Genomic DNA, 1,153,433 nt, shown 5'->3' with positions numbered 1-1,153,433 from the left:
CCAGGTTGAACGCAGCAGAGAGGTCCAGCAGCATAAGCATAGAGGCCTCTTCTTTGTCGATATTAGAAAATAGCCTGGATTTAAGTTCCAAGAAGGGGGGAAAAGAAGAAAAATCCACCACTAGTGTGGACAAACAATTGGCTCAAGATCAATTAATTGAATGCTACAAAATATACATTGGAGGCAAGAACATCAAAAACCCAGTGTTCATTTCATCTACCTCCTCACTCAATGATTCTGTTTTCTCCCCACGAAGTCCACGAAACTTAAATCAGACTCGAAATCCACTAAATTCAACCCCATTCCAAACTCACTGAAATATGATGGCGGCCTTGAACATCTCGTTAGCCCCATTTCTAAAGTTATACAAGGTGATAAATGAGAATTACAAAGATCAGGCAACTGTTTTGGCAATGATTCATTCAAAGTTAATATTTGTGGAAACATTAATAACATCACTGCACTCAAGAGTTGACCAAGAAGCATTCAGTGCAGCCAAATTACAAAACAAGCTTCTAGATTCTCTTAATGCTGAGAGAACAGAACAAATCTCCTATTAGGAACTTTGCTTGAAATATTAAAGGAACACAAAAATACAAACTTGTAAAATGGAAAAGAAAACCATTATCAGACAAATCTAAAATCTGCGAAAACCACAAGCTCCAGTAAGATACTGAAAGACAATATTATGCAACTACAAGGAGAGAGCACAACTGTGAAACCCATTCTTACTACCGTTGCGGACAAGACCACGGAAACCTCAAAAGCTTCTTCCAGTTGTGGAAATACAAACATGACAATTGCGTTGGAGTGAGACTTATCTCGGACAGAACTTAAAAATTCGAATTTGCAACTACTAACAGTAAAACACGGGGGCAGTGGTCATACAGGAATAAAAGAGAAAATTCCTTATACTGTCTTCCAAAATACTGAGAATAAAAAACTCAATGACCTGACAATGGAGACCAAACAGATAAAGAAAAGCTCTAAGCCTCCACATACTGGGAAGTCCAAATCAAATGGGGCACAAGCTTTTTTTTCGGAACATCTCAAACCCACCAAAAGGACCCAAAACCTGAACCAGAAATAAAGCAAACTCAAATAATGTGGAAATTCAGGAACCTTTGGATGTAGGGTGTGCTATTATTGAGAACACAACGAGAAGGGAAATACAGGAGAACAACAACGACAGTGACAAAGCGGATCTGATAAATCTCTCAACTTATTTGATAGAGGACGGAGAGGACGGATTGTACTACAACCAAAGTTTTGATGAGAGGAGGCACAGGGGAGAAACATTTGAGACCAGGGGGAAGTCATACAAAGAAGAGGGAAAGCCATTGGATCCACCCACACCTTTTCTGGCATTGGCAGAAAGAGGGACTTTGGCCAAAAAAAGACATCAGCGGAAGATGGAAGAGTCAATACAATATCCTCCAGACAACACCCAAAACAAAGAGGGGAAGGAGGTGGAGGACGGAAGGGGGAAACAAAGGGGGCAAATTTGACTCAAAATCGAATAGACTCCTGAAAAGGAAAAAGGGAAGATCAAGGGATCCATCAAACAAAAGATGACAAGTACTCATCGACAAAACAAAAAGGTGCAAAAAATCGCCAAGACCTGGAAAAAGACAAATTGTAAAAAACACCAACAATTCACTATGCCTGTGATATGATAATCCAAAACTGTGTGCCAGGAAAATGAAGGATGAAGTAAGAAGACACTGCATCCAGCTAAACCAGCTTCTCCCAGCATATTATGGCTTGATCATGAACCACCACAATGTGCTTAGACTGTTCCACCATATCGCAGTGTACAGATTCTTGAAAACAGGGGACATCAGAACGGTAGAGTTCCCACATGAAGAGTGCTTAGATAATGTAATTTTACATCTACACTCAAACTGAGTTAAAAGCTCTCTTTTGGAAATGGCTAATCTTCTCCTCCCCCTGGGATTTGAGTTATTGGAGGAAATGCCAAAGTGCTCATTAGCTCTGAGCCCTCGAACAGAAAGCAAGTACACAATCACAAATGGAACCCGGAAGGAATATAACGGGACAAATCCTACCAATGGAGAGCCAGGAAACCCAGGACCGGAGTGAAACAAGTCACTCAGGAAATAGTATAGCAAAGGTGGAGAGGAATACTGACACGAGATTTGATCAACCATTAACAACAACTCTCAATTACACCAACAAGAGTAGACAAGACAAAGACCATCAAAGGAAACAAGGGGAGGCCTATAAGGACAATGGATGCCAACGCTTAGTGAAACAACTTGAAGGAAAAACCGAATAGCTTACCAGCCCAAACAAGAGAAATCAACTAACAATGATCTAGTGGAACACAAGAGGATTCAGACACTTAAACAACAACACCAATATGAACCAAAAAACTTATCAAATTCTCTGTTTACAGGAGACCTGGATACCCCCCCCCCCCCCGTTGTTGGATGGTTATAGTGTCCATCTAAATCCTGCATATAAACGAGAAAAAGGGCAACCTTCATCATCAGGTCTCCTCACCCTCATCAAATTAGGAATTGGAATGGGGATTATTTCATCCTGGAATCCAAATCCCTTCATTGAAGGGTCTCTGTTATCAATCTTGAAAAATCAGAAAATGTTACGGCGAAGCCTCCTGATACTGAACTTGTACTGGAACCCGGATGGCATGCAATTTACGAGTTTCACAGAAACCATCATTGACATTCTGGACTAGCACATTTCCCTGCCAAGTCCCCCACAAAGATTAATTTGTGGAAATCTTAATATTGCTTGCCTGGATGAAATGGGTAATGTTAAAACATAACAGAGCTGAGGCTAAAGCTGCTGCATGGACAATGGCCATGGAATCCAGGAACCTCTAAATGCTAAATGGCAAAAAAAAGGAGATATCCCAGGGAGAGTTACCTGGTCAAACGGGATGAACTATAAGACCTTGGACTACATATTTGCCTGTCAGGACACTAGTGGCCTGATTCATGGAACGTTTTCCTATGGGATTGCGCCATTATAAAACATTTGCATGAATCAGGTCCTCGAAATCGGGCAAGAGAATTGGGAGTGACAAAAACAACAAAAACTGATCGTTTTCCTTTTAGATTAACAATGCACACAAACTTGTGCCAGAGCTGAAACAAATTTGATTAAAAAGATAGAATGATATGGGAGGGCAGAAACCGGATCCTTATCAGACCCAAGGATGTCGACAGAATCACTTCTGGTTACATCCTACAGAGCGAGCAGGGAGGTGGAGTAAATTACCTCCCCCTTCTGCTTGATATTAAGGTTCTATCCAACTCCCCAGGCAAAATTAGAATCATCCACAAACATATACAGGATGATGCCATAGCAGAAGGAAAAGTCACTCTAAGATCAGACCTGTGGAAAATCAGGATCACGGATCCTTAAACACGGATCAAAATACAGAAGCAGTGAAAAAAAGAAAACAAACTTACAAAAACGGGTTAATTGCCCATAAAGCCGAACAAAACCAGGCAGACGCAGAGGCAATGTTAACCTCTTAAGTGCCAAGGATGAGGTATCTCGTCCTTGACATTACCATTGCAGTGCCAAGGACGAGATACCTCATCCTTTTTGGCACTGCAGTTTGTGCGATCCCTGCATCGCACAAACGTGTAATCCAACCCTCGGGCTATATGAGGAGGAGGTTCCTCCTCGTGGCCCGGGGGTTGGATTTCTTTCAGTTTCACGTCACCGTGCGTAATGCACGCTGACATGAAACAGAAATTAAATTTCACAGCGGCAGCCCCGAGTCTCCACCTTACTCTCCCTCGATCTGCTGCATTATTGTGCTGTTCAGATCGAGGGAGGTGTCATTGGAAAGGGGAGACTCTCCCCTTTCCAACAACACCTTATTTGAAGCATTGCTCGGGGGCGCGGATCAGGTGCTGATTGTTCGATCTGCGCACAGCAATGCCACTAGACCACCAGGGATCTGTTTATGAAGTGGAAGGGAGAGGGGGCAGCCCTCGCCCCCCCTCGGCCCCCAAAGCATGGGGCAGCATGTTTTACCCCCCTGGGGGGCTGATAGGCACAGTAATTTTGCCCATCTGCACCTAGGCAAGGAGGCTATTATGTTTTGGGTGGGGGTGGGGGGCACTAGACCACCAGGCATTTTATATAATGAAAGGGGGGTGGCCCTCAAGCCCAACGCTAAGTGGATCGGGGGCACCTCTTTCAGCCCTTCCTGGGGGCAGGTTTGGGACCCTAGGAAGGGATACATGAGATGCCCCCATCCATTTGTGGTGGGTGAGAAGGCCACCAGAAATCTATGAACAGCCTGCACAAGCTTTGGGCAGTACGTTTTGCCCCTGCACCCCGGGGGCAGATGAGCACAGTAATCTGCCCATCTGCACCTAGGCGGGGCAAACAAAACAACAAAAAAATGCTATTAGGATTTGGGTGGGGGTGGGAGGGCCACTAGACCACCAGGCATTTTATATGATGAAAGGGGGGTGGCCCTCTGGCCCAACCCTAAGTGGATCATGGGCACCTCATCCATTTGGGGTGGGGAGATAGGGCCACCAGAAATCTATGTACAGCCTGCACAAGCTTGGGGCAGTACGTTTTCCCCCCCGGGGGGAGATGAGCACAGTAATGATATTATGATTTGGGTGGAGGTGGGAGGGCCACTAGACCAACAGGCATTTTATATTATGAAAGGGGGTGGCCCTCTCCCCCCACCCTAAGTGGGTGGGGGGCACCTCATGTGCCCTCCCTAGGGGCAGTTTCTGCCCCTGGGAAGGGGTACATGAGATGTCCCCCCATCCATTTGGGGTGGGGGGAGAGAGCCACCAGAAATCTTTGAACAGCCCCCTCCCCCCCACGCATGGGCAGTACGTTTTGACCCCATCTGCCTCTAGGAAAGGGGCAGAAAAAGAATGTTTTGGGTGGGGGTGGGTGGACACTAAACCACCAGTGAATATATGGAATGAAAAGGGGGTGGCCCTCAAGCCCAACGCTAAGTGGATCGGGGGCACCTCTTTCAGCCCTTCCTGGGGGCAGATTTGGGACCCTAGGAAGGGATACATGAGATGCCCCCATCCATTTGTGGTGGGGTGAGAAGGCCACCAGAAATCTATGAACAGCCTGCACAAGCTTTGGGCAGTACGTTTTGCCCCTGCACCCCGGGGGCAGATGAGCACAGTAATCTGCCCATCTGCACCTAGGCGGGGCAAACAAAACAACAAAAAAATGCTATTAGGATTTGGGTGGGGGTGGGAGGGCCACTAGACCACCAGGCATTTTATATGATGAAAGGGGGGTGGCCCTCTGGCCCAACCCTAAGTGGATCATGGGCACCTCATCCATTTGGGGTGGGGAGATAGGGCCACCAGAAATCTATGTACAGCCTGCACAAGCTTGGGGCAGTACGTTTTCCCCCCCGGGGGGAGATGAGCACAGTAATGATATTATGATTTGGGTGGAGGTGGGAGGGCCACTAGACCAACAGGCATTTTATATTATGAAAGGGGGTGGCCCTCTCCCCCCACCCTAAGTGGGTGGGGGGCACCTCATGTGCCCTCCCTAGGGGCAGTTTCTGCCCCTGGGAAGGGGTACATGAGATGTCCCCCCATCCATTTGGGGTGGGGGGAGAGAGCCACCAGAAATCTTTGAACAGCCCCCTCCCCCCCACGCATGGGCAGTACGTTTTGACCCCATCTGCCTCTAGGAAAGGGGCAGAAAAAGCATGTTTTGGGTGGGGGTGGGTGGACACTAAACCACCAGTGAATATATGGAATGAAAAGGGGGTGGCCCTCTCCCCCCACCCCAAGTGGATGGGGGCACCTCATGTAGCCCTCCTTGGGGGCAGATGGCTGCCCCTATCTGCCCCCAGGGAGGGCTACATAAGATTCCCCTGCATCCATTTGGGGTGGGGGGGAGAGGACCACCAGAAATCTTGGCACAGGCCCCCCAAAACATGTAATGCGGCCATCTGCCCCTTTGGGTGTGGGCAAAAGAAAACATCAAAAAACATAAATGTTGGTGGGGGGCACCCTAAACCACCAGCGACGTATGTAATGAAAAGGGGGTGACCCTCCTCCCCCACCCCAAATGGATGTGGGGCCTCTCATATAGCCCTCCCAGGGGGCAGATTGCTAGTGCAATCTTGCATTCTGCCCCTAGGAAGGGGCAAATGTGTTTTTACTGAGGGTGGGTGTCAGTAGACCACCAGGGATGGCTTGAAAGGGGGGCCATGATCAGACAGTAGTAGTTATGATTTGTTTTTGCTGGGGTGACCATAGAATGTTTTTTGTTTTGTTTACATCTTTTTATACGCGAGCAGCTGCAACGTTATGTGAGTACTGTTTTTTTGTTATTCTACGGTTACAGTGGGGAGGGTGGGACTGTGGCTTGATTGTTGGTGATGTGGGTGGGAGTGGGCCATCTGGGGAGGTATCTTGGTGGGCTGGGACACAATTGAGGGTCAGGCCACAAATTGCCCCCATGCCAGCATAACATTGGTGTTTTCCTGGGAGCGGCTGTCTCCCATGTGGGTTGACCGTCCTCCCAGTTGTAACACAGGCCAGCACAAACTCCAGGAAGTTGGGAGGTGATGTCCCCGGCCGTGGTCATCCATTTCCCATGTGGATGTACCGTCCCCAAGCACAGCGGGAGTGCCAGGAAGCCCCTGGCAGCATCCCCTTCCCTCCACAGGGGGACATTCTGTAACACAGCCCAGCCAGTGCTCCAGGAGGGGCGGAGGTAATGTCCCTGGCCTTGGGCAGCCTTGGGCGGCTGTCTCTCATGTGGTTTGACCATCCCCAAGTCCAGCAGTAGTCCCTGGGATCCCTGGCAGGGTCCCCGACCTTTCCCGGAGGGAGAAGATGCAACACAGGCCAGCCAGAGCTCCAGGAAAGTCGGGGGTAATGTCTCTGGCCTTGGGCGGCTGCCTCCCACGTGGGTTGACCATTCCCAAGTGCAGCAGCAGTCCCAGGGAGCCCCGGCAGCGTCACCAACCTTTCCCGGAGGGAGAAGCTGCAACGCAGGGCAGCCAGAGCGCCAGGATAGTTTGGGGTAATGTCCCTGGCTTAGGTGGCCTTTCTCCCATATGGGGCGACCATCCCCAAGTGCAGCAGTTCTCTCAGAGAGCCAAGGCAGGGACCCATCCCTTCCCCAAGGGAAATTCTGTAACGCAGCCGAGCCAGAGCTCCAGGATTTGTCGGGGGTGATGTCCCTGGCCTTGGGTGGCTGTCTCCCATGTGGGTCGACCGTCCCTAAATCCAGTGGCAGTTCTGGCAGGGTCCCCATTCTTCCCCAGAGGGAAAGGCTGCAACACAGCCCAACCAGACCTACAGGTTGGGCTTGGGGATGGTGGACCCACATGGGAGACGGCTGCACAACGTTTAGGACATCACCCCCCGACCATCCTGGAGGTCTGGTTGGGATGCGTTACAGAATTTACCTCCGAGAAGGGAGGGGGACCCTGCTGGGGCTCTCTGGGACAGCCGCTGTACTTGGGGATGGCCAACCCACATGGGACACGGGTGCCAAAGGCCGGGTACATGATCCCCAAACATCCTGGTATTCTGGCTGGCCTGTATTACAGCTACTCCCTCTGGGAAAGGTCAGGGAATGTCCCGGGCCTCCCGGGAACCACTTCTGGGCTTGGGGATGTTCAACCCACATGAGAGTCAGCCGCCCAAGGCCAGGGATATGACCCCTACCGCCCTGGAGCTCTGGCGGGGTTGTGTTACAGCTTCTCCCTCGGGGAAAGGACGGGGACCATACCGAGGCTCCCTGGGACTGCCGCTGCATTTGGGGATGATCAACCCACATGGGAGACAGCCGCCCAAGGCCAGGGACATTACCCGCAACCATCCTGGAGCTCTGGCTGGCCTGTGTTACAGCTTATCCTCCTGTGACTGTCAAACCACAAGGAAGACAGCCACCCAAGGTCAGGTACATCACCCTTGGCCATCCTGGAGCGCTGGCTGGGCTGAATTTCCCCCTGTGGAGGGAAGGGGACCCTGCCAGGGGCCCCCTGGTGCTGCTGCTGTGCTTGGAGATGGTACACCCACATGGGAAACAGATGCCCATGGCCGTGGACATCACCTCCAACTTTCCTTGAGTTCTTGCTGGCCTGCGTTGCAGCTTTTAGGACACTAGAAATCAGGTAAGACACCTGGAAGGGACAAAAACAACAAAAAGTGATTGGGCCTCATTACAAGTTTGCTGGTCCGGTAACTATGGTACCAGTAAACTTGCCGGTACCGTAGTTACCGGACCGGCAAACTACGAGTTCTGCTTGCGGGTCCCTTTGCACCCACCAGGTCTGACCTGGCAGACGAAATCGAAGCAGCAAGCAGAGCATGCCGCATGCACCGGCACCATTCAAGAATGGTGCCGGTGCATCCGGCTTCCCCATTCCCATTGAGCCCTTTTGGGCTCAATGGGAATGGGTAAGAATATTTTCCGGCGCACAGGAATGAGCAATTCCCGGGTCCACCAAGGTTGTAATACCCCGGGAATTGTCCATTCCTGGTCGTGGGAAAAATGTGCAAGTTTGGAGGCAGCCTGCCGGTTTTACCGGCAAGGCTACCACCAAACCTGTAATGAGGCCCATTGTTCCAGGCTGACACAGAGGCAATGTTAAAAGAAATGACATCAAGAAACACCAGGGCAATGTGGCAACCAATCAACAAAACATGGACACCCCAGGATCCAACCTTGAAAAATGGAGTGATGGAAGAGAACTGGGTACTTTTCTATCAGAACATATTTGGATCCAGCGAGCCATAGGAAAAAGATTGCACCTGCCAGGAAGCCGGAGACTGGATTATCCCCTTCGACAATGCCTATTTGGATAAACTCATTAAAAAAGCAAATGGAGCAACTGCTCTGGGCCCTGATGGTTTGACCTGCATAACTATCAAATCTTACCATGTAGCATGGACACTGTTTATCTTGGGACTCTTCGAGGATGTCCTAAAGAGGGGAGAGATACCACAATCTTGGATAATACCGATCTACAAGAAAGGAAATAGAACAGATCCAAACAAATATCGACCGATTGCTCTGCTTGATCTGTTGGGAAAAATGTTTGCAGCCATATTATTGAAACATCTGCAGGCATGGGTCACCAAGATGGGAAAAAGAGATCCTCGGCAAGCAGGCTTCATCAAGGGAGTAGGAACAGATCTTAATCTGTTCTTGATCAGTCTCCTAAAAATGAAGGCAATAAAAAAGATACTGAAATATATGTGGCCTTCATAGACCTTAAAAAGGCATTTGACCATGTTGAGAGGCAATTATTACTGTAGGAAAAGATAGCAAATTGGAAGTGCCCTCCACACTTATTGGGAGAAATCGAGGATCTTTACACAAACACCAAAGTCCAGGTAAGATTGAATACTGATTGCTATCAAGAGAAATTCCTACCCAGACAGGGCTAAAACAAGGCTGCCCCTTAGCTCCAACGTTGTTTAACCTTTTTCTCTCTGACCTATATGAAGATCTAAACAAAGCCAGGGCATTTCCACCTACAATCAATGGGCTTCACTTAGCACAGTCCCTCTATGGCGATGATTTAGTGCTGATGGCCAGTCTGCAGAAGTATGTCCTCAAAAATGGCCTGCAAATCGATGAGGGAAAAACCAACATCATGGTTCTGAGAAAAATGAGGGGTAGACCTAAGAAGCCTTTTAGATGGTCATTGAACCAAGTTCAACTCCTTCTGGTAAAGGAAATGCTCTACTTTGGAGTCTCCATAAACTCAAGTATCAAGGATAAGCCCAGGCAGCTGGAACTGAGGATACGTGTCAAGGTCCAAGCAACTCAGGTCGCAGTAATTCACAAAAAATATGGCAAATTCACGTTCCGGATGATTCTGGACCTCTATAAGATGAAAGTCGTGCCATATTACCTATGGAGCGGAAGCGTTGCTATCATACCCTTGGAAAATGTGGAAAATACTGGAAGGCTTATTCTGGAGATGGGCTCTAAGGTTACCAAGAAGAACCCCAAAAACAGCTATAAGGCATGCAATGGCCTTGATCACCATTCATGGATTGATAGTATGGAACACCCTGACCTTATATAGAAAATGTATCATGCCTGATACCCCAGACCTGTATTTTGTACCAAATGATCTTGCATCCTCTGAAGATTTTGCACTATAGGCCTGGAAAAGGGGATGCAAGGATATTATGGTGTATTCTGGAATTACAGAAAATACTTTGATTGCCAACCTGAATCTAGCAAAGTGAAAACTGTGGCAGGAGGATGGGATTCAAAAGAAACAATCAAGACGCAATCATAAGCTGAAGCATAACATCTGGTTCGAACAAAGACCATGCAACCATCCTCCAAAGTAGTTAACAAAATCTACGAGCATGCAACATCGGAATGTCTTTTTGAAATTCCGTCGCAGGAATCTTTAGATATATTTGCCACAACAGCAGCGGATATCACCTGCAGATTCTGCAAAGTTAAGGACCAACAAGAAACTCTGAAACATTTGGTCACAGCCTGCACAGGGAGTACGTCCCAAAGAACAAACTATCTGTGCAGGATCATAACGACAAAAGAGTTGTATTGCATGGAGGACTGGTGGAGGACAATTTGTATGGACGAAGACTTCAGACTAACGTGCACGATATCAAACTTCATGAAAGAAGCCCTTGTCGCTCCAAAGTCTACTAAATTGACCGAAAATTGACCTTGAAGGAACCAGCAATATTGTATGGACCAAAGGGGGCAAAGCTTTTCTTTTTTTTCTCCTCTCCCTTCATCTTGTCCCTGGCTTCACCCCAACTACCCGTTCTCCTCTACTCCCTTACTCTCCTTCTTCCATTCTTGATTAACTCTTCTTATTGACGTGGGACCGTTTTTATATTCGATGATTATCAAGGATAGATAAAGGTTTTTATTGTACAAACCATGAATCTTAATAAAAAATAAAAAAAAGAGAAGGAAATGGATGAGCAAAGGAAGGGGGAAGCAATGGAGCAAAGGAACAGAAGGAGGAAAAGAGTTGAGAAAGAAGAAACGGGAATTGAAGGGCAAAGGAAGAGAAAGAGAGAAGCAATGTGGCAAAGGAAGAGATGGAAGGAAAGAGGGGTGATAAAGAAGAACAGTGAATGGATGAGCAGAGGAAGCAAAAGAGGGAAGCAAAGGAGCAAGGAAGAAGGAGAGAAAGAGGGGTGAGTAAGTAGAGAAGGGAATGGATGAGCAAAGGAAGGGAAAGAGACAAGAACACGAAGAGAGGAAAGGAAAGAGGAGTGAGAAAGAAGAAAAGTGAACGGATGATCAAAGGAAGGGAGAGAGGGAAGCAAAGGAAGAGAACGAGGGAAATAGGTGAGAAAGAAGAGAAGCCAATGGATGAAGAGAGAAAGGAAAAGAGAGAAGCAAAGGAGAGAATGGGGGAAAGAGCAGGGAGAAACAAGAGAAGAGTGAATGAGTACTAAAGGAAGGCAAATAGGGAAGGATGAGAAGGAGTGAAAGAGGTGAGAACGAATAGAAGGGAATGGATGAGCAAAGGAAAGAGGGAAGCAAAGGAAGAAAGGAAAGGAAGGAGGAAAAGATGTGAGAAAGAAGAGAAGGGAATGTATGGGCAAAAGAAAGAGGGCAGCAAAGGAGGAAAAGACAGGTGAGAAAGAAGAGAAGAGTGAATGAGTAGTAAAGGAAGGCAAAGAGGGAAGGAAGAGGAGTGAAAGAGGTGAGAATGAATAGAAGGGGATGGATGATCAAAGGAAAGAGGGAAGCAAAGGAGCAAAAGAAGAGATGGGGAAAGAGAGTTTAGAAAGAAGAGAAGAAGTGAATGGGTGAGCAAAGGAAAGAGGGAAGCAAAGGAGGAAAGCAGGAGAAGGAGGGAAAGTGTGAAGAATTTGACCATCCACAAGGTGGATGTGCACTCACCTGGGCTTTTAAAACATTTTTTGTAAGAAATGGAATGATGGGAGATCAACCTCAGAAAATGTGTGGGGATAATCCGCACATATATTTCTATGCTTGCCACACAACAAACACATAGTCAAGTGTACTCTGGGGGACACAGCCTACAGGTGCAGTCCTCCCTTTCACATTTAGCTGGAATGTGACAGCCACAGATACATCAAAGCATCTCAGGAAGGGGGAAGGCAACACCTTCCTACTGCCATGGTCAGCCTAAATGAATATCAAAGGCTCCATGGATTCGCCTTGCACATTGTATTTGTGTGTGGTGGCAGTGCATACTTATGAGAGTTAATTAGAGCAGGCCTGCAAAGAGACCTGTTCACAGAACTAATAAAGGGCAGGACACCCCAGCACCTTTCTCAAATGCAATGTGTCAGCTTGAAGGTAGCTCCAACCCCTCTGTATGAAGGGCAGTGAATGTCATGTCTGGGACAACTGTTTACAGTAGGCAACCCCTGCAAGGGGACCCCCTTTCACAAGGAAGATGTATTTGATTTGATGGAGACAGAAAGTCTGTTCTCGGCACAAACTTCAAGGGATACCTGCGCTTTGATCAGGAGTCACAGAGAGCTCAATTAACCAGAGAGACACTTTGATCCACAACAGACAGGAAGAGGGGTGGGGCTTAGTAGGACATGTTGTCACTCCTTACCTTTCCTGTTGCAAAGCACTCTGGTTATGACCTCAAGCATAACTGAAGATTGTTGGTGGGGACCCAGGATTGGTTCATTAAGGTAGGCCTAACCTGCAGCAATCGCTGGGGCCCATTTGGCTTTAAAAAAGGTTCGAGCCCCTCTTTTGGCAGATCATCCGAAAGGAGTAAGAAGAAAGACTCATTTGGACCCTGGCTGAAGGCAAACTATGCCTTACATCTTCCGCCAGTGAAGGAAGGCCAGGATTTCCAAGAGGGAAGCAAGATCGCTTCCCTAAATATCTTCCAGGGAACAGAAGGAGATACCGATGCAGAGGACCCGCCCAGCAGCTCCAGAACCGGAACCCAGCCAGCACACAGCATGCCCTGCTAGGTTCTGCCAGCAAGCTTCCTAAGTGGAAAGTGCCAGAGAGTCAACAAAGGACAAGGCTGTTGCCTGCAAACACTCTCCTCAGCTTTGGGCCTTCCACCTTCAAGGACGGCACAAGCCCTACAAAGAGGCTAGGAGGAGTGCCACAACAAGCATCAACCAGCGTCCATCTTTCAAGGACATTTTCGAGGCAGTCGAGCCCTCATACCGCAGCCGGCTGCACCAGTGACTCTTGTCATGCGGCAGTCAGTAAATCCATCCGAGACACCTCGACCACCATTCCAGATCAGCCAACCAGCACAGAGACAACAATTCTTGACCCAGAGGTGCCATGTAGGCCAGCCTGCAGCCGTCCGCCCAGCCTCGCTTGCGAGCTGCCTGCCACCTGCTACCCGCAGCTGTCTCCCATCTTGAACTCTGTCGCAGGAGCTGCAAAGCATCCTGAAACTGACTCGAGGCTGTCAAGCATCAAGAACATCTCAGGCACCAGGTACATTGTGGTTCTGTCGCCCTGGCCCTTCTCCGAAGGCCCCTAGTGACATTTATGACCCTTTGCTCCCTTGGTGCTGAAATCAAATAACCTTGAACAGTTAAGACTGATTGCTTTACCGACTACCCTCTGTCAATATCCAGAGTGCCTCCCTTTCCTTTGTGAAACTGTCTGTCCAGGGTGGGTTGTATTTTGTAGTGTGCTAGAACTGTGTGTTGTAATAATGATAAAGTAGATATTTGTATACAATTAACAAAACCAGAGGTAAGACTCTAGTCAGTCTTTTCTTTTTTTAACCAGAAAGGATTGGGGGTCTGTACAGCAAGATCTATTAGGGTGAAGGCGCATCATAATCACATCAAGCCTAATGTGTTTCAAAAGTTTAATTTACATTTTGTTCAATAATTACGCACAATATGATTTTGTATCGAGAATACATTGGTGTACGTTTCTACATACACCAATTTAAGCTTCAAGATATGGAATATAATGCACATACACTGGCGAGTATTCAATCAAAATGGAATAAAAGGAGAACGACCATTGTTCGCCTATCGAAAAAGTGCCTCCATTGGGACCTTAGTGAGCAAAATCAGGCTACAAAATGCTAAGGAGAACTTAAGCACTATACAGAGGGCCTGGGGGATGAATCCCATAAAAGGCTGCTTCCCATGTGCGACGTGTGGGGCTTGTAAGCATACTAAAAAAAATCCAAAACAGTGGAGATCGGTTTGAACAAACCCTGGGTACAGAATGGTTTCACGAACTGTAATACTGAACATGTGGTCTACGTGTTCACCTGCCCTTGCGAGTTGAACTATTTAGGGAAGACCAATAGACCAATAGAAAAGTAAAAGTAAGAATAATGAAACACTGAAGTTGTTTGAAAAATAAAATTGAGCTGGCACCGATGGTCAAACATTTCATGATGAAGAAACTTAGCTCGGAATATTTTTCCTGGACGGTCCTGCAAAAAATCCATGAACTAAATGTACCTATGATGCACGAAGATAGTACCAAGATGTGATGTCAACAGACTGAATAATAAGGAGTGGAATGGTCCACAAAGAAGTTTTGAACCCAGTCCCAAAAGACGAGTTGCTGAGAATCCCATTCGAAAATGGCTGACTGCGCTGGTGAGGATAGCCAGATCCAAAATGCTTGTTTGTTCTACTCACTGGGGCCTGAGAGCGGCCACATGAAGAAAAAAAGAAAAAATGGGGTTTGCTGAACTAAAAATGGTGGACAGTAGAGACCTGATTTGCCCTATCCAAAATGGCCACTGAAAAATATACCAGGGCCATAGAGTAGACACGTGTGCACGGTGCACAACACGTAAAAAGGTTGCCGTCAGAGGTATTGCTAGGGGGGGGGCTAAGGAGGCTATAGCCCCGGACCTTTTGGTTGTAGCCCCGGATAAAAGCTGAGGGGTTACAACCAAAAAGGCTAGCTAGCCCCCAGTCTCGACAGTCCCAAAATGAGTGTAGCCCCGGATCTTTTCCAGACATAGCAACACCCCTGGTTGCCGTAGATGGTAACAGGTAACAAAAGGATTATCTTGTGGTACATGAACTGAAGAGACCGTATTGAAGCGGATTGAATGCCACTAATCAATACAGGTGAGACCTAAAGTCCAATCGGGGAACACAACAGCGTGAATGAAGAACACATTTTGTACATACACCCTCCCGCTTTCTGATAGATGGAAGCAGCGGAGTAAGAATGACACCGTACTTACCAAACTGCGACCGACTGACATTTAACACTGGTGAATAACGCTACAATCTAGTAGAGCCAAGAGAGGGGTTGCTGCACGCCATCTAGATAGAGAGGTATGTTGACACATGTCGGAAGTGGCAGATGCCGCATGTATAATAATGTTTTGGAATATGTAGAGAAATGTGGGAGTGAGAGATTGGTTCGTTGATACTATGCGACCCTTTATACAAACATACTATGCATTCACTCGTGGTTTTGTATTGCAGGTGGATAAGCAGTGGGAGCCTGACTGAGATTGAGACACCCACCCCATTTATGACTGCCAGAAAATCCCCCACAGTTAATTACACTGGGAGGGGGAGCGAAGAGGGTGGCAGGTTAAGGTCCTGCCACACCATAGGTTGATTAGCATTAGGTGCTAATGAGTGTCATGTCTTTTCTTTTACAGTAAAGAGGAGGAGGTTGTGGAGGAACAGGTTCTTAGAATGAGATAGCGATTCAAGAAAGTACAGGCTTTTGAAAAGTGACTGAACAAAAAGTTTCCGAAGAATGTTCACCATAGAGCGTCAATGAAGTGAAACATGTTGAGCAGAATGAGAGGCGAGGATAGACTATTAATTTAACTGTACCCACCCTATCTCACAATTTAGATTGAACTTTGGATAGGGAATTGAATTAGTCACTTGAGCACTTTAGCATTTCTTTAAGGTGTTTTATATTTGGTATACATGTTGTTTTTATGAAGATTTGTGTAGAATTAATTATGATCATATTGTGTGTAATTATTGAATACAATTTAAAATTAAACTTTTTAAACACATTAGGGGTGATGTGATTGTGATGCTTCTCCAGCCTAATAGACCTTGCTGTACAGGTCCCCAAACCCTCCTGGTTACTAAAAAGAAAAGACGTACTAGAGTATTAACTCTGGTTTTGTTTATTATTTAGCCAATCTGGGTATAAGTCGGACATAGCACACCTCCTCAGTTGAGGGTGTGATCCAGAGTTTCTTTTTGTTAAATATAGATATTTGTATACAACCTTAACTGGACAGTCCCTTTTATCATGGGGTAATAATTGTATTTTCGCTGGGTTGCAACTAATCAATGATCCGCGACCATGCAGAGATAAGCCTGCCACTCTGTCCACGTTACCAAACATTGGACAAGGAGATTTTTGTTCCAATCTATTCGGATCCCTTCTGGTGTACTAGATGTGTGGGCTGATTGATGGTTTAGAAACCGATATTCATCCCTGGACCACTGGTGCCCCGGAAGTTGATTTGTCACACCCATAACACTGTTCCCGTCCCATAGGACTCCATGGGAATGGGGTCTCTGAAGCATTGACACCCTTGTTAATGGTGCTGTTGCTTCGGTGAAAAACATGCCAATAGGGACCTGAATTCCAGGCAGGTCAGGGCCTGCTGGTAGTTCACTGCCCCTACTGGCATACTTATAGTTTGGCAGTCCAGAAAGGGTGCCGATACATTGCTACCGGGACCTTTATTTCCAGACCGCCAAACTCGCAATGAGGACAATTGTCTTGCAGCTCTGAGAACATACTTGGAAGAACTTTGAGAGCAGCCAATGTACTAACCACCCTGCTCCCTCCAACATACCTCTCAAATACTATACACACCCTATGGACTAGCCAAACTACACACATACACACACCCAACATAACTTACATTTGCATACAGCAAACTGTCCCAGACAATGGACCTTACCCCTATGGATACAACAAACCAGAGCCCACATTCAAACTACCAGCCAAACTACACATGAAACACAAACACACACCCAACATAACAAATGCTTGCATACAACAAAAACAACCCAGACACTGGACCTTTGCCCTACAGATACAACAAACCAAAGTGCACGATCAAACTACCAGCCAAACTACACATGAAACACAAACACACACCCAACATAACAAATGCTTGCATACAACAAAAACAACCCAGACACTGGACCTTTGCCCTACAGATACAACAAACCAAAGTGCACGATCAAACTACCAGCCAAACTACACATGAAACACAAACACACACCCAACATAACAAATGCTTGCATACAACAAACAACCCAGACACTGGACCTTTGCCCTACAGATACAACAAACCAAAGTGCACGATCAAACTACCAGCCAAACTACACATGAAACACAAACACACACCCAAAATAACAAATGCTTGCATACAACAAACAACCCAGACACTGGACCTTTGCCCTACAGACACAACAAACCAAAGCGCAAAATCAAACTACCAGCCAAACTACACATGAAACACACACAGACACCCAGCATAACAAACACTTGCATACGACATAACAACCCAGACACTGAGCCTTACCCGTACGAATACAACAAGCCAGTGCACGCAATCAACTCACCAGCAAGCCAACACACGCAGATGCCAGTTTTTCCTGGTTCTGGACCTATCCTATCACTCTTCCCCCACTAACCAACCCTGTCCTCTTTCTTGAAGAGCCACATCAGTGCAAGGGGGCCATGCCAGTGATACGGGTGCCCGGTATAAAACAACATACCATGGCATGAAGTTTCTTTGGGTATGTGAGGCTGCCATTCACATATGACGGCCAAACCCTTTTGGCTTTTCAAGTGTTTTTTTTTATTTTTTTTTTACAGTATTTGTCATAAGACCGAGCCTATCCAGTTGAGCATTAATAATTTACTGACTCTGCATGCTCCATTTTCGAAGGGAGGGGCACCTGGTTGCTTTGCCGCCACCATTTGGAGAATTATGGGTTTTTAATATTAAAGTGTGGCCTGGCATCATGTTCCGGTTACACAGATTGGAGTCTCTGCATCTTCTCCCAGGCCCTGCAGAGGTATAGATTGGCGGGTGCAGTACTAACCAAGCCGCACTGCTCAGGGGTGTCCTAGCACATGTCACCCTGCAGCACATGGCATGTGGAGCCAGGATGAAAGGAACACTGGTCTGCTTGCACCCACGTTGGCTCTGCAGGCGGCCTGGGAACGGCCACTGGAGAGTTCCGTATCACACTGAGCTGCAGGTCCATGGAGCCGGTGTCAGACACCGCTGCCACCATGGCAGCCTATGGCTATGATTGGAGTCAGCTGAGGTCAGCTGACACCAGCCACCGCCGCCATCATGGCAGCCTATGGCTGGTGTTAGCTGAGGTCAGCTGACACCAGCAACGGCTACCATCATGGCAGCCTATGGCTATGGTTGGTGTCAGCTGAGGTCAGCTGACATCAGCCACCGCCGCCATCTTGGCAGCCTATAGCTGGTGTTAGCTGAGGTCAGCTGACACCAGCAACGGCTACCATCATGGCAGCCTATGGCTATGGTTGGTGTCAGCTGAGGTCAGCTGACACCAGTCTCCGCCGCCATCTTGGCGGCCTATGGCTGCCGCCAGCTGAGGTCAGCTGACACCAGTCACCGCCGCCATCTTGGGAGCCTATGGCTGGTGTCAGCTGAGCTCTGATACACGGTCAGGATTGGCTCGCCTGTTTTGAGATCAGCAGCGCCAGGCTCAGCTTGGAGGTTCTTGCCAGATCTCCTTCATGGTCAGGATTGGTGCCTAGCCGGGAAGGAGGGGTTGGAGGCGGGTGTCAGGCCGGCCGGTCACACACATCCTACCTATCATGTGGCTTGTAAGGAATATGTAGGGATACCAATGGAGCAGGAAAGGCCCCCACAGTATTCACACTGGTCTTGCATAAAAACATTTACTGAGAATGTGTTCTTTTCTTACTGACCTGTGGTCTTTCTTTCTCATACACTTTTTACCCGCAGGCTCTTAAGCCGGGTAGGCCTCCCCTGAGTCTGCCACATGCCATACCTCTGTGGCATGTTCAGGAACCACTGACCTATTCTTGGAACCTTGCCCGGTCCTGACTCTCCCCCAGAATTGGGACTGGAAAAGGAGTTGGGTTTGCCCTTCAATTAGGCCAATATGGTGCAGTGATATATGGTGAGGGGGATAGCTCAGGAGTTACGCACCAAGACAACACAGGTTTGAAACCCGATCCTGCACTTAGAAACCTATCCCTGGTATTATTGTAAAAGAACAATTGTTATATAATCCAGTGAACCCACCAATGGCATTAGGTGAAGAAGGCACTTCTTGGTTAGCGGTGAGGAGCCTAGTGCCCTCATTCCTGGCATGCACTCCATCCCGCCTCCAGTGGATCATCTTTTGTGCGGGAAGACAAGATATCCTTGGAGGGAGTGTCCCTGAGCCCAAAGGCATTCAATACCTTTTTAGGCCGTAAGAGGAGGCGCCCCCTCCCCCAATCCTACTTCACAAACAATCAAGCCCCCATAATGGCGATTCATGTCTAGTTGAGCTCAGGGGCAGCATGCTTGCCTTGGAAGCAAGACGACAGGGAGCACCACAGGTTCGATCCCCGTTCCGCGTTTAGGAACCTCTGGGTATTAAGCGCGTTATAAATAACCTATCATATCAATCATAACACAGTCCAGTAGGGTGTGGTGTGGGGATGAAACTGGGGGGGGGTGATTGTAAACCCAGGAAGTGCTATAGTGCATACAGCGATTGAGGGAGCTAACTACCCGTGAAAGTAAAAATCCAAAAAGAGCCCCCCCTCCCCTTCGGATTGATATTTGGCAGGCACTTGGAACCTCCCTTCAAAAGGATACTGACCCAATGAGGCCAAGCCAAAGGGTGGCGCTGAGGCCTGGGCAGGCTGTGGGCACTCATGAACCTGGGCCTCTTTTTTTATTGGATGTGTGCCCATTTCTGTTGACTAAGGCAGATTAAGCCAGATAATCTGAATTCAATTACCCAAAGAGAGTTAAACCAGATTCACACGTTCCCACAATGTAAGTGAACTAACACTGGAAGTTTCTTATCTACTCACATATAAGGCATTAAACCACTTAGCCCCACCATATCTCACCGATACGTTTACCATGAAACCTGCCACCAGAACCACAAGCTCCTCCAACACCTTATGCCTGACAGTGCCCAGATTCTCTCTAAAAAGAGCGGGAGGGACATGCTTCACAGTTCTTGCCTCCCAACTCTGGAACACCCTACCTCTCAACATTAAAACTATTGAGTCCTTCCAGATCTTCAGGAAACACGTTATAAGTTGGCTCCTAAACAAAGAGTAGCACCACAGATAGGCAGGCACACCTCCCTCTGTGCAACTATGTCTGTAAACTCTATAAACTGTTGTACTTTGAAAATGTATTACCCCCACTGCTTAACTATGTTGCTATATTCTGTAAACTGCTGTATATTGAATTTGCTTTTGTCACACTTTGTAACCATCCTCTTTAAGCACCCTTCTAACTCTGGGTTTGGAGCGCTATACAAATAAATAAAACAAACAAACAAATACTCTGGACCCTCATTGGATCTTGGCCCAATCGTTCTGACTTTCAAAACATACATATTTAATTTGGAACTCATGTACAAATACGCAAAAAGAAGGGGGGGACATGAGACCATACAATATTCTATATGAACAGATCATGCCAAAAGCTTAGGTTTGGACAAAGAGTGTTATTGTGCTTGGCAAATAAGCATTCATTGCGCCCGCATTTCCTCGGAAGAGGGCTTTTGTCTTCTTTTTTTATTTTTTATGTTTGACCTATTCTTTTCAGCGAGACCCAGCAAGGGTGGGACGTCATTTGCAATTCAATAACCATTCATGAGAAAACCTTCCACCCTGGCACAATGCGCTCCTGAAGTCGATCTATATGCCCTGCCACAAGTCACCGCAACCAGGACCATATGTTTAACTTGGTGTATCGTCAGCATGGCGGGGAGACTTAAGTGTCACGGACACTGCACACACAGTTCTGTTGAGGTTCTCCCTTTTCTTCTCGGTTGACTCCCCAGCTGACTCTTCTGGCTTGCCTGCGTCCTGGGATGCCTGTCGCCCTGTGTCCTTTGGGCTTGCCTGCATCTCAGGTAAGTACACAGATATCACTCCTGGCTTGTCAGTGTCTTAGGTAATACAATATACAACATACAACACTCCTGGCTTGCCTGCATCCTGGGCTGCCTGTTGCCCTGTGACTCCTTGGGCTTGCCTGCATCTTAGGTAAGTACCCAGAAAGCATTTCTGAATTGTCTGTGTCTTAGGTAGGTACCCAGATAACACTACTGGCGTGCCTGCGTCCTGGGCTGTCTGTTGCCCTGTGACTCTTTGGGCTTGCCTGCATCTCAGGTAAGTACCCAGACAACACTTCTGACTTGTCCGTGTCTTAGGTAAGTACCCAGATAACACTTCTGGCTTGCCTGCATCCTGGGCTGCCTGTCGCCCTGTGACTCCTTGGGCTTGCCTGCATCTTAGGTAAGTACCCAGAAAGCATTTCTGGCTTGTCTGTGTCTTAGGTAGGTACCCAGATAACACTACTGGCGTGCCTGCGTCCTGGGCTGTCTGTTGCCCTGTGACTCTTTGGGCTTGCCTGCATCTCAGGTAAGTACCCAGACAACACTTCTGACTTGTCCGTGTCTTAGGTAAGTACCCAGATAACACTCCTGGCTTGCCTGCATCCTGGGCTGCCTGTTGCCCTGTGACTCCTTGGGCTTGCCTGCATGTTAGGTAAGTACCCAGAAAGCATTTCTGGCTTGTCTGTGTCTTAGGTAGGTACCCAGATAACACTACTGGCGTGCCTGCGTCCTGGGCTGTCTGTTGCCCTGTGACTCTTTGGGCTTGCCTGCATCTCAGGTAAGTACCCAGACAACACTTCTGACTTGTCCGTGTCTTAGGTAAGTACCCAGATAACACTTCTGGCTTGCCTGCATCCTGGGCTGCCTGTCGCCCTGTGACTCCTTGTGCTTGCCTGCATCTTAGGTAAGTACCTAGATAACACAGAAAAACTGGGAGATTCACCGCAAACAACCACGATGAACAAACTGGGGCACAGCAATGAGCAAATAATTGCAATCTTTCTTTGAAGCCCGGTGGGCAAATTCGATAATTCAACCGCACAATAATTCAAACTTTAAATTAAAGTATTATGGTTTATCTACCTTTTCTTTAAAGTATGCCAGTGTATTTTTACATCATGACACACATGTCTTTGCAAATCATAGCATTACACTTTTTAACAAGGAGTTTTACTCGGGTAGAATCACTCTTGTTCTGAACGCGTTTGTTACAAGAATGCATAACTTTACATTTCCATTTGTACAAAATCCCAATATTTTGATAGAAATGAGTCACTGGGTTTTTGTGACCACTACTGTCACTTGTGCCCTATCTCTAACTACGCGTTTTGGGTGCTTCCCGCCCTTCTTCAGGTTTGAATGTTGGGTTTAATCCTTTCTGATTTCCTGCAAAAAATATGATTAAAAAGCTGAATCAGCACTCTACTTTACTAGAACGCGCAATAGTGCACTGAATTGTAAAAAGGTGCCTGAACACACTAACCTTTGAATCAGTCTTGGAGCTTGGTCGAGATGCCTCTATTCATGAAGCTCATGATGGTCACGGCAAAATATATATATACATTTCTACAATGTAATTTCATATGTAATGTGCATTGTGCAGGGGGATCCCGCGCTATTAAAAAGCGCTGGTTCCCCCTGCACAATGTCAGAATTGAGACTGGCTACAAATGTCCTTGTGTTTACGTAAAGAATGCTTACCCCAACTGAGTAGTAGATCATTTACACGTGGGGACGATCGAGTATTTGTGATGAGTTTCAATCCTCCTTATACAATAAGTGGACACAGTCCTGAAAGCATGTAAAATGTTTATTTTACCAATAGGCAAATCTCATATGACTAAATGTATTCTTTATGTGGCATTAAAAGTCTAAGTTCTCACCTACCTGTGTGCGAGTCCCGTGCACGTAGCCACGGCGACTGCTAGCATCTAGTGTGTTCCTTTACCAGGGGTCTGTATTCCAGTGGTTCCGCAGTTACGGTCACTCTCCTATTGAAAAGAATGAATGATCTATCATTCGCTGTAAATATAATCACTGTCTCTATTCCTTAAAATGTGCTATGTTGCAAATATAATTTACCTTCTCTGTGTCTTGGCCGTGCGAGTGAAACTCTGCTCCACACCAATGCTCTCTCACTCCAGAGTCTGTCGTTTAAGCAACTGAGGACTGGGTGCTTCTGGGAGTGCCTTTTACTATTTCCATAGCGTCTATGAGGCAGGTGCCATTTTGTAATGGTACTTCTGTCTCTAGACGCTACGCAACAGAAATAGTGACCTGACTTAAGGCTGAGGTCCTCATGTTGTCGAGCGTCCAATACTGTGTGTGATTTATACTCAAACGATAAACTTAATAATGTCTCAGTATATTGTTGGTGGAACTCTGTGTCTACATATTTACAATTTTTGATTGACATGCACATATTTCAGAGAACGATAAATGCTGCGTGTTTCGTTGAGAGAAAAACACCCAGGTGAACACTTAATCATATGAGTAGTTATATACCATGCGTTCATCACTTTGGATATAACAACTCAATCCTGATGTATTTCCACATATGTAAATACCGGTGAGGCGTGCAGTTCAGAATCACATCATTACACATAGATGAGAAGATGTTCAGTCCTCATAAGTAACAGTTCAAACCCCAGTCAATGTTCACTCCCCGGGGGTACATAGTGTCCAATTTCTCTATCCAAAATACCTTTCTTTGTTGCAATAATTTGACTAAATTACCTCCTTCTAAGTTTGACTGATTCTAGGATCACAAATGTTATTTGTGCTATTGTGTGTCTTTCCGAAATGAAGTGTTGTGCCACAGGTGATTTGGGGGAGAGATTCCTAATATTGGACTTGTGTTCCCCCACCTTGTTTTCGCTTTCCTGCTCGTTAGTCCGACATAGTACATGCCACAAGGGCACTTAATGCCATATATTACATTCTTCGTATCGAACGTCGGTGTATGAGTTAATGCGATCCTAAGTCCATTATGGGGATGGCAGATGGAATTAACAACACCTTTGGCTTGCCTGCGTCCTGGGCTGTCTGTCGCCCTGTGACTCCTTGGGCTTGCTTGCATGTTAGGTAAGTACCTAGATAACACCTCTGGCTTGCCTGCGTCCTGGGCTGTCTGTCGCCCTGTGACTCCTTGGGCTTGCTTGCATGTTAGGTAAGTACCTAGATAACACCTCTGGCTTGCCTGAGTCCTGGGCTGTCTGTCGCCCTGTGACTCCTTGGGCTTGCTTGCATGTTAGGTAAGTACCTAGATAACACCTTTGGCTTGCCTGCGTCCTGGGCTGTCTGTCGCCCTGTGACTCCTTGGGCTTGCTTGCATGTTAGGTAAGTACCTAGATAACACCTCTGGCTTGCCTGCGTCCTGGGCTGTCTGTCGCCCTGTGACTCTTTGGGCTTGCTTTCTCTTTCATCAGACCCTCCACAGTTACTTTCTCCTCCCTATCCTAGGACCTTTCCGCTTTCTCTTTTATTTCAGCCACCACCCTTCATATCTCACCTCTTGTTTGGCGCTTTCTTTTTCTCCTTGATCAGGGCCTCCTTTTCTTCCTCTGCCCTCTCCTTAGGGGTTTTTCTCTTTCTCCTTGATCAGGGTCTCTGCCTTTTCTTCCTCTGCCCTCTCCTTTGGTGTTTCCTCTTTCTCCTTGATCAGGGTCTTTGCCTTTTCTTTCTCTACCCTTCTTGGGTGCTTTCTCTTTCACCTTGAGCAGGGTTTTGGCCCCTTCTTTCTCTGCCCTCTCCTTGGGTGTTTTCTTTTTCTTCTTGAGCAGGGTCTCTGCCTTTCTTCCTCTGCCCTCTCCTTGGGTGTTTTCTCTTATTCCTTGACCAAGGCCTCTGCCCTTTCTTTTTCTACCCTTCTTGAGTGTTTTCTCTTTGTCCTTGATCACGGTCTTTGCCCTTTCTTCCTCTGCCCTCTCCTTGGGTGTTTTATCTTTCTCCTTATTCAGGGTCTCTGCCCTTTCTTCCTCTGCCCTCTCCTTGGGTGTTTTCTCCTTCTCCTTGATCGGGGTCTCTGCCCTTTCTTCCTCTGCCCACTGCTTGGATGTTTTCTCTTTCTCGTTGTTCAGGCTCTCTGCCTTTTATTCCTCTGCCCTCTCCTTGGGTGGTTTATATTTCTCCTTGATCAGGGTCTCTGCCCTCTCTTCCTCTGCCCTCTTCTTGGGTGTTTTCTCTTTATCCTTGATCAGGGCCTCTGCCTTTTCTTTATCTACCCTTCTTGGGTGTTTTCTCTTTCTCCTTGATCAGGGTCTTTGCCCTTTCTTCCTCTGCCATCCCCTTGAGTATTTTCTCATTCTCCTTGATTGGGGTCAATGCCTTTTCTACCTCTGTCCCCTCTTTGGGTGTTTACTCTTCTCCTTGATCAGTGTCTCTGCCTTTCTTCCTCTGCCCTCTCCTTGAGTGTTTTCTCTTTCTCGTTGTTGAGGGTCTCTGCCTTTTCTTCCTCTGCCCTCTCCTTGGGTGTTTTCTCTTTCTCGTTGTTGGGGGTCTCTGCCTTTTCTTCCTCTACCCTCTCCTTGGGTGTTTTCTCTTTCTCGTTGTTGAGGCTCTGTGCCTTCTCTTCCTCTGCCCTCTTCTTGTGTGTTTTCTCTTTCCTCTTGATCAGGATATTTGACCTTTCCTTCTCTGCCCTTCCTGGGTGTTTTCTCTTTCTCCTTGATCAGGGTCTCTGCCCTTTCTTCCCCTGCCCTCTCCTTGGGTGTTTTCTCCTTCACGTTGTTCAGGGTCTCTGCCTTTTCTTCCTCTGTCCTCTCCTTGGGTGTTTTTTCTTTCTTGTTGTTCAGGGTCTGTGCCTTTTCTTCCTCTGCCCTCTCCTTGTGTGTTTTCTCTTTCTCCTTGATCAGGATCTCTGCCTTTTCTTTCTCTGCCCTCTTCTTGGGTGTTTTCTCTTTCTCCTTAATCAGGGTCTCTGCCCTTTCTTCCTCTGCCCTCTCCTTGGGTATTTTCTCTTTCTCCTTGATCAGGGTCTCTGTCCTTTCTTCCTCGGCCCTCTCCTTGGATGTTTTCTCTTTCTCGTTGTTCAGGCTTTCTGCCTTTTCTTCCTCTGCCCTCTCCTTGGGTGTTTTCTCTTTCTCCTTGATCAGGGTTTCTGCCTTTTCTTTCTCTGTCTTCTTCTTGGGTGTTTTCTCTTTCTCCATGAACAGGGTCTTTGCCCTTTCTTCCTACGCCCTCTCCTTCGTGGTTTCCTTGATCAGGGTCTCTGCCCTTTCTTCCTCTGCCCTCTCCTTGGGTGTTTGCTCTTTCTCCTTGGTCAGGGTATTTGCCCTTTCTTCCTCTGCCCTCTCATTGGGTGTTTTCTCTTTCTCCTTGATCAGGGTCTCTGTCTGTTCTTTCTCTGCCCTTCTTGGGTGTTTTCTCCTTTTCCTTGATCAGGGTCTTTGCCCTTTGTTCCTCTGCCCTCTCCTTGGGTGCGTTTTATTTCTTGTTCTTCAGGGTCTCTGTCTTTTCTTCCTCTGCCCTCTCCTTGGGTGTTTTCACTTTCTCCTTGATCAGGGTCTCTGCCCTTTCTTCCTCTGCCCTCTCCTTGGGTGTTTTCTCTTTCTCATTGTTCAGGAACTCTGCCTTTTCCTCCTCTGCCCTCTCCATGGATTGTTCTCTTTCACCTTGGTCAGGGTCTCTGCAATTTCTTTCTGTGCCCTCTCCAAGGATGTTTTCACTTTCTCCTTGATCAGGGTCTCTGCCCTCTCTACCCTTTCATCAGACCCTCCACAGTTACTTTCTCCTCCCTATCTTAGGACCTTTCCGCTTTGTGTTTTATTTCAGCCACCACCCTTCTTTATCTCACCTCTCGTTTGATGCTTTCTTTTTCTCCTTGATCAGGGTCTCTGCCTTTTCTTTCTCTGCCCTCTCCTTGGGTGATTTCTCCTTCTACTTGATCAGGGTCTTTCTCTTTTCTTTCTCTGCCCTCTCCTTTGGTGTTTTCCCTTTCTCTTTGATAAGGGTCTTTGCCTTTTCTTCCTCTACCCTCTCCTTGTGTGTTTTCTCTTTCTCCATGATCAGGGTCTTTGCCCTTTCTTCCTCTGCCCTCTCCTTCGGTGTCTTCTCTTTCTCCATGATCAGGGTCTCTGCATTTCTTCCTCTGCCCTCTCCTTGGGTGTCTTCTCTTTCTCCATGATCAGGATCTTTGCCCTTTCTTTCTCTGCCCTCTCCTTTGGTGTTTTCCCTTTCTCCTTGATCAGGGTCTTTGCCTTTTCTTCCTCTGCCCTCTCCTTGGGTGTTTGCTCTTTCACCTTGATCAGGGTATTTGCCCTCTTTTTTATTTTTTTTTATTTTTTATTTGTTTAGTTGCATAACAACTTTTCAAATATATATATAAACATACAATTCATTTCATTACAATTCATTTCATTTACAATAAAACTGTTAATTAAATTGACACTTAAAGTTCAATCTTAAAATTTTACAATTAATTTGTGATCCAAGAACAGCTTAAGAAAAAGAAAAAGAAAAGAAAGAGAAGGGAAGGGGGAAGAGAAAATGCTTTGAACATGACTTACTAACGCATTACAATAAATTTAGTTCCTCATTATTCACCTTCAACCTTCAACGTTCCTACTTTAACTGTGGTCAGGCACTGTGATTTCTAAAAAGTGGACAATTGCTACTTTTACCAATACTCTAGGGCATGAAAAAAACAATTGCCAAATTTCCTGTGCATTTAGGTATGCTGTAAAATCAAACACTCTTTGAAAAAATTGTTTACGAATGGCAATCAAAGCGGGACATTGCACCAATAAATGTTTCAATGTTTCAGGTTCGCGTTCATTTAAACAGTATCGGCAATGTATTAATTTTTTCGAAATTATTCTCCTTCGCACCAATACATTGCGCGTGTGCCACAAATTTAGTCTGAAGCGCATATACTGAGATCGAACGCGTGGTGAGGGACGTTTAATCAGATATTCAGCCATTTGTCTGTACCTTTTTACCCCAAACAATGATATTTCAAAATCCTTATATTGAGCGCTGGTCTCCACATTCTGAATCCAATCAAATTGGAAGAGTTTGATTTTTGCTCACCCAGGGTTGTTCATTACAATTCTAAATCAATGGATGCTTCTGTCATAGCATTGTATGTTATTTTACACCAGGTTTTTGATAGTATATTACAGCTTGATAGTAGATGTTTGGCTGCTATACTCAACACATTGTGCATTTGAGTGCTTAGTATACATTTGCGTAACAAGGAACACATTTTCCATAATAATTGAGAATACAGGAGAGTGACCCCAGTTCGTATCGAATCAAGGGGAGAGGGGTGCAGTTAGGTAAATTCAGTACTTTCTTCCAAAAACTGGCTTCCAGTTTATTCCACTCCTCTTTTTTTACAACACAAAAAGCCTCCATGCCATATATTAGGATTGGTGCTACTTTCATTTGGTAAAACGACAGGACATGCTTAAGTGGGAATTTCCCAAACCTATATGCTAATATTTTAGCTTGTGATGTTAAAGCTCGTAGTTTAGATTCTACTTCAAATCTGTGGTGAATTTGGTTAATTGTTTTCGAAAACACTATACCTAGATATTTATAATGGTCAACCACAGTGAAACTTGTATTTTGAATTCTCCACGGGCCTTCTTGTTTTCTTTTTTTTTAGATGGTCTTGGCTTGTATACTACCACCTGTGATTTATTGATGTTTATGGTCATGTTATTCTTTTTTGTGTATGCGTCTAAAGCTTGTAGCATGTTTTGCAGCCCACTGGGGGTTTGAGACATAACTACCAAATCATCGGCATAGAGTAGATATTTTATTTTTTGGTTGCCTAACTTTGGTGCGTCACAGATAATACTAGTGAATATGTCACCCATATCCAGGATAAAAAAATTAAACAAAAATGATGCAAGAGGACATCCTTGTTTCAGACCTCTCTTCGTAACTATCATTGCTGATAGGAGGCCGCCATATGTTAGACGTACTTACATTGTAGTATTTGTGTGGAGTAGCATAACCAAGGTTAATATGGAGACTGGACACTTATGTTTTTTCAATTTGTTATATAGCAGAGTTCTGTCAATCGAATCAAATGCTGCCTGAAAATCGATAAATGCCAAGTATAATGGTTGGCCCTTTTCTGCATATTGATGTTTTATCAAGTTTAGGCATAAGATATTTGGCACTGTCCCCAACCCTGACACAAAGCTTGCTTGGAATGGATCGTTTAGATGTTGAGCTGTGGTCCATTTGTTTAGTTCTTTCAGTAAGAGTCTTCCATAGATTTTACCAGGGACGTCAAGCAGTGAAATTGATCGATAACTAGTCGGCAGTTGCCGATCTCCCTTTTTAAATAGGTTCCCTCTTTTTCTCTGCCCTCTCGTTGGGTGTTTTCTCTTTCTCCTTGATCAGGGTCTCTGCCTCTTGTTTGTCTGCCCTCTCCTTGGGTGTGTTCTCCTTCTCCCTAAACAGGGTATCTGACTTTTCTTTCCCTGACCTCTTCTTGGGCTTTTTCTCTTTCTCCTTGATCAGGGTCTCTGCCTTTTCTTTCTCTGCCCTCCTCTTGTTTTCTTCTCGCTTTCTCCTTGATCAGGGTCTTTGCCCTTTCTTCCTCTGCCCTCTCCCTGGGTGTCTTCTCTTTCTCTGTGATCAGTGTCTTTGCCCTTTCTTCCTCTGCCCTCTTTTTGGGTGTATTCTCTTTCTCCTTGATCAGGGTCTTTGCTGTTTCTTCCTCTGCCCTCTTCTTGGGCGTCTTCTCTTTCTCCTTGTTCAGGGGCTCTGCCCTCTCTTCCTCTTTCCCCTCCTTAGGTGCCTCCTCTTTTGCAGTGATTAGGACGTTTTCCTCCTGTGTCTGGCATTGGGTCTGAGTTTAAACCTTTTCTCTTGGGGCTTTGTCTGGAGCTATGGCTTCTGCCCTTCTTCCTTATGCCCCTACCTTGGCTAGAGGTTTGGCCACTTCTCTATTTACTCCTTCTTTGGGCATGCGTGATGCCTTTGCCCTCTCTTTTCTCCCCATCCTTCTCTTTCAGCCGCTGCCTGGCCAAGACCTTCACTTTTATCTTGTAGTTGTTCCTTGGACCACCATCTCTGCTTGTTGCTAGGCTACTGCATCACACCAGGCTCTTCTCTCTGGGCATAACGTGCTCTGCTCACCTTCTCCTCCTCTGGGCACAACCCAACCAGCTTGCCCTCTTCACCTGCACTGTCTCTACTCACTGGGGTGAAGGTGTCCCCATCACCTCCTACTCTCCTTTAGGTGGGCTCCCCTGCTCGCCTCCTCCTCATAGAAGCACCCCTCCTAGTATTATCTTTCCTTTCACTGTCTCTTCTCCTCCACACTCCTCAGTTCGGATCTGCTTTTCACCTCTCAGCCATTCCACTGTTCTCTCCTCCTCTCAGGTATCACCTCCTGTATTGTCCTCTTATGTACCTGTATCCTCTCTCCTCCACTGTCCTTCACTCCTCTGGTATCACCTATCCACTCCTTCACCCCTCCAGTACCACTTATCCTTTCCTCCACTCTGCCTCTTCTCTCCCCTTGCCTCTTCTTTGTGGTCTTGATGTCTGCGTGCTCCTTTTTCTCCAAGTCAAACAGACTGCCTGGTTCTTTACTCCACAGTCTTGGCCTCTATCTCCAATAGGATTCCAAGTCTCGACCACTGCAATTCGCCAGCTCAGCATTCCTTAAAGAGCTTGTATCTCCCCGATTGTCTGGGGGTGCCATGAGCCTTGTCTGAGCATGGTCAAGCACTGGGTGGCTTTATGGTAGTAATTCCCTAGACGTCTTTGAACAGGTCAACCCCCTTCTTGGGGTATCCAGTGATTTTACTGAAAAGAAAATAACGAATGAAATGTTACCGAAAAAATACTGAAAACTAAATATATAGGGGGTGGGGATAAAGGATTAAAAGGTATGCAGGGTGTTCAGGGCGGGATTCGAATCATGGGGAAAAGGGGATTTTGGGGGGAACGCCCAATGTTTTTTTTTTTTTAATCAATACTTTTTTCTGGAACATTTCATTCCTTACAATTGTGTTTGGTAAGATCATGTGGCATCCTTTCTTGGATCTCTTCCTTGGGATGTTCCTTGCTGGCGGGTTCCTCCCCTTTGCGGTTTGATTGGACCTCCCTCTGTAGCAAGCGGGTCATTGTGTGCCGTGTCGTCTTTTTGAAGGGTTATGATTATAATTGTTCTTTTATAACGCGCTTAATACCAGTGAGGGGTTCCGGGCACAGGATCGGGATTCGAATCTGTGCTGCACTGCATTGTCTAGCTTTCAAAAGACAAACACGTTGCCCCTGAGCTATCCTTCCCGAGTCCCCCTTTTCCAGTATTGCATGTTATGTAGGTGTTTCTCTCATTGATTGTAAAGGAGGGGTTGGCGGCAGGAAACTCCTTCTCACTCGTGGTTGCAGCTGTGAGGGAAACATTAGTTTTCCTATTTTCAGGCTTCTCTTTGGTGTGGCGATGAGGCGGCCTCCTTTCTCTGTGATTGGTTGCTGCACTAGGCCGGGCCACGTGTTTCCTTATCTCTCTAGGTGTTAAATGGGAGAGGGGTTTAGGCCCTCTTTAAACGCCCTCGTAGGGGTGTGGTAGCTCCTCTCTGGGTTGCTTGGATCCTCCCTGCACTCTCCCTTCTCCTGAATCTTGAATCCAAGAGTGGGAGATTAGGGGTAACTTGGGTTTGCAATACGTTTGAACAACTTCCTTACTGGTTTTGGGATCTGCCTAGGGTTTGCTTATCAATTTACATCTACGGAATCTGTAGGTGACCCTTCTGTATAAGCCCCAGGTTTTCCCTCGAATTAGGACATATACCGTAGAAACGTGAATCCTGAATTTCGAGGGTTTGACATGGACTGGATGACTTGGGGATGTAACTAAACACTGCAGCTGTCCTCAGGGACTTTGGGATGTCACTATCAGGCTCATGTGGCAATGACCACAGGGTCCCTCCATCACAGCCCTAGGACGTCCGACTGCTCCCCAACCCCTGCAGTGTATTTCTCTAGAATGATCAATCCCCCCACAGATTGCACCTACTGGGTAAGTGCTGGGCTCACAGAATGCATGAGGTACATCTGGCGGCCGTCGGAGCACGCATAAGCCATGAAGCCAGAGCACAGAACCTCCCATCTCAATGGCTAGTATTGGTCAATTGCAATCACAGTTGATCCACATTCAAGAAAATAAACTACTTTGTGGCCCCTAGAAAACAAAAACTAGAAGAACTCATGATCATCAACCATCTCTGGCCATCCTTGAGAGGACAGAGGAACAAAGTTTGTTTGGGAATGCACGAAGGAAAACTGTGGAAAGCCGGGATGTCAAACATATGGTGTGGAGGCCAGATCAGGCCCTTGAAGCCCCTCCTTCTGTCCCTCCCTACTCAGAACACAGTTCAGAGGAATGTGCTCTGCCAGAGGAGACATTACCGGGGCACAATACCCCACTCTACTGAAAGCAAAATAGCTTAAAAGAATGAACAGAGTAAACAGTGGAATGAGGAGTGACCATATCATCAAAGAAATAAACACAGAGTAATAGTCACTCTTCTTACCATTAAGTAGTTATTTTCTTTTAAGCAAAACATGAATGTTATTTTTTCAGCAGCCACCCCAAAAGACTTTGGAACCATAAATAAACAAAAAATGAAGTTATTCTGAGCTCAACAAAACACATCAACATGCCATATAAAACTTCACTGCTTCCTAGTACACCTTATTACCAGGAAGCCAGGACTGAAACCTGTTCATTATCCAATGCAAAAATGAATCTACAGTTATTATTAAATTACCAGCTCACGTTCCTTCAGGAGTCTACCTTCATGTCATCGTGCTGCATTATTCTGCACCGCTGCTTCAAGAAAGTGCTTAAAAAGGTTACCTTGTACGCAAATATCAAATCGTCAGATGTACAGCTCATCCAAAGCCTTAATTATTTAAATCTGGTGTAATGTTTACTGACATGCTGTGAGGAATTCGACCATTTTTTGCGATTTTTAATGAAATTGAATGAGGGTAGGTCGACCACTGGAAAATGTGTGGGGCTAATCTGCACACATTTTCCTATGCTCACTGCACTATATACACATAGACCTGTGTACTCTGGGTGGACACAGCCTACAGGTGCAGTCGTCTCTGTCACATTTAGTTGGAATGTGACACCCAGGAGTACATCAAGGCATCTCAAAAGTGGGAGGGCAAAACCTTTCCCCTGCCATGGCCAGCCTAATTAAATAACAAAGGCTCCATGGATCCGCCCTATCCTTTGTTAGCCCTGCAGGATGGTGGCAACAATTAAAAATAATTAGCATACTAATAGAATATACTTTAAACTGGCCCACATGAGGCCTAGCTGAATAGGCTACCAAAAGACAGGAAAAACACAAGAACCTTTCATATGCACTGTGCCAACCTGAAGCCAGCTCCCTCCCCTCAGTATCAAGTAAAGAAGTGTCATGTCTGGTACGTGTGTTTACAGGAGGCAACCCCTGCAGGTGGACCCCATTCAGAGGGTAGGAGTATGTGATTTGATGGAGACAGCGAGTCTGGTCTCATCACAACTTCAAGGGAGACCTGCCTTTAATCAGGAACCACAGAGAGCTCAATTAACCAGAGAGACCCTTTGATCCACAACAGACAGGAAGATGGGTGGGAATTAGTAGCACATATTTTCACCCCTTTACCTTTCCAAAAGCCCTCTGGTTACGACCTACCACATACCAGAAGATTGTTGTTGGGGACCCAGGATTGGTTTATTAAGGTAGCCTTAGCCTACACCAATCACTGGGGCCGTTTTAGTTTCAAACATGGGTTGAGCCCCTCTTTGGCAGATCGTCTGAAGACTTTGCAAGGAGTAACAAGAAGAATTCATTTGGAACCTGGCTGAAGGTACGGTACAGTCTGCCGTACAGCTTCCACCAGTGAAGGAAGGCCAGGATTTCCAAAGAGGGAAACAATATCCCTCCACTAAATATCTCCCAGGGAACAGACGGAGATACTGAATCCAGAGGACCCACCAAACAGCTCCAGAACTGGTACCCGGCCAGCACACAGCATGCCCTGATAGGCTCTGCAAACAAGCTTCCTAGGTGGGAAGTGCCAGAGAGTCTCCGAACCAACCAAGGACAAGGCCGTTCGCTGCAAAACTCTCCTCAGCTTTGGACCGTCCACCTTACAGGACGACACAAGCCCAGTGAAGAAGCTAGGAGGAGTGCATAGACAAGCATCAACCAGCATCCGCATTAAAGGACTGAGCCAGTCGAGCCCCTCGAGCTGCAACCTCTTGCACCGCTGATTGTTGTCACGCTGAAGTAGCTAACATCATCCGAGACACCTTGACCAGTGCTCCAGACCCACCAACCAGCACTGAGATAAGGATTCCTGACACCGAGCCACCGTGTATGCCAGCCTGCCACTGTCCACGCAGCCTTGCTCCCCGAACTGGCTGCAGCCTGATACCCACAGCAGTCTCCCGTCTTGAACTCTGTTGCAGAAGCTGCAAATCACCCTGAAACTGACTCAACCCTGTCGAGCACCAAGAACATCTACAAGCACAAGGTACATTGTGGTTCTGTCCCCCTGGTCCTACTTTGAATGCCCCTAGTGACATTGTACGACCCATTGCTCCCTTTGTGCTGAAACCAAGTATCCTTGAACTATTGCGATTAATTACTTTACAGACTATCCTCCTGTCAGTATCCAGAGTGCCTCCCCTTTCCTTCTTGAAACTGTCTGTCCTCTGCATTCCTTTACAGGGTGGGTTTTAGTTTGTAGTATGCTAGAACTGTCTGTTGTGATAATAATAAAGTAGATATTTGTATAAAACCTTGACTGGACAGTGCCTTGTATCATTGGGTAATAATTGTATTTTCGCTGTGTTGCAACTGATATGATATGATATGATATGGCATTTGTAACGCGCCTATACACAAGTGTTTCAAGGCGCGACGAGGCAGGGAGGGGGGAACAGGGGGAGGACAGACAACGATCCTACTAGGCCAGGTGTCATTCAGACCGCGCAAGTGCAAGGGTAGGGGGAAGGGAAAAGTGCAGTACAAGGTAAGTAGAATAGAAATAAATAGATAAATAAATAGGGCCAGCTGGTGGCAAGTGCAAGGTAAGTGCAGACAAGTGCTGGGAAGGGGGGGCTGTAGGGATACAGAGACAGTCCCGCAGTGCAGGGGTTGCCAGGGAGGCAGTGCAAGTGGAGAGTGGCTGGGCCCGGGACCGAGGTCGGTGAGAGTGGCCAAGTTTCAGATTCAGTGCAGAATTTAGTGAAGAATTTAGCAGGGGAGAGGGAGAGAGAAAGCAGAAGCAAAGAGGAAGGTTTTGAGGTGCTTCCGGAACCGGAGATGGTTCTCCTCAAGTTTCAGGGAGGCAGGAAGGCTGTTCCAGAGGGAGGCTCCTGCCGCGGAGAGAGATCTACCCCCAGCTCGTTGCTTCGAGAAGCGGCTGACCCTGAGGGAGTTGGAGACGGATGAGCGAAGGGCTCGGGAAGGAAGATATTTAGGAAGAGATAGTTGCAGGTATTTAGGCCCCAGGCCCCAGAAGGCCTTGTGGACAATGCAGAGGGTTTTGAACTTAATCCTCGCAGCCACTGGGAGCCAGTGTAGAGATTTCAGTCCTGGAGAGATACGGTCCCTGGGCTTGAGGCCAAGGACAAGTCTCGCAGTTCTGTTCTGGATGAGTTGCAGAGGGCGGAGAGTGGAGGCAGGCAGATTAAGATAGGGACTGTTACAGTAGTCCAGCTTCGAGAGAACCAGGGCTCGGGAGACAGTGAGCTTCTGGGGGAAGGAGAGGAAGGGAAGAATACCTCTAAGGAGGTGCAGCTGGTAGTGTGACTTCTTAGAGACGTCAGATATATGAGGAGAGAAGGAGAGTGTGGAGTCAAAGATGACCCCGAGGTTTTTTGCCTTGCAGGTAGGAGCAGGAAGAGGCCCAAGAGAGGCTGGCCAGAGAGCTGCAGGGAAGGAGGGAGTGGGTGTGCCGATGAGTAGAATCTCAGTCTTACTAGCATTAAGGCGGAGGTTGTTGGCAGCACACCATTCCTGGATAGCAGACAGACAGTCAGAGATGAGGGCAGGAGAAGAGGAGGCCGAGGGTAGCCTGGAAATGAGCTGGGTATCGTCCGCATAGCACTGAAAGTTGGGGCAGAGGGCGGCGATGCGGTGGGCAAGAAGTGCCAGATACTGGTTGAAAAGCCAGGGAGAGAGATTAGATCCCTGGGGAACACCACAGGTGGAGAAAAAGATGTCAGTTAGGAAGGACCCAAGTTGGACCTGGGAGGGTCGATTGGAAAGGAAAGAGGTCAGCCACGCCAGAGCCTGACCAATGATACCCAGGTTATCGCGGAGACGGTTGAGCAGGATGGCATGGTTGACAGTGTCAAAGGCAGAAGAGAGATCGAGCAGAATGAGAACACACGGAGTGTTGGAGTCGAGGTTCAAGAGCAGTTCATCACGGATGTTCAGGAGAGCAGTTTCCGTGCTTCTGGCTGCTCTGAAGCCGGATTGGTGGTCATGAAGACTACCAACAACTTCAGCATGGAGGTTAAGCTGGGAGATGGCCAGTTTCTCCAGGAGCTTGCCCAGGAAGGGAGTGATGGAGATTGGGCAATAGTTAGCCGGGCAGGAGGGGTCGGCAGAGGGTTTCTTAAGAAGAGGGTGCACAAGGGAGTGCTTGAGGGGGGATGGGAAGACTCCAGAGGCGAAGGAGAGGTTGCAAAAGTCAGCCAGGGCAGGAGCCAGGGAGTCGATGTGGTCCTTGATAGTTTTGGAGGAACAGGGGTGAACCTGTTTAGACGAGACTTTCATAGATCGGACTTGTCTGGAAACTTCGTCAGCAGAGAAAAGGGGAAAGGCAGAGAAGGAGGGAGGAGGGGTGGCTGCAGAAGGGCCGGAGGAAGAGCAGGGAGGCGAGGGAGGGAGGTGATAGGAGGAGAGTGAGGACAGGATGTCCTGAGTTTTAGAGATGAAGTGAGAGGCCAGTGCAGTACAGAGGGCCTGGGAGGGGACAGGAGAGGTAGAGACTGCAGCAGGGGTGGCAAGCTCCTTGCAGATTTTAAAGAGTTCGGCCGAATTGTTAGATGCCGCAGAGATGCGGGCTTGGATAAGGGCTCTCTTCTTGGTGAGAACGGAGAGACGGTATTGCCTTTGGAGCAGGCGGCAGGCCAGTTTGTCAGAGGATGAACAAGAAGCACGCCATTTCCTCTCTGCCACCCTGCACTTGCGTTTTAGGGTGACGAGATCCGAATCATACCAGGAGTTACATTTGGCTTTGGGCTTCAGGCGGATTCTCATGACAGGGGCAAGGATATCAAGAGTATCAGAAATAGCAGAGTGGAGCAAGGAGAGGGCTGTGTCAGGGTGGGAGTCAGCCGAAGGTGGAGGGGGGGGAGGAGAAGGTGGCAGCGAAAGCCTCAACTGACACGCGCTTCATGGGTCGGATGACCGAGAAGGTGGGTGGCAATGATGAGGGTGGCTTGGCCTGTGGGGTAGGGAGGGTGAGGTGGGAGGATAGGAGAAAGTGATCACTCCAGGAGAAAGGAGTGGAGAGAGGGACTGAGAGGGGAAGGTCAGAAGAGATCAGAGCATCAAGAGTGTGCCCTGCAGAATGAGTAGGCCCAGATGGGAGAATAGAGAGTGAGAGAGAGTCGCAGAGGTCACGAAAGAGTCCAGTGGGGGGACAGGAGGCATCTAGGTGGATGTTGAAGTCACCAAGAAGGAGGAGTTGAGTGGTAGTGGACAGGAGTGAGGAGGAGAGGTCAGCCCACTCGGAGAGGAAGGAGGAAATTTGACCAGGTGGCCGATAGATAGTAGCCACGGTAAGGGAATGGCTAGGAGAGAGAGAGAGTCGGCAGACAAGACATTCAAAAGAGGAGTAGGTCTGCGTAGGAGTGACAGTGGCAGGAATCCACTCAGGGAAGATAAGGGCAACACCCCCCTGCACGGTTGGGCCTGGGCACGGAGAGGATCTTGTAACCGTCAGGTAGGAGTGTGTGAAAGCTGGTGACAGAGCTGGTTGTGAACCATGTCTCAGTGAGACCGAGGACGTCAAGGTCCAGTTCCTCAAGAAGGTGACAGATATCAGAGGAATGCTTGATGGCAGAGCGAGAGTTAAGAGTGGCAATGTGGAGAAGGTTGCCATCTTTGAAGGACTTCCGGGGAGGGGTACAGATCAGAGGTACGCCCTGCGGAGGTGTAGAAGAAGGAGGTGAAGAAGGAGCAAGAGAGGGGGCAGGGAGGGAGGCTAGAGGCAAGGTAGCCGAGGACAGAGGATGGGGGACAGCAGGAGAGGAGAGGAAGTTGATGAGGCGAGGGAAGCGTCTATCAAAGAGGTGAAGATTGGCCTGAGGGCCTTGGACCAAGACGGTCCCATTAGCGTAGAAATTAATGATGGCCATAGAAGAGTGGAAGGGGGCCAAGAGGACATCCCAGCGGGTGCCACCATTAATGGGAGAAGAGGAAAAAGGAGAGAGCACAGAGACCATATGAAGAGTCCATAGGTCAGGCGAAGGCACAAAAAAGAGGATGTCAGTGAGAGTTTCCTTAGAGCAGGCACTAGTGTAGGTGTCAGCGATAGGGAGGCCTGGGTTGGAGATCAGGATGTCCTTTTTAAACTTTTTCCTACCGGATTTAGTGAGGAGAGCAGGATAGTCAATAGAGAAGCAGTTAGAGAAGATAGGCGAGATAGAGAGCACCATAGAGTAGGAGGGAGTGGGGGGGGAAGACAGACGATGTGAGAGCCTGCAGACAGGAAGAGAGCGGCAAGCACAAGTTTACCACATTTAAGAACAGCAACAGTAATGCGTTTTAGGTACACAGTGGAGAGTCCACATAAGTTTGAGAATCCTGCGAGGGGAGAAAAACCCTAGTTTACCACATTTAAGAACAGCAACAGTAATGCGTTTTAGGTACACAGTGGAGAGTCCACCTAAGTTTGAGAATCCTGCGAGGGGAGAAAAACCCTAGTTAACCACATTTAAGAACAGCAACAGTAATGCGTTTTAGGTACACAGTGGAGAGTCCACCTAAGTTTGAGAATCCTGCGAGGGGAGAAAAACCCTAGTTAACCACATTTAAGAACAGCAACAGTAATGCGTTTTAGGTACACAGTGGAGAGTCCACCTAAGTTTGAGAATCCTGCGAGGGGAGAAAAACCCTAGTTAACCACATTTAAGAACAGCAACAGTAATGCGTTTTAGGTACACAGTGGAGAGTCCACCTAAGTTTGAGAATTCTGCGAGGGGAGAAAAACCCTAGTTTACCACAACTGTGGAACACAGTGAGGTGAAGACACCATGCGAATGCAGTGGCCAGGCGTAGGTGGGGTGGGCAGGGAGAAGGTGGTGAAGGCAAATTGAACTTGCGTCTTGCGTCCCCTGCGGGCACCTGCAGACACATAGGGAGCCGCAACTGTAGGAGTCGCCCTTGGCCTTGGGGCCCTTAGCCGCAGGGGGCTGCCGGGCAGAGGGCTGCCCAGAAGGAGGTGGTTATAGGAAGCGGGAGGAGAGGAAGGGAAGGGGGGGTGTGGGCGGGCAGGGAGGCGGAAGGGAGAGGAGAACCAGGAAGTGGGAGGGGAGGGGAGGGGAGAGCAGGCACAACAACGCGCTCTGAGCGCAGATGCAATTTCACTTTTTTAAAAGCACACAATTTACTCACGGATGCCCGCTAGGGTCGGGCAGGGCTTCCAGGGCCTGCAATTCCCTCAGGGCTCCCGGCGACCGCTCTCCCAGGCTCAGCTGAACAAAGAAGGGAGCAGGGGGAGCGGGTGTTGAGTAGCCAAGAAGGGAGGCGGCCAGGCAGCCAATCAGAGGCGGGGGTGGGCGGGCAGGGAGGCGGGAGGGAGAGGAGAACCAGGAAGTGGGAGGGGAGAGGAGAGCAGGCACAACAACGCGCTCTGAGCGCAGATGCAATTTCACTTTTTTAAAAGCACACAATTTACTCACGGATGCCCGCTAGGGTCGGGCAGGGCTTCCAGGGCCTGCAATTCCCTCCGGGCTCCCGGCGACCGCTCTCCCAGGCTCAGCTGAACAAAGAAGCGAGCAGGGGGAGCGGGCGTCGAGTAGCCAAGAAGGGAGGCGGCCAAGCAGCCAATCAGAGGGGGGGGTGGGCGGGCAGGGAGGCGGGAGGGAGAGGAGAACCAGGAAGTGGGAGGGGAGGGGAGAGCAGGCACAACAACGCGCTCTGAGCGCAGATGCAATTTCACTTTTTTAAAAGCACACAATTTACTCACGGCTGCCCGCTAGGGTCGGGCAGGGCTTCCAGGGCCTGCAATTCCCTCAGGGCTCCCGGCGACCGCTCTCCCAGGCTCAGCTGAACAAAGAAGCGAGCAGGGGGAGCGGGCGTCGAGTAGCCAAGAAGGGAGGCGGCCAGGCAGCCAATCAGAGGGGGGGTGGGCGGGCAGGGAGGCGGGAGGGAGAGGAGAACCAGGAAGTGGGAGGGGAGGGGAGAGCAGGCACAACAACGCGCTCTGAGCGCAGATGCAATTTCACTTTTTTAAAAGCACACAATTTACTCACGGATGCCCGCTAGGGTCGGGCAGGGCTTCCAGGGCCTGCAATTCCCTCAGGGCTCCCGCCGACCGCTCTCCCAGGCTCAGCTGAACAAAGAAGCGAGCAGGGGGAGCGGGCGTTGAGTAGCCAAGAAGGGAGGCGGCCAGGCAGCCAATCAGAGGGGGGGTGGGCGGGCAGGGAGGCGGGAGGGAGAGGAGAACCAGGAAGTGGGAGGGGAGAGGAGAGCAGGCAGAACAACGCGCTCTGAGCGCAGATGCAATTTCACTTTTTTAAAAGCACACAATTTACTCACGGATGCCCGCTAGGGTCGGGCAGGGCTTCCAGGGCCTGTAATTCCCTCCGGGCTCCCGGCGACCGCTCTCCCAGGCTCAGCTGAACAAAGAAGCGAGCAGGGGGAGCGGGCGTCGAGTAGCCAAGAAGGGAGGCGGCCAGGCAGCCAATCAGAGGGGGGGTGGGCGGGCAGCGAGGCGGGAGGGAGAGGAGAACCAGGAAGTGGGAGGGGAGGGGAGAGCAGGCACAACAACGCGCTCTGAGCGCAGATGCAATTTCACTTTTTTAAAAGCACACAATTTACTCACGGATGCCCGCTAGGGTCGGGCAGGGCTTCCAGGGCCTGCAATTCCCTCAGGGCTCCCGGCGACCACTCTCCCAGGCTCAGCTGAACAAACTAACCAACAATCCACTACCATGTGGAGATAAGCCTGCCGTTCCGTCCACGTTACCAAAATTGGACAAGTAGGTTTATAATGTGCCTGTGTTTCCAATCTGCTCGGATCCCTTCTGGTGTACTAGAGGTGTGGGGCTGATTGATGGTTTAGAAACCGATATTCATCCCTGGACTACTGGTGCACCGGAAGTTGATTTGTCACAAATGCAATTCTCCAATTGATAGCTTTGCCCAGTCTGGTAGTAGCAACGATATCAGGAGTGGGCTGAGTGATGCTGTAGCAGAAATATATAATTGTTCTTCTGTGCATCCGTTGTGTCTATGGGGGGCACAGTTTTGGAATGGGTAAATCCATTATTTTGTATCATGAAATACTTCTGTGAACTGCTGGTGAGCAGACGGCTGAAGAATTGGAATATTTAATTTGATTTTCTGCAGTAAAATCGTATGGCTTTTTATTCACCTTCTCCTGAAATGTGTGCTGCGAAGTGCACCATACCGACCTAATATTTTAAAAAATAATGGTGTGGGCAGAACCCCCAACAACCCTCCTGAGCGGTTTCAGGCTTGCTCATTTTGTTTGCTAGCAAACATTTAGGTGAAGCATTTTACGTAACAGCACTATAAAACGCTGCCCACCTTTTATTATTACCCCATTCAACCCCACCCGGCATACTGTCAGATTGAGTTTGCCAGCCCTGGCATAAAGCAATGTGTGTAATTTTACAAGACTTTTCTGTGAAGCCCCTAAACTGCGTCAGGCGCTCTAGATCAGCAAGACACACTGCCTCGTGTATTGGTCCTTTACACACGGCTGCGCCTCCAGCAGAGAAAGTCCATTTTATATTTTTGAATTTGGCTTCATTTGGATAGCAAGGAGAGCTTTGACAGGAAACTCTGTAGAGGAGCAAACATAATGATAATGATTTGTCATTTATATAACGCCTTAATCCAAAGCGCTTCATAGAGAACATATTTACGTACATTTATCATCCCAACCGAAGTTGGTACTCATTTATCGACATCGGAAGGATGAAAAGCTGAGTTGGCCTTGCCTGGATTCGAACCTGCAGATCACACATAGATCACAGCAGCGAGCGCGCAACCCGCTGAGCTATCTTACCGGCTTAGGTGGCTGGGCAGTGCCATGACTGGCTGACTTCAATCCATAGAAGAGAAGCAATGGCCAAACCAGTAATCAGGTGTAGCAGGGAGGAAATGGGTCCACAGGGGGGCAGCACTGACATGACTAAAATATACAGAGACAGGATTGACAGTGTGGAGTATTTCCAAGAAATGCAGGAAGGTCCATATGGACTGTGCACGTGATAGGATTACATGTGAAGGTGTTCCACGACTCAGTCCCCGGGGATCCCTTATTCAGGTGACCAGGGAAGGCCCATCGCTATTGGATCCCAACCCTGGGGGTGGACTAGCGAGGGAGGATCACCTGGGTAAGGGGGTCCTCTGGGAGTGGGGAGAAGCCACCGGAAGGTGAGACATGGTATCATTTCCTGACAGTTATTTACCCCATATTCCCTGTACCTTTATGGGATACTACAACTTCCATAACTCCCCTCCCTTCCTTATCAGCCCAACTACTGAAATGAGGGAGAGGAAGATTGGGAATAGGAAGATTATCACTAGTGGCATGTACTGGCCTTGTCCCACTAATAAGGCCAGTCATGGTCAGGCACCCAGTCACAATCACAAGCACCTGAAACCCATGGACCATTTTCCAAACTATAAAAGGTGGAGCACAGAAACACACAGTGAGCGAGACAGGGACCAAGAAGGAAGGCAAGCAGGATGGCAAGACAGAGTAACTGCTGAGAGGGAACTGCCGAGAATCAGGCCAGGGAGAATGGGATGCCAAGGCGCTGACAGGCTGCAAGTTGAGGCGAGGGAGTCATGTCTCCAAGAAGCCGGGAGCGTTCAGAGAAGGGAGCCCAGGGGACGGCTAATCCCTTTCCTCTATGCACCAGCAAACTGCTTTTTTCCTCCCCGGGGCAGCGAGGCTGTCCGGGAGTGTTTGAGGGGCAGGTGTGCAAGACCCTGACCTTGACGAGCTGAAAACAGAAGGATGCGCGAAAGCAATCACAGCTGTGAGTTTGAAGAAAGAGAGAGCCCGGTTTGTGATATGCACGATTGTGGAAAGCTACAGTGTTGCACTCAAGGCTACACGTTAAAGGATAAAAGACATTGGGCCTCATTACGAGGTATGCGGTAGAGGGATAACGGGGCCGGTAGAGATGCCAGCCCTGTTATCCCTCTACCGCCTCATTACGAGGTCTCCTCGCGGGACCCGCTAAGGACGCCTGGTTTTACCAGGCTTCCTTAGCGGGTCCCGCAAGCAGACCAGGATGCAAACAAAGGGCCCGTCATTAGCAGGCCGGTTGTTTGCATCCTCCCCATTTCCAATGAGCCCTATGGGGGCTCCAATGGGAATGGGGATGTACCGGGTCTGGGTTGCCGGGAAGGGGAATTACCGGGCCCTCCAAGGTCGGAATGGCCTGGCACTTCCCCATTCCGGGAACCAGGACCCGGTACCCGCTATGGGGGTAGCCATTCCGCTAAAAGCGGTATGGCTACCTCCACAAAGTAACAGATCGGTGCCATGTGAGAAGGCACGTTGTTAAACACTTCTTGAAAGATAAAAGAACAGTGAATAATGAAAGCAAAATGTGTTCAAAGCCACAGAAGGGAAGGGAAAGAGGGAAAGAGAGTTTGCAGATCCTGAAAGGCTAATGTGAAAATGAATGGACATTTTGTGAAAAGAGGAAGAGTAGGTGTGGACCCGTTCTAATGAACTTTATGATTTTGTGAAATGTGGAACAGAGTGGACGAGGGCCCGTTTTTTAAAACCAAGTGCAAGAGGCATAGACATTAAGAAACCATCCCTATTGTCAGAGTGGTCACGGATAGGGGTGAAATTTTTGAGTGGTTGTGAAGGTCTCTGGCAAGGTGATATTGACAAAGACCCTGCTCTCGGAGTGGTCACGCATGTGGGTGAGAATACTATGCGCTTGCGAAGGTCTCTGGCAAGGTGATATTGACAAAGACCCTGCTATCGGAGTGGTCACGCATGTGGGTGAGAATACTATGCGGTTGCGAAGGACTCTGGCAAGGTGATATTGACAAAGACCCTGCTATCGGAGTGGTCACGCATGTGGGTGAGAATACTATGCGGTTGCGAAGGTCTCTGGCAGTTGAACATTGTGAAAGAGAAGTACAAAGTTTGGGGAAGGAAGTTCTCCCCAAGCTCTGAAGCTTGGCTTTTTAGCTGGAAAGTGTTCAGCCATGTTTAAGTGTTCGAAGACAGGCAAAGGCAGCCTGAGCCAAGGATTGAGAAGGAACTTTGTGAATAACTGTGTGTTTAAGAAATACAAAGCCAGGTGAGGGAAGCCTGAAAGAAACCATTGAAGAACTGTGATATGTGGTGAACTGAGAATGAAATAGCAAGGGGAGCCCAACAGCTTTATGAGAAAAATGTGAACTGTGCATACTACCCACCTTGACGGAACTTTGTTAGAACCCCAGTGAACTGAACTTGGAGAAGGGACTGGTGAGCCACTTTCATTGCCATTCTGACATTCTTTTGATACTCTTAATTTTCATACATTTTCCCACACTTAGTTATTGTGAAAAGTGAGGGCAAGTATATGTTTCTGGCACAGACTGTTCCTTTGTTTGATTGACTGACTTGGACCATTTTATTTTACTTTGATTGTCAAGACTACTCCCATTCTAGAATTGGGGCCAACTAGGAAGTCTCAAACCCCCATTCAAAACTTAATAAAGGTGTGGAAACGTGTACCTTTTGTGTCTGTGTCCTTACTTGTGATGCCACGCCTGCCTCACAGCACAGAGAGCAAGATTGGCATAAATTAGTATTGACATATATTACAGGATTATATACAGTGTAAATGTAACTATTTACACAAGGTGGGGGGTGAAGGATTGTGTCTGGACTGTCACCAATCATGCAGTCCACACACACACACACACCCTGTCACGCGAGACTACTCGCCTGCATTAAAAGAGCTTTTTGGCAATTCATCATATAGAAGCCGACAGCTTCCGCGGTTTACATCTGGACGATTACCCCAGTAGTTCTCCGGGGATTAGATTCTATAGGGTAAAAGACGGACACCTGCACATTTAGGAAATGTCCAGCGGCACTACAAGATCCTTACAGCTTAGGCCTTAAAGCCTAACTTCTGCTCTCAACAGTGAGGGTCTGTGCCTCCTCATTTCTCATCTCAGCAGTGAGGAACTGAGGGTCTTCTACTAACATCTGCTCTCAGCAGTGAGGGTGTGTGCCTCTTCACCTCAGCAATAAGGGTCTCTGCTTTATAATGTCTGCTCTCTGCAGCGAGAGTCGCTGTCTCCTCCCGTCTGCTTTGAGCAGTGTGGGTTTGTGCCAACTCATGTCTGCTCTAAGCTGTGAGGGTCTACACCTCCTCTCTTCTGCTCTCAACAGCAAGCGTTTGTAGCTCAGTGAGGGTCTGTACCGCTTTGCTTCTACACGGAGCAGTGAAGGCCTCTGCTTCCTCACTTCTGCTCTCAGCGTTGAAGGTTTGTGCCTCCTCTTTGCAGCTCTCAGCAGTGAGGGTGTGTGGCTCCTCACTTCTGCTCTGAGCAGTGGAGATTTGTGCCTTCTCACTTCTACTCTGGGGAACGAGGGCCACTGTCTCCTCAGTTCTGCTCTGAGCAGTGGGGGTCTGTGCCTCCTCAGTTACTTTCTGAGAAGTGAAGGTTTGTGCCTTCTCACTCCTGCTCTGAGCAGTGAAGGTTTATGCCCTCTCATCTCTGCTCAGAACAGCGAGGGTATGTGCGTCCTCCCTTCTGCAATGAGCACTGAGGGTCTCTGCCTCCTCATTTCTGCTCTCAGCAGTGAGGGTCTGTGCCTCCTCACTTCTGCTCTTAGCAGTGGAGGTTTGTGTCTTCTCAATTCTGCTCTGGGGAGCGAGAGCCTCTGTCTCCTCAGTTCTGCTCTCAGCAGTGGGGGTATGTGCCTACTCAGTTAATTTCTGAGCAGTGAAGGTTTGTGCCTCCTCACTCCTGCTCTGAGCAGTGAAGGTTTATGCCCTCTCACCTCTGCTCTGAGCAGCGAGGGTATGTGCGTCCTCCCTTCTGCTATGAGCAGTGAGGGTCTGTGCCTCTTCACGTCTGCTCTCAGCAGTGAGGGTTTTGCCTCCTCTCTTCTGCTCTAAGCAGTCAGTGTCTTTGCCTCCTCACTCCACAGTCAGGGTAAGTGCCTACTCTTCTCAGAGATCCGTCTCCTTGATTGTCAGTGGGAGTCAATCTCTCATGTGGAGGGAGTCGAGAAGGCCTCCATGCAGCCCCCCTCCCAGGTTTCATACAATAGAAAACCTCCATGAGCAATGAAGGCGCTGCAACTTGAGATGGGTTCAAACTGCTGTAACAAAGCCTTTATTAAATGAAGCAAACATATAATGTGAATCCCCTTCCCCGTGAAGGGGGCACCTGCTAGCACCTGCCACCGCGTTGATGGCACAGGGTGTGAAAGGCCCTGTGGCAGGGGGCAGACGTTTTCAGAAGGGGCGTCAAGTCCTGTGTTGCCGTTTCTGAACTAGAGCCAAGGTTGTTTAGGTCTCGTCTGCTTAGTAGTGGGGCCCATGTCTCCTACTCTTCTCTCAGCAGTGAGAGCCAAGGCGTCCTTCTATTAACAGTAAGGCTCAAGGTCTTCCCTCAGCAGTGAGGGTCAGATCTTCTTCCATCAGCAGTGAGGGACAGGCCCCCTCCCATCAGCAGCCATCTCTCATCTGCAAGGCTCCAGGTCCTCTCCTTTCAGCGGTGTTCTCTAATCTATCAGCAGTAAGGCCCATGGTCTTCTCTTAGCAGTGAGGGTCCAGGTATCCTCCTATCAGTAAAGGAGAAGGTCTTCTCTCAGCAGTGAGGGTCAGATCTTCTTCTCTCAGCAGTGAGGGTCAGGCCCCCTCCCATCAGCAGTCATCTCTCATCTGTAAGGGTCCAGATCCTCTCCTATCAGCGATGTTCTCTAATCTATCAGCAGTAAGGCCCATGGTCTACTCTCATTAGTGAGGCTCCAGGCCTCCTATCAGCAGAAAGGCTCAAGGTCTTCTCTCAGCAGTGACGGCCCAGGTCTCCTCCTATCAGTAAATAAGAAGGTAATCTCTCAGCACTGAGGGCCCATGGCTCCTCTTATCAACAGTGAGGCTCCAGGCCTCCTATCAGCAGTAACAATCAAGATCTCCTCACAGCAGTGAAGGCCCCGGTCTCCTCCTATCAGCAGCCAGAACCACGCTCCTCTCTCAGTAGCCAGGCCGGGTCTGTAACTCCTCCTGCTAGATGTGAGGGTCTAGACCTCCTCCTGTCAGCAGTCAGGGTCCAGGTCTCCCCGATCCACAGGAAGGCTCTGGGTTTTGGTCAAGGTCTGTGCCACCTCTATTGACATTGATGGGTGAAATCTTCTTTTGGAGCAAGGGTCCAGGCCCACTATTACTCGACAGTGAAACTCAGTGACTCTGTTCCAGGTGAGGGTCAGTGCCATGGCTCCTACACTCCACACTGGAGGGTGAGGGGGGTACGAGCCTCTCCGGTCCATAGCGAGGAGCTGTGCCTTTTCCATTGCACGGGGGTCCAAGCCTCCATTCTCTATAGCAAGGCCCTGGGAGCTCCTTTTCCGAAAGTGATGTCCCAGCCTCTTTGGTCCACGGTGAGGATCTGTGCCTTTTCCATGTGACAGTGAAGGTCGGGGCCTCCTCCACACCGCAGCGAGGGTCGATGCCAAATAAGGGGATCATTGCATCACAGAGCCCTCACCCACCAGGCACCGTGTGCAATGAGGGCGAAAGCAGCGCGTCATGCGCACTAACTTGGATGTAGAAATTCAGACCGGTAATGCTGAGCTTTGCGACTCTCGAAAAACTGGTCTGAATTATACGCCACAGAGCGTGTCCTCGGGGCTCTTCTCCGTCACGTGTTCAGAATGACAGTGAGAGTGGGAGGGCGAAGGGAGAAACGCATAGGTGGCGAGAGAAGAAAATGGCCGCCGAGAGGAAGTCAAACAGGAGGGGCTCTCGGGGAAGGCAGAGTGACAGGGGAGTGCTGGATATGGGCGCAAAGGGGGTTACTCGGGAAGGCAGAGTGACAGGAGAGGGCTGGTCTGGATATGGGTGCAGAGGGGGTTACTTGGGAAGGCAGAGTGACAGGAGAGTGCTGGATATGGGCGCAGAGGGGGTTACTTGGGAAGGCAGAGTGACAGGAGAGTGCTGGATATGGGCACAGAGGGGGTTACTTGGGAAGGCAGAGTGACAGGAGAGTGCTGGATATGGGCGCAGAGGGGGTTACTCGGGAAGGCAGAGTGACAGGAGAGGGCTGGATATGGGCGCAGAGGGGGTTACTCGGGAAGGCAGAGTGACAGGAGAGTGCTGGATATGGGCGCAGAGGGGGTTACTCGGGAAGGCAGAATGACAGGAGAGGGCTGGATATGGGCGCAGAGGGGGTTACTCTGGAAAGCCAGAGTGACAGGAGAGGGCTGGATATGGGCGCAGAGGGGGTTACTTGGAAAGGCTGAGTGACAGGAGAGGGCTGGATATGGGTGCAGAGGGAGTTACTTGGGAAGGCAGAGTGACAGGAGAGTGCTGGATATGGGCGCAGAGGGGGTTACTCAGGAAAGCCAGAGTGACAGGAGAGGGCTGGATATGGGCGCAGAGGGGATTACTCGGGAAAGTCAGAGTGACAGGAGAGTGCTGGATATGGGCGCAGAGAGGGTTACTCGGGAAAACCAGAGTGACAGGAGAGGGCTGGATATGGGCGCAGAGGGGGTTACTTGGGAAGGCAGAGTGACAGGAGAGGGCTGGATATGGGCGCAGAGGGGGTTACTCGTGAAAGGCAGTGTGACAGGAGAGGGCTGGATATCAGTACAGAGTTAGGGGTGCTAGGGCTGGGTATGGGTGTAGAGAGTGGGGTGCTAAGGCCAGATATGGGTGTAGACATAGTGATGCTAGGGGAAGCAAGAGTGACAGGAGAGGCCTGGATATGGGTGTAGAGAGAGGGGTGCTCGGTAGAGGCAGAGTGATGGAAGAGAACTGGATATGAGTACAGAGAGAGGGGTGCTAGGGCTGGGTATGGGTGTTGTGATCAATCAACTTCCGGGGCACCAGTGGTCCAGGGATGAATATCGGTTTCTAAAACATCAATCAGCCCCACACCTCTAGTACACCAGAAGGGATCCGAACAGATTGGAAACATAAGTCAATTATAAACCTCCTTGTCCAATTTTGGTAACGTGGACAGAACGGCAGGCTTATCTCCGCAAGGTCGTGGATCGATGGTTAGTTGCAACACAGCGAAAATACAATTATTACCCAATGATAAAAGGGACTGTCCAGTCAAGGTTGTATACAAATATCTATTTTATTATCACAACAGACTTTTCTAGGATACTACAAAATACAACCCACCCTGTAAAGGAATGCAGAGGACAGACAGCTTCAAAAAGGAAAAGAGATGCACTCTGGATACTGACAGGAGGTTAGTTGGTAAAGTCATTAATCTCAATAGTACAAGGGTACTTGGTTTCAGCACAAAGGGAGCAATGAGTCATAAAATGTCACTGGGGGCCTTCGGAGAAGGACCAGGGATTAGAAACACAATGTACCTTCTGCTTGTAGAAGTTCTTGGTGCTCAACAGGGTCGAGTCAGTTTAGGGCGTTTTGCAGCTTCTGCAACAGAGTTTAAGACGGGAGACAGCTGCGGGTACCAGGCCGCAGGCAGTTCGGCGAGCGAGGATGGACGGATGACTGCAGGCTGGCCTACACAGCGGCTCGGGGTCAGGAATCAGTGTCTCAGTGCTGGTTGGTGAATCTGAAGCACTGGTCGAGTTGTCACTGACGATGTTAGCAACTGCAGTGTGACAACAGTCAGTGGTGCAGTCGGTTGCAGCTCGAGGGGCTCGACTGGCTTGAAAATGTCCTTTAAGGTGGATGCTGATTGATGCTTGTTGATTCACTCCTCCTACCTTCTTCATTGGACTAGTGTAATCCTTTAAGAGCACCAGGGGACCACTCCGGTGGTGATAGTGTGCGGTACAAATATCCAATAACATTAACATTAAGGCGGATGGCCCAAAGTTGAGTAGAGTGTTGCAGGCAACGGCCTTGTCCTTGGTTTGCTTCAGGGACTCTCTGGCACTTCCCACCTAGGAAGATTGCTGCAGAGCCTAGCAGGGCATGCTGTGTGCAGGCTGGGTACTGGTTCTGGAGCAGCTGAAGGGTCCTCTGGATTCAAAATCTCCCTCTGTTCCCTGGGAGATGTTTAAGGGAGGGATCTTGCTTACCTCTTTGCAAATCCTGGCCTTCGTTCCCTGCCCGAAGATGTAAGGCAGACTGTATCTTCAGCCAGGGTCCGAAGTCTTCAGGTGATCTGTCAAAAGAGTGGTTCACTCTCTTTGAAAGCCAAATGGACCCCAGTGATTGGTGTAGGCGAAGCTTACCTTAATGACCCAATCCTGGGTCCCCATCAACAATCTTCTGTTATGCGTGAGGTCATAACCAGAGTGCTTTGCAACAGGAAAGGTAAAGGGGTGAAAACATGTACTACTAATTCCCACCCATCTTCCTGTCTGTTGTGGATGAAATGGTCTCTCTGGTTAATTGATGTCTCTGTGGTTCCTGATTAAAGGCAGATCTTCCTTGCAGTTGTGGTAAGAACAGACTTTCTGTCTCCATCAAATCACATACTGCTACCCTCTGAATGGGGCCCCCCTGCGGGGGTTGCCTACTGCAAACACATGTACCAGACATGACAGCGCACTTTCATTGATACTAAGAGGCGTGAGCTAGCTTCAGATTGACACAGATGCATATCAAAGGTGTTGGGCTTTCCTACCTTTTGTTAGACCTGAGATCAGGCCTCTCATGGCCTGCTTAAATTAACTCTCATCAATATGCCTCACTGCCACCAACAGGGCCAACAAAGGATAGGGCGGCTCCATGGAGCCTTTTTTATTTAATTAGGCTGGCCTTGGCAGGAGCAAGGTTTTGCCATCCCTCTTTTGAGATGCCTTGATGAACTTGTGGGTGACACATTCCAATTAAATGTGACAGGGAGGACTGAGCCCGTAGGCTGTGTCCACCCAGAGTACACAGGACTATGTGTATGTCATGTGGTGAGCATAGGGAAATGTGTGCAGATCAGCCCCACACATTTTCCATAGGTTGATATATCATCATTCAATTTCATATCAAATTTCAAAAAAGCCCAGGTGGGCGCACACCCACCGTGAGGATGGTTGAATTCCTCACAGTAACGACAGGTTGCAAGAGAAATGGAGGTTGGAAAAAGCGGTGGGATTGTAAGAATGAGCGTTGCTGTGCTAACCCCTGGGAGATTTACAGAACTCCAAAGGAAATCTTCATGAAGCTCCCCGATGCCATTGCATAGGCAGCTCATCTTCTAAAGTCAGACAAGTGGTGTCTGATTTATCTTTTGTTAGCAAGGCTGAACACTCAGATTGGACTCTGTATAAAGCGATGGGGTGAACTGAGAGTACAGCAATGCACATAGAGGGAATCCAGAGCAATAATGATTTTCTTTGTAGGTCATTAGATCCATATTGCTTGTATTCCCAGAAAAAGATCACATGCGTATATCTTAGCAGGACGTCAGATAATTACAGCAACAGTTGTTTGACCAATAGCAAAATTGATCATTGGTATTACAGCTGGGAGCAATGGCAGCAAAGACCACATGGACTGGGCGCTGGGCTACCGGCAGCAGACGGTCAACCTGCTGCAGGCCATGGGCTAGCAGCTCGACGTCCCTCAACTGATGATCGACACTTCCATTGTATACAGGCATCGCTTTTTCATAGTGCTCTCCTTGACTCACTTCCTCAGAAATCTGGTGGCGCTACTAGTGCCCTTCCTGGCATCTCAGGATCTGCTGCTTGAAACCCGGGGCAAGGATTTGATATTTTGATTGATCACCACACACACACGCACATGGTCAGGTGCACAAAGCTTGTGAAAGACCCTCGAAAGTGGAATTCACGTAAGACGTGCAGAACTCAGTGACACCCTCATTAGAGTTTTTACAACAGAAGCCTATTATTATTAATGTGGGTTGATAAGGTGTTCACATCTGGAACCAACTAAACATTGATCGTATTTTGAATTGCTTAATAATCTTTTTAGAATTGTCTTGACAAAGTCCCTGGAAGACACAAAACATGGGTGACATGTGGCTGGCTATTCATGATACTTAAGAAGAAGAAGGGAATCCAGAGGACAGCATTTTATAAAAGAGTATAAAAATTGTTTATTTAAGATTATACAAAATTATTTATGAAATCAATCATGAATGATTCAAAAAAGAGCAACAATTAAATGCAGGTAAAATCACACCTATAAAATACAATGGAGGTGACACAACTCATTTGCAGCCATCAATAAGGTAATCTATCCTAATTCAATCATTCAACAACTCAGTATTCACACATTTTTACAAAACACAAACCAACATGTCATATCATCACCAATCAATAAACAGTGTTAAAAAACATGTGTGTAAACAGGACCCTGTAACAGTTTTGGAAATGTGATCGTGTCCTAGAAAACAGCTACCAAGATCCACTCCAAAAAGATTTTAAAAAACACACACACGTTTTTGAACGAACACTGTTTATTAATTGGTGTTGCTATGAAATGTTGGTTTGTGTTTTGTATAAATGTGTGAATACTGAGTTGTTGATGAATGATTGATTTAGGATAGATTACCTTATTGATGGCTGCGAATGAGTTGTGTCACCTTCATTGTATTTTATAGGTGTGATTTTACCTGCATTTAATTGTTGCTCATTTTTGGTTCATTCATGATTGATTTCATAAATAATGTTGTATCATCGTCAATAAACAATTTTGATACTCTTTTCTAAAATTCTGTCCCCTGGATTCCCTTTTCTGCTTAAGTAGATGTTGTAATTCCCTATTCCAGAGAGTGGGGATTTCCTGCTCTTCAGCAGGATATGGCTATTCAGTGTAACAGAAATACAGTTGTTTAGGATCAGACTGGACATTTGGTGGATGATAATAGATTGTTGTAAAGGACTAACATTTGTCTGCACATTAAAAGGGATCATGTTAATGAAAACAAGAATATTTGTATATAATTAGAGATTAAGATACCCCTGATAAGGATTTCTATTTGTGATCAAACATAACCAGCTATCATTCGACAACATATTGATCCCGGTCTAACTGCGTGCTAACGCATGGCTTTTTGTCGCTGCTGGGTATGATCATTAAATACCTTGAGCATAATAGTAAGATCATGTTATTTATAAGATCAATGCAAATGTCCATAGAAACAGAAACACAGAATGAGGAAAAAACTATTGTATAACTGAAGCATGAGGGGACAGGTAATGTTGAATGTGTTTTTACGATTACATCCATGTGGGGTACACGGCGGAACCCTTTTACAACGCCGCCCACCCGGCTGCTAGACTTTCATTTGATATCAACAGGATATTGGAATCGACCAACATTCCAGCTTAGAGCGCAATGACCCAAGCCCGCCACCCAAACCTCTTACCTTTATGCATAGCAAAAATAGTTTTAGAAAACAAAGCAGTGAATTGTCCCGCTAATGCTTTTCCTCCAGGAACATCGGTCACGGCATTCTTCTCCTGAACACTCAAGGCAATGATAGAAAAACGAACTACTGCTCTTCCGAGTCGGAAACTAAGGGCCGGATTCTCAAAAAATGTTTTGGTTCAAATGATGCGATGCAATAAGTTGTCCCCTATTCGCAAAACGATCGGAATATGCGCGTCACAAATGAGCACAGTCAGCTGCACTTTGCCATGCCCTGTGAGCCGCTGCGCAAATACGGGGACGTTCTGCGCATTTGAAACGTACAAATGGGATGCACTTTGAAATTCGCCGAAATGTGGCACATTTGCCTGCGTCTCTAGGGAATAGGTGCAGGGAGATGCGGAAAGGATATGAGCCTAATTTCGGACTCTGCGCTTTTAGTGTGATAAAAGCGTCATAAAGCGCTGCTGTCACCCATGCATTTAAATTCCGCAAACAGGGAAAAAAATGCTTCTTAATGTATGTAGAAATTTCTCAGTGACGGGCCCAGTGGACGAAGTGAGCGGAACGGTCGGTAGCAGCGTTCGAATACTTTAATATTTGACAGCTATACCGCAAAGCGTTCAAAACCCAGCTCTTCTCATAACTGGCAACCCCTCCCACTCATCCCCCAGACCCATTAATGCTAACTGTACTCTGCTCACTAACATTGTATTTTATTGTATTTGGTTATTTATATAGCGCCCTTCCCCCACTTGTGTGGCCTCAATGCGCTTTGACATGCATGATACTACTTCTGTTCTTGGTTATTGATCTACTGCTCTCATTACTGATGTAATTCCCGCTAACTGTATGACTAACTACGCTTCCCTGACTTGTGCCTGTAAGAGCGCCTCAATGCCTCTGGGTTGTTTGTGTGCTTTATACATGAAATAAATAAATAAATAAATAAAACTCTTAACAGTTCACTACTTTTTGCAACCATTTTCAGCAATTCAGAACTGTTCTTTCTGAAGTTAAAGCACACTTCTCCCTGGACTTTACCACCGAATTTCAGTTACAGCGGAACTGAGATCTATTTCAACTCAATTGTCTGCCAACCAACATGACTGCAACCCTTGGGAAATGTGTTGCACGCTGCTCCCTTCCTTCCTACTCTGTCCCTCGCCAGTCACAGTTCCAAAACTTTTTTGGTACACTTCTATCACTGGACGGGCCCTGTGAAAATCGCTGCCAGCTATCACTAGGAAGATGGGTGCCTGTCCTATATTAGTGTCAGGATCACGCTCCTGACACTAATGTGTGCAAGAGGGCTGGATCGCGCATCATTTGCGCTGCCGCACAGTTCCCAAGAAATGTGCAAGTAACAAAGGAGAATAACGTGGCCCTTTGGATTTCGAAAACAAATGCAGAAAATGTGAAAAGCACATTCTCTGTGCTTTTCTAACTTGTTTTAGTGTTTGAGACTCTGCCCTTAGGAATCTATGCAGAGTTGCGGGCATCCCCACAGTGAGCCAGCGCTGAATCATTGCAAGAACGGGCGCTCGCAGTCCAAAAGGTAAGGGTCCACACTGTGACACTCGGTGGCAAAGCCAGCTGTTTATGTACCCTCTCAGGTCCGGTCTAGCAGGCGTGTTGCTAGGTCTGGAAAAGATCCGGGGCTACTCGGGACTCGGGGCTAGCTAGCCCTTTGGTTGTAGCCTCTGAGCTTCTATCCAGGGATACAACCTAAAGACCTGGAGCTGTAGCCCCTCGCCCCCCTCGCCCCTAGCAACGCCTTTGTTGTCTAGGGTTTTGCAGTGATTCTGGAACACTCTCTACATCACCTTCCCGGGACTTGTCGATTTGGTGGCTGTGCACGTTCTGCTCGCGTCAGTGTTAACCTGGGCCTCAACGACCCAAGGATCACCAGGCCAAAGCCCTCAACAAAGCTCTTACCACCCTAGGTTTTACACCAACCATCTCTGATCCCACTCACATTAAAGGACACACTCTGGATTGGATCAACCAGCACAATTTCTCCATTCTAATCACCGCCAATACCCCTATTCCCTGGTCCGACCACCACTATATCCAGTTTAATCTCACCGCTAAGAAAAAACATCCGATCCCCATCACCCCATGTCCAGCAGCACTCGCAGGAGCTCACGCAAGCTTGCAGCGGAAAACCTAGCGCCATTTCTAATGGTGCCCGCGCTTCAGGCGCCCTCCTCCAATAACCCAGATACTCTAGCTAGCACCTTAAAACACATCATCACCAAAGCAGTCGACGCCATCGCCCCTTTGGCCCCCAAGAAAGCCAAGAAAATTAAACATTCCAATACCTGGTTTTCCAATGAGCTGCTTAAACAACGCTCAAAAAAACCATCCGCCCTCTCTACCTGGAAAGCCACCCCTCAGAATCAAACAGGGAGGCCTTCAAGGCCATCTCCAAGTCTTACATAAATAATGTCATCAAAGCCAAAGGCCTCTCATTTAACTCAAGGATCAATGACGCCAAATCAAACTCGAAAGAAATATTTTCTATCTTCAGAGAGCTGGAAAAACCTTCCACCCCTCCACCCACGCTCCTCAAGGATGAAAGGTGGTGTAACAGCATTCAGTCTGCAATGCTAGACAAGCTCAACACCCTGCAGACCAAAATCATTGGCCACCAAAAAGCTCTGGAAGCACTAATAGCCAGCCAGCACAGCCGAGGGCCACCTCACCTGAACCAAACCCCTCTCCCCCTTGCGAATTCAAAGAAATTACAGAATCAGAGGTCATCACCCTGCTCAAATCAATTAAACCCTCTAATTGCAAGGGCGATGCCTGTCCAGCCCAACTCATCAAAGACTCTGCTCCGACCCTTGCTCTCTTTCTCACAGCTTTCATTAACAATTCCTTCTGGTCAGGTCTTGTTCCCAAAGATCTCAAAGAAGCCTGGGTACGCCCACTCCTAAAAAATCCATCACTTGACCCTACTATCCCTGGGAAGTATAGGCCCATCACCACGGTCCCATTGCTGCTAAAAATTCTCGACAAAGCTGCATACTTACAAGTACAAAAATACTTGGAGGAGACTTACAAGTACAAAAATACTTGGAGGAGAACCATCTCCTAGGCTTGCGGCAATCAGGCTTCCGCCCACGACATGGCACTGAATCAGCCCTCCTTGACCTAAAGAACCAAATGGATGACTTTACAGACATAGGCAAACCGGCACTCCTCCTGCTCCTTGACTTATCAGCCGCGTTCGACGTGGTCGATCACAACACCCTCTGCCGCCATCTCGCCTCTGCTGCTAACTTCTCCCCCAAACGCCTGTGACTGGATTACCTCCTTTCTCCAAGATAGGGCTATGAAAGTCTTCTCTGACTCAGCCTCCGCCATACCCAGCCTCATCAAATGTGGAGTCCCACAAGGGTCCTGCATAGCGCCAACGCTATATAACCTCTGCACTAAGCCTTTTTTCAGTATCCTGGACTCCCTGGGCAATCTCATACACTAATTATGTGTATGACACACAGGTGCTAATCCCACTCATAGGGGACTATAAAACTGACATGTCTAATCTCACTGCTACCTACTGGACCATCCAATCCTGAATGGCGGACAATTAGCTGTGCCTTAATAGCGAAAAAACGGAAATCCTACTTATCGGTTCACCCACTACCCTGGGTAACCTCGGTCAGGACTACTCCTCTTTCACTATTGACAACATACCCATCAAGGTATCCAACAATGTTAAAACACTTGGGCCCTCATTACAAGTTATGCCGGTATCCATGCTGCAATTTGCGGCATGGCTGCCGGCAAAACCGCATCCGTGTCCGTGTCCTCGGAATTAGGACTTACCGGACCATTCCGAGTTTGGATGGCCCGGTAATTCCTCACTTGAGGACACGGACACGGTTCATCCCCATTCCCATTTCAGCCCCCATAGGGCTGAATGGGAATGAGAGAGGGAGTAAACAACGGGCCATTACGAGATGGCCCGTTGTTTGCTCCCTCTTCCCCTCGCGGGACCCGGTATGCACGCCTGGTTTTCCCAGGCGTGCTTAACGTGTCCCGCGAGGGGACCTCGTAATGTGGCGGAACGGGTTGAACGGCGCCGCAGCCTTTTACGGCACCGTTTAACCCATTCCGCCAGGCTCGTAATGAGGCCCTTGGCGTCTACCTAGACTCAAACCTCACCATGGACAGACAAGTGAATTCTAATGCCACCTCTTCAGCCTACTACGCTAAAATCATCAACGCATCCAGACCATTCCTATCACGACAGAACTGCGTCACCATTGCCAGGGCCATTATGGGCTCCAGACTCGACTATTGCAACGCCCTCCTATTCGGGACCTCTTGGAAAAAGCGAGCTAAACTACAGCTGGCTCAAAACAATGCCCTCAGGGCAGCCACTGGGACTTCAAGGAAAGACCACATCTCTGAAATCAGGAGGCAGGTCCACTGGCTCCCTGTCAAACAGAGAATTATTTTCAAAACACTCTCCTTGGCTCACAAATGCCTCCACGATGCTGTTCCTCCATACCTTGTCCAGAGAATTGTCAAATACACCGCCACCAGACCTCTCAGAGAGGGGTACTCCAACCTTATCCTTGTTCCTAGAACTAAAAAGGCCGTGCAGGCGGATGCAGCTTCCCCACGATAGCCGCCACACAATGGAATGCCCTTCCACCCAACCTAAGAATGATTGAGTCTCACCAAGCCTTCCGCAAAGCAATCAAAACCAAACTCTTCATCTAATACCACTCAATTGCTTTCTTATGTCTGACTAAACTGTGTATGTATTACTGCTGACTTATGCACCTGCAACTAAGAGACCTTAGGGTCACACGTAACCTTCCTACTGAAAAATGTTTATACACCTCATGTAACAGCGCCGCGATGCCTCTGGGCTGCAGTTGCGCTATACAAATGCAAATAAATAAATAAGTAGTGTTTGCCCGACCATCGCTGCTTCACTGTACCACATTCATCCTCAGGTCCTCCGACCCTTGCTGGAGGGTCCCCATCCCTGGCATGTCTCTCTCTGACTACCATATCTGCAGTTGATAGCTCCATGGTGTCCCCCAGGGCTGTCGCTAGGTCTGGAAAGGATCTGGGGCCTAGGCTAAAGTCAGGACTGTCGGGACTCGGGACTAGCTCGCCTTTTGGTTGCCGCCTTGAGCTTCTATCTGGGGCTGCAGCCAAAGGATCCAGGGCTGTAGCTATGGCCCCCCATCTCCACTCTAGCGATGCCTCTGGTGTCACCCTCTCATTTAGTGAGTGCGCAACCCGGGTGGAGTGTTCACTCCGAAGTAGTGCAAACGGTGCCCGATGTCAGTGAGTTGAGCCTTCATCTGCGACACGGTTTTACTCCAGCTTGCATGATGTTGCCGCTATTCCTCCTCTCTGTCACTCCAGCACTCCCAATGTTCTCTCCCAGTCAGCTCGGTGTTTCCGCTTCTAACCTGTGGTGTCTCCAGTCTCGAGTCATTCAGGATTCCCAGCTTTCACTTAGCATTCCAAACGCTCTCTGGCTGCTCCGGAACCTTCTGATCTCTTGACTTAAAAAAAAGGTGCCCTAGAAAAACCATCCCCTCCTATGCAACCATGTGACTGCCGCGTGGCAGCAGCAAACAGCTGAGAGTCCACCAGTAGCTTTCCAGAATCATAAACAATACTCTCCTCTTGCCCAACCGTCCCTGCGCACTTATGCCTACGGGCTTTGTCGATGCGCATTACAAATAAAATAAATAAATAAATCTGGCGTTGCCATGGAATTTGATGTGCCTCTGACTTAGTTGCATGGTAAGAATATACCCAAAGACTAAAATTGGGACAACTATTAAAGGGTACAGGCCACTTAAAATGGCCGTTCATTACGCAGCTGAAATAATGCTGGCCTGCTCAAGTCCAGCGTCTACTGGAAATGGGCCAGTCCTGTTGCCCAATGTGGCAACTCAGCCGCTAGGCTAAGACATACCAAATACGGATGGATCACACTCATTAGGCGTCTGGTCTTGTGATCTGAGCGAACCAATCGGCTCTGATTCTTAGAAGGGCGGCTGTGGCAATGCAAAGGTTGGACTGGTGGACTTGGGGCCCGCCAGATCAAGACCACCGAGAGAGCCTGGTAGTCAACGACTTATTTTGGAACCGTGCTAACCGGCAGGACTCCCACTCTCATTTCTCGTGATGCTCTCAAAGACTTTGTTTCTGGACAGAGGTGGCAACTAGGATTATCCTGACACATAAGTCTGGCATTCACGTGCCCTTTTCCGCCCTAATCCACTTGGTGTGCTCTGAAACCCCAAAAAAGTATGGTTTCCGAGGAGCACCTTGGGGGTAAAATAGATTATAGTGATGATGTGGTAATCCACCTGTATGCTCTCAGTGGATGACTGGATCAGTGACCTGCTGCTGTAGATCTGGAATATTGAGAGTGCCGTTGCAAGGCTAGGAAAGACTACGCCCTGTTTGGAAATTAATGGGAACTGCTCTAATGTCATAACCTCTGCACTTCAATGGCGCTATATTTTCTCGTTTGTGGATTGCAGGAGATATGACAGTCGTCCCTAGTCCGTCTTCGCTTTTGCTTTCCTCTTCCAGCCACACTGTTTCATTTGATGAATTTGCCTCAACTGTTAATTTTTAGTTTTAAGATTTTGCATTTTTCTCTATCGCTATTATTATGAGCCATGAGGGTTATATGGGATATAACTTACATTATCCTTCATTCCTTTATTTTGTCAGAGAACTCTGAGGTGACTTGCAATATCCTTTTTTAAGCACAGTAGGGGATATTTTATTCCTTAAAATACATGGCCGTAGACTGTCACCCCCTTTAGGACCTGGCCTCTTGCTTAATGCACAGCACTCAATCGTTTGAGTCCAAGGGGCGGGTGAAAATACCAGTGGTCAAAGTGGTCAGGAGCGGTCGGCAGCGGTGCTCCTCTACTTATTTTAATTAAGTTTTACAGTTCCTATACCTTTTTTTCTAAAAAGAAACCGTTCCGAAACGGTTTCGTTTTAAAATAAAAGTGTAGGAAGAAGTTGAAACTGGCACTTCAGTGCACTGCACAGGACGTTTCCTTAAAGAGCAGGCACATGTTTTTGGGTTTTTTTATTGTGCATGGGAGGGGGCGCGGCGATGGGGTTTGTGGGGAGCGGTGCAGGCCAGTAGGGAACCTAGTTCCACTATTTCTTTTCGTACACTTCGACCTCTGGAAAATACACAATTCCGTTTTGGGCGAGTGAGAGCCCATTGAAGGTAATGGACAGGTAAGGAGCTTAGCGGGTGAGTCGACACTTTACCTGGCAGGTGACACCCTCCAAAGGCGTGTGAGGTGAGCAGTGTGTTAATGCAATGCAGAAGCTCTTCCGGTTTCTGATACATATAATCAATGAAGAATCGGTTTGGTTTAAAAAGCTACTAACGTGCAGCTTCTAATGTGTTGCAGAAAAATACTGTAAGCAGTTAAGCTAAATGTATCCGAAAAACCTGTTTGTGTGTTTTAAAGTAAGCAATAACATGCAAAGTTGTGTTCTCATGTGCTAATCTCCGACAGTGCACAGCCTAAACATACTGCCATGAACATTTCCTTATCAGTTAATGGCTGCAAAGTGCCACAGAAGGCTATTCTGCAATAAAGGAATTTGAAAAGCTTGATGCAGCTTCAAGTGCAGCAGTGGCAGCTAGAATTCTGCCCTGTGCTGGCTCACGCAGCAGGCATTGGGGCATCACAACTGAAGCGTAAAAATTGATTACTGAGCAGTTGGGATGCCATTTTCTTACTACAAGCCGGAATTGATGTCACAACTAGTCTATGTTAAGAAAATTATTCACAGGTTTGCTTAAAAGTATTGCAGGATTCAATGTATTATAAATGAACTACTTATGCCATTTTATGATAGACTGTTGATAGAATAGAACGCATCCTGGGGTGAGTAGCCTCCTGTCCTCCTTCTTACCCCCATATGTGCCCGCCATCCGCCTTTCTCTGCATTATTTTCTGTATTTTCCCCACTGCCGCCGCTCCCACCCACCTTTCTTTTGGCATTATTTCTGTCTTTCCCATTGCAGCTGCTCCCGTCCACCTTCCACCTTTATTTTGGCATTATTTATTACTATCCTTTTACGGCCCCCTCGCCACATGGCCTAACTCCTTCAGAGTTTTTGTTATTTACTTTGCTCTTCTTGCCGCCAATGTGCCTCCATCTGCCCTTATTCTCTCCCCTGTCCTCCTCCCGTTCACTCAGCCCGTGATTGGTGGCCTCCACCAGAAAGAAGCCCTTGTCACTGAAGGCCTTATGGCAGGCTTGCCCGGGCAGCCAATCAGCTAAGGGCCCGAGGCAAAGGGCAGCTCCTTTCTGGGCAGCCCTGTTTGCCCCTGTTCGCCCCTTGAATGTCCAGGGAGTCAACCTACAGCAACAGACAGGTAAGGTGGTCAGTGTGGGGAGTACAGCCATTACTGTACTCCAGTAAACTCCCACCACCTCATTACTTTCTAATACTTGATTAGGTGCAGGGCATCACTCTTTAGTTGTATTTTGGGGATAGGAAATGTCTTGCACTTAGATGGATTTTGGAGGTGGGAAATGTGTTGCACTTGGATGGATTTTGGGGGTAAGGCTGTCTATTGCACTTGGCTGTATTCCTGGGGTAGAATATGTATTGCACCTAGCTGTATTTTTGGGGCAGGAAATGTCACAATTTGATGTATTTTGAGAGCAGGAATAGTGTCACAGGCAGATGGATTCTGGGGGTAGGATATATGTCTCACCTAGATGGATTTGGGGGTAGAATATATTGGGTAGGTCAACGCATGGGTTGCACTTCACAGAAACGGTGTAGATTAGCAGATGTATTTCATGTGAAGAACTGAGAAGGCTAGCACATGTATTGCCTGTAGAAGAATTTGGGGAGGTTAGCACATGTATTGCACTTAGAAGAAATTGTGTAGGTTAGCAGAGGTATTGCATGGGATGAATTGTGAAGGCTAGCACATGTACTGCTCTGTAATAAATTGGGATATAGCACATATATTGCACTCAGAAGATCTGAGAAAGTTTATATGGATTTGAGTGCTGGCAGTGTGCTGCACTTAGATGAACTTGGGAGTGGGCACTTGTGTTGCACTTACAATAATGTGTGTAGGTTAGCAGATGTATTGCATGGGATGAACTGTGAAGGCTAACACATGTACTGCTCTAGAAAAAATTGGGAAGGTATCACATATATTGCACTCAGAAGATTTGTGAAAGTTAGATGCATTTGAGGGTGGGCAGTGTGTTGCACTTAGATGGACTTTGGAGTGGGCACTTGTGTTGCACTTTACAATGTTAGCCTGTCCATTGCGCTCGGAGATATATGATGATAACCTATCCATCTCTCTTAGAAGATCTATAAGTTAGCCATTGTAACACATAAGGATATATGCAAGTATCCCTGATATTGCACTTAGCAAATGCCTGAAGGTAGCCCACTATAGAACTTACAAGATATATAGTAAGACTAGAAGGGTAGCCTGTTTATTGCTCTTAGAGAATCCTATGATCCCAAGGATTTATGGTAGCCTGTCTGTCATGCCTGGAAGATGTTCTAAGATAGCCAGTCTAGTGCGCTTAGAAGACTTTGAGAGTAGCATGTCCGTAGGGCCTAGAAGAGCCCTTGAGGGTACCTTCTGTTCACACAGCGGGCTCAAAGATAAGCTCCATCTGAGCTTAAGGTACTTATAATGCACCACTTCGGTGGGCATCTGCTGCAGGCACCACAATCCATCCACACACATTAGAATGCAGCTACGGCCAAATGCACACACGCACTCTAAGCCTTTTCTGAGACTTTTCCCAAAGCCGGACTTCGTTCCCCCAGCACGTTCCTACCACAAGCGCGTTGGTGCCATACAAATGGGAAAAGGCACTATATAAATGGCAACTACTACTACTAGACTGCAATTTGGTCGATTCAACCAAATACACGCATGTATGTAAATAAATAAATGTGTGTGCGTGGGAGAAGGTAAGTGGGAAGGTGGGAGGGGTGGGGGTTGGAAGCGGGGCATGGGAGGGACCCCTGCATAACAAAACAACAAAAGGTTGAATTATGGTCGACCAAAGTGCATAGACCAGCCGTCAGGAAGTCGCGGAACTATGGGCTAACCAGAGCGTCCAGATAGTACATCGCCTCCATTTATTCTGAAGAATCAGGGGTCAGGGTAGGGCCATACGCAGATGAAAGTCGTAATGCTTGGCACTTATTCATTTTCACGGGTTGTGCACTGACCATTGGTGTTGTTTTGATATTTTACGTTGTTACTCCTCCCCTGTATGAATCTTCTCCGCGTCATATTCCTTCTCCTCTCCCCATGTTTTGGCCCAGGTCCTTTTTTCTAGCGTTTTGCCCGGTCTTTAATTCACTCGTTGCATGCTGAATAAGTTGAGTTTGTCTATTCCTCCTGAAACTTCTTGTTTACCTAGTTGCTTCCCCAACACCCTGCGAATCTTGCAGAATCAGCCATCCTGTCCGTGACAGCGGAGAGCGACAGGCGTCTGGCCGCCTTCGGAGACCGTTCCATTTCACATTCAGAGTCCATCGCCCCCCTCCTATCAAATGTTATGGTAAATTCCAACTGTTAATTCCATCACAGAGCCTTCCCCTCCCCTGGGCACCATCTGCAAAGAGGATGAAAACCTCCTGCGTTCCGTGATCCACATTGCCTTGGATGTGGAAATGCGAGCGTTACCAGGTAATGCTGGGATTTGGAGCCAGGAAACATCTGAAAAGCTGCTCTGAATTATCCGCTGGCGATTGTCTGCTCAGAACCTCCACCCGATGTGTCCAGACTGACAGTGAGAGAGGGAGGGGGCTGGCGCTCTGCAAAGGAGGAAAAGAAAGGCCTGGCCGGTTCATTATGGGTGCCTAAAAAAGGTGAGGGGCGAAGGCAAAAGAGTGAGGGGGGCTAGTGGCACGATATATGCAATTGGGGGGCTAGAGAGGAGTGCTGCTTGGGGAAGGAAAACAAGATGGGGGGGCTGAAGGAAAGGGCTAGAGATTGCATGTAGGGTTCTATGCTCTTTTATCGACTGCTATTTTTTCGACAGGTTTTTTTACGTAAATCTTTTGCCGAAAAAACCCATCGAAGAATGTATTTTTTATTTTTGGGAGGGTTCCACCCAAGCCCCCCCCCCATTGTTTTTCTACTATTCTTGACCCACTCCCAACCCTTTATATGGCCCCCCTATATTTTTCGATGGGGGTTTTCAGCAAAAGTTTTTGGTAAAACACCCATCGAAAAAATAGCCGTTGATGAAAGAACGGTATACGGCACGTAGATGTCTCGGGAGGATAGCTCAGGGGTAACGTGCTCGCCTTGGAAGCAAGATAACATGGAGCACCACAAGTTCAATCCCCAGGTCCGCGCTTAGAAACTTCTGGGTATTAAGCACGTTATAAATAACGTATCATATCATATCATTTAGAAAGGGCTGGCTTGTGAGACAAGGAGTTGGTATGTAAACCCCAGGCAAAGGGTACTCATCCTTAAGGAGGTTGTGTGCTGACCTCTGGGGTTGTGAAGTGATTCTACGTTTGCTGTTTTACGTGTCATTGCATTTGCTCCCAAGGCCGCCTCATCTGCTTCTGTCGCTTCTCTTGTCACCACATCCTCATCAAGAGCTTGCTCTACGTCTTTAGTGTATGCTGTGTGATTGTACATTTTCTCGGCCCGCTTCTCTTCCTTTCTCGTCTCTCCCATTCCATAAGTTGCTATCTTTTATTTCTCTGGTGCCCCACCACACCATCTTGGTTTTGGTTAGGGAGCTGTATTTATAGACAGGGTGTCCTGGCTTCATATTCGTCTTAACTTTAATTCAGTCCACGCTTTGTGTCATTCTGCGTTATGTGTCATGTCTGTCATTGTACTTCCGTTCACTCTCTTTTTCTGTCCTTTCTGAACTCCCATTTCTGGTTCCTAGCTCAGTAACCTTCCACAGTCTAGGTGATCTTCTCGTCCAAGAGCTTTCATGCCTCTTGCACTCATCAGGGAGGCAGTATGTTCGGGTGTTACTTGGTAGTACCAAATATGACCAAAGGGGATTCTGGTTGCTGTAGTCAATGCATATTTGGTACTAACAAGTAACAGACGGCAGGCAATTCAACGAGCGAGGCTGGAGGGACGCCTGCAGGCTGGCCTACATGGCGGCTTGTGGTTAGGAATCGTTGTCTCAGTGCTGGTTGGTGGGACTGAAGCACTGGTCGAGGCATCTCGGACAGCGTGAGAGACTGCGGCATGACAACAGTCAGTGGTGCAGTCGGTTGCAGCTCGAGGGGCTCGACTGCCTCGAAAATGTCCTTAAAAGTGGACGCTGTTTGATGCTTGTCAGTGCACTATTCCTAGCTTCTTCGCTGGGTTTGTGTCGTCCTTTAAGGGGGAAGGCCCAAAGCTGAGGAGAGTGTTGCAGACAACAGCCTTGTCATTGTTTTGGATCAGAGACACTCTGGCACTTCCCAACTAGGAAGCTTGCTTGTAGAGTCTAGCAGGGCACACTGTGTGCTGGATGGTTACCGGTTCTGGAGCTGCTGGAGGATCCTCTGGAGTCAGTATCTCCCTCTGTTCCCTGGCAGATGTTTAGGGGAGGGATTTTGCTTCCCTCTTGAAAATCTTAGCCTTCATTCACTGGAAGAAGCTGTAAGGCAGAATGAACCTTCAGCTAGGGTCCAAATAAGTTCTTCTTTCCTGATCCAAGCGCAGGTCTCCCTTGAAGTTATGGTGAAAACAGACTTTCTGTCTCCATCAATACACATACTCGTATTTTCCTGAATGGTGTGCCCCTGCGGGGATGACCACTGTAAACAGGTGTCCCAGGCATGACATTCACTGCCCTTCATGCTAAGGAGTGAGAGCTGACTTCAAGTTGACACAGATGCATATCAAAAGGGTGTTGGGTTTCCTGTCCCCTTTGTCAAACATTCAACCAGGCCTCCCGCAGGCCTACTTCAATTAACTCTCATCAGTATGGAGCCTTTGATATTTTTTTTTTTATAAAGTATTTTATTGTTATTAACATAGTACAATGGTCATAATAACAAAGCAACAAGCAAACAAAAACAACTTCAGACTGTCATAGTCGTTCACAATCAGAAAAGGTACCCTGAGCATCAACAGTTGAGCGATCATCTCATCACATGCAATAATGTATAGTATGGTACAAGCACAAAACAAAACCCCCAGTGCACATTCCCCCGCCTGTACATGGGACACTCAGGCCACACCTTCCTCCCACCTGTCCCATATTTTCGACGCTTTGTTGGGACAGCCTCGCGCCGAGTAAATCCTACGCTCCATCATAGCGCATATGTCCATATCCAATTTCCATTGTTCCAGCGTTGGGGAGTCAGGGGCACCCCATTTCTGCGCGATATTGCGCTTAACCAGCCCCATCGCCGTGTGTAGGAGCAATCTTTCCCACTTATTAGCTTCTATCTCATCGGGCACGCCCAGAAGCAAAGCCCTTGGGTCCAGTGGTATGGTGCGAGTCAGAACTCGGGAGAGTTCCCTACAGCATGCGTTCCAAAAAGTTTGTATCTGGGGACACAGCCACAAAATGTGAATAAAGGTCCCCTCCCCATCCCCACACCGCAAACAGTTTGGGTCAGAAGCCCGTTTCCAGCCATATAGACGTGTCCTAGGGTAATAAACCCGGTGTAGTATTTTCAACTGCACTAATCGAAGCCTAGAGGAAATGGCGATTTCCCGGGGATGCATAAGGACTTGTATCCAATCCTCAGGATCTATCACCCCCACATCTACTTCCCATTTTGCCTTTAGTTCATTCAATTCGGGGGTAGCAAAGGAGGATATAGCATTGTAAAGGATGGAAGTGCATTTGGTAGGGATATGCGCCGGAAGGATGTTACGCTCTATGGGGGTATAGTCCGGTAACTGCGTATCTGCTGTCAGGTAGGGTCTCAAAGCATGGGCGAGGCGAATGTAGTGGTAATGTTCCGTATTCGGAATCTGGAATCGCAATTGTAGGTCATCAAATGAGGCCAAACACCCCTGTGTAAGCATGTCCCCAATCCTGGCAATCCCCGCATTCACCCACCTAGGCCACGGCTCCAACTTCTGGGTCTCAGCTAGGTTGTTGTTCCGCCAGAGGGGTTGTGCTCTAGTAGCTTTATTTTCCCACCCAATGAATCGGTGTGCCTGTCTCCACACTGTGATCATATGCGTAGTGGTTGTGGGCGGAGAGGTTCTCGAAAGGGGCTGATAGAGGAGAAGCAGCGGGTCAGTGTTGCGCATAGTGGCTATCTCAGCCCGTATATGGGGCAGGTCTCGGTCCCCGTGGAGAAGGTCATTAACCACCACCAGTTGTGATGCCCAGTAATACGTTTGAAGGCGGGGAACTCCTATTCCTCCCTCCCAAATAGATCTTTGAAGTGTAGTTAACGCAATTCGTGACTGGCCTCCCCCCCATATGAGGTCTCTGAGAAGTGTCTCCACCTGGTGGAACTCCGAGTCGGGGACTTTAAGTGGGGCATTTTGAAGGACATAGAGGAATCTAGGAAGGGTCATCATTTTAAAAAGTGCCGCTCTTCCCATAAGTGTCAGGGGGAGGAGTTTCCAGTGCCGGACATCAACAATAAAGCGGTCTGTGATTGGTCGGAGATTGTTCCTTATATAGCTTGTTAAATCCCCGGATATCCATATTCCCAGGTAACGAAACCCCTGTCGTTCCACCCGGTACGGGCAGTCCTGGGGGATTGCCTGTTCCCCACCCTTCACCGGAAAGAGGACTGATTTCCCCCAGTTGATTCTGAGTCCGCTGAGTTCCCCAAAGCGGACTAACATTTGCGTTACAATGGCAGAGGATGTTAGTGGGTCACCCAGGTACACCAGGAGGTCATCCGCATACAGGGATGTACGATCCTCGTGTCCCTCCGGCCATCTGAATCCTCTCCAGGCGGTGTTTTGGCGAAGCCAAAGAGCTAATGGCTCGATAGCAAGGGCGAACAAAAGAGGGGACAAAGGGCATCCCTGTCGCGTACCACGGCCCAGGGGGAAGGACCCAGAGGACCAGCCATTCACTCTCACTTCCGCCTTGATGTTAACATAAAGTAGCTGCACCCAGCCTAAATAGGCCTCTCCGAACCCCATGCGGCGCATTATTTCCCAAAGGTAGTCCCATCGAATGGAGTCGAACGCCTTTTCAAAATCGATTGCCAACAAGGCCAAGGGTTCGTTTATAATCGGGGATCTCTCCAATGCTAAATGGAGGCGGCGCAGATTCATCCGAGTCGATTTGGCAGGCATAAAACCACACTGATCCGGATGGATCAAGGAGGATGTGACTAACTGCAACCGATTCGCTAATAGCTTAGCAAGGACCTTAGCTTCCCCGTTAATCAGCGATATAGGTCTATAAGAAGCACAATCATGTGGAGGTTTGCCAGGCTTGGGAATGACCACAATGGTGGCCTTGCAAAGATCTGGTGGGAGGGTACCCTGTTCCCGGGCAGCAAGAAACATCCTATGTAGAGGACCGGCCATTTTGTCTACTCCTAGCTTCTGCCAAGTTTCAACTGGGAATCCGTTCGGGCCCGGTGCCTTTCCCGACTGGAGCTGAGACAGTGCCTCTGCAATCTCAGCCTCTGATAAAGCAGAGTCCAGCTGGTCCCTCTGTTGCCCCGAAAGGATCGGCAGCGTCACCTCATCTAGGAGGCAGGGGTTTAGCGGTGAGGTCGGAGCCCGATACAAATCTGCGTAAAACTCTGTGAAGGCCTCGGCAATCCCAGAGTCCGAATGTTGGGTGTCGCCCTGTGCCGTGACAATTTCCCGGACATGGCGCTGCCCCTCGTCTCTCCTCTGCAACCAAGCGAGCAGTTTACCCGACTTATCCCCAAGTTCATACACCCTCGCCCTAGCCTGCCAATGGGCCTGCTTGGCGTCATCCATCGTTCTGTTACGGAGGCACTCCTGGGCGCGCTGGAGGGATCGGTGGGTCTCAGGCGTAGGATCGGATATATGCTCAATCTCCCTGTCTCTCACTTCCTCTTCGGCCTTTAATATTTCCCGGAACCGGATGTTTCTTTTATGTGTCGTCCAAGAAAGGATTTCACCCCTTAGCACTGTTTTATAGGCCTCCCATAATATCACGGGGCTGTCCACCGACTTCTCGTTAATTTCGAAATATTCACCAGAAACTTCCTCGAGGCGATCTATCAGTTCCGGGGACCCCAGATAATAATTGTTAAGTCTCCACGTTCTAGGGGGAAGGGGACCCTGCATACGCAATTCAACTAAGAGGGGGGAGTGGTCCGAAATGCCCCGGGGGAGTAAATCTGCGGACATTGCCCTATGGAGGTCGGTATGTGGCAAGAAGAAGTAGTCCAGTCTGGACATGGAGCCGTGAGCGCCGGAATGGAAGGAGTACTCCCTATCAGTCGGGTGTAACTCTCTCCATACATCTCGGAGCCCAAGGGCCGATGCAAAACTGGCCAATCTAGTCGAGGTGTCAGGGTTGCGATTTCGGAGATGGGAACGGTCAAAGTTATCATTCATGGTATCATTAAAATCACCCCCCAGAATGAACGTATCAGGATGGTGTTTCCCTATAAGGGTAGTAAGATCGTCCAGTAATTCCTGTCCCAACCCGGGTGGGGAATAAATTGCGGCAATGGCCATCGTCTGACCCCAGATGGTCCCCATGACGAACACGTATCGACCCCTTGGGTCGCGCTCAACCAATTGCTGAGTAAATGGAATGCGCTTGTGTATCAGGATGAGGGTGCCCCTGGAGCCCATTGTGTACCCCGCCTGAAGGGCAAGGTGGTAATTAGTCCTCTGAAAAAAGGCACAGTGTGATCCGGCCAGGTGGGTTTCTGTCAAAAGGGCCACATCAGGGGAGTGTCTATTTAGAAATTGCCTAAGCAGGCGCCGTTTAATCCCGGACCCCATCCCATTCACGTTCCAGGTGAGGAACTTCAGGGATTTGGTGTGGCGCATGGGTGTCCCGTGAGTCTGTGCACAGGATATCTATCACACATGATGGGGGTCTGTACGATTGTAGCAATCAGTGAGAGATGGTGAAGTGGTAACTTCGACCAAAGACAGTGGTTCGTGTCCGTTATAAACATATGACAGTCTTGAAGTAACAAACAAACTTCCAAACATTCCCAACTTACCCCCACCCTATACTCCACCCCAACACGAAGTACCTGTCGCCCAAACATAGCTGGACCTTCAACTTAAGGTAGCAGCTCAAAAACCCAGACCCTAGAGCCGGGTCTAGATAAACAAGAAAGAGGGGGGGGGAAAAGGGAGAAGGAGAAGGAGAAGGAAAGGAGGAAGTTCGGCTAGGGGGGGGGGGTTTTCAGAGGCTCCTCCAGAGTCCCCTCCCATGCGCCAGTGTCAACATCTTCCATGGTGGACTACTCATGCGTCCGGCTTAAGAATACAAACAAAGAAAGAATACTTCAAAGCGCCATTACTAGGCCAGAGGGGCGACAGTCCGGTCAATGTCCTCGCTGATCTGCATCGGGGTCCAGGACCCCCTGTTCATTCCTCTCCGGGTTTCCTCTCGGGGAGGCGTGCCTGGGCCTCGGTCTTCCTCTCGGCCTCCTCGGTCTCGCAGTCCAATCACCTTCTATATGGGCCTCCGCCCATTTCCATGCCTCCTGCGGGTCGCTGAAATGAACCGTGGTTCCACCATGATATATCTTCAGTTGGGCCGGGAAGAGCAGGCCATATTTCACATTTAGTTGGGCCAGCTGTCTCTTGAGTGGCTCAAATGATTGTCGTGCCCGCTGCACTTCTCGGGTGTAGTCCGGGAAAAAGGCGATTCGGGAGCCGTTATGGGTAATCGAGCCTTGTGCCCGCGACAGTTGCAGGAGGGCATCCCTATCTCGGTAGTTGAGTAAGCGGGCGATGATAGTACGTGGCGGGGCACCCGGGGGTGGTCTACCCGCCGGCATTCTGTGAGCCCTCTCCACTGAGAAGAACTTTGAAAAGGATGTGGCCTCGAAGATGTCTACAAGCCACTGCTCCAAGAACAGCTCCATACACTGTCCCTCCTCCCCTTCTGGCAGACCCAGGATACGGACATTATTGCGACGGGATCGCCCCTCTCCATCCTCCACTCTTGATTCAAGGGTCTTAAGGCGGTTTAAGGCCTGGGACAGTTGGCGGTTAATCCCGCCTATATTGTCTTCCACTTCAGAAATACGTTGTTCCGCCTCTCCCGTTCTGGAGGTTAGTTTCTGTAGATCGTGGCGTAGGAAGGAGACGTCTGCCGCCATGCTATCTATTTTGGTCTCCATGGAGGATCGGGAATTAGCAATGGCCGCCATTACATCATGGAGAGAAAGAGGGCCCTCCCCATTGGGGGAGTTCGGTCGCGTTGCTGGGGCCGCCGGGGCCGGGGTGGTGGCGACGGCAAATTGGTCCATGCTGCTCTGTGTGGAGGGTTTCTTCTGCCTTTCTTTCCCCATAGTTCCGGGGAGGCGTGGGGCGTCCGGCACGGCAGGTCGAACAGTGCTAATTACGCCCTTATGGATCTACTCCGGTGTACCGTGTCGCAGCCCCGCAACAGGCCAGGTGGAAGGCCTCGGGGTCCTCCAAACACCTTCCAACACGCAGGTTCCACGAATCCACCGTCTGTATGGAGCAGGGGGGGGGGGAGAGTTAATCCCACCTACCTCTAGCTCTGTCGGGCCAGGCCGCTGCCGTCCTCCACCACTCGGGGCTGGGTCGAAACAGCCCAAGAGCAGGAGCCGTTTGTCCGGGCGACCTCCGGTTGTAAGAAAAGTCAGTGTCCACTGCGTGTGCCGCACCACACCAGGCCGCTTCAAGCCCCAATCAGACAGGAGGTGGTCTGCCCTCAAGCTCCGGCGGCCATCTTGGTTTCGCAGTTCGGGGCCCCCGGCCTTCAGTAAATTGCAGATTATGGCCCTCCAAACGGGCAGACCACAGCCCGGATTTCCGCCGGTCGTAGCCCCCAGCTTCACGGGCACAATCGTGGCGTTGATGTCGCTCGATGTCCCCAGGAATCAGGATAAAGGTACAGGATTGTGTCGGCGCTTACGGGAGCTCACTCAGCTCACGTCCGCATCGCTCGCGCGCTAATGCATACCCCGAGCCTTTGATATTTAATGAGGCTGGCCATGGCAGGAGGAAGGTGTTGCCCTCCTCCACTTGCTGCTTTCATGCACTCCTAGCTGTCACATTCCAACTGAACATGACAGGAGGACTGCGCCTGTAGGCTGTGTCCACCCAGAGTACACGTGACTATGTGTTTGTTGTGCGGTGAGCATAGGAAAATGTGTGCAGATTAGCACCACACATTTTCCGAGGTTGATCTCCCATCATGCGGATGGTCGAATTCCTCACATGCCCCCCAGCCTCAACATATGAACCACCACCCTACTGACGGTCTGGTTCGTCATCAAGGCGAAAGTACTGGCTGAGGCAATATGCATTTCCAAGGTGAGAGCCTGGCATGTGCCGGATGTCCAGATCTACTCCCTGTAGATATATGGCCCAACGCAGAAGCTTAGGGTTGTCTCCTTGCATGGCCATTAACCATTGCAGGGGCCGGTGGTCTGTCTGGATCGTAAAGTGAGACCCAAAGATGTAGGGTTTCAGCTTCTTTACGGCCCACATAACCGTGTACGCCTCTTTTTCTACGACAGCCCAGTTCCTTTTCCTTTTGGTCAACCACCTGCTAATGTAGGCAACAGGTTGCTCTACCCCTTCAGAGCTCAGCTGCGCTAACACTGCTCCAATCCCAAAATCACAGGCGTCTGGCAGGATAATGAACTCCTGACCATAGTCTGGCACTTTCAGAATTGGGGCCTTGCACAATCCATCCTTTAAATCCTGAAAGGAGGTTTGACAGGCGGGGGTCCAAGTTACCATCTTCGGCATCCTCTTGGAAGTTGCATCACTCAGGGGCATGGCAATGATCCCATACCCCCTGATGAACGACTGGTAGTACCCGGTGAGACCTAGAAATGCTCTCACCTGCCTCTGTGTGGTGGGAATGTCCCAATCCCTCACAGCCTGTACCATTGCTTCAAGAGGTTGTTGCTTACCTCCACCGACCAGGTGGCCTAGTTAAGTCACTGTGCCCTGCGCTATCTGGCACTTCGATAGTCAGACCGGCCTTCTGCCGTGCCTGAAGCACTTGTTTCAGTTGGGATAAGTGATCCTCCCAGGTGTGACTGAAGACAGCAATACCATCTAAATAGGCAACACAGAAGTTTTCCAGACCTGACAAAACCTGGTTAACAATCCGCTGAAAAGTGGAAGGGGCATTCTTCAATCCAAAGGGCATCACAGTGAACTGATAATGTCCTTCCGGGATTGAGAATGCTGGCCTCTCTCTCGCTCCATCTATCAAGCCAACCTGCCAATACCCAGCTGTGAGGTCAAAGGTACCCATGTACTTGGCAGTTCCGAGCTTGTCAATGAGCTCATCAGCCCGAAGAATGGGGTGAGCATCTGTCTTTGTAACAGAATTGAGCCCCCTGTGGTCCACACAAAAGCAAACATCAGTCTTACCACCACTGGTCTTTTATAGCGACTAGTGGGCTAACCCAGGGGCTTTGGGATGGTTCTATCACTCCTAGGGACAGCATCTTGGAAACTTCCTCCTTGATGTTGTCCCTGTCCTTATCGGACATCCGGTGAATCCTACTCTTCACCGGCTTACTGTCTCCAGGGTCCACATCATGGGTGCACCAATCTACGCAACCTGGAGTCAGAGAAAACAGGCCGTCAAACTGTCCCAGTAAATGGCAACAGTCTGTCAGTTGCTGTTCTGACAGGTCCGTACCAAGGTTGACACCTTCAGCTGACCCATCTCTGACTTCAGTGTGCAAGAGCTCCGAGAGGGGTTCAGTCTCCTCCTCAGTCTCTATGTCAGTCACTAATGCCATGACCAAGTCATCCCGCTATAATGGGGTCTTAGCCAGTTGACGTGAAAGACCTTTCACATCTGTTTAGGCCCTTTCACGTCAATGAGATAATTCACCTCTCTGACCTTTTACAGCACACAGTAAGGCCCAGTCCACTTGTCCTGAAGAGCACTAGGTTTGACAGGCTTCATAATTCACACCCACTGGCCTGGAGAATAGACTGTCACTGTGGCCTTCTGGTCGTGCCAGTGCTTCATCAGCTCCTGACTGGCCTTTAGGCTTTTCTTTCACTGTTCCATACACTTCGTCATTCTAGGCCAAAGGCCAAGTACATAGTCCACCACAACTCATTTAGAGGATGATGGTTTGCTCTCCCATCCCTTTTTCACTAGACTGACGTGACCTCGTACAGGGTGTCCAAACAGAAGATCAAAGGGGCTAAACCCTACTCCATTCTGTGGCACCTCCCTGTAGGCGAACAGAAGGCATGGCAGGAGAATATCCCATTTTCTCCTCAAATGCTCTTCCAAGTCACCCATCATGCCTTTCAGGGTCTTGTTGAACCACTCGACAAGCCCATCTGTTTGTGAGTGGGAGGATGTAGCAAACTGGTAGGTGACTCCACACTCTTCCCACATAGCCTTCATACACGCTGATATGAAGTTTAATCCCCTGTCAGGAATGATTTGTTTGGGGAATCCAACACGGGAGAATATCCCAATCAGAGCCTTCACAACCACGGGTGCTTTGAAGCTCCTCAGAGGGACAGCTTCAGGGTTCCTTGTGGCGTGGTCTACCAACACAAAGGTATATCTGTTCCCTGAACTGGTTTGAGGATCCAAACGACCCACAATGTCCATGCCTATTCTCTTGTAAGGCCGCCCAGCCAGGGGTAGTGGAATTATGGGGGCCTTTGGGGCACCACCTGACTTGCCAGAACCTTCACAAGTCGGACAGGACCGGACAAATTCCTTAACCTTTACGCCAAACTGCAGCCAGTAAAAGTGCACAGACAACCGGTCCGAGGTCTTAGTCATTCTTAAGTGACCTGCTAAAGGTATTTGGTGAGCCAAGTCCAAAAGGGACTTTCTATGGCATTGGGGAATCACCAACCTCCTGGTGCCCTTGCCCTCAGAGTCTTGTGGCTCACTGTACAGGAGTCCATCCTCCCAATACACTTTGAACAAGCCAGGGGCCTCGCCCTTAGCCTGCATCTCTGCCTCCTTCCGCAGCCCTGCCAGAGTGGAACACTCTTTCTGGGCTCTGATCTGGGCCCTCAGCTGATGCTAACTCATCCAGCTTGGGCAGGCCCTTCAGATCTGCACCCACCCGGTCCTCCACCTCAGGTTCCTGCGCTGCACCAGGCAACGCTGAAGTCACTGGGTCCCATGCTGCCAAAGTAGGGTCCTCAGTGGCTACTGGCTTCTCTCCCACAGAGGTTAGTGATTCAGAAGTCTGTGGAACTGGACTAGGGGCTATCGGCCATGCCGGTCACTCCACCAAGCCCTCTGGGAGCACTCCAGGCCCTAAGGCTCTGAGAGTGTTCAATCTGGTGATCTCTATGGCCCTCGATCGGGTAGCGACTATTTCAGAATCAGGAAGATCATTACCCACCAGACATGGGACAGGGATGGAGTCAGTCGTTCACCGCTACACAGCGCTGGGCTGTTTCACCTCACCAGCTGAACTCTTCTATCGCCCCTTGGGGCTGATGCTGCAGTCAGGCCTGTCAATATACTGGCCTGGCTGTACCCACTGCCGGGTGACAGCAGTGATTCTAGATGCAGTGTCTCAGACCGCAGGAGTTTTGTGTCCATTGATATACACATGTTCTCGATAGAGTTGAGTATTATAGGGAACTGGGATCTCTTCTGGGGACCCAGCACCATTCCCACTCAGCGTAACCAATCCACATTTTGCCACTCCCTGGCCTAGTGGGAAGTCCTCCTCTAAGAAGCCCACATTAATGATGGCCTCTTCCATGAGCCCAACATTCACTATGGATTGCTTGGGTAAGCCCTTGCAAGCAGGTAAGCCCTTGCAAGCAGTGTAAGGATCTGGCCCTTGCCCAGCTCCTTACACACAAAACAACCTTTGGGTGGTGAGAACGCAGGTGTCCCAGTGTTAGGGGGACCTGCGCTCTTCTTTTCGGTGTGCAGGCTGAACTAGAGTTTTGGGATTTCCTTTCATACCTTTGGGGACCTGACTTTGAAGAGGAGTGGGTTGAACCTTTGTCCTTCTTTTGTCCTTCCATCCCTATTTACTTTTTGACTGAAGATTTCTCTTCTGGTTTGAGTGTGCTCGCCTGAGCCTTTTTCTGGACTCGAGTACTCACAAACCTGTCGGTAGCCATTGCAAGCTCCCTAGGGTCTGTGATACTCTTGTCCACAAGATGCTGGTATAGGTCAACCACACAAGTTTTAAATACATGCTCACATGCAATCAAATTGTACATCCCTTTAAATGTGTCAACTTTGTTAGCAGTCACCCACCCGCTCAGATATTTCAATGACAAGTGTGCGAATGCTTCAAAAGTCTGCCCACTTTTCTTTCTGAGCTCTCTGAAGCTCCTGAGATACTGTTCTGTGGGTTTACAGCACTTCCTGAGGAGGGCTGCCTTCATGCTCTCATAAATGGGCCTTTCCTCAGGAGTTAACTGAAGAATTGCATCAGTCCCTGGTGTCGGTAAGCAACTCATCAGGGCTGCACCCCACAGTACCTCATCCACCTCCTGTAGCTGAAAATAAAGCGTGAGCACTTCATTCCATTAAAAAATATAATTCCCCACTTCGTAAACCTGCACTAAGTCTTAGGGGATGTGCCGTCTGGACTTATCCCAGGCATTTTGGTTTGAGCCACTGGTGCTGCTTTCGCTAGAGGTGGATCTGTTGGCCTCCTTCTTTTCAAGCTCCAGCTTGCACAGCTCTATGGTGGCCCTGTCCCGCTCTTCATGTTTCTCTAGTGCTAGTCTCCTCTCCTTGAGCTGAGCAAGGGCTTTCAAGCCACAATCTCATTAACAGTCAGAACAATTACTGGGCCACTTAGAGACTTTACTGAGGACTGGGACCTTCGGTTTGCTACACTAGCCCCTGTCCTCACTGGCACTCTTTAGTGTTGAGAAAGCACACTTGCCCCCGGCGTGATGATTGGCAAGAAACACTGCTCATGTGGTCGTCCTGGTCCTTTCCCCCTCCGGAAGGCCTTGTTTGTTCGGGTACATGGGCCTAACCCATCCCCGACGGTCTTCTCCCCAACCATCCTCTCTTATACCTAAGCTTGGAGGCTGGTCAGCAACTCAGTTTTATTAACCTTAGTGGTGTGGGGAAGTCCAATCTCTTGACATAAGACAGACAGGACATCCTTGGTCATGCATTTTACAGTATCCATGTCAAGATCCATGACTATTACTAATACCTAGCAGTGACTAAACGTTGCTTGCAACAGTATTTTTATCGTTGGGAGACTAAGCTGTGCGTAAAGCTCCAACTGCTCCGACCGCTTGCCACCAATGTGACGAATTAACTTCCGGGGCACCAGTGGTCCAGGGATGTATATATCGGTTTCCATACCATCAATCAGCCCCACACTCCTAGTACACCAGAAGTGATCCGAACAGGTTGGAAATACAAGTAAATTATAAACCTCCTTGTCCAATTTTGGTAACGTGGATGGAACGGGGGGCTTATCTTGCAAGGTTGTGGATCGTCGGTTAGTTGCAACACAGCGAAAATACAATTATTACCCACCGATAAAAGGGGCTGTCCAGTCAAGGATGTATGAAATGATCTGCTTAATTATTATCACAACAGACAGTTCAAGCAGGATATAAATTAAAAAACCACATCCCAAAAGATCGAATTACAAAATCACGGAGGCCACTTGCCCGTATTTTGTAATTTGATCTTTTGGGATTTTGCTTCTTTGCCCCCCACACTGCCTTTAATGTATGCAGAGGACACCCCTGCAGCCCGTAATACAGAACTGGGGGAGCAGGAGACACCCCTGCAACCTTTGCTCCTCTGTTCGGTATCATGGGCAAGAGATCTAATCTACTATGCCAAATGCACACTAAACTTGCATTCAGCATTTTCGATTCAATCTTTTCGCTCATTACCATTCTAGCACACTACGAAATATAACCCACCCTGAAAAAGGAATGCGGAGGACAGACAGTTTCAAGAAGGAAAAGGGATGCACTCTGGATACTGACAGGAGGGTAGTCGGTAAAGTAATTATCTCAATAGTTCAATGATACTTGGTTTCAGCACAAAGGGAGGAATGGGTCATAAAATGTCACTAGGTCCTTCGGAAAAGGACCAGGGGGACAGACCCACAATGCACCTTGTGCATGTAGAGGTTCTTGGTGCTCGACAGCGTCGAGCGGTTTTCAGGACGCTTTGCAGCTACGCAACAGAGTTCAAGACGGGAGACAGCCGCGGGTATCAGGCAGCAGGCAGTTCGGCTAGTGAGGCTGGACGGACAGCTGCAGGCTGGCCTACATGGCGTCCTGGGGTCAGAAATTGTTGTATAAGTGCTGGTTGGTGGGCCTGGAGCACTGGTTGAGGCATCTCAGATGGAGTGAACAATTACGGAGTGACAATAGTCAGCAGTGCAGTCAGTTGCAGCTCGATGAGCTCGACCGCCGGTTGATGCTTGTTGGTGCACTCCTCCTAGCTTCTTCGCTGAGCTTGTGTCGTCCTTTAAGGCGGAAGGCCCAAAGCTGAGGAGAGTGTTGCAGGTAATGGCCTTGTCCTTTTTTTGGTTCAGAGACTCTCTACCACTTGCCACCTAGGAAGCTTGCTGCAGAGCCTAGCAAGGCACGCTGTGTGCAAGCTGGGTACCGGTTCTGGAGCTGCTAGAGGGTCCCCTGGATTCAGTATCTCTCTGTTCCCTGGGAGATATTTAGGGGAGGGATCTTGCTTCACTCTTGGAGTTTCTTCACTGGTGGAAGATGTAAGGGAAACTGCCAGCGAGTTCTTTTTGCTACTCCTTGCAAAGTCTTCAGATGATCTGCCAAAGGAGGGGCTTAACCCTCTTTTAAAGCCAAATGGGATCCAGTGATTGGTGCAGGCTAAGCCTACCTTAATGAACCAATCCTGGGTCCCCACCAACAATCTTCTGTTGTGTGTGAGGTCATAACTTGAGTGCTTTGCAACAGGAAAGGTAAAGGGGTCACAACATGTACTACTAAGTCTCACCCATCTTCCTGTCTGTTTTGGATCAAAGTGTCTCTCTGCTTAATTGAGCTCTTTGTGGTCCCTGATCAAAGCGCAGGTCTCCCTGGAAGTTATGGCGAGAACAGACTTTGTCTCCATCAAACCACATACTTGTACCTTCCTGAACGGGGTTCCCCTGCGGTGATGACCACTGTAAACTGTTGTTCCAGACATGGCATTCACTGCCCTTCATTCTAAGGGGTGGCAGCTGACTTCAAGTTGACACAGATGCATATCAAAAGGGTGTTGGGTTTCCTGTCCCCTTTGTCAGTCTTGAGGCCAGGCCTCCCGTAGGCCTGCTTCAATTAACTCTCATCAGTATGCGCTGCCGCCAGCAGGCAGACAAAGGATAGGGCGGATCCATGTAGCCTTTAATATTTAATTATGCTGGCCATGGCAGAAGGAAGGTGTTGGTCTTCTCCTCTTGCTGCCTTCATGTACTCATGGCTGTCACATTCCACTAAACATGACAGAAGGACTGTGCCTATAGGCTGTGTCCACCCAGAGTACACGTGACAATGTGTTTGTAGTGCGGTGAGCATAGGTAAATGTGTGCGGATTAGCCCCACATATTTTCCGAGGTGATCTCCCATCATTCAATTTCTTTAAAAAAATCAATTAGCCCAGGCGAGTGCACACTGGTTCTGCGGATGGTCGAATACCTCACAACCCCACTGTGGGATTTAAACTGTGTAATTTGAGGGAGAGTTGGTTCCTGGCTACCTGCATTGACTACTGCAACCAGAATCCCCATAGGCCATATTTGGTACTAACAAGTAACACCTGAACAGACTGCCTCCCTGATGAGTGGAAGAGGCATGAAAGCGCTTTTAGTATAAGATCACCTGGGCCGTGGAAGGTTATTGAGCTGGGAACCAGAGAGTGCCCTTCACCCCTCCAGTTTGGAAAAACATATATATATATATATATATACAGACAGTAGGGTACAGGCCCCAAAGTGAGGGTTTTCATTAACACAGTAGGACTGCAATAAATCCTAAAACCTACAGCTCTCTCTAGCGGTTACAACAGGCAAAGCTATCCAAATTCGATCACTGTATTTCCTAAGGCAACAGCTCCCTCAAATGGAGCATTCTGTGCATTCGGGTAGCCTCTACTGTGCATGGTGGCATCGGACAAACATATATCTGGCATTTTATTATATTGAATATTTAGATGACATCATCACAATGTCATTTCAGCAGAGTAAATTACCACAAGGTAATTTATTTCGATGAAACAACAGTACATGCAAAATGCTACTAATATAGCAACCTGATCTTGTCCCTTCATTCCCACCCTCGCAAACTATCCTCTACACTGCATGCCATGTTGCTCCCCCACCTCATCCTTAGTCCAGTTCACTTTTTTTCTATCTTCTAATGACTTTACCTGCTACTTATTTTCTAAGCTCATCCAAATAAGGGACATCCATCTTTTCCCCTCCATCTTCCCACCACCCACATCCTTTCCTCTCTATGCTCATTATCCCCTACTACACTAGCAGCACTGGCACCCATTCTCCATACTTCCAGCCCATCTTGTGGACCTGTTTGCGCTGTTTTGACACTGTTGAACGTCTTGCTCTCCGCCACACACTCTTACTTTGTCTTCAGTTAAATGCACCTGGATGCAAGCTGGATCACCTCTTACCTGTATGACAGCTCCTGTAATACAGGCACCCCGCCTACCTCCTTTAACCCCAATCAGTACACGCTTCTCAAGGTTCTGTTTTTGTCACCGCTTAAAGGGTGTGGCCAAACCACTGGGCAGACACACTATTTCCTTGTGCAAATTCATTGATTTCTGTCTGAATCCATTGGCTGCAGGGACCACCTCCTTTCCAGAAGGCACCACAGATGTCATTGAAATCATTGAAGGGCTCCCTTCTGAGTCTGACCATGACCATTTGGTTAACCTTCATGTGGAGTACCTTTATCCCAACATTCCGCAAGGTGAGGCCCTGCGAGTTTGTATAGACTACCTTAATGGGAGCATCCAACTAGACAATGTTCCCACTGATTTTATTTTGGAGTTTTTGGAAGTGGCACTCAAAAACTTTTTCGTGCCAAAAGCCAGTTCGATATACAAACCAAAAGGACGGCATTGGGGGCCTCTTTTGTCCCTACTTGGCTACATTGTATATGGGCAAATTTGAAGACCTTATTTTTAACACGGCCAATCCTTTCCTTACTGCCTTGTGCCTATACAAGAGATACATTGATGACATCTTGATCGGCTGGGACAACAGAGTGGCCAATATTGATGAGTTTCTTAATTGGATCAAAAGCCTCAATTTAAACTTGAGATTTACTCCAGTCAAAAATGCTGTTTGTTTTCCTTTTTTTTTAGATCTGGTCATTAAAAAAATAGATGGCTCCCTTGGCACCAGCCTATACAGAAAACCCACAGATCGCAACCCGATCCTCCTCCATCAAAGCTATCATCCTTAGGCCCTCAGTGAAAATATAGTTCTATGGGATAGTACTGTATTTTAAAAGCCAAACACAAAAAAGACCAATTTATTTTGGCCTTTTTTGCGTCAGCTTTAAAATGCGGAAACATGACATGCTCCCGCCCCAGTTTTGGATGTATAAGTTAGACAGTTATCGATCTGGACTGAATCAGCAGGAAGAATGGCAACCCATGGGTCTATAATTAACCCGCTTTGACCCTACTCATTCCTTTTGTTTGACTTCGGGTTTTTACATGGCTGCCTGGAACATGCAATTTTCCTGTGAAGTCTACTTTCCATGAGTGGGCAGTGAATAATCTGATTTATAATTTAGTTTGGCAGCAGTTGTTCTTGTCACACTTATCAGGATCACCATTCATCTCAGCCATACAGACCATCGTGACATTACCACATTGTGCTTTAGTTGGTTTCTTCTTTTTGTGATGTCTTTATCATGGAACTTATTTAATCTCCGGCACCCTTAATGTCGCCATTTACTTTCTAGACCTTCATGCATGGGCTTTTTTTTCCTATTGTTGCCTTTTTTCACCCATTCCTCACCATTGTTCCATTGGGTCCCATCCCTTTGGGGCCATTAGAATTATAGGTCATTATGTGGCGGCTACCAGGCTGCATTCTTAGAACACATTGGCCCTCATTACGACCCTGGCGGAAAGTGACTGACCGGACCGCCACAGCGTAAATAGCGTTTCCGCCATTGCACGAAGGAGCAAAGTGCGGCCCATTCCGACCCATCGGGCACGAGCACCACACCATGGCGGAAGTGCAAAGTCCGCGATGGCGGAAATGACCCCAAAACGGCCCACACCGCCGCCGTACGGCGCCCTAGGTGCAATACCGCCACCCCTCTTAGCGGTCACCGCAGTGTGCGCCTACCGGAAAGTACGGTGACCGGAAATATACGGAAACGGAAGTTAAAACATGGCCCCGGAACGGGAAACATCCCGCCGTACACCTATAAAACCACTAAAACCACACAACCACTAAAATCACTACCCTGAAACACACCCCAACCCGTCATCCACCCTAGCGAAACCAAGAAAAATGGGAAAAGTAGCGAAGAAAGCGTGCGACCGCAAGCGGCAGGTCCACTTCTCCCGTGAGGAACTCACCGTGCTAACAGAGACCCTCCAGGAGAATGCTGCCGTCGTCTTCTCCACGCAAATGACCAGAACGGCACTTGCAAACAAGAAGGCCATATGGGCTCTGGTGGCACAGCGGGTAAGTGCGGTAGGGACCGCACCCCGCACCCCACAGCAATGCCGCAAGCGATGGGACGACCTGCGGATACGCGTCCGCAGCATACTCTCTGCCAACCGCAACATTGCCACCGGGGGAGGTCCAGAATCACCCATCAAGTTGACCCCCTGGGAAGAAATCTGTGCGTCCACCATCGGAATGGAGAGCATAGAGGGAGTCGGAGGGATGGAGAAAGGAGTGCAGACATCCGAAGATTCAGGTAGGGGGGCCAAATAAAAAAATGCCAAATCCACACAGTCCATCCATGTGAAGTACCATGCGTCCACATAGTGCTACAGAAACACATGTCCAGGAGAACGTCCACACACATAGGCCTGATAGCGCACGTTAAAACCCACAATAAATACATAAATAATTAAAAACCCCTAAAACACGCACTACACGTGCAGCAGGCATACCCTAACTGCAGGCTGCCAAACAACTGCACCCTCACTCCACACACAAATGAAAGCACCTCCAAGGCCCCGACCCAAATCACCCTCAGGTACCACTCCAATGCATGTGATACAATGCCATTCCAATTCCCACAGACCCATCAATAACCCTCGCCCTCCTTTACTCCACCACAGGGTCCGATCCAAACGACGAGCTTCAGGACACCCCTACCAGCACACCTGCAAAAAGGGCCAAGACCAACGGCCAGAGACCCTCCACCTCAGCTGCACGCATCAAGACACGGCAGCAGCACAAATCAGGTGGCAGCACAGAGGAGGGAACATCAACAGGCACCCCAGCAGCCAGCATGGGCACACCACCACCACCACAGGTCCCCCCAATGGATGCCACAGAAGGCACTGCCTCTGGTGGCAGCAGCACCATAGGTGACACCCCATTGATGGCAGCATGCTCGGACACCGAAGACGGGGATGTCGAAGTCAGATCCATCCATGACCTGTCCCAATCCCCCTGTCTGTCCCATCCCGTACAACATGAGGATACCACGCAGGGGCACCCACAAGACGACGACTGGCCATCATAATCCACAGGCTGGAGAGAGCTGCCAATAAGGAGGAATCCTTAGAATGGGAGTTCTGAACGCTAACTTTTAAAAACTGTTCTAAGTAACTCTCTCCATTTGTTACTATTCTATCCTCATGGAACCACAACAGCCCCTCTGTGACACCCCCGCAAATGGCCATGGCCCAGCAGAGGCAACAGTCCCTCGACCAGTTAATCGTGCAACAGCAGCAAATGGCCACGCTCCTCAAGGACCATGCCGATGAATGTGGGGGCACTAAGGCAGACAGAGAAACATCAACTGAGACACTTAGGGCACAAATGGAGAGAAGCACCGAGAGCCTGAGGGGGGAACTGCATGCGACGTCCAAAGACGTATGTGCCGAACTTGCCGCAGTGCGCCGTGTGCTCACTGAGCTCTCGCAAACCCTTAGGGACATGCATGGACGTGAGCAGGCAGAGACATCCTCCGTTGCAAGTTCCGTCCAGGGCAGCCCCCAACGTAGATCTGGGAGGAACCTGCGCTCCACAGGCAGGGGTGCCCCTGATACCCGCAGAGGGGGCTTGCAATAGCGACAGCCCACTGACAATGAGCATCTTTGGACACTGGTGTTCGGGGGGGAGGTAGGAGGGTGGAGGGGGTGTGTTGGGCTCACTTGGGTGGCGGGTCGATAGGGTGTTCAACATGATATCACATATGCCATAAACAGTGCACGATCAACCAATGAGATGTGTGGACATTGATCTTTGTGTACTAGGCCATCATAGGTGTACAGTCCATATTGTGCATGTCCCAGACACACACAGTGCCACGAGTCCCGTGTCCATGTATCAGCCACCAGGCGTGAGTGCTAGAAGCATGCATCAATGAGATGCTGACGAATGTCACGGGCCTCCGGTGCCTCGCAGACTCCATGAGGTGCTGCCACATCCCCACCCTCATCATGACCATCATCAGGTGCTTGCAGTTCTGCGTCAGGGGGCATGGGCACATTTCTACGTACGCACATGTTGTGGAGCATGACACATGCCATCACCATCTTTGCAACCTTCTCATGGCGGTACAGGAGTGCCCCGCCAGACCTGCTGAGGCAGCGGAAACGAGTCTTCAGTAGGCCGAATGCCTGTTCAATGACTACACGGGTACGTGAGTGGGCATGGTTGTAGTCCTCCTCATGCTGGTCCCGTGGGTTCCGGACTGGTGTGAGGAGCCATCTCTTCAGTGGATACCCAGCATCACCTGTATGTGGACGAGAAACGCATGATGTGGAATGCCATTGCTACGTACGCACACCCCCCCCCTTCCTGCCAGGTCATTGCCAAATCACATACCACACATATTCATGCATGTAATGAGACTCACCGAGTAGCCAGGATCTGTTCCCTGCGTGTCGCTCCATGTAGCGTGGTATTGTAGAGTTCCTCAAGACCATAGAATCATGGGTTGATCCAGGGAATCGGGCACAACAATGTGTAATGATCCTGTTGGAGTCACACACCATTTGTACATTCAGGGAATGAAATTGTTTTCGGTTGCGGTACTGGGCCTCCATGGCATGTGGGACGACCAATTCAACATGGGTGCAGTCGATGGCACCAATGCAACCCGGTATGCCGGCAAGTGCATGGAATCCCACTTTTGTGTTGGTAATTTCCTGCTCCGAGCGTGGTAGAGAGATGTAGTCGTCTGCGTGCTGCAGGAGGGCATCGAGCACTTGCAATAGTGTCCGTGAGAACAGTGGCTGAGAAATGCCATGCAACTGTCCGACTGTGTGCTGGTAGGTGCCTGTGGCCAGGAAGTGTAGTACAGACACCACCTTCAGTAGGGGTGGGATGGCGGTTGGGCTATCTATCATGCTGACAAGGTCAGCCTGTGTCATGTCCACAATGGCGGCTATGGTGTCCCGGTCCAGACGGTAGAGGGTGTGGATCTGCTCATCAGTGAGGTTGAACGGATGTGCTTGGAGGCGTGGGATTGCGGGCTGCCTGCGTGGTGGTAGTGGCTGTGCTGGCGGCCCTTGCTGGCCCTGCCTTGGCCTCCTCCTCCTCCTGCGTCTCCTCCGTGCGGCCGGTTGTAGTTGGTGTTCGTCTTCTTCTTGGAGTTGGAGTACTTGCAGTGCTATCAGGTCCCCCAGGGCCAACATCGCGAGTCCTGCCGGTAGCATTTCGGTGTGGTTGTGGGAGGAGACTGGCTGTGCAATTTATGTGTTTTCAGGCTGTATGGCCTCCACCTGTGGTGATTAATTCCACCTGTGCAAACTGCTCTCCCCTTTGGCCGGGCACGTCCCGCGCACAACGCTGCAATTCGGGGAATGGCATCTTGCTATTGCAATCATGTATTTGTACCCGATGGCCGTGTAAGATTGGTTGATATGTTCATTCTGCTGTGGTCCCATTGTTTCACATACTATCTGTGCAGTCGCGAACAGACTTGTGAAGGGTCAGTGGAACGTAGTACTCGAGTAACGGTGGGCCCTCATGCATCACTGTACCGAGTTGCAACGACGGGCGGGGCGTCCCATTTGTGGGTGAAGGCAGTTGCCATTTTCACACACAGCCGCACTCGATGGAATAATTAGTGATTTCAAACGGCCACAGATGCCTTTTCGACGTGATGTTGCAAATGAGGAATTCGAAGGGCGGCGCTTTCGGTTTCCAGCTAGCGGCGAGGAGATGCCCACAGGTCTGACTGCAAATATAACGTTCTATTGTTCAATGTCCTTGGGACAGGGGCCATGGCGAGGAAGCAATGATTGATATGAATAGTTTGGGATGCGCAATAGCTACGTGGCCGATGAGGCCGGCCGTTCCCAAATACATGTTACTTCACGACACTGGAATTACGGGCTGGGGCACTGTGGATTTTGCAGGCTGCATAACGCACAGACTCAATGGATGTTTCTAATGTCATGTGAGTAATTATTCAGGCGTTTTGATCCCGGGATGAGGGAATGATGGATGGATGCATGGGCAGGTGATTTGATACAGAGTTTGCCATGTACAGGGCTTCTTGGGATCTATCCGCCTCCCCTACGCTATGTGATGCAGGGCTGCCATAGTGGGACCATCGTCTATCTGGCCTTGTTGAGCCCTCCCTGTCTCGACGCGCCCTCAGACACTTGTGTCCATGCACGTTAACATTCCCATCTGATGGATTCTGTTTTGACAGACGCATGCACAGGTACACTCGTTTGTGATGGTGTTTGCACCTCGATATAGATGGTTATGAGTCGCAAGTGGTTTTGGGGTGGTGATGATCCTTTGGAGTGGGCTAGCATGCATATGGCTGTGGATTTAGTGTGATCATTGAAGTGAGTTGTTGGAATGTAGTTCTGATGGCCATTCTGTTCTTTTTCTTTTCTTTTGGTTGACAGGTATCTCCTCCCCTTTTGCCACTGCCATCTGTATGCCACTCCTGCAGATGGATTTTACTCCCGACACCTGCTGCTTCGTGTTAATCAGTGGAGCAGCATTACGATCTTATGGGACGATCGCCAATGGCCCACATGCCCTTACGCAGTACTGGTGGCTCGGAGCAACATTTCGGCCTTTCAGCTGGACTAGTGCCTCCCCATTGGGACGGCCCTGCGGTTGTGTGCGCTTCCATGTTGCCTTTTCGTACGTGAATGTGGCTCTGTGTACCATGAGGGAACAGGGCGTCACACAAGTAGTGGCTGGTCATTTCTTGCGGATGCAGCACACAATGGTGAAAAGTGTTTTGGAGTTCATGGCCTGATGGCTGTATGGGCTTGGTGATTTTGATGTGCATTAAATTTCTATTCTGATTTGGCCCGTGTAGCGTTTTTCTTTGCAAGTGATGTGGCATATGCCTATTTGGGGGGCTATGTATTGTGGGGAGATCTGCATTGGGTTCCAGCTTCGGAGTTTAGTTGCGTGGTACTGTACTGGGCGCGTTTGCCTACGAAGCCCGTGAGGTCAGGGATGGGGGCTGCCAATATGACAGTTTGAATGTTGTCATGCTCAGGGGCGGGGGATTGGGTTTTGTGTAACAGATGCCGGTCAGCCAGGTGGACTGGTGGAATGATGTGATTCTCGGAATATTGCTGGTCACAGGTGCCTGTGTTTGCGTGCGTTTCTTGGTGGGGGACTGTGGTCATGTCCATTGGGATGGCTTCTGTATTCGTGCCATCTGTGCCCTGCAGCTCCCATTGGCCCCTGTTGTGTTTCTTTTGTTCGTTGGCATGCATGGGTGACTTGTACATTTCAATGGTTGCATTGTGACTTCATTGCACCTACGGGGAGTTGTACTTTGTGGGCAGGGAGCGGTGTACAGGCACTCAGTGGGGCCGTTTACGGTTGATTCGCGATGCCGTACTTCTCACCATGGCGGAATGGTACATTCCGCCATGCTTCATGGCGTTAGGTACATGTCCGCTAGGGTCGGAATTGGCGTACCCTTGCGCCATGGTGGTGTTTGCGGTTTGGCATGGCGCGCGCGCGCGTGCTTGGTGCAGTTAGCGTTGGCGTTCACTACGGTGTCGCTAATGGCTTCGTACTTTGCGGTGACGGGTCATAGTCGCACTGAGCGCTATTCGATGGCGGTATTGCATTTCAGCCATCGTTTTCCGATTTCCGCCAGGGTCGTAATGAGGGCCATTGTGGCATCTGAGTTATTATGTTTCCATTCGGTTTTACACTTCACCTTTACTTTTACTCAGATATCTTTCTTTGGGATCAAGGACATAAGCATTGGATGTTTTCCAATGCCATGCCTGGTCTTTCTTCATGGCGGAGATCTATCAGCTCCTTTTTGTAATTGTATCCTGTGCATCGCACGCTACTGCAGCTGTTACGTAGACCTGGTGGTCTAGACCTCTAGTAGAAGCCTCGCAACTGGCCGTGACATGAGAAGCATGTGACCACAATCACAAGACCAACGTGCCGCCGTTGCTATCTACTTGGGACCATTTGGGTCGAACGCTAGCCAGGCTCTCTACCTTACGGCCGGAGCCAGCCTTATGCGGGAACTCCAGGAGCCGCTTTTCCACACGGCTTATTTTATGAGTTTCTCTCATTTATAGGAGCTAAGCCTTTTTTGATCGCCTCCGCCTCCGAGACTGTTGGTTTCTTTTGTCACATGGTTGGTGTTTTTAATTACTGCCATGCATTTAGAGCAGAGAGGTCTGAGTGCTTCCACTCACGTCCAGTGCCCTCTCTTTTTGTTTTTGCTCGCAACACAGTAACCCTTGCCTCCACTGATGGGAACCTACCACTATCCTGAGAATGTATGTCCATGATCCCACCTGGAGACTCTGTAAGTATTCTCTCCTTTGTGTTTTGGTGAGCAAGCAGGTACACATTGGCCACATTGCAGTAAGAGAATTAATGTGTTTTTTGTGCATTGTTTGGCTATCAGGCTTTTCTGCGACTTTTCTTGAGCCATCAAAACCTGCACACTTCAGAAAGTTTCAAGTAAGTGTGGCTATGTTTTTTCTTTAGTATATATTACACTCGGGTGCTTTTTTAGCTCAGAAGTGATCTTGTTGTAATTTTAACACATGCTTTTCATCCAATGTTTACAGATAGAGGCAGCATGTCCTGAAGTAAACAGTCCCACAATACCATTTGGTGATTGTTGAAAGTAAGAATGAGGGACCATTGTTATACCCTCCTATAGAGCTCTTACTGAAAACATTTTGAAGACAACTATAATATAATAGGTGGTCTCAACTAATGGACTTCTTGGCATAATGAAAAAAAATGCTTTATGACTGCTACCCATTCTAAACTGCTCTTTTGCTTGGTTTTAGTAACCGTATGTTTTAGATTGTGACTCAGTTTGGAACCCTTCTTATCCTCATTGATCAGGAGGTGGTGGCTATTTTTGCACTTTGGAATTTCCCAATTCTTCTCCACTTGGGGGATGCAATCTTTTTGCACCTTTTGCACACTGCACTTTACATATTTATGATGTATTCTTGAAATGTGTATTATGTTTACAAGGTTTTATTGTCTGTTCTAAAATCAGCAGAATGCAGCTACAAAAACTAAAAATGAACTAAATAAACTTGTTTGAACTTTACCTTCATTCCACCCTTGTGTTGTGACTTTTGTCACATTTTATTCACACTCTACACCCACCTCCTGGGAAAACGATTCTCTAACTAATCTCCACTTATTCAAATCATTTTATATTTCCTGTCCCATACTCTTGGCCTATCCTGATATCTCTGTATTGCCACTGTTCTGTTTGTCAGTGGATGGCACTGTTCCCATATGCACAACTGTTATCAAACAGATGCTATTTTCCTCCCAGAATCTTAATTCGCAACTCAACTCTTCTATATCCTTTCCCCCTGATATCCTCATGCCAACGCTCAAGGCTCGCAACCTTTAGTTCTCTTTGACACTAGCCTGAAACTGCACCAGGTGACCCTTATATGACCACTAGGCTAAGCCTCCTGAAAATGGGTAAAATCCCTCCCCACCTCGCTTATCACTCCACTAAATCTCAACAATTGCCCTCAGCATACTGGGCTACTGCTCCAGCCTCCCAATGGGACCTACACTATATTGCCTTACACCCTCAGCAAAGTATTGAAGTTTGCCTTCCACAATATCTACAACCTTCCACTTTCCTCAGCCGCCTCTGCTCACCATCTTTGAGCGGGGTTGCTCGCAATGTAATATAGATCCCTTCCTGAATTCCATATTCCAGTTTATGAATATATGCATGTATTGGTCCCTCCAACGTTACTGACTCTTCTCTCGATACTCTCCTACATATGTTCTGTGATCCCCTGCCTATGCTCGACCTCTCTGTTCCTCATCCTTCCTGCACCTCCTCCTCCTTCCACTCCTTCATCCTTTTACGACTGGAACCTCTTGCTCCCAAATATCAAGCATGACACCACTATATTAGGAGTTCAACACTGAGATAAACAAGCCCCTCCTTTCTCCTGAAGGGTCGCCCGGGAGCACCAGTGGTCCTCCGTTCCTCGATGCCCTACCCGCTCTTCAATGGTAAATATCCGGTGACTCATGTGCATGGCTGTATATTATTGACCCCCCACCCCCCTGGCAGTGGCTGTACGATATAATATGTAGTTGCTCATCTTTATTGGCCCGTCTTCCTGTTAACATTTTTCGGTTCCATGTAATAATGTCTCCTGGCAAAAAGTCGCCATTTTTTGCAGAGACATTATTACATTGAACATGCAGGGGACACCCCCGCAACCCCTGATTTTCTTTTTCTTTTACAAGGGGAGCAGGGGACACCCCGCCACCCCTGATTTTCTTTTTCTTTTACAAGGGGAGCAGGGGACACCCCGCAACCCCTGATTTTCTTTATCTTTTACAAGGGGAGCAGGGGACACCCCACAACCTCTGATTTTCTTTTTCTTTTACAAGGGGAACAGGGGACATCCCTGCAACCTGCCTCCATACATAATGTCACCATATATAATGTCGCGAACAGCTTTTGCCGCCGACATTATGTATGGGGACATTATGTATTGGGACATTATGTATTGGGACATTATGTATGGGGACATTATGTATGGGGACATCATGTATGGGGACATCATGTATGGGGCCATTATGTATGGCGACATTATGTATGGGGACAATATGTATGGGGACATTATGTATTGGGATATTATGTATGGGGACATCATGTATGGGGACATCATGTATGGGGCCATTATGTATGGCGACATCATGTATGGGGACATTATGTATGGGGACATCATGTATGGGGCCATTATGTATGGCGACATTATGTATGGGGACATTATGTATGGGGACATTATGTATTGGGACATTATGTATGGGGACATCATGTATGGGGCCATTATGTATGGTGACATTATGTATGGGGACATTATGTATGGGGATATTATTACCTGGTACCCATTTTCCCCCACAACCACTTGGTGTGTGTCCTTCCACATTACAATGAATTATTATTGTGTAAAGTGCCCAGGCATGGGAATGGTCCACCTGTTGTTTTTACTCATTTACCATGTTTCTGATCAAGTACTAGGTTTCCCAAACTAATTAAGAACACATAAAACGTGCACTCACTTAGTATGCTGCATCCCTGCATGTCCTTTGCTGGAAAATACAATTGGCAGCCTTTATTTGATCTGTAAGTTCCAGGTTTACAGCGTCTTCTAATTCCACCCCTTCTTAACCTTTCCTGTCACTAAGACTCCTTCTCAGCCTGATTTTCTCTTGCCTTGCCTACTGTTCTTTTCCACTGCTTTGTTTTTCTGCCCACACACTTTCCACCCTTCATTCTCTATATAACTCTGCTGTTCATCTTCCCTGTCTCCCTTTCCCTGTTCACCTTCAATTCTGCTCCCTCTGCAAAGTTTACAAAGCATTGATACGGTAGATTCTACTGAATACAATTGTACCTAAGGAGAAGTGACCGTATGTATTTGAGCGAAAATGGTAGGTAATGTGGTATATGTGTAGTGCATAATAGGTGGGGTGTGGGGTAACAGTAAAAGTTAGGCTAGGGAGGGGTAAGGGGCAGTAAGGGGGATCTCCCCCGCTCTATAAACAAATAAAAAGTTTAAAAAGTAAAAAGTGAATTTCGATTTTCGGTAAAATAGATACGGTCACTTCACCATTAGGTAAAATATTTTCAATCAAATCATGGACATCCCAAAAGCATTCATAGGGCCTCATTACGAGGTTGGAGGTAGCCGTGGCGCTATTAGCGCCATGGCTGCCTCCAAACTCGTTCCGTCTCCACCCCGGTGAATGGAGCAATTACCGGTCCATTCCAAGGTTGGCGGGACCAATAATTCCCCATTCACCAGGGCCATTCCCCATTCCCATTTGAGCCCCCATAGGGCTCAATGGGAATGAGGAAGGCGCTAGTAACGGTACCGCAAATTGCGGTGCCGTTATTAGCTCTAGAGTCCCTTTGCGGGTCCCGTCCTTAACGCCTGAAAAACCCAGGCGTTAAGGAAGGACCCGCAAAGGTAACTCGTAGTAGCGCCGTAAGGGATTACCGGCACCGGTGCCCTTACCGGTGCCGGTAATCCCTTACCGCCCACCTCGTAAAGAGGCCCTAGTCTTGCGCCTCCATATCCTTATCACTCTTGACTCTACTTGGTGAACTTGTTCCTCATCCTCTCGGTTTCTTCTATATGCCAAGTCCCACTTTTGATCCTTGCCACTAACCGGTGCTTTTCCCTTCGTCACTCTTTGCCCCCAGATTTGCTGTATTTTGATCGCTCTGTATATCCTGTGCCCTCTATTCCTTCCCCATTTCTAACACCCTCATGCCATTGCTGCATTGTAACTTTCTCATTTAACGCCTACAGTATTTGTCATAGACGGTTGTCATTTCTGCCAGCAGGCGCTACCCTTTGCAGAGGTAGGATACACTGTGCCTCGGCGGCCCTGCCTCTGACACATGTATTTCCTATTGCCGATAAAGCACCGCTGCGGCCAGTCTAGACTAGAGGAAAATCTCACTTCCTATGTACAAGGTTCTGGCCATACCCTACATGTCACACCATGCAATGCCCTGCAGTGTAAGGACTCAGTGCAAGCTCCAGACTGACGCCTGGGCCATAGTAAAGCCCCAGGCTGTGTTTCAAATTGTCTACACTTGTACATACTTCACAACAACGGCATTGTTAGTATAGAGGAGAGGACACTTAACTTTGGCAATAGGGATCAGCCTTGTGAGCTGGGTTCATATCGCTCAGCCAGTGCTCTACCTTTTCTTTGATATGTAAAGTTGTATAACTTAAAATGACCTACAAATGGCATACAATTTAAAATAGAGTATAACAAAAATTACAATGTACACTTCAACCAAGGAACAGGGACTTTGAAGAGAAGGGGAAATACTTGGTACGAAGAAGACACACACTACCATTGGAAAACAGCTCCCAACTCTAGCGCAGAGAAACTTTATATGAAAGAGGGCCGCATTATCCACCCAGTGTTTTGCATTCAATGTGCAGTGTGTGCAAACACTCAAACACAACGAATCTAGTAGGGAAGACAGAATGTAAAAATAGGTGATGATATTGTACAAACATTCATAAAGGTGAGGTTCAAAGACATGCTTTTTTGAAAAAAAGGTTTGTTGTTTCAAACCTTCCCCACACAGTCTGCAGTTGTTCACGTGTGTAGGTAGTGGGGAGGGGGTGGACAGTGAAATGTGGCAAGACCACTAGGAGGGCTTGTCACTCTCGCACTGCTGTCTCCGTGGCAGTACTCAGTTACAAACCAGCGGTGCATTATGTGTGCACTTGTTCTTTTTTAATTTGAAACCATGTATTTTATTCGTAATCAGTACATGTAGATATAGTTATAGGGCGTGAGAGTTGCTCAGGTGGCGATCTCAGTGTATGGTGCGTAATTAAGCACTTTGCTTTTTATCAAACAAATTTGAACAAACAAATTGGGCCTGATACTGAACACTGTACACACCCTGTACAGAGCGCCACCAGGCTTTTTTTGGTGCAAGTGGTGGAATGTACAGTGTTCCTTTCACTTGCACCAAAACGTCTACAAAAAAATTCACTTGAATGTGACATCTTTGACATGCACACCCATATGTCCTTTTTCACGCCCTTTGCACACATATGAAAGTCAGGGGGCATGCCTGCTCATTGGAGAAGCGCATCCCCCAGTCAAAAGCATGAATACAGCCCAGGAAAACCCTCCCGGGCCCGATCATAAAACATTTGGAAATGAGAGCCATCTTGTCTGAGGATCGCTCTTCCAAGGGAGCCGGCTTTACCAAATCCACTCGCCACATTTTGAGGTCAGGATTTTTCTTTGATTTGCAAAGCCTCGTTATCACTCTCTTGGCACAGCACAAAGATGCAGGGTTAGACCGAGCCAACAGATAGACCTGGATACCAAATTATGAGCCTGGATAGTCAGAATTCAAAGTACAATTTATAAATTAAAATATATTTTAAAAAATCAATTCACATCAACCCATAGTTGTTGGACAGTCCCTTTGGGATTGCCCCATAGGCCAGTCCAAATCTCAAAGAAGCCATTCCAGCTAATCGCTTTGCAATGTATGTGTGTGAAGGCAAGAATTGCAATGAGTGCATTGCTTTACTAATGAGGAGTCCAACCCTTTCAGATGCCTCATTCCAAAAGCCTGAGAACTTTCGGCGGGACCTTGCTATGTGGGTAGACTTGTGGATGAGGCATCTTCTGAGCCAGGGGTCTGCACCCTACCGCGTTCCAGGTGCTTTTCACTACAACTCTGAAGATGCCTCACAAAAGACTACGCCAGCTAGGACTGATGGGAGTTGTAGCCCAAAACATCTGGTGAGGCAAAGGTTGCAGACCTCTGCTCTAGGCCTAACTGCAACATCTTTGAAGCCGACTAGCATCATGTAAAGAGTGTTTTTTGTCATATAATTCTCATTTTGGCATCTTTTGACTGTTTCTGTTTTTGATTTGTCAATGTTTTCCAATCGTTTTCTTTTCAATATTATCTGTGTCCAATTAAGACTTGCAATTCTTTTCCTTCATGATGTAAACATATTTCCCTTCTTCCCTTTCTGCTTGCAAATTCCTTTATACGAAGCGTAACTGCGCCCCTTTGGCAGCTTGACCTGGCTGATGCGGCAAGATCGCTCGTGTCCGGATGGATCCTGCATTGAGCAAGGCCCGCGTCCCACTGACTCTTAGTGGGGATCACATTATAGGACTGTTTTATCCTCTCCCATGATATTACTTAAGATCCTTCAAAAAGCGTCATGACTCTCTCTCTGCATTATGTAATGTCCAATACCTGAGTCTTATTAGATCCCATGACGTTCCATATTTGGAAAAGGCCCAAATTCGTACACGGGGTGGGGGAGAACCATCCATTTAAAGCAATTCACTCTACCCCACAGGCACAATTTTAGTTTTACCATCTGTCAAGTATGATATCTACCTCTGGCAAAGTTGGCCTTCGGTGTTTGTTCTTATTCTCCCATAGAATGAGTATATAAAGACATAGCTACACCTCTCTTTCGACTACCATCCGCTGCTGGTCCAGGTGAAGCAGCATCGAACAAAGGCAATATCACTGACATGCTGTTGACATTACATCCAGGGTCGTAAACGGATCTGGAATAGCGGACTGAAGATCCGATGTAAATACCAGTATGTCGTCTGCGTATGATACAATCCTAGGTTCTACTTCATTCCTCAAAACACCCTTAAAGCTGGCCTTGGTTAATAGTTTATGTGGCAGGTCACACGGGAAGGGATGAGAGACGGAATCACCAAAAACGGCATCCATTTCTCCCATACACATGCTTCTGGAGCGTAGAACAAAGCCACAATCGTTCGTCGTAAGTCAAGGAGTCGAGTGATATCAATTTCCTTTCTGCCCTTCCTATAAGCCCACTGGATCCTATTTGACCAAAGCTTTAGACACTTTGTTTATGTGGTTGTAAATCCACATATATCAGGGTGCCAGGCCTCTAGCTAGCACATGCATTTTCAGGTTAGTCTGATTTATGCATGACAGTGATTCTCACCTCACACTATCCTTTCTTCTTGTGCATTTTCCGGAAAAACCTCTAGCGAGATCTTTAGGATATGTCTGCTAAAATGCTTGAGACATTCAAGGGTAAAATCTAGATCAGGGATTTTCTTCCATTTTGCATTTCGTTTAGTACATTCTCGCCATCAAGGAGCTGAATGGACGCATCAACTTATTTCCACTTCTGAAGTGGTGCATTCTTTCATGTGTAGGTGTTTGCTGGAGTCATAAATATTTGCACAAATGTTCCTTTATGCACTTAACACAAGTTAATGTTTCCCAGTGTCGAGGTGTGGCGAGTTGGATGAACGCCCCATCCGTACTTATGAGGAGGCCGATCCACAGGGGACTGGGTTGGTCCAGCCGCTACTCGGCGTACCTTCCAGAGGGTGGATGGTATTCCCATAATCCATCCGGATTTATCATTGCCTAAAAAGAGGACCCCGGACTACAAGTTCCAACATGCAACAGAATGGTCAGACTCTAACAGCAGAGAATATGGCAATTGCAATTACTTCCTAAAGTCTAATATGAAAATAACATTAAACGGGAATGGTAAGTATGAAGTTGAATATAACTGCAATCCTTTAACGTGCTTGAATACTGTTAATGTTAATGTTAATGTTAAAGGTTACTTGTACCACACACTATCACCACCGGAGTGGTCCCCTGGTGCTCTGGCAGATCTAAAGAAGGACGATGTGATACATGGAGGCTGTGAGAATTTGCAGAACACCAAGTGCAGACAGAAGATATTCAGAGAGAACAACAGCAAAACATTGTACCCTCAGGTCCGACGGTAGAATGAGCAGCAGACGGCGCACAATCTGGCAAAACAGCAGCCTTTGCTTGCTGCAGGAAATCTGAATGCCACAGAACAGCGCAAGGCTGCATTCACGCGCATCTACAGTTCTAAGATGGCGCTGATCAAATTTAACAGCTCAGTGTGCCATTAAACTCTCTAGATTTCAATTAAGCTCTGAACAATTCGAAAATGACAATAATAAAACGTTTCAAATGTATTTACTTTATTTATTTGTTTGTATAGCGCTAGCAGCTTGCAAGCATCAGGGCGCTTACATATAGACGTAGGGACAAAACACATAATATCACAGGACAAGATGCTCAGTAAGCAATTAGGGGTATCAGTTTCCTAAGACCAGCTTATCATTTGAACAAATGTGTCTTGAGTTTTCCCCAGAAGCTTTTGTATTTTTGTTCTAGTCTTAAAGAGATGGGCAGGTTGCTCCACATCGTGGCTAGAGCTGCTGAGAAGAGAACCTATGGACTGTTTCTGCCCGCCAAACCTGAGGCCAGAAGGAAGGCCAGAGGACGGGGTTCTTCCATTAAGGAACATAAGAAAAAGAGCATCTGGTGAAAATATTGTCTGACTGAAAAGCACCCTGAAAAAAGGGAGGGAAAATACTTTGTTATCAGTGAGAGAATTCTGAGAGAAACACAGGTAGTAGAGAGACCTAAGACATCCTGAGAGAGGTTGTTGTGAGAAACCTGAGGGTATTCTCCCAAATAGACCCCAAGAATACCTTATTCAGGTGGCCAGGGAAGGGCTGGCACTCTCAGATCCCAACCCTGGTGGTGGACGAGCGAGGCAGGATCATCTGGGTAGGGGAATGCGGTGTTATGCTCGGGGGAATACCCCAAGCGAGCTACAGTACACCCTACAATATGACACCTTTTCCCCATCCTACCCAGTAGGGTATCTAGAAACTGAACTCTCCCCCCTTTCAGACAGAGACACTTTCTCACGCACAACTCACTGTGAGCGACAATGGATGAACACCTCCCTACCTGACATTCCCTCTGTTACCATACACCATTTCAGAACCCATACCGTTACCCCACCCCCAATCTCAACAGATACCAAACCGGAAGCAAAGCATAGAAGAACCGGGAGAAGTAAAGTACATATGTCACCCGTGCTCTACAACAACCCATTTGTACTCAACACTACAGGTACCCCCCTCTCCCTGACAAAAACCAACATGGGTTTTCCAGCATTCTTCGGATAAATACAAGTCCCATAATCCATCCACACTGTTTTTCCCTAAAACCACTGGGACGCGAGGAGGGAGATTGGGAGAATAAGGATTACCCATAAGAATCCCTGGGCCATTAACTCCTATGGACGACCACCATGTTGTCATGCTAATGAGGACAGGCAGGGTCAGGCATTCCCTTCCAACCACTCACACCTGGATCCAATCACTATTCCCAGGAAGTATAAAATATGGGGCAGGAAAGCACACTTTGAGCGAGTTGGGGATGCTGGAAGCTGGAGAAAGACCAAAAGAGCTGCAGAGACCTTGGGAGGCCTGAAGGAGGAGGAGGAGGAGGAGGAGGAGGAAAAGAGAAGAAAAAGGAGGAGGAGGAGAAGGAGAAGGGGAAGAGGAGAAGGAAGAGGAGGAGGAGTACGAGCAGCAGCAGGAGGAGGAGGAGGAGAAGGAGTAGTAGGAGGAGGAGGAGGAGAAGGAGGAGAAGAAGGGGGAGGAGGAGAAGGAGGAGATGGAGGAGAAGGTGAAGAAGGAGAAGGAGAAAACCACACTGACAATGGCCCTGTGGGTCCAGAGGAGACTGAACTGTGGAGAGGGAGTTGAACCTCCAGAAGGCAAGTCCAGGGGCAGCTGTGGTTGCCCGGCAGTACCCATAGCAAGACTCCTCCCCTGGCCAGTCAGGCAATACCAGGTCTCTGAGGATCAGCAGAAGAGACCCTAATTTCAAAACATTATCCCCTTGCAGCTCCTGCAGTTCCCAATGCGAAGTGCCATTTTGGGGAGCTGAGAAGTGGGAGCAAAATCTTGACAGTGCATTATGGGACTGGAAGTCATAAAATGTTTTTTTTCAAAATGGTGAGGTTTGAGAGGAGACTCGAACCTGGTGGAGGGAAGTCTTCTTTATGAACTTCGTGAGAGGGGTCCGAGCCCGTCAGAGGAGACCCTTGTGAACTTTGTAAGAACGGTCCAAGCCCAGAAGAGGGAGGCCCTTTTGAAACCCTAGAGGGGCTCCGAGCCCAGCAGAGGGAGACCCTTGAAGATTGAGAACCTTATGAGAGGGGTCTGGGCCTGGCAGAGGGAGACCTTTGTGAACTTTGGGAGCAGGGTCCGAGCCCGGGAGAGGGAGGCCCTTTTTTAACCTTAAGAGGAGTCTGAGCCCGGCAGAGGGAGACCCTTGGGAACTTTGTGAGTGAATCAGGCACCAGAGACAGAGTGGTCCGTCACCACGTGGGCACTCATTCGAAGGTCTCTGGCAGGTGCCCTCTCACTCGAACCAGGAGAAACAACAAATACGAAGAGGCCTTGGGGGAGGCCAGTGTGGGGTGTCAAGGTGGTCACATGAGGGTCAAACCAAAACTCATTGTACAATCGAAAGTCTTTGACACGGTTTGGAGGCAGATGTGAACCTGACTGAGGGATGCCTGCACATTGGGTGTGAACCCTAAACACACACTAGAACCTTGTATGGATGGAACTGTGTGAGGCCTGACTGGGGCTTCAGGGAAAGCCTGACTGGGGGCTGAGACCCAGTCTTAGGTCAAGGGAAGAAACTTAGGGGTCTAGAATTATGTGTTGTTGAAATATGAACTGCGGCAAATGCAAACCCAAGGGAGGGATGCCAAGAGAAAGCTAGGGGAAGGGAAATCACGCTTTCTGATGAGATGTTGCAATTGTGAAATGTGTGAACCTGACTGAGGGAATTATGGAACTGGTGTTTGTGCCCAGCATAGGGGAACACTGTGCAAACTGTGATTTTTTGAAGCCTGCACTTGCCATAGGTTAACAGAGACACCCAGCGAGATGCGATTGCCCTTCGGAAGTCTCTGTTTAAATTGGCAAGTGTTTTGAGGGAGGCCGACAATTGAGAGAAGGATCAGAGACCAGCTGAAGGGGATCCAATGGTGAACCATAATCACCTGATGTGAAGATTAAGAGAAGGAACTTTTTTTAATTGTATTTTTGGCATATCAGACCATTCGAAGCAAGGGACTTTGCATGAGGAGAGACTTGGGCACAGAGGCCCTGATATAGGCCATTCCGGTCAAGTGGCACAGCGAGTAGAGCGCTCGTTTTGTCAACCGTGCAGAGCCTGCTAATGCAGGTTCGAATCCCAGCGGGGCCAAACTCAGCCTTTCATCCTTCTGAGGTCGATAAATGAGCACCACACACCATGGGTAATAATAAGCAGCGCTCAGATACCTGAGGGTTCATAGCGCTATACAAATGCCAAATCATTATTATTATATAGAGAAATGGAACTGTACGCTTGTGCCAGAGAAGTCCAGGAGTGTGCTGTGCTCGAGCCCAGCCTTGTCCCGTGCTAGAAAATGTGGGGAAGGGAGACCCCGGCCATAACATCCTGACTTATCATTTTGTCAAAACCTCTTTCTTTTCTTGTAAACATTATCTCACACTATTTTGTAGCATACCGTTAAGCATTGGCAATAGGTTTTTATAGTATAAGCCCTTTTTATTTGACCAGACTCCACTTGGCCGGTAGTCTTATCATTTGATGGTCGTAGCTTGCCCCCATCTTAGATTTAGGTTTAGATTAGGTGTTTATCTCATTCATTTTTACAGTTTAATAAACACCCTAGTGTTGATGATCGAGAGTTTGTCCCTTCTGTCTAGGAGAGAGAAAGAATCCTTTAACGCATCTACCAACTTGACAAATACGAGAGGATTTGTGGTGCATTTATTGAACTGTATGCTTAGTTATTTATTCGTATCCCAGGGATCTTACGTTCTCTTGATTTTGTAATTTCACTCTTTTTATTTTGTTTGTTTCTTTTGCTCTCTATTGCTTTCGCTCTGTTTTGTTCACCTTAAGTTTTATCCCTTTTTGTTATTCTTTTACAGATAAGGTTACTATGTTGTATTTGTATAAGGATCACTCTATACATTGTAGTATTGCATTATGTTTTATTGTCTATGTAAAGCTTTAAATCCATAAATAAGGTCTTGAGAAAATAAAAACACCCTTGAACAGTGATCACTTGTGTCGTTCTTGCTTTGATCCCATACCTTCCTTACATAGTGGAGAAAAATCAGAGAGATGTCAGAGAATTGGGGGTTCCAGAGAGACCTGAGAGGATTGAAGTGTTAAGAGGCATAGAGAACCTGTGTTGATCACAGACCATACAGAAGACAGAAATGGGAGTAACCTGTGCTGAATATGGACTATTCATGCCTTCTCCCTATAGGGGAGCCACCCCCTTTGAGGCTAGCGAGATGAACCCGCTCAGCAACACCCTCCCTAGGGGTCTGGGCAAGTGGGAACTCACTAGGAGTGACTCCCATTACTGCAAAGAACTCCCTGTGCAGAACACATTGGGCCTCATTACAAGTATGGCGGTAAGGCAACAACGGGTTCTGCTCGCGGGTGCTGGGCATCCAGGAGCAGAACATGATGGTAGCACCGGTACCGTTATTAACAATATCGGTGCTACCACCCTCCCCATTCCCATTCAGCCCTATGGGGCCGGATGGGGATGGGGAGTCCCTTATTACCGGCACCCGCGAATGGGCAATTACCGGGTCCGCCAAACTTGGAATGACCCAGTAATTGTCCATTCACGGGTGCTGGATTTTTTCGCAAGTTTGGAGGTAGGCTGACTGTATTACAGGCATGGCCACCTCCAAACTTATAATGAGGCCCATTATCTGCCTACATGGGATTCAGAAAGACTGTTCTTACTTCTATTTTGGATTCTCCTGGTAGTGACACATCTTCAATCTCTTTGGCATCAGGTAATGCTGGGTCTCGTCTGAACTCCATAGTGAAAGAGGAAAAACACAGCCCCTTTATTTCGAATGACGTACCTAAAGCCACAAGGAACTTGGAATGGAGGAGAGGGAAACCGACGCAGAGGTGAGCCGCTGACGGGAGGACATCCTGGAGAGGCAGAACAAGGGTAGACTTAGGAGCTGGCGGTAGTGGGCAGAGCGAGCGAATGACTACCCTGACGCCGGATGGCTGTCATCCTGACTGGCCAAAAAGCCAAAGCCAAGAATGAAACAAAGACGGTAATGCGACCGTCTCACCTGGTGGCACTACCACACAGAAGCCGCAGTGGACCTGGTGTCCGTTTACTGATGCCAAGACCAGACTGCAGCAGAGAGGTCGGATCCCTGATCTCCACATAACAAGTGCATTAGCTGCCAATCCAGGCAGCGGAAGGGAAGCGAACGCTCCCAAAGAGGTAACGCCGCGGAGAGCGGTGAATCGAAGTATCATGGGCTGGAAAAGGTACAAGCCTATCAGCGGTCCAGAGGGCTTTGGGGTGCCCTGAAAAACTGAGAGACATCAATATTCAAGGCTAGGAAAGCCAAAAGGGGTATGGGAACCAACAAAGCCCGAACGGGCAGATGCCCCATCGAGGCCACGCTAAAGTAAGCCTATCAGAGGTTCACAGGACTTTGGAGAGCACCGGAAACACAAGCCATAATGAGCCAAACTGAGAAGAGGGAGAACCTGAAGGGTTCCAGTGTTTAAGGACACTATCAAGCACCAAGGCAGAAATTGTAGCGTTAAATTAAGAAAACCTTTTCTTCCTGGAAAGAGGAAACTGTATGGAATATATGTAAAGACTTACAATTTGGCATAGAGAACCTACAGAGAGGCTGAGGCCTGTACTGTGTGAAACTGATGTACTTTTAAAAAACAAACCTTCTTGGAAAAAGGGATCCAAGTATTGGGCCAAGCACAGCCCAAGGACAGAGGCTCTTGCTCCGGCCTCCTTTTAGTTTTTTTTTTAAGTGGTAGGGCCAGTTAGAGAATAGGATTTGGATTAAGGACTATGGGCCTCATTCTAACTATTGTTACCATTGCTGGTACCCGGTCCGGTGGCATTGCCGCTGGATTACGGGATGCCAGAGGGATGGGGTTCATCCACATGAATGGAGTCCCGTAGGACTTTATGAGGGGATTTGCCATCATAACCGGCACCAGCAGGGCTTTTTCTACCGGCAGGGCACCTGGCTTACCTCCAACTTTTAGATGGAGGTAACCCAGGTGCCCCACGGACAAACCCGTAGTTGGCCGGCCATGTCAAAAGAACGGTATCCATGAATACTGACTCAGAATGACTCTTTTGGGCTTGTGACGAGTGCTCTTATTTTTAGTTTATTAGGCAGGTAACTCTCCTCATAGTGGTAGGGCTAGATATGTGTTTTTTTATCATTTAAATAAATACCCTTGAAAATGTTACAACTTAGCCCGACTCCTTATTCTGGTTTTCCACAAACCCCAGGAGAGGACTGCCTAGTAAATTGTCTGGCATATATTTGCTTTCTAGAATAGGGATGGACTTTGAAGTTGGTTAGATAGCCAGTTCAATAGTACAGTGAACTAAGCGCTTGCCCCTGATATCTGTGTGCAGCCTGCTGTGGCAGGTTCGAATCCCAGCAGGGTGAGCTCAGCCTTTCACCCTTCCGAGGTCGAGAAATTAAGTACCACTCTGTGGGATAATAATGTCTTCTATTATCTGAGCTCTCTGAGACCTATGGGTGTGTATCGCTATATAAGGAATGCATTATTAATATAGGTTTATGAAAATATCTGTTGGCCAGACTTGGAGATGTTTTTGATGTAGCCTTGCGGTATTTATATTTGTATTTATTTGAAGAGCAGGGATGTCAATTTCAATCAGAAATGACTTAAAATAACATATACAGAGGGCAGAGACATTTCCTGAAAGGGTGCCTGTACCATAACACAACGAGGAGAGCAAGTGGTGAGCCAGTTTATGAGGGTGTAAAAACAGGTAGGGCATAGACCATGGACGACAAAACAAAACAAACAGAAAAATATATATTTAAGGAACAGGTGACTTACAAAGGTAACATTTACCTAAGGGGGCAGAGAGCTATAAAGCGGAGTGCTATATAAGTATACACAATTAGTGGTGTGGTCAGATAGCAAGGAAGGGGAAGAGGGCCGGCAAGCTTCCTCTTTAGCAAGTGAGGTTTCAGCCATGCTTTGAAGAGATCCACAGATGAGTTGGCTTTGAGTGGTGCTTTGGTTGCGCTAGGCAGTGGGTTCCAGTGAGGAAGGCAAGTAGTAAGAAAGGAGCAGAAGCGAGAGGAGACAAGGGGGCATGGGACGATGAGGGAAGTGAGTAGGCAGAGATACAATCGACAGGTCCTGAGGAGCAAGACAATTGATCATTTGGATAGTAGGAGAAGGAACTTGAAAAGGCAGTGGTTATGCATGGAGTGCCAACCAGCATGTTGTCAGTAGGTAAATGTGGGGGAGGGTCAGAGTAGGCTGTAGAGAGTGCCAGTTGCAAATTTGAGGACTTTGTCTAGAGGGAGGGAGGTTGCAGCAGAAAGGAATGCCATGGACAAGGCTCGATCAGTAGTCTAGTTTGCTGAACATAAGAGTGGAGATTAGAGCTTTTGAAGAGTGGGTGGTAAGAAATGGACCCATGTTCTGAGGGATGTATACTAATTGACCTTTTCACAATGTCACAATTGACTTCGGTAGAATTGACCTAATTCAAAAGTTCAATTAGGACATATATGCAGGGGTAACACCCCCGCAACCCTCCGCCCAATCCAAAACCCCCTGCAATCCCCCACCCAATCCCCTTATATTATTTATAATCCAAAACCATCCCAATATATATATAAAATAACAAAAATAATATAAAGGTCAATTGTGCTGAAGGTCATTTGGGACCACTATAATTAGGTCAATTAGGACAAAAGGTCAATTGTAAAAGGTCATTTTGGGTAATACCGTTCTGAGTGTTGAGAAGGCTAAAGCAAGCAGCACTGGTAGTGATGAACTGTTGCAGTCAGAGGTCACTACCAAAGATCACTCCAAGACTGCGAACCTTGAGTGCAGGAGCGAGAAGATCAGGCGGGAACGAGATGGGGATGGGAGGGAGGGCATTGGAAGCACGGAGAATGATAACCTCCATTTAGAGTTAGAAGACTCTTAAAGAAAAGGTTTGAACTTTCAGTGGGCCATCAATAAACCCGCATTGTAAGTTATCCCATCCTTGACACCAGTTTAGCAAGGGTGTCCATATTCTTTCTAGAATACTTCCCTAGTACCTTAAGGAATTCATCCTACCCAAAACATTGTATTGTAAATCTCAATAAGAATAAGGAAAGTCCATTTGTGTAGAACTTTGTGTCATTGCTCAACATCGCTAAACGAGGTTACACAGTGCTAAGCATTATGTTGCTTCTGACAGTAGAATTCAGATGTTTCTATTCCTTTTGTGATGAAGCCCTGGCTGGTTCTGAGGACAGGACAACCAAGGGGGTGACTCAGGGCTTTAGGACCACCCCGAGCCAGTTTATGTTGGGCTCAGGGTCGTATGGCGAGAAACCATCTTTTTATGCACCCTTGGTCCCCCGTTAGGAGGAGATGGTAATGCCGAACGGTACACGAGAAGCTGGTAACATCAGGAGGAGAAAGAGGAAGTCTGAAGGCGGCGGTAAGATCAAGGTTGGAGGAGAAGGTGTAAGAACCAAGCAGGAGGAGGATGTGAAAACATCTGAAAGACAGCTCCATCAATGCCAAATATCCGACAGTCTGATGCTGCGCCTCGGGTCTACTGGGAAATTTGGCTTGGGCCTGTACACCACTACCAACATTGGAGCCGATGAACACAAGCTATTGCATCAGGGAAGACTGTCAAGTGTTGGCAGAACTCATCTGTGTTAGGACGCCGTAATTATCCGGCTTCCACGGCTTCCACGAGACCTAATACTTATGGATCTCGTACTTGCCGACGAACGGTGGTTACGGTCCCTTTAAGACCTCGTCTGCTGGGAGCTTGGAAATTGGCATGGAGACGATGGCGTCCTCTCACGGCTTTCAGTTTTCCCCGTGCACGCTGAAGGACATATTGTGCTCATGTGATTCCTATTTAAGCCACGCCTGTACGTTATGCCGGCGCTTCTGAATCTTGTATTCTAGCGGCTTGCTATTTCTCGTATCCAGGTTCTTGCCTTGTCTTCTCTGCCTTATTTTCCCCGTGTTCCTCGACCTCGGACTGCCACCGGACCTGCCTTGCTTACTCCCTTGTACTTTTACTGCCAGCCTTGCTCCCTGACCTCGGACCGCCACCGGACCTGCCTTGCTTACTCCTTTGTACTTTTGCTGCCAGCCCTGCTCTTCGACCTCGGACCGCCAACGGACATGCCTTGCTCACTTCTTGTACTTTTACTGCCAGCCCTGCTCTTCGACCTCAGACCGCCACTGGACTTACTTTACTTTACCGGCCAGCTTTTGTACTGTTTCCCGCTTACAGTTCCCACTCCTGCATTGGAACTTTGCACCACTGGTACACGGACTAGAGACTGCCTTAATGTACCTTTAGGCGTCCTCGTGCCCTCGGGTTAGGTGTTGCTCTTTGGACATCTGCTTGGATCCGCCTCCTGTTTCCTGTTTTGCCTTCACTTCTGGTTGATTCCTTGTCATTTCGTATTTGGGTTTGCCACGAACACTTGCACATTACTTCTTCTCCTTCCTGGGGATATTCTGACACTCTGAAGAACTGCACAGGTTAGTGTTTGGTTTCTCTCTTGATGTTTGCATTTCGGCATAGAATTGCACCATTGTGATTGTTGCTCTTCTTGCAGTTGTCTGGGGGTCTTGCCTGTACACCTTGAGAAGACGTCTCGTCCCAGTATCCTGTTCCATGCGGTTCTGGGTTCTTCGTTGGCATTCCATCTTTCCGCCAATCAATTGTTCTAGTTGTTCATTGTATCAACTAGTTCGGTAGATTGGCGAGAAGAATTCCTCGGCTACACTACGAGGGCAAGAGCGCTACTGACAAAGACACAGAAGAAGTGGATGACGCCCGATGGCCAGAGACAGAAAACCAGTCTCCGGAGAATGCAGGGGAAGTAAACATTCAAGTGTAAGGATGGCCAGGCCTCACCAATAGTACTACATCTCCATCAGCCACGAGGGCCAGGCAGAACAGGCCATCCTGGACTTGGGAAGTGGGCAGCCCCCATTGTGGTTATATGTAGTGCTCCTCAAGTAGATGAACACACTCCAGCTGGTGCCAGTTACCTGTGTCCTCATAACATGCAGAGCTGAAAGAGATATAGAAGGAGAGGAGAAGGCTACATCAGTTGAGAAATGTGGCATACTTGCCAACATGACCCATTTCAATCTATAGGTGCTTATCCAGTCCTGTTTTCTTCCTTTGCATTCTGGGACTTGCAGTTGTACTTTCCCCATTATCAAACGCTGACTACAAGTCCCAGAATGCAAAGAATAAAACAGGATTGGATTTGGGACTGAGGGGGAAGGTGCAGCTCAGTACCCCTGGCAGACAGAATAGCAAGGTTCCAGAGGGCCCGGTTGGCCCAAAGCAGGACCAGATGGTGGGAGGAGGAATGGGTGGAGTCCAGGGAGGTGATCTTTAGACTAGAGGGGCAAGGGAAGAAGAAGCAGGAGGAGGTCTGGGTAAGGGCGACCCCTGAAAAACACGTCTCCAGCACTACCTGACGGTTTCCCCCCAAAGGACAGTCTGCTTGCAAGACTGCGCAACTGAGTGAGTCTTGGGGCACAGGGCCCCGGAAAGTCTGCAACTTGCTCAACAACAGAAGATGGGTTGGGATGGAATAGTGTTGCCACTATTCTTATCAAGAATGTTTTCAAAGAGGTCTCGAAAGAAACTGCTTTCATTCATAGTTGAGGCATATATACTTGCCATGTGTTCAGACATGTCTCTGGCTTTTTTTATGATAACAATTCTCCCTTCCACATCGGTGTAATGGGCAATTAAGAACGAAATCCCACACACATGACTAGGGAATGAGCTAAGCATGCCGAGCTTGACCCAGCCCTTAATCAGCCTTTCATTATCCTCCAGAACTAAATGGGCTTTCTGCAGAATGGCCACATCTGTACTCTTTTATTTATTTATTGGTTTAAAGAAAGAAGCACCTTTTCTTAATGTTGATAGTACTGCTTAACCCATTCATGTTCAAAGACGACCCTGTACTTGGTCTACGGCCTGCGTTATTTGTTATTTAAAATGCTATGTTTCGCACACATAATGCACCCAAGCGCCCTACGACACCTTACTCTCTCAACTGACCTGGACTACGGTCCCCGAGTGCGTTCAACCTACCAGCGCTTTGAAGTCATACCAATGATATATAGAGCGCTATATAAATGCCAAATAACATAACATAATGAACGCTTTCCTTGCATGCAGCGTGGGTTGATTATGGTTAGGACCTCGTGATCCAAGGGCTACAGCGGGTACTAAAACGGAGGTGGCAAGATACAAAGTGGAAAGAGAGAGAAAAAGGACAACACCGTCATCACATTGCTAACCTTTGGATGGTGAGAACCACCACCCAACCCTACCCTCCGGTTCGATGCCCGTGCGCAAGCAGAGTTCACACGCTCATGGGTATGAACTATGACCCCACTCATGCTCTATCTTGGAAGGCCTGGGTGAGCCTCGGGAAGATAGCTCAGGGGCAACGTGCTCATCTTGGAAGCAAGACAACACGGAGCAACGCAGGTTCGATCCCCGGGTCCGCGCTTAGAAACCTCCGGGTATTAAGCGCGTTTTAAATAACCTATCATATCATATCAAAGCTTGAGGTGTATTTTGAGTCCGTTGTCAAACATGGACACCCTGCACCTTCTTCCTCAGAAGCAAGGCTACCTCCAAGCACGAGTCTATCTAGCAAGCCCCCGCTCTACTCTGCCCAAGCTTCCGTACTTATGCAAATATTATTGCCTTATAGCGCAGAACCACGACTCGCCCGTTGTTGCCTAGTTTATAAACTATAGTCCCTCAGCTATTCTACTCTCTGCAAGGCCCCCATCAATCACCACACATGGTCCTTGAACAAGGAACGTCCTATAGGACCAACGCTACCCTAATAAAGGCACCCAGAGAGCTCAGTCCCCTTCCCTCCATACTACTCCCGTCAACCCCCAAATTCTGTCTGTCGTTTTTCCATTAGCGGCTGCCTCAGGGCGAGCTTTCGAACCAGCTTGCTTGGATCACAGGATGGACAAGTAAAAGCTACCCGCCATAGAGGCCACGGTACTTACATATTGTAATCCCCTTTCCTCCATACTTATGGGTGTCCGTTTAATAGTGATGAGACCAGCACATTTTGCACCGCAAACAACTTTTCCTCCAAAACTTTAAATTTCAGGGCAGTGGCCACACGGGGCGCAGCATTGCCGCATAATTGCTCCACCCACCAGCAACGCCCGTCAGACCCTCTTTTTCTCTGTGTGTTAGATGGGCTATTAACTACATCTGATTAGGGGGAACTGAGGTTCGGAGTATGGAAGAAAGGGCACCGCAGACTATGGGTAAAAGGCCACTATGGTGAGTAGCTATTACCTATGCCTATGTCCATATATACATATGGGAGATGGAACCAAGGCAAGCAAATAGATTCTGAGGGCTCATCTGAGCCACCTAGCATCTGTCCGTGACCTGCACTAATACTTGCAGAACGCAGATGGGCAAGACCATCTGGCTGCCTTTGCCATAATACCCTATGGGACCTGTCTTGGGAAAGCCACTTTAGCCGTCTTGGCTCAAGCCGGCTGAGCCTGGATACCCTTAGAAGAAGTTATGCAGAGGAATGTGACTTCGAAATGAAAACTAATATCCAGCATGCGATGGGTGACTCAGAAGCCTGTGCTGTCATGATTTTCATTATAAATTCAATACAGTGGAGATAGGCTTCCCCGTCCTTTTGCAAGACAGTTGATGCTAACAGGCTACAGAAACACTGATCTGTAGAAAACATTTATTACGAACAATTAGTAATATCAAAACACATGTATACAAAGTTCGTCACCATAGAAATACAAAAATGAAATCAATCAATATATATATACACAGCTGAAAAGACGGTGGTGCTAAGAAATGACATCTATTCTATAAAAACCATTGTTGCACAAATATCTTACACCCTGAAGTGAGGTTAGTATCACTGTGTCATGAGTTGCAACATCAATATCATTAGTGTATCCCAAATTACACCATCAATGTCGACACATTGGGCCTGATCACGACTTTGGTGGTAACGCCGGTGGTATTACCGCCGGCGGTATTAGCCCTACTGCCGAACTCCCCGGCGGTAATAGCGCCGGATCACGAGTTCGGCGGTAATGTAATTCCTCATTCCCCATTGAGCCCATTCGGGAATGCCCCATTCCCCATTGGGCTCAATGGGGAAAATTTGCGTTCTTACCGCCGGCGGATTTCCCGCCAGCAGTAATAGCGCGAATTTCAGCGGATTTCCCTCCAGCCAAGAGCTGGGGCGAAATCCGCCAAAGTCCTGATTTGGCGGACCCTTTGGCTACTATTGGTAATAGCGCGACCGCCGGATTTAAGGGTTACCGCCAAAGTCGTGATGAGGCCCATTATGTTTCTGGCCAGCATAAACCAACTGTGGTGAACAGATTGAGGCTGCAATAGATGGCAACTCGATGTGGCCACTTTTAAATCACAACAGGTGTTTTAACATACGGTTTTGGTTTATGTTCTAGTGCCTAACTGGAGTGATTCTTCAAAAGGTGGGAGTCCTACACAAATTGTTTTTGAAGTTGGATGTCTGAGGAAGGCTAGTTTTGGGACTGAGAAATTGAAGTGCTGGTATCAAAGTCACCACCCATGCTGGCCAGAAAAATAATATGTCGACATTGATGGTGTTATTTAGGATAACTGCAGCACACTGATACTAACCTCACTTTAGGTGTAAGATATTTGTGCAACAATGGTTTTTATAGAAAAGATGTCATTTTTTAGCACAATGGTTCTTCATTCTTTCCCATCTGAGATAGGCTCGTCTATTAGAAACAATCGGGAGGTACCCAGAACATACTTCATTATTTTCATTATGCCTTGCATGCCGGAACCGAACCTCCACCCCAAAGGCGGCCTAAATGCCCTCCTCAGGCTGTGACAGGTTTTGTGGCAGAGAATAGTGCTGTACCAGTTGCAAGGCTCTGGAGAGAGATGGAACTCTGTACTTGAGTGTAAGAGAAACTACTACCCCTGAGCACCGGACAGGCCTACTATTGGACAGCAACATGGTCATGGGTCTACCAATAGATATGTAGGAACCAATGCTTATGATAGACATTAGATTTATCAATATATTCCCTGCATAGTTTTATCACTAAACCAACAAGTATTTTCACTTGCAATATAGTTGATTTCATACTCAACAGAAACACATTAAGAATGTTCTGACTCACTTCTTTAGTGTAATACGTGCAAGGGAACTATATTCATTCTCCCCGTTTACGTGCAAGAGGAACTGGGCCCTGGAAATCCACTGCCCCAAGAATGAAAGACCCAGCCATAGGACAAACTTCACTGTCTTTATCAACAAATCAATGACAGGGATTGCAGCATTAACAATGCAACATTCTCCGAGCGCTCTCGCCCTCCAGTTGCCTGTCGTCCAGTTTTGTTAATCCGTGATCTCACAAAAACGAGGTCACATCCCAAAAACCTAACTGGGGAAGGGATTTGTTACCGAGGTGAACTACAAACACATTCTATAATGGGTTAGTGTGATCATTTGGTAAGCCTCGTCCTGAGACCACCTCTATGTGTTGCGACTACAAGGTTCCAGGTTAGTGTAAGACAATTGCCTGGTGCAACATAGTGTAAGCTAAGTATGGAAGGTGGTTAAGGATTGGGCAGAAAGGGTCTTCTCAGCCTTGGAGGTTTGGACACTTACAAGGCTAAGGGCAACCATTCAAGGTAGTGGGAATGACCCCAAAGGTGCTGCATGTTCCCAATAAATTACCATCATCCGACACAAATTGATAATATTATCCTTTAAAAGAGTGGACGGAAGATCCAGTTGAAACCACTTCCATAATGATGGCCAGACTTCTAGCTTAGGGTTGGAGGAAAATGCTGATGAAGAGAAGGATGAAGAGCTCCTCTTATGGCACAGGGAAGCTGCTGCCACCACCGATGACAACGGCTTGAGGAGGGTGAAGCCAGAGTCACTGGGCCTCATTACGAGGTAGAAGGTAGCCATGGTGCTATTAGCACCATGGCTACCCCCTTACCGCATACCAGGTCCGGGTTCCCGAAATAGGAACTTACCGGGTCATTCCAACCTTGGAGGATCCGGTAAGTCCCCATTCCGGGAACCATTCCCCATTCCCATTTGAGCCCCCATAGGGCTCAATGGGAATGGGGATGGAGCTAATAACGGTACCGCAATTTGCGGTACCGTTATTAGCTCTGAACTAAAACTAGGTGTTAAGGAAGGGACCCGCTAACGGACCTCGGAATAGGGTGGTAAGGGATTACCGGCACCAGTGTCCTTACCGGTGCCGGTAATCCCTTACCACCTACCTCGTAATGAGGCCCACTGAGTCAGAAGGCAGTTGCCTTTAATGCACCTTCAACTTTTTTTAGCCAGAGTTACTCAATGCGACTTGCTCCAGATTTTCTCTGCCTCCGACAGCATGTCTTTATGAAGTGGAATTAGTGATGTGTCCAAGCCCCTAAGGCACACCTCTCCAGCAAACACTCCAGCTTCAGGCGGAGGGTCCACCTGTTTAAAAAGACCTACGAATTCAGCCACTCACCCAAGCTTTCATAGAATGCCTGATCCAATGAAGGCATTTCAGATCAGTTCAGTTTACATTGACAGAACATCATTCGTTCCCAATACAAACATTATCATATGAAAAAAGGTTAACACACAAAATAAAAACACGTACATCTTCAGTAATATAGATAAAACCAAATGTTTTTAAAGACAAGTACAATAATCAGATTGCTAAATTCATCAAAGAAAGTCTCCTTAACCATGCTCTGTGTAAAAATGTGGCCACTGAATATACAATCAATGCATCATCTGTTCTGTAATATAGTGCCATCATTTGGACAGTGCCTCTAATTCCAATTCCATGCACCAGAAATCGAGGCTTAAGTTCAAGAACAGCAGACATGACAACATAAAATGTGAAGCAATTTTCACCCAAATCTTGCAGTGATAACATGTGTCTGTGCTAGTGTTTTCCACTTATTCGTCACTTCAGCAAGTGGAAGAGTACCTGTTCTAAATTTAATATAGAAAGTACCTGAGAACTTAGGTTTAAGGTGATCCAGATAGCACTGTTGTCCGATTTTATCTTTCCTTCCCCCAGTAAGCACTGAGGTTCCTGGACTCACAGATTGTGTGTAATAGGCTAGCATCCTCCTTACTATTATAATCCCTCAATATGGTCTCCTTTGACAACTTGTTCATTGCCTCGGATCACTCCATGCTTCTCTCTATTCTAAATTATAAATAACCTCTTTGATATGTGTGCACCATGCGATTTTTGATTCTCCCTCCGGAAAAGGTAAATCTCTAACATCATCTCTATATTTTGATAATTTCGGAGCAGTCCAAACTCTGGCACAATCATCCACAGGTTTAAAGTTCACCAAACGTTTGATTCCCTGCATATCATTTTCCAATAAAAGTGTGATATTGGGCACACCAGCGGGCAGGCCTAATATGGACATGACAAACTTGTTTTCCGTAATGGCAAGAGCGTTGCAATTCACATGTAGCTAAAGTTCAGCTCCATACATTGCCGCCTGCCGGGCTTGTGATCTGTAGGCTTCAATTGAAAGTCGTACTGCCCCATTCCCATGCTCCTTCGTAAATCCGGCAACTTCTCCACTGTATCCTGCAAGTGTAACCCCTGCGTTCTCAACTTGATCTTTCCATGTGCAGTCTTCCCCAACCTGAAAACCAAGGTAGGCATATGAACTCACTTGCACAATCACTTCCTTCTCCAGTTTTATAAACAAATTTGATTGCTTCTTACATTTTCTAGTATACACCATCGTTTTGGTTTTAATTGCATTAATGGTTAATCCACTAGTTTGGCAAAATTCTTGAATATTTTAAACTGTTTAACTAGGCCCATAGGAGTTAATGATATGAGTGCAGCAGCATCCGTAAACATCAATATTGGTTGTTTCTCAACACCCACTGATGGTTCATTTGTTGAAATTTCCTCTTGTGCCACTATTGGGTCTTGCCAGTCTTGGGGAGTATCTCCTGAGATTGGAACATAATTTGGAGGCCCTGTTGTGGTAAAGAAGACACACGGTAGATTGAGGAGCACCCTTCCGTGCCAACACCACCGGGGCCAACCAATTTATCAAATTGAAGGAGGAGAAGCTTCTTTATTGGCAACCAGCCTCAGCCCAGCAGTAGCAAACCTACACTACAGTGTCCAGATAACTCTCAACCGTCTTCCTGGAATGTAGAACATTAACAAGAGTACTATAAGAAAACATGACATCATAGGATGTGTGGAATTCTACGTTGTAGAATTCCACCCAAGAGCCATTATAACACCTGTCTAGTAAAGGATCAATATTTTGAGGCTCAACTGGTTTTTCTCCTCGCCCTGAATGCACTAGCTCTCCTGCCGCAGCTGGCAGAGTTATATTGGATGCACGGGTAAAGGAACCATTGGTCCAGGCTGTGATAGCAGCTCCTTAATTGGACCTTTAAAATATGAGGACATCGCTCTTGATTTCATGAGAGTCTGAAATTGTTCAAAGAAGTGGTCCTAGCAAATGGTCCGGGAGGTAGTGGTTGATGCCGGTGTCCCGAAAAGCCAACAAGGCTGATTTCCAGTTTGTGGGTTGGGATGGCTACCTTTAAGGCTGCCTGGGGTGTGCTGAGCAACGCGCTGAGTACCTAAGTGACACAGAAGCTGGAGGATACTGAGGTGAACAACTCAGGGTTGACATTAGTGACCATTCTACCCGGGAGGTGAAAGAACCCCTTGGCTCAGCCCAAAAAAGTTGCATTGGTCTAAACTGAACGGTGTATGTGTTCAAGAGTGACTCCTGTGGCAAGTCCCTGGAGTCCTGTGGGGACTACATGTCCGAAGCTGAGTCTGTTGTCATCAAAATGGCACATGCTTCCTGGCGAGTCACCATTTTGTGTTCTGTGGTACATGATGCATTGAAGGGGTTAAGAGCTTGTTTGGGTACAGTGCCTCACACCATAGGTTTTGCACCCTTGGGATGAGCCCCAGTAATGGCATTAACCAACTACGAAAAACTACTGTGAGCCGTGAGGCCCACAGGATGTACCCCAGTTACAGTCATTGATAAAGACTCAGGGGAGTCTTCTGCTAGCCGACCAATGAAAGGACCTGATGAGCACTTGGTGTGTGCACCAATACCAGACCCTGCTTGGTCCTCGGTACAAGAGCCGCTAGAAGCCTAAGTGGCCTTGAGGCTGCCCACGGTGCACTGACTCGGCACTGCCGAAGGATCTGTTCGATCCCTCTTGGACATGGATACAGCGGCAAAGGAGTTGCCATCGAAATTAAGGAATTGATCTGAACTTAAAACAATGTGCCTCATTACGACCCTGGCGGTATGCCGGTGCTGTTAACCCTGTACCACCTCATTACGAGGTCCACTCGAGGGACCCCACCAGGACGCCTGGTTTTACCAGACGTCCTTAGCGGGTCCCGCGAGCGGTCCAGCATGCTAACAACGGGCCCGTCATTAACGGGCCCGTTGTTAGCATGCTCCCCATTCCCATTAAGCCCTATGGGGGCTCAAATGGGAATGAGGATGTACCGGGTTCGGGTTCCATGAATGGGGAAATTCCGGGTCCTTCTAGGTCGGAATGGCCCGGTATTTCCCCATTCAGGGAACCCGGACCCGAGTTTGGGGGTAGCCATGCCCTTACTAAGGGCATGGCTACCTCCAAACTCGTAATGAGCCCAATGACTTTTCTTGCCCCGGGACTCCTCGAAGACCGGCAAATGATATGTGGGAATCAAATGAAAGATTTCCTCCCAGCACTTTAATCTCTTCTGAAGAGCCTGATGGGACAATGAGTTGAAAGGCTACGCATATATCCCAGCGACGGTCGGGGCCCAAACATTCCAAGCAAAGGGAGTGTGGGTCCCATGCTGAGTAGAGGCGCATACAAACAAGACCCCCATACCAAGAAACCTGACTTTAGTCCGGACATAATCCGAGAGAAGGCAGATGCACTGTCACTAACTCACCTGAGGATGAAAAATTAAGCTTAGAGCGCCACTATGCTCCCGACCCCCTCCTGGTGGATCTGATGGGTGCTTCAGGTGGGCAGCGCTAACTAGGCTCCGTGCATGCTCCACCCCAAATGTACCTTTTTGGAGGAAAATTCGTTTTTTTTTCCAATGCAGAATGTACCAGCCTCGTACCAATGGGATAGACACCCAAGAGGATGGAGGAAAGGAGACAAGATGTAGGACAATGCCATGCATTTGGAGGTGTCTGATGGCTGCTTCCTTGTGTATCCCCAATTATCGTCGGCACTCGGCCACGCTCAGCGCCTCTCAACACCACCCCGTGCACTCTCTCTCTCTCTCTCTCTCTCTCTCTGCCACTTCCCCCTTCCTACATGTAATGTTGAAACATCTCAAGGCGCAGAGCGTGACGTGTAATCATACTTGCCAACATTCTGTGACCAAAAAGATGTAGGATTTTTCAATTAAAAAAAAAATACTTAGCATAACAATGACATCACAGGAAATTACAAAACATACATTGTTGGCACCACTGGATCATTCTAAAATGCACAACCCATGAAACGGCACAACATGGAAAGAGGCTCAATTGTTCAAAATGTATAATTGTGAATGGTAAATTAACACCAAATTCAATTACCTAATTTAACAGAAAATAATTACACAGAGCTGGTAGGCAACGTTTGCCACTGCTCTGTAGCAGCAGCCGGGGGCGGGCAGTACATATTTATTCCTGCAGTGCAGGTTGAACACTGAACACTATGGCGACTGATACCCTCCTCAGTCGGATAGGCAGCTGCTGTGTGATGGTGGTACACTCTGCCACTTGCCTTCACTGGTGGTTCACCTAAGGTCTGTCCCGGCAAGAGTGCAGGGCAGAGTCATGTAGCTGTCAGGTCAGTGGATTGATCTGTGCCCGTCACTCAAATGTATCACTTACCCGCCCACCACACAGACAGATTAATTGCCTTAGAGTCACATACATTACCTGCCACTGTAAAAAGCAGTAGGATCTGTCACCCAAATCTGTAGGCGGTAGGACTGGCTAGACAGCAGTAGCCTACTGCCTAAATCAGTAGGGTTGGCAAGTATGGTGTAATCAACAAAGTGACGTCTTGCTTCTTTGGGGCAGGAGGCAGTTACACACTAATCTACCCTCTGGCTGGATGTGTCTTGATTAATGCCACTCATGGCAGGCCTGTAACTCCCAGGAACCTTTTCCCACACAGGCCAGTGCAGGCATGAACGTGAGAACAGAACACTGCACACCTCAACTCATATAAACTCACCCCCATGAGCTCATGTTGTGCTGCCATTCTCCTTCTACTCCGGCTGCCATGGCAAGAGAAAAGGCGCTCCATTTTGAACTATCTTTTCTTGTTACCAAGGTGACCATCTTTGGTCTGCAAAGGTTTCACCTCTGTGAACGCGCTGGCTGGGCCTTTCCCTTTCACACACGCTTTCACATAAATAAGGACGGGAGACGGAACTTGTCATGAACGTCCTCTTTATTTAACATTAACCCCGCAACTGCCCACCCCTCAGCATGGCCCTCCCTAACCCCAAAGTCACTTCCCGGGGAAGAGCCCGCAACGGCGGCCTTCCCACATAACGATGTGGACGGGCCACATTCAGGTCCATTGGATTTAAGGCCTGACATCTCCCGCCTTTTTAAACCACCAGTCAGCTCATGTCTCTTACCCCATTTCTTCTCTGAGGCTTCATACGACTTCTCTGAAGTCGCTGGGGCCTCCCTGGTGTTGGAGGTCCAGCTCATTCTGGAGTCTGTCGCTCTGTTCCTTCATCTTTAGATGCTTCGCTGTCTCCTAAGTACGGTTCATCTCCTCTACTTTCACCCTCTACTTCTTCATTCGGTTCCCATGGTTCATTGAGTGGTGTTTTGAATTGTGAGACATTCCGGGTTATTGAGGAGCGCCCCTCCCTTTCTGCCGTGACCATGCTGCCCTTTCTTTGTGTTACCTTCAACAGCTCCGGGGCGAATGTGGCATCTTCTTTTCAGCCCGTTGTCTGGCGCATCAGTACTTGGTCAACTGGTTCGATGTTTGACTCCTGTGCCCTCCTGCGCCTGTCGGCTGTTTGCTTTATTTTCTCTTTTTCCTCCAGACCTTTCTCCTTGCTTTGAAGCTCCAGTGGTGTCAGGGGTTTGGGTGTCGGGTCCTCTGGTAGTCTTGTCTTCACCAGTCGCCTGTTGTTTCATGTGCGCTCGTTTGTCTGTTTGTATGCAGTGCCTGACGATCCGTAGCGCTGGGTCTTGTTCGGATTTGCTTACCACTTCTGACCATTCTATGGGGAATGGCTGCAATTGATGTACCCCATAGTTAATGTACGCATCGGCTATGGAGGGTTGTGCCCGTGCTGAACCCGAGGCTTGACAAGATAAGTAATCAGCCGGATTGTCCTCCTTTCCGTGGCGATGTTTGATGCTGAATTTGTAATCTTGTAGCCTCAACCCCCACCTTGCTATCCTCAGAGGCATCCTTGCTTTGGGGTCGCCGTAGATGGTGAGCAACGCTTGATGGTCCGTAACGACCATGAATTCCTTCCCGTATAAAAATAGGTGAAAATATTCACAGGCCCACACCACTGCCAGACTCTCTTTTTCAGCCTGGGAGTACGCCTGTTCCGTGAGCGTGAGGCTTCTGCTGGCGTATGCCACTATGAATATCTTAGCAGGGTCCTCTTTGTCTTTCTGAGATAGCATGGCCCCTAGCCCCACAGGGCTTGCATCGACAATGACTTCCGTGTCCCTATGTGTGCCATGTGTTCTGCCTTTGAAATGGAATTTCGGATGGACTCAAACGCTTGCTGGCATTCCACAGACCAGGTAAAAAGGTTGGTCTTTGAGCGTGAGTAGTCATAGTGGGTTGTTCACTGTGGCATAGTCTTTGAGATATCTCGAGCAATAGCTTGCAAGTCCTAAAAAGAAGCGTAGCTCTGACGTGTTAGTGGGGGGCAGTGCCGTGTTGAGTGCAGCCATCTTGTCCGGGTCTGGTCGCATGCTTTGGTCAGAAAAAATATGGCCAAAGAACCTTAGGGATCCCTTGCCAAATTCGCACTTGTCTTTGTTAAGCGTGAGGCCCGCGGCCTCCATGGCGGCGCACACTCGATGTAACGCTGTGTCGTGCTCTTCCTTGGATTTCCAAACACAAGCACGTCGTCAGAGTAATTTAGATAGTTGGGTATGTGACGTCTGACTTTGTGGATCTCCTCCTGAAATATCTCAGAGGCCGATGAAATGCCGAAACTGAGTCTCTTATATGGAAACAAACCCAGATGTGTTACGAACGTCGTGCTGTATCTTGATTCAGCGCTTATTTCAATCTGATTGTATCCTTTTGTTAGGTCTAGCTTTGAGAACACCTTGGCTCGTTGGAGGAGGTGGATCATGTCAGTGATCCTTGGCACCTGGTGTCTCTCTCACTCAATGACTACGTTGACCCTCCTCATGTCTACACATAGGCATATGGAGCCATCCGGGGATTTCTTAGGAATGGGGACGATGGGTGACACCCTGGGCGTTGGTCCCTGAACAGGTTCAATTACTTGCAGTTTCATCAATTTGTCCAACTCCTCCTCTACCTGCCTCTGTATGTTTACTGGTATTCCCCTGTAATGTTGTGCTATGGGCGGCACGTCTGGGTTGATGTGGAGGTGAACTTTCCTGTTTTTCAGTATGCCTAGAACAGTTTCGGAAATGTGTCATGGATCGCCTCTGGGGTAGCAAAGTATTTGTGTGCCATCAACTGGTACAGAATGTGTATGAGGCCCATGTCGACTGCTGTTTTAAAACTCGGGATGCATCCACTGTTGGTCTCTGTCTTCAGGAGGTGCAGGGGGATTTTTGAAACATGTGATTTGTGTGCACACCATGCCGTGATGGTGCCCATGCATGGCAGCGGTGTGGCTGCGCCATAGGGGTAGATGTCCACCGTGGCCTTGCATATTTTTGGTTGACGCGATAGCGAGTTATAGGCTTGTTCGCTGATTATATTCACTGTATCGCCCGTGTCAATCAGGAATTCTATTGGTGTGTCATTCACTTGCAGTGTGAGGATCGGGCTGTGTTGGGTGGCGTTGCGTTGTTGAGGGCCCAGACATATCCTTTTTTTCGCTGGTTGTCCTCCGACGACAGGGTTTCACTGCTTGAGGGCGAGCACATTTCAATGTATCGGACCAACCGCCTTCTCTGACTGTGTCTCCCTCCTTCCTGGGGTTGCCTGTCCTCCCGGACATATGTGCTCCTGCGTTCCTTGTCGTCCCTGCGTGAGGATTTGTGGTCCCACTCAGTCCTGCTGCTTGTCGGGCTGTGGCGGGCGGCCCTGCAGCGTTCATGTGCCCTCTGCCTTTTGGGAACGGCAGGGGGGGGCATTTTTGCCTACCGCCCTAAAGTGGTCCATGCCACCACAGGTGGCACATTGTTGACCTACCGCGGGGCACTCCCCCATGTGCGGATATTTGTAGCTACACCTATAGCATGTGGCGTCGGACCGCCCCCCGCCATGGCTCGTGGATGTGTCTAGTTTGTTGACTGTGTCTGCGGGCATGCCGGGCTGTTGTAGGTTTATTTTACCCAGATTGTCTCATTGTGATTCAACAGCAGCTTCCATCCTGGCTAGGGCTAGTATTTCTTCCAATGATCTCTGTTTTTGCAGCAGTTGTTTTCTGAACAATTGGGACAGACAGCCCGCTATTACTTGTGACCTTAGAGCTTCCTCATTTGAGTAGCGATAAAAGTCGCAGTATTTTTGTTTGATGCGCAGGCGCATTATGAAATTATCTAACGACTCGCCTTTTTCTTGTCGGGTGGAGTGAAAAATATGGCGTTCGTATTCGATGTTAGTGTGCGGTGCAAAATATTCTGACAGTTTGCAGTGTACTTCCTTGTATGTTGCAGTGTCCTAGTTCACCAGTTCTCCTGCAATGTCTCTCACAGCTGGCCCTATGGCCACAGATAGTGTGTATTTTAGCCTGGCATTGTCTGTGAGGCCTACCACCGCTGCATAAAATGTGAAGTCTCTTAGCCATGTGGCCAACCGGGGTCCGAGGTTAGTTGTGTCCCGCACATCGAATGGGTTGGGCATGTGCATCACCTGTGCAGTCCGTCCTGCCACTGGTGTCTGATTATTGTTGCCTCCTGCGGCGCCATCTGTGGCTGATGAGGACGCCGTGGGTGCTGAAGATGAGGCCTGGTCAGTCATGATGAGGCTCTGATGGTGTGCCTTGTGATTTGCTTGGGGTTCTGTCTTTCTTATTATGATGGGGGCTGGGTGTGGTTTAGCCTAGCTGTCCGTATTTCCGCTTTATGCCCTTTTTGTTTATTCTCTTCAGGCAGGCAGGGCCATCTGCTGCCTTGTTTGCTGTATGCAGAGGTCTTCTTCCATGTATGCAGGGCACTTGCCGTATGCCATAGGCTGCCCCTGCTGGTCTGGGGGTTGGAGTGCTCACGCGGCTTTTCCACTGCTCCTGATGTCCTCCCCGGGTGAACGGCTCCGTGTCGCGGGGTACGGGGGCTGGAGCTTCTCTTCCCAACAGCCATTAGTCGGCTGTGTGAGGGGCTGTGTGCCCCGTGTGATCAGAGTGCTCCTCGCGCTTGCGTGTTGGCCGTGGGAGGGGCAGCAGTGTGTGTGCGGCGGAGGCGCCCCAGCCGCTCACACGGCGTCTTCGTTCGCTATGTTGTTGCGCCAACACGCTAAAATTGCTCGACTGCAGCCCTCCGTGTGCGCGGGGTTCTTGGACCCTTCGTCGCCAGTGTGAACGCGCTGGCTGGGCCTTTCCCTTTCACACACGCTCGCACATAAATAAGGACGGGAGACAGAGCTTGTCATGAACGTCCTCTTTATTTAACATTAACCCCGCAACTGCCCCCCCCTCAGCATGGCCGTCCCGAACCCCAACGTCACTTCCCGGGGAAGAGCCCCTAACGGCGGCATTCCCACATAACGATGTGGACAGGCCACATTCAGGTCCATTGGATTTAAGGCCTGACAGCCGCAATACTTTTCCCTCTGCAAAGGAAGGTTCAAACGGCCGGTCCTCCAAGGAAACACGTGTAACACGGTGTTCCACTCCCTGTGGGCTCAGGGCCTCAGGACTAGAGCCAGAGATACACTTTTTTAACATGGCTCTTTCTTCTGAGGTGCCACATGCAGCCACAAACCCAAGCAGTTAAATTGCTAAGCACGTGGCCTGTCATATTAGCTAAGTGTGATGAGCACGAACAGCGGGACCTCCAAGTCCTAGTTGTTAATCCAAACATGGTTGGCTCAGATTTTCATCCAACTGCGATCAAAAAACTAGTACCATTTATTTGGGTAATAAAACCTATTATCCAAGTACTAGGGATGATTTAGTTTGTGGTGTGGCTTTTATAGTCTATTATTACTAATATTATTAACAGGGGGTCGGGGAACCACACCAAGATGGTAACACAGGTTGCCACCAGAGGAGGACGGGACGGCCTCTCTGCTCAAAGAGCAACCTACTGCCAAACTCCAGCAGCGAGGCCCTTAAAGCAGAGTGGAAACTATCCGTGTGCCTGACGGCCCTCAACTCCAGCAGAGAGGGCCTGGAGCACCTTGGATGCCATCCGTGGTGAGAGGACAGGCAGCATGCGGAGCCAATCAAAGCAGCGGCCTTGACAGCGCGCCGGAAGCAGGCGTCCCACGCACCTGGGGGTGGCGAGGGGAAAACAAGGGCTGACAGATTACCCAGCAGGCCAGACTCAAAAACCCAACTTTAAGTACATTTTTCCCTTCCGCGCAAACCGATGCCAGGCACTGACAGGAGAATGGGGACTCTGTAAATGTAGGGATCAGGTTGTCAGGGGAAACCTGAATACAGTGGAGAACACACAGCAGGTTTTTCTCGCTGCCTCGCACACACGTTTACATTGAAAGGCTGCTGGCAGCCCTCGCAGAGAGGCTGTGCCCCAAGGCCGAGGAATTAGCACTGGTTAGGGTAGGGCCTGCACGGTAGCCTTTCAAAGGTTTTGGTGCTGGAGGTAAGCAGCTGCGGCAATATACGGGGGGCAGAGGGGGGGTGGCAGGCAGGCTTTCTTGCCTGAGCCGTGTGCATACGCATGCAGATGTGTGGTGTTTTCTCACCGCGTGGTTTCAACGCTGCAGTGAAAATGACAGAAGTGATTAATGGGCATGTGAGTGAGTGTATGCACGAGCGTGTGCACACCTGGGAGTCCTTTTAATTGAAAGAGTAAACTGGGCCGACTAAGAGACCGCTTAAGTTTGTACATGCAGTTTTAATCATTTGTATCACACAGAGGAAACCGAATGAGTAAAATCGTCTGTGCACCTTTGCTTTCCATTACGTGTTGATAAAAAAGTGTCAATGCCTCTGCAATTAATCATTGCCAGAGGGGTTTAAAATAGCTTCCAATTGAATGTACCAGAGGTAGGAATCCTTCAAAATGGAGGGGCTGAGTTGGGCGGGTGTGACCCTCCCAAGTGTGTTGCCCCTTTAAGGGAATGTGTCCCTCTCATGTGTATTGCCCTTTTAACATGGGCCAAGCTAATAAAAGGAGCCCCTTGCGTCACGTGCACCAGAGCTGCAGACTCCCACAGAGGAACGACTGATGCACCTCTCATTATGGCCTGCAGACCCACACTTTGTGAGCACAGGCCTGCATGCCAGGATGCCGTGGGACCCTCCTGCCAGTACAGTGGCAGAGGTCCGCATGGTCAGGGGTATGGCTCGCCCTGCCCCCACTCAAGACGGTGCTGATGCCCCATAGGACCCTGGGGCTTGCTGAAGGTCCATAGCAGGCCCCTCTATGCAACAATGGCGGCGTAGGAAGAACACCTGTGAAAGTTCTTGTCCCTGCAGTCCCTCAACCATGTGTTTGTCCACGAAAGAAGAAGGGAGATAGTTGGAGGTGGCTGCAATCACAGAGAGAAAGGAGGAAAGGAGCTGTCCCTGCGAGGGAGCGGAGGAACGGCATCCAGAGATCATGCTGGAGTCCTGCCGGCGATTCCCCCCTGAATGCGGCCCTCTGTGAGTAGGGTGCTCATGCGGCTGGGGTGGGAGTGTGCCCACAGCCCCCCTGCGGCATCCGCCAAGAGAAGCGGGTGATTAATATATGCTCTGGTGCGGAGCGAAAGCAGTGGAGCGCCCGCTCTTCCCATCCCAGAGCCAGCAGTGCTGGTGCGGCCTTCCGCACCTTGGTATACGGCACCCGCCGCAAGAACAATGGAAGGGAGTGCTCCCCCACCTCCCCAGCAAGAAGCAGAAGCCCTCTGGCAAGAGTGAGGTGACAGGGACGGCCCGGTCGCCCCTCCTGCATCAAAGAAATGAGGCGGCCGCAGCCGCAAGAATAAAATGACCTCCTGATTGGGAAGGAGGTGTGCTACCCCCAGGGGAGAGAAGGGAGGAGGTGAGTGCCTGCCCGCCCACACAGCGGGTGGCGACAAGAGTCTCCAGCTGGCCGCACTCCAAATCCTGCATACAGATCCTGGGCTAGGTAGGCGGCGAGAAAAGAAATTGCTCCGCGTCAGAGGCCCGCTGGTGGTGAAGTTAGCTGCTCCATGTCGGAGCGACAGTGAAATAAAGCACAAAGGGCCTCATTACGAGTATGGAGGCAGCCATGCCCTTAATAAGGGCATGGCTGCCTCCATACCGGGTTCCAGTACCGGGTTCCTTCAATGAGGAATTACCGGGTCATTCCAACCTTGTAGGACCCGGTAATTCCTCATTGAAAAAAACCATCCCCATTTGAGCCCTCATAGGGCTCAATGGGAATTGGGAGGGAGCTAATAACGGGCCCGTTATTAGCTCCCTGGTCCTCTTGCGGGACCCGCTAAGGATGCCTGGTTTTACCAGGCGTCCTTACCGGGTCCCGCAATGGAGCCTCGTAATAGGGCGTCCCGTAATGAACGGTGCCGGTCCCGTACCGGCATCCTTCATTACGGGAGTGCCTGGGTCGTAATGAGGCCCAAAGGCTGCCAGCTTCCACCAGTAAAGCGGGCAACACTCTGCTATGCCGGATGTCCGTGCTGCTGTGGGACCGGGTCGCTGGCGGTGAACACAGTTCCAGCTCAATGTCGGAATGAAAAAAAGTGCTCTGAGGTCGGATCTGGGAAGGATAAACCAGAGCTGCCCGGCAGTGTGAATAGAGTGTGCTCCATGTCGGAGCAGAATAAAGCGGCGTGTCCCTGCTTTCAAGAACCCGGGCAGTGACAGGCAGTGAGTGTTGTATGCCCCGCGATCAGAGCTATGTGGAGTGTGCATCTCATTGCCAACCTGGGCCCGCAGGCGGTGGATGTGGAAGGCCACCCACTGCAAATGATTATGACCCTCAGTGCAGACTCAAGGCAAGTGGCCCTCTGAAGAACCTGGGCCTCGGTGGTGACGTAAGGAAACATACTGAACCCCGGGTTTGTGTCGTGGTTCCAGAACAAACCAAAATATCTTGGGAAAGTGGTGAAATGCCCAGCAGCCCTACGGCAGAGAAGGTAACTTGATTTCCGAGCTCGGGGGTGGTCGAAAGGAAGTCCTGATGGTCGGCACATCTCAATGCTGACAGCCCTAATGGCATATCTGGTCCTCAGGCAGTGGAACTGAAACAAAGTGGTGTGCACCACCTGGCACCCATACATGTGGCAAAGAACATTCTGCTGCCGCACTACACATTCTAACATTCCTGCCTGGGGGAAGTGTCGAGGATCCAACATTCTGCCTGCCACCAGTGCTGCCCTGCCCATCTTGCAAGTGGTCTCATCGCCTTACCACTGGTGTGTGTTTGTACTGCTGGCGGCGCAATGCCAACTACTCCTGCCTGGGGTAGCTGAACGAAGAGGTGGCCCTAACACCCTGCCACCAGCGACACCCTGCCCAGTGTCACTCTGGTGGGCGCCCTCTGCTAATGGCAGCTTCCTGGCCACACTCCTGCCTGGGGGAGAGAAATATGCAAGTGGCCTCATCGCCCTGCCACTGGCACGTGCCCTGTCTGGCCTGCCATCCAAGGACCAAGCCAATGTGGCCCTGGGTGCGATTTCTGCCACACTCCGAGCTGGTACATCACTGGACCTATCGTCCTGCCTGGAAGAAAGGAAGATGGGACTGACCAGGCCTGCTGCGGCCCCCATCAGCAGAAGCGACCCCTGCTTGGGGAAGGAGAGGAAGTGGGCCAGACACCCTGTCACCTGTGTCCGGCCAACCAACGCCTCGCAGCCCTCAAACCCACCACCCAGAAGGAGTGCTATGAGTGAGCGAGGGTTGCAGCTCAGTACGAATGCTTGTGCGCCCTCCTGTCACACGACAGTGAAGAGACACCGCTGCCTGGGGGAGTATAGCCAAGGAAGAGGGGCGTGAGTAACTTGCTGCCACCCCTGCCATGTCGACATTATGTGGCGCAGCCTCGACTCCCTGCTACCCGGTTCTCTCTGACTGCCCAACATCAAGGGACGAAGCCCATGTGGCCCATGGTGGCCCCAGGTGCTTCTTTACCGCCTTTGAACTGTAACATCAACTGACTGGTCTCCTGCAATCCTGCAAGAGCTCGGAAGAGACTCAGTGGACATTGTTTAGATGCTGTGAGCCTGCATGTAAATTATGTGCTCCAAGTGGCCCAGTTTAATGGATGTGAAGCTGTGTTCCCATAAGTTTGTAGGCATGCTCTAAATGGTGCTAGCAGCTAGCAATGGCATCATTCAGTGGTGGAAGTTCCACTTACCCCAGGTTAATAAAGGGTCTTGTAACATGTGGTCTAGCTGCCAACATTCCACTGGCGGTCCGCAAACCGTGACTGTCACACGCTGGTTATATGTAGAGTGTGTTGATATGTGTTGTATGTCTCTAACTATGTGAGCCCCATGTGTGTAGCAATAGCATATTCTATTTGTTGTCGATCCTACAATTCTAAAGTGGTCCAAGTAATGTCGTTCTGTAACGGGGGGACGGAATCATTTATGTTTCAGTAACATTATTTTGTTATGAAAAAGCAAGAGTGTGGTGTGTGACCCTCCCAAGTGTGTTGCCCTTTTAAGGGAATGTGTCCCTCCCATGTGTATTGCTCTTTTAACATGGGCCACGACTTTGTCATGGCCCAAGCTAATAAAAGGGGCCCTTGCAGGCACATGTGCAAGAACGGCTGCAGACTCCCAAAGAGGAACGACTGGTCCGTCTCTCATTTAGGTGTCAAGGCCCACACTGTGTGAGCATGGGCCTGAAGGCCATGATGCAGTGGGACCATCATGCCAGTACGGTGGCAGAGTGTGAAAACATAAAAATTGATATGAGGCTGGGAAGCCCAAAAGAAACACAGTAACACAGGTTACAAAGGACATACAAGTGCTTTATTAAAAAGCTACAACAGTTACCAAAGTCAATTGACAAACGGATAGCTATTCGGCTCTCAGAGTAACGTAACGAACTTCAACGAGGGTTCGATGCATTAGTAGAGAGACCGTACATTGGGATACTTGAGCTTTTATATCCTTTATCCAGCCCTTGGCCAACCCCCTCGCGGGTTAACCATTCTTGGGATCAGGCCTAGGGTTCCTTGCCAGGTCAATCCTATAATGTATGCATTTTGATCAGTTCCGCTGATACAGTTGTTCATTTACACATAGGTCAGGGATAGGACAAGGTCTCAGTTCGCGACCCCGACAAGTGGCCTGCAGGCATATTAATTATTTGTGTGTGCGGAGGTCACAACGGCCAGAATCTCACTCAGAATGTCATTCAGTCTCCATTTTGATGTTCAGGGTGACTTCCACATTACAAGAGAACCTAAAATGGCGGCTAATTCCAAGATGGCGACTTACATTATTTTTCGTTAAGGTCAAGACCTTGCCGCGGAGTCTATTTACATGATATTTTAGACAACTTGGCGTAGGCCAATACACATTCAATTACTGCGATAGGAGGAATAATATTATTTCAATTCCAACAGACCCTCCTTTTGGCCTAGGCCAAGTGCTAATATCATTTCTAATACTTTTGCAAATAACTCCATGTGTTGTCATCCATACATCCCAAATCATTGTCTGTTATATCTATAGCCATTAGGTCGTTCATCAGAACCTCTTGTAACACAAACTCTTTGGATGCTGTATCTGGGGCATACATTCTGTGCCCTATTGTGCTCACTGCTTGGGCACAACATCCCCCTAGCATTCCACATATACTCGGAAGACATTGAAAGCAGCAACAAAGGAATAGCAGGATCCCCAAAATAACTAGAATAACAGAAAGCACCTTCCAACCCCAAGATCGTAAAGAATCCCAGAACCAGGTACTAAGATTCCAATCTCCTACAGGGATATGTACTTCAGAACTAAGAGTATGCAAGTTCTGTATTGCTGTAAAAATTGTCAGCGAGGAATCTGGTACAAAAACACAGCAAGCGGACCCCACTAATTTGCATACTCCACCTCGTTCTGCCAGAATGACATCTAATGCCATCCGATTTTGGAGTGCTACCAATCTTATTGCTTTTTGTTCTAGTGTCATATTGTAGAGTATGTCCGTGGTCCGGTTGATCGTTCTCTCCAGTACCCTTGCTAATCCCCAAATGTTCTCAGAGTTTGTTATTTGTCCCCAAAAGGGCACAACTAATTTTGCTATATCTCCCAATACTTGCCCAGGGGTATCTCCGTTCTTGTCCCGCCGTGGGAGAGCCTTAGAAACCTCCAATGTACTAGCTACAAATACCCCGGGTAACAGGATTCCTAAATAACAGGTTCCCTGCCAATCCTTGGGCAACCAGGGAAATGCTTAACTACCACAAACACAATAAACAGGCCCCCCTACATACAGAGGCCTGTTTTCTCCAGTCAAATTTACAATGTTCATACAACCTTCAAAATCTCCCATTGGCCGAGTGCCATTTCTTTGTACACAAAAGGGGACCGAGTCAGGGCTATGATTTATAGAGTAAGAAGGAGGCACGGCGTCCTTATTGCCTATCGGAGACATTTTAAAGGAAATTAAAGTTTGAAAAGGAAGAGACAGTTCATCAGACGGCCTAATAGAAGCGACATTAGGTTTACTTCTATTTGCAAAAAGCGAGCATCCCAGGGGAGTTAATTCACGTTTCTCGAAATCATTCAAATTAGTTCCATCAAAGTTCCCTGAGATGCTATCATTCCAACGGCCAAAGAATAGTGCTCTAAGAGAGGCATAGCAAGCAGTCGTTAAAGGTAAAGGGTGAATATAGCATCCCAGTCCCTTGTTCCCATGTTGCGGTAAATGAGTGCAAATCCAACAATTACTCTTATTAAAAATGGCCTGCATTGCATTCATTACTATCATTAGAGTGTTATTATGATACTTTTGTCTATGTTGGGAGTCTCTAGGGGACAGAGTGTGAAGGTGTACAGAGGGAGTCAAAGCAGTTGGTACAATCTCGGTCGGTAGTAAAGGTTTTAGAGGATAGATTTCTTCAAAGTACCAAAGTCCTACAGCAGTAATTGCAAAAATAACAATTATCTTTATCAAAACACAGCAGTACGTTTTCGGGGCCCAGGCACATTGTTCATTGTCCAAGTTGGTCACCCCCTTATTCACAAGTCCAGTGCGGGGAGCAGCAGTGGAGGTGGCAGGCATTGTAGTTCCTCAATCGACGACCCCAATGTTCGTTGCTGGCGACGCTACGGTCGCGCGATTTCTTAGTCCTTCCCAACCCTAGCCAGCAGAATCCCTTTTTTTTTCCTTTTGTTCAACAGAAACTTTCTTATACAAAGGAAAACTTTCCATCACTTCTCTTTCTCAAATGCACGGAAAAACCTGTGCCATAGTTCTATTTTCTTCGTCGAAGGTTGTACCTGGTGGTACCCAAGACTGTTTGGTCCGAAAATAAGGTGTCGTCACTTCCTGAGGGAAGCGATGTATCGGAGGCGACGGAAGTCGCAGAGCTTGAAACAGTATTTTCCGGAAGTGATTTTTCAAAAGGGTGCAGAGACGAAATGGACTGTTCCCCAAGCTCCACGGGCTCAGAGAAATTCTCCGATGCACTCACAGCGCTGTTTGCTACTCCAAGATCAGGGACTGTAGCATCAGCGAGGGGTTCTGCTTCTTCTGTAACGTGTGGCGTCGGGTGAGGAAGTTTCTTGACATGCGTCGCATGGATCCAGTGTTTCTTTCCAGCCACCCGCACTGCTGTCCGAGTGACCAACAGCACCTGGTAGGGTCCCTTCCAACGAGGAGCGAGACAGGAAGACCTTTCATAGGCCTTCACTAGGACCCAACTTCCAGGCTGTATATCGTGTCCTGGGCGCGTGAACCGTACAGGTAAAGCTGAAAACACCTGGTGATAAATGAAATACAGGTTTTTAGTTAACTGGTTACAGTAGTCTACAAGCAATACATTTTCCACCTCTCTCAGGGCTTTAGGTTTTGGGAGACCCCAAATATTAGCAGGTCTCCCCATCACTACCTCGAATGGAGAAAGCCCAGTCTTAGTTTAAGGTGTGGTACGCATAGCCAATAATACAATAGGTAAGGCATCTGGCCATTTCAGTTTGGTATCGGCACATGTTTTTGCAAGCTTATTCTTTAAGATACCATTATGTCTTTCCACCAACCCAGCACTTTGAGGATGTCTAGCTGAGTGAAATCGTTTCTCAATATGTAAAGCTGTGCATATCTGCAAAATTACTGCTGCAACAAAATGAGGACCATTGTCCGACCAAATTACCCTTGGGAGCCCAAATCGAGGAAAGAATTCTTTTACCATAATCTTTGCAGTGGTCATGGCGGTAGCATCTTTAACGGGGAAAGCCTCGACCCATTTACTGAAGGCACAAATAATTACAAGAACATATTTCAGATTGTTACACCATTCCATTTCAATAAAATCAAAGTGAATGTCCTCAAAGGGAACAGAAGGGGGCCCAAAGCTTCCCCTTGGAGTTACTGTACCCTTACCCACATTGTGCTGTAAGCAGATCATGCAATTCCAAACATAATGCTTTGCAATCTCCGGAATCTTGTTATTCACCCAAACTTGTTCTAACATTTTCGTGATCTGCTGAGCACGCACATGTGTAGGACCGTGTGCCATCGTAACCATTGCCAGTACATATGAATCAGGGAGCAACCATTTTCCTTTAGATGTATTCACCCAACACCCATCATCATCTAGTCTCCCCATTCCTTCGGCCCACCTTTTAGATTCTTCTAGTGTAGCATCAGTTTGAATATCCCGCACAGACCCAATACCTTCATCCATTACATAGGCATCTTTTATTTCCCTTAGCGCATACATCTCTGTGCTAAGGTCTGTGGCCATTTGCCTAGCTATCAGGTCCGCAAAGGCGTTCCCTTTTCCCACATCATCTATGACCTTACGATGTGCTGCACATTTCATGATTGCTAACTGCCTAGGGAGCGAGAGTGCCGAGAGCAATTGCACTATCAAGGGGCCATGCTGGATTTTGGTCCCATGTGAGGTCAGGAACCCTCTTTCCGACCAGAGCCTCCCAAAGTTGTGAGCCACCCCAAAGGCGTACTGGCTATCAGTATATATATTTACTATACGCCCTTCGGAGAGTTCACAAGCTCGGGTCAATGCTATAATCTCTGCGGCCTGCACGGAGTTATGCGAAATTCTCTTAGTTTCAACAACTTTACTCAATGTAGTAACTGCATAAGCAGCTGTAGATGTACCATCTGAAAGTTTGAAGCAGGAGCCATCACAAAACAGCTCCCCTTCTGCATTGTCCAAAGGAGTATCTATAAGATCTATCCTGCCCTTCGTTTCTTGTTCAGTGGTATACAGGCAATCATGTAATTCTTCGTCACCGCAAACAGTGTTTTGCGGGAAAGGTAAGAGTTCAGCCGGATTAAAAACACAACACCTCTTAATTTGAATGTGAGGGGCAAACAGAATTAATTCATACCTTGTTAACCGTGCAGAGGTGAGGTGTTGCGTTTGGGTTTTGTTCAATAGGATATCTACAGAGTGAGGTACCATCAAAATCAAATCATGGCCTAGGACCATTCCCTCGCTCTGGTTTACAGACGCGGCAGCAGCAGCGACAGCTCGCAAACTTCTTGGCAAAGCGCATGCGACAGGATCAAGGGCGGAGGAGTAGTAGCCGCACGGCCTATTCTTCCCTCCGTGTTCCTGTGTTAACACAGCCAAAGCACATCCATCACATTCATGCACAAACAACACAAAGGCCTTGTCATAATTTGGAGTACCCAGAACCGGTGCAGAGCATAACGCAGTTTTGAAAAGCTCAAATGATCGTTGATGTTCCGATTCCCATGGCAGTGGCAGAGAAATGCCCTTCTTCGTCAAAGCCAACATCGGTTTTATCACTAGTGAAAAGTTTGGGATCCACAACCTACAGTAAGAAGCCATACCTATTAAGGCTCTGACTTCCTTCTGTGTATTTGGAACAGACATGCCAGAAATGTGTTTTATTTTTTCAGGTGTCAATCCCCTCCCCTTCTTTGACAGCTGGTACCCTAAATAGGCGACCTCCTGACAACAATATTGAAAATGTTTGAGCGAAGCTTTATGACCATTTTTGGCTAGATGAACAAGCAACAGTATAGTGCCTTATTTACAAACACTTTCAGAGTCTGCAGCCAAAAGCAAATCATCAACATATTGAAGCAGTGTACAAGTAGGTGGCAATTCAAGGGTGTCGAGCTGCTCTTTCAAAGCTCTACTATAAATGCTTGGACTTTCAGTATACCCTTGAGGTGCCCTAGTAAATGTAAATGAGCGTCCACCCAAGGTGAACGCAAACAAATATCTACTTTCCTTATGTATAGGGATGCTAAAGAAAGCATTTTTTAAATCCACAACGCTGAAGTGCGTAGCCGTAGCAGGGATCATTGTCAATATCGTCGTCACATCAGGCACGATTGGAAATTGTGGGGTGACAACTCTGTTAATAGCACGAAGATCAATTATGAACCGGTATGGGATTGCATTGTCGCCTTTCTTATATACAGGCAAGATCGGACTGTTACACAAACTACCTGTAATCTCCTCGATCACCCCACGATGCACAAAATCGGAGACAATGCATTTCAAAGCACGCTCGCCCTCAACTGATATTTTATACTGCATAATGCGTGGTAGTTTAACTCCATGTTTCAAAACTCTCTTAACGGGCTCAATCTGCAGTACCCCAACATCATTGTCGTCAACCGCCCATAAACATTCCGGGACAATGCTAAACTCGGGAGGTAAAGGTCGAATCAGAAACTGAGAATCAGGAAGTTGCTGTGGTGAAACCGTCAGCCGTACTCCATCAGAGGAACAATGAATTACTGCATTCAATTTCTTTAACAAGTTCAACCCCAGCAAATTCTCTCCACAGTTCGAAGTGAGAAGAAAAGGGCAATGGTCCGTAAAGGGACCCAAAGAAACAGACACCGGTGAAGAAACCGGACAGACAATTGGTATACCAGAAAACCCTACGGAAACATTTGTTTGCCCTGACAGTGGAATGTTTGGAACCAGAGAATGATCAATGGAGCACTTCTGTGCTCCAGTGTCTATCAAAAACTGGTGTTTCCTATTCCCTACTAATAATTCAACGTAGGGGCCTTACTGATTAACGGGAATAGGTGAAAGTTCCAAACCCTGCTTCGGGCAGTCCTAATGAAATAGAGTATCATCAGAAGGAAGCTCTTCAGAAAGATAGGCAGCAGAAGGGTGATCAAATATGTTCCTCGAGTCCACACTCGAGGTCTGATGTTCCTGTGAAAAAGGTTGCTGAGGATCTTGCAAAAACTGACCTCTATCAGGGCCCCCCTCTCCAGGGCGACCCCTAGGTCGTCTACCCATACTCCCAAACGCACTGTTTGACCTTTGTCGAAGGATGGGGCACTGTGCTCGCCAATGACCTTCCCGGCGGCAATAAGCACATTGATTACTATTCACAGAACCCAAAGGAGCATTTCCTTTTGGGAGATACTGACCTCTAGTCTGTGTCGTGCCTCCTCTGGGGTTTCTAACAATTTGTTGTAATAATACTTTGGTTTTCAAATCTCCCTTCCTCTTTTCTAGTTTCTCTTTCTCGTTATTAACACGGTTCTCATAATACTGAGCCATATGCAAAACTTCAGATTGAGATTTTGCCTGCCAAGCGCTCTCAGAGGACATAATCTGTGACTGGATGTCAGGCAACAATCCACGTACAAATTTGTCCACAAACAACCTTTTCCCAGACTCTGTACCCAAATCCTGCCCACTGAAGTCGGAAAATACCTGCTCGAATCTATTAAAGAATTTGGTGGCGCCTTCAGTTTTCCCTTGAACACAGGCCGTAAGCTTGTCCCAAATAATTCTTTTCTCTGGAATTATAGTTTTTAATTTTGCGACAATTCTATCAGGCAAAGTGACTATTACCTGTGGTGGTTTCTCACCTGCTGGTCTTTCCCCATCAATCCTAATCATATTAGCCCATGTATCTCCCAACCCTGGCACATCGTCTATTGTCCGAACCTGCTTCCATACATCTACGGGTAGGAGTACAGGGAATAGCAAATCAATATCACTTAAGGTGAACACAGAGGACTGCAAGACGGACTCTATCTCTTTGTAAAACCCTGTCGGGTTTTTCCTGATATCGGGAACTGATTGTCTAATAGTGTTCACTTCCTGTCGTGAAAACGGGACGTGAACGAATTGTGATACATAATGTGCAGGGATATCCACGGCGGGGGCACCAGTCCCAGCGTTGGCGGGAATCTCAACTTTTGGGACAAAGGTCGGAGGAACCTCTCTCATAGGCAACTGAGATATAGGTACCTCTGGCCGCTTACTAAGCAACAGAGCCAGGTCGAGCGCGAAGGCAGCCGAAGAAGTGTCGGGCGAAAAAGCCCTTCTACAAATCCCCAACAATTCTATGGGGCAACTAACCTTCTTTCTTACACATTCTTCTTGCAGGTACTGTACCATTACCTGAATTACCTTTCTTTGCATTTCTACTGTATACTGACTATACGTGTCATATACTTCATCTGGCGGAATCGATGAATCCGAGATCCATCGAATCGCATCTTTGGTACAAATTCGTACTTCCTCAGGTGCCGATCTACGACATGGAAGGAACCGTTTCTGTACATACATACTATCGTCTTCGTCATCCTCATCTCGTGACTTTTCAAAGTCCTTCCTATACTCAAACAACCTTCCAACATGACCATATACTTTCTGCTCTGTGTCCCTCGAAAGTGCCAAAGCATTTAGATCTCTCACCCCTTGTGGAAGATCCGAATTTTGTAATCTACCCCACATCACACATAAATGAGTCCCCAAACCTTCGATAAAAACGTTTTTCTCGGGAAAATTGTTCAAATTAGATAATGTGGAAAAAACGTTAACTTGATCACCTTCCTCCATACAGTGTTTAGCCCATGCAAACAATTCCTGTTTCTTATCTGCAGAAACAGTATTACGAGTGACAATCTTTGATCCTGCACCTTGATCAACTTCAGTCAATACGGGACCACTCGGGAGCGAAGGTGCAGGTAAATTTAATAAAGGTGCAACTATCGGCACAGAAGGAAGGGGCAGTGCGATAGGTGGAGGAACAACAACTAGGGGAATAGGAACAATAGGTTGTACAGGGGGAACAGGAATAACAGCAGGAACAACAGTAGGAATGGGCAGAGCGCCCAAGAAAGGATCATACGGAGGTGGCGCAGAGGCACCAGGCCTGCGTTCGCTTAATAATTTTTCAATAAATTCTTCAGAAACATGAAAATCTTTAGAGGGGTACATTTTCTGGATTCCAAGTGAAAAAGCCCTATCCATATTTTTAACTGATTCCGAATGTTTTTCTTTATCATATAACAACGCTTTTTCAGCATTTGTTTTATGGCGGCGTGCATGTTTATCCCTACTTTTAAGCTGCTGTAACGCTTCTTTTTTCCAATTTTGTAAAACATCAAAGGCTGCAGGTCTAGCCTTCTTTTTTAGCAAGACTGATTCTAGGTATTCAATACGGGGGATCTCGCAACTGCCATTGATTGGCCACTGAAATTCGGAGGCATGTCTGGTCTGTCTGTGCCAAATCTCATTAAATACTATACTACCAATGCCATACTTACAGTACATAGTACATGCCGGCGACCCCTCCTGTGGTGCTGGGCGGCTAAATTCCAAAGATTGTCGATCGCTGTGGAACAGAGCCCTAAAGCAGCTAGACAATTTCCCAGGCATTTCACAAAAAATTGGTGTTACCTGGTCAATAATTGTGTCTGCAGATACAATACGCCAAATTCAAATTGTCAGGGTTAAATTAAGAGCCGGGTCACGACTGCACCTGATCAAACCTAAGGAGGACCGTACGGTTTATCAAAGAACTTACCTAACGAATTTTACCTTGTGTTTGGTGGTTTCGACAAATCTGCCCGCCTCAAAAATGGACCCTCGTCAAGATGCCGTGTCAGACCACACGGCTATCGTCCAAGGATCGGATCGTGCAGCGCTGCCGAGGTATCGCGTCTCGTTCGGTCGGGCCCGCAGAATCACACCGTCCGATCCCGGTTCGATAGTCTGCGTCAACCTTCAATGATCCGGCATCAATCTTGAGGGTCCCTATTCGGGCGCCAACTGTGAAAACATAAAAATTGATATGAGGCTGGGAAGCCCAAAAGAAACACACCAACACAGGTTACAAAGGACATACAAGTGCTTTATTAAAAAGCTACAACAGTTACCAAAGTCAATTGACAAACGGATAGCTATTCGGCTCTCAGAGTAACGTAACAAACTTCAACGAGGGTTCGATGCATTAGTAGAGAGACCGTACATTGGGATACTTGAGCTTTTATATCCTTTATCCAGCCCTTGGCCAACCCCCTCGCGGGTTAACCATTCTTGGGATCAGGCCTAGGGTTCCTTGCCAGGTCAATCCTATAATGTATGCATTTTGATCAGTTCCGCTGATACAGTTGTTCATTTACACATAGGTCAGGGATAGGACAAGGTCTCAGTTCGCGACCCCGACAAGTGGCCTGCAGGCATATTAATTATTCGTGTGTGCAGAGATCACAACGGCCAGAATCTCACTCAGAATGTCATTCAGCCTCCATTTTGATGTTCAGGGTGACTTCCACATTACAAGAGAACCTAAAATGGCGGCTAAATCCAAGATGGCGACTTACATTATTTTTCGTTAAGGTCAAGACCTTGACGCGGAGTCTATTTACATGATATTTTAGACAACTTGGCGTAGGCCAATACACATTCAATTACTGCGATAGGAGGAATAATATTATTTCAATTCCAACAAGAGGTCCACATGGTCATGGGTATGGCTCACGCTGCCCCACTCAAGATGGTGTTGATGCCCCATAGCACCCTGGGGCCTGCTGGATGTCCATAGCTGGCCCACTTATGCAACCGAGGGGGCAATGGCGGGGGAGTAGGGAGTGGGCTGAGCCTGCAGGCCTGCCCGCACCAGGGTCCAGACATCATGCCCCACTCCCCGCACCCTCACTCCTCCGTGCGCCTCTATGACGTGGGGCGTCAGGCCAGAAGCAGCTAGGCATGCCAGGAGGGGACATTTGGGGGGCGGGTCAGCCCCCTTTTTGCAGGCAGAGCGGGGAGGGGAGCTGGAGGTGGAAAAAACCACCACTTAAGGGGCAGCCTGAGGAGGGGGAAGGCATTGGTTTCCTCCTCCTCGGTGTACCCACCTCCAGTCCCTGCTCCACAACCACCACAGTGACGCAGAAAGAAGTTTGTGTTCGTTACTGATGCCCGCTGGACCCCTGCCTGCTCTGCCTGCTGTGCTGCTGCCCAGAACAGTGCAATCTTCCTGCTCGTGGTTCACAGGGTCGAGGGAAAAGTACTGTTTTTTGGTTTCGGTCCAAGCCCAGGCCTGCAGGGGGACCCCATTCAGAAGGTAGGACTATGTGATTTGATGGAGACAGAAATTCTTTTCTTACCACAACTTCAAGGGAGACATGCCACTTTAATCAGGAACCACAGGGAGCTCAATTAACCAAAGAGACCCTTTGGTCCACAACAGCCAGGAAGATGGGTGGAACTTAGTAGTACATGTTTTCAACCCTTACCTTTCCTGTTGCAAAGCACTCTGGTTATGACCTCACACGTAACAGAAGAACTCATTGGGACCCTGCTGAAGGTACAGTCTGCCATACATATTCCCCCAGTGATGGAAGGCCAGGAACTCTGAGAGGGAAGCAAGATCCCTCCCCTAAACATCTCCCAGGGAACAGAGAGAAATACTGAATCTAAAGGAAACTCCAAGCAGTTCCAGAACCCAGCCAGCACACAGCATGCCTTGCTAGGCTCTGCAGCAAGCTTCCTAGGTGGGAAGTGCCAGAGAGTCTCTGAACCAAACCAAGGACAAGGCAGCTGGCTGCAACATTCTCCTCAGCTTTGGGCCATCTGCTATAAAGGATGACAAAAGCCCAGTGAAGAAGCTAGGAGGAGTGCACTGACAAGCATCAACCAGCGTCCACCTTAAAGGAGATTTTGAAACCAGTCTAGCCCCTTGAGCTGCAACCGACTGCACCGCGGACTGTTGTCACGCTGCAGTCACTAACGTTGTCTGAGACGCTTCGACCAGTGTTTAAGACCCGTCAACCAGCACTGAGACAAGGATTCCTGACCATGAGCCACTGTGTAGGCCAGCCGGCAGCCGACCGTCCACCCACGCTGGCCGAACTGCCTGCTGCCTGATACCCGAAGCTGTCTCCCATCTTGGACTCTGTCCCAGAAGCTGCTAAGCGCCCTGAAACCGACTCTACACTTCGGGCACCAAGAACTTCTACAAGCACAAGGTACATTGTGGTTCTGTCCCCCTGGTCCTACTCTGACAGCCCCAAGTGACATTGTATGGCTCATTGTTCCCTTTGTGCTGCAACCAAGTATCCGTGAAATATTGTGATTAATTGCATTAGCGACTACTCTCCTGTAAGTATCCAGAGTGCATCTCCTTTCCTTCTTGAAACTGTCCTCTGCATTCCTTTACAGGGTCGGATGTATTTTGTAGTGTGCTACAACTGTCTGTTGTGATAATAATAAAGTAGATATTTGTATACAACCTTAACTGGACAGTCCCTTTTATCATTCGGTAATAATTGTATTTTCGCTGTGTTACAACTAACCAATGATCCACAACCTTGGGGAGATAAGCCTGCCGTCAATCCACGTTACCAAAATTGGACAAGGAGGTTTATAATTGACTTTTGTTTTCAACCTGTTCGGATCCCTTCTGGTGTACTAGAGGTGTGGGGCTGATTGATGGTTTATAAACCAATATTGATCACTGGACTACTGGTGCCCCGAAAGTTGATTCATCACACTGGATCAGCAGGGCAGTGCAGGTCCGCAGGGCGGTACCTCAGGAATCCCATGCAGCTGGGGGACACAGGGAGCCATTCCTCCAGGGATGCAGCCATCCGGGGCAATGCCTACAGTGGTGTCCAGACATTTGGTCGACCTAAAACTGGTCGAATGACATTTGGTCGACGCAATTTGGTCGAAAACCAAATGGTCGAATTTTTTTTTTAATTATATATTTATTTTCGGGTTTTCGTTTTTTACAAAAATGGGTTTTTAGAAAAAAAAGGGGTTGGTGGGGGAACCCCCCGGGGGGACCCCCCCCAAAAAAAAAAAAAAGTGAAAATAAAAAAATTAAAAAATTGCACCATTTGGTTTTCGACCAAATTGGTTCGACCATTTGTCTGGTCGACCAATTTTTTTTGACCAAATGTCTGGTAACCCCTACAGTGACCCAAGTTGGTCAGCCTCCAGCCAGACCACCACATTCCGGTTCACAGGGGAGGGGAAAGGGGGCAGCAGGGAGGGAGTCAATGGAAGAGGGGGGCACTTGGTGCAGTTCTGCACAGAGGACGACTTATGGGTCTCCTGCCCAGTGGGCCACACAGTGGGGGTATGGGCACACAGGGGGTGGCACAGGGGCCAATCCATCAACAGGGGAGAAGTGCTTGGGGGACAATGGGCGAGGGCGGGAACGATCAGCAATCTGGTCTTGGGCACCAGGAATTTGGTCCATGCAACACCTAGCGGTGGCAATCGCAGCCTTGGCAGGGCCAGCGAGGGCTGTGGCGGCACTGGAGGTGTTGCACCCCACAAATGCACAGCACCATCAGGTCCACTGGCAGGGGATTTGAAGGCTAACTCTGCCTCATCCCGAGTCCACCACGTATGCTAACTTGGCATGTAAAACCTAAAGTGAAAGAAAAAATGTGGAATGATAAGTTTGTGGATGTGTTTGCATTGCTGGATTATTCGGGGACAGAGGAAAGCAAGGAGAGTAAGTTGTGATGATTCATAGTATCTCGTCACTTCTCCCCAAAGGGTAGCCCTTCCCTGCAAGGCTAGGGAGTTGAGCATGCTACGCAACATTACCCCTAGGGGTAGCGGTCAGTGGGACCTCACAGGAAGATACTCCCCTCTTGGGCACATGGACTCCCGTTCCATGAAGGAACTCCCTGCCCCCTCTTTCCTATGAACCCCTCAGACCATCACCGCCTCAGAAGAAACAACCTGAACAGACCACTGTGTGCATTGTGATACCACTTCCAATATTAGAGCCCAACATAAATCCACTGAGAAGAAGAAGACTGGAGGAGTAATGCTGATCTCTCCTCTATGGCAAATAGGGAATACTGTGAAGAGTGGGAACTATGGAGTAAGAAAGAGTACTCCAGAGAAAGAGAAGGAGAAGGACAACAATCCTCCGCTGGTGAGGCCCCAGCTAAGTTGCATAAAAACAAAGAAGAGCTTTCATTAGAGAGGTGAAGCTCGGGAACATTGAATCTGGGAGAGAGAACCAAGGTCATTCCGGGAGGTCCTCGGTTGAGAGGATGTGGAGAACGAAGGAAGAAAGCAGTACAGGAGCCTGCAGGAAGCCAACACGTGTGTGTGGCAAGCATTGCCAGGTGGTGGCATGACCTCCAGGAGGTGGTCTGCATGGTCCGAAAACGACACTGAGACCATCCAGAAAGACACTTCACGGAGACGGAAGAAGAGAAGGAAAGGAATACGCTGGAAGCATTGCTTGAGCGTGCTCCCAATCCCACAGGCAGAACTGAGGACGCCAACTCAACAAGCTAGAGGTAACAGGAATGGCAGGAGACCCGGGAGGGGCCACATGTAAATGTTAAACAGCAGTGACTATCACGAATACTCAAAGACTCATCATAGTCAACTCAGTACCTGTAACAGTAGTAAAGAGTAGAACGAATACCAAGAGACTCATCATACTCAGTAATGGTAAAAGCAGCAAAGAGTATAACAGATACACAGAGATTCAGCATACTCGTCTCAGTAAGTGTGAAAACAGCAGAATATAACAAACACCAAGGGACTCATCAGACTCGTCCCAGTAAGTGTGAAAGCAGCAGAGTATATATATGGAATCCAGAGGGACTCATCACATTCTCCCTTTTGATTACAAAAGCAGTCAATTTAGGGAATAAAGCAAAAACCCTGGTAATCCTTGTCTCAGTAGTAATAATAATAATAATAATAATAATATTACTAACTTTTTCATATAGCACTACAAACCCGTAGATGTCTAAGCGCTGAGATAACAGTTGATATCATTATCCCACTGCGTGGTACTCAGTGGTTGGGAAGACCAAGACAATAGCAAATGGGAACAGAAGAACCTATATGGTGATTCCCAAAAAGGGAAGTACTTACAAGACAACAACGTGGTAAAAGAGACCGAGGGCACTGGCCTCTGGGGAGTGAGGGATGTGGAACAATTGCAAGAGAGAGATATTGATGTAAAGGAAATCCAGAGGAATAAAAGTCAAGAACCTCGAATAGGGAAAACGGGAACTGTAAATAAGTTAAAACAGGGGATACCTGAGAGAAGGTGGAAAAGTCCCCTTGAGGAATTAATGGAACTGATTAACTACGTTTCAAAGAACTATCTCAACATAGACTAATAAGGCTCAGAAGGCCTTTCCAGGAGAAGGGAGTCGTTCTCCTGGAACCCGCTTTTTGTTTTGTTAGTTGATAATTAGTGGTAGGGCCAGAGTAGGGAAGGACTTGGATGGAGGATGGACTATAATGATTTGGACAACCTCCCTGACGGCGAGCACCAAAGTTAGACTCTATTAGGTAGGAAAAAACCCTGTTTGGTAGGGATATATAGGGCTTTTGTTTATTATTTGAATACAATTTCAGGTAGAAATGACACTTCTTTGTCTGGCTCATCTTCTGACCTACCACACCGGATAAGAAGCCCTAGATGGAGAAATTGATAGTGAATTGGGCCACAGGTTTTACAAAATTCTCTGAGGTGATGGTTGAGAAGTTCCCTGCACTTCATGCAAAGCTTTTTTCTCACATGTATCGAATTGTATCCAAGTATTGCAAATGCGTACACGAGGCATGGTTGAGCTATGACGAACGGTTTAGAAGCTCAAAAGCAGGCAGCATACAAAAAATTGGGACACCAGGGCCATGGATGTATGGGTCACTTGAACAATGAACGTGAATTGTCCTCACACAAAGATTCCTGCCCCACACAATTGTACTTGACATGAAATTTCAATTTATTGATTGAGTGTCCACATTATTTCAATGTCTTTGCCCTCTGAGATAACACGTGTTTCGACACTGCATGTGTCTTTTTCAAATCAGGGCCAATTTAGTACCGAACAAAGATTAAAGTCACCCACAGGTGTGATACACAAGTCCGTGGTCCATCATAGACCCATTTCAAAGATGAGGACAAGTCAGAATTGATCAGTTAAGGACATGACAATTCATTCAATTAATTTTCATTGCATCAAAATAAATGCCAGATAAAAACAGGAGGGGTGAAAGGGGGAGGTGAGGGCAGGGAAGGCTGTAGAGATACGGAGAGAAATAGACAAGCAAAAAGGTCAGTTTCCACATATCATTTGCAAAGCAATTACAATGACAGCGATCCCTTAATATTCCCTCAAATCTTACATGTACTAGTAGATGGTTCAGTGTCGAAACACGTGTTATCTCAGAGGGCAAAGACTTTGAAATAATGTGGATACTCAGTCAATAAATTGAAATTTCATGTCAAGTACAATTGTGTGGGGCAGGAATCTTTGTGTGAGGACAATTCACGTTCTTTGTTTCAAAATAAGAGGTTGGGGCTTGACCTCTTTCTTCCGTCCTTACATATCTGCGACACCAGAGAATTTATAATTATATAGGGCGCAGAGCCAACTCAAGCTGTAACAACAAACAATCCCACCTACAATTCACTTGAACAAGGGTTATACCAAATGTTAGAAAACATGGGAGCCAGGGATTCGTAAACTCTGGGCAACCCTTTCGGACCGGCCCACAATCCAGTGATAAGAGGGGGGGGGGCGTGCTGAGCATACAACAAAAAGGCCTGCACCAGGTCCTTTTGCAAGTTTAAGCACACCTGCGCCTTTTGCAGCGTCTCTAGCCAGCCAGGAGTTACCTTTCTTAAACGGTCCAAAGAACAAGAACATAAATAGGGGTCCGGGTTCCGCACAGCAAGAATCTGCCCACGCCAGTGCGAAGGACCTGAGCAAATGAGTAGCCTAGGGTGGAGGATGCTAGGCTATTGGTATAGGGGTTTTCTTTGGGTTTCTGTCCAGGTAATCCCAATAAAATCAGATGTGGTAATAGAGAAGGTGGAAAAAGAAAGGAGGCTTGGGAATATATGGGGCCTTTTGAATGTTCAGCTTAACCTGAATGTATCTGTTCTCTGCTGGGCATTGTGCCAAAGAAAGAGCAGGGCAGATTCAAGCTGATCTATAACTTGTCGTTCCCAAAGGGAGGCTCCATCAATGACGCACTTGACGAGAGGGCCTGTTCAGTCAAATACCCCACATTCGATGGGGCACTCAAGAAGTTGTGTTTACCTGGTAAAGGTGCATTGTTAGCTCAAGATGACATCAAGTCAGCATTTAGGTTGCTACCGGCACACCCTTATGATTACCATCTGCTGGGGTTTCAGGTGGGAAATATGTTATACTTCAACAAATGCATGCCAAAGGGGTGTTCTAGTTCTTGAAGCTACTTTGAAACGTTCAGTACTTTCCTAGAATGGCCCATTAAGTGGGAGTGCAAGGGGGCCAGGGTGTTACACTACATAGATGACTTTCTGTTTATGGGGGAACTCAACAGGTGACAATGTGGGATGGCATTGCAGGCCTTCCAAAGGGTTGAACAAAAAGAGGCTGCCCTTGAGCGGGAAGGACTGGAGGGCTGGAGAAGCTGTAACAAGGGAGTTGTCCTCCCCTCTATAAATCTAGGAGGTGTACAGGGAGAACTCAGTGTACACTGGTTATTTAGACCCTAATGGGAACACATATCATTCTGGGCAACCATTAAGAAAAGCAACATGCTTGCTGATGCTAAACACATGACTCAAAAATATATGTAAAATGAATTTTAATTTATCATTTAACTTTCTATTATGAGCTTTTTTTAATAAACTTTATATTGCAAAAAATTCCAGTTGTTTCTTTTCATAACAATCCATGATGTCCATTCATGCAAAAACATACATAGTTGAAAATTCACTATATAAAGGAAACTGTACTTAGTGGGCCTCATTAGGACCCAGGCGGTAAGGGGTTTACGGTGGCGTAAACAGCGCCGACCCTTACCGCCTGATTCCGAGGTCCCTTAGCGCCATGGAGGTTTTAACACCTGCTTTGTTAAAATCCATGGCGCTAAGGGACCTTGTTGTTAATTACGCCACCGTAATTTACGGTGGCGTAATTAACGCCTTCCCCACTCCCATTATGCCCTATGGGGCAAAAATGGGAATGGGGAAGGGTAAATGGGTTAATGGGGACTTACCGCCCCACTCACCTCGGAATGGGGCGGTAAGTCCGCCAACCACCATGGCGTAAACGTAGTTTACGCCATGGTGGTAAAGGTACGACCCAGGCGGTAACTTACCGCCTGGGTCGTAATGAGGCCCAGTGACATGAGATGTAGGTTCATCATTTTTGCATATGACCAACAACTTGAAAATCAAAATGTCCTATGTCATTGAGAATGGAGAACACACTGTAAGAATGTAAAATGGGGAGACGGTTGAATCTATGTCTCCTGTGCCCGGCTAAAGTCTGACCTTATATTTGGTCAAGGGGTAGCAGGCAGGTTGGGGGTGCCTTTGGGTCCCCGTGACCTTTCTGACATTCCTGGGGATTGAAATTGATTCAGTGAAAGGGGTATTCCACTTGCTCAAGGGCAAAGTGGGCACATTTAGAGACTCTGTAGAAAGTTGCCTCTGTGTCAAAAAGGAACACTGTGGCCCTCATTACGACCCTGGCGGAAATCGAAAAACGATGGCGGAAATGCAATACCGCCATCGAATAGCGCTCGGTGCGATTATGACCCGTCACCGTAAAGTACGATGCCATTAGTGACACCGTAGTGAACGCCAACGCTAACTGCACCAAGTACGCGCACGCGCGCCATGCGAAACCGTAATTACCACCATGGCGCAACGGTACGCGAATTCTGACCCTAGCGGACATTTACCTAACGCCATCAAGCATGGCGGAAAGTACCATTCCGCCATGGTGAGAAGTACGGCAACGCGAACCAACCGTAAATGGCCCTACTGAGTGCCTGTACACCACTCCCTGGCCACATTGCACAACTCCTCGTAGGTGCAATGAAGTCACACAATGCAACCAGTGAAATGTACAAGTCACCCATGCATGCCAACGAACAAATGAATGTAGGGGCTCCAAGTGCCTTGTGAGTGGCCATCCATATTTGCCATGTCACCATTGCCGTACTGATGCAGCACAGGCATGTGAAGGTTCAAGTACAGCAATATGAACTGAAATATGAGACAAAACAACAACAGGCCCCCATCGCTTGACACCAGTGTAAGGCAACATTCAAAGCAGTAACCTGAGGGAGACTGCACCAGCCCTGTAGTCTTGCCAGTAAACAAACCAACCATCAGCATAAGCATGTACCACACAAGTTGGCAGAGTGACTGAGCAGCCAGGCCCATCTCAAGAGGGGCCAATGGGAGCTGCAGGGCACAGATGGCACGAATACAGAAGCTATTCCAATGGACATGACCTCAGTCTCCCTCCAAGAAACGCACGCAAACACAGGCACCTGTGACCAGCCATATTCTGATAATCACATCATTCCACCAATCCACCTGGCTGACCGGCATCTGTTACACAAAAGCTAATCCCCCGCCCCTGAGCATGACATCATAAAAACAGTCATAATGGCAGCCCCTATCCCTGACCTCACTGGGCTTCGTAGGCAAACGCGCCAAGTACAGTACCACGCAACTATACTCAGAAGCCGGAACCCAATGCAGATCTTCTCACAATACATCGCTCCACAAATAGGAATATGCTACATTACTTGCAAAGAATAACGCTACACGGTTAATATCATAATAGAAATTTAATGCACAACAAAATCACCAAGCCCATACAGCTATTAGGTCATGAGCTCCAAAATATATTTCATTATTGTGGGCTGCATCCGCAATAAATGACCAGCTTCTTCTTGTGTGACGCCCTGTTCCTTCATGGTACACAGGGGCTACATTCACGTTCAAAAAGGCAACATGGAAGCGCCTTGAACCGCAGGGCCGTCCCATTAGGTAGGCACTAGTCCAGCTGAAAGGTCGATATGTTGCTCCTAGCCACTAGTACTGCGTAAGGGCATGTGGCCCATTGGCGATCGTCCCATAAGATCGTAATGGTGCTCCACTGATTAACACGAAGCAGCAGGTGTCGGGAGTAAAAGCCATCTGCAGGAGTGGCATACAGATGGCAGCGGCAAAAGGGGAGGAGATACCTGTCACCCAAATGAAATGAAAAAGAATGGTATGGGCATCAGAACTTAATTTGAATTACTCACTTCAATGATCACACTAAATCTACAGCCATATGCATGTTAGCCCACTCAAAAGGATTATTCCCACCCAAAAATCACTTGCGAATCATAACTATATAAATCGAGGTGAAAACACTATTACAAACGAGTCTTTGTGTGCATGCGTCTGTTAAAACAGAATCCATTAGATGGGATTAGTAACGTGCATAGACACAAGTGTTTGAAGGCGCGTCGAGACAGGGAGGGTTCAACAAGGGCAGATAGACGATGGTCCCACTATGGCAGCTCTGCATCACATAGCGCAGGGGAAGTGGATAGATTCCAAAAAGCCATGTACATGGCAAACTCTCAATTAAATCATCTGTCCATGCATCCATACATCATTCCCTCATCCCGGTATGAAAACGCCTGATTATTTACTCACATAACATGTGAAATTTCCATTGAGTCTGTGCGTAATGCAGTCTGCAAAATCCACTGTGCTCCAGCCCGGAATTCTAGTGTTGTGAAGTAACATGTATTTGGGAACGTCCTGCCTCATCGTCCACTACGCTATTGTGCATCCCATACTATTCATATCAATCATTGCATTCTCGCCATGGCCCCTGTCCGAAGGACATTAAACAATAGAACTTTATATCTGCAGTCAGACCTGTGGGCGTCTCCTCGCCGCTAGCTGAAAACCGAAAGCGCTGTCCTTCGAATTCCTCATTTGCAACATCACGTCGAAAAGGCATCTGTGACCGCTTGAAATCACAAATTCATCCATGTAGTGCGGCAGTGTGTGCAAATGGCAACTGCCTTCACTCACAAATGGGACGGCCCGCCCGTCGGTGAACCTCGGTACAGTGCTGCATGAGGGTCCACCGTTAATCGAGTACTACATTCCACTGACCCTTCACAAGTTTGTTCGCGACTGTAAAGATAGTATGTGAAACAATGGGACCATAGCAGAATGAACATATGAACCAATATTCCACTGCCATCGGGATTAAATACATGATTGTAATAGCAAGATGCCATGCGTCGAATTGCAGCGTTGTGTGCGGGACGTGCTCGCCCAAAGGGGATTGCAGCTTGCACAGGTGGAATGAATCACCACAGGTGGAGGCCATACTGCCTGAAAACACATAAATTGCACACCCAACCCCCTCCCACAACCACACCCACTCCAAAATGCTACTGGCAGGACTAGCGATGTTGGCCCTGGGGGACCTGATAGCACTGCAAGTACTCCAACTTCAAGAAGAAGACGAACACCAACTACTACAACAACCGGCCGCACAGAGGAGACGCAGGAGGAGGAGGAGGGCAAGGCAGGGCCAGCAAGGCCCACCAGCACAGCCACTACCACCACGCAGGCAGCCCGCAATCCCACGCCTCCGAGCTCATCCGTTCAACCTCACTGATGAGCAGATCCACACCCTCTACCGCTTGGACCGGGACACCATAACCGCCATTGTGGACATGACACACGCTGACCTTGCCAGCATGATAGATAGCCCAACCGCCATCCCACCCCTACTGAAGGTGGTGTCTGTACTACACTTCCTGGCCACAGGCACCTACCAGCACACAGTCGGACAGTTGCATGGCATTTCACAGCCACTGTTGTCACGGACACTATTGCAAGTGCTCGATGCCCTCCTGAAGCACGCAGACGACTACATCTCTCTACCACGCTCGGAGCAGGAAATTACGAACACAAAAGTGGGATTCCATGCACTTGCCGGCATACCGGGTTGCATTGGTGCCATCGACTGCACCCATGTGGAATTGGTTGTCCCACATGCCATGGAGGCCCAGTACCGCAACCGAAAACAATATCATTCTCTTAATGTACAAATGGTGTGTGACTCCAACAGGATCATTACACATTGTTGTGCCCGATTTCCTGAATCAACCCATGATTCTATGGTCTTGAGGAACTCTACAATACCACGCTACATGGAGCGACACGCAGGGAACAGATCCTGGCTACTCGGTGAGTCTCATTTCATGCATGATAATGTGGGGTATGTGATGCGGCAATGACCTGGCAGGAAGGGGGGGGGATGCGTACGTAGCAATGTCATTCCACAAACATCCTTTATTGTCCACATACAGGTGATGCCGGGTATCCACTGAAGAGATGGCTCCTTACACCACTCCAGAACCCACAGAACCAGCATGAGGAGGACTACAACCATGCCCACTCACTTACCCGTGTAGTCATAGAACAGGCATTCGGCCTACTGAAGGCTCGTTTCCGCTGCCTCAGCAGGTCTGGTGGGGCACTCCTGTACCGCCATGAGAAGGTTGCAAAGATGGTCATGGCATGTGTCATGCTACACAACATGTGCGTACGTAGAAATGTGCCCATGCCCCCTGATGCAGAACTGCAAGCACCTGAAGATGGTCATGATGAGGGTGGGGATGTGGCAGCACCTCAAGGAGTCCGCGAGGCACAGGAGGGCCGTGAAATTCGTCAGATTATCATAGATTCATGCTTCTAGCACTCACGCCTGGTGGCTGATACATGGACACGGGACTTGTGGCACTGTGTGTGTCTGGAACATGCACAATATGGACTGTACGCCTATAAAGGCCTCGTACACAAAGATCAATGTCCACACATCTCATTGGATGATTGTGAAATGTTTATAGCATATGTGAAATTATGTTACACACCCCATCGACCCGCCACCCAAGAAAGCCCAACACACCCCCTCCACCCTCCTACCTCCCCCCCGAACACCAGTGTCCAAAGATGCTCATTGTCAGTGGGCAGACGCTATTGCAAGCCCCCTCTCCGGGTATCAGGGGCACCCCTGCCCGTGGAGCGCAGGTTCCTCCCAGATCTACGTTGGGGGCTGCCCTGGACGGAACTTGCAACGGATGATGTCTCTGCCTGCTCACGTCCATGCATGTCCCTAAGGGTTTGTGAGAGCTCAGTGAGCACACGGCGCACAGCGGCAAGTTCAGCACATACGTCTTTGGACGTCGCATGCAGTTCCCCCCTCAGGCTCTCGGTGCTTCTCTCCATTTGTACCCTCAGGCTCTCGGTGCTTCTCTCCATTTGTGCCCTTAGTGTCTCTGTACTTCTCTCCATTTCTGCCCTAAGTGTCTCAGTTGATGTTTCTATGGCTGCCTTAGTACCCCCACATTCATCAGCATGCTCCTTGAGGAGCGTGGCCAGTTGCTGCTGTTGCACGATCACCTGGTCGAGGGACTGTTGCCTCTGCTGGGCCATGCCCATTTGCGGTGGTGTCACAGAGGGGCTGATCACCTCATGTTGCCTTGCCACAGGGCTTGTGGGGGATGGCCAGTCGTCGTCTTGTGGGTGCCCCTGCGTGGTATCCTCATGGTGTACGGGATGAAACAAACAGGGGGATTGAGACAGGTCATGGATGGATCCTACATCGACAGCACCGTTTTCTGTGTCGGAGCATGCTGCCATTAATGCAGTGTCACCTATGGTGCTGCTGCCACCAGAAGCAGTGCCTTCTGTGGCATCCATTGGGGGGACCTGTGGTGCTGCTGTTGTGGGCATGCTGGCTGCTGGGGTGCCTGTTGAAGTCCCCTCCTGTGTGTGCCACTTGATTTGTGCTGCTGCCGTGTCTTGATCCGTGCAGCTGAGGTGGAGGGTCTTTGGCTGTTGGTCTTGGCCCTCTTTGCAGGTGTGCTGGTAGGGGTGTCCTGAAGCTCGTCGTTTGAATCGGACCCTGTGTTGGAGTAAAGGAGGGCGAGCGTTATTTATGGGTCTGTGGAAATTGGAATGGCAATGTATCACATGCATCGGGGTGGTACCTGAGGGTGATTTGGGTCAGGGCCTTGGAGGTGGTTTCATTTTTGTGTGGATTGAGGATGCAGTTGTTTTGCAGCCTGCAGTTAGGGTGTGCATGCTGCACGTGTAGAGGGTGTTTTTAGGATTTTTAATTATTTATGTATTTAAAGTGACTTTTAAAGTGCGCTATCAGGCCAATGTATGTGGACGTTCTCCTGGACATGTGTTTCTGTTGCACTATGTGGACACATGGTACTTCACATGATTGGACATTGTGGATTTAGCATTGTTTTATTTGGCCCACCTACCTGATTCTTCGGATGTCTGCACTCCTTTCTCCATCCCTCCGACTCCCTCTATACTCTCCATTCCAATGGTGGAGGCACAGATTTCTTCCCAGGGGGTCAACTTGATGGGTGATTCCGATCCTCCCCCGGTAGCTGTGGCAATGTTACGGTTGGCTGATAGTATGCTCCGTACCCGTATCCGCAAGTCGTCCCATCGCTTTCTGCATTGCTGTGGGTTGCGGGGTGCGGTCCCCACCGCACTTACCCGCTGTGCCACCAGGGCCCATATGGCCTTCTTGTTCGCAAGTGCCGTCCTGGTCATTTGCGTCGAGAAGACGACGACAGCATTCTCCTGGAGGGTCTCTGTGAGCACGGTGAGTTCCTCATGGGAGAAGTGGACCTGCCGCTTGCGGTCGCACGCTTTTTTCGCAACTTTTCCCATTTTTATTGTTTTCACTAGGGTGGCTAACGGGTTGGGATGTGTCTCAGGGTAGGATTTTTGATGGTTGTGTTGGGATTCTGATTTTATAGGTGTACGGCGTGCTGTTTCCCGTTCCGGGCCCATGTTTTTACTTCCGTTTCCGTATATTTACGGTCACCGTATTTTGCGATTACCGCTCATTACGGTGACCGCTATGATGGGTGGCGGAATTGCACCTAGCGCGCCGTACGACGGCGGTGAGGGGCGTTTTGGGGACATTTCCGCCATCGCGGACTTTGCACTTCCGCCATGGCGTAGTGCTCGTGCCCGATGGGTCAGAATTAGCCGCACTTTACTCCGTCGTGCAATGGCGGAAACGCTATTTACGCTATGGCGGTCAGGTCAGTTACTTTCCGCCAGGGTCGTAATGAGGGCCTGTGTTAGCTACAACCCCTGGTGGGTCAGCTGAATTTTGAGCTACGCACAAGCCCAGTGGGCAGGCCGTTCTCGGGGTCCATTTCAGGGGCAATGTCAGGGATGTCTGAGAGGCATCATCATACAAGGTTTTCTAAAGGGTTGAAGGAAGACCCCAGGACATGAGCCACATTCCTATCCATCTTCAATGGAGCACAGGTGTGGCCCGAAGCAGTTAACACAAGTATCCAGATCAATCTGTATATGGACGCTGCAGGAAGTGTAGGTTTTGGGGCAATTCTAGGGAACAAGTGGTACAGCGAAAGGCTGGGCCCCAGATTGGTTTGAGTGTGCCTTATTCTGGAACATAACATTTCTAGAGTTGTTCCCAATTTTGGTGGCATTGACGATCGGGCAGGACTAGATGCAGGCAAGGAATGTGGTGTTCTGGTCTGACAGTATGTCAATAGTTCAGGCTATCAACAATCAAAGAGCGCCTGTCTTACGGTTCTGAGGTTACTCAATGAACTGGTATTGTTGTGTTTGCAGTGTAATATTCAATTTCAGGCAAGGTATGTACCAGATGTGTTTAATAACGCTGCTGATGCTCTATCTCGTTTTAAGATGCAGGAGTTTCGGCAGTGACTTCCACATGCAGAGGAACAGATGACCACATTCCCAGAGACACTTTGGAGGCTTGGTGCCCCGACCTCGCCCTGATGATTGCAGGCACCGTGTCCGCAAAGACCAGTATCGCATACAAAAAGTCATTCAGAGAGTTTAGCGCATTCTGCTGGGAGAAGAGGTTGGGGGACATTTTTCACAGGGATTCTCTAATTCACTATTTCGGCCATTCGTACAGACAGGCGTATGTGGGGGGCGGCACAGTGAAAAGTAGTCGCGGTGTGGTTCTTCATGGGTTTACAAGAGATGGACAGCTCATCAGTAGATTTTGCAGTACGGAGGGCCTTGTCAGGATGGAAGAGGGTGGAGGTAGCACAGAAGGACACAAGGAGACCTCTTGATCTTCACAAGCTGTCTTTGTTGGTACATGCTTTGTGGGGGATTTGTAGGAATGAGTACGAGGCTATCTTGTTCAGGGCTGCCTTCGTTAATGCCTTTTTGGCAGCCTTCAGGATAGGTGAATTCGTGGGATCATCGACGGGACAGCTCCGGTGGGTTCACTCTCTCTGATGTGGCCATTCCTGGAGGCACTGGGTACACTTATGGGTGAGGCGGTCTAAGATGGATCAGGAGGGGGGATGGGCAAGGGTGTCGCTGGACATTCATGGCCAGGAACTAATTTGCCCAGTCAGGGCTATGGGGAATTTCCTTGCGCTGAGGGTTGTGAATGCAGTTCCGCTGTTTCTCCACCAGGACAGTTCCAGTGCATCACTATTTCAATTCAGGAGAGTCTTTGAGAAGGCTCTGGTGGTAGCAGGGCTCGGTGGGTTGGGGTTCGCGCCTCATTCATTCCAGATAGGGGTGGCTACCACAGCTGCAGGGATCGGTTTTGAGAGAGAGCATACTATGATGATAGGACGATGGAAGTCTAGTTCATGTAAGGGGTACATTAGACCACACCTGGCTTGTTGACGTGAACTTGGGAGAGCAGATGGAGGGTCGGCGGGGTGCGAGGTGTTCACAATGCAAGATGGCGGGTGGGGTAACCACTGTGGGGCAGCATGCCCTTTCTTGTTCTCTACCGTTTTCTCTGTTTGTTCTTTCCCATATTAGAGGATGCCGCCAAGGCAAGTGATATGGATCATTGGAGGATGTAGCAGAGGGTGCATGAACGCCCGGGTGTACTGAAGTGCCCAGCCATCACCGTGCGTTGGATCGGTAAAGGGGGCCTGCAAGTCCGATAGGTCAGGTGGATCATGAAAAGGCACAGTACAGAGTGCCGGCTGCCCGACTCGGACCTGGTTATTCTGCACATTGGGGGCAAGAATTTGGTTCCCCTAGGGAGGAAAGAACTGAGGGAGAGTTTGCTGTCACTCTTCTCATGGATGTGCAGGGTTTGTCCATGGGCGATAATCTCATGGGCACAGATCATCCCATGGACTAGGTGGAGAGTAACCATGTTGGCACGCCACTTGAACAATTCAGTGAGGAAACTAAACAATGAACTGTCATCCTGCCATGGGTGATTTAGGACTGTGGCCAACTGGCTTGTGAGGGGGCCATTATACTTTCACCATGACAGGGTACACCTGTCCAACCATGGTACCAAATGTTTGTGCAAGAACTTCTTGGCTTTCATTCTCACGCCATGGCAGAGGGGGAGTGCCCCGGACCAGGAGGTCCGGGTCCCTGTGGCAGGTGGGAGAGGACCATATGGACAGTGATTTGCCCCTTCCAGGGACCCCAGTGCCCGGGATAGGTCAGTTGTGAGGACTGGCTGCCTCTCACTGGGAGGCAGGTGTGGTGGGCTGTGCATGCAGGCCCGCCAGCACCAGGAATTGGACAGTGCGCCCCTCTCCCCCGCCCCCTCACCTCTCAGCGTGCCCCTATGACACAGGCATCTGGCTGGAAGTAGCTCAGTGTGCTGGGAAGCGGGGGTGGGCCGATCACCTTTAGGTGGGCTTGGTGGGGGTGGCAGAGGAGCAGGCGGTGGGAAAACCTCAATTTAAGGGGTGGATTGAGGAGGGGGGAGGCATCTGTTTTCTCCTCCTCTGGGGTTCCCGCCACCAGTCCATGCTCCCTGGCCGCCACAGCACCACTGAAAGAAGTTCATGTTACCTTCCCACCCACCCTACACTATCAGGCAAGGGGGGGCGCAGGTCAGGTGGGGGAGAACCATATGGACATTGATTTGCCCCCTTCCAGGGACCCCAGTGGCCGGGATAAACCAGTTGTGATAATGTGCTTCATAGAGATGACTTCAAAAGGACATAAACCACATAATAAGTCACCTGACAGAATACTAAATGTTATGTTATTGGGTTTTATAATGTGCTACATTGTCCTTTGCATATTCTCTTGGGGCTAAGGTATCTGAAAGGGGAACAATACACCAGGAATTAATTAACAATTGCAACAACTATCACACTATTCCAAAAAGGAACGTGCTAAAATTAGCACTGTTTCAGATCTAATTGATTTAGTTATGCAACACAAGTGTGACCCTGTATTTGTCTGGTTCATTGCAGCTGCGAAAAGGTACGTTGGGGACAGGAAGGGAGATGGTGGCGGGGGAGCTGGCCGTCAGGCGGCTTGGAACACAGGCTTACACCGGCAGTTCAAGTCTACGTACCTAGCCACCTGATTGGCTGCCACCACCTGCCTGGGTGCTAATGTTTATTAACACGAGAATCTTCTTCCCTGGATGGTGGGAAAAAGGCTTTGAGTGCAAGGAAGATAGCACTGAGTTCCACAAGGTTTATGTGCTCCTTGCATTTCTATTCTGACCCCCAGATCATGGATGTAGACATATCCCAAAGTCACTCCCCACCCGAACATTGAGGAGCCCCGTGTCACAGTAGCCTCCAGACCGAATTTCTTAAATGGACGATCCTTGTAACAGATTCTGCTTCTGCATCCTCCAATGGGTATTGCCCTTTGCTTGCTGAGGAACCGGAAGAATAACGCTCTGAGGCTGGGAGGCCCGAGGTTAGGTGCGTGCAATCAATTTTAGTCACTTTGGGCCTCGTGAAAGGAACTGCCAGCATGCACAAAGCCGTTAAGTTCCATAACTACAGGAACCGCGAGGATGGGGTGGACTTCGTGGCTTGATTGTGGCCCAACTGTCTCAGCCATTACCTGGGGAAAAGTCTCTAGTCACTGGTGACCCATAAAAAGTCCATGGCCCTCATCAGGAGGTTGGAGGTAACCATGCCGCTTTTAGCGGCATGGTTGCCTCCTTACCGCAATCCGGGCCCAGGTCCCTCGAATGAGGACTTAACGGGCCATCGCAACCTTGGCGTACCCAGTAATTCCCCGTCCGAGAAACCCGGACCCGGTCCATCCCCATTCCCATTCGAGCCCCCATAGGGCTCAATGGGAATGGGGATGGATCTAACAACGGGCCTGTTAATGACGGCCCGTTGTTAGCTCCCTGGTGTCCTCGAGGGACCCGGTATGGACGCCTGGTTGTTCCAGGCGCCCATTGTGGGTCCCGCAAGGAGACCTTGTGGTAGGGCGGAATGGGTTTACCGGTACCGGCACCTTTACCGGTAAACCCATTCCGCCAACCTTATGATGAGGGCACATGTATGCCAACCTCTGTGTGGTTCTCATGAAAGGTTTCTTTTGGTGACATAAATGCGCGGAGGGAAAAGGAGATCCAGGAAGCTTTGCGAGACTAGATGGTGCTGGACGACTGGGAGCTCGTACAGGCCAGGCATCTCAATAAGAATGCACACAGACTTTCTGGAGTCACAGGTGGGAAGTCGCTGACACCCTCAGTTCAGTGAATATCCGAGGAATCCATTGAGGCTAAAGGGAAGAACTCTGTACTGAAATTGAGCGCTCCGAGGGGAGAACTGCAGAACGTGACGATGAGGGGGCCATATTGGAATTTGGCAAGAAGCACCCTTCAGATCTACCAAGGAAATCCAGTAGCCGATACCGAAGCCAGACCTGATCTGTGCTGGTAAAATCGGGTTGAACTCCTGAGGGAGAAGACGATTTAGGAAAGATAAGCCCAATATGATATAAAGGCCGCCTGGGACATTTTCCGTACTATGATAAGCCTGGCGAGGGGTCCATTCCTCTGCTCGGATGACAGGACTGCCTCACTGGCCTTCATTTCTAGTTGGTTTTTCACTTCTGCAAACAGGGGAATGAGGTGTAGGGGTGAGGGTAAAGTCGCCGAAACCTGCCCACAGCAAGCCTTCAGAATGGCTGTATTCTTCCACCGACTGCATAAAGAGGATCCAGGCAGCAGAAGCAATTGCTTATTTCTGGTGTCTCCTAAAGAGGATTGAGGAGGGAAACCTTTGTGGCTGTCCCCTTCTTTGCGAGCTTGGTGGTCTACCCTGGAGGCAGTGCTTCCTGTTATTCGTGAATGCCTCAACTCCCCACCACATCCGGCTGAAAAGTGAGTTCTCCACTGCCTTTCCTGTGGGGATCCCTGAAACGCCTTTCAGGGTTGTGTAGTTAAAGAAACCAAGGACACAGTGGTTTGGCTCAACATCTTCATTTTGATTAACTTTGTCATCCGATGTGGGATGAAGTTACTTCTTTGATGGCCATAACAGAAAGTTGGGGGCCGGCCAATCTTATTCCCCTCATCCTCGTCGACTCCTTCAACTTGTGGGCTGTTTACACTCACCTCCTTCCCCTGCCCTCACTTCTCCTCTCTCTTCTTCTGCTCCTGCCTACTACTTCACTTGCAAAGTTATTCAACTACTTTCCCATCTTTCTTCCCCCCTAGCAGTCCCTGCAACTCAATCCCACACTCAGACAGTAGCCTCCCTCCTTCCTCTTCCGGATTTTGGCTCCTCCTCCTTTCTTACTCATGCTCACCCTACTTCTTCTCCTGATGACCCTCTTTCATTAACATGTTTCACTTTCTCATCTCTTACCTGACTGAGCATCTAAACTCTCCCTTATGCATTCAAACATGCTGCTATCCTCCCTATTCTGAACAAACCTTCTCTCAACCCTTCTCCTGCCTCTAACAACCACACTATCACTCTTCTCCCTTTTCTATAAATAGAATCCTTGCACATGTGGTCTATCCTCAGGTCTCCGATCCTTAACCAACACTCTCTACTTCCTCTTTACCAATCTGCCCTTTGCGCTATGAACTCATCCAAAACTCAACTACTGTATGTCTCCAACTCTTTACTCTATGCTCGCCATCTTAAGCATTCATACTTGAATCATCTTAAGCATTCATGTTAGAATCATCTTAAGCATTCAGTTTGAATCCTCTTAATCATTCATGTTGGAATAATCTTAAGCATTCATGTTGGAATCAGTCTGGTTCTCCTTGACCTCTTTGCTGCTTTTGACACTCTAGATAATCCCTCTCATTTTAGCAGAGTTCATGCTTTGGGATTCTCCAGCACTGTGCTACGTTGGTTCTCCTCTTATCTCTCTGACCGCTCGTTCCCTGTTTCCTGGGCTGGCACTCGCTTGTCACCATTTCCTCTCCAGTGTTGTTGGCTTCTGGCCGATAAAGCCATCAATCAGAGATTTCCCCAAAAATTGCCCAACCTAACTGTGGATAGAGGGATTTGGAGTTGTGGTTTGCAAAAGGTGCCACCCAGGCACCACGTGGTTCCTTCCTCTTCAGTTCTTGGTCGGAGTTCCTGGATCTAGCAGGGGACCCTGTGTGAAGAAAAAACTTCGGGGGAACCAGTGGTTGAATATCGGTTTCTAAACCATCAATAAGCCCCACACCGCTAGTACACCATAAGGGATCCGAACAGAATGGAAACACAAGCAAATTATAAACCTCCTTGTCCAATTTTGGTAACGTGGACGGAACAGCAGGCTTATCTCCGAAAGCGCATGGATCGTTTGGTTAGTTGCAACACAGCGAAAATACGATTGTTACCCATGAGAAAAGGGACTATGCAGACAAGGTTGTACAAAAAGATCTATGTTATTATTATCACAACAGACAGTTCTGGCAAAACTACGAAATATAACCCACCCTTTAAAGGGATCCAGAGGACATACAGTTTCAAAGAAGGAAAAGGGATGCACTCTGGATACTGAAACGAGAGTTGTCGGTATATTAAATAATCACAACAGTTCAAGGATACTTGGCTTCAGGACAAACGGAGCAATGCCTCTTAAAATGTCTATGGGGCCCTTTGGAGAAGGACCAGAGGGACATAACCATAATGTACCGTGTGCTGTAGGTGTTCCTGGTGCTCAACAGGGTCGAGTTTGTTTCAGGGCACTTTGCAGGTTCTGTGACACAGTTCAAGACAAAAGACAGCTGCAGGTATCAGGCAGCAAACAGCTTGGCAAGCGAAGTTCGATGGACGAATGCACGCAGTACAGAGTCAGGAATCGTCTGCATGCTGGTCGGTGGTTCTGAAACAATGGTTGAGGTGTCTCGGAAGTCTTTAAGCAACTGCGGTGTAACAATGGTCAGGGTTGCGGTCGGTTGCAGCTCAAGGGGCTCGACTGTCTCGAAAATGTCCTTTAAGGTTGATGTCGGTAGATGCTCGTCGATGCACTTCTCCTAGCTTGTTCACTGGGCTTGTGTCGTCCTTTATGGTGGATGGCCCAAAGCTGAGGAGTGTGTTGCAGGCAGCTGCCTTGTCCTTTGTGTCGGCTTCAGGGACCTTCTTGCACTTCCCACCTGGGTAACTTGCTGCAGAGCCTAGCAGGGCACGCTGTGTGCTGGCTGGGTACCGGTTCTGGAGCTGCTGGAGTGTCCTCTGGATTTGGTATCTCGCTCTGTTCCCTGGGAGATGTTTAGGGGAGGGATCTTGCTTTCCTCTTGGAGGTCCTGGCCTTCCTTCACTGTCGGAAGATGTGAGGCAGACTGTACCTTCAGCCAGGGTCCAATGATGAGTTCTTCTTCCTACTCCTTTCAAAGTATTCAGATGATCTGCCAAAAGAGGAGCTCAGCCGCCTTTTAAAGCCACATGGGCTACAGTGATTAGTGTAGGCAAACCCTACCCTAATTAACCCATTCTGGGTCCCCACCATCAATCTCCTGTATGCATAAGGTCATAACCAGAGTGCTTGCACCAGAAAAGGTAAAGAGGTAAAAACATGTAATACTAAGTCCCATCCATCTTCCTGTCTGTTGTGGATCAAAGGGTCCCTCTGGTTAATGGTGTTCTCAGTGGTTCCCGATTAACGCGGCTGGTCTTCCTTTGAAGCTAGGCGCAATCAGACTTTCTGGCTCTGTCAAACCACATACTCATACCTTCTGAATGGGGTCCCCCTGCGGGGATGACTTCTGTAAACATGCAGGCCTAGACATGACATTTCACTGTCAATTGAGACTGAGGGCGGGAGCTGGCATCAACTTGACACAGTGCATATGAAAGGGTGTTGGGGTTTCCTGTCTCCTTTGTTAGCCTCTGTAGCCATCTGGGCCTGTTTGAATTACTCTCTGACTAGTATGCTATTTGCTGCCACCAGCTACATGGCTCAACAAAAGGACAGGGTGGATCCATGGAGGTTTTGTTCATCAATTAGGCTGGCCATAGCAGGGGGAAGGTGTGGCCCTCCCACTTCTGAAGATGCATTGTGCACTCCACCTGTCAGATCACAAATAAATATGACGGGGGACGGCGCCTGGAGGCTGTGTTCACCCAGAGTACACGGGTCTATGCGTATGTCGTGCAGTGAGCATAGGAAAATGTGCAGGCATTAGCCCTGCGCATTTTACAGAGACCATCATTCAATTTCTTTTTTTTAAAAAAATAAAAACCAGGTGAGTGCACACCCACTGTGCCGAGGGTCGAATTCCTCACACTCTGGGAATATCACGCTCTCTGCTCACCCTCTATTGCCCCATCGGGAGATAAACAAGTGGCAACTGCTATGATATTTACACTGGCTTGAAGCCAGGCAACTTTGCTCCAGGCGACAATAGGGCGGTTGCTGGGTGCAGGTCTCACGAGGGGATTCAGCTAGTGCGTGGTTGATGTCTCTCCGTGAGCTTAAGAAAAGATGTGAAGCAGAGAATCCCCCCTTACCTCCTCCCAAGCACCGCACGTGACCAAGCAAAGGGTTCCTTAAGAACCACTGGTTGGAACCCGTCAAACACAAAATCTCTTTATGCTCTAGGCTTTATTGGGGAAGATTGCAGGTGTATACCAAACCTTTAATAGTTCAAGTATTGAGGTCGCAGAACTAGCCATTGAAGCGGTGCGCCATACCCACAGCTATACATCACCGGGCCAATGCTAACACTTCACTGTGGGTCTCGGGAGGATAGCTCGGGGGCAACGCGCTCGTCTTGGACGCAAAACGACGCGGAGCAACACAGGTTCGCTCACCAGTCCGCGCTTGAAACCTTTGGTCATTAAGCAAGTTATAAATAACCAATTATACTTCTGATCGCAAGAGCCATTCTGAACACCCCCCAGCGCCTTCACCACGGGCTCTTTATCGACAGTTCATAAGTGCTGAGTAGGCCGAATGTGTGCTTGGCGTCGCAGCAGCGAGTGAACGATGACTCCATTATGTTCCCAGCATATACAATTACAACTGTGCACCATTAAAGTGTATTATATTACAAGCAACGTTATAAAATGATACACTGAGAGTCTATATCATAACCTGGGCATTTGTCCTATAGCTATGCCGTTTGTATCCAACCTCACACATTCTGTCAGCCCCTTCGTTTCCCCTCCAGTAAGGTGCTGCATGAGACATTTCCTTTGGTTTGGCATAACAAGGCCGCAGATTTATTTTTACACATACATGACCACTGCAAACAGGTAAAATTTTGAGTTCCAACAGGTGTGGCGACTGCTCCTCGTCCTGCTTCCCCCTTTTTCCTCCATATTGATTGCAGGCACAACTCCCCCGAGGCCCTCGAGTCTGAGAAACCGCCTGCCCATGCAGGTCTTTGCGGACTGGGGGAGCGCCGTTTGTTGGGGGGAAGTTGAGCCCCAATTGCTACCGCCAGACACCCCCGCCGTTTAGGCTCCCAGGAGGCGCTGTCTAGAATGGGCGAAGCCCCTTCCGGTTTAGCAATGGCTCATTCGGAGTCTTTGTCTTATATTAGGTTGCCACAACCAGCCTGTCCATCCTGCGACAACGACGTCCAGGCTCCGCCATAGCTGTAGGGTGGGAGGGTGGGAAAAAGAAGTCCTCCACTCTTGGCGGGCGCCCGGCTGCTGGAAGAGCTGCAAGTGCTCCTGTGCCGGGCGCCCGCCGTCTTTATGCCCCAAGCCCCGCCCCCTTCCTTTGTTGCCCTTCGCGGGCTTTCCTGGGCTCTTGGCGCCCTTTTCTCTGGCTCCTTTTCCGCCCTCTCCCCTGCCCCTGTGGGGGAGGTGGAAGAGAGCGTAAAGGAGGAAGGCCCCTGCCCCGGTTATCGGGGTGCCTCCTCCACTCGCCGTGCTCTCCCCTCGTCACCTTCATAACCTGGGCATTTGTCCTATAGCTATGCCGTTTGTATCCAACCTCACACATTCTGTCAGCCCCTTCGTTTCCCCTCCAGTAAGGTGCTGCATGAGACATTTCCTTTGGTTTGGCATAACAAGGCCGCAGATTTATTTTTACACATACATGACCACTGCAAACAGGTAAAATTTTGAGTTCCAACAGGTGTGGCGACTGCTCCTCGTCCTGCTTCCCCCTTTTTCCTCCATATTGATTGCAGGCACAACTCCCCCGAGGCCCTCGAGTCTGAGAAACCGCCTGCCCATGCAGGTCTTTGCGGACTGGGGGAGCGCCGTTTGTTGGGGGGAAGTTGAGCCCCAATTGCTACCGCCAGACACCCCCGCCGTTTAGGCTCCCAGGAGGCGCTGTCTAGAATGGGCGAAGGTGTTGCAGGGTGCCCATGTGTGTTTTCAGAAATGTTTTAACAAGAGCCTGCCACTGTAGCGTTCGAGTTATTAATGCAGGGCCATTTCTAACACATTTTGAGTGGCAGAAAAACGTAGAGTCTTTTTGGTTTCAGACTTACATTCCCAAGGCCTTCGTCATGTGATATTTTGGTGACCATGAACGTGACGATGGTCTGCTCTTCCTAGGGTGTGTTTGTGGGCATAGGGGTGAGGAATGTGTGAGCCTGTGTGGATTGGGGAGATGGCGCTGAACGTGTATACGTAGGGGGTGCAGAATGTGTGTGTGCGGGGGGAGAGAGAGAGAGAGGGAGAGAGAGAGAGAGAGAGAGAGAGAGAGAGACAGACATTTCTTGTCTAGAGTTTCTTGCGCTCGCCGGGGACACTGGGACTACAGTCTACAGGAAGCTTTAGTGTGTGACAAAGCTGCAGGCAGCATGAGTGCGTGACAAAGCTGCAGGCAGCATGAGTGCGTGAAGAAAGAGGCACAGAATGCATGTCTGTGATGTTCACATGGGCGTCATTTTAGGGGGGGGGCAGTGGTGTTTGTCCCCCCCCCAACTTTCATGGCACACCATTTTGTCCCCATTCATTTGGCTGGGGGCACCTTTTCTTCAGATGCCATGCCCCCCCCCCCCAACTTTCTCAGCAAAGTTACTCCTATGATTCTTTTCGTACCTCGCCATATCATCACCGTGGCAAAATCCGAGCTCCTAAGCCTTGACACGGGTGGTTATGATGGGTGAATGAAAGTGGCACTTCATGTTTGAGCGTGTCTGGGGGAAGATAACTGCAGTACAGGAGTTTGTAATTCTGATGATCCTATGGACTGTGTGAGGACCTGTCACGCGAGATATCGCAAGATTACGCGTGGGAAGCATGCAACGAGCCGGAAGCTCAGCAGATGCAGAGCGAGGGACCAGGAAAACAGTCGTGTCCCAAAGCTTCTCCTGTGAAGCAGGGAACCAGCTCCTGAACTGTAGCCTGCAACAGAAGCAGGTTCATCTACTTGCAGAGGGTAATACCCTGGCGTACAACAAGCCTTGTGGGAGCTCTGGCAAGTGAGAGGGTGTAAATACCATGTACTGAGTCACCAGTGCAGTGAAGTTAACTGCACTGATCCAACAGGACTGAACTGTGACTACCTACTCCAAGAGCTGTGAGTACAAGCTCCACCCCCCGAGTTTGTGTAAGGTGTCCCAATAAACGCCTTGACCTCAATTTAATGTCCTGTGCGCCACAGACTGTTAAGCACTGTTTGTAAATGAATGGTGTAACATGGAAACTGCAGGCCATCTAATAGTGTCAGGTGATTTAAAGGCGTCTTGTATCGCTACTGTTCTGACGCGCAACCTAGCTCCCTCTTTCAAAAATAGCAACACTAAGTTCTGTCATGGGTGTCATTGGTAAATGGTTTACAGGGACTGGGCCTGAATGCTGAACAGGGCAAACAGAGGATATATCCCAAGTGCTTGCCCTTGGCATTATGGGGTGTATTCATCTACTATCCACTGCGTTTTTGTGGGCGATTGTTTTTTTGACCAGTGTAGGTCCCTGAAGATCACAGAGTCATCTGCATGGAGTGATCCCAGTTTACTGATTGCTGAGTTTGATTTAGAGCTTTCAAGGGGTGATGTTGATGGCCCGTGTGACCTTATAGTCAAGTCAGCTGGAAGTAGAGTTACATGGAATTCGATGAACAATCAACCAAGTTAATGGCACTCTTGCCACTTGACTCAAGGTTTATTTGCTCGATTGGAAATATCAAACTTTTGGTGCTAGCAATTTTGATGTTTACATGAGGATACTTTAAAATCCTTGAATAATTAGAAAAAAATGTCTTCCAGTCATCCGAAGAAACACTCACATGTATGTGACTCATAAGTGGCTGGCAAAAAGAGTAATATGAGAACTCAGATCAGAAACCTTAAATTAACTCATCACGAGTTGGGCTGTAGCCCTTAAATGCGGTGGTAACGGTATTACAGCCGCATATAAGGGCTGGCCCTATCACGAGTTGGGCGCTAAATGGACTGTTTTACCTCCAGCCTTTCTCTGGAGGTGAAAATCCCCTGTTTTCGGCTGTATTACCGCCGGCTGTATTAACCCGCATAATTAGCACTGAAAATACCCCATTGAATCCAATGGACCCAATTGCGAATGGGGATTTACCGTTAACACCCAACTCGTGATCCGGCGGTAATACAGCCGGACCGGTCGGTGCTAGGGCTATTACAGTCGGCGGTATTACAGCCGGGAATACAGCCCAACTCGTGATGAGGCCCTCTGACTCTAACTAATAATAATAAAAAAGTCAAATGAGCCTATAAAAAAGGCGCGCGAGGTAATGGAGCCCTTAGAACCCAGAGACAGACAGTAGAGATGTTAACCATTCTACGCAAGAAAAATTCCCTTTTTTTTCTAGAAATTGATAAATGAGGTAGGTGTTTCCTAATCGGATTGCCAGATTAACTCAGTATCAGATAAAGACTGGACCTTGCACTTCGAAGAAATGTATTTGGTTCAGAATCCTTCAGAAGGCCTGACGAGTGCAGACTTGGCAGATCTTAGTGATAACTGGAAACTAATAGTTGATCAAAAAGAAATTGAAGATGTATCAAATAAGATCACCAATTCGCGTGCACCGGACCCAAATAAATTGTCGAATGTGTTATTTAAAGGCAAACCCATGATATGGGCTACCATTTTGTCTATTCTCTTAAAACAAGTGGCCGATACATACACATTCTCTAAGTCATGGAGCATGGCTTATATAGTTCCAATGTACAAGAAGGGTTCACGGTCGGAACCCACCAACGTCAGGCCTAGAGCAATACTTGACGCTGATAGTAAGGTGTTTGCCTTGTTGCTGCTGAGGAACCTGGAAAATTGGCAAAGGGATACAGAAAGGGTGCAAAAATGGTAGACAGGTTTTAGGAAATACCTGGGAACCAACTTAAATGGTTTTATTTTAAAAAGTGCACAGAACCTAGCCTGGTCTAGGAAGAACAAGCCTGTCATTTTGGCCACAATAGCCCTATCAGCTGCTTGCAATGCAGTGAATAGAGAAGTCTTGTGGGGCAAATTGAAAAGTTGGGCAATCCTATATGCCTTTTGCGCTTGATTGTTGGCATTTATGACCATTCCAATGTCCAAGAAACGTTGAATCATGAAGGGGCCCTTTCCTGTAAAATTCAGACGTTTAAATGGGTTCGACAGGGTTGCATATTGGCTCCCTGTCTGTTCAATTTATATATGTCAGATATTGTGGACTATCTAGACCCAGTTGCATTTGCTCCCCCCAATTTGTCTCACCTTAAAGTTATTTGGATGGCTTACGGCAATGATTTTTTAATCTTTGATTGCACGCTGATTGGTTTCCAGCAATGCTTTTGTTACTTATACCTCAATTAATTCCTTGAGAATTAACTCAGACGAAACGAAAGTGATGCAATGCACAGTGAAAAAAAACCTGACCAATTTTCAGTACCGGATTTTGTCTGGTCCAATTGAGAGGGTTGACAGTTTAATTTATCTTGGGTTCCCTATTATCTCAAAACCGCACAAGATGCAGATCAGAGAATGGGTGAGGAGTCGGGCCATAGCCCTCTCGAATCAAGTCGGGTTGATGCAAGATATGGGACGCTTTCCCTAATCCCACTTATACCATTATATGAAGGGAAAATGGTCCCTGAATTATTATGCATCATTGAAGTCCAGTTACTGTGGGGTTTGGATGGTTTGCCGGTTTAAGAAGGACTGATTTGGAAGACAGCGTTAATGATTCAAAAGTCACTCTCTTTGGCACTTATTAGATATGCGCTTGGAACAACTTCTCTTGTTAGTAGAGCCCACTAGAGGCAATTGTCTTTTTAGCATACATTTCTTTGCCTTGTGAAAAATTCGTAATATAGCAATTTGGATATTTGAGAGGTTATTCCGAGTTTTGTGTCAGCTTATTGAACCAGTTGGAGTTGGTTCCATGTGTTAATATCCCAGCAAAAATATCGGCATACAAAAATATCGCAATTTTTTTGCGTCGATATTGAGGCATGGAATCTGCAGGGGACACGCCTGCAACCCGTGCATTATTTTTAAAGGAGCGGGGACACACCCACAAACCCGCTCCCAAAAACCCCCAACATTATCCCCCTCAAAAATATTGCCTATGGCCGTTCCAGACGATCACATATACAGCAATATTTTTGGTGGGGATAATATGTAGTGATACCTTGGAGTTGTCAAAACTTGACCTTGTAGGCAACCCTGAAACAGTCAAACATGCATTATTATATAAATATGACTGGATTTCTACTATTGAAGGGTTGCATGTTTATGACTCTTTAAGCCACCTTAGGACGGAGCATAAAAAGGCCGGTGTTCTGACGCCATATCTTTCTATTTATTCGAAGAAACACATCCGTTGATCTTCCTTGAGATTGAGATGGAATTATTCCATACTAAAACATTTTTGGTTAGATACGGAATAGTGTCGTTTCAACAGGATAACTGCAGACCTTGTGGTAAATCAGGTAATCATGAAACATTGAACCATGTAAGTGTACATTGTTCTGCATTGCAAGGCTTACGTTTAACCTTTTGTTAGAAGTATGTATATCTTTACAATTCAGGAGACTGTGAAGTTTTTGGGACAGATTGCCTTGCAGGTCGTACCACTTCAATGGTGTTGGCTCTTGCTGATTTCTTAAAATCTTTACAGCTGGAACAAAAAGATTGATTCTATGGAATTATGATGTTTATATTTTAAATATGGACTCTTGAATCTGAAAGTTTTATCCATTTTATTCTAGATTCATGTGCATGTTTTCGTTTTTTTCTATCTGAGGAAATTCGCTTGAATGTTTTATTAGAGAATATTTTATTATACATGTTGAGCATTTTATTGTATTGTATTAAGTTGGGATCAACTTTGTAATTGATATATTTGTTCTCTTCTTTTCTTCATTTTAACCTTTGCATTTTTAATATGAAGTGTTTTTGTTAAAGGCTATTTTTATAACCGTATAACAATAAAAGAATAAAACGTAACTGAAGTACAGATTGTGTGACTGGGGAGAGGCGTACAGAATGTAAGCAGCTGTGTGCACGTGGAGAGTGGTATAGAAGGTGTGAGCGCATGTGCTTCTCTGAACATAAGGAGTACAGAATTGTAATTGGTTATTTATAATGCACTTGATACCCAGAGATTTATCTGAGCTGAGGATAGAACCTGTGTTGCTCTGCGTCGTCTTGCTCCCAAGGGGAGCACGTTGCCCATGAGCTATCCTCTGGAGACAAATGTGTTAGTGGCTCTGTGTGGCTGAGTAGCTGGTAGAGTGTGAATGATTGTCTTTGTATGTGATGAGAGGGCCGCCGAGTGTGCGTGTGTGTTTGTGAGAGAGCAAGAGGATATACATTGTGTGATTTCTTTAATGTTTAAACACGGGTATACAAGGTGTGTTAATGTCTAGGTTCGAGGAGACGATACAAAATGTGTTAATGGGTGTGTGTAATGATGAACATGGCCCCCACCCTTGAGTGGCAGCAGTGCAGGATCCCCTCACACAGGATCCCCTCACCAGGACAGCTAGCAGATGTGAGGCTTCGACGCAAGCACATCTTGCACACAGACAGCAGGTTTCGGCACAGGAATCGGAAATGTTATGTTACATTAAAGGTTTGCATACCGTGCACTGTTGCCACCTGCCTGGTTTATTGGTGCTCTGGTGGATCTGTAAAGCAAGGGGGGGTGCTAGGGGGTAAGTTAGTAGGACTGAGCAGGAGAAAAGAGCAAGAGAGCGGTGATGCGCTGTTGGCAGCTCCAGTTCGGTTGACACCGTTCGCTAGGCGTAGGTGTGTTTTTTGCGGTTGGTAGCCGCCATGTGCTGTTGGGCGAGACTATGTATGGTTTGTTTCATTGTGAAAACTTTCATTACACACGAAAGATGTACAGGATGAGCAACAGCAGGGTTACATGTGATTATAACTAACCAATAAATAACTAACAACACTTAGGTCTAAACATTTACAATTAAAAATATAGCGATTTATTTATTTTTTATTTGAGGGGGTCCCCCTTCAATCCCCCATTTCGCTTCTTTACTAATCCCACCCCAAGCCCCCCACCCATTTTAAACCCATTTTAAATTCTAACCCGACCCACATATATATTTTAAAAAATGCGACCCTTTTTTTCATTATAAGTGTTTTGATGAAGTTGCTGTTCTGCATACTCAACCGCACCAATATATTTCCCCTCACACACACGGGTGCATCAGGATCATTGTAATGCAATTGCACCTCTTTTTATCTCCCTATCTCGCTGTCTCTTCTTCTCTCTCTCTCTCTCTCTCACACACATACACACACACACTCAGACACACACAGAGTGAGCAACACAAATGCAAACTCCCAATTTACACAGAATGTGTACAGAAGGGAAGGCCTCGGGGCACACTTTAAAATATTGTACTTCCCTGCTAACCACCTACAAACTGAAGGTTCCGCCCTGTGAGGCCATAATAAAAGGTTGTCGAGAATGGCGGGAACCAAAGGGGAGACAAAGGCAGACTTTAAAGAGGCCTCAAGCATAACATGGCCCGCAGGCCCCTGATGGAAGATGGGGTGGGCAGGGCGAATGCCCACGAAAAGACAGACCAGAGGCGCCAAATGGGGGCCAGCAAGATGGCAGCGCCCGGCCACCAATGCTCGGATTGGCCGGTATTATTTTAAATGGAACAGAGCAGCAAACCGGAGCGCTGGCTGGCAGCGTTGAAATGAATGAGCCGCCGGGAAGACTAGCACACCCTATCGGCTGCGGTGGAGCTGGCGAAAGGGAAAGCTGTTTTGATGATAATGAATAAACCTGCAGCCTTTTTATCCGCTAATGTATGGTACGTGCTAATGTATCAGCCGGGTTGTGAATCTTGCAGGAATAAGAGCTAAAACAAGTTTGACATGTTGATGTTGCTGTAAATCCCTGGCATGTGGCTAAGTGCCCAAGTTATGGGAGTTTTTCAGAACAATTTTCTTGAGAACTAGAGGGAAACCACCAGCTCAATTCTATGACAAGACTGGAGACGACCATTATGCTTCAACTTCTTTAATTTACCACTCTTCAGCAGTTTCAACAAAACTCAAAAACCATAACAAAACACTGCAAACAGTCTGAATAGACTTTTCTTCTTTTGAACTACAATCCCCATAGTCTCTGTAGTCCATCTCACTCCATGCTCAGCTATGACCACTTCCTGTCCCTGAGCTCCTCCTCTTCTTTTACTGCTCTTCAAGCAGATAATTACTATCCTAGTCATCCTCTTACTGATTGAGGAAATGTGATAGTTCAGCATGTAGAGTTAGATAATGTTATTAACATATAGTGTTAGTATAAGCAAGCTTACTGTATTGCGGCGCTGCTGAGCGTTAAGGTCAGTTGCTTAAGATAAGCGTATAGCCAGTTTTAGGCGGTGTCATTCTGACAGCCACGTCGACTGCTCGTTCGGGCGAGCGGGTGGCTCCTCGACGCGTCCACCCCGTGCACCCTAGCGGTGGCTGCCCAGCTACGAGGAGCGTGCAGCGGCTCTGTGGAGTCGTTCGGAGATTTGAAGCTCCGACCCCTCCACTGCAGAGGCGAGGCAGCAAGACTTCGAGCGCCGAGAGCGACCCCCTCCCTTGGGGAGGCGGAATCAGCAGCGCTCGAGCATGCCGAAGCCCAGAGGCCCCTGCCGTTGCAGAGGCGGGGCCGAAGTAAGCTCGACGCTTCCACGTTCGCCATTACAGCACAGCTAAGCGGAGCAGAGCATATCAGTGAAGCCAGGCCCGGTGGTGATTTTCGAATTAAAGCTACGCGGTAGCCTCCGAGGACAGGCGAACGAGCTCCGAGCATAAGCTTGATCTGATATACACTCCGAAGCGCAGATCAAGCGGCAGACAGCTGCTAGAATATTACAGCCTCACACGATAATCAAAGACTTTGGATGGAGGTTTACCCAGCGCTCCTCACGACCAGTGAGAGCTACACGAATAACGCCTGTTACAAGGCATATGTAAAACTGTTGGGAGTCCGGCGCAGCCACTAAAGATAAAAAAAAAAGAAAAGAAAAAAGAAAGACAATAAAGGATTTATTGTTAAAAGATCTTAAGTATCTAGAGTGACAGGGCGTGCAGTGACACCCTTACGGGTATTTTAGGCACACAGCATCCTCCCATAATGTCGGATTTCGAGTGGAGTGAAGAGGAGCATCCTTCAGATCTCGCTGCCAGCTTTAAGGAGGTGCTGGGGAGTTCACTTATAGATGCAGTGGCGCAAGGGGTTAAACCCCTTCAAGAGAGGCTGGAGTCCCTAGAGGCTATGCTGATTCAGCCCTTAGACGGCACTGGACGAAAAGAGCGCACGCCCACAGAACCCTCGGAATCAGGGTCATTGGGGAGTACTAAGGCCCGAAAGAGGAAAGCTCCTCTAGACCCTCAGGGCCCTTCGGATGGGGCGGGAAATAAGGCCCCGGAGGTCGTCGACGCTTTCGCTAAGCTCCGGGAGGCATACATGCGGCGTCAAACTGTGCCAGACCTCACGACCCCCACTCCTGGGGAAGTAGGTGATGGAGAAGAGAACCCAGGCTCGGAAGAAGAGCCGGAGGAAGGGGATCCTCCCTCCCAAGACGAGGAAGAACGAAATGAGGAGGAGGATCCCATACCCAGCGGAGGCAAAAGGCTTCGCAAAGAGAAACACCTCGAGGAGGAGGAGGAAGGTATGTTTGATCCGGATAGCATCTGAAATCTGAGGTCCTCTGACTGGCAGCCCTCACCAAGAGTGGCGCAGTATATGACCAAAAGGCTAAGAAAAGCGCTGGACAAGGAAGTCCGCCAAAGATATCGAGCGGAGTGTCTAGGCCGGACCTTCCGGGAAAAGTGGCTGAAACGCCAGAACTAGACCCCAAGATGCTAACTTTCGTATCGAAAACAAGCAAAGACCCCCGGAAGGGTATTGATAGATCTTGGAGGAGTTGCCAGGAGAAAGTGTTGGATCTAGCCGGATCGCTCGCGAAGATCATGGATCGAGCAGGGAGGGCTAGAGATATGGGGGAAGAAGTGGACCCCGACGCCCTGGCAGGCTGGGCGCAGAGAGCAGTATGCCTCTTAGGGAATGCGAACTGCCCCATCACCTCAGAACGTCAGAGAGGACTATTATTGAAGATCAAGGAGAAGGTCAGTGATTTAGCCTCATACGAAGCCGGAGAGGCACCTCAGGGGCTCCTATTTGGAGAGACCTTCGGCAAAGAAATGGGTCGCTTTGTGGGCACCTATACCTCTTTGGAGAAAGCTCAGGCTTCCATCCGGAAGATTTTTCCCAACCGAGTTTTTGGAGGACCAGTCGCTACAGGGGTCATTCGACTGGTCGCAACCGGGGTGAACGAAGACCCCAGAATCCCAGGGCTCAATACTGGGAGAATAGACAGCAGGACTCCTTCTTCTCGTCCAGAGGACGCTTCCCAAGAGGTCACAGAGGAAGAGGATCGGGTCGTGGACAAGGTTTCACGCAAGGTGAGAGCAGCGTATTATCCCCCAGTGGGGGGGAGAACTGGCATGTTCTGGAGAAACTGGCACAAGCTTTCCAGCAATGCCTGGGTGTTGCAAACGATTATGGGCATGCGCTTAGAGTTCGTACAGCCGCCCGTGCAAGGGCACAGACCTCACCAACAGCACCTAGAACACGCAGAGCAGAAGCTTCTAGATCAGGAGATAGATCAGTTAGCGGCGAAGAATGCCATAGAAAGGTGCCCGAGAGACCCCGAATTTGTAAGCAATATGTTTCTGGTGCACAGAAAAGAGAAAGTGCGTCCATTTATAAACTTAAGTGAGCTGAACGGTTGGATAGTCTACCAACATTTCAAGATGGAGGGCATTCATCACCTCCGAGACTCGCTCAGAGAAAAGGATTGGCTGACGAGACTGGATTTGAAAGATGCCTACCTGACAATCCCAATACCAGAAGAGTTCAGGTCTTTCCTGGCTTTTCGCTGGAAAGGAAAGGACAGCTTTGGCTGTTCAAGACCATGCCCTTCGGGCTTGCCTCGGCGCCTTGGGCTTTTACCAAGGTGATGAAGCCAGTAGCAGCGGCAATAAGAGAGAAAGGGATAAGATTGGTCATTTATCTAGACGATCTACTGCTCCTAGCCGAAGATCGAGAGACCCTCAGGTACCAGACAAGATTGTCAGAATCGGAAACTACCACCCCCGAAGACTCCTCACCTGACTCCTTAGAGGAATATTCCTTAGTAGATGTCTTTGGTCTTCTTCTCTCCTCCTTCTTGATCTCCTGCGGGTCTTCGTCTGTCTTGGTGCTCTTCCTTCCCTTCTTGTCCTTCTTGCGTAGAGATAGGGACGAGCTCCGCTTGAGGCCACCCTGACAGTGGTAGGAACAAGCTGTCAGGTGGACCCAGGGGAGCCAGTCCCGTAATGTCAGGGAAAAAGCCAGTTACGGCAGAAAAAACCCTGTTAGATGGTGAGTCCTTGCTGGCAGGGAGTGTTTCGGAAGTGGAGGGCTGATGTCGAAAAGGATTGGAAGAGAGTCCACTGCGATCCAAGGAAGGCAAAGCGGAGGCTGTACACGAGTAGTCGGGAGGAATGGTAAGGCTATAATGCTGGTAAGAGTGAGAGAGAAAGAGAGAGAGAGAGAGAGAGAGAGAGAGAGAGAGAGAAGAAGGAGAGCGTGATCAGAAGCGGGAGCGAGCAAGGAGGGGAGAGAGCGAAATAGTAAGGAGAGTGAGCGGGAGCGAAGGCGTATGCACAAGAGTCAGGTATCTAGTGAAAGCGAGAGAGAGAGCAAGCGGGAGCGAAAGCGTATGCACAAGAGTCAGGTATCTAGCGAAAGCGAGAGAGAGAGCAAGCGGGAGCGAAAGCGTATGCACAAGAGTCAGGAATCTAGCGAAAGCGAGAGAGAGAGCAAGCGGGAGCGAAAGCGTATGCACAAGAGTCAGGAATCTAGCGAAAGCGAGAGAGAGAGCAAGCGGGAGCGAAAGCGTATGCACAAGAGTCAGGTATCTAACGAAAGCGAGAGAGAGAGCAACAGAGGGGCAAAAAGGATGGCTTTACAGTACGGAGCCTGAACAAAGGGAAAGAGCTGAGAAAACAGGGAAGCCAAGGCAGGCTGAGTACTAGGTAGATAAAGTATCAAGGGACCGAGCTCAAAGAGCGGCACTGCAGGCGATGTTAGCGAAAGGCTGACAATGCGAGTTGCAATGCACAGCGTTTTGGGCGTGGCTACCTTTTAAAGGAAAAAGGACCAAAAAGACTAGAACGGTAAGGTCCGCAAGGTGCCTAAGTAAGCCTCCATCTTTTCCACAGTGTCCAAGGTCGCGTTGTGACAGTATGCCCCCTTCTCATCTGGGGTTCCCCGGGCTTATCCGGATGAAGGCGGTGAAAAAGACGTACCAAGCGAGGGGCATGGATGTGGCTTCTAGGTTCCCAGGTACGCTCTGCAGTGGAGTACCCCTTCCAATGTACCAGGTACTGAACTGTACCATGTCTGTAGCGAGAGTCCACCAGCCTCTCCACCTCGTGTTCCTCAGGTTCTGGATTATCAGGAATAGATGAGCGTGGCACTGTCCGACCATGCGGATCTGATAGATAGTCCTTGAGAAGGGACGAGTGGAACACAGGATGGATGCGCTTCATACTGTGAGGAAGCTTCAGGCGAAAGGCCACCGGATTGATCTGTGCGGAAATGGGGAAAGGCCCAATGAATCTGGCAGAAAACTTCCCTGGGTGTAGCCAGCGTGGTAAGAATTTAGTGGACAACCAAACCTTAGTGACAACAGTCCATGTGGGGTTTTGAGATCTCTTCCTGTCAGCGTACCTCTTGTGGAGCTCCCTGCTGGTCTCCAAGTTCTTCTTAGCCTCCCCTTGTATACGTCTTAGTTCACTAAGCCTTTGGTCAACCGCAGGGACAGCAGTCGATGGTATCCCGACCAAGGGGATATGCATGGGATGAAAGCCTTAGGAGAAAAAGAATGGACTGATTCCTAGGGAAGAGTGTACTGTATTATTATAGGCGAATTCCGCCGTGGAGAGAAAAGATGTCCAACTCTCCTGTTCTTGACCACAGAAACAACGAAGGTACTGTTCTAAGGTGGAGTTTAGACGCTCAGTTTGTCCGTTGCTTTGGGGGTGATAACCAGAAGAGAGAGCTCTACTGATTCCCAGAGTCTTGCACAGTGTAGACCAGAAACGAGAAGTGAATTGAGAGCCTCTGTCGGAAACAATAGTTTGGGGTAGACCGTGAAGCCTAACCACATCTCTCAGAAAAACCTCAGCTACTTCTGGAGCCGATGGTAGGCCAGGTAGAGGAGAAAAGTGTGCCATCTTACTCAGGGAATCTACTGTAACCATGATGGCGGTAGAACCCATAGAGAGAGGAAGATCCACAATAAAATCAGTAGAAATATGTTCCCAAGGACGTGCTGGTAAGGGTCCTTGTTGGAGAAGACCCAAAGGGCGATGCGTAGAGGGCTTACTAGAGGCGCACACAGGACATGCGGCTACATAAGCCTTCACATCCTTGGCTAAAGTGGGCCACCAGAAATACCTTGATACCAAATTGGTCGTGGCTCCTTGCCCCTTGTGGCCAGCAGAGGGTAGATCATGACACCAAGACATAGCTTGACTTTGAAGCTCTTTAGACGGAAGGAACAGGGTGTCCTTGTAGAAATACACTGTCCCTCTTTTCTCCAAAGAAGACAGACGGTCGTTGGGTATCTGAGTAGAACTAGTAGTACGTTCAACCTCTTGTAGAAATGAATTGACCGCCCCTAATATCCTCTTCCCCGAAAGAATCTCTTCAGGTTTGTGTCCTTCTACTGGACATTCTTCTCCTAGGCTCCGGGATAAGGCATCAGCCAACACGTTCTCCTTCCCCGGAAGATACGTGATGTCAAAGTCAAATTGGGAGAAGAAATATGCCCACCGGGCATGTCTGGAATTGCCACACTCCATTTGTTGGAGTACCTTGAGGTTCCTATGATCCGTTCTCACCAGAAATGGATGGGCCGCCCCCTGTAACAGATGTCTCCACTCGACACAAGCCTGGCGGATGGCCAACAATTCCCGTTCCAAAACCGAGTAGTTTCTTTCACTCGGGGTGAGTGTCCGGGAGTAGTACGCCACCGGGTGTTCGATACCATCCTTACCAGACTGTAATAAGGCTGCTCCTATGGCACCTCCAGAGGCGTCCGTTTCAACCACAAAAGGAAGGGACTGATTGGGTTGAATGAGGATGGGCGCAGTGGTGAAAGCTTCTTTGAGTACCTGGAAAGCTTGTTCAGCCTTCGAGTCCCATGAAAATTCTTGACCTTTCTTTAGTAGGTTAGTAATGGGTAGCACGATCTCCGAAAAATTTGGGATAAAGCGTCTGTAAAAGTTTGAGAGACCCAAGAACCTTTGTATATCCTTAGGGCTGCTGGGAGTGGGCCATAGAAGTACCGCCTTCACCTTCTCGGGATCCATCTGAACTCCTTCTTTGGAGAGAATAAAGCCAAGGTAGGGAACAGACGAGGATTCGAAGATGCACTTTTCTGGCTTTATCAATAAATGATTCTCTTGTAGTCTTCTTAACACCTGCTCAACGTGTCGGTGATGTTCGGGCGGAGAAGAAGAGAAGACAAGAATGTCGTCAAGATAGACTACTACAAAAGAGTATAGCAGATCTGAGAATATCTTGTCCACAAACCGTTGGAAAACCGCTGGGGCGTTTACCAGTCCGAAGGGCATCACTCGATATTCAAAGTGTCCCAGAGGAGTTCTGAAGGCGGTCTTCCACTCATCTCCCTCCTTGATTCTCAACAAATGATAGGCACCTCGAAGGTCTAGTTTGGTGAAAATGTTAGCCCCTTCAACTGCTTCCAGTTCTTCCTTTATAAGCGGCATGGGATATCTGTCTCTTATAGTCATACGGTTCAAACCTCGATAATCAATACACGGTCTCAATTCGGAGGTCCCTTTCTTGGGTACAAAAAACATAGAAGCTCCGGCAGAGGAGCGTGACTCTCTGATGAGACCGTTCTGAAGGTTTGCTTCCAAGTATTCCTTAAGGGACCTTCTTTCTGGGAGAGACATGGGATACATTCGGCCAAAAGGAACTGAAGCACCTGGTTTTAATTCAATGGAGCAGTCTTCAGGCCGATGAGGAGGTAAAGAGCGTGGTAGTTCATCTTGAAAAAGTTTGGCGTATTGTTGGTAGCAGAGCGGCACCATCTGCACCACTGAGGCGGACTTAGGAGTAGGGATTCCCTTACCGGGAACCGGATTAGTCTGGAGAAGGCAGGAAGAAGTACAGAAAGAAGACGAAAAGCATATAGTGTTGGCTGACCAGTCAATAGTAGGATTATGCCTACGTAGCCATGGTATACCCAGTATTATTGGGAAGTGTGCGGCTCTTATCACATCGAAAACAATCTGTTCCTGGTGTTGAAAAAGAAGCATAATAGCAGGTAAGGTTTCTTGTACAATGGGCCCGGAGGAGAGTGGAGTTCCATCCACTCCTTCTACGGGTAAGGAACGACTCTTTTGTAGAAAAGGCACCCCCTGATCTTGAGCCCACTGGACATCGATGAAATTACCCGCAGCACCACAGTCCAACATAGCCAAGACCTCAACAGTGGGATTGGGCTCGAAAGTGAGATGAATGGTGAACACCAACAATCTGTTATCATTTTCTATAGCCTTCTGACAAGTAAGGTTGCAGGGATTGATCATCTCTGCCCGGTTCTTATCCCTTCTCAAGACCGAGGAGAAGTGTTTCCCGAACGTCTTGGAGGTACTTCGGGGCAGTTCCGGAGCAAATGCTTAGAAGATCCACAGTACATGCAGAGACCTAGATCTCTACGTCTCTTTCTCTCCTCTGGAGTCAGGGGACCTCTAGTAGTTCCGATCTGCATTGGTTCTTCAGTCTGGCTCCGATTAGGAAGAGAAACTGGAGTAGTACTGGCAGAAGGAAGGTTTCGGAACCTCGTCCTTTCTTGTCTTCGCTCTTGAAGTCGGTATTCCAGCTGAAGAGTCAAAGTCACTAGTTCTTGGAAGGAGGTCGGACGAGCCACTCTGGCTAGCTCGTCTTTGAGATCGTCATGGAGTCCCCAGCGAAAGAGGGTTTGTTGAGCAGAGTCAGGCCATCCTGCATCCTTTGCCAGTCTGATAAAAGCAGAAGCAAAAGTTTGAACATCTTGATTCCCTTGACGAATGTCCAAGAGGTCTTCATAAGAGGAAAACTGTACCTCAGGTCTGTCGAATCTGGCTCTCATCTGTTGGGTAAATAGGGAATAATCGTTGATTGCTGGATCGGATTGGGATATCAACGGGGCGGCCCAAGCCAAGGCGTTTCCGACGAGATTAGCAACAAGGAAACCAACCTTGGACCTGTCCATTTCGTAGGCCTTCGGTCTAAAAGTGAAATAGACCATGCAAGCATCCAGGAATTCCTTCAAATGTTTTGGATTGCCATCATACTTTCCAAAAGAGAATGACTGTGGAGGCAAGTCGCCACGAGTGTCATCTCGTACTGCGATCTGTTGTCGTAGACTGACATTTTCGGTTCGGAGATTCTGTACTTCAGTCTGAAGGCCTTGGATAGCAGCTACCATCTCCTGAAACTGCTCTAGGGAGGCCATGTTGACTTGTGGGCGTTGCAAACTGTCAGAATCGGAAACTACCACCCTCGAAGACTCCTCACCTGACTCCTTAGAGGAATATTCCTTAGTAGATGTCTTTGGTCTTCTTCTCTCCTCCTTCTTGATCTCCTGCGGGTCTTCGTCTGTCTTGGTGCTCTTCCTTCCCTTCTTGTCCTTCTTGCGCTCGTAGAGATAAGGACGAGCTCCGCTTGAGGCCACCCTGACAGTGGTAGGAACAAGCTGTCAGGTGGACCCAGGGGAGCCAGTCCCGTAACGTCAGGGAAAAAGCCAGTTACGGCAGAAAAAACCCTGTTAGATGGTGAGTCCTTGCTGGCAGGGAGTGTTTCGGAAGTGGAGGGCTGATGTCGAAAAGGATTGGAAGAGAGTCCACTGCGATCCAAGGAAGGCAAAGCGGAGGCTGTACACGAGTAGTCCGGAGGAATGGTAAGGCTATAATGCTGGTAAGAGTGAGAGAGAAAGAGAGAGAGAGAGAGAGAGAGAGAGAGAGAGAGAGAAGAAGGAGAGCGTGATCAGAAGCGGGAGCGAGCAAGGAGGGGAGAGAGCGAAATAGTAAGGAGAGTGAGCGGGAGCGAAGGCGTATGCACAAGAGTCAGGTATCTAGCGAAAGCGAGAGTGAGAGCAAGCGGGAGCGAAAGCGTATGCACAAGAGTCAGGTATCTAGCGAAAGCGAGAGAGAGAGCAAGCGGGAGCGAAAGCGTATGCACAAGAGTCAGGAATCTAGCGAAAGCGAGAGAGAGAGCAAGCGGGAGCGAAAGCGTATGCACAAGAGTCAGGAATCTAGCGAAAGCGAGAGAGAGAGCAAGCGGGAGCGAAAGCGTATGCACAAGAGTCAGGTATCTAACGAAAGCAAGAGAGAGAGCAACAGAGGGGCAAAAAGGATGGCTTTACAGTACGGAGCCTGAACAAAGGGAAAGAGCTGAGAAAACAGGGAAGCCAAGGCGGGCTGAGTACTAGGTAGATAAAGTATCAAGGGACCGAGCTCAAAGAGCGGAACTGCAGGCGATGTTAGCGAAAGGCTGACAATGCGAGTTGCAACGCACAGCGTTGTGGGCGTGGCTACCTTTTAAAGGAAAAAGGACCAAAAAGACTAGAACGGTAAGGTCCGCAAGGTGCCTAAGTAAGCCTCCATCTTTTCCACAGTGTCCAGGGTCGCGTTGTGACAAAGATGGGTTCAGGATCTGCTAGCTTCCCTAGGTTTCCTAGTGAACATAGAGAAGTCAGACACCGAGCCAGCGCAAAGACTGGACTTTCTAGGCTTTATCCTAGATACCAGGAAAGTGACGCTCGAACTTCCAGCCCGGAAGATTTGCGACATCAAGAGGGAATTGAGAGGATGCCTGCAAAGACAGGTAGTCTCTCTCAGAACGCTAGCGAGAATCGTGGGGCTACTAGCAGCCTCTATCCAAGCCATATTTCCAGGGCCATTACACTATCGAGCACTGCAGAGGTTGAAGATAAGGCATCTGCAAAAAGGACTAAGATACCACCAATCAGTGCCGTTAGATCAGGAATCCAAGACAGAACTGGAATGGTGGTTGAAGAATATGGACGCCTGGAATGGACGTGCCATTTTCGGAGACAGACCAGATCTGATCATAGAATCCGACGCCAGCCGCCTGGGCTGGGGCACATGGTGCGGAGACCTGCAGACAGGGGGAAATGGAGCGAGGAAGAACTCTGATAACACATCAATTGCCTAGAACTACTGGCAGGATCCTTCGCGATCAGAGCCTTCACGAAAGGAAAAATGAGATTGTGCGTACTACTGAAGATGGACAACATATCGTCAGTGCGATACATAAACCACCTAGGCGGCACCAAATCCAGAATGCTAGCCGAGCTAGCGAAGGATTTTTGGCACTTCTGCCTGCAGTCAGAGACGTCGGTCATAGACGAGTACCTCCCCGGGACGCTGAACATAATAGCGGACTGGAGCTCTCGCTACCTCACGGATTCCAGCGATTGGAGGCTGGATTCAGCAGTGTTTCAGAGGATGACCGAGATATGGGGGCCAGTACACATAGACATGTTCGCATCCCGGTTGAACGCCCAAACAGCAAAGTATTTCAGCTGGAGGCTGGACCCGGGAGCTCAAGGGACAGATGCGTTCCTGCAAGAATGGAGCGGAGGTCCGCACTATGCGTTTCCCACATTCATGATGCTGAGCAGAGTTCTAACGAAGTGTCGGAGGGAGACTGCGGAATTGCTATTAGTGGCGACATGCTGGAAGTCGCAAGTATGGTTCCCGACGCTCATGGAGCTAGCGGTATGTTACCCGAGGCTGCTCCCGAAAGGAGAGCACCTGCTCACGGACCCAGCTGCATCGTATCACACTCTGAGAGTGAGGGGGACACTCCGGCTCATCGCATGCAGGATATCAGGAGACGCTGGGCATTGCCAGTCATTTCAGATCAGGCTGCACAGCTCATCGCTGATTCCTGGGCCCCGTGTACTAGAAGGAGCTACGACGCAGCTTTCTGCCATGTGGACTGGCTGGTACAGAGGGAGAGGTGTTCATCCCATTTCTGCGTCTGTAGTGATGATTTTGAACTTTTTAGCTCATTTATTTCAAGGCGCGGTAAAGCGTTCCGCACCATAGGAGTGTACAGGTCTGCCATTTCCGCGGGAAATCTCCCTATCGAGGGCGTGCCAGCGGGTGAGCATCCAGCAGTAGTTCGGCTTATTAGAGGAGCCAAATTTAAAGTACCTCCAGAGCCGCGATATAAGACAGTCTGGGATGTGCAGTCAGTGCTTAAGCTGCTGGAGAGTTGGCTAGGGAACAGATATTTATCGCTGAAGCAGCTATCAGGAAAGTTGGCAATGGTGCTGTGCCTAGTGTCTTGTAAACGCGTGTCAGACGTGAGAGCACTAGAAGTAGAGAGGAAAGCTTACGGGCCGGAGGGCGTAACATTTACAATTGTGGGAAGGACTAAGACAGGGACATCCTCAGTTCACTACCCATATTTCCCGAGCAGACATAAATGGTGCGTAGCAAGCTGCGTGAAGGAGTACGAGTGCTGGACAGCAGAATTTAGAGCAGCGAATGTTAAGCAGTTGCTTATAGCACGCAGGAAGCCCTTTAAAGGGGTAGCTACAGCATCTATAGCCAGATGGGTTAAAGAAATCATGCAGGCAGCAGGGATAGATGTGGGGAAGTATGGGGCCCATTCCGTGCGCAGAGCTATGGCATCTAAAGCTTTTAAGACTGGAGTATCTCTTAGAGATATTATGCTGACAGCAGATTGGTCGAATGATCGAACTTTTAAAGAATTTGATTTCAAGCCGACTGAGAGTTTAGCGGTCGCAGTGTTGGGAAGCGTTGAACAAGCATAATGCTTGCTTCCAGTCTCATCATAGAATGAAGATTACCCCTGCTATCTGTGCAGGGAGTATTAATTCTATTAAAGACTAGGAGGCAAGCATTAAATTCCCACCCGAGTTATGTATTCAGCATGATATTGGATGATCGGATGTAATAATAATATGATGGTATGGTCAATACATGGACACCACCCTGATTTCTCTGCTTTCTATTATTCCTAGGAGAGGAGCAGAAGAACAATTGAAGTAGGAGACTAGCAGAGGTAGTCGCCGGGGTCGAGGAAGTTCGACATTCGTTTGGAGTGGTTCAAGTCATTGCCAGTTGCAGGACTTAGTGTGGAGTTATCAAGATGACTTTTAGAGCGAGTAAAAGAGAGGAGGAGCTCAGGGACAGGAAGTGGTCATAGCTGAGCATGGAGTGAGATGAACTACAGAGACTATGGGGATTGTAGTTCAAAAGAAGAAAAGTCTATTCAGACTGTTTGCAGTGTTTTGTTATGGTTTTTGAGTTTTGTTGAAACTGCTGAAGAGTGGTGAATTAAAGAAGTTGAAGCATAATGCTCGCCTCCTAGTCTTTAATAGAATTAATACTCCCTGCGCAGATAGCAGGGGTAATATTCATTCTGAAGCTCACAATAAAAAAACGACACCATGGACTTCCAGTGGGTTATGTTTAACCCTAACCTCTTATGGAAAACCACTTCAGCCAAACGCCTCTAACTCGTGAGCAGGTGTTGGACATACTCGAACTGTCCGCCTGCAAATATATGCCGTCTTGTCTCTGCATCAACGACTTCCAATTACACAAAATAAAGAAGATTGGTTGACAGGAGCAGCTCTCTCATGGCTGCAGGTCAAGACCCAAGAGCAGGCAGAAGCGGATACATCAACTGGCAAGCATACCTGCCTAACCTCTGGAATTTTTCAGGAGACTCCGACTTTTCAAGCGTTTCTCCGGGTCTCTGGAAAAGTTCCTTGAATCTCAGGAATTTTGAGATTCTTTCCTGGTCCCTTCATATTCTCCACTTGATTGGCTGCCGCCGGTAGCCAATCAGGTGGAGAATATGACGGGACCCGGGCCGAAATGTTCATGCCCACTGCCTGCACCACTATAATAATAGTTCTTTCAATCCATATCATTGGATTGAAAGCGCTGTTATTACGGCGGCGGTGCCACATTCATTTTGCGTACCATAGCACTGAAAATAATTCATTCAATACTATAGTAAGCAAAATGAAGTCGGAGCAGCAGCCGAAATAATGCTGCTTTCAATCCATGTCATTGGATTGAAAGCACTATTATTGCTGCAGGGGGGGGGGGGGGGGGGCAGTGTGCTTACTACAGCATTGAATGAATGATTTTCAGTGCTATGGTACGCAAAATGAAGGCGGCGGCGGCGCTGCCGAAATAATGCTGCGTTCAATGCAATGACATGGATTGAAAGCACTATTATTTCAGCACTGAAAATCATTAATTCAATGCTGTAGTAAGCACACTGGGGGCCCCCCCGCAGCAATAATAGTGCTTTCAATCCAATGGCATGGATTGAAAGCACTATTATTTCGGCGGCGCCGCCTTCATTTTGCTCAACATAGCACTGAATGAATTATTTTCAATGCTATAGTAAGCAAACTGAAGGCTACAACAACCGAGTTTACCTTTTTGACAGGTGGGTGGGGTGTGTGGGCGGAGCCGTGTGCAAATGGGCGGAGTCTTGTGTGGCTGTGGGCGGGACATAAATCTCAGGAATTTTGATTTTCAAATGTAGGCAGGTATGCTGGCAAGGTGAGCAGCAAGCTTCACCGAACCGCACCCCTGGCTGGGCACTGTGTGGCCGCCCAGAGCCACCGTGGCAGGGTTTGAGATTGCCAGGGGCTGGGAGCTAGTTAGCTCCTGGTTGTAGCCACGGGGAGCCTCGTTAGCTTGACACCAACAGCTACCAGGAGCTACTTTCGACTCCCCAGCCAAGTGGTGCCTTACAAACACAGCTATGTGATATTAACTGTGTAGATTTGAAAATGTGTTTAAAGGTGAATACAGAACACACCCACTGGGCCTCTAAAGCATATTGTATAATATGTAATGGACAGAAAGTTGGATTTTGCATCTTGCGTACATGTTAGATTTGCTGCGCTCTATTGACTGGCTCCTGGTTCCCCAGGGGTCGCTCCTGCCTAGCGGGCGATGCCAGACACCTAGGGTCTTCTTTCTGCTCCTAGTCAACAAATCCACATTTCGATTGTGGGCACTTTCTTAAATAACAGAGTGAGAAACAGCCACTACCATGATCCTTAAACGCCTCCAGCATATAAATATTAATCATGTAATGTTACCAAGAGCGAAATCCTACCTCTAATGTTGCAGGGGGGGGCACGGAGCGGGAGGGCGTGGAGCAGTAAGGTCCCAGTGGAACAAGCCAAAGTACACTGCCACTAAAGCCATGAGCTGGCGCTTACTAATAAAGGTACCTCCAGTATTCAAAGCATCGGCAACCAGGGCTATACCAGGAGGTCTAGGACCAGCATAACTAAATGATATTTCCACATTTGGCAGCGGACAACTGAATGCACGCCATTTTATACGCGCCTAGAAACACTTTATACTGTACAGTGCGCCTTATGACGACTCAATAAATAAAATTACTAGGCCTCCCACAGGATGTTTCGCGATGACGTTCAAGCTCTCTCCTGCGTAGGTGCAAGGACCCTCCGCAGTACTGGTCATACCTTATCAGCATTCCTCTGCGCAGTCCCAGAAATAAAGCAAAGCAGCAGCCACTGTTTTGTTGCAGAGCATAGTGTAACCAAGGCTGCCAGCACTATACTAGGGATAGGCTAGACCGTAGGGGTCATATGGCGATAGAGAGGAATCTGTATTGACATCAGACATGTTGGAGTAGAGAGTCTGGGCTAGGGAGGTAAAGCCCCCTCAAGGATACAGGGCAGTATAAGGGACCACCCGTAGACCTAGACCTCTTCTTTATCTCTCTCGCTCTCTCTCCCTCTCCCCTGCTGACCTACCTGTCTGGTGCGCCAGTTTAGTTCCTTGGCTACCCCCAGAGTCTCTAGGTACCAAGCTCCTCCATGATCAGTCCCCCCCCTGCACTGCCTCCCGACCTACCGCACACTTAAGGGCTGTAACTGCAACCTCTACTGTCCCCAGCCTCCTTCCACTTACCCAGAGCCGCGCTGCCCTAGCTGCACTTACTCAGAGCAATGCGGCCCTGATTGCACTTCCCCCTCCCTCTCCCTGGCACTTCCAGCCTCTCCCTTTCTCCTGCACTTTTGCGCTGTTGCACTTGCACAATCTGAATGACACAAGGCCTAGTAAAATCGTTGTCTTGTCCTCCCTCTGTCTTCCCCCTTGTCTTGTCGCACCTAGAACCACTTGTGTACAGGTGCATTACAAATGACATATCATATATAAATTTAATTTTTTTGTATAACAAGTGGTAAACCCACTCCAGTTGTCTTTTAAATCCTTGAGAACGTTGTCACACTGACCAAATGTTTATATTCCTGAAAATGACATAGGTGGGTGCCATGGAAAGGCGCCCGAGAACACCTATTAGCAGCACAGAGAAATGGCGTACACTGCCACTTCCTTAAGGGAGGAGCGGATAGCTCTGCACGTAGCGCTAGCTCTGCACGTAGCGCACACGTCTCTGAGAAGGGAGAGCAGCGGCTCGGACAAGTGTTCGATCGATACTCCTCCAAGCCGACCCATGCCTTCATATCGCTCTGCAGTCATAAAGGGAGTACCACAAATGTGGGTAATGATGGTGGTGAATAGTGCAACCTATCACACAGCTCTCTGGAACGGGAATGTTCGGTATGTGGTGCTACATAAAAAACGCCACATATTGCTATTACTAGAATAAGAGCCCGTGTACACAGTCCAGAGTGCAAGCTTCATTAACACAGTAGGACCACTATATAGCCTAAGGCAACAGCTCCATCTAGCGGTGACAACAGGCGAAGCTACTGCATCGGTCCAACATACATCTGGCCTTTTATTATATTGTTAGATTATAACAATTACCAGCAGCTCCCATTCTTTCCAGGGAGAACCTATGATCACACCTCCTCCAGTTCACCCTCATCTCCTGCCCGTGGAACAGCCTTGCTCGCAGCTGCGCCATCTCACCCCGCTACTGGCCCAGGGCACTCATGCTCACCTCAGTTTAGAAATGCCACGGTCACAGCGCCCGCGCCCTCCGGCTATATGGCTCAGCCCACTGTACCCTCCCTGGGGAGTGAAGGAGCTGGCAAGGATCTCAGCACCTCTGAGCTTCAGCCAAGCCACCAGGAAGGCACATTAGGAAGCCAAGGTTGTGTTACATACACACGTCTTCAGTAATCAGCAATAATTATACCATAAAATTATCTAATGGATGTTTTCTGGCAGCAAACATAAACATTCAATCTGTAATGTATGGATGGCACTGAAATACTATAATAATGCCATGCCAGAAAAATACAAAGTTACTCGAAATGTTGCTAACTCAGTTAATATAAAAGCTCGCTCTTACTGGTTCCACTTCTGCGAACACAGGAGCAGCCAACAGTGGAGGGATGGAGGGAGCCGGGCTTCTGATTTTAGCATTAGGGTCTAGAGGTGAGTACTGGGCCTAGTAAGATCATTGCTCTTGTTCTTCCTTGTTCCTCTCCCTTGCCTCGTCGCGCTCTGAAACACTTGTGTATGAGTGTGATGCAAACAAAATATCAACATCAATAGAGGGTCACTTTTACTACATTAGGGCCAACAATGACAGCACCAGAGGACACGCGGTAAGATTTGTTTGGGGTTGAGTGTGAGGCTTTATATAAAGACCTTTGTTCTCAAAAGGTGGCCCGCGCATGGTTTCTACATGGTTTTTTATATGCCTGCAGGCTTCCGGCGCGATACAAGCATATATAAACATAAACATACATCCAGCCACAGCAGATGGGAACACTCAGGGGAGTCATCGGAGTGTGAGAGCAGAGCCAGGCTTAAGGCTAAGTAGCACCGACGGAGTTACTCCAAGCGGGGAAATGGAAGCACTAGATGCTCCGGCAGCATCTTTCTTCCATGGAGGAAAGAAGACCACCAAGGTATGGTGGTCTTTTCTGCATAGAAATGGGAAGGTTGGGTGTGCGTGGGGTCATTGTCTGATCGTGGAGGACCTGATGGCTCTGTCCATCCTTAAATGAAGTGAAGACATTAATTGTTCAAGCCATACTTATCTTTGGGACATGCAAACATAAAATGGGGCTAGTCATCCTTATCTCAAGGATGGACCAAAGCCAAACATTCTGGCGCAGCCGTTTTGGCACCAGAACCTTATTGGCTGCGGCCAACTGGGCGCAAGGAGCTATACACACTGGGGGAGCACTGAAAACAGTAATATTCTGTCACTGTGACCTATCCGCCCTGGGATGTTGCTATTTGTTTAAATATAATTGTCATCCCAAGCACTAATAAATGCAGTTCTTTGGATGACAGCATACACCACAGGATTACTACATGGAGCTGTAGGTTCCATGTAGTCACCAAGTAGTCTTTGACTTGAATAGACCCCACCTTGTCTTATTCTCCCCTCCTTTCCCTTCTCCCTTTTCCTATCTACTCCCCTTACTTTCGTCTATGCACTTACTCTATCAGAATTGTCCCTGGACCTAGTATGATAGCAACCACGTCTGTCTCCTCCTCCCTCCCCTTACTGGTTTTTTCCTCCCCACCGCCCCTCCAGCACTATCTGAAATGTCATCAGGCCTAGTATGATAGTCGCTTGTTTTGTTCTTCCCCTACCTTTCTGCACCCCTCTCACTCACCTCTTGTTTTTTTCTGGCTCTACCAGAAATGTTGTCAGACCGAGTACGGTAGTCGCCTGTCTGCTTCCATTTCCTTCCCACTCTCCCCCTCCCTCCCTTATCTGTGTCTTAGCTCTTGCACTATCTGAAATGTCGTCAGGCCGAGTACGATAGTTAATTTCACATCCTTACTGTTCATGGCCTGTAAGAATGTCATTGTTTTTTCCCTTGTTCCCTCCCTTGCCTTGAAGCGCTTTGAAAACATTGTGTATAGGCGCTATATAAATAAACTATCATAACATATCATATCAATATACTGTGTAAGTCTCCACATTTTCTCACGCTAAACATGAAGTCTTGCGGCAGTCCTCTATTTCCGTGGACGCCATACTCGATAATCATTCCCGCGATAATGCAGAGTATGCTGTTTCCCCCAGTAACTTAACATTTTCCGCTTCGTGCAGTAAAAGGGAAATGTTCGAAAATGTAAATGTCTTTGTGCCCAATCGAACCGCAACACTCACATCAACTATGGTATTGATGTAAGCTGCCCTATACTTGATGTGAGTGTTAAGGTTCGATATTTAGTGGTATGGAGTAAGTGTTTATATTTTGAGTTTGCTGTTTGTGAGTGTTTGTAACCTAACGTTATTATTCCCATTGTTTATACACTTTAGTTTGTGTTAGGGTTTATTTTCAGTATTTTGTGTATTTTGTGGGGAGTATAACATGAGCGGTGCGTGCATTGTACACGTGTGTGTTGTGGGAGCGTGTGTCATAAGTGTGTGTGGTAAGTGTGTTTTAAGAGTGTGTGTCATAGAAGCTCATGAAATAGAAGCTCATGAAATAGGAGCATGTGTCATAAGACCGTGTTGTGTAAAGCGTATGAGCATTTGGTGTGTGTGTCCGGAATAAGTAGCGTATGAGTGTTTGGCATTAAGTCATGAAATGCACCTGTCCAACACGCCTCATATGAATGAAAAGTTACACCACAGTGAGGTTTCACTTTCATGTGAGTTTACAGGTCGTTCATTACGCAGCTTACATCTCCTAAAAACTCACATCAAATTCAGTTCTGACTCTCATGTGAGTTTTCAAGCATATATAAATGTACATGTTATGCCCCTCGTACGTGTGCACTATGTACATTCAGTCTGCTCACATATTGTACGCCTCCTACACATAAAAAAACACACATTAAAGTGAGATCTAACTTTGATGTGAGTTTTCAATATATACAAAAGGAGTGTATGAGTGTTACAGTTCTTATATGCACGAAATTTACATCTCTTGAAAACTGACATTAAAATCAGTCCCGACTTTGATATGAGTGTTCAAACGTATATTAGTGTACTTGTATGAAATGTACATCTCAGACATGTATGTGTACAGTTCGAATATAAAATGTACATTGACTCTGCTCTTGTATTATTCACCTCCCGTGTATGTGGTCACATTAAAGTGAGCTGTAACTTTGATATGAATTTTCAATAAGTCTAGTAGGCTTAATTGCGTAGATATACACAATTCAAATCTACTATCCATCTTATATACATATGAAAACAGACATCAAAATGAATGCTAACTTTGATGTGCATTTTCATATGTACAGTATTGTACATTACAAAATTCACATCTTCAACACATCCGTGTATAGTTCATATAAACAATGCACATTCATTCTGCATTTGCATTACATATAAATACATTTGAATACATTAATATCTTGAAATTGGCACCCTCGAATTTAAAAATGTGTTTTCAGTGCACTAATTAATGATAATGGCCCTCATTACAACCTTGGCGGAGGACCATGGTGCTATTAGCACCATGGTCCATGCCGCTAAGGTTACGATTCCGCCATGGTGGATGGCGGAATTACCGCCCCATTACAAGGTGAGTGGGGCGGTAATTCCCCTTTCCCCCATTGCCCTTCCCCATTGCCACTTTTGCCCCATAGGGCATAATGGGGATGGGGAAGGCGCTAATTACGGCACCGCAAATTACGGTGGCGTAATTATCGCCAAGGTCCCTTAGCGGGTTGGTTTTTAACGCCTGCAAAAAGCAGGCGTTGAAGTCACCATCCCGCTAAGGGACCTTGTAATCAGGCGTAAGTGTTTAACGGCGCCGACGCTCTTTACAGCGCCGTTAAACACTTGCCGCCTGGGTTGTAATGAGGGCCAATATCTAGGTGCAGGCAAAAAATCGTGAACATCCAAGTGGACAATTTGAGATATTTGGGTGGAAAAAAACATGTTGTCCCCATGAGAACGCCCCATGCTAGAAGCTGTTCAAAGTGCAATCAAAACAACATGTTTGTTTACATATGAAGTTGTCCATGAACAATTCAGACATTTTCAAGTGGAAGATTATATTATATTTGCATGGAAGGATTAAGTGAAGTGTTGTGAGTTTGCTGGTGACCTTTTGCACGTATAAGAAAATGTAAGACCTCTTTCTCTGTGTTCATACTACTACATGGAACTGCTAAATAAAGGTCGTTGTGCCCTTCTGTGTTGTACTACGTTCTGGGCACGGAGCAATCAGCAGTCATGTCAGTTACACAGCAGAGACCAAAAGCAGTGCATTTCTGTATCGCTTACTAAATTTTGTAAACCCTGATATTTGTATTTATCTTATATCATACAATAATAAAAGATACAATAATTTATTTTTAGATTTGAAAATCTTAATTGTGTTTCAAAGCGCCCACATGGCAATGGGGAGGGGACATGGGAATGAAAGGCAAATATAACAATAAAAGAGAGGTGGTCCTACTAGGCCTTGTGAGCATTCAGAGCATGCAAGTGCAGAGAGAGAGAGAAGGGATGAGGGAGGAGGCTAAGTGCTAGGAGTACCATGGAGGGAAGTGCCAAGGAGTATGTTGCAAGCATCTGTTAAGGGTCTGGCAGAGATCACTTAGTAAGAGTGGTCAACTACCAATAAATAAGTGCAGGCCTGTGAGAGCACAGGCCGCCAGTGGGTGCCAAGGCAAGTGCCGGGGGCGGGCAGAGGCTGGAGGCATTGGGGATGGGAGGCCAGTGCCCAAGTGGCCACATGAGGGCCCTGGTCACCAAACTCAGCGACTGTGGGGTTTAGCACAGGAGGGAGGAAGGGAAGGAGGAGGTGAAAAGGAAAGTCTTGGGGAGCTTCTGGAATTTGAGGAGCTCCAGCTCATAACGAATAGGAAGGGGAGGCTGTTCCACAGGAGGGAGACAGCCGAGGAAAGAGATCAGTCACCAGCTTGCTGTTTAGCAAAGAGCTTGACATGCAGAGAGTTGGTGCCGGAGGAACGTAAATATAAGGAGGGAGAATATTTATTGAGAGCATGTTGTAGATAGCATGGTACCCGGCCCCAGACAGCTTTATGGATGATGCAGAGGGATTTGAATTTGAATTTGATCCTTGCAGCAACTGGGGGCCAGTGGAGAGATTTTAGGGCTGGAGAGATGCGGTCCCTGGACTTGAGGCCAAGGATAAGTCTTGCAGCCCTATTCTGGATTAGCTGGAGGGGTCATAGAGAGGAAGAGGGTCGATTAAGGAAGAGGCGAATGCAGTAGTCGAACCTAGAGTATGTCGGAGCTCTGGAGACATTGAGCTTCTGGGGGAAAGTGAGGAAAGGAAGGATTCCTTTGAGGAGGTGGAGTTGAAAGTGGGCCTTCTTGGCAAGGTCCTGGATGTGAGAGAGGAAGGAAAGAGAGGAATCGAAAATGCATCCAAGGTTTTTGGCTTCATGTGAAGGAGAAGGGGGAATGCCCATAGAGGATGGCCAGGGCGAGGGGAAGAAAGAGGGATCAGGAGTCCCAATGGGAAGGATCTCAGTCTTGCTTGCATTGAGGCAGAGATCATTGGAGGTACACCAGGACTGGATGGCAGATAGGCAGTCAGGAATGATGGAGGGGGTAAGGAGAGGATCAGAGGGAAATTTGAAGAAGAGTTGTGTGCCATCTGCATAACACTGGAAGTAAGGGGAGAAGGTGGAAATTAAGTGCGCAAGTGGAGCAGAATAGATGTTAAAGAGCCAGGGAGAAAGTTTGTAGCTCTGGTGGACCGTCGCAGGTGGAGATAGAGTTACCAGTGGAGAGATTTTAGGGCTGGAGAGATGCGGTCCCTGGACTTGAGGCCAAGGATAAGTCTTGCAGCCCTATTCTGGATTAGCTGGAGGGGTTATAGAGAGGAAGAGGGTAGATTAAGGAAGAGGATATTGCAGTAGTCAAGCCTAGAGTATGTCAGAGCTCTAGAGACATTGAGCTTCTGGGGGAAAGTGAGGAAAGGAAGGATTCCTTTGAGCAGGCGGAGTTGAAAGTGGGCCTTCTTGGCAAGGTCCTGGATGTGAGAGAGGAAGGAAAGAGAGGAGTCGAAAATGACTCCAAGGTTTTTGGCTTCATGTGAAGGAGAAGGGGGAATGCTCATAGAGGGTGGCCAGGGTGAGGGGAAGAAAGAGAGATCAGGAGTCCCAATGGCAAGGATCTCAGTCTTGCTGGCATTGAGGCAGAGATCATTGGAGGCACACCAGGACTGGATGGCGGATAGGCAGTCAGGAATGATGGAGGGGGTAAGGAGAGGATCAGAGGGAAGTTTGAAGAAGAGTTGTGCGCCATCTGCATAATACTGGAAGTAAGGGGAGAAGGTGGAAATTAAGTGCGCAAGTGGAGCAGAATAGATGTTAAAGAGCCAGGGAGAAAGGTTGGAGCCCTGGTGGAATGCCGCAGTTGGAGATAGAGGTGGGAGAGGAGAAAGAGCCCAGGATAACCTGGGAGAAACGCTCATTGAGAAAAGAGGTCAGCCAGCCCAGTGCCTGCTCCAAGATACGTAGGGTATTGTGGATTTGTTTTATGAGGATGGAGTGGTTGACCATATCAAATGCACAGGAGAGAACAAGTAGAAGAGAACAGCTGGAGAGTCAAGAGAGGCAAGCAGTTCTTCACGGGTGCTCAGAAGAGCAGTTTCCGTGCCTCTGGATGCCGGAATCCAGATGGGTAGTCGTGTAGGCAACCAACAAGCTCAGTGTGCTGGGTCATTTGGGGGATGACCAACTTCTCCAGGAGTTTCCCAAGGAAGGGGGTGATCGAGATGGGGCAGTAGTTAGCCGGATAAGACGGGTCTGCAGAAGGTTTTTTCAGGAGGGGGCGCACAAGGGAGTGCTTGAGGGAAGAGGGGAAAGATCCAGTAGCAAAAGAGTGATTGCAGAAATCAGCAGGTGCAGGGGCAAGAGAGCCAATATTGTCCTTGATGGTTCTGGAAGAACAGGTGGAGACCTGTTTGAAGGAGACCTTCATAGAGCGGACAACTCTAGTGACCTCATCAGGTGTGATAGGAGAGAAGGAGGAGAGAAAAGCAGAGGTGTATGGGGGGCCATAGGAGGTGGGGGAGAAGGATCGGGGGGGTAAGGGGAAGCGATGGTGCTCAGAATGTCCTCAGTTTGTGCAGTGAAGTGTGTGGCCAGTGCATTGCAGAAGGCCTGGGAGGGAAGAGGTGAGGTGGAGACTGTGGAAGGGTTGGCTAGTCCTTGCAGAATTTAAAGAGTTCAGCCGTGATGTTGGATGCACCAGAGATGCGAGCCTGGATGTGGGCCCTTTTCTTGAAGCAAATGGAGAGTTGGTATTGTCTTTGGAGAAGGTGACAGGCCAGTTTGTCAGAGGGTGAGCCTGAGGTTTGCCACTTCCATTCCGCAGCCCTGTACTTGCGTTTCAGGGCTGCAAATTCAGAGTCATACAAGGTGTTACGCTTAGAGGCATGTTTCAGGTGGATCCTCATGACTGGGGTAAGAATGTCAAGATTATTAGTGATGGCAAGATGGAGGTTGCTGAGAGCGGAGTCAGAGGTAGAGTCTGCAGTGTGGGAAAGGGGGGTGAAGGTAGATGCAAAGGCAGCAGCGTACACTCGTTTCATTGGTTGAATGTTCGTGAACGAGGTTGGCAGGGCTGGGGGAGGTGCGGTAAGATGGCAGAGAGGGCCCAGGTGAGAGGAGAGGAGGGAATGGTCTGACCAGGAGAGTGGAGTGGTGAGTGGGGAGGAGAGTAAAAGATCAGTGTGGATAATGGCATTGAGAGTGTGCCCAGCTGAGTGGGTAGGACCAGAGGGGATAATAGAGAGGGAGAGCAAGGTGCAGAGGTCACAGAAGAGAGTGGATGCCATGATTGAAGAGTCAACGGTATGTTGAAGTCATCCAGGAGAAAGAGATTAGAGGTGGATGTGAGGAGAGAAGAGGAGAAATCAGCCTATTCAGAGAGGAACAGGGTAGTTGATCCAGGTGGCCTGTAGATAGTAGCAATGGTCAGGGAGGAAATCAGAGATATGACCAGCTTGCAGACCAGGCTCCCGAAGGAAAAGTAAGGCTGGGTGGGTATGAGGAAAGAAGGGACCCACTCAGGGAAGATCAAGGGAGCCCCACTGCCAGTCCGGTTAGGACGCGGCTTGGAGATGATCTTATAGCCATCAGGGAGGAGAGTGTTAAAAGCAGTGACTGAGCTGGTATCGACCCATGTCTCGCTAAAATTGTGGATATCGAGGTCAAGGTCTTTAAGGAGAAGGCAGATGTCAGCAGAGTGTTTGATAGCAGAGCAAGCATTTAGCATGGCTAGATGCAAGAGGTCACTGCCTTTGAAGGTTTTCTGAGGAGGTGTACAGGGGCGTGGCACACAAGTCAGAGGGGGGACAGAGAGAGGGGAAGAAGGAGTAGTAGGTGTGGGAAGGAAGTTGACGAGGGATGGCAAGCACCGGTCAAAGAGGAGGAGGTTAGGTTGAGGACCCTAAGCCATGATAGTGCCATTGCTATAGACATTAATGACACACCTGGATGATGAGAAGCCTGCCAAGAGTACTTCCCATCTAGTGGCAACATTAATGGGTGAAGATGAGAGAGGAGAGAGAGGAGAGATAAGATGAGGAGTCCAACGATCTGGAGAGGGGACAGAAAATAGAATATCAGTGAAAATCTGTCTGGAGGTTGCACTGACAATGGTGTCTGCAATGGGTAGGCCGGGGTTAGTGGCCGGATGCCTTTTTTAAGCTTTTTTCTTCCAGACTTCGTGAGAGAGGGAGGATAGGTGATAGTATAGCTGTTAGAATAGATAGGAGAAATGGTGAGTGCCATAGGGGGTAGCAGAGGATAGTATGGATGATAGGAGAAGGACTGCACAGCACAAGCACAAACTCACTAGGCAGCCTAGTAGCCAAAAGAAGCAAGAACACAGATGCAACGGAAACCCTTTAGTACCAGAAATGGTGTAAAGTGTAGTTAGAACACACCTGAATTCAAATTACCAACAGAACAGCAAAATAATGTAAAAAGGGATGAAGTGATGTTAAAAGCACACCACAATTTGAATTACCAAAAGCACATCCGAAGAAACTGGGGGTGAAAACAAGCACAGAAATGCATTAAGGAGGAAGTATCAAAATGGATTGAAAGGCAGAATGGCAAAGGAACACCCAGGTTCGAACAGCTGTGTGAGTTAGTAAAAGGCAAAACCATGTCCAGGACAAGACTCACAGGTGTTCATGGTTGGAGAACAGTGTTCCAGAGCACAGGTTTGTGGGGGATTATGCTGCATGCTGACTGGCTATTCTATGAGGCTGATAGGTCATGCAGCTTGAGCTGCTGCAGGGGATCTGGTTGGGGGTGGGAGGGCATTCCAAACCCTCCCAGGCCTGGACAGGCTAAGACAGGGGACCTAGTGGTGGGTCTTGGGTAAGGGGCCGGCTTCTTGATTGGCTTTATGTGGCCACGGGCTGGCCAGTCGTAATCACTGTGGGGCTTGCAAGAGAACTCTGTAAAAATTAGACCTTCATCAACAAAATCACATTGTCAGAGGCTGCACCCAATAAGTCTAGAAGACAGGCGGTGCCTCAAACACGAGCCTCCAAAAAGGAATGGAGGCATGACACAACACAAAATACCCCAAAATAACAACTGGAACATCAGGAAAACCAGAAATGTCAACGATAAAGGTTTGCATTAGTTCAGGAAGACATTTTCTAGAGCAGCAAAAATAACAATAGCAGGGTTCTTTTTTTAATTTAATTTTTTTATTGGTTTAGTTGAATTTAATCAACACATCAACACATTTTGCTAAGTATTGTAAGTATTTAGGTAATCTTGAGGAGAAAATGTGTTGGTCTATAATCCTGAGTAGCTTTTTTTGCCAATACAACTAGCCACTGTTAATTTCCTGGAAAGTTTACAATTGGAAACTAATATGGTGTAAATGTTAAAAAAAAGAACGAAAAAAGGAAAACATTCGGTGACCTTTAGTGGTTCTGTTTGACTGGCCATTGGCTTGTAACTATATGTACTGTACTCTCCTAATTTAATAGTTAACAAACAAGAGAAGCAAATCATGTTATTTAGATTTAGTGTATCGTGTTGCACATTTACTATGGTTTTCTATTTTGCTTGTATAGTCTTTGATTCCATTTTGGTTATGAATTAGCTCTCACAAGGAGGTATGAGTCTTGGCTCTTTGGGCCTCATTACACGGTAGGCGGTAGGGATTTAACGTTACCGGTAATGGAATACCAGTAACGTTAAATCCCCATGCGAATTACGACCCTGCTCACCGCTATTAGAGGCACCGGTAAGTACGGTGCCACTAATAGCAGGCAGTCCGCGTGCGCGTTACCCTCCATCCCGTAAATAACGCCATGACGCCATGCCGCTAATAGCACAGCATCACAAGGCAAGTGGACATGCCAATAGCGGCATGGTAAAGCCCCCAAAACTCCTTACCGCCATGGCGCTAATACCGGCATCGCGAACCACCCGTTAAGAGAACTGAGCAGTCTTCCCACCTGCCACAGGTGGACACAATCAGCACAGGTGGAGGCAATGGAGACTGTGGCAGCTCAAAAGGAGCACACCACACCCCTTCCCACACCCCTTCCCACACCAAGATGGTTCCAATACTAGCAGCATTACATGGGCTGGAGGACATGATTGCAGCGCAGCAGCAACAACAACAGGCAGCACAGAGGAGACGCAGGAGGAGGAGGAGGAGGAGGAGGAGGGCAAGACAGGCACAGCAAGCACCACCACAGCACCTAATCATACCACAGAGGCACCCACCAATCCCCAGGATCAGAGCCAGTCCATTTAACCTAACCCCTGAGCAGATACACACCCTGTACCGTCTGGACCGGGATACCATCACCAGCATCGTGGACATGATACACAACGACATTGTGAGCCTCATAGACATCCGAACTGCCATCCCCCCTCTACTCAAGGTGGTGACTGTGCTCCACTTCCTGGCCACAGGCACCTACCAGCATACAGTGGGGCAGATGCATGGCATCTCACAACCAGTATTCTCACGCACGCTGAAACAGGTGCTCGATGCCCTCCTGAAGCATGCACCTGAACACATATTCATGCCACGGACTGCACAGGAGATTGCAAACACCAAAGTTGGGTTCTATTCACTGGCAGGCATCCCAAGTTGCATCGGGGCCATCGACTGTACCCATGTGGAATTGGTGGTCCCACATCACAATGAAGTAGTCTAACGAAACAGGACGCAATTCCACTCCATCAATGTCCAAATGGTATGTGACGCCAACAAGATAATCACACATTGCTGTGCCCGATTTCCCGGATCAACCCATGATTCCATGGTCCTGCGGAACTCAACTATCCCACGCTACATGGAGCGACAAGCCGGACAACGTTTGTGGCTACTTGGTTAGTAGCAGGGCAAGCACATGGCAGTGTGATTGGGGGGGGGGATACATACTCCAACTGGTTGTGATTGGGGGGGGAGAGATGCATACTCCAACAGGGTGTGATTGGGGTGGGAGAGATACATACTCCAACTGGGTTTGATTGGGGGGGGAGAGATACATACTCCAACTGGGTGTGATCGGGGGGGAGATATACATACTCGAAATGGGTGTAGCTTGTCGTCCGTCGGACAAATGCACATACAGATGTACGCCAATGTCCATCGGGGAAGGCCGCAACGTACTTGAGATGAACGGACATGCAAGTATAAACTAAACAACATAGATGACAATCCAGGTCTAGAAACATTAAACATCCATCCACATCCACATTGCACAACATTCCACGCCACAAAATACACAAATGTCATACATGCCGTCAAGATAGTCATACAGAATTAGTCCTGCACAACATCAATAATGCAATGTGCCCTTGAATGCATGCAAAGGGATCACCCCTAGCCATAGCATTGCACCACGCACCTATAGCAACACTGAAGTGATGCCTCTCAGCATGGCAACATCAATGTTGGAATGGCAGTACACCAGCAGTGTGGTACCAAATCTGCCTGGGCCCAGGGACACCTAAGACCTGGCCTCACCCAGGACATGTCAATTACTGTTGGAGGCATTAATGGGGCATGTCTACTTGCAGGGTCGAGCTCACCTTTGCACATTGCAGTCACACAGACCATCTGCATGTATGCTGTTAATTGTGTACTTCAATCACAATGCAAAGTCAATTTGTGTGATATGAACAGGCCGCTCTTGAGGTGAACAGTAACAGGACCCCATTCGTCCCCCCATACAGGTTATGCCAGCTATCCCCTGAAGAGGTGGCTCCTCACCCCTGTACGGAACCCACAGAACAGGCACGAAGAGGAATACAATTGTGCACATACCCGTACCCGCATCGTGGTCGAGCAGACTTTTGGCCTTTTGAAGACACGGTTTAGGTGCATTAGCAGGTCTGGTGGCGCTCTCCTGTATGGCCATGAGAAGGTGGCCAGATTCACCATGGCATGTGTCATGCTGCACAATATGTGTATCAGACGGAATGTGCCACTGCCCCCTGACGTTGAAATAGAAGCACCTGATGAGGATGATGATGGTGATGAGGACGGAGGTGAAGGGGATGCAGGTCATGCAAGAGGGGATGGCCAGGAGGGAGACAGCATCTGATCAACCAAATATTCTGAGTAACATGGTTTCGTATTGTCACATGGATAGTAATGCACTGGTGTCTATTTGGAAGTGCACAATGGACCCTGGCATCAATAAAGTACACATACACAATGATGAAGTCCAAGCCTGTGTTTTGATCAAACACCAGTGTATTAAGGAACGTAAAGAAGAAAATGTGCATGTCCCCAAACAATCCCACCACCCTTCCCCCCACCCCCCACAACAGTCCCATAACACCCTTCCCCCCATCCACCATAACAGTCCCATAACACCCTTCCCACAACAGTCCCATAACAGCCTTCCCCCCACCCCCCACAACAGTTCCTCATGTGTCTGCCATAATGTTTCCGTCCAGCCATGCACGCGGAAGCTTGACCATGCACTCCTTATTGGTCATTGCCAACACCAGCATTGGGAGGCTGCCTAGACGTGCGCCTGGTGGTGCGTGAGGAGCGGTGGAGGGGGCTTGTCTGCCTCGAACTGGCGGATGAGGAAGTGGCTGACTGTCCTGGTGGTGGTGGTGGGAAGTGGCGGTCCATTGCGTCCGCTATCTGTGTGAGGACCTCCCAAACTCGGACAATCTCCCCACACAGCCTGTCTGAACAGGCCTCCATCCCCTCCCTGGAGTGCCTTGCTGTCTCTGTAATCGCTGCCCTGAGACGGGCAGCCTCCTCCACATGCTGCCCAACCAGCACAGTTATTTCCTATTGCCGCTTGCTGATGCTGGCCAGGTCGAGGGCAGTGTTGGGTTCTGGTGGTGTGGCTGCTGTGCCCTGTGATGCAACCAGGTCAACAGATGAAGCCACCGGGGGGCTACTAAAAGCTCCCATGTTGTCATTGCCAGTGACATTAGACCCAGGTGTCTGCTGTGGTGATGGCTCAGGGGCTCCAGGGGGGGTTGGGGTGTGCATCTCCATGTGGAAATCGGTTGTATCCTCCACATCTGATAGTGGTGCAGTGGCTGCCGCCTCTCCTGCGGAACTAGCTGCAGCTGAGGGTGGGCCCTCCGTGGCTGGGATCGGTGGTGGTGGGTTAACCTCTGGAGGTGGGGCAGTTGTTGGTGGTGTGGCAACTTGTGTCTTGGCAGTGGCGCTCCACCGATGTTTCACACTCTGCATCTGGACCCTTCTACCTTTGCCCCTTGATGTTGTGGGGGCGTCCTCTGTGTCCTGTGCCCTTGTTTTCTTATGTGCAGGGGGTGCCTGAGATGCATTGCCAGCATCTTCACTGTCTGTATGTGAGCCTGTCGGGGACAAGAAGGGGGATGGCATTGGTTACGGTTCTATGTACTTAATGCAGTATACATCAATAATGCAGTTGTGGGCATTTGGACTTCATTGTAAAGGATGCAGGTGATGTGTCAGTTCAGTGGCTCATCCATGCATGGTTGTGTGTGGCACATGTCTCTGGTGATGTGTGCATGTGTGTGTGTTTGGGTCTGACACTGACATGGCCAGGGTTGGATGCATGTGTGGATGTTTGGCCATCCATGAGGTGATTCTGGGCTCACATTTGGGGGGACCAGTAGATTCACATTGCATGCTTTCATGTGTACACTCACCTCCATCTGAAGTGGTTTCCACGCCATGCTCCATCGTCCCGACTCCCTCTATGGATTCCACTCCAATGAGGTTGGTGCAGGTCTCCTCCCATTCTTTCAGTTTTATGGGCGAACCAGATCCACCTGCTGTGGCAATGTTGTGGTTTTCTGCAAGGATGCTTTTCACCCGGAGTCTGAGGTCATCCCACCTCTTTCTGCACTCACGCACATTGCGGGTAGTGGTGCCCACAGCACTGACTTACAAGGCAACCTCAGCCAAGATTGCCTTCTTTTTGATGAGTGTCTCCCGCCGCATGTCGCTGGCAAAGACCACGGCGGCATTGTCAGCTAGGGTCTGGGTAAGCATTAATAGCTCCTCTGTGGTAAATTTTTCCTTCCGCTGCCGGTCAGTGTTTTTTTTTACTGCCTTAGGCATGTCGAGGGTGTCCCTGTGGATTTCCTACTGCAAACTACTCAGAACAGGTCCAGGGGGCAGAGGATGGCAATGGATTGTGTTTTTAAAGATGGCCGCCGTGCTCTTTCCCGTTCCTGTGCGATGACGCTGTTTCTGGTTCCGCAATTTAACGGTGACCGCTATTTGCATGCAGCGTGAGGGCAGAGGTGCTATCTGCACTTTCGTCGAAGCCGGTAAGAGACTTTTTGGGGACTTTAGCGGCATGGCGGTAGGGTCATTACCGGCATGGCACTATGCTCGTGTCCGCGTACTCGTAATGGTACGCTATTAGTGCCCTCTTGCGAGGGCGGACACGTTAAGAGCACCATGCCGGTAATTTGAGATTTATAGCGCACAACGTGTAATGAGGGTCTTTATCTCTATTTATATTTTGTGTCTTTGAGGAAGTTACTTCTTTTTATTCATATATTGTATTTCATAACTATTTTTAATGATGTTATAATTATTGAAAGATTGATTAAATTCAACTAAACCAATTAAAAAAAAAATAGCGGGGTTCTTAATCATATGCAAATATGAGCATTTTAGCCACAGCTGCAGACACAAAGGCGAGGAGCCAATGGGCTTTCTAATTTGGTCATTAGGTTTACCTGCAGATTCTCATATCTCACTAAGTGATTCTATCTCAATGTTCAAGGGTGTTGGAAGTGATTTGCATATGCACTAGTGGGAGAGCAGCCAAGGCTTCACACGCCCGCCTAAATTAATTCTAGGCCAAATCCCATTTAAAAAATCATAGGCTAAAGCAGGAAGTCCACACATCCCCCTGAGTTCCCCGTGGTAATGTGATGACACTCAGACCCACAGCTTGCCAGCCACGAGCTGCAGGGCAAGGCCTAAGACCAGCCCTTAAAGGAAAATACCATGTCCAGCAATACAACGATCATTCTTATTTATTCATTGCAAACAATACTTACACTGAAAATTGACTATTGGCAAGTAAAAAATAGTGGGCCGTGTGCATATGGACAACTGGGGGGGCAAGTGACTTTTAATGCCTTGCTAGTAGTTTCCAGATTGACATTTATACCCCTGTATACAATTAACATTACCTATTAGGAACCGCAGATCGATTGAAATTCCTCTCCGAATATTGAATTCTCAACAGAAATAAAAAGAAACTGAGAGCTGATATGAATGCATTAGATCATTTGGTTTCTAAGAGCGGACCCGGGAATCGAACCTGTGTTTCTCTGTGTCGTCTTGCTTCCAAGGCGAGCACGTTGCTGTCGTCTTGCTTCCAAGGCGAGCACGTTGCCCCGGAGCTATCGTCCATGTTGAAAGAAGTCCAACGGTCAGTGAGCTCAAGAGTATAAAACACAGTGCTACTGCATACAGCAAATGCATGCCACTGTGGCGCTCTCCCAGGAATTCTCCCCACGATGGCTGGGTCCGTCCAACTGGGCTGGCATGGGATGGGCACTAATGTGGTGGGAGCAATGTATAGGTATGGTGTATTCCTCTCAATCACTGATGTTTCTCTGTCCCGGCCTTTGACACCTTGATTCAACCTGCAATACTATAGAATGAGAGTGGCGGCTTTCAAGACAAAATGGCTGACATTTCCGCAGGAGCCAGAGGAGGATCCAATTGTGACATACAGCGTTAACTCCCAGAGTTGTCGACATGTAGTCACCACATTGTAGAGTCTACTGCAGATGGCTGTACCGTCAGGGCTGGCGGCCCTACGGGACATGGTGGAGGAAGATCTAGATACATCCCTTATGGATGGTCACTGGCTGAACATGTGCAAGCTGATGGGGAGTGTATCCATGAATTCCAGATTTCGCATATTCAGTACAAGGCCCTACATAGGTTGCATTACACTGCCGCTAAAATGAAGCGTATAAACGATGATAATGATGGGAAGTGCCCTATGTGCCTTGCAGACGGCGCAGGCTACATGCGTATGGTGGGGGCTTGTCCTGGACTAAGGCCGTTTGAAGTAGTGTGTGTTGCATACTTACAGAAATACTAGATGAGACTGAAAATCCGGTACCGCAGCGTTGCTTGTTTGGGTTGTCCTGTGAAATGTCCCTTATCATGAGTAGGTTTGTAAATCTATGTTGCTTGTTGGCAAAGTGCTGTATTTTCATGCATTGGGCTCGTAGGACACCGCCCACGAAAGTAGGGTGGCTCTTGGATGTGGCGTTGGCTAATGACAACGAGGAACTGTACATATTCACGATGCCGCGCACGTCTAAGCCCAAAGATGTATGGCTAAACTATTGTAACTATCTGTTCAAGAAATTGCCTGTAGACACGACTGGGCAACCTGTGAACCAATGATCGCGTATGATAATTTATGCAATCTGGGTATGGCAGTGACTTCCTCACCCATGTGGCTTAGACCTGATGATTAGTTTGTGCACGGGGAGCGATGGAGGAATGCTTCCATTGCCGACATCCGCCTATTGCTAGTGCACAAGTATTGAAAATGTATAAGGTGAATGTATTGTGTTGTATTGTAGTTGTCATTTATATAGCACCTTTTACTATTATTATAGTCTCAATGTGGTAGTGGTGGGAACCCCCTCGGGGACTGAAGTCCAGAGTGTTGGAGATCACAGGGTAGGATTAGAATGTGTTTGTACATTTGTCCATTGTAAGACTTAGTAGGGCTGGCTGGGCTCTGATAAAAAGCATCCTACGAGTTAAGGCATGTGAATGGGTGCTGAGAGAGATCAGGAGTAGGTGTGCATGCAAGAGACTGGTTATGTGTCAGGCTGGCCCAAATTTGTCATCGGTCTTCACTGCATACTATTGGCAGAGGTGTTGAGGCATAGTATGGTGTAAGTAGGCTGAACAATTATGTGACCAGCGAGATCGAATTTGTCGTAGTCATTGCTGTATTCTGTTTGTGGGTAGCCATGCCTACGGCCGATGTCCACCAGAGTGGTGCGTTTATACGTACCTAGATACTCAGATGGAGATTTGTTGTAGAAGCGCCTGTTGGTTCAGGTAGTGTCATCCTCTGTCAATTCTTGTGGCTGTGACAAATAGTGTCACAGGCTAGCTAGCCTTCACAAATTACCACTAGAACCAAGGCTGGGTGCAGTCTGAAGCTATCCTAACAGTTCCTTAAATTCAGAAGGGGCAATCCAAATACACCTTCTATGTGCAAATCTGCAATCTGTCCTCAAAGGACTTCAAGGCGCATTGGCCGGTTCTCCCTATGATCATCAGTGTTGGGGACAGGACATCATCATAAACACCTGTGTAAATGGACATGCTAATTCATCTAGGTGCAACACCCTTCCCACCTCCAACAACCCATCCAAGTACAGCACAATTCCTACCCCCAAAATCCATCTAGGTGCAACCCATTTCCTAACTTCAAAGTCCATTCAATTGCATCGCATTTCTTACCCCCAAAGATCCATCTAAGTGCAACTCATTTCCTGCCCCCAAAATCCACCTTTGAGCAACTCATTTCCTAACCTCAAAATCCATCTTTGAGCAACTCATTTCCTAACCTCAAAATCCATTCAAGTGCTTCACATTTCCTACCCACAACATTTCATCCAAGTGCAACTCATTTCCTGACCTGCAAAACCATTCTGTGCGTCAGATTTCCTAACCCCAGCAATCCATATTTGAACAACTAATTTCCTAACCTCGAAACCCATTCATTCAAGTGCGACACATTTCCTACACCCAATATTCCATCTAGTGTGTCATATTTCCTACCCCCAGCAATACATCTAAATGCAACTCATTTCCTAACCTCAAAATCCATTCAAGTGCATCAAACTTCCTACCCCCAATAATCCATCTAAGTGCAACTCATATCCTAACCCTAAAATCCATCTAAGTGCAACACATTTCCTACCCCTAAAAATCCAGCTCAGTGCAACTCAATTCCTGCCCCCAAAAATCTATCAGCAACTCATTTGCTAACCTCAAAATCCATTCAAGTGCATCACATTCCCTACCCACAACAATCCATCTAACTGAAACTCATTTCCTGCCCCCATAATCCATCTTTGAGCAACTAATTTCCTAAACCCAAAGTCCATTCAAGTGCGCCACATTTCCTACCCCCAACAATCCATCTAAGTGCAACTCATTTCCTGCCCCCAAAATCCATCTATGAACAACTAATTTTCAAGCCTCAAAATCCATTCAAGTGCGCCACATTTCCTACCCCCAACAATCCATCTAAGTGCAACTGTTAGTATCCAGAGTGCATTCCTTTTCCTTATTTGAAATTATCATTGGGTAATAATTGTATTTTTGGTGTGTTGCAACTAACCAACGATCCACGACCTTTCGGAGGTAAGCCTGCTTTTCCGTCCACGTTACCAAAATTGGACAGGGAGGTTTATAATTTGATTGCGTTTCCAATCTGTTCGTATCCTTTCTGGTGCACTAGAGGTGTGGGGCTGATTGATGGTTTAGAAACCGAAATTCATCCCTGGACCACTGGTGTCCCGGAAATTGATTCATCACAATTCCTACCCCCACCAATCCATCTAAGAGCAACTAATTTCGTGCCCCTAAATATCCAACTAAGTGCAACACATTTCCTACCCACAGCAATCCATTCAAGTGTAACACATGTTCCACTCCCAGAATGCAGCCAAGTGCAGTACACAGATAGTTCCCAACACATCTGACTGACCAAACAGGTGGTGCTGCAGGCAATCTACACAGTGTTAAATTGTATTATAGACTGCAATGAAAACCCACCTAGAGTCAACTTTAGGAGTGTAGTGAAGAAACACCCAGATTCAGACTTTGGAAGTGTAATGAAAAACCACCTAGACTCAACGTTAGCAGTGTAGTGAAGAAATACTTAGATTCAGACTATACGATACGATTTTAGGTAATAAGAGGGGTGGGGTTTTACTTGAGTACAGTAATGGCTGTACTCTTCACCCACACCACACCTACCTTATCAGTCGCTGTAGGTTGCCTGCATCAGGCATCTCAGGTGATCTCGTGTAAACACAGAATGGAACTACTTAGTAGGGAGCTGCCCTTTGCCTTGACCCTTAGCCAGTGGCTGTCTAGCCTAGCTCTACCATTGAAGAGGCGCTTCCTGCATATCAGCGGGGCAATCGGCAATGGTGGGAGCTGGGCGGAGTTGGGAGGGAGGGAAGGAGCGAGGAAAGCAAGTGGCAAGGGCTGCGGAGAGGGGCTCAATACCACTGAAAATGTGCCCCAGGGGCAAAAATGGGGTCGCTGGGCCTCACCTGGTGGATGATTGCAGCTGTGGCTGCACAGCTCGAGCCTGAAGCTTAACTATTGATAAATGTTTTTAATGTTACGTGACCAAGCGTATAAAATAATAAAATACCGTTTTTTTAAAACAAAAAAATGTGCAATATTATTTTCAATTTCTGTGTTTTTGGCATCGTTCCCCAAAGATACAAAAAACACTACTTTTTGTGAAGGGTGCCAGACACAGAACTTAAAAATAATATTTTGCTTTATTCAAACAGAAAATGGCAGACAGTGCTTGCATGCGAATGAAGGACACAGTCGCCATAGCAGCACACATTAGGTCATTCCGCAGCAGGCTGGATGTGCCCCGGGCCCCTTTTCCAGACCCCATCTCCTTGGGCAGGTGGTGAGTGAAGGGGAAACAGCTGTACATCCTGAGCCCTGGCTGCGTGCGGCCTGAAGTGACCACTTCTCCTGGCAAAGGATGCGGGAGCCCATGGGAGGCAGGCTGTGTACACAGTGGGCTGCCAGTGCCCAGGCAGCATGAGAAAGAATGCGGACGTGTTAACCTCCCTCTCCAGCGAAATTCCAAAGCTGACTCCACGGCGGGCACCAAAAGACATGCAAAACAAGAGCCCTGCTAGTGGTGGGCAACACATGCCCTGAGCCAGTATACTAAATGGGCAGAGAACGCTGTGCACCAGTGCCTCCACAATCCCTGCGGTGCCCAAAAATAACAACACCAGTGCATGTGATGCTTAGCATTAATGTCCTATTGCTATTGGACAGAATAAAACCCTGTGCCAGTGGCCTAGCCAGCATAAACTGCAATGCACCAGTGGGACTAAACATCCTGTACAAGTAGGCAGAGAAAAAACCCCAACAGGGCAGTTAACAGCCTGCACCAGTGCACGAGCACACCGAGACATCCCTGCACCAACGCCTTAGCGGGGAAATACCACAACTGCGCCTCCCCAGACACCGGCACTCTTACCTCATTCATACTCCCCTAACCCCCCACCCCCACCAAGACCTCCAGGAGGTTTCTTGGAATAAAAAGGCAAGACCAGTTTTCAAGGCGGAAGTCACAATGCCGCAGCAAACTTTATTGCATGAAGCCAAGGAGTTATCTTACAGGTGATGCGCTTCTCCACCACACCGCAGGGTATTCTACGCTGGGTGTGGCTTCTTAAGAACCCCCCCCCCCACGTCAGTGTCCTGAGGACCCTGCCGGGTAAGACCGCCCCTCCATACACATTTCCCTCTCTACCCATGGCCATTTCTTTGTTTACTTTTCACAGTTCACTTTCAGTGCCTTTATTCACAGTACACATTTCACATTACACTTTTTTCAGTGCATTTTTCCACAGTACCCGTTGACTTCTACTCTTTATTTCCTTTCCCAATTTCACGTAGCTCCTTTCATTCTAATTTCTATTCCCTTGTTCTACCTGCCTACCGTTCTAATTCTAGTGCTTAGTGTTCACTACTTTCCTTGACTTCTATTTACTATTCCCTTGTTCTGTCTAGTATGCTACCATTCTAATTCCCAGTTCTTGATTTCCCATCCTACCCATCTTCAATGATCTTACCTCCTTTCTAATTCCAAAACCTATCCTTCTTCCCACCCAGGCCCCTTCCCCCGTCTAACACCCCCACCCTTCCTTGCCGAGTCTCTTCCTCCCCTTTAGTTTTCTTCCATTGCCCCCTCCCCCCTCCCCTTGCTTCCATATTCAGTTCTATCTATTCCACAAGTTGCCTGACCCTTCCCCTACCCCCCCCCCGGTTCTAGCCATCATCCCCCGCGAGCAAGTTATTTCCCCGAACCGCCTAATTTTTTCCCAGCCCTGCCAACCTTTACCCACCCCCCACACCCCTAGAGCCCTTCCAGTCCCCCACTGTTCCCTGTACCCCAGGTACTTCCACTTCCCAATTTTCTTTCCTTATCCATTCCCCTACTTGTTTCGTTACCCAAACCTGACTGTGACACCTTCTTCTCGTTCCCCCACGACTTCCCTACTACCCAGTTTCCAGTTTCCATTCTCCCTTCTCTTCCACGCCCTCCCTCCCCCCGCATTTGGGGTTGGAAAGACTCCAAATCCCCCTAACCCCTCCCCCGTTCCCCGGGGGCCTCCCCTGAGTCTAGTACTCCTGGGCCCCGTTAATTCTAAGTTATTGGCTGTCAGTGCTTTTCTAGTGAATCACAATGTAACTCTGCTGGGCGCTCTGAAACAGAAAGCACACATATTATTTAGACAGTAAAGAACATATCTGCAATGGGACGGGTGGGTGGGATTTCCCTATTATGAGAGGATGAGCAGGAACCAAGAGGGTGGACCCAGAGGGTGAGGGCTTTATATAGCCTGCCACTCTCTTGGTCCAGCTCCCCCCTCCTCCCTTCGTCTCCCCCTTGTGATGTGCTCCCCCCTCCCCAACTCCCCCAACTCCGGCCGTATTGTTGGCTCTTGTTAGTTACCTTTGGGTTGGCTGGGTGGGAGCCCCCACTAAGGGCGGCACCCGCCATAGTTAGCAGTTAACAGCCTGCACTACTGCACTAGCATGCAGAGACATCCCTGCACCAACGCGTTTGTTGGCAGTGAACAGCCTGCACCCAGTGGAGAAACTTTGCTGAAAATGTTGGGGTGGACATGACCTCTGAAAAAAAGGTGCCCCAGCCAAATGAATGGGGACAAAATAGTGTGCCGTGAAAGTTGGGGTGGACAAACACCCCCGTCTCCCCCTAAAATCACGCCCATGCCTGCACCAGTGGCCTAGTGGGCAGAAACGACTTGCACCAGTGCCTCAGCATGTAGTGGTATGTCTGCAGAGTGACCCAGAGAGCAAGAAAGCCCTACACAAGTGCCTTAGCTGCCTGTGAAAGGTTGGCACCGGATGTGCACTTTTGCAGTGGTGGCCAGAGGAAGACCTGCAAACACTGGAGAGCAGCAAAAGCCGTGCACCCACACAGTGGCAAGCATGAAAGCTCAGTAGCGGTATCCTGATGGTCCGAGAAAGCCCTGAAACAGCACCTTGGAATGGTGTGAAAGCGCAGCATCTGCACCGTGGCAGGCCGTAGAAGCCTTGCACCAGTGCAAAGGAGGATAGCTCAGGGGCAACACACTTGCCCTAGAAGCAAGCACACAGGTTCTGGTCCGCGCTTAGAAACCTCTGAGTATTAAGTGCGATATAAATAACCAATTACAATTATGCTGGCAAATAAGGGGTGTATCAGCCACTTTTACTCCCTAAAAATAGGCAAATACTCCCCAAAAATAAAAACTGGCATTAAAAACACCCCCCCCCCAAGAAAAAACTGGAAACAGACACATATGAGCTTGTCCCATTGCATTCACTCACACAGCTTCATGGATATACCACATCACTGGCGTAACAGGGGCCCCGCATCCCCCGTAGTGCGAGGGCCCCATGACCACATGTCCTGAGAGGGGGCCCCACTTGAAGTTAAAAAAAAATGTAAAAAAAATATTCAATTTTTTTGTATTAATTTCTTTTTGAAAACAGAAATAATTGTAACAGAAATAATTTCTTTATGAAGGCAGAGTGAATACAAAAATAAACTTTCTTTTTGAAGTCCGGGGGCTACCCCCACCCATGACACGAAGACCCTAGGCTGGAGGCCTCCAAGTAATGGGGTGGGGAAAGCCCTATGACTTCAAAAATAAATAGTTTATCTTTGAAGTCAATCTGCTTTCATGAAGAAATTATTTCCGTTATAGTTCATTCCTTAACGGAAATAATTTCTTTATGAAGTCAGAGTGACTTCAAAAAGAAACAATTTAATTTTGAAGTATTATGACTCCCCTCAACCCCATGACGTGTGCGTGTGTGAGTGTATGGAGAAAGAGTGCACACAAATGTATGGGTGGCTGGGTATGCATGTGTGCGTGTACAGTGAAAGGGTGCACACTTAAATGTATAGGTGACTGTCTATGTGAGTGTATGTTGAAAGGGTACACACTTCAATGTATAGGTGGCTGCCTGAGTGTGCCTGTATGGTGAAAGGGTGCACACCTAAATGTATGGGTGGGTGCCTGGGTGTGTGTGCCTGTATGGTGAAAGGTTGCACACTTAAATTTACTGGTGGCTGCCTGGGTGTGCCTGTATTGTGAAAGGGTGCACACTTCAATGTATAGGTGGCTGCCTGTGTCAGTGTATTGCGAAAGGGTGCACACAAATGTATCGGTGGCTGGGTGTGCGTGTACGGTGAAAGGATGCACACTTAAATGTATAGGTGACTGTCTATGTGAGTGTATGTTGAAAGGGTACACACTTCAATGTATAGGTGGCTGCCTGTGCCAGTGTATTGCGAAAGGGTGCACACAAATGTATGGGTGGCTGGGTGTGCGTGTACGGTGAAAGGATGCACACTTAAATGTATGGGTGGCTGCCTGGGTGTGCCTGTATGGTGAAAGGGTGCACACCTAAATGTATGGGTGGGTGCCTGGGTGTGTGTGCCTGTATGGTGAAAGGTTGCACACTTAAATTTACTGGTGGCTGCCTGGGTGTGCCTGTATTGTGAAAGGGTGCACACTTAAATGTATGGGTGGCTGCCTGGGTGTGCATGTATTGTGAAAGGGTGCACACTTAAATGTATGGGTGGCTGCCTGGGTGTGCCTGTTTGGTGAAAGGTTGCACACTTAAATGTACGGATGGCTGGGTGTGCGTGTGTATATATGGTGAATGGTGTGTGTGCTTGTGTTCAGGGGTGCAACAAAACCGACATTTCAGGGGGGGCAACCCTTCAAATGTTGGTAGAGGTGCTAACTTCACGTTTGGTGGGTAGGAGAAAACTTATTTGTGTGGGGGCATCTAACTTCTTTATGCATTTTAATGAGACTATTCTAGTGCAGCTTCAATGTTACAAGCCGTTAACTCTCTCCTTTAAGTCTGAGAGCACCCACTTATTTACTGCTGTGAGAATGACGGGTCTCCTGTTCCCTCTCTACCCTTCCAATCACTCCCCTGGCATGCATGTACTAAACCCACATCACAATTTCAATTGCTTAAAAAATGTGGCATTTGAATGCAGGTACTAACAGTGAAATGCTGTACATTAATAATTGCTGTGCCGGGCCCTTGTTAACAGCGAAACCCAGGTGCTGTTTAACATCTGTGTCCTTTTCTCTCCGGCAACTGCTCTGTAGGTCAGCCAGGTGAAGTCAACATAGCCCACAATTTCAGGGGGGGGGGGGTGCTGAAGCCCGGTCGGCTCAATTATGGTGCACCACTACTTGTGTTTAATGCCTTGATTACTTATTGGTAATCTTCATTACTCCTAGCCCTATTCTTCCTCATCCCAGTACTTGTGTATGAGGCAGTACCTGTGTATGAGGCACTATGCCTCATACACAAGTACTGGGGTGAGGTAGAGGTACATGAAGGTAATGCCTGATTTAGCTACCTATAATCTTAATGACTCCTAGTCACCACTCGTCCTCATCCCAAGTAGCTGATTCTGGAGGTTGGGATAGGGGATGGGAGGGAGAGGGGATGTGTGGGGGGTGGGAATGTGCAATAAATCATAATGGTCGTCCATGCCCATGCTAAGCAGGCATGATATGTGGTATTAGCAGCATTTTGGTGGAGTCAGTCTAGTCATTCCTCAGTTTGGTATGAATTTGTTTAACTGGGCATTTCTGATAAAGCAGTCCTGCTAAGTGTAATTACCTGGCTAGACTGTCATTTGGGTTCTACCAGTCTAGCTGTTTCTTACTGCGGGACTGTATATTTTTCTGGGCATCTGTGACAAAATGATATGATATGATATGATAAGTCATATATAACGCCCCTGTACACAAGTGTTTTAGGCACAACAAGACAAGGGAAGGAAAATAGAGGGAGGACAAGACCAATGATCTTACTAAGCCTTGTGTCATTCAGATTGTGCAAGTGTGAGAAGAAGAAGTGCAAGGGGAAAGGGAGGGGGCAAGGGAGAGGGGAGGGCAAAACAGGGCAGCAATGTTCTGAGTAAGTGCAGCCAGGGCAGCGCGGCTCTGGGTAGTGCAGGGAGAACAAGGGACTGCAGGGTTACAGTTGCAGCCCCTAACTGCATGGTAGGCCCAGAGGCAGTGCAAGGGTTACTGATCAAGAAAGAGCCTGGCCTCAGTGAGACAGGGGGTAGCCAAGCAACCAGTTGGTACAGCAGACAGGTAGGTCAGTAGGGGAGGGAGAGAGAGAAAGCAGAGGAGAAGAGGAATGTTTTTAGCTGCTTCCGGAACCTCAGGTGGTCCGGCTCAAGTTTGGGGGGCAGGGGGCATTCTGTAGAGGAGAGAGATCTACCTCCCACTCTCTGCCTGGAGAAGCATCTAACCCTTAGGGCTCGAGAAGGAAGGTATTTTGGAAGAGAGCGTTGGATGTAGTCTGGATCCCAGCCCCAGAAAGCCTTGTGGACAATGCATGGGTCTTGAACTTGATCCATTGCAGCCACCGGGAGCCAGTGGAGAGATTTCAGGGCTGGAGAGATACAATCCCTGGGCTTGAGGCCAAGGATAAGTCTCGCAGTCCTGTACTGGATGAGTTGAAGAGGGCGGAGAGTAGAGGAAGGCAGATTGAGAAAGTGGCTGTTGCAGTAGTCCAGCCTAGAGAGAACGAGAGCTCTGGAGACAGTGAGCTTCTGGGGAAAGGGAGAAAGGGAAGAGTCCCTTTGAGTAGGTGCAGCTGGTAGTAGGACTTCTTTGCAACATCTGAGATGTGAAGAGAGAAAGAGAGAGTGGAGTTGAAGATGACACCAGGAATGAGCGAGAGAGGAGAGTAGGCTGAGGGGAGCCTGAATGAAAGCTGAGTGTCATCTGCATAACACTGAAAGTTAGAGGAGAAAGTAGAGATCAGGTGGGCCAAAGGGGCCAAGTAGAGGTTGAAAAACCAGGGTGAGAGGATAGTGCCCTGGGAAACGCCACAGGTAGAGAGAGAGGTGGCAGAGTGAAAGGGGCCAAGTTGGACCTGGGAGGGGCGGTCCAAGAGGAAGGAGGTCAGCCACTCCAGGGCCTGATCCATGATGCCCAGGTTCTCACAGCATCGATTGACTGTGTTGAAAGCAGAGGAACGTTCAAGGAGGATGAGAACAGAAGGAATGCTGGAATCAAGGTTAGAGATCAGATCTTAAAGGTGTTCAGGAGAGCAGTTTCCGTGCCTCTGGCAGCTCTTAAGCCAGACTGATGGTCATGGAGACAACCAACAGATTCAGTGTGAAGAGTAAACTGGCAGTTGGCCAACTTTTTCAAGAATTTGGGAGAGGGGAAAGTTCCAGTGGCAAAAGAATGATTACAGAAATCGGCCAAGGTAGGATCAAGGGTGTCAATGTGGTCCTTCATGGTTCTGGAGGAGCAGGCAAGTATCTGTTTCGATGACACTTCCATAGATGGGACTTGTCTAGAAACCTTGTCAGGTGTTAGAGAGAAAGAGGAGAAAGGAAGAGGAGAGGGAGAGATGGCTAAAGGTGGCTGAGAGAGGAAGAGGAGATAGTGGACAGGATGTCCTGAGTTTTAGCGGAGAAGCGAGAGGCCAAAGCCATACAGAGGGCCTGTTGAGGGAACACGAGAGGTAGAGACTGCAACAGGATTGGCCAGTTCCTTGCAGATTTTAAAGAGTTTGGCTGTGTTGTTAGAGGCCGCAGAGACGCAGGCTTGAATGTGTGCTCTCTTCTTGATGAGTCTTATTGCTTCGACTGGCATTTTGGTGCAACCAGTCTAGGTATGTCTAAATGTGGCCTGGCATGCTTTACTGTAATGTTATTATGTGTCTACACTGGTCTACATTGTGCAGCCAGTTGGACATGTTTTCACTGTGGCATGGCAGTTCTAATAGCAAAGTATTCATGTTCCTGTGCACTGTTGGTGACTTGCATGGATTGGATTGGTGTTACCCTACAAAACAATAGCAAACACTGTGGCTTTTTAGCCAATTTTTTTCTGAAAGTGTGCTGTATATTGCATTAAAACACATATGTATATCTTTCTCCTAGTGCAGTGTATGGCATACCCCTTCTGCATTACGTAGTGCGTATTACGCAAGCTTGGTCATCTAGGCCAGCCCAGAGTGTGGCGCGACCCGTGATTTGTTGCAGGTTTGGGGGGGGCCCTCATAATGGCTCGCAGGGGGACCCCCAGATCTTGTGTTACGCCATGCTAAGCTGACTCCACAGCGGGCTCCAAAAGACATGCAAAACAAGTGTCCTGGCAGTGGTGGGCAGAAACTATCATTATTACTGCCTGACCCGAAAAGGTACAAATGCATCTTTTAAGGTGCATGAATAACTTGGTGCAAACAAATATATTTATTGTATAAATACTTTTGTTTTACAGTTAAAACATATTTTTGCTCACTTGTACAATACTCCCATTTTGACTGTGACTTCCTTTTTTACTCCCTAAAAACCATTTTGCTCCCAACTTTTAAAAAAAAGGAGTCAAATCCCCCAAAATAGTGTCTGCATCAGCATCTTGGTGGGAGTAGAAATCCCTGCTGGAACCTCGGCTGGCAGAAATTGCCCTTATGGGAGCAGAAAGCCCTGGATCATAGCCTTGGCTCACAGTGCACGCAGTGGCCTGGCTGGAGGAGAACGCCACGTACGTGTGCCCTGGATGGAATAGAAATCGCTGCACCAGTGCCCTGGCAGACACAGAAACCCCTGCATCATCATGCCACGAAAGCCCTGCTCCAATCCCGTAGTGAGCAGGGAAAGCCCTGCACCGTTATCCTAACAGGGAGCAAATGCCTTGCCTTAGCATGCCTTGCCTTACCATGCCACACTTTGCATTAGCGTGCCGCCTTGCATGCCCCTGCAGTAGCATGCCACGAAAGCCCTGCTCCAATGACTTAGTGAGCAGGGAAAGCCCTGCACCATTATCCTAACAGGAAGCAAATGCTTTGCCTTGCCTTAGCATGCCACACTTTGCATTAGCTTGCTGCCTTGCATGCCCCTGCAGTAGCATGCCACAAATGCCCATCTCCAATGACTTAGTGAGCAGGGAAAGCCCTGCACCATTATCCTAACAGGAAGCAAATGCCTTGCCTTAGCATGCCACACCTTGCATTAGCTTGCCACCTTGAATTCCCCTGCAGTAGCATGCCACAAAACCCCTCCTCCAATGACTTAGTGAGCAGGGAAAGCCCTGCACCATTCTCCTAACATGAAGCAAATGCCTTGCCTTGCCTTAGCATGCCACACTTTGCATTAGCTTGCTGCCTTGCATGCTCCTGCAGTAGCATGCCAGGAATGCCGAGCTCCAATGACTTAGTGAGCAGGGAAAGCCCTGCACCATTATCCTAACAGGAAGCAAATGCCTTGCCTTAGCATGCCACACCTTGCATTAGCTTGCCGCCTTGCATGCCCCTGCAGTAGCATGCCACAAAACCCCTGCTCCAATGACTTAGTGAGCAGGGAAAGCCCTGCACCATTCTCCTAACATGAAGCAAATCCCTTGCCTTGCCTTGCCTTAGCATGCCACACTTTGCATTAGCTTGCCGCCTTGCATGCTCCTGCAGTAGCATGCCACAAAACCCCTGCTCCAATGACTTAGTGAGCAGGGAAAGCCCTGCACCATTATCCTAACAGGAAGCAAATGCCTTGCCTTAGCATGCCACACCTTGCATTAGCATGCTGCCTTGCATGCCCTTGCAGTCCAATGCATGGAAAGCCCTACACCAATGCTGTTATGGGCAGAGAATACCCTGCACTAGCATCTTGGCATACACAGAACCCCTGCTCCAGGCCTGAGGAGTAACTAAAGCCTGCATGCAAGCCCTCCCAGGCAGTTAATAAAAGCTGCAAAGTGGCGCTCTGGTGAGCCTCACAGATCCTGCGCTGGTTTCCTGTTGGCAGCAGAGCTGTGCCAGTTCCCCAGCGGGCAGAGAAAGGGAAGCACCTTTGATTCTAAGAATAGTTCTCCTGCTTGAGACTCTTCCTCAGATTCATAACCTTGGAATACCTTTCCTACAGTCGGCAGCGCTCCCCAAACACTTAATGTAAGCGCTAACTTCAAAGCACAGATAGGGTCTGATTCACAGAGCGTTTTTCAATGGGATTGCGCCTTTAAAGAACGCTTCTATGAATCAGGCCAATAGAGACTGCCAGAGATCTTTCATTTTAAGGCGTCCGCAGTGCCTTTCTGCTTCTGGACATCTGTTAGAGGGACTGGATAGCCCTGAAGAACACAGGGACACCAGCGGGAATATTGCATACCTTTCTTTATTAAGTACACCCAGTAACTGCAGAAAACCCCCCGGCACTTCCTGTCCCCCCACGTCACTTCCTTCAGTGATGATACCCTTCACAGAGGCTGCCTTAAAGAGCCAGCCTCCCATAACAACACCCCCCGGACAAATGTCCTTACATCTTTAACTTAACTGTCTGACATGCTGTCAACATTCCTCCACTAATCTGGGAGGTCTCTTGATGCTTCTCTGGGGTCGTCCTCACGGTTCCTGGTGTGAGTCACTGTCAGCATCTACATCAAGGTTTGGCTGACGTTGAACCTGTGGTCTGAGGAGGAACCATGCTTCATCGTGAGTGTCCACATAGTCTGGGTCTGGATCACCAGGTGGTGGCCTCTCTTCTGCGCCTCTCGTGACATGTTTGAACCGAGAACTGTTCCGGGTCACTTCCTTTTCTCCATTTGCGGCCGTTATCATGGTCCCTTTAACGGCAACGACCTGTAGTGGCTCTGGTGAGAACTGAGAGTCTGTCTTTTTTGTTATAACGTGTTGTAACCACACTTCATCTCCTATTTGGAACTCCTTTGTTTGCACCCTCCTCCTTCTGTCGGTCTGTTCCCGTGCATTTCTTTTGTTTCTTCATCTCTTCTGATGACTTCCTGGTCTGCCTCGGGCTGCGATTTTGGGTTATTGACCAGTCTGGTTCTGACTTGGTATTTCACCATGAGTTCTGCTGGGGTCTTGTTGGTTGCCTCATGAGGCGTATTCCTATAGTCTCTCAATATTCTGCATAGTGCTTGATGCTGGTCAGTCCCTTCTATGCGTGCCCTTTGTATGGTCTTTTTGATGGATGCCATAAACCTTTCTGCCATCCCATTGGCCTGAGGCCATCTTGGTGTTACCCTTCGGTGGCGAAATCCCATATGTTTTGCTAACACCCCAAACTCATGTCTGCTTAAGGGCACTCCGTTATCTGATTTAATCGTGTCCGGTATTCCCCACTCGCTGAAGACTTCATCGAATGTGACAACTACATGTACAAACGCTGTAGATTTGACACATTTTATGATAGGAAACCTGGAGTGTTTGTCGATGAATAGTAGTAAGTAGTCTCCCACCTCCAGTGGGCCGTAGAAATCAACTGCGACCCTTTCCATTGGGTGTTCTGGGATTGTGGTCCTTCTGAGCGGCACAGGGGGTTCTGGTTTTGCCGTGCATTGGCATGCCGTGCAGTTCTTGACCCACCGGTCGACCATATTGTCCATGAAGGGGAACAAGACATTGCACCTTAATTGTCTTTTCCTGTTTTCCGCCCCTCTGTGGCCTTCGTGAGCAGTTTTGCTGACATCTGATCGCAGTGTAGTGGGAATGACTATCCTGCAGCCCCTTAGTAGAACAGACGTGTCCTGGACTGCTAGTTCGGTATGCACTCTGGCCAGTCTCTCAATCTCGTCTCTGCACGCACCCAGGTGCCTTTGGGCTGCTCTGCGGAAATCTCTCCATTTATTGTTTTCCGTTCGGCTAATTGCCAGAGCCATGGATGGGTCTGCTGCTGATGCTGAGGTAATGGCTTCAATGGATACGGCAGGGGGTAGCGCGTTGGCAGTGACGTAGCTGATATATTCTGAGTCACCTGGCCTTGGAGTTGGCCTTGGAGTTGGACTGGCAAACGGGTGCCTTGAGAGGTAATCCGCAGGATTGTTCTCGCCCCTGGTCTGTGAATGATGTCAAAGTCATATTCTTGCAAGCGGATTCCCCACCGTTCAATCCTAGGGGGCATCTTTGTTCGTGGATTGCCAAAGAGTGATCAAAGTGAATTTCTTTCCAATGATGAAATTGTGAAAATGTTTGTACGCCCAGACGGCTGCCAGGCTTTCTTTCTCTGCCTGGGAGTATGCTGATTCTGGGGGAGCTAAGGCTCTGCTGGCATAGGCAACCACATGCCTCAGATGAGAGTCTTGTCCACTGGTCTGGGCACCCAGACCCACCGGGCTGGCATCTACAACTATTTCGGTGTGCCATTCAGGGTCAAAAAATGCTAGTTTTCTAGCTTCCGCAAGGGATTGTTTGATGGTGTCGAAAGCAGACTGACACTCGCTGGCCCAGGTGAATGTGACGTCTTTTTGTAACAGGTGTCTGAGGGGTTCAGTTATGGTGGCAAAGTGTGGTATGTATCGAGCGCAGTATCTGGCCGTGCCTAGAAACGATCTGACATGAGCCACTTGACCAGGTTTTTCTAGATGAAAGATTGTCGAGATTTTGTCGGGGTCAGGGGTCATTCTGTCCGCCGAAAAGATGTGGCCAAAGAACTTGAGCTTGGACTTACTGAAACGACACTTCTCAATGTCGAGGGTTATTCCGGCTTCCTGTACCGCCTTGCACGTGGCTCAAAGGGCCTCATCATGTTCACTGCGTGACTTCCCAAAAACCAAAATGTCATCACTATAATTGAGGGTCCCTTTGATGGGTCGTATAATCTGTTTAATGGTTTCGTGAAAAATGTCAGCAGCCGAAGGGATTCCAAAGTTTAACCGCTTGTAGCGGAACAGTCCATCGTGTGATGCGAAAGTAGTGATGGGTCGTGACTCAGGGTGAAGCACGAGTTGGTGGTACCCTTAATTCAGATCTAATTTAGAAAAGAGTACAGCTTTATTCAGTTGGACGATCATGTCCTCAATTTTCGGTCCTGGGTGATGCTCTCATTGTATGGCGGTATTGGCTACCCTCATGTCTACGCACAGCTGTAGACAGCCACCCTCTTTTGGGACGATTACAAGAGGGGAGACCCATGGCGTTGGGCCAGTGGCTGGTTCAATGATGTCATTGTGTAACAGTTGGTTCAGTTCTTTTGAGACTGCCTCTTGTAGGTGGAACCCGACTCTGCACGGGTGTTGTGGGACTGGGCGGATTGCTGGGTCTATGTGCAGTTTGATCGGTGGGCCTTTCAATCTGCATAGGCCTTGACACAGTCGTGGAAATTCTTTGATAATCTCCTCCTTCGTGATGGTAGTGGTGACAGGAGATTCCAGATCCATGTTGTAAACTTGTCCCTGTTTTCTGAATTGGGGCTCTGACGACTTGATGACATCACTGTCTTGGACAGGTATGTTGATTAACCCTAGACGTGATGCAGTTTTGTAGATCAGCAGACATCGCTCTTTGGTGGGGCTCCTGATGACGTGAATGACTGTGTTAGTGCACTTGTCACCAAACGTGAGCTGTCTTCTGAATGATCCCACACTGTGCAAAGGGGCATCTGCGCCCCATTGATATATGTTCGAGGTTGTTGGGGTTAGTGCGGGTTTGCTTTGGAGTAATTGGAATTCTTTCTCACCCATTATGTTCACTGTTGCTCCAGAGTCAATCAGAAAACAAAATTGTTTGTTGAAGATGTCTATCTGTATTCTGGGTGCCTCCTGTGCCTCCTCCTCATCCATAATGAGGTTTACGAACTCATCTTGGGCATATAAGTCATAGTGGTCACCTTCGTAGTCAAAGTTTCCCTGTGTTCCAAGGTGAGGTCCTTGTCGCATCGACGGTGGGCCATCGTACTCATTACGCAGTTGCGTATTTGGTTCCTGTACCTCATATTCTTGGCTGTCATCTTCAGGATATATTTCTTTCACCACTCGCACGTATCTTCTCGGCCCTTGCTGGTAGGGGCGTGTCTGGTGAGACTGATTTGGAAATATCCTTTGGAATGTTCTGTATTGCGGAGCTGCACCCGTGCGTGGTGTGAGCAACGGTTTCCCATCCCTACATACAGACTGAAAGTGTCCTTCTCTGCCACAATTACCACACTTTTGGGAGAGAGCAGGGCATGACCCGGCATGTGGGAACGCCATCCAACACCTGTAACATTGTCTTTGCATGCGTGGGGTTGATGTGCTGCTCGGGTTACTAAATCTTTCGTTACCCTTGATGTTGCTTTTGTGGATTGCCGCTATGATGTCACTTCTATCCTGTTTGTTGACTGCGGTGCTTGTCATATGTGTGGCTTGTTTCTCCACTCCCTCTAGTATCCGTGCCATCTCACTCACTTCCTCAATGGTGACAGGTTTTTTGAGCAGTTGTTTCTGTAATGCTGGTGACACGCACCCTTCAATTACTCTCAGTCGAATTACTTTGTCTAGTGAACATGCATCAAATTGACAATGCGCGCCTTTGACTCGGAGCCTTGTGATAAACTCATCCACCGTTTCATCGCTGCGCTTCGTGCACTGGTTGAAGATGTATCTTTCATAATCCCTGTTGGGGGCAATGACAAGACGTTTGTTTAACGCTGTTATCAGGCTTGCAAAGTCAGTGAATTCTGCTGGTGGAATAGTTTTGATTAACGTCTTTATTTCTGCACTTGCCGTGTTAATAAACATACTGCGCAGGCGTGGAGAGGTTTCTTCCCCTGCGGCATCTATGAAGTTGTTGAAATCCTCAAGCCATTCCACCCACCTTGCTCCTTTGTCAGTTTGTGGGGTCATGGAGAAAAGAGGGGGCATGCGCCATGCTGTGGCTATTGATCTCGTGACTGTCGGAGCTGGTTGGGAGCTGGAGCACGCTTGGTCAGCCGATGTGCTCATCATTCATTGACTGGTGCCTCACGTGGCGCTGCTTCATGGTGAGCGTGGATGTCGCCCCTTTTTGTTCTCTTTCTATTTTTATTTCTTTTAATGTTCACAAACCCACTGTGGTAGACTTGGCCCCAGTTCCCCTTGAATGATAGTTGAGCTGGTGGTACCTGGACAGTCACTCCTCGCCACGTGGAGTGTTTCTCCTTGTTGTGCACCTTGGGTCAGGGGCTGAGCCTGTGGAGCCACTTTCTGATGGTTGCTGGTGGTGGGATCACCCCAGTAAGTGAAGAGAAAGGCAGGGAGGAAGAAATATATATATTTTTTTTCAGTTGCAAGCGGGCCCGGCGGGATCGCACGTGTGGGCACCTTGAAGTGAGTGCACTGGACTGCAGCAGGAGATGTGACACGGCGGGATCATACGTGTCTATGGATTGGAGGAGTCCAGATGCGTTGTTGTGTGATGTACGCGCTTGGGCGCGCTGTCGGCTGGAGGAAAGGAGGACCATAGGCCAGAGGAATCACTGGTGTACGTAGACACGCGGTGGGATCACCGGCATGTGTAGAAGGAGGACCACTGGTGGGGACGTACCTCGTCGCCAGTTGTTAGAGGGGCTGGATAGCCCTGAAACACACGGACACCAGCGGGGATATTGCATACCTTTCTTTATTAAGTACACCCAGTAACTGCCGAAAACCCCCCGGCACTTTCTGTTCCCCCACGTCACTTCCTTCAGTGACGTTACCCTTCACAGAGGCTGCCTTAAAGGGCCAGCCTCCCATAACAGCATCTCCAGTTAAAGGTATTGACGCATATTCCGGTTCATCCCTGATGAACCGGAAGGACATAGCTATGTTGGTTAGCTATTGCGCCTGTAAAGAAGATCTCCGTCATCAACAGGTGCGCTTCGTATCACTGACGGGCTATTACCAAGCAGTAAAAGGGCACGATGGGAGCGAGACTTCAAGGAAACACTGAACATGCCAACATACCAGTCTTACTTGCAAATGGACCTGAATGCCCGAATCTATAGACGTCCACGTGGCAGCTCAGCACATCGGGAGGCTCCCTTGAGTGCTCCCGTTGCAGCCATGCAACATGATAACGGTAAACATCACATAGGAGGATCCCTGGGGAACCTCATTGTGGTGTCGCTGTAATGGGCCCAGTCATGTGGGCACGGGAGGACCCGAGTCACGTGATGTGGGCGGATAATAAAGTTAGCCAAGGACTACGTCAGGTCAGTCTGAGGCTGTAAGCCAAGTGAAGTGGTCGATGTCGTTTTATTTGTATGCTGTGCGCCCGAGGCCCGCGTGGGCTGAGAACATAGTGTAGGTCCCTCCCTGCGATGGGGACTATTGCAGTGACAGAACACTGGCGACGAGGACAATCGGTCCGCATGTAGCCACGGATTGTATAACTAAAGAAATGAAAAGGGAATGAGCCGTGGCAGAACACACGACGTTCCACACGTGCGTCCCGGATGGGGTATGAAAACAGAAACTGCACAAATAAACATCACAGTGAAGAGAGGAGCAATGGAGCTGACGACGGAAAAACGTCCTCAAAAATGGAGGAGGCAGCAGGGTAACCCCTGCGGGGTCATGCCGCCGGGAGCGGGGACCCTCACCCGGAAGGGCAAAGGACAAAGGGGCAGAACGGCGCCAAAAGCCGAATGGCCCAAAAGCCCGCGAAGGGGAAACAAAGGGAAAGGGGCGGGGCTTGCAGGATATAAGCAGGCGGGACCAGGGTCCAGGCATCTCGCTCTTGCACTGGGACCCGGTCGCCGCCACCTGACAAGTGCAAGGAATTTCGTTCGTGGCAGGGAGAAAAGGCGAAGGACTGGCAGCTGGATCACCCACCCAGCAGAAGAGGATCAGCGGCAGAGGAACCAGCAGGCGGGATCGCACAGCTGGTGGAGGACAGCCGGCGGGCGTGGAGGAGCAGCCCAGCTGATCGGGAGCCGCGGCAGGTGAAGGCGCGCTCAGCCCGGCACCAGGAGCGAGGCAACAAAGGCGGAGCGGAGCTGCAGGGACCGCAAGGATCCAGCGAGCGGGACCGCACAGCCGGTGGAGGACAGCCGGCGGGCGTGGAGGAGCAGCCCAGCTGATCGGGAGCCACGGCGGGAGAAGGCGCGCTCAGCCCGGGACCAGGAACGAGGCAACGAAGGCGGAGCCGAGCGGCGGGGACCGCAAGGAACCAGCAGGCGGGATCGCATAGCCGGTGGAGGACAGCCAGCGGGCGTGGAGGAGCAGCCCAGCTGATCGGGAGCCGCGGCAGGTGAAGGCGCGCTCAGCCCGGGAACAGGAGCGAGGCGACGAAGGCGGAGCAGAGCTGCGGGTGAGCCCGCCCAGCAGCAGCCGGAGGACAGGCGGGAGGGCAAGGGGCCGGGGGCGAGGAAAGGCGGCTAGGACACACAGGGCGGCAACCCGGTCAAAGACCCAGCCGGAACAGGACAGGGGGAACACCAGTCGCTCAGCGCCAGCCCAACCCCCCCCCCCCGTTTTTTCTCACACGCAGACACCCACGCCCTCCCTCCAAAGGAAAGAAATCAAACAATGGATCTGGCGTCATTTATGGAGATGGCCAGGATGGCAGCAGCAACCCATGGCCCAGACTGGATGTCCAGGATGGTGGCCCAACCTAGCCAAGAAGGGCGCAGCCAGAGGGTGGAAAATTCTCCTCTGATGTTTCAGGACAGTGGCAGCGAGGCCACCGTGGTCGAGGCCGAGGTCCACAGCCTGGGGGAGGAAGAAGAAGAAGAAGAGGAGACCCAGGGGAGCAAAAGGAAAAGGACAATGACGGCCAGGGCTAAAGCGAGCAAGGAGCAGGCCAGCAGCACCAAGAGACCACGGCAGAGGGGGAGGGCGCAGGAGGATGCGGCCTTAACGGCTCCTACACCTGCTGAGGCTCCAGGGAATGGAGTGAGCCCACCCGACACTCCTGCGACCAGAACGGTGGATGTCGCGGGTGGAGGAACAACATCCCTGGAGGCGGTAAAAGGTATGGTGATGGAATGCATGCAAGCATGGGGAAAAATGGGGCAAATGCCGAATGTTGCGTCCAGTACTGGTTTTGTGGTAGGGGGAGTGTCTCAAGGAGGTATAGCCACGCAGCCGGGGGCGTCGCAAGGGCTGGGAGGGCCTTGGTGCAGCGGTAGCACTCAAGGCTGGGCACAGTCGGGTGGACTAAGTCAATTGCCTCAGAAGAAGGGGATACCGCCCGGGGGTTTCTTATCTGTCGGGCTGCCTAGTGTGGGCCCACCTATGGTAGGCGGGCAGCAGGTGCAGATGGCGGGGCTCCCTTGGGGTCAGGAAGGGGCAAACCAAGGGCCAGGGGCGTCAGTAAGCATGGGGGGGCCCAGCAGTTGGCTTCGGGGTTACCTGCAGGGGCTCAGGGGATGCAGAATGAGGCAGGGCCTGGAGCGGTCTTGACAGGGGGGCTGGGCGCGGCTCAGCCGTCAACAGTAGGCCCGATCAGCGGGGAAACAGGGGGATTGTGGGGCCAGACAACCCAGTATGGGAGGCCAATGCCAGGGTTCGCACCTATGCGGGCTACGGTGAATTCTTTGGTGTGGCACATTCCATGGGGGGTCAAGGAGAGGTTGTGGAGGAAGGAATTCATTGACATCTTTGACTTGTTGGGGATTGTTCCCACGGGGGGAGGCCTAAAGGAACTGTCAGAAAAGGAAAAAGAGAAAAGGGACAGGGAGGCCACCAAGGCGGAGCATTCCATTAACAACTGGCTGAAAGCTTACAGGATGTATATGTCAGTAATGTTGGAGAGGTACCCGCAGGATGCACTGGCGATGATAGCATATGAGCAATACGTGCATGATTTGTGTCAGAAATATGGTGGCGAGGGATGGCTAGAGTATGACCGGGGCTTTAGATTAAAGATGCAGATATGGCCGGCAATGTCATGGGACGAGATGGATGTCGGGGGCTACATGGACAAAGTGGTCCCCTGCAGGGAACCCCAGGATGAGCCACTAGGAGAGAAGTCTCGGGGTGGGAGAGGCAGAGGCGGGTTCTCGCAACGGGGGAGAGGGTCCTTTCGCGGGCCCTCCTCCTGGGTGTACCGGGCAGCAGCCCACCAGGGGGAGCAAGAAGTCTGCTGGAGGTTCGCAGAAGGGTATTGCTCATACGGGAAGACATGCAGGTACAAGCACCAGAGGGGCGGTGGTACGGGCCCCCGCAAGGCCACTCCGGGAGAGGCTAAACCCAGGGAGGGTGGGAAACAGAAAAATAAAGGAAACGTTGAGTGATGCGCCGACAAAACAAGGCAATGCTGGGGAAACAATGAATGACGATTGTATGATTAAAGGGGCATTGCCTACACCAGTTAGCCTTCTTGCCATGACTCCCTTTCTAAATGAGTACCACAACAAGGCCGATGCAAAATTGCTATGGCAAGGGTTCAGGTGGGGCTTTAGGATCCCGGGGGCGGGTACGCAAAAGGGAAGGGAGGCGGCCAACCTACGATCTGCTCTGGAGAAACCCGAGGTAGTAGAAAGGAAGGTTGACAAGGAGGTGGGGCTGGGGAGAGTGGCCGGCCCATTTACTAGGCCTCCTATGAGCAATCTGGTGGTATCTCCGCTAGGATTGGTGCCAAAGAAGGAAGAGGGTCAATTCCGCCTGATACACCACCTATCCTTCCCCGAGGGTCAATCAGTGAACGATGGCATCCCGGAGGAACAGTGCAGGGTGCAGTACGCCTCCCTGGAGGATGCGATACTAATGGTAAAAGCGGCAGGAGAAGGGGCATTGTTGGGGAAAGCAGACATAGAATCAGCCTTCCGCCTATTACCAATCCACGAGGATAGTCACCACTTGCTGGGTTTTAAGTTAGGGGACAAGTACTACTATGACAAATGCCTCCCCATGGGGTGCGCCATTTCCTGCTCATATTTTGAGGCATTCAGCTCCTTTCTGGAGTTTACGGTAAAACGGGAGGGAAAAGGTGGGGGAATGTTGCACTACTTAGATGATTTTCTCTTCGTGGGGAGGGATGGGACGGAGGAGTGCAGAGCCCTGATGGAGGTATTTCAAAATAGAATGGACCAGCTAGGGGTCCCCCTTGCACCAGGAAAGACCGTGGGTCCAGCAACGACATTGACATTTCTGGGGATAGAGATCGATTCAGTTAAAGGGGAATGTAGGCTCCCGCAGGACAAGGTACAAAAACTGAGGGGATTGATTCAGGAGCTGATGGGAAAAAACAAAGCGACCTTGCGGGAGTTGCAAGCACTGGCGGGAAACCTCAATTTTGCAGGCAGAGTGATACCAGCGGGGAGGGCATTTGCCAGAAGCGTGGAGCTGAAAACTGTGGGTTTACAACATGCCGCACAGCACGTCCGATTGGGTTCAGAGGTAAAGGAGGATCTCAGGATGTGGGATAGCTTCTTGACAAGTTCCAACGGGGTGGCAATCTGGAGGGCGGACTGGGCAAGCAGTCAGAGGCTCAAATTGTTCACGGATTCATCTGGGTCCCTGGGTTTTGGGGCTATCCTGGGTGACAGATGGTGCGGCATGGCGTGGCCGGAGGAATGGCACAAGGAAGGGGTCACGAAAGATATCACACTACTAGAGCTGTTCCCCATAGTGGTTGCATTTAAGTTGTGGGGCGGGCAGCTGCAAAATTCTAAGGTCACGCTATGGTCGGACAACTTGGCGGTGGTACAGATCATTAACACAGGGTCGTCCAGTAACCCGAGGGTGCTGAGGCTCCTCAGGGAACTCACCAGAAGTTTGTTAGAGTTAAACATTGAGGTTAGAGCACGGCACATTCCAGGGGTGAAAAACACGGCCGCTGATTGTCTGTCTCGTTTACAGTGGGACCGGTTCCGGGAGAGCTGTCCCGAAGCAAGGGAGGAGATGACCCCATTCGAGGTACAATGGTGGGGGATGATTGGGGCGATCTGACCGCATTGGTGGAAACTGCCCTGGCACCCGGTACAACCAAGAGGTACAGGGCTTGTTGGAATCGGTTTTCACAGTTCCAGGAAGAGGTATTAGCAGGGGACCCCGGGGAGAACCCGGTGAGAGCATTCATAGGCTGGTGCTGGAAAACAGGGAAGACCCGGGCGTGGGTAGGCTATAACCTGGCGGCCATAGCACATCATGCAAAAGTGCACGGGGAGAAGGACCCCACTAAGGAGCATTACGTCATGCTGGCCATGAAAGGCTGGGCGAGGCAAAGCATAACAAAACCAGATGAAAGGCGGCCAATCGATATTGGGAAATTGCACGGATTAATTAAATGTCTGGGGGAAGTATGTAGGGAGGAATCAGAGCGTGTGCTCTTCTCGGCTGCTTTTACGGTGGCATTTTTTGGGGCGCTCAGAATCGGCGAACTGGTGCCGGAAAACAAGAACGGCAAAGGGAATGGGTTCTTGCGCGTCAGGGACATCCAAGTGGGGAGCGCTCAGGTCATCATTTATGTGAGGAGGTCAAAGACGGATCAGAAAGGAAAGGGGGCGGCGCTGACCGTACATGCCATTCAGGCGAGCAGGGTTTGCCCGGTGGCGGCAACGGCAAACTTTATGCGACAGAGGCGGCCATCAGGGGCAGAGGCGCCATGGCTCACGCACAAGGATGGGTCCGCTCTAAGCCGTTTTCAGTTCAAGAAAGTGATGTCGCTAGAGCTGGAAAAGATGGGTCTGGCAGGGGGCCAGTTTGGAACACATTCTTTCCGGATTGGGGCCGCCACCTCAGCATCAGTCGGGGGACTGGGGGCGGAGGACATTAAGAGATTGGGGAGATGGTCGTCAGGATGTTTTAAACGTTATGTCAGGCCAGAGAAAGTGTAAAGATAACCATGCCGTTCCCTCCATGTCATTTACCAGCAGTGCACCAAAGGAAACTACGCACAGTATGGGTGGTGGGGCACTCATTCATCTCAAGGGCAAAGGCGAGCTGGAACCAGCAGCAAGAGATCTTGACGGCGGGAGAATTCAAGATCGAGTGGCACGGGGTGCCAGGGATGAAATGGGCCCAGCTGAAAGGGCAATTGCATAAACTGCTAAATAGGCAGCGGAAGTCGGATGTGTTGGTGATACACTTGGGAGGGAATGACCTGACCAGCCTAGGGAGGAGGGTCTTGCTGAGAGACATCACAAACTCACTACAGGAAATATCGGCACAGGTGGGGGAGACAGAGATCATCTGGTCCGAGGTGATCCCTCGGGCGCAATGGAGAGGGGCAGAGAACCATTCAGCGGTAGAGAAATCGAGGAGGAAGCTGAACGGGGCAGTTGCCAAATTCTGCAGGGGCAGAGGTTTCCATCAGATCAGGCATGGCCTGATTGAGGGGAAGAACCCCGAATATTTCTTAGCCGATGGGGTGCACTTGTCCCCAAAGGGAATGGAGCTCTTTTTCTGGAACATTTGCACCAAATTGCTGGAGTTGTGAGAAGGAAGGTGGAAGGAGGGAGCCAACGGTGGGCGGGAACCCACCGGTTGGCGTGGCGGTGTTTGGGCAACCAAGCACAAATGATAGACTCCGGACGAGCCAGAAGGAAACGGAATGGGTCTTCGCCCTTCTGGACCAGCGCCTCTTGGGGGCCTAAACGGCGGGGGCGTCTGGTAGGAACAAATAAGGCTCAGCTTCCCCCCCAAAACAAACGGCGCTCTCCCCACCCACGGACCCCTGCATGGGCAGGATAGGAACAGGTACAATGGGTCGGGGGAGTTGGGGGCCTACTATACCAAGTATAGGGGGAAGCAAAGGAAATCCGGCAAGCAAGCGCCACACGTACAGAATGAGGTCACTATTGTGTACAGATACTTCTGTTGTCATGGAAATAAAACTGCGGCCAATTTTGCCAATTGAAATCTTGTGTCATGCCAATTCATGGGGGATAAAAACTGTGTGCATGCGCAAAGATAATTGGGAGTAAAGGCAAATGGACGGCTGCAGGGGTTATGGAGCTGACGACGGAAAAACGTCATCAAAAATGGAGGAGGCAGCAGGGTAACCCCTGCGGGGTCATGCCGCCGGGAGCGGGGACCCTCACCCGGAAGGGCAAAGGACAAAGGGGCAGAACGGCGCCAAAAGCCGAATGGCCCAAAAGCCCGCGAAGGGGAAACAAAGGGAAAGGGGCGGGGCTTGCAGGATATAAGCAGGCGGGACCAGGGTCCAGGCATCTCGCTCTTGCACTGGGACCCGGTCGCCGCCACCTGACAAGTGCAAGGAATTTCGTTTTCCGCCCACCCACCCACGAAATACAAGGAGGAGGACACTTGGGCATTGCTGTCGCAGGGCGCCCAGGTCAGAGGATGACAAGTTGGCGGTGTTTGGGCAACCAAGCACAAATGTTAGACTCCGGACGAGCCAGAAGGAAACGGAATGGGTCTTCGCCCTTCTGGACCAGCGCCTCTTGGGGGCCTAAACGGCGGGGGCGTCTGGTAGGAACAAATAAGGCTCAGCTTCCCCCCCAAAACAAACGGCGCTCTCCCCACCCACGGACCCCTGCACGGGCAGGATAGGAACAGGTACAATGGGTCGGGGGAGTTGGGGGCCTACTATACCAAGTATAGGGGGAAGCAAAGGAAATCCGGCAAGCAAGCGCCACACGTACAGAATGAGGTCACTATTGTGTACAGATACTTCTGTTGTCATGGAAATAAAACTGCGGCCAATTTTGCCAATTGAAATCTTGTGTCATGCCAATTCATGGGGGATAAAAACTGTGTGTATGCGCAAAGATAATTGGGAGTAAAGGCAAATGGACGGCTGCAGGGGTTATGAATGTTCCATCTGACTGCTCAAACACACCGGTAAGCACTGCTGCCACGCAAAATTCTAGAACCTGCTATGTTTACGGCCCAAATTCCAACGGCAATGTTACAAAGACTGGTGCATTTACAATTCGCTCTGCCCGCGAATGTCATTGCTGAGTGTCCCATACTGCTAATAGTGCAATCATACCCAGGATACAGCACAAACTTGCCCATTACTGTGAGAGAAGAGGCAGATTTAATCCCATTCACTGCCCTTCACAGCAGTTCAAGGCCGCTTGGAAAACACGTGGGGGCACGTGCCATCACACACAGGAACTACCAGTCCCAGGCGCATTGCGCCACCCTCTTGACTCAGTACAGACTGCAAATATGTCAAGTCCGGATACCAGCCCATCCAGGGTGAGGGGGAGCACTGCAGATAGGAGCAGCAACTTATTTGGCCCAGACAACCATGAGACTTCACAAACAACCCTCATGCAGCCATTCGACCCGTACGACACAGTCACAGCACTCCGTTGGAGCGTAATGCTGCAACAATTCAAACTACATTTAGATGCAAGGGACGTCACTGAAGGCAAACGAAGATGCACACTCCTATTGAACATTGGCGCTGCAACACTACGCTTGTTTAACACGCTGCCCAAGAATGGAGCAGCAGATGACTACAACGCAGCCAAGGTGGCATTTACGAACAAGTTTAGCCCAGAGCTCAACCCAGACTACGAAAGGTTTCACTTCTGTATGACCCGCCAAAGGGAGAAAGAGACATTAAATGATTTCCACACCAGGCTGAGTGACCTAGGTGTAGGGTGTGAATTTCCCAATGAGGAGTTTGCAATCCGCCTGCAAATTATAAATGGCCTATCGTCTGAAAAGCTGAGAAGGCCATTCTGTCAGAGAAAAACATTCCACTTACTGTTCTATTACTCTTGGAAATGGGTAGGCTCAGAGAACGAACGGATGACCAGGTTGCAGTGTTGGAAGCCATCAATGCAACATTTGCCGCTAGACAAGCCCCGGAAAGGAGAAGAGGTTGCTGCCATTAAGAGGGGTCAAGACAACCGGCTGCAGGAGGAGAGGCGCCCCAACTATACAAAGCCTGGACGCCCACAAGGACGTAGGGATACCTAAAAGTGGTGTGGTGGACCATGGCACAGAGGCAAACTGTGCCCGCATGGGGTGTACCGTGCCAAAAATGCAAACAATTGAACCATTTTGAAGCATTATGTCTGAACCCATCATACCCGAGAGAGACAAACCAACAACAAGAACGCCGAAGAGACCCTAACCAACACGAACCATCTCGCCAATAGAGAGGGAGGGGGAGAGTCAGAGCAGTCGACAGCTCACAGAAGTCACCTGGCAGCAGTGAAACAAATGAATCATCTGACGAGAGTAGGTCTCCTGACAGATGAAAGAAAGAAAGGCGGAGAAAGCCAAGCAGGAAAGACCATCACGTGCATATGATCTCAGCCATAAAGCCATCCAGAACAAAACATGGGAAGAAGAGAAGGCAGAGCAATCGACCATCCTGCACAATCCTGCCAGATGGATACCCAACCAAGGTGGTCATCGATACAGGAGCGATGGTCAACGTCAAGCCAAATACCACACAACAAACTTTACCCGAAGCCAGCACTTCATGACAAGCGCGCAGAACTATTTGCATATGGAAGCTGAAAGCCACTACCCGTACAAGGACCATTCGGGTTGAGTCTGAACCATGACGGAAACTCATGCAGAGCAAGAATATATGTAGTGGACGCTGGGCGGGAAACACCCCTGAGCTGCCGAACAGCTGAAAACTGTGCTTCATACAGTTCGCATTCAGTATCAGTCCGACAGAGATAGACTGCCTTCTCAGAAAACACTGCTGCCTATTCCAAGGCATTGGGTGCCTTTGAGGCAGGACGATTAAGCTACTTATCGATCCAACGATAGAACCAAAAGCAGTATGACACTGCTGCATTCCATTTCACATGAGAGAAGCTGTCGAGAGAGAACTCGAAAAACTGGAAAAATCAGGGGTAATTGAAAAGATCTCCGGACCCACCCCATAGGTGTCATCGATGGTTGTCGCACAAAAACCGAAACAGTCCAATGCAGTAAGGATATGCATAGATATGAGGGTACCCAATTCAGACATCAGACGAGAACGCCACATCACACCAACCATTGACAAACTAATTGTAGACCTGACCGGATCCAAGGTTTTTAGCAAGTTAGACCTCAGGTCCGGATATCACCAAATGCAGCTTGCCAAGGAATTGAGATACATCACAACATTCTAGTCCCACCTAGGTTTGCGGAGGTATAAACGACTGAACTCCGGCATATCCTCCGCAGCGGAGGTGTTTAAAAATTAAATCCTTCACAACCTCAGAGGAACTACCAATATAAGCGATGACATACTCGTTTATGGCGCCACTGCTGCCAAACACAATAAACGTCTCGCAGCGGTCCTGCAATGCCTGGAGGAGGCCGGACTCACCCTGAACGCAGAAAAATGTGAGTTCAACAGGGAGGAACTCAGCTTCTTCGGATACGTTTTCAACTCTGACGGAGTATCACCAGACCCCACCAAAGTGACATAAAGAGTGCAAGAGCCCCAACATCAGCCACGGAGGTGAGAAGATTCATGGGCATGGCGACCTACTGCACCAGATTCATACCGGACCTCGCTACCATTGCAGCACCCCTGAGGGAGTTAGCAAAGAAGAACACGCATTGGGAATGGACAACACAGCACCAGCAAGCATTCCAGCAAATAAAGGACTCACTGTCCAGCACCACAAAAATGGCATTTTTTAACATTGAGCGTAAAACCGAGCTGATGGTGCATGCCAACCTTTTAGGGCTAGGGGTAGTCCTGACACAAGTAGACAAAGATGGTGGCATACATCCAATCACATTCACCAGCTGAGCGCTAACGAGAACAAACCAGAATTATGCACTCATCGAGAAAGAGGCACTAGCGATCCTCTGGGGCTGGTGCCATTTCAGAATATACCTTTTGGGTCAGCCGGCCAAGGTATTCACCGATCATAAGCCATTGATCCCCATTTTCAGGGAGTCCGCACCTGTCATGACCACTGCCTCCAAGGTATCAGACCTAGACCAACATCCTTGGAAGCAGGGTCATGACCCTTATTCCAGGCACAAGCCGGCCCCCGTAGGGGCCTTTTGGACCTTGTCCTGGCGCCAGCGGCGCCAGGCTCATGCTCATAAAGGGACCCAGTCCCGGCACTGGAAGCGCCGGGCTCATATAAAAAGGATTGGTGCTTGGGTGGACTTACCTCCTGCAGACCATGCTGCTTTCCTACCTGCAGGATGAACTCTTCATCCAATCCTGCTGGGACTACTTTAACTGCTGGGTGGGGCCAGCACCACTCCCAAGAATTACATACTGGAACTCTTTTCTTATCTCTGAAAGCTGTGGAAGAAATGCCTAAGCACTACTGAAGGCTATTTAAACCACACCCGATTGGTTTCACGTGCTTCGCGTTATTCTGCAATAGCAGCAGGACGCTCACCGTGTCGGCTCCAGCTGATCTTCTTCTTCTGCACCTGAAAACAGGAAAATCTTCAACTTACCTTCCTGAATCCAGCTCCAGCCTTCCGCGACATCTAAAAAGGAAAACGAGAACATTAGAGTAGCACGAGAAAGTACCAGAGCTGCTCTTACCACCTTCCGGCGCCTTCCAAGGCCTCGTGCCGCGATTCTTCGTTCTCCAGCCATCTGCTACTACAAAGAATACAGATTAGCGATAACTCTGTGATATCTGCTTACCTGTGCCACGGTCTCCGCGAGCTCCGTTCAGCGCCATTTGTCCGCACCTGTAAAATACAAGAAGAACATTATTAGAGCTCAGGACTCCATTTCTTCTCACGTGCCTTAAGTGGTGATACCTGTCCATCCTCCGGCACGATCCTTCGGCATCAGTCTTCATCGCTGATTGCACCGCGACCTGGAAGAAAGGGGAAAAAGACTTTTAAAAGTGCATTTAACTTCAGATGAACTTTTTGCTTGCCTGCAAAAACTCCGGACTTCTCCACTTACCGGATCAGCATACCGGACCTGCAAAGAGGCAAGATTCTGAAAGGACAATAAAAAGACTCATATAAGGCACTCACCGTTCGTGCAGCTAACAACGGTCTTGCCTTCTGGACTCTACCTCCGCAATAAAAGGCTGTACTATCGTCCAGTGAAGTAACTGGCTACAGCGCCCCTGCACAGACGCAGGATGGAGAGCGCCGCTTTTACCTACCTAAGGTGAGCTCGTGCGGCTTAGGAGAGTTGTAGGAGTGTCAGGAAGGGGAAAGGGCCGAAACCCCGTCAGGCAGACGTTAACCCCTGTTTCTTCTCTGCCCACAGACATCTCACTCTCCAGATTAAGATCACAGTAAGGAGGGGGCCCTTCCAGGGTGGTGCCAAAGACCTGCGAGTGACTTTGGAAGGTTCGGAGAACGCCCAGACCAGACCCGCACCTCCGAGGGATTCAGGTGAGCGTTACAGCACCACATCCCCCAGCAAGGCTAGAGAAGTGGATGCTTCAGCAGCAAACATACAACATCGATGTAGAATACAGAGCCGAAGCTGAAAATCCGGCAGATCACCTTTCCCACCACTCACAGCCCGCCACAGAGCTTGAGGAACAACATGCAGCAGAAATGGAAACAGAAGAGCACATTTGCCACGTTGTTGCATGTGCACGACCGCAAGCACTCATGGTACAGGAGATAGCTGATGAAACGAAGATGGATGCATGTCTGCTGAGAACCATCCAAGAAGTCCAATCAGGGGACTGGAAGAACTACCTGATGGCAGTAGCCCAGCGCACAACAACGGCCCAAGCAAAACTGCAAGCCCTGTTCGGGATTAGCCATGAACTCACAATGTTGGGGGAAGGTGTGCTGATAAAGGGACACAAGATCATCCTACCAAGCTCGCTGGACGAAAGAGCTTTGAAGCTAGCGCATGGAGGCCACCAAGCCACTGTAAAGACTCAGTCCTACCCAAAATCCAGAATATGGATGCCGCTAATGCACCAACAAGTGATCAAACTAGTAGAATCATGCCAATCAGCCAGGAGGCTGGCACCACCTAAACCCATCGTCATCGCTCCGCAGAGTCACATCAGGTGGGAGGCAGTAAGCATGGACTTCTGCACCATGGCTGGGCAGGGGTATCTAGAAGTAGAATATGTGATGTCCACAAATGCAGAGTCTGTGATTACAGCACCAGAATAAATATTTGCAGCACACGGAATACCCACCAACTGAAGAGCGACAACGGCCCACCGTTTACGAGTCAAGACATTAAACAATTCCTCCAGGACCTAAACATTAAACACAAGAAGATCACCCCATACTGGCCGCAAGCCAATGGCGACGCAGAACGTTTCATGGGGTCTCTGAATAAGGTCATACGTATTGCAAAAGCACATCATCAACTATGGCTTGCAACAATGTAAAGATTCCTGCTAACTCATTGGCAAACACCCCACGTATCAACAGGAGTGAGCCCAGCCACACTCATGTTCGGAGTGCCAATCCAAGCAGAACTCCCTGTACACCTGAGCTGGGTGAGCCCGGATCCCGACATACCCCTGATCAAAGAAAGACAAGCAAGGATGAATGAACAAGAGAGCCAAGCATGCAATGCCCGACATAGGGAACTTCAACCTGGAGATACGGTGCTGGTAAAGAACAGAGCACCCCAAAAGAAAATGACAATGATGTATTGAGTCTCACCCATAGGTAGTACGAGACACCAATCACAGCATGATAACCGCCACACGAGGAACTGAAATGGTGACACGGAACGTGTCTCACTTATGGAAAGTCCCAGAGATAATGTGGAAGAAACACCAACTGAGTGAGGAAGGTCCTCCCACGCGGCATGAATCACCAGAACAAACAGAGGACGATCCTGCACCTCGCCTACCGAATGAAGAACTCCCCCAGTCAGGCTCAACAACTCCAATCCTCCCCAGGAAGATAGAGCCTGAAAGGGCCCATCCACGATACCAGCTGAGAGAGAGGCTAAGACCATCGTCCAGTCTCCACGAATACGTGCTACAAGGAATATACCGCCGGAGGAATGAAGTGGAGGAACAGGAGTAAGAGACTATTTGTTACCTGAAAGTCATTATGGTTAGCATTCTAAGTTTGGGAGGAGTATGGTGTAGCTGTAATAGGCCCAGTCACATGAACACGGGAAGACCCGAGTCACGTGATGTGGGTGGATAATAAAGTTAGCCAAGGACTATGTCAGTCCGAGGCTGTAAACCAAGTGAAGTGGTCGACGTTGTTTTCTTTCTATGCTGTATGCACGGGGGCCGTGCGGCCCCGAGAACATAGCGTTGGTCCCTCCCTGCAACAAGGACCGTTGCAGTGACAGAACACCCAGCACCCATGGAACTGCATTCTGGTGACACAGATTTAATGCCAGCACAATCCAACTGTGATGTTTTTAATAAATGAGCCTGCCTGTGAAAATCCACTGAGGAGGCCACAGCATTGTCCAAAAGCTTTGAGATCCTTTGCCACATGCAGCTTCTAAATATATATATATTGCCCAGTGGGGGCATTTACCCTGCTTCTAAGAAATTTGCAGATTTTGTAGATAGGCAAACCAATGCGTAAGGAGATGACGTGAGTTACCTTTCATCATGCAATCTGTGTGGACACCAGGATCAGAACTCAGGTTTATTAGGTCCAGTTGCTTTAGTAGCCCAGGCGGCACTCTTAAACGTATGTTTCACTTAAATAGCAGAACTAGGCACACTGAACAGCATTAGCTCTTGTTTGGGCTTCTGAAATGTGCAGTATGCAAAGCTACCTGTGTGCCTAACTCATAATCCACAGCTGGCACAGCTATTCAAATGCATAATATACATCAAGCCTATCACACCCACCATGCACAATCTGCACAGGCTCCCAAGAGCCTTCCATGTGCACTGTGCCACAGCAAGAAAGATCAACAAATGACTTGAGAGGGAGTTTGCGATTCACCACACAACATTTTATAGTGAGGAACACACCAAGGACGGAGCAAAGTTGAAACCAAAAGTGGATACATTTCCTTCATGTGTGGGCAAACAGAAATGTACATGTGCAGGGAATGTTCATAAGGTTCAGTGTGAGGCTATATCAGGGTCACTACCCTGAGATGAAATTAAACAGTTCATCAACAGGGTGAGTGGCTCCATCAGGCTAGCAAAGCAAATTCACGGGCAGTTTCTTAGGGGTCGTTGCTCTTGGAATCTCTTTCTAGTGATGTGGGTGGTTCGTCTTAGCTTCAGATGACCACTGATATCTTCCATGCAAAGGGTAAAGAAATATGGCACCAGAATTCTCGCCATCGCCCCCATGCCAGTGTAGAGAGGCATATGACGTAATTTCTAGTGCCCGCCCCTCACCTCGGTCATACTAGGAGAAGAGCAAGAAGACCTTCTGCATGAAACCGGGTATCATCCCAATACCGTATCGAAGATATGAGAGGCATTATGCACTCAGACAACCAGATCGAATTATTCTTGCACTGAGATGGTAGAAGGATGTCTGCACACACCATTGGACATAGAAGAGCTGTAAGCAAAGTTTGACAAGTGCGAAGGGACGTCAGGAAGAGAAGATGGGAACATACACTGAAACGATATGTAAATACTTAAAGAATGAAGGTGTAATTGAAGTAACAAGGTAATCGAATATAAAGAGATAAAGAAATCATATATGCTAAGAAGATGAGTGAGATGAAACTCAGGCAATGTATATATGCAGAAAACGCAAGGTAGATGAGATATATAGAAGCTTGCTGCAGTAGAAACCATAACATGAGTGAAGCAGCCATGATGAAAAGATGGACGTCAGTATCGTGCTAAGACTACCTCAAAAACAGAAGAGGGCTGCAGTGCTTAAAGGTGCTGGAAAACAGCTTGGTGCAAGGAACAAAGAATATCTGTTTGGCTGAGACTAAGGATGACACATCAAGAAATAATTGAAGAGCCCCATTGAACTTTCACTTTTGAAGCATTTCTTTGACTGCTAGATACGAGTATCCAGGCACTTACTTGCATGAATGGTTGTGTGAGTGGCAGAGAGCAAAGCACTCTCGTTTTGTGATGTTAAGGATTGCAAAAACCGAAAGTAGTTTTTTCTGAACTACATTTCCCAGAACCCTTTGGGTATATTTCCTGTGTTCAGGCGCTTCAGCTCCGGCGCTTCTGGGTCGTGCCGGTCTTCACTGGTCATCGCCAAAGCTCGCCGGCTTGCTGGAAATCCCTGCTCCTGCAAGGTCCATGACTAACCGGCTCGCACTTTGTTTCCCCCTTTAAAGTAAGTTACTTTTGCTTCTTCATGTGTTTGAAGAATACACCAAGCCAGTCCAACATGAATGGACCCAAGATTGCACCGTTGCTAGTTCTATCTCTCTCCCTTCTTAACACACGCTCGCTATATAAGCATGGTGTGGAAATCGCTGACCTTACCAACAAGCTCAAGCCCGACTTCTTCAGCATAACCGAAACCTGGCTCAACCCTGACCTTCCCACTCAAGCCACACTCTCATTGCCCGATGACTACACTCTCTTCAGAGCAGATCGTCTGTTAGGCAAAGGTGGCGGAGTGGCAATGATGTGCAAGTCAAGTCTTGAATGCTATGAAATTCCCCACACTTCGCCGGAAGGCTGTGAGAGTTTATGGGTGAAAATAAAAACTTCCCCACACACCACATTAAACACACTCACGATTTATCGTCCACCCAAAATCATGCCCCTCTTTGAAGAACAGCTTAGTGATCTACTGGCCCAGATTAGTACCACTAAGGGCCCGTTATTGTTATGGGTGATTTTAACTACTGGGCCAACGACCGACAGGACAACATAGGTACCGATCTTATGGATACCATCACCTCCTTTGGCCTTACCCAGTGGATGGAGTCTCCCACGCATAGTAAGGGTCACACTCTAGACTGGCTCCTGTCCCAAAACACTAACATCTCTGATATCCTAGTCACACCATGTATTTGGTCTGACCATTTTCTCATTCAAGCCAAGATCTCACTACCACCTCCTCCTTCCAAACTTAACACTAAACCACGTATACAAAAAATGTCCCGTAATCTAAAGAATCTTACAGCCCCTACATTTGCCGCACTACTGTCTACCAAGCTTCAACCCCTAGACAATTTTGCTGATTCCTCAAAACTCATAAACCATCTGTCTACTAACATCAAGGAAGCGGTTAACGATCTCGCTCCATTGAAAATGAAGGCAATTAAGACCGAAACCGCAAAGAACACTTGGTTCAATAATGAAATTCTTACTGCCAGACAAGAAAAGAGAGCTCTTGAAAGAGCCTGGAGGAAAGACCCTAATGAAAACACCCGATCAAAATATAAAAAATCCATTCTCAACTACAAAAAACTCATTATAGAAGCCAAGGCCACACACTATAATGAAAGAATAGTAAATGCTAAATCTAGCACTGGAGAGCTTTTTAAAATCTTAGCGGAATTTCAAAATCAGCCTCCACCCACTAATAACATCATCAAGGATAACAAGTGGTATCAGGGCATTCATGATGCCTTTCTTCTCAAGATTGTTTCTCACAAAGAAAAAATCAGTAAAGCCTTAGGGAACATAACTTCCACACAATCTCTCACCGATACCACTTCACTTAACACCCATGAAAACATTATCCCTCAATTTTCATTCACGCACTATACGGAAGACGAAGTATTAAAAATCATACAGGACCTTAAAGCCACGTCCTGTCCCGCTGACGACTGCCCCACTAGTATTCTAGAGGAATCCATGGACTCCCTGGTTCAATGGATCACCAAACTGGTGATCCATGTAACCAGTTTGGTGATCCATGGAACCTTTCATGAGGGTCTGGTGCCGGACATGCTAAAGTCGGCATGGATCACTCCTCTATTGAAAAAGGAAAACCTTGATCCAGCCAACAATGACAACTACAGGCCCATAACCAACGTGCCCTATGTGCTCAAGATACTTGACAAACTTGCCTACTTACATCTACAGGCCCATGTTGAAAAACAAAACATCTTGGGTACCCGTCAGTCAGGATACAGAGCTCATCACGGGACTGAGACAGCTATGTTGGATCTCAAATCTACACTTGCCAGCATAGCTGATAAAAACCAAGCTGCTTTGCTCATGCTATTGGACCTCTCTGCAGCCTTTGACCTGATTGATCACAGCTTACTGGTGTCAAGGCTCGGAGAGGTCACCAACTGCTCTGCGATTGCATCCATATGGATTGCTTCCTTTCTGGGTCCCAGAATGGTAAGGGTTTGCGTTGGTGATAATCAATCTTCTCCAATCTCGCAGACTTGTGGAGTTCCTCAGGGCTCCTGTCTGTCGCTGCTACTCTTCAATCTTTACATCCAGCCCCTTCTTGATCTCCTGAACAAATTAGGAGTGCAATGTACAAATTACGCCGATGATACTCAGGTTGTTATACAGCTGAGTGGCTCATATAGCAGTGACACGGAAACCATCAGCAAAATATACAAAGCCACACAAGATTGGATGGCCTGCAATTCTCTTGCCTTGAACGATAAAAAGACCAAACTCCTTATCGTGGCATCTAAAAACACTTGAGCGAAACTTGATTCTAACTACGACAGTTTCCACATAGCCAACAACACCATTATCGTTCAAAAGAAAGTTAAGACATTAGGAGTAGTTCTTGATGAAAAACTCTCCATGAAATCTCATGTTTCCAGCATTAAATCCAGCTGTGGTCTTATAAACAAGAGAATAAGATATATTCGACCATTCATCTCAGAAGAGAACTGTGCTCTTTTGTCCACTGCCCTGGTTAATTCAAGATTGGACTGTTGTAACAGTCTCTTAGTGGGCACCTCAGTCTCTAATATCCGATCTCTACAAGTGGCGCAGAATAATGCTGTGCGTAACATTTTCAATCATTCTCGTCGTACACACATTTCCACCTTCAGGAAAAAACTCCACTGGCTTCCAGTCAAACACTGCATAACACATAAGATGCTTACCACAACCCACAAATGCCTCAGTCTAAGCAGCCCCATCTATCTGTCACCCCGCATTAGCACCAAACCCAATGTGAGGAACCTTCGCTCTTCCTCTGCGATCATTCTCAAACATCCTAAATTCAGGACAGCCAAATTTGGAGTTACTACCCTTGATGCTCAGGGTCCCCTTCTTTGGAACACACTTCCAGCAAGGATACGGCAGATCCAAAGTTATACTGTGTTCAAACGTGCTATAAAGACTCACTTCTTCAACTTGGAATAATCTGATTCTTCTATCCTTCTGTCTTCAAGCCTGTTGTGTTCGTCCTTGTTTTGTTCTGTGTGCGCCCTGAGGCCTGAGGGCATGTTGGCGCGTTACAAAAATTAAAATAAATAAAATAAATAAATAAATAAATAAGCACAAAGGAAGTTAACAAGGATACGCTGTGAATGAAAGACACATTTCTCTTAGATTAAGCTGAGGTGAAAACCTCTGCCAGTGCCAAGTATTGAACAATGAAGGGTGCAAGAAGCATATGTAAGATGGAGCAATCAAGTCTCCAGAGGCCAAGAGGAGTAATAGCATCCAGCATAATTAAACTAAATAGCATTAAATAAAGGATGAAATGGACACATTTGTGGTCTCCTAACACGTGGTACAAGACCAGAAGACAAGGTCTATTCATTAGGCTCCAGATGTAGACAGCAGTGTACCCTTACTCCCGCAAAAGTTCCAGAGAAGAAAACAGTCAGCACGGTTCACTATAAAGAAGAGGTTTTGGTACATGGCCTAACTGATGAGAGATGGTAAGGTAATCAACCAAAGGGGGCAGCGGATAGATGTTGTTCCCCGCACCTGGGTTTCGTTTTGCTTACGTGCTGCTAAATGATCTGAATGTCCAGGTTTGGGAGATTAGGCTAACCAATCATAAGGGGCTATGTAGCAGCATATTATACAATGTTGCAGAAGCCAATGCACTGTTATTATTCTGTAATAATCTGTATTATAATTATTTAGAGGTAGTTTGAGGTGTGCCTCCCAGATAAGGGGCAGCCAATAATGTTACTAACAATTATTCAAACGATAGGTATATATGTTCCCCCATCCAACCCCACCTCTCGATAGGCTTTACTGTTTGCCATGTAGGAGGACGTCATAGCTGACGTACATAGAAGTATAAAGCCTTTGTGTAATCAAAATAAATTTCAGAGTGTGTGAGCTGCAATTCGTATGGTCACCAGATTTCCCTACTTTATTTGAGCTGACAATAAATTAGTACTTTGGCATATTCTTTGAGTCTGTCCAGTTATTTGGGTCTGAGATTATTTATTATAGTAATCCCACCCTGCGCATAAGAACGCCAAAAGGTGCTACTGCACATTTTGGTAGCAGTGCGGATGGTTCTAATTCAGTCACTTGGGCCCAGATCTAGACTCTGGGACTATTGACGTCTTTCACCATAAGCCAGAAAATCCCGGAGCTTCCTGTGGTGAGCGGTGAACAATACACATGTGTGGAAAGAGTTGGTCGGCAGGTGCCCCTTTGAAGAAAATCATGTCTGGTCCCCGCAGACTGAAAGAGAACTGGTTTATTGGGGAAGAGTCGATGCCGAGGGACTCGAGCTGAGCAACGGATGTAAGTAGAGCATTGAAGGTGGCAAATAAAGGGCAGGTGTTATAGTACAAGTGACAAGTGTAAATATATACAGCAACAGGATTTATATTTTAAGAAGTTAGAGTGATACATGGGTTCCTGGTTCCAAGGGGACAGAAGGACGTGCATTAAACACTAAGCAGAGTATATGTTAGGGATTCCTGAGGCAAGCGCCTACATGCAGAGTGCGTGTCACACTCCAAAATGGCGTTAATATTGAGATGAGATACATTTACTAAGCAAAGGAAAAAGGAAGGCGATCACAGAAAAAGAAAAATTCACATTTATTTGGGGTTATGAATACGTCAGTGTACAACTTTTATTGTGTATTAACTAATAAATATGAAACAATAGTAACAAAATTGAACTGATTATCAAACTCTAAGATCAAGTGATTGACGTCAATCACAGAAGGATAAAAGTTGAGAACAAACAGTAAATGAAATAAGGTTCTTGCAGTGGCACTTATAGAACAATAAGCCAGCAAGAATCGATAGAATTATAAATGAAGAAATAAAGAGAACGATATTGTCAAGACTTTAAAATTGGTTAAAGAACTGGTATTTTGGGGTAAAGGGCGGCGATTGATGGTGCTTGCCCAAATCAATTTTTATGTGTTGTGAATCATCTAAGAACCTGGGAAGTATTCACAGTCGAAATTGACTTGTCATCATGGGGGACACACCTTTAATACACTTGTGCACGATATTGTCAAGACACACACTTAAAATTAAGAAGTACCATGCTGAAGGGGTAAAAGGCACGGCTGATTAAATGTTCATGCTTTGGCCTTAAGAAGGTTCATTATCAAGAACTGTATTGCAACATATGACAACATCTTTACACGCAGCATATACAGGGAAGAAGTTACAAAAAAGGTTATCTATTTTAGAGCTATAGAAAATGTACCACGGCAAGAAGGAAGACCCCCCCCAGAGAAAGAGTGATGTTAATTCACCATAAAGGGGAGGACGTAACACTCTCGGCTCCTCTTTCGTCTTTTGAAAACAATAGTACAGATATTGAGAAGCAAGGACTTTATCCTCTAAAGGAGTTTAAAGCAGCAGCAGGGTAAGTTATTCCAGCATCTGCGTACCCCGCTTATAATAGTGAGGACAACATAGAAGAAAGTAAGAATAAGGAATGCAAAAATATGTCAGCATGCGATGAATATAAAGAGCGTGATGAACAAAGAGATGGACAGATAGAAATAGAGGTGGAATCTAAAAGACAAAAAGAAGGAAAGGAAAGAGCCAAGGAATGGATAGTTGTGCAAAACGAATGGCTGCAAGGACGGATACTACTCAAGTTAAACGGAAAGGGCATTGATGGTGTTAGACAGAGAGAAGACGAGAGGAACAGGAAGAGAAAGAAAAGGAACGAGAAAGAGCATACAAAGAGGTGAGGGGAAAAGAGAGAAAACAAAAGATAGAGAAAGTAAGAATCGAGGAGAAGAAACACAGTGAAATAGAAACCCAGAGATTGAAAGAACATATTGAAAGAAGATAGGTTGCAAAGAAGATGAGAGGAAGAATAGAAAAGGGAGATGAGGAGAAGGGAACATAAAGATGATGAAATAGATTATCTTGTTAATAGTTGCATGGTGCCAATTGACTCATGAAAACGATGGAAAGAAGAGACAAATTCAGAACAGCCCCATAGGGAGTTGCAGGGAATACCGAGAATGCAGACATGGGCTGACAAAAATGAGACAGAAGGTATGGGGAAACAGATTGGGGATCTATACAGGCAAATGAGGGATAAGGATGGTTATAAAACTAAAGGGAGCATTGAAGGATTTATACCAGAAGGAACAGGAAGCAGATTGGATGACATAATGGTAGACATGCATAGAATGCTGCCCTTAAGTGGGTTTGATCTTAACGACGAAGAAAGGGACCGTAGCCACACAAGCTGGGGTATAATTATGTCAGATGAAGAAAGGGAAGAAAACGAAAAGGCACAGAGAGAGGGTTCATGTGGTTTTTGATAGACCCAAGCATATAAAAAAGAGTAACATGGTCAGATTTAGAAGACCCTAAAGAAAAAACACTGGAACTGACACCATATTCCGAACTAGCACAAGCACAATCGCACAGTGCAGGGAATAGATCCCTGCCATATGTGAGCAGATTGAGGTTGCTTCCAGGACGAAGACAGATGGGTAAAACTAGCCCCACCTTGAAAACACAGAATATCGGTGGGTATGATTGTATGCAAGGACATACACAATTCCCATTATTAGAGAAAGGGGGAAAACGACCAAAATATTTACTATGGCCACAAATGGACAAAGACAATTTGAAATGTAAACTGCTTAGTTTGACTGCGGGTGCAGGAAAATGGATCTATGAGTTAGAAATGATGACATTAGCAATGGGCGACATAAAAGGCCCGCTAGCAGCCATCCTATGAGAGAGAGATGACGACATTTGGTAATGAGCAGGCAATGCGAGTGGAACAGCACACAACGCGACACATGATGGAGCACCATTTAACAATTACACAGCAGAGGTATGGAGAGTGCTTAGCGTACAGTACCCCGATACATCAGACATTGGTGAAATTATGACAAGGAAAATGGGGGAGGATGAAGACCCTATTGCCTTTATTCAAGAGATTCAAGAACGTTGGTGTCTCAAGACGAGAGAATTGTGGGACAAAATAGTGGCATTACTTATCATATTTTACGTCAGGGACTGCCCGAGCTAGTTCAATGGCAGAGGAAGAAGCAGGTAGGAATGGAAGCGAAGCCATGGCCAGAAATACAATTGACTATTGTGCATCATTCTCGATTGTTACAAGAGAAAAATAAGAAGAAAGCTGAGAATAGAAAGCAAGAGGAAGCAAAGCTAATTCACCAAACAATTGTTGTAATTTGCCATAGAGGGAGCAGTACTGACAAGTGGTGATGGTCTGGTAACACAAGGAGTACAACCAGTGCAGTCAGGTAATACAGGATATATTACAGCTCAAGATAGATATCATTTGTGGCCATGAGGCAGAGGGAATGGACCTAGAGGAGGACCAGGCAGATTTCAAAACTCTCAAGGAGGAGGCTTTAATGGAGGACAGCCATAGCAATGTTGAAATTGTGGGAGAGTGGGACATTTAGCCCGAACGTAGAGGGAGCATGCAACAGAACTGGCAAGCTCCAAGAGGGGGGATGGGCTATTCTCCACAGTATAATAGGAATGTTATGCTCAAGATTAGATACAGAATCAGACACGTACACCGCAAATACAGCAAGCACAGCAGGGTCCAGTACAAGTGTAAATGCCACAAGGGCATTTACAGCAAGCACCTATACAAAGACAGCAAGTTTAGAGCCAGTAAGCGATGGCACCGTAATGGAATATAAAAGCAGGGGTCCCACAAGCATTCACATTTAGGATAGGGAGTGTGACTGTTGTAGAAGGAAATCCTTTCACGGGTACTGGAATGCATTTATATCCACAATAGGACAGCCCACAGAGCGACCTTATGTGTTTAGTACTATCAGTGACATTGGACCCCAAAGAGGAAACAAAGGTCAGAGTAATGATAGGGGGAAAGACATTTCATTTCTTGTAGACATTGGAGTGACTCGTTCCTGTGTTCGAGAGGGGAAAAAAAACAATGTCTGGCATTGCCATGAATGTGCAGAGATTCTGTGGGGCTACATGTTTAGTTCCTTTTACAGATGAGTTACCATTTTCTATAGGTGAACATGATGTGTCTATGTCACTATTGTTCCCTCGATAGATACCAGAAAACATATTAGGATGTGAACTGATGACAAAATCTTTCACTGATAAAGGGATTGTGTGTTCCACTCCAGGAATACATTACTTGAATATAAAAGAGTTTATACTAGCATGTGCAGGTCAAAAAGCGTTACAAGGGGTTCCCGTAGACCCAGAAGTATTCTTGTATGGAGTAAATGTTTTGGAAACATGGCTCCCAAGACTAGTAGGTAAAATATTGAGAATACCTGAATTTTAGTTTAGACCAGAAATATCCATGCATGATGAAGATGGACAGGTAATTCCCATAGAGCTAGAAGCAACAGTAGTCAGAAAAGAAAGGGTGGTTGTTCATGAGCCAGATGATGAGGGAAGAGGATGGAGAACAGTAATAGCCCTCGGTGAAGACAAGGAATTGTTCAGAGATGATTATTCAGACTATGAATTAGTAGTTTTCATAAGTCTTACTGGATTAAAATAGAGTATAAAGAAATAGTGCAGAGAATGGCATGGTAAAAAATAAACCACAACTTTTTCACAAAGATTTAGAGAAAGTGCCAAACATCTTGTGGACCAGTAGCTCTTATGACAAAGGTCTGTTGAGCGTAGCAGGAGCAGTTAAAAGTAAGCGCAAGCCTAGAGCTATCTTGCCATGAATAAAGCAATACCTCATGTCCAGAGAAGCGGAAGAAAGCATATTTGAAACTATTTCTACTTTAATACAGCAGGCAATATTGATGACATCAGAATACCCATGTAACACAGCTGTGTACCGAGTGAAGAAATCGACATGGGGATCATGACGATTTATTCAGGATCTCCTCCCTTGAAATAATATTGTTGAAACAGAGTTTCTTCTAGTTCCCAACCGAGCTACAATATTATGCAACATCGTGTCCACAGCCAAATATTTTACAGTAATAGATTCAAAGAACGCATTCTTCTCAATTCCTCTTCATGAGGACTCACAAGATTTGACCTCATATTCATACAGATATCAGCACATAAAACACACTTGACTAACTCAAGGGTATTGTGAGTCCCACTCAATCTTTAATAGGGTTCTCCAGGTGGACCCGGGTAATGTACAGCTTGAGAGTGCAATAATTCAGTACATAGATGACATATTAGTGTGCAGCAAGACAGAAGAAATTGCAGAAGGCACTCAGTTCAACTCATGACCATACTAGCAGAGAAAGGATATAAAGTAGACAAAGAGAAACTAAAATATTGCCAGGAAGAGGTTCTATACATAGGGCAGTTAATCTCTCATGAGGGGAGAAAAGTGACACTTCAGAGAGCAGAGGCAATTATGAAGACTCCTAGACCAGAGACAGTAAGGTGAATGCAACAATTTTGAGGCCTATGTAATTATTGTAGGACCTGGGTTTTCGACTATAGTACATGTATTTGACCACTTTTATAAGGACTTTAGGAAGCACAGGTGGGCAAAAGCAAGATAATATGGACAGATGAAATGACTGAGGGATTTGAAGAATTAAAAAGGGTGATTTTCACAGCCCCTGTGTTAGAATTCCAGATTATAATGAAGAGTTGTATTTGTTTTCACATTCAAATGGAGAAGTAATGACAGCAGTCCTTACACAGAAATTGACTTTAGGACATGGACAAAAACCATTAGCTTACTATAGTGGGATTTTAGACCCAGTAATGAAATGACATTACCCTTTCTTACAAGCTTTAGTGGATGCAGCTTTTGCGATTGAAAAGGCTGCAAGTATTTCAATGGGGTGCAAAATTACGTTATTTGTCGAGCATTCCTTATTTGCCATCTTAGAGAAACCTAAAAGTACATTGGCTATATAAAGAGCGTCAGGATATGAGGTCATTATTTTTGAACCCAGCGATAAAATTCTTTAGATGTAGAATAGGGAATGTAGCAACATTTCTAGCAGAATTGGTAGGGAAAGAGGATTATGTACATGATTGCACAACATATACTGAGCTGAGATCGAAGTGAGCGGGAGTGGGCGGGAGCGGTGCTCCAATACTTTTTATTTTTAAGGTTCACTGTTCCTATACTTTTATCTTAAAAAGAAACCATTCTGGAATGATTATGTTTCAAAATAAAAGTGTAGGAGGAATTTGAAGCTTGCACGTCAGTGCACTGCACTGAACATTCCCTTAAATAGCAGGTGTGTTTGTTTGGGGTTTGGATTGTGTGTGGGAGGGGGGGCATCAATGGGGTTTGTGGAGAACGGGGGCAGGCCAGGAGGGAACATAGTTGCACTACTTCTTTTCGTACACTTCGACCACTGATACTGAGTTTTATGATGACATTCCCCATGTTAGAGGAAATGCTCTCGTAGGGAGGGGAAGTTCGGTTCATTGATGGTTCTTTGAAAATTGACCAAACGACACGAGAAAGACATACAGGATCAGCAGTAGTAAAGCTGAACCGTGATGGTGAATTTGAAGTAATAATAAGTGCGAGATTACCTCTTAATTGTTCAGCACAGGCTGCAGAATTAGTAGCGCTTATCAACGCACTTTAAAGATACGAGGATGAGGAAGCGACAGTGTACTCTGACTCTGGCTATGTGACATCAACCGTACATGCAGGATTGTCACATTGGCAAAGTAGGGGTTTCCTCTGCACAGGTAGATCGCCAGTCCAAGGTAGAACCTTGTCCAATAGCAACATGCGTTGCTATTGGACAAGGTTATTAAAGTACTAAAGCTTCCATTGGCTATCACAGTCGTGAAGTGCGCAGCCCATACTAAAAAGGCAGATATGATTTCTCATGGTAACATAGCCGCAGATGTTGATGCCAAAAGGGCAGCATATTTCCCAAACATTTCTGATTTTGAAGTAGAAAGTGTTAAACAATTGTCAGGGTGATGTATGATGGTAAGGGAAGGGTTTAATATGTTATCCATTGTACAGTTAATTAAATTACAAGGCCAGGCACTACAAGAAGAACAGGATTTATGGAAAACACAGGGGTGTTCTTTATCCCCACTGAGGCTATATGGAGACAAGACAACACTGAAAAGCCAGTTAAGCTTCTAGCATTATTGAAGGTGGTGCTGCAGCAGCTTCACTACCCCACGCACACAAGAGAGAATCTTGCAGTCACAATTGCAGAAGACTGGTTCTCACCAAATTAATTAGAACACGTTGCACAATTTATTGTGAACTGCATTGTATGCCAGAAGTTCACAGCAGGACATACCTTAAGAACAGTGAGAGGAGCAATCCCAAGGCCTAATGGTCCTTTTCAGCATCTACATATAGATTATGTGGATATGTTGCAAATATGCAATGGGTACAGGTATCTGTTAGTGGTAGTATGTCCCTTTTCCAGGTGGATTGAGGCAGGGCCATACACGCACCTGATGCTGCATGTGCTGCCAAGTTTCTCATGCATGAGGTATTTCCTAGATGGGGTGTGTGCAAAGTCCTGTGGTCTGATAATGGGCCGCAATTTTTAAATTAGTTATTCAAACAGATAGTCCTTCTGTTAAGCATAAAACACAAGTTTTCATCTACTTATCACCCGCAGGCCAATGGTATCTGTGAGTAATTAAACAGACTTCTAAAAGAAAGGATGGCAAAAATAATAATAACTCTGAAAAGGGGGTGGCTTCATTGTTTATGCCTTGCCTTGTTTGCATTGCGAAACCAGCCTGGTTCAGATCACCACCTGACTTCTCATGAGTTGGTAACTGGATGTCGCATGAGAATAACCCTTGCTCCCCCCACTCGTATAGAAACTGATGCCCACAGTGTAGCGAAGGCACTGGGTGATGAGATGCATGCTTATTTAACAAATATGACCGCTAGTGTTTCTTTTATTTCTCAACAGATCAAACATAGGAGGGAAAGGGTGAAGAAGATTGAAGAAGACAGCCAAACCGGTGATCCTAACAAATTAAACAGCCTAGTTTATACCCAGGAGACCAATTGTTGGCACATAGTTTCGTATGCACTTGGAAGAAGCCCTGTTTTGAAATACCATACCTAGTAGAGGAGGTCACACTGACTGCAGTTAAACTTAAAAACAGAATAGCCTGGCTGCATCTGAATGACATAAAGCTCTACAAATGAGAGACTTCTACTCCTCTGGCAACCAGTGACATGGAAGCAAAAGAAGAAGTTCCACGGGTGATGACAAGTTTGGTTGCCAAGGGTCAAAACAAAGACTTAATCAGAATAAAAAAACATTTCTGAACTTTTCAGCCATTCCCAAGGTCGAAGGGAAGTAAACATTGCAGTAGTTCCAGAACAATTTTAGTTAGGACAAAGGAATCATGTGTCAGAAACAAAGCAACAAAGCATACATCTAGCACGTCATGTTACCAATTATCAGAGGTGTTGCTAGGGGAGCGCTGAGGGGGCTATAGCCCCGGTCCTTTGGTTGTAGGCCCGGATAGAAGCTCAGGGGCTACAACCAAAAGTCTAGCTAGCCCCGAGTCCCGCCAGTCCCGACATTAACATAGCCCCAGATCTTTTCCAGACCTAGCAACACCCCTGCCAATTATTGTTAAGTTTCATACATTTCTGTATGCTGTTTTCATTTACATTCTTCAGTCTTAGCCAGCTTTAATAAGAGAACACATGGATGTTGTTGCATTTTTGGGGAATCCTAAAAACAGTCCTATCATCTTCAGTATTATTATTGTGATTATTCTGCCATTCTTGTTATAAAAAGGATTGATTTAAAAGGTGACCTAAGTATACATTGAAAAAAAGAGAGCATGAAAATGTTTCAGAATATAAAAGGCACTATGTCAGCAAGAAGATCAATACGTCTTTTTGGAGTGATTCTTGCAATGTAAGTAATGAGACTTCGATGATTATCCCTAACAAAGGTACCATTAACATTTCCCCTATTATTTCTGAACAAATTGATCGAGCAAAAAGAGATGTTGAAGAAGATAATGAAGACATAAACTCATATCTTGATAATTCTGCCTGTTTAAAGAACAATATGTGAAATCAGCACATGAAGGAGGTGGGGAGGGAGAATGTCATATGAAAGCTGCCACGTGTGTTCTCTTATCCCGTATGCCATGAGCACAGCCAGAACATTCATTGCAAGAGAAATAACTTTACATGATGCAAAGTGTCTCGGCCATCTAGCAGCTTGCACAACAAGAGGACAATTTGAATGAAGATGGGCAACCCTAAGATGGAGGTCAAGAAAGACGTTCCCATTTGAAGATGAATACGTAAAAACGCAGAAGATGGAAAAACATCCAGCTTGGATAAGTCGAATCCTCTTATAGGTACACGGTGGAATGACGGGAGACCAGATAAGGATGCTTGAACAGAAACAACTGAATTGTGCAGATAATTGGGAAAAGCTAGGATTGGCAGGATGTTGGGAGAGACCTCGGATGTTGGTATATGGATGAGCGGCAACCAGCACAGGATGGGAAGACGGAATGCTAGCCTGCAGCGAACATTTATTGATGACAGCACCAGTGCAGATTGTGTAAATAGTGAATGATGAATTTCTGAAGTCATGGACCAAGTATTCAAAATGATTGACATGGGTCAAGGAGGAAGCAGGACCTGTATCCATAATACAAATTAAGAATGCCACAATGTATTTTCGAAACGAGGGTCTGGCTAAAGTTGGAGAAAATAAAGAATGCCATCCGATAGTTGATATACCAGGAATGAATGGAGGAACTGCCGTGCTGATGGACCACTACTGGGCTTGTGGATCCAAAGCTTATATTGCAGCTGCCTAAAAATTGAGGAGAAATATGATCCATAGTGATCATACATGTTCCTGCATTGGTGATTTCCCAGAGTGATCTCCATGTTGAAGACTTTCCGAAGATGGATGTACACGAAAGGAAGAAGAGGTTGCTCAACCTCCTTCGGCTAAAGAGAGAGGCTATTTCTCAGCAAAATCAATAAAAGCGTATGAGAATTTTCCAGATGACCATAAGCTATTTGGCAAGACAGCAATAATATTTACATCCATATTCATTCCAGGACTTCAGACTGCAGTGAATGCTAAGTGGTTACAGATCACCAGTTGGGAACTGCTACAAACAATTAATATGACAATAAATGGATTTAATGCGATCCGAGAAGAATTGAGGGCTATTCGATTGATGACCCTCCAGAACAGGTATGTCTTGGACTTGATTACAGCAATGGAAGGTGGCATTTGCACCAAGGTCGGCCTTTCTTGCTGTATGTTAAAACCTGCCCATGATGGAGAAAATGGAACCCTGGCAGAGGCAATAACAATGTTGTCAAACCTACACACGAAGATGAAGGAAGAAGTAGAAGGAGACTGTAGGAGATGACTGGTACTCATCCCTGTTTTCGTGGATTCCAATCTGGATGGCAAATGCCTTCAAGCAACTAGGAGTGGTACTAGTTTTGTTGATGCTAGGATTCTGAATTGTGATAATCATCATTGGACATTGTCAAAAGACAGCAAAGAAGGCTGTTGGGATGAAGATAATGTTCGACATAAATGCTGAAACTGGTGAACATATGCACAATGAGAGCACCACCTGTGAACATGCACTGAGATGGTAAAATTATGTTTGCATACACCACTGGACATAGAAGGGCTGCAAGAAAAGTTTGACAAGTGTGATGGGACGTCAGGAAGCAAAAGATATGAAAATACACTGAAATTATATGTAAATACTTAAAGAATGATGGTGTAATTGAAGTAATAAGGTAATCGAATATAAAAAGATAATGAAATCATATATGCTAAGAAGATGAGTGATTTGAAACTCAGTGAATGAACATATGCAGAACCGCAAGGTAGATGAGACATATAGAAGCTTGCTGTAGTAGAAACTATAATGTTAGTTAAGCGGCCATGATGAAAAGATGGACCTCAGAAACAAACCAGGCGTGTAGAGCTGAAAGGCGCTGGAAAACGGCTTTGTGAAAGGAACAAAGAATATCTGTTTGGCTGAGACTAAGGATGACACATCAAGAAATAATTGAATAGTACAAAGGGAGTTAACAAGGATAAACTATGAATGAAGGACACATTTCTCTTAGATTAAGCTGAGGCGAAATCCTCTGCCAAGTATTGAACAATCAAGGGTGCAATTAGCTTATGTATGATGGAGCAACCAGGTCTCCAGAGGCCAAGAGGAGTAATAGCACCCTGTATAATTTAAATAAATAGCATTAAATAAAAGGACGAAATGGACATATTCATGGTCTCTTAGCACGTGGTGCAAGACCAGAAGTTAAGGTCTATTCATTAGGCTTCAGACGAAGATAGAAGTGTACTCTTACTCCCTAAATGTTCCAGAGAAGAGAACAGTCAGCAAGGTCAACTTTAAAGAAGAAACTTTGGCACATGGCCTAACTGATGATAGATGGTAGGCTAATTGACCTAAGTGGGCAGGGACTGATGCTGTTCCCCGCAGCTGGGTTTCGTTTTACTTACGGGCTGCTAAATGAGACGAATGTCCAAGATTGGGAGAGTATGCCAACCAATCATAAGGGGTTAAGTAGCAGCATGAAGATTAAGCATTGCTGCCATGAATCTTGGAGGACGTACTGAAATTTCTCCAAAACTTGACAGAGTTCCAGTTGTGCAGGAATAGCGTCTTTGTGGAAGCTAAGCAACAGCCATCTTTAAAGACACAGTGGCTCTCATTATGAGTCTGGCAGTAGCCATGCCAGTAAAACCATCAGGCTGCCGCCGGACTCATGCAGATTTACCAGCACCGGACTTGCCGGAATTACATCCCCGGTGGTCTGGTAATTCTGGCGCCGACATTCCGTTACTCCCTGTGGAGTCCTGTGGGAATGAGAATGGGGGCTGTGGAAACACCAGCACCATGCGGTAATGGAGCCCTTGTTTCCGCGTCCGTCTGCGGCCAGTGGCGTTAAACCCGCCAGGTCAGACTTGGTGGGTGTAACACCACACGTTCCCAGAACTCATAGTTAGCCGGTCCGGAAAAACGGTGGCGGTACAGAAAACGGTGGCGGTACGGTTTTACCAACACTGTTAAATCCGGACTGGCTAACTTGTAATGAGGCCCAGTGTGTTCAAAATCTACTATTTCCTGCTGCCATCCAAGTCCCGAACACATGGACAGTGCCAGCGGATAAGGGAGATCCCAAGTTCCCAGAAATGAGGATACGCAAACCAAAGTTCGGTGGGGAAGAGCTTCAGGAACTTGTCGATGAGATCGTGGCCAAGATTTCTTCTTGGGCTGCACCCTAAACACCCATCCAGAAGACCACCATATGGAATGGCACATGCGAAAAAGTAGGGGTGGTGGGATCAATCCTGCAAGATAAAGAAGACTGCAAAAAGAGGAGGAATGTCTTCAAGAGCAGAGCACTCCGTCTTCTCCTCTGCCGCCATCATAAAGCTCTTGCCATGGTAGGAAGCAGTGTTGAGTTCTTCCCTTCATGCCAAGGAAGGCAACAGTCTCCAATATCCACGCCACAGTCACCATTGAGGAAGTCGGAGCTGCGGAAGCGTGAGCATGCAGCCAAGCAGATCCTGGTGAGTACAAATGAGAAGTGTGGGTGCTTGGTTATGTGTCCTTGCAGCCTGAGTGCCAAGCCATCATTAGGTGGGCACAGTGCTGGCATTGTTGTCACTAACGCCCGTCCAGTATTACTGGCAATGATACCACAGGAGTAGAAGCGAGGCCTCAAGGCAAGTGACCATCTGCAAATGATGCTACCTTTAGATGAATGTGACCCCTGCAATGTAGCGAAGCATAATTCTACATGTACCAAGTGAGGCCGGGCAGTAGAATGAGTAGATAATGGCGCTGATCATGGGTAGATATAGGGGACCCTGTTGCTGGGGATAGGGTTCTTGGGAGACAGCGTCCTTCCGTCTCGAAATTGGTTTAGACAGACTTGGGTCAGACTTGGATCACCGCGATACTTAGCGTCACGACTCACGACTCCACTGAAATTCTTTCCGAGCGGGACAACACTATCCATTAGATATCTTCACTGAGCAGGATAACACTATCCATTAGATATCTTCACTGGGCGGGATAACACTATCCATTAGATATCACTGAGTGGGATAACACTATCCATTAGATATCTTCACTGAGCGGGATAACACTATCCATTAGATATCTTCACTGAGTGGGATAACACTATCACTATCTTCACTAACCCAGCGCCTTTGTGATCTCGGTTCTTACCCAAGTCTATCATTCTACATTGGACCTCGTCCAATCTGGAAAGGCAACTAGCCACCAATCCAGTGCCAATGCACCCTAACCGTAAGCACTCTGATGCATGCTGTCCAAGTGCATCATGCACTATGAACCGTGCAAGCAAAACCATAACAGGCCATATGCTCCTAAACCACTGCTCAAGCGGGCACAGACCACACTGGGGCCCATGCAAAGAACACCGGTGCCAGTAAGCAGACCCAACTTGATATCCCCCACCTACGGCACTGTCCACCCTGGTAGTCATGCCCACACAAATAACCTCTCTGAGCTGTGCATTCTCAGACAGTTCTGGTTGGAGTATCCAACCGAATGCACAATTTGATGGGGTACCAGATGCATCCTGTATCCAGTGAGCACAACAGAGCAGCAACCTCAGGACCACACAACTCCATTGCCGCCGCTACCAACGCATGTGCAACGCATAAGGGGCATAAGGCAGCTGTAATCCAGGCTCTAAACTCAGAGCTTCACCTGCAGGACAAGAACACCCACCTGATCTTGAGATGCAATCAGCTGCCTTCAAAATGCATAAATGCCTTGCACAAGAACACACTTGTGAACATAGCAAATTAGCGCAAGTCATCTCTACCAGCAGGGCCAGTTTGGTTGGACCACCACAAGGTGACCCGACCACCTCCAAAGTGGTCACCACAAGAAGAAGCGCCTATTCTTCCGCCCCACACTGCTGCCGCCCACCAGCAAAGAATGAAGCCGCTGTGAACACTCTGGTGCTGCTGCCACCTGCTCCCCCATATCCACCTCTGCAGCAGCTCTGGAACCACCCTGGCATCACAACCCCCACTAGCCTGCCTGCACCAGTCACCAGCACAGTGCCAATCACACCTGTTTCTGCTAGCATTGGGGTGCATTGACCTGCACCTGTCACCTCTCCAACTCATTCACGTATCATGACCCCCCCAACCTCTCATGCTTGAGCTCTGCAGTAGCGCCACCATCAGGACACCAGTGTCCATGCACATGTTCATGGCAGTGCAGATACTGGGGCAAATGGAGTGGAGATGAGATATCCAGGAAATACACTCTGTCCTGCCCACTCTCTAGAGGAGGGTTATCCAACTCCAGGCCTCAAGCGCCGATCCATGCCAGGTTTTCAGGATACTCCTAATGAGAATGCATGGAATAAATTTGCATACAATGATTCTAAATGAATGTAAATATTTCCTCATGAATATTAATGAGGGATACCCTGAAAACCTGTCAGGATTCTGGCTCTCGAGGCGATATTCTGCAGTCCTCTTGTTCTGGCACACTCAAGCTGATACAACAGCAACAGGAAAGGATGGCACAAATTGTTGAGCTGCCCCTTCAGCACTCCTAGGCTATGCGTGATGCTGTGCAGGGGGCATCACACAGGTTGTCACGCAAATTAGATAGGCACTGTTGACACCCAATAGATGCATAGTATGGTGGGCAGCTTATCACAGAAGTTTCAGATGGGCAGTAAAACATGCAACATTGTGTTTTCCCCACCGTCCCAACACATCCATGGCCGGATTCATTAAACGTAACCTCTGCGACCGCCACCGAAGACTCGCTTGCAGGCAGAGTCCATGTTGGCACGCAGAGAGCAGTGCTTTGCGCTGGCTAAATCTGAATGAGAGAAGAACCTTTTACTGATGTTATGTTATGTTAAAGGTTTTTATCCCATGCACTGTTGCCATCTGCATGGTCTCCTGGCGCTCTGGCGGATCTGTAATGCAAGGAGGGTGGCGGGATATGTTAGTGGTACTGAGCGGGAAAAAAGGCAAGAGAGCTGTGAAGTGCTGTTGGCAGCTTCAGTCCGGAGAAACCGATCACTGAGTCGGTAGTCGCCATGTGGTGTTGAGTGAGATTATGTCTGGCTTGTTTTGTTGTCGTGGTGTTGGTGAAGTGCGTGCAGTTTGAGGTGCTGTGGAGGTATGGTTGTGTTGATTTCAGTGTTCGAGAAGGCGTGTGCAGAAGTGTGGGATTTTAGTACGTTGGTTAGCGGCAATACATTTCCTACCCCGACATTCAGAGTAAATGCGACCCATATTCCTTCCTATATCATTACTTCTAGTGTGTAGCAATGACCACCCCCACGACGAGATCCTCCAGGGGAGATGTTTTCCCTGTGCTGTGGTGTTCGAGCTAAAAAACATGGCGCTGGTGCGCAGTGCATTCTGGGGGAACTCGGAGCCATGATGGATATTTATCCATGCCTCAGTGGAAAGCTGCACTTGCTTTGCGAAACAACATGTTTTCAACGTTATTCGCTGATGGGTTTGGAATGCAAGCCTTCTCAGCCAAGGACACGGCGCTGGGAAAGCTAAGATCCGCAGGTGCCGGCTAGTACCTGATAACAAAGTTTGTTTTGGTTTGCTATGCTTGCGCCAAGGCTTTGAGATGAGTTATGGAATTGTTTTCCGGGGCGCTTAGGAGAGGGAAGCGCTCTGCTCCTTGAGGTTACTGTCGGTTGACCCAGCTGGCAATCAACGGTCACCCATCAATGCGCAAGCGCATTTGCCAGAAGGTTCGAGAAGGTGCCACCCCTTGTTGAGGAGGGCATATATGCGGAAGCCCTCAACGGTCAGACGGGACATGCACAAAGACCTCAGTCGGAGGGGGGACGCCCTGGTCCGATATACCTGTGGGCTGTTGTGCTCTTGGCCTGGCTGTTATCGGGGTCTTTCAGCCGCTTCTGGCGAGATGAGGTTTTGTCAAGTTACGCCCATGGTGATGTATTCCTGCTAATTTCCTATGATTTATCTGATTTATGCTTGTATTGTATATATGCCTAACTATGAATAAATAGCCGTATAAGTGCTACTTACTCTCTAAGCGTGCGTGTGGTTGTAAGTCATTGCGTTGTCTACCTGCGTTCAAAGTATTGGCTCTGCGGCTGCGCTGGTGATAAATTACTGTCCGTGCACTATTGGCGAGCAATACATGTTTTGGCTCTGCGGCTGTACTGGTGATAAATTACTGTCCGTGCATTTGGAGAGCAATACATGTGCCCTGCGGTCAGTCCGTGAGCTGCACAGTTTCTGCCTCCATGCGCATTCCTTTATGTCTGACGAATGTCACACCCTCTGTGATCCGATAAGTGTGACACATCTCCCTCCCATGTGTCCACCTTTGGCCCTCTATGGGGATGGGATACACTTCTGGTCTCCACCCACCCTTCCGAGCTAGACGCCTCTCTTCTCCCCCGCTCTCCACTCCGGTGCGGTACACTACCCACTCTAATTCATAAGTACGGTTTGTAACAATTCGTGCTGTCTTTTGGGTGCAGCAAGGTGTCTAAGGCGTTGCTGTACTATTAGACTGGAGGCTGAGCTGGTTAACCTGCTGATACATGGCAAGTACGAGAGTGGCTGGTTGGTTATACAAATAGACTGTGTGCTTGGTGAGGCCGCTCTAAGCGCGGTAGGTTAAATGCCGGTAGGAGTATAGTAACAGGTTGTTTGACTAGGGATGGTGGCGGTCCTGGGGGAGTTTAGTGGTATTGTTCCCCTTGTTCTTCTTCTTGTGTTTCATCCCCAGGCTTGTTTCTCTTAGCAGGTTTTGTTGGGTTAGGCTTGTAGGATTGCTTTGATGGGTCCGGTTCTTTGCTCGTTCTAGGCTCATGTCGGGTTTGTTCTTTCCGTCCTTGGCTTTGCTGGGCTCCTTTTCTATGTGTCTGTTCGTGTCATGATGCGTAGATGAAATAGAACAGCAATAGCAAGACTGGAATGGGGTACAGGGGTGGTGGGCGTGCATGAGTGTTGAGTTTGAGGGTGGAAGGAGGGCAGGGCTCAAGTTGAGGGTACACTCGGATGGACGGAGTCCACCCACTTTTTTCAGAAGGTGGACTCAGTCCTCCCAGCAAAAATGAGAAACATTGAATGTCCTCTTTGAATTTATGAATTAAAGCCAAGCCGACCTCGGGGATCGAACAGCCGTTGTAAGGTATCGGAGGCTGGACACTTCACCACTGCACTATGGAACCCTGCAAAAAAGAGCAAACAACTAAAGGTGAACTATCCCATTTCGGTACTGCAAGTTCCGGGAAAACAGTTGTGTTGGTTCTTGGAGTTTAAAACATGCACACCTTTTAACGTTTTCGAAAACACCATTGGAAGCAAATAGGATGGCATGGGTGTTGGGATTGAGGGTGGTGGGGGTAAGGGTACTTGCCTGTTACTGAATAAGGACACAATAGCCTTAAAAGAAAGTCTTCTTGCAATTGTTGTGGCCGTGTTTTAGGTTTTCCTTTAATGAAGAGCTACTATCAAGTGAAACGTGCTGCCATTTCTGCTCTAATACAACACTCACTGAGCTCCTGGCGGGTTAAACACCCATCCCGTCCTTCACCATGACCGTTCCTTCATCACCATCATCAGAGATCTGGGGTGCTATGACATCCTCATGAGACCTGGGGACATTCTTCTGAATGATATGATAAGTCATTTATAAAGCGCCTGCACACAAGTGTTTCTAGGCACAACAGGCATGGGAGGGAAGACAAAGGGAGGACAAGACAAACGATCTTACTAGGCCTTGTGTCATTCAGACCGTTCAAATGCGAGAACGTGTTGTGTAGCATACAGCACACAAGGACTATGTATGCTGCCTTCTTTCTCAGAGGTGTACATCACCCTCCCCCCCCCTCCAGAAGCCCATGCAAGTAGCTGTAGATAGATGGAGGGAATTTAGCAAAACAAAAGAGATGATGGTTGGAAGGTTTAGAATAAATCTTAACCTCTGGCATCGCTCTGGGCAACCCTCCAGACCATCGTTCTTCGCCTGCCAAGCCATTGCAAAAGGCTAAGCCTGATTTGCATATGATCTTTCCCCTTTTGTAATGGCTTGGCAGGCGAAGAACAATGGTCTGGAGGGTTGCCCAGAGCAATGCCAGAGGTTAAGATTTATTCTAAACCTTCCAGCCATCACCTCTTTGTTTTTGCTTTGTCATCCCGAGTGGGACGGGTAAGCCCAGACGTGGCCTAGAGACTCAAGCTACTCCTCACTGATGAGGCCCAACATGGCCGAAACATGTTTGGGGATGCTTGTGGTCTCGTGCAGAAGGGATGTGACCACGCAGTTTGGGCTGGACTACCCTTTTGGGGTGGGACCAAGCCTAATTTGCATATTGTCTTTCCCCTTCTGTAATGGCTTGGCAGGCGAAGAACTATGGTCTGGAGGGTTGCCCAGAGCATTGCCAGTGGTTAAGATTCATTCTAAACCTTCCAGCCATCACCTCTTTGTTTTTGCTTTGTCACCCGAGTGTGACGGGTATGCCCAGACGTGGGTCCCATGCCTGCTGGGCCTAGAGACCTAAGCTACTCCTCACTGATGAGCCCCAACAAGGGCGAAACATGTTTGGGGATGCTTGTGGTCTCGTGCTGAAGAGATGTGGCCTAGCAATTCGGGCTGGACTGCCCCTTTTGGGGTGGGGCCAAGCCTGATTTGCATATGGTCTTTCCCCTTCTGTAATGGCTTGGCAGGCGAGGAACAGTAGTCTGGAGGGTTGCCCAGAGCATTGCCAGTGATAAAGATTCATTCTAAACCTTCCAGCCATCACCTCTTTGTTTTTGCTTTGTCACCCCGAGTGGGACGAGTATACCCAGACGTGGGTCCCGTGCCTGCTGGACCTAGAGACCCAAGCTACTCCTCACTGATGAGGCCCAACAAGCCTAAAACATGTTTGGGGATGCTTGAGGTCTCGTGCAGAAGGGATGTGACCTAGCAGTTCAGGCTGGACTGTGCCTTTTGGGGTGGGACGAAGCCTGATTTGCATATGGTCTTTCCCCTTTTGTAATGACTTGGGAGGTGAAGGGCAAGGGTCTGGAGGGTTGCCCAGAGCAATGCCAGAGGTAAGGGTTTATTCTAAACCTTCCAGCCATCACCTCTTTTGTTTTGCTGTAGATGGAGGGACCTGCAACATAAATGAAAGTGTACGACGTGCATGGTGTGATGTGCCGTGCGGATCATGTACATATTGCTACACTCATAATGCTCCCTTGAGGGCACCGTGGCCCAGCGTTATCCAATGACAATGCTTAATGGTCTTCCTGTTCTATGGATTGGGCAGAGAACCCCATGTGCTCGCCTCACTCTGTGAAAACAAGGAAATAATATGAGGCAGGGTAACCAAAAAGGAAACACACCAAACACAGGTTACAAAGGAACATACAAAGTACTTTATTTTATACTGAATCCAGTTACAAAAGAACAGAACAAAATTCAGATAGCTATCTACCCTCAGTACAACACAGCAAACTCCGGCGTGGTTCGGTGTGCTCAGTGAGTGCAAATATTCATTGAAACAGTCAGGCTTTTATACATTTCAAGCCTGCTGTTCAGCCCTCCTTTGGGTTAACCATTCCATAAATAAGCTACTGCTCTAGGGTCCCTTGCCAGGTCAAATCTAGTTCATTTTAGGATTATACATTAACAAGAAGAAATGGTAATAATGTATGCTCTAGGCCTAACATTACAATGCGGGACTTAATTTATACAATATAGTTAAGCAGGTGTTCTCATTCAATTATAGATCAGTTTCGGTGATACAGGTAATCCATTGCACACAGGTCAGCAGAAGGACAAGGTCTCAGCTCATGACCCTAACAAGTGGCCTGCAGGCAAGGTATACATTAGCTGTACAGAGGTCATGACAATCGAGTTCTGTTCTGAATAACATAGGCTACCATTTTAGCTCACATGGTGACTTTATAGAGCAAGAAAACCTAAAATGGTGGCTTGACCCAAAATGACATTTTACATGGTTTCTAAGGTCAGGACCTTGCAATGCGAGTTTATTCACTTGTAGTTTATAAGCAGCTTGTTAGCAGCTTGGCGTAGGCCAATATACATATATTCATAGCAATGGGAGGCACTATATGATTTCTAGTTTGACAACTCTTCCAGCTAACACATACGACACTCTCTCTCTCTACTGACATGAACTGCGGTTCCCGAGGGCGTTCAACCTACCAGCGCTTTGAGGTCATACCAATGATACATAAGGTGCTATATAAATGCCAAGTAACATAACATGCCCATACAGCTTGGGTCTTTGCTTATTTGACCCATGTAATCTGCACCATTAGTTCTCTGGACCCATGTGTGTAGCTCCCTGTGTGCTTGTGGCTTTCAGAATCTCTTTTGAAATGTAAGACAGAACGTGGGAAATGCTCTGAATGGGGTCACCCGATTCCTGTCCACCCACCTGGCGTAGTCTAATCTCACAACAGGGGGATGCTACAAATAGCCTGTGTGCACTTTCTTACTCCATGCACAATTCATTCTGGGACCTGTAGTTCCATGATGACCAATGTGAGGCTGAGAATACAGATGACAGCATGCAATAGTGACGCTCAGGAGTGACAGAAGGTGTGGTCCTTGTCACATGTTGGGGCATGTGCATCATGCATAGGCCATGGCGTAAGTGATATGCAAGCATTACGTACATGTCAAGGCATGTGCGCCGTGCACAACACATGGTGCGACTATGCAAGCATTACATCCATATCACATTGTTAACTATCCACCTGACGCCTTTCCTTCGCAGTTGTAACTCTCCCCATGCACATGTATTTGTCGCTTCTTTTGCAGACTTGCACTGTTTTTAGAGGTAATTCCTCTGTCAGAAGTACTTCCAAAACTGAGCTACTCAGAATTAGGTGCAACACTAAAAGTGGCAGCATTTCCATTATCGCCCCTTGCAAGTACCACCAAACTCGTAATAAGGCCCTAGCACGCGACTGTATCACAGCTGCCAGGTGATCCTTATACCCTTAAAGGGTTTGCAGGGAGGAGTGTCACTGTGTCCGCTGGCCCGCGTGGTGGATCACTGATCGTCCCAACCCTTCTAAACTACCGCCCATCAACTGAAGTAAGGGAAGAACAATCTACGCCATGTCAATTTACTAATTGAAAGATCGATAAGCTAGAATCATACCAAATAACGATCACGCAGAGATCGGGATGGAAGGGTAAGGGTGATATGTCATTAACACCTTGGCCTACAAGATAAACACAGGCAGCAAAGGATCCCCGACAGGAAATAGGACGGGAGCGAGTGATTGTAAAAATACAGCACCAATACCAGAGTAGGAGACAATACACGTCTCAACCTGGTACACAACGGTCGGAAATAACACCGCTGGGAACTTGCCACGCCATCACTCCTAACAATTAGACGGACAGGAAAGAAAAAGAGAAAGACTATGCCTACTCCATAGGACAACCGGATGCATAGAACAAGAATTATAAGGACTAAGAGACATATAACCGATGAACCCAAAAGCTCACATTTTTGCGTACTTAACTCACACAACAATCCACACAACCACCCTCACGCACGGCAAGCCGCACCCACTTCCCCCCACTGCAACAACATTTAACTCGCACCAACAGCACACGAGGACTCACATCGATCCGATATTCACACTCAAGCTCAGCGCACTGCGAAAACCGAACTGAAGCTGCCAACAGGACATCACTTTTCTGCTCCCTCTTCACCCCGCCCCGTTGTTTGCAGATCCGCATGAGCGCCTGGGGACCAATTCCGTTGGAGATGGTGCGCGGTACAAATATCTTTAACGTTAACAAAACGGCGACTATGTGCAATCCAAGGCCCACATATGGGCTGTAGGAAGTGTCATTTCGTCACGGGGGACATGCTTTTTTGGGCTCTGGAGCGATTCACCACCTGCTCTAAAATGCACACCAATGCCGTTTCTTTTATGCTCCATTTTATCCAGGGTACTTTGTATGTACTTTTAGATGAGTTAACTTGTGCTTTCAGTGTTATGTTGAATCATAGATAATTATACAGTCAGTTAAAATCACATTTATAATAGTAATTTATAATTGGTTATTTATAACGTGCTTAATACCCAGAGGTTTCTAAGCGCAGACCGGAGCATCCCACCTGTGTTGCTCTGCATTGTCTTGCTTCCAAGGTGAGCGCGTCGCCCCCTGAGCTATCCCCCCGAGATAATATATCACTTTAATATCATTCTTTTCATATTATTGTAGTCTAGTTTTTGCTGCCCAATCGCATGAATGGAAAATCTTTATATGCTAATAATTTGCTGGGCGCTCAGTAAAACCACTTTTCATGGAGTCCTGAAACACTCCACATTGTGTTAAACCCATTATCCACTAAGCGCCTTTGTGTAAGCACAAATCAATGCGCTTACCTAAAGACTTCAGAGAGCGCACAGTGTCGCGCTGGCTTCCGGCGCTCTTTCCACGAGCTCTGATTTAACAAACTGCGGCCGCACAGTCCATTTCATGTGCATTTACATCTAATGGACGTACTCCAGAACTTGCTCTTTTGAATTCAATCCATTCTTGTCAAATAATGCGTTAAAGCTCAGGGAATTTAAAGTGGCTTAAAAGGAAACTGCTCAAATCTTTGCCAACTTCCACTGCACATTCATAAAGTAGGCTTGATGGACTGCCCGGATCCAATGCTGTGTTAGACCTTTCTGTGGCTTTCGACATGGTAGAGCACACCATTCTCCTCCATGGGCTTTTCTTGGCTGTTGGCAGGACCCCAGTCAGTTCCATGTGATAATGCCGCCTTGAAAAAGTCACCAGGTAGCCAACTTCTTGTTCCTGACCCCTAACATTTTTCCCCAAATATTCTAGGAGGGGTATAATTAGTTATTATTATCTCCAGTCCTAGAATGATTGGGGAAAGTGTTTGGTTAGAGCAGGACCATTTGGCGCGGCCAGTTCGGCGCGGGGCGTTTCGTTGCGCCCGCTTTGGCGCAGGAGCCATTTGGCTGCGCCCATTTTGGCACGCCCAGTTCGGCGCTGGAACGTTTCGCCGCAGGGATCTTTTGGTGCACAGGGTGCCGCATTTTCCCTCCCTTCGCCCCGATGGCAGGGAACAAAAAGTCAATCGCATTCTTTTTTTTCATCACACATAATGGGGCACGGCATGCCACATGCCATGCTCGGGCTGAATAATGCATGTGGTCGCTGGACCAGTTTTGCGCAGTGCGTATGCCCGCTGGGCGGTGCTGCACAGCGAGCGGGCAGGTTTTGGCCTTTTCTTGGTACAAATCTGTATAAGGTTAATACTGTGCAAAGCTGACTCTACAAAATGCTATGTTAATTCGGAAATACAATCAGTCCGCACGCTGCCCCCGCGTGGCACTCTACCCCAGAGCCCGCAAGCCGCCAAGGAGCCCCGGCTCCACCCCGGACCCACACTACGGCCCAGCCCCCACCCGCACTGGAGGTCAATGAACAGCACGCGCCGCACAGTGAGCAGCCACGTGGGGACCGGGCGGGTGGGCATGGGTGCTCTTTCACGGCGGCCTGGAATCTGACCATTCTCCATACGCTTTAGCTGGCACGGTGACTGTCAGCTCGTATCCTGGCCTGGGGTGTCCAATTTGAGGGCCTGGGAGGGGCAAATGGTTCACGACTGGGCGAGGGGGCGGGTAGTGGAGCGATCCTGAGGGAAGGGGGGCGGGGGGCTTGGCGTAAAGGCCACCTGGTGGGAAGTAGCTGCGGATATGTCAAGTGTATACATAGTGATTGGTAGTAATAACTGTGCCGTTTCACAGCGCTTTATGAAAGCGGGTAGGGCAGTGACTTTGAAAATTAGCGAGTGAGGTGGATGCCAGGGCAGCTAAGGTGCCCCCCACCTCTTGCTTATGTTAATTGCCAGAGGCACAGCGGCCATGAGCCTCCACTGCGCGCCCCAGATTTAGGCTGTGCATGTGGGCAGCACACGGAGGGCACACCTGGCCACTGTCAAATCCTTGATCCTGCCTCTACTGTTGGAGCCCTGAAGGCAGTCGGGGATTCTACGGGGTGCAGAGTCGGGCTGCCTGGGTCTAGGCACGGTGGGGAATTAACAGGCTCGTCTCAGCGTCCCGGAAGGGTGGTGAGGTCGCACTCCCTATAGCAAACAAGGGGCCTATCTGTCTCGTCCTGGTTGTCACTGGTGCATGGTAAAGTGTCCCGGTGGCAGCCAGGGGCGCTCTAGCTGACTTGTTCTGCAAGTAATCCATTTCCATTTGGCGTGAGGGGGTTTGGACGTGGCTGCAATATCAGCCACTTCCAAATGTGCCTCGCGCCAAATCAATGGCGCCAGAAAGACTTCTGCACCCAAATGGGAGCGCCGAACTGGCCACCGCGCCAAAGTGGTCATGCCAAACCGGCCCGCGCCGAATCGGCGGCGCCAAAAAGGGGTGTACCGTGTTTGATTGCTTGGAGGGTGCATTTTTAAGGAAATGTCACCACCTGGCGCATTATCCAAAGTGTTTTTTTTTTGTAGATGTTCCGGTGAAGCGCACTTTATTCATCACGATGCACCTCAGAAAGGTACCGCTGGCCACTGTAAAAGCGAAATGGGATCACAAAGTGCCTCCTATGGACCCGTCTAGCTCCTCCCAGATGGAAACTCTGCAGCGCTTTCTCTTCACCTGCCACCAGTATGATGCTCTAAGGAGAAGACATGTTGTGCGCCTTGAGGCCCTCGGGCGATGTGGCGTGTTTTTAAGAGTTGAAATAAATAAATAAATAAGCCATGTATGCATAGCAAGGGCATGACCTCGCTGATCGCGGGAGAAGAATGATAAAAGTGCAAGATCGCTGGACGTTCTTTTTGCATTTTCTATCAATCTGGCCAGCGCAGGGAAGAAAAGAGACTCTCTCCGAAGACTTGATGATACAAAAGTCATCTACAAGCTTACAAAGGACTCGGCAGCAAATGCACAGGATCTTAGTGCATGCCCAAAGCATGTTAACTCCTTGACCATGACAGACTGAACTGTAACCCAACCAAAACCAAGCTTACGATATGTAGCACCATGCTACCGGGCCCCTCACCATGCTACCGGGCCCCTCAGCAATCCCCTGGGCCAGAGATTTGCAAACTTGCCCTCTACCTACTACAGCAATCCAAAATCTTGGACTCTTAATGGGCAGCGGCATCCCACTCGAACGATAGCCTAAAACCATCAGAAGGAGCTGATTCTTTCAACTCTAGAACAATCAGGGCATCAGGCCTGACTGGACCTTCATGCACTGAGCTACGGAAGTGTACACGCTAGTGCTCTCAAGATTAGAACATGCCAACAGCCTGTCCACGGGGTTCCTGCATTACACACTGAACAGGCTACGAAGAGTCCAAGATTCAACGGCTAGGCTTCGTCTGAGACTTCAAAGACGCAAACGCATCACCTCCCGCCCCCTTCCGAACACCCCATTGTCTATTGATCAGAGGGTTGATTTAAAAAGCCTGTGCATAAGCCCACCGTGCCCTGGAATCAAGCACAAACCGGTGTCCAGTCAATTGGTCGACAGCAAACTGGTCGACTGCAATTTGGTCGACACCATTTGGTCGAATGCCAAATGGTCGAATTTTTTTTTTATATATATATATATATATGTGTTTTGTGGGTTTTCGTGTGGGGAAAAAAAATAAAAAAGAAAAAAAAGGGGGTTGGGAGGGACCCCCCCAAAAAAAACCAAAAAAGGGGTAAAAAAAAAAAAAAAAAATTCGACCATTTGGCATTCGACCAAATGGTGTCGACCAGTTGTCCTGTCGACCAAATGTTTTCGACCAATTGACTGGGAACCGCACAAACCATTGAGAAGACTTTGAGTGAGCCGCGTAGTCTTAGTTATGGAATCTTATGATCAGTCCTCTACCTACAGAGGAAAACCACCTGACCGTTGGAAGATCCCTGAAAATCTGGCTACTCGGCTATCAACCAGAAGAGAACAGCTCAACACCTCCACCCACAGACACCCACTATCTGTCCCGGTAACATTGACCAGACAGAACCTCCTTTGCCTGCTTAGATGAACACACCACAAACCGGCATGCTGTTGGTCAACTGAAGACTATAAGAGATTTGACACTTTCATATTGGTCTCCCCGTAACCTTTACTTGGAATCAGACTCAGACTAATACACTCACAAACATGTTGACAACCAAATACTCCATCAACAGCAGACCATCAACCTGGAACCCAAAGGCTTGCTCTCGCTTAACCCTTGCCCCACCTACTCTAAGCGTGGCAGATCTTCATCTTGCTCCGGCATACACTGCACACACAATCAACTCTCTCACACGACAAGCTGCCCACAAACACATCACTTTACTGGAACAATACCACTGCCACATTCTTTAACCCCCTCCCCCACACCAGCGGCTAACCAGGTCCTTGCAATGCTCATCATGTCAACTGGTCCATCTATGGCTCTCCATTCTAGATGAAGCGCACACGCAAGATCTTTCAACCACCACCCACTGGGAATCCCACTGGCACTCAGAACTCTGGTATCACGGCCTGCCCGTACCACAGGGTTCTCACCTTGTTTCTTCCAGGGTGACCTGCAACGAGGGTGCCACACTGGCAAAAGGGCACAGTGACATCAGTTTCAGTCTTTCCCAGAAGACTGGACCAATCACTCTGATTCTCACTGATGTGGATGCAGGGAAATGCAGAACAAAAGTTGGCTGTGTGGATTCCCTCTGCATCTCCCCATTCCTGTGCCAGCAGCATGAGGAAATCCCCCACCGCATGGTAACCACACACTGGCAACGCGTGATGTCCTGCGGTGATCAGAATGATCCTTCTGATCCCCCAAGAAGGGGCTCGATTTCTGCCTGCTTTTCCTTTGCTGGGGAAAAGGTTCAGTCTATTGAAGCCAACAGGGCAGTACTGGCTGCCATTACTACTATAGTGGGTGTCCTTGCTGAATGGGAGGCTCCCGTACTGTTCAATGCACGCATGTGGTGAATCCTGGATCCGTCTCTGCCAAGTGCGGAGACAGGATTCAATTGGAGGAGAGCCCGACTGCACAGAAGTGTTAGTGGTCTATGATCCACCAGAGGTTTCCTTGATATGTGAAGTCCCCAGGGGAGCCACATTACTATTCTAGACAGGACAGTGGTCCTCCAACATAGATTGTGTTCCCCTCTTTGTTATTCTGATAAACATGTTGGTGTCAGTCGAATCCTGGACGAAGATGCATGTCTAATGCTCTAGAGCAGTGTGACACAAATGCACTTTGGGACGAAAGGAATTATCTTCAGATTAAAAATTCAAAAAATTATCTAATTTTCTGGTTGGTCGAAAAATCCTTATATCTCAAAACCTAATAGAGAATTGTTATGTTTCATCTAGTCTCCCCAGTGGCTATGAAGAGGAGTGAGCTAGATCTCCACTTCTGCAGAGACACAGCACTGGGCATTCAGATGTGGGGCTAGTAGCATTCAGGGGTATCTGGTCCATCCATCGAATACTAATGCATCTAACACCATACCATCGAATTATAACCAACGACATGCCATTCCATCGAATGTCCATTTGGTTGAGTATATTTCGATGGATCCATCGAAATTAGTAATATAAACAGTGGGTTAGATTAGGGTTAGGGGTTAGGTTTGGGGCTAATATACAAAAAAACATTAAAACGCTACACGGAGCTGGCCAGTGCCGACATTTCAACACTGGACAGCTCCTTGTAACGTTTTAGCGTTATATAAAAATGGTATCTTTTACATCTAAAAGTGCATTTCCATTGAAACCAGTCCACTTATATTTTCGATGGACTGGTTTCGATGGAAAGGCACTTTTACTTGTAAAAGATGGCCTGTCGACGCTTTCATAGTCGATGCATCGATATTGATACATTGGGCCTCATTACACGGTAGGCGGTAACCATGGCGCTAATAGCACCATGGTTGCCGCCGGTATTTTACTGTGTCCGCCTTGGTGGATGGTGGAATTGCCGCCCTACTCTAAGGTGAGCGGGGGCGGTAATTCCCCCTTCCTCCATGGCTCTTCCCCATTCCCATTTTTGCCCCCATAGGGCATAATGGGAATGGGGAAGGTGCTAATTACGGTACCGCAAATTGCGGTACCGTAATTAGCTCCGAGGTCCCTTTGCGGCACCCTACTTTAACGACTGGTAAAACCAGCCGTTAAAGTCAGGTCCCGCAAAGGGAATTCGTAGTAAGGCGGTAGGGGTTTACCGGTACCGGTGCCCTTACCGGTACCGGTAAACCCCTACCGCCTACCGTGTAATGAGGCCCGTTGACTATAAACCGCATTCAGATCTCCCTTGTTTCCTGATTAACAAACTACTGTGGGCACCGCATGTGGCAGACTGCCAGGAACGCCAGAGATCTCCAGCAGGAGCCATTCACCTGCAATACGCCAGATGCTGCCAAATGCGCTGCTCGATCCAGCTCCGCGGGGTGCACACAAACCTGCTGACCTTGCATCATCGGTCGTATTCCTCTGGGTCGTCTGGTTCACAGGTCTATGTGCCAAGGGGACCCCAGCTGCTCCCAGCACTCCTAGCTCTCAGTGCCAACAAGGCTCAACTCAGCTGGTCTCCTGCACTTGTACTGCATGGTCCCTCTGTGGAGCCAGCTAGCTTAATTCCTGGTGCCCCTGGCCAGAACATGGGTACCCATTCCAGAAAAGGAACTAGAACAGACGCACACTTTGCATTCTGAGGTGCCAGCCATGTAGGACCTCTTCCCCAGCCCTTATCCTGCAGTGCCAGTCCCTGCTATCCACCGATCCAAACTTGACCTCATTATGCACTGCCGGCCCCTGCTATCCACCGATCCAAGCTTGACCTCATTATGCACTGCCGGTTCCTGCTATCCACCGATCCAAGCTTGACCTCATTATGCACTGCCGGTTCCTGCTATCCACCGATCCAATCTTGAACTGATTATGCACTGCCGGTCCCTGCTATCCATCGATCCAAGCTTGACCTCATTATGCACTGCCAGTCCCTGCTATCAACTCATCCTGACCTCATTATGCACTGCCGGTCCCTGCAGACCTCTGCGCCAGCCTGGATCACGTGCTTCTTTGGCAGCCTATGTGTCAGGATAGCCACCGATCCTTCCCACTTGACCGTTTACGCTGTATGACCGAAGACCCTAGGCTCATGTCCGGGAATGGAGAACCTGGAATCGCTGTGCCGGGCAACGCACATGAAGTGGTACAACTATTGCCAGTGTTCCTGTAGCACCATATGCCCACATCCGTTTCAGGAAGTTTTGCCCGCTGATCCCTATTGAGTGGATTCGGACACTGTAGGGTCAATTACTTGATCTCGTCTCCATTCGTTCTACTCTGTCAAGGTGTTCAGTTCCCTTCCCCCTGTGGTTGGACACATCCTTTGCCCTGTTCCCCCTCCCTGGTCACCTGCCCCCCCCCCTTTAGTGGGGTATCTGCTGGAGCCTCCTCCCCTCTCTCTATTCCGCCTCATTGCTTGGCTGCTTGATCTCTCAGACGTAGACCATGGATCTGCTTTCGGACTACTCTTGTGGGACTTCGCCTCAGCCTGGTTCCACAATCTGGATTCCTGGATTACCGACCGTGGCTTCTCATCCTGGGCTGCTTTGGGATCTGGTATTTGGGTGCCTCTTGTGTCTTCTGGCATTTGGGACACTGGACTATCTATTGGACATGCTTTGGTTACTTAGATCACTCTTTGGTGGCACACTGGATTTCTCCATCGAGGGCTATCCTTCTGTATTCACTCACCTTCCGGCGAATGCTTCTAGAGGCTACTCTCCCGTGTCCTCGGGGTGGTCAGGATACCCTCCACACAGCTCAGAATCTGCCCCTTCCAGCAGGAAAGGATGATACCTGTCTGGTACAGGTCCTTGGGAAAGCTGAGTGGGCTGGGAGAATTGCGTACACAGGTTTTGGCCCACTTGTGACCAATCATAATGAGGGGTGCTTTGCAGCTCGGGGTTCGTTTTCTGGGCACTGATTGCTCCCCACTTTTTCTATTCCTCGGGAGCATTTGGGTGTTTTTGGAAAGCCCAACCCATGAGGCGTAAGATAAGGTCTGTGAGGGCAAGCATCAACGCCACCATGCTTTTCTGGCACCACGCTGGCTCTTGCTTCAGCCCTTGTCCAATTCCCAGCAGCTGCAGGCCCCCCATTCAGCCCTGATCTTCCGTGCCAGTGCCTGTGCCAGTTTTCATTCCATTTTGCTTTGACAATCCATGCTGGCCCATGACCCAGCCCTGATATGCAGTGCCAGTCCCCGCTCCAAGCTTGTCCTCCAGCTGCATTCATCAATGAACGTGTTTATCTTCTTGTCCAATGGGAAGCACTCTATCAGTCCTTGGCCTTGAGACCTGAGGGGCACCTGCTGCGCCCTCCTGGGGCCAGGCCTCCAGCGCTCTGAACTGTGAGACGCCTAGCTTCAAAGACAGTGAATAACTTGCTTGCTCTCTGCAGAAATATGATTTTTGGCCCCTCTGTCTACCTCAATAAACACTCTGGGGCAAAAAGTTAAAAAAAAAAATTTAAAAAAAGGAATTCGATTCTCCAAGTGGACTGTGACTTTAACCCGCAAATAGGAGTTTCTTGTGACTATACAATGCGAGTTGAAAGTCCTGACACCGTCCCCTTGGTCTGTGCCCCAGAAAAACACACAACCATATGACAGAAGCCAGAAGATTCCTGTGCTTGCTGGGAATTATTGAATTGAGTCCAGTTCATACCTGCTTGCCTGCCAATCTCATGTCAACTGGGCTCAGTCCCAGCTCATCTTACCATCAATGCTGTCAAACTCTTGCTGCACTCACATTTAAAGGTGTAAATAAGAGCAAGTTGGCTTCCCTTCCAGGCCCCAGCCTCACATCTAGCGGGGGAGCCAGTTTGAAGTGCAGTCCATTGGTCTTACAGGTGCACTGCTCCGTCCCGCCAATGTCCTGGGACAGGTATGAAATGTATGCGGTGTATGTTTGGAGAAGCCACAATTAATAAGGCTCATGGTGAGTTGTGCATGCTTCTTCTGGGTGTAGTTCTGACAAACACAATCAAAATCTTTCAAATCTGCGACCAGGGAAGCCAGGCCTTGGTGGTTTGTATCCATGTAATAATGTCCCCGCAAAAATGTCGCCGTTTTTTGCAGAGATATTATTACATTGAACATTTTTACAAGGGGAGCAGGAGACATCCCTGCAACCCGACCCCATACATATTGTCACCATATATAATGTCGCCAACGGCTTTTCTCAGTGACATTATGTATGGGGACATTATGTATGGGGACAATATGTATGGGGACATTATGTATTGGGACAATATGTATGGATGTATGGGGAAATTATGTATGGGGACATTATGTATTGGGACATTATGTATTGGGACAATATGTATGGGGACATTATGTATGGGGACATTATGTATTGAGACATTATGTATTGGGACAATATGTATGGGGACATTATGTATGGGGACATTATGTATGGGGACATTATGTATTGGGACATTATGTATGGGGGCATTATTACCTGATACCCATGGTTTTACCGCTTTATATCTGAGATTTGAATAAATCGATCCTTGTGGCGCCTTCTTTTAGCAGGGACCGATAATTCAGTAATCATAGCACTTTCACACTAGGAAAATCAGTAGTGGAGGCAGATTCTGGTGCAGGGGCGAGGCAGATAATAGGGCGCCAGAGGGAGGCTGGGGGGGCGACTGCCCCCCCAATATATGATTTTCACTTGCAATAGATAAAGCTCTAGATTACCTACAAGGTATTAGTGTTATTAGCATTTGTGAAACCGCCTTTTGGCTCTATTGCACTGTAAGCGACTTCAATTCAACACTACAGCTAAGTCAATGCCTAGTCTGGGATGCTGATGGAAGCCCTTATTGATGTATTTTTTTATGTCCCGTTCATTTACTCTGGATGACAACCCTTATATAACACCCCTCTCTCAGAATCCCCCCCGACCCCGCTGAGCCAAGAAGTAGGTTTGTTTTGCAAATTTAAAAGGTTTATTTGAAAATTAAACAATATATATCTATCACACTTTTATAGTAAATTAATATTTGATAGCACACTTGTGAGGATGATAGTGACCAACAATGGATAATGTTACAGTGGTACACTCTATTTGATGGCTTAGAAGTGATATAGAGTGGATGAAGTAGCTGAGAATGCTTTTATGGCTTCAAGGACAATGTAATAATGAATGAAAATGCAGTACAGAAAATAAACATGATATGACTTCAACAAAATACAATGTAATCACTTTTATTTGACAATTCACTCCCCCCCTCTATGCAAGGTAAAGAGATGGGAGGAAAGCACACAGTTCTCAGGAATGCAATCAAATATAATTCAGTTCCCCCCTAGCAAGCTTAGAGGAAAGGGGATGATTTTAACACAGGCAAAGTACTTTAAAGGTGGTATGCAAAGAAGTGAAAAATATGCTAAAATGATTTTAATTCCCTCTAGAGGTTCAGGGTTGGTGACAGCTACTTTGTATTAGTTCAGGATCACTTTAGCAACGCTCTATGAATGATTGTCAGGTTGCAAACAAATTTTAGCAAAGGAAAGCAAGGACTAATATTTTTACACCTGGCTGAAATTAAGCAAAATGTCAAATCGCGGCAAATTTAGTCGCGCGCGTCGAGCGCAGTTACGGAGGCACTATAAGGGGTAAGAGCCCTTCCAGGCTCCAGCCTCACATCTAGCAGGGTAGCCAGTTTGCAGTGCAGTCCATTGGTCTTACAGGTGCACTGCTGAGTCCCGCCAATGTCCTGGGACAGGTATGAAATGTATGCGGTGTATGTTTGGAGAAGCCACAATTGAGAAGACTGATGGTGAGTTGTGCATGCTTCTTCTGTGTGTAGTTCTGAGAACACATTCTTTCAGCATAATCAAAATCTTTCAAATCTGCGACCAGGGAAGCCAGGCCTTGGTGGTTTGGATCCATGTAAAAATTTCTCCTGACAAAAATGTCAGGGGTAGCAAGTCGGTTTTAGGTTCGTTGGAAAGCTTACAATCTTAGCTTTAAGATGACAGTTAAAACTCACTCCTAGCACAAACGGTTCCGGAGATACGGCCGATTTAGTAAAGGTAGTTTTTCGGATTTGAAATTTTAAAGCTCAGAATGACAGTTTTCAGTTTTAAAGCTGACAGAATGACACGATTCTAGGAGGCAGTTCTAATAGGCTAAAATAGTTTGGATTAGATTATTTTAAACTAAGAGATTGGTTTTGGCACAGTGCTAGCTGGGTACTCACACTAGATTTTGGACAGGAATGCGACTTCGTCACTGATCGGGTCAGGATTGGCTGGACTTCTGCTAGCCGTTCTTCACAGCGATCTGGTCTCTGGTTCTCTCTGGTTCCGGATACAGCACTGCTTTCTGGATACTGCTACAGGTTCTTGCAAAAGTTCTTGGCAAAGAATTCAAACAGCTCGCCCGGCTGTTGAATAGTTTGGTTGGTTTTGAGGCCTGCTGAAGAGGATTCAGCTTGTGGATTCAGGCCTCTCTGCTACAAATTGTGGAGTTCATTTCTGGTCTCTGGAGATTGATGGATTTGAAGTCTGGATCTCTGGATGTGAAGTCTAAAGTCTCCCGGCAAAGCGTCCCGCAAGAAAGTGGAAAGTGAATGTCTCTACCTGGGTTTCAATGTTCCTTTTATGTGTTTTGAAAATGGGTGTGTGCCTGGGCCTAGCAAAGCCTGCCCCTCTCACTTATGATTGGCCAAGCTTTCCTCTCTCCCATGATTGGGGGAAAGAAATGGAGTGTCAGAGTGATGCTGTAGGTTTTATGGTCAGAGGAACTTCCCCTTGTCAAATTGCACACAAATCTATTTCTGAACCAAATACATATTTATCTATGTACCATTTTTCTAATATTATAGGTACAGTTAACATATTTTCTGTAGCACCAAACCATCCGATCCCTGTCTTTGTACGATGTTGTGTCCACTTATGACAGAATTCTCCCCTTTTCATCCAGATAACGACCTCTAAACCTTTCCAGATTTTACACAGATGTGCACCAGGGATATGGGTTTCAGATGATAAAGTGTCAGATTTTTAACATGCATACATTTGGAGTAACAACCTTTTTTTCCGCTACTATCCCCAAGAACATACCACAGGGTCCTAACACCTCTTAAAATGTGCACAGAAAAATCACAAGAATGATGATGTTCTTTATATAATTTTGACAAGTCCGCACTGTGAATTATCCATCTTTTTAAAATCATGATCTGGCCCCAAAGGGGTGTGGTTTTCCAAAGCACATGGTGGAATTTCTGGTTTATCCACTTCCCCCAAGTTCAGCTTGCCCTCACAGGCACTGCCCCTCCCAGTTTCTCCCAAGAGGAAGCCATTTTACAACCCCCCCCAATATAACATTTGCCTGAGTCAAGGACAGGGCTTTGTTCAACTTCCTGCAGTCCCCAGGTGCTCCTCCCCTAATCCAATCAGAGAGGTGTCATATCCTTTTGGCAGTGGCAGCAGGATGCAGCTAGGCCTGAGAAGAGTGGCTGAGCAGGTTTCTCCTGTCGGGGGTAGTTGTCAGGCAGAATTCAGCTAAATGTCACTTTAGTTCCCAGTTTTCTACATTCAAATCCAACTTACAATGTTTGCACATGCAGCCAGAATGCTGATTCTAAGTTCAAAACTATGACATTTAAACAATTGCAACCTATGTGCCACTCACAAGTAGGTCACTCATTTATTCTAAACATTTCGATTTTAGTGGCTTTAAACCCAAATTCACTTAAGCTGCTGACATCCCCAGCTATTTTGTATATATGCATTAAATAATTACTTCCTTCAAGTCATTTCAGAATATAGTTTTACATTGTATCCACCTCTTAGCAAGTCTTTCCTTGGCCTGGTTTGGGTTCATTTGTTCAGTTTTACACAAAAGTCTGGTGGTTTTAAAACGCCGACTTTCTGATAGTGGTGAGCACCATTATTGCATCCATTTTTGACATTAAGACTATGAATTCCCCACAGTTCCGGGTTACTTTTGGCAATCAGCATTGCCATTCCCAATGGTTTCAGGCTACTGTGTGTGTAGCCCAATGGTGGTTTTAGGCAGTGCCCTCCTGTGCTCACAACATAGGCAAAAATGGGTGGCAGCCTATTCTTCATGTTTTCCCTGTGCACTCTCTGGGGAGTTCTGGCCATCATGATGTTTTCAATGCCAGTAATGCACAGTTTTATGGTAGGGCTTGGATGCATGGGTAAAAACATTCCACAAGCCCCCCCTCTTGCGATGGCCATTCTGATCTTTCACTGATGGAACTCGCAAGATCTGAGATGTTCGCCTCATCTTCTTCCAATTCCGTAGATGGCACAGTTCAGCATCTTTTCCTCCCTCCAGTCGATCAATCAGTTCTCCTTGCTGGTCCTGATGGGAGGATTGGGCGGTACCCCGGGCCCCTCGGATCTTCGCTCCCGGTCCCCAGGTCACCTTCCGTGGTCAGTCTCTGGGTTTTCTTTCTCCTAGGACGACAAAGCAAAGCGGCAATACCTATTCATAGACATTTTTCCACCACTATTGATATAGTGGGGCGGAATATACATTTTCTACATCAGGATACATTTTTCAGTCTTATTTTAAGACAAGATATAACATGAAACTTTTTTTTTTCCAATCATAATATTTTAGAGACTATATGTGGGATATTTTAGGATGGGAACTGGATTAATCTGGAGCGGTCCCCCCTGGGATTCCAGAGGATTCCTCCAGTTGCTGCAGAGTGTGCCTGGGATGGCAACACTTTAGCTGATTTAAATGTACCCACTTGTCTTCCCCTTCCGCCAGACTACCTTTGGGGAGATTTTCTCTATAATTTCAAACGGTCCCTTCCATGTAGGCAAAAATGTTCGCTTTTTGGCCTGGTTCCTTTGGAAATTGTATAGATAGACCCGGTCCCCCACCTCGTATACTTTCCTGGTGGTTTTCAGGTCGTAGTGGGTCTTCATGCTATCAGCTGATCTTTCTAGATTCCGCTGAGTATAGGCAAAAGCATGTTGGAGGTGTTTCCTTAAATTCTCCACATACTCACGAGTTGTGGAGGCATTTATCAGTGTCTGCTCTTGGGTCCTGTAGAGCAAATGCTGGGGAAGCACCATCTTGCGTCCGGTCATCAACTCAAATGGTGACATTTTAGTTGCAGATGAAGGGGTAGATCTGATGACCAGAGGTAATCGGATATCCCAACTTGGCCCAGAATCTGACACAAACTTTTTTAAGATGCTCACAATGGTTCGGATGTATCTCTCTACTGCTCCAGAAGAAGCTGGCCGGTAAGCAATATGTAGCTTCCTTTTGACCCCCAGTATCTCCCACATCTTTGTCATTACCTCGCTGGTGAAATGGCTACCTCTGTCTGACTCAATCCTTTGAGGTAGACCAAAACAAGAAAAGATGTGGTTAATAATCAGGGCAGCTGCTGTTTCTGCCTTGCAATTTGGGGCCGGGAGACATTCCACCCACTTGGTAAACAAACATGTGACGGTCAACATGTACTTGTTTCCTCTAGACGAGCGAATTACAGGGCCTACAAAGTCGATTTGCAAATCTGACCATGGCAGTGTCATCCCCCTCTTTTGGAGAGTTGCACGGTGTGTGAGGGATGATGGCTGAAATTGTGCACACACAAGACACCCCTTCAAGTATTGGTCGAGGTCCTGCCCCATGTGTGGCCAGTATGCAACCTCTCTTAAGATTTCCAGTGTTGTGTGAAACCCCCTATGACCGGCGGTGGCCGCATCATGGGCGTGACTTAACATCAGGCTTCGGAATGAGGTAGGGACCACCCACTGATCATGGTCAGCTTGGGATTTCCTTACCAACAAACCGTCTTGGATACGGAACATCTTTGGACATTTCATCAACACTCCTTCCCAATGTAATCGGTATCTGTCAGGGGAAAGTTCTCAGGGTCCTCAATGTGTTGGTAAAACTTACCAATTATTGAATCCCCCTTTTGAGCCGTAATTAAATCAGCATCGGGGGTCTCCTTACTCCATTGTGCAGTTGAAAGATCATTGTGAGCATTTGTCTGGGACCTAGTGATAGCAGTGACCTGGATTTCCCCCAACAGGGACTCAATCTCTATTAGATCCCCTTGGATGGCCCCGGTTTTGGCCAGCTGATCAGCTAAGTCAGTTCCAGTTTTGTCTGGTCCCTCTACTTTGGAATGACCCTTGATCTTTTTCCAGTAGATGATCATCCCATTCGATGTGACCAGATCATCAATATTTTGGATTAACTTCCCATGTTTCAGGGGTTTGTTATTAGCACATAACATGCCTCTGGTTTTCCAATTAACCAGGTGCTCCACGAACCCGTTCTGTACATAATCCGAATCTGTGATTATGACCAGTTTGTGGAGTTGATGTTGGACAGCAGTGAGGATGGCCTGATGCACAGCCATCAACTCTGCCACCTGACTACTTCGGGGACCAATTTTGTATCCAGCGGAGGGTTCTGGAAACTCCTTCACCCATGCATTCCCTACGCCGGCCCCCAGTTCTTTCTCCCCGTTGTTGTCAACATGGTAAGAGCATCCATCCACATAGACAGTGGGCATTCCCTCACACTTGTCTTCTTGGAAGACTTTTTGTGGGGAATTAAGGTATGCCTCCATGTTGTCCTTGATTTTTAGACTTTCGTCCTCGAGACAGTTTTCTCTGGCACAATTATGCAAGTCAGCCAGACCTTGCGCGAGGGGACTCTTCTTGTTTTGGCCATATCTGACCTCCACAGGAAAGCCTTGCATTGACAGAATCCAGGAAGTAATTCGGGAATTACTCACATTTCCGGCCCGGATTCTGTCACTTTGGAGATATTGCAGAGGCTGGTGTGGAGTCTCCACTATGATGTGTTCCCCCTGGATGAACGGGTGGTAATTCTTCAATGCCCACACCGTTGCCAGGAGTACCTTTTCACAATCGTTGAATTTTTCCTCCACAGAGGATAAAGTTTTTCTCGCATAGGAAATTACTTTATTGACCTTGTCATGCTTTTGGTATAATACTGCTGTCAAGCACGTATTAGAGAACCCTTTCTCCAGGAAGAACTCATTGTTTCTGACAGGGTAAGCTAGGCAAGGCACTTGTGAGAGGCTTCTATTGAGTTGTCTTACTGCCTTGGATTGTTCTGGACCCCATTCCCACTTGAACCCCCCCTTGAAGAGATGAATCAGTGTTCTGGTGATCTCTGTGTAGCCCTCAAATGAACTTTCTGTTGTAATTAGTCAGTCCAAGGAGGCTCAGTAGTTCCCACAGAGTTGTGGGATCCTTCAGTTTCTGGAGTGCTTCCACTTTCTTTTCTTGGGGACAGAGACCCTGAGGAGTAATCTCATGCCCCAAGAAATTAACACGGGTTCTACACCACTGTGCTTTCTGAAAGGAAAGCTTTGCTCCGGTGGACCTCAACTGCGTCAGAACATAACGGATCTCCGCTACGTGTTCCTCCACAGATGAACTTTTGATGAGGACATCATCTACATAAGCCAGGTTACCCCTCGCACCCAGGTCGGGCATGGCCTTATGTAGGAAAATGTTGAATTCATTGCCGGAGTTGAGGTATCCGAAAGGAGTCCGGTTCCATGTGTACTGCTGGCCCCCAAAGGTAAAAGCCAGTTTGTATTGGTCCTCCCTACTGACAGGCACGGTCCAGTATCCATTGGTCAGGTCTATTGCAGTGAATACCTGTGACCCCTGGATCTGGGCCAGCCCTTGGTCAATGTAGGGCAGAGGCCATCGGGAAGTATGGACCCGTTTGTTGAGCTCCCTAAGGTCGGCGCAGAGTCTCCACTGGCCGTTTTGGCTTCAATATTCCCAGCACCGGATTATTGAAAGTGCTGTGGACTGGACGGATTATTCCCCGGGACTCAAGGTTCTTAATTATTTCAGTAAGGGACTCCATGGATGCGAGAGGCAAGCGATATTGCTTCACAAACACTGGAGTCATATTCCGTGGGAATTGTTGTTGTGTGGATGTCGGTGCGACCAAAGTCATATGAGTCTACCGCAAAGAGATCTTGGAAATCCAAGAAAACTTGTTTCAACTTTTGCTTCTGTTCCAGAGTCACACAGGCATCAGCCAGGTTGACTCTCTCTTCCACCATCTGCCTGAAGCCTGGAAAGACTTCTGGTTTTGCTATCTCAGTGGCCTCCTCCAGCTGGGTGGAGAAGTCCCTGGTCAGAGTGCTGATTTGGACTGGAGGCTTCAGGTGGGAAAGGCAGCCCTCATGGACCTGGAAAATCACCTCATCCCTCCTGAAGTTACAAGTCACATCTTCCTTACCATAAGGGCAAGAAGTGTACACCAGGAAGTTCCCCCCATGCCGGGTGAAAATCCTGTCTGGTGTTGTATTGTCCTCACTGTCACTGTCAAACCAGTCCTTGGGGATTGGTCCTAACAGTTCATTTCCTAAATCAATGGAGAAATGTCGGTCATCAACCGCCATTCCAATAATGGTGCCTGCGGCTAGAGTAATACTCTTTAAGTCGCTGTTATCCACCTCTATTGGAATGGTGTCATGTTCTATGTTGACCAATGGTGTTGGGTTTACCCCCAACCCTTGCTGTTGGAGAGAAGCATTTAGATGAATATAAGCATCAGGGTTTTTCAATTTTTGTCCTCTTTTAACTTTCACTTCCAGAGAGAATTGTCGGGTCCTTTCTGAGATGGTGACTTCCTCTTTAAGCTGAATTTCAACTGCATAAGGTAGCAATTGAGCTGACCTAAATGCTTTTTCTGGATCATCAAAGCCCATGGGATTATCTGCTAATCGGGACCAAGCTTTGAAGTTTATTAGGTCCAAACTAATGGCGAAGCGATTGAGAATGTCACTGCCTAAGTAAAAGGCGGCAGTGACGTCTCGCACGACCCAACAATTATGGACTATGCTCTTGTTGCCAATGGAGATTTTGAGCGTACACCTGCTTGGCAGGAGATGTTTGGAATTGGGTGCTTCCAGGTCCATTTCATTTCTGATTGTCTATCAGTTTGAATGTGGGAATGGCTGGATCTTTTGGGAGTTGGCGGAACATGTCTTCGCTGATGAAGCTCTTACCGTTGTTCACACACACTCGGGTGAGAACGGAGTCCTTCCCATCATTTAACTGAACAGGGATGAACAACTGCTCTCCAATTTGCTGAATATCAGCCAGGCTCTGAGCTGATTTCACATCTTTCTGGACTATAGGAGTGGGAGTGTCTGATTGTGGATTGGTAAAGAATTTCAGAGTGTTCCCTTCCAGTTTGGAATACCACCTTAAACTGGAAGGAAGGTTGATCTTCAGAAATAGAGAGGACCCCCCATCACCAGTCTGTTGTCCTACTGCTATTACTGTCACGTCTGGAATTTGGTTGTTCTGGAAGTGAAATTCTACTTGGTCAGATTTTTGCTCAACCATGTGGCAGGTGCCATTTAAACTAACATGGTTGACACTCATTCCCTAGTAAACAAGGGGTGCCCTCTGGAGTCACTAGTATGACCGGGTGTTTCACCTTGTGTCGCCCAATTTTGATGTCCAAATCTGCAGTCCCCTCGACAGGAATTTCCTTCCCGTCAAAGTTCTGCAGTTGTCCAGGAAGAGAGGTGAGAGGAATACAGTAATTCTCCCCCCTTCCTGCATTTAGTTCATCAAAGGCCCTTTTGGACAGAAGTGTAGCTTGGGACCCAGTGTCCACCAGTGCCCAAATTGTACCCTGCCCCTGTACTTGTACCGAGGCATAGTATCTTTCCTCCTTCTCCTCAAGGGGGCACAGATAATGCACATTTTTGGACAACTGGTGGGCTAATTTTCTGGTTTTGGACATGGCGAGAGAAGAGATTTGGGCAGAATTCTGTGAAGAGCCTGGGGAATCTGAAAGAAAAAGTTGGCAACTGGAAATGGTTTCGGGTTCTGGCCCCCCCCCCTTTTTGGAGGCAGTCATCAGGATGGGTTTGACCCATGGGATTTTGGTATTGTTGGTTCTGGGATAGAATGATGGGCGGCGACAGCTCAATCCCCACATCTACCCAGTCTATTGATTCGGTTTTTCTTGGGACCCATTTTTCCTTGGGAGGAGTTCCCCCATCTCTGAAGGAGAAGATCCTTTTCCCAGGATCCTCTGAGGATCCCTCTCCCTCAAATTGGAAGACCTGTACCTCCTCCACAAAGTGGGTCTGTTTGGGTCCTTTGTTTCTCCTACCTCCTCTCTGCTCCTTGCGTGGCAGACTTTCAGGGGTAGGTGATTTTGTTTCCAGTTCCTGGTTTTCCAGGGGCTGTTTACAAGTTGGGAAGGAAGCTTCTTCCAAGGCTTTACACCCCTCTTCCCCTTGTGCCTCCTCCCTGGGAACCGGTGGGTTATCGGGGTGCTGCCCCCGTCATTGTTCTGGAGCACCAGGTCCAGAGTTTGGGGCATTCTGCGGTGGCATGCTCATCTGAGGGTTCTATTGAGCCCTCAGTATGTGACCCAGATCCTGTGCCATATTTTAGACCTGACGCTCAAGTTGGAAACCTGCTCTGGTTGATACGGGGTTCTGTTTTCTCCCCTGGGCTGATCCCGGGAAGGGTAGCTATCCCTTCTCTGGTAATACCCCGGATTGGGAAGATTTGGGTACCCCTCCACCCTTGGCCTCCCCTCTCCCGGATTAGGTTGTCTGGGCTCAGGGAATTGGGGAAAGAAGGATGGATGGTTTTGGGGTTGGAAATTGGGTGGATACCTGGGAAAAAAGTTCTGCCCAGGATTTGGTGAATTTCTGCCCTCCTGGGGGAAGTTAGGAGGGAAGTTCCCCGGGTTAGGCGCTTGGCTGGATTCCCCCCCTTGGGCTGGAGGAGTCCACACATAACCCAGGATGGGTCGGTTTCCCTTGTAGCGGGGACTTATATAATCAGGGGAGCGAGGGACCCCATTTGTGGGACTACCTCCTCGACCCCCTGTCTGTGACTGGCCCGAGGGCCTTCTGGGCTGTGAATTATTTGGCGCAGGCAGGTTTTTAGGCCCCCCCATCTCCAAATCTAAAACGGGGGCAACCTTTACATCCGCCACCTTGGCAGCAGCAGGGGTGCTGTTGGTTTTGGGGTTTTTCTGCGCATTACTTTTATTTTCTATGGGCTTCTGCACTTCATAGATCCGGGTGGCTTGCTCAATGACCCAGTCTAAAGATCTTTTCTCGTGAAAATCTCTCACGAGCTGGGTCATTATGTACTTGGGAAGAGCATGGAAAAATGTGTTGATGAATTTTCTGCTGTCCGTGCGCACCCTTCTGGTGGTCTGCGCAAAGGCACGCTTCAATTCTTGCACGAATTCTTGTGGGGCCTGATCCTCCCCACATTGCAAATTGTAGGCTGCCTTTCAAGCCTCTTAGGGATTTCTATGTACAGAAAAATGTTTCAAGATGGCTGCCCATATGTGGACCATCTTGAATGGTTTTGGTCCTCCAGCCCCGCAAAGAAACTGGAGTATTCAGGGGAGAATGTCCATTTGACGTACTGGATACAGCTACTGCTGTCCTTCAAATGGAAAGTCTCCATCATTTGCTCATAGAGCTCCAAGTGTTCCCAAACAGAATACTTGGCGTTTTTATGATAAGGCGTGATGACACTCCTGATTGCCTTAATCTGTTTTAAGGGGTCCTTAAGCAAGGCCCTTTTCTCCTTATTGGCCTTTTTGGTTCGGGTAACCCTGGTCCATTCATCCTCTGATTCAGAAGCACTGCTCCCAGAGGTGCCCGTCTGATCTTCCAGGTTTTCCCGGATTCTGCGAGCCTGGGAATAGCTGGCAGAATGTGGGGACCTGGTCTCCTGTGTCCTTTGATGCTCAGAGGAGTCTTCAGATCCCTTCTTGCTACCAGGATTTGATGGGTACCCCCCCCACTGACCTAACTTGGCAGAGGTTTTCAGGATGCCCTTAGTGGGCCTACTCTCCTGGGGTTCCCCACTAAATTGCACTGTACTTAGGTGCCCATACCCGGATGCCCGCACATCCATTCCTGGGTGGTACTGGCCTATGAGCCCCATCCTTTTGGCTGGATCGTAATCTGCCATCCCTATGGCCATGTGCTCATGTGCGCCATGGGACATGGGGGTGGCAGAGTTCAGGGACTGGGAGAGATGAAGGCCTCTGGTACCAGGGCTCCTGAGGTTATGCTCATGCGTTTCCCTTTCCCAGCGAACCTCATCTCTATCAGCCCCTGCTCCCTGTTGCAATGCAAGAGCCTGCGCTTTCAGTTCCTCAGTTAAGGCCTTACTAGACTCTATCAGTCTCTTCTGCATGGCTACCTGTTGCTGGAGCCTATCATTGTGCTGGCAGAGAGCCTCATTCTCTCTCTGTACCTCCTGATTGGTCCTGGAGTACTGGGCCAGTCTTTGCTGCAGGAGGGTTACCTCCTGAGCCCCATCCCTACTGGCCTGCTCCTTTCTTGCCAGAGCCTCCTCCACCCTCCTGGTGTGATCTAGCAAGCCCTGATGCTCTTTTTGGAGGTCACCCAGCCCCTGGAGGACCAAGTGATTTTCTTCAATTTTTCTTTTTAAATGGCAGACTTCCTGGCCTAAGGTATCCCTTTCCTGACCAAGAGCCTGCATTTGTGACGCCAGATCGACCCTCTGCCTTTGAAAGGCACCAGCTTTCTGGCGTTCTTCATCAAACTCTGCCTGGGTATCCAGGTCTTTCAAAATCATTTTATTGCTTTCCTCTTTCTCTCTGTCTAGTTGGATTTGCAGGGTGGCTACCTGCAACGTGCATGCCCTGTTGAAATTGATCTGTTGCTCCAGCTTTTTCTGGCACTGCAGTAAGGAGTCCAAACTGTCTTGGTATTCCTTCTGCAAAGCCAGGATTCTGATATCCTGGTCAGCCTTTTCCTGTTGCAGGATATCCATATCCTCCTTCATTTTAATGATGTATTGTCTACTCTCGTTTTCTGACTCCTGGCTCCTGTGCAGCCTCTCCTCAGAAGAGACCAGGTCAGATTGTGCCTTTTCCAACCGCCATCTGTTGCCTATTTGCCAGATCTTGGCCTTCAGCACATTTGTCCTGCATGGCTCCCATGTGTAAATATAAATATGCCGCTACCCTGGCAATCTTGTTATGCTCATCCTTGGCCTTAGGGGCCATATATAGTTCACTCAGGGCCACATGTAAGGGACCCTGATCTCTCCACATATCTGACCCAGGTGTAGTGACCTGTTGTGTGATCGCCTGCAACCATTCATTTTGGTCCTGTTCAGACCATTCACCTCTCACAAACAGTTTATGTAAGAGGTGCTCCCTAGCTATCTTCATATCTACCGAGGTCGTCATTCTGGAATTTGAGTTCCTTCCTGACTTACAGAAGTTTGTATTTTATTTTGCAAAACAGACCGTTTCCTTAGAGCGTTCCTTTGAGGAGTGCTTTCACAGTGTAAAACAGCGTGGTGATCTAACCGGATATGTGTATGCAGTCAGTTGGCACACTGTATTAAGCTGCACAAGTGGTAAATCTAATCCAGAATCTCCGGCTACGAGCCCCCACTTTGTAAGCGACTTCAATTCAACACTACAGCTAAGTCAATGCCTAGTCTGGGATGCTGATGGAAGCCCTTATTGGTGTATTTTTTTATGTCCCGTTCATTTACTCTGGATGACAACCCTTATATAACACCCCTCTCTCAGAATCCCCCTGACCCCGCTGAGCCAAGAAGTAGGTTTGTTTTGCAAATTTAAAAGATTTATTTGAAAATTAAACAATATATATCTATCACACTTTTATAGTAAATTAATATTTGATAGCACACTTGTGAGGATGATAGTGACCAACAATGGATAATGTTACAGTGGTACACTCTTTTTGATGGCTTAGAAGTGATATAGAGAGGATGAAGCAGCTGAGAATGCTTTTATGGCTTCAAGGACAATGCAATGATGAATGAAAATGCAGTACAGAAATAAACTTGATATGACTTCAACAAAAGACAATGTAATCACTTTTCTTTGACAATTCACCCCTCCCCCCCTCTATGCAAGGTAAAGAGATGGGAGGAAAGCACACAGTTCTCAGGAATGCAATCAAATATAATTCAATTCCCCCTAGCAAGCTTAGAGGAAAGGGGATGATTTTAACACAGGCAAAGTACTTTAAAGGTGGTATGCAAAGAAGTGAAAAATATGCTAAAATGATTTGAATTCCCTCTAGAGGTTCAGGGTGGGTGACAGCTACTTTGTATTAGTTCAGGATCACTTTAGCAATGCTCTATGAATGATTGTCAGGTTGCAAACGAATTTTAGCAAAGGAAAGCAAGGACTAATATTTTTACACGTGGCTGAAATTAAGCAAAATGTCAAATCGCGGCAAATTTAGTCGCGCGCGTCGAGCGCAATTACGGAGGCACTATAAGGGGTAGCAAGTCGGTTTTAGGTTCGTTGGAAATCTTAGAATCTTAGATTTAAGATGACAGTTAAAACTTGCTCCTAGCACAAACGGTTCCAGAGATACGGCCGATTTAGTAAAGGTAGTTTTTCGGATTTTAAATTTTAAAGCTCAGAATGACAGATGACAGTTTTCAGTTTTAAAGATGACAGAATGACATGATTCTAGGAGGCAGTTCTAATAGGCTAAAATAGTTTGGATTACATTATTTTAAACTAAGAGATTGGTTTTTTGGCACAGTGCTAGCTGGGTACTCACACTAGATTTTGGACAGGAATGCGACTTCGTCACCGATCGGGTCAGGATTGGCTGGACTTCTGCTAGCCGTTCTTCACAGCGATCTGGTCTCTGGTTCTCTCTGGTTCAGGATACAGCACTGCTTTCTGGATACTGCTACAGGTTCTTGCAAAAGTTCTTGGCAAAGCATTCAAACAGCTCGCCCGGCTGTTGAATAGTTTGGTTGGTTTTGAGGCCTGCTGAAGAGGATTCAGCTTGTGGATTCAGGCCTCTCTGCTACAAATTCTGGAGTTAATTTCTGGTCTCTGGAGATTGATGGATTTGAAGTCTGGATCTCTGGATGTGAAGTCTGAAGTCTCCCGGCAAAGCGTCCCGCAATAAAGTGGAAAGTAAATGTCTCTACCTGGGTTTCAATGTTCCTTTTATGTGTTTTGAAAATGGGTGTGTGCCTAGGCCTAGCTAAGCCTGCCCCTCTCACTTATCATTGGCCAAGCTTTCCTCTCTCCCATGATTGGGGGAAAGAAATGGAGTGTCAGAGTGATGCTGTAGGTTTTATGGTCAGAGGAACCTCCCCTTGTCAAATTGCACACAAATCCATTTCTGACCCAAATACATATTTATCTATGTACCATTTTTCCAATATTATAGGTCCAATTAACATATTTTCTGTAGCACCAAACCATCCGATCCCTGTCTTTGTACGATGTTGTGTCCACTTATGACAGAATTCTCCCCTTTTCATCCAGATAACGACCTCTAAACCTTTCCAGATTTTACACAGATGTGCACCAGGGATATGGGTTTCAGATGATAAAGTGTCAGATTTTTAACATGCATGCATTTGGAGTAACAACCTTTTTTTCCGCTACTATCCCCAAGAACATACCACAGGGTCCTAACACCTCTTAAAATGTGCACAGAAAAATCGCAAGAATGATGATGTTATTTATATAATTTTGACAAGTCCGCACTGTGAATTATCCATCTTTTTCAAATCATGCTCTGGCCCCAAAGGGGTGTGGTTTTCCAAAGCACATGGTGGAATTTCTGGTTTATCCACTTCCCCCAAGCTCAGCTTGCTCTCACAGGCACTGCCCTCCCAGTTTCTCCCAAGAGGAAGCCATTTTACGACCCCCCCAATATAACATTTGCCTGAGTCCAGGACAGGGCTTTGTTCAACTTCCTGCAGTCCCCAGGTGCTCCTCCGCTAATCCAATCAGAGAGGTGTCATCTCCTTTTGGCAGGGGCAGCAGGATGCAGCTAGGCCTGGGAAGAGTGGCTGAGTAGGTTTCTCCTGTCGGGGGTAGTTGTCAGGCAGAATTCAGCTAAATGTCACTTTAGTTCCCAGTTTTCTACATTCAAATCCAACTTACAATTTTTGCACATGCAGCTAGAATGCTGATTCTAAGTTCAAAACGATGACATTTAAACGATTGCAACCTATGTGACACTCACAAGTAGGTCACTCATTTATTCTAAACATTTCGATTTTAGTGGCTTTAAACCCAAATTCACTTAAGCTGCTGACATCCCCAGCTAGTTTTTATATATACATTAAATAATTACTTCCTTCAAGTCATTTCAGAATATAGTTTTACATTGTATCCACCTCTTAGCAAGTCTTTCCTTGGCCTGGTTTGGGTTCATTTGTTCAGTTTTGCACAAAAGTCTGGTGGTTTTAAAATGCCGGCTTTTTGATAGTGGTGAGCACCAGTATTGCATCCATTTTTGACATTAAGAAAATGAATTCCCCACAGTTCCGGGTTGCTTTTGGCAATCAGCATTGCCATTCCCAATGGTTTCAGGCTACTGTGTGTGTAGCCCAATGGTGGTTTTAGGCAGTGCCCTCCTGTGCTCACAACATAGGCAAAAATGGGTGGCAGCCTATTCTTCATGTTTTCCCTGTGCACTCTCTGGGGAGTTCTGGCCATCATGATGTTTCCAATGCCAGTAATGCACAGTTTTATGGTAGGGCTTGGATGCATGGGTAAAAACATCCCACAGCACCAACACCCGCAACACACACTTACTCATTGCTTTGTTTAATGTCTGGCAGCAAATTGAATCAAGCCTGGCACTTTGATTTGAATTCTCTCAGTACTGAGGAAGGCAAGAAAAGATTAGATCGTTTGGTTTAGGAAGAGGCCTTGCATCACTCATTCCTCTTATTTCTTTTTTGTTTAAGACTTAAGCGGTTTCGGGTTAAGATGTTGATGTGTTATTTGTGCTGCTAATTGTTTAGTATCATGAGAAAAGAAATATTTCACATAAATCCCAAAGGGAAATGTTTAATTCTTTTTTATTACTATTTTTATATATGCTGATGATTTATTGTTTTATTCTTGATTTCATGATTTCATGATTTGATTTTATATGTGCAATTAACATGAGCTAATGCTATAAAAAAATATGTGAACTGTTTTTGCAAACCAATAACAACAAAAACACAATGGAATCTTTTATCTGCAAAGGCATTTCCATGGTGTCCAATTTTTCCCAAACCTACCAAATGTGCACGTCTCGGAGTTTGGAAGGGAAGCATATCCTAAATGTCACTGCATTAAGTTTCCGCCTACATGTTTAAGCTTGGCTCAACGATGACATGTTCATTTGGTGTGACAGAAAGTCATTGTTAAGACTTTTTCTTTCACCTGTAACTGACGCGCATCCAGGGATGACACTAGCCAGGAAGTACACAATACTGCGATGCACTTTCTGGACACACTGATTTTCAAAGATGGTTTTAGATTGGGAAGTTGTAAATACAAAAACCCTATAGCTGGAAATGTATTTCTTAAAGCGTCATTATTTAATCCTCAAACTCTAATTAAAGCCTTACCATATTCACATGTTCTGAGAATTTGAACACTATGCACTCAAGAAAACAGTTTTTCTAATAATCATGTGATGATCTATCAGAAACATTTTTTTATAGAAAGGGGGTGCAATCCTGAAAACATCGAACCAGACTGGGATATGACGTGCAGGTGTAAGTCACCCCATAGAGAGATAGGGAGAGAGCTTTGTTTTGGGTTTGCTATAACATGTACCTCTGATGCCAGACTAAGGTCTCAGAAAAAGGGTGTCACTGCACATGGACCCTTTGGGGCCCTCCCTCTGTAGCTCATGGAGAGGGCCCCAACCACCCTGCTCTTCCAAAAGAAATCCGAGAACTGGCCCTGTGTGGATTCCTCCCAAGAAAGTCTCTCTTCGGGGGATCGAAGACTAGCAGGGCTTTACGCGTCAAGGGTGCGAGCAGGTGACAGAGACCGAGTCGGTGGCCCACAGAATGGCTCCCTAGCCCTTTGACACCAATTTAAAAAACTAATATACAAAGAGTAGTGCCCACAATCCGTATGGACTTACCTCTCTGCAAGCTGTGGCTTCTGGAACTTAGGGTCTATAGAAAGTGACTACAGATTGCCAAATCCCTTACAGAAATGCCCCCCCCAAAGTAAATGAACTATGACTCTGTTTATTTTTATTTTTTATGTTTAACTATTTTATTGCAGCTCAACATAAAAGATGACTTAGAACGGGGTGACCTGGCTCTTTCTCTTCTTATCTCCTGCCAATTCAAACAATGACTCTAACAAGCAAGGGTCAGCAATGCACTAGGAAATGCCCTGGGAAACATATCAGCCACGTGGGTGTCCGCACAGGCCCCAGCTTGCATCTGCCCTGAATCTCCTGCCTTGTAAGGTGCTGCTAACCTGAAGCTTGTGGAAAAATGAAGGTCAGCACAGACTCCTGTGTTATGAAACGAGGTGACTGGCTGAAGCGCGGCCTATGGTGTATACGTGTGCAGAGGCAGGATGGCAGCGCTCATGAATAACTTAAGTACTCAAATGAATAAAGCAAACATTCAGTGGGGAGCTTGGGGGCACTTTATCTGACAGCAGGAAAGTAGATTATGAAATGCATTTAATTAAGGAGCAAAGGAGGGTTTCATACTTTGCCCAAAAGGGAATAAGCGGTGGCACTGTACCTTTCAAAAGAAACATGGAGCAGGTTGGGCGGATGAGGGTGCGGGGAAGAGCGCCAGGTGCACGAGGCCTGCACCGCAATCCCACTGCAGCACGCCAGGGAGCGCCATATCCACATCAGCCTGTGTGCAATCACGCAGGCATGGCAAAAGCGTGCTGTCAGCCTATCGGAACACAGGTCACTGCGCATCTCACAAACGTAAACATCGCCCAAAAGCGCAATAGGAGCACAGTCAGGAGGGTTCTGTGCTCAGACCCCCCATGCCTTGCTCGTCAAGGGTGCACGGTACAGCCCTCAATACTGTGCTTTACCTTCAAGTATGGTCAAGCAGGGCCGGTCTTTGCGTCAGGCAGCCTCTAGGGGGCGCTGCACCAGCAGTCCCCAGTGCTAGAATACACGTGTAACACGTTCGTTTCCTAACATTATAAAAATGAATGTGCCTGTTCATTTTTATAATGTTAGGAAACGAACGTGTTACACGTGTATTCTACCACTGGCACTGCTGCAGGCTGTGGCCTCGGCCAGGGCAGTTTCTAGTCCATGTAGTGCCCAGGGCGAAACACTAGGAATGCGCCTCCCCCGACCCCATCCCATGCACCACTCCTACTGCACCCCATGCTCCACTCCTGCCGCACCCCCCCGCACAGTTCCCACCGCACCCCGCGCACAGCTCCCACCGCACGCGGCGCGCCATTTCCAAACGACACTGTTAAGGAACTCCTACCCAAAGTCAAACAGTCCGTCACACAAGGAATGAATTGCCATTTGCAACGGTGGGCCACTTTTTTTACTGGTGCCCAAGACAATTTTATGCCCCAGTCCCACTTAGGCTGCAGATAATGAGGACTGGGCACACCAACCAAGAGACCATGAATATGGCACAGGATGCAGTATATACAACCAACAAAGAACACAAGATGCTGAAGGGGGTTTGGAGGCAACCTAAGCCAAAAGGGAAATGGCAAGGAGACACCTGAACCCAATAAACAATCACATTAACATTCTTTGAATGGGAATCAAGTGTATGCTTTGATACAGTAAAGTCTGTCTGTTGACTTGTTATAAGGATACATGGACCCGGATTATTTATTTATTCATGCAATGTTTGACGGTACCTGCATATTTATTTATTTATGCAATGTGTGTCGGGTACAGGTATCCGACAAACATTGCATAAATAAATAAATTATCTGTCTCCATGTACCCGACAAATTGCATAATAAATAAATAAACCGGTTCGTAGCTCAAAGAATATTTTCTCAGCAACACTTGTCAAAACTATTATCCACATAATGAAGTAACTCATCACCAGTGCCATGGAAGTGGTTTAAAGTGTAATTGATATATAGTTTGGAAAAGAAATGGCATGAAAGAAATAGCGCTGCTTTAAACTATTATTTTGGCCATTTTCTGAGCTTGCAGGGGCGCACCATGGGCCCGAATGGGTCTCCGTTTGTACCGTGTCGGGGCCCACGGTGCGTCCCTGCAAGGCACGCCCACTTCCCACAGCCCACTGCACCTCCCCTCCCGCCCATCACAATGCCAGCACGAAACCATTTAGTGACTAATGGGCCACCATTAGCAGTTTCCTGCCGGCACTGTGATGGAAGGGGCTGGTCTTAGCTGCAGGGGGCCCTAAAGGGTTTTTATTGGTGTGCTTATGCCCCCCACCCCAAGTGCTGCGAAAGTGGTCAGAGGGAGCCTCTGACTTCTGTAATGTCACATAGTACTTTTGTACTACGTGACATTACAGTCAGAAGGGGCAGCGCCAGCCCCTGACCTCCGGAACTTTCCCCCTGTCAATGTGCCGCCCCACAAACTGGGGAATTCCATCCCCTCCAGAGGCTCCAGGGACCTGGGCAATTGCGTCCCCCGGGCTATTGCGTCCTGGGCAGTTGCCTGCCTCGTCTGCGCCAAGAAAGGGCCTGGCCTCGGCCCTCAGGCAGGGCAGGGGAATTGGCAAATAAATTAGCAACATTTGTTGCTTTATTACCTTCCCCCAGCCCCGGGTGGCGCTGGCGCTGCTGGCGCCAGCCAGGCCCATGGGCGCACGTGCAGTGTGCCCTCCTCCAGGCAATGGGCGCGCACTGACACTGAAGTGTGGATCGATTGGGGCTTGCTGGTGTTGTCGGCCCCGGCCAGTACAGAAAAGAGGAGCGAGTGGGTCACTAAATACTGAAGTTGTTCCCATCACAAGCACATACTGCCAAGCAGCAGCAGAATCAGCAAATGCAAACAGTTGCTGCATCCTGCCCTCGCTGATTGGCCTTGTTTCAGGAAACCCGGCAGTAACTCCAGCCTGCCGAGGCAAGCACACTTCTTTCCTCCTGCTCCCGTCTTCTCAGGTAAGGCCTATTGCTGCATAGGCGTTTTATTTATTTGAAAATGGTATTGCGGATATGACGGGGCCATCCAAGAACAGCCTCTGGGTGCCACAAAGCTAGACACTTTTGTCAAGGCTCAAGTAGTCATGAAAAAGGAAGCAAGCACTGGTGGTGGACTCTCCTCAGGAGATCAAAAGGCCAGTTCTCGGAAGACCTGGGCAGAGTGTCACTGTCAGCAGATCTTAGACAGTTGCACGTTCCAGCGGGGTTGGATTGGTCGGTCCTTTGGCTGGGCCAAAATCACTTCAAGGGTGAGGCCCTGGGGGCCGGTACCACGCTTGGGCCGGTTTGGGGTTTACTATGCCCCCCTAGTTCCTGCTCCCGAGCATATTGTTTGTCGTTCCCTCTTTCCTTGGCATGCACTGCTGACTTTATTTTAGTGCAAGAGTTTCATACATTTCACTGTTTGCTCAGACTTGTCTTATGCTCTTCTTTGTCGTTGTGCTTCTTTTGATTGGAATAGCAATCACTCTAGTCTAACCAGATAAACGAACGCGCCTTGTGAATGATGGTGTGAAGGATGGATGCAGGCGCTGGACCAAAAGCTGAGCGAAGTCTGCACAGGAGCTGGCTTGGGAAAGCGACTCAGCAACTACAGTAGAAACCGTCTCCGTGGACGGATGGCCCGTCATCCGTATAATGCAAATACCCAGACTTGCAGGATGCATGCTTCACTTTCTTTGTTCCATTGGGGGCGACATGCTGTAACATCAATTCATGGCCTTTAAAATACCCTGCACGGTGCAGCTTCCAATCTCCTTTAACACAAACGCTGGGAAATGGCCATGACTAGCTAACGCCACATTAATCAAAGCCAGGTCTCTAAAGAATGGTTCAAGTGTTGGGGAATCACCTGCTCACACTTTCTGTCGTGTGACCAACCAGTGCGCAAAAGATGTTTCAGAGCGTGGGGCTCTTGATGCCACCCATTTCTGCATTTGATACACCAGCAGCTAAACATACCCTGTGGAGGCAGCTCCTTCTGCATAGTCCATTTCTCTCCCAAGCTCGGGATAAGGTTCTTTACCATAATGGAGAATGTGAAAAAGCGCAGGGCTGCAAGGCTGGGGGTTGGGGTTGGAGGGAAAAGCGCACTACGCTTGGGGTACACTGGAGATGCTTCCGCTGATACCCGCAGTACTCCAAGTCCCTTGAAATGAAATTCGTCTATGCACTGCACAATGTGCAAGGGCTGCTGTTATTCAAGCAGCACACGACTAGTAATTTGCGGAAAGTAAACTTAACAAGTCCCAAGAAAAGGTTGCCTTGCACCCTATAAGAATTTGATTGTTTTTGTTTTTAAGTTGGGATGGTAGACATCATTTTTCTTTGTGATCTTACAGTTTCATGGTGCTGTCGGGAGCTAAAATGAGTGATCACGAAGGAAACATTTAAGAATTTTGAGAGTTCACTAGCATGAGCGAAACAAACCCCAATACTCAAAATGCCATTTCTCTGCCACGTTAATGCACCGCAGTGTGTTTCAATGTAAAGTCCACATTGTAATGTCATCATTTTAGAACGCCACCTCTCCAACATTAACATTGGGAGCTATGTTGAATTGTACATGCATGTTAACTCTCTGCATTTGTGTAAAGTAGACTTTACCACTCACATGGAGTAGTGGTATTGTTTACGTGTGACCCTCCTAAATATATTTAACTTCCCATGAAATATTTGATGCAATACATATTGCATAAATGCATGTATTTTAATGCTGAGATAGACAGGCTTGTACAGCTATCGGTGGGTAGGTTGCTGGTGCTTGTTCTAGGAGGTTTGAGTAACACTGTTCGAGACCAGTTCATCACCTTTTAAGAGTGGCTAAATGTTTGAGGTCATACGAATGACATTAGTGTAGATCTGAATTTGTCGATTCTCTGACCTGAGTCACAGCAGCAAACTGGTCATTGTTACTAAAAATGAAGAGCAAAAGCAGACTAACATAACCAGGCCTGTTCGGGTTTGACCCTCTGATTGCTATTTTCTGAGGTTCATGAAATTCAGCAGATGCCAGCATTGACAATTTTGTTAACTCATAGACCCCACTCCCGCTGCTCAGCCCATGACACATGCATGAGATCACAGGTCAGGGGGGGCACCAACGATGCTTCCTGCCTAGGGTGCAATCTGTTGTAAAACCGGCCCTCTGTCCAAGATTGCTATTGGAGTACTCAGAGGCGTTGCTAGGGGGGGCTTAGGGAGCTGTAACCCCTGGTATTTTGGTTGTAGCCCCGGGTAGTCCCAACAGCCCCGACATTAGCGTAGCCCCGGATCTCTTCCAGACCTAGAAACACCCCTGGGACTACTGATCAGGTTCCGGGCATTACCCAAGCTGCACCTTTCCTGTTCAGCAGGACCAGCTCTCAGCATCTGTGGGCTAAACCTCATCTCTCGCAAACCCCATCCTCCAGAGGCCTACACCGTTCCAGAGCTACACGTGACCCCGCTGGCTCATTGACTTATTTATTTATTTATTTCATTTGGAAAGTGCGCACAAACCCTCTGGCATCAGGGCGCTGTGGAGCCAGTTACATAGGGCCCCGAAGGCGAGGAACGCATAGCGTTACAAAGGGCCTGAAGGCGAGGCAAACAACATTTGTGAAATAACAAGCAGATTACAGTGTTGTCGACATAGACAGACTAATTGAACAACCAAGTTTTAAAGAAATTTGTAAAGAAAACATGGGAGACTCCAACCCATCTCCAGTTCCGCAAAACACAAAAAAACGTGCCCTTCCAGCAATGCCTCTGCTTCACTAAATCAATGTTTTTCCACCATTGCAGCCAACAGTACTATGCTGCTGTCCAATCATGCCATGCCCAACACCGGCTTTCACGCGTTGTAAAGTGCTCCGCCGCTCTCCTGCTCGGTTTGCGCTATAAAAAATAAACATTTGCAATTCAGTCGCACCATGGCAAACACCCAGAGCCTCATTACATGTTAGGCGGTATTATCTGTGCCAAGGGCCCTCATTATAAGTAAGCCGGTCCGGAAATAAAGGTGCTGGTAACAATGTTAATGGCAACTTTTCCAGACTGGCTCACTTCGAGTCAGGGGACGTTCCAGCCCCCGCAGGGGAGTGCTCGAGGGACGTCCCACATAGCGTGGGCACCACTCTGGCAGCCCCCCTTCCCGCTATGGAGGTCCCTACCCCTTCCGCTCCATCACGAGTGGGGGCGGGCATCCCCAGGGTGGGCATTTCCGGCCAGCCTTGGGGACGGCCTACACATACGGAGGAGGACTGCAAGAACGGCCACTTTGCAGTTCTCCTCCGTTGAACGGGTTGGATAGACTATGAAAGGGCCTTTAGAAGAAGGATGGCCCAGGAACCCGAAATGAGGTGGGATCACAAAGCTGTGGGTGCATGGATGGAGTTTATGGGAGGTGAGGAAAGGACCAGTTTACCCAATGATGTTGGGATCAAGGGAGCGGGGTGGCCATGGGTGAATAAGTGGGAAGCGAAGAAGGAGTGGCAGCCATTTCAATAACCCCCTCCAAAGCAGGGAGGGGGGAAACAGGCCAACAGGGGAGCCATGGAAGGAAAACAGAGAGAGGACGGGAGGGACCAAACAAACGGAGGATTCAGGGATGGGAAAGAATGTAGGTCATTCAATAAAGGGTCTTGCACATGGGGAAGCAAGTGCTGTTTCTCTCATCAGTGTTCAAAGTGCGGAGGGAGCCACCCAGGCATTTCATGCTTCAGAACAGAGGGGGGACCCAGGGCGGGGGGAGGACAAAAAGGGGGTCAATGAAGGGGTTTGGGCAATGGGGCCATCCCTGGTGGACAGAGGGATGCTCCTGGAATTTCTGCAGGAATACCCGGGGATAGGGATTTGCTGTGGGAGGGGTTCTCTGAGGGATTCAGCATTCCTTATGAAGGCCCCTTGACTGGACGGATGGCAAAAAACCTCCCGTCGGCACTACTACATCCACTGGTGGTCACACCAAAAATTGCAAAAGAGGTGGAACTAGGCAGGGTGCCGGGCCATTTCTCCACCCCCCTCTCCCAAACTGCATTATCTCTCCACTAGGTATTGTGCCTAAAAAAGAGAAGGGCAAGTTCAGACTAATACACCACCTGTCCTATCCCAAGGGGGATTCAGTGAACGACTGGTTGGACCAGGGCAAATGTTCAGTACACTATGCATCATTTGATCAGGAAATGTTGATGGTTGCCGCCACAGGCCGGAGGGATCTTTTGGCAAAAGTAGACATCGAATCTGCATTTAGATTCCTCCCGGTACACCCAGAGAATTTTCATCTATTGGGTTTTCATTGGGAGGGCCTGTTTTATGTGGATAAGTGCATGCCAATGTGTTGCTCAGTATCTTGTTCTTATTTCGAGGCTTTCAGTACATTTCTCGAATGGGTCGCCCGTAGGGTGGAGAGGAGCGGGAACATGATGCATTATCTGGATGATTTCCTGTTTGTTGGGCAGCAGGGTTCTGGGGATTATATGCAGGCTCTATCCTCATTTCAAGGGTTAATGGCTAGAATGGGTGTCCCATTGGCACCGGAAAAGACACAGGGGCCCACCGAGGTGTTGACTTTCTTGGGCATTGAGATAGACACAATTGAGGGCACCTACGGACTGCCCCGAGACAAAGTGAAAGAATTGATTGAGGAAATTGGGGTCACATTGAAAAAAAACACGACAACTTTGGAGAGGGTCCAGCAACTACTGGAGAAGCTTAATTTTGCGGCAAAGGTCAACCCGGGCTGGGAGGGTATTCGCACGCAGGCTAGCCAGGGCTACAGCGGGGGTGACAATGGCACACCATCACATCCGCTTAGGGGCAGGTCTGAAAGAAGATCTGCGCATGTGGCGGCCATTTCTCAAAGATTTCAATGGGGTCACGTTATGGAGGGGCCCTTGGCAGTCCAGTGAAGAACTGCAGTTATACCTGGATGCTTCAGGGAGTGAAGGCTTTGGGGTGATACTGGGCTGAGATGGCCAGGCCAGTGGCATAAGCAGGGGAAGACTAAGAATACCATGGCTTTGGAGTTATTCCCTATTGTACTGGCACTCATGCTATGGCCCGGTGAATTGGGCAACCGAAGGGTGCGATTCTGGTGCGACAACTAAGCAGTGGTTCAGGCCATCAACTTGCAGTCAGCGTTTTGCTGGAGGTTTTGAGCTTACTCAGAAGGCTGGAGGAGGTGTGCTTGAGAAGAAACATTGAATTCAGGGCCAGATATGTAGAGGGTGTGGTAAATATTGCGGCTGAATCTCTTTCTCGTTTCCAGTGGCACAAGTTCCGGGCGACACATCCAAAGGCAAACAGGGAGGGGATGGCCTTCAGGAACGATTGGTGGCAGCTGGTGAGGTGGACCAGGCGCTCTGGGAAATGGGGGAGCGATCGCTCACACCAGGCGTCAGATCCCGGTACCCGCAGGGCTATGGTGAGTTAATCCAAATGATTGAGAACAAGGACATCAGGGGCGCTCCTCTGGAGGAACAGGTACAGTCATTTGTGGTATGCGCTCATGGTAACGGCAAAGAGCAGGAGCTGGGCAGCCGCACACCTGGCTGCCATAGCATTCCACTGCAAACCGAAGGGATTGGGAAACCCAACAGGGGGGTGTAAGGATTGCATGGCTTTGAAGGGATGGGGCTGGGCTCGGGGGACCAAACGGGACAACAGGAAGCCAACTGAATTCGATTTGTTGAACAAGCTAATTGAGGCATTGGCGGGAATATGCTTTGATGGATTTGAGGTGGCACTCTTCAGGGCAACATTTCCATTGGCATTTTTTGGGGCCTTTAGGATCAGCGAGCTAGTGGCAGCAAGTAAAGCTGATTTTTCGGGCAGGGCGATAACAGTGGAGGATGTGCAAATCTGTCCAGAGGAAGACGGGGTGAAGCTAAGGATTGGTATATGAAAAAGTAAGACGGATCAGGCGGGGAAGGGGAAGACGGTGGTGCTCCACCAATGCAACCATAACAGCAGTTGTCCAGTGCGTTTGGTAAAGAATTACATGACCATGAGGCCCACGCTACTGGTGCACCAAAGCGGTTTACCACTGACTAGCTACCAGTTTAGAAAGGTCCTGTCTACAACGTTGGGGGCTCTAGGGATGAGGGAACAGGGCTGGTCATCCCACAGCTTTTGTATAGGGGTGGCCATGACGGCATTTTTACAGGGCATTCCAGCACCCGATATCATGAGGATTGGGAGATAGCAATCAAACAGATGACGTCAGGGGGCTGCGGAGCACCCAGCAGCGGGGACGTAAGATTTGCCACAGTCAAGAGAGGGCCTGATTACTACATGATACGTTGATTTATGTTTTTCTTCACAAACCTTTTTCTTAACTCATTGCAATGTTTTTTACCCACAGATGACACAGTATGGATTGTGGGACCTTCCTTTGTAACACGGCCGAGGTCGCAGCCCGGCACTGGCACTGGCACTTGGGTTCCAACCTAGAGATGGATCAGAATAAAATAGTGTGGTTAGGGACATCAGGGATGCAATGGCACTCGCTTCTGCCGGCCGTCCACAGGCATTTACAATGGAGGCCTGCTCCTAGGGTGCTAGTCGTCCATTTGGGCGGCAATGACCTCACAACCATAGGAAGGGGACGATTATGGGCACAGATCCAAGTGGGCCTAAGGACACTGGCTCGGCAGTTACCAGGGACAGAAGTGATAAGGTCAGAATTGGTGCCCTGGCTGCCATGGCACAGGGATGAATCACAGAGGGCCATGGAAAAATCTAGGCGCAGGCTCAATAAAGGCATTGAAAGGTTTACGCTAGCAAATGGCTTTGGCTTTGTGAGGGACACATTGCTAAACTCACTACCTTCCCACTATACTGCTGACTGCGTGCATCTATCGGAGAAGGGTTACAACTTGTTCCTAACAGCCTTCTTAAGCACCCTCATGAAGGCCGGGTGTAAATGAGTGTGATGGTAAGTTGTTGGAGCATGGGGGCATTGGAGGTAGAGGGGGGGCCACCCCAAAAGCGTGGCAGAGTTAGGGGCAGTCCTAGGAGAGGAGTGTGTGGCGGCTTGAACCATGCATGGTTTCCCGATGGCATTACCCGAGCCAAAGTCGGATGACGGGCATTGGATCCCTATGGACACTGGAGACTCCTCACCTTCATGTGCAGTGGCCCGAGGGAGAAGCACTCTGTCCACCATCTGGCGCGTATGTCCGGTGCCTTGCGACATGCATGGAGATGGCAAGGGGACACCGGAACAGTGAGAAGTTTTGCCCCCCTTTTTGGGGGCTACGCGGTTAGTGGTATAGATGGTCATGAACCATGGTGATTTAGGGCTGGGACTGCCCCCCCTTTTGTATTGTATGCTCCAATAAACTGTGATCTGTTTTTAAAAAAAATGTAAAATGTTGCCGGACTATTATTCACTGACTGCTCAGGTTTTGGTTCCCAAGGTATGTCATCCTCACACGACAAGGAGGGGCGTCAATGGGGGCTGACACCGCTAAGGGGATGTTCCAGCCCCCGCAGGGGGCGCTCGAGGGATGTCCCACATAGCTTGGGCGCCCTCTGGCAGCCCCCCTCCACGCTATGGAGGTCCATACCCCTTCCGCTCCATCACGAGTGGGGGCGGGCGTCCCCAGGGCGGGCATTTCCGGCCAGCCCTGGGAATGGCCTACAAATACGGAGGAGGACTGCAAGAACGGCCTCTTCGCAGTCCTCCTCCGTCGAATTACCCACCCACCCGCACCCAATGGTAGATTAGGGAGCACAATTGGGTTGAGCTAGGGCGTGAGGATCTACGTAGGGAATGACATGGAGGTTGGAATTTGGTTGGACAGAGGATCAAGGTGTAAGTGGCGGTGTTGTAGACCGTTTCAAGGGTTGACTTTTTTTGTTGGGTATTAATTGATCAATTTTTGAGCGAGGTGTCAATGGGAGTAAAGGAAAATGGTTTCAAACGATTGCTTACTTCAATTCGTATGAATATTACATTTTCAGAGTAGATCGAGGTGTAGGTAAATTCAAAGGGAAGTGGGCTAAATTGTTTGCTGCATACAGTACAAATGTCAATCCTTCAGCAGAGTGTAGGGTGTGAATAGGGAAAAGGTTTAAAAGACATACAGACTTCAATTTGTATCAATTTTCGTTTTCAGCGGCAATCGAGGTGTAAGTAGGTGCAAAGGATAGTTTTTGAAGGTTCTTGTTGCATGGTGTATAGTTGTTCCAATTTTTAGCATAGACCGGGGCGGGTGTCGGGGAAATGTTTAGACATGTTTGCTGGCTTCCATTTGTATTAATTTTTACATTTTCAGCAGAGATCTAGGTGTAAGTGGGTGATGGGGATTGTGTGAAATTCCTGGTTTTATTTTGTACTAATTGTTCCTTTTTGTCACAGGCAGAGTTAGGGGCAGTCCTAGCAAGGGAGGACTGCGCTGCGGCTTGAACCGTGCGCGGTGTCCCGATGGCATTACCCGAGCCAAAATCGGATGACGGGCATTGGATCCCTATGGACACTGGAGACTCCACACCTTCATGTGCAGTGGCCCGAGGGAGAAGCACTCTGTCCACCATCTGGCGTGTATGTCCGGTGCCTTGCGACATGCATGGAGGCGGCAAGGGGACACCGGAACAGTCAGAAGTTTTGCCCCACTTTTTGGGGGCTAGGCGTTTAGTGGTATAGATGGTCATGAACCATGGTGATTTAGGGCTGGGACTGCCCCCCCCTTTTGTATAGTATGCTCCAATAAACTGTGATCTGTTTTTCCAAAAAATGTAAAATGTTGCTGGACTATTATTCACCGACTACTCAGGTTTTAGTTCCCAAGGTATCTCATCCTCACACGACAAGGGGAGGGCGCCAATGGGGGCTGACACTGCTATGCCGATAAGGGCTGTGAAATACTATCAAGCCTGACCTGCCGATAGTTCTGGCCCCAACCGGCAGATTTTTCACTGAAGCACCAACATTGTTACTAATGGTGCCAATGCGTCAGGGTTCCCATCCCCATGGAGTCCTATGGGACTCCACGGGAATGGGAAATTACCCTTGTACCACCACCTGTGATATCCCGGTAGCCCCGGGATATCAGGAGGTGGAAACGGAAGGGCGAGTTAACCAGTTACCCGCCGGTAGCACCAGCGGGTTCCCGGCAGATACGTAATGAGGGCCAATATATCTCAGAACTGAATTACAATTCCCTACTTGTTACTCCATAATCTGAAGTCGTAGAGGATTTTATTGGGATATGGCGGTATCACCAAATGCTAGCACTATTATGACCATTGTTAAGTTGTGGTAATACCGCCCCTTCACAAGCCGCTGGCGTGCCTGCCCTTGGGTTTCAAAACCCATACAAAGGAGGAGTGGTATATTTGTGATGAAATAACTACCGCCTGCATCAGTAGTGATTTCTAAAGGTATCGACCCAAAAGATCGTATCTAGAGGGTCTTGGAACCGGTTTTTCCGCATTCAGCATAGGTATAAAATACTGAATCCGAAAATACTGAGGTAGGTGAGCAAGGGTTGCGGGTGTGTCCCCCGCACTCCTACTTCGGTATTTACAGGTTCGGGGCTGTGCAGGGGTGTCCCCTGCATCCATGAAACAATGCGGGGGACCAAAAAAAAAGAAAAACGAAAAGCTTGAATTGCAAAATGCGGCAGAGTGGGCTATGGTATTTAGCAATTTGAGCTTTTCGTCTACGTTCCTTTAACGTTCTTCCATTTCTAAACTCCTTCTCATCCCCATGCTACTACCAGAACAGCAGTGACCTCAATCATAAAGGTGAATGGTACACCGCCTCCACCTCGTACGGTAGCATGGGCAGAGGGAAGACTATACTCCTCAAGAGCGTGTGAGCAAGCATGGACGCATCCAAACAACAAAAGTACAGTGGAAACCAAAACTAAGCAAATGTTAAATCAAGGGACTATACAAATAAGACTTTAAGTGCACTACAAAGGCAGAAAAACGATTAGAGCCACTAACAACCCAGCCCTGCAATAAGATACAAAAAGAATGCAGACTTAGGGAGAAAAAGGTATTCACGGCATTGGGGTCTGCCGTAAAAAGTCTTGTAGAAAAATCAAAAAAGTTCAAGAATATGACCTTAAAGCATGAAATATGGTCTTAAATGTCACTATGGCCCATAGGACAAGGCCAGGAGGACAGACCCACTGATATGTATCTTCTTATTTTCTTTTAGGGTCTCCATAGTGTTGAGTTGGGTATATGGTCCAGCGAGTTGGGTTTGAGTTGGCGCAATGAGATTCAACAGTGCAGAGCAGTTCCATGAGCGGGCAAGACTTCAGGCTCGGAAAAGCTTTGGACGAGCAGACAATATGCAAGTTGGCGTAGCTCGAAGTCTCGACAGGGTCTCGATGCAAGGAAAGCATAGAGTCAACTTCGGAGGCAAACTGGCTCGAATAGATCCAGAAAAGCAGTGTAGTATGACCCGTGACAAAGGCTTGTAGATGCTTGAGACAGGCAGGTGATGATTGGAAGGAGCTTGAAGCGGCTCGAAGTTGAGCCAGACAAAGGCGGCCCTATTGAGTCGTTGCAGCAGCTCCAACATATTTAGAGGGCTCAACATTGCAGAGAGTGCTAAAGGCAGCTTCTTTTGGTGCTTGGCGTGCTGTTGGATCTTTCACCAGTTTCCTAAGGAAAAGTGAGCCCACCTTCTCCCCTTCCCAGCAAGGGCGGTTGTCTGGGACAGTTGCAGGGTTGCCACTTCAGCAGGCAGAATCCTGGGCACCAGTTGCCAGTCACAGTCACTCTTTCCTCCAGCAGGTCATCTCAAATGCTCTTCAGAGATGGGTAGGGAAAGGGTCTGCACCCTCCTTATAGGTTATTGTTTGCACCCGATTGATGGGACTTTGGGAAGCCTTTACCCAACAAGGCTCCAGTGAAATACTCAAGTAGTTTCAAGATAGTTCCAAGTTAGTTCAAAGAGGATTTCCTTAAGGGAATGTAATGATTATTTATTTAAGGGTTAGTCTCACCTCCTTATAGAGTAGCTTTGCCACAGGAAATTGATCCATTCCATACCTTCTGTAAGGGACCAATCCTTGCTGCTGTAACAGAAGTTATTCCTTGTGATATCAGCTCCCAAAGTGCCGCGTCGGCAGGTACTTAGGTGGTTTTCTCAGGAAGGAAGTGGGGCGTAGGCATGTTGACGATGGCTGGTCCTTCTCCAGCTTTTAGGTCCTCTCCCAGACACATTGGCCCTCATTACGACCCTGGCGGAGTGGGTTACCGCCAGCGGTAATCGTGGCGGACCCGTCCGCCCTACTACGAGTTCCCGTAGCGCCATGGAGCCTTTCTCCGCCTGGTTTTACCGGGCGGAGAAATCCATGGCGCTAAGGGACCTCGTTGTTAATTACGCCACCGTACTTTACGGTGGCGTAATTAACGCCTTCCCCACTCCCATTATACCCTATGGGGCAAGAATGGGAATGGGGAAGGGCAAAATGGGGATTGGGGATTTACCGCTCCGCCAAGGTCGGCATGGGGTGGAAAATCCGCCAACCCCCATGGCGCTATCGGCAGCTTTCCGCCGTGCTCCGCGGTGCATTTAGCACCGCGAATTCCGCCAGGGTCGTAATGAGGGCCATTGTCTCCCGTCCCTTGTCTGCCTCAGTTCAAAGAGGCTCCAGTAATGATCCCCCTGGTGCGACTCCTCCATTCTGTTGCCAAGACACCACTGAAGCTCGAGGCTCCTATCCCACCCCTAAAGGAGGCATACCAGGGTCTCCTGGGAAAGGCGTCAATGTTTCCCAGCAGAGAACAAAGGGCTACCTGGCCAAGCCAGCATCTGTTGCGGGCGAAACTCCCAGGGCCAGACACAAATATACAAATGGCTCTGGAGTTGCTGGTCACAGTGGAAGCCAAGTGGATAATAAACAGAGTGGCATCAGATTAGGGTTTGGAACTTTCAACTGTGTTCCCTCATCTGCTACTCAATCTAACCAGGCACAGTTTTATTCCTACCTCCAGCTAAATAATTGCCACCAGGCGTATGACAATTTGCAGTTGAAGGCAGTTTGAACATGGGTGCCACTACTTTTAAAAGCATCCCATGCATTTTAGATTGAATCTAAGGGCCTCATTACGAGTATGGAGGCAGCCATGCCCTTAATAATGTTCCCTCATCTGCTACTCAATCTAACCAGGCACAGTTTTATTCCTACCTCCAGCTAAATAATTGCCACCAGGCGTATGGCAATTTGCAGTTGAAGGCAGTTTGAACATGGGTGCCACTACTTTTAAAAGCATCCCATGCATTTTAGATTGAATCTAAGGGCCTCATTACGAGTATGGAGGCAGCCATGCCCTTAATAAGGGCATGGCTGCCTCCATACTGGGTTCCAGTACCGGGTTCCTCCAATGAGGGCTTACCGGGCTATTCCAACCATGGAGGACCCGGTAAGTTCTCATTGGAAAAACCCATCCCCATTCCCATTTGAGCCCCGATAGGGCTCAATGGGAATGGAGAGGGAGCTAATAACGGGCCTGTTAATAACAGGCCCGTTATTAGCTCTTTGGTCCCCTCGCGGGACCCGGAAAGGACGTCTGGTTTTACCAGACGTCTGTTCCGGGTCCCGCAAGGGAACCTTGTAATAGGGCATCCCGCCTTCATTACGGGAGCGCCTATGTCATAATGAGGCCCTAAGTGTTTTAGGAATCAAATCAGGTTTCCGCTTTAACTTAACCAATTAAAGAAGGAAAAGATGAGCCAAAACACATCTGCCAGTATTAGTGTGTGACACTTAGGGACACTAGGCCGAGTAGAAAGGGAGACCCACATGAGCAGTCAATACCTAACGGTGCACATGTGAAGATACATGTCACTCTAGAGCTGTCATGTGTCCAAACCGTGTTGCAGCTGCTGGTGTGTCATTAGACAAGGCCAAGCACATTCCACCTCTATTCACTATACCTGTCTGCAGAGAGTCCTGGAAAGTGCAGTTTGTTTAGCAGAGCACATTTTCTGGGAATGAGAAAAGCATCATTTTTGCATAGCAGTCTGGCACAGTATTATTTCCGGTGCTAACCACTATTGCCAAACTTATAATGAGCCCTTTAGAAAACAGCAGTCTCTCTGGAAACACTTGGCAGCAATACAATGCACCATCTCATGGAAAGAAACTCTCTTTCTTTCTATTTTGATGTTAAGGAAAGAGGACATCTCTGCTATGTATGTTGTTTATGAAACAGCCACTTAACTTGCGCTGGAGGTGATGGGGTAGTGCACCTCTAGGAAACAGGAAGAGACAGGGGACCCCTATTCTAGCAGAAAATGAAGTGTTTTTCCTTGTTTTGTTCTGGTAGCTTCTGGTGAACCTGAGTGACCAGGAAGGCAGGGATCTGCCTGCCCCAATTCCATGTGCAAAGACGTAGTTTCATGGGCGTATGACATGGGGGGGGACAGAGGGGACAAATTCCACCCCACAATTGTAAGTGGGGGGATAGAATGGCATTGATCCACCCCAGAATAAAAGTGTTTGTTGGGTCGGGTTGTGCACAAACCCAGTGCAGTGCACTGCACTGTCTGCAATTGCATACGTCTGCAGGCTGCTGCAGCCGTCACTGCGTGAATACAAAAGGAAAAGTTCTTCTGCAGACTGTGTGCAGGCTAAAGGTACATTTATTTGCTCGCAGCTCCCTCATGCGTGCCACGGGCCTGCGCATTTGGAACATGCCCGGGCTGTCGGGGAACAAACTGCACATGCCCCTGCAAAGTGCACTGCTGCGCAGCCTCAGCCCGCATTTTTTTTCAGAACGAAAGGAGCAGCCAGACAGCGACGCATGCTCTCGTCGTGCTGACTGAGAACTTAAAGGCTGGCCCGGCCTCCGCTGATGGCATTATCGAGGAGGGAGAGAGAGACACAGGGGGCCTCATTACGACCCTGGCGGTAAGGGGTTTACGCCAGCGTTAGCTGCGCCGACCCCTTACCGCCAATTACGAGGTCCCTTAGCGCCATGGAGCTTTTAACACCCGCTTTTAGCGGGTGTTAAAATCCATGGCGCTAAGGGACCATGGAGTTAATTACGCCACCGTAATTTACGGTGGCGTAATTAACGCCTTCCCCACTCCCATTATGCCCTATGGGGCAAAAATGGGAATGGGGAAGGGTAAATGGGGATTGGGGACTTACCGCCCCGCCAAGGTCGGAATGGGGCGGTAAGTCCGCCAACCACCATGGCGTAAACGTAGTTTACGCCATGGTGGTAAAGTGACGGCCCAGGCGGTAACTTACCGCCTGGGTCGTAATGAGGCCCAGGGCCTCATTACGACCCTGGCGCTAATGGGTTAACGGCGCCGTAAAAGGCTGCAGCGCCGTTAACCCATTAGCGCCTAATTACGAGGTCCCTTTGCGGGACCCACCCTTAACGGCTGGTCTAGACCAGCCGTTAAAGTAGGGACCCGCAAAGGGACCTTCGGGGTAAGTACGGTACCGCAATTTGCGGTATCGTACTTAGCGCCTTTGCCATTCCCATTATGCCCTATGGGGCAAAAATGGGAATGGGGAAGGGCCATGGGGAAATGGGGAAATACCGCCCCGCCAACCTTGGAATGGGGCAGTAATTCCCCATTTCACCATGGCGGACACGTTACGATACCGGCACCAACCATGGTGCTAATAGCGCCATGGTTTAGCGCTGGTATCGTAATGAGGGCCACAGACTCTACTCAACAGCTACGAGCTACCTAATGTACGTCAAGTGTCCTGTGGGTGTGTGATGTCGGGTCGGCAATCAGGCCCTGCTGGGCAGTTTACAACAGTTATTTCCTAACTTTCCTGTTTGAGAAACATTTGTGTGTCACATGCTTCTCAAACAGGAAAGTTAGGAAACTACTGTTTTATGTGCCCAGCAGAGCCCGACACGACATCACACACACACACATGTGTGTGTGTGATACCGGTGTCAGGCCCTGCTGGCAGATACAGTAACGCACTGCGCACCCTCATGAATGGTCCTGATGATTTTTATATAGCGCTTTCATCTAAGCGCTTTACATCGGACATGTTTAGATACATTACTATTGTTAACCCATCGAAGTTGGTACTTTATTGATCTCAGCAGGATGTAAGGCTTGATGGCCTTGCCGGTATTTGGACCTGTACCCGCACATCAAAAAGACTGATCCCCGCCGCAGAAGAGATTTACCCCATTGAGCCAGCTAGTCGTCTTTTTCGCGGTTTGCATTCATGGGGTGATATCTTTTAAACAAGTGTGGGATCCTTATTTGTCCTGACCCAGTTTGTTGGACTGCTTTGGATTACACTGAAACTTTTCTCAGAAAGGCCAGCAGTTTTCCCAGCCTGGGCCTTATACGAAAACACAAACACGAACACGTGAAGCTGTCTCTATTTTCCACTATGCTTCTCTAGTTTTCCCCACCACGGGGGTTTGCTTTCTGCTGAATTTTAAAATTTCCCCCCCTTATGCCTCCATAAGAATATCTGGGACCGGCAACTACGCGGGCACACCTATCCCGGTGTCCTTTGCTAGGGGGTTTTCAATGTTGGCGTTCAATGTTCAAGGTTAAACTCATTTCCATTTGCATTTCCCTGCATTCAGGACCCTGTAACTCTTTTAATCCTGGGCAAATAAATTATAATCTATTGTCCCATTCATTTTCTGTACGGTTGGATTGTCGACTAATCCCTCCCTATGGCACGCCCGATATAACGTTTTTAAAAAAGCGAACCGGTGAAGGGTGCCCCGTTCATTGCTTCTGGGCGCTGGGTTGTCATTGATGCTTGGAATATTACCTTTCATGATCACCTAGCGAGCATTAAATGATATTCGTGATGCATATTTGCCCTTACCCTTAAAATGCAGATTGTTACATGCAATTTTTTTAGTTGGGAGGAAAAGAAAAGCTGACCAAAACATGCATGTAACCTGCCATTTCTATTGATTCACGAGGAAATAATGCTTAAATCCTTATGCTTTGGGGGAAGGGAGGGCATAATATGATTAATGCATACTACCACATTTTATATAGCACTTCTATATGCCGTAATCAGCCCACTTCTAAGTGCTATAAACCGGGGTGTCCTTTTAATGCCATTTTATTTTATTGATTTTTGTTTGTCATCATTAACTTAGGGGTGTAGTTTGTACGTGGATAGCATCGCGCTGTGCCGCACTTAAACCACTTCCTCAAAATTCTATTAATTACACTTCAATGGTGGGGCCACTCAGCGCGTGACCGGGATCCAAACCTGTCGACACTCTACAGTTGTTAGCTTTGGGGCCAACGCGTTGCTCCGGGGCTATTTTCCCCAGCCCATCTCTAGCAACTAAACTACTCCTTGCAGGCCCCTTTACTGGCACTATCTCTGTAAATGAAACATGCGTGTTCATGGTAACGGGTTCCGTCAGCCCTTTAACACTTACCAAAACTTCTCAATTTTGCTGTGACGCTTGCGACAACCGGGCTGTGCGTTTTCATGCGCCTCTGCTGCCTGCGCTCTTGACGTGACTTAGCCAAAGGCCCTGTTGTCCGCCTTTTTTAGTCTGCTGACTAGAACGTTGGCCGGACTACCATCCTTTCCACTTCTCCATGTGCTCTTTGTAATGCTGAAAACGATCTGACTGCGACTGTTGCCTCAATTTGCTTCCGTGCTAAGTTTGATGAATTGCAACATTTCCCCGTGTTCACTTCAAACTTCCAACTTGCTGTATTTCGATTCCGCTGCCCACCGTACCCAAACTGAGTGGAAGTGCATGAGGAAAAGAACCAGGAGTCTGCCTGGAGTTGTGGGGTACACCGTACACGCCGAGCTGGGAGGGAATGTCAGCTAGTCGTTCCGGGCTCTGTGCACAGGGCCCATGCGGCCTGACCTGGTTAAACTCTAGTCCCTCTGGGCAGGCGTAGCACCTCCTGGCCTGAGCCTGCTAGCATTGATTTAGGGTCCTCCCAGCAGGTCAGACAGGTGCGATTTTGATCAGGCTCGTGGGGGACCGGTCACAGAAGCAAAGGAGGGTTGGGGCAGAAAGATAAATGTGAAATGGAAGTGGCAATCCAAAGAGAAGTGAATGAAGGGCCTGGGAGATAGGAGACCGGGATGAGCGAGTAGAGGAAGGGACCTTTGTGTGAGGGAGTAAAACAGAAGGAAAGCGAAGGGGATGGAGAAAGATGAGGAGGGGAAGACAGGAGGAGGACATTAATTAAATGAATGGAGAAAGAAAGAAAGAAAGAAAGAAAGAAAGAAAGAAAGAAAGAAAGAAAGAAAGAAAGAAAGAAAGAAAGAAAGAAAGAGAGAAAGAGAGAGAGAGAGAGAGAGAGAGAGAGAGAGAGAGAAAGAGAGAGGAAGGGGCAGTTTGAAGTCAGAGAGGTCTTTAAAGAGAGAACTCACTTGGAGAAGAGGGCAGAGGGGGTTAAGTACAAAGTCCATATCCTGGTTCCTTTCCTCACTGCTTTTCTTTTTCCTAATTTACTTCTGTTTTCTTTTCTCTTGTTTTATACAGTGATAATATATGTAATTTAATACATACTGCTATTTTAATTTTGTGAAAAGTGAAGTTCTTTGACAAAAAAACAATGGGCCTGATTATAAGCATGGCGGTCCGGGAACTATGGTACCGGAAAGCATGTTGGTACCATAGTTCCCGGACCGTCATACTACGACCTGTGCTTGCAAGCGCCTGTCAGCCCGCCAGGCCTGACCTGGCGGGCAGAGCGGCACCCGCGAGCACAGCACGTTGGATGCACCGGCACCATTCTGAATGGTGCTGGTGCATTCGTGCTCGCCATTCTCATTCAGCCCTATGGGGCCAAATGGGGAGTCCCTTATTGCCGGCACCCGAAAATGGGCAATTACCGGGTCCGCCGAACTCGGCATGACTCGGTTCTTGCAAATTCGCGGGTGCCGGTAAAAATGCAACTCCGGCGGTAGCCGTGCTGGATTTGCTGGCATGGTTACCGCCGGAGTTGTAATGAGGCCAAATGGGCCTCATTACGAGGCTGGTGGTAGCCATGCCTTTAGTACACGCATGGCTGCCGCCGGTATCCATTTTTTTCCAGCACCCGAGAATGGACAATTACCGAGTCATGCCGAGTTTAGTGGACCCGATAATTGTCCATTCGCGGGTGCCAGTAATAAGGGACTCCCCGTCCCCATTCGGCGTCATAGGGCTCAATGGGAACGGGGAGGGTGGTAGCACCGGTACCATTCATAACGGTACCGGTGCTACCATCATGCTCTGCACACCTGGTGCCGGTACGGCCACCAGGTCAGACCTGGTGGCTACAAGGGCACCCGTGAGCAGAACTCCTAGTATGGTGGTACAGTAGCAACAGTGCTGGTAACGAGACCAGCGCCGTTGTTGCCTTACCGGCATACTTATAATGAAGCCCAATAAATAAATAAAGAAAGCAAAGTCCCCAAGGTGACCCCTGTCCCCGCCCCCCCCCCAGATTGTATGTGTCTCCTACGCCCCTGAGTAGTTTTGTACATGTCTCGGCTGTTCCTTGCTTGTTGTGTAAACTGTGGGCAAAGACACTACTTGTCTATACGTCAGGGTTCAGGCATCCAACACTCCTGTCAGGGGCACAGGCAAACTGGGTTACTCCAGATGTTTTGGGCTGCAATTTCCACCAGCCCTAGCCTGTGCAATATTCATCAGAAAAAATGTGCATGGATTTAGAATCCTACTATGTAAATTTATCTCATGAATATTAATGAGGGTTATCCTGAAAACCCGATATGTTTTCGGCCCTCAAGGCCTGGAGTTGGACAACCTGGGGTTACACCATAAAACTGGGATTCCCTGAACTAACTAACATATTTGCAGTGGCATTCCCTAACAGGCCGGAACAAGGACTACTGGCTCCACACTCACACAAGCTCTCAGTGCACATTTTGGAATAAGCCAATAGAGAGCCTACCTGTAGTGCATCCAGGGAGTGTGCAGAGCCCAGTGCATAGTTGGATCCATGTGACTGTCTGACTGTCTGCCACACGCCTGTCTGGGAACACACACACGCTTTCGGGTAACATAGGATGAAGGGTCTGGAACCTTAATCTTGACAAGCAATAGTGGTGCGGTACGGCTTACTGGTCACCGCCAAAGTTGGGAATGATGGCATACCATCAACACCCTGCTCTCTTAGACTGCATTTGGCGCACCCATTCAAAATGGTCAGAACTGCCCTGGGAAAGAGAGCCACGGCACTCACGGATGACTGCTCTGTGGCCGGCAGACTGCCCACGTCCCTTGCAGCCTGGAACGCAGAGTCTTCACCCACATCATTTCTACTCCCAGCAAGCAGTGACAGTGTGCACTCCACTTCAGATGCTGAAAGGCCTGGACCGCGCCATTCAGACGCATGTGGCTTCACGCTTGCATAGCTGCTCTTTCCAAACAGAAAACGAGAAGGAGCTCCCCCTCACTTCTCCGCAATGTGTTTTCCTGGTACTGCATTGGCTGGTTGCCTGCTTGTGTATTTTGGCTCTGCCCGCATTGTAACTTGCTCCTCCCCTGAGCTTGTTCCTCAAGCTCTGTACTCGGCTAGCCATCCTGCTCCCCTTACTCTTTCTCTTTTCCAGACTGCCCTCTTGATCTTCAGTCATCGTTGCTGTTGGCTCCTGGTCTGGTTGGCCAATTAGCTTTGATTGGACTTGTCGTCATGCGCATTTCATGCAGGGTGCGGTTCGGCCTTCATCTTTCAGTTCCTCCGGAGCCTTTGCCTTACATTTTCCATGTGTCCGGCTTCTGGAACTCTGGCCAGAATGACAGGCATTTATACATCTTGTAGGTATTACTGGATGAGGAGCCTGTTGCTTGGAAATGAATCTCACATCTGTGTTTTCTTTTGCAGCTCAGGGCAGTGCCCAGTCCTAGGGTCCTCCCCAACCACTCCTGGATGGGTTCTGAGCTCTCGCAGTCTAGTGAACTGGAAGAGGGTGTTGAGGCCTTTGACTGCGGAGCCATGGTTGCTAGACACCCGGCCAGGCAAATCCCCAAACCTCAAACTGTTCACACCCTGTAAGTGCTTTATATGCAGTGGGTTTTTTAATGTCTTCATCTTTTGGTCTTGAGATGGCATTGGGGGTGTCTCATTTTTGAGACACAACTATCTCTTAAACTGGAGCCAAAATGGAGGTGTGCCAGGAGTGCCAGATTTGACTTTCTGAGCACGCTCAGGTTGGGGAAGGCAGTCGGCCGTGGATCAACGCTCTATGCTCTGTGCAAGCAGTTCGGGCTGGACAGCCCCTTTGAGAGTGGGAGCAAGCCTGATTTGCATATGGTCTTTCCCCTTTTGTAATGGCTTGGCAGGCTAAGAACGATGGTTTGGAGGGTTGCCCAGAGCAATGCCAGAGGTTTAGATTCATTCTAAACCTTCCAGCCATCACCTCTTTGTTTTTGCTTTGTCACCCCGAGTGGGACGGGTATGCACAGACGTGGGTCCCTTGCCTGCTGGGCCTAGAGACCCAAGCTACTCCCACTGATGATGCCCAACATGGCCGAAACATGTTTGGGGATGCTTGTGGTCTCGTGCAGAAGGGATGTGACCACGCAGTTTGGGCTGGACTACCCTTTTGGGGTGGGACCAAGCCTAATTTGCATATTGTCTTTCCCCTTCTGTAATGGCTTGGCAGGCAAAGAACGATGGTCTGGAGGGTTGCCCAGAGCAATGCCAGAGGTTAAGATTCATTCTAAACCTCCCAGCCATCACCTCTTCTGTTTTGCCATGAGCAGTGGGCTGCCAGGTGGGTGGATATTCTTCCCAAGGCAGACTTCCAGCTCCACCCCTAAACTACACACATGTACCCCATTCTGTGCTACGTCGCGGACGTTCAGCAAGCCTGGTGTGGCCACCCATCAGATCCCGCTGCTGGGTCATCTGCACCCAAGCGAAGGAAAGACTGTTGCACAGCGATGGACCAGCCTATAGCGAACTCTGGAGATTTCCCGGTAGGCCTCTGCGCCCTGGGCCTCTGTGCGATAACCTATTTTATTTCCACATTTTCCCATAGGAAAAGGGTTAGTCTTGCTGCAAATGGGCAATATGAGGCCACTTTATTTCCAGGGCTTCCTTTGGTTCCCAGTCCACCCCTGTTGATGTAGCTGTAGACCCTGGAGAGATATACACCTTGAAACATCTCTTCTGGTTCCCGTTAATGGCGTTAGCCTTTCCATATATTGTGACTAGTGACTTCCTTGATCCTTATTTCACAGTGTACACAAAGGCTATGTAATCACACTTGTTTATAAAAGGGCTAAATAAATAGAATGAAAGCCAGTGTGAGACTTGAAATACCTGTTTGACACTCAGCAATGATTCAGATCCAATACAGAAATAGGAAGCTAGGTCCTGCCATTTGAGGGAGTGTCCAGCTTCTCAGGGAGCAGTGTCAAGCCTTTTAAGCCATAGTGACCATCTTCGAAATGTGGCCACACCGACCTTCTAAGGCAGGGCTCTGCAGCCTTTGGCTTACCAGATGTTTTAGAGTACAACTCCCATCCGCTCTAGCCAGCATAGTCAATGGTGAAGGTTCATAGGAGTCGTCGTCCAAAACATCTGGAGAGCCGCAGGTTGCTCTAAGGGAACCAGCCAAAGCCCTGGACTAGAGTGGATAGCGACCAGACTGCAAGGGGATGAGCCCCCCAGCTGCTGAGGTAGCAGAGATGGCAAGCAGGGCAGTAGTTATAGAGGAAGGCTAAAGAAAAGATCAACCAAGCACTTTAAGCACAAAAAGATGTTTGCTTGCTTGACAAGAAAACAACCTTCTATTTTCTTCCACATAATGCATGTCAAAAAATGTCTGTTTCAACAATGAAAAAAGCAGGCAACCTTGATTGACAATACAACCAACCCACGGGAGAATATACAGATATATCTCAAGCTGGCCGATCGTCATCTATCAATAGGACAACTAGCAATGCCTCCCCTGTTTCTTGCATTCTAACACATGCAGTGCTGCAATTATAATGGAAAAGCAAAACTATGAGTACCAGAATGCAAAGAAACAAACAGCACAGGATGCGCAACCCAACCCACTGCTGGCATGTGCATAGCTGCATTCTTTGTTTTTGATTTCGGGGCACTCGGGAGCGATTTTCACATCTAACACCTTACAAATACAAAAAGGGTCTGTCGGCCAGACGATGACAGTGCATGATGCAGCCGGAGAGCACCTGGATAAGGAAGCCTTGGATAGGGCCTTCCTGTGAGTCACAGGACCAAAGTTCACAAAGAGCTGAGAAGTCGTCAGGAAATCTTTAGAGCGAGCCACATAGAACTTCAAGGTACAAGCAACATCCAGCAGATGCAGTGAGCGTTCAGCAGCCGAAACAGGACTAGAGAAGAAGACTGAAAGTACTAAAGGTTTGTTAAGGTGGAACACAGATGAAACTTTCAGCATGAAGGAAGGGTGAGTGCAGAGCACCACCCTAACAGGTTGCAACAATAAGTAGGGGGCTTGGCAGAAAAGAGCCTGAATTTTGCTGATCCGTCTGACTGAAGTACTCACCACTAGGAACGCGGCCTTCCATGAAAGAAACTTGACAGGGCACGATGTAAGGTTCAAATGAAGGTCCCATGAGCTTTGTGAGGGCAACATTAAGTTCCCATGCCAGGGCCGGAGCTTTCACTGGAGGGAAAGACCTCAAGAGGCATTTAATGAATTATTTGACCCGTCTGTGAGACCATAACGATGGCTTTGTAGGTGAATGGGTGTACCGTGAAATGGCTGCCAGATGCACTTGAGGGAGGTGTGGGCCAAACCACACTTGGCCAGTGGGAGCAGGTACAGCAAGAGCTGCGGTGCAGAAACATACAGCGGCGTGATGCCCTGCATCCTGCACCACACTGTGAAGAGTTTCCATTTGTGACTGTAGCATGATAGAGTAGAGGGCTCTCTGGCCTTGGCAAGAACAGCTTTGCATTCCACTAGAGGAGCCGGGCTGCGAGGTTCATTGAAGCTCGATAGTGAAGTAGGATGGTTCCGCTTTCTCTGGAGAGCAGGTGGGGAAGAGGAGGCAGCCTGATGGCCGGCACTACTGGCACACACAGCAGGTCTGGCTGGGTACCATATCAGGCAGGACCATGCTGGGGCGATGAGTATCATCTTGCAGATGCATCGCTTCAATATGCTACAACTCATAGCAGAAAGGGAATTGGAGGAAAAGCATACAGGAACTGACCCGCCCATCTGAGTGAGAAGACGTCCCCCAAGGTCCCCAGTTGAGGTAACCTGCTGGTGAACTGCTTGCATTTCGATTTAGCTGCAATGTTATGTTATGTTATGTTATGTTATGTTATGTTATGTTATGTTATGTTATGTTATGTTAAAGGATATTTATACTGTGCACTATCACCACCGTAGTGGTACCCTGATGCTCTGGCAGATCTGAGAATGGAAGAGGGTGGGATGGGTTACTAAGGTTCAGAGGGAAAAAGAGCAAGAGAGCTGTGATGTGCTGTTGGCAGCCTCAGTTCGGTTAACACCATTCGCTGAGCTTAGGTGTGCTTTTCGTTTGGTAGCCGGCGTCGGTTGTTGTGCGAGGCTATGTGTGTTATGTTTTGTTGCTGCAATATAGTGAAGTGTGTGCGGTTTGTAGTGGTTTGGAGTTGTGGTTGTGTTTGTGTAGAGTGTGAGAATTGTATGCAGAGGGGAGAGATTGTTTAGTGGGGTTGGTTAGTGGCAACGCTATTTAGAGGCGACACATGCTAGTCTTCAAAATTCTGTCTAGATGTGGTGCAATGCTAATCTTTATAATTCTATCTAGATGTGACGCAAACTAATCTTTACAATTCTATTTGTATGTGATTTAAGCTAGTATTGCAAGTACGTCTAATTGTGAGGCAATGCTAATCCTCCCAATTCTGTCTAGATGTGAAGCAAGCTAGTATTACAATTCTGTCTAGATGTGACGCAATGCTAATCTTTACAATTCTGTCTAGCTGTGACGCGAGCAGATGTTTACAATTCTGTCTGGATGTGACGTGAGTTAGTATTACAATTTTGTCTAGATCTGAAGCAATGCCAGTCTTCACAAATTCTGTCTGTGATTTGAGTTAATCTCACAATTCTGTTTCGATATGATGCAAACTAGTATTACAATTCTGTCTAGATGTGGCGAAATGCTAATCTTCACAATTTTGTCTGGATATGACGCAATGCTAATCTTCACAATTCTGTCTGGATGTGACGAAATACTGATCTTCACAATTCTTTCTAGATGTGATGCAATGATAGTCTTTACAATGCTGTTTAGATGCGACATGAGCTATTATTACAATTCTCTCTAGATGTGACGGAGGCTAATCTTCACAATTCTGTCTGGGTATGACGCAGGCTACTATTACAGTTCTGTCTAGATATGACACAATGCTAATCTTTCCAAATCTGTTTAGATGTGGTGCAAGCTGAAATTCCCAAGTCTGTCTAGATGCGACGCAAGCTTATCTTTACAATCCTGTCTAGGTGTGGTGCTAGATGACATTCACATTTCTGTCTTGATGTGACGCAAGCTGATATTCATAATTCTGTGTAGCTATGATGCAAGCTAGTATTACAGCTCTGTCTAGATATCATGCAAGCTAATTTTCATAGTTCTGTCTGGATATGACACAAGCTGGTGTTGTACTAATGTCTAGATATGATGCTAGCTAATCTTCCCAATTCTGTCCAGAAATGATGCCCGCTAGTATTATGGTTCTTTCTAGATATGATGCAAGGTAATCTTGAAAATTAGGTCTAGATATGACACAAGCTAGTATCACAGTTCTGTCTAGATATGACATAATGCTAATCTCCGCAATTTCGTCTAATTGTGATGCTGGTTCATATCTGCAATTTTAGCCTACCTAGTGGAGAGATATTGCTCGCTAATAGTTATCTTGATGTGAGAGATCTGGCATAATCAGTCTATCTGGCACAAACAGGGTGAATGTGAAATGCTGCTGTCTAGCACAGTCAGGCTATCTGGCACAATCAGGCTAAATGTGAAATGCTGCTATCTGGCACAATCAGGCTAGCTGGCACAATCGGGCTAAATGTGAAATAGTGCTATCTTGCAAAACCAGGCTGTCTGGTACGTTCAGGTTATCTGGGACAATTAGGCTCAGTTTTATGTTATGTTATGTTAAAGGATATTTATACCTTGCACTATCAATGCCGGAGGGGTCCCCTGGTGCTCTGGCGGATGTGAAAGTTAAGAGGGCAGGATCGGTTGGTGGGTGTAGCGGGATAAAGGTAGATCGAGATTAGAGGTGTTCTGTTCATAGCTTCAGTTAGGTTAGCGCCGTTCGTTGAGGATGGGTGCAGTTTTCAGATCCGTGGGCTCCCATGCGCTGTTGTGCGATAATATATATGGGTTGTTTGTTTTTGCAGTGCAGTGAAATGCTTCCGATTTGGGTTGCAGGGGAGTGGTTGTGTTTGTTTAGCATTTGAGGGGCGTGTGCCAAGAGTTGAGGTTTTAGTGGTTGGGTTAGTGAAGTTATGTCATGCTTTCGGGTGCCTGTCTTGTGTTCCTGTCTATGGTCTTGCTGTCTACTGGAGCATTCCCCTATGGTTCATTCACCCAGTTCAGCATGAGGCAGCAGCCTATATCTGAGGCTGTCTAGTGCTCTGTGGGAGGGACAGGAGGTGAGGGCCTCCTCTACCCAGGTTTGAGATTTCTACAGTTATCAGTTGTTTTTTGGCAGTGAGAATGCGCTGTCTAGCATCGTCTCCCTTTGTTCCTAGGGGGCCGTCCCCTCCCTATGAGTTCTAAGCACTCCGTTTCCTGTCGGGTGTTAGTTAGCATTTAATACTTCTTTGTCTCTAGCGGTGGTCCCATCCCTTGGATTTAGCCTGGTGAAGGGGCTTGGGTTTGGAGGTACCGGATTCATTTTGGTTCTGTGGTGAAGAGCAAGGTTTTTAGTAGTTTTCTGAATTTTAGGTGGTCCTTTGTATTTCGGATGTCTTTCGGGAGGGTGTTCCAGGTTTTTGCTGCCAGATGAGAGAAGGAGGATCCGCCTAGCTTTTTTCTGTAAGGCTTTGGTTCAAGGCAGATATCATTGCATGATCTGAGTGTTCTGGTCGGTTGGTAAATGGTTATTTTCTTTTGTAGTAATTCTGCTCCTTGGCCGTGGATTGCTCTGTGCTTTATACACATTGTTTTGAACGTGATTCGTTGTTTGACTGGAAGCCAGTGTAACATTTTCAGTGCTGGGATGATTTGGTCTCTTCGTGATAGTTTGAGGAGGAGTCTGGCCGCTGCGTTTTGGATACGTTGCAGTTTCTTCAGTAAGTTTTCTGGCATTCCGAGGTAGAGGATATTGGCGTAGTCCATTTTTGACATGATGAGGGCAATGATTGCCAGTGTCTTATCGGTGAAGGACATTAAAGATAGGATTCTTTTGACCAAGTTTAGGAAGAAAAACATTTCTTGATTATTGCATTTACTTGTGGTTCTAATGTTAGCACCTTGCCCGTTAAGATTCCCAGGTTTTTGACTATTTTCAATGGTGTGGGTGCTGTTCCTAGTTCTGTGGGCCATGGGACATACGTGTTATTTTCAAGGCTTGTGGATACAATCATGATTTCTGTCTTGCCTGGGTTGAGTTTTAGGCTGTTTGTGTTCATCCAGTCGTTGAGTTCTTTGAGACATTCTACCAGCGTTGTGTTCTCTTCTTGTGTATCTTCGATTTTATTGATGATTTGTGTGTTGTCTGTGTAGTTGTAGCACATAAGGTTGTGTTTTTTAATGATCTTGATTAGCGGAGCCAGGTGGATGTGGAACAACAGTGGGGATAGGGATGATCCTTGTGGCACTCCACAGTCGATGTCCCATGAAGCGGTTTTCAAGGGTTTTATCCAGACAGTTTCCAATCTATTTGTTGGGAATGATTTTATTCAGAGCAGGGCTAAGTCTGTTATTCCTGTTTCTTCTATTCTCTTGATGAGGATGTCATGGTTGTCTGTGTCGAAAGCTGCGGAGATGTTGAGTAGAATTAGGACAGAGTTTGTGCCAGAGTCTGTATTTGTCTTTAGGTCATCCCCGATAGACAGGAGTGCTGTTTCTATCCCCCTAATGGGTCTAAAGCCGACTTGCGCTGGTCCAGCAGCTGGTGTTTTTCTACGTGTTCTTGTGTTAGTTTGTAGATGTAGGTTTATAGTAGTTTTGCTGGGTAGGGAATGTTTGAAATCAGTCTGTAGCAGGGTCTTCCACGTTTCCACCTGTGCCCTTGAGTAGTGGTTTAATGTGCACCGATTTGAATGATTGCGGTACTTTCCCTGTTGTGAGTGACAGGTTAAAAAGGTTTCAGTAGTGTTCCAGTGGTGCGCTGTGAGTGAGGATGGATTTGCAAATGTCTGGTGGGCAGGGGTCCATGGGTGATCCTGCTTTATTGCTATGGCTTACCAGTTTGACAAATGTCTCTACTGGTATTTGTGGGAAGTTTTGGAGTTTATACTGTGCTTCCTTGTTTGGCGGAATTGGTTGTGCCTTTGGGTTGACCACTCTGCTTTGTATAATTTGATGGATATCCCTGAATATTTTTTTTTAAGTGGTCTTCTAAGTCGTTGCATAGTTTCCTGGAAGGTACCTGTGTGTTGTTGCATCCCGGTGGGTTTCTCATTTAATTTATGATGTTGAACAGTTTTTTTTGGGTGTTAGTGGCTTTGGTGATTCTGCTGTCGTACTGTTTCTTTTTGGCTTTTTGAATTACCTTTTTGTAAGATCGGATCTGTCACTGGAATTGTGCTCTCTTGGTTTGATCATATTCTCTCCTCGATTCCAGTTCAAGTTTCTTGTTGTTCTTTTTCATGGTGCGGAGTATTGGGGTAAACTATTTTGCCATTGCTCTCTTTCGTGACGGGTTGAAAGGTTCTTCAGGGGAGATGCCGTCAATTGTTTCAGTGATCCATTTATGAAGTAGCTCTGTTTTTCCGTCGAGGTCAGCTTCATCCAGGTTAGTGGTAGTTGGTTTTGTGAGTTTCAAGTTGTTCTATTAAGCTGTTCGCTGTGAAGGCTTTCCAGTTTCATTTAGCGATAGTTGGGAGTTTATCGGGCTGCTTGGCTGCTTTAGTTGGTAGCATGAGCACAAACGGGATGATGAGGTGGTCGTGCAAGTGTATCTTTATTGGTGGTGTGGTGGCAATAAGATTTTTGCTGGCAAAGATTGCCTCAAGTGTATGTCTGTTTTTTTGTGCTGGTCCTTTGACCAACTTTCATAGTTTCATGGCTTTTAGTTGTTCGATTTGGAATTTTTGTTCATGTTGGATCTATGTTGGTGATGCCTTCTATGAAGTTGTCAATGAAAGTTGCATCATATGTCGGTGGTCTGTAAATCAGTATGAATTTTATGTTTGTGTTTGGGTTTACTTCCGGGAGAAAAACCATTGATTCACAGTTTTTGATGTTTAGTGGTTCATCTGTTTTTATTTTCAGGTGTTCCTTGAAAGCTATTGCAAGACCTCCTTTTTTCCTTTTCTGTTTAACTGTATGCACTTGAAGTTGTCGGGTAGGCAGCTGTGATTTTGTAGTTGTCATCCAACCATGTTTCTGTGATGAATAGGACGTTGATACCGTCTTCGCAGAGCAGGTTGTATATCTCTATGTCGTGTTTTGACATTGACCTTGTGTTGATTTGGTTGCAGTGTATTTTTGTGGCTTTGTTTTGTTTGTCTTTTAATATCGGTTTTGTCTGGTGGTTGCTGCATTGGTTTGCTCCCATTTTGCTCTCAGTGTTTGATGGTGGTTCAGTCGCGTCTGTGTTGTTCGTTGAGTAGGTCTTCTAGGTTAAGTATTGGGTTCTTGTTTTCTTCAGGTTCCTCGCCAATATTTTGCTGTAGTTTAAGGAGGTGTCTTCGTGTTTTTGAGATAAATGTGGTGAGTGTGTTGATTTTGTTCATATTCCTTCTGGGTCTTTCTGTTTGTTTTCTGCGTGGCTCCATTTTGTTGTTGGTCCGTCTCACTACGTTGGTGGAATTGACTTGTTCCGGTGAGTTGTTGGTCGCGAGTTATGGTGTTAAGTATAGAGATTGTTCTCTTCTTTTGGCGTTTGTTCAGTTGTTGACCGTGTTTGTGTGGGGGGGAGGGGTGTTCCATGTTTGTGCTTATGTGGTGTTGTTCCATTTGGTTCATTCCTATGCCTGGTTGTCTTTCATGTGTTCCCGCTCGCTTTCGTGGCATGTTGCGCTCTTTAGCGGTAGGTTGTTTTAGGCGTTTCTTTGTGTTTGGGTTGTCAGTGTTGCGATCTTTTGGGTTTCGTTGCTTTTTACGCTTGTTTGCCTTTAGCTTTCTTTTTTGGTTGCAGGGGCTGTAGTCCACATGCAACGCTTTCCTGGTTGGATTGTGGCATTTCTTGGCTTCCTTACATTTGCGATTGTATGCATAATGGTTTAGCGTTGGGTGGTTTTATGGCTTGGTATATCGGGTGGTTATGGGAGAGGGTTTGAAGGCTGTTGGGGCCAGTAGCTGGGGGGTCCTTGCCTTACTGTTGGATTTACTAGGGGAGGTCCAGAGAGGTCCTAGACTTGATGGATCCAAGGTTCATTGTTGGGGTTTATGTTATGTTATGTTATGTTATGTTATGTTATGTTATGTTATGTTATGTTATGTTATGTTATGTTATGTTATGTTAAATTAATTTATTGACCACACATACGCCCAAAGGCATCTTGGGGCTGATTGCATGAAGGGATTTCCGTGTTAGAATGCGGCTAGAACAATAGGGTTTTCAACATCCGACGGAAGGTGAGATGATCCTCAGTCCTGCGAAGGGCGATGGGCAGAGCATTCAGGCTTTAGCAGCAGCCACAGAGAAAGCCCACCCACCTGTCCATGAGTGTCTGTTCCAGGGAACCGCCACCAGCAGGACAGATTGAGAATGCAAAGCGCGTGTGGAGGCATATGGCACACATTTCTCCTGGAGGTATTCCGCCCCCATGCCGTAAAAGGCATGATGTGCAATGCACATGGCCCTAAAGATAATGCGACTTTCAACGGGAAGCCAGTGGAGCTACTTAACAATGGAGACATATGGGCTCCAAAGGGGGGGAGGTGAAAAATAGATCTGACAGCAGCATTTTTGAGTAACTGAAGCCGGTAAATCAGATAGCGAGGTTGTGCCAAGTAAAGAGAGTTGCAATAGTCAAGCCCACTCAAGACCAATGCAGCCACCACCAGAGCCTGGCACTCCACAGGGATAAAGAGAAAAATCTTTCACAGAATCCAGAGCTTAAAATGACCAGTTTTGCAAACTGCCACCACCTGCTCAACCATAGCAATGGATGCAGAGATTTTAACCCCCAAGTTCTTGACCGACGAGGTAGGCACGGGCAGAGTGCCAGGAGAAGTGGGCCAGAACTCTGCAGTCCTGGAACGGAGGGTAGAAATGGTCCCAATGACCATCACCTCGGTTTTACTTCCAGTGAGTTTTAGCCAGTTAGTTCTCATCCAAGCTCCTATCCTCAAGGCACTTTCTAAACCAGACCACTGTATCAGCTTGAGTAAGGTCAAGGCGGACCAAGAGTTGGGTATCGTCTGCGTACGAATAGTAGCGAAAACCATGAGACAAGATGAGGAGCAGAAGAGGCCTAATATAGACATTAAACAAAATGGGGGACAATGCAGATCCCTGGGGGACACCACAGAAAAGTGAGACCAAGCTGGAACAAAAAGGGGGAAGAGAAACTGATTGAAAAAGATTGGCCAGGAAAGTCACAAACCATTCAAGAACTCGGCCAGACAGACCAGCGTCTGAAATGCGGGAGTTCAGGGTAGGGTGGTCAACCGTGTCGAAAGGCTGAAAGAACCATTAACAAAACCGCTCCGACACCTCCCTGATCCACCAGGCAGCACAAGGTCGTCCAGAACTGAGTTCAAGACTAATTCAGTGCCTCTCCCAGACCGGAACCCAGACTGAAATTAATCAAAATGATGAGAGGATTCCAAGAAGGTGGAAAGGGGGAGGGAGACCAGTGATTCCAGGACCTTCATCAAGAAAGGGAGATTGGATAATAATTGCCAACACTTCGGGATCTAAGGAGGGCTTCCTTAACAACAGAATCACCAGGGCATGCTTAAGTGCTGGCAGAATCACACCACTTGTAAATGAGGCATTTACAGCAGCAGTGATATGAGCAATCAGATTCCCCGAGGCTTCCTTCAGAAGGGCCAAAGGAATGGCATCCGCAGAGGAGGCTGATTTCAGGTGCTGAATAGTCTCCAGGACATCTATATCAGAAAACGTAGGGAACGTAGGCCACAGCCCCTAAGCAGGAGGAGGCTCAGCAGGGGCTGTTTGACAAGGTAGCTGCAGTAGCTCCCTATTAATATCATCCTGAATGGTGGCAATTCTTGTCAAAAAAACGAGGAGAGACAGTCACACAGAGCCTGTGACGGTGGCACCTGAGCTTGAGCCTTCTCAGGGGTGGATAAAGACTGGACAAGATCAAAAAGGTCCTTAGGTTTGTTGAGGGCGCCCTGTACCTTATGAGCAAAGAAGGATGTTTTTATCATTGATAACTGCTTTAATGATAGGCAGTAAGAGAGCAGCGAAAAATTGATTTGGCCTCAGAGGAGTAGGTCCCCATTTTCTCTCAGCTTGTCTACAACACAGTTTACCAACTCTAAGTTCCTCTGAGAACCAAAGCTCCAAGGGGTGATTTCTTTGCTTACATAGTCTAAGTGGAGCCAGTAAATCAGCAGTCACTCTAAACAAGGCATCCAGAGTGTCTAAAGAGCAGTCAACTACCTGCCCACAGTGAGCTTTCATGGAAGTTATGAGCTCAGGGTTAGACACCCGGTGCCAACTATGCTTGAGAATAGGTGGTCTCACCAGGGGCAGAGAGGGTGCCCTGCAAAGGATTGAGAATGGCACCAGGAAATGATCAGACCATATTACTGGGCTGGGAGAGGCAGTGATGATAGATGCCGCAGGGGCAAAAATCAGATTCCAAACATTTCCCCTTTGGTGGATAGGTTCTACCACCCACTGTGGGAGACCTAGGTCAAGCATAAGAGCCATACAGTTGGCCACTTGCTCAGCAGTGTTAGAGTTTACCGGAAGATTGAGGTTGTCCACAATTAAGACGTCAGGGTATATAATACCAGACCAGGAAATTCTGCATAGAACACACTGTCGGCCCCAGGGGGTCGATATACCACCAAGATTGTAAGGGTCGAAGTGGGAGAAACAGTGATGAGGGCTAGTAAGCATTCCATTTTCAGAGACGAGCGGGTATTGAGTAACCCACACTGGAAGTCAACATCCAGTTTAACTTGCAGAGTTAAAAGGGGTTTAATAAAAACCTGTGGGCTATATAGTATTAGGAGGCGCCAAAGATAGTAGATTGCTGCGCCGCAGTACAATCTTTTACAAAGTATGCAATCATAAAGGAGTCTCTTTAAGGGTTTATCTAGGGTTAGATATAGCAGTCAATGAGAAAGACCATTTTATTTTTTTATTTCTTTCTGGACAGTGGGGAGAAGGCCTAAGTTTCTGAGCACAGTAGTTAAAGAGATAGTGACACTCCAGGATCCGAGTTTTCTCAGTAGTTGAACTATGGCTATCAGGCACAGTCGGGCTACCCAGTACAGGTCAGGCTAGATGGCAAATGCATTTCTTTGGGTCAGTCTGGCTAATGTTGAGGTAGGCTCTCTGGATCAATCAGTATGAATGAAAGATGAGGCTATCCGGCACAAATGAGGCTACCTGGCAGAAATCCAGCTAGGTGTGGAATGCTGCTATCTGGCTCTATCAGGCTAAATGTGAAATGCTGCTATCTGGCACAATGAGGTTTTCTGGCACAATCAGGCTATCTGGCACAATCATGCAATTTCCGGACAACCCCACTGGTGGAACCGACGGGTTACTAGGTCCTGCTGGAACTCCCATTCGTGATTGGATCAAAGCTCCCTGCTGAGGGCATACACTATGGTGGTCTTTATACCTGCTAGATGAAAGGGTATGAGTAACATGTTCTGATGGATCGGCCAGTGCCATAGGGTTTGCACCTCCAACGACAGAGCAGGGGATCGGGTCCCACCCTGCTTCCTGATGTAGAACATTGTGGTACTGTTGTCTGTGAAAATCCTCACCACTCGACCCTTCAGCATTGGCAAGAACGACTTGAGAACCCAGAACACGGCCCGAAGCGCCAACACATTGATGTGTAGATCCTTTTCCTTCACCAGCCAAAGGCCTCTGGCATGGGACTGCCCAGTGAGGGTCCCCCATCCATCCAGCGAGGCATCCATGGTGACTGTTTCCTGAAAAGGAGGGGTTTGGAATGGGGAACCTTGCGTAAGGTAAGAGCCAAACCCCCACCATTGGATGGCTTGTCTGAATTCCAGGTTGAGCTTCAACTTGTCTGACCAATTGCCCTTGGCCTGATATACCCTGCAGTCCAGAAACTCCTGGAGAGGCCTCATCTGCAGCTTACAGAACAGGATCAGATGTATACAGGAGGACATCATGCTGTGAGAAACCTGAGGGTGTCTCACATACCGGTCCCGGGGATTTGTCGTCCAGGTGGCCAGGACACGGCCATTGCTATTGGATCCTGTTCCAGGTGTGGACTAGTGTGGGAGGATCATTTGGACAAGGGGGATTCAGGGAGTGGAAGTGGGACACCGAGGGTTGAGACATGGTATCCCCTTTCCTGTAACACCTTTTCCCCATTCTACCCTGTAGGATATTTGGAAGCTCTCCCCTCTTCACTTTTCCCACACACTTTGTTACACGGTAACAGATAACAGACTAACACCAGTGCCGTTTACCTCATATGTCCCAATACACGGGTCAGGCAGAGTCAGGCAATTGATAATAATCATGCACACCTGACAGCCCTTTACCTTCCCCACAGGGATAAAAGGCGGAGCATGAAAGCACACTTTGAGCAAGGCTGAACGCACGAGGAGGCAGCTACACCAAACTGGCAGTTCAAACAGAGGAGAAAAGCGGTGAGACCTGGAAAGACGACGAAGGGGGAGTTGCCCTGGCCCTTTTCACCTCAGACATCCGAAGCCTCTGAAAAGGGAAATTATAAAACCGGGAGCTACAGCTGTCGTGTGAAGCAGCAGACGTCAATGGTACACGTGGGACTCCCACTTTGAGTAGGCACGCGTAGAGGCACGCTGGCTACCGTGGTACTATCCTTGACTCCAGAGAACAAAGAAGCCAACGGGTTCAGCACAGCCAGTGAGTCGGAGGACGCTGATAATAAACTGAGCTGTGTTGAGCCCAAGGTTGCAAGTGACAACTTTTTTAATGCAAGGAAGCCGAAAGAGAAATAAGTTGTGTTTTTGTTTGAACTTTAAAGAAAGGCCAGTTGAGGTCCAGGTGCAGAGGTGTTTGGCATCACGTGGGCGCTCATTCGAACGACTCTGACCAGGACCTGTTTATAAACTACAAGAACCAGAAGCCCTATGAAGGGGTGGCATGAGGCGTCATAGCGGTCGTCTGAGGGTGAGCTCAAATCCCTTCGACATTCGAAAGTCTATGACCCGTGGTCAGAGGAAAGCTAGGGGAAGGGAACTCAGCTTTCTGAGAAGGTTGTGAACTGTGAATTAGGGCAAGTGTAAACCCGACAGAGGGATGCCGTGAGAAAGCTAGGAGAAGGAAAACCTTGCTTTCTGATGAAATTGAGCAATGCATGAACTGTGTTAAAATACATGAACTGTGTTAGAGAAAGGCGGTAGTAAACCCGATGGAGGGAGGCCCAAACTGCGAGAAGCATCCCAGCCAGATAGAGGGAGATCCTAGGAGAAAAGGCAAAGGGGATCCAAGCCCAGAAGAGGTAGATCCTAGGGGTGAGAGGCAATCACCCAGGGTGCAAGATCACAGAGAGAACTTTTGTTTATTCGATTATTTTGCATCAAGAGTCATATACCCGTGAACATTGTGTTGACAAGAGTAAACCCGGTCAAGGGTTGTCTGCAGTGGGGAATTGTTTAAAAGAACATTTGACTCATACCAGCAGGGCTTTAAGTGGGCTGGGGCCTGCCGGGGCTGGGCCCTGACAGGCTCCAAAATTTCATTTTGAGGCGGGACCCTGCCGATGCCCACTAATCACCCCTAGAAGCCCCGGCAACTACACAAAAAGGCTTTTTTTTCGACATCATGAAGCTCTCGCTCGTGTGCGAGTGCTTCAGGCTTCAGAAAAAAATGCCTTTCAGCCATAATGGTGGCGCCACACCTACAAGGCATCTCTTTAAGCAAGAGATGCCGTGGGCCGGCGCCACCATTATGGAGAAAACATGAGACCGCTTGAAGCAATGGCCTTGCTTTCTAAATACTGAAACTCCCGCGGATTCACAGGAGTTTCAGTCTTTAGGAAAAAGGCCTCTGCTTCCAGTGGCCTCACCCTTTCAGCCTCAATGGTGACGCTGTCCCTCCCCAGCTGGCGAGGGGCAGCGCCACCATTAAGGCTGAATAGGCAAGGCACTGGCCCCTGCCAGGCAAGCCTATAGAAAATAAATGCAGAGATCAGCACCCTCTCCCCCAAGGGGAGAGGGTGCTGATCTCTACAAAAGGCTGCCTGGCAGATGTGCCAGGAGCCCATTGAGCCGAGGCTCGTCAGGGGGGCATGACCTAATGAGCCAGCAGGACCCCCACCGTTAGGCCACGCCTCCTTGATGAGCCCCGGCTCATTTTGTAAAGCCACTTAAGGCACTGCATACAGGCAACATTTGAAAGGCTGTAGTGAACCCGACAGAGGGAGGCCCAAGTTGCAAGAAGGATCTGAGTGCGACGGAGGGAGATACAAGGGGCAAAGGGCAATTGCCCAAGATACAAGAAGTACCGAAGTAACTTTTTGCTTATCTGTTTTGTTTCTTTGAATCAGCCAGCATTCTAAGGCAAGAGACTTTTGCAAGAAGGAGATTTAACCTCTGAAGGTTTTGATATCATTGAACTGAACTGTGAACCTTGTGCTGATGAGGCTAAGGAGTGTGCTGTGCTTGAGAGTTCCGCCTTGTACCGTGCTTCAGACGTGGGGAAGCGAGACCCAGCCATACCATCCTGACTTTTCCTTTGGTGAATACTTCTTTCTTTTCTGGTGAACATTATCCCACACTCTTTTTGTAATTTAGCAGTAAGGAATTGACAATAGTTTTTGTTTTAGTATTGGCCCTTTTGATTTTCAAGACGCCACAAGGACAGTCTTATTATTATTTGATGGTTGTAGCTTGCTCCCAGCTTAGATTTAGGTTTAGATTAGGCATTTATCTCACCCATTATAAAGTTCAATAAACACCCTTGAACTGTGATCACTTGTGTCTGCCTTTACTGTTGCCACCATGCGTTCCTTACAATGCCCAGCATCGACTTGATTACTAGGAAGGTTACTGATTTGATGTTGGACAGACAATGCACCTTCCCGTGGATGGCCAGCACCCGCTCTTTCAAGGGCAAAGCTAAAGACGCCACTATGTCGAGACGTGCCCCCAGAAAACGAATGTCCTTTGATGGCGTTATGCAGGCTTTCTGGTGATTAATAGAGAATCAGAGCTCTGTAAGGTTGTGTATGGTCTCCTGTGTGTGCTGCCCTGCCAGGCTACAAGAACGTTACCGGATGAGCCAGTCGTCTAGGTAGGAGTAGACATGTATGCCCTTAAGACGTAGATGAGCTTCCACCCGGACCAAACACTTCGTGAACACCCTTGGTGCCAATTTCAGTGCGAAGAGCAGCGCTTTGAACTTGTAGTGATTCCCCAGAACTACGAAGTGAAGGAATTTCAAATGTTTTGGATGAATGTAGACGTGAAAGTAGGCATCTTGCAGATCGAGAGTTGTCATGAAGTCCCCTTCCTTCAATTGGCCAAGCACTTGCTGCAATGTGACCATCCTGAACCTTTTGGACCTCAGGCATTTGTTATGGCGTCATAAATCCAGGATTGGGTGCCACCCCATGACTTTTTTCGGACTAGAAAGTATCTGGTGTAAGCTCAGCAGCCCCCAAGTTGCAGCAGGATGTGTTCTATTGCACTCTTTACTAGCAAGAAACGCACTTCCCAGTGCAGCTGGGGAGTGTGTTGTTCCCTCGCTAGAGGTGGAATACGAGGGTACTTGCGTTCAAATTACAGCGTATGCCCTTTCTGCAGAATGTCCAGCACCCATTCGTCTGTGGTGATGGTTTTTCAGGCATCGACAAAATTTGACAGGCACCCTCCCACTGTGGTGCGAAAATGGGGTCCCGGTCCTGCGCCAAGTCAGGCCTTCTTGGTTGTTTGGGACTTTCCTTGTGGGTGCCGACGGCACTGAGAGCCTCCACCAAAGTCCTGGGGCCAAACTCTGTATGATTCCTGCACCATGGAGCAGGAAGGCTGGTGGTAGGAAGTGGATGCGCATCACTTTGGACATCTTCCAAAAGTACTCCTGGAGGACCGAAAGGAAGAAGAGCGGCGCTTCTGTAGGGTTTCTAGGGCCCTTGCCATCTCTGTGTCCTTTTTGAGGACCTGCAGCGTTTCATTCACCGCCTTTCTGAAGAGATTATCACAGTTGAAAGGCATATCCACTACCTTGGCTTGAAAGAAAGGCCTAAAATTGGCAGCCTTCAGCCAACCATGACGCCTCAGCGCTACGCCATTCTCCATTTGGCGGAAGTATGAATCTGCAACATCCATAGCCACAGTGATGGCATGAACAGAGTCCACCTCCCCCTCCTGAAATAGTGCTGGCGCTTCCATCCTCTTGTCATCCAGCAAGAATTCCAGGAGTGGGCCTGGTTTAAACTACAACTCCCTATCATACCGGGCCAGGATGACTAGAGCGTTGGCAGTCTTGATGGTCGACGCTGCATTATATATGATGCACTTCCCTGACGCATCTGGCTTCTTCCCTTCTTGGTCCGGTGGATTTGGAGGATGGCTTTGCCAACCGCTTGCTCGCTGAGGCTTAAACCACTGAATCCAGGGATGGCTGTGAGCGGAGACATTTGGAGGCTGAGTCTGGAACCCTGTGTTTTTCATTAGCCGGTCTTGCTTCCCTGGTGCAGAGCTTGGGGGCTTCATTAAGGCCAGGCCCTCTTCCCATACCTCGTAGAGCAATGGGACAGATAACATTGTCTACCTGGTTGACGCCCATCTCTTGTAGAGGAAACATTCTTTCCTCTTCTCCTCTGGTACCAAATTAAATAGGCAAGATAACCTCGCCATCATGGAATGGAATGCCCGAACTTCATCTGGAGGTGAAGCTCTGCGGGTCACATCCGCACCAACTGGCTTCCCATCAGCTGGGAAGTCATTGAAGTCATCTGTGTCCGTTGTGCCAGTGTCAGTGTTTGTTGCTGTTTCCGTCAGTGTGTGTCGCATAGTCTGGCGGTGTTGGGACAGGCGGTGGTGACAGGTGTTGCCTTGGAGTAGCCGAGCAATGCCTGTGTGGAGGCCTTGAAGGGCTGTACATAGGGCCACTCCCTGACAGGCCTGCTAGGTATCTCTGATACCAGAGAACTGAGCACCGTGAAGATGTCATGGGACATATCTCTTGGAATGCAGAGGGACCCCTCGACCCGCCGGGGGAATGCTGGTGTGCCTCAAGAGGCTTGTCTGCCTTGGTGAATCCACGCCTATAGGGCTGTATCCATCTGCATCCAAGCCAACATGCTGTATTGTTGTCGTCAGAGCTAGTATACACGGGCAAAGGACCACCTGAGCTCTCTGTCCGCTGGACTACTGGTCTAGCCACCTCCCTCAGGGCTACAGACATGACCAGCGCCTTCCCTGACTGGGTAGTGGTGGTCGATGAAGCTGTAGTTGTGGGTCTTAGAGGCAGCGAAACCCTTGGTGTAGGCTTTGACAGTGGCTTCTCCTTGCTTGTCGACGAGCTGGTCATTGACGAGGCAGTCGCTGACGAGGCCGTTGATGGAGGCGCCGTTGACAAAGATGAGCCCACTGGAGCCGATGACTAAGCAACCGTCGATGGTGGTTTGGTTGACGTAGGCGCGGCCGTAGATGGCAGGCTTGTAGTCGTTGATGAAGCTGTAGAAGTGGGCTTCACCAAGGGCTTCGAAGAGGGTTCCTTTCGGGAGTGCTTCTTCGGTTTCTCTCATGAGGAAACACTATGCTTTGAGGACTTTACACCGGCCACTGGCAAGCTCACCATGGACGGACAAGTTGACAGCGAGCACGTGTGCCCTGTACTAGGACCCACATCAGCAGCGTCGCTAGCCGGACCAACTGCCTGGCGCTTGGCTTTACTGGTGACCTCTGGGGGGTACCTCCTCGGCCGATCTGTTGGAGAGCTCTCTGGGGAGTGGCCTGATCTGGGCTTTGCTTGAGCCCTGTTTTCCTTCAACCACGTCACCAACTGTCGGTAGTGGTCCCTCTTAGTTTAGGCTGAAAAACTTCAGCAGATGTCGCATTGGTCCTCTTCGTGATCGGGATACAGACAGTAGAGACATCTTGTGTGCTTGTCCTCCATGTAGATGTTTCATAAGCCACATCGGGAGCAGAGCCTAATGAGACTTCTTCCTTTCTCTGACATGGCGAGGCGCGAATAGGCCTCGGAAGGCCTTTCCACGTTGACACGTAGTATAGATGTCAAAACTTGACTGGCAACTGAGCCCCCTTACCAGAGCAGATTAGTAGTTAGTAGTCTTCGAAATTTTCACAAAAACTGGATATTATCCGTAGAAAAAAATGTGATTTGTCCTAAAAAGCTCGGAGAGCAAAACTCGAGCACTCCCTGCACCGAAATGGGCAGTACAAATCTGAAGATGGCACCCGGGGGCGGGACTCCGGGAGACGACCATCATTGGATGGGTGCAATATGACCCGGTCTTCAGTGATTGGATATCAGGAGAAAGGCAGTATTCAAGCTTTTAAAACAATACTGTGTTTCTTTTCTTCTCGAGGATTGCCAGCCTGACGATGGGGAATATTCATGAGCATGTGAATCCATGCCAGACCCCGTGCTGGTGAACTCAAATTCTCCGATGTCACATGTGAGTACTCTATCTGGTCCATATTATCTTTTTATGTGCATTCTGGTACCAATAGTTCTGTGCTTAGAATGGATTAAGTATTGATGGGAAAAAAGGTGAGCAGAGGAGGTGGCGCTTTGGTTTTTAGCCAATGCACCTTTGCAGTTTTTGATCCGTAGGTCCAATGCTATTTGAACAGCAAAACTACCAGTCCCATAATGTAAAATGCTGGTGACTGAAAAACTACAAGTGGATGGAGGTCTCACAAATGTCATGGGACCACCTAGCAAAATCTAAAGCTGTGTAATGGAATTTGGTCCCCTCTCTGTAGGTCTCTCAGTCTGTCACATGTCACCTGAAAAATACTGCAACGGTCCTGGCTTCCATGCCAAAATCCCCCAGCCAATCTGCTATTTGAAGTCCCACATTTATAATGAAAAAATTAAGTCTATGAGCTGAAAATGTGACCAATAGAACATCTCAAATCTGACACTAGACCACACCGGCACGTCTGGAATCTCAGGGGTTCGGCTTCTAGATTGTAAGGGGGTACCCCCAGAAGTCTGTTAGAGCTGGAGCAGTTGGGAGAAGTCTGCAGCCACGTTGAGGCTCTCAAAAGAAGTCCCTGGGTGTCAGTCATCACCCATTAGGCAGGAGCTACCTTTGGGGAACCAGGAGCTAGTACATAAGATGCAAACTCTAATTTTCTGTTTATTATATACTATCCACTAAGCTTTAAATGTCCCTTAGGTGTGTCCTTAATTCTCTTGTATACACATTCTTAAACTTACACCGTTAATATCACATAGATATGTTTGTACGGCACCACTTGGCTGGGGAGTCAAAAGTAGCTCCTAGTAACTATTGGTTTCAAGCTAACCAGGCTCCCCGTGGCTACAACCAAAAGCTAAATAGCTCCCAGCTCCTGACCATTTCTAAATCTGGCTGCATGGCTATATTCATTAAACCTGGCTTAGGCTATTGCCAGCGCCCTTTCACTCTTTTATGAGACAGACGGTTTCGGCATATTTTTCGGAAATTAGATTAAGCGAGTGATGTTCGATGACAAAAAGGGCAATCATTTGTCATGATTGCTTTGCCTTCAGACTGATACTGTGCGACGAAACAATCTACATGATACTCGTTCTCCACATTGCTAGTTGGGAACTATCATCATTTTTACACTCTGGACGTTTCTGGGTGACATCCTTGGATTAGTTTATAGACCCGTTGACTGGGATCTGCTCTTCTCTGCTTCGCCATCATCATCATGGGAGATTGGGTCTAGCAGATAGCTGTGTGTGTTAAGCGAGCCTTCTGCAGGATATAGTACCAGAGATTAATATTAATATATGTGTATTTATTGAGCGCATACCTTGCTTCGGGAAGCAACGAAGTGATGTACAAGTCATAGCGGGAAGGGCATGTTGAGGGAAGCAGAGAAACAAGAGAGCGGGAGGGAGCAAGAGATCTATAAACAAGCAGGAAAGGAAACAGCGGGGAGCAGATCACACAGTCGCAGGTTAGGAAGGAAGCTGAAGGTGTGTGGCCCTTACTTGACACAATGCCCATTATTTTGTTGACCATGGGAGAATGAAACACCATGTTGGCCCTGCCAAGATTCAAGCATGTGATGTACAGGTCATACAACACTCTGCAGCAGGCCCTCAGCCCACAGAATTATATTGGTATCACTGTCTTGCATGTTAAGGTGTATGTAGTTGAAAACATACATTCCCATTAAGTAACAATACTAATGAATCACTAAATAGATGTTGAATGTTTTATAGCAAGTTGGAGAACTTCTTAACTAGTTACTCATAATAAATGTTATGTTATGTTATGTTATCTGCACTTGTAGATCGCACGGTCGCATGAAGGCATCAAGGCGCTGAAGAGGACTGCTGAGGTAGGAGAGAAAGCCGCAGAGTAGAGAGCTAGAAGAGGACGGTCTTAAGTGCTCTTCTAAAACCAAGGTGGTTGGGTATTTTCCTCATGACAGGGGGAAGACCATTCCAGAGGGTAGCTGCGGCTATAGAAAAGGCACTACCACTGACCCTGGTGGGATGGAATCTTGGAACAACAGGAAGGTTCGCAGTGGAAGAGCGTAGATCCCGCTCTGGGAAATGGCGAGAAAATGTGGCCTGCAGAAACTCAGCCCCTTGACCATGGATAGCCCGGTGAACTATGCACAGGGCCTTGAAATTAACACACTTTCCAACCGGGAGCCAGTGGAGTGAACGCAGCACTGAGGAGATGTGAGCTCCATACGGGGTGCCCATGGCCATTCTAGCTGCCAGATTCTGTATGCGCTGTAGCCGCTGTGTTAAGCCAATAGGTTGCGACAGGTACAGCAAATTACAGTAATCCAAGCAAGAGAGAACTAGCACTCCGACTACAGGATGGTGCATAGGTTCAGGTATAATGGGTAGAACCTTCTTCAAGACCCTGAGTTGATAGTGACCGGCTTGGCACACACCTGACACTTTATTATACATGAAGAGTGTAGAGGAGGTCCCAGACATGGCCTGCACCCCTGCCCCCCATTTCGAGGTACCAGGAGCATACTCGCCAAGGTATGTGACGTATGAGGAGCAAATGAACCAACAGAGAGCTGTGCTGGGACTCTGCCCAGTGTACATCAGAAGAGCTGTACCTGTTGAAGCGCCCATAACCAGACAGCAATGGGCTGCACAGTACCCTCTTAGACAAGCATACCAGCAGCTGAGACGAAATTAAGAGTACCTACAGACGGTCCACGAAGAGAACCAAAGAGCCTTAATGGATGGCCAGTGGAAATGACACAAGGTCCTGGACAGACGTGCGAATGAACAAAAACGGCTATCAAGGATAGCACGTCAGTGCGAGCAGTTATGAAAAATAGATGTAATGGACACAGGAAAAGAGACACGTGATATGAGGCAAGATAGAAGTAGCCAACTAGTTAATGCATGTAAATAGGCTTGGAATGCAAGAAACTAAGAAAACGATACTGCTTGCAATGCTTAGTAGAAGAATAGAGCGGCAAGCGCCAACCATATATCTACCTCAATAAGGCACATTATACAAGTGTGACTCCATTTTGTTAAGCAGACGTATGCCCAGGCGGCCAAAGGCCTACTAGGCCAGGTTTCATATTCCAGCTGAAGCCAGAAAGAAGAGCGGAATCGAAACTCAACAAAGAGCAGCTCATGCCTGGGAATTCGAGGTCAACCCAAGGAAAGGGGGAGAGCGTCAACGCTGGAGAAACAAAACTACAGAGCATACCAGCCTGCCCCGTGATGGTCACCACCTAAGGCCCACAATGGGGCACTGCCTCCATCCTGCTCTTTTCCTGCTCTCACCTCCCTCTGTGATGGAGCCTTCCCCTCTGCCCCTCAGCAACCTCTACCTTGCGTCGGACAAACATCAAGATGTGCACTGCTGTGGGGTAAGGAAAATGGGACACTGTTTCCTGATTTATGCTCACTGAGGCGAGCGACTGCAAACTTGGCTGCAATTAACACGATACGATCGTGCTTGTTTTACCTTGACTGCCGTTACCATCATGCTGCGCTTCGTGCGTTTTAAACCTGGCATTTCCTGTAATTCGTGCTTTGTACTGGCTAATTTCAACTTGTGGAAAGGCCTTTCAAGATGGCGTTCCTTGCTTCTGTGTGCCTTTGTTTTGGCCATTTCTTCCTGTTTTCTTCTGTGCCAGCTCCCGCCCCCCTCTCCCACTGGTTGCCTTCGGCCCTTAAGCCAATGGCAAAAACCGGGAGGCGGGAGACGGCCTCACCACCTAAGTCCCACAACGGGGCGCTGCCTCCATCCTGCTCTTTTCCTGCTCTCACCTCCCTCTGTGATGGAGCCATCCCCTCTGCCCCTCAGCAACCTTTACCTTGCGCCGGACAAACATCAAGATGCGCACCGCTGTGGGGTAAGGGAAATGGGACACTGTTTCCTGACTTTTGGTCACTGAGGCGAGCGACTGCAAGCTTGGCTGCAATTAACACGATACGATTGTGCTTGTTTTACCTTGACTGCCGTTACCATCATGTTGCACTTTGTGCGTTTTAAACCTGGCATTTCCTGTAATTCGTGCTTTGTACTGCCTAATTTCAACTTGTGGAAAGGCCTTTCAAGATGGCCGTTCCTTGCTTCTGTGTGCCTTTGTTTTGGTCATTGCTTCCTGTTTTCTTCTGTGCCAGCTCCTGCCCCCCTCTCCCACTGGTTGCCTTCGGGCCTTAAGCCAATGGCAACAACCGGGATGCGGGAGCCGGCCTCACCACCTAAGTCCCACAGCGGGGCGCTGCCTCCATCCTGCTCTTTTCCTGCTCTCACCTCCCTCTGTGATGGAGCCTTCCCCTCTGCCCCTCAGCAACCTCTACCTTTTGCCGGACAAACATCAAGATGCGCACCGCTGTGGGGTAAGGGAAATGGGACACTGTTTCCTGACTTTTGGTCACTGAGGCTAGCTACTGCAAGCTTGGCTGCAATTAACGCGATACGATTGTGCTTGTTTTACCTTGACTGCCGTTACCATCATGCTGAGCTTCGTACGTTTTAAACCTGGCATTTCCTGTAATTCGTGCTTTGTACTGCCTAATTTCAACTTGTGGAAAGGCCTTCCAAGATGGCTGTTCCTTACTTCTGTGTGCCTTTGTTTTGGTCATTGCTTCCTGTTTTCTTCTGTGCCAGCTCCCGCCCCCCTCTCCCACTGGTTGCCTTCGGCCCTTAAGCCAATGGCAACAACTGGGAGGCGGGAGCCGGCCTCACCACCTAAGGCCCACAACGAAGGCCCTGTCTACCCCTGTCCACCACGGTACGCCGGATTGCGCCCCCGTGAGTGTCTGTTTGCCCCCCCGTGAGTGTCTGTTTTCCCCCATGGCCCCCTGTGAGTGTCTGTGTTCCCCCATTCCCCCGTGAGTGTCTGTTTTCCCCCATGCCCTCCCATGAATGTATGTGCTCCCCCATGCCCCCCGTGAGTGTCTGTTTGCCCCCATGCCCCCGTGAGTGTCTGTTTGCCCCATGCCCCCCGTGAGTGTCTGTGCTCCCCCATGGCCCCCCGTGAGTGTCTGTTTGCCCCCATGACCCCCTGTGAGTGTCTGTTTGCCCCATGCCCCTGTGAGTGTCTGTTTGCCCCCATGCCCTCCCCCGTGAGTGTCTGTTTGCCCCATGCCCCCCAGTGAGTGTCTGTTTGCTCCCATGCCCCCCCGTGAGTGTCTGTGCTCCCCCATGCCCCCGTGAGTGTCTGTTTGCCCCCATGCCCCCCTGTTAGTGTCTGTGCTCCCCCATGCCCCCCTGTGAGTGTCTGTTCGCCCCCATGCCCCCTGTGTGTGTCTGTGTGCCCCCCTGCCTCCTTGCCCCCGTTAGGTCTGTGTACCCCCTTAACGCCCTTGAACTGCCTTTCTGCCCCCTCCCCCCTCCACAAATCCCTCTTCTTTTGCCACCTTCCTACTCCTCACCCCACTATATTTCTCTCTCCTCTCATACATCCCCCCACTTAGCACTTACTCTTATCATTTGTTCTTGTGACTTTTTGATAGCAGCTTGTCTGTCTCTCCTCCTCCCCTCCTTGTTCTTCTCCTTCCTCCCCCCACCCCTGCTCTATTATTTTGTCGCTGACAAATTTGCACAGTAGCGTGCCTTGTTCATCTTCTTCTCCCCACTCTTATGCCCCCGTCCCCCCCTCCCACCCCTCCTCTTGTATACCTCTTGCACTACATCAATTGTCGTCAGGCATAGTAATGTTACTGCTTGTTTTGTTCTCCTTCTTTTCCCCTCCCTCTTTGCTTTATTTTTTCTATGCACTTGCACTATCCAAAATGTCGACAGGCCTACTACGATAGTTATTTTTCACATTCTGTATTGTTTCAAGGAATTTAATTGAATGTAACTGTATTTTCCTATGTTCCCTCCCCCCTTGAAGCGCTTTGAAACACATTGTGTATAGGCGCTATATAAATAAACAATCAATCAATCAAGATAAGAGGGGCCCAGGCAGGTGGCGAGGCTAAAGGAGAATCAAATACACGAAAAGCTGGAAACTGAAGCAGATTCACGGTGAACAGACATGTGACCAGTCAGACGCAAAGAATTACCAACGTCTGATGTCACCCAGATCCAAGGGGGCCATAACTTCTCCAGATAAGAGGCTACAGTTTCGAGGCCATGCCCAGCCAACTAATTGACACATAACTCAAAAGCCCTGATTGATGGAAGGGAGGCAGGGTAAATTTTGGGACACTAGTCACCTGGGTGTCCAGTCTGCATGCTGCTAATTAAAATTGAGATTTACGTCTAGGGGTGTAACCTGCCCAATCACAATGGACCAAGTTATCTAGGGTCCTATAGATAGTAGAATCAATGGGACGTCGTAGTTGTAGTGACGTCTATCACGCGTGATGTAGAGGGTTGGGCGTAGACGCCCACCCGATAAGAGTTATCCAATCCGCATGCTCTGTTACCATATACAGATATAGCTCCTATACTTAAGTTACCTTTCCTAACCAATTATATTGCATGGCGATTTTGTAGAGGTAGACTTCAGTGATGACAAGTTTTATGTATAAAAGTTGCTGTTCGACTGAAGTTCGAGGAAGTTGGAGCGAGACAGGTGATCGCAACGATGCTGATTTCCAATTGTTTCCCTGTTTGATGTACTTGTCATTAAACTGACTTCCCTTTGCCAAACTACTGAGTCCTCATTATTGAGTCGTGTCGGAGTAAGTGAATCCTGCACCCTCATTCCTCACATGTGCAGCTATCTTGTCTTAAAAGTACTTGAGGGTGAGCACTATTCTATGGGCCCGTCAGTGGAAAAAACCGCCCATGTGTACAAGAGGGAAGCAGAGAGAATGACACCCAGGTTTTTTACCTTACTTACTGGACTGGGGAGAGGGCCCAGTGAAGCGGGCCTGAAGGCAGTGGTCCAGAGTGAGGGATCCAGGGGACAGCCCACCACCAGTACCTCGGTCTTGTCACCGTTGAGCTTGAGCCAGTTCTGGTCCATCCAATCGCCGACGGCACTCAAACAGTCACGAAGGCACGACGACACATCTGCTCGATCCTGATCTCGACGGATCAAGATTTGGGTGTCGTCGGCATACGAGTAACAGTTGAGGCCGTGGGCACGGATGAGGCATACAAGTGCCCAGATATAAATGTTGAACAGGATCGGGGATAGTGAAGAACCCTGCGGGACACCACAAGTGAGGAGGCAGGACGAAGAAAGGAAAGGAGGCATAGCGAGAGTCTGAGTGCGGTCTGATAGAAAAGAAGTGAACCAATCAAGAACTTGGCCAGATATTCCGATCTGTGCCAGGCGTGACAACAGGATGGGGTGGTCGACTGTATCAAACGTGGCCGAAAGATCTAGCAAAATCAATGCACCAAGCCCACCTGACTCAACCTGTCTGGACATGTCATCCTGCACGGATACAAGCACGCTTTCAGTGCCTCTCCCTGGTCTAAATCCTGCCTGTGCAGGATTAAAGACATTTGAGGAGTCCAGAAAAGAAGATAGGAGGGGGGTAATAAGAGATTCCAATAATTTGGAGAGGAAAGGAAGCAGAGAGATACGGCGAAAATTAGCCGGGACCGTGGGTTCGAGTGAGGGCTTCTTAAGAAGGGGAATGCGTTTATTTCAACACATACACAGGTGGAGAGCGCCACACATACATTATCGAAGAATGATGTTTTAATCTTGCACAATGTATTACCTGTTTCATGAGCATTTCAATTTTGTATATTAATTTCATTTTTTTTTTATAAGGCGCCTAATACCATACCTGAGTCCGTTTTCTAAGCGCGGATCCGGGATTCGAACCTCTGTTGCTCTGCCTGGTCTTGCTTCCAAGACCAGGACGTTAAAAGGGCTTGATCTCAGCGGCTAGGTTCTCGTTTTTAGTCATGTACACCACATAGACTGTTGGGACCATTTTACCCCCTCCACCCCAACATTACTGGCCCTCCCAACATTACTGGCGTATAAGAGGCAGCCAGCCCCAGCCTCTCAGGGGAGCAGGGTTGGGTAGTGCGGGGTTTCTGGCGACAGTGCAGATCATATTCTAAAGACAGGGGGATTTGGGGAGGCCACTTGTAGCCCCCTTTTAGGAAAGCCTTGGACAGAGATTTTTTAAGCGAGAAGCCGTGTCGCCTTTCTGATACAGGAGGGCTTCTCAGGGAACCGCGCCCAGCTTCTGAGGGGGTGGTACACCCTCTGCGGCTATCGAGGAAACAGTTCTCAGTCTTTGGGGGAGCAGTAGTCAGTAATTGGGGAAGCACTGCCCAGGCCCGCCTGCCAGTACTAATCTTTTTATCCATTTACGATGTGTATGTTATGCATTTGATCAGAAATCCCTCATTTCCTGTACTCCACAGTAGCTGTAAGCATCGGTAATCCCGATTTACAATAATCCTTCCTTCTTCAGAAAAAGCACCAGCAGGGCGGGGCACACACACATGCGACACGCCACAAGGCGCAGAGGCTCTGGGAAAGACCATAATACAGCAGAACAGAGGGCCACACAACATGGAGGAGACTCAATGCACAGCAACAAAGAGACTCTGTCCACAGCACCAGCAGAGTGGGGCACACACACATGCGACAGGCCCAAGGTGCAGAGGCTCTGGGCAAGACCACAATACAGCAGAACAGAAGCCCACACAACATGGAGGAGTCTCAATGCACAGCAATGAAGAAACACCACAGCAGCACAGAGGGGAGCGCACACACATGCGACACGTCCCAAGGCACAGAGGCTCTGGGAAAGACCACAATACAGCAGAACAGAGGACCACACAACATGGAGGAGTCTCAATGCACAGCAACAAAGAGACTCCTTGCACAGAGGGGGGCACACACACACACATGCGACACACCCAAGGCACAGAGGCTCTGGGCAAGACCACAATACAGCAGAACAGAGGACCACATAACATTGAGGAGTCTCAATGCACAGCAACAAAGAGCCTCCATGCACAGCAGCACAGAGGGGGGCACACACACATGCAACACGCCCCAAGGCACAGAGGCTCTGGGTAAGACCACAATACAGAAAAACAGAGGGCCACACAAAATGGAGGAGTCTCAATGCACAGCAACAAAGAGACTACACGCACAGCACCAACAGACGGGGGCACACACACATGTGACACGCTGCAAGGCACAGAGGCTGTGGGCAAGACCACAATACAGCAGAACAGAGGGCCACACAACATGGAGGAGACTCAATGCACAGCAACAAAGAGACGCTGTCCACAGCACCAGCAGAGTGGGGCACACACACATGCGACAGGCCCAAGGCGCAGAGGCTCTGGGAAAGACCATAATACAGCAGAACAGAGGGCCACACAACATGGAGGAGTCTCAATGCACAGCAATGAAGAAACACCACAGCAGCACAGAGGGGAGCGCACACACATGCGACACGTCCCAAGGCACAGAGGCTCTGGGCAAGACCACAATACAGCAGAACAGAGGACCACACAACATGGAGGAGTCTCAATGCACAGCAACAAAGAGACTCCTTGCACAGCAGCACAGAGGGGGCACACACACATGTGGCACGCCCAAAGGCACAGAGGCTGTGGGCAAGACCACAATACAGCAGAACAGAGGGCCACACAACATGGAGGAGGCTCAATGCACAGCAACAAAAGATTCTGTGCATAGCAGCACAGAGGGGCGAGCACACACATGCACACATGCGACACACCCCAAGGCACAGAGGCTCTGGGAAAGACCACAATACAGCAGAACAGAGGGCCACACAACATGGAGGAGTCTCAATGCACAGCAACAAAGAGACTCCATGCACAGAGGGGGGCACACACACACACATGCGACACACCCAAGGCACAGAGGCTCTGGGCAAGACCACAATACAGCAGAACAGAGGACCACATAACATTGAGGAGTCTCAATGCACAGCAACAAAGAGCCTCCATGCACAGCAGCACAGAGGGGGGCACACACACATGCAACACGCCCCAAGGCACAGAGGCTCTGGGTAAGACCACAATACAGCAAAACAGAGGGCCACACAAAATGGAGGAGTCTCAATGCACAGCAACAAAGAGACTACACGCACAGCACCAACAGACGGGGGCACACACACATGTGACACGCTGCAAGGCACAGAGGCTGTGGGCAAGACCACAATACAGCAGAACAGAGGGCCACACAACATGGAGGAGTGTTGATGCACAGCAACGAAGAGACTCCACAGCACCAGCAGAGGGGGGGGGGCACACACACATGCAACACGCCCCAAGGCACAGAGGCTCTGGGCAAGACCACAGTACAGCAGAACATAAGGCCACACAAAATGGAGGAGTGTCAATGCACAGCAACGAAGATACTCAGTGCACAGCAGCACAGAGGGGGGCACAGCAAAGAAAAGTCTCAATGCACAGCAGCATAGAGGAGCACAAAACATTGACAAGACTCAATGAACAGCAGCATAGAGGAGCACAAAACATTGACAAGACTCAATGCACTGCAGCATACACGAGTGCAGAGAATAAATACACAATGCACAGCAGCACAGAGGAAGGCACAACAAGGAAGAGACTCTTACCGGATTGCCTAAAATTTTGAATCTAGCTGTGGTAAAAAATCTATTGCTGCTATGCCTACCTGTACTACTTACCTGATGTAGCCCCCCGTAACATGAGACGCAGCTCGGCCAGGCTGTATACACACCAACTCTGTAACCATATGCATATTCCTGCACTTCACTAGTGTATTATGCACCATTTGTAACTACTGCCTAGATGCCTCAGAGCTTTGTGTGCTGAAATTCATGAAAAGATAAATGAATAAATAAAGCAGCAGGTAGCATTGACAAGTCTCAGTGAACTGCAGCACAGAAGAGGCCACAGCAATGTAGAGATTATATGCACAGCAGCACAGAGCAATGCACCGCACAGAAGAGTCTAAATGCACAGCAGCATAGAAGAGCAGGCAGCATTGACAAGTCTCAGTGAACAGCAGCACAGAAGAGGCCACAGCAATGTAGAGATTATATGCACAGCAGCACAGAGAAATGCACCGCACTGAAGAGTCTGAATGCACAGCAACATAGAAGAGCAGGCAGCATTGACAAGTCTCAGTGAACTGCAGCACAGAAGAGGCCACAGCAATGTAGAGATTATATGCACAGCAGCACAGAGAAATGCACCGCACTGAAGAGTCTGAATGCACAGCAGCATAGAAGAGCAGGCAGCATTGTCAAGTCTCAGTGAACTGCAGCACAGAAGAGGCCACAGCAATGTAGAGATTATATGCACAGCAGCACAGAGAAATGCACCGCACTGAAGAGTCTGAATGCACAGCAACATAGAAGAGCAGGCAGCATTGACAAGTCTCAGTGAACTGCAGCACAGAAGAGGCCACAGCAATGTAGAGATTATATGCACAGCAGCACAGTGAAATGCACCGCACTGAAGAGTCTGAATGCACAGCAGCATAGAAGAGCAGGCAGCATTGACAAGTCTCAGTGAACTGCAGCACAGAAGAGGCCACAGCAATGTAGAGATTATATGCACAGCAGCACAGAGCAATGCACCGCACAGAAGAGTCTAAATGCACAGCAGCATAGAAGAGCAGGCAGCATTGACAAGTCTCAGTGAACTGCAGCACAGAAGAGGCCACAGCAATGTAGAGATTATATGCACAGCAGCACAGAGAAATGCACCGCACTGAAGAGTCTGAATGCACAGCAGCATAGAAGAGCAGGCAGCATTGACAAGTCTCAGTGAACTGCAGCACAGAAGAGGCCACAGCAATGTAGAGATTATATGCACAGCAGCACAGAGAAATGCACCGCACTGAAGAGTCTGAATGCACAGCAGCATAGAAGAGCAGGCAGCATTGACAAGTCTCAGTGAACTGCAGCACAGAAGAGGCCACAGCAATGTAGAGATTATATGCACAGCAGCACAGAGAAATGCACCGCACTGAAGAGTCTGAATGCACAGCAGCATAGAAGAGCAGGCAGCATTGACAAGTCTCAGTGAACTGCAGCACAGAAGAGGCCACAGCAATGTAGAGATTATATGCACAGCAGCACAGAGAAATGCACCACACTGAAGAGTCTGAATGCACAGCAGCATAGAAGAGCAGGCAGCATTGACAAGTCTCAGTGAACTGCAGCACCGAAGAGGCCACTGCAATGTAGAGATTATATGCACAGCAGCACAGTGAAATGCACCGCACTGAAGAGTCTGAATGCACAGCAGCATAGAAGAGCAGGCAGCATTGACAAGTCTCAGTGAACTGCAGCACAGAAGAGGCCACAGCAATGTAGAGATTATATGCACAGCAGCACAGAGAAATGCACCGCACTGAAGAGTCTGAATGCACAGCAGCATAGAAGAGCAGGCAGCATTGGCAAGTCTCAGTGAACTGCAGCACAGAAGAGGCCACAGCAATGTAGAGATTATATGCACAGCAGCACAGAGAAATGCACTGCACTGAAGAGTCTGAATGCACAGCAGCATAGAAGAGCAGGCAGCATTGACAAGTCTCAGTGAACTGCAGCACAGAAGAGGCCACAGCAATGTAGAGATTATATGCACAGCAGCACAGAGCAATGCACCGCACAGAAGAGTCTAAATGCACAGCAGCATAGAAGAGCAGGCAGCATTGACAAGTCTCAGTGAACTGCAGCACAGAAGAGGCCACAGCAATGTAGAGATTATATGCACAGCAGCACAGAGAAATGCACCGCACTGAAGAGTCTGAATGCACAGCAACATAAAAGAGCAGGCAGCATTGACAAGTCTCAGTGAACTGCAGCACAGAAGAGGCCACAGCAATGTAGAGATTATATGCACAGCAGCACAGAGAAATGCACCGCACTGAAGAGTCTGAATGCACACCAGCATAGAAGAGCAGGCAGCATTGTCAAGTCTCAGTGAACTGCAGCACAGAAGAGGCCACAGCAATGTAGAGATTATATGCACAGCAGCACAGAGAAATGCACCGCACTGAAGAGTCTGAATGCACAGCAACATAGAAGAGCAGGCAGCATTGACAAGTCTCAGTGAACTGCAGCACAGAAGAGGCCACAGCAATGTAGAGATTATATGCACAGCAGCACAGTGAAATGCACCGCACTGAAGAGTCTGAATGCACAGCAGCATAGAAGAGCAGGCAGCATTGACAAGTCTCAGTGAACTGCAGCACAGAAGAGGCCACAGCAATGTAGAGATTATATGCACAGCAGCACAGAGCAATGCACCGCACAGAAGAGTCTAAATGCACAGCAGCATAGAAGAGCAGGCAGCATTGACAAGTCTCAGTGAACTGCAGCACAGAAGAGGCCACAGCAATGTAGAGATTATATGCACAGCAGCACAGAGAAATGCACTGCACTGAAGAGTCTGAATGCACAGCAGCATAGAAGAGCAGGCAGCATTGACAAGTCTCAGTGAACTGCAGCACAGAAGAGGCCACAGCAATGTAGAGATTATATGCACAGCAGCACAGAGAAATGCACCGCACTGAAGAGTCTGAATGCACAGCAGCATAGAAGAGCAGGCAGCATTGACAAGTCTCAGTGAACTGCAGCACAGAAGAGGCCACAGCAATGTAGAGATTATATGCACAGCAGCACAGAGAAATGCACCGCACTGAAGAGTCTGAATGCACAGCAGCATAGAAGAGCAGGCAGCATTGACAAGTCTCAGTGAACTGCAGCACAGAAGAGGCCACAGCAATGTAGAGATTATATGCACAGCAGCACAGAGAAATGCACCGCACTGAAGAGTCTGAATGCACAGCAGCATAGAAGAGCAGGCAGCATTGACAAGTCTCAGTGAACTGCAGCACAGAAGAGGCCACAGCAATGTAGAGATTATATGCACAGCAGCACAGAGAAATGCACCGCACTGAAGAGTCTGAATGCACAGCAGCATAGAAGAGCAGGCAGCATTGACAAGTCTCAGTGAACTGCAGCACAGAAGAGGCCACAGCAATGTAGAGATTATATGCACAGCAGCACAGAGAAATGCACCGCACTGAAGAGTCTGAATGCACAGCAGCATAGAAGAGCAGGCAGCATTGACAAGTCTCAGTGAACTGCAGCACAGAAGAGGCCACAGCAATGTAGAGATTATATGCACAGCAGCACAGAGAAATGCACCACACTGAAGAGTCTGAATGCACAGCAGCATAGAAGAGCAGGCAGCATTGACAAGTCTCAGTGAACTGCAGCACCGAAGAGGCCACAGCAATGTAGAGATTATATGCACAGCAGCACAGTGAAATGCACCGCACTGAAGAGTCTGAATGCACAGCAGCATAGAAGAGCAGGCAGCATTGACAAGTCTCAGTGAACTGCAGCACAGAAGAGGCCACAGCAATGTAGAGATTATATGCACAGCAGCACAGAGAAATGCACCGCACTGAAGAGTCTGAATGCACAGCAGCATAGAAGAGCAGGCAGCATTGGCAAGTCTCAGTGAACTGCAGCACAGAAGAGGCCACAGCAATGTAGAGATTATATGCACAGCAGCACAGAGAAATGCACTGCACTGAAGAGTCTGAATGCACAGCAGCATAGAAGAGCAGGCAGCATTGACAAGTCTCAGTGAACTGCAGCACAGAAGAGGCCACAGCAATGTAGAGATTATATGCACAGCAGCACAGAGCAATGCACCGCACAGAAGAGTCTAAATGCACAGCAGCATAGAAGAGCAGGCAGCATTGACAAGTCTCAGTGAACTGCAGCACAGAAGCGGCCACAGCAATGTAGAGATTATATGCACAGCAGCACAGAGAAATGCACCGCACTGAAGAGTCTGAATGCACAGCAACATAGAAGAGCAGGCAGCATTGACAAGTCTCAGTGAACTGCAGCACAGAAGAGGCCACAGCAATGTAGAGATTATATGCACAGCAGCACAGAGAAATGCACCGCACTGAAGAGTCTGAATGCACACCAGCATAGAAGAGCAGGCAGCATTGTCAAGTCTCAGTGAACTGCAGCACAGAAGAGGCCACAGCAATGTAGAGATTATATGCACAGCAGCACAGAGAAATGCACCGCACTGAAGAGTCTGAATGCACAGCAACATAGAAGAGCAGGCAGCATTGACAAGTCTCAGTGAACTGCAGCACAGAAGAGGCCACAGCAATGTAGAGATTATATGCACAGCAGCACAGTGAAATGCACCGCACTGAAGAGTCTGAATGCACAGCAGCATAGAAGAGCAGGCAGCATTGACAAGTCTCAGTGAACTGCAGCACAGAAGAGGCCACAGCAATGTAGAGATTATATGCACAGCAGCACAGAGCAATGCACCGCACAGAAGAGTCTAAATGCACAGCAGCATAGAAGAGCAGGCAGCATTGACAAGTCTCAGTGAACTGCAGCACAGAAGAGGCCACAGCAATGTAGAGATTATATGCACAGCAGCACAGAGAAATGCACTGCACTGAAGAGTCTGAATGCACAGCAGCATAGAAGAGCAGGCAGCATTGACAAGTCTCAGTGAACTGCAGCACAGAAGAGGCCACAGCAATGTAGAGATTATATGCACAGCAGCACAGAGAAATGCACCGCACTGAAGAGTCTGAATGCACAGCAGCATAGAAGAGCAGGCAGCATTGACAAGTCTCAGTGAACTGCAGCACAGAAGAGGCCACAGCAATGTAGAGATTATATGCACAGCAGCACAGAGAAATGCACCGCACTGAAGAGTCTGAATGCACAGCAGCATAGAAGAGCAGGCAGCATTGACAAGTCTCAGTGAACTGCAGCACAGAAGAGGCCACAGCAATGTAGAGATTATATGCACAGCAGCACAGAGAAATGCACCACACTGAAGAGTCTGAATGCACAGCAGCATAGAAGAGCAGGCAGCATTGACAAGTCTCAGTGAACTGCAGCACAGAAGAGGCCACAGCAATGTAGAGATTATATGCACAGCAGCACAGTGAAATGCACCGCACTGAAGAGTCTGAATGCACAGCAGCATAGAAGAGCAGGCAGCATTGACAAGTCTCAGTGAACTGCAGCACAGAAGAGGCCACAGCAATGTAGAGATTATATGCACAGCAGCACAGAGAAATGCACCGCACTGAAGAGTCTGAATGCACAGCAGCATAGAAGAGCAGGCAGCATTGACAAGTCTCAGTGAACTGCAGCACAGAAGAGGCCACAGCAATGTAGAGATTATATGCACAGCAGCACAGAGAAATGCACCGCACTGAAGAGTCTGAATGCACAGCAGCATAGAAGAGCAGGCAGCATTGACAAGTCTCAGTGAACTGCAGCACAGAAGAGGCCACAGCAATGTAGAGATTATATGCACAGCAGCACAGAGCAATGCACCGCACAGAAGAGTCTAAATGCACAGCAGCATAGAAGAGCAGGCAGCATTGACAAGTCTCAGTGAACTGCAGCACAGAAGAGGCCACAGCAATGTAGAGATTATATGCACAGCAGCACAGAGAAATGCACCGCACTGAAGAGTCTGAATGCACAGCAGCATAGAAGAGCAGGCAGCATTGACAAGTCTCAGTGAACTGCAGCACAGAAGAGGCCACAGCAATGTAGAGATTATATGCACAGCAGCACAGAGAAATGCACCGCACTGAAGAGTCTGAATGCACAGCAGCATAGAAGAGCAAGCAGCATTGACAAGTCTCAGTGAACTGCAGCACAGAAGAGGCCACAGCAATGTAGAGATTATATGCACAGCAGCACAGAGAAATGCACCGCACTGAAGAGTCTGAATGCACAGCAGCATAGAAGAGCAGGCAGCATTGACAAGTCTCAGTGAACTGCAGCACAGAAGACGCCACAGCAATGTAGCGATTATATGCACAGCAGCACAGAGAAATGCACCGCACTGAAGAGTCTAAATGCACAGCAGCATAGAAGAGCAGGCAGCATTGACAAGTCTCAGTGAACTGCAGCACAGAAGAGGCCACAACAATGTAGAAATTATATGCACAGCAGCACAGAGCAATGCACCGCACAGAAGAGTCTGAATGCACAGCAGCATAGAAGAGCAGGCAGCATTGACAAGTCTCAGTGAACTGCAGCACAGAAGAGGCCACAACAATGTAGAGATTATATGCACAGCAGCACAGAGCAATGCACCGCACTGAAGAGTCTGAATGCACAGCAGCATAGAAGAGCAGGCAGCATTGACAAGTCTCAGTGAACTGCAGCACAGAAGAGGCCACAGCAATGTAGAGATTATATGCACAGCAGCACAGAGAAATGCACCGCACTGAAGAGTCTGAATGCACAGCAGCATAGAAGAGCAGGCAGCATTGACAAGTCTCAGTGAACTGCAGCACAGAAGAGGCCACAGCAATGTAGAGATTATATGCACAGCAGCACAGAGAAATGCACCGCACTGAAGAGTCTAAATGCACAGCAGCATAGAAGAGCAGGCAGCATTGACAAGTCTCAGTGAACTGCAGCACAGAAGAGGCCACAACAATGTAGAGATTATATGCACAGCAGCACAGAGCAATGCACCGCACAGAAGAGTCTGAATGCACAGCAGCATAGAAGAGCAGGCAGCATTGACAAGTCTCAGTGAACTGCAGCACAGAAGAGGCCACAACAATGTAGAGATTATATGCACAGCAGCACAGAGCAATGCACCGCACAGAAGAGTCTGAATGCACAGCAGCATAGAAGAGCAGGCAGCATTGACAAGTCTCAGTGAACTGCAGCACAGAAGAGGCCACAGCAATGTAGAGATTACATGCACAGCAGCACAGAGAAATGCACCGCACAGAAGAGTCTACATGCACAGCAGCATAGAAGAGCAGGCAGCATTGACAAGTCTCAGTGAACTGCAGCACAGAAGAGGGCACAACAATGTAAAGATTATGTGCACAGCAGCACAGAGAAATGCATCGCACTGAAGAGTCTAAATGCACAGCAGCATAGAAGAGCAGGCAGCATTGAGAAATCTCAATGCACTGCAGCATAGAAGAGCAGGCAGCATCGACAAGTCTCAATGCTCAGAAACACAGAGTAGGGCGCAGCAATGAAGAGCCTCCGTGCACAGCAGCACAGATAAGCGCATAGGACTGAAGAGTCTGAATGCACAGCAGCATAGAAGAGCAGGCAGCATTGACAAGTCTCAGTGAACTGCAGCACAGAAGAGGGCACAACAATGTAGAGATTATGTGCACAGCAGCACAGAGAAAGGCACCGCACTGAAGAGTCTAAATGCACAGCAGCAGAGAAGAGCAGGCAGCATTGGCAAATCCCAATGCACTGCAGCATAGAAGAGCAGGCAGCATCGACAAGTCTCAATGCACAGAAACACAGAGTAGGACACAGCAATGAAGAGCCTCCATGCACAGCAGCACAGATACGCGCATAGGACTGAAGAGTCTGAATGCACAGCAGCATAGAAGAGCAGGCAGCATTGACAAGTCTCAATGAACTGCAGCATGGAAGAGCAGGCAGAATTGACAAGTCTCAATGGACAGCAGCACCGAGGAGGGCACATAAATGAAGAGACTCTGTGCACAGCAGCACAGAGAAGCACACAGCACTGAAGAGTCTGAATGCACAGCAGCAAAGAAGAGATGGCACTATTGACTAGTCTCAATGCACGTCAGCACAGAGGCGTGCACAGCAATGAAGAGACTCTGTGTACAGAAGCACAGAGAAGCGCATAGCACTAAAGAGTCTGAATGCACTCCAGCATAGAAGAGCAGGCAGCACTCACAAGACTCAATGCACTGCAGCCTAGAAGAGCAGGCAGCATTGACAAGTCTCAATGCACTGCAGCACAGAGAAGTACACAGCACTCAAGACTCTAAATGTACAGCAGCATAGAAGATATGGCAGCATTGACCAGTCTAAATGCACGGCAGCATAGAAGACCAGGCAGCACTGACAAGTCTCAATGTGCAGCAGGAGAGAGGGACACACAACATTGAGAAGTCTCAATGTGAGGAATTCGACCATCCACATGGGTGTGCACTCACCTGGGCTTTTTTGACATTTTATATGAAATTGAATGAGGGTAGGTCAGCCTCTGGAAAATGTGTGGGGCTAATCTGCACACATTTTCCCATGCTCACCGCACAATATACACATAGACCTGTGTACTCTAAGTGGACACAGCGTACAGGTTCTGTTCTCCCTGTCATATTTAGTTGTAATGTGACACCCAGGAGTACATCAAGGCATTCCAAAAGGGGGAGGGCAAAACCTTCCCCCTGCCAGCCATGGCCAGCCTAATTAAATAACAAAGGCTCCATGGATCCGCCCTATCCTTTCCTTTGTTGGCCCTGCAGAATCATGGCAGCAATTAAACATAATTAGCATACTAACAGGGTATACCTCAAACAGGCCCATATGAGGCCTGACTGCAGAGGCTAAGACCAAAGAGACAGGAAACCCCCAACAACCTTTGATGTGCACTGTGTCAACCTGAAGCCAGCTCCTGCCCCTCAGTATCAAAGGCAGTGAAGTGTCATGTCTAATACATGTGTTTACAGTAGGTAACCCACGCAGGGGTACCCCTTTCAGAGGGTAGGGATATGTGATTTGATGGAGTCAGAAAGTCTGTTCTCTCCACAACTTCAAGGGAGACCTGCCTTTAATTAGGAACCACAGAGAGCTCAATTAACCATAGAGACCCTTTGATCCACAACAAAGGGAAGATGGGTGGGACTTAGTAGTACATGTTTTCACCCCTGTTGCAAAGCACTCTGGTTTGACCTCACACACAACAGAAGATTGTTTTTGGGGACCCAGGATTGGTTCATTAAGTTAGGCTTAGTCCACACCAATCGCTGGGCCTATTTGCCTCTAAAAGAGGGTTGAGCCCCTCTTTTGGCAGATCATCTGGCGACTTCGAAAGGAGTAAGAAGAAGGACTAATTTGAACCCAGTCTCCCTTATAGCTTCTGCCAGTGAAGGAAGACCAGGATTTCCAAGAGGGAAGCAAGATCCCTCGCCAAAACATCTTGCAGAAAACAGAGAGAGATACCGACCTCAGAGGACCTGTCCAGCAGCTCCAGAACTGGTACCCAGCCAGCACACAGCGTGCCCTGCCAGATTCTGCCAGCAAGCTTCCTTGGTGGGAGGTGCCAGAGAGTCTATGACCAAAGGACAAGGCGGTTGTCTGCAAACACCCTGCTTAGCTTTGGGCCGTCCACGACACGTGCCCAGCGAAGAAGCTAGGAGGAGTGCCACAACAAGCACCAACCAGTGTCCATCTTTTAAGGATATTTTCGAGGCAGTCGAGCCCTCGAACCGCTAATGACTAGACCACTGACTGTTGTCACGCTGCAGTCACTAAAGCCATCTGAGATGCCTCGACCAGCATTCCAGATCCACCAAACAGCACAGAGACAATGATTCTTGACCCGAGCCGTGTAGGCAGCCTGCAGCTGTCCGTCCAGCCTCACTTGCCGAACTGCCTGCCGCCTGATAACTGCAGCTATCTCCCATCTTGGACTCGGTTCCAGAATGCTCTGCAGCTCCTGTGACAGACGTGTGGTGTTTGAGTGGCATCCAATGTCTGGGTGACCTGCTCGAAGATGGAAAATGGATCTCTTATAACAGATTAAAAAGGGAGAAGAAACTTGAGAGTAGCACCTTTGGGTATTATAGGAAATTGAAAAAAGCTGTAGGGAATAGAATCTCGGAACTGAGCAAGAACTGGAGGGATTAGTTGCAAGATTACAAATTGAATGGTCATATCGCCTACAAGGTATATACACATCTAGCACAATATAAGGTCCCAGATGAAAAAATGTTGGTCAAATGGACAGAGATCATAGGCTCGGAGATAAGTGTGAGCAGATGGAACAATATATGCAGACATGTGTCATTGACCTCACTGAATTTAGGGGAAGAGCTAGACAGATTAAAATACTGAATAGAGTATACTGGACTCAGCAGAAATTATATAAACGTGGCTTACTGGACTCAGAGGCGTGTTGGAAATGTAAGCATAGAGTGGATTCGTTTGAACACATGATGTGGGAATGAGGAAGTGTGAGGGACTTCTGGAGAATGAAGAATGGTCTAATGATAGATGTGGAGTATGATTTTGAAAGTATTATTCTGGTGGAGGAGGGGTTCATTGCAGACCAGACATTTCCTCAGAGATGTTGATTCTTTAGAGCTTCACTTGGTGCTAAGAACATTATTTTAAGGATTTGGAAAAGTGAGCAAACACCCTCTGTTTCAGAATGATTAGCAGATTTGGGACAGATGTCAAAAAGTGAAAGGTCAATATTTTGTAGGAACATGAAGAGACCTTTATGAAGAGATATGGGATAGATTCCTAGATATGTGACCAATTTTCTTTTCTGACTTTGTAAACTGTATAACTGGACTTACTTCTACTGTGATTTTTATTTTTTTATTTTTATTTTTATTTATTAATTATTTTTCTATATGTGTATTTGTAAACTGTGTTTAGAAGCTGATTGTCTTGTTTCGATTGATAATAAACATGTGAATACAAAGATCATCTCAAGCACAAGGTACATTGTGGTTCTGTCCCCCTGGACCCTAGGGACATTTACGACCACTTACTCCATTGGTGCTGAAACCAAATAACCTTGAACAGTTAGGACTGATTGGACATTTACAGGAGGGTAGTCCGTAAAGCAGAGTGCATGCCTTTCCTTTGTGAAACTGTCTGTCGTCTGTGTTCCTTTACAGGGTGAGATGCATTTTGTAGTGTGCTAAAACTGTCTGTTGTAATAATAATAAAGTAGATATTTTTATGCAACCTTCACTGGACAGTCCCTTTTATCATTGGGTAATAATTGTATTTTTGCTGTGTTGCAACTAACCAACGATCCATGACCTTGCAGAGATAAGCCTGCAGCTCCGTCCATGTTACCAAAATTACCACAAGGAGGTTTAACATTTACTTGTGTTTCCAATTGGTTTGGATCTCTTCTGGTGTACTAGAGGTGTGGGGCTGAAAGATGGTTTAGAAACCAATATTCCTCCCTGGACCACTGGTGCCCCGGCAGTTGATTAGTCACAGCAACCTTCATTGTGTACTTCCTCTGTTCATTCACTCTCCTTTCCCCTCTCTAAAATTGAATTGCTAGGGTCCTGACGCTGCCTTATTTCAGAAGAAACCGGGTGCAGCTGTTGATGTACTACTTCTTCTGTTTCTGTTTGTGTATCTCGAAAATACCTTACAGCCTTTTTAGACTTGTTTAGCATTCAATTACTTAATATGTCTATTTTGACATTAGCTCCCTTAGGATTAATGTGTGTGCTTTTACTTCCTCTTTTATATTCCCGTACAGTTCTACTGAAAGCCGTATTTAAGGCGATATCGACGGAGAGGTTAGTTTCATGTGCTCATCTGCCTGTCTCAAGGTGTAATGCAGAATCCTTGGACCTAACCTTTCAGCATCCTGAACCATATCACTATTAGTGAGCTGGTCCAGAAGTTGCGCGGCAGAGCCTTCTCTCAGGCCGCTGTCCAGCTGAATGGGTCCTTCATTATTAGCTTTGGGATCATTGGACGGTGAATATCTGGAGGTGCCATCTGCAGTCGTTGCAGATCTAGCTCACCATTGCAGATCACTATCTCACTGCCAGAGGATCCTGCCCCTTCAAGTTTACTAATGCCTCTTATGTCGCCCAGGAATCCTATGACACAAGAGTTGGGGCGTTTAGAGCCTCTAAGCTCTGTACTACTTCCCACCGGTTTGTATAAATCTGTGATTTTTGGGTCTGTACCTGCTGTTATATTTAACTGACCTCGAGCCTTCAATTTGGAAATTGGTCTTTTACCCCTCCCTTCTCCCATGGGTCCATCCTCTTGAAAATTGCCTCATTTACAGCCGAATCGTCGCAGTGGAGGTACATGACGCATCCAGGCTGGAAGTGCTGACAAGAACCAAAAGGGACTGCATTCACCGAATTTAACAGCGGTGGGGGCCTAACGTCCAAAGAGCCACGCGTCACGTGGTGTGGCTGGGGGGGATTGAAAGGGTTGCGTAAAGCAAAATGGTGGGAGTAGGGTGGGAGGGCTAGCAAGAAACAAGGTCTCTCCTGTGTGGGAAAACAAGTTAGTTTGGGGAAGGAGCAGGGGTCCAAAGACACTGCAAAAGGGTACGTCAGCTGGGGGACGTAGTAGAGGACATAGAGGTCAGAAACGAAGGAGATGAGGAAAGGTGTAAGAGAGAGGGGCAGAGCAAGAGAAACCAAGGGAGGCGGTTAGAGGTCAAGAATCGAAGGAACCCAAAGATTGGGTAAGAGGTCCAGAGACCAGGGACGCAAGGAAAGAAGGGAACACCACCAGGGGGAAGCAAGCAAGTGGGAAGAGGACACGTCACAGGGGAAACGTTAAGGGGGCAAGGGCAGGACACATGGGGAAACCTCATGGAAAGAGCAACTGGCTAAAATGACAAGAAACCTGGGGAAAAGGGCACTCTATAAGAGTTCAAGTCACCTAGGAAATGGAGAATGGTGTGAGAGGTCAAGGGACGGGGGAAAGAGTAAGAGGTCAAGGCCCATGGGGTTATGAGTAAGAGGTCAAGACATCTGGGAAACATGTAATCGTGTAAGAGGTTAAGCAACCTGGGAAAGCCACTGATTGCAGGAGGAGGTCATGTGGAAAAGGTTACAAATGTGTAAGGGCACCAGCTCCGAACAGAACCCTGATGCTGCAGTGCTGAAAGCCGAACACCTCTAAGTTACCTCCTGCCGAATAAAGCAGCTGCGGACTTATACACCCACAATATGTTGTCCGCCTGATATTGTTATGATGGGACATGGTGGGGGCTGGCCAAAACTGGGATGATATGGTCAGGGCTGGGACAGGGAGCCGCTACCGACAAACACGGTCGAGGGGCCTAGTTTGGGCTGTTACAGCTAAGAGCACACAGCATTAGCAAGACTCAATGCACATCAGTACTAAAGAGCAGACAGTATCGAAGTCTCTATGCACAGCAGTACTGAAGGGCACGCAGAAAGGAAGTCTCAATGTTCAGCAACGCAGAGGTACTCTATGGCCAAGTCCCATGCTTGTGGTTAGGAGATGAGGCTACTTCAGGGAATGGGCTACTCGCCGCAGAACCTGTGCAGAGGACCATAGCTGCAAGATTGCACGACTCACAGTCACACCTGGCGACTTCCCTGCAATGGTGGAAAATTCAGTATGCAGCAGCGGCCATCAGTCTGTTGTTGTGGATGAGATGTTTGTCCTGAATTCCCATAAGAAATCATTGTAGGCTCCTCCCACTCCAGCAGTTAAGCATGGTTTGCACACAGAGCCACGTTTCAAGGGCAACCCAACACACTTCAACTGTGAATCAGTTTGAAATTAGCAAACCAATCTAGGCTCCCACCACTGCTGGCGGGTGCTTGTTGTTCGCTGGAAGAACGGGGGGGGGGGGTAGAGAGGGAGAATCTGTGGCCCGATAAATTGCCCTTGGCAAACCCGTGCAGCGTGGTGGTGGTGATGGGTGCACTGGCGTAACAGGGGCCCCCGCACCCCCTGCAGTGCGGGGGGCCCCATGACCACATGTTCTGGAAGGGGACCCACTTGGAGTAAAAAAAACATTTTTTTAATTTTTTTTTTTACATTTTCTTTTTGAATTCACTATGCATTTCTAAAGAAATGATTTCTGTAACAGAAGGCAGAGGGAATACAAAATGTCCGGTGGCTACCCCCACCCCATGACATGAAGACCCTAGGCTGGAGGCCTCCATGTCATGGGGTGGGGGAAGCCCTATGACTTCAAAAATAAATAGTTTATTTTTGAAGTCACTCTGCCTTCATAAAAAAATTATTTCCGTTATGGTTCAGTCCTAAATGGAAATAATTTCTTTATGAAGTCAGAGTGACTTCAAAAAGAAACAATGGGCCTCATTACGAGCATGGCGGTAGCCGTGCCTGTATGGCAGGCACGGCTACCACCAAGCTCGCTACCGGCACAGCCTCCAGCGAAGGGCAAGATTAATGGCCCGGTAATTGCCCATTCGCGGGTGGCGGTATTGCCGGGCTCCCGATCCCCATTCTGCCCAATAGGGCAGAATGGGGGTGGGGTGCATGGTTGCGCCGACACCGTTGATAATGGTGCTGGTGCAATTACAAGTTATGCTCACGGGTGCCGCACAGCCCGCCAGGTAACACCTGGTGGGCTGTCAGGAACCCACGAGCAGAACTCGTAATGCGGCGGGAAGGTATGAACGGTGCCGGTGCCTTACCGGCACCGTTCATACCGTCACCGCCAGGGTCCTAATGAGGCCCAATGTATTTTTGAAGTATTATGGCTCCCCTCAACCCATGACGTATGCGTGTGTGAGTGTATGGTGAAAGGATGCACACTGAAATGTATGGGTGGCTGCCTGGGTGTGCCTGTATGGTGAAAGTGTCCACACTTAAATGTATAGGTGACTGTCCGTGTGAGTGTATGGTGAAAGGGTGCACACAAATGTATGGGTGGCTGGGTGTGCGTGTACGGTGAAAGGGTGCACACTTAAATGTATCGGTAGGTGCCTGGGTGTGTGTGCCTGTGTGGTGAAAGGTTGCACACTTAAATGTACGGGTGGCTGCCTGGGTGTGCCTGTATGGTGAAAGGGTGCACACTTAAATATATGGATGGCTGGGTGTGCGTGTGTATATATGGTTAATGGTGTGTGTGCTTGTGTTCAGAGGCGCAACAAAACCTATATTTCAGTGGGGCTAACTTTTCAAATGTTGGGAGAGGTGCTAACTTCACGTGTGGTGGGGAGGGGCAAACCTATTCGTGTGGGGGCATCTAACATCTTTATGCATTCTAATGAGATTATTCTAATGCAGCTTAAATGTTACAAGCAGTTAACTCTCTCTTTTAGGTCTGAAAGCACCCACTTATGGGCTTCTGTGAGAATTACTGGTCTCCTGTTTCCGTTCTACCCTTCCAATCACTCCCCTGGCATGCAAGTACTAAACCCACATCCCAATTTCAATTGCTTAAAAAATTTGGCATTTGAATGCAGGTACTAACAGTGAAATGATGTACATTAGTAATTGCTGGGCTGGGCCCTTGTTAATGGCAAAACCCAGGTGCCTTTTAACATCTGTGTCCTTTTCTGTCCAGCAACTGCTTTGAAGGTTAGCCAGGTCAAGTCAACATAGCACATAATTTCAGTGGGGGGAGGTGCTGAAGCCCAGTCAGCTCAATGGTGTTACACCACTACTTGTGTTTAATGCCTTGATTAATTATTGGTAATCTTCTTTACACCTAGCCCCATTCTTCCTCCTCCCAGTACTTGTGTATGAGGCACTATGCATCCTACACAAGTACTGGGATAAGGTAGAGGTACATGAAGGTAATGCCTGACTTAGCTACCTATAATCTTCATTACTCCTAGTCCCACTCTTCCTCCAGTACTTACCAGTGAGGCAAGGAGCCTCATACGTAAGCACTGGAGGGATGTGGAGGCAATTCTCGGCCAATGAGCTGATTTTGGAGGTTGGGGTAGGGGATGGGAGGGAGAAGGGATGTGTGGGGGGGAGGGGTTGTGCAATAAATCATAATGGTCATCTATGTCCATGCTAAGCAGGCATGATATGTGGTAGTGGCTAGAGAGGCATTTTGGTACAGCCAGTCTAATCATTCCTCAGTTTGGTATGACTTTTTTAACTGGGCATTTCTGATAAACCAGTGCTGCTAAATTGAATTACCTGGCTAGACTGGCATTTGGGTTCTACCAGTCTAGCCGTTTCTTACTGCGGCACTGTATATTTTTCTGGGCATCTGTGATAAAATGACATGTTATGATATGATAAGTCATATATAACGCGCCTGTACACAAGTGTTTTTAGGCACGACAAGACAGGAGAAGGAAAACTGAGGGAGGACAAGACAAATGATCTTACTAAGCCTTGTGTCATTCAGATCGTGCAAGTGCGAGAATGAGAAGTGCAAGGGGAAAGGGAGGGGGGAAGTGCAAGGGAGAGGGGAGGGGAAAACAGGGCAGCAATGCTCTGAGTAAGTGCCGCCAGGGCAGCGCGGTTCTGGGTAGTGCAAGGAGAACAAAGGACTGTTGGGTTACAGTTACAGCCCCTAACTGCGTGGTAGGCCTGGAGGCAGTGCAAGGGTGACTGATCAAGAAAGAGCCTGGACTCAGTGAGACAGAGGGTAGCCAAGCAACCAGTTGGTATAGCGGACAGGTAGGTCAGCAGGGGAGGGAGAGAGAGAGAAAGCAGAGGAAAAGAGGAATGTGTTGAGCTGCTTCCGGAACTTCAGGTGGTCCGGCTCAAGTTTGAGAGGCTCAGGGAGGCCATTTCAGAGGGAGGAGCCTGCAGGGGAGAAGGACCTACCCTCCCACTCTCTGCCTAGAGAAGTATCTAACCTTTAGGGCTCGAGAAGGAAGGTATTTTGGAAGATAGTGTTGGATGTAGTGCAGATACCAGCCCCAGAAAGCCTTGTGGACAAAGAAAAGGGTCTTGAACTTGATCCTTGCAGCCAACAAAAGCCAGTGGAGAGATTTCATGGCTGGAGAGATACAGTCCCTGGGTTTGAGGCCAAGGATAAGTCTCGCAATCCTATTCTGGATTAGTTGCAGAGGGTGGAGAGTAGAGGAAGGCAGATTGAGAAAGTGGATGTTGCAGTAGTCCAGCCTAGAGAGAACCAGAGCTCTGGAGACAGTGAGCTTCTGGGGGAAAGTGAGAAATGGAAGAGTCCCTTTGAGGAGGTGCAGCTGGTAGTGGGATTTCTTGGCGTTGTCAGAGATGTGAGGAGAGAAAGAGAGAGTGGAGTTGAAGATGACACCAGGAATGAGCGAGAGAGGAGAGTAGGCTTAGGGGAGCCTGAAGGAAAGCTGAGTGTCATCCGCACAACACTGTAAGTTAGAGGAGAAGGTAGAGATCAGGTGGGTCAAAGGGGCCAAGTAGTGGTTGAAAAACCAGGGTGAGAGGATAGAGCCCTGGAGAACGCCACATGTAGAGAGAGGTGGCGGAGTGAAAGGGACAAAGTTGGACCTGGGAGGGGCGGTCCAAGAGGAAGGAGGTCAGCCACTCCATGATGCCCAGGTTCTCACAGAGTCAATTGATCAGGATGGCGTGGTTGACCGTGTCGAAAGCAGAGGAAAGTTCCAGGATGATGAGGGCAGAAGGAATGCTGGAATCAAGGTTAGAGATCAGATCTTCACAGGTGTTCAGGAGAGCAGTTTCCGTGCCTCTGGCAGCTCTTAAGCCAGACTGATGGTCATGAAGACAACCAACAGATTCAGTGTGGAGTGTAAGCTGGCAGTTGGCCAGCTTTTCCAAGAATTTGGGAGAGGGGAAGTTCCAGTGGCAAAAGAATGATTACAGAAATCGGCCAAGGCTAGATCGTGTCAATGTGGTCCTTGATGGTTCTGAAGGAGCAGGTGAGCACCTGTTTCGACGAAACTTCCATAGATTGGACTTGTCTAGAAACCTTGTCAGGTGTTAGAGAGAAAGAGGATAAAGGAGGAGGAGAGGGAAAGATGGCCAAAGGGGGCCGAGAGAGCGAGAGGGAGAGGAAGAGGAAGAGGAAGAGGAGATAGTGGACAGGATGTCCTGAGTTTTAGCAGAGAAGCGAGAGCCCAAAGCCGTACAGAGGGCCTGTTGAGGGAACAGGGGAGGTAGAAACCGCAACAGGATTGGCCAGTTCCTTGCAGATTTTAAAGAGTTTGGATGTGTTGTTAGAGGCCGTAGAGACGCAGGCTGGAATGTGTGCTCTCTTCTTGATGAGTCTTATTGCTTCGACTGGCATTTTGGTGCAACCAGTCTAGGTATGTCTTAATGTTACTGTACTGTTATTTTTTTAAAATAAATTATTACTTGTGTATAGACACCAAAATTAAGGAAATGTGACTTTTACAAAGTCTGATGACCGCTGCCTGGAAAGATGGAATGACACAGCTCCTTGTTCTAAGTTTCTTCGAAGAGAATAACTGGCGAAAAAGGCAATCAAGGGAGCTAGTCGTTATGCTATATTTCTAACGCTTTTCCAGGATGAGAGTTCAAAGCCGACTAGGACACGTCTCTAGTCTCTTGGGATTGTAGGGAATTGATCTTTTTAAAAGCTACTTCGAGTAGTTTTGCTGTCGCCACTGACCATTTGGGCTTTTCCCCAGCGATCAGACGGAACCACCACGTTTCTTCTTCCGCCACCTCTGATTCAGCACATAGTGGGGCAAGAAAGGTGGTACGTTCTTGACTCAGGTTGGAACAATTGAGGACCAGGTGTTGCACGGTTTCCTGTTTATCGGGCACCTCACACAGTCTAGAGGTTGTAGTGTTGGTCAACATTCTTATTGCTAGAATCTCCCGGGTATGCAAAAGGTTTAGGCGCGCTCTTAAGAAAGTTTTCAATGTTATTATGTGTCTACACTGGTCTACATTGTGCAGCCAGTTGGACATGTTTTTATTGTGGCATGGCATTTTTAATAGCAAATTATTAATGTTCATGTGCACTGTTGGTGACTTGCATGTTTTGGATTGCTGTACCCTACACAACAATAGCAAACACTGTGGCTTTTTAATCTATTTTTCTCAGAAAGTGTGCTGTATATTGAATTAAAACACATATTTATATCTTTCTCCTAGTGCAGTGTGTGGCATACCCCTTCAGCAACACGTGTGTGCGTATTGCGCAAGCGTGGTAATCTGGGGCGGCCCAGAGTGTGGCGCGATTCGTGATTTGTTGCCGAGTTGGGGTGGCCCCCTCAGCATGGCTGTTACACCACTGGATGGGTGTTGAAGCGCTTAGCATTAGCAGACAGAGGAAATCAAATAAAAGAAAATGTGAGAAGGAGAGTGGATGAGATATGGGAGAACAGGGTTTGTGGGGAGGGAGCAGAGCGGTCAGGAGAGAGAGGTGAGCGGAGTAAATGAGTGGAGCGAGCAGCGGATGTCAGCAGAGCTGTGGAGAGTCAGTGGAGAGGGAAAGGGAACCCAGAGAAACATAGCGGGTCTAACCCCTATTGAAGCCCACAAACATTGAAATACATCACACCGAATCATATTTTCTTCCCCCAAATAACTTACGCCAGTTTTTGATTGGGAAAACATGATCACTTTATTGGAGTCATCCTAAGGGGAGGTCCTAGCCCTGCTCAGGCCACAAGTATGCCTGGCCTACAAATACTTTCCCGGGTGGCCCTTGCCATTCCCGTGCTTACTTAGTTTCACTTTAAAACTGGTGAGCTCGACTCACTTCGGTTTCCGATCTGTTCTAGCGAGAAGAACGGCCCGGCGCTGGTATCCAACTGCCAGTTCAGTCACTCGCATAAACTTTCCGTGGAGCAAATCATAGGCCACTGTATTCAGTTCTTAAGGAGTCCCAACTCTCCGTAGTGGTGTCAGTGCCCGTATCACCCCCTCCTGGCTCATGCAGCCAGCGAGTATAGCTCGCGGCAGCAGACCTCCTTCTCTAGGTCCACCCTCATAGCTCTGTCATGCTTTGGGGGTGGCCCCAAGATCCACAATGCCCCCACCTATTTCTGCCTCCTACAATTCTGACAGCTGACACCAATACTCACCATAGCTGTCTATGTACATCCTGCCTTTGTCATTGCTCCAACAAAACCCATCAGAAACAAATCGGTGCCCTCGTCAGACACGTGAACCCCATCCCTGGCATAATGGACTGTGTCCTTATCGCACAACAACCGGTGTCTGGTGAAACCCAGTCCTTCCCGGCGCATAAACCTCTCCTTGTTTTTGTTCACTCTTTTCCTAGATGTTTCTATGTCCACATTCGACCATGCAGCTCGCCAAACGCTTCTTGGCACTACCTCTACCAAACATTTTCGGTCTTCGGGAGCATTCACCCCACGATCTTGATGCCCTCCAGCATGTCCTTGGTAACCGACCGCTTCCCTGGTGTGCGTGTTCATTCCCCCAGAGGTGCACAATGAGCACCTTTGGTGCTCCCAACCTTTCCAGCTGCCTCCGCACACAGGGGAGCAATGCCTGCCATCGCATGGCCGGTGTGCCCAGCCAGACCACCTCGATGTTCTTTAATCCTAAACTGCCCCCTCTCAGCGGCCACAGATGCACTCTCCCCTCTGCTCGCATGATGAAGGAGTGGCCAATGACCCACACTGTGCGACCTGCTGGTGCAAAAGGCATACATTACTTCTTCACTTAACAAAGGTGACTGCACAACGAGAGATACACAACTCGGTATGATTGTGCGCTTTGAAACACTTGTGTATAGGTGCGTTATAAATGCAATATCATATCACTCCCATAAACCTTTGCATGCTACCCCTCCCCGGGCTGCAGCCCCTTTCCTTCAGTGCACCTATGAACCACCTACGTTGTCCCGGGCGCAGTGGCGCCACGCCCCCCCACCCGGTCTGACGTATATCTTGTACCTCTCAGATTCCCATCTTCCGACCTTCTTTATCGCTGCATCGGCCATTCCATGCTAGAACACTGCAGTGGCCACCCCTATTCTGAAGGCATGCAAGGACCAACCTTCCAAAACTGAAACAGAGTTAATGGGGAGCCAATCCCCATGCACTAGAAGGATTTCCCCCGCCCCCGGGGTCCTGGCCACCACGTAACGTGAAAGAAGCCCGGTAAGGCAACCCTCCCGGTGCGATCCATGGTACAATCTATCCTCCTCCCGCTCCCCTCCTGATCAGTTGGGACATTCTTCATCGTATTCTCACGCCCATCTTTGTGAAAGTCACTTTCAGTACTAAGTGCCCTTTTACCGGCTGCAACCACTCTGCTCACTCATTGTGCCCCAGAAAATGCAGCTGCAAATGCGTGCACTTGGTAGCCTTACTAGTAATTCAAAATCAATAACCTTGCAACAGTCCTTCCAGTTTCCCACAAGCTTTAAGGGCAGCACACACTGTGAAGCCCTTGGTGGGGTCTCTGGCCCGGTTCCGTTTGCTATAAAAGGCTATTGCCCCTGCCACCCAGCTCCTTGTCCTCCATTCCTTGTGTGCCCATATGAGAAATGTCCCAACTTGCTATTCCAACCCCATTGCTGAGTAACCCAGGTAATTAGACACACTCAAGAACTTGCCATACCCCTGCTGGTATCTGGACCTCGTTCCTGGTGCGAGTGAGCACTCCCCAAGGTCCCAGAGCGTCGGGTCCACAAGACCAGCTGCCACCATTCCGCTCTGAACTCCATCCTCTGTCGTCGTGCCCGTGGATAGGCCATCTGGAACTTCCCCCACTGAAAACGAGAGAGCGTCAGCTGTGATATTAGCAATACCTTGCACATGGCGTGCCCTAAACTCAATATTTTGATACAGGTAATCTTCAACCATCTTTCTTACAATCCCAGTACCACAGGGCAGGATGCAGATTGCAAATTAATGGCCTGGACCACTGCCATGTTATCTGAAAGAGCAACCTACTGCTGCACAACTCACCTGGCCACAACAGGAGTGCTATTACAATTGGGAAGTGTTTGAGCGCCATGATGTTCCCCAATCCCCTCTTCTTCTGCCACTGTGTAGGCCACTTCTGTGTGCACCATTCTGAGCCCAGGATGACCCCAAAACCCTCCTTTCCTGATGCGTCAGAGTACAAATGTATTTCCTGGCTGGTCACCCATGGGGCCCACTACAACCTAATACCATTGAACCCCTAAAGGAAATTGCACCACACGCGCATGTCTTCCTTGATGGGCGCACTCTACCTGATGTGATGATGCCTCAAGGCCACACCCGCTGTCACTCTTGCCAACCTCCTAGCAAACACCCTTCCTGAGGGCACTACTTTGGCTGCTAAATTAAGTTTGCCAAGCAGTTGCGGAACCTTCTCAAGGGTCCTTTGTTAAGTTGTAGTCAATCTCTGCCATCAGGCCTTCCACCTTATCGCTGGATAATCTCCAAGCACGCGATCGATCAATTCTTGGAATGACGCCAGTGCGGCAGCGCACTCCTCTGAACCCTCTTTTCTTGCAAAGACGAAATCGTCCAATTAGTGCATGAGGGCCCCCCTGCGCTCCCTCCTGCACGCAGCTCACTCCAGGAAAGAGCTGAATTGCTCGTAGAATGTGCATGATACCGTGCAGCACATGGGCATGCATCTGTCGAAATAAAATGAATCCTGCCATTGGAACCCCAAGAGGTGGAAACTTTCCGGGTTAACCGGCAGCAGTCTAAAAGCTGACTCAGTGTTCACTTTTGCCACCAGGTCTCAAATGCCTGCTTCCATTACAAGATCCATTGCCTGGTCAAAGGAGGCATAAGTCACCGAGCAGTAGTTGGGGTTTAACCAATCATTCACTGAGTCCCCCCTTTGGGTAAGACGGATGGTGGCTCAGCCTGTACTTCCCTAATTCTTTTTTGGGTACCACTCCCAGTGGGGACACTATGAAGTGAGCAAGGGGGTGGGGGTGTGTTGCCTACCCAGCTCCTGCTCTTTTTGTTTTTTCTTCAGTAACAATGTCTGGTAGTCTGTCAGCAGATGGGAGGCTCCATGCTAGTCTGGCCATAAGCGGCCTTTCGTATGGAATTCCAAACCCATCCCAAAATCCCTTGTACAACAAGGAGCACTCTTTCTCCCTGGGGTAATCGCTTAACAAACTGTGTAATTCAGTCCTGTTCACCAGTAAGGGGCCCTTTAACAGGCTGGTGGAAGGAGGTCAGCTAGGAGCTAAGCAGGAGGGTAGCCAAGACCCTGCTAGTCACCCATGTCTGAATGGCGTGTGTATGGTGGAAGGAGGTCAGCTGGGAGCTAAGCGGGAGGGTAGCGAAGACCCTGCTATTCACCCATGTCTGAATGGCGTGTGTATGGAGGAAGGAGGTCAGCTGGGAGCTAAGCAGGAGGGTAGCGAAGACCCTGCTAGTCACCCATGTCTGAATGGCATGTGTATGGTGGAAGGAGGTCAGCTGGGAGCTAAGCAGGAGGGTAGCGAAGACCCTGCTAGTCACTCATGGCTGAATGGCGTGTGTATGGTGGAAGGAGGTCAGCTGGGAGCTAAGCAGGAGGGTAGCGAAGACCCTGCTAGTCACCCATGTCTGAATGGCATGTGTATGGTGGAAGGAGGTCAGCCGGGAGCTAAGCAGGAGGGTAGCCAAGACCCTTCTAGTCACCCATGTCTGAATGGCGTGTGGATGGTGGAAGGACGTGTGGATGGTGGAAGGAGGTCAGCTAGGAGCTTGGCAGGAGGGTAGCCAAGACCCTGCTAGTCACCTATGTCTGAATGGCGTGTGTATGGTGGAAGGAGGTCAGCTAGGAGCTAAGCAGGAGGGTAGCCAAGACCCTGCTAGTCACCCATGTCTGAATGGCGTGTGTATGGTGGAAGGAGGTCAACTGGGAGCTAAGCAGGAGGGTAGCGAAGACCCTGCTAGTCACCTATGTCTGAATGGCGTGTGTATGGTGGAAGGAGGTCAGCTGGGAGCTAAGCGGGAGGGTAGCCAAGACCCTGCTAGTCACCCATGTCTGAATGGTGTGTGTATGGTGGAAGGAGGTCAACTGGGAGCTAAGCAGGAGGGTAGCGAAGACCCTGCTAGTCACCCATGTCTGAATGGCGTGTGTATGGTGGAAGGAGGTCAGCAGGGAGCTAAGCAGGAGGGTAGCCAAGACCCTGCTAGTCACCCATGTTTGAATGGCGTGTGTATGGTGGAAGGAGGTCAGCTGGGAGCTAAGCAGGAGGGTAGCCAAGACCCTGCTAGTCACCCATGTCTGAATGGCGTGTGTATGGTGGAAGGAGGTCAGCTGGGAGCTAAGCAGGAGGGTAGCGAAGACCCTGCTATTCACTCATGGCTGAATGGTGTGTGTATGGTGGAAGGAGGTCAGCTGGGAGCTAAGCAGGAGGGTAGCCAAGACCCTGCTAGTCACCCATGTCTGAATGGCGTGTGTATGGTGGAAGGAGGTCAGCCGGGAGCTAAGCAGGAGGGTAGCCAAGACCCTTCTAGTCACCCATGTCTGAATGGCGTGTGGATGGTGGAAGGACGTGTGGATGGTGGAAGGAGGTCAGCTAGGAGCTTGGCAGGAGGGTAGCCAAGACCCTGCTAGTCACCTATGTCTGAATGGCGTGTGTATGGTGGAAGGAGGTCAGCTAGGAGCTAAGCAGGAGGGTAGCCAAGACCCTGCTAGTCACCCATGTCTGAATGGCGTGTGTATGGTGGAAGGAGGTCAACTGGGAGCTAAGCAGGAGGGTAGCGAAGACCCTGCTAGTCACCTATGTCTGAATGGCGTGTGTATGGTGGAAGGAGGTCAGCTGGGAGCTAAGCGGGAGGGTAGCCAAGACCCTGCTAGTCACCCATGTCTGAATGGCGTGTGTATGGTGGAAGGAGGTCAACTGGGAGCTAAGCAGGAGGGTAGCGAAGACCCTGCTAGTCACCCATGTCTGAATGGCATGTGTATGGTGGAAGGAGGTCAGCAGGGAGCTAAGCAGGAGGGTAGCCAAGACCCTGCTAGTCACCCATGTCTGAATGGCGTGTGTATGGTGGAAGGAGGTCAGCTGGGAGCTAAGCAGGAGGGTAGCCAAGACCCTGCTAGTCACCCATGTCTGAATGGCGTGTGTATGGTGGAAGGAGGTCAGCTGGGAGCTAAGCAGGAGGGTAGCGAAGACCCTGCTATTCACTCATGGCTGAATGGTGTGTGTATGGTGGAAGGAGGTCAGCTGGGAGCTAAGCAGGAGGGTAGCCAAGACCCTGCTAGTCACCCATGTCTGAATGGCGTGTGTATGGTGGAAGGAGGTCAGCCGGGAGCTAAGCAGGAGGGTAGCCAAGACCCTTCTAGTCACCCATGTCTGAATGGCGTGTGGATGGTGGAAGGACGTGTGGATGGTGGAAGGAGGTCAGCTAGGAGCTTGGCAGGAGGGTAGCCAAGACCCTGCTAGTCACCTATGTCTGAATGGCGTGTGTATGGTGGAAGGAGGTCAGCTAGGAGCTAAGCAGGAGGGTAGCCAAGACCCTGCTAGTCACCCATGTCTGAATGGCGTGTGTATGGTGGAAGGAGGTCAACTGGGAGCTAAGCAGGAGGGTAGCGAAGACCCTGCTATTCACTCATGTCTGAATGGCGTGTGTATGGTGGAAGGAGGTCAGCTGGGAGCTAAGCAGGAGGGTAGCCAAGACCCTGCTAGTCACCCATGTCTGAATGGCGTGTGTATGGTGGAAGGAGGTCAGCTGGGAGCTAAGCAGGAGGGTAGCCAAGACCCTTCTAGTCACCCATGTCTGAATGGCGTGTGTGTGGTGGAAGGAGGTCAGATGGGAGCTAAGCAGGAGGGTAGCCAAGACCCTGCTAGTCACCCATGTCTGAATGGCGTGTGGGTAGTGGAAGGAGGTCAACTAGGAGCTAAGTGGGAGGGTAGCGAAGTCCCTGCTAGTCACCCATGTCTGAATGGCGTGTGGATGGTGGAAGGACGTGTGGATGGTGGAAGGAGGTCAGCTAGGAGCTTGGCAGGAGGGTAGCCAAGACCCTGCTAGTCACCCATGTCTGAATGGCGTGTGGATGGTGGAAGGAGATCAGCTAGGAGCTAAGCCAGAGGATTGTGCGAGAGGATAGACAGTGAAGTTAGAGTTTGAATTTTTCGTCGTGAAAGGTAGCTGAATTCTTATGGTAATGTAATTGGCAAAGTCCTGTATACCTAGCGCTTTTTTTGAAAAGCTGGATATTAACACGGTTGTTTGAAGGAAACCCAATTGGTTTTATTGAGGTAAAGAAGACATATAGGGCATCATTACGACTTTGCAGGCAGCCATGGCGCCATTGGCGCCATGGCTGCCTCCAAAACCGTCCCTGAATGGGGAAATACCAGGCCATTCCGAGTATGGAGGGCCCGGTATTTCCCCATTCACAAATATATATACAGATATTTTTCACTGAGAATGGTATTTCCCCATTCACAAATATATATACAGATATTTTTCACTGAGAATCTATAGTGAAACCTATTCATCACAGAAATGATTTTACAATATAAAGCTGGCCATAAGGGATTAACAATATTAGCATACCCTGTATTTAGATGCATCTAACCTCTAATATAGTAGTCGAATTTTTGACAATTGAAGTATCCGTATGAACTTTTAAATAAATTTGTGGACCCACATGGCTGCAAATAGTTACACTTAGAGAAGCTTACATATTGACTGTCTGTGGACAGTACCTTTTAGTGTGCAGGGGACGCGAGGGAGCCACATCCTGTGGATGCCCTCCCTTTTCCAGTTAACCCAGACCCGGACCTTCCCCATTCCCATTCGAGCCCCCATAGAGCTCAATGGGAATGGGGAGGGAGCTAACAACGGGCCCATTACAAGAGGGCCCGTTATTAGCTCCCTTGTTCCCTTGCGGGACCCGCTATGGACGTCTGGATAAACCAGACGTCCACATCGGGTCCCGTGAGGGAACCTCGTAATAGTGAAGAATGCGTTTAATGGCACCGGCACCATTACCGCTGCCGTTAAACGCATTCCGCACGACTTGTAATGAGGCCCATAGTCTTTTGCAGCTTCACTGAGAGCTGTACTACACAGCGATGAAGTCACAAACCATCAGCCTATCCAGGACTATAACCCAACCCAGACCTACAGAGGGCAGACAACTCCTTACCACGGCCTAAATAGGAACATTACCAGCCCAGGACACATTTTGGGCCATAACCAAGAACAATAGCCTTGAAAAGAACCCTAGAGGTTGAAACACGTGGTGGCTGACCACACAAGACTATGGGCCTCATTACAAGGTTGGAGGTAGCCTTGCCAGTTTTACCAGCAAGGCTACACCCAAACTCGCATCCAGCTCGGCATCTGCAAAAGGGAAATCACCGGGCCATTCCGACCTCCGCGGACCCAGTAATTCCTCTTGCGCGGGTGCCGGAGCCGGTACGTCCCCATTCCCAATTGAGCCCCCATAGGGCTCAATGGGAATGGGAAGGATGGTAGCAGCAGTACCATTTATAACAGTACCGTTGCTACCATCAGGTGCTGCTCGCGGGTGCCGGTACGGCCACCTGGTCAGACCAGGTGGCTGCAAGGGCACCCGCAAGCAGAACTCCTAGTATGGCGGTATGGTAGCAACGGTGCCAGTAGCGATACCGGCGCCGTTGTTGCCTTACCGCCATACTCCTAATGAGGCCCTATATGTCTTCTTTACCTCAATATAACCACCCAGGTTTCATTCAAACAACAGTGTTGATATCTATCTTTTAAAAAAAGTGCTAGGTATCCAGGACAGCCAATTACTCTTTACAAAATAACTGGAGGGCAACACTTCCACCAACCCGTGACCTTGCTGCTAATCAATTAACTCACCACATCTCAGAGCGAAGCGCAGGAAGTGTTTCAAACTAGGGCCCACCCCTTTCTTTGTACTTCTTATGGTAGGGGTGTTATGAAAAAGTGTTTGAGTTGTATGTGAAAGCAGATGTGTGTGGGAGTGAGGCCGTGTCTTCAGCTGAGAGACGGTGGCAACTCAAGCACCCCCATACTTGGAAGCCGGCATGTTCCAAAATCTGCCACATCACCAGACTAGAAACAAACAAAAAAAACACCAGAGAAAAGAACCAGGAGACAGGCCTTCTCTAGAAATGCCCCGGCACTCTGGAACACCATCTCAACCCACATCTGCATGGCACTATCGCTCCTTCGGTTTGGGAAAGAACTGAAGACCCTTCTTTTTAAGTAGTTCCTCTAAAGATTTATGCACCCCACAGCTCTGGTCAGAGCTGTTCTACTCCGGCCCACGTGGTGACTGCACCCGCCCATGTGTGTCACTAAGACATTGGAGAGCACCCTGCTGCTCCGTAGCTTGGTTTGCGCAGTATACATACCATATGCATATTTACATACAGACCCACATGTTAAAGCCTCAAAATACCTCTGTCCTTGAAGTGTAGATACATAAGGGTCTTTCAGCATTCATAGAGCATAATCATCTCTTCATTCCAGTGGAGGGAGCTCAAGAGCCATTTTGGGGCAATAGTTTGGATGCTCCCAGGACCATTCCGTCTTGGTTGATCATTGGGTAGGTCCATTGGTAGCAAGAACTTGCAGTTCCACTCAATCATCTGGGGAAGATAACGGTCACAATAAAGGCTACTCGCCAAATGCGGTCCCTAGGGTTTTGAGAGGACGCAGGATCTGAAAGCTTAGCAGGCCCATCTCCTACTTTGGCCCCCTGCCACAGACCCACAGGCAAATGCACTTACTAAAATAGACCACAGGGACAATTCGATTTTTGGAACAAACAGAGCACATTTTATTGGAGTCAGCAAACAAATGGGGGAGCGGTCCCGGCCTCCTTTAGCGTAATGGCCTACAGCACCTTTTAGATGGCCCTTTACAATTCCCGGGCTTTCACCGGTAGGTTATTGTCCTCGGGTGACCAGTGTCACTTCTGGTTGTTACATAGCGGACGTCCGCCTCTGGTTGCCAACTGCCAGGCAGTAGCTCCCGCACCCTAGCCTGGAGCGCATAAACCCGGGAACACTGCATGCAGTTGTTAGGGCATCAGGTAATAATATCGCCATATATATGGTCGCCGTAAATAATATCGCTGCAAAAATGTCATGGCGATATTATTTGGGTGACCATATATATGGGGACAGGGGCAAAAAAAAAAGGGAAAAAAAAGAAAAAAAAGTTTGGGGGTTGCGCAGGTGTCCCCCGCATGTTCCATGCAATAATTTCGCCACAAAAAACGGCCATTTTTGCGATATTTTTGCATGGCGAGATTTTTGTAGCAACATTATTACATGGAACCGTTGATAGGGAGTCTCAACTGTCCGTAAGGGGCCAGTGCACGTCAAACCCCAAACTTTGACGGCTATCGGGTGCCGCTCAGGCCAGCCCAGGGGAACACCCCTTCCGCCTCCTTTGAGAGAGGTAAGTGGGGGAAGGGGATGAGGGGGGAGAAGGATGGCCCGCTATGCTGGTGTCCCTCTAGCACCCCCTCCATGGGCTGGCCATCCACTGAACATGCATTCTCCAGCTTACAAGAGCACCTTGCCTCATATATTAGCACCGTCGCATCTACTATGATTCTTAGGTTTTCTGGGCATGATAAACACATAGAAATACTATGGAAAACAGTCTGTGCCATTACAAATATGCACTGGCTCCAATGAAGCAGCTATCAATGTAGACACAACAAAATGGATTTGCCAGTATGTAGCAGGATTTTGCGCTGAAGGAAACGCTCTGATCCAACCTCAAACTCCCTAACAGTTGCACCCATTATAAGTAGGGCGTTCCAGACTTTTTTGACTTAGGGTGCTTTCAGCAACTTGACGCGTAGTCAAATTCAGTCGGCTTTTCACAATGACCAATAAATATGCAAAACTTCTTTAATAGAATTCATTATATGTAAATTGCGCTCATGCATATTCATTGTGAATGTACCCAGCGCCTGCCTAGAATTTAAAATTCAAGGGCCAACACCCCCAGCTCCGCTTTCTATATTTTGAAATTGCTGTCAGGTGCACTCTGGTGGAGGAACTTTTTCAAATCCTCTTGTGCTACGTGCAAGCGGTACGGCAGCATTGATGTGGCCAGCCCTGAACCACGGAACAGGTCACCCCTTATGGTATGGTCTCCGTTGGTCGTCAACGCTCTTGACGCCCTTTGGATGTCCATGCATTGCAATGGGTCATTCAGGGATTCGAATCCTAGGATGTCAAGAGCAAAGCAGGCAAACTGAAAGATGAGGGTTTGGATTGCAGCACACCGTCGTCATCTCCTTGGATTTCAGCACACTGTCGTCGTCTCCTTAGATTGCAGCACACCGTTGTCGTCTCCTTAGATTGCAGCACACCGTCGGCGTCTCCTTAGATTGCAGCACACCGTTGTCGTCTCCTTAGATTGCAGCACACCGTCGGCGTCTCCTTGGATTGCAGCACACCGTCATTGTGTCCTTGGATTGCAACACACCATCGTCGTCTCCTTGGATTGCAGCACACCGTCTCCTTGGATTTCAGCACACTGTCGTCGTCTCCTTAGATTGCAGCACACCGTTGTCGTCTCCTTAGATTGCAGCACACCGTCGGCGTCTCCTTAGATTGCAGCACACCGTTGTCGTCTCCTTAGATTGCAGCACACCGTCGGCGTCTCCTTAGATTGCAGCACACCGTTGTCGTCTCCTTAGATTGCAGCACACCGTCGGCGTCTCCTTGGATTGCAGCACACCGTCGTTGTGTCCTTGGATTGCAGCACACCGTCGTCGTCTCCTTAGATTGCAGCACACCGTCGTTGTCTCCTTGGATTGCAACACACCATCGTCGTCTCCTTGGATTGCAGCACACCGTCGTCGTCTCCTTAGATTGCAGCACACCGTTGTCGTCTCCTTAGATTGCAGCACACCGTCGGCGTCTCCTTAGATTGCAGCACACCATTGTCGTCTCCTTGGATTGCAGCACACCGTCGTCGTCTCCCATGGAAAGGATGTGTGTTGCAGTGCTAGGGGTCCGGAAACCAAGCTGGGCCGACCCAAGTGGGCGCGGTTAGGATTATTCTGTAACCTGAGCTCATTTCCCTGTGCACTAGACGAGGAATCAGAAGAGTAGAGTTAATGGAAAGAATATGATTCTATCAGGGCATCAAAAACACATCCCCACTGAACCTCGCTAGGGCACCACGAAGCCCACCTTTGAGACTACAAGTCTTCCCTCTTGCCAAGAACTCCCAACCTGAGGTTCCAGATACAGAGCATTTTGTATAGGTGTTATTTATCCGGATCCCACTAATGCCCTCTACCTCAACTTATTGCATAGAGGGTGCTTTTATCGCCAGAAAGCCCTCTAACTCCAGGGAGATGCTCTATTTGGAGGTCCATTTCCATAGGAATTTGGCATCAACTCAAGGCTTGCTTGATCGTGTGCCACTTTGCTTGTCATACAAAGCGGCAGTGGTACCAGAAGGATGCATGTGATTTCTTCAAAAATATTTTACCTAATGGAGATTTCACCAAATCCATAATGCAGTGGGAGACCCCCGCATTCCTCCTCACCCTACCTTATATCCCTTATCCCGCACCCCACCTATTATACATTACACATATACCACTTTACCTACCATTTTCGGTGAAATCTCACCAGGTAAAATAGTATTCAGTGAAATCTATGGGAACGGTACCAGAAGAGGCTCTCTTCACTGTGATCACTCCGGGGCCAAGTACAGAAAAGGTTTCTACCTTATTTGGTTACAGAAATAGATGGTAGAACGAAGCAACAAAGATGGACTCCCGCCCGGCACCCCAATGGCTTTTGATGGTAGCTACTACCTTCCACCAAAAAGGACCCTCTCTCCTTCACCTTCATACACGAACAAGACCCACACAACCCACAACTTCCCTGTTAGCAAGCACAAGGCAGGACACAACAGTACTGTTGTCCAACAGTGAAAGGACTGACGGGCTAGTCTGACAGCTAGCACCTTCAAAGGTTCGTGCAGAGAAGACGCGCGTCCTCAAAGCAATGGTCCTTCATCACGTCCATCCAAATGCACTGCCTGCAGATGAAGAAGAGAGATGCGTCTGTGATGACTGTCCCCTCACGTCCGGGGTCCACAGAGGGCCATTGCTTTGCCCGCTATTCAATATTTCTTTTCACACTTCTGTGAGAGTCCTGGCATCTTCCTAAATGTTCCTATGTTTGCTCCGATTTGGCATTTTGCTTCCTCCAGCACAGTACTAAAGTTGCGGCGCACACTCAGGATTTAAGGGTCTAAGGATCCATTTTTTATAAAAACTGCTTGAAATGTTGGCATTCTGCCCTAAGGTCAACTGTTCCCAGGTCAATTTTCTGTTTGTAATTACACTTATCTCTATTTACTATTCCAGGAAGTTGATTTTGCTTTGGAATTGGGTTTTTGTGTATGACATTAAAATGTTTTTTTGGGTTTAAAAAGTGACTATGGGCCTCATTACGAGAAGCGCGGTAAAAACGGGGTCATTTCCGGCATGGAGGAACTAGCGGGTCGGTGCTCGTATGAGGCCACTAATAGCGGGTGATTACGAGTGCACGCGCGATCGCCCATGCTGGTAATGGCCATACAGCCATGGCGCTAAAGGCCCTCCAACCCCCCCAGAGCGCCATCACGGGACCCGCCGATACCGCCTCCGCCTAGGAGGCACCCCTTAATACTGACCCGGTAATAACATCATGCTAATACCGGGCTCGTAATTCCGGACCCAGAAGTAACGTCATCGCGTCGGAATGGGAAATGCGCCGGTGGCCATCTTTAAAAACACATTCCATTGCAATCCTCCCAAACCACCAGTTGTGTTCAGGAGAGACCAGTGCCAATCCCTTCACCATGTCAAAGGCTCCCAGTAAAACAACTCCCCGCCTGCTCAAAAAGCGTTTTCCAGACGATGAACTGAACATGAGGAGATCATCCTGCAGAACCTGAAAAGGGAGGTGCAGCAGCGCAAAAAGGAGATCTGGGAGGAGGTAGCCCGCAAGGTCTCGGCAGTCGGCACCACCCCACAGACAGTGAAAGACTGTAAAAAGAGGTGGGATGACCTCCGCCTCAGGGTATGGAATATCCTGGCCAGCAATAGGAGGGAGGCCATGGCCACAGGCGGGGGTCCCCACTCACCTGCCAAGCTGTCATGCTGGGAGGAGACGTGCAGCACGTTTATAGAGATGGAGTCGATCGAGGGCTTCGGGGAGATGGAGATGGGTGCCGCAACATCTGCAGATGGAGGTGAGTGACCCTGCAGATCCCAGTGGGGGAAACCATGACGTAGCACAAATGATGTCGAAGAGAGCCTAGGCAAGGCAATGCATGCCCCAACACACACATACATATCCTTGTTCAGATGGAGGCCCAAACCCTGCCACACTGAAATGCATGCAGAGTGCCAATCCCATTACCAACACACAGCCAACACACATGGACTGTGCCCATGTACTACATCACACAAACCCCAATACAACGGCATGCCACCTGCCATGCAGCAAATGCCAAAATGCCCCCTTCATACTACTCTGTGTGACACACCTGTAAGGCATGAATACATGATAAATGAAATACTCCACAGCACCATATGATGCATCTTGCATGTAACACCATCACTGATGGCCTGCATCTCTTCTACCCCCCCAGGCACCGATGGAGAAGATGCCAGTGAGGAACCAACCACAAGGGCATCCACGTCCCGGCCGAAGACAACGGCCACTGACAAATCCACCTCCAGGGCAGCCTCGCAGCCCACACCAACACCCAGGGCATGTGGCCAGGCCATGGCCGCACATGAGGGCCCCACATCAACGCCTGACACCGTGGAAACAGAGCTGGCTACACCAGTGGAAGGCGAGGCCGTTGCCCCACTGAGCAACATAGATACTGCAGTGGAGGAGTTCGTGGACCAGGATGGACTGATCCATGTGCCATGTCCACACTCTCAAGCCCCATGTTCACCCCCCAACCCACACACAGCCCTCACCCTCCTGCAGCAGTGCAGATCCTTTGCTGCACAATTCGGACCTCAGCAGCATCCCCGAGGACAGCACTGCCAATGAAGGCCCGGTCGCAGTACCCTCGACCACTGCTGCTCCCACCACCAACCTTGAGGCACGGCTAGCGAGGGTGGAGGCTAGACAGGACTCTATGTTGGACCTTCTCTGACAATATGTCGCGGATGGGGAGGACACGAGGCGTGAGATTGCCCAGGTCATAGCGGCGACCACAGCCGCCATAGCGGCGAACACAGCTGCCATCAATGCCTCTGCATTGATGATGCCAGACAGTCCGGGGGCCATCACACAGGTCCTCACCTCCATGCTGCTGCACATGCAGCAGCCACAGCCCGCAACAGCCGTGCAAATCACCATGGCTTCCACCCAATCCACCACACCCGCTTCCTCTGCACCCGCTTCCTCTACACCCTCCAGCCCTGTGAGTCTAACAAGACGGAGTGCCAGGCACTCAGAAATGCTTCCCCCGGACATCAAGAAGTCCAGGAAATAGTGTGGGACAACTATGGGAGTGGGTCAGATGGTGTCGGCGGCGTATGGGTGTATTAGGGGGAGTTCACTGGGGGGGTTTGGGAGTTCACTGGGGGGTTTTGGGAGTTCATTGGGGGTTTGGGGAGTTCATTGGGGGGTTTTGGGAGTTCACTGAGGGGTTGGGGGTTTGCACTTTCTGCAGTTGATATCAATACACCCGTTGTGTTCAATATCATTCAATGCCTGGACATTGTTCATTTCGTGTGTATCCATTTAATTTATGACGGTGCACAGTGCCCAACTCCCCACATTCCCTGTGTGCATGTCCACATGGACACAGTGTACAATGTGTCATTGACACATATCTATCAACGTCGCTGGGTCAGAAGTATTCGTCAATCAGTGATTGACATACTGCATAGCCATCCTGTGCATCACGTACTGGCAGGGGTGCTGCATCTCCTCCGTCATCATCCTCATCATCCTCACCCGGTGCATGCATGTCAATGTCAGGTGGCAGTGGTACATTTGTCCGGACGCACATGTTGTGCAGCATGACACAGGCCATGGTGATCTTTGCCACCTTCTCAGGCGTATAAAGGAGTGCTCCACCAGACCTGCTTAGGCAATGGAACTGTGCCTTCAACAGGCCAAAGGTCTGCTCAATCAACACACGGGTATGGGTATGTACCCGATTGTACTCATCTTCATGGCTATTCTGCGGGTTCCGCACAGGGGTAAGTAGCCACGGCTTCAAGGGATATCCTCCATCACCTGCAAGCGAATACAAATAAGTCTATGTGAGTCACTCTGAGCTGCCACCTTCAGGATTCACAGTCATGGCCGCAGCTATATGCTGTCGTCATGCACATGTCCCTGTACGTATGCACGAATATTGTTTAGATGCATTCTATGCTGAAATATGGTGTGGTAGTCTGGATGGCGTTTTACAGATGATGCATTCTTGCATGCTGATGCGGATGTTCTGTGGTTGCAGGACGATGTTTTGTCTCCCATTTTTGCTGTGTATACCACACTGTGCATGGTCACACTAGCCACATTGGCACAGTTGCAATCATGTTCAGTCATGCATTGCTTGACATACCCATGGTGGCCAGGTTGTGACTCTTACATGTTGTCATTGATATACATAATTGGTCCAATGTGTGCCAGTGATATGTTATGTTGGGGTTGGGAGGTTCAGGTCAGGAGTGTTTAGCTCTGCGTGCATTCTCCACTCACTGTCCATTCCCTATGCATCCCCCCCCATTCCCACCCAGGTGGAGTATGCATCCCAACACATCACTACCCCGATGCACTGCCATGGGCCAGTCAGGCAACTCACCAAGCAGCCAGGCACGTCGTCCAGCATGTCGTTCTATATGACGGAGTAGCGTGGAGTTACACAGCACCATGGCATCATGTGTCGATCCGGGATATCGGGCACATCAATGTGTGATGATCTTGCTGGAGTCACATACCATCTGCACATTGATGGAGTGGTATTGCTTGCGATTGTGGAACACCGCCTCTACGGCATGGGGGACTACCAATTCTACATGGGTGCAGTCCAGGGCACCAACACAATTGGGCATGCCTGCCAGTGCATGGAAGCCTACTTTGGTGTTGGCTATCTCCTGGGCAGTCCGTGGTAGGGATATGTGGGTGCTAGCGTACTTCAGGAGGGCATCCAGCACTTGGTTCAGCATGCGTGAAAATAGTGGTTGTGAAATGCCATGCAGCTGCCCCACTGTGTGCTGGTAGGTGGATGTGGCCAGGAAGTGGAGCACAGACACCACCTTTAGTAGCGGGGGGATGGCAGTGCATATTTCTATGAGGCTGACGATGTTGTTGTGTATCATGTCCACTATGGTGGTGATGGTGTCCCGGTCCAACCGGTACAGGGTGTGGATCTTCTCAGGGGTTAGATTGAATGGACTGGGTCTGATGCGAGGGATTAGTGGCTGCCTACGAGGTACTACTGGCTGCACTGGTGGTAATTGCTGGGCCTGTCTCACCCTCCTTCTCCTCCTGTGTCTCCTATGTGCTGCCTGTTGTTGCTGCTGTAGTTGTTGTTGTAGTTGCTGTTGTTGCTGTAGTTATAGCAGTATAGGCATGTCCTCCAGCCCCATGATTGCAACAGCTAGTGGTATCATTTTGGTGTAGGAAGGGGTGTGGTGTGTGAGTGTACTCCTTTTATACTGGGCCAGGCTCCATTGGCTCCACCTGTGGTGATTGTGTACACCTGTGGCAGTTGGCTTGATTGCAGATTGCTGTTTACGGGTGGTCTGCGATGCCTGTATGGCCACCATCGTGCAGGCCCCAATTAGTGCCTTCGGGATGCCAGTAATTGCACGCCCGCATGGGTTGTGATGTCCTCCTATTACCGGCATCCCGGTATTTACTCCACGAAGGGGCGCGTGTACGCGTGCATGCCGATATGAGGGTGCATGGTACGGGCGGTGGCGTTATTGGTGGGTTGTCGGGTTGTAATGCCCCGGACCCGTTAACGATGTCGGTATTACCATTCCGCCTTCCTTTTTTCATTACCTCCATTCTCGTAATGAGGCCCTATATGTATTTTGCGAAAACAACTTTTTTGTCTAACATTAAAACAAAGGGCAAGTAGAGGAGCAGAGCTGAAAGTGGTGTGAGAGTACTTATAGATGTGAAAAGGGGTACGCGGCTTCCTCCGGCATCAGTACTCCAAAGGAAGGGATCCTGTAGCAAATAATGGCCCTTAAAAAAACACAGAAACAAGGACATTTATTGTCTGGTATTGGAGACACCACACTGGGCTGCCATGCGTCAAGGCCGGGCAGGGTAACTGCATCTAAAAGTAACATTCCCTTGAAATGACATGGCATCCGGGATGTGGATTCCATGCCATTCCACGAGATAGCGACGTCTAGTAAACACCTCTCAATAACAGTCCCTGTTACACACCCCAAGAAAAGTGGGCTGGGGATTGTGCAGGGAAAGCAGGGGAAGCAATGGAGGGCTGGCATCCACAGTACTAGAAATACTATTTTTGATTTCCCTCTGCTGTTGTTCCACAGGTATATGGTCTTGGTGTTGCATAGCCCAGGGAAAACACAACTACTGACACTAGAATAAGCTTAACAGGTTTTATTAAACAAAAGTAAAGCATAAGACTATTGCATGGTAATTGGTTCAAGAAGGCTGTAACATAAAGCTTCCTGTGACGCGTAGTCCTGGAACTCAGGAATATAAAAGAAGGGCAGCTAACGAAAGGGCATTCAGCAAGTTCCAAATAAGAGGTTCTGCTCTTTAGGTCACGCTAGCATTCCGTTCCTGTCAATTCCTCTGGGGACCATAAGGCCTCTACACCTCTAGCAGCATTCAGGGCTTCCTCCCTTTACCAAGTACCCCAAAAGTCGTCCCTTTCACTGGGGCTCTCTTTCTCTCTGTTATTTATTCATATTCCCCTCTTCTGGGGCCATGTGCCCCCTCCCTACCTCCTGGCTTTTTTCTCAGGGATATGATGTTCTGCTCACCCTTCCAAATCCAGGGATGTAGTGCCCGGATCACTAATGCACATCCAGGAATAAAATGCCCTGCTCACTTACCCACACCCAGGGATATAGTGCCTTGCTCGCTCTCTCGGGGATATAGTGCCCTGCTCACTTGTCCGCACCTAGGGATATAGTGCCCTGCTCTCTCTCTCAGGGATACAGTGCCCTGCTCACTTGTCCACACCTAGGGATATAGTACCCTGCTCACTTGTCAGCACCTAGGGATATAGTGCCCTGCTCACTTGTACACCAAGGGATATAGTGCCCTGCTCACTTGTCAGCACCTAGGGATATAGTGTCCTGCTCACTTGTCGGCACCTAGGGATATAGTGCCCTGCTCACTCTCTCAGGGATATAGTGCCCCACCCACTTCTCCACACTTAGGGATATAGTGCCCTGCTCACTTGTCCGCACCTAGGGATATAGTGCCCTGCTCACTCTATCAGGGATATGGTGCCCTGCTCACTTGTTCGCACCTAGGATAAAGTCTGTCAAGTGGCACAGCGAGTAGAGCGCTCGCTTTGACATCCGTGCAGAGCTTGCTAACGCAGGTTCGAATCCCGGCAGGGCCAAACACAGCCTTTCATCCTTCCGAGGTCGATAAATGAGCACCACACGTAGCGCTATATAAATGCGAAATTATTATTATTATTAGGGATATAGTGCCCTGCTCACTTGTCAGCACCTAGGGATATAGTGCCCTGCTCACTTGTCAGCACCTAGGGATATAGTGCCCTGCTCACTTGTCGGCACCTAGGGATATAGCGCCCTGCACGCTCTCTCAGGGTTATAGTGCTCTGCTCACTTGTCGGCACCTACGGATATAGTGCCCACCTCGCTCGCTCAGGGATATAGTGCCCTGCTCACTTGTCTGTACCTAGGGATATAGTGCCCTGCTTCATTCATCCCATGCAAATATTGTGGTCCAAGTACATCACTTCCTAGAAGAGTCCAAAGCAAAACTACTCCTACTTCAAGGTGAAACCTTTCGACTTGATGAAACCAGGTATGTTGTATGATCAGGTATCATGCTCTTCACTTGCTAATCGTCACTACTCCCGATGTAGCCGACCCTGAGCCTTAAGAAACCTATTGAGATAGGAATCTATCTGGGCTTGTATTGGGGACACCCGACTGGCTGCCACAGGTCCAGGCAGTGCAGGGTCATCTCATGCAGCTTGAAAAGTCGTGTTCTCTTGCGATGACACGACATTCTTCAGGATATGCCCAACTTCCAGTAAACACATCTCAACAGCCGCATGGTGGACTTGTTCAAAAGGCAGGTTGTGTAGGAAAGGAGGGGGGGTGTTGCCCTGATAGCATTATTGCAGATTTTTCAGTTTATGGGAAAGAAATGCATGTAGCCCGACAGAGCAGCCATACAAGCAACTCAATGTTGACATACAGCCCACACCTTTCAATTCCAGTAGAGTTCCAGCTCTCCAATATACATCTCCCAAGATCCAGTTATCTCAAACCTAAAACAGAAGTGGAGTCTGGCTGCGCAGGCGTCTGTTAAATGAGAAACGTTTAATGCTTCGTAACAGCGCTACATTTCATTTATCCGAAAGCTTCACCAATACTCAAAGGGCCTCATCACGAGCTTGGCGGTAACCCTTAAATGTGGTGGTAGCTTTATTACCGCTGCATTTAAGGGTCCGCCAAATCACGGCTTCGGCTGATTTCCCCCCAGCTTTTAGCTGGGGGGAAATCCGCTGAAATTTCGCGCTCTTACCGCCGGCGGGAAATCCACCGGCGGTAAGACCGCGAAATTTCTCCATTGATCCCAATGGGGAATGGAGAATTCCCGAATGGGCTCAATGGGGAATGGGCAATATCCGTTCCGCCAAACCCGTGATCCGGCGCTATTAGCGCTGGGAGGTTTGGCGGTAGGGCTATTAACGCCGGCGCTAATAGCGCTGCATTACCACCCAACTCGTGATGAGGCCCAAAGTGTAAGGAATTTTGGACCCAAGAACTGCATTTTTGCCCAAAGTGTCAGTGATGTACCGGGTACGGGTTCCTTGAATGAGCAATTACCGGGCCCTCCAAGATTGGAATGACCCGGTAATTCCTCATTCAAGGAACCCGGACCCGGTACCCGGTAAGGGGGTAGCCATGCTGCTAATAGCGGCATGGTTACCTCCTTCCTCGTAATGACCCCCATTGTTATGTATCAAAGCAACGATCACGTCTTAATCTGTTTTTAATCAACTTCTGGATTTTTATGATGAATGAATCGTTTCATTTGATCGTTTTTTATTGTATTCATTTCTTTTTCACTTGTTTGTGCTTCTATGGGACTGATTTCGAATAAAAGCACTGAGCATGGGTTTTTTATTGCTAACAAATCACTTTGATCCCAGCTTCAGAAAATTGGGAGTAAAAGACTCTTTACCTTGATCCCTTCCCGTGGGAGCCCAGAAATATTCCCATGCAGGCAGCCTGTCTCTGGTGCCTCAGAGCTGATCTGGAGGGAGGGAGGCCTGTGCAACTCTTTGGGAGCCCAGACATATTCCCATGCAGGCAGCCTGTCTCTGGTGCCTCAGAGCTGATCTGGAGGGAGGGCGGCCTCTGCAACTCTTTGGGAGCCCAGAAATATTCCCATGCAGGCAGCCTGTCTCTGGTGCCTCGCAGCTGATCTGGAGGGAGGGAGGCCTGTGCAACTCTTTGCGAGCCCAGAAATATTCCCATGCAGGCAGCCTGTCTCTGGTGCCTCAGAGCTGATCTGGAGGGAGGGAGGCCTGTGCAACTCTTTGCGAGCCCAGAAATATTCCCATGCAGGCAGCCTGTCTCTGGTGCCTCAGAGCTGATCTGGAGGGAGGGAGGCCTGTGCAACTCTTTGGGAGCCCGGAAATATTCCCATGCAGGCAGCCTGTCTCTGGTGCCTCAGAGCTGATCTGGAGGGAGGGAGGCCTGTGCAACTGTTTGGGAGCCCGGAAATATTCCCATGCAGGCAGCCTGTCTCTGGTGCCTCAGAGCTGATCTGGAGGGAGGGCGGCCTCTGCAACTCTTTGGGAGCCCAGAAATATTCCCATGCAGGCAGCCTGTCAGTGATGCCTCAGAGCTGATCTGGAGGGAGGGAGGCCTGTGCAACTCTTTGGGAGCCCTGAAATATTCCCATGCAGGCAGCCTGTCTCTGGTGCCTCAGAGCTGATCTGGAGGGAGGGAGGCCTGTGCAACTCTTCTTTGGGAGTCCAGAAATATTCCCATGCAGGCAGCCTGTCTCTGGTGCCTCGGAGCTGATCTGGAGGGAGGGCGGCCTCTGCAACTCTTTGGGAGCCCAGAAATATTCCCATGCAGGCAGCCTGTCAGTGGTGCCTCAGAGCTGATCTGGAGGGAGGGAGGCCTGTGCAACTCTTTGCGAGCCCAGAAATATTCCCATGCAGGCAGCCTGTCTCTGATGCCTCAGAGCTGATCTGGAGGGAGGGAGGCCTGTGCAACTCTTTGCGAGCCCAGAAATATTCCCATGCAGGCAGCCTGTCTCTGGTGCCTCAGGGCTGATCTGGAGGGAGGGAGGCCTGTGCAACTCTTTGGGAGCCCAGAAATATTCCCATGCAGGCAGCCTGTCTCTGGTGCCTCAGAGCTGATCTGGAGGGAGGGAGGCCTGTGCAACTCTTTGGGAGCCCAGAAATATTCCCATGCAGGCAGCCTGTCTCTGGTGCCTCAGAGCTGATCTGGAGGGAGGGAGGCCTGTGCAACTCTTTGGGAGCCCAGAAATATTCCCATGCAGGCAGCCTGTCTCTGGTGCCTCAGAGCTGATCTGGAGGGAGGGCGGCCTCTGCAACTCTTTGGGAGCCCAGAAATATTCCCATGCAGGCAGCCTGTCTCTGGTGCCTCAGAGCTGATCTGGAGGGAGGGCGGCCTCTGCAACTCTTTGGGAGCCCAGAAATATTCCCAAGCAGGCAGTCTGTCTCTGGTGCCTCAGAGCTGATCTGGAGGGAGGGCGGCCTCTGCAACTCTTTGGGAGCCCAGAAATATTCCCATGCAGGCAGCCTGTCAGTGATGCCTCAGAGCTGATCTGGAGGGAGGGCGGCCTGTGCAACTCTTTGGGAGCCCAGAAATATTCCCATGCAGGCAGCCTGTCTCTGGTGCCTCAGAGCTGATCTGGAGGGAGGGAGGCCTGTGCAACTCTTTGGGAGCCCAGAAATATTCCCATGCAGGCAGCCTGTCTCTGGTGCCTCAGAGCTGATCTGGAGGGAGGGAGGCCTGTGCAACTCTTTGGGAGCCCAGAAATATTCCCATGCAGGCAGCCTGTCAGTGATGCCTCAGAGCTGATCTGGAGGGAGGGAGGCCTGTGCAACTCTTTGGGAGCCCAGAAATATTCCCATGCAGGCAGCCTGTCTCTGGTGCCTCAGAGCTGATCTGGAGGGAGGGAGGCCTGTGCAACTCTTAGGGAGTCCAGAAATATTCCCATGCAGGCAGCCTGTCTCTGGTGCCTCAGAGCTGATCTGGAGGGAGGGAGGCCTGTGCAACTCTTTGGGAGCCCAGAAATATTCCCATGCAGGCAGCCTGTCTCTGGTGCCTCAGAGCTGATCTGGAGGGAGGGAGGCCTGTGCAACTGAAGGTGTTACTATTAGTGAAGCTTAAACTTAGCTTGGCCAACACTTGTTCTTTTATCCTACGAATTGCTGAGACGATGCTTAATTGCAAAGGCAAAGGGGTGAGAAAAGGGGAGCGGGGGGAAGAGAAGTGGGACAAGATTGTATGTGGAGCGGGACTACAAAATAAACCGGACCTGCAAAAAAGAGGTGAAGATTGGGAAATTGCCCCACTTGGTATTTCAAGAAACGGAAGGGTGGAAAAGAAGAAATCAAGGTGTGTCTCCTTATATCTAGTCATGAAAATGGGCGGGAAAATGCACGACAGGCTGAGTGGTCTCATCATTCCTATGGCTTCTTTGAGAATTTGTTGAACCATTTTTCACCTTGCAAGAATGCCCTGAAACGGCCAAGCAGAAGGATTCTGTCTTCCCACCAACCACAACTTGCTGCCACACTGTGGTGAGCTACCCTCACACTGGTCTCGCGTGTGGCTTGCAGAGTGGCATCAATGCCATGCAGGAGGAGAGGATCCCCCAGGAGAGTCTTGGACGGTCTCGACGTGGTTTGGCGTCCACCAACCACACCACGTGACTCTTTCTCATGCCAGTCACCTGCTCCGAGTGGCACGCTGCATCCACCACTGCTAAAACTCTTGCCATGGACAGCGGACGCCATCATTTCTAGAGGTTTAGTGGGAACAGCAAGGCTGCAAAGGGTTTGTTGGCTCTGGCTGGGCTCCATCATCAATGTGGGAGACAGGTGTCGGGAGACAAAGGGGCTTCTTCTGTGGTGGTGGGTTTCTACCAGGGCGGCCATTTTAGGAAGATACTTGTTGCTGGTTTCAAGCCGAATGAAGGAACCTTTGAATGGTAATGACAGCCTACTGATCAGAAACACAGACAATACCAGTGCTTTGCGTGCACCCGTATGTGTATGTATGCACCGTGCAGTTCAGTGGATGGTGGGACATCTAACTTCTGTGTCATTATGAACACCTGACGGTTAACCATATTGAAAGGGTTCTCTCGTGAACCGGATGAGAAATCTTAGATCCGTTATCAACCTCCATTTTTAGTTTTTCTTTTTCATCAGTTGGGTCCCCCTCGATAGCACACTTGCTTGAAAGGAGTTTGACTTCTTTCCTGAGCACAGTCAGTCAGTTGGTGTTGTGGTCTGTGTGCAGTGATGGAAATGAACGGACAAAGTAGGAACAGGAGAGCAAGTGATTGACAGGGAACAGCAATGAGGGAGAGAAAGGGGCAATGAGAGAGAAGGATAGCAAGTGATTGACAGCGAACAGCAATAAGGGAGAGGATGAGGCAATGAAGTAGGAGATCAAGTGATTGACAGGGAACAGCATTGAGGCAGAGGGAAGGGCAATGGGGGAGGGCAAGTGATTAACAGGGAAGAGCAACGAGGGAGAGGAGCGGCAATGCAGGAGGAGAGCAAGTGGTTGATAGGGAACAGCAATGAGGGAGAGGAGGGGCAATGAAGGAAGAGAGCAAGTGATCAGCAGGTAACAGCAATGAGGGAGAGGAAGAGGCAATGAAGGCAAAGAAGAGAAAGTGATTGACAGGGAACAGAAATGAGGGAGAGAAAGGGGCAATGAAGGAGAAGGAGAGAAAGTGATCAACAATGAACAGCAATTAGGGAGTGGAAGGGGCAATGTAGGAGAAGGAGAGCAAGTGATTGACAGGGAACAGCAATGAGGGAGAGGAAGGGGCAATGAAGGAGGAGAGCAAGTGATTAACAGGGAACAGCAATTAGGGAGAGGAAGGGGCAATGAAGGAGGAGGACAAATGAATGACAGGGAATCGCAATGAGGGAGAGGATGAGGCAATGAAGTAGGAGATCAAGTGATTGACAGGGAACAGCAATGAGAGAAAGGAGGGACAAGGCAGGAGGCGAGCAAGTGATTAGCAGGGAATAGCAATGAGGGAGAGCAAGGGGCAATGAAGGAGGAGAGCAAGTGATTAGCAGCGAACAGCAATGAGGGAGAGTATGAGGAAATGAAGTAGGAGATCAAGTGATTGACAGAGAACAGCATTGAGGCAGAAGAAGGGGCAATGGGGGAGGAGAGCAAGTGATTGACAGGGAACAGCAATTAGGGAGAGGAAGGGGCAATGGTGGAGGGCAATGATTAACAGGGAAGAGCAATGAAGGAGAGGAATGGCAATGCAGGAGGAGAGCAAGTGATTAACACGGAACAGCAATGAGGGAGAGGGAGGGGCAATGAAGGAGGAGAGCAAGTGATTGATAAGGAACAGCAATGAGGGAGAGGATGGGCAATGAAGGAGGAGAGCAAGTGGTTAGCAGGGAACAGCAATGAGGGAGAGGAAGAGGCAATGAAGGCAAAGAAGAGCAATTGATCGACAGGGAACAGAAATGAGGGAGTGAAAGGGGCAATGAAGGAGAAGGAGAGAAAGTGATCAACAATAAACAGCAATGAGGGAGTGGAAGGGGCAATGGAGTAAAGGGAGAGCAAGTGATTGACAGGGAGCAACAATGAGGGAGAGGAAGGGGCAATGGAGGAGGGCAAGTGATTAACAGGGAAGAGCAACAAGGGAGAGGAGGGGCAATGCAGGAGGAGAGTAAGTGATTAACATGGAACAGCAATGAGGGAGAGGGAGGGGCAATGAAGGAGGGCAAGTGATTAACAGGGAAGAGCAACAAGGGAGAGGAATGGCAATGCAGGAGGAGAGCAAGTGATTAACACGGAACAGCAATGAGGGAGAGGGAGGGGCAATGAAGGAGGAGAGCAAGTGATTGATAAGGAACAGCAATGAGGGAGAGGATGGGCAATGAAGGAGGAGAGCAAGTGGTTAGCAGGGAACAGCAATGAGGGAGAGGAAGAGGCAATGAAGGCAAAGAAGAGCAATTGATCGACAGGGAACAGAAATGAGGGAGTGAAAGGGGCAATGAAGGAGAAGGAGAGAAAGTGATCAACAATAAACAGCAATGAGGGAGTGGAAGGGGCAATGGAGTAAAGGGAGAGCAAGTGATTGACAGGGAGCAACAATGAGGGAGAGGAAGGGGCAATGGAGGAGGGCAAGTGATTAACAGGGAAGAGCAACAAGGGAGAGGAGGGGCAATGCAGGAGGAGAGTAAGTGATTAACATGGAACAGCAATGAGGGAGAGGAAGGGGCAATGAAGAAGAAGGAGAGAAAGTGATTAACAAGGAACGGCAATGAGGGAGTGGAAGGGACAATGGAGGAGAAGGAGAGCAAGTAATTGACAGGGAAGAGCAATGAGGCAGAGGAAGAGGCAATGGGGAGAAGGACAGGAAGTGATTGATAGGGAACAGCAATGAGGGAGAGGAAGGGGCAATGAAAGAGAGCAAGTGATTGACAGGGAACAGCAATGTGGCAGAGGAAGAGGCAATGGGGGAGAAGGACAGGAAGTGATTGACAGGGAACAGCAATGAGGGAGAGGAAGGGGCAATGGAGGAGGGCAAGTTATTAACAGGGAACAGCAACGAGGGAGATGAGGGGCAATGCAGGAGGAGAGCAAGTAATTAACAGGGAACAGAAATAAAGGAGAGAAAGGGGCAATGAAGGAGAAAGACAGCAAGTGATTGACATGGAACAGCAATGAAGGAGAGAAAGGGACAATGAAGGAGAGCAAGTGATTGACATGGAACAGCACTGAAAGAGAGGAAAGGCAATGAAGGAGGATGGCAAGTGTTAGAGAGGGAACTGCCATGAGGGAGATGAAGGGGAAATGAAATAAGGGGGGCAGCGAAGGGAGACATGGGCAGTGATGGGAAGGGAAGGGCAGTAAAGGAGAAGTGGAGGCAATGAAAAGAGGCTGTGATTGACAGTAAATGGTATTGAGAGAAGAAGGGCCAGCATTGGAGCGGAAAAGGCACAGGGGAGGCAGTGAAGGGCGACAGAGGGCATAATAGAAACATAAGGGCAGTATAGAAAAAGGAGATGCAGTGATGTAGAGGGAAGGGCAATGGTGAGGGAGACGCAGTGAAGGGGGCAGAGGCAGTGAGGAAGTGGGAGGGGAAGGGAGTAAGGAAAGGAAGCTAATGAGAGGCAGGGACAGTGAAGGAGAAGACGGGTTAGAGATGATGAAAAGAGGAGGAAGCATTGAATAAGAGCTAGAAGCAATAAAGGAGAGGTAGGATCAATGAAGGAGAGTTAGGATCATTGAAGTAGAGGTAGGATCAGTGAAGGAGAGCTAGGGGCAATGAAGGAGGGGGTGGATCAGTGGAGAGTTAGAAGCAATAAAGTAGAGGTGGGATCATTGAAGGGGAGGTAGGTTCAGTGATGAAGAGGTAGGATCCTTGAAGGAGAGCTAGAGGCAATGACAGAGGGGTAGGATCAGTGAAGGAGAGGTAGTATCTGTGAAGGAGAGGTAGGATCAGTGAAGGAGAGCTAGAGGCAATGAAGGAGAAGTAGGATCAGTGAAGAAGAGCTAGAGGAAACGAATGAGAGGCAGGATCAGTGAAGAAGAGATAGCAAAAAGGAGGCCGACCCGGTGAATGAGGGTTAGAGACGCAATAGAGGTAGGGGAAGAACATGTCAAAGAGAGTAAACAGTAGTAAAGGAGAGGCAGTGAAGGGTGTTAGAGGTAGTAGATGAAAGGCAGCGCAAGAGAGTGCAAGGCAGTGAAGGAGAGTAAGGGTCAGTGAAGAAGGGTAGGAGGCAGCGAATCAGAGGCTGGGCAGTGAGGTAAAGAAGTAGCGAAAGAGACCATGAAGGAGATTTAGAGGTAGCAAAAGGGAGACAGAAGCAGTGATGGAGAGGGAAGGGGGGCTGTGAAGGAGAGTTATGGTAGAAAAAGGGAGACATAAGCAGTGATGGAGAGGGAAGGGGAGGCTGTGAAGGAGAGTTAGAGGTAGAAAAAAAGGAAGATAGAATCAGTGATGGAGAGGGAAGAGGGCTGTAAAGGCGAGTTAGAGGTAGAAAAAGGGAGACAGAAGCAGTGATGGAGAGGGAAGGGGACTGTGAAGGAGAGTTAGAGGTAGCAAAAGGGAGATAGAAGCAGTGATGGAGCGGGAAGGGGGCTGTGAAGGAGAGTTAGAGGTAGCAAAAGGGAGATAGAAGCAGTGAAGGAGAGGAAAGGGGAGCTGTGAAGGAGAGTTAGAGGTAGCAAAAGGGAGACAGAAGCAGTGATGGAGAGGGGCGGGGGCGGCTGTGAAGGCAAGTTAGGGATAGCAAAAGGGAGACAGGAGCCGTGATGGAGAGAGAAGCAGGCTGTGAAGGAGAGTTAGAGGTAGCAAAGGGGAGACAGACGAAGTGATGGAGAGGGAAGGGGGCTGTGAAGGAGAGAAAGAGGTAGCAAAGGGGAGACAGAAGCAGTGATGGAGAGGGAAGGGGGCTGTGAAGGAGAGTTAGAGGTAGCAAAGGGGAGACAGACGCAGTGATGGAGAGGGAAGGGGGCTGTGAAGGAGAGTTAGAGATAGCAAAGGGGAGACAGACGCAGTGATGGAGAGGGAAGGGGGGCTGTGAATGAGAGTTTGAGGTAGCAAAGGGGAGACAGAAGCTGTGATGGAGATGGAAGGGGAGGCTGTGAAGGAGAGTTAGAGGTGGCAAAGGGGAGACAGAAGCAGTGATGGAGAGGGGAAGGGGCTGTGAAGGAGAGAAAGAGGTAGCAAAGGGGAGACAGAAGTAGTGATGGAGAGGGAAGGGGGGCTGTGAATGAGAGTTTGAGGTAGCAAAGGGGAGACAGACGCAGTGATGGAGACGGAAGGGGGGCTGTGAATGAGAGTTTGAGGTGGCAAAGGGGAGACAGACGCAGTGATGGAGAGGGAAGGGGGCTGTGAAGGAGAGTTAGAGGTAGCAAAGGGGAGACAGACGCAGTGATGGAGAGGGAAGGGGGCTGTGAAGGTGAGTTAGAGGTAGCAAATGGGAGACAGACGCAGTGATGGAGAGGGAAGGGGGGCTGTGAATGAGAGTTTGAGGTAGAAAAGGGGAGACAGAAGCTGTGATGGAGATGGAAGGGGAGGCTGTGAAGGAGAGTCAGAGGTAGCAAAGGGGAGACAGGAGCAGTGATGGAGAGGGAAGGGGGCTGTGAAGGAGAGAAAGAGGTAGCAAAGGGGAGACAGAAGCAGTGATGGAGAGGGAAGGGGGGCAGTGAATGAGAGTTTGAGATAGCAAAGGGGAGACAGACGCAGTGATGGAGAGGGAAGGGGGCTGTGAATGAGAGTTTTACGTAGCAAAGGGGAGACAGACGCAGTGATGGAGAGGGAAGGGGGGCTGTGAATGAGAGTTTGAGGTAGCAAAGGGGAGACAGACGCAGTGAAGGAGAGGGAAGGGGGCTATGAAGGAGAGAAAGAGGTAGCAAAGGGGAGACAGAAGCAGTGATGGAGAGGGAAGGGGGCTGTGAAGGAGAGTTAGATATAGCAAAGGGGAGAATGAAGCAGTGATGGAGAGGGAAGGGGGCTGTGAAGGAGAGTTAGATATAGCAAAGGGGAGAATGAAGCAGTGATGGAGCGGGAAGGGGGGCTGTGAAGGAGAGTTAGAGGTAGTAAAGGGAAGACAGAAGCAGTGATGGAGAGGGAGGGGGCCTGTGAAGGAGAGTTAGAGATAGCAAAAGGGAGATAGAAGCAGTGATGGAGAGGGAAGGGGGCTGTGAAGGAGAGTTAGAGGTAGCAAAAGGGAGACAGAAGCAGTGATGGAGAGGGAAAGGGGGCTGTGAAGGAGAGTTAGAGGTAGCAAAGGGGAGACAGGAGCAGTGATGGAGAGGGAAGGGGGCTGTGAAGGAGAGAAAGAGGTAGCAAAGGGGAGACAGAAGCAGTGATGGAGAGGGAAGGGGGGCAGTGAATGAGAGTTTGAGATAGCAAAGGGGAGACAGACGCAGTGATGGAGAGGGAAGGGGGGCTGTGAATGAGAGTTTGAGGTAGCAAAGGGGAGACAGACGCAGTGAAGGAGAGGGAAGGGGGCTATGAAGGAGAGAAAGAGGTAGCAAAGGGGAGACAGAAGCAGTGATGGAGAGGGAAGGGGGCTGTGAAGGAGAGTTAGATATAGCAAAGGGGAGAATGAAGCAGTGATGGAGAGGGAAGGGGGCTGTGAAGGAGAGTTAGATATAGCAAAGGGGAGAATGAAGCAGTGATGGAGCGGGAAGGGGGGCTGTGAAGGAGAGTTAGAGGTAGTAAAGGGAAGACAGAAGCAGTGATGGAGAGGGAGGGGGCCTGTGAAGGAGAGTTAGAGATAGCAAAAGGGAGATAGAAGCAGTGATGGAGAGGGAAGGGGGGCTGTGAAGGAGAGTTAGAGGTAGCAAAAGGGAGACAGAAGCAGTGATGGAGAGGGAAAGGGGGCTGTGAAGGAGAGTTAGAGGTAGCAAAAGGGAGACAGAAGCAGTGATGGAGAGGGAAGGGGGGCTGTGAAGGAGAGTTATGGTAGAAAAAGGGAGACATAAGCAGTGATGGAGAGGGAAGGGGAGGCTGTGAAGGAGAGTTAGAGGTAGAAAAAAAGGAAGATAGAATCAGTGATGGAGAGGGAAGAGGGCTGTAAAGGAGAGTTAGAGGTAGAAAAAGGGAGACAGAAGCAGTGATGGAGAGGGAAGGGGACTGTGAAGGAGAGTTAGAGGTAGCAAAAGGGAGATAGAAGCAGTGATGGAGCGGGAAGGGGGCTGTGAAGGAGAGTTAGAGGTAGCAAAAGGGAGATAGAAGCAGTGAAGGAGAGGAAAGGGGAGCTGTGAAGGAGAGTTAGAGGTAGCAAAAGGGAGACAGAAGCAGTGATGGAGAGGGGCGGGGGCGGCTGTGAAGGCAAGTTAGGGATAGCAAAAGGGAGACAGGAGCCGTGATGGAGAGAGAAGCAGGCTGTGAAGGAGAGTTAGAGGTAGCAAAGGGGAGACAGACGAAGTGATGGAGAGGGAAGGGGGCTGTGAAGGAGAGAAAGAGGTAGCAAAGGGGAGACAGAAGCAGTGATGGAGAGGGAAGGGGGCTGTGAAGGAGAGTTAGAGGTAGCAAAGGGGAGACAGACGCAGTGATGGAGAGGGAAGGGGGGCTGTGAATGAGAGTTTGAGGTAGCAAAGGGGAGACAGAAGCTGTGATGGAGATGGAAGGGGAGGCTGTGAAGGAGAGTTAGAGGTGGCAAAGGGGAGACAGAAGCACTGATGGAGAGGGGAAGGGGCTGTGAAGGAGAGAAAGAGGTAGCAAAGGGGAGACAGAAGTAGTGATGGAGAGGGAAGGGGGGCTGTGAATGAGAGTTTGAGGTAGCAAAGGGGAGACAGACGCAGTGATGGAGACGGAAGGGGGGCTGTGAATGAGAGTTTGAGGTAGCAAAGGGGAGACAGACGCAGTGATGGAGAGGGAAGGGGGCTGTGAATGAGAGTTTTACGTAGCAAAGGGGAGACAGACGCAGTGATGGAGAGGGAAGGGGGGCTGTGAATGAGAGTTTGAGGTAGCAAAGGGGAGACAGACGCAGTGAAGGAGAGGGAAGGGGGCTATGAAGGAGAGAAAGAGGTAGCAAAGGGGAGACAGAAGCAGTGATGGAGAGGGAAGGGGGCTGTGAAGGAGAGTTAGATATAGCAAAGGGGAGAATGAAGCAGTGATGGAGAGGGAAGGGGGCTGTGAAGGAGAGTTAGATATAGCAAAGGGGAGAATGAAGCAGTGATGGAGCGGGAAGGGGGGCTGTGAAGGAGAGTTAGAGGTAGTAAAGGGAAGACAGAAGCAGTGATGGAGAGGGAGGGGGCCTGTGAAGGAGAGTTAGAGATAGCAAAAGGGAGATAGAAGCAGTGATGGAGAGGGAAGGGGGGCTGTGAAGGAGAGTTAGAGGTAGCAAAAGGGAGACAGAAGCAGTGATGGAGAGGGAAAGGGGGCTGTGAAGGAGAGTTAGAGGTAGCAAAGGGGAGACAGGAGCAGTGATGGAGAGGGAAGGGGGCTGTGAAGGAGAGAAAGAGGTAGCAAAGGGGAGACAGAAGCAGTGATGGAGAGGGAAGGGGGGCAGTGAATGAGAGTTTGAGATAGCAAAGGGGAGACAGACGCAGTGATGGAGAGGGAAGGGGGGCTGTGAATGAGAGTTTGAGGTAGCAAAGGGGAGACAGACGCAGTGAAGGAGAGGGAAGGGGGCTATGAAGGAGAGAAAGAGGTAGCAAAGGGGAGACAGAAGCAGTGATGGAGAGGGAAGGGGGCTGTGAAGGAGAGTTAGATATAGCAAAGGGAAGAATGAAGCAGTGATGGAGAGGGAAGGGGGCTGTGAAGGAGAGTTAGATATAGCAAAGGGGAGAATGAAGCAGTGATGGAGCGGGAAGGGGGGCTGTGAAGGAGAGTTAGAGGTAGTAAAGGGAAGACAGAAGCAGTGATGGAGAGGGAGGGGGCCTGTGAAGGAGAGTTAGAGATAGCAAAAGGGAGATAGAAGCAGTGATGGAGAGGGAAGGGGGGCTGTGAAGGAGAGTTAGAGGTAGCAAAAGGGAGACAGAAGCAGTGATGGAGAGGGAAAGGGGGCTGTGAAGGAGAGTTAGAGGTAGCAAAAGGGAGACAGAAGCAGTGATGGAGAGGGAAGGGGGGCTGTGAAGGAGAGTTAGAGGTAGCAAAGGGGAGACAGAAGCAGTGATGGAGAGGGAAGGGGGGCTGTGAAGGAGAGTTAGAGATAGCAAAAGGGAGATAGAAGCAGTGATGGAGAGGGAAAGGGAGGCAGTGATGGAGAGGGAAGGGGGGGCTGTGAAGGAGAGTTAGAGGTAGCAAAAGGAGACAGAAGCAGTGATGGAGAGGGAAGGGGGGCTGTGAAGGAGACTTAGAGGTAGTAAAGGGAAGACAGAAGCAGTGATGGAGAGGGAGGGGGCCTGTGAAGGAGAGTTAGAGATAGCAAAAGGGAGATAGAAGCAGTGATGGAGAGGGAAAGGGAGGCAGTGATGGAGAGGGAAGGGGGGGCTGTGAAGGAGAGTTAGAGGTAGCAAAAGGAGACAGAAGCAGTGATGGAGAGGGAAGGGGGGCTGTGAAGGAGAGTTAGAGGTAGCAAAGGGGAGACAGAAGCAGTGATGGAGAGGGAAGGGGGCTGTGAAGGAGAGTTAGATATAGCAAAGGGAAGAATGAAGCAGTGATGGAGAGGGAAGGGGGCTGTGAAGGAGAGTTAGATATAGCAAAGGGGAGAATGAAGCAGTGATGGAGCGGGAAGGGGGGCTGTGAAGGAGAGTTAGAGGTAGTAAAGGGAAGACAGAAGCAGTGATGGAGAGGGAGGGGGCCTGTGAAGGAGAGTTAGAGATAGCAAAAGGGAGATAGAAGCAGTGATGGAGAGGGAAGGGGGGCTGTGAAGGAGAGTTAGAGGTAGCAAAAGGGAGACAGAAGCAGTGATGGAGAGGGAAAGGGGGCTGTGAAGGAGAGTTAGAGGTAGCAAAAGGGAGACAGAAGCAGTGATGGAGAGGGAAGGGGGGCTGTGAAGGAGAGTTAGAGGTAGCAAAGGGGAGACAGAAGCAGTGATGGAGAGGGAAGGGGGGCTGTGAAGGAGAGTTAGAGATAGCAAAAGGGAGATAGAAGCAGTGATGGAGAGGGAAAGGGAGGCAGTGATGGAGAGGGAAGGGGGGGCTGTGAAGGAGAGTTAGAGGTAGCAAAAGGAGACAGAAGCAGTGATGGAGAGGGAAGGGGGGCTGTGAAGGAGACTTAGAGGTAGTAAAGGGAAGACAGAAGCAGTGATGGAGAGGGAGGGGGCCTGTGAAGGAGAGTTAGAGATAGCAAAAGGGAGATAGAAGCAGTGATGGAGAGGGAAAGGGAGGCAGTGATGGAGAGGGAAGGGGGGGCTGTGAAGGAGAGTTAGAGGTAGCAAAAGGAGACAGAAGCAGTGATGGAGAGGGAAGGGGGGCTGTGAAGGAGAGTTAGAGGTAGCAAAGGGGAGACAGAAGCAGTGATGGGGAGGGAAGGGGGGCTGTGAAGGAGAGTTAGGGGTAGCAAACGGGAGACAGAAGCAGTGATGGAGCGGTGATGGGGGGCTGTGAAGGAGAGAAGAGGTTATTCCGGTCCAGGCCTATACATCTCGTGTCTTGTGAGTGCCCCCGGGCAGGTCTGCAGAGAGGCCGCTGACAGCGCTGCTGGCGCGCAGCCCGGAGTGCGCTCACCCTCACAAATAGCCAGCGGTCACCGTCACATTCAAAGAGGAAAAACAAAAAGCAGTGATTCCAAACAGATCAGCATGAAACATGATTTCAATGCAAAGGGAGCGAATGACGTAGCCCTGGGAGAGGAAAACTCGGTCCCCATTAGAGAAGGGGGATTTCTGCTTCATTTCACGGAGAGACAGAGCGAGCTGAGTCATAGCGGAGGAAACGTGGATACACAGCGCTCTCTGCTGGAAGCTGATGACAAAACAGAAACCTTGGCCCATGGCACCTTCTTTTTGGACAAACAGAAAACCTGAAAAGCACAGCTATCACTGAGCAAACAAAGTAGAAATCTTGGCGCGCAGGGTGACCAGACGTCCCGGTTTTGCCGGGACTGTCCCGGAAATTGGAGCTCTGTCCCACTTTGTCAAGATTATGTTTCCATTGGAAACTGCAGTGGTCCTGCACTCCTGGTTTTTTGTAGTAGGTCTTCACAGCTGGCAGGTACAGATCGTACAGAAGAAATGCTGCATTGTACAACTTAAGATAGTGTTAGTTTGTGATAAATTAGTGATGCATTATAATGTGTTTATTTATACAGTAACACTTAAAATCCCTTCTCCTCCAACCGCTACTGAAGTGCAGTGCCTTGACAGCCACTTACAAGCGTTAGTCCTGTTAGTGGCCATGTCCCGGTTTTTTACTTTTTAAATCTGGTCACCCTATCCTCTGGGAACTTACCCACGGCAAAGAACGGGTCAGAACAGGTGCAAAAGAGAGAGCTCGTTGGGAGTTGGGGGAGCCTGTGTCTGGCACTGTCTGCAGAGCGTTGGTCCACAGCAATGAGAGTGGGGCGAAACGGGGCACCCCGCACCTTCTGCTGGGAGTTGCCTGAAAAACAGGAAACCTGGGTGCACATCGCTCCTCAAGCCGAGCAACAAAAAAGAAATATGGTCCCCCCCAGCACCCTCTGGTAGGAATCTACCTTTTTAGGTTATGTTAACGGTTCTTATACCGTGCACTGTTGCCACCTGCGTGGTCTCTTGGCGCTCTGGCGGATCTGTAAAGCCAGGGGGGAGGCGAGTAAGTTAGCAGGACTGAGCGGGAGAAAAGAGCAAGAGAGCTGTGATGTGCGGCTGCCAGCCTCAGTGCGGTTGACACCGCTCGGTGAGCGTAGGTGTGTTTTTCGGTTGGTAGCCGCCATGTGCTGTTGGGAAGGCTGTGCACACGGTTTGATTTGTTGCCGCGGAAAGAGAGAGATATAGTGAGCGAGAGAACTAGAGAGAGAGAAAATGTGGGTGCACGGCACTGTCTCCTGGGAGCCGATCCACAGCAGAGGGCAAGCAGAACACTGGTGGGGCAAAGGGAATTACTGGGGGGAGAAGGGAATACTGGGAGCCGAGCTCTTTCTGATGGAGCAGAAAAACAAATAAACCTGGGCAGACAGCACCCTGGCAACCTCCACTGGGAATGTACCTGCTGCAGAGGGATGGGGATAGAAAAAGAGAGAGTGAAGGAGTGGGTGCGAGAGAGAGAATGTGGGTGCTGGTCTGCACTGCTAGGGAGATTTCACTAACGCTCGTTCTTCTCTGGCTTTAGGTATGCCTTTCTAACTTGGGTGTAGCCGTCATTTTCTGGAGCTCACCAGACCCTCTAAGTGGCAGTGTGGCAGAGCATCACAAGCTTAATTCTCAGGGGGTGTAACTGGGCGATTAACACCTACAGTGCACGCTTTTCAAGTCACAGGAGCTCTTGAGAGAAGGCCCATACAATATACTTTTATAAAAATATAACTTTTAGATTAAAAAAAGGCAAAATATAAAACACTACACTAACAGGTAAGTACTTTGTTAAATCCATGCAACACTGTAACACTTAACTAGCAACAGTTCCAAAAAGAAGAGTGCCCAATTGTTCAATAGAGTCTGTCCTAGAAGAGAAAATGCTATCACGTGTAAGTAAAACACTTTGGCCAGCTAGGCCGGAAGGTATGGGAGGAGACTAGGGGGATGGGTGGGGGGCAGTTGTTCAGATTTGGCCTGTCTTTACCTTCTGCAAAAAGGTAATTTCTGGAGTTCTGGAGTTGTTCAGGCCACAGAAGACCCTTGGTGATGAATAGGGGGCCCGGAGAAGAAGATTCAAGTGAAAAAGGGAATATTCAGCAGCGTGGGAGGGCCAGGGAACAATGCATTGGATCCAAAAAGCAGCTCAGCAGCAGGCAGTGTTGCAGTTTCCAAAGGCACCGACTGTGCATGCTGTCTGGCAAACACACCTACCTTCCAGTGATGACACACCCGTGCAGGAGGGACCCCAGCAACTTTAGGAAGGATCATTATTCGGCATTCAGTGGTTTCCAGGCTGAGGGTCTGAGCAGGAGGATGGAAGATGCAGAGACTCGGAAGTAGTCAGCGATGCAGGGTTTCTCCATCATCCTCTGCCACAGGATTTGGCTTCTGAGGCTGGGGTGTGCTTAAAGATGTTTTGCGAAGTCACACCAGAGAGGAGCCGGCCACAGAAGAAGGGCCGGTAGGCCTGTTTGGCAGCGTGGTTGCAGAACAGGGGAGCCGAGGCCCCTGGGTCTTGCCAGATGGTGGGCATGGAATAGGGCACTTGGCTGATGTCCTTGGATGAAGAAACTCTGGTTGGTTTGGCACAGAGAGCCTATGGGGTCCTAGCAGCCAATGAGCACCCACTTCTAGATCCAGTGATGCAGGTACAGTCCGGACATTCAGAGAGGCATGGCCTTAGAGCATGATCTTTGATCCCACTGGATCAAGGTGAAGGAGTGCCACAGTTGTTAATTAGTCTTCTGGAGGGGGTGGGGGGGGGGGGAGCAGAGGTTCACATTCGGATTCAGTGCAGTGTCAAAAGATGCTGGTGCAGGGCTTCATGCCTCCCAAGAGCAACAGGCCTTCCAGAAGTGCCGGAACCGGGACAGAGTTCCAGCAGAAGACAAGGGGCGGTATAAGGGGATCTGCTTTCATACCCTCGGGAGGCAGCGAGTTAACACAGCACCCAAACACGCAATAAGTATAATTCACGCAGAGGGGTGGTAAGCCAACGGCTAGCCATCCTCCCAAAGCCCCCCAGGCACTCAGGAAGCGCTCTCACTCAAAGCAATGCAATCCACACTAAACCAGACAGACATCTGCCTGTGCCAGTCAGAACTAGTTTCAGGCCAACTACAGCCCCCTGACCTTGGATACAGGCGTCCGGTGGCCAAAGGTGTAGCCCCTTTCCTTCTCTTACACACAAGGAAGGACACGAGTCATGTGACCCCTTACGTCTTAGAGGAAAACAAAGACAGACATATTTTCAGTGAAATGAAGGAGGGGTCCAAAGGGGTTTACATTAAGTGGAGACATTTAACAGGGATCGAAATTAAGGTTTGATCAGAAAGGGCTAAAAGAAGCTCCTGGGTTTCCAGCAATAAGTGACCAGGAGCTACCACTGGGGAACCAGGAGCTAGTACATAGCGTTTGGCAAATCTAACTTTCATATAAGATGCAAACTTTTTATTTTGTGCAATATTTTTGACTCCTTATGCTTTAAATGTTGTTTTATGTATCCGAAAGTATATGTATAGATTGTCCCAAAAGCACAGAATTAAATTCAAATAGGGGTGTTTGTTCTGCAACAGTTGGCCTGTGGAGCCAAAAGTATCTCCTAGTGCCTTTTGGTTGCAAGCTGACCAGGCTCTTCTAGGCACCAAGCAGGTGCTAAATAGCTCCCAGCTCCCCTCAATTTCGAACCCTGCATTTTACACAAGCAAAACGCTAGTGCCACCCTATCCACATAACAGAGAGGGGAGACCCTCTCTGGAAGTATGGGGTACCTTTGGGGCACTCCTGCCTCAGGAGTCATAAGGGCGTTTAAAGAAGAGCCCATAGAAATAGAGCCACACACGCAGTCAGGCTTGGGTTTAAACCTGGATGAAAGAAAAAGTCCAAAACCCATCAAACCCATCAAAATGTACGGGGGGGGCTTTCTTAATCAGGATACATGTGGGCTGTCTACCTAGCGTGCAGCAGAGAGAAAGCTGTGGAAACTAACCCACAGCAGGGGAGGAGGGTAAATCACAGCACACGGCATTCTCTTCTTCGAGGTCACCAACAAAGTAGGAATGTGGACACACAGTGCCCTCTACTGGGCGTTTAGCCACAGTGGAGAACGTGGGGCCATCTAGGAGCACAGCACACTCTGCTTGCTGGGAGCTTGGAGAGGGTGACGATTTCTCATGAATTTGTGCGAGGGATGCCGCCAAACAACCAAAGTTGGTTCGTGGGTGTTCTGCCCCTTCAGAATGTGTTTTAAATAAGTAAAAATGGTACATTTTACAGCACATTGTCTCTGAAAACCTGGGGCGGGGGGGACCACACACAATTTATAATCGGTTTTGCAGGGTAACCCATTTAAAATTCCAATAGATCCAGGTCACCAAAAGTGCACAGGAGCATTTTCTAACACATTTTCATAAAGCTTTTGCCCAGAATATATGCCAGTATTCTGTCAGTGCAAAAGAACATATGCATGCTGGCTGCGCTCAAACATGTCCATACTGACTGTGTCAACATAGGTCAGTATCCTATCCTATCCTAAAACATACTCATGTTTGCTTCGTCTTAATGCCAGTGTTGATGCTATAAGAAAACATATATATGTTGGCTATGTAATACAGGCCAGTAAACCCCATACAAACATACTCCAATTTGCTTTCCCCACAATGCCAGTAAAAATGAAATGCCACTGTAAGAATAAATGCCCATACAGGCTACACCAATGTAGCCCAGTATTCCCATGTAAGAACACTCTCCATGTTGGCTTTGCCCAAAATGCCAGTAGCAATGATATGGCCACCACTGTAAGAAAAAACATGTTAATACCAGCTGCCCCAATGTAGGCCAGTATCCCCACATAAGAATACTGAACATGTAACCCGGTAAAATAGCTCAGCTGGGTGAGCGCTCACTGCTGCAATCTGTGTGTGATCGGCAAGGCCAACTCAGCCTTTCATGTTTCTGAGATTGATAAATGAGTACCAACGTTGATTGGGTGATATTGTATTCAATTATGTTCTATGTAAATCACTTCGGCGAAACGCTATATAAATAACACATAATTATATAGGCATATCCAATAATGGCAGTAAAATTGCTATGCCACTGTTAGAAAGAATGCCCATACTCCGCTGCACCAATCTAGGCTAGTGTCCCCACTCATGTTGGCTGTGCTCATGATGTCAGTTAAAATGAAATGCCACATGTCCACCCTGGCTGCACCAATGTAAGCCAGCATTCTCACTGGAGAACACTCATTGTGTTGGCTTTGCTGATAACGCTGGTAAAAACGGTTCCATAAAGGCTGTGCCAATGTAGGCCAATGGACCCACCTAAGAACACTCGTCATGTTGGCTTTACCTATAATAGGCAATACAAATTATACACCACAGTAACAAAATATGTCGATAGATGTTATGGGATCCAGAGATCCTACCCCCAAATCGCATCTTCTCCACACCAGCCACCAGCACACATTCACACACACATACATTCCCAATTCACTCATTCTCCCATTCACCCAAGCACCCATTTGCTACAACAGTCACCCTGTACTATCATTCTCCCATTCACACATGCATTCTTACACTACAACACACACTGCACACCTACTCTCTCATTCACACTTGCACTCTAATGCTACAGCATACACACTGCACTCCCATTGACATACACACTTACACAGAAACGTACAGGCACAGCAGCTCTGAGGTTTGTTGCTTTCCTGTCTTGCCCAATGCTGATGTCTCAGAATTTCCATCATTGCCAAGGCCACCACACATGCAGCCTGAATGGCCCACTGGCAACAACGCACCCCGCGCACATGAGTCAAGAATCAGAAGGAGGTGTCAAATACCCCACACTTCCAGATCCCTCAGATGCACTGTGGAACTGCAGCACCCCCTAATCACACCCCAATACCTCCTAATGCTTGTGGAGGTGCAGAGAGGGAGAGGGAGAGATAGGGTGGGAGGGGGGGGAGAGGGAAAGGGAACGAGAGAGGAGAAAGAACAAGAGAGACAGAGAGGATATGTAGGCACTAGGCACAGAGAAGCCTGCTGGGACTTTTGGGTGCACTATGCTCTCTGCTGGGACCTTTGCTCGAGAGAGACACCTGGATATACAGCACCCTCTGCTGGTAGTTGAAACAAAGAAAAAACAGGAAGATGGCACACAGCTGACTCACAGCAGAGAAACAAAACCTGGATACAGCGATAGGATCACGTTTCTGTGACCAGGGCCTAGAGACCCTGTGTCACAGCTCGCAGCTGCCCTTTCCTCGTTCGCCGCAGCATTGCTGGACATTGGCAGGATGCTTGGGAGACCGGGGACGCATCCGGAACCACGTGTCCCAAAAGCCGGCGGTGTCAACACGTCCAATGACACAGGACCAATCCGGATCTGGCGGTGTCAGCACGTCCCATGATGCGGGACCAATCCGGGCACGGGACACACTGATGAACCGCCAATGGAAAAAGAAGACACCTGCGCTCTAACAGCCTGGCACCCCTCAGCGGCATCTGTACCTAGCGAGTAGCGTTACTGTGTATCCCTCCGCTCTCCAGTCCTGCGTTTGGGTATCCTGGCTACGACTTCTTCTGTCGAGCTTTTCTGAACTCTGCTCATGGATTTCGACGTGGCTAAGGCCGTTCTGTCTGGGACTTCTGGTTTGACCTGTCTCAGATCCGGCCTTAGAGCAGGGGCGAACCGGATGACCTTCCGGGGCGCCACGGCGCCCAGGCCGCCATTGCATAAATGCCAACCCTCCCGATTTTTTCATTAAAAACAGTGCTATTTTTTACTGTCTCCTGCCTAAAATAACAATATCCCCAATGCATTCCTATGAAGAAAATGCATTCCCCCGATTGCCGTGCTGAAATCTCCCCCTTTGGGGCTTCAGATTGTTGGCATGTCTGCCATTAGGCCCCACCACGCCAGCTTGGGGGAGTCTTTCAAGGGCTCCCCTGAGCTGGCATAGTGGCAGAAGGCGTGGCAGGTGCCTCATTGTCATTAAATGCACCCGCGGCGGCGGGCTCGTTTAATGACAATAGGGTGCTGACGCGCCCTATTCATATCATTACCTCCTCGCCGGAGCGAGGAGGTTTAAAAAAAAAAGAAAAGAAAAGTGGCCCATCCTGCCCCGCCCCCTTTCGCTCCGCCCCTTGTTAACCAGGGGCGCGCGGAGGGCGCCAATTTGCCCAGGGCGCTGCTGCCCTTAAGGCCGGCCCTGACTTGCCTCAAGCGCCTTGGATTTTTCTGCTGGATCTTGATTTTGAACGCTCTGTTGTTTCATCACCTGGTTTAGCCCGTCTCACGTTTCTTGGTTTACTCCGCTGGATTAGCTCTTTGTTCTATTTTGTTCTTGCTTTTTTGATTAACATTTTTATTGAGTTTTTGTCATATCAGAAAAGATGCAAGAAGACATGTCTCAACAATGATTACATAACACCGTTCCCCTTCAAATTAAACTCTCCTCCATGCCCCTTTTACAGAAACTCAAGGTCATGGACAGTATGGAAACCGTACTGCACATAACCGAAACATTAAAGCCTTCAAGAGGTCAGTGAGGTAGTCATTCCCATCTGGCAGCCCATCCACCGTCCCCCCCGAGGGTGACATCTCCGGTAGGGGGCACGGGAAACCTCAAATATTTCCAGACTCAATCTCAGTAAAACCAACCTATGTCTGGTTTCGTAAAGCTAGTTGACCCTGTACTTATTGTGAAATCCTACCCATCCAATTTTTGTAACGGTATTTCTTTCTATTAACATGAATTCCCTGGCTTTTACTACTTATTACGTCACAATCAGCAATTGTTCCCACTTCCACTGTGTCGGCACGAGCAACAGGAAATGAGTCATGCATGGCAAGGTATTGTTCCCACTTCCACTATGTCGCCAGGCAGGCCCTCGCCACGAGTCGTGCATGGCAAGGTATTGTTCCCACTTCCACTATGTCGCCAGGCAGGCCCTCGCCACGAGCAACAGGAAATGAGTCATGCGTGGCAGGGTATTGTTCCCACTTCCACTGTGTCGCCAGGCAGGCCCTCGCCACGAGCAACAGGAAATGAGTCATGCGTGGCAAGGTATGGTTCCCACTTCCACTGTGTCGCCAGGCAGGCCCTCGCCACGAGCAACAGGAAATGAGTCATGCGTGGCAAGGTATTCTTCCCACTTCCACTGTTTCGCCAGGCAGGCCCTCGCCACGAGCAACAGGAAATGAGTCATGCGTGGCAAGGTATTGTTCCCACTTCCACTGTGTCACCAGGCAGGCCCTCGCCACGAGCAACAGGAAATGAGTCATGCGTGGCAAGGTATTGTTCCCACTTCAACTGTGTCGCCAGGCAGGCCCTCGCCACGAGCAACAGGAAATGAGTCATGCGTGGCAAGGTATTGTTCCCACTTCCACTGTGTCGCCAGGCAGGCCCTCGCCACGAGCAACAGGAAATGAGTCATGCGTGGCAAGGTATTGTTCCCACTTCCACTGTGTCGCCAGGCAGGCTCTCGCCACGAGCAACAGGAAATGAGTAATGCGTGGCAAGGTATTGTTCCCACTTCCACTGTGTCGCCAGGCAGGCTCTCGCCACGAGCAACAGGAAATGAGTAATGCGTGGCAAGGTATTGTTCCCACTTCCACTGTGTCGCCAGGCAGGCCCGTGTCACGAGCAACAGGAAATGAGTCATGCGTGGCAAGGTATTGTTCCCTCTTCCACTGTGTCGCCAGGCAGGCTCTCGCCACGAGCAACAGGAAATGAGTCATGCGTGGCAAGGTATTGTTCCCACTTCCACTGTGTCGCCAGGCAGGCTCTCGCCACGAGCAACAGGAAATGAGTCATGCGTGGCAAGGTATTGTTCCCACTTCCACTGTGTCGCCAGGCAGGCTCTCGCCACGAGCAACAGGAAATGAGTCATGCGTGGCAAGGTATTGTTCCCACTTCCACTGTGTGGCCAGGCAGGCTCTCGCCACGAGCAACAGGAAATGAGTCATGCATGGCAAGGTATTGTTCCCACTTCAACTGTGTCGCCAGGCAGGCCCTCGCCACGAGCAACAGGAAATGAATCATGTGTGGCAAGGTATTGTTCCCACTTCCACTGTGTCGCCAGGCAGGCCCTCGCCACGAGCAACAGGAAATGAGTCATGCGTGGCAAGGTATTGTTCCCACTTCCACTGTGTCGCCAGGCAGGCTCTCGCCACGAGCAACAGGAAATGAATCATGCGTGGCAAGGTATTGTTCCCACTTCCACTGTGTCGCCAGGGAGGCCCGCGTCACGAGCAACAGGAAATGAGTCATGCGTGGCAAGGTATTGTTCCCACTTCCACTATGTCGCCAGGCAGGCCCGCGTCACGAGCAACAAGAAATGAGTCATGCGTGGCAAGGTATTGTTCCCACTTCCACTATATCGCCAGGCAGGCCCTCGTCACGAGCAACAGGAAATGAGTCATGCATGGCAAGGTATTCTTCCCACTTCCACTGTGTCGCCAGGCAGGCCCTCGTCACGAGCAACAGGAAATGAGTCATGCATGGTAAGGTATTGTTCCCACTTCAGTGTGTCGCCAGGCAGGCCCTCGCCACGAGCAACAGGAAATGAGTCATGCGTGGCAGGGTATTCTTCCCACTTTCACTGTGTCGCCAGGCAGGCCCTCGTCAGTTCCCACTTCCACTATGTCGCCAGGCAGGCCCTCGCCACAAGCAACAGGAAATGAGTCATGCGTGGCAGGGTATTCTTCCGACTTCCACTATGTCGCCAGGCAGGCCCTCGCCATGAGCAACAGGAAATGAGTCATGCGTGGCTGGGTATTCTTCCCACTTCCACTGTGTCGCCAGGCAGGTCCTCGTCACTAGCAACAGGAAATGAGTCATGCATGGCAAGGTATTGTTCCCACTTCACTGTGTCGCCAGGCAGCCCCTTGCCACGAGCAAAAGGAAATGAGTCATGCGTGGCAAGGTATTGTTCCCACTTCCACTATGTCGCCAGGCAGGCCCTCGCCACAAGCAACAGGAAATGAGTCATGCGTGGCAAGGTATTGTTCCCACTTCCAGTGTGTCGCCAGGCAGGCTCTCGCCACTAGCAACAGGAAATGAATCATGCGTGGCAAGGTATTGTTCCCACTTCCACTATGTCGCCAGGCAGGCCCTCGCCACAAGCAACAGGAAATGAGTCATGCGTGGCAAGGTATTGTTCCCACTTCCACTATTTCGCCAGGCAGGCCCTCACCACGAGCAACAGGAAATGAGTCATGCGTGGCAAGGTATTGTTCCCACTTCCACTATGTCGCCAGGCAGGCCCTCGTCACGAGCAACAGGAAATGAGTCATGCATGGCAAGGTATTGTTCCCACTTCACTGTGTTGCCAGGCATCCCCTCGCCACGAAAAACAGGAAATGAGTCATGCGTGGCAGGGTATTCTTCCCACTTCCACTGTGTCGCCAGGCAGGCCTTCGTCAGTTACCACTTCCACTATGTCGCCAGGCAGGCCTTCGCCACAAGCAACAGGAAATGAGTCATGCGTGACAGGGTATTCTTCCCACTTCCACTATGTCGCCAGGCAGGCCCTCGCCACGAGCAACAGGAAATGCGTCATGCGTGGCAGGGTATTCTTCCCACTTCCACTGTGTCGTCAGGCAGGCCCTTTCCACGAGCAACAGGAAATGAGTCATGCATGGCAAGGTATTGTTCCCACTTCCACTGTGTCGCCAGGCAAGCCCTCGCCACAAGCAACAGGAAATGAGTCATGAGTGGCAAGGTATTGTTCCCACTTCCACTGTGTCGCCAGGCAGGCCCTCGCCACGAGCAACAGGAAATGAGTCATGCGTGGCAGGGTATTCTTCCCACTTCCACTGTGTCGCCAGGCAGGCCCTCGCCACAAGCAACAGGAAATGAGTCATGCGTGGCAAGGTATTCTTCCCATTTCCACTGTGTCGCCAGGCAGGCCCTCTCCACGAGCAACAGGAAATGATTCATGCGTGGCAAGGTATTCTTCCCGTTTCCACTGTGTCGCCAGGCAGGCCCTCTCCACGAGCAACAGGAAATGAGTCATGCGTGGCAAGGTATTGTTCCCACTTCCACTCTGTCGCCAGGCAGGCCCTCACCACGAGCAACAGGAAATGAGTCATGCGTGGCAAAGTATTGTTCCCACTTCCACTATGTCGCCAGGCAGGCCCTCGCCACGAGCAACAGGAAATGAGTCATGCGTGGCAAGGTATTCTTCCCAATTCCACTGTGTCGCCAGGCAGGCCCTCGCCACGAGCAACAGGAAATGAGTCATGCGTGGCAAGGCCATCCATTCCTCATCTCTTCTAAACTAAACAGCATCAGTTTAGGGTCTAGGTTCCTAGAAAGCCCTCAGCTTCCCAAATCCACCCTAACACCTCAGACCAGTATGCCTGCACCGCTGCACAGGACCACCACATATGCCAGTATGTGGCTCGTCCACCACAGCCCCTCCAACAAAGCGGGCTCACCCCCGTGAACATCTTGGAGAGCCTGACCGGATCATATTGCCAGCGGTGTAATAACTTAATACTGTGCAATTTATATTGGCAAGCGATAGGGGTTCGAGATGCTCTTCTGCACATTCATTGCCACAAATGTCCATCTACTTCACATCCCAAATCCCTCCCCTATCTCGCTCTATGTCTTTCCGTAACCCCCATCGTCGCCTCAACTAATGATGCATACAATAGGCAAATAAGTCCTTTCATCTCCCCATGGGAGTCCAAGATCTTCTCCATGCGCGCCAGCTCTCTTTGTACCCCTTCTTTCCACTTATCTTCCATCAGCACCCCTTTAACTGCAAGAAAGAGAATACCAATAAAGGCCGATCTTCAGGGACGTGTCCAATTCTTGCAAAGTAATGAACTTTCCGTTCACCCACAGCTGACCCACACGCGCCAACCCTTCCTCGAACCAACTCTGAAGCCGTTCCGGGTGCAGAACATCATCTCTAACCACTGGCGCCCATGCAAGACTTAAGCGGGGAGGGCCATGTTGTAACTCCCTGAATCCCAGGGCTCTGTTTCCAGATACTCCAAATAACGACCATTAGGGGGTGATCCCGAACCCTCCTCGGCAGCCTTTCCGAAGGGACCCTTAACCACTCCACCACTGTCACCGGCCTCAGGTGGTGGTTTTCTAGATAAACCCATTGCTTAGTCACCTCTTCCCTCAAATGTGGCACCAGTACTCTCAGCTGTGCTGCCCTGTAGTATGAGGCGAGGTCTCGGAACCCCAATCTCTGCGCTCTTTAGCCAGTACTAAGCAACTATAAGCAATCCATGGCTTCTTCTTTTGCCAGAGGAACCGAAGCATCCAACCGGTTCCTTCCGTAAACACAGCATCCGGCACCTGAACCGGGAGCATCTGGAACAGTTATAGAATCCTTGAGTGAAAATTAATTCATCTTGAGGGCATTCAACCTGCCCATCCATGTTGTGGTTTGTTTACTCCATAGTGGCATCTCCCTGTGCAACCTCTCTAGCATTGTAGGGTAGTTAGCACCACACAAGTCACCAATCGCCCACATGAGTGTCACCACTAAGTACTGCATCTATTCCAGCCTCATCTCCATCCCCAATTTGGCCAGGGCTTCTATTTCTCCACACTCATTCACATCGAAGGGAAACAGCGTTGATTTCTGTCTATTGACTTTAAACCCGGAGTATGATACGTAGTTTTCAATCACCTCCAAGGCCGCCGACACAGAGGACAGCGGGTTCCTCAAATGTAATAAAATATCATCTGCATCTAATCCTAGCTTAAACTACCTATCTACTACCGTTATCCCTTCCACCAGTCGAGTGCCTCTCAACCGTTCTGCTAATGGTTCGATGTAAAGCACAAACAACAAGGGGGACAAGGCTGCCTCGTCCCTCTCCGTAAAGCGATCCGCCGCGAGATCCTCCCATTTACCTTCACTCTCGCCCCTGGCTATTTGTATATCGCTTGGATGGCATTGAGATTGATCCTCCCAAATCCAAATTCTTGGAGGGTTGCATAGAGGAAGTCCCAGTCCACCCTGACAAATGCCTTCTCAGCATCCACCGCCAAGAGAGTCAGTCTGCCCCCATGCCTTATATCCATGAGATGTAGGGTCTTCCTCACCGTATCTGCCCCATCTTTCCATAATAAACCCAACCTGATCTGGGTGGACCAGTTTGGGAATGAATACATCAAATCGAGAAGCAGGTACCCTCGTAACTAGATTGGCATCAATGTTGAGAAACAAAATGGGCCTGTAGGACTTACACAAAGTTGAATCGTTTCCTTCTTTCGGAATCACTGTTATGAGGGCCTGACAAGATGACTTGGGAGCCCTTACCCGTACTCAGTATACGGTTGAGCAGTTTAAGTGTGGAGCCAGCAAACCTGCAAATGCCATGAAAAAGCCCACTGTACATACACCTGTAACGCTCACCTGATTCCCGCAGAGGCGCCGGTCTTGACTGGGTGAATGCCGTATCTTCAAAGGTGATGTTTAACACACGGTTGGCTCTTTGGGCTGGACCTCTGTGCACTGTATGTCTGACTCGAAGAGTAAGATGTCTGCAGATAGAAAATATGGGATTAATGAACTGGGGTTATTGGGTGCCTCTCTCCTCTTCCCTTTCTCTTCTCCTGTAGAACCCCAAAGGTTAACGCCCTCACCTTAGGTAAGTGAACGCCGAGCTCTCCATCTGCCTCGGGGCAGGGTGCCGTAACCAGTTTCTTCACTGGATAAGGGTGCAGGCCTCTTGACCTCAGAGGACTGCTGTCCGTCGTTAACTGCACGAACGGTAAGTTCTGGGCACTTCAAATGTCTTAAAAGTCTTTTGTAATGATATCTCTTGTTTTGCAGGGTTCCGGCGATGGCGGATGGCGGGCTGATGAGAGTTGAGGATCGAACCCGCGTGAGGAATGGAAGCGCCTGGAAGCACGTAAGTAAGCGCTTGTAGGCTGCTTCACGATGCGCACTAACTGTCCCTTTTATCTTGTAGGTACAAGTTCAGAGCTTTAGAGAGGCTGAAGGGTGCTGGAATAACCACTGGATTCGGCGTGGGAAGGAGTAATGGCACGTGAGTAATAAAGTTGGCCAATGTCTTTAAACGCACCTTCTTTTGTCTTTCAGATGCGGGATGCAGCGCCGAAGGCCTCCGGAGCGTGCAAAGAGCTGGTAAGCTTTTGTCTTTCAGATGCCGGAATGCAGTGCGAAGACCTCCGGAGCATGCGAAGAGTAGGTAAGCCTTTGTCTTTCAGATGCCGGAATGCAGCGCGAGGCGTTGGTGACAGCCGATGGACCAGGTAAGAGATGCGCTGCCACTGAAGACCGTAGTGCTAACCTGTTCTTTCTTTGTCTTTACAGGTGCTGCTGAAGACTGGATTCCAGGATGGTAAGGCTTTGTTCCCTTAGGCCCAGAATCAGAAGCAGAAGACACGATGAGCGTCTTGCTGCAGAGAATGCAGAATAACGCAAAGCAAGATTCATCCATCGGGTGTGGTTTAAATAGCCTCCTGTAGTGCTTAGGTGTCTCCTTCCACAGCCACGCCTAGGTAAGAAAAGAGTTCCTGCTTTCCAGAAGAGTTCCAGTGTTCTGAACCTAGGGAGTGGCTCCTGCCCCACCCAACAGGAAAAGTAGTCCCAAACAGAAGAGGATCAGGGGTTCAACTGGCAGGTAAGTAAGCAGCATGGTCTGCTGCAGGTAAGTCCACCCAAGCATTATGAGCCCGGCGCTTCCAGCGCTGGGACTGGGCATCTTTATGAGCCTGGTGCCACTGGCGCCAGGACAGGGTCCAAAAGGTCCCAATTGGGACCGGCTGGCACTCGGAACCGGGGTTATGGGTCTGCTTCCAAGGGAGTTGGGCAAGTCCTGATCTTTTGGAAGCAGAGATCATGACAGCACCCCCCCTCAAGGCCCCTCCCAAACCGGGCTTCTCCGGGGGTTTGGGCTTGTTAGGAAATGTTCGATTAAATCTTTTGATTAGACGAGGTGCGTGGACATATTCTGCAGGTTCCCAGGATCTTTCTTGGGGACCGTAGCCTTTCCAGTCAATCAGGTAAAATAGTTTAGATTTGGAGATCTTGGAATCCAGGATGCTTCTGACTTCAAACTCGAGTTCTCCATCAACTAGAAAAGGTTTTGGAGATGTAGTTAGTCGGGTTTGAGGTTGCACGGGTTTTAATAGAGAGACGTGGAAGACCGGATGTATCTTCATGTGAGGGGCAAGTCCAACTTGACCGCTACTGGATTTACTATGGTAGTGATGGAATAGGGACCAAGGTATCTTGGGTTGAATGTGCGTGGTCCTTTTAGAGGTAGATATTTGGTGGATAACCAGACTTGATCTCCTACTTGATATTGGGGGGCTTCCTTCCGATGTTGGTCTGCTCCTTTCTTGTATTGTTCTTTAGCCCTTTGAAGGTGAGAAACGGCTTCCTTAAAGGCTTGGGTGATTGTAGAATGCAGGTGGTCTACTGCTGGTGTTCCAAGATCTTAGAGTGGATCCAACTCCGAGGTTCGAGGGTGACTACCGTATAAAAGAAAAAACGGGGTCTTCCCAGTTCCCGAGTGGACAGAGTTATTGTAGGCATATTCGGCTATCCAAAGGATATCTTTCCAAGTTTTTTCAGTTTGTTGTAGCATGCAGCGCAAATACTGTTCCAGAGTTTGATTGGTCCTCTCGGTTTGTCCGTCGGTTTGAGGGTGGTGGCTGGTCGAAAGTCTCACATCAATTTGAGCCGACCGACAGCAACTTCGCCAAAAATGAGAAATTAATTGACTACCTCGATCCGAAATTAGAACTGAAGGAAAACCGTGCAGTCGGACGATGTTTTCGAGAAATTCTCGGGCCAGAGTTGCTGCTGTTTGTAAGCCTTTGAGTGGAATGAAATGCGCCATCTTGGAGAATAGGTCCACGATTACTAGGATCGTATTGTATCCGGAGCATGGAGGTAGATCGGTGATGAAGTCCATAGAAAGCGTATGCCAAGGGCGAGGCGGGATGTCAATAGGGCGTAAGAGGCCGGCTGGTTTTTCCTTTTGACTCTTGTTTTGGGCGCATACTCCACAGGACATTATAAAGTCTCTGATATCTTTTTTCCAAGACGGCCACCAGAAGTAGCGCTTGATCTTTTCCGAGGTCTTGGTCATACCGGGATGTCTTTCCATTAAAGAATCGTGATAACAAGAGATTACCTTTTTCTGTAAATCTGTGCTGGGCAGGTATAACCGTTCTTGGAAATATAATAGGTTGTCCTTCACCGTAAAGTCCTTTCCCTGCAGATGCCAATTCTGTATGTCTGCTGGAGTTACCAGTAGCCTGGCTTTATCCTTAACTTCCTCTATGGATTGTGTGGCGATTACACCTAGAATTCTTTGTTCGGGAATGATAGGTACAGGTTTAGGATTGATCAAATGTTCTTCCACTCCCATCCGGGAAAGGGCATCAGCTTTACCGTTTTTTGTACCAGGTCGATAGGTAATTATGAAGTCAAACTCGGCAAAGAATAGTGCCCAACAGAGTTGCCTAGAGGATTGAGCTTTTGCGGTTTTCAAATATTGCAGGTTTCGGTGATCTGTAATCACAGTAACGGTGTGTCGGGCCCCCAGAAGATAATGCCGCCAAGCCTTAAAGGCGGACTTGATAGCTAGAAGTTCCTTATCAGTAATAGTGTAATTGATTTCAGGAGGCGAGAATTTGCGGGACCAAAATGCCACGGGATGCAACTGATTGGTTACTGGGTTCTTTTGTGATAGAACTGCCCCCATGGCAAGGCTCGAAGCATCAGTTTCAACGATGTAGGGGAGTTCTGGGCGAGGATGTTTTAAGATCGGTGCAGAGATAAATCTAGTCTTCAAATTCTGGAAAGGTTGTTCCGCCTCGGTAGACCATTCAAAACATTTGTTTTTCTTTAACAAGGCGGTAATGGGCTGGACTATTCGAGAGAATTCGGGGATAAACCTGCGGTAAAAGTTAGCGAAGCCTAACATGCTTTGAACACCTTTTACGGAGGATGGCGATGGCCATTTGAGAATTGCATCGACCTTCTTTGAATCCATACGCACTCCGCTAGGTGATAATATGAATCCCAAGAATTCAACTTCAGTCACGTTGAAAACACATTTTTCCAACTTAGCGAAAAGTTTGTGTTGACGCAATCTCTCGAGGACCATTTTCACGTGTTTCCGATGTTCAGTTTCCGATGAAGAATAAACGAGGATGTCGTCAATGTAAACAACAACACACACATCTATGAGCTCTCTGAGGACATCGTTCATAAAATATTGAAAGGCGGCCGGGGCATTGCAAAGTCCGAAGGGCATGACCTGATATTCAAATAGCCCATACTTGGTGCGGAAGGCCGTCTTCCATTCATCGCCCTCTTTTACTCGTACCAAGTGGTAGGCTCCTCTAAGATCCAGCTTTGTATATATGCATGCTTTTCTGACTTGGTCCAGGAGTTCAGGGATCAAAGGTAACGGATATCTATTCTTAACAGTGATCTGGTTCAGGGCGCGATAATCTATACAAGTTCTAAGGTCCCCTTCTTTTTTTGGAACGAAGAACAAAGCTGAGGAAGCAGGGGACTTGGAAGGACGAATAAACCCATTCGCTAGGTATTGATCCAGGTATTGTCGGAGGTGAAGATTCTCAGGCTCGATGAGGGCATAAATTCTACTACAAGGAGAAGTAGATCCAGGTATCAGGTCTATCTGGCAGTCATAAGACCTATGAGGAGGTAGAGAGTTAGCCTGATCCTTCCGGAAAACATCTTGGAATTCTAGGTATTCAGGAGGTAACTGGGGAGCCTCCGAGGAAATTGCTGCCAGTGCAACACCAGGTCGAGGGTGACAAGTAGAGACACATTCTGGAAACTGAACCGTTCTTGCTCGCCAATCGATCTGAGGATTGTGCTTCTCTAACCAAGGAATTCCTAGAGTAATCTGGAACTGAGGGGCCTTGATCACATCGAACACGATCTTCTCATGGTGTCCATCTTGACTTACTAGCGTCACTTCTTGGGTGGTATGCGTTACTGGTCCGGAGGCTATCTCCGTACCATCCACCGTAGTAATGACGTCCTTTACAGCCTTTGGACAAAGAGTCAGATTCATCCTCAAAACCATTTCATGATCCACATAATTGCCGATGGCACCGCTGTCGACGTAAGCTTCAATCGCATGTAATCGATCCGGATGTTCAGGGCTAATGAGGACCATAGGTATCACGAAATGCAAGGTCACGGAACTGGTTTTAACGCTCGTCAAGAGGACCTCTATTCTTGTCGGGCGAGGTCATTTCCCTGCTCAGAGTTTGTGACCCTGGTAACTGCAGCTCCTACTGCCTTCTTGGCTGGTTTCACCGGACAGTCTCGAAGAAAGTGCCCCGAGTTTCCGCAATAGAGGCATAATTGCAGCTGTTTTCTCCTTTCCCGCTCCTTTTGTGTTAGTGGTCCTTTCAGGCCCCCTATATGCATGGGTTCCCCGGAGTCTGCTCCTTTGGTAGGAGTTGGTGGTTTGGAAAATACTCGAGCATCAAACTTGGAACGATCGGCCTTCCTGTTCAGCAGTCTGTGGTCAATTTGAACGACTAAGTCAATATAGTCCGAACAGTCTTGCGGGGGATTCACTACTTGGGCTAACATATCTTTGAGCTCTCCACGTAGACCTCTATAAAACAGCGTAATCCTTTTGTCCTCAGGCCATCGAGTTTCCACTATCAGTCTGTTGAAAGACGCAATATAAGCCAAAAGGTCTTGATTACCCTGTCGCAATGAAAGGAGCTCATTGTCCAAGGCCTGCCCCTGTGAATGTCTTGCAAACAGTTTTTCCATACTGAGCTGAAAAGCTTGAAAATCATGGAGAACCGGATCATCTTGATTAACTAGAGGGATCGACCAGTCTGCCGCATTGCCACTAAGGTACGAAAGCACGAAAGCTACCTTAGCTTGATCAGTTGGAAAGGCTGCTGGCCGGCATAAGAAGTGCAACCGGCACTGATTAATAAATACTGCAAACCTCTTTGGGTCACCAGAAACTCGTTCGGGCGGAGCCAGAGGTACATTCCCAGGTAGGTTGATCTGCACTGGGTTCGTAGAGGATGTTGAAGGAAGATTTGCCCCTGATGCGGGTAACGGAGTTTGTCCGGCTTGTGACTGTAGCAATTGTCTAGCGAGATCGTCTGTTCGCTCCTTGGAAATAATCAGTTCCCTTCTTAGAGCATTCGTTTCCTGACGGGCTGCATGCACTTCTGCTCTTAGTTCCCCAAGTAACTGGGCTAGCTGGTCGGTATCCGAGGTTTCCATAGCGCCTGGGTGGGAGTTTTGCGGTAGGCTTTGCGTTCTGTAACGCTCACCTGATTCCCGTAGAGGCGCCGGTCTTGACTGGGTGAATGCCGTATCTTCAAAGGTGATGTGTAACACACGGTTGGCTCTTTGGGCTGGACCTCTGTGCACTGTATGTCTGACTCGAAGAGTAAGATGTCTGCAGATAGAAAATATGGGATTAATGAACTGGGGTTATTGGGTGCCTCTCTCCTCTTCCCTTTCTCTTCTCCTGTAGAACCCCAAAGGTTAACACCCTCACCTTAGGTAAGTGAACGCCGAGCTCTCCATCTGCCTCGGGGCAGGGTGCCGTAACCAGTTTCTTCACAGGATAAGGGTGCAGGCCTCTTGACCTCAGAGGACTGCTGTCCGTCGTTAACTGCACGAACGGTAAGTTCTGGGCACTTCAAATGTCTTAAAAGTCTTTTGTAATGATATCTCTTGTTTTGCAGGGTTCCGGCGATGGCGGATGGCGGGCTGATGAGAGTTGAGGATCGAACCCGCGTGAGGAATAGAAGCGCCTGGAAGCACATAAGTAAGCGCTTGTAGCCTGCTTCACGATGCGCACTAACTGTCCCTTTTATCTTGCAGGTACAAGTTCGGAGCTTTAGAGAGGCTGAAGGGTGCTGGAATACCCACTGGATTCGGCGTGGGAAGGAGTAATGGCACGTGAGTAATAAAGTTGCCCAATGTCTTTAAACGCACCTTCTTTTGTCTTTCAGATGCGGGATGCAGCGCCGAAGGCCTCCGGAGCGTGCGAAGAGCTGGTAAGCTTTTGTCTTTCAGATGCCGGAATGCAGTGCGAAGACCTCCGGAGCATGCGAAGAGTAGGTAAGCCTTTGTCTTTCAGATGCCGGAATGCAGCGCGAGGCGTTGGTGACAGCCGATGGACCAGGTAAGAGATGCGCTGCCACTGAAGACCGTAGTGCTAACCTGTTCTTTCTTTGTCTTTACAGGTGCTGCTGAAGACTGGATTCCAGGATGGTAAGCCTTTGTTCCCTTAGGCCCAGGATCAGAAGCAGAAGACACGATGAGCGTTCTGCTGCAGAGAATGCAGAATAACGCAAAGCAAGATTCATCCATCGGGTGTGGTTTAAATAGCCTCCTGTAGTGCTTAGGTGTCTCCTTCCACAGCCACGCCTAGGTAAGAAAAGAGTTCCTGCTTTCCAGAAGAGTTCCAGTGTTCTGAACCTAGGGAGTGGCTCCTGCCCCACCCAACAGGAAAAGTAGTCCCAAACAGAAGAGGATCAGGGGTTCAACTGGCAGATAAGTAAGCAGCATGGTCTGCTGCAGGTAAGTCCACCCAAGCATTATGAGCCCGGCGCTTCCAGTGCTGGGACTGGGCATCTTTATGAGCCTGGTGCCACTGGCGCCAGGACAGGGTCCAAAAGGTCCCAATTGGGACTGGCTGGCACTCGGAACCGGGGTTATGGGTCTGCTTCCAAGGGAGTCGGGCAAGTCCTGATCTTTTGGAAGCAGAGATCATGACAACACCCTCCCCCTGGTGCCTTCCTGCCCTGAATACCCCCAACCACACGTAAAATGTCCTCCTGTGTAATTGGTGCCTCTACCCCCTCCTATTCCACAGGGCTCAATTTCTGGAGGGAAATCTCTGCGAGATATCTCGCCAACTCTTCTACGCTCCTCCTCCTCTCGGCACTATATAGGGTTTTGTAGAACACTGAAAAGCAATCTGCTATCCCCTGTGAGCTGCATAGTGGTCTCTACTGTCATCCACAAACTCCCTAACCCAGTGATCGGCCTTTTGTTCCCTTAGCCGTGCCGCTAAGGGTGGGTCTGTCTTGCCTCTTCTGTCTTAATATTTTTGTTGAAGGAATTATAGATTACACACCACCTTACCCACTTCCGGTGCTTTTCCTTCCTTTCTCTTATCCAGCACCTCCTGTATCCATTCTTCCGATTTCTGCTACCCTCCCTGAATCTGTTCCTCCAGGGTACATATTGCCGACCTGAGTTTACTTTCCAGGAGACATCTCCCTTTTCTTACTTGCCCCTTCCTTTATCAGCACCCCTTTCCTTGTTACCTTACCTGCGTCCAACACTGTGCAGATATCCACCTCCCCCGTATCATTGACCTCAAAATACGCTGTGATAGCATCCTTCATTGCAGCCAAAAACATGTTATCCCTCCACAGGGAGCCATTACATCTCCAAAGACACTCCTGAGAATACAGCCCAGCCGTCGAGAAGACCATAGGCACCATGTCGCGATCCGACCAGCTTATAGGGGCCAGGTTATAGGGGTCAGCTCACAGGACGATACCCTTCCTAGCACTTCCCTTCCCACATATATATAATCAATACGAGTATACATATCGTGCGGCCGAGCGAAGAACGTGAACCCCATTTCCCCTTAATGGAGTTGTCGCCACACATGCACCATACCCTGTGTAATCAAGTAATCCTGGACACCCTTGCGCCAGGTCCCATTCATCCTCTTTCCCAAATGTACGGCGATAAATCTGCGGGTCAGCCCGCATGTTGAAATCCCCTCCCAGGATTACAGCCCTCTGCACACCCTCAACACTTGGGATAGCATATCCTTAAAAGGGGCCATTTTGCCCTGATTCGGACAGTATATCACGGCAATCATGAGCATGGCACCACTGATCGCTACAGAGATCAGGCGAGCCCTGCCCCCTGGATCTTTCCAGACCTATAGGTCCCTCATGCTCAGCCTTTTGTGCAGCAATATCCCCACGCTTCCTTTCTTAACCTCTCCAGAGGCCCAGATCGCCTGTCCGATCAACCTGCAAGGTATTCAGCATTCCTCTCCCGAGACCATTCTTCTTTCCTGCACCAACAAAACATCCAAACCCTGCCTCCTGAATTCCCTCGCAATCAGTGAGCACTTGATAGGTTCGTTCAAACCCTTCACATTTAAGGATCTGATCTTTAATTGATACGCCCCACCCCCCTGAACGGGTCTCAAAGCTACCATTTCCATAACCTTATCCAACTCCCTTCCCTCCCTCCCCAGACTTCCCGTCACACAACATTAGCCATCACCCAATTTATAATCTGTATTCCCTATCCCTCTCTTGCCCCTCTCCCATCCCCATCCCAATCTCCATCCCAGCCTAGGCACCCCCCTGCAAGCTGGGACCTAATCCATGTCATTCGTAAATGGGCTACCAAAGGTAACTAGCTCTCTCCCCTCCCATCTCTTCAAGCCCATTGAGACAACATGCCCTGAACCCGAGTTTGAAATACAAACACAAACTGCTGAGCGACTCCCGTGTACCCTCCGCTCTTCCACCTCTGCAGTCACGCCAGTCCTTCTTCACATCTTCGGCAACGGTGTATTCAATCTCCGAAATGTTCTTCCTTGTGGTACTCTCCTACGAAGCGTAAGTTCCTGCGCTGGGGTCGACCCCCTCCCCATTTTTGGTAGATGTTGTGCCACCCTCCCCCCATCACACATCACCCTCCACAAGAGGTTGCAACACCTGCTGGGCCTCTGATCCTTCAGCCACTCCATAGTCCACCTCTCAAGCACCAGTGCGAAGGGATATGTCCACAGAGAGCAAATATTCCTCTCCGATAACTAGGATGTTAGTGGGCGGCGGTCACGTTGTCGAGCCAGAGTGAAGCTGGAAAGATCTTGGGAAATGTGCGCTGAGTCGCCTTCAAACTGCACAGTCCTTTGTCACTTTGCTCTCTCAAGCACTCCCATGTTGTCCAACTTCACTACCATCGGCCTCTGACCTTTTCCACTCAACATGGCCCTAGGGTGAGCCTGCTCAATCTCCACATCCTTCCCTCCCAAATCCTGGAACAGAGTTTTCACTAGGATTTTCTCCCCCCTCTGTCCGTTCATCCCAAAGATTCAAAGGTTGTTTCTCCTTTCTCTGTTCTCTAGGTCATCCACTTTTCAATTGGGCCTCTTTTTCCCGTGTTTCAAGGTCGGTCAGTCTTGCCACATACTTAATCTCAAAAGAGGTCTGCAACAAAATGATTATTTTCCATTCCCTGAAACGTATTCTCCAAAACTTCTACTCTGTCCCGCAGGTTGGAGAGGGAGGTCTCAATATCTCCCATCAGTGCTTTAATTTCCTGCAAAGTGTCTCTAATGTTGTCCTTCAAGGACGGGGATGGGCTCTCCACCTGCATGACCCTCCTGCGGCACAGACGCCTTATCTTCCTGTGCTTCAGACATGCTTACTCATATCTGTATTGTTGCAGGGATCAAATCTCTGACCCCAGACCCATCTCCAGTGTGCCGACAGGACACAAATTCTACTGTGCCCACATTTCTTCCCTCCACCTATGTGCCTCTCCCTGGAGGTCAGTCAGCCCCCTCCAATGACCGCCCATCATCCACCAGTCCGATCCCGCCGAGAGAGGCGCCCCACAATCTGGGCCCCACTAGGCGACGGCTCCCTGTGTTTCACCCCCCTCTTCAGCACTCTTGTGCCCACTTTGTCATTCCTTCCCTATTCACACCACCTGCCTGTCTCATGTGGGCGCTCTGAACCATACCCTGATCACACCAGGTTCTCCCCAATATGGTAGATCCGATCTGAACCATGCTCCGGCAGGCCCAGCCTGCGGCATCTCTCCTGGCTTCAGGGATATGGGCTCACTCTGTGTGAGGCCCAGCTCCTCAATCGCCCAGGCGCCCCTCTCAGGTGTCCCTGCACTCCTCGCAGCCGGGGGCCTTCTCCCCTCACTGGATCGCGCAGCTGGGTGTCCCCACCTGGACCGCCGCTGGCACTCAACCTGGCCTGCGCTGTCCATATATCTTAGACCCTACGTGCAGGCCCGTTCCAAACTCTCCCTGCCTGCAGGCCTGCTCCAAGCTTCTCCGGCCTTCACCGGTATATCTCCATGAAGCTCACAAACGACCACACCCACCGGCACTGCAACCCACACGGGCTGCCATGCTCTTCCTGGCCTGTGGAGCTCACTTATCCCTCTTGCCACCTGCAGGGCCGTTCCAAGCACTTCCTGCCTCTTCGGCGTTGTCAGGCCAGCACTCCACCAGATCTCCCTTGCCGCATTGGGATCTGGTCTCTATGGCAGCAGCTCCTCTGCCTCTGTCTGCAGTAACTGACCTCTTCCCACAGTTCTCTTGCTGCCGGGCCACCTCCCGATGCTCAGCACAGTTCCTGGGTACATCAGGGTATATATCTGCATCCAAAGAGTGGGGAAGTGTGGTGCACGTCCTCTACGTGGCCATCTTAATCCGTGCCCCCTGGTGGTCCCCTTTTTCTTCCTTTTTTTCCATCCACCCTCGTTCTGTCTAGGTTTGGTCGATAGGGACTTGCAAGGGTGTTGCTAGGTCACGAAAAGATCAGGGGCTAAGCTAATGTCGGGACTGGCAGGACTGGGGGCTAGCTAGCCTTTTGGTTGTAGTCCCTGAGCTTCTATCCGGGGCTACAACCAAACGACCGGGGGCTATAGCCCCCTCAGCCCCCCAGCAACGCCTCTGGGGACTTGTGTTTGTGTTCTTTGCCACACCAGGTGAAGGACTTGGCTCCAGGCGGGTATCTGGCGTATGGATGCAGACATGTCTCTGCTTGCACATGTGATGCACATAGGTTCTCCACTAACCCACATCTTCTCTAAGGTAGGACAATGGAAAAGTGGGATAGTGGGAGGTCCGAGAGGGTGTGCCGCACACCACGTACGTGACCCTATCTTTTTCCCTTGCAGCCTGGGAGAAACTGTATCCTCACATATCTGCCTTTTCACAGACTCTTCCACTCAGCAGTGCTTTTGTTTCTGTTAGTAGGGGTGTGGTCCAGAGGAAAGCTAACAATCCTTCAGGACACCAGCACATCATGCAGGGGCCATAACACCCTGGGAAAGACCACCTGCTCAGTGATGTTGAGCCAGTAGTAGTACAATGCGGATCCCAGGGCCTCTCTTCTCTTATTACCTTCTGTGCAAAAACAGGTATGTTCCTCCCCAAAGGAATAATAATAATATCTAGTTTGATATAGCATTACAAGCCCGCAGGCATCCGAGCGCTGAGATAACAGTTGATATTATTATCCCACTGTGTGGTATTGCATGGTACTCAATTTATCAACCTCAGAAGGATGAAAGGTTGAGTTGGCCTTGCAGAAACGGGCACTCAGCTTGTTGTGCTATCTGACCGGCTAATCAGAGTGGACCTTTAGTCGCAGATTCACATGAACTCACATTCCCTGGTCATGACCGGGGCCTGCAAACCTCTACAACAGAAAACTATTAGACACAAGATCGGGGCCCTGAACCTTCAAATGTCTAAACAACTCAGTCCCAACTTATCTCATGGAAAGAATAATCAGAAGAACTTCCACCCTTCCCTCCAGAGCGGTTAATTCCCATTGCCAACAAATACCCAGATTTAGGCTAAAATAAAACGGTGGAAACAGCTTCCCTGTAAAAGCTGCCCAGTCCTGGAATGCACTCCCACCTGAGCTTAGAACAGATCAGTCCCACAATAGCTTCAGACATAATACCCTCAACTGGTTATGATCCAATGACCACTATGACTCACAAACCTGCACTAGCCTGGAGCGACTCTGTTATTTATATATGTTTTGACTGTGTTTCTAATGTATGTATGCCTTATCTGTCTCTACCCTGTAACTACGCCATAGGTATCTTGTACTCTGCTGTGCCCAGTAACCTAAGGGTTTGGTGTGCCCTGCAAATTAATAAAACAAACACTTATCCCACATTTGAGGACACATACGCCACAGCAACAGCAGCAAACAAACAACATCCCTCAGATTGGAGACACACAAGGGCCAGAGAGGGAACCATTTCAGAATCAGGCGGCTACAATGACAGGGCTCAAAAAAGGCAGCAGGTGGCCTTCTCCAGAAAGAACATGGCATGATAACCTGTTCTGTTGTTTTTTCCCACTTTGAGAGTTCACAGCCATCACTTTTTGTTCACTGTACCTTTCACAGATGGGAAATATGCATTTGCATATCAGTCTTTGTCCTGTCCACATGGCCAGTCCAGCACCGAAATGCCAGGCAATTCCCTTCTGAACAAGAGTGCCAACAGCAACCCCATACACGTGTTTCAGCCTTGTTGGGCCTCATCAGTGAGGTGGAGCTGTGCCTCTCTGAGCATAGTGAGCAAGGGGTCCACATCTAGGTTCCCCCAGGTAGCTCTGGGTGTCGCCTTGGAAGCATGATGACACAGAGCAACACAGGTTCGACCCCCGGGCTGCGCTTAGAATCCTCTGGGTATTAAGCGCGTTATAAATAACCTATCATATAATGTACCCTGCGCCCCCTTGCCTCCTTCCCCCTTCCCAGCCCACTTCAATTTCAGGTACCGTTATCCGGAGAGAGACGACATCATTTTATCATCTTGTACTTTAGTTTCTCTTTTGCTAAAAGCCGAGTGAAACAGCAGAGAGAGTAAACCGGGGCACACATCGCTCCCTTTTGAGAGCTGTCTTTTCAGAGTTGAGCAAGAAAGAAGAAACCTGGGCACACAGTGCCCTCGTCTGGTAGCTGTCAACAGCAGCATGAGAAATAGTGACAAGAAAAGAGAGAGAGAGAGAGAGAGAGAGAGAGAGAGAGAGAGAGAGAGAGAGAGAGAGAGAATGCCGAGGCACACACTTCCCACTCCTACGAGATTACCCACTGAAGGGTTGGAAATCTGGGTGCACACTGCTCCTCTTGGGGGGAGCTTGTGGAAGGTAAAAGGAGAGAGAGAGACCCTGAGCATACAGCAGAGTCTTCTATGAGCCGGCATTCAGGAGCAGGGCCGTCACGAGGGTGGTGCAGGGGGGGCAAACCGCCCCGGGCCTCGCGCTTGCTGGGGGCCTCGCGGCCCCCTCTCCTAAGTGGAAGGCAGCACAGTCTCCCGTGTCCTTTATTCACACGGGGGACTGTGCTGCCCCTGCAATGATTTTGCTGTTTCTTGTGAAGCCGTTTGGCTCCGCAACAAACAGCAAAATAATGGGAGACAGCAGGGCTCAGAAGTGAGCTCTGCTGCCTCCCGTCATTCAGCTGAAAACGTGGACACGCTGACTGACAAGAGAGGACTCCTCTCTCGTCAGTCAGTGTGTTCAGGTTGCTCAGCGTGACCACACTGACTGACAGGAGAGGAATTCTCTCTTGTCAGTCAGTGTGTTCATGTTGTCAGTGTGACCACGCTGACTGATGGGAGAGGAGTTCTCTCTTGTCAGTCAGTGTGTTCATGTTGTCAGTGTGACCACACTGACTGATGGGAGAGGACTCCTCTCCTGTCAGTCAGTATGTTCATGTCAGCGTGATCATGCTGACTGACAGGAGAGGAGTTCTCTCTTGTCAGTCAGTATGTTCATGTTGTCAGTGTGACCACGCTGACTGATGGGAGAGGAGTTCTCTCTTGTCAGTCAGTGTGTTCATGTTGTCAGTGTGACCACACTGACTGATGGGAGAGGACTCCTCTCCTGTCAGTCAGTATGTTCATGTCAGCGTGATCATGCTGACTGACAGGAGAGGAGTTCTCTCTTGTCAGTCAGTATGTTCATGTTGTCAGTGTGACCACGCTGACTGATGGGAGAGGAGTTCTCTCTTGTCAGTCAGTGTGTTCATGTTGTCAGTGTGACCACACTGACTGATGGGAGAGGACTCCTCTCCTGTCAGTCAGTATGTTCATGTCAGCGTGATCATGCTGACTGACAGGAGAGGAGTTCTCTCTTGTCAGTCAGTGTGTTCAAGTTGCTCAGCATGACCACACTGACTGACAGGAGAGGAGTTTTCTCTTGTCAGTCAGTGTGTTCATGTAGTCAGTGTGACCACGCTAACTGATGGGAGAGGAGTTCTCTCTCGTCAGTCAGTGTTCACGTTGCTCAGCATGACCATGCTGACTGACAGGAGAGGAGTTCTCTCTTGTCAGTCAGTGTGTTATGTTGTCAGTGTGACCACACTGACTGATGGGAGAGGAGTTCTCTCTTGTCAGTCAGTGGGTTCACGTTGCTCAGCATGACCACGCTGACTGACAGGAGAGTTCTCCTGTCAGTCAGTGTGTTCATCTTGATTAGAGAGGACTCCTCGCTTGTCAATCAGTGTGTTCACGTTGCTCAGCGTGACCACGCTGACTGATGGGAGAGGAGTTCTCTCTTGTCAGTCAGTGTGTTCACGTTGCTCAGCGTGACCACGCTGCCTGATGGGAGAGGAGTTCTCTATTGTCAGTCAGTGTGTTCACATTGCTCAGCGTGACCCCGCTGACTGATGGGAGAGGAGTTCTCTCTTGTCAGGCAGCATGTCTACGTGTCGGCTGCGTGGATGCTTTTTAAGGGTGCATGGAGGTAAGGAAAGTGTTTTTTATTTTAAATTAAAAGTGTGTATGTGTATTTACATTAAATTAGTATGTATATGTGTATGTATGTATGAATGCATGCGTGCATGTTGATGTTTGTGTCAATGCTGTGTTTGGTTTTATGTATACATGCATGTATGGAGTTGTGTAACTGGTGGTTGAATGCATGGGTGAAAGTGTTTTTTGTGAGTGTGTGTTCAGCACCACCCCTAAATGTAGCCACCCTGGGGGCCACTTCATTAAGGGGTGGGCTCATGGCATCAGAGGTGCACCTAGGCTAAAATGTCAGGGGGGAAAGGGGACTAATACTTCAAATGTTGGGAGAGGTGCTAACGTCAGTAGCTGTGAGGAAGGGGCAAACTTCCTTGTGTGGGGGCACCTAAAATCTTTCCACTTTTCGAATGAGACTATTCTGGTGAAGCTTCAATGTTACAAGCAGCTACCTCTTGCCTTCATTTCTGAAACATCACACTTAAGGACTGCTGTGAGAATGAGATGTCTCATGTCACCACTTCCCTTCTAATCACTCCCCTACATGCAAGTGCTAACCCCACATCACAATTTCAATTACCTAAAAGTGTATGGATATGAATGCAGGTGCTAACAGTGAAATGACTTCTCATGGCCATGCTTATCCCTATGGCATTCTCACCCAGTCCCTGTCCTCCCCACCCAAAACAACTCCTCACTGGAACTCTTTGGGCTAGCTTTAAACATGGCTAGCCATCAAACTTTGCCCTCAATGTGCCTGCAAGTGTTTCCTCAAAGGAGTCTTCTAAGAGTTCATGACTTCATTGGAGTTGTAAACACGTAACTGGTGTAATAAAAATGTCTTAATCAGGTCTGCCTTTGGCCACTCAATTTAAAAACACCCTTTTAAAAATAAGCATTGGCAAAGCCAACAGTTTTGGCTTATGTATAAGTATTAGGCATTTACGAGGCACTGCTATTAGCTGCTCAGGTACTCAAACCATTTTGCACTGGCACTATCAATGGCCAGCTAATACCAATACAGAAGTGCCTTTGCCATGCCTACACAAATGCCCAAACTGTTAGCATTGCCAGTGCTCTTTTTGCTTTACCCTTGATGCACAGGACTATGCATCAAGGTTAAAGCAAACATACTACTTGGCTAAATTGGCCCACTTTGAATGTAGGCCAATCTAGCCAGTAATAACACTTATGGTACACAGTCAGCCTGGATATACTTTCTGTGGCATGGCATTTTTACTGGGTGGGAATCCGTACATGGTAATAATGGCAAATATTGATGCAGCCTGCTTCAACATAATTAGAACAACCAGCATGAATATATTTTTATACTAGCATATCCCTTGTGGAAAGGCGGCATGAAATGTATTGGAAAATGTTCCTATGCACAATTTGTGATTTGCAACTATTGGGAATTTCCATGTGCTTCCATACAAAACCAATTGCAAACTGTGTGGATTTCTACCCAATTTTGCAAAGAAAGTGCTATAAAATGCATACTTTTAACCCAATGTTTCAAACCACCCCAAGCCCCCCTTTGGTTTGGGCTCCCTCACTGTGCTCTGTTGATCCTGCCTAATTGGCAAAAACATTTAAGTCTCTTAAGTTCAGAAATGTACCAGCCTCCACTGTACATCATTTGTCACTAAGTATGATGTGTGTTTTAATGCGCAAACAGGGGCAGGGTGCTCCTTAATTATATGATATGGCATTTATAACGTGCCTGTACGCAAGTGTTTCTAGGCGCGACAAGGCAAGGAGGGAGAAACAAAAGAGTAGGACAAAACACAGATCTTACTAGGCCTTGTGTCATTCAGATCGTACAAGAGCAGGGAATGGGGAGGGGAGAAGTGCCGAGGGTGGGGTAGGATGCAGAAGTGCAGGAACAAAGTAGAAACAAGAGTGCAGCCAACTGGTGGCAAGTGTGAGTACTCATAAGTGTAGCCAACGGGTGGACAATACGAGCAAGAGCGGGGACTGTAGGGTTACAGATACAACAGATACAGACCACAAGTGCAGGGGAGCCAAGAGGCAGTGCGGGATTGCAATAGGACGTACAGGCAGGTACCTGGGCCCAAATTCAGAGCTTGACCAGGTGACCAGTGCATGGATCAGGCAGGTGATCAGCAAGGGAGAGGAAGAAAGAAGGCAGAAGCAAATAAACAGGTCTTGGGGTGCTTCCGGAACCGGAGATGGTGCTCCTCGTTTTTAGCGAGGCAGGGAGGCTGTTTCCAGAGGGAGGCCCCAGCCGAAGAAAGAGATCTGCCCTCAACTCTTTGCTTGGAAAAGTGATTGACCCTCAGAGAATTGGAGGTGGCGCAGTGGAGAGCTCATGCCATCTTATATATATTTATTCATATGATAAAAATGTTAGTCTGGCATGAACCTTTCTTCAGTAGAGAAAGTAGTAATAGACCATATTTGGGATCCTGCACACAAACTCAAGGGTAGATTTCTCAAGTCTCCTGTGTGCGGATATGCCGCCGCTGGCCGAGTGCAAAAAACTGTAAGGGGGCCTCACCAAATGTTTTGCCCCGGGCCTCACCACATCTTCTGACAGCCCTGTTCAGGAGAGTGGGATACAGAGGAACCCTGGAAGCACAGCGCCATCTGCTGGGTGCTGACCCACAAGAGGAGGGTGGGGAGAAGAGAGCGAGAATGGGGGGTGGGGGGGTGAGGGAGGGGGAAAGTGGGGGGAGAGAGAAAGAGATAGAGTGAAAGAGAGAGAGAAAGAGGCAATCACGGCACAGTACGCAACTTCACAAAGCTTGAAAGCAAACAAAATGCACATATTCTGTTAGAAGAATACTCAGGAGTGACAGAAAAAGCGCAATACATATCAATCAGCATGTGATGCCATCAGTCACACACGTGGCAAGTTGCTGCAGTGCCTATGAACCCGCAAAAGCTTTGGCGTTACTTGTGACCTTACGACTGATGCTAATACGGCACTATTGTATTGAAAAAAGAACATTTTGCATACATCGCTCTGTTTGAGGCCCCTATCTGGCTCAGTAGACCTCTGTAACTCCTGTTTTCCGACCCAGGTCCGTGCAAGGGTGTACTCTTCCCTTCCCCGGAGAAGGGCCAGACCCCAAGGGAAACCCCCTCATCTCCCAGGCAAGCAGGATAGGGAGGGGCGCTGCACCTGTAAAATAAAATCACTGTTAACATGAGCTGGGCTACACCCTAATAACCTAGAAACAGACCCCAGAGTGGATTTTATAAGGATCCCAGCAGGGACCCCTCTTTATTTATAAAAACACATATACTTTTAAAAACACTTCCTACCCCCTTCCTATCATTCCCCTGGCGTGAGTACCAACTTAATGAGTATCTGCTACGTTACCCTACCCTTCTTTGGAGGGGTTTCAGAGACCCATAGGGTCAATCTGACTCAACAGACCCCTTCCCCAACTCTTGGTGCCACCCACATGGAGTCTGAGGCCAGAGGATGACCTCTGTGGGTGGTGCCATTTCCCTAGGCAGCCTCAGGCAGGCCGCTGCTTCCTTCCGCTGCCTCGCACTTGGGTACCGCCCATCTACCCATACTTAAAATTCCCATTAAAAAAACCTATTCCCTACTTAAGCTGCCCTACTTAATCTTCATTATAAACCAAAAAATATGTATGCACTCTAACATACAACATGTATAATATATTATATCATGATGGGGTTGAGTGACTGCTGCAGCCAGTCACCCCCTTTACAGTACCTTTGGTGCTGTCTCTGGTGGCTGGCTGGGGCTTGTCCCCTGATGATATATGGGGTCTTGACCCTCTTGATGATATATGGGGCCTTGACCCCCCCTGATGATATATGAGGCCTTGACCCCCTGTGCTCTCTTCTGTGAGGCCCCATCCACGTCGGACCACCCACTCTCACCGTGCAGCCAGTGCTATAAAACTGTCTTTAGGTGGCTCCCTGCCCGAGTGGGTGCTCATGGGAGTCACTGCCGCACCCGCTGCCTTTCCTGATCTTCAGGTTGGACCCCATAGACTGGGGTCCCACATGCAATCACTATCACAACCTGTGGCCACTCAAAAGTTCCTAGGGCAGCCCAGTTGGCATGGGGGCCACTCACATCATCACCACGCCCCGGGACTATGTTTTCTTCAGGCAGCTAAATTGTGTGGGGACGCTGCTGCACTCCCACAGCCTGTTTTCTTCTCTTGCTCTTTCATCCAGGCTGGCTGACGAGCCAGCCCAGAACTTTGCCTTCACTGCTCCGTCCTCCTGGGCGGGAAGTGGACTTATCACTCTTCACCTCCCAGGCCACCGTCTTGATCGCACGGCCCAGAAGGACTTTGAAAAAAGGCTTGCCTCGCCGGCCACAAGTCAGGCTGACTGGAGTCATAGACGGGCAACCTGGTTCAGGCTTCCCCCCTCACACAGCCGGACTGGGCTGTTACTTTTTGGCTTGGGCAGCCCTATGCATGCTGCCCGAGCCCTTTACTTATCTGGGCCTGTCCGGTGTGGCCCTTGGGTGCAGACGGGCTGCTCCTGCCACGCAGCCCAGTGCCACGGATCATCTGCTGGGGATTCCCCATGTTGGGATGCGCGTACAGAGTCCCAGCCAGGCAAAAAGGTTCAGGCTGAGAAAAACCTATTGTTGTATTGTTTTTTGGTTGGTTTGATACATATTAAATACTCACATATAGCAACACAGAAAGAGCAACAAACGTATTAATGTTGCGGTTGCAGAGGTTATTGATAGGGCATTATTATAGGCCCTATGTTTAGTTGTTGTCGCCAAAGTTATGATTTTAGTGATGTGTGCGGAAAAGAGCTGAAACAGGTGTAAGATGGAGTCAGAAAGGTGCTGTGGTAGAAGCAAGGTCAGTGTATTAACATGGCAGTAGTGTCAACATATTGGATGTAAAGGCCTAGAACACAATGAACAGAAGAGAATGCAGGCCCTGACGTGGAGCTGCGGCTCTGTTTAGTTCAGTCACGAAAACAAATCCCCTTTACCATTCCCTAGGAGAAAAGACGAGGTCAGAGGCACCTACAGTGCACAGATAACCGCTGATTGTATCCAGCTACAAGACCCGAATGTGGTGGGAACAGAATATTAGTTGTAGGCAGAGTAGGTAGGGATGCACCCTTCCAAGGACAAATTCATGAGAACAGGGCATGAGGTGTTGTGATGCCAATAGGCCCAGTAAAGATTTAGTGCACTACTGCCCCCACCCAAGGAGTGGTCATCCCATTTGAATTACAAGTGAACGCACAACTAAAGCAAATAAATCCCTGAAATTCAGACACAAGAGCAGTGCCCCATGGTCACGTCATTACTGGGCACCTGTAGTTTGAAGGAGATAAGGGGGAGCTCTGTCTGGAACGTTCCGTAATTTGGGATAGGGGGAGCAGAGGTGATGCCAATAAATGCAGTACTAAGTCGGGGGTGCAGCTTGTGTGCGCCGCACGTCTGATATAATGGAAGGCGTGTTGTCTTATCAAAGCAGAGTTGGCCTCACAAGTTTACTTTGATTGTGTCTGGATCGGAGGGGTGCACATTGCGTGAGGGTCAAAGATTTATTAATGAGTCGATTCTGTTTGAAAAACCAGTCCCGTACCAATAGTGACGATGTAGTGGGCCACGTGTCTAGTGGAATGGGTTTAGATGAGATGTGGCCAAACAGTCCAGAGACTAAGGGGGCATTAGCATGTTCTTTAGGTGGCAACCAATGAGGGTGGTAGGATAACATTGTAACCTATGTATGCAGAGTTTGCAGTTTTCTGCTTTATAACCTGTAAGTTCTTGTGGGAAGTGACAAGCTCTGTGTCAGTTTGGTTCTACTGGACCGTCTGAGATCTTTTGCATGTAACACACCTTGTTTTCCCTTGTAAAAGAGGTGCAGTGATTATTTGACCTTTTGGATTATTTTTACCTTTTGGGTTTTGGGTTGCTCTTTCTCTTTACACCCACACAGGCCAGCGCCAAGATGCCTGGGGATGCTCGAGGCAGCGACCACTAGTTTCTTTTTCCTTTCTCCTCCCTTTTCCTGTGTCTTCTTTCTTTCTCTTTTTTTTCTGTCTCTTTTCTTTCAAATTAGACTCTTTTCTCCTCTGTGCAGTCCCTTCTTGGGCAGTGATCCCTGTGCCGTCATGTCTAGGTTTTCCCTTAAGGGACAAGCATGTAGCCCCTACAAGCCGGACCCTTTTTGGGCCACGGGCTAAACTTCTTGTTGGGCAATCATTTGGGGTGGGGACTCTTCCATGCTAGAGGATGATGGGCCCAGTGGTGGCATATGGGAAGAAGCATCCCCTTGTCACTCTCGCTTGTCTTTGTCGCATGGCAGTGGATCATCACAAGAGGTCCAATGTATCCGACTTAAGAAGAGACTCAGCTCCTGAAAGCATTAAAATGAATGGCAGCAGTGAGACGTTTCTCTTATCCTCCAGCAGTACCCGTTCATGTGTTCATGGTCATGAAGCAGTTACTGACACAGTCTCTTTTAGGAAATTTGAACTTTTTAGCCTCAAACAAACCTGTAGCATATAAATCCATTTCCTTTGGTTCTCATACAGCAGTCCCATTTAAACATCATAGAAAAGGGGGAAAAGGTCTACACAACATGTTTCACACACTCATGCAGACACCAAAACACACTAAATATCTCTATTCTCCCCGCTCAGAGAGCCCACACAAAACAAACAAACAAAGTGACATTTATTGCGCTGCTCGCTTCGCGGACCAGCACGTAACATAGAAGCCCATTACATTCTCTGGCCCTGCTCACATGACGAGCATGGCCTGATGAAAGAACACTGTCAGTTCCCTGACTGTGTGAACAGAGGGAGATTACTGGGGAAACTGACACAATACTAAAAATGATTTCCCCTCATTTAACACCAACAGTGGCATCCAAGGTACATTGTAAGGGTGCAGAAGAAGGAGACTGACACAAAGGTGGCATGTTTGGGGCTAAAGACTTTTATTCAACAATAAAGCAAGAGAAATCCTATCTTTCCCTATTCCTAAGAGGGGTTTCCCTGCCTCAACTAAAGATCTAAGGTGATTGTCAGGATATCTGTTAACGTAAAAGTGTCCACCGCCCTGTGCCAAGAGAACCTTACTTCTGTCCCTTACTCTATAAACTAAAGAATAAAGCAGTACTGTTCTGATTCCAGGAAAATGCCCTCCTTTTGCCTGGATTATAGTCAAAGTTCCACAAAAGGTTTCCTTGGTTGGCGAGGATGATGCCTCCCTTCTCCTGGCATCTCAGATGGCTTGGGGGAATGACTCCCTTCTTGTGGCGTCTCAGATGGCTTGGGGGAATGACTCCCTTCTCCTGGCGTCTCAGATGGCGTGGGGGAATGACTCCCTTCCCCAGGTCACAAAAATGTAAACAATACTTTCTCGGTGGGCCAGGAGAATGCCTCCTTTCTCCTGGCGTTCGGTCTCAGTCTCAAATTATCCTGAGGGGAATGACTCCCTTCCCCAGGCCCGTTGGACCTTCCCCTCAGTACATGTTACCAGGAGAATAGATCCTTTCTCCTGGCAATCATAAAACAGTCTGTTACAACCAGGAGGAATGGCTCCCTTCTCCAGGTCTTCTCTTTACTAGGTTTCACACCTATAACACCCAACTCTGAGTGTTTGGAGGGTCTGCGACCCTGGCTTCTCATCTTTGTTTGGGCCCACTTGGTTCACTTCCCTGCCAAGTACTGCCACGAGGAAGATGACTTGTATCCCTCTCTTGGTTTGGGCCCCTGGCCCTGGTTTCTCTCTTAGTGGGCCTATCCAAGCTGCTGTTGTGAGGGACTCTCCCTCTCAAGTTCTATTTAGGGTATCTGGGGTCCTCGACCCTTCCCTGGTGATCAACAGACTTTGTTTCACTCTTGAAATTATGAGGAGGTTTGTAGGATTTCTGCCCCTGCCGTGCCACACCAGCGTCTTGCCTTCCCAATGTCTGTGCAACGGTGTTCTCGGCTGCCTTCTGCTTCCCTTCCTCTTCCCGGTGCTGCTGGGCACCAGTCTACTCCTGCAGACCTCCTGATCATCAAACGTGGCAGACTTCCAGCGTCCTTGGAGTTCTCCCTCTCCGGATCAGTGATGCAGATTTGCATCTCCTGCGTTCAGTGTGCAGCATACCCGCCATCCTCCACGACTGCCTGAGACAAAGTATTTAGTCCATTGTCTGTTTTTATGAGAGTTGCATGACCACTTATCTGTGGAAGTGTATAACGTTCCTGCTTCTTCCCTGGGCTGCTCTTTATAGCTCCCGAGTGCCACTTCTTCTCATTACTTGCATGGGTGGTGATCTTTATGTTTCTGATGATCTTCTACGTGCTAGTACTTGAATCAGCTATACTATTTGTATCGCCATCAGTCTTCGTCATCTCAGATCTGTTAAGGAAAAGGTTAGAATTAGCTAATTGGTCTAGCATGGTCTTCTTAACATCATAACCAACAGACTTAGAAGAACTGATATCGCAGTGGTACATATTAGCATTGCTAAAGGAGCTGTTTAGGGACTTTGGGGTCTCCACAGTAAAAGAATGGCAAGGCTCCGTCATGGGATGATAATTGTTACCCTTAGAACAACCTGGTGTTATCGGATTGTGGGGTTGGGGTTTAGCGAGCCTGTGCCTCATAGCCAGGTTCCTATCCCAAGTGGATGTGGTGCAGTTGTCAGCTTGAGGGCTTGGGAGTTAAAGGGCTGTATTTCAGACTTGGGTCCTTATCCCAGGAGGGGAGTTCCTCCCCATGAGGTCCTCCCACATGTTTTCAACCCGAGGTGGACTACAGGTCTATGGCCGCAACTCCATGTCCTCATGGAAAGGAGCTCCCTCCTGGGGAGAAGAGGCACCAACCAAAGGATTGTCATAGTACACAAACTAAAACCCCATGGTCTATATCCTTCAGGGGACCATGGGGAACACTCCTGAGACACACACAGAGAGCAACAGAAATCCATATTTGGCAGCTCATCTTTGAAAATGTTTGGTTTCACCAGCAAAACTCAAATCCCTTGCATATAAAGCAATTAACAGCAGCCAACCACTAGCCCTCACTGACTGGTCTACAAAGGTGCTTATTCACAGAGATGCCAACATCAAGTTGGAGCGTGGAAGGATTACAGCGCTATATAAGTGCTCGTGCCCAGTCAGGTGAGTTGGGTGTTTGGAGTAGGGGACATTTTGGAAGAGGTTCAAGAGAGAGAACAGTTTGGAGGTGGTTGGAAAGAGCAGGGAGCTTTTGGAGGAAAACAGAGAAAAAAGAATTCGAAAAAGGTTGGATAGAGAAAAGAGATGGTGGAGGAGATTTGAGAGTGAGACGTGTTTGCGAAAGTGAAAAGGAGTTTTGTGGGGTCTGTACGGAAGAGTTTTGAGGAGAAGGGAGACCAGAGGGGGAGGGGTAGATTGGAAGTTTCAAGAGGTGAAAGGATGAGAACATCAGGAAGGGAAAGGACAGCCAAAGTATGAGGAGATAAAGAGGTGCCTGGAGGTGAATACCAGGTGGCGGTAGTGGAACATCAGGAGGAGGTTGGTGCAAGGAAGCAGGAGGTTGTTTGAGACATTGAAATGAGGATTGGACGGAACATCAAGTGGCTAGCAACGCCCTAGCCAGTAAGATCAGGTATAAATGGGAGTGCATGCTTGGCCCCAGGCAGCACTTAGTGGGTGTGACTTTGCTTTTAGACTGTGGATTTCTTTTATCCCTTTACTGTAGTTACATACATGGTTACACAGGGAATTTCTTATTTTTCAGAAATCTAGGTATCATCTAGCCTGGATGACTACACAAATGCATTCCCGTAAGACTGATTATGGAATGTTAAGGTACACAGTTTATACTGTAGATTTGTGAAGACTGAAGAAATATAGCTTGTGTCAAGTGTTAACCCGCTCTCTCAATGACTTGCTTTCGGAACCAGGAGGGATTTCATTGGAGACCAGTTTTGAATGTTTGTCAATTATGGATTTAACTTGGATGAATTTGGTTACACACAACTGTTCTTGATACTTAGGTGTCAATCTTTAAATGTGTATGAGCCAAAAGGTAAATTGCCTTGTATGAATATGAAGTACTGAGTTTACACTGCTGAACTTTTTGTATGATTATTTTCTAGAAAAATTGCCCCTGAAGAAGAGAGATTGTTCTCGAAACCCATTGGGCCATATCAATAAAAAAACGTTGTATTAAAATAGCACTTTTATTGACATTGCCAACACAATACTGTGACTTTATATATTGAACAAATTATTTAAATTGTTTAAACTGAATGAAGTACATGGACATAAGTTATTCATTGAATGTTTGGCTGATTTGTTTCGGCTTATGCCTTATTTTTGGGAACTGTTATCTCGTATTTTTGGCGTCCATAGTGTATCCAGCAGAGTGTGTTGGACCAGGAGGCAGAATGGAGAGGAATAGGAAGGTGAGAGGTCAATGAAAAGAGTAGATGCTGTGCCAGGGGATTCCAATCGGATGTTGAAATCACCTAAGAGGAGCAACTTGGAGGAGGTAGTAAGTAAGGAGGACCAGAAATCAGCCCATTCAGAGAGGAACAGGGAGGTCGCGCCTGCAGGCCGATAAATGGTAGCATTGGTCAAGGTGGAGGAGGGAGAGATGACCAACTTGCAAACCAGGCTCTCAAAGGAAGACTAGAGCTGGGTGGATATGTTGTAAGAAGGAACCCACTCAGGGAAGATTAAGGCCGCCCCACCCCCAGCACGGTGAGGTCGCGGCTTGGAAATGATCTTGAAGCCGTCAGGTAGGAGGGAGTCAAAAGAAGTGATTGAGCTAGCGTTGAACCATGTCTCGGTAAGAGCGAGAATGTCGAAGTCAGTGTCTTCAAGAAGGAGGCAGATGTCAGCAGAGTGTTTGTTGGCTGAGCGGGAGTTAAGGGTCGCCGGTGAGATGGTCTCTGCCTTTGAAGGAATTCTGAGGTGGGGTACGTGGGCGTGGTACTCCAGTCAGAGGGGGGGACCGAGAAAGTGGTAAGGAGAGAATCAGGAGAAGGAAGAAAGTTAATGAGGGACGGCATGATCCGGTCAAGGAGCTGGAGGTTGGCTTGTGGACCCTGAACCAGTATAGTGCCAATGTGGTAGACATTAATGATGCAGCGGGATGAAAAGAAGCCAGCCAAAAGGACTTCCCACTTTGTGCCACCATTAATGGGTGAGGATGTGAAAGGCAAGAGAGTAGAGATGAGAAGTCCATAGGTCTGGAGAGGGGACAGAGGAAATGATATCGGTGAAGATCTCTCTGGAAGATGCGCTGACATAAGTGTCTGCGACAGGAAGGCCAGGATTTGCACCCAGAATGTCTATTTTGTGCTTTTTCCATCCAGACTTTGTGAGAGAGGGGGGATAATGCTAGTGCAGCAGTTAGAGAAGATACAGAAAGATGGTGAGTGCCATCTCAGTGGCAGAGGATAGATGAGACAGAGAAGGGGGGATTGCACTGCACAGTCCCGGCCCTTACTCTAAGGTGGCCTAGTAGTTAAATGGGGTGGAGGATTCAATTATAAAAGGATCACAATGCAGTGCACAACATCGATGCAATATGTAAAGCACACCCACCTAGATGCAATGTTTTTAAATGGTTCACAATGCAGTGCACAAGATGGATGCAAGATGTAAAGCACACCCACTTAGATGCGATTTTAAAAATGGTTCACAATGCAGCACACAAGATGGATGTAAGATGTAAAGCACAACCCCCTAGATACGATTTTAAAAAATGCTTCACATTTTTGCGAGATGTAAAGCTCACCCACCTAGATGCGATTATTTAAAAGTGGATCACAAATGAATGTGGAGCACACGAGGATGCGAGATGAAAAAGGAAGAAGCACAACTTAAATGAATATACCAATGTAACAAAAGGTCAGTGAAGAAAATGGGTCATCGAAGGAGAAAGGCGGAATTGGATTGCCACAGATTATGGTTAAGGAGATAGGTGGAGGCAATAGGGCAGTTCAGCCATCACTCACAATTGAGCAGAAAGGGAGTTTGGGGGTGCGGGTGTCCAAGTTCGTGCAGGATCCAGATGTGCACAGGACGTTGTAGCATTGATTGTAGAGGGGCATGAAGGTGGGGAGCCCTCCCGAGCCCTTCCAGGCACAGACAGGGCCTTAGATGTGGGTCCAGAGAGGTGGGCCAGCATTCGCCCTGCCGGCTTGCCCGATTGGGCCTTTTTCAGGCAGAGGGGCCCAATCACAGAAGGCCTTCACCAGCAGAGAAGGCACTCCAGTGCCTAAAGATCAGGGGCAGCCATGACAGAAGTGCTGCCTTACAATTACCTTGAAAGGCACAAGCTGCAAAAACAAACATAGCAACAGCATTTTTGCAGATGAACAGTCTTTTTTCAAAATAAAAATTATTTTTCTTTGTTCATGATCACTGGCAAGATTACAGAACACACTGTGCCCCATTCTGCAGTGTGTGCGCTTAAGGCCCAATAATGCCCAGAGGGCCTACCTCTCATGCTGGTGCAGGTGAAAGAGGGGTCCTCTGGCCTCGTGGTGGTGGAGAAAGGCCTGTGCTGACTGGCTCACATCACAGTGAGGGAATCATGCTGTCGAGCCAACATTGGTGCTACCAGGACGTATGCATTGACTTCCTGGTGCATCTTGTGTACTATCTTGTTGAGAAGGGAAATAAGAGGGGAAAAGTGTAGGCAAATCTTCCGGACCACATTATCCAGAGACTGTTCCCTTTGGACCGTTTGAGGGTACCTGGAGGAGTAATCTGGGCATTGGGCGTTCAACAGTGTTGCAAACAAATCGATGTCTGGATGACCCCATTCTGCAAAGACTGCGTAGAATATGTTCTTGCAAGTGTCACTCGTGCTCTACGGGTAGGTGCAAGTCTCTGCCAAGCACATCTGCCTGAAGATTGTGTTCCCCTGGAAGATGTTGTGATAGTAGGAACATGTTGTGTTTGAGTGCCTATTTCCAAATACTCTGTGACAGTATGGACAGTCCTGGGGTGTGAGTGCCCCCTTGTTTGTTCAGGTAGGACATGGCCGTGGTGCTGTCTGTGAGAACAAGAACCGTCTACTCCTGTAGGTGTGTTTGGAAGGTTTATAGGGCTTTGAACACCGCTAGTATTTGTACGTTTGGATGCTACTGAACGAGACCACATGCCGTGCGTTGTCTGTTGTAAAAGTTGTGCTTCCCACCCAGACAGGGATACATCCGGGGTGAGAGTGGCTTCTACTGCAAGGGTGGTGAAGGATTTCCCCTTCAGAAGGTTTTCCTTTGACCACCACTGCAGTGACTGAACGATGGATGTCGAGACAACCACTAGATCGCCCCACTGGCCGCTGGCCTGACCACATTGGCTCAAGAGCCACTCATGAGTAAGGCGCATGCACAGACGAGCGCGTGGAACCTGGAAAATGCAGGATGCCATAATCCGTAGTAGCCACATGGCTTTCTGTACGGTTACCCGACAACTGACTACATACTAAGGGATCTGAAACAACATGTTTTGGACTCTCTCATTGAGAAGAGTCAATTTTCTGTCTGAAATAGAGCCCCTTGAAACTGTTTGACTGAGCTGGGGACCAGGCTTCAATTTCTTGTTGATTGAGAATCCCAAGCTGAAAAGGAGATGTACTGTCCATTGAGTGTTCTCCAGACACGTTTTGTACGACTCTCCAGTTATGAGCCAATCATCGAGGTAAGGGTACACTCGAAGAGATTGCCTGCACAGGCGAGCTGCCGTCACTGCTAGTACCTTTGTAAAAACCCTTTGAGCTGAGGCAATGCAATGCCAAAGGGGAGTACCTTGAACTGATAGTGAGTGTCCTCTATCTTGAACCTGAGGTAGTTTCTGGGCACTCGCAACATTGAAATATAAAAGTATGTATCTTTCATATCCAAGGTGGCCATGTAAACCTCTGGTTGTAGCAGTGGAATTGCTTCTTGTAGAGTTGTCATCCTGAACTTTGAGGTTTGACATACTTGTTTGCAGGATGCAGATCTAAAACCAGGTGCATTGTTAGATCCTTTTTGGGTACAAGGAAGTTTACTGAATAAATACCCTTGTTTACCTGAAGATCTGGGACAACCTTGACCGCTCTCTTCTGCAGTAGGATATGAACCTCGTCTAGTTGCTAGACTCTAGCAGGATGCGTAGATATTCTGGCAAAGGTCATCTGCTCTTGAGTGGGTAGTATCATGGTGGTTGCAGGAATTCTATGCAATAACCGCCACTGACGGTTTTGAGTACCCCCTGATCCGAGGTGATGCCCTCCCATGTGTGGGTAATTGATGTTATTCCCCGCATCCTCTACCGGGGAGACATGGGAGGGGACCTGTACCGCTGAGTCATTTGTTGGCTGGGGTTGGCGAGCCTCTGGCTGCAGAGTTTCTCCCTCTACCCTTCTGTGCCGAAATCCCCTCTGTTGAGGGGTCTGTAAACTGCTGATAGTGCCCTGTCTGGAATACCAAGGAGTCCCTCCTGTTCCGTAGGAGCGGGAAAAGAATTGCTTGTGAAAGGACTGGCGGGTGTTGAAGGCTCCCTGTTGGACAAAAGGCTTGGCTAAGATGGGGTTCAGTGACTTCAGCATTCAGTGCTCTTTTGTAGCAGTCTCAAGAGCCGCGTTACCTCCTTACCAAAGAGGGCAGAGTGTTCCACAGGTTTGTTTATGAGAGAAGCCTGTGTTTATGAGCTGGTAGGGAGGCATGGTATCACAAGTATGACACTGACACAAGAGTTACACGTTTCAAAACCTTTATTAGATTCTTGGGGTTTGGAGAAACACCTGCTTTGCCCTACAGCTATGACGGGAGTAGTCTCTACCATCACATAATAAAGAAAACACTAGCCTAGTCAGTCTTTGTCAAATCAAAATACCCTATGCTAACAAAACATAATGCCTGCCCTATCTCTCATACAAAAAAAGTGTAAAGGGGAATATGCACCATTCATAACACCTTGAAACCTGAGTGGACTGAACACAGAGAAGGTATAGTGGTCTAATTTCTCATATCGACACTTTTATTTAATTATTACAACAATTGATACTGAAAAATCAAACAAATATATGTATTACTAGATGTAAAGTAAGAAAATGCTGGTCAGTCCCCAGGATAATGGTGTCAGCTATTCAACATAGATAACAAACACATCATTCATAAAAACAATTCATACTAAAAAACAATACTAAAAATGCACAGTGCTGGAAATCACTTCAGGTGTGTGCATATATATCAATTTTCCCTTGGCTTTTCTAATTACATGGATTCACAAGTGTAAGTAATATACCAAAGTATCATAGTGATGTGTTCTGGCTATAGACGGCAACTAAAATGGCTGACATGTTTTGTTCTTGTGTACTGGGTTTAGATACAAAGAAACTCTTTGGGGGCTACTGAACTGGTTGCACCATTATGCACTTCTCCAAGTTACATCATCAATCTGTGTTAGTGGCCATGTTGCAAGGAGCCTTACATTCTCTTAGGTATCCTTTTCTCAAAGTATTCCACCACTTCATTGCTTATTAGCTTCTCTGTTAAGGAAACTTTAAATGATCCTTATATTTGGTAAAACCGTCCTAAGTGACAAAAATAGTCTTCCACTTTGGGGTTATTTCAATGGCCAATCATTTTTACAGACGTCCCGCATTGCGTGGCTCATCTGACATTCATCACTTAGGACTCCCATCCAATAGTGTGGATGTGCGAGCCATTTAGCAAATAGTCAGGTTTCGGTCTTATACTGTTATCCTACCTCTCTCCTCTCTCCGGTCATTCGATCAACTATAGCATAGATTTCCCTTATTCGTAACTTGTCACAGGGATCGCGGCTGTGAGTGTTGATGCTGGGTTGAAACGACACCTTTACTAGTTGTTGATGGAAGAAGCCAGTAGCTAAGCAACGGGTTACCTGTACAATGTGTACAAAGGAAAATCAGTGTTATAACATAAAGGATCAAAGTGGCTGAGTCAGCTCTCCTACCCATGCTGGACAGCACGGAGTAAGGCGGCCCCGGAACACAGGATGACACAAAATGTCTCAGGTTCTGAAAACAAAGGCAGTTTAAACTGTTGTTTCGAGGCCTGCCTGTCCTTCCACGTTAAAGTCACTTATTCCAGCATTCCAAAAGTTCTTCCACAATTCAACAAAAAGTTCACTTAGGTCTCCCTCAGCTGGGCTCGGACCTCTCAATCAACAAGTACCCGATTCAATGCAGCTCTCCCTCAGCCGGGCTTGCACCTCGCAATCACAGCACTTGCAAGGGTTCCCATCCCCAAGCTTAATTCACATTAGTTAGGGGTTCCCTTCCCTAACTTATCACACTTAACAGTCTCTCTCAGTTGGGCTCGGACCCTTTTCTGATGTTGAAGACTTACGAATATGTGAGGCCTTCACCATAGACCTCACAGGACCACTTCGACTTTCTCTTCAGCTCACACACTTATGTTATGTTATTTGCCCCATTGTCTCTTGGTCTTGGTAGTTCAGTACCATATGCACAAAAGTTCAGACATTTTCTTCAAGCATTCACCCTTTCACTCCCCTTTTGCCAGGGTTAATCTTGACCATTACACATTTCAGAGTTCATTCACTTTGCTGCTTTATAACAAAACATTTCACATTTCGGGGAGACTCAAGTGGGCTTCTTCCTTTCGCCAGACCACTTTGCAACTCTGTATTACTGGCTTCACAGGTATCAGCCACTTAAAAGCTCATGACTGGTTAGCTTTCTTTCGCAACTCATCAGCATGTGCGCAACCTTCACTTCTGAGGTACACTGTTGCGGCTTCAATCTTTCCTTGACACAAATCGACCTTTCATGTCTCTCACTAACTCACCGGTTGTGCGCGTTCCTTTCTTGTCTCTCCGGCTTTCATTCATGAGTCAAGGTCAATACCACAGTACCACAGGCTTGGCCTCGCGTCTCAACTCTGTCGTTCAACCGGGAAGGTCGCTGGCTTCCTTGAAACACAATGCAGGTTTCTTCTAGTCTGCGATTTGGCTTTCTCAGTGTCTCCTTCACGGCTTCCCAGAGACAATGACTTCCTGCAGGGAACTTCAGGGTTTCTCTACCTTTTGCTTTAGTTCCTCAATCGGCCATCCTGCTCCAGTAGGTTCGCCTTCGCCCTGGAAGATCTGCTCCTTCTCGTGTTCCACCTTGCTCAGAGTGTGTCTCTATGTTCCGCCATGTGGGGTGAGCTAATGAGTATCAGATGTATGTGATTAAAGTCAAGTGCCTGACTTTGCCTGACCCTATTAGCGGGACATGTCCAATGAGATATATAAGGGTTAGCTTCTTTATTCTGTCACCCTCTTCCTCGGCCCAGTGTTCGTGTAGAAAAGGATTGGAGGGGGGGTTGTTGGGTCATTGGAGTATCCTATGAAATAGGATGGGGCATGGGTACGGGAAAGGGGGGATACCGCGTCTCACTATCGGTCGCCTCACTCCCGCTCCCCGAAGACCCCTCACCTAGGTGATCCTCCCGCACTGGTCCATCCCCAGGGTCTGGATCCAAAGACAATGGCTGTGCCCTGGCCACCTGAGAGAGCGATCCCCAGGGACTAGTTTCTCACAGAGCCGTGCATGGCGCTTTAACAGAGCCCCCTCTGCGAGAGCACGTACTGCCGCCTGCGCTGAATACAGAGTATTATTGAGAATATTCTGCATCACCCGATGCCATTCAGCCACCACTACTAACAGTTATGTACGAGTAAGCTCTGGGATGGTTTGGTGACCCTTCTTGCACAAGCCCGGATTGAACATTTCTATAGCTTGCCAGGAGAGTGGTATTATGAGTGATATGAATGCTGAACGCACCCAGGCTGGTGATCCGCTTACCAACAGCATAAAGCTTTTTACAATCCTTGTCTGGAGATGACTTGGACTGCGACAGTGGTATTCGTGCCCGTTTTTCTGGTGGTAGTTACAACCAGGGAGTCCGAAACGGCACGTCCTCTGATATACAAGGAATCTGAGGCTGCTGGATGGAACATCTTCTCCACTCCATATGCCTTTTAATAAAGTCATCAAATTTGTCTAACAAGTTAATAAATTCAGACAGCCTCTCCATACAGGCCTCAAATGTGTCCCCAGTCCACAGAGAGGAAGAGGATTCACCGGAGGAGGAAAGGATGGAGCAGCTGGAAAAGGGTCCTGCTGCAGGGTATTTGACAAAGGGGGAGAGGAGGGGGAATACCCCGCAGGCAAAGGGGAGGCCTTCTTAGGGCCAGAACTGTGAGAATGGGCCTTAGAAAGTCTCTCCCAAAGCTTTGGTAGTGTTTTGGAAAGGGGGATGTCATCGAGGGCCAAATATTTATGGGAGACCTCTGTAAGGTTGAAGTCTTAAAGCCTTGTGCAGGCTGCAATGGCGGGTGCGCTGGGGCTCTGAACCACAATGTTCAGTAGGCCTCGAAGTTTGACAGGCCTATGGGTGTCGATGGCTTCCTTGATGAGTCCAGCGAATGAGGCTGGGGGGTTGTGTGCTTAGGTCTAGGGCTATGTTGTGTGTCCTTGTCACCGGTGTGTAGACGTGCCATCACACTGCCGGCGGCATGCTTATCGGGGCCAGGGACGGACACACAGGAAGCAGTGGACTCCATAGGTGCGCCTAGGGCTTCCAAATTGGAGCTACCGCTGCCAATAGAGTCCTCGTCTGAGGTGCTGGCCGGAGACTGACTTTCCACCTGCAGGGTGTAGGCCACCCACCGATTGGTGCGCTTGCCTTTCAGGGTTTTGGGCAGAAAATGTTTACAGGCTTTGCAACGCTGCTCGTCGTGATCACACGGGAGGCACAGATTGCAATTTTAATTTCCAGGAAAATTTGCTGTTATACGACGGGCAAAATTTAAAAGGAGTTTGCTCTGTACAAGAGAGAAAAGGCAGCCAGATGGAAGGGAAAGGAAGAGGTGGGGCAAGGAAAAGGCATTCTCGAGAGAATAGTTAGTAGAAACGTGTCCCCACTCTCCCTGTGAGGCTGGGCCTGAGCGCCAAGGACGAGAAGAGACCGCTGTCGCGTTGCTGGACGTGTAGAATTGGCGAAACAGGAGCAGCCGTTGAGAGGATGTCGAGCAGTCGTCAAAATAGCTTCCGAAGATGCCTGGCAGTAACACACAATGCGTATCAATAGTGATATATACTTGCATTATGAAACCATCAAGAAAGGCAGAAAAAAATAATCTGGTGGGACCTCAACGCGTGACGGATTTTGGGTACACTACACGTCACGTTAGGGATAGTGTTACAGTCCCATGCCGATGTGCCTTTTCAATCTTCGAAAGAAAGACGCTTTACTTTGCGATTACTGTCGGAATATATGCACTACTGTCGGAATATATGCACAGCATCTGACTAAGCAGATTCACAAGCATCAGAAAGCACAGTACAGATGCATAACGGAGCGCTTTTCAGAGGTAACAACAGACCAGATACACAGCAGGGGGGTAGGATACAGAAGGGCACAGAGCTTGTCACAGTAGATGTCATGAAACAAAGTAACTATAAAGGTTGCAATTTTTTGTTGAGCAAAATGGGGATGTTTATATGTTTTTTCATACGGTGGTAGAGGGGCACAGGGTCCACATGCGTTATGCAGCAGCTTAATGCTTGTTTTTGCAGTCTTTTTTTTCCTCTTCTCAGGTGTGTTGCTGTGAGCGCCGTCTCCCCCTTCCGTATTTGCTATTGGTCTCGGGCCATCATCTGGTTTACAGCCTACTAGCTGCAAGCCCCCACCCACCATACCTGGAGCGTCTTGGCACTGCAGGGCTGTGGACAGTTCTGAATCTTGATGATTCAGTGTGTTGCACAGGATGCACTGGGGAAGCCGGCCCATAGCCGGTTCAGAGGAAAGGGCCTTGCATTTGGCCGGCTTCCTCAGACATAGAAGCAGGACTTCATTATTCAAGACAGTTTGATTCTGTGGCTAGGAGAGGAAGAATAGCTCAGAGGAAAGAGAAAAAGAAGGGCAGGATGCCCTCTTCCCAAGCAGATTTACCTGTGGGGTCTGCTGAATGCCAGTCCCAGTGGGCAGTCTTTATCGATAACTCTGCGTCCCACGCATGTGAATAGGCCATTGGGCTAAGTGTGGGCATACCGATTAAGGAGGTTGTGCCAGATATGGCTGTTAGGTGTGAAGACAATGGCCACAGCAGTATGACAATTTCTGGCAGATGCTAGTGATGAGGGTGATTTTGGATGGCATAATGACATGGGATACCCTCAAGGCCTTAGAAAATAGTAATAAAAACAGCACAATGTCCAAGATGGGCAATTGGCCGGTATGATGGTGGACAATCAGTGCAGCATCCCCAGGACTGACGCTGGTGGGAGCATCAGTGGCAGGTGCTTTGGGATCACCGCTAGGGCTCCCGTGCAGAGGGGACAACTGCATTCAGCATATAAAGCCAACAATCCCCGCCCTAGGCTCATCGTCTGTGGTAGAATGCTGAAACATGGCATTGGGTGAAGCAGTTTCTCCTACCATTGAATGTTGATCCCATCGCAAACCCATGTGAAGATTGGATGGCTATGAAGGATGAGGATCCAGCTACATCTGGGGAAGTGGACCATAGGGGTGAACACATGGTAAACCCTTTTGGGATGACTCACCAAATTCACCAGAATGGAATGTGTTGCCTCATGTTGACAGGTTTGCTGAACATTTCCTCAGGAAGAATCTGGATAACAGGTCCCATAGAAAGATGAAGGCTGAGTGCCCAAAACCATCCATGAATGGAAACCAGCGGTTGCATGTCTTTTTTTACCTAAAGTATTTTTCATCGACATTTTTTACCTGAAACTTTTTTACCTAATGTATATTCACATAACTGATTCGCCGAAAACCTGTATACCACATTTTTAAAATAATGTTTTAAATTGGGGGGTTCGCCCCCCGAACCACTGTTTTCCACCCTTAAACAGCCCAAACATTGCCAAAAATATTTTTTATTGGGGGTCCCCCCAAACCCGTTTTCCAAATGTAACCCTTTAACCCACCCAAACATACATACATATATTTTAAATAAAAAAATTCAGTGAAAGATTTTTTCTATGAAAAAAAATCTTTCAATTAACATTTTTAGATGAAAAAGCTCCTGATGAAAACTCTTTAGGTGAATAGTCTGTACACCGGGAAATAGCATATGGTGCTAGACATGGACCTGAAGCTATCAATTTTTTATCTTGTTATGGGAAAGAAGTATCAAAAGGGACAGACAAGGACTGGGCAATCTACCAGAACTGCATACTAAATACTGTTGGTGCTCTGGTAAGAATTTTGGATCTTTCCGGGGAAGCCCGGGTTAGGAAGAAGCATCTGGATCCAGTGATTGTTCTGGGTTGGGCCCAGAAAGCATGGTTTGGTATCAGACACCAATACCTCCATCATTCTGGAGCACAGGCAACACATTTAAATCAGCTTTTTATATCATGCTTCAATCTGGGGTCCAGCCTCCAAACATGGGACCGGGTTTTGGTTCATGTTTTGCTTCCAAGACAGCACGTTGCCGGGTTATCCTGAAAGCATAGTGTCCCTCTGAAGATTAATCCTAAACGTGTGGATCTAGATGATGCTCTGATACCGGTAGACTGCGGAAGTCCTCTTTGGAGAGGGCCCTGTGAATGAGACTGCCAAAATTATATGCCACATATACTACTATAGACAGAGCCCAAACCTCACTTCAGACATGGGTCTCTACTTGGGCCGGTCAGTCCAGAGTTTGCACGTCTAGCTGTATTCAAGCCTCTGCACATGGCTGTTTTAGACCCCTGCAGCAGGTCTCCCAGAATGTGACCCAGGGTTCCTTCCAGAAGACCCGACGCATGAAAACCTTTTTTCCACAGAGCAGGGTGTCAGGGGAGCATGTTAAGTATCTGCTCAGTCTTCGTATGATGGTAGGTATTCTCCCCCTTCCCCTAGCACATGTTCTGGTGGGTGACTGGATTCAATATTTTTTCAAAAATTAGTGATGGGTCATCAGGGATACCTGGGTGCTAGATGTAAAGGGCCATCATACTGTTTTCTTGGGGAGCCATCCCAGAACGCTACCCCACCCCTCTCAGGTTCAATCTAGCCCAACAAATGACCATCAGGAGATCTTGCAACTGTTACAAAAGAGGGCAATAATTCTGTGTACTTGAGTGCTCCATGTTTCCTTAAGCCAATATCTTTCTGGTTCAGAAGGATCCTTCATTTCATTGGTCTTGAACCTAGGGGCACTCAATAAATGTGCTTTGTATCATCATTTCAAGATGGAGATGATTGCACTGTTGAGCGATGTGGTGAGCCTAGTGACTGGTTGGCTCGCTTGAACCTCAAGGATGAGTACCTAACATTCCCTACTGCTGTAGAGCACATGAAGTTTCTGAGTTTCCAGTGGCACAATCACATATTTCTGTTGTTCTCCCTTCCCTATAGGTTATCCTCTGGCCCTTGATGTTTTTTTCCAGCAGCTACAACCAGCTGTGGGGTACTTAAGTAGCAGAGGAGTTTTGTTGCTTATCTACCTTGATAACATTCTGATTGGGGCCCCTTCTCGGAAGTGTTGCTCAAGTGTCTTAATGTCACCATCAACTTGTTGACGGCATTCTAGTCAACTGGGAGAAATCACAGGTCCAGCCTTCCCAGAGGTCCTAGTTTCTGGAATTTAAGGTGGACAGTGTCACCTCCACCCTTCGTCTGTCCAGATCACAGATTTGGGTCATCAAGCAGGAACTGGTTTGCATGTTTCAGGCTCCAGGACTCTCCATTTCACAGCTAGAAAAGAGTATAGGCTTCCTGTCAGCATCAATTCAATTATACATTTCTCCTAATTTACTCACAGCCACCGTCTCTTCAGAAAAGATGTTCTTTTCTGTCGCCCTATCATTTACATACATATTTCTCTGGGTCACCGCATCATTATTTTCCTTTTACAAACTCTCATTGAAACACACCGTAATACTTGGCATGGCATGCAGTTTCAAAACATGAGATTCTCAACTCAGTTTTCTACTTTGTCCAGCCTCTCCTAGTTCTAGTGTCATTCATGATTTTTGATTCCACTGAGCACCCTCACGCCAAGGTGTCTTTCAATAACCTCTAATGCTCTTCAGAAATCTCTCAGGTCCCTTCATGACCTTTGGATTTAACACAATTCTTTTACACCAGATTTTGCCTCTGCAGATTGCCTCCCTGATTCTTCAGAATTCAGAACCGATTCATTCAGGTCTCTCCATTGCATCTTACTCCTTTAGCACCCCCACATTTGTAGGTCTCTCGATGACCTCAGGGTCTCTCAAATCTCTTGAAGATATTGGCTTCTCTGAAGACCTGTCTCAGGTCTCTATATGATTTTGGTTTCTCTTAACACAACATTCCTAATGTTTTCAGGCAGACACTATTCTCACCCTCCAGCCAGAAATTCTTCTCAACCTCTTAAAGGAAGTGACACCCTTAGGATAACCATCTGGTATCAAGTCTGTGGAGAAGGACCTGTACCTAGATTCTCACTTCCACAGATCACAGACTCTTGTAATGTGACCTCTGGCAATCTCGCCAGAGACACTGCTGTGTGGCTAGTAGCAAATGAACTTCCTTTTACCAGGAAGTGGCCTCACCCATGCATCCAGATAGCATTTGAAAGCCTGCCTGTTGCCTCCCAATATTTACCACTTTTAGATGTCTTCTGCCTTGTTTTATAATGCCGGAGCAGTGTGTGGTTTCCTAAGCCAGCCTAAAATAGTTTTTTAATGGTGTGGTTTGTTTTACGTCACCCAGTTGTATTTTTCTCTCATCTTTTTTCATTTGAAAATTGTATTACTTCCCCTCTGGCAAGGGTGGGTGTCAATGCTTACATTGTTTAATTGTCAGCTCCAGTAAGGTAATCAGGGGCTGCACACATTTACATCTGTTAATGCGGAAAGATTATCTTTCACGGTATTCTGCACTGTTCAGAAAACTCGTACTGAATGTAATGTGCTGCTCATGCTGACAGCGAGTGTTCTGATTCTCAATCAGAAGGAATAGGGTTTATCTAGGCAGGGGTCGAAATTGATTGGATAAGCAGGAGCTAAAAGCAGCTCTTGGTATCCAGCATTAACCAGTGACCAGGAGCTATCATGGTGAGACAAGGAGCTAGTACATAGTGTTCAGTGAATCTAATCTCCACATAAAATGCACATCTATCATTGTGTGTATTGTTTAAATGACATATGGAGGGGTCCTAATGTTTATTTATAGATTGCCCCAAAAGCACAGAGTTAAATTCACATAGATGTGTTTGTTCAGCATTCATTGGCCTGGGGAGCCGAAAGTACCCGTGGTGCCTGTTGGTGTCAAGCTAACCAGGCTCTTCTAGGTTACAAGCAGGAGCTAAACAGCTCCCAGCTCCGCTCAGTTTCGAACACTGCTAGGTTTCTCATGGATCACATGCTGTTGGTGTTCTGTTACCTACCAAGGTTCCCCTTTCCTACAGTGTTTGATTCTGTTCAAGCAATACAGTTCACTTTAAGCCCATAAAAACTGCTCCCTACATTCTGAGGTTTCAATCTTGTGCCAATATTCCAATATAGGAAGCATGTTCAGTTGGAATGTTTTCTATTATTATAATCTGTCAGAAAAGACAAAGCATTATAAAGAGGACCCGACTAGGTAACCCGAGAGAGGTTTCTGAAAAATAGTTTTTGGCCAAACTTGTAGAACTCTTTCGTTGCAGGTTAGGGTTATCAGCATGGAGGCAAAAGGGTATGCTGGAACATGTAGGCCTGATTAATTTGTTCAGCTCTAGATGAAGCTTTCTGAATTGGGAAAATACTGTGCCCTTGAGGGGAGGGCAAGCCCAGGGAATACCATTCCATCCACCCTCTGGGATGCTCGTCGGACAGCTGTGAGATCAGACCAGTCCCCTATTGTTTAGCCCCCTCATACAAAAGGATGGTAAGTTTCTTCAACTCACCACAACTGATATAAAGATGTAGACATGAACATTGACCTTTTATATAATATGTACTTCTATTCACCCTCTTGCGGAAGTTCTTACTTTTCTGATAAGTGGAGAAATTTGATTTGGTATTCTCTTCGATGTTCGAAGATGTCTTGTTGAATTGAGTAATAAGATTTTACTACTGGAGTGTCAAAAACACTCTCAGCATATGGATGTGCTGTTGTTTCCGTGGCACGTAACCGTATAGCACAAAGGAATGCTGCTTAAGAAGTACTTGGTGAGGTTTGCAGTGTCTTGTCTAATTAGACATTTTTTAAACTCATTAAGAAGAAATATACAGTAAAGCCAAAAACATTCTACAACGGTGCAATGTACATTTCTTTAATGTAACGATACATCGTTGGGGGGGCAAAATTCAAAAATATCAAAACAATAAATGCTCCACATGACGTTATTAGTATGGATGAGAGTTCATAATACTCATTAATGAACCAATAGAACCCAGGGCTAATACTCCTCTGCGCTGACCACTTATTAACACAGTTAATCTAACTCCAATAATGGGCTCAGTCTCAATTGATGCTTATAGGCAGCAAAAAGCAAGACAAAGGCTCTAAGCCCCAACAAGGGATCACAAAGAGTGCCTGACCAATGCGCCAAGCACATAGAAGTTTATTCCTAATTAGATTTGTGATTTTTCTTTACTCCCCAAGTATCATTAGAGTTTAAAGGCCTGATGAAGACCAATGCTTGTTAGGTGGAAACACATGTTGGCGATGGTTGAACTCCAATTATTGATTGGATATTAAAGAACAATCACAAAACTAATTAGGAATGAACTTCCACATCATTACGTGCTTGGCGTATTGGGCAGACATCCTTTGTGTTTTGTACTCATGAAGGAAAGCTCTGTACCAAGGTTCTGTGAGATCTGTGTGCAACCAGCAGTCCACGAGGAAGTATCTTTTCAGCGTGAGGAAGTATCTTTTCAGCGTGAATGGATGGTACAGTTTTCCATGGTTGATCAAATGAGCAAAACAGATGTCATAAATCACCAAAGTATCAACTGAAAAGGATACAGTAACCAAAAAAGGATAGAATTTGGTAGGGCTTTTCCGGATCCTATCTTCACATGACTTGATTGTAGGCAGGTCAAATTAGACCTTCCAAATGATACAACTCTCTGACTGAATAAAACAGGCAGAGAGATGGATCATTGGAAAGGGCGTGGGAATTGTATAGGAAGTATGCCTAGAATAGATAAGTATCATAAGACACGGTCCCAAGTCAAATACTAAGAAACACAGAATTGAGATTAATTCAAACACTGACCTTAAGGCTAAACTGAAGAATTCCAGGACAGTTTCTTGAAGAGTCCCAAGAATTGAACAAACGACAAAGGAAGGGAAGAGTAGTAAGGGAGACTTATCCCGAACGGCACGAGGCTCTCGCTAGATACCGGGTTGGTGCACCACAGGATAGCGTCCAATGTACTGTGCACAATCACCTTCCACTAGTTCATGAAATACTTCCTTTCCCACGAAGAACAAAATAAGAATCTCACCTGTTGACTGTCACAGGTACCAAAAGTTCGAAGTAGTTCAGAAAACCACGTGCAGGATTGCACGCGACAGCATACACGCAGCCAAGCCAGCCGCGCTTATTGACAGCGTTTCCGCGTGAAGATTTAGACATGCGAACAGGATTCACGCAGCTCTGGACAGCCGCGCTTGAAGACAGCGTCCGCGTGGAGATTTGGCACGCGAACTGGATTCACGCAGCTCAAGACAGCCGCGCTTGCAGACAGCGTCCGCGTGGAGATTTGGCACGCGAACAGGATTCACGCAGCTCAGCACAGCCGCGCTTGCAGACAGCGTCCGCGTGGAGATTTGGCACGCGAACTGGATTCACGCAGCACAGGACAGCCGCGCTTGCAGACAGCGTCCGCGTGGAGATTTAGCAAGAGAACAGGCTTCACGCAGCTCAGGACAGTCGCGCTTGCAGACAGCGTCCTCGTAGAGATTTGGCACGCAAACAGGATTCACGCAGCTCAGGACCGCCGCGTTTGCAGACAGCGTCCGCGTGGAAATTTGGCACGCAAACTGGATACACGCCACCCAGGAATTAGCGTGTGGAGGAAAGCAGGCTCAAATTAGGCCAAAGAAGTTTGCTGAAAAGAATGCGAGAACGCAGGTCCGGAGTTCAGCTACAAACGCCAAAATTGATTTAATCAGAAGCAGCGAATGGAGTTTCCACGCTGCTTATGTACGCACTGCCGTGATACACGTGACGGACCTAAGTCACGTGAAAATTAACGACGTGAAAAATGCAGACGTCGTTTTCCGGGCAATGTATCGAACAACCTCCATTTTGAGTAAAAAGGTCTACTGGTTCTATGGGCGTAACTCATCTTGTATGGAGAAGTTGTTCCTGGTCCAGAGGTATGTCCGGCAGGCATGACAGTGCCACCCCCCAAAGGAGCAGCTTCTCCCCTTTTCGAGTGGAATCGCCTTAATAAAGCAGGAGCATGAATGTTAGACAGAGATTCCCAGGATCTATCCTCGGGACCATAACCTTTCCAATCTACCAGATAAAATGGTTTTCCAGACCGCAACCTCATGTCCAGAATGTCATGCACTTCATATTCCTCTGACCCTTTCACTGAAATAGCAACAGGCCGTATAGGTAATCTAGTAGCATCCGAACACGGTTTGATGAGTGATACGTGGAAAACGGGATGCACTCGCCACTGTTGTGGCAAAGCCAGACGGACAGCAGCCGGATTTATAACTTGGAGCACTTCATATGGCCCAATGTATTTAGGCAACAATTTCCTTTTGCCGGGTATTCTCAAGTTTTTTGTGGACAGCCATACCTTCATTCCTGCTTTGTAGAAAGGTGCAGGGATTCTATGAGCGTCGGCATAGTACTTGTCTCGTTTTTTAGCTTGCTCCAATTGCTGCTCAACTTTCTTCTGTAGACTTTAAAGATCCCTAAAAGTATGTCCTGCTGCAGGAGTATCCAAAGACAAACTGGAGTCAAAAGGAATGGAACGTGGGTGTTGCCCATACAAAGCATGGAAAGGTGAAGTACCTATAGCACTATGATAGGAATTGTTATAGGCGAACTCTGCTGCCGGCAGAACATTGAGCCAATCTGACTGAAACTGCAAGCACAAACATCGCAGATATTGTTCCATAGTGCTATTGACTCTCTCAGTCTGTCCATCCGTTTGAGGGTGATAAGCACTAGACAACCTGTCATCAATTAATAATGCTGAATTTAGTGCCTTCCAAAAACGTGACGCAAATTGTGAGCCCCTGTCAGTGATGATCACTGAAGGTAGACCAAAAAACCGGAATATATGCCGGATGAATAGATCAGCCAGACCAGCAGCTGTTGGTACACCAATACAGGGAATGGAAAGCGCCAACTTTGTTAAGTAGTCCACCACCACCCATATGGTATCGTAGCCTTTATTTCTTGGAAGTTCAACCACAAAATCCATTGATATCATGTTCCATGGTTTTTTGGGAACTGGTAGAGACTGGAGTAAACCCACTGGTTTGCCAGGAGTATTCTTGCATTGACTGCATACCGAACATGTTGAAACATATTTTATAACATCTTGTGTTATAGACGGCCACCAACACCATCTTTTCAATAGCTCTAGAGTCTTTTTCTGTCCAGGATGGGCGGCAATCAAAGAATCATGACCCCAACTGAGGACTTTTTTCTGAATAGTATCAGTTGGTAGATAGAGTACTCCTTGTTTAAAAGGCAAACCATTGTATAAATCAATGTTCAATTCCTGAATCAATTGTGGATTTAGTTTCACCCACTCCTGTAAGTCGTTTTTTAGAGAAGGTTGTGCAGAACAACTACATATCACGTGATCTGCCAACAACTTATTTTGTACCGATGATTCTTCTTTCACCTCTTCACCGATGCGAGACAAAGCATCAGATTTGACATGTTGTCTGGCAGGGCGATAAGTAATTTGAAAATCGTATTGAGCAAAAAAAAAAAAACATGCCATCTGGCCTGCTGTCATGATGCCTGCCCCCAGAGTACCGGGACAGGCCCAGCAACCCCAGAAGCAGGCATCATGCCCTCGGGAAAAAACCCAGCGGCCCCTAATAGGGGCTCTTTGGACTTTGTCCTGGCGCCTTTGGCGCCAAGCTCATATTGGACATCAGTCCTGGCGCCTTTGGAGCCAGGCTCATAAAAGAAGATGTTTGGTGCACTTACCTGACGCAGAACATGCTGCATAAAGCCTCAAGCCAAATAAGGCTTAGGAGGGACTACTTTATTAAAGGAACTATTTTACTTGGGTGGGGACCGTGGAAGAATACTTACCTGGGACTTCTTCCAAGGCTATTTAAACCACGCCCGGACTGCCACACGTGCTTCGCGTTGTTCTGAATCTAGCAGCTGGACGCTCACCGTGTCTGCTCCTGCATCCTGACTTCTGCCACGCCTACCAGCATCCTGAATCACCTGCAAAGGAAGGGAACAAGAGAACAGAAGAAGGAAAAGGCCTTACCTGCTAAATCTGCATCCCAGAGACATTTCGCCGACGATCCTGAAAAGGAAGACATTTATTTTTAAAAGCACATCGCATCGATCGCTGCAACGCCTCATTCTACTCACCTTACAGGGCGCTTCCATGTTTTGCAGCGACCATCCGGATCAGCAGTCGCGCCTCAGCGCCTAGGAGAAAAAGACAATAATGAAGGTGAGAGAAAGAAGGGAAAAGGGAAGCTAAATCTCCATGTTAAGACTTACCTGCTGGGTCATTCCCTTTTCATTTCGGGACCGCGCCGCATCCAGGCATTTTCGGACCCCGGCCCCTAAGGGGAAAAGACATCAGCTTTAATGAGCGAATGAAAAGACATTACCAAGACGCTCATTAAAGACTTACCTGATTTCCACAAGGAGTTCACCTCTCATCTCGAGTCGGTGCCTGTTCCCCGGCATTCCGTACCCCAGCCCCTATGGGGAAAAAGACACTAGCATTAGAACATTAATGCATGGACACAAGGGGAACCACTTATCAAAAACTTACCTGGAAGCCAAGCAAGTTTGGTTCTCACCAATCCGAAAATCCAGTGAAGTAACTGGATACCAACGCGCCCCCGCATCAGAAACCACCGATCCGAAAATCCAGTGAAGTAACTGGATACCAACGCGCCCCTGCATCAGAAGCAGGATGGAGAGCTCGTCCTTCCAGACCCTAAGGTGAGATGCCACGGGGAAGCACAGAAGGGTTTTGAGGAGGGTGAGAGGGGTAAGTGGGAGGCCGACACATTACCCCGCAGACAGCTAATCCCCTATTTCCACCTACAGAAGGATACTTCTGTGAGCCAGACAAGCAAGATTTGTGGGTCCGGTCCAGTCTGTCTTCCGAGTCCTGCGCATCACTTTAGAAGAGGTCACAGCAGCTCAAACCAGGCCGGCGCCTCCGTGGGAGTCAGGTGAGCGTTACACCTGTCTAGCTGTGAGACATTTCATAGTTTTAAATGACTGAAGATTTCTATGATCGGAATACACCACCACCTGATGTTTGGCCGCAAGAAGATGATGTCTCCACTCTCGGAAAGCATCTTTGATTGCAAGTAACTCACGCTCAGTGACAGTATAGTTCTGTTCATAAGGGGTAAGTTTGCGTGAGAAGAAAGCAACTGGATGCTCCTCCTTAGTTTCTGCACAAACCTGCGAGAGTACAGCTCCTGTAGCGACACTGGATGCGTCTGCTTCAACGATAAACTGACCATCCGGATCAGGATGCTGAAGTACAGGTGCAGTTGTAAATGCTTCTTTTAACTTCTCAAAGGAAGCTTGAGCATTCTGGTTCCAACAGAATGGAATTTTAGAGCTGGTTAAAGCTGTCAATGGGGCCAATGTTTTGGAGAAAGAACAAATAAATCTGCGATAAAAATTTGCAAATCCTAGAAATGACTGTAATGACTTGACATTGTGTGGGATAGGCCAATTCAATATGGCTTTCACTTTAGAATGACTCATTCGAACACCATGATTGGTAATGTCATAACCCAGAAATTCCACTTCTTGTGTATGAAAAACACATTTCTCGACTTTAACAAAAAGTTTATTCTCTCTCAGTCTTTGTAAGACAGCTGAGACGTGTTTAACATGTTCTGGAAAAGATGATGAATATATCAAAATGTCATCCAAGTAAATCACCACGAATTGATCCATCATATCTTTGAAGATATAGTTCATGAAGAACTGAAATGTGGCGGGAGCGTTACAAAGACCAAAAGGCATCACTAAATATTCGTAAAGGCCGTACCGCATCTTAAAAGCGGTCTTCCATTCGTCTCCTTCGCGAATGCGAACCAGATTGTAAGCGCCGCGCAAATCCAATTTAGAGAAATACTTGGAAGTTCCTAATTGGTCTAACAGGACATTAATCAATGGTAAAGGATACTGATTCTTTATGGTGATGTCGTTAATAGCCCTGTAATCAATGCAAGGCCTTAGGTCTCCTTCCTTCTTTGGAACAAAGAATAAAGGAGAGGCAGCCGGCGATTGAGATGGCCGTATAAATCCCATATCCAGAGCTTTATCGATATATTCTTTCAAGACAGCATCTTCTTTGAGAGTCAAAGAATGAACTCGACCAGTAGGAATTTTAGCTCCAGGAATCAATTCAATTGGACAATCATATTGCCTATGTGGAGGAAGCTGTTCTGCCTGACCTTTGTCAAACACATCGGCAAAATCTGCATATTCACTTGGTATATGCGTACCGTTCTGATGTACCACATTGATAGCAGAGGTTCCCTCAATAGAGGCCAACATATGTGATTTATTTGACACCACCTGGCTGGTAAAGCAATGTTCGTTACAAAAAACGGAAGGATATTGGATCAATCTCGTAACCCAGTCTATGGCGGGATTATGAAGAGTCAACCAATTAAGTCCAAGTATTATTTGGTATTGAGGAGCCGCAATGACATCGAAGACTATTTCCTCCGAAAGACCATTTGATAAAGTCATCTGAATAGGTACAGTCTCCTGAGTTACCATACCGGAAATCAAGATTGATCCATCCACTGTATTAACAGTTTCAGGTTTGTTCTTGTCTATAAGGGGTATAGAACATTTCTTGGCATATGTGATATCAATGTAATTATTAGTGGCTCCCGAGTCAACCATAGCCTTGGAAGCCAAGTCTTGATCATTGAAACGTAACATCATCTCAACAGCTATAGGTGCATGAGCTGGAAATGTAATGGAGTCCGATGTAACACTCGACACAGGGACACCTGCTACTGTCGAGTTTTGGCGTTTCCCGAAGGCTTAGTTGGTCTTTTAGGACATGCCACCAATAAATGCTCGGAGTAACCGCAATACATACATAAGTTATTTCTCTTTCGGTTCTCTCTTTCGGCTTTAGACAACCGGCCTCTCACCGCACCAATTTGCATTGGTTCAGGATCATTTGAAGAATGTGCCGGTGTATCAGAACGAACTGGTGCTGGAAGAAAAGGTTTTTTCTCTCCTTTGCGGGCATTTCTTCGGGCATCAATTTGTAAAATTAAATCAAGAAATTCTGAAAAACCTGTAGGAACCACTGGAACCGTGGACAAAGCGTCCTTGAGTTCTTCTGAAAGACCCTTGTAGAAAACAGCCGTCTTCTTGTCTTCCGGCCATCGGGTTTCGGCCGTTAATGCCATCGGGGTTCGGCCGTTAATTGGTTAAATCATGCAATGTAAGCCAACAGAGGTTGAGTACCTTGTTGTAAATTCAACAACTCCAGATCTGTGGCTTGAGTAGCATAGCGCATATCAAAGACTTTGTTCATAGCCGCCAGAAGATCATCGCAATCGTACAACAAGGGGCTATTTGATTCCAATAAAGGATTTGCCCAAGCAGCAGCTGTACCCCCCAAATGGGAAAGCACGAATGCTGCTTTAGTAGTAAGATCAGGAAATGAATTAGGCCGGCAAAGGAAATGAAGTCGGCACTGATTGACAAAGGTTCTTTAGGATCACCTGTGAACCTTTCCGGAGGAGCCAAGGGAAACTGTGTGGGCATAACCACTTTAAGAGTTTCCTGTGATAATGATGGTGTCGTAGTCCCAGATCCAGATGCAATGGCTACTGGAATCTGTACTCCCTGAGGAGTGACATGCATGGCATCTTGCATAACATCCATTCGATGCCGTAGCATATCCTGTGCTGTAATCATTTCATTTCTCAAGTCAGAAATTAACTGAGCCAAAACAGTTATAGGATCCGTACCCTCCATGGCTTCTGATTCTGTCATAAATCACCAAAGTATCAACTGAAAAGGATACAGTAACCAAAAAAGGATACAATTTGGTAGGGCTTTTCCGGATCCTATCTTCACACGACTTGATTTTAGGCAGGTCAAATTAGACCTTCCAAATGATACAACTCTCTGACTGAATAAAACAGGCAGAGAGATGGATCACTGGAAAGGGCGTGGGAATTGTATAGGAAGTATGCCTAGAATAGATAAGTATCATAAGACACGGTCCCAAGTCAAATACTAAGAAACACAGAATTGGGATTAATTCAAACACTGACCTTAAGGCTAAACTGAAAAATTCCAGGACAGTTTCTTGAAGAGTCCCAAGAGTTGAACAAACGACAAAGGAAGGGAAGATTAGTAAGGAGACTTATCCCGAACGGCACGAGGCTCTCGCTAGATACCGGGTTGGTGCACCACAGGATAGCGTCCAATGTACTGTGCACAATCAACTTCCACTAGTTCATGAAATACTTCCTTTCCCACGAAGAACAAAATAAGAATCTCACCTGTTGACTGTCACACGTACCAAACGTTCGAAGTAATTCAGAAAAACATGTGCAGGATTGCACGCAACAGCATACACGCAGCCAAGCCAGCCGCGCTTGTAGACAGCGTTTCCGCGTGAAGATTTAGACACGCGAACAGGATTCACGCAGCTCTGGACAGCCGCGCTTGAAGACAGCGTCCGCATGGAGATTTGGCACGCGAACTGGATTCACGCAGCTCAAGACAGCCGCGCTTGCAGACAGCGTCCGCGTGGAGATTTGGCACGCGAACAGGATTCACGCAGCTCAGGACAGCCGCGCTTGCAGACAGCGTCCGCGTGGAGATTTGGCACGCAAACTGGATTCACGCAGCACAGGACAGCCGCGCTTGCAGACAGCATCCGCGTGGAGATTTAGCACGCGAACAGGATTCACGCAGCTCAGGACAGCCACGCTTGCAGACAGCATCCGCGTGGAGATTTGGCACGCGAACAGGATTCACACAGCTCAGGACAGCCGCGCTTGCAGACAGCGTCCGCGTGGAGAATTGGCACGCGAACAGGATTCACGCAGCTCAGGACCGCCACGTTTGCAGACAGCGTCCGCGTGGAAATTTGGCATGCGAACTGGATACACGCCACCCAGGAATTAGCGTGTGGAGGAAAGCAGGCTCAAATTAGGCCAAAGAAGTTTGCTGAAAAGAATGCGAGAACGCAGGTCCTGAGTTCAGCTACAAACGCCAAAATTGATTTAATCAGAAGCAGCGAATGGAGTTTCCACGCTGCTTAGGTACGCACTGCCGTGATACACGTGACGGACCTAAGTCACGTGAAAATTAACGACGTGAAAAATGCAGACGTCGTTTTCCGGGCAATGTGTCGAACAACCTCCATTTTGAGTAAAAAGGTCTACTGGTTCTATGGGCGTAACTCATCTTGTATGGAGAAGCTGTTCCTGGTCCAGAGGTATGTCCGGCAGGCATGACACAGATATTGTGCATAATAACGACTGTTATTGCAGTACTTTTAAAAAGCAAAAACTGGTAGTAAGCAATAATTCAGAACAAGAAATTCCTAGAATACTTCTGGATAATACTTGCTAATGTAAATCTTCCTCTTCCTCCTCTATGCCCCAACTAATGATACTGCAACCCACACAGGAGACATTCACGCTACGCTACTAGGTTAAAAAAAACGGATCTGAAGTCAATGCTGAAGAAAAAGAAAACCCATTTGCTCTCCAACATGCTCCTTGAACACCTTGGCTCTCATAAGTATGGAGGCAAGGGTATTTGCAAGGACTGATTGCCTAATTATAGATCGGGTGGAATTGCTGCATGCAGTTATTACCACAGCTGGGTACAAACCTTCCACTCACTGGGTAGTAATAATTTACCCTTGGTGAGTTAACAAATGGTTTGCAGTCTGTGTGTAATTGAGGGCAAGTCACTTTTTATGGCTGGCTGGCAGCCTCCAACTTGAAGGCGGTTACACCGGACCACAGTATTATACGGCCAAATGCATTCTTTTTAAACACCAAAATCAAGAGCTTTCATTCAATACAGAAAACACAAAAATGTGTTTTATTTGGACATTCAGATGGTGTGAAAAAGGGGCATCTCTGAAATCCATCTTTTCAACACTTTTGTACGTTACAGTATTTGTTTATGTAGGATGTTTCTCCCTATGGTATCTAATAGGGTGGTGAACAGCAACCTGTAGGAGTCCTGAGCATGGGATATTTATACCTTACTGCACACATTTGCAAATTGACAACCCAGGGGACGATGAGTGGTCTCTTCTATGATGACCTTGCCTGCCCTCAGCATAGACAGATTGCTCTGTGGGCGGGAAGGCCCTCTTCTGTGAACCAGTAAGCCCTGGTGGCTAACTCTGATTGGTGTGCACCATGGTTAAAATAAACATTCACAGACCATTATCATTTGGCCAGCTTGACAGCCGTGTTTTCATAAAATAGAAATGTGTGCAGTTAGAACCTTGGTATGAAATCATTACATAACATTAATGGTCATACCTGAGAAAGTCAGTTCACATTTGGTACATAAATAAGTGGACCACATAGATCGGGTCCTCTACAGGCAGGTTAATTCACCTCTGGTAAATAAATAATCAATTATAAGCAATTGGGTCACTGGTAAACCAGTCAGTTCACATTTGATACATACATAAGTACATTACATAGGTGCATCTCTTAGGATGGATCACCTGAGAGCAAATGAATACACCTCTGATAAATTAATAATTCAATGCTAACATTTAGAGCACTAGTAACCCAGTCCGTTCACATCTGGTACATACATAAGGGCATCTCATAGCTTGAGTCACCTGGGAGCAAATGAATTCAACTCTGGTAAACTAATAATTAAATGTTAACAGTTAGACCCCTGGTAAACCAGTCATTTCACATTTGGAACATACATTTAGTTTGCTCTGACCTACCCTCGACCTCTGTGAACATTTGCACCCCCCAACCTTTCCCTTGAAGGGGGTTGGGGGAGTAGACACTACACTGCAATGGTTGGACCATCAAAGCTGCCAGAACGCATGTCAGCCTCTGAAGAGGAAACGTTGGGGATTTAGGAACGGGTCTGTGAACCAGCTCGTGGGTTTCTCTATTTTTCAATATCTTCTTGTTCTATTTTGTAATCGTTTTAATTTAACTAACTAACATAACTCATAGGTCCCTTCTCACTCACTTTTGACAGGAATTTCACACTTTACCTAGTATGCCTGTGCAATGCAGGTGAAAAGTATTCTGGCAAACAGTTGTAAATATACGTTTCTCCCCCTCACTTTTGACAGGAATTTCACACTTTACCGAGTACGTCTGTGCAACGCAGGCGAAAGGTATTCTGGCACACAGTATTAAATAAACATTTCTCCCCCTCACTTTTTCCCTCCTACCTCAAAGCCAGTATCCATGGCTTAGCGTGGGAACACCCCGGCACTGTCTTAGCAAAACAGCGCCAACAGCGTGGAATACAGACCCACACTCTTGACCCAGGGTTGGGGAGAGCCACAAGCCAGCCCGCAGCAAGGACGGCCTCAGGGGACGTCCTTCAGTGCACAGAGGGCCTCACTGCCCTCTCTGGTTCTTCTGGAGCTTCTCTGCTCTGCAGCCCGCTCTGGTTCTCCGGGAGCTTCTCTCTGCTCCGTGCCACACAGGGGCACCATAGATCAACATCCGCCCTGCCCACCAGGTGCAGAACTGTGGGGGACTTCTGACAGGGCTAGAAGTTGAAACAACTCAGCGACACGCTCGCTGCCCCTCTTGCTGGACCATACCAAGTCCCCTGGGGCTTGTCGCCTGCAACACGCTACGGAAAGCAGAAGGCTTTATTTTTTATTTTTTAAACAAAACACGAACCAATGTAATGTATTATAATGTAATGTATACTTCTATACCGCCGAAAGCCTGCAGGCATCAGGGCGCTGAACACAGAAACACACAGATTGCTAATGGGACCTAACTAAGTCCACTAAGAGGATCCATCATTAAGGACTAAGGCTACTTAAAAAGATGGGTTTTCAGGAGTTTTCGGAATTGAAAATGATTCTCTTGTGTTCTCAAAACCACGGGGAGGGAGTTCCACATCTGAGCTGCCTGTACTACAAAGGATCTACCCAAGGCTGATTTAAGCTTGTATTTGTGTTCAACTAATAAGTTTTTTCCTGCTGAGCGCAGTTGTCTCTTCGGTGTATAGAGTACAATGCTTTTCTTCAGGTAGTTGGGAGCTTTCCCGAAGAGGCATTTGTGCACAAGGGTAAGGGATTTAAACTTGATCCTATCTTCAGCTCTGAGCCAGTGGAGCAATTTTCTCGCCATATTAACATGGTCTCTTCTTGTCAGGTGTTTTACAATTCTTACACCATCCTTCTGAATGACTTGGCATGTGTGCAGATCTTTAGCGCTTCCACCAATTAGAAGGGCATTACCGTAATCTAATCTGGATAGCACAACAGTTCTGGCAATAGTGGCCATGATATTGTCACTTAGAAAGGGTCTGATAGCCCTCATGAGCTGCAGATGGTAGGCCATATTCTTACGTAAGTAATTAACCTGTGATTCCGAACTGACAGAAGAGTTCATCATCAAACCCAGTGTCTTAACCTGGTTAGATACTGTTATGATGGCCTCCTTGATCTGGAATGTTTTATATTCCCTGCTCAGATTATCTAGGAGACGGCTGGATCCAAACAACATAAGTTCTGTCTTAGAATCGTTGAGACACATCCAATTGGATTGCATCCATTCATCTATTTTGCTGTATATTAAGCCAATCTTGGCGCTATCTTCCCTATATGATCCCCCTAGCTCTATTATGAGCTGTGTGTCATCTGCATAGTTGGTAAAAAAGACTCCAAATTCTGTCATTATATCACAGACTGCACGCATATACAAATTAAAGAGCATGGGTGAAAGACTAGCGCCCTGCGGCACACCAAAGAGTATTTGTGTGGGGTCTGAAAAATTGTCTTCCCAGTGAACTCTAGCTTGCCGATTGGTATGAAAGGATACAAGCCACTTGAAGGCCACATCCGAGCATCCTACGTTATCTCGTAGGGCTTTGACCAGCAGATCATGGTCTACCAGATCAACTGCCGCACTGAGATCCAGTAACATCAAGATCCCGATTTTCCCCTTATCCATAAGACCTAGCATCTGGTTCTGAAGGTCCAGCATGGCCGTTTCCGTGCTGTGTGAAGCTCTAAAACCAGATTGGTGATGGTGTAGGGAATTGTATGTTTCTACGTGATCCTGCAGCTGCTGGGTGGCTATTTTATTTAAAATTTTCAATATGAAGTTCGAATTTGTTATGGGCTGAAGGTTCCCTGTATCCTTCGGATCCAACCCAACTTTCTTCACCAAGGGCGTAATGGTAACCTGCTTGATTTCCTCAGGAACAATACCTTCTTTGAAGGAGGCGTTAATGATTTTTTAGGAGTATAGGGCCAAGGGCCCTTGTACACAACAAACCCACATGAAATGCAGGTTCACACTTATTTATAACATTTATAGCAGCGCGGCAAACCCTCGGGCATCAGGAAGCTAGTTACATAGTTGTAGCAGTGAGCAGACAGTACATATAGGACAATAGTGACAGGTACATTAATATACAGGTGTAAATGAATACAGGGCAGAAAATGGGTTATTAAAATGGGTAACTGTCCATGGTCTTGTGTAGTGCCAGTGGCAATGGTCTTCTGTGTGAACAACATTTTGAGGTTCTTACAGAATGCCCAATACAATGTTTCATATCGGAGATGGAGAGGAAGGGCATTCCAATTCTCAGAAGCAATGACCGGAAAGCTCACACCCGGGATCTTTTAAGCATGAATCTTGGGGTGACCAGCTTGTTCATGTGAATTGACCAAATGGGTCTGGTCGTATTGAACTTTTGGAATTTCTGCAAGAGGTACACACGGGCGGCGTTGGCTAGGCATTTGAGTTTCAAGTGTGTTTCTTTAAGCAAAGGGAGGACCCAGGCATCCTTTATATTAGTTGTGACAGTGTTCAAGGTGAAGGAGGCGTTTATCAGGGATGCAATGACGGGAGATAGTGCTTCTGCACAGTCTTTGATCATAGAAGCTGGGCAGATACCTGCCTGACATTTTGAGAGTTTTAGGTCATTGATGATTTGTAAGGCCTCAGTTACTTGCAGAGGTTTGAAGTTAAAGGCTGGGTGAGCTAGCAGGGAAGGAGCTACCTTCTCTATGAGGCCAACGGTCAAGGTTTCTCTTTTTAAAGCAACTTTGTTCTAGAGCAAGGTCAGTTTGTCTAGAACAACATTTTGGCCATTGAGACAACATGTCCTGTCTTTAGGGCAGCCGGGGGCGTGGACGTTTCTAATTCCCTTAGAATGGTAAATAGCTTGCTGGAGCTTGCCTTAGTGAGTCTCTCGTTATAAGTAGATTTCTTGGCCAGGAGTGCTTTCTTGTAAGCTTTGGCCAGAGTATTGAAGGTTGTTTTGTTAGCTGCAGAAGGGGAGTTTGACCAGTTCATTTCTGCCTCTCGTTTATTTTAAGAATAGGGCTTTGAGATCAGGGGTGAACCAGGAATTGCAGTTGTGATATGGGTTTGGTTTGGTGCAAGGTGAGCAGGGCTATCTTGTTGATTGCTGAGGCCATCGAGGTGTTAGACAAAGTCACCAGGGTGGTTGGGTCAGTCGTCATAGATGGAGGAGAGGTAATGACGTATAGGAGTGGTAGGATGCTGGAAGCAGTTATGTTTTTGGAGTTTCCGCATTAGCGTAGGAGGTTTCTTGGCCGCACCAGTGGATCACGGGCTGGACATAGGAATAGTGGCGGTTATGGTGTTTTGGTTGGACCATAGGCAAGGTTCATTGGAGATGATAGATTTGTTGCAATTTGATTCATCAAGCCAGTCAAGGGTCCGACCCTTTGAGTGCATCAGGTTGAAGATACATTGGGTGAAGCCTGATGAAGTCAAGGCATTCTCTACCGAGAGAGCATAGGCATTGTTTTCATCATTTGGACCCAATTTTAGGTCCCGTAGGAGGAGGTTCTTGGATGAGGGTTTGGTATTTGTGGCAGTTATGTCCAGCGTCTCCTCTTCAAGGGATATCAGGGGTTCTGGTGCTATATAGATAAGGTGAATCAGTGAGCTGGTGTGGGAGAGGGTCAGCTTAGTTAACAGTAGTTCTCCTGAGGTCATGGGTGGTACGTTCATTTCTCTGATGGCTGGCGTATTTCTGACTAGGATAGCCACTCCGCCACCTATGGAGTTATACCTGTCCATCCGATAGATTGTGTCATTAGGTGGTATGGCTAGAGAGAGGGCTGGGCCTGAAGCCAGATGCAGCCAGGTTTCCGTGATAGCTAGTAGACCCATTTCAGACGAATTAAGGAGGTCTTGGATCTCTACAGCGTGTGCCGGCAAGGATCTGGCATTGATTAGGGCTCCTCTTCGGCTGCTTGTTGTTCCCGTTGTGCTGGATTTAGGGGGGGGGGGCGGTGGTGGAGTCCCTGGGTATGTGGAGCAAGTTGTTTGCATAGTGCCAGTGGGGTGGGGAGAGGTGGGTCCTGCTAGTTGCTGTTTCAATATTGTGGGATGGAGTAACGCGCTTCAGAGGCTGATTGGAGCTGGTATGACCAGGGATTCATAGATAGTCTGGTGATCGTTGCCAGGAGGGCATTACCATTACTTTCCATATGGGGGAGGAGGGGATTCTTCATAACATTTTGAGACGCTGCCGTGAGGGGCTCCTTGGTTGTGTAGGTAGCAGTGATATGAGTGCGTGACCTGAGGCGCTCGTTCCAGCTCACCAATGGTGGGGCTGTGGATAAGTGAGCAGGTGCCACATGAGTTAGAAGGTTGGGGGACCTTGGAGAGAGGTGCATAAAATGCGTGAAGCCAGGCACACAGCTGGAGGACTTAATTGAGGAAACTATAAGCACAGTGCTGCAAGTAGGTGTAAGGGGGGGTCATACGCAGTGGGAATAAAAAGGCAAGTAGGAACAGGATGATCAAGAGCATTTTGGGAAGCTTTGCTGACATTGAAATATTATTCGAGGCGGCTTCGATTAGCACATACCTTGGGCGATGACAATGACCTTCCATTGTCGGACAGGGCCAGACAGGTTATGGCAGTCTTAGGTTGGGGCCTTTAGAGAGGGCCAGCATCGTCTGGAAGCTCCCTTCCATTAGGCTAGTTGTGTTTCCAATTGGAGCGCAGCAGGTACATGACAGCAGGCCGGCAGCTCTCAGCTGTGAGTGCAGTGAAATGGTGGCAGCCATTTTAGACTTCTGCTCTGTAGCTTGTAGGGGCATCCAGCACCCTGCATGGCCAGACAGTATGAACGGTATAGGACTCCATGAGGCATTTTCAGTGGAATTAATGTGGCAATAATTCTGCCTAAAACGGGCGGAAAGTTAGCTTACAGAGGGGTGAATAATTCTACTGTGCTTTTTTATTTAAGTGGTTCAGAGGAGGTTTTATCCACTAGTGTACCCAATCTATTACCATTCTCACAATAAAGTGGAAATTGATTTAAAAAAACAAACATACAAATGCATTCAACCGATCAGAAATACTGCATATAGTACATGGAATACACATATATTACTGCTGGAATAACTAATGAGGTGGATTCACAGAATTACAGCATGATGCAATACTGAGGCCCGTATAGCCTATATTCTCGAGTTGATCACAAAAGAGCCTTGCCCCTTCCAAATAAATATTCAGAACTGCAGTCTACTGGGGTTCATGCATGTTTCGGGATGAAGGATGGGGCAGCATTATAAGGCTCAAGACTTCTTTTGTGTTTTCTTTTCAGCCTCCATCATGGCCCTTTCCCTATTGTCAACCAACCTAACCCTCCCCCAACCTTTATGGGCTATTGCAAGCCAGGTCCCCTCATTTTTCCACATGTAACACTTCACAGTACTGGGATGAAGAAGATTTCTGCAAGGAGCTGTGAGGGTCAGGCATGTCCCTTTTATTGTGGTCAGGCAGGGCTAAACAAACTGTCACAAATGCAGCCTGTCAAGGGGCTGCAGTTGTATAAAGGGAGAAAAACCCAGCAGGTCAGAGACCAAAAGGGAGACTTTAGTGTGGAGGAACAGCAGGAGACCACGTGCAAGCAGTTCGCCGTGGTGGCCCAGGAGAAAGAAGCAGGACACCGGCAGAAGTTGGAGGACTTGTGGGACCGAGTGGGCTGTGTATTTCCCCAATGCCTGGCAGCCTCAAAGCCCAGCAGGAGCTGCTGAGGAGCCCGGAGCACAGAGCACGCTGTCCGAGTCCAGGAACAAGCGTCAGATGCTGGTGTGAAGCGGGAAACACACATCAAACGAGCAGAGCTCACACCAGTGGGTTTCCCACCTTCCGAAGCAGTGAGCAAGTAGTGGGATTCATCGGGAAGATGCAGAGAAGGCGAATGAGTGTCAGTGAAGCACACCAGCACGGGGGCGTTCCGAGAGGACCGCAAGTGAGTAAGGGTACGTGAAAGTAAGTGTTTAGACTGGAGTGGGACATCTGTACTTCTGCCCTCTATATGGTAGGGTAAAGCACAAAACACCCCAGCCAGGGCTCCCAATTTGGTAGCAACGGACGAGCAGGCTTAAGCTTTCAGGAGGTGATGCAGGCTGGTTGAAGTACAGTTAATCCCCAAAGCCCCGACAAAGGAATGTACACACACTTTGTTTGGTGATAACACAGCTTCTTTATATAAAATAAGATTCTGAAAAATATAATAAAATAAAAAAATTAAATATATATATATATATATATATATATATATATATATATATATATATATACACAAAAATAATAACACTTTGTACTTGGAAATACTTATTCAAAGAATGGCAAATATATATACTCTATGTGGTACCACCCAATACTTAAATTCAGTAATAGATGCACGAACTGCAGATAGTTTTAAATAGGCATGTGAATTCTTAAGTGAGATGTATCAGGATAGAATAGGGAAGAAAAGCAGGTCAGTTGTGAACAGTGGCAGAATGCTATCTTTAGACTAGATACACAATTATGTGTGAAGATCTCCCCCCATCCCCACCTGGGCAATCTGTAATGGAGTAACTTATTTTGTCTTGTACAGCCCAGTCCAATAATTTTTAATAACCTTCTGCTGCTGAGAGACCACAGGAGAGCAGGATCCAAGATGAATCTGGGACCCCTGGGCAACTCCTGAGGCTAGACAATGCTCTTCCTCATTACAGTACCTTTGGTGCCTTAGCAGGCGAAGTGGCAGAGTCTCTCGGTTTCACTCAACGATTCCCTCCAAAGATGGACCCCACCAAACCCTTGGAATAAGGAGCCACTGGGATGCTGAGTCCAAGAAGAAAAATTTAACCAAATTCTTTCTGCAGTGCAGCAGTTTTACTCTCTGCAGTGCCAAAGGGTCAACGATTTTGCCGACTGTAGAAGCCCTGTGGAAATGAAACTTGCTGTGGGCTCCTTAAAGGATTGGTAGATGAGAGTAAGACCCCTGGGACCCTTCAATGACTTACTGTTGGCAACAGGTGCTTAGGTCACTTTTGGTGTTGGGTTTCAGAATATTGCGGTTTTCTGACTTTTGTTTCTTCGGTGCTGCAGCACAGACCTCTGGACGGTTTCTGGCGACCTGGACTCGGCCATTGGAGTGGACCACAGAGCCTCACAAGGTGTGGACACTCGGGACATCTTTGTTAGCTTCTGGTAGTGGGAAACCCATCAACAGACCTTCCTCTGCACTCAGCGACTCTGGAGTCTCTCCGGCAGGAAAAAGTGGTCAGTGATAATGGCAAGAATGTCCCTTGAAATGTTCTTGGGCAGTTTGAAACTTTTGCAGCTCCGGGTGTCCAGCAGCGCTATGCCAGGGTACCGCTCTCTTCTGGGCAGTCACAAAATGCACCTCCAGACCCTGGGCCCCACCAATGCACTTGGACTCCAGATGTTCGGGCACTCTTCATGAAGACCACTTCTCCAAACGACAGGCACACAGGACTGGCTTCGAGGGCACTTCGGATGACGAGCAGCAGTTTGCAGGATGGTCCCTCATAGCTTGGGCAAGGCCTCCTGTGTAGGTCATCTTTGGATCAGTCCATGGGAGACACAACAGCTTTCGGATTACAATCGAAGAAATTGCAGCAGCAGACTTCTCCTCCAGCTGGGCTTCAAGGAACAGCTTCAGCTTTTGACCAAATTGGTGAGAGGTCCCCAGATATACACATCTGTTCCCCATTCACTTTGGCTGAGCCAGGCTCAGTCAGCCAATCACGCAGAAGGGCATGCAGGCGGGCAACGAATCAGGCTAACAGGCATTCAGGCCATCCACGCACACAGAAACCAGACACCCACAACAGAGAATGTGAGTTGACTCCCAACTCTATTGACATAGGTCCCACCCCTAGTGTGTACCCACAACACACAGCCCCTGGTAAGGCTCCAGTCAGTCTGACAGGAGGCAGCCCCACAGCCATATGTGGTATTTTCACCCAACAGCCAGTCAGGAGGAATGGGAACAGTGATCAGGCTTTGCACTAGAAATCAAGCGGCCACAGGGGCCATCTTGCCTTCTATCAGGAATCCATTCATTCCTATGGCAGGGCCTGGGTGTCCCAAAACGGAGGACACTCAGAGCCAATGCCAAGTCAGCATTTAGCTGCCACTAGCCCATACCCTGCTCTGTAGGCCACACACAGTTGCCCAAAACACACACACAAGGGATACAAGGGTGTACCCCCACCTGTGGGTGCCATAAGGGTATCTCATGGGTGTTGTTCACCAAAAGATAAAATGAAGAGCTGCACTGCCAGAGGTTGAGGCTGGACCTCAGTCGCAGCAAACAGAAAACACACACAAAGAAGTGGCAGGACAAGGACAGGAGGCCCTGCCCCTACTTAAGGCATTTTCAGAATCACACCAAGCGATTAACTACACATTGAGTATCAGACTAAACGGAAACTAACATTGAAGCAAACAAGTGCATATTGAATACTGAATATAAGCAACATGAGAGGCCATTGAGCGCTGAACTGAAAATAAATCATTGTGCAACATATATTAATTGCTTAACTCAAGCCTTGAAGTCAGGTAGAGTAAAGGCTGAATGAAGCCAAAGAGTGAACTTTAATGAGTGAATGCGATGCGGCAAGGCCTGTGTTGGGCAAGAGGTGTGTGTGACACGTGATGGCAGTGTCATGACCCCGTACATGTGCTGGTCTTGGTTGCGCCGTTAGGGTATACGCTTTGTGGCTGCCATACATTCAGACTCTCCAAAGATGGCTGCCATATCTTCCCATTCCTGTAAGTCGTTGTGTGTGATAGTTTCCGGATGTGCTCCGCCCCGGCTGCCTTCTGACCCGGTTTACCAGTGAGACATGACTGCTGCTCAGCACGTTGCTACTGTAGCATTGGACGCTGCATTTTCCGAGATAGATACGCGATCGGAGAACTCCCACGTGTCTCCTTGTTCAAGTTCCGCTCCAACATCCTGTGGTCATCCCAGCTTTATGTATGTAGGAGACTAGAAGCGTGAAAGTGAAATATTTACTTATTAATTGCAATTTACTAGACTCAAGCCATTTCTTATCTTATCCTTAATGCCAGTAAGACCGAGATTCTCCTCATCGGCACACCCACACCCTCTTTTCCTGTCACTTTGTGGCCAGCCTCTTTTGGCCCTCTTCCTGCTCCCACCTGTGAGGCAAAAAACCTCCCGGTCATCTTCGACTCCACACTCCTTCTCTCCTCACATCTCCGACGTCTCTAAGAAGTCACACTACCAGCTGCACATCCTCAGTGGTATTCTTCCTTTCCTCTCCTTCCCCCAGAAGCTCACTGTCTCCAGAGCTTTGGTTCTCTCTAGGCCGGACTATTGCAACAGTCTCTTTCTAAATCTACCTGCCTCTACTCTCCGCCCTCTGCAACTAATCCAGAACAGGAATGCAAGACTTGTCCTTGGCCTCAAGCCCTGGAATCGTATCTCTCCAGCCCTGAAATCTCTCGATTGGCTCCCAGTGGATGCAAGGATTAAATTCAAAACCCTCTGCATTGTCCACAAGGCTTTCTGGGGCCTGGGTCCAAAGTACCTTCAGCTATCCCTCCGCAAATACTTCCCCTCTCGAGCTCTTCGCTCCTCTACCTTCAACTCCCTCAGGGTCAGTCGTTGTTCGAAGAAACGAGGTGGGGGTAGATCACGGTCTTCGGCTGGGGCCTCCCTCTGGAACAGCCTCCCTACCACTCTAAAACTTGAGGAGAACCATCTCTAGCTCCGGAAGCACCTCAAGACCTTCCTCTGTCCTTCTGCCTTCACTCCCCTTCTCCCCTGCTGATCTGTTCTCTCTGGGCACTGTGCACCGGGCCACCCTCTGTCCTTCGGGCCCAGGTACCTGCTCACCCTGCCACCCTCCCGCACTGCCTCCGGGCCACCCCTTGCACTGGGGTCTGTATCTGTACCCATACACCCCCCACCCCTTTTTCTTCCTGCACTTAGCAGACCTACCCTGTCTGCTGCCTTAAACCTAGCACTTGCAAATTGCTGGCTGCACTAAAACTGTTTGTTGCCTTCATTATTTATTGTTATTTATCTGTTTCTCCTCTGCTTTGCACTTTCCACTTCTCCCCCTTCATGCACTTTTCCCCTCCCCCTCTCTCATGCACTTGCGCATTCTCAATGTCACTGGGCCTAGTAAGATCGCGGTTTTGTTCTCCCCTGTTGCCCTCCCTTGCCTTGTTGCGCTCTGGAACACTTGTGTACTAGCACGATAGAAATAAAATATCATATCCCTGCCTTGGGGTCTGGTGTTTCCCACCTAGCCTTGGGGTATTGCTTATCACTCCCCATCTTGGGGTCTTGCTCATCACACACTCCCTTGGGATCTCTTGTCTCTCACCCAGCCTTGGGATATTGCTCCTCTCACCACACCATGGGGTATTGCTTCTTTCTCTCTGCCTTGGGGTCTTGTTTCCACTACCCCTCACCCAGGGGTTCTGCTTCACACACTCTGCTTTGGGATCTCTTGTCTCTCAGCTGGCCTTGGGGGTACTGAACCTCTCACCCCACCTTTGGGTATGATTTTCTTTCTCCCTACCTTGGGATCTTGTTTCCGTCAACCTACCTTGGGGTATTTTGTTCCCTGCCTTGGGGGTCTTGCTTCTCTCACCCTGACTTTGGGTTTGGTATGGCCTCTCCGCCCTCCTCCGGGTTCCCTGGCACCAACGTCTACCTTGTTTTTTGCAGCGGTGTTCCATGGGGGAGGCTATCTCCTCAGCCGGTATGGAACCGCAGCTCATATTTCCTCCCGTCTTCCGCATCGGTACAGCTGGCTCATCGGGGGTCAATGGGCCTTTGGCGCCCGTTCCTGCAAGCACCAGTCAACCACTTCCTGTGCAGTCTGGATTCTTCATTGTTCGGCAGCCCCGAGCCTCCCTGGCTTCCGGCTGTGGATGAAACAAAAGCTCTCTGTGGACTCTATGGCTTCTCCATACTATGGCCAGAATGGCACCATTAGTTTACTGAAGGATCTTGCAAATGCAGGAGAGAAAGATTCTTTGAATGAGTACCAGTCTTGTCAACCTGAGGACGCCTATGTAAGGAACCTCTTGTTGAAGGAGGGTATGAGAATGGCTACAGAGATTGCTCCAGAGAGAATACATGTTGCATCAGCAGTGCCATGGGCTGCTTATGGTCAGAAAGAGGATGCTTTTGTCACACTGAATACAGCCTTGTGTTGTGCTGCAATCTTGGTAATTTCAAATTATGTGAAGAGATTTGTTGTGTTTGTATATGTGAAAGATGGATGTGCTTTAGCAGTGCTAGTCCGAGAACATGATGGGAGAGATAGTCAATGGGAATATTTTTCCTTTACATTGGGTCCTGTTGGTTATGTGCTACCTGAATGTCCTAGAGCAGTAGCTACAGCAGTTGCATCATGCAGGGAAAATGAAGGCAAGATGCTTCACAGAGTTGACATCAGCTTGAATTATGACAGACCTTTGTCAGTACCTGAACTAGTACACATTGAATTGGAATGGCCAGACACCGAGATTCTAGCATTGCTGTCTCTGACAGAGACAGGAACAGTTTTTGCCTTGTATGAATTGTGAAGAGCAGTGTAATGAGAAATGAATAGCTTTGCCTTGTTTGAAAACAGTTAACCGATATATGCAATCCATGATGCTGCGCTTTTTCTTTTTGGTCTTGAGATACATCTGATCCAGACTGGCCTACTGATCCAGACTGATCGGGATACAGACTGGCCTGACAACTAAACATCTGTGCCCAGCGATGTTGCCAAACAGCAGCAAATCTGTGGAATGCAGTGAGGTCTTAAAGTATGACTATGATAACTGCTCTACTTTGAGAAGTACACATAACCTACTGGCTGATTTCCAGGCAGACAAGAGATTTGCCTCGTAGAAATCCCTCAAAACTGAAAGATGTTTTTCCCTGCTGTGTTCTCGAAATGGAAATTTGATCACAAGTCCGTTAGGCAGTCTGTTTGCATAGATGGCGAGATAAGAATTTGGAATGCGTTTGCCTTTGCCCGACTGGGAAAGGAGGACGTAGGGGAAGGAGATTACGTACCAATACGTAGCCCAGTGTTTTCATTGAGAGAAGAAAAATATTGACCCTTGTTGTGAGCAACATGAGGATCTGTGAGATCTGCATTTTCTGAAGTGTTCAGAGATCACTCTATGCGAGAGTGCCACGATACAATCTGTACCGAGGATAGATGAGGGAGAGAACTTCTGGAGTCAGTAGAGCCAGGAAAGTGCTGCAGCAGAATAGAATGTATTCAGCACCAACATGAAACCAATGATTTGTTTGCTCCATCTTGCCCGAAGATGCTTGCTTGAATGCAGGCGGGGCAGTGAACAGATTATTTGAATTCCTTGAATGAACTTACTTCTAGAGCCTATGTCAGTGAGGCTTCTTGATAGACACTGATGAATGTCCACATGCTGGACACTGAACTATACCCATGTTTGGGTTGCACAGATGTGAGGATATGCACAGTTTTGCCACAAGAAATGATCAGGTCCATAGGAGACTATTGGTCAGCTAGAGACATATGTTACACTTGGTCAATTGCTAATGACTGTGGAAGTACTACAGTCTCTTGTGTACAACAGAATGAACAACAGTGAAAACTGTTGCTCATGTCCACCTTCACATGCTACACCTACTATGCTATGCAATGATTTGCTATGTTGTGTTTTCCTTTTGAGTACACACGCTTGAATAGACACACTTGATTGAGTACACATGCTTGATAGTTTGCATTATGAGCACCAGGATGAGATATATATATATATATATATATATATATATATATATATATATATATCCAAAAAGGGCTCTTCCTATGGAAACAGCAGCTTAACCATAACTACACAGCCACTACTGTGGCTGTGTAATATGTGTGTGTGTGTGTGTATATATATATATATATATATATATATATATATATATATATATATATATATATATATATATATATATATATATATATATATATATATGGGATACATTACTCACCGTAATCGTATTTCTGATGCTTGTATCTGCTTAGATTCACATGCTGTGCATAGGCCGACATCTAGTGGAAGCTGCGGAGTATTACAGTTTGTTTTTCGAAAGTCGAAAATGGGCGTCGACACAGGCGTGCCAGTAATACTATCCCTAGTGTGACGTCCACTGTACCCAAGATCCCTCACGCGTGTAGGATCCTCAGATTGTATTTTTTCTGACATGAGGAAGCATGAGGAGTAGCGTGAGTACAGATAATCCAAGCAGATAGACAGAAAAGGTAAGACTACAAGCAATCATGCGCCTTCTCTCGGAGGGGAGGAAGGGTGGGTCGCATGTGAATCTAAGCAGATACAAGCATCAGAAATACGATTACGGTGAGTAATGTATCCCTTCTGAGGCTTGTGGAATCTGCTTAGATCACATGCTGTGCATAGATTAGCGAGCAGTACCAGAAGAAGGAGGTGGGATGTGAGAAGGGTCATGAGCAAACAGGTGTCTTAGAACCGCTTGTCCCACTTGTGTATCTGTCTTGGAATGAGTGTCAATGCAGTAATGCTGAGTAAAAGTGTGAATAGAGCTCCAAGTAGCCGCTTTGCAAATGGTGTCGAGGGGAACATTTGCAATGAAAGCCAGAGTGGCACCAATGCCTCTAGTAGAGTGGGCCCTTGGCGTAAAAGGCAGAGTCTTGTCAGAAAGAGAGTAACACAGCTGTATACAGTTGATAATCCACTTCGAGATAGCGCCCTTAGAGACGCGATCCCCCTCTCTGCCTGTAGCTACGGAGACAAACAGTTGATCTGTTTTCCTTAGCGGTCTGGTTTTATTTACATAGTATAGGACCGCCCTACGCACATCTAGGGTGTGTAGTTTCACCTCAGCCGAGCTTTGCGGGTTCTGGAAGAAAGCCGGAAGCTCGATGGACTGGTTTACATGGAACTTGGATATGAATTTAGGTGAGAACCTAGGGTGTGTGCGTAAAACCAGTTTGTCCTTGTGGATAGTAAAGAAAGGATCCTGCACTGACAGAGCCTGAATTTCACTGACCCTTCTTATGGAGGTAATGGCTACTAAGAAGGCCGTTTTATAAGTCAGGTGTTTGAGACTACTTTTATGCATGGGTTCGAATGGGGGTCCCATGAGCTTAGCTAGCACCACGTTGAGGTCCCATCCTGGCGGTGGGTTCGAAATAGGAGGGTGAAGTCTCTTTACTCCTTCCATGAAGGCTTTAACCACTGGTACTTTCCACCACGAGACCTTGTTATGGGATGTGGTGTAAGCCGAGAGGGCTGCCAGGTGTACTTTCAGCGAGTTAAAAACCAACCCTGCATCCAGCAGGTGGAGCATGTATGTCACAACGTTGGAAGGAGTGCAATCAACCGGGTTGATTTGTTTATTCTGGCACCAGATAACGAATCTTTTCCACTTATCAAAGTAACAGTGCCTTGTATTTGGTTTCCTGGACTCCTTTAGAATGTCCATACACCTCTGTGGTAATTTGAGATGTCCAAACTCTATGACTTCAGGAGCCATGCTGCTAGGTTCATAGAGTTGGGTTCCTGATGCACTGTTTGACCCTGTTGCTGGGACAGTAGGTTGTACCAGGCTGGGAGTCTGATGGGTTCGCACACCGCCATCCTGCGTAGGTGTGGAAACCATGGTTGTCTCGCCCACATGGGAGCAACTAGGATGAGCGTCATAGATTCCTTGTTCATCTTGTACACCACCTTCCTGATGAGAGGAGTTGGTGGAAAAGCGTACGCAAACATCCCTGACCAGTTCATCCACAGGGCATTCCCTTGGGAGTCCGGCTGGGGGAACCTGGATGCAAATCCTGGGCATTGTTTGTTTTCGCTTGTGGCGAATAGGTCTATAGTGGGGAAACCCCACTGAGAGAAGAGATCTTCTACTACGTCTCTGTGAAGGACCCATTCGTGTTCTTCTGGGAGGGAGTTTCTGCTTAGAGCATCCGCTAGGGAATTGAGCTCCCCTGGAACATGTTGCGATGACAGGAAGATGTTCCGTCTGAGTGCCCATATCCATATTTTCTGGGCAAGCTTGGACAGATTTGGCGAACGAGTCCCCCCTTGCTTGTTCAGATAGAACATGGCTGTCGTGCTGTCCGTCCTGATCTGCACCGACAAGTTCAGTAGATGGGGCTCGAACGCCCTTAGCGCTCGGAATACTGCCAGAAGCTCTAGCAGATTGATGTGGTTCTTGGCTACTGAGTGAGACCAGAGACCCTGAGCTGTGTGGTGGAGATGGTGAGCTCCCCACCCAGTCAGGCATGCATCTGTAGTCACCACGGCTTGTACTTCGGGATCGTAAAAGGGTTTCCCCTTTGCGAGATTCTCTCTTGTCCACCAGTGTAGGCTCTGTACGAGTGTTGGCGAAACGACCACTAGATCGTCCCAATGACCACTTGCCTGAGACCACTGTTTCGCCAACCATTCCTGCATGGGACGCATGCGCAGACGCGCGTGGGGAACCAGGTAAATGCATGACGCCATCATGCCCAGTAACCGCATAGCTTTGCGTACTGTTATCTGTTGACCTGACTGATAATGCGGAATTTGCAGAAGTATATTCCGAATTCTCTCTTCCGAAGGGAAGGTCAATCCTTTCTGAGTATCTAGGATAGCTCCTAGAAACTGTTTTGAGGTGCTTGGCACCAGACTTGACTTTTTCTCGTTGATGGAGAAGCCTAATTCGTGGAGGAGGTCGATAGTCCTCTGAATGTTTGACCTGCAAATTCCTGGGGTTTCCCCCGTTATGAGCCAGTCGTCCAGATAAGGGTACACCGGGATTGCTTCCCTGCGTAGGTGTGCAGCCGCCACCGCCAGTACCTTGGTGAATACCCTTGGTGCTGAAGCTATCCCGAAGGGCAGTACCTTGAATTGGTAGTGGCGACTGTCCACCTTGAAGCGCAAGTACTTTTTGTGCGCTGGGAGCATGGAAATATGAAAATAAGCATCTTTCATATCCAAGGTTGCCATGTAATCCCCCTTTTTTAGGAGGGGGATTACCTCTTGTAGCGTGGTCATACGGAATTTTTGGGGCTTGACATATTTGTTGGCAGGCCGTAAGTCCAATACTGGGCGCATTGTCAAATCTTTTTTTGGCACAAGGAAGTAAGTTGAATAGATACCCTTGTTTACCTGGTGTCCTGGGACGAGTTTTATCGCGTCCTTTTCTAGCAGAATGGCGATCTCCTCGAGAAGGATCCTTTGATGCTCTAGGGAGTGCACTCTTTGTCGTGGAGGATGATTCCGGGGACGCTGCAGTAGTTCTATACAATATCCTGCGGATACTGTTGACAGCACCCATCTGTCTGAGGTGATCCCTTCCCAAGCCTGGGTGAAGGTGGAAATGCGTCCCCCTACTGGGGTTGCGTGGCAAGGGACCCTGAACTGAGCGTCACTGTTTTGGTGGAGGCGTGCCCCCGCCCTTGTTGGGGCTGCCTCTGCCTCTTCCACGACCTCTCTTGTTACCCCTGCCGTAACTCTGGGTAGACTGCTGGTTGTTATTCCATTGTGTACCTTGTCCCTGGGCATAGTTGCCTCTTTGTGAATTTTGGCCGCGTGGGCGACGAAAATTATTGTTCCCCCTCTGGTTAGGGGGTTTGTTGGTAAGCTGGCCAAGGGATTTGAGAGTCTCATATTCATCTTTGGCATTTTTAAGTGCGTCTTCGACCGCTTTCCCAAACAATAGGTCGGGTTCCACTGGCTTGTCTATTAAAGAAGCCTGGGTTTCTGTCTTGAATCCCGACTGCCGTAACCACGCATGTCTCTTGATAACAGTACCTTCTGCTATCAATCTCCCTGCGTTGTCAGCGGCGTCGAAAGTTGCTTTTAAAATGCAACCAGACACGGCTCTCCCCTCTGCCGAGATCCGAGCCAGCTGGCCCTTTAACGGTTCTGGAGCAGAGGCAATGAGCGCCGCGACTTCTTCCCATTGATGGCAATTGTAACTAGCCAACAGGGTGGTGGAATTCGCAATCCTTGCTTGGTAGGCGGACGTTGAGGCTACCTTTCTGCCAAACCCGTAAAGTTTTTTGCTCTCCTTGTCGGGAGGAGCTTCTGATGAAGATAAGGGCGTGCCAGCCCTCTTTCTAGTGTTGGTCACCACTAGGGAATCTGGTTTAAGATGTCCCTTTATATACAGAGGGTCAGACTGGGCTGCCCGGAAAATCTTTTCAATTCTGGGGTTGACAGCTCTGGTGAGGTTAGGATTCACCAGGGAAGGATCTATTCTTCGTTGGATGGATTTGAGGATAGGGATGGTCTGAGCGACCGGTCTTCTCTCTCCTACAAACTCCTCCGCGAAGTCCCTTTCCTCCTGTACACCGTGGGTGTCGATGTGGAAGTGTTCCGCTGCTCGAGCGAGAACCTCGTTAAGGAGGGGCTGGTTATCAACTGGAGAGTCAGTAACTGGGGCTTCGCTTTGTACTGGGGAATCTACTCTGTAAATTTCCTGCTCATCTTCTCCCTCCTCCAGGTCCTCATCCTCTGCATAGTAATCTGTCCCGGTTTGTTCTTCCATAAATGCAAACTCCTGGTCCTCTTCAGGGAAAACTTGTCCCTGATAACTGGGGAGTGGAGTAGAATATGGAGTGGAGTAAGGCTGAACCTTGAAGGGTTCAGGTCTTTCGACCCGGGGCTCTTTACTTAGCGGGATAGGATCGGAGGAGCCTGAGGGTGTGGCCCCTTGAGGGTTATATGAAAGAAAGTGTTCTGGGTTCTTATCATAAAAATCAGCCAAGGAAGACATCCTAGACATAACCCTGTCTATGTCTTCACTGGACCATTCCCTGGAACAGGGTATTACTTTAGCAGGTGATTTATTTTCAAGGGTAGACTTGTGTTTGCTTGTCTGCTTAGGCTTTACAGGGGTGGAAGGCTGTGCTTTCCGCTGTTTCCCCCCTTCTCCGTGCGTGGAAAAATGTTTTCCCTGTCCCTTGGGGGCCCCAGAGACTTTCGACGCCTGGCGTCGAGGGTCTGGAGAGGTATCTGTGTGCTTCGGGCGTGGGGCCTCACTGATGTTAACCGCGGTCTCGGTATCTTGGAGCGCGGCCTGGGGGTGGAAGTCGTCTTCGTCTCCCGACGATCGAACTTCCGTTAGTGTGTGTAGCGAGGCACTCTTGGCAAGAGTGGATGATTGCCTTGCGTCGTGAGGCGATCTCGATCGAGAGCGCCCAGAGGACACCGAGTCGGACCGTTCTTTTTGTGCCTCTTTCCGGGAAGTCGACGTCGTCGAGGTCCGGTTGGTCTTAGTGTGTTTAGTGTGTGTTAGGTGTGTAGCGCTTGCGTCGCCGGGGGTCTTCCCCATAGCCGCCTTGCCGGACGACCTTCCGAGGTCGGGGACCTGCGCTCGTCGGCTGTCTTTCGACGCCGTAATGCCCTCGCCGTCCGAAAGTACGGCGTCGCTGCCATCGCTGAAGGCGCCCTCCGCTGCCATGGCCTCCTGCCTGGCGTGGTGGGCCCAACGCTTTGTCGAACGGTCCTTAAGTGTCTTAGGTTTAAACCTACTACACGCTCTGCAGTTCGCTTCGGGGTGATCCCTCGGCAAGCAGAGATTGCACGTGGCGTGCCTGTCGACCCAAGGGTATTTGCGATTGCACTTGGGGCAGAATTGAAAAGGGGTACCCTCCATACGCACCTTAAGGCAGCGGGCTGCTAAGTGTAGGAATATATATAAATGTAACTATATATCAAGAGTGAAGAGTATGTACCACCCCCCCACTCTCCCTACTTGTAAGGGCCGAGGCCAGCGGCCTACTAGGCCCGGGCCGAGGCCAGCGGCCTACCGAGGCCCAGATCCGTCGTGCAGCAGTCGACGGTCGATGACTTCTCCAGCCGTCGTCGAGGTTGAGGGTCGACGTTGGGGTGGGGAAGGGAATGAATAAGAATTAAAATTATAATAACAGCAAAAGTATGGCTAAGGCCAGGGAACTCCGCAAGATGCTTCCGACCAGTATGGCGGAAAAAAACAATCTGAGGATCCTACACGCGTGAGGGATCTTGGGTACAGTGGACGTCACACTAGGGATAGTATTACTGGCACGCCTGTGTCGACGCCCATTTTCGACTTTCGAAAAACAAACTGTAATACTCCGCAGCTTCCACTAGATGTCGGCCTATGCACAGCATGTGATCTAAGCAGATTCCACAAGCCTCAGAAATATATATATATCCATCCTTCTATTTGATATTTACATGACTTGCTATGGATCATTTAGAGCAATGTTTTCAGGTTAATAGAATTAATGCATTACAGTTGTGTCACTATTGCAGTGCTTGTAGTCATCAACTTAGGATGCTGCCTATACATAGAATGCTTCACAGCTTGTTTAGTATCCATGGTATATTGCCAAAGGTTTGCCTGGTTTTACCAGGATACTACTAATAGAGTCATTATGCTTTTCAATGGTATTACTGTGCCAGTATCACTATTGCACTACGTTAATATGCCTTAGTATGCCTGAGCATTTATCTACACTACTTGCTTGCGTCTTATCAATGTTTTGATTGACACCTGTCATGTTACTTGTGTGATGTCATTGCCTGATGGCCACACTATTGTCTAGTGATAGTATCCTGAGATGGATTCAGGCACGCTAAAAAAAGGGCTGTTTGTTAGTCTGCATTTTTCTATGATAGTTTAGCGTGGGTTAATCCATTCATTCATGCATCCATTTAGTATGAATTATAGTTTGTTTTGAAATCTCATAGACCGATATTTGCTGAAATCTATGCATACATATTTATCTTTTGTAGAATGCACATTTGTAGTGTTTTCTAAGCGCTATTGTGTTTTTGACCATCATGAATCCGGCTCATACTGAGCGCGGAGAGAGACTTGTGTTCGCAGCTGGACACAGTGGAAGCAATGTTTCCATAATAAAGTGACTCTTGGCAGACTGTTAGAAAGCAATTTTGGCTGGCTGCGGATAAATGTTTTCGTTCTGAATGAGACTGTCTCAATGCGAAGGGACAGGAATGCTCTGTTTTTAGAATACAATGAAGAAGAACATGTGATTGTGTTCTAGTACATGATTATGCTATACTGAAATTATGCACGCACGTAGCTATAGAATGCTGGTTGTCATAGAATGTTTTCTACGCATGCAATTGTAGAAATGCGTCATTGTTCTGTATAACAGTAGATTGCTGATCTGTTCAGGAGGGAGGCTGTCTCAGAGTTGGCTGAGAGAGAGATGGGAGTCAATCTCACAGTCTCAGAGCTGAGGGCTGTGTAGTGGTAGAGCTAATGCTGGAAGGGTTGGGTTTTGCTAAATGCACTCATAGCTAGAGAGTGCTGCTTGTTAGTGATTAGTGACATTCTGTCATACATAAATAAAGATGCGTTCTGTTTGAAATATCCGAATCCTGTGTCTGTGTGATCTTCTCTGTTTGTTTACATAGCATTTCTAGTTTTACAAAGCATTTAGCATTATTGCTACTGTTGCCTTCAATAACACACAACCTCAATCCAACTTCTCACCACTTTCCATCAAAGAGGTTGAAACCATTATCCTGAAACTCAAAACATCTAATTGTCAGGGAGACGTATGTCCTGCCCCCTTGCCAAGGAAGCTGCTAAGGAAGTAGCCCCTTTCATCACTAAAGTCATTAATGCTTCTATCAAATCTAGTATAGTACATAATAACTTGAAAGATGCCTGGGTACTCCCACTTTAAAAAAAATAAAAACCTTTGCTAGATCCTAACAACCCAGCCAATTACAGACCTATTACGACGGTTCCATTCTTATTAAAAATACTTGACCGAGATGCATATCTGCAGATACAACACCACCTTGAATCTAATAATTTACTAGGACTGAGGCAATCTGGATTTAGACCCAGACACGGAACTGAAACTGCCCTTATTGACCTCTAGACCCAAATCCAGGCCATGCAAGACAAAGGCAAGTTAGCCATGCTTCTCTTACTGGACCCATCAGCAGTTTTTGATTTGGTGAACCATAAAATTCTATGCAAACAGCTCTCATCAGCTGCGCACTTCTCAGACCAAGCGAATGGCTGGATTGAATCCTTCCTCAACCACAGGTCTAGGAGGGTCTTCTCACCCTCTGCCTCTGCTATAGCGACCCCCATCACCTGTGGGTTGCCCCAAGGAGTGTCCCCTACTCTCTACAATGTATTCACCAAGCCATTCTTTGACAAACTTGAGTATCTGGGTGTCACCTACACCAACTACGACACCCAGATACTCATCCCTATTACTGGTGATTATAGTGTAGACAGTGGGACCCTCAACAATATTTATCTCATCATACAAGCTTGGATGGCGAAGCATGGGCTCTCTCTTAATGAAGATAAGACAGAGTTGCTCCTTCTGGGCTCGCCTGCCAACTTGAAAAATCTGGACACGTCTTTCGCCTCATTCCACGTTGACGGCAACATCATTCAAGTCGCTAATGTGATGAAAACATTAGGAATCTACATTTGACTCTGCACTAAACCTGGCTAGACAAACAATCGCATTGGCTTCTTCATCCAACTACACATGCAAGCTTATCACAGCGTGCCGACCCTACCTATCCCCAGCGAACTGCATCACAATAGCCAAAGCATTAGTGCTCTCTAAACTAAACTATTGTAATGCACTCTACTTGGGCACCTCACAAAAAAACATCAATAAAATGCAAGTTCTGCAAAACAACGCCATCCGAGCAGCGTTAAATCTCCCAAGAAATCAACACTCCTCTGAAACCAGACTATCACTAAAATGGTTCAACAGCAACCAAAGAATAGCCTTCAAAAATCACTTATGCACAAATGCCTCTCCAACCAGGCACCCATCTACCTGGCAAACACTATCTCCTGTTACACATCATCACTGCCCATCAGAACGGCCTCAAGGCACATTGTCAATATACCTAGATTTAGGCAACAACGTGCAGGCAGAGCTAGTTTCCCTCTCCTCGCAGCCAAAAAATGGAACGCCATCCCCCTCTCATTAAGAGAGGAACCTTCCTACCACCTTTTCTGGAAAAAGACCAAATCGTGGCTCCAAAGGTACAATACTATATGGAACACCTATCCTGCCCGACACAGATCGCCTTGCACACACCTGTACAATGTAAATTCTTCTGTTTTTTTGCTCTTTAGTTTTCTGCTTGTATACCTCTAACCTGTGCTATTTTAGTGCTTTTTCATTGATGCCTGTAAATACTGTATTCATTGCTGTTATTCCTTATAAATGTCTGTTTTTTCGCAATATGTAAGCTTAGTGCCCAGTTGCCTAAAGGCTCAGTGCGCTCTATAAATAAATAAACTAAACTTCCCTCACTTGCGTGTGAAGCAGCCTGCTGTGAACACACAGACAGGGTTAGAGCGGGCTAAAGTCAAATACAAGTTGGGCACTCACCAGGTAAGTCGCTCCATTACACTGTGCACAGTATTCGCAGGTCATTGAGCGTGGCTTCTCGTGGCCGGTGAGACATTTTCTTCTGGTTCTCCTCTGCTCACGCCACTGGAGCCTATTGCTCCTAAGAGAGCCAGGTGCAACCCTGCCACCTGGAACCTCCAAACAGGGAACGCTCGCCTCGCCACTGCTGCTTCCTGCTACGCAAACTCTGCACAATGAAATTCTTTTGGGCCAGCGTCTCCTCTTCATGCTTCCTGCTGCGCTACCCTGCAACAGGGAGAGTCCCAAGCTAAGACTCTCTCGGGACCTACCAGAGCTTCTGGCGATTTCGTGGTTCCGTCGTCTTCTCTTGCCACAAACTTCCCTCTCAGCACACAATACTACTTCTTCTACTGCTCTGCTTCTCTTCTTAATGCCTGCACCCAAGTGGGCTTTTTAAGTCACTCAGTCCCCTTCAGGTGTAGGTCATTTGCACTAATTAGGAGCTCACTCCCACAGTAGTTCCTTTGCATCCCTCTTCCTCGTTCCATTATTGAGGGAATTATGGCACTTAAAGTCTCTAAAAACAAAAATCGGCTTTCTAACTCTCTATTTTGCAACAAGCCATCAAAAGATTAGGGTTTTAACGAAAGTTGAACAAGGGAGCGTCCCCTTCTTTCTGACCAGTTTCCTTCCCCATGTGATCCTCCCACAGAATACTGCCCCCAGGGTCGAGATCAGGGAGCGCCTGTCTTCCCCTGGCCGCACAAGGAAGGTCCCAGGTCGGGGTTTGGGGCAGGGGGGAGGCTGGGGTGATTACTGATTCATCACAGTGGGCTTAGCCCCCTTTTCAAGACTTTCAAGTAGAGTGAAAGAAGGGTGCTTAAGTAGCTGGTGGGAGGAGGAGAGTAGTATTGGGAGGAGAGTAAAAGTGTAGAGCTATGGAGTGGTAATAGAGAAGAGGAGCAGTGGTAACATCAAAGGGTGGCAAGAACTAGGAGTGAAACAGAGGGACAGATGAATGGTGGAAGGAGTAAAGAGGGGTGTGGTAGTAACAGTAGAAGGGAAGAGGTAAACATGGGTGTGAGTGAACCATCCTGAATCCAATAGAGTACGCACAAGGCACTATCGCAATTCACATTAGAAACACTAACCACTGGATAGAGTAGGGACAGCTAGGAAGTCGCTTGGGGAGATTAGACAGCCACTGTTTTAGCATACCATCTGCAGTATAAGATAAGCTTCTAGACGTCAGTCTCAACATTTGCTAGCACCAACCAGGGGTTACGGACACCTGGGTTAGGGAGGAGGTTCAAAAATAAACGAGAGAAAGAAAGAGACTGCCTTAGGCCCAACAAAAGGAAAAAAATAAACTTGAACTGTCTCTACGTTTCAAAGTGATTTTTGTGAAAACTGCAACAGCGGTCACACCATGACTGCCCTTCTCAGGATAGTCAACTCCTCTCTTAGAGAACACACTCTTCCAGACAGACTACAAACAGGGCTCATCCTGTTGAAAAAACACATCCTCGACTCAAAGGATCTGACAAACTACTATCCTATCAGTAGGCTCCCTTTTATCGGAAAGATCATAACAAGGCGATTGCTAATCTATTCGGCAAAATTCACCCACTCTGCCTTTTTCAGGATTATCAATCTGACGTCCATCCCAAACTCGTCAAGAAGACATTCACCATTGAGGTGGTTGATGAGACCTTGCAAAATATCAATAAAGGTGATGCGTACCTATTAGTCCTCATTAACCTCATTCTACACAGTGCTGACACTGTTGGCCTCCGAGATGAAATTGCTCTTTTGTCTCTTGCTGAAATGCACTACACTCTCCAACCAGATGAGCTCCTTAGCACTCAGGAGGGACAATGATGCAATATACTTCAGCAACTCAAACCATAAACTACAACAGAAATACCCATCCACCCGCTATAAACAATTACCAAGGACCCGGAAAATGTGCCCACTGGCACATATAACCGAGCTTCAGCAATGGACTGACTCACCTTAAGGGAATATGCTCTGAATCATGTGAGGAATCTGGCAAGGCAAGCTTCTGCAAGTGACATCGAAGTACTGGTTCACGTCAACAATACTCTAAACCACACTAGATCAGGAACACTCCAACTCCTGCTGCATCGAACAATGCCAGTTCAGACATACCACTTACACCACTGCCTGATCTGTTGCTCGACCTCCGGGCTCACCGAGTACTGGTCTTCATACCTAGGATGTACTTGTATGTCTGATCAAACAGAACTGAATTAAATGGACACCGAGAGGATGTCATGCTATAAGCAATCTGCAGACCCAACAAGACACAGGGATGACCATAGGGGATGTTGCTGGTCCCTGGGTCCACTGAGCATCAGTCATCGAATCTAGCTAGTACTCGTAAGTCCGATAGAACAGAACTGGAAGTAACTGCACAGAAAGAAGGTATCTTCCAAAAAACAATGGCAGACTCAACAAGACACAGGGACGACCATAGACCTGCAATTCACGTAACCCAATACAGATAAGGAATAGGGTAACTTAACACCAATGACACTGCCAAGCAGGGAAAGACAACCTCAAGCCCGGTAACCAAAGCAAACTGTGCTAGACAGAAAATCGTTCTAGGAGAACCAATACTTCAAACCTCTAGAATAGATATGGTCAGCTCAGCGGGCACTGGAAGGTAATCTGAAATAGGGGTCTCCCACCAATCCACAGTGTGAAGGCACCATGAAGCAAGACACAGACAACAGATTCAAAGTTCAAACAAAAATGCATTTATTAATTTAAATGTCAGGATTGTGGAATATATTTTTGGGTTTTGCCTAACTTTGTGGTATTTTTATTATGTTGGAAAACATTGGTATTTTACAGTAGAAGTATCTCATGTGGTACTTCGTTGGTCTATTTCCTTTTATAGTGGTCAGACTAACTTCAGAGTATTGCCTAACAATTGTTTTTACCAGGCCACACCATAACACGGGCCTGGACTTGATACACTCTGGGGTACCTTATATCTTCTCTCCTCGCAGCATTTGAACAACAGTGCAGTATGCCCTTGTGGCTGAGTTTCAAAATCATTAACAAACACTTTGAAATACTGCACATTCATACACTAGCTAGACAGTTTACAGCAGTTATTTCCCTTGGGATAAAATGACTGGCTGCTGCAAAAATGCACCAGAACCCAAGTGATTTTAGAATGTTTTTTTTTATCGCAGTCGATAAACTTACAATTTACACATGGCATTTACACATGGCAACAGTTATGCATATAACAGACTTTTCAGTGCAAGTGTATTACGAAGAGTAATGGCACATTTCAAAAATAGAATGAGTTGTGACCAGTCTTACCAATCCGACCTTGAAAGCGAAGAACTTGGCAAGAAATTATACTTAGAGAACACAAAGAAGAAAACCGCAAACGCATTTATGTAAATTCGAAATTGCATGCACTTTTAACATTGCTGGCTCCAAAAATGAAATAACCTATTTCCTTGAGTGACTGACCGACAGGCAAGCAATCCAACCCCCTCACTTTACTTATATTTACCTACAAGTTGGCGATATTTCTGGCTCAGATGCACATGTGAATCCCCTCAGGGTCGGTCGGCCACTCAGATAAGAACTGCTACAGCACCGTGCAGCTTGCCAGCACTGGACTGTCCTCCAGTCAGCCCATTGCAATTCCTGTCCTCCAGTCAGCCCATTGCAATTCACCGTCCCTCTCAGCACAGTGTCCCAGGATGTCTGCCTGCCAGCTCGTCTCGCCCCAGCATTCGAGAATGTTTTATCCGACTACACCCACTCAAGCCCTTTTTATGAGCTCTTGCTGCCAGTCAAGGGAGATCCTGTTCCTTACAGATCATACCACTGAAAAACACATGATCCTATTGTGTTTTCCCTGCCTTCTCCAACTGCGTTTTGGAGCAGAATTTCCTACTTGTTCAACTTGACCAAGCAAAATCTGCACGTTTACTATTCCATTGAAGCAGAGTCACATGCATTTCAAATTTAGATTCAGGTTATTTCCATATAGACTAATTTGCACTAAATGTTGTTAAGGGACAGGTTACCTGTTATTGGGATTGGATTAGTATGTTAATGTCCTAGTATGAGTTTTAATACAAATTCATTCAATTGAAATAGCATCCTGAAATAATACAATTTTAATCATGCTCTGCATTTCTGAACTCTGTGTATTTCCCACCCATTGCGCGCTTGTTGCATTGGCAACATATGCGTTGCATATGCCTGCATTTCTTTCTGAGACTCACCCTAAGACCCCACTATATGTGCATGCTACACTAATAAGCCCCTGTAATTCAGAGCTCCCAGCTCTCCTCCTACACTCCCTCCTTTTTTTTACTGCAGGAACAAACTAAAATAAAATTAAAATGTTCTAAAGCGCATGTGTTGATCCCTACTTGAAAATAAATAATACGTAAATTGAAATCCACGTATGAAAACATTATGGACATATTTCCAGACTTGAAAAAAATGATTGCAACAAACAGAAGATATTGTTATCTTTGAAAAGGAATAAGACAATTCTTTTTTGTTTTACTCTTTTATCTTGATTTCTTATCTTTTTTCCTGTTTTCTTTTTCTTGTTTTTTTTAATGAGAGTGATCTGGTTTTTGTATCTTTTGAATTATTTGAATATTTTTTTTTAAAAATAGTTTTGGGGATTTTTTTTAAAGAAATCTGATCTTTTGATCACCTTTAAATCTCCTTTTAAATTGGTGATGCAATTTCTTTTAATCAAAAATACAATCATGAACATTTTCAAAGACCATGCAACAGTGACATTCAATCAAATACAAAAAACAGAAAAACAAAAATAAAAATCAGTTCATGAGAAATAGTTTTTACAATGAACAACTCCTGCAATAAAATAGTTCATGATAGGATCAATAAAACAGTCTGCAATTTAAGAAGACCCTATTAATAAGTCTTTTGGGCCCTCATCTTCACCCCCTTCTTCGGTCCAGGGGGCTTTCCAGTGGACTCCAATCCAGGGGTATCCACCAAGGGTCCTGCGCTCCATGGATCCAGCACTGATGAGGAAAACAATTATTTTTATAAATTAAAAAGAAAAGACACATTAAGTACCAAACACAATAAACCTTTCATTTTCTATTCCACGGGAGCATCTAAAATCAAATTTGATTATGCACACAAATACACATTATAGAAATAACATGCCATACAACCAAGTCATTTTTCCAATAAATATACAACACGCACACAGCATGTTCAGATAAGAGCCCATTTGCACTTTTATGCATTAGCACTATTTACACCGAATCATTTGCTATGGCAACTCATATATAAATATAAATATATATGATACATTACTCACTGTAATCATATTTCTGATGCTTGTATCTGCTTAGATTCACATGCTGTGCATAGGCCGACATCTAGTGGAAGCTGCGGAGTATTACAGTTTGTTTTTCGAAACTCGAAAATGGGCGTCGACACAGGGCGTGCCAGTAATACTATCCCTAGTGTGACGTCCACTGTACCCTTGATCCCTCACGCGTGTAGGGCCCTCAGATTGTATTTTTCTGACATGAGGTAGCATGAGGAGTAGCGCGAGTACAGATTATCCAAGCAGATAAAGGAAGATAAGACTACAAGCATCCATGCACCTTCTCTCAGAGGGGAGGAAGGGTGCGTCCCATGTGCATCTAAGCAGATACAAGCATCAGAAATACGATTACGGTGAGTAATGTATCCCTTCTGAGGCTTGTGGAATCTGCTTAGATCACATGCTGTGCATAGATTAGCGAGCAGTATTAGAAGGAGGTGGGATGTGAGAAGGGTCCTGAGCAAACAGATGTCTTAGAACCGCTTGTCCCACTTGGGTATCTGTCTTGGAATGAGTGTCAATGCAGTAGTGCTGAGTAAAAGTGTGAATAGAGCTCCAAGTAGCTGCTTTGCAAATGGTGTCAAGGGGTACATTTGCAATGAAAGCCAGAGTGGCCCCAATGCCTCTTGTAGAGTGGGCTCTTGGCGTGAAAGGCAGAGTTTTTTTCTGAAAGGGAGTAACACAGCTGGATACAATTAACAATCCACTTATAGATGGCACCTTTAGAGATGCGATCTCCCTCTTTGCCTGTAGCTACGGAGACAAACAGTTGGTCTGTTTTTCTTAGCGACCTGGTCTTGTCTACATAGTAGAAGACCGCTCTCCGCACATCTAGAGTGTGTAGTTTCACCTCTGCCGAGCTCTTGGGTTCTTGGAAGAAAGCCAAAAGCTCAATGGACTGGTTAACGTGGAATTTAGAAATAAACTTAGGTGAGAACCTAGGGTGTGTACGTAGAACCAGTTTATCTTTATGAACAGTAAAGAAAGGATCCTGCACTGACAGAGCCTGAATTTCACTGATCCTTCTTATGGATGTAATGGCTACTAAGAAGGCAGTTTTATAGGTCAGGTGTTTAAGACTGGCTTTATGCATGGGTTCAAGTGGTGGCCCCATGAGCTTAGCAGGCACCACATTAAGGTCCCAACCCGGTGGTGGGTTAGAAATTGGAGGGTGGAGTCTCTTTACCCCTTCCATGAAAGCTTTAGCCACTGGTACTTTCCACCACAAAACCTTGTTATGGGAGGTGGTGTAGGCTGACAGAGCCGTCAGGTGTACCTTTAGTGAATTAAATACCAACCCTGCATCCAGCAGGTGGAGCATGTAGGTGACAATATTGGAAGGAGTGCAATCAACCGGGTTGATTTGTCTATTCTGGCACCAGATAACAAATCTTTTCCATTTGTCAAAATAACAGTGCCTAGTGTTTGGCTTCCTAGATTTCTTTAGGATGTCGATGCACGTCTGTGGTAAATTGAGGTGTCCAAACTCTATGACTTCAGGAGCCATGCTGCCAAGTTCATTGAGCTGGGTTGAGGATGCACTGTTTGACCTTGGTGCCGGGATAGTAGGTTGTACCAGCACAGGAGTCTGATGGGTTCGCATGCTGCTAGTCTGCACAGGTGTGGGAACCACGGTTGTCTCGCCCACAGTGGAGCAACTAGGATGAGCATCATCGATTCCCTATGCATCTTGTTGACCACCTTCCTCATTAGAGGAGTTGGTGGAAAAGCGTAAGCAAACATCCCTGACCAGTCCGTCCACAGGGCGTTCCCCTTGGAGCCTGGTTGGGGAAACCTGGATGCGAAGTCTGGGCATTGTCTGTTTTCGCTTGTGGCGAATAGGTCTATAGTGGGGAAACCCCACTGTGAGAAGATGTCCTCTATGACTTCTCTGTGTAGACACCATTCGTGTTCTCTTGGGAGGGGATCTCTGCTCAAAGCGTCCGCTAGTGAATTGAGATCTCCTGGAACATGTTGAGATGACAGGTAGATGTTCCGTCTGAGTGCCCATATCCAAATTTTTTGGGCAAGCTTGGACAGATTTGGCGAACGAGTCCCTCCCTGCTTGTTTAGGTAAAACATTGCTGTTGTGCTGTCTGTCAAGATCTGCACTGACAGGTTCAACAGGTGGGGCTCGAACGCTTGAAGCGCTCTGAATACTGCCAGAAGCTCTAGCAGATTGATATGATTCTTGGCCACTGTGTGAGACCAGAGACCCTGAGCTTTTCGCACCTTGAAACACTTGTGTAAAGGCGCGTTACAAATGCCATATCATATCATATCATAGCTGTGTGGTGAAGAAGGTGTGCTCCCCACCCTGACAGGGATGCGTCTGTTGGGACTACAGCCTGTACCTCGGGATCGTAAAAGGGTTTCCCCTTTGACAGGTTTTCTCTTGTCCACCAGTGAAGACTTTGTACAAGTGTTGGCGAAACGACCACTGAATCGTCCCACTGACCACTTGCCTGAGACCACTGTTTCGCCAACCATTCTTGCATGGGACGCATGCGCAGGCGCGCGTGGGGGACCAGGTAAATACATGACGCCATCATGCCTAGCAAACGCATCGCTTTGCGCACCGTTATCTGGCGACCAGCCTGATATAGAGGAATTTGCAGCAGTAGATTCCGAATTCTTTCCTCTGATGGAAAGGCCAACCCCTCTTGTGTGTTAAGAACAGCGCCTAGGAACTGTTTGGAGGTGCTTGGCACCAGACTTGATTTTTTCTCGTTTATGGAGAAACCCAATTCGAAGAGGAGGTTGATCGTTCTTTGAATGTTTGCAGTGCAAATTACTGGGGTTTCCCCCGTGATGAGCCAGTCGTCCAGGTAAGGGTACACTGGGATTGCCTCCCTGCGTAGGTGTGCCGCCACCACCACCAGAACTTTGGTGAATACCCTTGGAGCTGAGGCTATACCGAAGGGCAGCACCTTGAACTGGTAGTGCTGACTGTCCATCTTGAAGCGCAAGAATTTTCTGTGCGCTGGGAACATGGAAATATGAAAATAGGCATCTTTCATGTCCAATGTTGCCATGTAATCCCCCTTTTTTAGGAGGGGGATTACCTCTTGGAGAGTAGTCATGCAACATTTTTGGGGCTTGACATACTTGTTTGCAGGGCGTAAGTCTAAAACTGGGCGCATTGTTAAATCTTTTTTTGGCACAAGGAAGTAAATTGAATAAATACCCTTGTTTACCTGTTTGCCCGGGACGAGTTCGATCGCGTCATTTTCTAGAAGATTGACGATCTCCTCGAGGAGGATCTTCTGGTGGTCTAAGGAATGTACCTTTTGTCGTGGAGGGTAATTTTGGGGACGCTCGAGCAGCTCTATGCAGTATCCTGCGGACACTGGGCAGCACCCATTTGTCTGAAGTGATCCCTTCTCAAGCTTGGGTGAAGTTGGTAATGCATCCCCCTACTGGAGATGCGTGGGAAGGGACCCTAATCTCGGCGTCACTGTTTTGCGGGAGGCATGCCGCCTCTGCTGGGGCTGCCTCTACCCTTACCACAACCCCTCTTGTTTCCCCCGTTGTAATTTTGGGTAGACTGCTGGTTGTTACCCCATGGAGTACCCTGCCCCTGAGAATAGTTGGAGCCTCTTTGTGAATTTTGGCCGCGTGGGTGACGAAAATTGCTATTCCCTCTTTGATTAGGTGGCTTGTTGGTCAACTGTCCCAGGGATTTCAGAGTCTTGTACTCATCCTTGGCATTTTTTAATGCGTCCTCTACCGCCTTGCCAAACAGTAGCTCAGGCTCCACCGGTTTGTCTATTAAGGATGCTTGTGTCTCGGGTTTAAACCCTGACTGTCTTAACCAAGCATGTCTCTTAATAACAGTGCTCTCTGCAATCAGCTTGCCGTCATTATCCGCGGCATCAAAGGTTGCCTTAAGGATGCAACTGGAAACGGCTCTCCCCTGTGACGCAACCTGTGCCAACTGGCTTTTTAAAGGTTCCGGTGCGGAGTCGATGAGTGCAGCAACTTGTTCCCACTGGTGGCAGTTGTAACTAGCCAGCAGAGTGGTGGAGTGGCAATCCTTGCCTGGTAGGCGGAAGTGGAGGCTACCTTCCTTCCCAACCCGTAGATCTTTTTTCTCTCCTTGTTGGGGGGAGGCTCAGACGATGATAGGGGTGTTCCCGCCCTCTTTCGGGTATTAGTCACTACCAGGGAGTCCGGTTTCAGTTGCCCTCTTATGTACAGAGGGTCTGACTGGGCTGCCCTGAACAACTTTTCAATCCTGGGGTTTACTGCCCTGGTGAGGTTCGGATTGAGAAGGGAAGGATCAATTCTCCTCTGTATAGACTTGAGAATGGGGATGGCCTGGACAATGGGTTTCTTTTCTCCCACTAGTTCCTCGGCAAAGTCCCTCCCCTTCTGTGCTCTCCGAGTATCTATGCGGAAGTATTCTGCCACTCTAGACAGAACCTCATTTAGGAGAGGTTGGTTGTCGACTGGAGAGTCGGTAACCGGAGGTTCCTTGCCTACTGGGGAGTCTACTCTGTAGACTTCTGGGTCATCTTCGTCCTCCTCTTGGTCCTCGTCATCCCCGTAGTAGTCCACCCCAGTTTGGTCATCCAACGTTGCCAAATCTGGATCCTCATCTAGTAGTGGATCCTCATTATACCGAGAGTATGGCTGTACGTAGAAAGGGTCAGAAGACCGACTTTGCATTGGTGCCTCAACTCGAGGTTTCTTACCAGGGGGTTGCGGGTCCCTAGACCCTGAGGGAGTAGCCCAGTCAGGGGTATAGGAGAGGAAGTGAGCTGGATTCTTGGCATAGAAGTCTGCTAGGGATGACATTCTAGACATAACTCTGTCTATATCCTCACTGGACCATTGTTTAGAGCTGGGGATTACCCTTTCCTGGGAGGGTTGCCCTGCAATATCTTGACTGGACCTATGGGCTTGTGCAGGGTCTTGGTTAGTTTAACAGAAGACTGTGAATTGTCTTTAAGTTTCTGTGGTGCAGAAGAAGGCTGAGAATGTTTCTTCTGCTGTTTTCCCCCCTCCCCGTGAGTGGAAGAGTGCTTCCCTGGTGTTTTCACCTTCTCGCAGCTTGTCGACGTCTGGCGTCGAGATTCGGGGGTAGTGTCCCTTTCCTTCGAGTGAGGACGTCGGGACTCGGGAACAGCCATCGCGCGGTCTGCTGGCGCCGACTCCTGGAGTGCGGCCTGGGGACGGTGGTCGGCTTCGTCTTTCGACGATCGTACCTCCATTACTTTGGTGAGTGAGGCACTCTTGGCAATAGTGGATGGTTGCCTGGTGTCATGCGGTGATCTTGACCGAGCACGCCCAGAGGACACCGATTCGGTGGACCGTTCTCTTTGTGCCTTTTTCCGAGAACTCGACACGCGCGTCTAGTCATGGTTGGACTTCGACTGTTTAGTGGAAGTGGTGTGGATAGCGCTCGTGTCGCCGGGTGTCTTCCCCATAGCTGCCCTGCCGGACAACCTTCCGAGGTCGGGGACTTGCGCTTGGCTGTCTTTCGATGCCATGTTGCCCTCGCTGTCCGATAGTACGGCGTCGCTGCCATCACTGAAGGCGCCTTCCGCTTCTGTGGCCTCTTGTTGCCTGGCGTGGTGGGCCCAACGTTTGGTCGAATGGTCATTTAGAGTCTTAGCCTTGAACCGGCTACACGCTCTGCAGTTCGCCTTGGGGTGGTCCCTCGGCAAGCAGAGGTTACAGGTGGCATGTCTGTCAACCCAGGGGTACTTGCGGTTGCACTTAGGGCAAAATTGGAAAGGGGTACCCTCCATACGTACCCTGTGGCAGCGGGCTAGTGTGCAGGAATATATATATGAATATAAGTGAGTGAAGAGTATGTACCACCTCCCTACTTGTACAGGGCGGAGGCCAGAGGCTTTCTGAGGCCCAAAGTCCATCGTGCAGCTCTCGACGGTAGTTTTCTTCGCCGGGCCGGCTTCGAGCTTCAAACTTCGATGACTCGACGTGGGTATGGAAGAAACGGGGAAATATTATAATTTTTAGCAAAATTATGGCTAAAGCCAGGGACCTCCGCGGAATGCTTCCGACTAGTATGGCGGAAAAAAACAATCTGAGGGTCCTACACGCGTGAGGGATCATGGGTACAGTGGACGTCACACTAGGGATAGTATTACTGGCACACCCTGTGTCGACGCCCATTTTTCGAGTTTCGAAAAACAAACTGTAATACTCTGCAGCTTCCACTAGATGTCGGCCTATGCACAGCATGTGATCTAAGCAGATTCCACAAGCCTTAGAAATATAAATATATATATATATACACACACACACACACACACACACACACACATACATACACGTATATTTTTTTTTTACTGTTAGTTTCAACTTGCTTAAGCCTCTTCACTTCATCTTTCGGGTGAAAAGGCTTGATCCGAGTACCATGGACAAACTGTTCCACTGTCAATTCACCCTCCTTTTTAGCAGTTCTGTAGACCACAGGTGAAACCTTATCTGTAATTTTATATGGCCTTTGCCATGCTGCAAGGAATTTAGAGTTTTTGTGTTTCCTCTTCCCAAAGTTAAATATAAATACTTGATCTACTTCCTATTCTTTCAGATGCCTTCCTATCATGATATGTTTTTGCACCGTCAGCAGCCTTTTCCAAATTCCGCTGCACAAATGCTAATGCATGTTGTCAGTGCTTCCTCAACTCTTCCACATATTCATCAATTGTGGATGCATCCACCAGGACTTGTTTGTTTGTTTTGTAAAGAAAATGTTGTGGCAAAACCATTTTTCTTCCTGTCAATCTTTCATGGGGACTGAGATTTGTCGATTTAGCGGGAGTCAACCTAATGGCCATTATTACCAATGGAAGCCCTAAATCCCAACTACAACCTGCTTCAGCTACACCTTTTTTTAACATGTCAACTATTGATCTCTTACACCATTCTACTCCCTCTGAAGAAGAGGGCCGGTAAGACATGTGTAGCTTTCTTTTCACACCCAAGATCTGCCACATTTTTGTCATTAATGCGCTAGTGAAATGACTTCCACGGGCTGACTATTCTTTGAGGTAAACCAAATCTTGACAAAATATGATTTACCATAAAGTGGCCGCCGTTTGTGCACTGTAATCCGGGGCCAGAATGCACTCCACCCATTTGGACATTAAACAAGTTACTGTCAGCATATACCGGTTTCCACTTGCTGATCTTTTTATAGGCCCGATAAAGTCGATTTATAAAATCAGATCATGGGAGGGTCAAACCCCTTTTCATTAATGGTGCTCTATGAGAAGGTGACACAGGTTGAAACTGTACACATACTAAAGACCCTCTGGTGTAGAGCTCAACATCCTGTGACAGGTGTGGCCAATAAGCATAATCTTTTTAAATGTTCAAAGTCTTTTGTGAACCTCTGTGTCCTGCGGTTATGGCATTGTGGGCATGATGCAAAATCAATCCCTGAAATGACAAAGACACTACCCATTGTATCTGGCCTGTCACAGATTCTCTAATCATAAGTCCATCTTGTAATTTAATTCTCTTTTTGTTTTTCATTTTCACACACTTCAATAGTCTGGTTCAACTCTAAATTGAAACACGCTCCAATTTTGCGTGTTTGAATTTGCTCTGTTTCACTTTCATTCGTTTGTTTTCTTATTTATAAATCAGTAGAAAATTCAGAACCGTTATTCAAAGGTGATACGCAGGCTTCTGTGTTTTCATCAGTGCAGGGGCTATTAAATAGTCACTTATTGTCAGAATGCACAAGATCACTCCTATGACATTCTGCACCTTCACTTGGCTGTTTTTGGACTGCACATAACTTTCGTATCTGTTCAGATAACATTTTGACTTGGGCCTCTAAGCATTGAAACCTGTCCCTGTCTCTGGATTCCTCCCTTTGTGGTCTGGGCCGGTACTGGTAAAATGTGCCTCGATTAGGCCTATTCTGGCAATTCTCAGGAGATTGATTTCTATTTGTGTTACCTCTGAACTCATGTGACATAGGAGGTGGAGAATACGGATTGACCATCTTTGACCATGGTCGACTGGTGGTGGCGACTGGTTAAATTGGCGAGAGACATAGCTCATATTTTGTCTTTCATTTGGTGGGAATTGTCCTCTTTGCTGATTTCCATTTTCAATTAACCTAGCCACATACCTTGGTCTTTCTTGGTGGCCATATACCATTGTATTAGTGTCAAACCGACTGAGTCCCCAGAGTCTGGTATGGGCCATTGTACATTTGATTTTGATTGTTATTTAGGCCTGACAAATCGGGGCGATATCCCACTCAGGGAGCATTACCCAAATATCTAGGGCAGGGCTAATGCAAGACTCCCTATTGCTGGGATCAACGGATTGGAACAGGAGTTTGAGACAGTGTCCTCTGTGGAGGCATACCCCTTTGGTTAAGTGTCATGTTGTTTCTTGCCTGGGTTTGGGCCGATTCAAGCGTCATTTTTACACATTTTACCTCCAGAATGGCTGGCACGGGTTCTTTAGATTGTGTCTCCTTATTCCTAAGCCCTTCCTCTCTCTAACCATATATTACTTCATATAGTTTGGTGTCCTATTCTATTTTTTTATTTTTTTATTTGCACAGATCATTTGGTTTCCATATATGAAACCTTTAACCTCACCATGTCCAGTTTTTCATTGATTGTCTACAGTTTGATGAACGTTGTCTAACTCTCCAGGCTTGATCTAATGTTTCTGGGCCTATTAATGTTTTCCAAGCATTGTCACGCTTTTTAGTCCCTCCAGCTTCTTGAGTATTAGGATCACCAGTCTTATGAGCGCTATGTTCATCTTCATGGTTTCTCCTTCCACTAGAGTCCTCCACCACTCTTCAGCGCTCATTGTCCTAGAGCTTCTCAATATTTCCCCAAGCACTGCGTACGCTCTTCTCTAAATCCTACGCAATGTAGGGTAAGGTGTTTCAGAGATTCTTTCTCTCCCTTTATTGTACATATTCTACAACTTTTGAGAATGTTCAACTTTTTTCTCCTTTGCAGTATTTCTCCCGTTGGTAAGATGTTTAGTCTGAATCTCAGGAGAAGGTCTTGAAAAGTACCAATTCGGGAATAAAGTCAGGTAACTCGGAATCTTGTTCAGCTTGCGTGGTTGTGCCCAGAAGTCTTCATAGCCTTTGTATTTACAGTTGTTTTCCTGGGTTTCTATCCAGTCGGCCATGTATAGTTTTTTCTTTGTTTTGTCTGGGTTGATCCATAAGTCATCCTCTGACTCGTTAAGATTCGCTAGGGTCGCTCGACATGTGTTTTGCCACTCCGTTAGAATTGCGTCGGATTCTTCTTTTAGGGCTTTATTCAACGCACTGAATCCTCCTATTGTGGTGTTCTCAAGACATTTTCGGTAGAAGCTTAACGTTTTCCATACCACTATGGTTTTGAGTGAGGTTAAAGCTAGCTCTCGCCTTATTTGATGTATTGGAACCGAGTTGGGCAGTTGTAGTACTTTTCGCCAAAACTGGCCCTCCAATGTTGACCATGTTTGGGGCAATAAGGGCATTGGTGATTCGACACCATATGTCAGTATGGGCACAACTTTCATCCTATAAAAGGTGACCAGTGGTGTTAAGGTGAATCTGCAGTATCTTTTAAGCAGTATTTTCCCTTGAGCAGCTAAGTTGTTTACTTTCCTTTTTAGCCTTTCTATTCTTGGTACGTTATTTTTCGTATTATCAATGCATACTCCCAGGTATGTGAATGCATCCACTTCCAAAGTGTTTTTGTTTTTCATTAACCAGCCGTTTTTTTTAGGTCTACTTTTTCTTCCTCCTGGACGGAGCTTTAGGATCCTAGATTTTTCTGGATTTATTACAAGATCGTTTGCGTCTACATACGATTGCAATGCTGTAAGCTGTCTTTGCAAACCAATTTGAGTCTGGTCCATCAGGACAATATCGTCTGCATATAGCAGTCTTCCTACTAGAGTCCCTGCAATTTTAGGTGGAAAGCAGCGAATAAACTCAAAGGCTTCGTGGATGTCTGATGTAAACAAGTTGTTCTATTATGCATGTTAGTGGTTTCCCCCCCCATCAAATTCACAAATTAACTAGTATACAATTTCATTTTGGAGTCCATAAAAATATGCAGTCTTAACTTCTAGAGTTAGGGTTAAAAGCCACATCAAAGCGTAAAAATGCTCTTTTTAAATTTTTGAGGTACTGGCAAGGGGACATATCACGCTTCATTGTCATAGTATAAACTGCCTTTTGGCCTCCTGTATGGACTGATAAGGTGAAAACTGCCTTCTCAAAGTCTGCCCATGACAAATCTTCCTGTTCATGGAGACCCCGAAGGACACTGGCAACTGTTGATTCTAGAGTCAGGTGAAAGTATTGTCTTTATTGTTCTCTAAATATATTGTGGACTGTTTCTAAATGATTTGCCATGCAACAATCACCTCCCTTTTTGAATAGTTTAATCAAAGTTTTGATAGACTTCATGATCTGGATAGGACTACATGGTGCATTCTGGTGTGTGTCATTTTGTCACTCATTTCTGTTCCCTTGTGGGCAGGAATGATTGTAGCTATTGGCTTGTGATGCATACCCCACCATTGGGCTATAACCAGGTCTGGACACAGGAACAGCTGTTGGTACATTGTTCCCTTGTACAGAGCTGGGATTAATTTAAATTCCACTGAATGTAGTGCCTTGTCGCCTTTCCTGAGATTTTAGACTAAATATTTGCTGTTCTAAATTCTTGCACTGTCCATTAACTCGTTGTGCCTCATGACAGATCAGAATTCTCATCCCTGATCTTATTAATTACTGCTCGTAATTCATTTATTTGTACCTGACGCTGGTCAAGTGCCTTATTTTTGTTATCATGATCTTCCATTAATTTGAATATCACCTGTTCGACAGCGCAGAATTCTTTGTCTTTTAGATTGAAATTCTGTGTCTAGCCCCGTTTTCTGTTCTAGTTCTGCTTTTAGCTGCTGCACTTGATCACATGCATTATCCAAGCTGCACTGTAACTTACTAATCACTTCAGTGCCATTTCCCTGTATTTTTAAAGATCTGTGTAGCAAAAACCACAATTTTGCACATAATCTGATAATGCAATTTTTCTCTTCCTTGCGGTCTGATGCTCTGAACAGCCTCATGAGGCATACCTGCACAATGCTCCTTCATCAAAGATGTTTTCAAGTGGTTCTTTTCCTATCTCAGTGTTAGTCCTGTCTTTCCATATTGTTTCATTTTCTGAAGACCAAACTGCATGGGCAAAAAGCTGTGCCTCATGATAGGATGCCAATTCAGGAAAGCCAGCTTCGATTTGGGACATGGCGACACTATTTTGTGAGTCAAATGAGCACACAGTACTGCACCACTTCACAGTGCCAATTCAATGTACGAGTGCACGGAATGACTAGGCTTAAAATGCAATGCCACGCCCAGTAACTGTTTTAAAGTTTCCCAAAGGGATATATTTTGGGGTTATACCTAACTAGGTGTATTTTTATTATGGTGGTAAAGTGGTATTTTATGGTGGTAGTATCTCTTGTGGTACTTTGTTGCTGTATTTCCTTTTCCCCTCATTCCAAGCCAACTCCAGCACTGCCACCTACCTTCTCAGCGATCCGACCCATGAAGCGTGTTTCAGTTGAGGCTTACGCCGCCACTTTCTCACCCTCCCGCCCCCTTTGGCAGATTCACAACCTGACACAGCCCGCTCCATGCTCCACTCTGCTATCTCTGATACTCTTCATGTTCTTGCCCCTGTCATGAGGATCCACTTGAAGCCCAAAGCCAAGTGCAACTCCTGGTACAACTCAGACCTCGCCACCTTTAAACCCAAGTACAGGGTGGCTGAGAGGAAATGGCGTGCTTCCGGTACATCCTCTGACAAACTGGCCTGCCGCCTGCTGCAAAGGCAATACCGTATCTCTGTCCGCACCAAGAAGAGAGCCCACATCCAAGCCCGAGTCTCTGCGGCATCGAACAACTCGGCCAAACTCTTTAAAATCTGCAAGGAGCTGCCCAATACTACTGCAGTTTCTACCTCTCCTGTCCCCTCCCAGGCCCTCTGCACGGCTCTGACTTCTCATTTCATCTCCAAAATTCAGGACATCCTGTCCTCTCTCTCTCTCTCTCTTCCTCTCCCGTTGCCCCCTCACTTCCTGCTCTTCCTCTGACCCTTCTTCAGCCACCTCTCCCCCCTCCTTCTCTGCCTTTACCCTGTTCTCCCCAGACAAGGTTTCTAGACAAGTCCAATCTATGAAAGTCTCGTCAAAACAGGTTCATCCCTGTTCCTCCAAAACCATCAAGGACCACATTGACACCTTGGCCCCTGCTCTGGCTGACTTCTGCAACCACTCGTTTGCCAATGGGGTCTTCCCTTCCCCCCTGAAGCACTCCTTTGTGCATCCTCTTCTTAAGAAAACCCTCTGCCGACTCTTCCTGCCCAGTTAACTATCGCCCAATCTCCATCACTCATTTCCTGGGCAAACTCCTGGAAAAGCTGGCCATCTCCCAGCTTAATATTCAAACTGAATCTGTTGGTTGTCTATGACCATCAGCCTGGCTTCAGAGCAGCCAGAAACACGGAAACTGCTCTCCTGAACATCCGCAAGGACCTGCTCTCCGACCTCGATTCCAACACCCCCCTGTGTCCTCATCTAAGTTGATCCCTTTTCTGCCTTTGACACAACCATACCATCCTGCTCAACCGTCTCTGTGATAACCTGGTTATCACCGATCAGGCCCTGGCTTGGCTGACCTCTTTCCTCTCTGATCGACCCTCCCAGGTCCACCTTTGGTCCTTCCTCTCCTCTATCTCTACCTGTGGGTCTAACCTCTATCCCTGGCTTTTCAACCAATACCTGGCACTTCTTGCCCACAGCATTGCCGCTCTCCGCCCCAACTTTCAGTGCTATGCAGATGACAACTCATTTTCAGGCTCCCTCCCACCTCTTCTTCTCCTTCCCTCATCTCTGACTGTCTGCTATCCAGGAGTGGCGTGCCACCAATTATCTCTGCCTTAATGCCAGTAAGACTGAGATTCTCCTCATCGGCACACCTGCTTCTTCCTTTCCTGTCGCTCTCTGGCAGGCCTCTCTTTGCCCTCTTCCTGCTCCCACCTGTGAGGCTAAAAACCTCGGGGTCATCTTGGACTCCACACTCTTCTTCTCTCCTCACAGCTCTGATGTCTCTAAGAAGTCACACTACCAACTGCACCTCCTCAGAGGTATTCTTTATTTTCTCTCCTCCCCCCAGAAGCTCACTGTCTCCAGAGCTCTGGTTATCTCTAGGCTGGACTAATGCAACAGCCTCTTTCTAAATCTGCCTGCCTGCTTCTACTCTCTGCCCTCTGCAACTCATCCAGAACAGCACTGCAAGACTTGTCCTTGGCCTCAAGCCCAGGGCTCGTATCTCTCCAGGACTGAAATCTCTGCACTGCCTCCCAGTGGCTGCAAGGATTACGTTCAAAACCCTCTGCATTGTCCACAAGACCTTCTGGGGCCTGAATACCTTCAACTCTCTTCCGAAATATCTTCCTTCTCGAGCCCTTCGTTCATGCACCTCCAACTCCCTCAGGGTCAGTGGCTTCTCCAAGCAACGAGTTGGTGGTAGATCTCTTTCTTTGGCTGGGATCTCCCTCTGGAACAGCCTCCCTGAAACTCTCCGGTTCTGGAAGCACCTCAAAACCGTCCTCTTTGCTTCTGCTTTCTCTCCTCCTCTCCCCTGCTGAACTACTGGGTGAAAATGAACTGGTCACCCGGCCACCTCTGATCTCAGGCCCAGGTCCCCTCCCCCGCCAGTTGCACACCTGCACTGCCTCCCTGGCAACCCCCACATTTGGAGACTATTTTTCTGTATCCCTACTAGTCCCCTACCAGCACTTGCCACCTTATTTCGGCACTTACCCTTGCACTTGCCACCGGCTGGCCGCACTTTTACTTATTGCCTTTACCATCGCTCCCATTTACTTCACTGCCCTTTCCCGCTCCCTTCCCCTTCCCTGCACTTGCGCGATCTCAATGTCACCACGCCTCATAAAATCAGTCTCTCCCTCTCCCTTTCTCTCTCCCTCCCTCCCTCCCTCCCTCTCTCCCTTGCTTGCTCGCTCCCTCCCTTCCTTCCTTCCTTCCTCCTCGAAACACTTATAGGCGCGTTATAAATACCATATCATAGTGGTGAGACTAACTTCAGAGTATTGCCTACCAATTGTTTTTACTAGGGCCACACCATAACAGAGTACTGGACTTGATACACTATGGGGTACCTTATATCTTCTCTGCTCACAGTATTTTATATACAACACTGCAGTATGCCCTTGTGGCGAAGTTTCAAAATCATAAACAAACACTTTGAAATACCGCACATTCTTACACTTTCTAGACAGTTTACAGCAGTTATTTCCATTGGGTATAAAATTACCAACTGCCACAAAAATGCACCAGAATCCAAGTGATTTTAGAATGTTTGATTTATCGCAACAGATAAACTTACACATCACAACAGTTATGCATATAACAGACTTTTCAGCGTGAGTGTATGACGCAGCGCAATGGCACATTTCAAAAATTGAATAAGCTGTGACCAGTCTTACCAATCCGACCTTGGAAACAAAGAACTTGGCAAGAAATTCTACTTTGAGAACCCAAAGAACAAAATCGCAAAAGCATTCATGTAAATTCGAAATTGCATGCACTTTTAACATCACCAGCTCCAAAAATGAAATAACCTATTTCCCTGACTGACTGACAGGCAACCCCTGCACTTTACTTATATTTATCTAGAGGTTGCTGATATTTCTGGCTCACCTGTACATGTGAATCTCCTCAGGGTCGGTCTGCCACTCAGATAAGAACTGCTACAGCATCGGGCAGCATGCCAGCACTGGACTCTTTCCTCCAGTCAGCCCACTGCAATTCACTGACCCTCTCAGCACAATCTCCCAGGATGCCTGCCTTCCGGCTCATCTCGGCCCAGCACTCAAGAATGTCTGATCTGACTACACCCGCTAAAGCCCTTTTTATGACCTCTTGCTGCCAATCAAGGGAGATCCTGCCCCTTACAGATCATACCACTGCAAACCACAAGATCCCATTGTGTTTTTCTTTCCTTCTCCAACTGCATTTCTGAAGCTAAATGTTACGTTTATTCTTTCCGCTTCCTGTGCTACAGCAGAGCAGAATTTCATGTTTGTTTAACTTCACCAAGCTCAATCTGCAGGTTTACTTTTCCATTGCAACAGAGCCACATGCATTTCAGATTTAGGTTACTCCATACAGACTAATTTGCACTAAGTGTTAAGGGACAGGTTACCGGTTATTGGGATTGGAATAGTATGTTAATGTACCATTAGAGTTTTAGTGCAAATTCAATTCAGCCAATTGAAATATCATCCTGAAATAATACCATTTTAAATATGCTTTGCATTTCTGAACTTTGGGCATTTCCCACTCAGCGCGTGCTTGTTGCATTGACAACATATGCCTTGCATATGCCTGAATTTCTTTCTGAGACTCACACTAAGACCCCACTATATGTACATGCTAAACTAATAGGCCCCTGTAATACAGAGCCCCTGAGCTCTCATTCTATAGATGGTGTAAGGCCTACCTTGCCCTATGCCAACGTGGGATTTCCCTACCTAAAGAAACTAAGGATAGTCCATGTCATTAAGCTCAACTTAAAAGTCTGTGTCCAAAACCTATACTTGCCCTCACAAATAAACTATACAATGTGTAGGGATGTCAGCAACAAATTAAATAGTGTTCCAAATAACATTCAGAGATTCGTCCAGCTCTAGGTTTACTCGCCAACTCCCTTTCCTCAAATTGAAAGCAGTTCCATAAAGCCTTGCGGTTCCTTCCCACAAGCAGACAACAGAGTTCCAAGATGGCCTCAGGATTCCATTCCCCAAGGAAACAATTCTTCAGGCTTGCCAATTTACAATCAGTGCAAGTCTCTTAATTCTCATGACCAGTTCTAGGTCACTTATATAATCCTTCAGGTTCAGTAGAACCAGAGCGCTATCATTCCCATTCAATTGCGCAATCGTAATTATCAGGGAGGATTCTTTATCTGGACTTTTCCAGGCAGGTCATCCTCGGTCTAGGTGCAGTTGTCGGACCACACGGGCCACCCATTACAGGTCACTCAACAGATAACTCTAGGTGTCTTGCCCACACAGGTTTCTCTATCATCACAGCTGTACTTTGGTGTGAATTCACTCTAAATTCGCCTTGCCACAGTGTAATCTTCCACATAACACCCTTCTCCACGCAGTCATTTGACTTTGCCACAGTGTGTTCTTCCACACACCTCAATTTTTGGTGCTCACTCTCTTCCACCACCCTTGTTTCCCAATCTTGATCAATGTTCATCACTGGCTTTTCACCTTATTCATAACCTTTAATCCTTTTCCTTTTCAAATAATCATGTGTGTCTCACATCAGTTTCCAGTTCATTCATGGGTTTCCCACAGTTGTCCTTCAATTCGGTATTAAATGATATTTGTAAAGTGCTTCTTTACTTAGATATTCAATAACACAAGCCTCTTATTTGAGCTCCTTCACTTAAAAGTTCAGCATTTTGTTCGTAGTATGCAAAACAAAAACCTTTACTTTGGGCTCACAGTCACTTGCGCATACTTTGCCCTTCAATCGCCATCCTGATGCTCCATGCAATTGCAATAGCCCAGGAGCATCCCAGTATGAGTGATCCCGTGATATCTCTCCCTCTCTCTCCCTACCTCTCTCTCTCCCTCCCTCTCTCTCTCCCTCTCTCTCTCTCTCTCCTTCTCTCTCTCCCTCTCTCTCTCCCTCTCTCACCCCTGTGGGTCTGCGAGCAGCGCTCACCTGCTACGAGCCTGCTGTGGGTTGCCGGTAGCTTCACCTCGCTCCTGCAGAGCTGTGGACACTAGACAGAAAGGACTGTCAACCTGAACCCTTGCACAGCCCACTCAGGCCCCTCTGTCACAACTTCCTGACAGCACACACCAGCATCCAGGCCTCCTGAGAAATCACTCATACCGGATGCTCCTGGGCTATTGCAAGGTACATCGGGATGGTGATTGAAGGACAATGTATGCACAAGTGACTGTGAGTCCGAAGTAAAGGGTTTTTTGCATTCTACAAACAAAACACAGAACTTTAAAGTGAAAGAGCTCATATAAGAGGCTTGTATTCACTTTAAAGTTCTGTGTTTTGTTTGTTTGCCATGTGCCCCATTTACAAAGACCCACTTTCACATTTCAACTTACAAACCTGTTCCTAGTCCTGTGGCGACGGCTCTTTACAGAACCCAAACTCAAAATATAACATGGTTTAATGCAATTCGTCTCTCTGCACAAAACCATAAGACATCTGGCCTTCTGTACAGGACCAGAACAAATATATGCCAAAACATGTCCCTCCCACTACACACGACAAATAACATCCATCCCACACAGCACATCTCTCAATACATCCCTGAGCAGGGAAATCGCACTCTATCCATAGATCAATAACCAACACTGCTTTTTGTAAAGTACACCTGTCCCTTGGGCACATACACCCTGCTGTGCAATACACCAAATCACATACTTCCCTGGCTCTCTGTACAGGACAAATACCTAAGTTTGCCACTGCAAATGGCCAAATACACCCTCTGCACAGAACACACTACTCCTTTATATTGGAGCACAAGTAGTCCGCCATTCTTAACTACCCAAATGTGTCCCTCTGTACAGGATAAATGCTCAAGTATGCCCATGCTCATCAGCTCTCAACCAAGATGCCATCTCAAGGTCCGGCCTTCCCACTTGTGCAATGATGACAATGTGCTAAACTAAAGGGCGATGCAATGCTCAGGTATGCCCCACTGCACAAAACACATCTCCCCCACTCTGCTGCTCTTATGAGATCCACAAATTAACCACCCCCCTCTACTAGGGTGACCAGACATCCCGATTTTGCCGGGACTGTCCCAGAATTGGGACATCCGCCCCCCCCCCCCCCAAGGAATATTTTAAAATTAAACACCCTATCTAGGTTTTAGGGAAAAGGGAAGGTGACCACTGACAGTTCCATCACAAAGTGATTGAATGTTGATAGTGGGCAACACTTATAAATCAAAAAAGCTACGGAATGTGTCATTTTCCCGTATCACATTAAGCAGATGTCTGAAAATCGCAGGGTGGGCTCAAACCCCCAAACTTTCAGATACCCAGGTACTCATTGCAGGCATTACTTGATTCTGACACAAAAGATGGTTACATAACAAATACAAAGGAAGGCCTATAATATTAATGGAGCAATCACAGCAAAAGCTCCTTTATTAATGACATAGTTACATTATAGATCTGCACATTTTATATGGAGGATAGCAGTCCGGTCCTAGAAATACTGCGCAATGGTGTGTTGTCTGCCTTGGTAGTTCTTTTATGTTTGTGACCGTCCCAGTTTTTTTTAATCTTGAAAATCCGGTCACCCTACCCTCTGCACGAGAAAACAACAAAAAAAAAACATCTACGATCTGTAAATCGTTATGCTGGAAATTCATACCCAAACATGCCCCTCTGCACAGGATAGTCATGTATGTCCCCTGCACAAAACACATCTCCCTGTTGCACAAAACAAATCCCCAAAATACCCCTCTCCAGCGGGCAGGACAATAAAAAGCCTTCCCATGAGAAAACAAAAAGATAATCATATTAATCTAAACTGGTATGCTGGAAATTCACCCAGGACCGGAGAAATACCCCTGCTCTGCCCCACTGCACAAAAAAAAAAAAAAACAAAAAAAAAAAAAAACACACTTGCACAAAAAGAATTCCCAAAATACATCGGAATAGCCCTGGCAGGCCAAATTGCATCGCTCCACTAAAATAACAACCAAGTATGAGATAGCTTTAAGACGTACTGTAGACCACAATCACTTGGTAACGGTGGAATGACGGTGTTCATCAACTCTCGGCCAAGATGCTGTCTTATGCTCTGACCTGCCCCTCTGAGCCACGAGGCTGCGCCAGCCTTCCTGTTCATGCCACGCCTTGCCACTACAGGTTGTTTGATGATGAAGTGCTGTGAGGAACTCATGGTGGCAACAGTAAAGACAGACAAGTGATCACAGTTCAAGGGTGTTTATTGAACACTGTTTGCAGGGTGGAAAAACGCCTAAAGTAAACCCAAATCTAAGATGGAAGCAAGTGTTGACCATCAAATGAAAATAAGGCAGTCATTGTGGCGTTGTGTCAAAATAAAAGGGCCTATACTAAGAAACCTATTTCCAAACCTCACAGCTAATACAAAAAGGGGTGCACGATAGTTCAAGAAAATAAATAAGTGTTCTAAAATATGTCAGCATCCGGCAGCTTGGGTCTCCCTTCCCCAAGTTTTAAGTACAGGGTAAGGTAGGTTCTTGGAGTAGAGCACACACTCGAGCTTCCTCGGCACGAGTTCTGTTCCATCTCATCAGGAGCCTCAATGGCCAAGTCTCGTTTCCCATGAAAGTATCTTGTCTTCGAGGGCCTGACGTGTTCAAGTAACAAAACAAAGGTCCTTCATCGAAATGAAAGTTTGTTTCGTGATTTCACTTAGGGTGAGGATTCTTCACCCCTGGATCCCCCTCTTCCGGGCATAGATCCTTCATTCAAAAATCTTAATGTCTTTTTAAACAGTTCCAGTGGACATCCCTCGGCCGGGTTCATTCTTGTCAACTTCCCATTCACAAACGGTTATGGGATTCACTTCCCTTGATTGCTTTAGATCAAAGGCTTTCGACAGTACAGGGATTTTGCTGGACCTCCTGTATGACCACTTTGACCTATCTTGGCAGCTCTCCTATGACCTCCTGGTTTTTGTAGTTTCACTCATATGGGGATCAACCAGACTCTCACGAGTTAGCACCCACAGGGTGCCGGTTCCCTATGCAGCTGGTCTCCCCTTAACACTTCTTTGAACTTAGTTCAATTTCCCATTTGATGGCTTTCATTCACCACAGCCTGGCTCTCCACTTGACTCACCGGCTGTGATGAACCGCTTGGCGTTCCTCGTAACTTGAGTCAAGGCCGGTACCAAGGTAGCAGGAGTTTGCCTCGCTCCCGCCAATCAGCATCAACACGCTCAGTGCACCGTTGACATCTGTTGCAGCACACTTGGGCTATTGTCTTTGGTCTTACGATTCACTCTTAGGAGGTTTCGCAAGTCTGCGTCGGAAAGGGAAAGGTCGGGTCACCTCATTGTCAGCCTCTCGATAGTCTCTGCCTTTCTCCTCGTCTTGAACTGCCAGACCTGGATAGCTGTCTCGTTGTGCAGTCTGCCTTGCTCGTACTGTGCTCTGTTGCTCCACCTTTTATCCTTGTGGGGAAGGGAAAGAGCCGTCAGGTGTGTGTGATTCTGATCAATTGCCTGACTTTGCCTGACCCTTGTATTGAGACATGTCAGGTAAACGGCTCTGGTGTTAGTCCGTTCTCTACTGTGTCGTGCAAAAGTATTTGGGTCTGAAAAGGGGAGGGTGGGGTAGTGGTTTTGAATGTCCTACGTGGTAGGATGGCGGAAGAGGTATTGAAAGGGGAATAAAACGAGTCTCACCGTGGTGTCCCACTCCCCGAGGACCCCCATCCAGGTGATCCTCCCTCACTAGTCCACCCCCAGGAACTGGATACAATAGTGATGGCCATGTCTTGGCCACCTGGAAGACAGATACCCGGGGACTAGCTAGGGAGACACCTTCAGGTTTTTTACAGTGAGCAACATGAGGCACATGACTTCCCAGACCCGCCTGAACGTGCAACCCACATGACGACAATACAGCAGAGCGTTGCTAAGGTCTGTTTCTCAGATGGGATCTAGACACTAGCATGCTGAATAGGGTAAAGGTGAAAAGCAGCAGCGGCCAGGATGCAAATATCAAACCGTATTGGATGAGCAGCTACTCCCACCTTCAACAGCTTCAGACGTCCGATGCTCAGCTTACATTAGGTTTATTAAACTTGAATGCCCCTTTGAAGTTCATTGAGAATTTCGCACCATTTTATTCTTCCAAAATTACAGATACATCAGTGAAGCTCCCGTGAAAACTATGAAGAGGCATGGGGCAGTGGTGTGAGAATGCTGTGTAGAGACATGAGATGGGACACATATTAGCCTAAGTCACCTATGGCTAGTTCAGGGAGATCATCCGAACCCTTCCTGAAGTATGTGTATAAGCCGAAATATTTAAATGAGATGGCTAGATTGGTCACTGAAACTACTCCAGGATGAGTTTTGATTACTTCCAGTGATGATCTTGTATTACATCAGGATGGGTGGTGATTACTCCAGGATGACCCCATGACAACTTCAGGATTGGTGGGGGAATAATCCAGGATGACCCCCATGAAAAAGGTCAGGGTGAGGGGGGGTTACAATACGATGGTTCCATGACAACTTTAGGATGGGTTTGGAATTTTGAATGATTATTGCAGACAACTCCAGGAGGAGTTATTTCATGAGCCTTCCAAAAGATTTGGGTTTTGGTTACCCCAGGATGTATCCCTTGTTTGTAAAGCTTGTGATACTACCATAGGGTGAGTCTAGTTAGGTTTCTGGATAGTGTACTGCAAAACCTCAAGGGGATTAGCAGCCATAACTTTCCATCTTTGCCTTCTATGCAAGAGCACTCAAATGTTGTTAACTAAGTTCGCAGATTTAGTGTACCAAACTACAAACCCACCCCACGATGTCACAAACCAACCTGTAAACTCCCTCATTTCAGTTCTGACCTCTAGCTAACATGGCATCACACCCAATAAACACCCACAATTACAAATCACTGCTTTGAAATACACACTTTCAGTGACCTAAACAGAATCCGTTAAAGGTCCACCTGCATGAAAGACTGGCAACAGTCACTTCACCCATTATCACTACAAGCAGCTAACAATTAGTTCGACCATTCACCACACCAAAGAAAACACTTGCTGCCCCCACCAGAAATCAAAGCCAACAGCACAAAAACATGTACCATTTACAAGTTGGCACCAAACTACAAATTCACCAGATCGACTATATAGTTCTACACCCACTTGCTTCTTCAGTTTCACATAGCAGCATGTGAGCTACAATTACGTTGTCGATTAGTAGCAGGGGCTGATGTAGCAACCAAAAAATCTTGGTTGTGGGGATGTTCCAATTCCATTGTTTTTAAAGACTGTACTCTGAATGATTGAGCAGGTGTGTGGGAACATGTAGGTGTAACTTCACTGTCTAGACTGTCATACTGTAACAAGAACATACTGTTTAGAAGACGTGTTGAGCCCTCGTCAAATTAGATCTGTCCGAAAAAACTTTTGTAGCAGACAATTGACGGTTACCTGATAGTCTAATATTGTGTAGTTGTTGCGCAGCTACATCTCTGAGAACTGCAACATTACAAGGATACATCTGCCGATTTACTGCTGTGTCTTTCAATTGTCCAGGCAAAGTAACAAAGGCGGGTTCTGAGGCAGGAAAGTAGAACACTAGCCATCCCTGCCAAAAGACTTAGGTTTTCCAGCTTTTGTGACCATAGCTGAGCAGCCATTATTAAGATTGAGAATAGTCGGTTTCCACCCATCAGCTTTTACAATATAAATCGCTTTTGTTTTCATCACTGCATCTTCTTGTAGTACACCCAGCACACTTCCAGTGCTTCCTCCGATTGCCAGATTAGTAAAATTACAGGTGGGTGTTCTGGACAGGCAAAATGTTCTTAACTGCAGAGCTCTTGTACCTAAAAGGCAGTCATTTTGTGTGTGTCCTTTAAAAGACAAGCACCAGTTTCAGTTTCTTAAATGTAAATATCAACCTTAGAGAGTCCTAGCTTGCGAACAGTAACATGTACAGGGAATTATATGGACAGGAAATAGGAGGGTATGCAGGGCAGAACCCATGATCAAAGTGGGGGGGGGGCAAAAGTAAATATTACACTTTAGTAGGCAGGCCTTTGCTAATATGAGCCGGACACTATCATCCAGAAGGGTCAACAGAAGCCCACCTCCCCGATAAGCATCGCTACTGTGCCATCAATTATGCACTACATTTGGAATAGTGCAGCACTCATGAGCAGTGGAAAAATCCTGCAAAAATGTATACCAAGCCATGGGAAAGATTTGCAGAGGCATGGTTTCTCACACATGCGTCACGGCCCGATACACGTAAATAAGCCAAATTATTACTTAGAGGGTCGGGTGCACCTATCTGAGGAAGGGATGGACCTATTTGTGTGGAACATTGTGGAGGCCTTGGAGCACCCACGGCATTAAAGTCAGAGAGGGGTAGACAGTAGGAGCATGTATACCCTAATTGGCAACGGTTTGAAAGCAATCAGACTGTTCATTAGAACAGTTATTGTGTGGAAATAGAAAGAGGAGGCATCGCCTCACCCACTAAAATGGGGCCTCTGTATACTGAACAGCTAAGGAGCCTGAAGGCAGTGGTCTTCAACATGGGGGCCCGGAGGATGCCCCGAGGGGCACAAAGCTCTTTAAAACAGGATTATGGTGAATTTTTAAAAGAAAATATAAGCATTTGTGGCTTGGGGGGTTTGGGGGGCAGAAACTATATTTTACTTAAGAGGGGGGCTCAGCAGAAAAAGGTTTGAAGACCACTGCCTTAAGGGAATAAAGTGACCTCCCACTTTCAAATAGCAAAACAATTAACAGCACTCCTTTCATGCCCAGGTCAGAAAACTCCCACTACTGCACCAGTCCTGTTACACAAGGCTGCTGAAAAATCAAAGACAATAGCTATAGGCTCCACAACATCGAACGAGAATGAACTGATCTCATCATGAGAGACAAAAAAACAACCATCATAAAAAGCATTCATCCCAGACCATCATAAACAATGATCAAAAAAGATCTTTTCAAATTAATGACAGTGATCACAACTAGCCCTGGCAGGCATTCAATAAAATAAGTTATAAAGTTTACAGGCAAATTATCTTCAATTAACTGCTGACGTGTTTAAGCCCCCCCCCCCCAGTCAGACCCCCAAACACAGCACAAGGAAGGGGCAATAAAAACCCTCCAGGAACCTCATCAACCTATACAGAGAATGGGATAAAAGTATAACTTGAACATGCAGTATCTGTCTGAACCCCTGAAATTTACATTTGTATTTATTAAATAATTTCCCCAAGTGTTCAACATAACTAAACGTAGATGGAGGAGAGCACGAGTCAAGGAGGGAAGTAGAACATTGTCCCACGCACCCAAAGGCTGGCACAACTTCGCCGTACTGTGAACTGAAAAGGCAATGGAAAATCAACTAGGGTAACCAAGCTATGCGTATGTTCTTTAACCCCTGGAGTCCCATGGGTATTTCTCCCCAGTGCCAGGGCCTTTTTTGGTGATTTCGGTATGTGGCCATTCAATGGCTTGTACCTTTTTTGTTACATGAGGTATCTCAGCCAAATGTGGCTCCTTTTCTTCCCACATGTAGGCGGTCGTAAACGCCACCCAGGAATCCCAGGTTGCTGTAGGGGGGTGAGAGAAAATAAGCAAAAAGGGCGAATATTTTGGGGTTTTTCAAAAAATGCCAATAAAATGATGTACAAAGAAGCCTGTGGTTTTTTCCTTGTAAGAGCTAGGAACGAATGGTTTGCTGTGCTGAATTCCCCAATTTCCTGGCTTTCAAGAACAGGTTGAGTGGAAAAGAAAATAAAATTATTTTGATGTGGTTATCAACCGTTTTGTGAGAGGTAGGCGATTTTGGCCATTTTTGCCAATTGGACATGCAATGACGGAATAGAAGAAAAGGGTAGGAAAGCCGAATTGGAGGACAGAAAGGCAAGTATTTCTGAAAAGTAGACAAAATTCCAAGTTTCGGAAGGGGTGATTTGTGTAGGTCAGGCAACAACTAGGTAGGGGAAACTGCCATAGATTAGGGGAAAAGCGGGAAAATGACTGAAAAAAAAGGTATGTGTTGGACATGGTTGGCTTGGTACGGCAATGGCTTCTATGCATTTTGAGAAAAGCAATGCTCCGCTACATTCCCCCGACTCTTGCAGTTAGGAGAGCACACATTTTTTGTAGTGTTTTACAAAACAAGCAACACCACAAGCCAAACACTGAGCCATGGTACACAGGAGTTTTACGCTCACGGCCTAAACAGTCGCACTTAGCATGTGTAAATCGGGACTTACCATGTGTAAATCGGGAAAACCAATGTGGTGAGGAACGGCAAGCATACATTTTTTGAAAGAGCACAGGCAGACCTTTTCAAGGGTTGGTGACTTGTGCAGATTACAAAAGTGTATGGTGCCTAAAGCAGCGACTAAATGTAGGTCACATTTGGGAAATGAAAGGGTTGTGTGACAAAGGCCAGCAGCAAATGGGTCAAAACGTTATGAAAACCACACAAACACAACACCTACCGTCCCGCGTTCCCACAGGTGTCCCGATGAAAACGGTACCTCACATGTGTGGGTGCACCTACCTGGCCGCCAAGGGGAAAGCCTAAAACACAAGTAACCCCAAGTCTGTTTTCAGATCGGAATTTAAGATGCTCTGCCGACCGGCACAACATACAGATATGGGCCTCGGGTGTCCAAGCCACTGGGGAAAACAGGGAACCCCATGCATTTCCGAAAAGAGGACACCGTGGGAATCCGCAGAGGTATGATATGCCCAAATCGCCCCAGAATTTATTACCCAGACACCCCTGCAAAGTCCGAAATGTGGGAAAATAAATGCATTTTCCGCATATTTCGCTCGGCTCACCTATCGAAACACGCCATACAACAACACATGGCCTACCTTCCCGCATCCCCACATGTGTCCCGATGAAAACGGTACCTCACATGTGTGGGTGCACCTACCGGGGGCGCAAAAGGAAAAGGGTAACCCATTGGTAACCCCAAGCCTTTCGCCACTGCCCATTTTGTTCAAGTGGGCAACCTACAGATTTGGGCCTAGGGTGTCGAAGCCAGCAAAACAGGGAACCCCACGCATTTTCCAAAAGAGGACACCCGTGGGAACCCACACATGGCCAAATTGGAGGGGCGGCCCATCACATGTAGCCCTCCCCAGGGGCAGATAATGGGGGGGGGCGGCTGTCCTGCACTCCTCCCTGGGCTCGGGCGTCCGTTCCTAGGAGCAGATATCTGGTCCCAGGGAGGGCTGCATGACATGGCACCCACTCCATTGCGGCTGGGGGGGGGGTCAATGCCCCATCCCATTAGAAACTTCCCAGACCCTTTGGGGTGCCCCCCTAAAAAGCGTTCCACCATTTTCCATTTTTTTCTTTGTTTACGAAACTTGCCTTGGTGCAGAGGGGCACATTGGTGCGCCAATCTGGCCCTGGAGTGCCCAAACCTTACTGCCCCACCCACTGGGGGGCCTGTCCCACCATTTTTGAGGGCCCTCTCCCCCTCACCCCAAATGGGTGGAAGGGGCACCTCATGCAGGCCTCCCTGGGCCTCCTACAAACGGCTGCGTGAGGTACACCCCCCTCCATTTGGGGTGGGGGTGAGAGAGCCCCCAAAAATGGTGGCACAGGCTCCCCAATGCATGGGGCAGTAGGGTTTGGGCACCCTGGGGGCAGATTGCAACACTAATGTGCCCATCTGCACCAAGCGAAGTTGGGTAAACAAAGAAAATACAAAATCGTAGGCTGCTTTTTAGGGGGGCTGAGGGCCACCCTAAATTGGCAGCGAATGTTATACTGCAACGGGGGTGGCACTCACCCCCCCCCCCCCAAACCCCAAATGGAGGGCCCCACCTCATGCAACCCTCCCTGGGGGCAGATATCTGCTCCTATGAAGGGGCATCTGACCCCAGGGAGGGATGCATGAGGTGGGGCCCACCATTTGGGGTGGGGGGGGGAGAGGGCCATCCCCCGTTACAGTAGAACATTTGCCGGCAATGTAGGGTGCCCCTCAGCCCCCCCTAAAAAGCAGCCTACGATTTTGTATTTTTTTTTTGTTTACCCAACTTCACTTGGTCAGGCACATCTCTGTAATTTCACACGCCTGACTTTCATTAACTCGAAGTACCACAATAAAAGATGGCGAGCAAGAACACACTGAGCAAGGCTAGAGAACAGACAGAGCCAGCACTGCAAAGCTGAAGCAGAAGAGAGAAATCGAGCAAGAAAGCAAGACGGTTATGCAGCAGAGATCCTAAAAGAAAGCGCAAGTTCCTTCGCAGAGCTGACTGCAAGCTGGCCAGCGTGTTGGAGAAAAGGGCACGCCTATGCACAGGTGCTTTGAGGAGCAGCCTGCTCCCCTCCAGACGGCGAAGCAAGGTCAGGGAGGCAACCAGAAGATGCAGCAGTGGCGCGGAAGATGGGAGGCGCTGCTGACACGAACCAAAGAGTCACGACTGGTGAGCGATGAAAGAGCCAGTCGTGTGTGGGATAAAGAGAAACTCTTCCAAGCGAAGGTTACCCGCAAAACGGGTGTTAAGATGGATTTCTAAACTCTGATCTGATGGGCAGAAGTTTAGGAGGTCACCCTAGTTTAGTGAAAGGGGGGAACCTTCTGGACAAACCAGAACAATCTACAGTAGCTTGGCAGGCGGTCAAAACTAAGTCTCAGGAGAGGTGAGAGTGATCTGAAGACCACAATGAGCACACATAGTAAAACTCCATAGATTGTTCTAAGACAGATGTATATCAAAAATACATATATTATAGGACTTTAACACAATAAAACCACAGTATCAAGAAAACATTTACCACAAACGCTATTTCACTATGTAACATATATACAAAATGCGTTTAGCCTAATGCTGATGAAAGGGGAGAGGGGAGAAAATAACCACAACCTGAAACAGAAAGGGGTAAGTTCAACACATATCTTAGTAGGCAATTCTTTGTAGTCAATCCCTAACTTATGTAGTCCATCCCCAAGTAGTGAGGACCTTGCACAAGTACAGCAGTGCGTTAACAACACGCGGTCGGGCATAAAGCAAAGCATGTTCTCTTCAGGGAGCTGGAGTTGCTCAGAAAGGGGGTAAAGTCGATGAAGAATAAAGTCCTGCTCCTTGAGAAGGGTCTACCCTTGTGGATAGAGCGACATTCAGAGTTCGGGAATAGCTGGGGAGAGCAGGCTAGCCCAGCCAAGGTGAGTATCTTTGAGGGATTCTCGTGCGAAAAAACAGATGACTGTTCCAGGGGGCCACTAGTAAGTGATGCAAGAACTCACGACCCTGGACAGAGTCCGGCCAAACTTTGCCAGTCTAGTACACTTCGCTGCTAGTAGGTTTCAACCCTGCAGTTACAAGATGCTCTAGCTGTCAGCAGCTGCGGGACGATCATCTCTGCCGGGACAGTAGCCTTTTCTCAGCTCTCGAAGAAAGGAGAAGGATAGTTCCATCGCACCTTGAAACACTTGTGTATAGGCGCGTTACAAATGCCATATCATATATCATTGCAGCACGTCTCAGGACACAGTGGGGCAGGTCTGCAGGAACTTAAGAGCGTCAGTCATCCCAGCGGGGCAACACAGGGACCACAAATGCTTGCGGCGTGGCACACTCTCATAAATCATGACCCAGAGGAGCTTGGACAAGGGCCCAGGAACACAACTAAGTGATTCCCATAGTCTTGAGTCTCAACTCGGGACGGTGATGATCCTGTGTGGTACCCAGGTTTCGAGTTGGACAGTTCACTGGATGGAACTGGAACAGTTCCGAAGGGGCTCTTTGTGAGGGTAAGCAGGAGGTACCAATAGTAGTTGTTCCCACTACTCCTAAGGGTCAAAGCGCCCTTGCAGGCCTTCTGGGTACGATGTAAAATCAGAGGTCCGACGGGACTACAGCGGGGTCAGGGCGCCAAACCTTCCTAGCACGTCATTGGCGGTTCCAAAAGTCTGCTCGTTTGTTAAGGATACTTGGCTCCTTCTCAAGTTCGGTATGAACTTCAGTTGATCGACCTGGAATGGGTCAGAGCCCCTTCGCTTAACCAAGATTTGTTTCGTGCTCAAATCGCAGATAACCAATGGAAGATCTGCTCTCTTGCATGCACTCCAGGCGTGGGCCAATCATGGATCACGGTGGTTCCAGTCACCCTCTTCCTAGGCACTAGTACACGTGACATGCAGGAGCCGCGAAAGATGCAGTTTTCGCGGGAGGCTTCAAGCCCAAATAAAGAATACTCGGTTCTCTCGACCCGGGGGAAGGCAAAGGGACAAAAAGACCAAAGGACAGAACAAAAGAGTTCGTGGCACAGCGATTTTCGGCCCTGGCCACAGTCTTGGGCCAAACGCGGTATGGTCCATGAAAATAAAGTAAACTGCTGCCACCAGTTCATCCTAGGCACACTTGTACAACCACCAAAAAATCCTTACAGTATGGCTAAGGCCTTAAAACAAAAGGACCCATATGCGTGGCACTGTAAGGTACCTGGCACATACATAAAAGGTTAACAAGAAATGGCAATATAGTCAAAGACTAAGTGAAACATAGTTTACCAGTACTGATAGCCTGAAGGACGTGTCAGTTGCTCCATAACAAATGAGCGAAGTCCAGCTGAAGGCTGTGCTCCACTGGAAAAAGTCAGGTTAGGTGAGCCAAACAAAAGCAAAACGTTTGGGGGGGTCCATAAACAGAGGGAAAAATGCACCTAAGGGAAATCTTTCCCAACAACGGGGTAATGCATTTTTTTTTGGCAAAGTGTGCAAGAAGTCGCTAAGAGGAAACGAACTGTGAAAATTAGATTTACCTTGTAATAGTGAGCCTGGGGAAAGGCTGCAACAGAGGCTTTACGAACATTGTGAAAAAGCCAAGAGGCCTAACAGGAGATGTGAATAACGAACATTGTGAAAGGACCAAGTGAGCCTAGTAGGAAAAGTCGAACAAAGCATTTCCTTGAATTTGGAAGTCTATTCTGGGAAACATTGAAGTGGTCAGTAAAGGTCTGAGCACAATCCTTACAGTTTCAAATGTCTTCGATCCAGAGGTCCTAAAGAACAAAGAATGAGACAAGGAGGTTGAAGGCTTGGGGAAGGGAACCCCAAGCCGTGGCTCAAGACGGAAGCACTGCAGGTTCGAGCTCGGCAGAGGGAAGCTTATATGAACTTGTGGTTGGGAAGCTTGTTCGAACGTGTGTTTAAAGACAATTTGAGAAAGGAACCGCTTGTTGGTGTTATGGATTAGAAAGCTTAAAAGACTGATGGAATTATTAAGCGGTCCCAGTAAGCTAGAGTGTATTGACCTTTATGGAACTGTACAAGCCACCGGTTCATTCGAACTTTCAAAACCCCCGTGCTATTAAAACGTGGGAAAGGGAACTATTAATTAAGCCATTCTGACATTTCCTTTGCAAACATTTCTTTCTTGTACACATTTGCTTGTTTCAGAAGGAGGGCTAGGTTCGTTTTATTTAGTATAGGCCATTTTGTTTTGACTAAGACTGACGGGGGTGGTTTTCTTTTATTTCATTGTCGAGACTACTCCCATGTTAGGTTTAGGGCGAGTGAACTCGCATCGATTGCCTCGTTATCTGTAATGTTGATACAATGCCTTCATAACATCGCCCACTTTAGGCAGTGGGAACATGGAAGTTGTTAACAATAGAGAGTTCAGATGCAGTTGCCCTTTCCTGAATTGGTTTACAAAATAAGAAATCCTCCAATATGTCTTTTCCATGGCAGTACCTCACATAAGCAAAAAAACGAGCTTCTTTTGAAATGTCAGTGGCCTCATCCAACCAGTGTTCCAGATAAGATTTTGAGGTGGGAGTATTTTACTCCATATTTTTTAACTTTGAGTAAATGTGATTTTAAGAGTGAAAATTAGTTTTCTCCTTTGCAAGAGAGTAAAATGTATGCGACATCCGGCTGACGTGCAAAAACTGTATCGAAATCATTACTATGCCGAAGCTTTCTGTATTGTGACAGAATACACCTTTCATTATTTTTCTACGGTCTGGCCATTAACCCTCTCTCTCCTGTATATATTTAAATGTTGAAAACACAAAAAAAAGTAGCCAATTACATAGTAAAGCAAGCATGAATTGTATTGTGTGTTTTTAGGTTCAATAGCAGAATTGTCTTTTGATGTTTAATGAAAGTCCAGATTTCCTGGCGCCATTACTACCTAATGGTATGCCAATGTTATGATACAACAGTGCAGAGAGGCAAGGACTCCATGCTAAATACTATATCTGATCTCGTAGTCAAATGGTTATTTATATAGCGGTTTTTGCAAAGCGCTGTACATAGAACATATTTCTCACAATTATCACCAAACCGAAGTCGGTACTCCTTTATCGACTTTGAAAGGATGAAAGGCTGAGTTGGCCTTGCCGGGATTTGAACCTGCAATCTACAGATCACGCACAGATGCAGCAGCAAGTGCTTAACCGGCTGAGCTATCTTATTGGCTACCATCCTTCAGGGGTCAGTTAACTGAGTAGCGACTGCGGTATAATAATCAGTGCCTAGATGTTGGACGAACCATGTATGAAGTGCTACATAAAGTTAAATACCTATCGGGATTATCACAAAGGAAAGGTTTTGCTGAGTTTCTAATTCAATTTCAAATGTAACTTTCATTTGTTTGTTTTTAACAGTGCTTGCACTTCCTGGAGAGTCAGGTTTTGGATGTTTTAATTGTAGTCTTGAAGGTTTGAGAGGCTAGAACACATGTGATTGGTGTAATGACAATGACTCTCCCTTGAACAAAGACTTTTGCTGCCACTGACCATTTATAGTAATGTACCTCATCGACTTCAAGGTTGAATTGATGTAAACTAGACCGTGCATAGTCATTTTGCACACTGTTTTTACTATTAGAGTGTGAATTAAACTATAAGTAAAAATTATTTGCATTTGCATCATTATGCACAAAGTACAGGAACTCTGAAAAATACAATTGTGCAATACTGGTTTGCTTTCACTGGGGAAAAAGAATACATTTGTTACAAAATATGAATGCTCAGTTGCAACTTAGTTTTCCATCTTATTAATTTTACAATCCTAAATTGCCAGGAAAATAAATATGCGCAGTGCTTCTGTTTGCTCCACGAGCAGCAACATAGCAGAAGCTGAATTGAAAAATACTATTACTTTTATCACAGTGTGCAGTTTCTTTTTTAAGTTTTCAGAGAAAAACATTGTTTCAGAGGCTTTTATCCATGGGCTGTAATTACATCCATGTAGATAAAAATCAAAAGAAGCCTTGTGGTGTCTGTCAAGTAACCTGACCTTTGCACTGCCCTCTGCTCTAAACTTCTGTGTAAATGTACACAGGAAAATAAACCTGTCGTATTTACAAGATTTGCATGCATAAAAAAGCCTTGTACCACCTTATCTGGAGGCCTGCATCCAACTGTAAGGCAAACTGTTTCAAGCGCGATATCAATTCTGTAATGATATCAGAAGACTGATCAATGATGCAGCATAAAATTGTGGTGCCAGACATAGGGGTACTTTTGCATTTCTCTGCTGCACCTCCACCAACCATTACCCGTTTGACAGTGTGAATTGTTGGCAGAATCACTTGCTCAGCATCTGTAAAAGGCTTTTTGTTTCGGCCCAGATAGTACGCAATGTGGTAAGAAGCTTTCAAAGCATTTGCAGGTACTGAGGCTACATTTTAAAGAGCCTTTTTGCTTTTTTATGCCTTGCAGCTGCTGTACAAAGAAATTCCTGGTCTTTTTTGCTAAATAGGCATGTTTTGTTTCCAAATGCCACCTTAATTTTGTTGGCTTAAAGCTGTCATTTGCTAATGTAGCGCCACAAACCACAAACTGCGGCTTAACTTCTCCAGCAACTGCGATCCATGTGAACCCAAAGTCCAAATAAGAGTTCAGATATTTCCGTGTTTTTGCATTTCTTTTGTGCGTTTCCACCTCTCATTCTCGTTTGAGATTCCTACATATCTGAGCACTAGGAAACAATCCATTTCAAAAAGGAGCCTGAATCTGTGAAAACATTGCAAACCCTATTTCACGTTAGCTTTTAAAAACCATTTCAAGCTTTCAAACATTTAAAATGCCTAAGAATTAAAATGGCAACACCACATGCAAAGATTTCAAACAAACAATGTGAAAAGACTGAAGTCCTGTTCTTTCCTTCTAACTCCCTACCTTCTCCATCTCCCCCTCCTTCCATCAATTTTCCCCTTCTAATCTTCCAATTTCCAACCATGCCTGTAATCTAGGTATTTACTTTGACTCCTCCCTCTCCTTCTCTCATCATATCTCCCTCACTTCTCGGGCATGTCGCCATCATCTCTTTAGCATCCGTAAGGTCCGTCCTTCGCTCACCTTCCATGCTACCAAACTTTTAATCTCCACCCTCATCTTTTCTCTACCTTTTCTATTGTCCTCTCTTCTTCTGTCTTCCCACTTCCCATCTTGCCCCCTTCAAATCCCTTTATCACTCTGCCCTCCATACTCTGTTTACTCTCTCCCTATGAGTCTATATCCAACTCACTTTCGTATCTAGGATGGCTTCCTTTCCACTCCCCAACTTAAATTTCATTTCCTTAGTCTCGTCTTTAAATCTCTTCATGACGTTTCCACCCTCCTTACATCTCTTCTTTCCTCTCATTCCATAGCCCCTCTCGCTCCCTTCGTTCTGCCGATCTCTTACTTTCTGTTCCCCCACCACCTTGTGCCTCTTCTCGTTTCCACTTCTTTCAGCTCCTTGCCCCCTTACAGTGGAACTCCCTACCTCTCTCAGCTCCTCCCCCACCTATTCCTCCTTCCACTCCTCATTGAAAGAACTTCTTCACTGCCCTCCCTGATACATTCCCCCTCTCTCCATTCCCTCCCTCCTTCTAATACCCTCTTCCCTGTTCTACTTATCTTTTCCCATCTCTCCTGTGATCTCTTTCATTGCTCACTTCACTCATTGCTCTCACCTTCTCTTTCCTTCCCTGCCCCCCTCTCCTTTACTTGCAAATTGTTCGAAATGCCGATTTTATGGTTTGATTCATGTATACTGTTTTGCTTCTACTGTTCCATGTTTGATGAGTTTCTTGTTAACTCTAAAGCGCTTTGAATTAAGGCGCTATATAAACAATAAAATACAAAAGGTTGGGAGGGGGAACCGCACATGCAAAAAAAAATGGGCCAGAAATACTGGGTGGGGAAAAAAATAAGATAAAGTCCCCAAAAGATTGAAACAAAGGCAAACACCACATGCAAAGATTTAATATGAACAATGTGAAAAGCTTTGGGGAAAAAAGCCCCTCGCAAAAATGTGTCAGAAATAGTGGTTGGGTTAAAAAAAAAAAAATAAATAAATAAACACACACACCATATTGATACAAGTCTCGGAAGACGTCCTCTTCAGATCGTGAAGTCCTAGCTCAAATTTGTTTTTGAAATGTGGTCCTGACTAGGCCACAGATTGGCAGCGAAAACCACACCTGGATGCACATTGCTGATAAAAACCTTCAGCAATTCAACTCAACCAATGGTACATAGGGAAAATAAATCCTTACCTGCCTCTGCGAGTGTCGGCTGTGGGAAGGAGCACAGCGAAGATTAGGTCACTGAGCCCCCAGCTTCCCACCGCGAAGCTGGGAACTTTGTTAAAGACTGGTCAGGGCCGGTCCCGAGATATGGCCAGACATCTGATGCCAGATCTCGGACCTGGCCAGAGCTGGCCCATTGACCGGAGGGGTGACAAGGTAGAGGGGCAGCCAAAGCAGGTGGACCGTTGTATGATATCCGGCTTCCCCACGTCAGATTGCTGGAGCCCAGCAATCTGCCGTGGGGGAGCCAGCTATATATACAACACCAGCATTGCATGCTTCCGTCCCTGCTTGCCTCCTCTCCCCCATGGCATCCAAAGTGGGGGCAGAGAGGGGCCCAAACACCCCTCACTGCCAAATGATTCTACTGGATTTTTATAGCCCTTGCCCATCTTCCTAGAAACTTCCCTCTACTCCCATTGGTCACCCAAGACACCCGTCTTTGTTTAAGGTATCCTTAGAGGCTGCAGAGGATACCAGTGCTCATCCAGCTCCCCCACACCATCTCAGGCACACGTACACAAATAATACACAGGAAGCCAGCAGTACAGAGACATTGGCTGTAATGGAAGGTTGCTCACTGCTCTGCCTGCAATGGAGTAGCTAAATCTATTCTCCAACCATAAATCAGCAAGCATGAAAACAAACAGGTCATTCTGTTATGACCTGTTTGGTCAGAGGGGAGAGCCGCCCACCCGAGGGGGACATATCCTTGACAAAGTCCTAAGGCGGGGGGGGGGGGGGGGGGAATCAAGTAAGACATCTTGTGGTAGCCTCTGACCGGTACAGTTCAATACACTGCCTGGCAGCACTGAGCGGTTGAGTTAGGCACATCTCCCTGCAATGCTCAAATCAGAACCCCTCACCTTGTAAAGGCAGTAAAATTACAGAAATCATGGCAAGGGAGCATCATGTCATAGCGCTCCCGCCCACTGCTGTTGCAGTTCTTCATCCAGAACCCCAGGCTGATGCTGCAATTGCCCCCCACAGCAGCATATGTATCACACCGGAGTAAGAGGGCTTGACAGCCCTGGAGGTACACAAACCCGCATGAGCCTGTGCAGCAGTGTAGAAAAAGAAGCAAGCATGGAGCTTTGGTAAAAATGGGATCGACATGGGCCTTTACTTCCCACTGGGCGAGTTCACTGCTTCAAACAGTGAAAGCTATGTAGCGCAGAAAAGGATTAATGTTAAAGGATATTTGTACCACGAACCATCACCACCAGAGTGGTCCCCTGGCGGCTCTGAAAAGGGAGGGGGGATAAGCAGGAAAAGTGCAAGGGAGCAACGGTGTGCTGTTGGTAGCCTCAACCCGGTTAATACAGTTTTCCAGTTGTCGTGTGCTGTTGCGCGAGTCTGTGTGTGGTTTGTTTTGTTGTTGCAGTGTAGTGAAGTTGGTGTCGATTGTTGCTATAGGGTTGCGTTTGGTTAGTTTGAGAGGTGTATGCAGGGGGGTGAAATTGTTAGTGGATTTGTTAATTGGGATTGCTGTCTTAATAAGGGTGAAGAAAGTTGGCATATACACTACACAGTTTTGGAGAGAAGCCCGTGATTCAAGCCCCCCAGTACAGCAAAGAGCCACTGCCATTTGGAGGTGGAAAACAAGCAAGTACACTTACAGAAAAAATAAACCCGACATGCTGGAAGCCGAATTTGCACAAAAAAATCTGACTTGAAATTCCCCCGGCGTGCGCCCCGGCCATAAATCACTTCGTTTTGTGAACGGGGGCGGCCAGGGATACTACCCACCAGTCAAGAAGACACAAAAAGACCCGCTGTTGCTGCAAGCAAAATAACAATAGGAAACATAAACCCGCCGGCAGATAAACATACCTACCCGTGCATAACATTGAGCCGCCCTCCCCTTTATTCTCTTCCTATGCACGTAGACGTCCTACGTAAAAACGTCACGACAACATAAACATTTCAGAAAATACGTGAACGCGTCATATTACCTTAAAGGCATTCCTAAAAACGTCGGCAAACTTTTAAACAAACACAAAGCTATCCCGTCTCATAGGGACTTTATTAAACGTGTGTTTCAATTTATAATGAAAGCAACTTAAGTCCTCCTTTTACCAAACGCTCCTTTTTAGTTTCCAGGCAGCAGCAGGTGAGTGCATGCGATTCAGCTTTTGTAATGAATGTTATGTGCATTTATTTTAGCATCTATTAACTTAGATCATTCTCGCCCCTTTGTTGCTATATTGGTAGGAGGAGCCCTTTTACAACCCCTGGAAATGCACGTTGGAGTAAGAGGCTGCAGCTGAAGCTGTAATTCGTTGATTTGTACTCCTCACATGTTAACATTAAAAACTGTAAGTACGTGACTTTCTAAACATCTGGTTTTGAAATTACACAGGGCAGCCTGTTGTTGGTATCGTAGACACAGTAGTTACTCCTAAGCCCCTCATATACGGTACAGGTCAGGCTCTGGAATGCTCGAAGACCAGTAACTGGTGTGCAGCAACTACACAAACCGTGCTATGGTGTAAGTGACTATATCATGAATTAATATATATATATATCTGGGCCTGCTAAGAGTGCAGACGTGTATTGTCTCATGTTCCTTGCCTACTCTGAAAGTAATGATTCCCCAGGGCCCATGGCTGCTGATCTGGTACTTTCTCTGGGTCTAATGACCCTTCTGTGGATAACTGCAGGCACAGTGAATGTTCTAGGTCTAATGGTTGCAGACACAGAAACAACACCCAATGAATAGCAGCAGACAATACCTTCTCTAGCGCTAATGGTGGAGGCCACTGACTGGAGCGAATGAGTTCAGACACAATACCTGAGCTAATGACTTCCGATACGGTACGTACCTGCTCATCAGCTACATCTGTACTACCTTCCCTGGGGCAAATAATTACAGACACAGTAGCGGATCTGGGATACCGATTCAGACACAGTACCTGTCCTGGAACTAATGACGTTTGATACAGTACCTACTAATCCGTTACATATGAAACAATACCTGCCCTGGCCCTGGGGCTTATAAGCACAGACACAATACCTGCTCTGAGAGAATGATGGCATGCACAGTATGTAATCTGGGGCTAACTATTCCAGTCACAGTATCTGCTCTAGAGCTAATGGTATTTAACACAATACCTACTCGTGAGCACATCTGGGGTTAATGACAGCAGAAACAGTAAAAAACCCATGCACCCTTTCCTTCCTGTGTGTCCTTTCACATTCATAATTCCCCTCTGACATCTCGAGCCACACTCTGAAATGAACGTACAGTGTAAATAAGGGATCATTAGGGATAAACCATCGTGCCACGATTTTCAAAACGTGTTTGGTGTAACTGGTGGGATGCTCATTCACTTCACTTGCGCCAAAAAGGTGGTGAACCGTGCACAAAGGACATTTAAATGTGTGCATCATAGTTGTGCACATTTACCACCAAATGCACAACTGCACAAGGCAGAGGGTGGAAAGGGGGTTTGGGCATTTTCAAGTGTATACTGATTTATAAAAGAGGTGCACTTTTCAAAGCACACAGAAACATTTTTTTTCCCTGTGCCTATTTAGAACAGGTGCAGGGGAATATAAAATGTATGGGAAGGTAACTTCTGATCCTCTCATTCAGTGAGTGTGTGTGTGTATATATTTCAAATAAGAACAGCATCTAAAGACACTGTTCAGGCGAGCAGCACTCCACACACAAAAGTGGTCCAAAATGACAAATAATAGTCATGGACAGCCAACAGCAAACACTGCAACTTCGGTTGTATGTTTATAAAACAACCTTTATTTTTCATTTGCAGCAGTTAAAAAATCCATTACATTTGCCCAGTGACAGTTTTCTTTGCCAGACGGCAGCCTGACGCATTTCGCCACTACCCAGTGGCTTGTTCAGTCACTCATCACCCACAGGAAGTTCGTTTTTATAAAAAACACACCTCAGTGAAAAACATAGAAAAGGTGACTTAGAGAATCAACATGATGACTGTTAGCCATTTTGGCTTGGCCTGCTGGGACTCATTGCTAATCACGTGAATAACTCCCAATTCAACCTATTTAGTCCATGTTACACAAATGAGAACATACTTTTAAACATGAAATATGGAAATCAATTTATAGCCGTTAGTGTTTTCAAACCGAACAATAGCATATTGCTCGGTCCATGATCGAAAAGGCGGAGCCTAATCGTGCGTGCTACAATGTTATTAGTATAGTGTTAAGGACATAATTTTAAAAGGAGTTTGACACATTTCTCCAAATTAGAGACCAAGGATATGTACACCAAATCGTTTACAACATGCAAATTAATCATCATAAACAATTTTTAAGAAAAAATGTTTACCTAGTGCATGAGCATGAGACGGTCTCTACCCCGAGCCATAGCAAAAATAATATAATGAATAAAAATCTGCAAGTAGACAGTGTTGTACAAGTATATAAAGTGCATAGTGCATACCTAATGTATTCAAGGATGTTTCAATATACATTGATATTTTCATGTGCAAAGAATGCATTCCTATGATAGGGATAGTTTCATATTAATAAGAACAACATTGTCATAGTATAAAGTGCATAGTGCAAACTACTGACATTCTCTGAACTGTTTTAAATATATTAAAAATAGCATGATACAGCACTAAAAAACAAATTTCGTAAAGAATCATATACATAGGATCTACCTCAAATAGTAAGTTGGCAATAATGTATTCATATAGTTGCTATTTTGGGTATAGTAATATCGAAATGGGTATAAAAAAGAGATGTGTTCTAAAGTGCCAAGTGCATATATATGACAGAGAATAACAAAGTCCTAACACTAAAATAAGTTTCTAATCGCACTATTAAAAAACATCAGATATCTAAAGGATGTCGAAAGGATACCACGGCTCAGAAAACATGCTAAAATCGTGTTGTCATGAATCTAAATGCCTACTGGTGTATACTAATTAGCCAGGTAAATACAAATTTTAAATCATATTGTAAGTCACCATAAAAGTGAAAGATAAAAAGTGATGAGAAAAAAGGAAAGAAAAGAAAACTTTGCTCAAGTAATCAAGCACTTAAGGTTACAATATCAGGTCATTAAAGTAGATGAGCTGATTGGGGTACTATATCATGTTGAGTATGTTCCTTATGTCCCCAAAAAAGTGTAGAGCTCCTCATCAATGTTGTGTCCCACCGGGGTCTTACTCTCAAAGTCTAAAATAAATTTAGTCTCTTGTCGGAGTGTTCTGTTGTTATCGCCTCCCCTGGGACCTGGAATGACCTTATGTATGCCAAAAAATGTAAGATAGGCTGGGTCGGCATTATGAGTTTCAGAGAAATGTTTTGCCATGGGGTAAGAGCAGTCCTTGTTAGTAATAGCTCTAACGTGTTGCAGGATACGTACTTTAAGCTTGCATTTGGTACTTCCCAAGTACCATTTGAGGCATGGGCACATCAGGACAAATACCACCAGTTCTGATTCACATTTAATTTTGCTATTAATATGGACCAGATGTTTCAATATTGGATGCACATAGCTTTTGCAATTCCTTGCGTATTTGCAAATCTTACACCTGGTACATTTAAAGAAACCGACTCCTGTTGTGGAAAGCCAATTAGTATTCATATCATTCCTTTCCACAGCCATGTAGCTTTTCACCAATAAGTCTTTTATGGAGGTGCTTTTGTGAAAGGTAATATCAGGATGATTGTGTAACATACCACCTATGTCTTTATCTGCTTTCTGCACTTTCCAATACTTATTGATTATCTGTTTGATAATACGTGAGTGGCTTCCAAATGTCAAAATAAGCCTGGTGGTATTTTCCTCCTCTTCTTTTGTTTGGTCCTTCTTAGATGTTATTAACATTTTATGTCTATTCATTTCTCGGACCTTTTAGATATGCCTTTCAATGATCTTTTTTGGGTATTGCTGTTGTTGGAAGTTTTGGGCCGTTACTTTACTGGCTGAATCAAAATCCACAATATTGCTGTAGTTGCGTCTGATGCGGATGAACTCTCCATTTGGAATGCTCCATGGAAGAGTCTTGGGATGGGCACTATTTGCGTGTAATCCAGGGGTGCACAACTGATTTTGACAGAGGGCTGAAAGTACCTTACATGAGGGCTATAGTGGGCCGAAAAGTAAAAGTGGGCGGGGCGGTAGGCGGGACATGTCAGGAGGCTTTTTCAACCCCCAATTTGTATTAAACACATGGAAAAAGATGTTTTTGAGGGGTAACTATTTTTATTGCATTTCAAACTTACATTTTGTACTACACATTTTCCATTGCTATCATTTATTTCGATTTAGTTATTGTATATCGTCTGTTTAATTAAATTATATATATTTTATTGACCCTTGATTGGACATTCCGTTATTTTGGACTGCTGTAGTTTGCTGTTTGGGTTACCCAAGAGGAGTATGGCCTTCGTTGAGTCGGGTTTCCTCAAAAAAGCAAAGGATGTACATCTCCTAACTGTGCCTGTTTTAGCTTTATTATTGAGTTCACGATTGGAGTGCAACACTATGCCCCATGGCTCCCATCCCCAACCAAACACTATGCCCCATGGTCCCCTCACCCCCAACCAAACACTATGCCCCATGGGCCCCCTCACCCCCAACCAAACACTATGCCCCATGGGCCCCCTCATCCCCAACCAAACACTATGCCCCATGGGCCCCTCACCCCCAACCAAACACTATGCCCCATGGCCCCCACCCCAACCAAACACTATGCCCCATGGCCCCCACCCCCCAACCAAGCACTATGCCCCCTGTCCCTCACCCCCCAAGCAAACACTATGCCCCCTGTCCCTCACCCCCAACCAAACACTATGCCCCATGGCCCCCTCACCCCCTAACCCCCAACCAAACACTATGCCCCATGGCTCCCACCTCCAACCAAACACTATGCCCCCTGTCCCTCACCCCCCAAGCAAACACTATGCCCTCTGTCTCTCACCGCCAACCAAACACTATGCCCCATGGCCCCCTCACCCCCAACCAAACACTATGCCCCATGGGCCCCCTCACCCCCAACCAAACACTATGCCCCATGGCCCCCACCCCCAACCAAACACTATGCCCCCTGTCCCTCACCCCCAACCAAACACTATGCCCCATGGCCCCCACCCCCCAACCAAACACTATGCCCCCTGTCCCTCACCCCCCAAGCAAACACTATGCCCCCTGTCCCTCACCCCCAACCAAACACTATGCCCCATGGCCCCCTCACCCCCTAACCCCCAACCAAACACTATGCCCCATGGCTCCCACCTCCAACCAAACACTATGCCCCCTGTCCCTCACCCCCCAAGCAAACACTATGCCCTCTGTCTCTCACCGCCAACCAAACACTATGCCCCATGGCCCCCTCACCCCCAACCAAACACTATGCCCCATTGCCCCCACCCCCAACCAAACACTATGCCCCCTGTCCCTCACCCCCAAGCAAACACTATGCCCAATGGCCCCCTCACCCCCAACCAAACACTATGCCCCATGGCCCCCACCCCCAACCAAACACTATGCCCCCTGTCCCTCACCGCCAACCAAACACTATGCCCCCTGTCCCTCACCGCCAACCAAACACTATGCCCCATGGCCCCCACCCCAACCAAACACTTTGCCCCATGGCTCCCAACCCCAAACAAACACTATGCCCCATGGCCCCCTCACCCCCAACCAAACACTATGCCCCATGGCCCCCTCACCCCCAAACACTATGCCCCATGGCTCCCAACCCCAAACAAACACTATGCCCCCTGTCCCTCACCGCCAACCAAACACTATGCCCCATGGCCCCCTCATCGCCAACCAAACACTATGCCCCATGGCCCCCACCCCAACCAAACACTATGCCCCATGGCCCCCTCACCCCCAAACACTATGCCCCATGGCTCCCAACCCCAAACAAACACTATGCCCCGTGGCCCTCTCACCCCCAACCAAACACTATGCCCCATGGCTCCCAACCCCAAACAAACACTATGCCCCATGGCCCCCTCACCCCCAACCAAACACTATGCCCCATGGCCCCCTCACCCCCAACCAAACACTATGCCCCAAACACACTCGAGCATGCACCCATACAGACCTGAATCCCCCCACCCCCCAAATCAGTACACACACAAACATGAACCCATACAGACCCGAACCCCCCACCCCCCCAAATCAGCAAACTCTCAAACAAGCACCCATACAGACCCGAACCCCCACCCCCCAACTCAGCACACACACAAACATGCATCCATACAGACCCGAACCCCCCACCCCCAACTCAGCACACACACAAACATGCACCCATACAGACCCGAACCCCCCACCCCCAACTCAGCACACACACTCAAGCATGCACCCATACAGACCCGAACCCCCCACCCCCACAACTCAGCACACACACAAACATGCACCCATACAGACCCGAACCCCCCCACCCCCCAAATCAGCAAACTCTCAAACAAGCACCCATACAGACCCGAACCCCCACCCCCCAACTCAGCACACACACAAACATGCACCCATACAGACCCGAACCCCCCACCCCCCTAACTCAGCACACAAAAAACATTCAAATCAAAACATTCATACACATCCGACACCCCCCGACCCCCGCATCTCAACATACACACAAAATACATTCAAATACAAACATTCATACACATCCGACACACACCCCCACCCCCGCATCTCAACATACACACAAAATACATTCAAACACAAACATTCATACACATCCGACACACCCCACCCACCGCCAGCATCTCAACATACACTCAAAATACATTCAAACACAAACATTCATACACATCCGACACACCCCCCACCTCAACATACACTCAAAATACATTCAAACACAAACATTCATACACATCCGACACACACCCCCACCCCCGCATCTCAACATACTCAAAATACATTCAAACACAAACATTCATACACATCCGACACACCCCCCCACCCCCGCATCTCAACATACACTCAAAATACATTCAAACACAAACATTCAAACACATCCGACACACCCCCCCACCCCCGCATCTCAACATACACTCAAAATACATTCAAACACAAACATTCATACACATCCGACACCCCCCCCACCCCCGCATCTCAAAATACATTCATACACACAAACATAAAGCAAAACAAACCCGACACACAAACACAAACAGACCACTTACCGGAGACGTGCTGGAACTGGAAGGCAGGTAAGCGGCAGGTAAGCAGGAACGCTGGAATCACACTACGGCTGGCATGGTCCAAGGCTGAAATGCCTTCCGGCATCAAGCCTTATGGGCCACGCCAGCCGTAGTGCTGGCCCTCCATTGGTGCAGCACACACGCATTACGTGGCTCGTAGGAGCGACATGATGCGTGTGTGTGCTGAGCCAATGAGGGCCAGTGTTTTCACCGGCCCGGAAGACAACAAAGACTTTCCTAATGGAGGGCGGCCGGGGGCCGCCCTCCATTAGGAAAGTCTTTGTGCCTCGCGGGCCTGTCAAAAGGGCATGGCGGGCCGCAACTGGCCCGCGGGCCGTATGTTGTGCACCCATGGTGTAATCGGATGTTTGCACCTGTGATTTTTCTGTAGAGACAAGACTCAATTTTTTGCGCCTCTATCTTGACTTCTACATCCAAGAATACGATGGATTGGTGGCTGTGGTGTTCAGTGAACTTGAGATTCACATTGTTAGTGTTGAGTGATTTGACGAATTCACACCACAACTCAGCAGAGCCATCCCAAATTACAAATAAACCATCAATGTAACGGAGCCACAACACAATTTTTTCATTGTATTTTTCATTAGCTTCTGCCCATACTGTTGTTTTCTCCCAATATCCCATCATTAAGTTTGCATATGAAGGTGCGAAAGTCGTGCCCATCGCAGTGCCTTGGGTTTGGCGAAAAATATCATTATTGAATATGAAAACATTGTTATTCAAACACATTTCAATCATCTCTAAAATCATCTGGGAATGTTGTAAATAATTCAATGATCTTGTATTGAGGAAGTTTTTGCAGGCGGAAATACCATCATTGTGTTTAATAGACGTGTAAAGGGACACAACGTCCATGGTTGCCAGTAAGTAGGTGGATTCCCAAGGAAGTTTGTCAATTTTCAATAGGAAATCCGTTGTGTCCCTAACATATGACGGTAGTGTAGTTACGAAGGTACAAAGAACCTCATCTATAAACTGGGACATATTTTCCAAAAGTGACCTGCACAGTGTCACAATAGGTCTGCCAGGTGGCTTGAGAGGATTCTTATGGACCTTTGGAAGAAAGTAGATAGTGGGAATTATTGAGTTCTTGGAAAACAAGAATTTCACCATTTCCTCCTCAAGAATGTCTTTTTTTTGCCATTTAGTTAGGAGAGTCCATACATCATTTTCCAATTGCTTAATGGGATTGGTCTTTAATCGTTCATAACAGTTCACATCGTTCAATTGTTTGAGCTTCAGCAATATAGTCACTTTTGTTCATGATGACTATATTACAACCCTTATCAGCTGGTTTTATTATGTATTTATCCAGCTTCGCAATATCTGTTAGCACTTTCTTTTGTTTTTTCAACAGATTGCTCCGGGGTTGTCTATGGGTTTTTATTCTCTTCTTTTAGGTCATCGATGACTACATTGGCAAAGGCTTCGATGTGGCTGTTCTGGGCACTGAGCGGGTTAAATTTTGATTTGCATCTTAGCTTACTAGTCGACGGCCAGTCTGTGCAAATTCCCAATCATTCCAAGTTGGTACCAAACTCATTACTCTCTGTGTGACTTTCCTGTTCTAAGTCATAGAGAGTTATCAAGGTGTCCATCTCTGCAATAGTGATTTCTGTTCTTCCCTCTAAGATGTCTTTCGACTTCTTTTTATATGTAGAAGTGGCAAAGAACTTCTTGAGTCGCAGTTTGCGGATAAATCTGTCCAAGTCTATCCTGGTTTCCACATAGTTGAAACTGGCAAGTGGACAGAAATTGAGTCCCAGTTTCAAAATGTGTTTCTCTTCTGTAGTGAGAACATGATCGGATAGATTAATAATCTGCTATTTGTTGGTGGCTTCTGTAACATGATTAGTTATTTCCCAGAGTGCAGCGATCTTGGTGGCAGAGAGCTGTCTGAATTTGTTGCCCCTCTGCCCCCTCCTCATTTTTTTTCTTCCCCCCTCGTCCTCGTCCTTTTGTGTTTGAGGTACCTCCTCTGGCTTTTTTTGTTTTTTGTCCACCCGTCCTGACACAACAGTCTCATTTCCTCTAAAAAATCGAGGCGTGCAATGGGCTCTTCTTCTTCGCCTTGAGTCACATCTGACTCCGAGGTAGAGGCTGTTGATTCTTGAGGATTTGCATTTTGCGCCGTAGGAGCCAATGGTGTTTCCTTGGCTTTTTGTCGTATTTGGTCAAATCTGTGCGCAAAGGTATAAACGCGGCCTTGTTCGTAGTCGCCTTTATCTGTTTAAAAACTTCTGTTGCTTCCTCAATTTAATTTATTCCTCATAGGACTGTAATCCTATCTGGATGCTAGCTTGGAGCTTTTTTCCTTCTTCTGTTTCTTTTATAGTTTTCATTTTTTCCTCCAAATCCACAATTTGTTGCAGAATTTTGATACGATCGTTTCCTGCATATTTCACCAGCAGTTGTAAGAATTATTTTGAGCAATGATTGGTTGCGTCGCCCCATTCTTGCAGCATTAAGGGATCCTGCTCCTCAAATGATGTATTGTAAGAATTCGTAGCCCACGTGGTATTCTGCCCACGTCTAAGTAATTCTGTAAGGAGTGCTCCTCCCACCATTTACTGATCTCTTTTTTTCCGTGCCTTTTCTAGGTCTTTTAGCAGTGTTATTTCATTATTGTCCTTAGTTGTCTGTTCTGGGTAAATCCTTTTCTTTAATTGTTGGCAAAGTTTCATTGAACAGAGAGGTTGCCTGTTCTTTCCTTGCTGCCTCTCTGCTGTCCTGGGAAGCCATAATAGGTAGAGTTGGAAATCCACTCTATTTTGTCATTGGAGTCCCTGAAATATTTATTTCTTAATTTAATTTTCAGAACACAGTTAATATCCAAATTGGACGGTGGTCGCTAATTAGTCACTGTACTGCGACATGCTTCATTTTATGGGGGAACTCGCAATTTAAACATTCACCAAAAATTGGGTTTCAGAAAATTAGCAAGTCGGTAAGAGTACTCACCAAAGCAGCCTTTACTTCCTGCACCCTCCGACACTGTCAGTTTGTGCTGCATCCGGCGTTCCTCCTCCTGCTGCTTCTGAAATGGAACGTTATAGACAGTCCTTTTGACGAGTTCCCAGCAGCTTAGGAAGCAAAAAAACACCACATCCGAAGTGCTTCCAAGCGCGTTGTGTCCAATATTCAAGCGTCGGTGCAGCTCCGTGCTGCAACGTGGTCAGCATGAAAATATTTCAAATAAGAACGGCATCTAAAGACACTCTTAAGGCGAGCAGCACTCCACACACAAAAGTGTTCCAAAATGGCAAATAATAGTCATGGACAGCCAACTGCAACTTCGGTTGTATGTTTGTAAAACAACCTTTATTTTTCATTTGCAGTAGTTAAAAAATAGCAGTTAAAAAATCCATTAAATTCGCCCAGTGAGAGTTTCTTTGCCAGACGGCAGCCTGACGCATTTCGCCACAACCCAGTGGCTTGTTCACAGTCACTCATCACCCACAGGAAGTTCGTTTTTATAAAAAACACACCTCAGTGAAAAACATAGAAAAGGTGATTTACAGAATCAACATGATGGCCATTAGCCATTTTGGCTTGGGCTGGTTATATTATTTTTTTCGGGCTGGTTAGGGCAACAAAGTAACAATGCACTGTTTAAAAAAACATGCATTTTATTGGCATTTCCAACAGTAAGAACACATGTAATTCCCCCCTCCCCAGTCCATAAACTCTGTAGATGGCTCCCGGTCCCAAGTTTCTGTGAGTGGCCAGCTCTCTCGCCAGTCGGTGTACGGGGCCTTGCATTGTTTGAGAATCCCCACACCCCCATAGTCCTCACCTCCCCAGAAAAGTCAGCCATATCTCCTCCCAGCTTCATGTGAAGGCATCCTCCCCAAGTGGAGCGAGTACTCACACCAGCCCCATCAATCTCATTTTCCTCGGGCACCATGCGGCCCGTGTGTCCCGCTGCAGGTGATGCAGGACAATGTCCCAGAGAAACCTTTGGTGATCCCCTTGAATCGAATGGGTCACTCACTCCAGCACCACAAAGTTCCACATTTTACTAACCCATTTGTGTTCTGTGGGGGCAGCTTTTGTTTCCATTTGTGTGCCATAACAAGCGTTGCCGCCGCTATCAAGATGACGTATGTCTTACTTTGAGCTTTTGAGGGTAGATTTTCCAGAACCCCCGCCCATTGCCAGGATGGCCATCCCTATGTTGTCCGGCATCTGACTCCCAGAAATACTATTCATTGCTGTACAGATCATGTCTCAATTAGGCTGTATGACTAGGCATTCCCACCAAATATGCTTCCACAATCCCAGTTCCCCACTTCCCTTCCTGCCGAGCCCTGACACAGTTGGGTAGAATTTATGTAGTTATTATTGGGTGCGATGCCATTGGACCATTATCTTAACCCACATCTCCTGAATCTGGATGGCCAGCGTGAGTTTGGGGATATCTGCATAACTGAGTCCAAAGTTCCTCCCTCTAGCGGCTGCCCCATATAGTGCCATACCTGGCTCCTTGCCCATTCTTCTAAAATCCCATATAATGCTCCTACCAAATGCCTGTCCCCTGTGTCTGTCGTTATGAACCGTCCAAAGGGCGTCAGATTCCTGGTGGCCGCTGACCCGACCATTGGGTTTGTAAGCCAGTGCCTCAGTGGAGAGTAGCAATACCTCTCCCCCCTCATCTAGCCCGAAGTCCTGCTTGCACTGTGCAAAGAATTTAATGTCCTGACCCAAGAACATGTCACGTAGTTGCGTCACCCTGAAGCCTCCCACCCATTGAAGGCACCCTTTTCCATACCCAGCCTGAACTGGGGATTCCTAAACAGTGACATCCGCAGGGAGGGGAAGGTGGTCAAATTCACCCTTCACACCAGCTCATCCCATGAGTCCCCCACTAGGACCCCTATCCTGCTACGGTAGATGTTTGCAGGCCTCTCCCACTTGGGTCGCCACAACACCTCGTACAGCGGCAAGCACACCACTGCTTTGTCCATTCGACACCAGACCTTCCCGTGATCGACCTTGAACCAGTCACAGTTCACTCTGAATTGACCCACAAGGAAATGGAGACAGAAGTGTGGCGTTCCCAGCACTCCCTTGCTTCTGGGAGACATTAGCATCTGCATAGGTACCCTGTGTCTGTTGCGGTTCCAAATAAATGTCCCCACATGTTTTTGAAGGGTCCTGAAGAAACTTTGGGGATCCCCCAATGGCAGGGGCGTGAAATAGTACAGGATTTTTGATAAAATAACCATTTTAAGGGCATTTATCCGCCCCATCCAGGATATTGATAAGGGCACCCATTCCGCCAGCAGCCGGTGCAGCTTTTCCACTAAAGGCGGATAGTTATGCTAAAGAGCACCAAGAAAACTAGTAATTTGCACCCCCAAATATCTAATGCCAGCTTCCGCCTTCTATAGGGTACTATACCCCGCAATTCCTGAACCTTTTTCTGAGGGGACGATCAAGTTTAATAACCCTGACTTGTTGGCATTTATTTTTAACCCTGCCACCTCCCCAAAGGGAAGAAGTTCCAGCGAGTTCCTTGGGAATGAGGTTTCTGGTTCTATGATTATGTCATTGGCAAACGCTGCGACTCTATGCTCCTCACCCCCAAAGGGAATCCCCCTACAATCCAGGGAGGCCCTAATGCTGGCCAAGAGCGGCTCCAGGTGAATGACGTATAACAGCGGGGAGAGCGGGCAACCCTGCTTAGTGCCTCGTGAGAACTTGATCCTCTGGGAAGTTGCCCGTTGATTGCCAGGCGGAAGAGGGAGTTCGGTAGTTAGCTCTTACCATTGAAAGAATTTAGAACCAAATCCCATTACCTCCATGGTATGGAAGAGGAGTGGCCATTCACCCTGGTTGGATGCCTTCTTGACATCCAAAGCTAGTATAAGCGCAGGGGTTCTCGATTATTTACTTTTTCAAACCAATGAAAGACCTGCCGAATGTTATCCGAGGTCTGCCTATGCCTAATAAATCCTGACTGGTCGTGATCAATCATTTTCGGGAGGAGCTTATCCGGGCGGGATTCCAGAACCTTGGTGTAGTTCTTTGTGTATAGATTAATAAGGGCAATCGGCCTGTACAAACTGCATAGATTGGCATCATTACCTGGCTTTGGAAGCAGCACAACCTTGGCTTCTTGCATTGTTTGGGTGATACGCCATGCCTCCCCCCAAAAAGAGTTGAAGAACTGGACTAAGCGCAGTATCAGTGTCTCTCTAAAGGTCTTGTAAAAAGACGCTGGAAAGCCGTCCAGGGCCTTTCCTGAAGGCAGGTCAGCTATAGCTGCCCTTACTACTTCGGGAGTCAAGTCTCCCACAAGTTGTTTGTTCCTCTGGCACTTCATTGCAATGAGCTCCCCCTTCACTGTAGCCTTAAGCGCTTCCCCACACCACCTTGTTGCGTACACCCTCTGTTGCGTTAAGTGCAAAATAATCCAAGATTTAATTCTTTGTCCTCACAAAGAGCACCTTCAAGAGCACCCGTTGATGCTCTTGAAGTAATCGGCATGATCAACACAGAATAATTGCGTTGGCTGGGGGTGAGTGTTCGTGATGAGTAAGCAATAGGGTATTCCACCCCATCCTCCTCGAACTGCCCCGATGGCCGCCACAGAGGCGTCTGATCGCACAATGAATTGTTCGTTCTGATTGGGTTGTTTAAGGATGGGGACTGAGCAGAAGAGTTCTTTCAAGTGTTGGAAACTTCTTTCCGCTGCTTTTGACTATTGGAAGAGTCCGGCTTTCTTCTTGAGAAGGGAAGTGATTGGCAAAACTACTTCTGAGAACCCCGGGATGAACCGGCGGTAAGTTTGCCAAACCCAAGAATCTTTGTATCTCTTTCACTGATGTAGGGGCCGGTCATTCCAGTATGGCAGAGACTTTCTTCCTGTCCATGATTATACCCTGTTCGGACAAGATAATCGCTGAAACCCCAAAGACACACTTTTCCAGCTTAGCTAGTAGGTGGTTCTGCTTCAAGCGATGAAGAACTTCCCAAACCTGTTTGATGTTTCGTGGGACCGGTAGAGAACGCAAGAATATCATCTAGATAGACAATAACGGACAGGAACATGAGGTCCTGAGAACATTCTGTCCATGAATGGCTGGAAAACACCGCAGGCGTTTACCAGACCAAATGGCATCATCTTGTATTCGTGTAAGCCGAATGGCGTGCTAAAGGCTGTTTTCCATTTGTCTTCTGATCTTATCCTGAGCAGGTGGTAAGCTCTACACAGATCTAATTTTGTGAAGATTCTAGCTCCTTGCACTGCTTCCATGATGTCGGTGATCAAAGGCATAGGATGACAGTCTCCTATAGTGACCTTGTTTAAACCCCTGTAGTCTATGCAAGCCCTCAGTTCATCCGAGTCTCGCTTGGGGATACAAAAAAGCGAGGCACCTGCGGGGGATTTAGAGGGTTGAATGAGACCATTGTGAAGATTGCTGTCGAGGTATTCCCGGAGGGCTTGTTTCTCAGCATGGGAAAGAGAAAACATCTGCCCGAACGGCAGTAGAGGATTGGGTGTCCGGTCGATGGCACAGTGCTCTGGTCTGTGAAGGTAGTTCCACTGGAACTTGTTCCTTGAACACCTGTTGATACTGAGCCAATTCTCATGGTAGGGCGTGCACCCCCAAGGGGTTATCCTGTGCTGCCGACATGGTCTGGACCTTACTGTAGGACAAGAGGGAAAGGCAGCGTTGTCTGGAGTGTTCAGACTGAAAGCTTAACTGGTTTCTGGACCAATCAATGTAGGGGTTATGTTTCCTAAACCACGTTATTCCCAGGATGATGGGAAAGTGAGCAGCCCGGATTATGTCAAATTGGATCATTTCCGAGTGTTGAGATATCGTAACTTGAAACTCTTCCGTGGTGTGTGTTATGGGTCCTGACGACAGTGGAGAACCATCCACCCCTTCCACCTTCTGTCCTTCTTTGCAAATAATCCTTTGCAGACCCACCTGTTCTGCCCATATGGTGTCCACATAGTTCCCAGCCGCCCTGCAATCGAGTAGGGCCAGGGCCTCGATTCTTTTGGAACCGACATCAACTCGGACAGGGATCACCAATGAGACGTGAATCATCTGCAACACCTGAAGAGGAGACTGACAATGATACAAAGGGACTACAATTTGGGGTAACCCCCCTGAAACCTGTCCATTTTAGGGTCGAGGGCGGTCGTTTCCTGATCGACACAGAGGCACCTCTGGGCAGTCCCGCAAAAGGTGTTTGTCTGAGCCACAGTAGACACATAATCCTTTGTCCCTGCGGCGTCTTCTCTCTTCGGCGGTGAGTGGGCCTCTGGTGGCTCCGATCTGCATTGGTTCTTCTCGAGGAGTGGAAGTAGTGGGTATAGGTAGTAAAAAAGAGTCACCGAAGGAGGATATCCCTTGATGCTTTCCTTTCTCGCTCTTCTCTCTAGAAGCCTGTACTCTATTTAGAGAGCCGAAGACAAGAGGTCTGCAAACGTGGGAGGTCTTGGAGAGCGTGCCAGCTCATCCTTGATCTCTCTCAATCCGCGTCTGGGCTGCCAAAGACTTGAACATGGATATATATGAGAGCATATCCAGGGATCCCTGGTGGGCATCGAGTAAGTCTTCGCAAATCATGTAGGTGATCTCTGGCCTCTCAATTGTCTGTTTGATAAGAGCTTTAAAGCAGTCGCAATCTTGCAATATTGGATTGGCACTGGTGACCAAGGGTGTAGCCCAGGTCAAAGCATTACCCGTCATATTAGAGATGAGAAACCCAAGCTGGGCCTGACTTGTAGCAAAAGCTGTGGGCCTGAAGGTGAAGTACACCGTACATGCGTCAAGAAATTCTTTGATTCTTTTTGGTGTGCCGTCAAACTTTCCTGAGGGCAGAGCCATAGGAGGTAATTCTGGGAGTGGATGCTCCCGGGTAGTTATCATTTGCCGCAAACTGCATTCTCAGCCTTGAGAGACTGAACCTCCTGGGAGAGCCCTTGGACAGCCCCTAGGAGTTCTTGTACCTGCTCCACCTGCTTCACCATAGTCATATTTTCTGGGTGTTGCAATCTGTCCATTGTCTGTCCACTTTCCTCTGACTCACTACTATATACCTCCCTCCTCCTCACCTGATTTGCTGGACACGGTATCGTAGAAGTTGAGGCTTCGTCTGTAGTTAAAGTCCTTCTCCTTTTTTCGAGGCGTTGACCTACCTTGGCAGGAAGCCACAGTGGCCGCCTATAAGCTGCAACCCTGGGGCTCCCTTTCTGGAGCAGGCAGATATGGGGTAAAAGCCAATGCTGAAAAAAAACCCAAAGAAGAACACAGGATTCAATGAAGATGATGACTGAAGAAATCCAGTAGTCGTAAAGAGTCGGGAGAAAAGATGATCGGAGCAGTTGGAATATCAAAGAGAAAAGGTTGACTTGTATGCGGCTGATATCCAGGTGACAGTCTCCTTCTTCCGTGCCACCCTGGAAGACCAGGAACGGATCCGGGCACACTAGAGCAAGTATAGAAACCCCCTGATGAAAGGAGGGCGGGGTTCAGCAGGCCAGACTCCGGAAGCACGGAGAAACGGGTAAGAAGGGAAGGAATAGTAGGCTGCGAGTAAACGCAGAGGGAAAAGAAACAAAAGGCAATCACGCAGGGAAAGATACAGAGTGCCGCTGATGCCGATCCCTGAGAAGGTACAGGGAAAACCGGAACCAAGCGTTCCGACAAAAAAAAAAAACAAAGGAAGGAAAGCACAGAGGAGGAAGCACTAGCGCATTAACCGGGCAGAAAGTAAACTAAGCTTTGCGGTTGCAACGCAGGGGTTGCTGGGAGTGGAATGAACAAGTACCTCCCAGCAACTGCCATTTTGAAAAAGACAACCTCCACCACAACACGAACAAAAACGTGACGGAACAACTAATGGCCGCCCATTCTCCAACGCTTCCATACACTACAGGCACCCGGATGCCTTACAGGTGCGGAGTGTTGTGCTGAGTGTTCGGGGGCGGCACTGTGGCATGATTGGAGTTCCAGGACCGGATATTATTGGAAAGTTCTACTTCCAACTGTTTCCATCGTTGTCCAAGTATTTATCCATCTACTACCGTAAGTAACTGTCCGCTGGAAACTGTTTCTTTTGGTTTTCTCTGCCGCCCTATTTTCTGTCTGGCCGGATTAAAGCAGAGTGCTGGTTTGAATCGTTATTACTATTAGCAAGCATACAAATAGTAATTAACAAATTTAATTATGCTGGCGAAAGCCCCACCTAATGTAAAAAAGTATAATGTAAGGAAACAAAAATCCCAAGGGAAAACTAATGGATATAAACGCGCCTCCTTTCAGGGTGCACTGCTGTCATAACGACAGTCGCAAGAAATTACTAATTTAAATGTGCCGCTCGAGCCCTTAAATATGGCAGCACTTAAAACTAAGCAAACTAAGATAATCTCTGCGTTTTTTAAGAACAAACTTGAGGCAATTCAACAGGTAAAGTGCGCAGATCCTGAAGTGACAGCTGTTCAAGTGCTGCATGATGAACACTCAGCTAGTAAAACTGATTTTCAATCCTTTAATGGAGACGGACAATAATTTGCTGCTTAATCTGTATTATCTTGTGATCAACTCTATGCTACCTGGGCTGGTCACAGGAAGTGGTAATAACTGCAACCGAGCATTGGCCTCGGGGGGCGGGGGGTATTTGGGTGCCTCTATCCATTTAAACCCTGTTAATGGCTCTGGGTCACAGCGACTCTCAGCATCCCCAAACATGTATTGAGACTACACCCTTGTCCCCTCCAACTCAGAATTTGGCCTCCAATGACCAGACTATCAGGTCACAGAATATGTTGAACTCTTTGGTAGGAAACCTGCAGTGAAGTTTTGCATTTTGCTATAAAAATTTTACTGAAATTGTGTGGACGTTTTGACGAGGAAGTGGTGAGACTGGGGTGTATTGTGGGGTCCCTACTTGATGGATCGCACCAAAAAAACAACTTGGAGCAGGTGAATCCACCAGTGGTGGAAGATAGAGGCTTAGCTATGGCAGTGCTCATAGTGGTTGAATCTCAGAAGACGGACGAGCCCAATGAGGCTATCGATGATGGCTTGACTCCTCCATTGTATTATCCTACTCGCAAGGAAAGGCGTTTAAAAAGGCAACGGGGATTACGACATAAAAGACCCATGTAAGGCTCCAACTCCTCCAAACAAGGCTGATGTCCATCCTTTAAACTCGACAATGGTCTCTCCTCTGTGGAGGCCCCTCCTTTTGTCCAAGAAAGCCAGGAAAAAAGAAATGCGCCAGACAAAATGCCTACAACCAAGTGGAGGAGGATTAACCAGTTGGCTATAATCATATTAGCCAAACCATTATAGAAAATAAAGAAGGGCCCGCTTGTGCTGAAGATCCTCATTTCATACCACCTGTTCCAAGTGACAGATTACTTGATCAGTTACCTTCGACTACCAAGGGACACCTACCAGGGATGGTGCAGAGTGAGAACACCACACAAATGGCCCCTTCGCCTCCCAAGCCTGATTTGGATAAACTGATAGTAACCATAGTTCAGACGTTGCTAGCAAATAACAGAAAAGTAATACATTGTTCAGTGTTGTTGAAGTTGTTTAAGATGGTTCCTTCACTGCGCATTCTTAACTCTGATGACTTGCGTTTTGTCCAACCGTTGAGGTTGAAATGTGAGGGTATGACGAAAAATCCACTGTTCATTACCATCTACTGCATTTTTGATACAGGCCCAGGCTGATTCATTGGAATTTTTAGGGTACAAGTTGGACACCCCTGAACGATAGTTCCAAAACCTGCGAACATTGCAAATCATGTACTAAGTTAACAGAGACCGTATCGTACAACCAGTTAAGGAAAATTGACCTCCAAGTTTTAATAACACTCAGGGTTGGATATGGTTAAAGATTGTAATTGAACTTTTAGTATACTTTCATGGAACACGCGGGGTCACTCATATGTTGTATTGGATAATGGCTCATCTGACTTTCTTGTAAACTGTAATATTTTATTATTACACAAAACATGGTTGTGTGATGCGTTTTACCTAGATGGCTATATGATACACCAGGATCCTGCAAAGAAGGGACCTGTAGGACGCCCTTCAGGGGGGCTGTTGATAGGGGTTAGGCAAGATCTGCCTTCTGCACTGATTAAACCCTTGGATGCAGGGGGAAATGGTCTGGCTGTGGAAGTAAGTTAAATTCAGGAGTGTATCCCAATTTGATTGCTAATTGTATGTAGATAGGACCCGCCTGGTGTGGACAAAAGAGGGGCCATTTTTGACTAGATTTATAAGCTAATTGTTTCTTGGGTGGTCGATTAAGATTCAGACAGGTTCCTCGTGGGAGGCGACTTTAATGCATGATTCAGAGAATCTTCTTTGAAAATGACATTTTCGAATATATTAAAGAAAACAATCTGTCTCTGAAAGAATCGAATATCGAGGGTCGTGAGTGGCTCCATTTTTTTGTTTTGTTGTTGTAACAGATTGGGGACACATGCCCTTAAATGGTCGCCTTCATAATGATCTCCCTGGCAAGTTGACCTGGAATATGGGCAAGAAACGAGGTATTATTGATTATATTTGTGGAAATGGTCCTCTTCTAGAGTGAGTTGTGTCGTTAAGGGTCGTTCCAACGCAGTACAGTGATCACTCCCTCATGGTATTGGGCCTCATCACAATTTGGCGGTAGCCCTTAAATGCGGTGGTAACGGGGTTACCGCCGCGTATAAGGGTCCGGCCAATCATGAGTATGGTGTGTTTACCCCCAGCTTAGAGCTGGGGGTAAAGATGCCGGAAAAATGCTGATTTTCGATGCAATTACTGCACAGTAATGCCGCCAGTGGTAATTGCGCTGAAGATTCCCCATTGGGTCCAATTGACCCAATGGGGATCGGGGAATAACGCTTACTGCCCAACCTGCGATCCGACGGTAATACTGCCGGAGGGGTAGGCGGTAATGCAAATAAAGTTGGGCGGTATCTCAGCTGGGATACCACCAAACTCATGATGAGGCCCATTGTATCTACAAAATATTGGGGGGTATCTAGGGAAAGGGCCTCTGGGGATCTCGAGGTAAACCAAGTTGGAAACCGCATTTGTTGGACTGTTGGCAATATTAAAAAGGAATTTATAGAATTGGATGGTATGGTAGTAGACGTCCTAAATTACTTGACCAGGTTTAATGCTGAAAATATTGAAGCATGGATTATGGTGGGGGTCAAAAAGGGTAAGCCATTATCCATGATTATGAAATAAAGGGATATCCTATTTGATATGGAGGTACAGCTGACCAAGCGTACGTTTTGCAGAGAGGTGCAGCACGTGTCTGAATTTAGACCATGGCCCCCTTAGGTAATATTAAGAAGGCCAGAAAAACTTACAGTAACTGGTATAAAAGGCGAAAGGCAGCAGGTATATCATCTAAATGGCAGGAGCTTCTTAATGTAATGCTGAGTCGAAATCCAAGAACTATGTGGAGTACCTTGTCATTGGCTAAGAATCCTAAACATTTGAAAAAGCACATAAACCCAATCCAGGAAAACACCTGCCGGGACTATATTGAAGCAAACATGTTCAGTTATGAAAACCTAAGGGGATGTAAAAAGGCTTCCGTGGGTGGTGGATTTCAATATAAGGATGATAATTGACATTATTGGAAAGGCAAAAAACTCTGGGGCGCCTGGCCTGATTGGCTTGGCCATGTCGGTCCTAAAAGCCAACCCAGAAAATTGGACGTTATGATGTTTCTTATTTGAAAGGGTATGCCAGCATGTGGTGATAGCAAATTCTTGGACTCGATCTATACCAGTCCCTATTTTTAAAGCCGGGGACTGGTCACTATCTGAGAATTATCGGTTACTATCTCTACTTGATTCTACAGGAAAGGTGGTTTCCACCTGTGTCTTGAGACATCTGCAATCATGGGTAGATGTTAATAAATTATTACACCCTCCACAAACGGGTTTCCGGGCAGGGGCTAATAAGAATCTAAATATCTGAATTTTGGTTAAACTGATCTCCAATGCAAATAGAAAGTAGAATCCATCATTGTATCTATCCTACTTGGAATTTAAGTCCGCATTTGACTTGGTAAATAGAGACCGACTGTGGGCAAAAATGACAAAATGGGGATGCCCTCCTTGGCTTTTACAAGTAGTTATATCCCTGCCTAAGAACACAACAGCAAAAATATGTCTAGGAAACGGGAGTCTCCTATCAGGGGAAATTAATATAAATAGAGGGGTTATAGGGCTGCGTGATGGCCCCTCTTCTTTTCAATTTATATTTGGTGCTTAGAGGTTGTCGCTAAGTGGCCACCTAGATTAAATCTGGAAAAGATTACAGCACTACTCTATGTGGATGATCATTATTTAGCCTTACAGTTGCTGGAATCAAAGGATTATTTGGTTAATTGGAGTGTTATGCCAAGGAAAATTTAGTTGGTTATTAATCTGGAGAAAACTAACATCATGCTGGCTTCTACTAGGAAAATTAATAGATCAGCCATGGAAACCCCGTTGGGTCTAATTCAATATACCTCTTCATACAAATATCTTGGTTTGGCGTTGATGCATTCGGCAAGTTATGAAAACATTATGAAGATCAAAACAGAGAAGGTGAGACAGTTAACATTTCTCATAAAGAGATTTGCTAGAGAAAGGGCCAGTTTTTCTATGTACGGGATTCTTATGTTGTATAAACAGTTTTGTCCCTCCATACTGTATGGTGTGGAAGCTTTGCCAATGATGAATTTGGATTGGCTAAACCGTATCGGGGCCATTTTGGCATAGTATGCTGGGGTTGCCGCAGTCAACCCCGATGGAGTACTTGCGGTTGGAGCCTGGCCTCTTGTCCATAAAGGCAATGATACTAAGACGAAGAGGTGAACTGTTTCTCCAAATTAAAACTATTAGTAAGGAAAATTGGCTGGCTGGGATGGTCTCGTATAGATCTGTTGTGTCACAGAAGAAGGATAAATATTTGCAAATGATAATGAAAATGTTCCACTCTGTAAATGGGCTACCTGCTTTTAGTAAAAAACGCACTATGTGGTGTTGAAGAGAGTCTTTGCAAAGAAGATAGAACAGTGGGACTGGATTTGTAATTTTGAACATCAGGAGGACTCAGAAAACCGCTCCCGCCGCAATAACATATGCCTGAGAGGGATCCCCACATCCATCCCGGAGGTGGACCTGGAGCGTTTCGTGAGCAACCTCTTCCGCTTCATCCTAACCCTACCGGAAACGTCTACCCCCCACCCCCTGGTGCTTGACAGGGTCCACAGAACTATACTTGGATCCAACTCCTCAGCCCCGCCAGACGTCCTTGCAAAACTACACTATTTCAAAGTCAAGGAAGAATCGTGCTGGAGGCCAGAAGCTCCCCGCGAATACTGTTCAAAGATGCCTCCATCTCCGTATACCAAGATCTTGCCTCCGTCACACTTCTGAAAAGGAAAGCACTGAAACCAATCACGTAATGGCTGAGGGAGAAGGGTGTATCGTACCACTGGGGCTTCCCCCACATACCTGATCTTCTCCTGGAACGGAAGTGTCCGCCATATATGCAGTGCACGAGGCGGAAAGACTGCTGCACCCGGACGCAGGGGAAAGAACCAACGAGGACACACCCTCAGAACAGGAAGACTCGCAGGACTCTAACCGGTCCTGGTCCCGAGTTGAGAGGCGACGTCAGAGAATCGGGGGGCCCCTCACTCAAAAGCAAACGCCCGAGCAACGATGGCTAAGGTGGGGTGGTACCGGTGCTCCGGACCCCCGGATCCAACAAGCATCACCCGAAGAACCAGACGCCAGCCATAACCGCTTGCCATGCATCGAACCCTCGAAGCAAGACAACACTCCAATCTTACACTCAGCTTTCATTGCCACGTAGCAGAGGCCTAAGTGTCGCGTCTTCAGAAGGTTGCGTTGGCCCAGCCGAAGTCCCCGTTGGTCGAAGGGTGGCCCAGTTGACCATGTTTTGTTTTAGTAGGGGGGCAAGAGGGGTGGATACTGAAAGTGGTGCAAACTACCAATACAGGGCCCAACCCAACCTACAGCCACCCACACAGGCTGGTGGAAAGTGGAGCACAACAGCACCCATCATCCGCAACCCGATCATTCCGAAATGGGGTCACCCATAAAAAATCTAACCATGATCACCTGGAATGTCCAGGGCCTAAACTCCCCTAGGAAACAGAAGTCTGTGGCACACCGCCTGGCCCAACTGGAGGCAGATATTGTCTGCCTATGGGAAACCCATCTTCTGGCCTCGGATGAGCAACGAGTCAAATACCAAAGATTCCCTAAAAGATACTTTGCATCCTCTGGACAGAAGAGAGGAGGCGTTGCGGTCCTGCTCAGCCAATCAGCGGTTCTGTCAAAGGTCACAGTCAAGCAGGACCCAGAGGGAAGGTTCCTGCTGATCAAGGGCCTCCTGGTTGAACTCCCAATAACCATCATAGCGATGTATTGCCCAAACGATGCCCAGGAGCTCTTCCTACGTAGGATTCTCCCAGTGATAACGTCCTCCGCCGAAGGCAAACTGCTGAACGGAGGCGACTTCAACCTCACCCCGGACCCAACCATCGACAAAACCCTACCTCCCACCGGAACGAACTTCTCGAAGGCACGCTCGCGGAATTCCTGAGAGAGACGGAAACGATTGACGCCTGGAGGCTGGCGAATGATAAAGCCTGTGACTACACCTTCTTCTCACATGTCCACAGGGCTCTCTCCAGAATAGACCTCCTACTCGTTTCAAGTGTGCTGTTCCCCTACATTGTGGACATCCACATAAGCCTAGGGGTAATCTCTGACCATGCCCCAGTTATAGCACAGTTCCAGACAGAGGGCCTACCAGCACTGCGACAAAGGGCCTGGAAGATACAGGACTATCTTCTTGCGGACATAGCAGACCGCCAGGAACTGTCAGACGCTCTAATCGACTATTTCACAGAGAATGTGGGCAAGGGACCCACGGAGGCTATGGTGTGGGAAGCCAGGAAGCCAGTGATTCGAGGTGTCGCCATGAACTGCTCAGCGGCACACAGGCGCAGACACCAGCTTAGATTAGAGGAACTGGAAACAGAGGTGACATAAAAGAAGCAAACCACAAAAAAACGCCAATCGACAAGGTCATGGAATGAGCTACACAAAGCTAAAGTAGTTCTGGAAATGCACCTGGCAGACCGAATAGCCCGAGCTTTAACATATACGAAGCAGTATTACTATTTGAACAGCAACAAAGCCAACTGCCTGCTCGTGCACAAGCTCAAGAAAGTACACACCAGACACAACATTGCAGTCCTACGGGACGAAGATGTTATACCTCGTTGCTCTGACCCCGTAAAGTTGACCATCATGACCGAGCACCATAGGAACGTGATGTCAGGGAGGCCTACAGAAGCGATGGCACACGCCACTTACCTGCGAACGGTCCCAAGACTGCCCCGCCATCTGCAGATCGGCACCCTGGAAGATCCTATATCTCCAGAGGAGGTGTCGGAAGTGATCCGCTCAATGAAGAATACTGCACCTGGCCCAGACGGACTGCTTGCACCATTCTACATGAATTATAATCATATCCTGGCCCCCCCACCTGGCCTCACTCATCAACACTTTCCTGGAACCAGGCTCCACCACCCCCTCCATGGAGGAATCGGTCACGGTTCTGATCCCGAAACCCGGAGCAAACCCAGAACTCTGCTCATCATACCACCACATCGCCCTGATGAATATGGATTCCAAAATCTTCTCTAAGCTATTAGCACGCAGACTCGCCGAACTCCTCCTGGATCTCATCCACCCACACCAAACGGGTTTCATCCCCGGCCGCAACACCTGGGACAACATCAGATGCACCCTAAACATCATCGAGACGGCCAACAGAACTGGAGGGGAACTAGTGGTGGTCTCGCTCGACTCACATAAGGCGTTCGACATGCTGGACTGGGGTTATATGAGCGAGACACTGCAACACTACGTGGTAGGCCCGAAATTCCTGAAATGGACGATGTCAAACTACCAGCACCCTACCACAAACCTGAGAATCAACGGTGCCATGTCCCCCAGAATCGAGATCACCAGAGGCACTCGCCAAGGATGCCCCCTGTTGCCTCTCATCTTTGCCCTGTCAATGGAGCCGTTCACCTCCAGGATCTGACAGCCCCGTAATGCAGGGACTTAAGCTCAAGAACGACACCTATAAAGCAGCCCTATATGCCGACGACGTGCTGCTGACACGATCGCATCCAGGCACATCCCTAGCAGCGCTATGGGAAGGGCTGAACCGCTTCAAATCAGCCTCCGGGTTCTCGATCAAAATCACGAAGTCCATCGCACTGGGCATCAACATTCCGAAAGCAACGCTGCACTCCCTGTCGGCCAGTTACCCGATCCCATGGGCCAGATCCCACCTAAACTAAACTTCCTGCCCCTGCTGTAGGACCTACAGTCGGACATGTCCCGCTGGCAAGATCAAGAGATATCCTGGTTGGGAAGGATCACGGCACTTAAAATGAACTTGGTTCCCAGACTGCTCTACCACTGCCAGGCCCTCACAGTAGCAATTCCCAAAAAAGCCAAGCAGAAACTACAAGCAAATATGCTAAAATTCGTATGGGGGGGCAAGAAACCCGGGGTGACCAGTCTTGCTCAGGAGCCACGGGTCCGGTGGCCTGGGAGTCCCCGAGGTCGAAAGGTACTTCTTGGCCGCCCAGCTCTCGGCGGCATTTATGTGGCAACCGGGCACCGACAAACCCTGCTGGCTGAAGCGGGAGGAGGACTGGAGCCAATACTCACTTGAATCCCTCCCACACATCACATGGCCCAAGTATCCCTCAAACACCGGACCCCTCACGACCACTAGGAACACGGTAAACAGCTGGAAGCAGGCGGCCAGGAGGTGGAACTGCAGGAGCACGGTGGGCCCGCTCTCTCCGGTCTAGGAGAACCCGGACTTCACCCCAGGACAAGGGCAAAATGCCTTCTCCAAAGGGAAGGCGGGAGGCCTGAAGCACGTGGCGGACTTCTTTGAAGGGGACACCCTACTCACTTTCAAGGACTGCAAAAGGAAATTCCAGGTGCCGGAGGGCGAGAGGTTTCGCTACGCCCAACTCTGACATTGGCTGTCACACGACTCGATGAGGGCACATGGACACAGAGAACTTGCAGCACTGGAACGCACACTAGCGGCAACCCCGCCCAGGGGGAAGATCTCGACCCTGTACAGGCCGTTGGACAGGGCAGACCCTGAATCCAAGGAGCCCTACATGAAACGGTGGGAGAGGGATCTAGGCCGAGAACTAGACAGGGCCAGCTGGGAGCGCATTTGGACAAGAACCCACAAGACTTACAAATGTGTGACGAATAAAGAGGGAGCCATTAAGGTTTGCTATAGGTGGTACATGACACCGGAAATCCTACACAAATGCAACCCCACCATACCGCTGCACTGCTGGAGAGGCTGCACAAACACAGGAACACTGTTCCACCTCCTCTGGTCGTGCCCCGAAAGCGGAAAGGTTCTGGTGGGAGGTCTTGGAGCAGATCTGACATATCACAGGCCTATCGATCCCGTGGGATTGTCCTACTGGGAGATACGGGAGAAGGACAGTTCCCGATGACTTGTAATCTGGTGGATCTCTGCACACACCTACTGACTGCAGCCAAAATCTCAATCGCCAATCTATGGAAACTTCTGGAGGGCCCAGCGATCCCTGTGTGGTGGGTAAAGTGCTGGGATATTGCTGCAGCTGAAAAACTCACAGCCGTCTGCCTTGGCAACAAACAAGTTCTGCAGCACCTGGGACCCATTCTTAGACCTTGTGAAGAGATTTCCAGGAGTGGCCAGACAGCCACCATCTCTCCGTTGGCTGACAAAGATGGACTGTTAGACTAGTTGCCCCCTGATCTGTGAACGCGGCTGTCCAACCCATCGCGATCACTGAATTCGTGCCCTGTAACACTGACCCGAGACTGCAGCAACCCCTCTCCCGGGGTACCCCACCTCCCTTCCCCCCTTTTTTTTTTTTCTCCTACCCTTTTTCTCTTCCTGTTCTCGTTCACCTCAGTTGAGGTTATGTTGATTTTTGTCATGTTACACTTTTAGAGCATGTCATAAAGAATGATGAAGCTTTTGTTATTTAAAAATGCCAATAAAAAGTCATGTTGGAAAAAAAAAAGAAATGTCTGAAAAATTGATTTTTTTAAAGAATTTTTGAATTGATTGGGTATATTTTCAGTTTTGATATTTTAGGTGTAATTCTGTTTGAACTAAATAACATAATAAATACATTTAAAAAAAAACACCCACCACATCAACTTTGTCATCCGATCATGAGCTGGCAAGGATCTCCACTTGGTCTTTCCTAATTTAGCGCAGTTCATGCTTGGCTTTTGGCTTTTCCATGTGGGTCGTGTTGCCCTGCACACCTTGGCATAGTGGTTGAGCTTGCACTCCCGTCCTTCTGCCGAGCATTCAACCTTTTGCAACAGTTCCCAGCCATAGTAGATGCAGGGAGCCGTCTCCCTCTCTGCTTTCATGGAGGCTTTCGAGTGAGCACTTTGTGATTTGATGCAATCCACTGCTGTGTCAGGTCCTTTTTTGATTGCCACCCCACCAAGTGCAGATGTCATGTGTGACCCTTTAGACCTACGCAGCTCCAGTACGTTTTTGAGGGGTGTACCTAGCTCCTGCAGAATCATTCAGCCTCCTCGAAGTGCAGTTGTGGCCGATCTGTGCATGTACCTTCTCTTCAGGGTGTAAATCATTGATCAATTTGCCTGAAACTTCTTGGCCTTCCACATTACAGCCATTAGTAATCTATGTTCATCTGGGGGGGGGGGGAGTTGAAGTTAGAATTGAGGGCCTTCATCGTCCTCTTCCATATCCACATTTGGAGTATAACTCATGAAGCAGTAAGTAGAAAGGCAGTAGGGATAGTTCAAGGGGTGTAAAGGCAAATTCTCAGGTGCAGACATGATTAAGTGATTTTGTTTAATGCAAAGCTTAACATTTTTCTTTCTATGATTAATAAAAAAATAATTGAGAGCACAGATATAGTGAGACACTGCAAGCAGGGGAATTTGGCACACATTCCACAGTGCCACCTAGTAGCCATCGCTGGAAGTTCACCTCCAATTCTGAGCCACAACAGCAAGGCATTGTGGGTATACAAATTGGCTGAAATACAAACCATTTTCTCCAGGAAATTGTCTTTGTCTTTGTCTAAGAGGGCAGTGCTACTTATACATAGCTTGATCAACTCAGGACAGACATTTGCAAGGCTGCCAGGACAACTACATACCTGGTTTCATCCTTATTAGGGATCATCAGTCCAGCGATGGCTACTAGGTGGCGCTTTGGGTTGTGACTTGGCTCAAATGGACTTTCCTATTTTCAAATTTCAGGTGAGAGTTTTTTTCCAAACCTTTTTAAACCCACCATAACTTTCTTGGTGGTATGTGTGTGTGTAATCTGTCACCCATTAAATTAAGATGATGACAAATCAATATGACAAAATGCCTACATCGGTGCATATAGGGATGTGTATCCTACTGGCATTCTTTTGTTAGTATTGCCGTTATTGTTGAGATGTCCTTTTGAATCAATGGCAATTTTAGGATGAGGTTAACTGACAATGTTAGAGTTGTGTTTTGCATTTACTGTTCAGTATTAGTACTGTTGGCATCTCGCATGTATTTGGCTCTCAACTGAGCACTTAACCCACATGAACAATATCGATATATCGTATATCGCCATTCAGCCCAAACATTTCGAGATATTACTTTTGGTCCATATCGTCGAGCCCTAGAACGTAATGATCTGAATGTTGTCCCCTAAGTTGTTTTGTTAAGGTTGTGCTTCTTTCAGCTGTTCTGACGAAGGCTTTGTGTGTGACTTCAACTTTTGCATTGCTTCAGGTCTTTGTTTGTTTTACCCGTTCCAAACAGACGCTCTTTGTACTGCAAAATGAAGGTGGTGAATCTAAAGCAGGCCATCCTGCAGGCCTGGAAGGAACGATGGAGCGACTACCAGTGGGCCATAAACATGAAAAAGTTCTTTCCCAAGGGAGCCACGTGGGACATCCTGAACCTAGCAGGTGCGATGTGTGCTTTATGTATATGATGGGTTTTAGATAGCAAAAGGATGGATTCCAAGCAACTGATCACCCTGTGTACCACTTATGCACTTTATCTTCGCATTAAACAATGTTTCCATATTTAAACTGCAGTGGACAAGCTCAAATCTAGTTTGGGACAGAATGGGTTAGGCTTTCACTACAGTAGTTCCTGGTTGTGGTGTCATGCTAGTTGTGTATTGGCTGGGCTGGCCTGAACTGTGGTGAGGTGGCAGCAGGGTGGCCCAATGACCCTGGAAGGGAGTAACAGCTTTTTGGTGACTGCATGACGAACAGCAGACTGCACCACTGAGTATGAGGACTCTCACGGGTTTGAGGGAGCTTGGAAAATGGAAGAGATTCTGCTATAAGAGAAGGAATCAGAGGGGAGATGGCAGACCTATTTAAGGTGAGGAGTGGTTCAATCAGTTTCTCTGGACTAAAGGCTTCCTCCTTTGAAATATGTAACTCATACATTCCCTAGGTCGTAGGTAGGGGGACCTAAACATGTAATTACAGGACCCCAGATGTCATGTGGTTCCTAGAATAACGCAGAAGATCTCTTGAGAGGGTCAGTTTGTGTTTGGGCTTGGATGAGGCACCCAGTAAGGGCTTTGAAAACTTTATTGTAGGAAAAGAGCCCTGCCTGCATTATTTGGGCACTGTTCTCAAAAAAACGGTTCAGAATCACAGATGGGGATAAACAGATGTCTTACTCTGTGAGAGTATCTATTTTATATACAAAAAGAAATCCTATTTGTTATTCAAGTGTCACACCTTCACTCTTCCCACATTAAGTGGAACATTTCCAAAGATTATCACAAATTTTATTAATCATCAAATATCATATTTTCTTAAAAACAATCATAAAAATGATCACAGTACATAAAACACGTTACAAAGTGCTAAAACAACACAAGTAGAACCACCATTAGTGAATCGTAGTACAATACTTTTTCAAAGGATCAAACATGCGTAACCAACTAACATTTTTGATTCCATTGCCTTCCTACTTTCAGCTTGTTCCCTATTAATATATCAAAACCCGACTTGTACAAGTTTCTGTCCTTTTTAAACACCAATGTAGGACATTCTTCAGGGGAATGTGTCTTGTGTCGAACTTTAAAATCTTCTTTAGTTGGGAGAGTACCCTCCACTTCCTTGTATTGACTCTTGGACCTTTACTGGTTCTTGCTGCAGATTCCCAAATTTCTATTGGAATTCTCGCTCTTCTTCCTTTTTGAGTATGATTCAAATGGATATTCCCATCCACTTCCTTTGTCTCTTACTACCAAAAATTATTCTCTGTTTTCTGATCGGTGAATGTCACCTTTTGTCACTAGGTGATATATTAGTTTCCTCCAAATAGATTGGCTTTGAATTCTTTTTCTTTTCGAATTTGATTTTTGAAAGAACACATGTGGTCTGGAGCTGCCTCAAGTCGTCCCGGTCAGTAGTAAGATTTTGATATATTAATAGGGAACAAGCTGAAAGTAGGAAGGCAATGGAATCAAAAGTGTTAGTTGGTTACGCATGTTTGATCCTTTGAAAAAGTATTGTACTACGATTCACTAATGGTGGTTTTACTTGTGTTGTTTTAGCACTTTGCATTATTTGGGAGCATTGTGCCTGTAACCCGGTATCCTCCTGTGCCTCCAGTGTTAAGGCCCTAGCATAACATAATTAGAAAGGTTATCCGTGGCTAGTATGAGTCCCTTCTGTAATGTATGCCCCAAGTGTCCTGTGGGTACAGAGAACATTTTTTATAATCTGTTTGTTCCTCGGGCATCTGAGGTGTGACTTGGGATCATTATATATTTGCTGTCCATCCATACTGCTGACAGTCATGTTTAATTTCTGTAGTCATAAAAGATAAAGGAAATAGTTGCCCCACGGGTATCGTACTGTATGGGAAAATAAGTTGCCCCACAGGCTCTGACATTATTGGTGTTTTAGCAGTAAAGTCTGATCACCTTATCAGGCATTGTCTAGCTTTCCAGATTCCTAGTCATATTTATCTGGGGCCGAGTAAGTAGCACAAGAATGAGAAGACTGTAAAAACAAAAATGTGTATCGCTCCATTTATGTTTTCTGTCCTTATGGAGCACACATGATGTCCGCACATCTGATGACAATCCCTATTTATTACAAAGTCATTATTATTTATGTATACTGAAGGACCCTATATGATATATAGTTGCCAGCATTTTATTTCATAACTGTCTCAACCCCTGTAGAATCATCCTTTCTTTTACAAAATCCTACATCAGATAAATAAAACACTTGATGCACAATTAAAATGATTGTCTGCTCGTGAGAGAAAGTGTGAGCTGCCCCACAATGTAACAGGGACCTCTTGCCCTAGCAACAAGTGGAGAACAGGTGGAGGCATTTAAATGTGCTACTCATTAATATGTTTGCATGTTCTTTTTGTGTTATCTAGCCATGTAAAACAAAGATCTCTGGGATTAGCTATGTCTCCTGATGGTTGTATACGAATTGTTCGTATTACAACTGTTCGAATGACAATTGACCGAATTGTGAAGGTCAATTGTAACATATATGTGGGGGAAACCCCCCACCCAACCCAAACCCGCCCAAAACCCTATATATATATATATATATATATATATATATATATATATATATATATATATATATATATATGTGTATTCTGGTCAATTGTGAAAAGGTCAATTGTGACCCTTTAAATTCGGTCAATTGTTCATTCGAACAATTTGGGTAATACCCTCCTGATGCATGGCAGGTATCCCCACAACTGGTCAAAATAAACCTGCAGTAGAAGGTTGCTTTTTAAGGGAACACTTCGAAGGGCATGCAAAGGTGGGATACTGATGGTGGCGACAGGCTTGTAGTACAGGTTATGGAAGGAATGACGGATCTAGCCTTGATTTGTTGGTAAACGCAATGAGTTTCACACGATCAGGCCTTGCTAACTGCTTTGATTCCCTGTGTCTGCATCATATATTCCCTACCTTGCTGCACTCTTATATGAGATGAGGAGCAAAATGTGTTCTCACTTAAGACCCCGAAGGCAGAAAGTCATTAAGCAACTCTTCTCACATTTTTCCCGCAATTTGTCTTGTCAATGTTTGCCCTAAAACATGCAAACTCCGGATGTATTTCTTGTCGGAGTGCCTGTTTTGATTCAACAGACCAATAGGGAAGAACATTCTCTCCTGCATGAAACCAGACACAGGAACATTGTTAGTTTACATGAAAGGAGTCTTCCTAGAAAGCTGTTTGTTTGAGCTCCAAGTCTGAAATAACTTGAACAGCAAGTTGAAATCCCACAAAGGTCAATAATGTGCAATTGGAAGGGTGTGTCTTATAACCCTTAGAGAAATCCGCAAGGAAATTCTCCCGGGTTGGTGCACATTCCAAAGGGATTGACACGTGGAGATTGCATGAAATAAGCGGTATGGCATTGCATCGCATTTTGAGATCCAATACTGCATATTTGCTTTTTGTTTAAAGAATCCAGTCGCACAAACTGTGCCATGATTTGTAGAGGGGCATTCATTTAGTTAGCATGGCCTGCCTGGGCTTGGGTTGCACAGCTTGCAGGTGAGGCAGAGGCTCCCGGGCTGGGACCTTGCATTGATACAATGTCACTTTGAGCCCAGCCCGGGAGCCTCTGTCTCACCTGCAAGCCCAGGCAGGCCATGCTAACTAAATGAATGCTCCTCTACAAATCATGTCGCAGTTAGTGCAACAGGATTCTTTAAACAAAAAGCAAATATGCAGTATTGTATCCCAATGTGCCATGTCAGCCAAGCACATGCGCAGAAAAGTGGCCCGAGCAGCTTGAGTCATGGCCAACTCAGTTGCCCAGTCTTCTACACGGATGCTGAAGGATGAATAAATAGCTAACTTCAGTGCCATTGCCTACTAAGGTTAATTACATTTGCAGTGCCTTCTGTAAGCAGCTGCGCTGGATTATGGCTGCAGGCTGTATCATTAGCACAGGGGCTGTCTGCCTCCCGCACCGATAACACAGCCTGCAGGCATAAAGCTTAGTGTATGACCGCAGTGATTCACTGCCGTTATATGCTTCAAGGAACATTTAAAAAGCCTCACCAGGCTGTTTTACCAGTGCGGGAAGCACACTGCACCCGCACTGACAACACAGCCTCCAGGTAAAATGCCTCCTTAATGTCTTTGAAGCTCAGAACTGCAATTATTCGCTGTGGTCCAGCGCTTCAAAGAACATTTATACAGCCTGCAGGCAAAAGGCCTTAATGTTCAGGGACGATGTTGGGGTCTTTCAACTTTTTCAAATGAGAGTCTCGTGCATCACGGGGGGCCACCAACAACTGCCCCCATGCTGGCTGTCACACACTTATAATTGCATTGTATACTCTCCTGCCAGGGTTTCTTGTGTTTTCTTGTGGGCCTTTCTCTGCACGTCCAATCCTGATAATTAAACACATTGGGCCTCATTACAACCCTGGCGTTAAGGTGTTAACAGCGCCGTAAAAGGCTGCAGCGCCGTTAAACCCTTAATGCCAGATTCATACTTTAACGCCTGCTTTTTGCAGGCGTTAAAGTCCATCCCGCTAAGGGACCTTGGTGCTAATTACGGCACCTTAATTTACGGTGCCGTAATTAGTGCCTTCCCCATTCCCATAGAGCCCTATGGGCCAAAAATGGGAATAGGGAAGGGGCCATGGTGAAGGGGGATTTACCGCCCCGCCAACCTTGGAATGGGGCGGTAAATCCACCATCCACCATGGCGGAATCCGGCATGGACCATGGTGCTAACAGCACCATGGTCCATCGCCAGGGTTGTAATGAGGCCCATTAGCCGTTTCGGCTAATTCATTCTATTCATTGTATATTACCTTTTGTGAGTGGTTTGCTCACATTTCCAATCTTGGTAACTCACCATTATAGCCTTACTGGCTAATTCCCTCTGTCAATTATATAATGTTGTTTTAGGGTTTCTTATATGCATATGTGGCACATACTTGCAAACTTCAAAGACTCCTCTCTTTAGGAAATGCACTTTCACTTTCTCTTTTTCCGGTTTAGCAAACAGCTCTTTTGCCCTCTCTGTTCTGCTATGCTCAATTATTCTCATGCAGCGTGCTCGCTAATACGCTCCGGTGTTCCTTTGTCCCAGCGTGGACTCACTAGTTCTCCGTGGCGTTCCTTGTCCTTCTCGAAACTCACCCGTAGCCCTCTTAGTTTTATTTCTTCCTTACATTCGATGGCTTTCAACGTCCCTGCTTTCCCCGGCTCTAGCTGGGCTTCCCTGATTTGCACCGGTTTCATCCAGGTGTATTTCTGCTTCCTGTCACTGGCGAATGCTCAGGCGCCCTACACTGGCTTCCGGCGTTCCCACCGTGTGCAGTATTCTTCATGCAGGTTTCTGCTACTCAATGCCTGAGCCAGTTGGCTCCACCAGCCTCCTTTCAGCCCGTCTGATGCACAGAGGAGCAGCCCAATCGGGCCAGCCTGGTTTCTGTCGGTCATGATTTTAAGTGTCCTGGGCACAGGTGCGTGCTTTCAGCAACTAGAGCGCTCAGGGCTTCACTTGCTCTGCATTTCTCCACTCCTCTTCTTCGTCACAATGTTAAAGTATTTCTGGGAACAGTAGTCCCTTTTTGGTAACTTGCATAAAAACATTGCATGACTGTTCCTAATAGCTGTTGATGGTAAGCCAGTCATGGAGAATTGATATGTGGAGTAATAGCTGTGAGGAAGGCATGGCATCAAAGTAAGACGGACACAAGTGATCACGGTTCAAGGGTGTTTCAACTGTAAAGTGGGTGAGATAAGCGCTTAATCTAAACCTAAATCTAAGATGGGAGCAAGCTATGACCATCAAATAATAATACAGTCCAAGTGGAGTCTAGTCAAATAAACGGGACAAGGCAGGACTCTAAAGGACAGCACGCTCCTGGGCTTCTGTGGCACAAGCTTCCATTCCTTTTCTCAGTATCATGGCCTTCTGTGCCCAAGTCTCTTCTAATGCAAAGCCTCTTGCTTCAGAGGGCCTGATATGCCAAAACAACAAAATAAAAGTTCCTTCTGGTAATCTTTAAATTGGGTGAGTCCCTTTCACCCTTGGATCCCCCGCATCCGGGCTCCGATCTTTCTGTCGTCAGCCTCCCTTGGTCAGGTTTAGACCAACCACTCGCTGTGGACATCCCTCAGTCGGGTTCACACTTGTCATCACAATGCTCACGGCTGTTTTGAAACCATTCAGGATTCGCTTCCCTCGGCTTCCTTCTGTCCTCACTCCGTCGGGTTCACGTTGCCATTTTTAATGCAGTTCACAAAAAAGTTATTCTAGACCTCTTTGGTTCTACCTTTACACAAGTCTGGGTCTCAGCCCCCAGTCAGGATTTTTCTTAAGCCCCCAGTCAGGCTTCACATAGTTCTATCATCACTATGAAGTTGCAGGCATCCCTCAGTCGGGTTCACATTTGCCCCAGTAACACAATTCACTTGCTTAGCTGTTCTCTTCTTCTATAATATTCATAAGTCTTAATGTCTTTTTAAACAATCGCACAAGGTTCACATTAGGTCCCCCCGATCCGGGCTCAGAACTCCAAACCCTGTGCCATCTCAGTCATCTGCCTCCCTCAGTCGGGCTCAGAACAACCAGAGCGCTTGCCATTTTAAGCAGAGACTTCCGAAAGGCTATCTCGTCTCGCTGGGTCACTTTGTTAGCTTACGGGAAGCGCGGGCTTCATACCATCACAGTTCACACGGCTTTCCCCTCAGCCGGGCACAGACACCAGTTCCATAATAACAAAACTTCTGCAATGTGTCAAGGACTTTTGAGTGTACAAGGGATTTGGCTCGACCCCCCTGTATGAGCACCTTAACACCTTATACTGGCCTACCCGTTGGCCTCTTGGTACTTGAAGTTTCTTTTACTCTTAATGTTAAACACAGTGGCCCTCATTACGACCCTGGCGGAAAGTGACTGACCGGACCGCCACAGCGTAAATAGCGTTTCCGCCATTGCACGATGGAGCAAAGTGCGGCTCATTCCGACCCATCGGGCACGAGCACCACGCCATGGCGGAAGTGCAAAGTCCGCGATGGCGGAAATGACCCCAAAACGGCCCACACCGCCGCCGTACGGCGCCCTAGGTGCAATACCGCCACCCATCTTAGCGGACACCGCAGTGAGTGCCAACCGGAAAGTACGGTGACCGTAAATATACGGAAACGGAAGTAAAAGCATGGTCCCGGAACGGGAAACATCACGCCGTACACCTATAAAACCACAAAATCCACACAACCATTAAAAATACTACCCTGAGACACATCCCAACCCGTCATCCACCCTAGTGAAACCAAGAAAAATGGGAAAAGTAGCGAAGAAAGCGTGCGACCGCAAGCGGCAGGTCCACTTCTCCCGTGAGGAACTCACCGTACTCACAGAGACCCTCCAGAAGAATGCAGCCGCCGTCTTCTCCACGCAAATGACCAGGACGGCACTTGCGAACAAGAAGGCCATATGGGCCCTGGTGGCACAGCGGGTAAGTGCGGTGGGGACCGCACCCCGCAACCCACAGCAATGCAGAAAGCGATGGGACGACCTGCGGATACGCGTCCGTAGCATACTTTCTGCCAACCGCAACATTGCCACAGCCACCGGGGGAGGATCGGAATCACCCATCAAGTTGACCCCCTGGGAAGAAATCTGTGCCTCCACCATAGGAATGGAGAGCATAGAGGGAGTCGGAGGGATGGAGAAAGGAGTGCAGACATCCCAAGAATCAGGTAGGTGGCCCAAATAAAACAATGCCAAAACCACAATGTCCAATCATGTGAAGTACCACGTGCCCACATAGTGCAACAGTAACACATGTCCAGGAGAACGTCCACATACATAGGCCTGATAGCACACTTCAAAACTCACATCAAATACATAAATAATTAAAAATCCTAAAAACACCCTCTACACGTGCAGCAGGCACACCCTAACTGCAGGCTGCCAAACAACTGCACCCTCACTCCACACACAAATGAAACCACCTCCAAGGCCCCGACCCAAATCACCCTCAGGTACCACCCCAATGCATGTGATACATTGCCATTCCAATTCCCACAGACCCATTAATAACGCACGCCCTCCTTTACTCCACCACAGGGTCCGATCCAAACGACGTGCTCCAGGACATCCCTACCAGCACACCTGCAAAGAGGGCCAAGACCAACGGCCAAAGACCCTCCACCTCAGCTGCACGCATCAAGACACGGCAGCAGCACAAATCAAGTGGCAGCACAGAGGAGGGAACTCCAACAGGCACCCCAGCAGCCAGCATGCCCACACCACCACCACCACCACAGGTCCCCCCAATGGATGCCACAGTAGGCACTGCTTCTGGTGGCAGCAGCACCATAGGTGACACTGCATTAATGGCAGCATGCTCCGACACAGAAAACGGGGATGTCGAAGTGAGATCCATCCATGACCTGTCCCAATCCCCCTGTCTGTTCCATCCCGTACACCATGAGGATACCACGCAGGGGCACCCACAAGACGACGACTGGCCATCCCCCACAAGCCCTGTGGCAGGGCAACATGAGGCGAACAGCCACTCTGTGACACCACCGCAAATGGCCATGGCCCAGCAGAGGCAACAGTCCCTCGACCAGTTAATCGTGCAACAGCAGCAACTGGCCACGCTCCTCAAGGACCATGCCGATGAATGTGGGGGCACTAAGGCAGACATAGAAACATCAACTGAGACACTTAGGGCAGAAATGGAGAGAAGTACAGAGACACTTAGGGCACAAATGGAGAGTAGCACCGAGTGCCTGAGAGTCCAAATGGAGAGTAGCACCGAGAGCCTGAGAGTACAAATGGAGAGAAGCACCGAGAGCCTGAGGGGGGAACTGCATGCGACGTCCAAAGACGTATGTGCCGAACTTGCCGCAGTGCGCCGTGTGCTCACTGAGCTCTCACAAACCCTTAGGGACATGCATGGACGTGAGCAGGCAGAGACATCATCCGTTGCAAGTTCCGTCCAGGGCAGCCCCCAACGTAGATCTGGGAGGAACCTGCGCTCCACAGGCAGGGGTGCCCCTGATACCCGCAGAGGGGGCTTGCAATAGCGACTGCCCACTGACAATGAGCATCTTTGGACACTGGTGTTCGGGGGGGAGGTAGGAGGGTGGAGGGGGGGTGTTGGGCTCACTTGGGTGGCGGGTCGATAGGGTGTTTAACATGATATCAGATATGCCATAAACAATGCACGATCAACCAATGAGATGTGTGGACATTGATCTTTGTGTACGAGGCCATTATAGGCGTACAGTCCATATTGTGCATGTACCAGACACACACAGTGCCACGAGTCCCGTGTCCATGTATCAGCCACCAGGCGTGAGTGCTAGAAGCATGCATCTATGAGATGCTGACGAATGTCACGGCCCTCCTGTGCCTCGCAGACTCCTTGAGGTGCTGCCACATCCCCACCCTCATCATGACCATCTTCAGGTGCTTGCAGTTCTGCGTCAGGGGGCATGGGCACATTTCTACGTACGCACATGTTGTGTAGCATGACACATGCCATCACCATCTTCGCAACCTTCACATGGCGGTACAGGAGTGCCCCGCCAGACCTGCTGAGGCACCGGAAACGAGTCTTCAGTAGGCCGAATGCCTGTTCTATGACTACACGGGTACGTGAGTGGGCATGGTTGTAGTCCTCCTCATGCTGGTCCCGTGGGTTCCGGACTGGTGTGAGGAGCCATCTCTTCAGTGGATATCCGGCATCACCTGTATGTGGACGATAAACGAATTATGTGGAATGCCATTGCTACGTACGCACCCCCCCCCCTTCCTGCCAGGTCATTGCCGCATCACATACCCCACATCATCATGCATGAAATGAGACTCACCGAGTAGCCAGGATCTGTTCCCTGCGTGTCGCTCCATGTAGCGTGGTATTGTGGAGTTCCTCAAGACCATAGAATCATGGGTTGATCCAGGGAATCGGGCACAACAATGTGTAATGATCCTGTTGGAGTCACACACCATTTGTACATTCAGAGAATGAAATTGTTTCCGGTTGCGGTACTGGGCCTCCATGGCATGTGGGACGACCAATTCCACATGGGTGCAGTCGATGGCACCAATGCAACCCGGTATGCCGGCAAGTGCATGGAATCCCACTTTTGTGTTGGTAATTTCCTGCTCCGAGCGTGGTAGAGAGATGTAGTCGTCTGTGTGCTGCAGGAGGGCATCGAGCACTTGCAATAGTGTCCGTGAGAACAGTGGCTGTGAAATGCCATGCAACTGTCCGACTGTGTGCTGGTAGGTGCCTGTGGCCAGGAAGTGGAGTACAGACACCACATTCAGTAGGGGTGGGATGGCGGTTGGGCTATCTATCATGCTGACAAGGTCAGCCTGTGTCATGTCCACAATGGCGGTTATGGTGTCCCGGTCCAAACGGTAGAGGGTGTGGATCTGCTCATCAGTGAGGTTGAACGGATGTGCTCGGAGGCGTGGGATTGCGGGCTGCCTGCGTGGTGGTAGTGGCTGTGCTGGCGGCCCTTGCTGGCCCTGCCTTGCCCTCCTGCGTCTCCTCCGTGCGGCCGGTTGTAGTTGGTGTTCGTCTTCTTCTTGAAGTTGGAGTACTTGCAGTGCTATCAGGTCCCCTAGGGCCAACATAGCTAGTCCTGCCGGTAGCATTTCGGAGTGGTTGTGGGAGGAGACTGGGTGTGCAATTTATGTGTTTTCAGGCTGTATGGCCTCCACCTGTGGTGATTCATTCCACCTGTGCAAGCTGCTCTCCCCTTTGGGCGAGCACGTCCCGCACACAACGCTGCAATTCGACGAATGGCATCTTGCTATTACAATCATGTATTTGTACCCGATGGCAGTGTAACATTGGTTGATATGTTCATTCGGCTATGGTCCCATTGTTTCACATACTATCTTTGCAGTCGCGAACAGACTTGTGAAGGGTCAGTGGAACGTAGTACTCGAGTAACGGTGGACCCTCATGCATCACTGTACCGAGGTTCAACGACGGGCGGGGCGTCCCATTTGTGAGTGAAGGCAGTTGCCATTTTCACACACAGCCGCACTAGATGGATTAATTTGTGATTTCAAGCGGCCACAGATGCCTTTTCGAGGTGATGTTGCAAATGAGGAATTCGAAGGGCGGCGCTTTCGGTTTTCAGCTAGCGGCGAGGAGATGCCCACAGGTCTGACTGCAAATATAACGTTCTATTGTTCAATGTCCTTGGGACAGGGGCCATGGCGAGGATGCAATGATTGATATGAATAGTTTGGGATGCGCAATGGCGAAGTGGACGATGAGGCCGGACGTTCCCAAATACATGTTACTTCACAACACTGGAATTACGGGCTGGGGCACAGTGGATTTTGCAGGCTGCATAACGCACAGACTCAATGGAAATTTCACATGTTATGTGAGTATGGAAACAGGCGTTTTCATTACGGGATGAGGGAATGATGAATGGATGCATGGACAGATGATTTGATACATAGTTTGCCATGTACAGGGCTTCTTGGAATCTGTCCGCCTCCCCTGCGCTATGTGATGCAGGGCTGCCATAGTGGGACCATCGTCTATCTGGCCTTGTTGAGCCCTCCCTGTCTCGACGCGCCTTCAGACACTTGTGTCTATGCACGTTACCAATCCCATCTGATGGATTCTGTTTTAACAGACGCATGCACAGGTACACTCGTTTGTGATGGTGTTTTCACCTCGATATAGATAGTTATGATTCGCAAGTGGTTTTTGGGTGGTGATGATCCTTTGGAGTGGGCTAGCATGCATATGGCTGTGGATTTGGTGTGATCATTGAAGTGAGTAATTCAAATGTAGTTCTGATGGCCATACTATTCTTTTTCATTTCATTTGGTTGACAGGTATCTCCTCCCCTTTTGCCACTGCCATCTGTATGCCACTCCTGCAGATGGATTTTACTCCCGACACCTGCTGCTTCGTGTTAATCAGTGGAGTAGCATTACGATCTTATGGGACGATCGCCAATGGGCCACATGCCCATACGCAGTACTAGTGGCTAGGAGAAACATTTCGGCCTTTCAGCTGGACTAGTGCCTCCCTATTGGGACGGCCCTGCGGTTCTAGGCGCTTCCATGTTGCCTTTTCGTACGAGAATGTAGCCCCTGTGTACCATGAAGGAACAGGGCGTCACACAAGAAGTAGCTGGTCATTTATTGCGGATGCAGCCCACAATGGTGAAATGTGTTTTGGAGTTCATGGCCTAATGGCTGTATGGGCTTGGTGAATTTGTTGTGCATTAAATTTCTATTCTGATATGGACCGTGTAGCGTTCTTCTTTGCAAGTGATGTGGCATATTCCTATTTGGGGAGCGATGTATTGTGAGGAGATCTGCATTGGGTTCCAGCTTCGGAGTATAGTTGCGTGGTACTGTGCTGGGCGCGTTTGCCTACGAAGCCCAGTGAGGTCAGGGATAAGGGCTGCCAATATGACTGTTTTAATGATGTCATGCTCAGGGGAGGGGGATTAGCTTTTGTGTAACAGATGCCGGTCAGCCAGGTGGATTGGTGGAATGATGTGATTTTCGGAATGTTGCTGGTCACAGGTGCCTGTGTTTGCGTGCGTTTCTTGGTGGGAGACTGAGGTCATGTCCATTGGGATAGCTTCTGTATTCGTTCCATCTGTGCCCTGCAGCTCCCATTGGCCCCTCTTGAGATTCATTTGTTCGTTGGCAGGCATGGATGACTAGTACATTTCACTGGTTGCATTGTGTGACTTCATTGCACCTACGGGGAGTTGTACAATGTGGCCAGGGAGCGGTGTACAGGCACTCAGTGGGGCCGTTTACGGTTGGTTCGCGATGCCGTACTTCTCACCATGGCGGAATGGTACTTTCCGCCGTGCTTGATGGCGTTGGGTGCATGTCCGCTAGGGTCAGAATTTGCGTACCGTTGCGCCATGGTGGTAATTACGGTTTGGCATGGCGCGCGCGCGCGTACCTGGTGCAGTTAGCGTTGGCGTTCACTACGGTGTCGCTAATGGCATCGTACTTTGCGGTGACGGGTCATAATCGCACCGAGCGCTATTCGATGGCGGTATTGCATTTCCGCCATCGTTTTTCGATTTCCGCCAGGGTCGTAATGAGGCCCAGTCTCTTTGTTCAGGAGAGTGGTACCAGCCAGCGGCCTTCGACTGAGTGCCCACGTGGTGCCAGAACACTATTTCTGGTACCAAGTTTGTTCACTAAGACCTTCTATCTATTTATCTTCTTACTGTTGCTAATGCAACCTTCAGCTTAACACAGTCCGGTCGATTATCAGGCTCTTCTGACTCACCGGCTGTGCTGTGCTCGTTGGCGGTTCCTTTGCTGCTGGAGTCAAGGGCGGTACCATGATAGCAACCACGTCTCCCCGCCCTGGCTATCAGAGCGGGATGGTGCCATGTACCGCCAACATCCGTCATGTATCTGCCAGCTGCAATTCCCGGTTTTATGTTGCTTTCATCAGAGGCTTTGCGGATCTGGGCTGAAAAGAGCAAGGGCAACTCCCTCCTTGACGTCCTTTCAGGTCTCCCCTCCTTTCTTCTACGTTTTGAACTGCCGTGCTGGAGTGGCTGCTTCCTCATGCGTTCGGCCTTGCTCAGAGTGTGCTCTTGTGCTTTGCCTTTTATCCCTATGGGGAAGGGAAAGGATAGTCCGGTGTGTGTAGTTGTCGGTAATTGCCTGACTCTGCCTGCCCCTTGTGTTGGGACATGTCAGGTAAACGGCTTGGGTATTAGTCCATTGTCGTTCACGCTGGGAGAAATGGGATACTGCGTCTTAACCTTTTGGTGTCCCACTTCCACTCCCTGACGACCCCTCATCCAGGTGATCCTCCCTCACTGGTCCACCCCCAGGAACTGGATCCAATAGCGATTCCCCATATCCTGGCCACCTGGATGACAGATCCGTGGGGACTAGTGAGTGAGGCACTCTCAGGTTTCTTACATAGCAGAGGACCTAAGTAGATTTATAAGGCATGTCTGGGTTTGAGGGTTGGTCTTCAGGTTGGAACGAGAGGGATTCCACACTCTCCATTGAGGGAGCAGGGGAGGAATCACACTAGACCAGGAGATTCATCCTGTAAGGGGTAAAGGGGATACCATGTCTCATCCGATGAAGCCATGACATCACCCCAGAGGTTGTCTGCTCCCATGTGATCCTCCCTCATATAGTCGCCCCCAAGTTCAGGATCCGGTAGCGGCTGCCATCCCCTGGCCACATGGGAGGCAGTCACTGCCGGGAAAACAGTGATGACTCCATCAGATTAATCACTGAGTCCACCAAAGTTTTGGGAGGATTCAATCTTCGGAAGGTGATGCACTGCACAGTGGCCACAGGTCCCTGAGTATTGGCGGTTTGCAGCCTGTGAAGGTCACATCCCATTGTGGGATGGCTCGAAATGCAGGTCGTCTTCAGACTGATTGAACCCACCAGTCGAAGGAAGAGAGTCGTCCTTTTCGGGGCTCTCCTGACACTTGGAAGAAGGGGTCAGACAGCAGCGGTTACTCAGAGGGCATCTCAGATCTGGAAGTGGCTGCGGACATCTCTTCTTCATCGTTTCTTCTGTTCCAGGGGTCACATTTCTTCAGCCTCCGGATCCATGCCTTTTATGCAGGAACGCAGCCAATCAGCACCCATGTAACATACAAACTCTGGGTGGTGGTTGCCAGTTGGAGCTGGTTCCAGGCAGGCACAGCAGAAGACCAAGAACAGCAGAGTTTGAGTCCTCACCCATTTCCTGTCCTCAAAGACACACTGGAGCCTTGCTGGGCTTCACAAATGGATCCCACCGAAGACAAAAGTCAAACCAGGACACCTACCGCCCAGCACGGCAGAAGGACCAAGAAGGGACAAGCCATCTTAAATTGGCAAAAAAAGAACAGTCACCATTTTGGGTCAATGGTGACCCTTCTGTGCACTACCGCAGCTGTGAGTGCAGTGTGGGAGCAAACATTTCACAAAAGTAGGTAGGATAAAACCACTGCCACCAACCCCTCTGATTAGCTTATCACTGTAACCAAAAAGTTACAGGAGCAGTGAGACTGGGGATACTATGTAGACCCTTAACACTGCACATAAGGTGGGGGTGTGCTGTTCTCACAATATCAAAAGATAGGAAGGATAAAAATATCCTCCTATAACAGAAAATAAAAAGAGAAGCCCAAAAGGCTCCTAGCAACACTGCACAGAGAATACTTTATGCTGCAATAGTCAAAAGATGGATGCCGAGGCCACCAGGGGACGGACAGAAGATGGATGCCTAAAATTGCACTCTCAGCCCATGAGGTCCAGAAAGTGGCTGGGAAAAGTATATGAGGCCCAGCACGAGGAGAAAGCGCCTCCCCAATTGAGGAGCCCCACGCTGCAGGCCCATTGAACCACAGATGGGTGGCCCCTGCCCGAGAACTAGAGTGGACGTTCTCATGCCCCCCGCTCCTCCCTGGGCGAAACCAGACGGCTACCCCATAAAGTGGGGACAGGGTGAATGCACCCCCGAATGCTCCACTGGCCTGCGAGACAAGAGAAGATCCCAGCACCCAGATGCAGCACAGGAGGCGCCCTGTGTAGGCCACCCACAGCTTTACCACGAGGGGGGGGCAGTGAAGGGAGCAAGCCTGGGACCCCGGGTGTGAGGGAAACACTAGAGGCCTTCGTGGGAAGCCTTGGGCCACCCGAAGGCCAAGCAGTGTGCATGGACATGGTGAGGTGTGGGCCCCTGATACTGGGGCGTGTGCCTGCCTCCCGAGGGTAGACCCGCTGAGGACGGCCAAAGTGGAAAGGCACCCAGAGAGGCTGAACTAAGAGATCCACGCCCCGCAGCGTGACTATTTGTACTCATAGTGACAAAACCTGCAAGAGGTGGAGGTCTGGGCCCCTGGAGCTGCAATGGGGGGGCCCCGCCACCCTCCCTAAGGCACTTTGGGCAGTCGCGCAACACCCCAGGACATAGGAGGGCGTGTGCCTGCCTTCAGGGGCGAGTGGCTCAACAAGGAAGGCCACAATCCAGAGATGAGGGGAGGAGCTCAACATAAGTGCACCCCTGACAGGATTCACACGCGGTGCAGGAGCGAATGGAGCGACCTATGTGGGCCCGGTGTAACGCACCAAAGGTGGCGGGTGACGGGACTCCCCTAGTCGCAGCACACGGAAAAGACACGAAGAAGGTTGCCCCCATAGAGGTGGCGGTCTGGGTCCCGTGGTGTGACGACTGCCCTATCCGCATGGGGGCCGGACGCAAAATACCACAAGGGGCTCCCCTGGGGCCCTCGACGAGCGGGCTGAACTTAATTTGCACAAGTGATCCATCCTGAACCTACGATAGGGGCCTGGGGTACCCCTTGCCAGCGGGGTCACATGGACTGGGCATCAAGGCTCTCAGATTATAGTTACACCTCAAGGGTCGACACAAGGATTGCGGGTCGCAGGGGGACCATGACGGGGAAGGAGGAAGACTCCATGGCTACGAAAAAGGATTTGGACTCGATAATAGATGAGATGACTTCAACACCTGGGCGGATGTTGCTATGGACAGGCAGGTGACGCATAACACAGAACAAGAGCCCCCGAGACCGGGTTATGGGGAGATCTGGGAGACACTAGAATTACATGCTCTGAGAGCTATCTGGCGTCGCCTCCACCGACAGGAGAGGGGCTACACATTCTTTTTACCCACCACAGAACTTCCACGAGGATAGACTGCCTGTACATCTCTAGGGACTTGTTGGACATTGCCCAGGGATCTGAGATTCATACTATCTCATGGTCGGACCATGAACTGGTCACGCTGGACCTGGGCTGGTTGGGAATGAACCCAAAGGGCTTGAGATGGCGGTGCATTAAGGACCCAGTGTTCCGGGATGAGCTGCAAACAGAAATTGAGGAATTTCTCATCACAAATCACACAGGAGAAGTAGCAAAAAGAATAGTTTAGGAAGCAGGGAAGGCAACCCGGTGCAGAATACTGATTGGAGAGGGAGCGCGGAAAAAAAGGGAGCGGACCCTCATTGAACATGGGTTGCGGGAGAAGGTTGAAACACTTGATAAGCGGGCACAGTCATCGCTGGAGGTAAAGGAAGAATACCTCTCTGGAGGCTAGAGGGAAGAACTGCGACTACTTGAAGAAAAAATAATTCCTCAAGCACAAATTCTATGAGAAGGGGGATAAGGCGGACGCACTGTTGGCGGCCATGTTGCGGGGTCAACAAGCCGGAGAGGTAGGTTTCTGAAGTCATTGGGGAAAGATAATGTGCCGATGTCTTCACCCAAGCAGATACAAGAGGGCGTCCCCTCCTTTTGTGAGGCTCTGTACAAATCCGTCTACGCACGAGGTATTGGCTCTATTTGGCAGATAGCCCTTTGCCCAAGCTGTCCAGAGCGGAGTCCAGGGACCTGGAGGCCCCTATAACAGAGGAGGAGATAGGCGGGTAGTGGTGCGAATGCCACTGGGCAAGGCACCACGTGAAGATGGGTTCTAGGCATGGTTCTACAAATCATTCCTTGAAGTTTTATTGCGCACTTCATGACCAAACTCTTTAACAATATACTTGAGGCGGGTGTGGTGGCCCCCAATTCCTTCACCCGAGCACTCATTATGGTAATAACCAAGGAGGGGAAGGATCTTGGGATGTGTGGGGTGTATCGGCCCATCTCCCTCCTCGTTATTGATGGCAAAATATATGCTAGGGTTCTTACGGCCAGGCTTGAGGAGTACATGTCTCTATTGATACACCCTGAATAGGTGGACTTCACCAAATGTCGGCAGGGGCGGACAAGATGAGGAAATCATTGCACCTAATAAAATGAATCAAAGAGAGTAGCAGGTGACCCCACCTTCCTCCCAGTGGACGCCGAAAAAAAGGCATTTTACCGGGTAGAGTTGGACTTTCTGAAAGCGGTCCTGGTTAAGTGTGGTATGGGGAAAGACTCCTTTGGGGGGATCATGGCAGTATACTCTTCACCCAGAGTATGTCACTGTTAATGGTGGATATTCGCGATGGTTCGTTTAGGTAGGGGAACTAGGCAGGCCTGCCCCCTTTCGCCAACTCTTTTTGTACTCTCATTGGAGCCTATTCCACAGAAGATGGGGGGTGGGGGAGGAGCCTCGAGTTGAGGGGTTCTGTATAGGGGTCTGGAATGCAAAGTAGCATTATATGTGGACGACATGTTACATGTTACGAACGCTTTGAGATCCATGCCGATGGCGGTCCAACTGATCAAACAATATGGCAGCATATCAGGGTTCAAGATTAATAGGTCTAGTCGGTGGTCCTCCCTCTGGACAAGAATGAAGATGCAAACCATCCAGATTCATGCCTCTCAGAATGCAGTTCAGTTTTGGGCCGCTAAGGTACTTGGGGATTAAGGTTACTAGGGATCTCTGAGATTTATATGAGGCTAATTATACCCCAATGATGGCCAAACTTAAGGTGGACCTGGAGAAGTGGAGTAAGCCACACAGTTTCCTGGCTGGGGCACCCTTAAAATGGTCCATGTTCCAAGGATCCTCTATTTGTTCCAAATGCTACCCATTCAGATCCCAGACTGGTACCTTCGTGAAACCAAGGGCACCATACTGAAATTCCTCTGGCAAAGGAGAAAGGCTTGGACTCCCGCGGTGATCCTCACCCTTCCATAAGAAAAAGGAGTTGTGGTCCCCCCCAACTTACTCTTGATACCCCACCTAAGAGCGCAGCAAGATCTCCAATGGATCACCCTAGACAACCTACACATGCGCCTTGCTATGGTCGGGGAATGGCTGGGGGTCCTGAAAAATAGGATACCGTGTAGGATTCGGGAACACCCGATTGCGGGGACAGTCTAGTATATTTGGAAACCATGCGCTGAAATGGAGGGAGTAACAACCTGGCCCTCGCCATTGGGACACATCTGGGTACCGGGAGTCGGAGACGCCATACAAAACCCCAAAAGATTCCATTCCTAGTTTGCGGCAGGGCTGGAGAGTGTTGGACAGCTCTGGAGGGGAGGTAGATTAATTACTATTGTAGAACTTGGGTGTGTGGGGGAGCCTGGGCATTGACAAACTCCCAGTGTTTCTAAACATCCCACTCAAGGGGGCACTAACGGAGGATGGCTGGAATGAGCAGATCTAGAGGGACCTCACCCCATTTGAGTGACTCCTAGACTCAAGAACGGATGCACTCAAAGATGCACCAGAACGTCTGCCTCATATCTTGGCGTGAATGTGGCTCAAGGGCAGACTACTGGCACATGTGGTGGGGGCGCCCTAAGGTAAAAGTTTTCTGGGATGAAATCCTGGGGTGAATCGAGGATCTTGATGGGATCACCAGAGAGAAAGCCCCACTGCTGGTCCAGTTTGGTGTAGAGGAAGTGGAGGGGGGGGGGAGTGTTTTAGATGCCACCCTCCACTCCCTCCTACCCCCCATCCCCCAACCCCCCATGGCAGCTGCTTGCTCTTTGTGGCTAGGGCATGTCTAATGACTCTGGAAAAATGTACACCCTCTAGGTAAAAAGGAATGGATAAGTGTGGCTAAAAACATGTATGTTATGGAACGAATAATGGCTGGGCTCCATGGGGTTGGGGGATCGTTGGAGCAGGAATGGGGAGATTGTGTCAATAAATATGTGACTCCTGAAGTAACCTGAATCGACACACTACCAGGGAGCTGAACTGAGAGTGCCGGGATCTCTAGGGGAATGTAGCATGACGAACTGAGAGCACAAATGATCAAACTGGATATAGGGGACCACCTGAAAGGGAACAGGATATTAAGGGACCTCCACTCATGTGGACACTGTCACTGTTCGGCCTACTTATGGACCTAAAGAGGGAAGAGTCAATGTTCATGGGGTAGGGGGTGGGTTCCATTTGTGTAGACTGTTCTGGACGGCAGAAGGCCGAAGGCTATTTTGGATTTAACAGGTGTTATGACCTTCGTGCCATTGTTCAAATATCTTCCTTTGTCTTTATTTGTATTTCTTGGTTGTATTGTTCAAAAAGTATGAATAAAGTCTAATTTGAAGAAAAAAGATAGATGCAATAAAACCTAGAGGAAAGTATAACTCCAAGAAAAATGTATAAAAAGAAATACCAAGTATCACAAAAGATAGGGTAAAAGAGTCGGTGTGGAAACCGGTTCACACGCACTCGGGGGAACAGACCAAAAATCCAATAACCCAGCAAAAAGTGCTGGGAGACTCTCATGTAGAGCAGATTGGGCATACAAATAAAATATAAATCAACCCAACAGTGGCGTCAGCGGATTCTCTTCTAAGGGCAGAGAGAGGGCTATTGGCTGTAGAGTCATGTGGCAATTTATTTTAAGGACTGCAAGTTCACATTATTGTAGTGCTTTGAAGTAGAGCTTTGTTTTTTTTTCTTGCTGCTGGGGCTCTCCATGTTGCTGATTTAAAGAAGAGAAGCATAAGGCTTGCTTCTGGTCTTGATATGGAATCTATTGCTTGATGACCAATGCGTACGTTAAATGTACTTTACACCAGTCTGCTGTTCTCTGTAGTCTTAAGTCTTGCTGATGGGTCGCAATACTGGTGAGAGTTTGGTTTGACTTTGTCATTGTAGGTCCACTATGGCTGACGGCCCAAATCGAAAAAAAACAAACCAATATTGGTTCTGATATGCCCTCTTACCATGATTATTTTAGGAAGTGCACCGTTGCCAATAGAGAGTATGTAGCCTTTTGTCACCCAATATGGGGCAACATTACATTGTATTAAACCATGTATGAATGAGACTCTTTTCTGTAGCATACACTGAACTAAAGCACTGTAAAGTGAAATTGACTTTAATTACCTTTTCTCTTTGTAGGTCCCCCTTTGTAGGGGGGGTTATTTAGTAACCCCTTATCCTACTTTCTCGTGTAACATTTTTATGTTGCCCTCACTAATTTTAAATGGCTGGTGGCAGTGGTTTACGTTTTCCTACCATTGTGCTTGTCTACCGCAGGCTGAACCCTCAGCTGCAGTACAACACCCATGGGGGACCATTTTGTCAAATGGCCCCTGTTGTCTTTTTTCACCATTTTCTGTTTGTGATGTCTTTCTTGGGTTTTACTCTGTGCGTTGAGACAGATTTGAGCCCTTTGTTTGTCTTGCCTTTGGCTGGCTTCAGCCCTGAAGCCCGCCTCTAGCTCCAGTGTTTGGAAGGACAGAATGTGAGGGTGGATCCTGAAACGCCCATGTCCTTTGTCTCTAGGAATGCCAGAATGCAACTAGTCCTGATTGGCTGGATGGCTGTCCCGTAGGCGAGCCACCCTGCTGTGTGATTGATAGCCTAAGCTGTGCATAAATGGGAGAAACCTGCTTAAAAGACAAGGGTTTTGGGACTACAGACAGAGGCGGCTTCTGGGAGAAACAACCGAAGAAGAAACCATGACTGAAGCTGGCTACAACCCCATGGACCTTTGAATTGCCCGGTGAAGCCCTGCTGCTGTGCTGACCACTTTTTTTTTTTTTTTTCTTTTTTCACCTCGACAGTAAAGCTCCGGATTGAATGAATAACTTCTCCCCTTGGGTTAGTGGGAGCAACTAACAGCGAAGACAAACTCCACAGGACCACTATCCCTGACTTGCTGTGCTTCTCCGTTGCTTTGGAAGCCCAATGCCCGGGGTCGAGTGTCCGTAGTAGAGTGCAACATCTGCCACGGAACAAATCCGGCTAGAAGCTTCAGGAGAATCCTAAGGACCCTCCAAAAGCAGGTCCTCTAAATCCAGAGACCCCTCACCACAGTGCAGGACCAAGGGAGCAAAGAGTCCAACCGGTGTCCGAGATCCGCATCAGTCCTGTTTGCTAAGTACTGAAACCGCAAAGTGCTGCTGAACCCGAAAAGAGCCTGTAGCTGCCGATGACCGACCAAGTATTGCCGCAGGAGCCCTCCAGATGTCCTCCCCCTTTCTCTCCCCTTCCCCCCTGGTTCCCCCACGAGTGAGGCTCAGGAACCAGGGTCTGCACCGCTGTAGCAAGACTGAATCCAGCTGGACCACTCTTCTTCTAACAAGAGGTACTGTTTAGTCTTGGGGTACTTACCTTGTTGCCTTTAGCCACGCTCTTCTCACTTGAAAATTTGCATTGGCTTACCTTTCTCGAGTTGATTTCAACTGCCTTCTCACAGCTTGTGACCCTACAAGTGATTCTTCTGACACTCTAACGATGTGCAAGACTTTGATCCAAGAAGTGCATCAGATCCATGTCCCAAATGACTTTGGATGTCCTGGCTTCCTGAAGACTCTTCTAGTCCATTGACTTTGGTACTGTTTGTCCCTCACAGGTGGTAGCTTGTTGTATACTGTTACTGCTGGGAAAGGCTAGACTTCATTGGAGGATTCCGTTTTCCTCACAGTTAAACTGTTCTAATCTTTTTATTTTCCTAACCTTTCCTTTCTACAACCTCAGATTATTTAAAACTCATGTTAAATAAATAACTATTTATAACTGAAACCTTGTGTGTAAGTGTTACTTGGTTACTTGTATTTACGAATATCATTTGTACAGCTCTCCAGCTCACATTTACCCCTCTTGAGATAGGCCTTGCTGCTCAGTTACACTACCAACTCGTGTAGTACAAGCATATACCAAGTATTGTGTACCCTCTCACAGTGTGACTGCACCAATTCTTACCTAACATTCTAATACTAAGGGGTGGGGGAAAGAAGGGATCCCTAGATCTAGGCCATACACATTATTTAGTCATAATCAAGAAACAGAAAAAGTCAAAGCATAGGTCTGTACTCCATGCCCCTTGCACACAGAAGGACAAATGACCAAGCTGTGACTCTATACATATCGTATTTTTCTGGACGATAGCACAGGGGCAACGTGCTTGCCTTGGAAGCAAGGCGACACAGAGCAACAGAGGTTCGAATCCCGGGTCTGCGCTTAGAAACCTCTGGGTATTAAGTGTGTTCTAAATAACCTATCATATCATAGTACCTAGATTGTGTAAAGGGGTTTACAATATTTCCAATCATGCTGAAGCGGGGCTCCTGGGGTTACGTCATGCTTAATGTTTAATACTAGACCTCTTGGCCTGGTACCCCTCTAGATTGGAGTAGAAACTAAGTATCCACATTAGAAAATGTGATGCCAATACATTCCAATGGACAAGAATATAACACCAGAGATTTACTATTTTAAATTCTCAAGTAAATCGCTGGTAGTGGCTAAATATCTGTCCTTGGATGAAAAGAACCCAGGGACACAAGAGAAAAGGGTCATAGCTAACCTATTTTGGCCACTTACCTGAGTTTTAAAGGGTCAGATAGTTGCCCCAGAAGTCAGTGTCCCAATCCAGAGAGTTGGAGGTAAAGTCAAGTTCTGCACACAAGTGCAGTAAAAGCAGAAGTGAGGTCCACGTGCTGAAGAGCTACATCCCCTGGTTTGAGACCGAGATGGCTAGCGACAGACAGATGCAGAACTTTCGCAATGCAACCCTAAAACCCTATGGTAGATCAGCGGGGATACAGAGCCCCTGGGCCCTCGAACCCATGATGAGAAGAGGGAAGTCCACAGTTGCTGGGGGTGAGTAATCACTGCCTTGGATTATCCAGGGAGCAGAAGCTCCAGTAAGGAAATCAAGTGTTTGCTATTGTGCAATTGCCAGATTGTGCAATTCATTTGTGGTAGGGGTTCAGCAAACACCTATTCTGCCAGGCCGGTGGACCAAGCTACTCGGAACCAACAATGGATTGAGGTCTGAAGACCCAGAGACAAGTATTTGTGGTTTCAGCAACTGCAACATCTACCCAGTATGGCCTTCTTCGTCTGTAGGTTCTCCTGTTGGGTTTAGTTGCAGCTAGTGAATGGAAGGGGACTCTGGATAAAGGACCTTAAACCCACGGCAAGCCAGAGACCGAGGACGACAAAGGGCTCCATGTGTGATGATCAGCATGGCCAAAACTGTGACAGGCTTGGAGCACACAGTGTGACCCCAGCAGGGTCAGAAGTCTGCTTCAGCAAGGACAACAGGGATATTCACCATCAGGGCAAACAACCGCACAATGGAGACACAGCTGGACTCCCTTCACCTAGCACTTGGACAAGGAGGATGCCTCCAAGCGCCCTACACCAGCTAGGAAAATGCACAATAAAGAGCAGCCAGTAAGGAGGACAGCATGGAAGCTGAGCAAAGCTAAGGTCAAGACTTTGAAATAAAGCCAGGCAGGATGCACAGGAAAAGGGGAACAGGGATCCACCAGTATGGTAATGTTAAGACTCTTCGCAGAAGCTCCTCTTTCAGCAACGCTCATCTGAAGTTCTATCAAGAAATCGGAGGTAAGCCCAGGGTTTCGTCTAATGAGCATCCCCTAACAGGGGCTTACCAAGACAGCCCACCAATCATATCACGAGCAGACATTAAAAGGGTTTGGTGGCCTGCCCTTCAAGCGGGCCATAAAATACCAGGTACACTGGTGCACACCCACACGACGTGTACTGGGCTGTCTGGTGTCTCTAAGTCAGCCTAAGCCCTTTAGGTCCTATTGGAGAGTGCAGAATTAGCCCAACTCAGTACAATAACTGTAGACCTGCCTCTTTGCCCCCACAGACAAAGAAATGGACACAAGTAAAATGGGTGGGTTCAGGAATTTAAAAAAATGAATGGTACTCCATTGGCCACCATGCATCGTGCAGCTAAAACTACAACATAGCTGGCACCGGCCTACACCATAGCACGCGTGCATTGTGACAGTGAACCCTGCGGTGTATAAACAGCACCTTTGCCCTAGGAGTCCTTTGCCTTGCTCCAGCAGTCATTTGGGCCAACGCAGACTGGGATTGAAACTATGATTTGATAAACGGGAGCTGAAAGCAGCTCCTTGGTATCCACCATTTAAGCAGTGCCCAGGAGCTACCACTGGGAAACCAGGAGCTAGTTCATAGCGCTCCACAAAACTTCCACATAAGATGCAAACCTATCACTTTGTTCATTATTGATGATCTCTTATGCCTTTTTAAATGTTGTATCAATGTTTATTAATAGAGCGTCCAAAATGCTCCCAGTTAAGCTCACATAGGTATGTTTGTTCAGCATCGGTTGGCTTGGGGATCCAAATGTAATGCCTGGTAGCTGTTGGTGTCAAGCTAACCAGGCTCTTCTAGGCCATCAGCAGGAGCGAAACGTGCAGTGACAGTCAGAGAGTGTAGAAGCTCCTGTGCAATGAAAGGTTCATTTCACTAGGAATCTAATTCTATGCTGATGGATGGTGTTCTCCATCTTGCTTATCCGATAAAGTAGGCAAGCCTAACGAGAGAGAGGACCTTTTGTACGGGTGGAAGCATGCACTCTGGAATATAAATGAGATGTGGGGGAAGCCTTCAAGTAAAGGTGAACTAGGCATGTGCCCTGCTGTTTGTGCAGGCCCCTCATGCAATCAAGCAGAAGACCACATGTTTTAAGATGTTGAACCCTGTTTCACTGTCCCCTCTGATTTCTGATATCGGGCCTGATTAAGGCAATTTTTTAGTTGTGCTTCAAGCTGAAACATTCCATGATAGAATTAAAAACGGTGTACAGTGTTAATACCGAATTAACAATAATGACTGTATTTTATAAAGAAACATAAATAATGAAAACATTTCGAATTTTATGTTAGAAGTATATGTGGGGGTGGGGTTAAGGGAACTGGTCTTCACTACGTTCTCCATAGGCATTACCCACAGCACCACCCTATGCTCACCTCACACCAATGCTAAACACTCCTCTCCAATACCCAAACCTAAGCACCTTGGTGTGATTTGTAATCAAAAATGGTGTCAATGTTTAGTTCCTTTCTCTTTTGCAATCTGCACTCTACGTTTACCTCTATTGCATTCAAATGAGCAGACCAACTATTCAGCGGGAGTCGAATAGCTGATTTTCAGCCTCCAAATGTCAGCAAAGTCCATCCTATCCAAACTCCTGGCTGGGGGAAGGAGGGGTGACCCAGCCCACCAATGGCAAAGGTCTGTCCCATTTAAAGAGGTAAGGGCAGTCCAATGACGCGACAGCCACAAACGCCACATCTGCCCAGCACTAGACACTTCCTGGTAGGAGTGCATATTGCAAACCCTGTTCAGCCACACAAAGACACTAGCTGGGAATCCAAGCTGGGTCCTGGGAAGTGCATGCTATCGTATGGTGTTTCCTGACCAGACTGGGCAGGAGGACGCCTGAAATACAAGATGGCCAAAGGACTTGACTTGGACCACAAGGAAGATCATTTTCAATATACTGTACCCGAAATGGCATTAATGCCGTAAAACAACTATAATGCACAGGAATACAGAGAAAAAAGATTAAAAGCACAGCTCTCTACCAACATCCAATTCTTAACGCAAGGTACATTGCCAAACAAAGTGGAAAAAGGGATACACTACCGCTGCAGCATCCCACTGTAAGGTGGTGTGTTCTGCATTAAAGCAAAATAGAAAACGCAACTGAGAGAAACAATCCCCCAAGCTGGTGGCTATCAGGGCTCACCATGGTCGCAAAAATAAAGGAGCCAAGTAGGTGCGTAAAGGGTAAAAGACTACTTGCTGCAAAAAACAGCCCATAGTGGAGAAAATGCAACAAAAGAAAGGTCTTGCTTAACACTATCTTTAAGTGTGCATGCTCGATGGAAGAACTGGTCACTGGTCATCAATTCCAAGGCCCGAGTCCACAGTCTGGCAATCAAGATATTTAATGAGTCTGATAACAATACAACAGGGCGCGAAATGTGCACTTGCCACTAGCCATTGCTAGTGATATTTGACTCTTGGAGAGTAAGAAATGGTGTGCAGTGTTTATGTATAAAATGGTGCTGGCAAGTGACTTTTTGAACGCTGGCTAGTAGCTTGCAATTTGCATGTTTGCCCCCCGCAATACATACTCTAACTGTATCCAAAGAGTACATTAGAAGACACTAAAAAGGACCTGCTGTGATGCTCAAAAACTGTGTAGCGAGATCTTGATGGCGGGCATCTATGGTAGATCTGTGTACTGCTGGACTATAAAAAGTAAAGAGTAATAATATAAATCCATCATCTCATGCCCTCCGCCATAGAGGGCAAAGCCTCGCTCTAGGCTGAGGGGGAGAACATTACTTTAGCCTGGTCCGCGGAGGATGAACTGCACTCCAGACCTTGGCAGTAGAGAATGAGCCAAACAAGCAAGGCACCTGGCCCTCCACAGAGCAGGTAATGAGATGAGGACGATGAAGGAGAAACACTTGAGCAAAGCAGGACGCTGTACTTGTTTAGATTTGCAAACTAGAATTAAAGCTAAGGAGCTGTATTGGATTCCTGAAGTATAAAATAGCGTTTATTCGTTTAGAGTGCCTACATGCTGCCTTGCAACTACTTGGCAACACACTGCAAACATACCGAACTGCAAAAGCAATCAAAATCTTCTAATTTGCAAAGATTCACTGAAAGTACCTGGGGGAAAAAAAGACAAATGGCCAGGCCGGGGGGGGGGGGGGGGGGGACTAGCACATGTGGGGTTATGGAGGCTGTGAGGAGAGCGGAGGACAGAAACCTCTGCTTGAGATTGGCCTCCTTCTCCCATTAGACAGTCAAAATGTCCAATTAGAGAAGGTGGGATGGGGCGACAAAGAAAGATAACCGTAAACCAGGTGTAATCCAAGGTGTTCCTGCTCCCTACCGTATGGATTTGCAAGACTTTATATTCCATATTCCACTGAACATTACTTAGCCTGTAAGGTTAGCAATCTGACATGATTTTAATGGTTCATGTGTTAATAACAAATTAATAAATAACACAAAATGTTATAACAAATTTAAAACAACGAAAGCATTTAGAATTTTTATTTGTATTAATTTTGGGGGGGGGTCCCTCTCTATATCCCCTGTTTCCCTATCTTTATCACCCCACCCCCCTCCCCGCCTGTTATAATCCCTGACCCCACCCACCCACATATACTTTCAAAATAAAATTCGAAATGTTTTTGTTGTATGTTTTGTTAGAAAATACATTTGTTAATTCATTATTGCACTGTATACCAGTGCTGAGGCAGTCATTTAAATGTCAGGCAGTGTGACATTGCCCTGCCTAAGAGGCCTCTTTGAGGAACTTCGCGTTGGGTAATCTCTCCACATCCCCTGTTTCAGAGGGAGTATAGAGAGAGAAGTGTGAGGACTCTGTTTGTATGTGGCACTATGCACTATTGGCAAATCTGATAGGAAGGGAGGATGCTTGGAAAATGGAAGACTGCCCATATTGGCCCTGTGAGAGAACTTACTTGGCTAATATCTTGAAAAACTTTTCAGGCTACTCTGCCCAAACAGGAAACACGTAGAGGAGAGCACCTTTTTGGTGTGGACAGAGACAGGTAGGGGGCACTGTAGGTATTCAGCCAAACACTAAATATGCTGTTCCGTACCTCCCTACACACAACAGACGTCTGCTGGTCAGAAAATACATTTTAACCTACACCCCACACAACCACTGTATCCTAGTCCCAAGCGCACTTCCTCTTCACCCGTATTCATAATCTAATTCAACCCTTGACCATCCTTCACATCCGCTTCAATCTCTGATTTCTTTTTAACAATTATGTTGTTGACCTATTGTATACAGTTAGTAACATGGGAGCTAGCGTAATTTAAAGCAGTTAACATGTCCAAGAAACAGAGAATAAAACCTAAGATAGCTATCACAGTTGTCCCCCAACACACTTTATCTCGCAATACCATGGAAAAGTATATGGGATAAACAGGAGGGCGAGCGGGATCAGCACACATGAGCGACGAAAATATCATAATGAAAAAGTCAGGAGCACTTGCATATTGTTATCACTACAGGATAACCACATACGTTTGTAATCTTCCTGAATGTCTTTTCTATGGAACATTACTTTTTTCTGGAGAGTAGCACATGGTCTGAGATCCACGTCTCTACTGGGTTGAGTGCTGGATTTGAAATTTTTTCAGAATTTTCTTTTTGACAATCATTAAAGCTCTGCTATGGAGGCCACCAGGAGGCACAGCCACAATTGTGGAGTTTTGTCAGAGTTCGGGACCCTCCACAACTGGATCGCAGAGCGTCTGAAGCAGTGGTGCACTAGTGGCACCGGAGAGGAGCTACCGTTACCTCGTAACCAGGAGAAACTGGGACTGGAGGGTGGAGGTCTCGACTGAGACGCTAACACGTGGCTTGGTGGAGGAAGAGCGGGGCTGCTGGCCTGTTGCTGCGTGTCACCTCAGGTGCTTTGTGCTAGGCCCAGGCCGGGACTGAGTAGTGTTTGCGGCCCCGTTAGCCAGGGAGGTACGTCACTCCGCAACCCGGTTGACTAGGGTACAGCGACTGAAGGTCACATGGGGTGACCCCTTCAGAGTCCTGTGTGGACGCCTACATTGGCGGCACTGTTCCCAGAGCACTCCGTTGGCAAGCTGAGAGCGCTGTATAAAGCATCAGCAGGCAGACTCATCTTGCCCCTGGAGGGACTTGCATGCTCTACAACAGCAGACAAACTATCCATCCCTTGCTGAGAACATTAGTGGAGCTGCACCTCATTGGGACCATCCTACGTCATTGGAGTGCACACTCTGGGGGAGAGCTCCCGCTGCCTATGTGAAGTCCCCATCGGGGCTTTGTCCTTGACCGGAGTGGGCGGGTGGCCGGGATATAAGTAAGCTAGATCATAACTGCCAGCACGTGGCTCAACGTGTGAAGCCCACCGACAGACTGTGCAAGGGCCTAGGCGTGAAACAAAATCTGTAAATACTGGCACCAGTGCTGAGAAAGATCTGGTGCAGTGAGGGTGCGTGGCACAGCAGTGTTGGTGGCATCTCAGCACCAGTTGGGAGGACGGTAGCGCACAACCAGCAGGTGGAGGTTGAAGTGGTATACAGCGTGCCCCAGGCAGGAGTGCAGTGAAGATCTCCCATTGAGTTGGTGCTGGAAACTACCGTAGGAGTGAGCTGACCGGAGCGACACTAAGGTGGGCAACAGCGGGTCCTGGACGGTGCAGGATGCTGGAATAGCTCTCCGACAGATAGTGACAGCCCCCTCAAGGAGTAGTTACAGCGGAGTGTGCTGCTGGTGGCTGGGAGCACGGCGTGGTGCACAGAGCCCATGGTGTCAGCAGCCTGTCGCTAGGGGCCCTGGGAGGAGTTCTGAACTGAAGGGGGCCACCAACGAGATTGCCCAGTATCGCAAGGCCGGGAAAGCGGCAACCTTGCTGCACCTTGTGGGTCACACGCACCCCGCCAGCAGCAGTGAGAAGTGGGGATATGTGGAAAAAGGCTGGTGGTGCCACGGTTTGAACACTGCCTGACAGCTGGGCATAGGTCGGGGGAACCCAGGTGGATGAGCTGGAGGGGCGTGCTTTCGCAGTTCTACTACTCGGACAGTAGAGAGATGGCAAAAGCTAAGGGATACCGGGGCCCTCACCCTTGCACTGCAGAGATTGGCGCAATTAAAAGTGATCAAGTCATGGGGCAATGCGGACAGTTATAGGGGCCAAGGTGGCAGATCTCTCAGCAAAGGTCGTGACTCTGGAGGAGTGAATGGAAGGGTTGGCGGCAAACCATACCTCGGTGGAGATCCTGGAATCTCAGATGGAGGCACGTGTCCTGGCGGTTGAAGGGCGGGAGGAAGACTTGTGCCTGAAAGTGGACGATATCAAAAATTGGGAAAGATGCAATAACTTCCTCTTTTTTGGACTGTGGGAGGAGGGGGAATTCCCTGCTGGTCTGGAACAAAAGGTTCAGGAGATCATAGGCATGGTCTTGGGTTCCAAGGAAGGTGAGTGGGTGACCCTGTATAGAGTACATCGAGCAGGCAGTGGAAGCAGAGGACCTCGCTCAGTTCTGGCCCAGCGCTACTATGGTGACAAGGCTCACATTCTCGAAGGTGTGGCGAATGGGCAACATTGAGTACGAGGACTCCAAGGTGGCTATATTTCAAGACATGTCAGCCCACACGCTTCTGAGGGATATGAGCTGCAGCCCCCTCACCAGACAGCTCCAGGGGAAGGGGGTGAAATACTGCTGGGATACCACTCTGCGCTTGTGTTTGAATGGGGGGGGGCACCAAATGGTGTCGGAGGAGGACATTAAATGTGTCATGGTGGACCTGATGGAGTGTCGACGTGACAACCCCAGGTGTTGGGTGAGGAAGGGCCCAGATCTCACAGAGAGCTTCGAGGTCCAAAGGCTGACCTTGGAAGATGCAAAGTACAGGGAGTTAGGAAATTCCAGAGACTCCGCACTCCCTCACCTCGGAAGGACGATACATTAGGGGGACTCAGTGCATAGCTTTTGCCCTTATGTTCCATGGTGTGCTCTAATATCCACTTCCTGGGACTTCCCCAGACCCTGTTGGTTCAGGGGAGGGAGATGGAATGGAGGGGGTGTGTGAGCTCAATTAAGTGAAAAGTTGATTCTTGAATGTTCTGTTCTTGGGGGGGAATAAGGGGAGGTGGGAAGGGGGTTTCAGTGGTGATGTGGACAGGGGTGACAGTGATGCTTGCCCTGTTGAAGGGTGCTATGGTGGGGAGGCGGGGGCTTAGGGCTGCTGGATAAGGATTGGTGGAGAAGCTAGTGCGGCCAGGGCAGGGGTCACACCCCTGGTGGTTCGACTGGTGTAACCATGCAAAACCACCCCCACAATCCCCAAGGTAACGCAAACCCTGCTGCCCTTGTTCGATATTGATTACCCAATTTGATTGATTTTAATCTATCGAATGGTACTGGCCAGTTTCGACCATATGTACCATTCGATCAATTAAAATCGATCAAATTGGGTAATACCGTTAGGATCACATTGGCTGTACTGTATGTGCCCAGTGCAGGCCAGGTACAATTTCTACGATGGATCTCTGCACTGTTAGAGAACTGGGCTGAGGGAGTCATGCTCCTGGGGGGGCGACTTCAATATCATAGCTGACCCGGCGCTGGACTGGTGGTTCGCAAAGGGGGGGGAAGCCCGAAGAAACTGAGTAAGGACAATAGCGAATTTGGGCATCTTTTGAAAGATAATATCTGGACTGCCATCTGGCGGGGTCCCTTTCTGGGCCCGAGGTGACTTATACGTTCTTCTCCCCCCACACCAGATGTACACCAGGATAGACCTTGTGCTCGTGCCGCAGGAGCAAGTAGGGGACATGGGGCTGCCTAGAGTAGAGGTGATAACGCGGACGGATAATGCGATGGTGGTAACAGAGTGGAAGGTGGTGAGGCCCCAAATGCGCACGCCCAGGTGGAGATGTAACTACACATTGGTGAGAGACCAGGTGTTTCGGGGCTTCTTGGGGGCAGAGATAAGGGAGTGCTTACAAGTTAATGACAGCGGGGAAGTGCCCATGGCAATGGTGTGGGGGGGCAGCCAAGGGCACAGTTAAGGGTCTGCTCATTGCTGAAGGGCAAGGAAAAAGAGAGAAAGGGGGTTGGTGGAAGGTAGGATACAGGAGGAATTGAAGGGTCTGCGATCCCAGTTCATGAGGAAGGATGCTGAAAGGGAGAAGCTCTTAATGGAGATGAGGGACAAGAGGCAGGTGCTCCACTCGATATCAATATTGGAGGTGGTTAAGAGGCTGAGGTACACGCGGCAGAAATACTATGAAAAGGGAGATGCAGTGGGCACATGTTTGGGAAACGGTAGAGATGTAGTGCGGAGAGGAGAGTGAATCAGATACGTGGAGCGGACTTGACCCTGGTGGGTAGAGGGGGGGGGGGGGGGGAATATCCCAGCCCAATTCAGTCTATCGCCAGCTCTATGTCCAAACGGCAGTGGGCATGGGTGAGACGGTACACCGACATCTCAGTGACCTGCAAATCCTCAAACTCAGTGACGGAGGATGAACTACTGGAGGAGGAGGTAACGAGGGGGGGGGAATAAGCTTAGTCTCTTTGCAGATGATGCCTTACTCTACATTACTAATCTCTCGGTGCTGCGCCTGTTGGAGAGCTTAGCGCAGTACGGTGAGCTATCCATCTTTAAAGTCAGTTTGGAGAAGTCTGTGGCCTTCGCAGCTGGAGGAGTGTTAGTTGCCGACGGGGAATACATAGGGGGGCTGCTATTTCAGATGCAAGAGGATTGCTTTCTATAGGGTGATGCGCAATTACGGGGATCTCTTTGCTAATAAATTCTTGCCACTATGGTGGGCGGTGCAGGACAACTTGAGTAGATGGGCACGGTTGACTCACTTGTGGGTGGCGCGCCTGAACTGCATTAAAATGGTGGTGCTGCCCACATTTTTGTTTTTATTCCAGATGCTCCTGGTTGTGATTATCATCCTTTTTTAACTCTGTGAAGGGTGCTCTGCTGAAATTCCTATGGGTAGGGGTGAGGCACATGGTTGCATACAGGGCATTGATTTTCCCGAAGGAGGAGGATGGGGTGGGGCGGAGTTCCCAGACTAGCCAACATATTATAGGGCAGCCCAGCTCTGTGTACTGGTTGACCACCTGGACCCTCAGTCCGGTAAGCAGTGGGTCCATATGGGCAATGTGGTTCTTGCCCCAATCTCAAAAAGGGTGGTGGTTATCGGTGCCGCAGTCTCGAATTCCAAGGAGAGTGGTACACCATCCAGTCTTTGCGGTTTTATGGTCCCTCTGGAGGGAGGTGGGGGACACTCGATGACTGTCCACGTGGCCTTCCCCCTTGAGCTGCATTTGGGCCCTGCCACTGAGGGACAGCGTGGTGGAGCCTCTAGCGTTCCATATTTTGGTATGAGGCGGTGTTGAGTAGCGCTGGCCAAATGTGGGAGGATGGGGATTTTCTCTCAATGGGTAGGCTGGAGGAATGCTTGGGCATTTGGACTTTTGTCTGTGTTTCGCTACCTTCAACTAAAGGGGATACTGACCGATTGTCAGTGGGGCGCTTATCTACGGAGAGGGCTGCTGGAATATGGGCAGCTCTTGATCAAGGCTGCCAGCTCTAGGGAGCTCATAGCGCGGCTATACAGGGGGATCCTGTTGGCAGAGCCCAGGGACCCATTACCTGCTAGTCAGATGGGGACGCAACCTGGGGAGGGACGTTAATAATGCTCTATGGATGCAGATGTGCTGGAGAGTCTCGCGCTCCACGGTTTCTCTGCAGTACGGGCACCAGGCCCTAAAATTGCTTCACAGATGGCACTACCCACTGGCCGCTTTGGCTAGGATGTACAAGGGTATGATTCTCGTTGCTGGAACGGTCACCGGGCAAGGGGCGACTATTACCACATGTGGTTGGGTTGCACTCATATTCGGCAGTACTGGAGGGAAGTTCTGTCCTGGATTAAGGGGATTGATGGGGTTCCTAGGGAATTGTCACTGTGGATGCTCTTCTTTGGGTAAGGCTAGAAGAGTAGGAGGGTGTGGTGGAGGAGGGGCACATGGTGCAGTCCTGTTGGTGGCTGCCAAATTCTGCTTGGCCCAGTTGTGGAAGAGTCTGTGTTAGCCAGTGGGGAGGGGTTGGGTGGCTAACGTTCGAGCTATATAAGACATGGAGTTCCTCACCCAACGTTTGTACGAGTCACTATCCAATATTTAAGGTTTGTGGCTACCTTTCTTTGAGAAATATGGCCGATGAACAGCCCTGGAGGTTGTGACCGGTCTTCCCTCTGGGTTTCCAGTTTGTCCATGTTCCTGTCCTTAAATTTGATAATTTGTTTTCTGAAGTTCCATTGTAAAATGCACGTAAAGGTGGTCCTAGAGCTTTGTGTTTGGCCCGGCGATTCAGAGTGGACATCGTGGCATAAACCTTCTGGAGTTGATCTGATTACGCTGCATGTGGGGGGGTGGCATGGGAGGAGCGGGGCGTGGAGGGACAGTTGAAGGGGTGAGGCAGTGGGAGGGGAGAGGGATGGGGGGTTGCACACGCGCCTGCCCCTCCTAAATATAGTACCCCTTACACGAACGGACCGCAAATGTAATGTTAGATTAACTGTGCTTTCTGGCTTAATCTTCCAAAATTGAACACTATTTTGAAGCATGAGGATTCTTGGAATTGACAGTCCCCTGTCCTTAATTGGAAATAGCTAAACACCTACCCGGTTCCACCTAGCAATCACCTTCTCCCAAAGTGAAGGTAAAATGAAACCTGGTCTGTGTCCACCTTGCCCCCTTTCTCCCTTTTGACTACTGCACACTAAATATGTATCAGTGCCTTTCTAACATGCCACAAGTCCTACACATTCATGAGCATTAAATGGAAAAAACGTTCTTTTCTATAATTGGAGTAATTTTAATTTCAGAAGCACTTTTGGAGCAAGCAATGATTGGTCCATCTCCAAACCCTCTGATTTTGTCCTACCTGAAGTACGCAGTCAGTTCACAGGTAAGACTGAGTGTATACTGCATGCTGGGAGGTTGCATGTATGGTGGGTGAGGGTTGCATACAGATGTAATAATCTAACTGCTCACAATGACCCCCCACACCCTCCATAAATCTGTGCCACCATCAGAGGCCGAACAACTCTGAGACAGTATTTCAGATTCCTTCTGCATAGGAATGGATACATTGATATGAAGCTTTTTAACACATGTACTTAGACAGCTTTGTATGCCATTTCTCTGTATACCATTTCGTACATGCAAATTAAGGTGGGTGAGCCACCTGTATAGAAATCAAGAGTTACGTAAATGAAAGCTTAGATAATCGAGATTAAGAAATGTGCACTAAATGAACTTTGTTTTGAGTACAATACATTTATACAACGTTTACTTTAGTGTTCTGCTTCTGAAACTCTGTAGTATGAGAGCAAACGTGACTAGCTTCCTGCATTCAGCAAGCAAGAACATTCACCTAGAAAGGCAAATACTGGGTGTTAGTCAGAACTCAATTTTGGCTCCTTTTCACCCACTTTGTTAGTGCATGTTAAGAGTTGCCTTTTCACTGCGCTGTGGCCTCTGGCAGGCCCCTCTGTGTTTGACTTTTCTTTTGAGTAAGTGAGTTTCTTTGAAAACCTCACATGCATCTGTAATTCCTATTGTTTATGGGAAGCCTTGGTAGTCCCTAGTACTACCAGGGAAGTGGGTTCCTTTTTATTCCCATGTCCTTTTAGTAGATCAATCTCCTCACCCAAGCATTGGGTTTGTTGCAAGCTGGTGGAAGGATTTGCTTTTTTTTTTTTTTTTTTTTTTAGGAGTGCATTTGTGCACCCTCATGTGACGGAGACTCCTTTGCCCGTGCAGTAGTCAACATGGCTACCGCTTGTTTTTTTGGCACTGCAACCGAAACCATTGTCTTTGTTCTTTTTCCAAATAAATGTTGCTGGGAATGGCACATATGGAAATTACCTTTCGTAGGCTTTGCACAGACCCTGTAAAGCGCAGTCTTGATGGCAACAGGTTTAGGCTGGGTGGGGTCTTTCAATCCATGTCCCTTTGTTCATTAGGTCACAAGAGGAAGCTGACTGACATCCAGGAATGTAGGGCTAGCAATTCATTGAATTCTACAGGGCCAGAGATTGGAGTGCTGAGGTAGACCATAACCCTGCAGATGTGTATATTTAACAGGGACTTTGAGCTGTTATTTAGTTGACCACTGGACCTGATCCCGAGGAAGCAGAGAGGGCAATTATGCTAAGAACTGTTCCCGAAGCTGTGCTGGTCATGACCCATCTTCCTTAAGGCAAAGCCCTGTTTCTCATTTACTGTAGGAAACCGGCTGAAGGATATTGTCTCCCTCAAATTTTCAGATAGTTTATGCAGATCCCTCACCAGCTTGCTGGTGCTTCCCCGAATGTCCTGGCACAGAGTGCTGCTCATTATGAGACAAGGCTCCTGGTGTGCCCATACCCGAGCTTGCGCTGCATGCTGTTCAGTCCTTCAAGGAGCATCCTGCTCTGTGGCTTTGATGATGCTATCATATCTGGGATGTCAAGGATGAGGCCATTTTCCCCTCCTGAATTGCCTGTGACCTGCTGCGTCTTTCCTCCACTGTTGCTGCGCGCGGAACCTCTTTATCATGGGTGGCTTGCCAGAGGCCGTTCTTTTTCCTGGATGAAGTGCTAGTGCCCAGACCAAATTCTGACACAGAAGCTCACCTGTATAAATGTCACCCACCTGTACAAATTTCACCCACCCCTGGACCATCTCCACAGTTTTTTCCTTGGTGTGAGCAGTCCATCTGAGTCCCCCTCCCCTCCCTTTTCAGTGACAGGTCTTCCACAGCTGTGCTTCTGTGCCTGGTTTGGATGCTCATTTTCAAGTTCTCCTGGACTGCAATATTTCTGCATAGTGCTTGATGCTGTCCTTTGCAACAGTCCCTCTTTCTTAATTTTGGTAGTAGAAACTGAGTCTCGACTCCACAGCTGCCTTTGGCTCTGTCCCAGAGACCTCCAAGTGATACATTATGTGTCACTGTTAACAAGAAGCGTAGATTGGGTGTGTCACTTTATTTCTAATGGAAGACCATTGTTGACTCTTTAAAAGTACTCTTAAGTAACTGAAAACATTGCGGCATCTTTTGAAACACAGACTCAAAAGCTTTATGGGTACACCAAAAACACAGGTTTATGGAGGTGTGACATGGTGCGCAATTAGATAGTATGGCTGTCTGAGAGCTCCTGCGATGTTAGGGTAAGAAACGTGGATTTGGCCAGAGAGAGATCTGCTTTTGCCTCCTGAATTGCTGCTGTGGGCGGGGGAAGCCCTGGAGCGGCTCTGGACACCATTTGGGCTGCCATGTAGTCTCTGAAGCGCAGCGTCGGGCCACTTCATCTACTAGGCCTGTGGGTCTACCATCTTGTTTCAGCATCTTCGGCAGGCCGCCGCCGAGGTCTGCGGCGCACTGATGACCTGGCACTGCTCATCGGCCACCTGAAGCGTGTTCTGCTCCCAGGGGGAGGAGATGGCTCAGAGAGATGCCGCAGCCCTAGGGGCCCGCTCCCTCTGAGGCAGCCTCCCCCCCGCACCACCTCCTCTCACCCTTTGGGCTTGTGGCCTGCTGCCCCGGTCCCTTGCCAGACCCCACCCTGCCACGACAGAGGCACCAGTCCTGCCGACGACCTCAGTATTAGCCAGTGTGCTGGGGAGCAGGGCCAGGGTTCTCTGCTGGCTGGCTTTGCTGCGCCTTGCCTGGGCTGGCAACACCCTCTTAATGGGGCTATGGTGTGGATTGGCGGACCAGCCAGGTGGGCTGGACCCTGGGGGTGTTGCGCTTCGTCGGCCATGAGCCTCTATGGGCCTTGCTGACTGCCGTGGACGGTGGAGAGGCTGCAGGTGCAGTAGGGTGGACTCCTGTGCTTGAGGGGTGATCTGATGACCCGGTTTTGATGCCCCCAGCCTCAAGAGCTTCTTGGAGGTTTGGAACTCTTTTTATATTTTTTCCTAAAGTTGTGCTTGCTTTCACAGGCTCCCTCCTTCAGAGTCTGGTGCTCCTCCTGTCCTCTTGGTCACTTAGGGGGTTGTGGCTGGCGCCATGGCTAAGGCCAAATCGCAGAAGGGATATTGCTTCCCTTCTGCAGATTCATGATCGGGGGAAAAACAAACTCCCTACGGTCATGCAAGTGCATGATAACCGTCCGCAAGCAACAGGCTCCAAGTGGGCCACAAAAAGATGCCCTACAACAATGGATGATGGAGATGAAGGGGCAACTCTAGTATTGCCAAACTGTCTGGTAAGATCTCAACCATTGACAAGCGCCTAGATAAGACTGAGCTCCAAGTGGGAGATGTCGAAACCACCCTATGTGAGTAGGCATACAAGGTTGGCGAATGGGCCAAACTCATCGAGGCCTTAGAAGACAAGGTGACTCATCTTGAAACTAAGCATGAGGACTCGGAAAACCGATCCCGTCGTAGTATGGCTTTCATGCCCTACCAGGAAGGGTGGACCTAGCTTTTAACGACTCGCCACCACGATCTAAGGCAGGCCCATTAAAGGCCATGTCCGCCCTCCTGGCAGGGCATGAAAAAAGCCATTTGCACCCCGTGGTTCATCCGTAGTGCAAATGGCATTCAAAATATTTAATCTGGAGATCTGATGTGCTAGTGCAGCCGGACTCCCGATGAAAAATGAATAAAAAAAGATGGCCAATGCCATATGGAAAAGGCACAGTCCCTTTTCCATGTCCATGGCGGCCAGACTGGAGGATCTGCAGGACCAGAGTGCAATACTTTGGTCCCGTGGGCCACAGGTAAGTGGAGGGGGTGGGGAGGCAACAGGGAGAAACACCCTGTTGCCTCCCCACAATGACTGAAAAAATGGAGAAAAAAAGCGTCACCTGGGGAACGAACACCTCTGGGTGGCTGGGACAACCAGTTAGGATTGTGTAATCTTGCACGCAGTTCCAGCCACCTGATGGGCTGAGTGCCCTTCCCTGGGTATAAATGATATGTATGTATCGGAGGTGTGCCAGTTCACTTCCCGTTTGGGGAACTGGAGGATTCTATCACTGGACGCTGTGCCAGAGGAACTGATAGAGTTTAGCAGAATGCACAGGGACCTGCTAGGGCCTGGTCCCTAATGTCCTCACTCGGGTTCACTGCTATAAGCTTTAAGGAGGAAATCTTGTCACGTGCCAGAACTCTGGACGAAGTTCGATTCTGTGGCTCCACTTATCAGGATCTAGCGGGTACTACACTCCTGAAACATAAGGCTTTTAGACACCTCATGGAATGGCTTCAAGAGAGGAATGTTTGTTACCGATGGGGGTTCCCTACCGCTCTCCACTTCACCTACAGGAATCAGCCTTGGATGGTCACCACTATTAAGGAGACTCAGCAACTTCTCTCACCTGACCAGGCGCAGCCGCCTCAGTGGTAGGACCTGGTGGATGAAAAAGACCTGGTGCTAGGGTGGGGCCTTGGTCTAAAGTTGATTGGGGTTGTAAGAAGAAAAGGGTCCTGGATTCTGATGACACCCTCCATGAGACACCAGGGCGCCTTGCTAGCTTGGTTTCCATTTCGGCAATGTCTGCTCACCATTTTCTCCTCAGCCTCTACTCTAGTGCTACTTAATGGGAACTCTACCCCACCCCCATTCAGATTGCTAGGGGCACACGGCAGGGCTGCCCTCTATCTCCCCTCCTGTTTGCCCTCTCGATGGAGGCCGTAGTGACATGGGTATGCCACAATCCGGGGTAATCCATGTGCACTGCAGTAGCATAATCTACCTCTGTATGCCGACGATGTTTTGGTCACGGTGACCAACACAACGGCCTTGGCCCGGACCCTGATGGGCAAACTTGCAGACTTTGGCTCAGTTTCTGGGTTTAAAATCAACTATTCAAATCCCAGGGACTTGCCTTAGTGTTGTCACCAGAAGAATGTGCTAAGCGCAGAGGTCTGTCCCATTCATTGGAAGGAGGATTGGATCAAATACCTGGGGATTAAAATCCCAAGCAAAATCAAAACATTGTATAGTGTTATTACCACCCTCTGTTTACAAATATGGAATCCGACCTTAAGCAGTGGGACAAGCACGCGATCATGAGGCTGGGATGGGCTGCATCTATTAAAATGACCACTATCCCGAAGCTCTTATACCAGTTCTCAGCCCTCCTGACACAGATCCCTATACACAGATTGCACTCGCTTCAAAGGAAAATTGAGATTTATTTGGCAACAGCGCAAACCTAAACCAGCTAAAAGGGTCCTGCTTCGGAGGGAGTACCTGGGCAGACTTGGGGTCCCAGAAAAGCATGACAGCTCTCACATTTCTTTTCATGGGTACAGATCAGAGATGCTCCCATCTGGACACAGATGGAGCAGTAGGCATCTCGGGTCCCGATGCAGCAATTGCCATTCACTAAACTGACTCGCAGCCTGACTGGCGAATTGCTGCCATCATCGACAACACATACACTTAGATGTTGGAATACTGTGACTAGGAGGTGGGGCCCCTCTGGTGGGTCTGGGTCCCCTTGCACCCATTGTTGGTAACCCTGAGTTTTCTCCTTGCATGCTGAAATTACCATTCTCTTCCTGGGTTCAATGTGGCCATTCGACAACTTGGACCACCTTTTAAAGAAGGTGGCCCCACTCACTGTCCAAGAATGCAAACTAACATGTTTCCCTACAGGAAGGGGTAAGGTTCTGATTATGCTCCGCTGCGCCACTTAATCACCCTATGACAAAACAAAGGGGTACAAGAGACCTAAATGCACTGGAACTCACTTGTTGTTTAGTGGGTCTGTCCAAAAGTAGAATTGCTAGAAAAGCACGGAATAAAGCTGTCCCCGTAGACCGGATGACACACTCTCGCTCAGGTTCTCAAAACAAAGGCAGTTCAAAACTTAGATCGAGGCCCGCCTGGCCTTCCACATTAAAGTCTCTCTTTCCAGCTTTCAAAACGCCGTTCAACACAAAGTTCACGCTGTTCTCCCTCTTTCGGGCTCGGTCCTTTCCACAAAGAAACATTCACGTAGGTCTCCCTCAGTCGGGCTCAGACCTTTCAAACACAACACTAGCAGGGATTCCCTTCCCCAAGCTTAATTCACATCCTTTAGGGGTTCCCTTCCCCTAACTTATCACACCTTTTCCTGATGTCGAAGACTTTCGAATGTGCGTGGCTTTTATAGACCTTCGCAGAACCACTTTGACTTTCCCTTCACCTCACACTCTTCTGTTATTTGCCCCATTGACTCTTGGTCTGGGTAGTTCGATGTAATAAGCACAAAAGGCCAACGTTCACCTTTACTCCCCCCCCCCCACTCCCCACACCCACTTTCTCAGAGTTAATTTTGATCACTTCGCTTTTTATAGTTAATTCACTATCGCTTCATAACAAAAACATTTCACTTTCACAGAGATTTTCGAAAGGGCTACTTCCTTTCGCCGGACCACTCTGCTACTCAGTATTGCTGGTTTCACAGCCATCTGTAATTCAAAGTTCATCACAGGTCTGCCTTCCTTCACATCTCATCCACACACGTCCAGCCTTCAATTGTGCGATATACTTTTGCAACTTCAATCTTTCTTTAACACACACCGGCCTTTCATGTCGCTTGCCAACTCACCTACAAAGGATGTGTTATTGATCTTAGAAAATGTGTTTTTCTCTTTCACTTCCCCCCTTTTTTAATGTATTATTTACGTGATATTGGCATATATGGATTCTGTTGCACAGTAGTTCGAAAGGGTCAGCAGTACAGGACAAGGATCGTACATGTATGAATTACGTTAACTGATATCCAGTGCCATTCCCGTGTTTGTAAAATCCCACTTTAACCTATTTACAGCAAATAAGATTTGCTTTTTGGGTTTTTCACATTTGGTTGACAAATATGTACAAATGTTATTGATTGTATGATTAATTAATCGGTCAATATGCAATTTTAGGTTTGGACCATAGGGTCCAAGTGAGGATTTTCTGTCTTTGATACTTTTCATATACATAAAAAAAGTGTTTGTTTAATTTGCACAATTTAAAATGTGTGTGTAATATATCTTAAATTGTAGGACCCAGGGGCCTACTGAATTAATAATTTACCTTTTTTATATTCATGTGTGTGCCTTCAAATAGATTGATTCAAAATGTATTTAATAATGCCCAGGTCTTAATAAGGGTGTGTTGGTACAGAATCATAAACTGAAGTGGTTCATTCAGGGGACTCCCCTTTGTGCATTAGCTTAACTCACCGGCTGTGTGCATTTCTTTCTTTTGTTTGCAGTTTTTAATTCATGAGCCAAGGTTAGTACCAGAGGCTTGACCTTGCCTCCCCAACTCTGCCTTTCACCCAGGAGGGGTGCTGGCATCCTTAAAACACAATGGGACTCATTACGAGGTTGGAGGTAGCTCCAAACTCTGATCCGGGTCTGGCAAACGCGAATGGGCAATTACCAGACTATTCCGGCCCAGCTGGACCCTTTCGCGGGTGCTGGGCCCGGTACATCCCCATTCCCATTGGAGCCCCATAGGGCTCAGTACGAATGGGGAGGTTGGTAGCACCGCGGTACAGGTCGGACCTGGTGGCTGCAAGGGCACCCGCGAGCAGGACTCGTAGTATGGCGGTACGGTAGGAACAGTGCCAGTAGCGATACCGGCGCCATTGTTGCCTTACCGCCATACTTGTAATGAGGCCCAATGCAGTCTTCTTGTCTGGGATTTGGCCTTCTCCACATGTCTTTCGCAGCCTTTTGGCAGCAACAACCTCCTGCAGGGAACTCATGGGGTTCTCTACCCTTTGCTCTCATCCCTTAGTCTGTCAGTCTTATCCAGTAGGGTTGCCTTAGCCCCGGAAATTCTGCTCTTGCTCGTGCACCACTTTGCTCAGAGCGTCTCTATGTTCTGCCATTTATCCATGTGAGGAGAGCTAATTGGTATCAGACGAAGGCACTTAAAGTCAAGTGCCTGACTTTGCCTGACCCAATTAGCGGGACATGTACAATGAGATATGTAAGGGTTAGCCTCTTTACTCTGTCGCCCTTTTCCTCGGTCCAGTGTTTGTGTAGAAAGGAATGAGGAAGTTGGGACATTGGAGAATCCTATAAAATAGGATGGGTCATGTGTATGGGAAAGGGGGGGAATATCGCGTCTCACCATCAGTCGCCTCACCCCCACTCTCCGAAGACCCCCTCACCCAGGTGATCCTCCTGCCCGGGTCCACCCCCAGGGACTGGAGTGAAAGGCGATGGCTGTGCCCTGGCCACCTGAGCGAGAGATCCCCCGGGGACTAATAGGTGAGACACCCTTTGGTTTCTCACAGTACCTACTATCGCATGTGGTCTCCTTGCCCCAAGGCCCATGCATTTTGGAAGGAGACCCTTTCACACATTAGGTAGATGCTTAAGGTGACTCTACTCTTAGAGCCACTATCGTTTTACTTGGGGATATTGCTGACAAAATATATCCATTGACCGGCAAAACACGTCTAAATTTATCACCCATCTCTTGCTTGAGGCCAAGATCTCCCTGGCCCAGAATTGGAAGTCTGCAGAGCGCCCGGTTATAGCGAGGTGGTGGGGAAAACTCTAGGATATTCTGGCCTCAGAAAAAATCACTGCCTTGGCAGAGAGACAAATAATTCTTGTATGTTGCAACCTAGCTTACCTTTATTAATTATATACAGGATTCTTACTATGGGGGTTGCAGACAAAGGCAGTATAACATCTGGCGCTTCTGTAGGAGGAGGTCTGGACTCCCCAGTTTTGCCTTAGTCCTGATCACATGAAATGTACAGTCTATCGAATTTAATCGAACTGTGTTCATATTGTTTGAATATGTTATGCTTTTTCAAGATACAATGCTGTAACGTGCTAATTTTGACATTTTGTTGTCTCCTAGTCGTCTCTTAATAAAACAAAATAAAGATGTTTAATAAGAAATAAACGGGTTTATTAAAAATAAACCCAACAGTGGGGTGACTAAGGGTAAGGCAACCGAAAGACAGAATGGCTGCGCCACAGGGCTCCAAACATTTGCAAACTCTCTTGGTAAAACAATAGGTCTCTTGAACCAATTACTGTCACTCTGTCTGTGGAAGTTTGAATAGTCCCTTCACGTATCTTTATTTTTTTAATTCTTTTTTTTTTTCTGTCCGGTGTTCTTTGGTATAGTCCTTTGCTTCTCTTCCTGGTTCTTTGTTGTCCTTGGGAGTCCTCTCATCTCGGTGTCAGGCCTTTGTGCCCTTGTACCTCAGGTTTTAGGACCAGGCGGAGAATAGTGAAATATGGCCAGCTGTGCCCAAGAAATATCCCCAACAACTGAGCCACCTGGGATGGTCCGTAAGGTGAACTTGGTGGTTACTTCCTTCTTCTGCATGGGGGTCTGGCATGGGCTCATGAATATTCCCCGTCGTCAGGCTGGAAATCCTCGGTAAAAGAAAAATGTTTCACTTTCACTTTAAAACTTTATTTCTACTCAAAATCAATTACTGTCCTCTGGGTCATACTGACCCCATCCAATGACAGTCCTCTCCCTAAACTCAATTCCAGGTGTCCATCTTCAGATTTTTACTGCAAACCCCATTGGTGCTCTCTGAGCTATCTTCCTAATATTTTCAGTTTTTTGTAAAATTTGAACATTTTGACCGGTTTCTGGATTCATCGTTCGTGCGGAAGTTGACTACCGGCAGCAGGGATATGCTGTCGGTGAAGATACTACATCGATGATCTTTAATCGGATCAGAGAGGTCCCATGCTTGGGCCTGCTTTGTGCCTTTTCACCATGACCGAGGAGAAGAGATGCCTCTTGAAGCTCTGTGTAAAATGTGGACTAAGGAAAGTTTTCGTGGAGTTTTGACACCACAAATGTCTTTACTGCCTGCATCCGGACCATGATGGGGAGGGATGCAAGGTCTGCCGTGTTTTTCTGAAAAAGACCAAGAAGGATTACTACAGCAGGCTGGCGGTGTGGTTAAAATTGGGAAAGACCTCTGGGAAAAAAATTGGGAAAGGTCATGCTTCCCCCAGGACCGGCTGGTCCCACAATCGAACTCCCTCAGGAAAGAGGTTGAGGTCCTTTGAGGACACCCCGCCTTCAGGAGTCCAAAAGAAGGCAAGACCGCACGCCACTGATCCCACTGGGTTCACCACTGCTGCGGGTCCCAGCTCGGGAAGGACAAGGTCACTGTTGCTGACCACATCCACGTGAGCCTACCAGTGAGGGATGCCCCCTCCAAGAGAAAGTCATTGACTCTTTTGAAACTCTGCTTGCCATCGGCAGATAAGGCAACAAAGGCATTGGCGACGCCATCCGCATCGGCGTCTCAACCAACCAATGCAACACCATCATCAACTTAGTCATTACTGTTACCGCTCCGTCGACTCAGTCAACAACCTCATCAACAACCACTACTTCTGCAAGGTGATGTGGCGGACAGACCACAATGGTGGTGCCACAGTCGCAGCAACGGCTGCTCTGCCGGTGTCTCTACCAGCACGAAGTGTGGTTACTGCCGCAACTTCAGTGAAGACCCCTGGAAAGGGAACAGAGCAAGGGGCTGAACCAAGTGTGCCAGTGCACATCTACACTAGCTCCGATGAGGGTGACGACTACTAGTCCAATGAGGGTGACGACCTGCCCAAGGGCTACTATTCAGACCACAAAGGAATCTAGGGACCCTTGTTGGAAGGCTGGTCACCGCTGGGTGAACCCGATCATTTACCTCTCCAGAAGAGACCTATCAGCCCAAAGCCTCCCCCTCTCATTCCTCCTACACCTCAGCCCATGGACGTTTCTTTGGACAGTCTGACTACGATGCACACTCTGGTATCAGAAATTCAACAGAGACTGCCGCCCACACCAAGCCCTGCTCCGTCTGGAAGTCCTCCAAGGGTGCTTTCCAGAATCCCTTCTAGGTGCAAGCACAAGTCAAAGGGCCCTGCTGGCCCAAGCGCCAACCGACACCACCGCCATCTCCACCTCGGGCATTGACCCCAACATGGCATCCTGCCACACAGACGGGAATGAATACAGCAGCGACGGACACCGACAAGGCCGATGACTTTGTGCCAACGGACGGAGAACCAGAAGGCGCAGATGACCCGCACAGGGCCTCTCCGCCAGACAATGTCCGCTCCTTGAACTTTTTCAACTGGTGCTGAGGAGACGAGAAAGGAAAGGTTCCTTTATCAACGTTGCAAGTCCAGGCGGAAAACCATCATGTCCGTCCACTTGTTGGACGATATCTGGGAAGAAGGCCTAGCACTGTTGAAGAAACTGAGCACCGCCCCACCCAAGGGGGACAGGCTCGAGAAGAAATACAGAGTCCCGTACTCAGCCCCCTAGTGCCTAAGGTCCCAGCCTTTACCCGACTCTGTGGTCTCCGCCACGGCCAGGAAACGCTCTGTGAACCCGTCCTCATCCATGGTACCCCCAGACCAGGAGGGGGAAGAAGCTGGATGCTGTGGAGAAGAGGATTATCTATATGGCTGCCAGCACTATTAAGGCCGCTAATGCCCTGGCCATTTTGGCCGGCCACGACCGGGAGCTTTAGTATAAACTGGACCCATTTATGGACTTCCTACCTGATGTTAAGGAAGCAGACACGCTTGTAAACCTATACACTTTTTACTGGAGCTATCAGCCACATAAAGGCAGGTGTAAACCGAAGATTCTTTTTGTGTTCGTCTAAAACAAACCAGGGCAAGCAAAACCCAAAGTTACTCTGTATGACTGACTCAAGGTTATTCTATGTAGGTAAACCTAAGGCAGACTTATTTTGAGCAGGCTAACGGCAAGTCAGGGGAAGCAAGACCCAGTTGGGGACACTCATAACTGTATGCTAATGGGAATAGTGAAGTGAAACCAACAGCATTACTTTTGTGAAGCGGCACAACCAAATCCCAGGTGAGTAATATACCCTTACATCTACTTTCTGTTAGAATGGCGAAACAGTTTCTAAGGAAAGAGAGAGGTTACAAATATTTTTCAGAATGGCAAAACATTTCTAAGCTAAGTAATAACTTTTGTAACTGTTCACTCACAGAGTTACAGTTACCAACCAACTTCCTTTGCAAATAAGTAACTTAACACTTATTCTCTTTTCTAAGCAAAAGGACCAATCCTTTAAAGGTATTTCCCTTATTCTTGGCGCATGAGTGTTCTCAGTGGCAGAAGGGGGTCACTAGGATCTAGTGTCCAACGGGCAGGTCAGGATAGGTTCTTGAGTAGCAAAAGTCAGAGTTCCTAAGGAACACTGTTTGAACAAGTAAGTAGAGTTAGTTCAGGGTCCAGGGGCTTCACAGAAGACACCATTGGAGGATTCCAGCATGGGCCTTGGTGCACTTGACGAGAGAACTCCAATCACAGAAAACGCCCCAAAACTACACCGGAATCCCAAAAGACTTAAGGTAAGTAAATACCCAAGGCAGCACAGTACCTCAGCACAGAAGAAGATTTCGCAGCCGGAGAACTTCAAGATCTCCATCAAAAAACCTCTTCATCAAGAAGACAGAAGACTGGACATTGGAAGGACTCTTGCAGCAAGGATCACAGGGAAGGCTCTAGGCAAGGTTTTCCTCACGGCTGGATGCGGCTCTGTGGATTTGGCACCTTTTTCAGGAGCACAGAAGAAGGCAGAATATCGCTGGTCGGATTCTCGTCGTTTGCAATGTCCATCACTCTGGTGAGGGGACTTTTTGGACTGGAATCGTGCCTCTGGAGATCCAGCAGGATGCCCACAAAGTTTCAGCGAAATTCGGAATTCTAAAGACTGCATCGCACAATGGCTCGAGGTCCCAGGGTATTGGGGTATTGCCGCCCCGCAAGGTCGTAGCATGGCATGGGATGGCTCAAAATGCAGGTCCTCTTGAGCTTAGTGGGTCTCGCAATGCTCTGGGTCAGGGCTGACATTCTCGGAGTCCCCAGGTCGATTTGAAGGAAGGGCTAAAGCAGGCTCCGGTTACATAGCAGACTCTCAGGTCGCTGGAAATCGTTTCAGCCGTGCATTCTTAATCTTAATCTTGATTGGTTTTGGTTCCAGTGGTAGACTACCTCTTCAGTTTCCAGGATCTGACTTTTATGCAGGAACCCAGCCAATCAAACAAGCTTTGCAACATTCAAACTTGGGGTGGTTAGCAATCATTTCAGGACAGCCATTCTCCCAGTTTCAAACTGAATCTCGCACTCAAGCTGGAAGACAATGATCTGCAGAGTTTTGGACTCCTCCCTTGTTTCCTGCCTTCACACACATTCTGGAGCCTGGGTGAGGAGTACACAGGGCTCCCGCCGAAGATGAAAATAACACAAAGAAATTTCCCACCCTGGATGTCAGAGGAAGGAACATGAAAGGACAAGGGGCACTAAAATGGCGAAATAACACAAGACGGGGGCATTTTGGTAAAATGAGCAACCATGGGTGCCTTTACCAGGGCTATGCAAACGGCCCGCAGTAAAGCTGCGCCAAATTAATAAAAAGGTTCACTGCCACCAGCCATTAAAGGGAACTTTGTCCTTGTAACATAAATGAGGAAGGGGATACACTGTATCTCCCCAGCACTCCACATAAGGTGGGGGGTGCTGGTCTCACTTAATAAAATGTAAAAGGGACCCAAAGATTCGATCTACTCTTGAGAACTGTCGTTCTCACAAGGTTAGCTAGAGAATGTGAAAAGGGGAGCCCCTCGGGCAACCCAGCAACAATAGGCACTTATTGCCAAAAGGTTGTCAAAGAGGATAACTTTTAAAAGACACTATGGAGCGTTTTAAAAATGACACCCATAAAAAAAGTAAACAATTCTCTGTGTGTGGGGTGTTAGGCAGAATTGCATGCATTACCCTCTGGGACCACCACATACAATTAGGACTACAGGTGTAAGCAAAACCAAACTTTTGGTATAAGTCTGTACTACACAGTTTTGTGGTAGCGAGCTGAGCAGCCAGGCTTACTCTCAAGAGGGAATGTGAGCAGTACAAGAGGTTACGCAGAGGTCTTACAATCACAGTGGTTCAAGTAGACACTTCCACTCAAGGTTTCTTGGTAAAACACTTATTAATTTATTACACAATCATTTAGAAAACATTCACTAGAAAGAGGCTACTTAATATTATACACAAACGCACTTCAATAACAAATCAATGAGTTTCTAAACAAATTAGGCTCCCCTGAAATAGGAGCAAAATGGCATTTCAGTTACTTTCAATGGGAGTAAAAAGGTACAAGTTAGCAGAATATATCACAAATACTTTCTTGGGCAGTGCAAATAGTTTTAGTTGACTAGAGCACTCAATTCAGTTCAGTAGACTTAGGCCAAAGTGAATGGACTAGTGTCTTGGATAGGAAAGAGCAGTTCTTGAAGTAAACTGTAAATTCTTTGTAAAAGTTCTCAGAAGTAGTTTGTACGAAAAAGAATCTTATGTTGGGTCACAAGCTGATTAGGCCTGCAAGTTGGGAAAGTTTCATGAACTTTCACCGCGAGAGAGGCGTTCTCTCAATCGGGTTGGCACAGTACCTTAATATGAAGCAAAAGATGCAGCTGAAGACGTTTGTTCCTGGCAGTTCTACAGATCTCACTGTTCCTGAGCCTCAGTCGTGGGGACAAGACAGAGGATGTCGGTGGGGGCTCTGCACTGCACGGGATCGTCGGAAAACATTGACAAAATGGAGTCACTTCAGTTCGAGTAGCTGTAATTCAAGCACACAAGCTAGTGTCCTTCCCCCTGGTTAATCCTAATCGGCTTCGAGAATGGTATCCAGGTGGCTTACGAGTTGATTGGTCCCACCAACTCAAAGGAAGAAGTCGTCCTTGAAGGGGCTTCTCTGTCACGATGAACTTGGCAATTCGGACCTGCAGCAGGGCTTCACCGGGCAAACCAACGGTCTAGGAGTAGCAGCAGCTGTCCTCTTCCAGCTTGTCTTCAGTTCTTTCGTTCCAGTGGTCGACTATGCTTTCCAGTCCAAGAGACTCGCCTTTTTAAGTTTTCTCCCATTTAATTCCAGCCTAGCTGCCACTCACCCAGGAGGGTGGCTTTCCTTGCCGTACAGTCAGCCAGCCAATCACACCAGAGTGCCTTTGGGTCTCCTAGGAGACTAAGCACAGGGAGTTTCGGGCACCTCCCTCACTTCCTGCCCACCCCAGATACTCGGACACCAGAGGCGGTCTCCAGTCCTGAAACCCGCCAAAGGCATGAAAACAAAGGGACCAAACATAGTTTGGCGCGCAGAGACAAACACTAGAAGGACCTTTCTAAAAAGAAATGGCGAAAAAAGAGACCGGGACCCATTTAAACAAAGGGGCTTAAGGCGCCATCTTGAAAAACATGGCTCCTGTGATTTTTATCTACTGGTGTTCGCGGTCAGGAAAAATCATTGTAGTTCATTGTAAAACCGCTGCCAGCAGACATTTCGATAGTAAAGTGTAAAGTGTAGCAAAGGGTAGCATTTGACTGCTACATGAGTTTCTAGAGGGGATACTAGGTAACCCCTCCAGCACTCTATAGGAAGATAGTGTGTGCTGGGTCTTGGAATTTAAAAAGACTAGTAAAGTCAATGTAACTTCACATTCTCTGGGAAACAGTAGTTTATCCCAGAGAAGGTATTTAAACCTTTGGGCAGTCTAAAAAGACATCCCTATGTTACTGCACTGAGGGTGCTGTGTAACACACATGAAAAGATGCCTATGGAGTTATCTCAAAACTCCATAATCAAAGAAAATAAACACAGAAAACAGAATTAAAAAGTACAGAATCTCAAAGTTCAGCAAAAGAGCTGGGGGTCTCTAAGATAGAGAGGAATTAGCACATTTTGATAATCCTCCCTAACACAGGGAAAGGTTCCCACTGACAGAGGTATCAGGTTAAATAATCCACCATCAAAAGCAAAAAGATCTGGCGCTGATACAGGTCAGGACGATGTATCATTAATATGAAAACCTTACCCAACACTCCTCCATTCCACCAACTTCATCTCCTCTACCCCGTCTTTCCTCATTTCCTCTCCTCTTCCAAGTCTATCCTCTCCTCTGTCTCCTAGCAGCTTCTCCTCTGCTCCAGCCTCCCCGCTGCACTCCAGTCTGCTCTAAATTTCCACTCACTCCGACTGCCCACACTTAACTGCTAAGCCTCATCTCTTAAATAGGCAGGCAACCCCACTTTCCCAGTCCTCGCTTGGTCAACTGGTCTTAGGTGTGCATTATTATCTCTCTCTCAGATGGCGATTGGTGCATTAGTCTTGTTCCATCTCCTTCTGGCTGCCTATGTCCTCTCTCCCCCCAGCCTATCGACCCACAGCCCAAGACCACCATCTTGCTTTGTATTCAGATGCTTACGAGCTGGAGGAAGAGGGCACAAGAGCATTGTACACCACGGGTTGGCTTCTTCCCTGCAGCGTATCAACTGTAGAAGGCTTTCCCGAAACACTGCTAGAGTAAACCACTGCACATTCAGGCGGATTTTACTTCCTGGTAGAAACAAAATGTCAGTTTCGTGCATGGGTCCAGCCTACCAGCTATCAGTTTGGTTTGGGTTCTTCGAGTCAGCAGTGGGTTGTTCCGACCTAGATTCAAATCTAAATTGAGGACCCTGAAACAACAGGAGGGTGTTAGATGGGATGCCTTCTAACGTGTTATGGACCTTTCAGGGACCTCCTCCTCACATATAGGTGTTATGTGAGAAGTCCTAGTTGCACGTAATGGTGAAGGTAAGATAAGCCATGGCATCCTTCACACACCGCTCCCAAGTCCAGCATTACTTTGCAGCCAGTGGCACCTGGCCCCCATGGCTCCCCACCTATAACCCCAAAGTCCGCCAGGAGAATTCCTCACACCAGGTACTTAAGCTGAATCCGAAGTCACTCTTTGAATTTTAATCCTTTTCTAACAATTTCTTTACAACCATTCCTTTCCAATGTAACGGTGCTTGATACCCTAGCTATTTTACAACTGCATTACCTGCTCTTTGCAACTGCATTACCTGCTCTTTGCAACTGCTTTACCTGCTCTTTGAAACTGCTTTACCTGTTCTTTGCAAGTGTCTTATGGTGCCCCTTCTGCACACCCTTACTGTTTTTAATATCAATGTTTAATATAATGGTACTTACCTCTTGTCGAGATCACTTCATATGTACAACTGTTTTACAGGTAGAGTGTATGCTTTTCAGGATACAGTCTTGAACAATGCATTGTACGTTGTACCAGCTACCTCCTTGCTGAAGAGTAAAGTCTGTCCTCGCTGCCACATTTACAAATGTGAATCTGGAAGAACTAGGTGGAATCCCTTTCCACTACAGGTTGGTCTCTTTAAACTGATCACCATGGGTTTCAATCCACCAGCCATTTAAGACAAACTATCAACTGACCAAGCCAACCTTTTTAGGGGAGGCTCAATAGAAAAAGAGGACAAGGGGTGGGTAAACATACCGGTCTCCCTCCTGATTCACTCACGGACCACTGTAGGTGTGCCTATATTTGCTACACCCTCTGGATTCGTGCCTAGGTTCCATTGAAGGAAGTCCAGGCGCATCGGGTGCAGAGTTCACTTCAGGCATCGGGTTTAGATTGCGTCTCTGATGGTTACGTTCTGGACCCTGGACAGCTAGCAGACAACAACTCTGGCGACGACCTCGGAGGATTCTCCGGACATGATGCAGATGGTGAGCAGCGACAGTGATTTGAAGAAAATGGCAGAAAGTGGCCCTTGTGGTGGAAACAAAGAAGCTGTCCTGTAAGACACCTCTTCTTGGTGGAGAGCTTCAACTTCAGGGGATAGTTTGTTATTCCACAAACTGGGTATCAGGATAAACTCGAGACAGCCATTGGTACAATGAGGTAGCCCAGGAGGACGTCTGGCTGCCCACAGGATGATTCCAAGACTCTTCTGAGCACTATCAATGGCTGGATCTTCGAACAGAGGTCAGGACTGCTTGTTATCAATGGTCCAGTGATTGAAGCAGTGATGAAGATCTTCAGGAGATCTGCAAAGAGGCAGGGCTTCGCTGGGCAAGTGAAGGAAGTGCTGCTGGCTGGCGCTTCCAACAATGAGTTCTGGGTCTTCAGCTGGCTGCTCTTTAGTATAGTCTTTGGCTCAAATATAGATTGTTAGGTCATTTTTTTTAATTTTTATTTCTATGCCAAATCTTCTTTACCTGTTAGAAACCCAGAACTTTTTGCTGGACTCCTATATTTTTTTATCTGTCTCCAGAGGGAGTGGGAGCCTTTTCCCCCTCATTTTTTACTCTGTATATGGGATCCCTTGTTCATTACGTTTGTGCTTTATTTTATGGAGTCATGTTTTCCTCTACATTTTGTAAGACATCTTTAATTTACTTTTGTAGCACACATCACCTTTTGTGCAGTGCTACTGGGAGTCCTTTGGGCTTCCCTTTGTATTTTCTTTTATTTTGCTTGTGGGAAGACATGTTCCCACGGGTAGAAGGATACTTATCCTTTCAACATTTTATATTGTGTAGATCGGCACACCCCACCTTATGTGGGGTGCTGAGGGGTTACATTGTATCCCCTTTCTCACTGCTCCTGTAACATTTCTGTTATAAGCATACCTGAATGGCTGGTGGCAGTGGACATGTTCTACTGACCTTTGTGTGATTTATACTCACAGCCCCGGTGCTGCACAGAAGGGTCACCATTGACCCAGAGTGGTAGCTGTATTTTTATTTATTTTTTTTTGGTGCCATTTCTAATCCCTCAAGAAGTATGCCAAGGCTCAAGAATATCTGTGAAGACAGGATACGAAGGAGGAGTCTGAAACTCTGCAGCCATTTGTCTTGTGACCTGCCTGCCTGCAACCAGTTGCAACTGGGAGGCTGGCTGTCGCTCTGCAAAGTTTGAATGTAGCATGAGTGCTGGTTGGCTGAGTTCCTAGGTAAATGGCCTGGATCTGGAAGCTGAAGACAGATTGATCACGTGAACAGATGAACTGAAGATTAAGACAACCAGGGATGTCTGCAGCCCCTTCCAGTAACCAGTGAAGCTTGCTGAAGTGACCGCTGCTGTCCTGACCCAGTTTTCAAATCAACTGGGAAACTCCAAAGAGGACGACTACCTCCAATGGACTGGTGGGCATAATTGGTCCTGTGAAGGCATCATGAAGACAGACACAGACAACAGAATCCAAATTCAACAATATATTTTTATTAACTTAATTGTCAGGCTGGAAAAAGGCCTAACCTGCCCTATGCTAAGGTGGGAGTTCCCAACCTAAACAAAACGGGAGAGTCTGAGTCAAACAGTTCACCTTAGGAGTCTGTCTGTGTCCAAAACCTATGCTTGCCATCACAACTAGAACTATACAACGTGTAGGGATGTCAGCAATCAACAGCAAACATGTTCAACACAAAGTCCTGAGCTTCTTCCAGCTCACATCTTCCTTTCAGCTCCCTTCTCCAAGTATAAAACAGTTAACAAAGTAAAGTCTCAAAATCCCCTTATTTAGAATTAGAATGAAAAGAAGTCTCTTCAGCTCTCAGGGTTTTCTTCCCCCAAGTTGGCACGCGAGATCCCCTTCCCCAAGTTCCAAAACCCACAAAATGAACTTGAAATTGAAAGGCTTCTCATCAGGACTCTGGGTTCCCTTCCCATGTTTCAAAACACAATTTCCAAAGGAAACATAAAATGTCTTTATCTTCAACAGTTTGGTTAATGTTGTTTTCAAATGCACAGTTCAAATGATGTTGTTCTTTATTCACAGGTTGAAAATGATTTTATAGTTTTCCCACAGGTTAAAATGGTCTATCATGCTGCAGTGTCCTTTGTCTGCCTGATCTTGTCACCTTGTGTTTTCTTTGGTTCTGTTTAACAACAAAGTCTTAATTCAGTGTGGTGTTCAATTATTAAACCTCTTGCTTGGCGTTTGTTTTCCCTTCATATGGAGTTAAATAAATGTTCATTTTACTTTAAATGTATAATTCAATATGCGGATGTCATGAACTTCAGATCACGCCCCTTTTGGACCTCCTGGTCCTTGTCTCAACGGGGCTTACATTCCGTACTACTTCCAACATGGCCGTCCAGAGCAGAAGCCCTTGCTCGCTCGATGCTCTGAACGCGGCGTGATCTATTTATAGACCGCGGCTCCGCACGTCTCAATGCTATTGCAGAGTAGCCTCAGACGTGTGTTCGTAGCTCGCGGTATTGTTTCCTTTGTCCCAGTGCTGTTACCCGCTCCTGACCCTTTCCCCCTTCCTGATTCCGAGCATTACTAGCTTTTCCTAGACTCCCGGATTCCTGGACTTCGCGTTCCCAGAACTAAACGCAATCTGGAACTAGACGAGACTCGAGCAGCACTGTTCAAGACCAGGAGCGTTCGCAAGAAGGCAGCGATCGAAGACACCGGCAAACACCGGACCCAGGTGAGAAGGGGGGAACTCCTTGACAGCGGAGACCTTTGAAAACGTGTTTCTCTTCACACGCGATCATTCCGATGCAAGATATTCCCTTTTTGTTTAATGGTAGACAAATGACTGCTTGTGTTGGTTTAATTGGATAATTCAGAGTTCAGAGACTTTCAAGAACGTGTACCTTGCCACACGCGACCACTCTGATACAAAATATTCCCCTTTCTTGTATACTCAACAAGCATAAATGCTCGTTTCACTTTAATTGAGCTGTTCACTGTTCGGAGACCTTTGAAAATGTGCTTTCTGCCACACGTGACCAGTACTAGAGTGATAAGAGCATAGTGTTCTTAGTTGCCTCTTCTCCGTCGCAGTACTGTCAAGTGTCAATGGTGGAGAAATTAGTGGAGCTGGCTTATAATGGGCCATAAAGGTTGGGGAGGGGTTGAGTTGGTTATTAGGGAACGGGATACCATGTCTCGTCCAAGCGCACCCCACTCCCCGTTCCCAAGTATACGCCACCCAGGTGATACTCGCTTCTCAGCCCCCAGGGTCAGGATCCAATAGCAATGGCCTTTCTCCACCTGTGCTGAGGATCCAAGGGGTTCAGAAGTGAGAATATCCTGAGGTTTCTCACAGTCCCAAGAAGACATGCCATTTGAGTCATCCCACGACTTCCTAGGCTGCAAACTGCCAATACCCTGGAACCTGGGAACATCCTGCAGTGCATAGTCTTCTGAAGAACGAATCTTTCTGAAACTTTGGTGGGCCACTGCTGTACCTACAGAAACAAGATCCCACTCAAAGTCCCCTCACCAGATTGCAGAACCGAGCAAGCGAGGTGAATCTATCGGCGAGAACTGTTCTTTATTGGTGTCTCTGATAAGGTGCCAAATCCACATATTCGCTTTGGAGCCCAAGAAATCCTTTGCTGGGAGCCACCTCTCTCGATTGCTGCTGTGAAATCCCATCCGGAGTCCCTCCTTTTGTCACTACGAAAAAAGGAACAGGAGACCGGATCTGCTGCCGCTACTGCGTATAGGCATCCAGCTTCATCTTCTTGATCCCTTCTAAAGGTACTGTGGGACTCGAGGTAATACTTACCGAAAGTCATTCTGTTGCTCCTTTTGTGGCTAAGGTGGTATGGTAATTCATGTAGTTGGGAGTTTGCCCATGCACATTTGCCCATGCCTAATGCTGGAACGCATGCAGTTTGCCTTCTATGGAGTCCCTGAACCCTTTCACCTGCAAGCACTGTTAATTAACTGCTTCATAAGATTTCCACAGGTACTCTTGACTATTCTACAGCTTGTGCCTGCCTTTTTGACCCCCTTCGGACCCTGAAAGATAATCCAAACAAGATAGGGAAGGACTCTTGAAGCCTAGCCTCTATGAAAAGATTGTTTAGTAACTTACCTTGTGCTGGTTTCTATCATAAGGACCTGAAACAAAGTGTACTAAAGTTCTTACTTACCTTTTTTAAATTGCGTCACTATTCTAAAAAGTAAGTAATAAGTATTGTACTAACTTGCTACTGTAGGTAGTGTTACTGCATTATTCCAGAAACAGAATAAGTAACAAGTGTTGCCAATGACTGACTTTTTAATGTTAGTAGTATAACTGTATTATTCCTGAAAGAGAATGGGATACATAGTTTTACTACAAAGTTATTACTTACCGTTCAATCACATATATGGTCCTTCTGAAAAGTATTACAAAGTTATTTCTTACCTCGAAATAGTTGCCACCATTCTAAAAAGTAATTGCAGGCTCTGTAAAAGATTTACCTGCTGGTGTTTGTCATCTACCTCCATGCTATTACTGTAACTGAATAACCCCCAAAGTTTACTATAACAGTGGTTTTACTTACCATGAACTGCATACTGCCATTCCAAAAGTCTTTTATTCTGTGGTTTACTAACAAGAAGTATTTTGTTGGATTTTTATTGTTTGCTTATTATGATAGTACTTACCTTTCTAAAGAATTCTCTTTACCTGTGTATATTATATTTACAGAACTCTAAGGGTGCAAGTGTTTCTATGGGCCTATGTATACTACAAGCTCTTTGTACCGCCCTACAGCCCTCTCTACCTCCTAGGATCAGCCTGCCTGCTATGTTACACTAACATTACCTTGAGTGGTACAAGCTTATGCTAGTAGTCTCTATTGCCAAGTAGAATAGTTTCATAAAGTCCTTTGGGTGGACTTCAGAAAAACTGTCCTAACATAGATCTGTTGAACGGCTGCAGGAGTCCCCCCTTTTATCCAGGATCCTGTCTGACGTTGCTCCCAGCCCACAAATGATCAGAATCTGCACCATTCAACCTGGCAGGGGCTGTCCAATCCTGGACAGCCTCTGGCCACTACATCTGCCCAGCAACAGACTCATTCTGGCATGGATGTGGACTGTGTCAAGACAGACCTCCAGTCCTCGCATCCAGCCGCAAGCACAGACCGCCAGTTTTCCTCCAAAACATCAGGGATCGTTCAAAACAATAGCAAAAGTGCAGTCCCGCCAATGTCTATGGAGGGAAAGCAGTAAAAATAAAAATCTTTCCCAACCGATTTCTTTAGGAATTTTAAATAACATACCGTTGGATGGTGATCTGGAATATAAGTTGTCCACTATTTCCGGATCCTATTTATTGCCGAGAAGTAGCCAGAAACTTTGTTTTCCTTAACTTTTGATGGTATTGCGGGAGAGGAGGCCTGATGATTGCCTAAATCGTTCAATATTGGAAAGCGCGCTGTACAGTACTCCAGACTAACATTCCGTCTGGTGCCCAAGGAAAACTTTTGTTAGGAGCCAAATTAAATTTTAGGGGCAGCATTTTTGAAATGATATGATATGGCATTTATAACACGCCTATACACAAGTGTTTAAAGGCACGACGAGGCAAGGGAGGGGGAACAGAGGGAAAACATAGACGACGATCTTACTAGGCCAGGTGTCATTGAGATTGTGCAAGTGCAGGGGAAGGGAAAGGGGAAAGTGCGAGGGGGAGACAGTGCAGTACATGGGATCGATAGTAGGAAAAAAAATAGAATAAATAAAAGCAATAAGTAAAATGTGCGGCCAGCTGGTGGCAAGAGCTAGGGTAAGTGCAGACATCAGGTGTCAAGTGCTGGTAGGGAACTGGTATGATTCCATACAAGTAAAATAATTGTCTATAGCATCTGAACAAGCAGGAACCACAGACGCTGGTTACTTACTGTTATATTCTCTGCTCAGTCTGTTGTGTTAAACTTCAAAGACTGGCGCTCCAGTCTGGTTTGCACGGTCTGACCTGCATATGAACGTCGGATGTAGAAACTTGGCCTGCTGGTGATTAGCCATTTGTTTAAATGGCTGACTGTGCATGCTGTAGAAAGTAAGTGCCTTCCGTTAGCTGTTGTAATAAATGAATATTGCATTGTTTTTGTCACTGCTGAGGCAACGTCTGGCTTGATGGGGATCAGAGCAGCGTTAGTGAACCGAGTCACTGATGCAACCATATAGTAGTGGGAAAGTGACAGTTAAGGCTTTACAACTGGAGGCCTGGCTGCCATTTGACTGAGGTTATTAGCCAGACTCAATTCTGGTTTGCACACAAACATAGCTGTACCATTGTTGACCGACATCTTTTCACTATGCCTGTTGATGCAATGTCTATACAAACAGTCTTGCCCTAGTTTTTGGGCACCATACATCCCAACGGGGAGGGGGTGGGGTTGCAGACAGACTGTAGTGACACCCACTGACTGGCGGTGCCCCCAATCACTGGATAAGAAGCAATTGATGCCACAGAGCCTAGTGGGTTTGGGAGTGGGTTCAAACATACCAGTCACTGCAGAAGCGGACTGCTGGCTACTCACGTGGACACTGCACGTGACTGCTTTTCGGTGTTAGGAAGAATTTTCAGTTTCTGTGCTAATTCCCTTTTAACCTTGGAGACCCCCAGCCCTTTGCTGGAATCTGGGACCTTTTTTATTTTAACCTGCTGAGTGAGTGAGACTTTTTTGCCACCCAGTCATGCCTTTTCCCTCTGACTAAGACTTTTTGCTCCTTATGTTTTAATGGAGTCTGGTAAGCTCCATAAGCATCTGCTTTTTATATAGTGACACACAGTACCCTTTTTGCAGTGCCACTGAGGAGTATAGTTCCCAAGAATCGGACAACTATTGTCTTCCTTACCTTTTTCCTTTGTGGGTCCAGGACTTGCCACCTTATGTGGAATTCTGGGGGCTTCCTAGTAACTCCTTATCCCACTTCTCATATACCTTTTTGTTACACTAACTAACTTGAATGGCTGGTGGCAGTGGTTTCTTTTTACTACCTTTTGTGCAATGGTTCTGCAGGCTGATTTTCTCAGCTACAGTGCAGCACCCATGGGTGACCATTTTACCAAAATGGCCCCTGTCTTCTTCTTTTGCCATTTCTTGTTTGTTAGTTTCTTCTGGGCTTTTACTCTGTTGTTTAGATCAGGTTTGAGTCCATTGTGTGTTTTGCCTTTGGCGGCTTCAGCCCTGAAGCCCTCACCCCCCCCCCCCCCAGGCTCCACTGTGTTTGGGAAGGCAGGAAGTGAGGGAGGAGCCCAAAACCTCACTGTCCTTAATTAGTAGGCATGCCTCACTGAAACCAGTTCCAACTGGCCGGGAGGCAATCCTGGAGGACACCCCCCCCGTGTGATTGACAGATTAGTGCTGTGAATTAATGGTATTTGCATATAAGGTGAGGGCTTTGGGACTACAGGCAGTCGACCACAGGTACATCACATCCAAAGAAGACACAGAGAGAAGCCAGCAGCACCTTCAGGACAGCAAAAGCACAGGTGAAGCCTTGCAGCTGTGCTGAACCTGTTTTCTCATCGACCGGGAAGCTCCGCCAAGGACGACTTCCTACCTTAAGCTGATGGGATCAACTAGCCCCTCAAGACCTGCTTTGTTCTGGGCCAAATCCTGTGTCGCTGCAACCTTCCTTGGCTGCCCAATACCTGGGGGAACCTGGACAATCGACGAGTGCAACGTCTTCGAAGGACGAATCCGACTGAAACTTCGCAGGCATCCATGTGAGTCTACAGATTCAAGAAATAACCATCCAGAGTCCCCTCACCAGAGTTCAGGACTGGGGGACAGAGGAAATTCCAACCAGAGATATTCAATCCTCTTTGGTACTGAGAAAAAGGCGCCAAAACCCTAAAGAATGAAATGAGCGTAATCCAATGCTGTAGAGTCCCTCTTGAGAGTGCTGCCGCAGAAGCCAGCTAGATGTCCTTCCTTTCGTCAGCACGACCAAGGTCCAGGAACAAGGGTCTTCATCGATGCATCACAAAGGAAGTCAGCTGGAACATCTGCTTCAATTCTAAGGTAATGTGGGGCTTTGGGTTTAACCACCTTTAGCCTTTAGCCATATATAATGCTTCCTAGCTTGGGGAGTGCTCGTTTCTATCCTTTTAAATTACTGCAATTCACTTGTGGAGGCCTAACAGCTTGTGCACATCGGGTAGGCTCCTTTTGAGCTCCTGGATTTTTCTTCGAAGAACTACTGACAGTTCACCTAACTTTTTCTAAGCAGATTGCATCAAGACTAGAACTGTCCTATTAACTTTGGCCATCCCCTTCTGAACCCTATTGGCTTCAGCAGTGCTTGCTCCCTATAAATGTTTTAATTGTTTAACACTCTTATTTCTGGGGAAAAGGCTTCTACATCCCTCTGGGAGAAAAGACTATTGGTACTGTGCTACAGTGGTCTATTCTACTCCAAACTCAATATTGTATGGTGAACCATAAGTGTTACTTCTGACCTTGATTAATTATTATTATTTTTTTATTATTTGTATTTGGTTTACTCAAACCTTTACAAAACATCAGAGAACATATAGTAAAATCCCAAAACATTACAAAAGTAAAAGAAAATTCCAATTCATCATCACCATTAATAGTCAATTAAAACTGAGAAAAAATATATGCAAAAGTCAATACAACTGCACTTTTCCAATAATCATGAAAAAGAAAAAAATAAGTACTACTTAAAAAAATACTAATGTAAATCAGGTAAATCCCAGTATCCAATTCTGATAGCCTTAACCATAAACATAACACAATGTAACTTTCAAAGTAAAATAAAAGAAATTTGGCTCTGTATTACAAGTTTAAACTTTTGATAAATCCTGATAACGCTATATCCTCATGGATAGTTTGAATATTAAGGCACCGTTTCCATTCCAACTCTTCCTGATCTAAAATAGAATTTACATTAAGGGGCTCCAAAAATGTTGCCCTAAGCGGCTGTAAAGACACGTACTCCGTGACCAGGTGTTTTAGAGTCTCCGAGATTGCCAAACAAAACCTACATCTGGCTTCATCCAATGGAATCAACGATCTCCTTGCTAAAATGTCCCTAGTAGGTAAGATATTCCATCTGGCCCTAAGAATAGTACCTTGGTAAAATCTATCCGGAAACTGCAAAATAACCCTAGTAGGCAAACCTCGGGCTCTATGTTCGTGGTTCAAATGGAATAAGGAGGGGTAGGAGTGAAATTTGTCGACAGTTTGACACCAATCTAGATCAAATAATGGTTGTTTTACATTCATGGGATTCGAGGTCAAGTTCACCATGGACATTCCAATCTCATCTAGGATGGCTTCCGACCTGTCCTCAAAGAGATCAGTGTCTGAGAGAAATCTAGATTTCTACCCATCAGATTGTACAGTTTATTTGGCGTTCCAGTTTTAATTTTGGAGTACAGGGAAATACAGGCCCACTGTACTCGTGCCCACATCGAAACGATCTCCAATTCAAACCTAATTGCAGAGACAGGGATCGCATTTGGCACACCCAATATTCTTCTCCAAATGCTGTCCTCCATTCGATTCAGTATTCCGCTCATTTTCTCTGATAGCAATTCCAATCCATAGATTCATTTAGGAATGATTTTACTCTCAAAGAAGAATAAAGCGGGTTTCAGGGAAAACTTACCAAACTTTCGATTGATCCTGACCAACTGAGCCTCCAGCAATTTCGCCTTATGTAAAATGGGCTCAGTTATTACCTTTTGAACCCTGGTAGGTTGAAAAATGAAACCCCAAGTATCGCACTGACCTAGCAAGTTTCAGGGGAGTCTCACCCAACTTACTAATTAAACCTGAGGTCTTTGCCCTCGCTTTCGTAAAGGATAAGATTTTTGGTTTATTGGGATTAATTATTAGCCCATTGGCTTTAGCATCTACTTCAAAGTTAGTAAGAGACTGTTGCAACCCTACCTTAGTATTGTCAAAGATTAGTAGGTTGTCAGCGTATGCAAGCCAAATAATTTTATCCCTGCCAATTTTAGGAGCAAGGAGTCCCTCCTTAATTAGCGAAATGGCGACGTCAGTGAAATATTGGTTGAATAGCCAGGGAGCTAATGTACAACCCTGTCTGACCCCCTGAAAAGATCGAATTCTCCTCGAAAGATCACCTCTTTGATTCAAGTGAACCCGAACCCCACAGTTTTCATATACCCCGCTAATTGGCCTCGAGAGCCTGAGGGCATGCCCCAATTGGCCAATTTTCCCCACAATCTACCTCGATCTACCCAGTCGAACGCGGCAGTCAGGTCAATTGAGGCCATGTAGGTGCAGCACCCTGATGTCGACCATGCCGCCTTTTGCACACACTTGAGGGCAAGTCCATTGATATTGGTCGAGTGGCCCTATCTGAAGCCAGTCTGAAATTGATCAAGCGGATGTACATGTGTGCCCACTCCTCAAGATGTGATAGCAGGAAAGACGCATAGATTATTGAAATTGGTCGATAATTCGATGGATCCACCCTGCTACCACACATGAAGAGCGGGACGACATGAGCTGTGTTCCAAGACATTGGGGTCACACTCGAGGAAAGAATGTTGCTAAACTCCAGGCGCAAGAGATGGGCCCAAATATGTGTATTGTCCTTAAAGGTATTATTTGTAAGACCGTTCGGTCCAGGGGCCCTTGATTGCTTGCACCTAGAGTCAGTTTTTGGATGCTTTCTAGTTCAACAGTCGGATTCCACCTTTCCACTGTAGTTAGATCAAGTACCAGTGAGAGTTCTACAATTGAATTTGTGCTGTATTTTGGAATTCAAGCAACGAATATTCAAATCAGTCCATTTGACAGAATTGCCCCCTACATTAGTCAGTTTGAGCTCTTGCCGACATTTCCTGATGTTAGGAACCCAGTTAAACTGTTCAGTAAGGATAGAATGGTCACTCCAATGGTTATTTAAAAAAAAAAAAAAAAAAATTATCATCTTTATTTAATTATAACTCCTATATAACAATAACTACAATAGTGAGAATCGCAAAAGTAACAATATTCCAACAATTCATAAAATACAAGATATCAACTACATAGCAAAGAAACCTCATCCAGAATTCCCACCCTAAATCCAAAACATATAATAAAGATACACACAACATATACACACACACAAACACAACAACACAACACCACCCACTCCCACCCTAACCACTCCAATCGTTCTTAAAAATGTGAAATGCCTGGCAGTGATTCATTAGAAAGGTGTCAATAAAAATATAATCGATCATGGATGAACTATCTCCTCTGTGCCACGTATGCCATTCACTGATATTACGTGAATCAGTGGTTCTTCCCACTAGAGGGAATAGCCCCCTACCACCCAAACCTACACTCCACTTCTGTCCCGCAAGTTTCTTCGCTGAGTTACCCATGTGACTCTACCGGTTCCCACAATTGGTGGGAATAATCACTGTCTGCATTCAGATCACCCATAGCTGTAACCTTTCCCTCTGGATGTATTCCCATCCACTCATCTACCACCCGACAGATCCCATCTACAAACGGATCAACTAGTTTGATTCCCTTTTGCCAATAAATGTTGAGCAGTAGGAGGTTGATCGATCCATCTTCAGACCTACAGTCAACTCCAGAGCACCAAAAGGCAGGTCCGCAATTACAACCCCACTAAGGCCCAAAGAAATATCCACTGCAGTAAGAAGACCACCTGAGGGTCTGCCCCCCCCATACCATCCTTTGCAGGCTGAATGGACACACTGTTTCGATCAAGACTGGGGGCTGATGTATACCATGCCTCCTGCAGACAAATACAATTGGCCATTCTCGACACACTCATACAGGCGGTATTCGAGAAAAGATGGGCATTTCCAGGATTTTAAACATATCGGTACGCTCTTCCAGACATCGCCCAGTGAGATATCCTTCTTATGGAACCAGTTTTTGCCATAGTGAGGAGATGATTGATGGCCAGTCCATATCAGTCGACACCACCACTCTGGGCTAACTTGTCGGGGATAGCTATAGCCTTAGATTGATTATCAGTAGGTTGAGTGTCCCTTTTTGGCTGCATCCCGATACTTGGCTCATTGATCTGAGAATCAAAAACCCAATCCTGCTAGCGCTTCACATTTTCAAGCAAGTATAAGTTTTCTGACCAGGGGCGAGGACAGATATATAGTATTGGTACTCAAATCATCTCACTGGAAAGGAAACCCTTCCAATATCTGCCGATGACACCAGAGTCAGACTTGGACTGGCAGCAAAAATGGCTATGATATTAGGCCGATTCATACAAATCCGATAATCAGATCCCAGAGTACAATGAATTTTGATTTGGTGCAGTTTGCGACTGGGACCCATCGCAGTTAGCCGTGGTACAGCAATCCCCTTAAGGGCATCAGAGTAGGAACTTCTACTCAGTGGTGCACTTACAGGGTCGACGTGGTCCAGCATTGTTAAAAACTTGTGCCTTGGTAGAATATACTGCAACGGAACTGGTAGGGTAGTGTAAATGCTGCAGCAGATCCTTCATCCCAGCTCATACTCGGGGATAATTGGATTCAGGGGTGGAGGTCGGCCACCTCTTTAAGGAACGTTGATTTTCCCATTCCAGAGCTAACCTTCATCCGATCCAAATTCAATGTAGGATTAAGACCAGAGGGTAGAGGTTGTGGTTCAAAGATGCCCTCTTTATCCTTAATAGGAAAGAGCGGACCATTTACACCATGTAAGCCCTCCGTACTTAGCCTATCCGGATTCACACAAGGTCTTACTGTTTCATGTGTTGGCCCAATTTTTCCTGCCACGTTCATAGCTAGCGGCAACACAGAGGTCGGCACTCCTTCCGGTGGTCCCCAAATGGACTGGAGTTGATTGGAAAATGGGCCAAATCTGTGAATGCCCCCTCCCTGCTACATCATATCATAGGAGGAAAAGGCATAGAGAAAGGGGTAACAGGAAAACTCTTCGCCTCCAAACCATAACTCAAATCCGGGACAACCCTAACCTCTGAAAAATCCACACTCTTTACCACTATATCAATAGTAGGAGTTGGGGCAGTAGGTGCACGATCCTGCCCACCAGTGACAATTGGTACAGTGTCAGTTTGTATCTGAACATTTAGCACTGGTTCTGAATTAAGAATCATATGCTCCGGTACAGGAGACAGTCTAGTGCAGAATAGTGTACGGTGAGCCGTTCTAAGACATAGAATTCTATTTTTCCTAGCCCCCATTCTACGCTTCTGCAATTTACCTTTCAATAAAGTGGTGGATTCTTTTAAGAGCGGGGAACTAGCTTGAACATTAAGTGGGCCCCCTTCTCCTTCCATATCCCCTTTTACAACTTCACCCACAAAGGATTGTTCAGTAGTAAGGTCAGTGGTAGTAGCAGCAATACCAGTAATACCATGAACCTGATGAACAGTTGGCGGGTTAATCCCGCTCGAGTCAATAATCGATTCCTGGGTTGTCGGCTGATCATTCAAACATAGATCTGAAATTTCAATAACGGCCCTTGGTCATTGTCCACATTTGCCATCAACTGCTGCTCATTTCGCATTGCCACCTCCCCCCTCAACCCAAAGTTGCCAAAGTGAACCTTGGCCCCAATCTCTTCAAGTTTATAAGTAACATCAGCCAAAGCAACGTTGGTGGATTTCAGTTCAGCCCAAATGTTATCTTATAGGGCAACAAAGGAATTTAGCACCATATTTAAGGCTGATACAGTGAGATGAGATGAGCAAATACGCTTGTCCACCTCCCTCCAAGGTATGGTATAACGCTGACGAACCATCCTGTCCTCCAGCGTCGTCTCCTACTTGGGAGGGTGGTTGTAAGTTTTCATGGTAATGTCGGGATGTATCTTCATTTATCATGTCAACCAAAGGAGTTGGAGAGTCAAAAGTGGGTGCATCACTTAGATTCAGGGGCTGATGTTTAGAGAGTTCTAAGTTCAAAGCCTCCAATTCGCCCTTCGCTTGGTCAGCCAATTCAATTATACTGATGTCCGTCAGATCTTTAAGCCCTCCAAAGTTAGGCTGTGAGGGCATCACCGAGTGATCAAGCATTGCTATACCCTTCAATGCTGGCAAAGATGTAATCTCTGTGCTGGTCGTAGCTGGTTTGACAAAATAATGATCCATAACCCTTTGACCCGGGATAGATCTCGAGGACAAGGTTAATTTGGGTGTCCGAGATATTAATGGATTAGTGAAAGCCTCCTGGCTTGCCTTCTTCCGTGAATTCTTTTGGGATGAATTGGTCGCAATTGTAGTGGTGGATACCCTGGCGTGAGGGCCAGTTTAATACCAAGGTTTTGGACTCCACAGGCTCTTGCCTCATCATCTGCAGCAAATGTAACCCCTGTTTTGGGGGGAAGAGAGATGTTCATCAGAGAGGATGGGCTACGCATATTCGATGTTTTGGGGCCACCCAACTGCGGTCCCCTTACTCCGCTGGATGCCACCATGTGCTCCTGGGCAGGAGTTAGCATGCCGGCCCCGCTCCGTAGGCCTGATCTCATAAGGATTACTGATAAATCCAGCAGCCGTCAAATCGGTAACTCAACATGGTCGAAGCGAAAGTAATAACAAATAGAGTTCTAACCCACAAGGTAATTCCCGGGTCAAAGGGTGACACCAATGGTCACACCCCACAGTCCCCACGAATGCGATTGAAACAAATGTAGAGTATGTTTTGCCGAGCAAGTCCAAATAATGGCCAAAAAAGACAATTAGAGGAGAATTTCCTGCACCTTCGAGGTCCTCAGCCCAAGGGTACTTCAATTTGTGAATTAAGTCCTGTGAATGAAATTAGTGCAGCTTTAGTTGCAGTACGTAAGTACTAATATGGTTTGCCTGCAAGTGCCGCTCCTTACCTTGCTCTTGTTAATGACTGGGGAATATCTGGAGACAGCAGGATTAGCAGAGCGTCTGGGTCCAGCAAAGCAGCAAACAGCCAGTCAAGTTACAGAAATCGCCCTTCACACTCTCAGGCTTAACGCCGCAAGGGCTGCTGGAGGCTGCTTTTGTCCACACAATTCCTGGGTGGGCGGAGCTTGCTTGGCACTCCCACGTAGTTCACAGCCAAACAGTCACGTTACAAGAATCGCCCTTCACGCGCTCGGGCTTAGCCTTAACCTTCGCTTCTTTAGTTTGGACAGCTTCGCTGCGCATGCTCTCCGTGTGATAGAAATGTTTTAGCATAAAAAGAAATTACTCCCCTGCATTATTGCTGCTTGAATAACTTGATTATGAAATGCTATTTGATGTTACTATTGGTTGCTGCATATTTACTTTGATTATTTTGCTTTGTGTATACATAAATACATAATTTTAATATAACTTTTAAAGGGTGCAAGTGTTTACTTGAATACTTGTATTTACTGATTTCATTGTTATGCTCTACAGCTCACAGTACCCCATGGCTGCTCAGCCACTCTAACGACTTGTGTAGTACAGGCCTATATTAAAGTTGGGTCACTAATACCAAGCAGATACATCTTGTAAAGTCCCACACCAGTTGGACTTCACAAAATCGTACCCAACTTTCAGCATAACACAGTAGCCGCTCGTAGTGTGGATGGTGGTTATAGCGGAAGACTGGTGAGACACACTTGGATGACCCGAGGACTGTCTGGAAACCTACCGGTGCACACACTCCACAATCACAGGCAATAATACACATAGGTCCCTTTGTTCGTAGACCACATAACCAGCCACGTGTTTTGTATTGTCATGGCAGACTCGGGCATTGCGCACCCCATAGAGCTACCTGTTATGCGCAACGAGCGGTAGCCTCCCCGAGATACTCTTCGTATGGGAAGCGTTGGCAGTTACCATGGAAACTCTGGCACTCACGCTGAATGTATCACGCTGATGTTTCTGCTATGTCTCACGCACGTTGGTGTCATGTGACTGTCTATTTGAGGACCTACTTCCTCGAATCCGTGCTTCTGATTTTGCTGAAGTACGTTTTTTGTTTCCTGTCTTGTATTTCGGATTTCCCTGGTTCTTCACTTCCTGCATGCTTTCTTGGTATTGCCTCATCTTGATCCTGATCTGCTTTGTTGTCTTGGACGTTTTTTCTGGATATTTTGGACTCTGATTGCTTTCACGGATTATCCATTGCCTCATCCTTTGGAACTATACAGCTCGTTATCATTGCCGACTCGGATTGCTTGCAAGGACTGCCGTTTGCCTCATCCTTTGGATCTGTTCTTTTGATCTCCGTTGCCAAACTGGACTGCTATTCTGGATTATTGTTTGCCTCATGCTTCTTGGACCGGTGCAGGGAATAACGCTTTCTGGGTCAGCCTGGAAGTCTTTCTCTTCTAGTCCCCTATTGAACTCGAGACTGCTGCTGGTGTTGTTGTTGACAGGGGCTCGAGGGACGTCTGCATTCTGTCGGGTTTTTGTCTTCTAGACTTCCTGGCCAGTAGTCGTCGGGCACAGTTCTTCATTTCCTGGACTACTGGGCTTGCTGATACGTGTTGTTACCCTGCAAATCCTTCAAGGATCCACACATCACACATACATGGTAAGAATATAGTAATTCACAACACTTAGTACACAATACTCACTTCTTCCTATAATAATCCCATTGTCTGTTGTGTCCCTAGATACTGATGCTACCATTCTAGCTAAGAGGAAGTGGTTGTCTAAAGAAAAACAGTTTGGTTATTCCTTAGCACTCCTTCCTCGTGTTTCAGGCCAGTCTATTTGCACATCACGTGTCTTATTGCTTATTGAAAGGAGGTTTATTCCTAACCTGATTTTCCTTTCCGGTTCTATGAGCACAGCTTGTCGTGTTTTGGGTCCATTCTCCCAAATAATAGATCCCTGGGTATTTGCCATTCAGTATACACAGGGTTATGTTGTTGGGTAGAATTCGTCGTCTACACTACGTGTACAACGCGACATCGAATTCTAACAAGGACCTCCCTAAGTGAGACCCAACAAAATCATTCAAAATAAAAATGAGACTAGAAATGGGGACAAGGGGATGCCCTACTGTCGGTGTAGCAAAGAACACCTCCCACCCAACACTGGGAATGTAAGTCACATCAAGCCAGAAACGAAAACTCTGACACGGTCCAGCTGAGGATTTGTGGGATGCAATTTGCAGGCAGCAATTGACCTTTCGTAAATGTTCACAGTTCAACTCCACAGAGCTGCACAACCCATAGCTTGATATGATATGATATGATATGGCATTTATAACGCGCCTATACACAAATGTTTCAAGGCGCGACGAGGCAGTGGGGGGGGGGGGACAACCGGATGACAAACAACGATCCTACTAGGCCAGGTGTCATTCAGATCGCGCAAGTGCAAGGGAAGGGGGGAAAAGAAAAAGTGCGAAGGGGGAAGGGAGAGGGGAAGTGCAGTACATGGGGAAGTGGAATAAATATGACACATAAATAGCCAGCTAGTGGCAAGTGCAAGGAAGTGGAGACGTAAGTGCTAGAAGGGGGGACTGAAGGGATACAGAAAAAGGTCCCCAAGTGCAGTGGTTGCCAGGGAGGCAGTGCAGGTGGGTAATTGACGGGGCCTGGGCCAGAGATTAAAAGGGTGGCCAGGTAGCCAGTGCAATTTCGGTCAGGAATTCAGCAAGGGAGAGGAGGAGAGAAATCGGAAGCAAAGAGGAAGGTTTTGAGGTGTTTCCGGAACCGGAGATGGTTCTCCTCAAGTTTCAGGGATGCAGGAAGGCTGTTCCAGAGAGAGGCCCCTGCTGAAGAGAGTAATCTACCACCAACTCGTTGCTTGGAGAAGCGACTGACCCTAAGGGAGTTGGAGGCAGATGAGCGAAGAGCTTGAGAAGGGAGATATTTAGGTAGAGAGAGTTGAAGGTATTTCGGTCCCAGACCCCAGAAGGCCTTGTGTACAATGCAGAGGGTTTTGAACTTAATCCTTGCAGCCACTGGGAGCCAGTGCAGAGATTTCAATCCTGGAGAGATACGGTCCCTGGGCTTGAGGCCAAGGACAAGTCTCGCAGTCCTGTTCTGGATAAGTTGCAGAGGGCGTGAGAGTAGAGGCAGGCAGATTTAGATAGAGGCTGTTACAGTAGTCCAGCTTGGAGAGTTGGAGAGGACCAGGGCTCTTGAGACAGTGAGCTTCTGGGGGAAGGAGAGGAAAGGAAGAATACCTCTAAGGAGGTGAAGCTGGTAGTGTGACTTCTTGGAGACGTCGGAGATGTGAGGAGAGCGCAGAGTCGAAGATGACCCGAGGTGTTTAGCCTTGCAGGTGGGAGTGGGAGGAGGGCCAAGAGAGGCCGGCCAGAGAGCTGCAGGGAAGGAGGGAGTGGGTGAGCCGATGAGTAGAATCTCACTCTTACTGGCATTAAGACAGAGGTCGTTGGCGGCACAGCATTCCTGAATGGCAGACAGACAGTCAGAGATGAGGGAAGGAGAGGAGGAGGCTGAGGTTAGCCTAAAAATGATCTGGGTATCATCTGCATAGCACTGAAAGTTGGGAAAGAGGGTGGCGATGCGGTGGGCAAGGAGTGCCAGGTGTTGGTTGGACAGCCAGGGAGAGAGGTTAGATCCCTGGGGGACACCACAGGTAGAGAAAAAGATGTCGGAGAGGAAGGACCCCAGTTGGACCTGGGAGGGTCGGTCGGAGAGGAAATAAGTCAGCCACGCCAGAGCCTGACCAGTGATACCCAGTTTATCACGGAGACGGTTGAGCAGGATGGCATGGTTGACCGTGTCAAAGGCAGAAGAGAGATCAAGCAAGATAAGAACGCAAGGGGTGTTAGAGTCGAGGTTGGTGAGCAGGTCTTGACGGATGTTCAAGAGAGCAGTTTCCGTGCTTCTGGCAGCTCTGAAGCCAGACTGATGGTCATGAAGACAACCAACAGATTCAGCGTGGAAATTGAGCTGGGAGATGGCCAGTTTCTCCAGGAGCTTGCCCAGGAAGGGAGTGATGGAGATTGGGCGATAGTTAGCTGGGCAGGAGCGGTCGGCAGAGGGTTTCTTAAGAAGAGGGTGCACAAGGGAGTGCTTCAGGGGGGAAGGGAAGATTCCAGTGGCGAAGAAATGATTGCAGAAATCTGCCAGGGCAGGCGCCAGGGAGTCAATGTGATCCTTGATAGTTTTGGAGGAACAGGGGTGAACCTGTTTCGACGAGACTTTCATAGATCAGACTTGTCTAGAAACCTTGTCTGGAGAGAAAAGGGGAAAGGCAGAGAAGGAGGGAGGAGGGGTGGCTGCAGAAGGGCCGGAGGAAGAGCAGGGAATAGAGGGAGGGGAGTGAGAGAGGGAGAGTGAGGACAAGATGACCTGAGTTTTTTAAATGAAGTGAGAAGCCAGTGCCGTGCAGAGGGCCTGGGAAGGGACAGGAGAGGTAGAGACTGCGGCAGGATTGGCCAGTTCCTTGCAGATTTTAAGAGTTCAGCCGAGTTGTTAGATGCCGCAGAGACGCAGGCTTGGATATGGGCTCTCTTCTTGGTGAGAACGGAGAGCCAGTATTGCCTTTGCAGCAGGCGGCATGCCAGTTTGTCGGAGGATGATCCTGAAGCATGCCATTTCCTCTCGGCAACCCTACACTTGCGTTTAAGGGTGACGAGGTCTGAGTCATACCAGGAGTTACACTTGGCTTTGGGCTTCAGGCTGATTCTCATGACAGGGGCAAGGATATCGAGAGTATCAGATATAGAAGAGTGGAGCGTGGATAGGGCTGTGTCAGGGTGGGAGTCAGCCAGGGGAGGAGGAGGGGGTGAGAAGGTGGCGGCGAAAGCCTCAACTGACACATGCTTCATGGGTCGGGTGACCGAGAAGGTGGGTGGCAGTGAAGGAGGTGGCTTGGCCTGCGGGGTAGGGAGGGTGAGGTGAGAGGATAGGAGAAAGTGCCCCTCTCTGTCCCTCTCTCCACTCCGAGAGAGGAGTGGAGAGAGGGACAGAGAGGGGAAGGTCTGAAGAGATCAGAACATCAAGCTTGCAATCACACAATTTTAGCCCATCCAATACATGACTCCAGGCATCATGGTAAAAGGTACCCTGATTACTTGTAGCCCCACATTCGTTTATATGCACATCCCCTTTCAGAGAACTATTATCGATTAAAGCTCAATAAAACATAACCTAGCCATCTAACCTTGTATTACAGCTTTCTGGATCATTTCCCATCAAATGAAATATTGGTATTTATCATTCAGCAAAAACATGTATAATACAATTGATGCTGTTTTGCATATGTAATTCATTCTATATATATTTAAAAAGGGTTTTGATTATGCATTATTTTAAATTTGCCACATGCATTTTCAACATTTTCGCATGCAAGCTTCACATTTGATAACGTTGACGCCTAATTCATTTGAATTAACTATAGTAATGTATCCTTTTATCACAAGCTGACCTAATGTTACCATCCACTAGAGTCCTACTTAATCTCACACCATCTGTCAATGTGTTAATGCCATGTAACATCCCCAATTCTCGTGTCCACCTGCCATGGGAGATCTTCCCGTTGGGTAAGATTTTCATTTTAATGCTAAATCTCCCTCACCTGGGAGACCCCCAGAACATTTTGCTGGACTTGTGGATTCTTATTCCTTGTTCCTCAGTGAGTGGGAATATTTTTCCTCCTCTCCCACTTCTTTTACTCTTTTTATGGGTGTTATTTTTTTACACTCTCCATCGTGTATTTTTTAAACTATCTTTTTTGATAACATTTTGGGCATCTACATGTTAATGCAGCACTTTCCGTGTGGTTTGCTGGGTTGCCCTTTGGGCTTCCCTTTTTATTTCCGCGGACTTTCCTTGTGTGAACTACTGTTCCCAAGGGTAGACGGAGATTTTTATCGGTATCCAGTCATTTTTGCAAAATAAAATTGAGAGTGGTAAGTTTCACCAAATTAAAAAATACTGAAACAACGTGCTGGGTACTAATGAATAATACTGAAGATTATGGCCATTTATTTCTACTGCCCTGTAATCTAAAAGCAACTTGTGGTTTTACTCACCATGAATAGGTGTGTTCTAGCCGAAATGTGTTATATTGGGTTTGATTTACCTTGAATTACTGTGGGTTCTACTAAATAAGGTTTATGCTTTGGTTTTCATACCATAAGCATTGTGTTGTACTTTTGTATTGTGTTTGATTTATGACAAAGTACTTATTTTCCTCCAATAATTCTCTTGGCCTCCGTGTGTTTAAAATAAAACTTTCTTTTTACAATACTTCTGGGTTTGTGTTTTCTTTTTAACCATATATATGCTCTAGGTTTTTTTTACTTTCCTAAAGTTCTCTCGCCCTCCTAAAATAAGCCTGGCTGCTCTGTCTACGCTACCAAATGTTCTCAGGTGATACAGCCTTATACTTGACTGGTGTTTTGTACTGCCTCAGATGCAGTTTTATGAAGCCCTTAGTTGGACTTTCGAAAACTGACCCTACAAATTCCACAAAAACATGGCTATTATGAGATGCCCACCCTGATCCTGCCCTTACCCCTCCCCTCCCTTCCCGCCATAGTCACACCTGGAACAGTCTCTATCTTCAAATACTCTCCTACCCTGGTATGACCCTTTTAAAGCTTCCCATCATGACATGTCTGCCCTCCCAATAACTTTCATGAACTCCTTTCCCCATACTCTCTCTGGGGAGTCCTGGCTCCTAATACACTGTTGTATGTCTTCTGTTGGGATGCACTTAGTGTCCCAGCCAGGCAAAAAAAGTTCAGGCTGAGAAAAACCTATTTGTACGTACCACGGTGTGCGCAGGTTGAGTTTTGCGTGTTAGAAAGTGGACGGATTACTTGTAGTTAGTTTTGACACATAATAGATACATCATAGAGCAACACAGAATGAGTAACAAATATATTAATGTTGCTGTTGCCAAGGTTATAGATAGGGCACAGTTATAGGCCCTGTGTTTTGAAGTATTACACAAAGCTATGTTCTTCAGTGAGATGAGAGGAGAGGCTTGAAGTCGGCGGAAGATGGGGTCAGAAAAGTATTGTGGTAAGAGCAAGGTCAGTATGTCAACATGGCAGGAGTGCCGCCATATTGGATTTTAAGGCCTAGTACACACAGAATGAAGGCCCTGATGTGGAGTTGCGGATCAGTCCCAAGACCAATCCTTTTTCCATCCCCCCAGAGAGAAGCTGAGGTCAGAGGCACCTGCGGTGCACAGATAAATGCCAATTGTATCCAGCTGCAGAGCCTGAATGCTGTGGCAAAGGAATGTTAGCTGTGGGGAGGGCAGGTAGGGATGTTCCCTTTTTGAAGGACGAATTCTTGAGAATAGGTCACAAGGTTTTGTGATGCCAATAGGCTAGGCGAAGATTTGGAGCACTACTGCCCTCCTCAATGAGTGGTCACCCCATTTCAACTACAAGTAGACTTGTAAACAAAGCAAATCCCTGAAATTCAGACTCTGAAGCAGTGCCCTGCTCATGTCATTACTGTGCACCTGTGGCTTGAAGGAGATGAAGGGGGCAGAGCTGTATCTGGAACATTCCGTGATTTGGGATAGGAGGAGCCAAGATGAGGCCAGTAAATTTAGTACAAGTTTGGGGGTGCAGCTTGTGTGCGCAGTGACGTCTGGTATAATGAGAAGGGCCATTGTTTTATCAAAGCAGAATTGGCCTCGCCGTTCTTGCTTTGAACGTGTCTGGGTCTGAGGGGTGCACATCACGTGACGGTCACAATTTATTAGTGTATCGATATACCTGTTGGCCAATCATGTACCTGCATGTAATAGTGACGATGTTGTCAGTCACGTGACTAGGCGAATGGGTTTAGATGGGGTGTGGCCAACCAGTCCATGGAATATAGGGGTTATTAGCATGTTGTATAGGTGGTAGCCAATGAGGGTGGTACGATGACATTGTAACCTATGTATGCTAATATTTGGTTTTCCTCTATATAACGGGTAACTTCTTGGGGCGTGACGAGCTCTGTGTCATTTCGATTCTACGGGACCATCTGAGACCTTTTTGCATGTAATAAACCTTGTTTTCACTTGCAAAGCAGTGCAGTGCAGTGGTTATTTGGCCTCTTGGATTATTTTTATCCTATGCGTTTTGGGTCACGTCTTTCTTTACACTTCCCATCCCATAACATGCAAACCCGCACTTGCCACAACCTATCTCTTCATGCCCCCTTTACATCGGTCATGGAATGTTCTTCCTTCTTCCACACCTGCCATAGGATATTCTTTGGCATGCGCAGCATCTGCGTCAACCACATTCTGAGCCAAATTCAGACTGCATTTGAGCCCAGTCAATAGTCTTTGTGTTTCCTTTCTTGCAGATGGTCTCCTGCTCTACAGTCCTCACAGCCATCAGTCGGGTAAGTTTATATAATGTGTAAAATCTGGGGTTTGATTTCACCTGCAGAGATGGAAATCTCTGAGTAGAAACTAGATAGCATCCATTAAGTCCTAACCCCATCTCCACATTCCCATGCCCTGCTTAATGGCATGGGGAGGGATGCTGAATGTAGTTTGAAGACTCATTCAGCCGGAAACAGTCTTGGTAATGATTTGCACTGAAGATGTCAGTCCATTACCAAACAAGTGATCTACTGAGGGGCTGTATCCTTCTGATAACTAATATAGCTGCAAAATATCAATCTCCAGACGTGTTTGGTGCATATACGGTAATCTTTGGATCTTGGTATCCAAACTGTGCTGCCAGCCATTGATAATGACACATTTACATTGGCCAATTTTAAATGGGGAATCAATGATCTTGGAGGAAGTCTTTAGCATGGCTACAGTAATTTGTTTGGCTCTCACCCTTCCCTCTTTTAACTATGTGCTGTCCTTTCACTGCCTGTCGCCCTCTCTATTACCCTGACACTGATTTTATTGCAACTTTTTTTGTAAACCTGATAGTTTTTCACTGCTTTTCTTGCCACACCTTGTCAGTTCCTTCCATCACCCCCTTTTTTTAATAATCATTATGCCTCATATTTGTTTCATCTTTATTTCTTGTCGCAGTTTGATGATTTTTCAAGAGATTTGTGTGTGCAGTCGCTGTTGGAGGTTATGGGCATGTTCTGCAATCGGCTCAGGTAAGGCATTGCTGATTCCATTAACTTCTTATGAATATATGTGCTAAAGTTCCACCCTCAATAGACTGATTTGTTTGTGGTCACACTGTAGGCAGGAGGAGATGTAATTCACAGCTGGCTGCAGGCAGTCATCACGGAGTTCAACAGCTTTGTCTACATTGTTCTGTATTCATTGCCCAATCTCGCTTCTTATAAACCTTTCTGGTTCGCAGTCCTCAATCTCAACCTCTTCTGTTACACAAACCGAATCTTAGCCCTTCATTTCCATCAGTTTGAATCTGAGCCTTTCTCCACCCCTTTTATTCCACAGGCCCAAGTCGCATCCCTAGTCCGGGGTGCAGAATGTAGCTTGAACTCCTTAGACTCATATGTCAGGGCACAAGATATGTCAGGGCATAAGATATTGATAACTAAAGATGTGAGACAATTGCCAGGTGATCTGTTTCTTGAACCACAATGTAGTGGTTTCTGGAGCCCGAGACCCTGCCCCTTGTGTTTCAGGAGCCCCAATCCCTGCCCCTTGTGTTTCAGGAGCCCCAATCCCTGCCCCTTGTGTTTCAGGAGCCCCAATCCCTGCCCCTTGTGTTTCAGGAGCCCCAGTCCCTGCCCCTTGTGTTTCAGGAGCCCCAGTCCCTGCCCCTTGTGTTTCAGGAGCCCCAGTCCCTGCCCCTTGTGTTTCAGGAGCCCCAGTCCCTGCCCTGTGTGTATTGGGAGCCCCAGTCCCTGCCCTGTGTGTATTGGGAGCCCCAGTCCCTGCTCTGTGTATATTTGGAGCCCAAGTCCCTGCCCCTTGTGTTTCCATCTACTGCACAGGTTATCCATATAGTGAAAAACCTAGGCTGCACTATAGACTCAGGCCCAACCCTCTTCCGCCAGATCACTATCGCCTCAAACTTCTCAGACGCATTTTTCCCTACCTCTCCTACCCGAACAGACTTGCCACAGTTATGTCTATTGTGATGTCGAGACTGGACTGTGCCAATTCCCTATACCTAGGAGCTCCGGCATACCAACTCAACAAACTACAAAGAGCCCAAAAGACTGCCGCAAAACTGCTCCTCAACCTGGGACAAAGAGACCACATCTCGCCTTCTCTCCCAACCCTCCACTGGCTCCCAGTCGGACAAAGGGCCACCTTCAAAATCCTATGCATCACTCACCGAGCAGTGCACTAGACCAGCCCAATGTACCTACAAGAAAGGATAAAACCCTATCTCTCATCTCGTACACTGCCCTCCTAGTGATTCCAACCTGTAACTCTGTCAGGATCAGAGGATCCGCCTTCCCAACCATGGCCCCAACTCTGTGGAACTCCCTCCCCCCACATATTTGACACACCCAAGACGATATGACCTTCTGCAAAGCTCTAAAAACGTGGCTCTTTCCAATATGCCGATCACAACCATTTGAGTTGACTTAGTCCCTGCAACCTGGTAACAAATGCTCAATGAGATCCCGAGCAATGACACCACTGAATACGCTTATTAAATCACTATTGAGCAAACGCACGCCCGAAATCCAGAATAGCGAACTCCTTAGATCATAACTCCACCCAAACACTCACCTCCCATATCACTATGCTTACTCCCTACACCAAAACACAATTGGAGTGCAGCTATACACCCCGATCAATTTCGGCCTAGCTGCTCACATACAAACATTACCCCATGAACACCTCATCATTCTAATAAAATGCAGCTCCATCTCATGACAAACCGGCCTAGCTGCACACATAAGCGTCCTACACAGGACTAAGCCAGAACCCAGTCTTGGGAGTCCACCCTCCAGTCTGCATACATTCAACTGATATCAATTCCACAACACCTAATGCTAGGATGTAGCTAGCAATTAAGCAATTGCATCAGCTGCACACAACTGGTTCACGCAAGCACCCTATGACACCTTGCTCTCTAAACTGACCTGGACTACGGTCGCCAAGGGAGTTCAACCTACCAGCGCTTTAAGGTCATACCCATGATATATAGAGCGCTGTATAAATGCCAAATAACACTCATTGCATTCTCTACATAGGCACGCACCCACCCAGAACAATCAAAAACACACATCACATCTCATTCACCCACCAGTCACTCACACCTTCTCTTCCATCCGCTCATTGCATTCTCTACACAGTGTAAGGACCTCATGGTGGCAACAGTAAAGACAGACACAAGTGATCATAGTTCAAGGGTGTTTATTAAACTATATATGCAGGTTGAAAAACGCCTAATCTAAACCTAAATCTAAGATGCGAGCAAGCTACGACCATCAAATAATAAGGCCGTCCTAGGGGTGTCTTGTCAAATAAAAGGGCCTATATTAAAATAAAAATAAAAACCTATTACCAAACCTTACAACTAAATACAAAAGAGTGTGGGATAGGGTGCACAAGAAAGAAATAAGTGTTCACAAATGATAAGTCAGGATGCAGCAGGGGGTCTCCCTCCACGTCTTGAGCACGGGACAAGGTGGGACTCCTGAGCAAAGCACACTCTCGAGCTTTCCCAGCACGATACTGTTCCGTTTTCAGCCATCAGGATCTTCGGTGGTTAAGTCTCTTGTCTTCAAAAAGTATCTTGCTTCTGAGGACCCGATGTATTCAAAATAACAAACAAAAAGTTCCTTTCCGAATGTATGTTGGGTGATGTCTTTTCACCCCTGGATCACCTCTTCTGGGCTCAGATCCACAAATGTTCCTACCGATATCAGGACCTTCAGTGGTTATGTTTCTTGCTTCCGAGGGCCTGACAGATTCAAAATAATAAACGAAAGTTCAACTAAAGTTCCTTGCTGATTGTACTTGGGTGATTATTCTTCACCCATGGGTCGCCCTCTTCCGGGCTCAGACCCCTATCGAATACCAGCATCCCTCCGTCGGGTTCACTCTGGCTGGTATGCAAAATATTTCTTGGTTGCATTCACTTGCTGGTGGGGTGATGGCTTTTCACCCCTGGATCCCCCTCTTCTGGGCTCAGACCCTTCTCGAATGTTTGCCTCCCTCCGTCGGGTTCACTATGGCTTTTCACAAAACACTTTCATCTGTTACATTCAGAAGTCTTAATGTCTCCTTAAACAACGCACTGTGGACATCCCTCCGTCGAGTTCGCTCTTGTCATCACAATGTTCCTTCTCCTTTCTCACTAAGCGGGATTCATCTCCCTTAGCTTTCCACTGGTTTGTTGGTCAAAGACTTTCGACTGTACAGAGGATTTTGCTAGACCCTTGTATGACCACTCTGACATTTCCTTGTGGCTCTCCCAAGGCCCTCTGGTATCGGTAGTTTCAACAAACGCGGGATCAACCAGAGTCTCTCAAGTGAGCACCCACGTGGTGCCGGAACCCTCTGCAGCTGGTTTCCGCCTGAATATTAACAGTTCTTTTTAATATGCTGCTTTCGATCAACACAATTCGGTTTCTTATCAGCTCTCCCCTCGACTCATCAGTTGTGATGAACTGCTTGGCTTTCTTGTATTTGGAGTCAAGGACGGTACCACAGTAGCAGGCGTCTTTCTCCGTCCTGGTCGGCAGCGTAGGCATGCTCCGTATACCGTGGACGCCTGCTACAACACACGTTGGCTATTGTTCGCAGTCTTACGATGCGTTGTGGGTCTGGTTTGGAAAGGGCAAGGTCGCTTCTCTCCCTGTCACCCTCTCGATTCTCGCCGCCTTTCTCCTCTTCTTGAACTGCCATGCTTGGATAGCGTTGTCGTTGTGCGGTCTGCCTTGCTTGTCTTGTGCTTTCGTGCTCCACCCTTTATCCCTGTGGGGAAAAGAAACAGCTGTCAGGCGTGTGTGTGATTCTGGTCAATTGCCTGACTCTTCCCGACACTTGTGTCGGGACATGTCGGGTAAACGGCTCTAGGGTTAGTCCATAGTCTTCCACAGTGTGAGAAAGTGTTTGTCAGAAAAGGGGGTGGGGGATGTCATGAGAAATTAGGGGGGTTGGTAAATTCAGAAGGGTGAGATTGGTAGGGTTTGTGAAACAAAAGGGAATGACCAGGATAATTAACATGAAATTAACAGGGGGATTGTGGGAATGGTAGTGTTTTGTCTGAGCAGGAAATAATATTCAGAGGGACGGGAAGGAGAATGACTGGGAGTATTCGGGTCGGACATAGTAGAACAGAGATTAGTTATATATGATGGAGTTGTTGGATTTGGGCAAGAGATGCGATGAAGGGAGGCAGATGTAGTACAGCCTACAAAAGCGTCAGGGACTCTGTCCTCCTCACCTTCTTCATTATAATACTGTGTCTCACCTGGGGGATTTCCCAGAGCACAACCCCGGGTTCCCCCATCCAGCTGATCCGTTCTCGCTCTTTCGTCCCCAAGGTTGGGATCTGAGCATGTAAGCCCTTCCTTGGCCACCTGAATAAGGGATTCTCGAGATCCGTTTGGGAGAATACCACCAGGTTTCTCACAACAGGTACACACCCACCCACGCAGATTCAAAAACACACATTGCATCACTTCTCATTCACGCACCATTTGCATACATACATCCAACACGCACTTCACACATCACATTACAACAAAAAAAGCCTTCTTGTCTTTTTCTTGCAGCTTTGGTCCGTCTTCCAGGCCCCCTCGGCTCCTCCGTGCTGCTCACAAACAGGAACCAGGAAGCTGGGAGATATTCCAGGTTCCTGAATGTGAGCTGCAAGGAAGCCAGGGGAGAAGGGGTTGGAGCTGAACGTGGCATGTGGCATGCGACCCCTACTGAGTGCCTCCCCAGACCAGCCTTTACACCTCTCTTCAAACATTGGGCTGTGAGTTTGTGTACAATTCCTAGAGATTATTAATCTGCAATCCTTGTGATTTTTAGTTTGATCTCTGAAATATTGCTACTTCAGCTGTAAAAATAAAGAAATGACGAGCAGAATGTTATTTTTTGTTTCTTTAATAGAAAGAAGACTTTTCTTTACTAATAAATCTGAATAATCCATCTTTTCTTACTGAGGGAATTCTAGAGAATATCAAAAATGAGTGGCAGCAAAGCAATTGTATGTGACTCACAAGCGAATGGCCAGTTCGCTATATTTGTCCCATTGGATTGTGTGGAACTTTCTACCTATCCTAAATTTCCCCTGAAGTGACTTTGGGGGTACTTACCTGCTAGATTTGTAGTAATTACTAGAGATTTTATATGCATCTCTGAAGGCATGCGCTACACTTCTCTCATTGTCATGTATTAGTGTGTTGTAGCTAGGTTTAGTGACACTAGATATTTTTCTCTGAAGTGTATTGCAAAGGTAACTGCTTATAAAATGCATCCTGAATTGGAGTCATTTGACTGTGGCTTTGAAATGTATTGCATCCTCTGTCGCAATTTTAAATTGTGTGGACTCATTCTCCTGCGATTTAGCCTTGATCACTCTCCATGTCACCTTGATTGGTTTGCCGACAGCTCCCAGAGTTTCCCTTTTCACTTTAACTAGGGTGGCATTCTAAACAGCCGTCCACCAGGCCAGAGTTTAGAAATCCAGTCTAACAGGGAGCACACATGTGGTCTTCTGCATGGTTACCCAGGACAAAGGGATGGGCCAAAAATAAAAAGGCTGAGAGCAGGACTCATTAGCACCTGAACGGATGCCAATAAGGTACACTGGTCTACTAAAGTAGTAAATCGGGTTCCTCCCCGGGCAAAGCTAAAACTAAATTGCAGCTGCTACCAACTTACTTACCAAAACCAATGTAAAGTCGGGGTTGCAAAACGAACAAGCACCTGTCGCAGGAGCCATATGGGCAACCCTGGGATCATATACTCTAACAGGGTTGCAGTGACTGGCGGGACTTAAGTAAAAGTCCCTCCGCCATAAATGTAGGCCGGAGCTCAAAAACAACAAATAAGGGAAATCTTGCAACAGGGCTTAAATTTAAGGTTAGGAAAGGGGGGTAACTGTCAAGGAGTTCCCCCCCTTCTCACCTGAGTCCAGAGTTTGCCAGTGTCTTCGATCGCTGCCTTCTTGCGAACGCTCCTGGTCTTGAACAGCGCTGCTCGAGTCTCGTCTGGTTCCAGGTTGCATTTAGTTCCGGGAGCGCAGAGTCCAGGATTCCGGGAGTCTGGGAAAGGCTAGAAATGCTCGGAACCAGGAAGGGGGAAAGGGTCAGGAGCGGGTAATAGCAATGGGACAAAGGAAACAATACCGCGAGCTACGAACACACGTCGGTTGCTACTCTGCAATAGCATTGAGACGCGGAAGGCGTGGTCTATAAATAGATCACGCCGCGTTCAGCGCATGGAGCGAGAAAGGGCTTTAGCTCTGGACGGCCATGTTGTAAGTAGTACGGAATGTAAGCCCCGTTGAGAAAAGGACCAGGAGGTCCAAAAGGGGCGTGATCTGAAGTTCATGACCGCATGCCTCCTCCGAAGGCCTTTCCCTCCAGGTTTGCCCGGGTGTATTAGGTGAAATCTTCTGAGCAACCGAGGAGCCTTGATATTTGAAACAGGTTCCCAGGTCCTTTCGCTAGGAGGATATCCTTTCCACTCCACTAGGTATTGAAGATGGCCCCGCTTATACCTGGAGTCACAAATCCGGGACACCTCATATTCCAGTTGGTTGTCAACCAGTAGAGGAGGAGGTCTACTGGATTTTCGAGAGGATTGGATGCAGGGCTTCAATAGGGATGTGTGAAAAACTGGATGAATTCTTTTCCAGGAGTCAGGTGGCTTGATTCGATACGAGACAGGGTTGATAATCTCCTTGATGGGAAATGGACCATAGTAGCGGGGAGCCAGCTTGTTTGGTCGCAAGTGTCGGGGGAGTAGTTTTGATGACAACCACACTCGGTCACCGACCGTATAGGAAGGACCTGGTCTTCTCTTGGAATCTGCATACCTCTTGGTCTGTAATCTGGCTTTCTCTAAGTGTTCTTTAGCCTCCCGGTGAATGTTGGTAAGAGTTTCGATCCAGGAGTCAACAGTAGGTACTGGTGTAGGGTAAGGAAGAACCGAGGTTAAAACCGATGGATGGAACCCCTGAGTACAATAAAAGGGGCTGGTCTGTAGCGCTGAGTGTTCGGAGTTGTTGTAAGCGAATTCCGCAACGGGTATCAGGAGAGACCAGTCATCCTGGACCTTGGTGGCGAAACATCGTAGATATTGTTCCAGGGTCTGATTTGCACATTCTGTGGCTCTGTTGGTTTGGGGGTGATATCCTGAAGAGAGGGCACGTTGGATTCCTAGACCCCGACAGAGGTGTTTCCAGAATTGTGAAATTTATTGGGGACCCCGGTCAGATATGATCTTGGAAGGAAGCCCATGTAGTCGGAATATGTGTTCCAGAAATATTCGAGCTAGCTCTGAAGAGGAGGGTAGTTTCATCAGTGGCGTAAAATGGGCCATATGGGTAAACGAATCTATGGTGACCATGATGGTAGTATATCCTCGGGAAGGTGGTAACTCCACTATGAAGTCTGTAGCGATGTAGAGTGGGCTGCAGAAGAAGACCCGCCAGTCATTTGTTATCATGTTTATTTTGGGCACAAGTCATACAAGCCTGGATGTATTGCTGTACGTCAGACTTCATTTTAGGCCACCAGAACTGTCTCTGTATAAGACGGAGGGTGTTGGTGATACCTCGGTGCCCGGAATGGAGTGTGTCATGACAAAGGTTTATCATTTTCTGCTGCCGTGTAGGAATGAGCAGTGCATTGTCCTTGAATAAGTAGCCTAAGTGGACCAGGAGGTCCAAAAGGGGCGTGATCTGAAGTTCATGACAGGTTGTGTTTGAATGTTCTGGGTGGGGTTTGCTGTGTGACTGTGTGATGAATCCAGTGTGAGTGAATGCGAGAGGAGGTGTATGGGTGAGCGACCGGTAGGTGAAAGGGGATGGGTGAAAGGGGATGCATGTGTGTGTAAGACCCTGGGAGACTGGGGATCACTGGAGCATTTTTGCCACATCCTTTATTAACTTTGTATGTTTTACTGGTATTTCTGGGCAGAGCCAAGTTCATGTGTAATATTCCCTGGTAGACTGGCATTTTGGTGCAGTCTGTCTAGCCATTTCTTACTGTGGCATGACATATATTACTCAGCATCTTTAAAAAGTGAGGCGTGGTAAGTATTGTTACCTTGCTAGACTGGTGTCTAGACCTGTTAAGGGGCTTAAGGTGCGAGACCTTGGTCTCTCTTGCCTGTCCTTCATTGGGCCAATTAATCGGACATGCCGGACCTTTAAGACCCCTTTTCTCTTGGTCAATCCGAATAGAACATGGGTGTATATGATTGCTTTCAAGTGCCTGACCTCACCTGCCTCTTAATGGGACAGCCTAATGGTGGAGTATAGTAGGCCTCTCCCGGCAGTGTTCCTACGGGTAATCACCATTGCTCCTGGTCGCCTCTTCTTCATTCCAGTACTTATTGGAAATGGGGAGAGCTTGAAAAGACCACTCTAAAGGCTGAGGGAGAGTGTGATGATGTATAACTGGAAAAGGGGGAATATTGTGTCTCTGGACCCGTAGATGTTACCTGTGGGAAAATGAGGGAAGATTTTTTACTGAGGGAAGATGTTTTACTGCAATCTAAAGAGGTCATGGGAGTAGATTGGCCATCAGTAGGAAAAGGGGGATACCGTGTCTCGCCCATGGATACCACACTCCCAATCCCCAAGGACCCTCTATCCAGGTGATCTTCCCCCACTTGTCCACCCCCAGGTTCTGCATCCAACAGCGGTGGCCGTCCCCTGGCCACCTGAAAAGAGGATCCATTGGGAATAGGAGTGAGAATACCCTCAGGTTTCTCACAGTAAGTAAAATCACTTGATATAGCAACTCAGAAAATGTTCTGTTGTAGGAACAAAAAAGGTTAAACCACACCAACAATAGCAGGGCAACACTTTAAGCAACTTGTATTACTCTTCAGAGGCCTTAAGGCTTTAGCAGTCCATCCCTATCTAGGTATGAGTTCTTCAAAGTCAGATTGGAGGTAAAGTCGGTAAGGCACAGGACAAGCATTGGGCCTGGGCGAACGGTATGGGTGAACACCCATCACTGGAATCCGCACTCCAGTAGCAAAGGAGCGACAGAATGACTTAAGGTATTGGGAAGAATCCTGCAGATCCCTCACTAAAATCCTACCTAAAGTCTGCTCCCAGGTGACCTGGGGAGGGCAGACGCTTCCCGATCCCAACCCTTGAGGTGTTGTACTGCGGAAGGTTCCCCTGGGTGGAAACAAGGCCCAGTGTAGTGAGGAGATTCTGTGTTATGAGACGTAGTATTTTTCCTCTGAAGAGGATATTCTTACTAGTATGCCAGAACAGATTATGGCTTATTGTCATTTTTATATCTCTCAAACTCCTGGTAAAATTGAGATGGTAAATAACATCTACCCTTAAATGTATACCAGAAGCAGAAAAATCTAACTTTAGTAGAATGAACTACATTTCCCAGAAACCCATGGGGACTGTGACAAAGAAGAGGGCTGAAGAGGCACGTAGAAGTGAAGGACAGGCAATTCAGTCTAACAGCTCTTGCAGAGGTCCGGCAATTAGCAGCAATGGCCTGCACCTGAAATCAGTTGACCCACCTAAGAGGCATAAAAGGCTGCAGCAGGAAGGGGAAGGAAGAAGGAGCTGGGAGAGGAGCTTGAGCGGGAGCTGGAAGGCTGGCAGTAGTAACAGAAGAGCACGTGGCTAGCAGTTCATGAGGAAGTGTGATCACTTAAGTGACGCCGGGACTCTAGGAAAGCAGATTTCACCTGCAAGTTCTGAGAGGGTCCTGTGTTCACAAACCATGTTGACGTGGTTGAACTGAGAAAGACGTGCTGAAACTAAAGGTCTACCAAGGTGCACCTACTGGCTGTGATTGTAGAGCTGTGATGGTGCTGCAACCCCAGGCCCGTGTAAAGAAGCAAGCAGAGGGACAGAGGAGTGAAGGAGACTCCCTGTTGAGAAGGCAGGACGGGAGACACACATGCTGCAGAGGGGCGTGGGTCCCAAGTGTGCCTAAAGCTGTAGAAGTAGAATAAGTCAGTAAGTGGAAGCAGCCTGCAACCGCAGTGTTCTTGGAGCCGGTGAGTGAGGCTCACTTTCACGTTCACTCAAACCCTTGCCGGAAACTGTTACCAGCTCTAAAGAGGCTTGCATAATAAAAGAAGCAATTATAAACTGTTGGTTGTTGTGAAAGCTTTTCTTTTCCGTGGAAATGTATAATGCGTACTTCTAACAAAAGGTAGAGTGCTTGCGTATAAAGAGAAGCATTTCATTTCTAGTCCTAATGTTTCCAGAGTGGTTGCATATCCTAATAAAAGAGAGAACGCTTTCTAAATTGCTCCGAAAACCCTTAAGGCATACTTTCACAATTGTTACAAGGTCTTAAAGCATCAAAGGAAGGTCGCATGTGACCAATTATGATTCCTGGTCTGAGTATGAAAGTGTCTCTGTGTTAATCCGTGGGAACACGAACATTTAAGATTAAAGATCTACTTTAAGGAGTGGTCGTGTGTACCTAAATCTGTTTCTCCTTTTGAAGATAGAACTTGGTAACATTAAGACCAAGTATTCTTTGTACTCAGAAGTTCTTATATTAACAAGCAGTACCCAAGCCAAGCTGCAAACCGTTCTATCGTGAAGAAAACCCTCTTTAAATCTATCCACCTAACTAATGAAATGGTTAAAGGTCCAGTGTCCTCTGATACAAGTGTGACATTGCTATATGAAGTTGGAAGTGTGGCAGTACACCTTCAGGGTAGCTACTGGAACCAAGAAGGTGTGAACAAAGCTGGGGAAGGGAGCTGGGTTCTTGTAAAAAGATTGAACAAATAATCTGTAATGCTGAGACTGTTGAACTGGAGAGAAAGTCAGTCTTGGGGAAGATGCAGGTTATCCTAATGGCAGTAAGGCAGACAGAAGAGGCGAAGAGGCTGTCTTTTTCTTGGAGCTTAGGAAAAGGAGTGCCTTGCCTACCTGTATAGGTCGAAGTGTCTTGTCTTTTTAAAATGCCTAATCATGCTGAAGTATAAAGCTGAAGCAGAGATACCAGAACTGTGGTTGTGTTTAATACTGTCAGTGGATGTCACATTGAAGTTGGTTGAAGTAGTGGCATACTGTGGAACCAAGGAATCTGTTTCCACAGTTACATTAGTAGAAGGGTGGTTGTCGAGAGGAAAGCAGCAACCCAAGAAGAAACATCCTAACAAATATACTATACTATACTACAAGAACGACATGACCAGCATAAGAATCTTACCAAAACCATCCACTTACCACAAAATCTACCTTCAACGCCCAAAACCAAAAATCCAACCTCATCTAGTTTCTGGGCTTGGCTCCCAAAGGCACTGGCAACACATCGATCGAAATAGCAACTCATAGACAGGACCAACTTACAAGATTCGACAAACACCCAAAAGAGACCACCTCGTGATCTGAAACTACAATCATGGAACACCAGAGGATTCAAGCACCTCACCTCACCCAGCGATGTCAATTTAGGATCAGCCGATCTATGGTGCTTCCAGGAAACCTGGCTGACCAAAACTCCATCACTCGACGGCTTTGACCTCCGTTTAGCACCAGCATCAAAACGATCAGTTGGTCGACCATCCTCAGGCCTCCTAATCGCATACCGTATCAACAGTGGCTTGGCAATAACAGACATTATTGTCTCAAACTACTCACTACTGCTAACATGGGAACTCCCTTCTAACAATGAGGCACTCCATCAGACGATTCCGGTGGCAATACTAAACGTCTATTGGAACCCCGCTGCAATTGATGAAAAAAACTTTTTGGCCTTAATCGAATCCGCTGTGGACCAAGTACGTACCACCTACAACATCTACAACATTATAATATGTGGCGACCTAAACGCCCATTGCAAACAAAACCCTACTAAAGCCAATGCGCAGAGTGAACGACGAGGCGAAGCATGGACCAAATTGATGAACTCGAGACATCTTCACAACTTGGACACAGTACACAAAAGCAACGCCCGTCCTCCAACATGGGCAAACAACAATTCGGCATCAACTATTGACTACACTTTTGTATCTGAACCCATGCTACTTTTAGCAATCTCCTTTGATGTCCAACTAACTACATCTAGCGATCACAACATCCTGGTAACTACATGGAAATCACCACACATCAACCGGGATAAAATGGAGAGTGGACTTGAGCAAAATAACCAAAGAAATAGACTGCGCCTCTCAGCCCAAAGCATAAGAGATCTCACAAACCGATACTCAAAATCCAGCGATACACCAGAACATGAAACTACGGACTACGCCCCTCTGCTTATTTCATACAAGACACAGCGAGCCAATCCAAACAAAATATCTCAAATACCTATCCATACGTACGACAAACTCCTGGTTCTTAGACGCCGTGCCTTCAGGAAAGCAAAAAGATCTGCAGCAGTATTCCCCTTGAACAAAAGAGAAACAACAATTAAAGAACTAACTAGAGAATACAAATCCTGGGTGAGAAGACACAGATGGACATTACACCAATAAGATGCCGAAACCATGCTAAAAGCCATCTGCATCAACAACTCGAAAGAATTCTGGTCACTACTTAACAAAACCTCTTTACTTACCGGCCCAGAAATTACAAACTCAATTGACAAAGCTTCTTGGGCCGCCCATTTTAGATCACTCTTCGAGCTGCCAAACACCCTATCTAAATATGAGCCTCCAAAACCATTGTTGACTGATAGGAATCCCCTGAGCCAAACTAACACCTGGACAAAGTTGGATGACTTAGACGACATCTACGATATCATCAAACAATTGAATAAATCTCGAGCCCCTGGACCTGACGGAATCGCCAATTTCGATCTAAAATCACATCCTATCGAATGGGCTAAATTTATAAGAACTGTGTTCACACGACGCATGGCTACTCGATCGATACCTCCAACATGGCTGTCCGCAATATTGGTCCCGATTTATAAGAAAGCTGATAAGCAAGACCCCACAAACTACCGTCCTTTCGCACTCCTGGACCCTATAGGGAAAGTTTTCGGGTCTCTTCTCCTAAAAAAAAATTCCAATCTTGGGCCTCATGTGCCCCGTGCAATGACAACTTCCAAGCCGGATTAAAAAAAACACTGGAAACCACGATCAACATCTTTCTCCTAACCATCTTGAAAAGCAAAATAAAAGACGGCCATCCAAAAGTATACACAGCCTTCATAGACTTCTCCAAAGCCTTTGATAGAATCGATCGCACCAGACTCTGGCAGAAACTATCTCTCTGGGGCTGCTCAAACGACATCCTAAATCCGATTAAGGCACTTCACATGGATACCAACATTAAAGTGAGATTAAACCAGCAAGGCAACTTATCCATCCGAATCGACACACAAAGGGGAGTCAAACAGGGCTGCCCTTTGGCCCCGGCCCTCTTTATCGCTTACATGGGAGATTATCAACACTCCGAAACTCTAATCAGATCCTTCCCACCAAAAATAGCACAAACGTGCATCAGTAGACTGCTATACGTGGACGACCTCATCTTGCTGGATTTAACGCCCATAGGCCTCCAACGCCAACTCACCAATCTACAGTTATTCTGTAACGAGAACAATCTGGAAATCAACATCGATAAAACCAAAATCATGGTGATGGAGCGCAAAACCAGAACACGGGACAAATCTAACTGGTTCCTAGAAAAAACTAAAATTGAAAGAGTAAAGAGCTTCAAATACCTTGGCGTAATTCTGGACAATTCAGCAAAAGAAACATCTATGCAACAATCCCTACTCGACAAAATTTGAAGCCTGGCAACAAAAGGCAAAGCAATAGACAGAAAATTGGGTAAATTATCCACCATTCCACTACTGAACTTTTACAAACAAAAGGTGGTTCCCATTGTAACATATGGATCAGAAGCTATGCCGTGCTTACCAAAGACTCTCTGGCCTAAACTGGAAGCCTACTTCTGGAGGACGACCCTCGCTCTACCGGATTCAACTCCAATTACACTGATTCGTCGAGAACTCAGTCTGCTTTCCCTCCAAGGCACTGTAGATTGCAACACTCTGATGCTATACAGGAAATGTATTCTTCCAAATTGCTCCTTCCTCCACGACCTGGTGTCCAAAGAAATCTTAGGGGGAAGCTGCACTATGCTAATCCAATGGAAAAATGAAAACCAAGCTCTACTAAAAACCATCGAATGCACAGAGGAGGATCTGATTAACAACACTACAAAAAAACAAAAAAAACAAAAGATATGGACTGGATCCGCACTTTAGATGCAGCCTCAGAATACAAGCTTGTCTCTCACTTACCCTTGCTATGGAAAAAACGAGATGATCTACAGAACTACATCAAAAAATTTCCCAGCCGAGCGGCACGTAATCTCATAATGAGAGCAAGACTGAATCTTGTGGACACCAATGAAATCCGCCACATAAGGAACCCATCGCTGATTAACATCTGCAGATTTTGTGGCAACGAGAAAGAGACCATTCGACACCTTATACTGTCTTGCCCAAGTTTGACAGACATCCGTTTCCCCTATATGAAATATATCTGCCAACATTCTGCGGTAACTGATGAAGAAACATGGTGGAAAAGGATGGATGATAAGTGGTGATCGCACATCGTGGCAACTAGCGACATTTAAAATCCTTCACGCCTTAACAGAAAAACTCGCTGTGAAACGAAATGAAAACTAAGACTCTCTTCTTAAAGTGACCAGAAATAGGAACACAAATCCCAAACCAAAGAGTCAAATGATGACTATACTCGAGTAAAAGAAAGAGAAAAATAACGATGTTGTAAAAATCAAATTTTTGATTAAATACTCCAAAAAAAAATATATATATATATATATATATATACTACATAGGTTACAAACACTTGTAGAGTTGTAGGAGGAGAAGTACCTAGATATTCTTTTGAACTGTTGTAAAGCAATCTTGGAAGGAAGACATCCAACTTTTCAACTGAAAGCTGAAACTCTTACCAGTGGATTTTTTGTTTGGTGAACTTTGGTTTCATTCGGAACTTACAAGAACTGGTTTTCTTTATGAACATTTGGGGAAATTGACTTTGAACATTCCTGGGGGAAGGGATTTACCCAGGACATGTGAAGGTCATCCGAATTGCTAGTTTAGTATATACACATTTATGTTGTTTATGATTTACTTTTAATCTTTTGTTGTTCACTGCGAGGGGCAGTTTTGTTTGTTAGGAGTGATGCCCTTAGTGCTTGAACTAGGTAGGGAAATCCCTGATAGAGCAGATTTAGCAAGGATTTATTGCAATTTTTATCTTTAATAAAATAAAAACACAAGCAGTTGTCCGCCTTGCATTACTGTCCCTTCACAGTCTGTACTACCACGAGTCCCACAGTACCGGAGGAGTTGTGAAGAAGATGCAGTTGGATTATTTCACAGTGCAGCAGCAGTGAATCCGGTCACCTGTTCTTTGGTCCTGGTGACAGCAATAGTTGGGAGAAAGGACTCTGCAAAGGATTCCTCTTTGCTCCAATATCTGTCTGCAGTTTTGGTGTCTTTTCACAGGCCCCAAGAATGAAATTTTACCACCCAGTCAGTCTGCATGGATTGTTCGGTCCTGCACTCTGATGAGGAGGGGGATCTTGTCTCTGTAGGTCCAACATCTCATCGAAGTTCTGGGAGGATTCTGTTATTGGGAAGACGATACACTGCAATAGGGTCAACGGTCCCCGGGTATTGCCGGTTTGCAACCCGGTAAGGTCACAGCACATCAGATGGCTCGTCTTTCAGGTCGTCTTATGGCTAGCTGGTCTGCTTCTTTTGCACTCCTACGTCAATTTCAAAACGATGTCAGGACAGCAGTGGTCTCTGCAGTTGCTGGACGGGCTGCAGGCATCTTTGGTTGACTTTGTCGGTTCTTCTGTTTTAGTGGTCGACTTGTCTTCTGCGTCAGGATCCGCCCCTTTTTATCAGGAATTCACACTCATCCTCTGCAAACTCTCCCTGCAGTTTACAGAAAGGGGCGGGAGGCTGTCCCTTCAGGACAGCCAGCCCCACAGTGGGGACGGGTTACTCTCGGGCATACCAGAAGACAAAGGATAGCAGAGTTTCGGGATCCTGCCTTGCTTCCTTTCCTCGCAGACGCACTGGAACCTTTGGCAGGCTACACAAAGGGTTACTGCCAAAGAGAAACTCAAACCCGGGCCCCCCTACTCCGAATGGTAGAAGGACCAAGAAAGGGCAACCGCACACGTAATGGCGATAAAAGAAAGAAGCCATCATTTTGGGTCAATGGTGACCCTTTGTGCATAACCACAGCTGTGGAGACAGCCTGCAATTACAAATTGCACAAAAGTCGGTAGCACACGTCCACTGCCACCAGCCATAGTTGTATGCCTGCCACTGTGACATAAATGTTAGAGGAGCAGTGAGAAAGGGGATAGAAGGTAAACCCTCCACACTGCACATAGGGTGGTGTGTGCTGATCCCACAGAAGGAAACGCTATCAAGGATAAAATGTACCCCCCGCACCTTGATAACAGTAGTTCTTAAGGAAAATAAAAGAATATGAAAAGGAGAGTCCAAAGGGTTCCCGGCAACACTGCACAAAAGGTGCTGTGGGCTGCAAAAGTGAAACACAGATGCCTTAAAAAAGTATGGAGGAAAGCATGACTCCATAGACCAAAGTAAAAACACAATGAACAGGGTTCCCATGGTCGGAGCAAAAAGAACGAATGAGGGGATAAAGGCTCCCCTCATTCAGGAGAACAAGAAAAGGATCCAGAAGTCCAGCAAAATGTGCTGGGGTCTCACTTGTACAGGGGAGGTGTCATAAAATCGAAAAAATCACCCTTGCAGGGTGTTCAAATCTCCACACCCTGTCTGGAGAGTACAATACCAAACGTGAGAAGGGGAACTCGGATGGTAGGCAAGGAATGAAAAATGTCTCACAAAGAACTTCCAAGCAATTGGACCCTCCTGGCCATGGCTTGACATCTGTTAACACCCTCGTCTTTGTCTTTGGATTGTAGGTTTTCAAGGTTCCGATCCTGATGTTGTAGGCCCCAAAGAGGGGAGTGGAGGTAGGAGGAGTGATTCCTTCAGTCTCACAGCTGTCCTTTGACAAAGTGGCTGGATCTCAGCAAGAAGGTGGAAGAACAGCTACACCTCCCTCTTCAGGGGTCCGCTCCTCCTGGAGCCAGATGGCAGGGCTTTGGCTGTCCCTACCACTGGAGCAACCTTCCTTTGCTGGGTGCCTGGTTCGAGGTTCATTCCCCCTCCTTCCTGTCTGTATCATGCGCTCACTGCCCATTTATTGAAGCAGCACCGTCTCATTTCTCCTACCACCTCTGCAGTCTGCTCTGGATCAACCTGGTCAACAGGAACTACACCGCTCATCTCCCTTCTAGCTTTTAGTCTCTCCTATCTCCTTTATTTCAACCCTTCAACAACCTCCTCTGTAGATGTGCACAATCTCTTGATCTCTTCGCTCTCCTCAGTACTTCTCTATAGATGATAGTCTCTCCACCCTTCCCAGTACTCCTCATCAGATGGTACTTAAGCAGGCATGCTTTGTCACGCTGTCTAGCTCGTGCTCTCCCTTGTTAGGAAATCATTTTTGTGCTGCTTTTCCTCCATAGATGGATTTAGCACGTCTTGTTGTGGCAACTGTTTCCCTGCATTTTCTTTCTGGGGGAAACGCTCCCCCATAGCCTAAAATCATGCTGCCAAAATGTGTGAATCAGTAATTTCTCCAATTGTCGCAAAACCGTGTAGGCAAGGTGGGTGAGTTGACCACAGATATCTGTGGAACCCCCAACTTTTTGCTTTTGTTTTGAACCTGTCCTGAGTTTTGAAGGAAAGTAAAGCCTTTTTGCTTTGCTTAACCTTGCTTAGCTCATGTAAGGGAGGCATGGTATCACACGTATGACACTGACACAAGAGATACAATTCAAAAACCTTTTATTCAATTTTCGGGGTTTGGAAAAACTCCTGCCTTGCCCTGTAGCTATGATGGGAATAGTCTTTCCAATTAAATAATAAAGAAAACGCAGTCCTAGTCAGTCTGTCAAATCACAATGGCCTATACTAACAAAACCCAATGCCTGCCCTATCTTCTATACAAAAAGTGTATAAAGGGGAATATGTATGCAAAGAAAAGTCAGTGTCATAACATAAAGAATCAATGTGGCTGAGTCCGCTCTCCTTCCCACGTTGGATAGCACGGAGTAAGGCGGCCCCCGTAAATAGGATGACACACTCTGGCTCAGGTTCTCAAAATAAAGGCAGTTCAAAATGTGGTTCGAGGCCTGCTTGGCCTTTCACGTTAGTCACTTATTCCAGCTTTCAAGTTATTTCACAGTTCAACAAAAGTTCACACAGGTCTCCCTCGGCCGGGCTTGGTCCTCTTAAAGCAAAACGTTAACCTAGGTCCCCCTCACTCGGGCTCGGACCTTGCACAGCACTTGCAGGGGTTCCCTTCTCCAAGCTTAATTCACATTCATTAGGAGTTCCCTTACCCTAATTTGTCACACTTTAGGTCTCCCTCAGTCGGGCTCGGACCTTTTACTAATGTCGAAGACTTTCGAATGTGCGAGGCTTTTACTTTAGACCACCACAGGACCACTTCAACTTTCCCTTCAGCTCACACTGTTGTGTTGTTTGGCGCAGTGTCTCTTGGTCTCGTTTGCTGGGGTTAATCTTGATGATAACACATTTTGGAGTTTATTCACTTTGCGAAAGGTGAAATGTTTTGTTATAAAGCAACAGAGACTTTCGAGTGGGCTACTTCCTTTCGCTGGACCATGCTGCTACTCTGTATCACTGGCTTCAAACTTATAAGTAATTTAAAGTTCACCACATGTCTGCCTTCCTTCTATCTCATCCACACCTGTGTAGCCTTCAATTGTGAGATATGCTGTTGCTACTTCAATCTTTCCTTAACACACACCAGCCTTTCATGTTGCTCATCAACTCACCGGCTGTGTGCATTCTTGTCTTGTCTTTGCGCTTTTTAATTCACGAGTCAAGGTTAATACCACAGGCTTGGCCTCGTCTCCCCAACTCTGTCGTTCACCCGGGAGGGTTGCTGGCGTCCTTGAAACACAATGCAATCTTCCTGTCTGGGATTTGGCCTTCTCCAGGTATCTTTCACGGCTCTTCGGAGGCAACGACCTCCTGCAGGGATCTCCTGGGTTTCTCTACCGTTTGCTCTCGTGCCTCTGTCGGTAGCTCTGCTAAAGTAGGTTCGCCTTCGCCCCAGAAGTTCTACTCCTTCTTGTTTTCCACCTTGCTCAGAGTGTGTCTCTAGGAGTGTGTCCTAGGAACAGCATCCAAAAGCGATGGCCGTGTCCTGGCCACCTGGATGACAAGTCCCCAAGGACTAGCTGGCGAGACACCCTTTTCTCACACGCATCTATTTAGGGGGCACTGCTCAGTTCCTATGGCTATGAGTGCAGCTGGACAAATTCTTTGTTAAACTGCACACATCACCTTAAAGTGAGGTGCGGTTGGGATGTTTTGTATCCCTTTCTCTTTTGTTTTAGTAACTTTACTGTTACTTGCATGATGTGTCCAGGATGGGCAGGTGGCAGTGGATACTTTCTCGCGTGCACTTCTGCCATTTACAGAATGTCATTTAGAGTATCATATACTATAAAATGGCCCGCCCACAAGATTTTGCCTGTTCTCCAGCATGGGGTTTGGCATGGATTCACATGCTCATGATATTCCTTGTCGTCAGGCTGGGAATCCTCGGTAAAAGAAAACATTTTCACTTTCACCTTAAAACTGTACTATTCCTCTAAACCAATCACTGTCCTCTGGGTTATACTGCCCTCAGCCAGTGACTGTCCCCTCCCTAAGCCCCACTGGCAGCCATCTTCAGATGGTTACTGCACGCTTAAATGTTGGGACTCCTTGAGTTTGCTCTCTGAGCTATTTGTAAGTTCTTTAGTGTTTTTTGAAGGGAAAAGTTCAATTTTTGTGTCAAAAGAAGCATGTGTGCACTTTTCTTCATCTGCCGACAGCGGGGACACGTTGTCGGTTAAGTTCTGCGCCCCTCAAGGGCGAAGATCCATCGAAGATTCTACAAGGCCATCTTGGGTCTACTTTGGGCCATCCGACCATGACTGAGGAGAAGGAGGGGAGGTCCCTCTTCAGGGCCTGCACCAAATTTGGGCTGCGGAACGGGTTTGTGCAGGACAAGCACCTGCAATGCCTCTACTGCCTGCACCCGGACCACAAGGAAGTAGAGTGCGAGATATGCCTCGGTTTCTCCAAGAAAACGATGAAGGACAGGCATAGTAGACTGGTGGCATGGCTTAACACGAACAAGGCCTCTGACCTGTGCTCCAGGCAGTCATGCCTCGTCCAGGACCGGCTGGTCCAAGGAGCGGTCTTCTAAGTCCTTTCAGGGCACCTGATACGTCGGGGCCCAAGATAAAGCCAAGAGCTGCAAGTCCGTGTCCACCGGGTTCGCTGTGGGTAGGGCGCAATCAGCTTCACCTTCCGCCTCCATTGCCAGCATACCTTCAAGCTCCTCTTCAAAGAGGAAGTCTTCTATACTGGCTAAACTACGGGAGAAATCCGAGAAGCCGCTGACCGAGGAGAAGAAAGCCACGCAGCCCAAGCAGGCTCATCCGGCACAGGCAAAGACCTCGTCGGTGACTCTGTCGACTGATACTACCATGGCAGCTACGGGTGCTGATCCTATGAGGGTAGCTCACATGGCTCAGTGTCCCTGCCCCAAATGCACAACACCGCTGCAATACAGTCCACAAGGACGTTTAAGAGGATGACAGCGCAGGGCCTAGTTTGCCTGTCCTAACATTTCAGCCGAGGGAAGTTTCGTTTGATATTCTGTCGACTCTACACACCTTGGTCTCAGAGATCCAGATGAGGATGCCTCCGGCCCTGGTACCTGTGGTCCCCCAAGTCCCTGATCAGCCTCTAGAAAAGAAGAGGAAGCATCATCTGAGACCCCCATTTCAACCTTATCAACCACATTGGGCCCCTCCCCACCAGCAAACCCAGACTGATACAGGAACGGATACAGGAACGGATACGGCCACGACGACAGATGATGATGAAGACATTGTTGCATTGGACGGTGAATTGCCACATTTGGATGCTCCACATAGGGTGTCCCCACCGGATGTGGTGGGATCGTTCCACTCCTTGATCGCCAGGGTCTCTGAGCTATTCCAGCTGGTGCCCAAGGAAACCAAGTAGGACGGCTTCTTGTAACAATAGCACAAAGCCAAGAGGAATATGATCATGGCAGTGCCTTTTCTGGATGATGTTTAAGAGGAGGGCCTGGCCCTCATGAAGAACCCTTGCAGAGCTCCAGCAAAGCAGGATAGGCTGGAGAAGAAATATAGGCTGCCAGACTCCGCACCCAAGTGCCTGAGGTCACAACATTCACCGGATTCGGTGGTGTCTGCTGCGAGGAAACTGTCGGCTAACCGTCCTGCAAACAGCGAGGGGGAAAAGGATGAGTTACACTGCAGCGTCTACTATCAAGGCAGCCAACGCACTGGGACTCGTGGCCAGTAACGACAGGGAATTGTGGTACAAGCTAGGACCGATCCTGGAGTTCCTTCCCGGCGATCAGATGGAAGCCCTCGCTCTCTTCCAGGAATTGGATCATGCCATCACAGTGGCATTGGATGTTGCTGACACAGGGTTCTGGCAAATGCGGAACGGTGTCTGCTTTCGACAGGGTTAGCTGAAAGCCACTAATTTCCATCAGGCGGTCCAAGCGAAGGTACTGGCCATGCCCTTCAACAGGGAAAATCTGTTTGGGAAGGCCGTCCACAAGTCCCTCCAGGCCATCAAGACGGATATGGAGACGGCCCGTTCCCTGGGCAGTCTCCAGCAGCACCGCTCGTCTTGCTTTTGCTCGAAAGTCGAGCAGGTCTTCAAAAGGGTTCTCCACATCGTACAGACAGCTTTCCAGATCCTCAACACAAGAAGCCAACAGAAGCCGTTCCCAGACCTACGGTAGCGGAGGACAGCTTCGCCATCCCCCGCAGGGCCAGATGTGTCGCCAAAGCAAGCCTGAAACGACCGTGACGTGGGGGCCCCCATTCGTGCACCCCGGTGGAAGGCCGGCTGACTAGGTTCGTCAACGAGTGGAGAAAGATCACCATTGACAGATGGGTGCTGGACGCTCTCGCCCTAGGACACACCCTGGACTTCCAAAGCAGTTGTCCGCGGATCCCTCCGGTGCCCCGTCAGGATCAGCACATCCTTCAGCTTCTGGAAAAGGTACGAGCCATGCTGTGAAAAGGGGCGCTATAGCTGGTTCCCCAATGGCTCCGGGGCTCCAGAGTCTATTCCAGATACTTTCTAGTCAGAAAGAAGACAGGTGGCTGGAGGCTCATCCTGGGCCTACGACGTCTGAACAAATACCTAAAGTCCCAAAAGTTCAGGGTGGTCACATTGCAACACGTGCTCGGCCAACTGGAAAAAGGAGACTTCTTGACCTCGGTGGATCTGGGGGATGCGTATTTCCACATACCTTTCGGCTTGAAGTCGGCCCCCGAGTGTTCACTAAATGCCTGGCACCAGTGGCGGCCCATCTGCGTCTACATGGCATACACATATACCCATACCTAGACGACTGGCTGAAACATGCCCGCTCGCGGTAGCTTGCCGACGGACACACAGACGACCGTAAGTCTATCGATGGATCTAGGGTTCTTTGTCAACTATCCAAAGTCCTGCTTAACGCCACCACAGAACGCACTGTTCCTAGGCGCCAGATGCAATATGGGGTCTTGCCTGGCGTCCCTTTGGAGGGGAGGCTAGCAGCCATTCAAGGAAAGGTGCAACGGCTGTTGTCAACGAAGATGGCCACAGTGCGGGCCATGATGTCCTGCATCTATCTCGTCCATCTCTGCAGGTTGCAGATGCAACTCCTTCAGGAATTCCTGGATGCCCGCTGGACCCAGGTGTCCGGGAGCTTCACGGACAAGATCCCCCTCAAAGAAGAGTTCCGACAGGCGATATAGAGTGGTGGGGCGTCTGCTCCAACATCGCCCAAGGCACAGGTTTTCAACCCCCCCCCCCATACCAGGAGACAGTCATCACATACGCCTCCCTGGAATGTTGGGGAGCGCACACCAGACGTCTGCACGCCAGAGGCCCGTGGCTGCCGGAGGAGAAGGATCCCCCACTACACCAGGTCCCCAGGAAGATCTTCGCTTTGGTCCCACCGACTAGTCAAGGCATTTCTCAAAGGACTTTTCTGACCTTTCCCGCCGGTGAAAGCTCCTGCTGCGGCGTGGGAACTCAACGTGGTTCTGACGAGGCTCATGGGGGCTCCCTTTGAGCCTATGCATCAGGCCCCACTCGGCCATCACATCTAACAGGCATGAAGGTGAGATCCAGGCCCTATCCTGCAAGCAACCATACTCGACTTTCCACAAATCGAGGATAGGACTCCATACACACCCCTCTTTCATGCTGAAGGTTCTGTCGGAATTCCACTTCAACAAGCGTTTGGTGTTACCGTTTTTTTTTCCCAAATCCTTTGTCGCCGGCAGAGAGGGCCTTGCACTCACTGGACGTTGCTTGTGCCCTGAAGTTCTACGTGACACGCACAAAGAGTTTTCGGAAGTTTTGTCCAAGGCTTCCATTTCAGGGTGACTCTCCAGCTGCATCACGCACTGTCATCGGTTGGCGAACCGACCGCTGCCTGGCCGTCCGAGAGCCCACTCCATCAGAGTGATCGCTGCAACGACGGCATTCCTGTCTGGTGTGCCCCTGCTGGACATCTGCAGGGCTGCTACGTGGAAGTCCACGCACACCTTCACAAAGTTCTACAGCATCGACAGGGATTACAGAGAGGAGTCCAGAGTCGGGTAAGCAGTGCTACGCAACCTGTTTGCTTGAGGTGAGTCTGTTCCAGAGGTAAGGGTTATTGCTTCTGTTGAGCCTTGCCAGCTCCAATGGTTGTGTAATATTGTACTGCTATGTATTCGTTATTCATGAGCATGTGAATCCATGCTAGACCCCATGCTGGAGAAGGTTTAAGTTACTTACCTATAACTATTGTTCTCCAGCATGGGTCTGGCATGGATTAATGTGTGAACCCTCCCTCTGACCCCTCTGTGGCTCTTCTTGGTCATACTGCCACTTTACGTGCTTATCAAATCTGAAGATGGCAGCCAAGGGCGGGGCTTAGGGAGAGGGCAGTCATTGGCTGAGGGCAGTATGACCCAGAAGATGGTGTTTGGTTTAGAGGAGAAATACAGTTGTTAGGTGAAAGTGAAACTGTTTTTTCTTTTACTGACTGGCAATATTCATGAGCATGTGACTCCATGCCAGACCCATGCTGGAGATAAATAGTTACAGGTAAGTAACTTAAATAATCATTTGGCCATCTTGTCTTTTGGTAATCAATAGGGCTCCTGGCTAAGCCCTGATCTATCCAGGCGCACCAAGTAGTCAAAAATGAGAACACCACACTTAAATGTTCGACGAGTTACACAAAGGATGCCATTCTTTTTTGTGGTTTTGCAAATACATTTTAGTTTTCAACCACTCTCTGAAACAGATTGCGTTATCCCAGAATGTCACATGGGACTTGTTTGTCTTTGACTGTCCAGTTGGAAATGTATGGACTTAAATGTCAGTCCATTATGTAAAATCATTGTACATCCATTACTGTTTGTTCTGTTGAAATTTTGTGTTATTACGGATGTATGTATTGAATTACTTGGTTGAAAATTTACAATTTATTTGCAAATCCACAAAAAAGAATGGTATCGAACATTTAAGTGTGATGTTCTCGTTGGGTCACCCTGATGAGTTGTTTTTTGACAACTTGTCTTTTGGCCTTCTTCCTGCCCTCTTTTTTTCGGTAATTCTATATATGGTAAGCTCAAAGCAAAGCAAAAGTACGTGTTTGGCCAGGTGTGGGGGCTGGGAGTGGCTGGTCCCAGTCCACATCCTTGTCATTATGTCTGCTGCTAGGCAGATGTGGTGGCCATAGGGTATCCATGATTGGGCAGCCCCTGCTTCTTTTAATGGTACAGATCCTTACCATTGGTGGTTTCGGGGACAACGGCAGCTTGAATTTAGGATAAAAGGAGGCTCATGCAGCCATTTTTCAGATCATCATTTGAGCCAAGACTCCTTCGAATAGGAGAATCTGGCTGAAAACCTTTGGATCGTCATTGCAGCCAACAAGCATTGCCTTCAGCAACTGTGCCAGCGAAGCCCTTCTTTGTCTGGACCCCTGAAGGCCTTTATTGGTGCTTCTACCCTAGATCAGTTGCAACAACCAGTCTCCACCCCTGCTCGAGGATCCTGCCTTTGGAAACCTTTGGAAGCATCCCGGGAATCACACTGTGGACTGACCAGCTCCAGCCCGGGCTACCATGATGTAGCAGTCGCCGACCGGAGTTCAGACTTTGGACCCTGCATACCCTTGACTAGTGAAACCAGCATTTTTGTCTCTGCCGCAATGCTAGTCTTCCACCACCTGATTGCAATGTACATTGTTGTTTCCCACCTGCATCGTGACATTTGGGTAATCCTAAGGTCATCAGCAGCTTTGTGTCATTTCTTGATTGTGTCTGCGACGTACAGCTGTCTATTGCCAGGGACCATCTCGCCATTACGCATAACCACTGACGTGGGAAGTGACCTCTGTATCAGCAACCCCCTATCCCTCCTCCAACTGAACTAAGACGACACCTAAGTGGGCATAGTAGATTCTGACAGAAAAGGTGTACATGGGGTGAGTTTGCATACCAGTTTTTACACCCCCGCCCCAGCATTTAACAGGCTCCAAGTCCTTGCCTTACTTCTCCCTCCCTTGCCGGGTCGTGATTGGTGGATTAGCCTGGGGATGACGTTTTAAGTAGAGGGCCTTATTTTTAATAAGTCTGTTCATTATGTTTTTTTACTCTTTGAATTGCTTACCTGTTCTCTAACTGGTTTAACTTTTTTTTCCGACTTGCTTTAGTATATTAGTGTTCTATCAGACTGAGCATACTGTGTGAAAAGTAAAATGTTTGTGCTCCGAGGACACATTCTATGACAAGACAGGAGGCTCGCATTATGCTTTACTTTCTTTTATTGCTGCCATATCAGCCCTTCAAAACATGAACTTTTAAAACTGAACATTTATGATTTTTTCCGTACTTTTGAGAAAAATCAAAATCAGAGCGGTTTAAAGTTCCAACTAAAATCATAGTCTAAATCCTAGGCACTACACACCCCATGGTCCTCTGTGGTCTGGTAGTCCTGACCTCTCCTCCTCAACCTATCAGTGACTGGACTAAGGTATAAGAACCTATCACACCAGGTCCATTGCTCTTTCTTTGCCATCACTGTCATTACTCTGAACATGAACTGTCCTTTGTCAACAAACAATCCTTTGATCGAAGCTGAGAACTTCTCGGTCCAACAGAACAACTTGCAACTCTATCTTCTCGTTACCCTCCCTGGAATGCATTCAGGCTGTCTTCTGGTCGTCTACTGCGAGAAAAGGAGACCAATTTATGAGGGTGGGAATGTTTCAAAGCTTAACATGAAATACATCACGTGTAAAGTCAAGATTTTGCCATTCTTGGTGGTATATAATGCTCGCCTCCTTGTCTTTAATAGAATGAAGACTTCCTGAGCTGTAAGCGTGGGCAATCTTTATTCTATGACAAGACAGGAGGCACACATTATGATTGTTCAAAGCTTGCTACCACCCTATTTGTTATAGCTGATACAGGCTTGAAATAGAATGTCTTAAAGGTCGACTCCGAGGACCACTCTGCTGACTTCATTATGTCTTGAAGTGACACCCCAACAGTGAAGGCTCTAGAAGCCATCGCGCCGCTAGCTGAATGCACGCAAAAAACAGACAAGTCTATCCCTGCCCACTGCATTACTTCTCTCGCCCATCTAGCAATCGTCGCTGCCACCACAGCATGATGGGGCTTCCTACGCACTATAAGCAATCGGGTCACCCCTCGCTGTCTAAACTGCGTTGATACCTCTTCATAATCCTTAATGCATTGGGCTATGCACAATTTCTTACTCTCTGTAAAATAAGGGTATGAGCTAACTCACAAATCTTTTTTCGTTCTTTTAGCAATGGTGAAAGCCACTCCCTCTGGGTAGAAGATCTTTCCATTTCTAGCGCCTTGACGTCAGACACTCTGCAACATGCCGTAAGGCATAATAACATTGCCAATTTGCCTGATTAATGTGAACGAGAAAGAGCCTCATTATCTGGCCACCTCAGGAAAAGGCAAAAGACATCTCTCACATCCCACAACACTGCGTACTTGGGTTCCGGTGGTCTTTTAAGCTTCATCCCTCTAAGAAGCTGCAGGACCGTAGGGTGTTTTCCTACCGAACATACCTCCACTTTGTCGTGTCCTGCCGAAATTGCAGATCTGTATACACCCACAATTCTAAAGGCGCAGCCTTCCTGGAATCTGAATGCTAGGAAATTAAGTACCGGTACTACAGGTGCTGAACTGGGATCCAAACTATATTCTGAACACCATTGAGCCCAACCGTTCCATGTAACGCTATAGCTCCTAATGGTGGAAGGCGACCAGGAATCTCTGATACGGCCCGCAGCGAATTGCAAAATTCCTGGCAACTCCCATCTTCTCCTGAAACCCTGCAGGCTATCAACTGAAGCGTGCCTGCTGTGACCTGTGGGTGTGTCTGACAGGATGGTCTGAGAAGAAGGTCCGGCTGATGTGGGACTGTCCTCGGAAAATCTGAAGAAAGTTCCATCGCTACTGGGAACCAGGCCTGGGAACCCATTAGCCCCTTCTGTGCGGACCTTTGCCAGCGCTCTCGTGATCATAATGAATGGCGGGAAGGCATAATTGAGCGCTCTGCTCCACTGTTGCAGGAAGGCATCTGTGCCTGCTGCCCCCAGGTCTATCCTCCAACTGAAGTACTTCTGTGTCTGGGCGTTCAGTGAAACAAATAGATCGAAGTCTAGGGGACCCCATAGCTCTTGTAATCTTCTGAACACCCCGTGGATGTAGTTCACAATCGCTGGAGTCTACAAGATGGCATGAGTTCCAATCTGCGACATCGTTCAGAGTCCCTGGAAGATTCTGCCGTCACTGCAATTCTGTTCCAGAGGCAATAATGCAAGAAATCTTTCGCCAGCTCTGCTAACATCTTGGACTTCGTCTCGCGTAGCTTGTTTATATATTGTACTGCTGAGATATTGTCCATCTTCAGCAGTACGCAGCATTTTATCCTGTATTTCGTGAAAGCGTGCACTGTGAAAGAACCTGCTAGCAGTTTGAGACAGTTTATGTGCAGACGCAATTCCTCTTCTGACCACTTCCGTCCTGTCTGAATGTGCTCGCACCTGGCTCCCCAACCTGATCTGCTTGCATCTGACTCTATGACCAGGTCTGGAACGTCTCCGAATATTGCTCTGCCGTTCCAGGCTTCCATATTCTTCAGCCACCAGTGCAGCTCTGTGAGGGCTTTGTGGTCTAGGGTCACTAGCTGGTGGTAACTTGCGCCTCCCTGCCAGAGACGTCTTTATGGGAGGGCAAAAGGGGCACTTCCCCAGGGCCCCCACCTTGGAGGGGGCACCCACAAAGCTGCTTGATCTAAAGAAGTCAATTCTCATTGTTCAACAAACTTAAATAACACACACCAGTATATTTTATAGTGTGCTGCTGAGGCTCTAAACGTTTTGCCCATCTGTTGTTGTTAAGTACATTATTCTCTTATCAATTCAACTTGTAATGCTTTCTGTGCTCACTATGGAATGCATGGTTTGTTCATTCACTACGGCACAAGGTGTACAGCATTCTCAACTTTCCATGGGAATTCTGTTGATCATGTACAACAGCTAAAGTTGAAATGCATATTAATACATTTCAGTGAAGCAATGGTTCAGAAGATTGCTCAGTGTGTTAAGCACTCTTTGCAGAGATCTGTGTTCATATGCAAGATTACAAATTCCAGCTGCATGGATATGTACTTTGTTTTGTACTTGTTTTGTAGCACACCACCTGCTATTATCAGCAATATACCTGCATCAGATAGCATTTACTATATAAAGTAACATAACATCAGCACAGAGAAGGTCTAGAAATTGGTTTGTAAAACCTAAGAAGCCACCTCCAATGCTGAGCATAAAGTTTTAGTCCGAGAGGTGATTAGTAATCCAGATTCAAGACTGTGGAACCAAAGCGTTCATGCTTGTATCATGACTTTGCCAGCAGACAACCCAGTGATCCTGGACTAATCATTCATCTTATAGCACTAACATTACTGTGCTGTCTTCTGTGAAAAGGCTTGCCATTTCACATGCTGATGGCATTGTTTAGCCCATTACCTGGTATTTTTGTTTATGTAGGACATTTGAGTGGAAGGGGTTCTAGACAGAAGAGAACGGCCCAGGTATTGCCGGCCTCTGGCAAGTATATTTAAGGTCTCCTTAATTGACAAAATGAATGGTTTGCTTTTTTGTACAATTGAAAGATTTGTATGCACATTTTATAAATGACAATTTCGCAAGCCTTTATTTTATGTTTTTTAAAGCTTTAAAATACAAAAGAGAAACCAAGATGGAATATTTTAAGGTGGCATCAATCAATATGGTGCTACTTATATACTTCCCTTGATGATGGAGACAATGAAGCTAGAATCATTCCCATTTAGCATAATCATCTTTGATAACATTTTTTTTTTAATTGTCATGTTGGGTTATGTAATTTGTGTACTTTCCAAGTCCGTTCTATAAAACGGGATTATTTTAGTTCATGCTAAGAACAGGAAAAGAAAGTGGTGAAGTGCAAAAATTGCACAGTGGGCACATATCCCAACTTCACTTCTTTACCAATGTGTGATCCTCGGCATCAGAGTGATTTTGTTCTTGGAGTATGATCGTCAGGAAAACCTCACTGGCTATAGTGTTGCTTCCTCTATAGTAATAGTGGGCATTGATATGTTGTGCACCACAGCCACTTGTTTCTTTGCTCTCTAATGGCAACACTACTTGAAAACCATGTCCCTCTTCTAATCTGTTATTCTGGATATGGATACCTTCTTGGCAGCTTCTAATTTTCATCCACTATCTATGCTATGGTATGTTTAGCTTTCTCCTTGCTTCCTATTGGGTCGCCTGTATCCATGCTTGAGCACTTTTGTATTCCATGAGGCTGCTAATCTGAATCCTCTGTCTATTCTGGTTCATGCAAACCTTTTTAAATGATCTGTGTCTCACATTTATAATTTGGCCAGTATACCTTCCTCTTTGCTGCTATTGTTGAACATTGTTCTGCAGCTGTGCTAGAACATAAGAACTTGTTCATGGACTGAGAATGTTGACCTTGAAATGTAACTGGTTTATCATTTTAATTAAAACAAGAATGGTAAGGGGACTGAAAAGGAGTACCCATGCTTATTTTGTTCACTGTGAGGCAGCATATCAAGCTAAGGGCTTTGATCGCGATTAGGGGGGCGCCCCTAGATATTCTGGATTACTTAATTCCTTTGGTTCGGTGGAGGGGGCCCCAAAGGTGTCTGTGCCCCGGGACCCCAAAAGTACTTAAGATGGCCCTGCTCCCTGCAGGTGTTTAATCTTGGGTCGTTGGAGCACTCAATAGTGGAGCGGTCCGGTAAATATAGCTTGAATGGAGGCTGCTAGAAGTCCCACTACTCTGGCGAGATTCCGAAGCGAAATAACTTTCTTCGCCATCACTGCTCTGAGCTCCTTCTTTATTGCTCTCACTTTGTGTCCCGAGAGCTCGAGGGTCGCTTTCCCCGTATCTATCGTGAAACCTAGGAATTCTATCCTCTGAACTGGTAACAGTTGAGACTTGTCTAAATTCTCTAGGAAACCGTGCAAGGAAGTTGAAACGAGCAACCCTTGTGGCGTCCGGTCCCAGCAAAAACTGGTCCAGGAAATATTTTTCTTATCGAGCTTTGGGCTTTCTCCAATGCAGAGTACGTGCCAACAAACTGGGACATCTCATTTGCGAGTGCTCCGCCAAATAACAGGCCTTTTGGCACCTTACCCTGCCTCCTGGGAGGCCAGATCGCTCAATTTACTGTCTATTTTCAACAGGACGAATAGAGAGTGCAGTTGGCATTACCCAGGAGACACACGGCTCGTTGAGCCCAGTTGCCCAGTGCGAGGGCATCCACCGGTGTTCCTGTGTCCTTTGCTTTTTCCGCCAGGTCCATGATTTTTGCCAATGGCCCTGCTATATCAAGAAGCTTGTCTTGGCATCCCCTCCAGGCGCGGTCACCACCTTTTCTGATGTCCCGCGCAGCCTTCGTCACAAAGGTGACCATTTTGGAGTCGAGGTCGGGTTTCTGCGTCAGTTTTCCTGGCAACTCTGGCCTCGGGCATTCCGATCTCATGCAAGACCGTACCCCTCTATGTAAAGGCTTCCTAATATGTTGTGCCATGTACGCCACCACTCTGAGCAACGGCGCCCACTCCAAAGACTTTGGGTGCCTAATGGCCTCAGGATCAAATATTTCTGTGGTGTTGTCCACGTCTTGGGGGTCGACGCTTTCCTCCTTACAAGAACACAGGGCTGAAACAAAGTATCTTTGTGGGTTATGTGTTTCCTGCGATTGTTTTCCAGATGTGTGATCTCTGGACAAGAATGAAAACCATGTTCATGGACACAGGACAGTGCTGATGGTGTTCCCTTAAATTGGTCCGTCATTGTGACTTTGTCTGCTTAAATTGAGCTTTGCATTCTGTTGATGCCAAGGGGTCAGCTCCTCACCTTCCTTCTGGCTATGGTGGTCCCTGAATGGTTGCACATGGTTCTGAAGGTCTGGGGTGTCTGCCCATGTCTGTCCACTGCCTTAATCCAGGGAGCTGTTAGGCAAATGTTCTCTTTTTAGCAACTTTTCCTCCATAGTATATGGACCCCCAAACGTTTTGCTTCTGTTTTTTCACATTGACCTGACTTTTTACAGTGAAGCTTCACTCCACTGCACTTTTGCTCATTGTTATGGGGGAATTGACTAGTCCTTCAGGCTGTCAGTACTGGTAAATTATGTTTCCCTTTGTCTTAACTTTTTATTTTTTTTGTATCTTTGTATCATTGAACAATGCATCTTACAATGCAGACTATGCTGAAGGGTATTTTCTAGTTACCTCAGGAGTGCCTAACGGCAAACTGGTGGCAGCGGATACTTTTTGTTACTTTTTACTGTACTTTTTGTTAGCCTTACAGCGTTTGGCTACTAACAGTAGCTAGTGTCCAAGAATGGCTGTGCCACAAGGTTTTTTGTTTGTTCTTTGGCTATCTTGTCCTTTGGCCTTCTTCCTGCCCTGGCAGGAAAATCCTTGTTATGGTCCTGCATGTTGGGTAGAGTTTCCTTCTTAAGTGTAATTCTTCCCACTTTGTGAGTCTGCCAGCATTTTTGCTGGACTATTGGATTTTCTGACTATTTCTCCTGAGTGAGTGTCAACCTTTTTTCACACTCAGCCTGTCTTTTACTCTATACTTGGGAACCCTTTATCTCTCTTTTGGGTACTTTTGTAATGGAGTTATGCTTTCCTCCATGTTTTTTGGCATCTACATTTTATTATTGCAGCACGCAGCACTTTCTGTGCAGAGTTGCTGAAGCACCTTGAGCTTTCCTTTTTATTTTAACTGGGTTAACTACCGTTACCAGGGCAGGGGGAACCCCTTTATCCCTCCTGTATTTTAATTAGTGAGATTAACACACCCACCGTATGTGGAGTGCTGAGGGGAAACATGGCCTCCCATTTCTCACTGTTCCTGTAACTTTTAGTTACTGTCACAAGTTCATCTGACAGACTGCTGGCAGTGTACCTTTTTGCACGACTTTTTGTGGACTTCTCCCGTAGACTGTCTTCATAGCTCCATTAGGGACACAAAGGTCACCATGTGCCTAAATGGTGGCTGTATTTATTTATTTATTTGTTTGTTTGTTTGTTTGTTTGTTTATTTGTTACACGCCCAGACCCTAGGGTGTCACGGCGAGGTTATAAGATAGCTTAGAAATTAGTCACATTCAAACATTACATTGGTTGCATTACATGATATAGGTTACAACATATTCACAACAATATACAGTGGCCTAAGTATTCACAACAGTATTCGATGGAGGGGTCCTATCTTAGGGTGCTAATATTGGTTGAATAACCAGGTTTTTAGCTGTTTCTTAAAGAGCGTGAAGGAGGATGCTTTTTTGATGATGGTGGGTAGGGTGTTCCAGTGTTTGGGGGCTAAAGTGGTGAAGCTGCTGCCCCCTGCTCGAGTGGTTTTGAATCGGGGGGGTCCAGGAGGAGTTTGTCGTCGGATCTCAGTAATCTTATGTTAGTTTTAAGATGCAGGGTGTTATTGAGGTAGATAGGTCCTTTTTTTGTAATGCATTTGTGGGTGATGCATAGTGTTTTGAAAATGATGGGGGCTTTGATGGGGAGCCAGTGGGCATCTTTCCTGGTCTTGGATATATGGTCTGATTTTTTTTTTTGCCTAGCGCTGCCCTCAGGACTTTGTTTTGCAAAAGTTGCATTTTGGCTAGGTTGGTGTTGGAGGTGCCCAGTAGTAATACATTACAGTAGTCCAATTTCGATAGGACCAGTGCTCTGGCCAGGGTGAGGCAGTTTGCTGGGGTCAGAAATTGTCGGCTGAGTGCGATTAATTTGGAAGTGTATGCCGTGGAAGAGGAAAGTGCATTGATCTGTTTGGTCATGGTCAGGCTAGCGTCGAGGTACACGCCCAGTGTTTTTACATGTTTTGAAACTGGGATATTGGTGCCGTCGATGTTGATGGTTGAGTATTCTGGCTGAAGGGTTGCTAATTTGGCTGGAGCTCCTACGATGAGGACTTCCGTCTTCTCATCGTTAAGACATAGGCTGTTTAATGCCATCCCGTTTTGTATGATGACGTACATTTTATTGATTGCTAAAGTGTCCTGGTCATAGTTGCCTGTAAGAGGTATAAGGATCTGGGTGTCATCCGAAAATTAGTGTAAATGACACCCATATCGTCAAGTGCTGAGAACAGGAGCTTGGTGTATGCGTTATACAGCGTGGGAGAAAGGCAAGAGCCTTGGGGCACTCCTATGGGGACTAGGATGGGGTTGGCTGCTTCTTTGCCTATGGACACTCTGGAGGTGCGGTCAGTTAAGAATGATTTCACCCAAGCAGTGGCTGCCCCAGAGAAATTGAATTCACGGGCAAGTGAGTTGCAGAGTTTGTCGTGGTCCACCAAGTCGAACGCTGCTGAGAGGTCCAACAACAGGAGAATGCAAAGTTTCCCTGAATCTCTAATGGCATCCATCTGGATTTTGAGGTCCAAGAGAGCTGTTTCAGTGCTGTGGTTGGGCCTGAAGCCTGATTGTCTGGTGCCGAGGAGCTGGTTAGATTCTAAATGGGTTTGAATTTGGTTGTAGGCTAGTTTGTCGATGATTTTGAGTAGGAATGGGACCGTGGTTATGGGGCGATAGTTAGTTGGAATGGTGGGGTCTAGATTTGATTGTTTTAGAAGTGGTGTAACCCAGGCTTCTTTAATGCAAGTCGGAACTGTATTGGAGTTGAATGAGGCATTGACAAATTTGGTAATGAGGGGGGTCAGGGTGGGTGCACAGGCTTTAACTAGTTTGGCTGGGACAGTATCTCCTTTGCAGTTGGATGCTTTTAGTTTGGAGATAGTATTGAGTACGAGATTGTGGGTGACTGGTGTGAATTGGAAGGGGGGGTTGGAGTTGTCACTGGAAAGGGTACAGGGGTTAGGGAAGGGGGGGGGTTTTGTAGCTAGGAATAATTTTTTGGAGTTGATTTTGTTTTGTAACGTAGTGATTTTGGAGGCAAGAGCATCTTGAATGGTGGTACACCATTCTTTGCTTGTGTTGGTGGATGTGACGGTCGGGAGTGGATTTTCAAGTTCTCTAAGGATAAAGAAGAGTTCTTTGGAGTCGGATGCTGCATTGCTAATGCGAGCATTGTAGGCGTTAGCTTTATGAGAGATGATAGCTGATTTGTAGAGGGTATTTGCGTATTTGAATGCTTTGGCTGAGTCCGGGGAGGGATGTTTATTATGGGCATGCTCAAGAGAGCGTTTTTTCCTTCTAAGGGCGATTAATTCCTCGTTGAACCAGAAGTTAGATTTTTTGTTGAGGCGCCTTAGTTTGGAGGTTACAGGTGCTATGGTGTTAATCGCTGTGGAGAGGCATTTGTGGTAGTACTCAGCGAGAGTAGTTGGGTCATTGCTGAGGATTGAGTGGGTATCTAGCAATTTGTTCAAGGTGGGGTCGAAGTTCTCAGCTGTGAGCTTTTTGGAGTTTCTGCTTTCGATGATGTCCATAGATATGTTCTTGGGTGTGCAAGGGTTGTCACTAGTGATAGTAAATTCTATGCAGAAGTGGTCTGACCAATTCAGTGCGGTAATCGGGCCTAAGGTGATGTTGGTGTTGAGGGTGAGGATCCAATCAAGGGTTCTGCCCTTGGTATGGGTGGGGACATTGACGTGTTGGCAGAAGTTCATGTAATTTTGTCCCAGGATGAGGGCGGTTGCTTTGGTGTCTTGGTTATCATTAAAACCTAGATTCAAGTCACCAATGATGATACATTTCGTTTTGGGTTTGAGGAGGGGCGCCAGTATTAGTGGGATGTCTGTTTCTGGGTGGCTGTTTGTGCTAGAGGCTCTAAAGATGACCACTATGGTAATTGTGGTGTTTTCATTCAATGAGAGTTTGGCGAGTAGTAGTTCGTACCCTGAGATTATTTCAATGGAACTTGATCTAAGTTTGATAGTGTTTTTTGCTATGATGGCCACACCGCCTCCTGGAGTGGTGGTTCTATCAGATCTGAGAAGGGTGTAGTCTGGTGGAATAGCCAATGCTAGCAGAGGGCCTGATGCTTGGTGTAGCCAGGTTTCTGTGATTACTAACATGTCAAGGTCAAGTTCGATGATGAGGTCATGAATATCAATGGCGTGGGCTCCAAGGGAGCGGGCATTGATGAGAGCATTTTTGAGACTAATGGGAGGGTTGGGCTCCTTAGTGGGAGTATTTATGGTTGGTGGGCCACTTAGTGGAGTAGTTTTAGTTGCTCTAGGCTGGGTGTGTTTGTCGTTTGTTGTGTGGGCAGTGGGTTTGGGTGATCTGGGAGGCCGGGTCATGGTAGTAGGGTTGCGGTGTGGTAGCCTTGTGCGAGCTCTTAAACGGGGTGTTCTCTCGTATCCTAGGATAGGGTGTGTTTTACCATTGCTTGAGGGGTTGAGGTATGCATGTGGATCATCAGTGGTGGTCGAGGTGGGATGGTGTTCCTTACTGGTTGCGTAGGAGTCTTTGAGCCTGGAAAAGAGAATGGAGGAGGATGGGAAGGGAGGTGTGGTAGGGAGGAAGGGGGAGGGACAGGGGATGGGATGGTGTCTTGGGCAGGCTAGTTTGGTGAGGCCATTACTGAGGGCGAGGAAGTGAGTGCCATTGCACAGGGTGTCCGCTCGGACAAGGCAGAAGGGGAACATAATGCACAATATCCGACTTTACACCACCCCCTATACCCCTAGCTATGTTAAGTGAGGCTCGGCTCGCTTTAATGCACCAATTGGGCTAGATACAGTAGTTAACAGTGAAATACTGTTAGGCTAATAGCAAGAATCCTAGGAGGGCCTGTGAGCGGTCAGGAGCGACCATAAGGCACAACACAATATCACAGTGGTCTCTGAGCGACCATAAGGCACAACACAAAATCACAGTGGTTTCTGAGCGACCATAAGGCACAGCACAAAATCACAGTGGTCTCTGAGCGACCATAAGGCACAGCACAAAATCACAGTGGTCTCTGAGCGACCATAAGGCACAGCACAATATCACAGTGGTCTGTGAGCGACCATAAGGCACAGCACAATATCACAGTGGTCTGTGAGCGACCATACAATTGGCAAACTACCAGGAGGGTCTCGAATGGGTCAAAAGGTGTTTTCGTAGAGGACCATGTTTATGCAGTAGGTGGTGAAAAACACACTGTTCAGGGCTGCTGAAGCTGTAACAGTACTATGAAGGTCTGCCTATTGTGGACGCTAAATTTCAAATAAGCACGGAGAGCTGGATAGGCTATTTCAATTGGGCATACTGGACAGAGAATAGTATATGCACAGTGGCTAAGATTCAAGTAGCAAAGGCCCAGTGGGTAGCAGAAACTAAGTTACACAAAATTAAGGAGGGCATGGTTCAGTATAGTCTCCATAGGCTGCAATGACTACGATACTCATGGGCACAGTGGGCAGAAATCAGCCTAGGCGCAGTGGGCTGCAGTGACTAAGGTGCAAGTAGCCAGGCACGCAGGGCTATAATGATTGCATTTCAAATGGCATAGGCACAGTGCAGGCAACAAGGTAAAAGCAGGTGACCATATCGCTGGCAGTGATGGATAGCATATTATAGCTACCTATTGAGCTGTGATGGGCAAGCCTGAGCACCCATGTAATGGTTAGTTTCAACACATATGGGGAATACCTTATTGAAAAAGTGCAGTCATTATGGTAGGTCGAGCCTCGTGCTTTGGGACTGTGAAAGCTGCACGATAGTGGGCAGAGTTATATGAGCACAGCTCGCAGCAGCGCAGGAAGTGATGCAGAATGGCTCTATGTCATTAGGTGGAGCGTAGATACTGGATCACGATTTCAAAGTTTTTCGTTTCCCTGCTGGAGGTGCAAATTGAGGCCCCAAGGCTTACCGTGATAGGGGCCCACCGTAGAGGAGGACGAGGCTCCCTCCGAACTGACTTTAGTGAACAGGGGTGAGGGGAAGGGCACTTCCTCGCCTTCCAGTCGCCAAACAGGCGCAAACAGGGCCTTTATACGGCCTTAATGCAGGCCGCCGGCGCATCCGCCTGCCGGTGGATTCTGGATTCAAAATATGGGGCAGATCGAGGCTCAGCCTCGCTGTGGTGCCGCGTCGCGCCCGGCATGGGCGGGTCAGGCGGAAGATAGGGACACGGTCAGGCAGGCCGTGTGATGCCGGTCTGCGCTACAGCCTGGTGTCTGTGTCTGCGGGATGGGAGGGGGGCTCCTGCCCGTTACCCTCGAAGGTCGTCTTGCAGTGGGGGACCTGGGCGCAAACAGGGCCTTTATATGGCCTTAATGCAGGCCGCCGGCACATCCGCCTGCCGGCGGATTCTGGATTCAAAATATGGGGCAGATCGAGGCTCAGCCTCGCTGTGGTGCCGCGTCGCGCCCGGCATGGGCGGGTCAGGCGGAAGATAGGGACACGGTCAGGCAGGCCGTGTGATGCCGGTCTGCGCTACAGCCTGGTGTCCGTGGCTGCGGGATGGGAGGGGGGCTCCTGCCCGCTACCCTCGAAGGTCGTCTTGCAGTGGGGGACCTGGGCGCAAACAGGGCCTTTATACGGCCTTAATGCAGGCCGCCGGCGCATCCGCCTGCCGGCGGATTCTGGATTCAAAATATGGGGCAGATCGAGGCTCAGCCTCGCTGTGGTGCCGCGTCGCGCCCGGCATGGGCGGGTCAGGCGGAAGATAGGGACACGGTCAGTCAGGCCGTGTGATGCCGGTCTGCGCTACAGCCTGGTGTCCGTGGCTGCGGGATGGGAGGGGGGCTCCTGCCCGCTACCCTCGAAGGTCGTCTTGCACTTGTTGTACTTTGTTTTTTATATGATGACTTGTTCTTACTTCAGCCTTCTTCTACCTTCCATGGTTGGGGAGGGAGGGAGGTCTTGATGGGTCTTTTCTTTGGCCGGCTTCTCTTGGAAAGCCCACCAAGGCTTTCTGAGTGCCTAAAAGGACAGGAAATGGGGGAGGTAACCAAAACGTCCTGGTCTTTGTCCTGCAGTGTGCCTGCTTGGAAGCAGTTTGAACTGGGAGGCTAGCTGTCCCCTTGGATAGCTGCCCCCCAGATTTGCATGAAATGCTTGAATGGTGATTGGTGGGCTCAGCCAGTTTTGTTGCATAAAGTATAGGGTTGGACTTTTGAAGCTTGGTTAAGAAAACGTTAACTACATTTTCAGGAGTTCATTTAAGTTTGCTTATTAGTATTAGTAGTTTTGTGTTGCTTTACAATTGTGATTTAAAGTGTGCTACCTTTTATTCTCCTATGATTTTACTGTGTGGATAGTACTTGTATGACTTATTTTCTAAAGCATTATAACTACTAGTATGTCAGTGTTTCATTGAACCAATTGTATGCTCCAAGTACTGTGTGCCTCTTTACAGCCCTTATCCGTCCTAGACTAAGCTTGGCTGCTCAGCCATTGTTACCAAACCTTTGGGTAGGACATGCTAAACCTAATGGGTTTACAACCCTCTCACCTAAGATGGGCTTTTCCAGGTTCTATCACAGAAAGTAACTTGGGTAAACCTCCCTAACAATACACTTGCCCGGCAAAGACTTGCTTTTCGCGGAATAGTACATACCACGTGAGTGAGGTCCCAGGAAGTGGGCTAGGATTGTTTGGTCCCAATCCACATACTGGCGCTTGAGTCTGGTGTCCATGCTTGCCTAAAACCCACAGTGGTCCCTGATTGGACCACTTTTGATGTGCATGAGTGGGGCAGATCTTGTCATTGGAGGACTGAGTCTGATCGCTCACCTGACTTTGGGATAAGAAGATATGATATGATATGATAGGTTATTTATAATGCGCTAAATACCCAGAGGTTTCTAAGTGCAGACCCGGGGATCAAACCTGTGTTGCTCCCTGTCGTCTTGCTTCCAAGGCGAGCACTTTGCCCCCTAAGCTATCCTCCCGAGACAGGTGTACTGCAGCCATTCCAGCAGATCTGAAGAGAAGCTAAGTATCCTGTCGTAGCTGTGAAGGTATTCGGTGTGTGGGATTGTATGATTTTTCACCAACTACAGTGACTGTATGTATGTTTTATAGTGTTTAGTATTGTTTGATAATATTGCTTGCCATTAGCCCTTTTTCATAGTGTGTTTTCTATGCCTAAAATAAATGTAGTGTTTCATTACTAACTATAATCTTTGGTGTTGCATTGTGTGGACCCCTGACCCCACTCGCCTCTCCTGAGTTTAAGCCTTGGCCTCTCTCCGTGCTTCCTTGATTGGTGTGGCTAAACTCCCAGAGGTTGCTCCTTATTCCTCTACCGGGTCCAGTATTCACCGCCCCAGTGTCAGTTCTCAAGATTAAGCTGGGGAGTTCTCCCTGCATGGCTACTGAACTCTCTTTTTTCCCTGCTATGTGTTACCTTTCAAACAAAGGTCTGGAAATGAATGGGTAAGTTATTCTCTCTCTCCTCCTCTGAGAGGAGCAGAATAGGAGGTGGCCAAAGAATGGCAAGCATAGAATATTCACTGCCTCTGAGTTTGAAAGGGATTGAACGGGTGCAGAGGCTGCTCAGCCTTGTTATGGAACTTCCATACCAATTCCTGTCACGTGTCCCCCAGGATGCTTCATCCCACCCAAATATTGACTAGTGTTTCCTGCACTTTTACTGCTGAAGCTTTCCTCTACATGATCCCACATCAGGAAAATGTGCACAATTTAAAAACTCTGCTCATTGCAGGTTTTGTGGAGTTCTGTTGGTTTTTACATTATTTGTTTTTTCCTGCAGCTGCTATGGAAAGGCAGAGGAGTGCATTGGGCTGTGCCGTGCTATGCTGAACACGCTGAACTGGCTCCTGCGCTGTGCCGCCTATTACACTGAGAAGTGCAAGGACAGCCTGGAGCAGGAAGCTGGGGAGAACCAGTTGAGGTTGTGCCTGGACCGTATGCAGTCCATCCTGAACAGCACAAAGAATCGAGCACTGATTCACATTGCCAAGCTGGAGGAGAGCAGTGAGTATACATGCATTGCCTTGCTTCATGACCCCACACTGCAGAACATCACTTGGAAATTCCTTAAGGGCGGAATATCTAAGGCACATAGCAATAAAGTTTACATGCATCTCCCCATATCGTTGGTCTCTGCTCTTCACATTGTCATGGTGTGTCTTTCAATATGTGTGAGTGTGTAAATCTATTGCTGTGTGTCTGCCTCCATATTCTAAATGTTCATAGGCTCAGTCTTCATCATTCCTTCCACTACAGTTTTATATGTTTCTGAAATCCTGTATCACAGGCTTTTGTGATTTAGGGTCCTATAGGGTGAGTTTAGGGCCTCTGGGCTCCAGAGGAAGCCACCCACTCTGTCATGCAAACCCTGGATTTGGTCAATGGGTAGCTACGCTTGTCACTTTTCTGGAACCTCATCCCATGCCCCATGCAGTCACCTTTCCAAGTGAAGTTAATTTCCCCCATCTCACCTGAGCAGTGAGCGACGGGCTTAGAAATACTACTCCCCAAGGGAAATAAGGACGCACAGGAAAAACAGAAAATCGGCCCCAGAACAGCATTGCCATGATTACCCCATTCTCAAAGTGCGCAAGGAACATCAGGCCATAATGGTTGATCCGGTAGTGGAGAAGAACTTGGTAGCGAGCACACCTCAGTGTGCATGCTTCCATATGGCCCAAGGAGCAGAGCGCAACAGAGAGACTAAGCAAACGTGCTCTTATTGCATATGCAAACGGGAAACAAACAAGCATATATGCTGTGTTTTCAGTACAAACGCTGGAGTGCTTGCTGTGAGGAGTTGGCAATGAAACTCGGACCCAAGTTAGCCATGTTTTTTGGTTAAAGACTTGTATTGAAAATAAAAGGGTTGGGAAAAGGACTCTGACCCTGCTCCAAGAGGAATGTCCCGAACTAAACCAAAACTAAGGATCTGTCTGTGTCAGGATGTTAAAATCAAAACTTTCCTTGTGTCCAAGCGTTCTATTCTGATCCTCACACTATAAACTAAATTATAAGCTGAAAAGGGAAATGTATTTAACCTTTGGTGCTTTTTGGAAAAAAGAGTTTGTAAAGGAAGAATAAATAGTTCCAACACAATGTTCTCCAATGAGAGTCTTTGTTCCAGAGGGAGATTCCCTTTGCCTGGATTCCTCTTTAATACAAATAGTTCATATAACAGTTCCTTGTGTCTTTCTTGGCCCACAATAGCACTGCCATACACAAAGCTGTTTAGCTTTGTACATCTATTTCTTTCAGAATTCCTGGCTTCCTTTTCTACCAGGATTTTGGCAACTTCTTGTCTGGTCAACAGTCCTGATATTCCTCCTTAGGTCTGCTTGTAGCCACACACTTGCATTTGCCTGGTATACTCTCCTGCCAGGGCTTCTTGTATTTGCCTCCATTTTATGTGTGCTTTTGTGCGCTTTTCTGTTATTTCTTCCTTTCTGCTTGGCCTCTGCCATACGTTTGAGTGTGCGACCTCTCATCTGCTCTTTCGTCCATTTCCTTCTTCCCTCTTCCTGCCCCCATCCATCTCCCCTGGCCGTGATTGGATGGCCTTGACGAGGAAACAAGTACCTTGCTTGGGACTAGGATGCTCTTTCCATCCAGTGACCTAGTGTACGTGAGGTAAGGGACCCCCTTTCTTGCTCCTCCTGCCTCCCCCCCACATCACAGGCTTCCTGCCCCTTCTTCCATGTGTTCTGCTTTCATGCACTTCTCTGTTATTTCTTCCTTTCTGCTTGGCCTCTGCCGTACCTGCGTGAGTGTGCGACCTCTCCCCTGCCCCGTCCTCCATTTCCTTCTTCCCGCCCCCACCCATCTCCCCTGGCTGTGATTGGATGGCCTTGACGAGGAAACGAACACCTTGCTTGGGACTAGGATGCTCTTTCCATCCAGCGTCCTGGTGTTTGTGAGCCCGCCCCCTCTCCCGTGATTGGGTCAATGGATGGTCTTAACTGGCCTTCCCAGGGCAGCCCTCTGCCCGTTCAGCCCCTTTGGCTAAGGGCCCCGAAGCAAAGGGCTTCTCTAACAGAGACGGCTCCAGCTAGTGTCTGAAGGTGTCAGCAGGGGAATCTAGTGACCAGCCGTCAACCAGCAGCTACAACCAAGGTAGGTGTGGCTGTGGTGGGATTAGAGCAATCACTCTACCCTGGAATCCCTGCCACGTTGCAAACTATTCTAGCACTGTAATTATTGGCCTGCGTCACAGCTTAGGGAGCTGTTCAGATTGACTTGAATCACTTCTGGTCTTGCTACAATAGTTCTCTTCTAGAAAGTGCCCACTGAGATAATACTGTGATTTGCTTGCCTGTCCCGCGCTCACTTAGAACTTGTTAGTTTGATTCACATCTTGAAAATGCCCTCTTGGTAGCTTGATTCACATCTAGAAAGTGCCAGCTGAGATAGTACTGTAATTTATTCTGCCTGTCCCGCACACTTATAAATTGTTCTTATTAGCTCGATTCACATCTAGAAAAACACTCACCTCCCATGACTATGCTTACACTCTACTCTACACCAACACACAATTAGAGTGCAGCTATACCCCTCAATCAATTTCGGCCTAGCTGCTCACACACAAACATTACTCCATGAACACCTCATCAAAACGCAGCTACATCCCATGACCAACCGGCCTAGCTGCACACATAAGCATCCTACACAGGCCTAACGCAGCCAGAACCCAGTCTTGGTGTCCACCCTCCAGACTGCTCACATTCAACTGATATCATTACCACCACATCTAGTGCTAGGATGCAGCTACCATCAGGCTATTGCATCGGCTGCACACAACAGGTGGAACCAAGCACCCTATGACACCTTACTCTCTCAACTGACCTGGACTACGGTCCCCGAGGGCATTCAACCTACCAGCGCTTTGAGGTCATACCAATGATATTTGGCATTTATATAATGCTCTATATAACATACCATTACATACTCTCCTGTCAGGGCTTCTTATTTTCACACTCTGAATTGCCTGGTATATTCTCCTGCCAGGGCTTCTTGTATTCACAAGATGTTTCTATCCACTTCCACAGTTGTGCATCTACTTGGTTGGGTAATATATCTGTTAGGGGAGCTTTCCTAAAGTCCCACGTAGAGATAAGACTTTAGTAAGCTATCCCAGTGGTTCGTAGATCTCCAACTCTTAGTTTCAGTCTGTACTATTCAGAGACCTTGGTAGACTAGTAGAGCAGTCTGGCTTATCTTAAGAGGAAGATGTGAGCTGTAGATAAGTACACTGAACTTAGCTAGTAATGCACATCAAAGAAACGCACATACATTTATATTAAACGATAGATTAATTATATTTACACAAATATCACCCTTAAATACTTAGCACAATAAACCAACACACATAGGTATACTTTACAATACTTTCAAAAGGTCACTTCTTAGTTGGAAGTTGCTGAACTTGCACAATTGTTAGAGGAGCTTGACAGGTCTATTGGTAATAATGTGCACCCACAAAGTAATACAGTAATTGTATTTAGTCAGTATACACATATAAGATGGTGATTTGTGGGAAGTAGTGTTATCCTATCAAAAAATCAGGTTCTAGAGGTCGTTTCCCTGCACAGCAAGTCTTTTAAAGTCCAAAACGCAACCCTAGCTAAAAGGCAGTTTGCACAGGCTTACAAAGTCTTGAAAAGCAGCAGAAGTCAAATGTTTTCTCTAGGAAAGAAGATGCAACAACCTTGGAGTTCCTATTCACGGACTCACTAAAGGGACACAAGCAGCGGCTTGAGTCAGTGGTAAAAGGGGGTTGCCCTGGACACCTACATGCACTCCAATGCTCTGGGATGACTTTCTGAAATAAGGTAAGCAATACTTTTTTCCCCACGGTACCTTAGGTTTGAAGAAAACATTTATGGTGGATGCTCAGCGATGTTGAAGCTCTGGACCCAACCTCCTGATTCCTTGGTCTGATGATGAAAGGCAGGACAATGGACTGGATCTCTCAGCAGCAATCTCGAGGGAGGAACAGTGACACAGCTTTCATCAACTTCTTTAGTCACTCTGCGGTTTTGGTGGCTTTTCTGCAGCAGCAACAAAGGACGTGATTCTCCCGGTCAATCTTCTTCAGTTCCTGTAGTCCTGCACTCTGATGAGGGGGTCTGGACGAGTTGGATTGGGTCTCTGGAGTGTCCTTGAGGGCTCAGCAAAGACTTGGACAAATGTGGCCTTTCCATGACGATGCACTCAATATGGGCAGCAGGTCTCCAAGTATTGGGGTTCCACAGCTCTGGAAACTCACAAGACCTCGCGTGATGGCTCAAATCAAATTTCGTGTTGGGACTGGTTGTTCCCACCAGTCTAAGGGAAGGAGTTGTCCTCTTCGGAGTTCCTCTTTCGCACAGAAAACGGTATCTGGACAGCAGTAGTCTCTTCACGGTGTTGCAAAGGGTCTGCAGGCGCCTCTGTTCGTCTTTTTCTTTGGTTACTTCAACTTCCAGTGGTTGACTTGCTTTTCACTCCAGAGCCTCACATTTATACAATTCCAGCACAAACTCCTCTGCAATCTTGCTCAGCAGTTTACAGAAAGGGGTGTTTGACTGTTCAATCAGGACAGCCAGAACCTCCCGCCCCTGTGGGAGCTGGTCCCATTCAGGCACTCTGGCAGACAAAGGACACAGGGGTGGAAAATGACCCCCCCTCCCACCATCCCACTTCCTGCCCGCCCAGACACTCTGGCGCCTAGGCAGGGACACCCAAGGGTTCCTGCAAAAGGCAAAACATACACTTGGGCCTCCCCCTCCCTGAATGGTAGAAGGGTTGACAAAGAACAACCATGCTAGTAATGGTGAGAAAAGAAGGGAGGCTCTAAATTGGTACTTGGGTGCCCCTATTGTGCACTACCAAGGCTATGGACATAGCCAGCTGCAGAGAAATTACACAATAGTTGGTAAAACGCATTCACTGCCACCAGCCATAACTAGAGGATGGCCAATGTGACTAAAAAGTCACAGGAGCAGAGAGAAGGGATTTACTAGTTATCCCTTTGGCACTCCACATAAGGTGGTGTGTGGCAATCTGACTATCACGTTTTAGGAGAGAAACTAAGTATCTCTTGTTTGTAGATTTATAAAGTGCTCCAAGCCCATAGGCATCGGAGCACTATAACGAAACAAAACTTGCAACATAAAGCAACACAAATACATAAAGCAATACTAATTTACTTAACATCAATATTCTTAACAAGTAATTAGTAGTACACAGCTAGTCCACTATAAATTTTAAATCAGACACACCCTTAGACAGGTATTTGTATTTGCTAAGAAAAATGGGTAGATTAGCCCCATATTCTACCAGGACACAAACCCAATTTTCCTGGGTACAACACTCATCAATATCCAGTCTACATACAATATTCAAATCTGAGCATCTGACCACTCCCAGTTGGCGAAGTCAGCCCAAACCTTTGTTCCTGAAAGCCTCTCTCGGTTCATATCCAGATGATTTCTCTACATTAGTGATGATAAAATTCCTATCATTAATGACAGTCTTGTAGGGTCTTATCCCTGACTACTGGCATTGATGCTTCCCTCACTCGGAACATCTTGGAAAGGGATGAACTGGGGCAGCCTTTCACAAGTTGGACCCTTGATGGGGCCTGGTTTGGTTTTTCTTATGTTCACCCATTGTAAGGGATCAGGAAGGATCGTCTGAACTTTTCGCCTGCTTCACAAGTTATTTCACACGGCCTAACCTTTGGGGGAGGGCCAACACCGGGGACCGCAGCATCCGATTCTGACTGGATATTTTGTGCGCCCTTTTCCATTTGCCCCGGTATAGAAACTCTCTATCCTTAAGAACTGTAGTTACTCTAGGCTTAATGAAAGGAGCACCCTAATGGTGCCCAGCAACACTGCCCATAAGGAGCTGTGTGCTGCAATACTAAAATACAGATGCCTTTAGTTATGGAGTAAAATAGACTTAGGACAGGTAAAACGCAAAGACTAGAGTTCCAAAAGACTGAGCCCATAAGAATGAATGAGTGGAAAAAGGTCCAGAAGTCAAGCAAAAAGTGATGAGGGTCTCACTAGGAGTGGGGATGAAGCATAGAAATGATAAATCTCCCTAAAAATGCTCTTGATGTATTATTCGCTTTGGGTTCCCCATATATTTGTACTTCATGCATTCATATACTGGTAAGACTCTTGACTGCAATTCACTTCCCCTTTTTACAATTGGTCTCTTCACTTTCTCTCTTTCTGTTGCACTGTTTACTATTGTTCGCATTTGTCGCAGTCGCTGATACGCCCCGGTGTCCCTGTTATCCTCAGGTTGACTCATTAGCTCTTGTTGGTGTTCTTGGGCTCGTTTGGGGTTGACCGGTGAAGGTAGCACCGCCTGCTTTCCTCTTGTGACTGCTTTCTCTACGTTCTCCTGTCCCTCACAGCATTTCTTCAACATGCCCGCTCCGCTTCAGGTTCCTGTAAGTATGGTGCTGCTTTCTGTGGTCTGTGAACGTCCAGAAGTCTTTCACTGGTTCTCAGCATTTCTGCAGCACGTCTTTCTTGCAGTATCTCCCTTCTTCCTGGATGGTTGGCCTCCCGGCTCCACCATGCCTGCTTGATTGTCCCCGTTCCTCGAGTCTCGCAGAGAGGTGAAACTTTATCTCGCCAACAGCAGCCTCTAGCGCTTTGCTTCTGTTCTTTACATTTCCCGGGCAGATGTGTTTGACTGAAAACAACTAGAGCACTCGCTGGGCTTGTGGTTACTTTGACTCTGTACTGCTCTTTCCCTCTTCCTCTTCCTATTCCTCGTCTCAGTATTCAGGCGATTGTGAAAAGAAGTCCTTGTTCATTATTGGTTTAGAAAGCTTATATGATCACTTTCAATAGTTCTAAATGGTAGATCTGTTCTGGATGATGGATAAAGGGACCTGGAGAAAGCGGTCTTGTAATTTCCACAAGGTAGACCAAAGTTGGAAGTTTGCTCTATATGATTTGGGGAGAGGTTTTCCATATTCTTCCTGGGGAGAGGGGTGAACGTGTGACAATAGGCCATGAGGGTATTGGGTGTGGGAGGATTATCTTCAAGGGCACATGGGGGATACCATGTCTCATCCAATGAAGCCATGACATCTCCTGGAGGTTGTCTTCTCCCATGTAATCCTCTCTCATATAGCCGCCCCCAGGGTCAGGATCAGGTAGCTGTTGCGGTCCCCTTCCCACATAGGGGTCACTGCCAGAAAATCAGTGATGACTCCATCAAGTCATCATATTGGCCAGCATGACCCGCCTACATGATCCTAAACTGGCAGATAGGTGGTTTAATATCCTGGGCTGTGGCAAGGTCCAAATTAGATTATTAATACATACTCAACACCTGAATACAAGTAAAAGCAAGGTGCGTGCACATCAGGATGAGATGGAACCATTAGGCATGCACCAATCATCTAGCCTAAAACTAATGAAGAAATTGACACGTCAATCAGTGCTTTCATTGGAACATTTAGTGCCCTAGTCAATCTAAAATCAGGCTGACGCTTTGTAACTGTGAGGTAGTATGGTCAATGTTCCAATGTGTAGACATGAAGGTAGCTAAAAGGGCAGGCAAGGAAGAAGCTAAGACACTGTAGGTGGCCAAGCCAAGGAGGCAACACTTTAGAATAGGCCCCACTGTAAGAAAGCACAGGTTAGCTGGAGATAAGACTGAAAGGCCTGCTGGGGGGTTTTGACCCAGAAGCTGGCAGGAGCCAGGGATTACTTGAGAGAAAGAATGAAAGAATTTTATTTTAATTATTTGTTTTACTTTTTTGAATTAAAGCATACAGGCAGCCTTGGGGCGTCGTGGCACTGTTACAGTAGAGCTTACTTAGTTACAATGGTTAGAGAGACATGAAATACAATAGGGACGTGATAAAAAGATATATAGCAACGGTTATGACATTTACAAGATATGCCAATTCAGTACTAAACAGGTTACAGGGGAACCAGGTGATCTTTTGTTTAGGAGAGCAATACTAGTTGAAAAGCTTGGTTTTGAGTGCCCTACGGAAGGCTGTGATGGAGGGCTCCTTCCTAAGGGAGGTGGGTAGAGTGTTCCAATTTTTAGGTGCTAGGAAAGGACAGTTCACGCCTCCGGCTTTGGCTCTTTTAATGGTAGGGACGAGGAGCTGATTGGAATGCTGGGCCCACTTGGGACTATAAGAAGTGGCACAGTAACCTTTTCCAGTAGGTATGGGGGTGCTGTGAAGAAGAGGCACATGTGTGTGATAGCAAGGGTTTTAAAGAGTATGCACTCTTTGACTGGGAGCCAGTGGGCCTCATGTCTAGCCTGGGAGATGTGCTCCCTTTTGTGAAAGCTTAGTGCCGCTCTAAGGCATTATTTTGGGTGATTTGTAGTTTAAGGTGTATTGCTGAGGTGCCTGAAAACAGAACGTTACAATAGTCTAACTTGGCCTGAATGGTGGCTCTAGCTATGGCAAGGCAGTTTTTGGAGGAAAGGTACAGTTGGACTATGTTTATGATTTTAGTTGTAAGTGCTGCTGACTTTGAGATGGCGCTGACTTGACATGCCATTGAGAGGGTGGAGTCAAGAAAGACTCCCACTGTTTTGACTACTGCAGAGGCAGTGATTACAGGTATTCTCAATGCTGGAGGATCTGTATTGACTGTCAGGTTTGTTGAGAATTTCCTTTGGGCCTACCAGAAGGATTTCTATTTTGTCCCCATTGAGACACAATCCATTGGCCGCAATCCAGCCTTGGATAAGGGCATATGTTTTGCTGAGTGTAGCTGAGTCCAGTTCGTAGGAGCCAGAGACGGGGAGGAGAACTTGAGTATCATCGGCATAGTTTGTATACGCTATGCCGTGATTGTTCAGGTCATTAAAAAGAGGTAGAGTAAAAATGTTGTACAATGTAGGTGAGGTGCAGGAGCCCTGTGGGATTCCGCAATGGATGGTGGTAGGAGCAGCACAGGCCTGGTCTGAAAACACTCTCATAAATCTTCCTTCAAGGAAGGAGGCGATCCAGGATGTGGCTTCCTGGGAGAATTGGACAGCATCCCTGAGATGTCTACAGAGGGTCTTATGATCTACAAGCTCAAAAGCTGCAGACAAGTTAAGGAGCAAGAGCAGCGCTGACTTGCCTTTGTCCATAAATTCCCCTAATTGGTTCTTAAGGTTGAGTAGGGCCGACTCGGTTCCGTGACGTGGACGGAAGCCTGATTGCCTCTTACCAAGGATATTGTTGATTTCCAGAAAATGTTGACTTTGTAAATAAGCAGCTTTGTCTAATATTAATAGACATGCCTGCATGGAACATGGATATCCCAGAATTGTGTAGATTAGAATGGGGCAGAATTATGGGACTCTGAATGCTAGATCCTTTAGCTTTGTAACTCCTGTATCACTGGTCTTGAGTTATATTCCAGTCCTGAAACTGTTTTCCCAAGAATCTCATGTTTAGTTACTAGACTTTTAATCCTGGAAGTTTTTCCAATCCAATCCCAAGATTTACTGACCTGAGCTGAAGGAAACTATTGGCCTGCAGGATAAAAGCAGAGCATAGTAGAAAGGTAGTCAAGAATAGGGAACTTCCTAAAGATGCTGCGATATCCTTCAAGCCATGTTGATCCCATTCTTCATATATACAGTTTTTCCACACCTATGGAACATTTGCTTTTTGCTGTACAAAGAAGAATGGATTACTTGATTATAAACAGGAAGTTATGTTAAACCTGATTTCTATGTCCAGCATCTTTGTTGCTTCTTGCTAGAACGACCTTTCCATAGCCCTCTGATTAGGGATGTTAAACCATCTAACCTAAAATGCAAGTCAGGTTTTCCAACCAAAGGAAAGACCAAACCCCCTCTAAAGTAGTAGCTATGGCAGAGCAGTCAAGCTTAACTAAAGGGAGGCTAGTAGCGAAGCCTAGTTGGTCCAATCGTTGCCCTTGGAGAATATACCACACTGCTATACTGAGGCAATATTAACAGAGGCCGCAGGCCGACCCTGTCGGTAACGGCCCGCCACCCAAGTTAAGGCCCAGAGCGAAGCCATTAGCACCCGTGTAATTCTCTACACGGGTGCTAATGGATTTGTTTTTATTTACAAAAAAAGTACCTTTGGTGCGCGGTTCAAAGTCCCTTTTCCATGTTGATGACTGTGACGCCATTAGCATGGACAACTAATCTACAACTAGCCTCAACAAAGGTACGTTTCATTTTTTTTTTCTACATTCATCTGCTCACAATTGGGTTACCCACTATGGTTGGCACCCATTAGTATAACAAGAAATCAAGAAATGAATAACCAATAATATGCCTAGACTAAAGTAGAGAGTTGTTAAACGCAACAGAACTTAGGCCTCACACTTAGGCACTCCAGCACCATAGACCTAGTCTTCAGAAGTCTGGCACTAGCCTATACAGAGCCTGTGGATGTTTTGAGGTGTTTCAGAAAGGTTCCCGAGAGTGAAAGCTGAGTTACTTAGAAGAGGCCACACAGCTAGGGAGACCTGGACAAGAAAAGCAGTTGGTGCAGAGCAAACCTAGTCAATTCAAAAGGGGCTTAAGGGACTTAATGTCATGAACTGCCATCTGCGTCCCTTCTGGACTTCGTGGTCCCTGACACATAGGGGGTTGAACTCAGTAATTCTTCCAACAGGGCCGCTCGATGCAGAACACTGCTTGCCAGTCTCTGCGCTACACGCTCCACGTTCTACAAAACAGACACGCCCCCGCGGCTCTGCGCGTCTCAACGCCGTAGCTGGACGTGTGCTGCCAGAGTTCACTCTGGGCTATTTTCCTGATCTCTCTATTCCCGGTTCCTTGATTCCTCCTCCTTCCCTTTCTTCCCTCAAACTTACCGAACTTCCTGGATTTTCGTCCGCGCTTGATCCACGGTTCCTGTGCCTCCGCGCACGGACTTTCTTCCTTCCTGGACAATCTGAACGAAGCACGCTGGAATCCGAAGACTCGCGCGCGGGCTTATATAAATCCCGGACCGTGCAGAGGAAGTCACAAAAGAAGGTCGCAAGCAAACCGGAAAGACAGGTGAGAAGGGGAGAGACTTGTGACAGATTGAGATGCCTAAAAATCGATATGGAAGCCGCGGTTCAAGACTGAAGGCGAGCGTCCCCATATAGCACGATCCTCCCCACAATGAGAGACAAAAATGGACTCTCCCAGGATGGGAATGAGGCTAAGACAAAGTGTGGGTGAGCTTAATGGGAGTTTATATAAGTCGAAATAGGGCATGCAAAGGACTCTGCAAACTCTGAGAGCGCTCTGTCTGACAATAGCAAAGACAGGCGTATATATTTACAAAATGCGTCATGAGAACCTACACACTATAGGGGGCACAAGTTTGTCGGGATTGGGTGGCGACGACTAACTATAGGTGCAGCTGTGATGTGGTTTGCCGTGGTTGGTGGACGTCACTGGTTACCCACGTGGGCCGGGCCGGGCAGGTCAGCTGGGCTCATCCGGGCGGTGTTGTTGTGCCAGCCGTGACCAGTGTCGGTGATGAACGTCTTTCTTGGCTTTCTGCCCTAAGGCCACGCGCACCGCATTCATTCAATATTGCAATATTATCTTCCCCGGTAAGTCTTCCAATAGGTTATTCTACAGGTTAATGCAACACAGGAGAAATGCACCTAGAGTGGGGTCTTTTGGTGATACATCAATACATGGTTACCATCGTCCTGTTGACCGGGTATCATAGGTCGCGAGGGTGGGTCTTGGGGCAAGGGGCGAGCTGTCCAAGTTATCATGTCTCGTTAGAAGTCATTATGAATGTGTTCCGACAGTGTTGCTATAATATTGGGTGTCCTAATTTTACAGGGGCCATTAACCTGGGGTGAGCTGGTGGGTCGTGGAGCCTAAGAAAGGGTGCCTTCGGGCCTGCGTTTATGGCCGGGGTTTACTGCTGGGTTGTAAATAATTCAGATGGCTGGCCGCGGCCCTGGGAGCTGCGGGGGAACGTGAATCTTTGAAGCGGCTCCAGCCGAATTGGGGGAGGTGAAGCAGAGCAGCACAGGCCTCTGCTTTCCAGCTGGCAGGCTTCAATGGGAAGGAAGGGGGAATGGGCTTGGATATGCCCACAATGGTATTTTCCTCGTGCGTTGCAGATTATGTGGAAGAGGCATAAACATTCATATAATGTACAATACTCATTGAGTCTTTTCAAAGCTTTGTTTTCTACATTGTTAGTGCCTTTACATGGCCATTTCAAACACGTTACCTATACCCATTTTGCAATTGATACCTATATGTTAAGTATTTAACAACCACAACATTTTGTTACATTTCTATACATGCACGGTAAGCGAGGTAGTAGTAAGGTTGGTGGAGCACGCAGGAACAACTGGCCAATGAGACTGATGGCAGTGACACATGGTGAGCTTGGACATTCAAATACATATTGTGCATTTTCGTGCACCATTTACATGAGCTCCCAATTGGGTTGAATTTGTCTTCCTTTGCACTCTAGCAGCATTAGTTCAGTTATGGCATGGGACCTTGGGGTGCATTCTTCTCGGCGAAACATATAACATGAAAACCCTGGGACACTTTTACCATTTGCGCATAGCTACGGAGATGTGGGTACTCCAAACAAAATGCCATATAAACACACATTCTGTCATCTTCATGGAGGTTACATGTTTTAGTCAAAACTGTCATGGAGAGAAGAGTTTCATCATAGGTAGTTTGCTCATTAGTATTTGGGGGCTCTGCTTTTGTCGGGGGACCATTTTACAGTTCTTTTCCACCCCGGCCCTGCTGGCCGGGTCATACTGAGAACAGTGATGCACTGCGGAAGGTGAATGTTAGTGTTTGCATCTAGCACTAGCTCATGTCCGTCTGTTCGTGGGAACGAGCTCTCAGCGGATCTGCCAGGGAGCTGCGGCCGCAGGGACAAGTGAGACTCTCCAAGGGTGGGGGCCTCGCTGCGGCACACAGGGCTCATGCCATTTTGATTTCACAAAATGGTTTCCAGGGCCTAGCTTAATACAGCATGTTTGGTCAATGTCTTCAGCCAGTGGTCCACCCGCCACCTGGGCCCTGGTGGTAGGGGGAACCCCCGACGAGCCATGGACTTCACAAGGGGGAGGGGCTGTAGGGGAGGGGGGTCTCTTGGACCAATCCTCCCATACAAGACCTCATGCGAGGCATGCAGGAACTCACCACAGAAGTTCAAAACCTTAAAGCTGAGAGCGCTGCCTTAAAGCAGCTGGTATTGTCTCGTGATTCTGCTACCAAGGAAAGCGTGTTATTGGGAGGAGTGGTGGACAAATATGATGGCTCTCCAAAGACCCTTCGTGCCTTCCTTGATTCATGCTTGGTGCATTTCACCTTCAAGCCCTACTACTTTTCCACCCCTAGAGCAAAAGTGGGGTATGTGTTATCACACCTCACTGGCAACGCATTAACCTGGGCAACTCCCCTAGTCATTTCGGGCGACGCCCTCCTGGATGATTACAATGGATTCATGGAAGCCCTAAAGGCCATGTTTGATCGTCCTGAGCAGGTCTACAGCGATCAAGAATGTCTACTTGATTTTCGACAAGGATCCCAGGATATGCTTACCTATGTCACCCGTTTCAAACAACTTATGAAGGAAGCTGATTTGTCCCAAGAGGCTAGCTTCACTCTCTTTCGCAGAGGCTTGATTGAAGAAATAAAGGACGAGTTACCCAGTGTAGCTCGCCCTAATTCCTTCCAGGCCCTCTTGGACCTTTCCATGCAAATTGAATTTCGAATCCTGGAAAGAAAGGCGGACAAAAAGAAGTCGAAATCATAATTCCAAAAGGCTGTCATAGACCACCCTTCTAGCCCAGAACCCGCAGTTTCTCCGACCTCAGATCCAGGACCCATGCAACTGGGGGCATTCCGTGGACCCATTACCCCACAAGAGATGCGCCGTATTCACACTGGTCTCTGCATGTATTGCGTCTCTGATAAACATCTTGTCAGAGAGTGCCCTATTGCTCCTACACGGCGTTCGGGAAACGCCAGCTCCCGATCCTAGATGGGTCACAGTTTCAGGAGAAGGATGTCTGCTCCACATCAATTCCTTCCTTGAACTATCCTGGACCAAATAAGCTTGTGATTCTCCAGGCCTTTCTATTGCCTTCCAAGAAAGAATCTTACCCCATTGTGGCACTAGTGGATTGCGGAGCCATGGGTATATTCATAGATCCTGATTGGGTCACTACTCACAACATTCCACATGAAACTCGAGAGACGATGCAACCTGTAGAGGCAATTGATGGAAGACCCCTATCTTCAGGACCCATAACCCTTCAAACTAAAGAGATCCTACTCTCTATAAATCACCATCAAGAGAGGATCAAATTTGACATCTTAAGATCAGCCCACTATCCAATGGTTCTAGGCATGCCCTTGTTACAGAAGCATATCCCCTACATCAATTGGGCAGCAACCTCCTTGTTTCTTGGTTCTGAACACTGTATGTCCCACTGCTTATTCCTAGATTCCTTACCCAAGACCTCTGAAAACTCGCAAGAAATCCAGCAAAGTCCAGTCACTGTCTCTAACATCATCCAAATTCCCAGGGCCTATCAGGTTTACACAGATGTAATTTCGACTGCCATAGTTCAAGCTCTTCCCCCTCACAGACCTGAGGATTGTGCCATCGATACTGAACTTTCAGCAGTGATCCCTTTCGAGAGAATGTTTATTTTATCAGAACCTGAAAAGAGGGCTCTCCGGGAATACCTGGATACTAACTTGGAAAATGGCACCATACGACCATCCAAGTTCCCGCCAGGCGCTTCGTTATTTTTCGTTCCCAAGAAAGATACCAAGGAGCTTAGACCATGTCTAGATTACCGTGGCCTTAACCAGTGTACTCTCAAGGACCGCTACCCATTGCCTCTCATCTCGGATATCCTGGAAGCAGTAAGAGGTGCAGTAGTATTCACAAAATTAGATCTCAGGGGTGCCTACCATCTAATTCGTATAAAGGAAGGTGACGAATGGAAAACAGCCTTTAGAACACCTTTTGGCCATTTTGAATACCTGGTTATGCCCTTCGGACTTGCTAATGCTCCAGCGGTCTTCCAACGTTTTATGGACCGGGTGTTTTCTGACATGCTGTTCCTCTTCGGCATTGTATATCTGGACGACATACTAATATACTCCAAGGACCATCTGAAACATGAAGAACACGTAAAGGCAGTTTTACAACGTCTACGTGAACATAAGCTCCTGGCCAAACCCGAGAAGTGTCTTTTCCATGTATCAACTGTTCACTATCTCGGATTTGTTCTTAGCCCTAAAGGGATTGGAATGGACCCCTCAAAGGTAGATTCCATTCTATCCTGGCCCGTTCCAACTACTGTAAAACAAATTCAATCCTTCCTGGGGCTTGCTGACTTCTATCGGAAATTTATACCAGCCTTTTCGTACATTGTACATCCTATTGTTACATTGCTAAAGAAGGATACCTCCTTTCAGTGGACCTCAGCCCAAGATACGGCTTTCCAACGGTTGAAGTCAGAGTTTACACAAGCTCCCATCCTAGCTCAACCCGACATTGAGCGCCCTTTTCTTGTGGAAACTGATGCCTCCAACTACGCCATCGGGGCAGTCCTAAAACAGGAACTTGATGATAAGCTAGAACACCCCATCACTTATCTTTCTCGCACCTTGACTCCCAGTGAAACTCATTATTCCGTCTAGCCATCCGCCAAGCCTTCACTGATTGGCATCATCTTCTCCTGGGAGCCAAGCACCTGGTACAGGTCCGCACGGACCATCGGAATCTTCAAGTCCTGCAATCCCTAGAATGTAGAAACAGTCGTCAAGCCCGTTGGGCCTTCTTTTTTGCTCTATATCAGTTTCAAATCCATCATGTCCCTGAAACACACAACGTAATAGCCGATGCCTTATCCAGACGTCCTGATTACGAAACCCTTGAAGATCAGACTTTTCCTAAGACGTTTCCCCACACAATATTTGTTGGTCAAGCAATCACCCTCATGGAGGATATTCGAATTCAAACTCAGTCCTCTGAAACCTGGAAGGAGTTTAAGAGAAACAATCGATGGAAACTCAAGACAAGGGACGGATATCTGCTCAAGGACAATCGCTTGGTCATCCCCACTCCTGGACTGCGGCAAAAGATCACAAGCCTATGCCATTATACTTTTCATTCAGGACACCGTGGCATCACCAACACCCTCTGTTTAATACAAAGACAATTTTGGTGGCCGAGGATGAAAGAGGATATCCGGATCCATATCCAGGCATGTGCAGTCTGCAATCGGAACAAACATGATAATAAGAAACCGGCAGGTCTACTGCTTCAACCAGCGATGCCAACAAGAGACCCTGGGAATTAATCGCCACAGATTTTATCGTGGAACTACCATCTTCCAGTGGATACACCACTATCATGGTTACCATTGATTTGTTCACTCATATGGCTCATTTTACACCTTAATGCAAACTGCCATCCTCATCTGAACTCGCCGGAATCTTCCTGGAACACATATTCCGGCTTCGTGGGCTACCCTCCAAGATCATTTCTGACCGAGGATCCCTATATATATCCCAGTTCTGGAAACAATTATGTCGTATACTGGGAATCCAACGTGCCTTGTCCTCAGGTTATCACCCACAGACCAATGGAGCCACTGAACGTGTAAACCAAACTCTGGAACAGTATCTTTGTTGCTTCGCCACCAAGGTCCAGGATGATTGGTCACTCTTAATACCTGTGGCCGAATTCGCTTACAACAATTCAGATCATTCAGCTATCAACACCAGTCCTTTCTTCTGTAGTCAAGGATTTCATCCTTCCGTTCTACCTTCCATTCTCCCACACCGTACCCCGGTTCCTAAGGTTGATTCCTGGATTGAAACCCTTATTAATGTACACAAAGAAGCAAAGGAACACTTGGAAAAGGCACGAAAAGACGTTAAACATCATGCCGACTCTAAAAGAAGACCTGGACCTTCTAACTCAGTAGGCGATAAAGTCTGGTTATCCTCGCAACTCCTTCCTCGACATCTGCGACCAAATAAACTAGCTCCCAGGTATTAAGGGTCCTTTTCTATAAAAGAAATCGTCAATCCAGTGGCCTTTTTACTTCGGCTACCAGAATCATAGAAAAGGTTCCATCCTGTCTTCCACACTTCTCTGTTGAAACATTATGTTCAGCCCTCTCGAACTGCTCCAAGATCTACCCCAGTGATTATCAATGACCAACTCGAATATGAGGTTTCCAGAATCTGTGACTCTAGATACCGACCTGGTCAACTACAATATTTGGTCGAATGGAAAGGATACCCTCCCAGTGAGCGCACCTGGGAACCCGTGGCAAACATGAATTCTCCCAGGCTGATTCGAAGATACCATCTTATACATCCGGGCAAACCCGGAGGAGCTGGGCTTCAGAGGAGGCATACTGTCATGAACCGCCGTCTGCATCCCTTCTGGACTTCGTGGTCCCTGACACATAGGGGATTGAACTCGTAATCCTTCCAACATGGCCGCTCGTTGCGGAACGCTGCTTGCCAGTCTCTGCGCTACACGCTCTACAAAACAGACACGCCCCGCTGCTCTACACGTCTCAACGCTACTGCTCGCCGTAGACGGACGTGTGCTGCCGGAGTTCGCTCAGGGCTATTTTCCTGATCTCTCTATTCCCGGTTCCTTGATTCCTCCTCCTTCCCTTGCCTCAGCGCGCGGACATTGTTCCTTCCTGGTTCCGTCTTGGACAATCTGAACGAAGCAAGCTGGAATTTGAAGACCCACGAGCGGGCTTATATAAATCCCGGACCGTGCGGAGGAAGTCACAAAAGAAGTTCGCAAGCAGACAGGAAAGACCGGTGAGAAGGGGGAGAGACTTGTGACACTTAATACTTAAATTCAGACCCTTGCGTCCAAGAGGATGATCTCCAGAAGAACTGACTTAGACAACACCACCCTGGGCCAGCCTTGGGTAGCACTACGGTAAAAAGGACTTTGCACTCAATACAACCCCAATTTGGAGTGCAGTGGCTCAAGAGATACAAGACCAAAGCCATGAAAAGCCAGAAAGGTAGAAACCGACCCACCCCACACAACAGTAAATTGCTGGGGAAGACTTGCCTCAACGTCATTGTCCTCGAGTCACTGGTAAAGGGCGATTATCGCTGGTTGTCTTTCTTTTCTGCTGGAGACTGACGAAGAAGAGACCCACACAGGTGACTTGACTGCTTTACTTCTTGCCTTGACTGTGGACAGGGTCAGGAGGAACTTAGCAGCTTGTGGTTGATCTTCATGCTCCCAAGAGGCACCTCTTCTGCTGGTTTGCAGCATTGCAGAAGAGCCCTGAAGATGCCCACGAAGAGTTCCAGCCATTAGGCCAGAAGGGAGTACCTGCAGCAGGGCAAAACTGGATCTGGGACTTGCAGCAAAAATGCAAAGATGCACGCTCCAATGACAGGACAGCCTACTGATTGCTCCCACCAGTCAAAGGGAGGAAGGCATCTCACAGAGGTCTTCCCTATCAGACAGAAGTTCAAGGTTTGCAACGCATAAGAGTTGGCTGAGCCAATGCTGGTTCCTGAAGAAGTCCTCTGGCATCCTCATTCGCGGCCTTCTTTGGATCTCGTTGGCTACAGTTGTTGACTTGGTTTATTGTTCCAGCTCTCCTTTAATCCAGAATATTGGCTGGGGGTTGCCCTAGCCCTCCAATAAGGGAGAATACACCATTCAAACTTGGGGAATTTTGAGTTTATAGCCCCATAAATGCATTATCGCTGCTAAAAAGGCAGCACGCAATGTTTCCCTCGAAGAAAGGGGTACAAATTAAACCATTGCCACTAGCCTGTGTTTGGGAGATCTATCGTGTTTATGCTTCATCTCCTCTCCTAGTGAGACACCCAGCATGTTTTGCTGGACTTCTGGACCTTTTTTCTTTCTATCCTGAATGAGTGGAGCCTTTTTTTCACTCATTCATTCTTATTTGCCCTGACTTTTGGAACTCTTTTTCTGTGTTTTATCTTTACTACAGAGTCTACTTTCCTCCATATCGCTTTAAAAGCATCTGTGTCTAACTTACAAGCTACAGTTCTTAACTCTATAGGTATGGCTGCCGGCATGGGAGAGGGTGAGGGAGAGAGAGATAGGGGAGAGGGAGAACACACACACCCCTCCCCCTTAAGTGTCCCCTGCCTAGGTTCCAGTGTGTCTGGGCAGGCAGGAAGTGGGGAAGGAGTTATTCACTCTCCTGCCCTTTGTCTGCCTGAGTTCCTGAATGGAATCGGTGCCCAGTCGGGGGTGGGGGGGGGCTGGCTGTCCTGAATGGACTTCCACCCGTCCCCTTTCATTAAACTTGTGAGCGAGATTGCAGAGGAGTATGTGGTAAAATTGAATAAAAGGTGAGTGTTAGGCTAGATTGTATGCAGTACCCTCTGACAGACTACCCCAACCTTGTCCTCCTGGCAATAGGGAACCCAACCTTTGGTATAAGTCTGTACTACACAGGTTGGTAGTGTGGCTGAGCAGCCAGGCGTATCTCAAGAGGGGTCAATGTGAGCAGTAGGGTTTTTACACAGATTCACAGTGACAAGTATCCAAAAAAACACTCAAGGTTTATTGATTAAACAATTATTTATTAAACAGTCAGTTAAATGAGCCTTCGTCAGAAGGGAGCAATTATATATGTAACACTGAAATACACGTCAAAATGCACACTCTTTTTCAATAAATCAGATACCCTTTGGGGATGGCACACAGACACTTCCTACACCCTCAGGTGACTTAAATAACCAGGAGACTGTGGACATTAATATATCACTGGTACATTTAGAACAATACTGAGTTTGGTGTCAAAGAAAAGGCTTTGGGGAATAAAACAAAGGTTAACAAATATTCTTAAGCAGGCAAGTACTTTTGAATCCTCCAATGCAAAGTAAATTAACCCTTCCTGTGGGAAAGGAAAAACACCAAGTCAAAGGTGAGAAGAGTCTTTCAGGGAGCTAGGACAGCCAATGTTAATCAAGCAAAGTCTAGGGGAGCTGAATCACTTCTTGTAGGTAAGTAACAAAGGTCTTCGACAATGTTTTGGAAGTCTTTGAAGAAAACGGAATCACTGTAGGGCCACAGGCTGGGAAGCTTGTGAGGGGCAGAGCTGCAAGCAACTCTACAAAAAAGCAACCAAGGCAAGCTAGCAAGGCTACACAACAAGAGGGAAAGCAACCCCTTAGTGTTACAGTACCTTTGGTTAGAAGACAGGGGTTCCAGCTGGATTCTGTTCCTGTGTAGGTCTGAAGATCCTGTTGTTCCTGGGCCTCAGTCATGGGGACAAGAGGGAGGACGTCTGGGGACTACTGTACTATGAAGGGAAGGTCAGCGGCAGCAATGAGCAAACTTCAATTCAGTGGCACTTAGCGGTTTCAGCTTCTCACGGCTATCGCAAATGGCACCAGCGGGGTTCTTGGATACATCTATGGACTTTCCTCGCATCTGGGGTCCAGCACTCTGTTGAGGTGGCTTAGGCTTGGTCAGTCCTGCTTTATGAGAGTCTGGAGGATCTTCCTGGAGCTCGGATCTGACTTGAAGACACTCTCTCGATTCTGGTGTTCCTCTCCCTGGCCCTTCGGTTCCTGCAGCAGCAATGGAAGTACAGCCAGCTCTGAGAGGATTTCCTGATGAGCTTGTCTTGGGGTCGATTGGTCCCACCAACCCAAGGGGAGGAGCCGTCCTTTGCAGGTCTTCTCTAGTCGAGGCGAATTCGGAGCTTCAGCACAGCAGCAGGGCTTCACCAGGCAAACCAATGGTCCAGGAGTTGCAGCAGGCGTCTCTTCCAAGTTCTTCTTCAGATTCTTTCGTCCAGTTGTCCACTCTGCCTTCCAAGCAAAAAAAAGCCTTGCATTTATACAGGTTTATCCCCTTCATTCGCAGCCTAGCTGTTAATCACACAGCAGGGTGGCTATCCTCCAAGGACAGCAAGCTGGCCAATCACCTTTGGGTGCATTCCTGTAACCAAGGGGATTAAGCACAGGGAGGTTCGGGCATCTCCCTCACTTCCTATCCCTGCCAGACAAACTGGAGCCAGAGGCAGGCTTCACCAGTGAATTCCGACAAAGACAAAATGAGCAAACGTACCAAACCTGGTTTGGAGCGTAGAGTAAATCTCAAGAAGGACCTTTCCAACAAGAAATGGCGAAAAAAGAACTGGGCCATTTTAAAGCACACGGTAAAGCACACAATGGTAGTAAAAAGTAAACCACTGCCACCAGCCTTTAATTGTAGGAAGGTTAACATAAAAATGTTACATGAGAAACTAGACAAAGGGGATACTAAGTAGCCCCTCCAGCACCCTATGGTAAGATAGTGTGTGCTGGGTGGATAAAGTAAAAAAAATGTAAGTAAAGTCAATGTCACTTTACTGCTCTTGGAAACAATAGTTCTCCAAGAGAAGGTATTTAAACCTTAGCAGAAATCCAAAGGATCTCCCTGCGACAGTGCACTGAAGTTGCTGTGTATCACAATGCAAAAAGATGAAGCCTATGGAGTTTGTTAGACTCCAAAACCAAAAGAAACAGAGTCCAAATCAAATAAAAATGCATGAGAGAGTGTAAAAAAAAGGTCTCACTTTCTTCGGGGTAAAAATAATGTCCTAAATTCCAGCAAAAGTGCTGGGGGTCTCTAAGGTAGACGGGGAATTAGCACATTTCTGAGAATTCTCCCTAACAGTGAGGTACCTGAGGTGAAAGGGAAGTAGACTACTGGAAACATAAGTAATCAAAGTAGAAGACGACCAGAGATGCCTGTAGACCCTGTGAAGCGGCCACTGCTGTTCTGACAACGTTTCCCACTCGACAGAGGAGCTCCAAAGAGAGTGACTCCTTCCCTTTGGCTGGTGGGACCAAGTAGCCCTGAGACAAACTGCAATTTGAGCCATCTTCAGAGGTGCTGTGTCTCTCCAGAGCTGCAGACCCAGAATACCAGGAGACCTCCTACCCTTTTGCAGTGCAAAGTCTTTTAGAGGCCGAATCAGTCCAAGTATTTGCTGAGCTCTTGGTGATCCTCCAGAGACACGATCCAAGTCCCCTCCCCAGAGTGCAGGACTCGGGGAATCAAAGATCGACCGGGCGAGTGCCGTCTTTTGTTGGTGTTGAGAAAAAGGCACCAAAACCGCAGACTGGCCAGGGAGACCAAAGAAATCCGTGCCACGGGTCCTCTCTCGCGACTGCTGCCGAAATATTTCATTTTAATTTAATGTCATTTTATTGGGCATTTGTAAGGCACTTTATTCAACAGAATTGAAAGAAGGTGCAGAGGAGTGGACAAGTGCTGGATGGGGGCCTGGGAGGGAAGTGCTAAGGGGAGCGGAGTCCTTCCTTTCGTCAACAGACCGCGGAATCAGACGACCTGGTCTGTCGCTGCTCCACAGAAGAGAGTCCAGTTACGAGCATTTGTTCTAACCTAAGGTACTGTGGGGTGAAAGGTATAACTTATCTTGAACCATGAAGCCGCTCCAGGGTGACTGGATTGCGTGAAGAGGTGTCCAGGGTGGCCACTCTATCTCTGACCAAGCTACCGGCTTGTGTCCCTTTAGTGGGTCCTTTTGCATGTTCTCCATCGTTGTGTTCATTCGATAAGTATCTTCTCCTAGAGACAAAAAGTATCCTGATCATCTTTTGCTGTTCTGCTGCTTCAAAGGACTTTGAACCCCCTCCGAACTGACTTTTTTGTATAGTTAGGGCTTGGACTTTAAAAGGGTTAGTTTGCCTAGAAAGTGTCTCTAGAAAGTTGAGCTCTGCAACTGTATGACTGACCAACCTTTTTCCTTCCTAAAAGACTTTATCTTATTTGGTTTTGCTAACTTAATACAATTACTGTATATCTTTGTCTTAACGCAAGTGCGCAGTCGTACTGATAATTCAGAACTGTCATTAGTGTCAAACTCTGTAACAATTGTACCGCAAGCAGTAGTCTTTGAAAGGTATATTTAAGTATTCTACGTGTGTTGGTTAATTGAACAAAGTATTGTAATAGCTTCCTTGTGTTAATATAATACATGTGTATATTTTAAGAGAACGTTATCTGTGTGTTTCGTTGGACTATTTGGGTTCAGTGTACTTACCTACAGCTCCCAACCTCCCACTATGGTAAGCCTGACTGCTCTGCCACTCTACTACGGTTCCTTGAGTAGGTTAGACTTATACCAAGAGTTGGGGACCTGTATGCCCAGGGGTAGTTTTATGAAGTATTACCTCAAGTGGACTTTAGGGAAACTACCCTAGCAGCCTGTGCAGAGGATGTCTAGTAAAGACAATTTTACTTAAGACAAGGAGAAGGGGACACAAGGTGTCCCCAAGGCACTCCATGCTGCATGGAGTTGTGCTGCAATGATTAAAATGCACATCATCAAAAGGAGATGATGACCCATGGGCTACCCAGAGCACCCGTAATGAAATTACAAAAGGGGCCCTAAAGACCCCTGGGAGCACACCATATAAAGTGGTGGGGCGAGTGGGTGCTTCTATATGAAACACAAATGCCAGAACAAAAGGGAGAGATCACCCCACATTATAAACCCAAATAGGGCATTCAGTGTCCCCAAAACAAACATGAGTGAAGGAGGTGGGTGATCTAAAAGTGTCACCCACCTTCAAAATACAATAAAAACATCCCATTTAGTCCAATGATGGTGCACGGGGGCTCAAGGAAGAGAACAGATTTTCTTTTTGTAAATCTTTCCCTAACGCCCACAAATAAAGGGATGGCCCAACACAAAAGTCTTGAATAGGTCTTTTAAAAAAAGAATAATGTACCCCAGTGGCTACCATACTGGTACATTGGGCCATTAATGTGGTAAATTGGCTGCAATCCTGGTGAATCTAAAACTAAATTACAGTTGCCACCACTCTACTCACAAAACTATTGGGTTATGATCACTTTAGGGAAAATAATGAATGCTTAAAAAAGCACCTCCGCCCTAAGAGCCATATGGTTATCAGAAGTCAGCGTAGAAAAAAAGTTGCAGTTGCAGGGGACCCGAGTAAAAGTCCCTCGGCCCACTAAAATAAAGTCCAAGATCTAGAAAAGCCTAATTTTGAGTTAGATAAAATGCGGCAGCAGGCACCCCCTACAAATGGAATGTTGTCCTAACATTTCTCCCCTGCGACACTTGGTACATTCTGTTTCTTTCTTTGTAAAGTGTGCTTGTGTGCTCCTTTGTACCTTTGTCTCTCAAGCTCTTAAGGTGCTTGTTTATTTTTTGTTGGTCATTGTTTGCTGCTTCTTAGTCTTTCGTCAAAGATGGGGGCAGGGTGTGTAGTTTGCCCTGGCCCAGTTTATGATTCTTAATTATAGTTCACTTCCCCTTAAATTTGTTTGCTCTTTTTCCTTCTACAGTGTCTTGGGCATCCCTCGAGCAGTCCCTGCTGAAACTTGATGAGAGCCTTCCAAGCCTGGTCAATCCCCAGCTGAGGAGTCAAGCAGAGGAGTGTGTGGTGCTCGTGAAGAGGTGGGTGTTTCTGGAGCTCCTGCTCAATCATGATTGTTGTCCGCAACAGACCGTGCTTCTCACTGGAGCAGCTGTATGATGTGATGGTGTTGGAATATGGGCCCAGTTGAGGCACATTGGGCCCCTCACTGTTGTAGCATTTTGCTTTTTGTCATGAGTATTATACTGCTCAGCAGGTAGTGTTGATGCTCATGACCTCTTAGCCTTAATGAGTGTATTTGCACCCTCAAAGGCATGCCTTCAGTGGTGGTGTTTGGGCCTTCATGTAAGTGGTTGGGACTTTCGTTAACAGTACAGAAAGTGACCTGCAGTAAAGCCACTATCTTTGTATAGGGGCATGATAGCAGAGTGAACTCTGCACTCAGTTTTGAGCACTGAGTTTTAAAGTCTGAATTTCTACTGATTTTAGTACCCAGCGTTTAACACTGAGCTTTAATTGAAATGTGTCTCGTTTGTAGGCATTTTTTAGCAATTTGTGCTTTATTTTAGATTCTATTGTGGAAGGGGACGGAGGGATGGGGGACAGAGCTAATGCTATAATGTCGGTGATTCGGAGCAATTCATAGTGACTGAATAGACAAGTTGAGCAAAGATGCCACAGACCAAGCAACCAACGTGCAGAGACAGCAGAGGAGCACCCTGTAACAGTTCTGCACACGATTTAAAAACTAGCTGTCCAGGATGAGCTGGGTGCAAAGGACACACGTGGACCTACTACAGTTAATGGAAAACCAAGATAGAAGGTGGGAACTTCAAAGCCCCGCTACTTTCTGACCACAGGGACCCTTGATGAAGGCTTTGAAGAACATATCAGGCTCACAGGACCTGGGGACAAGTTCTAAAAGTGCACATCTCATCGGATTTGGGCCAGAAATGACAGGAGAACCCTAAGTATGAGTTATTTTTTTCTTTTTTAGGTCTAGCAAATGGTGGTAGAATGCTCAGTGACTTGAACCCTCAGATAGCGAGGACCCTTTTAGGGTAGATTTCTCTCCTTGTGTGAAATCACCACTCCCTGCGAGTTCCCGGCACTTTTTGCTGGACACCTGGATTTTTTGACTAATTCTCCTGGGTGAGTTGGAACCTTTTTTCCACACTCAACCCTTTTATTCAGACTTAGGGCTCTTTTTTGGTCCCTTTTTGGATTTCTTTTCAGAGTTATGCTTTCCTCTGTTTTTTAGGCATCTACGTTTTAGTGAAGCAACACAAAGCACCTTTTATGCAGTGTTGTCAGAAGCTCCTAGAGCTTATCCTCCATTGTTTAATTCCTCTCCCTGACTAACTCTTGCAGTTACCAGGGCCGGGGATACTTTTTATCCTACCTGTGTTTTATTTTGCGAGATCAGCCCACACCACCCTATGTGGTGTGCTGAGGGGATACAGTGTGTCCCTTTTCTTGCCACTCAGTAACATTTTGTTACTGTGACAATCCCATCTGTTCAGGCTGGTGGCAGTGTACCTTTTACATAACTTTTTCTGTACTTTATCACAGGCTGTCTTCGCAGCTACGATAAAGGAACATAAGGCACCACATACCAAATAAATAATTGGTGGCCTTGTTGTTTAAGCCCTGAACAAGATAGCTTGTCCTTTCTGATCTCCTTCTACTATTCTGGGTGGGGGAAGGGTGCTTTGTCTTCGCCGGGCTTCTCATAGAAAGCCCACAAAGGTTCCCTGAGTGCTTTGCATGACAGGAAGTGGGGGAGGTCAACCAAAACTCCCATGCCTCTCGCCCAGCAGTGTACCTGGCTGAAACCAGTTCAGACTGGGAGGCTGGCTTTCGCCATTCGACAGCCACCCTGACCCCCCACCGCCCCCCCCCCCCCCAGGTTTGAATGGTGCATGGAACATGATTGGTGGAATGAGCCAGTGTTCCTGCCTCTCTCCTGGGTACATTTGGAGGTCTTGGAGCAGAAACTAGTCGACGGCTGGAACAAGAAGATTTTGAAAAGGAGGACAAAGCAGGATGTTGCCATTACTTCCGAACCTTGTCACACTAATCGACATAGAAGATCTGAAGAAGACGACTTCCTCCCATAGACTTGTGGGCCTAATCAGTCTTGAAGCAAGCTACAATTTGTGCCATCCCCAGAAGAGCTGCACCCTCTCGGGCCTACAAACCCCAATTCCTGGGGTCCTCGGCCACATCACTCTGCAACGTCTCCCGAAGCGCGGTTTCGCCTGCAACTTTGAGGGCATCCTTCCAAGTCTGCAACAAATCGATTTGGCTCCAGAGAGTCCCCTCACTAGAGAAGACCAAGAAATTGAGTAGAGTCGACCGCGACAACAGTCTGTCCATTGAGCCTGCAAAAGGCACCAACAAGCCATCACCCTGAAGATCCATAACTGGGCGTACTTCTGTCCGAGAGCTATCGCCAGATCCACCAAAGTCACCTCTCAGTCAATCGAGCTAAAAAAACAGGATGCCAGGTTTTCTGTCGCCTCACCGCTTGAACCTTCCTGCAGCAAAACCTTCTTCATTTAAAGGTAGTGTTCACCCCTGATAAAGCCTACCTGGGGCCTGCTTGTAGGATCCTGCGACTCTGGGAGCTGCAGATGGCTTGTATACTGCTACCCCTCAAGTATACATAGAGTAACATTGGGGGGGACACTGCTTTGTACTTGGCGGTAAAACTGCCTACCCTCGGAACTGGTCCTTGAGGCATTTGTTCAGGGGGGTCATCCTAACCTCCCTGAGCCAACTTTTTTAACCACTGAATTTACTTGCCTGCAACTCTAGGGGATCCGTCCTGGACCTTAGTACTCTGAAAACAGTGTTTTGCTTCTTTCCGCTTTTTCCTGGCCATCTCCAAGCCACTGGTGGCCCAGTGACTCATCTGAACTTTGAGAGACTCATACTAGTACTCGATAGCTTTGAACTATTAAGACAGGATTGGATTGCAGTTATAAGAAGTAGCTAAGAGTTTGGAAAGTTTGCATATGTGTTTCCGGTTGGTTTACTATGTGATTTGTTTCTGAAAAAGCATTGCCAGTGGTCCTATACTGTATATATGTTTCATTTATAGTGCTTACCTGAACTTAGAATTGTAAAAGTGTGCAGAGTATATAATAAATGTCTATTTTTATATGACTTGGTGTGTAGGTGTTTTCTTAAATCAACGTATGCTCAGAGGTCTTTGTACCTAACTGCAGCCCTCCTCCCTTCTTAGACTAATCCTGGCTGCTCACCACTCTACCATACCCTTGGGTAGTTCAGACTGACCTTAAGAGTTGAAACCCAGTGCACCCAAGGTGGATGTTCCGAAGTCCTGTCCCAGACGGTGACTTTAGTAAATAAAAAAACAAAAAACAAACAGACCCAGACTGTCAAAGATACCTGGTATTCTGGTCCACTGGGCCGAAGCAGCTGCACTAATCGGGATAGCACCAGGAGGGTGTTGCAACCTGACCAAGGGCTCAGGCCCTCTCAGAGAATTGGATGAAGTATCCCGCCAGCAAGAGAACAGACCCATGGCGGGGTCAAAGCAGGAGGCTGCTGAAAACAGAGCTGAGGTGGAGTAGCAGCAAGCCACCTCTCGCCCAGGACAGGAAGACTCCCACCTTAAGGTGCTTGGAACAATATGGTTTTACAGGAAGGCAGCACTGCAAAGGCCAGGAACATTTCTTGCCGCTAAGCAACAAATCCACAGTTAGGAGTACTGGGCTGAAGCAAAGGAATTGACCATCTCAGGGATTACACCAACAGGACGCTGCTAGGGCAAAAGGATCCTAGGCCAAGCTAGTACGACCACCCATCATTCTTTTGCAGCACCCCATCTTAATCTGCAGTCTTCAGGATTTCTGATAAGAGGGTGACAATAGGTAGGGTCTCCCATTAACATCTTCTTCCATACAGAGGTAAGAGTGTATGGGTTTGGTTCCTAAAACGATTAATTAAAGCGAATAAACCCAGTGAGTACAGTGCTTGTTTTCCAGGTGCCATTTACATGATCCAAACAGTCTGGGGCTTAAATCCCAGACTAAGGATGCCCTAGAAAATTAAAAAGAACAATCGCCCTTCCTAGGAGTAGGACCTACAATCCAGAATCAAAAGCAGCATCTCAAATTGCTCTGAAAAGGCAGGGGAATTTGGCAAAGCAGGTTTTGGTTGCTCAACAAGCAAAGAAAGGCAGCCCAGCCACAGTAAACCGCTCCACAAAGCAATTATGGTGGGGGCATCCCAGCACGGTCTTGAAGAGCAGATGAGGGGGGTTGTTGGGATCTCAACACCCTTCCAGGCGACAGCAGCGACCAACACCAAGGTGGACGACCATGCTGGTAAAGCTGTCAGTAAAACAACCTGTTGTTTTCAGTACGGAACCCGTGTCCCAGCCAGTGAAGAGAGCCAGCAGGAGGATGGAGTCGTCCCAGGAAGGACAGCCTGAAGCTGAAAATGTTTACTGGAGATAAGCCCGGGACACGGGGTCCAGCTAGTATGGCCTTTTCCGGTCCTTAAAAAGCAGAAATGCCAGGGATCTGGGAAGAGATCCCGGACCATGGCAGGTTTCAGGGGTGGTTTGAGGCAGGTCTAGAGAGAGTTGGGCAGCTTTGGAAGGAAGGTGAATTTTTTACGCTCACCGATCTCGAAAGCGCATTGGGCATAGGAACATTGTCCGTTTTCCACTTTCTCCAGCTTAAGGGTACCTTGATGAGAGGACCATGGAAAGAGAAAATACAGAGAGTCCTCACCCCCTTTGAATCGCTTCTTGACACTCCCAATGAAACCAAGGGGCTGATCTCAATCATGTATAGAACTCTGATAGATGCAGGGAAGAGGTCCACGACCAAACGCAAGAATGGATGGGAAACGGATGAGAGTCGGGAAAGCGATCCTGAATTATGGTCTAAAATGTGTAAGGGAACCTCCATGGTATCTATTGCCTCCTAGTACAAACTGCATGCCACGAAACTCCCCCATAGGTGGCAATATGACCCCCCACAGACTATCCAAGATGTTTCAAACAGTAAGTCCCCTATGCTGGCAACAATGTGGGGAAAGTGCGAATTAATGGCACATGTGGTGGGGGTGCCCCCGAGTAAGAGTGTACTGGGATGAAGTTCTAGGTTGGATCAAGGATATAGAGGGGATCCAACGGGAGCGCACACTTCTTCTTGTTTTTTTTGGGTTGGAGAGGGATGAGGACAAGTTCAAGAGGGCAACGGGACTGATCGCCCCTCAGCTGTTGGCAGCCCAAGCATGTGTAGTGATTAAATGGAAAGCAGTCATGACTCAGAGTAAGAAAGAATGGGAAACGGTTGCCACCAGCATATGTCTAATGGAAAGGATCACTGCGGATCTACATGGGAGAGCTACACAATATGAGACAATGTGGAAATATTACATCGACATGTACATTACCTGTCCTCAGACCAATACAGATACAGGAAGTCAAGCATAAAATGTTATAACGCACATGGTTGGGGGATGCGTGGGGAAGAGTTATTGGAACAAGGTCACACCCACCACATATGAGCACGCTCTGGAGAGCACCTTAGTTTGTTGTTCACGAGGCAACAACAATGTAAGGAACTCAAATCTGAACATGAGGGGTAATTTGAAGAATAAGACCCTATGGTGAACGTATTTTGAAAAGTAACACAGTTCCTGAGTGGGAGGAGGGAGGGGAAGGGGAAAATGGTTTCCAAACAAAGGTCTAATTTTTATGGGAAGAATGGTACGAAGACTGTCCTTTCTCTGTTTAATGACAATGTAGTGAATATTAACTGTATGATGTTCAATATGTTATGTTGAAAACTCAATAAAATCCAATAAAAAAAAAAAGCAGGAATGCCCTATAATGGCTGTTAGGGAGATGTATCATTATTGTGCCTCATCCCCTCTACTAGTGAGACTCCCAAAATATTTTGCTGGACTTCTGGACTTTTTTCTTTAGACCCGGAATGAGTGGAGCCTTTTTCCACTCATTCAATCTTGAGGGCTCTGTCTTTTGATATTCTATTCTTTGTATTCTACCTGTACTGTGGAGTCTGTCTGCTCCGTAGCTCCTAAAGCCAACTGTGTTTTCCTACTGCAGCACACCGCTCCTTATGGGCAATGTTGCTGGGGACCCTTGGGGTCCTCCTTTTAAGATTCTTTTTCTGTATCCTAAAGTAACTACAGTTCTTAAAGGATAGTATCTGTCCCAAAACTCTATAGTATGAGAGATAGGCACTTGTCTCTACTCCTGTGACCTTTTAGCCACATAGACGATCGCCTAGTTATGGCTGATGGCAGTGGATGTGTACCAACTATTGTGTATTTGTTATACCACAGGCTATGTCCATAGCCTCGGTAGTGCAGAATAGGGTCACCCAAGTACCAACTTGGGGCCTCCCTTCTTTTTTTGCCATTACTAGCGTGGTTGTTCTTTGTTAGCCTTTCTACCATTCTGGGGGGGGGGGGGGACAGTGTGTGTTTTGCCTTTGCCGGGAATACTTGGGTATCCCTGCCTAGGCTCCAGAGTGTCGGGGCAGGCAGGCAGGAAGTGGGGGACGAGTCTTCCACCCACTGTCCTTCATCTGCCAGAGTGCCTGAATAGGACCAGCTTGTTAGGTATGAATTAGCGCAGTCCAACTGATGTGGGACAACACAAGACTTATCTCTTGGTATTAGGTAAACTGTCTTTTAACATAGGCCTGTACTACACAAGTTGGTAGCGTGACTGAGCAGCCAGGCTTATCTTAGGAGGGGTAATATGAGCTGTGGAGCTGTACAATGAAATCGGTAGATACAGATATCCAAGTAAACACTTGCACACTTAAAGTTATATAATATTAATGTATTTATACACAAAGACATTTAAAGCATTCTTTAAAAAGCAGTAGCTAGCAGTAACATTAATCCCAAGTTAGGATTCAATTAAAAAAGTGAACAATAGCGCAGGTGAGTAATTCATATGTTACACATTTTCCAGCACCGAAGATGGCGTTGTTCGAGGTCAGTATAACACTTATTTTGTATCACCTTTGGAGTATTGAGTTATAAAGGAGGGAAAGTTTAGGGTTAGGCCAGAACATACTGGTATTCTATAAAAAGAGTTAGATTCTCTCAAAGGGATGCAGGAAGTCTTTTATCCCAGCAATAATAGTGTTCAACAATTAAAACCTGTAATGGAACAATCACTGCCAAAGCCAATAGGTTCAGAAGGTGGCCTTTAGGGAGCCAGGACAGCCAATGTCCGGGGCAAAGTCAAGGTTCTGATGCTCTCTTCTTAGAAAATGTCTTTAAATAACCAGTAGTTCAAATGGAAAATCACAGCAACTCAAGAGGAATCACAGTGAAGAAGCACAAGCTGAAAGGCCAGTACAAGTGAGTTGAGGTCAACTCAAAATAGGGTAAAATAGCACTCCCAAAGGTAGGAAGCACCACACATGGCAAATGGATAATGTACCCCAAGCCCCACAGTGCCTGTGAACTGAAGAATGTGTTCCAGCTGGGTGCCTTCTGGTTGCAGTGCAGCAGACCCTTGTTCCTGGTCCTTGGTCGTGGTGACGAAAGGAAAGGCGTCTGATGGGCTCCTTCAGCAGCACTCAAGAGATGGACTCGGCAGCAATGGATTCCTCAGGATTCAGCGGCTCTTTGTGGTTTTGGTGCCTTTTTCTCAGCGCCAAAGAAGAACAATCAACTCTGGTTAGAAGTTCCTAGATCCCTCTGTCCTGGACTCTGGTGAAGGGGACATGGATTCCCTGCTTCTGTAGGGTCCTCTGGATGCCCAGATTAGCACTGCAGAAGACAATGCACTCACAGATGGTCAAGGTACCCCGGGTATTGGGATTCTGCTGCCTTGGAAAGTCAAAGCAAGTCGGGGTTTGCGCCACAATAGTTGATCCCACCTGCCTAATGCAGGAAGTTGTCCCGTACGGGTCTTCCCAGTCGATTCGAAAACTGGGTCAGCACAGCTGCAGGGTTTCACCGGGCACTTCGCAGCCCAGGAGTGTGCTGCTGTCATCTCTTCACGTCTTCTTCGGATGTTGTCCTCCAGTAGTCGACTCTGCCTCTAGTCCTAAAAACCTCGCTTTTTATGCAAGTTCCCATTCATTCAAAGCCCTAGGCTGTCAATAGCCCTGCAGGGTGGCTGTCCCTCAGGACAGCCAGCCGGCCAATTGTAACTGGTTTCACTCAGGCATACCTAGAGGCAAAGGACAGAGAAGTTTCTGGACCCTCCCTCACTTCTTGCCTTTACAAACACACTAGAGGTTGGGCGGGCTTCAGGGCTGAAGCCCGCCAAAGGTAAAACACACAAATGACTCATACCTAATTCAAACAGAGTAAAAGCCCAAAAGAGACAAACTGACAAGAAATGGTGAAAAAAGAAGACTGGGACCATTTTGGGAAAATTGTCACCCTTAGGTGCTGTACTGCAGCTGAGGTAGTAAACTAGAAACCACTGCCAGCAGCCATTCAAGTGAGTTACTGTGCAAGAATGTTACATGAGGAATGGGTTTAAAGGAGTTGCTATGTAACCCCCAGCACTCCACATAGGCTGGTGTGTGCTGGACCCACAAAGGAAAAGGTAAGTAAGACCGGGGTCATCTTACTATTCTTGGAAACAGTAGTTCACCCAAGAAAATGTAGTTAAACATTAAGAGAAGTCCAAAGGACTTCTCAGTGGCACAGCACAAAAGGTGATGTGTGTCACAATGCAAAAAGCAGATGCCTATGGAGTTTTCCAGACTCCATAAAACAGTAAGAAACACAGAAAATCCTAGTCAGAAAAACACATGAGTGAGAAAGTCCCACTCACTTAGGAGTTAAAATTAAAAAGCCCTGAGTCCAGCAAAAGAGCTGGAAGTCTATAAGGTTAAAGGGAATTGGCACAGAAATTACAATTCTACCTAAGACAGCTCCCGCAGGGGGTAACGCTGTCCTGATTGGACAACCAAACGCCCCTTTCTGTAAATGCTGAGAGAGATTGCAGACGAGTTTGTGCTGGAACTGTATAAAAGGTGAGGCTTCTGTAGTGAAAAGCAAGTCCACCACTGGAAGCTGAAGTAACTGAAGATGAAGACGACCAGAGACGTCTGCAGACACTTTGCAACACAGTGAAGCTACCACTGCCTTCCTGACCCTGTTTCCTAAGTGACAGAGGAGCTCCGAAGAAGAAGGCACCTTCCCTTTTGCTGGTGGGAACAACCAGTCTCAAGACTAACTCCTGAGACCTAGAAGTTTCCAGAGCTGCGGAACCCCAATACCAGGAGACCTGCTGCCTGTTCGATTGCATCATTGTGGAAAGGCCAAATCTGTCCAAATCTTTGCTGAACCTGTAAGGACCTCCAGAGAGCCGATCCAACTCGCCAAGACCCCCTCACCGGAGTGCAGGACTGCAGGAACCGAAGAAGATTGACTGGGCGATCTGTGTCCCTTGTTGGTGCTGTAGAAAAGGCGCCAAAACCACAGAGTGAACCAAGAATTTGCTGAAAGTCGTGTCCCAGGTTCTCCGTCAAGACTGCTGCTGCGAGATACCGTCCTTTTTTCCTTTCCATCCAGTCATCAGACCACAGAATCCAGAGGTCGGGTCCAGAGCTGCAACATCGCGGGGCATCCAGTACGAACATTTCCTTCAAACCTAAGGTACTGTGGGGGAAAAGGTATTGCTTACCTGATTCTGAAAAGTCGCTCCAGAGCATTGAAGTGCACCCAGACGTGTCCATGGTCACCTCCGCCCACTTACCTCCGACCCAAGCCGCTGCTTGTGTACCTTCATTGAGTCCTTTTACATGTCTCCCTTGTTAGTTGTTAACTTGCTGCTTCTATAACACTAGGAGAAATCTTCAGGAACTCTTCGTATTTTATGCTTGTCAAGGCTTTGAGCCTCTCTGAACTGCCTTTAGCTAAGGTTGCGTTTTTTAACTTAAGACTTGCTGTGCCAAGAAACCCTCTCTAGAACCTTGAACCAAGATAATGTTACACTAACTATTTTCCTCCCTTAAAGTGACTTTACTATATGTGTTTGCAGAGTAAATATATGACCATATAAATTGTTAGAAACCACGGGTGCATGTTATAACAGATAATAAGAAAACTTTTCCCTTTCTAACATTGCTACAGATGTAACCGCTGTTGGCACAGTTTTTCTGAAGTCCAACTAGGGGCTTAGTAAAACTATTCAACTGAGACAGTACAAGACTCCACTCTTAGAATAAGGCTGTACCACCTGAGTTGATGGTAGCGTAGACAGAACAGCCAGGCTTATAGGCGCGCACCTAGCACAAAGCACCTGGAAAGCACCGCTTTGCACCGGACCCTGCTGCTGCAGTGCTAACGCTTGTTTCAGCTTTGGAACTAATACTGGTATTCTATACTCTACAACAACTCTCCTTGGCTCTTGGATCAAGTGGATACTTACTTCAGTGTTTTTAGTTATATTTATACCCTTTTACATTTGTTTTTAAGATATTGTTACTTCGCGGGCTTGTAGCTCCGCCCCCCAGTGCTCACGAACTCTTAAAAAGAGGCTTCCGCGCGCACCAGCATGCGCGCACCTAGCACAAAGCACCTGGAAAGCACCGCTTTGCCGCACGTCATGGGGCTGCAGTGCTTTCTGAGTGTGCTTTATCTCTATTACCTCTATTATTATTTTTATTTTTCATTGGTGTTCTGATCTGTCTGGTTTGATTACTCTGCTGTGAGTTAGTAATTACCCTCTTTTTTTAGTACTCTGAACAGCTGAGTAAATGTATACAACCACGAACATACTGCGTCACGAGATCGTGGCTGTAGATCTACTGTTCGAATTAGTGAAATCATGCAAAACCTTTATACTTTAAAAACTAACATGCCTCTGCAGCGAAAAACGTAGCAAGCATACCACCAGCCTGTTCAACCCCGAGACCTCATTCATACAGCAAGAAATGAGGTAGGAACTTTGATAATGATGCTAACACTACGGACATCGGAACTTTTTACTCACCAACAGTGCCCAAAGAGCCATCTACAGATATTGGCAGATTACAAAACATTTGTTTAAACAGTGGCATTAATGTGAAAGTGGCCCCTTATGTCGTGCCTGATGAACAAGATGTAATTGAACTAACTATGTCTGGCAATACTGTTTTAAGAGGCAAATCCTTGGTTGGCACCTGTAGCCGCAGATACTTCTGGGCAACAATCTGAGAGTGATGATGATATTGCAGTTATAGATTTAAACGCATCAAACATAGTCTTCAAATCAAGCTCTAATGGAAAAATGATCCTTCTCGCCAAACGTGTCTCTCTCCGAATATATCTGAAATCACTCATCGAAATAGAAGTGCAGTATCCTCATTTTTAGCTCCTACCCCTCACCAGCAAAATGTTAATGGAACTTAACCGGTAAATAATGGCATGTCTAAATTATTAGCTGTAGCCTTTGAAGCAATGCAAACTACTATGAACACTATAATCAAACTATTTGACACTCTGAATTATAAAAATGAATGCACAAAGTAGCCAAATTGCCTCCATTATAGCATGGCAAACAACACATGAAACTGCGCTCTGCAAGAAGTATGATGCCAGTCAATTTGTGTAAAGACCTGGGTACTACGAAGTGCGTAGATGAAGCTTCCTCGCCCTTGGTAAATTTGGCAGTGTGTTCTGATGCAAATACAAGTGCCAATAAGTTACAGGCTACTTCCTCCCTACCATGTTTCCCTAATATCATTACTGATATACCTCTCACAATTCCTATAAAGGCTGTGTCGACAGATGAAAGTTGTATTGAAGTAAAAACCAATGTGCCAAATTTAAAAACTGCATAATCGACTTTTTCAAAAACAAATCATGTGGAAAAACAAAATGGGAAAGAAAACTACAAACATCAAAGGGGGCAAACAATCTATGACGGCTGCCTCTAAACAATTCATTAAAACTCTGAAGGTGCCTGCTACTACTTGTCAAATAGCGTCCACGGCTGTCTCAAAACAATATTTGCTATTGTCCCAAGCTCGAAAATCCAAATTAAGCGCGTTAGGGAATTTGGAACAAGTGGTTGTCCCATATGAGCCTTTAGACAACTTAATTTAAGCCGTCCAACACCATACCAGCTTACCCAATCCTAAAACAAATGACTCGGGTGTTAGTCCACCTTGTGATCGGCCTCAGACTCTCCTGCCGTGCGACGAACAAAAGGAAAAATATTTCCGTCGCAAAGAGATTAGGAGAGAAGTTGATAAGTATATGTCCCAATTCTCAAATCCAAGAGATCTGAAGGCCCCTGTTCTCCCCAATGGGGTTCTTCCTGAGTCTGCACTTTGACCTCCTAATGCAGAGAAAATGAATGTGTGCAATATGTATACTCCCGTGTCTGACACTTCACTACACACGGTTGCCAGAAAGAGTGAGTTGTCCAATTCTACTAGAGATTAATCCTGTAGTAATAATTTTATGAACTCTGACTTGCCCATCAGAATTCCAGAAAATAACAATTCAGGTCGAAGTAAACCGGCAACTCCCTTAGAGAGCCCTGGTGCAGCGATAGCCCACATGTTACAAGCCTTATTGCCAATAAATCCTGAGAAACTGAGTGAACAATTGTCATCCTTAAAGCCCACCAAATGTTCATCTGTAACAAAGATGCAGAACCAAACTAATGCGAATCTTAAAAACTTGACATCTCTAATTCTTGGATGTCGGCCTGACCCTTACCAGCAATATGATCTAAATCGTCAGAGCATTATGGAACTATTTTCAGATGTCCCGGTGCTTGATGATATCAATAGTTCGCACATTGAACAGGTTGAGTTGATCAATACAAAGTTCTTAAGTACTGTACGATTATGGTTCCCCTCGAGAGTGGTGAGAAATCTCATATGGCAATCTAAAGATAAACTGTTTCAAATGGGTTTTGTAGTGCTATTTGGACCATTGGAAATTTTGGATGACGTCTCCTTATTGAAAGAGGTGGGGAAAAAAACTGTGTCATGGTCCTTAAACAATAGTGGCCAGGAAATGTTGTCGTAAAAACCAAAATTGTTCATGTAATTGTGTGGAGTCACAAAGTTAACTAGAGCATTGGGAAGAAAACATAGTGATCTCTTTAGTCCCTTGGAATACCTGTGGCTTCCGACATTTAATCAACAACAAAAATTGCGAATTATCAAAATTTAGTATAGTTATGTTGCAGGAGACATGGATCACTGATTCTCTCCTGTGGAATGATCACGAATTACATATTACCCCTGCTTTAAAGGGTACAAGAGGCCGCCCTATGGCTGGCCTCATTACATGAACAAAGACCAGTGCAAATATCTCTAATTCATATGTACTCACCAAACCCTTATTCTCAATTGACAATTGTTTCCATAAATTCCACTCTATATGCTCTAGTCAACTTATACTGGAATCCCAAAGGGATTGAAAGTCTGCAAATCATCAATGATGTGTCAGTGTTGCTCGATTATATTGCCTCTGTTCCAGAGATTGTGCATACTGTAGTAGCTGGAGATCTAAATCTGCACTGTTTTGATCACACTAAGACACATGAGCTGACGAGACGGATTCCTTGGGATCATTTGATGAAATCGCGAGGTTTGCTGATGCTAAATGGGTCTGGCTCTTTTGATTGCCCCCCACATGCAATATGGTCACAAAGAGGTATAGAAGACATAATTGACTACAAATATGTAGATAGTGGGCTATTCTTGAAAATCAAATTGTTTCAAACTGAAAGAACAGTGTGTAGTGATCATAGAATTCTATGTGTACAGTGGCCTATAACAGCATGACATTTAACACATACGAGACAAAAATGGTCGGGAACAATATCTGTTAACAACAGTGCTAATCGAGTGCGGTGGACAGAAAAATCAATATCACAATTAGGTCACTTGTTGAATGATGTATTTACCCACTCCATATCCGATCAGGTATCTAGCTCTTCCATTTATTATGATAGCGCACAAAAATCTTGCAATACAAAACGGAAAGCTCATGTTAGTAGAACTCACACTTTTGAAATGTTAGTAAGTAATAGGAAAGAAAAACATGAAGCAGCAAATCTTCCAATACGTGTGCGCTATAAAATTCTAAAGCACATAAAAACAACTTCTAAAAATTGGATACGTGCATACCATGCACAGATGATGCAATCTGATGGCGAAAAAATGCTAGAAATTACGAGCGATAAGAACACAGCTCACATGTGGCAAGCAATCAATAATGTAACCTCCTCCTCGCAAACATCCAAGCAGGTTCAGAATGTTCCTGAAGCCGTTTGGATGGATTATTTTGGTAAGATCTTTGCTCACCCCGATGTAACATGTGTGCCCCAAATACAGTGGGTCCGATTTCTTTCATCTCAATATATATAAATCGAATATAATGCATTTTATTAATGCATCCAGTCAGTCCAAAGCTCCTGGCCCTGATGGCCTGTCTAATAACATCTTCAAACAACATTCTGAACTCTGGACAAACATTCTATTCTCTATCTTTCAACAAATTAATTTCTCTCAGACTATTCCACTATCTTGGAAACACTCTATAATTGTTCCACTTTTCAAAAAAGGAGATCATTGCAAACCATAAAGCTACAGACCCATTGCTTTGTTGGATGCGCCGGGAAAAATGTATTCCCGAATAGTGTTAAAAGGGTTAAATGTGTGGATGAATACCAATAACATAAGAGATCCCTTCCAGACAGGATTTGTTTCCGGCACTGCGCCTAATATGATAACTCTTTAACATGCTAAAATCGAAATACATCATTCGTAACCAAGTCTTATATATGGCTTTTGTTGACTTTCGCTGTGCCTTTGACTCAGTCGATCGCCAATTGCTCTTTCATAAATTGAAGCAGTATATTTGCCCTTCCTTTTTGCTAACAATAATCAAAAAACTACACTCAGACACCACCATTCAAATAAGGCTATCCTTGGCAGGGCTTCTGTCCTCTCGTATCAAGACAGAAAGGGATGTGAAGCAGGGGTGCATCTTGGCTTCGACCTTATTTAATCTATTCATTTTGGATTTGGGAGTTGCTTTCGATGATATCTTGAATGATGCCCCCAAATTAGGCTCTCAAAAAATAATGTGGATATTATATGCCAATGATTTGGTGCTCTTGTCTCAAACTCCTCTAGGCTTGCAAAATCTACTTGACTGTCTGAATAATTACAGCATCAAAATATACTTGACTATTAACACAGAAAAAACTCAAGTTGTAATTTGTCAAAAAAAAACTAAAAAGAATACATCAAATCTAAGCTGGTCCTTGGGTAAGCAAAATCGATCTGTTGTAGATAGCTACAAATATCTAGGCTTGCCGTTCACAAGAAACCTAGGTGATCTCTCAAACTATCTGACTTTAGATGCTAAAATTCGAACTTTAGCATCGCAAGCAACCCTTCTGATGCGTAAGTATGGTAAATTCACCACTAATCATATAACAACTTTTTATAAACAAAAAGTTATACCAATAGTTTCATATGGGTCTGAAACACAGTTGCCTAAATCAAGAAAATAGGGATCGATATGAAGGTTGTTTTTGGAAGTCAGTTTTAAAATAACCAAGATGCACACCAATTTCACTTCTACGCTATGAATTGGGTGCTTTATCGATACACTGTCAAGTAATTTGGAAAATGTGTGGTTTTTTCAGAAAATGTTTGAAAGGAGCCTCAGCGAAAAATATTCTAAACTCTATAGCACATTATCTTCTGACCTCAGTGGACAAATTTCCCAATACCTGGTATAAATGTGTCCTAACTGCGCTAGATGATGCCAATGTAGCGTTAGAACTTTTGATTCTAAACCCAGCCAAAGCTAAATCAGCTGTTTATCGACAAGATTAGATTAACACTAAAAATCTATGTAAAAAGTATGTTGATTACTCCATCCTACTATTTGGTCACAAAAGTTTAGGATATATGGAAAAGTATTTTCAAAGATGTCCGTCGAGTTAATGTCAGAACACAAATGTTAAGAATACGATTACATTTGTATCCTACAAATGAAATTCTTGCTAGACGGGGAATTGTGTCAAAAAATCAAAACTGGTGTCGTTTTTGTAAAAACAACAGACGGAATCAAGAATTTATTACATCTCCTCTGTGATCGATCAGAAGAGGAGATTTGGAGCTGTCTATTAACTAGCTGTAGAACATCAATGAATATTGCATTGGTTCAATTTATGTCTGCGGTTCTGCCTACATGAAATTAATATTGTATGGAAATTGAATGTATTTTCTTTGTAATTGTTGAGTTTCTTTTTTTTCCTTATTCTCTCGTTGTACTCATTTCAGAATAATATGTAGTTTTTAGAACTGTATGTAAATTTGAAAGGTTGAAACATTCAGCCAAACAAATAAAAGAATACAAAAATACAAATGATCCAAAGAAACACTATGTATTGTAAAAATAAATGGTTTATTTAAATACAAGTATGCCCAGATAAATCATGGGGGGAAATAAGTACTATCACAGATCATATAAACACATTATAGAAAAACACAACACTATGCTTGAAGGTGTACAGATCAAAGCATATAACCTATTTAGGAACACCTAATTGGAGTTCTAGGGAAGTCAAACCATTGTATATACAATCAGGATAGGGCACACCTATTCTTGGGGAGTAAAATCAAGAGTTACTTTCAGATTTCTTTACAGTAATAAAAGGGTAGTAGACCCTATCAGTTGTACCGTGACGCTCAGCAACAAATCACATAGTAAGTCAACTGTACAATATACTTCCAGGATAGTCTAGGAACAGTAAAACACCTAGAACTCGGATTCAGGATAACAGTTATTCCAGGGGAGTTGGACCTCGAGGTGTAATATTAGATTACAGTTGCTTTTCAGTTCAACTCTTAACTTAGTTTAGGATAACACTTTTATACTCAAGCTAAGTAAAACCTATACACTTTTTAAGGAACTATCAGCAACCTAAAGGCAGGTATAAACCTAAGACTCTTTTTGTGCCTGTCTAAAACAGACCAGGGAAATACAAACCCAATGTTACTCTTTACGAATGACTCAAGGTTATTCTATGTAGGTAAAACCTAAGGTGGACCTAATCTGGACAGGCTAAAAGCAAGTCAGGGGAAGCAAGATCCAGTTGGGGACACTCATAGATTTAGCCTAACAGGAATAGTGAAGTGAGACCAACAGCATTACCTTTGGGTAGAGTATTATAGCCTTGCATCTACTTTGTTAGAATGGCGAAACAGTTTCTAAGAAAAGAAATATGTTGCATATACTTTTCAGAATGGTACAATATTGCTAAGGTAAGTAAAACAACCTTCTATATACGTTTCAGAATGGCAGAACATTTCTAAGGTAAGTAATAACTTTTGTAACTGTTCACTCTGAGTACAGTTACCAACCAACTTCAACACTTTTTATTCTCTGCAATGCAGAACCCTTTACTTATCGAGTCCTTCCCTTGTTCTATAGCATGAGTTGACTCAGAGGCAGTAGAGGGACCCTAGAGGTCTAGGTGCCAGCTGTTGGCAGGGTGAGTTAGGGTTCAGCTGCAGGCAAAGTCAGAGCGCCAGAGGAAGACTGTTCAAACAAGTATTTCACTTTAAAGTTAGTTGAGGGTCCAGGGACTTCAGAGAAGACACTCTAGGAGGATTTCCGCAGTGGGCATGAGTGAACTGGATGAGTGGCCTCCCAATCACAGAAAACACCCCAAAGCTATACAGAAATAACAAAGGCTTAAGGTAGGTAAAATACCCCAGCCAACACAGTACCTCAGCACAGAAAAAGAGTTGCTGCAGGAAGGCTTCAGGATCTGCGCCAAAAAAACATTCAATGGATTCCTTTGTCAAAAAGATGGAAGACAGGACTTTGGAAGGACTTTTGCAACCGGGATCAGAGGAGAAAGCTCCAGGCAAGAGTTTCCTCAAGGCTGTATGTGGCTCTGTGGATTTGGTGCATTTTCGGAAGCACAGAAGATGACAAGATATCGCCGGTTGGATTCTCGTTGTTTGCAAGGTCTAGCACTCTGACGAGGAGACTTCTTGGACTGGAATCATGCCTCTGGAGATCCAGTAGGTTGCCCACGAAGTTTCAGCGAGATTCGGATTTCGGAAGACCGTGCACCGCACAATGGCTCGAGTTCCCAGGGTCTTGGAGTATTGCAGCCCCGCAAGGTCGCAGCACGGCATTGGATGGCTCAGAATGCAGGTCTTCTTGAGTCTAGTGGATCCCACCAGGCTCTTGGTCGAGGTCTTCAGTTTTCAGAGTCCTGAGGTCGCTTGGAAGGAAGGGCTACAGCAGGCTCTGGTTACAATTCAGGCTCTCCGATCGTTGGCAATAGTTTCAGCTGTGGTTTCTTCATCTTCCTCTTGGGTTTTTGCTCCAGTGGTCGACTACCTCTTCAGCTTCCAGGTTCGGACTTCTATGTAGGAACCCAGCCAAGGAAACAGCCTTGCAACATTCAAACTTGGGTGTTTGGCAATCCTTTCAGGACAGCCAGCCTCCCAGTTTGAACTGGAATCTCGCAGTCAGGCTGGAAGACAAAGGGCTGTGGGGATTTGGACTCCTCCCTCGCTTCCTGCCTTCAGACACTCTGGAGCCTGGTTGGGGAGTGTTAAGGAGAATTCTCATAAATGTGCTAATTCCCTTCACCTTAGAGACCCCCAGCAACTTTGCTGGATTTTGAGGACTTTTTTTTTTTTAGCTGGAGAGAGTGTTAGACTTTTTCCCACTCTCTCATGTGTTTTGAAATGTGTTTTACTCTTGTGTTTGGTTTGGTAATGGAGGCTAACCCACTCCATAGGCATCATCCTTTCATTTGTGTCACCCTCAGTGCAGTGCAGAGGGAAACCTTTTCAGGCTTTCCCAAGGTTTAAGTACCTTCTCTGGGATAAACTACTCTTTCCCAGAGTAAGTAAAGTGAAATTGACTTTACTAGTCTTTTTAAATTCCTCGACCCAGCACACTCCATCTTACAATAGAGTGCTGGAGGGGTTACTTAGTATCCCCTGTGTCTAGATACTCATGTAGCAGTCAACTGCTACCCTTTCCTCTCAGAGTGGCTGGTGGCAGTGGTTTTACAATGAACTACCATGATTTTTCCCGACCGCAAACTAGGCGTAGCTCCGGTAGGGTTAAATCGCGGGAGCCATGTTTTTCAAGATGGCGTCCAAGCCTCCTTTGTTTAAACAGGTCCCGGTCTTCTTTTTTCACCATTTCTTTTTGGAAAGGTCCTTCTAGAGTTTGTCTCTGCACGGCAAACTAGGTTTGGTCCCTTTGTTCTTTCGCCTTTGACAGGCTTCAGGAGTGAAGACCACCTCTGGCGCCCAAGTGTCTTGGGTGGGCAGGAAGTGAGAGGTGCCTCAAACTCCCTGTGCTTAGTCTCCTAGGAGACCCAAATGCGCTCTGTGGTGATTAGCTGGCTGACTGCCCGGCAAGAACAGCCACCGTTCTGGGTGAGTGACAGCTAGGCTGGAATGAGTGGGAGAGAAGTGAATAAAAGGAGAGTCTCTTGCCTTGGAAGCAGAGTCGACCACTGGAACGAAAGAACCGAAGACGAGCTTGAAGAGGACGCTACTGCAACTCCTGGACCGTTGGTTTGCCCTATGAAGCCCTGCTGCAGGTCCGAATCGCCAAGTTCACCTCGAAAGAGAAGCCCCTACAAGGACGACTTCTCCCTTTGAGTTGGTGGGACCAATCAACTCGACAGTAAGCCACCTGGATACCAATCTCGGAGCTGGTTGCATTTTCCTCAGAGTGCTGCAGTAAACCTTCTAAACAGGGAGAGGGACACCAGTTTGTGTGCTTTCCTCGCAACCACCAGAATTTGCCAAGTGCCAGCTTTTGGACCAGTCCCAGTGCAGTGCAGGAGTCCCCCAATGCCCTCCCTCTTGTCCCCACGACTGAGGCACAGGAACAGCGAGATCTCCCGGGACCGCCAGGAACAGAAGTAATCTGCTGCATCTTTTTCTTCATTGAAAGGTACTGTGGAAATAAGACTGAGAGTACTTGGCTCTCGCAGTGAAAGTGCTTGAAACTTGTGCAACTCACAGGCCTAATCAGCTTGTAACCCAACATATGATTCTTCTTTTTACAAACTACTTCTGAGACCTTTTGCAGACACTTCACCGTTTACTTACCAGAACGTCTTTATCCTATCCAAGACTTTAGCCCATTGACATTGGCCTAGCCTATTGAATTGAATTGACACTTCTGGTGAACTCAAAGTATTTGCACTGTCTAAGAATAATTGTAACCTTTCATGTTCTAATAATCTTTGCCTTTTTACTCCTCTTGAAAAGTATTCTGAAATAGTATTGAAGTCTATTTGTGTGTGATTTATATTGCTGCCTTCTTATGAATGTTTTATATCTGACAGATAAATTAATAAGTATTTATCAAAGAAACCTTTAGTGTAAGAGTTTACTTGAACACTTGTGATTGTAGACCTCTGTGTAACATCATTACTGCTCACATTCCCCTCTTGAGATGAGCATTGCTGCTCAGCTCCGCTACCAAAACTGTGTAGTACAGACTTATATCAAAGGATGGTTTTGCTTGCACCTGTAGTCCTAGGTGTGTGTAGTGGTCCCAAAAGGTACTGCATACAAACTTTTTTTATTTTGATTTTATATGGTTTATACAAACCTTTAAAATATTTACAAACAATCAACAAAACAACAAGCAACATACATCAATTTCCGTCATTCCACAGCCTCCTCCACCACTCCCGCTCCCGCCAACGTCTGTAAAGTCCAGCCCTCCATTTGACCAGTGCCTACGTCCTGCCATCATCAACCAAGCTAAGTCGCACTTCAATTATTCATAAGAAGTTTGTCAATGGAATTAGCAGTTTTGAATCAGTTCCATTGAACATATGACCCCACCAATCATCCACGCACAATGTCGGATGGCATGCGCTCCATGGACCCAAGTGCAAACTTCTTTCATTGCGAAGAGTTTTGCAAAAAAGGACCAGATGCTTCAATGTTTCTGGGGCTCTTGAGCAAAATCTGCAAGAAAGATTTGCGATTTTGTTGCATTTCCACATCTGTAAACGCTCTTTGGTTTTAAATAGATTCATGCGAAATAACATGAAGCGCCTACGTGCGTTGGGATCGGGAATAAACTGATGTAGCCTTGTGCCGTATTAAAGGCACGAGCTTCAGCTGGTACATCTGTCATCAGTTTCGCAGCTGCTCTTTGTGCGCAAGTTCTCTCCCAATCTATGTGCCAGATTTTTATTTTTTCCGCGTCTGGAATTTCGTGGAGCATATCAGTCTTGATGTCAAATTCAACTAGTATGCTTTCGCATCTTTGGATCCACATAGCCACTAAGTTCTGTCCTTAGGCCGTTGCGGTATGCAGGATTTGGAACTGGAGGATGTTTTCTCGCGCACGTGTCTTACGAAATAAGGATAACAGGTTCCAAGTAATTCTAGCTTGAAGAGAAAACAGGGATAATTCATATCTAATGCAAGATGTCATTGTTCCTCGTGGAAGGCCCAGCACTTTTGTCCAAAATTGGTTCTCTAAGGAGGACCATACGTCAAGAGAGCAGCCCAGGGCGTTTTCTGCCCCGTAAATTAGAACTGGAGTGACCTTCTGTTGATAAAATAGTCTTAATGGTTTGTGATAGAACTTTCCAAATTTTCTTTTTATGATTAAGGCTTGGCTGGCTAGCTGAGCACATTTCCTTTTGGCTTCGGCTCTCCAGGGACCGTCATTGATACAGGAACTTAAGAGCATTCCCAAGTATTTCACACTTTGTGATCTCTTCAGTATTGCTCCGCCCAGAGTCCATCTAAACTTTTTCATTGTTTTCGAGGACCCTCCTTTCAAGTTCTGAAATGTTAGGATTTCACTTTTAGTTGGGTTGATCAACAGCTGGTTCTCGCTTACGTAACGCTGAATAGCATCAAGTTTTCTTTGTAAGCCGATAGCTGTTAAATCCATTACGACAAGATCATATGTGTGATTTATTTATTTTCGGCGGGAATGAATTCACTTCCTCTACCGCAATGCCAATGTCCGAGATGAACAAGCTAAATATAGCTGCGGCAAGCGGGCAGCATTGCTTGACGCCCTTGCTGATGACAATGTTCCAGCTTGGTCCAAACAAATCTTTATGGATGTTTCTGTATGAAGCTCCTGGATGGCAGATACAAGATCTTCCGGGCAGCCCCATCGCCGTAATTTTACCCACAGGAGGTCGCGGTCAACGGTATCGAAGGCGCTTGAAAAATCGATAAACGCTAGATGTACTACAGTGTTGGTTTTGACAAGTTAAGTAGTAAAAGATTTAGGGAGCAACCAACTTGTTTGACAAAACCTGCCTGTCTGGTGTCAACATGTCCCGTGTTTACAGCCCACTGAACCAACTTCTGTTGGAGTGTGGTAGCGTAAACCTTGCCCAGGACATCTAATAATGCCACTGGTCGATAGTTTTTTGGATTTGATCTGTCCCCTTTTTTATAAATTGGTATTATGATCGCCGTTTTCCATGATTTGGGGGATTTACCTGCGATATTTATTCTTTCGAATAAAGCTACACATATCTCTGCCCAAATCTCGGGATGCTGTTTCAAAGTGAAGTTCGTTAAGCCATCTGGGCCCGGTGCTCTTGAGTTATTGGCCCTTTTAATTATTGCTACGATGTCATCTTTACAGTAAGTGATGATTCGGGGTGAGAATGATTGTTTGAACTCTTCACCCATGGTTTTGTTGCCCCTGTATAGCTCCTCGAAATGAGCAGTCCATTCCGTTTCAGACACCAAACATGTTTGTAACGGTTTTTGTGGCGCCTGCATGTCGTTCATAATCCTCCAAAACTTGCTTGTATTTTTGTTCCTTAATATGGATAACATTGTCTCAGCCTCGTTTTGAAGTGTTAGATGCATGTGGCTCTTCAACCAATTTTTATAGGACTGTTTAGCAGCTCTTATTTGTGTTTTCCTAGTAATCATTTCCAATGACTGGGCCTGTCGAATGTTCTGTCGCAGCAGCCGTTTTTGTTTCTGAATTTCGGGGTCAAACCAGTGTTTTCGAACCAAGATTGTATTCTTCGACCCTGCGTTCTTGGTCTTAAATTGAAACAATAGTTGGTCACATTCTAATTGTGTGGAATCCTGACAATAAGCTGTTGCTAACTGGGCAACCTCTTGTTCTTCTAAGCGGCGTCTCACCCTATTTGTCGCGACGGAGATATTATGCTGCCACCTCGGTTGACCTTCCTCTAATGATGTATTAAGATGCGTTATAAGCATATTATGGTCGCTAGTTGTTTGCTTCTTGATCACAAAGGAATTTATACGGGCATGCAAATCAGTTGACACAAAGACATAGTCAATCGTAGAGGCTGAATCTGCACGCTGCCACGTCGCGGCAGGTGGCATATCTCCGGTTGTATTCCCATTCAGCATTTGCAATTGTCTTATTCCATTTCCTCGAGCCACTCATTAGCTAGCACTTTTTTATCTGCGGTGATAAGTTTAAAGAAATCAATGTTTAAGTCCCCACATATCAGTATCTTGGCCCTTGGCTTCCCTTCATACAGAACATCCAAAATGTCAGCGATTTTCTCTATGAAGACCTGTTTACCTGCCTTCTGGTGATTCCAATAAACGTTTAGAAATGTTATTTCCTCGTCATACCCGGGGCCCAGTTTCTTCTTGGTAATTGTCGTTTCCTGGATAAATGGGGAGTGATTGTTGGACTTAGAAATCCTAAAGCCCGAGGCCCTGTTTACTAGAGTTAACAAACCCGCCATTGGACAACCTTTTAACAGTTTTATGGCTGGATTCAGAGCCACTTCGTAATTAATCACAAGTGGCATTTCAGAAAGCCAAATTTCTTGCAAGCAAATGACCGACAGGCCGTCCAACCAGTTCGTATTGAAAAGATGTAAAAATCCACGCGTGTTCCAAGATGCCACTAGGCACCTATTTAAGGTTATCTTTTCCTGGCATTATTGACGATCTTTCGTGTTAAGCGAGGCTGCCAACCAGGCCCAGTCGTTGTTCACCTCAGCAGTGCTAGTACAACAAAGTGCTTCAGCTATCGGCAATTGCTGGCCTTGGGTTCCACTTATGGTGATTCTGATCTCCGTTTTGGGTTCCACAGATCCACTCGTATCGTTATACATCATAGAATTAGATGTTTTGTCTTCTATCTGGGTGCCTACCCATGACAGGCACGGGGGCTGAACCTCGTCCGTGGATCTTACATTGATACTTTTAGATCTGAGAAACTCATTTTTGTTCATAGAGTGCAGCACAGTGCTCTGTTGCCAGCCGCTTAGCATCTCTTCATTGTCTCGGGCATCCGAAGCCTGGTGGTTTGAGCTGAGTGTTCCTAATGAGTAGACTTCAAATCCCAACGAAAATAGCGCAACGTTTGCTTCAATGATTGTGTTGGCTATCAATGAAGAAGATACATGAAGGATTACTTTATCATTCCGATTCTCATTAGGAAATTCAACGATCTTTAGATCCCTGGACGTGATGGCACGCAAACTAGGAATCAAGTCGAATAGCCCGATGATGGTTGCACGGTTTAAGATCAACTTGTCCTTTGAGTCGAGCCTTTCAACCATCACCTTAAAAGCCAAATCGAGGTCGTTCTCTCTTTTGGTCTTGCCACCGTCTCTTCCGTGGGAGTTCACTCGTGATTCGATTCGTTCCAGTAGGCTGTTTGGAGAAGTCACGTTTGCTTTTTTGTTGTTGGCGGCTTTGTTGTTTGAAGCCATACTTCTGCTAGTGCCCCTGCTCGCCCGTCGGATTCCCCTCTGCCAGCGCCGCAAGACAACTCGGCGGCCATTTTGTTGGCCATACAGTCCTTATGCTCCGAGATAAGGACGAGGCTACCGTTACCGACGGAGGAACCTCTCCCGTCGGGGGATCCAGAACCGGGACCTTCTGGTGTTCCCCCTACCAAGAAAAGAAGGATCCATCCACCACCTCCTTTTCAACCGTCGCGCCCCGTCCAGCCCTCCTCCCCGTCCACCCGAGGGGTTGATACGGGGACTGACACGGCAGCGACGGGTACGGACGACGAGGCATACTACGAGGATATTCCGTCGTCGCCTCCCGCCAGGGCTTCTCCGCCCGACGAGATCGGATCTTTCCACTCCATGATCTCCAGGGCTTCCGAGCTTTTCCAACTCTGCCCTGAGGAGAAGAAAAAGGAAGGCTTCCTTTATCAGCGGCGCGAGGCCAAGAGGAAGACGGTCCTCGCAGTGCCTCTGTTGGACGACATTTGGGATGAGGGCCTTTCCCTCCTCAAGAACCCTTCCACGACGCCAGCTAGAAGAGACCGATACGAGAAAAAGTACCGGGTCCCGGACACGGCCCCCCTGTGCCTCCGGGCGCAGCCTACCCCGGATTCCGTCGTCTCCGCGGCAGCCAGGAAGAAAACGGGGAGGGGGGTGCGGCCTCCACATCGACTTCCCCGCCGGACGGCGAGGGAAAGAAATTGGATGCTATGGGACGTAGAGTCATCTCGTCGGCAGCGACGACGATTAAAGCGGCCAACACCTTGGCTATCGTGGCTCGCTACGACAGGGAGCTCTGGTACAAGATAGCTCCCCTGCTGGATTTTCTGCCTGACGACAAGAGGGCGGAGGCCCTGGAGATCCTGCAGGAAGGTGAGGTGGCCTCGGACCACGCCATCACCGTGGCGACGGACATCGCCGACACTGGGTTCCGCCAGCTGGGCAACGGCGTTTGCCTTCGACGTCGTGGATGGCTCAAAGCTACGGACTTCCGGCAGGACGTCCAGACCAGAGTCCTGGACATGCCCTTCGACGGGAACAACCTGTTTGGGAAGACAGTGGACGATTCCCTTCAGGCCATCAAGGCGGATACTGAGACGGCCCGGGCCCTTGGAGTTCTGCAGCAACGACGGACGCCCTTTCGGAGCAGCGGAGGCAAGGGCGCCTCCAAAGGTTCCGGCGGCGGTTTCGCTTCCTACCGTCAAGCGGCCCGCTCGTCGTCGCAAGAGGCCTACAGAGGACGAGGCAAGTCTAGCGGACCCCGCCGTCGTCGCCAAGGAGGTCAAGGCGGCAAGGCCGCGTCCAAGCAGGATTGAACCGGCCGTGGGGTCGGGCCCCCACCGAAGCACCCCGGTGGGAGGCCGGCTGGCGGGCTTCGTCAGCGTGTGGGAGTCCATCTCCACCGACCGTTGGGTGCTGGACGCCCTGGCCCGGGGCCACGCGCTCGAGTTTCAAAGAAGGTGCCCGCGCGTCCCCCCCCGTGGCCAGGAAAGAACTTCACGTCCCTCAACTTCTCCTGGAGGTAAAGGCGATGCTCAGGAAGGGCGCCATCGAACTCGTCCCAAAGAGGCTTCGGGGCTCCGGAGTCTACTCGAGATACTTCCTCGTGAAGAAGAAGACGGGAGGATGGCGCCCCATCCTAGACCTGCGACGTCTGAACAAGTTCATCAAGGCGCAGAAGTTCCGGATGGTCACCCTCCAGGACGTCCTGGGTCAGCTGGAGGAAGGAGACTTCCTATCGTCGTTGGATTTGGAGGATGCCTACTTCCACATTCCCATCCTAAAGGGGCACCGAAAATTCCTCAGGTTCGTGGTCCAAGGGCGTCATTACCAGTTCAAAGCCCTTCCCTTCGGACTACGGTCGGCACCCAGGGTATTCACCAAGTGCCTTGCACCGGTGGCGGCGCAGCTGCGCCGCGAGGGGATCCACGTCTACCCCTACCTGGACGACTGGCTCATCCGCGCCAAGACGAGGGAGCTCGCCGTGGTCCACACGGCAAGGACCGTCCAACTCCTCACGGACCTGGGATTCTCCGTGAACTACGCCAAATCCCACCTGGTGCCCGCGCAAGTCGCACTGTTTCTGGGAGCGAGGCTCGACACAGTGTCCCTTCTGGCCTCCCCGTCGGAGGAGAGGACCAGGACCATCTTGGGCAAGGTGCAACGGATGTTGGTGGCCGACGCGGCCAAAGTGAGGTCCATCAAGTCCCTCCTCGGGATGATGTCTTCCTGCATCTACCTCATTCCCATGTGCAGGCTCCGGATGCGCCCGTTGCAAGAATTCCTGGATGCGCGCTGGATCCAGACGGGCAGCTTCGAGGAAAGGATCAAGCTCGACGAGAGCTTCCGACGAGCGATACGGTGGTGGGGCACCCGCGCGCATCTGACGGCGGGCATGGACTTCCAGACCCCAGCCCACCAGGAGACTGTGACCACGGATGCCTCCCTGGAAGGGTGGGGAGCGCACATCGAAAATCTGCACGCAAGGGGACTCTGGCTCCCGACGGAGAAGTCCCTGCATATCAACGTCCTGGAGCTCCGTGCAGTGTTTTGGGCCCTCAGGTCCTTCCTTCCGTCCCTCAAGGGCAAGGTGGTGAGGATCTTCACCAACAACACCACCACCATGTTTTACATCAGGAAACAGGGCGGAACCAGGTCCCCAGCGCTGTCCAAGGAGGCGCAGGACCTGTGGCATTGGGCCGTCGCCCAAGGGATTTTTCTGGTGCCGTTTCATCTGGCAGGGATAAAAAACACCATCGCCGACTCACTCAGCAGGGAGCTGCGCTCGTGCCACGAGTGGGAACTACGGCAGGATCTGGTGGATCGCCTCTTCCGACGGTGGGGCACACCCCAGATCGACCTGTTCGCAAAGGCGACGAACACCAAGTGCCGGAGGTTCGCCAGCAGGTTTCCCCAGACGAGGAGCATGGGCGATGCTTTCTCGTTCCCCTGGGAGGGCCTGTTCCTCTACGCGTTCCCTCCCTTGCCTCTGCTAATCCGGCTCGTCAACCAGCTCAAGAGGTCACGGTGCAGGATGATCCTCGTCGCACCTGCGTGGCCGAGGCAGATATGGTTCCCGGACCTTCTGGACTTGTCAGCGTCCCCGCCGATCAAGCTGCCGGCGGACGCGGATCTACTCTCCAGGGAAGGAGGCGCCATCCTCCACCACGACCCGAAGTCGCTGAACTTGCAGGCCTGGCTCCTGCAGCGCTAGAGTTTGGAGGATACGACATACCGGCCGATTGCAGAGAGGTTCTTGCAAAGGCCAGGGCGTCCTCGACTCTTAAATGCTACGGACACAAATGGAAGAGGTTCTCTGTCTGGTGCCACGCACAGAAGATTAACCCTCTACGGATTACGGCTCCCCAAGTACTGCTGTACCTGCTGACGCTGGCCAAAGCTGGTCTGGCACACGCGTCCATCAAGATTCATCTTTCTGCGATCTCCCGATACACCAGAACCACGGGGCGGACGTCCTTGTGGTCTCATCGTCTGGTGAAAGAGTTCATGAAGGGACTGTTCAGATCGTTCCCGCCGGTGAAGGCTCCGGCCCCGGCCTGGGAGCTCAACGTGGTGCTGACCAAGCTCATGGGACCTCCGTTCGAGCCTCTGCACTCGGCCCCGTTGAAGTTTCTATCGTGGAAAACAGCTTTTCTTGTGGCCATCACCTCCGCACGACGAGTGGGAGAGATCCAGGCCCTTTCCTGCAAGGCCCCGTACTTGACTTTCCACGACACGAGGGTAGTGCTCAGGACGCACCCCTCCTTCATGCCCAAGGTACCGTCGGACTTCCATCTCAACGAACCCTTGGTGTTACCTGTGTTCTTCCCGTCGCCTTCGTCGCCGGCTGAGAGGACTTTGCACTCGCTGGATGTAGCTAGAGCGCTGAAGTTCTACGTGGACCGCACGAAGGGTTTTCGGAAGACGTCACAACTCTTTGTGAACTTTGGACCTGTCAATCAGGGGAAGGCTCTCTCGAAGGCTTCCATCTCCAGATGGCTCTCCGGCTGTATCATGTGCTGTCACCGGTTGGCAAACCGACCGCTGCCTGGCCGTCCGAGAGCCCATTCCACCAGAGCGATCGCAGCTACCACGGCGTTCCTATCTGGTGTGCCCCTGCTGGACATATGCAGGGCTGCTACGTGGAGGTCGACGCACACCTTCACGAAATTCTACTGCGTCGACCGGGATTCCAGGGAGGAGTCCAGGGTCGGCCAAGCAGTGCTGCGCAACCTGTTCGCCTGAGGTGAGCCTGGTGAGGAGGTAAGATGCTTAATGTTGAGTTGATGTGATGCTTAATGTTGAGCCTTTGCCACCTCCCGTGGTTGTGCATGTGTGTACTGCTATGTATTCTTTATTCATGAGCATGTGAATCCATGCCAGACCCCATGCTGGAGAAGGAACAAGTTACTTACCTGTAACTGTTGTTCTCCAGCATGGGTCTGGCATGGATTCACATGCGAACCCTCCCGCCTACCCCTCTGCGGCTCTTCACTTGGTCATACTGCCACTTCACGTGCTTCCAAATCTGAAGATGGCTGCCAGAGGCGGTGCTTAGGTAGAGGGCAGTCATTGGCTGTGGTCAGTATGACGCAGAGACCAGTGATTGGTTATTACTACGAAAGACAGATCAGAAACGAAACTGATACTGGTTTTTTCTTTACCGAGGATTCCCAGCCTGACGACGGGGAATATTCATGAGCATGTGAATCCATGCCAGACCCATGCTGGAGAACAACAGTTACAGGTAAGTAACTTGTTCCATACTCGCCAATTCTGTTGAATTTGCCTGGTCTGAGTTGCGTGCACTCAAGCTCAGAGCTCCAGAGGAGTCTCCCTCTGTTTCGGCAGGGCAAACCATAGGCATGCTCTCATCGTTGTCTGCAGAGGTTATTTGAGCACACTTCTTTGGTTCTTGTGTGATTTCCACTTTTTCTGTATCGTCATAAAAGATCTTCAGAAATGTCGGCAGACAATTGGTCTACTGCGATCGCTGGAAGGAGAGGAACAGTTTCCTTTGCAGGCTCCGATCCTTTTCGATTTTCTTTCAGGTTAGATTTATTTGTGTCTTTTGTCACAATTTGAACGAAATTTATGTTCCTCAAAAATTTCCGTGCTCCCGTGTTTTTATTATTTCTCTTACTCGGTTGGTTCTTCAATTTTTTTTACCGTCTTTGTCGATTAGTCATGAATTACCACTGGATTCTTGCAATTTCCTGCTGTGCCTTCAAAGATCGAGAATACATTCGGCTTCTCTGTGCCTTTGCAGGTTGTCTGCACATTTTCCACAGTGTTAGGTCGGGGGGCCATAGTCGACGTAGAAGGTGTTTGATCGACAAGGCCCCTCTGCCTCTTATAGGCTTGTCCCTGTTCGAAGGCTGTGTTAGATGAAACGTCGTCAATTCTTTCGCTCCCGAGAGAGGTACTTACTCCTCGATTGTATGGGCTTGTTACGGCGCTCGCCATTTTTGCATGATCTGAACTTGCTTGTACCCGATCTTTACTAGTAGTAAGATCGCTCACTTGGACCTGATCTGACAGCACACGAACTTCAGCCCCTTGGGTGGGCCTCTCTATTACGTTTACAGATGCTGCCATCGAGCCTCCAATAATAAGTGGCTGATGCTCGGGGCACGCAGTTGAAGGTGAAGTTGGGTTTCTTTGTAGAGTGTTACCACTATTTGATTCATTTTCACGATGTGGACCAATACGATTTAAACCTTCGTATTTAAATATGGCTAGTGCTTCCTGGGCGACTTCAGCCAAAAGTTTTTTATCCAAGGAGTCATTTCTCTTTTGTACGGCCAGAGATTTAAGTGAGGCATCCAGGCCTTTTAGGACATCCTTAATGTTATTGGAGGATTGATTGCATATTTATTCCAGATGAGCTACTTTGGTGTTCAATAGAGCCAACAATGTAGAGGAATCCTTCATTGTATCGTTTAGGTTCTCGTATAACTTCATGAAAGGTGCCATAGAAATGGCAAGTGCAGATAATATTGTAACGTGAATCCCCGTTGTTTGTTCATACTCCTTAGGCTCCACCTTCCTTTTCCTACAAGTGTACTTCGTAGTTTTCTTTTGTTTAAATCGTCTACCCCTCCTTATTTTCGGGAACGGCCGTTCAATAAAGGACGAGTCAGACAGATCACTGTTGAGTTCATAGTAGTGGACTGTGAATTTTGCATGTTCAGAAGCGTTATTTCTGGATCAGTTCGTTTAGTGTTAGCCGCTCTCTTTTGTGAGTTAAATTGGGTGAATGGCATGTCCTGCAAGAATGACTCGCTTAACCTCACATTTGAGGCCCTTGCAGGCTGCTTTGTACGTTTATAGCAAACATTAGCCCAAATGTCTTCGTTTAGTTCAGTTAGTTCTAAGTCCTGTCTTTTTAGGGCTGCTTTGTGTATTTGTGTTGTCTCTTCTTGCCGACTGTTGCCGTTAGTTAAGTTGCAATTACATGTTTTGTTTACTGCTGTCGTGCTTTGCAAGATGTTATTCACAACATTTAACGATTCACGGCACTCATATTGCTTTTGAATCACCTGCTCATCAAGTGACACGGTTCTTGCCTGCTGTGTTTGGGACACAGGCATCCTTTATCGTGTCGTTTGAGGCTCCAAAAACATCATCATTCAGCTCCTCTAATACATTCACATCGGAGTTCATCCCAGGTTCCCGGTCCATCTGGGATGCCAAAACGGCTCCAATCGAGCCCCCACCCTGGACCTGCACAACTATCCCAGACTCTGGCTGTGCTCCCTGAGTTGGCCTCCACCGCTCTGGCCGCAACAACGCCCGAAGACAGAGGAGGCGGCAGCACTCCCAAACAGGGAGGGACTCGGCCTCCACTGTCCAAACATGCGCGGCCCAACGCCAGTGGAAGACGCCGCGCCCGCTCCGCCACAGTCTCCGGCACCGTCCCCCGTCACAATGGGGCTCTCGGAAAGATCCAACCCCCGGACACTTTCCATCCACGCCCAGCGCCACCTCCCCAGGACTCGGCCGTGTACGCGAGCCACTCCGGACAGTCGACACGCCGAGTAAGTGCTCGTACTGTTTACACAGATGATTGTCGGCTTGTGTTGGTCTCCGGCGGGGGCTTAACCCGTCGACGAGACTTGAGTTCAAGGGGGGGGGATATTCCTTGAGTGTGTAGGTTGATTTCACCGCAAGCATCACAGTTCAACGGTAGGGTTGTTTTTAGTCCGACATCCCCCCCGTGATTTTGTGACGGGTGATTACTCTTAGAGCATGTGTGTGCTCGGCTTCTTGTTTCATTATGGTTGTTAATGTTGGTATTGGAAATAATGTTAGGAACCCCGACGGTTCGCTCCTCATCATGATCTTCGCTCACAGAGGTGGAGGTACATGAGTAAAATCGACTTACTTTCCTCTCACAAGTTCGATTCGCAGTACTGCGGACTCCTCCTTTTCACCAAGTTGGACGCGCTTTTTCTGCGCCCGTGTTCTGGACTTTGGCGAGGCCATAGATTGGTGGCGCAATCGCAAACGCCACTTGCCAAACAGCCTAACAGCAGTAGTCCAGCCCTTTCACTGCAGGGCTTACACCACAAGGGTGCTAGAGGCGGCCTCTTAAGGGTCAGCTGGTCAGCAGGTCTTCCTCCCTTAAAGGCACACGCACCTCTCCAGTGGGTATTAGTTAGAAAGCACCACACCACTCCTCTTCACTCGCCACAGCCTAACAGCAGTAGTCCAGCAGTAGTCCAGCCCTTTCACCGCAGGGCTTACACCACAAGGGTGCTAGAGGCAGCCTCTTAAGGGTCAGCAGGTCTTCCTCCCTTAAAGGCACACGCACCTCTCCAGTGGGTATTAGTTAGAAAGCACCACACCACTCCTCTTCACTCGCCACAGCCTAACAGCAGTAGTCCAGCCCTTTCACCGCCAAAGATAACAATCACACAAAGGAATTTCCCACCCTGCATGTCAGGAGAAGGAACAAGAAATAGCAAGGAACACTAAAATGGTGAGAAAACAAGACTGGGCTGTGCAAACAGCCTGCAGTAAAGGTGCACCAAATTAATAAAATGTATCACTGCCACCAGCAATTAAAGGTAAGCTTGTACCTGTAACAGAATAGTTTGTTTTAGTGAGAAAGGAACTACATTGTATTGCCCCAGCACTCATGTGCTGGTTTCCCCTAATAAAATGTATCCAAAGATCCTTTCGAAGGGATTGTGTCCTCCGACGTATTCCTTATCTTAGATAGATAGATAGAAATCCTTCAGCTTTGCTGGCCTCGGAAAATTTTTTCGCCAGAGGGCGCTGCGCGTCGATGATCGCCGAGTCGATGACCCTCGACGGCCTCCGTGCCGACGTCGACGTCATCCTGCCTATAAAGGCCGCGCGCAGCGTCCGTTGCTCAGTTCCGTTTTTCCGCGCTTCGTTGTGCCTCGGAACACCGTTGCTCAGTTCTCGTCAAGATAACGTATATAATAACTACTATTTACCTCGATATCGATGGCATCCTCCTCCGACCCGACGACCCCTCGGTCCGGTTTCAAAAAGTGCCGAGACTGCGGGAAGAAAATGTCGTTGACGGACCCTCACAGGGTCTGTTTGTGGTGTCTGGGAATCACGCACCAGAGTTCGGAGTGTGAGGAATGCCTTTCCATGACGGCGAAAGCCTTGAAGGAGCGTAGGGGGAAGCTCGAGAGAGGTAGGTCAACTTTAACTTCCTCGAAAGCTTCTTCGGTAGAGTCGAGACGTTCGTCTCCTCACCATAAAAAACACTCTCGATCTAGATCACGAAGTGGCTCCCACCACTCGTCGACATCGAGACACTCGAAGAAGAGACGTAGGAGATCCCCTTCGTCATCTTCGTCGAGTTCTCCTGAGAGAGTTCATTGCCCCACAAAACGCAGCTCGCAAGCTGAGTGGGAGGAATTCAGGAAAAAGATGCTAAGCGTCTTCGAGAAAGCGGCCTCGTCCCCCTCGAAGACAGCTGAGGGTGATACCCCGGGTAAAAAACCCAAAAAATCTAAACGCCGCGAGTCGCAGTACCCGGCGGAAAAGTCAACCCGAAAGCGCCTCGAGCCATCGGGAGATAAAGCATCATCGACGCCATCGTCGAAAACTCCTTCGAAACAGAGGTCGGCGCCATCGACGCCGTTGTCGAAGGATTCATCGGCGCATCAGTCGATCGAGTCGACGCCGACGTCGACGCCGATATCGACGCCGGTGAAGGAAAGAACCACGGCTACTCCACAGCCAACGGTTAGACAAAAGACCTCCGACTCGACGCCGAGAACGTCGACGTCGTTCTCGAGCAGGACTCCGATCCTTTCGAGTTCTTCGAGGCCTAGTACACATTTCTCGACGCTTTTCACGGCGCCTTCGAGTACTTTCACGTCGGTGTCGACGACATCGACGTTTTCAAGGCCTGTGATGATGGCTCCTTCTGCATTGGAAATGGGGTTTATACCATTCCAAAAACCAATGTATCCCCCTTTAACCTCGATTTTTGAGGAAAGGGAGGATTCAGACCAAGATATTGATTTACAGAGGACCACATCACCAGAGCCAGAGACTTTCGCCTCTGAGGAAGGAAGATTAAAAAATCTTCAGGATGCACTTCAGGAAGCTAGTGGCTTGGACACTTCTCCTGAAGCAGAATTTATCAAACCAGACCCAGGAGAACATGCGGAGACTCCATATAGAGCTCTGATGTCTAGAATCATAGAATTTATGGGTTGGTCTGCACCTTCTCCTGCCTTTCAGCAGGATGACCTCACTGACATACTGGACAAGGGCCCACAGGAGGATCCTGTGGTTCCATTTCACTCTGCTCTACAGAGAAGGATTTTGACAAACTGGGAAACGCCAGAAATTATCCCGGCAGTAAATAAAAAACTGTCAACAAAATACAGGGTGGCTAGTTCTGACCCTGAATATTTGTCAAAACACCCTACTCCTGAGAGCTTGGTTGTACAGGCTGCAACCTCATCAGGCAGCACATCTGCATACCCCACTGCTCCGCAGGATAGGGATGACAAAAAGTATGATGCCATGGCTAAGAAGGTTTTTTCTGCCTGTAGCATGGCGTTAAAGTCTATTAACGCGACCTGTACGCTCGCTAGGTTCAGCCACACCCTTTGGGAGTGCGCTTCATCAGCGGCTGACTGCCTCCAAGAAGGAGAGGAAAGGGACGCATTTTTAAACATCATCAGGGATGGTAAAGATGCGATGTGCGAGACCCTACAAACTGGCCTAGATTCTGCTGACAGTATCAGCAGGGCCATGGCGGCAAGTACCACAATCCGCAGGCATGCGTGGTTGAGGAAGTCTGGTTTTGCCTCTGACGTGCAGACCAGGCTTTTGAATATGCCCTTTGACGGTTCTACCCTCTTTGGAAAGAAGGCGGATGACAGTTTGGAGAAACTGCAAACGTCCAAGGCAGCAGCCAAGTCATTGGGAGCTGCTATCCGTCAGAATACCTTTCGTCCTTCGGGATCATCGTGGAGAGGACGGTCCTTTCGTTACTATTCCTCATATGGAAGGGGCAGGGGACGACCGGCTCAAAGAGGCCAAGGAAGATTTACCCGTGGTGGACGGGGTAGGGGAAAGAAAGCCGCACCCGCAGGAGCAGGAGCCACTTTACCTTCGGCAACTGCATCAGCCGCTTCAAAACCACTCTGAGGTCTCCCCTCACAGAACACCAGTAGGGGGCAGGTTAACTCACCATCTGACGGAATGGCAGGCTATTACGTCAGATGCTTGGGCTCTGGAGACAGTAGCCCAAGGTTACTGCCTGCCCTTCCTACATATCCCTCAGAGTCATCCACCGGGGAACAACCCTTTGAAGCTTCCAGATCCGCTCCTCTTGCAGGAGGTTTTAGACCTGCTAGAGAAAGGTGCCATAGAACTGGTACCTGTAGCGGAAAGGAACAAGGGTTGGTACTCCCCCTACTTCATAATACCGAAGAAGGACGGAGGACTGAGACCCATCTTAGACTTACGGGAATTGAACAAATTCCTCCGAAAGGACAAGTTCAAGATGGTGACTCTCTCTCAGATCCTTCAGGCCCTCCAGCTTCAGGACTGGTTGGTATCTCTAGACCTCCAGGACGCTTATTTCCATGTGCCGATCCATCCCAGGCACAGGAGATACCTGAGGTTCGCAATTGGCAGCTCTCATTATCAATTTCGAGTTCTGCCATTTGGGCTAACCTCCGCCCCGAGGGTCTTTACCAAGCTAATGTCGGTTGTGGCTGCAAGTCTAAGGAGGGAAGGGATTCATGTCTACCCTTACCTAGACGATTGGTTGATCAGAGCTGTATCTTCGGAACAGGCTCAGAGACAACTAGATTATGTTTGCCACTTCCTTCACAAGCTGGGCTTCTCCCTCAATTTAAAGAAGTCACAGATGATACCATCACAGAGACTCCAATTCATTGGAGCAGTCCTGGACACTTCCCTGGGAAAAGCCTTGCCACCAGAGGTGAGGGCTCGAGATATTCTGCAGATGGTCATCAGATTTCAGAATGCCCAATATCTCCCAGCCTACGACTTTCTGAGGTTGCTAGGCCTCATGGCATCCTGCATATTCCTCGTGCCGGAGGCTCGCCTGAGAATGAGATCCCTCCAGTGGGCACTGAGAACTCAGTGGTCACAGTTCTCAGGAAGGATGACAGATCTCCTTCGGATCCCGGTCAAAGTAGCCCGAGACCTTCAGTGGTGGGCCTGTCGGGAGAACATCCTGAAAGGAGAAATGTTTTGGCAACCATGGCCGGAGATAACAGTAGTCACGGATGCCTCACTCACGGGGTGGGGAGCTCACGCCAACGACTTGACCATCAGCGGTCGTTGGTCTCCATCGGAGTCCAGACTACATATCAACCTGTTGGAGCTGAGAGCCATCAGACTAGCGCTGAAGGCTTTTCTGCCGTCTGTACGGGGAAGAAACGTCCTAATAATGACGGACAATACAGTGGCCATGCACTACCTCAACAAAAGAGGAGGCGTAGGCTCACTACCACTGTGCAGAGAGGCGATGCAGCTCTGGTTTTGGGCAATTCAGGAAGGAATCTCTCTATCGGCAATTCACCTAGCCGGAGAGAAGAACTTGACAGCGGACGCTCTGAGCAGGCAGAGCACAGTCTCTCACGAGTGGGAGATAGCTCAGGAAGTCCTTCAAGAGATCTTCGCCCTTTGGGGAACCCCTCAAGTGGATCTGTTCGCCACCAGTATCAACAGGAAGTGCGACAGATTTTGCTCAAGGGAATTTCCCCCGAGAGGAGCTCTAGGAGATGCGTTCGTAGTGGACTGGGAGTTCCCACTTCTGTACGCGTTCCCTCCGGTCCCTGTCATTCCTCAAATGATCAGGAGGTTGAGAAGGTTTCGGAAGACCATGATCCTAATTGCCCCGGATTGGGCCAGGAGAACGTGGTACCCGGACCTTCTAGACATGTCCATCTGCCCTCCAATTCGACTGCCATACAGAGAGGATCTTCTCTCGCAGAAGGAAGGTCAGGTTCTCCATCCAGCCATCAAGACCCTCAACCTTCACGCTTGGTGTCTGAAAGGTTGAGGTACAAGGATTGGGACCTTCCGGATGATGTTATGGAGGTGTTGCTTTCGGCCAGAAGGCCGGCAACTAAAACTCTATACCGCTGCCGTTGGAACAAATTTTGCAGCTGGTGCAGAGAAAAGAATATTGAACCCTTTTCTTGTGGTACACCTATGGTGTTGTCATTCTTACTTTACCTGGCTAATTCAGGCCTACAGGTTGGCACAATTAAGGGCTATCTCGCAGCGCTATCAATCTTTAAGCGCACTGCAGAGGAGCCTTCATACTTCAAAATTCCATTGGTAATACAATACCTAAAAGGATTAACTAATGTTTATCCCCCGAAACCTTTTCAAGTTCCCTTATGGGATTTAAACCTAATTTTAAACTTCCTAAAGGGTGCCCCTTTTGAACCACTACACTCTTGTTCATTGAAGCTTCTCACCCTCAAAACTGTTTTGCTAATAGCATTGACATCTGCTAGAAGGGTTAGCGAGTTGCAAGCCTTATCGTGTAAACCTCCACATACAATCTTTTACAAGGACAAAGTTGTTCTTCAGGTGAAGCCTAACTTCCTCCCGAAGGTAGTCTCGGAGTTTCACATCACTCAGAAGATTATATTACCTTCTTTCTACCCTCCTCCTCATCCGGGGAAGGAGGAAGAGAGACTGCACAGGCTGGACCCTAAGCGAGCCTTGAGCTTCTATATCAGCAGATTGGCTAAGATCAGACAAGCAGACCAACTCTTTGTAGGTTATGCAGGACATAAGTTGGGCCTTCCAATAACAAAACAAACCATCTCCAGATGGATTATTTTAGCCATTCTGGAGTGCTACAAATTGGCAGGAAAGGAGCCTCCTCAAAATCTAAGGGCTCATTCTACCAGGGGTATCGCAACATCCTCAGCCCTTCAAAGAGGGGTGCCAATTCGAGATATATGTGCGGCTGCCACATGGTCGTCCGCACATACATTTACCAAATTCTATAGCCTGGATTCCTCCTCTAGTCAAGAAACTAGATTCGGCAAGGCTGTGTTACACTCTGTCCATTCTGGAAGGGTAACATAACTTTTATTACTCCCGCCTCCAGTCACAATACCACTGCTATGGGAGTCTATCTAAGATAAGGAATACGTCGGAGGACACAATCCCTTCGAAGAACTAGTTACTCTTACCTTGTAACGTTCTTTCGATGGGATGTTCCTCCGACGTATTCCTTATCGACCCTCCCATCCATCCCCGCAGTATGACTTCCTGTGGGTTTGCAGCCTATGCTCCTTCAAGGTGATTAGTCTAATCCAAAAACATTACTGGGGACTACAAAACGGAACTGAGCAACGGACGCTGCGCGCGGCCTTTATAGGCAGGATGACGTCGACGTCGGCACGGAGGCCGTCGAGGGTCATCGACTCGGCGATCATCGACGCGCAGCGCCCTCTGGCGAAAAAATTTTCCGAGGCCAGCAAAGCTGAAGGATTTCTATCTATCTATCTAAGATAAGGAATACGTCGGAGGAACATCCCATCGAAAGAACGTTACAAGGTAAGAGTAACTAGTTCTTCTACTCTAAGGAACTGTAGTTCTCGCATGGTTAGCCAGAGTAAGTTAAAAGGGGGGCATCTAGGGCAACCCAGCAACAATAGGCCCTTATTTGCCAGTAAGTTGTCAAAGAGGATAATTTTTAAAAGACCCTATGAAGAGTATTAAAAATGACACCCATAAAAAGAGTAAAAGACTGTGAATGATGAAAAAGGTTCCCACTCACAGAGGTATAAATAATCTACCGGTCCAGTAAAAAGTTCTGGGGTTGACAACAGGTCAGGAAGATGTATCATTATTCTCCTGCATGGGGTCTGACATGGATTCACATGCTCATGAATATTCCCTGTCGTCAGGCTGGGAATCCTCGGTAAAGACAATATCAGTTTTGTTTCTGAACTGTCTTTCTACTAATAACCAATCACTGGTCTCTGGGTCATACTGCCCCCAGCCAATGACTGCCCTCTACAAGCCCCTCCTCTGGCAGCCATCTTCAGATTTGGTAGCATGTAAAATAGCAGTAGGACCAAGAGAAGAGCCGCAGAGGGGTTGGAGGGAGGTTTCGCGTGTGAATCCATGCTGGAGAACAACAGTTACAGGTAAGTAACTTGTTCCTTCTCCAGCATGGGGTGGACTCCCTAATTCTCATCTTGCCCCTCTTAAATCTATCTACCACTCTGCTGTACGCACCCTTTGTCTCCTTACCTCTCGTGATTCCATCTCTTCCTCTCTCTCCTACCTTGGCTGGCTTCCTTTTCACTCGCAACTTAAATTTCAATTTCTCTGTCTTGTCTTCAAAACTCTTCATGCTCTTGCCCCCCCTATCTCTCCTCCCTTCTCTCCTTCTACTCTCCCTCCCGTTCCCTCCGATCAGCTGACCATTTCCTTCTTACTTCACCTCCTCCTCCCTGTGCCTCCTCCCGTTTTCGCTCCTTCCAGCTTTTAGCTCCTTTACACTGGAACTCCCTTCCTCTTGCCATCCGTTCTTCCCCCACCTTCCCTTCATTCCGCACTTCCCTGAAATCTATTCTTCTCCATCCTCCTCCTTGAATCCCCTATCCCCTTCTACTTCCCCCTTCTTCTCTCTTTCCCTGACTCTCTCCCTCCCCTCCTCTACCCCCCTTTTCCTCCCTCCCTTTCCCCCTCTTGCCCTCCTCCCCCTTTACTCCTCCCCCAAACTGTCCCTCTCCCTTTCCCCCCTCCCCTTTCAGTTAATTTGCTCTTTCCATTGTTTTGTTGTTTGATTGATTCATATTGTTATGCTTCCACAGTTTATCGTTCATGTTTTTATGTATCATGTTGTTCTTTGTACAGCGCTTTGGTGTAAGGCGCTTTATAAATCAATAAAAATACAAATACACATGCTCATGAATAAAATAATACATAGCAGTACACACATGCACAACCATGGGAGGTGGCAAGGCTCAACATTAAGCATTTCAACAACTCAACATTAAGCATCTCTTACCTCCTCACCAGGCTCACCTTCAAGCGAACAGGTTGCGCAGCACTGCTTGGCCGACTCTGGACTCCTCCCTGGAATCCCGGTCGACGCAGTAGAATTTCGTTGAAGGTGTGCGTCGACCTCCACGTAACTGCCCTACAGATATCTAGCAGGGGCACACCAGACATGAATGCCATAGTAGCAGCGGTCGCTCTGATCGAGTGGGCTCTTGGACAGCCAGGCAACGGTCGGTTTGCCAACCGATGACAGTGCATGATGCAGCCGGAGAGCCATCTGGAAATGGAAGCCTTGGAGATGGCCTTCCCTTGGTTCACAGGGCCAAAGTTCACAAACAGCTGTGAAGTCTTCCGAAACTCGTAGAACTTCAGCGCTCTAGCCACATCCAGTGAGTGCAAAGTCCTCTCAGCCGGCGACGAAGGCGACGGGAAGAAAACTGGCAACACCAAGGGCTTGTTGAGGTGGAAGTCCAACGGCACCTTGGGCATGAAGGAGGGGTGCGTCCTCAGCACTACCCTTGTCTGGTGGAATGTCGGGTACGGCGGTTTACAGGAGAGGGCCTGGATCTCTCCCACTTGCAGTCCACCTGGATATCGTAGCCTCCGAACTCTAGTGCTGCAGGAGCCAGGCCTGCAGGTTCAGCGATCCTGGGTCGTGATGCAGGATCGTGCCTCCCTCCCTGGCGAGAAGATCCGCATCCCCCGGAAGCTTGACTGGTGTGGACGCTGACATGTCCAGAAGGTCCGGGAACCATATCTGCCTCGGCCACGCCGGTGCGAAGAGGATCATCCTGCACCGGGACCGTCTGAGTTGACTGATGAGTTTCAGTAGTAGCGGCAACAGTGGGAATGCATTGAGGAACAGTCTGTCCCAGTGGAAGGAGAATGCATCCCCCATGCTCCCCGGCTGGGGAAACCTGCTGGGGAGCCTCCGGCACTTGGTGTTCGTCACCATCGCAAACCGATCGATCTGGGGACTGCCCCACCGTCGGAATAGAAAATCTACTTGGTCCTGCCAAAGCTCCCACTCGTGGCAAGAGCGCAGCTCCCTGCTGAGTGAGTTGGCGACAGTGTTCTTCACTCTTGCCACGTGAAAGGGTACCAGGAACATCCCCTGGGCGACGGCCCAGCACCACAGATCCTGCGCTTCCTGAGAGAGACTCAACTAGAGCATATTAGGCCGTAATGAGCCTCGGTGGCAGTGTTTTAGGACTACCTGTGAGATCTGGCTTTGCTTCTGCTGGTATAGTAACACTAACTTTCATGCCTGGTCGGTAGACTAGTGCATGGTTTTCTCTCAGACGCATACTGCATACACCAAAAGCTTGTTAAGACCTTCAACACAGACTCATTGTAACCAACAGACTTACTTGAAAGCTATTTCTGGTACTTGTCTTTTCTTAATTGTATTACTGTCTGAGGAATCCCTCTAATGGGTGAAAGGGGCTGCATGTTTATCATCGGTAGCTCCCATATCAGAGTATGTCATGATTTACAAGTGTAGTGCGGTTTCTGAATTGGGTGGGAATCCATTTACTGCATTTCAGAGCTTTGTGATGTATACCCTCAACAGACAAAATGTTGCGTAGCACTGGTTTGACAGTCTTATGTGTTATGTGTAATCTGAAGACTGTTCTTTGCAGAAAACTGACTAAATATTGTTTTTTTCCTTCAGCATCCCCACCATGCTCTGTGTCCACTCCGAACAGTTTAACAAGACAGAATTCCCTACAGTGCATGCAGTTGTGCTGCTAGAGGGTACCATGAACCTTACAGGCGAAACACAGCCGTTGGTGGAACAACTTATGATGGTGAAACGGATGCAGGTACCCTGGGGAGGGAGTCGGATGCCATTTGTTTCCCCTGCCGCAGCTTTGGTGTAGGTGGTGGCAGAAATCCTAATCTGTGACTCAGTGAGACCCCTGAATGTGTGCTTCTGTCTACTGGTTCAGCAGTCCCCTTTTCCCCAGGGAGATCCCATCCAAGGCCCTACTGAAGATGTTACACTGTCAATGTCTATGGGAGTCCCTAAGGCCCCCGGTCACGATGTTTGAAAGGCATTCCCGTCTTTCCCATTGCAGGTATCCATATTAGGCTTATAATGCCACTCACACCATGGTGGCAACTCTTTGTGCTGCTTTAGAAAATGGGTACACACTGCTGTTGCCTTTTTTGTATTCAGCAAACAAAGGCTTGTTATGTGTACTTTTAAAATGGCGACCTAGGTTTAGATTTTCAATAAGAATCCACAATGAGGCTATGTATACTCTGATAGTATGAAAACAAGTGTGTGTCTTGAACATGGAAGGCCTTCCTAGCCCTATAAGTTTGGATCTCGGAGTACAAAAATAGGTGCCTTAACTGTTCTGTTAAATACACTGTGTACTTACATTTTTATTTTATTCTTAGCTGTTTTATTTGTTGCTTTATAATCATTACTAGGTTAATGCCCAAGTGACAGAATACACAGTAAACCATTTAAGGTAGACATATGTATTTCAGTGCATCTCATCTAACTTTATTAATAAGTTCTGGTCAGCTAGTTCGGGCAATATGCCAATGAACTCCGCCTCTCATCAATTTTCACCCCAGTCTGAATGCAGTTCGGTTCAATTACAATATTTCAATAACAATTGCACTGCACGTTTAACTAGAAATAATCACATTTACAAACAACTTTGGCTTAAGGTGCATTTGTTTCAATAAATAGGATGGTCATGTTGCCTACATGTTGTCCCCACTTTCTTCAGCACCTGTTAATTGCAATAACTAACTTCCTGGTTCACCCACATGTTCTTGTACATGCAAACATAATATATTAAATAACCCAATCTTGAGACAAACCATAAGGACAATTGTTGAGCCTTCCAGCTAAGTTTCCAATTTGAATTTTCACTATGGTAATGTGAAGGCATCATGACGCATGACGCAGACAACAGATTGAAAGTTCAAACTAAAATACTTTATTAAATCAAAGGCCAGGATGGTAGTAGGCTTAACTTGCCCGTGGCCTTTCCCTACTGGAAACAAACTAAGGAAAGTCGCGAGTCAAAGAGTTAGATTTAAAAGTCTGTCTGTGTCCAAATCCTATCCTTACCCTCACAACTAAAGCTAAACAATGTGTAGGGATGTCAATAATCAAAGAAATGGTGATTAATACAAAGTTCTGAGCTTCTTCCAGCTCTTAGCTTCCTTTTCTGCTCCCCTTCCCCAAGAAGATTCTACAACTGTATAAAAAGTACTGTTCTCACGTTCAAGGCAATACAGTTCCACACAATCCTTGGGGTTCTCTACCCCAAGGTTCAAGGAACACAGTTTAAAAAAATAAATAAAAGATTCTTGAGACTTTGTTCTCAAGATAATACTTGCAGTTACTGAAGTCTCACGGTTCCCTTCCCCAAGCCTTTAACTTAGCCACTGGTACTTGTGTTAAACTTTTTGAAAAGACTAGAAAAAACTCGAAGGTCAACCTGACCCTCCTTCTGGATTGCATCACCAGTTGACTTGCATTGCTTCTCCTTGGTTTATTTCACAATGTCTTTCGTTCTCACAATTGAGGGTTCCCTGTTCTAGGCGCAGTTGTCAGACCATGCGGACCACCCACCATAGTTTGCGCAGCCAGGAACCCTAGGCTCTTCAGCCCACACAGTTTCTTCTATACTTGTCCCTATGTACCGAGTCACAGTCACTGAGTTTCTCTTTGTTAGTCTCTTGGCTTTTTGTGCAATGTTTACACTTGTGTGGCTTCTCTTGGTTAGCCTTTTAGCTCTGCCATAATATGTCACGCACTTCTTGCCAGTCTTTGGTCTTGCCGCACTGCATTTATACATAGGGTTCACTTTGTGGTGGTCTTGTGCATGTCGCACCTTTCTATGGCACTCTTTCACACTGAGATTCTTTTCTATAGATCGCTTTCATATGGGCACTTTCACTTTGTAAAGTTTAACCTCTCTGTTCAATAAGCTTAATTGCAAGGTTTCATTCAGTTTGGTATTCAATATGGTTAATTTCAAGTTTCTATTCAGTTCGGTAATTCATTACCAATTTTCAGCGCGCTAGGAACGCCCAGGCTGCCTAGTAGCTTTCCCTGACACTCACTGTTCCTCTGCGTTGTCTGGTGCTTTCTTCCCGCTCGATAGGTCAGCAGGCCAGCTCCTGTGAGCCCCGCTCGCACACAAGGCTGTCTTGCACACCCTGGTAGCCCACTGCCTTTGCACAGAAGCGGACAGAGTCCTTCTTTTTCCAGCTCGCTCGCAGCGCTGGTTCCTTGACACAGAGGCTCCCACACCTGTGACAGCCCAAGGGCCTGACTCCCTTTGGGCTGTACAGGTTCTCTGGGCTTCTGGCCCATGTCCCTGCTCTTCCACAAGTCCCACTACAGCTGCCTCCTTAGGAACAAGGATCTCTTGTTGGTCTCTTCCCACAAGCCTCCATGTTGCTCCCTGTGTTCTCTGGCCCTCTCTTCATAAACCTGCAACTACTTAACAGTTTGCAGGTGTAGATCCTCAATTGGGCTTGCCTGACTATGATTAAGGGGACATGCCTGACTTTCACCATACTCTGCAAGCATCTTCTTCGTCCCAGTACCAGAGTGGTAAAATTAAGGTTTAGTGTTCATTACTCTGTGTCCTTTTCATCGACCCAGGACTTTTAGAGGTTAAAGGAGGGGAAATGAGGAGGGGTTTTGCAGTAGCCATACATGCTGGGCGGGGGGGGGAGTAGGTTGTTCGTCAATAGGGAAAGAGGGATACCATGTCTCACCTCTGGGCACCCCACTCTCAATCCCCAAGGACCCTCTTCCCAGGTGATCCTCCCTCGCTTCTCCTCCCCCAGGTTCAGGATCCAAAAGCGATGTCCTTTCCCTGGCCACCTTTAGAAGAGGATCCAGGGGAAATATAAGTGAGGATACCCTCGGGTTTCTCACAGTATTTACTCTTCATTTCTTATTTAAATCTTTTAAAACATTTTTTTTTAAGTAGAGCAACTTAACCCATAATTCCCCAGGGAGACCCCATTCTGGGCCTTACTGGCGATGAAAATCTTGTGTTTTGTGTCCCACTTCAGGGTGCCCCTTAGGTACTGTGTAGCCTATTCCCCACAATCGGGTATCTTGCTTGACGCCTTGTGTTAACTCACTGGCCTGTGGCAGCTCTGTTATTTTGGAAGGGTGCATGCATGTGCAGACATTTTGTACTCTGCGAACAAAGGCATGTTCTCTGCAGGTCCCACTAAAATTGCGACCTTGGTTTGAGTTGCAATGAGACTCCACAACAAGGCTCTGTTTACCTGGTGATCATTGAAACAAGTACCATATATGCTCATGGCATTGCTGAGACTCGAGGTTGGGAGCTCAGATTAGCCATAACCAGATCTTGATTGATGCCTGTGGTGACAATTCCTGAGTGGGTGGCTCCCAATTGTTTGAATGGTGCAGTGTACCTGATTGAAAGGCGCACATCACATCCAGCTCCCAAAACACATATACTAATGGGGTTTTCTACACCATACCTATGATACCTTTCTCCAGCATGGGGTCTGGTATTGATTCACATGCTCATGAATATTCCCCATTGTCAGGCTGGGAATCCCCGGTAAAAGAACAAGCCGTTTAACTTTCGCTTGAAAACTGTATTTCTCCTCTAAACCAATTACTGTTGTCTCCGGTCATACTGCCCCATCCAATGACAGTCCTCTCTCTAAGCTCCACCCTTGGTGGCCATATTCAGATTTTTACAGCACGCTTTATTGTTAGGAGTCCTCGTCTTGTTCTCCGAGCTATATTTTTCTTCGTACAAGTTTTTTGGCAAAAGTTTGCAATTGTTTTGTCCGATTTTTATTATTTTTTGGTTCATCGTTCAACTGGAGGTCGATTACTGGCAGCGGGGACCTGCTGTCGGTGAAGATCATCTACATCGCAGCTCTTCATCAAAGTATTGAGAAGGCCTGAGCTTGGGCCTACTTCGCGTCTTTTCATCTATGTCCGAGGAGAAGATGAGCCTCTTCAAGCTCTGTGCGAAGTGTGGATTGAAGAATGTGTACATCAAGGTTCGAGATCATAAATGTCTGTATTGCCTGCATGCAGAACATGATGAGGAGGGATGCAAGGTCTGCCTTGGTTTCTCAAAGAAAACCAATAAGGATTGCTACAGCAGGCTGGCAGCATGGCTCAAGTTGAGCTAGGCCACTGACTCTGCCTCTGGGCTCGGTCATGCCTCACCCTGGACCGGCCGGTCCCATGAGCCAACTCCCTCTGTGAGGAGGTTGAGATCCTTTTATGATACCCCACCCCTGGAGGTCCAAAAGAAGGCCAAGCTGCATGACTCTAGTCCTGCTGGGTTCACTGGATGCGGCTCCCAGTTCAGGCAGGATGCGATTGCCATCACGATATACCTCCATGGTGAGCCTTCTGGTGAGGGGTGATCCCTCCAAGTGAAAATCTCTGACTTTGTCAAAACTCCAATTACTGCCGGCAGATAGGGAGATTTATCATTTTTATGCTTCATCCCCTCTCCTAGTGAGACCCCCAGCACTTTTTACTGGACTTCTGGATCTTTTTCTTTCAATCCAATCTTTTTCCACTCATTCATTCTTGTGGGTTCTGTCTTTTGGAACGCTATTCTTTGTACTCTACCTCTACTATGGAGTCTGTCTGCTCCATAGCTCTTAAATGCATATGAGTGTTTACAACTGCAGCACACGGCTCCTTATAGGCAGTGTTGCTAGGGACCCTTAGGGTCCTCCTTTAAGACTTTTTCTATATCCTCAAGTAACTACAGTTCTTAGTATCGCTCCCAAAACCCTAGAGATTGGCACACACCACCTTCGAGGAGTGCCAAAGGGATACCTAGTATCCCCTTGTCTCTGCTCCTGTGACTTTTCTAGTCACATAGACAATCACCTAGTTATGGCTGGTGGCAGTGGACGTGTTCTACCAACTATTGTGTATTTGTCCATAGCCCCGGTAGTGCACAATAAGATCACGCAAGTACCAACTTGCGGCCTCCCTTTAATCTACCATTCTGGGAGGGAGGGAGGGGGGAGGTGTGTGTGTGTGTGTGTGTGTGGTATCCCTGCCTAGGCTCCAGAGTGTCTGGGCTGGCAGGAAGTAGGGGGAGCAGTGTTCCACCCCCTTGTCCTTTGCCTGCTAGAGTGCCTGAATAGATCCAGGTCCCATAGGGTTTCTCGCTGTCCTGATTGAACAGCCAACCGCCGCTTTCTGTAAAATGCTGAGGGACATTGCAGAATAGTGTGTGCTGTAACTGTATAGAAGGTGAGACTTCTGGAAGGAAAAAGTAGACCACCGAAAGCTGAAGTAACCGAAGAAGAAGACCAAAGGCACCTGCAGACCCTTTGCTACACTGAAGACGCCACTCCTGCCTGGCCCCATATTATGTGCGACAGAGGAGCTCCAAAGAGGCTGATTCCTTCCCTTCGGCTGGTGGGAACAACCAGTCCCAAGATTACCTTTAAAACTAGCCATCTCCCGAGGTCCCAGGAGTTTCCAAAGCTGTGGTACGCCAATATCGGTAGACCTGCTTTTGAGTGCATCGTTGTGGAAAGGCCGAATCCGTCCAAATCGTTGCTGAACCCGTAAGGACACTCCAGAGATCTGATCCAACTCGCCAGACCCCCCCTCACCAGAGTGTGTGACTGCGGGAAGCGAAGAAGATTGAACGGACAATCCGTGTCCTTTGTTGGTGCTGCAGAAAAGGCGCCAAAACCGCTGAGTGAACCAAGAAGTTGCTGAAAGTCGTGCTCCAGTTCCTCGCTCGAGACTGCTGCTGAGAGATCCCGTCCATTGTACTGCCTTCAGTCACCAGACCAAGGAATCAGGACGTCGGGTCCAGAGCTGCAACATCGCGGAGCATCCAGCATGAACGTTTTCTTATAACGTAAGGTACTGTGGGGAAAAAGGTATTGCTTACCTGATTCCAAGAAGTCGCTCCACAGCGTTGGAGTGCAGACAGAGGTGTCCAGGGCAATCCCATCTTACCTCTGACCCAAGCCACTGCTTGTATCCCCTTCTCGAGTCTGGTTTAAGGTCTCCTGTTTGTTGTTAACTTGCTGCTTCAATAACACTAGAAATTGGAAGAACTCCATAGGAACCCTTTGTAAATTCGCTGCTTGTCAACACTTCAAGCCCTCTGCGAACTGCCTTTAGCTAGGGTTGCATTTCTGGACTTAAAAGACTTACCTGGTGGAGAAACTGTCACTAGTATCTTGAACTTCAGTGTTCTTACTTACAGCTCACATCTTCCTCTCAAGATAAGCCTGACTGCTCTGCCACTCTACCAAGGTCCTGAGTGAGTACAGACTAGATACTAGATCGAAGAGTGGGGATCTACCAACCACTGGTATAGCTTACTAAAGTCTTACTGCCAGTAGGACTTGAGGAAAAATCCCTCAACACCGACGGACAGGCAGACGAAGGAGAAATCTGGAGGTGGTCCTTCACTACCACCTACGGCTACACCATCGTCCAAGACGACTCAGCCGTGCAAAAAGCCTGCGTCTGCTTTTCAGCCTCCCAAATCAACCTCATCAGCGACTAGCTCGCGCTGTTGATGAAGATCCCAGCGACCACTGATAGCTCCGGAGGATAAGACAATAGGCTCCCCAGGGATGGGGGCAGCCCCTCTAACCACACCAATCCGGAAGTCTCCAGAGGGAGAAAGGAGTAAGGCCCCTCCGCTGAGCCTAAGCAGGGTGCAGACCCACGTGCTGCTCCAGAGAATGCAGTGCAGATTTATATAAGCTCCAATAAGAGCGAAGATGATCTGCCAGATTACTATACAGACCACAAAGGAGAGGGGGAGTGGAGGGGGCCTCCAGGCGATGAGCCTTTGTCTACTGTGCGCAAGAGGAGGTGCGTCAGTGTTGGGCAAGTTTGAATGCAGTACCCTTTGAGACCACTACAGACAACTATGACTACAGGTGTAAGCAAAACTAACCTTTGGTATAAGTCTGTACCACACACTTTTGGTAGCGGGGCTGAGTAGCCAGGCTTATCTCAAGAGGGAATGCAAGCTTTAATGGTGTTACACAGAGGTCTACAATCCCAGGTGTTCAAATAAACTCTTACACTCAAGGTTTCTTGGTTAAAAATACTTATTAATTTATTAACCATTCAATACACACAAATACACTTCAATACCGATTCAGAAATACTTTTCACGAGGAGTAAAAGGTAAAGATTATTAGAACATGAAAGGGTACAATATTCTTTAGACAGTGCAAATATTTAGAGTTCACCAGAAGAGTCAATTCAATTCACTAGGCTAGGCCAAAGTCAATGGGCTAAAGTCTTGGATAGGACAAAGCAGTTCTGGTAGTTAAACGGAAAAGTCCCTGCAAATGTTCTTAGGAATAGTTTGTAGCAGGAAGAATCATATGTTGGGTCACAAGCTGATTAGGCCTGTGAGTAGGGGAAGTTTCAAGCACTTTCACAGCGAGAGGTAAGTACTCTGTCTGGTTTTACAGTACCTTACAAATAAAGAAAATGCCAGCTGATGACGTCTGTTCCTGGCAGTTCCTGCAGATCTCGCTGTTCCTGGGCCTCAGTCATGGGGACAAGAGGGAGGACGTCGGGGGGACTCCTGCACTGGGACTGGTCAAAAAGCTTGCAACTGCCAAATCTTCGATTCCGGTAGCTGTTAGTCAAGCACACAAACTGTTGTCCCTCTCCCTGGTTATTCGGTTTCCTGCATCACTCTGAGGAAAATACAGCCAGCTCTGAGATAAGGTGCCCAAGTGGCTTATGGCCGATTTGATTGGTCCCACCAACTCAAAGGGAGAAGTCGTCCTTGAAGGGGCTTCCCTGTCGAGGTGAACTTGGCGATTCGGACCTACAGCAGGGCTACACTGGGCAAACCAACAGTCCTGGAGTTGCAGCAGCTGTCCTCTTCAAGCTCGTCTTCAGTTCTTTCGTTCCAGTGGTCGACTCTGCCTTCCAAGCCAAGCTTTTATTCAGTTTTCTCCCATTCCTTCCAGCCTAGCTGTCACTCACCCAGCAGGGTGGCTGTCCTTGCCGGACAGTCAGCCAGCCAATCACCACAGAGTGCATTTGGGTCTCCTAGGAGACTAAGCACAGGGAGTTTCAGGCATCTCCCTCACTTCCTGCTCACCCCAGACACTCGGGTGCCAGAGGCGGTCTTCAGTCCTGAAGCCCACCAAAGGGACCAAACCTAGTTTGGCATGCAGAGACAAACTCTAGAAGGACCTTTCCAAAAGGAAATGGCGAAAAAAGAAGACTGGAACCTGTTTAAACAAAGGGGGCTCAGACGCCAATTTGAAAAACATGGCTCCGGCGATTTAACGCTACCAAAGCTACGAATAGTTTGCGGTCGGGAAAAATCATGGTAGTTCATTGTATAACCACTGCCACCAGCCATTCTGAGAGGAAAGGGTAGCATTTGACTGCTACATGAGTATCTAGACACAGGGGATACTAAGTAACCCCTCCAGCACTCTATTGTAAGATAGGGTGTGCTGGGTCTAGGAACTTAAAAAGACTAGTAAAGTCAATTTCACTTTACTTATTCTGGGAAACAGTAGTTTATCCCAGAGAAGGTATTTAAACCTTGTGAAAGCCTAAAAGGCTTCCCTGTGCCACTGCACTGATGGTGCTGTGTGACACAAACGTAAATATGATGCCTATGGAGTTGTCTAAAACTCCATAACTAAAGAAAACACAAGAGTAAAACACATATTAAAAAGTCCAAAGCCCCGAAGTTTAGCAAAAGAGCTGGAAGGCTCTAAGGTGAGAGGAATTGGCACATTTATGAGAACTCTCCTTAACAGTCAGCCCGGATCCTACACCTCTGGTTCCTTTCACACCCCAACCAAGGGATGTATCGCTGGATATTCTTAACCCACCAGGTCGAAAGAGAAAGTTTCTTAGGGCAGTTTTTCTGAAGTCCAACTAAGGGCTTAGTAAAACCATTCAACTGAGGCAGTACAGGACTCCACTCTTAATATAAGGCTGTACCACCTGAGTATATGGTAGCATAGACAGAGCAGCCAGGCGTATTTTAGCAGGGAGAGAGGGCTGTAGAATCAGTACAAATGAAATTGGAATACAAATGGTCCAGAGAAACACTGAAACACCATGTATGTAAAAATAAATGATGTATTTAAATACAAGTAGGCCCAGATAAATCTAGGGGTAAATAAGTACTAACTGATTATATGTCATCATAATTATAAAAACACAACTCAATGCTTGAAGGAGCACAGACCAAAACATAAATCTTATTTGGAACACCTAACAGTAGTTCTAGGGATGTCAAACCTTTTCATACACATTCAGTATAGGTCACAGGGAGTAAAACCAATGGTTACTTTCACAATTGTCTTCAGTAATGCAAGGGCAGTAGACCCTATCAGTTGTACAGTGACTCTCAGTACAAATCACATAATCGGTCAACTGAACAATATACTTTTTGTGAATAGTGGACCACTTATTCTAGGTACAGTGAAAACCTATAACTACTTTTGTGATAACGCACAGTTCTACTAGGTGAGTAAAACCTAAGGATGTAGTATTCAATTACAGGTGCTTTTAAGATCAGTGAAACAGAGATTGAGATAAGCAGTAACTCTTGTAACTTATTTTTGGGATGGCACACAGCTAACTCAAGGTAAGTAAAACCCATATACTTTTTCAAACTCACAAGGAGTCCAGGTTAGAGCTTTCCCAGCTATACAAGTAACTGATGTATTACTTATAAGGGACAGTTAGAACCACAGACTCTGGGTTAGATAGCACAGGGAAAGTAAACAATAATGTTACACTTTACTGAATGACTCAAAGTTATTCTAGGTAGCAACCACCTAATTCAGACTTATTCTGAACAGGCTAGCAGCAAGTGCGGGGAAGCAAGACCCATTTGGGGGGGGGCACTCATACAATCTTCCTGCAGGAATGATCTGTTGAAACCAACACATTACTTTTGGGAAGAGGCACAACCTAATCACAGGAGAGTAAATACCTGCACTTCTACTTTCTATTAGAATGGCAAAACGGTTTCCAAGGAAGAAAAGATGTTAACCATACTTTTAAGAATAGTGCATCACACATCCAAGGTAAGTAAGAACTTTTGTAAATGTTAACTCTTGGAGTTACAGTTACCAACCAACTCTTTTACAAGTAATTAACTTTTAAACACATATTTTCTTTTCTAGGCAAAAGGCACACTACCTTTAAAAGTCTTTCCCTGGTACGTGGAGCATGAGTGTTCTCAGTGGCAGAAGGGGGGGTCTCTAGGACTAGTGACCAACAGTCAGTGTCAGAATAGGTTCTTAAGTACAAAAGTCAGAGTTCCTTAGGAAGACTGGGCAAACAGGTGAGTATTTTACTTAAGAGTAGAAGAGGGTCCAGGGGCTTTGCAGAAGACACCCTAGCACGATTCTAGCAGTGGGACTGGGTGCACTGGATGAGAGGCCTCCCCATCACAGAAAACACCCCGCAGCTGCACAGAAATCATAAGAGACTTAAGGTAAGTACATAGCCAAGCCAGCACAGTACCTCAACATTGAAGATTTTGCAGCAGGAGGACTTCAGGATCTGCAGCCAAAAACCCGTGGATTCCTTGTCGCGGTGACTCAAAACAGGACCTTGGAAGGGACTTTGCAGCAGGGATCAATGAAGAAAGCTCTAGGCAAGGTTTTCCTCGCGGCTGAATGTTGTCTGCTGATTTGGCGCCTTTTTAAGGAGCACAGAAGAAGACAGAAAATCGCGGTTGAATTACAGCACTCTGTTGAGGGGACTTTTCGGACTCAATTCGTGTCTCACCAGGATGCCCACGAAGTTTCATCGGAATTCGGAAGACCGAGCACCGCACGATGGCTCGAGATCTCAGGTATTGGGGTATTGCAACAACGCAAGGTCGCAGCACGGCTTGGGATGGCTCAAAATGCAGGTCTTCTTGAGTCTAGTGGGTCTCACCAGGCTCTGCGTCGGGGTCGTCATTTTCAGAGTCCCCAGGTCGATTGGAAGGAAGGGCTACAGCAGGTTCCGGTTACACAGCAGGCTCGCCAGTTGCTGGAAATCGTTTCAGCCACTTTTCCTTCTTCGTCCTCTTCGGTTTCGGTTCCAGTGGTCGACTTGTCTTCAGCTTCCAGGTTCACAGTATTTATCAGGAACTACAGCACAACTTCTGGATTCTCTCCCTGCATTTTACAACAAGGGGTGCTCTGGTTGTCCAATGAGGACAGTCGGTCCCCCACTGGGATTTGTCCCCATTCAGGCAAGGAGGAAGACAAAGGGCTGTGGAGTTTTGGACTCCTCCCTCGCTTCCTCCCCTCACAGACAGACTGGAGCCTGGGTGGGGAGTCTAGGGGACTCCCACCAAAGATAAAAATCACACAAAGGAATTTCTGACCATGGATGTCAGGGGAAGGAACAAGAAAGAACAAGAAACACTAAAATGGCGAAATTAGGTGCCTTTACTGCAGCTGTCAACACAGCCCTCGATAAAGGTGCACCAAATTAATACAAGGTGTCCCTGCCACCAACCATTGAAGGTAAGCTTGTCCCTGTAACATAATTGTTACAGTTTTAGTGTGAAAGGGATACATTGTATCTCCCCAGCACTCCACATAAGGTGGGGTGTGCTGGTTTTGCCTAACAAAATGTAAACGGGATCCAAAGATCCTTTCTACCCTTTGGAACTGTAGTTCTCTTAAGGTTAGCAAAAAATAAAGTTAGAAGGGGAGCCCCTAGGGCAATCCAGCAACAACAGGCGCTTATTGCCAATAAGTTGTTAAAGAGGATAACTTTACAAAGACACTATGGAGAGTCAAAAAATGACACCCATAAAAAGATTTATAGATTGTGTGATTGTGGAAAAAGGTTCCCACTCACTGAGGTATTAAGGTTGAGGAAAAATATCCCACTAGTAAAGCAAAAGGTTCTGGGGTTGACACAGGTCAGGAAAATTTACCATTTCTATGAAAATCTTACCTAACAAATTCTAAGCACGTGGCTGGCCAGCTGCATCAGCAAACCCCTCCTCCACCGCCACATCGTGACCTAACCCCACCCGGAGCTCCGGCAGCGCACTCCGACACAGGTACAGATACAGCTACTATGGCAGCAGGCACCAATGAGGAGGGTGACCAAGTGCCAGCTGACAAGTAACTGTTGGGCGTGGACGAGCCGCACAGGTCCTCTCCTCCGGACAAAGTTGGCTCTTTTCATTCTATAATGTGCAGGGCTTCTGAGCTCTTTCACCTTGCGCCCGAGGAGACTAAAAAGGGGGTTCCTTTACCAGTGGCGTGAGTCCAGACAGAAGACCATCCTGTCCGTCTCCTTGCTAGTTGATATCTGGGAGGAGGGCTTAGCGCTAATTAAAAACCAAAACACGGCCCCGCCGAAACAGGATAGATTTGAGATGAAGTACTCATCCTCCAAGTGCTTAGGTTCCTAACCCTCTCCTGACTCGGTGGTCTCGGCCGAAGCCCAGAAGCGCTCGGCGAACCGGTAGTCTGTGTCCACGGTGCCTCCGGAACAAGAGGGGAAGAAGCTGGACGCAATGGGCAAGAGGATAATCGAATCTATACAGCGGCCTCCCCCATTAAGGCTGCAAATGCCCTGGCCATTCTGTCCCACTACGACCAGGAATTATGGTATAAGTTGTGCCCTATTTTGGACTTCCTGCCCAAGGACCAGAAAGTTGAGGTCCTGGCCATGTTTCAGGTAGGGGAGGTAGCCTTTGACCACGCCATTACTGTGGCGGTGGACATCGCTGACACTGGATTCTACCAAATGGACAACAGGGTGTCTCTTCGGCGGCAAGGATGGTTGAGGGCCAGCAACTTCCATCCAGACGTTCAAGCTACAGTGCTCGATATGCCGTTTGATGGTGGGAACCTTTTTTTCAGCAAGACAATCGAGTCTCTGAAAACCATCAAGACTGATGCTCCTTGGGGACCCTTCAAAAACGCTGGTCGTCGTCCTTTCATTCTTCTAGAGGAAACCCTGGCAGGTCCCCCAAAGGATATACTGCCTCGTACCAGCAGTGTCCCACTCCACGATGCAAGAAGCATACAGAGGTCGCTCACCGGCAAAAGGCAGAGGGGGACAGTTTTGGCGCCGCTCACAAGGCATGGTCCGACTCAGAAACGGGCCTGAACCAGCCATGGACTAGGGCCCCCACTTGTGCACCTCAGTGGGAGGCCGGCTGGCAAAGTTTGTCAGCGCGTGGAAGACCATCACCACCGACAGACGGGTGCTGGATGCTCTCCAACAGGGGCACCCTTGGAGTTTCAACACAGGTGTCCTCAATTTCCCCTGGTGGCCCGACAAGAACAAGTGGCACAGCTGCTGCAGGAGATCCATGTCATGTTCAAAAAGGGGGTGATGGAGCCCATCCCCCAGTGCCTACAGGGCTCTGGAGTTTACTCCAGATACTGACTTGTCTGAAAGAAGTCGGGAGGGGGGAGGCCGATCCTGGACCATAGATGCCTCAACAAGTACTCGAAGTCCCGGAGATTCAGGATGGTCATGTTGCAGCACAGGCTCAGCCAACTAGAGGAAGGCGATTTCTTGGCATCGCTGGATCGGGAGGATGCCTACTTCCACGTCCCCATCCACCGAAACACCGGAAGTTCCTGCAGTTTGTAGTTCAGGGATGACACTATCAGTTCAAGGTACTCCCCTTAGGCCTGAAATCGGCCCCCAAGGGCTTTACAAAGTGCTTGGCTCCGGTAGCAGCGCTTCTTCGTCTCGAGGGCATCCACGTCTACCCTTAACTGGACAGTTGGCTTGTCCGATTCCATGCACTGGCGAGCCAGCACATGACGAGGACCGTGCATCTGCTGACGGAGCTGGGATTTTCCATAAACTATCCGAAGTCCTGCTTGGAGCAATCGCAGAATGCTCTGTTTCTGGGTGCCCGACTCAACACAGTAACTTGTTTGACATCTCCCTCGGAAGCAAGGGTGTTGGCCATGTTGGGGAAGGTGCAACGCCTGTCGTCGGCGCAGATGGCCATGGTGTGGGCCATCAAGTCGCTGCTGGGCATGATGTCCTCCATACAACGTAATTCGCCTTTGCAGACTACAGATGTGGCCTCTTCAGGAGTTCGTGGATGCGAGGGGCTTGCAAGTCTCTGGGGTGCCTGAACGGACAAGATTGCCCTCAACAAGGAGTTCTGACGGGCGATACAGTGGTGGGGCGTTCACCCACATCTCATGCAAGGGGCCCTGTTCCAAGTTCCTCCTTACCATGAGACGTCACCACGGATGCTTCTCTGGAAGGTTGGGGAGCCCACACTGGCTGCCAGAAGAAAAGGTCCTCCACAACAATGTCCTGGAACTTCGGGACATCTTCTAGGCCCTCAAGTCCTTCCTACCGTCGCTGACGGGCAAGGTGGTGAGGATCTTCACGGACAACGCCACCACCATGATCCATATCCGGAAGCAGGCCGGGACCTGCTTTCCGGCCCTTTCCTAGGCTAGGCACAGCATCTGTGGTACTGGACCATTCATCAGGACCTATTTCTCATCCCTCTCCACCTGGCGGGCATCAAGAACACCAGCGCAGACTTGCTCAGTAGGAAGCTACGTTCTTGCCACTAGTGGGAACTTCGCCAGGGCCATGTGGACCTTCTATTCATCGAATGGGTCAACCACAGATAGATCTCTTCACGACGGCGACCAATGCCAAGTGTCAGAGGTCCTGCTACAAGTGATCAACACACTCAGAGTTACTGCAAGATGATTCTCGTCGCCCCAGCGTGGCCGTGACAAATCTGGTACCCAGACCTGCTAAATCTGTCAGCGGCCCCTCCGTCAGGCTGCCACTACTTCGCAATCTTCTCTTCAGAGAAGGAAGGGCGGTTCGACACGATGACCCGGCATTGCTGCACCTCACATCTGGCTCCTGCAGCCCTAGAATGTGGACATTCTGCTTTACCAGTGGAATGTAAGGACGTCCTGGCCAGGGCCAGAGCCTCCTCAACGTTGATGTGCTACGGCCATAAGTGAAAGCGCCCCTCTGTGTGGTGCTGGGCACAGAAGATTACTCCTGCATGTGTCGTAGCCCAGCAGCTTCTACCACACCTGCTTTCCTTGGCCAGGGCTGGGCTAGCGCACGCCTCTATCATCTGGCCGCCATATCCCATTACACCAGGACACCGGGTAGGCCCTCCCTTTAGTTCCACAGACTTGTCAAGGAGTTCCTAAAGGGCCTCTTCAGGACTTTTCTGCCAGTGAAGGCCCTGGCCCTGTATTGGGAACTGAATGTGGTCTTGACTAAACTCATGGGGCACCCCTTTGAACCGATGAATCGAGGCCCACTGAAGTTTCTCTTGTGGAATACTGCTTTCCTCATGGCAATCACCTTGGCCAGGCAGGTCGGGGAGATCCAGGACCTGTCTTGCAAGCAGCCATACTTATCCTTCCATGCTACAAGGGTGGTACTGCATACACACCCCTGCTTTATGCTAAAAAGTGCCGTCTGAATTCCACCTCAAAGAGCTTTTGGTGTTGCGGGTCTTCTTCCCGAATTCATCTTCGCCAGCGGAGAGGGCCTTGCATTCGCTGGACGTTGCTCATGGGTGGAAGTTTTGTATGGCACGCACAGAGTTTTCGGAAGACGTCTCGGTTGTTGGTCACTTTTGGACCTGTGAATCCTGGAAAGGCCTCGTCGAAGGCTTCAATTTCCAGGTGGTTCTCCGGCTGCATCATGCACAGTCATCAGCTTGCTCACAGACCTCTTCCAGGCAGGCTGAGAGCCCATTCCACCAGAGCCATTGCAGCTACGACAGCGTTTCTCTCTGGTGTGCCCCTGCTCGACATCTGCATGGTGTCCACTGAAAGGAACTCATGGTGGCAACAGTAAAGACAGGCACAACAAGGGTGTTGATTAAACTGGAAATGCAGGGTGGAAAAACGCCTAATCTAAATATAAGATGGGAGCAAGCTTCGACCATCAAATAGTAATAAGGCACTCCTAATGGCGGCATGTCAAATAAAAAGGGCCTATGCTAAAAAAAGAAAAATATTGCCAATCCTTACGCTAAATACAAAAAGAATGATGGGATAATGTTCTTTAAGAAAGAAGGAAGTATTCACAAAATGATAGATCAGGATGCGATACTTGAGGTCTCCCTTCCCCATGCTTTCAGCACGGGACAAGGTGGGACTGGAGCACAGCACATGGGCAAGCTTTCCGAGCACAAGCTAACAGCTCTGCTTTCAACAATCGGGGCATCCGGTGGTTAAGTCTCTTTTCTGTTAAAAAGTCTCTTACCGCCAGGGCCTGATGGGTTCAAACAAACAAAGTTCCTTTCCAAAATGAACTTCTGGGGTCATGACCTTCCACCCCTGGATCTCCCTCCTTCGGACTAGGACCCCTTTCAGACGTCCGCTTCCCTCCTTCGGGTTCACCATGTCTTTTCTTACTTTTACAAGTCTTTGTCTTTTCAAACAATTCACTGTGGACATCCCTCGGTAGGGTTCACGCCTGTCAACACACTGTTCATTCGATAATTTCATCAAGCGGAATTAATTTCCCTTCGCTTCACATTTATCTGTCGGTCAAAGACTTTCGACTGTACAGAGGTGTTGGGCAAGATTTGGTGCAGTACCCTTTCGGTGCACTACAACAACCTTGACCTCCTGACAATAGGAACCCAGCCTGTGGTAGAAGTATGTACTACACAGGTTGGTAGTGTGGCTGAGCAGCCAGGGTTATCTCAAGAGGGGTCAATGTGAGCAGTAGGGTGGTTACACAGAGATTCACAGTGACAAGTATCCAAATAAACATTTACACTCAAGGGTTCTTGATTTAAACAATTATTAATTTATTTACCAGTCAGTTTGACTAAGCCTTCTTCAGAAGGGGCAATATAACAGTAACAAACAAATACACTCCAAAATACACCCTCTTAGTTTCTCTAAATCAGCAAGTTCCCATTTGGGATGGCACACAAGACGCTTCCTACACCCTCCGGTGACTTAAATAGCTAGGACACTGTGGACATTAATATCACTGGTACATTTAGAACAATACTGAGATGAGTGTCAAAGAAAAGGGTTATTAGAATAAACAAATATTCTGAAGCAGGTAAGTACTTTTGGACCCCCCCCCCCCCATGCCACGTAAGTTAACCCCTTCCTGGAAGGAAAGGTAAAGCACAATGTCAGAGGTAAGAAGAGTCATTCAGGGTGCCAGGCCAGCCAATGTTAAGTTAGCAAAAAGTCTAGGTGAGCTGAAGCACTTCTTGCAGGTAAGTAAAAGTCTTGCATAATGTTTTAGAAGTCTTTGTAGAAAAGGTAGAATCAATATAGGGCCACAAGCTGTTAGGTTGTGGGGAGTAGAGCTGTAAGCAACTCTACAGGAGCAACCAAGACAAGTCTCAACTGAGAATAAGTAAGGCTACACAACAAGCGGTAAGTTCTCTTATACTGTACAGTACCTTTGGTTAGAAGAAATGGTTCCAGGTGGCTTCTGTTCCTGTGCAGCTTTTCAGATCCTGTTGTTCCTGAGCCTCAGTCTTGGGGACAAGAGGGAGGACTTCTGGGAACTCCTGCACTGCAGTGGGACGGTGAGAAGCAGCAAAGGGCAAACTTCAATTCAGCGGCACTTCGCGGTTTCAGCTCCTCGCGTCTCAGCAAATAGCACTACAACGGGTTCTCGGTTACCACTCTGGACTTTCCTTGCATCTGGGATCCAGCACTCTGTTGAGGTGGCTCAGGCTCAGTCCTGCTTCCTGGTAGTCCAGAGGATCTTCCACCAGCTCAGCTCCGCATTAAAAGTGATGCTCTCCAATCTGGTGTTCCTCTCCCTGGCACTTTGTTTCCTGTAGCAGCAAGGAAGTACAGCCAGCGCACAGTGCAAGTACAGCGAGTACTGTTTACTGGCGAGTCCTGCTACCTGGATCTCCCTCGCCCCCCTTGTTTTGCCTGAATTCCGCCTGGAGGACGTCTTTACCGGTTGCACCTAGTGTGCCTGACTTCCATCACAGGAAGCCCCAAGGTTTCCCACCCAGAGTGCCCTCCTCACCTTTGGCCACACCTCCCCCACCAGCCTTATTAACACTGCCGATTGCGCACGCATGCTGCGCACAGTGCGAGTACAGCGAGTACTGTTTACTGTTCGCTGTGCGAGGTGCGCGGTGCAGGGGGGCTGGCATTTATCATTTGTTAGAGGCTAAGGGAGCTTCACCTACCAATAGTGAGTTTGGTGCTTGTCCGACTTTTCTAACTGAGGTTTGTTTAGCTTTTGGCTAATTTCCTTGGCATTTAAACTTAGTAAGTCATGACGTACTGGCTCACGACCAACATGCCTCCACAAATTTCAAACATCTATATTCCGTCTTCAAGTTTCCCAAATCCATTTATGTCAGACGAGGCTGATCCCTGCCCACAAGATTTTTACTCGGCACATTCTGGTATTGTTACAGGTAATATGCTACTAGTGAAACCCAAATTTTCCTTTGATGTTGACGTAGATGAATCTATAGTATTTATTTCTTCTATGTCAACATCTCATTTGGGGATTTCAAAGAAGGGCGAACACGCCAATACAAAGGAAATTCCCCCTGCCCTAAAAACTCCTAGTGTGACAACAAATACGCGTACATTATTAGACATTACAATGTTGGCCTCGACGCGCAATTGTCCACGCCTCTCTTCCTCGTGGCTTGGTATTTCTCCAATTTCCTTTCCCCCCGTGCTGCAAGATCAGACAAATCTGTCTACACAGACCAGTCAAAGGGAGTATCCCATTGCATGGAGCATGTCAGTTTATCCACCTGCTGATTCACACTGCAGCAAGTCGTCCATGATAGACCATTCACAATCACAATCCTCACATTATATGCTACACTCTTTTGCTCTTCCAACCCCAAGACCACCAAAGGAAATTGCATCAGATTTGTTTTTACAATACAATCATAATGCAACCAGCCATGACAGCCATCAATACAACTATCATGAGCCTGTGTAAGCTGTTTGAATCCTTGGACACTAAAGTGTCACATCAATCCAGACAGTTTGATGACCTAATGAAATGGTTGTCGGCTCATTACGTCTCCTCTATCGCCAAAAATGTATCTTCACCGACAAGGCCGAGAACGAGTGATGATTTTCTTGAGAGGGAGGGAGCACTGAAATCATTGACGCCTGGGGCCACTGTAGCTCATGCTGCCGAGGTACCCAGTGCCAGGTTCAGTGTTCTACCCTTGATCACCGGCATCATTCGTCCAATTGAGCAACTACCCGATATGACACCCGTGCACAAAGAGCGTGCTTCGATGACTCAAATTCATTAAACATCAGAAACTGAAGTGACCCGTCCAACTTCTGAGTCGTTCCGCACCAGAAAAAGTGGACAAGGATCTAGTCATCTAGATGCATTGAAAGCCCGGAACCCAAAGGTTGTTCCAAAAAAACCATTGGCATTAAAAAAGACCAAGAATATGGCCAGCTTAAAACAAACCAAATAAACTTTGAATTCCTTCTTCAAAGCCTTGGGCAAGTCAACTGCATTACAAGAAAAAGAAATCTTATCAACTGGTCCAGCAAAAGATCCTTTGCCCTTGGTTGCGCAACCCCCAGTTTTGTCTAGCTCTTCCTCGACTAGTCATCCTTTGCAGAGGGCTGGTCAGGAGGCCCCGTTGACTTTCGGCCCACTAAGGCCGATGACTGCCACAGACTGGGCCGACAAGCCCAAAGCAAGTAAGACACAAAATTTAGCCTATCCAGCGTTTTCAAAGTTACCTGAAGAGCATCCGTCAATACCTGCGCTGATACCAGCACAGAACAATGTCAAACTCTCTGGGGTTCCTTTATCCCCATTGTCGCAGCTAGTACTTTCCATAGATCGGAATATTGAGGCAGACAAACAACTTGCGGCCCTAAAATCGCAAAATGATGCACACAGGAGATTTTTTTATGGAAAAATCGCACTCCAGAAACAATGGGCATTGGACAAGAACACAAAAATTCGAACAGAGATACAGTGGGCACCCTTAGTGATAATGGGCCATCGGTGGTTACAGATGCCAATGCAATTCAATTCGGCAAACAAACTAAACAAAAGTTGACAGTCCCCCCAGCTGACTCTGTGCCCATATCTCAGCTGGTAAATCTCAAACAAAAGATAGACAATTATTTGGCTGCCAGTTTAGTACATGCAAAAAATTCTTTGATTTCATCTGCAGTGGCCGCAGAAGATCAATGTACATCGAATTTTACTGCTGCACATCAACAAGCGAGGGAAGCTGATAATGACTATTATGAGAACATACATCATGACACTCCTCATTTGCAGTGGGCTCCTCCGAAAAACATCATCCAGGCTGTTTCACGTCACTTAAACCCACGAAGTGAACATTTTTTCACACTCATTCTCAAATGCAGAGAGGGAAATGTGCCCTGCTATGACTTGAATCGCAACAGTGTTCTCAACATTTTCAGAGACATTAATGATCTCAAAAAGTTGGCGTTAAATGACATCGAACAAATAGAATTCATTTCTGAATTATCAACATTGATTGTCAGATTATGGATTCCCTCAGGCCTAGTTCGAGACACTATCTGGCAATGCAAAATGCAACTGTTCAGTATGGGCTTCCTTACAGCAGAAGATCCCGGAAAAGTGCCCTTGAAAAATCAGCCCAGGCACAAATCCAACATCTATAGTGGAGCTCAGCGAAAGCCTGATGGCGTTAATCATCAGTAACCACTAATAGTATATGAGGCAGATGAGATCCATCTATTAAGTTGGAACACGAGGGGGCATTCTCATTTACCCTCCACCTTTGCGAAATTTACCACTGTGTATCATTTAATACACCTACAAGAAACCTGGCTACTCACTCGCCCGGTTTGGGATGGCTATGAAATCTCGCTCCTTCCGGCCATACCAAATAGAGGTCGTCCCTCATCAGTTTTATTAGTGGGTGTTAGTGCCAGAGGTTTTACCATCGTTCCTTGGGCTTCAGTAGGTGCTCAGATTCAGTTAGTTCTTATTTTGGGCCACTCTCAAGAACTAGCCTTAGTAAATATTTATCGCAATCCCCTCATTATGAGTGATGTAGAATTTTTTGATGGTATGAACGAAATACTGAATCTTACCCTCTCCAGAAAGTCCGTTACTCACATCATTGTTGCAAGGGATCTCAATTTGGATTGTCGCAACATATCCAACCCCTCACCATCGGCTTTAAAATGGTCAAACCTGATGTCTGACAGAAATCTACAGAGGTTAAAGGGATCAGTGGAGGGGGACACACAATCAAATTATACCTGGCATCGGGGAGCTAGTACCAGCACCCTGGACTACATCTACATGAGCCCAATATTGTTCCAAAATATTCAACGCCTTTCCATCCTTCCCCATCCAAATAGCGATCACTGTTTCTTGGTCGCACAGTTTGCACGGTCATTTGCACACGTCTCGCGTCGTCAGGCACACAACGCCATGGCAACTGTCAATACTGCAAGAAATCGACTCAAATGGAACGTTCAGAGGATACAGACTCTAATGACCATTCTGGAAGATAATGAGTGGTGCAATAATGGTGCAATAAAGGGGTGTCATACAAAGATCTCGCGTATGCCACCCTCATATCTTCGATCCGGCAATTAAGAATTTAAAAGCTGAATACCGGAAAATCAGGAAACAAATACTCTCCCAGAATGGTCCGTTTTGTCAACAACTTTTGAACACTGCCAAATGTCGTTACAAAAACTGGCTCAGACAAAGGAAATCACTACAGTTCCAGCATGGTAGCATCTCCATGCTTGCCGCCATGAGGAACAAAAACTCGGCACAAATGGGGCAGATGCTAAATAATCATAAGAACAATTTACAGGGAGACGCCCAAATTAACGGCGTTACTGAAAAGGAATGGATCACGCACTTTTCGGTCTTATATGCTGATCCGGTGTTTGACAACCTGGAATATACATCGGCTACCCATTCTCCCTGGCAACTCCAACTGTCAGAAGGGTTAATTCTCTCCTTCATAACACAAATTAGCTCATCAAGAGCGCAAGGTCCAGATGGGTTGTCCAACTTTGTTTAAGACTTTTCCAAATGAATGGGCACATATTTTGTACCTCATTTTAAAAAAAAATCTTTTCACTCGTAAAATACCTACCTCTTGGAAAACTTCCATTATAATCCCGATTTTCAAGAAGGGCGATTGTTGCCTTCCGGCCAACTACCGGCCGATCGCCCTTCTTGACGCCCCCGGGAAAGTATTTGCGAAAATCATCCTTGCCGAATTCAATGCCTGGACCTTTCATGCACACTTGCGCGATCCCCATCAAACGGGATTTGTGGCAGGTATGGGGACTTCAATAAATTTATTCTCCTTAAACGCAATTAAATTGCAATGTTTTCAGGAAAAACAATCAGTATTTTTTGCATTCATTGATCTCAATGCAGCCTTTGATTCTGTCAGTCGGGTGCTTCTTTTGGCAAAATTACAAAGAGATCAATGCCCAGAAACCCTTGTAGCTGTCATACATGGCCTCCATTCAAATACATCGATTAAGGTCCGCTTAACCCTAGATGGCTTGTTGTCACAGCAAATTCCAACCTCACGAGGACTCAAACAAGGTTGTCTGTTAGCGTCCGCCATTTTCAATTACTTTATTCAAGATGTAAGACATGACTTATCAAAAGTTGTGTCGGATTCACCCAAACTGAACGGCCATCCAATTCAAACCCTTTTTTACGCAGATGATTTAGTCTTAATGTCCAGAACACAAGTGGGGCTACAGAGACTGCTAAACGCCTTTTATAACTACACTGTGACCAATGAATTGAAAGTGAATCTCACCAAAACCCAAATTGTAGTTTTTTGCCCAAAAAGGCGTAGTCTGATTTCTTACGTATGGTCAATGAACAACCTTCCGATTAACACGGTGCCTTTCTATAATTATCTGGGCATCATGTTTGAGAATGTGAAACAACCAACAGGCCATCTTTTACGTCTGGAAACCAGACTAACATCCTTTACATCACAAGCCAGCATCCTAATGTATAACTATGGCAAGTTTTCAGTACTACCAGCTTGGCACTTTTGGACTGCAAAAACTGTTCCAGCGTTATTATATGGCCTGGAAACCTTTCAAGACATTCCATCTCTTCAGTTGGCAAAATGGGAGTCAAAATATTGGCGTCGTATTTTGCATCTTCCAAATTGCATCCCAGTTGCTTGGTGTCAGGCTGAGAGGTCCTGTATCCGCGGAAGCTGCTGAACCCCCGACAATCCCCCTGAGATGTATTTCCCAGAACTAGTTTTCAATACAGCTCTGTAAACTACACCCCAAAGGGAAAGGGGGAATGGGACAACAAAACAACACCAGGCAGACTGCGTCAAGGCTAATCAGTGCTGAACCTGCAGAGGATAAAGAATAACATATACACTTTCTTAATTCACTTACTTAACCTTATGAACGGGAAGTAATTAATCCTTAACTAATAATTGAGAATCCTACCTGGTTCTTCTCTTGAAATTTCTTAGAGAAGCGGATAAGAAGCTGAAAATCTCTCTTACTTGCGATACTAGAAATTCCCAGCAACTTCTTACATTAGGCAAAACTGGAAGTTTTAGTTCTTTGTTTGTCTTTTTTCCAACTTGCACTGGTAGTTCAATTAGATTGTCTATAAAATGTTCTTTCTTGTAATATCAAAACTTTTCAAACTATTTATAATTATCTTGAGTCTTTGAATCCTTGAAGAAAGAGGAAAAAACGTGCTAACTGCACACGCAGGTTATTTCCATTAATCGTTGAACTTCACATAGAAATCTTCCTGGTTGAAGAACACGCGCAAACGGATGAAGACGCGCGATCCAAGTAATCCACACGCGCAAAAATCCACACGCGCAACAATTCACACGCGCAATGGTCCACACGCGCAATAATATTCTCCTGCGAGACACGCGAAATAAGAACACCCGCGCTATTGAGTTCAAAAGCAACGAAGTGATTGTCACGCGCAAAATTACTCGCGATGGAAAAAACACACGCGCACTCACAAGGCACGCGACGAACAGATTCTCGCGCTTAAAATCACACGCGCTTTGTATTTCACACGCGCTTTGTACACACGCGATAAAAATCACACGCGCTTTATATTTCACACGCGAATTGTATTTCACACGCGCTTTGTATACTCGCGCTAAAAATCACACGCGCATTGTATTTCACACGCGCTTTATACTTCACACGCGCTTTGTATACTCGCGCTAAAAATCACACGCGCATTGTATTTCACACGCGCTTTATATTTCACACGCGCTTTGTATTTCACACGCGCTTTGTAGTTTTCACGCTGCGTATAGCTTTTGGCGAAAAGGATCTCTCGCGCAATAAAACACACGCGCTTTTAAAATGGCACGAGACCAACCTCTGCTCGCGCTCGGAATACAAACGCTAGAAAGCACGCGCTCACTTGAATACGCACGTTACAGTCAAAATCTCGCGCTAAGGAACACCGCACTGGAAACACAAGCGCACACCGATAGTTCAATTGTTTTAGTTGAAACACTACTTTTAACGAATTTTCAAGGAGACTGTATTTAAGATGAACAGATTTACAGTAGAAATAAAGTCACTTATCTCCTTAGCGAATTCACAAAGATTTCCTGCTTTTCCTATCTTCCAAAACGAATTCCTGCCAGCTGAAGACTTCTCCTGAACCCCCAAGAAAGTAGCCGCTCAACTGCTGAGATCTGAAGGATAAAATCCACCAGGCATAATACTAAAGCAGGAGCAGCCACTGAACACGTCCTCTCAGATGGGGTTTTGATGATGAAAGGCACAGAGTGACAGTTTAGAATGTTCATTGTTGTTCAGCATTGTCTTCTAGCCAATCAGAGCTGTCACTGTGAGGCTCCATCTTGCCTTGGGTCAGAACCAGGATTCTGAATTATCAAGTTAAGGCCTAACCAACTATAATGGAAAACTTCCCACCCACACAAAGCTAATCTGAAAAGGATAAATAATGAAAAGGAAACTTGAATAAGAGAAGGAAACCTGACAGTACCCCCCTCCTAATGCCCAGTCTCTGGGCCTATCTTGTGTGGGTATTTAGCGTGAAACTTAGCAACTAAACGGGGGGCATGTACATCAACTGAATCTTCCCAAGATCGTTCCTCCGGTCCATATCCCTCCCAATCAATCAAATACTGCAATCTTCCCCTCACTTTCCTAGAATCCAAAATTTGTTTAACCACAAATTCCTCAGATGAATCCTCCAAAATCACAGGGGAAGGTGGTGTTCTGAATCTAGCTCCTGAACAAACTGGTTTTAAAAGACTAACATGAAAGGTAGGATGTACCTTCAACTGCTTGGGTAATTTCAATCGTACTGCCACAGGGTTGATGATTTTCTCTACCTCAAAAGGGCCTACAAATCTTGGACTGAACTTATTCTTCCCCTTAATTTTCAGGTATCGGGTAGAAAGCCAAACTAAGTCTCCCACCTTATATTCAGGACCAGTTTTTCTTCTCAAATCGGCATATCTCTTATATTTCAACTTATTTTCTCCCAGAACCTTTTTTGCTCTATCCAAGTTATTTTTCATTATCAACAAGCGATCTTCCACTCTAGGATTCCCTGAATCCTCCTCCAACACCTCAAAACTCAGAAAGCGAGGATGAAACCCACGACCCAACAAGAAAGGGGACATAGAAGTAGCATCTTTTCCACAATTATTGTAAGGGAATTCTGCCAACCACACCAAATCCACCCATTCCTCTCTAGCTTGTAAATGACACCTTAAAAACTTCTCCAATTCTTGATTTACTCTCTCCACTTGTCCATTACTTTCCGGATGATACCCAGAAGTCAAACTAACTTCCACTCCAAGTTTCTTACAGAAGGCCCTCCAGAATTTTGAAATAAATTGAGATCCCCTGTCAGAGATAACTTGACTTGGGAGTCCATGTAGTCGAACTACACCTTGCAAAAAACTATGAGCCAGTTTTTCCGCGGTAACCTCTCCCTCTATTGGTAAAAAATGTGCTTCTTTAGTAAGAAGATCGACCACAACAAGAATGGTAGTACAACCCTTATCTTGAGGGAGATCTACTATGAAATCCATAGAAATTGTGTGCCAAGGACGAGGAGGAACAGGTAATGGCTCCAATAAACCATGCGGCTTCCCAACTTGACTTTTCGCTTGTGCACAGACTACACAAGTTTTAACAAAATTCAATGTGTCTTGGCGAATTTTTTCCCACCAAAAATTTCTTCGAACCAGTTCCAGAGTTTTTCTGAACCCAGGATGTCCTGCTAAAATGGATTCATGACAATTTCTCAAAACCTTTTCTCTCAACTCATCAGTAGGTACATAAAGCTTATTATCAAAAAAAGGAAGATTGTCTTTCAACTTTCTAGCTGGATCCAGTCTCACCCACTCCTCCATCTTCTGCAAGGACATATTTTGACGAACTTCATTCAAAAAATCCATTTCTTTAATGGCTCCAGCTAACAAAAAACGTTCTGGAGCAATTATAGGTTCTGGTTCTATAATCTCTTTGTCTTCACTTCCAGGAAATTGGCGAGATAACGCATCAGCTTTTTTGTTCTGACTTCCAGGTTTAAAAGTCACAATGAAATCATAATCTGCAAAGAACAAAGACCAACGAAGTTGTCGTGGAGACAAAGTTCTTGCAGATTTTAAAAACAATAAATTTCTGTGATCAGTAAGGACCGTTACTGTATGTCTTGCTCCTTTAAGAAAATGTCTCCATTCTTCAAAAGCGGATTTTATTGCTAACAGTTCCCGATCAGCAATTGTGTAGTTCACTTCAGCAGCAGAAAACTTTCTAGAAAAGAATGCAACTGGATGTATTTGACCAGTAGTTTCATTCCTTTGAGAAAGCACCGCCCCCAACGCTAAATTTGAAGCATCCGCCTCCACAAAAAAAGGTTTAGAAATATCTGGATGAATTAGAATTGGACTAGAAGTAAATCTTTGTTTTAACTCTTGAAAAGCCTTTTCTGCTTCAAGGTCCCAGTCAAATTTCACTCCTTTTTTCAAAAGTCTCGTTATAGGAGCAACCAGTCGAGAAAAACCTTCTATAAATCTCCTATAAAAATTGGCAAACCCTAAGAAACTTTGTATTTCCTTAACCTTAGTAGGAGGGGGCCATTCAAGAACGGCTTGCACCTTTTTAGGATTCATTTCTAAACCCTTAGGTGAAATTATAAAACCTAAAAACTCCACAGAATCGGTATGGAATTGACTTTTTTCCAATTTGGCAAACAAATGATTTTCTCGCAATTTTTGTAACACCAAGCACACATGTTTCTGATGTTGATCTAGGTCAGAAGAGAAAATCAAAATATCATCGATATAAACGACAACAAAAATATCCAGGAATTCTCTAAAAACCTCATCAATGAAAAATTGGAAAGCCGCTGGAGCATTACATAGACCGAATGGCATAACTTGATATTCAAACAGCCCAAATCTTTTCTTAAACGCTGTCTTCCATTCGTCCCCTTCCTGCACACGTACAAGATGGTAAGCTCCTCTCAGATCTAATTTAGAGAAAATATTTGCTCCTTGTATTTGATTAAGCATTTCTGAGATGAGAGGAAGAGGATACCGGTTCTTAATAGTGACTTTATTAACTGCTCGATAATCTATGCAAGTTCTAAGCGAGCCATCCGGTTTTGGTACAAAAAATAAAGGAGAGGCCGCAGGTGACTTAGAATGACGAATAAATCCTTTGGCCAAATTTTCCGACAAATATTCTTTTAAATAATCATTCTCTTTCTCAGTAAGAGCATATACCCTACTACTAGGCAAAATTGTTCCTGGCTCCAGTTCAATTTTACAATCAAAGGATCTATGGGGTGGTAATTCTCCTGCCACTTTCTCATCAAATACGTCCCAGAAATCTTTGTAACACTGGGGAAGTTGACCCACTACAGCTCCCACATCATGACCTCCAATTCCAGTCTCAGCCAGAAAACTAGATATAGAATTACTTTGTTTTACCTCTTCCTCTAAGAGACTTCCTGAAAAGCAATTCTCTTTACAAAAATCGGATTGCATGTCAATTGTCCTAGCACTCCAATCAATTAGGGGATTATGAAGAGTAAGCCAAGGCATGCCTAAGATAATCTTCAACAAAGGGGCATCAATTAACTCAAATGAAATTATCTCTCTGTGACCTCCTGATAACTCCAAAGTTAAAGAACCAGTTCTATGAGTAATAGGACCAGAAGATAAACATGTACCATCAACAGCCCTAGCCTGCTCTACAACCTCCTTCAGAATAATTGGAATTCCCAACGATTTGGCCAGACCCCAATCCATGAAATTCCCAGTCGCACCAGAGTCAATCATTACAGGACCATTTCCCTTACACTCCAAATCAAAAAATAAGGATACATTTATGGTTATATGAGGAACCGCTGTCTGCACCGTATTGGCAATCTGTTGTACCTTGACTGCTGAGGAAGAAGTCTTCTTGGGAGTGTAAGGACAGTTTCCTAAAAAATGCCCACCTCTTCCACAGTATAAACACAAATTATTATCTCTCCTCCTAGTCTTTTCCTCCACTGTTAATGGGCCTCTGATTCTTGGAGATGAATTATTCCCTTTGGGTCTACTCTCTATTTTGGGTCTATCTACTCTAAGTATAGACTTTACATCACTCTGACCATGACGTCTCTCTGCCTTCCTTTCACTCAAACGGAAATCCAATTGAATAACCAAATCAATCAGACCTTCACAAGTAGGAGGGCGTTCAACTACTCCAGACAAGGCATCCTTTAACTCATCTCTAAGGCCCCGATAAAACAACGAAGCTTGTTTAGCCTCGGGCCACTTGCTTTCTAACACAAGGGACTTAAATTGTGTTATATAAGCAATCAAGTCTCTATTACCTTGTTTTAATTCTAAAAGTTCACCATCCACTTCCAGAGATAGCTGTCTTCTATCAAACATTTTTCGGAATATCTCTAAAAAGTTGGTATAATTTTCTAAAACCGCACTCTTTTGACTCACCAACAACCCAGCCCAAGCAGATGCTTCCCCAGAAAGATATGACAACATAAATGTTATCTTAGAAGCATCCGATGGAAATAATTCTGGTCTACTCATAAAATGTAATTCACATTGTGTTAAAAACACCCTAAATCTCTTGGAATCCCCATGATAACGTTCTGGGGACGCCAAAGGCACTGGCATAATTATACTCCTTACCCCTTCTGCCACTGTAGGCGCCCGTTGTATGTGTGGTAACTGATCTTCTCTTTCTAACTCTGGTGGAGAACCTGCGCCCCCTGAAACCTCATCCTCTCTCCTTTCTCCCCTCTGTTGAATTTGTGTAACTTTAACACTTAAGTCATCCACCTTTTGACTAAGTAAAGCATTCTCATCCCGAGAAATTTTCAACTCCTCCCGTAACTCCCTAATCAAAGATCCTAACATCTCCATGGATTCGTCGGGGTTCATGACAGCTCGGGCGGACTAAATTATTGGCCTTTCATTCTGTCAGGCTGAGAGGTCCTGTATCCGCGGAAGCTGCTGAACCCCCGACAATCCCCCTGAGATGTATTTCCCAGAACTAGTTTTCAATACAGCTCTGTAAACTACACCCCAAAGGGAAAGGGGGAATGGGACAACAAAACAACACCAGGCAGACTGCGTCAAGGCTAATCAGTGCTGAACCTGCAGAGGATAAAGAATAACATATACACTTTCTTAATTCACTTACTTAACCTTATGAACGGGAAGTAATTAATCCTTAACTAATAATTGAGAATCCTACCTGGTTCTTCTCTTGAAATTTCTTAGAGAAGCGGATAAGAAGCTGAAAATCTCTCTTACTTGCGATACTAGAAATTCCCAGCAACTTCTTACATTAGGCAAAACTGGAAGTTTTAGTTCTTTGTTTGTCTTTTTTCCAACTTGCACTGGTAGTTCAATTAGATTGTCTATAAAATGTTCTTTCTTGTAATATCAAAACTTTTCAAACTATTTATAATTATCTTGAGTCTTTGAATCCTTGAAGAAAGAGGAAAAAACGTGCTAACTGCACACGCAGGTTATTTCCATTAATCGTTGAACTTCACATAGAAATCTTCCTGGTTGAAGAACACGCGCAAACGGATGAAGACGGCCGATCCAAGTAATCCACACGCGCAAAAATCCACACGCGCAACAATTCACACGCGCAATGGTCCACACGCGCAATAATATTCTCCTGCGAGACACGCGAAATAAGAACACCCGCGCTATTGAGTTCAAAAGCAACGAAGTGATTGTCACGCGCAAAATTACTCGCGATGGAAAAAACACACGCGCACTCACAAGGCACGCGACGAACAGATTCTCGCGCTTAAAATCACACGCGCTTTGTATTTCACACGCGCTTTGTACACACGCGATAAAAATCACACGCGCTTTATATTTCACACGCGAATTGTATTTCACACGCGCTTTGTATACTCGCGCTAAAAATCACACGCGCATTGTATTTCACACGCGCTTTATACTTCACACGCGCTTTATACTCCACACGCGCTTTGTATACTCGCGCTAAAAATCACACGCGCATTGTATTTCACACGCGCTTTATATTTCACACGCGCTTTGTATTTCACACGCGCTTTGTAGTTTTCACGCTGCGTATAGCTTTTGGCGAAAAGGATCTCTCGCGCAATAAAACACACGCGCTTTTAAAATGGCACGAGACCAACCTCTGCTCGCGCTCGGAATACAAACGCTAGAAAGCACGCGCTCACTTGAATACGCACGTTACAGTCAAAATCTCGCGCTAAGGAACACTGCACTGGAAACACAAGCGCACACCGATAGTTCAATTGTTTTAGTTGAAACACTACTTTTAACGAATTTTCAAGGAGACTGTATTTAAGATGAACAGATTTACAGTAGAAATAAAGTCACTTATCTCCTTAGCGAATTCACAAAGATTTCCTGCTTTTCCTATCTTCCAAAACGAATTCCTGCCAGCTGAAGACTTCTCCTGAACCCCCAAGAAAGTAGCCGCTCAACTGCTGAGATCTGAAGGATAAAATCCACCAGGCATAATACTAAAGCAGGAGCAGCCACTGAACACGTCCTCTCAGATGGGGTTTTGATGATGAAAGGCACAGAGTGACAGTTTAGAATGTTCATTGTTGTTCAGCATTGTCTTCTAGCCAATCAGAGCTGTCACTGTGAGGCTCCATCTTGCCTTGGGTCAGAACCAGGATTCTGAATTATCAAGTTAAGGCCTAACCAACTATAATGGAAAACTTCCCACCCACACAAAGCTAATCTGAAAAGGATAAATAATGAAAAGGAAACTTGAATAAGAGAAGGAAACCTGACACTTGGTTAAGGTACGAGCTTGGATTGATCTCATTACAGACCCTTTTCAATTGGCGCAAATGCGCCTTTTTTAGGAAATGCTTGATGTCTACAACATCGCAAGTCCTCCTAAAATATATTTCATCATATATTTTTTCAAGTAAACATTCGTTCATTAAATCGTAGTTAATGTCGGTTTATTGTGTCTTAATCAAAGCAAAGGTATCAATAGATCTACTGATTCGAAATCCAGATAAAGCTAAATCAAAAGTAAATCATACAGACTGGATTTCAACTCGACATGGATGTCTTGCATATCACAATGCTGATGCTAATCGATTTCCACACAAAAAAATGCGTACTTTGCCATCCTATTTAGTACGCTGTCCATCCCCTAATTACCGGCACCACATTTTGAAATTACGCTTCAATGTGTGGGGCACTAGAGAGTTGCTATCAAAAAGGAAACTGTTGAGCCACTCGGAAAATCTTTGGCGCTTTTGCACATCGATGAACAGTTGTGAAACTATGAGGCATCTCATTACAGAATGCTCAGTACTTCACCCCTTGTGCGAAATAAATTTTGCGCGACATTGTAATTATTTACAGCTTGCATCTCAAGACCTGTCCTGGTTTCTAATTTTGGGCTCAGGGTATCTGCCATTACAGATTGCTACTGTACATTTTCTTTTAAGTGTAAACTTGGAGCCTAAGTGAACGATTTGCTATTAAACCATTTTATGGAGTCTATTGATTATTCAACTATTCTTGATTATTCATGTATTTCTGTTATCTTTTGTTATCTTTTTTTGTTTTCTTTTATTTTTAAGTATAATTGTTTATAATAAAGTTTTAAATGTGTATGTATTTGTATTTATATTTGAAAGGTTGATTAATTTCAACTAAAACAAATTTAAAAAAAAAATAAAAAAACAGCCAGCTCTGAGAGGAGGTCCAGACAAGTTGACTTTGGGATTGATTGGTCCCACCAACCCAAGGGGAGAAGTCGTTGTTGCAGGGCTTCTCTAGTCGAGGCAAATTTGCAGCTTCAGCACAGCAGCAGGGCTTCACTGGGCAAACCAACGGTCCAGGAGTTGCAGCAGGCGTCTCTTCCAAGTTCTTCTTCCGATTCCTTCGTCCAGTGGTAGACTGTTAGGTAAAGATTTGGGGTAGTACACGTAGGGTGCACTATAACAACCTTAGCCTCCTGGCAATAGGTACCCAACCTTTGGTATAAGTCTGAACTACACAGGTGTTATGAATAACTGGTGAGGGACTTTTTGGTTGACACCTTTGCGAGTACCTCGCGACCTGATGCAGCTTGTGTTGGAATATTTATTTGAAAAAAATTATATTAATGGAAGATCCAAACGTCGCATCCGAGTAAGGTACTACGGAGACATAGAGACCCTCAACTCTGTTTGTTCAAAGTAGTATGGGTTGGGTGAGCTTACAGTTTTCGATGCACTGAAAAATAAAGAGATGAGAAAATCTTGATGTGGTTTTTTTTGGCGATTCTTTTTAATTAAACATATTGGAAATATAGCCTTTATGGATGACACGTGTTTCGGCAGGTTTACATTGCCTTTTTCAAATCCAGGCCTTATTTGCTTAGTTAAATATCCGCATAATGCAAGGGAAACAGTGCGTCATGGGTTCAGTCCCACCTCATAAAAATGTGTCCTCCGTGTGCCGGGTGGTCCGCGTTCCCTACAGTGTAGAAGGAACAATATAAAAGCAACACTCAAATACACTTCAGAAATCCACACTCTTAGGTTTCTTAGATTCAGGAACTTCCCATTGAGGATGTCTCACAGGCAATTCCTACACCCTCAGGTGACATACATAACTAGGAGACTTGTGGACGTTAATATAGAACAGTTACATCTACAGTAGGCAGAGGGTGTTTACAAAGAAAGGTTAAACCGAATAAACAAGAGATCTCAAATATTTCTTTAAGCAGGCAAATACTTTTGAACTCCCCAATGCAGAGTAAGTTAACCCCTTCCTGGAAGGATGGGTGCAACACAAAACAGAGGAGAGAAGAGTCATTCAGGGAACCAGGCTAAGCCAATGTCAATGGCCAAAAGTCAATGTAACTGAAGCACTTCTTGAAGGCGAGTAAAATTCTTTGCACAATGTTTTAGAAGTCTTCGATGAAGAAAGAAGAATCAAATGTAGGGCCACAAGCCGGGAGACTTGTGAAGTAGAAGAGCAAGCAAATCTACAGTGACAGGTAAGTTCTCTCAGACTTTACAGAAGAAAAGATGCAGCTGATGACCTCTGTTCCTGTGCAGCTCTGCAGATCCTGTTGTTCCTGGGCCTCAGTCATGGGCACAAGAGGGAGGACTTCGGGGACTCCTGCACCACAACGGGACGGTCACCGACCGCAACCGGCAAACTTTCAAATCGATGGCACTTTAGTGTTTCAGCTTCTTGCGACTACCGCAAACAGCAACACTGAGGTTCTTGGCTGTCGAGGTGGACTCTCCTTGCTTCTGGGGTCCCGCATTCTGTTGAGAGGGCTCAGGCTCGGTCAGTCCTGCTTCCTGGGAGTCCAGAGGATCATCCTGGAGCTCTTGGCCAACTTAAAAGCAACGCACACACACTGGTGTTCCTCTCGCTGGCTATACGGTTTCTAGCAGCACTCTGTGGAAACTTCAACCAGTTCCGAGTTGGATATCCAGGTGGCTTACTTTGGAGTTGATTGGTCCCACCAACTCAAGTAGAGAAGTAGTCTTTGCAGGTGCTTCTCTGTTGAGGCGAACTTGGAGCTTCAGCAGAGCAGCAGGGCTTCACCGGTCAAACCAACGTTCCAGTAGTTGCAGCAGGCGTCTTCTTCCAGTTCTTCGGATTCCTTCTTCCAGTGATCGACTCTGTCTTCCAGCTAAAAAGCCTCACCTTTTATGCAGGTTTCTCCCATTCATTCCAGCTTAGCTGTCCATCACCCAGCAGGGTGGCTATCCTTGTCGGACAGCCAACCAGCCAGCCAACCATCACAGAGTGCATTCCAGTCTCCTTGGAGACTAAGCACAAGGGGTTTCGGGCACCTCCCTCACTTCCTGCCCCCACTAGACACTTTGGAGGCGGGTTTCACTTGTGAAGCCGGCAAAAGACAAAATGAACAAAGGGACCAAACCTGGTTTGGCACGCAGAGTAAATCTCAAGAAGGACCTTTACAACAAGAAATGGCAAAAAAAGAAGACCAGGGCCATTTTGACAAAATGGGCACCCATGCGTGCGTCACTGCAGCTGCGAACACAGCCCGAGGTAAAAACACACAAAGTAAACCACTGGCACCATCCATTAATTGTGGAAAGGATAACATAAAAATGTTACATGAGAAACTAGACAAAGGGGATACTAAGTAACCCCTCAAGCACCATGTTGTCATATAGTGTGTGCTTGGTCTAGAAGGTTACAAATAGAAATTAAGTCAATTCCACTTCACTGCTCTTCGAAACAGTAGTTTATCCAAGAGAAGGTTTTTAAACCTTTGGAAAATCTGAAGGACTTCCTTGTGTCACTGCACTGAAGGTGCTGTGTCTCAAGTAAAAAGATGCTTATGGAGTTTGTCAGACTCCAAAAACCAAAATAATCAGAGTTCAAATCCCAGAAAAATACATGAGTGGGAACAAGGTCTCGCTCTCTCCAGGTTGAAAATTAAGTCCTAGAGTCCAGCAAAAGAGCTGGGGGTCTCTAAAGTAGAGGGGAATTGGCACATTTCTGAGAATTCTCCCTAACCAGAGGATTTTACAAGACCCCCATATGACCACTTTGACCCCTCTTCTCACCTTTCCCAAGGCCTTCTGGTTTTGGTAGTTTCAATAATCAGGTAATCGCCCAGAGTTTCCTGCGTGAACACCCACGTGGTGTCAGACTCTTTAATTGCTGGTGTTCCATTTTTTACATCATTAGTTCTTTAAGCCTTTCACAGTACAATTAGCCGCTTGATACTTTTCGTTCGACACAGTTGGGTTTCTTATCGACTCTCTCCTCCATTCACCGGCTTTGATGAACCGCTTGGCTTTATTTCTCCTTGGACTTAAGGTTGGTACTACAGAGACCAGCGTTTCTCCCTGGCTTGTTTATCAGCGGAGGAGGGTCTTGTGTACCATAGACATCTGCAACAACACCCGCTGGCTATTGTTTGCGATCTTATAATTCCTTCTGTGGAGGACTCACAGGACTTGGTTGGAAAGGGCAAGGCTGCTTCACTCCTTGTCACCCCTCGGTATGCGCCGTCTTTTTCCTCCTCTTGAATGGCCGTGCTTAGTTAGCGCTCACGTCGTACGGTCGGCCTTGCTCGTCCTGTGCTTTTGTGCTCCACCTTTTATCCCTGTGGGGAATTGCCTGACCCTTGTATTGGAACATGTCGGGTAAACATCGTGTTGTGCGAAGGTGTTTGTGTCAGAAAACTGGCAGAGGCAGTGTTTTTGAATGTCCTACGTGGTAGGATGGGGGAAAGGTGTAAAAAGAAGGGGATACCGCGTCTCACCTGTCGGTCTCCCACTCCCCAAGAACCCCCCCATCCAGGTGATCCTCCCTCACTGGTCCACCCCCAGGAACTGCATACAATACCGATGGGCCTGTCCTGGCCACCTGGATGATAGATCTTTGGGGAATAGATCGGGAAACACCTTCAGGTTTCTCACACCACGCACGCCTTTACAAGGTTCTATTTCGTCAACAGGGATTCCAGGGAGGAGTCCCGGGTCAGCCAAGCGGTGCTACGCAACCTGTTCAATTGAGGTGTGTCTGCTCCAGGGATGAGTGTTACTTCTGTTGAGCCATTGCCACCTCCCGTGGTTGTGTCCTGGTAATGCTGTGTAAATTTCATTCATGAGCATGTGAATCCATTGCAGACCCCTTGCTGGAGAAGGGTTAAGTTACTTAACTGTAACTTTTGTTCTCCAGCATGGGTCTGGCATGAATTCACATGCGAACCCTCCCGCCTTCCCCTCTGTGGCTCTTCTTGGTTCATACTGCCACTTTATGGCCACCAGCGGGAGAGGACTGTAATTGGATCGGGGCAGTATGACCCAGAGGACAGTTATTGGTTTAGAGGAGAAATACAGTTTTCAAGCGAAAGTGAAACTGGTTTTCTTTTACAGAAGGTTTTTGGCTGGTGGGACCAACTAGTCATAAGACTACCTGCAAGACGAGCTATCCCCCCATGTGCTGCGACCCCCCTGGGCTGCAAACCACCAATATCCTAGGACCTCCGACCATATTGCAGTGCATCGTCTTCCCGTGAACAAATCTTCTCAGAATGTTGGACCCCAAGAGGCAAGATTGTCCTCCTCAAAGTTAACTAACCAGAGTGCAGGACCGAAGAATCAAGGCGATTTGACCGGGCAGTAAATGTTCCCTCTTGGTGTCGCTGCAGACCGACATTGGAGCACGAGGAATCCCTTGCTGAGTCTTTTTTCTCGACTGCTATTGCAACAGGCCTTCCAGAGTCCCCCCTTTATCACCACGACCAAGGATCAAGAGACCGGGTCGACCGCTGCTGCACCGTGAAAGAATCCAGCGGCATCACTCCTCTGGTATACGGGGCTCGGGAAGTACTTGCCTCAAGCCATTTTGATGCTTCTGTGCTGCTGGATTGCTAATTGCAGTGTTTGGGTGTTCATCCATACCGTTGGCCCAAGCCTAACACTTGTGTGCCTATAGCAAGCCAAGGTAACCAAAAGCTTTTTGACCCTCAAAAGCATCTTTCTTGTAATTGAAGAATCCTCTGGAACTTTGCCTTTTCTGCTGCTGTGCCTTACCTGCTTTAGCTCCAATCTGACTATGAAGAACTCCTACCGAGATAGGAATGGATTTAAGGCCTCTGAAAAGTAATACATGTCTTTTAAAGTATGGAACTGCTATTGTTGGTGTTGTATAACCCTTTTTATTCCTACGCCAGAACATTTTGAGTCGCTGTAACAAGTGCTTTTACTTAACATTGAATTGTGTTCATGATCTGTATGATTCCCTACTATTGGTTTACTCACCTGAAGTATTGCTCATGTTTTCTATTCTGTTGATTAATTCAAATAGTACTTACCTGAATAACTTTGCCTTGTGTATATAAAATAAATATCTATTTTACTATAACTATTAGTATGTAAGAGTTTCTCTGGGCCTATGTATTTACTGAGTTCTCTTTGTACTTACCCACAGCTCACATCCTCCTCCTAAGATAAGCCTGGCTGCTCTGCCATTGTACCAACCCTTTGGGTAGTACAGACTTATACGAAGAGTTGGGGCCTGTACAGCGAGGGATACGTTTGTAGAGTCTTACCTCAGGTGGACTTTAAGAAAACTTCCCTTACAGCTACAGCTTATATATATATACTATCAGTCCCCTATTGACCTTGACAGTTTGGCCAAATCCACCCTGGCCCTCTAACACGTGCCCCCCCCCTACTCCATCACCTTGGTTTCCAGCTACTGGATTGGCCAGTTACCTGGAATGTTAAAGCCCCGTTTGGCCTAATCACGTGGTGTACCCTTGTTCGTTAATGTGTGCTCAGTGGATAGCTTTGAGGTCCAATTGGTCTCTTAGAATAATGGTGCGCTTCTCTTGATGCCAGACATGCAGGCGCCCCCACCGTGCCTCCCCACTCAGTATTAACTTTGTTGGCAGTCACCTCTTATTCCTCGTATCACCAATCACTGGATGTTCTAATGCTCGTTCCCCCCCTTATGAGTTGCCCCTCCTTGGTATGTCTTCTTGCTGCCTCGGAGACCACATTAATCGGCCCAATTTTGGGACTTCATTTTCCATCTGTTGGGTAGTTCAAATAGGGCGGCCATTCCCCTGGAGGGTGCTAGTACCCTAAATCTTAACCAGGCATTTTTGCAGCTCAAGACCTCTATCCTGGTTTCCATGGGTTTGTCCTTCAGGACGGCCGCAGTCCTACCCTTGCTCTGCTATTCACTTTCCATTTACATTTCGCAGGTCTACAGCTGGATACAATTGAGCCATTATCTGGTTGGTGTGAATAATATTATTCTGGGCTTCTCTACTGGGGCTTGGGAAGGGATAATTAAAACTGTTCATTAGACCACGCTACCCTATTCCCAACGAGCTGCACAAAACACTAGGCCTTTCTTTCAGTATGGCGATCCTTCAGTGTTTCTCGCACCCTGGCCATATGGCTACATTCCCAATGTCACACCTTCTATTTCACTACTACTACAGAATGTCACGCATGCCCTATAAAGAGGCCTGCCTATGCTTCAAGGATTACTTATAAAACAAATGCATTTATCAGCCCCGTCTCCACTCATCCTTCTCCATACGTATGCACCAGTCCACTTTCTTGTGCGTTTAGGTTTTTCTGAGTCTGAATCGTTTTGGGGGACCCGAGAGCAGGAAGTTGTGATGAATCTGTAGTGATTCCCCCCAAAACCTCGGCCTGGGACCTTCCTCATGTGGCAGGAAAAGGCAGACGCTTTCTAATCCCGACCCTGGGAGTCTGTTCTGCGGGAGGATCACATGAGGGAGGAAACGGGTCAAGAGGAAAGGGAAATTCCCCTGTTTAACTTTCCCTGAGGCCCTAGTCTCCTGATGCTTTATTGTCATTAGGGACTTCAAGTCCCATAATTCCCTCAGTACTGGGACGAGGAACAGGGATGCAGAGGAACAAAGGTGTAGAAGTGGTCAGCTAATTAACAAGAATGACCTACACCGGAGGGAGACTGGGAGGCTCAAAAGGCCCCCTCGGGTGCAGGTAGAAGCAGAAGAAGCAGATCTACCATCCAACTTAACACAAGGGTAACCGGACAGACCAATGGGACTACTGTAATCCTCAGCAGTTTAACCAGAGTGTAACAAAGGTCCGGAAACAGCAAAGGTTTAGGGTACCTAGACAGTTAGGTAGCCAGATTCCCAGAAATTATTATCTATGATAGGAGTCACTCGGGAGGGATAGTGTTTCAGTGCAAGCGGGAGTAGCGGCCTAGTTCAGACAGGTAGGAATCACACCTCTGATCCACGTATTTGCAGAGGAGACATGAACTCCTTTGACAAGGCGACCTGCAAACACAGTACCTCAAGGAGTCGTTTATAGGGTGGTAGGCCAGCCGTCGACTGAAATAAACAACTTTGCGCAAAGATGCGCCTGAGAACAGTTTCTGAGCTGAGGATTCCACATCTGGCGGTGCAGGACTGCATGTGCATATTCACCATTTTGCTGGTGTGTGCATAATCGGTGGTTAATTCTGGATGCTAAGCCCAAAAGGGAGATTTGATGTTTGTCTCGGGAGAAAGTGAGACCAACTGCCCCCCCCCCTTCTGCTCCACCACCTCACTCTCTAACGTTACCTAGTGCTCTATCCTATCGCTGTGGCTCTTCAATATCTACATTGCCCCTCTTGCTCACCTGATCTCCTTCTTCTCTCTTCATTTCCAGTGTTCTTCTGATGACACACAGCTTTGCTTCAAATTTCTGTCTACCACCTCCTCTTCCTCCTCTCTCATTCCCGATTGTGTGACTGCTATTCAGGCACGGTGTGCTTCTAATGAGCTGTCTCAATGCCAGTAAGACGGAGATCCTTCTTATTGGGACACCTGCACCCTGTCTCCCTCCGGCCCTATGGACACCCTCCTTGGGCCTTCTATCCTCGCCATCCAGTGAGGCCAAAGATCTGTCCTCTTCGACTCCTCTCTCGCCTTCACCCCTCACATCTTGGACCTTGCCAAGAAGGCCCACTTTCAGCTTCATCTCCTTAGGCGCATTCTTCCTTTCCTCACCTTTCCCCAGAAGCTCAGTGTCTCCAGAGCTCTGGTTCTCTCCAGACTGGACTACTGCAACAGCCTCTTCCTCCCTCCACCCCCTTCAACTAATCCAGAATAGGGCTGCAAGACTTATCCTTGGCCTCAAGCCCAGGGACTGCATCTCTCCAGCCCTCCAAATCTCTTCACTGGCTCCCAGTGGCCACAAGGATCAAATTAAAGACCCTCCGCATCATCCACAAGGCTTTCTGGGGCCTGGGACCCTGCTATCTCCAACTCTCTCTCCCTTAATACCTCCCACCTCGAGCCCTGCGCTCTTCCAGCTCAAACTCTCTGCTGACCAAACGCTTCTTCAAGCAGAGAGTGGGGGGAGGGGTGGGGGGTTCGATGGCTCTCTAATTGGCTGGTGCCTCCCTTTGGAACAGCCTCCCTGCCCCTCTCTGACTTGAGCCAGACCTCATTAACTTCCAGAAACTTCTCAAAACTCTACTTTTCTTTCCACTCACCCTCCCCTGCTAATTCCCTACTGCCGTGGAGACTGGCGGCCTAGTCCTTCATTGGTCTTGCAGGTTTTCAATGGAGTCTGCCCAGTCGACACCAGCACCCCCCCCCCCCATCAGTGCTACCCTTTGGGCCCCCAATTGGGCAGGTGTGCTCCCCCTCCTTGGGACACCTCTGCCTTCACACTTAGCCAGTGGCCTGCTCCTCGGACACCCCTTGATACTTCCCCTCCTGGGCTCACACAGCACTTGCCCATACCTGTTACCTCCTCCCCACTCCCCTGCACTTCTCGTCACTGGACTTGCATGTCCGAATGCCACAAGGCCTAGTAGGATCACGATTGTTTGATTATTTACTGCTTTTACCGTTGTTTAATTACTCCCCTTGTTCCCTCCCCACTTTTGTCTTGTGGCGCCTGAAAACCCCATTGTTTGTATAGGCGCCTAACAAATGCTCAATAAAAAACATACATATCTACAACATGTCAATACAATTATATTTTACTTACTTGCTAACTGCATACACAAGTATGCAGCTGATACACTTGTGTGGACAGCCAATTATTTAACATCATATATTGTTATTCTGTATTTCTGTGGCTACACTCCCGTCCCGAGAGGTCTGCCTTTGTGGGTTGGACACATTACCCTGGTTAAGCTACAGGACATCTGAACAAATCCAAAGCTTAGAAGGATCATAGTGGTGTTTTCGGGGCTTGAACACAAGCCTCAGGAAATCCTTGCGGATGCAACTCGTTCACATTCATATGCAATAATTCAAGCTGGAGCATGCCATTCCGTTAGGTAGAATTTCCTTCTGGAGTGTAATTCATTCCCACTTTGTGAGTCCCCCAGCATTTTTGCTGGGCTATTGGATTTTCTGACTATTTCTCCTGAGTACTTTGGAGCCTTTTTCCACACTCACTCCCTCTTTTACTCTGTACTTGGAAACCCTTTTTATCTCCTTTGGATACTTTGTAATGGAGTTATGCTTGTGTTTTCTATTCTGGCATCTACGTTTTATTATTGCAGCACGCAGCACTTTCTGTGCAGTGTTTCTTGAAGCTCCTTGTGCTTTCCTTTCTATTTTCCCTGGTTAACTACTGTTACCAGTGCAGGGGGGGGGCACCCTTTTGTCCCTTCTGTAATTCATGCTGAGAGAGCAACATACCCCACCTCATGTGAAGTGCTGAGGGGAAACGTCTCCCTTTTCTCACTGCTCCAGTAACTTTTGATCACTGTTACAATTCCAGCTGTCTGACAGGCTGCTGGCAGTGTACCCTTTTATCATAACATTTTGTGGACTTCTATCGTAGGCTGTTTTCGCAGCTGCAGTAGGGATACAGGGGCCACCATTTGCCTAAAATGCTGGCTGTATTTTTTAAAGCCCTGTTCATGACTTGTTCTTACTTGAGCCTTTTTCTACCTTCCAGGGTGGGAGGAGGTCTTGATGGGTCTTTTGTCTTTGGCGGGCTTCCCTTGGAAAGCCCACCAAGGCTCTTAGTCCCTGAAAGGACAGGAAGTGGGGGAGGTAACTGAAACTCCCCTGATCTTTGTCCTGCAGTGTGCCTGCCTGGAACCAGTTTTAACAGAGGTTTTGGCTGTCCCCCTAGACAGCCACCCCCCAGATTTGCATGAAAGGCTTGAATGGTGATTGGTGGACTCAGCCAGTTTTCTTGCATAAAAGGTGAGGGTACTGGATCTGAACCTCAGTTCAGTGGTCGACTCAGAAGATCCAAAGAGGAATCCTTAAAAGGACATCCCGGCAACATCCAAGAGATCACCAGAGCCGTTGAGTGACTGCTGAAGACCCGACTCAGAGTGACAGGGACATCTTTTGAAGACTACTTCCTCTCCTGGGCTGGTGGGCCTAACCAATCTCCAGACCACTTGCGTTTTGCACCATCCCATGAAAGAGTTGTGACCCTGCCAGGCTGCAAACTCCCTATACCCTCGGGACCCGTGCCATTTTGCGGCACAACATCTTGTGAAGTGCGAATCCAACTAAAATCTTGTGGGCATTCTTCTGGGCCTGCAGTGACACTTTTCCACTCTGAGATGTCCCCTCAGCTGAGTCATGGACTGAGAACCCTAGACTACAACCGTCGCTGACCCGAAGCCTGTGAATGGCTCTATCGCACCAGTGCCGCGAAGATCCACTGCTGGGCGTCCCACTGCTCGAGTGCATCCGTCTGCTCCTGCCAACGTTCCTTACCCAGCCATCCAGGCCAAGAAATCCGAACCAGGGACAACTGTCACCTCTCCTTGGGGACCAACCTGCTGCACCACGTTCTTCATTGATAAAGTACTGGCTCAAGTCTCGGCACTTACCTTGGTCTTGCTGAGTTGCTAGGGTGTTTTTGGAGGGTTGCAGTTAAGCTGTTACTTGCACCCCGCTCCAGGGCACCCTGAGTCCCATCGGGGTGAACAACCCATTGGGCTCTACATTTCCAAAACTAACTGTTGCCTGCAAACCTGAAGAAACCATTCTAGACTCTGCTCTGGCTGCAGCTTGCCTGCATCTTTCCTCCTCAGTCGTTGGTCACTGGACCCCCAGTTCCCCCACTTGACTTTTCGAGACTCCTTTAGTATAGGGTTGGACTTTTGAAGATTGGTTGGGCAGGGGTTAACTAAAGTTGCAAGAGTTGATCTAATTTTTTGCTAACTAGTCGCAGTAGTTTTCTCTAACTTTTGTGTGGCTTTACATTTGATTTGAAGTGTGCTACCTTTTATTCGACTGTGATATTACTGTGTGAATAATACTTACATGACTTATTTTTTAAAAGCCTTAATGTATTCAAAATAGATGACTATTTTTATATAACTGCTAGTGTGTCAGTGTTTCCTTGAACGGATTGTACGCTCTAGGTACTGTGTGCTCACTTCAGCCCTTCCCTCTCCTAGATTAAGCCTGGGTGCTCAACCATTGCTACCAAACATTTGGGTAGTACAGGCCTAAACTAAGAGGTGTAATCCTGTCACCAAAAGTGGGCTTTTCTAAGTTCTGTCACAGATAGTAACTTGTTTAAAACACCCTAACACATTCCTATTGGTCCATTCACACTCTATCAACTTTGCAGGGTCATCTTTTTGCATTCCTGGCATATTTATGCTGATCTGTGCTATCTGGTGATGTCATGGATGTGTGAGCATGTGAGGTCCGCTTTGGAATTCTAGGAATGTTGAGTGTTCAGTTATTGTCAGTTCGTCAAGCCTGGGGCTGGGTGGTGGGTACCTCGGTGGGTGTTCCTGGGTCCTTGACCTGTAGACCTTCACTTTCCCCCAAGCTCTGGTTCTCTCTAGGTTGGACTACTGTAATAGCCTCTTTTTTAAATCTACCTACCTCCACTCTCCGCCCTTTACAACTAATCCAGAACAGGACTGCGAGACTTGTCCTTGGGCTCAAGCCCTGGGATCGTATCTCTCCAGCTCTGAAATCACTTCACTGGCTCCCAGTGGACACAAGGATTACATTTAAAACCCTCTGCATTGTCCACAAGGCTTTCTGGGGCCTGGGTCCAAAATACCTTCAACTATCCCTCCGTAAATACCTCGGTTACCAGACATTTGGTCGAATGCATTTGATCGAATTACAATATGGTCGAATCAATTTGGTCGAAAAAATGGTCGAATTTGTATTTATTTATTTATTTTTTGGGGGGGTCCCCCCCCAACCCCTGTTTTTGGTGTTAAAACACCTTTTTTACCTATTTGTACTTATACTAGAGCAAAAAAAATATATACTTTTAAAAAAAATTCGACCTTTTTTTTTCGACCAATTTGTCATTCGATCAAATATATTCGACCATTTGACTGGACAGCAAATACCTCCCCTCTCAAGCCCTTCGCTCCTCTACTTCCAACTCCCTCAGGGTCAGTCTTTTTTCAAAGAAACGAGCTGGGGGTAAATCTATCTTTGGCTGGGGCCTCCCTTTGGAACAGCCTCCCGGCCACCTTGAAACTTGAGGAGAACCATCTCCGGTTCCGGAAGCACCTCAAGACCTTCCTCTTTGCTTCTGCCTTTGCTCTCTTCTCCCCTGCTTATCTGTTTTCTCTCTCGGCACCGTGCACCTGGCAACCCTCTATCATTCGGGCTCTGGTACCTGCTCACCCTGCCACCCTCCTGCACTGCCTCTGGGCCACCCCTTGCACTGGTGTCTGTAGCTGTACCCATACAGTCACCTTCCCACTTTTCTTCTGCACTTATCTGATATACCCTATCTTACTAATCTAGCACTTGCCACTTGCTGGCTGCACTACTAATGCTTATTGCCTTTATTATTTATTTATTTAACTTATTATTTATTCTGTTCTCTCCTCTGTTCCGCACTTTCCACTTCTCCCCGCTTCCTTGCACTTTCCCTCCTTTCTCTTGTCCATGCACTTGCGCGTTCTCAATGTCACTGGGCCTAGTAAGATCGTTGTTTTGTTCTCCCTTGTTCCCCTCCCTTTGCCTGGTCGTGCTCTGAAACACTTGTGTACGAGCGCAATATAAATAAAATATCATATCAATTAAGACTTACCTAAACTCACCACCTCAATCTACCTCTTCCTGGAGCATGAGATGAAATTACAACAATAGCTAATTTAACCCTACATTTCGATCCAACATATGAAATTGCAATGCACATAAATTCTATTTTGGAAAGAGCTGCGTAAAATAAGTGGATTACTTAGAAGACCAAGATCATTCTAAATGAATAAGCATCCTTCCACACTCATTTGCGCTTTGGGGCCCTGAATTTGAATGTAGTTTACACTGATCTTCCTTTGTGTAAACTAAAAGAATAAACCTAATATTAATTGCATTTAATTGTAATCCTCTTTGTGGAATGGGGATATAGTTTCCCCTACTGTTGCATTCTTGTATCTCTCATCTTACATTTCATCTCTTCCTTCTAGTGCATTCCAGCCCCTCTATTTGTTCTGGAGATCTGGAAGGCCTGCTTCGTTGGACTCATTGAATCTCCCGAAGGGACTGAAGAGCTCAAGTGGACAGCTTTCACATTCCTAAAGGTGGGCCACTGCTGATGTGGACAGCATTCACAATCCTCAAATCCAACAGCAAAGAATAGAAAGATTTGTCGAGATACTTATGCCTATAAAAATGATGCAATCTATACATGGCTTTCGATCTATTTAATTCCAACTCCCTGACGAACCAATGAAGCAATACACCTACCAAACTACCATCAAAAGTGAAAGAATAGCTATTGATGCAAATTTAGACAGTTTACACAATAGAAAATAAGCAATAAAAAAACAAAGATCAAAAGAGAAAGGAAGTGAAAAACAGACTAGAGAAAAAGAAAATTTAATGATGTAGCAGGGCTAATGGGCAAATTTAAACTCAATTGTTTAATTGAATCAGGACTTGGTGACAGAAGACACTCCTCCATATAAAGAAATTAAACGAAAGAGTATTTTTTCCTAGTATCCAGAATCCAATATTGGAATGTTTCTACAGAACACTTCAACAATTTGAAAAACTATCGATAACTTTACAAAGAGAAATCTGGCATCTAATCAGTTGAAAGTCATAAAAAATGGTTTTACAAATATGGAGATGACAATCAAACTCGCAGATAAGGGGGAGTCCTAGTAATTATGGAGACTTCAAAATACCTTGAACAGTGTAATAATCAACTACAGGACAGAAATACCCGTTTACGATTAAATAACGATTCAACATATGATGTTTCAGTCCACATAAATTCTATTTTGGAAAGTTCTGATGAAAATAATTGGATTACATATAAGATCATTCTTCATAAATGAGCCTCCTTCATATCCACAAAAATGTTAATAATCCTCCAGACTGTCCAATGATCGCAGGTAATAATAGTTTGTTAGACCGACTTGGCCAATATATGGATACTTTTTACATAAAATAAGCATCAACCTGTGCGAAGGATACTAGCGATTTTCTATGAATAGTGGAGAACATTACTCACTTGAAATGAAACATAATTTCTATTTACCATAGATGTAAGAAATGTGTAAACCTCAATACCACACAATGAGGGTATTGAAGCATAGGAATGTTTTTTACGGCAAGAGAACAATAATTTGCTTTCAGGTAACTAAAGATGGGTCAGGTCACTGCTGAAGTAGACAGATTTCACTAGGTAGGTATCATAGACCCCAGCGGAAGCAGATGTTGGCTTTGAAACCTCTTGAATGGAAAAGGAGGCCACTACTTTGACGAAGCTGGTGGATGTCCGGAAGCCCTTTAGAGAGTGACTATGTAGACTGTGGGGGAAAAACTCTTGGAACCGCCAAGCGTAGGATTGGCTGCTAAAGACTTACTGGTCGGTATTGGAGAGCATGAAGCTTGAGGCTTTCCTATAGGGGAGAGAAAGGGAGAACAAAGCAAGGTCTGTGACAGGAGGGTGAATTTGGCTGCCTGAAAAGTACACTCATGTGAGGGGGAGAGAAAATTACTCTCTCCTGGAATCGTGGGTTTAAGTAGAGTTGACAGCAGAAGAGCCCCCTGCTGTAGGGAATGTGTTGGGACAGTTTTTCTGAAGTCTACCTAAGGGCTTAGTAAAACCATACAACTGAGACAGTACAAAACTCCACTCTTAGTATAAGGCTGTACAAAGTTCAGATTTGACATGTATCTTTTACTGGTTTTGCTGCCAACACGTGTTTCGACTTCCCCAAAGAGGTCTTCTTCAGGGCTACAATACCAATCAAACATAATCATAATATTAGGGAGAATTCTCGTTTATTTTCCCATTCCCTTTAACCTTGGAGACCCCTAGCTCTTTTGCTGGACTCAGGGCTTTTTAATTTTTACTCCTGAGTGAGTGGGACTTTTCTTTCACTCTTGCATGTGTTTTCCTGACTAAGATTTTCTGTGTTACTCACTGTTTTATGGAGTCTGGTAAACCCCATAGGCATCTGTTTTTGCATTGTGGCACACATCACCTTTTGTGCAGTGCCACTGAGCAGTCCCTTGGACGTTTCTTAATGTTTAACTATGTTTTCTTGGCTGAACTACTACTGTTCCCAACAATAGTAAGATGACCCCTGTCTTACCTACCTTTACTTTATGGGTCCAGCACACACCGCCCTATGTGGAGTGCTGGGGGGGTGGGTAACATTTTGTTACACCAACTCACTTGAATAGCTGGTGGTAGTGGTTTCTTTTTTACTACCTAGTGACATGTATCTGCAGGCTGATACCTCAGCTGCAGTACTGCACCCAAGGGTGACTATTTCCTCAAAATGGACCCTGTCTTCTTTATTCGCCATTTGTTGTCAGATAGTTTCTTCTGGGCCTTTACTCTGTTATTTGAATCAGGTTTGTGTATTTTGCCTTTGGCAGGCTTCAGCCCTGAAGCCCGCCTGGCTCCAGTGTGTCTGGAAAAGCAAGAAGTGAGGGAGGGTCACAAAACGTCCCTGCCCTTTGTCTCTAGGTGTGCCTGAGTAAAACCATTTCCTATTGGCTGGCTGGCTGTCCTGGAAGACAGCCATCCCTCTGTGTGATTGACAGCCTAGGGCTGTGAAAGAATGGAACTTGCATAAAAAGCTAGGTTTTTGGCACTAGAAGCAGAGTTGACCACCGGAGAACAACATCCAAAGTAGAAGACGAGAGAAGCCACCAGCAGCACCCACCTGGACCGTAAAGTGCCCGTTGAAGCCCTGCAGCTGTGCTGACCCCATTTTCGAATCGACAGGGTAGACCCGTACGCAACGACTTCCTCCCTTAGGCTGGTGGGACCCACTAGCCTCAAGACCAACTCTAGTTTGGCCAACTTGGGGTACCTCGATCATCTGTGAGTGCATTGTCTTCCGAAGTACGAATCTGGCCAAATCTTCGTGGGCATCAGAGGAACCTACAGAAGCAGAAAATCCACGTCCAGATTCCCCTAACCAGAGTCCAGGACAGAGGGATCAATGAACTTCTAACCAGAGCTCTTATTTGGCATTGAGAAAAAGGTGCCAAAACCACAAAGAGACGCTGAATCGACACCAATCCATTGCTGCCGGGTCCCTCTCTCGATTGCTGCTGCAGGAGCCCACCAGACGTCCACCCTTTTGTCACCACGACCAAGGACTAGGAATAAGTGTCTGCAGACTTGAATCCAGCTGGAACAACGTCTTCAGTTCAGAGGTACTGTGGGATTTGGGGTGCTTCCTACCTTTTGGGAGTGCTATTTAACCCTACTCTGAGTTCACCTCAACTCATTTGCACTGGCCTTTCAGCTTGTGCTTCTTGAAGGCACCTCCTCATGAGTTGCTGGGATTCCTTTTTGAGCACTGACTATTTAAGAATTTGTTTCTAAGAAGAAGAGCATCAGAACTTTATTTTCCCATTGACTTTGGCTGTCCTGGCTCCCTAAAGGCCTCCTTCTGAACCTATTTGCTTTGGCAGTGCTTGTTCCCTTACTGGTTTTAATGGCTGAACACTCTTAACGCTGGGATAAAAGACTGCCTGCACCCCTTTGTGAGAATCTAACTGTTTTTATAGAATACCAGTCTGCTCTGATCTAACCCTAACCTTGCCCACCTTAATAATTCAATACTCCAAAGGTGATACAAAATAAGTGTTATACTAACCTCAACTGACATCACCCTTGGAGCTGGAAAATGTGTCGCATATGAAAAATTACTCGACTGCTTTATTGTTCACTTTTTGAGTTGAATCCTAACTTGGGATGAATGTAACTGCTAGTTGCTGCTTTTTAAAGGATGCCTATATATTGTTGTGTATATATAAACACATATTTATACTAAAACTTTAAGTGTTTACTTGCATGCCTGTAGTTACTGATTTCATTGTACAGCTCTACAGCTCACACTATCCCTCTTAAGCTTAGCCTGGCTTCTCAGTCAGACTACCAACTTGTGTAGTACAGGCCTATATTAAAAGGTTGGTTACCTAATACCAAGAGATAAGTCACACCAGGTGGGCTGCCCTAATTCTTACCTAACTTACACACAAATAATACATGCCGCACAAGGCATGTGTACATTTACATAATCACATGAGCCACGTATGATTCATACCCAAATACCCTACCCCAATCATTCCATATGGTTTTGGGCACCAAAGTTCCATGTTCATACACACATTACTTTTGTTTGTTACAAACATAAAAAATATTGCAACATAAAAACCATACAAACCAACTGCCGGTCCAAACAAAGGTTTGAGGTTTTGGAACAAAAAAGAGAAAAGAGAAAAAATGCAATTGCAGTTGGTTACAAAACAAGCACTTAGCACTAATCTCAAAAGTGCTGTGATTCGCCATCTCCAAGTTGTGTGTTATCTCATACCTTGACCTTCGCCATTTGGTCTACATTTATGTTAACCTTCAGTTATACTGGGTGAGACCTAATACTGTAATAAAGTATTACAGTTGCTTTTCGGATCGGTGGAGCACAGATTAAGGTAAGCAATAACTCCAATTTATTTTAGGATGGCACAAGGCAGACCCACAATACACTTAAGACTGGCACACAACTATTCAAGGTAGGTAAAGCCCAAGGCAGACCTATTCTAGACAGGCTATAAATCAGGGCAGGGGAAGCAAGAGCCAGTTGGTAAACTTATACACTTATTCTCAGAAAGAAATAGTTAGGTGAAGCCAACAGCATTACATTTGGTAAGAGCAGGGTCCTATCCACAGGCTAGTAAAAGAAACCTACATATACTTTTAAGAACGGCAGAACACATTCAAAGGAAAGTAAGAACTCTTGTAACTGCTCCTACTTCAGAGGGGCAGTTACCAACCAACTCTTTTACAAGTATCTTTTAAACATGTGTTATACTTTTCAATACAGAATAATTTTCTTATCCAGTCCTTCCCTATTGCCTGAGTTCTCTGAGTCAGAAGATGGACCCTAGTGGTCTAGGTGCCAGCTGTAGGCAGGGTGAGATAGGGTGGGGATAGGGTTCAGTTGCAGGGAAAGTCAGAGTTCAGAGGAAGCCTCTTTAAAACAAGTAGTTCACTTTAGAGTTAGTTGGGGTCCAGGGACTTCAGAGAAGATCCCCTAGAGGGATTCCAGCAGTGGGCCTGGGTGACCGGGATGTGAGGACTCCTAATCACATGAAACATACCAAAAGCTACACATGAATCACACAAGGCTTAAGGTAGTGGAGGTGGGCGGCCAAATCTGACCCTCATGCCCCCCATGTGACTCCAGACGCGAGGGCAGAGAAACGACAGATGTGCCTCACTTCTAGGCCCATCACTGCGGTCCTCGATGTATATTTCTATATATTAATATCTTTCACCAAAGCTGAAACCGCAAGATTCAATGTATTCATATATTTAGCTTGCACATGTTTGACTGCCACTAACATAGGGAAGCCGTAGGGAACAATATGGAAGCCATAGGTCTATGAAGCGAACCGAGAAGGAGAGACAGACTTTAGCTGCATGGAAGGGCTGACATGATCGCTGCAGTCAGAGGCAAGCAGAAACGAGGCACCCAGCCAAGGACAAGTGGAGACTGGAAAGTTGCAGTTACCAAGGCAATGAGCCACCTGCAAAAAATCAGGCTACAATCCTCAGAATTACAAGCAGGACAGCTTCATTTCGTGGTCTCAACACACGTGACCCAACCGAACAGGTCAATGCCCATTCAAACGAGGTAGATGATGAAGACTGTCCCCATTGAACTAGAGGAGAAAAGTTACAAGTGTTGCCCACAAACTGCCAACTAAATGCACTCACAGGCTTAGGTGATCAGAGATGGCAACATCAGAGAACACATTGTTCATTCTCATTGCCTTAAAAGGGTACACTCTGTCTGGTAACCATCCAAGGTCCCAGGGCTGGGAAGAAACATTCTGCCCAATCCAGAGTCACCTTTCACATGGAGATATTTGTTGCCAGGGCCAACGGTCTCTCTGCGACCCTGCAATATTGTAGAAGACACTAGTAGAGGTGGTCATAGGAGGAGCCACTAGATATGGCTATCCAATGGTAGAACTATCTTATACGTTTCTGGGATGGAACCTGGATTTGTGACATCATACCGGGATAAAACTGGGGAACACATGCTTAGAAGACAAGAGCTCTGGAGGATACTTGTTTTCCTGGTGTAACCCTGTAATTTTTCTGTGTGCAAAATAAGACAGTAACTTTGCCCCATTGCTGAGTCTTCTGTTATTGTGGCGGGGAGTTCTTAATTTTTGTGTGCACTTCGTTATTCATACAGTGTTTTGATTTTTCTTTTACCCTGTTATTTTCAAAATTCGTTATTTTTACACCCTCCATTAATGACTTTTTTTCTGCAACGTAATCACTGTTTACTGGCATTTCCTGACCTGAGAAGGCAGGAAGAAGCCCAAAGAACCAGCAAATATCCTTTTGGCACAGCTGTTTTACAGTGTTAGCCACCTTTAGCCATTTATGGTAAATGCAAAAGTGCAGGAGTAAAATAACACAAAAACAGTAACAAATATCACAGATGCCACCAGCTTATTTTAGGCACATTGTCAAAGTAACCTAAAAGCAATTGTATAAAAAGATATAAGGATACCAAGCATCCTAACTGCACTTCACTATAAGGTGATGTGCACAGTGGTAACTGTTGGGTAGAATTTCATGTTTGTGCATAATTATCCCCACTTGGTAATCCCCCAGCACTTTTTACTGGACTCTTGGATTTTGTTATCAGTTTTCCTGAGTGAGTGGGCACCTTTTTCCAGACTCGCTCAGTCTTTTACTTTATCTCTTGGAACCTTTTTCAACTCTTTTGATTGTTTCTTTTTGGAGTACTTCTTTGCTCCAACATTTATGGCATCTGCAATTTATTAATGCAGCACACAGCACTTTCTGTGCAGTTTTGCTGGGAGCTCTTTGAGCTGCCCATTTTATTCTCCTTGTGATAACTTCTGTTTCCAAGGATAGGGAGTTACTTTTTATCATACCTAACTTTTATTTTGTGGAATCAGCACACCCCACCTTGTGTAGAGTGTGGAGGGGACAAAATGAGCCTCATTCCGAGGTTGGCGGTAAGGGGTTAACGGCGCCGGTAAAGGTGCCGGTACCGTTAACCTCTTGCCGCTGCATTACAAGGTCCTTTAGCGGGTCCTGCTAAGGGTCGGCTGGTTTTACCAGACGCCCTTAGTGGGAGCCGCTAAAGGACCAGAGAGCTAACAACGGGCCCGTTGTTAGCTCCCTCCCCATTCCCATTGAGCCCTATGGGAGCTCAAATGGGAATGGGAATGGGTTCCCTGAATGGGGAAATACCGGGTCCTCCAAGGTTGGAATGGCCCGGCATTTCCCCATTCAGGGAACCCGGACCCGGTATGCGGTATGGGGGTAGCCATGGCGCTAATAGCACCATGGCTACCTCCATACTCGTAATTACCCCCAATGTATTCCTTTTTCCACTTCTCCTGTAACTTTTTAGTTAAAGTGACAAGTTCATCTGAGTGGCTGTGGATATTTTCTACCAATTTATGTGAAACTTCCATGCAGGCTGCCGTCGCAAAAGCGGTAAGGGACACATGGGCCACCATTGTACTAAAATGGTGCTGGTCTTCTTTTTTTGCCAACTCTTGATGACTTGTCCTTTCTTGAGCCTTCTTCTACCTAGCTGGGTGGGGATGTCTTTATAGTTCTTTTGCCTTCGTCAGGTTTCCTTGCGAAAGCCTGCCAAGGCTCTCTGAATCCCTGGAAGGACAGGAAGTGGGGGTGGTAACCGAATCTCCCCTTGTCTTTGTCCTTCAGTGTGGCTGCCTGGATCCAGTTCGAACTGGGAGGCTGGCTGTCCTTTTGGACAAGCCAGCCCCCAGATTTGCTTCTAAGGCTTGAATGGTGATTCGATGTTGCAGATGCTTTTCATGCGTAAAGGTGAGGGTCGGGGAGCAGCAAAGGAGAGTCGACCCATGGAATGAAGAATCGGAGGAAGGATGACGCCTGCAGCCACTGACCGCCAAGGACTGCCGAGTTACCACTAGAGCTCCAGCCGCCTCGAGACTAGTGTCCAAGTAACCAGTTTCGAGACGAGCAGCATTTTGAGCCATCCCTCAAAGAGCTGCGACCATCGTGGGCTGCAATTTCCCAATACCCTGGGACCTGCACCAATCTGCTGTGCATTGTCTCCTGAAGCGCGGTTTCGACTGGAACTTCGTAGGCTCCTGCTGGACCTACAGTGACTCTTTCCCACTCTTGAGACATCTTCCCTTCCAAGTTGAGAAATGGTGAGAAGCCTGCGTGTGACAACCGTCACTAAACCAGAACTCTAGTTGAGTCCCAATAAACCAGTATCGTGAATATGGTCTACTGGGCGTTCTATCCAAAGAATCTGACCATCTGCTCCCGCCAAAAGTTCTTTCGTCCGCCTCCAGGCCAAGAATCTGCAGGAGCCGCTGTCACCTCACCTAGGAATCCACTGGTGACACTGTCTTCTTTCTTAATGAAAAGGTACTGTCCCTCTCCTAGGTACTTACTGGGGTGCTTGCTTTGTGAAATCGGACTCATTCTGAGCTTTCTGAAACACATTGGGGTGAACAAACCAGCTGTGTTCTACCAGGCCTAAGGACACTGGTCCTTTGGTCTAAAATCCTTCAGGGGTCTACCTGACCTCCCGGGACCACCTTTATTCAAAACATTTTACTAAATATTTGACTTACCTGCAACACAGAAGAAACTTGCTATTTTGACTTTGACAGCGTCTCTTCCTTTAGTTTTTCTGTCCAGGGTCCCTGGTTACCCAGTGCCTCCTCTGATTCTTGAAACTCTTAACCTCAGATAGGGTTGGACTTTTTAAAGTGTTGGCTACCTGAAAGTACTTACCAGTATCTGTGTTGGGTTACTTCATGTTGGTTACAAGAATTGATTTGCTAAACTTGAATTCTACTCCGACTACTTACCTGTATTCATCCAAAATCTACTATTGCCTTGAAAAATGCTTACATTTCTTACTGTATAAATGTGAACAAGTTTACTTGTCATTCTTATATTCTGATAGTTGCCTTAGTATTCATAATAAATATCCATATTTTTATCTACTGTGCATAAGTGTATTCTTGACTATAGGTGCGCCCTGAGTTCTTTGTTCTTACTTACAGCCCTCCCCCTCATAAACTAAGGGCTTCATCATGAGTTGGGCGGTATCCCAGCTGGGATACCGGCCAACTTTATTTACGTTAGTACCCGCCCATCCGGTGGTATTACCGCCGGATCACGGGTTGGGCGCTAACTGTTATTCCCCATTGGATCCAACTGGCTGTAATTGGGACAAAATGGGAATTCTTTTCACACAACTCGTGATCAGGCCCTAAGCCTGGCTGCTCAGCCATAGCTACCAAACCTGTTGGGTGGTTCAGGCCAAACCTAAGAATTGGAGCCCTGGACACCTAAAAGTAAGTGCTCTCTAGTCCTACCATAGGTGGACTTCAGTACAACTCCCTAACAGTAACAATACAAGAATTCCTAAAGAGAGGCATAGTCTCTCAGTACTAACAGTCTTAGGTACTAGTTAGTTTCCACTTAAGAAACATATATTTTTTACCACAGGCTTCATGGAAATTTGTGCTAAGAGAAGCTGTGTTCCCCAAAAAAGGTTGCTCAGTTCTTTGTCCTGCATGCAGTTTTGAAAATGGATATACAGATCAACCTACCTATGTCGCTCATGCGCCTTTCTCTCCTGTACACCATGATTTGTTTTAACTTGGGGGTTTACATGTGCTACTCATTCTTGCTCTTATCTTGTCCCATGTCAAACTACTAACTGTAGTCCATCAAGTCCTTATTTAATTCCTTGCATTTTTATATGTGTAGTTTTCCGTTATTGTTAAGGAATTTTACACTTGCTGTCTGTGACAGAACTTGGAAAACCCTGCCTTAGGTGAACAGGGTTAAACTTCTTAGTTTATGCCTGAACCATGCAAAGGTTTGGTAGAGTGGCAAGCAGCCAGGATTATTTCAAAGAGGGAGGAGGGCTGATGTGAGGTGCAAAGCACTGAGAGCATACACTTAGTTCAAGAAAACACTGATACACTTAGAAGTTGTATAAAAAATAGGCATTTATTATATACACTAAGGCAGAGGTGATAATTCACAAGTCAAGTAAGTACTTTAAAACAGTAAGACAATAAGATCACTTTGGGATATTCTTTAGATAATAAACTACAGTTTTAATAACTTTTAGGATTAGATTAGATTCAAGATGTATATAGCGCAATTCCCTAAGGAACGAGCAGAGTCTGTATCTGGGCACCGATTTAAAAATCCCAAAACCGAAGACTGATACATTGGGAGGCTATTATTGGAAAAGAAAGGTTTTTAATCTCTTTCTTCACTTTGGAAGAGAATCACTTTTGCGGATATCAGTTGGTAGCATATTCCAGGGTCGCAGACCTGCAATAGAAAATCTTCTGTCACCATGTAGACACATTTGGACAGCATTGGTACTAACAAATCACTTAGTAAAACCATCTGAAACATATATGCAAACTGTTCCAGAATGTTCTAACTTTTTTTTAACTTTAATCCAGCCTGTCTTAAAGAGTCCAACCCTATCTCATGAGAGTGTATGTGTTCAGCTGTGTCACTGGGTCACCATTGGCCAGGCGTGGAGCAGGAATGTAGGGTAAAAGGCTGACTATGTCAGAGACCAGCAGGGTATCTTTCAGTATTGCAGGTAAATTAGTTTTACAAAGCCAAGGGAATCGTGGTGTTCCCTTGTGGGTTTGCCCCAAGGAATGTGTCCTAAGGTAGGGGTAGAGTCATTGGGTGGTCCACCCCATTGTAACTCTATGGGTGACCTGGATGGGTGCAACATACAGCTATCTGCAGCCCCAAGGATCACAGCATGAAGCAAACCACCTACAGGAAAGTTGTACCAGGGGTAGGACAGTACCTTTAGTTGAAGAAACGGTTGCTGCCGGATGGTTCCAGCGGAGAGGTGGCGGCAGACCCAGTCAATGGTTTCTCGGTCTTGGCGATAAAAAAAAGGACTTCAGTGTATCTGGCGACAGCTCTCATGCAGACGGACGCCCGCCAAAGGATCTTCTCGGCTCTGGCTTGTTGGTGCCTTTTTCAGGCTTGGTGGAAGGGTGGTTGTCGCGGCGGGTGACTCTGCTCGTTCCTCGGCTCGGGGCAGGGGACTTTTGGGAGCTGGATCAAGTCACTGCAGGCCTGGGAGGAGGCCCACAAAGTTTCAGGTGAAACCGCCCTTCAGGAGACGATGCACAACAATCCAACAAGCCAAGATCCCAGGGTATTGGAAAATGCAGGCCGTGGAGGTCACAGCTCATGGGATTGTCCAAAATGCAGTTAGTCTTGGTACCAGTCCAAGGGAGGAAGTCGTCATCTTAGGCTCTTCCCTGCCACTTGGAAGTTGAGGTCGGGACAGCAGTGGCTACTCAGCAGGTGCTGGCAGTCGCTGGAAATTGCTGATGTCCTACTTTGTTCTTCTTCTCCGGATTCTTCTGTTCCAGTGGTCGACTCTGGCTTTCAGCTCTGGGACCTCTGGATTTATGCAGAAAACCTGGCTGAGTCCACCAATCATATCCCATACACCATTCAAGCATGGGGGGGTGACTGTCCAATGGAGGCAGCCTCCCAGTCTGAATTGGCTTCTCTCAGGCACACTGCAGGGCAAAGAACAGGAGAGTTTTGGTTGACCTCCCATTATTCCTGTCCTGCCAGTCCCTGAAAGGGTCCTCGCTGGCTCTCCAAGGGAAGCCTGGCAAGGACAAACGGACGGGAGGGCCCTCCGGAGGGCCCTCCCCCAACTAGCATGGTAGAAGAGGCCCTCCCCCAACTAGCAGGGTAGAAGAAGACCAAAGAAAGGACAGGCCATCTTGTTTAGGGCTTAAAAAAGCACAACCACCATTTGGGAAAATGGTGTCCTATCACAGCTTCGAAGACAGCCTGCGATGAAAGTTCACAAAACGTTGTGTGAAAGGTACACTGCCAACAGCCTAAACAGATAGACTTGTCACAGTAACCAAAAAGTTACTGGAGAGTTCAGAAAAGGGATGCATTGGATGCCCTGAGCACTCCGCATAAGGTGGGGTGTGCTGATCTTAAAAAATAAAATACAAAGTATCCCCCTGCCTTGGTAAAGTAAAATCATTCACGGGGATGCTCTAGGAGCCTACAGCAACACTGCACAGAAAATGTTGTGAGCTGCTTTAGTAAATTATAGATATCTTAAAATTTGGGGGAAAGCATGACTCCACAAAGAAATAACAAAAAGAGGTAAAAATGGGTTCCCATGATCAGAGCAAAAGTATGAATGAGTGTGGAAAAAGGTTCCCACTCATTCAGGAGAATCAGTAAAACAATCCAAGAGTCCAGCAAAAACTGATGGGGGACACACAGGTGGAGAGAATTCTGCACAAAGCTGGAAATCTACAATTTTAAATTCAGGACTACACGTTAAATAATGTATAGAGATAACGAGTACTTCATCAGCATAATATGTGATTTATTTTTGCTTCAAAAGAATTATGCATGATGTACATGAGAGATGCATTTTTGTCTCCACTGGAAAAACACAGTTGCACCTGATTTTGTTCCGAGAAACAATGGGTAAGCACTAGCACAGATTTTGCAAAACCATAAAAGGTTAAAAGGGGAAACTCGATTCAGAAGTGATCTTAAATAAAGTGTATTTTCTTTCTGTATACCAGGATGATGTATTCTATGTCGAGCCTGACTGCTCTTCCATAGTTACCCAGGAGAAAGTTGGTCTTTCCCTTTGGTTGAAGCCCAGTGTGTTACCATTAGGATATGTGGTTACAATGCCCTCACCATTGAGTTGTGCAAAAACCTCCCTACCACAGGGCTTGGTTACATGATGATGTTGACTCCAGAAGGCTTTGCTCTGTGAACTAAACATGATGCTCCATTTGTGTTGCAGATCCCACAGGTTTTGGTGAAGCTGAAGACTTATCCTCAAGGGGAGAAGGTGAGACTCGTATCAGGTATTTAAATGCATCCTAGACTCCAACAACCCCCCCCCCCACACCTCGTATAGCATTTCTCTCACATGGTCAGAAAAAGATGCTTTTAAACCTCCTAGAAGATCCTGCAGGCTAAATTGCTGGAGCACCTGGTGCCCCTCACTCTGGCAGGAAATGTCTTAAACCTATGGGTGAGACTGGTGTCCCTACCCTTTGGAGAGGTGAATGTCTTGTGATGAATCGCAGATATTAGTCCCTTCTCTCCCAACAGGGAGACTCCCCCTGTGAGGCTAGGGAGGTGAGCCCGCTCCGCAAGACCCTCCCTAGGGGTTGAGGCAAGTGGCACCTCACGGGGGGAGACTCCACCTTTGGGGACAAGGACTCTTGTTCCTTTGAGGAGCTCCCTAAGTCAACTACTATAGCCGCATATATGGAACTATCTTCTAGGGGTGCACAACTCTCTTTGCTGGAGGGCCGGATGTAATTTGCAAACCTTCTCTGGTGGGCCAATCTGCCTAAGTGGGTCCTAAGTGGGTCCTGCATGCTTTCTATGCCAGAAAAATGTCCAAATGAAGCGAGAAAAAAGGTGTGCATTCTGAAATTTATTTCACTTTATTGTTCCATTTCTTCATTGAGAAAATCCTTTAATATTTTATAGGATCATAATGAAAACATTGTTTGCTAAAGGAAAGTAATTGAGGACCATGGTTAACAAAACAAGAATGCTGATAAAATAAGGTGTGCTCTTCTCCTAACTAGGATTGTGTTTTTATTTTGGGCAGCATTTTAAAGAAAATCAAATGCATAGTTTCACTTATCCAATGCCATGTCAACTGTAATGTTTATCATAACTACAACACCAAAAACAAGCATCTGAAGAAAAAACATTTTACCAATGTAGAGTTTCAGATGTCTCTTTAAAATGCAAGTATTGTGTGGTTTAGGAGATGTTTGAGGAAAGTGTTAGGACAGTTTTTCTGAACTCCAACTAAGGGCTTAGTAAAACCATTTTATTTATTGTATTCATTTATTTTTGTAATTTATAAAGCGCACAAACAGCCCGAGGGCATCGTGGCACTGTTACAGTGATCTGTTACATACAGTTGATACAGTTGCAGTAAGTAGGCAGGTTGTAGGGTGTTAGGCAAGATTGTATGTAGTAACCCTGTGGGAGACTACACCAGCCTTGTCCTCTTGGCAATAGAAAACCCAACTATTGGTATAGGTCTGTACTACACAAGTTGGTAGAGTGACTGAGCAGCCAGACTTCTCAAGAGGGGTCAATGTGAGCTGTAGAGATGTAACCTAGAGATTCACAGTGACAAGTATTCAAGTAACACTTATACTCAAGGTTTCTTATTAAAATAACTATTTATTAATTTAACAGTTTTTTTAAAATAAGCCTTCTTTAGAAAGGGCAATATGCTACAATAAAATAAACGTCAAAAACACTTCCTCAGACTTCAGTTAAGTAAGTAGATACCCTTTTGGGAGACACACTTCCTACACCCAGAGGGGACGTTAATTGCTAGGACACTGTGGACATTGATATATCACTTTTAACAGTTAATGCAATACTGAGGTTATGGGAAAAGGAAAAGGTTTGGGAAAGAAAAGAAAGGTTAACAAGTTCTCTGACCAGGTGAGTACTTTACAATCCCCCAATGAAGTATAGGTTAACCCTTTCTCAGTAATACAAGTAATTTATGTACCACCTATGAGGGACAGATAAACCCGAAGTCAAAGGGCTAGAAGAATCTACAGGGAGCCAGGACAGCCAATGTCAATTGAAAATGTCTAGGGAGCTGAGGCACTTCTGAAAGATAGCACAAAAGTCTTGCACACTGTTATATAGAGCGTTTAGTAGAAAAGAATCACTGTTTGACAACAAGCTGTAAGGCTTGTGAAAGCAAAGCTGCAAGCAACTCTGCAGAAAAAGCAGATACTGTAAGTCTCCAGTGAGACAAACAAGCTACAGGCAACAAGAGGCAAGTACCCCTAGGTAAGCCAGTACCTTGGGTCTGAAGAAAAGGCTCCAGCTGGCTTCTGTTCTGGTTGAAGTCCTTCAGATCCTTGGTTTATGGGCCTCAGTCGTGGGGACAAGAGGGAGGATGTCTAGAGGACTCCTGCACTACAATTTGAAGGTCTGCAGCGGCAATGTGCTTACTTCAGATCAGCCGCACTTTGCGGTTTCAGCTACCGGTCAATAGCAGCACAGCGGTTCTTGGACACTTGTTGGGCTCCCCTTACTTCTGGGGTGCAGCACTCTGTTGAGGTGGCTCAGGTTGTCCTCCTTCGACAGGGTCCTTTGGAGCTTCCTGAAGGTCTGGTCTGGCTTAAAGATGATGCACTCGTTTCTTGTATTCCTGACCCCTGGCACTCAGTTCCAGCAGCAGCAAGGAAGTACAGCCAGCAGGGAGAGGGCATCCAGCAAAGTCTGTCTTGGGGTCAGTTGGTTGTTAGGGAGAATTCACAAAAATGTGCTAATTCCCTCTACCTTAGAGACGCCCAGCAACTTTGCTGGATTTTGAGGATTTGATTTTTTTTAAACCTGGAGGGAGTGAGACCCTTTTCCCACTCTCTCATGTATTTTAATGTGATTTTATACACTGTTTCTTTTTGGTTATGGAGTCCAACCAACTCCATAGGCATCATCTTTTACAATTGTGTCACAAAACACCTTCAGTGCAGTGACCCAGGGAAGTCTTTCAGATCCCTTCTCTGGGATCAACTACTGTTTCCCAGAGCAGTGGAGTGAAATTGACTTCACTTAGTCTTGTAACATTCTAGACCAAGCACGCCCTATCTTACAATAGAGTGCTGTAGGAGTTACTTAGTATCCCCTATGTCTACTTACTCATGTAGCATTCATATGTTACCCTTTCCTCTCAGAATGGCTGGTGGCAGTGATTTTGCAATGAACTACCATGATTTACCCGGACTGCGAACTGTTCGCAGCACCGGTAATGTTAAATCGCAGGAGCCATGTTTTTCAAAATGGCGCTGAGCCTCCTTTTTTAAAATGGTCCCCAGTCTTCTCTTTTCACCATTTCTTTGTGGAAAGGTCCTTCTCGAGTTTCTCTCTGCACGCCAAACCAGGTTTGGTCTCTTTGTTCATTCGCCTTTGGCGGGCTTCAGGAGTGAAACCCACCCCTGGCTCTAGAGTGTCCGGGGTAGGCAGGAAGTGAGGGAGGTGCACGAAAATCCCTGTGCTTAGTCTCCTTGGAGACCCAAATGCACTCTGTGACAATTGGCTGGCTGACTGTCCGGCAAGGACAGCCACCCTGCTGGGTGAGTGGCAGCTACGCTGGAATGAATGGGAGAGAACTGAATAAAAATTGAGTCTCTTGGCTTAGAAGGCAGAGTCGACCACTGGACGAAGGAACTGAAGAAGAGCTTGAAGAGGACGGCTGCAGCCCTCCTGGACCATTGGTTTGCCCGGTGAAGCCCTGCTGCAGGTCCAAATCGCCAAGTTCACATTGACAGAGAAGCCTTGCAAGGACGACTTCTCCCTTTTGAGTTGGTGGGACCAATCAACTCCCAAGTAAGCCACCTGGACACCCATCTCGGAGCTGGTTGCATTTCCTCGGAGTGCTGCAGGAAACCATAGAGCCAAGGAGAGGGACACCAGATTATGTCCGTTGCTTGTAAGCTGACCGAAAGCTTTTGGAAGATCCTTCGTGCTCCCACGAAGGATTGACCAAGCCTGACCCCCCTCAGTTGAGTGCGGGACCTCAAATGTGAGGAAAGTCCACCTTGACAGCCAGGAACCGCGCTTATTGCTATTTGCTGTAACGCAAGGAGCTGAAAAGCGAAAAAGCCACTGGAAGTGAAGTTGCCTGTTGCCAGCTTTGACTGTGCCAATACAGTGCAGGAGTCCCTTGACGTCCTCCCTCTTGTCCCCACGACTGAGGCACAGGAACAGTGAGATCTGCAGAGCTGTACAGGAACAGAGGTCTTCAGCTGCATCTTTTTCTTCTTTACTGCAACTCACAAGTCTAATCCGCTTGTGGCCCGTCATTTGGTTCCTCCTTTTATCAAAGACTCCTTAGAACTGCAAAGACTTTTCCATTTACTTACCTGAAGTGCTGCATCCTATACAAAGACTTTTGCCCATTGACCTTGGCTTAGCCTATTGAATTGAATGACTCTTCTCTTGTTATCTGAAATTATTTGCCTTGCTTAAGAATATTTGTAATTTCCTGTGTTCTAATAACCTTAGCCTTTTACAAACTATTGACAGTATTCTGTATGCCAACAGTAAGGTATTAATATCCCCAGCACCCTTGTTACTGAAGTCACCTGTGGGTGTAGGTTGTGTCTCTGGGCCATCCCAAAAGGGCCTTGTCTGATCCAGAAACTCAGAGTGGACAGTATCGAAGTATATTTGTGTGTTACTATTCTATTGCTCCCTTCTGAAGAAGGCTTTATAACTGACTGATAAATACATTATTAATTGTTTATGCAAGAATCCTTGAGTGTAAGAGGTTATTTGAATACCTGTAACTGTGAATCTTTGTGTAACTCCACTACAGCTCACATTTCCCCTCTTGAGATAAGCCTGGCTGCTCAACACGCTATCTAAACGGTGTAGTACAAGCTTATACCAAAGATTGGGTTGCCTATACCTGTAGTCATAGTTGTTTGTAGTGTTCCCAGATGGTACTGTATTCAAACTTTGCCTAACATTGGTCCCACCAACCCAAGGGAAGAAGTCGTCTGTTCCGAGCTTCTCTAGTCGATACGGAATTTGGAGCTTCAGCACTGCAGCAGGGCTTCACCGGGCAAACCAACGGCCCAGGAGGGTGCAGCAAGCTTCTCTTCCAGTTTCATTCTTCGGATTCTTCGGCCATTGGTCGACTCTGCCTTCTGTCCAAAGAACCTCACCTTTTATGCAGGTTTCGCCCATTCATTAGCAGTCAAGCTGTCACACACACAGCAGGGGGGCTGTCCACCAAGGACAGCCAGCCAGCTAATCACCTTGGGTGCATTCCTGTAACCAATGAGACTAAGGACAGGGAGTTTCGGGCACCTCCCTCGCTTCCTGCCCTGCCAGACACGCTGGAGTCATAGGCGGGTTTCAGTTCTGAAGCCCGCCAAATACAAAACTAACAAAGGGACCAAACCTGGTTTGGTGCATGGAGTAAAACCCAAGAAAGACCTCACAAGCAAGAAATGGCAGAAAAAGACGACCAGGGCCATTTTGACAAAATGGGCACCCATGGGTGCAATACTGCAACTGAGGATTCAGCCTGCGGTAAAAACGCACAATGGTAGGAAAATTAAACCTCTGCCACCAGCCATTAAACGTAGTGAGGGTAACATAAAAAATGTTTCATGAGTAAGTAGGAAAAGGGCCCCCCCAGTACTTCCACATAGTATTGGTTGTACTGGACCTACATAGGAAAAACTGGTAAGTAAAGTCAATTTCACTTTACTACTCTTGGGAACAGTAATTTACCCAAGAGAAGGTATTTAAACATTAAGAGAAATCCAAAGGACTTCTCTGTGACACTGCACTGAAGGTGCTGTGTGTCACAATACAAAAGACTATGCTTATGGAGTTTGTCAGACTCCAAAACCAAAAGAAACGCAGAGTCTGAATCAGATCAAAAATACACGAGTGAGAAAAAGATCTGACTCACTCCAGTATACAAATTAGAAGTCCTAAAGTCCAGCAAAAGAGCTTGGGGTCTCTAAGGTAGAAGGGAATTAGCACTGAAATGAGAATTCTCCCTAATACCCTTCTGTGCTTAACAGCCTGCGGGTAACCCACAGCCACCAGTCATTCATATAAAACTCACAATTGTAACAAAATGTTACCAGGTAAGTAAGAAAGGGGATACATTGTATTCCCCCAGCACTCGACATAAGGTGGGGGATGATGGCTCACTTATACGAAATGTAAAGGGATGAAAATCCCTCTTTACTACTTGGGAACAGTAGTTCACCCATGCATAGGAAAGAGGCGAGCCCAAAAGGGGAACCCAGCCTAAGCCCAAAAAGTGTAGGAAACTATAACTTCAACCATAGACTATTTATTTATTTATTTATTTATCAAGTGCCGGAAGCCCGCAGGCATCAGGGCGCCACACAGACGGGAGGAAATCAGGAAATGGCTGACTAACGCAAATGACCGGACCCTTGGCAAGCCAAGACAAAGGTGGACAGTTACTATGCTAGCCTTCTGTTTTCATTTGAACAGGAACGTTTTCAATGCCTTTCTGAATTTGAGGTGAATGGGTTCAAGTCTCAAACTCGGTGGCAGTTTATTCCAACTGACGGCAGTCCGGTTGGGAAAGGCTCTGCCTAGACAGTTAGCTTTTTATATGGGTTCACTACAATGAGCCCTTGAGCCTCAGATCTTAATGTACGGGTAGGTGTGTAGCCAACCATTTTAGACTTGAGGTAAGCCGGGGCCTTTCCGTAGATAAACTTATGGGTGAGTGTCAGGGACTTAAACATGACACGGTCTTCAACCCTAAGCCAGTGTAGCTCCCTTCTAGCTTCACTGATGTGATCTGACCTCGCTTTTTGCTTTATTATTCATACTGCGTGGTTTTTGGAAAAGTTGGTGTTTTCTCAGGCATTGTTTTTTATGGAGAGACATAAAAAGGTCACCCATAAAAAGGGTAAAAGACTAGCTGACGGTGGGGGGAGGGGGAGATGGGTGGGAGATTCCCCTTCACCTAGGGACAAGGTAAAATAGTTACCAAGTCCAAGCAACAAGTTCTGGGTTGTCAAAGGTCAGGAAGATTGATCATACATATGAAAATCTTACCTAACAAAAAGCCACTGAAATTGGCAATTTATAGAAGTTAATTTGGCAAACAGCTTTCACTGTGTTTTTTCAAAATGCCTCCATTGATGAAACACTTGGTTTAGTGATTTCCTTCTCTTAAATGGACAAAACTAAACAAAAATGAAGATGTCAGCCTGTTATTTCTGTGTTGTTTCATTTCCTCTCTAACATTTAGAGAGGAAAGGGATATGCCTTATTCTTGGACTCTCTTGCCCTGAATGGCCATACATCATGCGGTGAAGGGCCGCATCGGCCACACAGGTATATGTTGTGCACCCTTGTTCTATGAAGAGTACTGTGGCAACTCTGTTTGGCTGAAGACAATGGGAAATGAAACATATGTGTAAAAAGAAAGGAAGATGGGCCTCATTACACGTTGTGCGGTAAGGGTTTACCGGTACAGGTAAGGGTATCGGTAAACCCTTACCGCCTTACTACGAGGTCCCTTTGCGGGTCCTCCCTTAACGCCTGGTTTTTCCAGGCGTTAAGGACGGGACCCGCAAAGGGACCTTGGTGCTAATTACGGTACCGCAATTAGCCCCTTCACCATTAACATGGAGCCTTATGGGGCTGACTGGCAATGGTGAAGGGGCAATGGTGGATGGCGGAATTAGCGCCCCCACTCACCTTGGAATATGGCGCTAATTCCGCCATCCACCAAGGCGGACCCGGTAAGGGACCAGCGGCAACCATGGCGCTAATAGCGCCATGGTTTACCACACAACATGTAATGAGGCCCGATGTCTCTTAAACCAGAAACATGTATTTAACTGGGACGAGTCAGCGCAGGAGAGAAGGAGAGTACTATGTGGAGGGGGAAGTCCCCTGACATCGCGCTGTGTGAAAGTGGAGTCAAGATGAAGAAGATGATCCAAAGGTCGAATCCTCCCATCCCCTGTTTTGTACAGTATCTGAAAGTAAGTGCAGAGGACGGGATCACAGTTCCTCCCATGCACCTTGAATATTTCCTAAATTGAGCGATAATCATTTTTTAAATGTGTCTTCTGAAAATTGGTGTGCACCAATAATTCTTGGTTCCTGAAAGTGGAGTCAAGGCAGGTCGCGGAACCTGCAATTTTAAAGCGCATGAGAAGCACAGTAGCAGACGCCAGAGCCCTGGTGTATGCAAACGCAAAAGAAGTGGTACAAGAAGGAACAGAGAGGAAGAAATACCTGGTAGTGGCACGACCAAGCTGGGGTTGGTGGGCAGGACGCCCATGGAACCAGCACTGAGACTACAGAGACGGGAAGCCTAAAAAATGTCCAATCGTTAGCGTCTGGAGAAGGCAGACACCCAGCGAGGATCTGTGAATGGGATTCCGAGCAGTGAGAAGCAGTAGCCGAGTGAGAGCCGAGCCCTGCAACCTTTCACCGGACGATGATGAGTACCAGGGAAACCGGGAATAGCAGTAGGCCGCAGAGGAATCATTATATGCATGAAGAAACTCGTCCCAGTCCTGAGGACGAGAAAGCATTTAAGAAAGACGTTTTCAAGGGAAGTGAGCAAGATTTTACCAACCCAGCTGCAGAGCCAACAGAGACTGGGAACTAAATCCCTGGGAGGAAGGGCAACCACCCTATATCTGCAGAGTTGAAGGCTGGAGAAAGTACAACCAAGAAATCCATAACGAGAAAGGCAAGATAATTCTCATCTGTAAACAAGGAAAAAGAGCAGAGATCCTCAGAAAGAATCTGTCACAAAGAAAGCCTAAAGGGGAAACCAGGCAAACATAATTTAGGAAAGCCAGAGCAAACATACTGGGAACAACAAATCTGTGATGAGTGTGAGGACCTACTGGATGGAAAAGTACTCCAGAGATAGGGCCACAGAAAGCACGAGACGCAAGAGTCGTTTTGAAGAATTACAAGAGTTGATCAGAGAGGCTATCACAGGAGATTACGCTAAGAATTATATGAGCCAAAAAGAAAGCGGTATGTAAAATGACTATCCAAGAAGAAGGAAAGACCGGGGAAGAAGAGACATTCTCTTGGCCTATTTACTTTAGTTACGTTTAGTGGTAGGGTCAGGTGGTAGTTTGGATGGAGGACATATTTACTTTGAACTTCCTGACATCTGACAAGCACCTTTAGATTCGTAAGGTTTTTCCTTTAGCAATCGGGCAAGGTAGGCATTATACTTAACTTTTTATTAAGAGAGTGCAGCATGTCCTCAACTTGTGTTTCCGACCCACCACATTCTGTTCCTTGTGATGCTGGGCTGATGTGCCCCAAGCATGTTCTGTTCTATTTGCAGTAATGGATGGATACATCACAACATTGAAAGGATCGATATGGCAGCTCCAGGAGCCAAGGGTTGGGTATCCGCGCAGGATCAGTGTGATGTCCCCAGATGTTTGTCTGCTGCAGCAGACTAGTGGATGACTACATGAGGATGCTAGTGTCTCTAATGTGCAGATTGGTTTGTGACCAGACCAGTATCCTTAACTATATGCACAGAGGTTGGACAATTCATCTGCAGGGGTTGTCCCTAATTCTAGGCAAAGGCTGGTGACTGCTTTGCAAATCGGCTGATGGTGTGAATGCTCTAGAACGGAGGAGTGGGGATTTATGCGGGATAAGAGTAGGTGGCTACTTCGATAGTTGGGAAGAGTGTGGAAAAACTGAGAGGAAGGCAGGGGGAGGTAACTTCTCGAAGTTAAGCTGGTATCCTGACTTCAGAAAAATGGTTGATCCCTGCTCAAGTTGAGACTGGTGTCCTGAACTCTCCAAAATAATAGGGGACTGCCCTGGGTGCGGAATATATACCTAATTCTAGGAGACAAGGGGAACACTGACAGTCACTCTGTTGCAGTGCATTGTGGACATCACAGCCGCCCTTTGAACTACAACTATTGCGCTAAATACTAACTCTGGGCCTACAGCACTGTTAGACTGGATTTCTAAACTCTGGCCTGGTGTACAGATGTTTAGGAGGCCACCCTTATTGTGAACAGGGAGCAACTTCTCAGAGTTTAGCCAAACAAATTAAGGTAGCACGGGGAGAGGCCAGTGCTAAATCTCAGGAGAGATGAGTGGGGTCAGGGGTCCACAATGAGTCTACACAGTGAAACACCAAGGATTATACTTGGACAGTTATAAAAGTAACCCGTTTACTATAGGCCCAGAAAACACATGACAAATGACAATTAGCAAGTAATACGATCACACAATTCTAAAATACTATACAACATATATACAGTCACTGATGCTGGTGCAGAACAATCCAAGAACTCCCCCTCCCCACTCTCAAATACCTGAAAGGCAAATGGTTTGAGAGAGTACGCACTGTCCACAGGAATTACAATCCTAACTTTGACTCCAACTCTAAGTTGTGTGGTGCCCAAAGTTCTGCACTTTTTTGTAAGTCGGGGAAAAAGTTATGAGAGCGGTTCTGGGGATGTGGAGTCAAGCCAGATAAGGCAAACTGTTTCCAGCTTTCAGAATGATTCCGCAAACAAGCGATGGCAAAGCCAAACTAATGTAAAAGGTTCAAAAGTTAGGAAGACGTTTAAAAGGGAAATGGGGGTTCAGCTGTAACTCAGTGCCCCCCCATTCCCCCATATGCCGGTTTCTCTTGGGACTTGGCAGGTTCAGAGGGTCATTGGAAGTCGCGTTTGCAGGTTTGAGTGAATCCCAGGTCTGCCACAGATGCTATTGCAATTTGTTCCGTTTTGAAGAATGCCGCTCATTCAAGCACCGGCTTGCTCTCAGCACACGACTGGATGCAGGAAAGCAGTTTCTGGTGACAGTCACCGTTCCTGGGCTACAGCAGAGGACACAATTATCGCAGTCGAAGTCAGCCTTGTATATGTTGGAACACAGACATTTGCCAGAGAAGACCTCTGTAGGCCAAGCTGGCAGTCCCCAAATTTCCAAGCCAAAATGCGGAGCCACACCGCTTCTTTTGCGGTAGCCCAGTTTGTGGTTGGTCACCCCACTGGATGGTCCAGGGACTTCAATTGTTTTGGGCACCTGAAGATGTCCAGACCAGTTGTTCCCACCAGTTCAGAGGGTCGAAGCACTGACGAGGGTCTTCTGGGATCAGCAGCCCAACAGGGCTGCACTGGGGCATCAGCAAGAGTTGGTGGCCAGCCTCGTTTGGTATCGTCCACGGGTCTTCCTTCCGTCTTTACAGCTGCTCAGGATACTTGGCTCCTCTTCTTATTCCAAAGTCCGGTGAGTGATCGGACACAGCCCTCCAACGGCAAGATCTGCCCCACACATGCACACCAGCAGGGGTCCAATCAGGGACCACTGGGGGTCTCATGCAAGCATGTGCACCAGACATTCAGGCACCAGTATGTGAATTGGGACCAGACAGTCCCCACTCATTTTCTGGGACCCCAAGACCTGCACTAGCCCGCGAAAAGGCAGGCTTTTCCCATGCAGTGCATGACCATAAATGGATTTTCCTGACCTGGCAAGTCAGGAAGAAGGCTGAAAGGCAAGATGGCCAAGAAACAAACGAAAAAACCTTGTGGCATGGCCATGTTTGGACACTAGCCACTGTTAGTAGCCAAACGTGTTAAAACTACCAAAAAGTACAGTAAAAAGGAGGAAAAAGTAACTGCTGCCACCAGTTTGTCCTTTCAGTTTAGTCTAGGATCATACAAAATAAAGCCCATTGCACTGCATTGTAAGATGCATTGTGCAATGATAGAAAGTTACCATAAAAAGTAGCAGTCCAAATACTAAGGGAAACATAATTTTCCAGTACTGACAGCCTGAAGGTCTAGTCAATTTCCCCATAGCATGTGAGCAAAAGCCTAATGGAGTGAAGCTGAAGGCTTCACTGTAAACAGTCAGGTCAGTGTGAAAAGCAAAATGTTTGGGGGTCAATAGAATATGGAGGGAAAGTTGCGTAACAAAGGGAGATTTTTCATTTTTATGCCAAATCCTCTCTACTGGTGAGACCACATTTTGCTGGACTTCTGGACCTTTTTTCTTGTTCTCCTGAATAAGGGGAGCCTTTTCCCCCTCATTCATTCTTTTTGCTCTGACCATGGGAACCCTGTTCATTGTGTTTTTACTTTGCTTTAGGCCAACTCAGCCTTTCATCCTTCCGAGGTCAATAAATGAGTACCAAATTAGGTTGGGTGATATTGTATGTAAATATGTGCTCTGTAAAGCGCTTTGGATTAAGGTGCTATATAAATAACACATTGTTATCATTACTTTTTTAAAGACATATGTGTTTCACTTTTCCAGCACACCACACCTTTTGTGCAGTTTTGCTGGAAGCCCTGTGGGCTCTCCTTTTTATATTCTTTTATTTTCCTTACAAACTACTGTTATCAAGGTGGGGGGGGGGTACGTTTTGTCCTTGTTTGTGTTTCCTTTTGTGAGATCAGCACATGCCACCCTATGTGTAGTGCTGAGTGGTTACCTTGTATCCCCTTTCTCACTGATCCTGTAACATTTCTGTTAGTGACGGGCATACACTTATGGCTGGTGGCAGTGGACATATTCTACTGACTTCTGTGAAATTTGTACCCTCCGGCTGCCGCAGTAATGCACAGAAGGGTCACCATTGACCCCAAAATGGTGGCTTCTTTCTTTTATTGCCCTTTCTTGGTTGCCTGTCCTTTCTTGGTCCTTCTTCTAGCTTTCGGGGTAGGGGAGGTCTGGGTTTGTTTTGTCTTGTCGGGAACTCTTTGTGTGGCCTGCAGAGGCTCCAGTGTGTCTGCAAGGACAGGAAGCAAGGGAGTATCCTGAAACTCTGCTATCCTTAGTCTTCTGGCGTGCCTGAGAGAAACCAGTTCTGATTGGACAGCCACCCGCCCCTTTCTGTAAACCGCAGGGAGAGTTTGCAGTGGATGAGTATGAATTACTGATAAAAGTCAATAGTTGGAAGGCAGAATACAAGTCAATCACTGGAACAGAAGAACCAAAGACGACGTCCAGAGATGCCTTCAGCCCCTTCCAGCAACCGCGAAGGAACCACTACTGTCCAGATCCATAGAGGAGCTCTGAAGAGGATGACTCCTTCCCTTTGGCTGGTGGGACCAACTAGCCATAAGATGGCCTGCAAGACGAGCCATGCCACGGTGGGCTGTAACCTTCCTGGGCTGCAAACCGCCAATACCCTGGCACCTCAGCCCATATTGCAGTGCATCATCTTCCTGTGAACAAATCCTCCCAGAACTTTGAGCTTGAGTTGAACCTCTAGAGACAATATTCCCCTCCTCAAAGTCCCCTGACCAGAGTGCAGGACCAAAGAACCGAGGCCAATTGACCAGGAAGTAAACGTTCATCCTTGGAGCCTGTAAAAAGGCGCCAAAACTGCAGACCAGCATTGGAGCATGAAGAATCCTTTGCTGGGAGTCCATTCCTTGATTTCTGCTGCGACACCCCTTCCAGAGTCCCTCCTTTCGTCACCAAGACCAACGAACAGGAGACCGGGTCCACTGCTGCTGCACCGCGAAAGAATCCAGCTGTATCTTCTTCACAACTCCTCAGGTACTGTGGGACTCGTGGTAGTAGATACCTCAAGTCATTCTGTCACTCCTTTGCTGCTGGAGTGCTGATTCCGGTGTTTGGCCGTTTGCCCATAACGTTCACCCAGGCTTAATGTTTGTGCACCTTTCCCTAAATCCCTGAAGCCTTTTTGACCCACAAAGCATCTTACTTGCAATTGAAGAATGCTCTGGAACTTTTCCTTTTCTGCTGCTGTGTCTTACTTGCTTTACCTCCAATCTGACTTTGAAGAACTCATACATAGATAGGGATGAACTGCTAAAGCCTTCAGGACTCTGAAAAGAAATACAAGTCTCTTAAGTAGCCTCACTAACACACACATGCCTCAACAACGCTGCCCCCCGCTACTTAGCCGACAGAATAAGTAGACACACCTCCAACAGACCTACTAGATCCTCCAACGGGTGGTCGGTCAAAAAACCGAAAACAAAATATCGAATCACAAAAATCCCGAATCCAAAATCTCGAAAAAAAAAAATCTCGAATTATTTATTTATTTATTTATATGTATTTGTGGGTTCAGGTAAGTATAAAAAAAGGGTAAAAAAAAAAAAAGAAAAAAGGGGGGTTGGGGGGGGAACCCCCCCATTTCGAAATAAAAACGTATTAAAAAAAAAATTCGAGATTTTTTTTCGACATTTTGGATTCGATATTTTTGTTTTCGATATTTTGGAATTCGGTTTTTTCACTATAAACCCCTCCAACGCTAATCTACTCACAGTTCCCAGGTTCAAACGCACCAAAATGTGCGGCAACAGCTTCCAGGTGAAAGCAGCCCAACATTGGAACTCCCTACCACCCTCTCTAAGGACATCCCAAACCTACACACACTTTAGACGAAACTACATACAATGGTTAAAGAACAATGACCGCTAACTCCACCCAACCTACCTCCCCGCTATAAACTATGTTAATGTGTATATTTGTAAATCTGTAAACTCTTGCCTTTATCATGTCTGCTTCAACCATCTATTGTCCCATTGTAATTATTGTAATGCATTGTAACCTGTAACCAAGCTGTGAATAACCTTGTTGCTCTGGTGCCCTCATACCCCCGGGTCTGGTGCGCAATACAAATGAATAAACTAAACTAATTAAAGTATTGCCCTGCTATGGTTGGTGTGGCTTAACCTTTTTATTCCTACCACTGAACAGAGTTGCTATAACAAGTGATTTGACTAACTTTGAACTGTTTTCATGAATTGTATAATTCTTTACTTATGGTTTACTCAACTGTATTGCAATTGTTTTCTATTATGTCAATTAGTTAAAATAGTACTTACTTACCTGAATAACCTTACAATGTGTATATAAAGTAAATATCTATTTTACTACAACTACAAGTGTGTAAGAGTTTCTTTGGGCCTATGTATTCAGAGTTAATTGTACTTACCTACAGCTCACATCTCCCTCCTAAAATCAGCCTGGCTGCTCTGACATACTACCAAAACCTTGAGTAGTACAGACCTATACTAGAAATTGGGGCCTGTATACTAAGGGATAGTTTGTCTTTCCCCAGGTAGACTTTAGGAAAACTCCCTTAACAACACTCCCTCTGTTTTATGATCTGAATGGCTAAATCTTACCTCTGGGCCTAAATCACACCATCTGTTTTATAATGCGAATGCCAAAATCCTACCTTTTGGGTCTGCAGCATTCCCCCCATTTTGTAATTACAAGGCTAAATCCTAGCTCTGGGCCAACACTCCCTGTTCTCTGATTAGGATGGATCCATTTTAGTTCTGGGCCTACACCATTCCCTAGGGAGTAAAGAAAGAATAGTAACGTGCAGCTGTGGTTCCACAATACTCCTCCTGCTTTGTGATTTATTTGGATCGATCCTAAAAGTGCCCTTTTCAAAATAGCCACCCCGATTTCTTCATTGCTTTGGATTTGTCCATGATGAAAGCTTTCTTCTCTGGAGGTGGTTTACCTCCCAACAAGGGGAAATCCCTGCCTGTAGTTGGTCATCGCTCTTGGTCCCTTGTACTACTACACCTTCTCCCTGGACAGCATTAGTTTGCAACTTTGGGCTTTCTAGGCGCTTTGGACGGCAACTCCCATCGTCCCCACCTAGCGCCTTCAATGGTGCAGGATTGTAGGAGTCTTAGTTCAAAACATCAAGAGATCAGCAAGTTTAATGATCCCTCATGTACAGTGGCGTTGAGTTGTACAAGATGTGAGAAACAAACATTTAAAACTGGAATGAGGGATACAGTGAAGAGGTGCTTTATTCATAACCACACACTTCCCACGGTCCCGCTCCCAACTGCACTGTTTTCCTCGGCATTCACCCTTCCTACAAATTTCCTGAGTGGTCACGCTACCCACCCTAGTCCCCTTGGCACTCCCTCTGTTCATGCTCACTCTGCCCACTCTTTCATTTGGGCCTTGGTTCTGCCCCCACTCTTGCCCAAACCTTTGTTATGCCCCAACTCTTGCCCGGCCTTTGTTCTGCCCCCACTATTTATTTATTTATTGAACATGTGTATGACGCCTATACACTGGGCGATGTGGGAAATCATAAGAATACAACAAAAAAACAGATATTGGCCTTGTGACAATCCTACTGTGCAAGTGCATGACAAGGTGATAAGTGCAAGGGGGTGGGGGGAAGAGAGAGAAGTCCAGGAGTGGGGTACCCCCACGGGTGGGGGGTGGGTCAAGTGCTGGTCGGCCAAGGTGGCAAGTGCCATGGGAAGGGGGGTGCAGTGGACAGGGAGGACTAAGTTGGAATAGCCTGGGAAAGGGAGCCCGAGGGCAAGTGCTGGCAAAGGATGCTGAGGGTGGACTGGTGGGGGTGGTCTGGCCCCTTCATGACTCTGAAGGGACCAAGCCCCAGTCGCAGCGGCAGATGGAGAGTTTAGCATGGGAGACTAAGCGAGAAGGAAGAAGAGGAGTAAAGGAAGGTCTTGTGCCGGATCTTCTTAAGTTCCAGAAACTTCTCAAGTCTGAGGGGGGGGGGGGGGTGAGGACTGTTCCAGAGGGAGGCATCAGCCGAGGAAAGCGATCTACTTCCGACTTGGAGAAACGCTTGACCTGCGGAGAGTTGGAACCAGAATACCGAAGTACTCTAGCTGGGAGGTATTTCGGGAGAGAAAGCTGGATGTAGAGGCCCCAGGCCCCAGACAGTCTTGAATTTGATCCTTGCAGTCACCGTGAGCCAGTGGAGAGATGCAGTCCCTGAGCTTGAGTTCAAGGATAAGTCTTGCAGTCCTATTCTGGATTAGTTGGAGGGGGCAAAGGGAGGAAAGAGGCAGGTTGAAGAAGAGGCTGCTGCAGTAGTTCAGCCTAGAGAGAACCGGGGCTCTGGAGATGTTCAGCTTCTGGGTGTTGTGATGTCACTTCATCACCTCATTCCACCGGAGTGAGGAATGTTTTGATCTCTCCACATTCCACGCGGAACGCAACCTGATTCTCCCAACCGCCCGCCCTCGCCTCCGGGGGGCGTATAATAAAGCTCCCTCCCAACCATTACAGCCTCTGTAGCTTTTTATTACATTGGCGACGAGGATTCCCTTTTCTCCCGGCGAGCTGCACCCGGCCCCCGGAGCTTCCCCGCTCGCCCCACTGCCATTCCCTAGCACAGCGGTGGCCCCTGCGGCTCTCCTCCATTGCCGCTCCCGCCTGCCTCCCCCCTCCCCAGCCCCGAGTGAGAAGGGAGAAGGGGCCGCCCGACAGACTCGCGGGGCGGCACGACGGCACAACAGGTACCCATTTCTTTTACTTTTGGCCGTAACAGCTGTAGCGCTCAACGCGCGTTTTACGAATATATACCAACGGCCGTTTGAGGAAAGCACCTCACAACGTGCCCTACGTGCCACCATTTTGTCTTTACCAGCTTCCACGACAACGGCGCCGTGATCCCCAGCAGCTGATCAAACTGATCACAGCGGCCCCAAGGATAAAGCCGCGCACCACAGCGCCCCCACTGGCTGCAGGGGGCAGTGGAAGGGACAAAAGAGATAAAGACCTGTGATCCCAGTTTCGCTCCCAAAGACTCCATAAACCATCATCCCAGCAGCCCCCAACTATACATAGCCTCACTCCACAGCACCCTCACAGGCTACAGGGAGCAGTGAAAGGAGCACAGAGAGACATTGCTGAGAGTGATACACAGTATAACAAGTTTCAGTTCGCCCCAGAGACTCTGTGACTTACACAATTTTATGCACAGGACTCATTGTGCACGTAACATTTTTCAAACAGAAAACTGCACCCAAGCACACTGGGCAATCACAAAGAGGACACACTGAACAGTGGAGTGATCACTCTCCAGTGACACAGCAACTCAACCCGCACGCTCCCCTCACAGCCAATCATGCAGAACGTGCCACACCCCACCAAGTTTCTTCCTTGCCCCGGTACCCCAACATGCCCCTGGGAGCAATGGCTAGACAGCTTTCAGATATATCTCAGAGCCATTGGTGGCAGCAAATTCAATGATGATCTCAAGGAAGCGACCCTCCTGAACTGCATAGGGGCCGAAGGCCTAAGGTTATTCAGGGCACTTCCTGAGCCAGATCATGCAGAGGGCGACGGCAACCGAAAATTTGACATAGCCTTGGCAAAACTCACCAAGCATTTCGGCAATAAAACAAACGTGGTTTTGGAGAGGTACAAGTTCTTTTCCCGGAAACAGGCAAAGGGTGAACCAGTTGATACCTACCTTGCCTCCCTCAGGGTGCTCATGTCTACGTGTGACTTCACTGGTGTTGGAGATGAATATTTGAGAGACCAGCTGGTACTCAATGTAGCAGATCCCCGCATACAACAAAAACTGTGGCAAACGAAGAACCCCTCACTAGATCAAGCCACTGAAATAGTGAGAAGTATGGAATTCGGGGACCGATGCATGAAGGAGAGACTGGTCATAAAAGAGGGCGTTGAGGTGAAGTCCATAGATGGCTTCTCTGAATCTGAACATGACAAAGCCTTGGTAGCAGCCGTGAGGAGCGTGCCTCAAAACACTAGACGTAACTCCAGAAGAGGGAGAGTTTCAGTGTATGACAATCAAAACCCCACGCGTTGTCAAAAGTGTGGGTGGTACAAAGGCCACGACGCGGGGAAGATGTGCCCTGCTAACAATGTCGAGTGCTACAAATGTGGTCTATTAGGGCATTTCGCCAAAGTCTGCCGCAACACCCGAGGGAGACCAAGAAGATCCGGTAATGCCAACAGACGACCCTTCAACAAGTATGGGTCTGTGAAAACAGTGGACTACGACCAAGTGTCAGACAGCATGTTGTCCATCAACCAGACATGTCCACAAGTACAGATCCTCACGGTCACCTCTTTCCAAGAGTCGAGCGGTCCATGGGTCGACATGTACGTCAACGACATACCCTTGAAGGTAATGGTAGACACAGGGTCCCCATATACCATGGTGGATCTTGAGACCTTTGTGAAAGTACTTTCTGGTAAAGTCCATGATCTACGGAATTCCTCGGTGAGAGCCACAGGGTATGGGAAAACCCCCATTGACATCATTGGGTACACATGGATCAAACTCAAGTTTCACGACAGACAAACATACTGTAAGTTGTTTGTAGCCAAGAGCGGTTCCTCAGTAGTAGGATGGGAAGAACAAGCGGCCCTCCAAGTGAAAATCCACCCTGGGGAAGATATTCCTATATTGAGTGTGCTCAAAAACAACACTGACATCAAATCCAATTTGGCTCAGCAATTCCCCAAAGTGTTCTGCAATAAAATCGGATTGCTTAAGGGTTTCCAACACAGAATCATATTGAAAAGAGGCGCTGTCCCCGTGGTCCATCGAGTGCGTGGAGTCCCCTTTGGGACTAAAGCAGCACTTAGAGATGATCTCCCACGTCTATGCAATGAGAACATTATACAACCCATAGAGAGCTCTGAATGGCTTGCCCCCATCGTCCTAGTAAAGAAACCCGACAATTCCATACGGATGTGTGTTGACTTGAGAGATCTCAACAAAAATATATGGGTTGACTGACACCCACTTCCTAACATATCTGAACTCCTATCGACCATGGAACCAGCAAGCTATTTCAGCACCTTAGACCTCTCCTCAGCGTATCACCAAATTGCGTTAGATGACAACTCAAAAGCCCTCACCTCATTTGTCACACCTTTGGGAGCATACATGTTCAACAGAATGCCATTCGGGCTCGCTTCCGCCGCAGCAGTCTTCCAGAGACTCATGTCACATCTTTTTGGAGGCCTCGATGGACTACAATGTTTCCAGGACGACATTCTCATATCGGCCAAAACTGAAGAGGAGCACAACGCCAAACTAATGGGCGTATTACAGATAATTCAAAGAAGTGGACTCACCCTCAAGCTGGAGAAATGCAACATAAAGTGTAATCAAGTCTCCTATCTTGGTCATTCCATCGATGCCAGGGGCATCCGTCCCAAGAAAAAACTCCTTGACACAATACTGAGCTTAGCTGAACACACCAACAAAGACCAATTGAAAAGTTTTTTTTAGGAATGACGGAGTACTACTCCAAATTCGTGAATAACTATGCCAACAGAACACAAAACATGAGAAATCTCATGAAGAAATCCAACAGATTTGAATGGTCCACAGAATGTAAGAACGAATTTGAGAACCTCAAGTCCGACATCAACCAAGCTCCAGCCCTCAGTATGTTTGATTATAAAGCCAAAACAATAGTGTCAGTAGATGCCAGCAAGATCGGCCTTGGTGGAGTACTGGAGCAACAACAGAACGGCAACATTGTAACCATCGCATTTGCATCCAGAGTACTAAGAGGTGCTGAATTGAACTACTCCACCATCGAGAGGGAAGCTCTGGCTGTCAAGTGGCCCCTACAACATTTCAGAAATCTAATATGGGGTCTACCTATTCTCCTAAAGACTGATCACAAACCTTTAATCAACATCCTGCAATCCAAAATGCCACACCTTATCTCACCGAGGATAAGGCGTTGGTTTCTAGATATTATGCAGTACAATCTTCAAATGTGTTACAATCCTGGTCCACTAAATCAAGTAGCAGACTGCCTTTCGAGACTACCCACCATTCAAGGTAATGAGGATGTCGAAAATGACGATCAAGAAGAGGATATTATAGCCACCATAAATCCTGCCATACCCTCCGACGAATGGACACGTATCACCAAAGCTGACACAGAACAACAGGAAATCAGAAAAGCCGTGATGAATGACTGGCTTGGTGTTGGGAGAGAGTTGGCAAACTTCACTCCATTCAAAGATGAGATATCCATGAATGAAAATCACATCTTTAGGGGAAATAGAGTGATTCCAGCCATGGCCCTCAGAAAGAAACTACTTGACCTAGCCCATGAAGGACATCTGGGAAGGAGTTTGACAAAGAACAGGATAAGGAACAGCTACTGGTGGCCCAACGTGTGGAAAGAGGCGGAAGAGGCAGTAAAAAACTGCAATGCCTGCGCTTCCAGTGATAAATCGAAAATCTTAAGGAAAACCCCACTTCAGCCGGTAGCGACACCCAAACATGTATGGTCAAAGCTGGCAATAGACATTATGGGCCCCTTCGAAAACCTGGAGGAAGTAAAAATATTCATCATTGTAATTGTCGACTACACCTCCAAATGGACCGAATGGGGTGTGGTAGATACCAGCGCAACCACAAAGAAAGTCACTGACTTCTTAACTGAAATATTCAACAGGGAAGGTGACCCCAGAGACATAGTCTCAGACAACGGGTCCCAGTTCACCTCGTCAGAATTTCAAGAATTCCTTGACAAAAGATCCATCAACCACATCACCTTACCACCCAATGTCCAACGGGTTGGTGGAAAGAATGAACAGACTGATAAAAAGCGTCATCCAACTGGCCACCGCCAATGCTATGCCTTGGAGAGAAACCCTCAAGGAGGCCCTGTACGCATATAGAACAACGCCACACTCCACCACCAACGCAGAGCCTTTCACCTTGATGCGGGGCAGAACCGCAACCAACCAATTGAGACCAGCATGGATCTTCCTAGACACCGGTGAGGCAAGATTGAACATGCAACCAAAAATGGACATAGAACAAATCCATAAAACCATAAAGGAGAAGCAGAAGAAGTACAAAACATACTACGACAAAAGAAACGGAACTAAACGGATGCTCTTTCAGGAAGGAGACTGGGTATGCATCAAAGAACCCAGCAAACCACTCAAGGGTGAATCCAAATTTAGATCTCCACAAAAGATCATGCATTGTCACGACAAATCTGTCACATTGGACGACGGAAGGAGATGGTCCCACGATGACCTCGTGAAAATAACCAACGACACCTGCAAACCTAGCACTTCCAAAAACCATTTCAATGGTGCGTGGTCAAGAGAGAATGTGAAGAAAACAACCAATGACACATACAGACCTGGTACATCCACAGACTCACAGGATGGCATAAGATCAAAAGATGAACATTTCCCTGAAGAGACATATTACGCCAGACATACAAGAGAGCGCGAACCCTGTCACACCAATGAAGAAAAACCTGCCAAGAGTCTGTCGAAAAGGAATCGCAAGATTATCCGCAACTTCAGCAACGACTTCATCTACTACTGATCACATGTCAATTTTATTGATTTAACTTAGCCAACCACACCACCACTGTTTTCCCTGCTTCCCCCCCCCACTCTCCTTCCCCTTTTTCCTATAGATAAGGAGATGTTGTGATGTCGCTTCATCACCTCATTCCACCGGAGTGAGGAATGTTTTGGTCTCTCCACGTTCCACGCGGAACGCAACCTGATTCTCCCAACCGTCCGCCCTCGCCTCCGGGGGCCGTATAATAAAGCTCCCTCCCAACCATTACAGCCTCTGTAGCTTTTTATTACACTGGGGGAAGGTAAGGAAAGGTAGAATGCCCCACAGGAGATGAAGCTGAAAATCTGACTTCTTGGCAAAGTCAGTGATGTGTGGAGAGAAAGAGAGGAAAGAGTGAAAGATGATCCCAAGGTTTTTTCCCTCACAAGTGGGTGAGGGGAGGGCACCCAAGGAGTCTGGCCAGAGTGCGGGTAGGCAACTAAGAGCAGGCGTCCCGATGAGAATCTGTCTGACTGGCATTCAGGTAGAGATCATTGTCAGAGCACCATGTCTGAATAGCACCTGACCAGGCAGTCGGGCACGAGGGAGGAAGAGGCGGAGGTAGGGGAAGGCAGCCAGAAAGAGAGCTGTGTATTGTCTCCGTAACACTGGAAATTAGGGAGAAAGTGGGGATCAGGTGGACCAGAGGGGCCAGGTAGATGTTGAAGACCAGTGGCGATAGGCTAGAACCCTTGGGGACGCCACAGGTAGAGAGTGAGGTGGAGGAGAGAAAAGGACCCATTTGCACTTAGGAGGGTCTGTTAGAGAGGAAGGAGGTCAGCTACGCCAGTGCCCTGTCCGTCATGCCTAGGGTATCGTGGAGACTGTTTGAGGATGGAGTGGTTGACTGTGTCAAAGGCAGAAGAACGATTGAGGAGGAACAGAGAAGGAGTGTTGGAATCCAAGTTAGAGAGTAGTTCTTCGCGGGTGTTCAGGAGAGCAGTTTCCATGCCTCTGGCTGCCCTGAAACCAGACTAGTGATCATGGAGGCAGTCAGCCATTTCAGAGTGGAGGGTCAGTTGGGGGATGACCAGCTTCTCCATGAGTTTGCCCAAGAAAGGGGTGATGGAGGTAGGGTGATAGTTAGCCGGGCAAGAGCGGTCAGCAGAACGATTTCTTAGGAGAGGGTGCACCAGAGAGTGCTTAAGGGGTTGAGGAAAAGAGCCTGCGGCAAGAGAGTGATTGCAGAGGTCAACCAAGGCAGTGTCGAGTGTGATGATGTTGTCCTTGATGGTTCTGGAGGAGCAGGGAGAACCTTTTTAGAGGAGACTTTCATAGAGGGGACTAGTCTGGAGATCTCATTTGGTGCAATGGGAGAGAGGGAGGAGAGTATGGGGCCAAAAGAGGCGAGAGAGGGTGGAGTGGGGAGGGGCAAATGACAGAGAGGATAGGATGTCAAGAGTTTTGGAGGAAATGTGGGCGGCTAGTGCAGAGCATAGGGCCTGGGCGGGAGGAGGAGAAGAGGAGACTGCGGTAGGATTGGCAAATTGCTTGCAGATTTTAAAGCGTTCAACCGTGTTATTGGTGGTTCCAGAGATGCAGGCTTGAACATGAGCCCTCTTCTTGGAGCAGATGGAGAGACGGTATTGCCTTTGGAGTAGACGGCAGGCCAGTCTATCAGGGAGTGAGCTAGACGTCTGCCACTTCCGCTCTGCCGCTTTGCACTTTTGTTTCAAAGCAGCTAAGTCTGAGTCATACCAAGAGTTGCATTTGGAGGCAGGTTTCATGCGGATCCTCATGATGGGGGCAAGTATGCGCAGGGTGTTGGAGATAGAGAGATGGAGGTTAGTTAAAACAGAGTCAGAAGGAGAGTCCAATGAAGGGGCCGGTGGAGGGATGAAGGGGGAGGAAAAAGCAGCGACTGACACAAGCTTCGAGGGTCGAATGACAGAGAATGAGACTGGCAGTGCGAGGGGAGGAGTCTGGGGACAGGGAAGGTCAAGGAAGGAAGGAAGAGATGAGAGAGTGGTCAGACCAGGAGAGAGGGGTAGTTAGAGGGTTGGAGAGAGGGATGTCTGTTGAGATGAGCGCATCCAAGGTGTGCCCGGCAGAGTGGTTTGGGCCAGAGGTAAGGATAGTGAGGGAGAGCATGTCGCAGAGGTCATGGAAGAGAACAGTGGCCACATCAGCGGAGTTGAGATGGATGTTGAAGGCCCCCAGGAATTTCAGTTTGGGGGAGGAGGCAAGCAGAGAGGAGGAGAGGTTGGCCCATTCAGCGAGGAAAAGAGAGGTAGGTCTGTGGGGTCTGTAAATGGTAGCGAGAGTAACTGAGAAAGTGGGAGAGACAGACAGCCTGCAGACTAGGCTTTCAAAGGATGAGTAGGTTTGAGTGGGGATGATAGAGACAGGAACCCACTCGGGGAAGATCAGAGCCACTCCACCACACCGGGTGGATCTGGGGTCGGACAGGATCTTTTAGCCCTCAGGAAGAAGAGTGTTAAAAGCAGTGACAGAGCTGGCCTTCAACCATGTCTCAGTGAGGGCAAGAACATCACGTTCTTGAAGGAGGTGACAGATGTCACAGGAGTGTTCGATAGCAGAGCAAGAAGTGATGGTAGCTAAAGGAAGATAGTGACCCCCTTCAAAAGATTTGCGAGGGGGGTACTGGGATGGGGTGCCACCACTGGGGTAAGGGGAAGAGAGCAAAGCCTTTGTTCTGCCCCCACTCTTGCCTGGCCCTTTGTTCTGCCCCCACTTTTGCCTGGCCCTTTGTTCTGACCCCACTCTTGCCTGGCCCTTTGTTCTGACCCCACTCTTGCCTGGCCCTTTGTTCTGCCCCCACTCTTGTTCTGCCCCCACTCTTGCCTGGCCCTTTGTTCTGCCCCCATTCTTGCCCGGCCCTTTGTTCTGCCCCCACTCTTGCCCGGCCCTTTGTTCTGCCCCCACTCTTGCCCGGCCCTTTGTTCTGCCCCCACTCTTGCCCGGCCCTTTGTTCTGCCGCCACTCTTGCTTGGCCCTTTGTTCTGCCCCCACTCTTGCCCGGCCCTTTGTTCTGCCCCCACTCTTGCCCGGCCCTTTGTTCTGCCCCCACTCTTGCCCGGCCCTTTGGTGCTGCCCCCACTCTTGCCTAGCCCTTTTGTTCTGCCCCCACTCTTGCCTGGCCCTTTTGTTCTGCCCCCACTCTTGCCTGGCCCTTTTGTTCTGCCCCCACTCTTGCCTGGCCCTTTTGTTCTGCCCCCACTCTTGCCTGGCCCTTTTGTTCTGCCCCCACTCTTGCCTGGCCCTTTTGTGCTGCCCCCACTCTTGCCTGGCCCTTTTGTTCTGCCCCCACTCTTGCCTGGCCCTTTTGTTCTGCCCCCACTCTTGCCTGGCCCTTTTGTTCTGCCCCCACTCTTGCCTGGCCCTTTTGTTCTGCCCCCACTCTTGCCTGGCGCTTTTGTTCTGCCCCCACTCTTGCCTGGCCCTTTGTTCTGCCCCCACTGATCTCCCTGTTTGCTTACTCTGCCCACCATCTCCCTTGCTGATCGTGCTGCCCGGTCGCTTGCTCTGCTCTCACGCTGCCCGGTCGCTTGCTCTGCTCTCACGCTGCCCGGTCGCTTGCTCTGCTCTCACGCTGCCAAGACGCTTGCTCTGCTCTCACACTGCCCGGTTGCTTGCTCTACTCGCACGCTTGGCCCTTGTTCCCATAGTTTCCATTTTGGTTATCACTCTGTCCACACACTCCCTGGGGTGCTCACTCTGCCAATACTCTCCCTTTGGGTAATCACGTGTCCACCCAATCCTTTAGTTGTTTGCTCTGCCGTTACTCTCCTTTGGGAACCTGCTCTGCACTCTCGCCACACCCCAGGTATTCACTCTGCCCACATACATGTTACTCTCTGTCCACTCCCCTGAACATAGCATGGGCTTTAGCCAAACACTTCCAACTGCCCCATGGAAACGGGTGTTTTGGGAGATTTTTCCACAGTCCTTTGGTGAGGTGTCTCGGAACATCTATCCTAAGGGTAAACTGGGATCCAACAACAAGATAGACCAACATCACTCTGTGTGGTACAAAAGGCAAAGCAGTCTTGGCTTCACTCTAGGGGAAGGCAGAAGGTTGGTAGGTAGTGTGGAGAATCCTGCGGATCCCCCACTAAAACCCTGCTTAAAGTATCCTCCCAGGTGGCCAGGGGAGGGCAGATGCTTCCTGATCCCAATCCTGGGGGTGGTGTGCTGCAGGAGGAGCACCTGGGTGAAGACCAGACCAGGGCTAGTGGGGTGATTTCACAGAGTGAGACATGGTATAGTTCCTCGGATACTTGTAAGTCATTCCGAGAAAGGTTATAGCATCTTGCCATTCTGATGAATTTCAGTCTATGGTTAAAACCAAGCTAGTAAAACCTAGGATTAAAATGTCTAAAGTTACTACCTCTCCAGAACCCTTCTTTTTTACCTCTAAAATCACATATCCTCCTCCATTTCAAAAGTATTCTAAAAGGAACGACGAACGTGTGACTTTTCCTGTCCCATCTGTCTCTCTAAAGCTTAAACCTTATAACTCCGCTTTCAATAATATCAAGGGGGGAAAAACCATCCTTAAACCTTGTAAAGAAGTAAAGAAACAGATTTTTTTCTAAGGTGGACTTCATGTCCCAGAATCCCTCAGGGATTGTGACGAAGAGGATGTCTGGGGAGGTATGTAATCACGCCAGGCATGCCTAATAGCTTTTGGCAAGGTCAGGCAATTAGTTTTAAGGGCCTGTACTTGAAGCCAATTACCCACCTGGGGGGGCATAAAAGGCTGCAGCAGGAAGAAGCAGTATAAAGAAGCTGGAGCAGGAGCTGGAAGGTCAGCAGTAGCGGAAGAAGCAGAGCACGATGCTGGCAGTTCACTAGGAAGTGTGACCAGAGAAGGCAATCCGGAGCAGAGGAAGAGCAGATTTCACCTGCAGGCTCTGAGTTGGTCCCGTGCTCACAAACCCTGTTTGGCTGTGGCGGCATTGGAAGAGACTGGGAGAAACAGGCAGTCTTTCCAGGTGCGTCTAATTGCTGTGAATGCAGAACTGAAGTTGTGCATCCGCCCAAGGCCTGTGTGAAGAAGCAAGCCGAGGGAAGCTGGTGAGAGGAAGACCCTCCATTAATGAGGCCGGATCGGAGACACCTGTGCCGCAGAGGGGTGTGGGTCCCAAGAGGGCCTGTAGCAGTAGCAGCAGAGGAAGTCAAGCCGGGAAGCAGAAGCAGCCTGCAGCATCTGTGATTGTGGAGTCGGTAAAGGGAAGCTCCGTACTCCAAATCATCAGGAATACCTTGTCTGTAAATGTAGCCAGCTTAATTCATACTCGCGTACACATAACAGCGAGTAAAAGTTGTTAGCAGAAGTGGGAAGTCATTCCAGGGGAATTGTAACACGCGCTTATATTAACAAAGCTGAAGTACCCGCGTGTAGAGAAAGCGGTATCTGGTAATAAAATCGTGGCAAAAATGTCGCCGGTAAAAGAAATCGCTGCAAAAATGCAGTGGTTTCACTCGGTAAAGATGTACCCCGATTATACCATTTACGGGGAGTGGGGATTGCAGGGGTGTCCCCCGCCCCCCTTAAATGGTATAATGGGTCCAGTGGTTGCGGGGTATCCCCCGCATCCTTTACATGATTGTGGTGGCAAAACCACAGCATTTTTGCAGCGATATTTTGTATACACAGACATTTTTTGCTGTGATTTTAAGACATGGAACTGAGAAAGCATCTCTTTTCCCCGTTGTTAGATGTAAGCTGTTGCCGAGCGGTCGCACGTCTCCTATTAAAGAGAACGTTGCTGGCAAATCTTGACTTTCCTGCAATGTTACAAAGCCCACTTAACATCAGAAGAGGTTGCGCGTGAAACTGTGTTCCCTCTGAAGCATAACGCTGACTGAAAGGAGGGAACACACATCTTTAAAAGTGGTAGTTCAATATCAAAACGAAATCATGGGTGCCTAATTTCGTTTCTGCAAAGAAACTTGTAACATACTGACAACTGATGTAAAAGTCATAGAAGTGGCTGAAGTTAAACTAAGAACAAGTATCACCCAAGCCAGTAGACTGAACCCTGTTAAAGTGAAAGCAGCTCATTTAAGAACTAAACACCGTTGTTTGAAAGTCACTGAAGCAGTTGTAGCCCCAGAGTCCTCTCATACAAGGTTGACTAGGTTATCCAAGGCTGGAACAGTAGCAATACAGCTTTGGGGTAACTACTGGAAGTAAAAGGTGTATATGTAGCTTGGGAAGGGGGCTGGGTCCTTGTTAAAAAAGAACTAATTGAAATCTGTAGAGCTGAGACTGTTCAAGTTGAGAAGAAACCGTCTGGGAGACAAAGACAGATGTTCTGGTAGCTGCAAGACAGAAAGGAAAGGCAAAGAGGCTGCCCTTTCTTGCCATGAAAGAGAGAAGAGTGTCTTGCCAACCTGTAGAGGTCGAAGAGTCTTGTTGAAGTTGCCTAAAATTCTCGCAGTAGCAGCAGTAGAACTGTGGTTGTCAATACTTTTGTCAGAACTTTATCAAGTTGAATGAAGTAGAAGCAGAAGTCAACTGTGGGGCAAGGGAGCCTGCTCGCACAGTATCATTGGCAGAAGGGGGTTGCTAGAGAGAGCAAACGCTGAGAAGAAGCATCCTGACAAACTGTATTTAAAGATGCAGCAGAAGTTACAAGAAGAGTTGTTGCTAAGCAGAAGTAGTACTTTTGTCTTCGATTTTACCCATTCTTTCCTGGAAGGAGGTTATCCACAATGCCATTGGTGCTGTTTTCTTTGTTGAACTTGGAAAGGGAATCTTCATCAATCGGAGAAGGAACTGTTAACAGTGTATATTTATTTGTGTGACCCTTTGTTTCTTTAGAACGCAACAAGACTTGACTTAAGACTTTCTTTTGCTTGGAAGAAAATGACTTTGGGACATTCCTGGGGAGCAAGATCTGCCCAGGACAAGTAGAAGTCATTTAAGACACTGGTTATTTTGTAACCTTTTATTTATGTTTTTCTATGTTGCTTTGAATGTTTCTGTTGTTTTAGTGTGAGGGTTGGTTTTGTGTATGCTCAGAGGTGTTCCCTTAAATCCTAGACTAGGTAGGGAATCTCCTGGTAGAGTAGGTTTAGTTAGGGTTTATTTTCTAATTTTGTTTAAAATAAAATGTCAAACCTTGAGAAAACTAAACACAGTTGTGAGTCTCACATTACTGACCCCTCACATTTCTGATGCTTGTATCTGCTTAGATCACATGCTATGCATAGGCCGACATCTAGTGGAAGCTGCAGAGTATTACAGTTGTTGTTTTTGAAACTCGAAAAGGGACGTCGACAGGGCGTGCCAGTAATACTATCCCTATTGTGACGTCCACTGTACCCATGGTCCTTCACGCGTTGAGGTCCCTCAGATTGTTTTTTCCGCCATTGTGAGTGGTCGCTGTAAGCGGAGTTCAATTTCGGCTGACGCCATTTGCTTAGCTAAGTTTAAATATAGTTACCCTTTCTGTCCTTTATTCTTCCGACATTGTTCTTCGACACGGTGGAAGAGTCGAGACAAAGGACAAGAGAACGCCTTTGGACGGAGTCAAGTTTCGACGGACCCTCCCGTCCTTGGAAGGCCCACCGGGCCTAGGCCCAGACAGTAAGGAGAGTGGGGGGGGGGGGCAGTCCTTCTACAACGTATATTCCCAACCTTTCCCTTTATCACCCAGCTGCCTTTCCTAGTCATGGATAAAGACCCACCTTAAATTCTGCCCCAACTTCAGTAAAAAGTTTCTGTGGATCGATAAACACAGAGTGTGCAACCTGTGTCTTAATCGCGACCACGATGAAGGGCATTGTTGAGCTTGCAAGCTCTCTAAACCTAAGACCCTTAGAGATCGCAGAACCAACGCCGGGCCCATCATGCCATGGAGGCCTAGGCCGCCATGGACGTGGAGGGAGCCTCCAGTGACGGCAACGTCGCCGTCTTTTCGGACGGTGAGGGCGACGGGGAACAGCCATGTTCCCAAGTGCTAGCCCCCGACCCTGGAAGCCAGGCTGGCGGCACTGTTGTGGGGACTGCACCCAGCGGCAAGAGCACTCCTTCTTCCCACACTAAACACACACCCTGCAGCGATGTGTAGGCTCTGCCAAACAAACGCCCAGATCCGGCGCCTAGGGGGAGATCAGTAGATTCCCTGTATTCTGGGCACTCCAATTCTCGGTCACCTCACAACAGGCCCCATAAAACAAAGGACACCACCCATAAAACTTCCTCAACCGAACGTCAGCAGATGTGGCAGAGGTTCTTCCCAGTGCCGAAACTCGACACGTTTCATTGAAAAAGCGACAGATAAGCATTAAGGTTCAGGGTTATCACATCTGATTAAAAAAAACACGTCCCAGAAAGCCTTTATTAAGGCTTCTCAATCCCAAAAATCTTCTCCAAGAGTCCTAATCATAGAGACAAGTCCCAGAAAGACAGGGACAAGGCTCATAATGAAAAGTCTACCCCTTCCAAAGAAAATGAGACTGTACCTGTTAGGCTCACCTGGCTCCCACAGGGGCGTCGATCGGACCCGGACAGCTGCGACCTCCTCCAACGTGAAGCGTAGTGCAGAGATGACAGACTGGACTGGACCGCCTAATCTCGTCTGCTTGACCCGTAGAAATATTCTCCTGCAAGTGGAGAAAGAGATTCAGCCACCCGTGGATTTTAGTAATGGCACCCCACTGTTCGCCCCACTAATCACCACCGATATTCACTTTCTGTAAGCTCACCTTATGTTTGTAAATGATGAGCTCTCCATCCTGCGTGGAATGCAGGGGCACGTAGATACCAGTTACTTCACTGGTTTGAGGGCGTTGGAAGAGTTCCGGATGAATATTGACTCCGAGGTTACAGGCGAGAACCCCTAAGTATAAAGTTCAAAGAGTTCAATATGTCCGATGTTCACTCTTGTACATTCCTTTCTTGTGTTGCAACTGGGTCCAAGGGAAGATTGTCTTGTGGCAGCTGATGGTGTTGAGGTAAGAGTCTGTATTACCCAACACTGTCCGGCAGAAGATGCGTGTGTTTAAATTGTTGGTTTCTCTCTCCTTACAGGTGCGGCGTAAGAAGTTGCAGTTTGTTACAGAATAATGCCTCCGGTTGTTAATCAGGTAAGTCTATGGTGGAGAGGTTGTATTTGTTGGCTCTCTCAGCTCACCTTATGTTTCTTTTGTCCCCTAGATGGTGGAATTCGGCGGAGAAAATGATGGAGGCTGCGCCGGATCGAAAAATGCTGTGAGGACTGGTGAGTATGGCGCAGCGCTGCAGCTGGCGATGCAACGCGTGTAGAATAGTGTCCTTTTCAAGTTCGAAGACGTGATGGATCTGGAATTCAGGTAAGGATTGAAATAATATCTGTTTTCTAACCTTTCCTCCTTCTTTCTTCTATTGCTAGGAGCTCTGGATTCGAGACGGGCGTGGCTGAAGACTGGATGCTGACTGCAGGCACGGTGAGCGTTATGCTGCTGGATGCAGAATAACACGAAGCATGTGCTGCTGTTCGGGCGTGGTTTAAATAGCATCCAAAGTAGTTCCAGGTAAGAAGTCCCTAGAACCACACCTGAGTAAAAGATAGTCCCTGTAGAAAAATAGTCCCATCCAGGCCTCACGTTGGCTTGGATTCATTTGCAGCATGGTCTGCATGAGGTAAGTAAAGTCTATGAGCCTGGCGCCTATGGCGCCAGGACTGATTTCTATTATGAGGCTGGCGCCTAAGGCGCCAGGACTGAACCCAGACAGCCCCCAGCCGGGGCTGCTGAGGTTTTATTAAATACCTGGATGCCTGCTCCTGGGGCTGATCGGCTTGATCCGGATGCCCGGGGGTAGGCATCATGACAGCACCCCTCCCCCCAAAGCCCCTCCTAAAGTTGCTCTTCCGCTTGGTCCTGGTTTGTCGGGGAAGTTCCGATGGAATTTCTTCACCAACCGAGGTGCATGAACGTGGTCACTAGGTTCCCATGACCTTTCTTGTGGTCCGTAACCCTTCCAGTCGATTAAATAAAAAAGTCTTGATTTAACCATCTTAGAGTCCAGGATATTCTTTACCTCGAATTCAGGTTCTCCATCTATTAGGATGGGGTCAGCTGGTTTGGTTAATCTTGTCCCAGGTTGAACTGGTTTTAGAAGTGCAACATGAAAAACAGGATGAATCCGCAAATTAGAGGGTAATTCCAATTTGACGGCCACCGGGTTGATAATGGCCTTAATGGTGTAAGGTCCCAAATATCTAGGATTGAAAGTTCGAGTTTCCTTTAGAGGTATGTGTTTTGTAGCTAGCCAAACTTGATCTCCAATCTGGTATTGTGGAGTTTCACTTCTATGTCGATCAGCATTTTTCTTGTATTTCTCCTTTACTTGGTTCAAGTGTTCTATTGCTTCCTTAAAGGCTTGTGTAATAGTAGAGTGCAGATGAGTCACTGCAGGCATTTCTAAGTGTTGAGGCAAATCGAGTTCTGAGGTTCGAGGATGATGTCCATATATGGTATAAAAGGGGCTTTGTCCGGTTCCTGAATGTACGGATTTATTGTATGCGTATTCGGAAATCCATAAAATATCTTTCCAATTGCTTTCGGTTTGGTGTAGCATACAACGTAGGTATTGTTCAAGAGTCTGGTTGGTCCTCTCCGTCTGACCATCAGTTTGGGGGTGGTGACTGGTTGATAGCATTACGTCGATTTGCGCCAATTGACAGCATTTCTTCCAACATTGCGAAATGAATTGACTACCTCGGTCAGAGACCAATACGGAAGGAAATACATGGATTCGAACAATGTTTTCGAGAAATTCCTTGGCCAAAATCGAAGCGGAAGGTAATCCTTTTAAAGGAATAAAGTGGGCCATTTTGGAAAAAAGATCCACAATAACTAGAATGGTGTTAAATCTATTACACGGAAGTAGATCTGTAATGAAGTCTAAAGACAAGGTGTGCCATGGTGTAGGTGGAATATCCAAAGGTTGTAAAAGGCCAGCTGTTTTTTTCTTCTGACTTTTGTTTTGGGCGCAGATACCACAAGACATCACAAATGACTTTACGTCCTTTCGCCAGGTGGGCCACCAGAATTGTCTTTTAATTTTAGCTTCAGGTTTTGCGATACCTGGGTGTCCTTCCATAAGGGTGTCATGATAATTGGAGACGACTAGTTAGTTCCTTGTGTGGTAGAAATAGACGTCCTTGATAGTAAGGCAGGTCATTGATGACTGAATAATCTTGGCCTTTCTTTACCCAGTCCTGCAGGGCTGCTGGATCGAAAAGTTGTTGGATTTTTAAATGAATGTCTTCTAGAGTCTGTAGAGTAGTTATGCCAAGAATTCTTTGTTCTGAAATTATAGGCACCGGTTCCGGGTTCGAATATACTCCTCCCATCCCTATTCGGTATAGGGCATCTGCCTTGCAGTTTTTACAACCTGGTCAATAAGTGATCACAAAATCGAATTCGGCAAAGAATAATGCCCACCGAAGTTGACGCGATGATTGGGCCTTGGCTGTTTTCAAATACTGCAGATTCCTGTGATCGGTGATTACAGTGATGGTATGCCTGGCACCGAGAAGATAATGCCGCCAAGCCTTGAAGGCAGACTTGATGGCTAATAATTCCTTATCAGTAACTGCATAGTTTAATTTGGGTGCTGAGAACTTTCTTGACCAGAATGCTACTGGATGAAGTTGACCGGTTTCGGGATCCTTCTGGGACAGGACAGCTCCCATGGCTAAACTGGATGCATCGGTTTCAACTATGTATGGAAGCTCAGGGCGTGGATGCTTTAAGACAGGTGCAGACGTGAATTTCGATTTTAGCTCTTGGAAGGCTCTTTCAGCCTCTTCAGGCCACAAAAAACGTTTGTTTTTTCGCAAAAGTGCTGTGATGGGGTGTACAATATGTGAGAATTCAGGAATAAATCTGCGATAGAAATTAGCAAATCCAAGCATGCTTTGTACCCCTTTAACAGAACTGGGTGATGGCCACTTGAGGATTGCGTCCACCTTTCGAGAGTCCATTCGAACTCCTTTTGGAGTCAGGACAAATCCCAGGAATTCAACTTCTGTAGAATGAAAAACACATTTCTCCAATTTTGCGTATAACTTGTGCTGGCATAGTTTCTCTAGGACTGCACGAATTTGCTTCACATGGTCTGATTCTGAGGAGGAGTACACTAGAATATCGTCTATGTATACGACAACACAGACGTCAATGAGTTCACGAAGGACATCGTTCATAAAATACTGGAAGGCTGCTGGTGCATTGCACAACCCGAAGGGCATCACCTGGTATTCCAATAACCCGTACTTGGTGCGAAAGGCAGTCTTCCATCCATCGCCTTTCTTTACACGTACCAGATGATATGCCCCTCGGAGGTCTAACTTAGTGTAAGCATCCTTTACTTGGTCTAGTAATTCGGGGATCAGAGGCAATGGGTATCGGTTTTTTACTGTAATCTGATTTAATGCGCGGTAGTCTATGCACGTTCTAAGGTCACCTTCCTTTTTAGGTACGAAGAATAGAGCTGAGGATGCAGGAGATTTGGATGGACGAATGAAGCCATTAGCAAGGTATTGGTCCAGATATTGTCGTAGGTGAAGATTTTCGGGTTCAGTAAGGGCGTAGATTCTACTGCATGGAGGTTGTGCACCGGGTACTAGGTCAATTTGACAATCGTATGATCTGTGAGGTGGTAAGGTATTTGCCTGTTCTTTTTGAAAAACATCCTGAAATTCTTGATATTCCTGAGGTAACTGCACAACTGGATTAGTAACGGTGGCCAGGCTTTTGTTCAAGTTTTTTTTCAGGTAACAGGTGTGTGCACAATCTGGGAAGGTCACTTTCTTCTCTCGCCAATCAATACAAGGATTATGTGTTTCCAACCATGGCATTCCCAGAATTATTTGGAATTGCGGGGCCTTGATTAAATCAAACACAATCGTTTCTCGATGCCCATCTTGACCCAACAGTGTCAGCTCAGTATGGAATGAGTTATAGGCCCAGAGGCAATTTCAGTTCCATTGACTGTGGTGATGACATCCAAAGCGGTCTTTTTGCAAAGGGGTAGATTCATCCTTGAGGCCAATTCGTGGTCCATGTAGTTTCCTACGGCCCCGCTGTCAATGTATGCCCTTACTGCGTGCATACGTGATGGCTGCCTTGGATCAATTAGGACCATTGGTATAATTAGGTGGGAGGTCTGAGTGTTCTTCTTTAAGCTCGGCAAGCGGACCTCTACGCTTGTCGGGCATGGTTGTTTCCTGAATCAGGCTCTATTTGACTTTTGTCAGCAACTCCTACTACTTTCTTGGGTGGTTTTATAGGGCAATCCCGTAGAAAATGTCCTGCGGTTCCACAGTACAGACACAATTGCATCTGCCGTCTCTTTTCTCTTTCCTTTTGAGTTAAGGGTCCTTTAACCCCCCCGATCTGCATAGGTTCTGATGCATCTGTTCCTTTGGGGGTGACATTGGGTTTAACCCATACCTGACCCTCGAACTTAGCTCGCTCAGCCTTTCTATTCTGAAGTCGGTGGTCTAACTGGACCACTAAGTCTATATATTCTGCGCAATCCTGAGGTGGGTTCACAACTTGAGCCAAAACATCTTTGAGTTCTCCCCAAAGCCCACGATGAAATAATGTAATTCGTTTCTCCTCAGGCCATCCGGTTTCCACCACCAACCTATTGAAGGTTGCGATGTAGGTTAGCAGATCCTGATTACCCTGTCGAAGGGATAAAAGTTCATTATCCAGGGCCTGTCCCTGTGAATGTCTGGCGAATAGTCTTTCCATGCTTCTTTGAAAACCCTGAAAATCCCGAAGATAGTCTAGGTAGCGGTGTTTGCCCAGCTTGATTTTGCAGCAGTTGTCTAGCAAGATCTGTGCGTTCCTTTGATACAATCAGTTCTCTCCTGAGGGCATTAGTCTCTTGGCGCGCAGAGTGCACTTCCGCCCTAAGTTCCCATAATAATTGGCCTAGTTGGTCTGTTTCAGAGGTTTCCATAACGCCCGGGTGGGAATTTGTAGATGGGCTTCGTGTTCTGTTATGCTCACCTGGCTCCCACAGGGGCGTCGATCGGACCCGGACAGCTGCGACCTCCTCCAACGTGAAGCGTAGTGCAGAGATGACAGACTGGACTGGACCACCTAATCTCGTCTGCTTGACCCTTAGAAATATTCTCCCGCAAGTGGAGAAAGGGATTCGGCCACCCATGGATTTTAGTAATGGCACCCCACTGTTCTCCCCACTAATCACCACCGATCTTCACTTTCTGTAAGCTCACCTTATGTTTGTAAATGATGAGCTCTCCATCCTGCGTGGAATGCAGGGGCGCGTAGATACCAGTTACTTCACTGGTTTGAGGGCGTTGGAAGAGTTCCGGATGAATATTGACTCTGAGGTTTTAGGCGAGAACCCGTAAGTATAAAGTTCAAAGAGTTCAATATGTCCGATGTTCACTCTTGTACATTCCTTTCTTGTGTTGCAACTGGGTCCAAGGGAAGATTGTCTTGTGGCAGCTGATGGTGTTGAGGTAAGAGTCTGTATTACCCAACACTGTCCGGCAAAAGATGCGTGTGTTTAAATTGCTGATTTCTCTCTCCTTACAGGTGCGGCGTAAGAAGTTGCGGTTTGTTACAGAATAATGCCTCCGGTTGTTAATCAGGTACGTCTATGGTGGAGAGGTTGTATTTGTTGGCTCTTTAGGCTCACCTTATGTTTCTTTTGTCCCCTAGATGATGGAATTCGGTGGAGAAAATGATGGAGGCTGCGCCGGATCGAAAAATGCTGTGAGGACTGGTGAGTATGGCACGGCGCTGCAGCTGGCGATGCAACGCGTGTAGAATAGTGTCCTTTTCAAGTTCGAAGACGTGATGGATCCGGAATTCAGGTAAGGATTGAAATAATATCTGTTTTTTAACCTTTCCTTCTTCTTTCTTCTATTGCTAGGAGCTCTGGATTCGAGACGGGCGTGGCTGAAGACTGGATGCTGACTGCAGGCACGGTGAGCGTTACGCTGCTGGATGCAGAATAACACGAAGCATGTGCTGCTGTTCGGGCGTGGTTTAAATAGCATCCAAAGTAGTTCCAGGTAAGAAGTCCCTAGAACCACACCGAGTAAAAAATAGTCCCTGTAGAAAATAGCCCCATCCAGGCCTCACGTTGGCTTGGAATCATTTGCAGCATGGTCTGCATGAGGTAAGTAAAGTCTATGAGCCTGGCGCCTGTGGCGCCAGGACTGATTTCTATTATGAGCCTGGCGCCTAAGGCGCCAGGACTGAACCCAGACAGCCTCCAGCCGGAGCTGCTGGGGTTTTATTAAATACCTGGATGCCTGCTCCCGGAGTTGATGGGCTTGATCTGGATGCCCGGGGGTAGGCATCATGACAGTACCACAAGAGGATGATGAGGGTCCCTTATGTGAGTCCCTACATAATAAAGACCTGCACACACCCCTAGCCCCTGCTATACCTTACCCAGTGATCATCACCAGCTTGGCCCAATGGTCAGCAGAGGACATTGATAGGGTGGTGTCGAGAATTACTTTCTTTGCTAATTTCTTTGAAAAGAACCCTCATGCTCTAGAGAGTTTCCAGGTTACACCTCCCACTGGTCAAGCCTCAAGCTCTCAGCCCCTGTCTTCCACTCCTCAGCACCTCTCTTCATCCCAGCCATAAGCAAAGAGGTCTCGCACTTCTGCTGAGCTTTATGACATCCCTACAGATACTGAAGGGGATCAGGAAGAATATCAGTACTATGGGGATGATGATGAGGATAATGATAATGAGGAGTCAGAGGTTTACACTATGGCTTCTCCCATTCTACAAGACTTACCTCTGCCTGATTCTCCAGTAGATCAGACATTATTTAATGACTTGCTAATCAAAGAGGCTGAACACTTTACGGTATTCAAACTCAGGAGGTTCAGCCGGACAAGGATTTTGTCGAAGATATCCTGGGAGACAATAAAGCTGCCACCCAGTTCATACCCATTTTAAAGTCGGTCCAAAGAAGGATCCAACCCTCTCTTGAGACGCCCAATCAGACAAGGGCTGTTAACCCACGGATAGAAAAACGATTCCGTTCGGCGCCATCTGATCCCTTATATATCAGAGGGCAACTTAAACCGGATTCACTAGTTGTCACAACTACTCAAAAGAGGGCAGGTACACCTTTGGCCTCTTCTGAAGCTTCCCCAGACAAGGAGAGCAAGAATCTTTATACCATGGGGCGCAAAGTTGCAACTTCGGCGGCATTTCAAGCTAGGATCGCCAACAATTCTGCACTGTTGGCAAGCTATGACTGTCATAAATGGGACGAGGTCATGGCCCTTAGCAAATCTGCTCCAGAACCTCTAAAATCTAGACTTGCCCTTGTAGCTGCGGGAGGCAAGCCACTGCCAGCAACTTGCTGAAAAACAACCTTGACGCTGCAGATGGTGCAGGCCATGTAATTGCAGAAGGAACCATTCTCAAACACCATGTTTGGCTTCACCAGTCTGTCTTTAAGCTTGAGATGCAGGCAACGTTGCTCAACATGCCGGTGGAACCAACTGCACTATTCGGCAAAGCGGTGGAGGATGCTCTAAAGTCGGCCAAAGAAGAGTATGATACACTCAAATCCCTTGGCCAATTTACAAATAAACAAACTGGGCAAAGGGGCGGAAACAATTTCCGCCGCTTTTGCGGTCAACATTCCAACCTGGGTCAAGCGTCCTAAGGTTATCCAAGAGACCAGCGCAGGTCCCGCGGCCGGGGGAGCTCCTCCACTTCCTGAGGTGGAGGAACGCCTCCCAAACAATGACAGTCCGCTACAGGTCCCCTCCCATTCCTCCACAGTAGGGGGACGAATTTCAAACTTCACCCACGCATGGGAGGGTATAACCACGGACAAGTGGGTGTTATCGACAGTAGCGGGAGGTTATTGCATGGAGCTCCTAGAAACACCCATCAAACCTCCCCCCACGCCAAAGGAAAACATCAAATGAAGAACAACTCATCTTGATAGAAGAAGTCAACGCGCTGCTCCTCAAGGACGCCATCGAGTTTGTGCCGTCCATAGAGGTGAACAAGGGTATTTATTCAACATACTTCCTTGTGCCAAAAAAAATCTAACCATGCGCCCAGTGTTAGACTTACGCCCTGCAAACACTTATGTAAAGCCACAAAAGTTCTGCATGACAACGCTACAAGAGGTAATTCCCCTGCTAAAACGGGGGGGGATTATGTGGCAACATTGGACATGAAAGATGCCTATTTTCATATTTCAATGCTCCCAGCGCACCGAAGACTCTTGCAGTTCAAAATAGCAAACCAGCACTACCAATTCAAGGTGCTACCCTTCGGAATAGCTTCAGCTCCAACCAAGGTACTGGCAGTGGTGGTGGCGGCGGCACACCTGCGCAGGGAGGCTATCCCAGTGTTCCCCTACCTGGACAACTGGCTGATCACAGGAGAAACTCCCCATCTTTGCAAACAAAACGTGCAAAGAACCATAGATCTTCTATTCCAATTGGGCTTCTCGATAAACGAGAATAAGTCAAGTCTTGTACCAAACAAATCAAAACAGTTCCTAGGAGCGGTTTATGATACAAGAACAGTCTTAGCCTTTTCATCCATGGAGAGAGTGCAGAACATGCTTCGGAAAATGCCCCAGTATCAAGCTGGTCTCCAGATAAGCGTACGCAAGGCAATGCATTTGCTAGGCATGATGGCATTGTGCATGTATCTAGTCCCACACGCACGTCTGCGCATGCGACCAATGCAGGAGTGGTTGGCCAAATAATGGTCTCAGCCAAGTGGTCAGTGGGACGATCTAGTGGTCGCTTCATCAACACTCGTACAAAACCTACTCGGTGATCAAGAGAAAATCTGTTAAAGGGGAAACCTTTCCACAATCCCGAGGCGCAAGCGATTGTCACAACAGATGCGTCGCTCTCTGGGTGGGGGGCTCATTACCTTCACCACACAGCACATGGTCTGTGGACTCACGTCACAGCACAAAACCATATCAACCTGCTGGAACTACTAGCGGTACTAAAGGCACTGCAAGCGTTCCAAACGCAACTGACAAACCAATCGGTTCAAGTTCTAATGGATAGCACAACTGCGATGTTCTACATCAACAAACAAGGGGGCACACACTCTCCAAGTCTGTCCAAGTTGGCGCAGAAAATATGGAAATGGGCACTCAGACGGGGGCTGTCCCTATCCACTTAACACTTTCCAGGGGTACTCAACAATCTAGCAGACTCTCTGAGCAGAGATCCCCTACCAGAGGAACACGAGTGGCAACTAGACTCAAGCGTCGGAGACCATATCTTCTCTCAGTGGGGTTACTAGACCTGTTTGCTGCAGGAGAAAACAAGCAATGGCCAGACTTCGCGTCCAGGTTCCCTCAGCAAGACTCCAGGGGGAACACCCTATGGATGAGCTGTTCAGGGAAATTTGCTTACACTTTTCCCTCAACACCCTTAATGAGCAGGATAGTGAACAGGATGCACAGAGAACAGATGACGCTCATCCTAGTTTCTCTTATGTGGGCGAGACAACCATGGTATCCATACCTGCGCAAGCTGGCGGTGTGCGATCCCATCAAACTCCCGTACCTAACCAACCTGTTAACCCAACACGGGGGAACAACAGTGCCCCTACAACCACACTCGATGAACTTGGCAGCATGGCTCCTGAATCATAGAGTTCGGACACCTTAATCTATCACAGTAGTGTATGAATATCCTCAAGGAGGCACGAAAACCAAACACTAGGCAATGCTATTTCGACAAGTGGAGAAGATTTGTAATTTGTTGCCAGTCAAAACAAATAAACCCCATGAAAGGTACTCCTTCACACATTCTAAGTAATATGTTCCACTTGTTAGATTCGTGGTTAGTATTTAACTATATAAAGGTCCACCTGGCAGCTTTATCAGTTTATACAACCTCTCAGAGTAAAGTATCGTGGTGGAGAGTTCCAGTCATTAAGGCATTCATGGAGGGAGAAATACTCCACCCTAAAATTTCGAACCCTCCGCCAGGATGGGATCTCAACATTGCTCATGGGGCCCCCATTCGAGCCTATGCATAAGTCAAGTCTAAAACACCCAACGTACAAGACTGCCTTCTTAGTGGCTATACTTCCATAAGAAGAGTTAGTGAATTGCAAGCATTGTCAGTGCAGGACCCTTTCTTTATCATCCATAAAGATAAATTGGTTTTACATACTCATCCTAGGTTCTCACCTAAATTCATTTCTAAATTCCACGTGAACCAATCTATTGAGCTTCCGAATTTATTTCAGAATCCAACTAGCTCATGGGGTAAAACGCCACACACTGGATGTGAGGAGGGTGGTCCTTTACGACGTAAACAAGACCAGGCTGCTTAGGAAAACTGATCAACTGTTTATCTCCGCAGCACCAGGCAGAGAAGGAGACCGCATTTCAAAGAATGCCATCTCCAGATGGATAGTGAGATGTATACAATTATGCTATTCATTATCAAACAAGACACTGCCTTTTACGCCAAGAGCTCACTCAACATGGAGCAGAGGAGCTACTCTGGCTTTTATCGCAAAAATGTCCCCTTAAACAACATTTGCAAAGCAGCTACATGGGGCTCAGTACACTCTTTCACTCAGCACTACTGCATTGACACACATTCAAAGAGAGATACACAGGTGGGACAAACATCTTATTGCCACAGCTCCTTCTCACGACCCACCACCTTCTCCTAACACTGCTCGCTAATCTATGCATAGCTTGTGATCTAAGCAGATTCCACGAGCCTCAAAAGGGATACATTACTCACCGTAATCGTATTTCTGATGCTTGTATCTGCTTAGATTCACATGCCCCCACCCTTCCTCCCCTAAGAGAAGGTGCATAGATAGTTTGTTATATATCTGCTTGGATACACCTGTACTCGCGCTACACTTCATGCAAGCTCATGTCAGAACAAAACAATCGGAGGGACCTCAACGCGTGAAGGACCATGGGTACAGTGGACGTCACACTAGGGATAGTATTACTGGCACGCCCTGTCAACGTCTCTTTTTCGAGTTTCGAAAAAAAAAACTACAATACTCTGCAGCTTCCACTAGATGTTGGCCTATGCATAGCATGTGATCTAAGCAGATACAAGCATCATAAATACGATTATGGTGTTATATACATACACCATAACGAGCCATACGTTGAAATTGGTACGATAAGTGACAAAGCACACAGTTAGGACCAACCATTCCTATAACTAATGTAAGACTCATATCCTGGGATCACCTTGCCAGTACATAGGTGTAACAATTGTTCAGCACGACCTCTAATACATGTCGTAACACACACATCAAAAAGATATGTTTTTTTATGTATAATGAATTACAAATAGAGGGATTACAAAAAGGTTTGATGCCTTGTTAACTCGGATAAAAAAAAATAACATCATTTTGAGGTTTGATACCGTCTAATGGAGTAACAGAGTATTATGCTGAGATGGAAAATGCATTAGCTTTTGAAAGTCCCAAAGAGCGAGACAAGATCTTAAAATCAAATGTTATTGGACCGGAATATATCCTGCCTTGAAAATTCCAAGAGAAGGCCTGCAGAACGAGTGCCACTAGTTGTCACCTATTATCGAGCATTAACACAGCAGACTAGAACTGTGAAAGGCCTACAACCAATACTCAGCAGGAATGAAGAATGTTCAATGACCCTCACCCTTGATTGTATATAAACAACCAAAACATCTAGCACAGCCCCTGGCCAGAAGTGCATTTCCAGGGAATGAGACCTAGAACATACCCATGCAACGTGAGCAGATTTAAAACCTGCCTACACATCTACACTGAATCTGTTATAGCAAACCCACAGTACCGAACAATACAGATTCAAGGGACTGCAAATCTCCCAACATTGAGTACATCGCTATATAAATTTAAATAAATAAAATCATCCAGTGCACGTAGGTGAACCCTGCCAGGTACTGCAGGAAAGAATGAAACCGCACAGGCATATCTCGAACAGTAGCTCTGGTAGCACATCACTTTACTCAAGATGGGCACACACTAACAGACCTGTCCGTTTTGGTATTGAAGCGAGATTTCCCAAATACAAAACACAGAAGAACAAGAGAACACAAGTACTTGAAGATGCTTAACCTAAAGAACATGGGTTTAAATGGAGTCTTGGGTTTCATGCCTCACTTTGAAGTATAGTCAATATACTGTGCGAACACTGGTAATGTACCTTTCAATTTCATGCAGGTGTTAGTAATTATACTCCCTTGCCAAGACCTAAACTTCTCATAGCATTTGCCCATACCTAGAAGAACTAACCAACCCATATGCATAGCACTGCACAGTAGTTTTTGTAAAACATTATCGTTACAACCATTGCAACCAGCCAGCAATTTGCCTTCAGTCAGGATTTGAAAATTAATTGTTCGTTCAGTTTGAACCTGTAGAATGAATGCACTATAAGACATCCTTCCTCTTTTTTAAACCCTGCACCTTTTTAACCAGACAGAAATCTACAATTTTCCAAGTTCAGTAGGCCACTATTTCAGAAGGGACGTATGTTGGAATGCTTAAACGTTTGAACTGCTTTAATTATGCAAACGCAAACATCTCTTTGAAATGTGTACTCCTTCTAACTGCTATATCTGCAAGCTAACGGTTTTGTGGTCATTTATAACTCTTGGATAAGATGCTCACAGCACTGCATTTCCTGGGTGCCCAGCCTCTGTAAAACTCTGAGAATGTGCCTCTCCCCACACTTGCATTGCACATCACAGTTTAATGCTCTCAGTCCAATAAAACATATCAAAACTCTAAATGTTGCGATATTGAGGGAGGGAAAGAGTTAGAACAATTGGAAATCAGGCCCATAAGGCCACCAAAAGCTACAACAAACTGGACCTCACAGTCACTCCTAGATAACTGGTATAAGCAAAGTAATCACATTCACTTACTGTAGCACCAGTATGTCCTATGGGAAGGAGTGAATTACCATGATTTATTGCATTCAAGTCCCTAATAAATCACTGGAGACTTTTTAAAAGTCTTGTCTTTGGTAGAGAACTCTGGGGAGTCAAGGGGCGGACGTGGGGGGGTCTGCGAAAAATTTCCCAAGGCCAGAAACATCCCAGTTTGGGATTTGTTTGCAGGAGTTCCAAAGTTTGCAGCAGTTTTTCCTCATAGGAAACAATGGTTCAAAATCCATAGGAAAGCCACAGCTACAGTAAGTCGGGATCTACCCCACAGGTGTGGGCAAAAAAACCAACAGACCCCCAGGAAACAACAAAGGGAACCCCACAAGGAGCACTCCAGCTGTAGGTTCACTGCCCCAGCCCTTAGAGATTAATGGAATCTGGGCATGATGGACCCTAATACAAGTCAATGATAATCAGCAGTGGGGGTGGCCTGTGACTCTGATTCAGGGGACCCTTGATGATGTTGATGCCAAGGAATTTATTGCGACCCAGAGACAAGTGCTCACAGCACCAGTCACTGCAAATTCCTATCCGGAATGGCAGGAGTACAGGGGGTTCTTACAGGTTTGAAGAAGTGTTCCAGTTCAAAGGGACAGTAACCCTCAATCAGTGATGACCCAGGTGACAGGAAGGAACACTAACCCATGCTGCCAAGGTGATGACCCACCATTTAGAAGCAGCAGCAATGATGGAGTAGACTGCAGGAGAACTAAGGAACATGACCAAGGGTTCGGGTCGGTTCAAGGGCACAAGGGGAGTAGCCAGCAAAGAACAGTGCCACAGTAGGTGCAATGATTATAGGAGGCCCAAGACAGAGCTGAATTGAAGCAGAGTAGCCAACCACTCATCCAGGCCATAGACAGTTCCCGCCTCGCTGAGCCCCCACCCCAAGAGGATTGTGCAGGGTGACAACACTACAGCAGCTAGGAAATGGCCCCAAGATGCAACAGCCGTTCCAGCCAGGAGGGAGGTCTGAAAAAGAGCCCAGGATGGTGTTCCAGGAACCTTGGAAGAAACTGGAAACAAGGAGAAAGGAGCTGGGTCCAACAAGCATGGCCACACCAGGCCCGTGGCAACAGCAACCCATTTTCATTGCTCTCTTTGGACCAAAATGGATTGCTTAAAAAGCTCCATTGCCCTGGTTACTAGATGGGCTACTAGGGCAGTACATCAGAGTGCAGTGGCAGGGGAAATCCCTCTGGCCAAATAAAAAACAGGGAAGTGGGCAAACAGAAAGCACAAGGTTTAGTGGACGGACAAAGTGGGTCCAGAGAATTTCAAAAATTGAACTCTGCTCCAAGACTGTACCTTTCTCTTTGGCAGCAAAGGAAAAGACGTTTGTCTTCTGCAGAGCTCTGACCACAGTCTCCACTGGGCTTTTCTTCTGTCCACACGCTCAATTGACGGGGACCCGGGCCAGTATCTCCCTACAACGGGATTACAATCATCAAAAACAGAGCACCTAGTGGAATGTACTAATTTGTGTTCTCACCTGTTCCTCTTTCATCATTCATCCCAATTTCCTCACGCATATTTCATTGTTGTATGTTCAAGCCTTTTTTCTTAAGAATATATCATATATTTTATTTGTCAAACACATTCAGAAAATATTATACAAAAATACAAATATCTCCCCATAAAATATTTCTAGTAATTCATCATTCACATAAATCAAACTTAAAAACACTACATTTAGTGAAAGTGCTGGGGTTAGTGAGTCAATTCAGTACTTGTGCTCAATGCAAAACAACGTTTAGAGCTTTTCACCTTTGTTATTGTACAGGATTAGACGTACTCTACGTGTGAATTATACCAGAGACTACCACCATACGGTTGTAGGTCAATTGGTCGAAAACATTTGGTCGACGGGACAACTGGTCGACACCATTTGGTCGAATGCCAAATGGTCGAATTTTTATTTTTACTTTTTTTTACCCCTTTTTTGGTTTTATTGGGGGGGTCCCCCCCCAATCCCCTTTCTTTTTTCCCCCACACGAAAACCCACAAAACACATATATAAATTAAAAAAAAAAAAATCGACCAAATGGTGTCGACCAAATTGCAGTCGACCAGTTTGTTGTCGACCAATTGACCGGACACCCCACCATATGATCCTCTTCTCGGCAATGTAGTCATTTGGTAGTACAATGGATACACACAGCAACACCTATCTCAGGCTGAGAGGCCTCGTCTTAGACCTAAAATAATTTCATGTACATTGTATTCCATTCAAACATGTCGACACATGTGTTTCGGCCTTCTTTTAGGGGTCTGCTCCAAACAAAGGGTGCCCCTTCAATTCATCTGTAAGCCTTCTTCAGGACCATGAATATTTCTACCATCACATTCATGCTGCTTTCTCTTCCCAAGGGCTCTCACAGTGCCCAGACACTTAGTCCATCACCTGCTCTGTCCACACTGCCCCCCACGTGATCTTGTTAAATTCATAATAATTTGCAAGCTTGTCAGTTCTGCCACACACTTGATCTCTCTATTCTTGTAAACTTGCATGTGCTTATAGTGGTTCTGATGGTTTGTTGTGCCTGTTGTACATTTGCAGGACTTTACCGAAGATATGAACTGTGCCTTTGAGTTTCTGTTAAAACTCACCCCTCTACTGGACAAGGCGGATCAGAGGTGCAAGTAAGTATCACTGAGTATTCTTTCCATCCCTCTTTTACCTCTTTCCCTCTCCTTTAGTGCCCTCTTTTCCTTTTTCTTTCTCTCTGGCTCTATTCCCCTCCATCACCCAGTTCTTTGGGGTCTGCTCCTCTATGCAGTTCATAACTTTGTCATGTCTTTGTAGACTAGCTCGCCAGGCAAACTGTTTCAAGTGCCAGAGCAGTAGTCAGTCGCCCAGCCACATTGGAGGGAATTCACTAACCTCTGCCCTCCCATCTCTGTGCCTATATGTGGCATCTTGTAAGTCCCTGATTCACAAAGATGAATTGACAAGTGTGCGGAGAGCTGCCTGCGAGCTCGATGCAGCCACACTATGTGCTCATATTCAACTGTTGTGTGTGCGCTACGGACACATGTACATACATGTGATCACTGAACCCGCAGGGCCTGTGAACACATTTTCAGCATTATTCCTTTAAAGGGTTATCACTGTAAATGCAGTTTTTGCATTTCTTCTTCTGTCAAGTGATGGTGATATGTAAAAAGGAAAATATAAACACTCGAATGAAGCATGAGCATTTCTATTTTAGGGCGTCTAGTGCTGCAAGAAGCCTGAAAAGACTATTGCCGCATTAGGCATTCCCGTACAATCTGTCTGTGATGGAGACCAGGTGCTGGGCAATGTCCAGTGGGGTGGCCTCAGTTGCAAGCACATCCTTGCATTAGTCATGGATGAGCTTGCAACAGGCCCTTCCCCGACACACGTACCGCTTACCCGCAGTGAATCTGTGTGCATGTAGCAGTGTGCGGCCACATATTCACTTTTGGGAATTGGTTTGCATACAGATTGCACGATTTCTCTTTATTTCTCCAGCATGGGATCTGCTCATGAATATTCATGAATATTCCCGTCATCCGGCCAGGAATCCTCGGTAAGAAAAAAGAAAGCAGTATTGCTTTAAAAGCTTGAATACTGCCCTTCACCCATTATCCAATCACTGAAGCCCGGGTCATACGGCACCCATCCAATGACGGTCGTCTCCCTGAGTCCCACCTCTGGCGGCCATCTGCTTTTTACTGCACGTTCGGTGTATGTAGTCCTCGAGTTTTGCTCTCAGAGCATTTTTTCATAAGTCATTTCTTTTGACAAATTCCATTATTTTTTGCCAAATTTCAACGACTACTGAACACTAGTACGCTCCGGCAATGGGGCTCCATTGACTGTTAACTTTCAAAGATCTACACAACGTCTTCAAGTGGAAAGGCCTACCGAGGCCTACTTCGCACGCACCATGTCGGAGGAAGGAAGGAGAACTGTTCAGGCTCTGCTCAGTGGCATGGTTGAGAGTACGATGGCCCCGGCGTGTCTTCCAGGCATGCTCAGGTAAAGCCCAGATTGGGCTGCTCTCCAGAGTGCTCTACACCTGGTAAGAGATCCAGATCGGCTAAGGAGGTAGCCTCTGGAGGGCTCTAGTAAATCCAAGCGTCAAGCTGTTGGTCTGGCTAGAGACGCCGCTGATGCAGGTCCTAGTTCAGGGCACAAGCACTCTGTCACCTTGGCCGTCTACGGTAAGCTTGCCGGTGGCCGGCACATCCGTTCGATGGGAGAAGAAGCACTCCCGAAAAGCCCCCTATTCAAAGGGACCCTCAAAGGCCTCGGCGACGGCTGCTTCTACGGCGTCATCAGCGACTACAAAACAGTCTAAAACCATGACTACGTTGACCAGACCTTCATCGGCGGTTGCTTCATCATCAGCAGCAGGGTGCTCATAAGGCGTAGAGGACGTCATTGGCCACCTCATCGGCAGCTGCTTCATTGACAGCCACTTCAGCGACAGCCACCTTGTCGGCGCCGGCTGCTTTGTTGACGGCTGCCTCCTCGGTGGCTACTTCGTCGATGGCTGTTCCATTGACGGCTGCTTCGTCGACTAGTAAGGAGAAGCCTATGGCAAAACCTGCGGCGAGGATTTCACTGCCACCAAGACCCCCGACTACTGCTTCGATGACCGTCGCTACACAGTCAAAGGCGCTGGTCATGTCAATAGCCCTGAGGGAAGTGGCTAGACAAGTAGAACAGTATGCAGAGGCTGCAGTTGGCCTTTGGCCATTTACACCAGCTCCAACGACTGGGCACGGCATGAGTGCTTGGAGGCAGGGGGCTACAGCCCTGTAGGCGTAGATTCGCAAAGGCATACATGCCCATTGAGACACACCAATGTTCCACTGAGGACCCCTCCACAAGCTCCAAGAGATGTATCCAGAGACATCCTAACAGTACTCAGTTCTCTGGTCTCTGAGATACAGCAGCGGCTACCACCCATAGCAGGCCCTTCAGGGAGCGACCCTAGGTACAACCCTCCAAGGCCTCCCCACAGGCATCACTCGGCTACTGTGAGGCGGCCACCGTCCCCACTGCTTGTTCCAACGCCACCAGGCGAGGCACCAGACACGGATACAACAACAAACGCAGACGCTGTTACAACAGACACAGATGAATTTGATGAATTTATCGCGGCGGATGAGTGGCAGCAGGTGTGTATGATACCCCAGGGCATGAAGTCGGCCATTCCACTCCATGATCGCTTGGACTTCTGCCCTATTTAATCTGGTACCAGAGGAGAAAAGGAAGGAAGGAAGGTTTCCTCTACCAGAGACGTACCTTAGCCAGGAAGATAATGTTGTCTGTCACGCTGCTGGACTAAGTGTGGGAAGAGGGCCTGGCCCTAATGTAGTCCCCGAGCTCCGCACCGGCAGCCATCCCCGAATTCAGTGGTTTTGGCTGCAGCGAGCAAACGGTCAGGTAACCCATCCTCAAAGTCTATGGTCCTCCCAGACCAGGAGGGGAAAAAGCTGGATGTGTCAGGGAAGTGCATCATATATACTACAGCATCGACCATCAAGGCTGCCAAAGTGCTGGCCATTCTGGCCTGGTATGAAAGGGAGCTGTGGTTTAAACTAGGCCCACTCCTAGAATTCTTGCCGAATGACAAGAGGACGGAGGCGTTGGCACTGTTTCAAGAAGGGGAGAGGTGGCTTCCGATCATGCCATCACTGTGGATATGGATGTTGCAGATTCTGACTTGCGCCAAATAGGTAATGGCGTGGCGCTCCGACGTCAAGGTTGGCTGAAGGCTGTCAATTTTAGGCCGGAGGTTCAGGCCATGGTGGTAGATATGCCTTTCGACAGCAATCGTCTCTTCAGAAAGGCAGTGGATGAAACACGGCAGGCCATCAAGACCGACACAAACACTTAGGTCGCTGGGAACCCTGCAACAGTGCCGCTCTTTTTCCTTTCGGTCCTCCAGGAGTACGTTTTTGGAAGAGCCTTATAGGGTTATGCCTCTTCTTCTTACTGTCAGCCATCCCGCTCCACAGCGCAGGAATCGTACAGGGGCAGGTCCCAGGCTTTCGGGGGAGGCTCACCGTGCCGTCGGCGTCCACAATCAAACAGGCATGAATTGGCTCAGCGCCCGGCCCCTCACTTCCGCACCCCAGTGGGAGGCATCTGTCATATTTCATTGTTGGCTGGAGGGAGATCACCACAGACTAACGGGTGCTGTACATTCTGCAAAATGGCCACATGCTGGAATTCAAATGCAAGTGTCCTCGTATTCCACTGGTAACAAGACAAAACACTACCCAGCTGCTGCGGGAAGTACGAGCCATTCTGACAAAGGGTGAAATAGAACACGTCCCTCTGGGGAACTGGAACCTACTCCAGATAATTTCTAGTCCGAAAGAAGTGGGGGTGGGGGGTCCAGGAGGGAGGGATGTGGTGCCCAATTTTTGACTTGCGGCACCTCAAATACCTAAGTTCCCAAAAGTTCAGGATGGTCATGTTGCATCCATTGCACGGCCAACTGGAGGAAGGGGACTACATGACCACCCTCGATTTGGAGGATGCATACTTCCACATCCCCATTCATCCAAAACATCAAAAGTTCCTTTGCTTCATGGTTCTGGGGAATCGCTACCAGTTCAAGACGTTACCCTTCGGCCTGAAGTCGGCACCAATGGTGTTCACAAAGTGTTTGGCCCCAGTAGCAGCACATTTGCATCTAAAGGGCATACACGTCTACCCTTATCTGGTCAACTGGCTCATCCGGTCACGTCCTAAGGCCCGGCCGTGCAACACACACAGGAAACCATACGGCTACTAACAAGGCTCAGATTCTCTATAAATTAACAGAAATCCTACATAACGCCGTCGGAGGACATTCTGTTTCTGGGGGTGCGCCGCAACACAGTGGTGTCCCTAGCGTTCCCCCCTAGAAGAATGGGTGCTGGCCATCCTGGGTAAGGTGCATCGTCTGTCCTCCATGAAGTCGGCAGTCATCAAGTCACTGCTGGGCATGATGTCCTCCTGCATACTTCTGATTCCGTTCTGCAGGCTGCAGATGAGGCCACTCCAGAGTTTCTGGACTGCAGGTGGCACCAGGCCACGGGCGATTGGGCAGACAAGTTGAAACTCAGCCTGGAGTTCAGGCAAGCCATCCAATGGTGGGGCATGCGCTCTCACCTTACGCAGGGTTCCCCATTCCAGACCCCTCCATTTCAGGCAACAGTCACCATGGATGCCTTGCTGAACGGATGAGGTGCACACACTGGGCAGTCCCACGCCAGAGGCCTCTGGCTGCCAGAGGAGAAGGATCTACACATCAATGTGCTGGAGTTTTGGGCTGTTTTTGGGGTCCTCAAATCATTCTTGCCACTGCTGCAAAGTAAAGTGATATCGATCTTCAAGGACACCACCACCACGATCTTCTACATCCGGAACCAAGGGGAACGCAATCCTCTCCTCTGTCATTGGAGGCACAAACCCTATGCATTGGGCGATCCTTCAGAACATGTTCCTTGTACCCTTTCACCTGGCAGGTATAAAGAACACCATAGCGGATGCCCTCAGTAAGGAGTTTTGGTCCGATCACGAATGGAAGTTGCAGCAGGGCCAAGTATCCCGTCTGTTCCGGTTATGGGGTTGCCCCGAGATCGATCTATTTGCCACGGCAGCGAACTCCAAATGCAAGCAGTGCGTTTGCAGGTTCCCTCAACCGGGGACCTTGGGGGGATGCCTTCTCGCTCAGATGGGAGGGTCTATTCCTGTACGCTTTTCCTCCAATTCCCCTCCTGCTGTGAGTCATCAACACTCTGAAGAGATACTGCTACAAAATTAGACTCCTCGCCCCAGCGTGGCCATGCCAGATATGGTAACCAGACCTGCTCCGCCTATCGGTGGCACCGGACATCAGGCTACTGCCTCTTCGAGGCCTACTGTCCAGAGAAAACAGAACAATCCTACATCACGATCCAGCGTCATTAAGCCTCACAACCTGATTCCTGCAGCCTTCGAGTTCAGCCACTACGACTTTCCGGGGGAGTGTAGAGCCGTTAGGGCCAAGGCCAGAGCACCCTCTACTTTATCGTGCTACGGTCACAAATGGAAGCGCTTCACAGTGTGGCGCGGGGCTCAAGACATTGTGCCGCTGTGTGTCTCGGATCCTCAACTCCTATCTTACCTGCTCTCGTTGGCCAAGTCTGGGTTGGCCCACGCCTCCAAGGTGCACCTGGGCGCAATTTCACGATACGCCTGTTCACCTGCAAAGCCATTGTCATGGTCACACAGGCTGGTCAAAGAATTCATGAAGGGTCTCTTTATGTCTTTCCCCACAGTGAAAACTCTGGCCCCAGTATGGGAGCTCAGTGTTGTCCTCACAAAGCTCATGGGAACCTCCATCGTGCTCCTCTGAAATGTCTTTTATGGAAGACTGCGTTCCTGGTGGCGATCACTTCGGCCAGGCGAATAGGGGAGATCCAGGCTCTTTACTGCAAAGCCCCCTACTTCTAGTTACAGCGTACTAGGGTGGTGCTCCACAGTCACCCCTCCTTCATTGATTGATTGATTGATAGATATTTTATTTCTATTGCGCTCATACACAAGTGTTTCAGAGCGCGACAAGGCAAGGGAGGGGAACAGGGGAGAACAAAACAGCGATCTTACTAGGCCCAGTGACATTGAGAACGCTCAAGTGCATGGGAGAGGGGGGAGGGGAAAAGTGCATGGAAGGGGGGAGAAGTGGAAAGTGCGAAGCAAAGGAGAAACAGATAAATAACAATAAATAAATAATTAAGGCAACAAACAGTGGTAATGCAGCCAGCAATTTGCAAGTGCAACGCTTAAGGCAGCAGACAGGGTAGGTCTGATAAGTGCAGGAAGAAAAAGGGGGGCTGTATGGGTACAGATACAGACCCCAGTGCAAGGGGTGGCCCAGAGGCAGTGGGGGAGGGTGAGCAGGTACCTGGGCCCGAACGACAGAGGGTGGCCAGGTGCACGGTGCCAAGAGAGAACAGATCAGCAGGGGAGAGTGGGAGCGAAGGCAGAAGAAAAGAGTAAGGTCTTGAGGTGCTTCCGGAACCGGAGATGGTTCTCCTCAAGTTTTAGTGGCAGGGAGGCTGTTCCAGAGGGAGGACCCAGCCGAAGACGGAGATCTACCCCCAGCTCGTTTCTTTGAAAAACGACTGACCCTGAGGGAGTTGGAGGTAGAGGAGCGAAGAGCTCGAGAGGGGAGGTATTTGCAAAGGGATAACTGAAGGTATGCCGAAAGTCCAGTCTGAGTTGTACCTCAACAAACTTTTGGTGCTCCCAGTTTTCTTCCCGAATCTGGTTTCGGCTGCTGAACAGTCACTGCATATGCTGGACATTGCTTGTGCCTTTTAAAGTTCTATGTGGCCCGTTCGAAAGATTTCCGGAAGTCTTCTCAGCTCTTTGTGAACTTTGGTCCTGTGAATCAGGGGAAGGCCCTATCCAAGGCTTCCTTATCCAGGTGTCCCTGCGTCTGCATCATGCACTGTCATCGTCTGGCCGACAGACCCCTTCAGGCCGGCCAAGAGCCCACTCCATCAGAGCTATTGATGCTACAACAGCGTTTCTCTCTGGGGTTACCCTGCTGGACATTTGCAGGGCTGCTACGTGGATATCGACACATTCTACTCTGTCGACAGGGATTCCAGGGAAGAGTCCAGAGGCCGCCAAGCAGTGCTGCACAACCTGTTTGCTTAATGTTAGGCAGAATTCTTAGAAATGTGCTAATTCCCTCCCCCTAAGAGACCCCCAGCAACTTTGCTGGATTTTGAGGACTTGATTTGTTTTAACCTGGAGAGAGTGTGACCCTTTTTCCCACTCTCTCATGTATTTTAATGTGATTTTGTACACTTTGTTTCTTTTGGTTATGGAGTCTGACAAACTCCATAGGCGTCATCTTTTACATTGTCACACAGCACCTTCAGTGCGGTGGCACAGGGAAGTCTTTCCCAGATTTCCCAAAGGTTTAAATACCTTCTCTGGGATAAACTGCTGTTTCCCAGAGCAGTAAAGTGAAACTGCCTTTATTTACCATTGTAACTTTCTAGACCCAACACACACTATTTTACAATAGTGTGCTGGAGGGGTTACCTAGTATCCCCTTTGTCTAGCTTCTCATGTAACATTTTAATGTTACCCTTTTCTCACTGAATGGCTGGTGGCAGTGGTTAGCAACTGCAGTAAAGCACCCAAGGGTGCCATTTTTGTCAAAATGGCCCCGGTCTTCTTTTTTCACCATTTCTTTGTGGAAAGGTCCTTCTTAAGATTTACTAAGCGCGCCAAACCTGGTTTGGTCCCATTGTTCGATATGCCTTTGTCTGGATTCACGGGTGACACCCCCCTCTGGCTCCAGGGTGTCTGGGGTAGGCAGAAAGTGAGGGAGGTGCCCCAAACACCCTGTGTTTAGTCTCCTAGGAGACCCAAATGCACTCTGTGATGATTGCCCGGCTGACTGTCTGGCAAGGACAGCCACCCTGCTGGGTGACTGACAGCTAGGCTGGAATGAATGGGAGAGAACTGAATAAAAGGTGAGTCTTTTGGCTTGGAAGGCAGTGTCGACCACTGGACGAAGGAACCGAAGAAGAACTTGAAGAGGACGCCTGCTGCAACTCCTGGACCATTGGTTTGCCCGGTGAAGCCCCGCTGCTGTGCTGAAATGCCAAGTTTGCATCAACAGAGAAGCCCCTGCAAGGACAACTTCTCCCCTTGAGTTGGTGGGACCAATCAACTCCAAAGTAAGCCACCTGGACATTCATCTCGGAGCTGGTTGAATTTCCACAGAGTTGCTTCTGGAAACCGTATAGCCAGGGAGAGGAACACCAGATTGTGTGCGTAAGCTCGCCAAGAGGTCCAGGAATATGCTCTGGACTCCCAGGAATCAGGACTGACCGAGCCTGAGCCCCCTCAACAGAGTGCTGGACCCCAGAATCAAGGAAAGTCCATCTCGCCAGCCAGGAACCACAGTGTTATTATTTGCGGTAGACGCGAGGAGTAGAAACACTGAACAGCCACTGAAAGTGAAGTTTGCCGGTTGCTAGTTTTGACTGTCCGAGTGCATTGCAGGAGCCCCCTGACATCCTCCCTCTTGTCCCCACGACTGAGGCCCAGGAACAGTGAGACCTGCAGAGCTGCACAGGAACAGGAGTCCTCTGCTGCATCTTTTCTTCATCTTTAAAGTTACTGTAGAAAGTCTTAGAGAACTTGCATCTTGCTGTAGAGTTGCTTGCATCTTCTACTACTCACAAGTCTAACCAGCTTGTGGCCCAACATTTGATTCTTCTTTTCTTCAAAGACTTCTAAAACAGTGTGCAAAGACATTTCCATTTACCTACTAGAGGTGCTTCATCCCATATAAAACTGTGGCCCATTGACTTTGGCTTAGACTATTGTATTGAATGACTCTTTCTGTGGGGGATCCAAAAGTATTTACCTGCTTGAGAATATTTGTGGTCTCTTGTATGTTCTAAATAATCTTTTCCTTTGACATCTTACTCCATGATTCTAAATGGAACGGTGATATATTAATGTCGCCAGCACCCTAGCAATTGAAGTCACCTCAGGGTGTAGGTAGTGTCTGTGGGCCATCCCAAAAGGGTATCTACTGATTTAGAGATCGTAAGAGTGTGTATTTCATGAAGTGTATTTGAATGTTACTGTTATATTGCTCCCTTCTGGAGAAGGCTTAGTCTAACTGACTGATAAATAAATTAAAAATTGTGTATTCAAGAAACCTTAAGTGTAAGCTTATTTGAATACTTGTAACTGTAAATCTCTGTAACTCCACTACAGCTCACATTGACCCCTCTTGAGATGAGCCTGGCTGCGCAACACGCTACCAAAACTGTGTAGTACAAGCTTATACCAAAGGTTGGGTTTCCTATACCTGTAGTCAGAGTTGTTTGTAGTGTTCCCAGAGGGTACTGCATTCGAATTTTGCCTAATACTGGTGGCAGGCGGTGAGGATAGGTAGAGTTGTTAGACTAGGAATTTGCTTTACTTTTGTTCAACTAAAAACCTTCACAAGGCTAAGCTCCACTAGAAAAGCAATTGTAACATGCCAGATATGGATAACTTCAGGCAGGAAGCCCTGATCATTTTGACAGTGGATCAACTGAAAGAAATGTGTAAAGAATCTCCCTGTTAAAGGAAAGAAAAATGAACTGATTGCAAGATTGTTGAATAATCAAAGTCTGGGTAGTAGGCCTGTCACACCTACTATCCCAGGAAATGTAGAAAATGATAATTCAGAGTCTAACTCTAATATTATTGAGGAGTCAGAAGAGTCTCAGGAAGAGAGCCCCTCTTTACCTCAACAGGCCCTTTTTCCCCAACCTTTAGCCGCAGGGACCACATAAGGTCCATCACTGAGTCCAGAATGCTTGTCTCTTGAGAAAATGAGACTTGATTTAGAATTCAAAAGATTACAGATCCAAGCTGAAACTAAACATCAGGATATCAAACGAAGGGAAGTAGAAATGCAACATGCTCTTAAAATGAAGAAATTGTCTCTTGAAAATGTTTCTATCCCAGAGTCTTCTAGGTCTTCCAGTCCAAAGAGACCTTGAATGCCTAAAGAAGCAGTGGGCCTCATTACGAGTCCGGCGGTAACCGAGCCGGAAAAACCGGCAGGTTACCGCCAGACTCGTATTACCATTCCGCCTCCGTGATTGCTGGAATTCCCGGGGCATTACGGCGCCGGTGACCCAGGAATTCCGGAGGCGGAATTGTGCTAGTCCCCATTCCCATGGAGCCCCATAGGACTCCATGGGGATGGCGACAATGGAAACACTGGTTCCGTCTATGACAGAGCCGGTGTTTCCATGTCCGCCTGCAGGACTCGGTCTGGAAAGAACGTGGCAGCGGTTTTACCACCACTGTTCTTTACGGACCGGCAGGGTCGTAATGAAGTCCAGTGTGTATGTATGATGTGAAACTTAATATATTGTATTGGTTGGCTGCTTTTGAATAGAACTATGGGATTCACGGTTTCACAGGGAATCAGTTGATTCCTTGGCTTTTGTCTAGGCTCCCCCAGGTTGCAACTGATGCTGTAATGGAGATGGGGGAACTTGAAAGATTGGAGCATGAAAATTTGAAGCTAGCTTTGATAACTAGATTTTGGAAAACTCCTTCCCAGTACCTTAAGAGGTTTAGGACCCTCAAAAAGACTGATGGTACCACTTGGGCTACCTGGGGGTGTGAATATTTGAAAAAATAGATGGTTGAATTAAGGGTTACAGAGTGAACTCCTTTGAAGGAATGAGAAATCTATTTTTGTTGGAATCTATTTTTGATGCGTGCTCTCCTGAGCTGAGACAGCACTTGGCTGACCCAAAAGAGATTGATCCCAAGAAGCTAGCAAAAGCTGCTGATTTATGGGTTGACAACAGGGCTACTCACAAGGATTCTGGGGCTACTCCTAAAAAGGATGAGGGGAAACAGCACAAGAAAGACGACAAAGAGAATTCTAAAACCTCCCATCCAAAAGAGGGCCACAAACATAAGAAGGGTAAACCACATGGGAAACCAGGTAATTCTAGTGAAACCTCTGGTGCCAAACCAGAGGGAGGTCAGCAGAAGCCCTCCTTTGTGAAAACATTTGGGAAATGTTATGCTTGTGGATAAACAGACCACGTGAAAGGGGATCCCAGATGCAAGGGTAAACCTTCAGGGGTCTACACTGCCTTCATCCCTGAGGGAGAGGTACATATGGCCAGTGGAAACTTTCAACTATTAGCTGAAGACCCCATTGGAGTCTCTGCCAGTGTTTCGTTATTGTCCCTGGGTCTGTGGGAACACAAAAGAATACTACAAGGACAGTGTAATTGTAAATGGTCAGGAGACCCCGGCCATTAGAGACATTGGGGCCAGCATCACAGTGGTGGATGAAACCTTTTTCAAACCTGAGGATGTTGCTAAGGCACCCAAAGGCCCCATTAAGCTTGCTGGTGGCCCTATCCAGATGGTTCCAATACTACCAGCTCTCATCCAGTGCAACAGTATGACTGTAAGAATACCTGTCAGTGTACAAAGTGAGGTGCCTGGGAGAGTCCTGCTGGGGAATGACTTAAAAACTCTTGGAGTTGTATTAAGCACCCCGATGCCTCCCATTAAAATGAAGCAGGAGCAGACTAGGAATGCCAGAGAGCTCATTTTAAATGACTCTCAGTGGGTTGTTACAGAAGAACCTATAACACCCAGTCCACAGGAAAAACCCACTACTATTTCAAAGAAGAAAGAGACCAAGGGGAAACCCAAGGTCTCTGGAAACAAGAAATATAGCACTCCTGTGCATCAAACCAGGACATCCAAGAGAGGACAGTCCAAATTCACACCTGTGACAACTCCACCAGCTGAGGCTGAGTCTGAGGTCCAACCAGAAGAGGTTGAGTCGGCTACTGATGACACAGAGCTGGTAGAAGACTTTCCCCCTATTGGAGATCTGGATCCTAAAGACCATCCTGAGCTGCAGTCTTTACTGGCAGAAGGTGGCCCCTAGAGGGCAAACTTCAGCAGAGGTCAAAGAGAGTGTCCTACTCTTGAAGGACTTTGCCAACAGGCAGCTTCCCAGCTGGAAGGGCAAGAGCCAGGAAAGCACAGGTTGTACTAGGAGGATGGCCTCCTCTACAGTGAACCTACTGAGTCTACCCCAGGAGACTACAGAAGACTTGTAGTGGCACAGGAGGTGAGACCTCATTTTCTTCAGTTAGCCCATGAGATTCCTTTAGCTGGTCACTTGAGCTTTAAGAAGACCAAAAAAGGATTTCTCTTTATTTTTACTGGCCTAAAATGGGGTCTGATGTAGATAAATTCTGTAGGAATGAATGTAGCCCATTGGTGCCTCTCCCAGTGGTGGGAGTCCCTTTTAAGAGGGTAGGAATTGACATTGTTGGTCCCTAAGACCCTCCAACATCTTCAGGCAACCAATGTATATTGGTTGTGGTAGACCATGCTGCCAGGTATCCTGAAGCCATACCTATGAGGACTGTCACAGCTTAGGCCGTAGCGAAGGCCCTACTTGGCATTTTTACCAGAGTAGGTTTTCCTAAGGAGGTTACCTCTGACAGGGGATCTAACTTAATGTCCCACTACATGCAAGCCATGTGGAAAAACTGTGGAGTGACCTACAAGTTCTCAACAGCCTACCATCCCCCAACCAATGGGTGGTGGAGAGGTTTAACAGAACTATGAAGAATCCCTTAGAAGATAGTGGGACCTTCTACTGCCATGCCTTCTCTTTGCTTATAGAGACGTCCCTCAGGAAGGGGTTGGATTCAGTCCCTTTGAGCTTCTCTATGGTCATCCGGTTAGAGGTCCATTGCCCCTGTTCAAGGAGGAGTTGGCGAGTGCTCCTTCTGACAAGCCAGTGAGTCACTGACTATGTGTTAGGTCTCCAAAGGAGAATGACACACATGATGATGGAAGCTTCAGATAACTTGAAAGCAGGTCAGGCTCTGGTGAAGCATTGGCATGACCAGAAGGCCAACATGATTGAGTTTACCCAGGACCAGCTAGTCTTAGTTATGGTGCCTACAAGGCAGAGGGCCTTGCAGGACAAATGGATTGGACCCTTCAAGGTTGTGGGAAAACCTGGAGAGGTCAATTATTTGGTGGACTTGGGCAATCCTAAGGAGGCCCCCAGGGTCTTTCACACCAACCGCCTAAAGGCCTATGTCTCTAGACCAGAACTGGGAGCGTTGCTTCTAGCCTCTGCTGAAGAGGAGAAGGAGAGTGAGCCTCTACCTGACCTCTTCAGGGGACAACCTTTAGATGGGAAGATAGGAGTTAATCTCTCTTCTGATCTGACACTGGAACAACAGGAGTGCAAAGCTCTGTTAAATCAGTTTACCCCTCTGGTTTCACTCTCACCAGGCTAAACCACTTGGGGCATGCATGTGCTTCTCACTGGTGACTGTTTACCTGTTTAAAACAGAGGTTACAGAATGTCAGACCATGTAAGAACCCACATAAAAGAAGAGGTCAAAAAGCTGCTTGATCTCGGGGTAATGGAGCCGTCTACAAGTCCATGGTCTAGTCCAGTTGTGCTAGTACCAAAGGCAGGATCCAAGGAGTTGAGATTCTGTGTGGACTATAGAGCCCTTAATGCAGTCACCATGACTGATGCCCATCATTTACCTAGGACAGATGAGCTGGTGAACAAACTTGGTTCAGCAAGTACCTCAGTTCATTTGACCTAACCACAGCTATTGGCAAATAGCTTTGATAGACCATACCAAGGAGAAAACTGCATTTTCAACCGCAGGAGGCCTCTACCAGTTTAAGGTCATGCCTTTTGGACTAAAGAATGCACCAGCTACATTCCAAAGGACGGTGAATCAAGTTCTGAATGGGATGGAGCACTTCTGCATGGCATACTTGGATGACATTGCAGTGTTCAGCCCTACTTGGAAAGAACATATTGACCACCTGGGATATGTATTGCAGGCTCTTGAGCAGGCCAATCTGACCATAAAGGCAAGTAAATGTCAAATTGGTCAGAGTAAAGTGGTCTACCTTGGACATGAGGAAAGAGGAGGTGAAATAAGGCCATTGCCTAGCAAAGTACAAGCTGTAAAAGACTGGGCCACCCCTACTACTCAAACCCAAGTGAGAGCCTTTTTAGGTCTCACAGGTTACTATAGAAACTTCATTAAGAACGATGGGTCCATAGCTTCTCCCTTGAATGTGATCTCCTCACCCAAATTCCCCGAATAGGTCAGGTGGCATGAGGAGTGCACTTAGGCATTTGAAGGACTTAAGCAAGCACTTTGTCAAGCTCCAGTTTTAAGAGCTCCTGACTACAACCAATCCTTTATTGTACAGACAGATGTCTCCAATACAGGTATAGGTGCAGTCCTGAGTCAGCTGGATGAGAAAAGCAGGGATCACCCAATCTGCTTCATCAGTAGGAAACTGAAGGAACCTGATGCAAGGTGGGCAACCATAGAACGTGAGTGTTTTGCCATTGTGTGGTCTTTGAAGAAGTTTAGACCATACTTGTATGGAACTACTTTTGTGATTCAAACCGACTACCAACCCTTGCGATGGTTAATGCAGATGAAGGGGGAACATCCTAAATTGTTAAGATGGTCAATCATCCTACAGGGGTTTTATTTTATCATTGAACACAGGTCAGGGTGTGATCACCAAAATGCTAATGGTCTCTACAGAAAGTATGATCGACTGGAGTAAGGGGTGGATTAAATCCTCCTGTCCCTTCGTCGGGGGGGAGGGGAGACGAGTGTTAGGGAGAATTCTCAGAAATGTGCTATTTCCCTCCCCCTTAGAGACCACCAGCAACTTTTCTGGATTTTGAGGACTTGATTTTTTTTAACCTGGAGAGAGCGTGACCCTTTTTCCCACTCTCTGTATTTTAATGTGATTTTTTACACCGTTTCTTTTGGTTATGGAGTCTGACAAACTCCATAGGCATAATCGTTTACATTGTGCCACACGGCACCTTCAGTGCAGTGGCACAGGGAAGTCTTTCAGATTTCCCAAAGGTTTAAATACCTTCTCTGGGATAAAGTACTGTTTCTCAGAGCAGTAAAGTGAAATTGACTTGGCTTACCATTGTAACTTTCTAGACCCAGCACACACTATCTTACAATAGGGTGATTAAGGGGTTACCTAGTATCCCCTTTGTCTAGCTTCTCATGTAACATTTTTGTTACCCTTTTCTCGCTGAATGGATGGTGGCCGTGGTTTTGTTTTAACTACCAAGGTGTGCATTTACTGCGGGCTTTGTTCGCAACTGCAGTAAAGCACCCAAGGGTGTCATTTTTGTCAAAATGGCCCTGGTCTTCTTTTTTCGCCATTTCTTTGTGGAAAGATCCTTCTTGAGATTTACTCTGCGCGCCAAACCAGGTTTGGTCCCTACTCATACGTCCCACCCCCTTTTCTCCATACTTTTGGGACATTCCGTCCTGTGGGACGGGACCGGAGCACTTTTGTAAAAAAGCAACACATTTAAATGTGTCCTTCTCTTTTTACGTGGGGTACACACGCAGCCGTAACCCCGCCCTCCTTGGCTCCGCCCCACGTATCGCCCTTCAGTCCTTTTCTCTGCACAGTCGGGGCTGGATGCACTAGCATCACCGGGAAGCCTTTTTCCTTCCCGTTGTCCTTCTCTCCTGCTCCGGTTCTGCGGTCGCGTAGTCTTCTGTCTATGCCGGAGCGTCTGGGATTTGCCACTTGTACCTCTTGCAAGCGTTGCTTCGCTAGTGCAGATCCCCATTCTCTCTGCTTGGAGTGTCTGGTACCGGATCACCGTTGGGACTCATGTTTCTTCTGCGACTCCCTTTCGGTCCAGGCACTTCGACGTCGTCTTCGTCGGTGGGAGGAGATCTTCCAGAAGGTTTCTCTGCTGCATTTCCAACTCTTCATCGACAGAAAATAGAGACGCCCAGTAAGTTCCAGGTCCGGGAGGGGCTTTCAACGCTCTGCTACCGGGGGTTTCCCTGAGGTGCCTCGCAGGCCTTATGGGTGTACCAGGGTTTTCTCTGAGGGTTTCTGTGAGGGCCTGCCTATACGGGATCATGATCCCTGGTTCACCGATCAGGTGCTAACAGCCAGCATAGTCGTGCTGAGACGTTGAGTACCGGAGTTTGCTCCGAGGTCTCCCTTTGTCAGGAGCTTCCCTCTTAGACACCGGGGTGTGCCCTGAGGCCTCTGTTGAGGCTTTCTGTACCGAACCACAGTTCGATGCCCCTCTCGGGGGAGCTATTAAGACCGGACTCTGTTCCGAGGCTAAGGTGTGTACCAACACAACTGAGAGGTCTGTTAAGGTCTTGTCTGTGAGGTGGATTCCTCAACTTTCCCGCGCTCGCAGAGGCACCGGTTCTGTTGAGGGGGCACGGGGAGAGGTTGTCGGCCGTAACTCCTGTTAACGGCATTGCCAAGGTTCCTCCTTTGGAGGCTCATTCAAGGGACAGGATGTCCAGAAAACATCCGAGGCCCCGTAGTACTGGCTCTGCCGAGGATCCTTGTGTCAAGGCTAAAATTTCAGTCAAGTCCCCTGATCAATCTGTGGAATCAACTGCCTCATCTACACATATGACGTAGTTCTCCTCAGATGTTCACAAAATGGCGGGTGTTCTTGCGTGGTCTATGGTGGCCATTTTGAATTCTTCCCTCACACCCACGTTATCGTCAGCGGGTGCTGGGAACCTTCTTTTTGGTGGACAACCTTATCCACGCGACAGAGTGAATCCGTTCCACCGTTCCTATAACTGGCGTGCTCGGATGCCACTTCCACATTCGGTCTTGCTTCCTCCTACATCTGCCCCATTGGTCTATGTAGACCCGGTTGGTGGCATGCCCTCTTGGCAGCCCTCCTCACTACGTTCATGGGGTTATGCTCCTCATGAGAGGCCTCTGCCTACTCCGGCGCCTAAGGTCTCGCAGAGGATGCCTTTTTTGGGAAATGTCATACTCTAGTGAACTCTGATCCCATGAGGGAGTACTTTAAGGGCCTTTTTAGGGAAACTTGCCCTCACTCCGTTGCCTGCCCCGACAGTTCCTGTCACGGCACCTGTCGCCCCGGCGGTAGCACCTCCTCTGCCTCCCGGCCCTCCTACGGCTCTTCCGCCTCTGCCTCCCTTGTCACCGGTGGACAAGTCTTCGGCACAGCGTGATGTCAATCTGACGCCGGTCGCGTCGCAGTCGGGGGATCTGGATGCTCTAGACGACCCATTGGCAGATCAGGACAGTGAGGACCAGCCCCGCTCTGTCCGAGCATTTCATCACTGGGTACTGGACATGTCACTCCTTGACATACCAGTGCCTGAGGCACCCGCTCCGCAAGAAGCGGTGCTTTCGGGGGCGCTAACTCGGTCTCCACAGGAGCATGCCGGCCTGTCCTTCAGAGGGACATCCTGGTCGAGGCCCGCAAATTCTAGGATAAACCTCACACCGGGCTGCACATAAATAAAAGAATTGACGCCTGATACAGGCTTCACACCTCAGAGGAAGTAGCCTTGGCATCATGCACGCTCCCGTCCTCGACGGTGGTGGCAGCCGCCACTCTGCCATCCAAGCCGGCCTCTGCGTCTTCTGCAGCTGCGGCTCAGGTTCTGTCCAAGGAGGACAAAATGCTCGATTCCTTGGGCAAGAAGATTTTTGCCAATTCGGCACTTCAATTGTGTCAGGCCAACGAATAGCTCATCCTGGCGGTGGCGAATATGAAACTGTGGAGAGATTTGGCTGACTTCCAGGAGTTCATTCCTGTTGACAGGCTAGAAGACTTTAAAGGCGGTTTGTCAGACGCCAGGGTGTTGGCGCAGGATATGCTAGAGGCTGCTGCTCACCATGTTGACACCTCGGCTTGTGGCCTCATGATGGGGGTGGACACCTCTCGTCAGGCTTGGCTTCATGCAACAAAGTTTTCAAAGGAGGTCCAAGATAAAGTTCTGGACCTGCCTTTAGAGTAGTTTCATTCTTCAACGGATGACGTGCTCACCAAGACTAAAGCGAGCACGCAAACTGCAGAGTCTGTTGCTGCTTGTGAAGGCCCCAGTGAAAGGTCAGACATCTGGGTCCTTATCTCAATCCTCTTCAGGCTTTAGAGGGTTCCAAGATGATAGGTCGCCCAGGACTGATCCTCCGCCGGGTAACTCCCGCCGGAGGCAGCAATGTGGCCGGTGTTTCTCTCGGTCGTCAGCCTCCACTTCAGGGACAGGTAGTCTCTCTGCCAAAAAGTCTGCAAAATTATATTTTTTGGTGCTCGCACGAGATTCCAGTGGGAGGACGAATTTCGTCTCGTCTGGAGGCGTGGTAAACCATCACCGACGACCGGTGGGTTTTGTCCATCGCTCGGGCGGGCTTCCGCTGGCCCCCACCCCACCCTTCAAACATCCTATTCAGCAGTCGGGGATGCCCTCCCTTAGAGACCATTGTGTCAAGTGCATCCAGCCCAGCACCCAGCATCCAGCTAAGCCTGCGCTGAGTTTCGGAGTTCCGGAGACCCCAGCAGCCTCGCGCTCGCTCCCAGGAGAGGGCGGAGCCTATTGGCGGTCACGTGCAGTGCCACGTGACTCTTCCCAGCTGCAAAAGCCGGATACAGCCACCCTTGCGGCGTTAAGCCCGCCAGGGGTAAAGGCACTGGGCTGTTAAGCGGCTGTTACGCGGAGGTGAGCATAAGGTATACCTACATCATACTGTTCCATACAATACCTCGTAAAGTCGCAATTCTAGTCGCAGCACCTTGCTCGATATTATTTCTGGGACAGGTTTCACTCCTCTCACTCACTGATCCATAAAAAAAGAGAGGAGGTTGATAATGAGACTCCGGAGCACACCACTCCTTGAAGATATGGTAGACCAGGAAGGCTCATACCTTGAGGGAGAGGGCACAGCGGCACTTGACGCAGTAGCCCCCTCCTCACTAGGAACTTCTCAGATTCCCACTCATGTCACCCAAGCCATCGTTCATGTCGATAGCCTTCCGGCTTCTAATTCCTACGCTCCACCATCCTTTATTCAGGAAGGCTGGAAAAGAGGACTGGAATACACTCTGACAACAAAAAAAATTCAAAGTAGAATCAATGATCATTTCGTAAGGAAAAGAAACATGAGTACAAATGATCTAGCTGATTTAATTGTCACCTCCAGCCAGTCCTCCTGTACAAACCAGGAGGGCGATATTTTCTTCCCTCCATCCTCGTCTACAGACTCGCTCCGCCCCTCGGAACTATCATTACTTAAAGTACCAGATAACGGACTACGGGACGCACAAGAAGGACATACCTCTCTTTCACAAGGGACTCCTTCGATAGTCAGTGAGAACTCGTTGACAGCATTGAGCTTTGTACTGAACTCCCTAGTGTCCGTTTTTGAACTTCTAAAAACAGAGGTCCAAACACAAGCAGGGGTGCTATTGGAACTCGCGAATGAATTGTCAAAGAACGAATCAACAACAACGGCTCTCAATAACATCATGAACACAATCCTGATTCCAACCATAAAAGACACACAAATAGAGGGAGTGAAACAAGGTCTGGACCTCACTCAAATCTACTGTCTTTTGAAGGAAGAGGCCAAGAACAACCTCACAACACAAGAGCTCGTAAAAAAACTCCCATTGGTCATTCAAGAAAGTATGCCTAGGAATCAACCACAGCTAGAAGAAGACCCCATAGACTGCTTTGACGATACTCCACTATCAAACTCATTTCTAGAAGAATTTCGAAGACTAGCGAATGTTGATCTGGAAGGCATTGAAGAGATCACGGAAAGCCCAAGAAACATCATTGTTGCAAATACTCAAGTTTCTTCACACAACGAAACGATCTTTAATCTCGCAACTCCATGCTCTCCTCGAAAAAGAAGAAGGAATAAGCAAAAAAAAAAAAACTTACCGCTAAAGACCCCTGCTCTCACTTACAGTCAGAGAAAACACAAAAAAAAACGAAAAACCAGGAAAACGGAACCCAAAAAAAATCTGGAATCAACGCCTTCCTGAAAAAAATCACATTGCCTGAGGAAAAGACACCCGATCTAGAAGCTGAAATTCTCTCAGTAGCTGATCCATCTCAGAGTGAAAACCAAAGCTCCTCTAGGTCCACTACAAGAGGACAGGGGAAAAACGGAAAAAAAGAGGTCTCTATAAATACAGGGGAGGTTCAAACTAACATTAAAGTACAAACCTCAAACATGGCCATACAAACGGAGCCAATAAGCCCTGTGAGCGGAATTTCCAACTATAATAGCCCAAAGGTGGCCCAGATGAACATCAAGTTAGCACCTATTTTCCTAAAAAATAAAACCCACAAAGACATCATCAGCTGTGCAAGCAACACTAGTTCGGCCCCTACCAGCCTAAACGCTATCGCAAATTTGGCTGTTGAAACACCAATGGTCGCCTCTCTCCAGCCTCAGCCTATCATCAACAACACCCTTACTAGACCTATGCTTAATGAAGCGGTCTGTCGTAACGGTCTAGGAAAATCATCAAGCCTAGAGCTGCGCTCTTACATCAGAGTAGTGGAAGATGAACTAGAGAGTTCTCCCCTCTCCACACTTGTGAGGGCCACAGAGCCGGAAATAATTGACTTCTCAATTCCCAGGATGTGGCTAAGACTGGATAGACCTAATAGGTACACATCACTCTGTAGATCAGTACTGCTGACGGAAATTAGAAAAAATCACAATCTGTTTCTCTTTTCGTCAGATGACATCGAATATGTCAAATTTCCAGTGGCGAATGACAGATTTCTTGTGGAGGTTGGCTTTGTCTCCAGAAGAGCCCATCAGGCAATTATCAGGAATAAAAACGACCTGGCTAGATCAGGCCTCTTAGTGTTCGAGCGAGAAGAGGAAGACAGAGACAGAAATTACTCCAGCCTCTCTCCAAACAGAGAAGTCAGTCCAAGCTTCGGAGGACCAGCTGGTCCAGGAACAGTACACTCGAGGACTCCGACCTCCAGTCTCAATCTTAACGAAAATCTAATCACAAAACTTCCCGAGATCATCTCTCAAATTCTCTTGAGGTTAGGTGAGGATCAAAATAGTCTTTAGGCACAATGGCCTGGGACTAATCTCCTGGAACACAAGAGGCCCTAGCTTTCTAAAAAAAAAACTTTTAAAAAACAAGCTGCTACAAAATTTTGATATCTTGTTATTCCAGGAGACTTGGCTTGTTAACCCCATAGAAATAGAGGGTTTTACAGTCCTAAATCTCGGGGCCTTACAAAAACCTAAAGGGAGACCTGCGGGTGGCCTTTTAATGGTCCTCAAAAATTCAGTTATTAGAAAAATTGTCCCTCTATGCAATAATGTAGCAGGCATTCAGGCCTGCAAAATGGAGTTCGACCTACATAACTCTATAACAATTTTAGTGGTCATTAACATCTACTGGAACCAAGCCACCATAAACCTTCAAGACTTCATAGAAATCCTACATAATATATTAACAGGCGTGAAGATCGACTTCGAGAGAGCCCTCATCATCATTGCAGGAGATTTAAATGCAGACCTTACTTCTCTAAGAAATAACCAGGTCGCACATCGCAAGCTGGCCACGTCACAAAAGGGCAAAACATGGCGGGACTTTCTCTCTTCCTGGGATTTTGAAAGGATTCTCGAGCAAAATGGGGGCAAGGAAACAGTAAATCATACATGGCGCCAGGGTTCCTGGCAATCTACATTGGACTATATTTTTGTGACACCGGGCCTTTCATTACTGTGCCCGACCCTCACCCTCAACTGGGAAGGAGGTAGTGATCATGCCTGCCTAGAACTTCGGTTTCCAGTCCAACAGAGAGGATCAAATCCACCTCGTACGGAGGATCTAGTTGCACTCAAGGGAAAACTGAGAGTGGCCAAATATAAATTTGGAGGGAAAAAACTGAACAAACTGCTAGAAGCAGTCTCTGCCCCATTGTGGATCGAGGAATTCCATCCAGAAAAATTTGGAAAATTTGTGTGGTCAATTTGTCCACCAAATGAAATAAAAGCCACAGGGAAACAAACACATATTCATCATTTTGACGAAGAAATATACATGCAAAAGAGATTACTTCGCAAATCCATACGAATCATTAAGAAAAAAGGTAGAGGAGACCTACAAGAAAACTTACAAAAAATCAGGAAAGTCAAACAATCCTATAGAAATTGGTCCCGCAACCACAAACATCAACTAAAACAAGAAGACGGGGAAAAGATGCTTCACTTACTCAACGCAAATAATTGCAGAAGCTTTTGGGCAGCACCCAATCAGCTGGAAACAGGCCGTAACAGCTCACTCTGCAACCTGGTCTCAGAACAATTTTGGATCGACTATCTGTCCAAAAATTTCGAATATCCAGGTTCCAGAGATTTTACTGGACCTTCAACTAGCTGGACATTGTCATTTAACCAACAAGACATTAAAGAGCTCATCCTCTCTGCTTCTAAGTCAAAGGCTGCAGGGCCCAATGGTCTAACCTACCAGGTCCTAAACAACCAGCCCTCTTTGTGGGCAAAGCTTCTGTATAACCTTTTCCAGGAAATCCTAAAGAGTGGGATCTTCCCCCCTTCATGGAAGAGTGCACTGATTATCCCATTCTTCAAGGGGGGGGGGCAGGCTTAACCCTGCAAGTTATCGTCCTATCGCCCTCCTGGATATTGACAGTAAGCTCTTCATGCGGCTCCTTTTGAAAGAAATCACACACTGGGTTGATACCAACCACATTCTCTCCCGGCATCAAACGGGTTTCAGGAAAGGCCTTTCTACCACTTTAAATGGCCTTATCCTGAATTTACTCAGTGAAGGCTCTAGCGAGAAGGAGGGTGTTCCACTCTTTGGGGCCTGGGTAGACCTGTCCAAAGCATTTGACCTGGTGGACAGGTCACTTCTCTGGCAAAAGCTTCACAATTGGGGGATGCCAGCTCCCCTACTGGCCATGCTTATGGAATTACACAGGAACGCCACCATTAGGGTTAGGCTGGACGATGTTGGCAATCTCTCCGAGGAAATACAGGTCTTTAAGGGAGTGCGGCAGGGGTGCCTAGGTGCCCCCCTGTTTTTCAATCACTTCCTGGCAGACCTCGGAAACTTCTTGGCCCCGGCATCTATGATCTCACCAAGGATCAATGGGAGAAGCATACACTGGCTGGCCTATGCAGACGACATCGTCTTATTAGATGGCTCGGCACTGGGGTTGCAACGGCTCCTCCTCAAACTAGGAGAATATGCTAAGCTAAATGGCCTATTAATCAACCCCTCAAAATCTAAAATTTTGATATTCAAACATCCAAGAAAAAACCTCCAGTCTAGGAAGTGGTCTCTAGATGATATGGAAATTCCCAGAGTTGAAGAGCTCATTTACCTGGACTACGAAATTCTTGCATCCCCATCTCTGAGCAAGCTGCTTCCAGCCATCCTCGGAAAGACCCGTAATATCATAATCCAAATGAAGAATTTATATGGGAAATTCTGTGGATTTTCACTTCTCCCACTTGTTAAATTCTATATTGGTAAAGCGGTACCAATCTTCCTCTACGGTTTAGAAGCGAAACCTTTGCTTTGGAACTTTGATTGGAACAAAATTGAGGGTAGGTTGTGGAAAGCGGTATTGCATCTACCCGCCTGCACCCCCCTCTCTAGTCTGAGATTTGAATTGGGCCTGATCTCCTTGGGTTGTCGTGCGGACTGGAAGCTCCTGTCGCTTTATCGAGACATTATCACTGCCATACCCTTCACCCTTTTCCTCGACGTAAATGATCATCATAAAAAGAGTAAATCGAAACAACTTCTCGGGCTGGAGAGAAAAGTTGGCGACATTTTACTGAGATTGAATCTAACAACAAATATACTCCTTGTTAATCCTCTGAAAATCAAAAAACAACTTGAAATATGCGACTGGATCCGCACGATCGAGGGAGTCAGACATTTGAAACCACCGAACCTGTTTCTGAAAGCTGAGAGAAAAGCAGGCACATTACCACGTTATCTTCAAAAATTTCCTGATCAGAACATTCGAAATAATTTTCTTAGATTAAGACTGAATTTGGCCCACACTGGAGAAATCTTGGCCAAAAGAAACCAGAGCGATAAGGCCAAAAAGCTCTGTAGGTCTTGTGCCCTACCGAACTCACAATCATTGAGACATTTGCTGTTAGAATGCAAGGGTACTTGGAGGGCAAGATTGCAGCTGCTCGGAAAATTTGTCTATAGAGAAGAGACCCTAACACAGGACTCTTTCTGGGACAGATTGATTTCCGGGCAAGAAGTCATGCTCACTACGGCTGTCGTCAGGGTCTTGGAAAACTGCCAGATCCTATCAAACCACAACTAATATGTCATTCCTTTTTATATTTTGTAAAGGTTTTCTTCGTAAAACCACAAACAAATAAATAATAAAAAAATAAAAAAAAGATGCCCTCCCTTAGAGCCGAGGTCCAGAAGCTTCTAGATCTCAGGGCTATACAACCCGTACCCCTAGTCGAACGAGGGGAGGGCTTCTACTCTCTGCTGTTTACGGTGCCAAAACCCAACCAGGCTGGCCTGCACACCATTCTAGACCTTTCCCTGGTCAAACGTCCTCTTCCCCAAGTAAAATTCAAGATGATTACGGCCTGCCAAATAAAATCCTCTCTTCATGGAGATGTGCTGGCAGTGACGCAGTTCCTAAAAATAATAGAACTAACGACGCTGTAAGAGTCAAAATGCCAACAGCATTATTTTAATGACACAACAAGGATAGGTATATGTGATATGGGGAAAAAGTGAATCTTGTAAAAATAGTTTTAAACAGTTAAATTAAGTAAAAACATTTTAAAAAATGTCCTCTCTTCAGAAGGGCGACTGACTCAGCGTTGTGGACCTTCAGGATGCTTATATGCATATCCTGATTTGGAGCCCACATCGGAAATATATGCGGTTCTCCCTAGGAGAGGAGCACTACCAGTTTCGAGTGCTCCCTTTTGGTCTCAGCTCGGCGCCGCGTGTCTTCACAAAGATGTCAGTAATTGCGGCTTTTTTAAGGCTACAGGGTATTCATGTGTATCCATATTTAGATGACTGGCTTCTGTGCAGTCCATGTCTGGTGAAAGCCTCGAGCAATCTTCAGTCTCTCCTTCAGCTCCTGTTCAGTCTTGGGCTGTCGGTGAACCTCCATGACGATCTCTCAGGACCTGATATTCCTGGGTTTCCATTGGAACACTATCGACTGCAGAGTGTACTTGATGGTGGATAGGATGGCAGATCTGTTAACCACGTGTCAAGTCTTCATTCAGTCGGAAAGCATGTCCGCCTGGTGGTTCCAGAGGCTTCTAGTCCTCATTGCCCCATGAGTGCTTGCTCTTCCCCTTGCGCGTCTCAAGATGTGACTTACGCAGTTGGCTCTTCGGAGCTCCTGGCTTCAGGCAGTGGACCCGGACACCTAGATGGTTCCGGTCCCACCCTGCATGATGACAGATCTCCTATGGTGGTCTTCCAGCAATCTGTCGGTCGGTGCGCCCTTTCAGGAGCCCTCTCCTCAGGTGACCATTACGATGGACTCCTCCCTGATCGGGTGGGGTGCGACGATGGGTCATCTTCAGGTTTTAGACCTGTGGTCGCCGCAGGACAGACGATTTCACATAAATTATCTGGAGCTCCTGGCAATTTTCCTGGCACTCAAAGCTTTCAAGCCAGGAATTGTGAACAAGGTGGTCCGTATTTGCACAGACAATGTGGTATCCATGTTTTATGTCAACAAGCAAGGGGGTACCCGGTCACCTCCCCTTGTAGATCTAGCCAATCAGATTTGGGAATGGGCCATTTAGCACAGTGTTTGGCTGTTGGCGGTACACATTCCAGGCTAGCTGAATGTAACGGCAGACTCTCTCAGCCGGCGAGCGGTGGTCAGCTACGAGTGGGAGCTAAACACAGAGATCCTCTTTAATCTTTTTCCAGAAGTGTACCTCTTTGTGATGTCATTTAACAGGAAACTTCCTCTTTATGGTGCCAGAAACGGACTGAGAGCTTCTTCCCTGGGGGATGCTCTTGAGATTCTGTGGCACAACATGAGGGCCTACGCCTTCCCGTTTCTTCCTCTGATTCACCGGGCGCTATGCAAGCTCAGGAACACGTCCAATTGCACTCTCCTGTTCATAGCCCCGTGGTGGCCAGCCAGATTCTGGTTTTCAGAGCTTCAGCATCTGTCGGTCTGCTCACCAATCTGGCTTCCGTTGATTCCTGACCTGCTTCATCAGAGCGATCAGCAGATGTGGCACCCCTCCCCACAATCGTTCAGCTTGGCGGCCTGGTCCCGGAGTTCACATCTTTAGAAAGCTTCAATTTGTCAGTGGATAATATGCGTATTATCCAAGTGGCTAGAAAACCTTCGACCAGGTCTCAGTATAGGAGCAAAGGGCTCAGTTTCTGTCACTGGTGTTTAGCAAAAAAGCTGGACACCAGAGAAGCTGCCATCGACATGGTGCTGTCCTTCATTTCTCATCTGGCAGCTTCAGGCATGCATGTTTTGTCTTGCAGGACTTATTTGTCGGCTATCGCCGCCTTCCTGTCCACAGACTCTTGCTCTTTTTCTTTGACAACCCTGTCATTAAAAGGCACTTTGCAGGTCTGTTGCATCTGTATCCACCTGTGCGCAACCTGCATCCTAAGTGGGATCTGAATGTGGTCATTACTGCTTTATGACATAAACGCTTCGAGCCCATGGCTACAGCAGATTTGAAATTCCTTTCGTGGAAAATGGCTTTTCTAATTGCGGTGACTTCTGCAAGGCGTGTGAGCGAGCTTCAGGCCTTGTCGGTAGAACATCCATTCCTCGCTTTTCACAAGGATATGGTTGTCCTTCAGACCAGTCCTTCCTTCCTTCCAAAGGTGTTATCCAATTTTCATCTGAACCAGTCTATTTCTTTGCCAGTTTTCTTCCCAGAACCGGCATCAGATGCCGAGAGGGTTCTGCATAATTTGGATGTAAGGCAAGCTCTTAAGTTTTATTTGGACAGAACATCTAATCTTCTGAGCTCTTCCCAGCTCTTGGTGACCTTCGGTGATCCAAAAGGAAAGCCGGCCTCGAAAGCAGCTATCTCCCGATGGATTGCTTCCTGTATTTCGGAGGCTTATACCGTTCAGGGCCTTCAACCTCCAAAGGGAATTCATGCTCATCTGGTGCGGTGCAAGGCACCTGCCATTGCCTTCCAAATATATGTTCCCTGGGAAACCATTGCCAAGGCAGCCACGTAGGCTTCCCCATCGACTTTTGTGAAACATTACTGCTTAGACCTGAGCCCCGGGGCTGATGCTCTGTTTGGGCAGGCTGTTCTTAAAAACCTCTTTCATTAAAGGAGTTCCATCCACCCGTTCTTCTGTAAGGAGTGCTTGGTAATCTCCCAAAAGTATGGCGGAAAGGGGACGGGACGTAGGAGTATAATAAAGTTACTCACCGTAGTGACTACCTTACTCCTAGTCCATAGTCCCCTTTCCTCCATACACCCACCCGCCGCCCCCTCTAATAAGTATCCTCTATTATTCCTTAAATGGTCTCAGACCTGGCGATAGAAAAGGACTGAAGGGCGATGCACGGACGGAGCTAAGGAGGGGTGGGGTTACGGCCGCATGCGGTACCCCGCATAAAAAGAGAAGGACACATTTTTCAATTCGATGCTTTTTTACAAAAGTGCTCTGGTCCCGTCCCACAGGACAGAATGTCCCAAAAGTATGGAGGAAAGGGGACTATGGACTAGGAGTAAGGTAGTCACTACAGTGAGTAACTTTATTAATTGTTCGCTTTGCCTTTGGCGGGATTCATGAGTGAAGCCCGCCTCTGGTTCCAGGGTGTGTGTGGTAGGCAGGAAGTGAGGGAGGTGCCCGAAACGCCCTGTGCTAAGTCTCCTAGGAGACCCAAATGCACTCTGTGATGATTGGCCGGATGACTGTCCGGCAAGGACAGCCACCCTGCTGGGTGACTGACAGCTAGGCTGGAATGAATGGGAGAGAACTGAATAAAAGGCAAGACTTTTGGCTTGGAAGTCGACCACTGGACGAAGGAACCGAAGAAGAACTTGAAGAGGACGCCTGCTGCAACTCCTGGACCGTTGGTTTGCCCGGTGAAGCCCTGCTGCTGAGTCTAATCAGCTTGTGGCCCAACATTTGATTCTTCTTTTCTTCAAAGACTTCTAATACAGTGTGCAAAGACTTTTCCATTTACCTACCAGAGGTGCTTCGTCCCATATAAGATTTTAGCCCATTGACTTTGGCTTAGCCTATTGTATTGAGTGACTCTTTCTGGGGGGCAATACCTCTTTTTTTTCTTACCAAGGATTCCCGGCCTGACAGGGAATATTCATGAGCATGTGAATCCATGCCAGACCCATGCTGCAGAACAACAGTTACAGGTAAGTAACTTGTTCCTTGCATGTGTCATTTGCGCAAACAACTGGCAACAACCGGCTGAGTGTTTGAAGGGCACAACCAGCTCGAAAGCGAAAGAATTAGTGACACTGATTGGGGATGGGAGTCTGGTGGCTGATTTGTGCCCCCCTCTCTTTCAGCTGCGATTGCATGGGTCTCCTCCTGCAGGAATGCAGCAAGCTGGGGCTCCTGTCTGAGGCAAACGCCACCAACCTGGTGGCAAAACGGTAAGACTCTTCACGCTCTCCCTTGCCTTTACTTTTATTTCTTCACAGTGGAGCAATGCGGTGCTGGAACTCTTGAGGCATGTGGCCTCATAGGGGGAGGGGGGCTCAGGGCGGAAGGATATGACTCGGACACTGAGAGGTTGTGCATCCCAAGCAGTGCGACTTCCAGGGACTGTGATTAAATGTTCAGTGGGCTTATGAAGAGCGCTTGATCCCCCTCCCATGGGGCAAGGCGCATCCTTCTGGTAGTTACTAGAATTTGCAGTCCAGCTCCAGAAAAAGAAGCGACTGTTTCATAATAATTGGGCATCCCAAACTGGAGCACTGTTTGTAAATTGATATGGTAAAACTGGGAACATGATTTTGAATCCAGGAATGTGGTTATTGAAACAGTACAGACATTAGATATAATAAAGCGAAACGGTAATTGGCCAGAGCAGGATTTTATCATCCCGAATACATTAATCAGCAGACTTTTTCCTAATACTCCGAGTTGGAGTGGGTAGTCTATATTCGGCTTCTTTCCGTGGCGGATGTTGGTGTTCTGGTCCCATGTGCGGTTCTGCCCTGGTCCAGTGGATATATTTGTAACGTGGGCTTTGTGCTCCCCCTGTATTCCAGTTCTACTCTTGACATACTGAAATAGTCCAAAAATAGTAATGCTACTTTTTGTTTTACCTTCTTTATTTATTCAGTGAAAATAAGTAAACAGTCAACAACATATTAACAGAAATAACGAGAATAATTTACAAATAAAATTGAAAAGCTCTTATAATCAGCAAGTAACAACGAAAAAGATTAAACCTAAAACCCCACTCCCCCCTTCCCTAAACCACCCCACATAAAATTATATAAAGCAAAACTAGTACACATCAAGAAATTTCCTCCATATCTTTTAAAAAATCTTCAACTTTCTTTGTCTTCTGAAGATTACATTTTCCAAACCAGCAAGAGAATACATCTAAGCAGTCCACTCATTTGCTAATGGCACAATTTGAGACTTCCAACTGTGCAGAATCCCAGGTTGAAGCTCCTCTGAACAAACATTTTTTTTACGATCCAGACAGTTCATCCAACAAATCATCGCTACCCAAAATCGTCTTAAAATCCAGATCAATGTCAGTCCGCAGAACACGTAAACACATATCACAAATATCCGCCCAAAAACCTCATACACGTGCACAATGCCAAAACATATGTTCCAATGTGCCTACCTCACTCAAAAAGTTCCAACAATCACTTGAGTCCAGCATCCCACACTTTCAGGGCTCCAGTAAACTCTGTTAAGAATCTTTATTCGTCTCGATCTCTCGCATAAATTTAATGAACAAAGTTTCACATTTCCACACATACCAAGCCACATCTCCTGTGAGAATGTGTAACCTATCCTCAAACTCCATTCTTCTCTCAGATTCACATTTTCTTTGTACTTTGCCACGATATGTTTTTAAACTCTACTTGCAATAGCCCCTTCTCCTGGTCCTCTTTTAGCAGTCAAGAAGTCAAGGTTCACATCATCTCACCACTTCACATCTCCAATAATCTTCTTCAGACGTCTATAGGCAGCCTCAGAAAAATGTGTAATGTCCCACTTCAAGCGCACTTCCGCCCCAGGGATCCAATTCCCATCCTTCCATAAATCACCTACCCAGTTCACTCCACATATAAACCATTCTGGCCAGAACAAGACATTCCCCTTGTCTTTAATAGCCGGATTCAGCCAGATAGAGGCATTGGGCAATTTCAAAGCATCTGCCCCCACTAAAGCGTAAAGACTCTTCCAAGCATTTCGTAGAAATTCAGTCATTGGGTTTCTTTTGCTAACAGCATTTGTCGTTGTAAGAACCGCCCTTGGAATGAGCGGGCCAGCAAGGCTAGCCTCAGCAATGGCCCATTCATCTTCTTGCTCTTCCAGAAATGGCACAAAAAACGGACAAGTAAATGCTAAGAGGTAGGCTCGAAAGTTAGGGACGCCAAGGCCTCCCTTTTCCAATGGAAGCTGAAGTTTCCACAACCTCAATCTCTGAGGTTTCTGATCCAAAATCAATAATTGAATTAAACCCTCCAGCTCTTTCCAATAAAATGGCTTTATTTCTAACGGGAGCATGCTAAGAATTTAATTAACCCTTAGCGCAGAAGTCATTTTCAGAGGATTTACTTTACCCCAAATTGATAGTTTTAGCAGAGCCCATCTCTCCAGACACATTTTTAAATCTTTGCAAACCTCACACATATTCTCATCCACCATATTTCCTATCAATGGAGTCAGCCACACACCAAGATATTTCATTCTCTTTTCACACCATTGGAAGCCCCATGAGATGATATAGGTCTTATTACATGTGAACGACAAAGGCATAACCTCAAATTTGAACCAGTTGATTTTGTATCCAGCCACTAGATAGAATTTATCGAGAATTTCCATCAACACTGGTAAAGAACTAGCAAGATTCTTTATTATTAATAGATCGTCAGCATAAAACCATATTTTCTGCTCAACCCCTCGAAAGCTTATGCCACTCAGTTCTTGATTACATCTGAGAGCAATAGCTAAAGGTTCAGTCGCTAAGACAAATGGTAGAGGGGATAAGGGGCAACCCTGTCTGGTACCCCTCCGCAGGTCAAGCGGCACAGATCGTAATCCATTAGTTCTAACATCAGCCGTTGGATGTGCATATAAAAAGGCTGTCCATGAGATAAAACTTTCACCAAAGTTCATGTTTGAGCTTGGTCACCTCTCCTGCATTCTCAAAGGAGGCCACGTGGGGGCGGTGTAGTTCAAGGAGGGGCTCTGTCTGGGAAGTAAAGTATTTCTTTAAACGGATTTTGAAATCTTGTTCGATTCCATGTTTGTGCTCTGAAGGACTAACAAATGCGACCCAGGTGGAAACTTTTTCAGATTCACTGGCAAAGCTCGTCTGAGGGTCCGTGCCATTTGAAGTATTTTATAGGCATCCAATTGCCAGTCCGACCCCACTTGTAACAATGTTGCAGGGTCAAAGAGTATTGTAGTTTTGACTTGTATTGGTATATGTGCTAGCCCTTGTCATCACATGTCCACGTATTGCCTTTCTTTTCTCTTGTTCCCTGCTTATATGACCTGTATTGCCATTGTATACCAGCTGTTGCAATCGGAAGCCCGGGGTACTCAAACAATGACCAAGTGTTGCCATCATGAGTGCGGGCACTATCACCATTGCAAAGAATTGTTATCAAGGGCGCCTAGGTACTTATGTCATGGCAGTGGTTGCCATTGTATACCCAGGTGTGCCATATGTTTCCAGGAATTGCCATCAAATCCCCCGGTACTCGCATCACTGCCTACGTGTTGTGTAGTTGGCATAGGAAGTAAGGACAATTATTCAGTCAAACCTCCATGTGTAAGCACATGCTCTGTGGAAACCTGCACTGAACAGCGTTACATGAGGTGACCCTCTTTATCCAACAGCTGGAAGGCAGCACACAGTGTGTGGATTGCAGTGCATGGTGCAGTCGATCGCCTCAGTCCTCTGCCATGACAATGGCAACAGTTCTCCAGACACAAACAAGAGACTCCATTTTAAATCAATGTTGTTTCCAAACAAATGTATTCAAGGTTCGGGTCGCAAGACTTTCTCTGTTGCTCCCTAGTGGCATTTTCAGCATCTCCCGAGCAGCCAGGTCTTTGGGGGACTTGGCTTCTGCTTTGGGGGTTGCCCATAGTGCACCTTGCTCATCCAACATTGACTCGGCCAGCTTTTCAGCTTCATGCACCCCTTCTCCTGGCTTTGCTGGTCCAGATTGGGATTCCACTTTGAGGGTTTCAGCTGGTTGGCGTTTCTTTAATTGAATCTGGACCCACAATGAAGGATTTATGTGAACGTTTTTTTCCTGCGATTCGCCCTGTTCAGAATATTTTAACTTTTTGCAACTTTGACTGGAGCCCCCCATCAAATCCATTATGGACTTAGATTTCTGCCTGATCTTTTGCTGAGTGAGTGAGGCCTCACTCACTTTTTTACTCATGTCGTTTGGCGTGCACTACCCCTGGGTGGTCCCTACGGCTCCCAGTGCAAGGAGCGCTTCTCCATGGCAGTCAACCTCTCAACATATTTTAATTTTCTTTTATGGTGCAATACTGTGCACCATTGCTTTTACCACAATAAAAACATTTTTGACAACCATTTGCTCAAAATGGCTGCTCCACATGGTAGAGTCCTGTTCTTTGTGCCGTCTTGCTTTTTGGCCATCTTCCTGTGGGTGTCGGAACTGGCTAGAAACTGGGTCATGTCGTTGGTAGTCTGTTCCCAATCCACATTCCAACCAAGGGATGTCTCCCGCTGGGCAAATGGCTCTATATGATTGTAAAACAGTTGTCCATTTCAATTTGCAGATTCTTAGAATTTGTGGGCCTGGGTTGTTTTCTGCCTGGATTTGGGGTTTGAGAAGACAATTTGGCACCATTCTGGGAGTCAATCATTGGAACTACGAGTCTGAAGACACTTTGAATAAACGCCAGAGGACTGCAGCTTTGGACAAGCATTGTCACAGCTTTCTACCTCTTCAAGTACCAAGGAGAGACTTTCACCTGATGCTTTCCTCCCAAAGATTGGTTGCCCTAACCAGTCTGAAGTCCTGCTCAGCCGTCCTGCTATTTGGAACTCCGCAGTGCTTGGACCATCCTCTGAGGGGTACCGCTGCTGCCTAGACACTGTCTTGCATGGAGGCTGGCTACTGCATATCCAGTCCTCGTGGAACTCTCAAACCTGTTCACCTCTCACATGCTCATGAAGCTGTATGCTACATCTGAACACCTGTTAAGCTATTGCTTCCTATGCCTGCACACAACGTTTATCATCATAAGTAACGAGCACCTGTTCATGACCTGCATGTTGGTTACCTGCCAGTATTGCATATGAATATGAAGACATTGTCCTTTGTGCCTTCCCAATAGGGTTATATCCTCTTTCGTTGGCACAGCACTGCCATTGTGTTGATGGGGCCCACATGCCCATATGCCTGCCTGCCCGTCAGTTACTGTTCGTATTTACTTGGTTGAGGCTTGTGTCCACCCTTGCCCTGCATCACGCTCGATTTGGTATGGTTAGTCTGGTTTGCTATATAATTGAATGATGCTCTACGACCAACACCACTCACCTCTATGTGACCTGTGCCCCCTAGAGCCCTTTGTACCTCACCCTACTTTCAAGGCCTTACCTTGACCCATTTTGTATAAGGAGAATCTTATCCGGTATCAGTTTAGGCCCGAGTACCCTCTCTAAGCGTCAGGCCAACTACCAAGATTTCCATATACACTTGTTATAACCACTTAGCATGTTTCCTCTTGTCATTAACCAGTTCGCCTGCCTCCTGTTCCTAATAAATTACTTCACACTGCCTAGCATGTTACCCCATTCACCTACCACTATGTACGTGCCCATGCCTGACAATGTGTCATCTAGTAGCTCACTGGTAGTGCATCCAGACATAAACGATACACATCAGACACTACCTACTTGCTTCCCACGCCCTACTAGTGACAGAAATCAGACTTATAGCCAGACTTGCCAAAATCTATGAGCCTCCCGCCCGCTCGATGCCTACTATACAGAGACCAAGAACCAAGACAGACTCGTCTCGTCCATATACCCCTAAACCCAACTCACCCCAGATTCCCGACCCTACACTTCCACACTGCTCCCCTAACCAGAGCAATGTGGAAACAACAAAAGACCACCCCCCCAATACACCCACTATCACTGCAAGTCCCCAAATCAAGGGAGCTTTGATCAATGCCAGATCGTTAGTAGCCCATGCAACAGAAATTGCAGACTTAATCCTCAAAGACAACCTCGACTTCCTTGCTATTACAGAGACATATTACAGATAACTATTCCATTCTTAGACAAGATAGACCGAACTCCAGAGGAGGGGGCGTTGCTATTATCCATAAATGCAGCCTTGCCATGAGACTAGCAACTCCTATCAACGTCCTCTCATGCGAACTACTCTGTGTTAAAATTCCACTCACTAACACCAAAACCCTTAAAATCTACTTGATTTTTCTCCCCCAGGCTCTTTAGGCTCATTTGACGAGGACATTAACATCATTTTATCCAGTAATCTTAAAAGTTCCACTCAAGTACTCACCCTTGGGGACTTTAATATGGGCTTTAATGACCCAGAAGACCTGGTAGCCACTACCTGTCATGATGCCTACCTCCAAGGAGCCAGGTCTGACCCAGCGACCCCAGAGGTAGGCATCATTTCCCCCAGGGGAGTGCCAGCGGGCCCAAGCTGGGGCCCTTTGGACGCAGTCCTGGCGCCTTAGGCGCCAGGCTCATGTTGGACCTCTGTCCTGGCGCCTTAGGCGCCAGGCTCATAAAGCTAGACATGTGTTCAAGTGTTCATGTGCACTTACCTGATGCAGACCATGCTGCCACATCCAGGCCCTCTTGAGGCCTGAATTGAACTACTTTACCTGTGGGACTACTTTCCACCCGGGTGTGGTCGGGGAAGGATACATACCTGATCGGAGGAAGGATACACACTTGGGACTTCTTCCAAAGCTATTTAAACCACACCCGATCAGCAACTCGCGCTTCGTGTTGTTCTGCTCCTCGCTGCTGGACGCTCACCGTGTCAGCTCCTAGATCTGGACTTCAGCCACGCCTGTCAGCATCCTGGGTCACCTGCAAAGGGAGACAAGAGACCTTACCAGCTAAATCTGCACCACGGAGACATCACCGACGATCCTGAAAGGGAAGACATTATTTTTAAAAGCATTTCGTTACGATCGCTGCAGCGCTGCATTTCACTCACCTTTCCTGGGTTCCTCCATCTTCAGCAGCGATCATCCGGAGACACAGCCACTTCCCAGAGCCTAGAGAAAAAGACAAGAATAAGAGGTGAGAGAAGGAAGGGAATAAGACTGACCTCATTTCATTTCGGGTCTTGCCGCTTCCAGGCATTTTCCGGACCCCGGCCCCTATGGGGAAAAAAGACAAAGACATTGAATGAGCGTATGCAAAGTCAGTTCCCGAGCGCTCATCCAGAACTAACCTGCCATTTACTGGAACTGCACGTTTCACTTCGGGTCGGTGCCATATCTCCGGCATTCCGAACCCCGGCCCTTAAGGGGAAAAAAGACATAAACATTAGCGCTTGCTGCAAAAAGACAATGAACATTATTATTAAGCTTGGACTTTTGAACTTGCAACAGAACTTTTACAGAGCCTTACCTGAATAGTCAAGCTTACCTGAACTCCCATCAATCCTCAATCCAGTGAAGTAACTGGGTTTCAACGCACCCCTGCATCAGAAGCAGGATGGAGAGCTCATCCTTCCTGACCCTAAGGTGAGACTTCACGGGGAATCGTGAAAGGGTATCGTGGAGGGTTGGAAGAGAGTGGGAGGCTTGATCATAACTCAGTCAGTAGGTAATACTCCCTTTTCACGCACATGGGAATATTCCTGCGAGCCGGAGAAGCCAGAGTAGAGGGCCCTTCCTGTCCATCTTCAGAGTCCTGCGCTTCACCATTGAAGAAGTATCAGCACTCAAAGCCAGACCTGCGCCTCCGTGGGAATCAGGTGAGCGTTACACTACCACGCTCAATACCCTTTTAGAACTAGGCTTTACCCAAAGAAGTATGGAACCCACACATGCCAAAGGCAGAATACTTGATTGGGTTGCCGACTACAATTGTCTAGCCAACATCACCACTATTTCACCCTTAGCCTGGACTGACCATCATCTGGTATCGTTCACGCTCTCTACCACCCGACCCTCGCCCCTACCGGTCAGCAGAGCTCCACCCACACTCACGAGAAATAGAAAGAGTATCACTGCGGAGAGACTTATCCCGAATTTACTCCCTACACTTAACACACTCCCTAACAACTTGGACCCTGAGACTTTGGTCGAAGAATACAATAAAATCATGTCTACCTCACTGGACCTAATCGCCCCTCTCAAACTCAGGCCAAGTAAGCCCAAAACGCACCTGAACAAATGGTACACACCATTCCTCAAAAACTTAAGGCAGCAAAAAAGAAATTGCAAGGCCACATGGAAAAAACTCCCTTCTGCAGCTAATAAACTCAAACTCACTAAACTCACATCCCTCTATAAAAAAGAAATCTGTTTAGCAAAACGAACTTCCTTTGACTCCCGTATATCCCAAGCCAAATCAAACACGAAGGAATTATTCGCCATACTTAAAGAATTAGAGACCCCACTCACTCCACCAGATACTTGCACCAAAGATCAAAATTGGTGCTCAGAAATCCAAAATGCCTTAGCCAATAAGATTGCCACTTTACAAAACAAAATCGCCTGCAAAAAAGCCTCCTTGAATGACCCGCCTTCCAAACCGACTGAGAAGCCTACCCTAATGGAAACCACCTGCTTCAACTTCTCCAAAGTCACCACACTTGAAGTAGAAAAAATCATCTTATCTCTGAAACCTTCTGTCAGGGAGATCTGTGCCCCGCACAGATTATTAAGGACGCCGCTCGAGACCTCTCCCCTTTCATAACGAAGCTAATTAATGCTTCCTTCTCCACCAGCTCTTTCCCTACCAATCTGAAACAGTCCTGGGTACTTTCACTACTAAAGAAACCCACACTTGATCCCGCCACGCCTACAAACTATAGACCTATCACAACCGTACCATTTCTTCTAAATATCTTGGATAAGGTTGCATATGTACAAATACAGAAGTACTTGGAAGAACATCATATACTAGGAGCTAGACAATCAGGCTTCCATCCCCAACACGGGACTGAGACTGCTCTCATTGACCTTAGAACACAGATCGATGAGCTCAGAGATAATGGTCAAGCTGCCCTACTCCTCCTCGTAGACCTTTCGGCAGCTTTCGACCTGGTCGGCCATTCTGTCTTATGTACCCACCTCAGTACATCAGCTCACTTTTTTCCGCTGCGGCCATCACAAGGATCAGATCCTTAACGCCAGAACCATGAGGGTCTTTTCACCCACAGCAGCAGCAGACCCAATACCTATCACCTGTGGCGTGGGCCTCCAATATGTCTTGGTGTCAAGTCCCCATACTCCAGCTATTCCTACGTACCGTTCCTACATATGTTTAGTCATATATATATATATATATATATATATATATATATATTCATGCCACTACTATTACTGTGTGTTTGTATATATTCCTATTGTTGTAACTATATTAACTATATTTGTTTGTCACTACTATCACTGTGTGTTTGTATATATTTCCATTGTTGTAACCAAGCTTCGCATATACTTGTAACCGCTGCGCCCAGTTACCCTAGGGTATGCTCGCGCATTATAAATAATAAAACAAACAAACCTGCTTCTGAAGCTCTCCATCTTGAAGGGCGGCCTGTCTGGAGCCTGTGTTCAACCGCTTGTGATGTAAGGCCTGCCTGAACAAGTGCTGGTGAACCAGAACAACTCGCCGGACCAGACGTGTCCTGGAGTCTCCAACATCAGGGGATTTGAAGTGGTGCTCTTTCTTCATAGTCGGTCCTGTCCAACTGGTGGTGCACTGCAACTGATTGTCCTGCGAGAGACTGGAACCACTGCTAAGCTGACCCAATCTAGACACCAAAAACAACTGATGCACTCGCAACCACTAGGCCTCCTGCAATTGGATCAACTGCCTTGTCCTCAATGGCCCTTAGTTACCTGCAACTTCTTTTTCTTCAAATTGAAGTTCAGGGGCAAAGATATAATTCCCATCTTGACGCATGCCTGATCCCAATAGGATTAAACCTGCGTAAAGTCCTATCGGTTCGTCTACCCATACCTGACCGTGGACAGTGGAGTTCTGGTGTAGGATTCTCTCCCTGGAAGCCCCCAGGGAGTAGAATTGGGAATTGCACCATCCTTTTTGGGAAACCTTTTAATCTAACTTTGGTGTATCATTATATAAAGAACCTTGCTGTTGGTTCCAGGTACTTACCTCTGAACTGGTACTACTGGAACTCTGGTTTTGGAACTGGATATGTAGGGGAAGCCTTGTTATGCTTTTAGGTAATACCTTATAAGGTACACGATTTTGACTGACCATTTTAATTGTGTTTTACCTCCCACTTTAGTTTAATAAGTACAGCCTGTGCTTTGCATTAATTAATATCACTGTGTGTGCTAAAGTTGGGAGTAGGCCTTTTATGTGTGTGTGTGCTTTTGTTTGTTTAGACCAAAGGGTAAAAAGCCCTTGCAGGCCCACTAGGACAGATTTCCAGAATCCCACAACCATGTTAGTACTGAAAATCTCTCCTAGCAGTTTCTTCTTGATCGGTCCTTGGAATTAGTCTAAGCGTATACATTTAGGAAGTAGTTCTGGTGAACTGTTGTTACAGTGAAGTAACTTTCGAATGGATTGTGTCCTCCAACGCTTTCGACATCTTTGACATGTAATGTCCACAGCTGTGCATATTACATGTCAAAAATGTGGAATGCGTTGGAGGAACATTCAGTCGAAAGAACGTTACCAGTTAGTAAGTAACTTGTTCTTCTCCTATATCAACTTAGGATTCCTGAGTGTGAAGGCTAAGGGAGTTATCAAGCGAAGGAAAGTTATTATAGCCATCTAGACCATGGGGTCATTATTGCCTTGGGCCATATGTTGGGGGAGGGTCACAATCCTTAGCAATCATGACCCCTCCCATGGGTCAATAAGGCTATTAGCAATACATGTTTTGGTGTATTGGTGGTGAAGTAAAACCGTTGCTTTAATAGTGAGTAATAAATAGACAAACTCAATAAACTGAATGTGGTTTTATTTTGTAGTGCTTAAATAACAAGGATATCTTCATAAGTATTTTAATTGCAAACTTAGTTAAACTGGAGTGGGTTTAACATGAGCGTTACTTATGCATCATGTAAAAGTGAACGGTTTATCTGTGAGAACGTGAAGGCATATTGCCTTGTTTTAGCTTTCTCTCTGGCATGTTAGATAGAATGTTGCTGTGGAAAAAAAGGTCCTCCCAGAAAGGAAGTGTCTTGTTGAAAGAAACCTTGCCTGGACATTGCATTGTGGTTTCCCTGTCTGTTTTTTGAAGTCAGAATGCAGTCAATACCAGTAGGTATTGACTGCGCTCTGAACATTCTGATTGGTTGAAAGGAGGTCAGCAATTATCTCCATGTGCTAGTAGAGATGATGATGTGAATGGTCCTTGCAGGAAACTTCTCCATCTCTCCCAGTGCATTCCTGCACCCACTTCTGGAGGCTGCACCTTCACCCTACTTTAGTTCCCTCTGTGCTGGTTTCGTCTGTGACCCTGTGTGCTTGAAGGCTTCCAGGCAAGCTTGGCTCTTCAGTTTCCCCACCGCCATATCCTGTTCACACCAGAAACGATGTATTTACCCAGCCATGGTTGCCCCAAGAAGCACCTCTTCAATCTATGGCTGGAGCTTCTGAATGTTTGTTTTCAGTACTTGTTTTAATCGTGGAAATGTTCATGAGGTCTTCACACTACATAATAACCTTTTGACCATTCATTTGTATGTTCAGGACTGCAGACAGAGAGCTGGCACCCCGCTTGAAGTCAACCGAAAATGCCAACATCCAGCCGAACCCTGGACTCATTCTCAGAGCAGAACCAACAGTGACCAACATCCTGAAGGTAACTGTGCGGCTGCTGATGCTCAGTGGTCACACTCCTTGCATCACTCCAAGTCCACTGGAATCTGGTCCACTGGGCCAATGGATCATTGTTTACATTCCCAAATGCAGTACAGACCATATGGATCGCATTGTCCAGGCCCTGGCATGTACTCCCTTATTCACAGTGTTCAGCCCTTTGATGCGAAGCAAGGCCGAATCCAGGCCCTACCCCCAACCGTATCATTTTTCATACCCCTTGCTGTGGTACACAATGCCATAGCCCACTGGGTCTAAACCCCAGCTTTTTAACATGACCTTACCACCAGTTTGTCCAACCTGCTGCTGTTGATGCAAGACCCTCTGGATCACGGATCACATGACACAACACCTAGTTGTGCTGCAGAATCCCACAAATCGTCATATTCGATCACATGATCTTATCCAAATGATGGTATGCACAGTATTCAATGCATGATGCTACTCAAAGGGGCTCTCGATCACATTATTCTAACCCTACAAGGGTACAGCACATCTTTTCTCACCATCTTGAAACCTCAGCTGTGGGAAACCCTCAACCCCTAACCCCTCCACTCCCATACTCCGTCCGCTGCACTGCCAGTTTCATTAGATCTGTATTGAGTCCTCTGTTTTGCCTCAAAGCCCACTGCATCATCACATGTGTATGTGTGCAGAACCCATAGTGTCCCCACCTGCAATATTGTGGCCTTTCTCTGTATTTGCACAAGAACCCCTGAATCATATTGGCCCACATGGTCATGTGGTATGGTCAGCCACACTCTTTCTTGTATGTTAAAACTGGGTGTATATTCCTGAGGAGGAGTGCTTAACCATGAAAATCAGATTTGTATTTTGTATTTCTTTTTATTTATTCAGCACTTAACACATAAGCACTTCAGAGGTCAAAATGGTACAACAATATGATATGACAGTAAAATAAGTTTGCAAGCAAATAGATGCACTTTTAATCGAGTTTTGAAAAGAGAGAATCAATTCAGAGATTGAATAGAAAGAGGGAGGGTATTCCACTGCTTAGGAGCGAGAAGGGATAACGTAGAAATGAGGAGGCGCGGGGTGGATGAGGAACAAGGAAGAAAGAGAAACCGGGAGCAAAGGTAATGAGAAGGCAAATAAAAGAGACTAAGGAAGAGAGATGGAGGGGAGCAAGACCATAGAGACATTTAAAGACTTAAGGGGAGAGATGAAAACAGAAGTCTGGCTTCGAAGGTCAGTCACCGCAGGGAAGGCAAAGCAGAGGAAATAGAATTATAAGCAGAAAGAGTGCAAAGAACACGGATCGAAGAATGATGTATAGAGTGCAGTGGAGAAAGATGGCAGACAAGGAGACCAATTAGTGGGCAACAACAATAGACTAAGGGCGAAATTAGTATTTTGGAAGCATGAAAAAATATGAACCAGCGAACTTTACGGACATTGAAAAGTTGAAATCGGCAGGAGCAGGAGATAGAAGAAATATGAGATGAGAATGAGAGGGAAGAGTCAAAATTGACTCCCAAGATTACTAGACGAAACAGAGATTGGGAGTAAGGAAGGGTGAAAAGAGAGAGAAGCTGGAGGAAGAGTGGGAGGAATGGTGAACGCAGTAAAGAAAAGAGCTTCTGCTTTTGATGGTTTGGCGGGTCAGGAGCAGGACTTGGACACTGATTCTCCATCTTACTGATTATTTATTTAGCTTAAAGAAGAAATGCCTATCTTTCCCTATGACATGGAATTCCCTACCTAACAGAACTCATGAAGCTGCTCGTCAGTCATCAGTGAGAATCCAAATTATAATCTGTCAGACGTCCAAACTAACCTGCCCAAACCCTACCACTATTCTAACAACTAAACCCAGGAGAATGTCACCCTTCTCCTGAACACTAGAGTTTCCAGGCAGTTCACTTTAGTAGTGGATCCTTAAGTAGTTCTAGGTAACTTTTTTTAATCAGTTCATATAGTTCTTTTATATTTAGGTTCAGCTTTTGACTCTTCTCTCTTATATTGGTTCTCCTTTTCTCTCTTGCTCTTCTCTTGGTTTATCTCATTTGTATTTATCTGTTAGCGTAGATTTCCATCTTTGTGTGACATTCTCTCCACCTGAGTCCCCCATCACTTTTTGCTGGACTCTTGGATTTTTTGACTGATTCTCCTGAGTGAGTGGGAACCTTTTACTCGGATCATGGGAACCCTTTTAACTCCTTTTGGTATTTCTTTGTGGACTCAAGCTTTCCTCCGATTTGAAATGCATCTACAGTTTACTAAAGCAGCACAAAGCACTTTCTGTGCAGTGTTGTTGGAGGCTCCTGGAGCTTCCCTGTGATTGTTTTTACTTTACTTGGCAAACTCTTAAAGTTATCAAGGAAGGGGGATAGTTTTTATCCTACCTGTGCTTTATTTTATGAGATCAGCAAACCCCACCTTAGGTGGCGTGCTGAGGGGGATCCATTATATCTCTTTTGTCGACTCAACTCTCCGGTAACCTTTTGGTTACTGTGCCAGGTCTATCTGCCAGGTCTATCTGTTAGGGGACACCAGGGACACCATTTTCCCAAAATGGTAGCTGTACTTTTATAAGCCCTAAACAAGATGGCCTGTCCTTTCTTGTGTCTTCTACCCTGCTAGGTGAGGAAGGGTCCTTTTTGTTCCTTTGTCTTCGCCAGGATTCCCTTGGAAAGCCTGCAAGGACCCTTTGAGTGACTGGCAGGACAGGAAGTGGGGAAGGTCCGTTGTCCTGCAGTGTGCCTGAGAGAAACCAGTTTAGACTGGGTGGCTGGCTGTCCCCTTTGGACAGCCATCCCCAAGTTTGAATGGTGCGGGGGATACGATTTGTGGACTCAGCAAGGTTTTCTGCATAGATCCAGAGGTCCCGGAGCTGAAAGCCAGTGTTGACCACTGGAACAGAACAATCCGGAGAACGACCACACCAGTAACTTCTAGCTGAGTAACCGCTGCTGTCCCAACCTCAACTTCTAAGCAACAGGGAAGATCTGAAGACAACTTCTTCCCTTGGACTGGTGGGCCTAACTGCATTCTGCACCATCCCTTGAAGAGCTGCGGCCTGCAATTCGCTGGGACCTCGGCTGCATCGCTGCGGTTTCACCAGAAACTTTGTGGGCATCCCTCTAAGCCTGCAGTAACCTGACCCACCTCCCAAAAGCCCCTCACTCGAGAGAGGGACCAAGAAGAGTCATCCGCTGCGCCAACATTCCTTCAACCGAGCATGAAAAAGGTGCCAACAAGCCAGAAGCGTGAAGATCCTTTGCTGGGCGTCCCTCTGCACAAGAGCGGTCAGCAGATCCACTGAAGTCCCTTTCTTATGTTGTCAAGACCGAGAAATCAGTGACCGGTCTGCTGTCGCCTCACCATTGGAACTGTGTTGCAGCAACTGCTTCTTCACTTGAATATACTTTCCTGCCCCTGGTACAACTTAACTGTGGTTTGTTTACTTGATCCTGGGGGCTGCAGATAGCTTTATCTCGCACCCCTTTAGGCTGCTCATAAAGTTACATTGGGGTGGATCACCAATTGTACTCTAACCCTGCCTTAGGACACTTGTCCTTGGGGCAAACCTACAAGGGAACACCCAGAGTCCCTTGCCTTTGTAAAACTAACTCTACTTACCTGCAACACTGGAAGAGACTGCCATACTGAACCTTTTACCCTGCTTTGCCGCCTCTCCTGCTTCACCCCTGGCCACTGGTAGCCCAGTGACTGTTGGGGGAGTTTTCTAAAAGTCCACTGCTAAGTAGACTTTACAAAACTATCCCAGTGGTTTGTATGTCCCCAACTCTTAGTATCAGTCTGTACTACTCAGAACTTGATAAAGTGGCAGAGCAGTCAGGTTTATCATAAGAGGATGATGTGAGCTGTAGGTAAGTACACTGAACTTAGTTAGTAATAGACATCAAAGAAACTTTTAAACATACTTTTAAATTAAAATAAAGATTTGTTATATTTACACAAGGAACACTTTTAAATAGCACAATAAACCAAAACACACAGGAATACTTTTAGATACTTTTCAAAGGCCACCGCTTAGTTGGTAGTTGCTGAATGGTTACAATTGACAGGTCTACCGTATTATCTGTAATAACGTGCACCCACAAAGTAATACAGTAATTGAAATAAGTTAGCAAAACCATACAAGATGGTGATTTTTAGGAAGGAATACTAGCAAAGCTTAAGGTTCTAGAGGCAGTTTCTTCGCGCAGCAAGGTCTTTAAAGTCCAAAACACAACCCTAGCTTAAAGGCAGTTCGGAGAGGCTCAAAGTCTTGTAATGCAGCAGGACAGTGAACACTTCTGTGGATATCCTCTAGTCTCTAGGATCAAAGATGCAAGAAGATGCAACCAACGTTGAAGACCCTGGTTAAAGGACTCATTAAAGGGATGCAAGCAGTGGTCAGAGGTAAGAGGAGGTTGCCCTGGACACCTCTATGTAGACTCCAATGCTCTGGAGCGACTTTTCGGATTAAGGTAAGCACTACCTTTTCCCCAAAGTACCTTTGGTTTGAAGACATTTTCGTGGCTATATTCTCCTCGATGTGGCAGCACTGGACACGGCCTCCGGATTTGTTGGTCTGACGGCAAAAGGCAGGACAATAGACAGGATCTCTCAGCAGCAGTCTCGAGGGAGGACCTCTGGCATGGCTTTCACCAACATCTCTGGTCACTCTGCGGTATGGTGCCATTTCTGCAGCACAAACAAAGGACTCGATTCACCACAGGTCAATCTTTGGTTCCTGCAGTCCTGCACTTTGTTGAGGGGACTTGGACAAGTTGGATTGTGTCTCTGGAGCTCATCAAAGACTTGGACGAATTCAGCCTTTCCACAGCGATGCAGTGGGTCGCCCGTCTCTTGGTATCGGGGTTCTGCAGCTCTGGAAAGTCACAGGACTTGAGGAGACGCCTCAAATTAAAGTTCGTTTTGGCGCTGATTGTTCCCACCAGTCAAAGGGAAGGATTTGTCATCTTCTGAGTTCCTCTGTCGCATAGAAAACAGGGTCAGGAGAGCAGTGGTCTCTTCACATACAGAAGTCTGCAGGCATCTCTAGTCGTAGTCTTTGGTTATTTCAGTTTCGAGTGGTCGACTTGCCTTTCACTTCAGGAGCCTCGCTGTTAGGCAAGATTGTATGCAGTACCCTTTGGGAGCACTACAACAACCCTGACCTCCTGGAAATAGGAACCCAACTTTTGGTATAAGTCTGAACTACACAGGGTGGTTACGTGTTGAGCAGCCAGGCTTATCTCAAAAGGGGTCAATGTGAGCTGTAGGGGAGTACACAGAGATTCACAGTGACAAGTATTCAAATAAACTCTTACACACAAGGTTTCTTGATTTAAACAATTATTAATTTATTTAACAGTCAGAGTAAGCCTTCAGAAAGGAGCAATATAAAACACACAAATACACTTAAAAAATACACAATGTTCCTTTTCTAAATCAGTAAGTACCCTTTTGGAATGGCCAACCGACACTACCTACACCCTCAGGTGACTTCAATAGTTAGGGTGCTGGGGACATTAATATATCACTGTTGCATTTAGAATCAGTCTTGGGAGTAGGTCAAAGAAAAAGGTTATTGGAATAAAACAAGAGATCACACAAATATTCTGAAGCAGGTAAGTACTTTTGGTAGCCCCCAAATCAAAGTTAGTTAACCCCATCCTGGAAGGAAGACCCAACACATAAGCAGAGGAGAGAAGAGTCATTCAGGGCCAGCCAATGTTAAGTTAGCAAAAGTCAAGGTGAACTGAAGCACTTCTTGCAGGCAAGTAAAAGTCTTGCACAATGTTTTAGAAGTCTGTGTAGAATAAGAATAAATCAAAGTAGGGCCACAAGCTGATTAGGCTTGTGAGGTAAAGAATCTGTTAGCAACTTTACAGATGCAACCAAGACAATTCTCCAACGAGGACAAGTGTGGTTGCACGACAAGAGGTAAGTTCTCTTACACTGTACAGTACCTTTAGGTTGAAGAAAAGTGCAGCAGATGGCTTTTGTTCCTGTGCAGCTCTGCAGATCCTGGTGTTCCTGGGCCTCAGTTGTGGGGACAAGAGGGATGACTTCTGAAAACTACTGCACTGCAATGGGGCGGTCACTGACCGCAACTGGCAATCTTCAAACAAGTGGCACTTAAGTGTTTCAGCTCCTCGCATCTACCGCAAATAGCAACACTGCGGTTCCTGGCTGTCGAGATGGACTTTACTCGCATCTGAGGTCCAGCACTCTGTTGAGGTGGCTCGGGTTCGGTCAGTTCTGCTTCCTGGAAGTCCGGAGGATGTTCCTGGTATCTTGGCTAGCTTAAAAGCAATGCACACGATCTGGTGTTCCTCTCTCTGGCTATTCGGTTCCAGCAGCAACTGCAGTAGAATTTCTGTCAGCTCCGAGAGGATGTCCAGGTGGCTTACTTTGGAGTTGATTGATCCCACCAACTGAAGGGGAGAAGTCGTCCTTGCAGGGCTTCTCTAGTCGAAACTAAATTGGAGTTTCAGCATAGCAGCAGGGCTTCATCGGGCAAACCAACAGTCCAGGAGTTGCAACAGGTATAGTTCTTCTTCGGATTCCTTTGTCCAGTGGTCGACTCTTCCTTCCAAGCCAAAAAGCCTTGCCTTTTATGCAGGTTTCTCCCATTCATTCCAGCTTAGCTGTCAGTAACCCAGCAGGGTGGCTGTCCTTGCCGGACAGCCAGCCGGAAAATCAATTAGGAGTGCATTCCTGTCTCCTAGGAGACTAAGCACAGGGAGTTTCGGGCACCTCCCACACTTCCTGCCCCCGCCAGACACCCTGGAGCCAGAGGCAGACTTCACTCGTGAATCCCACCGAAGGCAAAATGAACAAAGGGACCAGACCTGGTTTGGAGCGCAGAGTAAATCTCAAGAAGGACCTTTCCGCAAAGAAATGGGGAAAAAAGAAGACCGGCCCATTTTGACAAAAATGGCACCCATGGGTGCTTTACTGCAGCTGCGAACGCAGCCCGCAGTAAAAACACACTACGGTAGTTGAAAGTAAACCACTGCAACCAGCCATTCCTCGAGGAAAGGGTAACATAAAAATGTTACATGAGAAGCTATACAAAGGGGATACTAAGTAACCCCTTCAGCACCCTATTGTAAGATAGTGTGTGCTGGGTACATAATGTTACAATGTAAGTGAAGTCAATTTCACTTTACTACTCTGGGAAACAGTAGTTTATCCAAGAGAAGGTATTTAAACCTTCGGAGATCTAAAAGACTTCCCTGTGTTACTGCACTGAAGGTTCAAAATCACATTAAAATACATGAGAGAGTAGGAAAACGGGTCTCACTCTCTCCAGGTTAAAAATTCAAGTCCTCAAAATCCAGCAGAGTTGTTGGGGGTCTCTAAGGTAGAGGGGAATTAGCACATTTCTGAGAATTCTCCCTAACACTCACCATTTATTTGGTTTCAGTACACACTCCCCTGCAATCTCTCTAAGCAGTTAACAGAAAGGGGCAGGTGGCTGTCCAATCAGAGCAGTCAGACTCCCAGTGGGAACTGGTTCCATTCAGGCATTCATGCAGACACAGGTCAGGGGGTTGGAAAACTCCTCCCCCCACTTTCTGCCTGCCCAGACACACTGGAGCCTAGGCAGGGACACCCAAGGGTTCCACCAAAGACAAAACACACACACAGACCTCCCTCTAGAAGGACTAACAAAGGACAACCACGCTAGAAATGGCAAAAAAAGAAAGAATCCCCCAAGTTAGTACTTAGCGCCCCTACCATGTATAAACGGGGTTATGGATCTAGCCTGCGGTAGGAAAATCACACAATAGTTGGCAGAACACGTCCCACTGACACCAACCATAACTAGAAGGTTGTCTGTGTGACTAAAAAGTCACAGGAGCAGAGAGAAGGGGGGTACTAGGTATCCCATTGGCACTCCACATAAGGTGGTGTGTGCTAATCTCTCAGAAAAGAAAGTTTTAGTAGGTATCTCTCTATCCTTAAGAACTGTAGTTAGTTACGCTACGAATAAAGTAAATCATCTCGAAGGGGAACTCAAAGGGTTCCCAGCAACACTGCCCGTAAGAAACTGTGTGCTGACATAGTAAACTACAGATAACTTTAAGAGATATAGAGGGAAGTAGACTCCAAAGGACAGGTAAAACACAGAGAACAGAGTTCCAAAAGACAGAGCCCATAAGAATGAATTAATGGAAAAAGGCTCCACTCATTCAGGTTTTCAGAAAAAGGTCCAGCAAAAAGTGCTGGTGGTCTCACTAGGAGAGGGGATGAAGCATAACAATGATAAATATCCCAAACAGTGATGCAGCTGAACACTGAGAGACTCTCGTAAGATAGAGTTGTACTCATTAAGACAGGCTGGAATAAAGTTATTAAAAGTTATAAAAGTTTGGAACAGTTTGCATATATGTTTCATATAGTTTTACTGAGTGATTTGTTAATACCAATTGCTCTTCTAACGTTACTACAATTGTGGTTTACTATCCAGAGAATATTAAAAAGTAATCCTATGTTTTTTTAAAGTACTTACTTGACTTGTGAATGATCACCTCTGCCTTAGTGTATATAATAAATGCCTATTTTGTATATAACTCCTAAGTGTATTTGTGTTTTCTTGGACTAAGTGCATGCTTGGAGTTCACAGCCCTCCTCCCTTCTTAGATTATACCTGGCTGATCGCCATTCTATCAAACCCTTTTGTGGATCATTCCTAACCTAAGAAGTTTAACCCTGTTCCCCCAAGGCGAACTTTCATAAATTCTGTCCCAGGCAGTAATTTGTGTAAAACTCTCTAAAATTATCCTTCTATTCTTCCAAGGTAATGTTATCCGTAGTTTAGGACTCTCCCATCTGACTATTTAACCTTTAACCTACAGTTCATTATTTCTTGTTTCCTGCTCTCTTCATTTTCTCTTCAAGGTTTCATTTCTTAAGAGATCTCCTTTCTTTAGTGAGACCTTCTTGATCTGATTGTCCTTCATGCTGAATCTTCTGAGTTTGGGATTTATCCCTCTGTTATCTTGACTGGGACAAGAACGAGTACCCCAATAAAGATTCTCAATCACTGCATTTAGGATTACTGCTTTATCTTGTTTATGAGTATTAACATTCCAACTATGATTCTCTTTCACTTCATTCAATATCAAGGTCTTATCCTGGTTATGACAACTATGAATGTTCAAATAATGATTCTCTTTCACTTCACTCAATATGAATACTTTGTCTCGACTGGGGCGAGTATGAGTGTTCCAGTAATGATTCGTGGCCCGCCTCCTGGTTCTTCCGTTTTCCCCTTTACCTGTTTTATTCAGGGATAACGCCACTGCTATTTGTGGTTTGGCTGGCAGCCTTTTCTCTGGTTTGTCAGAATGGCTTTCTGTGACTTCTCAGTGGCTTTCCTTTCTGTCTGCTGTCTACGCGAAGTGACCGGCGTCTCCGTCATCGGTAGCTTGAAATGCAAGTTATGCAGAGTGGTATTGTCGTTATTTTACGGACTCCTGTTCCACCCCAATTCTATTGTGGGAATGTGCTCTAGCACCTTGAAGCGTCTCATGTTCTAGATGGAATTACCAATAATGATCTCCGACCCAAATATGAATATGGCAAAGCACTACTTTATGATTAGCATAAAATAAAGTAGGACAACCTGGAGAATAACAGGCAGTAATTCACACACTCACAACCGATGTATGTGTAGGTTTTATACCTCGATGTGGGTCATTTATGATGCCCTCCTACGTGCAAACTAAAAACCTATTGAAGGGAGGGATTGGTTAAGGGAACATAAGCGTTATTGACTTCATTGGCTACCCCTTATCTGGTGGGCATGCCTCGAACTACCTCTGAATATGTATAATATAGCTTTATAGACCTGCTACGAGGGCCGTACCGGGCGTTATGGGCCCTGAAGACCGAATTAATGGCCCAAGCGAAGTGAGGGCCTTTAACGAGGTATGAGGGATCATAACACCCGTATGGCCCGAGCTACAGGTCTATAAAGCTATTAGAACATCCTCCGTGTTTAATTAAAGTAGAATAAATTAAACCTGTTTAATTAAAGTACAAAAAATTGAAAATGCTGCTGCCATTGCCTTGGTTCTCCTTTTTTTTTAATAGGGTGGTGGAAGGTGATTGGGTGGGAGGAGTTTGCCATTAAGGAGAAATCGGGTGTGTGTATGCCTGCCCAGTTTCTTAATTAAGTACATTTCAGGTGTTTCTTTTTTTTTATACACTCCACAACCTTTACCTTTTTCATCAATGAACATTTACATCTAGTAGCAAACCATGTTCGAGGTGTCTTTCCACACACACTAACCTAACATGCAAATAAAGAAAGCACCATCAACTTACCTTTACATCCTCTTCCATTTAATTTGCATTCCCATAGAAAGCTGCACCGAGAACGTCAGGGCAAGGTTCCTCTTAACATGATTGCGCTGAAAAATAAAAGCGCACACGTTTTATATTAGGCAAACATTCTGCTTTTACTTTATTTCAAACGCTTTCCTTGCAAAAGTGATTCGTCCTGTTTAATTTTAGTGGGCAGGGCTGCGTGGCTCACGTTGGTTTCCTACATGTAATACGGAACCGAATGTTAACTCTTTCCGTTCCACAATTACACAGAAAGCAACTTTTCAGCTTTCAATGGCCCGCAGCTGTGGCACGGCAACAGGTAAGCAACTCCAATTACCATTGTTGGCTGTAATCAATCTGCGGACTATACCGGTTCGTTTAGCCCGCAGATTGACCAATCACAACCCTGAAAACACCACTAGGGTGTTCTAATACTGATTATAGCGGGAAAAATGGCAGCTGGTTGGTCTCTGCAACATTATATAGCATGTTGCTACATAGACCCTCTGATTGGTTGGCATGTTTTCGACACCTTGGACTTTCAGCTTGTTAGTAGCATGTAAGCAAAACTCTGGTGCTGCAAGCAACGTCGGACTACTCCCAATTTTCCGAATTAGTCCATCGTCCCATCCCCAAGCCAAGGCTTCTCCTTTGTACTTGACCTCAAAGCCTGCTCTCTGTTCTGGGACATTCAAGGGAGCGTAGGCACACTATTATCTTCATTTGGGCTTAATGAATAGCCCTTGTTTTCAACTTCTGAATCACGCGTGAGACAACCACAAATTTGTCCATCTCGACCTTCTATTTACTACTATTTGATTCAATTGTGCTGGGTGTCATTACACTTCTTGGCGTCTGTAGACTTGCTCACTCCATCTTTATATAGTTTTTATGCATCTTTAATTGTAATACTTGACTCTTGCAGATGTTTTCCCCTTTGCTTAATCTAAGAGAAATATGTCTTACGTACATGGCTTATCCTTTTGACTCCCCTTGAACCTTGCAATTATTCCTTGAAATAGCATCCTGGATTCCAAGCCAATCGACACCTCTTTGTTCCTCACACAGAGCTGTTTTTCCAGCATTTCCCGACTCTGCAACCCTGGTCTGTCTCCGAGGTAGCTTGAATGGTTGTAATAAGAGTCCGACGTCCATCATGGCCGCTCTAACCATGTTATCTTTTCCTCTTCCAGCTCTTCTTCGGTTCTTTCGTTCCAGTGGTCGACTCTGCTTTCCAGTCCAAGAGACTCCCCTTTTAAACAGTTCTCTCCCTTTCATTCCAGCCTAGCTGTCACTCACCCAGGAGGGTGGCTGTCCTTGCTGGACAGTCAGCCAGCCAATCACGCCAGAGTGCATTTGGGTCTCCTAGGAGACTAAGCACAGGGAGTTTCGGGCACCTCCCTTACTTCCTGCCCACCCCAGACACTCAAACGCCAGAGGCGGTCTTCAGTCCTGAAACCCGCCAAAGGCAAACGAACAAAGGGACTAAACCTGGTTTGGTGAACAGAGACAAACACTAGAAGGACATTTCCAAAAAAAACAGCGAAAAAAGAAGCCCGGGACCTGTTTAAACAAAGGGGCTTAAAGCGCCATCTTGAAAAACATGGCTCCCTTGATTTTTAGCTACCGGTGTTCGCAGTTGGGAAAAATCATGGTAGTTTGTTGTAAAACCACTGCCACCAGCCTTTTCAATAGGAAAGGGTAGCATTTGACTGCTACATGAGTATTTAGACACAGGGGATACTATGTAACCCCTCCAGCACTCCATTGTAAGATGGTGTGTGCTGGGTCTAGGAATTTGGAAAAACTAGTAAAGTCAATTTCAATTTACATTCTCTGGGAAACAGTAGTTCATCCCGGCAAGGTATTTAAACCTTTGGGAAGTCTAAAAGACAACCCTGCGTCACTGCACTGAAGGTGCTGTGTAACACACATGAAAAGATGATGCCTATGGAGTTATCTAAAACTCCATAATCAAAGAACACAAGTGTAAAAGACACATCAAAATACATGAGTGGGAAAAAAGGCTCACTCTTTCCAGGTAAAAAAAAACAAGTCCTCAAAATCCAGCAAAGTTGCTGGGGGTCACTAAGGTGAAGGGAATTGGCACATTTATGAGAATTCTCCCTATCAGAAGTCAATAGGTTTCCTTGAAGCGATGCCCCAAGGGCCAATGTCCTAAAGCAGAATTAGAGTACAATGAGTCGTCTACCCAATGTAACTCTATGGAGATCTGGAGGAGTGCAAGATACAGGCTATCAGCAGCCCCCAGGATCACAGTATTCAACAAGCAGACTCCAAGTAAGTTTTACCAGGAGCAGGACAGTACCTTCAAGTGAAGAAAATGGCTACTGCAGAACGGTCGCAGCGGTGGGGCGACAGCAGACCCGGTCACTGGTTTCCCGGTCTTGGCGACGGGAGAAAGGGACTTGTGTGGATCTGCGACAGCTCTCGTCCAGCTGGATGCCCAGTGGTCTTGGGTGATTGGTGGAATTAGGGGACCAGCCAAATTGGCTGGCCACCTAACATTTTTAGCCCCATGTTATGGTATGGTATGGTATTTAGCCCCGCACTTAGAGGGGACTGGCTTAGGCCATCCCCTCGAAGTGTGTTTTTTTTTTAAGGGAGATCCTGGTTACACACTGCTCAATGTTTTGTGGATGGCAGTTTGTTTACTTACCTGCTGGAGCATTCCTGTCGTTTCTGGGCATCTGTTGCATTTCTAGGGCCAGATCTGGCCATACTGACTGGACCCTGTGCCCTAGGCTTAGCAATGGTTCTGTTTTTCAGTGGCTCAACATCCTTTCTGGGCCTTACTCGTCTTACCCCATATCCTACTCATTGCCTGGGCCAGGCTTCCTGTAGTGGGACTGTCTGCATGGCTATGGTATGGCTGCTTCCCCTGTTATGGCTGCTTCCCCTGTTTACTGCCGTGAAACCATTCATGCGTGCGTGTGTGTGTGTGTGTGTGTGTGTGTGTGTGTGTGTGGTTGCAACCTGCTTCGCTGGGTTCTGCTACCTTTTTGGGGTAATCCTTACCATTGTTTCCACTCTGGCTTGAGGGTCCCACTCCTAGGAAGGGTGATTACGGTTTATGGTCTTTGCAACGAAAACATTTCCATCGAAAAGGAAATGCATCAAATTGCTATGTTTTACATGTAAAAGTACATATCCATCGAAACTTGTCCATCGAAAATAGGAATGTACAATTGTCAATGGATATGTACTTTTAAATGTAAAAGATAGCATTTCCATGCATTTATGTCCCACGTTAAAGCCTTAAATGGATCTGTCCAGTGCTGAAAACTTCAAATTATTTCAGCTACTGCCAGCTTCATGTAACGTTTTAGTGTAAATTATTTGATTTCAGGCCCCCAATACCCAAGGACACCCCCCCAACCCAAACCCTAATCTTTGCCTTAACCCAAGTTCTAACCTTTGCCTTAACCTTAACCCTATTTCTAACCTTTGCCCTAACCTTAACCCTATTTCTAACCCTTGCTTAAATCAGGGTTATTTTATTGGTGGTACTTACATAAATGTAGCATTGAAAATCCATCGAATTTAATTCAATGAAAATGCATTTCGATGGAAAGCATTTTCAATGAAAATAATTCGATGGAAATAGCTTAGATGAATTTATTTACGATGAAAAGTCTAGATAATATTCTTTTCCCTCATCTGGGTCATCGGCAGTCCGGGGTTTATGTAACTTGCTGTTCAAGTCCTGCCAAGTAGACCTGAAAAGAAGAGTTGTGTCACCAGGTTGTTTGGGGCTTGCTGAGATGTTTTGGAACCATCCCTGTGGGTACTACAGTCTCGGCCCAGGGTTAGTGGGTAATTCTCAAAACGTACCCTCAGTGCTCCCCATGGTCCTTGTTAGTAGATTCCTGCAGGCGTCCTTCAACTGTGTGTTCCTATCCTTACATTAGGGCGACTCCAGCTGTGCTACATCTTCTCCCAGGCTGTTGGTTCATACACCTGGCTTTGGACCTCTTCTGTAGGGCGTTCCCTAACATCCCCTGGGGTTGTTTGACACTATATTTGCAAATGGCCAATAGAACACGGGCTTGCCTCCTTTACGCCTTACACACAGATTGCCTACTGATTTTGTCCTACCTTTTTCTATGGGGAACTCTTACTCACCAAAAAGTACTCAAAAGTGACTTTAGGGGTACTTGCCTGCCCCTGCCACAGTATTTTTAAAGTCTTGTATTCCACTTCTATTTATGGAATGGCCTGTTTACATAGTGTCTCTTCCTAATGTCACTAATTTTCTCTTGACGTGTTATGTACTGCTGCTATTAGACTAAATGTATTCTCTCTTTTGGTGGCTTCTCACTGTGTGTTTTCCCTGTTTTCTACCGTCTGTATCTTACATTGACTATGTGGTGCACATTTGCATTATAGATGACACTATGTTCTAGTGTTTAGGAATGTTGGGACTGTGATAGTATTATCAATTGGGATCCTTTACTGACTTAATTCTATATTTTTATGCCTGGTCCCCTTTTTTATCCCCGCCCATCACTTTGTGGATTGTTCCTATTACTGTATAGTGGGTTTGCATTTTAGTGTAGTGTAAGAAGAGTCTTAGTCGACATGTATTGTTTATATTTATACACTATGTGCATCCACTGTGTGTAGTCTACCCAACTACTTACTTGCCCATATATTTGTGTAACTAAATAAAAGGTGTATATTTTTCAGTATACCAGTTTTGTGTTTTATTTTCACTGATTAACTGTGTGGATTAATTGTACCTCTGTGTTGGTGTCGTCGTCCCCCCCCCCGCACTCCCTCCTATCCTCCCATCTCTTCTCCTTAAGTTATGCTGACTGCTCTGCCATTGCTATTTAGCTTAGAGATGTTTGGCTTCCCTTTTAGTTGGATCTCTTGGTGATTCTGGTTATATGGTGTACAGTCCTCCGCAGGTGGTTGCAGAAAAATCTCCCTAACAGCCCTAAGGGCGGAGGTGTGTGGTGGGGCAGGATGGGGATGGTTGTGTGGTCTGTCGTTCCAAATGTACTGGTGGAAAACATATGATTGCTGGAGAGGTGGTGAATGCTAGCCTGTGTGCTGGGTTGGTTCTGTGATGAGTTGCTTATTGTCCATGGTGTTGCTGAAACCCATAGCACAACGTCAAATAACCCAACAAGGAGACAGGCAGCAATGTAGAATCCAGTTTTATTTCACATAGCCGTGCAGAAATGGTTCGGGAACCAACGTAGAAACCGCAAAAAGATTTTCCCCAAGCTCAGAAACCTTAGGGTTTGTATACAGTTTTACACAATGAGAACTCAAACAGAAAAGTCAGTATGGTACATTTACTCTGTTACGTTAACAATAGACTGTCTAACGGTATGTCCTGGGGGCATAGCTGCACAGGGCTATTAAAGCTCACTGTAATACTGCTCGCCCTCCTGTGACATGAGCCACCTCAAATTCAATAGCTTTCCATTACACCTAATGGTACAAAACTGGACTCTGCGTTCAGTTCTCCAGCAGCTAAACCCACCTTGGTGTGTAGGTAGGCATACCTGCATCACGGGCGGTGGCTTACTTCATCCTTTCACAGCCTTATGGGCACTTGTGCACCTGCCGCCAGTGACTTTTCCTTCTGGACCACCATGTGTGTGGAGATGGGGGTGTACCATGTCTAAGTGAAAGAGTGCATCTGGGTTGTGAGTGGTGGTGGGTTCAGCAATGTGTGCTGCATGTAGTACTGCGGAATGGGCATCAAAGAGTATGAGGTTGCATTTGTGTTTTGGGGTGGAGCGCGAGTGGTGGTGAGAGGAATGTCAGTGAGGTTCTGTGGGTTGAAAATATGGCAGTAGAGGCTGAGTGTTTGCATGTGTGGTGAGGCTGGGATGGGAAGTGGTGTGTGGGGTGTCACGCATATGCTACTGGCTTAACTTGAATGTGTGGTGCCGGGCTACAGACCCTTTCCATGTCCTAACAGGACCAAACAGAAATAGCATTGATCTTCATCTGCTCTTCGCTTCAGATGCACAGACGAGAGACCTACTGTGATTTGAGTGTTCTGAAGGGAAGAAAGGAGTTGGGTTAAGCAGGTCAGTGAGGCAAAGATCACATTGACTAGATCCACTTGCACTAGTTCCCAACTGCAAAGGAAAAAAGGCTGGAAGGCAACTTAACAAGGTAGAAGGTGGCAAAGATTAGCAAAATGGGCCAATAAGGGCACCAAAAGATTAGCAGTGATTAGTAGATGGGTGGGGCAGGGGTCCCGTCACCTAGGTCCACTTACATGCCCTGACCAACTGCTGGAACATCTTTGGCAGAGCGAAAGAAAACAAATATCACTCCCATGCAATGTCTTTTACATGCATTTGAAGACCTTATGGGATGTATGCGTAAACTTGCTAGTCCATGCTTGCTACTTGCAGTGCTCTGCATACTGCTACATTGGTTAAAACCCACTGCTCAGTCGATGGGGCAGTGGCTGCGTGCAGTCACTTGGGCCAGTGATACTGCATTGGTTTTCTCTGCAACTGGTTGGGAACCGCCCAGTAGACATAAGGCAGCCCTTTAGATCTTATTTGCTGTGCACACAGTAGCACTCCCTCAATGATTAATACGAAACTACTAATTGTTCCTTTGCTGTATTGTCTTTATTCCTTGTTTGGATTTGTCTGTATCGACTACCGCTTCTCGTGCACACTGTTGTCGTCTTAAGCTCTGTGTCTGTTGTCCAATGCCCTATGTTTGAGCTGGATCCAAAACTTCAATCTGAGTAGGAATCAAAGGGGTGAGTGGTGAAAGTGGTCTTGTTACCGATAGACCTCTGCAGTGGTACTATAAGGGGCTCTGGGAAAGAGGTTGTTGACTTGGAAGGTTTAATGCTCGTTCGATGTTTAAACATTTTGGTATGGATAAGTTGGATGTATTGTGAGGTAGAGAAGCTTTCTGAGGGAAAGAAGGCAGGAGCAAGGGGCCGGTTAGGAATATGAGGAATTTGATACGAATGATTTGCTTGTGGAAGTAAAATCAAAAATGGTCTATGAGGCCAGTTACTAAAAACTGAAGAAAAGGAGCCTTTGTGATGTGGCATAGTGGGGAAGCTCAGGCAGCACACACAGGATGTGCAGCTTCCACCGGGCCTTCTGTGTTGGTGTAATCGCTGCTCATGTTGGTGGTTATGTGGAAAGAGGCATTATTTGTGGAGCAGGGTGTTTTTTTATGGGTTTGCTTTTCAATTCTGGATATCTGCCAGTTGATAGGTGTCTGGAGTTTTTTTGGGTGGCTCATTTTCTAATGGCTTTGGCTGTGATGCTTGATTTCTAAGCTTGTTGGGTAAGTGTTAGAATTTGCTGTATGGACAGAGAACAATCTCACAAGGGTGAGATGTTTTTGACATCTCCACTCCCTCTTATCTGTGCATACATTGGCATTCTGAGTAGGTTGCTAGTTGCTTTCTAAGCTACTGAAGACTTTGCAGCATGAATGTGTGACGATGTAGTCTAAGCAAATGGAAATCTGGGAGTTATTTCCACATCATCGGCATCTGAATATCGATACTTATTGCACCCCCAAAGATTGTTCTTCTGATTTTCTGTGTCACAAGATATTAGCGTCACATGTTATGTCACAGAGTTAACATTTCCTTGTTGTCAATCTCCCCACAGACCATGGACTCTGACCATTCAAAATCACCAGAAGGGCTCCTGGGAGTATTGGGCCACATGCTGTCAGGCAAGAGTTTGGACCTGTTGCTCACAGCTGCTGCCGCCACCGGAAAACTCAAGTCATTTGCCCGCAAGTTCATCAAGTAAGGACGCAAAATCCATTTTGCAAACTCATGCACTGCTAAAACATGTTGTGAGGGCAAACGTTGTAATCTGCAGTTCTGGGCAGGTAGAAGCTCTGATTTATTTGCTTGTGCATGACTGGCTTACCAAACCTTTTCTCCTGTTAAGTCCATGTTTATCACCTTATTTAGTTGGCAGCTCAGTGTTGTGCCCCCCAGGGAGGCGCTCGGTCTCTCAGGCTTAGCACTTATTAAAGATGCTCTTTAGAATCTACACAAAACATCTTCCCTAATTTAAGTCCAACCCTAAGATGGTTTGGGTCCTTGTGCCGAAAGTTCGCCAGTTCCAAAGCATATACTTTGTCAGGTAAGTGCTGTAGGATTAGCAGTGCCAGTGGCTATGATTTATAAGAGTTCCAAAATTCAAGTAAGGTTCAGGTAAGTTCTCAACACAATCCAACATACTAGGATAGGCCTAGGGAAGGATCCTTAACCCAGGTTCCACCAACAAAGTTCAGATATGAGTGTGTTTAGGGCAGGACTTCATGTCCATTTTAACCCTATGGAGGATAGGGGTTTGGGGGTTGGGGGGGCAGAAACAGGTATGTTAACTTAGCCGTCTGACTCCGATTCTTCCAGAGACCACTGAAAGTGTTTCAGAATCCATGGAGGACCCAATCTTTTGTGCTCGGTCAGGTCGAGGAACAACCAGGGGTTGCACGTGCAGAGGTCATTTTCAACATCGGGATGTAGTTTTGGTTGGTCGCTGTACACAGGACTGGGTTCCAGACAACTTCCAGTAGACCACCTCGGGGCAACTCCCACCTCAGGCACCTCACCGGATGGAAGGAGTGTTGCAACATTAGTCACCACGGTCCGGCAGCACCAGGCAATCTTCAGGCAGCAAACACAGGAGCAGGCACAGCATGGCTTCCCTTAGAGAGAGACTGCTGAAAAAGCTGGAGCAGGCGAAACGAGATTCACTCGTCAAGTCTTTTACCATGGACTGGTTTTCCTTTCAATTCTCCATAACCTTATAGTTTCACTGAAGCAGAAAGGTTATGTTTCTCATTATTTTACAAATACTTGTGATTTATCTTGACAGCCCTCTTTCCAGGGCAACTATGCCTCCACTTAAGGTTTTAGTCACTATTTTTTTTACTAGGTTCAATTTTCTCTCCTGTACCCTCTGGTCAGCCTTGTTATCTGTGTCCTAACATGGTCCCTGTGGACCTTTACTGGGCCCTCTAGCCCGTTAGTTTATACCTTGCTCTGGTATTTGCTCAGGTTTACTCTCTTCATCTATATGTTCACCTTGGTTTCTATAGGGTCGGCATATCATGTCTTGTATTTCCCCGTGTTCATTGCAGAGCTCAACCACCCACGACCCTTTCTAGTGCCCAAACTGCATACCTGATGCTCCGCGTTAATTTTTCCAGGTATGGTTGGTGGCTCTGTAGGTGGCGGACCCCCCATCGTGTCAGGCCCTTTTCTGTCATTCTCTGGTGGCGTCCTTCTGAGCGGCTCCTCGTTCTTTGGCTCCTTCCAGTGGCAGCCTTTTCGTGGTCTTGCTAGTGTTCCTTCTGGGTTTCTCCGGGGGCAACCTTCTTGTGGGCTCGCCAATCTTTTTTTTTTTTTTTCTTGCTTCTTCGGGCCTCGGCCTTTTCGTGGACACGTCTGACTCTCTCTCTGATTTCCACTGGCGGCAACCTTCCCATGGGCTTGCTAGTGTTTTGTCTCTCTCTGGTTTTCTCTGGTGGCAGCTTTCTCAAGGGCTTTCCTGTGTGTCTGTATCTGGTTGTGTGTGGCGACAGCCTTCTTGTGGGCTTGCTGGTGTCCCTCTCTGGTTTTCTCTCGCAGGCTCACCAGTGTCTCTTCTTCCTCTGTCTGGGTCTCTCATGATGTGAGGGGAGAACCTTGTTTGGTTGGCACTCCTGGGCTTGGCAGCGTTCTGTGGACTGCTAACCCACCACGTAACCTCTGTGGTCCTGCCTCCAGGCAGCACCAGTTCCGTGCGGTAGCAGCGGCGTCCGCTCTGTGTGTTTCCGCCCCAACTGATTGACTCTACGTCTGCTGGTCTCTCCTCTCTCCAGGTGAGGATCAAAAGGTTTTCATATGGGTCTCTGAAATTAGAGGTAAAGTTCTGTTGCTTACAAGACTTGACACTCAGGGGCGGGGGTGATGATCTCTGTCAGGTAGCAGTAAAGGTTTTATCAAATTGACAACCTTGTTTAATCCCATATAGGCAGAGATGACTGGGTTTAATGGAGATCTTGTTATAGATTGGGAGTCCTTGTCCCCTAAGAGGGAGTCACTTCAAGTGAGATCCTGCTTACGTAGCAGGCTCACCTGCCTAGTCTTAATGGGGGTGGCACCCCCTTCTGGAGAACAGACGAATACCCTGGATTCGTCACAGCTTTCATATTAAATGATTTTAGGATTCAAAGTATCCTAATTGCACTTCACTGTAAGGTAACTTGTACCAAAACTAGAAATCATAAAGAGACATAATCTCTCAGTTCTGATGGTTTTAAGGACTAGTCAGTTTCCCCATAGGAATGAGCAAAACAGGCATGGGAAGTAAAGCAGAAGCAACCAGCTCTTACCTGACTGGCAGGTGTACTTGCGGTGTACGCTTAAAGCCCTACTCCCGCACAGGCTCCCCGCACGATCCGGTGTGAATGGTCGGTCGGGTGGGCAGTGACGGCCTGCTGTCGGAGGGGAGTCTGCCGCTGGTGCCATGGGCACGGCTATCTTGACGCGACAGCGCTTGCACAAAGCGCCAGCGCCACGTCTGCATTCATGTGTGCTATGGCTAGCATTCTGTGCTGCCAAAGCAAACGTGCTGGTGGCAGTCTGCATCATATCCGTGGAGTAAGGGGTGTTTAGACCAAGCGCAGGAGGAGACAGATGCATCATAACATGCTCCGTACTCCCAGTTGCCATTCCCTGGCCTTTGCCTTATCCTGCTCTCTCCCTGTTCCTCACTGTGCCATGGCCTGGCCCGTCTGTCTGTTGTGCCTCTCTCACCCCGCAGTGTTCTCCCTTGAGCTCATCTCTGCCTCCAATTCGCTCTGGGCTTCTTGGGGGTCTCTGGGGGTCATCTTGCCGCAGCTCTGTTGTCCTAGCCTTCTCTCCTGCCATTAGACCTACCACCTCAGCTGCAGCATCAGTCTGGCTCTGTGGTTCAGCACCCTTCGATGTTCCTGCACCAGGTAAACTATGGGGAGCTGTTCCGTGGTATAGCATCCCAGTCCCTGAGTTTCCTTCTGTGGGTCTTTCTCTGGGAGGCAATGGGGTTGGTTCCTTGCCACGCCTTACCATACTGGACCCCCCAAGGAGGCGAGAGTCCAGTTCTCAGTGTTCTGACCAGTCGCGGATAACGGGTACCAAATATTGTTACAATACAGTTCTTGACAACTGCATGTGAAACTAATCTGCATCTCTCCTGGGAGTAGACCTTGAATGCTCCGCCATTGCCACCATCTGGTGAGCCAGGGGCTGCCAAGCTGAGGGTCAGTGCCTCATGACACCTGAAAAGAGAAACCATCCTAACACATGTAAACTTGTGTCAGACTTGGCCAGCAGCTGCAATAGACATCTTGTGTAAGGCCAGCATCACTTGATGCTTTTACCTTCACTCACAGCTTGTAGATCTGGTGCTTCTACTGTTAGCTTTGCACTGGATCGTTTGCTTTAGGAGTGCTCTGTTAAAACCCCTTTCTTCTCTGGTTGGCAATCAGGAAAAGATATGGATTTTAGCAATTACAGGAGAGTTTTTGTCTTGTTCATATTGTAGTTACACTGCCTGCTCCTAGGCATACAGTACATAATGGCTGTTCTCCGGAACAAAGCATCTGGTGCATTGACCCTAACCCTGACCATTAAACTCAGCCAGTATAGTGACCAAGACTGCAGGACTCGGAGCTAGTACAGCTGCAGCTTTCAGGATAGGAGTCCCTGTTAGGGGAGTTTTCCTAAAGTCCTACTTGGAGGTAAGACTTTAGTAAGCTATCCCAGTGGTTTGTAGATCCTCGACTCTTAGCATCAGTCTGTACTACCCAGGAACCTTGGCAGAGCGGCAGATCAGTCAGACTTATCTACCGTATAATCCGTAATAAGGCATGCCCACAAAGTAATACAGTAATTGAATTAAGTCAGCAAAATCATACAAGATAGCGATTTTTAGGTAGGAACACAGTTGGTTAGTGTAATGCTATCAGAGCTTAAGTTTATAGAGGCAGTTTCTTCACACATCAAGGCTTTAAAAGTCCAAAATGCAACCCTTTTTGGAGAGACTTAAAGTCTTGAATAGCAGCAGAATTTAAAGGTTCCTATGTATACGTTCTAGTCTCTAGGATAAAAGATGCAAGAAGACTGAACCAACATTAGAGACCCTATTTAAGGACTTGCTAAAGGGACACGAGCAGCAGCTTGGGTCGGAGGTAAGAAGGGGTTGCTCTGGACACCTCTGCGTGCGCTCCAAAGCTCTGGAATAAGGTAAGCAATACCTTTTCCCCCACAGTACCTTTGGTTGGAAGGAAATGTTTGTGGCTGGACGCTCCATGATGTTGCAGCTCTGGACCCGACCTCCATATTCCTTTGTCTGATGGCGAAAGGCAGGACAATGGACGGGATATCTCAGCAGCAGTCTCGAGGGGGGACCTCTGGCATGGCTTTCATCAACTTCGCTGGTCACTCTGCAGTTTTGGCACCTTTTCTGCCGCACCAACAAAAGATGTGATTCACCTGGTCAAGCTTCTTAGGTTCCTTCAGTCCTGCACTCTGTTGAGGGGACTTGGATGAGTTGGATTGTGTCTCTGCAGTGTCCTTGAGGACTCAGCAAAGACTTGGATGAATTCGGCATTTCCACAATGATGCACTTAAAATGGGTCGCTGGTCTCCTGGTATTGGGGTTCCGCAGCTCTGGGAAGTCACAAGACCTTAGGAGATGGCTCAAATTAAAGTTTGTCTTGGGACTAGTTGTTCACACCAGTCAAAGGGAAGGAGTTGTCCTCTTCAGAGTTCCTCTTTTGCATACAATACAGGGTCAGGACAGCAGTGGTCACTTCACGGATTTGCATAGGGTATGCAGGCATCTCTGGTGGTAGTCTTCTTCGGTTACCTCAGTTTTCAGTGGTGGACTTGCTTTTAACTCCAGGAGCCTCAACGTATATACATGTTCCAGCACACACTCCTCTGCAATATCTCTCAGCAATTTACAGAAAGGGTTGTATGGCTGTATTGGACAGCCACACCCCCAGTGGGAGCAGGTCCCATTCAGGCACTCTGGCAGACAAAGGACCGGGGGTGGAAAACATCTCCCACACTTACTGCCTGCCCAGGCACTCTGGAGCCTAGGTGGGGACACCCAAGCGTTCCCGCCCAAGGTAAAACACGCACACAGACCTCCCCCTCCCAGAATGGTAGAAGGGCTAACAAAGAACAAGCACGCTAGAAATGGTGAAAAATAAGGAAGCCCCCAAGTTAGTACTTAAAGTCTGCGGTAGAAAATCACACAATAGTTGGTAGGCCACGTCCACTGGCACCAGCCATAACTAGGAGGTTGTCGATGTGACTAAAAAGTCACAGGAGCAGAAAGAAGGGGGGCTACTAAGTATCCTCTTGTCACTCCACAGAAGATGGTGTGTGCCAATCTCTCAGAATATAACGTTTTAGGAGAGATGCTAAGTAGCTCTCTATCCTTAAGAACTGTAGTTTCTCTGGGATAAAGAAAAGAATCTCTAAGAAGGACCCAAAGGGGCCCCAGCCACACTGCCGATGAGGAGCGGTGTGCTCCTATAATAAAATACAGATGCCTTAAAGAGGCATGGAGGAAAGTAGACTCCATAGGACAGGTAAAACACAGAGAACAGAGTCCCCAAAGACAGAGTGCATAAGAATGAATGAGTGGAAAAAGGCTCCACTCATTCAGGATTTCGGAAAAAGGTCCAGAAGTCCAGCAAAAAGTGCTTGTAGTCTCACTAGGAGAGGGGATTATCCAAAAATGATACCCTGTGTTTTCCTAGACCCGTATCTGGCCTAGTTAGCTGTGTATGCGCTCCGGTAGGGGATGGCAACAAGGCACCAATGGCAAAGCACTAGTCAGTCATTGAATGACGGAGTCTACAGGGTGGCATATGGGCCTGGTGTGCTGTGGCACAGTCCCTCTAAGTGTTGCCATGTTATAGCATAGCCTGTGGTGACATTTGTCTCTGTCCCTGCTGTCAAGATTCCGACTCCATACCATGAGAACAAGTATGCTAGAGGCCAAACTATGTGTGGGTAGGTATGCTGTTGCACAGACCATGTGTGGACATGATTGGTAAAGCACGACCCATTTATGGTAGGTGTCATTCAATTCAGTCCTTGTGAAGACCTCTATAATGAAACTAAATGAAAAGAAATGCAGTGGAGATAAATGTCGCAAAAATAAATGTTTTAGTTTATTCCTCGAAGATTGGTAGACAGAAACAGTCCTTCAAATGGTACCTGGGAGATCAGGTTTTATCCCAGGTGACATCAGTGATGTGTTTGGGAGTGCGAATAAATCCAAGCTTGGCCGACACTCGCCAGACGGATTTGAAAAACAAACACTCTGACAGCTCAAGGTAGATTGATTTACAAGAAATTTTGTATATGTTCCCCTTTGCCAATTTTGACCTTTTATAAAACTAAGGTTTGTATGACTTATAGTGCAGATGCTTATATATTGACCCCTTGGAAAATCTGGGGGAACTTGGAGGCCTCTTTTTGGAGAAAGATTCTGAGGCTGCCCCAAAATGTTCCTATAGCAGTGATCAGATATGAACTTGGTTTGACATCGATCTATGCCAGTTCTATCTGGAAATCGCTATCACTATTTAGGAAATGTATAGTGTGTTTGAAACCTATACTGTATCAGATTTTGACACCGAAAAAGGATACTGGATACAATGTGTTAGAACAATGGGGGAGAACATGTCAAGCTTTGGTGGATTCTTTGGGCACCTGTCTAGACACCCTCCTAATAAATCTGGGGAAGTTGAAAAGACTCCTGAGGGAAAATTATTGGATCAAGACCCTGAAGCTAAAAGGGGCAGTATGTCCTTCAATCCCAGTTGAAAAACCAAACTAAAGCCTACGACTCTATCCCCAAGTATTTGAAGCAATTTCCGTGTGAATGGTATAGGCAGCCATTCATGGGGTTTTTGTCTCAATATACTGCCTACGAGACACATTTTGAAGATATATGGACAGGTCTCGGATTCTAGCTGTAGATTTTGTGTTTCTGGGAAAAAGCCTGAAACAATGAACCATATTATCTTTTTTTGTCCGGGACTGACCGATATGTGCATCCAGTATATTGGCAGGCTTATCGAAAATAGATATTTGGGGGAAGCGGAAGCTATTTGGGCTTGGATCTTGGCCGGTGGAAAATCCTTTTTATTTTTATTTTTTCTATTTTTTTTGCGGTAATCTGTTTTTTTAAAGGAAAGTTTAGGACTGACGGGTTATTTCTTTAAAGGGGGACGGACCCTCCTAGGCTCAGGTGATTGTAATGAACATCTAAAAATGTATTTTATTCAGGTTTTTATGATTGAAGTATAAGAGGCATGGGGGAAAGAGTATGAGATGGGATTGGGGATTAATGGGCCATATTTGTGTTGGGTTACCTTTTCCTTTCGGGACATTTGAATGTGATTTTCTTTTTTTTTTCTTTGTGATTTTTATTGGAATGTAAATATGGATGAGTTTGTCAAAAGATAAAGGTTTGTAATAAACCATGTATCTGAATACAAATATGCAGTTTGTGAGGTAGGGAAGCCTTTAGGACAGGACTGGCACTAGCCCAGTCCTTGTAAGGGTGTGTGTAAGAGAGCATAGTCTTTGTACACATGGCAGAACCATTGTATGGAAATATGTGGTTTCACAGCCCTTGTGAGGACAAACCTGCTCAAACACACCCATTGTATCAAAAAAGGTCAGCCCAATGTTATTTGAAAACAGGGGTCCATGGGGCTAAAGAAGCTACACAAACAAGGAAGGATAGCCCATGTATTTCTCAAATCAAAATTACTAGAAAATCCTTTTACAAGTGAGGAACCATCAAACACTATATGATCCATATAGTGTTTGATGGTACATCATTTTGTAAAATGATTTTCTAGTCATTTTGCTTTGAAAAATACAGGGAATATCCTTCCTTGTAGGTGAAACTCATCCATTGCACATATAGGCATGCTAGGGACTGAAGTGCTCGCAGTCTGCTCTTGACTGGTTTGCGATATGCAATTCTAGCGTCTGCCATGAACTGTCATTTTTTTGTCATCCCCCCGCAGGTTAAATGAATTCACGAAACAGATCAGCGCAGAAAGCTGTGAGTACCATGTTTCCCTTTCTCACATGTGACAAGTGTGTTGTTGGTAAAAAGGCAAACACTGAGATGGCCTTCCTGGAGGGATGTATTCTGGTCTGTCGGAGTACGCAGGGTACTCCGTGGGGTGGGGTGGGGTGGCGTCTTGGATTGTACCATTCAGTCTTGCATGTCTAAGAACTAACCTGAGTTTCTCTCCTCCCTAGCCAAAGCTGCCTCAGTGCGGGCGCTGCTCTTCGATATCTCCTTCCTCATGCTTTGCCACGTGGCTCAAACCTATGGCTCTGAGGTAAGAAGTCTACTCTGTGGCTGCATGCTTACGGGTGGAAGACACATCTGATGTAATGCCTAATACCGTGAGGTCCTTACATTCCAGGAGACCGTTAGGTAGAATTTAATTTGATGCGAAATCTCGTTCACATGCGAGTCCCCCAACACTTTTTGCTGGACTTGTGGATTTCTTGTCAGTTCTCCTGAGTGGGAAACTTATTCCACACTCACTCATTCTTTTACCCTATCTTTGGGATACTTTTGTATTTCCTTTTATACCTTTTTCTTGGAGACATGCTTTCCTGCAGGTTTTGTGGCATCTGTATTTGATTTTTGCAGCACACAGCACTTTCTGGGCAGTGTTGCTGAGAGGCCCGTGAGCTTCCCTTTCCCTTGTGGGAACACATGTTCCCAAGGGCAGGGGGATATTTAGTATCCTTCCTATCTTTTCTATCGTGAGATCAGCACACCCCACCTTACGTGGAGTGCTGAGGGGTTACACAGTAGCCCCTTTCTCACTGGTTGCAGTGACAAGCTCATCTGAATAGCTGATGGCAGTGGTTTTATCCTACCTACTTTTATGCAATTTTTACCCCAGGCTATACTCGGAGCCGCAGTAGTGTACAGAAGGGTCACCATTAACCCAAAATGGTGACATTGTTCTTTTTCGCCAATTCAAGGTGGTTTGTCCCCTCTTGGTCCTTCTTCTGCCGTGCAGCCTGATCTTCGGCGGGATCCTTTTGTGAAGCCCGTCATAGTGCCAGTGTGTCTGTGAGGACAGGAAGCAGAGGAGGACTCAAACTCCACTGTGCCTGCCTGGAACAGTTCCAACTGGGAGGATGGCTGTACTAAAAGGACAGCCACAACCCACAATAGGAATGGTGCATGGGTGCTGATTGGCTGGCTTCCTGCGTAAGAGTAATGGATCCTGAGGCAGAAAGCAAGCTGACCACTGGAACTGAAGCAACGACGATGAGGAAGAGGATAGAGGTCGGCAGCCATATCCAGACGATCGGAGATGCCTTTTGAGTAATCGCTGCTGTTCGACGACCCCTTCTTCCAAGTGTCAGGAGAGCCCTGAAAAGGACGACTCTCTCCCTTAGACTGAGGGATCCAATCAGTCTCAAGACGACCTGCATTTCAAGCCATCCCATGATGAGCTGTGACCTTCACCAGCTGCAAACCGCCAATACCGTGAGCCCTGTGGCCATTGTGCAGTGCATCACCTTCCGAAGATCGTATCCTCCCGAAACATTGGTGACTCTTTCCGGACCTCCAGAGGCAAGATTCTCACCAGAGTGCTGGACTGAGAAAGTGAGACAAGTCGACCCATCTGTAATCGTTCTTCACTGGTGTTGAAAGGGGCGCCAAAATCAGAGCCATGAAGAATCCTTTGCCGGGAGCCTCGCCACTCGACTGCTCCTGCTGCGAGAACCATTCCAGTGTCCCTTCTTTCATCTGTCTGACCAAGAATCCGGTATCTTTTATGCTCTTTCTAGGGGAACCCTGTGCTCTGTTTTGCTTTATATTGTGGAGTCTTGCTTTCCTCCATACCTTTTAAAGGCATCTGTGTTTAATTTTTGCAGCACACAGCACCTTTATGTGCAGTGATGCTAGGAGTCCTTTGGGTTTTCCTTTTTATATTCTTTTAATTTCCTTAAAAACTACTGTTCTTAAGGATAGGGGGATACTTTTTATCCTTCCTAACTTTTACTTTTGAGAGATCAGCAGACACTACCTTATGTGGAGTGCTGAGGGGACACCTAGTATCCCCCTTTTCTCTGCTCCTGTAACATTTTAGTTACAGTAACAACCCTATAGTTATGGCTGGTGGCAGTGGGCGTGTTCTACAGACTAATGTGCGATTTTCCACCGCAGGCTGTAGTCACAGCTGCGGTTATGTGTAGGAGGGTCACCTATGTTCCAACATGGTGGCTCCTTTCTTTTTTGCCATTTCTTGTGTGTGTGTTCTTTGTTAGCCCTTCTTCTTCCATCCTAGGAGGGGGGAGGTCTTGATGAGTCTGGTCTTTGGCAGGAAACCTTTGTGTAGCCCGCCGAGTCTCCAGCGAGTCTGTGAGAGCAGGAAGCATGGGAGGATCCCGAAACTCTCCTATCCTTTGTCTGCTGATGTGCCTGAATGGAACCAGTTTCCACTGGGGTGGGGCTGGCTGTCCTGATTGGACAGCCACTCGCCCCTTCCTGTAAACTGTAGGGAGAGTTTGCAGAGGATGAACGGGAAATCTTGATAAAAGGTGAGATTCCTCAGGCATTGGGCAAGTCTACCACTGGGAAAGAAGATCCCAAGCAGAAGACTACCAGAGACACAAGCAGACGCTTGACCGCAAAGAGACCACTGCTGTCCTGACCCCGTTTTCAAATCCGACCTGCAGAACGAGCCATTCCCCGACGTGCTGTAACCTTTCAGGGCTGCAAATCGCCAATACCAGGGGACCTCCGGACCAATTGCAGGGCATCATCTTCCCATGAACGAATCTGCCCAGAACTTTGGTGAGCTCCAGTTGGACCTCCAGGGACAAGATCCCCCTCCTCTAAGTCCCCTCACCAGAGTGCATGACTGCAGAATCACGGTGGATAGACTGGGCAGTAACTGTTCACTTTGGAGCTTGTAAAAAGGTGCCAAAACTGCAGACCGATGTGGGAGTCCAAAGAATTTCATGCTGAGAATCCTTTTGCGCGTCTTCTGCTGCGACATCCCTTCCAGAGTCCCTCCTTTCGTCACCACGACCAGGGAACAGGAGACCGGGTCCACCGCTGCTACATAGGAGAGAATCCAGCTGCATCTTTTTCAATACTCCTAAGGTACTATGGGGCTCAAATTAGTACTTACCTCAAGCTAATTTGTCACTCATGTGTTACTGGAGTGCTGTATTCTGTGTTTGAGTGGTCACCCATACCAGTATGCCCAGGCCTAAAGCTTGTGCATCTATAGGGAGTCCTTTACGAGGTCCCTGATAACCTTTTTATTCAACTAAAGCATCCTACTTGAAAGTCATTGAAGTAACTTTATTCCGCTGCTACACATGACTTTGCACCACTCTTCAACTGACTCTAAAGAACTCTTAACTAGTTAGGGAAAGACTGCTAAAGTATTGCAATAATTGAAAAGTATTTTAAAGTGGTATAGTGCTATTATTGGTGCTGAATAACCGCTTTTCCTTACAGTCATTGTCTGAGTGACTTAAATAAGTGAACTGTGTTCATGACTGGTACATTCCACCACTATTACTCATCTGAAATGTATTGCTGAAGTTTTCTATTTATGTTGATTAGTCTAAATAGTATTTACATACCTGGAAAATAACGTTGCCTTGTGAATATAAAATAATTCTATATTATACTGTAGCTACAAGTGTGTGAGAGTTTCTTTGGGCCTATATATTTACTGAGTTCATTGTGCTTGCCTACAGCTCACATCCTCCTCCGAAGATGAGCCTGGCTGCTCTGCCATTCTACCAAACCTTTGGGTAGTACAGACTTATACTAAGCGTGGGGGCCTGTATACCAAGGGATAGTTTGATAGAGTCTCACCTGTTGGTATACTTTAGGAAAACTCCCCCAACACTCAGCCATTGTTACCAACAAAACATGTGTGGTTCAGGACTATACTACAAGTTTGAGCCCTGTGTCCCAAGTGTGAGTCTTCCTAAGCCCTACCTAAGGTGGACTTTTGTAAAACTCCCCAACAGAGATTCCCTGGGTTTGTTTTAAATATGGCTGGTCTGTGCCTCACCCCCCACCATGTGATCTAACCCAACAAGGAGCCCCCTTCTGCCCCCTGTAACCCTGAATGCTGGAAAGCCCAGTGATGGGGAGGAGACATTCCAGGGGATTCCTTAGCATAGGTTGAGGTCAGAGAACATGGCCCGAGCGGGCATTCCAGGTTACTGCGATGCCTACTTCCAGCTGCAGGGCCATGGACATTATTTAATGGAAAGGTTTTCAAATGTGGCAGGTGCAAGTGAAGATGAGGCGTCTTCATCATTTGAGAGCCAGTGGGGGAATATGGAGGACTCTGAGTTTATACTCTGTGTTACATTGCATATTGAACTTCTTGCTAAATGGCCTTGCAGACCTCCTAATTCCTTTTAAGTTTTACTTGGCACAATGGGTAAAATGTACTGCAGGAGATAATTTTCCTTCCAGTCATACCATACCATACATGCTTTTGTAGCTCTAATGGTGTTTACTAGCACAATGTCGGAAAGCTATGTTCCATTTATTCCACCAGGTGGCAGCATCAGTTCACATTGAATTCCTAAAACCTGAAAATGTCATGTATCTATTTAATTCTTAAACCTTACGTTTGGGACAATCTCATGGGATATTGACCTCTTAGAAGAGGGCACTCCCTTTGGGGACCTGCTAAAATATAGTGAAACAATGCTCCTCAATAAAGCAGAGTCTGAGGCCACAGTGCCTTCATCAAGCCAAGCCACCAGTCTTCTATACCTATCTTTTAGTGTCTGGAAGGTCAATCCTTTGAAATATCTGTCGGCGTCCCCCAAGACCTCCTTGGACCTCTGCTCTTCACCATCTATCTATACCTCTGCCCTAGAAAGACTTTGCTCATCCTTTGGCTTTCATGATCAACTTTTAGCTGATGTCAATATTTTTCTCCTTTTCTCTTTCACCCCAGCAATCTCTGAACGGATACAAATTATCTCACTTCAATTCATCACTGGATGGCTCTCCGCTGCGTTCTTCAAAAATGAGTCATCTTTCTCCCAGCTTCCCATGACATCCCTCCCCTTCCCACCTGATTTTCTAGTTCCCGTAGCCAAGATTTGCAAATAAGGTGACTTCTATGATAGCGATCTATGGCCGCAACACTTCATTATCACTGCTTGTGCGGCTCGGATTAACCGCCACAACGTTAAAAAAATGTGTCCTCCTTACCAACCCCTCCCTATACAAAAACTCTAATCTCCACTCTTGCGCTCAGCAAACTGGACTACTGCTAAAGTCTGCTCCTTGGCCTTCCTCTCTATTACTTCCTCCCTTTAGAGCAAGTCCTCAACTTTGCTACCTCTGCTCTCTGCACGGCTTCACAGACCTGCCACTGGACTGGTTGACCTCCTTCCTCTCTGACTGACCTTCCCAGGTTCCACTGGGCCCTTTCCTCTCCCCTTCACACTGTCCACCTGTGGTGGCCCTCAGCTCTAGCCTCTCGCTGTGGCTCTTTGACATCTGCCGTGCCCCTCTAGCCCATTTGATCTCTGCCTTCTCTACTCACTTCCAGTGTTATGCAGATGACACGCAGCTCTCCTTCAATCTTCCCTTCACTTCCTCCTCTTTTGCTCTTATTCCTGACTGTCAGACTGCTATTCAGGCATGGTGTGCTGCTATTGATCTCTGCCTTAATGCCAGTAAGACTGAGATCCTTCTCATTGGGACCCCTGCTCCTTCCTTCCCTCCTACTCTCTGGCCGCCCACCATGGGCCCCCTCCTGTCCCCCCTTTTGTGAGGCAAAAAGCCTTGGTGGCATTTTCAACTCCCCTCTCTCATTCTCGCCTCACATTGCAGACCTTGCCAAGAAGGCCCACTTTCAGCTGCACCTCCTTAGAGGCGTTCTCTTTTTCCTCACCTACCCCCAGAAACTCATTGTCTCCAAAGCGCTGGTCCTCTCTAGGCTGGGCTACTGCTACAGCCTCTCCCTCAATTTGCCTAAATCCTCCCCTCACCCCCTTCAACTAATCCAGAATAGGACTGCAAGACTTATCCTTGGCCTCAAGCCCATGGACCACATCTCCCCAGCCCTAAAGTCTCTCCACTGGCTCCCGGTTGTTGCGAGGATCAAGATCAAGACCCTCAGCATCATCCACAAGGATTTCTGGGGCCTGACCCAGCTTCCTCCAACTCGCTTTCCCCCAATACCTCTCTGCTTGAGCCCTTCGGTCTTCTAGCTCCAACTCTCTCCAGATCAGACTCTCTTCCAAGCAGAGAGTTGGGGGTAGATCTCTCTCTTCCGCAGGAGCCTCCCTCTGGAATGGCCTCCCTGCCCCTCATGTTTGAACCGGATCTCAAAACCGCTTCTCAAAACTCTTCCTTCTTTCTCCCCCTCCTCTGCTAATATCCCTCTCTGCCACATTTTGACTGGCTGCCTGGTTCCTTCTGAGTCGTACAGGGCACCAGGCCCTCTTCGCCCAGTCTACCCCAGCACTTTGTTCTCCTCTAACCCCCACCCCCAACCTACACTTGCCCTACCGGGCTCCCTCCCCCTGTACTAGCCTGGCAGGGCCTACACCCCTACTGATCCCGATCTAGCCCCGTCCTCGCACTTAGCATGTGGACCCTCGTTCCCTGCACTCTGCTTTCCCCTGGCACTTGTCCATCTGGCCTCCCTGAATTTGGGCTTGGTAAGGCGCACAGTGGCGCTCATAGAGGCTAGGTTTCAGTACATATCTCTGCTCTTCCCATACAGGTGAGACTTTCTGAATTCAGTGGGGTTGGTGAGGGCTAGGTTTACGTACATATCTCTGCGCTTCCCACGCAGGTGATGCTTTCTGAATTGTGTGGGGTTGGTGACGGCTAGGGTTAGGTACATTAGTCTGCGCTTCCCACGCAGGTGATGCTTTTCTGATTTCAGTGGGGTTGATGATGGCTAGGTTTACATACATATCTCTGCGCTTCCCACGCAGGTGATGCTTTCTGAATTCAGTGGGGTTGATGACGGCTAGGTTTACGTACATATCTCTGCGCTTCCCATGCAGGTGAGGCTTTCTCAATTCAGTGGGATTGATTAAGGCTAGGTTTAAGTACATATATCTCTTCTCTATTTGTGCAGGTGATCGTCTCTGAGCCAACTGTTGGGGGAGAGGTGCCGTTCTTTGAGACTTGGATGCAAACCTGCATGCCGGAGGAAGGGAAGATCCTGAACCCCGACCACCCCTGCTTCAGGCCTGACACCACTAAAGTGGAGTCTCTCGTCGCTCTGCTCAACAACTCTTCTGAGATGAAACTAGTGTACGTGTCAATAACTTCCATTGAGTACATTCCCATTCCTGATATTCTAGAAACAGTATCTCACCCCTTGCCCTCACACCGTTTCACATCTCCCATTCTTTGGCAACTTGTGCCAACACTCATTCAGCATGGTCCACAATCCAGTTAGAGACGTAATTAGTCTTATCCCACTCGGGATCCATTTCATAGGTATATAAACTCGGATGAGATGAGCAAATCCTCTTTGATTGTGGGGAGAGTCCAATGATTGAGTGAGTATAGGAAAGGACTCCTTACCCCCACAGTTGATCACTCTAGATTGGTTATGCAGATGGACGGCCACCTTACCATAGAGGAAGGGCTAAGGTTTGAATGCCCTTTGACCCTGGAGCATCTTGCACAGCATGTGACCCCTTGAATGTAAGGCTAAGGCTTGCAGGGCTGATTGATGGTTGATGGTTTCTCTTTTGCCAATGCCACAGAGGTTGTGATTATAAATGGGAAGGACATTTCCAGTGTCATTAATTAGTCAGCTTCACTAGTGACACATTTATAACAAAAAGAGAAGTTTCAAGTATCTGAGCGTAGTTTGAGTGGGCGAAGCAAGTCGCGGTCAGTGCTTTCGCATGGTTTCTAGATATATACTTTATGATCACTCCCCTTTTCCCCTCCCTCCTCCCCGCTTGTGGTCACGGAAGAGGAAGCAATGCTGGAAGTTGTTGAGAAATGCCCTCACTCAGCCTCCTTTTTTCACAGGCCGCATGCACAGGTTGAACCTCTGACTAGGCCTACTCGGTCTTCACACTTGTGAAGTGTGGAGGAGGCAGGCTCTCTTGTTTAGCACTGAGCTTTGAAAGCTTTGGTCTGTGTGAGCTGCAAGTGCATGACTAGGCTCCCTTTGGTTTACCGGAGCCATCCCACCTGCATTGTCTTCAGGTACCTTGTGCACTGCACAGTGCTTTGATTATCCTGGTGATATGGCCTGAGGCCTTCTTGGATTGGATCTGTTCCATATTTGGGGGGGGGGGTGTTTACTCTGAGGATACTGTTCACTTCCCAAGGTACTCCGCACGATTTGCATTTGTGACTGCATGAGCCACATTCAGAAGGCAGATACCAATGACAAGTTCTAGCACACAGCCCTACTTGCAGGTATTGCACAATACAATGTCTAAATCAAAGAAGGTTACACTAAACAGTTAATAGAAAAAACTAAATATACATTAAACAAGTACCGTAAAATATCACTTTTCTTTTACGGCTGAAGTCCCTGACAATGATGTTTGCTAGAATTCCAGATTGAACAGCAAAAACGGGGATTGAAATAAACAAAAATAGGGAAATGTTAACACAGGCTGTTAGGCTTCTCTTAGTTAATGCAGCATCCAAAGTAATGAAAATATCCAAGGATCTTTGGAATTGGGCCTTGTAGAAAACACTTGTTCCAATATAAGGACTTTTGTCGTTACTTTTAGAAACATGGTTTGATGCTTAGCTGTTTAACTCTGCAAAGTACTCCAGCAAAGGCTGCCAGCCAGTCCCTATTTTAAAGCAGTCATTTGTTTACCCTGAGAGCCTTATTTTTAGCTTGCACTATCTAATTGCGGCTGACACCAGACAGGTCTTCTGTAAAACATGCCAACGCACAGGTTAATTGCTTTGATGTGCTTCCAGGTTGCATTTCTGAGAACAAAGGTGATTGGCAGAAATGTAAAGGACAGATGTAATGGACTGCCCTTTTTCGGATGTATATTAAAATATAGATTTATTATATTTACACAGGAATCACTTTAAAATACTTATCACAATAAACCAAAACACTTAGGAGTACTTTAGAATACTTTTCAAAGGTGACTGCTAATTTTGTAGTTGTTAGCAGTTACATTTGTTACAGATTCAGTAATGACAGTTCTATTGTATTATCGCTAATAACGCGCAATCGCAAATCTTAGCCGAAATATGGTAAAGACATTTACTATGCATGCACATATAAGATAGTGACTTTTGGGAAGGAAAATTGTTGTTAGTGTAGCACTAGCAATTCTGAAGGTTACATAGGCAGTTTCTTTACACAGTGAGTCTTTTAAGGTCCAACACGCAACCCTAGCTAAAGGGAGTTTGGAGTAGGCTCAAAGTCTTAAGGGACTGAGAATAACACAGAAGGCGTTCCGCTTAAGTGAATGTGACGTACCAAGCAATGTGGTCAGCAAGAGGGAAGCCATGACGCAAAACTCCAAAGTGAAATGCTGCATTTCGGGAGATGGAGAACAATTTGATATCATAACTAAAGTGAGAGAAGGAAAACATTTAAATCCTGCATACTAAATGGAGGACAAACCCATAGCATATTCAAAGTAAGCCTTGAGAACCAATAAGGCATAGAGCGTATCTCACTTAACAAATTCTGACAACCACTCCGGTTTTAAAACTTAATTTTAATCCCTTTCTGCTACTCAGCGGCATGATCCACAAGAAGCAACCTTTCATTGTACTTAGAGCAAAGTACCGTACAGGCGTTCAGCTGATAATGCACAGCCTTTCTTGCAGTACATGTCCTTTCATTCAAAGTTCCGAAAATAGATATTCCAACTTTCCTACACTCTCCGGGCCGTAGGTACTGTCTGAGACCTACCACTGCTGAAGTATCTTCCTACCTGCATTGTAACCGCTAGCCTTAGTGCCTGAACTGCTTTGTCCACCAAGACTGCAATCTCAGCTACATAGGTAGTTGCACCAATCCCTAACATCAGGTTCCTTTTTGTTCACTTGAGGGCTTTTTCTAAGGTGTAAATTCAGATCTTGAATACAGACACCATTCTCAAAGTTATGTAGTACTGGCAACTGAAGCACTCTTTCTCTGTAGGGACACCTGTGTGTACAGCAGGTTGTGCCCAGCTGGAATCTAACAAAGGCTGGTATAAACCAGTGGGAGCCACACAGCAAGCTGTGCAAAGTGAACCTCACAAGGATACTGATGCCAGGGGCACCCTGATCTCACAAAGGTGCACATATGTATACTCCTTGCTCCTAAGGTTTCAGATCTCGACTCATCTGGGGGTTGGGGGAGAAATCTGGGTAAACTGGAAATTCAATGTTCTCATGGCATTGTGCCAGAATTCCAGGCTGGAACATTGACTCAGATGCACCCCTTTCCTCTTTTCCCTTGGGAATTTAGAGAATGTGCTCCAAAAGAGGGGGGAAATAGTAAACAACACGTTGTAGCTATTCTTTAGTATTGATCTGAGATATACTTTGGGTGAAGATCTAAACTCGCATCTGTTGGTATATAAAAATCCCTGGAATCACAGACTTCAATTTGACCTTAGGAGGGGCCCAACCTCACACGTAATTGAGCATCACATGTTCAATTCAGACTCTCTTGAGCTTTTTTCTAAAATAATACTCTTCACTGCTTCCATCACATTTTTCTGTGTTCCTCTCCCTCGCCACATACATATGCTTATTGTTTTTGAGTGCTGGTTTTAAATAGTCTTTTTTTCTATTATTTTCCTTTACCCACAGTCAGATGAAGTGGCATGAAGCCTGTCTGAGCATATCTGCTGCCATCCTAGAGATCCTCAATGCCTGGGAGAACGGGGTCCTGACCATCGATTCCATTCAGGTATGAGCGCAACCCTGCCAAGCGTCCTGGCCATTGGCTTATTCAGTTGGAAGGCTAGTCCTATTCAGAAATATTACGTTAAATTATTTCATAACAAAACAAATTGAGCCATGCAGTGGTGTCCACTGACAATAGGTAAAGCTGCAGCACCTTTTGAAGAAGTGTTTTTAGCAAAGATTTTTAAGCCACAAAACATGGACATACATTTTACATTCCAAAAGCGTTTCACTTATGTTCTAATATGAAGACTGATAAACAGCTGGCTTGGGCATCTTTGGGGAATGTATTTAGATACGCAAGAGCACCTACTCCTATTCCTTGATGAATCTGGGGCCATTTCAATGTTTAATACATAAATGTTAATCTACGACAGTAGTTATCCACAAGCACGTTATTAAGAAAGATTTCTCTTTGTATCTTACCTCCATTGACTTCATTGCCCCACCTCACCAAAACATATCTGTTGTGTTAGGACTATAGCTGATTTTGGGATGAGTGGGGTCTTTTTAAGCCTCACACCTGCTCTACTCACTGCATTTGGGGTGAACTGGGTAGTCCTTAAGGTACCCAGAGCAGGGAGAACCTGCACATTTATTTTTCACCTTTCTTTTTTCATTGCAACACAAACCATGTTAACTGGATTGCTCCATGAACGCGTTCTTTGCCATTTTGTTTTTCTTAAGTGGCATTATGGTTAATTTTGTGCATTGTACAGAAAAGGCTGGTGGCAGTGAACCGATTTTTACTTTCTCTGGTGCGCTACCATGCACGTTTGTTTATTTTTTTACCACAATGTCTTTTTGAGTACCATAATCTCAAAATCGCTGCTCCCTGTGATACAACTACTCCAGCTTCACCATAGACGGCAACTCTATAAAGGTAGCTAAGGAAGTGAAAACCCTCGGCATGTACCTCGATTCCACCCTCTCCTTCCATAAACAGGTCAGCTCCATGGCCTCCACCACAGCCTACACTTGCAAGCTTATACGCTCTGCCAAACCCTTCCTCTCTACTCAAAGCTGCATTACTCTAGCGAGAGCCCTCATACTTTCAAAACTGGACTAACAGGTTACCAATCAAATCCTACAAAACAATGCTCTCAGAGCAACGCTTAGCATCCCTAAAAGAGAACACATCTCTAATATTAGGACAACTCATAACTGACTCACCACCTCAGACAAAATCCTGCTTAAGGTAGCCTCCCTAACCCACAAATGCCTTAACAATGCAGCCCCCCGCTACCTAGCTGACAGAATAACCAGATACACGTCCAACAGACACACCAGAAATAGCAATGCTAACCTACTTGCTGTTCCCAGATTCACGCTAACGAAAATGGGCGGTAATAGCTTCCAGGTGAAAGCAGCCCAACACTGGAACACACTACCACTCTCCGTTAGAGCACCACAAACCTACCACCAATTTAGGCGTAACTACATCCAGTGGCTAAAGAACAAAGACCAATTACCGACACCTTTGTAACTACTGAAAATGTTTTTTCAATTTGTAACTCTTTCGTAATTGCACTTCACTGTCTCCTTGTAACTGCATCTCCCCACTGCATCCTTTGTATAAAAATGTAAATAATGTACAGCACTGCAACTAAGTTGAGAATATACTTGTAATGCTTGCGCCCTCATACCTTCTGGTCCGGTGCGCCATATAAGTAAATAAACAAACAAACAAACAAGCTTTGTTCTTTGTGCCATTTTGCTTTTTGGCTGCCTTCCTACCCTCTCAGATCAGAAATTGCAATTCATGGACATGTTATTTTGTGGGAGACCAGCACAGGACACTCAGTCTGGAGAGAAGCAGACATGTACATCATTGATAGAACCCACCCTCTCACCTCTGACATGCTCAATGAAGAATTAAAAAACACTGTGCATGACTCCAGGTATCGTTCCAATACTGTATGGAATATATGAGAGATGTTACGCATTCAAGACAGCCATACCGAATGTACCCTTGAACTGAAGTGGTACCAGGAGATCTGCAGACACCGCTGAATATCGAAGAGCGGTAAAGGAAATATGGCATGTGTAAAGTGATGTCATCAGGAGAAGACACAATGACGCATAGAAGCGATATGCAAATACTTAAAGAATAAAGATGTAACTGAAGAAACGAGAGTAAATGTATATACCAGTGTGAAGAAGATAAGAAACCAGATGTGTAGTAAATGTGTATACGCAGAAACGCAAGGTAGATGAGCCACATAGAAGCTTGCTGCAGTAGAAAATATAACCCCAGTAAAGCTGCCATGTTGAAAAGCTGGACGTCGGCTCTGAATAAAAGTAAGCGAAAGGCTCGAAGGACAGAGATCAGGGCTGCAGAGCTGATATTTACTGGAAATATAAATGTGTGATTGAACAAAGAATAGCTGTTGGCCAGAGATCAAAGATGCCACAGAAAGAAGTAACTACAGAGTACAAAGGGTGTGAACAAGGATAAGCAATGTACGCAGGACATATTTCCCTTAGATTAAGTAAATGAAAGAACATTTGCGAATGCCAAGTATTAGACAATTAAAGATGCAGATAGCATATGTAGGATGGAGCAACCAAGTCTCCAGGGGCCGAAGAGAGTCATGACACCCAGGATAATTGAATTAAATGGCACTAAATAGAAAGACAATATGGACAAAGTAATGGTATCCTCACACGTGGTGTAAAACCAGAATGCAAGGCCTATTCATAAGCCCCAGATGAAGATCGCGATGTACCTTAACTCCCCTTAAGGTTCCACAGAAGAGAACATCGAGCAAGGTCAAGTGCAAAGGAGAAACCTTGGCTGATGAGATGGTAGACTAATTGGGCAAGTGGGCAGTTGTCGGACATTGTTCTCTGCACCTGGGTTTCGTTTTGCTCATGTGCTGCTAACAAGCCGAATATCCAAGGTTGGGAGATAAGGCCAACCAAACATGAGGGCCTATGCAATGGTGAACATACATTGTTGCAGGGGCCAATCTGCTTCTGTTATGCTGCTATAATCTGTATTATACGTTGTTAGCGGGAGGTTGAAGGCATGCCTGCCGGATGAGAGGCAGCCAATCATGTTACTAACACTTTATAAGTAGATATGTTCCCCTAACCAATCCCTGCGTCCAAGAGGTTTTATTATTTGCCATATAGGATGACGTCATAACTGACGTACATCAAGGTTTAAAGCCTTTGTGTAATCAAAATGTAATAGAGAATGTTTTCGCAACAATTTGTTGTTCGCCAGGTTTCCCTACTTTATTGAACTGATAATAAAGTAGTATTTTGGCATATTCTTTGAATTTGTCCGGTTATTTGGGTCTGAGATCATTTATTATGGTAATCCCATTCTGCGCATAAGGACGCCCGAAGGTGCTAATGCACATTTTGGTAGCAGTGCGGGTGGTTCAGGTCCAGATCTTCGGATGCTTGGTTTCTTCCACCATTAGCCGGAGGACTGCAGAGTTTCCTGTGAGGAGCGGTGCTACAACATGTGTGACCAGAGACGGTGGGCAGGTGCCTCTTTGAAGAAACTCCTGTCCGATCCCCGCAGGCGCCCCATGGACTGAAGGCGCTCGAACTGAATAACGGATGGAAGTAGAAACATTGAAAAGTGGCAAATAAAAGGGGATGGGGCCATATTGAATGGATATATATATATTTCTGATGTTTGTTAATCTGCTTAGAATCACATGCTGTGCATAGGTCCGACATCCAGTGGTCACTGCGGAGTATTGCATTTTGTTTTTCGTAGTCGAAAAGGGGACGTCGACAAGGCGTGTCTGTAACACTATCCCTATAGTGACGTGCGTTGTACCCACAATCTCTCACGCGTCGAGGTCCCTCAGATTGTTTTTTTCCGCCCAGCTTATGGTCGCCTTACGCGGAGCTCCTAGAGAGACATTGCTAAACAATTACTACGGACCTCGGTCCTTAATATACACTCATTGTTAAAGATCCCTCCCCTCGACGTTAGCTGTGAAGCTGTTTCTCCGCCGAGCAAGTTTTCGACGGAGGAGAAGAGACGGAGGAGATCCTTCGGCGCTGCCGAACACGTGGCCAGGCCTCGCCGGCCAACATACAGTAGGGAGAGTGGGGGTTTCAAACTTTTACCTTCTCGTCGAGAATGTCTTTCTTTCTCCCCTATCTTTCCCTTGGGGTTGTTATCACCAGTTTTCATTGCCTCAGCTATGGAGAGGACACCTTTTAAGTTTTGCCCACGCTGTAGGGGCAAATACACTTGGAAGGACAAACACAAGCTTTGTAATCGTTGCTTGCCCCTCGATCATAAGGAGGACAGCTGCGCGGCCTGTAAGCTCTTGAAACCAAGAACTCTTAAAGAACGGAAAGTTAAGAGGTGGGCGGACTACGCTATGTCGAAGTCAATTTCCTCACCCGCCGCCGCTGTTACAGAAAGTGACGAGGAGGGTGATAACTCGACGTCCGTTACGGAAGTCATTAACCCCCAGAAGGAGCGCTCGCGCTCTTTGACGTCCGTCCCCGGCCCCGACGGGCTCGGCTCACGCCCTGCTTATGGGGATGAACACCCCGGCGACAAGGACGCACACAGACCCCATAGGCCTAAGCACACAACCCACGGCTCTTCTTCGTCCAGGACGAAGGATCCACCAGCGCCGAAGGGGACGCAGGGCACTCCGGCGTCGACCTCAGACCGCAAGGGTCTCAAGCCCCACCCGCAAACGCAGCCGCGACCAGCGATTGGGCTTTCATCTAATACGGGCGCTACCTCAAAAACATCCGACGTAACGCTCCATAGAGCGGCCGTCGAAAAACAACGCGCAACGCCAGCAACGCCGACTCCAGAACCCTCGACTGACGAACTCGTCGTCGAGAGTCTGGCGAGAATTGTTTCCGAGGACAAACGTAAGCGGACGACGAAACAGACGTCGAATACCACACCGAAGGAAATAGAAACGCCGAAAAAGCACAAGAGTAGCCAGGAACTGCCCCATTCATCTAAAGGCACTTCTGAACTACCGGAGGGCTTTTCTGAGGGCGACGGAAACCTTTCGTCGACGTTGTGGGAGCGTTCGAAGCGTTTTGAAGGTGATAACACTGATTTCCCCCCTCTAGACTATTCAGGGGTTCCCCATGAGACCATGGAAAGACTCCATTCTTGTATGGAAAAGATGGAGAGGTTTTTGGGTAGCCAAAACCCACCCACACCCAAAAGACCAAGAGAATGGACCCAGGATGACCCTAGGGTCAAGATTCCTAGGCTGTTTCCCCCTTCTACAGATGCATATGACCTCACTGAAGAGGAGCAATACCTCCAGGAAGATGAGGAGTGTTTAGGTGGAGATGAAGAACATGAGGAGGAGAGGTTTGAGGAAGACCCTTACACTAGCGCAGGAGCTTTTGAGGAAGATACAGCTACCTCACAGCCCTGGCACTCCCCATCAGTGCAGCCTTGGCAATCCCCATCAGTGCACTCAGACCCTGATGTCTTTCACCCTTCTCCTCCCAAGGACTCACCTATTGGGAACACCTCCCCCATAGATGACCAGCCTTCACTTAATGCACTATTGCGCAAGGCAGCAGCGCATTTTGAAATAGACACAGGGGAGACTCTTCCGGACATAGACTTTGTAGAAAGAGTTATTAAAGAAAAAGCCCCGGTCAGCCAGTCCATTCCGCTCCTGGCTTCTATAAAGAGAAGAATAACTCCTTCCCTTTCCAATCCGGCCTTAGTCAGAGGGGTCAACCCTCGGATAGAAAAGCTCTTGAGCCCTTCGTCTTCTGACCCTTTATACATCAGGGGACATTCTATTCCGGACTCTCTGGTAGTGACAAACACAAGAAAGAGAGCCGGGGTACCACTATCTACTAGTGAGGCACCACCTGACAAAGAGGGCAAGAAGCTCTATGCACTTGGGAAGAGAATCACGACCTCCGCCGCCTTCTCAACCAGGATCGCGAATAACAATTCCCTACTAGCTAGCTACGCAGATGCACAGTGGAGCAAACTGCGCAGCGAAGCAGAGGACGCACCAGAACCCCTGCGTTCACGCCTGTTGGCTACTATATCAGAGGGAACTCTTGTAAACCAGGGCATCGTAAAGAACTCCTTAGATGCCGCAGAGACAGCTGGCCGCTCCCTGGTTCAATGAATACTTCTCAAACGCCATGTCTGGCTGCGCAATTCGGGATTTAAGCCAGAAACTCAGGCTTCCCTAATAAATAAGCCCATAGAGCAAACACATCTGTTTGGGAAAGCAGTTGATGAGGCACTAGAACATGCGAAGAAGGAGTTTGATACCATCAAAACTCTTGACCAAATTTCTAGGCCACCTAACAGACGCAGCTATGGCAATAGACGCTCCTTTCGTGGCCAACGCCAGCAGCAAAGCCAACAACAATTTTACTCTGCTACCAACTGGCCCGCTAACCAGAACACCCAGTTCAGTCAAAGAGGCCAACAGCGTGGCAAAGGAAGAGGGCGAGGCTCCAGTCCAAAAGGCCCCACGCCCAATACCAACAAATGACCCAAAGATTCGGGTCCCCTCCCATGCATCACCGGTCGGGGGCCGGATAACATCGTTCCTTTCAGCATGGGAGGGAATAACGTCAGACCGCTGGGTATTATCCACCATAGCCCACGGATACTGCATCGAATTCAACGGTTCCCCGAAATACAGACCCCCACGGAACCGACGCATGACACCGGAACACCTCACCATTCTTCTTCAAGAAGTAGAAGAGCTACTGAAAAAAGAAGCTATAGAGGCTGTTCCCCTATCTCAGGTAACAGAAGGTATTTATTCAGTGTACTTCCTTGTACCCAAAAAGGACTTAACCATGCGCCCTGTATTAGATCTGCGCCCAGCGAACAACTTTGTCAAACCCCAAAAGTTTCGTATGGTGACCCTGCAGGAAGTAATCCCACTGTTATCACAGGGGGATTACATGACAACACTAGACATGAAAGATGCATACTTTCATATTTTAATGTTGCCAGCGCACAGAAAATACCTCAGGTTCAAGATAGAGAACAAACACTATCAGTTCAGAGTACTACCCTTCGGGATAGCATCTGCACCAAGGGTATTTACGAAGGTACTGGCAGTGGCAGCGGCCCACCTGCGCAGATTATCCATCCCAGTCTACCCGTACCTCGACGACTGGCTCATAACAGGGGATTCTTACGAAACATGCTTCTCCAATACCCAAAGGACCGTAGACCTTTTGTCCCAACTGGGCTTCTCCATCAACGAAAAGAAGTCCAGCTTAGACCCCAGCCAAATCAAACAATTCCTAGGGGCTCTAATTCGAACAAAGGACGGCCTCGTCTTCCCCTCCAACGAGAGGGTCCAAAACATGCTGTTTCAGATCCCCCAATATGTGGCAGGTCGAGAGGTGACGGTACGCAAAGCAATGCGCTTGCTAGGGATGATGGCGTCATGTATTTATTTGGTACCTCACGCGCGCCTGCGCATGCGCCCAATGCAAGAGTGGCTCTACAGCCAGTGGTGTCAGGCCAGCGGACAATGGGACGATCTGGTGGTGGTCTCGCAGGCCTTGGTTCTCTCGCTACGGTGGTGGACAAAGGAAAACCTGTTATTAGGGAAAACTTTTGCCACACCCGCAGTGGAAGCCACTCTAACCACAGACGCATCCCTTACAGGATGGGGGGGCTCACCTATCCCATCAGACTGCTCACGGAGTGTGGACTCCGAGCTTAGCATCCAAGCATATAAACCTGCTGGAACTATTAGCAGTGTTCAAAGCACTGAAAGCCTTTCAGGAACACTTACAAGGAAAAACAGTGATGGTCCTCACAGACAGCACCACAGCCATGCACTATCTCAACAAACAAGGGGGCACTCACTCTCCAGGACTGTCCAAGCTGTCCCAGAATATATGGAAGTGGGCTCTCAAACACAACATGTTCCTACTATCACAACATGTACCAGGGGAACTCAATCTGCTAGCAGACAAACTCAGCAGAGACTTCCCCCTACCCAAAGAGTACGAATGGCAATTACACGAAGACATCGTCTTAGACGTCTTCACGCAATGGGGTTTCCCGGAAATAGACCTGTTCGCAACCCTGGAGAACTCACAATGCCAAAGCTACGCCTCCAGGTACCCCCAGAACCAGTCCAAGGGGAACGGTCTGTTGATTCAATGGTCAGGGAAATTTGTTTACGCCTTTCCCCCGACTCCCCTCCTCAACAAAGTGGTGCACAAGATGCACCAGGAGCAGGTTACCATGATACTAGTAGCCCCAATGTGGGCCCGACAGCCATGGTTCGCTCACTTGATGGAGATGTCCCTATCCCCCCCAATGAAACTTCCCTGCCCGTACAACATGCTGTCACAAGACAAGGGCAGGACACTGCATCCATGCCCTCAGACCATGAACTTAGCAGCCTGGCTCCTGAGATCATAGAATTTGGACATTTACATCTCCCTCAGAGATGTATGGACATCCTCAGGGAAGCCAGAAAACCTAATACTCGCCACTGCTATTCTAGCAAGTGGAAAAGATTTGTCATCTGGTGTAGAAGTAAGAACATCAACCCGGTGGACTGCTCTGCCACTAACATTATTCTGTACTTGACCCATTTACTGGATTCAGGTCTAGTGTTTAATTCCATTAAAGTCCACCTAGCGGCACTTTCTGCATACACCACTTCCCAACTTAAAGTGTCGTGGTGGAAAATACCAGTTATCAAGGCCTTTATGGAAGGGGTAAAGAGAATACACCCCCCGATAGCTAACCCAGCTCCCGGATGGGACTTAAACGTGGTACTTTCTAGACTCATGGGCACTCCTTTCGAACCCATGCACAAGACAACTCTTAAATACCTCACTCTTAAGACTGCTTTCCTAATAGCCATCACCTCCATTAGGAGAGTAAGTGAACTACAGGCTCTTTCTGTACTAGACCCCTTCGTAACAGTTCACAAGGATAAGGTGGTTCTCCGCACACACCCAAGGTTTGCAGCAAAATTCATCTCCAAATTTCATGTAAACCAATCTATAGAACTACCAACGCTTTCAAAACCCTTCCAGCTTGGGAGAAAAAAGTCTGCATACACTAGATGTACGCAGAGCTGTCATGTTCTACATGGAAAGAACCAGATCACTGAGAAAGACTAATCAGTTCTTTGTCTCGGTGGCAGCAGGAAGAGAAGGAGATGCTGTCTCTAAGTCCACTATATCTAGATGGATTGTACAATGCATCACTCTCTGTTACACTCTTGCTAAGAGAGAACTACCCTTCAAGCCAAGAGCACATTCCACTCGAGGCACTGGGGCTTCCATAGCATTCATTGCAAATGTTCCCCTTGAGTCCATCTGCAAAGCGGCTACCTGGAGTTCTGTGCACACCTTTACAAAACACTACTGTCTAGATGCACACTCTAGATCTGACTCCCAGGTGGGGCAGGCAGTATTAAGACATCTTTTCTCTACTGTTCCTTCTCATAACCCACCGCCAACTCCGGGTACTGCTCGCTAGTCTATGCACAGCATGTGATTCTAAGCAGATTAACAAACATCAGAAGACAATGCATTACTTACCGTAAAAGCATTTCTGATGGTTGTATCTGCTTAGATTCACATGCGCCCGCCCTTCCTCCCCGCTCGGATGGAAGGAACATAGACATCCTCTACTATATTTCTCTCTTTTCTGTACTCACTCACGTCTAGAAGGCTCCCTCAGGGCAGAAAAATACAAACAGAGGGACCTCGACGCGTGAGGGATTGTGGGTACAACGCACGTCACTATAGGGATAGTGTTACAGACACGCCTTGTCGACGTCCCCTTTTCGACTACGAAAAACAAAATGCAATACTCCGCAGTGACCACTGGATGTCGGACCTATGCACAGCATGTGAATCTAAGCAGATACAACCATCAGAAATGCTTTTACGGTAAGTAATGCATTGTCATATATATCAGGGTAATGTAACAGGATTTCTTTGGGAAAAGTAGATACCTCGATACTTGTCCTCAAGGAGGGAGAAGGGACCACACCAAACTCTAGAACTGAGCATTTTTTAAGGGATTCTTGCGGTTACAGCCAAAGAAGGGTGCGCAACGCACTCCAAAATGGCGTAAAATAGAGATGAGATACATCTATCAGGAGAATAGGACAAGCCGATCATAGAAAAGTGTGTACTCGTGTTTGGGGGTTTTTGAAATATATCAGTGTAAAAAAAATAATATTAAAGAAGAGATTTTAGCAATACTCCATGCAATCCTTAACTCCTAGCCAATCTTGTGTTAAACTTGTCTACAAACCCAGTGGGTCTAGAACTGTCTTGGGACTATTCAAGTTTCAATAACCCACTGTCCATCCATCACTGTTTATTATTTCGTGAACTGTTTAGTTTAATATAGGTTAAATACACATAGCCGGCACATGTTTTGACCTCTTACAGGTCTTCCTCAGGGTTCAAGTGTCTCCCGCGATATAGGCGTTCCAGTTTCTATTTATTCACAACGTTTCCTCCTCACTGTTGCTGAACAGCAGGTATGTATTCCCAGTGTCAATCTCCCTATTCGTTTTCCTTTTAGTTTACTGTTCTCAGATCTGCTGCTTCTATCTCTATACTGCAGCTTCAGTTTTCAGAAAAGCAGTCAATGCCACATGGTATGTATTTGTTTTCTCTTTTGGCCTTGGGCTTAAGTCAATGGCTTCCAACTATGCATGCACCTTCCAAATAGATTAATTTAGAAAAACGTTTATCAACAGCATAGGGCATGAACAAGGTAGCTAGCTTAACCAGATAACAGGCCCTCCTAAAACATAATATTGAAGTGTTTTGTATTAGTGGTGATAAAATAGGTTGAAGGCTAAAAATGATAAAGGTAGCAAAACAATCTGAGAAATTATTAGACTGCAGAAAAGCAAGTGATTGGGGCCAATCAAACCCAGAAGAGTAGTATTTGAGAAAAAAACAGAATAAAATATGATTCTTAAATTATTAATAATAATAACAGGATAGTACGAATTGATAAACTATAAATGAAGAGATAAAATGGATAGTGTTGTATACATTTGGAAATTGTTTGGGAAATTGCAATCGATGGTACTGGCCTGGAGAGATCATTATATTGTGATTAAATAATAAACAGAAAATCCTGGTATGTATTGACGGTTAAAATAAACTTGTCATTATGGGGGGACACTCCCCTTTTGCACCTATGTAGGACACTACCGAGATTCACACCTAAGATTAGAAAGTACCACGCTGAGTGGGTAAAAGGCATGACTAATAAAACACTCATGCCGTGGCCTCAAGAAGGCTTGTTATCAAAAACAATATTGTGGCACCTGGCCACATACTTGCTTGCTACATACACGGGGAAGAAGCTACAGTAAAGATTAGCTATTTTCGAACTATTGAAGATGTATCGGAGAGAAAGGGAAGATCTGCCCGAGAAGGAGTGGATGCTCAATCGGCATAAAGAGGAGGACGTTAACACCCTCGGCTCCTCCTAGAAAAATGGTGGCATGACAGAAGGCAGGCAGGCAATCTATCCTCTAAAGGAATTAAAGCAGAGGCGGGGAATGTTAATCCAACATACACACCTCCCGCTTATAATAGTGAAGACTGCATGGAAGAAAGTAAGAATAAAGAACGTAAATATATGTCCACACACGACTAGCATAAAGAGCGATGAGAAAAAGTACAGACAGACAGACAAATAGAAATAGAAGAGGAAGTCGGGAGACAAAAAATAAGAAAGACAAAGCAAGTGGAATGTTAACAGTACAGAATGAGTGGATGGGAGGACAGATACTACTAAAATTAGACGGAAAGGGCATTGATGATCTTAAAGAGAGAGAAGACAGAGAGGAAAGAGAAAAGCAGGAAAAGGAATGGGAAGGGGCATACAAAGAAGAGAAAGAAAGATAGGAAACAAAGGGAAGACGGTATGAAGAACAGAAAAAAGAGAAAGAGAGAATAGAATATGGGAAACCTGAAGAGATAGAAGCCAGAAGATTGAAAGAACGTAGGTTGCAAAGATACCGAGAGGAAGAAGAGAAAAGAGAGATGAGAAGAAGGGAAGGAGTAGGGGGACATAAAGATGACTAAATAGATCATATTGTTGATAGAAGTATGATACCCATTGAAGCACAAGAGCAATGAGAAGATGAGAGGATCACAACAACCCTGCAGGGTGCTGCACCTGATGCAGAGAATACACACCTGGGCCGAAGAATATGAGGCAGGGAAAAGGATTGGGGATCTATATAGACAAATTAGAGAGAAGGGTTGTTATATAGCTATGGGGAACATTGCAGGATCCCCACCGAAGGAAACTGGAGATAGATCGGATAACGCATTGATGGACGAGCACAGAACGTTATCCCTGAGTAGACTAGATCTTGATGATGAGAAAAGGGATAATAGCCATACCAGTTGGGGTATAACGATGTCAGATGAAGAAAGGGAGGAAAATAAGAGCACAAAGAGAAGAGGCATGCAGTTTTTCGATGGATCCAAAAGTAGTGGAGTGTAATCTCCCAGTGGCAAGGGAAGTCATGCGCCAGTAAATATTTACGGGGACGGCAGCAATCCCCCTGTAGCACTGGCAGAGTTATTGCTGGACTCGTAATGAGGCCAATATCTTTTACTGACAAAGGAACGGTGTGTTCAACTCCAGGAATACATTATGTAAATGTGAGTGAATGTATACTAGCTTTTACAGACCAAATGGCATTGTGGGGTCCCTTTTAGATCTGAAAATATTTTTGTATGGAGTAAATATTTATTTTATTTAAAAAAAAAAAAATGTATTGGTTGACATTGCTTCCTGGACTGACTGGGAAAATATTGAGAATACCTGATGAATGTGTTTTGACCAGAAATACCTATGGATGATGATGAGGAGGGACATGTAATTGCCAGCAGTGGTAAATGGAAAAAGGGTGGTGTTCATGGGGCAGATGAGGGAAGGGCATGAAGTACAGTAATATGCCTTAAGGAAGGATACAGACTGACAGATTTGACAGATGAAGATTTGTTCAGAGATCAATATTAGTACGATGAATTCGTAGTTTTCATAACTCTCACTTATTGGATGAAAATTGGGAACAGGGAAATACCACAGAGTATGGCATTGGTAAAAAAGAAACCTTCATTCTTTCGGGAAGATTTAGAAAAGGTGTCAAGCATCTTATGGACCAACAGTCCATATGACGTGGGTCTATTAAGTGGAGCAGGAGCAGTTAAAATCAAGCTTAAACCAGGAGCAATTTTGCCTCATGTACAACTGTACCTTTTCTTCAGAGAAGCAGATGAAGACAAATTTGAGACTATTTCCACTTCGATAAAGCAGGGAATATTGGTGCCATCAGAGTCCCCATGTAACACAGCTGTGTACCCAGTGAAGAGATCAACTGGGGGGGGTCATGGAGATTTATTCAGGATCTCTGCCCCTTAAACAATATTGTTGAAGCATAGTTTCCTCTGGTTCTGAACCACGCTCCAATATTATTTAACATCCCAGCTAAAGCCAACTATTTTACAGTAATAGATTTAAAAAATGCCTTCTTTTCAATTCCCCTTCATGAAGACTCACATGAGTTGACTTCATCAGCACCTAAAACCTATGAGACTGCCTTAGGGGTTCCGTGAGTCCCCATCAATCTTTAATAGAGTCCTTCAAATGGACCTAGGTAACGTACAGCACGAGAGCACAAGAATACAGTAGGTAGATGACATATTAGTGTGCAGTGAGACAGTGGAAAGATGCAGGGAAGACTCAGTTCGACAGACAATACTAGCAGAAAAGGGATATGAAGTAGACCAAGAAAAGCTACAATATTGTCACAAAGAGGTCCTGTACATAGGACAGCTCATCTCTCAAGAGGGGAGAAAAGTAACACCTGAGAGAGCAGAAGAAATCATGAAAACTTCAAAACCTGCAACTTTAAGGGAAATGCAACAGGTCTTAGGCCTATGTAATTATTGTCGGGCATGGGTTTTGATTACAGCACTTATATTCGTCCGGACCCGCACTACATCCAACACTCTCTTCCTAAACATCTTTCCTCAAGCCCTTCACTCAGCTACCTCTAACTCTGATGGTCAAACTCTTCAGCAAGCAGAGAGTGAGAGGTAGATCTTTCTCCTCTGCAGAGGCCTCTTCTGTAATGGCCTCTCTGCCCCTCTCAAACTCGAGCAGGACCAGCCTAGGTTCCGGAAGTAGCTCAAAACCTTCCTTTTTGCTTCTGCTTTCTCTCTTTCTCTCCCTTGCTGACCCATCTGTCTGTTGCGCTGACTGGTTGCCTGGCTACCTTCTGAACCGTATGGGCACCAGGCACCTCCATGACCTGCGAGCACCTGCACTGCCTCTGGGCCTGTGCGCACTTAGGGGCTATATATGTTACCCTACAGTCCGCCCCCTTGCACTACCCAGAGCTGGCTCCCCCGGCTGCACTTACACAGAGCAAATGTTGCCATTACCGCACTCCCCCTCACCCCCTTTTTCCTCACCCTGGCACTTCTCCTCTCCCTCTCCTCCCTGCACTTCAAAGATTTGAAGGACACAAGGCCTAGTAAGATTGTTGTTTCGTCCCATATGTGCCCCCACATTGTCTTATCGCACCTAGAAACACTTGTGTGCAGGCGCGTTAACAATAACTCCTATCATATCACTTCTTTTAAAAGGACTCAAGGAAGCACAGGCGGTAAAAATAAGATAACATGGACAGATAACATGACTGAAGGATTCGAAGAATTAAAAAGGGTGATTTGCACAGCCCCTGTGTTAGGAATACCAGACTATAATGAATAGTTTTACTTATTCTCGCGTTCAAATGGAGATGTGATGACGGCAGTACTTACACAGAAGACGAAATTAGGACATGGCACAAACCATTAGCCTATTATCGTGGTTTTCTAGACCCAATAATGAAAGGGCCTTATCATTGCAAACAAGCGTTAGCTGCTGCTGCTTTCGCGAATGAAAAAGCTACCAGTATTGCAATGGGATGCTCAATAACGTGATTTGTCGAGCATTCCCTGTTTGCCATTTCGGAGAAATCTAAAAGTACATTGACTACACAAAGAGCGTTCGGATATTCGAATCCAGCAATCCAAATTGTTGGATGTAGAATCGTGAAATAGTAAATCCGGCGGCATTTCTAGCAGAGCCAGTAGAAAAGGAGGACTGTACTGACAACACATATTGAATTTTATGATGATATTCCACATGTTCAAGAAACTGCTCTCTTATTGAGGGTTCTTTGAAAATTGATCAAACAACTGGTGAAAGGCATAGTGGGACGGCAGTAGTGAAGTTGAAAAACAATGGTGAATTCGAAGTAGTGACGAGTGCGAGATTGCCTTCACGTTGTTCAGCGCAGGCTGCAGAACAGAATTAGTGGCGCTCATGGCTGCGCTTCATAGATTTGAAGATGAGGAAGTGACGGTGTATTCTGACTCCGCCTATGTGACGAGAACCGTACACGCAGTTATCATGTTGGAAAAGGAGGGGTTTCCTCCATGCAGATGGCACTCCAGTGCAACATGCGTCAATATTGGGCAAGCTCATGAAAGTACTAAAGCTCCCATTGGCTATAGCCGTGGTTAAATAAACAGCCCATGCTAAAGGGGCGACATGATTTCTTGCGGTAACAAAGCCGCAGATGTAGAGGTCAAAAGATTTCTGATTTGGAATTAGAAAATGTTAAGCAAGGATCACAACGATGCATGATAATGCATGAAGGTTTTAATATTTTATCCATTGTACAGTAAATTGAGCTGTAAGGTCGAGCTCCACAAGAAGAACAGGATATATGGAAGAGATGGGGGTGTTCTTTACCCCCCCCCTGAGGCTATATGGAAACTGGACAGCACTGGAAAGCCAGTTATGCCTTTAGCATTATTGATGGTGGCACTGGAGCAGCTGCACTGCCCTGCGCACACCACCAGAGAGAGTCTTGCTGCAATTATCGCTGAAGACTGGGTCACACCAAATGTGTTGGAACATTTTGCATGGTTTATTGTAAATTGCATTGTGTGCCAGGGCACACTTTGCAAACCGTGTGAGGAGCAATCCCTAGACCCAATGGACCGTTTCAGCATCTACATATAGGTTATGTGGATATGTTACAAGTATGTAACGGTTATAGGTACATGCTAGTGGTAGTATGTCTTTTTTCCAGATGGATCGAGGCAAGTCCATGCACGCACCTGAATGCCAGGTTTCTCATGCGCAAGGTGTTTCCTAGATGGGGTGTGTGCGAAGTGCTGCAGTCTGATAATGGGCTGTATTTTGTAAATTAATTGTTTGAACCAATTGTTCTTCTATTAGGCATAAAACACAAGTTTTCCTCTACCTTTCACCCACAGGGTGAATGGTGTCTGTGAGAGGATAAACAGATTTCTCAAAGAGAGGATAGCAAAAGTCCAAATTACTCTGAAGAAGGGATGGCTGCATTGCCTGTCCCTTGCTTTTTTGCCCTAAGAAACCAGTCTGGCTCAGATCACCACCTAACTCCTCATGACTTGGTGACTGGACACTGCATAAAAGTACCCCTTGGTCCTCCCACTCGAATACAAACGGATGCCCATAGTGTAGCAAGAACATTAGGGGAGGAAATGCATGATCACTTAACAAATATGACCGCTAGTGTTTCTTTTATTTCCTAACAGATCAAAAATCGGAGAGGAAGGGTCAAAGAAGATTGATGAAGACTACCAACCAACTGATTTTATTTACTTGCTTGCCCTAGTTTTTCCCCAGTGAACCAAGTACTGGTAAAAGCTTTGTTCATACTTGGAACACGCCCAGTTGTGAGTGACCATACCTAGTAGAGGAGGACTCTCCTACTGCGGTGAAACCTCAAGGGAAAAAAGGCTGACTGCATTTGAATGACGTAGAGCTCTACAAAGTAGAGACCCCCAACCCCTCCGGCAACCGCAGACAGTGAAGCAAGAGAAGAAGTTCTGCGCATAGTGACCAGATCGGCTACTAAAGGCAAGAACAATGAACTAAAAACATTATTGGAACAAATTGACATTTCCTAAGTCTAATGGGAAACAAATGAACTTGCTGCAGTTCCAGAACTTTTCTTAATTGAACTAAAAACAAACTATACATTAAAAATAATAGACAATGATTGCACAACACACTTTTGTGCTGCCTGAAACGTTGCACACAATTTTGCACACTGTTTTGTATACATACTATGAACATAGACTGCGGATAGAAAACGTGGACTTTGTTACATTTTTGGGAAATCCTACAACAGTCCTATTAGTCGCAGAGTTATTATTGCAATCATAATTCAATTCTTGTTATAACAAGTGGACATTCTAAAAGTGATTGAAGTTGAATAATTTAATTAAAAATGGGAATTTTCCAATATCTAAAATCTAAATGGGTGAATAAAGCAACATCCCAAAGGGAAGATTATTATTTACAAGAGATGACATCAAGAGCAAAGCAAGAGACAATGAACCGAATAATAAAATACGAGCAACCTGGAATAAATGGAGCAGGAATCAGATTCGAGGAAAATCGGATGTTACAATGCAAGGGTCAAAAGGGGAAAGAAGTGCAAGAATGCTGGCAAAGAGGTAAATTACGAATCAAAGGAACAGTCCTTACTCCTGAGGGATGGGCCGATGGACTGATCGTGTGCAAGGCAATGTTATTGTTAGGACAATGGGAAGCAGTTGTGGTGAATGTAGAAAAGGGAATGCAAGGACCAACGGCCTAAGATCACAAGGTTGATAACGTGGGTCGACAATGGGGGAGGGGACCATTGAGGATACTACCTCTGAAGAATGCGTCTTTATGCTTCAGAAATAATGGCACGATAAAAGTTGGAGACAATACCAAGTGTGGTCACGTTTTTGACATACCAGCATGAACGGAGGAACAGCAGTCCTGATGGACCACTTCTAGGCCTGTGGATCAAGAGCATATATGAAGTTGCCACAAAAATGGGGTGGAATTTTTTCACTAGTACTGATGAACATACCAGCCCTAGTAGTGCCACAAAGCGACCTACAGATCATAGACTTTCCTAAAATGGATGCACACCAGATGAAGAAGAGATTGCTTAGCCTCACACGGCAAGAGGACGAATCACTTTTCAGGAAAATCAATAAAGGCATCGTGACATTTTGCAGGCGAGCATACATTGTTCAGCAGAACGGCACTGATATTTACAGCTATATTCATGCCAGGACTTTAAGCTGCAGCGAACGTCACGTGGTTACAGATCACTACGTGGGAGCTGTTGCGAACAATTAACACAACAATAAAGGGATTGAACACAATTCTAGAAGAATTGAGGGCTATAAGACTCATGACCCTCCAGAACAGGTATGTCCTGGACTTAATTAAAGCAATGGAAGCAGGGATGTGCGCCAAGATCGAGCCTTCTTACTGTTCATACACGCCTTCACACGATGGAGAAAACGGAACCCTGACAGAAGCAATAACTATGCTGGCAACCCTGCATACGATGATGGTGGCTGAAGTAGATGAGACCAAAGATTCAGACTGGTCTTCATGTTTGTTCTCATGGTTTCCAACCTGGTTGGCAAATGCCTTCAATCTACTTGGAAGAATACTAGTGTTAGTGTTGCTGGGATTCTGGCTCATAAGAAAAATCATAGGACAGTACAAGCAGACAGCAAAGAAAGCTATTGGGATGAAGATTATGATCAATGTGAATGCAGAGACTGACGAGCACACACAGACTATGAGCACCTGATAGAAAGTCTTGTGGGACCCCCAGGAACAATGTAGGGCATTGGGTTTTCTGTCAACCAATTGAGGAGTGCTGCCATATGACCTGGAGTGTGGATGAACACACAAAGAATGCAGGTGACCTGAGGCGGGTGACTAAGATATGGATTCCAGAGAAGTCATTCTGTGGAAGAAGAATGAAGAAAATTGAGGCAGAGGAGGAGATGGTTGAGGACTCGACCAGAGGTGGAATGTAGAGAAGCAGACGAGTATGTCATTGATAGAACCCGCCCCCTCAACTGCGACATACTGAATGAGCAAACGCTGTGTATGACACCATGTATCATTCCAGTATTGCATCGAATATATGCGTGATGTTCCACACGGACAACCATACCGAATGTACCCTCGAACTGATGTGGTAGCAGGAGATCTGCAGACACTGCTGAATATCGAAGAGCTGTAAAAGAAATATGGTATGTGCAAAACGATGTCATAAGGAGAAGACACAATGACACACTGAAATGATGTGAGAATACTTAAAGAATGCAGATGTAACTGAAGAAACAAGAGTAAACATATATACGAGTGTGAAGAAACCATATATACAAAGAAGATGAGTAAACAGATGTGTAGTAAATGTGTATACGCAGAAACACAAGGTAGATGAGCCACATAGAAGAAGCTTGCTGCAGTAGAAAATATAACACAAGTAAAGGCCATGTTGAAAAGATGGACGTAGGCTCTGAATAAAATTAAGCGAAAGGCTTGAAGGAGAGAGATCGGGGCTGCAGAGCTGACAGACACTGGAAATATACATTTGTGCATGAACAAGGAATAGCTGTTGGCCAGAGATCAAGGATGTTACTGCAAGAAGCAACTGCAGGGTACAAAGGGAGTCAGCGAGGATAAGCAATGTACACGGGACATATTTCTCTTAGATTAAGTAAATGAGCGAACATTGGACAATTAAAGATGCAGAAAGCATATGTAAAATGGAGCAACCAAGTCTCCAGAGGCCGAAGAGAGTAATGATACGCAGGATAATTGAATTAAATAGCACTAAATAGAAAGACAGTATCGACAAAATCATGGTCTCCTCACACATGCCGGAAGACCAGAAAACAATGCCTATTCATAAGCCCCAGACCAAGATAGCAATGTACCTTAACTCACCTTAAAGTTCCAGAGAAGAGAACATCGAGCAGGGTCAAGTACAAAGAAGCCTTGGCTGAACGTTTGGCTGATGAGAGATGATAGACAAAGTGGTCAGTTGTCTGACGTTGTTCTCTGCACATGGGTTTTGTTTTCCTTATGTGCTGCCAACGAGCCGAATGTCCAAAGTTGAGAGAGAATGCCATCCAATCGGGGGCATATGCAATGGTGAACATACATTGTTACAGGGGCCAATCTGCTGCTGGTTTGCTGCTATAATCTGTATTATGCATAGTTCGAGAGACGTTCAAGGTATGCCTGCCAGATAAGGGGCAGCCAATCATTCTAATAACACTTACAGAAACTATAAGTGGATGTTCCCCTAACCAATCCCTCCATCCTATAGGTTTTATTATTTGCCACATAGGATGACCTCATAGCTGACGTACATTGAGGTATAAAGCCTTTGTGTAATCAAAATGTAATCGAGAGTGTGTGAGCTACAATCTGTCGTTTGCCAAGTTTCCCTACTTTATTGAACTGATAATAAAGTATCCGGATATTTGGGTGTGATATCATTTATTATGGTAATCCTATTCTGCGCATAAGAACACCCAAAGATGCTACTTCTCACGTCAGTGTTGTGTACCTTAATTTGTTGAAACTGGGAATTGGGACTGTAGGGTCATAATCTACTTCAAGCACAGAGTGTGCTTGCTTAATGGGCAGATTGTGGGTTAGCTGGTGGTCCAGAATTGGACAGCCTGTACCGGTTTGAATGTTGCCTGTCCCTATTGTTGGGGGAGCTTTGGCCTCCTCCAACCTGATTTGGGGATAAACTGAAGACTTCTGTAGTACTAACCACACTATCCAAGCATTCAATGCCAAAGGACTGTCAGAGGAACACTGGAGACTTGCTGCTGCAACCACCATCATTTATTATTATTATGGTATTTATTGAGCGCAGACCTAGATTCGAGAAGCAACGAAGCGCTTTACAGAGGTATACAACAATACAGATACATAAAGGAGCGCTTTACAGAGGTATCCAACCGTGCAGGTGCATAACGGAGCGCTTTTTAGAGGTAACCACAGAACAGATATACAGCGGGTGTGGGATACAAAGGGGCACAGCAGAGTGGCACAGCTCTGGCGGGGAGGAGAGGGCCGGGTGGCATCTAGCGACAAGGGGCGATGTGATGGCCTAGGTGTTTAAGCAGAGAGATTCCTTGAAGAGGTGGTTCCTCAGTTCTTTTCTGAATTGTAGGAGCGTGGGGGGTGGGGGGATAGAGTCTCATGCTGACGGGGAGGAGGTTCCATTGTCTAGGGGCGTAGGCAGAGAATGCCTGTTTTCTGGTCCTTTCCTTTTTGTAGCTGCGGATTTCAAGTCTGCACATGTCCTGGCTTCTGGTGGTGCACTGTCTGCCGGAGATGCTGAGTTTCTCCGCAAGGTAGCTGGGCGACTTGAGGGCGACTGCCTTATAGATGATGCAGCAAGACCTGAAGATGATGACAGAGATGGGATTTTCCATAAATTATCAGAAGTCCTGCTTGGAGCCATCGCAGAACGCTCTGTTTCTGGGATCCAACTCAACACACTGACTTGTCTGGCATCCCCCTCGGAAGAGAAGGTGATAGCCATCCTAGGGATGGTGCAGCGCCTGTCATCGGCATGGGCGACGGCGATGCGAGCTGTCAAGTCGCTGCTGGGCATGATGTCCACTTGAATCAACCTTGTCTGACTTCAGATGAGGCGCCTCCAGGAATTTCTGGATGTGAGGTGGCTGCAAGTCTTTGTATCCTGGACAGACTGGATCGCCCCCAACGAGGAGTACTGACAGGCGATACAGTGGTTAGGTGTGCGCCTGCATCTCACACAAGGGGCCCTGTTCCAGGTCCCTCCTTACCAGGAGATGGTCACCACGGATGCTACTCTGGAAGGTTGGGGAGCCCACAATGGACAGTTCCACGCCAGAGGCCCCTGGCTGCCAAAAGAAAAAGCCCTTCACATCAATGTCCTGGAGCTTTGGCCCGTCTTTTGTCCTTCCTGCCATCGCTGAGGGACAAGGTGGTAAGGATCTTCACGGACAACACTGCCGCCATGTTTTACATCTGGAAGCAGGGCGGGACACGCTCTACGGCTCTTTCCAACGAAGCACTGGGCCATTTGTTAGGGCATATTTCTCGTCCCTTTTCACTTAGCGGGTACCAAGAACACCATTACAGACTCACTCAGCAGGGCACTATGTGCTTGACACGAGTGGGAGCTTCGCCAGTGACAAGTTGACCTTCTATTCTACGATTGGTGTTAACCCCAGATTGACCTCTTCACAACGGCGATGACCTCCAAGTGTCAGAGGTTCGCCAATAGGTTCCCACAGCCAAGGACCATGGGGATGCCTTCTCCTTCCTGTGGGAGCAACTTTTCCTATACGCCTTTCTTCCATTTCCGCTCCTGCTACGACTGATCAACGAACTCTGACTGTGTCGGTGCATGATGATACTCATCTCTCTGGCGTGGCCGCAACAAATCTGGTATCCACACCTGCTACGTCTGTCGGCGGCTCCGTCCATCAGGCTGCCACTACTTCCCGATCTTCTCGCCAGAGAGGGAGGAGCAATTCTGTACCACGATTCGGCATCTCTGAACCTGATGTCCTGGCTCCTGCAGCCCTAAAATGTTGACATTATTTGTTACCAGCAGAATGTAAGGACATCCCGGCCAAGGGCAGGGCCTCTTCGACGTTGCCATGCAACGGCTGTAAGTCGAAGTGTTTCTCCGTGTGGTGCAGGGCTCAGAAGATTACTCCTCTGCATGTCACAGCTCCTGCCATACCTGATTTCCCTGGCCAAGGCTGGGCTGGCTCACTACTCTATCAAGGTACACTTAGCAGCCATATCCCATTACACCGGGACAACAGGTAGGTCTTCTCTGTGGTCGCACAGGCTCGTCAAGGAATTCCTCACTGGCCTCTTCAGGACTTTTCCGCCAGTGAAGGCTCCTGCCCCTGCTTGGGAACTAAATGTGGTCTTGACTAAGCTCACTGGCGCACCCCTTCAGCCGATGCACCAGGCCCCGCTCAAGTTTCTCTCGTGGAAACTTGCGTTCCTCATGGCGATCACCTCGGCCAGGTGGGTCGAGGAGATCAAGCCTCCATACTGCAGACAGTCATACTTATCGTTCCACGCTAATCCGTCGGCGCAATTGGAGAGGTTGTTGCATTCGCTGGACGTTGCTCGTGCCTTGAAGTTTTTTAGGCACAACGAATTTTCAAAATACTACAGTTATTCGTCAATTTCGGACCTGTGAATCATGGGAAGGCCTTGTTGGAGGCTTCCATCTCAGGTGGCTCTCCGGCAGCATCATGCACTGTCATCGTATGGCTAACAGACCTTTTCCAGGCCAGCCAAGAGACCCGCTCCACCAGAGCCATCGCAGCGATGACCGAGTTTCTTTCTGGTGTGCCCCTGCTCGACATCTACAGGGCTGCTACGTGGAGGTCCACGCACACCTTCACGAGGTTCTACTGCATCAACAGGGAATCCAGGGAGGAGTCCCTGGTCGGCCAAGCGGTGCTACGCAACCTGTTCAGGTGAGTCTGTTCCAGAGGTGTTTATTGCTTCTGTTGGGCCTTGCCACCTTCTGGGGTTGTGTATTTTTACTGCTGTGTAATATTTATTCGTGAGAATGTGAATCCATTCCAGACCCCATGCTGGAGAAGTTTTAAGTTATTTACCTGTGACTCTTGTTCTCCAGCATGGGTCTTTCTTTATATATTGGTCATTTGTATGGCATGGATTCACATGCAAACCCTCTCTCCTTTTCTTGGTTTATACTGCCACTTTAAGTGCTTACCAAATCTGAAGATGGCTGTCCGGAGTGGAGCTTAGGGAGAGGACTGTCGTTGGATGGGGGCAGTGTAACCCATTGACAGTGATTGGTTTAGAGGAGAAATGCAGTTTTCAAGCTAAAGTAAAACTGTTTTTTCTTTTACCAAGGATTCCCAGCCTGACGATGGGGAATATTCCTGAGCATGTCAATCCATGGCAGACTCCATGCTGGAGAACAAGAGTTACAGGTAAGTAACGTAAACCTTATTTATTATAAGCACTAGGGTCACTAACAAACTACTAGAGCTAGGGTAAGTAAACTTGATCACATATATAAATGCTGCGTACCGTTGTACACAATGGATAGCACTCCCCAGAGCATCAGAACGAGGCAAAATCCCTCAATCTGCAAGAATGGTCCACCATGTTTTCCAGACCAAAATTGATTTATTAGAGTATAATGTGGACAAGGAACACACACAACAACGCGTTTCACGATGAACCGCTTGATCACATACAGTGGAAACAACACAGACATAGGACTTTAGTATTGTTTTACATCTCTATGGTCCTAACAGAGTAGATCGGTCTTGCTGTGATTAATGCACCTAATTCCGACTGAAATATATCAGACATCTTGAAATGTCTCTATGTATCTTGTTAACACAGCAAGCCGCAAAGTGCTGTCGGACTCATAATTGAGGAGAATTATATCCAAAAAGGAAATTATACCAAACACTACTCATAACCTTTAACGTTAATTTAACTTAAATCTAGTTAATACTTGTCACAAGTGATCTGTTGGTCTCACAGCTCTCAAGCAAACACTTTGCTGATACATTTTCAATCTTAAATGTCTGAAGTATGCACCAGTGGGTTCCTGCTGTAGATGCTGCGAATAATTGTAAGCATTCATTCAGCCATGTGAGTTTAGGGATGCAACATGTCATAACCATATGAGCTAATGCAAGTAGTCATACAGGATTCCCCGATAGGTCAGAGCCCTGTGGCGTCACTTTCATTTTTGAAGTGGAACATGTTGCAACTGGATCAGTGTTTTCGAAATGCCCAGTGACTGCGGCTCCCTAAAGGGTGGGGCTGGGGTGGTGATCAAAGTTTTAGACTGTGTGATGTCACTTTCTTAGTATCATATCCTGTGTGGTCTGAGAAACTTATGAAAGAGAGGATGGCATGTGCTCATGCTTGAAGTTAACCAATAATGGGATTGAACTGTTGTGTTCCATAAACACTGATTCTTTTAAACCAAGAGTGACTCAGCTGTGGCAGCTTCACATGCAAAATCTCCCAGAATTTCTGGGCTAATAAGAATCGGACTGTAAGTTCCATTCTCTCTTTGACCTCATTCTGAAGGCTTCTCTCCTTGTTCCCTTTGTCCTATCTCTGACTCTGTGCCTTCATCCCCCTGATTCCTTCAGTTTTTAGTGCCATTTCACTTTGTGCCTCAGTGGTGGTTCTGAAATTCAGTTTTGGCTCCTTTTGACTAACTTTATTAGCTGGCAAGTGTTTTTCCTTTCTTTTTGTGTCCTCATCTGTTTCTCACCAGTAACACCTCAGCGAAACGTCAGTGGAGACTCTCATTTTTATGTGCACTGCCCTTAGTAACCCACAAGGCTACCAGGGCAGGGGAACTACCAAGGAATCCCATTTTGTCCCTGCTTGAGGTGTCTCGATGGGACAATGTGTTAGTGTTACAGGCTGGTGGCAGCTTTAACTCATCAGAGGCTGCATCAAGATGTAGCCATTTCAAAGTATTGGTATTCGCTTCCTCTTTGAGCAGGAGCAAAATGCCTACCTGATGTGTTTTAAGTCCTGTGACTTTGTGGTCCTTCTTGTTTCACAATGGGAATGGATTTTGAATGCTTTGCTATTTGAGCGCCGACTCATCGCTCACAATGAGATGGCTGAGGGTGTGCCAGACACCTAAAATCCACAGCCCTTTGTGTGTGCCTGTGAAACAGAAGTGCTGCTGGCCTCCCCAGATTGGGAGGTCGCCAACCTGATTGCAACTCAGGCCTAAGGTATTCTCCTGTAGCTACTATTTTAGAGGTTTTTTTTTATCATATAGCTGGAAGCCCAGACTTGCCATTAGGTGAGGAGGCTGTCGAAAGATCTTTCTAACAGTAGTGTTGTAAAAACAGTTTTTCTGAAGTCCAGGGCTTAGTAAAACCATAAGACTGAGACAGTACCCAACTCCACTCTTAGTATAAGGCTGTACCACCTGAGTATTTGGAAGCTTAGACAAAGCAGCCAGCCTTATTTTAGGAGGGAGAGAGGGCTGTAGCTTGGTACAAAGGAATTGTAGCATGCATATGGTCCAAAGAAACACAAACTCTATGGGCCTCATTCAGAGTTTGGCAGTAAGTGGTAAAATTGGCGGTAACCCAGTTACCGCCAATTTTACCACTACACCAAACTGAGTTTTGGCTTTGAGTGGAGGATTTACCTTCAGCAAAACTCTGGTGGTAAATCTTCCCACTCAATGCCAAAAAATCAGCAGAATTGGCGGAATTTCTGCTGCGGTAATTCTGCCGTGGTGATTCAGCAAAAAAAACATTGGGTTCATTCGACCCAAAATAAATGGGGAATTACACTCCTACCACCACCAGTGGCGGTAACGGTAATTCGTTTTCTGCTGATATATCACAGAACTACTGCCTAACTCATAAAGAGGCTCTATGTATTGTAAAAATAAATGGTTTATTTAAATAAAAGTAGGCCAAGTTGATTCCTAGGTAAATAAGTACCATCACGTTATTTATAAACACAATTCTAAAAACACAACACAATGCTTTAAAGTACACCGACCAAAGCATAGACCCTGTTCAGAAAACGAACAGTATTTCTAGGGATGTCAGACCTAATCAAACACATTTAGTATAGGACACACTTGTTCATGGGGAGTAAAACAATCAGTTACTTTTAGATTACTTTACAGTTAGTCAAGTGTAGTAGACCCTGCCAGTCATGGAGTGACATTCAGTTAAGGAATCACTTAGTAAACCAACCCTGTTAGCAGGATACTTTTTCTGAATAGTGGAACCCAAATTCATGGAACAATATAAACCTATAACTACATTCAGGATAACAGTGATACCAGGTGAGTAAGACCTTATGGTGTAATATACTATTACGGTTGCTTTTCAGATCAGTGGAACACAGACTAAGGTAAGCAATGACTAACTTATTTTAGGAAGGCAAAAGGCAGACCCAGGTTAGTAAAACCCACAATACACTTATTAAGAATTGCCCACTGCTATTCAAGGTAGGTAAGACCTAAGGCAGACCTATTCCAAACAGGCTATACAGCAAGTTAGGGGAATCAAGACCCAGTTGGTAAACATACACTTATATTCTGAAAGAAATAGTAAGGTGAAGCTAAAAGCATTACTTTTGGGAAGAGGCACAACCAATTCACAGGTGAGTAAAATAACCTTATTTCTGATGTTTGTTAATCTGCTTAGAATCACATGCTGTGCATAGGTCCGACATCCAGTGGTCACTGCGGAGTATTGCATTTTGTTTTTCGTAGTCGAAAAAGGGGACGTCGACAAGGCGTGTCTGAAACACTATCCCTATAGTGACGTGCGTTGTACCCACAATCCCTCACGCGTCGAGGTCCCTCAGATTGTTTTTTTCCGCCCAGCTTCTGGTCGCCTTCACGCGGAGCTCCTCGAGAGACATTGCAACTCCTCGACCTTTGGTCGTTTTTTTCTCATAATATTAATAATCCCTCCCTCGACGCAGTTGTAAGCTGTTCTCCACCGAGCAAAATCTTCGACGGAGGGTCGAGCGGAGGAAATCCTTCGGCGCTGCCAAACACGTGGCCTGGCCTCGCAGGCCATATACAGTAGGGAGAGTGGGGTCGTGGGACATCTCTGGGTCTTTTCTGAGAATGCCTTTCCCTTTCCCCTTCCTTTCCCTTGGGGTGCTTATCGCGATTTATTGCCTCGGCTATGGAGAGGACACCCTTTTAGGTTTTGCCCGCTTTGCAAAGGCAAATTTACTTGGAAGGACAAGCATTCACGGTGTAACCGCTGCTTGCCCCTCGATCACAAGGAGGAAGGTTGCGCGGCTTGTCGGCTTCTTAAGCCTAAAACTCTAAAAGACCATAGGGTTAAAAGGTGGGCGGCCTACGCGATGTCGAAGGCCGAAGGTTCACCCGCCGCTGCTACCACCGACAGTGACGAGGAACGCGATAACGCGAACTCCGCTACGGAAGTCGAAACCCCCTCTAAGGAGCGCTTGCGCGCTTCGTCTGTCCCCAGCCCCGACGAGCTCGGCTCACGCCCTGCTTATGGGGATGAACACCCCGGCGACATTGACGCACACAAAGACTCACATAAGCACACAACCCACGGCTCTTCTTCGTCTAAGACGAAAAGAGCTTCGGCGCCCAAGGAGACGCAGGTTCCACCGGCAGCCTCCTCGGACCGTTCGGGTTCGAAGCCCCTCTCGCAGCCGCGACCAGCGACTGGGCTTTCGGCAAATAAGGGCGCCGCCCCCAAACCATCGGCCGGTGCGCATCAACAGAAGGCGCATACCGCCGTAGAGCGTTCGACACCCATAGCGTCGAAAACACAAGCTTCCGCCGACAAACGAGTCGCCGAAAGCTTGGCGAGGATCGCTGTAGCCGACGCCCAGAAGCGTACGCCGAAGGACACGTCGAGCGCTACGCATAAGTCGAAAGACACGGCGAAAAAGCCCGAAGGAAAGCAGGGACTACCCCCTTCAGTCGGGGGGTCACCCAGCACACCTGAAGGTTTTTCGGAGGGCGACGGGACACTTTCCTCGACGCTTTGGGAGAGGTCGAGCCATTTCCAGCTAGATGACTCTATTTTTCCCCCGCCAGACCGCTCTGGGGTACCCCATGAAACCATGGAAAGACTCCACCTCTGTATGGAGAGGATGGAAAGGTTTATTAGTACCCAGACCTCTCAAACTCACAAGAGATCTAGAGAAGGGCCTCAGGAGGACCCCAGGGCCAAAAATCCGAGGCTAGTCGATCCCCAGCAGGACACAGCCTCAGACTTCCATAATGTATACGACCTCACTGGGGAGGAACAATACTTGGAGGAAGAAGATGATTTCATGGACGATGAAGAAGGACAGAACCAGGAGGAATGTCTGGAAGACAGGCCAGACATTATAGAAGAAGGCTTCGGAGAAAACCCAGAAGAAGGCCTTCGCACCCCTGGCAATCCCCATCAGTATATTCCGACACTGATGTCCTAAACCTAAATCCTCCGGACAATTCTCCTGTTAGGAACACGTCTCCAATTGACGATCAGCCCACTTTCAATGCACTGTTGCGCAGAGCAGCAGCGCATTTCGAACTGGACACTGGGGAGCTCTCTCCAGAATTGGACTTTGTGGAAAGAGTAATTAAAGAGAAACCCCCGGTCAGCCAGACCATTCCCCTCCTAGCTTCAGTGAAAAGAAGAATCATCCCTTCGCTGGCCACTCCCGCATTAATCAGAGGGGTCAATCCGAGAATTGAAAAACTTTTCACTCCTTCACCCTCAGACCCGCTCTACATTAGGGGACATTCCATACCGGATTCCCTAGTAGTATCTAATACTAGAAAGAGGGCAGGGGTACCACTTTCCACCAGTGAGGCACCCCCTGACGAGGAGGGCAAAAGGCTATATGCCCTTGCAAAAAGAGTAACTTCCTCGGCTGCCTTCTCAGCAAGAATTGCGAACAACAATTCTTTGCTTGCTAGCTACGCAGACGCGCAGTGGGCCAAACTGCGCAAGGACGCCGAGGAAGCACCGGAGCCTTTACGTACACGCCTACTTTCAACTATTGGCGAAGGAACCCAGGTGAACCAGAGCATTGTAAAAAACTCTCTGGACGCGGCAGAAACAGCGGGACGTTCCCTGGTGCAGGGAATACTCCTAAAACGCCATGTATGGCTGCGCAACTCAGGGTTTAAACCGGAGACACAGGCGTCTTTAATAAATAAACCTGTCGAAGACTCTAACCTCTTCGGAAAAGCGGTGGATGAAGCTCTAGAGATGGCTAAAAAAGAGTTCGATACTATCAAGACTCTTGACCAGATCTCTAAGCCCACTACCAGACGCGGCTATGGCAACAAACGCTTTTTTCGTGGCCAACGCCAACAACAACAACAACAAAGTCAACATCAACAATACCCTGCCACCAATTACCAGACCAATAGTGGGCAGTACAGCCAAAGAGGCCAACGCCGGGGTAAAGGGAGAGGTCGGGGATCCACCCCCAGAGGCTCCCAAGCCCCCAACAACTCCAAGTGACGCGAAGATTCGCGTCCCCTCCCATGCAACACCGGTCGGGGGCCGGATAACATCCTTTCTTCCTGCATGGGAGGAGATAACGTCAGACCGTTGGGTACTTTCCACCGTAGCCCACGGATACTGTATCGAATTCAACAGTTCCCCATCCTACAGACCCCCGAGGGGACGTTGCATGACACCGGAACATCTTGCCATCCTTCTCCAAGAAGTACAACAACTGCTGGAAAAAGGAGCCATAGAGGTCGTGCCTCTATCTCAGGTAACGGAAGGTATTTATTCAGTGTACTTCCTTGTACCCAAAAAGGATCTAACCATGCGCCCTGTATTAGATCTGCGCCCAGCGAACAAGTTTATCAAACCCCAAAAGTTTTGTATGGTAACCTTACAGGAAGTGATCCCACTGCTTTCTCAGGGAGATTACATGACAACATTGGACATGAAAGATGCATACTTTCATATTTTAATGTTGCCAGCGCACAGAAGATACCTCAGGTTCATGATAGAGGGCAAACACTACCAGTTCAAAGTGCTACCCTTCGGCATAGCATCAGCACCAAGGGTATTCACGAAGGTGCTGGCAGTGGCAGCGGCCCACCTGCGCAGGTTGTCCATCCCAGTTTACCCTTACCTCGACGACTGGCTCATAACAGGGGATTCTTACGAAACATGCTTCTCCAATACCCAAAAGACGGTAGACATTTTGTTCCAGCTGGGCTTCTCCATCAACGAAAAGAAGTCCAGTTTAGACCCCAGTCAAATCAAACAATTCCTAGGGGCTCTAATTCAAACAAGGGACGGCCTCGTCTTCCCCTCCAAAGAGAGGGTCCAAAACATGCTGTTTCAGATCCCTCAATATGTGACCGGTCGAGAGGTGACGGTACGCAAAGCAATGCGCTTGCTAGGAATGATGGCGTCGTGTATTTATTTGGTACCTCACGCGCGACTGCGCATGCGCCCTATGCAAGAATGGCTCAACAGCCAGTGGTGTCAGGCCAGCGGACTATGGGAGGATCTAGTGGTGGACAAAGGAAAACATGGAAAGAGGGAAACCCTTTGCCACACCCGCGGCGGAAGCCACTCTAACCACAGACGCATCCCTCACTGGATGGGGGGCGCACCTATCCCATCAGACTGCTCACGGAGTGTGGACTCCGAACGTAGCATCCAAACACATCAATCTACTGGAGCTACTAGCTGTGTTCAAGGCGCTAAGAGCCTTCCAGGAACACCTACAAGGCAAGACAGTAATGGTCCTTACAGACAGCACTACAGCCATGTACTACATCAACAAGCAGGGGGGCACCCACTCTCCAGGCCTGTCCAAACTGGCCCAGAATATATGGAAGTGGGCTCTCAAACAGGACATGTTCCTACTGTCACTACATGTACCCGGGGAACTCAATCTGCTGGCAGACAGACTCAGCAGAGATTTCCCCCTGCCCGAAGAGTACGAATGGCGCCTGCACGAAGACATAGTCTTCGACGTCTTCACACAATGGGGATTCCCAGAGATAGACCTGTTCGCAACCCTGGAGAACTCACAATGCCTAAGTTACGCCTCCAGGTACCCCCAGAACCAATCCAAGGGGAACGGTCTGTCGATGCAATGGTCAGGGAAATTTGTTTACGCTTTTCCCCCGACTCCCCTTCTCAACAGAGTGGTGCACAAGATGCACCGGGAACAAGTGACCATGATACTAGTGGCCCCAATGTGGGCACGACAACCATTGTTCGCTCACTTGATGGAGATGTCTCTATCTCCCCCAGTAAAACTCCCCTGCCCTTACAACATGCTGTCTCAGGACAAGGGCAGGACTCTGCATCCATGCCCCCAGAACATGAACTTAGAAGCTTGGCTCCTGAGATCATAGAGTTCGGACATCTACAACTCCCGCAAAGATGCATGGACATCCTCAGGGAAGCCAGAAAACCGAACACTCGCCACTGCTATTCTAGCAAGTGGAAAAGATTTGTCATCTGGTGCAGGAGTAAAAGCATCAACCCTATTGACTGCTCTCCCACACATGTGGTCCTATACCTGACCCACCTATTGGATTCAGGTCTAGTGTTTAACTCCATTAAAGTCCACCTAGCGGCACTTTCTGCATACACCACTTCCCAACTCAAAGTGTCGTGGTGGAGGATCCCTGTTATAAAGGCCTTCATGGAGGGAGTAAAGAGAATACACCCCCGATAGCTGACCCAGCTCCCGGATGGGACCTTAATGTGGTACTTACCAGACTCATGGGCTCTCCATTCAAACCCATGCACAAAGCATCTCTTAAACACCTCACTCTTAAGACTGCTTTTTTAATAGCTATCACCTCCATCAGGAGAGTAAGTGAACTTCAGGCTCTTTCTATTCTAGACCCCTTCGTTACAGTTCACAGAGATAAGGTGGTTCTACGCACTCACCCTAGGTTTGCTCCGAAATTTATTTCTAAATTCCACGTAAACCAATCTAGAACTACCAACGTTCTTTCAAAATCCTTCCAATTTGGGAGAAAGGACTCTGCACACACTAGCTGTACGCAGAGCGGTCATGTTCTACATGGAAAGAACCAGACCACTGAGGAAGACTAATCAGTTCTTCGTCTCGGTGGCAGCAGGAAGAGAAGGAGATGCGGTTTCAAAATCCACTATTTCTAGATGGATTGTTCAATGCATCACTCTCTGCTATACTCTTGCTAAGAGAGAACTGCCCTTTAGGCCAAGAGCACACTCTACTCGAGGCACGGGGGCATCCATAGCATTCATTGCAAATGTTCCCCTTGAGTCCATCTGCAAAGCGGCTACCTGGAGTTCTGTGCACACCTTTACAAAACACTACTGTCTAGTTGCACACTCTAGATCTGACTCCCAGGTGGGACAGGCAGTATTACGACACCTTTTCTCTACTGTTCCTTCTCATAACCCACCGCCAACTCCGGGTACTGCTCGCTAGTCTATGCACAGCATGTGATTCTAAGCAGATTAACAAACATCAGAAGAGAATGCATTACTTACCGTAAAAGCATTTCTGATGGTTGTATCTGCTTAGATTCACATGCGCCCACCCTTCCTCCCCGCTCGGATGGAAGGAACATAGACTTCCTTTATATATCTCTCTCTTTTCTGTACTCACTCACGTCTAGAAGGCTCCCTCAGGGCAGAAAAATACAAACAGAGGGACCTCGACGCGTGAGGGATTGTGGGTACAACGCACGTCACTATAGGGATAGTGTTTCAGACACGCCTTGTCGACGTCCCCTTTTTCGACTACGAAAAACAAAATGCAATACTCCGCAGTGACCACTGGATGTCGGACCTATGCACAGCATGTGAATCTAAGCAGATACAACCATCAGAAATGCTTTTACGGTAAGTAATGCATTCTCATATACTTTTAAGAATGGCAAAACACATTCAAGGTAAGTAAGAACTTTTGTAACTGCTTGTTCTCAGAGGGACAGTTACCAACCAACTCTTTCACAAGTAACATAACATTTGTTATACTTTTCAAGACATAATCCTTTTCTTATCCAGTCCTTCCCTAGTCTATTGGATGAGTTCTCTCAGAGGCAGAACAGGTACCCTAGTGGTCTAGGTGCCAGCTGTTGGCAGGGTGAGAGAGAGTTCATTTGCAGGCAAAGGCAGAGTTCCTGAGGAAGTCGCTTCAAATAAATAGGTATTTCACTTTAAAGTTATTAGGGTCCAGGGACTTCAGAGAAGACACTGTAGGAGGATTCCAGCAGTGTGCCTGGTTGAACTGGATGAAAGGACTCCTAATCACATGAAACACCCCAAAGGTACACAGGAATCACAAGGGACATAAGGTAAGTAATACCCAAACCAACACAGTAGCTCAGCACAGAAGAAGAGTTTGCAGCAGGAGAACTTCAGGACCTGCATCCAAAAAAACGGTTGATCAATTCCTTGTCATGAAGACTGAACACAGGACACTGGAAGGGATTTTGCAGCATGGATCAATGGGGAAGGCTCCAGGCAAGAGTTTCTTGGCGGCGGTATGTGGCTCTGTGGTTTTGGCCCCCATTTCAGGAGCCAAAGGAAGACTGAATATCGTTGTTCAGATTCTTGTCACTTGTAAGGTCCAGCGCTCTTGTGAGGGGACTTTTAGGACTCAAATCGTGTCTCAGGAGTTCAAGCAGGAAGCCACCAAAGTCAGCTTGATTTGGAATTCGGAAGACCTTGCACTGCACAATGGCTCAAGGTCCCAGGGTATTAGGGTAGTGGGGCATTGCAGCCCCGCAAGGTTGCAGCACGACATGGGATTTTTGAAAATGCAGGTCTTCCTGAGTCTAGTGGATCTCACCAGGCTCTAGTTCGGGGTAATTGTTTTCAGAGTCCCCAGGTCGCTTGGAATGAAGGGCTATAGCAGGCTCTGGTTACACAGCAGGCTCTCCGGTTGCTGGAAATCATCTGAGGCGTTTTTTTCATCTTCTCCTTCGGATTCAGCTCCAGTAGTCGACTTGTCAGCAGCTTCCAGGATCAGAGTTCTTATCAAGAACCACAGCACAACGTCTGCATTCTCTCCCTTCAGTTTACAGAAAGGGGTGTTTTTGCTGTCCAGTCAGGACAGCCAGCCCCTCATTGAGACTTGACTCCTTTTGGGCAAGGTGGAAGACAAAGGGTTGCCCAGTTTTGGACACCTCCCTCGCTTCCTGCCTTCTCAGACACTCTGGAACCTCATCAGGGAATACAAAGGATTCCTGCCGAAGACCAAACTCCCACTGAGGCCGTTCCCACCCAGAAGACCTCAGACACTAAAGCGAGCAAGAAATGGCAAAATAAGGAGAAGACCACCATTTTAGAAAAATGTTGGCCCTTCTTTTTTTTAAACTTAATTTTTATTGATATTTTAAGAAACCATACAAATGAATCACTTTTCACCATGTTATTCTAACAATTTAAATCAACCACACCACCTCCCTTACCCACTCCCCCAAAGACTTGGAGAGCTTACAAGGATGTGGGAGAATGAAAAAAAAAACTAGACCATACTCAAAAAGTGTTCCCATCCTCTTGTCAATTGATGCGAGCATCAAACCATTTATATAATAACAAAGGAAAAGGAAAAATATTAAAATAATAATAAAATAAACCTGCTACTAAATATGGTGAAACCCCTTACTTTTCTCCTTCCCACTCCTCCCACCCAACAAAGCTAAGTTCCAACATTTTAAACAACTGCGCCTTACAGGTCCTTTCTTTCTCGTGCCTCTGGAGAACTAATATTGGCATAGCAGATTCTAGTCCATCGGCTCTCCTATAAAACTGGCCTCTCCTCTATATCCTCTTACCACATTCTGAACCTCCTCCTGATTCACCTCCCATTATATGAAAGCACCCCCCAATATTTTCTGAAAGTTTTTAATGTATCATTCACCACTGCTGTCAGCTTATCCATTATCATCATGGGTTCACTTTCTGTTGCCATTCTTCTTTTGCTGGGAGGTTTTCTATTTCGACCTAATTGAATCCCTGTGATTTCTTTCATCCAGCTCAACACTAAATTCGAGAAAACGTTACCCTTAGGGCAATGCCACCACATATGTGAAAGAGAACCCACGTCGCCATATCTCCTGGGACAGAAGGGAGAGGATCCCGCAAACATTCTGGATAGTTTCAATGGATCTCTATGCCATCCCATCAACATTATGTAATTGTGCTCCATTGTAGAGGTGAACAGATTACCATGGAAGGTGACGTATATGTTCCCACATTCCTCCTCTGAGATCTTCTCCCGCACTAAGTCTATCCAGTATCTCTGGAACGTCTGCCTCCCCAACAGCATGGATGAGTTTATGATTTTATAAAGTATGGATAGAATGCCCTTTCTGGAGCTTGAGGTGTGTAAGGCTTTTTCAAAAGCAGTAAGCTCCCTTGTTATCGAACTTCCCCACTTTGGGTCCATGAGTATACCTTTAACCTGGATATATTAAAAGAAAACTGAAATCATGTAATTTCCTAACACCTCACGGATCGACTCCAAATCTAGGAAAATCACATTACTAAATAGTTGACCCACCCACTCAAGGCCCTGGTCTAACCATCTCTGCGAGTGTCGCAGCCCTAGATTCCCAAAATTGAATGGAGAACCCCATACTGAGGGCAATGGTGAGGGCCATGTTGAGAGCGCACGGTTGTCTCCATTGTCCTGCCAAACCGACCACAGAACTCCCAGTGTGGGATGGGACCGCAGTTGCTCTGGGACGAACTTGATCAGTGTCCACAGGTAATCCCTAACCTTAAACGGGTGAGCCACCAGATCTTCCAGATCAGGCTTGTGTCATCTCTCATATGGTCCAATATAATACGCAGCTGGGCAGCTTTGTAATATAATCGGAAGTGAGGAAATCCAATGGTGGCCCTTCTGTGCTTTACCGAGGTTGAATTAACAGCCTGCGAATAAAAAGGACGAAAAGCCATAAAGGTTAAAACACTGCCACCAGCCATTCAAGCAAACTTGGAATTGTAACAAAAATATTACAGGTAAGTAAGAAGGGGATACATTGTATCCCCCCCAGCACTCCACATAAAATGGGGTGTGCTGGTTCACTATATAAAATGTAAAGGGGGATGAAAATCCCTCTTTACTACTTGGGAACTGTAGTTCACCCAAGTACATGAAAGAGAAATTAACAGGGCAGCCCATAGGGGCAACCTAGCCTAAGCCCAAAAGTTGTAGGAAACTAGAACTTAAACCACACACTATGGAAAGACATAACAAGTTCGCTCATAAAGAGTAAAAGACTAGGTGAGAGGGGAAAAAGCATCCCCTTCACCTAGGCACAAGGTCAAATAGTTACCTAGTCAAAGCAAAAAGTTCTGGGGTTGACACAGGTCAGGAAGATTTATCATAAATATGAAAATCTTGCGTAACCAGCGTCATTCAGTCTAAACCACATGCCAGTCACACAGTCTATGTAGACAGACTATTCATTTAGCCATTCCTCATGCTACAAAGAAAAAACACAAAACTGCTGGGGTGTAGTATTTTTAAAATGTCTCAGTAGTAGTTGTGCATCCCTGTAGGGGCAATTGGCTGCCAACAAAGTAAAAAGGCTGCAAGGTGGTGTAGCCGAAAGTAAACTCACCCAGGGAAACAATGGGATTGTCTGGGAGCACCCCTGCTCAGGAAGCCATTTCAGAAATGGTTTACTAAGCAGAGCCAGGACCAGGAGTAAAGTCCAGTAGATGCTTTGGAGAGACTTACAGGGCTCTTTGGAACCAAATCCCCTCTACCAGGATATACAGCAGAGGCGTAGACAGGGTAGGGCCTGAGTGTACAAGGCCCACCCTAAATCTGTAAATGCCCACTCAGCAGCACTGTGTAGCATTTACTGATGTTAATGTGACTGCGGTCGGCCCACCTACATTAGCTTCAGGCCCAACTTGTTAGAGAATCCTGGCTATGCCTCTGATATACAGTCATTCCCTTTAAAACTAAAGACCCCAAAAAGGAAGTCCAGTCATCAAAGAAATGTTGAAGCAGCACTGACCTTGATATTAGAGAGGTGTCCAGTGGGTGTCCAGAGTCAGCAGGTGGAAGAACCGCCTTTCACCTCAAGATGCCAGAGACAAAAAACCAAAAAACAGGGTGCGGGCGGAGGACGCAAACAAAGACATTTTGTAGAAGTGTGTGCCACAGTCTCATTTATCAAGAGTTTACAGGGTGGTGTCCAGGCTCTGCAGCCAGATGGGGTTGCAGTCTGCCGCTGGATGGATAGGGTCATTGTTAGGAAATATTTTATTTTTGCAGCTTTGCCTCCATACACCTTTATGGAACCCCCCCAAGTGTTTTCTCTTGTTTTAAACCTGACCGGACTTTTGAAGGTTGGTAAAACCGTTTTGCTTTACTTATTTACTTAGTTCATATATTCTGGGGGCACTGACCAGCCCCTACGTGTATCGCCATAGGGGGTCCTTTTCCCGATTACAAAATTCCTTGTTTTTGTAAAGCTGCACACATCACCTTACAGTGAAGAGGGGTACTTTATATCCCCTTTTATTTTTTAAGTAACATTTCTGTTTACTTGCATGATGTATCCAGGATGGTTTGGTGGTAGCAGATATTTTTCCACAGTTTATTTTTACCTTTCTCATGTGGTCATTTGCATTTTACAGCATAATGTCATCTAGAATACCATATACTTAAAAATGGCCATGCCACGTGATTTCACCCTGTTCTTTGCCCATCTTGTCTTTTGGTTTCCTGCCCTCTCATTGCTAGATGCACCACATATGGTAAGCCCATTCACGGGCAAAGCCGTGGTATGTTTTTGTGTCCGGATATGGGTCTGTCTGGTCGCAGGTGACCTCTTGCCCAAAGTGTCTGTTGGTGGGTAGATGTGAAGGCAGGTGGCTGTCCATGATTGCACAGCCCCCTGCCAGTTTGAATGGTGCAGATCCTTACCATTGGAGGGCTTGGGTGCGACCCCAGCTTACATTTGGGATAAAATGAGGAATCCTGCAGCCATTCCTGGGATCGTCATTGGAGACAAGACCCCTTTGAATATGTGCATCCTGCTGACGATCCATGGACGTCCATTGCAGCCAAACAACATTGCATACAGCAAAGTCCCAGCAAAGCCCTGATCCTCTGTGATGAGTCCCTTAAGACCCTCAACAGTGCTTCAATCTCTGGACTGGTAGGCACAACCAGTCTTGACTCCTGCTCTAGGATTCTGCTCTTGGAAGCCTTTGGAAGTGTCCCAGGACCACCCTGTGGACTGACCAGCTTCTTCCTGGGCTGCTTTGCTGCATTTGTCCCCATCCCAAGTTCTGACTTGGGACTCTGCAGATTCAAAGCTTGTGAGACCAGAACAATCCTCCTGCAGTTGCTTGTCTCCAGAAAGAAGAGGGGTTTGCAGGGAAAAGCTACTTGATCTCCACCATGAGGGTCGCCATCCACCACCTGAGCACGGTGAACTTCGCTGCTGCCTGCAGTTATCGTGTCCTGGGGGGTCCATGAGGTTGATATAATCATCTCTATCTTGTCATGCCCGGGTTGTCAATCTGCCAAGCCACAGGAACTGTCTCTCTGGAGCGTATAACTGCCGACTAGCCAGACCCAAACTGGATGCCGAAAGTGGCCACTATACCTGCAACCTCTGAACCCCCTCCAAAGGAGCCAATACTTGAAGAGGGCCTAGCAGATTCATAAACGCCAGGTGAAGTTTCGTATCTAATCGGAGGAAGAGAGGTGAGCTTGCATACCTGTTTCTAAATGACTCCCGCCTCCACCACCCCAGCCGCCCCTCTCCCCCCCGCAGCTGCTCCCCCCCCACCCTCCGGTTACATGCTGATATACAGGCATAAAGTCGTCAACCTACCGCTCCCTTGCCTGGTCATAATCATTGGAGTTATGACAAAGGGTTCACCCCTGGTCTTCCCTGGAGTGGTGAGATTGGGTAAGGAACCCCTAAAGAACTTTACTTATCCTTTGTTCTTGCATTCCTACAACACTTGCACTCGCCTGTTGGCTTTGCCAAAACTTGTACTGCTACTTTAAAAGGCGCCTCACTCAATATAAAGGGTTAACATTGAGGTGTGTGACTTTGTTTTAGGACACTAGGTCCCTTTCTCTTTAGCAGGGAAGGACATTTAAAGTGCTAGGAGCCTTATATTATAATGCTGTGTTTTTGTGATTCTACTGTTTCTCTCAATACTTAACTGTTTCTAACTGGTTCTAAAATACGAACCAGTTTTCACTTACTTTACTGCATACAGTTGGCTCGTTTCTGACTTGATTCCTATTTAGTTTTTGTAAGAGTAAAGTGTTGCTGTCCTTTTGTAAAATCGCCCCATGGTGAATGTATATATGTGCATAGTGCGGACTTAGTGATATTACTTACCTATTTTAATTGCAGTGATATTACTTACCTATTTTAATTGCAAGGGGTGCATTTCATACCTAATAAATATTGTATTTGTATACTTTACTGTATACCTTGGGGTGCTAGAAAGGGTGATTCTCCAGCATGGGGTCTGGCATGGATTCACATGCTCATGAATATTCCCCGTTGTCAGGCTGGGAATCCTCGGTAAAGAAAAAATCAGTATCAGTTTCGTTTCTGATCTGTCTTTCTTAGTAGTAACCAATCACTGGTCTCTGGGTTATACTGCCCCCAGCCAATGACTGCCCTCTCCCTAAGCCCCGCTCTTGGCAGCCATCCTCAGATTTTTACCGCATGTTCAAGTGTTGGGAGTCCTCGTGCTATAGCTCTCGAGATTTACTGCGTTTTTGCGCTTTTTCAAAGAGATTTATCTAATTTTTCGGTTTAATCGAGCCCCAAGCTCCACCGTTTCTACTTCCGATCAACGGGATCCCGTTTCGGATTTATCTATGCCCCTCAAGGGTGAAGTTTTCGTCGAGTTACGCTTCTTGGAGGATTCCAGAAGCTTCTGAGGCCTACCTCGTGGACGAGAAGAACATGGCCCAGGAGAAGGGAAGCTCGACTCCCGGCAAACTGTTCAGGATCTGCCCTGGATGCAACCTACAAAATGTGTTCAAGGAGGACGAGCATTTGAAATGCCTTTACTGCCTCCACGAGGACAAAACGTACGTGGAGATGGACTGTGCGTTTTGCATGAACATGTCGGATCGGACTATGAGGGATCATCGGACCCGTCTCTCCAACTGGCTGGAAGGCAAGAGCCCAGCAGGTGAGAAGAAGAAGTCCGAGCGGTCTTCTAAGTCCTGTGCGAGCGCCCCGGCGACGGGGGCCCAACAGAAGGCAAAGCACTGCGGAGCGCCGAACGGTCGTGCTCCTCGGCTGCCAGGCAGGGCGCACCTTCACCGACGCCATCAACCGTGATCCAACGCTCTGGCTCAGGGAAGAGAAAATCTGAGAATCTGGCTAAGCTTCTGGAGAGGCCCTGGTCGATCTCGAAGGATCAGGCCGAAGGGGAGCGAGGCAGTGACCCTCCCCCTAAGATGAAGGCCTCAAGCGCGCCCAAGGTGGTGAAGGCTTTGATCCCGGCCAAGGCCTCGATTGAGGGAGTCGCTGCGGCACTGGCGAAGCCGGTGGAGGCTATCCCAGTGGAGGTGACCTCGGGGCCCAGAGTTTCCCTGCCCCCGCAGAGGGAATCCTCTTTTAAGCCCGTCGAGAAGACCCCCGTGAAAACCCTGGTGGAAAAAGAGGGGGGGGGGCGGTAGCCGTGACAGACACGGACACAACCTGCCCCGAAGAAAAGAAGGAAGGCTTCCTCTACCAACGGCGCGAGGCCAAGAGGAAGACGGTCCTCGTGGTGCCGTTGCTGGATGACATCTGGGACGAGGGACTTGCTCTCCTGAAGAACCCGTCCACGACGCCTGCCAAAAGGGACCGGTACGAGAAGAAGTACCGGGTCCCCGACGGCACCCCTTTGTGCCTTAGGGCTCAACCGACCCCAGATTCGGTCATCTCGGCAGCGGCCAAGAAGAAAGCGGGGGGGGGCTTCGGCTTCAACTTCCCCACCGGACTGCGAGGGAAAGAAGAAACTAGATGCCATGGGGTGACGAGTCATCTCGTCGGCGGCGATGACGATTAAGACGGCCAACGCCCTAGCGATTGTGGCCCGCTACGACAGGGAGTTGTGGTACAAGATCGCCCCCCTGTTGGACTTCCTCCCAGACGACAAGAGGGCAGAGGCCCTGGCGATCCTACAGGAGGGGTGAGGTGGCGTCGGGCCACGCCATAAGTGTGGCCACGGACATTGCCGACACCGGTTTCCGCCAGTTGGGCAACGGCGTTTGCCTTCGGCGGGGGTGGCTCAAGACGACGGATCTGTTCGGAAAGACAGTGGATGAGTCACTGCAGGCCATCAAGACCGACACGGAGACGGCTCGGGCCTTGGGAGTTCTCCAGCAACGGTGGCCGCCCTTTTGGAACTCGGGAGGCAAGCAAGGTGCCTCCAAAGGATTCCGCAGCGGCTCCTCGACCTACCGTCAGGCGGCCCGCTCCTCGTCGCAAGAAGCCTACAGGGGACGAGGCAAGTCAGGTGGATCTCGCCGTCGTCGCCAGGGAGGCCAAGGCGGCAAGGCTGCTTCCAAGCAAGACTGAACCGGCCGTTGCGTCGGGCCTCCACCGAAGCACCCCGGTGGGAGGCCGGCTGACGAAGTTCGTCAGCGTGTGGGAGTCCATCTCCACCGACCGTTGGGTGCTGGATGCCCTGGCCCACGGGCACACTCTGGAATTTCTAAAGAAGTGCCCCCAAATTCCTCCCGTGGCCAGGAAGGAAAACCACGTCCCTCAACTGCTGTTAGAGGTAAGGGCGATTGTCATGATGCCTACCCCCGGGGACCCAGACCACGTCCAGCAACCCCGGAAGCAGGCATCAAGTTATCCTAAGCAAGCCCAACAACCCCTGCCTATGGCGCCAGGCTCATATGGAGAGTCAGTCCTGGCGCCATAGGCGCCAGGCTCATAGATTAAAACCTACCTGATGCAGACCATGCTGCAAGAGCTCCAAGCCAAAAGAGGCTTGGAAGGGACTACTTTACTTGGGGACTATTTTTTACTCGGGCGGGGCTGGGGAGGAATACTTACCTGGGACTACTTTGGAGGCTATTTAAACCACGCCCGAAGAGCAGCACACGCTTCGCGTTATTCTGCACCTAGCAGCTTAACGCTCACCGTGCCTGCAAGTCTGCATCCAGCCTTCTGCCACACCCGCCTCGATTTTGGAGCTCCTAGAAAAAGGGAGAAAGAAGGAGAAAAGGTTAGAACAAGAGCAATACCTTTTAATCCTTACCTGAATTCCCAATCCATCGCGCCTTCTAGCTGGAAGAAAGAAGTTATTTAATGCGCGTCGCCTCGCCTGCTGCGGCGCCGCGCTGAACACACCGGCCTTCGCAGCATCTTCACATTCCACTGCATCCTCGTGCATGTTCCCGCCGCACTCCGGCACCTAAGGAGAAGACAAGAACAGCAAGGTGAGCCAAGGGAATACACAGAGGAATATTAGTTACCCCCCCCCCCATAGACTTACCTGATTTTACCACCGGGGGTACTATTCCTCTTCACGGGTCGGCGCAGCTTCCACTGCATCTTCGCCGAACCCCGGCCCATAAGGGGAAACAAAAGGACAGCAAGGTGAAACAAAGGGACTAACAAGGGGAACCCTCCTCACCACAATAGACTTACCTGATTTTACCGCCAGAGGTATTATTCACCAAGACTTCATACTTTCTCTCAGCGCCTGAATAAGGGAGAAAGCAACAGGTTACATATTGACATTATTTTATCGAACTGTGTTGGAAAATACAAATCCTTACCAGAATACTACCGGTTGCCACGAGGAACTCTTCATTAGGGTCAAGCTGCAACCTGCAAGGAATTGGACAAGAGTGAAAGTCAGGCATTTGAACTCTTACAAACTTTATACTTACAGCGTCTTTCCTGCGGGAATCTCAGAGTCAATATTGTTCTGGAACTCACCAATTCCTTCGAGCCAGTGAAGCAACTGGGTATAAACGCGCCCCTGCGCTCAATGCAGGATGGAGAGCTCATCTTTTCAAACCATCAGGTGAGACTATAAGAGAGGACATCAAAGGCGATCTGTGGGGAGAACAGCGGGGGTGGGGGGATTTACGCTCAACTCCACGGGTGGTTAATTCCCTTTCTCCATTTGCAGAAGAATATACCTACGGGCCAAGGAAACGAAGCTAGGTGGGCCAGTCCAGTCCGTCATCTCGGCCCTACGTGTCACATTGGTGGAGACCGCAGCTGTCCAGTTCCGATCGACGCCTCTGGGAGCCAGGTGAGGGTAACAGCGATGCTCAAGAAAGGAGCCACCGAGCTCTTCCCAAAGAGGCTCCGGGGCTCCGGAGTATACTCAAGATACTTCCTCGTCAGAAAGGAGACAGGAGGTTGTCGTCCCATCCTGGACTTGCGTCGGCTAAACAAATACATCATGGCACATAAGTTCCGGATGGTCACCCTCCAGCATGTGCTGGGCCAGCTGGAGGAAGGCGACTTCCTATCGTCATTGGATTTGGAGGATGCATACTTTCACATCCCCATCCTAAAAGGACACCGAAAGTCGTAGTCCAAGGGCGGCACTACCAGTTCAAGGCCCTCCCATTCGGATTGAAGTCGGCGCCAAGGGTGTTCACCAAGTGCCTAGAACCAGTGGCGGCGTGGCTGCGCCTGCAGGGGATCCACGTCTACCCCTACCTAGACGACTGGCTCATCCGAGCAGGGACAAGAGAACACGCCGTTGAACACACAACAAAGACCGTCCGGCTGCTCACGGACCTGGGATTCGCCATCAACTGGTTCTGTCGCAGGTAGCGCTGTTTCTGGGAGCCAAGCTCGATACAGTAGCTCAGTTGGCCTCGCCGTCGGAGGAAAGAACGCAGGCCATCCTGGGCAAGGTACAGCGTCTGCTGGCCACGGACGTGGCCAGAGTAAGGTCCATCAGGTCCCTTCTCGGGATGATGTCCTCTTGCATCTATCTGGTGCGCCTGTGCAGGCTTCGGATGCGTCCTCTGCAGGAGTTCCTCGACGCCCATTGGATGCAAGCGGCTGGCAGCTTCGAGGACAAGATCTCGCTCAACGAAGTATTCCGCCAAGCAATTCGATGGTGGGGCACCCGCACGTATCTCGCAGCGGGTGCACACTTTCAGACCCCAGTTTATCAGGTGACAGTGATGACAAATGCCTCCCTGGAGGGGTGGGGAGCACACACCGGGGATCTTCACGCGAGAGGCCTGTGGCTCCCAGAGGAGAGGCCGCTCCACATCAACATACTGGAGCTCCGAGCAGTGTTCTGGGCCCTCAAGTCATTCCTCCCGTCCCTCAAGGGCAAGGTGGTGAGGATCTTCACCGACAACACCACCACGATGTTCTACATCCGGAACGAGAGAGGAACCAGAGCCCCAGCCCTGTCCAAGGAAGCCCAGTATCTGTGGCACTGGGCCGTTGCCCAGGGGATGTTTCTGGTACCTTTTCATCTAGCAGGGATAAAAAACACTATTGCCGACTCACTCAGCAGGGAGCTGCGCTCGTGCCACGAGTGGGAACTATGCCAGGATCAAGTGGATCAACTCTTCCGGCGATGGGGCAAACCCCAAATCGACCTGTTCGCAACGGCGACGAACTCCAAGTGCCAGAGGTTCGCCAGCAGGTTTCCCCAGCCGAGGAGCATGGGCGATGCTTTCTCGTTCCCCTGGGACGGCCTGTTCCTGTATGCGTTCCCTCCGTTGCCGTTGCTGCTCGGGCTCAACCAACTCAAGAGGTCCCGGTGCAGGATGATCCTCGTCGCACTGAGGTGGCCGAGACAGATATGGTTCCCGGACCTTCTGGACTTGTCAGCGTCCCCACCAGTCAAACTGTCGACGGACGCAGATCTTCTCTCCAGAGAAGGAGGCGCCATTCTTCATCACGACCCGGAGTCCCTGAACTTGCAGGCCTGGCTCCTGCAGCACTAGAGTTTGGAGGGTACGATATCCCAGCTGACTGCAGAGAGGTTCTTGCAAAGGCCAGGGCGTCCTCAACTCTCAAGTGCTACGGACACAAGGGGAAGAGGTTCTCTGTCTGGTGCTGTGCACAGAAGATTAACCCTCTACGGATTACAGCCCCTCAAGTGCTACCGTACTTACTGTCGCTGGCCAAAGCTGGACTAGCTCATGCTTCCATCAAGATACATCTGGCAGTGATATCCTGATACACCAGAACTGCAGGACGGTCGTCCCTGTGGTCTCATCGCCTGGCGAAGGAGTTTATGAAAGGACTGTTCCGATCGTTCCCGCCGGTGAAGGCTCCAGCCCCGGCGTGGGAGCTCAACGTGGTGCTGACCAGGCTCATGGGCCCGCCATTCGAGCCCTTGCATTCGGCTCCGTTGAAGTTCCTGTCGTGGAAGACAGCGTTCCTTGTGGCCATCACCTCTGCACGACGCGTGGGAGAGATTCAGGCCCTTTCCTGCAAGCCTCCATACTTGATTTTCCACGAGACGAGGGTGGTGCTGAGGACGCACCCCTCCTTCATGCCCAAGGTGCCGTCAGACTTCTATCTCAATGAGCCCTTGGTGTTACCAGTCTTTTTCCCGTCACCTTTGTCGCCGGCCGAGAGGACTTTGCACTCGCTGGATGTAGCTAGAGCGCTGAAGTTCTACGTGGACCGAACAAAGAGTTTTCGGAAGACATCACAGCTGTTTGTGAACTTTGGACCTGTGAACCAAGGGAAGGCTCTCGAAGGCTTCCATTTCCAGATGCCTCTCCGGCTGCATCATGCACTGTCATCGGTTGGCAAACCGACCTTTGCCCGGCCGTCCGAGAGCCCATTCGACCAGAGCGATCGCTGCTACCACAGCGTTCTTGTCTGGTGTGCCCCTGCTGGACATCTGCAGGGCTGCTACGTGGAGGTCGACGCACACCTTCACGAGATTCTACTGCGTCGACCGGGATTCCAGGGAGGAGTCCAGAGTCGACCAAGCAGTGCTGCGCAACCAGTTCGCTTAAGGTGAGCCTGGTGAGAAGGTAAGATGTTTAATGTTGAGTTTTATGTAATGCTTAATGTTGAGCCTTGCCATCTCCCGTGGTTGTGCATGTGTGTACTGCTATGTATTCTTATATTCATGAGCATGTGAATCCATGCCAGACCCCCTGCTGGAGAAGGAACAAGTTACTTACCTGTAACTGTTGTTCTACAGCATGGGTCTGGCATGGATTCACATGTGAACCCTCCCTCCTACCCCTCTGCGGCTCTTCACTTGGTCATACTGCCACTTTACGTGCTACCAAATCTGAGGATGGCTGCCAAGGGCGGGGCTTAGGGAGATGGCAGTCATTGGCTGGGGGCAGTATGACCCAGAGACCAGTGATTGGTTACTACTTAGAAAGACAGATCAGAAACAAAACTGAGACTGATTTTTTTCTTTACCGAGGATTCCCAGCCCGACGACGGGGAATATTCATGAGCATGTGAATCCATGCCAGACCCATGCTGGAGAACAACAGTTACAGGTAAGTAACTTGTTCCTTATTCAAGATGTTCCCACCAGGTGTCCTCCTGGTATGTGGTAGTAATTCCTGGGCGTTGAGTCCTAACTGTGATTTCCCATAGGCGTGCATTAGGGCAGTCCTCCTGTTGTGCACCATCTTCTACCTGGGTCCATCTTCCGACCCCTGGAACTCTTCCTTGGGGTCTCCTAAGGCCTTCCTTGGGGGTTCATCATTGCAGCATCGACACCTGTGGGATAGATCAGACTTTCGTCCAGTAGTGCGTATGGGCCTTTAACTTTCCCCATTACTTCCTGTGGAACATTAAACTGGCAGTGGAACTTTCTTTAAAGTGACTCTGGAGTACTTACTGTTAGGTAAGATTTGCTTATGAATGATACATCTTCCTGACCTTCAACCCCAGAACATTTTGCTTTGACTAGGTAACTATTTTACCTTGTCCCTAGGTGAAGGGGAATCTTTTTTTCCCTCTCACCTAGTCTTTTACTCTTTTTATGGGTGACCTTTTTGTCTCACCATAGTGTATGGTTGAAGTTAGTTTCCTACATATTTTGGGCTTAGGCTGGGTTGCCCCTATGTGTTCCCCTGTTCATTTCTCTTTCATGTACTTGGGAAAACTTCAGTTCCCCCTTTACGTTTTATATAGTGAGACAGCACACTCCATTTTATGTGGAGTGCTGGGGGGATACAATGTACCCCTTTTCTTACTTACCTGGTAACATTTTGTTACAATTGCAGGTTTTACATGAATGTCTGGTGGCAGTGGTTATTACCCGCAGGCTGTTAATTCAGCCTCATTAAAGCACAGAAGGGCCATAACTTTTCTAAAAAGGTGGGCTCCTTCTTTTTTTGCCATTACTTGTCTGCTTACTGTTTCTGAGGTCTTCCCCCTGCCATTCTAGGAAGGAACAACCTCAGTGCCGGTTTTGTCGTCGGCAGGAATCCTTTTGATTCGCCACCCAGACTCCTGTCGGGAAAGACAGGAAGTCAGGGAGGAGTCCAAAACATTGCAGCCCTTGTCTTCCACCTTGCCTGTAAGGGAACAATTTCCAATAGGGGCTGGCTGTCCTGATTTGACAGCGAGACCACCCCACAGCGAGACCACCCCTTTCTGTAAAATGTAGAGAGAATGTGCAGAGGTTGTGCTGTAGTTCCTTATAAAAACTCTGAACCTGGAAGCTGCTGACAAGTCGACCACTGGAACCAAAACCAGAGAGGATGAGGGAAACGCAGCTGAGATGATGTCCAGTCTCCTAGACAAAGGAATCCATTGCCTGGATTTTTGGCTGCAGATCCTGAAGTCTTACTGCTTCAACACTTTTTCTGTGCTGAGGTACTGTGTTGGCTGGGGTATTTACTTACCTTTAGCCTCTTGTGATTCCTTAGCATCCTTGGGGTGCTACTGTGATTGGGAGATCTCTTGTCCAGTTCACCCAGGCCCGCTGCTGGAATCCTCCTAGGGTGTCTGCTCTGAAGTCCCTGGACCCTAACTAACTTTCAAAGTTAACTACTTATTTGTTTGCCCACTCTTCCTCTGGAACTCTGAACTTTTCCTGCAAGTGAGCCCTATCTCACCATGCCTACTACTTGCTCCTAGACCACTAGGGTCCCTCTTCCACCTCTGAGAGAACTCATGTACTAGAATTGGGAAGTGCTAGATAATTTAAAGGCTCTGCCTTGAAAAGTAGAACAAGTGTTGAAAAGTGTACTTACTTGTAAAAGAGTTAGTTGTTAACTTTAAACTCTTAGTGAATAGTTACAAAACGTTATTACTTACCTTAGATATGTTCTGCCATTCTGAAAAGTATATATGGGATTTACTTACCTTGAATAAGCTGTGTGCCTTCTTAAATAAGTATTCTCAAAGTCTTGCTTTCCTTAGAAACTGTCTTGCCATTCTAACAGAAAGTTGATGGAAGGTTAACTTACTCACCTGTATATTGGGTTCCCCCTATTGCCAAAAGTAATACTGGTGGTTTCACTTTATTCTTCTTCTTGGGATAATTATATGAGTGTCCTCAATTGGGCCCTGCTTCCCCCGACTTTCTGTTAGCCTGTCCAGAATAAGTCAGTCTAGGTTATACTTACCTTTTAGGTTGCTGGTAGCTCCTTACAAAAGTATATATAGGTTTTACTTACTTTGAGTATTGCTGTGTTATCCTAAAATACGTTAGTTATTGCTTCTGGACTGAAAAGCAACTGTCATTAAATATTACACCCTATGGTACAACTCCCCTAGAATAGCTGTTATCCTGAATCAGAGTTATAGGTTTCTACTGTTCCTGGAATAAGTGTTCCACTATTCAGAAAAGTATATTTTCCAGTTCACTTACTATGTGATTTCTTGCTGAGCGTCACGGTATAACTGACAGGGTCTACTACCCTTCTATTACTGTAAAGTAATCTGAAAGTAACTTATGGTTTTACTCCCCCTGAATAGAAGTGCCCTACACTGGATATGTAAATAAAGGTTTGACTTCCCTAGAACTACCGCTAGTTGGAAATCTTGTTCTATGCTACCTAGCATCAACCCTGCCGCTAGTCCCGGACGTTGTCTAGGACCCAAGGTGCCGCCAATGGGCAACCCCAGAATCCCAAACTTTTACACGTTAGGTGTTCCAAATAAGGTTATATGCTTTGGTCTGTGCAGCTTCAAGCATAGTGTGTTTTTAGAATTGTGTTTATATAATGTGATAGTACTTATTACCCCAAAGATTTATCTGGGCCTACTTGTATTTAAATAAACCATTTATTTGTACAATACATAGTGTGTCAGCGTTTCTTTGGACCATTTGTATTACAATTTCTTTGTACTGATTCTACAGCCCTCTCTCCCTCCTAAGATAAGCCTGGCTGCTCTGTCTATGCTACCATGAACTCAGGTGGTACAGCCTTATACTAAGAGTGGGGTCTTGTACTGTCTCAGTTGAATGGTTTTACTAAGCCCTTAGTTGTCCTAACATTGACCTGTCCGTGGACATTCCTACTGGATCCCTAGGGGTTCAGTGAAATTTGGACCAAGATTCACCATTTATGTACTTGCCTGCAATGTTTTATCTTTTTAAAGCCATCCTGCTAATTTCTGCTTTGGCAAATGTACTTGAAACACTGTAATTGCAACTGGTAACAATGTGTATATTTCTCCAAGTTATGTATTGGGAAGTTAACTGTTAGTCAAACTTTCAAAGTCTTAAACATTTGAGTAACGTTTATTGTATTTTCATCCCCTGTGACCTTCATTTATTATACTAGGTGACTGGGCATTTTCTAGTGTGATGGCAAGTGTGTTTGAGGCGTGGGGACTGTAAATCAATTTTTCCTCAGAGAAAGTGTTTCTCCCTTCTTTTAATGGAGACCAAGTAACAATACAAGGACACAGCCGCTCACATAGGGGCCCAACCTGGGCACGGAGTTATTCAGAGTTCAAGGCAATTAGATCAAATATCAAAAATATATAATGCTTATTCGAAAATACCTTGTGCTGCCCACTCATCTCTCAATTTGCTCTTTTCTCCCCCTTTGCGAGACACAAAACAGTGGAGGTACACAATTTTTTACTCAAACCAACTTTTTACTTGAACATTTACTACACTAATATGTCGTTTGAAGACAAAGAAGGTCTCTCATCGAAATGCACTGAAACCTTAGGGTTTTCCACAGAGGAAGCGACCGCAATCCTTGAACTTATCAGTGGAACATCAATAGGAACACATGGGACCACACCAAAGGATCCAGCAAAGCGGATCAAACAATTAGAGTATTTGGTACGAAAGGAGATTTATAGGAAGCTTCACGCAATTACTCTGGGACGTTACTTTACGAACCAACGAATCCCAAGGGGACTTCGAATACAACTGCGTCCAACCCTTTGTAAAGAGAGTAAGGAGTTTTTTCGTAAGTGGGAGGCTATCTTGAACAAATGCTCCCTAGACCTGATCCTACTCACCATCCAGGAACTTGCTAAGAATCTGGTCAGCCTGAGTACAGAAATCCAGGAGATTGAAAAGGAACTAGTGGATTCATTGGGTAAAGAAGAATATGACTTGATTCTTTTGGATATTAATACGAAACTGGAAGGGTATAAAACTGAACTGGAACAAAAGAAAGTCAAGAAATGTAAGCGTGACACATAAGATTATATCAACAACGAAGTGTACACGTGGATGGAGAAATATGGCCCAGTAGCACGAAAAAACTTATATAAACACCCATCCGACAAACATCCATCCGACAATACTTCCAGTTCAGATTCAGAAGCACCAAGAGATTCAGAGACACCGACTGAACAAACAACCGCCAACTCCAACCGTACAGCTAGCCCTCCAGCACAAGCATCATCCACCTCGGCTTTTTTAGGCGCCCGCCCAAAAGAACCCGCAGGGGGAGAAGGAAACCTAAGACCCAAACCACAAACGCGTCAAAAATTAAAGAAAACTTAGTTATTAATATCTCAGACAGAATACTCAGCAAGCACGAAGAAGATACATTGCAAAAAGGGTTGAGCTTCGTCCCTACCTATGGCACAACATTGTTTAATAGCAGGATCGAACTATACGAATTTGTAAGAAAGCTCAAATTAAAAGTGTTCTTTGAAGAATTGGAAACTCATGAAAAACCTACCAGTATGCCTGACTTCCAAGAATTTAGTGCCAATAGTGGATTTATGCCACCTATCAATGTACCCTCTATCAATATTTTCCAGAAACTGGTTACTCGAGATCTCGAACGGATTTGTTATAGAACTCAGCCACATAAGAACCTCGAACCCCACGAAATGAGACTTATTAGAGATACATACAGTGACACGAAAATAACAATTCGCCCTGCAGATAAAGGAGGTGCCCTTGTCATCCTTAATTCCGCGGATTATGACTCAGAATGTTGGAGACAACTGCAAGATCAAACAACATATGCTACACTAGACCATGATCCAACCATCTCCATTAAACACAATCTAGTTATCCTGCTGGATAAGGCATTAGAATTGGACTGGATAAACGAACAAACGCATAAGCTCCTGCTTAATGATCACCCCAGAATCCCAAACTTTTACACTCTTCCAAAGATCCACAAGGATCCCATCAAACCCCCTGGAAGACACATAGTCGCAGGGATGGATAGCATAAATCAGCCACTTGGCGTTTACATAGACTTTTTTCTGCAACTGCTAATACAGAAAACCCCTACTTATACCCGAGACACAACTCACTTTTTACAGAAACTGAACTCTACCACTTTCCAACAAAATCATCTGATGTTCACCATAGGCGTCAAGAGTTTATATACTTCCATACCACACGACATCGGAATAGAAGCAGTTGAATGGTTGTTACTCCAATCACCAGATGTTCGAGCACAAAAACAATTTGTAGTAACTCTCCTGCAATTTATTGCTGAGAATTCTTATTTTCAATACCATAACCAGTTTTTCTTGCAAATCTCGGGTACATCAATGTGCGCCACCATGGCGCCGCATACGCTAATTGTTTTATGTATAAATTTGAACTAGACCACATTTTGAGCAAACAAGAATCGAAGAAAGACATTCATATGTGGACTCGGTACATAGACGTCATTTTTGGCATCTGGACAGGCACAGAGACAGCATTTGATGACTTTTTTCAGTACCTGAATAACATTGATCAGCGAGTTCAATTTACCAGGGAGGTATCACGTGACAAGATCACTTTTCTTGATGTGCAGGTAACAAAGAAGGACAGTGGTTACAGTACTACCCTTTTTCGGAAGCCTACTGATAGGAACAATCTGCTACACAGCCTTAGCTTTCATCAACCTAGTTTACTTAGGAACCTTCCGTTTAGCCAACTTCTTCGAGTCAAAAGGATCGTTAGTGATCCTGAAGACGTATCTCACAACAACTTGCAATGAAAGAGAAATTTCTTAAACGAGGGTACCACCAAGAAGAATTGGATTCTGCAGTCCAAAGAGTCAATATTCTTGACCGTGAAACTCTATCTGCTCTGAAGAAACCAGCAAGGGAGCTTAAATCACCGGTGTACGTATCCAAATTTTCCATTCAGAGTAATAAAATCAATAAAACCATCAAGAAACATTGGGGTATTTTTAAAAATGATACAAGAGTACAGAATCTGTTCAATGAACTACCAGTGTTTGCCTTTCAGAGAAGCAGAAACCTCAGGGATGAACTGGTACATACGAGACCGCCCTTGAAGAAATTGATCACACAACGCACCGGCACATTTCCCTGTCTACACTGCATTAATTGTAACTCCGTTATTAAAGGCAATGTTATTTTCCATCCACGAACCGGCAAGAAGATTCTCTTAAAGACATTTGGGACTTGTGTCAGTGTTAACATCATACATGGCATCAAATGCCCATGTGGGAAATACTACGTGGGTCAGTCAACCAGCGCAGCCAAAACGCGGTGGAATGAACACCGGTCCTGTATCCGCAATTCCAACCCAAACTCAGCTCTGGCCGACATTGGGCCTTGAATAAACATAATCTTTCACAAATTAAGTTTCTGATCCTGGAGGTTCTGACCAGGAACAACCCCCACGAAGATCCCGCCCTCCCCCTTCACCTTTCTTCATCTCAGCACTTACTCTTATTGTCTCTTGACCTTTGGTAACAGCTTGTCTGTCCCCCCACCCCTTCCCTTCTTGTATTCTCCTCCCACCCCTTCCCAGCACTATCTTGACCCGGCCTGACCCATTAAGATAGTCAATTGTTCGTTCCTCTCCTCTTCCCTTTCTCTCCCATCCCCTCACCTCCACCCCTTCCCCTTCCTCTTGTCACTCTTGCACTGCAACAATTGTCGACAGGCATAGTAATGTTACTGCTAGTATTGTCTCCTTTTTTCCTTCCTCCTCTCCCCCTTATTGTTCCATGCACTTGTACTATCGCTTATGATATTATAGTTATTTCTCACATTCTGATTTGTTTCAAGGACCTGTAAGAATGTAACTGTATTCTCCCATGTACCCTCTCTCCTTGAAGCGCTTTGAAATACATTGTGTATAGGCGCTATACAAAAAATCAATCAGCACTTCACACATGTTTCAATAAGCATCATCCCCAAGTAGTCATTCCTTATTGTATTCAGAGTTTGTGAATGTGTGTTAGATGTAAGGATGGAACCGAAAGTTGCAGGGTTATTACTGTGTTTCCCCAATGTTGGTACTGTGAGGAGCCAGGAATGAGACTCAGACACAAGGGAGTCATGGTTGTGGTCAAAGACTTTCATTAAAAAATAAAGGGGGTCAGGAAATGCCTCTCTGTCCCTGCTCTAAGAGGTGTTTCCCTGCTTAAAACCAAAACTAAGGGTCTGGCAGTGTCATAATGTCCAAAGCAAAACCGTCCTGTGTCGAAAGTACTTTTCTGGCCCTCACACTCTCACGAAATAAACTCTTAGGTGAAAGGGATAATGTCTTTGGGCCTTGAGTGATGAATACATGTTCAAAAAGGAAATACATAACTCCAACACAAACAGTTCCAGACGGGGATAGAGTTCCTTACTCCAGAGGGTGGTTTCCTTCCCCTGGATTTCTCTTCACTTTGTTTGAATTCAGGAATATCAGTTCCTTACGTTTCTCTTGTTCAACACCACACTGGTATACAAAACAACTTAACTGTTATAGTATGTATTTGGTTTGGATAGCTGGCATACTCTCCTGCCAGGTTTGTCTCCTCCTTAATATGCTTCCCAGCCTTTTGCTAGTCCTGATGTATCCGGACTTCATTGAATACTGTATTTTACGCAGTGTTCAACTGGATACCTAGTACGTTTTCTTGCCAGTACTTTATTACATGTATATGCTTCCAACTTGTAGTGAATGTAATGGGAGTTATTTACATAGTCCATGGTTGTATCCTGATAACCTGGTGTGTTCAGAGTTCTGAAGCACCTGACTTGGAGACCCCTGTTGAATGCAATTTTCTAGCTGATTAAGACACTTTTCCTCTTCAACATTAAGCTTTCTCGCTGGTCTATGTTTTAGAGTTCTGTTAAGGTGATCTGTCCTTTAACCTGTTTTCTTTAATTTCTTAGAAGATCACTGATAACATCAAGGGCAAGGTGTGCAGTATGGCAGTGTGCGCCGTAGCCTGGCTGGTGGCACACGTACGCATGCTTGGATTGGACGAGAGGGATAAATCTCTGCAGATGATCCAGCAGCTGGCCACTCCCCTTGGAAGTGAGAGCATCTTGCAGTTCTACAATGAACGGTGAGCAAACATTTAGAAAGACACTGTGTTAAATATCAGAGGAGGTGGAACTTCCAACTATAAATCGAGAATGTTAGTGACGTTTTCACAGAAAATGGGGTGCCTGTGTAATGAATAAGCTGCCACTGGTCTCCCAAGGCCCATCTTGTTCCCTTATTCTCTTCTTTATACCGCTGTACTTTTTTGGGTAAGGGACTCCCCTACCTATTATCTGAATAGTTCACTTTTTTTGTTAGTCGATTCTTGGCAAAGTGTGTTCACATTGTCTATTAATGATCATCTTAGCAAATAAATCAGGCTTTGTATAGTAACAATGAAATATTTCTATCAAAAGTAAATTCATCATCCACAGTCTTTGTCCCATCCCTTTGAAGAGTATCTGCCTTATCTGATGATCCCCTCTAGACCCGGTGTTAGGTGAATTCATGCTTACCAGACCCTGTGGAAGCAGCAAGCTCAGGGGATCCATTAATGGACTCCTACTTTGACCAGTGACAAAGCGCAAGTGCTGTGGAATGTCTAAAGCACAACACAATGATTCCCTCCATGCTTTGCTCAGAACCGTTGGAATGTTCCCATGGTTGAACGTTACTTGGTAATTCGTAATTACGGAATGCTTTAGAATTTCACAACTTCTAATGGATTCCTTACTCGCACAGATTCCTCATCTGAGATATGTTTTCTCCCAATTTATCAACCGCCAGAGGGTGCAGTGTGGCTCCATGTCTGCTCTGCACCATTGGGCACCCATGACGCTGGATGTGACATTAGGGCAATGTATATATGGAGCCAGCTATACCACATGACCTCGTTCATTTTTTCTGTTTGCTCAGTACACAGCTCGGAATGGCCCTTTGCTTTCGCTAAGTTTGACTTTGTCATGCCTACTATCCCGAAGACCTCGGTTTCAGTGCAAGGACACCATCAAAGACTTCGGTGTTGCACCTTTCTTGGAAGAGAACCCAATCCCTTATAGACCATTGTTAGGGGAGTTTTCCTAAAGTCCTACTGGCAGTAAGGCTTTAGTAAACTATCCCAGTGGTATGTAGATCCCCAACTCTTAGTATCAGTCTGTACTACCTCAGGACCTTGGTAGAGTGGCAGAGCAGGCAGGCTTATCTTAAGAAGAAGATGTGAGCTGTAGGCAAGTACACTGAACCCAGTTAGACAGGCACAGCAAAGAAGCACTTACTCTTATAAGTTATATAAAAGTATATATTTATTATATTTACACCAGAATCACTTTTAATACTTATAATGTTTATACTAGAACACTTAGGAACACTTGATAATACACTTCAAAGGGCACTTCCACTTTTGTGTTTGTTCGTGGTTACATTTGTAGCCACATTAGAAAGGGAAAAGACAATGTTATTGTAGTATCAGTTATTGCGCACTCATGCGGTTTTTAAGGTAATACATTTACCCTGCCAACACATATAGTAAAGTCACTTAAAGGAAGGAAAATGGTTAGTTAGTGTAACATGAGCTTGGTTCAAGGTTCTAGAGAGGGTTTATTCACATAGTAAGTGCTTTAAGTCCCAAAACGCAACCCTAGTTAAAGGCAGTTCGGAGAGGCTGCGAAGTCTTGACAAGCAGCGAATTGTGAAGAGTTCCTGTGGATTTCTTCCAGTCTCTAGTGTTATTGAAGCAGCAAATTGACAACTAACGGGGTAGACCTTAAAACAGACTTGAGAAAGGGATAAAAGCAGCGGCTTGGGTCTGTGGTAAGAGGGAGTTGCCCTAGACACTTCGACATGCACTCCTCTTGGAATCAGTTAAGCAATACCTTTTTCCCCACAGTACCTTAGGTTAGAAGAACATTTTCGTGCTGGATGCTCCGCAATGTTGCAGCTCTGGACTCGACCTCTGGATTCCTTGGTCTGATGACTGAAAGCAGGACAATTGACAGGATCTTTTAGCAGCAGTCTCGAAGGAGGACCTGCGGCACGACTTTCAGCAACATCTTGGCTCACTCTGTGGCTTTGGTGCCTTTTCTGAAACCTGGTCAATCTTCTTCGCTTCCTGCAGTCTCACACTCTGATGAGGGGTTCTGGGCGAGTTGGATGAGATCTCTGGAGTGTCCTTACGGGTTCAGCAAAGATTTGGTCGTATTTGTCCTTTCCACGATGGTGCACTTGAAATGGGCAGCAGGTCTCCTAGTATTGGGGTTCCGCAGCTCTGCAAACTCCTAGCACCTCGGGAGATGGCTTGTTTCAAAGTTCGTCTTGGGACTGGTTGTACCCCCCAGCCAAAGGGAAGGAGTCGTCCTCTTCGGAGCTCCTCTGTCGCACAGAATACGAGGTCAGGACAGCAGTGGTCGCTTCACGGTGTGCAAAGGGTCTGGATGCGTTTCTGCTTTTCACTCCAGAAGCCTCACCTTTTATACAGTTCCAGCACACACTCCTCTGCAATCTCTCTCAGCATTTTACAGTAAGGGGCGTTTGGCTGTCCAATAAGGAGAGCCAGACCCACTGTGGGAGCTGGACCTATTCAGGCACTCTGGCAAACAAAGGACAGGGTGGCGGAAAACTCCTCCCCTACTTCCTGCCTGCCCAGTCACCCTGGAGCCTAGACGGGGATACCCAAGGGCTCCTGCCAAAGGCAAAACACACACTCTGGCCTCCACCTCCCAGAATGGTAGAATGGCTTACAAAGAACAACCACGCTAGTAATGGCCAAAAAACTAGGGTGCCAAGTTGGTACTTGGGTGTGCTTATTGTGCACCACCGGGGCTATGGAGATACCCTACGGTGCAAAAAAATGCACAATAGTTGGTAGAACATGTCCACTGCCAACAGCCATAAAACGAGGTGATTGTCTATGTGACTAAAATGTCACAGGAGCAGAGAGGAGGGGGATTCTAGGTATCCCTTTGGCACTCCACTGAAGGTGGTGTGTGCCAATCTCTCAGACTATAGAGTTGTGGGAGATATACTAAGTATCTCTCTATCCCTCAGAACTGTAGTTACTTGGGGATATTAAAAATTGATCTTAAAGGAGGACCCCAGAGGGTTCCCAGCAACACTGTCCATAAGGAGCTGTGTGCTGCAGTAGGAAAACATAGATAGCTTTAAGAGCTATGGAGCAGACATAGTATAAGTAGAATACAAAGAATAGAGTTCCAAAAGACACAGCCTAAAAGAATGAATGAGTGGAAAAGGCTCCACTCATTTAGGATTTAAAGAAAAGGTCCAGAGGTCTAGCAAAAAGTGCTGGGAGTCTCACTAGGAGTGGGGATGATGCATAATAATGATAAATCTCCCTAACAACTATCCCTGGGAGTAAACTATTTGGAGAAGCACAACAAATAAATGCAGCAGCACTGGATGAGATCTCACTCTCCTTGTGACTCTAAGCGTCACTCTTTCATCTTCCTCGAAGAAAGATTTGTCACTCCCACTCACCGATTAGAACATCTTGGAGGAGTCTCCACCTATTAGGTACCCTCCTCCACCAAGGAACAGTGGAAGAATTCCAGTTTAAGATGCTTGGCATTCTCGCGGAGACCCTGGCACTGTAAGGAACTAATGGCAGCTACAGTAAAGATACACAAGTGATCACAGTTCAAGGATGTTTATTAAACTGTATGTGCAGGTTGAAAAAACTCCTACTCTAAACCTAAATCCAAGATGGGAGCAAGCTACGGCCATCAAAGAATAATAAGGCACTCCTAGTGACGTCTTGTCAAATAAAAAGGGCCTATACTAAAAAACCTATTGCCAATCCATACTACCAAGTTACAAAAAGAGTGTGGGATAATGTTCACCAGAAAAGAAACAAGTGTTCACAAAATGATAAGTCGGGATGGTATGGCTGGGTCTCCCTTCGCCACGTTTTAAGCACGGGACAAGGCAGGACTTCTGAGCACAGCACACTCCTGGGCCTTGTTAGCACAAGGTTCACAGTTCCAGTTCAACGATATCAAAACCTTCTCAGGCTAAGTCTCTTTCCTGCAAAAAGTCTCATGCCTTAAAAGGCCTGCTGATTCACAATGGCAAACAAACCAACAAAAAAGTTCCTTTTTTGGTTTTTGTACATGGGCGATTGCTCTTCGTCCCTAGGATCTCCCTCCGTCGGGCTTGAATCCTCTTTGTAACGTGGGGCTCCCTCCATCGGGTTCACTACGGTCTTTCCTTCACACAGTTCATGAAATTTCAACACAGTTCATGATTTCTTATCTTCATCAGAAAGCCTGGGTTCCCTTCTCCTAGCTTTCTTTCGGCATCCCTCTGTCGGGTTCATGCTTGCCTTATTTCACAGTTCACGATTTTATCAGAAATCAGGGTTCCCTTCCCCTAGCTATCTCTCTGCCATGGGTCAGAGACTAAGGGTTTGATGTGACCTTTGTAGGACCACTGTGACATCTCACGTCGCCCTTGTCTATGGCCTTCTGGTACTTGTATTTAGTTAGTGTCAATTGCCTGACTCTACCTGACCTGTGTGTTGGGACATGTCCGGTAAACGGCTCTGGTGTTAGTCCGTTGTCTGTTATAGTGTAAGAAAGTGTTTGTGTTTGAAAAGGGGGTGGGGTAGAGCTTCTAGATATCCTACGGGGTAGGACGGGAAAAGGTTTTACAAGGAAGGGGATACCACGTCTCAACCCTCAGTGTCCCACTTACACTTCCTGAAGACCCCTCGTCCAGGTGATCCTCCCCCACTGGTCCACCCCCAGGAACTGCATCCAATAGCAATGGCCGTTTCCTGGCCACCAGGACGACATCTCCAGGGACTAGCGGGTGAGACACCTTCAGGTTTCTCACAGCGCCAACGACTGTTAAACTGGATTTCTATACTCAGGCCTGGTGGACAGATGTATAGGAGGCCACCCTAGTTAGTGAATAGGGACAACTCTGGGAGCTGTAGTAAAACCAATCAAGGTAGCATGGAGAGTGGTGAAGCCTAAGTCTCAGGAAGGGGTGAACCTGGTCAAGGGACAACAATGAGTCCACAAGGCAAGTAATCAAGGATTACACTTAGACAAGTAGTTATACAAATACTCTATTTATGGCCAAGCAAACATTATAGAAATGATTGCAATCAAGTAATACTATCACACAAGCTAATAATAAAATACATATATACAGCCCCTGTAGCCAGTGCAATAAAACCACAATACCCCCACCCCACAGTACTGAAAGGACTGAAAGGAAAGGTATTGGTTAATTAGCAATGGCAGTCCACAAGAATTCAACCCTAACTTTAGAAATCCAACCATAATCCAACCATAAGTTGTCAGGGGCCTTGTGCTCGGAAAGTTCTCAACATTCCAAGTAGTTTTTGGAGTACTCCAGTTTCAATGGATTGCTATTCTCCCTCAGATTCCTCATGATAGATGGTCATCTCCAGCTCTGCTGCTTGGAAACTTTTCACCAGGGGTCGTAGTGAACCTCAACTCTCGGCCATCCATCATCGGACCGTCTTGACAGGCCCCCTATCATCGTCTCCGTATGTGACGTTGGGTGTCGTATTTATAGCTTGTCACTACGCCCCACACATCCGTTTCTTTTTTTGCACGCCTACATGCTGCTTAGGGAACGGGACTCGCGTTTACTCGACATTCTTACTGTACTTTGTACATTTTTTTCTTCAAAACCTCGACACAATGTCCTCCCGCAGGGTTTTGGGCTTCAAGTGATGCTGTAATTGCGAGGCCAAAATGTCTTTGACCAACCCCATGACGTCTGTCTGTGGTGTGATGCTAGTCACGATAAGGAGGCCTGTGCGTCGTGCGCAAAGATGCAACCAAAATCCCAGCGTGAGAGAGCCAGGAAACTGGCTTTGGGTCGATCTGTCGCCAAGTCTCCGGCGCAGTATCTCGTCCGGTCCTCGGAGGCCGAGACTGAGGAGCCCACCCCTACCAAGGGAAAGGACCGACATCGTAAGAAGACCAAGAAGCGGTCCCATTCCAGGAACCATTCCTCGTCTTCCTCTCGGAAGAAGAAGCAGCACCACTGATGCGAGTCCAGCTCGTCGTCAGATCAAGCGAAACCCTTGGCAGGGCGACCACTCGGGAGGAGTGGGAGAGTATTAAGACCTCTTTGTTGGAAATGTTTACGATTCAAGCAGCTGTAGGTGTGGCTCCGGCCCCCGACCAGCAGGCTTTGGCGGCTAAAGCGGCGCTCAGTGCTCCCGACCCCAAGCTGGCCACTCCGTCGACTTCGTCGGCGTCTAAAGCACCTTCGGTTGTTATGCCCGTTAGGCATAAGTCACCGGAAGGCCGTAGGGCTGAGGCTCCAGATGTCTCTCTGCTCCGAAACTACCCTCGCCATCGATAGCTTTGGCTTCGAAAGTCTATCCTCAAGCCTTTGGCACAGACAGCTGGCAATGTTTCCTTTGTGCCAATGTCGAGATCTGGTTTCTTAGACTCCATGGACTCCATTTTTGGAGTCGAGGAGCAGGTTGACCCTGAAGACACTGTCAACCCCGGGCGCTGGCGCCATCAACTATTTCGGTGACCAAGCTGATTTATTGGCCTTGGCTCAGGGTTTGCATGAAGCCAGTGGTCTGGATACTTCTCCAGACTTGGAGTTACAGCAGAAACTGCCCTAAACCCACACTAGTGTAAAGTTCAAGGAGCTGGTTCACAGGGTAGTAGACACCCTGGGGTTGAAGTCGTCCTCTGTCCCTCTTCAGGGTTATGATCTTACCAACATTTTGGACGAGAGTCCCACAGTCGAGACCAATCTGCCTTTCAACCCAGCCATTGTAGATCCCTTGGCCTCCTTATTGCAGCACCCTTGTACCATTCCCACCCTGTGAATGCCATTTTCACAGGGAAGTTTAGGCCGGCAAGAGTAGATCCTTCTTTCCTCGCTACACACCCTTCCCCGCAGGGATTGGTGATTCCGGCTGCCACTGTCTCCACTAGACCCGCGACATCCATCTCTAATCTGCCTACGGACAGAGAAGGGAAAAATGTGACGCCCTGTCCAGAAAGGTGTTCACTTCTGGTAGCATGGCTTTCAAGGCTACTAAAGTGGCGTGTGGTTTTGCAAAATATTAATTTGGTTTATGGAAAGCAGTCGACCACGCTGTTGAGTACATCCCTGGGGTGCCATGCAGGACGGTTTCTTACAGTTGGTGGAGGATAGGAAGGAGGTAGCCAAACAGTTGTTTCAGATGGGCCTGGACGTGGCAAAATATGTTGGCAGAGCAATGGGTTCAGCAATTGTGATGAGATGCCAAGCTTATCTTAATACATCTGGTTTCTCCCCGAATGTCCAAAACAGATTGCTGCATATGCCTTTTGAAGTTGATAGGCTTTTCGGACAAAAAGCAGACGCGTCCTTGGAGAAATTCAAGGAATTGAAATTGGCTGCTAAATCTTTGGGCCTAGTGGCGCAGCCGGCCAAGCCTGCCTTCAGCTTCACCTCCAGGGGCAGGGGCTACAGGCGTTGTGCCCTGTGGCAGGAAGGCAAAGCTCCTGCAAGCCAGGCAAGGGCCAAGGCGCTTCTCGCGTCCCTGAAGGGGCAGAGGGGCCTCTAGAGGCAACAAGCAGCAGCAGCGGCAGGGTCACCTGCACTCTCTAAGCCGCTTTGATTTCCCCTCCTACGATGTACAGGTTGGTGGATGGTTGGCAGGGCATTGGCCCCAGTGGCAGGAAATAACTTCTGACACCTGGGCCGTGCAGTTGAATCGGTGGGGTTATTGTCTGCCTTTTCTAAAGAGGCCTCCAGACAGACCTCCACCTCGCCCAATCCAATCGGAACAGGAGCTCCAGGAAGAACTCAGAGCCCTGTTATCGAAGGGTGCCGTGGAAGAGTTGCCTCCTGATCAGAGAGGGTCGGGTTGCTATTCCTGTTACTTCCTGGTGGCCAAGAAGGTAGGAGGTCTCCGTCCCATCCTGGACCTCAGGGCCTTGAACAAGTTCCTGAGGAAGGACAAATTCAGGATGGAGACATTGAGAGAAATTCTCCACGGTATCGAACTCCAGGACTGACTGGTGTTGATAGACCTACAGGATGCTTATTTCTGTGTGCCGATACACCAAAAGCAAAGGAAGTTCCTAAGGTTCCTCATTGGCGACAAGCACTATCAGTTCAAAGTGCTTCCCTTTGGGTTGACCTCTACCAAGGTTCTTCACCAAGCTCATGGCATTGGTCGCGGCCCAACTCAGGAGATTCGGAGTCCATGTATTTCCATACCTGGACGACGGGCTGAACCGAGGGAAGTCAGCGGGGCAAGTCTTATCTCATCTGGAAGACACCTGCCTACTACTGCACAGGCTGGACCTCTCCCTCAACTTGAGGAAGTCCCATCTGACGCCAGTCCAGCGGCTCCAGTTCATCGGAGCAGTCCTAGACACCCGGGTTGCGAAGTCCTTTCCCCCTGAGGAGAGGGTCAGCAACATCGACCAGATGGTACAGTTGTTTCAGAACCACGCCACTCTTCCATCGTCTTACTTCCTCCGCCTTCTGGGTCTCATGGCCTCCTGTATATTTCTAGTGCCAGAGTCCAGGCTGCGTATGAATGCGATCCCTCCAGTTGCTCCTGCGGGACCAGTGGTCTCAATACCTGGGAGCGCCCTCGGATCGCCTATCGGTGTCTGGCCAGGTAGTCCGCTAACTCGGCTGGTGGACCTCGCACAGCATTCTGTTGGCGGGGGAACCCTTCTGGCCACCCTGACCCCAGGCCTGAGTGGTCACAGATGCGTCTCTGAAGGATTGGGGCGCCCACTGCGAGGAATTGCAGGTGAGCGACCTTTGGTCTCCAACAGAAGCCCAGTGGCATATCAACAGGCTGGAGTTGCGGGCCATCAAGTTAGCCCTGAGGGCCTTTGCACCGTCTCTGAGGGAAAGCATGTCCTTGCCCTGACAGACAACACAGTGGCCATGCATTACCTCAACAAGCAGGGTGGCGTGCACTCTCGCTCGTTCTGCACAGAGGCAATTCAGCTGTGGTTCTGGTTGAGAGAGAACCAAATCTCGGTCTCAGCAGTTCATCTGGCGGGGACGGAGAACACCTTGGAGGATGCTCTGTACAGGCACGGTCTCACACTAGTGGGAAGTGTGCCCAGAACTCCTAGAGGAGGTCTTTACTCTCTGGGGTGCCCCTCCAGTGGATCTGCTCGCCACAGAGTCTAACAGGAAGTGCGAACAGTTTCGCTCGAGGGAATTCCCAGCGAACAGGGTACTAGGGGATGCGTTTCTGGTGGATTGGAGCTTCCCTCTCCATTACGCCTTGCCTCCGATTCCCGTCATTCCTTGGGTTCTCAGGAGGTTGAAGAGATTTCGAGCATCCATGATCCTGATCGGCCCGGATTGGGCGAGGAGAACGTGGTACTCCAATCTCCTGGATCTGACCATCTGTCCGCCTCACCGGTTGCCTGGGCGTCCGGATCTCCTCAACCAGTCGGAAGGCCAGGTACTTCACCCGACCCCAGACTCCCACAACCTACATGCGTGGCTCCTGAGAGGATGAGGTATGATGACTGAGACCTCTCAGAGGAGGTGCTTGAGGTACTGCTGGCTGCACGCAGACCTTCTACTAGATCACTGTATGCGTGCAGGTGGAGAAGATTTGAGGTATGGTGCCGGGAACGCAAGACTGACCCTATTGCTTTCCCCACCACCGCAGTGATGGAGTTCCTTCTATCACTGGCCTCTTCAGGTTGCCACAATGAAAGGGTGGCGGCCCTGTCTGTTTTTAAGAGATCCCCAGACCAAGGTTCGTTTTTCATCGTTCCGGTCATGGCCCAGTTCCTGAAGGGCCTTCTCAACAAGTTTCCGCCAACCCTGCTTTGTTGTCCCAGATTAGAATCTTAATCTGGTTTTGACCTTTTTGATTGTGGCCCCGTTTGAGCCTATGCATTGCTGTTCTTTGCGACTGTTGCCAGGAGGGTTAGCGAACTGCAAGCCTTGTGCTGCAAACCCCCATTCCTGGAGTTCTTTCGTGAGAAAGTCTCTAAGGTCAGGCCAGGATTCCTGCCTAAGGTAGTTTCAGAATTTCATCTGTCCCAGGCCATTCACTTGCCTGTCTTCTACCCTCCTCCGAAGCCTTCAAATGATGAGGAATGTTTCCACCGCCTCGATCCCAAGAGGGCGTTAAGTTTCTATGTCACCCGTACGACTGAGTTTAGGAAATCAGACCAGTTGTTAGTAGCTCATTCCTTGTCTAGAAAAGGCATGCCTGTCACTAAAAAAACTCTTGTCGCTGTGGATTATCCTGTATATAGCCGAGTGTTACCAGTCGGCTGGCAAGGAGCTTCCAGCAGGTATTGGGGCCCACTCAACCAGAGGGGGTCTCAGCCTCTACGACCCTCGAGAGAGGAGTCCCGGTTAGAGATATTTGCCGGGTGGCAACTTGGTCATCTTTACACACCTTTACCAAGCACTATGCCTTGGACGTTGCACGGGGAGCTAACGCTAGGTTTGGTAGAGCAGTTCTGCAGAATCTGCTAGTTTAAATCTTTCTGCCCTCCTCCATTATCCTAACGGCTTGGGTAGGATATCATGATGACGAATCACCGGGAGAATAACAATCCATTGAAGTTGAAATAACCTTACCATAATGTTCTTTCTATTGATTCTTCTCCCGCAGATTCCTCGTCGAACCCTCCCATCCATCCCTGCTCCAAGTTCTGTGGGTGGTCGCTTCTGTCCAAGCGAGGTGACATCTGGTATGGCTCTGGGAAAACCGTTTTCTGTTTTAAAAAAAAAAAACACTTTATTTCTTTACTCATTGTTGTGGGGTCACCCTTTTGGGGTGTACCCTTGTTAATATTCTAATGGCTGGTTAGCTTTCTCCTGTGGTTTTCTTCTGCAGCGTTCAATCGCAAGGGGAAAGGTTACAGGAACTGATGTAACATGCTATAAATAAGACACCTGACGTCACGTCCGGAGCTGACGATCTGGAGCCCGGATCGACAGCCAAGAGTCAAGGTCCACTACGCCCCCTGGCGAAAAGTTTCCGAGCAGCAGAGATGAGCATCTATCATGATAAGGAATCTGCGGGAGAAGAATCCATATAAAGAACATTACGGTAAGGTAATTTCTCCTCTCAGCACTTGGCAGGTCTTCAGAGGGTTGTCAGGGAATCGAATTTCCCGCTGTTTCTTCTGGACCTCTGTGCCCAGGAGTCAGTTTCAAGTGAATCCCCGGTCGGCCACTGATGCTGGTGCAACGTGTTCCAGTTGAAGAATGCAGGTCACTTAAGTGCAGGCCTCCTTTTGGCACACGACTGGATGCGGGCAAGCAGTTTCTGGCGATTGTCACCATTGCACGGCAACAGGACACAGTTGTCACAGTCCGAGTCAGCCTCGTATCTCTGTTCCCTTGCATGCTGACATTTCACAGACGATTCTTGTAGGACATGTTGGCGGACACCAAAGTTACGAGCTGAAATGCGGAACAGTGACGTCTGCAGCGCGGTAGCCAAAACTTCGAGCTGGTCAGCCACTGATTGGCTCAGGCACACCTCCGAAGGCTCTGGATCACAGGACACCAGGCAGACGTCTGCAACTGATGTTCCCTCCACTCCCAGGGTCAAAGCACCACAGATGGACTTCTAAAGATAACCAGGCAGAGCTCCAGCGAGACTGTAGAAAAAGTTGGTCGCCATGCCTTCTTAGGACGGGTCCACGGTCTTCCCAGCTGGGCAGGATACTTGGCTCCTTGCAGGATTTCTCCAGGATCTCTGAGGCATGGTTGCAGGACTTCTCTTCGCATCTAGAAACTCTTCTTATTCAGAAACTTGTGTGAGACAGAAACTCAGCTCACCCAATGGAAGATCCGCCCCTCTCACACCCCCCAGCAGTGGTCCAATAACAACCACTGATGGTGAAACTCGTGCATACTAGAATGGATTGGGAGCAGACAGTTCAAGCCCACTTCCTGGGAACACACACACATGGCCCTGCACTAGCCCACGAAAACCAAAGCTTTCTCGGGCAATGCATGACCATAAAAGGATTTTCCTGACTGGACAGGAAGAAGGCCACAGAAAAAGATGGACAAAAGAACAAGCAAAATTCTTGTGGCACGGCCATGTTTGGGCACTAGCCACAGTTAGTAGCCAAATGAAGTGAACGTGGTAAGGCTAAAGAAAAATATTGCAAAAATAATCAAACAATAACTTTATTCGGCCATAGGCTATCAAAGTGCATCCTAGCAATACATTTCTAAAGAATTAAGCAACACTTAAAGAAAAAAAAGAAACAAAGGAAGAAACAGGACCCTCCTTAAATACCACCCAGCAAGTCTCTAACCAGGATTCAGTACTCCCAACCCCATGGCCCATTCAGCCCCCAAAACGCTGGGGTCCCAGAAGGGTAAGATTCGCCCCTGAAAGGAGTCCCTTGCTAGTGGAGTCTCCCGGAAAGGCCTGAAGACGAAAGATATGGGAGGGGCTGGCTGTAATCCCACTTCTTCAGGTCAGTTCATGCCCATTACATCTTCTCAAAACCTCCCTTGCCATGTGATCATCCCCAAAAACCAGTTTGACAGAATCAGGAAACATTTAATTGGACAGTCTAGTACACTCCACCATAGCATCTTTGGTCACAAAAGCACAGTCCCCTACATAGTGTAACCAATGGAGGCATTTGTTCCGAAGGGCATCCATTTGTTCTCTTTTATAAAGAGGCAATTTTGGTACCCCGTTGAGAAACACGGTGGCTCTTCTAAGCCCTTCATGGGCGTTGTGCCTAAGCAAGGGCCTCCCACGGCTGGGGTTGGGTGCATTGGTTGCCCTCCCAGAATACTAAATGCCTGGATTCCTCGGGGCATGGATCTCCATCAGTGAGGGTCCAAACCCCTAGGTGTGGTCCTTAGGGGACTCTCTCAGTACTTTTGTGGTTTGAGATTGGACGGCCTGTCATTGCCTCTTCAAGGTAGGACTGTTTGTGGGACCAGTAGAAAGAGAAAGACGAGGGTACTGGGGGTATGATCCTGCATCAGCAATTGGACCCAAGCTCCCATGCCCATCCTCAAGTAAACCCTCTCCAGCCCTGTACGCCCCTCCCTCCCGGCCTCTGTCACACCCTTAAGCAAATTTGATAATATTTTTTATATTGGCCAGTTTGGAGAGCACACATTCGCAGGAGCAGCCCAGGGTAGTGTTTGATTAATTGGGTGAGGAGGCTGGTGGTGACTGATTCCCTTGGGTAGAGAGTTTGGGGGCCCTGAGTGGGGTTACGCGTAGGAAGGAGCTAGCCCCAGAAAGTACGGCTGATGTGGGCACACTCCAAGTGCTGCAAGGGGGGCTCAAAGTAAGTTTTCCCTCACAAGATCCTTCCGATCCCAGGTCCATTGGGTCCACTGCCGGGTGGACAGGAGAAGACGGAGGATGAGCAGCCTCAGTAGCAGCCTCGGTGGCCAGTGCCATCCAATGATCTGTGGCAGTGCCAGGGCCGGGCCTTAGGGACAGCCCATGAGATGTGAGGGGCACAGCCGGTCCCAATAGTGGGTTTGGTCGTTTACAGCCCCCAATGTGCTTGGCTATGCCCAGGGTAATCCTCTCTCAGCTGTTGCCCAGGATGTTAAGAAGATCAGCAGTAGCAATTTGGTCGAGACTTCCTCCGGGGGTTAGCAGTTTGGCGTTGGGCACATGTTCATCTGGGGCGGGGTCTGGCAAATGATTCATAGCAGGGCCTTGGGTGGACCCAAGTCGTAAAAGAAACTCCCCATTGATGCTGTGGCTATGGGTACTGGAATGTTCGACTGCTGGCCCTCCCATTGTGTCTCTCCCCGCACCCCCTCCCCATACCCACCTCCTGGTTGTGAATAGTGTCAGCAGTCACTGGGGCCGGTGCCCTGTCCACGCTGGTACCTACAGAATGAGCTCCGTTTCCCTGGCCCTTCCCCATCACTTTGTTAGATTACCCTTCCCCACCTTTTCTTCGGCCCACTTTGAAGTTACGGTTCACTTTGGAGATAGAGGGTGCTTGCAGATTAAACAGAAGAGCAGATTTCGAGAGAAAGGAGGCTGGGGGCGGGGGGGAGGAGGAGTTCCTCCACTGTGTCTGCTCCTGCCATTTCTCGGGCAATGCCTGGAACCAAACCATGTCTCTGATACAAGGGGGCCAAGTGGCTCGGCTCTCAACTGTTTTTCTCACCTTAGCATAGTCCGGGACCAAAGGGCACTCTGGGGTCTGCTGTGTTTTTTTTGGTTTTTTTCCGTTTGGTGCTCCTCTGGCAGAACGCGAACACCCAGGCGGGAGCAAACATCCGCACCCTTCATCCCCACGGGCTTCAGGCCCTGCGTGTAGAGGCAGAAGAAGTTATGCAAATGGGGGCATTGCCTCCCTGAACTATGGTGGCTCTCCTGGGCTTCAGGATGCCATTCGCAAACCCTGTGCCCTTGTCAAATTGCAACTGCTGCCACCAGCTTGTCTTTTAGGCACATCCAAAGTAACCAAATAATCCCTTTGAGTGTAGTCTAGGGTCATACAAAAGAAACCCCATTGCACTACATTGTAAGATGCATTGTGCAATGATAAAAAGTTACCCAAAAAATAGATAACTTGTAACAAGTTTCCCAGTACTGACAGCCTTAAGAACTGGTCAGTTTCGCCATAACAATGAGCAAAGGTGCAGTGGGGTGAAGCTCATGGCTTCACTTCACTGTAAAATGTCAGTGCAGAGTTCAAAAGCAAAAAGTGTGGGGGTCCATAGAAATGGAGGGAAAGTTGCTAAAAAGAGAAAACCTTCCTAAAAACGGCCTCTGTGCCTGGAGTTGGTGCAAGGGCCCCCTGCACTTGCTGAAGCCAGCAGAGGCTATGGCACACCTGCTGGCTCATTTCAGGCCCCTCTGATTGTGGCTGCTCCCCTTCTATGCTGATCTGCTCCACCTTTGCGTGACGGAGCCGCAGCACAAGCCTCCATGGCTCCGGCATTGGCACCTCACTGGAGTATGCTCTAGTTTCATCTGAAAGAAGGGGGAAATCTTGTAGTGGAACCCCATTCCATATGGTCTTGAGCCCTTTGACCCCAGTAAGTCGAAGGAGTTCTGCATGCGGGAAGAAAGCCTGAACTCTAACCTAAAGAATGCCAGTGGGTTGGACAACCTACCCTGAGCTTGACTTCATTAATTGTAAGGAACTCATGGTGGCAACAATAAAGACAGACAGGTGATCACAGTTCAAGGGTTTTTATTAAACTGCAAAGGTAGGTTGGAAAAACACCTAATCTAAACCTAAATCTAAGATGGGAGCAAGCTTTGACCATCAAATAATAAGGCAGTCCTAGTAACGTTGTGTCAAATAAAAGGGCCTATACTAAGAAAAACCTATTGCCAATCCTTGCGCTAAATACAAAAAGAAGTGTAGGATAATGTTCTTAAAAGAAGCATGTGTTCACAAAATATAAGTCAGGATGCGGTACTTGGGGTCTCCCTTACCCACGTTTTCAGCACAGGACAAGGTGGGACGTTGGAGCACCTTGTCCTTATGTTGCTGAGCTTTCCCAGCACGAGCTAACAGTTCCACTTTCAGCAATCAGGGCATGCAGTGGTTAAGTCTCTCTTCCATCAAACAGTCTATAAGGCAAGTGAGTGTTTGTCTTTTCACCCTTGGATCCTCTTTCGGGCTCAGATCTGACTCGACTGTTCGCCTCCCTCGATCGGGTTCACTATGGAATACAACTTCTCTGGAGACTTTTGTAAATCTTAGTGTCCTTGTTAGGGAGAATTCTCATTTCCCTTCAACCTTCGAGACCCCCATCTCTTTTGCTGGACTTTAGGACTTTTACATTTTTATCCTCGAGTTAGTGAGACATTTTTCTCACTCTCATGTATTTATCTGATTTGAATTATGTGTTTCTTTTGTTTTTGGAGTCTGACAAACTCCATAGGCATCTACCTTTTATGGTGACACAAAGCAAGTCTTTTGGATTTCTCATAAGGGTTAAATACCTTCTCTTGGGTGAACGGTCCCGAGAGTAGTAAAGTGAAATTGACTTTACTTACCTGTTTGTCCTATGTAGGCCCAGTACACCCCATCTTATGTGGAAGTACTGGGGGGTTAATTAGTAGCCCCTGTTCCCACTTACTCATTTAACATTTCTTATGTTACCCTTACTACATTTATTGGCTGGTGGTAGTGGTTTAATCTTCCTACCATTGTGTGTTTTTACCGCAGGCTGAATCCTCTGCTGCAGTATAGCACCCATGGGTGCCCGTTTTGTCAAAATGGCCCGGTGTTCTTTTTTCACCATTTCTTGCTTGTGAGGTCTTTCTTGGGTTTTAGTCTGCGCGCCAAACCAGGTTTAACCCTTTTCTTAGTTTTGCATTTGGCAGGCTTCAGTGCTGAAACCCACCTCCGACTCCAGGGTGTCTGGTAGGGCAGGAAGCGAGGGAGGTGCCCGAAACTCCCTGTCCGTCTCCTTGGTTGCCTGAATGCACCAAGTGGTGATTGGCTGGCTGGCTGTCCTTTCAGGACACCCACCCTGCTGTGTGAGTGACAGCTAGGCTGTACATGAATGGGAGAAACCTGTATAAAAGGTTAGGCCTTTTGAACAGAAGGCAGAGTCGACTACTGGATGAAGGATCTGAAAAAAGAAACTGTAAGAGAAGCTTGCTGCACCCTCCTGCACTGTTAGTATGCCCAGTGACGCCCTGCTGCAGTGCTGAAGCTCCAACTTTGTATCAACTAGAGAAGCCCGGAAAGGACGACTTCTTCCCTTGGGTTGGTGGGACCAACCGACCCCAAGAAAACCTTGCCTGGAAAACCTTTCTATGCTGGCTGTACTTCTTCGCTGCTGCTGGAACCGAGTGCCAAGGGTCAGGAACACTACAATCAAGTGCATCGTCTTTAAGCCGGACCAGACCTTCAGGAAGCTCCAGAGGACCATCCCAAAGCAGGACGACTCAAGCCTGAGCCACCTCAACAGAGTGCTGGACCCCAGAAGCAAGGGAAGCCCATGGAAGTGTCCAAGAACCGCGGTGGTGCTATTGACCAGTAGCTGAAACCACAAAGTGCCGCTGATCTGAAGAGAGCCCGTAGCCGCTGACGACCTTCAAACTGCAGTGCAGGAGTCCTACAAATGTCCTCCCTCTTGTCCCCATGACTGAGGCCCAGGAACCAGGATCTGCAACACTGCAAACATAACAGAAGCCAGCTGGATCCTCTTCTTCAGACCTAAGGTACTGTCTTGACTGAAGGGGTACTTACCTCTTTCATCTGTAGCTTGTTTGTTCTCACTGGAGAGTTGCAGTAGCTGCTTTTTGCAGAGTTGATTCCAGCTCTGCCCTACAGGCCCTACAGTGATTCTTTTTCTACAAAGTCTCTAACATTGTGCATGACTTTTGTGCTATTTGAAAGAAGTACCTCAGCTCCCTAGACATTGCTCAAATTGACTTTGGCTGCCCTGGCTCCCTGTAGACTCTTATGACCCATTGGGGTCATTCTGAGATTGGAGGTAGCCATGGTGCTATTAGCACCATGGCTGCCTCCAATACCGGGTCCGGTCTGGCTGATTGGGGACTTACCGGGTCATTCCGACCCTGCAGGACCCGGTAAGTCCCCATTCAGTAAACCATTCCCCATTCCCATTTGTGCCCACATAGGGCTCAATGGGAATAGGGAAGGAGCTAATAACGGTACCACAAATTGAGTGTCAAAAGTGATACATCAATGTCCACAGTGTGCGAGCAATTGTAGTCACCTTAGGGTGTAGGAAGTGTGTGACATCCCAAAGGGTATCTACTTGCTTAACTTAAAGCTGATTAAGTGTTTTTGAAGTGTATTTTTATGGTTGCATATTGCCCTTTCTAAAGAAGGCTTATTTAAAACTGACTGTTAAATAAATAATTATTTTACTAGAAAACCTTGAGTATAAGTGTTATTTGGGTACTTTATAATTGTGAATCCTAAGCTCTTTACAGCTCACATTTACCCCTCTTGAGATAAATCTGGCTGCTCAGTCACTCTACCAACTTGTGTAGTACACACCTATTCCAATAGGTGGGTTACCTATTACCAAGAGGACAAGGCTGGTGTAGTCTCCCACAGGGTTACTACATCCAATCTTGCTTAACAGTCCTTTGGTACAGTTCACTGTGGACATCCCTCGGTCGGGTTCACTCTTGTGAACACACTATTTAGAGACTTTAGACTTAGTCCCCTCTTCATCCCTCGTTCGGGTTCACGTTTGCCAATCTGTCAATCGTACCTTTTCTCATTCAACTCTTACGATGCAGGATTCCCTTCCCTTGGCTTCACAATCATCTGTCGGTCAAAGACCTCCGACTGTACAGAGGATTTTACAAGACCCCTGTATGACCACTTTGACCCCTCTTCTTGCCTTTCCCAATGCTTTCTGGTTTCAGTAGTTTCAATAATTGGGTAATCGCCCAGAGTTTCCTGAGTGAGCACCCATGTGGTGCCTCTGTTGTTGGTTTTCACCCTTTTACATACATTTTAAGCTTGCAAAGTTCAATTAGCCATTTGCTACTTTTCGTTTAACACAGTTCGGTTTCTTATCGACTCTCCCCTCGACTCACCGACTGTGATGAACTGCTTGGCTTTCTTTCTTTCTCCTCTGAGTCAAGGTTGATGCCACGGAGACAAGTGTCTCTCCCTGTCTTGGTCATCAGCAGAGGAGGGTCTTGTGTACCATAGTCATCTGCTGCAACCAGGGTCGGACTGGGACAAGAAATAGGCCCGGATGCCCAAAAAGTGGCCCACCACTCGCTCACGACCCTTGACCTCTGATGACATCACCAGAAGTGATGTCATTTTGACCCCAACCCAAAGTGGCATCCCGGGAAGCGATGAAACATTACCTTTTTACCTTTTGACAAAACAGGAAGTGGCATCAAATAGCATTGTTCCTAAGTACACTATGAAAAATATGGTTACGATTTCACTAATGTGATACATTTCATACAAGAATGGATCACCATATGTATCATTAATATCTGTGTGTATAGATCCATATTGTCAAATTACTTTGAATACAAGCAGACGTTCAAGGCCAAATGATATGTTATTGTATAGGACTTACGCTTAAGCTCTTTTTTATAGAACAAATATGCATACAATATCACCCTGCCTGTGTTGGTACTCATTTATCGACCTCAGAAGGATGAAAGGCTGATATGGCCTTGCTGTGATTCAAACCTGCAGATCACACGCACATCGCAGCAGTGAGCGCTCAACCCACTGAGCTATCATATCGGCTATAGTAAAATTAGCAATAATTCTGTAGTGGATACCATTAAACTGGTAACTGAGATTTAACAGCAGACCAGTTAAGTTAATCTGCAGGTCTGGTGCAAAGTTGGCCGCATGTCAAGCCTGCATGTATCTACTTTCAGGCTTCAGAGGTTGGCAAAATGGGGAAAGCAGCGCACTCACAGAACATCCCATACTCATACATGCAAACAAACATCCTGAAGAGCATGTCAGGCAGATGGGAAAGATAGACATATTGGGCCTCATTACGAGTTTGGCGGTAGCCTCACCGGTAAAACCGGCAGGCAGCCACCGAGCTTGACCATTTTTCCGGCGGCCAGGAATGGGCAATTACCGTGGTATTACAACTCCGGCGCCGGAAAATATTCTTCCCCACGGGGCTCAATGGGAAATGGGGAGGCCGGATGCGCCGGCACAATTCGTGAATGGTGCCGGTGCATCTGACATGCTCTGCTCGCGGGTGCCCGTCCACCCGCCAGGTCAGACCTGGCGGGCAAAAGGCACCTGCGAGCAGAACTTCTAGTTTGCCGGTACGGTAACTGTACCGGCAAACTTGTAATGAGGCCCATTACACCAAAGCGTTCATTGTGGCATAATGAAGTCAATGGCCACTTGATGTGCTATGGTCAAATATTTCTACACTGTACAGAAGCTTTTAGGCACAAGGATTTTGTCTAGTGACCGAGGACACAGAGATGGAATGTCTTGTGATATCGTAACAGACAACGGCAGAAAAAAAAAGCATGCTATTACTGCAACTTGCGAAAGGCAAAATACATAGTTCGAAATGGATGCTTATTCTACTCTAAAATTGGTAGTTTATCACTAATATCACTAATACATATTTATCACTAATACAACAGCACAGCAACTCCAGAGGGCACCGTGCCCCCCCCCCGCAGTGGCGGCACGGTGACAGCCGCCAGCCTGGCGGCGGGCCGGCCCCTCAACTTTGCATACAACAGCAGCATGTGAATGATGCATGCATCATAATTTGATGCACACATCATGCATGCAAACAAATCATCAAAGCAAGGTAACGGTTGTTACCTTGCTTTAATGAATTATGCCGTTGCAGGTGTTATGTTTTTTCAAAAATATATAGATTTTTTTTCAAAATCTTTTTTTTTCCAAAGCTGGCCTAGGCGTGGGCAGAACCCGTCCCCCACTCCCCAGGGATGATTTCGGCCCAGCCACGGGCCGAAAGGCAGAGGGTCCAATCCGACTCTGGCTGCAACACAAGCTGGCTATTGTTCGCGGTCTTGCAGTTCCTTCTGCAGAGGTTTCACAGGCCTTGGTCGGAAAAGGCAAGGCCGCTTCTCTCCTTGTCACCCTCTCCGTATGCGCCGTCTTTCTCCTCCTCCTTGAACTGCCGTGCTGAGTTATAGCTCCCTGGACATGCGGTCTGCCTTGCTCATCTTGCGCTCCACCTTTTATCCCTGTGGGTTAGCTCCCTGGACATGCGGTATGCCTTGCTCATCTTGCGCTCCACCTTTTATCCCTGTGGGGAGTGGAAAGGGCGGTCCGGTGTGTGAGGTTCTGGTCAACTGCCTGACTTTGCCTGATCCTGGTATTGGGACATGTCAGGTAAATGCCTTCAGTGTTAGTCCGTCGTCCTTCGTAATATGTGAAAATGTTCGCATCGGAAAAACAGTCATCATCAAGAATTATGTTCTTAATCCTGGGGTTTTTAGTAATTTCTGAAGGGTGAGATTGGTAAATTTTGTGAAGATGGGAATGACCAGGATTATTATCATGAGATAAACGGGAGGAATTGTGGGAACTGTAGTGTTTTATCTGAACCGGTTGGAAGTGCGGGACATAATAGTAAGAGGGACAGGAAGGAGAATGACTGGGAATATTCGGGTAGAAAACCACCGGGAAACAGGGATTCTGGGAGTTGTGGTTCTCGAGTGGAAATGGGTTTGAAGGGGATTTGGATAAGGGAGATTCTTTAGGCAGAAGGGAGGTCGAGTTGGTATAACCTATCAAAGTCTCAAGGACCTCATCTTCCTCGTCCCTTTCTTTGGTATAATACAGTCCTCACCTGGAGTATTCCCCTGAGGATAACCCTGGGCTCCCCCATCCAGGTGATCCTCTCTTGCTCGCCTGCTGAGCGTGTCGGTTTCTCCCAAGCTCCCAGAATAAGGGCTTCCCGAGGCCTCATGCCTCTTACCGAAGGGTAAACGCCAAGGTTGTGGAGACTCTTGTGTTGTCTGCTCCCTCAAAGCCAGTGGTTCAATTTGACCTTACTAACATTCGGGGGGGTGGGGGGGTTCTGTCTACACAACCCACATCTGAGAGCTTGATGATGTAGGCCTTTACTGTGATGTCAAAATTGGCTGCATTGCCTTTGTTGCCTCCAGACCTAGAGTAAAAAATGTGATTCCATGGGTCACAATTGTTTTGCTTCAGGCATCCAGCCCTAGAGCAGTCAATTCCACCTACACCCTGTTGGGTGGTCCTCTCCAAAGTGGTAGAGAATTCACAGACACAAAAGAGGAAGTATGAGTTCACTCTCTGGTGGAGGATGGAAAGGAAGTTGCGTGCCAAACCCTTTAGTCTGGCGTGGACACAGTAGACTGTATGACATGTGCAATGGGCATCAGGTCCATCTTGTGTAGCTACTCAGACATACCGTTCAATGGTGACAACCTGTTGGGGGCAAAAGCTGATGAGTACTTGGAGAACTTAAAGGCTTCCAAGGCCGCGACTAAGTCCTTTGGATTAACTGTCCAACAGTCTGCAACCTGGGGCCATTCTTTTCTGCCCTTACTCTATTTTGCTCACAATGATGGGGTTCAAGTGCCCTTTGGCTAATGTGCCCAACAACATTTCTTCCACCGTGGAGAGGTGTGGTTTCTGACTCCACTGATCCTTCACCAATCCCTGGTTCGAAACCACACTTAGTTGGACTTTGTACATTTGACCCCAGTGTGGGGGGGGGTTTAGGGGGAGGGGTATTGTCCCTGTTTGTCAAAGAGTGTAAGAGCACCACCTCTGATGCTTGGGACTTACAAGTCGTATCTCAGGTTTTCTGGCTCCCATTTATCCATCGTCCTTGTTGGGTAAGTTTTTCATATTTATGATAAATCTTCCTGAAATGTGTCAATCCCAGAACTTTTTTGCTTGGACTTGGTAACTATTTTACCTTGTCCCTAGGGGAAGGGGAATCTTTTCCCCTCTCACCTAGTCTTTTACTCTTTTTATGGGTGACCTTTTTTATGTCTCTCCATAGTGTATGGTTGAAGCTATAGTTTTCTACAATTTATGGGTTTAGGCTGGGTTGCCCCTTTGGGCTCCCCTGTTAATTTCTCTTTCATGTACTTGGGTGAACTACTGTTCCCAAGTAGTAAGAGGGATTTTCGTCCCCTGTACATGTTGTATAAGTGAACCAGCACGCCCCGCCTTATGTGGATTGCTGGTGGGGATACAAAGTATCCCCTTTCTTACTTACCTGGTAACACTTTGTTACAATTGCAAGTTTCCTTGAATGGCTGGTGGCAGTGGAACTACTTTTATGACTTTTTAGACTTCATTACTCGCAGGCTGTTAATTCAGCCTCGGTAATGCACAGAAGGGCAACTATTTTGCAAACATGGCGGGCTCCTTCTTTCTTTGCCATTTCTTGTGTGCTTGCTGTTTCTGAGGTCTTCCACTGCCATTCTAGGTGGTAACAACCTCAGTGGCTGTCTTTTTTGTCTTGGGCAGGAGCCCTGTGGATTCCCCGCCCAGGCTCCTGAGTGTCTGGAAAGGCAAGAAGCGAGGGAGGAGTTCAAAACTCTGCAGTCCTTTGTCTTTCACTTTGCCTGAAAGGAACCAACTCCCAGTGGGGGGCTAGCTGTCCTGATTGGGCAGCCATACCGCCCATTGCTGTAAAATGCAGGGAGAGAATGCAGAGGTTGCGCTGTAGTTCCTGATAAATACTCTGAACCTGGAAGCTACTGGCAAGTCGACCACTGGAGCTGAAACCCAAAGAGAAAGATGAAGAAAAGATGGCTGTAGCGATTTCCAGCAACCGCAGGGCCTGCTGTCTATCCAGAACCTGCTGTTACCCTTCCTTCCAATCGACCTGGGGACCCGAGCGTGACGACTCCTACCCAGAGGCTGGTGAGATGCACTAGTCTCAAGAAGACCTGCATTTTGAGCCATTCCATGATGTGCTTCGACCTTGCTGGGCTGCAATACCCTAGGACCTCAAGCCATTGTGCTGTGCACGGTCTTCCGAATCTCGTTGGAACTTTGGTGGCATCTTGCTGGACCTCCAGAGACTTGATTTCAATCCCAGAAGTCCCCTCACCAGAGTGCTGGACCGAGTGAGGGGCGAGAATCTGACCGGCAATATTCCGTCTTCTCCTGGCTCCTGAAAAGGGCGCTTAAACCACAAAGCCACATCCAGCCACGAAGAAACTCTTGCTTAGGGCCTTCCCCATTGAACCCTGCTGCAAAATCCCTTGCAGTGCCCTGTCTTCAGGACAAGGAATTAATTGACTGAATTTTGGCTGCAGATCCTGAAGTCTTGCAAACTCTTCTTCCCTGCAGGCTTAAACTCTGGTGGCTGGGGTATTACCTACCTTAAGCCTTGTGTGATTCCTGTATAGCTTTTGAGGTGGTTCATGTGATCGGGAGTAACTCCAAAGTGAACTACTTACTTGTTTTGAAGAGACTTCCTCAGGAACTCAGACTTTCCCTGCAACTGAACCCTATCTCAACCTGCCTACAGCTGGCACCTAGACCACTAGGGTCCCTATTCTGCCTCTGCGAGAACTCATCCAATAGACTAGGGAAGGACTGGATAAGAAGGGGATTCTGTTTTTAAAAGTATAACCAGTGTTTAAAAATGACTTACTTGTGAAAGAGTTTGTTGGTAACTGTTCCACTGAGATATAAGCAGTTACAAACATTCTTACTTTCCTTTGAATGTGTTTTGCCATTCTTAAAAGTATATAGGCTTAAAACGTACTTGCCTGTGAATTGGTTGCTCCTCTTCCCAAAAGTAATCCTGTTGGCTTCACTTTACCATTTCTATTAGGAAATGAATGTACAAGTTCCCCCAACTGGGACTTGCTTCCCCTAACTTGCTGTATAGCCTGTTTAGAATAGGTCTGCCTTATGTCTTACTTACCTTGAATATCGGTGTGCAATGCTTAAGTGTATTGTGCCTTGTGCCTTCCCAAAATAAGTTGGAGAGTTATTGCTTACCTGAGTCTGTGTTCTACTGATCTGAAAAGCAACTTTAATAGTTTATTATAACATTAGGTTTTACTCACCTGGCATAACTGAAGGTTATCCTAAATGTAGTTATAGGTTTGTTTGTTTGTAATGCGCCAGAATACCCTGGGGTAACAGGGCGCAGCAGTTACATGAATTTGCGAAGCTTAGTTGCAACAACAATGAAGTATACAAGTACATAAACACAATAATAATGATGGCAGGATTATATACATATTTACAAGTAACACGTGAAAGTACAGTGGGTACAGTTGGCAGGAATATGAAAACTTAAAGGCTAAATATGTTAGAGGCTTACGTCTTCAACCATGAAACAATCTTAGATCGGAAGTTTTGGTAGTGTGAGTCCATTCTGAGAATAGGTGTTAGGGAGCTCCACAGTTTAGCCGCTTTCACTGGGAAACTATTACCCCCTATAGTGGCACATTTAAAGTTGGGGACAGATGGGCAATCTTTGTAGGCTGTTCTTGTGGGTCTCAGGGAGGTCTGCCTATGAAATCTGTCGATCAAGTAAATGGGAGCAGTGTTATTGAGGGCCTTGTGAGTGAGTGACGCAGTTTTTCAGAGAATTTTGTCATTAATAGAGAGCCAATTGTTCTGTTGGCTGTGGACTGTGATATGATCTCTTCTAGAGATGCCCAGAGCCGCTCTGAGAGCGTTATTCTGAAGAGTTTGTAGTTTGCTAGTGGTGGCTTTGGAGGACCCAAGGTAGAGCGCATTGCAGTAGTCCAGGCGGGACAGTATGAGGGCTCTAGCAAGGGTTTTATCATCATTCAGGCATAGTCCATGGGTGGCCATCCATGCCTGGATGATAATGTACACTCTATTCACCAAGGCCAAATCCTTCCCATAATCTCCAGAAAGCTGAAGGAGGATCTGGGTATCATCTGCATAATTAGTGTAGGTGATACAGAGATGATCCAGATCATCGAAAAGGGGCTTGGTAAATATATTGTACAGTGTAGGGGAGACACAGGAGCCCTGTGGCACACCGCAAGTGATGGGTTCAGGGTCTGCTGCGGCTGTAGGTGAAAAGACCCTCATGGTTCTGTTGCTGAGGAATGATCCAATCCATGTAATGGCCTCACCATAGAAGTGAGCTGAAGTATGGAGGTGTGAGCATAGGACAGAGTGGTCGACCAGGTCGAATGCTGCAGAGTGGTCAAGGAGGAGTAGTAAGGCAGCTTGGCCATTGTCTCTGAGCATATCGATCTGTGTTTTAAGGTCGATAAGGGCCGTCTCAGTCCCATGTTGGGGACGGAAGCCTGACTGTCTGGTTCCTAGTAGATGATGTTCTTCCAAGTACTTTTAGAAGGAATGGTACGGTCGTTATAGGTCTATAGTTTGTGGGCGTGGCCGGGTCAAGTGTGTTTTTTTTTTTTTTTAGTAGTGGTAATACCCATGATTGTTTTAGCTTATTGGGGATAGAGCCAGTGGAGAAGGATGCATTAATTAGCTTCATGATAAAGGGGAGAGGTCACGGGCAGCGTCTTTAATGAGCTGTGCAGGGCACAGGTCTCCCTGACAATTGGAGGGTTTAAGTGATGGGATGATTTTTTCTACTTCCAATGTGGTGACTTTAGAGAAATTGAAGCGGGTGGTATCCCTTGGAGTCGGCTTCTCAGGAGGTTTGGACAGGTGGGGGTCATTTAAGGAGGCTTTTTTACAGGAGATTTTGTTTTGTAAGGTAGCGATCTTGTTAGCTAAAGCATTCTGAATTACTGAGCACCAGTTTTTATCTTTGATACAAGTATCAGGTGGTGCTATGGGGGTTTCAACTTCTTTAAGGATGGAGAATAATTCTTTCATGTTTGATTTGGCTTGTGATATACGGTGATATATAGGTTCATACTATTCCATGAATGTGTTTTCCACTATTCAGAAAAGTATACGTGTAACACTGGGTTGTGCCTCCCCTTAATCTGCTTAGGGCATTTCCAAAACCACAGGGTCCATTACTTACCTTGAAATACTGCTGTCTTTCTTGTGTGAAAGTAGGACCGGGACACAGATTGCCTGAACAGAAGAATTGCTTTATTGCTGATCTTTGATAACAGGTCCAAAATAAAACAAAAGCAGGTTTCCCCTCCTGGTATAACTCTGGGACTTGATTTCAGTCTTTAGGAAGCCCTGGTTCTCAAGGTTCGGTGATAAGGGTGGAGCTGACGGACGTGCTGGTCAATCCTCATACGCCCAGCGATAGTTCCTTGCGTCCTGTTCCTCTGAGGTTCGTCTCTCCTATAACGTGAAGAGAAAAATTCACTCGGTCCTTCTTTGCCCACTGTCTGATATAGTGGCTGGTGTAGTTGCGGCCAATCAGGGCCCTGATGCTGGGGCCGGCAAAATAATCCCTCCCAGGCCCGCCCCCTTTTTCCCAGGAAGTGGCTTTCCATGATGCCTTGCTGCCTGGGCCGGTTGGGCTCGATCGAGTATCAGTTGCCGTTGCGGGATGGACCGGGCCTCGGTTAGTTAGGTGTTCCACCTGGGTAAGGCATGTCTGGTTGTGTGCGTCTCCGTGTGACGGCAAGGGAATGGCCGGAGTTTCCACGTCCTCTCTGTACTCTGCCTCTGTTAGGGAGAATTCTCATAAATGTGCTAATTCCCCCTAATTTAGAGCTCTCCAGCTCTTTTGCTAAACTTTGGGGCTTTGAACTTTTTAATTCTACTTGTTTTCTGTGTTTATTTCTCTGGTTATGGAGCTTTAGACAACTCCATAGGCATCATATTTTCATTTGTCACACAGCACCTTCAGTGCAGTGACACAGGGAAGCCTTTTAGGCTGTCCCAAGGTTTAAATACCTTCTCTGTGATAAACTACTGTTTCCCAGATAATGTTAAATTGACTCTACTAGTCTTTTTAAAGTCCTAGACCCAGCACACACTATCTTCGAATAGAGTGCTGGAGGGGTTACCTAGTATCCCCTATGTCTAGAAACTCATGTAGCAGTCCAATGCTACCCTTTCCTATCGAAATGGCTAGTGGCAGTGGTTTCATGAACTACCATGATTTTCCTGACCGTGAACACCGGTAGCTAAAAATCGCAGGAGACATGTTTTTCAAGATGGCGTCTGAGCCCCCTTTGTTTAGTCAGGTCCGAGTCTTCGGTTTGCGCCATTTCTTTTTGGAAAGGTCCTTCTAGAGTTTGTCTCTGCGTGCCAAACCAGGTTTGGTCCCTTTGTTCCTACACCTTTGGCGGGCTTCAGGACTGAACACCGCCTCTGGCGCCCGAGTGTCTGGGGTGGGCAGGAAGTGAGAGAGGTGCCTGAAACTACTCCCTGTGCTTAGTCTCCTGGGAGACCTAAATGCACTGTGCCGTGATTGGCTGGCTGACTGAAAGAACCGAAGACGAGCTGGAAGAGGACGGCTGCTGCAACTCCTGGACCGTTGGTTTGCCCAGTGAAGCCCTGCTGCTGGTCTGAATCGCCAAGTTCATCTCGACAGAGAAGCTCTTCAAGGACGACTTCTCCCTTTTGAGTTGGTGGGACCAATCAACTCATAAGCCACCTGGACACCATTCTCAGAGCTGGTTGTATTTTCCTCAGAGTGCTGCAGGAAACCGAATAGCCAGGGAGAAGGACACCAGTTTGTGTGCTTGACGACAGCTACCGAAATTGAAAATTTGCCAGTTTGCCAGCTTTGTGACCAGTCCCTGTGCAGTGCAGGAATCCCCTGACGTCCTCCCTCTTGTCCCAACGACTGAGGCTCAGGAACAGCGAGATCTGCAGGAACTGCCAGGAACAGAAGTCTTCAGCTGCATCTTTTTCTTCAACATAAGGTACTGTGAAAACCCGACCAAGAGAACTTGCCTCTCACTGCGAAAGTGCGTGAAACTTTGGCAACTTGCAGTCCTAGTCAGCTTGTGACCCGACATATATGAACCTTTCTTCCATGAACTACTTCTGAGAACCGTGGCAAAGACTTTTCCGTTTAAACTACCAGAACCATTTTTACCTAAACAAGACTCTAGTCCATTGACTTTGGCCTACCTATTGCATTGAATTAAATCCTCTGGTGAACTCGTACTATTTGAACTGTGTAAGAGTAACTGTATTATTTGTTGTATTATCTTATGCATTTTTACTCCTACTTCAAATGCTCTGAATGCCATTTTTCTCCTCATTGAAAGTAGTTTAAATGTCACAGAATCGGATAGTGTGAAGTACTGTAGTATATTTTTGTGTGATATGGATTGCCTCCTTTTAGTGAATGTTTTCTAACTGACTGTGTAATAAATTAGGAAGTGTTTTACCAAGAAACCTTGAGTAGAAGCATCTATCTGAATACTTGTGATTGTAGACCTCTGTGTAACACCCTTACAAGCTCACATTCCCTCTTGAGATAAGCCTGGCTGCTCAGCTCGCTACCAGAAACTGTGTGGTACAGACTTCTGTAGTGGTCCCAGAGAGTACTGCATGCAAACTTTGCCTAACAGCCTCCCCGACTGTGTTGCTGGGTTCCGCGTCTACAGCAGTGCTACGGCCTCCGGCAGATACGCCATAGCCGTCTTGGTGACCAACCAGAGCCGTAGTGCTCTCGTGGAAAACATCATGACTGGTTTGGGGTTCACACTGAGCCGTGATCCTCTTCCCGGACACCTTCTGTCCCACTAAACCCGCTCCCATCCCGCGACCACCGACCGTATACTCTGGGACATGCCTGGTTGGGTGTTGATGGTTGGGTCTGTAATGCTCCCTACAGTCCCGTGCCCAGTCCCGTGCCCCCTTACAAAGTGTAATAGGGTTTTACTGTGCCTGATTTGCTTAGTGCATTCTAAAAAAACTTAGTGTGTGTTAATACTTGTCACTGAGTAGCTTTAGGCCCCTCCAGAAAGTATAGCAGTTGATTTACTAACTCTGAACTGAGTTATGAAAAGTAAGGTTACAAGGAATACTTGTAACAGAGTTGGTTTGTTATATGATTTCATAACTGAGCGGCACTACATGACTGACAGGGTCTGCTACCTTTGAAATACTGACTGTATTGAAAAAGTATATATAACCTGGTTTTACTCTCCAAGAATAGCTGATTGCATTCTGAATGTGTAATAGGTTTGACTTACCTTGACTACTTATTGTATTCTTATTAAGGTTATACTTTGGGTTGTATCCCTTAAGTATTGTGTTGGTTTTTATAATTGTGTTTATATATAATGTGATGGTACTTATTTACCCAAGATTGATCTTGGCCTACTTGTATTTAAATAAACCATTTGTTTTTACAATGCATATTATTTGTGTTTTTGGCCCATATGTATACCACAATGTCTTTGTACCAAGCTAGAGCCCTCTCTCCCTCTTAAGATGAGCCTGGCTGCTCTGTCCAGGCTACCAACATTCTCAAGTGGTACAGCCTTATACTAAGAGTGCAGTTTATGAAATATCTCAGATGCTTGGTTTATGAAGCCCTTAGTTGGACTTTAGAAGAACTGTCCTAACAGTCCTCCCAACCACCCAGCCCTTCTCCTGAGTGGACTCTCCGTTCTTAGGGGAAATCAATCAACAATTGCAGAAAGCGCAATGAGCTGGTCCTGTCTCAGAGCAAGGGAAGGGCTATTACTGTCTGCACTTTCTGGTAGTGAAGGAGGGTGGGGGTCTGCATCCTATCATAGATCTGCAGCTCTTAAACTTCTTTTTCCACAAGGGCAAGTTTTCAAGATGGTCACCTTGGCCCAGACCCTCCAGCTGTAGGACTGATTGGTGCCTCTTCATTATCAGAATGCTTACTTTCATGTGCAAATTTACCTGAAGCACAGGAAGTAGCTGTGGTTTGTTGTGGGGAGCACACAATCCCAATCCAGGTACTGCGCCCTGAGAACCTTGTCCAAAAAATACTAGCTATTAATGTCCAGGATCTAGTGCACCTGCGTTTTGTGTGAAAACAAAATAAAGCAAAACAGCTGTTGTCTTTAGAAATCCACTTTTATGAATAAGTAAAAATAAAATACAAGGCAGCTAGTGTGCCATGGAGTCAAACAAAACACAACAGAAATCTTCGGAGCCAAAACAACTTCTCTGCTAACAGGTGTTTCGAGCATTGAACTCCTTGTCGGGGAATGTGAATGGTGGTGTGGGGCCACTGCCTTTGTGCAGGGAAGAAATGCAACGGTTTCTTGGTGCTCAGGAAATTCTGGATGTGATATTCACATTTTTGGGGATTCCAGTGTCAACTGAAAGTTGTTCTGCGCCAGATAATCTCCTCGGCAGGAAGCTCTGGTAGGCATATTGATTGTTGAACGGAACTTTGAGTTTATCTATGTATTCCTTTTGATTCCGGGAGCGCAGTTGTGCAAAGGAGCAGCGGTCATGCTGGCGGGTGGTTGTGGAGCTGCCCGGAGAGCGGGAAGGAGGTCTGCAATGCGAGGGAGACCGTTCCAAAGCGGGACCCTCACCGCAGGAACGTGCCACGGGTCAGGAAGTGTGATGAATTCGAACATTGGGGGTGTGCACTCGACTGGGCTTTTTAATTTTTTATTTAATGAAATTGAATGATGCTAGATCAACCTCCGGAAAATGTGAGGCTAATATGCACACATTTTCCTATGCTCATCGCACAAAATACGCATAGACCTGTCTACTCGGGGTGGACACAGCCTACAGGCGCAAACCCCCTGTCATATTTAGTTGGGATATGACAGGAGTAGTGCAGGATGCATCTCCAAAAGGGAGAGGGCTAAACCATCCCACGGCCAGCCGAATTACCTAACAAAGGCTCCATGGATTCACCCTGTCCATTTGTTGGGCCCTGCAGCTGGTGGAAGTGATTTGCATACTATTCACAGGATAATTCAAACAGGACCACATGGAGCCAGGCCTCAGAGGATAACAAAGGAGACTGGAAACCCCAACAACCTTTCATATACACTGTATCAACCTGAAGCCAGCTCCTGCCCTCAGTATCCATTCACTGTGAACTGTTATGCCTGGGACTGCGTGTTTATAGTAGTTCACCCCACATGTGGACCCCATTCATAACATACGAGTATGTGTTTTGCAGGAGTCAGAAAGTCTGGTCTCATGCAGCTTCAAAGGAGACCTGGCGCTTTAATCAGGAACCACAGAGAACTCCATTAACGAGAGAGACCCTTTGATCCACAGACAGGAAGATGGGTGGGACTTAGTATTACATGTTTTCACCCCTTTACCTTTTCTGTTGCAAAGCACTCTGGTTATGACCTCATGCATACAGGAGATTGTTGGTGGGGACCCATGATTGGTTCATTAAGATAGGCTTAGCCTATATCAATCCCTCTGGCTTTAAAAGACGGCCGAGCCCCCCTTTTGGCAGATCATCTGAAGACTTCACAAGGAGAAGCAAGAAGAACTCCTCATTGGACCCTGGCTGGAGGTACAGTCTGCCTGTATATCTTCTGCGAAAGGCACTCCAAGAGGGAAGCAAGATCCCTCCCCTAAACATCTCCCAGGGAACAGAGGGAGATACTGCATCCAGAGGACCCTCCAGCAGCTCCAGAACCAGTACCCAGCCAGCACACACCGTGTCCTGCTATGCTCTAGCAAGCTTCCTAGGTGGGAAGTGCCAGAGAGTCTCTGAACCCTAAACCAAGGATAAGTCGGCTGCCTGCAACACAATCCTCAGCTTTGGGCTGTCCGCCTTAAAGAATGACACAAGCCCAGTGAAGAAGCTAGGAGAAGTGCCTCAAAAAACATATTTCCAACATCCGTCTTAAAGGACATTTTCGAGCCAGTCTAGAACCTCGAGCTGCAATCGACTGCAATGCTGACCGTTGTGATGCCGCAGACACTTAAAGGCCTCCGAGACGCCTCAACCAGTGCTTGAGAACCACCAACCAGCACTGAGACAATGCCTGGCCCCAAGCCGCCTTGTAGGCAAAGCCTGCAGCCATTCGTCCAGCCTCGCTCGCTGAACTGTTTACCGCCTGATACCCTCAGCTGTCTCCCGTCTTGAACTCTGTCACAGAAGCCTGCAAATCGCCCTGAAGCTGATTCGACCCTGTCGAGCACCAAGAACACCTACAAGCACAAGGTACATTGTCGTTCTGTCCCCCTGGTCCTTCTCCGAAGGGCCCTCGTGACATTTTAAGACCCATTGCTCCCTTTGTGCTGAAGCCAAGTATCCTTGAATTGCTGCAATTATTTACTATACCAACTGCCCTCCTGTCAGTATCCAGAGTGCATCCCTTTGCCTTCTTTGAAACTGTCTGTCCTCTGCATTCCTTTAGAGGGTGGGTTGTAGTTTGTAATGTTGCTAGAACCGTCTGTTGTGCTAATAATAAAGTAGATCTTTTTATATAACCTTGACATGACAGTCCCTTTTATCATTGGGTAACTAACCAACGATCCACAGCCTTTCTGAAACAAACCTGCCGTTCCATCCACATTATCAAAATTTGACAAGGAAGTTTATAATTTGCTTGTGTTTCCAATCTGTTCGGATCCCTTCTGGTGTACTAGCGTTGTGGGGCTGATTGATCGTTTAGAAACTGATAGTCACCCCTGGACCACTGGTGCCCCGGAAGTTGATTCGTCACAGGAATGCTTCAATAAAACAGCGAGTCTTCCCAGAGCCATTGGGGACCCCGGGGCGTACGACAGGCCTATAAACAGATACAGATTTTTGAATACCAACCTAGGGAAATACAAAGACTGAACTTGGACAAGTCCCCATACATGAGATATCAATATTGGGAAATTTGGAGCAAGTATTACCCCGAGCAAATTAATAGTAATGAAGATGTAAAAAGACAGAACAAATTCCCATACATGAAATATCGGTGTGGGGAAGGTTGGAACAAGTAGTACCTCAAGCCAATGAAACAGAAAACGCAGTGAAGTAACACACTGTGTTGAATTAAAGGACAGTGAACTCAAGAAGTCCTGGTGAAAGGAACACACCAGACAGTGATCATTGGGAGGGAAGATACCTGGCAGGAGAGTATAACGTGGGATCTGTAAGACCCACAAAGATAATCTGGCAGGAGAGTATATCAGGAGGGCCAGCGAAGTGGTGCAAGGAGTGGAAAGATGCCTGGCAGGAGAGTGGACAAGGGGATCAATGATTCCTGGCAGGGGAGTATACCAGGAGGTCCATTAAAGTTGTATAAAGAATATTATCTGTTTTTCAAAGTACATGGTAAAGAAGTACACCAGAGACAATGTTGCTATCCTAAAAGAACGGCTATCTGAAAGAGACACTTTACCAGCCTACCTAAATATCCATGGGAAGGGAACCAACCTCTGGATCAAATCATTTATCCTTGGAGAAAAATACCTTTTGTTGGATTTTACTTTTTAAAAAAAAAATTATGAACACTTTTTGGCAAACTTAAAGAGCTATTTCCATACACCCTTAGTTGGTCATTTCTAGTGTGAGGGTCAGATTAGAATGGTTTTGGATGTAAGGACAGTTTTTAAGTTTGACAGCAAGCCACAGACTGATCTTTAGTTTTAGTTTCATAAGTAGGGAAACTCTCTTTAGGATAGGGACAGAAAGGCCTTCATCTAATCCTTTTTTGTTTAATAAAGGTGCCTGATGTTGAAAAAATGACAACTTTGTGTCTGCCTCTCATTTCTGACCCCTCACTAGTGTCATACATTTTCATCTGCAGACAAATAATCTAGTTGAGAGATTTAATAGGGTGTGATTGGAGCTCTTGAAGATCACCTGAGAAGAAAGTTGGATCTTCTCTTACCATGCTTACTTTTTGCCCACAGAGATAGTCACCCTATCAGAGGACCCTTAGCTATAATCAAGGAAGGATGAAAGGTCTTCACTCCATCTGCCACTGCGAATGTAGTAGTGTGTGTGATGGACTAAATAAATATGGCCTGTCTGATGGCCCATGCCAAGGACAAGTTGAAGGCTGGGCAAACACTGGTAAATAAGTGGTGTGACCATAAAGCTTCATTTGTGTTTTTTCCCCAGGCCAAGAAATCCATGAATCCCCTAAGGCTTAGAGCTTTACAAGATAAATAGGGTGAACTATTTAGTGGAATCCATCTCTTAAAGTTTTCCATGTAAATAGACCGATGGCATTCGTCCCTAGGGTTGAAATGGAAGCCCTGCTATTGGCTTCAGATAGGGAAGAAGAGGACTCTGAACCTCTCCCTGATGGTGTTCCAAGGTAGTTCTTCTGATTTCTCCATTGTGGGTATCAACTTGTCTCCTCAACTGACTATGCAACAACAGGGTGAGGTGAAAGCTTTGCTTATCTAATGTTCCCCCTTGTTTTCCCTAACTCCAGTAACTCCAGGCCTGACACCTTGATGCCAGCCTTACATTTACACTGGAGGTAGTATGCCTACCAAAAGTAGGAGTTATAAGATGTCTGATAAAATTAGATCCCTCATCAAGTCTGAGGTCAACAAGATGTTGAATCGTCGGGTGATGGAGCCCTCTAACAGTCTATGGACGGGTACGGAGGTCTTGGTACCAACGGCAGGCACACAGATTTGAGGTTCTGCACAGACTATAGACTACTTGATGCTGTCACCAAGACAGATGCTCATCCCCTTCCACAAACTGATGAGTTGGTGGACAAACTGGGTACTGCAAAGTACTTCATGTATCTTTGACCTGACTGCAGGGTATTGGCAAATATCGCTGACAGAAAAATGCCAAGGAGAAGACCACATTTTCAGCACCTGAGGCCCTTTACCAGTTCAAGGTAGTGCCCTTTGCCTTAGGAATGCCCCTGCCACTTTCTAAAGTTTGGTTAACCATGTCCTGAACGGGTTCGATGAATTCTGCATGGCATATCTAGATGATATTGCAGTCTTCAGCCCTAATTGGGGAAGAACATGTGAAGCATGTAGGGATTGTGTTACAGGCTCTTCAGCAGGCCCACCTGACTCTACAGTCTACCAAATGACAGATTGGTCAGGGTTCAGTGACCAACCCTGTGCATGTGGTTGGTGGGGGAGAAATTCAGCCTCTACCCAGTAAAGTACAAGCTGTGCAGGACTGGACAACTCCTGCATCCAACCCCACGTGAGAGCTTTTCTAGGCCTCACGGGAGGGAGTGAGGGAGGGAGGGAGGGAAGGAATACTTTATCTCAGCTTCAGCCATTAACAGTAATAAATGCATACATTCATATAATTCATCATCTTACCAACCATATTAAGACAAGTTAAAAACTGGAAGATTTTCCCAAAAATAAAAAATGCATTTTGTTTTTGTTGCCATTTCTATACTTTTACAATTTCTAAAAACATTTATTATATATAATCGGCACACATTAACTTAAATACCTTCATTTTAAAAATCTAATACCTCTACTGAGAGCTGCTTCAATAAATTTGCTGACATCGTTAATACATTTAATGTCATTAAAATTAATCAATAATGCCTTGGCTTCCCTGCAATTCCTAATGATTCAGTTTAAGCCATGAACATCTTAAATCATTGAATTTTGGGCCGATCAACATGAAATGGAGTTGATCTTCCTCAACACCATGTCCAAAGGTGCAATACTTGGTGACACCCCGTCCCCCCATCCCCCAGCCACTTCATACGTGCCTTCAAATGAAGGTCATTTAGCCTAATCACTATGAGTATTTTTCTGTGCTCAGGAGATCTTAGCACAGCAATATCAGCATTACAGTCTTGGACATAGCGGAAGAGGGCAAAAAATGTCAATGAAAGAAGTTTCACCAGTCTATTCATTGTGGCCCTCTGCTCCAGCTGCTCCGCCCTTGACTTGAGAATAGATCTTATGTCAACATTATTACATTTTGAGAGTTGTCCAAGGCCCCACGTCTTATCAGGGCTGAAACCATAACAGAACCTTACAAGGCCCCTAAAACTAGCTACCTCTCTCTCTGCCGCCCTTCTGATATGTGGGAGCCAACTGCCTTTTCTTGCGAACAATAAGCCGAGGTCACTGTAATGTACCACAATCTTCGATTTTTACATTGACTTGGTAGGTTTCCTTTGGAACGCCCCTGCTAAATACCACCATTTTGTTCTTTGATGGGTTTAGTTCCATTCTATGGTCCGCCCGATATCTGTGCGCATATGGTAGGATTTGTTGGTGCCCCCCGGAAGTTTGATCAATCAAAGTCGTATCATCGGCATACATGAGAGCTCCATATCTACTGCAATGGAAGTCAGGTGGATTTGTTTTTGCTGGCGAATTGTATTGATCAAAATCGGCCAGAAACAAGATAAGCAATAAAGGTGCCAAGGGACAACACTGCCCCAATTCCTTGTTTCTCCTAAAATCAGCCTCACTAGGTATTACAGAAATTTCATGGCAGATTATGGAACCATAGCTGCCCCTTTGACTGCACTCACCACTCCAGAGAAATCTAAAAAAGGTTAGTGTGAGAAGGCCTTTCAGGGCTTGAAGGATACCCTTTGCCAGGCACCTGTTCTCCGGGCACCCAACTACCAGACACCTTTTATAGTACACACTGATGCTTCTGACACAGGAATATGAGCAGTCCTCTCTCAGCTAGATGACAAAGGCAGGGAGCACCCTATGTTTCAGTCGCCAACTTAACGGCAGAGCGTTAAGGTGGAAAAAGTGTTTTTTCATTGTGTGGGCCGTTAGGAGGCTGAGACCCTACCTCTTTGGGACTCGCTTCACTGTACAGACTGACCATAAGTCCTTAAAGTGGCAGATGAACATGAAGGGAGAGAGTCCTAAATTGCTCACGTGGTCCTTAAACCTTCAGGGCTTTGCCTTCACTATTGAGCATAGGCCCGGTGCTAAACGTAGCAATGCTGATGGGTGGTCCAGGATATATAACTGACTGGAACATGAAACCCATCCAGGGGTGGATTAAATCCTCCTGTCCCTAGTCTGGAGGGGGAGAGATGGGAGGGGGGATGGGGCGAGTGTTAGGAAAGATTTTCTTTTTGCACCTTTCTGTCCATAGATTCCTATGGGACCCCCAGTATTTTTGCTTATTTCTGAACCCTGTCCTGACTTTTGGAGGCCAGTAAAGCCTTCTGCATTTTCAGCAATCTCACAACAAAGGAAGTTTTCCTGGGGATGGTTCTGTGCTCACTGCTGGAAGATCACCTGTCGCCACCTGGCCATGGTGATCTCAGCTGGAACCATCCTTCTGCCATCATGTGAGGTGTCCCGAAGGGTCTGCATCTTTTCTTCATTTGGGGGTCTTCAAGAAGTTGCCTGGAACTGTCTGGTGAGAACTGTGATCAGCTCCCGACAAAGTGACCTCTGCACCCGCTACCCCTGGACTCCCCTCACTCGAGCCAAAGACAGAAGATGGAGTCACAGCAAATTCCGGAAAACCTGCAGGATCACCTGGGCGAATCGAAGTCAGGGGGGAGTTGGTGGACATACCTTTTTCTGTCCTCCCATCTCCCATGGGGTTACATTGGGTGTAGAGCTCTCTTACCTAAACTCCCTCTGGCCTGGCCTTTGGTCATTCAACCTAGCTAAGGATCCTTTCCGAGGATTTTCCTTGGAAATAGTGTAGAGTGGGGTACTTGCCTTACTTTTAAGAACTTTCCAATCACCACCACAGCCCACTACATCAGTTCTGAAATACCTTCCCTGAAGAAACCACAGTTGGAACTTGTGGCTTTTTGGGCACAAGGCCCCATACATCTTCGTGATGGATTTCATAAGATAGAGGGAGCTGTGTTTGCAATTATTGTAACTAATGTAATTGTTTTTCCTGCATGTGGTTACTCACCTGTTGAACACTGGTATTTAATGCATATGCAGTTTTATTTCTAAGGGTGAAAACCCTTTACTCAATGCCTGCTCACACCCCAATAGAATTGTGATGTTCAAGAATCTTTTGCTTCTCTTCCCCATATATATATTTCTGAGGCTTGTGGAATCTGCTTAGATCACATGCTGTGCATAGGCCGACATCTAGTGGAAGCTGCGGAGTATTACAGTTTGTTTTTCGAAGTCGAAAAATGGGCGTCGACACAGGGCGTGCCAGTAATACTATCCCTAGTGTGACGTCCCCTGTACCCATGATCCCTCACGCGTCTAGGATCCCCAGATTGTTTTTTTCCGCCATTCTGGTCGGAAGCACTTCATCGGAGTTCCCTGGCTTTGCCATAGTTTCACTCTAAACTAATTCTAATTTGCCCCGTTTGGCCAACCTTTCGTCGATCAACATCTCGACGCCGAACCGGGGAGGAGATCAACGTCGAATACCCGACGGATTGGGCCTTGAGGCTTCCGCCTCGGCTCGGGCCTGGGCCGCTGGCCTCGGCCCTACAAGTAGGGAGAGTGGGGGTGGTACACTTCCACACTCGACACCTTATTACCTACACACACTTGCCCGCTGCCCACAGGCGCGTATGGAGGGTACGCCCTTTCAGTTTTGCCCCAAGTGTAATAAGAAATACCCTTGGGTAGATAAGCACGCTACGTGCAACCTTTGCCTACCCAGAGACCACCCCGAGACGGGTTGCAGGGCCTGTAGCAGGTTTAAGGCAAAAACTCTTAAGGACCGCTCCACCAAGCGTTGGGCCCACCACGCCAAGCTAGCAGCTATGGAGGCGGAGGGTACCTTCAGCGACGGCAGCGACGCCGAACTTTCGGACGGCGAGGGCACCAAGGCGTCGAAGGACAGCCGAACGCACGTCCCCGGCCTCGGAAGGTCGTCCGTCCCGGCGACTATGGGGAAGTCCCCCGGCGACAAAAGCGTTACACATACACACGCTAAACACAAAAAATCCACCCGAGATTCGACGTCGTCGAAACCTCGGAAAGAGGCACAGAAGGAGCGGTCCGAAAGGACGTCCTCTGGGCGGTCCCGGTCGAGGTCGCCGCACGACGTCAGGCAAGCCTCCACACTTGCACAGAGTGCCTCGACCATTAATATCCCGGAAGATCAATCGTCCGAAGACGAACACGACTTCCACCCCCAGCCTGCACCCCAGGAAAAGGGTACATCACTTGGGAGTAAAGAGGGGCCAGTTTCGAAGGCTAGTTCGAAAGACAGGGATTCCACCTCCGATCCTCGACGCCAGGCGTCGAAAGATAAGGGAAAGGGGAAACACACTTCCACCCACGGGGAAGGGGGTAAACAGCAAAGGAAACAACCCTTGCAGTCCTCCACTACAAAAGAACTGACCAAGTCTTCTCAGGGCCAATCCATAGAAAGTCCCAGCAAGGTCACCCCAAGCTCAAAACTCTGGTCATGCGAGGACATTGACAGAGTAATGTCAAGGATGTCTTCCTTGGCGAATTTTTTCGAAAGACACCCTGAACAACTCCTAGCTTTAAACCCTCAGGAAGATTCTCCCTCAGGGTCTAGGGACCCTATCCCCTCAAATAAAAGACCCCGGGTCGAGACACCATTTAGGCCTTTAGACCCCATCGAGGTCCAACCCTATTCTTACCTCTTCCCTACAGACCAAGGAAACTCTTCCCTTATAGAAGGTCAGGAAATTGACACGCCAGAAGATCCTGCAGGATCAGATTATTACGGCGAAGACGAAGACGAGGATGAGCCAGAAAATAGCCCAGATATTTTCAGAATGGACTCACCAGTCGAAAGGGAAGCCCCAGTGTCTGACTCCCCAATAGATAATCAGCCCCTCCTGAATGAACTGCTCTTTCGGGCAGCTAACCACTTCCACATAGACACACAAGGTGTCCAGGAAGAAAGGGACTTTGCGGAAGAACTAATAGGGGAAAGGAAGCCAGTAGCCCAGACCATTCCCATCCTAAAATCTGTTCAACGCAGAATAGCACCATCCCTTGTCAACCCAAACCTGACAAGACCTGTAAATCCGAGAGTGGAGAAGCTGTTTAAAGCAGCCCAGTCGGACCCCCTATATATTAGAGGTCAACTTAAGCCAGACTCTCTAGTAGTAACCAACACCCGCAAAAGAGCTGGTACACCATTATCTTCCTCTGAGGCTCCCCCCGACAAAGAAAGTAAAAAACTTTATGGTTTTGGCAGGAAAGTAGCTTCCACGGCAGCCTACCAAGCCAGAATCGCGAATTCCACCACACTGTTGGCTAGCTACAACTGTCACCAGTGGGAAGAAGTGGCAGCACTAATAGACTCTGCTCCCGAACCCCTTAAAAGCCAGCTAGCTCGCATTTGTGCGGAAGGAAGGAACGTGTCAGGCTGCACGGTAAAAGCAACTCTGGACGCCGCTGACAATGCGGGTAGACTTATAGCAGAGGGGACTGTCATCAAAAGGCATGCTTGGTTGAGGCAGTCGGGATTCAAAGCAGAAACACAAGCTGCGCTCTTAGACAAACCAGTGGAAAGTGATCTCCTGTTTGGGAAGGCAGTCGAGGACGCTCTAAAAAACGCTAAGGAAGAATTCGACACCCTCAAATCCCTTGGCCAGTTAACTACCAAACCACCTAACCAAAGAGGGAATGGCAATTTTCGTCGCCCCCGCGGCCAAAATTCCAATAGAGGAAATAGCTACTCCCACACCCAGGGTACACAGTGGAACACCAGCTCACAACAGTCTACCCAGGCGTATGGTAGGGGTAGTAAAAGAGGACGGGGTAGAGGCAGAGGCAGCCCCAGTAAAGGAGGAGGCACGCCTCCACCAAAGCAGTGACGCTCAGTTCAGGGTCCCTTCCCATGCAACCCCAGTAGGGGGACGAATATCAAGTTTCACCCAGGCATGGGAAGGGATAACATCCGACAGATGGGTGCTGTCAACAGTATCCAATGGGTACTGCATAGAACTACTGCAACGTCCCCTAAACCATCCTCCAAGACAAAAAGTCCACTCTTTACAACATCAGAAGATCCTCCTCGAGGAGATCGCCATTCTGCTAGAAAAGGACGCGATAGAACTCGTCCCGGGACACCAGGTAAACAAGGGTATCTATTCAACTTACTTCCTTGTGCCAAAGAAAGATTTAACAATGCGTCCAGTTTTAGACTTACGGCCTGCCAACAAGTATGTCAAGCCCCAAAAATTCCGTATGACCACACTACAAGAGGTAATCCCACTCCTAAAAAAGGGGGATTACATGGCAACCTTGGATATGAAAGATGCCTATTTTCATATTTCCATGCTCCCGGCGCACAGAAAATACTTGCGCTTCAAGGTGGACAGTCGCCACTACCAATTCAAGGTACTGCCCTTCGGGATAGCTTCTGCACCAAGGGTTTTCACCAAGGTACTGGCGGTGGCAGCTGCACACCTACGCAGGGAGGCAATCCCAGTGTACCCTTATCTGGACGACTGGCTCATAACGGGGGAAACCCCAGGAATCTGCAGGTCAAACATTCAGAGGACCATCGACCTCCTCCACGAATTAGGCTTCTCCATCAACGAGAAAAAGTCAAGTCTGGTGCCAAGCACCTCAAAACAGTTTCTAGGAGCTATCCTAGATACTCAGAAAGGATTGACCTTCCCTTCGAAAGAAAGAATTCGGAACATACTTCTGCAAATTCCGCATTATCAGTCAGGTCAACAGATAACAGTACGCAAAGCTATGCGGTTACTCGGCATGATGGCGTCATGCATTTACCTGGTCCCCCACGCGCGTCTGCGCATGCGTCCCATGCAGGAATGGTTGGCGAAACAGTGGTCTCAGGCAAGTGGTCAGTGGGACGATCTAGTGGTCGTTTCGCCAACACTCGTACAGAACCTACACTGGTGGACAAGAGAGAATCTCGCAAAGGGGAAACCCTTTTACGATCCCGAAGTACAGACAGTGGTGACTACAGATGCATGCCTGACGGGGTGGGGAGCTCACCATCTCCACCACACAGCTCAGGGTCTCTGGTCTCACTCAGTAGCCAAGAACCACATCAATCTGCTAGAGCTTCTGGCAGTATTCCGAGCGCTGCAAGCGTTCGAGCCCCATCTACTAAACTTGTCGGTGCAGATCAGGACGGACAGCACGACAGCCATGTTCTATCTGAACAAGCAAGGAGGGACTCGTTCCCCAAATCTGTCCAAGCTTGCCCAGAAAATATGGATATGGGCACTCAGACGGAACATCTTCCTGTCATCGCAACATGTTCCAGGGGAGCTCAATTCCCTAGCGGATGCTCTAAGCAGAGACTCCCTCCCAGAAGAACACGAGTGGGTCCTTCACAAAGACGTAGTAGAAGATCTCTTCTCTCAGTGGGGTTTCCCCACTATAGACCTATTCGCCACAAGCGAAAACAAACAATGCCCAGGATTTGCATCCAGGTTCCCACAACCGGACTCCCAGGGGAATGCCCTGTGGATAAACTGGTCAGGGATGTTTGCGTACGCTTTCCCACCAACTCCCCTCATCAGGAAGGTGGTGTACAAGATGAACAAGGAATCGATGACGCTCATCCTAGTTGCTCCCATGTGGGCGAGACAACCATGGTTTCCACACCTACGCAGGATGGCGGTATGCGAGCCCATCAGACTCCCAGCCTGGTACAACCTTCTGTCCCAGCAACAAGGTCAAACAGTGCATCAGGAACCCAACTCTATGAACCTAGCAGCATGGCTCCTGAAGTCATAGAGTTTGGACATCTCAAATTACCACAGAGGTGTATGGACATTCTAAAAGAGTCTAGGAAACCAAATACAAGGCACTGTTACTTTGACAAGTGGAAAAGATTCGTTATCTGCTGCCAGAGTAAACAAATCAACCCGGTTGATTGCACTCCTTCCAACGTTGTAACATACATGCTCCACCTGCTGGATGCAGGGTTGGTTTTTAACTCTCTGAAAGTACACCTGGCAGCCCTCTCAGCCTACACCACATCCCATAACAAGGTTTCGTGGTGGAAAGTACCAGTGGTTAAAGCCTTCATGGAAGGAGTAAAGAGACTTCACCCTCCTATCTCGAACCCACCGCCAGGATGGGATCTCAATGTGGTGCTATCTAAGCTCATGGGGCCCCCCTTCGAACCCATGCATAAAAGTAGTCTCAAACACCTGACTTATAAAACGGCCTTCTTAGTAGCCATTACCTCCATAAGAAGGGTCAGTGAAATTCAGGCTCTGTCAGTGCAAGATCCTTTCTTTACTATCCACAAGGACAAACTGGTTTTACGCACACACCCTAGATTCTCACCAAAATTCATATCCAAGTTCCATGTAAACCAGTCCATCGAGCTTCCGGCTTTCTTCCAAAACCCACAGAGCTCAGCTGAGGTGAAACTACACACCCTAGATGTGCGTAGGGCGGTCTTATACTATGTAAATAAAACCAGACCGCTAAGGAAAACAGATCAACTGTTTGTCTCCGTAGCTACAGGCAGAGAGGGGGATCGCGTCTCTAAGGGCGCTATCTCAAAGTGGATTATCAACTGTATACAGCTGTGTTACTCTCTTTCTGAAAAAACTCTGCCTTTTACGCCAAGGGCCCACTCTACCAGAGGCATTGGGGCCACTCTGGCTTTCATTGCAAATGTTCCCCTTGACACCATTTGCAAAGCAGCTACTTGGAGCTCTATTCACACTTTTACTCAGCATTACTGCATTGACACTCATTCCAAGGCAGATACACAAGTGGGACAAGCGGTTCTAAGACACCTGTTTGCTCATGACCCTTCTCACATCCCACCTCCTTCTTCTGGTACTGCTCGCTAATCTATGCACAGCATGTGATCTAAGCAGATTCCACAAGCCTCAGAAGGGATACATTACTCACCGTAATCGTATTTCTGATGCTTGTATCTGCTTAGATTCACATGCGACCCACCCTTCCTCCCCTCCGAGAGAAGGCGCATGGTTGCTTGTAGTCTTACCTTTCTGTCTATCTGCTTGGACTATCTGTACTCACGCTACTCCTCATGCTACCTCATGTCAGGAAAAACACAATCTGGGGATCCTAGACGCGTGAGGGATCATGGGTACAGGGGACGTCACACTAGGGATAGTATTACTGGCACGCCCTGTGTCGACGCCCATTTTTCGACTTCGAAAAACAAACTGTAATACTCCGCAGCTTCCACTAGATGTCGGCCTATGCACAGCATGTGAATCTAAGCAGATACAAGCATCAGAAATACGATTACGGTGAGTAATGTATCCCATATATATATATGTATGATATATCATTTTTGATTACATTACTTACCTGTGATTTTTGTATGCTTAGTGTGTTCATAAAGTCCTAATAAATGTATTTGTATATACATACTGAATAACTTGAATTATTGGTGTTCTTTTGTGTGGACTCATTGTAGCCCTACACCCATCTCACACTTTCCCTGAGGCTAAACCGTGACTGCTCTTCCGCTCTACCTTCATTGGGCTTTGGCTAACCTCTCATTGTCCAGCATGGGGTCTGGCATGGATTAACATGCTCATGAATATTCCCTGTCAGGCCGAGAATCCTCTGTAAAAGAAAAAACAGTTTCACTTTCACTTACAAACTGTATTTCTCCTCTAAGCCAATCACTGTACTCTGGGTCATACCGCCCCCAGCTAATGACTGCCCTCTCCCTAAGCCCCTCCTCTGGCTGCCATCTTCTGATTTTTACTGCGCGTTCAAGTGTTGGGAGTTCTCAAGTTTTGCTCTGTGAGCTATTCCACAGTTTTGGAGCTTTTTCGAGAAAAAGTTCTATTTTTGTCAAAACAGAGCTTGTGTGTTCTCTCCATCTGCCGACAAGCGGGGATCTATTTGTCGGTGAATTTCAGCACCCCTCAAAGGCAAGGATGGTTGAATTTTCAACAAAGTTTCCAGAAGGCCATCGGGCCCACTCCGCACCTCCGACAATGATGGATGATAAGAAGGAAGTTCCCTTTTCAAGCTCTGCACCAGATGCGGGCTGCGGAAACATGTTTGTGGCGGACAAACACCTTCAATGCCTCTACTGCCTTCACCCGGACCACAAAGGGGGAGATTGCGAGATCTGCCTCGGCTTCTCCAAGAGAAACGATGAAGGATCGACATAGTAGACTGGTGGCGTGGCGAAGCACCAAGGCCTCTGCCGCATGCCCCAGGCAGGGAGGGTCATGCCTCACGTAGGACCGGCCGGTCCGAAGAGCGAGCTGCTAAGTCTTTTGAGGGCACTCCATCCGTGGGGGCCCAATACAAGGCCAAGCACTGCAAGTCTGCTTCCATCGGTCGCTGCGCAAGCGGGTCCCTTGATGGACAGGGCGCAATCAATATCACCATCTGCCTCCATCGCCAGCCATTGATCGAGCTCCTCCTCAAAAAGGAAGTAGCCCACCCTGGCTAAGCTGCGGGAGAAGCCAGAGAAGCCTAGGATGGAGGAAAAGATGGCTGACCTGCCTAAGAAGGCCCAGGCGGCTCAGGAGAAATCTTTGACGATTGAGCTGGTGGCCGCTGCTCTCTCGATGGCCAAAGGGGTCAACCCAGTGAAGGTAGCTCCTACTGCGCCCAGGATGTCCCTGCCCCTGAGACGGGAGGCCTCAGCCGGGGCGGTGGCGATGTCTGCTAGCACACCGGAGAAGAGGATGCCGTCGCTGAGCCCGGCTCTGCCTCCTCATGGTGTAACAAGGGGGTGTGGGAGGGCGATAAGTCCCAGGCCAGCCACAGATCGTACCCCAAGACATGGATGTTTTGTCCTCGGACGACGAGGACCAGGAGTCCCTGCTCATGGTCCATAAGGATGTGGAGGATGGCGGCAACGGCGACAATGGTGTGGGGCCTAGCGAGCCGACCATGCCTGCTCAGTCAGAAATCCAGAAGAGGATGCTTCAGCCCCCGGCCCATGTGGCTTCAGATCAGCCATCCGATGCCCCCGCATCAACCTCCACACCCACGCCTGGCACCCTCCACAACCCCACCCTCCTGGCGACGGACACAGCCACGACAGACTACTACATCGTCACGGCAGGCGGATCGCCGCAACCGAGGCCGTCCCCACCAAATGAGGTTGGGTCGTTGCATGCCATGGTCACCAGAGCTACCAAACGTTTCCAACTGACGACCGAGAAGCCCAAGAAGGAGGGCTTCCTTTACCAGAGGCGCAAGGCCAAAAAGGAAGACCATCATGACTGTACCCATCTTGGACGACATGTGGGAGGAAGGCCTGGCCCTACTGAAGAATCCTTGCATGGCCCTGGCCAAGCGGGATAGGCTGAAGAAAAAGTACAGGGTGCCGGAGTCCGCACCCAAGTGCCTGCGGTCGCAACTGTCGCCGAACGCTGTGGTGTCAGTGGCTGCGAGGAAGAGGTTGTCTAATCCCTCATCGTCGTCCTCAGTCCCTCCGGACAGTGAGGGGAAGAAGTTGGACGCCATGGCGAGGAAAGACATTTACTCTGAGACTTTGACTGTCAAGGCTGCCAACGCATTGGCGATCCTGGCCAGGTACGACAGGGAACTGTAGTACAAGCTGGCCCCGATTCTGGAGTTCCTACCCGACGACAAGCGGGTGGAGGCCATCGCACTCCTCCACGAAGGTGAAGTGGCTTCAGACCATGCCATCACAGTGGCCCTGGACATCACCGACACATGTTTCCGACAGATGGGGAACGGTGTCTGCCTCCGTCGTCGAGGCTGGCTGAAGGCCACCAATTTACGCCAGGAGGTCCAGATGAGGGTACTGGACATGCCCTTCGATGGGGATAACCTCTTCTGGAAGGCCGTTGACGAGTCCTTGCAGGCCATCAAGACGGGATACAGAGACGGCTCATGCCCTGGGTACTCTCCAACAGCACCGCTCTTCCTTTCGCACCTCCGGAGGAAAGTCGTGCAAATCGACAAAAGGTTTCTCCTCGTCATACCGTCAGCCCTCTCGATCCACAACCTAGGAGGCCTACAGAGACCGTGCCAAGGCTTTCTGTGGAGGCGGTCGGTGCTGTTGTCGCCCCCAAGGCAGAATGCAGGTGCCGAAGCAGGGCTGAATGAGCCAGGACATCGGGGCCCCCCACCCATGCACCCCAGTGGGAGGCCAGCTGACGAGATTAGTCAGCGAGTGGGAAAGGATCTCCACCGACAGATGGGTGCTGGATGCTTTCGCCCATGGAGATACCCTGGAGTTTCAGCAAAAGTGTCAACAGATCCCTCCAGTGACTTGGCAGGAGCAGCACATCCCTCAGCTCCTGCAGGAGGTACGGGCCAAGCTACAAAAAGGAGCGATAGAGCTCTGGAGTCTACTCCATATACGCTGTAGTCAAAAAGAAGACGGGGGGGCTGGATGCCCATTCTAGACCTGCAGCGTCTCAAGTCCAGTCCCAAAAATTCTGGATGGTCACGTTGCAGCACATGCTCAGCCAACTGGAGGAAGGAGACTTCTTGGTGTTGTTGAATCTGGAGGACGCCCACTTCCACATCCCCTTTCACAGGAAGCATTGAAAATTCCTTCTGTTTCCCCTTAGGGTCCGGGGTTCGGCGAAGATGCTGTGGAAGCTGTGCCGACCCGTGAAGAGGAATAGTACCCCCGGTGGTAAAATCAGGTAAGTCTATGGGGGGGTAACTGAGATTCCTCTGTGTATTCCCTTGGCTCACCTTGCTGTTCTTGTCTTCTCCTTAGGTGCCAGAGTGCGGCGGGAACATGCAGGAGGATGCGGTGGAATTTGAAGATGCTGCGAAGACAAGTGAGTTCAGCGCGGCGCTGCAGCAGGCGAGGCGACGCGCATAAAATAACTTCTTTCTTCCAGCTCGAAGGCGCGATGGATCGGGAATTCAGGTAAGGATCAAAGGTATTGCTCTTGTTCTAACCTTTTCTCCTTCTTTCTCCCTTTTTCTAGGAGCTCCAAACTCGAGGCGGGCGTGGCAGAAGACTGGATGCAGACTTGCAGGCACGGTGATCGTTACGCTGCTGGATGCAGAATAACGCGAAGCGTGTGCTGCTCTTTGGGCGTGGTTTAAATAGCCTCCAAAGTAGCCCCAGGTAAGTATTCCTCCCCAGCCCCACCCGAGTAAAAGAATAGTCCCTAGGTAAAGTAGTCCCTTCCAAGCCTCTTTTGGCTTGGAGCTCTTGCAGCATGGTCTGCATCAGGTAGGTTTGCAGTATGGTCTGCATCAGGTAAGTTTTAATCTATGAGCCTGGTGCCTATGGCGCCAGGACTGACTCTCCATATGAGCCTGGCACCATAGGCGCCAGGACTGCACCCAAATAGCCCCTAGCAGGGGTTGTTGGGCTTGCTTGGGACAGCTTGATGCCTGCTTCCGGGGTTGCTGGACTTGGTCTGGGTTCCCGGGGGTAGGCATCATGACACTCTCCCTCGGAGGAGAGGATAGCGGCAGTGCTGGGGAAAGTACAACGGCTGTTGTCACTGAAGACTGCCACGGTGCGGACCATCAAGTCGCTGCTCGGCATTGATGTCGTCTTGCATCTACCTTATCCGGCTATGCAGGTTGCAGATACGACCTCTACACGAGTTCCTGGACGCTCGCTGGGAACAAGTGTCCGGAAGCTTCGTAGACAGGATCCCTCTCGACGAGGAGTTCCGTCGAGCAGTAAGGTGGTAGGGCATACACTCCAACATCGCCCAGGGCACAGGGTTTCAAACCCCCCGCCCCTACCAGGAGACTGTCACCACGGACGCTTCCCTGGAGGGTTGGGGAGCCCACACCAGACGTCTGCAAGCCAGAGGCCTGTGGCTGCTGGAGGAGAAGGATCTCCACATCAATGTCCTGGAGCTGCGGGCAGTGTTCTGGGCCCTCAAGTCATTCATTCTGTCCCTGAAGGGCAAGGTGGTGAGGATATTCACGGACAACACCACCACGATGTTCTACATCAGGAAGCCGGGGGGGGCACTCGATCCCCAGCGCTCTCCAGAGAGGCGCAGAACTTGTGGCACTGGGCCGTCCTCATCCTCTTTCACCAGGGAGGAGTAAAGAACACCATTGCTGACTCCCTTAGCAGGGAGTTGCGCTCCTGCCACAAGTGGGAACTTCCCCAGGACCAGGCAGACTGCATCTTCATCAAGTGGGGCAGGCCCCAGCTCGATCTGTTTGCGACGGCAGCGAACTCCAAATGCCAGAAACTTGCCAGCAGGTTCCACCAGCCGAGGAGCATGGGGGACGCATTCTCCTTCGCGTGGGAAGACCTGTTTCTGTACGCGTCCCGTCCCCCCCCATTGCCTCTCCTGCTGCAAGTGATCAGTCAACTCAAGGTGCTGATGCAGGATGATACTCGTCGCCCTGGCGTGGCCGAGGCAGATTTGGTACCCGAACCTTCTCAGCCTGTCAGCGCCACCTGCAGTGGTCGTGGAACTGCTCACCAGAGAAGGAGGTGCAATCCTGCATCACGACCCAGGATTGCTGAACCTGAGGGCTTGGCTCCTGCAGCCCTAGAATGTGGAGAATGAGTTGCCAGAGGACTACAGGGAGGTACTTGCCAAGGTCAGAGCGTCGTCAACTCTTCAGTGCTATGGTCACAAGTGGAAGCGTTTCGCTTTGTGGTGCCGGTCGCAGAAGAACACCCCTCTGAGGGTCACGGCCCAACATAATCTTCCATACTTGTTGTCCTTGGCTAAGGTGGGGCTGGCACACTCCTCTATCAAGGTGCATCTGGCGGCTATCTCCCGCTACACCAGGTCTCCAGGAAGATCTTCTTTGGTCCCACCGTCTTGTCAAGGAATTCCTCAAAGGACTGTTTCGATCTTTCCCGCCAGTGAAGGCTCCTGCCCCGGCGTGGGAACTCAAAGTGGTGCTGACGAGGCTCATGTCATGGGAGCCCCCTTCGAGCTTATGCATCAGGCCCCTCTCAAGTTCCTCTCTTGGAAACGGCTTTCCTTGTGGCCACCACCTCTGCCAGGAGGGTGGGTGAGATCCAGGCCCTATCCTGCAAACAGCCATATCTGACTTTCCACGAATCGAAGGTGCTGCTGGGGATGCACACCTCCTTCATGCCAAAGGTTTCGTTGGAATTCCACCTCAACAAGCCTTTGGTGTTACCTTTGTTTTTTCCAAAGCCTTTTTCACCAACTGAAAGGGCCTTGAACTCGCTGGACGTTGCTCGTGCTCTGAAGTTCTACGTGGCACGCACAAAGAGTTTTCAGAAAACGTCTCAACTGTTGGTGAACTTTGGTCCTATGAATCATGGCAAGGCCTTGTCCAAGCCTTCCATCTCCAGGTGGCTCTCCGGCTGTATCACACCCTGTCATCAGTTGGCCAACTGACCGCTGGCCGGTCGTCCGAGAGCCCATTCCACCAGAGCGATTGCTGCGACTACGGCGTTCCTCTCTGGTGTGCCCCTGCTGGACATCTGCAGGGCTGCTACCTGGAGGTCCACGCATACCTTCACGAGTTTCTAATGCGTCAACATAAATTCCAGGGAGGAGTCCAGAGTCGGCCAAGCAGTGCTACACAACCTGTTCGCTTGAGGTGAGTCTGTTCCAGAGGTAAGAGTTGATTGCTTCTGTTGGTTAAGCCTTGCCACCTCCTGTGGTTGTGTGCTGTTGTACTGCTCTATATTCTTTATTCATGAGCATGTGAATCCATGCCAGACCCCATGTTGTAGAAGGAACAAGTTACTTGTAACTTTGTTCTCCAGCAGGGGTCTGGTATGTATTCACATGCGAACCCTCCCTCTTGCCCCTATGCGGCTCTTCTTGGTATTACTGCCACTGTATGTGCTTACTCAATATGAAGATGGCTGCTGGAGGAGGGGCATAGGGAGAGGGCAGTCATTGGCTGGGGGCAGTATGACCCAGAGTACAATGATTGGTTTAGAGGAGAAATACAGTTTGTAAGTGAAAGTGTTTCCTTTTACCAAGGATTCCCGGCCTAACAGGGAATATGCATGAGCATGTGAATCCATGCCAGACCCATGCTGGAGAGCAATAGTTACAGGTATGTAACTTGTTCTGTGTCTTACCTGTTTACCATAAATAAGGTGTCCTCCTAAAATCCTCCCCCAGGGGCTGATTTTGGCAGTCCATTTTAACAAATGCAATAATGAGGCACCATGTGCAACCACTGAATCACCACTCAGTCCCCTCAGTCACTTGGTGTAAAGCAGCTTTCTCCGTCCTTTACCCCACATCCCTCTACTCTCCAATCGTGGTGTTAAGCTGTTCTACACTATGTTCCCCTCCTATGTCATTGTCATATACATTAGTCTTTGGATTAAAGCATTCTTCACCACAGTCCCTGCCCCCCTTTTTTTTAATCCAGGACACCCTTTACTCAATGCCTGTTCACGCCCCAATAGAATTGTGATGTTCAAGAATCTTTTGCTTCTTTTCCCCAGCCTCGTGATCATGAGCTCCATCATGGAGCACATGTGTGCCGATGTTCTTCAGCAGACCAATACACAGATCAAGTTCCCATCCACTGGGGTTGAGGCCATCCCATATCGCAACCTGCTGCCTGCCAAACAGCCAATCAAAGAAGTTTTGAGCAGTACCTTCTCCAAGGTTCTAGACAAGGGATGGGTGGACAGCTCCTCCATCCATGGTCTGGACACCCTGCTACACATGGGTGGCGTCTACTGGTTCTGCAACAACCTGGTGAAGGTAGGCCCGTTACTGTACGGTTTGTGTGAGCTCATGTACCACAGACAGGCAATATCTTTGCTTAGGCGGGACAGAGCAGGCAAGGGATACAAAGTTAAATATTTTTAAAGAAGCTAGATTTCTTTGGAGTTGAAGTGAATATTGAACTTTAAAACAGTATTTTCATATAGTGACAGAGAATGCATTGTTAATGGCCACCCCCAGGGCCTTTACCCTGTTTGTAATGGTGATAGGCCTTACGATCTTTCAAAGGGGCAATAAAGAATCCCTATTTAGGAATTACTAGGAAGGGAACTAGACATAAAGGAAAATGGGCTTTTAAAACATTTTAGAACCCAGTGTAATGAATTCCTGGAAGATATTGACTGCGTTGCTAACTGGGAGGGGAATGCCACTACACTATACACGCAACTGCAGGCAAAAGCTAAAGTATGTGATTTCTCTGAAAGTCTGTCGGAACTGAAGATATATATACTAACTCAGGACCTAGTAGATAAAACATACATAATGGTCGAGATGCAACCTTACATATTGAAATTCCCGAGTCCTACGACCAGACAGGAATTTATGTTACTGTGATGTAACCGTCTACCATCTTACCCGGGGAAGGGACCACACTTAAATATTCCACACAAACTGTATTCTTGCAGGTTACGTAAGATGGGTAAGTGCTCAGGAAACTGTAAAGCACCTTCTTACTCAATGTAACCAACATGAGATGAAAAATTAACAGAGCGTAAAATGGTTAGGCATCATGGGCCTCATTACGAGTCCGGCGGTAACCGAGCCGTAAAAAACGGCAGGTTACCGCCGGACCCGTATTACCATTCCGCCTCCGTGATTCCCGGAATCACTGGGGTATTACGACCCCGGTGACCCAGGAATTCCGGAGGCGGAATTGTGTAAGTCCCCATTCCCATGGAGCCCCATAGGACTCCATGGGGATGGGGACCATGGAAACACTAGTTCCGTCTATGACGGAGCCAGTGTTTCCATGTCCGCCTGCAGGCGGGCGGTGTTAAACTTGCCAGGTCAGACCTGGCGGGAGTGACACCTCCCACCTGCAGGACTCTTAAGCAGCCGGTCCGGAAAGAACAGTGGTGGCGGTTTTACCACCACAGTTCTTTCCAGACCGGCAGGGTCGTAATGAGGCCCATCATTTTGTTAAATGTTTTATAGGAACTTATGATGAATACTTGTGAAGTTTTATATTCTTGTATGATATTTTAATATGTGTATCAACAGCGTCAAAAGTTATTAACTAACTATAGCACACGTAATTAAAAAAATAAAATAATCAGTTATGGGAATGCACAACGGCTAGTTGCATTCTGAACTTAATGGCAGAGTGAGGAATGGTATATCCTGAGTGATTGAGGTATGTAGTGGCGTTCCTCACAAAGCTTTGTATCGAGTCCATCCTGAATGATGATGAGATCACTGTAAATAGCAGGGTCTCAATCTTTATTTGTACAAAATGGTGTAGGATAATAACCAGAGTAGGGATAAATAAGTAAATAAAATAAAGTAATGTTTACTCCCCAGTGAATGTCATTCCTTTATTTCCCACTGGCTGTTGAGGATTTCATTTATTTTTTTTTAGCCATTTTGGACATTGTGTCTTTTCAAACAGTTACACCACTTTCAAATGGGGCAATACAGATTTAGTTCTAGGTGACGCAAGACATCCATCCTCCCACCACTTTAACTTGAGGAATTGGGCTGGGTTTCTTAATCACCTCCCACTCCTTGCTTTAAAAAAAATAATAAAGCATGTGGCCAGAGATCTTGGTACTAGCACATGCAACCATTTCCCCCATCATTGCCCCGTTCTAACTTGCATTGCTGCAGAGCGGCAAATTGATGAAAAGGTTGACTCGATCTACATCAATGATATGAAAAGGACTTAAACCTCTGCTGCTTTTAAGTGGTGTCAAGCTTGCTTTGTATGCCATTCAATTTAAATGTCCTGCAAGGACGTGTGTTGCTCATGCTCCAGAAATCTTTGCACCAAGGCATTCCTAAAATAACTGCCATGCTTCTGCCAGCACAAAACGCCAATAGTTTCTCAACTGCACGTGATTTTGCTCGTCCGGTTGGAACTCAGATCTATAGTACTCACCAATAGTGTATTTATTTTTACTGCCGCCTTAGGAAAAGACCAGGAATGTTCAGAATGGAAGCAGGAGGCAAAAGCTCTACAACAAGCATAAACAAAAACACCATTGGCCTAGCTTGGTTGTGGGACTTCTGTACTTTGTAACTTTCCTTCACAAACATATGATAGCAGTCTGTAAGTCCAAAAGTGTAGTTCCAGCCCCAGAACTTGATCAGATAGGCTTGTGCCTCACCTATATCTCATGAAGGTAGGAGTATTTGTTTCAAAACAATGATTTAATTTAATGATTTAATTTTCGATGCAATGATTTGCATAACAGTGCAAATTGGTTCTTTTTTCTATCTCTCTCCCCTCTGCCATCTAATCAGCGTGATAAACCTGAAGGCGTCTCACTTACTAATCCCCGGGGATCTGTCTTCCAGGTGGCCATGACACAGCCATCGCTATTGGATCCAATTCCTGGGGGTGGACCAGTGCGGGAGGATCACCTGGATGATGGGTTCTCATGGAGTGGAGGTGGGACACCGACGGGTGAGACGCGGTTTCCCCCTTATTATAACACCTTTTCTCATCCTACCATGTAGGATACTCAATCACTCTACCCTTCACCCCTTTTCCGCCACAAACACTTTCTTACACCACGAAAGACTACAGACTAACGTTTGTCTGACATGTCCCAATACAAGGGTCAGGCAGAGTCAGGCAATTGACCAGAACCACACACACCTAACGGCCCTTTCCCTTCCCCACAGGGATAAAAGTTGGAGCACAAGAGCAAGATAAACCGCGCAACGAGACAGCTATCCCAGAGCAGCAGTTCAAGGGGAGGAGAAAAGCAGCGAGAACTGAAGGGGCGACGAGGAGAGAAGCAACCTTGCCCTCTTCGACCCAAACCCATGAAGCCTCTGTCAAAGCAATCCTCAGACTGTGAACAATAGCCAGCGTGTGTTGCAGCAGATGTAAACGGTACACAGAGCCCTCCTACACTGATAATCAAGAAAGGGAGAGACGATTGCTACCATGGTACCGTCCTCGACTCCAGAAACAAGAAAAGCCAAGCGGTTCATTACATCCGGTGAGTCAAAGGGAGAACCGATGAGAAACTGAACTGTGTTGAACGAAAGTTGCAAATAGCCAAGTAGGGGCTATAGACCAGCTGCAGAGGGGTCCGACACCACATGGGTGCTCACTCGATAGACTCTGGTTGATTCCCCTATTGTTTAAACTACTGATGCCAGAAGGCCCCAGGAGAGCTGCAAGGAAAAGGTCAAAGTGGTCATACAGCGGTCTAGCAAAACCCCCTGTACAGTCGAAAGTCTTTGACCGACACGTAATTGGGAAGCTAAGGCAGACTAATCCTGCATAATGAGAAAGGAGAAGGAACTGCGTGTTTGGCAAGAGTGAACCCGACGGAGGGATATCCACAGTGGATTGTTTAACAAGACACCAAGACTTGTGAATGCGAAAGTAGAGATCTTTTGGGATAAAAGCCATAGTGTACCCGACAGAGGGAAGCTAACATTCGAGAGGGGTCTGAGCCCGGAAGAGGGAGTTCCAAGGGTGAAAAGCTATTCCCCAACGACTTGTGAATACAACAGGCAAAATCTTTTCAATAACACTCAAGAAGGGTCTGAGCCCGCAAGATGGAGATCAAAGGGTGAAAAGCCATCACCAACTAACTTGTGAATGCAGCAGGTGAAATCTTGTGAATAAAAGCCATAGTGAACCCGACCGAGGGAGGCTGACATTCGAGAGGGGTCTGAGCCCGGAAGAGGGGGACCCAGATGTGCAAACCATCGACCAATGTAACGAAATAGATGAAATCATGTGAATAAAAGCCATAGTAAACCCGGCAGAGGGAGGCTGCTATTCGAGAGGGGTCTGAGCCCGGAAGAGGGGGATGCAGGGGTCAAAAGCCATCACCAAATGTACAGACGGGAAGGAACTTTTTGTTTTATTATTTTGAACCAGCAAGGCAAGAGACTTTTTTTTGTAGAAAAGAGATTTAACCACCGAAGATCCTGATACCTGAGAATGGAACTGTAGTCTTGTGCTGGGAAAGCTCGAGGGTGTGCTACGCTCAGGAGTCCCGCCTTATCCCGTGCTCAAAACGTGGGGAAGGGAGACCCCTGGCTATAACATCCTGACTTATGATTTGTGAACACTTCTTTCTTTCTTGTAAACACTAGCCCACACTTTTTGTATTTAGCTGTAAGGATTGGCAATTGTTTTTTTTTAATTTATTTATTTATTCTTTTCTTTTTTAGTATTGGCCCTTTTATTTGACAAGACACAACAAGGACTACCTTATTATGATTTGATGGCCGTAGCTTGCTCCCATCTTAGATTCAGGTATAGATTAGTCATTTTTCTCCCCCATTTATACAGTTTAATAAACACCCTTGAACTGTGATCACTTGTTTCTGTCTTTACTGTTGCGACCATGAGTTGCTTACACCAGTTCCACTCTGTTTATTCCTCTATCAACTGACTTCTCTTTCTCTCTTTGTCCAGCGCTCTCTCTAAATGCCTATCCATCATCCTACTTTTGTTTTTGCTCTGTCCATCTCGCTCACTGGTCTCGCTTTGTCCCTCAAAGGCTTCACAATATCTTAAAAGTATAGAAATTGTAGATTACAGGTAGTTGAGTTGCAGTTTCTCTGATATGAGGATTTGATATGTAGAAGCTTCTATAGAGACTACGGTTACTACAGAGTACAGCTTTCCTCTCCTTTATTTTTATTGGACGAAGTAGGCATGTCACCTCTGATCTTAGATGCTTACATTGGTGACAGCGATAAGGAGAGGGAAGCCTTGCAGCCTGCAATGGGGTCTGTATTACGTGGTAGGTAACCATTGACCATGTTAATGGTCCCGACCCAACCATCGTCATTTTACCAAGATAGTCTGTGTTCTTCTGTTCCTTTTTTATCGCAACAGTTTGCCTTTCTAAATTTTTGGTCCTATAATTCCCCATCACAAACCTTCAGCGCATAAAATATGGACCCCCTTATAGAGGCTTCATTGCATAGACATTTCTAAATCTTTACTCTAAAAAAGGACTACAATATTCATTTAAGAGTCTCAAACCTCAACATAATCAAAAAAAATACAGCACCTCAATCTCTCTGGGGAAAACGAAAAATGTAAACACCCTATATATTACCAGAAAAGTTTGATACTCAGTGTCCATGTAGTCCCTAATTATTTACCTTGTGCTTTGCTCCTACCTTTCCCACACACAAACCAATTAGTGCCTGAAACCTTGCATTCATTTCTCACCCCACCCTTGGTTGCATCACCGGGCCACCTCTCTTTGGAATCTGGAGTGAAAAGCATATGTTTCAGAGGACTACTTTCCTGCAATGCCAATTTCAGTAGGAGGCGCACAGATCTAATGGATTCCTTCCTCCTACAGATTTTTCATCTTTGATATCTATCTTGCAGCGCAGCTGCTCTTCGGCAACATTTCTGCTACCGGGGGTCCAGCGCAGTTCCACCTGATGTCTCTACGTATCCCACGTCAGACATGGCGGCCAGTATACTTAGAGGCGTTGTACCACTTGACCTTAGTTCCTTTTTTACACACACTTTGCTCGTTTCAGTAACAACGCTTTGTTTCAAGTATTCAACTTCATAATTTTGAACCATGGCAAATCAGTCAGTGGCCTTGTGTTTTAAAGCCTGCATTGAATGCAGACTTCAAATGTCAGTCTTTGACCCCCACAGGATTTGCTGTACTGTCTCTGTGAGGAACGCAATGTGCAGTTTTGGAGGTTATGTCAGTCAATAGAACCCAAGGCTTTTTGAGAGCAGATGGCAAAACTCTTTACCTTTCTCCATAGGGACAAAGGTGATAGATTGACACGTTCGAGGTTGCCCGGAACGTAGCGCCAAACAGTATAACGGTCCACGGTCCGCAAGGACAAGAAGAAGAAATACTGCTGGAGGTCTTGTTCACCCATTTATTTGTCCAAACGGCATTCTTCTTCTTCCTTGAATAGGAGAAGTCACTGATCCAGGGGGCACCTCTGAGAAACAGGAGCCACACGCACCTTTCTGATACCCAATCCTCCATGCTGGAGGAATGGGAGACCTTTCGGCTCAAGATGCTTGACGTCTTCACCAAGGCCCCAGCACATACTGCGCCGTAAGGGTCCACCGCATTCAGACGAGCTTGGAGAGGGCCTACGGGCAGGTAACTCTCTCTACGCTGCACTGCTCTGTATTCTGATGTTGTCTTCTGGTTTCAACTCTTCACTCCTCCCTTCAACCTGGCAGTCGACTCTCGGGATACAAACACCATCTAGAGACATGGAGCCAATTTAAAGACGTAATGACCAGGCTCCTAAATGCAAATTCGGGACAATCTTCACACCAAAGGTCAAACCACATCTCCCTGTTGCTCCCTCTTATATCATCCAAGTCAGCCAACACCTAAGTGCTTTTAACAAATAGGCACTCAGTCCAAATTAACATTTATAAATCACATCTTTTAATTTCATAAACATCACACAAATCAACTCAACTTCATAAAACATCATTGATTAAAATTTGTAAAAATACATAAAAACCTTTTTACAAAAATTCTACTAAAACAATTCCCATATGCAAATCACCTCTGTCGTGTTCACCCCTGCATTACCTGCCTATACAAAACTTAATCATGTATGACAATAGGGTAACACTTAATCAAAAAAGAGACCAAATGGTCGGTAGCTCATTAGTTCCTCGTTAATAACGGATACTAATCTACAAGTCATCTATCTTTTGAATGTGCTCCTAACCCCATCTATGCTAGCTTGGGGAGGATAGGTATCCGAAAAATTGGAATACTGTTTATATTGTAACTCAATCACAATATACTTCTTTGCCCAACATGTTTCGTTCAAAACCATACAGTTTGACAAAGTGTTAAAGAGCTTCATCAGGGGGACCATCTGTGCCCTTTAAACAATATCTCTTCACATGAGGTAGATCCAATCTTAAAAGAACCTTTAGCTGTGCACCACTAACTCTGTGCCACACAATTCATGACCGTATCATCCTTTGTTATAATTAGTTCAACAACGGTTTCAGTAGGGGAGGATCCAAACAAATATGTCTGACTGCTCAAATCCTCGCTGATTTATGATCCAGCATTGAACCTGTTCTTCTCAGCTCTTTGATGCTCCTTCTCTTGAGTACCGTCGACTCTCGGGTCCTTGAGTTTTGGTCAAAACTGGCTTTGGTGATGACTGTAAACCGGGATCTGGCTAAAAAGCACAGGGTGGCACCTTCCGACCAGTCTTTCCTGTCTGCTCATGCCTCTCCTGAAAGCCACAGGGTCTAGGCTGCCACTGCGTATCTGAAGACGGTTTTTCCCTCTAGCTCCTGACCGGGAGGCTAAGAGACTAGATGTCTGGGGAAGAAAGGTCTTTGGCTCAGGCAGCATGGGTCTGAGAGCCGTCGACATCTTCTGTACCATGGCCAAATTCTCCTTTGGCCTTTAGTTTGTCATCACAGGAGCTACAGAACATCTCCCAAGGGGAGAAATGAGAGGGCTTTGAAGCCCTAGTCAAAGATGGAAAGAAGGTGTCACGATATATGCTTCAGTCAGGCCGTGATACCGCAGACTGCATGGCTCATACAATAGTCACAGGGAGGGTGTTGAGGATGTACTCCTGGATAAGGACCTCTGGTTTCACCCCGGATGTCCAGGCTAAGCTGCTTGACAATTTGTTTGGGGCAAAAGCCAATGAGTCTCTCCAGAAATGTCAATCCTCCAAGGTGACGGCTAAATCTCTGAGCTTAGCAGTCCAACAAAAACAGCCCATGGGCAGGGACACAGGTTTTCGCCCCTTCACCTCTTATGCCTACTGAGGCAGAGGACAGGCTCCTCTGCTTCTACTGTGCCCTTCTCTGCCTGAGTGTGAAGCCCCTGTGAAACAGACATCCACCATTCATCCCCTCTAGGAGGCAGGACTTCCCGGTTTGGCGAGGAGTGGAATCTTATCACGGCCAATGCATGGGTCTTACAGGTCATTCACAAGGAATCCGGCTTCCCATTTGCTTAGCACCTTCCTAGCAATCCAGCAACCAATCAAGACTTACCTCTGGAACCCCTCCTGTTGGATGAGGTTCATCAGCTTCTGGCGAAAGGCGCCATAGACTCAATACCCCGTTAAGGACGAGTCAAAGGTTGGTATTCAACCTATTTTCTGATGCCGAAGGAGGACTGGGGCTTACGTTCCATACTGGATCTTCGGCTTTTGCTGTGTGGTAACATTCCGGAATCTTGGAAAACTTCTATTATTGTGCCAATTCATAAGAAGGGCGACCGTACGCTGCCTTGCAATTATAGGCCAATTGCATTACTTGATACACCTGGGAAACTCTTTTCGAAGCTCATCCTTCGAGATTTCAACCTCTGGACCAAAACCACTCACAATAGAGACCCCTTTCAAACAGGGTTCCTAGCAGGCATGGGCACAAACATCAACTTGCTCTGCCTGAATGCAGTCAAGTCTCAAGCACAAGCAGCCAAACAAGCTCTCTATTTTGCTTTTGTAGAGTTGCATACAGCTTTTGACGCCATCTCTCGACCCCTGCTTTTTACCAACTGACAAGAGATAAATGCCCTCCAACATTTCAACAAATTATTCACGCACTACACTGCGAACCCTCAGTGCGTATTAGACTGACTCTAGAGGGACCATTATCTGTGGCTATTCCAACCGCCCAAGGTCTAAAACAGGGTTGTCTTCTGGCGTCTGCACTTTTCAATTATTTTATGTATGATGTTCGGCAAGCTTTTGAGGCTATACCATCTGATTCTCCTAAAATCGACAACCATTTGATCCAGTCTCTTATGTATGCCGATGATTTGATCCTGATCTCAAAAACTCTGAGTGGCCTTCAAAGCCTACTCGATGTGTTTAACGGATACATAATACAAAATGAATTGCGAGTTAACACCCTAAAAACACAGATTTAATGTATAGACCCGCTAATGCGTCGAAGTGCAAATCCCAATGGACGATTAATTGTATTAATTTGACAATAGTTTCAACTTGCATGTATTTGGGTATGGTGTTTGATGGTAGCGGCTCAACTGTCGGCCACCTGAATGTGGTACAACATAAATTAGACACCGCTATTTCACAAACCAAAATTATAATGCATCGTTTTGGTACCTTTTACAATGAAACCAGCCTTGATCTATTGAAAGCAAAAAGCCATCCCATGCATACTTTATGGCCTAGAATCACAACAAACATGGTCTGCAGTGGTGTTAGACAAACTTGAGGGTAAATTTTGGAAAGCAATTCTCCAACTTCCCCAATGCATCCCAGTAGCTTGGATGCGCTTTGAATTAGGTTTAGTCTCTTTATATGCGCAGTATCAGTGGAAAGTCTGTGCTTTACTGCGCAAATGTTTAATGTCAACCAAAGAGATTAACCTGCTAAAATTCCTGTCCGATTACATCTTTAAAACAAATCATCAATTCGTCAAACGCTGGTTACGTGCCGCCTATACTATTTTAGTACATGCGGACGTTACTCTTAATATGCTTCTCTCTAACCATGACAAAGCGAAATACAATATTTTTCATTGTGATTGGATTAGGACAAGATCTCGATGTCTTCAATACAAATCTGCCGTGCCTGAGAAATTCAGACATAAAAGTCTGGGGCTTATGGAGCCATATCTTCTTAGGTTTCCTTGTAAGAAAACACGCTCAGGAATCATTAGATTGCGCTTCAACTTGTGGCACACTCGCGAACTTATGTGCCTCGAGTTGAAGTCATCCTTCTGTCGATTCTGCTTGGATCCTAAAATACTCGAAACTCTAGAACATGTTGTGTCCTTATGTCCAGCTGAAATTCATGAACAATTGAAATTTCTCTGGTCACTGCGATCATCTGAGAATCCTAGATCCAGCTGAAAGGTGGACTACACTGCTGTGTACATCAAATGTCTCTTTACAAATAGCAACAGTTAATTTTCTTTATGCAGTGAATTTGACTTGTTGAGTTGTTGTTATGCATTTGTTTTGTGCTTTTTTCCTTTTCTTTATAAATTGACTGCTCTAAGTATCAATTGTGTAATCGTAAAAGAATATGTTCATTTGTATACTTTACTTATTTTAAATTGTTCATTGTTCTATTATGGTTTTTAAATTGTGAAAAGAAATTTTGTATTGAAAAGTTGATTAAATTCAACGATATCAAATGAAAAGGAAAAAAAAAAAAGATCTTCGGCTTTTGAACCTGTACCTGTGCAAGGCACAGGTTCATGATGGTTAGTCTGGCTCAGATTTTTCAAACCCTCGATTTACAGCACCGGACCAGCTCACTGGATCTACAGGATGCCTACTCCCATGTGCCCATCCACCAAAACACAGGAAGTACCTGAGAATTGCAGTGGGGCATTGCCACTTTCAATTCAACGTCGGGCCGTTTGGTCGGAATAGGCCAAAATTACCTAACCTAAATTATCGACCCCACCAAAAGACCTAAAACACATACCACAAAAAGTTTGAACTACCAAAATTTCAAACTTTTTGTGGTATGTGTTTAGGTCTTTTGGTGGGGTCAGTCAAAAAAAAAAGGCTGCGGGGAATTCCCCAACAAAACCCTGCTCACTATACTATACTGGACACCCCCGCCGCTCACCTCCCGAAAAAAAAAAAAAAAAATAAGCCGGGGGATGCGGTGGTGTCCCCCGCAACACCCCGCTCACTATACTACATAGTATAGTGAGCGGGGTTTGCAGGGGACACCCCTGCAGCTGACCGGACTAAAAGTAAAAAGAAAAGAAAAGGACCCTGCAGCGCTGGTTCCCGATCACGGAAGTGAAAGGGAACCGACGCTGCAGGGATATAGCGCGTTGGAATAAAAGGTAAGTATGAGGTGGGGGTGTGTTGAGGGTGTGTTGAGGGTGGAGGTATGGGTGGGGGTGTGTGCGTGTATGGATTTGGGGTTGTTTTACAATGGATGTCCGCATGGGAAATGTACGAACATTTTTGTATTGCGTACATTTCCCACGCAGTCATTTCCCTTGCGAGCGTTTCAGTCACGGTAAAAGAACAAACAATTCGCTTGGTCTGTTTTCGGCACCCAGGGTTTTTACCAAGTTGCTGGCATTGGTAGCGGCTCACCTCAGAAGGGAAGGCATTGGCACTCAAACAAGCAGCCTGTTGGCATCTGCACACAACAAGCAGTCTGTTGCACAACCTGGACTTCTCCCTGAACTTCGAAGAAGCCTCAAGTATTGCTGTCTGAGTCCACCTGTTTCATCAGTGAGCTGCAGGCGTTATCAGTTAAACCCTCCCTATTTGGTTTTCTCCAAAAAGAAGGTGATGTTGAGAGTTAGGCCGTCCTTCCTCCCTGTCTCTAATTTCCATCTCTTGTAAAGATCCATCTTTCTGTCTTCTTTACTCTTCCTCATACTTCCAAGGCAGAGAAACTATTCCATCGGCTGGATCCGGTGCAAGCCCTCAGCTAACTACGTCTCTCGGACAATGGAGTCTAGGAAAGATGAACATGTTTTTGTTGGTTACCCTGTCAATGTGGATCATCCAGTGCGTTAGGTAAAATTTCCTTTTGGAGTGTAATTCTTCCCACTTTGTGAGTCCCCCAGCCTTTTTGCTGGATTATTGGATTTTTGGGCTATTTCTCCTGAGTGAGTGGGAACCTTTTTCCACGCTTGCTCCCTCTTTTACTCTGTACTTGGGGACCCTTTTTTTCTCTCTTGGATATTCTTTTATGGAGTTACGCTTTCCTCCATATTTTCTGACATCTACCTTTTACTATTACAGCACTTTCTGTGCAGTAGTGCTGGCAGCTCCTTGATAAACTACTGCAAACAAAGGGGGGGTCTGGGAATCTCTCTGCCAGCACAAACACAGCCCAATGGACCTGTTCTTGGGTGAATAACCCCTGGGAGAGACTCTACCAAGTCTTTAGCTCACTGTCCTTTTCACAGAGAAGAAATGTCCCCGCATATCAGCCTTTGTCCTGCCCAGGGGCAGTCCAGCGCCGAAATGCTAGGCAATTCTCCTCTGAACAAGAGTACCATCAGTAACCCGTTACACGTGTTTCAGCCTTGTTGGGCATCATCAGTGAGGTGAAACTGTTGCCTCTCTAAGAACAGTGAGCAAGGGGTCCACGTCTGGATTGCCCTGTTAACTTAGGGTGAAACCCTAACCCTCTCCCAGGGGTTATTCACCCAAGAACAGGTCATTGGGCTGTGTTTGCCTTGATAAACTACTGTTACCAGGGCAGGTGGACACCTTTTTGTCCCTACTGTATTTTATATTGCGAGTTCCGCATACCGCACTCTCTGTGGAGTGCTGAGGGGGAACATTGTCTCCCTTTTCTCGCTATTCCAGTAACTTTTAATGAATGTTACAAATTCATCTGGCAGGCTGGTAGCAGTGTACCTTTTTTGCACAACTTTTTAGTGGACTTTTGTTGCAGGCTGCCGTTGCAGCTACGACAAGGACACTAGGATCACCATTTACCTAAAATGGTGGCTGTATTTTTGTAAGTCCTGTTGATGATGACTTGTTACTTGACCCTTTTTACCTTCCTGGGTGGGGAAGGTCTTGATGGGTCTTTTGTCTTTGGCAGACTTCCCTTGGAAAGCCTGCCAAGGTGCTCGGAGTGCCTGAAAGGACAGGAAGTGGGGGAGGTAACTGAAACTCCCCTTCCCTTTGCCCTTCAGTGTGCCTGCCTGGAACCAGTTTGAACTGAGAGGCTGTCTGTCCCCCCTGGACAGCCGCCCCCCTGATTTGCATGAAAAGCTTGAATGGTGATTGATTGGCTCAACCAGTTTTCTTGCATAAAAGGTGAGGGTCCTGGAGCTGAACCACTGAATCGACCACTGGACTGAAGATCCGAAGAGAAATTTGAAGAATGGCATCCCAGCAACTTCCAAGTGACTGCCAAAGCCGTTGAATGGCCACTGAAGACCTGACTGCCAATTCCAAACAACAGGGAACATCTCTTGAAGACGAATTCCTCCCATAGACTGGTGCGACCAACCAGTCTGATCACCCCCTGCATTTTGTGCCAGGTAGAATTTCACTTACTGCTATTTTACCTCTAGATTTGTGGACCCCCTAAACATTTTGCTTTTGTTTCAGACTCCTGTCCTAACTTTCTGCCAGTGGAGCGCAGTATTTAGCTGCACTCAAATGGGCTTCCTCTCATTGTTATGGGGAAACTGACTCGTCCTTCAGGCAGTCAGTAGTCTGAAACTTTGGCAACAAAGTCATAAGAGTAAGAGAAACAATTTTGGCAACTGTATTTCAGTGCGCAAAAAATTGCTGTACCGCGCACTGGGGTCCTTGTGTTTTCATGCCCTAGTCATCCACTAAGGATTTGTTTTGTTAACTGGACAATGTGCCTAGGAGTAGACTGTTGGCAGCAGAAGCTTTTTAATGTGTTTTCACATTTCTTTACCGAGCCATACCTTACCGCGTTTGGCTCATGTCTGTGGCTAGTGTCCGTGATGGCCGTGCCACAAGGTCTTTTGTCTTCTCCTGTGGCCATTTTGTCCATTGGCCTTCCTCCTGGTCCTTGTGACCTGGGGAGTCCTTATTTGGGCATTCATTCACCTGCAAAAGCCAGCGGTTTTTGCGGGCTAATGCATGTCACATGTGTAGGTACCCAGGAAGAGGGCTGGGACTGTCTGATCCCAATCCACACTATTGGTGCCAGGATGTCTGGTGTGCACGAGAGCATCAGAGCCGTAGTGGCCCTGATTGGACCACTGCTGGCGTGCATGAGTGGCAGCATTGGCCAGCTGGGTGCGAGCACTCGATGGACTTTGGGATATGAGCAGGGGGCCTGAGTGCAGACCCGCAGATCACCTATAGGTCCAAATCGACCTATACACAGAGCCAAGTATCCAGAGGAGTGAAGCAGACCGAAGGACTATGCAGAACCACTCAGACCCAGTTTGGTGCCCTGACCCCGCTGTTGTCCTGGTAGAGCCCTGCTTGGTGCTCCATCACCAAAGATCTGCAAAGGTGCTTCAACCCCTTGGAGTGGTGGGACAAATCACTCTCGATGCCTCCTTGTTGTGCTGCAAACTAGCCTTCTCAGAAGTGTCCCTGGGCCCTCCATTGGACTGACCAGCATGTACCTTGGCACCTGCGTTGTAATGTTGCTGTATCGAGTTTTGTCTTCTCGAGCTTTGGGGAAATCCTAGTTCACACTGCAAAGCCATCACCTTGCCGAATTTCATTGACCCAGCTTCTTTGGGCCGCGAGAGAGGAGCGTGCGTCAGACCGCGAGACTTGGATGCCCCTGCATCACTGTGGGACATTGACGGTCGCTGCTGGTGACTTTCCTGCCTTTCTTCCAGTGTCCTGAGACCAGCTGCTTCGGTGCTCCTTTTTCCTGCATTGGAGATGAGCGATCCATCTCCAGTTGTAAACAGGACCCGCATCTGCACTTTGAAGCTTAATCAGGGAGGGTATTTCATACTTCAGGCGACTATCTCCAAGCCTGCGAAATTTGGACCCTCAGTGAGCTAAGGGCGGTGAGTAATCATACCACTTACTGGTGGCCCCTAGTTCATCCAACCCGTTTTTCTACACAAACAATCCCTTGTGGTCCTTGCCTTGGGTGATTCTTGCTTCCTAAAGCCGTCTGAACGTTGGGGACCGATTTGTTCTCCACAGCAGATCCTACTCTGACTCTTGGAACCGAATTTCGACACTACAGAATCCTCTTGCTAACTTTTCCTCCCCATTGAATATAGTACTCTGTAGCTTTATGCATCAACAAGCGATTTTACGCACAAACTGGACACTGAGCACAAGGCTCCAATCTTTGGAGGGCTGGACTTTTTAAGTTAGGGATTTTCATCTCTGGAGTTAGCCAATGTGTTATTAAAGTTTTTCTGCTTTGCCTCCTGACTGGTTTTGGCGGGAATCTGCACTTTACTGCATTGACCGAAAAGTGACTGCACATACATTTTACATAGTGTGTGTTTAAGTAGTGATATTACTGTGTTTGGCATTATTCACTTGTGTTTGTTCTGGGCCTAATAAATTGTGTATTTTGGATATACTACTGTTTCTTGTCGTCCTACTGTGTGTGCTAATACAAGACCTCAGATCACCCCGACTACTCCTGAGACTTGGCCTTGACTGCTCTCCAAGCCACCTTGAATTGTCCTTGCTACCTTTGCAGAAGTGTTCCCTGTTTCACTATCAAGGGTGGCCTCTTGAACATCTGTTAACCAAAGCAGAGATTAGACATCCATTCTAACACAGCTGACCCGCGAAGAGCTGTGACACTCCCAATATCCTGGGACCTGTGCCATTTTGACGTTCAACCTCGTGTGAAGCGTGGATCCGGGTGAAATCTCTGGGCCTGCAGTGATACCTTTCCACTCCTTGCAGTCCACCCAAATGAGTTGAGAACCGAAGAAAACAGATGACAACAGTCGCTGAACCGAAGCCTGTGAAGGGCTCCATCGCAACAGTGCCGCGAAGACCCACTGGTGAGCGTCCCAATGCTCGAGTGCATCCGTCTGTTCCCTCCAAAGTTCCTTCTTCAGCCATCCAGGCCGAGAGATCTGAACCAGGGACATCTGTCACCTCACCTTGTGGACCAGCCTGCTGCTTGAAGTTCTTCATTGATACGGTACTGTTCCAAGCCTAGGTACTTACCTTGGTCTTGTTGCGTTGTTCAGGTGTTCTTCCAGGGCTGCTGTTAAGCTGTTACTTGCACCACCCTCCAGGGCACTCTGAGTCCCCTTGGGGTGAACAACCCATTAGTCTCTAAAAGGCTAAAACTAACTATTACCTACCTGCAAACCTGAAGACAATTCTCCCTGGCTGTTTCGTTTGCTGCTTCCTTACCCCTGCCTCTTCAGCCCTTGGTCATTAGACCCCCCAGTGCCCACCTTGACTCTTTGGTACTAATTTAGTATAGGGTTGGATTTTGTAAGAGTGAACAGTTAACTAAAGTTGCAAGAAGTAATCTAAGTTTGCTTATTAGCATTAGTAGTTTTCACTAACATTTGTGTTACTTTTACATTTGTGATTTAAAGTTTGCTACCTTTTATTCTACTGTGATTTTACTGTGTGGATAGTACTTAACATGGTTATTTTCTAAAGCCTTAGTGTCTATATAATAAATAGCTATTTTTATATAACTGCTAGTGTGTCAGTGTTTCCTTGAACCTATTGTATGCTGTAAGTACTGTGTTCCTCACTACAGCCTTTCTCCCTCATAGACTAAGCCTGGCTGCTCAGCCATTTCTTCCAAACCTTTGGGTAGTTCAGGCTAAACCTAAGAGGTTACAACCCTGTCACCTAAGGTGGGATTTTCTGTGTTCTGTCCCGGACAGTAACTTGTGGAAAACTCCCTAACACTCTTCATCTTGTAATGCTACGATCAGGCTGGTAAAGATCTGCCTATAGGTCTCAGGGCTCATTCCACCAGAGTGCTGGCCGCCACCTCGCTCTGCAACATGTCCCTGATCCGGGCATTTGCCAGTACGCCTTAAGAAGAGCAAATTACTTCCCTATTGGTAATAATCTTTCTGATGGATGTTCCTCGCATGGATTCCTCATCATCCTCCCAACCTACCTCACTTGGTGGATTGCTAGTGCACCTTGATTCTGCAATCCCTCAGAATCGGAGTGCTAAGGGGCAAAGGTGGAACTAGGGTTACTGGGTGAGGTGCTGTTGGAGTAGATTTCCCTTTTTGTGTGAACTTCGCTCCACCTGTGAGTCCCCCAGCACTTTTTGCTGGACCACTGGATTTTTGACTAGTTCTCCTGAGTGAGTGAGAACCTTTTTACACACTCACTCATTCTTTTACTCTGCTTTTGGGAACACTTTTTACCTCTTTTCGGTATTTCTTTGTGGAGTCATGCTTTACTCCAACTTTTCTGAATCTACATTTTACGAAAGCAGCACACAGCACTTTCTGTGCTGTGTTGCTGGGCGCTCGTAGATCTTCCACTTTAGTATTTCTTTATTTTCCCTTGGTTAACTCAGTTACCAAGGCAGAGGGATACCTTTTATCCTACCTGTATTTTCTTTTGTGAGATCAGCACACCCCAACTTATGTGGAGTGCTGATGGGATAAAATGTATCCCTTTTCTAGACTCGCTAGTAATTTTTGGGCTACTGTGATAAGCTCTCCGTTCAGGGTGGTAGCAGTGTATCTTTTTGCATGACTTTTTGTGGACGTTTGTTGCAGGCTGTCTTCACAGCTGCGGTAGGACACACAAGAGACGCGATTTACCCCAAATGGTGGCTGTACTTTTTTTAAGCCCTGAGCAAGATGTCGTCTTCTACCTTTCTGGGCGGGGGAGGATTCTCTGGTCCATTTGTCTTGGCCGCCTTCCCCAGGAAAGACTGCAAAGGGTTTCTGAGTGACTGGTAGGACAAGAAGAGGGGAGAGGAAAACGAAACTCCCCTGTCTTTGTCCTGCAGTGTGCCAGACTGAGGTGTGCCCCATTGGACAACCACCCCCCCAAGTTTGAATGGTGCATGGGTCATGATTGGTGGACTCGGTCGGTGTTCCTGGATACATTCTGAAGTCCTTGAGCTGAAACTCTGAGTCAACCACTGGAGTAGAAGATTTTGAAGAACAAAGATGAAAGATGGTGCCAGCAACTTCCAGCGACCACCAGAGCCTTCTGAGTAACTGCTGCTGCCCTGACCTGAACTTCTAAGTGACAGGGAAGATCCGAACACAGCGACTTCCTCCCTTGGACTGGTGGGCCTAACCAGTTCCAAGATGAACTACAATTTGCTCCATCCTTGGAAGAGCTGCTACCTCCATGGCCTGCAATTCACCAATACTCAGAACCTGTGCTGCATCGCTGTGTATCGTCGCCTGAAGCGCAGTTTCACCTGAAACTTTGTGGGTATCCTTCTAAGCCTGCAGTGACTCAATTCAGCTCCCCAAAGTCCCCTCACCAGAGACGAGGACCGAAAAAGGAGAAGTCCAGTTCCACGACAACCATCCTTCAAGGCTGAAAAAGGCACCAACGAGCCAGAACTGCAAAGATCCTTTGCTGGGCATCTGTCTGCATGAGAGCTGTCGCCAGATCCACTGAAGTCCCTTTTTTCTTTGACCAAGACAGAGAACCCTTGTGATTGGATCTGCTGTCACCTCACCGCTGAAAGCGTTCTGCAGCAACTGCTTCTTCACTTGAAGGACTGTCCTGCTAAAACCTACCTGGAGTCTGCTTGTCTGATGCTGTGATCCTGGGGGCTGCAGGATAGCCTGTATCTCGCACCCCTTCAGGTCCCCATAGAGCTACATCAGGGTGGACAGCCCATTGAACTCTAATTCAGTCTTAGGACACTTGTCCTTGGGGCAACACTTCAAGGAAACCTCTTGACTTGTGAAACGTAACTTTTACTTACCTGCGAAACCCAGGAGAGATCCTGTTGGACTCTTCCACTATGAACCTTGTACTCTGTCTTCCCACATTTTCTGCCCAATCCCTGATCACTGGGGGCCCAGTTTCACCTCGGAACATTGTGAAACTCTAATATGATAGGTTTGGACTATTTAAGACAGGCTGGAACCAAGTTACTAAAGGTTATAAGAGTTTAGAAAAGTTTGCATATGTTTCAGGTGGTTTTACTATGTGATTTGTTACTGAAAAAGCTATTCTAATGTGACTACAACTGTGGTTTACTATCCACAGAATATTACAACTGTTCTATTGTTTTACTTTGTTATAGTGCTTACTTGACTTGAAAGTTAAAACTGTGTTTCTTATTGTATATATTAAATAACTATTTTTTTATATAACTTTTAAATGTATCAGTGTTTTCTTGGATTCGTTGTACCTCAGTACACCCTGCTTCCCTCCTTAGACTAAGCCTGGCTGCTCGCCATTCTACCAAACCATTCTGTGTTTCAGGCTAAACCTAAGTAGTGTAACCCTGTTCACCCAAGGTGGGCTTTCCTAAGTGCTGTCTCAGACAGTACTTTTGTAAAAACCCCTAACAGGCGCCTCTATATATATATATATATACTCGCCCAGACATCATGTCAGGCTCAGGGTGTGTAGAGGCATCCAGGGGTGGGGGGCATGATGTGTCCCTTGGCGGCGGAAACGTTTTCGAAGAGCAGCTACACTGGGATATAAATATCAAAGATGATGAGTCCGTGGGCTGGACATCCATCCGAAAGAACATTAACGAGAGGTGGGCTGGGCGATATATCAAGTTTTGGAGATAAATCGATATATTTTCTAAATCGATCTAGGATGAGACAATATTGTTAACATCGAGATATACCCATTATTACATATACTACAATTTTTGTATTTACATTTTTATATTTACACAGCTGTGTGTATTCCAAACAAGAAGAGGAACCCTGTATTTGCACTTTATTTTGATCAATGTCTTATAAATAAAGGTGTTCGTGACATCTCAAATGTAGTTGGCCGCTTACAACTGAGTATTTAACCCACATAAACAATATCGAGATATATATTGTATATCGCCATTCAGCCCAAAATTATCGAGATATGACTCTTGGTCCATATCGCCCAGCCATAACGAGAGGTAAGTAATTGATTCTTCTGGTGGATACTTTAGGTCTCCCACAGGTTGTGACCCAGCAGCACCATTGTTGTAGTGCTCTGTGTAGCTGTTATGGGAATTTTCAGAAACTTTGATTTTCCTCTTAACGCAGTAGAAATGTTGAAACACTATCAGTCAATCTTTCTTTTTTTCACTTTTGGGTAACTTGTTGCGACACATGATTTTCATGACTATATTGGCTATCTGGGTGACTGGAGTGCCCCCTTGGATATTTCTGTCAATTCTGAGGAGTTAGTTCAGTTGAAGTTCGCAGGGTCCCTTAGGCGATTCCCAGTTCTACTGTTTTCTGCACCGATAATGGCTTGCAGGGAGAATGGAGTGTTGTTCAATAGATTCTAATTGTGACCTATTTAAAGTCAGAAAAAACGTGGAGCATTTGATGTTTAAATCTACAGCTCACTGGCAGAGACGTTTGTATGGGAGGGCAAAAGGGGCACTTGCCCAGGGCCTCCACCTTGGAGGGGGGACCCACAAAGCTGCCTGATCTGAAGAAGTAATATTCCATTGTTCACCAGTCCTAAATAGCACACATCAGGATATTTTATGGGTGCTGCTGAGGGTCTATGCCCATTGCCTTTTTGTTTTGACAAGTACATTCTGCCTTGATCAATTCATCATGTATTGCTTTCTGTGTTCACTGTGGTATACATAGTTTGTGTGTTCCTTACAGCACAACTAGGTAGCATTCTTTCCTTCCTGTGGGAATTATGTTGATCATGTGCAATAGGCAACAGTGAAATGCATATTGATAAATTGAGTGCCACAATGGTTCAGAAGTTAGCTCAGTGTGTGAAGCACCCATTGCAGAGATATTTGTTCATATGCAAAAGTAGAAAATCACATTCCAGCAAGACTGGCTGAGCCTTTCCTATGTCTGAGGTATATAAACCTGCCTGCAAAAGTACTTGGTTTTGCAGAACACGATCTGCTATTATCAGCAATGTACCTGCAACAGATAGGGGTTGCTATAAAAACTAACATATCATCCGTATGGTGAAGGTCTAGAAATTGGTTTGTTCAGATGTGCTGTTGTAAAACCTAGGCAATCGCCTCCAACGATGGCATAAACTGTTAGTCCAAGAGGTGAATAAGCATCCAAATTCAAGACTATGGAGCGAAAGCGTTCATGCTTGTATCCTGGATTTGCCAGCAGTCGATACAGTGATCCTGGTCAAATCATCTAATATATTTTACATTACTGTGCTGCCTTCTGTGAGGTTTGCCTTATTGCATGCTGCTGGTATCGTTTAGCCCATTACTTGATCGTTCTTCTTATGCAGGCCATTGGGTGAAAGGGTTGGTAGACAGAAGAGAGCGGACCAGATGTTGCAGGCCTCAGGCAAGCATATTTTAAGGTCTGCTTGTTTGACACAAAAAACGGTTTGCTTTTTGGTAAAAGTCAATGGTTTTATGCACGTTTATAAATGTGTTAAATCACATCAATTGGTAAAATGGTACTTATATACTTCCCTTGATGATGGAGAGAATGAAGCTATAACCATTCCCATTTTGCATAACACCCTTCTATAATATTTTGTTTAAAAATGCTTATGTTTGGTAATGTGATTTGTGTACTTTCCAAGTCCGTTTTTATAAAATGAGATTGCTTTAGTTCATGGTAAGAACTGGAAAAGAAAGTGTTCAAATACAGAAATTGCAAAGTTGGCACAAATCCCAGCTTCACCCCTTAACCAATGTGTGATCCTGGGAATCTCATTTTTATCTTGTATTGCCTAACCTCTCAATATTGCCACCCCCTAAACCTTTCAAAATTGTCAGCCCTTCAGAGTGATTTCCTTCTCATGGTATGATCTTCATAAAAGACTAATTCATGGTTTCACTGACGATAGGGTTGCTTCCACTTTAATAGTGAGCATATTTATATTGCATACCACAGGCATTTGTTCCTTTGATATCTAATGGCAACACTATTTGAAAACCATATCCCACTTCTAATCTCAGTCTGTTTGGATAAAGACATCACCCTGGTAGCTTCTAATCTGCATGTACTATCCGTGCTATGATATGTGTAGCTTTCTTTTCCTTCCAATTGGTCTCCTCTGTCCATGCATGATCACATTTGCATTCTGTGAGGCAGCTCATGTGAGTTATCTGTCTATTATGGGTTACGTGTACCTTTTACATACAGTCCTGCATTGATACTACAGGCTGCATACATTCCTGGATGCTACTGATACAAATAATCCTGTATGTGCTAGAACAGTAACCTCTTCGTAGACTGCTAACATTGGTCTTCAAATGCTACTTGTTTAGCATTCTGATTAGAGCAAGAATGAAGAGGGTAAGGGGACTTAAAGGGATTAAACGTGCGTATTATGCAGCGAGAAAGCATATCAACCAATAGGTTGTGAGCGCTACGGGTGGGGAGCGGCGGGTACGCCAGTATTCTTGATCCCTTATTTTCTGTGGTTTGGTGGAGGGGGGGCCCCAAAGATGTCTATGCCCAGGGCCCCAAAAGTGCTTAAAATGGCCCTGCTCACTGGCAGACTGTTGGTGTCTTGGCTTTTCAGTAATGTTACACACCCTGTCCGCAGATGCTGTTCTATGTCATGTGTGCTTGAAGTAAATGTACTGATGCCTTTGTCTTGCAGGAGCTGCTAAAGGAAACCAGGAAAGAGTACACTGTGCGTGCAGTGGAACTCCTGTATGCCATCTTCTGCTTGGATATGCACCAGCTTACGCTGAACCTGCTGGGGCACATTCTGCCCACTTTGCTTACAGATTCCTCCAGATGGCACCTGCTAATGGATCCTCCAGGAAAGGCTCTGGCAAAGTAAGGGAAGCAGATTTCTTATTCCAGGACAGGCTAGGTGGCTTCTTGTGGTGACAAAAGACCTCTCGTACATTGTATAGTGTGCTTACTGTGTGACATAGGGCCTCACCTGAATTATATGTGGTGTATCTGGAGAAGTATAGACAAATGGCTAGTGTGGAAACCCCAAGGGTATTACACGATCTAGTCCCTGGAGATCCTCTATTCAGGTGGCCTGGGGAGGTCCATCGCTTGTGGATCCCGACCCTGGGGGATGGACAAGCGAGGAAGGATCACCTGGGTAAAAATAGGATGTCCAAGGGCGAAACATGGTATCCCCTTTTTTCCGAGATCGACCTCCCCTACACTCCCTCTGTTTTTATAGGCTATTATAAGAACAGCCCAATTCAACAAACCCTGTTCCCCATGCAGAAAATGCAAGAAAGACACACTGGCTCTTTAAGGGCTGCCCTGGGTGGAGCTAGAGGCCAGGCAAGTCCCACAAATTGGCTAAGTTAAGGTTAAGAAGAACCCATTGTTGAATGTAATGTTGAATTGTAAGGCTACCACGAGTCCCTGAAGAATTGAAGTGGTCACGTGTCGAGTGAAAGAATCGGAACAGTGTCATAAGTCTTCAACGAAGGGAAAACATACATTTGCATTTCTGCGATTGACCGCGAGTGAAAGAAAGTAAAGGAACAATGCGTTCGGAGGAAAATGATAGTTGTTAAAGATACAGAGGTGTTTAAGGAATCTCAAACTGAAAGAATATGTGTTTCTGTCCACATGTGATATAAAGCAAAGTGAAGAGGGTAATTAAACGTGAAAGGGTGAAAGGACGAAGGTACAAGATCAAGAAATAACATCTAGTATGAAATGTATCTTCCCATGGTGAAAGGTGTTATGGGAATTGTAGTGTATTGAACTAAGAAACATATCACAATAAAAGTAAGGTATTCTAGAACATGTAGGTTTGTGGCTGACGAGGGCTGAAGCAAGTGAAGCCCAGAAGAATAAAACAAGCTAACCAAAAGAAAGATAATACCAGAGAGCAAGGTGAGTAAGTGCTACAGCTGCACCCAGGCGCTGAGACTTGGGGAAAGGGAACCCCAAGCCTGAAGGGTGTTGTGAGCGTTTCAGACAAAATACTGCTTTCTGCAAGGGAAGTCTAAGAGAGCAGACGGAAATTTGTTTGATAGGGGCATTTGGGAAAAGAAAAGCCAATAAGGAACGGTTAAAAAGGAAAAAGCAAGGGAACAAAGAGAGGGGATACAGATAGGAGTGGTCACACCTAGGAGGAGCAAAGCATCTCATGGTTTCGAAAGTCTCTGATTGTACCCGACATGTGAAATGTGTATGAAAAAACTCTTTATAAAAGGAAAGGTATATCCTGGCAAACAGAACCTTATTTGAATCCAAGAGGGGCCTAAGCTCTGGGTAGGGAACTCCCAGAGGCCTAACAAAGCTGAATACCTGTTGGCTTTGATGCAAAAGGAGTTAAAGCTTGGGTAAGGGAACCAAAAGTAGCTCAGAAGGGAACTGTGTATATTTCTTTTGTAGTGTTTGGAACTTGAAAAAGTTGAAGCTTGTGGATGGGAACCCCAAGGAACCAAAAGACATGAAAGTATTTGAGAATATTGCAAGGGCCCTGTGGAGAAGGTCTTAGGAATAGCCCTTTTTGGTTGTAATCATTTTTGCGACATTGACCAAACTACACCTGGTAAGAAGACCACCTGAAGCCAACCTTGGTTTCCTATTTTCTGTTGAATCACTATTTTTCCTTTTTAAATACTTCCTAACACATTTTTGTAAAGAGTGAGGGCAAGCATAGCTTTAGACACAGACAGACTTTTATTTTGGACTATCAGACATCAACAGCCTTTAGAAACATAAGTTAAGGGCCAGTTAGGCATTACACCAACCCAGGAACCTTGGTAAATAAATGTTTTAAAACTAATATATTTGAGTCTGTGTCTCTCCTGATACGATGCTTGTCTCACGCTAGACTATGGTGTTTCAGAGAGGTGACTGGAGAAGGAGCAGCTTTGGTATTTCTATTTAATGGAGAGCAGTGTAGTGGGTGATGATAGCAGAAGCACATGACAAAGAAATATGCATCACATTTTTCATTCATTCAAATTTCCCAACTAGAATTGATTTAAGGAAGGCAGCATGGTATAGGTAACTCAACATGGAAAATGGCAAAGCAAAACAGTGCAAAATCTGTGATGGATTCAGTTCAGACAGAATTTAATTGTTTAGAATGATTTGGGTCCTTTGCAGGATCTCATTGACTTTTTGTTTTTTCCCCTTCCTTTTTTTCAGATCACTGACCTATGTTCACGGGGTCTGCATCACCCTACATTGCTTTAAGGGAGCAGGCTGGTGGCAGCTATTTCATTTTGCATTCACCAGGGTTGCAAGCCGATTTGCCACCTTGGTAGCCCAATACACCTTTTCGGTAGCCACTGGGGTACCAATGTATTTTCTATGCCCTGCTCCCCTCCATTTTTATTTAGGGACTTCTTTTGTTCAGGGGATCCATGAGGTATGTCTACAATGGCCATTGTGCACATAGGAGCTCTTTATGAACCCAGCCATGCCCCCTCTATAGTGTATGAACTGGTATACACCCGTTTCTGTCCCTGGGCTGGCTGTTTCCCATCCTGTGGGGGTGGTTTGTGGTGATTGACACATGTGGGGGCCAAACAGAGACTTTCTGTGCATAATGTACAGAATTTCATAGATGCAGCCAGATGCCTTCATGGGTTTAGTGGGTGTTGTGGCATGGGGCTGGGAGCATTCTTCTAAGAATACATGGATGAATGGTGGTTGTCCAGGTTCACTGGCTAGTATGTGCTGGGCTTTATATAGTGCAAACCTAGCTTTGAAGCAACCGTGCACTGTACAAGAGGATACAGGAATAGTATACAATAATATGGACAAAAGGATAGACAATTGATGGTGTTGGGTAAGATTTTCATATTTGTGATAAACCTTCTTTACCTGCATCAACCCCAGAACCTTTTGCTTGGACTTGGTGATTATTTCCCTTGTCCCTAGGTGAAGGTGAATCTTTTTTCCTCTTTCTCTTAGTCTTTTACTCTTTTTATGGGTGGCCTTTTTATGTCTCTCCGAAGTGTACGATTGGAGGTATAGTTTCCTTAGTTTCCTATAACCTTTGGGGCTTAGGCTGGGTTTCTCCTTTGGGCTTCCTTGTTAATTTCTCTTTAATGTACTTGGGTGAACTACTGTTCCCAAGGGGTAAAGAGGGGTTTTCATCCCCTTTACATTTTATATAGTGTGCCAGCACACCCCGCCTTATGTGGAGTGCTGGGAGAGAGCATGGGGGGGGTACAATGGTATCCCCTTTCTTACTTACCTGGTAACATTGTTACAATTACAAGCTTACTGGAGTGACTGGTGGCAGTGGTTTTACCTTAGTGACTTTTTAGTCTTATTAGTCTTCTAAGCCCTGCTCCCCTCCATTTTTATTTAGGGACTTCTTGTAGAGTAGAGTATGCATAGCACAGCGAGTAGAGCGCTCGCTTTGACATCTATGCAGAGCCTGCTGACGCAGGTTCGAATCCCAGCGGGGCCAAACTCAGCCTTTCATCCTTCCGAGGTCGATAAATGAGCACCACACACCGTGGGTAATAATAAGCAGCGCTCAGATACCTGAGGGCTTGTAGCGCTATATAAAAAAATATTATGCTATTACTTGCAAGCTGTTAAATCAGCCATGGTAATGCACAGAACGACCACCCTTCTGCTAGAAAGGTGGGTTCCTTCTTTTTCGCCATTTTTAAGTATCCTTGTTGTTTGAGGTCTTCCACTGCCGTTCTAGGCAGGAATGACCTCTGTGAACGTTTTGTCTGTGGCAGGAATCCTTTATATTCCACACCTAGGCTCCAGTGTGTCTGAAAAGGCAGGAAGCGAGGGAGGAGTCCAAAACTCTGCAGCCCTTTTTCTTTCATCTTGCCTGAAAGGAACTAAGTCCCAATGGGGGGGCTGGCTGACCTGATTGGACAAACAGACCGCTCCTTTCTGTAAACTGCAGTGAGAGATTGCAGAAGTTGTGCTATAGTTCCTGATAAATATCCCGTACCTGGAAGCTGCTGACAAGTCGACCACTAGAGCTGAATCCAAAAAGGAAGATGAAGAAAAAATGTCTGTAGCGATTTCCAGCGACCAGAGAGCCTGCTGTGTAACTGTAGCCTGATGCAACCTTTCCTTCCAATCGCCCTGCGGGTCCCGAATGCGACAAATCCTACAGAGGCTGGTGGAATCCACTAGTCTCAAGAAGACCTGCATTTTGAGCCATCCCACAATGTGCTGCAACCTTGCTGGGCTACAAACCCCAATACCCTGGGACCTCGAGTCTGAGTGCAGTGCATGGTCCTTCAAAGTCCAGACCTCGCTGAAACTTTGGTGGACTCCGGCTGGGCCACCAGAGACACGATTATTTGAATCCCTAAAGTCCCCTCACCAGAGTACAGGACCAAGAGAGTAGAGGGAATCCGACCGGCGATATTCGTTCTTCATCTGGCTGCTGTAAAAAGGCACCAAATCCACAGAGCCACGAGAATCCATGAAGAGACCTTTGCTGGAAGCCTCCTCTGACAACTGCTGCTGCAAGTTCCCATCCAGTGTCCAGTTCTTTCATCTCCAGACCACGAATCCAGGGACCAGGTGCTGTGCTGCTGCATCCTGAAGACATCCATTCTGAAGCTGCTATATATACTTATAACAGGGTTGGTTTATTATGTGATTTCATAACTGAGTGTCACTGCCTGACTGACAAGGTCCACTAGCTTTAAATGCTGATTTTATTCTAAAAGTATATCTAACCTGGTCTTATTCCCCAAGAATAGTATATTATGATCCTGAATGTATAACCTTAAGTTTGACTCACCTTGACTTGCGTCTTGCTCCTCTAATAAGGTTATACCTTGGTTTGCATACCATAGGTATTAAGTTGGTCTTTATGATTGTGTTTCTATGATGTTATAGTACTTACCCAAGATTTATCTTGGCCTACTTGTATTTAAATAAGCCCTTTATTTTTTATAATACATAGTGTTTGTTTCTTTGGGCCATATGCATGCTACAATTTCTTTGTACCACGCTACAACTCTCTCTCCCTCATAAGATAAGCCTGACTGCTCTGCCCATGCTACCCACATTCTCAGGTGGTATAGCCTTATACTAAGAGTGGGGTGTATGTGCTGCCTCAGATGTATGGTTTTATGAAGCCCTTAGTTGGACTTTAGAAAAACTGTCCTAACAGATGGTACTTTTGTGAGGTCATGTAGTGGGGCATAGAGAGGGTTAGAGGCTACGCTGTTTGTAGGCCTTTTGTTTTACTTTAACAACATTTATATGGACCCTTCTCAAATTCCATCTTTGTGGAGATAATGGCCAGAGTGCTTATAGATCTACTCCAATACCACAACCCCATGTATCCTGTCGTTTTGGAGAACCCCTCATCCTCCGCCCGCCCTGTCCTCATGTCGCTAGACAGGTTTGTATGGTTCCACGCTTTGTATTTAAATGTCCCCATCCCAGGCCCTTGTCATTTAGGGGATCCACCTGCAGGTCACCTATCAGTGGGCGGCTCCCACTAGTCTGTTGTCATTTTGGAGAGCGGTCTCTTGCCATTGGTCATCCATTGATTTTCCCTCCATATCTGTTTCTACTGTCTTTGGCAAGCGGTACAGATCAGATCTTCACTCATTGGGCAAGAATCTCTGCTGTCCTCAGGTTGTTTTTAAACCCTATATTTTAATATATTATGCTGCATGTTGGGAAAGATTTTTTGTTTGCCGCTTTCCCTTCATAGACATCTGTGGATTGCACCCCTCTCAAATCAAATCCCCCCCCCCCCACCCCCCCCCCCCCCCCGGCCCCTGAACTTTTTGCTGTTGCATTTAACCTGCCGTGGTCTTTGGAGGCAAGGTAGTGCCTTTTCTGCTTTACTTGCCTTGCTAACTCATCTCTTTTGGGGGCACTTATCAGTCCCTGTGGCTTTCATTGCAGGGAGGCTCAGACATTCTTTAGGAAATTCCCTCTGTTTTGCACTGAACACATCACTGTATAGTGAAGTGTGGTGGGGATACTTTGTATCCCTTTTTCTTTATTTTTAGTGGCTTTATGCTTACTTGCATGTGTCCAGGAAGGCTGGTTTGCTGTGTTTTTTACTTTATCACATGCACTTTTGCATTTGATCTCATAATGCCTTTTAGAGTACCATACATTCTGAAATGGCTGTACCACAAGATTTTGCCTTGTTATTTTAGCCATCTTGTCTTTTGACCTTTTTCCTATCCTCAAAGGGCCGGATTACCCATTCGTGGTAAGCCCTTTCTTTCCCAGGCAAAGCGGTGGTATGTGTTTGAGGCTGGATGTGGGGGCTCAGACTGTCTGGTCTTAGTCCACATCATGGCCAAATGGGGTGGCCAGAGATTTCCCAGATGGTTGGGGCAAATTCTCCTTTTCCCCTAGTGGTCTGTGGAAAGGTTGGGAGCTTTGTGTTTGGTCTTCTGGCTTTTAGGCCTGCTGATCACAATTCTTCTCAGGGTCTCCCTGTTGGGGTTTGGCCAAACTGACCGTTATGGAGTTCAGCCTAACCGCGCATGTGGGTACCCTCGCGGTGCGGTCCTCATCTTCCCCCATCTGGCTTTAGGCCTTTCTGTGCAGATCAGCTCCTTGACTTTTTCCACCACTAGGGCCAGGGTTTGTTCACCCTTTCTCCATGTTTGTGGCAATGGCCAACCTCTGTATCGGGGTCTGGTGGAACCCACAATGACACCATGTGTCACAGGTGTCCTTAATAATTCAGAGTCGCCAAGAAGGTTCACAGGGTTTATTGAAAGGTGCTACAAAAAGTATATCAACTAGTTGGAGGCAGTGGTTGAAGTGAATAGGAGTGGTGCGCCTCTACTTTTTTCAATTACTTTTTACCATTCCTATACTTTTTATTTTAAAAAGAAACAGTTCAGGAATTGTTTCGTTTTAAAATACAAGTGTAGGAAGAAGTTGAAACCTGCACGTCAGTGCACTGCACTGACCATTCCCTTAAACAGCAGGTGCACTGGTTTGGGTGTTTGTATTGCGCGTGGGAGGGGGCTTGGCGATGAGATTTGTGGAGAGCGGGGGCAGGCCAGCAGGGAACATAGTTCCACTACTACTTTTCGCACACTTTGACCACTGGTTAGAGGGTGTAGATCAGTCAGTGCATTACCAGGCAGGTGGTTTAGTAATGGCACCGGCTGGAAAAGTGGCCCTGGAAGTGACGCTAGAGCAGTCCCTCTCTCACATCTCCTGTGGGATTCCCACCCTAGCCCAGGTATCCGTAGCCCCCAGTTAGTGCTACTGACAGGTAACCCCTAGTGTCTACCACTGCCTTTGTCTAAATATGGTTCCTTGATTCAATGGCTCTCTAATTCCTTCAGGGTCTTTCTAACCTAGCCCTACAGTAGCGATAATTAGTTCTAAAAATTAAAAAAGGAAAAGGGTGGTGTATGTATGTAATGTTCTACTTTCAAGTCTTCTATCTCCTTTCTACTTTCCTCTGTCTAATCTCCTTCTCCATCCAACGCCACCCACCTTCTCTTCTCCCCACAGTCTTCTTTCTCTCCAGTCTTACACTCTCTCCTTCCTATTACCCTCCCCTCTTCACTCTGGTGCTAAACTACTTTCTCCATAATGCTACTACTCTCCATTCACCCCCACAACTGCTTATTGTCCTGCACTACCACCACTGCTACTACTACTCTCACTGCTACTATTGCTCTGCCTTCTCCTCACTTCCCTCTGACGTCCAAACTAGTAGTACTCCCCTCCACCCTTTGGTTTTACTACTTTCTTCTCCTTCCTACTACCACTTCCCCCGCACTACTGCTAATCCTCTTACCTCTTCTTCTCTCCTTCCAATACTACCACCTCACTACTACTACCCCCTCCCCTCACTACTAATGCCCTGACTACTGCTGCGCTCGCTTCTCCTGCTTTCACTACTACTAACCCATCCCCACTTCTCTCATACACCTCACTTCTGCACCTTTCTCTATTATTCCACTCTATTCTAACACTCCCTCTCACTCGAACTACTACCGTCACTAATTTACTGCTATCTCCTATACTATCTTTTAAATTTCTCGCTCACCTCCTAAACTCCCCCTCCCAGTTTCCACAATACACACACTACACTATACATCACTTGCTCTCAAATACCTCACCTTTTCAAAGCTCTGCCACCTACTCTACGCTCAACACTACGCTCCACTGTTCTTCCTCCGCCTGGTCTCCCATAGCTTATCCTGCAACCTCACCCGTACAACCCACACTTTGCCTCTGCTGCTGTCTGCTTCTAAAGTGGCTGGGCTGGTGGTTCTGTGCCTTTCTCCCCCTTCCCATTGGCTACAGCGTTCATCTGACATCTTCCACCAATCAGTGCCTGTCTTTCACCTAGCACCCAGGTGAGTGCCTTTTAAAAATTCTTTAAGACCCTACCCCTTTTCCAGCACGGTTTTACAGACAATGGGCCTCATTACACGGATGGCGGTAAGGGTTTACCGGTACCAGTATTTTCTCCAGCATGGGGTCTGGCATGGATTCACATGCTCATGAATATTCCCCGTCGTCAGGCTGGGAATCCTCGGTAAAGAAAAAACCAGTATCAGTTTCGTTTCTGATCTGTCTTTCGTAGTAATAACCAATCACTGGTCTCTGCGTCATAATGACCACAGCCAATGACTGCCCTCTACCTAAGCACCGCCTCTGGCAGCCATCTTCAGATTTTTACCGCACGTTCATGTGTTGGGATCCTCGTGCTATTGCTCTCGAGCGTTAGTGCTATTTTTCGTGCTTTTTTCACAAAAAACTTCGATTCTTTCGGTCAAAGAGCCTCAAGCTCCACCGATCCTACGTCCGATCAACGGGGACCCGTGTCGGATTCATCTGTGCCCCTCAAGGGTGAAGATTTCGTCGAGCTACACTTCGGAGGAATCCAGAAGCTTCTCAGGCCCGGTCTCGGAGATGGCCCAGGAGAAGGGAAGCTCGACGCCCGGAAAGCTGTTCAGGGTCTGCCCTGGATGCCAGCTGCAGAACGTCTTCAAGGAGGACGAACACTCTTTCTGCCTTTACTGCCTTCATGAGGACAAGACGCACGTGGAGAAGGACTGTGCGTTTTGCGGCAACATGTCGGAACGGACCATGAAGGACCGCCATCAACGTCTCGCCAACTGGCTGGAGGGTAAGAGCCCGTCTGGCGAGAAGAAGAAGAAATCCGAGCGGTCTTCTAAGACCTTTGAGGGCGCCCCGGCGACGGGGGCCCAACATAAGGCCAAGCACCGCGAGTCCGCTGGCACCGGGAGCGCCGAACGTTCGGGCTCTACGGGCGCCAGGCAGGGCGCACCCTCCCCGGCACCATCAACCACGAGCCAACGCTCTGGGTCGGGTAAGAGGAAGGCCGAGCACCCGGCGAAGCTCCTGGAGAGGCCCCGGTCGAGCTCTAAGGCAGAGGAGGAGCGTGGCAGTGCCCCCTCCCTCAAGGATAAGGCGGTGAGCGCACCTAAGGTGGTGAAGGCCTTGATCCATCCGACCAAGCCCTCTATCGAAACGGTCGCGGCGGCCCTGGCTCAGCCTGTGGTGGCTGCACCAGTGGTGGCGACCTCAGGGCCCAGAATCTCCCTGCCTCCTCGGAGGGAGTCTTCCTTTGTGCCCATCGATAGGACCCCCGTGAAACCCTCCGTGGGGAAGAAGAAGGGGGGGCAGGGCGTCGTCGGAGATTCGGCCTCAACCTCAGAAGAGGAGCTGATCGAGGTCTTAAGCCACGGCCTAGGCGTGGAAGAAGGCCAGCCCGTCGGAATGGACCCCGACGCAGGTGACGACGACGACATCGTCGAGGATACCGACGGGGCCCCTGCTCGCCCGTCGGATTCCCCTCTGCCAGCGCCGCAAGACAACTCGGCGGCCATTTTGTTGGCCATACAGTCCTTATGCTCCGAGATAAGGACGAGGCTACCGTTACCGACGGAGGAACCTCTCCCGTCGGGGGATCCAGAACCGGGACCTTCTGGTGTTCCCCCTACCAAGAAAAGAAGGATCCATCCACCACCTCCTTTTCAACCGTCGCGCCCCTTCCAGCCCTCCTCCCCGTCCACCCGAGGGGATGATACGGGGACTGACACGGCAGCGACGAGTACGGACGACGAGGCATACGACGAGGATTTTCCGTCGTCGCCTCCCACCAGGGCTTCTCCGCCCGACGAGATCGGATCTTTCCACTCCATGATCTCCAGGGCTTCCGAGCTTTTCCAACTCTGCCCTGAGGAGAAGAAAAAGGAAGGCTTCCTTTATCAGCGGCGCGAGGCCAAGAGGAAGACGGTCCTCTCAGTGCCTCTGTTGGACGACATTTGGGATGAGGGCCTTTCCCTCCTCAAGAACCCTTCCACGACGCCAGCTAGAAGAGACCGGTACGAGTAAAAGTACCGGGTCCCGGACACGGCCCCCCTGTGCCTCCGGGCGCAGCCTACCCCGGACTTCGTCGTCTCCGCGGCAGCCAGGAAGAAAGCGGGGGGGGGTGCGGCCTCCACATCGACTTCCCCGCCGGACGGCGAGGGAAAGAAATTGGATGCTATGGGACGTAGAGTCATCTCGTCGGCAGCGACGACGATTAAAGCGGCCAACGCCTTGGCTATCGTGGCCCGCTATGACAGGGAGCTCTGGTACAAGGTAGCTCCCCTGCTGGATTTTCTGCCGGACGACAAGAGGGCGGAGGCCCTTGAGATCCTGCAGGAAGGTGAGGTGGCCTCGGACCACGCCATCACCGTGGCGACGGACATCGCCGACACCGGGTTCCGCCAGCTGGGCAACGGCGTTTGCCTTCGACGTCGTGGATGGCTCAAAGCTACGGATTTCCGGCAGGACGTCCAGACCAGAGTCCTGGACATGCCCTTCGACGGGAACAACCTGTTTGGGAAGACAGTGGACGATTCCCTTCAGGCCATCAAGGCGGATACTGAGACGGCCCGGGCCCTTGGAGTCCTGCAACGACGGACGCCCTTTCGGAGCGGCGGAGGCAAGGGCGCCTCCAAAGGTTCCGGCGGCGGTTTCGCTTCCTACCGTCAAGCGGCCCGCTCGTCGTCGCAAGAGGCCTACAGAGGACGAGGCAAGTCTAGCGGACCCCGCCGTCGTCGCCAAGGAGGTCAAGGCGGCAAGGCCGCGCCCAAGCAGGATTGAACCCGCCGTGGGGTCGGGCCCCCACCGAAGCACCCCGGTGGGAGGCCGGCTGGCGGGCTTCGTCAGCGTGTGGGAGTCCATCTCCACCGACCGTTGGGTGCTGGACGCCCTGGCCCGGGGCCACGCGCTCGAGTTTCAAAGAAGGTGCCCGCGCGTCCACCCCGTGGCCAGGAAAGAACTTCACGTCCCTCAACTTCTCCTGGAGGTAAAGGCGATGCTCAGAAAGGGCGCCATCGAACTCGTCCCAAAGAGGCTTCGGGGCTCCAGAGTCTACTCGAGATACTTCCTCGTGAAGAAGAAGACGGGAGGATGGCGCCCCATCCTGGACCTGCGACGTCTGAACAAGTTCATCAAGGCGCAGAAGTTCCGGATGGTCACCCTCCAGCACGTCCTGGGTCAGCTGGAGGAAGGAGACTTCCTATCGTCGTTGGATTTGGAGGATGCCTACTTCCACATTCCCATCCTAAAGGGGCACCGCAAATTCCTCAGATTCGTGGTCCAAGGGCGTCATTACCAGTTCAAAGCCCTTCCCTTCGGACTACGGTCGGCACCCAGGGTATTCACCAAGTGCCTCGCACCGGTGGCGGCGCAGCTGCGCCGCGAGGGGATTCACGTCTACCCCTACCTGGACGACTGGCTCATCCGCGCCAAGACGAGGGAGCTCGCCGTGGTCCACACGGCAAGGACATTCCAACTCCTCACGGACCTGGGATTCTCCGTGAACTACGCCAAATCCCACCTGGTGCCCGCGCAAGTCGCACTGTTTCTGGGAGCCAGGCTCGACACAGTGTCCCTTCTGGCCTCCCCGTCGGAGGAGAGGACCAGGACCATCTTGGGCAAGGTGCAACGGATGTTGGTGGCCGACGCGGCCAAAGTGAGGTCCATCAAGTCCCTCCTCGGGATGATGTCTTCCTGCATCTACCTCATTCCCATGTGCAGGCTCCGGATGCGCCCGTTGCAAGAATTCCTGGATGCGCGCTGGATCCAGATGACGGGCAGCTTCGAGGAAAGGATCAAGCTCGACGAGAGTTTCCGACGAGCGATACGGTGGTGGGGCACCCGCGCGCATTTGACGGCGGGCATGGACTTCCAGACCCCAGCCCACCAGGAGACCGTGACCACGGATGCCTCCCTGGAAGGGTGGGGAGCGCACACCGAAAATCTGCACGCAAGGGGACTCTGGCTCCCGACGGAGAAGTCCCTGCATATCAACGTCCTGGAGCTCCGTGCAGTGTTTTGGGCCCTCAGGTCCTTCCTTCCGTCCCTCAAGGGCAAGGTGGTGAGGATCTTCACCGACAACACCACCACCATGTTTTACATCAGGAAACAGGGCGGAACCAGGTCCCCAGCGCTGTCCAAGGAGGCGCAGGACCTGTGGCATTGGGCCGTTGCCCAAGGGATTTTTCTGGTGCCGTTTCATCTGGCAGGGATAAAAAACACCATCGCCGACTCACTCAGCAGGGAGCTGCGCTCGTGCCACGAGTGGGAACTACGGCAGGATCTGGTGGATCGCCTCTTCCGACGGTGGGGCACACCCCAGATCGACCTGTTCGCGACGGCGACGAACACCAAGTGCCGGAGGTTCGCCAGCAGGTTTCCCCAGACGAGGAGCATGGGCGATGCTTTCTCGTTCCTCTGGGAGGGCCTGTTCCTCTACGCGTTCCCTCCCTTGCCTCTGCTAATCCGGCTCGTCAACCAGCTCAAGAGGTCACGGTGCAGGATGATCCTCGTCGCACCTGCGTGGCCGAGGCAGATATGGTTCCCGGACCTTCTGGACTTGTCAGCGTCCCCGCCGATCAAGCTGCCGGCGGACGCGGATCTACTCTCCAGGGAAGGAGGCGCCATCCTCCACCACGACCCGAAGTCGCTGAACTTGCAGGCCTGGCTCCTGCAGCGCTAGAGTTTGGAGGATACGACATACCGGCCGATTGCAGAGAGGTTCTTGCAAAGGCCAGGGCGTCCTCGACTCTTAAATGCTACGGACACAAATGGAAGAGGTTCTCTGTCTGGTGCCACGCACAGAAGATTAACCCTCTACGGATTACGGCCCCCCAAGTACTGCCGTACCTGCTGACGCTGGCCAAAGCTGGTCTGGCACACGCGTCCATCAAGATTCATCTTGCTGCGATCTCCCGATACACCAGAACCACGGGGCGGACGTCCTTGTGGTCTCATCGTCTGGTGAAAGAGTTCATGAAGGGACTGTTCAGATCGTTCCCGCCGGTGAAGGCTCCGGCCCCGGCGTGGGAGCTCAACGTGGTGCTGACCAAGCTCATGGGACCTCCGTTCGAGCCTCTGCACTCGGCCCCGTTGAAGTTTCTATCGTGGAAAACAGCTTTTCTTGTGGCCATCACCTCCGCACGAAGAGTGGGAGAGATCCAGGCCCTTTCCTGCAAGGCCCCGTACTTGACTTTCCACGACACGAGGGTAGTGCTCAGGACGCACCCCTCCTTCATGCCCAAGGTACCGTCGGACTTCCATCTCAACGAACCCTTGGTGTTACCTGTGTTCTTCCCGTCGCCTTCGTCGCCGGCTGAGAGGACTTTGCACTCGCTGGATGTAGCTAGAGCGCTGAAGTTCTACGTGGACCGCACGAAGGGTTTTCGGAAGACGTCACAACTCTTTGTGAACTTTGGACCTGTCAATCAGGGGAAGGCTCTCTCGAAGGCTTCCATTTCCAGATGGCTCTCCGGCTGTATCATGTACTGTCATCGGTTGGCAAACCGACCGCTGCCTGGCCGTCCGAGAGCCCATTCCACCAGAGCGATCGCAGCTACCACAGCGTTCCTTTCTGGTGTGCCCCTGCTGGACATATGCAGGGCTGCTACGTGGAGGTCGATGCACACCTTCACAAAGTTCTACTGCGTCGATCGGGATTCCAGGGAGGAGTCCAGGGTCGGCCAAGCAGTGCTGCGCAACCTGTTCGCCTGAGGTGAGCCTGGTGAGGAGGTAAGATGCTTAATGTTGAGTTTGATGTAATGCTTAATGTTGAGCCTTTGCCACCTCCCGTGGTTGTGCATGTGTGTACTGCTATGTATTCTTTATTCATGAGCATGTGAATCCATGCCAGACCCCATGCTGGAGAAGGAACAAGTTACTTACCTGTAACTGTTGTTCTCCAGCATGGGTCTGGCATGGATTCACATGCGAACCCTCCCGCCTACCCCTCTGCGGCTCTTCACTTGGTCATACTGCCACTTCACGTGCTTCCAAATCTGAAGATGGCTGCCAGAGGCGGTGCTTAGGTAGAGGGCAGTCATTGGCTGTGGTCAGTATGACGCAGAGACCAGTGATTGGTTATTACTACGAAAGACAGATCAGAAACGAAACTGATACTGGTTTTTTCTTTACCGAGGATTCCCAGCCTGACGACGGGGAATATTCATGAGCATGTGAATCCATGCCAGACCCATGCTGGAGAACAACAGTTACAGGTAAGTAACTTGTTCCTTACAGGTACCGGTAAATTCTTACCGCCTTACTACGAGGTCCCTTTGCGGGTTGGAGAATTTAACGCCTGCTTTTTGCAGGCGTTAAAAACCAACCCGCAAAGAGACCAGGGAGCTAATTACGGTACCGCAATTTGCAGTACCGTAATTAGCGCCTTCCCCATTCCCATAGAGCCCTATGGGGCAAAAATGGGAATGGGGAAGGGCAATGGTGGAAGGGGGAATTACCGCCCCACCAACCTTGGAATAGGGCGGTAATTCCTCTTTCCACCAAGGCAGTGCCGGTATTTTAGCGGCATGAACCATGGCGCTAATAGCGCCATGGTTCACCGCCATCCGTGTAATGAGGCCCAGTGTCTGGTGTTTGTATGTCGTGCTATGGGGTTTAAAGTTTGCTTTCCTTCATCAGGGGTATGCTTTCTCGTTTCCTGGGTTGCTGTTGGGATGTAGTGAAGGTCCATGGTTCGTCTGGGCGGTTGTTCTGTTGGTTCTCCCTTTGGTGGATTCTGGTTCGGGTCTTCTCGGCTGCTCACAGAGATTCTTGGAGTTGTGGTTCTGAAATACAAAAGGGAGAACAGTGGTCAGCAACTGTTTGGGGAGTCCTTCAGATACAAGTGGTATCAGGGTTATTTCGGCACATGGGGGGAATTCGGGCACCCACCCCAATTTCCACTTCACATATCTGGGGCAGGGCTAGATCTGACTTTTGTTTTACTGAGCATTCTGTCCCAGGTTGAGCAGGGTCCCTGTCCGTCCACACCCCTCCCCTTTTGACTGGGTCATGACTCTGACCCTGTCACAAAGCATAAAGTTGGAATGAAAAGTGAGCCGCTCAAACATCTGCAGTTGACCGTGAGCCGCAAAGTTCAGATAGAGAAAACTGGTTGTCTGAGAGCCAGAGGTTGCGGGTCTGCTCACAGGAAGAACTACAGACCCTGTTCATACTCGCTGGCAGGGTCCCGCAAAACAAATTAGTTTAGAAAGCTGTATTAGAGATTCATGTAGAAGAGGCCTGAGCCACTGGTACAACGATTCTAACCTGGCTGACACATGTAACATTAATTAGTGCAGCTGTGGGCTGGTCAACTGGCCAACACATGTCAGCTGGGGGACCAGTGGTTCGCTCAGGCCTAACCCAATCACAGGAAACTCTCCCGCCACTCAAGCAGCGGATGATAGTCTGACAATTACCCGCTCTGGTCTCAACCCAGCTGATTTATAGAAGAAGAATGCAGCCAAAACTAAGCGTGGGAGTTGGGAATCTGTGTGCAGAGTTGCAGGTGAAGAGTAGTGTGACGGAGCTGCAAGGAGGTTGATGGGGAAAGAAAGGCACAGAACAAGAGGATGGAAAGGAGCAGAGAAAGGGGCGATGAGAAAGCAGAGTGGAGAAAGAGTAGAGCGAGAGGTGCGAAAGAGAGGGGAAAGAGCATGGGGGTCCAGCAAAGGAGCCGGGGGTGGAAGAGAGCGAGTGGAGGAGAGAAGGCACAGGGGGGAAAAAGAGACCAGAGGAGATGAGATGAAGGTGAGACTGAGGGAAAGGCTCAGAGAGGAGGAAAAAGAGAGAAAAAATGGACTAAAGGTGGAGAAGAGGACAAAGAGGTGTGGATGGAGAAAAGAGGGGATCAAGTGATCAAACCCAGAACATCAGTATTTATAAAGATCATATAGTGGAGAGGCCGAAGTTTACAGCATCGGAAACTGAAGGCCTGCCAGGCAAGGTTGACAGTTCTCCAAGGACCAAAGCCTGATAGCCCCCAAGTTTCAATGGTCCTGAAAAAAGTCTGACGCAGTATCTCCGTCAAGACGAACCAGGGCGTTCGTTAGGGTTAGTGGTGCCAGGTAAACTTCAAATCTTTAAGGAACAATGCAACATCCAGCGACACCCAAGAAAAAGCTGACAAAGGACAAGAACAAACCATGGGACACTCTAAATCCCACAGACAGTGAGTGACTGTTTGCTGCTAAGAAGGCAGACCTGATCTCTGGGATAACAAAGGAGGACGGAGGACCATGGCCCTAAAGAAAGCCTGACTTATTTAAGAAAATCCTAAAAAGAAAATCTTGTGGGCTTAGTAATGACCTAAAAGTGAAATGATACATGGTTTTTGGCTTGTTTTTTCATCACTGACTGTGACACACTCTTGCCATCCTCCCCAGCTCATCTGCGTCGGGGGTGAACTGCTTGAATGCCTCCGGCACATGTTGATACTCTATATATTTCGTGATTGTTCTAGCTCAATGAACCCCTTTCGTTTGGTAGGATAGCGTAAAATGGAGGGAGACATAAATTGGATGAGACTGTGGAATCTAGTAACAGCTTTGTAAAAAGGGACAAAACTACGTCAAACTTCTATTCCATAATAATAATTTATTCACAAAGTGATTGATGATGGCTAAGTTTGCATCCTTATGCAAAACAAGAACCAGAGAATCTGTGATGTGTGCTTCAAGTCAGCCCAACATATTTTCACCAGTGCCGAGTAGTATTCCCTCATATCTGAAGAGGTAACTCACCCCTACCTAGATCTGAATCTCCACAAAGAGGTTGGTCACTGTTAGCCAACATCTGTGCCACTCAACTCCTGCAAAATGTAGGAATTCTGTTCTTTTTGCAGACGATTCTGTCCCTAGAAACTGTGTTAACTACTTTAAAAGCCAGATTTGTTCACCTAGTCTACATGACTCCTGCCAAGCTCCTTAAATCATGCTGCCCTACTGACTGGACATGCTGTCTCTGATGAAAGGGGGAAGCCTACTTTGCAATTTAGCAGCATCTAATAGAGCCACCTAGCCCTCGAGGACCGGAACAGGCTGACCATCTCTGCCCTTCACAGAATTGTTTGAGTTTAAAGAGAAACAATAAGGGGGACGCTAGAGAGCCCAGCCAAAATGTCCACAGGTTTGTGAGCTCCTGAGAAGCCCCATAGATGTGGACAAAATCCGGGTGACTTTTGACTCACCGCACTTAAATAAAACAGCTGGCTCAGTGTGTAAGCAGGAGGCAGACGCCCATAAAATATTTGGAAGAGAATCGTACCCTGGCAGCCAAGAACAGAGCAGGCAGGCTGCGGAAATCTGCGACCCCGACCTGGTCTGCCTGGGCTGGTACAGAAATGCTGCGATGTGAGGCGAGGGACGGAGAAACCTAGCCCGCAGCGCCTGCTGAGCGCCGGATGAGAAACTGAGGGCACAATCCCGAGACGTTGCGAAGGAGCATAGATCCAGTGTCAAAGTGGCAGCAGAGACGCATCCAACTTGGTTAAGCACGTGGAGCCGAAGTCGGGACGCTGCAGGAAAGTGCGCAGGGATCACCCTTAGGCACCGGAGCAGTCAGGCGAGGGGGAGGACGCTGTCCCGGAGCGAGGAGCACACTGCCGCATCCAGACATCAGATGCACTGATAATCCAGGACTCGGCAAACTTGGAGGCTGGTGTGCACCCGCTGGAGTGGTGCTCCGGATACAAGGTAGGACCGCTGGGGGAAGTGGGTGGACCCGGACCGCTCTGCTGGGGCCCGCTCCTGAACTCCTCCCCTCACGCCCCCGCACCCCCTCTCGGCTAGAACGAACCAAGGGGAGAGCGGAGGGCCCCTCTGAGAGACAACCCTCGGCCAGCAGATAGCAAGGCCTGGACCCGGACACCGAGCTACACACCTCTGCACAACTGTGCCAGGGGGGAAGGGGAGTGGGAGAGCTATAGCCCAAACAGGATTCGACCCACATAGGGGCCCGCTAGATTGCCACAGAACTGGACTACAATCGGGCCCCTTCCTGTCACTCCCAAGAAAAGCACTGCCAGCTACGCTTGCCCGCCCCAGCCCTCCCTCCTGGCAATAGAGAAGTTCTTTACACACGGTCACATGTTTTGAGGGGTAGCACCCTTCCAAATGAGGACTGAGTGGGGTCATATACCTCGGGGTGGTGCACCGCAGGTGGAACACCAGAGACACAGCGAAGAAGAGGGAACGGCAAATGCGTCACAACATGTAAAAATCCCCAAAATCAGGCAATCATTAATCTAAATTGCATTTATAGGATGGCTAAACACTTGGCCTTGGGGGATGATTCCCCAAATGACGCTGAGAGCTCTACTGGACTGGACCCAGGAGGAGTGCTCAATGACATCAAAGCAATGCTTGGTCAAGTACAGGCAAGCATCCAGTCTCTAGGCGGAAAAATAGTCACCCTGACTTGCAAAGTAGACCACATGCAAGTGCGTCTGGACAAACACAGAGAATGACTAGACGAAGTAGAGGGCTCGGTATCTGCTGTCGAAGATGCAGCCCACACTGCCACGAGAGACCTCACCCTGGTTAAGAGAGCAATTAAGCAACTGGAAGACAAGCAAGATGACCTTGAATCTCGGTCTTGTAGAAACAACATGAGAATCATAGGGGTGCCTGAATCTGCAGATGAACGGAACATGGAGACAATTGTGGAGGACCTACTGAGGGAATTCTTGGGGAATGAGGAGTTCTCAGCAGTGTTCATTGTGGAGAGAGCCCACCGTATCCCATGTGGGAGAAAGCCGATACCCAGCGCACCAGCACAACCAATAATCACTAACCTACTAAACTACCGGGATAGAGACGAGGCCCATTCGGAAGAAAGGGGAAAAGGTTCCCCGACATATCAAGGTGCATCGAGCCTCTTCCTGGACTTTTTGGACAAGGTGCAGTCGTCCAGGAAGACTTTTATTGATGTGAAAAAGAGACTACGGAACAGGAACATTAAATATGTCATGTTATTCCCTGTCAAACTGAGGGTGCAGCATGATGGGCGTGTGTTATTTTTTCATACTCCCGAGGAGACAAACACCTTTTTGGAACTTCTTCCCAACGCGCCAGGCCGTCGAAGGAATCATGATAATGGTACCACCCGCTAATAATGCAGGAAGTGTGAGACACTGAAGACACAAGATAAATGCCTGCATAAGAAGAGGCAGTCTGAGTCGCACAAGATGGGTAGGGGCTGCAAGGGTGACTGGGCCCTAGTGTTCCCTCATGCGGGAGCTTAAGGTTGTTGGGGAAGGGCGGTGGGTGGAAGGGGACCGGCAGGTTGGGGTTGCTGGGGGGTCGGGGGGCGGTAGGAAGGCGAAGTACAGGGGATTGGAGAAGTTGGCAGGTTTGGGTGGCTAGCTGGGGTAGTGGGGGGGTTGTTGAAGAGGTTAATGTTGGAGACACACAGGAAAGTAATTTTGTATTCGTATTTATTAAGTTTATATAATCGCTTTACCCCAAAGCGTCATGAACCCTTTTCATTGGCAGAGCACAGGAGTATCACAGGGTTGCAATCAAAGCAAATGAAGCAATATGCCGTCACAAGGATAACTGGGATACCGAATGGCTGGGTCACTTAGCAGTATTACATGGAATGTCCAGGGCCGGAATTGCCCGTCTAAATGTCATAGGGTTTGTCGTATATACAAAGACACCACGTAGAAGTGGCCTTTTTACAAGAGACGCACCTAATACCAGGTGGGCAATCGAAATGTGGGCGAAACTGGTGGCGCCATCGCTACTGCTCATCCTACTCCTCATATTCAAGAGGAGTAGGTATCCTCATACCCAGCTCCGTCGGGTTTCCACTTGAACACTATGATTAAGGACTGTGAGGGGAGAGCCCTGATAGTACAAGGAATCCTACAGGGTCGATTATACACACTGATTAACTATTATGGTCCCAACCAAGACTCGGCGGAGACCCTAGAATGGATCAGTTGTCAATTAGAGAAGCTACCTGGAGGGGAAATAATTTAGGCTGGGGATTTTAACGCGGTCATGGAGCCCGACCGAGACCGCACTGGGGGATGGGCTTACCGATCCGCACCAAAAGCGACACTTACATTACAGGACATGTGCTGGGCTTGGGAGGTCCAAGATGTTTGGAGGGCCCGAAATCAAGAAACATTAGAATACACATTTCACTCTTCTGTCCACAACTTGGCATCCCGATTGGATTACTTCCTGCTCTCCCATTCACCGAGGTTTCTATCCTTGCGCGCACCCTCTTGGATCAAGCCCCGGTACTGCTGACCATTGATTTAGTGGGTCGGGAAAATGCGAGGAATCCCTGGGTGTTTAAAAGCGAAGGATTGACAGATAGGGTTTTCAGAGAGGGGTTGACAATGGCCATAGATGCCTTTTTTTTAAATAAATGTAGGATCTGTGGAGTCGCATGCAACTCTGAAAGTTTTAAATGCGTAATCGGAGGAGAATGCACCTCCAAAAGAGGCTGGGGTGCTTAAGCAAATCCGTAGCAAACTTGGAGACACAGAAACCCGCATACGCAGACTACAGTCAGACACCTACACCAATACTATTGGAACAAGCTGAGATCAAGAAACAGCTGCAGGTGTTTAGTGAATTAGCACACAAAGAAGCAAGGTTTCTCCAGGGAAGGGCAGCGTTGCTACAATATGGGGAGGGACAACAGCCAGGGAATCTATTGGCAAGGACTGCGTGACCTGAGGGCACTAAAAATCGGGTTCTATCCATTAGAGACTCACACCTGGTGGCGAGATTTGCCGATGTAGAGATAGTCCAAGAATTTTGCAAATTATATGGTCAATTATATTCATCCGAAATACAGGTCTCCCAACAGGAGATGAACGACTATCTGGATCAGGTCGCTTTATATTGGTGCACAGGCAAGGAAAGGGAGTGGTTGGGTCGCCTTGTGTCTCTGGGGAAAGTTCTGGTGGCTGTTAATTCTCTCCTGTCAGGGAAATCCCCAGGGCTGGGCAGATACACAGCCGAGTTTTACAAACACTATGCTGTGAAATTGGCCTCACACCTACTGCAAATGTACCACCAGAGTCTGAAGGATGGGTACCTGCCGGACTCCCTGAGGGATGCGGTGGTAGTGGTGTTGCAAGCAAGACCAAAAAAGCGGACTGCTCATCCTATCGTCCTATCTCACTCATCAATCTGGACAACAAACTCTTGCCCAAACTAATAGCATCCAGAGAAGCCCCGCTGATGGTGAGGGTAATGAAGGCAGACCAATCCGGGTTCCTTCCGGGACAATCCACTTCTTATGGGTTGCGCAGAATGTTCAGGTTGTCAGCGGTACCACAAAACGTCCCAGCTGTAGCTGCACTCTTCGATGCCACGAAAGTGTTCGACTCTGTTGAATGGCCCTTTATGTTCACAATATTACATAGGATGGGGATGGGGGAACAGCTTATCTTGTTGGTTTTATTATTGTACACAGTGCCAGTGGCCAGGATCAGGGTGATCAACTAAAACATAGCACTGGGAAGAGGTACCAGGCTGGGAATGCCCCCTGTCGCCACTAATATTCACACTGGCGATAGAGCCATTGGTGGAGGCAATTAGGGAGCACCACTCACATGGGGGTGCAACTTTGCAAACACAGGGTGGCCGTCTCCCTATACACAGACGACATGATACTCTGTCACCGATCGCATGCAAAATCTTGATCCACTTATGCGTGGCGTGCTGGCGTTCGGGGACTTCTCAGAGCTCCGTATTAACACCACCAAATCGGTTTTGTTTCCGCTAACGGACAGTGCCAAGCGTTATACAGATGGATGGGGGTTCCAATGGCATAAGGTACTTGGGGATAAATATTGCTCGAGCCCCAACTACCTTGTATGAGCACAACTATCTGAGGGTAATGGAACAAGTGAAAACGATGGTCGAACAGTGGAAGAATGTACCCCTTAATCTCTACGGATGAATCTCCTTAGTCAAAATGGTACTACTACCACGGTTTCTGTACTTGTTCCTTAACGTCCCGCTGGCACTTCCTCGAGAGTATTTCCGGGACCGGAGAACCATGATATTGGGATTTATCTGGGCTGGGAAACAGGCTAGAATATCGTGGGGAAAATTGGTTATGCCACTGAGCGAGGGTGGTCTAGCGCTGCCAGACTTTGAAACTTATTATGATGCGGCTCAAGCAGGGTTCCTCTTCTACTGGTATGGGTGCCAGGCAGACAGAAGGTATGTAGAAGTGGAGAGAGCGTTGGTGGCCCCATTGCTATTGCGCTCGGCACCCCGCAGAACCTCCAAGGCAAAGGACATGGTGCAACTGACCTGTATGCTGTGGTCTCGAATTGAGCGCAAACACAAAGGGGAGGTCATTTACTCCCCGGCCCTGCCGATCATTTATATACCGGGAATACCACTTACCAGTGAAACAAGCTATGTTGCTTTTATGAGGTAAATGAGGGTGACCTGCTTTCGAGATCTCTTCCCGAATGGCCAATTTGTGTTGCTGGAGGAAATGCACAACAGAGGGGAACTTGCCTCCCTTGATGTGTTTTTGTACTTCAGGCAGAGGAATTCGACAAAAAACACATTCTCGACCTTCCACAGAGAACCTATGGTAGCCCTGACTCTTGACAAAATGCTTCAGGGAGACTATAGTGCGAGGGTGGTCTCGGTCATATACGGCATCAGCCTCAGTACTAATCTAAAAGCAGGCACCTCCTCCCGAGAAAAATGGGAAGTCTCCATAGAGCGCGGAATGTCGGAAGAAACGTGGAAATATTGTTGTGCACAGACTAGGAAGGTAGCTCTCAATGCTAGATTCAAGTTGATTCATTTCAAATACCTACACCAATTCTACTACATGCCAGCCGTGCTACACAGATTCTTCCCAGACACCCCACAGACTTGTGCGCGATGCAGTAACATAACAGCTGATTTCCTACACCTTACGTGGAGCTGCCCGCAGATGGTCTACTTCTGGGAGAGGGTCTTTGAGGTGCTTGGTGCAAAAATAGGGGAAAGACTAGACCCAGACCTACTGCACTATTTGGTCACACTAAATCCTTCCTCATGGGTAGGAGGAAGTTATTGAGGTTTCTCCTTCTATTGGCCAAAAAGAGGGTGGCAATGGTGTGGGAGGAACCCAATTCCAAGATTTGATAAATGGCACACTGACGCCTTATATTGTAATGATATGGAGACAAGATTTGGCAGACTACTGTATCACCAAGCCAAGGGACATCTGGGACCCATACATTGACTACCTGATCACTCAATCCCATGACATGATGGGGAGCCCCTAAACAGCCTCACAATATTACTAACACTGATAATATCATGTAGACCATCGACTCCTCGGATGCGTGTGATTTAATGTTGGAAAGACACCACAATACTCATGCATTCTGCCCATGGTGGTTCAGCATATGGGGATTTGAACTATGACTGGAGGCTCCAACAAACTGCATACGGGAACAATGCATTTAGACATACTGTGCTGTCTTGGTTTTGTTAAGGTTTCTTCATTTTCTGTAATGTTAGCCCTTCTTTGCTGATTATGTTGAAAAACTATCAATAAAAAAACTTTAAAAAAATAAATAAATAAAGAGAAACAAGAAGACCTTCTTACACTGCATGTTCTGCCTCCTTTTACAAAAGATGTATACTAGTGAGTGCCTGGAGGAAGGATCCCTTTTGTTTAGGCTACTTTTCCCCTTATTTTTCAAGAGGTTTATCGCCCCGCTATCATGGCATTTATTATGGTGTTTTTGCTTCATGAATTCCTCAAAGGTTTACAAAAATATTACTTTCAGTTTAAGTTGCAGGTAACTTGCTACAACTAACTAGCTTTATTTTGACCTTCAGTAGATATAATGTGAAATTATTATCCTGGAAAAGGGGTACTATTGTTGCAGTTAAATGTGCAAAAGATTTGCAAAAATAATCCTCTGCTAAATATTTACTCTTTTCTTCTACAAATAAGGTAGTTCCTCAATCTCTTTTAGATATCCTGATAGAAAGTCTTACATTTTATCTGAGTCTTATAATATTCTTTCTCAGTCTTACTATTTTTGCTTGCATATCATTCACGTTAAGTTATCAAGCAGCAAGCCAAAGATTGACCATAAGTCTGAGAAATAAAGATTTGAGATATTGCTTAATTCCACTGCCCGCAGCTCTCCTATTCTCTGCCAATGTTCATCACGTTTCAATCGCTGCATTATTAGTAATCTACCTCTTGCTGAAATACGGTTTAGGCAACCCTGCTGTGGCTCTTCTAGTTGGTGAATGCACTGTCAAAATGCTGTTTAGTTGAAGGCTCACTGGTCGCAGCTGCTCAAAGCATTTGTCTTGACTGTGTGCGAGGGCCAGCAGTTCTGCTAGTCCTCTGTGGTGTTGTTGGGCGTCTGTGGGCAGGTCTGTATAAGCTTTTGACTCGGGGCAGCTAGGCCAGCATAGCACTTGAGGGCATCAAACCAGTGTGGCAATCGGAAGAGTCCAGCACCGAATCAATGTAGATTTGGATGTTTTTGATAGCCTTGAGTGATGCTTGAATATGGTAGATGGCAGCATGATTGTTTTAGAAACAGAAAGAGGAAGGTGTTTATTCTTTGTGAAGATCCAAGCCAATTTTAGAATTGTGATACCAACCTATTATGTCTGATAGTGTGTATTTGCTAACACGGTCTCGGTCTGTCATGGTAGGGAAGTTGTGTGCACCCTTTTCCTGTCACATGGCTGGTGACAGGAAGGAGGTCTGTTGCAACTCTTCTGCTCCATCATGGTCTCTACTGGATATCTTGAGGGCGTGTTTCTCATCTCCTTCCATCCACAATTCTTGCCAAACTCCATTATGTTCCTGAGATTTGTCATCACCTTTTCCCTTTTGTCCCAGAGAAAATCCTATTTCTCTGTGTTATTGCATCAGAGCAGGTATGATTGCTACAATGGAGGGTCACCCTTCCATCCAAGCTCCAGATCCAGGCAATATGTAATTGTAAAACATCCTGCAGTGGGTGAAGAAAGATCTCCAGTATGTTGTATGGACACAGTTTAGCGACTAGTTGGAATGAGCCTCCATACTTTTGTTTGTTCTGCTCCAAATGTAGCACACAATATCGTGTATTACTGAACAATAGGTCTCTCTTTATGTCGTTCAGTAACCACAAAAAGTGTATGCTCGAACATTTTCCTTGTCAAAATACTGTAATCACACTGGACAGAGGTATTGTTAAGAGGAGTGTCGTGTCCAGAGGGATGTATCATATTAAGTAACACTACTAACTTTACTTTTTCTGTATCTGTTCTAGATTATCTGTCTGGTGTGCTCTAAGCTCCTACTCATCGCATAATAAGGGTCAGTCCTCGCCGCGGCAGAGGAAGAGACATCGAGAGGATATTGAGGTGAGAGCCTACTAGATTAATTTCTTGTCCACCCACCTCCTGTGCCTACCTAGGGCTGTCTTGGTTCTTGGGAACCTCTGCTCCAGGCTAAGTAAGTTCCGGTCTTCTTGGCCATTCTTCCTAGATTTTCCCACCTCTTCTTTCTGTTCACTCTCCTCTGTGCTGACCACTGTCTTGGTCTTACTCTCTGGACTATCACTACCTCGCCCCAATATCACTACTACCTCCCAACTTCCTCCACCTCCTACTGCAACCACCTCCTCCAGTTTCCTCTCCTCCGCTTGGCCCCAGTGGTCTCCACTCCTAGTCAGCCTTGGGTCATGTTCCAAACTCTCTTTAGTGACAACCACAATCCACTCTAGTACCTCTCAATCTCTGTCCTTATGAACTCTTGAAAAGTACCATGTGCTTGAGGTGAAATCCACAGGAGTTGCTAGGCCCCATGGACCCCCTTCAACGTCCCACCTACGGTGGTTAGGTTATCTCTATAGTATTGACGTTTTGTAGGGAAAAGGGACTTGGATAAAGCGACACAGGATCTCTTCTTCCTCAACCAGAACCTGCAAGACACAAAGGGAAATCAGTAAGATACTACCTCTCCTACTTCTTCGCGGCCTTTCCTAGTTCCTAGGTAGTTTCCTAGATCCTACCTTTCCTACCTTTTTCCACCTCTACCCCACTAAGTGCCTGGGGGGGTAGAACTATAGGAGCTTATTCACCTTTGTCCAGCTGTTGACCAGCAACATTCTAAATAGTTCTATGACCTCACTCATTCAGTACTCCAGGAGTCATGCCTCTCTCCTTCATCTTGAGTTGAGGAAGGCCTACTCTTTTGCATGGAAGTTAAGGAAATTCCTGGAAAGTGTGACCACCCCCCCACCCCCCCAAAAACATAAACTCTTCAAACCCAAATGAGTAAAACAACCACCCACTCCGTGAGTTAGAACACTGTTAAGCCCTGTGTAAGCCCTAAAAAGTCAATCTCTTCTCCTCCACTTTCTCTTCTGTTCTTCACCCCCTTCACTCTATGCCCAGATCCTGCCTTCCTCTGGCTCCTTCTCATAATGTTTCTTCCCTTCTCATTTTATCCCCTCCTTCCAGTTCAGTCCTGATTTTACATCCTGTTCCTGACACACTAGTGATCTCACATTATCCTTGCAATCTCATCTCAACCTTCCCGTCCCTTTCCCATCCACTACTGAATTTCCCCATCTCCTCACAATCCACTTCTGGTTTCCCCAACCACTCCTCCTGCACCCTTCTGTCACCACCTCTCCAGTCTGTCACCCACGCCATCTCTTGGTCTACATCCTCCTACCAGTCTCCAGCCTTCACCAAACGAGAAGCTCCTGCAAGCCACGCTGCAGGGCTAAACTGCACGACTTATATAGGGATGTAAACCCTCCCCCTTGCACCATCTCCTTTACAGTAGCTTCACGTGTGTAGTGTGGGCAGGGCTGCGCCCCATGTCATGTCAGCTGAAAGAGGTCCGGCTTAAACCTATGTCAACCCTGGTGGCAATTTGGATTTCTGTGTATGGTGAGCTAGGGAATACTGCTTATAGTTGGAGGATGCCCAACTACTGTTGTAGAGTGGGTAAGTACTGTTTGAAAGTTTTCTATGTCATTTTATCATGATTACCTGGTGGTTCCTTTTCATTTTTATTTTCTCTAAATGTCTGACTTTTTCTCAGATCAGAGAATTCGCAGCTATTTGGCTGTTAAGATGAATTTTCAGAACCAGTCGTGTGAGGGGAGGGAGAGGTGGGGGTTCTGAGAGGCCACCCTGGTTAGTGAACAGTTATTAACACTTAGGTCTAGCAAACCTCTGTCAAGATAACGTAGAATGAGCAGTAAGCAGACTTCAGGAGCTATGGGGGTATAGAAGTACAATTAACCACACACATTGGTTAACATTGGTGGCTGAATCCTGCTCTGCTTCCTTGCACATGTGGCTCAAACCCTCCACTGGATCTCTTCTTCTGGTTCTCCATGGATGTCCCCCGTGGTCAACTAATTTATTCTGGGTACCTGTGGAAAGGAACTGGGAGTTACTTGGGTTTTCATCATAACTGTAGGTCAGCCCACATGCTTTCTCCTGTTTCCTATAGGCAATGTCTCTCAATAATGGAATTAGCATATGTCATACGACAAGGTACTTACCTGTGCTGTGGCAATTTTCCTGGGGTCCCTCTAGGGTTCCTAAACTTCTTCACCAAGCCCTGGATTTTTAGCAACTCCCTGATTTACTAAGCATATTCAAATCAGAGTATAACATTCTGGTCTAAGGATATACAGTGGTTCACTACTCTTTGCCACCAGATATGGGGCCTACTTGGTAGCAGTGGGGCCAGGCCTTAACTGACCATTTACTTTTTTTATATACACTGTGCTCTATTTGTTATGTCATTCTGAGTCATTATTTTTCATTTCAGGAACATTTTGTATGTGACTATATAAATAGTGTATATGTTTCACTATACCAGTGTGGTGTATTATTTTGTGCTGTACCTGCTAGTCTTCCTCCCTCCTGAAGTTAAGCCTGACTGCTCTGCTGCACTTACCATTGGGGAGTCTGGTCTTTCCTTTTGCGTGGCACACTGTTCTACTGTGAGGCTAGATTATTACACAGCACTCAGAGGGTTGTGCAAAAATCTCCCTAATAGTGGGCAAGTTCCTCTTGGATATCCAATTGGGTTTTGTGACAATCCTTCAGATGGTGACACTTTGTCCCAGGGTGAAGCCCCTTTCCATGAGGCTATGGAGGTCAGGCCACTAACTGATGGCACCCCTAGGAGTGGTAAAATGCAGAAGGATCTCATGGGGAGGGACTCTCCTCCTGGGGACAAGGGAGTGAGTCTGTGACACAGCCCCTTTATCTCCCAACCCGACAGGGTTGTACCAACACCCAACCTTTCCTTGTGTGTGCCATAGTTCAAGACTATGCGTTACTGTAAGGTGTCGGACAGTCTCACTAGGATAAGTACTGGGATGAGGAATAACTCAAGAATGCGGCAGTCAAACAGGTAGAGGGTTCGACCAGCTGTTGTCAATCAAACTAATGTTACACTGGTGCAGTCCCGGCTACTTAAAGTAAACCATAAAGAAGGACAGTGCGTGCAATATCCAGAATGATCACGACATCAGGAAGGAGAAGTAGGCGAACGAGGAGGCTGCCAAAAAGCCAGTAAGCCGGAAACGAGTCGTTTGAAGGTTGCACCGAGGCAGCCTTGTGAAGTGAAGTGACGATAATTAGCCGAGGGACGCGAGGAAAGTGTCTTATCAGTCGACGGAGGCCGACAACCCTGAAGCTGAAAGTCATTCTGGTGGTGGCGTGACCTGTAGTGAGTGGGCCGTGGGGTCCAAGAACTACGCCGAGACAGCCAACAGTAACGGACCGCATAGCTAAGCGGGCCAAATAAGAGTGGAAGAAGAAGAAGAAGAAGAAGAAGAATTATTCATCATCATCATCATCATCATCCCCGAGTGAAGGTAACGGTGTTAGGTAGAATTTTATTATTTGTGCAATATTCTCCCCACTTGTGAGTTCCCCAGCACTTTTTGCTGGGCTTTTGGATTTTCGATCATTTCTCCTGAGTGGTGGGACCCTTTTTCCCTTCTCACTCAGTCTTTTGCTCTACCTCTGGTAACCTTTTTCAACCCTTTTGGTTGTATCTTTTTGGAGTTATGCTTTACCTGGACTTTTTAATGCATCTGTATTTTATTATTGCAGCACACAGCACTAAATGTGCAGTGTTGCTGGGGGCTCTTTGGGCTACCCTTTGTATTGTCCTTGTTATAACTACTGTTTCCAAGGACAGGGGGATACTTTTTATCCTGCCTAATTTTATTTTGTGGAAACGGCACACCCCACATTATGTGGAGTGCTGAGGGGGACACAATCTATCCCCTTTTCCACTTCTTCTGTAACTTTCTGGTTAATCTAAGTGGCTGGTGGCAGTGGATATTTTCTACCGACTTTTTGTGATTTTTACACGCATGCTGCTGTCGCACCTGCGGTAAGGGAAACATGGGTCACCATTGACTTTAAATGGTGGCAGTCTTTTTTTCTCGCAAATTCTTGTTAACTTGTCCTTTATTTAGCCTTCTTCTGCTGTTCTAGGTGGAGGAGGTGCTGCTGACTCTCTTGTCTTTGCCGGGCTCCCATTGGGAAGCCTGCACGAGGGTGCCAGCGTGTCTGGGAGTGCACCGTAACTCTGCAGGTCTTTGTTCTCCAATATGTCTGCTTAGATCCAGTTATGACTGGGAGGCTGGCTGTCCCCTTGTTAAGGGAGTTTCCTAAAGTCCCACTCAGAGGTAAGACTTTAGTAAGCTATCACATTGATTTGTAGATCCCCCAACTCTTGGTAACAGTCTATACCACTGCTAGAACCTTGGTAGAGTGGCAGAGCAGTCAGGCTTATCTGAAGAGGAAGATGTGAGTTGTAGGTAAGTACACTGAATCCAGTTAGTAATGCGATTTCAAAGAAACACTTGCACATAAATGTATATTAAAATATTTATTATATTTACACAATAATTACTTTGAAAGACTTGGTACATAGAACCAAAACACTTAGAATACTTTTCAAAGGCCAGTGCTTAGTTTGCAGTTGCTCGCGCTTACATTTTTTACAGCTTTTGACAGTAATGACAGTTCTATCGTATTATGGGTAATGACGCGCACTCGCGAATCTTAGCAGAAATACGGTAAATACATTTACTCTGCATACACATACAAAATAGGGACTTTTGGGAAGGAAAACATTTGCTTAGTGTTAGACTAGCAAGGCTTAAGGTTCTAGAGGCGGTTTCTTTGCACAGCATTTATTTCAAGTCCTAAAACAGAACCCTAGGTAAAGGCAGTTCTGAGAGGGCTCAAGTCTTGACAAGCAGCAGAATACCAAAAGTTCCTGTGGATACTTTAAAATCTCTAGTCTTTACGATGTAGCAGGTTTAAACCAACGTTGGAGACCCTGTTAAGGACTCGCTGTTGGGGAGAATTTTCATGTTAGTGCTTTTCCTCCCACTTCAGAGACCCCCAGCTCTTTTGCTGGACTTGGGACTTTTTAATTTAAACTCCCGAGTGAGTGGGACCTTTTTCTCACTCGTGTTTTTACCTGATTTGGATTTTGTGTTTTCACTGTTTTTGAGTCACTGAGTCTGACAAACTCCATACGCATCTACTTTTTGTATGGTGACACACAGCACCTTCAGTCCAGTGTCACAGAGAAATCCTTTTAGATTTAAGGTTTAACTACCTTTTCTTGTGTGAACTACAGTTCCCAAGAATAGTAAAGTGAAATTGACTTTACTTACATTTTCTCTTTGCAGGTCCAGCACACACCATCCTTTGGAGTGCTGGAGGGTTACCTCGTAGCCCCTTATCCTACTCGCTCATGTAACATTTTTATGTTACCCCCACTACTTTAAATGCTGGTGGCACTGGTTTAATTTTTTCCTACCATTGTGCTTTTCTACCGCAGGCTGATCCCTCAGCTGCAGTACAGCACCATGGGTAACCATTTTGTCAAAATGGCCCCGTCTTCTTTTTTCACCATTTTCTGTTTGTGAGGTCTTTCTTGGGTTTTACCCTGTGCGTTGACAGGTTTGAGCCCTTTGTTTGTCTTGCCTTTGGCGGGCTTCAGCCCTGAAGCCCGTCTCTGGCTCCAGTGTGTCTGGAAGGACAGGATGTGTAGGAGGGTCCCGAAACTCCCCTATCCATTGTCTCTAGGAATGCCTGAATGCAACCAGTCCAGATTGGCTGGCTGTCCCTTCTGCTGTGTGGTGTGATTGACAGCCTAGGCTGTGCATGAATGGAAGAAACTTCCTTAAAAGGTGAGGGTTTTGGGACTAGAGGCAGAGTCGACCACTGGGAGAAACACCCAACGAAGAAACTGTGAACGAAACTTGCTGCAACCTCCTGGACCTTTGAATTTCCTGGTGAAGCCCTGCTCCTGTGCTGAACTCCTTTTTCACCTCGACAGAGAAGCTCCGGATGGGACGACTTCTCCCCTTGGGTTAGTGGGACCAACTAACACCGAGACAAACACTCCTGGACCACCATCCCCTACTGGCTTTGCTTCTTCGTTGCTGTAAGAACCCAATGCCAGGGATTGAGTGTCCGTAGTGGAGTGCAATGTCTGCCGCAGAACGAATCCAGCTAGAAGCCCCAGGAGATTCATAAGGACCATCCCGATGCAGGGCCTCCAGATCCAGAGTCCCCTTACCAGAGTGCAGAACCGAGGGAGCAAAGAGTCCAACCTGTATCCAAGATCCTCAACGGTGCTGTTCGCTAAGTGCTGAAACCACGAAGTGCTGCTGAACCGAAAAGAGCCTGTAGCTGCCGACGACCTCCCAAGTACCGCCGCAGGAGCCCTCCAGACCTCCTCCCTCTTGTCCCCACGACTGAGGCTCAGGAACAAGGGTCTGCACTGCTGTGGTAAGACAGAATCCAGCTGGACCACTCTTCTTCAAACCAGAGGTACTGTATAGGCTTGGGGTACCTACCTCATTCTTTTAGCTGTGCTCTTCATAGTTGGAAATTGCATTGGTTTACCGTTTAGAGTTAATACCAACTCTTTTTCTCACAGGCTTAACAGCTTGTGACCTTACATTGATTTTCTACAAACTCTCTAACTTTGTGCAAGACATTTGATCTAAGAAGTACAACAGATCCATAGACTGTGTTCCAATTGACTTTGGCTGCCCTGGCTCCTTGCAGACTCTTCTGGCCGTTGATTTTGATACTATTTGTCCTTCATAGGTGGTAGCTTGGTGTATACTGTTACTGCTGGGAAAGGCTTATCTGGATTTCATTGGAAGATTTAGTTGTCCTCGCACATACTGAGAAACAGTTTAACCTTTTTCATTCCCTAACCTTTCCTTTCTGCAACCTCAGAATCTGCAAAGTATAACTAGTGTGCTATATAAATGCCATTATTGTCCTTGTGATTGAAGTCACCTCAGGGTGTAGGAATTGTGTAAGAAGCATATCCAACGATTGACCACTAACTTGTTTTGATTCTGAAAAGTAATTTTAAAGTATATTTACATCGTTACACAAATTGCCTGTTTGCTTATTTAAAAATTGATGTTAATTAAATCAATAACTATTTATAACTGAAACCATGAGTGTAAGTGTTACTTGGCTACTTGTATTTACGGATTTAATTTGTACAACTCAGCTCACATTTACCCCTCTTGAGATAGGCCTGGCTGCTCAGTCACACTACCAACTTGTGTAGTACAGACCTATATCAAAAGGTGGGTTACTGAATACCAAGCAGATAAGCGTTGTGTAGTGTCACACAGTGTGACTGCATCAATTCTTACCAAACACTCCCTAAAGGGACACAAGCAGCAGCTTGAGTCGGAGGTAAGAGGGGGGTACCCTGGACACCTCTATTTGCACTCCAACTCTCTGGAGCGACTTCACAGATCAAAGTAAGCAATACCTTTCTCCCCACAATACCTTAGGTTTGAAGAAAATATTGTGGCTGGATTCTCCTTGATGTGGCAGCGCTGGACCCCGCCTCCAGATTCCTTGGTCTGATGATGAAAGGCTGGACAATGGACGGGATCTCTCAGCAGCAGTCTCGAGGGAGGACCTCTGGCACGGCTTTCAGCAACTTCTCTGGTCACTCTGTGGATTTGCCCCTTTTCTGCAGCACCAACAAAGGACGCGTTTTGCCTGGTCAATCTTCTTCGCTTCTCACAGTCCTACACTCTGCTGAGGGGGTCTGGGCGAGTTGGATCTGATCTCTGGAGTGTCCTTGAGGGCTCAGCAAAGATTTGGACTAGTTTGGCCTTTCCACGATGATGCACTCGGAATGGGCAACAGGGTTCCTGGTATTGGGGTTCGGCGGCTCTGGAAACTCACAGGACCACGGGGAAATGGCTCAAAACAAAGCGCGTCTTGGGACTGGTTGTTCCCACCAGTCAAAGGAAAGGAAAGGAGTCTTCCTCTTCGGCGTTCTTTTGTCGCACAGAAAACTGGGTCATTAGAGCAGTGGTCGCTTCACGGTGTTGCAAAGAGTCTGCAGGCGTCTCCGGTCGTCTACTTCTTAAGTTACTTCAGCTTCCAGCGGTTGGCTTGCTATTCACCCCAGGAGCTTCACCTTTTATACAGTTCCAGCACTCACTCCTCTGCAATCTTCCTTAGCAGTTTACAGAAAGGGGCATTGTGAGAAACAAATCAAAAGTTGTCTTGCCCGCGTGTCCTCGGGGACTTTGCATCCAGCTGGCCAGGACATGGCCATCGCTTTTGGATCCAGTTCCTGGGGTCTGACCAGTGCGGGGGGGGGGGGTCACCTGGGTAAGGATTCTTCAGGGTTCTGGGGTGAGGCAGCCGACGGTGAGACGCGGTATTCCCCCCCCCCCTTTTTTGTACATCCGACCCCTCCTATTTTTTAGGATCCGATGACCCAACTGCCTCCCCACTCCCTCTTTCTGCCCCAACACTAGGCCGAGGAAGAGTGCGACTGAGAGTAACAAGACTAACTCTTATACATTATACTGGACATGTCCCGCTAATCGGGTCAGGCACTTGACTTCAAGTGCATACACCTGATTCCAATTAGCTCTCCTAACACGGATAAAAGGCGAAACCTAGAGACACACTCTGAGCAAGATGGAACACGAGTACTAGCAGAACTTCCGGGGCGAAGGCGAACATACTGAAGCAGAGCGACGGACCAAGGGATGAAAGCAGCGGGCCGAAAACCCCAAGAGTTCCCTACAGGAGGTTGTTGGCTCCACAAGGCTGTGGAAGACATGTGGAGAAGGCCAGATCCCAATATTGAAGACTGCATTGTGTTTCAAGGACACCAGCAAACCTCCTGGGTGAACGACCGAGTTGGGGAGGCGAGACCAAGCCTGTGGTACTAACTTTGACTCGTGAATTGGAAATCGAAAAGAAAGAGAGAACCGCACAGAGCCAGTGAGTTGGCAAGCGACCTGAGAGACCGGTGTGTGCTAAGAAAGATTGAAGTTTTAACAATATATCGCAAGTGAAGGCTGCACGCATGTGGATGAGACGCAATGGAAGGCAGACCTGCAAATGAACTTTAAAGCAAGAACAGCTGTGGTATCAGCGATACTGAGTAACAGAGTGGTCAGGCAAAAAGGAGTAGCCTTCTCAAAGGTCTCTGTGAAAGGTGCATTGTTTGAGGTGATAAAAGTAAACTAACTGTAAAAACGAAAGTGAACGAAGTTAACCCTGAGAGAAGAGGAGAGGAAAAGCTAATCAATGAAATCTGAGTCGAAGTGGTCCTGCGGTGGTCTGTAAAAGAAGCCCTGCACATTTGAAAGTCTTTGGCATCCTAAAAGCGGTCTGGGCCCGATGAAGGGAGACCAAAAGTATAAAAAAACTTGGGGAAGGGAGACCCGGCAAATGTTGAACTGTGTGAGGTCTGAGCCTGGCAGAGGGGGACCAACATTGAACTGTGTAAGGTCTGAGCCCGGCAAATGGGGACCAACGTTGAACTTTTTGTTTCGTTATTTGGAGAAGACTGGAACAGGAGCCTTTAACGTGGAAGGCCAGTTGGGCCTCGATCCATGTTGCGAACATTCAGTATTAAAGCCCAAGCCAGAGTATGTCATCCTGCCTACAGAGACTGCCTTATTCCGTGCTGTTTAAGCGTGTGGAGGAGAACCGATTCAGCCACATTTATTCTTTGTCGAACACTGATTTTCGTTTTATATACATATCTCCTTTACACATTTTATTGTACAAGAGCTTGGGCAGGCATTCAGTTTTGTTAGCATAGACCATTTTGATTTGACAGACGTGACTAAGACTGTTTTCTTTATTATTTGATGGTCGAGGCAACTCCCATCCTAGTTACAGGGCAACGTAAGAGTTTTTCCAAACCCCATGAAGTTGATAAATGTTTTACAAATTGTCTCTCTTGTGTCGCTGTCATACTTGTGATATCGTGCCTCCCCTACAGAGCTGGTCCCATTAAGGCACTCTGGCAGATAAAGGACAGGATGGTTGGAACTCCTCCCCCACTTCCTGCCTGCCCAGACAATTTAGAGCTTAGGTGGGGATACCCAAGGGTTCCTGCCAAAGGCAAAACACACACAGGCCTCTTCCACCAGAATGGTAGAAGAAGGGCTGACAAATAACCACGCTAGTAATGGAAAAAAAAAGAAGGGATCTCCTGAGTTAGTACTCAGGTGCCCCTGTTGTGCACTACCGAGGCTATGGACACTGCTGTAGAAAAATCACACAATAGTTGGTAGGACATGTCCACTGCCACCAGCCATAACTAGGAGATTATCTATATGACATAAAAGTCACAGGAGTAGACGGAAGGGGATACGAGGTATCCCTTTGGCACTCCACATAAGGTGATGTGTGCCAATCTCTCAGACTATAATGTTTTAGGAGAGATACTAAGTATAAGAACTGTAGTTTATGTAGGATATAGAAAAGAATCTCAAAGGAGGACCCTAAGGGTCCCTAGCAACACTGTCCATAAGGAGCTGTGTGCTGCAATAGTAAAATACAGTTGCCATAAAGAGGTATGGAGTAAAATAAACTCCATAGGGCAGGCAAAATACAAATAATAGAGTTCCAAAAAAGACAGAGCCCATAAGAATGAATGAGATGAAAAAGGCCTACACTCATTCACGATTAAGAAAAAGGTAGAGAAGTCCAACAAAAAGTGCTGGGGGTCTCACTAGGAGAGGGGATGAAGCATAAAAATAATACATCTCCCTAACACTCCAGCCTCTGTTTCTGATCGACAGGGAAGACCCAGACCCGACACCTTCCTCTGCTGGGCTGGTGGGCCTAATCGGTCTTGAGACAAGCTGCATTTTGAGCCTTCCCTTGAAGAGCTGCGACCATCCTGGGCTGCAATTCTCGAATACCCTGTGACCTGGACCAATCCGCTGTGCATCGTATCCTGAAGCGCGGTTTGGGCTGGAACTTTGTGGGCATCCTGCTGGACCAACAGTGACACTTTCCCACTCAGAGACTTCTCCCCTTCCAAGTCAGGGACCGAGAAACGGAGGGAAACCTGCCACGTGACGACCATCGCCGAACCAAAGCCTGTGTCGAGTCCCAATGAGCCAGTATCATGAAGATTGTATGCTGGGCGTCCTGCCGCAAGAGGCTGACCGTCTGTTCCCGCCAAAAGTTCCTTCTTTAGCCTCCAGGCCAAGAATCTGAACAGAAGATGCTGTCGCCTCACCTGGGGACCCACCTGTGACATCATCTTCTTTCTTCAGCAAAAGGTACTGTCCCACCCCTATGTACTTGGTGCTTGCTGAGTTGAATCGGACTCATGAGCTTTCTGAGACACATTGGGGTGGACAACCTAACTGTTCTCCCAGCCCTAAGGACACTGATCCTTTGGTCTGCAATCCTTCAGAAGGTCTACCTGACCTCCCGGAATAAACTAAACATTTTACTTACCTGCAACATAGAAGAAACACGCTATTTTGGCCAACTTTGACAGCGTCTGTCTTTCTTTATTCTTCTGCCTAGTGGCCCTGTTCTTCCAAAGTATTGGATTCCTAAAAAGTACTTACCAGTATCTGTTATTTAATTTAAATGTTGGTTATACAAATTGATTTGCTACTCTGACTACTTGCCTGTACTCATCTGATGTTTACCATTGCCTTGAGTAATGCTTAAATGTCGTACTGTATAAAAGTGAAGTCTACTTACCTGTGCTTCTAATATTGTTAGTTGCCTTAGTATGTATAGTAAATAACATATTTTTATAATACTACAGTGTGTAAGTGTATTCTTGACTTTAGGTGTGCCCTGAGTTCTTTGTACTTACCTACAGCCCTTGTCCCTCGTAGACTAAGCCTAGCTGCTCGTCCATTGCTACCAAACCTTTTGGCCAAATCTAAGAATTGGAACCCTGTACACCTAAGAGTGAGTCTTCACTAGTCCTACCATAGGTGGACTTGTGTAAAACTCCTTAACAAATGGGAACAATAATACGTCCGAGAGGGGGCCGGGAAAACTTGAGAGGGTGAAACAGAAAGACAAGTGTGAAGTGGATCACATTGTGAGGCAACTCCCTGGGCAATTCCATAAGACTATGATATTGTAGAGTCCAGAAGGACTCAGGAAGACTCTTCCTCGTCCCAGTGGGGATAACTTGAAGAAGATTATTAAAGAGTTGGAAAGTCAAGGAGGGCTCAGGGAGTCTCTCCCTCGTCCCAGTGGTGGAAACCCAAAGGACCGGGTTCAAGTGGAGGTTGTACAAAGTCCTTGGAGAGAGTTGAAAGAGTTAATGATGAAGTTGTTCTTAAAGTGAGTCAAGTAAAGTTTGTGATTAACTGAACAGGAACTACAAGAAGGGAGTCATTGTCCTAGTCCCGTGACATCCTTGGAACTTTCTTAAACCCGAAAGTTGAGAGACTTTTACCCAGGAGAAAGGAGTCATTTTCCTAGGATAGGAAAGTAGTACACCGACACAGTGTAATGAAACTCACGGATCCAGGGGAGACCTGAAAGTTCATCTCTTGAACCCCTTAACTGGGGTCTCCTGAATACAGGGTGACCTTTTTCTCTAGACACCCTCCTATCTGATTGGTACAGATTGGACAGTGATTAGAGCAAAAGAGCAGTTTTACCACCTGGTAAGCGCCAAGCTGTAAAGAAGAAGATAGGTTAAGTACTGAGAATAGATGAAGAATATAAGCTAGTGACTGTAACGGGACTAGCCTGATAGTTAGAGGGCACATTCCTGTATCCTATATTTCTGATGCTTGTTAATCTGCTTAGAATCACATGCTGTGCATATAGTCTGACATCCAGTGGTAACCGCAGAGTATTGCATCTTGTCTTTCGAGAATCGAAAGGGGACGTCGACATGGGCGTGCCTGTAACACTATCCCTAACGTGACGTGTAGTGTACCCAAAATCCCTCACGCGTCGAGGTCCCTCAGATTGTTTTTTTCCGCCCAGCATACTGGTCGCCTTATGCGGAGCTCGTCCAGAGACATTGCTATTGTTCTCCTTTCCAGAGACATTGCTATTGTTCTCCTTTCAACCCTTGGTCGTATATTATATTGTTATTGAATATTATCCTACCATCCTTCCCTTCGACGGCTGTTTCCTGATCTACGCCAAAGCCGGTTCCATGGACCTTCGAAGGACAGTGATCCGGTCGGCGCTGCCGACCACGTGGCCGGGCTACACAGTAGGGAGAGTGGGGTTGGGGTGGACATTTCCTTTTCTAAGAATGCCTTTCCCTTTCCTCTCTTTGTTCCCTGGGTCTTTTCGTCACTATACATTTCCTCAGCTATGTAGAGGACTCCCTTTAGGTTTTGCCCTTTATGTAAGGCCAAATTTCCTTGGAGGGATAAACACCTTAAGTGTAATAGGTGTCTGCCCCTTGATCACAACGAGACGGCTTGTGTGGCTTACAAGCTCCTGCGTCCGAAGACACTAATGGAGCAACGTGTTAAGCGGTGGGCGGCCTATGGAATGTCTCAGGCCGAGTCTAGTTCTCCCGCTGCCACAACCGCCGATTGTGACGAGGCGCTAAGTGACGAACAGGCCTCCGATTCAGAGCCCATTGACCTCTCGGCAGAGCGTGCCCGCTCTTCGTCGTCCATCCCCGTCCCCGCCAGGCAAGACTCGGGTCCTGCTATGGGGACTGTACACCCCGGCGACAAGGACGCACACTCTTCACACACTAAGGACACAACCCCCGGGACGTCTTCAACAAAACAGTCGAAGCGGCCCATAGCGCCAACGGGCACACCAGAGTTTTCGGCCGTGCCCACCAATCATCAGGATCGGCAGCCCTCCCCGCAACCCCATGTGCGCCTTGCGACCGGGCACACTAAATCGAAGGGCGCTTCCCCAATATCCAAGAGGCCGTCGAGACTCCTCGGAAGAAGGCGTCCACGGTCGAGAAAGGCCCCGGTTCTGCCGAAGACAACTGCGCAACCGCAGGCCCGAACTAAACACCTTCCTCTGATGACATTACCGAAAGCATTGCTAGGATTATTTCAGCGGATAATCGGAAGCAACGGTCCAAGGTTTTGTTGATACCTAAGGACAAACCTAGGGATCCGTCAAAACCCAGAGATAGGCCGAAGGATTCATCGGAACCCACAGAGAGGCCTAAGGATAAACACAAAGACACACATCAACCGTCGGCCCCCCGAAAGGACTTTTCGGACGGCACTGGAGGGATTTCTTTGACGTTAAAGAACAAGAATATACTTATGACCTCACTGAGGATGAGGTTCCTGTGGACCAATACAATCAGGATGAATATCCTTTTGCTGACACTGAAGATGTTCATATTGACCCCACGGAGGGTTGGGAGGACAGCCCGACCTGGTTGATCCCCAGACTTGGCAGTCACCTAATCCAACACCGGAACCTGATGCCTTGTGCGTGGATTCCCCCTCCCAACCACACCCACTCGACAGGCCTCCACGGTGGACGACCAAATGGCGTTCAACGCCATAATAAGAAATGCAGCGGAACATTTCCAGATTGCTACCCAGGAAGCTGTACCAGAGGCTGATTTTGTCGAGGACATCTTTAAAGAGAAACCACCGGCCAGCCAGGCTATAACTCTGTTACATTCAAAATCAAGAAGCGGTTGGCCCCTTCATTATTGACACTTGCCCTGACCAGAGCAGTAAATCCTAGAGTAGAATTGTTTCGGCCTACCCCCTCAGAACCCCTTTACATCAGGGGCCATTCTACTCCAGACTCGCTGGTCGTAACTACGACCAGGAAGAGAGCGGGGGGGATCCCTTATCAACTGGGGAGGCACCCCCTGACAAGGAGTGCAAGAGGCTATATGCTCTAGGGAAAAGAGTCACGGTGGCTGTGGCTTTTTCCACTCGCATCGCTAACACAACTTTGTTGGCTAGCTATGCCGATGCACAATGGGCCATGCTACAGGGGGGCTTTCAAGAAGTCCCTGAACTGCTGCGGGCTCGACTGCTTTCCACGGTAGCCGAGGGGAGACGGGTTAATCAAAGTATCCTCAAAAATACTTTGGATGCTGCAGAAACAGCTTGCAGGTCCTTGGCTCATGGTACCCTCCTGAAGAGACATGCATGGTTACGAAACTCTGGTTTCAAACCAGAGACTCAAGCTTCGCTGATAAGTAAGCCAGTGGAGGAGACTAATTTATTAAGCGCTCGAAACTGCTAAGAAAGAGCATGACACCCTCAAGACCCTGGATCAGATCACCCAGAGGCCTTCCCCAAAGAGGGGGAGCCGGTGTAGACGTTCCTTTCATGGCCAACGTTTCCCTCAGAACCAATACGTCTCAGGAAATAATTGGTCCTCTCCCCAAGGAACCAGCAGCTACACCACCCCGTACCCACCGAGAGGCCAACGACGTGGAAAAGGAAGGGGCTGGAATTCTACCCCTCGAGGCTCCCTGGCCTCAGGTCAAAAATGACCTGCACATTCGGGTCCCCTCCCATGCCTCCCCGGTCGGGGGCCGTGTAACATCATTTCATCAAGCATGGGACGGGATAACTACAGACCAGTGGGTACTCAAGACTGTCGCCCACGGGTACTGCATAGAATTCTGCCGGTCCCCCCAGTTCAGACCTCCACGATCAAGACGCCTGACGCCATAACATCTGTGCATCCTGCTACAAGAAGTCGAGACCCTGCAGGAAAAGGGCGCCATAGAAGTCGTACCTCTTCTACAGGTAAACGGGGGTATTTATTCAGTGTACTTCCATGTACCCAAAAAGGATCTCACCATGCGCCCTGTACTAGATTTGCGCCCAGCGAACACATTTGTCAAGCCTCAAAAGTTTCGTATGGTCACTCTGCAGGAAGTAATTCCCCTGCTCACACAGGGGGATTACATGGCAACATTGGACATGAAAGATGCATACTTTCGTATTTCAATGTTGCCGGCGCACAGAAAATACCTCAGATTCATGATGCAGGACAAGCACTATCAGTTCAAGGTACTACCCTTCGGCATAGCTCCAGCACCAAGGGTATTTACAAAAGTACTGGCAGTGGCAGCAGCGCACCTGCGCAGGCTATCCATCCCGGTTAACCCTTACCTCGACGACTGGCTCATAACAGGGGACTCCTACGAGACATGCCTGTCAAATACCCAAAAGACAATAGACCTTTTTATTCAGCCTGGGATTCTCCATCAACGAGAAGAAATCCAGCTTAGACCCCAGTCAAGTCAAGCAGTTCCTAGGGTCTCTAATTCAAACAAAGGACAGCCTTGTCTTCCCCTCCAACGAGAGGGTCCAAAACATGCTGTTTCAAATCCCTCAATATGTAGCCAGTCGGGAGGTGACGGTACTCAAGGCTATGCGACTGTTGGGAATGATGGCGTCATGCATTTATTTGGTTACTCGCGCGCGCTTGCGCATGCGTCCAATGCAGGAGTGGCGCAACAGCCAGTGGTGTCAGGCCAGCGGACAATGGGACGATCTAGTGGTTGTCTCGCCAGCCCTCGTTCTCTCGCTGCGGTGGTGGTCAAGGGAGAACCTCTTGAAGGGAAAATCCTTCACCACCCCCGCAGTGGAGGCCACTCTCACTACAGACTCATCTCTCACAGGGTGGGGCGCTCACCTGCTTCAACAGACAGCGCACAGAGTTTGGTCGTTAGACATAGCATCCAACCCCATAAATCTGTTGGAACTGTTAGCAGTGTTCAAAGCACTAAAAGCCTTTCAGACACAACTGCAAGTGAAGACGGTCCTGATCCTCACAGACAGCACCACTGCCATGTATTATCTGAACAAACAAGGGGGCACAAACTCTCCAGGGCTTTCCAAACTGTCCCAGAACATTTGGAAGTGGGCTTGCAAACACAACATGTTTCTTTTGTCACAACATGTTCCAGGGGAACTCAATCTTCTGGCAGACATACTCAGCAGAGATTTCCCACTACCCACAGAGTACGAATGGCGATTACACAAAGAGATCGTCTCCAGCGTTTTTGCAGAATGGGGCTTCCCAGAGATCGACTTGTTTGCAACTCTGGAGAATTCTCAGTGCCAAGACTATGCCTCCAGGTACCCCCAGAACCAGTCCAAGGGGAACGGACTCTGGATCAAATGGTCAGGGAAATGTGTTTATGCTTTTCCCCCCAACTCCCCTACTCAACAGGATAGTGCACAAGATGCACCAGGAACCAGTCACCATGATATTGGTGGCCCCCATGTGGGCCTGCCAACCCTGGTTCGCTCATCTGATGGAGATGTCACTATCTTCCCCAATGAAACTGCCTTGTCCGTACAACATGTTGTTTCGGGACAAAGGGGAGACACTTCACCCATGCCCGCAAACATTGAATTTAGCGGCCTGGCTCCTGAGGTCATAGAGTTCGGAAACCTACAACTCCCTCAGAGATGCATGGATATACTTAGGGAAGCGAGAAAACCCAACACCCGATATTGTTATTCCAGTAAATGGAAACGCTTTGTTGTCGGGTGCAATGCCAAAGCCGTCAGTCCCATTGTCTGCTCTCCTACTCACATTGTATTGTACCAGACTCACTTACTTGACTCAGGCCTGCTTTTTAATTCCCTTAAGGTTCACCTGGCGGCTCTCTCAGCCTACACCACGCCACAACAGTAGGTGTTGTGGTGGAAGATACCAGTTATTAAGGCTTTCATGGAAGGGGTCAAGAGGATTCATCCCCCCATTTATAATCCAGCTCCCGGATGGGACCTGAATGTGGTATTAACCAGGCTTGTGGGGTCTCCATTTGAACCTATGCATAAGGCAAGTCTCAAAGATCTTACCTATAAGACAGCCTTCCTAGTAGCTATCACTTCTATAAGAAGGGTTAGTGAACTACAGGCCCTTTCAGTTCTAGACCCTTTCATTACAGTTCACAGAGATAAGGTGGTTCTGCGCACTCACCCTCGGTTTGCGCCTATATTTATCTCCCAAGTTCCTTGTGAACCAATCAATAGAACTGCCTACTTTCATCCAGAACCCTACTAACATGGCCGAAAGAAGCCTACACACATTAGATGTGTGTAGGGTAGTCCTGTTTTACTTGGACAGAGCTGAACCACTGAGAAAGACAAACCAAATTTTTGTTTCAGTGGCAGCTGGTAGAGAAGGGGTTCCCGTCTCTAAATCGGTAATCCCAAGGTTGATTGTCAAAGTCATCACACTCTGTTACACTTTTGCTAAGAGAGAACTGCCCTTCAAGCCTAGAGCACATTCTACTCGAAGGCACTGGTGCTTTCATAGCATTCATTGCAAATGTTTCCCTAGAGTCCATTTGCAAAGCAGCAACTTGGAGTTCTGTACACACCTTTACAAAACACTATTGCCTAGATACGCATTCTAGGTCTGATTCTCAGGTGGGACAAGCAGTGCTAAGACATCTTTTCACTACTGTTCCTTCTCACAACCCACCTCCAACTCTGGGTACTGCTCGCTATGTGATTCTAAGCAGATTCTAAGCAGAATAACAAGCATCAGAATATATGAATCACTTACCGTAAAAGCATTTCTGATGATTGTATCTGCTTAGATTCACATGCGCCCACCCTTCCTCCCCGCTCGGTTGGGAGGAACATAGACATCTTACTACTGTCTCTGTTTTCTGTACTCCCTCACGATAGTCATAAGGCTCCCTCACGGCAGAAAAAATACAATCGGAGGGACCTCGACGCGTGAGGGATTTTGGGTACACTACACGTCACGTTAGGGATAGTGTTACAGGCACGCCCATGTCGACGTCCCCTTTCGATTCTCGAAAGACAAGATGCAATATTCCGCGGTTACCTCTAGATGTCGGATTATATGCACAGCATGTGAATCTAAACAGATACAATCATCAGAAATGCTTTTACGGTAAGTAATGCATGTCATAGCAGTACAGCACTGTGTTCCTCTCACTGGGGGCAGTGACTGAAGATCTTCACAATAGTTGATGAAAGAGACCAGCAGGTAAGGAACATCGAAAAAGAAACGGAAAAGATAAAATAACAGAAAGGAAAGGTTAGTAAGGACCTTCCCCGAACAGAATGACGACGCTCTAACGGTTCTTCAATTCCATGACTCTGCAGAGTGTCTTGTGTTGTTTTTCCAGAGATATGTCCAATACGTTCTGATCACAGGACTTTATGTAAAATCCAAAAAACTAACAAACAAAATATCCAAATACTCCAAGGCCAAGGGTCATCCAGAAGCAATCCAATGGTACGGTCCGAAGTCGAATTTTAGTATGCTGGATACAGTGTTCCAAGATGGTATGAACAGTTTGTTTGCCGAATTACGGCGAGGAAAGTACAGTTTTGCCACAGGATGGCAATGTGAGGAGAGAGTGTTTGCCGTGGGGCGGCAATGAGGTAAGTTGAGTTAGATGCGGGATGGCAAGGTTGCAAGTTGAGTTTGCTGTGGGGCGGCAAGGTGAAGCAAGTCTGTTAGCCATGAGGTAGCGTTGAAGTAGGAAGAGCTTTGAATTTGCCGCAGGGCAGCAGGGTAGCTCCGAAAAAGCAAAAGGCTGCGCTGAAGGAACGAGCGGCTAAAGGTGTCAGCGAACTTCATTAGAAGCGCAGAGACCCGGAAACGTTCCATATTTATTTGAAAGCCTGAAACCAATTTGGACTTGCACAGGCTCGCGTCAGGTAACCATAGCAATGATGGGCTTCACCCAACGCGAGGGAGAGGTCATATGCAGATTATGCTCAGAACATCATCTGAGGCGCCACGGCAACCGCAACCTGTGCCATAAGGACACAGGAATCCGAAGCCGTTCTCCATACAGGTTGGATGTAGCATGGCGGGCTGTGACAGAAAGGAATTCTTCCTCAGCTTAGTAATTTGGGGAAAAGGGAGCCGATGGGGCCCAGTAAACAGAGACCAGCATCCTATGGAAGTTGTCTTTAAGAGAATTGTTGGGTAGATGTTCCTTGTCGATTGAAATTCTCCCCACTTTGTAAGTACGCCAGCATTTTTGCTGGGCTTTTGGCTTTTTGGACAGATTCTCACGAGTGGTCACCTTTGACCACACTCGCTCATTCTTTTACTCTAACCTTGGGAACCGTTTTTACCTCTTTTGGGTACTTTTTAATGGAGTTGTGCTTTACTCCATGTTTTCTGATATCTCCATTTTATTATTGCAGCACACAGCACTTTCTGTGCAGTGTTGTTGGAAGCTCCTTGACCTTTCCTTTTCATTTGACCTGTGTTAACACTTTACCAGGGCAGGGGACACCCTTTTGTCCCCCCCTGTATTTTATTTGGTGAGATGACACCCCACCCTACGTGGAGTGCAGAGGGGAAACAATGTCTGCCTTTTCTCATTGTTCCAGTAACCTTTAGTTACTGTTACAAGTTCATATGACAGGCTGGTGGCAGTGTACCATTTTGCCATCGCAGCTGCAGCAAGGGACACTAGGGTCACCATTTGCCTAAAATGGTAGCTGTACCTTTTTAAGCCCTGTTCATGATGACTTGTTCTTACTTGAGCCTACTTCTACCGGCCTGGGTGGGAGAGGGCTTGATGGGTCTTTTGTTTTGGCGGGCTTCCCTTGGAAAGCCTGCCCCAGGCTTCCTGAGTGTCTGAAGGGACATTAAGTGCGGGAGGTAACCAGCACTCCCTTGGTCTTTTTTTCTGCAGTGCAACTGCCTGGAACCAGTTTGAACTGAGGGGCTGACGGCCACCCCCCCAGATTTGCACGAGAGGCTTGTCTGGTGATTGGTGGACTTGGCAGTTTTCTTGCATGAAAGGTGAGGGTCCTGGAGCTTGACCACTGGACTGAAGATCCAGAGAGGAATTCTTAGAAGGATGTCCCAGCAACTTCCAAGCGACTGCCAGAGCTGTGGAGTTACCGTTGCAGACCTGAACCAGAATTCTGAGCGACATGAAAGATCTCTTGAAAACTACTTTCTCCCATGGACTAGTGGGCCTAACCAGTGTCTTGGCCACCTGCATTTCGCACCATCCCACAAAGAGCTGCGACCTTCCAGAGCTGCAAACTCCCAATACCCTGGGACCTGTGCCATTTTGCAGTCCAATGTCTTGGAAGCACGGTTTAGGCTGAAACTTTGTGGGCATCCTTCTGGGCCTGCACTGACTCTTTTCTGCTCCTAGATGTCCCCCCAGCCGAGTCGTGGACCAAGAACTGAAGAGAAGTCTACCGGATGACAACCGTCACTGATGACCCGAAGCCTGAGAAGGGGTCCAACGCACCCGTGCCACGAAGATCCACTGCTGGCCGTCCCACTGATAAGAGTGCCTCTGTCTGTTCCCTCCAAAGTTCCTTCTTCAGCCGCCCAGGAATCTGGACCGGGGACAATTGTCGCCTTACATTGGGGACCAGCCTGCTGCACCAAGTTCTTCATTGCAAAGGTACTGTCCCGAGCCTAGGTACTTACCTTGGTCTGGCTGCATTGATCTTGTGTTCTTGGAGGGCTGCAGTTAAGCTGTTACTTGGACCCCCCTCCAGGCACCCTGACTTCCATTGGGGTGAACCACCCATTGAGTTCTAACTGTTACTTACCTGCAAACTTGAAGAAACCTTCAAAGACTCTGTTCTGTCTGCTGCGTACCTGCTTCATTCTTCCTCAGCCCTTGGTCACTGGACCCCCCACCCCCAAGTGCCCAGCTTGACTCTGTGAGACTCACCTAGTATAGGGATGGACTTTTAAAGATTGGTTAAGCAGGCGTTTACTGAAGTTGCAAGAGTTGATCTAATGTTTATTTATTAGGTATCAGTAGTTTCTCTCAATTTGTGTTGCTTTACAATGATTTAAAGTGTGCTGCCTTGTATTCTACTGTGATATTACTGTGTGAATAGTACTTACTTAACTTCTACAGCCTTAGTGTGTATTCTACAGCCTTATGTGTTTATATAAGATAAATCCCTATTTTCATATAACTCTAGTGTCCACATTTCCTTGAACTAAGTGTATGCTCGAAGTACTGTGCCTCACTACGGCCCTTCTCTCTCCTTAGACTAAGCCTAGCTGTTCAGCCATTGCTACAAAACCTTTGAGTGGTACAGGCCTAAACTAAGAGGTGTAACCCTGTCTCCTAGGGTGTGCGTTTCCAAGTTCTGTCACAGACAGTAACTTGTATAAAACTCCCTAACTAGCATCGAGGCAACAGCTCCTTCACCCCGGCCCTATTTTGAAAATGGATAAGAACTACCAACACTGACAAGCGGCTTCTTTTGTCGACACCGGATCACCCCAAAAGTCAGTTTCCCCCACCCTTTTGAACCCCTGTCAAAATGGACATAAAGGAAAACAAACTAGGCGAGAGGAAGCGGAAGAAGAAGAAGAGCCCTTAATGCAAACATACAAACCAGGAGAAAGGAGACATTCTCCTGGTCATAAACATTTAGACCCCAGAGAAGGGAGACACCATCCTGGGATGTGGCTTTTGTATTTTGGACTTCTGTGTTTAAGTGGTTGGTCTAGAACATGGGTGCACAACTTACGGCCCGCGGGCCAGTTGCGGCCCGCCATGCTCTTTTGTCCGGCCCGCGAGGCACAAAGACTTTCCTAATGGAGGGCGGCCCGCGGCCGCCCTCCATTAGGAAAGTCTTTGTTGTCTTCCGGGCCGGACAAAACACTGGCCGTCATTGGCTCAGCACACATGCACCACGTTGCTCCTACGAGCCACGTAGTGTGTGTGTGCTGACCCAATGGAGGGCCAGCACTACGGCTGGCGTGGTCCATAAGGCTTGATGCCGGAAGGCATTTCAGCCTTGGACCACGCCAGCCGTAGTACGATTCCAGCGTTCCTGCTTACCTGCCGCTTACCTGCCTGCCTTCCAGCACGTCTCCGGTAAGTGGTCTGTTTGCGTTTGTGTGTCGGGTCTGTTTCACTTTGTTTGTGTGTGTATGTTGCGATGGGGGGATGGGGGGGTGTCGGATGTGTATGAATGTTGGAATTTGAATGTATTTTGTGTGTGTGTTGAGATGCGGGGATGGGTGTCGGATGTGTATGAATGTTGGAATTTGAATGCATTTTGTGTATGTTGAGATGCGGGGGTGGGGGGGTGTCGGATGTGTATGAATGTTTTGATTTGAATGTATTTTGTGTGTGTTGAGATGCGGGGGTGGGGGGGTGTCGGATGTGTATGAATGTTTTGATTTGAATGTATTTTGTGTGTATGTTGAGATGCAGGGGTGGGGGGGTGTCGGATGTGTATGAATGTTTTGATTTGAATGTATTTTGTGTGTGTTGAGATGCGGGGGTGGGGGGGTGTCGGATGTGTATGAATGTTGGAATTTGAATGCATTTTATGTGTATGTTGAGATGCGGGGATGGGGGGGTGTCGGATGTGTATGAATGTTGGAATTTGAATGTATTTTGTGTGTATGTTGAGATGCGGGGGTGGGGGTGGGTGTCGGATGTGTATGAATGTTTTGATTTGAATGTTTTTTGTGTGCTGAGTTGGCGGGGTGGGGGTTCGGGTCTGTATGGGTGCATGTTTGTGTGTGTGCTGAGTTGGGGTTGGGGGGGTTTCGGGTCTGTGTGTGTGCTGATTTGGGGGGTGGGGGTTCAGGTCTGTATGGGTGCATGTGTGTGTGCTGAGTTGGGGGGTGGGGGGTTCGGGTCTGTATGGGTGCATGTGTGTGTGCTGAGTTGGGGGGGGTGGGGGTTTGGGTCTGTAAGGGTGCATGTGTGTGTGCTGAGTTGGGGGGGTGGGGGTTTGGGTCTGTAAGGGTGCATGTGTGTGTGCTGAGTTGGGGGGTGGGGGTTTGGGTCTGTAAGGGTGCATGTGTGTGTGCTGAGTTGGGGGGTGGGGGGTTCGGGTCTGTATGGGTGCATGCTTGAGAATGTGTGTGCTGCGTTGGGGGCGGGAGGTTCGGGTCTGTATGGGTTCATGCTTGAGAATGTGTGTGCTGCGTTGGGGGCAGGGGGTTCGGGTCTGTATGGGTGCATGCTTGAAAGTGTGTTTGGGGTATAGTGTTTGGTTGGGGGTGAGGGGGCCATGGGGCATAGTGTTTGGTTTGGGTGAGGGGGCCATGGGGCATAGTGTTTGGTTGAGGGTGAGGGATAGGGGGCATAGTGTTTGGTTGGGGGGTGAGGGACAGGGGGCATAGTGTTTGGTTGGGGGTGAGGGACAGGGGGCATAGTGTTTGCTTGGTGGGTGAAGGACAGGGGGCATAGTGTTTGCTTGGTGGGTGAGGGACAGGGGGCATAGTGTTTGCTTGGTGGGTGAGGGACAGGGGGCATAGTGTTTGCTTGGTGGGTGAGGGACAGGGGGCATAGTGTTTGCTTGGTGGGTGAAGGACAGGGGGCATAGTGTTTGCTTGGTGGGTGAGGGACAGGGGGCATAGTGTTTGCTTGGTGGGTGAGGGACAGGGGGCATAGTGTTTGCTTGGTGGGTGAGGGACAGGGGGCATAGTGTTTGCTTGGTGGGTGAGGGACAGGGGGCATAGTGTTTGCTTGGTGGGTGAAGGACAGGGGGCATAGTGTTTGCTTGGTGGGTGAGGGACAGGGGGCATAGTGTTTGCTTGGTGGGTGAGGGACAGGGGGCATAGTGTTTGCTTGGTGGGTGAGGGACAGGGGGCATAGTGTTTGCTTGGTGGGTGAGGGACAGGGGGCATAGTGTTTGCTTGGTGGGTGAGGGACAGGGGGCATAGTGTTAAGTTGGGGGTGGGGGCCATGGGGCATAGTGTTTGGTTGGGGGTGAGGGGCCCATGGGGCATAGTGTTTGGTTGGGGGTGAGGGACAGGGGGCATAGTGTTTGCTTGGGGGGTGAGGGACAGGGGCATAGTGTTTGGTTGGGGGTGGGGGCCATGGGGCATAGTGTTTGGTTGGGGGTGGGGGCCCATGGGGCATAGTGTTTGGTTGGGGGTGAGGGGGCCCATGGGGCATAGTGTTTGGTTGGGGATGGGAGCCATGGGGCATAGTGTTTGGTTGGGGGTGAGGGGACCATGGGGCATAGTGTTTGGTTGGGGATGGGAGCCATGTGTAGTACAAAATGTAAGTTTGAAATGCAATAAAAATCGTTACCCCTCAAAAACATCTTTTTCCATGTGTTTAATACAAATTGGGGGTTGAAAAAGCCTCCTGACATGTCCCGCCTACCGCCCCGCCCACTTTTACTTTTCGGCCCACTATAGCCCTCATGTAAGGTACTTTCGGCCCTCTGTCAAAATCAGTTGTGCACCCCTGGTCTAGAATAAAAGCTTGGACCATGATGGAACCTTTATTATTTGGACACAACCGGCTTCCTGACGGACACAAGTTTTAGTTGTGTTGAGGTAGGGAATCCACCTCTAATTTTAGGGATGGATAGGATTACTATTTTGTATAAAATAAAGGTTTATAACCAAAACCTTACGATCCTGGTCAGACTCATCATTCCAGATCACCAGTTTCCAAAATGAAGGCCTATGAGCGTCCTGTGGTGGCTGGATACTCGACAGGCTAAGAGAGCATGTTGAAGAACCTGATTAGGGTAGCAAGCGATTTCAAAGGACCTGCCATGAAAATATTTAAAAATATTTAAAAAAAGGTTGCAGTGGTAAAGGTCACGATGCAAAAGCTACCTTTGGGACGTAGGACTGACAAACATGGCTCCGGCACAATAAAAGTTAGCATCCTACCAAAACATCAAAGGTGACTGCTTTTTAAAGACAATTTCTGTCTTTGCTGTGTTCTAGAAACGAGAGAGATGACCTACAGTGAAGTAACAGGCTTTCATGCAAGATTTCCCTGGCTGACCTAGCAGTAAATGTGACTGAGCGTGACTGAGCAGGCAAAGGGCCTTTCTTAAATCAGCAATTGTTTGGATAGTTAGGATACACTGTAGCACACATAGCATTCAATAGGTTAGTTTGAGAAACCAAAAGGTGTCTCGCCCACTAGTCCCCGGGGATCTGTCATCCACGTGGCCAGAACACGGGTCAGGCAATTGACTGACCATCACTCACATTTGACTTCCGTTAAGCTTCCCGACACATATAAAAGGCAGAGCACTAAAGCACACTCTGAGCGAGGCAAAGCACACGAAGAAAAAGCAGTTTCGAGAAGGCAGCTGAACGAGAGAAGAAAGACTCCAAAACAGGAGGGCATCACAAGGAGGGAGATTCCCTTGACCTTTCCGACAAGAGACTGTTAATTTCCCGAGCCCTCGAGCTTAGAAAGCGTAAGACCAGGCTGAAGAATCCTGTATTGTGTATCGAAGATAACCGGGGCCTCCCGCGTCACCAATCAAGGCGGGGAGAAGCAGCAGCCACCGTTGTACCGTCCTTGGCTCCAAGAACAAAGCATCATCAGTGAAATCAACACAGCGGGTGAGATGGAGAGAGCGAAACAAGAGAAGTCTGTGTTGAAGCCAAGGTTGCAAGTGGCAACATTGTATGGCAAGCGCTGGAACGAACATTGTTAAAACGCGTGTGAGATAGACGCAAGTAAAAGTTGAACTGCTGATGAGTGTTTGAACTTTGAAGAGACTTTGATATGATAATCTTTGGCAGTGGTCCAGCACCCCATGGGTGCTCAATCAAAGGTCTCTGTAAGGTATCCAGCTGAGAAGTGACAGAAGTCAAACTTGTAGGGTTATATTAAGAAGCAAACAAAGAATTGTGAATCAAAGTGGTCCTACAACGAGTCAAGCTATATCCTGCACACAGTCAAGTCTTCGATTTTGATATAGTAAAGAAAGTTGGGAAAATTAGATTAATTTGGTCTGAGCCTGGGCGAAAGGCGACCCGGGGTGAACAGTGAATCACCAGAGAAGTTGTGCATATGGGAATACTTAGGAGAAGGTAACTTTGAATATTTGTTTGTCGCATTAGGTCTCTCTTAAATAAGAGACTTTGAATGGCAAAGAGACTTTGGCACAAAAGGTCCTGATACTGAGAATTTGAACAGCATCCTCGTGCTAGAAAAGCCAGAGTATGTGCTAACATCGAGTGTGCTGCCTTGTCCGGTGCTGAAAATGTGGGGAAGGGAAGCTAATGGCTCAACTATCCTGACCTATCATTTCTTGAACACTTTTCTTTTGTATAACATTGTTTCCCCCCGCCTTTGTATTTAGATTTAAGGATTGGCAATAGGTTTATTAGTATAGGACCTTTTATTTTGACAGACTCCACTAGGACTGCGCTATTATTATTTGATGGTCGTAGCTTGCTCCCATCCTTAGATTTAGGTTCAGATCGGCGTTCAACCAACCCATTTGAAAGTTCAATAAACACCCTTGAACTGTGATCACTTGTGTCTGTCTTCACTGTTTGATACCATGCCTTCCTTACAGTAGGTACACAAAAAGTGTTCTTAAACACTACGTTTTCATTGCAAAGGTAGTTCTATAATGTGCAGGTTACAGGTAAGTACATGTTTAATTTTTCAAGGTCATAAATTCAAGTGGGTCATTCAGGTACCAATAATGGCTCTTGGTGCATCGGAACTGTATTCGCTGAAGAAGGATTTACTCCCCAATAGCAATCAATTGAAGATACTAAATAGCGTCTGATAGGGTGAGCAAGATATGTGATGCTGCGGTTACCACGATGGGGTCAGTGACTTAGGCCAGTACTTGCGGTAGCCAATCTTTTGCAGTATCCAAATTCTCAATGCCGAAACTTTGGAAGATGAAGTAAAAGTTCACAAGTGGCAGCTCTGGTTTCGATTTGTCACCAATACTTTTCGTGGCAACTGTTAGAGCGACAGTCCTGAACTGTAGCTCTGAAGTGAGCCTCTTGATCTTTCTGTTGGTCCTGAATAATTCACTTCATATTTTTCTCAAGTGAACCCTCCTCTAAAGGCTCCGCTAGGGTGCAATTCTTGAGCGAGCAAAGGCTGTCTGGGTCGGGTGCCCAAAAGTAAAGCTGTTTTTTTCTAGGCTAGTAAACTGGCCTAGTTAGCTTTGCGTGCCCTGGAAGAAGGTGGCAGCGAGGAAAAGTGGCATGTCTCCTGAGCACTCGCCAGTCATTTGTAATTAAGGATATCTGCTCCTTGGCTTAGAGCCTTAAATGGAACTCTTGCATTAGTATTCTGAAAGAGTACCACAACAAATCTGTTTCATTTTGCAAAATAAAAAAGACAGGCCAATATTTGATGCAGGCGTCCTTGAGCCCAGGAAACATAAGGCTAAGAAAGCAGCCATCTCCAGAACTTACACGGGTAGTATAGCTCAGTTGCAACGCACTCGTCTTGGAAGCAAGACGACGCAGAGCAACACAGGTTTGAATCCCGGGTCTGCGCTTAGAAACCTCTGCAGTATTACCAATTATAATTAATTATAATTGCTATTTCAAAAGGATGACTGGGATTCAAGGGTGAATCTGCATCCTATGTATTTACTTAGAAATAAGCTAAGAAAGTTTGATTGTGTTGACTGTAATTGAGTTACGGTCAAATGTTTGTGATTGGTGTTTGAGTGCACACTGTGCTTTAAAAAAATCCTTAAAATGGGAGAAACAGGATCTGTACAAAAAACCGAAGGGGGAAAAAAACAAATGGCAGACTTGACCAAATTTCGGCCGTACGAAAATTACGTACGGACAAACATTTCAAACAAGTCCTCCATTCGGTGGCATTACAGTGAACAAGGGCAGCGGGGGCTGCAGGGTTGTTCCCCGCACCCTTGTTCACTTTAACGTCAGCAGCGGTTGCGCGGGTGTCCATCGCACCGGTTGGAATGAAGTTAAGAAAAGAGGACCCTGCAGCGCCGGTTCACATCCACGCAAGTGAAGGGAACCAGCATTGCAAAGGGATGCAGGAGATGACGGCACACAAGGCGGTGTGCCGCCCACAGGTAAGTAAAGGGTTTGGGGGGGGAAGAGGGTTGTCCGAAATGTCAGTGGGAGAGAAAACCGAAAGTTATTTTCTGGTAAAATAACCTTTTGTTTTTTTTCTTCTTCGGACATTTCGGATTCGATTAATTCATGGTAATCCTGGAGAAACTGCACCAAAACTGAGTCCAGAAGCATAAAGAGGCAACCTCCATCTCAGAGCGACCTGTGGAAGCTCTGCTGCAGCAATCTGCCAAGACCGCTCTCTGCTGTAGCACTTTGAAGCGTGCTCTATGCGCTAGATGTAATTACCAATCAACATCTTAGACCACATGACTGTGCAGACGTGGAACCCTAGCTTTGTGTTCTTAGAGAGGCACAGCTCCACCTCACTGACTAGGCCCAGCAAGGCCGAAACATGTGTCTGGGGTTGCTGTTGGTACTCTTGTTCAGAAGAGAATTGCCTGGAATTTCGGTGCTGAACTGTCCTTGGGCAGGGCAAAGACTGATATGTAGTGGAAATGTCTCTTCTCTGAAAAGATTGTGATCTGAAGACTCTGGTTGAGGCTCTAACCCGGGATATAGGCCAGTAGAGAGAGAGACTACCAGGGCCCCCCTTGTTTGTGTCCCCCTGTCTTGTTAGCCATAAATATTACTAGGAAAGCACATAAACAATTAATCAACCTGGTAAGTGACGTTTAAACACAACCTCACTTGCACAGAAATAAAATCCAGATACTAGAGATGTCAGCAAAAGCACCATGGGTCTCACAAAGTGGAGCAAAATCAAAGGATTCCTGAAGAATGGTGTTGGGGAGAGTTAAGCTCTCAAAAGTGGCAAAAGTGCACTGGGGGATGTGCTCTGGTAATTCTTTTTGCAAATTGTCTCGTCCATGTGATTCCAGAAGTGATGTGTCCTTGTGCCTATGCGTGCATGCTTATGCATGCAGAGCGACTTGTCATTGGCATTTTATTTGTAATGATTATGCATCATATTTATTATTTAATAATGAAGAAAAACCTCCGACTAGCCAGGCTATTCCGCTGCTCAACTCCATAAAGAAACGCCTAGCGCCTTCTTTATTGTCTCCATCCCTCACAAGGGCAGTCAACCCTTAGGTTGAGAAATTGTTTTGTCCCTCTTCCATCTGACCCTATGTATATTCGAGGTCATGCCATATCAGACTCCCTGGTTGTTACAACCACCAGGAAAAGGGCAGGGGTGCCACTGTCGACTGCAGAGGCTCCCACGGACAAGGATTGCAAAAAACTCTATGCCCTCGGCAAACTTATTACCACATCTGCGGCCTATATTACCAGTATTGCGAATAATACGACCCTTGCTGCTAGTTACAGCGACGTATAGTGGAGCCTGCTCTAAGAAGGCCTCTAAGAGGTCCCTGAACCCACGCGATCACCCCTGCTGGCAGTCGTCACTGAGGGCAGACAGGTGACCCACAGTATTTTAAAGAACACCCTAGATGCTGCTGAAACTGCAGGACACACTCTGGCACAAGGGACTCTCCTCAAGAGACACGCCTGGCTAAAAAATTCAGGCTTCAAACCAGAGACTCGGGCCTCGCTGATCAATAAACCCGTAGAAGAGTCAAACTTATTTGGTAAGGCTGTCGATGACGCCTTGGAGACAGCTAAAAAAGAACATGAGATGCTGAAATCACTCAACCAGATTGCAGTCAAGCCTTTCCAACAGCGTGGAGGTTCAAACCTTTCGAGGTCAGTCCTTCTCCCAATCTCCCCATGGTCAATATGGCACTGGATGTACCCCATGGCCATCCAGGCAAGGCTCATCTGGCAACAGCCAGTATCGGCAGAGAGCACAGTACAGAGGCAATGGTAGAGGCAGAAACTCTAGCCAAAGAGGCTCCACAGCCTCCACATCAAAGTGACTCGCCAGTCCATGTCCCCTCCCAAACCACCCGGTCGGGAGATGTTTGTCATCATTCATTCACGCATGGGAGGGGATCACTTCAGACTAGTGGGTGCTGAAGACCGTCGCCCACGGTTATTGCATAGAGTTCCCCCGGCCACCTCGATACCACCGGCCAAAGAGCAGACGCCGATCACCAGCACACCTACAAATCCTGCTGGAAGAGGTGCAGATCGTTCTGGAAAAGGGTGCCTTCAAAGTCACCCCCATTCACCAGGTAAACAAGGGTATTTATTCAGGGTACTTCCTTGTACCCAAAAAGGATCTCACCTTGCGCCCTGTGTTAGATCTGCGCCCAGCGAACAAATATGTCAAACCGCAAAAGTTCAGAATGAGAACATTGCAGGAGATAATCCCACTGCTGGTGCAAGGGTATTACATGGCCACATTGGATATGAAAAATGGATCCTTTTTATTTCAATGTTGCCGGCACACAAAAAGTACCTAAGGTTCATGATAGAGGACACACAATATCAGTTCAAGGTTCGTCCCTTCGGCATCGCATCAGCTCCACGGGTGTTCACGAAGGTACTGGAGGTAGTAGCTGCTCACCTGGGCAGGAAGTCCATACCAGTCTATCCTTACCTCAACGACTGGCTCATAAAAGGGGATTCGTACGGAACATGCCTAACAAATACCCAGAAGACGGTAGACCCCAGCCAAATAAAACAGTTTTGGGGCCTCTAATTCGGACAAAAGACTGCTTTGTCTTTCCCTCCAACAAGGGGGTTCAAAACATGCTGTTCCAGATTCCTCACTATGTAGCCAGTCACGAGGTGACCCTGCGCAAGTCCATTCGACTGTTAGGAATGATGGCCTCCTGCATTTACCTAGTTCCACATGCTCGCTTGCGAATGCGCCCCATTCAAGAGTGGCTCTCGAGCCAATTGGTGTCAGGCCAGCTGTCAAATGGGACGATCTAGTGTTTCTCTCTGCAGCCCTCGTTCAGCCCCTGCAGTACCTTCACCACGCCCGCAGTAGAAGCCACTCTTACTACAGATGCATCTCTGACGGAGTGGGGGGCTCATCTCCCTCAACAGACGGCACACAGCGTGTGGTCCTCAGCGGTAGAATCCAATCACATAAACTTGTTGGAATTGCTAGCAGTGTTCAAGACCCTGAAGACTTTTCAAACACACCTACAGGGGAAGACAGTCCTATTCCTCAGTACTACAGTCATGTATTACCTGAACAAACAGGGTGGGATTCACTCTCTAGGGCTGTCCAAACTGTCACAGAACATATGGAAATGGGCTCTCAAACACAAGATGTTCCTCCTGTCACAACACCTTCCAGGGGAACTCGATCTTCTGGCAGACATACTCAGCAGAGACTGCCCCCTTCCTGTAGAGTATGAATGGCATCTACACGAGGACACATGTATTTCTGCTACCACTATGTGCTAATTGCCTTATGGACCTTGGGAGGGGTTATCACTTAGGATAATGGCCCTTCCCCCAATTTATGGCCCGAAGTGAATAATGACCCCTCCCCTGGTGTATAAGCCTGTATTGTATTGATTCAGATGCAAGAGACACAGGTCGGGCAAGTGATCAGGATGAACGCTCACCCATCATACAAGGCAAAGCTGTACTAACTGATTTCTGTTCACTCTCAAATTCATGCAGACCAGGAAACACATTTCCAAATATAATACGTTTTGTGACTTGATATCTTTTATCCTTTAACATGCAACTCACAGAACCTCCCCATGAGTTTTAAGGGTTGCATGAAATGTGTAACAAAAATAAAAGTAATCATAAACAGTAAGTGTGAACATTGAAGATGGTGTAAAGGCACATGGTGGCCTTAATGCAAATTGTCCATGGTTTACGTCTACAGTTTTTAAAAACAATTCCCCACCTATCCCCAAAATGGATGGAAAATGAGGATAATGTGAATCTGTAATCAATAGTATGCTGAAAATTGCTTGTTCCAAGTAAGTTATGTGCTGCATAGCCTGGGCTGCAGTGCCTGCTGGCTGCACTATGTGATCCAGGGTTCCATGTGAAGTCTTCCTCTGCTGATTAAATGGCATCTAAGAATGTTTATTTGGCCTCTGTACCTGCAGGATTACATCAGTCTCTTCCCTCTGGATGACGCCCAGCCCTCCAAATTGATGCGCCTCCTGAGCTCCAACGAAGAGGAGCCCAACATCTTGTCCAGTCCCAGTAAGTATGGGTGCTGTGGAATTGCAACATGTGAGATGGAGTGAGTGTGTGTGAGAGAGTTGATCACTGAGTGGGGGCGAGTGCTGTGGAAAGAGGCTAGCCCTCAGTGATGGAAAGTGCCCTTGGGGTGTCTCATATGGAGATCATGATGTGGAAAATTAGATCTCTAAAAGTGTTAGGCTTTTTTGAAGTCTTCTGGTAGGGGTTTTTGGGACGAGGAACCTTTAATAGATGTCGACAGTTTCCTCCAGGAGTCTAGCTTCACTCGTAGGCAGAGAGAGGGCTGACACACCCATCATCGCATAGTAAAGTATTATCCACACAGCATAATTACTAAAAATCCATATTCCCTTTATCGAAAAGGCTATGCATTATAAACATGAGCTTGAAAAGGTAAGGGGTAAGTAGTAGATCTTAGCATTAATAAAACAGCTGTAACCTTTGCTACTGTTGGCCACACCTTGCAGTTTCTAAAGTTGGAGAATGTAAGAAAACACAGCCTTCAAAATTAGGAATGAAATTAAAAAGTTGGTAGCATGTCCTCGTGGGCAACTATCTGCACCAGTATTAAAGAGGATGTCACAGGTAAGAAACATGTCAAGATACTTTGAGACCGTTTTCGAAGTTCATGAAAGTTTGTCCATGGAACTATACAGGGCAAAGCCTATAGTAAGTGCACAGTTATTGAAACATGGAGGTGGGCTTTACCAGTCTTGTAGTTGAGCTGTGGAAGAGACACCCATCAGCCTGGCAAGAATGAGAACCACACCAGACGAGTTCCAGGGTTGTTGACCAAAGGCCAAAGAAGTGCAATTTACAGAATTGAACTAAGAGCCCCTTTTGCAGTATGAAGTTGTGGTCATATTGAGCTTAGAATAGAACTGCAGGCAAAGCCTGAATATCCCCACAGAAAAGACCAACAATGGATCTGAAGTCTGACGACACTGGGAAGGACCCCATGAAGGCTGATGGAGACCAATGGCATGCCTTGGAATCGCACATCCAAAGGTGAATTTTTCCATAAGGATGAAGTTTAATTTGTGGTGCCGGTTCCTGAAGCAGGGTCTGTAACCATAGTTGGACAGCAAACACACTCCTGGTTACATTGAACACCCCCTCAAGGCAGCCCACGTAGAGCTGGGCTCGACAGGTGAAGCAGCGAAGAGAATGAACAATAGTGCCCCTTACCAACGGGCAACAAATATTCTGGTATGGATGGTGATCTCTAGCTAGGTGGCAGGAAAGTCCTCAGAATGAGATGCACCTGCGGTTTCCGAAACGCGATGTCCCATGACGGAGAAGATGCTTTTAGGTGAACAATATGCAATACCAAGGAGTGGCAAATACAGCAGGGGCTCTCCACTCAGGATGGGCGGATGTCAGGGCCAGGTAGCATCAGAGAGCAACAGAAGGCTATAAAGCAATGGTGGACAACCCATGACCCTCTAGATGTTTTGGCCTACATAGTGCTGATGGGAGTTGTAGGCTAATATATCTGGACAGCCACAGGTTGTGCACCGCTGCTGTAAAGGATGGTCAACTAACAGTTCAGCCAATCAAGGGGAGGAAGCACCAGCAAGATGTTTCCTCTGGCCGAGATGAGAGAACATCGCCACGAGAAGAAATGGATGGCATAAGTACAGCTTCCTGCAGCATCCTCAGCATCCATCTTGGATCTGTTTCCTCATGATCAGGTCCAGTGGTTGAATAAAAATGGCTTGGGGTCCCCAGAGATATACACATATACAAAGCTGGCGGTTACCCCAGCCTTCCATTCACCTACAGTGCTGCATTCAAAGATTTGGCGGCCATCCAATCTGGGATGGCCGGGCAACCTCCATTCATCCAGGCACACACACTGGGAATTGGATTAGTGTCTGGAAGACCCGTACCCAGACCAAACTGGATTCCAATCACTCAAGAGGAAGACACTGCCAAAACCAGTGGTCTGTGTGCAGGGTTTAAAAAAAATAGGCAGCAGTTTTGGCCTTCCGGTTGAAAAGGTTTCTCAAAAGTATCACCATGTAAAAAGTAAAACACTGGCACCACATGCACTGAATACACTGCCTGGCTGAGAGTACTTGCACAGGGGCTTCGCTCTGGCTTGTAACTGACGCCTAGGGCATTACCAGAATAGTAATGACCCCCTCCGAAGGTTCTATTGCTTAAATAAAATGGTACCCCTGTCATGTTAGCCATAAATATTACTAGGACAGCACATAAACAATGAATCAACATGATAAGTGACGTTTAAACCCAACCTCACTTACACAGAAATAAAATCCTGATATTAGAGAAGCCAGCAAAAACACTGTGGGTCTCACAAAGTGGAGCAAAATCAAAGGATTCCTGAAGAATGGTGCTGGGGAGAGTTAAGCTCTCAAACGTGGCAAAATGTGCTCTGGTAATTCTTTTTGCAAATTTTCTCGTCCATGTGATTCCAGAAGTGATGTGTCCTTGTGCTTATGATGCATGCATGCTTATGCATGCAGAGCCACTTGTCCTTGGCATTTTATTTGTAATGATTATGCATCATATTTATTATTAGCTCTGTAAAGTTTTTTGTTCCTCCCAGCAGATCGGTCCATGAGCAGCTCAGTCTCTGCATCTCAGCTTCATAAAGTCAACATGAGGGATCCACTGAACAGAGTTCTAGGTAATGCAGTGTTGGGATCATCCCAGTACCTTGATCCCAACACTCTCTTCCAACCTCTCAGTACTATTTACCTAACATACGTTCACTACTCCCCCTTTAAACAACTAAGACATGTTCTCTTTTCTCTAAAGCCAACCTTTTCCTGCTTATCTCATCCATCCTGGGTGCGAAGACTGCCGGGGCACACACGCAGTTTGTGCAGTGGTTCATGGAGGAGTGTGTCGAGTGCCTGGAGCAGGGAAGCCGTGGCAGTATTCTGCAGTTCATGCCATTCACCATGGTAAGAATGCACTTCCCAGGGGGTAATGAGATGAGCCCTCCTCCAGGATATTTTGCAATCTCTAGTGCCCACTGTTGGAGAGATTGTTCCTATTTATGCCAAATCCCCTCTACCTATGAGACACCCAGCACATTTTGCTAGACTTCTAGATGTTTTTGTCTGTTCTCCTGAATGAGGGGAGCCTTTTTCCCTTCATTCATACTTTTGCTGTGACTATGGGAACCCTTTTTCGTTTTGTTTTCTTTATTTTATGGAGTCATGCTTTCCTCCATATTTACGGAGGCATCTGTGGTTTAGTTTTGCAGCACACAGGACCTTCTGGGCAGTGTTGCTGGGATCCCTTTGGGCTTTCCTTTTTATTCTTTTATTTTCTTTGTGAGAACTGTTCCCAAGGATAGGGGGATACTTTTTATCCCCCTTGTTAGCAGAGTTTTCCTAAAGTCCATGTGAGGTAAGACTTCATAAAACTATCCTTTGGCATACAGGTCCCCAACTCTTAGTATAAGTCTTTACTACCCAAAAGATCTGGGTAGAGTGGCATATTTGTTGTGTGTTGTCAGTTCCTGTGTGAAGTAGGTCTGCATCTTGCGAAACTGTGTGCATGAGCACTTGCTATCAGCATACTGTGTTTTACTTCGCGACAACTAAACTTTGATTATTGAAATATTTTAGTCAGCTCAGTCAGATTGTTCTTTGGAGCTTGACTAGTCAGAAGTTTCCCCGGCATTCTGTTATCTGGCAACCGGCTTGTTACATTTGAGCTGCTCATTGCCAATCACAAGCTGCTTTGAGTGCAGAAAGACTACATTTCCCAAGTTGCCTTACTGCAACACCTTTGGCGGTGCGCCAGCCAGACCGGTTTACACTGGATCACGGTGTCATGGTGTCTTTCTTTACACGCATAACCTCTGACACCAACCCGCTGAGTCGCATGGCGTGCACCACACGTAATACTGGATCAGATGAATAGGTGGGTATCTCTTTGGCCTTGTTGATCGATCCCTCGGTGATAATGTCTATTAGGGCTACTCCCGATGGTGACAATTTACAATCGCCACAAGATATCAGCATCGGGAACACTCGTACAGCGCAAGCCAGCCGGCATCAACCATCATCCATGTTACAATCGCCCTCCTATCATGTTCCTGGAGGCAATGAGTCGCCAGGGACAGGTCAAAATGACATAACTTTACCCTCTATGCAATGTGCATCTGATATGTCATGCAGTGAAGGCCAAAAAAGTACAGTTGCTGGGAAGATGAAATGTTTGCTACTAAATACGAGGTAATTGATTAAGCACGCTACAGAGGTCGCATGATGCAGCAGGACCTGCCCTCACTATGGCAGTGCCTGATGGATATGATATCTTAAGGAGTGACCGTATGCATGCTAGGGGGGCGGTCGGGTAGCTTTACTATATAATCCCGCCTCGGGAGGATAGCTCAGGGGCAACGTGGTCTCCTTGGAAGCAAGATGACACAGAGCACCACAGGTTCGATCCCGGGTCCGCTCTTAGAAACCTCTGGGTATTAAGCGCGTTATAAATAACCTATCATATAATCAAGCATTGAAAATCCGTAAAATTGAGATTGTACAAATCCTAGACTGCAAAGTAATCTGGACCAAGTTTCAAGTAAACCTCAACACTACGATTTAATGTATTTGTCATTTACAGACCTCCACATAGTACAGCAGACTTTGTGACACATTTTAGTAACCTCTTAGCCCCCGCGTTGAAGCCCAACACTAGAACCTTGAAACTAGGGGACTTTAATTTTGGATACTTTAATCAATCAAACATGCCAGCCATGGTGATGAAGACCATGTTACTCGATCTTTGGTTTGACCAGCATATTACATCACCTACTAATGTCAAAGGAAAAACCCTGGACTGGGTCCTGTCCCAGAATATTAGCATTGAAAAAGTACATAATACACAATGCCCATGGTCAGGTCATCATCCTCTGGACTGGATCATGTCCATTCCCCCAGTTACAAAAGTCACCAGGGAAAGCCGTTAGGTTGCTTATAGAAATACTCCTAAACTCACTCCTTCAGCTATGGCACCCTTCTTTTTACCCATGAGTAATGACTTGGCCAATTTGAACTCGGCCGAAGAGCTTTCCACTGTCTTTCATAGGACATTTGAAACAGCCGTTGAAAGCTTGGCACCAGTCAAATCACATGTACTTAAGAGGCAACCTGACAAAAAAATGGTACACTCCAGAGATTTGCGTGCTCAAGAAAAACATGCGCTTTGCGCTCAAACAGTGGGGGGGAAAACGTGCAACGCGGTTAAACTCCTATATACTCAGGCAGCCAAGGCCTATAAAACACCCATTTCCATAGCGAAAAGTAATTATTAGCATTGCATCTCGCGGGCAGCTTCTAGTTCCAGGGAGCTCTTAAGTATCCTTAAAGAACTGGAGGCTCCATGTCCTTTAACCGGTTGTCAGGTTGTCAAAGACTCGAAGTGGTGTAATGATATTCAAGAGGCTTTCTTGGATAAATTGGAAAATATTTAGGCAAACATCTGCTGCAAAAACCGAAATAGTCCTGCGGACCCTAATGTCACTGTAGGGCATGTAATGCCCAAGATTTTTCCGGAGTTTGCTTTTCAGCCTATCTCTGAGCAGCATCTTGACGATATCCTTTGCAAATGAAAACCTACTAATTGCAAGGGTGATGTCTGCCCGGCTATTACAGTAAAAGTCTGTGCCCCACATCTGGTTCCCCTCATAACAAAATTTGTTAATGCGTCTTTCAGAGAAAATGTTGTTCCTAGTTCCATAAAACAAGCCTAGATCTCACCATTAATTTAAAAAACCTCTCTTGACCCTGGCATGGCAGGCAACTATCGCCCCATTACGAATGTGCCTTATCTATTAAAGATCTTAGATAAAGTAGCACATCTACAGATTGAATCTTTTCTAGTTGAACATCTTGGGGCCCAAACAATCGGGCTTTAGAAGAGCTCGTAGTACGGAGTCTCTTCTCGAGCTCAAGACCAATATATTGCAGTCTATGACAGAGGGCAAGACCACCATGCTGATGCTCCTGGATCTCTCTGCCGCTTTTGATCTTGTGGATCACTCTATTTTGGCAGAGAGATAACGGGTTTCAGCGCATTGTTCTGGTCCAGCCATTGGATGGGTAAAATCATTCCTGGCAGATTGTAGGGCAAGGTTCTTTTCCGAGGAAGTCCAGGCTGAGGAGTTCATTGTTTCTTCGGGGTCCCACAGGGCTTGTGCGTGTCACCCACTCTTTTTAATATCTACATGCTCCCTCGATTCGAGCAATTAGATGAACTTGGTGTAGTGTACGCTAATTATGCAGATTACACGCAGTGCCTTGTTCCCCTCACAGGGGATTACGTTTTGGACTCTGTTTCCCTGAGTTCTAGCTATGAACTTTTCAAACATGGATGCAAGCAAATAAGCTTGCCCTCAACAGTTCCAAGACAGAACGTATCATGCTAGGCACCGTTACTCAGCTGAAGAAGCTTGATCCGGAGTATCAATCAATTTCAGAACTGCAGATTGCAATCTTGTCACTCAGCGCAAGGTCAAGACACTTAAGGTGATGTTTGATCAAGAACTGTTTCTGAAAAGTCAGGTTAATGGTCTTGTGTCTAGTACTTGCTACCATCTGAAACTCTTGGCCCAGCTACAGTCCTTTCTCTCATCGGCTGATCGCGCCATATTTGCACGTGCTTTTATAGGAGCCAAATTGGATTATTGTTCCGGTCTTCTGCTTGCACTTTCCAAACATGACATGACCTGTTTACAAGTGATTCAAAATAACGCAGTACGTATTCTGGAAGGCTTGCAAAGGAGAGAACACGTCACGGCTGCTAGGAGAGCCTTACACTGGCTCCATATTCGCAGTCGAATCACCTATCGCATGATGTGTATCGCACACAACTGCATATCTGGGCAAGCTCCCAAGTATTTGGCTAGCCTCATTTCGCACCTAGCGGCTCATAGAGTTCTGAGATCTAACCATAGTTGCCTTCTTAAAACCCCAAGATCTCATCTTACTTATGTGGAGCAAAGATCTTTTCTGTATGCTACTCCACAGATCTGGAATGCTCAACTAGTCTACATCTTTTTAAACACAGGCTGAAAACCTTTTTATTTGAGTAAACCACTGGACTGCTCTAGCATGATCAATCTTCCATGATTCTTTCTGATTCATGTTTTCTGTTGTATTCTCTTTGTTGGCGCGCCCATGCCTCCGGGCTTTGTCTTGCGCGCGGTATAAATAAAATAAATAAATGAAAGAGCAGCCAGGCTTAGGAGGAAGTCGTGAGCTGTAGGTAAGTACAGTGAACCCAGTAAATACAATAGTCCAAAGAAACACTTACACATAAAATGTTATATTAACCCTTTAAGTGCCATGGGTTTTCCCCCCAGTGCCAAGGCCTTTTTTGGTGATTTTGGTATGTCGCCATTCAATGCCTTGTACCTCTTTTGTTACATGAGATATTTCGGCCAAATCTGGCCCCTTTTTTTCCCACATCTAGGCGGTCGTAACGCCACCCAGGAATCCTAGGTTGCTGTAGGGGGATGAGAGAAAATGAGCAAAAAGGGCGAAAATGTTGGATTTTTTTTCAAAAAATGCCAATAAAATGATGGACAAAGAAGCCTGTGGTTTTTTCCATGTTAGAGCTAGGAACAAATGGTTTGCTGTGCTGAATTCCTCAATTTCCTGGCGTTCAAGAACAGGTTGAGTGGAAAAGAAAAAGACATATTTTTATGTGGTTATCAGGGGTTCTGGGTAATAAATTCTGGCCCGCTTCGCGCAAGTCAGACCTCTGTGTATTCCCACGGGTGTCCTCTTTTCAGAAATGCATGGGGTTCCCTGTTTTCCTTGTTGGCTTGGACACCCTAGGCCCATATCTGTATGTTGTGCCCGTCTGAAAAAATCGAGAAATTCAGCTGTCGGAAAAGACTTGGGGTTAGGGGTGTTTTAGGCTTTCCCCTTGGTGCCCAGGTAGGTGCACCCACACATGTGAAGTACCGTTTTCATTGGGACACGTGTTGGAATGCAGGAAGGTAGGCCATGTGTTGTTGGCGACGTGTTTCGGGGGGTGGGGGGTGAGCCGAGTGAAATGTGCGGAAATTGGGGCTTTTTCGCCACATTTCGGACTTGCCATTGCCAGGGTTTCTGGGTAATAAATTCTGGGCCGATATGCGCAAGTCAGACCTCTGCGGATTCCCACGGATGTCCTCTTTTTGGGAAATGCATGGGGTTCCCTGTTTTGCTTGGTGGCTTGGACACCCTAGGCCCAAATCTGTAGGTTGTGTCCCTAAACCCTTTGGGGGTTACAAGTGGTGTAGCCTTTTTCCTTTTGCGCCCCGGTAGGTGCACCCACACGTGAGGTAGCGTTTTCGTCGGGGCACCTGTGGGAACGCGGGAAGGTATGACATCTGTTGTTGGCGGCATGTTTCGGTGGGTGAGCAGAGTTAAATGTCTGAAAATTTTGTTTTTTACCCCCAAATTTGGACTTTCCCGGGGGTTCTGGGTAAAGGATTCTGGGCCAATTTGCGCGAGTCAGACCTCTGTGGATTCCCACGGGTGTCCTCTTTTCGGAAATGCATGGGGTTCCCTGTTTTCCTTGCTGGCTTCGACACCCTAGGCCCAAATCTGTAGGTTGCCCACATGAACAAAATGTGCTGTGTCGAAAGGCTTGGGGTTACCAGTGGGTTACCCTTTTCCGCCCCAGGTAGGTGCACCCACACATGTGCGGTGCCATTTTCATCGGCCCTACCTTCCGGCGTTCATGGGGACGCCGGAAGGTAGGGCATGTGTTGTTGCCAGTGTGTTTCAGTGGGTGGCCAGAGCGAAATGTCTGAGAATTGTCTTTATTTCCAGCCAATTTCAGACACATTTCCCTCTGTCCACTCACCGAAACACGTCGCCAACAAATTATGCCTTCCTGCCCCACCTAATCTTCCTCTTCTTCATTGCATTGTATGCCCTTGTTTGATTTTCAAACCTAGGTGTGTGTTTTTTTGACTGGTTGCATCACATATTTTGCATTGCTTATTGTGCCCCTCCTTAACTACTTGGCCGCCTTGTGTGTTTGGGCTAGGACTGTGCAGTACTGCCACCACTCTTTCCTTCAACTATGCTCTGCCACCCTGATGGCACTCTCCTATCTTCTCTAACTGCTACACTATGTGAGAAACCAGAGGGTGTCTCACCCGCTAGTCCCTGTGGATCTCTCTCAGGTGGCCAGGGCACGGCCATCCCCTTTGGATCCAGACCCTGGGGGTGGACCAGTGCAGGAGGATAACCTTGGTGAGGGGTCTTCAGGGAGTGGGGGTGAGGCAGCCGATGTTGAGACACGGTATTCCCCCCTTTTTTGTTCATTTAACCCATCATATTTTTTAGGATTCTCTGAAATCCCAACTGCCCCCCCGCCCCACCTTTTACACAAACACTGGGCTGAGGGAGAGGGTGACTGAGAGTAACAAGACTAACTCATATACATCGTACTGGACATGTCCCGCTAATCATGTCAGGCAAATTCAGGCACTTGACTCCCAAGTGCATACACCTGATACCAATTCGCTCTCCTCACACGGATAAAAGGCAGAACCTAGAGACACACTCCAAGCAAGGCAGAACACTAGTACAAGTAGAACTTCTGGGACAAAGGCAAATCTACTGGAGCAGAACGACGGACCAAGGGACGAGAGCAGCGGTTTGAAAACCCTAAGGGTTACCTACTAGAGGTTGTTGCCTCCGACAGGCCGTGAAAGACACATGGAGAAGGCCAGATCTGACATTAGAAGGCTGCATTGTCTTCCAAGGACTCCAGCGACCCTCCCAGGTGAACAGCAGAGTTGGGGAGGCGAGGCCAAGCCTGTGGTACTAATCTTGACTTGTGAATGGGAAATCCTAAAACCAAGAAAGAAACGCACACAGCCGGTGAGTTGGCAAGCAACCTGAGACCGGTGTGTGTTAAAGAAAGTTTGAAGTGGCAACATTATATCGTAAGTGGAGGCTGCACGTGTGTGCATGAGACGCAAAGGAAGGCAGACCTGTGAATGAACCTTTGAAGTAAGGACAGTTGTGAAATCAGCAATACTGAGTAACGGACTGGTCTGGCGAAAGTACTCTGGTTCCCCTATTGTGCCTAACCGGGGCTATGGACATAGTCTGCGGTAGAAAAACACACAATAGTTGGTAGAACACGTACACTGCCAGCAGCTATAACTAGAAGGTTGTCTGTGTGACTAAAAAGTCAAAGGAGCAGAGAGAAGGGGGATACTAAGTATCCCCTTGGCACTCCACAGAAGGTGATGGGTGTCAATCTCTCAGAATATAAAGTTTTAGGAGATCTACAAAGGATCTCTTTATTCTTAGGAACAGTAGAAAGTAAGGATAAGGTAAGAATCTCCAAGGAGAACCCAAAGGGTTCCTAGCAACTCTGCCCCTAAGGAGCTGTGTGCTGCAATAGTAAAATACAGATGCCTTCAAGAGATATGGAGGAAAGTAGACTCCATAGGACAGGTAAAACACAGAGAACAGAGTGCCAAATGACAGAGCCCATAAGAATGAATGAGTGGAAAAAGGCTCCACTCATTCAGGATTAAAGAAAAGAGTCCAGAAGTCTGGCAAAATGTACTGGGGGTCTCACTGGGAGAGAGGATGAAGCATAACAATGATAGATCTCACTAACAGTAGTCACTGAAACTCCAGGACTTGGAGAACTCCAGGAACCCCAAGGGGACCTGAGAAAAATGTCTTCGTTCAGGTAAGTGAGCCCACAGTGTCACTTGTAGGAGCACTAATACTGTAAAAAGTGCCCCATAGAAGCAGTCCATAGGCAGACCTGTGGTGGTGATGGAAAAAGTCCGGCGAGTCCCATTTCTATCCCACAGGTGCAGAGATTGCAGCAAACACCCCCGGAGACACCAGAGAAGACCCCTGAAGTAGAGATCCAGGGCCAGGTTCTAGGCCCACCAAACCCAAGACAGAATCCAGCCAAGCAAGACACGGTACCCAATGCAAGTCAACGGGGAAATGTGGCTGAAGTATGCCTGCAGGAACCTTCTCCCACGGACACCCCCACCAAGGGTATCAGGAACAACCCATCATACCAGGACCCAGAGTTAAGCACTTACAGCATTTGTTCCTGAAAACACTGCTCCAGGAAGGCCGAACAACCTGGTAAGTAAACACTTCATTTTACAGGATGAAATGAAGGATCCCACAACCCAGGGACTTGAACCCTGAGCCAACGATGACCCTGATGGCCCAAAAGAAGAACAGGCATCATTAAGAGTAGCGCTCACCATCCAGAAGTGGAATCAGTGGCAGGAATGGCTTCAAGAAGACGGAGGAACTTGCACACTGCAGACCCTGGTGGCTCAGCAGGCAAACAGATGGCAAAAGCAAAAACCGGCCCCTGCAGCAGGACAATGGTGATGACGAAGGTGGCCCAGAGAAGCAGATTTGGGTGCCAACACCCATCCGGCTGGCCACAGCTTCCAAAACTAAGGCGGAGACCCTGGTGGTAAACTGCAGTAAAATCGGCCCAGAAATTGTCCCAGAATTGAAGACCCTCAACCATGCAGATGAGGCGGACCAGCAGCACGAATAGGAAGATCCGGAAAGGACACAAGGCGCTGGAAAATGCAAACACAGGCAAGAGACACCAGTCCCAACAGTATGGTCAGAATGGGTCTCGAAATCGGCTACAATGATTTTCGGTCTCAAAATCGTACCGTAGGTAAGCCAACCTGATTACCTTACAAAAATCTGGCAGAGTGGTGTGATAGTTCAAGGTTTCTCCTTTATGTACCTTTCCTCATTGGGCTTGCATCTGCCAGGCCACCTATTCCATTAGGGGGTTTAAAACACCAGCCTACTCCCTAAAACTAATGTACTGTGATATAATCACTCCAGGGTCCAAATGTAGGTGCTTAAACAGCACCAGGGGAGCAATGTGGACTACTATAGGAACATATACTAAAGAAGAGATGTATGGAAACAGGACTTCAGAGGAAGTCCCTCTAAAAACCAAAATGCATCAGAAAACCTAAAAATGAAAGTTGGGGTGGGGGCTCAAAACATAGGGTCCCATTAAATGGGACTGCAGATCTGGAAATGTTCCTTTAATGAAAAGGAGTTCTTTCTCTGTAATTATGGTTTTCCCCAGCAAGATTATCCTCACCCAGTTTCATGGGAAGAGAGTTGAATGTCAGCTGAAAAATGTAACTGAGATAGCTTTCCTGATACCAAATATGAGAGCCCATGGCCAATTGCATTTAACATTGGGATCTCCAACTCTCTCTGCAAACTCTGTTATATAACTATTCTCTTTATTTTTGTTTGCATTGGTTTTGAAGAACAAACATGTCCCATATACGTTTAAATAGAGTGTTGTGGAGTGTGGCCTTATGGCAGGGAATCATTCTGAGGTTTACACATGTTAGGAGCAGCTCTTCAACTTGTGTACTGTTAATCCATAGTCCATCAGATGCCCCACCGTGCACATGCAGGGTTGGGGAGTCAAGTGGGCATGTCGAGGGCATTGACAGGATGTGTTTGGGGTCACTTGGGCACTTCGGCTTCAGAATTGCTTTTTTTACAGTGCAGAACATTTTCCTGACACCTCCCCTACCAGTGAGGACAACCCATCAGTCTGAAAATGGGTTTAAGTGGGGATAATAATACAAGACTTGTTTGAGTGTGTTAACTGGATTTATGTGGGGTTTAATCCATTAGCATTATTGTTTCTGCGTGAAGATGCAATTGTGCTGAACAAGCATTTTTCACTCCAAATGTATAGGGACATGCCTACACATTAAAGGCCATTCTATTACCTTCCATTGCATTTTGGTACATAGGCCCAATTGCATTCCCCCAGCCTATGTAACTAGAATACTGTAAACCACATTCCTAGTGGCCAAGTCTGTTCTGTATGCTGAAGGTATGAAGAACTTAATAGATGAGACTATCACAATGCTTATCGATGGAAATCACGTTAACTCGTCGATAATTTTATCAGACCATCTTGTTCCATCCAGGGACCCTGTGATGGCAGGCTTAATGTGCCACCAATGCACTAAGAACGCCCAGCTGGCTAAAGTTTGCCAAAGACTGGAGAGCCATGGCAGGCTCCAGTTTTTCTCACACAGCAGAATTCTGAAAATAACTCATCAAGCAACTTCCAAACAGTTATTATCCCCACTCCCATGCCCCCTTGGCATAAGCTCCTGGTTCATTGGATAGAGGGCTCTTGATACTCGAAAGGTGGAACTTAAATCCTAAAATACTAAACGGCCATTTGAATCTTGCACCTGGCTTCCGTGATTCATGCATTCAAGGATCCTCAAGCTAGCTTCGCCCTTGTGGACGAATGCAACCCATTCCCCTTCTAATGTCAGAGGGTTTTGGGCTCAGAATTGAAGAGTGATAACGCCACCCTTTATCCCTATAACAAATATAGGCTTACTCATGCTCTCTAGCTATTTGAGGCGGTGGACTTTGGGTTTTAGTCACTTCTGGACTCTGACTCTCTTGTATATGCAGGCACGAGACAGCTCAGGGTGATGTGCTGGTTTTGCTTTTCTGGATCAATGCTATTTTTTCTCTTTGCAGGTTTCGGAGCTGGTCAAACTGTCAACCATGTCGAGTCCAAAGATTGTCTTGGCCATCACAGATCTGGGCCTCCCTCTAGGACGCAGAGTCGCTGCCAAGGCTATTGCTGCACTGTGAACTCACCTGTTGTCTAAGGGTCCCCATGGCTGAGCTCATAGTCGGGAGTCTTCGCCTCATGAGCCTAGAAGCTTCTTCAGGGATGCATTGAGACAAGAAAGAGATGGCGATGCAAACTCATCTGAAGCCTGGTTGTCAGAACAGTACAGGTCCTGTAAAGAGTCACAAATGTTTCACATGAATGACGGAAGGAAAGGTCTGCCTGCACCTCAGACTATTACATAGTCTGAAATGGATCAGATTTGGTCAGAAGCTGCCACTGAAGGAACATCCACCTCAGCACCAGTGTGTTCAACCCATTCCATGCTGTGTTTAATTGCAGCCTATTCACTCAGACCCTAACTGGCCCTTGCGTTGAGAGTCTAAACACAGGCCAAGGAGGGAGTGGGCTGGGGATGCTTATAGGCCTCCTTTTCAGTGTCCAGACACACTGAGGAAATGTGCGAGAGGCTAGCAATGGTTCACCTGCCCGTGTCCTTTGGCTTCTTGGATAATGCAGTGCCCAGTCTCAGTTGGAAGCTTTTCACTAGCACCAAATTGACTTATCAGGTCATGCAAGAATAGCCTTTGTATCCACCAAATTCTCTTTTCACCCACTGGTTGGCATGCATTGCTCCTGCATTATTATATTAGCCCTGCGTCCCCCCCATCCTCTCTCATTGGCTACCTTGCACTCTTGTGCCCCTCGTTCCTGCCGCTCTTCCTGGCCTCGATTCTGCTTTGGTATCCTTGTTCTCCCTTCCACTATGACCCAATATGTGCCCTTTTATTGCCACCCAAAGGATCTTTCTTGATCCAACTGCTTCCTCTACAACCTCGCCCAGAATGTGTTGGTGTGTCCTTATCTAGCTCTCGCTTCTGTATCCATCCCCCCCACTCTTTTCCTGATACTGCTTGTGGTACCTTCCCTAGTCTGGTTAATGCATCTAGTCCTGCCTCCTGCCTCCTGTCCCGGTTTCGTGACTGCTCCCCTAACTGCCCCACTCCTCAATGGCTTGCTACTGTATCTGAACACCTGCCAAAGGCCTAGCTCCCCAGTGCCAGAAATCCTAGTGGGAGCAGAGCATCACAGAACCTCGGAGAGCCCACAAGCAAAGGGTTAACAAAGGACCTCCCAAGACTGGCCCTGGGCGCAGAGCAGTGTATACCATCCTCTAAGCCTGAGTTCCCTCTGGAAACAGAGCAGCACTCCACTACCTCAGAACTGAAGTGTGGAAACAGAGCAGCACATCTCCATCCTACACCACCCATCGAGGGGAGAGCAACCTATTTTCCCACTGGAGCTACCAGTGGACTTTCCCTCTTGGACTTTCCCCCAATAAGGCGGGAGTATGAATCCCCTACTTATGGTGCCACAAGTCTCTTTTTCATGCTGGAAAGACAAACCTGATATCCGTTAAAAAAGCTACAATTTCTTTGCAACTGTATGTTTCAGGAAAATATTTTAGCCTAACTTCTTCTTTTCTCTATTGGATTTCCTTTTTACATTTGTGAGATCAGAGATTGTCCTGAGCATGTTACCTGACAGCAGTTACATGCAAGTATTATGGATATGCCTTGCCTGAACAACCATGAATTTCCTCTGTCCCCATGAAAGAATAGAGTGTAAATATGTACTTGCACAGGTGGGAGGGAAGTTTTATAAAGCTGAACAGATGTTTTGTACTGGACTTGTTTTGTAAATAAATCTACTTTTTGAAGATCCAGCATTCTCCTATCTGTGAGTATACTTGAATGTTTCCCTCGGGAAGGTGTTGGTATGCATGCAGACATTATTAATTTTGGACAAACTGCAGTTTGACAGGCCTGATGAAGCACACTCTATAAGGAGGAAGAGTGCTAACGTGTCATAATAACATGTTTAAAGCAGCACTGCGAGTGAGGGGGTGTGGGGATTATGAGCAAACCTGGGATCTTTTGGTGATGAATAGCCGTTTGCCTGGAGAGGTGACCACACCCTGTTACTCTTATGTATTGCACTCTTGCTCCATGCCAACTCATTGGGAACTCCACTCCTCCATGCAGCCAAACTGGGAAACTGCTCTTTCTATTGTGAGGCTTCAGTAGTACAGTCTAGAACTGCGCATCCATGAGCATCATTTCTCTGCACCCACATGTATAGCCCAAGCTGCGTAATTGCCGATAGTTCTACCTAGTGGTCAGAATGTGGAACTGGTCTTCGACTCAACTTACTTTTTGGGTGAATTTTCCTTTTTAGGTGTGTGTGTGTGTGTGTGTGTGTGTGTGTGTGTGTGTGTGTGTGTGTGTGTGTGTGTGTGTGTGTGTGTGTGTGTGTGTGTGTGTGTGTGTGTGTGTGTGTGTGTGTGTGTGTGTGTGTGTGTGTGTGTGTGTGTGTGTGTGTAGGTGTGTGTGTGTGTGTGTAGGTGTGTGTGTGTGTGTGTAGGTGTGTGTGTGTGTGTGTGTGTAGGTGTGTGTGTGTGTAGGTGTGTGTGTGTAGGTGTGTGTGTTTAAAAATTATGTTAAATTCGAATTGGCTTCAATCCTATTTTTGTTTGTATCTTTATACTGCCATGGGTTGAAAGTTGTAGGTCACTGGCTTTAAGGTATGTCCGGTGTATGTGTCCCTGCTCAGCTGCGAATCCACACACAGATTGAGTTGTATATTCCAGTGCAGTTGTGTGCTTTCCGTAGGGTAATTGCATATCAGTCTCTCAAAAGCGGAGTTCATCCTCAAAAGGTGTTTCGGCCCTTTTTTTGGGTGGCTGGAGGGTCTGTCGGTACAGTGCAGCTTCAGAGCTTTCTTGTGCCATTTAGGAACCATGATTTCGATTTCCAGGCATACACATACCTGTTAGAGCTACACATGTGCAGGTGTAACAGCCAATTTTTCAAGAGGTATTTTTCCAGCTGGACATGGTTAGTTCAGTACTTAAGAGGTGCTCCAAGACATCAGCCAAGCTCTGTACAGGTCTTGCCTGCCCTGGCGTTGATCAGGTTTCAACCACATCCACAGAAAAGGCCAGGGTAGTACTACAGGCACATCCTTTGGAAGTAGAGTACCCCTCTCAATAAGCCTAGTTCTTCAGTGCCAGAGCTCTAACCGCTTATAAAATACCATGCTTGGCGCCTGTGGGTACGGGGGTAGATCTGGACTAGAAGGAAAATGATTGAAAATGAGATTGCAAGTATAAGGCCAGAGGGTCTAGAATATACTCCCCCTCAGAAAAAGCATAAACATCAGAAGGAGAAACTAAAAGCAAAGGAGGTATTCATGATGCAGCCGATTTATACCTTTGTCCCAGATATTTCTTTGTTCTGCTTACATAACAGGGGAAATTCTTAAGGCCCCGTGTGGTCATCAAATGTTGTCCAGAAATGCTTTCTAGTGGTGTTCTACTCTGTTTATTCGCATAGTTTTTTCTTATTCTGGTGATTTCGCCTTGTCATCAACCAGTACAAATGCATTTTTCACACAAGTTCAGTGGCCAAAGTCTATAATTTTAACGGATATTAGCCTGGGCTGCGATACCAGCGTTGTCAGTACCACTTCCAGACGACACACTAGTTAGGACTTCTTTAGTTGAATGAGAGTGTTTACTAATGTCTACCTGTTATTCAGATGAGCAGGAGGGAGGAAGGATCAAGTTACTTAAGATTCATGTAAACTCCTAGAGTTTTTCTCTCATCTACTCCTGTCCAACACTGCATCTTCTATAGGGTACTTCCTGTAGCTGGGACGGTGGCTGTTCCTACAGGCCTCTGGAGCTGGATAGCACTTCCTCACAGGAGGATCAACCTTCTGTGCATCCAAACAGGATATTCGGGTTTTATGGCTAAAGCAACTGACAACTTTGTATCTGATGCAGCCAAAAAAAATGCTCTCGTTCAGACCGGTTTCCCAAGATTCGGCCATAGGACCCGACTGTTTTTCCTGCCCTGTGTCATAGGACCTGACTGTTTTTCCTGCCCTGTGTAGACCGCAATCTTTAAATGTGGCGCACATTCTTTCAAAATCTACCTTCAAGGGGATTGGGTCCTCCAACGTATTCCATATCTATGACAGGTAATGTCCACAGCGGTGCTGCTTCGGAAAATCTTTGGCGTCTGCGTCCTGCGTCGATGACGTCGATGCGCCGTCCCCAAGGACCTCCTCTGACGGCCGACGTCACCCGATGTGATAAGTAGGACGCACGACGCCCATAGCCTCAGTTCCGTTTTTTCCGGGAACGTGTTCACTTCGTGAATCTCGGTACGCCTCGGCTCATTGGAGTTACTGTTTTCTTTCTCGGTTCGTTGAACCTGTTCGGTTTGTTTGTGGCGATGTCCTTTTCATCTTCGACCCCGCGTCCGGGCTTCAAGAACTGCGGGGACTGTGGGTCCAAGATGTCGGTCACACACTCGCACAACGCCTGCCTCTGGTGCCTCGGGGAGGCCCACGATCCGGACGACTGTGTCGACTGCCAGTCGCTCACTGCGAAGGCCTTGCGAGAACGTAAGAAGAAACTGTCGGTAGGTCGGGTGTCTAACCCCCAGAAGTCGAGGTCTGCGGGGCTTTCGACCGATGACTCGAGGGGTGACTCTCTGCGTCGTCGTCGGAAGTCCGGTGGGTCTCCTTCCAGGAGTCGGTCTCGCCACTCCTCCGCCTCTTCTAGGCATTCCAGGAAGCGCCGGCATAGGTCGCCTTCCCCATCCTCTTCCGAGGACTCCGCCCGTCGGCGGGTTGCTTATCCCTCCATGCAAGCGACACCGGAGGAATGGGCTTCCTTCGGGAAGCAGATGCTAGCGATTCTGGAATCGCAGTACACCGGTCCGCCTGCGCCTCCGAGTGGGGTCGGTCGGCACCGGTCGAGAGACACTGCCCGTACGCCTTCGGGCTCGGGTGGTCGGCACGGCTCGCGGGAGAGGTCCCGCTCGGACAAGGGTAGCCGTTCTCGCCATGCCCATTCCAGGTCCCGCTCCTCGACGCGCTCGAGACCGCGTGATCCTGTGCCGTCTTCGAAGAAGATGTCGACGATTACTCTCGAGGTTCCGTGTTCGAGGGGGTCGTCGACGCCGTCAGCGTCCAGGCTGTCGAGAGACACGCTCGGAGCTCCGACTTCGAGGACTGTGTCGACGCTGCCGATGCTGGAGGCGTTGCAGCTGACGTTGACGCCGATTCGCTCTACGTCGACGCCTTTTCTGTCGACGCCGACTCGCTCGGCACCCTCGACACCTTTTCTGTCGACGCCGGCGCCCTCGCCGCCTTTCGGGGCAGTGGTGTTGGAGGGGCCCCGTGGCACGGGGTTTGCCCCTAGAAAGGCTATGGCCCGGCACTGCTTTGGTCCACAGAGGTCTTCCTCTCCCCGCCTGGAGTACATTTCAGAGGGTGATGAAGGCTCTGATGGCGGTCTGGTTCCGGTTATGGTTCCGGATGAACTTATCTCGGGCCATAGTCAGTTTGATGACCTGAGGCAGTCACTGCATGATGCCAGTGGATTGGACACCTCTCCGGAGGTGGAGTTTTGTCAGCCGGAGCCTGGCACTCATGCCGATTCGTCATATCAGCGCCTTATGTCTCGGGTTACCGAGTACTTGGGTTGGTCAGCTCCCCCAGGGGAGTTCGTTCAGGATGATCTCACGGACATCCTTGATCTCAGTCCACCCACTGACCCGGTTTTGCCTTTTCATATGGCTTTGCAGAGAAGGGTGGCGGCGGCTTGGACTGCTCCGGAGAGTCTCCCGGCAGTGGGCAAGTCTTTGTCGCGAAAATACTGTCCAGCCAGTAGCGACCCCTGCTACTTGTCTAGGCACCCCACCCTGGAGAGTTTGGTGGTGCGGGCGGCTACGGCCCCGGCAAAGCAGGCGTCGTATCCTACCATCCCTCCGGATAGGGACGACAAACGTTTTGACGGTTGGGCGAAGAAAGTGTTTTCTTCTGGGGGTACGGCGCTTCAGGCGGCCAACTCCATATATGCCTTGTCTCGTTTCACGCACACTCTGTGGAACTGTGTTGCATTAGCGGCTGATCATATTCCCGAAGGGGACGAACGGGATGGTTTCCTTTCTATGGTTCAGGATGGGAAGGATGTCATGTGTGAGGCCGTTCAGTCGGGTTTGGACTTGGCGGATTGTGTCAGCCGGTCCATGGCGGCGAGCACCGTAATGCGCAGGTTTGCGTGGTTGAGGAAGTCTGGGTTCGCTCGTGATGTGCAGTCCCGGCTCCTCAACATGCCCTTTGACGGTGAACACCTTTTTGGCAGCAAGGCTGACGAGAGCCTTGAGAGGTTGCAGACCTCCAAAGCTGCAGCGAAGTCGTTGGGCGCTGCAATTCCCCAACCTCTGCCTTTTCGTCCTAGGGGACAACAATGGAGGGGAGGTTCCTTTCGCTATTACTCGTCCTTCAGTAAAGCGAGAGGAGCTGGCAGTCAAAGAGGCCATCGTAAGAGTGCCAGAGGTGGAAACAAAGGTACTCGAGGTGCCAAGGCCGCTCGGGCAGTTGCCTCTTTGCCCTCAGGCAACGCCGCAGCCGCTACCACTCAGTCATGAGGCCAGGTCCCATGGTTCGCCGGTTGGGGGAAGGCTGGCGCAGCATCTTGTAGAGTGGCAAGCCATTACTTCGGATGTGTGGGTTCTGGAGATCATAACCCACGGCTACTGTCTTCCTTTTCGGCAGAGGCCTCACGACAATCCACCAGATCTACCTCCGTGTAATGGATTTAACACCATTCTAGTTATTGTGGATCTTTTTTCCAAGATGGCCACTTTATTCCTTTAAAAGGATTACCTTCCGCTTTGATTTTGGCCAAGGAATTTCTCGAAAACATTGTTCGAATCCATGGATTTCCTTCCGTATTGGTCTCTGACCGAGGTAGTCAATTCATTTCGCAATTTTGGAAGAAATGCTGTCAATTGGCGCAAATCGACGTAAGGCTATCAACCAGTCACCACCCCCAAACTGATGGTCAGACGGAGAGGACCAACCAGACTCTTGAACAATACCTACGTTGTATGCTACACCAAACCGAAAGCAATTGGAAAGATATTTTATGGATTTCCGAATACACATACAATAACTCTGTACATTCAGGAACTGGACAAAGCCCCTTTTATACCATATATGGACATCATCCTCGAACCTCAGAACTCGATTCGCCGCAACACTTAGAAATGCCTGCAGTGACTCATCTGCACTCTACTATTACACAAGCCTTTAAGGAAGCAATAGAACACTTAAAACAAGCAAAGGAGAAATACAAGAAAAATGCTGATCGACATAGAAGTGAAACTCCACAATACCAGATTTGAGATCAAGTTTGGCTGGCTACAAAACACATACCTCTAAAGAGAACTCGAACTTTCAATCCTAGATATTTGGGACCTTACACCATTAAAGCCATTTCAACCCAGTGTCCGTCAAATTGGAATTACCCTCTAATATGCAGATTCATCCTGTCTTTCATGTTTCACTTCTAAAACCAGTTCAACCTGGGACAAGATTAACCAAGCCACCTGACCCCATCCTAATAGATGGAGAACCTGAATTTGAGGTAAAGAATATTCTGGACTCTAAGATGGTTAAATCAAGACTTTTTTATTTAATCGACTGGAAGGGTTATGGACCACTGTTAAGAATTGAAACACAATGGATACAGGAGAATGATTCAGAGGTTCTCGTAAAAGGATACAGACTGGTAGCAATAAAGGATACACTCGAAGAAGTCTTCCACCAGAAGATGTGAGAGGTAGGGCGTAGTGTATCAAAAAATAACCTTCTAACTAATGTCACTCTCTGACTAGTAGAACTCAGTCAGATAGAGCTATTAGTGGGAAGGGCGTAAGTGGACCAAGATTCACCAGGCTGTTGATAAAGAGGAACGAATTTAGAATGATGGTTGGAATTGAAGGACAATAAGAACATATGTTGAACACACTAACCTGGAGGTGTAGCCAGGGAAACCTGGGTGTGTAGCCAAGGAAGTCTCAAGAAGTCCGAAGAATCCAAGGAAACAACGGCAAGGAAAGGGTAGTGAGGGATCTTACCCGAGCGGAACGAGGGCTGCACTAGAGAGGAGTTGGGGCACACACAGGAAAGCGTCCAGAGTCCAGTGCACGTGTAGAAGGAGAGTATTAGAATCTTGATTCAGGAGGTACAAGTCCTTAATACAGTAGAAGTTCGATGAACGCAGGATCTTGGTAGATGGAGGCAGAGCCGTAATCTGCAGGTTGTTGTTGCTGCCGGGTAGACAGCCGAAGTCTCTATACAGCAATAGGAAGCTGCGGTGTGGAGCAACAATGCGGCAAGCTTCCAATAGAAATAGTAGGAAGATGTTGCGGGTAAATGGTGGGACTCCGTTTGAATGAGGAGTGGAGAACCGCGTGCGAGCGCGGAGGAAACATGCAGCTCAATAAAAGTTGGAAATTGCCAGGAAATGCGTCGGAACGTGGGATGGCAACCGTACCTTAGGAAGTAGAAGAAAAATGTCTGCGAAAGGCAGAAGTAAGCTCCGGAACGCGAAATGAACAACAAACGATCAGAAGCGCGGTTGCAAGACTTCCGCTTCGTTAAATGGAGTCAGCTGACGTGCGTAGCAGACACGTGAACATAAACGTCATCACGTTGGTCATGTGATCCATACCTTTGGATTAGCGCCTCCCAGATAACTTCCATTGAGTGTAGAATGGTCTAGCCGTTCTCAAGGCTGCGGAAGCCGGAAAACAGGAACTTTTGGGTTTCACAACGGAGCCAGCTGGAGAGGATGGAGAGGGCAGAGAGGTAGGCATGACAACCACAAGAAAGGTCATGGGAGCCTAGTGACCACGTTCATGCACCTCGGTTGGTGAAGAAATTCCATCGGAACTTCCCAGACAAACCAGGACCAAGGGGGGAGAGCACCTTTAGGAGGGGTCTTGGGGGGGGGGGGGGGGAAGAGTGCTGTCATGATGCCTACCCCCGGGCATCCGGATCAAGCCCATCAGCCCCAGAGCAGGCCCGGAGCAGGCATCCAGATATTTATAAAACCCCAGCAGCCCCGGCTGGGGGCTGTCTGGGTTCAGTCCTGGCACCTTGGGCGCCATGCTCATAGACTTTACTTAACTCATGCAGACCATGCTGCAAATGAATCCAAGCCAACGTGAGGCCTGGATGGGACTATTTTACTACAGGGACTATTTTTTACTCGGGTTTGGTTCTAGGGACTTCTTACCTGGAACTACTTTGGAGGCTGTTTAAACCACGCCCGAACAGCAGCACATGCTTCGCGTTATTCTGCTTCCAGCAGCGTAACACTCACCGTGCCTGCAGTCAGCATCCAGTCTTCAGCCACGCCCGCCTCGAATCCATAGCTCCTAGCAATAGAAGAAAGAAGAAGGAAAGGTTAGAAAACAGATAGTATTTCAATCCTTACCTGAATTCCGGATCCATCACGTCTTCGAACTTGAAAAATACATTGTTCGACACGCGTTGCATCGCCAGCTGCAGCGCCGCGCCATACTCACCAGTCCTCACAGCATTCTTCGATCCGGCGCAGCCTCCATCATTTTCTCCGCCGAATTCCACCATCTAGGGGACAAAAGAAACATAAGGTGAGCCGAAAAAGCCAACACATACAACCTCTCCACCATAGACTTACCTGATTAACAACCGGAGGCATTATTCTGTAACAAAACGCAACTTCTTACGCCGCACCTGTAAGGAGAGAGAAACCAGCAATTTAAACACACGCATCTTTTGCCGGACCGTGTTGGGTAATACAGACTCTTACCTGAACACCATCAGCTGCCACAAGACAATCTTCCCTTGGACCCAGCTGCAACACAAGAAAGGAATGTACAAGAGTGAACATCGGACATATTGGACTCCTTGAACTTTATACTTACGGGTTCTCGGCTGGAACTCTTCCAACGCCTTCAAACCAGTGAAGTAACTGGTATCTACGCGCCCCTGCATTCCACACAGGATGGAGAGCTCATCATTTACAAACATAAGGTGAGCTTACTGAAAGTGAATCGGTGGTGATTAGTGGGGAGAACAGTGGGGTGCCATTACTAGAATCCACGGGTGGCTAAATCCCTTTCTCCACTTGCAGGAGCATACTTCTACGGATCAAGCAGACGAGGTTAGGCAGTCCAGTCAAGTCTGCCATCTCTGCAATACGCTTCACGTTGGAGGAGGTCGCAGCTGTCCGGGTCCGATTGACGCCCCTGTGGGAGCCAGGTGAGCGTAACAGTCAGCCGGTCCATGGCGGCGAGCACCGTAATACGCAGGTTTGCGTGGTTGCGGAAGTCGGGGTTCGCTCCTGATGTGCAGTCCCGGCTCCTCAACATGCCCTTTGACAGTGAACATCTTTTTGGCAGCAAGGCTGACGAGAGCCTTGAGAGGTTGCAGACCTCCAAAGCTGCTGCGAAGTCGTTGGGCGCTGCAGTTCGACAACCTCTGCCTTTTCGTCCTAGGGGACAGCAATTGAGGGGTGGTTCCTTTCATTATTACTCATCCTTTGGTAAAGCGAGAGGAGCTGTCAGTCAAAGAGGCCACCGTAGGAGTGCCAGAGGTGGAAAACAGGGTACACAAGGTGCCAAGGCCGCTCGGCAGTTGCCTCTTTGCCCTCAGGCAACACTGCAGCCGCTACAACTCAGTCATGAGGCCATGTCCCATGGTTCGCCAGTTGGGGGAAGGCTGGCGTAGCATCTTGTAGAGTGGCGTGCCATTACTTCAGATGTGTGGGTTCTGGAGATCATACCCACGGCTACTGTCTTCCCTTTTGGCAGAGCCCTCACGACAATCCACCAGGGAACCTCTCTTTGAAGAGTCCGGATCCACTCCTTGCGCAGGAAATTCAAGCCCTGCTGGAGAAAGGCGCCATAGAACTGGTGCCGGTAGCGGAGAGGAACAAGGGATGGTATTCCCCTTATTTTTTGATTGCGAAGAAAGACGAGGGATTGAGACCCATCATGGACTTGCGCGGTTTGAACAAACTCCTCAGGAAGGACAAGTTCAAGATGGTGACTCTTTCTCAAGTCCTCCAGGACCTTCAACTTCAGGACTGGTTGGGGTCTCTCGACCTCAAGGATGCTTACTTCCATGTGCCGATCCATCCCAAGCACAAGAAGTACCTGAGGTTCGCAGTTGGCGACTCGCACTTTCAGTTTCGAGTCCTGCCGTTCGGATTGACCTCCGCCCCGAGGGTTTTCACCAAGCTCATGGTGGTGGTGGTGGCAGCGCATCTCAGGAAAGGGCGGATTCACACCTACCCCTATCTGGACGATTGGTTGATCAGGGGGAGCTCTCCCGAGCAAGTCCTGGATCATCTGTCCGTCACCTGCCACTCCCTTCACAGGCTGGGCATCTCCCTCAATTTAAAGAAGTCCCATTTGACACCAACGCAGCGGCTCCAGTACATCGGAGCAGTGCTCGACATGTCCCTGGGGCAGTGTTTTCCTCCTCGGGTGAGGGCTCTTCACATTCAGCAGATGGTTCACAAGTTCCAGTTTGCCCAGACTCCCCAGCGTCCGAGTTCTTGAGACTGCTCGGCCTCATGGCATCCTGCATTCTTCTAGTGCCAGAGGCTCATCTGCGGATGAGATCTTTGCAGTGGGCGCTCAAGCTCCAGTGGTCTCAGTCCTCCCGCAGGCTGTCGGACCCTGTTCAGGTGCCGCCCTCGGTAGCCCGGGACCTTCTGTGGTGGGCCGTTGAGGGCAATCTGATGAAGGGTGCCCCATTTTGGCTGCCCTGGCCGGAGGTGGCGATCGTGACGGACGCATCCCTCACGGGATGGGGGGCTCATGCCAACGAGCTGACAGTCAGCGGTCGTTGGTCTCCGTCGGAGTCCAGACTCCATATCAATGTGTTGGAGCGGAGGTCCGATAGGCTAGCCCTGAAGGCTTTTCTGACGACTGTGCGCGGGAAGATTGTCCTGATTCTGACGGACAACACGGTGGCCATGCACTACCTCAACAAAAAGGGGGGGGGGCAGGGTCACATCCAGCAGGAAGTTTCGATCTCGGCGGTTCATCTGGCTGGAGACGACAACGAGACGGCGGACGCTCTGAGCAGGCAGAGTACGATCTCTCACGAGTGGGAGCTGGCTCAGGAGATTCTCCTGGAGATCTTCGCCCTTTGGGGGACCCCTCAAGTGGATCTCTTCGCCTCCAGTGTCAACCGGAAGTGCGAAAGGTTTTGCTCGCGGGAATTTCCTCCAAAAGGAGCCTTAGGCAACGCGTTCGTGGTGGAGTGGTCATTCCCACTGCTGTATGCGTTTCCTCCAGTCCCCGTCATCCCGCAAGTGTTGCAGAGGTTACGGAGCTTAGGTTCCCGGATGATCCTCATTGCTCCGGCGTGGGCCCGGTGGACGTGGTACCCGGACCTTCTAGACTTGTCCATCTGCCCTCCACGTCGTCTTCCCTACCGAGACGATCTGCTCTCGCGGGAGGGGGGTCAGGTTCTCCATCCAGAGGTCAGATCCCTCAATCTTCACGCTTGGCTCCTGAAAGGTTGAGGTATAAGGATTGGGACCTCCCTGAAGACGTGATAGGAGGTGTTGCTCTCGGCCAGGCGGCCGGCAACTAAGTCTCTGTACCGTTGCCGTTGGAGAAAGTTCTGCGACTGGTGCAGAGTTCAGAATGTGGATCCTTTTGAATGCGACATTCCCATTGTTTTGTCTTTTTTGCTTTCTTTGGCCCACAGGGGCTTGCAAGTGGGGACCATTAAAGGTTACCTGGCGGCGCTGTCCATATTTAAGCACTCGCCTGAAGAGTGTTCCTATTTTAAGATTCCTTTAATTTCGCAGTTTTTGAAAGGGCTCACTAATGTGTTCCCTCCGTCACCTTTTTTGGTGCCAGGTTGGGATTTGAACCTTGATCTTAAGTTTCTTATGGGTGCTCCGTTTGAGCCTTTACATTCTTGCCCTTTGAGGCTGTTAACTCTGAAAACTGTGTTTTTAGTTGCGGTTACTTCCGCTCGCAGAGTGAGTGAGTTACGGGCACTTTCAGTTAAGCCACCCTTCACTGTATTTCACAAGGACAGGGTTGTCCTTAGAGTTTGTCCTTCTTTTCTTCCGAAGGTGGTTTCGGAATTTCATTTGAGCCAGAAGGTTGTTCTTCCTGCGTTCTATCCTCCTCCACATCCTGGTAAGGAAGAGGAGAGGCTCCATAGGCTTGATCCTAGGAGAGCGTTGAGCTTTTATATCTCGCGCATGTCCCGGGTCAGAGTGGACGATCAACTTTTCATTGGTTACGCTGGAAAGCGTTTGGGACAAGCTGTGACGAAACAGACTTTGTCTCGTTGGATTATTTTAGCTATCTCCGAGTGTTACCGCTTGGCGGGTAAGGACCCTCTGGCTGGCTTGCGGGCCCATTCTACCAGAGGAGTGGCTGCGTCTACTGCCCTGCAGAGGGGAGTTCCTATTCGTCACATCTGTGATGCGGCCACCTCGGCTTCAGTACATAATTTTGTACGTCACTATTCCCTCGATTCCATCAGGGGGCAAGATCTGGCCTTTGGCAAGGCAGTTCTCTATTCCGCAATTTGATTGGGCATGCTAAATTTGTATTCAAAATTCTTTCCCACCTCCTTGCTTGGTACTGCTTTGGGAGTCGGTCATAGATATGGAATACGTCGGAGGACCCAATCCCCTCGAAGAACAAGTTACTTTCTTACCTGGTAACGTTCTTTCGATGGGATGGTCCGACGACATATTCCATATCGCTCCCTCCCTGCCTTCCCCGCTGCAGAATTTCTTTTGCGATTGCAGCTTGCATTCCGCAAGGCCTCGTGTGTCTGACTGGCAGAAAACTGGTGGCACACGTTCTGGGAAAGACTATAACTGAGGCTATGGGCGTCGTGCGTCCTACTTATCACATCGGGTGACGGCCGACAGAGGAGGTCCTCGGGGACGGCGCATCGACGTCATCGACGCAGGACGCAGACGCCAAAGATTTTACGAAGCAGCACAGCTGTGGACATTACCTGTCATAGATATGGAATACGTCGTCGGACCATCCCATCGAAAGAACGTTACCAGGTAAGAAAGTAACTAACTTGTTCTTTTAATTAAAAAAGTTTGAATAGCATCTAAAATGTCTGAGGAAGCTGTTTTTGTACAAGGTACACTTTCCTGCAGAATCTGCTGTGGTAATTGCAGCTCTAGAACCTTTGAAGGTCGGTGCTTTCAAAATAGCTAATTCCCTTAACAGAAAGAGTACAGCAAGGTGAAGCATGTATGGAAGGGTTTGCATGTTGTCCTTGTTCATTCACCCGTAGGGATTGAGAACACTGGGGAATAATAGTATCTGGAGGGCAATCGAGGATCTGAATCATTAAAACAAAGAGTTGAGACATAAGTATGGGGACACTCCAACTCATCTGACTGCGAGTGGCAGAGAAGGATCAATCCGGGTACGGGACCCCAGACTGAGGATAACACAAGCCCGAGACTGTTGTGTTGAGCCCAGCGACATTTGATTGTTGGATCCTTAAGGAGAAGCCATGTTTTGTACTTCTGTAATCTGAATATTTTTTTAAAAAAATGTATTTATTGTGTCATGGTTTATCAACAAACCTTTCACAATCGAATACACATAACTCAGTCATAAAGCCTTCTATCAACATTTGAAGAGAAAAAACTGATAATGATTAAAAAGCTATTTCATAGTCATCAGATCATATAGAACCAATAATACAAAATTACATTCTAAAATACATTTTTTAGATGCTTCTTAATATAACAATTACTATGCCCAATGAAATGTCATTTCATAACACAAGTGCAGCAGCATTTAGCATAAAGTGCACGCTGCAATTTCAAAATCCTCCGAACATAGTAAACCAGTATAAGAAAATTACATTCTAAAATACATTCTAAAATACTTCATAGAGATAAAGTTACTATAACAAAAGAACACATCATTACATAACACAAATACAACAGCATCTAGCATAATGTGCACAATGCGGGCTAGAAACAGTTATTAGATATAACTCAATATTAATCCCCTACTTGAAGAGGAGAAAAACGAAGTGCTTAATCATATTATTTTCCTTTTTCCGTTGGATAGAATTACAGCGTTTCAGATCATAGGGTAAGGATGCAGCAACATCATTTTAAATTGCAAGGTGGCAACTGCAAAAAAGTAGCTAGTCCAAAACAAAACCTTTTCTTAAAAATATTTTCTTAAAATGCACCCTATGTGCTGGGGGCTGCTAAGTATCTATTGCCAGGTTCCACCTAACTTCTAAGGACCAAACGATGTACTACAAATTACACAGAATTTGGTATGATTGTCAAAATCAAACAGGGGATTAAGTAGCCCTAAAAATCAAATTGATATATCTCATTATGTCTACAGACAACATGTCCCCTGGATTTATCAACAAACCGTGCCACATACATTCCCAAGACCAAATTCCAAATTGGATCATGGATCTGCCAAAAACATCTACATGAGTTGCCATCAGCGTGCTGCACGACATCATCAGGTGTTTCAACGTCTCAATTTCTGAATGACAGACGCGACATACTCGCTCCTTTTTAGCGAGGCCCGCTCTCTCTCCCAAGACATCATTAGTCGGACAGACATTAAGTTTCACTCTCAGCAAAACAGTTCTGCATATTTTAGAAATGTTTTTGCAAATATGGTTGTAACGTGTTAAAAGATTTACATCTCCATAGAAATGATCATAAACTTTAAAAGTTGCCAGCAGATTTCTATTGGCAAACCAGTCATGTTCTAAGAGTTTTTTCCTAACCCTATATGGATTGCATAGTATCTCAGCCTCATTCGAACCGATTTTAGTCAGTATAGTTTATTTTTTTGTTTAAATTTATTTTCTTAACTTTTTCAACATTATGCCATGACATTTAACCACATATTTTACAGCTATTATTGTTCAGCCTCATTACTCCTTATCCCACCCCCTACCCCCAGCTGCTACATTTCAGTATGAATACGGCACTGCAGGTACATTCTATAGACGGCCTTCTTGGTTCCAGGGGCTTCCCTTTTTCGGCTCCATGGCCCCTAAAGCGGTGGTTTTGTATTTGGGTGTTCTTGTTCCTCTAGAAACAGTTTTTGAAGCAGTGTTCTCCAGGTTTCAATGTCCGTGCTATTGTCTTCCTGGTCCAAGCGCATTTCCTCTAGCCATACTGCAGTCTGCGCTAGTGTCCATTACTCCAGATCCCTCCACCATTGTATGGCATCAGGACCAGTTTGTTTTTTACACTCCATTGCTATCCTGCGCTTGGCTAGAGCATACCCTAGGTCTTTTAGGTTTACTAATATGCCTGAGTTTCTTAGGCCTGGGAAACACCCCAACAAACAAGCTCCAGGGGAGTACACATTCATCACCATATCCACTTCTGACATCAACCGTGCCACCTCCTTCCAATATAGTGCCACCTTCGGACATGCCCAGAACATGTGAACCATATCCGCATTAACCAAGTTACATTTCGGACAACCTTGTACTGTGGCTTTATGGACTCTGACACTCTCTTGGGGGTCAGTTATGCGTGATGGGTCATATACATTTGTAGCATCTGCAATCTAGCATTTCTGGACACTTCTTTATGGTACGAAAGCACTCTTTCCCACACACCTTCCTTGAATGGCTCCTGAAGGTCGCTCTCCCAGCTCAATCTGGTGTTAGTAGTCCTATCGGGCTGTTGGCTCATTATTAGTTCATATATCCTAGACACCTCATGTCCTCCTTCTGATATGTCATATATTGTTTCTATCCCTACCAATTCCTGATACTCTTCTCCACTAGACAGCCACCTTAAATGTATACTATGTAGGGGGGAAGCATGTGTTAAATGTTGACCTGAATGTAGCCCTGTCACAGAAGCTAGCTTGTTAAACTTTTCAATTTTCCGTTCATTGAGGAGGTCACCTACTGTGGCCACTCCCATGGGCTCCAAATTCCTCTGCACCATCAACCTCTGCTACTGGCTATCGGCGTTCAGTGCCACTAGGGGGACCTGAAGGGAGTATGGCTCGACCATTTCCATCAACCTGCATGCTCTGTGCCACACCCTTTTCCCTTGTGTAAGCAAGAGGGGAGGGTTATCCAAATTTGCATCTTGTATCCAGACTATCTTTCAGGAAGAATGGGCTACATGCTGTTTGTAACAAGGGGGTGTCCTGAGTGAAGGCTATGCCACACATCAACCAGATCAAAGGCTTCCACTTGAGCATTGAGTGCCTTGGCTGGTGGGGCCGGGTGTTTGTATTTAGAATCCAACCTATCTATCCTAGGGTCGGGCAATTAAGATTCCCACCCCAGACCATGGTGCAGTGTCTATAAGGGCCTAATTCGGATACAGAGTATGGAGAGAGAAAAAAACCGCATCATGGTTCGGGGCATAGGTATTAACAAAGCACATCTCTCGCTTCTCTAAGAAACTGTGGACTAAAACCTTCCGGCCTTCCTTATCGGTTACTGTTTGGAGAATGCGGAAGGGCACTGGCGGGGCGATCCATATGAGTACCCCTCTAGCATAGGCTGATAAGGGTGAGCTTGTCACGCTTGCGCTCCATTTGGAAGAAAGGACCTTGTGTTTTTCTGGCGTTAGATGCATTTCCTGTAACAGGGCGACATCCACTTTCTGGCGGCGTAAGTAGGTCATTATCCGATTTCTTTTAATATAGTTATTCAGGCCCCTGGCATTCCAAGTGATCACTCTGAGGTCCCCTGCCATTATTCCGATTCTCCCCTGTCACCTCTCGTACGTACCTCACATCCATAACACACCCTATGACTAGCAGCTAACCCCCAACAATTCCCAACGCACCCAACTTCCCTTTGCCTCCTTCAACATCTCCCCCACCCCCTTTTAACTGCCCAACACTTGCCCAGGTAAGTTCCACATGCTCAGGCATCCCTGCTTTTCACTTCCGCACCGACCCAACCTCTCTGCGTCCAGTGTCAGTTGTGCAGCTGGCGGATACGTAACCAGTAGTGTCCGAAACTAAACAAATGTGTGGGTAGAGGCTATTCCTCACCACATCCTCCTCTGTATCGGCAGGAGGTTTGTAGTGTTAGCTCCCGCTCCCTAGCATCATCGGCCTAGAGTTCTTGCATCAGCCAGTCTCCTAGTTCTGATGTGGGTGTATGCTCCTTCCAGACTTATCCTCAGACCCCTTTGGGGGCCACGGATTGCTTCCCAGCAGCTTCCCCCATTTCTCCATCCTCTCTTGACGGTAAGCACTCACCGTACATCCCTTTATGGGCATCTCCCAGAGTGTCACGGAAATAGGCGCGTCCGATATTAATTATTTTAAGTATTGCTGGATACAACAGCATATATTTCAGGGTGGACTATCTGAGTCTCTGCTTAACGGAGGCAAATTGCATCCTGGATTTTTGTACCTGGAGGGTGTAGTCTGGGTACGCCTTAATTTTCCCCGATGCCAGCTGTATGATATGGCATTTATAACGCCTATACACAAGTGTTTCAAGGCGCGACGAGGCAAGGGAGGGGAACAGACGGAAGACAGTGTTATGCTCACCTGGTATCCACAGGGACGCCACCCAGCCGGGTTACTCGCTGGTATGCTTCTCAGCTTTGCCCTGATGTGGTCTGCGGGGAAGGTTCTGCCTGAAAATACAGGAGGACTGTGTTCAAGACTGACCGACTGGGGTAAGTATCCTCCCTCCACCCACGTATGCTTTCAGTCCCTCTGGCGCCCTCTCTTCACCTTATGGTAGAATTAGGCATGCTCTCCGTCCTTCCTTCTTTACAGGGGCACGTTGTCTTTCATGGGCGAGTGCAATCCAGTTACTTCACTGACGCCGGCCCGTTTGATATTGTTCAGGTAGGTCTTATTGCTGTTCTTTAGTTTTGTTGCTATCCTGCATGCCTTTCTTTGTTTTAAAATGTCTCTTTTTTTCTCCCTTAGGTATGCGAAGCTTCAGCGCGGCGAACTGGCTTGGTTGAGCCCCCGGTAAATGATGGTGCATTAAGAGCGCTATGATGCGGTAAGTAAGCGCTATGCACAGTGCTGCAAAGTCATGCCTTTGCTAACCTGTGTTTTCCTTCCTTGTAGGTAATGGTGTTCTTCAGCGCAAGTGGAATGTCCGGAGTGGTGCCAGCCAAGAGGCGACCAGCCAGGTAAGCCTTTTGAGCAGTTCTTAATTTGTAAATGTCTCTAAAGCTTTCTTTAATGTTGCCTCTATCTTCCTCTTTCAGGTCGTTCTGTCCGGGAGGCGTGCAGATTCGAGGAAGCTGTTCTCAGTAGCTGCGAGTGTTTAAAGATGAAGACTGCAGGTAAGATGCTGCTGCTAATGATGTTCCTTTTGTCTCCTTGCAGATTCTGCTTCTCCGAGGTTCGAGGGAATAGCTGGACACGGTGAGCGTCATGTTGCAAGCTGCAACGTAAAACGAAGCATGTTCTGCAGTCAGGGTGTGGTTTATATAGCCCAGGTAAAGTAGTACCAGGGAAAGTTGTTCCAGGCCTGCCACACCCAAAACACTAGACCGCATAGCTTGGTTCTTAGGGAACCAAGCTATGTGGATGCCTCCATGTTGGCTGACAATACAAATAAGTAGTTCCCAAGCACATTGTTGTTCATGGTGTATGAGCCTGGCGCCAGGACTGGCCCCACGAGGGCTTCTGAAGAAGATGCCAGGCTCTAGAGGCCCGAGTCCTGACTCCACCTGGCCAATGGGTTTGCCAGAGGGGGTTTTGGGCGAGGGTCGTGACAGCACTCCCCCCAAGGCCCCTCCCATGGTGTTCCTTCTGTCTGGCCCAGGTTTGGTTGGGAAGTTCCGATGGAATTTCCTGATTAGACGTGGTGCGTGGATATTCTCACTGGGCTCCCAGGATCTATCTTGTGGTTCAAATCCTTTCCAGAGTCCAAGATATCTTTGACTTCGAATTCTGGTTCGCCGTCAACAAGTATGGGCTTGGGTGGTGTCCCAATCCGTGTGCCGGGTTGCATTGGTTTCAGGAGGGACACATGGAATACCGGGTGGATGTGTAGATTAGGTGGTAAATCCAGTTTCATGGCTGCTGGGTTGATAATTGCCTTAATGCTATAGGGTCCTAAGAATCTGGGATGAAAGGTCCGGGTTCCCTTGATGGGTACGAATTTTGCGGCTAACCAAACTTTGTCTCCTACTTGATAATCAGGGGCCTTTTTCCGGTGTTGGTTGGCGAATCTCTTTTGTTTTTCTTTGGCATGAATAAGGTGTTCCTTTGCCCTTTTGAAAGCCTGAGTAATGGTTGTGTGTAGAGTCTTTACCGCTGGCATTTCCAAGATGGCTGGAAGGTCTAGTTCAGAGGTACGTGGATGTCTGCCATGAAGGGTATAGAAGGACATTTGTCCCGTGCTTGAATGCAAAGAATTGTTATATGCATATTCGGCTATCCATAGTAGGTCTTTCGAATTCCTTTGTTCGTGGTGCAGCATGCACTGTTAATATTGCTCGAGTGTCTGAATTGTTCTCTCGGTTTGGCCGTCCGTTTGGGGATGGTGACTGGTAGATAGCCGAACATCGATCTGCGCCATTGCACAGCATTTTTTCCAGAAGTTTGAAACAAACTGGCTGCCTCGATCAGAGACCAGAACCGAAGGGAAGCCATGTAGCTTAACCACGCCATCCAGGAACACTTTTGCTAAAATGGCTGCGTCTGGGAGGCCTTTGAGAGGAATAAAATGGGCCATCTTCGAGAATAAGTCCACAACTACAAGGATGGTGTTGAACCCTTGGCTTGGAGGTAGATCAGTAATGAAGTCAAGGGAAAGAGTGTGCCATGGAACTGGAGGAATGTCCAATGGCTGTAGGAGACCAGATGGTTTTTGTTTCTGTGATTTATTTTGTGAGCAGACACCGCAGGACTGAATGATGTCCTTACGCCAGGTAGGCCACCAAAAGTTCTCTTTCACCTTAGCTAGGGTTTTGGCGATCCCAGGATGCTCTGGGATCAGTGGATCGCGATAGTTTGAAATAATATGATGTTGTAATTCCTTCTTGGGTACATATAGGTGATCCCTAAAAAAGGGTAGGTGGTCCTTGATGGTATATTGTTCTCCTTGAGTGTGCCATGCGAGGTAGGCATTAGGATTCATTGTCCGTTGGATTTCTTTTCGTAGTTCTGCTTATGTTAAGGCTGTCGTGATACCCAAGAGTTTGTCTTCAGGTATAATAGGTACTGGGTCTGGAGTTGTATATACTATTTCATCTATGCCCATGCGAGATAAGGCATCCGCCTTTCCGTTTCTGACTCCTGGTTGAAATGTGATTACATAATCGTATTCGGCGAAGAAAAGGGCCCACCGTAATTGGCGCGAGGATTGGGCCTTGGCTGTTTTGAGATATTGCAGGTTTCGGTGGTCTGTGATGACTGTAATGGTGTGTCTGGCCCCCAGAAGGTAGTGCCTCCAGGCTTTAAAGTCGGATTTGATAGCCAGGAGTTCCTTGTCCGTGATGGCATAATTAATCTCTGGAGGTGAGAACTTTTTCGACCAGAAGGCCACAGGGTGTAGCTGGCTGGTTTCCGGGTCTCTCTGTGAAAGGACAGCCCCCATTGCGAGACTGGACGCATCATTTTCAACGACGTAAGAGAGGTCTGGACGAGAATGTCGCAGGATTGGAGCGGAGGTAAGCCTTCGTTTAAGTTCCTGAAAGGCTTCTTCTGCTTCTTCGGTCCAAGCAAACTTTTTATAGTTTTTTCGTAATAGTCCTGTGATTGGGTGCACAACCTGAGAGAAGTCTGGGATGATCCGGCGGTAGAAGTTCGCAAAGCCGAGCATGCTCTGTACCCCTTTCAGAGAGGTCGGTGAAGGCCATTTCAGAATGGCATCTACCGTGTGCACGTCCATTCTGATGCCTCCTGGAGTAAGGATAAAACCAAGAAATTCTACTTCGGTGACGTGAAAAAAAGCATTTTTCAAGCTTTGCAAACAAGCGATGTTGACGAAGCTTGGTGAGGACTGAACGAACATGCCTGACATGATCTTGTTCCGAGGCTGAGTATACTAAGATGTCGTCTATGTACACTAAGGCGCACACATCAATTAACTCCCTTAAGACGTCATTCATGAAATATTGGAATGCCGCAGGAGCGTTGCATAACCCGAAGGGCATGACTTGATATTCAAATAAGCCGTACTTATTACAGAAGGCGGTTTTCCATTCATCTCTTTTTCTGACTCGGACCAGGTGGTACGCTCCTCGAAGGTCCAATTTGGTACAAATCTGGGCATCTTTAACTTGGTCTAGCATCTCAGGGATAAGTGGCAAGGGGTAGCGGTTCTTCACAGTGATCTGGTTCAATGCGCGGTAGTCAATACAGGTTCTCAAGTCTCCTTCCTTTTTCGATACGAAGAACAAAGGACTGGCTGCGGGGGACTTCGAAGGACGGATAAATCCATTTGCAAGGTACTGGTCTAAATAGGATTTCAAATGAAGGTTTTCTGGTTCTGTGAGAGCGTAGATCCTGCCGCAAGGGATTTGTGCACCAGGAACAAGGTCGATCTGACAGTCATAGGGCCTGTGCGGCAGCAATGTATTGGCTTGGTCCTTTCGGAAAACATCCTGGAAATCAGGGTATTTACTTGCCAAGGTATTAGTTGCTCCCAGGGTTGATACTGTCGCTCTGGGAGTCATGGGGATACAGACGTCGGATTTCTCCTCTTGGTAATAGCAGGCCGGGCAGCAGTCACCGGGGAAGGTTAATTTTCGTGCCCGCCAGTCTATCAAAGGGTTGTGAGCAACCAACCATGGCATCCCTAGTATTAGCCTGAACTGAGGTGCCTTGATGAGATCGAATGAAATAGACTCCCGATGTCCGTCCTGGCACAGCAAAGTTACCCTGGCTGTGCACTGGGTTACTGGTCCGGAAGCGATTTCTGTCCCATCCACGGTGGTGACAAAGCAAAAACAAAGAGGTGATGGCTGGAAGTTTTAGAATGAATCTTAACCACTGGCACTGCTCCGGGCACCCTCCAGACCATCGTACTTCGCCTGCCAAGCCATTACAGAAGGGGAATGACCATATACAAATCAGGCTTGGTCCCACCCCAAAAGGAGCAGTCCAGCCCGAATTGCTAAGTCACATCCCTTCTGTACGAGACCACAAGCATCCCCAAACATGTTTCGGCCTTGTTGGGCCTCATCAGTGAGGAGTAGCTTGGGTCTCTAGGCCCAGCAGGCACGGGACCCACGTCTGTGCATACCCGTCCCACTCGGGGTGACAAAGCAAAGACAAAGAGGTGATGGCTGGAAGGTTTACAATGAATCTTAACCACTGACATTGCTCTGGGCACCCTCCAGACCATCGTTCTTCGCCTGCCAAGCCATTACAGAAGGGGAAAGACCATAAGCAAATCAGGCTTGTTCCTACCCCAAAAGGGACAGTCTGTTTCGCTAAAGTCACCCCGAGTGGGACGGGTATGCCCAGACGTGGGTCCCGAGTCTGCGGGGCCTAGAGACCCAAGCTACTCCTCACTGAAGACGCCCAACAAGGCTGAAACATGTCTGGGGATGCTTGTGGTCTCGTGCAGAAGGGATGTGACCTAGCAGTTCGGGCTGGACTGCCCCTTTTGGGGTAGGACCAAGCCTGATTTGCATATGGTTTTTCCCCTTCTGTAATGGCTTGGCAGGCTGAAAAACGATGGTCTGGAGGGCTGCCCAGAGCTTTGCCCGTGGTTATGATTAATTCAAAACCTTCCAGCCATCACCTTTCTGTTTTGCTAAAGTCTCCACGGTGGTTACCTGGTCCATAGTTGGCTTAGAACACAAAGGAAGCCCCATCTCTGCTGCGTTCTTGATCAATATAATTTCCAACTGCACCGCTATCGATGTATGCTTCAACGGCATGCATTCTTGACGACTATTGGTCGTTAATTAAGATCACTGGTATTGCAAAGTGTGAGGTCAGCAACTCTTTCTTCTCACTCGACAAACTGACCTCTACGTTTGTCGAGCTTGGTAGTTTTCCGATTCCTTAGCTTCATCCTTCGAGGGGATTGGGTCCTCCGACGTATTCCATATCTATGACAGGTAATGTCCACAGCTGTGCTGCTTTGGAAAATCTTTGGCGTCTGCGTCGATGACGTCGATGCGCCGTCCCCGAGGACCTCCGCCGACGTCACCCGATGTGATAAGTAGGACGCGCGACGCCCATAGCCTCAGTTCCGTTTTTTCCCCGAACGTGTTCGCTTCGTGAATCTCGGTACGCCTCGACTCGTTGGAGTTACTGTTTTCTTTCTCGGTTCGTTGAACCTGTTCGGTTTGTTTGTGGCGATGTCCTTTTCATCTTCGACCCCGCGTCCGGGCTTCAAGAACTGCGGGGACTGTGGGTCCAAGATGTCGGTCACACACTCGCACAACGCCTGCCTCTGGTGCCTCGGGGAGGCCCACGATCCGGACGACTGTGTCGACTGCCAGTCGCTCACTGCGAAGGCCTTGCGAGAACGTAAGAAGAAACTGTCGGTAGGTCGGGTGTCTAACCCCCAGAAGTCGAGGTCTGCGGGGCTTTCGACCGATGACTCGAGGGGTGACTCTCTGCGTCGTCGGAAGTCCGGTGGGTCTCCTTCCAGGAGTCGGTCTCGCCACTCCTCCGCCTCTTCTAGGCATTCCAGGAAGCGCCGGCATAGGTCGCCTTCCCCATCCTCTTCCGAGGACTCCGCCCGTCGGCGGGTTGCTTATCCCTCCATGCAAGCGACACCGGAGGAATGGGCTTCCTTCGGGAAGCAGATGCTAGCGATTCTGGAATCGCAGTACACCGGTCCGCCTGCGCCTCCGAGTGGGGTCGGTCGGCACCGGTCGAGAGACACTGCCCGTACGCCTTCGGGCTCGGGTGGTCGGCACGGCTCGCGGGAGAGGTCCCGCTCGGACAAGGGTAGCCGTTCTCGCCATGCCCATTCCAGGTCCCGCTCCTCGACGCGCTCGAGACCGCGTGATCCTGTGCCGTCTTCGAAGAAGATGTCGACGATTACTCTCGAGGTTCCGTGTTCGAGGGGGTCGTCGACGCCGTCAGCGTCCAGGCTGTCGAGAGACACGCTCGGAGCTCCGACTTCGAGGACTGTGTCGACGCTGCCGATGCTGGAGGCGTTGCAGCTGACGTTGACGCCGATTCGCTCTACGTCGACGCCTTTTCTGTCGACGCCGACTCGCTCGGCACCCTCGACACCTTTTCTGTCGACGCCGGCGCCCTCGCCGCCTTTCGGGGCAGTGGTGTTGGAGGGGCCCCGTGGCACGGGGTTTGCCCCTAGAAAGGCTATGGCCCGGCACTGCTTTGGTCCACAGAGGTCTTCCTCTCCCCGCCTGGAGTACATTTCAGAGGGTGATGAAGGCTCTGATGGCGGTCTGGTTCCGGTTATGGTTCCGGATGAACTTATCTCGGGCCATAGTCAGTTTGATGACCTGAGGCAGTCACTGCATGATGCCAGTGGATTGGACACCTCTCCGGAGGTGGAGTTTTGTCAGCCGGAGCCTGGCACTCATGCCGATTCGTCATATCAGCGCCTTATGTCTCGGGTTACCGAGTACTTGGGTTGGTCAGCTCCCCCAGGGGAGTTCGTTCAGGATGATCTCACGGACATCCTTGATCTCAGTCCACCCACTGACCCGGTTTTGCCTTTTCATATGGCTTTGCAGAGAAGGGTGGCGGCGGCTTGGACTGCTCCGGAGAGTCTCCCGGCAGTGGGCAAGTCTTTGTCGCGAAAATACTGTCCAGCCAGTAGCGACCCCTGCTACTTGTCTAGGCACCCCACCCTGGAGAGTTTGGTGGTGCGGGCGGCTACGGCCCCGGCAAAGCAGGCGTCGTATCCTACCATCCCTCCGGATAGGGACGACAAACGTTTTGACGGTTGGGCGAAGAAAGTGTTTTCTTCTGGGGGTACGGCGCTTCAGGCGGCCAACTCCATATATGCCTTGTCTCGTTTCACGCACACTCTGTGGAACTGTGTTGCATTAGCGGCTGATCATATTCCCGAAGGGGACGAACGGGATGGTTTCCTTTCTATGGTTCAGGATGGGAAGGATGTCATGTGTGAGGCCGTTCAGTCGGGTTTGGACTTGGCGGATTGTGTCAGCCGGTCCATGGCGGCGAGCACCGTAATGCGCAGGTTTGCGTGGTTGAGGAAGTCTGGGTTCGCTCGTGATGTGCAGTCCCGGCTCCTCAACATGCCCTTTGACGGTGAACACCTTTTTGGCAGCAAGGCTGACGAGAGCCTTGAGAGGTTGCAGACCTCCAAAGCTGCAGCGAAGTCGTTGGGCGCTGCAATTCCCCAACCTCTGCCTTTTCGTCCTAGGGGACAACAATGGAGGGGAGGTTCCTTTCGCTATTACTCGTCCTTCAGTAAAGCGAGAGGAGCTGGCAGTCAAAGAGGCCATCGTAAGAGTGCCAGAGGTGGAAACAAAGGTACTCGAGGTGCCAAGGCCGCTCGGGCAGTTGCCTCTTTGCCCTCAGGCAACGCCGCAGCCGCTACCACTCAGTCATGAGGCCAGGTCCCATGGTTCGCCGGTTGGGGGAAGGCTGGCGCAGCATCTTGTAGAGTGGCAAGCCATTACTTCGGATGTGTGGGTTCTGGAGATCATAACCCACGGCTACTGTCTTCCTTTTCGGCAGAGGCCTCACGACAATCCACCAGATCTACCTCCGTGTAATGGATTTAACACCATTCTAGTTATTGTGGATCTTTTTTCCAAGATGGCCACTTTATTCCTTTAAAAGGATTACCTTCCGCTTTGATTTTGGCCAAGGAATTTCTCGAAAACATTGTTCGAATCCATGGATTTCCTTCCGTATTGGTCTCTGACCGAGGTAGTCAATTCATTTCGCAATTTTGGAAGAAATGCTGTCAATTGGCGCAAATCGACGTAAGGCTATCAACCAGTCACCACCCCCAAACTGATGGTCAGACGGAGAGGACCAACCAGACTCTTGAACAATACCTACGTTGTATGCTACACCAAACCGAAAGCAATTGGAAAGATATTTTATGGATTTCCGAATACACATACAATAACTCTGTACATTCAGGAACTGGACAAAGCCCCTTTTATACCATATATGGACATCATCCTCGAACCTCAGAACTCGATTCGCCGCAACACTTAGAAATGCCTGCAGTGACTCATCTGCACTCTACTATTACACAAGCCTTTAAGGAAGCAATAGAACACTTAAAACAAGCAAAGGAGAAATACAAGAAAAATGCTGATCGACATAGAAGTGAAACTCCACAATACCAGATTTGAGATCAAGTTTGGCTGGCTACAAAACACATACCTCTAAAGAGAACTCGAACTTTCAATCCTAGATATTTGGGACCTTACACCATTAAAGCCATTTCAACCCAGTGTCCGTCAAATTGGAATTACCCTCTAATATGCAGATTCATCCTGTCTTTCATGTTTCACTTCTAAAACCAGTTCAACCTGGGACAAGATTAACCAAGCCACCTGACCCCATCCTAATAGATGGAGAACCTGAATTTGAGGTAAAGAATATTCTGGACTCTAAGATGGTTAAATCAAGACTTTTTTATTTAATCGACTGGAAGGGTTATGGACCACTGTTAAGAATTGAAACACAATGGATACAGGAGAATGATTCAGAGGTTCTCGTAAAAGGATACAGACTGGTAGCAATAAAGGATACACTCGAAGAAGTCTTCCACCAGAAGATGTGAGAGGTAGGGCGTAGTGTATCAAAAAATAACCTTCTAACTAATGTCACTCTCTGACTAGTAGAACTCAGTCAGATAGAGCTATTAGTGGGAAGGGCGTAAGTGGACCAAGATTCACCAGGCTGTTGATAAAGAGGAACGAATTTAGAATGATGGTTGGAATTGAAGGACAATAAGAACATATGTTGAACACACTAACCTGGAGGTGTAGCCAGGGAAACCTGGGTGTGTAGCCAAGGAAGTCTCAAGAAGTCCGAAGAATCCAAGGAAACAACGGCAAGGAAAGGGTAGTGAGGGATCTAACCCGAGCGGAACGAGGGCTGCACTAGAGAGGAGTTGGTGCACACACAGGAAAGCGTCCAGAGTCCAGTGCACGTGTAGAAGGAGAGTATTAGAATCTTGATTCAGGAGGTACAAGTCCTTAATACAGTAGAAGTTCGATGAACGCAGGATCTTGGTAGATGGAGGCAGAGCCGTAATCTGCAGGTTGTTGTTGCTGCCGGGTAGACAGCCGAAGTCTCTATACAGCAATAGGAAGCTGCGGTGTGGAGCAACAATGCGGCAAGCTTCCAATAGAAATAGTAGGAAGATGTTGCGGGTAAATGGTGGGACTCCGTTTGAATGAGGAGTGGAGAACCGCGTGCGAGCGCGGAGGAAACATGCAGCTCAATAAAAGTTGGAAATTGCCAGGAAATGCGTCGGAACGTGGGATGGCAACCGTACCTTAGGAAGTAGAAGAAAAATGTCTGCGAAAGGCAGAAGTAAGCTCCGGAACGCGAAATGAACAACAAACGATCAGAAGCGCGGTTGCAAGACTTCCGCTTCGTTAAATGGAGTCAGCTGACGTGCGTAGCAGACACGTGAACATAAACGTCATCACGTTGGTCATGTGATCCATACCTTTGGATTAGCGCCTCCCAGATAACTTCCATTGAGTGTAGAATGGTCTAGCCGTTCTCAAGGCTGCGGAAGCCGGAAAACAGGAACTTTTGGGTTTCACAACGGAGCCAGCTGGAGAGGATGGAGAGGGCAGAGAGGTAGGCATGACAACCACAAGAAAGGTCATGGGAGCCTAGTGACCACGTTCATGCACCTCGGTTGGTGAAGAAATTCCATCGGAACTTCCCAGACAAACCAGGACCAAGGGGGGAGAGCACCTTTAGGAGGGGTCTTGGGGGGGGGGGGGGGGGGGGAAGAGTGCTGTCATGATGCCTACCCCCGGGCATCCGGATCAAGCCCATCAGCCCCAGAGCAGGCCCGGAGCAGGCATCCAGATATTTATAAAACCCCAGCAGCCCCGGCTGGGGGCTGTCTGGGTTCAGTCCTGGCACCTTGGGCGCCATGCTCATAGACTTTACTTAACTCATGCAGACCATGCTGCAAATGAATCCAAGCCAACGTGAGGCCTGGATGGGACTATTTTACTACAGGGACTATTTTTTACTCGGGTTTGGTTCTAGGGACTTCT

At 47.5% G+C, this 1,153,433-nt stretch overlaps 1 protein-coding gene and 1 long non-coding RNA gene across 6 annotated transcripts; one reads left to right on the top strand and one right to left on the bottom strand.

The window, feature by feature from the left end:
• Positions 1 to 488,679: 488,679 nt before the first annotated feature.
• LOC138521734 (uncharacterized) lies at positions 488,680 to 527,055 on the bottom strand. The gene is made up of 3 exons (XR_011283104.1): positions 527,013 to 527,055; positions 522,996 to 523,053; positions 488,680 to 490,464 (listed from the first exon to the last, which is right to left on the bottom strand). It is a non-coding gene; the product is annotated as an uncharacterized lncRNA (long non-coding RNA).
• A 139-nt stretch (positions 527,056 to 527,194) lies between these two features.
• Positions 527,195 to 1,126,097, top strand: MED24 (mediator complex subunit 24). 5 transcript variants are annotated; one of them, XM_069634774.1, is made up of 27 exons: positions 527,195 to 527,288; positions 527,390 to 527,493; positions 556,289 to 556,437; positions 591,644 to 591,726; positions 632,607 to 632,645; positions 633,298 to 633,371; positions 673,816 to 674,039; positions 698,383 to 698,494; positions 740,366 to 740,516; positions 786,132 to 786,245; positions 799,074 to 799,121; positions 845,442 to 845,524; positions 873,843 to 873,929; positions 885,425 to 885,536; positions 903,520 to 903,662; positions 911,963 to 912,000; positions 912,204 to 912,286; positions 919,073 to 919,251; positions 922,753 to 922,852; positions 977,793 to 977,968; positions 1,029,346 to 1,029,610; positions 1,051,933 to 1,052,114; positions 1,077,835 to 1,077,928; positions 1,110,619 to 1,110,718; positions 1,113,294 to 1,113,374; positions 1,113,506 to 1,113,654; positions 1,124,275 to 1,126,097. In XM_069634774.1, exons 3-27 carry the CDS (start codon positions 556,308 to 556,310, stop codon positions 1,124,389 to 1,124,391), a joined length of 2,964 nt encoding a protein of 987 aa, XP_069490875.1. In that variant the 5' UTR covers positions 527,195 to 527,288; positions 527,390 to 527,493; positions 556,289 to 556,307; the 3' UTR covers positions 1,124,392 to 1,126,097. The 5 variants fall into 5 exon arrangements, with proteins under 5 accessions (XP_069490875.1, XP_069490877.1, XP_069490876.1 ...); XM_069634776.1 differs by having other exon boundaries at positions 1,113,297 to 1,113,374; positions 1,124,275 to 1,124,537; XM_069634775.1 differs by having other exon boundaries at positions 556,259 to 556,437; positions 1,124,275 to 1,124,537.
• Positions 1,126,098 to 1,153,433: the final 27,336 nt, after the last annotated feature.

The sequence above is a fragment of the Ambystoma mexicanum genome, chromosome 13, assembly GCF_040938575.1.
Source record: "Ambystoma mexicanum isolate Mex_15411 chromosome 13, UKY_AmexF1_1, whole genome shotgun sequence".
NCBI lineage: Eukaryota > Metazoa > Chordata > Amphibia > Caudata > Ambystomatidae > Ambystoma > Ambystoma mexicanum.
The sequence above is the reverse complement of the archived record's forward strand: the minus strand, read 5'-3'. Positions and strand labels throughout refer to the sequence as shown.

What these genes read in the sequence shown, in the direction of transcription:
- MED24 (XM_069634774.1), top strand. Translation starts at nt 556,308, where the DNA reads ATGAAGGTGGTGAATCTAAAGCAGGCCATCCTGCAGGCCTGGAAGGAA. An exon ending in TCCTCACAGCCATCAGTCGG is followed by an intron (nt 632,646 to 633,297) that starts GTAAGTTTATAT and finishes TTCTTGTCGCAG; the next exon opens with TTTGATGATTTTTCAAGAGA. An exon ending in CAACATCTTGTCCAGTCCCA is followed by an intron (nt 1,110,719 to 1,113,293) that starts GTAAGTATGGGT and finishes TGTTCCTCCCAG; the next exon opens with CAGATCGGTCCATGAGCAGC.